General features: G+C 41.6%; 16 protein-coding genes, 2 long non-coding RNA genes, 6 other non-coding genes and 2 pseudogenes across 49 annotated transcripts; 13 read left to right on the plus strand and 13 right to left on the minus strand.

The window, feature by feature from the left end:
• Window positions 1-19,602: 19,602 nt before the first annotated feature.
• Window positions 19,603-584,016, minus strand: LOC110538899 (opioid-binding protein/cell adhesion molecule). 9 transcript variants are annotated; one of them, XM_036937611.2, is made up of 10 exons: window positions 583,534-583,973; window positions 234,000-234,090; window positions 121,671-121,903; window positions 85,712-85,837; window positions 59,379-59,507; window positions 39,798-39,918; window positions 37,968-38,119; window positions 35,968-36,003; window positions 24,697-24,774; window positions 19,603-24,300 (listed from the first exon to the last, which is right to left on the minus strand). In XM_036937611.2, exons 1-10 carry the CDS (start codon window positions 583,592-583,594, stop codon window positions 24,194-24,196), a joined length of 1,134 nt encoding a protein of 377 aa, XP_036793506.1. In that variant the 5' UTR covers window positions 583,595-583,973; the 3' UTR covers window positions 19,603-24,193. The 9 variants fall into 9 exon arrangements, with proteins under 9 accessions (XP_036793506.1, XP_090048659.1, XP_090048662.1 ...); XM_090192533.1 differs by lacking the exon at window positions 583,534-583,973 and adding an exon at window positions 304,424-304,675; XM_090192536.1 differs by lacking the exon at window positions 24,697-24,774 and having other exon boundaries at window positions 583,534-584,016.
• LOC149979185 (uncharacterized) lies at window positions 181,835-182,879 on the plus strand (annotated as a pseudogene).
• A 26,912-nt stretch (window positions 584,017-610,928) lies between the features above and the next one.
• LOC149979186 (uncharacterized) lies at window positions 610,929-616,982 on the plus strand. The gene is made up of 3 exons (XR_016484761.1): window positions 610,929-610,984; window positions 611,827-611,860; window positions 616,753-616,982. It is a non-coding gene; the product is annotated as an uncharacterized LOC149979186 (long non-coding RNA).
• On the minus strand, window positions 612,386-613,990 carry LOC118937884 (zinc finger BED domain-containing protein 4-like; annotated as a pseudogene).
• A 75,229-nt stretch (window positions 616,983-692,211) lies between the features above and the next one.
• Window positions 692,212-706,293, plus strand: LOC110539146 (lens fiber membrane intrinsic protein). Its single transcript, XM_021626110.3, has 5 exons — window positions 692,212-692,455; window positions 693,553-693,741; window positions 694,285-694,434; window positions 705,411-705,545; window positions 706,073-706,293. Exons 2-5 carry the CDS (start codon window positions 693,567-693,569, stop codon window positions 706,132-706,134), a joined length of 522 nt encoding a protein of 173 aa, XP_021481785.1. The 5' UTR covers window positions 692,212-692,455; window positions 693,553-693,566; the 3' UTR covers window positions 706,135-706,293.
• A 3,093-nt stretch (window positions 706,294-709,386) lies between these two features.
• bsx (brain specific homeobox) lies at window positions 709,387-713,966 on the plus strand. The gene is made up of 3 exons (XM_021623820.3): window positions 709,387-709,792; window positions 710,265-710,455; window positions 710,554-713,966. The coding sequence occupies exons 1-3, from the start codon at window positions 709,540-709,542 to the stop codon at window positions 710,794-710,796; spliced, it is 687 nt and encodes a 228-aa protein (XP_021479495.1). The 5' UTR covers window positions 709,387-709,539; the 3' UTR covers window positions 710,797-713,966.
• A 3,888-nt stretch (window positions 713,967-717,854) lies between these two features.
• On the minus strand, window positions 717,855-730,100 carry jhy (junctional cadherin complex regulator). Its single transcript, XM_090192539.1, is given in 10 exon segments — window positions 717,855-718,164; window positions 725,002-725,066; window positions 725,069-725,140; window positions 725,873-725,960; window positions 729,359-729,376; window positions 729,378-729,474; window positions 729,476-729,683; window positions 729,686-729,788; window positions 729,790-729,938; window positions 729,941-730,100. Coding segments are annotated over 10 exon segments (1,092 nt in total). The 5' UTR covers window positions 730,011-730,100; the 3' UTR covers window positions 717,855-717,942.
• Window positions 730,101-774,355: 44,255 nt separating this feature from the next.
• Window positions 774,356-791,168, plus strand: LOC110537636 (sodium- and chloride-dependent GABA transporter 2). Its single transcript, XM_021623821.3, has 14 exons — window positions 774,356-775,116; window positions 783,091-783,225; window positions 783,451-783,591; window positions 783,727-783,814; window positions 784,964-785,096; window positions 785,267-785,401; window positions 785,540-785,643; window positions 785,793-785,917; window positions 786,354-786,466; window positions 786,713-786,850; window positions 789,399-789,501; window positions 790,082-790,182; window positions 790,396-790,566; window positions 790,970-791,168. The coding sequence occupies exons 1-14, from the start codon at window positions 774,981-774,983 to the stop codon at window positions 791,072-791,074; spliced, it is 1,728 nt and encodes a 575-aa protein (XP_021479496.2). The 5' UTR covers window positions 774,356-774,980; the 3' UTR covers window positions 791,075-791,168.
• A 352-nt stretch (window positions 791,169-791,520) lies between these two features.
• On the minus strand, window positions 791,521-797,079 carry hspa8 (heat shock protein 8). The gene is given in 9 exon segments (NM_001124232.1): window positions 791,521-791,997; window positions 792,195-792,427; window positions 792,657-792,855; window positions 793,075-793,277; window positions 793,505-794,060; window positions 794,284-794,436; window positions 794,537-794,742; window positions 794,986-795,195; window positions 797,009-797,079. Coding segments are annotated over 8 exon segments (1,956 nt in total). The 5' UTR covers window positions 795,191-795,195; window positions 797,009-797,079; the 3' UTR covers window positions 791,521-791,796.
• On the minus strand, window positions 792,060-792,153 carry LOC149979187 (small nucleolar RNA SNORD14). The gene has a single exon (XR_016485438.1). It is a non-coding gene; the product is annotated as a small nucleolar RNA SNORD14 (small nucleolar RNA).
• On the minus strand, window positions 792,492-792,585 carry LOC118937902 (small nucleolar RNA SNORD14). Its single transcript, XR_005035311.1, has one exon. It is a non-coding gene; the product is annotated as a small nucleolar RNA SNORD14 (small nucleolar RNA).
• LOC118937903 (small nucleolar RNA SNORD14) lies at window positions 793,342-793,435 on the minus strand. The gene has a single exon (XR_005035312.1). It is a non-coding gene; the product is annotated as a small nucleolar RNA SNORD14 (small nucleolar RNA).
• LOC118937905 (small nucleolar RNA SNORD14) lies at window positions 794,133-794,226 on the minus strand. Its single transcript, XR_005035314.1, has one exon. It is a non-coding gene; the product is annotated as a small nucleolar RNA SNORD14 (small nucleolar RNA).
• On the minus strand, window positions 794,812-794,905 carry LOC118937901 (small nucleolar RNA SNORD14). The gene has a single exon (XR_005035310.1). It is a non-coding gene; the product is annotated as a small nucleolar RNA SNORD14 (small nucleolar RNA).
• A 15,089-nt stretch (window positions 797,080-812,168) lies between the features above and the next one.
• On the plus strand, window positions 812,169-814,470 carry LOC149979188 (uncharacterized). Its single transcript, XR_016485085.1, has 2 exons — window positions 812,169-812,608; window positions 812,907-814,470. It is a non-coding gene; the product is annotated as an uncharacterized LOC149979188 (long non-coding RNA).
• A 9,721-nt stretch (window positions 814,471-824,191) lies between these two features.
• On the minus strand, window positions 824,192-835,595 carry LOC110537637 (cytotoxic and regulatory T-cell molecule). 2 transcript variants are annotated; one of them, XM_021623822.3, is made up of 10 exons: window positions 835,492-835,595; window positions 832,768-832,905; window positions 832,261-832,416; window positions 831,961-832,080; window positions 828,461-828,616; window positions 827,691-827,885; window positions 825,505-825,579; window positions 825,216-825,368; window positions 824,799-824,900; window positions 824,192-824,620 (listed from the first exon to the last, which is right to left on the minus strand). In XM_021623822.3, exons 1-10 carry the CDS (start codon window positions 835,535-835,537, stop codon window positions 824,454-824,456), a joined length of 1,308 nt encoding a protein of 435 aa, XP_021479497.1. In that variant the 5' UTR covers window positions 835,538-835,595; the 3' UTR covers window positions 824,192-824,453. The 2 variants fall into 2 exon arrangements, with proteins under 2 accessions (XP_021479497.1, XP_021479498.1); XM_021623823.3 differs by having other exon boundaries at window positions 824,799-824,885; window positions 835,492-835,593.
• A 22,291-nt stretch (window positions 835,596-857,886) lies between these two features.
• LOC100135842 (heat shock cognate protein 70b) lies at window positions 857,887-868,226 on the plus strand. Its single transcript, XM_021623826.3, has 9 exons — window positions 857,887-858,315; window positions 860,551-860,760; window positions 861,002-861,207; window positions 865,345-865,497; window positions 865,965-866,520; window positions 866,748-866,950; window positions 867,176-867,374; window positions 867,476-867,708; window positions 867,811-868,226. The coding sequence occupies exons 2-9, from the start codon at window positions 860,556-860,558 to the stop codon at window positions 868,015-868,017; spliced, it is 1,962 nt and encodes a 653-aa protein (XP_021479501.2). The 5' UTR covers window positions 857,887-858,315; window positions 860,551-860,555; the 3' UTR covers window positions 868,018-868,226.
• Window positions 866,590-866,683, plus strand: LOC118937904 (small nucleolar RNA SNORD14). Its single transcript, XR_005035313.1, has one exon. It is a non-coding gene; the product is annotated as a small nucleolar RNA SNORD14 (small nucleolar RNA).
• Window positions 868,227-869,693: 1,467 nt separating the features above from the next.
• On the plus strand, window positions 869,694-891,322 carry zpr1 (ZPR1 zinc finger). Its single transcript, XM_021623827.3, has 14 exons — window positions 869,694-870,604; window positions 870,730-870,891; window positions 875,135-875,225; window positions 880,186-880,256; window positions 881,625-881,711; window positions 881,897-882,019; window positions 882,255-882,314; window positions 882,398-882,464; window positions 887,889-887,959; window positions 888,089-888,178; window positions 888,862-888,972; window positions 889,451-889,540; window positions 890,398-890,463; window positions 890,872-891,322. The coding sequence occupies exons 1-14, from the start codon at window positions 870,485-870,487 to the stop codon at window positions 890,986-890,988; spliced, it is 1,326 nt and encodes a 441-aa protein (XP_021479502.2). The 5' UTR covers window positions 869,694-870,484; the 3' UTR covers window positions 890,989-891,322.
• Window positions 891,323-891,515: 193 nt separating this feature from the next.
• h2ax1 (H2A.X variant histone family member 1) lies at window positions 891,516-892,407 on the minus strand. Its single transcript, XM_021623828.2, has one exon. It carries the CDS (start codon window positions 892,311-892,313, stop codon window positions 891,927-891,929), a length of 387 nt encoding a protein of 128 aa, XP_021479503.1. The 5' UTR covers window positions 892,314-892,407; the 3' UTR covers window positions 891,516-891,926.
• A 10,971-nt stretch (window positions 892,408-903,378) lies between these two features.
• LOC149979189 (zona pellucida-like domain-containing protein 1) lies at window positions 903,379-906,117 on the plus strand (the record flags this gene model as incomplete). The annotated part of the gene is made up of 4 exons (XM_090191380.1): window positions 903,379-903,570; window positions 904,331-904,439; window positions 904,633-904,640; window positions 905,924-906,117. Coding segments are annotated over 4 exons (420 nt in total), but the record flags the coding sequence as incomplete, so codon positions are not given.
• Window positions 906,118-906,884: 767 nt separating this feature from the next.
• Window positions 906,885-930,257, minus strand: LOC110537640 (hypoxia up-regulated protein 1). Of its 2 annotated transcripts, XM_021623829.3 has the most exons (25): window positions 929,760-930,257; window positions 926,574-926,646; window positions 924,416-924,509; window positions 924,002-924,080; window positions 923,698-923,852; window positions 922,819-922,895; window positions 922,538-922,719; window positions 922,282-922,397; window positions 921,088-921,274; window positions 920,548-920,682; window positions 918,437-918,519; window positions 915,262-915,394; window positions 914,897-915,078; window positions 913,249-913,387; window positions 912,818-912,866; window positions 912,117-912,193; window positions 911,853-912,002; window positions 911,204-911,388; window positions 910,865-910,952; window positions 910,512-910,768; window positions 909,822-909,906; window positions 909,342-909,618; window positions 908,905-909,012; window positions 908,494-908,601; window positions 906,885-908,207 (listed from the first exon to the last, which is right to left on the minus strand). In XM_021623829.3, the coding sequence occupies exons 2-25, from the start codon at window positions 926,638-926,640 to the stop codon at window positions 908,158-908,160; spliced, it is 3,063 nt and encodes a 1,020-aa protein (XP_021479504.2). In that variant the 5' UTR covers window positions 926,641-926,646; window positions 929,760-930,257; the 3' UTR covers window positions 906,885-908,157. The 2 variants fall into 2 exon arrangements, with proteins under 2 accessions (XP_021479504.2, XP_090048666.1); XM_090192540.1 differs by lacking the exon at window positions 915,262-915,394 and having other exon boundaries at window positions 929,760-930,031.
• Window positions 929,194-952,982, plus strand: vps11 (VPS11 core subunit of CORVET and HOPS complexes). 4 transcript variants are annotated; one of them, XM_090192541.1, is made up of 17 exons: window positions 929,194-929,438; window positions 931,335-931,490; window positions 931,906-932,054; window positions 932,170-932,305; window positions 932,413-932,576; window positions 932,819-933,066; window positions 933,374-933,575; window positions 933,750-933,901; window positions 935,202-935,388; window positions 940,534-940,677; window positions 941,077-941,280; window positions 941,553-941,714; window positions 941,953-942,086; window positions 942,761-942,963; window positions 944,109-944,280; window positions 948,947-949,169; window positions 951,170-952,982. In XM_090192541.1, exons 1-17 carry the CDS (start codon window positions 929,417-929,419, stop codon window positions 951,335-951,337), a joined length of 2,826 nt encoding a protein of 941 aa, XP_090048667.1. In that variant the 5' UTR covers window positions 929,194-929,416; the 3' UTR covers window positions 951,338-952,982. The 4 variants fall into 4 exon arrangements, 3 of the variants coding, with proteins under 3 accessions (XP_090048667.1, XP_021479505.1, XP_021479506.1); XM_021623830.3 differs by lacking the exon at window positions 929,194-929,438 and adding an exon at window positions 930,054-930,327; XM_021623831.3 differs by lacking the exon at window positions 929,194-929,438 and adding an exon at window positions 930,716-930,947.
• Window positions 952,983-953,288: 306 nt separating this feature from the next.
• On the plus strand, window positions 953,289-970,480 carry ift46 (intraflagellar transport 46 homolog (Chlamydomonas)). Its single transcript, NM_001165237.1, is given in 12 exon segments — window positions 953,289-953,333; window positions 953,708-953,804; window positions 954,051-954,124; window positions 958,158-958,291; window positions 964,241-964,315; window positions 966,199-966,292; window positions 966,538-966,666; window positions 966,821-966,939; window positions 967,282-967,348; window positions 969,533-969,593; window positions 969,762-969,847; window positions 970,111-970,480. Coding segments are annotated over 12 exon segments (1,053 nt in total). The 5' UTR covers window positions 953,289-953,309; the 3' UTR covers window positions 970,204-970,480.
• Window positions 970,481-986,926: 16,446 nt separating this feature from the next.
• LOC110537642 (BBX high mobility group box domain containing) lies at window positions 986,927-1,011,886 on the minus strand. 8 transcript variants are annotated; one of them, XM_036937621.2, is made up of 17 exons: window positions 1,011,733-1,011,870; window positions 1,009,629-1,009,710; window positions 1,002,390-1,002,561; window positions 997,697-997,948; window positions 997,055-997,256; window positions 996,853-996,920; window positions 995,800-995,880; window positions 995,345-995,425; window positions 994,858-994,938; window positions 994,659-994,736; window positions 993,665-994,487; window positions 993,379-993,511; window positions 992,420-992,574; window positions 992,142-992,231; window positions 991,561-991,767; window positions 991,218-991,410; window positions 986,927-990,891 (listed from the first exon to the last, which is right to left on the minus strand). In XM_036937621.2, the coding sequence occupies exons 3-17, from the start codon at window positions 1,002,546-1,002,548 to the stop codon at window positions 990,816-990,818; spliced, it is 2,679 nt and encodes an 892-aa protein (XP_036793516.1). In that variant the 5' UTR covers window positions 1,002,549-1,002,561; window positions 1,009,629-1,009,710; window positions 1,011,733-1,011,870; the 3' UTR covers window positions 986,927-990,815. The 8 variants fall into 8 exon arrangements, with proteins under 8 accessions (XP_036793516.1, XP_090048669.1, XP_021479510.2 ...); XM_090192543.1 differs by having other exon boundaries at window positions 986,927-991,068; XM_021623835.3 differs by having other exon boundaries at window positions 994,659-994,739.
• Window positions 1,011,887-1,089,583: 77,697 nt separating this feature from the next.
• LOC110537644 (galactosylgalactosylxylosylprotein 3-beta-glucuronosyltransferase 1) lies at window positions 1,089,584-1,140,976 on the plus strand. Of its 6 annotated transcripts, none has more exons than XM_090192547.1 (8): window positions 1,089,676-1,090,177; window positions 1,111,221-1,111,409; window positions 1,111,500-1,111,612; window positions 1,135,442-1,135,590; window positions 1,136,251-1,136,771; window positions 1,137,141-1,137,437; window positions 1,137,911-1,138,016; window positions 1,138,445-1,140,976. In XM_090192547.1, the coding sequence occupies exons 4-7, from the start codon at window positions 1,135,473-1,135,475 to the stop codon at window positions 1,137,995-1,137,997; spliced, it is 1,023 nt and encodes a 340-aa protein (XP_090048673.1). In that variant the 5' UTR covers window positions 1,089,676-1,090,177; window positions 1,111,221-1,111,409; window positions 1,111,500-1,111,612; window positions 1,135,442-1,135,472; the 3' UTR covers window positions 1,137,998-1,138,016; window positions 1,138,445-1,140,976. The 6 variants fall into 6 exon arrangements, with proteins under 6 accessions (XP_021479514.1, XP_021479520.1, XP_090048673.1 ...); XM_090192546.1 differs by having other exon boundaries at window positions 1,089,784-1,090,177; window positions 1,135,442-1,135,626; XM_090192548.1 differs by having other exon boundaries at window positions 1,089,792-1,090,177; window positions 1,135,442-1,135,584.
• The last annotated feature ends 12,457 nt before the right edge of the window (window positions 1,140,977-1,153,433 follow it).

Raw genomic sequence — 1,153,433 nt, forward strand, 5'->3', positions numbered from 1 at the left:
GTGGGCCCTCCCGGCTTGAGGGGGCTATGTGGTGTGTGCTACGCCAGTGATGTTTATTCAAACCAAGGGGGTTCCTACTTTTGTAGCCTCACAACATATAAAGTACATTAATGTATCAAACTGTAAAGAAGAGCAAGACACTATCAGTGTCTCCACATGATTCCCTTGACATCATCACTGCAACTTGCATTCTCAGATTAAATACATGCAACATTAACCATTCTGCTATGATTATTACACATCTGAATAAAAACATACAATAAATCAACCACATGTGCAAATGTCATGCTAGAATGATAAAACATCTGACACATAAGTATTTGCACTTTAAAAGGAACACTACTCAATCTCAGTTTCCACCCACAGTGAGCCCCTAACGCGTATGTTTGTAAACATTTGTGGGTCTTGGCAAATGTAACCGCCATATAGTTATTTGAATTATATTGTAACTTCCACAAAACCAGTGAGAGGGGGGGGAGCAATTACTGCAGAATTCAAATAACTATTTGGCAGTTGCACACAGGACAAATCATAATTTGAGATATGCACATTAATCAAATGTAAACCATGCAATGATGTCAATGAAATATTTGCACCAAAGTGTGAGGTATGAGCACTAATCTCAAAATAGTGTTCTACCCTAAATTATGATCTTCATCCCATTCATTCAAACTGGGAACAGGAATTTGTAAGTGATCAACTTTATTAACATTCAAATGTTCAAATACTTTTGCCTCGTTTATTGACTACAGGAGATAATATGCTGCACATTTGTTTTTCAGCGTAACTTGTCAAGTTATTCGCTATCTGTAATTGAAATGGTATTGTACATTTCCTTTTTCTATTTTTCCCTTCTGTTCTGTCAAAAGTATTAACAAAAACTGTATGTCAATGACTTTTGGTAAGAAACTAAATGAACGTAATAGTATTGAACTATTTGTGCATGTTAAGGCGTAGTTGTATCTTTTCTATTTGAGAATGAGTAAGAGATGGTTGTATCTGTTCAGTGTAATAAAGCTTAATGATATTTTCCTCTAAATAAGTGTTTTATCCCTTGTTTATAACTCATAACTATATGTATAGCTATGTGCACGCTCATAGGAACTTGCTTTGTGCTTTTAATAAGAAATTGAGAATGAACAGATGCTATTCTTCACCACTAATCTTCAGTGCTGGCTGATAGCTTTGTTGGGTCCATCTATTAGGTTTCCATCTACACTCTTAGAAAAAAAAGGTGCTACCTGGAACCTAAAAGGGTTCTTCAACCCCTTTGAAGAACCCTTTTTAAATGTATTTTTTATTTTATTTCACCTTTATTTAACCAGGTAGGTCAGTTGAGAACAAGTTCTCATTTCCAACTGTGACCTGGCAGTTGGAACCAAAAAGGGTTCTATTGGGAAAGCCGAAGAACAATTTTGTAAATGTAATCCATTGCATTCTTCAAATAGAAATTGTCTGCCTTCAACATAATATTTATATTTAAAAAAAATATGAAATAATAAATTAAGTGAAAACTGAAACAGTATATATAAAATGTTATATAAACATTGAATAAAAATTGAAACTGAAACCTCTTTTATCTACAGTACAGAAGCTAGGGGAAGTGTCCTTACTCACAATCTGACCAATAACTCAAGCATCACTGTCTTGTATTTGTCATTCTCGGTGTGCTTCCTTTGTAAACACTTAAATGACTCTAGAGTACTTTACAGATTTATTTTTTAGAAGACAACGGTTTCACAGCACAGGCCTGATGACAGCTGTCACAAGGTAGAACATATCACAAAACGACAATGTCATCAAAGACAGACCCATTGTGTATTTACAGCAACAAGCAGACGCCTAATTAAATTTACAGATGTCAAAATGTTTTACATCCAATTCCTTAGACAAGAAAGAATGTGTACACATTTGATGGGAATCTGTTAAATGATAACAGAATGTGCCTTGCACCTTACACAACTAACAAAAAGCAATGGCTGTGTTGAAATAGTAAATTAATGAGCTGTTGTAGGCCTTTTGTTCTGTCTTTAATGTATGTTTAAAGCTATTTTTTAGTTGTTGAAATATTGCAGCATAGAAATATGCTAGAGAGCCCTTTGTTTACACCCCATCAGTGTCGTTCACAACCATTCTCTTTAAGAATTTACATGTAAACGCATGGCCAACCATCAGCATTGTCAACCATCAGCATTGTCAACCCCTCAATTAGTTCAGCCATTCGTGGCTAGCCTGGAAGGATCCTGTCTTTCTCCTTATATAGCTCAGTGCTTCTCCTTGGCTAAACTAGGCTCATAATTTAAAATTTTTATTCATAGCTACAGATCCCATACAAGTCTGTAATTAAGGCCCATTCAATTTCACAAGTTCAAGAATGCATTTCTTGAACATTTACTATTTTGTCCTCGATATTTCCCACAAGGGGGAGGACGATGATATCAGAGTGCACCCATCAGACCAACTCCTTGAATTTCCAACTTCTTGAACAATAAAGAAGTGGCACCCCATTAATGATTTGGTAAATTGCTGAGGGATGGGGCTGGAGAAATGTAACCACTCTCAAATTCCTAGACAGAGCAATGTAAGCAAGGACAGACCATCCATGAGATAACAATGACAGTTTTAACCATGTTGTGAGGCTATAAAGTGTTTATTTAGACTTACTTTGTTTACAAACAAAGGAGTAAAACAAGCTTACATTTTGGGTCCTGATGGGGTAAGAACATTGAACTAAAGATCATGACGAATTTACAAGATATATTCTTAAAGAATCAATAGGTATATGTCATGAATTTAAATGTCCAAAAATGGATGTAACAATTGCAGATCTCCCAATTAAGTGTTTGCTTTACTACTGTATTTATACTTTGAATATTCTTTTTCAACTGGAAAAGTAAAAAAAAAACAGCTGGAGTGGGTTTTTAAATGCCCAGAAACAATGTTTTGTATTGTACACTGTATTTTTGACTTTACAGGCCACTTACAACCAATACCAATAATCAGCAAGCAAATAAACCGGTATTCAGAATCAGGGCTGCGGTGGTCATGAAACGTTGTCAGCTGGTTATTGTAATGCAAAAGCCTGCCAGTCTCACAGTAATTGACTGTTAATTAACATAAACACGTTTAACATCTCCATGCATTCAAGCAGCATACAAGCCACTGATGCACGCCTCTGGAACATCTACATTTAAAAAATAAATAAATCAATTGAATATACACCATCACAACAAATACATGATTTATTTTAGGGATGTCTAAAGAAACATTATGATATGAAGAAAATGTATTTCAGAACAGAATACAAGTTGGCCTACTGTATTTTATCTGTGTAAGGGTGGCAACTGGTGGCAGAGAAGTCAGATGCAGGAGAGCAGAACTGGGTAATAACCGGAGCAGTTTAAAATACAAAAACCACCGGCATCCAGAATAACAATGTATGGGTACAAAACCCGTAACACACCAGACAACAATGTGCACAAGCACTTACAACAAACAGTTCCGCACAAAGACATGGGGGGAACAGAGGGTTACATACACAACACGTCATGAGGGAATGAAAACCAGGTGTGTGGGAAAACAAGACAAAACAAATGGAAAATGGATTGGCGATGGCTAGAAGACCGGTGACGTCGACCGCCGAACACTGCCCGAACAAGGAGAGGAACTGACTTCGGCAGAAGTCGTGACAGTACCCCCTTTGACGCGCACCGACACCAGCCTCGGGGACCATCCGGAGGGCGAGGTGCAGGGCGATCCGGATGGAGAAACTCCCGCAGCGTTGAAGAGTCCAACACGTCTTCCCTTGGAACCCAGCCTCGCTCCTCCGGACCATACCCCTCCCTTGCGAGGTACTGAAGGCCCCTCGCACGACGCCTGTATGCCGGGGACCCCTCAATGTCCAGATTGGGCGGAGGAACCTCCCGCACCTCAGATTCCTGGAGTGGTCCTCAGGACTTTAAATGGCCCCACAAACCGCGGACCCAGCTTCCGGCACGGCAGGCGGAGGGGTAGGTTTCGGGTCGAGAGCCAGACCCAGTAAACCCGGTGCGGACGGTCTGCGCCGGCTTTCTGGTGCAGCACGGTGCGCTGAAGGTGAACATGGGTGGTGTCCCATGTTTCCTCCGCGCTCCGGAAACAGTCGTCCACTGCAGGAGCCTCGGTCTGACTCTGATGCCAAGGAGCCAGAACCCGCTGATACCCCAGTACACACTGGAAGGGGGAGAGGTTAGTGGAGGAGTGGCGTAGCGAGTTCTGGACAATCTCTGTCCAGGGCACGAACGCTGCCCACTCCCCCGGCCGGTCCTGGCAATAAGCCCTCATAAACCTACCCACATCCTGGTTAACTCTCTCCACCTGCCCATTACTCTTGGGGTGAAAATCCTAGGTAAGGCTGATCGAGACCCCCAGACGTTCCCTGAACACCCTCCAGACCCTCGAAGTGAACTGAGGACCCCAATCATCCTCAGGCCGGAAGAGTGCCTCCACAGTCTGTAGGGCCGTAGGGTGACCGGCAGCGCGAGGAGACGGCAGGACTTAGAAAAATTGTCTACAACGACCAGGATCGTGGTGTTACCCTGTGAGGGAGGTAGATCGGTAAGGAAGTCCACCAACAGGTGCGACCAAGGCTGTTGTGGAACGGATAAGGGGTGTAAGGAGGAGGGTGACATGTGGGTCCAATAGATCAGCCGGTCACGGACAGCAGACGAAACGTACAGACGCCCAGAGGGACACTGGAGGGGAGTGGGCTCTGCACACAGCGCCTGCTCAATGTCCGCGTCCAGCTCCCACACTACCGGCGCCACCAGGCAAGAGGCCAGGAGTATGGGGGTGGGATCCTCTGTGTCATGCAGCCGGGACAGTGCATCTGCCTTCACGTTCTGGGAACCTGGTCTGTAAGAAAGGGTGAAAACAAAACGGGTGAATAACATGATCCACCTTACCTGGCGAGGGTTCAGTTTCCTCTCCGCCCGGATATTCTCCAGATTGCGGTGGTTCAGATGAGAAAAGGGTTTTTAGCCCCCTCAAGCCAATGTCTCCACGCCTTCAAAGCCTTGACAACCGCCAACAGCTCCCGGTCCCCCACGTCATAGTTTTGCTTCCTCGAAAAGAAGGCACAGGGGCGGAGCTTTGGTGGTGTACCTGAGCGCTGAGAGAGCACGGCTCCTATCCCAGCCTCGGACGTGTCCACATCCACTACAAATGCCAAAGAGGGATCCGGATGGGCCAGCACAGCACGGGAGCGTGAGGTAAATAGAGGCCTCAGGTGACCAAAAGCTATGTCCGCCTCAGCCGACCACTGCAAACGTATCGGTCCCCCCTTCAGTAGTGAGGTAATGCGAGCCGCTACCTGACCAAAACCCTGGATAAACCTCCGTAGGTAATTGGCAAACCCTAGAAACCGCTGCACCTCCTTTACCGTGGGAGTCGGCCAATTACGCATGGCTGAGATGGTGTCACTCTCCATCTCCAACCCTGAGGTGGAAATGCGATACCCTAGGAAGGAGATGAACTTTTGGAAGAACAGGCATTTCTCAGCCTTGGCGTACAGGTCATGCTCCAACAATCGACCAAGCACCTTGTGGACCAGGGACACATGCTCGGCGCGTGTAGCGGAGTATATCAGAATGTCATCTATATACACCACTACACCCTGCCTGTGCAGGTCCCTGAAAATCTCTTCTACAAAGGCCTGGAAGACTGATGGAGCATTCATCAACCTGTACGGCATGACGAGGTACTCATAATGCCCTGAGGTCTTACTGAATGCCGTCTTCCACTCGGCACCCTACTGGATGCGCACCAGGTTGTAAGCACTCCTGAAATCTAGTTTGGTGAAGTATTGCGCCCAGTGCATTGACTCAATCGCCATGGCGATAAGACGTAGCAGGTAACTGTACCTCACAGTTATCTGATTAAGGCTTCGATAGTGAATACACGGGCGCAGACCTCCCTCCTTCTTCACAAAATAGAAACTCGAGGAGGCGGGTGAAGTGGAGGACCGAATGTACCCCTGATGCAGGGTTTCGGAGACATATGTTTCCATGTTTCCTGGAAGGGCAGCGTCTACCAGGGGATTTATCACACAATCCCACCGTCGATGGGGTGGTAATTGAGTCGCCTTCTTTTTGGAGAAGGCGAGAGCCAAATCGGCATATTCGGGGGGAATGCACACGGTGGAGACCTGGTCTGGACTTTCCACCGTAGTAGCACCTACAGAAAACCCCTAAACACCTCCCCAAGCACTCTCGCAACCACCCCGTGAGAGCCCTCCGTTGCCATGAAACAGTGGGGTCATGACAAGCTAACCAGCGTAGGCCTAGCACCACCGGAAATGCAGGAGAGTCAATGAGAAAGAGACTGATTCTCTCCGTGTGTCCCCCCTGCGTCACCATGCCCAGAGAAGCAGTGGCCTCCCTAATTAATCCTGATCCTAATGGTTGACTGTCTAAAGCGTGAACTGGGAAGGACATAGCCACAGGAACGATGGGGATCACTAAACTATGTGGAAATGATCTGTCTATTAAATTCACAGCGCGCCTGAATCGTCGAGTGCCTTATGCTGGGAATGGTGTCTTCTCACCCGGGGTGACGCCAGAGTGCCCTGCCTGCTGCCTCGACCCCCAGAGGAACCAACCTGGCACCGAACGGTAGTGTGACCTCTGCGGCCACAGATGGTGCACGAGACGGAAACTCCTCCGGTCTCCCTGAGCGCAGCACCTCCCAACTCCATGGGCATCAGAGCGGTGGTGCTGGGGGATGGAACCGACAGACCCCGCTCTGGACGTCTGCTGGTAGCCAGCAGGTTATCCAGCCAAATGTACAGGTCCACCAGCTGGTCGAAAGTGAGGGTGGTGTCCCTGCAGGCCAACTCTCGACGGACGTCCTCGCGCAAACTGCAACGATAGTGGTCGATCAGGGCCCTGTCGTTCCATCCCGCTCCGGCGGCCAGGGTCCGAAAGTCCAAAGCAAACTCCTGTGCACTCCTCGTCCCCTGCCGCAGGTGGAAAAGACGTTCACCCGCCGCTCTACCCTCGGGCAGGTGGTCGAAGACTGCCTGGAAATGATGGGTGAACTCCGCCAGGTGGTCCAGCACCGCATCTCCTTCCACCCACACGGTGTTGGCCCACTCCAGGGCTTTCCCCGAGAGGCATGAGACGAGGGTGGACACCCTTTCACGTCCGGAAGGAGCCGGGTGGACGGTGGCCAGGTATATTTCCAACTGAAGCAGGAAACCCTGGCAGCAAGCAGCAATCCCATCATACTCCCCGGAGAGGGCGAGGCGAATCCCACAGGAACCAGGTGCAGGGGTAGCGAGTAGTGGAGGCCCCTGTTGTGCTGGTGGAGGTTCCGGAGGAACTCCCCGTCTCTCCCAGTGGTCCATAGCTTGGACGACGCGCTCCATGGTGGTGCCAAAATGGTGGAGCATCACTGTGTGTTCCTGGACGCGCTCTTCGACCCCCATACCAGGGGCACCTACTCCTGCTGACTCCATAGATTCGGTGCGGAATTCTGTAAGGGGTGCGTAACTGGTGGCAGAGAAGTCAGACGCAGGAGAGCAGAACTGGGTAATAACCGGAGCAGTTTAATATACAAAACCACCGGCATCCAGAATAACAACGTATGAGTACAAAACCCGTCGCGCACCAGACAACAAACAATTCCGCACAAAGACATGGGGGAACCAGAGGGTTAAAAACACAAGACGTAATGGAGGGAATGAAAACCAGGTGTGTGGGAAAACAAGACAAAACAAATGGAAAATGAAAAATGGATCGGCGATGGCTAGAAGACACGTCGACCGCCAAACACCCCCGAACAAGGAGAGGAACCGACTTCGGCAGAAGTCGTAACAATCTGGCTATGCGCCAGTTCATTTAGCAGAGAAGATATGCTTATAAGTCATAATTTTATATTACATGATTTTATAGTAAGAAGAATATGAATGAACTTGAATAAAATAGAAAGGAAAATAGAAAGGATATTTTTCCCATTCTGATGCGAGTGCGCATATGAAGTGGCTATATTCAGTGTAAAAGTGATCATTTGAAACAGGTCCTATATGCTAGATTAAGAGTTATTTGGCAGCTTTAGTTGTGAATGACACAAACATTACAATCTCTTAGGAATCAAAAGATATACGGACTGCATGATGTGACTGTAGGCTATTTATGTTGTTCTCTCACCAAGTGATCCTATTTTCACCCATTAGTCTATTCTCATTTTAATCTTATCTCCACTAATATTTAAAATGAGTTTTGATTTAGAATGTTCCATGATCAAATGGGCAGGAACAGGGGTGAAAAGACATATCATACATATGCACCCGAATATCGAATGGAGGCCACTTTTCCGCTGGTTCGTTTTTTACTCATGCTGGGAAGGCTACTCCAGTTATTTCCCTCCACACATCAACCACTGTTTGATGAGCATACAGCCTGCAGCTGCATGACAGGTGACAATACGCCCAAACTCTATATGCCATGGGCTCTCCAACCCTGTTCCTCCATCTACCCAGTGCTTAACTTGGGATACCAAGTCAAATCTTTTCAGGAAGATTGTTATCAAAACAAAAAATATTTAATCAAACTGTTGACAGCCCCTCTCTGTGCGCTTGAGAAAGGTATGAAGGAGAGAGGGGAGGAGAGGGAAATGCACGGAGGTGAGATAGATAGATATAGACTATTCAAAATCAAATACAAATTCACTATAATTGTAGGCTAACCCTGAATTTGTTTAATTTTGGAGTATAGGCTAGACCAATTATGTACCAAAGACATCATAAATCAGTTGTTCATGTTTAGCGACCTGATGATTGTTAGCACGTTTGGTACTACCAACTCATGTCCAGAGTGCATAAAAGGAGATTGCATGGAATTTTACTGTGGTCATGACTCATAACTGCCCCTGCCAAACAAATTAATGTCATGTACTAAACAGATAATTAAATGCTTGTTTGTTTGTTTATCTGGCTTTCTGCATGCATTTGGCTTCGTCAATCTCACCACCGGCATTAGTTGGCCCAATAGGTCACTCCTGTGGCATTAGATAAAGAACTCCATATGGAATATCATCCAGGAAGCATAGTTAAACACACATTTGTTTGGTTGAGATTTGGAATACATAGGGAGCACATAGGGTGATCATTCCCTGGATTCTGTCTTTTGTGCTCAGACAACACATTCATTGGCCCTTGACAAAAGGGATGAGAAGGTAGATAGATGACTGTCACCTCATTAATCATGTTTTGGTTTCCTCCACAAAGAGGGACTGTTTTCCGGATGCCTCTGCACTGGTGTATTTCTTTGCTCATATCGCCTTTTGTTTTGAGACAGTGTTGGCCTATGTAGCCAATGAATCGTGCAAAACCAAATTAAGCCCAGATTTCATTGTAATTGTTTTGCTCCTTGACTTTGCAACACAGAAGACGTGCCATATTTCAAGGATGAACACCAAAGTACATTAGCCATTCCTGCTACTTCAACCACCAAACATCCTTACAACAAATCACCTTGAAATCCATCTCAATTGTATTGATACTCAATTACCATGACTTGGTGGTACTGTACGAAGATTCGTCTTTAATAAATGTGTTCTCATACCCGTTTAGCTTGATCATTGAATTAACTTTCCGCATGTTGATTTAGTATCAGTATGTTCAGTACCATCCTTTTTTGACGTGATATCACACACTTTAATATAATGAATGTATGAATATAACTACTTTAACATATACATTTTATTTAACGTAATTTGTATGAAGGAATGAAGACTAATCAGATTTTCTTACAATCTAGTCCATACAGTAAATCTTAAATTGTACAACGTATTGCCTTGTTTGAAAGAGTTAATGAACTCACCTCTACAAAATTAATTTTCTTGTCTTTATGAGTTTTCATGTGATCTGTGCTAGTTAATTATGCCTATCCATGCCTCTAATTATGTTACCGTTTACACTCCACTCCTGATTTCACAGGAAAATTGTCAGTGCTCTGACCTTCACGTGTATAGATGTTATTAAGGCATGGGATAGTCACACAAAATATCAAGAGGACCTCACAAATTCAATATACCAAGTATGCCTTTTTTTACTCCAGGAAATAGATCAAATGTTAATTGATATACTCAATGGCCTCACCTACTGTGATGGGGTGTGAGTAGGCCTATGGCAGTAATCATGGCTAGGGAATTGTAGACATGATTCAGATTTCTGTGTAGTTATTCCTTTGGTATGTACACATTGTTCATGTAGACAATCAAACAATTGGGCGTTTAAGAAATGAATTGCTGTAGCATGGACAATAGTGATCAGGAAACTTCCTGCAGCTGGTTTTTAGATCTGCACCTCATGCAGATAGGAAGATTTAGAACATTTGGCCTCTGAACTATTGAACACTATTCCTCATCTAGATAGCTATATTTAATATTGAAAATGAATATTACTAAACAATCAAACAAGTGGAACATTTGAAAAAACAAATGGCTGTAGCATTGACAAGTGAGGTCAGGGAATCCACCACAGTTGGTTTTAGATCCAGGTCTATTGAACATAAATATTTGACTTAACAGGTTGGGTTGAACATGCAAATAGCAGGGCTGAATATTGTACCTACAGTGCCTTCGGAAATTATTATACCCCTTGACTTATTGCACATTTTGTTGTGTTACAGCCTGAATTAAAATTTTTAGCAGCCATCTACACACAAAACCCCATAATGACAGTGAAAACATGTTTTTAGAAATGTTTGCAAATGTATTGAAAATGAAATACAGAAATATCTCATTTATATACAGTACCAGTCCAAAGTTTGGACAAACCTACACATTCAATGGTTTTTCTTTATTTTTACTATCTTCTACATGGTAGTATAATAGTGAAGACATAACAACTATGAAATAACACATATGGAATCATGTATTTTAGATTCTTCAAAGTAGCCACCCTTTGCCTTGATGACAGCCTTGCACACTCTTGGCATTTTTTCAACCAGATTCACCTGAAATGCTTTTCCAACAATCTTGAAGGAGTTCCCACATATGCTGAACACTTTTTGGCCGCTTTTCCTTCACTCTGCGGTCCAACTCATCCCAAACCAACTCCATCACTCTTCTTCTTGGTCAAGTAGCCCTTATACAGCCTGGAGGTGTGTTGGGTCATTGGTCAGTTGAAAAACAAATGATAGTCCAGCTAAGATGGGATGGCATATCGCTGCAGAATGCTGTGGTAACCATGCTGGTAAAATGTACCTTGAATTCTAAATAAATTACTGTCACCAGCAAAGCACTATCACACCTCCACCTTCATACTTCACGGTGTGAATCACACATGCCGAGATCATCCGTTCACCTACTCTGTGTCTCACAAAGACTCATCAGACCAAAGGACAGATTTCCACCAGTTGAATGTCCATTGCTCATGTTTCTTGGCCCTAGCAAGTCTGTTCTTCATATTGGTGTCCTTTACTAGTGGTTTCTTTGCAGCAATTCGACCACGAAGGCCAGTCTTTGAACAGTTGATGTTGAGATGTGTCTGTTACTTGAACTCTGTGAAGCATTCATTTGGGCTGCAATTTCTGAGGCTGGTAACTCTAATGAACTTATACTCTGCAGCAGAGGTAACTCTTGGTCTTCTTTTCCTGTGGCGGTCCTCATGAGAGCCAGCTTCATCATAGCGCTTGATGGTTTTTGTGACTGAACTTGAAGAAACTTTGAAAGTTCTTGACCTTTTCCGCATTGACTGACCTTCATGTCTTAAAGTAATGATGGACTGTCATTTCTCTTTGCTTATTTGAGCTGTTCTTGCCATAATATGGACTTGGAATTTTACCAAACAGGGCTATCTTCTCTTTACCACCCCACCTTGTCTTTAAAACAGTTGTTTTCCCCGTGCTGTTTTGGGGAGCAAAAGGATGCTAGTCTGAAACACAGTTTCACAATCATCATTAGCACTCCACAATCAAAAACATGAAAGTACAAGTATACAAAAATAATTGTCCATCTGAGTGAGATCCCACGTGGAAGGAGCTGCACCCCGGTACCTTTCAGCACAGATGGTATTCACTTTGGTTCTGATAAGCACCAAACACCCGGACTGTGAACCTCTGTTCCTCAGTCGGCACTGCACTGAGGCGATATTTTTCGGGCCAATAAAATATTTTTACCTGCCATTAAGATAATCGGCTGCCTTGAAGAGTGATACAATTGGGGGTGAGAGAAATAAACAGTTGGTAAGGAAGGATTTCTAACTTTGTGACTCCATTTTGACACTAATTAGGAGGGTGAATAACACTGGGAGATATGGTTTCTGTGGGGAGCCAGGAAGCAAACAGCTATGACTTTTCTCCCGTGTTTAAATGTCTATCATGGGTTTGGGTGCATAACCAATCCACCTGTCCACTCTCTTAACATTAACATTAATATTCGGCTTCTAAAGAGCCAACTACTAATGTAAGCTGTGGGAAAGCCATTTCCAGCTAAATATAAAGTGGTAAACACTTGAATATACATGTGTTGTTAATTACAAGACCCAATACACATCACACATGTTAGCCTGAATATGACACAACTTGAGTTCAGCTTGCCAGTATGCAGTATGTGAGTAAATCTACTTATAGGGATAAGGAAGAATATACAGAATTCAGTGGATCCCTTTTGGAGTTAGGCATGTTAAGTTTCACATTCAACATGTTGTGCGTTTCACTTTCAAAAACAGGTCAAATTACTGACAAACATTCAGTCATTATGGTTTCAGAAGTGTAACATTGTTGTTTTCTGTTTGTCTGCCTTATTCATGTACTTCTTACATTTTGAACCAACAAGTGCTTCAATGCCTATAAAAGCAGGGAAGTGGCTGCCTAGCTATCTGCTATTGATGGCAACCAGCTGTGCTGACTGTCAACTGAGGATAGACTTTTTGCATTGATCATGAAGTAAGTTACAGCGTGGAGACTCCTTTCATTATCAGCCAACATGACTCCAGACAGACATGCATTGACTTACATTGTATTTACTCAACTTCTCCCTAATTTATTATGTACTTTTCCTGGAACATTGCCTGTTAAAGATATGCGATTCCCTTTGCAAAATAAAGAAAGTACCGTACAGTTAAAAATGTAATCTTATCGATGGATCCATTTTCTTTTTAACGGTGCCGTTCTGTACTTTCTCACAATTGCAGCTAACAGATGCTTGCATGAATTAAATATCGGTTGAGGATGAAGTAGAACAGCAGGGTAGCAAGTGCAGAGCAGCCCAATTTGGAAGCATTTGGGGGAAAAAAGACGACAATAAACAACACAAACCTAAAGATGTGCTACACACTTAACTGTACACCCAATGGAAAAAATCTGGCTTTAAATAATAATCTGTCTGCATAGCATTCCTCCTGGTAATGACCTATTCTCTAAGTGATGTCTTGGAGGAGAACACTAGGCGCTCTGCGCCTCTTTTCACATGTATAATCTATGGGGACATGAATGAGAATGTGAAAATGTCGCTCTGTATTCTGAGCAATTAACAACCGGTGTCGTGGTGGTATGGCAGGGTAGAGAAACAAGATTCAACCTATTAAGGAAGTCCCCATGCTGTAATGGTACATAATTGATAGGTGAGAGGCGAGCACTTGAAACAGACCATTACAGTTTGTACTCAGAATCAAGAGGCCAGTCATTGGGGCATGGCCATTAGCTGGAGTTGGCACTGTTATTTGGATCGGGCCACAGTCAGTTGTGGCCAGGGTCAGTGAGAAATCAATGGGGCTCTCCGGTTATTGTGACAGTCACCACACACCCTCTCTAGGGACGACAAATGTTCAGGCTAATGCACTAAGGAAGCTCTAGTCTAGAGCACACAGTATTTTTCAATTCTCTCCGTGGCTAAAGCAGTAAGAAATAGATGTCATAGTTGTAAAAGACTGTGAGTGTGCTTTATTTAGTATCATCCTAATTAAAACATTGAATTAAAAAGAAAAACAAATGTGTTGCATTATTTGAGCAAAACAAATATGTTTAGGGGTATTTTATGAGGGAAATTATTTGCTTTGGAATTGTCCAAATGTTTTTAATATTATTAATTTCTGTCGGCCCTATGCATGGAAAGGCCCTTGTAAAGGATCCCATTTTTAAACCCCTAAAGTTTTCAAAAAAAGTACATTTAGCTGGCAATAATGAATATTAACTGAAAAATTATCTTATGTAGTTTCTTACTATAGCCGTCTCTGACTTTAAAGAATGTTTCTCTCAAAACTGTGATTCCTAAAATATGTGTCTGGAGATTTGGTGAACTGACCAAAGAGCTGTCAAAGGACACCAGAAACAAAATTGTAGACCTGCACCAGGCTGGGAAGACTGAATCTGCAATAGGTAAGCAGTTTGGTTTGAAGAAATCAACTGTGGGAGCAATTATTAGGAAATGGAAGACATACAAGACCACTGATAGTCTCCCTCGATCTGGGGCTCCACGCAAGGTCTCACCCCGTGAACCACATGGGGGGACCTAGTGAATGACCTGCAGAGAGCTGGGACCAAAGTAACAAAGCCTACCATCAGTAACACACTACGTCGCCAGGGACTCAAATCCTGCAGTGCCAGACGTGTCCCCCTGCTTAAGCCAGTACATGTCCAGGCCCATCTGAAGTTTGCTAGAGAGCATTTGGATGATCCAGAAGAAGATTGGGAGAATGTCATATGGTCAGATGAAACCAAAATATAACTTTTTGGTAAAAACTCAAATCGTCGTGTTTGGAGGACAAAGAATGCTGAGTTGCATCCAAAGAACACCATACCTACTGTGAAGAATGGGGGTGGAAACATCATGCTTTGGGGCTGTTTTTCTGCAAAGGGACAAGGACGGCTGATCCGTGTAAAGGAAATAATGAATGGGGCCATGTATCGTGAGATTTTGTGTGAAAACTTCCTTCCATCAGCAAGGGCATTGAAGATGAAACGTGGCTGGGTCTTTCAGCATGACAATGATCCCAAACACACCGCCCGGGCAACGAAGGAGTGGCTTCGTAAGAAGCATTTCAAGGTCCTGGAGTGGCCTAGCCAGTCTCCAGATCTCAACCCCATAGAAAATCTTTGGAGGGAGTTGAAAGTCTGTGTTGCCCAGCAACAGCCCCAAAACATCACTGCTCTAGAGGAGATCTGCATGGAGGAATGGGCCAAAATACCAGCAACAGTGTGTGAAAACCTTGTGAAGACTTACAGAAAACGTTTGACCTCTGTCATTGCCAACAAAGGGTATATAACAAAGTATTGAGATAAACTTTTGTTATTGACCAAATACTTATTTTCCACCATAATTTGCAAATAAATGCATTAAAAAAAAAATATCCTCATTTTGTCTGTCATAGTTGAAGTGTACCTATGATGAAAATTACAGGCCTCTCATCTTTATAAGTGGGAGAACTTGCACAACTGGTGGCTGACTAAATACTTTTTTGCCCCACTGTACATGATCAAGTGGATATCAGAGGTGCTTGGCATGGATGTATCACCGGAGGATCTGGAGCGATGCCATCGCATCGGCGTGAAACAGAAGAATGCTAAATAACTTCGCATTGTAATATTTAAGCTGTGGAACTTTCAAACCAATGTCAAAATCCATCGCCAGTCCATTTGATTCGTCCAGGACATTTCTGCTAAGCTGAGGAAAAAATACAAACAATTCATTACGATCGCATAGTCACTGGAGGAAAAAGGAATCAAATCTCAACTCTGATTCCCGTCAGTGCTGTCAGTATGGAAGGGAACACAGAGGATGGAGTTCCTTTCCAGTTGAAAAGGAGCCCAATGACATGAGGAGAGGAAGAAGCAGAAAAAGTGATAAGCACACTTGGCTACAGAAAGTGATGCCCAAGACCAGTTTATTGTAAATTGAGACAATGTTCTTTCCCCCTCTCAACAATACAATCTAGACTTTATTGTCCCCAAGTAACTGTTCTTCTCTAGGGATGTAATGATGCAATGAGATACATGGGCAGTGAAAAGACCATGTAAAAGGAGAAATATAGCATGTATGTTAATAATTGTCAATAATTGTTCTAAAGATGTGTGTGTGTGTGTGTGTGTGTGTGTGTGTGTGTGTGTGTGTGTGTGTGTGTGTGTGTGTGTGTGTGTGTGTGTGTGTGTGTGTGTGTGTGTAGGCGAGAGGTTGTGAGTGGGCGCATGTGTGTGTATGTGTCTGTGCATATGAATGAGAGAGTGAAGGAGGTTGAATATGAATATGTGTAGGAGGGCAGGAGATAATGGGTGTGCGGAGGGATAGGTATATGTTGTGTATGAATGAATAAGAATAGATGAGCTAGTAGATGTATAGAAGGGTGTAAATGTGACTGAGAAGAAGGGAGGGGGGAAAAGATGGGAGGTTGGGAAACACTTGTCAAGTGTGGGTAAGAGAGGGCAAGGATGGGAGTTGGTGATAAGCTTGACTAGGGTGGGGTAAAGGGGTGTGAACTGTGAGGGTGGGGGGGGTATAGTTATGCATGATCAAGTTTTCTGTATTTTTGTCTTATTTCTTGTTTATTAAAAATATTTAGCATCTTCAAAGTGGTAGGCAAGTTGTGTAAATCAAATGATACAAACCTCAAAAAAATATATTTGAATTCCAAGTTGTAAGGTAACAAAATAGGAAAAATTCCAAGGGGGTGAATATTTTCACAAGCCACTGCAGTCGTAGTTTGTGTCCATGTGCAAATTGATGTTCGTATGTTTGTATCTGGTTTGGAAAATTATATATACACTACCATTCAAACGTTTTGACACACCTATTCTTTACAGGGTTTTTCTTTATTTTTTACTATTTTCTACATTGCAGAATAACAGTGAAGACATCACAACTATGAAATAACACATATGGAATCATGTAGTTCCCAAAAAAGTGTTAAACAAATCAAAATATTTTTTATATTTGAGATTCTTCAAAGTAGCCAACCTTTGCCTTGATGACAGCTTTTGCACACTCTTGGCATTCTCTCAAACAGCTTCATGAGGTAGTCACATGGAATACATTTTAATTAACAGGAGTGCCTTGTTAAAAGTTCATTTGTGGAATTTCTTTCCTTCTTAATGTGTTTGAGCCAATCAGTTGTGTTGTGACAAGGTAGGGTGGTATAGAGGAGATAGCCCTATTTGATAAAAGACCAAGTCCATATTATGGCAAGAACAGCTCAAAAAAGCAAAGAGAAACGAGAGTCCAACATTACTTTAAAACATGAAGGTCAGTCAATCCGAAAAATGTCAAGAACTTTCAAAGTTTCTTGAAGTGCAGTCGCAAAAACTACCAAGCACTATGATGAAACTGGCTCTCATGAGGACCGCCACAAGAAAGGAAGCCTCAGAGTTACCTCTGCTGCAGAGCATAAGTTTATTAAGAGTTACCAGCCTCTCCGCATGTGTGGTTCCCATGGAGGAGGAGGTGTGATGGTGTGGGGGTGCTTTGTTGGTGACACTGTCTGATTTATTTAGAATTCAAGTGATGTATCAGATCGCCTGGCCTCCGCAAACACCCGACCTCAACCCAACTCCCAGGAATGTCATACATGATGGATCATTAGCTTATACACTACCTTTCACACATCTAGATGGCCGGGAAGGTTGGATGTGGGGCCAGAGACAGCAGGGGTTCAAACTGTAGAACCCAGTTCCTACATTTGAATATAAAAATGTATTTTATCAAACAAAACAATGCTACATTTTATCTCTGGTACCTACAGGATGACAAATAGGAGCAAAATTACCGAATGTAAGTATATTATTTTCCTTCAGAGGTGAATGTATCAAATCAGTTGTCGTGATAAAAGTGTTTGGTTGTTGTGCACTCTCCTCAAACAATAGCATGGTATTTTTTCACTGCTACTGTAAATTGGAAAGTTCAATTGGATTAACAAGACTTTAAGCTTTCTGCCCATATAAGACATGTCTATGTCCTGGAAAGTTTGCTGTTACTTACAACGGCATGCTAATCACATTAGCGCACGTTACCTCAACTGCCCCCGTATAGGGACAAAGATGTCGTAGAGGATAAATCCAGTTAGTTGCATACATTTTGTGATAGCTGATACTTTGATCTATTAAAATATTTACTTCAAATGTTGTAAATAGTATGAAAAATATTTATGAACAAAAAGTAGAGTTTGTCCCAAATTTCCCCAATGTCGACAGTTTTTGTTACTACATTACACAAACTCCCATTTTCATAGAAGCACAACATTTATTGGAATTACTTTTTCTTTCAGATTGGTGTTTTTTGATCTAAAAGTTAACAGTCATCACAAATACATTAATTTGATTGCTTTAAACATATTAATATATTTGGTTTGTTACCGTAGATTTTTTTTATACGCGCCTGTCTGTTGTAGGACTTACAACGCAATTATTTTTAAGGTCAACTGGCACAGAAAATTCGGGCTACTCTATAAACATCGATAGTCGCAAACCAATAAAATGATTTGAGAGTCAAACTATCACTTCAATTAAAATTTGTTTCATTAGTCCCTTGTTGATTTAGTCCCAAAATGTATTGCATGTCAGCAATCAAGTTTTCAGGATATATAAGAAAATATTTTTGGCGACCCACTTGAATCAAAATCAAATACAAATTTAGCTAGGTGTCTTCTGCAAGTTGCCCTCTAACGTTATTCCCAGATTCCATGTGTTTTTTGAGCTGTGTTAGTTTAAACAGGACCTGCAACCTCATTTCCTGCCGCTTGCGCTATTGATTTCAACCTGATAATTGATATTTGAGTGATTGACAAGACAGTGTTACATTTCCCTTTGTTGGTGATCCCCCCCATATCAAAATGCAACATTCTAAAATTTAGCTGACAGTCTAATGCAGGTTATTCTCTAACCAATGATGCCAAAATATCTCCAGTTTCCCAGTGTTTTTTGAGTTGTGGTAGTTTCAACAGCGTATAGAACCTGATTTCCTCCCTAATCAATATGAGTGGTTTATTGCCATTTGTCAAAACAATAGGGTTTTTGGTACGTGTGCAGTTTATAAGGTGCTCATAAAAGAAATTATACAAGTAACATGATTACTGTTGTTTCACATGTACAGTATGTGTAGATAGTACATTTTATGTTTAGGTTTTCAATATAGCATGAACTGTTTCTGCATATTTGTTATTGATTTGGACACATTAAAACTGTGTTTTACATTGGGCTATTTAGGAACATAATTTGAACGTTCAACATTATTTCCAATGGTATTGTACATAATCTGGTAAAAACTGCTGAATGAGTCAAAAAACATGCTGTGTTTTTATTTATTTTGATGATATACCAGAAATCACAAAAACGGATTTGCCCTGCCTACTCTCTCCACCTTCTGGCAGACACCTGGCGTGAAAAGGGATTGATTTACCTAACGCAGGTTAGCAGATTGGAGATGTCTCCCAAACAGAAAAAATACACAATATGCAGGTCTGTCATGTGGGTCCTAGACAGGTACTGTATGGCTGACAAGATGGATCAACACAGTAACTGGAGACACCAGGTTAGTTCAATTACCCAATGAAGCAAACACACATGAATGAATGACTTGCAATTCCAAAGCATAGCAATGTGCGCACTCAAACAAAGATGGTCAAAGCATGGGGCATTTAAGATCATTTTTTTATTATTATTGTCAGTTTGAAATATGAACACACAATCTTCAACAAGAAAATACATATGAACCAACAATCTTTTACATCACAGGGAGTCAAATAGAATGTAATTTTCCATTCACTGTGGAATCAACCAGAATAAAGGGACGACTTTGACTGACTTTTGTCGGGTGAATGACTTGACTGTCTTGTATTGGGGTATAGGGAATGTGTGTGTGCCGGTCACCACAGAGTGACTGAATGCATACTTAAATGTCACGTCACAAACAGCACTATACTATAGGGTAGGTCCAATATAAGCTCAGTCAAAAATAATAATTGGAAATAAGTTTCTTGCAATGGTTATACCGTGGACTTCTCAGAAGCCCCAGATGTTGCTTTCTGTACATATGTTTTAAAACAACTACAAAAAAAGCAATACAACTTTTATTGAATCTACCCTTAGCATGGCCTTCATTGAGCCCATATTATATAGTTTCAGTCACTAGAATGAGCTTATCTTTCAACAGACATTTGGATCTGTTTTATCAGTACATTTACCACAGTAGAACACTTGACTAATTATGTGGTACTTATCTAACCTTTATTTATCCCATTGAGGTCTGAATACCTATTTTACTAGGGTAATACTCGTGGTATTTATTTCTAAATGGATTTGGGGTTCAAACAATTATGCTGGTGTGGAGTGGATAATGGGTGAGCTATCTCACTTTATTAGCTAAGTGCTCTGCCATATGGAACAATGTATTCAAATGAAATCCAAGTTCAAGAATCATTTACAATAATGCCGATGCCTGGTGAATCATGAATTACAGTGATGTATATTTCTAATCATTATCAAATCAATGTGACCCTCACACAGACATAGCCCATTTGAAATGTGTGATAAATGCACCCATATATCTGCTGTAATATGGCCGATTTTGATGGCAGCACCACAGGTTTGAAACATTTAAAAAGTAAAATATTTTGTAACATCAAAATGTGTCCCTTTCTCCACATTTGTGAATACAATATTAAAGTCAGACTTCATCGTACACATGTGCTGACATCAACAACAGAAGACTAACAAAACTGACTCCTAATTTGTGCCCTTCCTTGAGGCATTCCCACTTAAGGAAGAGGCAATACCAGCAGTCCTGGCAGATTAGATTTTGTTGCTGTTGATTTCTGGGAGAAAGCAGGAAGTTTCCCCGCTGTTTATGATGATGTCATAATGTTGAGTCTACCTTTAAGACCTCTGAATTAGGATTTGTTTGTCATGGGCTCAACAAGTGCTTTGTCTGATATAGGCAACGTTAAAACCAACACAGGAATGAATCATTTAGGAGACAGCGATGAGAGATGAACATTCAGGTGTGTCTGCAATGTCCTGTCAGAGAACTGTGGAATAGCAATACAACAGCAAATATATCCCTTTTCATTGTGTGTAATCCATCCCTTATTACATCTGTCAACGCTACTCTGAACCTTTGTCTTGCTTACATTTACATTACAGTACATGTATCTATTGAAAACATGGTGTTTAGAGGACAGACTGAAATAAATCAAGACCATGGTCAGCAATCATAAAGGGTCTCAGAGTATGAGTGCTGATCTAGGATCAATTCCCCCTTGTCCATGTCAGCACATTAATTTCGAAGGCAAAACTGACCCCAGATTAGCACTCCTTCTCTGAGATGCTTTGTGAATATGGGCACAGATATTTTAACAAAGTTTTAAAACTATCATGAAGAGGAGATACTGCTATGTAGTTTATAAACTGGGAAAATGTGTTGATGCACTGCACAGAAAGCTGCAAAATCCTTGTATACTGACCAAAAATATAAACGCAACATGAAACAATTTCAAAGATTTTACTGAGTTACAGTTCATATAAGGAAATCAGTCAATTTAAATAAATATATTAGGCCCTAATCTATGGATTTCACATGACTGGGAATACAGATATCTCCTTCGCACAGAGTTGATCAGGCTGTTGACTGTGACCTGTGAAATGTTGTCCCACTTCACTTCAATGGCTGTGCGAAGTTTCTGGATATTAGCAGGAACTGGAACACACTGTCGTACACGTCAATCCAGAGCATCCCAAACATGCTCAATGGGTGACATGTCTGGTGAGTATGCAGGCCATAGAAGAACTGGGACATTTCCATTAATTGTGCACAGATCCTTGTGACATGGGGCTGGTCATGGCACGACAATGGGCCTCGTCATGGTATCTCTATGCATTCAAATTGCCATAGATAAAATGCAATTTTATTCGTTGTCCGTAGCTTATGCCTACCCATACCATAACCCCACCGCCACCATGGGGCACTCTGTTCACAACTTTGACATTAGGAAACTGCTCTCCCACACAACGCCTGTTACGGACAACTAGGTGTGGTGGGTGGAATCCGGCGCAGAGAGCAAGGTTCAGTCGTTTCTTCCAATTTATTCCCCAGCACAACAAAACAGTCACGCCAACACACAGGGTGTATACATGTTGCCAGTCCAAAACAGGACAAACTAGTCCGGAGAATAAATACACGAAAATAAATCACACCATCAAACACAGAGTAACAAATGACAAGCCCGCACAAATACCCAGCGGGCCTAGTGCCCTTAAATACCCTACAAACAAAACCTAATACTAAACAGGTGTACCCAATTACCCAATAACCCAAAACAAACGGAAAGGGAATCGATGGCAGCTAATAGGCCGGCGACGACGACCGCCGAGCACCGCCCGAACAGGAAGAGGCACCATCTTCGGCGAGGTTCGTGACAACGCCATACAGGTGGTTTGCGGTTTGGACGTACTGCCAAATTCTCTAAAACAATTTTGGAGGAAGTTTATGGTAGAGAAATTAACAAATTATCTGGCAACAGCTCTGGTGGATATTCCTGCAGTCAGTATGCCAATTGCACACTCCCTCAAAACTTGAGACATCTGTGGCATTGTGTTGTGTGACAAAACTGCACATTTTTAGAGTGGCCTTTAATTGTCCACAGCACAAGGAGCACCTGTGATCATGCTATTTAATTAGCGTCTTGATATGCCACACCTGTCAGGTGGATGGATTATCTTGGCAAATGAGAAATGCCCACTAACAGGGATGTAAACAAATTTGTGCACAACATTTAAGATAAATAAGCTTTTTGTGCATATGGAACATTTTCTTACATTTCAGCTCATGAAACATGGGACCAACACTACATGTTGCGTTGATATTTTTTTTCAGTGATTTCATGGAGCATGGATTGTGCTTGCCTGTTAAACTAAATCTAATTGCGTAAAATGACGTGGTTGGGTATAGAACGTTTTATTGTAGCTCCTGAGTGTCACAGAGACGTCGACGAGAAGACATACCCGATTTCAAATCCATCCAAACTCCACCCTGATTATTTAACTCGTTATACCACACTGTGTGATAATATTTGAACGTATCTGCACTCTATTGGGAGACAATATAAGCAATCTATTTGAATTTCCAGTCAAAACGGACCAGTTCAACACAACCGAACAGTTCATACTTATTGGTTATGAGACAGTATTTTGGAACAAACTCGAACCAATGACCATACAAAAATACTGATACTAACAGCTGAGAACCTTCAGAGGTGGATCCTAACTTCCACTTCAGTCCAATTTTCCACTTAGTCTCCCACTGACATCAATGCATCACTAAGTGACTGAAGTGGAAGTTAGGATTTGCGCTTAGAGTGATCCATATTTTACCTTTATTTAACTAGGCAAGTCAGTAACACCAGCTGTAAAGACATGAATAAACTTTGCAAGTGATTACATTAGTTGAAGTTATATGTCCACAAAAATGGAAATAAACTCCCTTTCCATTCATAACTAGTTAAGTAATTATTCTTCAAACCACCTTGTATAGACTTGTGCCAGTTAAAAGGGAAGACAAACATGGTCTTTGCACAAATGTATACAACTTTTATGTTTTATTTACCCCTTTTCAATATGTGTTAAAAACAAACAAAAAATAGCATAGCACAAACAACTGAAAATATCACAATTTACAATGATGAGAGGAAGAAGAACATTTGTCAAAATTCCATTTCTTCTTAACCGGTTGTGGTTTGTCAATGTATCAGAATCCAAAATAATTACAGCAGAAACAAACATGATTACAGGCTTTTAGGCCCTAGAGGGATTTCAGTCCTTCTGGTCCTTGCCTGTGTTTGAGGTGTTTGTTTAGTTCACCTCATACACTTAACTCTTAGGGCTAAGACTCTCGGGGCTAAGATGACTGTCAGTCGGGGGAAATTGAGATAAATTAAATGTAAATAACAGACAAACCACATCGGACAGGCCTATTTTTGAGACCCACGTGAATAAACATTTAAGAATCATATCATAATGGGAGGCGAAACTAAACAAAAAAAAGCAACTTGTTATGTCCTTAAAACTCAACTAAAATGAATTTTAAAAAGTATATGTTACATAATACTTTTTAGCGGTTCGACATGATGTAGTAGGGTAGCCCATGCACTCTGTGCATCAAGTTTGTGGTTCCAGGTGAAAGAAAACACACAAAACATGCAACCTTGCCCTCGGATGCCAGAAAGCCCACTGCATCAAAACTTGAGCAGAAACGGAAGGAGGATGACCAGAAGTAGACAGGTGTAGGTGTGTACGTGTGTCCCCATCGAGCCGCTGTTCCCATCCTGCACTGCTCCGGGTCCTGTCATGGCGTAGGTGGAGGGCGGAGGAGAGGGAACAAAACATTTGGATGAGTTTGAGGCATTCAAGATTGGTTTTGCCCTTTCTCTTCCATAAACCTGTCGGATGGATATCACTATGCAAATCTTCTGTTAACAAGTGATTCACAGCTCTAATACCTTCTCATCAACTCTTAACTAGCTGTCTGCTCAAGAGAGAAGTGTGTCTCACTGATATTCGCAAATTTGTGTGGTAGTACAACAATATACAACTACATCCCCCTTTCCCCTAACGTCACCTACAGGTATCAGTACTGTTAATCTACGGGTTAGTATTTAATCATGTGTTGATCACATTTTTAAAAAAATAATTAGTTTGTGGGTATTAGGTTAGGTTTTAAAGTGGATTCATTACAAACCTGCCGGTAATGCAAAGGTTTCAGAGGGTGTCTTTTCTAACACAGATGAACTCAACAATAACACATTGGTTGACCCCTCTAAAAAGAGAGATTATATGAAAGAAGGCACTCAAAACATGTCAACAGAGCAGCTCACAAGCAAATGCTGCTCACATGCAAAATGATCTGAGTAATTGACACTCAGCACATAATAAACTACCCCCTGGGCCAAACGGTTGCTAGGTACCACACCTGGGTTCAAATACTATTTAGGGTATTTCTATTACTTTTAAAGACATTTGGAAGTAATTATTTCGATGTTTTTTATTTGAAAAGACAAGTAGTTGAATATAGGAATGTATTTGGAGATACACTGAAAGTCTTTGAAAATACTCAAATGCATCGACGCAAATACACTCCCATGCCCAGGTATTTGGGAATAGTATTTGAAATAAATATTTGAAAATACATTCAAATAGTACGATATGTATAGGAAATTATTTGAAAAAAGTTTCAAATACTTCATTTAGAAGTAGTTGATTTGTGCCATATTATTTGAAAATACTCACACATACAAAATAATTATTTGAATAACAAACACAAATGTATTTTACCAAGATCTATTAGGTAACCAATTCAAAAGAGGACATTATTGTTATTTTTAGTTCTGTTTACTTATTACCCGACATAGATACAGTGCCTTCAGAAGGTATTCACACACTGACTTTTTCCAAATTTTCTTGTGTTACAAAGATACATGTGGATTTAATTGTAATTTTTTTTTTTTGTCAATGATCTACACAAAATACTCCGTAATGTCAAAAGGGAAGACATTTTTTTTAAAGTGTACGCACACACACACACACACACATACATATATATATATATATATATGAATGGAACATAAAACACTAATATATTTTGATTGACATTATGGGGTAGCCTATTGTTTGTTGATCAGTAAACAAAATATAAATGTAATACATTTTACAGTTAGGCTGGAACACAACAAAAGGTGGACAAAGTTAAGGGGTGTGAATCCTTTCTGAAGACACTGTATGTCCATGGTATTTCTGGCACAGCTAGGTTAGCTAATATAGCTATGCTAATCAGGTCATTCCCAGACTAAGAAATATTCCAATCGCGATTCCTGCTGATGGAATGTTTAAGTGGGGGCACTCAGTATATATACACCTGTTCTGAAAGGCCCCAGAGTCTGCAACAACACTAAGCAAGGGGCACCACCAAGCAAGTGGCACCATGAAGACCAAGGAGCTCTCCAAACAGGTCAGGGACAAAGTTGTGGAGAAGTACAGATCAGGGTTGGGTTATAAAAAAATATCAGAAACTTTGAACATCCCACGGAGCAACATTAAATCCACTATAAAAAAAATGTAAAGAATATGGCACCACAACAAACCTGCCATGAGAAGGCCGTCCACCAAACTTACGGACCAGGCAAGGAGGGCATTAATCAGAGAGGCAACAAAGAGACCACAGATAACCATGAAGGAGCTGCAAAGCTCCACAGCGGAGATTGGAGTATCTGTCCATAGAACCACTTTAAGCCATACACTCCACAGAGATTGGCTTAACGGGAGAGTGGCCAGAAAAAAGCCATTGCTTAAAGAAGCAAACAAGTTTGGTGTTCGCCAAAAGGAATGTGGGAGACTCCCCAAACATATGGAAGAAGGTACTCTGGTCAGATGAGACAAAAATTTTGCTTTTTGGTCATCAAGGAAAACGCTATGTCTGGAGCAAACACAACACCTCTCAACACCCCAAGAACACCATCCCCACACTGAAGCATGGTGGTGGCAGCATCATGATGTGGGGATGTTTTTCATAGGCAGGGACTGGGAAACTGGTTAGAATTGAAGGAATGGTGGATGGCGCTAAATACAGGGAACTTCTTGAGGGAAACCTGTTTCAGTCTTCCAGAGATTTGAGACTGGGACGGATGTTCACCTTCCAGCAGGACAACGACCCTAAGCATACTGCTAAAGCAACACTATAGCTGGAGCTGGAGCAGTTTATCCTTGAAGAATGGGCAAAAATCCCAGTGGCTAGATGTGCCAAGCTTATAGAGACATGCCCCAAGAGACTTGCAACTGTAATAGCTGCAAAAGGTGGCACTACAAAGTATTGACTTTGGGGGGGTGTATAGTTATGCACACCCCAGTTCTGTATTTTTGTCTTTTTTCTTGTTTGTTTCACAATCAAGAATATTTAGCATCTTCAAAGTGGTAGGCATGTTGTGTAAATCAAATGATACAAACCCCCCCAAAATAAATGTTGATTCCAGGTTGTAAGGCTACAAAATAGGAAAAATGCCAAGGGGGTGAATACTTTCACAAGCCACTGTACATAAATACACATATTTTCAAATAATATTTTCCTTTATTATTTTCCACTAACCCTACCACCCCTCCACTAATTGGAGTAAACTAATGAACAACAACACTTAGGCTTCTACTGTACATACTACGTATCTATTTTACGATAGTAAAATGTTGTTTGTTTTTACTTCTATACTTCCGCTACCCTCAACCCCTCCCATCTAATTCTGAAGACCATCCAGTTTGATTTCTATATTTCATATATTTTTAACTGTGCTGTTTCACAAAAGGTCTGAACCTATATACCTTTTTACGGACACAGTATGCTTTACATTAGTTATCTTGTTATTATTATTCCCACCCTTCAGCTCCACTAAACCCCTCCCATCTATCACCATCCATATTGGATTTCTATTTTCCATATATCTTTCAACAGTGCTGTGATGTTTCACAAAAGTTCTGAACGTTTCTATTCTCATAGTTTCTACAGATTCTAAATCAAATATAAACATTATTGCTAAAAGTATTATTATATGATTGATTGATTGACTATGACTTTTCAAATCACCCAGTAGTGCTATCTTCAGAGTTAGTTTCAGGTAAATGTTGCAATTCTTCAGCCATTCCTGAACCTGTGACCAAAAGCAAGCTACATATGGACAGTGATCTAATGATTCTGTCTCTTCCCAGCAAAGTCTGCAGAGCTGAGATGGTTGTATCCCCCATATACAGTGGGGCAAAAAAGTATTTAGTCAGCCACCAATTGTGCTAGTTCTCCCACATAAAAAGATGAGAGAGGCCTGTAATTTTCATCATAGGTACACTTCAACTATGACAGACAAAATGAGAAAAAAAATCCAGAAAATCACATTGTAGGATGTTTTATGAATTTATTTGCAAATTATGGTGGAAAATAAGTATTTGGTCACCTACAAACAAGCAAGATTTCTGGCTCTCACAGACCTGTAACTTCTTCTTTAAGAGGCTCCTCTGTCCTCCACTCGTTACCTGTATTAAGGCTGGGAAGACTGAATCTGCAATAGGTAAGCAGCTTGGTTTGAAGAAATCAACTGTGGGAGCAATTATTAGGAAATGGTAGACATACAAGACCACTGATAATCTCCCTCGATCTGGGGCTCCACGCAAGATCTCACCCCGTGGGGTCAAAATGATCACAAGAACGGTGAGCAAAAATCCCAGAACCACACGGGGGGACCTAGTGAATGACCTGCAGAGATCTGGGACCAAAGTAACAAAGCCTACCATCAGTAACACACTACGCCGCCAGGGACTCAAATCCTGCAGTGCCAGACATGTCCCCCTGCTTAAGCCAGTACATGTCCAGGCCCGTCTGAAGTTTGCTAGAGAGCATTTGGATGATCCAGAAGAAGATTGGGAGAATGTCATATGGTCAGATGAAACCAAAGTAGAACTTTTTGGTAAAAACTCAACTTGTCGTGTTTGGAGGACAAAGAATGCTGAGTTGCATCCAAAGAACACCATACCTAGTGTGAGGCATGGGGGTGGAAACATCATGTTTGGGGCTGTTTTTCTGCAAAGGGACCAGGACGACTGATCCGTGTAAAGGAAAGAATGAATGGGGCCATGTATCGTGAGATTTTGAGTGAAAATCTCCTTCCATCAGCAAGGGCATTGACGATGAGTCTTTCAGCATGACAATGATCCCAAATACACTGCCCGGGCAACGAAGGAGTGGCTTCGTAAGAAGCATTTCAAGGTCCTGGAGGGGCCTAGCCAGTCTCCAGATCTCAACCCCATAGAAAATCTTTGAAGGAAGTTGAAAGTCCTTGTTGCCCAGCAACAGCCCCAAAACATCACTGCTCTAGAGGAGATCAGCATGGAGGAATGGGCCAAAATACCAGCAACAGTGTGTGAAAACCTTGTGAAGACTTACAGAAAACATTTGACCTCTGTCATTGCCAACAAAGGGTATATAACAAAGTATTGAGATAAACTTTTGTTATTGACCAAATACTTATTTTCCACCATAATTTGCAAATAAATTCATAAAAAATCCTACAATGTCATTTTCTAGATTTCTTTTTTCATTTTGTCTGTCATAGTTGAAGTGTACCTATGATGAAAATGACAGGCCTCTCTCATCTTTTTAAGTGGGAGTACTTGCACAATTGGTGGCTGACTAAATATTTTTTTGCCCCAATGTATATGATATTCTATTTGTTACATGAATTATGTATAATAATTTACATTGAAAATTCAATGTTTTGAATCCGGCGGTTGTAAATCTGAATAAAGGGAAAAAGGCCATTTTTGAACATGGGGTGAGACATTCTTACTAATCCGCTAGAGAACCAGTTCAGATTTAAGTATAGCTTTTGTATAACTGACACCTTTAGTGAGAGGTCTAATGCTTTAATATTGTCACGCCCTGACCTGAGTATTCTTTGTTTTCTTTATATATTTTGGTTAGGTCAGGGTGTGACGAGGGTGGTATGTGTGTTTTTTTGTCTCATCTAGGGGTTTTGTATGTCTAGGTGTGTGTGTCTAGTCTAGGCATATTGTAGGTCTATGGTGGCCTGGATTGGTTCCCAATCAGAGGCAGCTGTTTATCGTTGTCTCTGATTGGGGAACCTATTTAGGTTGCCATTTTCCAGTTTGGGTTTGTGGGTTATTGTCTATGTTATGTTGCTTGTTAGCATAGTGGTTCTTTAGCAGTCACGGTCGTCTTGTTTGTTTTAGTGTACTTCGTGGTTTTTCTGTCTTTTCATTAAATCATGCATTCACACCACGCTGCGCTTTGGTCTACTCAATACGACGATCGTGACAAATATTTAATCATTTCTGCGCACCAAACTCATGACATAAATAGGCCCGTTTACTTTTGTCTGTCTTGCCGTTCTAAATAAAATTGAATATTTTTTGCTCATATAATTAAAAAAACAGGTCACTAGGATATGACTAAAGAGTTAATCACTGTGATTTTTTCACAAATAGACAGGTATTTTCTGTTCCAAGATAGCAAGATCTTATCAATTTTTGTTCACTTTCTATTAAAATGTATTGTAGTGAGATAATTTTTTTATTTTGGGATATGTATACAGAGTATGTCCACATCACCGTCAGACCATTTTATTGGTAAACTACACAATAATGTAAAAGTTTACAATTGGCTCATTCATCCCCCTCCTCTCCCCTGTAACTATTCCCCAGGTCGTTGCTGCAAATGAGAACGTGTTCTCAGTTAACTTACCTGGTAAAATAACGGATAAATAAACCAAATAAATATATTTTTGTGATCCAGAGAGGTTATAAAAAGTATCTAGAGCCTATGGATTTCTAACCACTTGATATTGTTGGATCTGATTTTAATAGCTAACATTTCAACAATACCTTTTTAATTCTATGCGCTATGCATTTTGCGAGACTTTGCATCACAACACTGAAGTGTAAGGTGACTCCAATTTTTTTTAATGGCTGGATCTTTATATTTACACCTTGGATCCTGTTTCAGTATTAATGAAATCAGACCTTCTTGTTGAGTATCGAATAATCTAAAATGTTTAAAGGAGAGGTAAAAACATGCTAATAACGGTCCTCTGAGTACATCAAAACGTTTTGGTATACCTCCACTGGTATTCCATCCAGCCCTGGAATTTTCCCAGACTTAAAGGCTTTAATTGCATCAAGAAGTTCCCCCTCTGTAATTTGGCCTTCACATGAGTCTTTCTGTGCAGTTGTTCATTTTACTTTATTTAATATAAAAAAATCCATACAATTAACTTTGGTTAGTGGAGATCGAGGAGACAAACTGAAACCTGCTTAAAGTACTTTGCTTCCTCTTTCAAAATATTGTTTGGCGAATCATGGACTCTGTCATTTTTAACAAGTTTCCGTAATTGTTTTTGATAGAATTTCTAAGTTGAAAATAAAAAATAATTTGGTGCATTTTCCCCCATATTCATCCAGTTCACGTTATTTTTATATAATCGTTCTTGAATAAGTTCCTACATTTATTTTGGTTTTTCTCTAACTTATTGTTTACCTCTATGGTACAGTTTTTATTGCCATCTATCTGTACTGATAGTCCTTCCATTTAATTTGTTAATTTGTACTCTTTTGACCTAAATTGCTTTTGTTTTAGAGATGAGTTGTAACGGCTCTCGTTGGTGGAAGGAAGAGTGGACCAAAGCGCAGTGTGGAAAGTGTTCATGATATTTATTTTCCAGAAACACTCAAACAAAAATAACAAATCCCAAAAAAACTAAAGCGAACAGTTCCGTCAGGCACAGACACTAAACAGAAAATAACACCCCACAAAAACCAAACGGAAAATCACAACTTATATACAGTATGATCCCCAATCAGAGACAACGATAGACAGCTGCCTCTGATTGGGAACACAATTCGGCAAAACAAAAAATAAATAGAAAACATAGATTTTCCCACCCGAGTCACACCCTGACCTAACCAAACAGAGAATAAATAAGGATCTCTAAGGTCAGAGTGTGACATGAGTACTGAATTGCATGGCATCTAAAGGCACATTTAAAAGTGTAAAAAGTAAATTATAAATTATTCTGTCCTAGTTAAAAACAAGTTATCATCCAATAGGCTTTGATTAAATGTCCAATATCCTCACCCATGTGGAGGTCGGGAGTGTTGGAAAGATTTTTCAAATAACGAGGAACTATGTTTCGCAATAGGTGATAAAAAAACAGACTTCATTGACTTGTGTGAAGCAAATAAAAAATTACTGAAAGCTCAGCTTATTAGTGGTGTACGTGGTGAGTTAAGACAATCAGAAATCAGATATTGCCAAATGGGCTCTTTCATAAATATGCATTCATTCTCGGAGAGACGTACCATATCTTCGCCACACACCCCTCCCCTTCTTTAAATAATACTCAAGACACATTATCTTCACACATATTTTAGACTCTTTTCACTGACAGCCGCAACTCAATCAGCTAGACCTATTGCCACACGCACTTCCAAAACTGCGGGCTTCCCAAATAGGCATAGGCCTAGACACTTCTGATTTGAAACAACACACAGCTTTTTTTTAAAAATAAGCTAATGATCCTCTGTGGCTAAGTCATGCTCCCTGTATTTTGTCAGATTTTATTTAGACAGGGGTAATTATGTAATTTTGGCAAAACATTTTACTTTAGGGCAATCCAGCATCCTAACAGTGCACAGTGCACCCACCAACTTTGTTGCCTATGTGATGACGAGATGCTCATGTCTCCGCCGTAACAATGTGAGTCTTTGTCCCAAAGGCGGGAAGGCAGGCGACATGCTTAGGTCTGCATATTATTCCCATGTAAACGCATTGGGCTTTTTCGAGAGTGAACCCTCTCGCTTCGCCTATTCCTCTCTGCTGAAACTATATCAACGGAGAAAGCATCTGAGCGAGCGAAACAGCGCCCCTTTATATGTAGCTCATGTATCTGATGCTGTATGACATGCCACACTATTTTAGTCCAGACAGCATCAGATACATGGTTTAAACCATATAGTATATATTAATGCTTCCGCTCAGTGTTTGAGATCAATTGACACCCTTTACCATGGAACATTGCAATTTATTTTAAACTGCAAAACCTTTACTCACCACTGCACTTTATATACAAGGGTTGGCTGGCCTTCTCTAGTCAGTCATAGGCTCAGTCACTGGTATTCTTTTATTTACAAAGCCATTTTAGGTTTACCATTTTATTTGGGCATTTTTATTGTTCAGAAATGTGGTGGGTACTCTCTCCGTTCGCAGGACTTTATGCTGCTAACTGTTCCAAATGTCCGAACTGATTTTGGTAAAAGGGCTTTTATATGTACACTGCGCCATCGGCTTGGAACGCCTCCCAAAATACTTTTAAATTGGAAGAACTTGTCCTGAATTGTGTTTTCAAATCATTGATGAAGGATTTTGAGGCTGATTCCCTGACCTGTCAATGTTTTTAATTTGCTGTTTAATGATTTTGTTATAACTTTGTGAATTATATGTTTTTTTTACTAGATTACCTGTAGTTTTTCACATTGTTTGTCTGTAATTGTGTAATGACTTGGTGCTACCTATCTTGGCCAGGACAGAGGATATATTTAAAATCTCAATGAGCCCTTCCTGGTTAAATAAAGGTTACATTTGTATTTTTTTTGTAAACATACTGAGACAGAGGGGTGCTGTTTCTCTCGCTCAGATGCTTTAACTGAAACTGATGAGTCTTTCTGTCGGCTCGCGTCTTGTTCAAATATATGATCAATATTTCAATCTTTTATTTGGATGGGCAAGGAGGTATGGTAGGGGGGCCAGGGCCCCTAAGGCCCACTCATAACACCCTCGTCACCAGTATATAGTGAAATAATGTTTAGTACTGTTTTGTCACCAGTATATAATAACAGTAAAGTACAATCACCAGTTTATTAGGTACACCACCCTGTTTACAAAAATGGATTGCTCCTACAGACAGTGAGTCATGAGGCTATGACTTGCTATATAAAACAGATAGACAGGCATTGAGGTATTCAGTTACTGTTCGATTGAACATTAGAATAAGCAAAATGAGTGACCTAAACGAATTTGAGCATGGTATTTTTGGTGCCAGGCACACCGGATCCAGTATCTCTGAAACGGATGCCCTACTGGGCTTTTTACACACAACAGTGGCGGCAGTCCTGTTGGCAAAAACAACTCATTGATGAGTGAGGTCGAAGGAGAATGGCAATACCTGTGCAATCTAACAGGAGGGCCGCAAACAGAAAAATAACGGCACAGTACAACAGTGGTGTGCAGAACGACATCTTGGGGCGCACAACTTGTTGATCCTTGTTATTGCAGCACACGACCACACTGGGTTGCACTCCTATCAGCTAAAAACAAGAAGAAGCGGCTCGATTGGGCACGCGATCCCCAATACTAGACAGTTGAGTGGAAAAAATTGCCTGGTTTGACGTATCACGGTTCCTGTTGCGTCCTGCTGATGGCAGAGATTTGGCGAAGATTTGGCATGAGCAGCATAAGTTCCTGGACTCATACTGCCGGGTGTCAATGGAACAGGATGGTGGCGGTGGTGTATCACCATCCAATCTGCAGCAACTGTGTGATGCCATCAGGTCCTATTTGACCAACATCCCTGTGGAGCATTTCCGACTTGTATCCATGGCCTGAATAATTCAGGCGGTTCTAGATGCAAATGGTGGTCTGACCCGGTACTAGATGAGTGTACCTAATAAACTGTGTATAGAACTGTTTTGTCATCAGTATTTAATAACAATAATGTATAGGACTGTTTTGTCACCCGAATGTCATGTTGTATGCATCATGTACTGCATAAAAAATATGGTGCCATAAGGTCTGGGATTTTGTTCACCTAGAGTGGGAACAAGACTTGTTCATTTAGAGACAAAATGTAGAATTATTGATTTGCTCTTAACGTTAAGAATTTAATCCAGGCCAGACAACAACAATCCAGGCCAAAGTAGAGTAGTCCTCGAACTCCATAAACGAATGCCCTTGACAAGCATCCAAGTGCTTGGAACACATATCATAGTGTACATGATTTGGGACAAGTTTTCTTGAGGGCGAAAGAGGTAAAATTCTAGAGACAATTGTCACAGCTATTGTGTTATGTCCCTTTTCAAGATGAAATGTTTAATCTCAGTAATGATCTTTGTGCAAAGCTCATATTGAATGTGAATTTATACTGTATTTCGGAGGCTGACGAGATGATCTATATAATAAGGCTTATATGAGTTAAACATATTTCCATTCTTTGGCCTTGCAGGGTCGTATGGTTCAGAAGGGCTTTCGAAATCCCAAAATATTGGACCACATGGGGCATTATTGAGAGAGAGAGAGGGACAAAATGATTGCCGTTTTTTTTTACTTTGAAGCCGAGTAACACAATGATTTCTAATTTCCTTTGGATTTTCTTGGAGTTCACCAGCTATTCTATTGGGACATCTATCCAATTATGCTGCCACAGTAGATTATTCCAAAACCTGCATGTGGATAATTACAATAATATTGCTGCTTTCCCCCCACAATCCAAATCAAAGCAAGTAATACATCTCTGAAGAGGGGCGCCACAGTTAATGATCCAGTTTCACTTATATTCCAAACATCTGTCTAATTAATACAATGACGTTGACCACACATCAAATTAATCATTCAAATGTGCATTGCTAACACATTGCTAAGAGGTCAGGTGTAGGGCTTCACTATAGTAGTAACGTTCATTACAAGTATTAGTTACAACTAACTAGAGGGAAGTTCGGAATGGAAAAGAACACATGGCATTGATTAAAAAAAATGGGAATTAGGAATGTGTCTCTGTGATTCCTATAAAGACACCATTCCACAACCAGACAGACAAATTATTTAACAAATTGTCACAACAGCTTTAACACATACAACACAAATGATAGTTTTAGGACAGATAGATACTTACACAGCAGATGAAGCACATGCAAAATAAAATGAAGCCATGCCACATAGCGAGGCGGTTAGGCGGTTGAAATAAGAAAAACAAAATAGAGTTAGCAAAACATTTAAAAAAGGTACAGAGTTCTTCATTTACCATTTCCACAGTGATTTTACTGACTTACTTTCTCCTCATCTGGCCCTCTTCCAGGAAATGTCACTTGTCTGACATACATTTTTAACTTGTTATCAATATTAATAAATGGAATTAGAAGCTAATAAAGTTTTCATGAGCAGCCCAGTAACCTTCTGACAATCTCATTTTGTCATGCACTGCTCAAACATTATCTGGCCCCTTCCAATGGCAGAAACATATTCCTCCTGTCACCTCGGAATTAGCAATGAGTGCCACTCCAGTGATATTGGCATCCAATCAGTTTGTTGTCAATGTGAAAATGGCAATGTTTAAGATGCGTTGTTAGAATTCTGTTAGCGCATCAGAGAGGTGAGCGTGAGTCGAAAAGCATGCTCATGCTGAATACCGGTACTAACCTTGCACTAGTGTTGAGCTAGTAGGCTCAATAACCTCTACACCAGAAGAACAGACCACAGCAAAATATATAAAACAAACAAAAAGCAAACAATCACTGACAATGTTACCTTAATGTGAACAATGAGAAAGTCAAGCTGGTGAATATGTTTTTAGCTTTGTGGGTGCAGTAGTAAAGGCATACAGTGATGCGAAAGGTGTTGCTGTTAACCTAAATCATTATGATAATGTTGCGTTAAATTAAGGTACAGATTCCCAGGCTTACATGGAACCAAAACCGGCTGCTCGCGTGCACTATCGTGCATACATTAATTTTGTTCCCGCACACCAAACGCGATCACGACATGCAGGTTAAAATATCAAGTCAAACTCTAAACCAATCACATTAATTTGGGGACAGGTCGAAAAGCATGAAACATTTATGGCAATTTAGCTAGCTAGCTTGCACTTGCTAGCTAATTTGTCCTATTCAGCTAGCTTGCTGTTGCTAGCTAATTTGTCCTGGGACATAATCATTGAGTTTTTATTTAACCTGAAATGCACAAGGTCCTCTACTCCGACAATTAATCCACACATAAAATGGTCAACCGAATCATTTCTAGTCATCTCTCCTTCTTCCAGGCTTTTTCTTCTCTTGACTTTATATTGTGATTGGCAACTTTCATAAATCAGGTGCATTACCACCACTGACCTCGTTCGTCTTTCAGTCAACCACGTGGGCATCGACAAGGAGGAGATGGCACGTGGGTACCTGCTTCTATAAACCAATGAGGAGATGGGAGAGGCAGGACTTCCACCGCAATCTGCGTTACAAATAGAACTGACTTCTATTTTAGCCTTTGGCAACGCAGACCCTCATTGACGCGCGCGAGCAGTGTGGGTGCAGTAATTGAATAATATAGATTTATAAATGTATTTTGCAACGCTCGCAAACGCGACGCGAGTGGTGTAGTCAGCCTGTCACAGTTCACTTTGAATTGACTATGATATCTATTTATTTAATTTGTTTGATATAAATAACTGAGGCAATTGCCATGCATAACATCAAAGCCCACGCTCGCACGAGCGTTGCAAAATGAATTTAAAAATCTATATTATTCAATTATTGCACCCACACTGCTTGCGCGCGCCAATGAGCGTCTACGTTGCCAAGGGCTAAAATAGAAGTCAGTTCTATTTGTGACGCAGATCGTGCAGCAAGTCCTGCCTCTCCCATCTCCTCATTGGTTTATAGAAGCAGGTACCTACGTGCCATCTCCTCATTGGTTATACACACGTGGGTGACAGAAAGACAAACGAGGTCGGTGGCAGTAATGCACCTAATTTATGAAAGTTGCCAATTGCAATATAAAGTCAAGAGAAGAAATAGCCTGGAAGAAGGAGAGATGACTAGAAACGATTCGGTTGACCATTTATGTGTGGATTAATTGTCGGAGTAGAGGACCTTGTGCATTTCAGGTAAAATAAAAACTCAATGTTTATATCCCAGGACAAATTAGTTAGCAACAGCAAGATAGCTAAAGCTAAAGACAAATTAGTTAGCAAGTTCAAGCTGGCTAGCTAAATTGCCATAAATGTTTAATGCTTTTCAACCTGTCCCCAAATTAATATAATTGGTTCAGAGTTTGTTTTGATATTTTAACCTGCGTGTTGTGATCGCTTTTGGTGTGGTGGGACAAAATACATTTATGCACGATGGTGCACGCGCGCAGCCGGTTTGGGTTCCGTGTTAGTCATGCACTGTTTAGAAATAACACAAGTAAGAAATATTCAGTATACTTTATCATAACTTTCATGAATAAGCATTCATAAATTATTTCTAAACAAATAATAAATAAACATTTCAACATTTGTAAACATTCATAATAAACATTTATAAAATGTTTAATAATTTACGAAGCATTTAGAAGCATGTATAATGGCTTATTCATGAAAGTTATTATAAAGTGTTACCTACACAACATTCTATTTTTTAGCACCTTGAATGGCATAATGTACTCACCATACAAGACAAAGCTTGCGTTGGAGCTGCCGAGTTTGTTGATGGCGATGCACGTGTAGTTGCCGTAGTCTGCCTCTGAGATGTTTAAGAAGGTCAGCTTGGAGAGCTGCCCGGCGTCCTCGATCTCCATGCCATCTAAACCGTTGAAGATCCTTGAGAGAGAAGGAAACAGCTCTGTAGTCAGTGAATACATTTATGAATTTATTTAACCAATTTAAAATGCATATAGAGCTGCCTCAGCCATGCGAGTTAAACAATACACAAAATGTCCTTGTAGGGAAGACTCTCTCGCTCGCTCTCTCTCTCATATATATATATATATATATATATATATACACACTGCTCAAAAAAATAAGGGGAACACTTAAACAACACAATGTAACTCCAAGTCAATCACACTTCTGTGAAATCAAACTGTCCACTTAGGAAGCAACACTGATTGACAATAAATTGCACATGCTGTTGTGCAAATGGAATAGACAACAGGTGGAAATTATAGGGAATTAGCAAGACACCTCCAATAAAGGAGTGGTTCTGCAGGTTTGCTGTGTCTGTCAGCGTAGTGTCCAGAGCATGGAGGCGCTACCAGGAGACAGGCCAGTACATCAGGAGACGTGGAGGAGGCCATAGGAGGGCAACAGCCCAGCAGCAGGAGCGCTACCTCCGCCTTTGTGCAAGGAGGAGCAGGAGGAGCACTGCCAGAGCCCTGCAAAATAGCCTCCAGCAGGCCACAAATGTGCATGTGTCTGCTCAAACGGTCAGAAACAGACTCCATGAGGGTGGTATGAGGGCCCGACGTCCACAGGTGGGGGTTGTGCTTACAGCCCAACACCGTGCAGGACGTTTGGCATTTGCCAGAGAACACCAAGATTGGCAAATTCGCCACTGGCGCCATGTGCTCTTCACAGATAAAAGCAGGTTCACACTGAGCACATGTGACAGACGTGACAGTCTGGAGACGCCGTGTAGAACGTTCTGCTGCCTGCAACATCTTCCAGCATGACCGGTTTGGTGGTGGGTCAGTCATGGTGTGGGGTGGCATTTCTTTGGGGGGCCGCACAGCCCTCCATGTGCTCGCCAGAGGTAGCCTGACTGCCATTAGGTACCGAGATGAGATCCTCAGACCCTTTGTGAGACCATATGCTGGTGCGGTTGGCCCTGGGTTCCTCCTAATGCAAGACAATGCTAGACCTCATGTGGCCGGAGTGTGTCAGCAGTTCCTGCAAGAGGAAGGCATTGATGCTATGGACTGACCCGCCCGTTCCCCAGACCTGAATCCAATTAAGCACATCTGGGACATCATGTCATCCACCAATGCCACGTTGCACCACAGACTGTCCAGGAGTTGGCGGATGCTTTAGTCCAGGTCTGGGAGGAGACCATCCGCCACCTCATCAGGAGCATGCCCAGGCGTTGTAAGGAGGTCATACAGGCACGTGGAGGCCACACACACTACTGAGCCTCATTTTGACTTGTTTTAAGGACCTTACATCAAAGTTGGATCAGCCTGTAGTGTGGTTTTCCACTTTCATTTTGAGTGTGACTCCAAATCCAGTCCTCCATGGGTTGATAAATTTGATTTCCATTGATAATTTTTGTGTGATTTTGTTGTCAGCACATTCAACTATGTAAAGAAAAAAGTATTTAATAAGAATATTTCATTCATTCAGATCTAGGATGTGTTATTTTAGTGTTTCCTTAATTTTTTTCAGCAGTGTGTATGCTGATGACCCAATTACCTTTCTTGAAAATCAACTTCCAGGATAATCTAAAACCCTGCATAAAGCATAGATAGATTCAACATGTTTGCAAACATGCACAACAATTTACCTTCTGTCGTCTCGATACCACTCAAAGTCCGCCTTGGGCACCGCATCCACTTCACACTCCAGCACCCCTCTCTGGCCAAGGGTCACGCCAACGTCTCTGCCCTCTGACACACTGGGGGCATCTACGGGCACACGAGGGCACTCATGGGATCAGGATGCCAGAGAGGGAGTCAAGGTTAGGGCTGTGGCGGTCACAAAATGTTGTCAGCCGGTGATTGTCAAGTGGTCTCACTGTAATTGACCATGAATTAACATAAACACATTTAGCATATCCTGGCTTCCACTACAAGCCACTGGTGCAGACATTTGGAGCATCTACATTTTTAAAAAGTAAAATAAATCCATGAAATATAGCCTACTCCTTCACAATAAATCCATTATTTATTATAGACAGATCTAAAGAAGCATGATATGAAGAAAATGTTGTCTATTTCAATAGAACAGAATAGCATACTCTGAGTTGTCCTGATGTGGCTATACCAAATGGCTGTGGGCTACACTAGTTCATTTAGCAGACAAGACTTGCTTAACCTTTCTGGGATAGGGGGCAGTATTTTCACTTTTGGATGAACAGCGTGCCCAGAGTGACTGCCTCCTACTCTGTCCCAGATGCTAATATATGCATATTATTATTAGTATTGGATAAAAACACTCTGACGTTTCTAAAACTGTTTGAATGATGTCTTTGAGAAAAACAGAACTCATATGGCAGGCGAAAACCTGAGAAAAATCTAACCAGGAAGTGGGACATCTGAGGTTTGTAGTTTTTAAAATCTTGACCTACCGAAAACACATTGAGATATGGATGAGGTTGCACTTCTTAGGGCTTCCACTAGATGTCTACCATATTTAGAAACTGGTTTGAGGATTCTACTATAAAGTGGGGGGCTCATGAGACCTCTGAGTCAGTGGTCTGGCAGAGAGCCTTGGTCTCATGACGCGCGCTCCTGACAGAGTTAACTCTCTCTCGTTCCAGTGCTTTTTCTGTAGACAAAGGAATTCTCCGGTTGGAACATTATTGATGTTTTATGTTGAAAACATCTACCAATTGATTCCATACATCGTTTGACATCTTTCTAAAGGACTGTAACGGAACTTTTCAAGTTTTTGTCTGGATGAAGTGCCTGCGCCTCATGAAGATGGATTACTGGGCTGAACACGTTAACAACAAGTGGCAATTTGGACATATTTGATGGAACTTTATGGAATAAATCAGTCATTTATTGTCGAACTGGGATTCCTGGGAGTGCCTCCTGATGAAGATCAAAGGTAAGTGGATAATTATGGTGTTGTTTCTAACTTTGTTGATTCCAAAATGGCGGATTTTCTGGCTGTTTTGTGTTCTGAGCGCCGTTCTCAGATTATGCTTTTTCCCCAAAGTTTTTTTGAAATCTAACACAGTGGTTGCATTAAGGAGAAGTATATATTTAATTCTGCGAATAACACTAGTATCTTTTATCAATGTTTATTATGAGTATTTCTGCAAAATCACCGGATGTTTTGGAATCAAAACATTACAGCACATAAGGAGCCAATGTAAACTGAGATTTTTGGATATAAATATGCACATTATCGAACAAAACATACATGTATTGTGTAACATGATGTCCTATGAGTGTCATCTGATGAAGATCATCAAAGATTAGTGATTAATTTTATCTTTATTTCTGCTTTTTGTGACTCCTATCTTTGGCTGGAAAAATGGCTGTTTTTTTTACTTGGCGGTGATCTAACATAATCATATGTTGTGCTTTAGCTGTAAAGCAGTTTTGAAATCAGACATTATGGGTAGATTAATGTTTATCTTTCATTTGCTGTATTGGACTTGTTAATGTTTGAAAGTCACATATATCTAAAAATATTTTTTAATTTTCAGCGGAATGTTGTCGAGGGGTTCCGCTAGGAAAGGTTACAATTCTGTGTCATTATTTTATAATATATTATAGTATAAAGAATAAAATTGAACAAAGCTGAGTTGAGCGGTTAGCAAAGAAATTGGTACTCCTATATGCTTAATTTAGAGTTATTTATGTAACTTTAGTTTGTCCTGACCCTCTCTCCTTGGTGAGGATCAAAGGTGCCAGATAAGATTGGCACATGTTTGAAGATAGCCAGACCCCTCTCTCCCACAGAAAGATGGGGGGCTGTCCCCCTCTGCCTTTCAGTATCCACCAAAGGAATGCTTTGTCTAGAGAGTATGGTCTGCCTAAAAACTCTAACGTCAAAAGATTGGACATTGAAACAATATTTCTAATATTAAGAATGTGGGAAATGGTTAACTCTTATGGCTGCAGGGGCAGTATTGAGTAGCTTGGATGAAAGGTGCCCAGAGGTGCCCAGAGTAAACGGCCTGCTCCTCAGTCCCAGTTGCTAATATATGCATATTATTATTAGTATTGGATAGAAAACACTCGGAAGTTTCAAAAACTGTTTGAATGATGTCTGTGAGTATAACATAACTCATATGGCAGGCAAAAACCTGAGAAGAAATCCAAACAGGAAGTGGGAAATCTGAGGTTGGTTGATTTTCAACCCAGCCCCTATTGAATGAATACACAGTGGGATATTGGTTATGTTGCACTTCCTAAGGCTTCCACCAGATGTTAACCGTCTTTAGAAACTTGAATGAGGCTTCTACTGTGATGTGGGGCTGGATGAGAGCTCTTTGAGTCAGTGGTCAAGCACAGAGCCAGGTCCTGGTCACGCATTTCACATGAGCGCGACCTGCGTTCTATGGCTTTTCTAAAGACAATGGAATTCTCCGGTTGGAACGTTATTGAAGATTTATGATAAAAACATCCTAAAGATCGATTCTACACCTAGTTTGGAATGTTTCTAACACCTGTAATATAACTTTTTGAAGTTTTCGGCTGGACCTGCACGAGCGTTTGGATTTGTGTACTAAACGCCCTAACAAAAGTAGCTACATGCACATAAATAATGGACATTATCGAACAAATCAAACATTTATTGTGGAACTATGATTCCTGGGAGTGCATTTTGATGAAGATCATCAAAGGTAAGGGAGTATTTATAATGTTATTTCTCATTTCTGTTTTTTCTGAGCGCCATTCTCAGATTATGGCATGGTTTGCTTTTTCCGTTAAATTCTTTTAAATCTGACACAGCGGTTGCATTAAGGAGAGGTATATCTATATTTCCATGTCTAACAATTTTATTTTCATCAACATTTATAATGAGTATATCTGTAAAATGATGTGGCTCTCTGCAATATCACTAAATGTTTTTGGAACTAGTGAACGTAACGCTCCAATGTATTCTGCGATTTTTTTTATATAAATATGAACTTTATCAAACAAAACGTACATGTATTGTGTAACATGAAGTCCTATTAGTGTCATCTGATGAAGATCACCAAAGGTTAGTGATTAATTTTATCTCTATTTGTGCTTTTGGTGACTCCTCTCTGGCTGGAAAAATGGCTGTGTTTTTCTGTGAGTTGGTGGTGACCTAACAATCGTTTGTGGTGCTTTCGCTGTAAAGCCTATTTGAAATCGGACACTGTGGTGGGATTAACAACAAGATTGCCTTTAAATTTTAATTATGAGATTTCTGTTGTTTTGAATTTGGAACCCTGCACTTTCACTGGCTGTTGTCATTTCGATCCCTTTAACGGGATTGCAGCCCCAAGAAGTTTTAACCTTTCTGATCTCCCCATCCCGGATCCGGGATCGTGAATACAGACTCAAGCTCATTACCATAACGCAACGTTAACTATTCATGAAAATCGCAAATGAAATAAATATGCCATCTCTCAAGCTTAGCCTTTTGTAAACAACACTGTCAGACAACACTCTCAGATTTTCAAAATATGCTTCTCAACCATAGGAAAACAATCATTTGTGTAAAAGTAGCTAGCTAGCGTAGCATTTAGCGTTAGCATTAGCGTTAGCATCCAGCACGCAACATTTCAACAAAAACATAAAAGCCTTCAAATAAAATAATTTACCTTTGAAGAACTTTGGATGTTTTCAATGAGGAGACTCTCAGTTAGATAGCAAATGCTCAGTTTTTCCAAAAAGATTCTTTGTGTATTAGAAATAGCTCCGTTTTGTACATCACATTTGGCTACCAAAAAAACCCGAAAATTCAGTCCTCAAAACGCGAACTTTTTTCCAAATTAACTCCATAATATCGACTGAAAACATGGCAAACATTGTTTAGAATCAATCCTCAATGTGTTTTTCACATATCTCTTCGATGATATATCGTTCGTGGAAGCATGGTTTCTCCTCTCAATCAAATGGAAAAATACTTGCACCTGGCTTTGCGCACCAATTTCGACGCAGGACACCAGGCGGACACTTGGAAAATGTAGTCTCTTATTGTTACGGTGCGTGAATGAGGACCCAAAAGCGAATTAACGTAAACTGAGCTTCTTTAATAACAAAACAAAACGTAGGCTCAGATGGACCGGCAGGTTCCGACAGGACAGGACAAGGTTGCAGCAAACATGACGATAGTCTGGTTCAGGCATGAACAACACAAACAAGAATCCGACAAAGACAGGAGCAGGAACAGAGAGAGATATAGAGGACTAATCAGAGGGAAAAAAGGGAACAGGTGGGAAAAGGGGTGACGAGGTAGTTAGGAGGAGACAAGGAACAGCTGGGGAAAAGAGGGGGAGAAAAGAACCTAATAACGACCAGCAGAGGGAGACAGGGTGAAGGGAAAGGACAGAAACAAGACACAACATGACAATACATGACAGTACCCCCCCACTCACCGAGCGCCTCCTGGCGCACTCGAGGAGGAAACCTGGCGGCAACGGAGGAAATCCTCGATCAGCGCACGGTCCAGCACGTCCCGAGAGGGAACCCAACTCCTCTCCTCAGGACCGTACCCCTCCCAATCTACTAGGTACTGATGACCGCGGCCCCGAGGACGCATGTCCAAAATCCTACGGACCCTGTAGATGGGTGCGCCCTCGACAAGGATGGGGGGGGGGGGGGAAGACGAGCGGGGGCGCGAAGAACGGGCTTGATACAGGAGACATGGAAGACCGGGTGGACGCGACGAAGATATTGCGGAAGAAGAAGTCGAACTGCGACAGGATTAATAATCTGAGAAATACGGAACGGACCAATGAACCGCGGGGTCAACTTGCGAGAAGCGGTCTTAAGGGGAAGGTTCTGAGTGGAGAGCCAAACTCTCTGACCGCGACAATATCTAGGACTCTTAGTTCTACGCTTATTAGCAGCCCTCACAGTCTGCGCCCTATAACGGCAAAGTGCAGACCTGACCCTCTTCCAGGTGCGCTCGCAATGTTGGACAAAAGCCTGAGCGGAGGGGACGCTGGACTCGGCGAACTGAGATGAGAACAGCGGAGGCTGGTACCCGAGGCTACTCTGAAAAGGAGATAGCCCGGTCGCAGACGAAGGAAGCGAGTTGTGGGCGTATTCTGCCCAGGGGAGCTGTTCTGACCAAGACGCAGGGTTGCGAAAAGAAAGACTGCGTAAGATGCGACCAATAGTCTGATTGGCCCGTTCTGCTTGACCGTTAGACTGGGGGTGAAAGCCGGAAGAGAGACTGACGGAAGCCCCAATCAAACGGCAAAACTCCCTCCAAAATTGAGACGTGAATTGCGGACCTCTGTCCGAAACGACGTCTGACGGAAGGCCATGAATTCTGAAAACATTCTCGATGATGATTTGTGCCGTCTCTTTAGCAGAAGGAAGCTTAGCAAGGGGAATAAAATGAGCCGTCTTAGAGAACCTGTCGACAACCGTAAGAATAACAGTCTTCCCCGCTGACGAAGGCAGTCCGGTGACAAAATCTAAGGCGATGTGAGACCACGGTCGAGAGGGAATGGGAAGCGGCCTGAGACGGCCGGCAGGAGGGGAGTTACCGGACTTAGTCTGCGCGCAGACCGAACAAGCAGCCACGAAGCGACGCGTGTCATGCTCCCGGGTGGGCCACCAAAAACGCTGGCGAATGGAAGCAAGCGTACCCCGAACGCCAGGGTGGCCGGCTAACTTGGCAGAGTGAGCCCACTGAAGAACGGCCAGACGAGTAGGAACGGGAACGAAAAGAAGGTTCCTAGGACAAGCGCGCGGCGACGGAGTTTGAGTGAGTGCTTGCTTTACCTGCCTCTCAATTCCCCAGACAGTCAACCCGACAACACGCCCCTCAGGGAGAATCCCCTCGGGGTCAGTGGAGGCTACTGAAGAACTGAAGAGACGAGATAAAGCATCAGGCTTGGTGTTCTTAGAGCCCGGACGATAAGAAATCACGAACTCGAAACGAGCGAAAAACAGCGCCCAGCGCGCCTGACGCGCATTAAGTCGTTTGGCAGAACGGATGTACTCAAGGTTCCTATGGTCAGTCCAAACGACAAAAGGAACGGTCGCCCCCTCCAACCACTGTCGCCATTCGCCTAGGGCTAAGCGGATGGCGAGCAGTTCGCGGTTTCCCACATCATAGTTACGTTCCGACGGCGACAGGCGATGAGAAAAATACGCGCAAGGGTGGACCTTGTCGTCAGAGAGGGAGCGCTGAGAAAGAATGGCTCCCACGCCCACCTCTGACGCGTCAACCTCGACAACGAACTGTCTAGTGACGTCAGGTGTAACAAGGATAGGTGCGGATGTAAAACGATTCTTGAGGAGATCAAAAGCTCCCTGGGCGGAAACGGACCACTTAAAGCACGTCTTGACAGAAGTAAGGGCTGTGAGAGGGGCTGCCACCTGACCGAAATTACGGATGAAACGACGATAGAAGTTCGCGAAGCCGAGAAAGCGCTGCAGCTCGACGCGTGACCTAGGGACGGGCCAATCAATGACAGCTTGGACCTTAGCGGGATCCATCTTAATTCCTTCAGCGGAAATAACAGAACCGAGAAATGTGACGGAGGAGGCATGAAAAGAGCACTTCTCAGCCTTCACAAAAAGACAATTCTCTAAAAGGCGCTGGAGGACACGTCGAACGTGCTGAACATGAATCTGGAGTGACGGTGAAAAAATCAGGATATCGTCAAGGTAAACGAAAACAAAGATGTTCAGCATGTCTCTCAGGACATCATTGACTAATGCCTGAAAGACAGCTGGAGCGTTAGCGAGGCCGAAAGGAAGAACCCGGTATTCAAAGTGCCCTAACGGAGTGTTAAACGCCGTCTTCCACTCGTCCCCCTCCCTGATGCGCACGAGATGGTAAGCGTTACGAAGGTCCAACTTAGTGAAAAACCTGGCTCCCTGCAGGATCTCGAAGGCTGAAGACATAAGAGGAAGCGGATAACGATTCTTCACTGTTATGTCATTCAGCCCTCGATAATCTATGCAGGGGCGCAGGGACCCGTCCTTCTTCTTAACAAAAAAAAACCCCGCTCCGGCGGGAGAGGAGGAGGGGACTATGGTACCGGCGGCAAGAGCTACAGACAAATAATCTTCGAGAGCCTTACGTTCGGGAGCCGACAGAGAGTATAGTCTACCCCGGGGGGGAGTGGTTCCCGGAAGGAGATCAATACTACAATCATACGACCGGTGTGGAGGAAGAGAGGTGGCCCTGGACCGACTGAACACCGTGCGCAGATCGTGATATTCCTCCGGCACCCCTGTCAAATCACCAGGCTCCTCCTGTGAAGAAGAGACAGAGGAAACAGGAGGGATAGCAGACATTAAACATTTCACATGACAAGAGACGTTCCAGGAGAGGATAGAATTACTAGACCAATTAATGGAAGGATTATGACAAACTAGCCAGGGATGGCCCAAAACAACAGGTGTAAAAGGTGAACGAAAAATTAAAAAAGAAATGGTTTCGCTATGATTACCAGAAACAGTGAGGGTTAAAGGTAGCGTCTCACGCTGAATCCTGGGGAGAGGACTACCATCCAGGGCGAACAAGGCCGTGGACTCCCTTAACTGTCTGAGAGGAATGTCATGTTCCCGAGCCCAGGTCTCGTCCATAAAACAGCCCTCCGCCCCAGAGTCTATTAAGGCACTGCAGGAAGCTGAGGAACCGGTCCAGCGTAGATGGACCGACAAGGTAGTGCAGGATCTTGAAGGAGAGACAGGAGTAGTAGCGCTCACCAGTAGCCCTCCGCTTACTGATGAGCTCTGGCTTTTACTGGACATGAAGTGACAAAATGACCAGCAGAACCGCAATGGAGACAGAGGCGGTTGGTGATTCTCCGTTCCCTCTCCTTAGTCGAGATGCGGATACCTCCCAGCTGCATAGGCTCAGCACCCGAGCCGGCAGAGGAAGATGGTAGTGATGCGGAGAGGGGGGCAACGGAGAACGCGAGCTCCTTTCCACGAGCTCGGTGACGAAGATCAACCCGTCGCTCAATGCGAATAGCGAGTTCAATCAAGGAATCCACGCTGGAAGGAACCTCCCGGGAGAGAATCTCATCCTTTACCTCTGCGCGGAGACCCTCCAGAAAACGAGCGAGCAAAGCCGGCTCGTTCCAGCCACTGGAGGCAGCAAGAGTGCGAAACTCAATAGAGTAGTCTGTTATGGATCGATTACCTTGACATAGGGAAGACAGGGCCCTGGAAGCCTCCTCCCCAAAAACAGATCGATCAAAAACCCGTATCATCTCCTCCTTAAAGTCCTGATACTGGTTAGTACACTCAGCCCTTGCCTCCCAGATTGCCGTGCCCCAATCACGAGCCCGTCCAATAAGGAGAGATATGACGTAGGCGACACGGGCAGTGCTCCTGGAGTAAGTGTTGGGCTGGAGAGAAAACACAATATCACACTGGGTGAGGAACGAGCGGCATTCAGTGGGCTCCCCAGAGTAACACGGCGGGTTATTGATTCTGGGCTCCGGAGATTCGAAAGCCCTGGAAGTGGCCGGTGGATCGAGGCGGAGATGGTGAACCTGTTCTGTGAGGTTGGAGACTTGGGTGGCCAGGGTCTCAACGGCATGTCGAGCAGCAGACAATTCCTGCTCGTGTCTGCCTAGCATCGCTCCCTGGATCTCGACGGCTGAGTGGAGAGGATCCGAAGTCGCTGGGTCCATTCTTGGTCGGATTCTTCTGTTACGGTGCGTGAATGAGGACCCAAAAGCGAATTAACGTAAACTGAGCTTCTTTAATAACAAAACAAAACGTAGGCTCAGATGGACCGGCAGGTTCCGACAGGACAGGACAAGGTTGCAGCAAACATGACGATAGTCTGGTTCAGGCATGAACAACACAAACAAGAATCCGACAAAGACAGGAGCAGGAACAGAGAGAGATATAGAGGACTAATCAGAGGGAAAAAAGGGAACAGGTGGGAAAAGGGGTGACGAGGTAGTTAGGAGGAGACAAGGAACAGCTGGGGAAAAGAGGGGGAGAAAAGGTAACCTAATAACGACCAGCAGAGGGAGACAGGGTGAAGGGAAAGGACAGAAACAAGACACAACATGACAATACATGACACTTATGGTCAATCTTCCAATGATATGCCTACAAATACGTCACAATGCTGCCGACATCTTGGGGAAACGGCAGAAGGTCTAAGCTTATACCTGTCGCATTCACAGCCATATAAGGAGACATTAGAAAACAGAGCTTCAGAAATTCTGCTCATTTCCTGTTTGACGTTTCATCTTGGTTTCGCCTGTAGAATGAGTTCTGGGGCACTTACAGACAATATCTTTGCAGATTCTGAAACTTTAGAGTGTTTTCTTTCCAAAACTGTCAAACTGTCAAAACTGTCAACTGAATATGCATAGTCGAGCATCTTTTCGTGACAAAATATCGCGCTTAAAACGGGAACGTTTTTTATCCAAAAATGAAATAGCGCCCCTAGAGATCCAACAGGTTAACTTCTTGACGCTACCCATCCCTGTCGCGGGATCATTTTCGTCAGCAACCACTGAATAGCATAGCGCAATAGTCCAATATAATTACAAAAAAATATTAATATTCATGAAATCACAAGTGCAAAATTGCAAAACACAGTTTAGCCTTTTGTTAATCCCCCTGTCGTCTCAGATTTTGAAATTATGCTTTACAGCGAAAGCAATCCAAGCGTTTGTGTAAATTTATCGATAGCCTAGCATAGCATTATTTACACTTAGCATCAGGAAGCTTGGTCACAAAAATCAGAAAAGCAATCAAATTAACCGCTTACCTTTGATGATCTTCGGATGTTTTCACTCACGAGACTCCCAGTTACACAACAAATGTTCCTTTTGCTACATAAAGATTATTTTTATACCCAAAATACTGACGTTTGTTTGTCGCGTTATGTTCAGAAATGCACAGGAAAGAGCGTTCACGACAACGCAGACGGAAATTCCAAATAGTCTTCATAATGTCCACAGAAACATGTCAAACGTTTTTTATAATCATTCCTCAGGTAGTTTTTAAAATATATATTCGATAATATATCAACCAAGTGTGTAGGTTTTTCAATAACAGCGGGAGGAACAATGGCGGCTTCATTGGATACCATCACTTATCGATTGCCTCAGTTTCATCCCGTGTCAGCATTAATGTTGTTTTGTTCCCCCTGTCCAGAAGCTGTCCTTGTTTTGTTTCATGTTGATCATTTATTAAATATTCACTCCCTGTACTTGCTTCTCGTCTCCCAGCGTCTGTCCTCACAGAATGCTGACAGCACAATATTGGAAGCATCAGGGAGTTTTTTTGTTTTTTTGTTGGTGATGTTGGGTCCAGGTGCTGCTGCCGAAGGAACCGGGGGTTCCTCAGCTGGCTCATCAGGCTTCCATGCCGTAAATGGCTCAATAGGTTTTCTTTCCTCGGTTAGCTCAGCAGGCTCCCATCACACGTCATACCTCAGCCGGCTCGTCGGGCTCCCACGCCACAGACGGCTCGTCGGGCTCCCACACCTTGGTTGGCCAGTCAGGCTCGCCCAGGTGGGACGCCAGGTGACGCCCCTAAAGGGGGAGGAGGTACTGTCACGCCTTCTCCTGCTCACCCTCTTTGGCGCTCGTTACGCGCCAAAGAGGACTCTATCACGCATTGATTGCCTCCCCTATAATAAATAATTAAGCCAATTTGTGTATTGCTGATTCATCAATAAGGTTAGGGTTTGTGCAGATATCCAAGAAATATGCGAAATCAGAATGAGACTGATGAGGTACTTATTAATAATTCACTGTTCAAATCAAATCAAATTGTATTAGTCACATGCGCCGAATACAACAGGTAGACCTTACAGTTGCTTACTTACGAGATCCTAACCGACAGTGCAGTTTCAAAAAATATTGATAAGAATAAGAGATGAAAGTAACAAGTAATTAAAGAGGTGCAGTAAGAAATAACAATATATACAGGGGGGTGCCAGTAACAGAGCCAATGTGCGGGGGCACTGGTTAGTTGAGGTAGTATGTACATGTAGGTGGAGTTATTAAAGTGACTATGCATAGATGACAACAGAGTGGCAGTGGTGTGGAGAGGGGAAGGGGGGGGGGGATGTGAATAGTCTGGGGAGCCATTTGACTAGATGTTCAGGAGTCTTATGGCTTGGGGGTAGAAGCTGTTTAGAAGCTTCTTGGACCTAGACTTGGTAATCCGGTACCACTTGCCGTGCGGTAGCAGAGAGAACAGTCTATGACTAGGGTGGCTGGAATCTTTGAACATTTTCAGGGCCTTCTTCTGACAGCACCTGGATGGCAGGAAGCTTGGCACCGGTGATGTACTGGGCCGTTCGCACTACCCACTGGAGTGCATTGCGGTCGGAGGCCGAGTAGTTGCCTGAGGAGGCAGTGATGCAACCAGTCAGGATGCTGTCGATGGTGCAGCTGTAGAACCTTTTGAGGATCTGAGGACCCATGCCAAATCTTTTTAGTCTCCTGGAAGGGAATAGGTTTTGTTGTGCCCCCTTTACAACTGTCTTGGTGTGCTTGGACCATGTTAGTTTGTTGGTGATGTGGACACCAAGGAACTTGAATCTCTCAACCTGCTCCACTGCAGCCCTGTCGATGAGAATGGGGGCATGCTTGGTCCTCTTTTTCCTGTAGTCCACAATCATCTCCTTTGTCTTGATCACGTTGAGGGAGAGGTTGTTGCCCTGGCACCACACGTCAGGTCACTGACCTCCCTATAGGCTGTCTCGTTGTTGTCAGTGATCAGGTCTACCACTGTTGTGTCATCGGCAAATTTAATGATGGTGTTGGAGTCGTGCCTGGCCGTGCAGTTATTAGTTAACAGGGTGTACAGGAGGGTGCTGAGCACGCACACCTGAGGGGCCCTTGTGTTGAGGATGTGTTGTTACCTAACCTTACCACCTGGGGGCGGCCCATCAGGAAGTCCAGGAACCAGTTGCAGAGGGAGGTGTTTAGTCCCAGGGTCCTTAGCTTATTGATTGGGGCGGCAGGTAGCCTTGTGGTTAGAGTGATGGACCAGTAACTGGAAAGTTGCAAGATCAAATCCCCGAGCTGACAAGGTACAATCTGCCCCTGAAGATGTTACTGTTCCTAGGCCGTCATTGAAAAGAAGAGTTTGTTCTTAAATGACTTGCCTAATTAAATAAATGTAAAATAAAATAAAAAGCAAAAAAATTGAACGCTGAGCTGTAGTCAATGAATAGCATTCTCACATAGGTGTTCATCTGTCCAGGTGGGAAAGGGCATTGTGGAGTGCAATAGAGACTGCATCATCTGTGGATCTGTTCGGGCGGTATGCAAATTGGAGTGGGTCTAGGGTTTCTGGGATGACGGTGTTGATGTGAGTCATGACCAGCCTCTCAAAGCACTTAATGTCTACAGATCGGTAGTCATTTAGGACAGGTTACCTTAGTGTTCTTGGCAAAGGCACTATGATTGTCTGCTTGAAACATGTTGGTATTACAAACTCGGACAGGGAGAGTTTGAAAATGTCAGTGAAGAAACTTGCCAGTTGGTCAGCACATGGTCGCAGTACACGTCCTGGTAATCTGTCTGGTCCTGCGGCCTTGTGAATGTTGACCTGTCTAAAGGTCTTACTCACATTGGCTGCGGAGAGCGTGATCACACAGTCTTCCGGTACAGCTGGTGCTCTCATGCATGTTTCAGTGTTATTTGCCTCGAAGCGAGCATAGAAGTAGTTTAGCTCGTCCGGTAGGCTTGTGTCACTGGGCAGCTCTCGGCTGTGCTTCCCTTGGTAGTCTGTAATGGTTTGCAGGCCTTGCCACATCCAACGAGCGTCAGAGCTGGTGTAGTGCGATTCAATCTTTGTCCTGTATTGATGCTTTGCCTTTTTGATGGTTCGTCGGAGGGCATTTATTATAAGCTTCCGGGTTAGTCCCGCTCCTTGAAAGTGGCAGCTCCAGCCTTTAGCTCAGTGCAGATGCTGCCTGCAATCCATGGTTTCTGGTTGGGGTATGTATTGTACGTACGGTCACTGTGGGGACAACGTCCTCGATGCACTTATTGATGAAGCCAATGACAGATGTGGTGTACTGCTCAATGCCATTGGAGGAATCCCGGAACATATTCCAGTCTGTGCTCGCAAAACAGTCCTGAAGCTTAGCATCTGCTTCATCTGACCACTTTTTTGTTGATCTAGTCACTGGTATTTCCTGGTTGAATTTTTGTTTGTAAGCAGGAATCAGGAGGATATAATTATGGTCAGATTTGCCAAATGGAGAGCGAGGGATGCATCTCTGTGTGTGGAGTATAGATGGTCCAGAGTTCTTTTCCCTCTGGTTGCACATTTAACATGTTGATTGAAGGTAAAACTGATTTAAGTTTCCTTGCATTAAAGTCCCCGGCTACTAGGATTGCCACCTCTGGGTGAGAGGTGGCAATCCTGAAAAAATGTACTCAATGTGGCTGATACAACAGATCAGTACATTTAGCTTAAAATGTTGATAAACAATTAAGCTATTTCTTCACATTATAAGCGCAGCAATGCGCACATGGCAGCAGGCTACAATAGGGAATGTTTTATTTGCGGAAAACGGCATTATAGAAAGTGACTGCAAATGCGATAATGCATGTAATGCTTTTATTTGAAATTTGAAATTTTATGGTGAAAATGATCGTCCCAAAACTTGAAACTCATGCGCTGCTTATGTATGCCAGTTAGGCTCTAAACCCCTTGTAAAGCGGATTAATGTGCTTATTTGGCCACTTTAGTCGTGACACAAACCTTATCAAAACATATAAGCCTATGGGCTGGGCTACATGTGGTGTTTAACTATGATTCAAAGGCTGTTTCTTATGCTGGATATCATTCACAAGTGATAATATATACAGTTGAAGTCGGAAGTTTACGTTCACTTCGGTTGGAGTCATTAAAACTCCTTTTCCAACCACTCCACAAATTTCTTGTTAACAAACTATAGTTTTGGCAAGTTGGCTAGGACATCTACTTTGTGCATGACACAAGTAATTTTCCCAACAATTGTGTACAGACAGATTATTTCATTTACAGTGCCTTGCGAAAGTATTCGGCCCCCTTGAACTTTGCGACCTTTTGCCACATTTCAGGCTTCAAACATAAAGATATAAAACTGTATTTTGAAGTGGAATGACATGAAGTGGAACGACATTTATTGCATATTTCAAACTTTTTTAACAAATCAAAAACTGAAAAATTGGGCGTGCAAAATTATTCAGCCCCCTTAAGTTAATACTTTGTAGCGCCACCTTTTGCTGCGATTGCAGCTGTAAGTCGCTTGGGGTATGTCTCTATCAGTTTTGCACATCGAGAGACTGAATTTTTTTCCCATTCCTCCTTGCAAAACAGCTCGAGCTCAGTGAGGTTGGATGGAGAGCATTTGTGAACAGCAGTTTTCAGTTCTTTCCACAGATTCTCGATTGGATTCAGGTCTGGACTTTGACTTGGCCATTCTAACACCTGGATATGTTTATTTTTGAACCATTCCATTGTAGATTTTGCTTTATGTTTTGGATCATTGTCTTGTTGGAAGACAAATCTCCGTCCCAGTCTCAGGTCTTTTGCAGACTCCATCAGGTTTTCTTCCAGAATGGTCCTGTATTTGGCTCCATCCATCTTCCCATCAATTTTAACCATCTTCCCTGTCCCTGCTGAAGAAAAGCAGGCCCAAACCATGATGCTGCCACCACCATGTTTGACAGTGGGGATGGTGTGTTCAGCTATGTTGCTTTTACGCCAAACATAACGTTTTGCATTGTTGCCAAAAAGTTCAATTTTGGTTTCATCTGACCAGAGCACCTTCTTCCACATGTTTGGTGTGTCTCCCAGGTGGCTTGTGGAAAACTTTAAACAACACTTTTTATGGATATCTTTAAGAAATGGCTTTCTTCTTGCCACTCTTCCATAAAGGCCAGATTTGTGCAATATACGACTGATTGTTGTCCTATGGACAGAGTCTCCCACCTCAGCTGTAGATCTCTGCAGTTCATCCAGAGTGATCATGGGCCTCTTGGCTGCATCTCTGATCAGTCTTCTCCTTGTATGAGCTGAAAGTTTAGAGGGACGGCCAGGTCTTGGTAGATTTGCAGTGGTCTGATACTCCTTCCATTTCAATATTATCGCTTGCACAGTGCTCCTTGGGATGTTTAAAGCTTAGGAAATCTTTTTGTATCCAAATCCGGCTTTAAACTTCTTCACAACAGTATCTCGGACCTGCCTGGTGTGTTCCTTGTTCTTCATGATAATCTCTGCACTTTTAACGAACCTCTGAGACTATCACAGTGCAGGTGCATTCATACGGAGACTTGATTACACACAGCTGGATTGTATTTATCATCATTAGTCATTTAGGTCAACATTGGATCATTCAGAGATCCTCACTGAACTTCTGGAGAGAGTTTGCTGCACTGAAAGTAAAGGGGCTGAATAATTTTGCACGCCCAATTTTTCAGTTTTTCATTTGTTAAAAAAGTTTGAAATATCCAATAAATGTCTTTCCACTTCATGATTGTGTCCCACTTGTTGTTGATTCTTCACAAAAAAATACAGTTTTATATCTTTATGTTTGAAGCCTGAAATGTGGCAAAAGGTCGCAAAGTTCAAGGGGGCCGAATATTTTCGCAAGGCACTGTATAATTCACTGTATCACAATTCCAGTGGGTCAGAAGTTTATATACACTAAGTTGACTATGCCTTTAAACAGCTTGAAAATTCCAGAAAATTATGTCATGGCTTTAGAACTTCTGATAGACTAATTGCGATCATTTTAGTCAATTGGAGGTGTACCTGTGGATGTATTTCAAGGCCTAACTTCAAACTCAGTCCCTCTTTGCTTGACATCATGGGGAAAAAAAAAATCAGCCAAGACCTCAGCAAAATAATTGTAGACCTCCACAAGTCTGGTTCATCCTAGGGAGCAATTTCCAAATGCCTGAAGGTACCACGTTCATCTGTACAAACAATAGTAAGCAAGTATAAACACTATGTACTTTGGTGCGAAAAGTGCAAATCAATCCCAGAACAACAGCAAAGGACCGTGTAAAGAAGCTGGAGGAAACAGGTACAAAAGTATCTATATCCACAGTAAAATTAGTCCTATATCGACATAACCTGAAAGGCCGCTCAGCAAGGAAGAAGCCACTGCTCCAAACCCGCCATAAAAAAGCCAGACTACGGTTTGCAACTGCACATGGGGACAAAGATCGTACTTTTTGGAGAAATGTCCTCTGCTCTGATGAAACATATATAGAACTGTTTGGCCATAATGACAATCGTTATGTTTGGAGGAAAAAGGAGGAGGCTTGCAAGGCGAAGAACACCATTCCAACCGTGAAGCATGGGGGTGGCAGCCTCATGTTGTAGGGGTGCTTTGCTGCAGGAGGGACTGGTGCACTTTACAAAATAGATGGCATCATGAGGTAGGACAATTATGTGGTTATATTGAAGCAACATCTCAAGACATCAGTCAGGAAGTTAAAGCTTGGTCGCAAATGGACAACGACCCCAAGCATACTTCCAAAGTTGTAGCAAAATGGCCAATACCTTGACAACAAAGTCAAGGTATTGGAGTGGCCATCACAAAGCCCTGACCTCAATCCCATAGAACATTTTTGGGCAGAACTGAAAAAGCGTGTGCGAGCAAGGAGGCCTATAAGCCTGACTCCGTTACACCAGCTCTGTCTGGAGGAATGGGCCAAAATTCATTAAACTTATTGTGGGAATCATGTGGAAGGCTACCCAAACTGTTTGACTCAAGTTAAACAATTTAAAGGCAATACTACCAAATACTAATTTTATGTATGTAAACTTCTGACCAACTGGCAATGTGATGAAATAAATAAATGCTGAAATAAAAAATTACACTATACTATATATATTCTCTCTACTATTATTCTGACATTTCACATTCTTAATAAAATAAAGTGGTGGTCCTAACTGACCCAAGACAGGGAATTTTTACTATGATTAAATGTCAGGAATTGTGAAAAACTGAGTTTAAATGTATTTAGCTAAGGTGGATGTAAACTTCTGACTTCAGCTGTAATTCACAAGTGATATTATTGTCACCCATCAGACTATTCTGGATTTAATCTCGTCTTTACATGTACCAAATAATGTGTGAATTTGTATTTATTTAGAATGGACCATTGTCATGCACTTGTCTCGAAATAGGGGCAGCGGAAAAACATTTCTTATATGCACTTAAATAGCGGGTGGAGTACGCTTTTGCCATGATTTATTTTCATGCCAGCCAGGTAAACTATATTCCTGTTGTAAAGATAAGCAATGTGCTTAATATTAGGAAAGTTAAGAAATAAATATAGTTGGTTTACATTTGCATTGATATCAGAGTGATTAGAGGGACAATACAGTATTGAGTACCAGGCAGGTAGCAAGTTTGGTAGGCTACTAATGACCATGAGCAGCAACAGATCTTGAAGAAGCCTAATTACCATGACTAAACGGTCACTTGGAATTTGACTGCCTTCATGACTCGTGACCGCTGAGGTGGAGGTAATACGGTCACCGTAACAGCCCTAGTCAATGTATCACATGGGGGTCATGTGTAAATACAATTGGAATCAAGTTGAATTGTGATTCTTTGGAGAACAAATTTGTAAATGCAGTGGCGTTTAATTGAGCTGGTACTTCAGAGCATGTGGGCTGCATTCCAAGTTTAGCACAGTTCATGTTATAATTATTAGAATAAACCCAATTAACTGAAACCACATCACATCCCTGTTATACCTCATCTATTTCCCGTATCATTTGAATTATCTGTAGTATGCATACTTTGCAATGCTTTTATTTGACTTTATTAGGTTACTGAGTCACACTACATATTTGTATGTAGGGTAGAATAATTTCCAACATGCAACAAATACCGTAATCCATAATTGTCCAATAAGACATGATGCATAGCATGCATAACCTCTTTTCCAACTTTTTCTGATGAACTGCAACAAAAGAAAGCTAAACACAAGCTGTGCTTCATCCAGAAGCGGTCCGCCCACATGTGTGTTAGGGGCAGTGGCCCAATTGTTAATAGTCAATAAAAAAATATATAATATATATATAGTGAAAAACTATATTGTTCAAAACAAGTTGTTACTACACTTCTGCCAGTGACTGCCAGCAGCTCCGCGGGCGCATAGTCCATGCGAACATTGGATTGGATTGTTTTGTCAGCTATTTGCTATCAGGGGGAACCGCCCCAATGAAATCACAGGATTTCATAACATCAATTATAACAGCACAAAGGAAATGGACGATCCTAGGGACCTCAAAAGTGCGCTCAGTCAGAAATGATGGGTCTGATCTAGTATCCTTCCCAATGAGTCTCTCGCGCCAGACAGCTTACTTCCGCACTAGATACTAGAAGGTACAGATGCTGCTAAAGCAAACAGATAATTATAATTAACTTGTAAATAAATAATCATTAACAGTCATGGAAGCCTGGGACCTGATAAACCGGACATCTACATTCGACAAGAGTCAAAGGACAGAGGGATAGAACCTTCTCATTGCGGATCTGGTAGGACAAAAAAGCATTACTGTGGCTGGCCAATTGTATTGTTCATCAGCTATAGCTAGCTGGTAGCTTGCTAGCTAGAAACCTTCCATGCCAATTTCAAGTCTTTCTAAACTAATATCTGACTAACTCGGAAATATTTCAATTAGTTCAGGATGGCTGGCGTGCTTTGTGACATTATATTAGCTACATATCCCCAGTTAGATCATTTGTTTTCACGTATTACATCTGCATGCTTGTTGCGCTCTCCCTGGTGCACTAGTTAATTATTGAGCTAGCTGCTAGTTCTACACATTATAATCTAATCTGTTCAAAACAGTGGCAGCATGTTTAGCAGTGGTCATTCGGCTTTTTACATGTAAAAGTGAAATAGGTGTATTTATGCTGTTGTTCAAATTCACAGATCTTTTTATATATCGTCTTAAAGAAACTGGTAGTTCAAAAACTTTGCATCATATTTCTGTCACGCTACTTTGTTGAAAACTCCAACCACCCCGCGCTTTCAGCCAATCAGCGGCCGCCATGTGCGTCATCCATGTGTCTATATTAAATCCCTGCTCATGAAACCATTGACTGAGTGAAATGTCTGTCTGCGAGAGAATAGAATGCTTAGTGCACATCGTAGCAAACCGTTTTGCAACAAGTCTCTCTTACTGGACAAGTTCAGGTTAGCCCCTCCAAGTTTTGGCCTGTTTGCTTCTGTTTGGTTCCTAGTAAATACACGCCAGGACTGGGATGACATTGAACTCACAGTTGACTGTGATCTCAACGGTCTGGACGTCTGTGGCGATGTCGTTGATGGCGGTGCATTCGTATGTCCCCGCTCTCTGTCTGGAGATACTGGGGATGTCCAGGTATTCGTCCTCCGATACCAAGTCAACTGTGAAGGTAAACAACAACACGAGGTGAGGTAAACAATAGGTGAAGTAAGAAGCAACAACAACACCAACATGTGAGGTAAACAACAACAACGAGGTGAGGTGAAGTGTACGGCAATCCTATATCAAATCAATGGCCCAATTATTCACCCCACTGTTCTCTAAAATACCTATCGTACATATTTTCCCATTGGAGAAAAGGGTAAGCCATCATTTTCTAGACCGACCAACTTATTAAAAGGCAGGGTGTTTGAACTGATCAAAGCCTCATCCTCATGTAAAGCAGGAATTAAATAACTCAGGTTGGAATGAAGAGCAGCGCTGAAGGAGATGGCTGCCGTTTTACAATCCCGTACCCAATTGTGCTATTTTGTATGTTTTTTCGTGTTATTTGTACATCATTTGAACATTTTGTGCATCATGTTTCTGGCAACCTGTCTTATGACCGAAAAGAGATTATAGATATCAGGACAGTGATTACTCACCCCGTACTGGAGGAATATTTTTTAACGAGTCGGACGGGAAGGATTTACTTCAGATGCACGACAATGCCCTCATCCCCATCATTTGCAGGAGAAAGTGACGGAGGTATCGGGGACGAAGGTCGGGTGCCTTGTAGGGATCATATGCCGAGAGGGTAATCTACCTTTACCATTGGTCCCATTAGACAACGTACAATCAATCGATAATGAAATAGACAAACTACGATCACGTATACAGTGCCTTGCGAAAGTATTCGGCCCCCTTGAACTTTGCGACCTTTTGCCACATTTCAGGCTTCAAACATAAAGATATAAAACTGTACTTTTTGTGAAGAATCAACAACAAGTGGGACACAATCATGAAGTGGAACGACATTTATTGGATATATCAAACTTTTTTAACAAATCAAAAACTGAAAAATTGGGCGTGCAAAATTATTCAGCCCCTTTTACTTTCAGTGCAGAAAACTCTCTCCAGAAGTTCAGTGAGGATCTCTGAATGATCAAATGTTGACCTAAATGACTAATGATGATAAATACAATCCACCTGTGTGTAATCAAGTCTCCGTATAAATGCACCTGCACTGTGATAGTCTCAGAGGTCCGTTAAAAGTGCAGAGAGCATCATGAAGAACAAGGAACACACCAGGCAGGTCCGAGATACTGTTGTGAAGAAGTTTAAAGCCGGATTTGGATACAAAAAGATTTCCCAAGCTTTAAACATCCCAAGGAGCACTGTGCAAGCGATAATATTGAAATGGAAGGAGTATCAGACCACTGCAAATCTACCAAGACCTGGCCGTCCCTCTAAACTTTCAGCTCATACAAGGAGAAGACTGATCAGAGATGCAGCCAAGAGGCCCATGATCACTCTGGATGAACTGCAGAGATCTACAGCTGAGGTGGGAGACTCTGTCCATAGGACAACAATCAGTCGTATATCAGTCGTATAACAGTCTCTCGATGTGCAAAACTGATAGAGACATACCCCAAGCAACTTACAGCTGTAATCGCAGCAAAAGGTGGCGCTACAAAGTATTAACTTAAGGGGGCTGAATAATTTTGCACGCCCAATTTTTTCAGTTTTTGATTTGTTAAAAAAGTTTGAAATATCCAATAAATGTCGTTCCACTTCATGATTGTGTCCCACTTGTTGTTGATTCTTCACAAAAAAATACAGTTTTATATCTTTATGTTTGAAGCCTGAAATGTGGCAAAAGGTCGCAAAGTTCAAGGGGGCCGAATACTTTCGCAAGGCACTGTATATCCTACCAACGGGACATTAAAACTGTAATACCTTATGTTTCACCGAGTCATACAGCTAGCGGGTTTTAAGCTTTTTCGACAGGATAGAACAGTGGCCTCTGGTAAGACTAGGGGTAGCGGTGTATGTATATTTGTAAACCACAGCTGATGCACAAAATATAAAGAAGTCTTAAAGTTATGCTCGCCTGAGGTAGAGTATCTTATGATAAGCTGTAGACCATACTATTTACCAGGAGAGTTTTCACCTGTATTTTTCGTAGCTGTCTATATACCACCACAAACCGATGCTGGCAGTAAGACAGCACTCAATGAGCTGTATATGGCCATAAGCAAACAATAAAACGCTGATCCAGAGACGGCAATTCTAGTGGCCGGGGACTTTAATGCTTCGAAACTCAAATCCATTTGACCTAATTTCTTACAGCATGTTAAATGTGCAACCAGAGGGAAAAAAACTAGACCACCTTTACTCCACACACAGAGACGCATACAAAGCTCTCCCTCACCCTCCATTTGGCAAATTTGACCACAATTCTACCCTCCTGATTCCTGCTTACCAGCAAAAACTAAAGCAGGAAGCACCAGTGACTTGGTCAATAAGAAAGTGGTCAGATGAAGCAGATGCTAAACTACAGGACTGTTTTGCGAGCACAGACTGGAATATAATCAGGGATTCATCCAATGGCATTGAGGAGAACACCACATCAGTAACTGGCTTCATCAATAAGTGCATCAATTATGTCATTCCCACAGTGACGTACGTACATACCCAAACCAGAAGCCATGGATTACAGGCAACATCCACACTCAGCTAAAGAGTAGAGCTGCCGCTTTCATGGAGTGGTACTCTAACCCAGACGCTTATAAGAATACCAATATGCCCTCCGATGAACCATAAAACAGTCAAAGCCTCAATACAGGATAAAGATTGAACCGCACTACACTGGCTCCAACGCTCGTTGGGTTGTGGCAGGGCTTGCAAACTATTACAGACTACAAAGGGAACCACAGCCGAGAGCTGCCTAGTGACACTAGCCTACCAGACAAGCTAAATTACTTCAATGCTGACTTCGAGGCAAGTAACACTGAAGCACGCATGAGAGCATCAGCTGTTCTGGACAACTGTGTGATCATGCTCTCCTTAGCTGATGTGAGAAAAACCTTAAAACAGGTCAACATTCACAGGGCCACAGGGCCAGACGGATTACCAGGACGTGCACTCCGAGCATGCACTGAGACCAACTGGCAAGTGTCTTCACTGACATTTTCAACCTGTCACTGACTGAGTCTGTAATACCAACATGTTTCAAGCAGACCACCATAGTCCCTGTGCCCAAGAACACTAATTTAACCTTCCTAAATGACTACCAACCCGTAGCACTCACGTCTGCAGCTATGAAGTGCTTTGAAAGGATGGTCATAGCTCACATCAACACCATTATCCCAGAAACTCTAGACCCACTCCAATTTACATACCGCCCCAACAAATCCACAGATGATGCAATCTCTATTGCACTCAACACTGCCTTTCCCACCTGGACCAAAGGAACACCTATGTGAGAATGCAATTAATTAACTACAGCTCAGCGTTCAACACCATAGTGCCCTTAAAACTGATCACTAAGCTAAGGACCCTGGGACTAAACCTCCCTCTGCAACTGGATCCTGGAATTCCTGACGGGCCGCCCCCAGGTGGTAAGGTTAGGTAACAACACATCTGCCACGCTGATCCTGAACATGGGGGCCCTGCTCAGTCCCCTCCTGTACTCCCTGTTCACTCATGACTGCATGGCCAGGCACGACTCCAACACCATCATCAAGTTTGCCGATGACACAACAGTGGTAGGCCTGATCACCAACAACGATGAGACAGCCTATAGGAGGAGGTCAGAGACCTGGCCGTGTGGTGCCAGGACAACAACCTTTCCCTCAACGTGATCAAGACAAAGGAGATGATTGTGGACTACAGGAAAAGGAGGACCGAGGGGGCTGCAGTGGAGCAGGTTGAGAGCTTTAAGTTCCTTGGTGGCCACATCGCCAACAAACTGTCATGGTCCAAACACACTAAGACCGTCATGAAGAGGGCATGATAAAACCTTTCATGTCTTGTATATTAAATGTCCTTATTCAACTGTTATTGTATGTCTTTGGACAACTGAAAATGTAAAAATAATAAATATTATTTTTTTTAAATGAAAATAAACTATTTTGAAAAGACTACATCAACAGAGGCTTTTGGAGCAGCCCAGTTATGTTGTATTCCTCACTCTATCCTTTCCTTAAACATGTCAATTGGGGGGGGCGCCTCCCCTTGGGTTGTGCCGTGGCGGAGATCTTTGTGGGCTATACTCGGCCTTGTCTCAGGATGGTAAGTTGGTGGTTGAAGATATCCCTCTAGTGGTGTGGGGGCTGTGCTTTGGGAAAGTGGGTGGGGTTTATCCTTCCTGTTTGGCCCTGTCTGGGGGTGTCCTCGGATGGGGCCACAGTGTCTCCTGACCCCTCCTGTCCCAGCCTCCAGTATTTATGCTGCAGTAGTTTATGTGTCGGGGGGCTAGGGTCAGTTTGTTATATCTGGAGTACTTCTCCTGTCCTATCCGGTGTCCTGTGTGAATTTAAGTATGCCCTCTCTAATTCTCTCTTTCTTTCTCTCTCTCGGAGGACCTGAGCCCTAGGACCATGCCTCAGGACTACCTGACATGATGACTCCTTGCTGTCCCCAGTCCACCTGGCCGTGCTGCTGCTCCAGTTTCAACTGTTCTGCCTGTGATTATTATTATTTGACCATGCTGGTCATTTATGAACATTTGAACATCTTGGCCATGTTCTGTTATTTCCACCCGGCACAGCCAGAAGACGACTGGCCACCCCACATAGCCTGGTTACTCTCTAGGTTTCTTCCTAGGTTTTGGCCTTTCTAGGGAGTTTTTCCTAGCCACCGTGCTTCTACACCTGCATTGCTTGCTGTTTGGGGTTTTAGGCTGGGTTTCTGTACAGCACTTTGAGATATCAGCTGATGTACAAAGGGCTATATAAATAAATTTGATTTGATTCAATTCAAAACTAAAAACAGCCTTCAAGCTCATCACCATTCCGCATACTGACACTTTCCTATGGAAAACATGACTAGCTGATTCACGTAGCCGCCTTTGTAGTATTGCGCTTTAACCATCACAGCTCTGCTCACAGCTCGAATCACCTGACGATGGTCAGGAGAACCCTCGGAAAGCACAGGTTCGCTCGTGTCCCTGATTCTCTATTGCTCTGGTGTCTCTCTCCCTCGTTTACATTCCCCTCTCTTTGTCTTTCATCATTCTCATTAGCCTCTTACTCTGTTAACTTACTACTCTTTTCACTACTGCAAAATCAAATTCAGACTGCATCAGGAAGCTAAGTATCTGGAAGCTAAGTATCATCAGGAAGCTAAGTATCTAGTGCTCAAAAAACATGTTTTGAGCACTAGATGTAATCCATGCAGTTGTGTGACAAGCGTCAATAAAACAAATGTTGTTAGGAATGTTATGTAGCCTACTTAGCAAATAGCGGTTTTTGTCTGGACTCTGGCTTTCCCCTTTATCGTTCTGTTCAGAAACTCAGAAATTATAAAGTAACTTACATGTATATGTGTTCCATACCATAAACCAGATGAACACTAACAATATGCCTTATAGCAGGCTGGGTATCTATCGACAGACTTAAGACTTATTCTCAAGACGGTGCCCCTGGCTGACCGTTAGCTGAGGGGTCATCAGAGGACAGAAATCGACAGACCGAACTTGTGCTTAACTACTGTACATACTGTGTAGGCAACAGTAGACAAACTGCAATAACATATACTTCACAACTTCACGAGTACAGACTGGACATTTTTTTCAGACTCTGAAAATGTACTATCTACATGTGAAGGGTCAAAGAATATTTACCATTACCAACAAGGAGATTTGAAGAGAACAGACAAGCAAGAGTATATCTTACGCACTTTAAAGTGTCTGGGTTAAGCATGTTTTTTTAAGGTACAACACAGGCAGTTTGAAGGGGCCATAATTGCCAAGCTGGAAGTGTTCATATGATATCAATGTTTCCTGGACCATTTTATGGCTGACGTAAAATATGTGTGCCGTTGGGGGAAAGTAGCTAGCTGATATCTGCAGTCACAGAGGAGACAAATCCCACAAAAAAACAGAGGAAACGCAGCAGCATACGCTGGTGGGCACCCGCAGGACTTCCACTTCCTGTGTGGAGGAAGAAGAGAGGAAGGTCGTGGGGACCATGTTGGCTCAGCCGAGGCAGAGTTGCCTATCAACTGCAGGCGTTACTGTGCAACTATGAACACAAAATGCTTGTGTGTGAAATACTGAAATGGACTCTATCAAATATAAGACTGTACACTTTGGAGAAAATCGAACAAATAAACACTGTGTTAAAATGCAATCCGCTACTTGAAAATCCTGAATGCTCAAAACTGAAGTACTCAAGTAGTACTTGATACTGAAGGGGTACAGGTGGACAAGCTGTCAGTGAGAGACGAGATACCACAAATATAACACAGCCTTCTGCACGCTGTATCTCCAGTCGTCATTTATTTCTCGCAGACTGAGAAAAAGTGTACACTCAGGAGACCAGACCACACAGAGCACGGAGGGCCTGGGATAGCCTCCCTGTTGCAGAGGCTCCCTTGAACTCGCTGTGTCTTTGAAAACTAAGGAAGGACCACGCTTGTCCCGCAGGGAGATTCTGGTTGTAGACAGATAGATGTACTTAAAAAACTGTCTAACTGAAATACCTTATTTACATAAGTATTCAGACCCTTTGCTATGAGACTCGAAATTGAACTCAGGTGCCTCCTGTTTCCATTGACCATCCTTGAGATGTTTCTACAACTTCATTGGAGTCCATCTGCGGTAAATTAAAATGATTGGATATAATTTGGAAAGAAACACGCCAGTCTATATAAGGTCCCACTGTTGACAGTGCATATCAGAGCAAAAATCAATGAGGTTGAAGGAATTGTCTGTAGATCTCAGACAGGATTGTGTCGAGTTACAGATCTGGGGAAGGGTCCAAAATATTCTGCAGCATTGAAGGTTCCCAAGAACACAATGGCCTCCATCATTCTTAAATGGAAGAAGTTTGGAACCACCAAGACTCTTCCTAGAACTGGCCGCCTGGCCAAACTGAGCAATTGGGGTAGAAGGGAACCCAATGGTCACTCTGACAGAGCTCCAGAGTTCCTCTGTGGAGATGGGAGAACCTTCCAGAAGTACAAGCATCTCTGCAGCACTCCACCAATCAGGCCTTTCATATCAAATCAAATTTGATTTGTCACATATGCAGAATACAACAGGTGTAGAGCCCTTAACGAACAGTGCAGTTTTTAAGACAATATCTAAAAAAGAATAACAAAACATTAAAGAGCAGCAGTAAATTACTATAGCGGGGCTATATAGACGGGGACCGGTACAGAGTCAATTTCAGGAGGGCACCTGTGTTGAGGTAATTGAGCTAATATGTACATGTATGTAGACTTACTAAAGTGACTATGCATAGATAATGACAGAGAGTAGCAACAGCGTAGAAGAGGGTGGGGGCAATGCAAATAGTCTGGGTAGCCATTTGATTAGATGTTCAGGAGTCTTATGGCTTGGGGTAGAAGGTGTTTAGAAGTCTCTTGGAGCTAGACTTGGCGCTCCGGAACCGCTTGTCGTGTAGTAGCAGAGAGAACAGTCTATGACTAGGGTGGCTGGTGTCTTTGACAATTTTTAAAGCCTTCCTCTAATACCCCCTGGTATAGAGGTCCTGGATGGCTGGAAGCCTCGCCCCGTTGATGTACTGGGCCGTACACACTACCCTCTGTAGTGCCTTGCGGTCGGAGGGTAAGCAGTTACCATACCAGGCAGTGATGCAACGAGTCATGATGCGCTCAATGGTGCAGCTGTAAAACCTTTTGAGGATCTGAGGACACATGACAAATCTTTTCAGTCTCTTAAGGGGGTATGGTTTTTGTCATGCCTTCTTCTTGGTGTGCTTGGACCATGTTAGTTAGTTGGTGATGTGGATGCCAAGGAACTTGAAGCTCTCAACCTGCTCAACTACAGCCCTGTCTATGAGAATGGGGGCATGCTCGGTCCTCCTTTTCCTGTAGTCCACAATCATCTCCTTTGTCTTGATCACATTGATGGAGAGGTTGTTGTCCTGGCACCACACAGTCAGGTCTCTGACCTCCTCCCTATAAGCTGTTTCATCGTTGCTGGTGATCAGGTCTACCACTATTGTGTTATCGGCAAACTTGATGATGGTGTTGAAGTCTTGCCTGACCATGCAGTCATGAGTGAACAGGGAGTACAGGAGGAGACTGAGCACGCACCCCTGAATGTCCCCTGTGTTGAGGATCAGTGTGTCAGATGTGTTGTTACCTACCCTTACCACCTGGGCGCGGCCCGAAAGGAAGTCCAGGATCCAGTTGCAGAGGGAGGTGTTTAGTCCCAGGGTCCTTAGCCTGGTGATGAGCTTTGAGGGCACTATGGTGTTGAACGCTGGCTGAGCTGTAGTCAATGAATAGCATTCTCACATAGGTGTTCCTTTTGTCTAGGTGGGAAAGGGCAGTGTTAAGTGCAATAGAGATTGCATCATCTGTGGATTTGTTGGGGCGGTATGCAAATTGGAGTGGGTCTAGGGTTTCTGGGATAATAGTGTTGATGTGAGCCATGACCAGCCTTTCAAAGCATTTCATGGATACAGACGTGAGTGCTATGGGTCGGTAGTCATTTAGGGCAGGTTACCTTAGTGTTCTTGGGCACAGGGACTATGTTGGTCTGTTTGAAACATGTTGGTATTACAGACTCAGTCAGGGACAGGTTGAAAATGTCAGTGAAGACACTTGCCAGTTGGTCAGCGCATGCTCGGAGTATACATCCTTGTAATCCGTCTGTATGTTGACCTGTTTAAAGGTCGTACTCACATCGGCTACGGACAGCGTGATCACACACTCTCATGTATGCTTCAGTGTTACTTTCCTTGAAGAGAGCATAGAAGTAATTTAGCTTGTTTGGTAGGCTTGTGTCACTGGGCAGCTCTCGGCTGTGCTTCCCTTTGTAGTCTGTAATAGCTAGCCCCCCCCCCCCCCCCCCCCACAAAAAAAAAGTGGATGCCAAGTCAATTTCAGCGTCTTTTTATTAATGCGTTCATTCCCGATTTCCATCATATATATATTCATTTTTGGGAGAGGTTATATTAATTCATCTGAGGCCACTACCAATGGTTTCAGGTCAGTCTCCCAAATGGAACCCTTTTCCCTGTAAATTGCACTTTTTTGACCAGAGTCCTATGGGCCCTGGTCCAAAGTAGTGCAGTAAATAGGGAATATGGTGCCATTTGGGACACAACCCTGGTCTAGCGGACACACATTGCCAGTCAGGTACTGCGGTGGTGTGAGATACCAGGGATCCCTTCTGATCTGGCAGAAGCCTCTAAGCCATCTATCTATCATGAAGCGGTGAGGCGGCAGGGCGGCTGCTGAGCTAGGTCATGACTACATCGAGAGCTCCATACAGGGAGGGAAATATTACCAATCCCCCCTCCCCTCCTTCCTCTCCTCCTCTGTCCTCCCTCCCTCCTCTCCCTCTTGGGATGGATACATATTTTATTCTTTATTTGTCACTCTGGAAAAGCCTTGTAATAACTGGGCCCACACTGAATGGCCTCGAGGCAAGAGGATAGTGCAGTGCACTGGAACTGTTTGTGATGGTGGTGGTGGGACTGAGAGATTGAAGCTTGCACTGCTACTGAAATGAAAATAAGCATTGGGTTTGGCTGTATTTAGCTGAATCAGGTTGTGTATACTGCCTGTATCTTAGGGAAACAGAACAGTGAGCAGTTAAATTATCAGAGTATTGGAGTAGTCTAACATTTCTCCTGTCTTTATCAATCGCACACATTTTGGAGTTGCCATGGAACTACAGTAAACACGCCAACCTGGTTAGCAAAATACTTTGGATAGCACCAATTTAGGCTGAACACCATGACAATGCAACCCCATAAACAACTTAAACAGTGCCATATACATAGTTGGAAACAAAAAACAATTGGATACAGTCAGAATCACTGGCGTCCTTGTGCTGTCTAAGGGACACAAAGCATTGACAACAGCATACTTTAACTACCTAACAGACTGCTGGTTATCTACACTTCCCTTCCCCTGTTCCACTAAATGCCCCTTGCCCTGGACTTCGACCTCTACATCTCTCAGTTTGTTGGTTTTGATTAGTGCAAGGACTATAACAAATCCCTTCCATTGATTTCAGTGGCGGCTCCCAGTTGGGGATGGTTAAGAGAGTAATAAAAAATAATTCAGCTGTCAGGGCGCCTGTTTTGATCACAGGAGAGCATCTGGGAGAATGTTTTGGGGGTGCAAAGGTAAAACCTCTGAAAATGGCTTATTTGGTTTGTTTCATATGGAGATGTGTCTCTATTAGGACGTTTGTATTGCACTATCACTTGTTCTCGCATTTCTGAGGAATTAAAAGTAGCTAAGTATTGATGGATACACAAATTGCTAATAACAACAATGCTTTAACTTTCCATGCCAAACTTCTGAGAATATGAAATCTAGAATAATGCTCATTGATTTCAGTTGAATGAAAACAAAAGCAAACAATTGAATTCATTGTATTTCCAAGCTAATTGCACTTTCAATCAAACAGGTTTAGATAGAGATTCTGTACGTTTTGCAGTTGGATAGCATCCTGAATCCAATATTGGGTCAAACTCCCTATCATACTAAAGCAAAGTGTGACACGTTCCAGGAAACTAGTTGTATGTCGCGCGTCACTACTTCACAGGAGAGCCATTTTAACTTAAACTTTTTTTAAATCAAAATGCTATTTTTGGAAGAAATGCCTTCTGGAACATGTGAACTTTCATGTGCCTTAATTAGAGATTTGCATGCCATCTGTAAATACGAACAAAATTGTTAAATTACAAACCTAGTTGGTTTAGCCACAGAAAAAGTCAGCAATCTTCCCGCTAGTCATGATTGGTTGAGATAATGAGTGGACTGGATATGCCGAGAGATGAGTTCGGATTGGTCTGCCATGTAGCACAGTTCTGTCTATAATATGAGCTTGTTAGTATGTGTAGGTAATCCTTTATTATGCAGCTTTTTCTTTTAAATATATCACGTAGTAGAACTACACAAGGTAGCTCTCCACTTTCTGGAGGACTGAGTTCTGAATCAGTGGACTTCGAGTATGATAGCTAATGAGATGGTGAAAATTCTGGTGTTTGATTGCAAATATGCAGACAGAGTCGAAAAGAGAACACACAGAAGGCTGTTGTATAAAACAACCGTCTCCTGATTACATCTTCAAACTAAGGGCAACCATGGAATTTACGAATGCTCAACACCTGTTGAATATGGCCAGTGTCAGTAAATGTTGGCAAAACAAGTGTAATTCAATTGTTATCCAGTCACCAATGCTCTGGATAACATAAGAAATAGCCTACACAAGCTCTGCTAGGGCGAGTAAAATGGTCAGCGTGAGCTGTTCTTTCATTTGTGTCTGGAAGTAGCTAGCAACCTAGCAAACATTAGCCAATTAGCTTGGGTGCTTGAATCCTGTTGTCAGGGCAGAACGCTCGGATCGACCCTAATTTTACAGCCAGAGCGTCCAGTCTGTGCTCTGAACTTTCCGAGAGCCAAACAATCTCAATTTACGAATGCCCAGAGCACACTCTGGCACTACAGATTAAATTTACAAACACACCCATAGTATAAGCCAGCCTTCAGTCTTGAAATCTTTGGTTGTTTAGTACATAGCCTCACATGTGAATCCAAAGGTTATCAACTTTCAAAGCAGAATTACTTTCCCATTGTTCCTCAACTGTAGTGTATGATATACCATTTTCTAGCTTTGAGTCTATAATTGTATCCATTGTAAAAACACTACGGTAGGTCACAAATGTTGGTCTAATAGTATTCATTATCTGTGTCATGACTGATTATTTTACAATCGGTTTCATTTAGCAAGACAACACATTCCAACTAAAGCGTAATACAATATACTGTATATGTAGTAGTAGGGTGCAATTATGGGTCCACTAATTAGTTTTGCACAATTCCAGTAACCTTCCATACACCTTCAGCATTTGTATTATTATTTAGACAGTACAGAAATAGCAGGGAATCAAGAGCAATGGAAGCCAAAGTAATATACTGTAATATATTGTATGCTCTCTAATATACTGTATGCTTAGTGTCAGAGGTGTTAACACATGCTTCAGCTAGTTTTACAAAAGACTACACCTTTGCTTTACACAATAGTAAGCATCATGTTATGTCAGCTACACTATGAACAAAAAAAAACAGATTGTGCTATATTTGTTTATGACCATCAAACAGAGGTCCTTGAAGTAAGAAGAGCAGAACAAGTACAGTGTCCACTGCAGCACTGTTGTACTATAAATTTCCCCTTTCTGTGTTAAATACAATCTGCATGGTTATTATCCCCATTATGCAATCACTATAAAATGTTCTCCATGAATCAACATACACAGTACACACACAAACAACACACATTTAAAACTGCTTCCCATCTTATAGGCAATTATGATGAATTGAATCTATAAAAGTCCTGAGTTTGGCTAATTCGGGGGTAATCTATCAGAGGACTCCGAAGTTAGCTCTGCTGAGGAGCCCAACTACCGGCACACTCCGTTAATGGTATTCTGAAGCACTTGATGCGCCAGCTCAAATTGAAATAGTATTTTCATGTGGAATATGTTCTTGTTATAAACATAATATTCCCTCTGTTGGTTTTATAGGCTAGTGATGGGACTGTTCAAGGGAATAACAGAATAAGCAGCTTTTCCTAATTAGGGAGAATGTTATCTTCTTAACTTCCCAGCTGGAACGCCAAACTACCCACATAGAAATATAAGACAGTTTTTAACATCCAGCTGTGGACCTATTCAAATCGGCTTACTTATTTCACCATTTGAAAAATAAATTCACGTCATGATCACCCCCCGTAAACTTTTAATACGGCAAGTATCCATTTGGAATGGAAATTGATTAGCGTAAATTGGCGTCATGTGATTTGGTTTAATTATCTTGTAGTAAGTGCATCCTGTTTTTGTCTGGTATTGTTTTGTGCGGGTGGGTGGGTGGATATTTCTGTACTTCGTTAACCTACTTAACAAATCAGCAGTAACTTCATATTCAAGATGACTGGATTGCTCTGTCTGTTTGGTCATTTGACAATGAGCCTCTGCACACTCTTTCTATTCATTGGATCCCAATGGCAGTATCTTTTATATATTTCAAATAATATATCTTCAAATGAAAAGACAGGTTCATAAGTGCATAATAATGAACTCAGTCACATGTATGTGCTGTTGCCATCTCTTATATCTTTAAACACACGTCATACATAAGGCTTGACAACAACGGAAGAGTTGACTACAGTACACACAGTATGGGACCAGACTACAAAAGCATGTACATACATACACTACCTTGGGTTATATAAGTGAACTTCACAATACTCAACAAGGTATTTATGGTATGAGCAACTTCAGATCATTAGAATGCTTTGGCAAAAAGTCACAAAGTACAAATGAATGGATTTCTGCAAATATGTAAATACCATGGATGTCCTCTAACATTTGGGAACATCACAGTCCCATTGATCAAACAACCATGAAAAGGTAGGGTCTCTCTCCCTCAGTTACCTATGCACATCCCCAAGATCAACAACTAATGCTAGTCAGAGCGAGATAAGCTAAAATCTAATGAGGAAACATTAGCTAAACCCTCTCAAACTTTTTAAGCTAGTTGGCAATCAAAATTGCACTTAAACAATGGGGAATAGTAGCCTGATCGTCCCTCTGCAGCTTGTCTGCCAATGCATGCTTGTCCCAACCCATGTTTTGACAACTGAATGGGAACTTGCCTGCTAACCAAAAGACACCTGCATCTCTAGCTGTAGCCACTGAAAAACAATATTAAGGGAAAAAGTCAGTCACTGACCCACTCATGCAATGACATGACATCCTCCCAGCAGCTAGCTAGCTAGATACCATTAGGCTCTGTGTTTTTAGCTTGCTAAATAAATAGCTAACTAGATAAGTAGATACACTAGCCCAGGTGTATCAAACTCAATTAGCACATGGGCCATATTGAAAAAAACACACACTTCGCATGCCAGACATAGCCTCTTTGTTTTTACAAACCCCCCAAAAATGGCCATTGTTTTATTAGAAAAAATATAATGTCCACTTATGTACTTGGAATACTGTGTAGAGCATTTTAACATATTAAAACAAAAGGAGATAAATCATATTTGCCCAGTCTTTGCTGCCATGCTTGCAGATGTGGATAATCAAAAAATATTTAGTAACTCACAATAACAAAAATGTAGCTATAGGTTTGTTGTAACATTTAAACTTAAAACATTTTTCATTTTGTTTTGCACTGCATGGATGACCAGTGCCGTTGAATGCAGTATTGCTGTATGGTGCACTCAAAATATATTGTAGATGAGTAGCCATCCTAGGATACGACTTAATTGTTGCTGTAATAGGCCTACACGTTTCTCCTTTGCATGTTTTTTTGTTGTTGCAAGTTTTGTTTATTGGGTATTCATTGCCAAGCTTAAAAACTGAAGCCAGACTGCAAAATGTTCGTAGCCGAGCTAGGACTGTGGCATGTGTCTGTACACTTTCCCTCCATTGCGTGCTGTAAATGGGACACATGAAAGCAGCGCAATTGAAGTTGTATTCACTAATGCGAGCGCATCAGGCTGTAAGTTCATAAAGTAGAGAACTCAACTCTTGACTAATTTATACTCGCCCGCGGGCCTTGTGTTTCAGACGTGCGCTAGCATATTAGCCTCGTTTTGAATTGTGATTGCTGGTTTGATTGTATTGACATTCCCAGCCTTAGTTACAGTCGTCCGTTTTTTGTTCAAAATATTGAGTTATTGAAACTGAAACAGTGCATCCTTGATGGCTGGTGGTAGAAAACAATGTACCAGGCCAGCTGTGATTTACAACCTGATAACAATATTTTTTGGACTCCCAAGAAATGTATTGGTGAATTACACTGAACAGAAATATAAACACAAGATGTAAAGTGTTTGTCTCATGTGTCAAGAGCTGAAATCAAAGATTCCAGAAATCTTACATAAGTGCAAAAAAAAAAACTCTCAAATTGTGTGAACAAATTTGTTTACATCCCTGTTAGTGAGCATTTCTTCTTTGCCAAGATAATCCATCCACCTGACAGGTGTGGCATATCAGTAAAATGATTAAACAGCATGGGAATTGCACAGGTGCACCTTGTGCTGAGGACAATAAAAGGTCACTCTAAAATGTGCAGTTAAGGCACAACAAAATGCCACAAATGTCTTAAGTTTTGAGGTGGCCTGCAAATTGCATGCGTACTGCAGGAATGTCCAGTAGAGCTGTTCCCAGAGAACTGAATGTTCATTTATCTACCATAAGCCACCTCCAAAGTTGTTTTAGAGAACTTGGCAGTACATACAACCGCAGACCACATGTAACCATACCAGCCCAGGACCTCCACATCCGGGCTTGTATTGTCTGTAATAATTAAATTCATAGAATTGAATTCCAATGTTTGCAGTGAAACCATCTGCCAGACCACTCAGTACCATTGACTCAAACGTAATTGTCATGGACATGTTTAACTTGGATCAGCCTCTCAGAATAGCACAAAAAACAAACAAGCAACCCAGAAAAGGACAAGAAACAGCCCATACTAACATATGTAGCCTGAGAAACAAGGTTCATGAAATGTACAACTTACTAACACTTGAAAACATGCATATTCTGGCCATTTCTGAAACACACTTAGATCATTCCTTTGATGATGCCGTAGTATCTATACATGGTTATAGAATATATAGGAAAAATATAAATGCAAATGGAGGAGGTGTTGCCGCTGTGGGTTTGCACAGCCGAATAACTTCTGCACAAACTGTCAGAAACTGTCTCAGGGACTGCATTCTTGACCTGACTGCAGAGATTTGTAACTGACTTCATTGGGCAAATGTTGCAAGGATCTAGGCACAATTCCTGGAAGCTGAAAATGTCCCAGTTCTTCCATGGCCTGCATACTCACCAAACATGTCACCCATTAAGCATGTTTGGGATGGTCTGGATTGACTCGTACAATAGTTTTTCCAGTTCCCGCCAATATCTAACAATATAAAATCAAATCAAATGTGCCGAATACAACAGTGAAATACTTACTTACGAGCCCCTAACCAACAATGCAGTTAAAACATTTTTTTTTGGAGAAGAATAAGAAAAAAAAGTAACAAGTAAATAAAGAGCAGCAGTAAAATACCAATAGCGAGACTATATACAGGGGGGTAACAGTCATTGTGAGGGGGCACCGGTTAGTTGACATAATATGTACATGTAGGTAGAGTTATTAAAGTGACTACGCATAGCTGATAACAACAGAGAGTAGCAGCGGCATAAAAGGGGGGGAGGGGATGCAAATAGCCTGGGTAGCCATTTGATTAGATGTTCAGGAGTGTTATGGCTTGGGGTAGAAACTGTTTAGAAGCCTCTTAGACCTAGACTTGGCGCTCCAGTACCGCTTGCCATGCGGTCGAAGAGAGAACAGTTTATGACTAGGGTGGCTGGAGTCTTTGACAATTTTTAGGGCCTTCCTCTGAAACAGCCTGGTATATAGGTCCTGGATGGCAGGAAGCTTGGCCCCAGTGATGTACTGGGCCGTTCGCACTACCCTCTGTAGTGCCTTACGGTCGGAGGCCGAGCAGTTGCCATACCAGGCAGTGATGCAATCAGCCAGGATGCTCTCGATGGTGTAGCTGTAGAACCTTTTGAGGATCTGAGGACCCATACCAAATCTTTTCAGTCTCCTGAAGGGGAATAGGTTTTGTCGTGCCCTCTTCATCACGGTATTGGTGTGCTTAGACCATGTTAGTTTGTTGGTGATGTGGCCACCAAGGAACCTGAAGCTCTCAACCTGCTCCACTGCAGCCCCATCAATGAGAATGGGGGCGTGCTCGGCCCTCTTTTTCCTGTAGTCCACAATCATCTCCTTTGTCTTGATCAAGTTGAGGGAGAGGTTGTTGTCCTGACACCACATGGCCAGGTCTCTGACCTCCTCCCTATAGTCGGTCTCGTCGTTTTCCGTGATCAGGCCTACCACTGTTGTGTTATCGGCAAACTTAATGATGGTGTTGGAGTCGTGCCTGGCCATGCAGTCATGAGCGAGCAGGGAATAAAGAAGAAGGACTGAGCACGCACCCCTGAGGGGCCCCTGTGTTGAGGATCAGCATTGTGGATGTGTTGTTACCTACCCTTACCACCTGGAGGTGACACGTCAGGAAGTCCCGGGTCCAGTTGCAGAGGGAGGTGTTTAGTCCCAGGATCCTTAGCTTATTGATGTGCTTTGAGGGCACTATGGTGTTGAACGCTGAGCTGTAGTCAATGAATAGCATTCTCACATAGGTGTTCCTTTTGTACAGGTGGGAAAGGGCATTGTGGACTGCAATAGAGATTGCATTATCTGTGGATCTGTTGGGGCGGTATGCAAATTGGAGTGGGTCTAGAGTTTATGTGAGCCATGACTAGCCTTTCAAATCACTTCAAGGCTACAGACTTGAGTGCTACAGGTTGGTAGACATTTAGGCTTGTTACCTTAGTGTTCATGGGCACAGGCACTATAGTGGTCTGCTTAAAACATGTTGGTATTACAGACTCGGACAGGGAGATGTTGAAAATGTCAGTGAAGACACTTGCCAATTGGTCAGTACATGCTCGCAGTACATGTCCTGGTAATCCATCTGGCCCTGCTGCCTTGTGAATGTTGACCTGTTTGAAGGTCTTACATTGGCTGCAGAAAGCGTGATCCCACAGTCTTCCAGAACAGCTCTTATGCATGTTTCATTGTTATTTGCCTCGAAGCGAGCATAGAAGTAGTTTAGCTTGTCATTGAAGAGGAGTGGGACAACATTCCACAATCAACAGCCTGATCAAGTCTTCGAGACAATGTTTCTATTCTGCTAACAATGCCTTACTGCATGTCATGGAATTTTGAGTCAATTAGAACCTATTTTTAAAACCTCTAATAAAGTTTGTTTTGAAGCATAAACTGAGAATTTGATATTTTTGACTGATATGTTTCATATCGCAAAGTAGTTAAAACGCTGTCAGTTCCACTCTAGTGTTAGTTTTAGGCTTGTCGTGATGTTGTATTAGTTAATGTGACGACTGTTGCTCATCGAATGATTGAAGGTTTCTAATTGCGTGATTAAATTAATCAAGCAATTATCAACTCATTAACCTGGGGCACCATGGGAAGATTAGTTTTATTAAATTTCTATTTCCCAAATTAACTCAAAGAATATCAGAATATCGATGTTACAACAGTCGCTAATTAATCAGTTTCCCCTACAGTCTCATTCTGAACGTCGCATAATCTGGGAATCTGCAGGGACCCGGGTCCCACCAATGAGTTCGTACCACGCCAATCTTAGTTGAGTATTTATTTACTAGAAAGCTAAAATGATGATAAAAGATACACAACACACAGTCTAGGCTGTTGATTATAACTTAGTATAACGGGCCAACACACTATGGCGCGTGTCACCCAAAATGGGGATTTAAAAGAGAGGGAAAAAGAGAGGGAAAAAGAGAAAGTACACGAGAGAAATATACATTTGGGTGCATTTGTCAGCTATGCTTATTTTAACCCTAGCCTTGCCCCAAACTGCCGCTCTCATGGGTCAGAATATAATGATGTAATTACGTTTGGGCGGTCTCAGATGGGAAGCTCCGCGTCGGTCGTTTAGGCTTCTCAATGACGCACTTCTCCGGTGCAACTCTGGTCGTCCTCGCGATGTCAGTGTTCTTTTGGTCTGATTCCTCGCCCTTGCTCTGGGAGGGCTCTTCTGAGGGCAGACAGCTCTGTAGCTCAGAGCTCACAGTGTAGGAATGAAACAGTGTAGATACCCCGATTCGATGGAGAGTGGAGGTTAGGTGGTCTGGCTTGAATTCACCCGCTTAGACACAGCTACTCATCAGTAGCATGGGTAGAAAAATATTTATTTGTCTTCAACCCTGGGTTGAGTTTTGAGTTTGTTGACTTTTTAGACCTCGGCTGCAGCTTGGGTCACGTAGTCTGTTATGTTAATTCTTCACCCAATGTCTTATACCCTCGGGTCAGAAGTGGGCATAGCCACCTTTTGGGCAATTCTCTGGGCGTACCAAGATAAGAGGCAAGGTCTAGATTTGACTAAAATCCAATTTTAGACAACTAACTTCACATTTCATCTTTACCAAATCATTGTCTTTGATTTGGACATTTTTCACACAACGTACAATGTATAAACACCAATCATGTCCTAGGAAAACTATTACAGTTACAATGTTTTTGTAATAACGTAATCTAATAACCTTTAATAACAAAACAAAAATTACATACATTTTCATATTCCATCTATCATCATGACCACCATTGTGGCTGACGGAAATCATTGTTCCTAAGTCCCATTATTGCATGTTTAATGTTCAGAGGTTGGTTCTCCATAGTGAGAGGACACAGGAATGTTGTCAGTGGCCTAAGATTTACCATGGGTGTGAGGGGTCATAAAAAAACATCTTCAGACCCCTAGATCTCTCCTCCACTGATGGGGTTGAGAGATAATCTGTAGGGTTGTGGTCTCCTGTAACCTGACCTGATCAGGACAGTCATGACAGGCCTAACATAAATTGTGCATTTGACATGGTGAAATGGAGAGGTTGGAACCAGGTGCAGAGAAGAAGAGAAGGGACTTATAAGCTTGAGACTGACACTCGAACGATGACAGTTCAGTGGACCAGTCCGGCAGTGTGTTGTGAGCATACTCTGCCCAAACGAGGAACTTGCTCCAGTTGCTGGCTTGGGTGGAGATGAAACAGCGAAGGAACTTCTCCAGCTCTTGGTTGGCCCGCTCTGTTTTCCCATTTGACTGTGGGTGGAACCCCGAGGAGAGACTCGCGATGCCTCCAACAGGGAGCAGAATGTTTTCCAATACCGTGCGACGAACTGGGGCCCACGATCTGAGACAATGTCCCTAGGAAGTCTGTGTATTCGAAAGACATGGGTAATCATGAGATCAGCGGTCTCCTTCGCTGAGGGCAACTTGGGTAAGGCGATGAAATGGGCTGCGTTGGAAAACCCCTTGGAATTGGGGAACCCTGTGATAAAGTCTACGGACCAAGGCGGCTTGCTTTAGGCACAGGTGGAGCAGGCCGTAATGAAGGATCTCACATCCTCAATCATGTTGGGCCACCAGAATTTCCACTTCAGGAACTCCAGTGTCCGATTAACCCCTGGATGCGTGTCCCCATTGTAGTACTCGGGAATGGGCTGATCACAGAACATAAAGTCTGTTAGTGGGACCCCCATCAGGTTCAGGTTCTCGGGTCTGGCCTTGTCGAACCGTGGTCTCAAATCTCCATATCATGGGGTCCACAATGTGGGACCTGGGGATGATGGGCTCAGAGTCCCTCTCCTCATTAGAGACATCGTGTTGGTGGAACAGGGTGTCTGCTTTCTGATTCTTGTATCGCAGGCGATAGGCTAGTGTGAAGTTGAACCTGTTAAAGAACAGAGCCCACCTAGCCTGGCGAGTGTTCAACCTCTTGGCTTCTTGAATGGAAACCAAGTTCTTATGGTCCGTCCAGATCACAACAGGTCGAGGTACCCCCTCCAACCAGTGTCTCCACCCCTAAAGGGCCCACTTAACTGCCAAGAGCTCCCGGTTGTCTACATCATTATTGCGTTCGAGAACTGGCGAGAACTGCTTGGAGAGAAAGGCACATGTGTGCAGTTTTTTGTCCCCCTCGCTCTGCTGTGAAAGGACCGCCCCTGCCCCGGTGTCCGAGGCGTCCACCTCTACCACGAAGGGACGGGTAGGATCAGGATGGACGAGGATGGGTTCAGAGGTGAAACGGCCCTTGAGCTTCCCGAATGCCCTCTCAGCCTCGGGGGTCCAGCAAAAACGGTTCTGGGACTTGCTGGTTAGGTGCGTGAGAGGCGCTGCACCAAAGTTGTAAAAATGTGCAAACCCGAGGAACCGCTGGACTTGTTTGAGTGAGGCGGGACGCGGCCAGTCGGTGACCAACTCACCTTTACAGGGTCAATTTGAATGCTGGCGGTAGAGGAAAGAAACTTGGGATACATGGAACTCACACTTCTCTATCTTGATGTATAGTTGACTCTGCAGGAGGCATCTCAGGACTTGGCGGATGTGCAGGATGTGTTCCGGATTGGTCTTGGAGAAGATCAGGATGTCATTGAGGTAAACAAAGACAAACCGATTCAACATATTCCTAATCGTGTCATTGACCAATGCTTGGAAGACTGCCGGTGAGTTTGATAATCCGAAGGGCATGACTAAATATTCATAGTGGCCAGTCAGGGTGTTAAAGGCAGTCTTCCATTCATCTCCCTCCCTGATTCTCACCAGATTGTAAGCGTTGCGGTGGTCCAGTTTGGTGAAGAATTGGGCCCCATGGGCCAACTCCAAGGCGGTGGACATCAGGGGTAGGGGGTAACGATTCTTAATCACAATCCTGTTCAGCCCTCTAATCGATGCAGGGACGCAGACATCCATCCTTCTTTCCCACAAAGAAGAAGCCTGCACCAGCTAGGGATGTGGAGGAGCGAATGAAACCTTCCTCCAGCGACTCCCGGATGTAATTGTCCATGACTACTGCTTCAGGGGTCGAGCGGGAGTACAGACAGCCCCGGGGATGGGTGGAGCTGGGTAGAAATTCTATGGCGCAGTCGTATGGACGATGAGGAGGGAGGGTGGTGGATTGCCTCTTACTGAAGGCCTCCCCGGAGGTGTAGTACTCGGGAGGAAGAGCGGAAAAGTATTGGTTTTCAATACATGCCGGGCAACAGGGCGAGGCTCTTGATGGGGGTCTTAGGCATTTAGTCTAGCAGTTCTTACCCCAATCTAGTAGGTGTTCCATGGACCAGGAGAATAGTGTGTTATGTAGCACTAGCCAGGGGTACCCTAGGATAAGGGGGTTCTCGGTAGCAGTGATCAAAAGAAAACTAAGAGTCTCCGGGTGGTTCACTCCAACCTGCAGTAGAATGGGCTTGAACTGATAATCCACCTGGCCGGAGCCGATGGGGCGTCCATCGACGGCTTGAATCTGTAGAGGGATGGGACATTTCATGCAGGGGATTTGTAATTCTCTGGCGAAGTCAGAGCCCCGGAGTCCACAAAGGCTTGAATGTGGTGCTGACGGTTATCCCAATGGATGGTTGCGGGTAGTGTCAGATGGTGATCGGGTAGCTGGGGTGTAAATGCACAGCTCAGCAGGGTCTCCCATTGTCCTGGCGAGCCCCAGCATTTCCTGTCAACTCTGGGCATGTAGAACGGAGATGGCCGAGAGCGCCACAGTAGAGGCATCAGCCATCGGGCATGAGTCCATGTTGAGGCAGAAGCTTGCTGTGACGTGGTGAGGTTGGACCAAGGTGCAGAGAAGAATCCAGACGAGGAATCAGTGGTTAAGATTAAACATAATACTTTACTGAGAAATGGTAGCTGCAGGATCACAGTACATTTGAAAAACAACAAACACTCTCGAAAACCCACGAACACGGTAAACAATTCAAGTTTCTGCAAAGGACAACAGAAAACACACCTCTTTTAACAGGGAAATCATGAGTAAATAGGACACACCTGGGTGTCATTAATGTCTCTAGTGACAGGTGGAACCATGACAGACAGTGCAAGTAGTCTGTGCTTATTTGTTAAAAAAAACATTTGGCCATGACCCATGACATTTAGTATGAGAAGTGGGCAAAGGCAGTAATAGCTGCACCCTATGAAATTATAAAGGTATACTGTATAATAAAGTCTCTGATTGCTCTTAGCCAATGTCAAAAATGCTGAGACGCCCAAAGCTTTCTTAACTGCACTTTGATTTACCATCATTATCTTGTTGTGTTCATCATCAGTGTCACTGTTTGTCTTTGACGGGTAAAAGAAAACAAAGAAAATCCAGCCATGTGTAATATTGGTGTAAAGGTTCAATAAAAAGATAATGCAGTCACTATCTCGTGCACTCAGGAACAAGTCTGTGCCCTCTTTTATATTATATTTAGATTCAGATTTTGTTAAAGGTGTAACACTCATAACGTTCAGTATCCTGTATCTTAAGAGCACACAATGTCAGGCATGAAATGTAGACTTGTGGGAGAGAAATACAACAGATGTCATTATTTCCAAAGGATTCTGTATTGGGATGTGTGCACTTTTACATTTCAGCAGGGCGACTTACAGTAGTGGGGGAATACATTTGTCATTTTTTTGTACTAGTGAGAATCAAACCCACAACCCTGGCATTGCAAGCACCATTATCTACCAACTGAACCACATGGGACCACACAGGACCACTTACACACAAATAGGGCTTGTGAGGACTAGTAATCACTAGACTCTGGGAAATATGGAAGTAATACATGCTATTAAAAGGGAAAGCATCGGAAGGTACTTTAACATGCTATGGTTCTGATTCTAAAAGAATACCTAAGAGTGTCCTCGTGCTGTTACCTCGGCAACATACTACATGTATAGCTAGATAGTCAATTCTACAAGTTGAACGCCATAATGTTGATTGACAGTTTTTGAATAATGATGATTATAATGTGTGGCATGAACATAATGTCTCCCATCAGTGCATGCCAAAAGCAGATATAATGCAGTAACAATCTAGTGCAGTTACAGTATGGTTCACAAGCATTAGAATGACCTCATATACAGCATACAGTAGAAAAGGCCTACACCCAGGGGGGAAATTGGGGGAGAACTCATGTAGATACAAAACATAAAACCTGCCTCTGGGATAACAGCCATAATGAGCTATAAAGTATTCACTGTTACCACCTGAATGCATTAAATTGAGTCTGTCACTACTCTACTGTATTGTACTGTAATGTGCTGTACTCTACATTTTACTTTACTGTGTACTGTAATGTACTGTACTCTGCACTGTACCGTGCTGTCCAAACTTGTGAAACATAGATGTCTACGATTGGTTCAGATTTGGTCCGGTCCGGAAAGGACTAAATCTGAACCAATTATAGATGTCTGTGCTTGAGCTAAATCAAGGCCAGTCCGGACCAAATCTGAACGTCTATGTTTGGGCCAAATATTGGCCGTCCGGATATCTGCGGATTACAATGATTGGTTAGGATTTCAAGGCGGGTCAGGACCACCCAAAAAAAGACTGAAAAAAAAGATGTCCAAAAGACATCGTCTGACGTCAAATACTTCGTGGGAATCAATTAAGGGTCTGGCAATGTCATTGTTATTTTCAATCATAAAACCTGATTAACTGCTCCAAACCTGGACGGAAATTATACAAAGTGGAAAGAGGTAATCGCTAATCTGTCCAAAAAGGCAACAGTACAGGCAGGGAAAAGGCTAGTAACGTCATCCAGGAGATCAGGAAATAGGTTTATAACAGGAAATCCGATAGACTAAAGTACATGCAGGAAATAGACAAAAGGCGTCATTAGTGAGGCAGGAAAAAACTATCATAGACGGGAGGGTTAAATTACAGTGGGAAACCAGCGCTCTGAATTGAAGTGCGTCACAAGGCAAACAATACCTCACAATGATGTGGTGCAAAGAACTGAACTAAATAGTGTATGATAATGACATACAGGTGTGTGAACAGGTGATCAGAATTCAGGTGATTGGGATCTGGAGAGTGAGTTGCGTTCAGGGGATCTACGTGTCTGAGAGTGTGAGTTGAAAGTAGACGTTACAATGATGGCATATACTGTGACACATCAGAAAGTTCTCAGTTCATATACAGTGCCTTCAGAAATTTTCCACGTTTTGTTATGTTACAGCCTGCATTTAAAATTTATCAAATTGAGATGTTGTGTCACTGTCCTACACACAACACCACATAATTATGTTTTAAGACATTTTTACAAATTAATAAAAAATGAAAAGCTGAAATGTCTTTAGTCAATACGTATTCAGCCCCTTTGTTATGGCAAGCCTAAATAAGTTCAGGAGTAAACATTTGCTTAACAAGTCACATAATAACTTGCATGAATTCACTCTGTGTGCAATAATAGTGTTTAACATGATTTTTTAATGAGTACCTCATCTTTGTACCCCACACATACAATTGGCTGTAAGGTCCCTCAGTTGAGCAGTGAATTTCAGACACAGATTCAACTATAAAGATCAGGGAGGTTTTCTAATGCTTCGCAAAGAAGGGCACCTATTGGTAAACGTGTCAAAATAAAAAAGCAGACATTGAATATCCCTTTGAGCATGGTGAAGTTATTAATTACACTTTGGATGAAGGCACTGTATGTACATCCCCACCTGTCTCTCCAACTGGCTGCATGCACATCAACATTTTTGATGCCGAGTGATATAGCTCAAAGACTAACTGCTTGTTTGTGCACGCTAGCCAGTCTATAAAGTATAGACACCGAAGGAGGCGATAATTGAGTAAATGTGCATGCGTCTTCAATGTTTTCAGGGGGTACTGGCACAACAAGTGACAGTTTTTATTTTTCAGTCACTGGGCCCAATTATGGCTCCCCCCCAGTCGAGAAGAATCCTGGAGTGCGTGGAAAATGGAGCCCTATCAAAGCAACTCGCCACTTATCTCCTAAAAGACAGGGCCAGTCACATCCTTGTCGTATTAACATTTAAATTCTGCGATCCTTGTAGCGACAAAAAAAGGAGAGATTGAGAGAGAGAGGGGAGGAAACTGTTGCGCAATAACATCTACGTGAAATGTAGCTCATTACAAATGCAAGCTTCCCCTCACCTGATTAAGTGAAGCATAGACTCTTAGATAGGCAGACTATTTTGTGGTCTTCCGTCCTCTGGACAAGATAGTGGTATGTTTGAGCCCAGTGCTTTAAATCTACTCGATGTCAACCGTGACATGTTTCTCTTTGCAACAACGCTCACAAAACGCAAATTATTCTGAAATGTATTCCATCATTCACTCACTTGCCTCCAAAACATTATTTCTATACATATCATTAGTGGGTAATGGTGATTAGGGAACAGGTAGTAGACAGATAATGAGATACTCATAAAGGAAAAGGATGCAGTTCACCAAGTGTCATTGGGGTTACCTAATGTCAAGGTGACAGACTGGAGACAGTTGAGAGAGAGGGGGAGTGTGTGTGTGTGTGTGTGTGTGTGTGTGTGTGTGTGTGTGTGTGTGTGTCTGTGTGTGTGTGTGTGTGAGAGAGAGAGAGGGGGGGGAGTGAGAGGGGGGGAGTGAGTGCTAGAGAGGGGGGAGGGGGCTGGGGAATAAGCGAGAGAGTGTGAGAAAGAAAGAGCAAAGAGACAAAGAGCGGGAATGTATATAAACAAGTAATTGAGGTGAGAGGCTTGTAGGTTTTGTCTTACCTGAGGGAGAGAGAAGTTTCCAGGTGAGCGAGGGTTCTGGTTTGCCACTGGCTTGGCACATCAGAGTGACGTTCGAGCCTTCGTTGACCACGAGGTCCTTCGACAAGTTGATGATTGTGGGGGGCACTGCAAAACACAGAAAACGACACTTGTTTGCTATTTGCTTTGTTTGACCATTTTATTTTTGTAACATTTTATTTGAATTTTTTGGACAATTAACAATAACATACAATATTATTGTAACTTTGTTACCAAGAATTTGGATAAAAGATCAAATACAAAATATTGAAATATAAAATACTGTAAATATGACAGGTGCGAGCAACGGAGTTCTCTGAATCTTGATGTCAAGTTAGCATTGTGACAGCTACATCAGTGTCTCTTATAACCTATAAGCCAGTCTCCGAAAAGTGGAGGAGCACTCAGAAAAAGATAGCCTTTCCTGACATTACAGTTTACCCTTAAAAGCATTCACTGGTGGTACAGTGGACTGAACAAAGAGCCAGAGCTATTCAACCATAACCTCAATCAAAATGGGACCGTGTCACAGGAGTTATTCCACCTCAAAGGAAGATAGTGTATTAAATAGGCCTTAGTTTGCTGTTTGAGCCATGGGTGCATCTAAGGGCCACCGTAGCCTGCTCACCATCAATACACTCGGATAAGTTCAGCTAGAACAAGGCCTACTCAAGTTGGGGGTGGACGTAAAGTAAGAACAAAGAACAAAGTACACTAAACATTACTATGGTTGGTTGGAGTACATTCAGATGAAACCATTTCTACAGATCATAAACATGGGGTTTTAGAATGTGGTACAGAGAGAGCAAAACATGGTTGCAAACCACAGATGTGATCTGAAAACTATGACCTTGAGCGTTGCTAGTGCAGATCCAAAGAGAAACAGCCACAGCCACTTTCAGGAGTCTCTTACCAGAACACACATTTCAGCTTTTACTTTACACCTGCTCTTCACTCAAAAGCTCACCCCTGACAGTGCAAAGCACTGAAATTCTGCAAAGATCCGGAAACTAGTCTTTGAAATATTTTTTATTCTTCAAAAAGCAGAAGCACCAGGAATAGCACCTTGACCTAAAAACAGTCAAAGTGTGAAGGGGAGCGAGTTGAGCAGGGAGCTACTATACAAGAAGGGACTTCTGCAAGCTAGCCTTAAAATGTCTCCCCTTTCTATGGTCATGTGTAGATGGGATACAGCTATTGTGAAATTGATGTCCAAAGTGGATGTTTTAAAAAACAAACATTTTAACAAACCCTAACCCTTTACCTAATTATCCTAACCTGCTACATTAATTATCCTAACTTACTGTATAATTTCTCCTTAACCTGCTACGAAAACCCAATTTTGACAAAAGCTGTGACAATAGCACTTTCTATGTCCCTCCTCAATGTCACTCTGGAACAGGCACCAGAGTGAGGTAGCAATAAACATTGCTCAATTGAGTGCTTTTCCACTAACAATATGTATAATTCCTCTCAAGCCACTTCAGGTAGTGAAAATGTCATCCATTTCCTACAACTTCATTTGAATGAGACATGGAAATATAGTGATATTGAATGATATTATTAGGCATTGTATGTTCCACATCAGGGACACTTGTTCCCCATCTCTAGCAAACTCAGCTGATTAAACTAATTGCATTCTCAAATGAAAAGTTGTTGATTAGTTGGAGGTGTGTTAGATGGAGCAAAAGTGTGACACCACAAATCAGGCCCCTGAGGAATGGAGTTGCCCATCCCTGTTCCACATTTTTTTGAGGAAGTGTAATGGCGGACTGACAAGCTATTTACCAAGAACAATGTGCCCCATCTATGATGCTTTTCCTCTCACCAGCAAGTGACAGGCAAGGTATCTGCCAAACCAAAGAGAGGTGTCCTCGTGTTTCGACATCTCCAATATGTCCTGTCAAAGGACACGTTTTGTTTTCTCTCCCTATATTTCTATTTCCAAGAAGACAGTGAGATGTATGTTCTTTTTGAGAGGAGCCCAAAGAAATGTGGGTTCAGTACCAGAAAAATGCAATTCACCTCATGGCTGATGTATTGATTGCCTTTGTACCTTGAACACTATTTGAGAAGAGTGCAGTGCAAGGCCTAATCCTTGTCTTTGTGGAACCCTTGCAGAGAACAAAAAGGAAACAGTCAGCACAAATATAAGACTGACGCAGTCAGTCAGGAAAGCTAAGGCCAGCTTCTTCAGGCAGAAGTTTGCATCCTGTAGCTCCAACTCCAAAAAGTTCTGGGACACTGTGAAGTCAATGGAGAACAAGAGCACCTCCTCCCAGCTGCCCACTGCACTGAGGCTAGGTAACACGGTCACCACCGATAAATCCATGATTATCGAAAACTTCAATGAGCATTTCTCAACGGCTGGCCATGCCTTCCGCCTGGCTACTTCAACCTCGGCCAACAGCCCCGCCCCCCCCGCTGCTCCTCGCCCAAGCCTCTCCAGGTTCTCCTTTACCCAAATCCAGACAGCAGATGTTCTGAAAGAGCTGCAAAACCTGGACCCGTACAAATCAGCTGGGCTTGACAATCTGGACCCTCTATTTCTGAAACTATCCGCCACCATTGTCGCAACCCCTATTACCAGCCTGTTCAACCTCTCTTTCATATCGTCTGAGATCCCCAAGGATTGGAAAGCTGCCGCAGTCATCCCCCTCTTCAAAGGGGGAGACACCCTGGACCCAAACTGTTACAGACCTATATCCATCCTGCCCTGCCTATCTAAGGTCTTCGAAAGCCAAGTCAACAAACAGGTCACTGACCATCTCGAATCCCACTGTACCTTCTCCGCTGTGCAATCTGGTTTCCGAGCCGGTCACGGGTGCACCTCAGCCACACTCAAGGTACTAAACGATATCATAACCGCCATCGATAAAAGACAGTACTGTGCAGCCGTCTTCATCGACCTTGCCAAGGCTTTCGACTCTGTCAATCACCATATTCTTATCGGCAAACTCAGTATTCTCGGTTTTTCGGATGACTGCCTTGCCTGGTTCACCAATTACTTTGCAGACAGAGTTCAGTGTGTCAAATCGGAGGGCATGCTGTCCGGTCCTCTGGCAGTCTCTATGGGGGTGCCACAGGGTTCAATTCTCGGGCCGACTCTTTTCTCTGTATACATCAATGATGTTGCTCTTGCTGCGGGCGATTCCCTGATCCACCTCTACGCAGACGACACCATTCTATATACTTTCGGCCCGTCATTGGACACTGTGCTATCTAACCTCCAAACAAGCTTCAATGCCATACAACACTCCTTCCGTGGCCTCCGACTGCTCTTAAACGCTAGTAAAACCAAATGCATGCTTTTCAACCGATCGCTGCCTGCACCCGCATCCCCGCCTAGCATCACCACCCTGGATGGTTCCGACCTAGAATATGTGGACATCTATAAGTACCTAGGTGTCTGGCTAGACTGCAAACTCTCCTTCCAGACTCATATCAAACATCTCCAATCGAAAATCAAATCAAGAGTCGGCTTTCTATTCCGCAACAAAGCCTCCTTCACTCACGCCGCCAAGCTTACCCTAGTAAAACTGACTATCCTACCGATCCTCGACTTCGGCGATGTCATCTACAAAATGGCTTCCAACACTCTACTCAGCAAACTGGATGCAGTCTATCACAGTGCCATCCGTTTTGTCACTAAAGCACCTTATACCACCCACCACTGCGACTTGTATGCTCTAGTCGGCTGGCCCTCGCTACATATTCGTCGCCAGACCCACTGGCTCCAGGTCATCTACAAGTCCATGCTAGGTAAAGCTCCGCCTTATCTCAGCTCACTGGTCACGATGGCAACACCCATCCGTAGCACGCGCTCCAGCAGGTGTATCTCACTGATCATCCCTAAAGCCAACACCTCATTTGGCCGCCTCTCGTTCCAGTACTCTGCTGCCTGTGACTGGAACGAATTGCAAAAATCGCTGAAGTTGGAGACTTTTATCTCCCTCACCAACTTCAAACATCTGCTATCTGGGCAGCTAACCGATCGCTGCAGCTGTACATAGTCTATTGGTAAATAGCCCACCCATTTTCACCTACCTCATCCCCATACTGTTTTTATTTATTTATTTTTCTGCTCTTTTGCACACCAATATCTCTACCTGTACATGACCATCTGATCATTTATCACTCCAGTGTTAATCTGCAAAATGGTAATTATTCGCCTACCTCATGCCTTTTGCACACATTGTATATAGACTCCCCCTTTGTTTTCTACTGTGTTATTGACTTGTTAATTGTTTACTCCATGTGTAACTCTGTGTTGTCTGCTCATACTGCTATGCTTTATCTTGGCCAGGTCGCAGTTGCAAATGAGAACTTGTTCTCAACTAGCCTACCTGGTTAAATAAAGGTGAAATAAAAAAATAAAAAAAATACAAATAAATAAAAAGTCAGTACAAATATACAAATAATCACATTATTTAGGGAGTCACTGGGAACAGAATGGCATGTGATGCGTAAGCCCGTGTCACTCCCTAAAATGCTGAAGCACCGTTTAGAATTTGTTGGAATTTTGTGAACTAAATGCGTGTCAAATGTCACACCATCACTTTAGTCAACAAGCCAGAGGAATGTCTAATGATTTGGTGACTCTTCACTGAGTCCCACCTCCCCCCGAGATGCACACCTACACACATACCCACGGAGAGGTTGGAGAACAGGATTAACCACAGTGCAGCGCCCCTGGAGCAGTTTAGGTATTAAGTGCCTTGCTCAAAGGCACAATGGCAGGAGATGGTGACGAGGCCAGGACACTAATACCAGCAATCATCTGATTTTCCACCCTCTCCCACCAGATTTTTCCTGACAACAACCTGCGATTCTTACCAACAACTCTCCCGTTGCTGGCCGGCCTCTCTACCTGCCATCCACTGCTGTATAGTTCAACAAGCAATCAACTTCAAAGATTAGTACATTCCCACTCAAATAAATGTCCTCCAACATTTCCTTGAGGAGTATTGACAGCATGTGTTCTTACAAAAAATGTTTTAAATTCTCTAGTACAGCCACTATTGAAGGTTATTAAATGCTTCTCAAATATGCCCTCTGGTGGTCAAACTAACACTAACTAGCATTAATTGTACCAGTGGTTCACACTTAAATAACATGCCATAAAACTCTGCAGCACCATGCAAGCTGCACTGCAGTACACTTCAACTTTTAAGGATGAACCACTGTACATGTGCTACTGTCCTGTCTAGCAGTCAAGACTCACCCAAAACTGACTTTCCCATCTCTCATGAGGCAATATGGAAGGCCCAACAGGATGATCCTGGAAGATGGAGAAAATATGGTCAATCCTACCACAAAGCTGACCATCATTGAAGACAAAGTCTACCGAGTTGTACAGTGACCTCACTGAACACACTACCAAATGTACATACCTGAACCTCTATGCCTTCAACTGCTGCAACATTTCCATGAAGACCCATTAGCTAGTCATTAGGGAAGGTTCAAAACCTACAAGCGGTTGCAAGCATTACTATACTGGCCACATCTGAGCATGGATGTGAAGTCACACATCTGAAAATGTCAGGTTTGTCAAATGTACAAACAAGAAGGAAAAAAGACTGCTGGCAAGTTGCAGCAAACTGTGGTTACCCGACCTTGGGAAATGTTGGGTGTGGATTTGATGGGTCCATTTCCTAGAATCTCCAATCATAATGTGTACATGCTTGTTTTTGTTGATTAATATTCCAAGTGAGTGGAGCTCTTTGCCCTTCGTCAGGCTACAGCGAGGACCGTCTCTAGCATCCTCACGAAAGAGAATCTGACTCGCTGAACCGAGGTTCCCAATTTGTCTCTGATCTCTTTGAGACCTGCCAAAGATGGAACCTGAGACAGATGTTGACCACGGCCTATCACCCACGGACGAACCTCACCGAGAGGGTTAATCAAACCTTTAAGACAATGGTTGCTTCCTATGTTGGGACCCAGCACAAACACTGGGACAAATACCTTCACGGGTTTTCGATTTGCCCTGAATTCTGCTGTGCAAGAGTCCACTGAAGTCACCCATGCAGAGCTGAACCTGAGTCGTCGCCTCTGAGAATCCTTGGATATGGTGCGACAGCCCGAGCAAGTTACTCCAGACTCTGCATGGTATGCCATATTCACAACTTGAGAGCTCTTATCTCAAAGAACATGATCAAGGCACATCTCAAGCAGAAGAGAAATTATGATAACAAGAGTCAAGACATGCAGTTCCAGGTTAGTGATCAGGTGTGGCTTCGCTCTCATCCATACTCAAAAGCTGAACAATTCTTCTCAGCCAAGCTCACTCCTAAATTGCAAGGACCATATACAGTGGTTCTTCCTGTAAAAGTTGTGTCATACTGCAGCACACCTTGCGGGCTACCGCAGAATTATATGGCACGTTATTTAATTGTCAGCCATTGTTACCATTAGTGCTAGTTTGACCACCAGAGGGCACTAGAGAATCTAAACTTTTTTTGTAAGAACATAGTGTATTGGATTTATTTTAAGATGTGTAGCTTAATTAATTTGATTAATATTATACTGTTTCTATTCCAAGAAAACGAAAAATGAAACCCTTAGGGTTTCCGTCAGGAAAATATGGCAATATACAACATGACAGTCGGGAGTAGGCTACAGTACTAAGTGCATAACATTTCCACACCCTAATTGCAATCTAAACAATACCCAAACGGAGATTCAGTGAAAATAATAATCTTGTTGATTTATCAAGACCAGTCCTCGTGCTCATTTCAGAGTAGCGCTGTCTTGACCTCTGAATGCTGTCTCTTCCATTCATTTTGAAAGAGTATTTTCCGGTAACCAACAATTTGTTTACCTTCATTAGCCTACTTTGTTCCAATATTTCTGTCATTCAGTGATATTTATTCCAATAGTAAATCGTTATGGATCCAAAACAAAATAAACATCTGCATTTTGAAAGAGTAATTTTGTCATTGTATTATTAACGAAAGCATAAAGATGCTGATGAAGAAACCTGACCATTCTGCCTGCCTTAGACCCACTCCAATTTGCATACCACCCCAACAGATCCACAGATGATGCTATGGAATTGGAGGAGATTGAGCACTGCAAGGTCCTGGATATCTTTGAAGAGGAAAACGATGAGACTTTTCTCGGTTTCCCAGACCAAGATGTCCCTTCCAAGGCAATGGTCGGCTTTTTCCAAGGGAGGGGGCGTGTGACTGCCCTGAATTTGTCTGAACCGTCTCAGTACTTCTCCTTCAAATAGGGCGCTTCCCCTTTAATTCCCTATTAAATAGCCAGCATCAGCTGCGCAAAAGTGGGTTTGTGACAGTGGCCCGAGAGGGGAAGTGTTCTACCCTCAGCTTGGAAGCTCGTTGAGACCCAGTTTGTTTTGTTTGTAGTAAAGTGTGTACTGTAAACGTGACGCAGGATCAACCACTATTGGATTTACCTATGTCTATTGTTGGACTACTGATTTACGTTGGTCTCTGCTGTTTCTTCATGGCCTTTCCCTGCTGGAGATCTGATGGCAGATTGGATTGTCTGACTGACTACAACTTTTTACATACGGTATTTCCATTTGTTTTGGTGTGATTTATACCGTGATGATTTTTGTGTTCAGTTGTAGTGAAGACTACAGAGATGTGAGACTCTTTTTATAGTTGTGTGGTAAAATAGTTTATTGCAATCTGATTGTATTAATGAGAACGTAATTACACATCACTTTATGAAAGGACAAGGTCACTTGGGATCACTGTACTCCTTACCGGGCTGGACTCTTTTGGGCCCGAGGTACGGGGCTTTTCTTGAGGAACCAGAGCTCACTGTTATGTTTTTGATCATTTATTTTGGGTAATACAACTAATGCAAAAGAACAGTTGTTTTGAAGTTATTTCCATTGTTTTAAGGAATTATGAAAATAGTATTTCCATACTGACTTATACATGAGTTCTTTGTATTGGTGTAGACTTGACGGACCAGACTGGACTCATTCCCTCCCAAACAAAAAGGAGAAATCTATATTTTCTCTGGTAGGCACAATCTACCTGGCACCCCTACAAACAATAACCTCAAGTCAAAACTGTTACAGTATAGTACCAGTCAAAAGCTTGGACAAACCTACTCATTCAAGGATTTTTCATTTTAGAAAAATATTGAGGACATCAAAACTATGAAATAACACAAATGTAGTAACCAAAAAAGAATTAAAACAAATCAAAATATATTGCCTTGATGACAGCTTTGCACACTTTAAATTCTCTCAACCAGGTTCACCTGGAAAGTTTTTCCAAAAGTCTTGAAAGAGTTCCCACATATGCTGAGCACTTGTTGGCTGCTTTTCCTTCACTCTGTGGTCCAACTCATCCCAAACCATCTCAATTGCGTTGAGGCCAAGTCATCTGATGCAGCACTCCATCACTGTCCTTCTTGGTCAAATAGGCCTTACACAGCCTGGAGGTGTGTTGGGTCATTGTCTGTTGAAAAACAAATGATCGTTCCACTAAGCGCAAACCAAATGGGATGGCATATCGCTGCAGAATGCTGTGGTAGCCATGCTGGTTAACAGTGCCTTGAACACAAAATAAATCAGTCACCTGCAAAGCACCCACACCATCACACCTCCTCCTCCATGCTTCATGGCGTGAACCACACATACGGAGATCATCCGTTCACCTACTCTGTGTCTCACAAAGACACTGCAGTTGGAACCAAAAATCAAATTTGGACTCTTCAGACCAAATGACAGATTTCCACCGGTCTAATGTCCATTGCTCATGTTTCTTGGTCCAAGCAAGTCTCTTCTTCTTATTGTTGTCCTTTAGTAGTGGTTTCTTTCCAGCAATTCGACCATGAAGGCCTGATTCACACAGTCTACTCTGAACAGTTGATGTTGAGATGTGTCTGTCACTTGAACTCTCTGAAGCATTTATTTGGGATGCAATCTGAGTCTGGTAACTCTAATGAACTTATCCTCTGCAGCAGAAGTAACTCGGTGTCTTCCTTTCCTGTGGCGATCCTCATGAGAGCCAGTCGTCATTGCGTTTGATGGTTTTAAAACGTTCAAAGTTCTTGAAATTTTCAGTATTGACTGACATTCATGTCTTAAAGTAATGAAAGACTGTCCTTTCTCTTTGCTTATTTCAGCTTTGCCATAATTGCCATAATATGAACTTGGTCTTTTATCAAATAGGGCTATCTTCTGTATACCACCCCTACCTTGTCACAACACAACTGATTGGCTCAAACGCATTAAGAAGGAAATAAATTCCACAAACTAACTTTTAACAAGGCACACATGTGAAATGCATTCCAGGTGACAAGCTCATGAAGCTGGTTGAGAGAATGCCAAGTGTGCAAAACTGTCATCAAGGCAAAGGGTGGCTACTTTTAAGAATCTCAAATATAAAATATATTTTGATTTGTTTAACACCTTTTTGGTTATTACATGATTCCACATGCATTATTTCATAGTTTTGAAGTCTACAATGTAGAAAATAGTAAATAAAAAAATAAAAAACCTGGAATGAGTGGGTGTGTCCAAAATTTTGACTGGGACTGTATTTATCTGTTTGTCTGTTTACTAGATTTGGTATTTACAATTTAAAGTAATGCGTCCCATCATACAAAGTTTGACGATCACTAACTGAAAAAAACTTAAAAAAACTGCAACACCGCTATTTTATCTTGTTTTGTCACATTGGGCTTGTTTTGCTAGACATTTGCCATGAATAATGTATCACGTGTCAAGTTAATCCTTAGTTCCCTCCCGTATGAATGACAAGTGCCCAGAAAGTGTGTCAGCTACACTTTGTTTGTCTTGGTTCTCCCAGCCTGTAGTAGTTCTTCGAGTTAGGGGTGAATCTTCCAATATTTCTGGAGCTAAAAAAATACCTTCAGTTTAGGAACTAAATTTGAGCAGTCATGTCACTGCAGAACTTCATCTGACTGCTCTTATCATTTACCATGGCACAGGTCCGTTCAATTTCTATTCCTAGATTCTAGTAAGTGCATGTGTCAAAATTGAATAGAAACTGATATTCAATTGAAATCCTCCTATCGAACAGACTGTAGTCTACATGGATGTGACACATCCTCTGCCAGTGACACAGTTTAAACCCACTTGATACAGTCAAATTGGTGTACTAATACCTGTATTTTCCAGATATTGCCTGTCAGTCAGGCATTAACAAATATATATTGGGTTGTTGTCCCGGCAGGAAATAGCACATAATCTAAAAACATTTGAGTTATCCAGTCTACCGACAGAAAAGAACACACCAACACAACTGGAGGCTGCTGTATCAAAGACAGCCCACTCTCTTGCCCTCTCCAACTGTGCAACCCAAATCTGACTATATATAAAATGTGTATCTCATATTTGTATTCACTGTACCCCCTCCATTGTGTGATTATCTACCCCACTGTGTGTTAGCTATAATGACCTGAGGGGTTTTACCAGCGGCAGCCATTTATAGTAGATGACGTGTTTCAAGTAATTGGTAAAACATATCGTTCTATCAATGTTTTACTTTGAATAGTAAGTGAGCATCAATATTCATGACAATCATATCTTTATTTTGATGAATCGACTGTATTCAATTTTCTTATCTTAGAAGGTTTTACATACAGATTTCACTAAAAACGTGCATCAGCGGTGCTTCTTGAATTAATTCAACAGTTAAAAATAAAGGACCCTTTTTTTAATTCATTAAAACATCCTCAATTAAAGAAAGCTGCACGAGTGTGATGGATCATTCAAAATATACGCATATTTACTGGTAGTCATATAGGCCTATTTACCAACCATATTTTTACAAATGCGAATAACCAGCCGAGTGCACAAAAAACACTTTCAAAGCCAATAAAGTGCTTCCTGTGAGGGTCTTTCCTTTTATATTGCACAGTCTGTCACACGGCCAATAAAGAGATCGGCCTGTGTGAATGTGACCCAAATGACCCTTTGGGCCCTGGTCAATAGTAGTGCACTATGTAGGGAATAGGTTGTGAATTGGGATGCACCCTGTGTATGTGTTGCCACCAGATTGGAATTCTCCAATCTTTTATATGAGGTAAAGCATGTTACATTTAGTTATAATAGAGCTGTCCCTTCCCTTCACTTTTGATGGAGGATTTCAGAGCTTCAAAGGATTCTTAAGTCAGCAGGCTGCTATGCTGAATCAAAATAATTATCTTGTGTCTAGCTGGCTGTATTAGCCCTATATTCTTAACCTAGAATCCCAGCTGCTTCACCATTGGAAGCCAGGGGAAAAGAAAATATTATTACAGAAAATGGAGATTACCCCCTGGTGGTATGGTCTTCGAGATTTTGATCTGTTATGTAATGAAGCCCTTACCTGAACAAGGCCTTATGAGACACTGAACCCAATTATTTCCAAGCTCAGGCCCGTAGAGATTACTAAAACCAGGACATCTCAATTAGCAAACTAGGATATCCACCAGAATAACAACTACAGTCATCTTGACTGTGATTGCCAACAAAAATATTGTTTCATTGCACATCCAGGTGAAACCAATCATTCCAACGCTGTAACATCTCATACACAGCCACTTAAGTCATAAGCAATCCAGTTTATTTTGTCCAATGTGACAAGACAAGATGTTCTTGCTCCTCAGTGAAGAAATATACATGAATTAATCTTCTCAAATGTTGGCTCCACAGCTGCGGCAACATTGTTTGCATCTTGTGGAAATGTCAGATGATTTGACATGCAAATGATGACCTCTTCCAGACATTGATTAACATGTAAATTTGGTAATCAAGCACGGCATATTTGCGGCATCTGCATTTCCACTGATGCAATTTGCCTTCTATCATAAACAGGCCTGCGTCATTCCTTTGAGCGAGATAGCTACTTTGCAGAGAATTCCCCCTTCCTTTCTCAGACCCATTAAATAAGTACTGATGATCTTAAAATGTTATCTGCTTAAGGCGTATCCCAAAAACTTGCAGCTACTAGAGCAAAGGATCCATATTTCATTATTGATTTGGATTTTTAGGAATTCTCTGTTTTTTTTAGGGGTGTATTTTTTAGACTTTATTTTACAAATTTAATATTTATATAACTAGGCAAGTCAGTTAAGAACAAATTCTTATTTACAATGACGGCCTAGGAACAGTGGGTTAACTGCCTCGTTCAGAGGCAGAGCGACAGATTTTTACCTTGTCAGCTCGGGGATTTGATCTAGCAACCTTTCGCTTACTGGCCCAATGCTCTAACCACTATACACTCTTAGAAAAAAGGGTTATTTGACTGTCCCCATAGGGGAACCCTTTTGGGTTCCAGGTAGAACCCAGGGTTCTACATTGAACCCAATAGGGTTCTACCTGGAACTCAGAAGGGTTCTTCAAAGCGTTCTCCAATGGGGACAGCCAAATAAGCCCTTTAGGCTCTAGATAGCACCTATTTTTCTCCTGCAGACAACAACCAAAACTCTGTGGCAGTTACTTGGGATCCTTTAAATGAATTTGAACGGTTCATCTGGGTAGATACTTGAGGTGTTATGGCTTACACTCTATCTTATTCATCATAAAGCAGTGATCTACTGGTGTGGCACTGTATTTCAAATGAGGTCATATCTGAAGTCATTCAATCAAACACCTTAAGTAATTTTGTCGACAGGTTGGCCACATCGCATAAAATACAGTCAATGATCCCTTTACCGTTAGACAATACATTAGAATGTTAACTCAAGCCAAAGCACAGTTTAAAGGGATTATCTCAGGCAAATCCTATCCTTATTCAGCTCAGACTAATTCATGCTCTAAATCTCAATTTAATGAGTTTCCATAATATGACGTATTGAGAAAAGAAAGCGTGCGGAGGAATTAGACCAAGTTCAAACTGCAAGCACTGAGCGAATTGGAGGGAAAAACAACAACTATGGGAAAAGAGACCAAACAACATACCGTGCAGTCCTGTAGCCTCAACATTCTCATCTTCCCTCATAAATGCGGTGACAGTGATGAAAGCTCGGAAGTGCTGTGTGTGGGGATTATGACAAATTGGCTTTGTTTCTCCTTGACCTCCTCTCCTTATCACACACAACGAGCAACTACTTAAAGAATATATATAGATATAGACGTTAAATATCCTCCAGTAACTCTTGCCTTTCCAAACCACTTCGAGCTTGGGCCTTTCAATCAGCGCGTCTAGCATCTTGGCATAAACTCACGGCTACATTTCCCTGCCCCCTCTACAAACATCACCGTGGAGATGTTTTCCTCCCACTTCAGCAAAACCGGCTTGAAAGAATGAATTAGCACATGAATAGGAAAGACATTGATGTACTTAACGGGCTCTTGATTTAAAATTGGCAAGCAAGCATTTAAAAGCTTGCGACGTGTAAATTTGTGTAATTGCTTCCCATCAACAATCTCTGCGTCTCCACCCCAGCAACCCTAACAGTTTGTAGGCATCGAAGACACCAAGGCAGGTTGAGAATCCAATCCCCCAGAATGACAGTTCTTCAAAAAGCCCCCCCCCCCCAAATAACAACTCAACAAATCCTTGATGTCTACGTCTGATTCCCTTGCTCAGGTGATGCGGCCTACTCTTTTGAAGTGGTGAAGCAAGGAGACTATTTCATGATGCGATGCAATCTCCCATCAACAAAAAATCTACATTGTGCCATATACAGTCATGAGGGACTATGACACTAAACCACCAAGACAGAACACACTGAATTGGAGATAAGGCATAAGCCATTTTCCATTTCAGAATGTCTGGCTATGGCCTTAAAACAATCAGTTGCAGATTAAAGAATGCCTTACTGTGGGTTCAACAGGAATGTTTATGTTCTATTGAAAGGACAGATGCAATTTCATGTGAACACGTTAGAAGAACAGCTTGTGTCAGTTCTAACATGTCACACCCTGATCTGTTTCACCTGTCTTTGTGCTTGTCACCACCCCCGTCCAGGTGTCGCCCATGTTCCCCATTATCCCCAGTGTACTTATACCTGTGTTCTCTGTTTGTCTGTTGCCAGTTTGTTTTATCCATCAAGCCTACCAGCGTTTCCCCCTTGCTCCTGTCTTTTTCTAGTTCCTGTTTTCTAGTTTTCCCGGTTTGACCATTCTGCCTGACCCCAAGACTGCCTGCCGTTCTGTACCTTGGACTCTGATCTGGATTACTGACCTCTGCCTGCCCTTGATCTGTCGTTTTGCCTGCCCCCTGTTCTAGTAATAAACTTATGTTACTTAGACACTGTCTGCATCTGGGTCTTCTCCTAACATGGTTAACACCTCAGATACAGTGTAAACATTCTGACAGGACCGAGAGTATGCCTTTTATCAGCAAAAAAATACAAATGATCTTGAACCACAAAATACATAGATTGTTATTAACCTTTCTTCCAGGCTATTAGATAATCGCCGTACCTATCAAGTTTTTGTTTTAATATAATAATAACACCGTTTGACATTTTTGTTTTAAGTGGCCAGACTGAAAACATTATTATTATTTTTTTAAATCCTTTATTTCTTTTCCCCTAACCCTTCCACCTTTCCCTAATTGGAGTAAATTAATGGACAACAATACTTAGGCTTCTACTTCCAGCTTATACATACAGTACCAGTCTGGACACACCTACTCATTCAAAATCAAATCAAATTTTCATTGTCACATGCGCCGAATATAACAGGTGTAGACCTTAAATTGAAATGCTTACTTACAAGCCCTTAACCAACAATGCACTTTTAATATTTAAGGAGCAACAATAAAATAACAGTAGGGAGGCTATATACAGGTGGTTCCGGTACAGAGTCAATGTGCGGGGGCCCCGGTTCGAGGTTATCTGTAGGTAGAGGTAAAGTGACTATGCATGGACAATAAACAGAGTAGCAGCAGCGTAAAAATGGGGGGTGTGGTGGGGACAATGCAAATAGTCCGGGTAGCCATTTGATTAACTGTTCAAGAGTCTTATGGCTTGGGGGTAGAAGCTGTTGAGAAGCCTTTTTGACCTAGATGGCAAGTTCTCCGGTACAGCTTGCCGTGGGGTAGCAGAGAGAACAGTCTATGACTAGGGTGGCTAGAATCTTTGGCAATTTCTTGGGCCTTCCTCCGACACAGCCTGGCATAGAGGTCCTGGATGGCAGGAAGCTTGACCCCAGTGATGGACTGGGCCCTCTGTAGTGCCTTGCGGTCGGAGGCCGAGCAGTTGCCACACTAGGCGGTAATGCAAACAAGTCAGGATGCTCTCGATTGTGCAGCTGTTGGTGATGAAGACACCAATGACACCAAGGAACCTCCTTTTTCTGTAGTCCACAATCATCTATTTTGTCTTGATCACGTTGAGGGAGAGGTTGTTATCCTGGCACCACACTGCCAGGTCTCTGACCTCATCCATATAGGCTGTCTCATCGTTGTCGGTGATGAGGCCTACCACTGTTGTGTCGTTGGCAGAATAAATGAACTTTTAACAAGGCACAGCTGTTAATTGAAATGCATTTCATGAAGCTGGTTGAGAGAATGTCAAAAGTATGCAAAGCTGTCATCAAGGCAAAGGGTGGCTACTTTGAAAAATCTCAAATATAAAATATATTTGATATTTGTAACACTTTTACTACATTATTCCATATGTGCTATTTCATAGTTGTGATGTCTTCACTATTATTCTACAATGTAGGAAATAGTAAAAATAAATGCCCTGGAATGAGTGGGTGTGTCCAAACTTTTGACTGGTACTGTACTATATACACTTTACGGACACAGTTTATTTTACATTAGTTATCTTTTTTGTTTCTTTTTAGTCCCACCATTCAGCTAGCCTCATCCCCTCCCATCTACCTCTGAAAACCATCCCATTTTTATTCCTAATTGCCGTACATTTTTCTGTGATATTTCACAAATTTTCTGAACCTTTCTATTCTCATAGTTTCTACAGATTATAAATTAACGGTAAACATTTGTGCTAAGAGTATTTTTGTTCAATTGGTTATAACTTTTCAAATCACCCAGAAGTGCTATACGAAGAGTTAGCTTCAGGTAAATGTTGCAGTTCTTCAGCCATTTCTGAACCTGTGACCACAAACAAGTTACATATAGGCAACACCTCCACTCAGCCCCCTCCTGTACCCCCTGTTCACCCATGACTGCATTGCCACGCACGCCTCCAACTCAATCATCACATTTTCAGATGACACAACAGTAGTAGGCCTGATTAACAACAATGATGAGACGGCCTACAGGGAGGAGGTGAGGCCCTGGTAGAGTGGTGCCAGGAAAATAACCTCTCGCTCAACGTCAACAAAACAAAGGAGCTGATCGTGGACTTCAGGAAACAGTAGTGTGAGCACACCCCTATCCACATCGACAGGACCGCAGTGGCAAACTACCTGCCCTCCAGGACACCTACAGCACCCAATGTCACAGGAAGGCCAAAAAGATCATGAAGGACAACAACCACCCAAGCCACTGCCTGTTCACACCTCTATCATCCAGAAGGTGAGATCAGTGCAGGTGCATCATAGCCTGGTTCCTCTCCTAGGTTTCTTCCTAGGTTTTGGCCTTTCTAGGAAGTTTTTCCTTGCCACCGTGTTTCTACACCTGCATTGCTTGCTGTTTAGGGTTTTAAGACTGTCTCTGTACAGCACTTTGAGATATCAGCTGATGTAAGAAGGACTATATAAATACATTTGATTTGATGATCAAATCTGGGACTGAGAGAGTGGAAAAAGATATTCTATCTTTAGGCCATCAGACTGTTAAATAGCCATCACTAGCTGGCTTCCACCCGGTTACACAACGTTGCACCTTTGAGGCAGCTGCTCTACATACACAGACTTGGAATCACTGGCCACTTTAATAATGGAACACTAGTCACTTTAATAATGTTAAAATAATGTTTACATACTGCTTTACTCATTTCATTTGTGTATATACTGTGTTCTATTCTATTCTACTGTATTTTAATCAATGCCACTCCGACATTGCTCGATCTAATATTTATATATTTCTTAATTCCATTATTTTACTTTTAGATTTGTGTGTATTGTTGTGAATCATTTTTAGATACTACTGCACTGTTGGAGCTAGGAACACAAGCATTTCGCTACACCCGCAAAAACATCTGCTAAATATGTGTATGTATTTGATTTGTAATTTTGGAGTGTCACAACTCCACCAGTCCTATTTATGATGTAATTTACAAAGATTATACTGTCTGTGTGTGTGTGTGTGTGTGTGTATATATATTAAAAAATATATAATGTAATGTTTTTATCAATTACTAATATTTAAGTTAACCATAATATTTATTGTGTTATTTGTTCTGTATTTTCTGGTCTTTTACACTGAAATTGCAACCAGCTTTCTATGGCTTGTTTTAAAAATAGAGATATTTTGGAGATGTTGTAATCTAAAGAAAGGGAAAATCTGCCAGAGAACCAGTTCGGATTTAAGTATAGTTTTTGTATGACTAAAGACTTTAGTATGAGGTCGTGCTTTAATATTTAGTCATTTTTGCCCTCAGAATTCATTATATAAATAGGCCTGACTTGCCGTTCCAAATAAAGTGGAATATTTTTTTGCTCAATTATAAAAATGTAAAAAAGTTGTTAGGCATAGGTAGGGCCATAAGTAAATATGTAAACTGAGATATGACTAAAGAGTTAATCAGGGTAATTTTTCAAAAAATAGACTTGTTGGCATCAACTAGAGGCCCTGCAAAGAAAGGGTTATGCTGCTGATGTGCCTGTTACACAACACACATTTTTGTACAAAGATTCTGCTAACTAGAACAGTTTCAATGCAGAATTATATATATATATTTTGGCCTCTTGTGCCATAATGACAAGGAATGCATGTATAGTACAGACACTTCTATAGTCCATGTTTTCTTTTATGGATATTGGCCTTGTGTCTAATAGCCCGGAGGCAAAACAAGACTAGGAGAGGATTGTGAACATGTCAACAGCTACAGTACATTATCTCGGAAAGGTATGTAGCGCTAGAGGCAGCAAAATTAGCACTTGGCAACATTGACGGTCTGGGGAGTCTTTGATTAGGACTGCCAGCGTTGCACCACTCTAAAATGGTAATGAACTCATCGTTATCTGATCACACCTGTATTCACAGGTCAAGCCATTAGATGTCAGTCAGTCAGTTGAGGATCGCTAAACACAGCCCTTATACATATTCAATATAATAGCCATGAAATACTCAATCATTCTCATTAACAACTAAAACATGGTTATTATAAAATAGCAGCGGCTTGTTTTGGCAGATGATTAAGTTGAATACATTTTCAAATGCATTTTCAATACATTTTATCAATTTAGCAGACACTTTTATCCAGAGTGACAGGCACAGTAGTGCAATCATTTTGAGATATGTAGTTGCCCCACCTAACTATCTCACTCATAAGTACATTCTTCCTCAATAAAGTAGATATTAGCAAAGTCAGTACCAGTATGGGGGGTGGGCGAGGGGGGTGAAGTGTTTGTGTTAGTTCACAAAAGGCAAAACAAATGTGTGGGTGCTGTGGGATTATCTAAGATACTCTTTGAAGAGGTAGGTTTTCATACGTTTTCGGGAAGATGGGGCAAGGACTCTGCTGTCCTAGCTTCAGGGGGAAGCTGGTTCCATCATTCCACCAATTTTGACTGGGTTGAGCAGGAGCTTCCCTTCTGTAGGGGTGGGAGGAGCAAGAGACCAGAGGTGGCAGAAAAGAGTACCAGAAAGCGTACCTTTTGTGTACACACTACGGTAAACATTCTGTTGTGGGCTTCAAAGAGCACACGCATATATACATTTATTTTACTACAACTTTAGTGGAAAATGATGTCGCTGCTTCATGTTGACAAGACATATTGATAAATAGCCGAATGTCAAAACAGTTTAAAAGTGTCCAAATCAACAACCAATATGCAAAAACAGTTTGATATATTGAAAACATAAACATAAAATGTACTGTGTACACATACATGTGCAACAATAGTATCATATCACTTGCATTTTTTTAAACAAGCATCTTATAAACTGCACATGCACCAAAAACCCTGTAGTGTTAAGTGGCAATAACTCATAACTCATCAATTGGGGGGGGGGGGGTTACGCGCTGTTGAAACTACCACCACTCAAAAATAACATGGTAACTGGATATAGGGGGGAGATGAGATTGCACATCCTGTTAAAATGAACACAGCTCAAAAACCACACAGAATCTGGGAATAATGTGTACATCACTGGTTAGAGGGCAATTTGTAGAAGACAGCTACCTACATTTTTGAATTGTTGCATTTTTATTCAAGTGGGTCGCCAACACGGTAAGTGTAACGCAACACTATTTTTGTTAATCACTTCCATTGATATCACGCTGAAATCAATAGAATAGGGGGCAAACATTTGGGGTGTAGAGATGTTTAAACAAACACTATTCAAAGGCCTCACTGAAGCTTGGAATAACCTATACATGGTTGCTTAGATGAACATTTGTACAAGGCTTCATCTATATTTTGGAATGGCGGATGTTGATATCGGGAGGCTGCCATCATGGCTGCCATCATGGGAACAAACAACTTTTTCTGTTAACCTCCACGAATCACAACCCACCATAAGAACAGTGGGTTGGCTCCCATCTAATTAATAGTTTGACTTTCAAATCAGTTTATTGGTTTGTGGCCAGCTACTTGTATAGAGAGCCCAACCTGAAATATCTGTTCGATTTGAGAAAGAAAATGATAGCTGCGTCCTAAGTACTACGACCCCCCCCCCCCCCCCCCCCCAACGCATATGGCAACATCAACTGTACAAAACCAAAGATGTTCATCTGTTTTAAGCAACTGATCTTGTGTCATCGTGTTAACTATAGGGTGTGTAGTTTCCCCTAATTCTATGTGGTCAAATACATTTACATTTAACATTTTAGTCATTTAGCAGATGCTCTTATCCTGAGTGCATACATTTTCAAACTTTATTTCATACTGGTCAGCTTGTGTATTGTAGTAACACATGTTTCCACATCATGGAAAGTAGCTTAATGTACACTACCATTCAAAAGTTTGATCACTTAGAAATGTCCTTGATTTTGAAAGAAAAATACTTTTTTTGTTGCATCCCGGAGTCTCCTCTTCACTGTTGACTTTGAGACTGGTGTTCTGTGGGTACTATTTAATGAGCTGCCAGTTGAGGACTTGTGAGGCGTCTGTTTCTCAAACTAGACACTCTAATGTCCTCTTGTTCAGTTGTGCACCGGTGCTTCCTACTCCTTTCTACTCTGGTTAGAGAAAGCCAGTTTTATTGCTTCTTTAATCTGCACAACAGTTTTCAGCTCTGCTAACATAACTGAAAAAGGATTTGCTAATGATCAATTTGCATTTTTTAAATGATAAACTTGGATTAGATAACACAATGTGCCATTGGAACACAGGAGTGATGGTTGCTGATAATGTGCCTCTACGCCTATGTAGATATTCCATTAAAAAAAATCAGCCGTTTCCAGCTACAATAGTCATTTACAACATTAACAATGTCTACACTGCATTTCTGATAAATGTGATGTTATTTTAAAGACAAGGACATTTCTAAGTGACCCCAAACTTTTGAACGGTAGTGTACGTTAATTATATATGGAAAAGTAATTCCATTTCTTAATTTAGGATGAAGCAAACTCAGAATTTTTTTCTTTATACTTTCATATTTTTTTACTTTCATATATACTTTCATATTTTTCCTAAGCACAATTTTAACAAGACATTCTAGGCTAGAGCGTCCATAGGGTCTGTGCAGCCGGCTGAACGTTTGACGTCCGTAAGTTTATATTTCCACAGGTGTGTTTGTCAAATGCCCTGCGCTTTAGCCAGAGCCATTTACTGTGGCTGTAGTAGGTAGGTGGAAGTGACTGCAGTAGAAAGGTGGTGTGCGCAGTGCAATTGTGGGGGGGCACAACCCATCATAAGGTTGCTTAATAATGAGGATGTTGCCCCCCCCTCGCTGACACCTTCCCATTGCTTCCCTCCCACATGTGACTTTTTCCCTCTGTTCCTCTTTGATCTGCCTTTTATTAGAGTTTACACATTTACAAATGTAAATACACATGCACAGTCGCCTGCTAGGAGCACTCTCAATTAAAGCACACAGAGATCTGAAAACCTCAATGTCAGATTATGATCAGCGAGGTTTGAAAAGACATCAACTATTCATGTTGAAAACCCACATAAAAAGACTGACTGCGATGACTATGATGTGAAACAAATTATGCCCTATTCCCCATTTAGTGCCCTATTTTAACCTGGACCTTGGTCAAAAGTAGTGCACTAATAGGGACTAGGGTGTCATTTGGAATGAAGCATGACGCCTATAAATCACTCTGATGAATTATTCCAAAAAGTCTGTTCTAACGAGCACATCCTACTCCCAACACAGTAGCAAGCATCCCTCTCTGAAGTAGAAATCTAACAGCTCTCTCCACTTATGAGGATATGTTTCACCACACAACGTCAGGTGTTTTTGTTAATATCTAGAAACCCAGAGGGTTAGCCAATAGCCAACTACTCCTACTGTTTGAGTCATGGGCTGGCAGTTTCATTCTTTTGGCAGTTATCATCAAGAGCTAAAGTAAATAAAAAAAATTTCATGGTGCATTTTGTCAAAATGAAAGGATCCAAGTATAATCTAGTGCTGGACCTGTGCAGCAAAGACATTTGAACATAACTTTTTTATTTTAACAAAATGTGTTTTTTGGCAGAAAGGCCTTCTGGAACATGTGAACTTTAATGTGCCTTTAATAACAAACTTGTATGCTATCTGTTAATACAAATACAATTCTTAAAATACAAGCCTATTTGGTTTAGCCAGAGAAAAAGTCAGCAACCTTCCAGCTAGCCATGATTGGCTGAGATGAGTTGGCTGGACCTGCCGAGAAATGAGTTTGGATTGGTCTGCCACACTTCTGTCTATTTGAGCTGGTCAGTATGTGTAGGTAATCCTGTCTAACGCGGCTTTAAAAAAATATTGCGTAGTAGAACTGCATAAGTGTTGCTCTCCACTTTCTGGATGACCGAGTTTTGAAATCAGTGGAATTAGAGCATGATGGCTAAGGAGATGGAGAAAACACCTGTCTCCGGATTGCATCTTCAAACTAAGGGCAACCATGTAATCCGTGACAGAGAGGGAGAAGCATCCAGCCATGTTTACAGGTAAGATAGCTACATTTTCAGATTTTACGCGTTTGAAGTCCACAATTTTATTATTTTTTAATTTCACCTTTATTTAACCAGGTAGGCTAGTTGAGAACAAGTTATCATTTGCAACTGCGACCTGGCCAAGATAAAGCATAGCAGTGTGAACAGACAACACAGAGTTACACATGGAGTAAACAATTAACAAGTCAATAACACAGTAGAAAAAAAAGAGAGTCTATATACATTGTGTGCAAAAGGCATGAGGAGGTAGGCGAATAATTACAATTTTGCAGATTAACACTGGAGTGATAAATGATCAGATGGTCATGTACAGCTCCTTCGTTTTTGTTGACGTTGGGTGAGAGGTTATTTTCCTTGCACAACACTCCTAGGGCCCTCACCTCCTACTTGTAGGCTGTCTCTTCATTGTTGGTAATCAGGCCTACTACTGTTGTGTCGTTTGCGAACTTGATGATTGAGTTGGAGGTGTGCGTGGCCACACAGTCATGGGGGAACATGGAGTACATGAGGGGGCTGAGCACGCATCCTTGTGGGTGATGAACAGTATTCTTACATAGGTATTCCTGTTGTCCAGATGGGATAGGGCAGTGTGCAGTGCAATGGTGATTGCATTGTCTGTGGATCTGTTATGGTAGCACTCTCGTTTGAGTGTGCTAGAGCGCAGAATAACTGACGAATTTATGAACGCTTAGCACCCGTTGAATATGGCTGGTGTCAGTAAACGTTGGCAAAAAAAACGTAAATTGTTGCCAACAGCAGAGTTGCAGTCACAAACGCTCTGGATAACATAAAAACAACCTAACCAGCTTTGCAAGGGCAAGATAAATGGTCAGAGTGAGCTGTTCTCTCATTTGTGTCTGGAAGTAGTGAAGAGGGTAGTAAGTTTTATGTTCCTCGGCGTACACATCACGGACAAACTGAATTGGTCCACCCACACAGACAGTGTTGTGAAGAAGGCGCAGCAGCGCATCTTCAACATCCGGAGGCTGAAGAAATTCGGCTTGTCACCAAAAGCACTTCTACAGATGCACAATCGAGAGCATCCTGTCGGGCTGTGTCACCGCCTGGTACGGCAACTACCACACCCACAACCATAAGGCTCTCCAGAGGGTAGTGAGGTCTGCACAATGCATCACTGGGGGCAAACTACCTGCCCTCCAGGACACCTACACCACCCGATGTCACAGAAAGGCCATAAAGATCATCAAGGACAACAACCACCCGAGCCACTGCCTGTTCTCCCCGCTATCATCCAGAAGGTGAGGTCAGTACAGGTGCTTCAAAGCAGGGACCGAGAGACTGAAAAACAGCTTCTATCTCAAAGCGAAACTGTTAAACAGCCACCACTAACATTGAGTGGCTGCTGCTAACATACTGACTCAACTACAGCCACTTTCATAATGGAAATTGATAGAAAATGATGTAAGAAAATGTATCACTAGCCACTTATGCAGTTATGCATTAGGGGGCGCTATTAAACATTTTGGATGAAAAACGTTCCCGTTTTAAACAAGATATTTTGTCACGAAAAGATGCTCGACTATGCATATAATTGACAGCTTTGGAAAGAAAACACTGACTTTTCCAAAACTGCAAAGATATTGTCTGTGAGTGCCACAGAACTGATGTTACAGGCGAAACCCAGATAAAAATCCAACCAGGAAGTGCCGCATTTTTTGAAACCGCCTCATGCCAATGACTCCTTATATGGCTGTGAATGAGCTACGAATGAGCTTACGTTTTCCACGTTTTCCCCAAGGTGTCTACAGCATTGTGACGTCTTTTTAGGCATTTCCATTGAAGAATGGCTATAAGGGACCATATATAGCATGGTGTCTCCCGCAGAAAATCTTGCGTAAAATACTGAGGTAGCCATTTTTCCAATCGCTTCTTATGAGAAACCAATTGCCTCAACGGATATATTATCGAATATATATGTTAAAAACACCTTGAGGGTGGATCCTAAACAACGTTTGCCGTGTTTCTGTCGATATTATGGAGCAAATTTTGAAAAAAGTTTGGCGTTATAGTTGCAGCATTTTCTGGTCGATTTCTCAGCCAAGCATGATGAAGAAACGGGAGCTATTTCGCCTACAAAAATAACCTTTTTGGAAAAAAGGAACATTTGCTATCTAACTGGGAGTCTCCTGAGTGAAAGCATCTGAAGTTCTTCAAAGGTAAATTATTTAATTTGGGTGCTTTTCCTATTTCCGTGAAAATGTTGCCTGCTGCCAGCAGAGTCTAGCATAGCATTATGCCATGATAAACACAAATGCTTGTCTAGCGTTGGCTGTAACGTATATTTTGAAAATCTGAGATGACAGTGTTGTTAACAAAAGGCTAAGCTTGTATTTGAATATATTTATTTCATTTGCGATTTTTTGCGTATTTATGTCCGCTGCGTTATGCTAATGCATTTGAGACTATGATTACGCTCCCGGATACGGGTTTGCTCATCGCAAGAGGTTATTAAACAATGCCAGTTAATATAATGTTTACATAACCTACATTACTCATCTCATATGTATATGTATATACTGTACTCTATCATCTACTGCATCTTGCCATCTTTATGTAATACATGTATCACTAGCCACTTTAAACTATGCCACTTTTATGTTTACATACCCTACATTACTCATCTCATATGTATATACTGTACTCGATACCATCTACTGCATCTTGCCTATGCCGTTCTGTACCATCACTCATTCATATATCTTTATGTACATATTCTTTATCCCTTTACACTTGTGTATAAGGTAGTAGTTGTGGAATTGTTAGGTTAGATTACTCGTTGGTTATTACTGCATTGTCGGAACTAGAAGCACAAGTATTTCGCAACACTTGCATTAACATCTGCTAACCATGTTTATGTGACAAATAAACATTTATTTGATTTGTGATTGTCTCCACCCCCTCCAGTGTTGCTGATTTCCACCAGTGTATGTATCCCTGTGTTTCCTGTCTCTCTGTGCCAGTTCATCCTGTTTGTTTCTCAGTCAACCAGCGTTTTTCCCGTTCTCCTGCTTTTTGCATTCTCCTTTTTCTAGTCCTCCCGGTTTTGACCCTTGCCTGTTTCTGGACTTTGTACCCACCTGCCTGACCATTCTGCATGCCTTGACCACAAGCCTGTCTGCCACTATGTACCTCCTGGACTCTGATCTGGTTTTGACCTTTTTGCCTGTCCACGACCACTCTCTTGCCTACCCCTTTGGATTAATAAACATTGTAAGACTCCAACCATCTGCCTCCAGTGTCTGCATTTGGGCCTCACCTTGTGCCTTGATACATGCAGGTAATATTGTGGAACTGGATACAGACACCACCAGAGCATTCTAGAGTTCATGATTAAATTTCTCGAAAAACCTTAGCCCCAGAGAACACCTAGCCCCTATACCCCTGTGTAGATCTGAGAAGACTACATACTGTAGGTGTAAGCAATATTGCACCAAAGAACATCCAAGATCACTGACCTCAAATTCCCCATAACATCATCATAAACCAAGCCTCAGAAAAGCCTTAATTTATTTTTATTTAAAAATAAATTTTAAAAATACCCCTTTTTCTCCCCAATTTTGTGGTATCCAATTGTTTTAGTAGCTACTATCTTGTCTCATCGCTACAAGTCCCATACGGGCTCGGGAGAGACGAAGGTTGAAAGTCATGCGTCCTCCGATACACAACCCAACCAAGCCGCACTGCTTCTTAACACAGCGCGCATCCAACCCGGAAGCACCAATGTGTCGGAGGAAACACCGTGCACCTGGCAACCTTGGTTAGCGCGCATTAAGCCCGGCTCGCCACAGGAGTCGCTGGTGCGCGATGAGACAAGGACATCCCGGACAACGCTAGGCCAATTGTGCTTCGCCCCACGGACCTCCCGGTCGCGGCCGGTTACGACAGAGCCTGGGAGCAAACCCAGAGTCTCTGATGGCACAGCTGGCGCTGCAGTACAGCGCCCTTAACCACTGCACCACCCGGGAGGCCCAGAAAAGCCTTAATTTGCACCTATACCAGTATTCTACATCATACCATTTTTTTTCTCTCTTTTATGGCTCACAGCGGTATTTAAATCTAATTTCCATCAAAGCTGGGATAAAAGAAAGTTTCAAGCTATTAGAGAACATACAGTGGGGTCTAGAATTATTGGATCCCTTGATAAAGATGAGCAAGAAAGACTGTATAAAATACTGAGTCACATGGTCATATGACATGAAAATAGAGCTCTTTGGCCACGCACACCAGATTTGGGTTCGGCCTTGGAAAGAACAATATGCAGAAAACACCTAATTCCTACTGTAAAATATGGTAATGGTCCTCTGATGTTATGGGGATATTTTGCTTCCACTGGCCCTGGGGCACTTGTTAAGGACAACAGCATCATGAACTTTACCAAGTACCTGGGCATTTTAGTCAAAAACCTGGTTGCCTCTGCCAGAAAGCTCAAACTTGGCTGCAAGTGAGTCTTCCAGTAAGACAATAACCCCAGACACACCATCGAAATCCAGAAATAAATGTTTAAATGACGACAAAATAAACATTTTTCAATGGCCATCTCAGTCTCCGGACCTGAATCCCATTGAAAACCTGTGGTTTGAATTGAAGAGGGCAGTCTACAAGTGCAGTGTTACGTCCGTCGTTGGAATAAGACCAAAGCGCAGAGTGGAAAGTGTACATCTTTCTTTCTTTTAGATGAACACCAAAAACAACAAAAGATCAACGAACGTAAAATTCTGGACTGCAGAGCGTCGCTGGAGGCTCTGGACCTTGGATCGTCACTGGAGGCTTTGTGCCACGGATCATCACTGGAGACTGTGGACCGTCTCGGGAGGTTCCCGGACTGTGGACCGTCTCGGGAGGTTCCGGACTGTGGACCGTCTCGGGAGGTTCCGGACTGTGGACCGTCTCGGGAGGTTCCGGACTGTGGACCGTCTCGGGAGGTTCCGGACTGGGAACTGTCACCGGAAGCTCTGGACTGGGAACTGTCACCGGAAGCTCTGGACTGGGAACTGTCGCCGGAAGCTCTGGACTGGGAACTGTCGCCGGAAGCTCTGGACTGTTGAGGCGCACTGGAGGCCTGATGCATGGGACCGGCACAGGTGGCACCGGGCTGATCACGGGGAGTGCGGGGAGGGGGCACAGGACGTACTGGATTGTGGAGGCCTGATGTGTGGGACCCGTACAGGTGGCACCGGGCAGATGACGCACCTCAGGGCGAGAGCGGGGAGGAGGTATGGGACGTACTAGACTGTGGAGACGCACTGGAGGTCTGGAGTGTAGAGCTGGCACAACCCGTCCTGGCTGGATGCTCACTTTAGCCCGGCAAGTGCGGGCGCTGGCACAGGACTCACTGGGCTGTGAAGGCGCACTGGAGACACGGTGCGTAGAACTGCATAACATGGTGCCTGAACGGCGACACACACCCCAGGGTGAGTGCGCGGAGGAGACACAGGATGCACCGGACTGGTGAGGTGCACCGGAGGCCAGATGCGTGAAACCGGTGCACATGACACCGGACTGGTGTCACGCTCAACAGCACGCCCACTCTGCAGCTCTCTCAACGCCAGCACCTCTCTCCGGAATCTTGCGTCGAGCTCCTCACTCGACTCCCTGACTGGCACTGGTTCAACCCTCGGCTCCGCCGACCACTCCGCGTGGAAAGTGTACAACGAATGTAAAGTTCTGCAGGGCTATACAGCTACTGTGCAAAAACAAGATCCCACAAACTCAGGTGGAAAACAGGCTGCCTAAGTATGATTCCCAATCAGAGACAACGATAGAATTCTGCCTCTGATTGGGAACCATACCCGGCCATCAAAGAAATAGAAAACTAGAATACCCACCCAAATCACATCCTGACCTAACCAAATAGAGAGATAAGCAGGCTCTCTAAGGTCAGGGTGTGACACACAGACGAAGGATATGAAGGATCTGGAAAGATTCTGTATGGAGGAATGGTCTAAGATCCCTCCCAATGTGTTATCCAATCTCATAAAACGTTTTAGAAAAAGGTTCAGCGTCATTATTCTCGCAAGGGAAAGGTGCTCGAGTATTGAAAACAGGGATGTCAATCATTTTGACCCCTATCTTTATTATTATTATTATTACTTGTTCAACAAAATCAATTTCCTTTAGCAATTGTATTAATATAATACAAATAAAATAAGCATACAATATAACTTAGTATTTGGATTATTTATTTTATACAGTCTTTCTTGCTCATCTTTAAGAAGGCATTCCGGACCCCACTGTATAGACTAGCCTTGCATCTCAGCCTGCTCCGTTCTCTTCTGTTCCGCCCTAATGCTCTGGTGCTCAGCAATGACACCGCCATCAATCAAATTGCCTCAGGATCCGCTGATTAGGAAAAATATACTATCTCAGGAGTGCAATGCCGTTAATGGGGCTCAAATCAGACCATTATCCACTTCATTAGAACATATGGCTTGAACACTGTCGGTTTTAACATTAAAATATTGCTGGGGCAAACTCCATCAACAAAGCTTATACACATCGAAACCAGTACACTACACAGGCTACACATTGACTGCACTAATAACCAATCCCAGAAATGAGTTTTGAGCCATACACATAAACGTTTTAACATTAGAGTTATGATCGGTTTATAGCTACTTCCCATTTCTTTAGCTCTTATTGCATGGAAGACCACGGTAGTCGAGGATACTTTTACAGAGTAAACTAGCTAATAATCGGTCTGCAATATTGTGACACAGCACTGCCTGTTACAAAGGGGCCTGGTTAACAATATGCTTAATCTAATGCACAGTTCCAGTTCCATTACATATATTTATAACTAACCCCTCTTCTACATGTGGTTCTATGAGTATTACAGTCTGCCATCAAACATCAACGATAAGACATGTAGCCTATAGGATATTATAGCTAGCCTACCTCAAAACAGATGTTCGCCACTGCTCCATTATGAAAACAAATCACATTTTATCGGTTGCATACACATATTTTGCAGATGTTACAGCGAAATGCTAGCTCCAACAGTGCAGTAATACATAACAATACACGCATCCATATTACCAGTCAAAAGTTTGGACACACATACTTTTTATTTGTATAATTTTCTACATTGTAAAATAATAGTAAAGACATCTAAACTATGAAATAACACATATGGAATCATGTAGTAACCAAAAAAGTGTTAACCAGTGTTAACTATATTTATTCTAAGAAACCACCCTTTGCCTTGATGGTAGGGGTGGTATACAAAAGATAGCCCTATTTGGTAAAAGACCAAGTCCATGTTATGGCAAGAAAAGCTCAATAAGCACAGAGAAAGGACAGTCCAACATTACTTTAAGACATGAAGGAAGGTCAATCCGGTAGATTTCAAGAACTTTTGAACGTTTCTTCAAGTGCATGTGGACTGCCAAAAGAAAGGAAGGCCCAGAGTTACCTCTGCTGCAGAGGATACGTTAATTAGAGTTAAGTTCGTTAGAGTTAACAGCCTCAGAAATTGTAGAACAAATAAATGCTTCACAGAGTTCAAATAACAGACATCTCAATATCAACTGTTCAGAGGAGACCATGTGAATCAGGCGTTAATGGTCAAATTGGTACAAAGAAACCACTACTAAATGAAACCAATAAGAAGAAGAGACTTGCTTGGGCTAAGAAACACGAGCTATGGACATTAGACTTGGAAATCTGTCCAAATTTGAGATTTTTGATTCCAATCGCCGTGGATATGTGAGAAACAGAGTAGGTGAACGGATGATCTCCGATTGTGTGGTTCCCACCGTGAAGCATGGAGGAGGAGGTTTGATGGTGTGGGGGTGCTTTGCTGGTGTCACTGTCAGTGATTTATTTAGAATTCAAGGCACACTTAACCAGCATGGCTACCACAGCATTCTGCAGCGATACGCCATCCCATCTGGGTGGTGCTTAGTGGGAATTTCATTTGTTTTTCAAGAGGACAATGACCCAACACACCTCCAAGCTGTGTAAGGGCTATTTGACCAAGAAGGAGAGTGATGGAGTGCTGCATCAGATGGCCTGACCTCCACAATACACCTGACCTCAACCCAATTGAGATGGTTTTGGATGAGTTGGACCGCAGAGTGAAGGAAAAGCAGACAAAAAGTGCTCAACCTATGTGGGTACTCCTTCAATACTAGTTAGTTGAGAGAATGCCATGAGTGTAAGGACAGATGCTGGAGGCAAGTCCAGGGAGTGAACATTTAATGAAACACGGACATGAAACAGGCGCTGGACAAGCCGGCTGAGGCGTGGGATCCTGACAATCCCGCTGAGGCGCGGGAGCCCGACGAGGCATGACGTGGGATGGGCCCCTGCCAAGCCAAGAAACCCTCTCAAGTCAGCTAAGGCGTGGAATCCCAACGAGCCAGCTGAGGCACCCCCAGTTCCAATCAGTGATGGCACCCGGACCCGTCACCAACAAAAAAATGAGAATAATATTTCCCTGATGCTTCACATATTGCTGTCAGCATTCTGTAAGGACAGATGCTGGAGACGAGAAGCAAGTACAGGGAGTGAACATTTAATGAAACACAGACATGAAACAGAACACGGATAGCGTCTGGACAGGGGAAACGTAAACAACAATAATACTGACACGGGGAACCAACGGAGGAACAGACAGATATACAGTAGATGGGTCAATCAACAAAGTGAAGGAGTCCCGGTGAGTCCAATGAGTGCTGATGCACATAATGATGGTGACAGGTGTGCTTAATGAAGGTCAGCCTGGTGCCCTCGAGTGCCAGAGAGGGAGAGCGGGAGCAGTTGTCATGAAGGCAAAGGGAAGCTACTTTGAAGAATATAAAATATATTTGGGTTTGTTTAACACTATCATGCCCTGACCTTAGAGCCTTGTTTATTCTCGATTTTGTTAGGTCAGGGTGTGACTTGGGTGGGCAAATCTCGTGACCACGAAGGAAGCACGAGAGGCAGCCCAAGAAAATGATTTGGGGTGGCACACGGGGTGGTTGGTGGAGCCATGTTTCAGACCAGAGCCAACTCCCCGTTTAAGGAGCGTGTGACCGTTCATGCACCATGTTACGCTGTGATACGCACTGTGTCTCCAGTGCGCATTCACAGCCCGGTGCGTTCTGTGCCAGCTCCTCGCACTTACCATGCGAAAGTGAGGATACAGCCAGGACGGGTTGTGCCGGCTCAGCGCTCCTGGTCTCCAGTACGCCTCCTCGGTCCAGGATATCCTGTGCCGGCTCTACGCACTGTCTCGCCGGTGCGCCTTCACAGCCCAGTGCGTCCTGTGCCAGCAGCCCGCACTTGCCGGACTAAAGTGAGCATCCAGCCAGGCGTGTTGTGCCAGCTCCATGCACCCGGCCACCAGTGCGTGTCTCCAGCCTGGTACGTCCTGTGCCTGCTCCATGCACGAAGCCTCCAGTGGTGATCCATGGCCCGAAGCCTCCAGTGGTGATCCATGGCCTGAAGCCTCCAGTGATGATCCATTCCACGAAGCCTCCAGTGATGATCCATGGCATGAAGCCACCAGTGATGATCCATGGCCCGGAGCCTCCAGTGATTATCTATGGCCCGGAGCCTCCAGTGATGATCCATGGCCCGGAGCCTCCAGTGATGATCCATGGCCCGGAGCCTCCAGTGATTATCTATGGCCCGGAGCCTCCAGTGATGATCCATGGCCAGAAGCCTCCAGTGATGATCCATTCCACGAAGCCTCCAGTGATGATCCATGGCATGAAGCCACCAGTGATGATCCATGGCCCGGAGCCTCCAGTGATGATCCATGGCCCGGAGCCTCCAGTGATGATCCATGGCCCGGAGCCTCCAGTGATGATCCATGGCCAGAAGCCTCCAGTGATGATCCATGGCCCAGAGCCTCCAGTGATGATCCATGGCCCGGAGCCTCCAGTGGTGATCCATGGCCTGAAGCCTCCAGTGATGATCCATTCCACGAAGCCTCCAGTGATGATCCATGGCATGAAGCCACCAGTGATGATCCATGGCCCGGAGCCTCCAGTGATGATCCATGGCCCGGAGCCTCCAGTGATTATCTATGGCCCGGAGCCTCCAGTGATGATCCATGGCCCGGAGCCTCCAGTGATGATCCATGGCCCGGAGCCTCCAGTGATGATCCATGGCCCGGAGCCTCCAGTGATGATCCATGGCCAGAAGCCTCCAGTGATGATCCATTCCACGAAGCCTCCAGTGATGATCCATGGCATGAAGCCACCAGTGATGATCCATGGCCCGGAGCCTCCAGTGATGATCCATGGCCTGGAGCTTCCAGTGATGATCCATGGCCCGGAGCCTCCAGTGATGATCCATGGCCAGAAGCCTCCAGTGATGATCCATGGCCCGGAGCCTCCAGTGATGATCCATGGCCCGGAGCCTCCAGTGGTGATCCATGGCCTGAAGCCTCCAGTGGTGATCCATGGCCCGGAGCCTCCAGTGATGATCCATGGCCCGGAGCCTCCAGTGATTATCTATGGCCCGGAGCCTCCAGTGATGATCCATGGCCCGGAGCCTCCAGTGATGATCCATGGCCCGGAGCCTCCAGTGATTATCTATGGCCCGGAGCCTCCAGTGATGATCCATGGCCCGGAGCCTCCAGTGATGATCCATGGCCCGGAGCCTCCAGTGATGATCCATGGCCCGGAGCCTCCAGTGATGATCCATGGCCAGAAGCCTCCAGTGATGATCCATTCCACGAAGCCTCCAGTGATGATCCATGGCATGAAGCCACCAGTGATGATCCATGGCCCGGAGCCTCCAGTGATGATCCATGGCCCGGAGCCTCCAGTGATGATCCATGGCCCGGAGCCTCCAGTGATGATCCATGGCCCGGAGCCTCCAGTGATTATCTATGGCCCGGAGCCTCCAGTGATGATCCATGGCCCGGAGCCTCCAGTGATGATCCATGGCCCGGAGCCTCCAGTGATGATCCATGGCCAGAAGCCTCCAGAGACTATCCAAGGTCCGGAGTCTCCAGCAAGGGTCTGCGGTCCAGAGCCTCCGGCGACGGTCGGCGGTCCAGAGCCTCCGGCGACGGTCGGCGGTCCAGAGCCTCCGGCGACGGTCGGCGGTCCAGAGCCTCCGGCGACGGTCGGCGGTCCAGAGCTTCCAGAGACGGTCCCCGGTCCGGAGCTTCCAGAGACGGTGCCCAGTCCGGAGTCCGCGACGACGATCTACGGTCCCGAGTCCCCGGCAACGATCCCCGCACCAGAGGTGCCACCAAAATGGGGGGAGCCTCAAGCGGAGCGGGGTCTGCGTCCAGCACCGGAGCCTCCACCGAGATGAGACGCCCACTCGGACCCTCATAGGTTCAGGTTTGCGTCTGGAGTCCGCACCTTTGGGGGGGGTTTATTCTCTATTTGGTTAGGTCAGGGTGTGACTTGGTTGGGCAAATCTATGTTTCTATTTCTTTGTTGGCCTAGTATGGTTCCCAATCAGAGACAGCTGTTTATCGTTGTCTCTGATTGGGGATCATACTTAAAGCAGCCCTTTTTTCCACCTTAGATTGTGGGATCTTGTTTGCGTTCTGCTCTGCATATAGCTTCACGTTCGTTTTTTTATTTTGTTGGTTTTTCGGTGTCATTTAAATAATGCTGCACCTTGGTCCAATCCATCTTTAAATGAGCGTAACAAACACTCTTTTGGTTACTACATGATTCCTTATGTGTTATTTCATAGTTTTGAAGTCATCACTATTATTCTACAATGTAGAAAATAGTAAAAATAAAGAAAAAAACCCTTGAATGAGTAGGTGTGTCCAAACTTTTGACTGGTACTGTATATAATTGATTAGACTGTGAACGAGCACCACACGTTGGATGCTTTCCATACTGTACGTTTTTACAAGTTAGGTGGAATCTACTGGGAGATTGTAAAAGCTAATAAAACAAGTACACCACCAACTGCACAGATAATAACGGATGACTTAGTGAAGTGCATTCCCAGACTGGTGTTGTTCTACATGTGCTTCTCCCTTTATTTATGTTTATTCAATTTTACATCCCTTCCACAGTGAAAGAGAAAGTATACCAATTTGTTTTTCTATGGGGTAATGATGAAAATAATCATGTCCTCTAAACCTTCAAGCTGCATACTGGACCCTATTCCAACTAAACTACTGAAAGAGCTGCTTCCTGTGCTTGGCCCTCCTATGTTGAACATAATAAACGGCTCACTATCCACTGGATGTGTACCAAACTCACTAAAAGTGGCAGTATTAAAGCCTCTCTTGAAAAAGCCAAACCTTGACCCAGAAAATATAAAAAACTATCGGCCTATATCGAATCTTCCATTCCTCTCAAAAATTGTAGAAAAGGCTGTTGCGCAGCAACTCACTGCCTTCCTGAAGACAAACAATGTATACGAAATGCTTCAGTCTGGTTTTAGACCCCATCATAGCACTGAGACTGCACTTGTGAAGGTGGTAAATTACATTTTAATGGCATCGGACCGAGGCTCTGCATCTGTCCTCGCGCTCCTAGACCTTAGTGCTGCTTTTGATCCATCGATCATTTTACCTTGGTTACTGCTAACCTACAAAGCATTACATGGGCTTGCTCCTACCAATCTCTCTGATTTGGTCCTGCTGTACATATTTACACGTACACTACGGTCACAAGACGCAGGCCTCCTAATTGTCCCTAGAATTTCTAAGCAAACAGCTGGAGGCAGGGCTTTCTTTCTCTGCTTCTAACCCTATTACAGGGGCTGAGTCACTGGCTTACTGGGGCTCTCTCATGCCGTCCCTGGAAGGGGTGCGTCACCTGAGTGGGTTGATTCACTGATGTGGTCATCCTGTCTGGGTTGGCGCCCCCCCTTGGGTTGTGCCATGGCGGAGATCTTTGTGGGCTATACTCAGCCTTGTCTCAGGATGGTAAGTTGGTGGTTGAAGATATCCCTCTAGTGGTGTGGGGGCTGTGCTTTGGCAAAGTGGGTGGGGTTTATCCTTCCTGTTTGGCCCTGTCTGGGGGTGTCCTCGGATGGGGCCACAGTGTCTCCTGACCCCTCCTGTCTCAGCCTCCAGTATTTATGCTGCAGTAGTTTATGTGTCGGGGGGCTAGGGTCAGTTTGTTATATCTGGAGTACTTCTCCTGTCCTATTCGGTGTCCTGTGTGAATCTAAGTGTGCGTTCTCTAATTCTCTCCTTCTCTCTTTTTTTCTCTCTCTCGGAGGACCTGAGCCCTAGGACCATTCCCCAGGACTACCTGACATGATGACTCCTTGCTGTCCCCAGTCCACCTGGCCGTGCTGCTGCTCCAGTTTCAACTGTTCTGCCTTATTATTATTCGACCATGCTGGTCATTTATGAACATTTGAACATCTTGGCCATGTTCTGTTATAATCTCCACCCGGCATAGCCAGAAAAGGACTGGCCACCCCACATAGCCTGGTTCCTCTCTAGGTTTCTTCCTAGGTTTTGGCCTTTCTAGGGAGTTTTTCCTAGCCACCGTGCTTCTACACCTGCATTGCTTGCTGTTTGGGGTTTTAGGCTGGGTTTCTGTACAGCACTTTGAGATATCAGCTGATGTACGAACGGCTATATAAATACATTTGATTTGATTTAATAAGAGGTTCTCATTGACTGAGGGGTATGAAGGCCACCAAATACACCAGAGAGGGAGATGCACACGCACACATATACAGTGAAAGAGCGAGAGGGAGAGCGACACAGGCACAGGCACAAGCACAAAGAGACACACACAAAGAGGGAGAGAGATAGAAGAGAGACACACACATACTGTACATCAGACAAAATATGTTTTTCTCCATCATCCGCCCAGAATGTATCTAGATTCTAAGGCTTTGGCTTACCTTGGACGAGGATGTGCACTGACGTCGTCCTCGGTCTGCTGCTCGTCTGCACCGCGCAGATGTATGGGCCTTCATCTGTCATGTCCACATCCTCAATCTTGATGGTGAACTCCTCCTGATTGAGTGTAACCAGGCTCACCCTGGGATCCACAGACCACTTATCCTCGCCGGCGTACAGTATACTCGACCGGTTGAGCCAGGCCGTGTGTGTGACAATGTCCCCTTGTGCGCACCTATAGGACGAGAAAGAAGGAACATTGCCAAATCAAACACAAGGTGAAATACAAAACGGAAAAGTAACGCTTTGCTTTGCATCAGGTGAGAAACCACAGCAGGCCCCATTTGTGATGTCACAGCTTTCCCTCTATGGCATTCGTCACTTCTGTTCCAGTGATGAGAGTGAGGGTGGGACAGTGTCCAGGGGGGCTGTTGTGTCATGAAGGAAAAATAAGTCAGAAGTTACATGCTTGTGTATACTCGATATCGAGTGTCGATGGCGGTCATAGCAAATGACCACAGTGCTTGTGATGCCTCTGTGCACGGATTTCTCTAGGATATCTAAGAGAATCCAACCTTTGTTGCTTTAGAAATGTGTACTGCATTTGGTGCATTCAAATATCTTCTGTGAGATACGGTAAATGTCATTATCCTTTTCATCATAGTCAAATGAACCTTAACCCATGTTCAGCTAACTTTTTGGAGGTGCTGGTCCAGGGGTTATCCATGTCAAGTGTTTGACAAATCACTAATATCTGTCAATAGGTTACTGTATTGATTATGTTAACTATGCTAAATCATATGCAATTACAGTATGAGCATACTCTATTTGTGGAACGCCTGGATAACCTCAGGTTTACTGTTATATGATGACTCGACTTGGAGGTCACACAAGAAGACTTACAACGTGGGTAGTGCACGTGTGTGACGTGTGATTGTGTGTGCATCTCTGCCCATGCAACTCCAATTAATGGAAAGCTGAGAACTTCCTTAGGCACTTTGCTGGAAGAGATCCAACAGAACACACTAACTTATTTGGCTGATTGGCATATCTGGTCGGTCAACTTCCTTGTCCTTCATTCACGCCATTCCTCCGAAATGGGAAAAGCATAGGCATAGTGGCGGTCAGTGCCGTTTATGATGAGGGAGGACAAAACATTTTTTCACAAGCTTCGCCTTTTTTCTATTACAGCATATTGGATGACTGTCATTCATATTCCATTCACCCAGTACATTGTAACATTGATAGGTTTAGGCTACTAAATGATACTCAAATCTTCCCTATACCCAACGTGAGATTGCTACAACCTAGCCTATGATGAAAGTTTACAACATAGGTGCACACAGGTTGAGATAAAATGTTGAGGTGACAGACAGTGACACATTAAATACAGCCTTGCACACTCTTGCCTGCATCTAGCTGATCTAGGGTGTAATCATTAGTCCAACAGTTTTTAAGAAACTATTTTCAACAGAATCGGCAGAATGAATACAGCCCTGATCACACATAAACACAGTTCACTTTCATAGCAGCCACATTGTATTCCTTCCCTCACCTTTTCACTTCATTTGTGGACTTCAATGCACAACACATCTGTATGTGACCAGGCGAAAAAACCTTTCCAAGCCAAACCATGTCATAACCGCTACACACGGCCTACATTGTTGTTCCCATATTAGCTAAAGTAACGTTCCTTGTCAACATAGCTAATATAACTAATGTATTAGTACACCCGCTACAATCATGCAGTAACGTTACAGTGTATAGTCAGTAAGCAGTTTAGCATTTACACCATTGGGCCCCGGTGGCAATAAATGAATAAAACCAAAAGCTTACATTGACTTAGAAGAGTTCCAGTGTTGTGTTGGATAGTCATAGTCAGCTAGCTAACATGACATCCCTCTGTTTGAGCCGGGTGGTTGAGTAGGCTAAACTATCCATCTACATTTTCTAGCTAACTGAAACTGAAAGTGGAAAAAATGACAAAAATGTCAACCACTCTCACTCTTGCTTCTCTTCATTTTTGAAGAAATCATTTTTTTGAAAACTGTTCAACTATTGTCCTTCTCTCTCTTTGAGTCAACTACTTACCACATTTTATGTACTGCAGTGCTAGCTATCTTATGCTTTCAGTTCTAGATTCATTCTCTGATCCTTTGATTTTTTTGGACAACATGTCAGTTCATGCTGCAAGAACTCTGAAAACTGTCATGACTTGGGCCTGATGGGGAGGTTTATGACCCCCATAAATACCTTTCCCCTTTTTCCTCTCTCTACTCTACCGATGTGACTATTGAAAATGCCTTTGTTAACATGGAGAGTCTGGTAACATCAAAAGGTGGGAAACTGAACCATATTTCGGTAATCCAACCAGTTGAAAATATGCGTTGGTACTTAATGAGTATGATGTCAGAGATCAGTTGGTGTCTGAGACATTATTACTGATGATAGGACGACATGGACTGTATCTTGGAAAGTCTACACATTCTAGTTATCAGATTCACGTGGAATTGTTGTGCAATTGAACCTTTCTGGGATAGGGGGCAACATTTTCACTTTTGGATGAATAGCGTGCCCAGAGTGAACTGCCTCCTACTTTGTCCCAGATGCTAATATATGCATATTATTATTAGACAGAAAACACTCTGAAGTTTCTAAAACTGTTTGAATGATGTCTGTGAGTATAACAGAACTCATATGGCAGACGAAAACCTGAGACAAATCCAACCAGGAAGTGGGACATCTGAGGTTTGTAGTTTTTCAAAGCTTGGTCTACCGAGTACACATTGAGATATGGATGAGGTTGCACTTCCCAGGGCTTCCACTAGAGGTCAACTGTCTTTTGAAACTTGAATGAGGATTATACTATAAAGGAGGGGCTCATGAGACCTCTTTGAGTCAGTGGTCTGGCAGAGAGCCTTGGTCTCATGACACGCGATCCCAACCGAGTTACCTCTCGTTCCAGTGCTTTTTCTGAAGACAAAGGAATTCTCCAGTTGGAACATTATTAATGTTTTATGTTAAAAACATCCTAACGATTGATTCCATACATCGTTTGACATGTTTCTAAAGGACTGTAATGGAACTTTTCGAGTTTCTGTCTGAATGAAATGCCTCATGAAGATGGATTACTCGGCTGAACACGCTAACAACAAGTGGCTATTTGTACATGAATGATGGAACTTTATGGAACAAATCAGTCATTTATTGTCGAACTGGGATTCCTGGGAGTGCCTTCTGATTAAGATCATCAAAGGTAAGTGAATATTTATGGTGTTGTTTCTAACTTTGTTGATTCCAAAATGGCGGCTATTCCTCTGGCTGTTTTGGGTTCTGAGCTCCATTCTCTGATTATGCTTTTTCCGTAAAGTTTCTTTGAAATCTGACACAGCGGTTGCATTAAGGAGAAGTATATCTTTAATTCTGTGAATAACACTAGTATCTTTTATCAATGTTTATTAATAATATTTCTGCAAAATCACCAGATGTTTTGGAATCAAAACATTACTGCACATAAGGCTCAAATGTAAACTGAGATTTTTGGATATAAATATGCACATTATCGAACAAAACATACATGTATTGTGTAACATGATATCCTATGAGTGTCATCTGATGAAGATCATGAAAGGTTAGTGATTCATTTGATCTATATTTCTTCATTTTGTGACTCCTATATTTGGCTGGAAAAATGGCTGTGTGTTTTTTCGACTTGGTGGTGATCTAGCATAATCATATGTTGTGCTTTAGCTGTAAAGCATTTTTGAAATCGGACACGATGGGTAGATTAACAAGATGTTTATCTTTCATTTGCTATATTGGACTTGTTAATGTGTGAAAGTTACATATTTCTAAGAAATATTATTGAATTTCGCACGCTGCCTTTTCAGCGGAATGTTGTCGAGGTGTTCCGCTACAAGCTTGGCACACCTGTATTTGGGGCGTTTCTCCTATTCTTCTCTGCAGATCCTCTCAAGCTCTGTCAGGTTGGATGGGGAGTGTCGCTGCACATCTATTTTCATCTCCAGAGATGTTCGATCAGGTTCAAGTCCGGGCTCTGGCTGGGCCACTCAAGAACATTGAGACTTGTTCTGAAACGACTCCTGTGTTGTCTTGGCTGTGTGCTTAGGGTCATTGTCCTGTTGGAAGGTGAACCTGCACCACAGCCTGAGGTCCTGAGCGCTCTGGTGTTCGTCAAGCATCTCTCTGTACTTTGCTCCGTTCATCTTTCCCTCAATCCTGACTAGTCTCCCAGTCCCTGGCACTGAAAAACCTCTCCACAGCATGATGCTGGCACCACCATGCTTCACCGTATGGATGGTGCCAGGTTTCCTCCAGATGTGATGCTTGGCATTCAGGCCAAAGAGTTCAATCTTGGTTTCATCAGACCAGAGAATCTTGTTTCTCATGGTCTGAGAGTCCTTTAGGTGTATTTTGACAGATTTCAAGTGGGCTGTCATGTGCCTTTTTACTGAGGAGTTGCTTCTGTCTGGCCACTCAACCATAAAGGCCTGGTTGGTGGAGTGCTGCAGAGATGGTTGTCCTTCTGGAAGGTTCTCCCATCTTCACAGAGCTACAGTACTTCTTGGTCACCTTCCTGACCTAGGCCCATCTCCCTCGATTGCTCAGTTTGTCCAAGCGGCCAGCTCTAGGAAAAATCTGGTGTTTGGTGGTCACTGTGTTCCATCTGGTGTTTGGTGGCCACTGTGTTCTTGGGGACCTTCAATGCTGCAGACATTTTTGGCACCCGTCCCCAGATCTGTACCTCGACTCAATCCTGTCTCGGAGCTCTACGGACTATTGGTTCGACCTCTGACATGCATGATTTGAAAAAGGCATACACCTGTCTATATAATGTCCCAACTGTGGAACATTATATAGACAGGTGTATGCCTTTTTCAAATCATGTCCAATCCATTGAATTTACCACAGGTGAACTACAATCAAGTTGTAGAAACATTTTAAGGGTGATCAGTGGAAGCAGGATGGACCTGAGCTCAATTTTGAGTTTCATGGCAAAGGGTCTGAATACTTATGTAAATAAGGCATCTGTTTTTAGTTTTTTAAACATTTGCTAAACAATCTAAACACCTGCTTTCACTTTGTTATTATAGGTTATTGTGTGTTGATTAATTAAGAAACATTTTTATTTAATACATTTTAGAATAAAGCTGTAATGTAACAAAATGTGGAAAAAGTAATTGGGTCTGAATACTTTCCGAATGCGCTGTAGGTAACAGTACCGTGAAGTAAATCCATATGAAGTAGCTAAGTTTATATATAGCTCAGTAAGTAAATCACTGTTTTACCAGTAGTAGCTAATGCTACTGCACCGCTGCGGATGACGTGGACGTTGATTAAGGCAGCTCCCGTACCTCTCTGAGAGGTTGGGTTAAATGCGGAAGACACTATTCGGTTGAATGCATTTAGTTGTCCAACCAACTTGGTATCTATCCCTTTCCCTTTTATGTTACCAAACATGAAGCTGACTCAAAAAATATTTAATCATCACTGAAGTTTTTCCAGAAGAATGCAGTGTCTACAATCATTTGAGTAGCTTATTGTGAAGGTAGGCCTATGTCACTGTAAATAACATCCCAACTCACACATGCCATGAAAACTGACAGAGGACTGTCTATGATTATCCAACGCTGCTAAAATCCCTACGCCACCTAGGTGAAGTAGAGTAGAGTCAGGACTACAACAAGGCTGGACAGTCATGGGTGGCATGACCCAGGTGTTGATGTACATAGTGGGTAGGAACCTGACAGCACTGTCTTGACTGTAGACAGACAGAGAGAATAACTGCCTGATTCTCAGTTCTCTGGGCTAAACTAAAAACAGTGAAATGGTAATGTAGGACTGGATCCATGACAGACATAATGACAATTCAACAACCTACCTATCTGTTTCATGTGCTAGACAGGACTGAGGACTCCCGGGCTATGGGATGCAGACCAAGGGCAGAGGCTGGCCAAGCAGCAATATTGTAATATTGACATGAAGTGAGGATGTGGATTAAATGGATCATAAAAAATATAAATCACAGAATGGGTCAATGTTTTGTTCTGTTTATCATTCAATACCTGTTCTGATAATGTTAACATAACCAACTACAGTTACAAGCTGAGCAAACAATGGAAAATAAATCACATGTTCATTATAGTCCACTCCTATGCTCAGGACCGATCACACATTGACTACTGAAGGTTCCCATTATTGCAATTAAGTTTGAGGGTGGCCACATAGACATTTTAATTGCTATTGGGGTCCTCATGAGCACCACTGAAATTAGAACCATGTCTGTGCTCTAACAAGCCACCACTTCCTCCTCTCTTGGCTATAACCTGTGTTGTGGTTGAGGTCCACCTAAAGTGAGACCGAGTCAAGACCAAGACCGGAGGGGGGACAAGGGGTCCGGGACCTAGTCAAGACTGAGACCAGAAAAATGCCAGTCCAATTCAAGACCATGATTGTAATTTTGTAAAATCACCACCATCATAAGAGTTCAAAATGTCAAGTATTTCTGTGTTTACATTTCAGAACAACATATGGATTATTTAGACATTCAGAATAGTGAAAAAATGCATGCTGAGAGAAAATAGAGCCACTCTACAAATTATTAATAACTCAAAAGCAGTGGGAAACAATGGGCCTTCTACACCTTCAGAGGAGGGCTAAGGATTGATCAAATCATTATTATAGTAATTATAATTATATTTTCAATGATCTCATTTAATCTCTTTAAATTTTGTTGGAAAGGGTTAATACTGAAGATAAATACATTTCCAATCAGGATTTTTCTTTGCTGGTCTCTGGGGGGGATACATCTAGTTAGCTAAATCAACCATTGTCTAGGCCATCAGAAGCTAGATAAAAGCATCTGCCATTCAACTGTATTAGGGCAACGTTTTGGAGTGACAGTGGAATCAACCAATGACATTTTGGCTTGATGGATGGAGCCGTTTTTACAAAAATGTATGAAAATATCTGCCTTTTTGAAGGCCAACAGGTCACAATGCAATAGCGTTGTTTTCCCACGGTGTTGTCGACTAGTTTGCAGCGGCTGCAACAGGTCTTATCAAAGCGGATGTTGTTGCTAATTTGTTAGCTTTTCCCTTTTCAAGATTAACATTCAAAAAGAAGTTAAGTTTCAAATGATCATCAGCTGCTGAGTGGAGCTGTGCTTTTAATTGCAGCACGCTTGCTGTTGTTCAAATCAAATCCAATTGTATTTGTCACATGCGCCGAATACAACAGGTGTAGGTAGACCTTATCGTGAAATGAATACTTACAAGCCCTTTAACCAACAATGCAGTTCAAGAAGTAGGGTTAAGAGAATATTTACTAAATAAACTAAACTAAACAATAAAATAACATTAACAAGGCTATTTACAGGAGTTACCGGGTCAATGTGCGGGGGTACAGGTTAGTACAGGTAATTTGTATCTGTAGGTGGGGTAAAGTGACTATGCATAGATAATAAGCAGCAAGTCGATGTAAATAGTCCAGGTGGCCATTTGATCAATTGTTCAGCAGTATTATGGCTTGGGGATAGAAGCTGTTAAGGCGTTAAGGAGCAGTTTGGACCTATACTTGGCGCTCCGGGAACCGCTTGCTGTGAGGTAGCAGAGAGAACAGTCTATGACTTGGGTGACTGGAGTCTTTGACAATTTTTGGGGCCTTCCTCTGACACCTCCTAGTATGTAGGTCCTGGATGGCAGGAAGCTTGGCCCCAGTGATGTACTGGGCCATACGTACCATCCTCTGTAGCGCCTTACAGTCGGATGCCGAGCAGTTGCCATACCAGGTGGTGATACAACCGGTCAGGATGCTCTCAATGGTGCAGCTGTAAGCCATCTCTTTTAAAATACATATGTGTGTTAAACATTGTTGCTTTTAAAGTGGAATTGACAGCATTTTAGCAACATGAAATCTGTTAATGTACACGCCCAGGAAGAATATGACATGTTTTAAACATTTTCAGACAAGCAACCACTTGGATATGGTCATTTTCATGTTTTCATAAATTCTTAGAGTGTTTGGGAATTATGAATACTAAAGCATTTGTGAACATTCTATAGAATATAGAGTGGGAAAGCGGTCGTGCAGTAAATTAAACCGAGTATAGCCAATCAGCGCTACAGTAGGCCTTTATACAAACAAGCCAGTTGCCACACGCACCTGCCATCATTCACTTTGAACTGGAATGTGTGTTTACAGGCAGTTGCAAGAGCGCGACTTTAGATCATTAGAACGCATTCGCCAAAAGCCACAAAATACACCTGAATGGATTCCTGCAAGTATGTAAACGCCAAGGGAGTCCTCTTACATTTGGGAACTTGACAGTCATATTGATCAAACAACCATGAAAAAGGTAGTCCCGCTCTCCCTCAGTTATGCACAGCTACTACAACAAGATCAACAACTAATGCTAGGCACAGCAAGATGAGCTTGGTCCCGTGTAGCTCAGTTGGTAGAACATGGTGCTTGTAACACCAGAGTTGTGGGTTTGATTCCTACAGGGGACAAGAATGAAAAAAGTCTGAAAATGTATTCACTACTCTACTATAAGTTGCCTTGGATAAGAGTGTCTGCTAAACGACTCAAAAGTAAATTAATAGAAATCTAACGAAGGAACATTGAATAAAACCTCTTCCTTTTTTTAGCTAGATGGCCGTCAAAATTGCACTGATAAATGATGGGGAATGGTAGCCTCCTAGTCCTTCTGCAGCTTCCCTGCCAATGCATGCTCCTCCCAAGCTAACTAGCTACTTCCAGACACAAATGAGAGAACACCTCACTCTGACCATTTTAATCACCGTAGCAGAGCTGGTTAGGCTGTTTACATGTTATCTAGAGCGTTCTTGACTAACTTACTTTTTTTTTTGCCTATGTTTACTGACACCGGTCATATTCAGCAGGTGTTGCACGTTCGTAAATTCATCAGTTGTTCTGCGTTCTGGCACACTCAGACGAAAGTGCTCTGAATTCGGAGTAGATAACCAGAGTGAATTTGCGAATGCAAGAGATATGCTAGCTGGATAACAGTCGTTCAAGTTCTTTCAAGCTAACCAAATAAACACCTTCATCCCTAGCTGTGTATAGCCACCAAAAATAGTTATGAGAGGAAAAAGTCAGCCACTCACCCTAACGTTAGGCTCTGTGTTTTTAGCTTGCTACATAAACATATACGCTAGCGTTGGTTTCGTAGCATAAATTGGGAATTTGATATGTTTGACTGATATTATGATTGTCTGTTTGTTTCCTATCTGCAAAGTAGTTCAACTCTGTCAGTTTCACTTTAATCTTTAGGTCACCGGTTATGTTGTATGCTAAACATTAAATATTTTTTTGCAATGGGAATTAATAGTTGTACATGTCGATTGGGAAATGCTTAATGGTTGTATTTTTGAATTATTATGATTGGGACCGACTGGCTTATTATGTCCGAGTTCATGGACTGTTTATCCTTTAACATGATGCTGTGTGTGACTGGTGTCTTTCTATCGACCCTATGCAGGGGTGCCTGTAGAAGTGGGTATACTCTAATTTTGCCAAAAAGTTCTCAAACGGAATGCCCAGTGAAGGAAAGGCATCCTGTGTGAAAAATCCTGTTTTCCTATAGATTTTTCAGACTTTCACTCTCAAAATCACTTTATTTTTTCATAGAAAAGGACAAAAATGTGATGGTTTAAGTCCACAACAATGCTTAAACCACATCGATCTGATTAGGTGGGGCCTGGCTGCCTAGTCAGGGCCTGGCTGCCTAGTGGGTGGACCTGTGTCCACCCAGGCCCATCCATGTCTACACCTCTATGGCAAGCAGGTTATGATGACAATTGCGCATCATAAATAGCAGTAGGTAGTCTAGTGGTTAGAGCGTTCGGCCAGTAACTGAAAGGTTGCTGGATTGAATCCCTTAGCTGACAAGGTAAAAATCTTTAATTCTCCCCCAGAGCAAGGCAGTTAACCCACTGATCCCCGGGCACTGAAGATGTGGATGTCGATTATGGCAGCCCCCGCACCTCTCTGATTCAGAGGGGTTGGGTTAAATGCGGAAGACACATTTCAGTTGAATGCATTCAGTTGTACAACTGACCATGCATCCCCTTTTACTAACCAACACTTCCGACTAATCTTTTTCAATACCTGGTTTGCATACCCATTGTTGATATCATAAGATGAAACGTTTTTCCTACCCTACCGGCTACCGATGTCATTCTTCTGTGAGATGCTCCATGCCAAAACCAGTTGAGAGCTGCACACTCTTGCTGCCTGCAGATTATATTCCGGTGAAACTAGGCTATTTCACATGCTTTGCGATTGTATAGGCTACTTTGTGCATGATTTCTCTATTGTACTACATAATTGATAAGTCGTATACCTCCACTACACCACTTTGATATGCATCAGTAGGTATTAAGAAGTGAGTATACGCAATACCCACTGAAAAAAGTGGGTATACGGTTTATACCTGCTTATACCCTCCACTACACCACTGGCCCTTTATGTTTGACAAAAAGTGCACTCTCCTACATGAGTGCGCTGGTATTACAGTTCCTGTCCTTTCAGAATCACAAACCTGTCACACACTGAAGGCCTATCAGTTCTTCACTGCACAAACATGTCTATGATAGATATTAAGCTTGTTAAGATAATAATGTTTCAAGAAAGGAGTGTCGAAATTTGGCCTGGCAAAACGGTTTTATGCGCTGACTGAATGGAAGCTGATTATTCAGAGTTTTTTACTCTGCTGGTCTCGGGAGGAAATTGCTGTCTGAGACTGAGTCAAGACAGAGTACAAAGGTATCCAACACAGAGACAAGGCCGAGGCACTCAATATGTGAGACCGGTCTGGAGTGCTATAACCTATATAATATACCAGGTGGTTCGAGTCCTGAATGCTAATAAGGCACATACAGTAGAATTACATGATGTATACATTGTCAGATGTTTATTGATAGGCATGATTTATGAATTGTCTAAGTGACAGCCTTATTTTAACCGACTCATCAAATCAATGTGCAAGAAGTTGGGATATTGTATTAGTAACTAGATAGCTTTATTGGTCCAGGGAGTAGGTTAGCTAGCCTCTAGCTTCGCCGGTAATGCTCCGTAGCATTAGCAAAGCAACCCTGGCCGTGGCTTTTTGCTGTGTTTACAATTTGCGGCGTGTGGGCTGTGCCAGAGAAAATATGGGCCGTGCACACAGAAGGTGGCGATGTACATGCCTGATTAATCAATATTTATAAGGAGCCATAATTCAGTGTTCGAAGGGTTGAACTTAACCGCACTAGGACAGGAATTAAGAAGAAATAGTGACGGCAACTTCCTCTGGAGGGGTACTTTAACATAATCCACAGACTACCACCTCTTTGACAGGAAGTTTAATAATTCATCAAACACTATTTCAAGGTAGAGAGCCATTGACAACAACGCATTCTGTAAAACATCTCCTAATTCTTCATTATGAATTAGAAATGATCTTGATGAATCCCTGACCCAGTTGCCAGTTGATGGCATAATGGTGTCTCCTGCCTTATTTACCCTGTTGGACTACTTTCTTTCACAAAGGGTAACCTCCAAAATCACCTGGGAGCGGGCTGAGGTGTAGCTGATTTTGCCTTTTTTGGACTGCCAGTCAAGGGCACGGGAACTGGGTAGAGCGCTGGTCGTGCATTGTAATGGGCGGGTGTTAAAAGTGTGAAGATCATTTGTTTCCCCGTTGGGATGTTATTTTATGATATACTGTGGGCTATCCTTACATGGAAACATTAAAATATATATTTTTATGTTCTCCAAGTATGAAACTATTTTTGTCTTCTTGCTCTGAAGTGCACCACAGTGAATCAAGAATTAATCCTGGGACCTGGCTACTGTGACAAATGTGTCCCATGGTGAACGTAACCACAAAGCCTCAACAAGGATTTGTTACCAGTAATACCTAAAGGAGATGCATTGCGAGGTGCAAAAAGTACAAGGTTGTCGAGAGAGACACATGGTGCATTAGCAACTCTCCCAGGACCTTCTGGCTCGACTCAAAATAGAAATGATGTCACCAGAGTCAACTATTTACTTAATATTCAGCCCCTTCTGTCTCAGTTTTTCAGAATTGCAAAATGCTCAAAGTGCCATAGTTAGGATTTTATTTATGACTCCAGAAACCTTACAGAAGATAAAACGGAGGAGAGCACAGCAGGAGATTGGAGAACCCTACTGGAGACTTCTAAATGTAAAGATAACTCAACAGCATGTTGAGAGACACTGGGGGAGAAGTAATAGGAAAGTCAGAGATATTGGTTAAGAATTTGTAATTGACAAGGTGATATGAGGATGATAAAATAGACATAACATGAGGAAGATGTCCCCTTATGTTGTAGCACTTACTTGGGTCTCTGAGATTGCAAAGCCGCCTGTTGAGAACAAACAATATCTCTCTCAGGTTGCATGTTATTGATTCTATGGTAAAATTATTCTTGACTTGCAAAAAGCCCTCGCCTGCTATGGGGTGCTGTTAAGCCAGAGCCCTGCTTTTCAAACCATGTGCTATGCAAGGTCATCATACAGTACAGTGTGTTCAGCCTCCACACCAAATCCCCATAATGCCTACAAATAAAGAAAGAAAAATAAATATTTTATCCTGCATTATTCCCTCAACACCGTCGCACAGACTGCAAACCAATTTAATCCTGAAAAAGTGTTGACCCTTTCAGCGCCATGAAAGGGATCCAACTACAGCACAGGAGGAAGTGAAAATGAAGCAGTGAAATAAACAACTTCTTGCCTCTTCCTTGGTGCACTGTGCATACAATTAAAAATGCATGCCATTTCTCTTCCCCACAATTAAAGGTTTCTAGTGTACTTTGTTCAGTGCGAGCTTCAATGGAGTTGGTTAATGTTTAATGCAGTGTCATCATTGGCTAGTTCATAGGGAATACAACAATTTATGTTTTAAGTACTACAAAATATTAATTTTGTATGGTTGACATTTATTAAACAGTATGGACGGCTCTGCAAAGAGTCTGCATGCAATTGTAAAACTAATACTGTTCAAATACAAAAACTAGGAAGGTAAATATTGGTTTCCTGTGACATACATATTTTATATATTTGGGTGTTGGCTGGTCTTGCTGTTTTTTACGCATTTTGGAATATCCACAGGCAGTTAATGGAAGGGCTATGTACTGGAGAATATCAAACAAAATGTGGTGCTAAACTAAGCTTATTAGTCAGAGGGTTTCTCATGAATTTGAAGGAGGAGACTGTCTGGGGATGTATTGCCATTGCCTGTAAACATCCGACATTGCAGAGACACACAGCTTGTGGGTCATTGCAGATCAGGGGAGAGGCATTGATTTGACCAGCGTATTCTATTATTCTTTGATCAACCAATATCAGTTCGAGGTCATCTTCTATGAAGACAACTTGATGCCAATAGTATTGAGTTGAAATTATTCATATCTGTAACCAAACAAATACAAACTGAAAGCAAAAGGAAATAAATGTGCCTTCTCAGATCAACAACTACAGCAAATATTGTAAGGACAAATAGAGTCGTCAGCAAAAAAAACATGATTCAAACAAGCATTCAGAGGAAGGGAGAGCTTACATTGGTCACTTAATCTTGGAGGGAATAAACAAAAATAAACAATAATCAGCAACAAACACAAATGTCTCTCATCAATGATATCCCTATAAATAGTATCATCCCATGACGAAAGAAGACAGAGACACAAACACATGTGCTTCCTTTTTCGAGAGCACCACAACAAGGTGAAGTGAAGCTAAATGAGACGATATCAACAGTCCATTAACTCAGGTACCATCTCTGAATAAGAATGGTACCCCCTTTCCTAACCCCATTATATTTGAATCAGTAGCTGTCACTTAAATTTCACACTATCGCTTGTCATATGAACTTCACTGCATGACAAATGTGAGGTCATGATCATTTGAGGGGTCTGTATTAATGAAATAAAGTTGCATAATAAGCTTTGACACAACCTGTTCTTACTTGTTTAGTCCATCTGCACGTAAAAGCATTGCAAATAAAGGCAAAGGATACCCTGTGTTATTTCACATCAGTTGTGTCAGTTGGCAAACATTGAGGAATGTTGCTGATAGAAATGTCATAAATAGAACTGATATGATTCCTTAGTCTACATGCAAGAGGCTGCGTTTAGACAAGCCGCCCAATTTGACCAATGTGATTGGTCAAAAGACCCAATTAGTAGAAAAAAATATCAGATTTGTTCTACTTAACATATTTCTAACAGAATGGTCCAACACATTGTGTCCTGCTGAACATGCCCCCAGCACTATGTAAATTCAACATCATAGATGTGTTTTTGTTGTATGAAAAGTGCATTTTAAGAGTCTCTGTTGCAAGTAAAGTAAAAAAAAAAAAAGATTGTTTATTCAACCTTGAAATGATGCACCCGGAAATAGATTTTGTTGGCAGAGTTTATGTCGAGGTGGAACTTTAGTTCTCAAGTAGAAAAGGTTGCTAATGTAATTGAAATGCACTTTAAAGGAATGACAAGATCGTCATGGTCAATCCTGTATTATTTGTTGGTGTACCAACACAAATGGGTATCTGTCGGCGTTAGCGCTCCAAGGTAACAGCTAAGAGGAATAACTACATACTGTACCTCAAACAAACAAACACACATCATGCTTTCGGTGATATAAACTAACCCTGAAAGGGAGAAGAGAATGTTTTTACCACAGTGCATGTTAATCCATTAGCCTTAGAGCAAGTGCCTATATGTGCAGTGTGTTTTCTTGTCTTACATTTACCTTCTGCAGGACACTTGTGTGTACAACAAACCACTAGTTTAGTGACACTTATACAGGTGTCTCTCACACACAGCTAAAGATATACCTGTATGACATTCCATAAACTTGACAATGAACAGAAAGAAGTCCATAGTGCTGAATAGTTGAGGTCATTTAAAACATAATAAGAGATTCACTATTTAATGAGAGCCTCGCTATTTATTCTGTTTTGTGTGGAAATACCTGAGATTGAACATATAAATCAATTACATGGCATGTGGGGAAAAATGGCATTTCCTGGGAAACGACTTTAGAATCAGCATCAGAGGATACAGTAAGCTTATTTGGAAAATATGTTTTACAACAAACAGCCTTGATTGTTTTGCGACAAAGTTATATATTCATTTTTGCTTTGCTTAGATTGATTAAGCATCTACGTACCCAGGAGAAATAAACATCTGTAATGGATAACTCCTGGATAACTTCCAGTAGGGCTGGGAGATACATGTTATTGTGCGATATTCCAAATGCCTGTGTCACAAGAATCAAGGTTTTGTTATTTTTCATTTTTATGAGCGTTTGTGTCCGCTTGTTCTCATGTTGTATTTTTGGTCTCCTCTCCTTCACTCCTCTGGGCTGTATGCACATTCCCAATTTACACCAGAGATCTGTATGTAATGATGAGCTTTACGTCGCTCTGCCCAAACAATGGGAGTCGTTATCCCAAAGGCGGGAAGGCACGTGACAAGTTTAGGTCCAAAATAAGCCCATTGAAACAAATTGTCCTTATTTTGGACAGATATTAGCGCTTCTTCTCTTCCTCTATGGTTTACACACACACACCAAGCCCCTCCCCCTGCCTTTATGCCAACAGTTTCAACTCGCTATTTTCATTTGAGGTTTGGTCTAAAATAATCGGTAGTATGGACAACAAAACACATTAAGACATTAATTTACTGTAATAGAGAAGTTACATTTTCAAACCTCTAATATCGATGAACATTGATTCTGGAATTGAAAGCTCAGTTTGTCGCAAACAGCATTTGTATCACATACCATTAGCAGCATTTTTGGCAAAAGCTGTTAAACTGTACTATCTGTCTAGTCCGGTTCTAGTTAAATTTGTAACAAAAAAATAGCATTTTCTAGACAGACTTGAAAGCCAGAAAAGTGACTATTGCTAAATAAATAAAAAATAAAAAAGGCTAATTAAACTATTTGATAAAATAACATTACATTATTATTGGGTCTTATGGTTGTGGAAGGCTTATATTTAGCCTAGGTATAACTTCACAAGCCCTGAATTAATTCGATTTTGTTGTCTGTTTGAAAAACATTGTACTTATTTATATATATTGGGAATCGCCTATAAGTTTGAAAAAAAATATGTTATGATTTTTAGGCCATAATGCACAGCCCTAACTTCCAGGCGACATTAGTCTTTGGAATAGTCGTCCCCGCAACTGCTAGGCCATATGTATTTCTGCTATTGTCTACTGTTTCACCATTGATAATGAATCGGTATCTGTTTTGCCGGGTCAATTTCACAAAATGATTTCGCATAGCGTAGCATTTAGGATAGCATAGTACAGAATGTCAAATAGAGACTTTTGTTTCATGAAAACAAGTTGGACCCATTGTTGTTTTAATTATTTAGTGAGGGCAGAAAATCGCTCTCTCACACACAATGTTCATGTGTGTGTCTGTGCACTGTAAATCTGCCCTAAGCAAACAGTTGACTCTGCGAAACATGGTGACTGAATGATTGCTGAGTATATGGGGGATTTGGTAATAACAAGGTGAGAAGTGGCCATGAACCATTTCATGGGGGGAAATGCACACATTCGATTGAGGATACAGTTCTCTATAATGGTCCTGCAATTATCAGGTAGGTGACCATTATCAGGCAATATTAAATTGTTCTTAGAGTTTTTTTTACATAACTGAATCCTTTAACTGTGAACTCTAGAAACAAACGCTACAGTTCAGAAATGTGTTTTTAGACAACAAATAAAATAACATCCTACCACTAGAATTTGATTTTCTTTATCATTCTAATTATAAAACATATATAAACAACTATGTTCTGATTGCATAGTGGGCTCAGTTAAGATGAGAGAGATAGAGTGGGAGTGAGAGAGAAAGGCAAGCGAGAGAGAAAGACAGAGAGAGTGGGAGCGAGAGAGAAAGGCAGAGAGGGAGGGAGAGAGAAAGGCAGAGAGGGAGGGAGAGAGAAAGGCAGAGAGGGAGGGAGAGAGAAAGGCAGAGGAGGAGAGAACGAGAGAGAGAGAGAGAGAGAGTGAAAAGGCAGAGAGAGAGACTTTCCACCGAGACACCCCAGCCCAGCTCTGTTCAGTCAGTCAGAGTTCATTGATTCTATTCCCTTTAACCACACTGGTGAACCAACCCCACATGGCTTCTGCCTCCATAGTTACTATGGTGATCGCTTCGTTTCTCTGGATGCCTGGCGAGGTGGATGAGCTGATGTGCCGGCTGGATCCATAGCCCTGAGCCTCCAACCCCAACCCCAAACACACTAACTCGCTATCACAAATGATTGTGAAATAGACACAAATTACTTGTGCGAAATCTGTGACACACACACACACGCACACACACACACACACACACACACACACACACACACACACACACACACACACACGCAATAGAGTGGGTCCGGCCCTCATGTAAAACATTGGGGGACTTCACATGTCCGCATGCAGTTCGATTCACTAGTGATCTTTTCAGGCCTTATTTGAAACAACCTTGCCATTGCTAGTGCAAATTGCCTAAAAGGAATGAAGACGGCATGAGTGTAAAAACTGACTTGTTCATTGGTTCAATTCTTACATGGAACCACAAGCTGCAATTAGCAAGCACAACTAAAGCTGTAATGCTACTGTGTAATAACACTGGGATTTCCCATGTGTTCCGAGATGAATGCACTATACTGCATCTCTGGTTTTATATCCGCTCCTAGCTGGGGTCACCGGCAGGTCATATAGGCTGGGTTGACTTGCTTGCTTTGGGCCTCGTGGGGGCACTTAAATGTGATGACGGTACACTTGTTTGGGGAATAGGAGATTTGTCCGGAGCTGGCTTCACTGGGTGAAAGCAATTGACACTGTGGAAAAGAAAACAGGAAAGAAAGGAAAGAAAACATCCACCCACACATGTTTTCATGTCCCAAATTAACACATCAAAACAGTTAGCTTGTGCACACACACACACCATCCAACCAACCACGTACACACACACACACACACACAGTAAACTATTGGGATGGGCTCCGTTCTCCCGGCGTGTGGGGGGGGTGTATGAACCTTCGGTTAATTGAGCTGGACACAAAACCCAGCCAAGAATCCAGCACCCACATGAATCATATTAACTCTCTCGCAGCTCCCCACACACAGAGGCCAGACCACTGAGGCGCTAGCTTCTGCACGCCTGTACAAATGTTTTACACAGGACCAGGATAAATACAATAAATCAAGGCATCAGAGACAAGGGAGTCCCTTGTTTCCCTTTTCCCAATGAATAACAATAACTAATTCAATGTACAGTATTAGTGCAACAAAGGTGCGTAAAAGTCAAACATTTTTGAGGCGCACAAAAAAGCGCCTGGGCAAAAGTTGTGTCGTTTTTTTCTAGACATTCTAAGCCATTTATATGTCTGAATAAACTCCCAGCACTTAAGTTAGTAACAAAGAGGACATGAAGGTGCAATACAGACACACGTTACCGTAACTATCAACTCTCTTTGATGGCTAAAAGCAGACAATTTTCAACAACAAAAACGTTAGAATGTACTGAAATGTGAGATATGTGTAGTTGTATGAATCTAAAAAGGAATGCCAATAGTTGACATGTAGAGGCAGTGACATAATGGTGTTCATAATTTTTTGATTAATGGTTTCTCAGGGACTTATCCCCCAAAAATATGTTTTTTTTTGTCAGATACGTGTTTTCATGAAGATACTGTAGACATACTGAGTGCTCCGACAGTGAATAGGGAAATACATACTGTAGACACGGCTGCCTCATTCATTTAATTCTAGGAATCAAATGAGACGAATACAATTAAGTTAATACGTAGCCCTATCGTCCACGCTTACAGCTCCTCCATTTTCTCTTTAGCAGCATAACATGTCAGTACATCTGTTTATACTGGACCAAACTAGTAATTGTGTTATAATTACATCCACGTCAAGCATGAAAGTCCCCTTGTTTCCACCTAACCAAGGGGAGGGTACAAATAATGGGAGAGGGAGGGAATAATTATTGCACAATTAATGGACAATTAAAGTACTCGGTTGGATTTGCCAGGGCCTAAAAATGAAGTGTGACAGACCAACTGCTCGTAGCGTGCTACAGTCGGATTAGCTCCCAGTTGAAAATCACCTTGTCTTCTCGAGGAACAGACACACACACACACAAATGAAGGTGCACTTTGCAAAAAATACCCATTAGGCTTCTCTAAAGTCACAGCGTCCGGGGTGGAATGGAGGTGGCGCAGCGGCACGTGACGCTTGGTGGCTGGCTTGGTGCTTTGCAGCATCTCACCTTTAAAAAAAAACACCACAAAATGCTCCAGTGATCCAGGTCACCCATCAGGGACAACTGCCGATTATGATTCAGCTCAATTAGCCACTGCCTATATTTTGTACTTTGGCATTCCTCGTCTCTGTTCCCCCGTTTAACATTTCACAGGCAAAGACATGTATGATAAACTTCAGACAGAACGGCATGATATTTATGTCAGGATGTGTACCAATTAAAATTCCTCACACCCTCCACCATAACCAACAATGTGCTGAAAGGCATCAATTGTCTCAATAAAAGCTAATACAATTTCTTGGCTTTGCTAATATGCAGCATGATAAATTAACGGGACTACTTCCTACAAAGACAGATTAGCTATAAACGCTTAGCAATTTTCTTTTTTTGAACAACTTATTGACCAATCTGGATTCAATGATTTGAATTGCATTTTGTTTTATTTTTCTCTGAGCTTAATGCGCACATTGAACAGTTTTTCTAGACAAATCAGATCAAGCCCGAACTGTGCAAAGTAGTAGGGAGTTGTAGTTTCCAAAAGGCCAATAGTCTACATAGTTTAGCACTGTCACATCTGCTCCTGCAAAGCCCTCTATTGCTCATCCTGTGTCTCCTTGATCTGCCGCCACTCCCCCAGTACTCTCTCCCTCTCCCTCTATCTCTGTGTGTGTGTGTGATTGTGTGGGAGGAGACCTGTGTGCTGGAGTCAGAGCAGATCCCCACCAGCTGCAACCTGTTCCATAATCAAGACCTCTACAAATACTCAGCCCTGCCACTTCCACGCTGCCAGATCGTAATCTCTGCTCATTCCGCCAGCTCTGACTCTGGTCCCTGTCTCCAGTACCACATCTTGTCATCCTGCTACTCTGTCCTGGAATCCCCACTCTACTACTCCCGTGGATTCCCCTCAGGACCTGCTTACCCTCTCCCAACCCCTCTCGCTCCAGCCTGAGCACCTGGTTTCCTGCAACCAACCCAAGCTTCCCCTGGCCTGCGCTCGATCTTCCCCATGTGTTTCAATAAATACCTTAGTTACTTCATCGCAATCTCCTCGTCTGAGTCTGCTCTTGGGTTCCCCTGTTCCACTTCGAATAACAAGCACAGATAATGTATTAATTAATTACAATGACCGTAATCTATTGTGTGCCTACTTGTCCGGTCTGTGTGTTTCTTTTCTGTCTACTAGGTTAGGTTAGTGTGGGCAGACATGGAGAGAAGAGGTTGAATAATGTGCAATCGAGAGGGAGAGCAGTTTCTTTGCAATGTATCTCTACCAGAAAATGCATGATCTAAGTGATTATTTGGTGGTATTCAGCAGTCATAAAAGTATGCATTATTTACTTTAAAGAACTACTAAAATTGTGATTGAGACAACCTACAGCGAGACCGATTCAAGACAATGACCGGAGCAAGTTTATTAGCTAACACAACGTGCCATTGGGAACACAGGAGTGATGTTTGCTGATAATGGGCCTCTGTACACCTATGTAGATATTCCATTAAAAAATCTGCCGTTTCCAGCTACAATAGTAATTTACAACATTAATAACAATGTCTACACTGTATTTCTGATCAATTTGATGTTATTTTAATGGACATCGCTTTTCTTTCAAAAACAAGAACATTTCTAAGTGACCCCAAACTTTTGAATGATAGTGTATGTATGAAAATACCACAAAATAAAAAGTGACATTCAGTACTGTTACCTTATATAAAACATTTGCTGGAGTAGAGCCAAATTAAACAGTTTAGCTTCAGTGTCCAAATAAATACATTCATATATATGTGAACCAACAAATAATGGTGAGAGAAACAAAACGGACTACATAGCAATAGAGTATCGAGTAGGAGCACTAGTCTACCCGTCATCAAATCTGGCATCAAAAAAATATAAATAATCCTTAAATACAGCCCCCTAAACGCTGTACTATGAGTTAAAGGTCTTTGAGGGCTCGAACATGGCCGAGCTAGAAGATTTAAATAAATAGTTTGAAAGGCTACAGGTTAGGCTGTTAGAACAATCTAGTGCCTTGCTGCAGGCAAGAGAAGATCAAAAATAAGTTCTCTCCCTGGCGAAAACTGTCATTGACAAGCAGGCCTCAGCTCACCAGGCACCAGCTACGATCTACTGTAGATCTCAAAAAACTGAAAATTCCCAGGCTGTAGAGGTTACCCAACCCAGACTGGTGAGTTATGTGTCGAAGAGTGGATAGCCTCCATGCTTTCTGCATTCAAAGTATCAAGAGCGCCAGGACCCAATAGAGCTAGTCAAAAAGTATCTAAAGAGTGAAGCCAAGCTAACCGTGAAGTCCATGCTCAGCGCAGGAGAGACTGACATAGAATACATATTATACTGGAAGAAACATACGGTGATAATGTCCCTATTGGTATAAGACTAATATGATAGGAGGCAGATGTCTGGCGAGACTATACGCATGTATGCCAGCAACCTGCAGGATGAACTCAACAGTGCTGACACTGACACAGTTCTGAAGGAGCAGCTTGTACTGGGCTTCAGGGACAATTTCCTGAGGATGGAAATGAAATGGAAAACAAAAGGAGGACACAAAACTGAGATTCATTGAGCTCATGCAGGCCGCAATCACCTGGTCTGAGAAAGAAGAGGAGTACACGACTGTTTCATCCAGGAACAGTGGGCGTGCTGGATCCACCGTGAAAGCTGTAGATGCTGGAGATGTCACTTCTCCCCTAACCTTGGAAGTGCTACATGAGGCAATACAGAAGCTGACTGCTCGTCAAGAAGGGCTTTTCAAGGTTGTACATAACCCAGAAGGTAAACCTAAAAAGCCCTTTCCAAAAGACAATGACTTGAGGTTCGTCTGTTACACTTGTGGATAGCCATTACATACCTGTAAGCTATGCCAGCAAGACAAAGGTGCAGAGCACAAATCCAAGCCTGTCACAGATTAAGTTGATGTAACAGAAGACAGGTCATGCCAAGTCTTCCATCCTCTTCCAACCTCACAAATCAAGTAAACTATGTTTGTAGAACACACATAAGAGAGGTAATCACAGCACTGGACATTATCAAGATGCTTGAATCCGACTTTAACGAGAGAGCCGCAGAAGAGGACCTCAAATCTCAAGAGGATATCCAGTTCCTGACAAAAATCAGACGCAAGGATGATGGACATTACGAATTGCCGCTGCCTTTTAAGGAAGAAAGACCCAACCTGCCGAACAATAAGACATGTGCAGTTCACCGTCTCAAGTGCCTAGAAAGGAGGCTTAGGAGAGACAAACAGTACTACAAGGACTACACAGCCTTCATGGAAGAGACCATAGCTTGTGGAGATGCTGAGATGGTCTCCAAGGAGGAAATTAACAAGCATCCAGCATGGACATCCCGCACCATGGGGCTTATCACCCACAAAAGCCTGTGAAGATACGAGTTGTTTTTGACTGCTCAGCGAAGTTTCAAGAGACGTCCTTGAAGACCATCTCCTTACCGGTCCAGAGTTGACAAACACATTGCTGGGTGTCCTTTAATGTTTCCATATGAGTCCAGTCGCAATCATGTGAGAGAGCATGTTCCACCAGTTTCATGTGAAACTGTATCTGTGTTTCCTTTGGTGGGAGAACAGAGATCTAGAGTCTCAACCCTCAGTGTATCTATCATATGAAGGTCCACTTGTTTGGCGCAGCTTCATCTCCTTGTTGCGCCAATTATGGTCTCAAACATCTTGCTGCCGAAGGACGAGGAAGCTTCAGCGAGAAGTCTATCCAGTTCATAGAAAGGAACTTTTATGTTGATGATGGGTTGACCAGCATATTGTCTGAAGCTGAAGCAGCGCAGCTGGTGAAAGAAGCAAGGGAGCTTTGCAGCATCGGCAAACTTCGGTTGCACAAGTTTATCTCCAACAGCAAGGAAGTTATAGCCACAATTCCCAAGGAAGAATGTGCCGAGGGTACCAAAGACCTGGATATGGCTCTGGGTGAACCACACATGGAGAGAGTACTTGGTGAACTGTGGTGTGTCGCATCAGATGAGTTCCAGTTCAGAGTAGTTGTCAAGGGGCGCCCACACACACAGGAAGAGGAGTGTTGTCTACAGTAGCCTCAGAACAAGACCCGCTTAGGTTTGTGGCACCCTTTGTCCTAGCAGGGAAGCTTGCAGCAGATGTGTTGTGACAAGATCGACTGGGATGTCCCCTTCCAGATGACCTATGTTCCCAGTGGGAATTCTGGCTCCAAGGTCTACAAAACTTATCTGAAGTAAGGATCCAACGAGACTACTTGCCATCAAGTTTCAAGGAAGTTCAGAGTTATGAGCTCCATCACTTCTCTGACGCTAGTACCTCAGGTTATGGAGAGTGCTCATACCTCAGAACAATCAGCACAGCAGGAGAAGTTCATTGCTCCCTAGTTATGTGGAAGTCGAGAGTTGTCCCTTCCAAGGTTACGACCATACCACTACTGGAACTTTCAAGCAGCGGTGGTAGCTGTTCAAACAAGTGACACGCTCAAAAAGGAGCTAGAGATACAAGGTCTACAGGAATATTTCTGGACAGACTCAAAGGCAATTTTTGGCCACATCAACAATGAAGCCAGACAATTCCACATCTTTGTAGCTAACTGTATTCAACACATTAATCAAAGCACAGATCCTGAACAATGGAGATATGTGACCTCTGAAGAGAATCCTGCGGATCACGCTTTCATAGGTCTGACATCAGAACAGCTCATGGCTTCCAACTGGTTCACAGGAGGAACTTCTCAAAGGACAAGTCAATGTGGTAGAGATCTCAGGCAATGACCCAGGACTGCAGAACCCCTTCACAGAAATCACAGGTGATTGGTGGGAGTGTAACTGACAATTAACCTGTCAGTCAATGTCGTTGTTTTTTTGTTTGAATTGTTTACATGTTTACTATGCGGGGGAAATGGTAAAACAAGCGGAACCACGTGGCTAAGAGCTGTTGTAACGGGAATTATTATCGTAGCAACACACTTGTTCAGTGAAGGCAATCCCACTCTGTGTTAGCTAGGTTTTTCATGTCTTCGAGTGTAGGTCATAAAGGTTGAAGTGTGTTTGTTAGGATGGTAACGTTATAATAATTAAGGATGAAGTGTGAATTCATGGCAGGAATAAGAAGTGTGAAGTTTTTGATTTCCTCCCTTCTGTAATAAGCAGCCAATCAGGTATTTTTCCTTTATTCACGTGTTTAATCTGATACTGTTCTCTCCAGCTAAACTGTTATGTTTGTAAGCACTTCAGAGTTATATCGAGCTAATAAGTCACTCATAAGACAAGAAAGTTGTAAGAGTGTGCTTAACTGTGTTTTCATTTATTTTATAGATCTCACGGAAGGTGATAATTCTCACTAAAACTACAGAATAAAAACGGCAGTTAAAATCAAGGAACATTTGTGCTCGTGGTTACTGGAAAGAGCTACATGCACTCTTTCATTGTCATGCTACGTTGTGGTATTAAAATATTCTGCTTGTCTCCAGTCATGTAAATGATGTTGAACTGCATGAAATGAAATGTAAAAGGCTATTTTTTAATTGGACAGCAAATAGAATTATTGATTGATGCAGTGCTTTTATTATAATGAGGATCTTTTCACCCCTACCCTTGTCATGGGTTGGAATGCGAATCCACAACCTTCTGGCTACTTTGCCATGTAGGCTGATACTTACAACACGAATAACAGTTACTAAAACTGCATATCTAAAGGCTATGTTAGGTCCTAGGCGTGAGGGTAAACAGCGGGCATGTTCTCTACTATCCACTTTATGTTTTAGTTATTTTTTGGGGCAGATGGGAGGGTCACTCTTTTTATTATTTCAAGTGTTCAAGGAAGGTCATTTTCATTTCCAGGTATCCCTCATTATAAATAATGTACAGTCACTAAACCCAGACATTTCTATATGCAACCCCGTGTGGAAGCAGAGTTTTGATGGTTGCCACTAAAAATAATTGGATTCCAGCTACTACAATATTTATTTCTCAGCTGCTCATATTAAGCAGATAAAACCGGAGTAGTCTACCCGGCAAAACTTGCTATTCAAGTACTGATGACATGTCTTTTTACCCCTGCCTCTGTTCCTGCCCATTTGATAATGGGCCATTCTAAATCAAATCAAAGTGTACACATTTTAAGACAAGATTAAATTGAGAATAGTATTTTGCATGATAATAATCGGCTTACAAAATGTCATGACCGCCACAGCCCTAGTTCTAGGAGTACATAGTGGAGGAACTGCCAGATGCGTCATTATAGCAAGAAGTAGAGCGGGAGCCAAGTATGAAATAGAATTCATTGAATACATGGGGGCAGGGTGGGAAAAAATTGCCTTAAAACACAATATATATGTATTTTCTGAAGGGCGGTGGTGACCATATTTTGTTTTTGTAGGGTATTTAACAAACTAGGCTATAATGGACTAACATTTGAATTGGAGTTGATGACAATGCAACACATAAAAGACAGCAAATACACAACTTGAAGCAACCACATATTTAGCCCTGGAGCACGTTCTAATAGGTCAGTGAGGGGTCAAGCCCACACACCTTCAACTTGTTTCTTAATCAAAAACCCAGCCCTTTCGCTCCAGTGCCAGCTACTGCACCCATAATTCTGGTGGTGAAATTAGTAAACATATTTCTGACACACCACCGAACCTTTAGCGCTACCTACAGCACTTAGATTCAATAAACTTCCATTGCAGTAAATTAGTCTTTCTATAAACTAGGGTACCAGTGAGTATTTCCTACAACTTGTTACAGTTGTCGATAATCAGCCAATTTCTTTCATGTCATAACATTAAGGGGGGAACATATTCAATCAAATTGACACGTTGTTTGACCCTTTCTCATGGTTGGTGTCTTGACAGATTGTCCAACATCGTGTGACATAAAACATGACTTTTCTGTCGTTGCATTAATGGCTGTGTAAATTGTTGTTATATCATATGTTAAGCATTAATCAGTTAAATTAGACATTGAACTTGAACCCTGTAAGAATTCTGGATCCTAGATCTCGGGAAATGCAATGTAACTATGTAAAATGTTGTGTCTCCTTATGCTATGGTGTGAAAAGTTGTCATGGACACACAAATTCCCCAAAAAGTATGTGATTGCAAAATCCAATGCTTCTAACCGAAAGTTACCTTACCTTGATGCTTAAAACCTAAAATGATACTGTCATTAACCCACCTGTTGTGTTTGTTTCATGTTAATAAATTCTGTGTTCCCGGTCCAAAATTACCGCCCCCATTATAGCTGATTACAAATCCATAATAATACATATATTATCACCTAATGTTGTGTTAGATCTTTTAATCAACTTAAGTTCTTGAGACCATTACACGTTTTGAACTTATATTTTCTGTTTATGGCCTGTAGGCCTCATTGACCATAGCTCATACAACTCATTTTTGAGTTAAAAAAAAGCATAATGTATGGATTATTTAGACTATAACAAATACTCAGATGAAACATATTGTACTATTTATCACAGACTACTTTGTGTAACAAGGACTCTCTCCTCCTCACCAGTGTCATTATCAAAGATATGATCAAGAGCCTCACATACAGTATATCGTTTGGTCATTGTGCTGCCACGAATTAATTGTGATTAAGGCCTCAAAAAAGCTTTATATACAAGAGCTTGCAGAAAAGTTCCATATATTATTGAAACAATGTTGTGATTGTTTGCGAGAATGCCACCAGGTGTGGCTCTTGTGGGGGAAATATTATATTGGGGTTGCCATGGAAGCCAAGAAGGGGAGTGAGGTGTGTGTGTGTGTGCGCGCGCTCAAACACACATGTGGGGGTCTGGGAGAGAAAGTGTGTCCATCTGATGAATGGGCATGTGCCTAAACTCAAGACACGGGAACACCACAGGTGTAAAAAAAAGTTAAATAAAACACCCAAAATCGAATGAAAATCATCTAAATGTATTTTGTGTGTTCAGATGCCCTGTGTGGACAAAGTCACGGAACCTTCTGACAATCAGATTCAATTAACTACATTTTTCAGAGAGAATAATTATGCATAGTACCTATGCATAGTACTGGATGCACATTTCGTGTCAAGCAGTAATTGTGGAGTGATATTTTCACACATCATCATCTGAAAATAGTAAAAATAAAGAAAAACCCTTGATTGAGTAGGTGTTCTAAAAATGTGGACCGGTAGTGTGTCTGTGTATATAACATATTATTTTTTATTTAACTAGGCAAGTCAGTTAAAAACAAATTCTTATTTACAATGACGGCCTAGAAATAACGCTTGCGATTTGATGCTGATCATCTGTTAAATCAAATCAAATGTTATTAGTCACATACATATGGTTAGTAGATGTTAATGCGAGTGTAGCGAAATGCTTGTGCTTCTAGTTCCGACAATGCAGTAATAACCAACGAGTAATCTAACCTATCAATTTCACAACAACTACCTTATACACACACAAGTGTAAAGGAATGAATAATATGTACATAAAAATATATGAATGAGTGATGGAACAGAATGGCATAGGCAAGATGCAGTAGATGGTATCGAGTACAGTATATACATATGAGATGAGTAATGTAGGGTATGTAAACATATAAAAGTGGCATTGTTTAAAGTGGCTAGTGATACATGTATTACATCAAGATGGCAAGATGTAGTAGATGGTATAGGGTACAGTATATATACAAGAGGTGAGTAATGTAGGGTATGTAAACATTAAATGAAGTGGCATTGTTTAAAGTGGCTAGTGATACATTTTTCCATCAATTTTTCCATTGTTAAAGTGGCAGGAGTTGAGTCAGTATGCTGGCAGCAGCCACTCAATGTTAGTGGTGGCTTTTTAACAGTCTGATGGCCTTGAGATAGAAGCTGTTTTTCAGTCTCTCGGTTCCTGTTTGATGCACCTGTACTGACCTCCGCTTCTGGATTCTAGCGGGGTGAACAGGCAGTGGCTCGGGTGGTTGTCGTCCTTGCTGATCTTTATGGCCTTCCTGTGACATCGGGTGCTGTGGGTGTCCTGGAGGGCAGGTAGTTCCCCCCGGTGATGGGTTGTGCAGACCTCACTACCCTCTGGAGAGCCTTACGGTTGTGGGCGGAGTAGTTGCCGTACAAGGCGGTGATACAGCCTGACAGGATGCTCTTGATTGTGCATCTGTAAAAGTTTGAGTGCTTTTGGTGACAACCCGAATTTCTTCAGCCTCCTCCTTTCTTCAGCCTTCTTCACCACACTGTCTATGTGGGTGGACCAATTCAGTTTGTCTGTGATGTGTACACCGAGGAACCTAAAACTTACTACCCTCTCCACTACTGTCCCGTCGATGTGGATAGGGGGGTGCTCCCTCTGCTGTTTCCTGAAGTCCACGATCATCTCCTTTGTTTTGTTGACGTTGAGTGTGAGGTTATTTTCCTGACACCACACTCCGAGGGCCCTCACCTCCTCCCTGTAGGCCGTCTCGTCGATGTTGGTAGTCAAGCCTACCACTGTCGTGTCATCTGCAAACTTGATGATTGAGTTGGAGGCGTGCATGGCCACGCAGTCGTGAGTGAACAGGGAGTACAGGAGAGGGCTCAGAATGCACCTTTGTGGGGCCCCAGTGTTGAGGATCAGCGGAGTGGAGATGTTGTTACCTACCCTCACCACCTGGGGGCGACCCGTCAGGAAGTTCAGTACCCAGTTGCACAGGGCGGGGTCGAGACCCAGGGTCTCGAGCTTGAAGGTAAAGTTTGGAGGGTACAATGGTGTTAAATGCTGAGCTGTAGTCGATGAACAGCATTCTCACATGGGTATTCCTCTTTTCCAGATGGGTTAGGGCAGTGTGCAGTGTGGTTGCGATTGTGTCGTCTGTGGACCTATTGGGTAAGCAAATTGGAGTGGGTCTAGGGTGTCAGGTAGGGTGTAGGTGATATGGTCCTCGACTAGTCTCTCAAAGCACTTCATGATGATGGAAATGAGTGCTACTGGGCGGTTTCTTGGGAACAGGAACAATGGTGGCCCTCTTGAAGCATGTGGGGACAGCAGACTGGGATAAGGATTGATTGAATATGTCTGTAAACACACCAGCCAGCTGGTTTGTGCATGCTCTGACCACACGGCTGGAGATGCCATCTGGGCCTGCAGCCTTGCGGGAGTTAACACGTTTAAATGTTTTACTCACGTCGACTGCAGTGAAGGAGAGTCCACAGGGTTTGGTAGCGGGTTGTGTCAGTGGCACTGTATTGTCCTCAAAGCGGGCAAAGAAATTGTTTAGTCTGTCTGGAAGCAAGACATCCTGGTCCGCAACGGGGCTGGTTGAATTGCAACTCTATACTGACGCTTAACTTGTTTGATTGCCTTGCGGAGGGAATAGCTACACTGTTTGTATTCGGTCATGTTTCCGGTCACCTTGCCCTGATTAAAAGCAGTGGTTCGCGCTTTCAGTTTCGCGTGAATGGTGCCATCAATCCACGATTTCTGTTTTGGGAATGTTTTAACAGTTGGTGAGGGTACGACATCGCCGATGCACTTGCTAATAAACTCGCTCACCGAATCAGCGTACTCGTCAATGTTGTTGTTTGACACAATGCGGAACATATCCCAGTCCACGTGATCGAAGCAATCTTGAAGTGTGGAATCAAGATTGGTTGGACCAGCGTTGAACAGACCTGAGCGCGGGAGCTTCCTGTTTTAGTCTCTGTCTATAGGCTGGAAGCAACAAAATGGAGTCGTGGTCAGCTTCTCCGAAAGGAGGGCGGGGGAGGGCCTTATATGCGTCGCAGAGGTTAGAATAACAATGATCCAGGGTTTTACCAGCCCTGGTTGCACAATCGATATGCTGATAGAATTTAGGGAGTCTTGTTTTCAGATTGGCCTTGTTAAAATCCCCAGCTACAATGAATGCAGCCTCAGGATATGTGGTTTCCAGTTTACATAGAGTCAAATTAAGTTAGTTCAGGGCCATCGATGTGTCTGCTTGGGGGGGAATATACAGTGCCTTGCGAAAGTATTCGGCCCCCTTGAACTTTGCGACCTTTTGCCACATTTCAGGCTTCAAACATAAAGATATAAAACTGTATTTTTTTGTGAAGAATCAACAACAAGTGGGACACAATCATGAAGTGGAACGACATTTATTGGATATTTCAAACTTTTTTAACAAATCAAAAACTGAAAAATTGGGCGTGCAAAATTATTCAGCCCCTTTACTTTCAGTGCAGCAAACTCTCTCCAGAAGTTCAGTGAGGATCTCTGAATGATCCAATGTTGACCTAAATGACTAATGATGATAAATACAATTCACCTGTGTGTAATCAAGTCTCCGTATAAATGCACCTGCACTGTGATAGTCTCAGAGGTCCGTTAAAAGCGCAGAGAGCATCATGAAGAACAAGGAACACACCAGGCAGGTCCGAGATACTGTTGTGAAGAAGTTTAAAGCCGGATTTGGATACAAAAAGATTTCCCAAGCTTTAAACATCCCAAGGAGCACTGTGCAAGCGATAATATTGAAATGGAAGGAGTATCAGACCACTGCAAATCTACCAAGACCTGGCCGTCCCTCTAAACTTTCAGCTCATACAAGGAGAAGACTGATCAGAGATGTAGCCAAGAGGCCCATGATCACTCTGGATGAACTGCACACTACTGTATAGTTTCCTTGGAACGTGAAGCGAGGCGGCCATCTCTGTCGGCGCCGGAGCTGTTTGATTTACAGCAGGGTCTAGATTTAACAGAGAAAGCATCAAGGTAATGAGTTGTTTTCATATGTTTTTGTGCCTAGGATTGGACACTGAATGAACTGTGAGCAACTGTGTAAGATAGACTATTGTGCAACACCCAATCCTATTCTTGTTAATTATCCTTGATATAATGACAACAAATTACATAGCCTAGTGGGCTTCTTCACAATATAATCTGATAATGAAATAACATCACAAATACATTTTGGTTTCCATGTTACATCTGCAATTTTAAACAATGCAAGGGGCTTGAAGTAACTTACTTCAATTTGAATTTGGAGCTCAGAAATTCAAGTACAGGAAAATCTGAATCTCAATTTGGTGCTTGAAAAGTTCTTGCAATTATTGTAGCCAATTTATAAATTCTCCTGCTGTTTTATAATTATCCATGACTGCATTTTGTATCCATTTTTGTGAGAGATGTGGACACTTTTGTTTGTTGCCTGCCATTTCCATTGAAAGGTGTTGCGGGGTAAAACCATGTGTGGTTATTATGAGAACAACATCTAATATGCTGATCACACCGTTTCCGTCGCATGCACGAGCGTTGCAAAATAAATGTAAACATACATGTTATTCAATATTGCAACAACACTGCTTGCGCGCACTAATGAGCGTCTGCGTTGCCAAGCGCTAAAATAGAAGTCAGTTCTATTTGTGACGCTGAACACGTTGCAAGTCCTGCCTCTCCCATCTCCTCATTGGTTTATAGAAGCAGATACCCACGTGCCATCTCCTCATTGGTTTATAGAAGCAAATACCCACGTGCCATCTCCTCATTGGTTTATAGAAGCAGATACCCACGTGCCATCTCCTCATTGGTTATACCCACGTCGGTGATTGAAAGATGAACTGAGTTCGGTCGGTCGTCAATGTAACTCTGAAAGGTAGATGCCAATCACCATATAAAGTCCAAAGAAGAAAAAGCCTGGAAGGAGGAGAGATGACTAGAAACATTTCGGTTGACTGTTTTATGTGTGGATTAATTGTCGGAGTAGTGCATTTCAGGTAAAATAACAACTCAACGTTTATCTCACAAGACAAATTGGTTAGCAACAACAAGCTAGCTAAATTGGACAAATTAGCAGCAACTGCAAGCTAGCTATCTTAATTGCCATAAATGTTTAATGCTTTTCAACCTGTCCCCAAATTAATATAATTGGTTCAGAGTTTGTTGAGATATTTCACCCTGCGTGTCGTGATCACGTTTGGTGTGGGGAGACAAAATCTATTCGCACATGGCCGGTTTGGGTACGGTGTAATGCTGGCTTCAATTTGGCTTTCCATATAAATCCTTCCAATACAAAAGGAACCTGATTTTTGGTCGTGTTCTCATTATAAAAACAGCGATGGTGACATTCAAATGTTGAGATTAATGCTACTGCTATTCATGGCTTTATTATGTGTGCCAGCGTCAGCTTCATAGGCTACAGAACAATCGCTATGCATGCATTCAATTTGTCTAGTCAGGAAAGTCAACATTATTCTCACATTTTAATTTTAGTATCAATGCATTGGCAAGACCTAAAAAGTTAAGCATTGGCCTACTTTTTGCATGCTTTTTTGTTTTTGTTTGGGGGTGTCTATATTAGGCCCTATATGTACAATTATATAAAGTATATAATTGTCTAACATTGAGGTCCTTGAAAATTACAATTAAGTGCTTGAAAAAGTCCCTGAAAGTCCTTGAATGTGACTTGCCAATGTCTGAATGAACCCTGTTTAAAGGATATTTAGTCCCTCTAGGCCTATGTTGTTTGGATGGAGTTATGGGCCAATTTGCATATATTCCTCTAAGTACACATGTGGAACTGCATAAAAATCATTTTATTTTAGTTTCAAACCATTTTGAAATGTTGATCCTAATGTCACACATTAGCCCCATAATTTATAGAAAGACCCAAATATACTGGGTCTTCTTGTTTAAATATCTTGCGAAAAACAAGTACAAACTTGATTTCTGAAGAAAGTGAAACTTAAAGAAAAGTTAGTGGAGTTAATATCTGTGTATTTCCCTTCTATTTCAACAACCCTGGAAAGATATAGGCCTCTCTCAGCAAAGCTCATGCTCTGTGCTCCATCTGGGTCAAATGTGGGAGGGAGAAAACCCTGTGGGCTTATCAATAGTCTATAAAATAGTAACACATTGTTCAAACGTGGTTCTGCAGTGTGCAATAACATTGGCCTGGCCCTCGTCACCTTTCCACCTTCTATGGGATATCGTCTCTAAAAATATGTCTTATGGTGGTTTACAATTCGTCTATCGACATGTCTGAAGACAATTGACGTAACGACATCATGGACATTCTATTGTCACCCAACATCAAACTTGTTGTTATGAAAAAGTACAAACACAAAACAACAGCCTCTGCATGACATCAGCAACCCAGTGCTGCAAATAGCATACTTTCTCTATTTTATCAACAATAATCACATCAGTTAAAAAAATAATTCACTAAATTCACAGTCAATGTAGCAAGCCAGGCAACTAAAAGCAATTTTCTAATCAATGTTTAGGTTCGTTGCTAGCTAGTTAGCTAATTAAATAATGACCAGATGATAGCTGATGTCTTAACTTTAGCTATTTTTTTAATGAATTATAAATCCACAACAACATCATTATTTGCAGGGTAATGATGAGCGTACAGAAAGTAGCTTACTGCCACAGTGTGACAAAATAAAAGTAGATAATTCTATCTAATAATTTTTGAATTCCTGTATCGTCTTGTCACAGGAGGATTTGGTCAGGTTGCTGTGGCAGTCCGGTAACCATGACAACGGACGTTGCGACAGTCACAGAGACTTTTTTTCATATCTGTGCGACAAGGAAACTGACAGTCACAGAGGCGATCTACAGTTGTGGCCAAAAGTTTTGATAATGACACAATTCATTTTCACAAAGTTTGCTGCTTTAGTGTCTTTAGATATTTTTGTTAAATGTTACTATGGAATACTGAAGTATAATTACTAGCATTTCATAAGTGTCAAAGGCTTTTATTGACAATTACATGAAGTTGATGCAGAGTCAATATTTGCAGTGTTGACCCTTCTTTTTCAAGACCTCTGCAATCTGCGCTGGCATGCTGTCAATGCTTGGAGTTTGTCAGAATCTGTGGGGTTTTGTTAGTTCACCCGCCTCTTGAGGATTGACCACAAGTTCTCAATGGTATTATGGTCTGGGGAGTTTCCTGGCCATGGACCCAAAATACCGATGTTTTGTTCCCCGAGCCACTTAGTCATCACTTTTGCCTTATCGCAAGGTGCTCCATCATGCTGGAAAAGGCTTTGTTCGTCACCAAAATGTTCCTGGATGGTTGGGAGAAGTTGCTCTCAGAGTATGTGTTGGTACCATTCTTTATTCATGGCTGTGTAATATCTTATGTTTCACCTTGTCATGGCTGAATGACAACAGATAATATAGAGTTGGCTGGGTTTTCCGTGCATCGGCAGGACAGACGGCCGCCTCCAACGTTGTTTTAGAGAATTTGGCAGTGCGTCCAACCGGCCTCACAACCGCAGACCACGTCTAACCATGCCAGCCTGGGACCTCCACATACGGCTTCTTCACCTGCTTGCCACCTGGGCAGCTGATGAAACTGAGGAGTATTTCTCTCTGTAATAAATCCCTTTTGTGAGAAAAAACTAATTCTGATTGGCTAGGCCTGGTTTCCAAGTGGGTGGGCCTGTGCCCTTCCAGGCCCACCCATGGCTATGCTCCTGCCCAGTCATGTGAAATCCATAGATTAGGGCCTAATTCATTTGTTTAAATTGACTGATTTCCTTACATGAGCTGTAACTCAGTAAAATCGTTGAAATTGTTGCATGTTGCGTTTATATATTTTTGTTCAGTATAGTTATTTTGTAACAGTGACTCCATTGGCATCAACCTATCTTTAATTAGTTTCACCCTTCCATCTTTTAATCAGCCCAAGATTATGGAAAAGTTGGCCAAGAAAGATGAAAGAGGCATTAAAGGAGAATGTGGCGGGCGACGACATAATTGCTGGTGAAAAGTTTAAGAAGGATTACCAGTGGAGAGTTTCGTAGACTTGATGGATATGAAATCGCAGTTTCATTCACTCGGATAATTGCTATTCCCGTTAATATGTGAGCCCTGACCCTCGGATTTGCCCCTTTATGTTTTGGAGCTGCAGTTTGATGCTCAAACTTTCAAGCCCACTGTGGGCAATGCAACCACAGACAATGTTTTAACAGTTAGAGTAGATAATGGGACCCCAAAATTGAGAACTTATGTTTGGCTAATTAACAGCTTGTATAATTATAGTATTACATTTAGGAATGCATATGAATCTGAACATACTGTGTACAGTATAACTAGCTTACATATTGTTTGGTGTTGAACTTTGCATGACCTTTTAGCAGAAAGAACACACAGCCAAATGAATGACCATTATCAAAGCACGCAGCAAATACGATTAACAACAACTGTAAAATGCAGATACACATTTACCATTAAACTTGGTCAAGACACTGATTAGCCCTTCACATTTGACATACATCAATTAACCATGTTTCTATAATTTAACCAAACTGTCCCATAATCTCAAAACAACCTCAAAAAAAGCACAAAAACATAAACCGCACCTAGCTGCAAATATAAAGGTCTGTGTGTCTGGGATATTCCCTCCAGTTTAATTATCCCATATTCAAGCTGCAGAGCTCCATTCATCCATCCAATCCGCCCCCAACTCTAAACCCAGGTGATTGAATGTGCTAGCCTACCGGAACCGTGGCAGAAACTTGATATTGATAATACCATATGCGGTTTAAATTAGTCTGGGGGCCTAATCAATACTGTACAATTGTCAGGCCTTTACAGTGATGTCTGGCCTCTGCTGATGAACATCAATCTGGACTCAGGCAGAGAAGCAAGGAAGAACAGTGGCCCCTGGTGCAGGTAAACAACACACACACACACACACACACACACACACACACACACACACACACACACACACACACACACACACACACACACACACACAGACACACACACACACACACAGGAGAATATGCATACAAGTAGAACAGTAAAAGGCTGCTTGTTCATCTGGCATGTATGTAATATTATTAGAGGGTAAAGGAGGCAACACGCAAAGCATCCAGGCCGAGTCTGTGCGTACAATAGAAATGGATGGACTTTTTTTGCCATTTGGTTGGGCCTTGTTGTTTTCTTTACTCCACTTTGACAGCTAAAATGGATAGGCTACTCTATGAATGCCCTGGGAAACATTGTATTGACAATACTAACCTATTGAATGATGAACAACATTAATAATAGGTATCATGCATTTGATTGATTATACATGTCAGTAAAATAAATTATAAAACGGGTTGTTTGGATCCTAGATGCTGATTGGATGAGCAGCATTCCAAGCCGTGCTGTATTCACCGATATTGGCATAGCTGTTCCTGCTTACAGTTCAATTGGAATTATCACTGGAATATAATTATGTTCAAGTGACTGTCTGAATATATCTCAACTTTCACATTATTTCCCCCTTTTTCTAGCCTAGCATTTGGTTTGTAACAGTGGGGGTTTGTGTAAACCTTGTTGTCTGCCTGTCCGACCTTGGAAAACAGTGTTTCAGTTTTGAAATGCAGTCCCCCTATACAATAGAGAGTAAACGTGGTCCAGATGAGACATCAACTTTTTCTGAGCCAAGCAAAATCACGCATCAGAATCATTGTTATGGATATAACTAAATATCAATTTCTAGTTCTTGTTGTGCCTTATTGCTTAAAGTAGTGGTTTACCCAATTATTGGTTTCCTAACCCTGTAAGCAGTCTATGGGCAAGTTATGACAGCATTCCATACTTTAAGTTTCCCTGATACTGTTTAAAACTGCTAACATTTTGGCATTTGTGGTACAAATCCCATACAAGTCATGGTACTGTATCTATAGTAGCATTTTTTGTGCAAACCAATATGTAACTTTGTCATTTCCCACACAGCATAAAATAAACTGTACTGATACTTATAAAGGTTTATGAAATAGCATTTATACTTTCTTTCAATCTAATTTTATTACAGATTTTAAACTTTTGCAGCAGTTTTTTTTCATTTTTATATTTTACAAAGAACAGCTCCAAACCCCATCTTCCCCAATCACACCCTCCTTTTCTATATATATATCGTCAGTACCAGTCAAATGTTTGGACACACCTACTCATTCCAGGATTTTCTGATTTTTTAAAACTATTTTCTACATTGTAGAATAATAGTGAAGACATCAAAACTATGAAATAACACATATGGAATCATAAGTGTTATTTCAACCTGGACAGCTTTGCACACTTTTGGCATTCTCTCAACCAGCTTCATGAGGTAGTCACCTGGAATGCATTTCAATTAACAGGTGTGCATTGTTAAGTTTACACACTGCCAGGAATGTTATGCACGAAGGATCAGTAGCTTATACACTAACTTTCATACATCTAGATGGCTGGGCGTCGTGGATGTATGTGTGGTGCCAGAGACAGCAGGGGTTCAAACTGTAGAATCCGGTTCCTATATTTGAATATAAAAATAGATTTTATCAAACAAAAATATGTTACATGTTATTTCTGGGACCCTCAGGATGACAAATCAGAGCAAGATTACTGAATGTTAGTACATTATTTACCTTCAGAGGTGAATGTATCAAACCAAGTGCCCTGATAAATGTTTTTTGTTGTTCTTCACTCTCCTCAAACAATAGCATGGCATTTTCTTCACTGTAAGAGCAACTGTAAGCTACTGTAAATTGGACAGTGCGGTTAGATTAACAAGAATTTAAGCCTTCTGCCCATATAAGACATAACTATGTCCTGGAAAGTTTGCTGTTACTTATAACATCATACTAATCACATGAGAGCACTTAGGTGTCCCTATACCAGGAAAGGTTGAGCTAATTGTATTACCATATAAATGTTATATGTTCTCTATAGTTATTTACTTGAAAATGTATCAATTGACCAATTTGGCACATTTGGGCAGACTTCATTCAAAATATTGTTCATTATTGCAATGCTTCACTGGATCAATCTGAAACTGCTGCCATATAGTGGCCAAAATCTAAATTGCACCTAAACTGCAATATTTTATTATGGCCTTTCTCTTGCATTTCAAAGATAATGGAACAAAACAAAAAAATGTAAAATGCATGTTTTTTGTTAGTGTTAACTTTCACCACATATAATGTGTTGTATTTTCCTACATTAATATCACATTTCCACAAATGTCAAAGTATTTCCTTTCAAATGGTATCAAGCATTTCCTTGCTTCAGATCCCCAGCAACAGGCAGTTAGATTTGGGTATGTCATTTTAGGCAGAAATTGAAAAAAATGGTCAGATTCTTTCAAAGTTAATTTGTGAAATTTCTTTCCTTCTTAATGTGTTTGAGTCAATCTGTTGTGTTGTGACAAGGTATGGGTGGTATACAGACGATTGCCCTATTTAAAAGACCAAGTCCATATTATATCTCAAATAAGCAAAGAGAAACAACAGTCCATCATTACTTTAAGACATGAAAGTCAGTCAAATTCAATAACTTTTAAAGTTTCTTCAAGTGCGTGCAGTCGCAAAAACCATCAAGCGCTATGATGAAACTGGCTGTCACGAGGACCGCAACAGGAAAGGAAGACCCAGAAATACCTCTGCTGCAGAGGATAAGTACATTAGAGTTACCAGCCTCAGATTGCAAAATACTTCAGAGTTCAAGTAACAGACACATCTCAACATCAACTGTTCAGAGGAGAACATGTGAATCATGCCTTCATGGTCGAATTGCTGCAAAGAAATCAATACTAAAGGACACCAATAAAAAGAAGAGACTTGCTTTGGCCAAGAAACACGAGCAATGGACATTAGACCGATGGAAATCTGTCCTTTGGTCTGATGAGTCCAAATTGGAGATTTTTGGTTCCAAATGCTGTGTCTTTGTGAGATGCAGACTAGGTGAACGGATGATCTCTGCATGTGTAGTTCCCACCGTGAAGCATGGAGGAGGAGGTGTGATGGTGTGGGGGTACTTTACTGGTGACACTGTCTGTGATTTATTTTAGAATACAAGGCACACTTAACCAGCATGGCTACCATAGCATTCTGCAGTGATACGCCATCCCATCTGGTTTGCGTTTAGTAGGATTATCATTTGTTTTTCAACAGGACAATGACCCAACACACCTTCAGGCTGTGTAAGGGCTATTTGACCAAGACGGAAAGTGATGGAGTGCTGCATCTGATGATCTGGCCTCCACAATCACCCAACCTCAACCCAATTGAGATGGTTTGGGATGAGTTGGACCACAGAGTGAAGGAAAAGCAGCCAACAAATGCTCAGCATATGTGGGAACTGCTTCAAGACTATTGGAAAAGCATTCCAGGTGAAGCTGGTTGAAAGAAAGCCAAGCGTGTGCAAAGCTGTCATCAAGGCAAAGGGTGGCTACTTTGAAGAATCTCAAATATAAAATATATGTTGGTTACTTTTTCGGTTACTACATGATTCAATATGTGTTATTTCATAGTTTTGATGTCTTCACTATTATTCTACAATGTAGAAAATAGTAAAAATAAAGAAAAACCCTTAAATGAGTAGATGTGTCCAAACTTTTGACTGGTACTGTATATATATATATATATATATCACTGTATTGCTTTATACAGCATGGCAAAGTACAATCAGTTGGCAGTTTATTCGGTACACCACCTTGTTCAGGAAAATTGTTCGCTCCTACAGACAGTGAGTCATGTGGCCGTGGCTTGCTATAGAAAGCAGCCAGACAGGCATCGAGGCATTTAGTTACTGTTCAATTGAACGTTACAACTGGCAAAACGAGTGACCTAAGTGACCATAAGCTTGGTATGATTGTCGGTGCCAGGCGTGCCAGTTCCAGTATCTCAGAAACGGCTGGCCTCCTGGGCTTTTCAGACACGACAGAGTCTAGGGTTTACCGAGAATGGTGCGACAAACAAAAAACATCTTGTCAGCGGCAGTCCTGTGAGTGAAAGCATCTTGTTGATGAGAGGTCAAAGGAGAATGGCAGGAATCGTGCAATAAAATTGGGCAACAAAAAGACAAATAAGGGCGTAGTACAAAAGTGGTGTGCAGAACGGCATCTCGGAACACACAATTTGTTGGTCTTTGTCAAGGATGGGCTATTGCAGCAGATAACCACACAGGGTTCCACTCCTGTCAGCAAAAACAAGAATAAGTGGCTCCAGTGGGCACGCGACCACCAACACTGGACAATTAAGGGGTAGAAAAACTGGTCCGACAAATCCCTGGCAAGAAACTGAAGCTCTCGTACAACGCAGTGCACTTTTCCCTTCACAGAACAGTGTAGACTGGCTCTAACCGGAATAGAAAGAGGAGTGGGAGGCCCCAACTCACAACTGAGCAAGAGGACAAGTACATAAGAGTGTCTAGTTTGAGAAACAGAAGCCTCACAAGTCCTCAACTGGCAGCTTCATTAAATAATACCAGCAAAACATCAGTCTCAACATCAACAGTGAAGAGGTTCCTCTGTTAACTGTCTGTGTTCTTTTTCCCATCCCATCTTATATATGCTCAATTGTGCACTGGGGCCTCCCACTCCTTTTCTATTCTAGTTAGAGCCAGTTTGTACTGTTCTGTGAAGGGAGTAGTACACAGCGTTGTACGAGATCTTCAGTTTCTTGGACATTTCAAGCATGGAATAGCCTTAATTTCTCAGAACAAGAATAGACTGACGAGTTTCAGAAGAAAGTTAATTGTTTCTGGCCATTTTGAGTCTGTAATCAAACCCACAAATGCTGATGCTCCAGATACTCAACTAGTCCTAAAGAAGGCCAGTTTTATTGCTTCTTGCATCAGAACAACAGTTTTCAGCTGTCTGTAAGCCTATGTAGATATTCCATAAAAAATCTGCCGTTTCTGGCTACAATGCTCATTTACAACATTAGCAATGTCTACGCTGTATTTCTGATCAATTTGATGTTATTTTAATGGACAAAAAAATGTGCTTTCAAAAACAAGGACATTTCTAAGTCTCCCCAAACTTTTGAACTGTAGTGTAAGTATTCACACCACTGAGTCAATACATGTTAGAATCACCTTTGGCAGTGATTACAGCTGTGGGTCATTTTTTTAGTTTTTTATTTTACCTTTATTTAACTAGGCAAGTCAGTTCAGAACAAATTCTTATTTTCAATGACGGCCTAGGAACAGTGGGTTAACTGCCTGTTCAGGGGCAGAATGACAGATTTGTACCTTGTCAGCTTGGGGATTGGAACTTGCAACCTTCCGGTTACTAGCCTAACGCTCTAACCAATAGGCTACCCTGCGACCCCATTCTGGGTAAGTCTCTAAGAACTTTGCACACCTGGATTGTATAATATTTGCACATTATTATTTTAAAAAATCTTCAAGCTCTGTGAAATTGTTTGCTGATCATTGCTAGACAGCCATTTTCACATATTGCCATAGATTTTCAAGCCAATGTAAGTCACAACTGTAACTAGGCAACTCAATAACATTATATGTCGTCTTTGTAAGCAACTCCAGTGTACTGTATACTTGGCCTTGTGTTTTAAGTGAATTTGTTCCCCAGTGTCTGTTGGAAAGCAGACTGAAGCAGGTTTTCTTTTAGGACTTTGCCTGTGTTTAGCTCTATTCCGCTTATTTTTATCCCAAAAAACTCCCTAGTCCTTGCCAATGACAAGCATACCTATAACATGATGCAGCCACCACCATGCTTGATGTGTTGTGTTTGCTACAAACATCAGGATATAAAGTTTTACTTTCGTGCCTTATTGCAAACAGGATGCACGTTTTGGAATATTTTATTCTGTACAGGTTTGCTTCTTTTCACTCTGTAAATTATGTTAGTATTGTGGAGTAACTATAATGTTATTGATCTATCCTAGCTTCTCTTATCACTCCTATTAAACTCTGTAACTGTTTAAATGTCAACATTTGCCTTCATTACCGTCAACTGAGTTAGGAAGGATGCCTGCATCTTTGTAGTGACTGGGTGTATTGATACACCATCCAAAGTATAATTAATAACTTCACCATGCTTTAAGGGACATTCCATGTCTGCTTTTTTCTTTTTTTATCCCATCAAGCAATAGGTGCCCTTCTTTGCGAGTCATTGGAAAACTTCCCTGGTCTTTGTAGTTGAATCTGTGTTTGAAATTCACTGCTCGACTGATGGACCTTACAGACAATTGTATGTGTGTGGTAGAGAAATTAGGTAGTAATTCAAAAATCATGTCAAACTCTTATTAGACCGTGCAAGTTATTATGTGACTTAAGTCCATTTTTACGACTGGACGTATTTAGGCTTGCCATAACAAAAGGGTTGAATACTTATTGACTCAAGACATTTCAGCTTTTTATTTTTAATTAATTTGTAAAAAAAAAAGTGAAATACATAATTCCATTTTGACATTATGGGTTATTGTGTTGGGCAGTGAGAAAAACTTAAATTTGATCCAATTTAAATTCAGGCTGTCACACAATAAAATGTGGAAAAAGTCCGTGTGTGAATACTTTCTGAAGACACTTTAGCTCCAAGACCCTGTATACACTTGTAAATCTGAATAGATTGGATTGGTTTAAGTAATATGGCAAAAAATCCAACGAGCCTATCAGACGGTAAGGCGGACCCGCTACTATATTGCTTATACATATCCAATTATTTTGGATCTAGCTATGACGTGCCTAAGGGTTATAGGGGCTAGATTTTTTATTTTGGTGTGGGGGCCCATGTCTCCCCCTTGAGGATCAAACAGCATCGTCTGATCTTAGGCTATGCCTATGTGTCTGCCATCATACTCATCACGGATCAAGCTCTGCGCCCCGAGTGGCAACAGAGTCAATGTCCTTGCAAGATTGTCTAAGGTCCCCTAACGCTCCGATCTGCCATAGCAACATCCAGGTTATCACACATACACATGTTCCACCAGCCAGTCCCGCTGACAACAATCTGCTCCTCAAATGCTAGGGGTGGATTTTCAATGTTGAATATCAGACATTACCGTAATGTGACTTTCTCTAACTGAACATCCTTGCTTTTTTCACAATGAACCCCAAAGATAATAGTAGGACTACAGCGCACATTCTAGAACTCGGGTTAATGGAGCCCTGTGTTTATCAGTTCAATGTGTATTCTTAAGTGGAATATATGTTATGATTACAATAGTCACTTGATAAAAGATGACTGAGGGGTAGCCTGTTAGGCCCAACTGCTGTGGTCTCACTACAGGAGATGTGTGTTTGCATGTGCATGCTAGCATGCATTATTCACTACACATGACAAGTGTTTTAAGCATCTGAGAGAGAGAGAAGACAGTAAAGGAGGGAGAGAGAAGAAAGGAGGAAGTAAGGAAATGAGAGAGAGGGGGATAAGAGACAGATACAGAACAAGAGGAGGGGGATAGAGAGCGAGAGATTGATTCACAGTCTGCATTTTATAGATATCATTACAGATGCACTTATTGACATGCAATAACTTTTTCAGTCCTATATCAAGTGACACAGTGTTTGTTTCCTGGTGCTAGTTCTACTAGACCTACAGTATATCTCTGAGGTAATGGTCATATCTATACAGCCAGGTCACTTCCACCCAGTCCTTTCTAACTAGTTCACAAATGTGTAGAGGATCAAAACTAAGACACATTTGCAACCAATTCCCTAAAATAATTGCCGTCAAAATGGTTATGGTTGTGAGATACATCAACACAGAAAGCTGAATTGCCCTTTGTTCTATGTAGTGTTGGTGTCGCCATCTGTTGGTGGGCTTTGTCAGAGGCACTGACAGAACACCATCTTATATTTTAAAATAGGAACTTATGTAGAGTAAAATGTGATTCATAACATAGCTGTCACGTGGGTTTTGTTTCTTTTGGATCCCATCTACCTTTCACAGAGAAAGCTGGTTTGTATTTTTTCAGCGCCCCCCCCACTTGCCTTTCCCATGTTTATGAAAACCTAATTAAGACACAATGGTGTTGTGATTGCTGTGCTCAAGTCACTTGCCATGAAACAAACACATTTGCAAGTGAAGCTCTTGAGTGGATTCACTTTTCTGCAATTGAGACATTGTTTCCAGGTATCGCAAAATTTCAAATAATGGCTTCTGTTACATGTTTTCAATTAGCCATATGGAGGAGATGCTGTGCTCATTCAACATACAACACAAAATTACTTTAGCTTGTCTATTGTTAGCCTCACAAGCTGCCTGATCTTGCGAGATGACATGAATGTTCGCTAACACCGAATGATAGCGCTGCTGTAATCAGTCTGGTAATCACAAAGCTAGTCTATTGTGGCTGTGGGTAGAAAACAATGGTGAGTAGCATGGCATTTCTCTGCGCTATAATAATGACAGAGTGATGAAAACAAAACAATTGAATATTTACTGCTAACAAGTTCTTAATAACTTGCACCCATTTGAGGACTTGGAACCCTTCAAAACAAATAGCCTCCATTTAAAAACGTATTATGTGACTCTGTTACGCTCCCTGAGTGAATGTGCTGCTAGTGAAAGACCTTCGAGATATATGGTGTTTGTAAAAAAAAAAATATATATATATATATATATATATATATATACACAGTAGGGCAAAAAAGTATTTAGTCAGCCAACAATTGTGCAAGTTCTCCCACTTAAAAAGATGAAAGAGGCCTGTAATTTTCATCATAGGTACACTTCAACTATGACAGACAAAATGAGAAAAAGAATCCAGAAAATCACATTGTAGGATTTTTTATGAATTTATTTGCAAATTATGGTGGAAAATAAGTATTTGGTCACCTACAAACAAGCAAGACTTCTGGCTCTCACAGACCTGTATCTTCTTCTTTAAGAGGCTCCTCTGTCCTCCACTCGTTACCTGTATTAATGGCACCTGTTTGAACTTGTTATCAGTATAAAAGACACCTGTCCACACCCTCAAACAGTCACACTCCAAACTCCACTATGGCCAAGACCAAAGAGCTGTCAAAGGACACCAGAAACAAAATTGTAGACCTGCACCAGGCTGGGAAGACTGAATCTGCAATAGGTAAGCAGCTTGGTTTGAAGAAATCAACTGTGGGAGCAATTATTAGGAAATGGAAGACATACGAGACCACTATTAATCTCTCTCGATCTGGGGCGCCACGCAATATCTCATCCCGTGGGGTCAAAAAGATCACAAGAACGGTGAGCAAAAATCCCAGAACCACACAGGGGGACCTAGTGAATGACCTGCAGAGGGCTGGGACCAAAGTAACAAAGCCTACCATCAGTAACACACTACACCGCCAGGGACTCAAATCCTGCAGTGCCAGACGTGTCCCCCTACTTAAGCCATTACATGTCCAGGCCCGTCTGAAGTTTGCTAGAGAGCATTTGGATGATGCAGAAGATTGGGAGAATGTCATATGGTCAGATGAAACCAAAATATAACTTTTTGGTAAAAACTCAACTCGTTGTGTTTGTAGGACAAAGAATGCTAAGTTGCATCCAAAGAACACCATACCTACTATGAAGCATGGGGGTGAAAACATCATGCTTTGGGGCTGTTTTTCTGCAAAGGGACCAGGACGACTGATCCGTGTAAAGGAAAGAATGAATGGGGCCATGTATCGTGAGATTTTGAGTGAAAACCTCCTTCCATCAGCAAGGGCATTGAAGATGAAACGTGGCTGGGTCTTTCAGCATGACAATGATCCCAAACACACCGCCCGGGCAACGAAGGAGTGGCTTCGTAAGAAGCATTTCAAGGTTCTGGAGTGGCCTAGCCAGTCTCCAGATCTCAACCCCATAGAAAATATTTGGAGAGAGTTGAAAGTCCGTGTTGCCCAGCAACAGCCCCAAAACATCACTGCTCTAGAGGAGATCTGCATGGAGGAATGGGCCAAAATACCAGCAACAGTGTGTGAAAGCCTTGTGAAGACTTACAGAAAATGTTTGACCTCTGTCATTGCCAACAAAGGGTATATAACAAAGTATTGAGATAAACTTTTGTTATTGACCAAATACTTATTTTCCACCATAATTTGCACATAAATTCATAAAAAAATCCTACAATGTGATTTTCTGGATTTTTTTTTCTTCTCATTTTGTCTGTCATAGTTGAAGTGTACCTATGATGAAAATTCCAGACCTCTCATCTTTTTAAGTGGGAGAACTTGCACAATTGGTGGCTGACTAAATGCTTTTTTGCCCCACTGTATACAGTATATGTATACAGTTGGAGTCATTAAAACTTGTTTTTAAACCACTCCACAAATTTCGAGTTAACAAACTATAGTTTTGGCAAGTCGGTTAGGACATCTATTTTGTGCATGACACAAGTAATTTTTCCAACAATTGTTTACAGATGATTTCATTTATAATTAACCTTGTCACAATTCCACTGGGTCAGAAGTTTACATACACTAAGTTGACAGTGCCTTTAAACAGCTTGGAAAATTCCAGAAAATGATGTCATGGCTTTAGAAGCTTCTGATTGGCTAATTGACATAATTTGAGTCAATTGGAGGTGTGTACCTGTGGATGTATTGCAAGGTCTACCTTCAGAACCCAGTGCCTCTTTGCTTGACATCATGGGAAAATAAAAAGAAATCAGTCAAGACACCATGGGACCACACAGCCGTCCAACCGATCAGGAAGGAGACATGTTCTGTCTCCTAGAGATGAAAGTACGTTGGTGCGAAAAGTGCAAATCAATCCCAGAACAACAGCAAAGGACCTTGTGAAGATGCTGGAGGAAACAGGTACAAAAGTTTCTATATTCACAGTAAAAACGAGTCCTATATCAACATAACCTGAAAGGCCGCTCAGCAATGAAGAAGCCACTGCTTCAAAACCGCTATAAAAAAGCCAGACTACGGTTTGCAACTCAACTACACATGGGGACAAAGATTGTACTTTTTTGAGAAATGTCCTCTGGTCTGATGAAACAAAAATAGAACTGTTTGGGCATAATGACCTTCGTTATGTTTGGAGGAAAAAGGGGGTGGCTTGCAAGCCGAAGAACACCATCCCTGTCGTGAAGCACAGGGTGGCAGCATCATGTTGTGGGGGTGCTTTGCTGCAGGAGGGAATGGTGCACTTCACCAAATATATGTCATAACGAGGAAGGAAATGATGTGGATATATTAAAGCAACATCTCAAGACATCAGTCAAGAAGTTAAAGTTTGATCAAAAATGGGTCTTCCAAATGGACAATGACCCCAAGCATACTTCCAAAGTTGTGGCAAAATGGCTTAAGGACAACAAAGTCAAGGTATTGGAGTGGCCTACAAACCTGACTCAGTTACACCAGCTAACTGGTAACAGGTAACAAATACTAATTGAGTGTATGTAAACTTCGGACCCACTGGGAACGTGATGAAAGAAATAAAAGCTTAAATAAATCATTATCTCTACTATTATTCTGACATTTCACGTAATAATGATTTATTTAAGCTTTTATTTCTTTCATCACGTTCCCAGTGGGTCCGAAGTTTACATACACTCAATTAGTATTTGTTACCTGTTACCAGTTAGCTGGTGTAACTGAGTCAGGTTTGTAGGCCACTCCAATACCTTGACTTTGTTGTCCTTAAGCCATTTTGCCACAACTTTGGAAGTATGCTTGGGGTCATTGTCCATTTGGAAGACCCATTTTTGATCAAACTTTAACTAGCTAGCTAGCTAACATTAGCTGACTGCCTCGCTAGCTAACATTACGTGTATGATCTTAATCGTATGTCAGATCCTTTTTGCTTGGCTAGTTATAGCCTACAGTTAGATAACTCATGCAGGGTAGTAAAGTAATGAGTTTGGATTATGGTTCATTGTTTACCTAGCTAGCTATCTGCAACAAAAGACTCCACTATGCAAGTAACTATTTCGGGTGTGATCATAAATTAAGCCTGACCATCTACTCCAATATCAGAGCACTCTCGACTGAGTGTGCCTGATGCGCAGAATAAATTATGAATTTACGAATGCTCAACACCCGTTGAACATGGTCGGTGTAAGTAAACGTTGGCAACAAAGTGTTGTTAAAATGTTGCCAGCAGCACAGTTAAAGTCACAAATGCTCTGGATAACATAAAAACAGCCTAACCAGCTGTGCTAGGGCGAGTAATGTTCAGTGAGCTGTTCTCTCATTTGTGTCTGGAAATAGCTAGCAAGTTAGCCAGTTAGCTTGGGTTCTTGAATGCTGTTGTTAGTACATAACGCTCAGATCAACCCTTAAAGAGATGGGGCCAGGCTAAAGCTTAAGAGGGTGTGAACGATGCTGAATAGGTGTAGACAAAGAAGAGCTCTCCAGTTAGTATCAAATCATTCAAAGGACATTTGAACGTTCCAAGTAGATTTACTTTCCCATTGTTCCTTAAATGCAGTGTATGATGTACCATTTTGTAGTCCTGTGTCTCTGCTTTTATCCAAAGTAAAAAACACAATTTCAAATGTTGCTACATAAGACTGAAATCAAGGTAGTCAGTCAAATATGGAATCATATAGTAACCAAAAAAGTGTTGGTTTAACACTTTTTCGTTACTACATGATTCCATATGTGTTATTTCAGTGTTTTTTTCTACATTCTACAATGTAGAAAATAGTAAAAATAAAGAAAAACCCTTGAATGAGTAGGTGTGTCCAAACTTTTGACTGGTACTGTATATATAATTGAAATGTTCCTCATACCTTAGCCTAATCATGGGTCATATACTTGCATTACCTTTGATTTGTGTTCATTAGTTGCAATATAATTTATTTCTGTGAAATCATATTTATTGTTATCGGGCACAGTTTCAACTTGGACCTCCTGATTGTCCATTCATTTGGCTTTGAAATGTTCCCATCAATGAAAGCCTATTACAGAAGGACTAAAAATGTTTAGCATTCATTCAACATCAGGGAGAATCCTAAGGTATGATTATTACCATGGTGAACATGATCATTCTTCTATTCAAATACCTGTAGAGTTCCTCGGGGAATACACCGATCAAATCAACCAAAGCCATTCAGGGAACCAGTAGTGCAGAAATTACTTTAATAATACAAAACACTTCAAATGTCAGGTCCCTGGAACAAACTAAGTTTACAGTGTCAAAGCCTTTATCCTTCCTTTTCAGTGGTGTAAAGTACTTTAGTAAAAATACTTTAAAGTACTACATAACTCGTTTTTGGGGGTGTCAGTACTTTACTTTACTGTTCATATTTTTGACCACTTTCACTTTTACATCCATACATTCCTAAAGAAAATAGTGTACTTTTTACTCCGTACATTTTCCACTGACAACCAAAAGTACTCGTTACAATTTGAATGCTTAACATGACAGGAAAATGGTCCAATTGATGCACTTATCAAGAGAACATCCCTGCTCCTCCCTACTGCCTCTGATTTGGCTGGATCACTAAACACAAATGCTTCATTTGTAAATTATGTCTGAGTGTTGGAGTGTGCCCCTGACTATCCGTAAATAAAAAAACAAGACAATTGTGCCGTCTGGTTTGCCATATATAATACATTTGAAATTATTTATACTTTTACTTTTAAGTATATTTAAAATCAAATACTTTTAGACTTTTACTCAAGTAGTATTTTAGTGGGTAGTCACTTTTACTTCAGTCATTTTCTGTTAAAGGTATCTTTACTCTTACTCAAGTATGACAATTGGGTACTTTTTCCACCACTGTTCATTTTATACTTCCTCTCCTAATAAAGGTGTGAGAATGTAAACTTAGTGTCATATAAAACATTACCTCTTTCTTTGTAATATGAGTAGTATTTTGATATCAATCACAATTTTCTATGAAAATTGAAAAATATCAACATGAATATAAAAACATAAAAATGTCTGGTCAGAAAATGTGTCAATATATTGTTGAACATAATACTCTATATGCATATCAAAGTTCCAGAGTCCTACTTTTAGTCCAATTTGTAAGCCAACATAGTGAATGTGAAAATGGATAAAAAATGTCCCCTTCGCTGGTAATTTGCAGGATGTGCAATAAAAGGAGGGCTGTGATTGGTTACATTGCCTACTACGCCAATTTCTCTGTATAAAATGGACCATTTTTAAAAAACTAGCATAGATCCAACTCTGAAACTTGTATATGCCAGTAGAGTATATTATGTTCAACAATAATTTGAAACATTTGCCAAATCACAATTTTATATTTTATATATTCATTTTTTATTTTTATTTTTTATTTCACCTTTATTTAACCAGGTAGGCTAGTTGAGAACAAGTTCTCATTTGCAACTGCGACCTGGCCAAGATAAGGCATCGCAGTGTGAACAGACAACACAGAGTTACACATGGAGTAAACAATTAACAAGTCAATAACACAGTAGAAAAAAGGGGAGTCTATATACATTGTGTGCAAAAGGCATGAGAAGGCATAAAAGTCTCCAACTTCAGCGATTTTTGCAATTCGTTCCAGTCACAGGCAGCAGAGAACTGGAACGAAAGGCGGCCAAATGAGGTGTTGGCTTTAGGGATGATCAGTGAGATACACCTGCTGGAGCGCGTGCTACGGATGGGTGTTGCCATCGTAACCAGTGAACTGAGATAAGGCGGAGCTTTACCTAGCATGGACTTGTAGATGACCTGGAGCCAGTGGGTCTGGCGACGAATATGTAGCGAGGGCCAGCCGACTAGAGCATACAAGTCGCAGTGGTGGGTGGTATAAGGTGCTTTAGTGACAAAACGGATGGCACTGTGATAAACTGTATCCAGTTTGCTGAGTAGAGTGTTGGAAGCAATTTTGTAGATGACATCGCCGAAGTCGAGGATCGGTAGGATAGTCAGTTTTACTAGGGTAAGTTTGGCGGCGTGAGTGAAGGAGGCTCTGTTGCGGAATAGAAAGCCGACTCTTGATTTGATTTTCGATTGGAGATGTTTGATATGGGTCTGGAAGGAGAGTTTAGAGTCTAGCCAGACACCTAGGTACTTATAGATGTCCACATATTCAAGGTCGGAACCATCCAGGGTGGTGATGCTGGTCAGGCGTGCGGGTGCAGGCAGCGAACGGTTGAAAAGCATGCATTTGGTTTTACTAGCGTTTAAGAGCAGTTGGAGGCCACGGAAGGAGTGCTGTATGGCATTGAAGCTCGTTTGGAGGTTAGATAGCACAGTGTCCAAGGACGGGCCGGAAGTATATAGAATGGTGTCGTCTGCGTAGAGGTGGATAAGGGAATCGCCCGCAGCATGAGAAACATCATTGATAAATACAGAGAAAAGAGTCGGCCCGAGAATTGAACCCTGTGGCACCCCCATAGAGACTGCCAGAGGACCGGACAGCATGCCCTCCGATTTGACACACTGAACTCTGTCTGCAAAGTAATTGGTGAACCAGGCAAGGCAGTCATCCGAGAAACCGAGGCTACTGAGTCTGCCGATAAGAATACGGTGATTGACAGAGTCGAAAGCCTTGGCTTTCATGTTCATTCATGTTTATATTTTAAAATAATTGCCCTAGAAACACAAGCATTTCACTACACCTGCAATAACATCTGCTAAACATGTGTATGTGACCAATATTGTATTTTTTATTTTATTTGATATATTCATAAAAAAAAGTTGTAAAAAATGTTACTGAAATCAAAATACTACTCATATTACAAATCTGTAGCACCTACAGATTAAACATTATGTAGTCTTAGGCCTGGGTAAGGCCTCAATGTCATAAATATACCTTTGATAAATTATTTCTAAATTATGCTTTAATTACAAATGTCAACAAATGTCAAATGTGTCAACAATCCTTTCTCCAAAGAACCATTCCATGGATTAAATCTTGTGAAAATCATGGTATTTTTTTGTCCTCGCTTGTTGAGGATTCACTCTTTTGTGAATAATTGTGGGCATTAGTATGCATCCTTTTATTCATCTTTTGCCGCAATTTCCATGTCTCCTTGATATAATCTATTGTACTTTTTTGCTTCCTACCATTTCTACAAGTATGCCATTTTTGGTTCCTTGAACAATTGTCCTCCTCAAAAGGCAGCAGCTTTTAATCAAATCATAAATTTGCCGTGGGGCTATATGGGGTACTTCGATCAGGGAACCAAGAGCACTCGATCTAGCCAAGTCCAAAGGGAACAAAACAATTGGGTAAAATACCTTCGGCAGACGAATCAAAGGCTGCAATCAGGAAATCAAGCTGTTTGCTGAATTGTCCCTGATGCGTCATCAACGAGCCTGAATAGCTTGTTGATTTGTCCTTCACTCCTACAAATGCAGCTCTCAATGTGTTTGCATGTAAACTGGCGGCACTTCAAATCCTCTCAATTCCACTGAAAAAACTCAGAGTGGAAAGGCGTCCACGGTGTAGCTATGAAAGTGCATAAACCTTATAAGTAAACAACCTGACAGTACACAAACATTTCCAGAGGAATCGGGTTTTCCTATGATTTGTTCTGATATTACTGTAGCAGATCTACAAGCTCACTTGCAAGTTGATCCCTTGACAGCAGCCAACAAGTAAACCAATCTATATATTTGCATGCAAGAGAGGGACAGAGAGAGAGAGAGAGCGAGGGAGAGTAGGAAGCAGTTGGGGCTGCCGCTGCTCGACTGAAATTTCATAGAGGATCATGCCTACAAATGTTAATTCTACCCATTAATACCCCTCCGCGTTAGTTTCATTCCCTGTTAATAAGCTTGAAATTTTAAAAAGACAGAACATATTGGCCTTGTTACGTAGGAAGTGATAAGGCCCTGTAATACACATAAAAAAACAGAAGAGGGAAATAACAGCAAGCGACAGGCATTCCACACCACGAGGAAATACACTATAGCTCCTCTAATGTCCAATGGAGGTCTCCAACTGGCTCTTCTAATAATCTAATATGGGTTGAATCCTTACTTAAATCTGTTCTGGAATATTATTGGCTCTGTTGTTGTGACAAAGGAAACTTTGCAAGAAAAAGTATACTAACCATCCAATTATCCAATTATATTATGGGTTAGATGCTAAGGCTACTATGAGGAAGGCTAAATTGACTGGATACATAGTGGTTTCTATCAGCACTGCACTCGCTGGCAGTCAAGTGATGAAATTTCCCTGCTATACACTTGAGTGCCTATCACGTAGTCAAAGAGAAGTTGAGAGAGGGCAGAGTGTATGCATGACTTGTCTCCCTTTTAGGAACACCTTCCTATTTTTGGGTTGGTTACCCCCCCCCCACCCCCCCCCCCCCACCCCCCCCCCCCCCACCCACCTCTACAAGGTGTCGAAAGCATTTCCACAGGGATGCTGGCCCATGTTGACTCCAATGCTTCCCACAGTTGTGTCAAGTTGGCTGGATGTCCTTTGGGCGGTGGACCATTCTTGATATACACTAGAAACGGGTGAGCATTAAAAACCCAGAAGCGTTGTAGTTCTTGACACAAACGGGTGGCCTGGCACCTACTAACATACCCCGTTCAAAGGCACTAAAACCTTTTGTCTTGCACATTCACTCTCTGAATGGCACACATACACAATCCATGTATCAAGGTACAATCCTTCTTTAACATGTCTCCTCCCTTTCATCTACACTGATTGAACTGTCATCAATAAGGGATCATAGCTTTCACCTTAATTCACCTGTTCAGTCTATGTCATGGAAAGAGCAGGTGTTCTTAATGTTTTTTATACTCAGTGTATAATGCAATAACATTTTCTGAAAACCCTGTATATATTTGGCATTCAAGCCAGGACAATTGACGTTAAATCTAGAATAATAGCCTGGTTGGTTAGTCTGCTATTGTTATTTTCTTCACATTCTATGAACAACCTACATTACATAACACCCCTTCAAATTACTGGATTCAGCTATTTCAGCCACATCCGTTACTGACAGGTGTATAGAATCGAGCACACAGCTATGCAATCTCCATAGACAAACATTGGCAGTAGAATGACCTTACTGAAGAGCTCAGTGACTTTCAACGTGGCACAGTCACAGGATGCCACCTTTCCAACAAGTCAGTTTGTCAAATTTCTGCCCTGTTAGAACTGCCCCGGTCAACTGTAAGTGCTGTTATTGTGAAGTGGAAATACCTAGGAGCAACAACAGCTCAGCTACAAAGTGGTAAGCCTCACACGCTCACAGCACGGGACTGCCGAGCACTGAAGCTCATAAAAATCATCTGCCCTCGGTTTCAATACTCAATACTGAGTTCCAAACTGCCTCTGGAAGCAACTTAAGCACCATAACTGTTCATCGAGAGCTTCATGAAATGGGTTTCCATGGCCGAGCAGCTGCACATAAGCCTAAGAGTGGTGTAAAGTTTGTCGCCATTGTACTCTGCAGCAGTGGAAATGCGTTCTCTGGACTTATGAATCAAGCTTCACTCTCTGGCAGTCCGATGGATGAATCTGGGTTTGGCGGATACCAGGAGAACGCTACCTTCCCTGAATGAATAGTGTCAACTGTAACACTGTAACACAACTGTTTGATGGAGGAGGAATAGTGGTCTGTGGTTGTTTTCATTGTTGGGTCCCCTTAGTTCCAGTGAAGGGAAATATTTATGCTACAGCATACAACGAGATTCTAAACGATTCTGCGCTTCCAACTTTGTGGGACCAGTTTGGGGAAGGCTCTGTCCTGTTTTAGCATGAAAATACCCCCTTGAAAGGCCGACTGCGAGCCAGGCCTTATTGCCCAATATCAGTGCCCGACCTCATTAATTATCTTGTAGCTGAATGGAAGCATGTCCCAGCAGCAATGTTCCAACATCTAGGGGAAAGCCTTCCTAGAAGAGGGGAGGCTGTTATCTTCTTTGGGATAGGGGCGGGATTTTGACATCCGGATGCAAAGCGTGCCCAAAGTGAACTACATGCTACTCAGGCCCATAAGCTAGGATATGCATATGCATATAAGATTTGGATAGAAAACACTCTAAAATTTCTAAAACTGTTAAAATAATGTCTGTGAGAATAACAGAACTGAAATGGCAGGCGAAACTCAAATGTTCATCCTACCACTGATTTCAATGGCTGGTACTTTTATAATAGGGTGAAATCGTGCCAGATTGCAGTTCCTAGGGCTTCCACTAGATGTCAAGAGTCTTTAGAAAGAGTTTCAGGCTGGTTTTTGGAAAAATTAGGGAGAAGAAGTCATTTTTCTAAGGGCTCCCATTTTGGCTGTAGTGTTTCCATGCGCATTGCCGAGATAGCGGGTTCTTTTTGTTTATCTCCGGTAAAGACAATAACGATTCTCCGTCTAAAATGTTATTGTTTATTTGCGTATTAGAGTACCTAAGGATTGATTACAAACATTGATTGACTTGTTTGGATAAGTTTTTTGGTAACGTCTGGGATTCATTTTGTATGCATTTTGACCGATGGAAACCGAGTGGATTATTGCGCCAGCGAAACTGAGTTGAAGAAATGTATCGAACAAAAGGACCATTTGTAATGTATCTGAGACCTTTTGTAGTGCCAACAGAAGAAGATCTTCAAAGGTAAGGCATATATTATATTGCTATTTCTGACTTTCGTGTAGTAACTCCCTGGTTGAAAATAATTTGTTATGCATTTGTGTGCTGGACGCTGTCCTCAGATATTCACATGGTTTGCTTTTGCATTAAAGCCATTTTGAAATCTGACACCTTGGCTGGATTAACAACAAGTTAAGCTTTATTTTTATGTATTGCACTTGTGATTTCATAAAAGTTGAATATTTATAGTAATTTAATTTGAATTTGGAGCTCTGCCATTTCACCGGATGTTGGACGCTGCCGTCCCACCTATCCCAAAGAAGTTATAGCAGCAAAGGGGGAACATGAGATGATTGACGAACAGGTGTCCACATACTTTTGGTCATGTTGTATGTGAAATGTTTTATGAATGTAATACTTGTGTACTGTACATTGTTGTAAGAAACCATGAGCTGTTACGAATGCCTACAGCAAGTTTTATAATACTATTTCGCATATACAGTTGAAATCGGAAGTTTACATACACTTAAGTTGGAGTCATTAAAAGTCATTTTTCAACCATTCCACAAATTTCTTGTTAACAAACTATAGTTTTGACAAGTCAGTTAGGACATCTATTTTGTGCATGACACAAGTCATTTTTCCAACAATTATTTACAGATGATTTCACTTCTAATTCACAGTACCACAATTCTACTGGGTCAGAAGTTTACATACACTAAGTTGACTGTGCCTTAAACAGCTTGGAAAATTCCAGAAAATTATGTCATGGCTTTAGAAGCTTCTGATAGGCTATTTGACATCATTTGAGTCAACTGGAGGTGTACCTGTGGATGTATTTGAACGCCTACCTTCAAACGCAGTGCCTCTTTGCTTGACATCATGGGAAAATCAAAAGAAATCAGTCAAGACATCAGAAAAAAAATTATAGACCACAAGTCTGGTTCATCCTTGGGAACAATTTCCAAATGCCTGAAGGTACCACGCTCATCTGTGCAAACAATAGTACACAAGTATTAACACCATGGGACTACGTATCTGTCATACCGCTCAGGAAGGATACGCGTTCTGTCTCCTAGAGAAAAGTGCAAATCAATCCCAGAACAACAACAAATGACCTTGCGAAGATGCTGGAGGAAACAAGTACAAAAGTATATATTTCCACAGTAAAAACGAGTCCTATATCGACATAACTGGAAAGGCCGCTTAGCAAGGAAGAAGTCACTGATACAAAACCACCATAAAAAAGCCAGACTACGGTTTGCAACTGCACATGGGGACAAAGATTGTACTGTTTTGAGAAATGTCCTCTGGTCTGATGAAACAAAAATAGAACTGTTTGGCCATAATGACCATCGTTATGTTTGGAGGAAAAAGGGGGAGGCTTGCAAGCGAAGAGCACCATTCCAACCGTGAAGCACAAGGGTGGCAGCATCATGTTGTGGGGTGCTTTGCTGCAGGAGGGACTGGTGCACTTCACAAAATAGATGACATCATGAGGTAGGAAAAGTGTGTGGTTATATTGAAGCAACATATTAAGCTTGGTCGTAAATTGACAATGACCCCAAGCATACTTTCAAAGTTGTGGCAAAATGGCTTAAGGACAACAAAGTCAAGGTATTGCAGTGGCCATCACAAAGCCCTGATGTCAATCCCATGGAAAATGTGTGGGCAGAACTGAAAAAGTGTGTGCGAGCAAGGAGGCCTACAAACCTGACTCAGTTACACCAGCTCTGTCAGGAGGAATGGGCCAAAATTCACCCAACTTGTTCTGGGAAGCTTGTGGAAGGCTACCCAAAATGTTTGACCCAAGTTAAACAATTTAAAGGAAATGCTACCAAATACTAATTGAGTGTATGTAAACTTCTGACCCACTGGGAATGTGATGAAAGAAATAAAATCAGAAATAAATAATTCTCTACTATTATTCTGACATTTCACATTCTAAAGAAATAAAGTGGTGATCCTAACTGACCTAAGACAGGGCATTTTTACTAGGATGTCAGGAATTGTGCAAAACTGAGTTTAAATGTATTTGGCTAAGGTGTATGTTAACTTCCCACTTCAACTGTACATTAGATGTGAAACTCGCCCTCAATAATACATTGGATCTAAGACTGTTGGCTTTGAGTTGTGTTTGATGTTGTGTAGAAGGTTGTGTTAAAGCCCCCCTCGAAACAAAACAGAATGCACTCTGTTGCACATAAAACATTAGGAATGCAATGGTAATAAGAATGTATTAAAGGGATAGTTTGTGATTTTGGCAATAATAATAACTTTATCTACTTCCCCAGAGTCAGATGAACTCGTGGATACCATTTTTATGTCTCTGCATCCATTATGAAGGAAGTGATTAACCAATCTTCATTGATGAAAGCACTAATCTCTTGCTAAAGTGAAAATAAAATGTGATCTCCCCCAGAGCAATTGTCTCATTCTTGTGTCAATGTGAAAGCACCTTATTGCTATTCTTCGCTCTGCCTCATAATGTTAACCAGTGTCATGTGAATTTGAGAAAGATGAATAATTACTTCTCATATACCAGATGTTATCGATTTGAAAAATACTGTGTTCTGATGTCTTAAAGGGGGCCTCTGTTACTATATTTATACCCCACAAATAAATAGTACGTGTTAATGCCACACTCAGTGGCTTCGTAGGTAGAGCTTACACCCTGAGATTGGAAAGTTGGGAGTTTGATTCCCAGCCGAGTCATACCCTAGTAAATATGGGACCCTAATGTTTCTCTGCTTGAGATGATAGATTGGAGGTAAGGCCCTGCGATAGACTAGCGTTCTATCCAGCGGGTGTACTTGTGGATACCTCACACTACAGAAACAGGAGATAGGCTCCTGCTTCAAGCCAAGGCTAGTGCAAGATGTACTTACTTTTTATGTGGTAGTGAGATGTATAGTACGTTTCATGTCGTTACAGCTTTTGATGAGCATTGTGTTTGGTACTGTACATGTGTCTGCGGGGGTCTTTTTTTCCTTTAAAGCTGCAAACAGAAGTTGAAACAATAACAAAGTACCCTCCCCGCCTCTGTTTCAGTAAAAAGCTGAAGGACGGGGCTGGAAAATGTAACCCCTTTCAAATTCATAGACAGAGCTATGGATGCAAGGATTGGCCATCCATGATATAAAAATGATAGTTTTAACCATGTTTTGAGGCTGTATAGTTTTTTTTTAAACATTTACTTTGTTTACAAACATTGGAAGTAAAACAAGCTTATATTTTGAGTTCTGATTGGGTACAACATTTGAACTTTGATCATGAGGCATTTATAAGTTATATTCTTCAAGAATCAATGGGTGCGTATCATTAATTTATATGTCTAAAAATATTTGCAGCTACTGCAGAATGCAACTTTTAAAAGTAGTTTTTGGGGTTTTACCTCTGATACTTGGTTGTGGTGTTGTGAAAGGGGCCTCAGTTTAGGGTTGCATAGGGTTGGAAACTTTCCGTGAAATTTCCAGAAATTTTCCATGGGAAGTTAAGCCCTGGAATTTTGATAATGTAGCTTAAATTCATCAAAAAAGGTAGCTTATAACAGTGAACCTTTTTGTGGGATACACACAAGACAATTCTAGGTCTTGTGGCATATTTTGGTAAAACTATCCCCAATTCAATGGAATTGCAACCCTCTGCATGCACAGTGCATTCTTCCATCACATGTACAGCTGATTCTCAATATCTTGCACACATAATGAGATGCTATTGAGCCCACACCACCTCATTGTCTGAGCCAAGGACTACATGCTTTCTGGAAAGTTTTGATTACAATACTGGGTGGGGTGAATATATTTTATATAACATAAATTATTTTTTGTTAACTAGTAAATAGTAGCCTACAGCAAAGTGTGTTTAAACCATTTATAACTTGTGAACAATTTCTGCTATTTAGTTTTTGCTACCATGTGGGTTTTAGTTTGCTTGAGTCTGCTAACTGACGAGTGTTGATTCACCTGTTTCAATACATGTTTCATTTTAAAACACTTATCTTACAAAGGAGTTGTTTAATCTAACTGCTTAACTATTTATCTGTACATGGAACTGTTTTATTTTACTATTTTTTTTCTAATCTTTACAGGAAAATGCCACAGGCACTATCTGATGTGTGGAGACATTTCACTGCAGCTAATGTAGAAGGAAAAGCTGAGTACATTTGCAAATACTGTGCCAAATCACATGTGAAGAATAAAACAAAGATGCAGAATCATCTGGCCAAGTGCATAATTTTCCCTCAGCGCTCAAAATAAGCGACCTCTGACAAAAGTCCCTCTACTTCTATTTGAGGTGAAAATGATGAATCAGACACCTTATCGATAGCAACAGCTCATGGTCCTCCTGAAATGCTGATGAATGTCTTGCTCAAGCTGTGTATGCAACTGGTTCACCTCTGATGCTCACAGGTAATGTGTATTGGAAGAGATTTCTGAATGTTCTTTGCCCAGCATACGCCCCTCCAACCAGACATGCTTTGTCTACTCATTTGCTGGATGACGAGTTCAACAGAGTTCAAGTGAAGGTCAAGCAAATCACAGAGAAAGCAGACTGTATTGCAATCTCTGATGGGTGGTCGAATGTTCATGGTCAAGGAATAATTAACTACATAATTTCCACCCCTCAACCAGTATTCCACAAGAGCACACACACAAGGGACAACAGACACACCTGTCTCTACATTGCAGATTAGCTGAAGGCAGTCATCAATGACCTTGGACCATAGAAGGTATTTGCACTGGTGACAGACAATGCTGCGAACATGAAGGCTGCTTGGTCTAAAGTGGAGGAGTCCTACCCTCACATCACACCCATTGGCTGTGCTGCTCATGCATTGAAACTGCTCCTCAAGGACATCATGGCACTGAAAACAATGGATACACTCAACAAGAGAGCCAAGGAAATGGTTAGGTATATGAAGGGTCATCAAGTTATAGCAATCTACCTTACCAAGCAAAGTGAGAAGAATAAGAACACCACATTGAAACTGCGCAGCAACACCTGCTGGGGTGGCGTTGTCATCATGTTTTACAGTCTCCTGGAGGGGAAGGAGTCTCTCCAAGAAATGGCCATATCACAGTCTGACGATATGGACAGCCCCATCAGGAGGATCCTCCTGGATGATGTATTTTGGGAGAGAGTGGAAAGCAGCCTGAAACTCCTGAAACCTGTAGTAGTAGCCATTGCACAGATTGAGGGAGACAATGCCATCCTGTCTGATGTTCAGAATCTGCTTGCAGATGTAAGGAAATAAATCCGTACTGCCCTGCCCACTTCATTGTTGATCCAAGCAGAGGAAACTGCAGTTCTGAAATACGTCAAAAAGCGTGAAGACTTCTGCCTGAAGCTCAAACACACCGCAGCGTACATGTTGGACCCCAAATATGCTGGCAAGAGCATCCTGTCTGGTGCAGAGATTAACAAGGCCTATGGTATCATCACTACCATGTCTCGCCACCTTGGCCTGGATAAGCGCAAGGTTGTTGGCAGTCTGGCGAAGTATACTTCCTAGCAAAGGCTTTGGGATGGAGATGCATTATGGCAGTTGTGCCAACGTATCTCATCAGCCACCTGGTGGATGGGACTTTGTGGATCTGAGGCTCTTTCCCCTGTTGTCTCCATCATCCTCCAAATCCCACCAATATCAGCCAGCTCAGAGCACTATTGGTCCTTGTTTGGGAACACACACACCAACGCACGCAACAGGCTGATCAATAGAAGGGTTGAAAAATTGGTCGACACCCGGGCAAATTTGAGGCTTTTTGAGCATGACAATGAGCCATCCTCAACAAGCTTGGAAAGTGACAGTAATGATGAGGCCTCAGTGTCTGATGTTCATTGAGGTCCAGAGAGAAGACATGGAAGCCTGAGAGGAAGACAACCAAAGCATTCATTTATAGAATGTTATTTTACAGATGTACAGTTTCAGAACAGGTATACTGAGATCATGTGACAGATCATGTGACACTTAGATTGCACACAGGTGAACTTTATTTAACTAATTATGTGACTTCTGAAGGCAATTGGTTGCACCAGATCCTATTTAGGGGCTTCAAAGCAAAGGGGATGAATAGATATACACGCGATATACACGTTTTAATTATTATATATATTTTTTAAACAAGTCATTTTTTTCACTTCACCTATTTGGACAATTTTGTGTATGTCCATTACATAAATCCAAATAAAAATCTATTTACATTACAGGCGGTAATGTAACAAAATAGGAAAAACGGCAAGTGGGAAGAATAGTTTTGCAAGGCACTGTACATCTCATCTGCCTGGTCACACCCCATCCCTAGTGCTTGCATTATTGTTTACCATATGTCCTTAAATTGTACCAATTTATGTCTCGGTTGCCCATGCCATTTCATTATTTAAAATAATAAATATAGCATTCCTAGAAAGCATGGATTATTGAGCCATTGTTAGTTTTACACCTAAGACATGACTCTGCCGTTGTGTTGTAGAATTTGTGAATTGTGTCTTGCTTTATAAATTCGATACATTTGTTTATACTGAATTAAGCCTACATTTTCATGAACTGTAATTCCGTTAATTATACCCAAACTTTCCCTTCATCTCATGCCAACATTGGTTCTTTTTAAATCTTCGTTCCAATAGTTTATTTTTTTTTTCTAAGAGATTGTCAGTTGTTCGCACAGTATTATCTTACCTATCATATGAACATCCTTTTCCGATTCAAATAAGATTCCCTCAAGATTGATCTGATGCCCAAAATATCTCAAATAAAAATGTCGTAATATGTACAGTTGAAGTCGGAAGTTTACATACACTCAGGTTGGAGTCATCAAAACTTGTTTATCGGCTTGGAAAATTCCAGAAAATTATGTCATGGCTTTAGAAGCTTCTGATAGGCTAATTGACATAATTTGAGTCAATTGGAGGTGTGTACCTGTGGATGTATTTCAAGGCCTACCTTCAAACTCAGTGCCTCATTGCTTGACATCATGGGAAAATCAAAAGAAATCAGTCAAGACATCACAAAAACAATTATAGACCTGCACAAGTCTGGTTCATCCTTGGGAGGAATTTACAAATGCCTGAAGGTACCACGTTCACCTGTACAAACAATAGTACACAAGTATAAACACCATGGGACCACACAGTCGTCATACCACTCAGGAAGGAGACGTGTTCTGTCAACTAGAGATGAACGTACTTTGGTGCAAAAAAGTGCAAATCAATCCCAGAACAACAGCAAAGTACCTTGTGACAAAGTACCGTTAATTCCCATATATCCCCGTTAATTCCCACAGAAAGTTTCCACCTCTGAATATTCCCCAAAATGTGCAACCCTACCTCTGTCACACTGTATTTATACCCCACAGATAAATACTACATCTATAAGATGTAGTGGTATATATTAAATGTTTCATGTCATTCCAGCCTTTGATGTGCATTGGGTTTGGTATGGTACACGTGGCCGTGGCGGGGGTTTGATCTGGTGCCCACACTTGCCACACACACCCTCTGGGTGAATTGGCACTTTGAGTTTCCTGTGGAGGACAAAAGGCAGTGCCAGCCTGCCACATGCCACTGATGTGAGCAGAGAAGTGGCATGCTGGAACATGCCTGATGACACGCTAAAATAGACAACCATTTGTTTCCCATAGAGTAAATGACTGTAATAGTCAGCCACTGCCGGTCATCAAGTGTTGTCATCTTTTTGTGCCTCTAATGAACAAGGCAAATGAATTGGGATGCGACTATTTTTGTAGCAACGACTGCCGCTATCTGCTAGCATTAATCACTGTGCAGTTGATGAAGACAGAGGTCACCAGCGACACAGCTGATGGCGAAGCCTGGCATTATAACACTTTATTATTGTTGATACCTTTGGTCATACAGTGTATGTGGATCTTTTGCTCATCAAACATCTCATTTCAAAATCATGGCCATGGAGTTGCAGGTGAAAAAGATGGATGTGGAGGTCCTGGGCTGGCATGGTTACAGTGCGGTAGTGAGGCAGGTTGGATGTACTGCCAAATTCTCTAAAACGATGATGGAGGTGGCTTATGGTAGAGCAATGAACATTCAATTCTCTGGAAACAGCTCTGGTGGACATTCCTTCCTATTGCAAACACATCTGTGGCATTGTTTTGTGTGACAAAACTGCACATTTTAGAGTGGCCTTTTATCATCCCCAGCATAAGGTGCACCTGTGTAATGGTCATGTCGTTTAATCAGCTTCTTGATTTGCCACACCAGGTGGATGGATTTGAGAGAAATAAGCTTTTTGTGCATATGGCACATTTATGGGATCTTTTATTTCATGAAACATGGGACCAACACTTCACATGTTGCGTTTATATTTATGTTCAGTATAGACAATTCTGTGCTTCCAACTTTGTGGCAAGAGTTTGGGGAAGGGGTCCAAACAGAAATGGTTTGTCGAGATCGGTGTGAAAGAAAATGACTGGCCTGCACAGAGCCCTGATCTCAACCCCATCAAACACCTTTGGGATGAATTGGAACGCCGACTGAGAGCCAGGCCTAATCACCCAACATCAGTGCCCAACCTCTATAATGCTCTTGTGGCTGAATGGAAGCAAGTCCCTGCAGCAATGTTCCAACATCTAGTGGAAAGCCTTTCCAGAAGAGTGGAGGCTGTTATAGCAGCAAAGGGGGGAACAACTCCATAGGAATGTCCTTGATTTTGAAATGAGATGTTCGACGAGCAGGCGTCCACAAACTTTTGGTAATGTAGTGTATCTGAAGAAGAAAATTAAGAGATGCCAGAAGAATGAGTGCCGGGAAGGGGGGGTCATCATTGGCTGTAATTGATTTACGATTGCCCAAAATTGTTTTATTTGGGGTATCGGGTTCATTGTGGAGGTCTGCACACTGGGTAAATATATAGTAATTTAGACTAGAAATGCATTGATACCGATCTGTCATTAACATGCCACTCGCGACAGTATAAGACAAGGACACACGGGACCGTACTGAGAAAAGTTCATGCTAGAAACACAAGATGAATATAGTTTATGTTACCGTCAGTATTACTCCCTGCCTGTAAATGTACATTCTGCCAGTGTCTGTTTGTGCTAAGTTAAAGGGTCTTACATTTGAGTGATAGACTCAACGTGAAGCACCATTTCATGGGGTTCATGGGGAGAATCATCAAATGCACGCGTCACTGTCCCAGTGGCAATCTATTTCGGCTGTGTGGCAGTGACAGCTAAATTAACTGGGTCTATTCGAATACGTCCGTAGTTCTATTTCATCACACTCAGTAGGGGTGGTGAAAAATGCTATAGTAACAGCTTGGAATTGGACCACTGAACAAGTGAGGAGTATCTTGAAGTATGCAGCATGGGCAGTGTTAGTAGTAGCAGGACTGACATTGTTGGCATTGCTGGGATATCATATTCTGAAAAGTTAATGCTGAAATGTGCAGACTTGCCTCAAGACGAGATCAAGCTGATTAAGGCCACAGCACATGTGTATCGTGTGGCCATGGAGGGAGACAAAGGGCGAAGTGAGGATGACATGGCGTGGGAACACCTCCAGTAAACCTGCAGCCTAAGGGGGACTGGGGTCTGGGTACAAGCCTGAGGAGGTGAATAAGCCTTTCTTTTTGTGGACCCCAGCAGAAATGATCCCGAAGGTACAGAGTCAGGATAAGGTAGTGGGAATCGCCACGTTGTCAAACTTAGATATTTTTTCTCCATATATTAAGCTTAAGACATTAATAACATTTGCAATACTTTGTGTTCTCTCTCTTTTTTCCAAGTCTTTTGCTATCACTCTCTTAGGAACCCGAAGGAGGACGAGAAAGTCAAAAGCTCCAGCTGAAATGGAATTATCAGTTGTACAATGGGAGGTGTAATGACAGAAAGGAGAGAGTGTGGTTGGTGTGATTATAATGTTGAGACCAGGGCCTTAAGCCGTGGGTGAAGATTATGCAGACAGAGGCCCTAAATCTCGAAGGTGTTTAATTTATAAGTAATTTCAAAGCTTATGTAATGTTGAACAGTAAAGGGGGAATGTTGGGTTCTAACTAGCTCTGTGTATGAAAAGCTACTGAGCAAGACAAGAGGAAGTAAAGATGTTTCTGTTTGTTCAAGCATGTTATTGCTGAATATTATATTACTAAGAAGGGAGGTAAAGAGCAACAGTCTAGTCTCAGTTTCTGATAAGGCAGCCCAAGGTCGGTGAAACTAGGAGGAGGGATGTGGAACTCAACTCGAGATAAGATCAACAGTCGAAGAAAGAAGAAACCTCTGGGAGGGGGGATGACTCTCCAACTACAGTCCTATCTTGCACACACACATTTCCACACATGAAGATTCTAGACTTAGGCAGGGCCATGACAATACCATTAAGAGGAACAGACTGGGTTCCTGCCTAGTGTCAGAGATGGATAGTTTATCTTAGACATGCAAGGAGGTGATTGTATGGTATGCTTGCAGCTGAAGCACCTAGTGGGTTGAATAAAGTTTAATTTGAGCTTTTCCTAGCCGTCCATTTTAGTTTTTACTCTGTTCAGAACCTAACAGCTATGAAAAATATAGAAATAGCAGGGGATGTAAAGCCATAACACATGTTTTTCCAGCAACAGATTATGATTGATAATGTCAAAAACTGCACTGAAGTCTAACAAAACAGCTCCCACAATATTTTTATTGTCAATTTCTCTCAGCCAGTCACCAGTCACATGTTGAATGCCCTTCACTATAAGCGTGCTGAAAATCTGTTGTTCATTTGTTTACTGGAAAATAGCATTGTATCTGGTCAAACACATTTTTTCCCAAAAGTTTACTAAGGGTTGGTAACAGGCTGTTGGTCAGCTGTTTGAGCCAGTAAAGGGTGCTTTGCTATTCTACAGAAGCGGACTGACTTTCGCTTCCCTCCAGGCCTGAGCGCACACACTTTCCTGTAGGCTTAGATTGAAGAGATGGAAAATAGGAATGGAAATATCATCCACAGTCATCCTCAGTAATTCTCTATCCAAGATGTCAGACCCAGGTGGCCTGTACTTGTTGATAGACAACAATAATGTTTTCACCTCTTACACATTCACTTTATGGAATTCAAAATTACAATGCTTGTCAATCATAATTTGGTGAGATATACTTGGCTGTGTAGAGTCAGCGTTTGTTGATGGCATGCCTAAATTTGCTAATCTTGCCAATTAAAAATTAATTAAAGTAGTTGAAAATATCAGTGGGTTTTGTGATGAATGACCCATCTGATTTAATGAATGATGGAGCGGAGTTTTCCTTTTTTCCCAACATTTCATTTAAGATGCTACAAAGCTTTTTACTAATCATTCTTTATGTAATTTATCATTGTTTCACAGTGTAGTTTCTTCTTCTCTTTATTCAGTTTAGTAACATAATTTCACAATTGTCACGCCCTGACCATAGTTTGCTTTGTATGTTTCTATGTTTTGTTTGGTCAGGGTGTGATCTGAGTGGGCATTCTATGTTGGATGTCTAGTTTGTCTGTTTCTGTGTTTGGCCTGATATGGTTCACAATCGATAATCATATGCCTATGAACCAGAATAATACCAGAATAAATCGGCAGGTGTTAGTCGTTGTCTCTGATTGGGAACCATATTTAGTTGGCCTGGGTTTCACTGTTGGTTTGTGGGTGTTTGTTTCCGTGTTTGTCACCACACGGGACTGTTTCGGTTTGGTTTTCGGTCATGGTCACATTTATTGTTTTGTAGTTCTTAGTGTTCAGACGAAGAGGAGGAAATCTGCCGTTACAACAATTTGCAGTACGTTTGCCATTCCGTTGTACAGCCATATCTATTTGCCATCATTTTGCCTCATCCCCCTCAACTATACAATTGTTCAATTCCTCATCAAACCACAGGGACTTAACAGTCATTTTCTTAATGGGGGCATGCTTAATAGAAACTCCGATAAGCAATTTCATAAATGTGTCAAGTGCAGTGTCTGGTTCCCCGTCATTACACACCATGGCCCAACAAATATTTTTCACATCAACAACATAGGCATCACTACAAAACTTATTGTATGACCTCTTATACACACTACTAAGTCCTTGGAACTTTGGTTTTCCTAGATATGGCTATGATATTGTGATCACTACATCCGATGGATTTGGATACTGATTTCAAACTAATTTCTGCAACATTAGTAAAGATATGATCAATACATGTTGATGATTTCATTCCAGCACTGTTTGTAACTACCCTGGTAGGTTGATTGATTACCTGAACCAGGTTGCAGGCACTAGTTACAGTTTGAAGCTTTCTCTTGAGTGGGCAGCCTGATGAAAGCGGTCGATATTTAAATCACCCAGAAAGTATACCTCTCTACTGATATCACATACATTATCCAGCATTTACACATGTTACCCAGATACTGACTGGAAGTACTTGGTGGTCTATAGCAGCTTCCCACCAGAATGGGCTTTAGGTGAGGCAGATGAACCTGTAGCCATATTACTTCAACAGTATTTAACATGAGATCCTCTCTTAAGTGTTACAGGGATGTGGTTCTGAATAAAAACAGCTACACCTCCACCTTTTGCATGTCTTTTCTGTAGATGTTATTATTACTACACTGTATCATCAAAGGTATTATCTGAGTGAGTTTCAGAGATTGTCAGAATATGAATGTCATCTGTTACTAGAAAATTATTGATTTGATTAACCTTGTTTCTTAAGCTACATATGTTAACGTGGGATATTTGTAAGACTTTTCTGGGATGCTTGATTATTTTTCTCGCTTTTCTGGAAAGCTTAGCAGAGCTAGACATACTATTTTTTTTGTATTAGTGCAGGGTGAGCTGCACACCGTGGACTTCCTACTAGGGCACACCACCTCAGCGCCAACTGTATTATTCTGGTTCATAGGCATATGATTATTTCATACAATAGCTGTAGGATCAGCAGAGGCATTCCGGGCAGTAAGAGGGACATAAATTAGGTTATTTACATTGTCTTCCAACACCCTTAGGGTAATGTACATTCGCTGAAGCATTATGTCAACTCAGCGAAACAATGGTAGGGATAAACTGAGCTGGACTTGGGTCATTGTCTAAAAGGCACCTTATAATGCTGTGAAATGATTTGTGTGGATCCCATCCTCCTTATAATAGGAACTTTGTTTCCAGAAGGTATCAAAATTGTCAATAAATGTTACATTCACAGAGCTGCAATAGTCTCGTAGCCAGATATGGAGGGCTAAAAGTCTGCTGAACCATTCAAAGCGACGATTTAGGGAGGGCTGAGGGCCAGATATTATGGGGGGTTTGTTGGTGTCAAGTAGAGACCCAATCAATTCTTTAAAATCCATCTTCATCTGCCCTGAGCTGCGCTTCATAATGTCATTTGACCCCACATGAACCATGACAGTATCGGCCCCCGGTAACTGACTCACAGCCTCGGGAAGCAACTTGGTGATATCCTGAACTTTTGCACCAGGAAAACACAAAGTATTTGCCCCAGGTACAGATATATCCTTCACCGTCAAACTCCCTATCACATTTGCCAGAATCATCCTCTGCCACGTCTCTAAGCAAATTGCAAGGCCAGAGCCACAGTACTCACCTGAGAAGAGGGCTGTTGAGACACCGACTGCATGCAGGCAATAACAGCCAAAGGGACATAGCTCTGATCCAGAGAGCAGGGAAAAGCAGAGGGGGGCCGTGGTGATCCAGGCTGTGTCCAGGCAGTTGATTGACTAGGACAGGAATAGGTAGCTGGAGGGACATCCACAGCCATGGAGGGAACACCAAAGCCCCCGGCAGAAGACAGCTGGTAAAGGGGCTCAAAGCAATTTGAAAGTCTTAAGTCCGGAGGCAGGAGCACAGAGAACGATTCTTCTCCTTCTTTCTGGTTCCGACACACATCCATTTATGCTCACCTGGAGTCGAACAATGAGAAGCCATTTTCTGGTTCAAGCTAGTAGAGGGGTGCAGTGGCAGAAATTGATTATTGTCCAGGAAGGTCCCTTTATGATCCTCTTGGATATTTTGATAGGTAGCATTTAAAGGTGCCGATAGTCTCATAGAATCCTTATTCAATTCAAAGTGCTTGGTAAAATTATTTATTTATTCATGAAGAGTAACAATCCTTTCTTTAGCTGCATCAAGTTCAATACATTTTTCACAAATGAAGGTATCCATCAGACCTTTCCCCGTGACAACAACGAACGTGTCATAGATTATACATTTAATAGCATGCGAGTAACCATCAGATTCAAATTAGTTTTCACTGCTGCACGCAATACAAGGGAACAAACATTTCCAGGCATCACCGGGGACTAAGATGCTCCCTCCACCAGCCCCCTGCACAAATGTGTTGTTGTCTCTCGTTGAATGTGAAGAGAGAGAGAGAAGCGCAGGTGGGAGGGTGATGTCAGGGTCGGTTATGAGTGTCAGGTCGCCGGCTGTTCTTTGCTACGCAGTGCTACGTGTTAATGCACGGTGCAGCCTCTCAGGGCTGTGTCGTTAGCCGGTTAGATTAATTTCTATCTCGACAGCCAACAACAACTAAACTAAATGTAGTTATAATACAAATCCAATGTTTGTTGGCTACAATGAACCATAATCCCAAACACCGTGCACCTGGTCAGCGTGCACTGCGCCCGGCCCGCCACAGGAGTTGCTAGTGCACGATGAGACAAGGATATCCCTACCGGCCAAACCCTCCCTAACCCGGCCTGGGCTCGAACCCAGAGTCTCTGGTGGAACCCAGAGTCTCCTTAGACCACTGCGCCACCCAGGAGGCCCACAAGTTTGTTTTTAAGGCACATGAAAGGTCAAATGTTCCAGAAGGCATTTCTGCCCCAAAACGCATTTTGCTAAAAAAAACAAAAAATATGTTTAAATGCCTCTCCCGTGAAGTAGTGACGCACAACCTAGTTTCCTGAAACGAGACACGTGCTAAAAATAGCCTAAATTAACATTTTTCTGGGATTCTTGATTTTTTTCTTATTGCTTTACGGGAGGCATATCAGGCATATCAGACATGACAGTGATACTTATGTTTTAGCTGATAGTGCAAGGTGAGCTTCACACAGTGGACTTCCTACTATGGTAAACCTCCTCAGTGCTAACAGTATAGCTCATAGGTGCATGATTACTGCATACAATAGGTGGTGACACTGAACACCACTCAGACACCTGCTGTTTCTGTTTGGGTATTACCCACATTTTGTGTCTCTAGTTGAGCTCCATGAACGTGAGGAAAAGTACAAATAAACAAAAAAGATAAATTATTTTAAGAGTTCACTTGACTTGTTGCCCAACCACTAAATGTTTGCAGTTATCCAACATGGAGAATTTTAAGCCCCTTGAGGCCAGGTTTTTATTACAAATGCAAACTATTACATTATGGAGGTCATACAATGTCAAACAATAATCCCAGTGTTGCAAGTAGCTATTGAAAAGACTGAATGATTGAATATGAGCTCAAGGACAAGTTAGCCTGTACAATAAGGAGTGGGGGAAAAAATAACAATATTACTAAGGATGGTGTTTATTTAAGTTTTAGGTAGAGACCTGCCTGTGCTGTGATTCTGTGTAATCATTGAGCCCTCTCATCTATCAACCTACTGCAGGATTTTACATAGAAAAAAGCAACAACTACATGCTGTAACTGCTATAACTGCACTTAAAAGTGCCTTCGGAAACTATTCAGACCCCTTGACTTTTCCACATTTTGTTACGTTACAGCCTTATTCTAAAATGAATTATCAATATACACACACAATACCCCATAATGACAATGCAAAAGCAGGTTTTTTAGACATTTTTGCACATTTATAAAACAATTACTGAAAAATCACATTTACATAAGTATTCAGAGCCTATACTCAGTACTTTGTTGAAGCACCCTTGGCAGCGATTACAGCCTCGAGTCTTCTTAGATGTGATGCTACATGCTTGTCACACCTGTATTTGGGGAGTTTGTCCCATTATTCTCTACAGATTCTCTCAAGGTCTGTCAGGTTGTATGGGGAGTGTTGCTGCACAGCAATTATCAGTTCTCTCCAGAGATGTTCGATCAGGTTCAAGTCCGGGCTCTGGCTGGGCCACTCAAAGACATCCAGAGACTTGTCCCGAAGTTACTCCTGCATTGTCGTGGCTGTGTGCTTAGGGTCGTTGTCCTGTTTGAAGGTGAACCTTCGCCCCAGTCTGAGGTCCTGAGCTCTGGAGCAGGTTTTCATCAAGGATCTCTATGTCACGGAAGATGGTTGTCCTTCTGGAAGGTTCTCCCATTGCCAATGAGGAAATCTGGTTCTCTGTCAGAGTGACCTTCCTCATCGGCAATGGGAGAACCTTCCAGAAGGACAACCATCTCTACAGTCCTCCACCAATCAGGCCTTTATGGTAAAGTGGCCAGACGGAAGCCACTCTTCAGTAAAAGGCACATGACAGCTCGCTTGCAGTTTGCCAAAAGGTCACCTCCCTGACCAATTCACCTTTTCGCCCCGATTGCTCAGTTTGGCCGTGCGGCCAGCTCTAGGAAGAGTCTTGGTGGTTCCAAACTTCTTCCAATTAAGAATGATGGAGGCCACTGTGTTCTTGGGGACCTTCAATGCTGCAGATATGTTTTGGTACCCTTCCCCAGATCTGTGCCTCGACAAAATCCTGTGTTGAGGCACGAGATTGGTTTTTGGATTGGTTTTTGTTCTGACATGTACTGTCAACTGTGGGACCTTATAGAGACAGGTGTGTGCCTTTCCAAATGTCCAATCAATTGTATTTACTACAGGTGGACTCCAATCAAGTTGTAGAAACATCTCAAGGATGATCAATGGAAACAGGATGTACCTGAGCTCAATGTTAGGTCTCATAGCAAAGTGTCTGAATAGTTATGTAAATAAGTAAATGTTTTTTTTAAAGAATAATCTATAAACCTGTTTGCACTTTATCAGTATGTGTTATTGTGTGGAGATTGATGAGATAAAAAAGTTATTTAATCAATTTTAGAAGAATGCTGTAATGTAACAAAATGTGGAAAACATCAGGTGCTCTGAATACTTTCTGAATGCACTGTACATGATTCCTATTGTGCTTGTTTGTATTTGTAACCACTGCCAACGTTCCGAGAGACACACTTATCCACGGCTCACTATGGAGAAAGGCCCTGTTACACGATAAGAAATAATGGAAATGTCAAGAGTGCACAGGGCCGTAATGATGGAGCTAGCCATGTGCAACAGTCGACCAGACAGTTGGTGTGAAGCTACACTTAACCTTCGAGATAAGACAAGGCAAAGGCCCACATGGGGATGCCGTGTTCACGCCAGTCAGCCTGCGCATCGGATGCTTCCTATCTGTGATAATTAATTTCCCACCGACGCCATTGCATTTGCATGCAGCCAGGAGTCGCCGGCTAGAATAACACTTTCCAATTGATGAATAGACCGGTACACGAGCAGACCCTGTCCTGCTGTATATGTAAAAATAAATATGAAAAAAAAAATCACTGCCTCAAAAATATTGAGATGCAGCCAAGGCGGTATGGAAAAGAGGCGAGAGCCAATCATCTGGCGGATCCCAAATTATACCAAGTAACATTCGCTGCTGCTCAGCCAACATTTAGGTCATGAAACATATAGGGGGGCAGCTGGCTCAAGAGTAGTTAGAGAACAGAGGGAGAGAGCGCAACTCCTGGCTTACCTCAGCAGAATACACAATCATTCTCCAGGAGGCTCCCCAGGTGCAGCGGAGAGCTGGCTGAACCCCAAGGTTGTTTTGTTGGCCGACCAGACCATAACACTCAGACTTTTGTTAAAAAACAACTCTGCTCAAAACAGATTACACCTCAAATGTAACCCCTCAACCGAAGAAGCATATATGTGCATTTTTCATTTTCAGATGATTTCTGATTTTGTATCTTATTAAAAGTTTACTATAATGTCCAGAGTTCTCAACTGACATGGAAATGTATTGTACATGTTGTCTATTCATAGTCTGTATGCAATATCAAAACTCTGAATGATTTATATTGACTATACAACTGGAAATATACCATATCACCAATATTTTCAAAAAAAAAGGGCTACTGTATATGGTTCAATTAAGGAGTTGATTTGTTAGTTGTCGTAATAGTGCTAAGCCAAGTTGATGTCTCTGACTGGGTTGCTTGTAATTGTTTAATGGGTTTGGCAGTTCGTCTTAATGCATGTTCAAATGCCAGATTTATGCTGCTTTGATGGAGGCGCACAACAGGACGAAAATAAAAGCAATAACTACAATAGTGTGCAGCAGTTACCAAGGCACCATATTAAATGCATTAATAAAACCCTTGGTGGAAGTTGTTCTCCCTGCATTATTATGGGAGTGAACAAGGTTACAGGAGAAGATAAACTAGTTTAATTAACAGTAACCTTATTTTCCATCGGACCTGAAACAAGGAGATATTTGAAAGAGCTCTTAAAAGTTTAAACCTTTTGTGCCCTTGTCAAAACTTGCTATAAAGAACACCCTATATAGAAGGTTATACATTTTCCAAATACGAAAGTTATCTAAGTGGCTTAGCGTTTTTTACTTTCCAGAGAGGCAAAAAAATAAACATATATATTAAAACGGCCAACTTCAATGTAGAGATGCTTCCTTCTCAGCATGAGAGACCTAAATGAACCCATTTAACATTTGATTAAGACATTCACCTTTGAAGGGGAGGAAAGTCTACAACCTCAGGTGTGCTCGAATTCATCAGAAAATATGTCAGCAGATAAGAGAGCATTGTTATTGTTTTTTAACTGTTACGCTGGAACACGATTCCTGCACTACACCATATCAATGCTATTCCAAGGTTTTACGTTCAACTGGATGTCATCCTGTCATCAACGCAAACAGGAGATGATTACAAAGAAAAGTTTGAAACCTCACCTTTCCCCCCTTTAAAACCATGCAGAGCTTGCAGATCTAGCTCCCCAGCTAAGCTCACTCTCGCCCTCTCCCTCTCTCTCTTCATTGATTAGGGAAGAAAGGATGCTTTTATCAGAGCAGAACATGGGAGAGCAAGGATGGCGTCACTCCTGGAGCCCTGGCTGATTAGAAGAACTCGGCTGGAGCACCTTCATCTTCTTCACATGCTCCTGTTCTCCGTGCAAGCCTTGAGAGCCTCTGTGATGTGGAAATTTCTCCAGATTGATTTGTCTGCTTGCCAATTCCCCCCATTTGCCCTCGCTTCCCAGGGACTTAAAAGACACTTGACTCTACAAAAAGACAACAGCACTCAGATTTGAGGGGCCAATTTGCTCAGGGGAGTCAATATGGGTCCTTTGAACCCATCGCGTGGAGTGGTAGTTACAGTTCTCTCTGAAGGAGCCACATACTCCATACATGCATATAATCTTAGCTTCTGAGATTTACTGTTTGGTTTTTGAAGAGTACAACTGGTTTAACATATCTTCAATGTGAAATCCAGCTTTTGTACAAACACTGGAGTTTGAGGAGTAGATGATGGTATCTCTAAAATAGACTTCTTGTTTATATTAAAAGTGTTTCACGACAATGAAAGTTAAAGTGGAACTGACAGCGTTTTAGTAACATGAAATCGTATTAAAATACACCTCCAGGAAGAATGACACTTTTTTTTCGACAAGCAAGGGCTTAGATATGGTCATTTTCACATTTTCATAAATTCCTAGAATGTTTGTAAATGAGGTATAGTAAAGCATTTGTTAAAATGCTGTAGCAATACAGAGTGGGAATGCGGACGTGCGTTTGGACAATTAATAGATACTGCAGTAAATAATACATCTGTCTTGTCCAGGACCCAGAGTCCTCAGTTGCCTATGCACATCTACAACAACAAGATCGACAACTAATGCTAGCCAGAGTGAGATAACCTAAAATCTAACGAGGGAATATTAGATAAACCCTCTCAAATGTTTTAAGCTGCTTGGCCGTCAACATTAGGAATAGTAGCCTGCTCGTCCTTCTGCAGCTTGCTACTCGTCCCAACCCACTTTTTGACAACTGCATGGGAACTTGCCTGCCTGCTCGTCCATTTGATTGACGACTAAGAGATATGCTTACTGTAATAACATGTCTTGCTAGTTAACCAAATTACACCTGCATCTCTAGCTGTAGCCACAAAAAAAAACGATATGAGGGGAAAAAGTTGGTCACTCACCCATTCCTCCAGTGACATTACTTAATAACTCCAAATAACAAAAACTGAACTATAGGCTGGTTGTAACGTTTAAACTTAAAACATGCACCATTGACAGATGGTGCACTCAAAATGTATTGTAGTTGAGTAACCAGCCTAAACTACTGCTCAAATGTTGCTGTACTAAGCCTATATTTCTTCTTTGCATGGTGTTTTGTTGCAGATATAGTTTTTTTAGTTATTCATTGTCAATCTTTAAAAAACCGAAGCCAGATTGCAACACATTAGTAGCCTAGCTAGGACTGTGGCATGTATCTGCACACTTTCTCTCCTCTGCACAGCTGCAAATGGGAGGTGCAGTTGAATTCACCAATGTGAGCACCTCAGGCTGTAATTTCATAAAGTAGATGACTCAACTTTTGAATAATTTATACTCGCTTGTGTGTCCTATTCGGCCCACGGGCCTTGTGTTTGACATGTGTGCTAGCCTATTAGCCTAGCCACGTTATAACTGACTTGTGATCATTGCCCTTGCTCGTTTGATTGTATTGACATTCCCAGCCTTAGTTACAGTTGTCTGTTTTTGTTCAAAATATTGAGTCATTAAAACTGAAACAGTGCATCCCGAATGTGTGGAAGCAGCAAACAATGTACACATCCAGCTGTGATTTACAACCTGATAGTCATATTTTGGGGATTACCAAGACACATATTAGTGAACTATGGCAATCATGCATTGAACTGCATCCATCTATTCTGCCAACTATTCCTTACTGTACGTCATGGAATTTTGAGTCGAATAGAACCTATGGTTTTAAAGCATAAACTGGGAATTTGTGGTGGTTAAATCGCTGTCACTTCCACTTTAAAATTTAATTTCATAGCTTCAAGTTATTTAAAAACAACATTTTAGAGATTTCATATTTAATAAAAAAGTACACTGGGTGAAAAGGGAAAGAAAAGGTGGTTGCTATTATGACATGTCTGTTTATGGCATAAGTGAACAATACACACACACACACACACACACACACACACACACACACACACACACACACACACACACACACACACACACACACACACACACACACACACACACACACACACACACACACACACCTTGACAGTGAGGTCAACACCTTGATTAAATCAGTAGTCCTATATCATTATCTTTGAAAATACCATATATCATTAGCTTTTAAAACAATTCAATCTGTTTTCTTTTATAATATTTTGGACCAGAGTGAGGCTCTCTCTCCACTAGCCTACCTATTGTTCCTACAGTTCCTACGCTGTACACCATCTTCATCGAATGTTTTCATAGTTTATCTGCAGATATTCACCAAAAAGCCTACCCGTATGCAAAATAGGGAGCTAAATTAATGTCTCTCTTACGGCTCGTGTACACTAGCACACGGTAAATTGCCGCGTGCCGCTGAGGCCGCCCAGAGTGGCTCGCTTGTGGGTGTGCTGGCAGCATATGGCAGCCCGTTCGATTGTGCGTCAAGGAATCAGCATAGCAAGTTTGTATGAAGGTCTGGTTATTAAATGGGTAAATAGATTAAAACATTCTCCATTTCATGAATTTATTCAGAGGTAAATAGTAATATGCTCTAAAATGCTCTGTTGACAAACAAACTTTGCTGCCCTGTTTCCAATCGTCTACATGGCTGGAAGAACCTATTCAAGTAAGTAAATATATTTAGAAAATGTTAAAAACTCACTCACTTTTGTACATCGCCTTGGTCCGTACAATTGACCTTATTTTTGCGCCCAAAAAACCTAACACTTCCAGATCAACTGTAATATCAATACCAAAGTAAAGCACAATTTCTCCCCTTTCCAGCAAAATCAATGACGAGACCTTCATGATGCCCATCTCTGCATAATTCAAGAAGGCAATGAGCTCCTTCGGGTCTTTTTAAAAATGGCAGGTGGGGAGCGAAGGCTACAAATTGATCGTGAAAGGGGGAAATTTGTTGCGTGAGGAAACAGGTTTTTTAACCCGATTTGTCCAACTAATCAACTTTAAAATGTAAATAAAACATGAAGAGTTTATGTAATGACTCAACACATACCTGTTTGAAGGTTTGTGTCGAATTTGAAGAGGGGTTTAGGGCTGCGCTAACGTTAGCCTCACAAGTGAACTGCAGCTGTTCCGGCTTTTGAGTGTCATGATGGCTCGCAGTAATGATGCGCAAAAAAATGCAATTGGCACCCTAGTCATGAATTGTTAGTTTAATACTAGCAATAATTATATTAATTTAGACAAAAATCATGAATAATTAAGTTTTCTTACAAGTGTATATGGTTAAACAGGATTTTAATCTGCGAGAGAAGGGCTACCCCTGGTGGAAAGAGGCTGTATGGCACAAAATTAGTTGAAAATGCGTGCTGTACGTTACGTAGTGACACGTCACGATGTAACGTACAGCGTCAGAGGTGTCAGTTTTTTCATCTTTTCTACAATACTGTTTGTCCATTACCATGTCAATCAACGCTGAATCGAAACGTAGTTCACACCCCGGATTTTGATGCCAACGCAGTCACTGCAGTCTTATTCGTTTTCATTGCAGCCTCGTTTGAATGTCGCGGTTACGCACATTTGTACGGAATGGGGTGCGTTTACATTAGCTACAGTTCAGGATAACTCAAATGAGCTGCTAACGTAGCTAGCTAGCTATCTACCCAACTTTACATACTCTATAGACAGCTAGCTAAGTGAATTCAATATCACCAGCTACCTAAATTCATATTAGCTAGCTATCTTGATGTATTTGTTACTGTAAAAAACAAACTCCAATTGCATTTGAGAATAATATGGACGTGTACACCAAAACAGTCACTGAGTTTATCAAGAAGTGTATAGGAGATGTTGTACCCACGGTGACTATTAAAACCTACCCTAACCAGAAACCGTGGATAGATGGCAGCATTCACACAAAACAGAAAGCACAAACCACTGCATTTCACCATGGCAAGGTGACAGGGAATTTGGCAGAATACAAACAAGAGTAGTCGTTCCCTCCATAAGGCAATCAAACTGGCAAAACTTCAATATCGAGACAAAGTGGAGTCGCAATTCAACGGCTCAGACACGAGATGTACTTGGCAGGGTTTACAGACAATCATGGGTTACATTGTGAGAGGTTATCCAGGGATATTTACATCTCAAGCTTACAGTATGTTCTGTTTGTTCTGTCGTTACAAGAGCAAACTACCCCGACACGAACAGCATTTTTTTCTTTAAATAATTGTTTTATATAAGTCTAGGCTCCGAAGAAAGAGATTCAAATTAAGCCCTCTTGTTGTTTGTAAAGTCAAATAAAAATGAAACTTATTATTGAAATGAATTGCACGACTGGTGTAGGTTTTCTCCATCTGTTGGCTTTTGGACAAGGACATCCCAGCCAGCCAAACCCTCCACTAACCCAGACAACGCTGGGCCAATTGTGCGTTGTCTCATGGGACTCCCGGTCGCGGCCGGCACGCGTATTCAACCAGCATCTGTAGCATCTGTAGCGATGCAGAGAATGCATTTGACTGTTAGGGCTTTCAGGAGGAATGGAAAATTGCGTGTCAATTCATAAACCATGTGCCATGGAATCGCTTCCCAGCTATTTTGAAATCTATATGGCTCTCCATCAATAATAAAATGAAAAGGATTGTGGCGGAATGAGGAGTACTGGAAAGGTGTGACTTTCAGGTTACAATAGGCTATAAGTGTACAGCAGATCGCCAATTGTCCTCACTTTGATTATGCTGTAACAACATACTGTAGCACCATGACCAGGATCCTCATTTCATTTAAGTGAGCAGATTAGGGCTTTCAGGAGGAACCGGAAAATCTACTGGAGACATTTCAAAATACTAGTAGACTTGGGGATTTTGGTCACGGACAGTGCTATTCGCAAACACTGTCGAAAGCCCAGGAAAATGAACAGCTACAGTAATGTGATGTAGGCCTAATAATGCTAAAAATGAAGATGAAATAAATTGACTGCTGGTCTTTACTGTATGCTGCACATTTTTACATTCTATTCCATTTCCAGCGAGACTATTCAAGCCATCAACTCACTAATAAATGAAGATGGTGAGCGATAATCTGCTGGCATCACAGTCAGAAGACAGTTGAAGAAACTTGTGTGGACTTATGGAAAGGCTCTATAAGACATTTTATATATATGCTGTATATACAGTATGTACATATCATTTTCAGAACCATGTGTGTTCGCTTGTTTTGTACTGTTCTATAGTTTCGACAAGATGATTCATCTGACAAACAAAGAACTTTGTGTCTGCAGTCCCAGGCATGGATCAAAGCTTGCGAGACATTCAATGATGTCATCTTCACAGAAGAATCAACCAATTTGCTCAAAATTGCTACGGGAAAAAAGGAAGAAGATCAAGCAAACCGAGTCTCAAGCATCCACTCATGTGTGGGGGCGATTTCTCGCCAGGGACCAGGCCCATATTTTATTTTTGGTAAGTTTGGCTATTTAGCTTACACATCATGGACTGCTATGTGTTCCACAATAATTCACTATTACCTCCTTTTTCAGGTATCATGGCTCAAGACTTCTTTAAGGAAGAAATCATCAAGAGATGTGCTGGACCCTATGTCTTGTTATTTTATTAATGAAAGCATAAAGATGTTGATGAAGAAATACTGTACTGCTGTTTTGAGTTAGAAATGTAACACTTTAGAGTACTTAAGCAACAAATACATTGCAAGTTAGGAGATTTTCACACCTACAGTAGCCGGGCTATAAAGAGTATTGTTGCAGTGTCTTGGGCGCTGTACAATGTCACCAGTTGGTGGTAGGCTACAGTACTACAGTAAGAGCAAAATAATCCTAACATTTCCACACCCTAATTGTAGTCTAAACCTGTTTTCAAAATGCCTCCAGCTGTCCATCACTACTGTAAATAAAAACACAACATCTTGTTTACATTCTTTAATGTAACCACAATGTCACAAATCATTTGTATCTACCCTTCCAATAACTTTTAGAGTTTGGGATTTACAAATGTGTGCTTTTCATGTCATTTTTCCTTAAATTCAGTTTGGATTTAAGTATAACTTTTGACTGACGCCTTTAGTGAGAGGTCTAAAGCTTTAATGTTTAATAACTTCTGCCCTCCGAATTCATATCTAAGGGGCATTTTTCACACCATTATTAGTTACATTGTTTTAGTTTGAACGTGCAGACAGGCACTAAGAACAGCGGGAACATTTCCCTATTCAGCGCCATTATTAGTGCAATGCCCGTTAAGGTGTTGCTCTGTGCTACACAGTGGGGCTCTCCCTTCCCCATGGGCTAGGTTCGTCTTCTGTGCGCTGCTCTGTGGCCCGTCCTGTGCCCCCTGCCCTCATGCCTTGAACCTCGTGGGCCTACCGCTATCTCAGTGGATAAAGCTGGAGAAGGCAAGGCAATCACATTGTGCGCCACATGGGAGCTATGACCAATATGACCAATATATATTGTCCTGCTAATAGCCCATGTTAGAAATGTTGTTAATAATAATAATCGCATTGTTAAAAAAAATATATATTTTGGAGATGATTGCGTTTTCAAATAACGTAAAGTCAGCGAGAAAAATATATTCTTGAACATGGGGTGAGACATTGTTACCAATTTTTAAATAAAGCCAGTTTGTCATTTAGAATTATTTAGTTCTGTTTTTAGAGGAAGACAAACCAAACGGCTACCGTTGCCTCATGGGTCTCCCGGTTGCGGCCGGCATGGGTTTAGAACCAGCATTTGTAGCACTGCGATGCAGTGTCTTGGGCACTGTACAATGTCACCAGTTGGTGGTAGGCTACAGTACTACAGTAAGAGCAAAATAATCCTAACATTCCCACACCCTAATTGTAGTCTAAGTTTATCTTAGAATAAAAACCTTAGTGTAACAACAGTTTTAGTAAGTAATACTGAAGTTGTACACAATTATCCTTTTCTATTTGGTTTATGTCGCCCATTCATTGTCAGTTAACTTCTTGTGGCTGGGGGCACTATTGAGTAGCTTGGATGAATAAGGTGCCCAGAGTAAACCCCCTGCTACTCAGGCCCAGAAGCTAAGACATGCATATTATTAGTAGATTTGGATAGAAAACACTCTGAAGTTTCTAAAACTGTTTGAATGACGTCTGTGAGTATAACAGAACTCATGTGGCAGGCAAAAACCTCCGAAAAAATGTATGTAGGTTTTCAAGTCTTTGCCTATCCAACATACAGTGTCTATGGGGTCATATTGCACTTCCTGTGGCTTCCACTAGATGTCAACAGTCTTTAGTAGCTTGTTTCAGGCTTCTACTGTGGAGAGAATACGAGCTGTTTGACTAAGGTGTCTGGCAGAATGCCATGAGCTATGTCTCGCGTGTGCCCGTGAGAGTTAGCTACGTTCCTTTTCCTTTCTAAAGACAAAGGAATTGTCCGTTTGGAATATTATTGAAGATTTATGTTAAAACATCCTAAAGATTGATTCTATACATCGTTTGACATGCTTCTACGCACTGTAATGGAACTTTTCGTCTTGCCTGCGCCTCGTGAATTTGGATTTGTGAACGAAACGTGCGTAATGATGAACTTTATCGAACAAAACAAACATTTATTGTGGAACTGGGATTCCTGGGAGTGCATTCTGATGAAGATCATCAAAGGTAAGTGAATATTTATAATGCTATTTCTGACTTTTACTGACTCCACAACATGGCAGGTATCTGTATGGCTTGTTTTTGTGTCTGAGTGCTGAGATTATTGCATGGTGTGCTTTTTCCGTAAAGCTTTTTTTAAAATCTGACACAGCGGTTCCATTAAGGAGAAGTGTATCTTTAATTCCGTGTATAACTTGTATTTTCATCAACATTTAAGATGAGTATTTTTGTAAATTGATGTGGCTCTCTGCAAAATCACCCAATGTTTTGGAATCAAAACATTACTGAACATAACGCGCCAATGTAAACTGAGATTTTTGGATATAAATATGAACTTTATCGAACAGAACACATGTATTGTGTAACATGAAGTCCTATGAGTGTCATCTGATGAAGATCATCAAAGGTAATTCATTTTTATCTCTATTTCTGCTTTTTGTGTCTCCTCTCTTTGGCTGGAAAAATGGCTGTGTTTCTCTGTGACTAGGTGCTGACCTAACATAATAGCATGGTATGATTTCGTCGTAAAGCCTTTTTGAAATCGGACACTGTGGTGGGATTAACAACAAGTTTATATTTAAAATGGTGTATAATAATTGTATGTTTGAGGAATTTTAATTATGAGATTTCTGTTATTTGAATTTGTCGCCATGAACTTTCACTGGCTGTTGTCAAGTCGATCCCGTTAACGGGATCTCAGCCATAAGAAGTTTTAAGAGGCACAGTAGCGCCTTGGGACCCAAAAGCATAATCAGTGCTCTAATTCCCCCTTGCGCTGGTCTGGAGCTTTGAAGTAAGTGATGCAGGGTACTGTACTAAACCACAGCATAATCGTAAACATTTTAGTTGAGCAACCACTGTAGCTCAGCATTCAACACCATAGTACCCTCCAAGCTCATCATTAAACTTCAGGACCTGGGTCTCAACACCGTCCTGTGCAATTGGGTCCTGGACTTCCTAACGTGCCACCCCCCAGGTGGTGAAGGTAGGAAACAACATCTCCCCTTCACTGATCTTCCACACAGGGGCCCCACAAGGGTGCGTGCTTAGCCCCCTCCTGTACTCCCTGTTCACCCATGACTGCACGGCCATGCATGCCTCCAACTCAATCATCAAGTTTTCAGACGACACAACAGTAGTAGGCTTGATAAGAAACAACGACAAGACAGCCTATAGGGAGGAGGTGAGGGCTCTTGGAGTGTGGTGTCAACAAAACAAGGAGATTATCGTCGACTTCAGAAAACAGCAGAGGGAGCATCCCCCCTATCCACATCGACAATGGAGAAGGTGGAAAGTTAAGTTCCTCAGCGTACATATCACTGACAAACTGAAATGGTCCAGAAGAAGGCGCAACAGGACACCCACAGCACCCGATGTCACAGGAAGCTGAAGAAATTTGGCTTGTCACCTAAAACCTAGAGATGCACAATTGAGAGCATCCTGTTGGGGTGTATCACCACCTGGTACAACAACTGCACAACCACAATGCTCTCCTGGGGGCAAACTACCTGCCCTCCAGGACACCCACAGCACCCGATGTCACAGGAAGGCCAAAAAGATCATCAAGAACAACAACCACCCGAGCCACTGCCTGTTCACCCCACTGTCATCCAGAAGGCGAGGTCAGTACAGGTGCATCAAAGCTGGGACCGAGAGACTGAAAAACAGCTTCTATCTCAAGGCCATCAGACTGTTAAACAGCTATCACTAGCACAGATAGGCTGCTGCCTATATACAGACTTGAAATCACGAGCAACTTTAATAAATGGAACACTAGTCACCTTAATAATGTCACTAAAACAATGTTTACATATCCTGCATTACTCATCTCATATGCATATACTGTATTCTATACTATCTATTGCATCTTAGCCAATGCCGCTTTGACATTGCTCATCCATATATTTATACATTCTTATTCCATTCCTTTACTTAGACGTGTGTTTATTAGGTTTTCTGTTGTGGAATTGTTAGATATGACTTGTTAGATATTGCTGCACTGTCGGAACTAGAAGCACAAGCATTTCGCTACACTCGCAATAACATCTGCATGTGACCAATTTGATTTGATTTGATTACACATGCACATGTGTGTGCACATGCATCTATCCGTGATTTGTTATAAAGGATATTATACTGTAGTAATCGACAATGACCTGGTGATGTAAGTCTAATAATGACATTATTTTCCATATTCCTACATATACTTTGTAACTGAAGATTCCTTCAAAACAATTGCCTACAGTTACCGTGTAGGGCACTGCAAGGTTGGGTGACCAGGGCCATCTGGGACTGCATCCTGGGGGAATTCAGGTGTGTGAAGGCTAACTGTGTCCTGCATAACTTTATGAGGATGGACACAAGGACCAGGAGAGGATCTGCAGCTCGCCGCCGTGTGCCAGAGGAAAAGTCTGCTGCTCTGCTGGATGTTGCAAGGATGGGGTCCAACAATGCAGCAAGAGAGGCAATCTGTGTGCAGGAGATCTTCATCTCCTACTTCTTTGAAGAGGCTGGTGTCCACTGGTGACACCATAGACTACACTATGCACAACCAAATCCTCTTTTAAGAGCCATCCACATTGCAATAAGAGTATTATTTCATTTACTTAGCTATGTCAACTGCAGTTATTCAATTCAAAGTTTCTACTTCTCAGGTGAGGGTGCTGTTTAGATTAAAGTGTGATGTCTGTACAAAATCATAAACAGACTATTTGAAGTCACCCAAATTGAAAATTGTTGTGTTGTGCAGTAAGCAGGCTCAGGTGTATAACTGTGGCTCCTTCCACCTTCAAAGAATAGGCAAGAAGGACAACCATGGAGAATAGTAAGACATTTCATTATTTCTCCTCATGTGTCTGTGCATGTTTTTCAGCATAAAGTTCTCTCCAGCCACTTAGTGTGGCTACCAAGTGAGACCATACACACAGATTCCTGTTGAACACTGTCTACCTTATTTCTTCTCAATAACAGTCTCTCCTTCACTTCATCCCTCTCTCCCCTTCTCCCTAAATCCTCTAGGTTATATCAGCTGAACCCCTCCCGCATCTGAACTGGTTACATAGAGGGCACAGCATGATCAGAGGTGAGAGCGGTAACTTGGTCCACTCAACAGGAAGTATTATTAAAGAGATGCTTTACATTTAAATACATATATAGATGTCGTCGTCCCAGAGGTAAGGATCCAAGGTCAGTTTTCCTGATGATTATGATGACTGACAGTGTTAGAAAAAAACATGCTCTCTCTCTCTCTCGTCTGCAGGTATGTTTTGATGTGAGAGAGGATGCCAACCCCCAGTCCCGTCATCTCCACCTCACCCGCACTTAAGATGACCTTCGGGCCGACTGGGAGCCCAAGGCTGGTTAGGAGACACCACTAGAGACGCTATTATGTAATTGTGATGAACTGAGAGAATATTAGGGTTGCCTTGTGATTCATTAATCATGTGCTGTCTTTCCTGCCCCTCTGTTCTCACCTCTTTCCCTTTCTGTCTTTTACACCTCTCTTGCCACATCTTCTTTCTTCCTTTGTTTTTATAATGCACACCATATGTGCATTGAAATACAGATTGAACTTGTATTTATAATATAATATTACGCATTTATAACCCTTGGATAATGATCTTTCAATAAAGCATTTTAGATTCTCTACTGGTTGAAATTAAGTCTCTCATTTGATGAAATACTACGCCTATCTTGTGTTTATCAGATCAATGCAGATGAAGGAAATTAAATATTGAGATTAACGGGTTTTAGAGTATTTACATGATGCAAAGGAAGAGTAGTGTACTGTTTTGTAAGTACTATTTATGTATATACGAATTACAAATCAGCCTTTAACTAGTTAAATCATGTGTCTAGTCTGTTGTATAGTTACAATGTGTAACCACTGATGTCCCAGGACCAGGATTGGTAAACACTGTTGAAGTGTATAATTGTAATACATATATGCAGACACAGCATCATTCAAAGACTGGAATTTTATTCTACTGGAATTAGATATGACTGAAAAAGAATCTCACATATATTCATACCTGAACTGCACCATTATTTGCCAAGATAGAGTACATGATCAGTGAATATATTAAATGTACATGCTACAATGTTGTGATCTCATGTATGGTAATAACTACATGTATATACAACTTGCATCCTTAGCACAAAGTTATATTATATTCTACTCAATCCATATGCTTCATTAATGTCATTCAGATTGTTTTGAAGTTGGCTATGATAGCTGATACAGGTATTTTTATCCTCCACTGCACAAAAAGCAAGAATATACTTCTCTAGCTACATTACTTCAGCTGCATTGCATGGTAAATATCAGCAAGGCAAGCTTACAAAATTCAATTTACAGCAAATGCTTTAGCTAGCTAGATTCTTTACATCCACTGTGTCACAAGATGACAGCCTGGTTTGCTGGTTATTTAAGGAGTCCCTAAAACATTAAACACCCAGAATTACAATTTCATACTCACGTCACAACACCCATAAAGCTAGCCACCTAACTGGCTAATGTTAGCTAGTCAGCTAGCTAAATAGCGAGTTTTGTAAATTAACTTTATGATATTTAAAAATATGCATAATTATTTTTCTCTGCATTACCTAAAATATTTCTCTCAACTGTAATTTTTTTGCATGATTCGTTATGACGTTATAATTACTTACATATGCTTCCATCCTTGTATTTTTGTCAGCCATCTTTGCCGAAGATGGGCTCCAGCCTTGGGTTGCATAGCGTCAAATTTGTCATGGGAACCACTCTATATGATTGGTCATTACCCAGCGGTCACCGCTGGTGATTTGCATAAATTTGGGAAATGTTTCACTTTTTCACGGCCTCCCACGCCCAACGGTCCCCTGCCCTCTCCGTTTCTCAACACTTTCCTTCCATTGAAAATGAATAGGTAGCGATGTTTCACCGCGCGCCACCGCGTGCCAGTGTACACGGAGCATTACCGATGTGATTCAGTATGCTACAGACGCGTCACTCACTTTAAAGTCACTGTCTGACAAGTCTTAATGGACTTCATATCGAAAATACAAACGTGATCTTTAGTTTAGTTGTCCCGATGCTATACCATGGACATATAATTAAGTTGTATGATTTATGAATGGCAAGGATATATGAGATCGACTTTATTCAGTAAATTCGACCCATTTTTTAAGCTAGTCAAGCTTGCTGTTCATCAATCAAAGCACAGTAAATAGCCTGTGCACCACCACTCCGTGGATGCATAAGAAACACATGATATAAAATAAATGAATGTGCCAGAAAACAATAGGCAATTCGACTCATTGTAACCACAATGTATGGGAAGAGCAAATTCATTCACATGGACAATGAAGGAGCAGTGTTTCCAGGTCATCACTCGCTTTGTGACGGAGAGGCGCTTGTCCTATCAATAGATCGTTCATTCTAGCAGGAGAGGGCTTGGCTGACTTTTTTTCTGATTAGCGAATTACATTTTTTTTTTTATTAGCTCATACACCACCACCCTTCTTTGGAGGGCAAAAGTGACATTGTTTTAAAAATGTTGTTTTTGCAAGCTTTAAGTTTATTTAATTTAACTAGGCAAGTCAGATAAGGACACATTCTTATTTACAATGATGGCCTACCTCGGCGAAACCCTAATCCGGACAACACTGGGACAATTGTGCACCCCCCTATGGGACTCCCAATCACAGCTGGTTGTGATACAGCCTGGAATCGAACCAGGGTCTGTGACGGAGATGCAGTGCCTTAGACCGCTGCGCCACTCGTTACATATTTGTAACATATACATTTTACCAACATGGTACCTTTTTCACATTGTTACATAACAAAGACATTTATTTATATTTTTTGATATACACATAACATTTGGGATAGTTAGTACTCGGACATCAATATAGAGTTTTCGGTAATAACCATTACCGATCATGAGCTTTTTAAACCCAGCCCTCTGCTACTCTCAGCCCATCCCACCTATCTCCGTAGACCACCTCCTTTTGATTTCCAAAATTAGCCTAGTTAATTTAAGTGGAAAAGGTAGTTGCGTGAAAATTAGACTGTTTAATTGGCTGTTTAACCGCTAGTGGAAAACACTGCTGACCTCCTCTGTGGAATAGACCGACACTGAAGCACATAGAATACTATTTTAGATGTACAGTATGCTGTTATGCATCCTATGTCGCAGTACTTTTTAAAAAATGTTTGTGATGGGTTTTCTGCTATATGATTAAAATTGAAGAGAGCACACTGCCTGGAATTAGTCATGAAGGTATGCATGTAATTTGCGATGCTCCTTCTTCACGATAGCACTTCATGTGATGGCAATAAAGAGTATAAAGTAGAATAGCTGTTTGTGTAATAAATCGATGGCCTTAAGATTTCTTTCTTTCAATCTAGCCATATATATAAATGTAAATATCTGTATTGTTAATGCCACCATTGTCACTTCCATTGACAAACACAAACGTTTCATCAAAATATAGTGTATAATTAGTGGTAAACTACTGCAGTATATTTGCAAAATGGGGAATTGCAGTGACAATATATTGAAATCCAGACTTAATTTCCATTTAACACGTTCTAGCCGCATACAGTGCCTTGCAAAATTGGTGACGTGAAATGAAAAAAGAAAACTTGTTATAAAAAAATATCTGAAACGTTGAACATCCCATGAGCACCATTAAATCCATTATTAAAAAATGGAAAGAATAATGCACCACAACAAACCTGCCAAGAGAATGGAATGGCCTAGTCAAAGCCCAGACCTCAATCCAATTGAAAAGCTGTGGTATGACTTAAAGATTGCTGTACACCAGCGGAACCCATCCAATTTGAAGGAACCGGAGCAGTTCCTTCATGAGGGGGTGAATACTTTCGCAAGCCACTTTATTTGGCCCAAAATTGGGTTCAGTACACTTGGGCATAAATACAATATGTTACATCACCAGGCATACTAGTTAGGGACCTCAAAGCACACACTATGGGTGGAAAAAACCAAGCAAAAAATGAAATTAGCTCATGAACATGAATGATTGGTAAAAATATGATCATGCAAATCTCAATATTTTGTAGAAAGTCGTCTTTAACCGGCATATACTGTATGTTGCAAATATTGTATTTTCAATCCTAAAATCAGTAGAAAAGCAGTATTTATGATATGATGTACTGTTTATTATTGATGATATTTATGGTATAGGGAAGAAACAGAATCATAAATGAGTTTCTGTTGAACCGCTTGGTACTGACCGACTGGCCTTTGAACATTAGGTAATTTCGAACAATAACAAATTCCAGTCTTACCAGATGCCTTAAACCCAGCAGTGCTTTACAATAGTCTCGTCCCTCTGTTCCCACTATGGGGGGATCACTTTGGTTGTGTTGGCATAGCAAGCTGACTGCCATTTGGGAAGATACAATTAAGCAATAATGCATGAGCGGCAGAGGTATGGCTAATATACCACGGCTAAGGGCTGTTCGTTCTTATGCACGATGCATCGCAGAGTGCCTGGATACAGCCCTTAGCCGTGATATATTGGCCATATACCATAAACACCTGAGGTGCCTTATTGCTATAATAAACTGGTTACCAACATAATTTGAGCAGTAAAAATACATGTTTTGTCAAACCCATGGTATACGGTTTGATATACTACGGTTGTCAGCCAATCAGCATTCAGGGCACGAACCACCCAGTTTATAATGTCTTAAATACCATCTAATTCTCTCTTATCCCAGAGATGGATCTCTAACATCCCTCTTCTGTTCTGTTAATGGTAGGGGAGCCTACCCAGAGCAATAAGTAGGGAGGCACTGGTATTTCTTTCTCAAATTGCCTCGCATTTGAAACTATTATGATGCGGACCTCTGCACTAAATATAAAACAAACCCTTGAGTCTTCGAACTCAAGTGAATGTCAAGGAAGACAAATTGTAATGAGCTACATCTTTGCCACGACATCCGACAGCCATTTAGCTGAAGTTATGGACGTGAGTGTGTGTGGTGACTGGCGTGTACTATAAATGTGAACATCAGTATGAATGAAGTGTGAGAACTTCAATCCATAAAGCCACTTAATTATGTATGAAGAAACAACTTCCAACCACGGCTACAAACTGCAGTGCACTTTGGGTATGTTTGTTTGCAGTCGATTGTGTGTGTGTGTGTGTGCGCGTGTGCATGTGCGTGTCTTGACTGTGTATGTGTTAGTCAGAATGCATCCATCTGTTAGTCTCTGTCAGTCATTCTGAATACCAGTAGCTTACAGTGAGTGTGTGTGCGGGTATGCAGCATGCTCTGTATTTCTTTCAGTATTGATACTGAATATATTCGGGCTGAAAGGGAGGTGGAACCGCATGTCCCATAAGCACATTATCCAGGGCACCCTCTCCCTTTCCCTCTCCACGCTTGCTAGCTAATACCTGGGCAAGGTTTCAGTCTTCGATAAGTAGGCTACGCTAACATTACAGCACTGCAAATGCACTCTGAACTCTGCATCTGGGCCAGACAAGTCTAATGCAGTTTACCACAATAATGCAGCATAGCTGAAGCCCTGCTTGAGAAAATGCTGACTGTATTGTGCTGTAGCAGGTTCATGGTCAGTTCTCCACTGACTTAGCTTGAAAGACATGACTGGCAGAGAGCAAATGACCGAAGACCATATAAAAAGGAGATGTAGCCATTAGCCCAAAGAGCTAATGCTACTTGAAACAGTAGAGTTGGGACGATAAACCGAAAATTACCGTCACCATCATTGCCTTCCTCTTACTGAAGGAATTTTGCTGAATCTTACTGAAGGAATTTTTTCAGTGATTAGGCTTTACAACGCTCCTTAAATCAATGCGATTTGGTGTGTGTGTGTGTGTGTGTGTGTGTGTGTAAATATGTCTATGGTGTATGTAGGCACCTGAGCTGAGCCATATAAGGTAGAATGGGCATCTACCACCCATTCGAATGGTTTAGACCACATATGTCAGAGTCAAGGCCCGCGGGCCACATCCGGCCCGCAAGAAGGTTTTTTACGGCCCCTGGGATGATCTTGATTTATTATTAGAACCGGCCCGCAGCAAGCCGGCAGCCCGCAGATCTTTTACACGCACCAATACTACATTTCCCACAATGCAAAGGTGACGCACCGAGCAGTAGGCTGCTTCATTTCAATATTTATTGGCACAGCAGTCGTCAGCATCACAGTAAAATTAACTTTCAGATACCCATCAAAAATGGCAAAACGGAAGGTGGATACTGAGAACCGGGGGTTTCAAACAAGGTGGGAGTCGGAGTATATGTTCACGAAGGTAGCTGGAAAACCTGTGTGTCTTCTGTGTGGAGAAAGTGTGGCGGTACTGAAAGAGTATAATCTGAGACGACATTATGAAACGAAACACGCGGACAAAAACAAGAATATGGACATGGAACAAAGGCTACAAAAGGCAGAGGAATTAAAACGAGGCCTCAAATCTCGACAGGCTCTGTTCAAAAAAGCCAAATCACAAGGCCAGGCTGCTGTCAAGGCCAGTTTTATTTTGGCAGAAGAGATCGCTAAATCAGCCCGGCCATTTACGGAGGGGGATTTCATCAAAAACTGCATGATTAAAGTTTGTGACGAAGTTTGCCCAGAAAAAAGGCAACTCTTTTTAAATGTGAGTCTGAGCAGAAACACCATTGCCGAGAGAGTAGACCAGTTGTCCATCAATCTAAAAGAGCAGCTTGTGAAAAAGGGAAAAGATTTTATTGCATATTCCTTGGCTGTGGATGAGAGCACCGACATTTCTGACATTGCCCAGTTGTCAATTTTCATCCGCGGAGTGGACTCCAACCTAAGCGTGACAGAGGAGTTTTTGGCTTTACGTCCTATGCATGGCACAACTACGGGGCATGATTTGTATGAAGAGGTGTCAAGATGTGTAAATGAGATGGAGCTGCCTTGGGAAAAACTCGTGGGTTTGACAACCGACGGAGCACCTGCGATGTGTGGACACAGGAGCGGACTGGTGGCGAAGATACGGGAAAAGATGCAAGAGGAAAACGCGACAGGTGAGCTGACAGCTTATCATTGTATCATACACCAGGAAGCGTTGTGCGGTAAAGCCTTGAAAATGGAGCATGTAATGAGCATCATCACGCGCACAGTTAACTTTATCAGAGCCAAAGGTTTGAATCACCGCCAGTTCAAGGCATTTCTGACGGAGTTAGAAACGGAGCATGGTGATTTGCCTTATCACACAGAGGTGCGATGGCTAAGCCAGGGAAAGGTGCTTCAAAGATGTTTCGAGCTTCGTGAGGAGATTTGTCTGTTCTTGGACAGCAAAGGGAAAGACACAACACAACTCCGAGACGAAATGTTTCTGTGTGAAATGGCTTTTCTGTGTGACATTACGAGTCATCTGAATGCAATAAACTTGCAGCTGCAGGGTCGGGATCGTGTCATCTCTGATATGTACAGTACAGTGAAGGCATTTAAAACCAAACTGACTCTGTGGGAGACGCAGATGCGGAAAGAAAATTTGAGCCACTTTCCCAGCTGCCAGACCATGAAAGAGAAGCTCTCTACCAGTGCGTTCCCGAGCACACAGTTGGCTGATAAAATAGGTATGCTTGCCGCTGACTTTCGACGCCGATTTGCTGACTTTGAAGCACAAAAAAGCAGGTTGGAACTGCTCGGTAACCCATTTGCTGTTGACGTGGAAAGCTCACCACCAAACCTCCAAATGGAGTTGATTGACCTCCAATGCAATGATGCACTGAGGGCAAAATATGTGGCAGTGGGTGCTGCGGAGTTCGCCCGTTTCCTCCCCGGCACAATGCCCCAGCTGCGCATCCAGGCTGCTCAAACGTTGTCTATGTTTGGCAGCACATACCTGTGTGAACAACTGTTTTCTTTGATGAACCTGAACAAAACATCACACAGAAGTCGACTTACTGCTGAACACCTCCACTCAATTCTGAGGATTTCTTCAGCTCAGAGCCTTACCCCGAACATTGATGAACTTGTGGAAAAGATGGGACACCACCAAGTATCACCCTCAACCTCAAACAAGTGAACATTACTGTGCAATCACATATTTAGAGTTTTTACTCAGTTCAAGTTTAAAAGTTAAAATTTAATATTTGTTTTCACTGCATGTTACTTCTCCTTAAACAAAGTGTTGTTTTTGATTAATAGATTTTTGCACTTTATTTTTTTGTATTTCAATCCAATTATATTTTAAAAATATTTCAGTTGAGTGGATGATAGAAAATTGCTATTATTGTTTTTTCTTTGAAGTAAATTTAGCCCACTTTTGCTAAAATAGAAAATATAGTCTACTGATGGTGCCTTGAATACCGGTTTCTTTCATTTAATGTTCATGTTATGGGGATATTTATATAAAGGAAATTTGTCTTTTGTGTCTGTTGAAAATTAAAGATTACTGACAGAGCCATAAGAAAATATTGCTTTATTTATCTGATCATATTGTAATATATTTGTTAGGTTTTCAGTAGGTTCAATTAGGTTCACTAGACTATATGCGTCATTTAAAAATTTTTCAATGAACATTCGAACAGTCCGGCCCTCGTCTTGTAGCTGATTTTTTTATTTGGCCCTCCGTCCATTTGACTTTGACACCCCTGGTTTAGACCATTTGGAAGTTTTTAGGGAGTGAGCTTCTCTTCTCCTTATTCGACCATGTTGTGGGGCTCGCAAAAGTTATTGCTGTCCTCTTTATTAAATTATCACAGGAACCACTATATCTAAGAAATTACCATATACATTGATTGTTTAAAGCAAAGCTACCAAACTATTGGTGAAGGTCAAATTGAATGTAAGCTGAGACCAGCAGGTATAGCCAGATGAGAGTTGTGCCTCCGGGAGCTTACTTTTATTTCGGTCAAATAATTTTGATGCATTGCATTTGATAGCAATAACCTAGCAAATTACATTGGTTGTCACTCAACTAATAAAGCCTAATATTGCACAAACCATTTTACAAGCATTTAAATGCGGAAGGTGCCACACAGATGTGCAAGATCAGGAATATGCCAACCTCTCGTTAGTCAGCGCGTGATGCTACACACAGTGCGCAGCTCGACTAGGCTATTGTTATTGCCTGGGGTAGTTCGGCATACAAAATGACTTGTAGATCAATTACTATAAAGCACTTACATGCTTGATGCTTAGTTCTATATTGAAGAAGAGGACGTGTCATTTGTCACAAAAGATTCGTTATTTTTTCGGAAGGTATAAAATGTAATTTGAAAGTTAATGAACCGGTGAGATGTAAAGTTTGAATCGATTTTCAGATTACAGTACATGCTACATTTGGATCGGTTTCAGTTCCTGTGGACCAATGCACTCATGTCTTAAACATTTGAATCAGAGACTGATACATATTGGCGAATCGTTATATCCCTACTACCAATGTAAAGTTTTTGTAGGACATTACATTTACTGTTAAATTAATCAATTACATGGCTATCTAGCAACACAATCATAGTAGTTCTGGGCAGTTAGCTGAAATTTCAGTTTATTTACAGTTTTTAAAAAATATTTTTTTTGTGTGTTTGAGCTCAACACACCTTTTCTCTAGACATAAATCTAATCAAGCATGAACTGTGGGATGTTGTAGGAAGATGATTTTTTCAACAGGCTACGATATGCATCATAGTTAAGTGCAGAAAATGTGGTAATTAACTACTATAACTAGAATCCATTGCACCTACAGCTGCCTGTTGTAATTAGTTATTGGTCGGGAAAGCCTGTGGGGCCGGCAGACAGACATGGAGAGGGAGGAACATAACCAGAATGTGTTGCAAACAAGAGGGATATAGAACAGATATTTAGGTATCTCTACCTGACAATACATCTAATTGATTGGTAGTTGTTATTCATCAGTCTTAAATGTATACCTTATTTACTTTGAAAAACTACTGAATTTGTGATTTTGTCAGACAGCAGGCAACTAACGATAGCTAACACACTTTTGTACATCGCGCTGTTCTGTACATTTGACCTTATTTTAGCGCCCTAAAAACACAATACTTCCAGGTCAACTGTAATATGAATATCATTGTAAAGCACAATTTCTCCCCTTTCCAGCAAAATCAATGACAAGGCCTTCATGCTGCCCAGCTCTTCATGATTGAAGTTGTACAACTGAATGCGTCTTCTGCATTTAACCCAACCCCTCTGAATCAGAGAGATGTGGGGGGCTGCCATAATCAATATCCACATCTTCAGTGCATGGTGGAACAGTGGGTTAACTGCCTCGCTCAGGGACAGAATGACAGATTTTGACCATGTCAGCTCAGGGATTTGATCCAGCAACCTTTCGGTTAACTGGCCCAACACTCTAACCACTAGGCTACCTGCGGCCAATGTTCTAACCAAGAAGGCAATGGAGCTCCACCAGGTCTTTTTAAAAATGGCAGGTGGGGAAGCGAAAGCTATTGCTTGATAGGGAAAGGGAGGTGGGGAAACGACTGTTTTCACCCGATTTGTCCAACTTATCACCTATAAAATGTCAATGAAACACTATAAAGAGTATGTATAATGTCTCATTACATACCTATTTGTCACACCTTGATCTGTTTCACCTGTCTTGTGATGTCTCCACCCCCTCCAGGTGTTGCTTATTATCCCTGGTGCATTTATCCATGTGTTTCCTGTCTCAGTTCGTCTTGTGTGTTTTTCAAGTCAACCAGTGGTTTTCTAGTACTCCTGCTTCTATTCTCTTTTGCTAGTCCTCCCGGTTTTTGACCCTTGCCTGTTTTCTGGACTCCGTACCAGCCTGCCTGACCATTCTGCCTCCCCTGACCTCGAGCCTGCCTGCCTCTTTGTACCTCCTGGATTATGAACAGGTTTTGACCTTTTGCCTCTCCACGACCATTATCTTACCCACCCCTTTTGGATTGTTTAATAAATATCAAGACTCAAACCATCTGCCTCCCATGTCTGCATCTGGGTCTCACATTGTGCCCGTATACCGATTTGAAGGTTCGTGTCAAATTTGAATAGGGTTTTTAGGGCAACGCTAAATGTATCTTCACAATTAAACTGCAGCTGTCATGGTTTTTGAGACAGTCACTACAGTCCCATTAGTTTTCATTGCAGCCTCGTTTGAATGCTTCAGTGGTGAAAATGCGTACGGATCGGGGTTAGTCACCGATAGGCTACTAAGCTAAGCTCTGAGCACAGAGCACTGAGCACAGAGATGGATGGCTGGCTGATACTGCCTGAGCCTAGATGAGATAATGACTTGGAATTAAATAAAAACTAATCTAATAAAAAAAGTTATATTTTATCAAAGTTGGAATATTTAGGGAATATTTAAATATAAGTTGGAATATTTTATCAAAGTTGGTTTATAAATAAGTGATAAGCAGTAATAGGCAGTCACTATCATCATTGGAGTTTTATTAATTGCATATATTCATCATGCTAAGAACAAATACACTGCTCAAAAAAATAAAGCGAACACTAAAATAACACATCCTAGATCTGAATGAATGAAATATTCTTATTAAATACTTTTTTCTTTACATAGTTGAATGTGCTGACAACAAAATCACACAAATTATCAATGGAAATCAAATTTATCAACCCATGGAGGTCTGGATTTGGAGTCACACTCAAAATTAAAGTGGAAAACCACACTACAGGCTGTAGTGTGTGAGGCTCAGTAGTGTGTGTGGCCTCCACGTGCCTGTATGACCTCCCTACAACACCTGGACATGCTCTTGATGAGGTGGTGGATGGTCTCCTGAGGGATCTCCTCCCAGACCTGGACTAAAGCATCCACCAACTCCTGGACAGTCTGTGGTGCAACGTGGCGTTGGTGGATGGAGCGAGACATGATGTCCCAGAAGTGCTCAATTGGATTCAGGTCTGGGGAACGGGCGGAACAGTCCATAGCATCAATGCCTTCCTCTTGCAGGAACTGCTGACACACTCCAGCCACATGAGGTCTAGCATTGTCTTGCATTAGGAGAAACCCAGGGCCAACCGCACCAGCATATGGTCTCAGGATCTCATCTCGGTACCTAATGGCAGTCAGACTACCTCTGGCGAGCACATGGAGGGCTGTGCAGCCCCCCAAAGAAATGCCACCCCACACCATGACTGACCCACCGCCAAACCGGTCATGCTGGAGGATGTTGCAGGCAGCAGAACGTTCTCCACGGCGTCTCCAGACTGTCACGTTTGTCACATGTGCTCAGTGTGAACCTGCTTTCATCTGTGAAGAGCACAGGGCGCCGGTGGCGAATTTGCCAATCTTGGTGTTCTCTGGCAAATGCCAAACGTCCTGCACGGTGTTGGGTTGTAAGCACAACCCCCACCTGTGGACGTCGGGCCCTCATACCACCCTCATGGAGTCTGTTTCTGACCGTTTGAGCAGACACATGCACATTTGTGGCCTGCTGGAGGTCATTTTGCAGGGCTCTGGCAGTGCTCCTCCTGCTCCTCCTTGCACAAAGGCATAGGTAGCGGTCCTGCTGCTGGGTTGTTGCCCTCCTATGGCCTCCTCCACGTCTTCTGATGTACTGGCCTGTCTCCTGGTAGCGCCTCCATGCTCTGGACACTATGCTGACAGACACAGCAAACCTTCTTGTCACAGCTCGCATTGATGTGTCATCCTGGATGAGCTGCACTACCTGAGCCCCTTGTGTGGGTTGTAGACTCCGTCTCATGCTACCACTAGAGTGAAAGCACCGCCAGCATTCAAAAGTGACCAAAATATCAGCCAGGAAGCATAGGAACTGAGAAGTGGTCTGTGGTTATCACATGCAGAACCACTCCTTTATTGGGGGTGTCTTGCTAATTACCTATAATTTCCACCTGTTGGCTATTCCATTTGATTCAGCATGTGAAATGTATTGTCAATCAGTGTTGCTTCCTAAGTGGACAGTTTGATTTCACAGAAGTGTGATTGACTTGGAGTTACATTTTGTTGTTTAAGTGTTCCCTTTATTTTTTTGAGCAGTGTATGTAATGTACACAAACACAATATTTTATTTAAAACCTCTTAGGGCTAAGGTCCTTTTTTCAGAATTTCCGCCTGACTGATGTGCCCAAAGTAAACTGCCTGTTACTCAGGCCCAGAAGCCAGGATATGCATATAATTGATATCATTGAATAGAACAGTTAGAAGTTTGTAGAAATGTTAACATAATGTATGAGACAATAACACAACTGATACGGTAGCCGAAAATCAAAAGAAAAACCAAACAGAATTATTTTTTTGGGAGATCACATGCTCTTGCAATGGAAAACTATGGGTCCTATGTAATTCCAGCTCCCAGATTGCAATTCATATGGCTTCAACTAGATGTCAACAGTCTTTGTTCAAGGTTTCAGGCTTGTTTCTTCCAAAACTAGGAAGACATTTGAGTTTTGGTACAAAGAGTCAGTCTATGGGAAATCAGTCTATGGGCGCGCAACGAAGAGGACGCGCACTTTTTAATTTTACTTTTCTATTGAACATACTTCTTTCCGTATGAAATATTATAGTTTATTTACATTTTAAGGTACCTGAGGATTAAATAGCAAAGTAGTTTGACTTGTTTTAACAAAGTTTAGCAGTAGCTTTTTGGATTCCTTTGTTTGCATGTTGAACGAGTGGATTACTGAAATCGATGGTGCCAACTAAACAGGCTTTTTGGGTTATAAAGAAGGATTGTATCTAACAAAACGACCATGCATGTTGTAGCTGGGACCCTCGGGATTGCAAACAGAGGAATATTTTCAAAAAGTAAGGTTATTTAATCGCTATTTGTGATTTTATTATGTTTGTGCTGGTTGAAAAATATGTTGACGTCCATTCACCGGATGTTGTCGACAGGTGTCCTGCTGACGGGACGCCTAGCCCTATTAAGTAAAGTCATGCTAATAAATTATGGTTAGCAAACTTCTTCATGATCGGAGAGCTAATGTAGGCTCATGCGATTAGTTGTAAGTAACAAGAAAATTTCCAAGGACATAGACATATTGGCTTAAAGATTAAATTCTTGTTACTCTAACTGCACTGTCCAATTTACAGTAGCTATTACAGTGAAAGCATACCATGCTATTGTTTGAGGAGAGTGCACAATTTTGAACATGAAAAGCTATTAATAAACAAATTAGGCACATTTGGGCAGTCTTGATTAAAAAAATTAACAGAAATACAATGGTTCTTTGGATCAGTATAAAACTTTGCACATACACTGCTGCCAACTAGTGGCCAAAATCTAAAATACTTTGTATTATCGGGGCGGCAGGGTAGCCTAGTGGTTAGACCGTTGGACTAGTAACCAGAAGGTTGCAAGTTAAAATCCCCGAGCTGACGAGGTACAAATCTGTCATTCTGCCCCTGAACAGGCAGTTAACCCACTGTTCCTAGGCCGTCATTGAAAATAAGAATTTGTTCTTAACTGACTTGCCTAGTTAAATAAAGATAAAATAAAAATTGTCTTTTACCAGATCTATTGTGTTTTTTCTCCTACATTCCTTTCACATTTCCACAAACTTCAAAGTGGTTCCATTCAAATATTACCAAGAATTTGCTACAGGCAGTTAGATTTGGGTCTCTCATTTTAGGCGAAAATTGAAGAAAAGGGGAGGATCCTTAAGAGGTTTTACTAAGTAAACATAATGGGCAGTCACTACCATAATGTGTTTTATTCTGTGTTCTTACAGCATTCAACCTACAATGCATTTATAAAATAAATAATCGAAACCGAAATTGAAAACCTGTGATTATTTTTCAAAGGACGAACCTAAACCAAATTAACCTCAAAAAGCAATAATCGCTCAGCACTAATATTTTGGGTTTTAGCAATCTAATTTTAGCAATCTAGGTAATGTGTTTTGAGTTCTCACTATCTCAGCAGTGACGGAAAAAGTCATAGTAAAATATTACTCAAGTAAAATTTCAAAAGTATTTGGTTTTATATATACTTAAGTATCAAAAGTAAAAGTATAAATCATTTCAAATTCCTTATATTAGGCAACCAGACGGCACCATTTTCTTTTTTTTCTTTTTTACGGATAGCCAGGGGCACACTGCAACCCTCAGACATAATTTACAAACAAAGCATGTGTGTTTAGTGAGTCTGCCAGATCAGAGGCAGTAGGGGTGACCAGAGATGTTCTCTTGATGTGTGTGAATGGAACATTTTCCTGTCCTGCTAAGCATTCAAAATGTAACGAGTTCTTTTGGGTGTCAGGGAAAATGTATGGAGTAAAAAGTACATTATTTTCTTTAGGAATGTTGTGAAGTAAAAAGTAAAGTAAGCAAAAATATAAATAATAAAGTAAAGTACAGCTACCCCCAAAAAATACTTAGGTAGTACTTTAAAAATGTTAACTTAAGTACTTTACACCACTGTATCTCAGGTTGTGAATTATATAGCTGAGGCCTAGGCCAATATGCACAAAAAAGATTAAGACAAATTCATTTCTAAAGAGACAAAAATACATCTAATCATTCTTGATCCTATTTTGACAGGTAGCACATCAATTTCAATTATGCATTCCCTGAAAATGTTAGATGAAATAGCTAATGTATTTCTTGAATCATACAGCTCTGCCGCTAATGGAAAATAACTATATTTTATTTAATTGTATTATTGTTATCGAGCAAAATGGGTCAATTTATCATGACATTCCTTTTTGCCCATAACACCCAACAAATAAGAGCAAACTTGGCCATTCTTATGACAGATTTATCTGGGGTTATCAACTATGTGGAACTGGTAACAAATGGCTAACAAATTACAGTAGAATAGTCTGTCATCATGTGCTTCAGGGTTTTCTTAGTAGTTCTGTTCTCACAGTATCAACCTAAATAATCCTATAACATTTCCTGGGTAGCTAAACACGAATCTGTCAATTTCAATTTCCCACACCACATTAGTGTCTCGGTAATTTATTGAATAGTTTACCAGAGGCGTTAAAATGTCTTTAAAGCGGGGGAGTGAGAAAGAAACAGAAAAATCTAAAATCATCAAGAAATCATACTGTGAACTGCCCCTGTTCCTCATTTTAGTGAATCCCCACTCCTGTAATCCACAGGAAATACAAGATTATTTCCATTAAAAAAAAAATAGCTGGTGAATGTAGGCCAAGCTGGTTCCACTGCATATGCCGGAGACAATACAATCAAATCCAATGCCAGCGAACTGTGTCTTCCTCTTTCTCTGTTGAAGATTGGCAATTTTGCAGGTTTATATGATTTGGCAAGTTCACCCATTTGTTTTGATAATACAAGTCAGCCTTCCCCGAGCTTTTAAAGGGAAGGAAAGACACAAGTCATGAAAAAACATGCAATTTATTACGACCGACAAAACTGCAGTCAGCAAAACTGTCCTGTGTCATTAGGGCCAGGGCCAAATGGGTCCTGTAGCTGTCAGAATGGAATAGGCCTAAGTCTTGTGGAAAGGTGTACTGAGGTAGATAGTCAATTCTGAAAGTGATCATATTCTGTCCACAGATGTGGAAATGACACAAACAAAATCATGTTTGACTGCAAATTCCATTCCCTGGGGGGAGCCTTTGTGGAAGTCTATGATTGCGTTTTTTTGTGATTATTGCTATCACTGCGGGGATAACGAGAAGCTGCCAGTGTTTGTTGGCTGCAGTGGGTTAATGCCAGAGCTTACTGCATGCCAGGGCCCCTTAGCTAAGGAGCTGTGGCGAATTCACAGCCCTGGGTTTGATATTGAGCCTTTTGGTTCCAAGCCAGACCAGGCGAATGGCAGCACAATGCCATTAGCCCCCTGACATTGTAGATAGAAATAGCTGACGAACAGCTGTCTCAAAGACATACCCCATGGCAGACAGCACTCCCTCTCCTCGCTTCGTCTTTGATAAGGCCAAAGTAAAAAATAACAGGTTTACAGTACCTTATCAACGGTAAGCCAGACAAGAGACGTGAGGGACGTGCATGTACAGCGTAACTGCACCATTAATTTGCATAATGGCTTCTCAAAACCTTGTTATAGTTTGTCTTAAGTATCCATTTCCTTCCACATCCACTCTGCTACTATATTGCATGTCTCCCCTGAGTGTTCTCTGACAACATCTCCAAACCTGTCTTGGTCTCCAGATGACAGCATCAGGTTAATTGCAAATTGAGGACAATGCATGAAATTGTGGAGATGATAGATGCAAGACTAGATGAGGCAAGGTGTGGGGGAAATGGGCTTACAAAGAGAATCCCCAACATCCGACTGTGAAATCAAAATATCACCTTGGTCTAGGGGTAACTTTGGGGAGCAATTGAATATTTCTTTGAAGAGGGCTCGAACAACTCTGACAGAAACATGGACTGGCAAAATACATCTCCATTTTGAAATTGTTGAACAGCAAGGAGTTATATGCACCAACTAATTATTCTGCACTAACAGATTTGATGGCTAGTCTGTAAAGAAAACGGTTGTTACAGCTAGTATTTTAAATGGAAATGAACATGAATGAAAATCAATAACACAATAATCAGAAGAAAGATAAACTAATGTTTCCTGTGAGATTTCTTGTTGCCAACAATCATTCTCGACTTATAATGTGGGGTATTGCCAGAGTCCTTGCTAAACTACCACAATATTCAAGGATTACATTGCAATAATGACGTCACTGGTTGACAGAGGCTGCTGTACAAGAAAAAGATTACCAAAATGATTGTGTGCACAGCCTTAAATTGAATATCAATCAAGCCAATAAAGCTGAAAATGTCAATTAAGACAAAGCACAATGCAGAAACTGCACTATATTATGTAGTAGACACAAATATCTTGGCTAGTTAGCATATGAAGGCGTATGTGCTTAACCCAATTTAGAAAATGTGGCTAATGATTGCTGTTCAGCAAGTTGAGGATAATTATACCACCACAGTGAGGTCACATGGCTGTGGGACTATACTCATCTCTACAGGAAGATAAGCAGCTCAGAAGACCCTCAATACACGGTCGCCATAGTGACATTCACCGCTGGGTGCTGATCGCTAACCTCAGTATTTTCAGATTACAGGTAGGTGGGGATGGAACACAAAATGTCTCATCATTCATTTCGTTTTCCAAATGTGCAAACATCAGGCAGCCATACTGGTAATTTATGTACATCCACATCTCCCATGAGTCATTCAAAAATGTATTTAGTGCTATATTTGAAATGAGGACGAGGGAGAAAACCCACAGCTTGATTGGCATGCTGCAGCAGGTGTTGTTTTAAGTTAAGTGAGCAGTGCACCTCTGCTCTGGAAATTTGTGCGGATTTGATACAGTCCAGTAACTTCGGATTTCAAATTAAATCAAACCTTATTTGTCACATGCACCGAATACAACAAGTGTAGACCTTGCCATGAAATGCTTACTTACAAGCCCTTAACCAACAGTGCAGTTCAAGAAGAGTTAAGAAAAGATTGACCAAATAAACTAAAGTAAAAAAAATATATAAAAAGTAACACAATAACGAAGTTATATACAGTGTTAAGGAGAGCAGCTACACTAGCTGACAACATGGAAGGGACAAACACCATGGCTGAGAAAGATTGTATCAGGGCGTTTGAGGCAAAGTACTGGGTAGAGTTCCCCTCCAACAAATGAGAGAATGTCACGATGTTCATAATAATGGTCGGACCAAGGCGCAGCGTACGTAGAGTTCCACATTATTTATTAAAGAAAGTGAAACTTAGAAGAAAAAAAAGAAAAAAACAAAGAATAAACGAACCATGACGACAATGCAGTGCTAACAGGCAACTAAACAAACAATATCCCATAACCCACAGGTGGAAGAAATGCTACCTAAGTGTGATTCCCAATTAGAGACAACAATAGCCAGCTGCCTCTAATTGGGAATCATACCTAAACCCCAACATAGAAAAAACAACCTAGAACCCCACATATAAAAGATAAACTAGACTAACCCCCTTAGTCACGCCCTGACCTACTCTACCATAGAAAATAAAGGCTTTCTATGGTCAGGACGTGACAGAGAAAGGTTTTCTGCAATAAGTATGTGATCATTTACACTCTTGCTGATTTATACAAAGGGTCATTGGTTAAAACCACATTCCAGCTGGTGGCTATTCCACAAGTTACAACCAGCTAAATCTATGATGTTAAAATGCCTATTTACTCTGTTCCATCTGACCGTGGAATCCACTGTCTCATCAGCCCAGCCAAGCAATTTTTTTAACTTGATCTCCACTATAAAAATCATCTAGACATTATCTCACATTTCTTTTAGACTAACATTTAGTTTTCAACCGCAGAGATTTGTCTAAACCTTACTGTCTGTCCCTCCTACATTTGCAACATTGTTTCAATATTCAAATTTGATCTCCAGCTGTTCCATAGTAATGAACAAGTCGGGAAGAGACAGACAGGCAGGCAGTGTTTCTCAGCCAGTTGAAATCATGAATCAGCTGGCATAATTTTTATGGCTATATACAAAGAAATGTAAATTGAAAAAAGCTTCAGTTTGTAGTGATTGTGTTGTTGGCTAGCTCCTCTGAACAACAGTGTCCTGACAAGTGACTGTAAGTCAGCCAGCTAACAAGCAAGGGATAAGAACGTTGCCAGCCAGTATAGCAATGGAACATTTAGAATGAATGTCTGGGTCGTGTCTCTGGCTGTCACGCATTGACCTTAGAGATCCTTTTAATTCTCTATTTTGGTTAGGTCGGGGTGTGACTAGGGTGGGCAATCTAGTTTTCCTATTTCTTTGTTTGGCCTGGTATAGTTCCCAATCAGAGGCAGCTGTCTATTGTTGTCTCTGATTGGGGATCATACTCTGGCAGCCTTTTTCCCACCTTAGTTTGTGGGATCTTGATTTTGTATAGTTGCTGTGTGGTCTGCAGAACTTTACGTTCGTTTTGTATAATTTTTTTTTCAGTGTTCGTTTTAATAAAAGTAAGATGTTCGCTGCACCTTGGTCCAATCCTTCAAACAACGAGCGTAACAGAAGATCCCACCAACAACAAAGGACCGAGCAGCGTGGCCAGGAGGAGCAGGGATCCTGGGCCCGGGAGAAAAGGTGGTGGAGGACATAATGGACATGGGAGGAGGTTATGGCAGGGGACAAGACCCTGCCATGGAAGCAGGCAGAGGCAGGGAAGCAGGATCAACGACGACTCCGGGGATCGCAACCACAACGCAAGCACGAAAGGCAGCCCCCCCCAAAAAATTTGGGGGGGGCACACGGGGTGGTTGGCAGAGCCAGGTTTCAGACCAGAGCCAACTCCCCGCACTTGCTTAAAGGAGCGTGTGACCGTTCAGGCACCATGTTATGCGGTGATACGCACTGTGTCTCCAGTGCCCATTCACAGCCCGGTATGCTCGGTGCCATCTCCCCGCACATGCCATGTGAAAATGAGCATCCAGCCAGGACGGGTTGTGCCAGCTCTACGCTCCAGACCTCCAGTGCGCCTCCACAGCCCAGTATATCCTGTGCCAGCTCCACGCACCCGGCCTCCAGTGCGTCTCCCCAGCCTGGTACTCCCTGTCTGTGCCAGCTCCACGCACCCGGCCTCCAGTGCGTCTCCCCAGCCTGGTAAAATGTGTGCCGGCTCCACGCACCAGGCTACAAGTACGCCTACGCAGTCCGGATCCTCCTGTGAGGGTTCCCAGTCCGAAGCCTTCTGCGGCGGTCTGTGGTCCGGAGCCTCCAGCGACGGTTCCCAGTCCGGAGCCTTCTGCGACGATCTACGGTCCCCGGCGATGATCTACAGTCCAGAGAATATTATGTGTGTTGTATATACTCCTGAGACCTAGTCATAAAGATATTTATATATATTAGTGGGGAGAACAAGTATTTTATACACTGCCGATATTGCAGGTTTTCCTACTTACAAAGCATGTAGAGGTCTGTAATATTTTATCATAGGTACACTTCAACTGTGAGAGAAGAAAATCACATTGTGGGATTTTGAAGTAATTCATTTGCATTTTATTGCATGACATAAGTATTAACCAACACAAAAACATCTTATGGCGTTCTGCATTAGCATCGAACAGCCCCTGTGATATGCAGCTTTTCAGGGAAGCTAGAAACCAATATACACAGGCAGTTAGAAAAGCCAAGGCTAGCTTTTTCATGCAGACATTTGCTTCCTGCAACACTAACTCAAAAAAGTCCATGGAGAATAAGAACACCTCCTCCCAGCTGCCCACTGCACTGAAGATAGGAAACACTGTCACCACTGATAAATCCACTATAACTGAGAATTTCAATAAGCATTGTTCTACCTGGCTACCCCTACCCCGGTCAACAGCACTGCACCACCCACAGCAACTCGCCCAAGCCTTCCCCATTTCTCCTTCTCCCAAATCCAGTCAGCTGATGATCTAAAAGAGCTGCAAAATATGGACCCCTACAAATCAGCCGGGCTAGACAATCTGGACCCTGTCTTTCTAAAATGATTGTTGCCACCCCTATTACTAGCCTGTTCAACCTCTCTTTCGTGTCGTCTGAGATACCCAAAGATTGGAAAGCAGCTGCGGTCATCCCCCTCTTCAAAGGGGGGGACACTCTTGACCCAAACTGCTACAGACCTATATCTATCCTACCCTGCCTTTCTAAGGTCTTCGAAAGCCAAGTCAACAAACAGATTACCGACCATTTCGAATCTCACAATACCCTCTCTGCTATGCAATCTGGTTTCAGAGCTGGTCATTGGTGCACCTCAGCCACGCTCAAGGTCCTAAACGATATCTTAATCGCCATCGATAAGAAACATTACTGTGCAGATTGATTCATTGATCTGGCCGAGGCTTTCTACGCTGTCAATCACCACATCCTCATCGGCAGACTCGACAGCCTTGGTTTCTCAAATGATTGCCTCGCCTGGTTCACCAACTACTTCTCTGATAGAGTTCAGTGTGCCAAATAGGAGGGTCTGTTGTCCGGACCTCTGGCAGTCTCTATGGGGGTGCCACAGGGTTCAATTCTTGGACCGACTCTCTTCTCTGTATACATCAATGATGTCGCTCTTGCTGCTGGTGAGTCTCTGATCCACCTCTACGTAGACGACACCATTCTGTATACTTCTGGCCCTTCTTTGGACACTGTGTTAACAACCCTCCAGGCAAGCTTCAATGCCATACAACTCTCCTTCCGTGGCCTCCAACTGCTCTTAAACTCAAGTAAAACTAAATGCATACTATTCAATCGATCACTACCCGCACCTGCTCGCCCATCCAGCATCACTACTCTGGACGGCTCTGACTTAGAATACGTGGACAACTACAAATACCTAGGTGTCTGGCTAGACTGTAAACTCTCCATCCAGACTCACATTAAGCATCTCCAATCCAAAATTAAATCTAGAATCGGCTTCCTATATCGCAACAAAGCATCCTTCACTCATGCTGCCAAACATACCCTCGTAAAACTGACCATCCTACCGATCCTCGACTTCGGTGATGTCATCTATAAAATAGCCTCCAACACTCTACTCAACAAACTGGATGCAGTCTATCACAGTGCCATCCGTTTTGTCACCAAAGCCCCATACACTACCCACCATTGCGACCTGTACGCTCTCGTTGGTTGGCCCTCGCTTCATACTCGTCGCCAAACCCACTGGCTACAGGTTATCTTCAAGTCTCTGCTAGGTAAAGCCCCGCCTGATCTCAGCAAACCGGTCACCATAGCAGCACCCACTCGAAGCACGTGCTCCAGCAGGTATATAAATAAAATTTTAAAAATCACTCCGGACAGACACAAGTAAAAACTCATTACATAAATGTTGCAGCAGCCCAGGCTATACCTAAACATTAGAGATCTGACATGCTGTATGGGATGAACATGCATCAATGATTTTAGTCCTTGCTTGGACTAAATTATTCTTAGTCCTTACTTGGACTAACTCTCCAACAACACCATCCATCCATGATGAGCCTGTCCTGCACTGAAGTCTATGAACACCTCAACCCCTGTCCTGCACTGAAGTCAAGCCTCTGAACACCTCAATTCATGCCTCATACCCTCATTCAATCACTGCTGTGATCCCTTCCCAACACTGTAAGTAGCCCTCTCATTCCCATTCCCCATAATATTATACAATAAATGTCTTTATTAAATGCTTTAGGTTAAAATAATTAGTCTTTGGTGATTTTTGAAACATGCTTTGTCATCTCTGTGCGGTCTGCGCCTATACTGGTGGTCTCCCATCCTCCTCAATTTTTCAAGTCAATAGCCTCTACTGTGTTATGGGTATGCTTGTCATCGGCAAGGAATCAGCAGTTTTTTAAGATAAAATAAACGTAATAGAGCTAAGCACAGGCAAATTCCTAGAAAAACTGGTTTAGTCTGCTTTCCAACAGACACTGGGAGAAAAATTCACCTTTCAGCAGGACAATAACCTAAATATACACTATTGCTTACCAAGACGACATTGCATGTTTGTCAGTGGCCCAGTTAAATCTGCTTGAAAATCTATAGCAGCACTTGAAAATGGATGTCTAGCCAGGATCAACAACCAACTTGACAGAGCTTGAAGAATTTTTAAAAGAATAATGTGCATAATTTTTTTTATTGGTAGTTAGTGTAGACAACTTTTTTTTTGTCATTCTCACTGAGATATCATATTAACATGGCATAAGCCATGGCAAAATATGTATAATTTTAGGGATTTTTTAAAGCTTTATTTAGACAGTTTAGTCTCATTGAGATACAAACTATTTGTCAAGAGACACCTGGTCCAACCAAGACAGCAGGAGGAGAGAATAATAATGTTTCAGAAAAATCTGACATAACAACTTACTGACATAGACACACCATAAACAAAATGTGACATACACACATACAGTATGTTACAATTACAGAAACATACAAGCATCATAGATACAAATCTATCATATGTACCACCGCATGAAGTCCTAATGACAATCAAATTCCTCAGTAACATGTGACTCAACCAAACTTTTAAACTCCTCCAAGGAAATAAGATCTTGGAGTTTCAAGATCAGCTGGAGACAATTCCAAGACCACGGAGCTGAGTAACTAAAACACTTTTTTCCCCATGATCCGTTCTGATTTTAGGAACTGTTAAAAGTAAATAGGAGTGTAACTTGTATTTATTTTCTGACCTAAAATAAAAGCGTCAGTTGTAGCTTTAAAAAATTGCTTTAAAACTGCAAAAAATGATCTCCATCCCAAAGCTAAATGGGTAGAATTGCAGGAAATTAGCTATAAAACGGCAAAAAAAATAATCTTTGTCCCATGGAATAATCTGTAGAATAAGAGCTGCTGGAAAACATGTGGCGAGACAGCATTTGCCCCAGTACTTTTCAATCTGGTAGGCGCCGCCACACCACTCAAAGCTGCACCACTGAACGCGTTTATCAGACATATGTCACATTCAAAACAACTGGGAAATCTTTTTGAGCAGTTAACCAACTCTGAATTCAATGTCGGAAACTCTGACATCTTTCTAGCGCTCAGACTTTCCGACCTGAAGATCACTGACATCATGATGTGACCTTTTTTTTCCCCCCAGAGTTCCAAGTTTTCTTGAAAGCACCATTATTCAATAGTTCATGTCATAGAAAAACTTTTGCAACGGAAAAGAAAGCAGGCGTTTCTTGTTGGACAATTTGACATAGCACCTCACCCAATTTCCCTTTCCTCTCTTTTGTCTAGTCTAGGAAAACCCTGTCCCTAGGATTTTAAGCAGTAACCCCCACGCTCGCTGCAACAGGTGGTTTCACAGTAGTCTTCTAGCTACAGCTTACAGGGCCTATAAACCACACCTCTCAACAACTAAGTTTGGTTGCACCAGCACCTCGTTGCTTGACTCTGCACTTGTTTTATTCTTGGCTCACGCTCCTCTTCAGTCTGTGGAATAGTCATCACAAAGGTTAACACTAGCTTCCTTAGCCACAAACTCATAAACCACACCCATCCCTACAATTTGTATTCTTAAAATCTGATTTTAAACCTAGCCTTAACCCTAACATTAACCACACTGCTAACCTTATGCCTAACCCTAACCTTAAACTAATACCCCAAAAAACATTTTTGTGGCTGTGGAATCTGACTTTGTGGCTATACAGAAAGAAGCTAGTGGAAACCATGTGGAATCCTGCCGGAATCTGACTTTGTGGCTGTGTTATTTAGTGGAAACCCTTCTCTCCTGCCTGCCTCATGAAAGAATGAACACAAATGTTCATGGCAAACAAGGTACTATATGTTTTCATAAAAGCAGTTTAGTCATCCTCTAAAACTATCTAGAATTATCCAATCTATAGCTAGGTCACAAAATTACCAATGTTATATTTAGAGTAGCCTAGCTAGATAGCTAGCTAACTTCAGCTAGCTAGGTTGATGCAATCATGCAGCCAGCAGCTAATATTAATAATTTAGACTCACTGAATAAATGTATTTGGCACAGGATAAAGAAGATGCAATTATCTGCTGCTGCTATCCAAGGCCAATGGATACTGAAGTGCCTGAAAAGGTTAGTCAGCCAGTTTGTTAGTCCATTAATGTTTGTTGGCATATTATTATATTTCCACTGCTGGTGATTATTCACAAATATTTGTGGCACAAATTACACTGTCATAAAAGTACAAAAATCAACAAATTCGCCACAGAGCAGTCGGCACAGATCAATTGAAAAGATTTGTCCAACCATAACAAAATGGATGGCTTTATGCAGAAAGAGAGAATTGGTAGATTCTGGCACCACCATACCTTTCACAAATATGATAGGCAGCCATGGTGTCAGTCTTTTTCGACTAGCAGGTTAGGTTAGAATAGAGTGCAATGGAATGAGTGACATTCAATAAAATCTACTTCATTAAAACGGGGATATTGTTTTCAATTAAAATGTTGATTTAATGATTGAATATATAGATTTAACAGGCAATCAGTTCCTACAGTGAGCGCCAGGGAACCAATCAGGACAACACAAGGTTAGTGGTATTATTACTTACACATAAAAAAATACTTTGCTACCAAGTCTACTGTGTATAGTGTTAAATGTAACCCTGCCTTACATAAAGCTTCCAGAATGAATAAATGCAGAAGAGCACTGTAATGAGATGAATAATACTAATACTTTTCTACACTGAAACCTGTCTCTTTTTTATTTGTCAAGGCAACTGCTTAACAGTGTGTGTGTGTAAAGACTGAAATTACTATTTAAAAATACACTGTAACCATTCTTTGCATAACGCTCACCCCTGCCATAGGAGTTCACTAAACCACAGAGTATGTTGTCCATTGAAGTTGTCCTCTGGCTCTTTTGATACCAGATTCATAATGAATTACAACAAGGTTTGTGGTAGTTTGAAAGTGTTTTTCAGCCTCAGGTCAGGAGAGTTTAGAATTCACATGACCCGACAAGAAAACCCCCAGACCTATAGTCATAGCACAGATGAAAAGGGAAGCTATCTATAATAATAATAATAATACATCTTTTGAACCTGTGGTGCCACCTCTGTGTAAAATTGCAGGAAATTAACTTCAAAACAAAAAAAATATCTCCGCCGTCAAGAGGGGGGCCACTAAAATTATTTGCTGTGAGGTAGACGATCCAAAGGCCTTCACAAGACCCTGAATGACCAGGCCTGTGTTGATCCAGCTTTGCACAATCACATGGATTCTGTTTACATATGTCTAATGGTTAACCCTATATTGATTCTGCTTACTACTTCTAAGAAAACAGTATAGATACTGGAAAATTCTCAAGGTACTGGAAAATGTTCAATAGTCGGTGGCACCCCCAACCAAATCTCATTAGGGCCCCCAAAAGGCTAGAGTTGGCCCTGCGTAATCAACAGGTGTAACAAATGGACTGGGTGGGGGGCGAATTTGACCGTGTCAATAGGACTTGAGGGCAGTGGGTTCTGAAAAACAATGACAAAATAAATATTAAAAATAATATTTTGGGGGAAATTATACCACCAGCCAAAACAGCACTTTGGAGACTGGAAGTGCAAATGAGCATGAGCATGTGCAAAGGTAAAGTCCTATCTGTGCACTTGCCTGTATAGGAGCTTCTTCCATCATAAGCACCTTAGTTCCATCATAAGCACAGCCAACATTTAGAATCGTATCATTTAATCAGACATAAACCACTCTTATTATACTTTAAATTGGCAAAGCAACGTTGGACTCATAGTTAATACAACTTTTTATAGTGAGTGTAAGAATAATAAGAAAGTGTTTTACCTGAGAAAGACGTTTTCGCCTTGCCTGACGGTAATATTGTCCATCACTTTACTATCGGTTTGGGATTCCCCTTGACTGTGGACAGGCAAACCTGCGGGGACAAGAAACAGCAGTCTGAAAGACAGAACCACCAGGCACTTCCAAGACACGGTAAAGTATCCACAAATACCCATCTTCGGTTTATAAATCCCACTGCTTGTCGAGACAATGCTTCCGTTGTTTTAAAAGGCAAATGCGTATAGCGGTCCTGTGGAGCGAGCGCGGGTTAGTTAATAGCCTACTGTTCATCTGTTAATCCAAATATGTTTTCCAGGTACAGCATAATCTATGCAAGAGGGTAGCTATCCTTACTGCGCACTCCAAAATATATTGTCAGCCTGTTCCATTCTGTTCCGCAGTTCGCATGGAAATGTTTACTTTTCCTTTCCGAATGGTCCAAATACTTGTATTGATGATGACATTGCGCAATTTCACGTTCATGGAAAATTAACGGTTGCGGTCGTGGACAGCACGCAGAGCAAACCTAAAACAGGTATTTCGGTTGAGATGACGTGATAAAACTTAAACACACCACTGGTGCCAAATCCGAAGAAGAGAGCACAAACAACAACACACATGATTGATTATCTCTTGTGATTGACTCTATACAATATAGTTTTAGTGATCTCCACCATCCCTTCAGCACTTGGGGTTTGTTGCACATTTCAAATAGGCAGGGATAGCAGCACTAATATCCTTTTCTATTTTCACTCAAAACCAAAAACCAGTATCAGGTTCATTGAATCGATTATTTTTCCCTATCTTTGCAAGTATGCACCACCAATTTGAGTTTGTTGCTAAACCCCCTCACAGTAAGAACTCTGGCAAGAAGAGGGAGGGGGGGGGGGGGGGGTTGTCATGGTAGCAGGGACCTTGGTGAATAGCTCTGTACAGGTGTGTGGACATTACTGTTAATCAAGGATGCAATTGTAAACATGGATCAACTGTGTGTGTTTTGATGCAGATGCTATAGACTAGACCTACAGATAGACTATATTGTTCAAACCTTGAATCTGGGAAATTGAAGTGAAATTGCTGGGTATGACTCAACTGTTTTGGTGGTGTGGATGAAGGCATGCGGACTAAATATACTGCCCATGACTCATAACATGTATTTTCACACCCCTGGCTATTACATTTGTGTCAATCATCTAATAGCAGTGCATTTATATTCTTACCCCTTCTCCCCAATTGGTAGTTACAGTCTTGTCACATCGCTGAAACTCCTGTACGGACTCGGGAGAGGTGAAGGTCGAGAGTCATGCATTCGCAGAAACACGACCATTCCAAGCCACACTGCTTCTTGACACACTGCTCGCTTATCCCTGAAGCCAGCCGCACCAATGTGTCGGAGGAAACACTGTATAACTGGCAACCGTGTCATTATGCAGGCGGCCGGCCCGCCACGGAAGTCATTAGAGCGCGATGGGACAAGGACATCCCGTCCGGCCAAACCCTTCCCTAACCCGGACGACGCTGGGGCCAATTGTGCGTCGCCTCATGGGTCTCCCAGTCGCGGCCGGCTTCGACACAGCCTGGGATCGACCCCGAATCTGTAGTGTTGCCTCAAGCACTGCAGTGCCTTAGACCGCTGCACCACTCGGGAGGCCTAATAGCAGTGCATTTATATAGCCTAAGCGAGCCATCATTCCAGGAGTTCCATTATTGATTCCTAAAAATAATTTGTGCAGCCAAAGTTTAAATGAGTGTGAAGGGTAGGTCCCTAAAAATGTGCAGTTCAACGACAGTTATTTTGTGGAAGACTCTCCTATACACATTAAGCCCATCTTTTAAGGATGGCCAAATTAAATTATAGGCAGTCATTATTAAAAGTATGGAACAGGAAACACTTTGAAACCAAAAACAAGTGTTTTTATAGTAGAAATGCAGTTACAACCTCCATTTTGTGACTACTGAACATGACCCTGTGTCTGTCAATCACAATGACGCAATCACAGAATGAGATTCTATTTATATGGACACAACCACCAATCAGGGAACAGAAACACATCCACATAGTTGAACAATTACTGTAGCAGGTATGCAATGAGCAATTACCACTGGGTGGATAGTTTGCTTTTGTACATTATCAATACCATTCAACAACTAACTACTTGCTCAATGTCTTTCTTTATGCATTATTAAACAAACAAATAGGTTTCATATAGTTTTAGCACCTAAAGTAAAGGCATACACGATTGCAACTTTCTTACCATATTTATTGCTGATATCAGTCCTATGAGTCAGTAAAAATATTTATTTTCAGCCATTTTATAAAAGCTGGGTGTGCTTGATTATGTTTATAACCCAAAATGTTCCCTGAAGTAGAAATTATCCTTTGTGATACACGCAAACATATTTACCACATACAGTATATGTCATCGGAGCCATTGAAACTCAGTGAACAATAGATTGCAATTTGCTTAATCTAGCCTATTTTAGGTCCTCAACAAAAGGCACGCATATACACAGTCTGTCACAGTTCATGTAAAGTAATTTATGTGGCAGCTAAGTGTATGTCAGTCTGTACTTCTGTCTGGGCCAGTCATAAAAGGGGAAGGTCCTCCATGGTCATTAGCCCGGCTGATGATGCTTATTTTTGTTCAGTGTAATTACTTCCCATTAGATCTTTTGAAAAGCCAATACAGTACATTTGAATGTTTTACTGAGTTTTCCCATAGTGTGGAATAACTGGAATTGCTTTTGGAGCGTCCGGAAAGGTGCGCGACCGCAATATGCTCGTCTAGAGTTTTGAGTTCCAGGAAAATAACTAAAATTAGGAGTAAGCAAACAAGACGTGAAAAATGTCCAGAGAGGCATCAGTCACCAAAAGGAGTCTGTTGAAGAAGACGGTGGTTGTGGCTTTGGAGAGGGACTCTAAGTGGCTCGGGATTCGGAATGTGATGGTGTGGCCCCGCCCCACAGGGATGGAGTCATCTCCCAGATCTCAATCATAGGAGGGGCTCAAGAAATCAACAAGAGAGAAGGCCCTATAGCTCAAGGTGGCCGGTGGACATGTTGGAAGTGGAAGAGACCATTAGTTTCTAATAAAAAGATTGATGCCGATGAACCCCTCTTTATCACCCCTTGGTAATGTCTCCCTGACTGGAAGGCAAGGCAGATTACGGAAGGCAGATTAAGTGCACTTTGCAGTGACACTATATTCAGCCATCACAGTGTGGGGGCAGTAAAGGTATTGGGCAGTATGAGCACCAACTCGTTTTGAGAGATGAACATGCGTTCTACCTGACCACAGGTTAGGCGGGAGTTACATGTATTTTCTAAAGTGTCTTCGTTTGAATCTGTCTCTGCGAGACAGTTGTGTGGGAAGAGAGAATAGCTGCGCTCTGTACAGTATATCATTCTATAGGGAGCATATCTCATATATCTCTTGAAACACTCAATACCGCAGTGCTGCATGTCTCCAGCATGGGCAGTCAAGCAAGCATCATCACCACAAAAAAAAAAAAATATGTAGCCTGGTACTGTTTTGAATCTATTCACATGCAGTTGCCAACGCGCTGATAAGAAAATTGACTTTATTGCTGTATCTTTAATCGAGTCTAAGGCTGCATTTACACAGGCAGCCCAATTCTGATATTCTCTTATTGGTATTTTGACTAATCACATCAGATCATTTTCAGATCAGCTCTTTTTCACAGATTGGTCGAAAGAAAAAACAAGATCAGAATTGGGCTGCCTGTGTAAACGCAGCCTTAGAGGCAATAGAAGATTTATACTGGGACTATTAGGGGAGAACCAGCTTAATGAGAATTGTGAGGATGTGTGTGTGTGATTATTTTACCTCAGCACTTTTGAGGGTGAGCGACATCCAGCGACACAACAGCTGCTCCGCTTCGAAGGTTTGTTTCCCTCGACGATTGCACTTTAATAAACACGTTTTGCTGTTCTAAGGGCTTTTGCAGTAGATCATTGTAAAAGTGTCCGCTTGAGACGGGACTGTGCACATGGCTATTCGTTATAGGGTTCTATTCTCATGGACAAAATACCATCTTCTTGGACGAGATTTCCCTCTGGAGGGAGAAAAAGCTGCTCTCTGTCACTAATAATGTACCATCATGAACCCATAATGATATATAAACTTTAGCTGCTTTCACGCCTAGTTCATTTCACTCTGACTATCAAAGACACAGAAACACAGAGTTTGGTAAGGTTTTGTTAGAACTTAATTTTGTGAGTTAAAATACATTTTCCAACAGTAGTGCACTGTTTGTCATCATTCTTGTTCATGCAGATGGAGTCATGGTCAGCTAACTCATAACATGTGTAGTAGGCCTTACATAGCCGTCTCCAATGAATATGGAGCACAGTCATAAGGCATCTAAAAATATATATTTCTACATCTCTTTCACAGTTTATAAAGTAGAAAAGTGTATGTGCAGCGCAGGGCCATCTGGTTCACTGTGTTTCCCTTTTCAATTCCCCGACTTTGATTCGTCAATCATCTTTAATGTGCTTTTGATTGAATGCTGTTACATAGCTCCTTTGCTGTGTCATTCTGTATCTGTAATAATAACACAGTGGGTTTATGAAAGTATTCCAAATGAGCTCACTCGGTAGTCTGAGAAGTCAGACGGAAAAAAGAAAACATAAGTCAGTCCAGAAGTGAACCCTTTCACAGAACCAACCTTGACACTTTCACAGAACCAACCATAAGCCTTTCACAGAAAACACAGCTGATTTCATCTGAACAGAACTGATCTGAAGTAAAACGGCTGAGTACACCGTTTATGAAAGACAGAGGTGTAAGTATGGACCGCTTTACCGGTCAATTGATAAGACCTCAACATCAAAGATGAGGTGGCTGTTGCTTAAGCCCACCACCACAGTTATTTTTCTACCTTCTTGCTAAGAATACCATAACCCTTCATTAAGCTCTAAACCAAACCACATTTTCCTCTTCTTTATCTCACCTCTTCTGCAATATTACTTATAATTACCCACTTGTCATATTTCTCCTTTTTTAACCTCAATGTGATGAGCCCCAACCTGGTCTCAGAGCATTTTGTATTATTCTGTTCATACACCCGAGACACTCCATTTTATTTTTTTATTTCACCTTTATTTAACCAGGTATTTAACACGTTCTCATTTACAACTGCGACCTGGCCAAGATAAAGCAAAGCAGTGTGATACAAACAACACAGAGTTACACATGGAATAAACAAGCGTACAGTCAATAACACAATATGTGAGGAGGTAGGCAATAAATAGGCCATAGTAGCGAAGTAATTACAATTTAGCAGATTAACACTGGAGTGATAAATGAGCAGATGATGATGTGCAAGTAAATTTATTCAGTATGATATCTTAGGTTTGATATGGTTACATAAGACAGATGGTTACTTAGGAGGTTGGTTGGTCGAGGTTGATGGGTGGGCGTATAACGTGAATGTCTAGCAACCCAAAGGCTGCGAGTTTCTTCACAGACAACTTTAGGATTTTAGCTAAATAGCAACTTTTCAACTACTTACATTTTTTTCTACTTTGCAACTACTTAGCATGTTAGCTAACCCTTCCCTTAACCCTAACCGTACTAATTTAGCGAGCCCTTTGCCTAACCCTAACCGTAACCCTTTTAGCTAACCCATCCCCTAACCCTACCCTTAACCCTAACCTCTAACCCTAACTCCTAGCCTAGCTAACTTTAGCAAGCTAGCTAACGTTAGCCACCTAGTCACCTACCTAGAATTCGTAAATATCATACGTTTTGCAAATTTGTAACATATTGTATGTTTTGCAAATTTGTAACATGTAATACACATTGCAATTCATAACATATTATACAAAATTGGTGATGGACATCCACAAATGAATATATGCCATACGAAACATTACATATCATACATAAATGTAGTGTCTTGGATTTACGTACAGAATAATACAAAAATGTTCTGAGACCAGGTTGTAAGACCTTAATCACCATGGAAACCCCGCCAATGTGGAGGATGCAAGTGTTGTGCTGTAATGAGCCTACTCCTATTGAATTCACAGCATCCACAGACGTGTTAGCTATGCTTCCAGTACAAAAAAAAAAAAAAAACAATGCTGTTTTTGTGTCCTTTCTCTCTCTCTCTCTCTCTCTCTCTCAATGTGACTAGTAATTATGGGGTTTCATTTGCACTCGCCTTACTGAAGGGATGCTGCCTGCCTCCCTGCTCTAGCCTGTAAGTGCTTCAGTGAAATGCGAAAGGAAGTACAAAGTTATTAAGACCAAGGGATTGTAGGAAAGGGCTTGTTATGGAGAAGAACACAATGGGAAATTGTATACTGCTTGATCTCTGAATCTCCTATGTATACATCACCATAGATATCTCAGCATACAGTACCAATTATGTTTTTATCCTTTACAACACTCCAAAGGTTTGTCGAGAAATGTCACACCACGCCCTGAGAAGGGGAAAACACACAACAACAAAAATCCTCACCTTGGTTTCTAGCAAACTACCCTGCCAGACAGAAGCGACATTCACATGCTTGTTATTTTCCCTTATCTCGTTGATAGTAACTCCTGTGTTCAGAGGTTGGTTGCGATGTGCAAGAACAGACACAATGATTGGCAGCCACCAGTACTGTGAAAACACACACATCGGCACGAGTCGACACCTGCCTTAACAAAACATTTGCATTCAGCACTGAAAAGCATAGATAGACAGAGTACATGTGGGGGGAGGGGGAGTGATGATAACCAAGGAACTTTTCCTACGCTGTGTAATTAATATTTTTCCCAGTGCAAAATAAAGATAAGGACTCCATTAAGCCCTTAAAACATTCCGAGATAATGGATTTTTTGGGGCAGTTGACGGAGCGGCTCATGTGGGACAGGTGAGATTTACTCCTAGGCTCCGTCGGCGCAGCGACAGCAGCCAGCGCCAAGACAACTAGTGCAGGATTCCGCCACCGGAGAAGAAGTCAGAGGCATTTGATGCACCGTTGGCACCAAAGGCAAATTAGATTATGGAGAGGGGGAATGGAATTTATTATTTCGCTGACAGATTTACAGATAACCGCTGCATAGAATACAGGCAAAAGGGCTGTAAAACCCATCATCTGTGGAGTGAATTACACACCGCTTGGAACAACTTGTTTGGTTTAGGAAATCCACACAACCCCCTTTGATTTACCTGCTTCCCACATCCCTCTTCAATTTTCTCACTGGCTTGCCTTCTCTTTTTCTCTCTCTCTTACTCACTTGCTCTTTCTCGCTTTCTTTTTCTCTCTCTTTCCAAGGGTGAACAGAAAGGATGGTGGTATTTGTCACTGCCTTGACTCAAGGCTCTAGTAGTCTTTCATCTGTTGGTTAATCCATGATCGTTACCATCATCTGCAACCTTTGATCTTCTCTGTGGCCACAATAGGATCATGTCTATGCCAGGCCTATGTTTTGACTGCTGCACAGTACATTTCTTGGGTGAAATAGGGAAATCTGAATATGACTGGATGGATATTACTATCTAAGACCACTGGTCGTCCTATACTCCCTTAGCAATAACACAGAGGGGTCACACATAGCTGCCCTGCCAATGCAGTAGTAAAGCTGTCAGAACTATTTATTTCACCTTGGGAAATCTGAGACAACCAATAATAACACTAAATGTAATGTCTGCGGACCATCCATTTGAAAATGATTAAAATCACATTTTTCACTTCCGTTGATCTTTCTATATGTCTGGGGTAGTGGGAGTGGCCAATGGTGTGGTTTTAAAGGGCGTCCTCTTGGCCGCAGATAGAATATTTTGCTGTATTAAACCACATTTCCTGCAATTCAACAGATTTGCCATGGGGCTGAGAGATCATGTGCAGTTTTAAAGTGAATTTCCTGCAATTCTACACCATGCCATGCTTATGCAATCTGAGTGACGCCAACAAAATGGCATGATATTTTGGGAATTCTTGATTCTCCCTGACTGTTTATTTTTCATTTTGGTGATTGTTCTTCAAAAAATAAAGTTGAAGTCAGAAGTTTATATACACCTTAGCCAAATACATTTAAACTCAGTTTTTCACAATTCCCGACATATAATCCTAGTAAAATATCCTTGTTGTATGTCAGTTAGGATCACCACTTTATTTTAAGAATGTGAAATGTCAGAATAATAGTAGAGAGAATTATTTATTTCATCTTTTAATTTAACTACGCAAGTCAGTTAAGAACAAATTCTTATTTTCAATGACAGCCTAGGAACAGTGGGTTAACTGCCTGTTCAGGGGCAGAATGACAGATCGGGGGTTTGAACGGGGTTTGAGCTTGCAACCTTCCGGTTACTAGTCCAACGCTCTAACCACTAGGCTACCCTGCCGCCCCTTTCATCACATTCCCAGTGGGTCAGAAGTTTACATACTCAATTAGTATTTGGTAGCATTTCCTTTAAATTGTTTAACTTGGGTCAAACGTTTCAGGTAGCCTCCCACAAGCTTCCCACAATAAGTTGGGTGAATTTTGACCCATTCATACTGACAGAGCTGGTGAAACTGAGTCAGGTTTGTAGGCCTCATTGCTCGCGCACACTTTTTCAGGACTGCCCACAAATTTTCTATGGGATTGAGGTCAGGGCTTTGTGATGGCCACTCCAATATCTTGACTTTGTTGTCCTTAAGCCATTTTGCCACAACTTTGGAAGTATGCTTGGTGTCATTGTCAATTTGGAAGCCCCATTTGCAACCAAGCTTTAACTTCCTGACTGATGTCTTGAGATGTTGCTTCAATATATCCACATAATTTTCCTACCTCATGATGCCTATCTATTTTGTGAAGTGCACCAGTCCCTCCTGCAGCAAAGCACTCCCACAACATGATGCTGCCACCCTCGTGCTTCACGTACAATCTTTGTTCCCATGTGCAGTTGCAAACCGTAGTCTGGCTTTTTTATGGCGGTTTTGGAGCAGTGGCTTCTTCTTTGCTGAGCGGCCTTTCAGGTTATGTCGATATAGGACTTGTTTTATTGTGGATATAGATATTTTTGTACCTGTTTCATCCATTATCTTCACAAGGTCCTTTGCTGTTGTTCTGGGATTGATTTGCACTTTTCGCACCAAAGTACATTCATCTCTAGGAGACAGAACGCGTCTCCTTCCTGAGCGGTATGATGGCTGCGTAGTCCCATGGTGTTTATACTTGCGTACTATTGTTTGTACAGATGAACTTGGTACCTTCAGGCATTTGGAAATTGCTACCAAGGATAAACCTGACTTGTGGAGGCCTACAACTTTCTTTCTGAGGTCTTGGATGATTTCTTTTGATTTTCCTATGATGTCAAGCAAAGAGGCACTGAGTTTGAAGGTAGGCCTTGAAATACATCCAGAGGTACACCTCCAATTGACTCAAATTATGTCAATTAGCCTATCAGAAGCTTATAAAGCCATGACATCATTTTCTGGAATTTTCTGAGCTGTTTGAAGGCACAGTTAACTTAGTGTATGTAAACTTCTGACCCACTGGAATTGTGATACAGTTCATTATAAATTAAATAATCTGTCTGTAAACAATTGTTGGAAAAATGACTTGTGTCATGCACAAAGTAGATGTCCTAACCGACATGCCAAATCTATAGTTTGTTAACATTACATTTGTGGAGTGGATGAAAAACTAGTTCAGACTAGTTTAAACTTCAGACTTCAACTGTATATTGCTCCATTATCTGTTCTACATATTTTATATCTGGTTTTAGTCATTTAAGTTTACACTGAAAATGTTTTATCATCCCGATAAAGCTAATTATTATTATTATTTGTATTTGTTTTTAATTGCAGTGCTTTATTTAAGGAACATAAGGGAAATATGACGTAGTACCTTAGATTTCATGTTGACCTTGTCTACTGTATCATAAAGTATTTACTGTACAATGAGAGCTATTATATGTTTATGGCCTTAATCTTATGATTTTAATCTATTATTCATAATATTGCTGACGTGCATTATGTCTAATGCACGTCAGCACAACAGCAAGACAACTTCATGAGCTGCTACCCGTTCATTATTCATGGTTTTAATGAGGAATAATCCATTCAATCTAAGAAAATTTTACCTATAACTCTTGTTCAAATAAATTGCGAAGTTTTAATTTGGTGCATTTTTATTTTGCCCTGATATTTAGCATTGGTAGCTTAAATATCAAGCATAGCCACTCAAATATGTAAAATGCCAAATTGGGTGGTCTAGCTAATCAACAAAACAATGGTAGTGATATAATGATCAAAATCATAGCTGATTACGTGGTTCATTATGACTATACTGTAATGGAATGAGGTCTCCACACACACGCAGGTGCAATGCACACAGTCATATAATTAGGCTAAGCATGCTCTGATGAAGGCCTTGCGACCGAAAGCTTAGCCTAATAAAATGACATGTGTGCCGTGATCCTGAGTACGTGGACACTTCATTCCATTACAGTATTGCTCGTCATCTCCTGCGCCTCAGCTACAGTCGGATGTGTGACAGATTATTCTACATTATTTCATTATGACTGTACTGCAATACATTCAGTTGATTGAAATTCAATTTTCCCACTTCATCAAGTACTTTATATTAAAACAAATTGCTTCAAATGGATTGTGAAACCACAAGTAAGTTGTGTATTAATGCAATCCAGTTCATTAACAGGCCAATTCAACAACAAGTGAAAAGGTTGTTTTTCAGTGCGGCAGGGAGATAACGTACTGTATCTTGGAGCACTTCTTTCAAAAGCTGTGCTTACGTTGTTCGAAGCGTCCCATCTACCTCTTGGATATACATTTGTCTCTCACAAGGTGCATTTAAACCCCACTCTCATTCATCCCTTCTTAGCCTCTGTCCATTTTAGTTACTGCCATTTTGCCATTTTCTACAGCTCCACTCCCCAGGGTGAACAGACTCATTCAACTCCTACAGTAGTGTGGGTACAAAAAAAATAAACTAATTTTGTCACCATCCATATATCCCATCATTAAGTTCCATTTGCCATCTCTCCCAAAGAAAGTGGACCTTTCTCAGAAAGAGGAAGCAAAGAGCTGAAACGTTCAAATCCTGTTGCTGCATAATTTTTTTACTGTTACAATATAGGTGAAATTAAGATCCTACATCTATACATAGTAGTTTCTCTTAAAATGCCAGGTATGAAATTGCCAGATTACGTTTTCCCTAGTAGGTCATTCTACTTTATGTGGTGAAACCAGCACACGTGCGCACATGCACAAGCACACACAGAGAGAGTTTCGGCAGCAATTACTTGGTATGGAGATTGGATTTACAACATGCTTTTTACCAATTTAAAACAAATTAAATGTGGACAAATTGAATCTTGCTGGAATTAAGGAAATGCCTTGTACTTATTACCATCTACGATTATGTTAATGTCACGGGGCCCCTTTGCCGAGCAGCGGAAAATATTGAGCGATTGATTGATTAGTGATATGTTTGCTTCCATGGGAGAAACCTTTGCTAAAATGTTGGGATTAGCTCTTTCAAATATAAGGTATTTTATTGATCACCAAATCGTTTAACATTCCAAGGGCTCTGGGCTTATCAGGTTCAGCCTGCTATCTTTCCGACTCAAAATATGCAATTGAATACCCTACTCTCTGAACTTAGCCAATGTCATGAATGTTCAAGTTGTTTGTCTCTTCAGCACTAGAAACAGGTAAAAAAAAAACTATATCACTGCTGGTCATTAAAAACAAGTGCAGACAACTCGTGGAATGTGACATGACATGATTACTGAAGTGCTATCAGAAAAAAATGCATCCTTTTGAATATACAATGGAATAGATATGAGTTTTTTAAACAAATTTATTCTATGTTCAAAGGCATTTTTGTGATGCTTGCACTGTTCGCTCTACATGCATACAATTCCAGTAATTCACAGACTATAGTAGCTATTACACAGTAACCTTGGTTATTCGCAGTGGAGGCAGAATGCCGGTGAGTGTGCAGAGGTATGTTGGACATACTTATTACGAGCCCAGGGTCAAGGCTATGCATTTACTGTGGTTAACCTTGTGACTACCAGATGGAATCGGGACAAGACAACAAGGTCTCACCGAAATACATATGTAACCTCCTTGAATGTATAGCTTTTTAGTCTGCAATATTACCCAAATACAGTATTTACATGGCCATGTAGATATGAAATCTAATCATATTTTTCTGAACAGGAAACCCTGAGAATCATCTACAGTTGAAGTCGGAGGTTTACATACACTTAGGTTGGAGTCATTAAAACTAGTTTTTAAACCACTCCAAAAATGTCTTGTTAACAAACCACAGTTTTGGCAAGTCGGTTAGGACATCTACTTTGTGCATGACACAAGTCATTTTCCAACAATTGTTTACATACATATTATTTCACTTATGATTCACTGTATCACAATTCCAGTGCGTCGGAAGTTTACATACACTAAGTTGACACTGCCTTTAAACAGCTTGGGAAATTCCAGAAAATGATGTCATGGCTTTAGAAGCTACTGATAGGCTAATTGACATAATTTGAGTCAATTTGAGGTGTATATGTGGATGTATTTCAAAGCCTACCTTCAAACTCAATGCCTCTTGGCTTGACATAATGGGAAAATCAAAAGAAATCAGCCAAGACCTCCAAATTGTAGACCTCCACAAGTTTGGTTCAGCCTTGGGAGCAATTTCCAAATCCCTGAAGGTACCACGTTCATCTGTACAAACAATAGTACGCAAGTATACACACCCTGGGACTACGCAGCCATCATTCCGCTCAGGAAGGAGACGCGTTCTGTCTCCTAGAGGTGAATGTACTTTGGTGCGAAAAGTGCAAATCAATCCCAGAACAACAGCAAAGGACCTTGTGAAGATGCTGGATGAAACAGGTACAAAAGTATCTATATCCACAGTAAAACAAGTCCTATATCGACATAACCTGAACGGCCGCGCAGCAAGGAAGAAGCCACTGCTCCAATACTGCCATAAAAAAAGACAGACTACGGTTTGCAACTGCGCATAGGGACAAAGATTGTTATTTTTGGAGAAATGTCCTCTGGTCTGATAAAACAAAAATATAATTGTTTGGCCATAATGACCATAGTTATGTTTGGAGGAAAAAGAGGGGGGCTTGCAAGCCGAAGAATACCACCCCAACCGTGAAGGACGGTGGTGGCAGCATCATGTTGTGGGGGTACTTTGCTGCAGGAGGGACTGGTACACTTCACAAAATAGATGGCATCATGAGGTAGGAAAATTATGTGGATATATTGAAGCAACATCTGAAGACATCAGTCAGGAAGTTTTAAAGCTAGTGGGGTTATCTAGCAAAGTCTATGGCTGTCTGGAGTGGTTCTCAATCAGAGGCAGGTGTTTATCGTTGTCTCTGATTGGGAACCATATTTAGGCAGCCATATTCTTTGAGTTTGTCGTGGGTGATTGTCCTTAGAGTCCTGATGTCCTTGTTCTGTGTTAGTTTACACAAGTATAGGCTGTTTCGGTTTTCGTTACGTTTATTGTTTTTGTAGTGTTTGTATTTAGATTCGTGTTTCGTTTGTTGAATAAACATGAATCGCAATCGACACGCTGCATTTTGGTCCGACTCTCCTTCTCACCAAGAAAACCGTAACAGTATGTAAACTTCTGACCCACTGGGAATGTGATGAAAGAACTAAAAGCTGAAATAAATCATTCTCTCTACCATTATTCTGACATTTCACATTCTTAAAATGAAGTGTTGATCCTAACTGACCTAAGACAGGGAATGTTTACTAGAATTGAATGTCAGAAATTGTGATAAACTGAGTTTTATATATTTTGCTAAGGTGTATGTAAACTTCCAACTTCAACTCTATATTCTCCTCCGAATTCCATTCAATATGAGTTCACTGTTGTCACATCAAGATAGTTGTTTACTGTGTAAGATAGTTGATTACCCTGAGCTATAGGTAGTATTGGCGAGCAAGTTCGTTTAGATGACGAGTTCAGTCGTGAGCACGGCAATTATAAAACGAATGCCATTGTTTGGCAATCAAAAGTGAACAAATGTCATAGCAGATGTTAGGCATCCAATTATTTATGATATTCAGCAGCTATAATTTTTCCTTTATTACACCTGTCATTGTGCGGTCTTGGCATGCCATTTCAATAGACTACATACAGTGACATCAAAAGTTAACCTTTCCCTTGTGAAAGGAAATGTTTTACTTATGAGCCGAGTACAAAGGACATCTCTGTCTGACATAGAAACAGCTGGAAAATTTGAATAGCTGTTAGTTGGCATTTAAAGAGAGTGGACAGCAGACAGTATGGTGTCATACTGTAATTGATTCAGTAGTACGAGTCATAACGATGTATTTTTTCATTGACACTCAGTGCCATTATGTTTTCACAATTTGTTCAACAAAGTCATAAAACTATATGTATTGGTCTATATTTAGTTGCTGTAACCAAATTTCAACTTCCAGCAAATGTAGGAGCAATACAGTGATGCTGGCTAGAGTGATTGAGAGGATTCACAAAACTCATTTGAACCATGAAGGATGTTTTAAACCAGAAGTGTTAGAAAGTTCAAATCCCCACACTCAGAGATAACCTCTCCCTGCATTCCACCACTTAACACCCTCCACTGGCTTTTCTCGCTGTCTCCTCTCATACTGATCCACAACGGTACATGAAGCCATTGGGGTCAGCCTGGCCCATTGTGCAACTCTATGCTTTGTTGATAAGAAGGAGTCCTCAGCAGGGGAAATACACTCCATTCCCTGCTCTCTCTCTCTGCATTGATCTAGCCAAAGGTGGCATGATGATCAAGTGGCTCATTACGCGCAGGAGGAATTAGGTGCAAGTGTGGCAGACATGAGACAGCGATGTCTACCCTGAGGGTTGTTGTCGTGGCTTCCCGGTGTCACCTGGGTTCTCTGGAGGGGACGAACCAGCGGGAAGATGCACAGCTGGGCTGGGTATGTGTTTGTGTGCATGGATGTCTGCGTGTGTGTGTGAGTGGGTGTGTGTCCCATGGCTAGTTAAGTCTATACCACATCAACAGATTTTTCTTTCACCTCATATGATAGCATCCTTTACTTGCCCTCTCACGTAAAAAACAAAACATGGTGGTAAACTCCTCTGATAAGTTGCTGTGCCTCAGAGAGCTTTTTGACAAGCCTTGGAGGGAAAATACTTTCTTCCTATCCTGTTCCATTTCACCACTGTGAAAAAGATTATAGGGGACAAGTGGGCCCAGACTCTCGAGTCGATTTCATACCTATACCTACTGTAAAATGAATGCCAGTTCACAGTGCAGGTTATATGGAGGCTGCCTAACCAAGGTTAGCTAACCCCCATCTGGAGGCAAAAGCCTACTGGAATAACTCCCACACAACTAAACATCTTCCATTAAATCTGAACACTGTTATTACCTCACTGTTTCTCAGTAAATAACACCAGTCGGAAACAGGACTGCAGAATAGCGGTAATGTGTGCCCTCAGCCTGTACTTGGGCTACTTGGCTAACTGCCAACTATAGTAGTAAATGGCACAAATTGGTGCTTCTTTTAATGTATCCTAAAGAAACGCATATGCATTTAACCCTAACTCATTGCTATCTCTACTAATACTAATACTACTACTCACCACTAACGCACACCTTCAGTAGTTTAAAGATTTCCTTTGAAGCCTTATCTCTAGCTAATGAAAAAATAACACTACATTTCAAAAAGTTCAAAACTGAAGACACTTAAGCTTTATATTCTCTTTGGCACAACCCTTGGGAGACTTTAGAAGAAGCAGACATAAAATCTATTGACATAAATCATCATCCATACTCTTTTACTGTCACAAATAAACCAAGAGGAAATGAAAAATAACTGGAAAATATAGACACAAAAAAATCGATTAAATGGCCACCTACAATCTACCCAGCACTCGATGGAAAACAGACTGATAAAATAGTTTCTGGTCCTGCTTCTTTTACTGCTCAAGAGCCTGAATGTCAAAATGGCTCCAAAATATTGTTGAGGACCATGAGGATACTTTGGCACATGAGAATAATTAGAATATGAAATGTATTAGTAAATTTGTACATTCTATTCATGCTGGCTTTTGCGGGCTACTTGAGATATGAAACCGATAGGTGGGAGGGCATACAGGCTGTCGGCAATTTATTAAAGCGCAATTTGCCTAAATTGATAATAGAAACACTTCAAACTATTTTTTGTGATGTCATTATTTCCAGTTGTTTTTATTGACATAAGACAGACCAATGGAAACACACGATAGCAGGTAATTTTCACATCTATTTTCTATGCAAACTTTCTAAATGTCGACAACGTAGCTAACGACTGTGTGAACAAATTAGCCAGCTAGCATCCTGACCAAATTAATTGTCTCGGTGTATTGCACAAACTTTTATCATAAACATATTGATCCCTGTTTTATATCTCCCACTGCATGGCCGTGGCTCTTGATAATATGCCAACAAACAGACAGCCAGAAATGCAAAGCCTCCATAATGTACTCCCAACCTTGGATACTCAGATGGAATGCTCTGAGTGGCCTACATAGCCTGTTCATTCCACTGTCCTGTCCTCTGATGTCAGCCCAAGAGGCAGACAGGGGAGGAGCAGCTCAAACCCTCGGCAGATGGTTCAAATCCATATTGCATAGAGCACAAGCTGCCTACAACTGATACAGACCGGACTGAGAACAGGGCCTTTGCTTCACAGGACATTTTGTGTGGCGTGGCCAATCTGCACTTTAAGCCATTTGAACCCATCTTAAACCATCGTTTTGCTAGCCATGGGTTTGGGTACAGAGTAGACTAGATGGAGGATGTGAACATTGGAAGGTGTTTACATGAAGATCAAATAAGAAGTGGCCACAAATATGGTTGTGGCTGGGGAGAGGTCCAACAACAAGAAAATTGAGTGTTTATTCATTCCCTCTTCATGGTCATCACTATCTCGTAATGTCTACGAGGCCCAGTGATCAGCAGTGCTCTTGCGTTAATTTCACAATGAATTTTGTGTAAACTGATAACATCAACAGTATAACACTGAACCATTTCAGGATGCAGAAACACGAGAGTCGTATGCTGCTTCAGGATTCAAATGCAACTCTTATCCTGACCCCTTTTCACAGCCAGGTACATTCAGTATATAAACAGTTAAAACGTTGGAATTACTTTATGATAAGCTACTGACATTATTACATTAGATAAATGTTGAATTGAATATTCTACCCCACATCATTATGCTTAAGGGCAAATGTAAACAACATTATGAAGGGTACACCAATTGTTGAAGCCATATGTGCAATAATTGCTACAGCCATAAGCATATCAGTGTAACGATATGGGTCTACCGTAGAGTGTCTGCTTGACTCATCGAAATATGACACAGTATGAGAACATTGTACAAGACAAATAATACCAATCGTTTTTTCCTTATTTTTTTCCCCCTATTTTTGTCTACTAAATCCTATATGTTTTCTTTGATTAGGGATAAAATATTGCCCCTCTCATCAACAAAAACACTAATGTGTTCATGTCATCTGGTGAATTATAAACCCTCCCTCGCTCCCCTTCAATTACATAAGGAGAGGAAATTCATGAGATCTTCCCATCAAACATTAAATGTGGGGTAAAAGTATCAGTACAGACACTTTGATGTGGCGAACCACGGATATGTTTCAAAAACTCAGCACTCACACTGAGCAGTTATTACAGGAGGAGTTTCCAGGGGGAGGTCACACATGTAGCAAAGATAACAAGCTCTGCCCCCCCCCCCCCCCCCCACTAATAATGCATAAACCACAGCAGGTCTACCACTGGGGTGCTGCTACTGATACCAGACATGAGCCTTTAATGTCAGGCTTCGGGGCGAAGAAAAACACTGCAATTTTTTGTTTGACAAGGGAGCAGCACTAACTGCAGATGCGCCACAGCATCTTAAAAAAAAAATCTAACTTTATTACTCGCAATAACTTGAAGGAAGATTTACTATTTCCTCCACTCTCTCAATATGCTAAATGCGCACCACTTCCCACAACCTTGACCTGTTTTTTAAAAACTTCTTGGCTGGTTCTTTCACGAGAATGAGGTGAATTGGGTCGGATGATGTTCAATTAGAAGAAAAAGGCAGTCGTCAGCAATCCCGGCACAATAAATATGGTAACAAAGTCAGCCCAGGGTGTGAGTCCAGCACAGAAAACTCATATATCAGTCAGGGGCTATGCTCCTCTGATCAGGCCACAATCCTGTCCAATCCAAACAACTTTGCCGACCTGATCCCTAACAACGCTGACAGTAAACACTGTCTTAATGACATAGTGAAACCACCTGAATAACCCGAGATATATTCCATCAGACCTGATCGATCTGCTTCCAAGACTCTTCAGTTACCCCTTACTCTTCAATCTCTGACTCTCGCTCCACTTTCGTTTCTGATATATTCCACGAGACTAAGAGACGTTACTTATCTTTTCTTCCATATCATTCACACTACAGGAATCCATTTGATTTTGTGCATAAGGAACACTTTGAAATGATCAAAAAGAAAATTGCCATCTGCATTTATGAGCGAGTTAGGTTAGTAGTAGCAGGTACCAGAGGCGGAGTGAGGACACAGCTGAGCAAGGGAAAGCTGATCTTTTATAGGGGTTAGCCTCTAGACACATCCCAGCCGTAGCCAGTGTCTCCTAAAGTAATTGAATTGGATATCGCTCCTGTCACTCTAATAGTCAGAAGTACAGTCATCCTCTCAGTTCAGGCACAGGAGCCCCAATTCTACATTTGAAAGCCTAGAAGCAGAGAGGTGGTCACTGTCATTCTATATACACAACATGCCAGTCGAAAACACAGGGTGTAGCTGTGACGTATCTAACTAGTTCACCAGTGCAATGGGACCAAAACCTTTCCAGTGATCACTCACCTGCACAAGACAAAGACTTAAAGGAACTGAAAGTCTGCAGGGCTAACTGCCTTTAAGCAGATATAGAGGGACCAAAGGTACTGGTTTCTTGGTATATCATTGCACAATGTTGATTGCAGAAAGGAGGCTTGAGGGGATATAGAAGATTACCAATTCTCGCTTGAATTTATTTAAGGCGACCCTATCTTTCTTTTCCATATGCAATTTAAAGATGGTAAATCCATCGTCTTGAATAAGGTACTGTAAACAGAAGTGGTGGGCACCAACACAGAAAGTCAGTATCAATTTCAGTTGCATTTTGATATACATTTGAAAACAGTTCTAAGACTTGCCAAGTGTTGATAAGAGTTGCAACCATATAAGTTCTGTGTCTTATAATGTCAGAGCCCCATCTCTCTGCTCTCAGCTTCCATTCTCCCAGGGGAGCTGACTTGAAGTGTCAGGTTTCAAACTCAACATTTGCATAGGGAGTGACGTGTCACATTCTCTGGCCTATCAAGACAAAGGAACTATTTCCTGTTTGTGTGTGAATCTCATTGCTGTTATATTTTCAGCCAGATTTAAAACTCTCAACATGAAAAAATACTACATAATTTCATAGAATTGAACTAAGATCACTTTTTCTTGGCCACTTTTCTCTAAATCACTTTGTGCTTAAAGCTCAAGTTGTAACGAGTCTGCACACATTTGAAAAATGTCTCTTCACCGCCCAGTGGATATTTAGGAGAAAATTCTCTGTCGACAGTTACAGTGGGGAGAACAAGTATTTGATACACTGCCGATTTTGCACGTTTTCCTACTTACAAAGCATGTAGAGGTCTGTAATTTTTATCATAGGTACACTTCAACTGTGAGAGACGGAATATAAAACAAAAATCCAGAAAATCACATTGTATGATTTTTAAGTAATTAATTTGCATTTTATTGCATGACATAAGTATTTGATACATCAGAAAAGCAGAACTAAATATTTGGTACAGAAACCTTTGTTTGCAATTACAGAGATCATAAGTTTCCTGTAGTTCTTGACCAGGTTTGCACACACTGCAGCAGGGATTTTGGCCCACTCCTCCATACAGACCTTCTCCACATCCTTCAGGTTTCGGGGCTGTCGCTGGGCAATACGGACTTTCAGCTCCCTCCAAAGATTTTCTATTGGGTTCAGGTCTGGAGACTGGCTAGGCCACTCCAGGACCTTGAAATGCTTCTTACGGAGCCACTCCTTAGTTGCCCTGGCTGTGTGTTTCGGGTCGTTGTCATGCTGGAAGACCCAGCCACGACCCATCTTCAATGCTCTTACTGAGGGAAGGAGGTTGTTGGCCATGATCTCGCGATACATGGCCCCATCCATCCTCCCCTCAATACGGTGCAGTCGTCCTGTCCCCTTTGCAGAAAAGCATCCCCAAAGAATGATGTTTCCACCTCCATTCTTCACGGTTGGGATATTGTTCTTGGGGTTGTACTCATCCTTCTTCTTCCTCCAAACACGGCAAGTGGAGTTTAAACCAAAAAGCTCTATTTTTGTCTCATCAGACCACATGACCTTCTCCCATTCCTCCTCTGTATCATCTAGGTGGTCATTGGCAAACTTCAGACGGGCTTGGACATGCGCAGGCTTGAGCAGGGGGACCTTGCGTGCGCTGCAGGACTTTAATCCATGACGGCGTAGTGTGTTACTAATGATTTTCTTTGAGACTGTGGTCCCAGCTCTCTTCAGGTCATTGACCAGGTCCTGCCGTGTAGTTCTGGGCTGATCCCTCACCTTCCTCATAATCATTGATGCCCCACGAGGTGAGATCTTGCATGGATCCCCAGACCGAAGGTGATTGACCGTTATCTTGAACTTCTTCCATTTTCTAATAATTGCGCCAACAGTTGTTGCCTTCTCACCAAGCTGCTTGCCTATTGTCCTGTAGCCCATCCCAGCCTTGTGCAGGTCTACAATTTATCCCTGATGTCCTTACACAGCTCTCTGGTCTTGGCCATTGTGGAGAGGTTGGAGTCTGTTTGATTGAGTGTGTGGACAGGTGTCTTTTATACAGGTAACGAGTTCAAACAGGTGCAGTTAATACAGGTAATGAGTGGAGAACAGGAGGGCTTCTTAAAGAAAAACTAACAGGTCTGTGAGAGCCGGAATTCTTACTGGTTGGTAGGTGATCAAATACTTATGTCATGCAATAAAATGCAAATGAATTACTTAAAAATCATACAATGTGATTTTCTGGATTTTGTTTTTATATTCCTTCTCTCACAGTTGAAGTGTACCTATGATAAAACATTACAGACCTCTACATGCTTTGTAAGTAGGAAAACCTACAAAATCAGCAGTGTATCAAATACTTGTTCTCCCCACTGTATATGACTTTGTGCCAATATTGCACTGTCACTAAGTATGATCATATTTATTTTACAGTTATAAAACATTAAAACATTTTATAGTAAGTCATTTATAATTTGATTGTTACTGTATTTAGAAAGTATTTCAGTCATTTCAAGCCCACTTTTGTTGAATAGAAAAAAAGTATATCATTTCATATTTTCATAATTTTCTACTATGTACTTGAGCTTGTGTCCTCAAACGTTAGTACACCTCAGCAATGTATAACTATTTTGACCAGAAAGGTGAGTTTCAGATTTTTGTAAAACTATTCAACAATACCAGTTATTTTTTATGAAAAATAATTATGTTTGAGTATGTCTATTCTGACATCTTTCAGATACCCTGACATTTTATAGACCAGGCACGAGAGTAGACTATCCTCCTGATACAAGACTAGCATCTCTAACAGTTATCACATTCATCTTAATACCCTCAGGCTTGTTATACATATGCTCTTTATCTAAGCGTTGGTGTCATATACACTACAGATAAATAATCAGGCCCTGGATTGGATGGTCCTGTGTGTCAGTTTGGCCCATGATTACAGCCCGCGCGCCCATTGTTTTATTCATTTTGGCCCTTGGTTTCGTAACTCATCCCTGGCCTCTTCGTTTGCCAATATTAATCTGTAGGTTGATTTCCATTTAACCTCTAATAATCATAAACAAAGAAGAAACCCATGGTCCATTCTGGTGGGTAGATTCTACTATCTGTTGGCCTTCTTGAATCAAAGGTGAAGAGAGAAATACCATCACTGGGGCATTTTCTTCTCCCATAACTCATGTTGCATGGTTCATCAGGGTTCTTCGGAAACTGTGCAGGAGTTGACCTTTTAGGAGAAGTGCTCTGATTGAAACATCCGGGTTTCAACTGGTCAAGCAAGGACCTTGATGTACAGGGGCTTTATACACTTGAACATCAGCTAAAATGGGACTCACACACACTCCTTGGATTACATGGGTGGTGGTTTTCTCTTCATACCGTTTCTGACAGCGACATGACAGCATTTCGTCCTAGCTGCGGGTATACATCCACAGGGTGACAGCAGGGGGATATAGAGAACTGCCAGGACTCATGGAGTCGGGATCCCTGTCTAGCCCTCCACTGAGACCTCTCCTCTCACATCGGTAGGGTCCGCCAAGATAAAGAACCGGCATTAAAGAAAGAGAGAACAAAAAGAGAGAGAAAAGAGGATTGACACCCATCATCTCAGATTGTTCTAAAATCGTTTCTGTAGTTAGAAACAGATAATATTAGCATTCCTGAATTATTATTTTGTTGAAATAAATTGAACTTTTGAGAAATTAAACAAATTGAATGCACCCAAATTGGCCATTTCAGTTGATAGGATTCATATAATATTCAGTAACTATAGTACACAATGTCCGATTCGGACCAAAGATGTGAGGAATCGAAATAAATGGGCAAAAGCCACCCATGGCTCCATATTGGAGAATTGTTTATTTAACCTATGTAATGTATTCTCAGTGAATTTGGTGATGTTTTCTGTTCCCTGTTCAGAAAATGTGTCATTGAAGTTGTTAGGCTTAGACTGCATTTGGAAAGTATTCAGAGCCTTTGACATTATAACAATGCCTCCTTGCAGCATGCCTGAGGCACGTTCACGCAGATGAGCAAGGCCCATGGTCATCTTTCTTTTGGTGTTTTTCAGAGTCAGTGTAAAGGCCTCTTTGGTGTCCTAAGTTTTCATAACTGTGACCTTAATTGCCTACCGTCTGTAAGCTGTTATTGTCTTAAGACCGTTCCACAGGTGCATGTTCATTAATTGTTTATGGTTAATTGAACAAGCATGGGAAACAGTGTTTTTTGTCCCTTTATATTGAAGATCTGGGAAGTTATTTCGATTTATAAGAATAATCTTTGAAAGAATGGGTCCTGAAAAAGGGACGTTTAGTTTTTTGCTGAGTTTATATGCTATCTAACCAACTACCCAACTGTCTGTTTGTAAATTGCGTTTTGATCTCGGAGCGTTCAGAGCGTACACTGGACGCTCTGGTCGAGGTGTAGGGTTGATCTGAGCGAGCTTTCTGACCTCAGAACGGCAGTCAAGCCCTCAAGCTAATTGGCTAACGTTGGCTAGCTTCCTAGCTACTTCCAGACACACATTAGTGAACACCTCACTCTGACCATTTTACTCACCCTAGCAGAGATGGTTAAGCTTTTTCCATGCTATCCAGAGTGTTGGTGACTGTAACTGTGCTCCTGGCAACAATTTAATTCTGCTTTTTTGCCGATGTTTACTGACACCCGCCATATTAAATGGTGTTGAGTGTTCATAAATTTGTCGGTTATTCGTAAATTCGTCACACTCAGATGAGAGTGCTCTGAAATTGGAGTAGATAGCCAGAGTGAATTTACGAACGCAACCAGTTGACTTGATTATTCACGTCATTCTTAGCTTATCTAATTGGTAGAGTCGTTGTGCGTTCTTAATGGAGATTGTTAATTAAGTCGTAAGATGTCTAGCTAGTAATTTGTTATGCTAGCAAGAGGTTGCATAGCAACAGCATCAACTTCCGTTAGACAGGCGAAGCGCTAGTACGCTCAACTTAAAGGATACCGTTCGTTTACAATATACTAAAATTAACTAATAGTATGTAGTATATACTCATTAAGTATGTAGTATACAGTATGTTAGTATGAGTATTCAAACACAGCTAAAGGGAGATTGGGGAGACAGAGAGAGAGAGAGAGAGAGGGGGAGGGAGATCGGCCTACCACCAGAGGATGTCCCCAAGCCCCTTTGGGAATGCGATTTAATCACAAACTTACTTTATGCTCATTTACTTGCATCTTCGAATGCAACATCGTGCCAGTAATTGATTGAATGGTAAAGGGATCCAAATTCGTCTAATATATTTTTTACTGTGAGATTTAAAGATCCAATGCAGCTGTTTTTATATCAATATCAAATCATTTCCGGGCAACAATTAAGTACCTTACTGTAATAGATTTCCATTAAAATGGGCAAAACTATTTCCTAAGCAAGAATTTGCTAGGACTGTCTGGGAGTGGTCTGAGTGGGGAGGGGAAAACTAAAAACTAGCTGTTATTGGCAGAGAGGTTTGGAACTCTCTTTGATATCAGTCTATTAACCAATTTATTTAAAACCTGCTGATTAGAAGGTCCTGTGTAGTTTGTATTTTCAACCAGCAACTGTCAGGAAATAACACTGATAAAAAAAATGTCACACTTTTACAGCGTTACTTTCATCGGCTGTTGTACAATATGACATAAAACATAGGTAAAACATAATGTTGACTGCACTGGGCGTTTAAATAATATATGTGGCATATAACTAATAGCTTAATATATTTTAATTGAATCAGTGCTCTGTGAGTGAGTAAACCTGCTGGCAACAGATCAAAAAATGAGAGCAAAGTGCAATGGCCAGTGGCATTTTGGCACTCTGCCAGAGTTAAGTGTTATTCCTCAATCACCTAAATCTGTTGACTAACATTGACTAGCACAGAGCCATGATAGGTTGTCTATCTTTATCTGACGATTTATGTAGAAGATGGGGAAAAAAATCCCGCTATGATATCATGTGTTTTTCCTTGAGTTCCTTGAGACCTGTCCTCCATCCAAGCCCTGCTCGCATGAATTAATGTAAATACTTATGAAGGATGATTCCATCTGCTTGGCATTTAATTACAGACCCAGGGTTAGCTGGTGATGGCTGACAAAAAAAAACTAAAACAGCAGGAGGATTACATGACATGCCCGTTGTGACATGAAGATGACCGCTCGGGAGAATGAAGATGACCGCTCGGGAGAAATGTGGCCCGAAAAAAGCCTTCCTTATTTAAATGTAGTACGTGTTTGACTGGAAAGAGGGGAGGCTGACGTTACGAGCCTGATGTGTGAAAACAGGAACTGTTTCAGTTTGCCTCTACTCTCATCGCCCAAAACAGGAAACGGGTCAATAACCCATCATTAGGTGAGCTTCACACTCGGCTGGCTGCAAATTGACTGCCTGAAGGTCCATTTGAGGGATTAAGGAAAAGGAGTAATGCCATTGCTGGGAGATGAGACAACGTTGCTCATCTTCTCTACCTACTGTTTTACACCACAGAGTGGGTGATTTCAGAATTGGGGGCTCGTTCCGTTAGGCCAAAGAGAGGCACAGTGACAGGGCATAATCCTGTCACCGGGGGCGATGAGGGGAAAGACGGCAGGGCATACATTTGCTTGGAACAACGTCCATAGAAAGACTTTCTCTCCAGTGAGCAGCAAAGAGGAACCCCCAAGTATAATATAAGACCGTAGAGCGCAGAAATTCACCTCACAAGGTCAAATATTCCCCAAAGTCTCCTTTGGAAATGTGAGCCGTAATCTGTCCCTTAAGTTGTTAGTGGGAATGTTCTTGAGTTGAAAATGCACTTTCTAGTGGACACTTCTTCCCACTGATATGAGGCCCTATTTTAGTGAAAAGAAAATATTTTACTAAATATCTGTGAATAAATATGTCCATAAGAATTAGACTTAGAGCTATCCTAAAACATCATTATATCACATGATATCTCTTCTTTTCTTTGAAAAGGGCCAGAAATAATACAAAATCATTCTTGTTGGGGATAAAAAAAAAAGAGGTTACTCAGCCTCTAAAGCAGGGATTGGCCACCCAAAAATGTGGAACTCATCATGAGGGGTTGCAGTGGCTCGCGGATCTACGTACCCACATCCACAAATGCAGTGCCCCTGCCAGGTCATGTGAAATCCACAGATTAGGGCCTAATGAATATTTTAAAAATGATTGATTTCCTTAAATGAACTGTAATACAGTAAAATCGTTGAAATTGTTGCATGTTGCATTTTTAGTTTTGTTCAGTATAATTATGCCATGGGGAGGAGAGAAATTAGTATGGGGGGGATACATAATGTTTGTGATCAGGCATGTTTGTGGTGTGGTACAGTACTCAGTGGCATGGTTCGGCAGTCTACGGTCTACAGTGTCAATCAATTTCAGTTGTCTCTTAGGCAACATAATGTTACCTTCCCTTCCATTCTCACTAGGACACCAGTGCAGTGCATCTCATTTGCTACAAGAATGTAGACAGACATTACATTTGGTATAACAGAGGGACATAATACTGCTCACAGTGGGCCATAAATGGAGGGACTGACATCCTATTTACACTGCAAATGCACATTGAAAAACAACAGGCTTATCCTGCACAAATAAACATTGAATCAAATGCACAACGCTGTTATCGGGAAGGGGAGAACTGGGTTGGTTTTCGCACTTTTTACAAATTTGTGTATTTCTCAGCACCAGTATATCTTACAAGACTAAGGTTTTGGGATGAAATAGGGACCATTTTTATCCTCATATCTTTTCCAACATTGGAGTGATAAGGCATTAAACACACTCTGTCCACTTGTGACAACCAGCCCGATCCCAGGGTTGGTTGTCACATATGGGATTGTGTATATAGCCAAGTAATCAATACTCATTGTGTATTTATTCCTCATGTTATCTTTCTATAATTTTTTCAATTTCTCTATGCATTATTGGGAAGGGCCCGTAAGTAAGCATGTCACTGTCAGTCTACGCCTGTTGTTTACCAAACATGTGACAAATCAAATTTGATTTGATTGTCACAGTGTTTGCCATTTTTTTCAGCAACAATTGAAAAAGTAAAGGCTTGAAAATAAAAAAATGTAAGCCTTAGTGAACAGTATTTTCTACATAATAAGTACTCACACTCAAAACCATGAAAAGGAATAACCCAAGGAGGCCGAGAAAATGGAGCCAAAAGAAATGGCAGTAGTTTTACGGGCGGCCAACTAATTGTGCTATTATTTGGTTTTTTTCGCGTTATTTGTAACTTATTTTCTACATAATGTTTTTGCAGCCATATCTTACGGCAAAAAAGAGCTTCTGGATATTGGGACAGCGATCACTGACCTCGGATTAGACTAATGTTTTTTTTTCAACAAGCATGAAGCACAAGACATTCTCCAAACATCATCATCCCCATTATTTGCAAGAGGAGGCGACGCAGGTATAGAGGACAAAGAGCCGGATGCCTGGTGAGGACCCGGAAAAGGTGAGTGAGAAAGCTGCCGTTACCGTCAATATTACTCGCCAACGTGCAATCATTGGACAATAAATTAGACGAGGTACGATCCCAAATATCCTACCAATGGGACATCAAAAACTGTAATATCCTATGTTTCACAGAATCGTGGCTGAATGACGACATGGATATTCAGCTAGCAGGATATACGCTGGACCGGCAGGACAGAACAGCACACTCCGTAAGACGAGGGGGGCGGTCTGGGCATATTTGTAAGCAACAGCTGGTGCACGAAATCTAAGGAAGTCTCTAGATTTTGCTCGCCTGAAATAGAGTATATTGTGATAAATTGAAGGCCACACTACTTGCCTAGAGAGTTTTTAGCTATACTTTTCGTGGCTGTTTATTTACCACCACAGACAGATGATGGCACTAAGACCGCATTCTGACAGCTGTATAAGGAAATAGGCAAACAGGAAACCACTCACCCAGAGGCGGCGCTCCTAGTGGCCGGAGACTTTAATGCAGGGAAAGTTAAATCAGTTCTACCAAATTTCCATCAACATGTTAAATGTGCAACCGGAGGGAAAAAAATTCTAGATCACCTGTACTCCACACACAGAGACGAATACAAAGCTCTCCCTCACCCTCCATTTTGTAAATCCGACCACAACTCTATCCTCCTGATTCCTGTTTACAAGCAAAAATGAAAGCAGGAAGCACCAGTGACTCGGCCTATAAAAAAGTGGTCAGATGAAGCAGATGCTAAACTATGGGACTGTTTTGCTACCACAGAGTGGAACATGTTCCGGGATTCTTCCGATGGCATTGAGGAGTACACCACATCAGTCACTGGCTTTATCAATAAGTGCAACGAGGACGTCGTCCCCACAGTGACTGTACGTACATACCCCAACCAGAAGCCATGGATTACAGGCAACATTCACACTGAGCTAAAGGGTAGAGCTGCCGCTTTCAAGGTGCGAGAAGCTTAGAAGAAATCCTGTTATGCCCTGCGACGAACCATCAAACAGGCAAAGCGTCAATACAGGGCTAAGATTGAATCATACTACACTGGCTCAGACGCTTGTCGGATGTGGCAGGGCTTGCAAACTATTACAGACTACAAAGGGAAGCACAGCCGCGAGCTGCCCAGTGACACTGCCCAGTAAATCACTTCTATGCTCGCTTCGAGGCAAGCAACACTGACACATGCATGAGAGCATCAGCTGTTCTGGACGACCGTGTGATCACGCTCTCCCTAACCGACGTGAGTAAGACCTTTAAACAGGTCAACATACACAAGGCTACGGGGCCAGATGGATTACTAGGACGTGTGCTCCGGGCATGTGCTGACCTACTGGCAGGTGTCTTCACTGACATTTTCAACATGTCTCGGATTGAGTCTGTAATACTAACATGTTTCAAGCAGAGCAAAATAGTCCCTATTCTCAAGAACACAAAGGCAAACTGCCTAAATGTCTTCAGACCCGTAGAACTCACTTCCGTAGCCATGAAGTGCTGTGAAAGGTTGGTAATGGCTCACATCAACACCATTATCCCAGAAACCCTAGACCCACTCCAATTTGCATACGGCCCAAACAGATCCACAAAGGATGCAATCTCTACAATCTCTTGCACTCCACACTGCCCTTTCCCACCTGGACAAAATGAACACCTATGTGAGAATGCTATTCATTGACTACAGTTCAGTGTTCAACACCATAGTACCCTCAAAGCTCATCACTAAGCTAACGATCCTGGGACTAAACACCTCCCTCTGCAACTGGATCCTGGACTTCCTGACAGGCTGCCCCCAGGTGGTGAGGATAGGTAGCAAACACATCTGACATGCTGATCCTCAACACTGTAGCTCCCCAGGGGTGCGTGCTCAGTCCCCTCCTGTACTCCCTGTTCACCCATGACTGCATGGCCAGGCACGACTCCAACACCATCATTAAGTTTGGAGACAACACAACAGTGGTAGGCCTGATCACCAACAACGACGAGACAGCCTATAGGGAGGAGGTCAGAGACCTGGCCGGGTGGTGCCAGAATAACAACCTATCCCTCAACGTAACCAAGACTAGGGAGATGATTGTGGACTACAGGAAAAGGAGGACCCAGCACGCCCCCATTCTCATCGATGGGGCTGTAGTGGAGCAGTTTGAGAGCTTCAAGTTTCTTGGTGTCCACATCAACAACAAACTTGAATGGTCCAAAAACACCAAGACAGTCGTGAAGAGGGCACGACAAAGCCTATTTCCCCTCAGGAAACTAAAAAGATTTGGCATGGGTCCTGAGATCCTCAAAAGGTTCTACAGCTGCAACATCGAGAGCACTGGTTGCATCACTGCCTGGTACGGTAATTGCTCAGCCTCTGCCCACAAGGCTCTATAAAGGGTAGTGCGTACAGCCCAGTACATCACTGGGTCTAAGCTGCCTGCCATCCAGGACCTCTACACCTGGCTGTGTCAGAGGAAGGCCCTAAAAATGGTCAAAGACCCCAGCCACCCCAGTCATTGACTGTTCTCTCTACTACCGCATGGCAAGCCGTACCAGAGTGTGAAGTCTAGGACCTAAAGGATCTCAACAGTTTTTACCCCACAAGCCATAAGACTCCTGAACAGGTAATCAAATGGCTACCCGGGCTATCTGCATTGTGTCACATCCACCACCCGCCAACCCCTTTTTTACACTACTGCTACTCTATGTTCATCATATATGCATAGTCACTTTAACCATATCTACATGTACATACTACCTCAATCAGCCTGACTAACCGGTGTCTGTATGTAGCCTCGCTACTTTTATAGCCTCACTAATGTATATAGCCTGTCTTTTTACTGTTGTTTTTATTTCTTTACCTACCTATTGTTCACCTAATACCTTTGTTTGCACTATTGGTTAGGGCCTGTAAGTAAGCATTTCACTGAAAGGTCTACTATACCAGTTGTATTTGGCCCACGTGACAAATACACTTTGATTTGATGTACTTCATTTAATCCATGCTCAAAAGAATACTAAAAGTGAAAGTGCAATGTGCTATTAAGCAAAAACAAAAACGGTGCATACGTTTCGTCTTGTGCCTTCATCAGTGCTGTACAAACAAATTAGGAAGAGACGTACTTAAGGAGACGCACCTGCTGTGCGTAACAGGCACCACAGGTGCAAGCAGATAGTTGATTACCTTCTTTTAATTATATGTGACATTTGAATTGTCCATTTTTTTTATAGTCTTCTACATATTCCTTGTTAATATGCATTGACTCCCTATTCGCGAGTATCTAATCAACTATCTGCTTGCACCTGTTGCGCCTGTTATGCACAGCAGGCGTGTCTCAAGTATGTTTCTTCCTAATTTGTTTGAACAGCACTGATGAAGGCATAAGCAGAAACGTATGCTCCGTTTTTATTTTATACCACATTGCACTTTCACTTTTTATCAGGTTTCGGGTAAGACCCAAGTTTTTTTTTAAAGTTATTTTATTTCACCTTTATTTAACCAGGTAGGCTAGTTGAGAACTAGTTCCAATTTGCAACTGCGACCTGTCCAAGATAAAGCAAAGCAGTGGACAGACAACAACACAGAGTTACACATGGAGTAAACAATAAACAAGCCAATAACACAATAAAGAAGTCAATTACACAGTAGAAAAAAAGTCTATATACAGTGTGTGCAAAAGTCTATATACAGTGTGTGCAAAAGGCATGAGGAGGTAGGCAATAAATAGGACATGGGAGCAAATAATTACAATTTAGCAGATTAACACTGGAGTCATAAATGAGCAGATGATGTGCAAGTAGAGATACTGGTGTGCAAAAGAGCAGAAAAGTAAATCAAATAAAAACAGTATGGGGATAAGGTAGGTAGATTGGGTGGGCTATTTACAGATGGACTATGTACAGCTGCAGTGATTGGTTAGCTGCCCAGATAGTTTATGTTTAATAAAGTTGGTGAGGGAAATAAAAGTCTCCAACTTCAGCGATTTTTGCAATTCGTTCCAGTCACTGGCAGCAGAGAACTGGAAAGAAAGGCGGCCAAATGATGTGTTGGCTTTGGGGATGCTAAGTGAGATATACCTGCTGGAACGTGTGCTACGGGTGGGTGTTGTTATCGTGACCAGTGAACTGAGATAAGGTGGAGCTTTACCTATTTACCTTTACCTACGTACAGACTGTGTATACGTAACAATGTTTATTGCAACAACAGGGGGAGGCAAATGACAGGTCAAGGTAGGCAGTGGTCAATAATCCAGAGTAGTGGGGCCAAGGTACAGAACGGCAGGCAGGCCCAGGGTCAGGTCAGGCAGAGATCGGTAATCTAGAGTAATGGGGCCAAGGTACAGAAAGGCAGGCAGGCCCAGGGTCAGGTCAGGCAGAGATCGGTAATCTAGAGTAAGGGCAAAGGCACAGGACGACAGACAGACAGGCTCAGTGTCAGGACAGGATCAAAACCAGGATGATGAGAAAAGGAGAGACTGGGGAAAAGCAGCCTCTGAGATAAAATGCTGGTAGACTTGAACAAACAAGACCAACTGGCACAGACAGACAGAAAACATAGGCATAACTACCCAGGGGTTAAGTGGGGAAGATGTGCGACACCTGGAGGGAGGTGGAGACAAGCACAAGGACAGGTGAAAAAGATCAGGGCATGACACTTTTTGTATTCTTTTGCATCTCGACCTCCTTGGGTTACAATTTTCATGGTTTTAAGTGCGAGTACCTTTCAAATTCAACAGACACTACCGTTCAAAAGTTTGAGGTCACTTAGAAATGTCTGAATTAAACTCAACTGTACTCTACTTTGCTTTACTGTTTTAACGTGTTCAGGAAGTGAATAATTTAATAAATAAACAAGAAACATGAACAACACAGACATGAAACAGAAACAGAGACAATTACGCCTGGGGAAGGAACCAAAGGGAGTGACATATATAGGGCAGGTAATCAAGGAGGTGTTGGAGTCCAGGTGAGTGTCATTATGCGCTGATGCGCGTAACGATGGTGACAGGTGAGTGCCATAACGAGCAGCCTGGTGACCTAGAGGCCAGAGAGGAAGCACACGTGACAGTACCCCCTCCCTGACGCGCGGCCCCAGCCACAGGACACCAACCAAAATTACGATCCCGGGAAACAGGAGCAGACCGGTCACCTCTGCTAAGGCGCGGGAACCTGGCAATCCGGCTGAGGGGCGGGAGCATACGTAACAGTACCCCCTCCCCGGCGCAAGGCTCCGGCCGCAGGACTTCAACCACAGGGACGATCCCGGGGATCAGGAGCGAACCGGTCGCCTCAGCTGAGGCGCAGAAACCTGATGAACCGGCTGAGGCGTCCTCGGTTGCCTCATCAAGGCACGGGAACCTGTTCACCCAGCTGAGGCATGGGAGCATATCGAGCCAGCTGAGGCATGGCAGCTTATCGATCCCACTGAAGTATGGAAACCCATCGAGCCAGCTGAGGCAGGGGAACCCGTCGAATCCGCCGAGGCATGGGATTCCGATAAACCGGCTGAGGCCTCCCAGGTAGCTCCGGTTCAGACACCCGGACCCGACATCACCTCCAACACAAAAACAAAAAATGAAATACCCCTCTGATGCTTCCCTTTGGTGAGGCGTCATTCTATAACAATTATGACAGGTGTGCGCCATAACGAGCAGCCTGGTGACCCAGAGGCCGGAGAGGGAGCACACGTGACAACTGTACTGTGCTCTGCTACACTGAATTCAACTGTACTGCACTGCATTGTTCTGAACTGCACTGTCCTGTGCTCTGCTAATCTGTACTGTCCTGTCCAACTTGTGAAACAAAGACATCTTTTCAACTACTGGAAAAGAAGCCTTCTACTGTAGGCGTCTTTTCAACACCATTTAGCTTACTGGGTAGATTGTTACAATGGGGATGGTTGTCAGATTGTGACAATCTGGCCTGGACATTCTGTGTTTTCAGATGCTAAAATGATTGGTGTTGATAAAAACAGTTTATCTGCCTTCAAAACATATGTTTTATGGAAAAGAGATGTTGTATGTTTCTGGATGATGCATCATGCTGCCTTGTTGACAACATGACCGAGCAGTGCAGATTACTGATCAATTTGAGAAGGGCGCTCCTACCTCACCGGGTAGATTATAGACCGATGCCCCGGGGCTCAGTGTAATCGAATCCGCCCATTGTGACAACCCCCCCCCCCCCCCCCTAGATGCTAGTTACCACATGGCTTGACCTAGGAACTTAACAATAGGCTTGAAATGAAGCTCTTTTCACAAAAAGTAATTGTTTATGGATACTCTCATTATACAACTATTTAATAAAGAAATAAGCATATGAGTATTTACTTTCAACGATGACAAATGCAAATATTCTTCTCACCTCAATGTTTTGTGATCCTGACCTGAATTGACCACATGGCTGACCTCTTCCATAGAAGACACACATTTGTATCTTGAAATTATTAAACAGCCCCCCCAGATTTTGAGTAATAAGCACTGTGACAACCAAACCCGGTCTCCCCTAAACACTGTCATTGTGCCATCTTTCGTCTCGAAACACCTGTTGTGATATTTGTTCACCATCTCCCATTATTAGACAAATTGCCATTTGACAGACACTCAAAGTTATATTTAGAAACAAAATCTGTTTATGAGCCTAAGTCATCTGTTCTACATACGCCCAGCAGCCACGTAATGGAGTCTGAGCTGCCATAGAATCACTAAGCCAAACTATTCCTGCATTTTGTGAGGGGGGGAATAACCCTTCTATATGCAAAGAATAGAAAGCAGAAAGAAAAAATGGAGGGGGAAAAAGCTCAAATATTTCATTCAGGAGCAAATACCCAAAAGGATAGAAAAATAAAAATAATGTAAGTCAATACGGCTTTAATACTGCATCACATCCCAAGGGGGGAGCTCTCCTGATTTGCTGATGGTTTTATTATCTTGTTGAGGGCAAAACAAGGTGGGATGGCTAGCTACTGGGACTAATGGAATTCCAACACCAGGGCCTCATCTCTCAGGTTTTGATGGCTGGCTGACAGGCCATGATGGATGGCCGGGGCTGAAGACAGTTGTGCTTGCTTGATGAATTGTGAAATGAGACAGACACACAGAAAGCTGCGGGCAGCCTCGGACCAGACGGGCCACCATCAGTCGACCGGTGTGTTTCTGTACAACAGCAAGCGATGAACTGATCCCCCACCCCCCTTTTCTCATCCATCTTCCCCTGACTTGTTGCCACGGTAATGTTTGAGTGCTACAGACGAGGGACATCAGACAATAAGCTGCATATTAACCGGTTTTAAATTGGCCGTTGGGGGGTCGAGGAGTGACTGGAGAACAGGCAGCCCAGTCAAATTGATAGGATCAGAGTCCCTGACCTAAAAAAGTATTTCAGTCAACCGTGTCTCATCTGAGAATGATCTAAAAGGGAATAGGTGGGTGGAGTCAACGGACAGTGGGCCACCAGAGAATGCCTCAGCCGTCAATAGTAGCCAAACATTCCCATCAGACATCATGATCATAAAAAGGCATAATTTAACAGTCTGACTGCTTTGCTTTTATTAGCTGCTCTGAGCAGATGGTGGCGGGCCGCGTTTCATCCTCACCGTGCCAAGACAGTTTTCAGTCAGACGGAGGAAAGAGGATTACTAGAAATAAGTAGTGAGCGGACCTCATAATGGATCTCATGTGGATCTCATGTGGATCTCATGTGGATCTCATAATGGATCTCATGTGGATCTCATAATGAAGGATTAATAAGGCATATTCTCTCCCTCATACATCTCTATATTTGTGCACAGGAAATCTCCGGGTGATTATGTGACCTGTAATTGGGTCCTAGATTCAGCCCAAAAGGAGCACACAGGGGGCTTTTGGCTGGCTTTCGGGAGCACTGATCCATTTCTGGGCCTCGCTTCCCAGCTGCTTGATAACTCAAAAGTCCAGATCGCTAGGGCCATTTTTAGGCTTGAAAATCTATTCAGCCATTTTCGCAGGTACGACCCAAACCAGATCACACCAGACACATCTGGTTTCCAGTGGCCATGTCACATCATGTGATTTTCTAATGGACTAACTGGAAATCAGACAGGAGATCTGATTACATCAGGGAAAAGGTTACGACTTCAGCTTTCTCCTCATATGTATATCATTCCTGTAAGACGAACAATGAAGGCATGGCACATTGCATAAGTGCTTTTAAAATGGCTGTGTTCCTATTTGTGTCTGCTTAGAGCACCACCGCCAGGTAAGAGAACATTTTTTTGTCCTTTTTTTTATCCTTTTGGAATGGTAATTTGTAACATCTTTTATTTTAAATTGAGACATTCAAAACTCTTATTCCCAACAAGGGAACAATTTGGGAACCAAAACCCCACAACTTTGTTAAATATTTGTATTTCACTTTTCTTTGCCTGCTGTTGCTCTGTCTCTGTAGCCGCGTTGTTGATGTAGAACTAAAATCAGAGCCCCACTGTTCCTAACATTCTAACAGTACTAAACATGTTTGTAGGACTAGTTTTGAAATTTAAGTGTATCTAATGTAGGTAGTTTACAATTTATGTGTACCTCAGAAAATGCCACCAGAGGGCGTCAGAGATTAAAACTTTAAGACTGTTTCCCAAACAAGTGTGACAGCTAAGAGCTAAGGGGCGTGTTCGGTTATTCACATTTCAGGTTTCAAGTTTCATTAGCTATATGTATGGGATATGTACAGGACAAGCATGGTTTAAAATGGCCCCGGAGGAGATGGCCGACATTTTACGGTCTTTTACGGTCTCCTAACCAAATGTGGTTTTTTTTTGCTATATTTGTAAATTATTTTGTACATAATGTTAATGCAACCGTATCTTACAGCAAAAAAGAGCTTCTAGATATCAGGACAGCGATCACTCAACTCAGATTAGACGAAGATTTCTTCAACAACAAATACAGCAGCAAGCTCACACGATATTCTCCGAACACCCCACAGGGCAGACATTCCAATTATTCGCAAAAGGAAGCGAAGCAGAGGACGAAGAGCCGGATGCCTCGTCCGGACCTGCAGAAGACAACTGGGAAAGCTGCCGTTACAGTCAATATTACTCGCCAACGTGCAATCATTGGACAATAAACTAGACGAGGTAAGATCACGAATATCCTACCAACGGGACATCAAAAACTGTAATATCCTATGTTTCACGGAATCATGGCTGAATGACGACATGGATATTCAGCTAGCGGGATACACACTGCACCGGCAGGACAGAACAGCACACCCCGGTGAGACCGGGGGGGGTATGGGGTCTGTGCACATTTGTAAACAACAGCTGGTGCACGAAATCTAAGGAAGTCTCTAGATTTTGCTCGCCTGAAATAGAGTATATTGTGATAAATTGAAGGCCACACTACTTGCCTAGAGAGTTCTCAGCTATACTTTTCGTGGCTGTTTATTTACCACCACAGACAGATGCTGGCACTAAGCTGTATATGGAAACAAACAAACAGGAAACCACTCACCCAGAGGCGGCGCTCCTAGTGGCCGGAGACTTTAATGCAGGGAAACTTAAATCAGTTCTACCAAATCTTTATCAACATGTTAAATGTGCAACCGGAGGAAAAAAAATCTAGATCACCTGTACTCCACACACAGAGACGCGTACAAAGCTCTCCCTCGCCCTCCATTTGGTAAATCCGACCACAACTCTATCCTCCTGATTCCTGCTTACAAGTAAAAATTAAAGCAGGAAGCACCAGTGACTCGGTCTATAAAAAAATGGTCAGATGAAGCAGATGCTAAACTACAGGACTGTTTTGCTATCACAGACTGGAACATGTTCCGGGATTCTTCCGATGGCATTGAGGAGTACACCACATCAGTCACTGGCTTTATCAATAAGTGCATTGAGGTCGTCGTCCCCACAGTGACTGTATGTACATACCCCAACCAGAAACCATGGATTACAGGCAACATTCGCAATGAGCTAAAGGGTAGAGCTGCCGCTTTCAAGGTGCGGGACTCTAACCCTGTTATTCTGGCCGGGTGGTGCCAAAATAACAGCCTATCCCTCAACGTAACCAAGACTAAGGAGATGATTGTGGACTACAGGAAAAGGTGCACCGAGCATGCCCCCATTCTCACCGACGGGGCTGTTGTGGAGCAGGTTGAGAGCTTCAAATTCCTTGGTGTCTACATCAACAACAAGCTAGATTGGTCCAAACACACCAAGACAGTCGTGAAGAGGACACGACAAAACCTATTCCCCCTCAGGAAACTAAAAAGATTTGGCATGGGTCCTGAGATCCTCAAAAGGTTCTACAGCTGCAACATCGAGAGCATGGTTGCATCACTGCCTGGTACGGCAATTACTTGGCCTCCGACCGCAAGGCACTTCAGGGGGTAGTGTGTACAGCCCAGTACATCACTGGGTCAAAGCTGCCTGCCATCCAGGTCTTCTACACCAGGCGGTGTCAGAGGAAGGCCCTAAAAATTGTCAAAGACTCCAGCCACCCCAGTCATAGACTGTTCTCTGTACTACCGCATGGCAAGCGGTACCGGAGTGCCAAGTCTAGGACAAAAAGGCTTCTCAACAGTTTCTACCCCCAAGCCATAAGACTCCTGAACAGGTAACCAAATGGTTACCCAGACTATTTGCATTTTGTGCCCCCCTCCAACCCCTACTTTACGCTGCTGCTACTCTCTGTTTATCTTATATGCATAGTCACTTTAACCATACATTCATGTACATACTACCTAAATTGGCCCCACCAAACAGTGCTCCCGCACATTGGCTAACCGGCCTATCTGCATTGTGTCCCACCATCCGCCAACCCCTCTTTTTATGCTTCTGCTACTCTCTGTTCATCATATATGCATAGCCACTTTAACGATACCTACATGTACATACTACCTCAATAAGCCTGACTTAGAGGTGTCTGTATGTAGCCTTGCAACTCTTTTTTCAAATGTCTTTTTACTATTGATTTATTTCTTTACTTAATTACTTACGTGTACACACACACACACCTTTTTTTCGCTCCATTGGTTAGAGCCTGTAAGTAAGCATTTCACTGTAAGGTTTACACTTGTTGTATTCGGCGCACGTGACAAATAAACTTTGATTTGATTTGATTCATCACCCAACGAAATGCTTACTTGCAGGTTCCTCTCAACAATGCAACAACAAAAATAAATAATACAAGATAAGAATATGAAGATAAAGTAAATGTCAGGAGAATAGATTTTACATTTTAGCATATGGTGCATTCCGAAAGTATTCAGACCCCCTTGACTTTTTCCCCCAAAAAGTTACGTTGCAGCTTTATTCTAAAATAAATAAAATATTTTTTTCCTCATGAATCTACACACAATACTTAATAATGACAAAACAAAGCAAAAACAGGATTTTTGAAATTTTTGCAAATGTATAAAAAATACAAAACATGCCACATTTACATTAGTATTCAGATCCTTTAAGCACTACTTTGTTGAAGCAACTTTGGCTGCGATTACATTGATCCATTCTTCCTCACTATCACTGCCCTTAAGCTCACTGTCCTCACTATCAGAGGGTATGATCCTAACTGCTCGATTAGGTTTTTTTCGCCCATAGAATTGGGCTATTACTATTTTATACATTGTAGAATAATAGAGAAGACATCAAAACTATGAAATAACACATATGGAATCATGTAGGAGAATGTTGGAGTGCTGCATCAGATGACCTAGCCTGCACCATCACACAACCTCAATCCAATTGAGATGGTTCGGGATGAGTTGGACCGCAGAGTGAAGGAAAAGCAGCCAACAAGTGCTCAGCATAGGTGGGAACTCATTGAATACAGTTGGAAATGCATTCCAGGTGAAGCTGGTTGAGAGAATGCCAAGAGTGTGCAAACGTGCCATCAAGGAAAAAGGTGTCTACTTTGAAGAATTTCAAATTTCAAATATATTTTGATTTGTTTAACACTTTTTTGGTTACTACATGATTTCATATGTGTTATTTCATAATTTGATGTCTTGACTATTATTCCACAATGTAGAAAATAGTACAAATAAAGAAACCCTCGAATGAGAAGGTGTGTCCAAACCTTTGACTGGTACTGTATTTGTAATATTAAGTCTAACGATGCACTTTGGTCTGGATCACTAGTACATGCCCAAGGTTTATAAGAGCCATGTTACTAACTAAGACTCTGAGCTAAAGATAAATCATAAGATTGTTCTAACGATGATCTTTATGCTACGAAGGCTCGGGGAAATGAGGCCCTGGTCCGTTGAGAATATGCTTGTGCGTCGTTTACCCAGCATTTGGACCTCTTCTCTCTTCTGCAGCTGTTCACAAATACATTCAATTCCCACCTCATGAACATTTTAATTCCGTCTTTCATTCTATCCCTAATTTATTAATCTATTATTCATGCCTTTATTCATGTTTGTTTGTTTTGTATCAAACACTATTACCTCAGTTATATCAATGCAACAATGTGATCATGAAGAATTCCATTCGCCTCTAGAGGCGTTGATGCCACAATAGGCCTACATCATAAGGCTTTGGTTGATGAAAACACTTTTAATATTCTCAATATTAACATGATTTCACCAAAAGAAACATCATGTTTATTCTTGCACTAAATGGGACATGTGGAGGAGTAGAGGGTTATGCAGTAGAATCCATTAAAACTTCCACTATAATAATTACAAGGTATTGGATTATAACTAGGGCTGTCAAACGTTAAAAACAATGAATCGAGTTAATCACAGGATTTGCGGTGATTAATCACAAATTCAGAATTTGCTCAAAGTGAGCTGTAATAAAAAAGAAATCATACAAAACATTGCAAAAATATTGACGTCTTGATTTTGTCTAAATAACGATTAGCAAAATTAGGTACATTTAGAAAGCAGACTTTCTTTAACCTCAATGGCAACTTGTTTTTACATGGCATTGTAGATTTTAGCAATATAGATTTCGTATTTTGGTTGTTTTCAGTGTATTTTCAATGCTTTCAAACAATGTGATTAATCGCGATTTAAAACAATGTGTGCACTAAAATGACAAAAAGTTAACTGAAGTTAATTGATTAACCTTGACAGCCCTTATTTTTAAACTTGATATATAATGGATTTATTGGAATGTATTATTAAAATCAGCCTCTATCTCTTCTGACATGAGATTTAAATGAACCACCTCAAGATTTGGACAGTTGCCTTGATTTTCCAGAAAACAGTATTGACTGCTTCCGTCCTATTGAACTTGAACGTGCGCAGTGATGGTGTAGGCTACTTTTCTAAATGTAATCCACTACAGTTACTAGTTACCTGTCCAAAATTGTAAAGAATAACATAACTTTTTTTTAACATATCCCTCCCCGTGTTGTTCCGTTTGCTTCCGCGTAAGAAACGTTTCGCAATAGATTCGGCGTAATGAATACGCCCCTGATTTTTTTGCCGATGTTGGAGGTGTAACTGCGTTGGAGCTGCCCTTGATCAATGTCATGAAGCCACACCCATCCCAATTGCGTTAGAACTCCAGAACGAGAAAGTGTAGGCTATATAGAAATTATTGCACTCAAATAGAAAATCTTTACATTTAATACTGAGGATTTCTAACTGCTTAATCGAGGTGTAGATTACATCTTACATTCCAGTGTTCAAACTTGTAAATAAGGCTGCATGAGTTATATTAATTAAGTAGAGTACAGTATGGTACAGTAGAGTTTAATTTAGTAGAGTAGATAAGTGAAGTACAGTAAAGTACAGTAAAGTATGCTATAGTACAGTACAGTAAAGCATGCTATAGTACAGTAGAGTTTAATTCCGTAGAGTACATTAGAGTAAAGTAGGGTAAAATACAGTACGCTATACTTTACTTTTCTTTACAGTATTCTAGTGTGCTCTACTGTATTGTACTGCAATGTGCTGTACTCTACATTTTACTTTACTGTATACTGTAATGTACTGTACTCTGCTCTACTGTACTGTACTGTACTGTACTGTACTGTCCAAACTTGTGAAACATAGATGTCGATGATTGGTTCAGATTTGGTCCGGTCCAGAAAGGACTAAATCTAAACCAATTATAGACGTCTAAAGTTTGGGCTAAATCAAGGACAGTCCGGACTGGACCAAATCTGAGCGTCTATGTTTGGGTCAAGTATAGGCCGTCCGGTAGTCTGTGGATGTCTATGATTAGTTAGGATTTCAAGGTGGGTCAGGACCACCTAAAAAAAACGGGAAAAAAGAGAGGACCAAAAGAAGATGCCCAAAAGACAATGCCTGACATCAGATCCTTGGTGGGAATCGGGCTCTATTTTGGGTCTGGCAATGTCATTGATTTATTCGATCATAGAACCCGATTAACTGCTCTAAACCTGGAAGGAAATTATGAAACGTGGAAATAGGTAATCACTAATCAAAGCTATAACATCAACAAAATAAATATGATGGAATAAACTGTGACACATCAGAATGTACTCAGTTCATATACAGTGCCTTCAGAAAGTATTCACACACCTTGACTTTTTCCACATTTTGTTATGTTACAGCCTGCATTTAAAATGGATAAAATTGAGGTTTACACACAGTACCCCATAATGTCAAAGTGGAATTATGTTTTTAGACATTTTTACAAATCAATTACAAATGAAAAGCTGAAATGTCTTTAGTCAATAAGTATTCAAACGCTTTATTATGGCAGGCCTAAGTAAGTTCAGGAGTAATAATGTTCTTAACAAGTCACATAATAAGTTACATGGACTCACTCTGAGTGCAATAATAGAGTTTAACTAGATTTTTGAATTACTACCTTTTCTCTGTACCCCACACATGCAATTATCTGTAGTCCCACAGTCAAGCAGTGAATTTCAAACACAGATTCAACCACAAAGACCAGGGAGGTTTTTCAATGCCTCACAAAGAAGGACACCTGGTAGATGGGTAAAATGAATTGAATATCCCTTTGTGCATGGTGAAGTTATTAATTACACTTGGGATGATGTTTCATTACACCCATTTACTACAACGATACAGGCATCCTTCCTAACTAAGTTGCCGGAAAGGAAGGAAACTGCTCAGGGATTTCACCATGAGGCCAATGGTGACTTTAAAACAGTTACAGTTTGATGGCTGTGTGATAGGAGAAAACGGAGGATGGATCAACAACATTGTAGTTACTCCACAATATTAACCTAAATAACAGAGTGAAAAGAAGGAAGCCTGAACAGAATACAAATATTCCAAAACATGCATCCTGTTTGCAATAAGTCACTGAAGTAAAACTGTTAAAAATGTAGCAAAGAAATTAATTTTATGTCCTGAATACAAAGCGTTATGTTTGGGGCAAATCCAACACAACACATCACTGAGTACCACTCTTCATATTATCAAGCATGGTGGTGGTGGCATCATGTTATGGGTATGATGTCATCGGCAAGGACTAGGGATTTTTTTTAGGATAAAAATATAACGGAATAGAGCTAACCACAGGCAAAATCAGAGTGAAAAACCTGGTTCAGTCGGATTTCTAACAGATACTGGGAGACAAATTAATCTTTCAGCAGGACAATGACCTAAAGCACAAGGCCAAATATTCATTGAGTTGCTTACCAAGACAATATTGAATGTTCAATGGCCTAGTTATAGTTTTGATTTAAATCGGCTTGAAAATCTATAGCAAGACTTGAAAAAAGAAAAATGTGCAAATATTGTACAATCCAGGTATGCAAAACTCTTAGAGACTTACCCAGAAAGACTCACAGCTGTAATCGCTGCCAAAGGTGATTCTAACATATATTGACTCAGGGGTGTGAATACTTATGCAAATAAGATATTTATATATTTAAATTTCAATACATTTGCAAACATTTCTAAAAACATGTTTTCACTTTGTAATGATGGGGTATTTTGTGTAGATGAGTGAGATTTGTATTTTATTTAATCTATTTTGAATTCAGGCTGTAACACAACAAAATGTGGAATAAGTCAAGGGGTATGAATACTTTCTGAAGGCACTGTAGAAATGAATGGTCATGCTGATGTTATGTCATTGCTTATGCAGGCATTGTCTGTGCCATTAGCGCATAGAATCTTCCAACTGACATGTCACCCAAAATATCCCGCCACTGTCCTATGGATAACGTACAGGTCACATTTCATAACATTTCCTTTAGGGATTGAGCTGTTTCTTCCTCCCAACGTTATGTTATCTCACTGAATGTACTGTACCTCACACCTCCTGGCAGTCCAATTCTTTAGCCTTCACCGTGCCCACAAAGTATCACACCAACCTGCAGTCAGCATCAGTCACTCAGTAGCTGGGTCAGATGGCAGGAAACAATTGTTGTTGTTTTTTTGGGGTCATCATTATAAAACTTTGTTTCCTTTCTCTTGAATTGTTCACCTCTATCTGAAATATTGAGAGCCTTAGCATACCACCAGCAGCATACCACCCTGCATATCACTGCTGGCTTGCTTCTGAAGCTAAGCAGGGTTGGTCCTGGTCAGACCCTGGATGGGAGACCAGATGCTGCTGGAAGTGGTGTTGGAGGCCCAGTAGGAGGCACTCTTTCCTCTGGTCTAAAATAAATATCCCAATGCCCCAGGGCAGTGATTGGGGACACTGCCCTGTGTAGGTTGCTGTCTTTCGGATGGGATGTTAAACGGGTGACCTGCCATTAAAGATCCCATGGCACTTATCGTAAGAGTAGGGGTGTTAACCCTGGTGTTCTGGCTAAATTCCCAATCTGGCCCTCAACCATCACGGTCACCTAATAATCCCCAGCTTACAATTGGCTCATTCATCCCCCTCCTCTCCCCTGTAACTATTCCCCAGGTCATTGCTGCAAATGAGAATGTGTTCTCAGTTGACTTACCTGGTAGAAATAAATAAATTGAGTCTGTGAATCTTGTCTTCTGACCGTTACTGTATATCTTAAAAATGCACTCAACTTACTTGTAAGATAGGTCGAGGAGAGAAAACTCGCCTGATATGGGGCTAATGCAAATTTTATGAATAGGGAATTCAGCTTTTTGGACGAAAGTTCAATTATTGTGGTTGATGGTTTGGAGGCCCAACTCTTCATCTGCATGCCAACGAGACGAAATTAACTCTGATCGCCATGCATCAGACATCAAGCCCCGGGCTAAAATGCTTTAGGGAAATATATTCATAATGTATTACAAGTCATCCATATGGCCTGTCATCCTAATACATCACTATGCCATCTGATCGATGTCGAGAGAGAGAGAACCACATCGGTCGTGGGGATTGTGGGGAGGGCTAACGGACAGACTGATAGGATGATATGAGAATGATATCTTCATAAGAGGATTTGTTAGATTAGGTTACTCACGAGCGGTAATGACGAGGGAATACCACAATGTCACATGACCTCAGACCGTATGACATTAATGAGCATGGATCATCTGGCCTCTAAGCCTCAAAAACCCAGAGGGCAGGGATGAAGACATTAATACCAAAGGGCACGGGAGAGAGCACTGGAAGATCTGATGAGTCATTGCTTGGGATGTAGGTTGGATGTTGGCTATCTTAAGATGGATACAGTCAATGGGGGGGTTTTATTAAGATATAACGGGGTGCACCGGGCTGTGACCCATGACGTGAAAAAAACGGTGAGGGGGCAAAAGCGGTGAGGGGGGAGCGCTCTACGAAAATTTAACAGTAATCTGCGCCACCATATTGTCAACAAGGCAGCATGGTGCATCTTTCATAAACACATAACATGTTTTCCCCATAAATTCTATGTTAGAATTTGCGAACCAGTTTTTTATTGGGAAGGCAGATAAAGTAAAGTTGACTTTTTCCACATTTTGTTACGTTACAGCCTTATTCTAAAATGTATAAAATTGGGTTTTTTCCTCATCAAGCTACACACAATACCCCATAATGGAAAAGCAAAAACTGGTTTTAGAATGTTTTACATTTATTTAGAAAAAAAAGGAAAAAAAGGAAATATCACATTTAAATAAGTATTCAACCCTTTACTCAGTACTTTGTTGAAGCACCTTTGGCAGCGATTACAACCTTGAGTCTTCTTGGGTATGACGCTACAAGCTTGGCACACCTGTATTTGGGGAGTTTCTCCCATTCTTCTCTGCAGATCCTCTCAAGCTCAATCAGGTTGGATGGGGAATGTTGCTGCACATCTATTTTCAGGTCTCTCCAGAGATGTTCGATTGGGTTCAAGTCCAGGCTCTGGCTGGGCCACTCAAGGACATTCAGAGACTTGTCCCTAAGCAACTCCTACATTGTCTTGGCTGTGTGCTTGCAGTTGTTGTCCTGTTAGAAGGCGAACCTTCCCCCAGTCTGAGATCCTGAGCGCTCTGGAGCAGGTTTTCATCAAGGATCTCTCTGTACATTGCTCCGTATCTTTCCCTCCATCCTGACTAGTCACCCAGTCCCTGCCACTGAAAAACATCCCAACAGCATGATGCTGCCACCACCATGCTTCACCGTAGGGATGGTGCCAGGTTTCCTCCAGATGTGATGCTTGGCATTCAGGACAAAGAGTTCAATCTTGTTTTCATTAGACCAGAGAATCTTGTTTCTCATGGTCTGAGAGTCTTTAGGTGCCTTTTGGCAAACTCCAAGCGGGCTTTCATGTGCCTTTTACTGAGGAGTGGCTTCCGTCTGGCCACTCTACCAGATAGGTCTGATTGTTGGAGTGCTACAGATGTTTGTCCTTCTGGAAGGTTCTCCTATCTCCACAGAGGAACTCTGGAGCTCTATCAGAGTGACCATTGGGTTCTTGGTCACGTCCCTGAACAAGGCCCTTCTCCCCCAATTGCTCAGTTTGGTCAGCTAGCCAGCTCTAGGAAGAGTCTTGGTGGTTCCAAACGTTTAAGAATGATGGAGGCCACTGTGTTCTTGTGGACCTCATGCCTTGGGTTTTTCTCTTGACATACATTGTCAACTGTGGTACCTTATATAGACTGGTGTGTGCCTTTCCAAATCATGTCCAATCAATTTAATTTACTACAGGTGGACTCCAATCAAGGTAAATAACCATTTCAAGGATGATAAACGTTAACAGGATGCATCTCAGCTCAATTGCGTGTTTTATAGCAAAGGGTCTGAATACTTATGTAATTAAGGTATTTCTGTTTTTATTTTTCATGAATTTGCAAAAGTTTAGAAAATCCTGTTTTGCTTTGTCATTATGGGTTATTGTGTTTAGATTGATGAGAAAAAAAATATATTTAATACATTTTAGTATAAGGCTGTAACGTAACAAAATGTGGAAAAAGTCAAAGGGTCTGTATATTTTCCAAATGCACTGTATGAGTTTTTGTCACGAGAGCAAACACTTTCGCATCATTACTCCACGTGCTTAACATACGTCACTTTGTTTTGAGGCAACTTTGCCATCGGCATTGAATAGGGCACCAGGCTGCTTGGCATCAGAAAACTGATTAAAGTCCAGTACCACTCCATAAAGCTCATTCTCGCTAGATAAAAAATTGGAGGATAAAATTAAGAAGGGGCTGTCTAGTTCCTACCCAATATTTAATACCTAAAATGCTTTCCTTCTCCCTCCTTCTCTCCGCAACCCGCCACCTCAAATTCACTTTCCCCTTAAAAAAGCCCTAAAAAACAACATTGTACAAAAGAGAACATGCTTAAGCGATGTATACATCATTCTATAGACAATTAGATGCATCCCCAGTCAGTCAGGTATTCAAGGGTTTGTGTTTTCTGTGGGAATCACAGCGTGGAGTTCAAACCGCAGCAATGCTAAATCCCACAAACATTGAAAATCCCACCCCAGAGGGATCAATTAAAAACCATGATGCATAATCTGTCAGAGCAAAAGGAGAGAAAAAAATCTGGATATTCATGAAGAGAAAAGGGAGAGAGATTTAAAAAGTTTGCTGTCGCTCCCTCTTTCAAAAGAGAGACCCCGAGAAAATGGCACCTTAGCAGAATGTTAAGCAGTGGAGAACAAACAAACAGTACTCTGACTGATATAAACACCAGTCGACACTTTCCTCCAAAACGGACCATTGGATTTGCATATTGGCAGCCTTGGGTTGTTTGTACAGCCAGACAGATGTGGATGACATGAGGAAACGAGGAAGACTTTAGACTTAGATCGTTTTCCAAAGGCAGAGTTGGTTGTTGTTTTGCCATGATGTATTTATAATATATTATGTATATTTACAACCAATTACTTTACCTTGACAAATGACCCCTCCAAACTGCTTATTGTTTGTACTGTGAATCAACGGATGGTTTCAAGCTCCTGGTTTGTCTTTGAGAACCCTTGATTCAGGAATGAGCTCCAACTCTATGAGCTACTGCATGTGTTGTATCAGGGGTCTTAAAGGTACAATACAGATGGAAGTTAGTTGATAATTGTTTACCTTACATTTAGGCTGTATAGTTTGTGTACAATATGTATACATTTCTGTATGGTTGAGGTCCAATTGCTCTTAAATACAAGTACAACTAAATGCATGCTCTTCAACCGATCATTGCCTGCACCTGCCCGCCTGTCCAACATCACTACTCTGGACGGCTCTGACTTAGAATATGTGGACAACTACAAATACTGTACGTAGGTGTCTGGTTAGACTGTAAACTCTCCTTCCAGACTCACATCAAACATCTCCAATCCAAAGTTAAATCTAGAATTGGCTTCTTATTTCTCAACAAAGCATCCTTCACTCATGCTGCCAAACATACCCTTGTAAAACTGACCAACCTACCGAAATAGCCTCCAATACCCTACTCAACAAATTGGATGCAGTCTATCACAGTGCCATCCGTTTTGTCACCAAAGCCCCATATACTACCCACCACTGCGACCTGTACGCTCTCGTTGGCTGGCCCTCGCTTCATACTCGTCGCCAAACCCACTGGCTCCAGGTCATGTACAAGACCCTGCTAGGTAAAGTCCCCCCTTATCTCAGCTCGCTGGTCACCATAGCAGCACCCATCTGTAGCACACGCTCCAGCAGGTATATCTCTCTGGTCACCCCCAAAACCAATTCTTCCTTTGGCCACCTCTCCTTCCAGTTCTCTGCTGCCAATGACTGGAACGAACTACAGAAATCTCTGAAACTGGAAACACTTATCTCCCTCACTAGCTTTAAGCACGAGCTGTCAGAGCAGCTTACAGATTACTGCACCTGTCCATAGCCCATCTATAATTTAGCCCAAACAACTACCTTGTTCTCAACTTGCTTACCTGGTTAAATAAAGGTGAAATCATTTTTTTTTTTTAAGAATATGTATACATTACTTACCTCATTAAACCACAAAATCCTTTGTTTTAGGACACCAAACCTTTCAAACAAATGGCGTAAAATGCTTATGGGTTTGCTCACAAGCACCCCTAAAGCCAAAAGGTTATGCATTTTCAATTTTTTTTACATGGTGTAATGCCACTTTAAGAATGTGGCATTATGACTTTTTAATGACAGCGTGTAAAGACTTTGAGATAGTTTGCAAGCTCAAGTCAACGTCTTCTAAGTCCAATGTTACAGCATCCGTATTAGGAAATTGTCAGTTGTCAGCCAAAACTTATGCCATACTTATTCCATACAAGGTACACTATTGCAAGAAACTACTGTCAGGGGCCATTCTAGGATTTATTTAGTAGGGTGGCAAAGGGGGGACCGAAAACCATTAATGGGTGGCCATGGGAAATCAGCAAATTGTAACACAAACTGTGTTGAAAATTTGCCTCAACTACGATCCATTGTATTGAATAACTATTTCAACTGTTAATTGGTATTTGCCCTAATGTATTCAAATATATCCATTTGAAAATAAACATAAGGAACATATTCAAGTCAAGTCAGATGTATCATGTTCAGTGGTAATGAATTTTAGGCCTAGCTGATTTAGGCCTAATGCACTTGTATACAATTTAAACGCTCTAAAATCCTATTAGGAGAACAGCAAAAACAAGCAAAAAATGACTTGGCCATTATCACCTTGGCTGTGTAGTGAAGCTTTGTATTGCTAGGGGGCAGAAACCCTGGACTACAGCACCTGCTCCCCATCAGTGATTCCACGGGGATTCTCAGGCTAATTCAGTCGACTCTGAAGTGTGCTAACGGATAAAGAGCAGTGATTGTGGTGGTACCAGTTTGAGGGGTGGATGGCGTGGATGGCTTGTGTCTACAATGATGAAGGGATGCTGTAGCTTGGTTATGTAGGTTATGGCAGCATGTGGAGGCCAATATGAATAGGAACCAATAAATAATAGGGCCCTCTGCTGTTGGAATGAATATGCAATCTCATACTATGGAGATATTTGACTGTCATGAAGGTGACCCATTTTAAAACAGTGTACAGCTATAAAAACAGCAGGGAGTGAAATAGTGCAGACATCTTGAACGACGGAAGCCACACGCTGAAATAACCTAACACACACACATTCCTCAAAAATGAGCATATAGCTTTCACACCTTTCATAGAGAGTCTACTGAAGACAAATTAAATACCATTGTCCGAAAGGAAAATAGAAAAGGAACCACAATTGGGATATATAGAGAGCTGCATCTCAACAGTCTCTCTCAAGCCTTTAAAATCATTCTGACAACTGCAGGTCTGCTATTGCAAACATGTTACTTTGTCGATAATCTCATTCTTATCGACGATGTACAGAGAGAAAGCAATATGTTCCTTTTCTCCACAGCTTTGCCGTGTGTCGTGAAGCAGCCTGGTGCATCTCAAATCATTAATATTTGGATAATTTTATTCTACCAGGTTGTCCCATTGAGATTCAAATATCTATTTTTCAAGGGACACCTGCCAGTATCCACATTTCACTTCCCATTCAGCGACATTAAGGCTAGAGAACAAGGTCAGGACATACAGTCACGGGCCCAGGCACTGACATCTGTGGGAGGGAGCGGTCGGCGGGCACAGTTGGCACTCGCCACGGCCAGCTGTGTGAATCGAAGATCTCCCATGTCACCCCAGAACGCCACCACAGGGAGGTGGTGCAATTCCAAAGAGGCTACTAACTGTCACTTCATCACAATATCACAGGCCCAACACACAAGCTGTTCCTGGCCAACACCTGTGCTCTCCCAGTGCAGGAGGACAGCGATGGGCAGAATCATTGCCGTGCAATATTGGGAGTGCTCAAGATGATTCTGAAAGTCTGAAGTCTCCTTTTTTCCCCCAACGAAGCTAGAGGAATGAGGACTCACTCGGGTCACTGAGCTCACACATTGTTTTGACACAGAAGTAACCGTTATGGTGTCAGCAGAGGGTGATTAGAGGTGTGAGAACCTGGGGCCTCATTTACCAATCATGCGTAGGCACAAATATGTGTGTAAACCATGCATGGGATCACTTCCACGCAAAGTGTGAGATTGATCAATATGAACGTTTGCTTGAGAGTGTGCGTAAATTTACGCACAGCCATGACCATGAGTAAGGACAGTGACAAGTGGAGGAACAAGCAAAGCTTAGCCTAGTGAACGGGGGAAAAATACTGAACAAAAATATTCTGAACAATAATATAAACGCAACATGCAACAATTTCAACCATTCTACTGAGTTACTATTCATATGAGGAAATCAGTCAATTGAAATCAATTCATTAGGCCCCGATCTATGGATTCCACATGACTGGGAATACAGATGTGCATCTGTTGGTCACAGATACCTCTAGAAAATGGTATGGGAGAGGATCAGAAAACCAGTCAGTATCTGGTGTGACCACCATTTTCCTCATGCAGCAAGACACATCTCCTTCGAATAGAGTTGATCAGGCTTTTGATTGTGGCCTGTGGAATGTTGTCCCACTCCTCTTCAATGGCTGTGTGAAGTTGCTGGATATTGGACATCGATAAAATGCATTTGTGTTCATTTGTCCGTAGCTTATGCCTGCCCATACTATGGGGCACTATGTTCACAACGCTGATATCAGCAAACCGCTCGCCCACACAACTCCATACACATGGTCTGCGGTTGTGAGTCCGGTTGGATGTCCTGCCAAACGACGTTGAAGGTGGCTTATGGTGAGAAATTAACATTCAATGATCTGGCAACAGTTCTGGTGTAACAAAACTTCACATTTTAGAGTGACCTTTTATTGTTCTCAGCACAATGTGCACCTGTGTAATGATCATGCTGTTTAATCAGCTTCTTGATATACCACAACTGTCAGATGGATGGATTATCTTGGCAAAGGAGATATGCTCACTAGCAGGGATGTAAACTAATTTGTGCACAAGAGAGAAATAAGATCTTTGTGCGTATGAAACATTTCTGGGATCTTTTACATGTTACATTAATATTTATTTTCAGTGTATATGTTGAAAATGTGTGAATTTATTTATTTGTATTTCCATTGTGAATTCATGCATCTATATCTTGACAGGCGATATCATATATTTTGACTACATCAGTGCATTTGTTATGATAATAATACATATAGAGTACAGATATTTGTTAAATTAGAGGCACGTGTGAAAGTGGAACCATTTATGAAATGCTATAAAAGACTGAGATAATGGGAAATTGTATGAGAATGTAAGGAATGACGCTGGAGAATAGAAGCAGGTGCGGGGAGTTGACATTTAATTAGGAACGGACATGCAACAGGACAGGAACACCGTCAGAACTGGGAATCACAAAGACAGTTGACAAACAATGCAGCAATGGGGAACAGAGCTGGGGAACTGACAAATATAGTGGAGGTAATAAACAGGTGGTTGAGTCCAGGTGAGTCCAACGCCGAGACATGCCTAGCGCCGAGACATGGGCGCTGGGCAAGCCGGCTGGGGGTAACCTCCCCTCTAACAGGCAGGGGCGTGGGAGCCTGGTGAGCCGGCTGAGGTATAGGACACTGACGATCCGGCTGAGGCATGAACGCCTGTCGATCCCGCTGCGACGTGGAAGCCCGATGATACGACGGAGCATGATGTGGGATGGGAACCTGTCGAGCCAACCGAGGCAAGGAAACACCTCGAGCCAGCTTGGACGTGGAAGCCCGATGAGCTGGCTTAGGCAACCCTGGTTCCATCGGCCGCAGAATCCAAGCCCGACGTGACCAACAAAACAAGAACTCATGGGCCGGCTGGACGAACAAGACCTGACGATCCAGCTGAGACCCGATGTGGGATGGGCACCTTCTGAGCCAACCGGGGCACGGAAACCTCTCGAGCCAGCTTGTACGTGGAAGCCCGACCAGCTGTCTAGGCACCCCCGGTTCCGGCGGCGGCGACCCAGGACCAACGTCACAACCAACCAAAACGCCAGTACTCCCCGATGCTTCGTGCGATGACTGCTGCATTCTGTAAGGAATGCTGGAGAATAGAAGCAAGTATGGGGAGTATAAACAGGTGATTGAGTGAGTCCATGTGAGTCCAATATTGCTGAAGCGCATGACGAGGGAAGGCAGGTGTGCGTAAATGATGGTGGCAGGAGGGCGTAATGCAGGGCAGCCTGGCGCCCTCGAGCGCCAGGGGGGAAGAGCGGGAGCAGGCATGACAGAGAGGCTGATCTTGCTCTGTTGGAAGATTTGGCACATGCCAAAGAGAGCGCGTTTTTAGAGACAGGTTGGACTTCTTGCAGAAAGTACAGTTTGGCTCATCAGATATTGTTTCCCAAAGCTAATCTTATAGGATTTAAGAGGATTTGTGAGGATTTAAGACCTCCTTTAGAAAGACAAACACATGCCATTCCAAGTGCTATCTACCCTCAGTTTTTTGGCAACGGACACTTTTCAGCGGGAGATTGCCGATCGGCATCTCACAGACAGCGATGAGCCAATGTTTTGGATGCAATCAGCAAAACAAACTGTAACATACAATTTCCATACACCATCGCACCACAGGTTGAAGTCAAGAGGCGTTTCTTTGCCAACAATGTGTTCCCAAATACAAACAGAATAATAGAAGGCACCCACATCATCATAAAAGCACCATCCCAAAATGAGTTCAACTCTGTGAACAGAAAATGCTTCCACTCTTAATGTGCATGTGATGCCTAAAAGATGCTGCTGAATGTCGTTCATGGCTATACGCCTGTAGGACTGAGCTGCTGAGAATGAATGGCTTATTGGTGAGTGTTGCCTACTTGTTACGAGTTCCCTGCCGGTGACTGTTATCAGCACCTCACAACCCTAATGTTACTAAGGGGCCGGACATCTGCCCATCCTCTTGTCTATACAGGTAACACAACACAAGCAGTGACAGAGAGCAACATCTCTACCTCTGCCCATCAACAACTGGACTCAATAACATCTTTCTGGACTTGTGGGATGGTGTGCGTGCACATTTGTATATTGATCTTAATAGTTAGTTACTATTGTTGTATGCTGCCTTTGTGTATAGCTGTATTGTAAATACATGCAGGTAGCATATACATCTTCAGACAGTCCTTCCCTTGGTAATACCGGGGGTAGTGTCAGTGAGTCACAAACTAGTTAAACACATAGAGCCGAGCAACTAATTGTCTTAACGGTCCTCTCTTTGTAGCTACGTTTTTATTTTCACAACTGACTGAGCTTAACTGACTGAGCTTAATAAACCATTTTGGTTGTACTCTAGCACCTCTATTTCAGACTCTGAAATGTTGTTTTTTTCTTTGCCTTTTTTGGTTGAGACATTGTATTTCATGGTACGGCGTTGTATATTCTCCACAGACTTTATGATTAATTATGTGCATTTCAAAATTCATCTAGAGGCTGAGAACAATTTGTATTTATTCATGGTTATCTTCTAGATGTATGTATGACGCTGGTAGGATGGTTTGATAAATCACACTTTTTCTATAGGTGTACGAACATTCTAAATTCTGTTCATAAGTAGTATTTTAGAATAGTATCTACGCAATATTGATAAATGAGGCCCCAGGACCTCTGCCTTGCTAGCACGTGACTGCCCTCCTGAAGTGTCTTACCAGTTAGTGGGGAAACTTCAGGTTGAAGAGGAAGTTTCACACATCTCCATGTGATACATTCACCCCTCAAACTTCCTCAACATCGCAACTGTAGATCCGGGTCACCACACCAGTGTAAAGGATGTCATGCTGCTTGCTTAGCGAGTACTGCTTCCTCCTGATTCAGTTCACACCGAGTTTCGAACCCAGGACCTCTGCCTTGCTAGCACACGTGACCACCCTCCTGAAGCGTCTTTCAAGTCGGCGCCACACATAAAAGCTAGCAAATCACTGGCACAAGTGTGGACACTTCAGGCTGTGGAGTAAGTTTCACACATCCCCATGTGCTACACTGGCAACATACAGTAGCAAAACACAGATTTTGATATTGCTAAATTTCGTATACACATTTAAGCCAAACATACCTCAAATGTTTGCCTCAAATGTTTAACATTAAATAATGGTGCCATCCAGGGCTAAAAAAAAATAATGTAATTGGTAGCCCTGGTGCACCACATGAAATGTAGAATCACCAGAAAATAATTTTTTAAATTGAGATACAGCATTTATTGGGCCTTTATAAATTCTAGCTAGTTTTGAAGCACATGTTCTACCCTAGAAATGAATATGTAACACTGTAAAGACATCTGCTTATTATAAAAGCTAAAAGGTTGACACGAATGCCTGTCATTGAAATTACATAGTCACCTGTGTAAAAGCCCACGTTTCCTAATGAGGTGCATTCAATTGGAAATTGTACATTGTCTCTTGTTATGGTTTGTGATGACCACATGCAAGAGGTCTGTCATTCATTCCTTGCTAGGATCATTGATTTCCTGAACAAGCTATCCCTTATTCCTTTCTTTCTGTGCCCCTAAATGTTTGGATATAATGGTACATTTAGCTAGCTTACCAATGAGGTTTAGTTGAGTTTATTAGGATTCCCATTAGCTACTGCACAAGCAGCAGCTATTCTTCCTGGGGCCCACATACAATGTACAAATACATGATAAAGTACAGAACAGTCATAGACAAGAACAACATAAGATATTCAAATAAACATTCCAATAAACACTTTTTTAAAGGTGAATGGAAATGAAAAATTGCAGTCCAACATTGTTCTAACTGCATTTCTTCAACATGGAAACACATTGTTTAGGCATACTGTAAATGTCCATCTGGACACGGGCAACATAGTCAATAAGCAAGATTCAATTCACTAGGCTCTAACAAGACAGTGTACAGCTAAGGCCTAACAAGACAGTGTATGGCCTAATTCGAATCAACTTTTAATAAAAACTAAACAACGGCCTGTTTTAAATAGGCTGTCTAAATACAGTTACAGGTACCATAACTGCTCCCTGTGGGTGTATAATACATACAAGGCAACTTCGACTTTTCACAGGAGCTGGATAAAGATACAATATAAGGATAAAGTGGGAATGTCCACTCACCGTTATAGTGTTGTGGTAATGGTTGGCTTTTGTTGAACTCTGAAAATGGCAGGAAATGTCAAGGTAATATGTGACGGACATTCTGAACTAAGCAATGAAAAACAACTGCTGTAAATACACAAAGGTTAGCTGCTGATGGTTATATGATTAAGTGACCTTAGTGGTGAGGAAAGAACTTGTGTTGAATTAATGGTTTATAAAACCCTGTGACATTTCAAGGTAACAGTGCTATTTGAGACCTATTCAAAGTAAAGCAGCGCACCTATTTTCTAAGATACAGTAAGTTAAAAACCTCTTCCCGCAAAGTAGAAAAGCATGTTTGAATCACTATGCAGTCATTTAATTTAGTTCGAAAATGTGATGTAGTTCAGTGTATGAATCCAAAAGTGATTTTCTGACAGTACAAGAAGTATTTGAATGCACTAAACCTGCTACTTTTAATAATGAAGCACATTCGAAAAATATATTGTAGTGGCATCTACAATGCATTATAGGAATGTGGTGGGTACTTTTCTGGATATTACATTTTAAGGACGCTAGTTTAGAGTGATGGAGATGACTGTGTGATGTGATATTATGTGTCTTCTTTTCTTCATTTATGCACCTTCGACTTCTTCCCCATCGATTGTGGCCAAAGGAGGTTGTCATTAAGTCAATTCTTCCCAGAATAGAAATGGTTTGTGTATGAATGCTCCTTGCCCCTACTATCAATGGCAGCAGCACCAATTAAATGAATAAGGGGGAAACAACCAAGATGTAAACACATTCTAATCATATTAACTAAGTCCTGTCTGGGCAAAATCAGCTATTTGTCACTGAAGAAGAAAATATCAAGAAGACTGATATTCCAACTCTGAACTCCATGTGGGAGATGGTGGGTCTCTAACAGAATCTTAATCCCGAGCACCTTTTATTTCATTTCCTTTTATATGGACACTGGAGATTAAGTGTCTGGGTGATGGTGACAGTGTTGCCAAGCCTCTCAACCTATCTATTTGTGGTGGCCTAGAGTGGGTGCCACCCAGTGATCAGATGCTTTTAACAGACATGGAATAAAATTCATGGCTTCTGGCAATGGAGAGATAAGAGAGATACATTTAACCCTGATCAATGTCTCTCTACCTCTCTATCTAGCTGCAAGTCTCTGTTCTGTCATCTGTTAATCATATGCCTGCACATAACTGGGAATAAGAATTTGTTCCTCCACTTTGGATGGCCTTTGTGAGTGAATACTAATATTCAGACTGAAAATATGGAAATATCTTTGTGTGTTAAGAAATGTGTTGGTGTGACTTAGTGCTTCTATTTCTATGGGTGACATGTCCATTCATGATCACGCAAGTCAGATGACCTTTGTCATGACAGAGGTATCAGTTTGCATTATGACTGTACTGATGCTGCATAACAACCTTCCTATAGCATGGTAGACTATATTTCATAGTGAAACGGTCATGTTCATGTCATGGTGAATCGTCAAATGAAGTGTTATCTAACATGAGGCCATAACAATGAAGTCCACCACCTCCATTAAAGTACCACCAAATAAAAACAAATATATTGAGCTCAGCACACATTGGACATATTCAAATTGAACATGAAACTCAGGTGAACTTCATCACTCCTGCAATGATCACATTTTGATCTCTGGCGACTGAAGTTTGTGCTCTTGAATCATCTCATATGATGTTTTTGGAGCAGTGAATTTATCAATGTGGTGATGATCGAGGAAGAACCAGGTTCATTCAGTAGAACTCTTCTGCCACCAAGTGGGGGATGACACACACACAGCACACACACACACGCACACATACACACATGCTCACACAGTCACACACTATGCAGACCTGCACACAATTACATTACAGTTAACTGACAAAAAAACAACAACTTATTTTGTGGAATCTTTGTACAAATTGAACCTTTTCAACTTTTAATACAACCAGTGTTAAACAACAGCTAAACGAACCTGGCACAGTGTATCTGGGGTCACCCCGCCTCACGGTGGGTAGAACAATGGAAAACTGAAAGTATATAGCACCTTTTGTCTCGCACTTAAACTTCCATGTTCATCTGGTACTGCTGAGGTACAATTCAGCCCTTGACAGCCCTTCTTTTTAATTAGCACGTCCCTGGGGCCCCCTTATCAGTGATGGACTATTCTCTTAATGAGCTGTTATTAAGCAGTTTCTCTCCGGGCTGATAGTCTCCCAGCCACCTATGGCACGGGCTGATTAGAACCAACCTCGGCTAATTCCTATTCCCTTACGCTCCAGTGAACTCGAGCTCCTTCCCGACCATTATTTTACATTTTACTCAGGTTAAAAAACTGCGCCGAGATAGTCACAATAAAAAAAAGAGAGAAAAAAATGTAGTTTGATGAAGTCAAAAGTATAAAGGCTTTTTTTGCTCTGTATCAATCCCTCAGCTCATCAGACTCACTCCTGTGGAATGATGATCTGGTGTAGTTAAAGGTGGAAATTGAAAAAAATAATCAAAGAAACATATTTTGGGTCAGAGAAGGTCATCTAAAGGTAGATTATATTTTGAATAACTGTATGTGTAGGACTTTTGTGAATAGGAAAATAATTGAAGGTGCACAGTAGGCCTAAGCAGTAGTAGGACACTGAACTGCCCACAAAGAGATATGCCTCTTCTGGTTTACTGTATTCCAATAAAGTGCTGCCTTTTTTACTGTAGCGTCAAAACGGAATATTAAAACACAAGAATGAATCCACAACCCTGATGGAACAGACACAATCTCTGCAATGGATTCAAAGTCATGGTTTGACAGAGAGAGAAAATAAGTGTGATCTATTTTGCAATGACATGGACATCTATCCCAAAAAACATACTGTCCCTCAATCAGATCAAACGTGTGTGATGAAAAATAACGAGATCACCAAAACTTTTGAGGTAAAAAAAACACAACTAGATTCTTCCCCATTCAATACTAAATTGCCCTGATTGAGCTTGACCATTACAGACTCAACACAACTTTTTTTGAGTCCCGAAGATTAGGGCCTGGTCCGGAGAAAGCAGAATGTCCAGACCTGCTGACTCGTTGAATTAGAAATTGTAATCCAAATCAAGGTTAGAGATTGCTGATTTCGATCTCCAGAAGCTGGTTTTGGTCATAGGAAACGATGGTGGAGACATTATGTCCGTGCTTCTACACCTACATTGCTTGCTGTTTGGGGTTTTAGGCTGGGTTTCTGTACAGCACTTTGAGATATCAACTGATGTAAGAAGGCCTATATAAATAAATGTGATTTTATTTTATTTGATTATGTACATAAAAAGTTCAGATCAACGTAAAAAATACACAAAATAGCAGAATTGGTCAGGATCCCGTAAAACGGCTGCTATCCACTACAGCGTCATCTTAATGTTCCATGACACACTCTAGCAATTGAACGAGCGTAAGATGTTAACCATCATTTGGATGTGATCATGCCCAGTGGTTTGGTAGTTGAGGTGATTTATAAACCAGATAAGAAGTATGTGTCGAGTCTTGCTCACGCTGACCCTAGTGAACCAGAAGTGTGTCTAAGATAACCAGTCGGATATTCGTGACATGGGGATGCTGGAGCAAGCTTAATTCAGTTCATCTCAATATATTCAGTTACTGCGGCTACAGTTGCTGTGGCATTACCAATACTTCCACATCTAACACTTTATCAGCTTCTCACACTGTTGCCACAAATAGAACCACAACTAAGCCCATACTGTACATATGCAGTGTTGCCTGTGCACAGTGCCGCTTTTTTAGAATCAATGTCTTTCGTATGGTCTAGTAATCCAGCTTCAGCATGCTGTCTCCAACACCGGTCCTGAAGAGCCACTGGGTGGGCATGCTTTTGTTATAGCCCAGCACAAACAACTGTTTCAAATATTTCTAAATACTTCTATATTAATGTGGAAGCTAACATGATTGCGGATAATCCTGAATTAAACGTGAAAAATTAAGAGTGAGAAAGTTACAGATGCACAAGTATCATACTCCGAAAAAACTAACCTCCCCTGGTACTGTAACTGTGAGAGGTTAGCATGCCTTTGGGGGTATGGTATTTGTGTGTCTTTAACGTTACTCTTCATCACGATTCATTCCGGACTATCCGTAAACACAGTAACATCTACATTAATGTAGAAGTGTTTATAAATATATTCTGTTCTTATTTACAATAAAAGTGACTCAAAAATGACACAATTCATTATTTACTATTAATTTCTATTGGGCACAAAATAATCTGAAACACAACCAAAACAAACAGCAAATGCATCCAACAAGTTTGTAGTCACAAGCTTGATGTAATCATTGCATGCTAGAAATACTTTTGACTACTTTAATACACCTATAAGTGAATTTGTCCCAATACGTTTGATCCCATAAAATGGGGAGATGATGTACAATAGGTGTTTCTAAACGGTTCACCCGATATGAAAATACCCTCAAATTAAAGCTGACAGTCTGCACTTTAACCTCATAGTCATTGTACCATTGTACCAAGTGCTGGAGTACAGACATACTTGTGGAGCTCACTGTGTGATCCACGTACACCACTGATGTTATTCACAATTGTCACGGTCTTTTGTAGAATTAACGGACTAAGGCGCAGCGTGCGTAGAGTTCCACATGTTCAATTAAAGAAACTCACCAAAACAATACAGAACAAAAACGAAACATGAAGTCAAATGCAGTGCACACTGGCAACTACAAACAAACAAACAAGATCCCACAAAAATCCAGTGGAAAAAGGCTGCCTAAATATGATCCCCAATCAGAGACAATGATAAACAGCTGCCTCTGTTTGGGAACCATACCAGGCCAACATAGACAAATAATAACCTAGATAACCCACCCTAGTCACACCCCGACCTAACCACCATAGAGAATAAAAGGATACCTATGGTGTCAGGGCGTGACAGTACCCCCCCCCCCCCCCCAAAGATCCTGACTCATTAGGAGAGGGTCTGGGTGGGCATCCAACATCGGGGGCGGCTCCGGTGCGGGGAGAAGTACCCACTCCACTCGCGGATACGTCGGCTTCGGATCGTCGCCGGAGGCCTCGGACCGTGAATTGTCTTCGGAAGCTCCGGACCGTGAAACGTCGTCGAAAGCTCCAGATCGTGAATCGTCGCCGGAGGAACCGGACTGTGGATCGTTGCCGGAAGAACCAGACCGTGGATCATCGCCGGAGACTCCGGACCGTGGATCATCATTGGAGGCTTTTGGACTGGGAACCCTTGCTGGGGCTCTGGACTGGGAACCCTCGCAGGAGGCTCTGGATTGGGAACACTCGCAGGAGGCTCTGGATCAGGAACCCTTGCAGGAGGCTCTGGACCGGGAACCCTCGCAGGAGGCTCTGGACCGGGGACCGTAGTTGGAGGTTCCGGACCGTGGACTATCGTTGGAAGCTCCGGACTGGGAATCGTCGCCGGAAGCTCCGGTCTGGGAATCGTCGCCGGAAGCTCCGGACTGGGAATCGTCGCCGGAAGCTCCGGACTGGGAATCGTCGCCGGAAGCTCTGGACTGGGGAGGCACACTGGAGGCCTGATGCGTGGGGCGGGCACAGGTGGCGCCAGACTGGTGACACGCACTTCAGGGCGAGTGCGGGGAGCAGGCACAGGAGGCACCTGACTGGGAAGGCGCACTTGAGAGAGAGTGCTAGGAGCAGGCACAGGACGTACCTGACTGGGAACACACACTTCAAGGAGAGTGCGTGGAGCAGGAACAGGACGTACCTAACTGGGAATGCGCACTTGAGGAAGAGTGCGAGGAGCAGCAACAAGACGTACCTGACTGGGAAGGCGCACTGGAGACATGGTGCATAGAACCGGCACAAGACTTACTGGGCCGTGGAGGCGCACTGGAGGTCTGGAGCGTAAAACTGGCACAACGTGTCCTGGACAGGTGACAACCTTCGCCCGGCAAGTGCGGGGAGCTGGCACAGGACGTACCGGGCTGTGGAGGCACACTGGAGACACGGTGTGTAGAACCAGCACACATTGTACCGGAACGATGACACTCTCCTCAAAGTGAGTGTGGAGAGCTAGCACAGGTGGCATCGGACGGCTAACACGCTCCTCAGGGCGACTCTCTCTCATCACTCTCCTCAACTTTCGCCAACCACTCCTCGCTCAATCTATCCCAATATTCCTCCTCGGTCTCTGACTCACCCCTCAGTGTTGCCGACCACCTAGTGTGCCACCCCAAAACAATTCAGGCTGTCTTTTGGGCTTGCGTCGTGGCCGCGAACCCTGGCGTCGTCGCTGTCCTTCCCTCACCGCTTGCGTCTGCTTCCACAGAAGGCTTTCGTCTCCAGCCATAATTTCCTCCCAAGTCCAGGATGTCTTCTCCTCCTTTATCTCCTCCCAAGCCCAGGATACCTTCTCTTCCCGGGCACGCTGCTTGGTCCTGTTGTGGTGGGATCTTCTGTCACGGTCGTTTGTAGAATTAACGGACCAAGGCGCAGCGTGCGTAGAGTTTCACATGTTTAATTAAAGAAACTCACCAAAACAATACAGAACAAAAATGAAATGTGAAGTAAAATGCAGTGGACACTGGCAACTACACACAAACAAACAAGATTCCACAAAAACCCAGTGGAAAAAGGCTGCCTAAATATGATCCCCAATCAGAGACAACGATAAACAGCTGCCTCTGATTGGGAACCATACCAGGCCAACATAGACAAATAATAACCTAGATAACCCACCCTAGTCACACCCCGACCTAACCACCATAGAGAATAAAAGGATCTCTATGGTCAGGGCGTGACAACAATGGCTATTTTTTAACATGTAACCAATACAGTGGTTACAATTCTGAACATGCAATGACGATGAGTCCACTACTGAATATGCAAATTGCAGTGAACATATGCATACATCTGAATGGCTGAATACATGAATACTGAACTGAATCTTTGCATATTTCAAGTGAAAGAGAATATGGTTTCTTCATACAACCGAGAGAGAACTGACTGTTCTCATGATAATGACAATTGTCTTTTCTAAACATAGTCTGAAGATGAAGCTGATGAGCCACAAGAAAAGGTGTGCGTGTGCGCAAGTTATCCATCTTTTCTGTATCCCACTTTCTGAATACCTTGGAGAAGCCAAATCTACTAAAAAGCCAAAGCCATACTCCAATATCTGTAGTCCCACTAGGGTTGGCTAGAGAACAAGTCTTTCCCAGAGTGTTTGTGACTTTTCAAATGGTCTAAATGGGTTTACCATGCCATTGAACCGAGTGAATGGTGCTGACGGCCTGATGGCAGTGCCTTTAAAATGCTCTCGTCTCGCAGCTCCTGCACTCCAGTCAATCCCTGTGCTCAATACAGGGCCTTTTAACCACAACGGATCTGTCAAAACAACCTTATTCGCCGGGCCATTTGGACGCCTTGGCCTCCGCGGGATCCGTCAAGTCGGATTCAGGCAGCACCGCGCTCGATAGCATCAATCGATTGGAATTTACAGTGAACACCTGAAACAGGCCGTCTACGGGATTGCCCTCAGTGTTCAGTGTTGCCTTTCCCTTCTCAGAATTGAACCACGTGAAAGGGTACTGCAGGCGCCACAGCCTTGCAAGCTTCAGCGAACTTGGATTGCTGCAGTGGTGGGAGTTAATGGCAATTTCGAGCATACTGTATTTGAATGGGAAATGGCTTTTTCCCACATCAGATGGACAGGAGTGGGGGGGCTCTTAACAATAGGGGAATACGGGGACACTGTGTGTGAGGCCTTCCGATGTGCTCTCGCAATGATTGAAAAAAATGTGGGATGGGGTGTGTGTGTGTTGTGGTGCGAACACGTGAATGTTGCTTCAACTTGACATGACAGATTCCAGTGAAATATGTTTTGCGAGAGTGAAATGTACACAAACAATACAGTACATGAAATAGTTTTTGTGTACTCAGTTCACGAGTCATTGATTCCGATAGTTCAAGGCAGACAATGCCCCCATCTGCCTCCGTTCTCAAGACATTTGGTTTGCGTCATCTCCTTATTTATTTATTTATTTAGATGCAACATAAACAAACAATTGAGAACGTGTTGAAGTGACAAAATTCAGTTACCGTACAGGACCAATTCAAATTTCTCAAGTCCCCTCAAATGGCGCCCTTCTTTCCTTCCAAAACTGAAGAGATCCCTGATTTGAAACAATTAGGCCTCGTGAAAGCAACGCATTGTAAAACCTCACTTTAAAATATCCAACATATTCGATCACTGATCTCCTTAAATCTATCCAACACAACCTGTCCAACATATCCGATCACTGATCTCAAGAAGGAAGGAAGCCTTCCAAATTATTCCACAGTAGCTGCTTTAAGTTTATCCTATAAGCACGCTGCCACCGCACTGCCAAAGGCCATGTCCATATTTACATCTGCTGAGTGACAGGATGATGCATGTGTCATTAGGACACAGGGAGACAGGCAGATATCCCCCATTAAACAGAGCGATTCCACCAGGCTTATAGTGATCAGGGATGATAATGGCAAACATGTGGGGACGAGTATCTATACGTTCCATTAACCCTCCGCTCAACCTTAAACTCTCTATACCGCATACCAATGCCGGTTGCTAAGCTACCAAAGGTAGGATAGATTCTCAGCTGTGCAAATGGGTTGAAGACCTTGTTCTATTTTAATTCCTGCACAGTACTCTCTGTTCTTGACAATGAAGTAGCATATAGATAATAAAATGCCTGAGCTTGTGAGTTGTGGACGGCTGCAGGGGAAAGGGTTACAGAGGCAGTGTGGAGTTTATGACTTGGTAAAATAGGAGGATTTGTGCTAAACAATTCTTCACTTGTCTCTGTGTGAATGGCCTTTAAAATGCTTAAAGGAGTAAATAGTAGTAGTAGTAGTAGTAGTAGTAGTAGTAGTAGTAGTAGTAGTAGTAGTAGTAGTAGTAGTAGTAGTAGTAGTAGTAGTAGTAGTAGTAGTAGTAGTTAGTAGTGGGTAAAGGAGAAGCAGCCAAGTATTAGAAATAGTAGCGGCCAAGTGGAAGTGATTTTTAGTATTAGTAGCTGCAGCCTCATAGTAGTAGTAGTTTTAGTAGTACTAGTACCAGCAGCAACAGTAGTAGTTGTTTTTTTTTTGTATGATAATGCTAAACCAATTGAGCTTAAATAATTTCCTCTGCCATTCTACAATCATTTCCTCTGCCATTCTAAAACCACATGAGCTACGGTAGTCACACATCCGGACAAAATAACTCATCGCTGAAGTAGCTTAATTATTCAGGCTTAAGTTCAATTTCCATTCAAGCCATATCTCACTGCCTTACAGCAGCCCACAACATGTTGTTGACCCAAAATTGATGTGAAGTCCTTTTCCGACCCACAAAGATCAAAACATTTAACACATTACTGAGTACAAACTATTCTGCAACAAATAGTGATGTGGAAAGGACAGGTCAACACATGGAAATGTTAATGGAATTATCAATATGCTCAACATAATAGTCCATAGTATAGCAGAGGTGGAAGGTATTTTCCAGGTTCTAACTACTTTCCCTTTTGGGAGGTCAACAGTATTTTCCAGTAGTAAAGCTATTAACATTTAGATGATAGGGCTGACACAGTTCATTTCTCATCCACATTCTAGGCTGTATACTGGGCCTTACCTATGCATTTTTAAGGCCCCTTGGGGACAGATTTTCTTCACATTCAATTCAGATTAAAAAGTGATTGTGTTGTGTTGAGTTAAATTGTATTGGAAATCTTTCAGATGTTTTGAACATTTGGTTGAGCTTGCCTGGAGTGCCGGATGGGTGGGGGAATATTGAGTTAGTTCCATGGTGACAAGCAAGCAAGTCAGTCAAGCGCAGCTTGTTTTTTTTCTCAAGTACTATACCCAGGTTTGATGTTATGTTATACTCACATTCCGCCCCCTCTTAGTTTAAAAATAAAATGGTCGGGGACAGAGGCACTCCACTCCATAACATTGTTAGTAGTACAAAGGTTTTACAGCAATGAAAGAAATTAAATGAAATAATTTACAAAAGGATGTCTGCGAATATTTCTGCAAAGTACAGAGTTTGCATAAACAAATAAAAATAAACAGGCAATATAATATAACATTTAAATGTTTTCCCCTGCCAGGAAAGTCAGTGAGAGCCAACAGCACCCCCCTGGGTCTGCCTGCAGGTGGCGATATGACCACATTTTCCAGTTGAACCACTGTTGAGAGTATTGTAGATGTGCCAACCAACCATATGGATTAATTATTGTAATATTAGGAAGCTCCATGTACTATTCTGTGTTGTAGCTGTCATTTGAAATTGCATTGTAGGTTATATTGTTCCCTGAAAACTCAGATTATAGTCTGTTAAAATGTCTATTTGCCAAGTAGGCCCACATATTTCTTGCAATTTCAAAATGTAGATTGTCCCCTTTGTATTTCTGTATAAGACCATGGCCACCCACACAGCTCATTATTAAAAAACAACTAATGACACACTGACTGAATGTAGTTGTGGAACAAAGCATTGTATGAACTGGGAAGAAATGCATCATCCCAACAACTATTTACAAGGGTGACAAACGTCAAGTCATTTTTAGTTCACGGAGAAGCTCGCTATAATAGTGTGCGCTAATGCTCCGCTACTCATATTCATTCATCCATAACATAATAAGAGAGGAAGACACAGGGATCACCCTCTCTTTCCCTTTCGTTTGGTTTATCACTCAGCCAGACCTCTACTTCACAGCCTACAGTACAACCCGAGAGGATTAAAAGCCCTGGTATTAGGCATTAACCCAGCTTTAGGAAGAAGCAGCAGTGAAGACCAGGCAAAGGTCTTGGATTTACCCCCTCAGAAAGCAAGCAGGAAGGAGTGGAAACTGGAGAGGACACAGAGTAAGGGCTTAATGTTACCCCTCCAAAGTCACCCAAATGGGCATGTACCCATTGACAGCCTGGAGAGAGAAGTTCTCCGTCTCAAATGGCACCCTATTCCCTATAGTGCACTACCTTTGACTGGGGCCCATGGGGCTCTGGCCAAAAGTAGTGCACTATGTTAGGAATAAGGTGCCATTTGGGATGTAGTCAAGGAAAGAAGAGGAGACATGACCTGGGGAATACATTTTTTTCTCGGAATGCCTGCTTGCTATTCCTCAGTAAATCACTGAGGCCGAGCTCACTGCCATCCAGGACCTCAAAAAATGGTCAAAGACTCCAGCCACCCAAGCCACAGACTGTTGTCTCTGCTACTCCACGGCAAGCGGTACCAGTGCACCAAGTCTGGAACAAACAGGACCCTGCACAGCTTCTACCCCCAAGCTATACAACTTCTAAACAAGACTGCTTAACAGCTAATAAAATGGCTGACCCTTTTAATGCAGTAACTCTCTTGCTCTGACTCTATGCACACACATTGGACACTACCCAGACACTCATACATACAGTACTTACACACACACACACACACACACACACACACACACACACACACACACACACACACACACACACATTGGATGTTGTCCATCCAATCATAGAATAAGGATCAGAGAATGAACCTAGTGTGTTGTATTGGGATTGTGCCACAGAGCATTATGTGCCACAGAGCATTATCTATGTGTTGAGCAGCTTGGTGACGGTGTTGGATAGAGGTGAAGAGTGATAGTTGAGCATTTTTGGGATATTATTCAATTCAAATTCAATTTTTTTTTCAAATTACAGGAGATGGAGGAGGTATATTATAAAAAAGTTTTATTGGTTTTATCTTTATTTTGTGTCCAGTTAGTGCAATTTATATACATTTGCTACCAATGCGAGTGTGCAGTTTTCTCCACCAGAATGGTCAATGCTGCCAAAAATGTTGTGGACTTTTTATTTGAGAACCCCTTTCATTCTCTGGGATACACGGAAAAGGTGCGAATTAAAAACAAGGGTCAACCTTTGCTTGAGATCAGTTTCTTGATGAAAAGGTGAGGGTGTTCAATACAAACTGGTATCAAAAGATTAGCTGGTTAACAGGGAGCCTTTCATCAAGCCGCCTGTATTTCTGGCTTTGCCTGCTTTTTGGAAAGTCTAAGTCTTGGTCAGAGGTTGGGTACTGTGACCTGAAGAACATTGATCGTTCAGCTAAACGACAAAACAAAAGCAGGGAGAATTTTTGGGGAAAAAGCTGCATCGATAATGACGAAGTTCTGTGTATTCAAAGTGGCTTATCACCACCACTGCATTTTTTGGCATGCAAGAATTTGGTTTTACACTATGGGACACGACGAGAGGGAAAGCCAACAAGGACAACTACAATGAGCTTGCAGAGGTAATTGCACGTTACATTTGCTTTACTTGCTGAACATATTGAACATTCGACTGTGTTTTTTGGGATGTCAAAAACAATTCCGAATGATTTGAACGCTTCCATCGCATCATCCATTAAAAGTTAGATTAAAGAGAGAGTTTGACGCAGCACATTTTTTTCACCTGCGCTTAAGTAGGCTTTCCACTTTCCTCTGGTATTTATTTAGCAAAGATGATAACGCATAATCACTCCGGATAGACACAAGCAAAAACCCATGACATAAATGTAACAGCAGCCTAGGCTACACCTAAACAGTGGAAACTTGACATGCTATATGGGATGAAAACGAGACTATTTTTCAGTCTGATCAACTGTAGGCTACTAGTAAGAGCAGCTGCATATAGCCTATGCACCCTGTCCATCTGGTCAGGGTAAACTAATTGGTAACATTATGCATTTATTGTCCATTTGTGTGTTAGGAGAAAATGTGAATGTGATCAAATTTGGTTAATATTCCAAATTGGGCTGTCTAGGCTGCCTATACGTTTTTAATTATTAACTGGAATTATTCAATCAACATAAAAGTGATGACAGATGTGAGTACATTTTTTATGAGGCCTACTGTACAGTTGCATAGGCCTGCATGATGCAAACATGCATGAAACAAACTCAGCCCTGTTAGTTCTGTTATCTATCAGTTGTTGTCTATGTGTCTGGGTAGAGGAAATCCCCCTCCTAATCTAGTTTAAATATATTTACATGAAGAAATATAAGGTAGCTGGAGTTTGGCAGGGTTTTCATTCCTGCCAAGACCAGGAATTTTTCAGGGTTTTTTAAAAACCATGTGAACTGATTAGGAAAAACTGGTCCCATGATAGCCCATATAAAACATTTTTACAACTGATCACTGTCATTTCCTAGATAGGTTAACATATAAGGAAAAACTCCAGGCCCCAGGGGGTAAAAATTGCCCCACCGCTCTGGGACCTGTGGTGCCACCAGTCTGCTTGCAGTTGTCAGTTATCGTCAGGTATGTGAATGATCAGGGATTTATTCAGGAACGTTTCAGGGGTTACTTTGATGTGTCAAGTGGGCAAAATGCACCTCAGTCTGTGTTTGACTTTATGAATTTTGAGATGTCTTAGTTTAACTTCATAGAGAAACTCGTTGTCCAAACCTACAATGGCGCAGCTGTATTTGTATTTGTAGGCAAGGCAGCATCTACTCTTCCTAGGGTCCGGGCAAAATTAAGGCATTTATGCAATTGTAACATCATTACAAAACATTCATTACAGAATTCACAACACACTAAGTGTGTACACTCAGGCCCATACTCCACTACCACATATCTACAACGTAAAATCCATGTGTACGTGTGTGAATAGTGTGTATGTTATCATGTGTGCGTATGCATGTGTCTATGTTTGTGTTGCTTCACAGTCCCCGCTGTTCCATAAGGTGTATTTTTGACTGCTTTTAAAATCTGTTTCTATTGCTTGTATCAGTTACCTGATGTGGAATAGAGTTCCAAGTAGTCATGGCTCTATATTGTACTGTGTGCCTTCCATAGTCTGTTCTGGACTTGGGGACTGCGAAGAGACCTCTGGTGGCATGTCTTGTGGGGTATGCATGGATGTCCGAGCTGTGGGCTAGCATTTTAAACAGAGCTCGGTACATACAACTTGTCAACACCGCTGACAAAAACAAGTAATGATGAAGTCAATCTCTCTTCCACTTTGAGCCATGAGAGATTGACATGCATGTCATTAATGTTAGCTCTCCGTGTACTTTTAAGGGCCAGGGGTGCTGCCCTGTTCTGAGCCAACAGCAATTTTCCAAAGTCCCTCTTTGTGGCACCTGACCACACCACTGAACAGTAGTCTAGGTGCGACAAAACCAGAGCCAGTAGGATCTGCCTTGTTGATAGTGTTGTAAAGAAGGCAGAGCAGTGCTTTATTATGGACATACTTCTCCCCATCTTAGTTACTGTTGTATCAATATGTTTTGACCATGACAGTTTACAATCCAGGGTTACTCCAAGCAGTTCACCTCAATTTGCTCAATTTCCACATGATTCATTACCAGATGTAGTTGAGGTTTAGGGTTTAGTGAATAATTTGTCCCAAAAACAATGCTTTAAGTGGGAATATTTCTGACTAACTTATTCCTTGCTACCCATTCTGAAACTAACTGCAGGTCTTTGTTAAAACCTCTTACCGACGTGATCCCTGCACAGGAACACCTCAGCGGAAATTTCAGAGCGCCACCTATAGTACTATAGTATAGTACTCGATAAATCTCAAACTTTCATTAAAACACACATGCAAGGTACTGAATTAAAGCTACACTCGTTGTGAATCTAGCCACCAAGTCAGATTTGTAAAATGCTTTTCGGCGAAAGCATGAGAAGCTATTATCTGATAGCATGCACCCCCCCAAAATACCAAAATGTCACCTAAAACAACAGATTTTGCGGTAGCCGGCGCTACACAAAACGCAGAAATAAAATATAAAACATTCATTACCTTTGACGAGCTTCTTTGTTGGCACTCCTATATGTCCCATAAACATCACAATTGGGTCTTTTTCCCGATTAAATCCGTCATTGTATACACAAAATGTCATTTGCTGAAGGCCAGTCATTTCCTGTAAAATGCCCCTTTACAAGACGCAACGTCACTTTTTAAAATTACAAAAGTTGCCTATAAACCTTTACAAATCACTTGAAACTACTTTTATAAACCAACTTTAGGTATTAATAAACGTTAATAATCTATAAAATTGATCACGGGGCGATCTGTATTCGATAGCAGCAAGTCTGGAAATCATCGGCCATGTTTTCATTTTCACAACATCCTGTGGTGCGCCTCAAGTGAGGAAGGGCCTATTCGTGACGTAACCAAGGATAAATGAGGCAGAAATTGATAGCAATGGCGACATCGTGTGGAAGCTGTAAGCGTTTACAGGGGATTCGCTTATATTTTCTGTCGCCTTAGACAAATCATTGAATGGCGGATTAATATTATTTTTGTGTTTTTGGTAAACAGTTTTACCGGGGATTTTTACTCCTAAACACGTTCTGTTATAGCCACAGACCCGATTTAACCAATTTTAGAGACTTCAGAGTGTTTTCTATACACACATACATATGCATATACTATATTCCTGGCATGAGTAGCAGGACTTTGAAATGTTGCGCGATTTTTTACAAAAAGCTGCGAAAATTCGCAGCATCCTAAAGAGTGTTGCATTCATTAATCTTAATGGTTGTACAGTCGTCTCAAATAAATTTGTGAAGGACCTCGGCATTACTCTGGGCCCTGATCTCTCTTTTAAAGAACATATCAAGACCATTTCAAGGACAGCTTTTTTCCATCTACGTAACATTGCAAAAATCTGAAACTTTCTGTCCAAAAATGATGCAGAAAAATTAATCCATGCTTTTGTCACTTCTAGGTTAGACTACTGCAATGCTCTACTTTCCGGCTACCCGGATAAAGCACTAAATAAACTTCAGTTAGTGCTAAATACGGCTGCTAGAATCCTGACTAGAACCAAAAAAATTGATCATATTACTCCAGTGCTAGCCTCCCTACACTGGCTTCCTGTCAAGGCAAGGGCTGATTTCAAGGTTTTACTGCTAACCTACAAAGCATTACATGGACTTGCTCCTTCCTATCTCTCTGATTTGGTCCTGTCGTACATACCTACACGTACGCTACGGTCACAAGACGCAGGCCTCCTAATTGTCCCTAGAATTTCTAAGCAAACAGCTGGAGGCAGGGCTTCCTCCTATAGAGCTCCATTTTTATGGAACGGTCTGCCTACCCATGTAAGAGACGCAAACTCGGTCTCAACCTTTAAGTCTCTACTGAAGACTCATCTCTTCAGTGGGTCATATGATTGAGTGTAGTCTGGCCCAGGAGTGGGAAGGTGAACGGAATGGCTCTGGAGCAACGAACCGCCCTTGCTGTCTCTGCCTGGCCGGTTCCCCTCTTTCCACTGGGATTCTCTGCCTCTAACCCTATTACAGGGGCTGAGTCACTGGCTTACTGGGGCTCTCTCATGCCGTCCCTGGAGGGGGTGCGTCACCTGAGTGGGTTGATTCACTGATGTGGTCATCCTGTCTGGGTTGGCTGGTCATTTATGAACATTTGAACATCTTGGCCATGTTCTGTTATAATCTCCACCCGGCACAGCAAGAAGAGGACTGGACATCCCACATATGCTCTCTCTAATTCTCTCTTTCTTTCTCTCTTTCGGAGGACCTGAGCCCTAGGACCATGCCCCAGGAATACCTGACATGATGACTCCTTGCTGTCCCCAGTCCACCTGACCGTGCTGCTGCTCCAGTTTAAACTGTTCTGCCTTATTTTTATTCGACCATGCTGGTCATTTATGAACATTTGAACATCTTGGCCATGTTCTGTTATAATCTCCACCCGGCACAGCCAGAAGAGGACTGGCCATCCCACATAGCCTGGTTCCTCTCTAGGTTTCTTCCTAGGTTTTGGCCTTTCTAGGGAGTTTTTCCTAGCCACCGTGTTTCTACACCTGCATTGCTTGCTGTTTGGGGTTTTAGGCTGGGTTTCTGTATAGCACTTTGAGGCAGGGTAGCCTAGTGGTTAGAGCGTTGGACTAGTAACCGGAAGGTTGCGAGTTCAAACCCCCGAGCTGACAAGGTACAAATCTGTCGTTCTGCCCCTGAACAGGCAGTTAACCCACTGTTCCCAGGCCGTCATTGAAAATAAGAATTTGTTCTTAACTGACTTGCCTGGTTAAATAAAGGTAAAATAAAAAAATAAATAAATAAAATATCAGCTGATGTACGAAGGGCTATATAAATAAATTTGATTTGATTCATTTCAGTCGCTGTAGTAGCTGACGTGTATAGTGTTGAGTCATTTGTATACATAGACACACTGGCCTTACTCAAAGCCAGTGGCATGTCGTTAGTAAAGATTGAAAAAAGCAAGGGGCCTAAACAGCTACCCTGGGGAATTCCTGATTCTACCTGGATTATGTTTGAGAGGCTTCCATTAAAGAACACCCTCTGTGTTCTGTTAGACAAGTAACTCCTTATTTTAATTATAGCAGGGGGTGTAAAGCCATAACACATATGTTCTTCCAGCAGCAGACTATTATCAATAACGTCAAAAGCTGCAATGAAGTCTAACAAGACATCCATCCACAATCATTTTATCATCAATTTCTCTCAGCCAATCATCAGTCAAGTGCTGTGCTTGTTGAGTGTCCTTCCCAATATGCGTGCTGAAAGTTTGTGGTCAGTTTGTTTTCTGTGAAATAGCATTGTATCTGGTCCCAAAAATATTTTCCAGCAGTTTTCTTAGGGTTGGTAAAAGGCTGACTTAGTCAGCTATTCAAATCACAACACAGATAAGAATGAGAAATAAAAGTAACAATAGCGAGACTATATACAGGGGGTACCGGTACAGAGTCAATGTGCGGTGGTAATGGTTAGTTATTAAAGTGACTAGGTGTGCGACAATGCTGTACTGGGCCGTTCGCACTACCCTCTGTAGTACCTTGCGGTCGGAGGCCGGGCAGTTGCCATACCAGGCAGTGATGCAAATAGTCAGGATGCTGTCGATGGTGCAGCTGTAGAACCTTTTGAGGATCTGAGGACCCATGCCAAATATTTTCAGTCTCCTGATTGGGACAGCGCTCAACCTGCTCCACTGCAGCCCCGTTGATGAGAATGCTCTGTCCTCTTTTTCCTGTAGTCCACAATCATCTCCTGTTTCTTGATCACGTTGAGGGCGAGGTTGTTGTCCGGGCACCACACGGCCAGGTCTCTGACCTCCTCCCTATAGGCTGTCTCATCGCTGTTGGTGATCAGGCCTACCACTGTTGTGTCATCTGCAAACTTAATGATGGTATTGGAGTTGTGCCTGGCCGTGTAGTCATGAGTGAACAGGGAGTGCAGGAGGGGACTGAGCACGCACCCCTGAGGGGCCCCTGTGTTGAGGATCAGCATGGCAGATGTGTTGTTATCTAACCTTTCTACCTGGGGGCGGCCCGTCAGGAAGTCCAGGATCCAGTTGCAGAGGGAGGTGTTTAGTCCCAGGGTCCTTAGCTTATTGATGAGCTTTGAAGGCACTATGGTGTTGAACGCTGAGCTGTAGTCAATGAATATCATTCTCACATAGGTGTTCCTTTTGTCCAGGTGGGAAAGGGCAGTGTGGAGTGCAATAGAGATTGCATCATCTGTGGATCTGTTTGGGCGGTATGCAAATTAGAGTGGGTCTAGGGTTTCTGGGATAATGGTGTTGATGTGAGCCATGACCAGCCTTTCAAAGCATTTCATGGCTACAGATGTGAGTGCTACGTGTTGGTAGTCATTTAGGCAGGTTACCTCAGTGTTCTTGGGCACAGGCACTATGGTGGTCTGCTTAAAACATGTTGGTATTACAGACTCGGATAGGAAGAGGTTGAAAATGTCTGTGAAGACACTTGCCAGTTGGCAGCGCATGCTCGCAGTATTTGAGCCACTAAAGGGGGTTTTACTATTCTTGGGTAGCGGAATGACTTTAGCTTCCCTCCAGGCCTGAGGGCACACACTTTGGAATGTGTCTGCTATTTGTATTTACAGCTAAGTCCCCCCCTGTTCTCTGATAAAGACGTGATGACTACTCCACTCCACTACCATTGTCAACTTTCTCCTGACATGAACTGAAGCCACTTCTCATTATCCCGCTCATCCACTGGCACATTGAATGTTTCCACTCCAAGCACTGAGTACCTCTATCAATTGTGTATGTAGAGTCAATCATATACACAAATCACATTATTACACATCAATGATTTTACCCCTTGCTTGGACTAACTCAGTCTTAGCTCTGTGTAGTGTGTTGTGTTATTGTTTTATGTCTTCCCGGTCAAATCCTGTCCTGCTGTCACGACTTCCGCCGAAGTCGGTCCCTCTCCTTGTTCGGTCGGCGTTCGGCGGTCTACGTCACCGGCTTTCTAGCCATCGTCGATCCACTTTTCATTTTCCATTTGTTTTGTCTTTGTTTTACACACCTGGTTTCAAATCCCCAATTACTTGTTCATTATTTAACCCTCTGTTTTCCCCATTGTTTTTGTGTGTGATTGTTTTATGTATGTTCGGTCCGTTATTGTGGGCTCGGTATTACGACATGTTATTGGAATATTTGACTAAAGTTACCTGTGTTACTCATCTCTGCTGTCCTGCGCCTGACTCCTCTGCACCAGCTACACCCAGACCACTACACCTGCACTGGTCAAGCCTCTGAACACCTCATCTCATGCCTAATACCCTCATTCAATCATTGCTGTGATGCCTTTCCAACCCTGTGTAAGTAGCCCTCTGATTCCCATTCCACATAATATTGTACTATGTCTTTATAAAATTTGTCTATGACAATTCTTTAAACACACTTCGTTGTCTCTGTGCGTTTCGCACCTATACCGTGGGTCTCCCATCCTCCTAAATGTCTCAAGTCACCAGCCTCCCTGCTACTGGCGCCACACACATACACTGATGCTACTATTGTCTATGCTGCTGCTTAGTCACTTTACCCCTACGTACAAACAGTAGCTACCTCAATTACCTTGTACCACTACACATTGACTGGTACCATGTTATTTTTACTCATTATTGTTGTTTTGTTATTCACTGTGTATTTATTCCTAATGTCACTAAATCATTTTAAAAATCTTTATCTTAAATCTGCATTATTGGAAAAGGACTTATGAGTAAACATTTCACTGTTAGTCTACAACAGTTGTTTACGAAGTGGATAGTTAGGCAGGCTTTGGGTAAAAGGCTGTATTTTACCCTCTAAATGAGGTAGAAAGAAGGGTACATGGGTGGGTTAGAGCTGGAAGGCAGAGAGTGGAATGAAGCATAAGGCAGGAGTCAGAATCTATCCCACTGTAGACAAGTTTATGTGGCAAAGTTCGTTTTTTTTCCAGCCAAGCGATAGCACATCTGATTCTACTCATCAACTGGTCATAGTCTTCAATCAAGCCATTGATTGAACAAAAGCCTGAACAAAAGCCTGCATCCACATTGACCCTCGCATGGTAAGATTGCCCATCCTCAATCAGGACTTTGATTAGGAGAGTCAGGTGTGTCACTGCTTGCCTGGCACAAAAGCCTGCACCTCACCAGCCCTCACAGGATACTGTATGATTGCCCAAACCTGATCTACAGGCAACAGATAGGGGCATATGAACGTTTCACCCACAGCCAACGCATCCCAAATGGCACCCTACTCCCTATGTAGTGTACTACTTTTGACCAGGGCCCATAAGAGTGGCATAAGTATAATATAATAATATATGCCATATAGCAGACGCTTGTATCCAAAGCAACTTACAGTCATTTGTGCATGCATGTTACATAGGGTTGGCCCCGGGAATCAAAACCACAATCCTGGTGTTGCAAGCGCCATGCCACAGAATCAATCCTTCTGAAGGCAGGGGAGTAAATGTGGGCATATTGTGAAGCTGCCATTAACCATAAATATCTCCAGAGAGAAGGGAGGTGTGGACTGAATCTGTGTTTGTATCTGACTACTGAAAGCCTGTCACTAGAGTTGTACATGCTACTGGGCTGCAATTATTAATTGGATGTTCGTAGAGGGATGTGACAGTAAAACAAGGCTGTCTTAGTTAAGTGAAGATCTGTAAGAGAAGGTATAGTACCATATGTACCCCTCTAATAAAAAGAGGACTGGGCTGCAATTGCAGCTAGGACGATTTAGGTATATCTATATAAAGGCAGACAGTGGGTGACTTACATACGGTGTGGAATAACTTAAAGCTGCCATATATAGAAATATCTCAGACATTTCCTGGTTCAAAAATTCGAAATAGATTTAAGTTTAAGTGACACAGCAAGCAATGTTTTGTGTAGAGAATCATTGTACCATCGAAACCACAATTAAATATATTTTAAATAACCAAACATATATGTTTCTGTTGCAAAATTGCTGTTTGAAGCTGATGTACAAAACAAAAGTAAAAAGAAGCAAAAACTAAACTTGTAAAGGGGAAGCATAGACATACTGCACAGTGCACATAGAACATATCTACCGCTTATCAAACATGCTTTCAATGAGAATGACAGATCTATAACTTGCATTTCTATTGGAAATCAGTTGTACACAAACATTCCTAATGGATCTCTTATAGAAAATGGCTATTAACTTCTTATGGCTGCAGGGGCACTATTGAGTAGCTTGGATGAAAGGTGCCCAGAGGAAACAGCCTGCTCCTCAGTCTCATTTGCTAATATATGCATATTATTATTAGTATTGGATAGAAAACACTCTGGAGTTTCTGAAACTGTTTGAACGATGTCTGTGAGTATAACATAACTCATATGGCAGGCAAAAACCTGAGAAGGAATCCAAACAGGAAGTGAGAAATCTGAGGCTGGTATATTTTTAAACCATTCCCTTTTGAAATCCCTGTTAGATATAAATGAATTAACTTCCTAGGACTTCCACTAGATGTCAACCGTCTTTAGAAATTTGAATGAGGCTTCTGCTGTGAAGTGGGGCTGAATAAGAACAGAATGCATCAGACTACTGGCAGAGTGCCAGTTCCAGGTCATGCACAAAGCACATGATATCTTCCTGTGTTCCGTTCATCCTCTAGACACAAAGCAATTCTCCGGTTGGATCTTTATTGAAGCTATATGTTAAAAACATCCTAATGATTGATTCTGTAGTTAGTTTGAAATGTTTCTTCGACCTGTAATTTAACTTTTTGAAGTTTTTGTCCGAATAAACTGTCGACCAGCTCCAGCGTTTGGATAGGTGCACCAAACGCGCTAACAAAAGTAGCTAATTGGACATAAATAATGGACACTATCGAACAAATCAAGCATTTATTGTGGACCTGGGATTCCTGGGAGAGTTTCTGATGAAGATCATCAAAGGTAAGGGAATATTTAGCATGTAAATTATGGTTATAGTTGACTCCACCATGGCAGCTATGCGACTATTATTCTGAGCGCCGTCACAGATTATTGCATGGTTTTATTTTTCCGTAAAGTTTTTTTGACACAGCGGTTGCATTAAGGAGAGGTATATCTATAATTCCATCTGTATAACTTGTATTATCATCTACATTTATGATGAGTATTTCTGTTGAATCGATGTGGCTATGCAAAATCACTGGATGTTTTTGGAACTAGTGAATGTAACGCGCCAATGTAAACTCAGATTTTGTGATATAAATATGAACATTATCAAACACAACATACATGTATAGTGTAACATGAAGTCCTATGAGTGTCATCTGACGAAGATTATCAAAGGTTAGTGATTAATTTTATCTCTATTTGTGCTTTTTTTCTCTCTCTTTGGCTGGTAAAATTGGCTGTGTATTTTAGTGAGTTGTTGGTGACCTAACATAATAATTTGTGGTGCTTTCCCCGTAAATCCTTTTTTAAATCAGACACTGTGGTGGGATTAACAAGACTACCTTGAAAACGATATAAGATACATGAATGTTAGAGGAATTTTAATTATGAGATTTCTGTTCTTTTGAACATGGTGCCCTGTACTTTCACTGGTTGTCATATCGCACCCGTTAACGGGATTGCAGCCATAAGAAGTTTTAACCAATAAAAAGGTTGCAGAGAGAAGAAAATACAGCATAGGCCTGGGAGGGGTGACGTTTGGGATTTCACATAACAGGGATCGAGCCATATGGCTTTACTAATCTCTCTAAATAAGTGCAGGGGACTAGTTTAAGCCATAGGAAGTCTGAAAAGAGGAGATGGGAAGCCATAAGACTGCATATACCTCTCTAAATAAGTGAAGGGGACTACTTTCTTAATCCATATTAAGGCTAAATAGAGAAGATGTGGCATAAGGCTGTAATAATGCCTCAAAATATGTGACACAGCACACTCCTGCATCAATCTTGGAGATGACAGAATGACAGAATAAAATAGAACACATGATATGATATGACACAGTTGTATTAACCCCTCGAAAAGTAACGTGGAACACAGGTAAGTATCAATCCACTGACCATGGAGAGTCAGGTAAGAGAGTCACAAGACTTGCCTAGTTTAAATAAAGGTTAAATAAAATAAATGAATATAAAAAAGTACAACAGGGAATAGGGCCATAGCAATTTAAGGAACATGGAGAATCTGTATCAATTCAAGGAACATTGAGAATCTGCATCAATTCAAGGAATACAATATAGTTCTAGAATTTTGACAAAGAATATGACCATATATCAACCCTTCTAAATAACAGGACATTAACAGGCGGTGTTCGCCTTAGCAATCTCACAAAGATAAAGACCTCCTTCATTCCTGCCATTATTGAAAGAGATCGTGATACCTCACATCTCAAAATAGGGCTACTTAATGTTAGATCCCTTACTTCAAAGGCAGTTATAGCCAATGCACTAATCACTGATTACAATCTTGATGTGATTGGCCTGACTGAAACATGCCTTAAGCCTGATGAATTTACTGTGTTAAGAGGCCTCACCTCCTGGTTACACTAGTGACCATATCCCCCGTGCATCCCGCAAAGGCGAAGGTGTTGCTAACATTTATGATAGCAAATTTCAATTTACAAAAAAAAATGACATTTTCGTCTTTTGAGCTTCTAGTCATGAAATCTATGCAGCCTACTCAATCACTTTTTATAGCTACTGTTTACAGGCCTCCCACTCCAAAAGGTTTTCGGAGCCATCATCGACTCAGCGGGTTTTGTCCAATATGCCTCTGGACCTACTCACTGTCACAGTCATACCCTGGACCAAGTTTTGTCCCATGGAATAAATGTTGTGGATCTTAATGTTTTTCCCCATAATCCTGGACTATCGGTCCACCATTTTATTACGTTTGCAATTGCAATAAATAATCTGCTCAGGGGCCTCCCAGGTGCTCAGGGGCCTCCCGGGTGGCTCAGTGGTTAAGGGCGCTGTAATGTACAGAGGGTTCGCGCCCAGGCTCTGTCGTAAACCGGCTGCGACCGGGAGGTCCGTGGGACGACCCACAACTGGCCAAGCGTCGTCCAGGGTTGACCGGTAGGGATATCCTTGTCTCATTGCGCACCAGCGACTCCTGTGGCGGGCCGGACGCAGTGCGCGCTAACCAAGGTTGACAGGTGCATGGTGTTTCCTCCGACACATTGGTGCGGCTGGCTTCCGGGTTGGTTGGTTGGGTTGTGTATCAGAGGACGCATGACTTTCAACCTTCGTCTCTCCCGAGCCCGTACAGGAGTTGTAGCGATGAGACAAGATAGTAGCTACTAAAAACCGTTTTAGGACCACTATTGTTTTCACTATATATTTTACCTCTTGGGGATGTCATTCGAAAACATAATGTTAACTTTCACTGCTATGCGGATGACACACAGCTGTACATTTCTATGAAACATGGTGAAGCCCCAAAATTGCCCTCACTAGAAGCCTGTGTTTCAGACATAAGGAAGTGAATGGCTGCAAACGTTCTACTTTTAAACTGGGACAAAACAGAGATGCTTGTTCTACGTCCCAAGAAACAAAGAAATCTTCTGTTGAATCTGACAATTAATCTTAATGGTTGTACAGTCGTCTCAAATAAAACTGTGAAGGACCTCCGCGTTACTCTGGACCCTGATCTCTCTTTTGAGGAACATATCAAGATTGTTTCAAGGACAGCTTTTTTTCCATCTACGTAACATTGCAAAAATCAGAAACTTTCTGTTCAGAAATGATGCAGAAAAATGTATTCATGCTTGTGTTACTTCTAGGTTAGACTACTGCAATGCTCTGCTTTCCCGGCTACCCGGATAAAGCACTAAATAAACTTCAGTTAGTGCTAAATACGGCTGCTAGAATCCTGACTAGAACCAAAAAATGTTATCATATTACTCCAGTGCTAGCCTCCCTACACTGGCTTCCTGACAAGGCAAGGGATGATTTCAAGGTTTTACTGCTAACCTACAAAGCATTACATGGGTTTGCTCCTACCTATCTCTCTGATTTGGTCCTGTCGTACATACCTACACGTACGCTACGGTCACAAGACACAGGCCTCCTAATTGTCCCTAGAATTTAGAAGCAAACAGCTGGGGGCAGGGCTTTCTCCTATAGAGCTCCATTTTTATGGAATGGTCTGCCTACCCATGTGAGAGACGCAGACTTGGTCTCAAAGTCTTTACTGAAGACTCATCTCTTCAGTGGGTCATATGATTGAGTGTAGTCTGGCCCAGGAGTGTGAAGGTGAACAGAAAGGCTCTGGAGCAACGAACCGCCCTTGCTTTCTCTGCCTAGCCGGTTCCTCTCTTTCCACTGGGATTCTCTGCCTCTAACCCTATTACAGGGGCTGAGTCACTGGCTTACTGGTGCTCTTTCATGCCATCCCTAGGAGGGGTGCGTCACTTGAGTGGGTTGAGTCACTGATGTGATCCTCCTGTCTGGGTTGGCGGCGCCCCCCATATAGCCCTTCAGCTGGTGTACGAAAAGCTATATGAATAAATTTGATTGGATTTGACATGGCACAGGGTTATAATGTCCCATCTCAACAAATAGTGGGGAACAAAACAACATAGAGGCCTGTATCAATCCACACTAAAACCCAGGGAAAAAGAGAAAAGGGGGCCGAGGCATTGGGCAAGGAATCAGACAGCCGGTGGAGTGGGCCACCACCTCAGCCCGGGCCCAGCGTGCTACGGGATGTCCACAGGAGAGGAATGAAAAATCTATTTATTAGCCCCCAGTCACCTTCCACCATGCACGGAGCTAATGCATGGGGAACGGGAGCAAGGCAAGGGCGCTTCGAGTTAGCACTCCTCTTCTCCCAGCCCTGCCAGGAGCGAGACAATCAGGTTCAATCTAGACCAGGAGTTTTGTCACACCCTGATCTGTTTCACATGTCTTTGTGCATTCTCTAGGTGTTGTGCACCCTCCAGGTGTTGCCCATCTTCCCCATTATCCCCAGTGTCTGTTGTGAGTTACTTTTGTTCGACAAGCCTACCAGTGGTTTTCCCTGTGCTCCTGTCTGTTTCTAGTTCCTGTTTTCTAGTTTTCCCAGTTTAGACCATTCTGCCTGCCCTGACCCTGAGCCTGCTTGCCGTTTCTGTACCTTGTCACACCACCCTAGATTATTGACCTCTGCCTGCCCTGATCCCGAGACTGCCTGCCGTTCTGTACCTTTTGGACTAGTAATAAACTTTTGGTACTTCGACATTGTCTGCATCTGGGTCTTCCCTGAAACGTGATAGGTTCCAGAGCTAGGGGGGTGGGGGGTACGGCTCTTCCTTGATTGAGGACTAAAAAGGAAATATGAATAATAATAATGTTTTTTTTATAAATCTGTGATGCTTTAGGCTAGAAACAAATGGTAAAATGCCAGATGAAGATGTGACTCTGATGCACATGGGAAATAATATTATACAATGTATAACTCTGTCGCTATCAATTGATCTAATCACTTTTTGTCAAATAAAATACGTATAAATAAATTAATATAAATTATCATAATAAAAAATATTTGGTTGCAGAATATAATTTTTGGAAATCAGGTCTGGACTTTATTTTCCATATTTATTATTATTATTATTATTAATTAGCCTACCTAAAATATGTCATGAGTCTATTAAACCACGTAGAAATGCAGGAAATGAGCTTCAAAACAACACAATTTCCTAGGTCACTCAAATGAAACAAAATCAAACTGGTAATGTATTTAATATAGCTCGATAAACAATCATTTAAAAAATGCATTGACTTATCCTTACTAACAGGTTGTTACATAATTCTAATTTCAATATCAGAACTCTGTATACATTGAAATTGCATTCAATCGTTTTGATCCTATATTCAATATATTGATTAGGTGGTTGAAATTTTAGATTTGGTTAGACATATTTTATTTTACGTTGTTTCAATGTTGATAGTAATATGGTATGGGGTTTCAATGTTGATAGCAAAATGACATGTTTGAATCAACGTCATTGTTTCAACGTCATGTTATCAACCTGAATAAAGAGGTATATTGAAATAAAATGTGAAGCTACAGTTCAACGATTTCTGCCTGAACAGTGACTCCTACTGGTATATGGGGCGGCAGGTAGCCTAGTGGTTAGAGCGTTGGACTAGTAACCGAAAGGTTGAAAGATTGAATCCCTGAGCTGACAAGGTAAAAATCTGTCGTTCTGCCCCTGAACAAGGCAGTTCTAGGCCGTCATTGCAAATAAGAATTTGTTCTAAACTGACTTGCCTAGTCAAATAAAGATTAAATAAAAATATGAAAGCAAATGCACTTCAACAAGAACAAGTCTATTATCCAGATGCCTAACATTCTGTACCCTGCTTAGTTTTGGAAACAAGCTGTGTTCAATTTGGCTGAGCTATCATGTCAACATATGTAGACAGTGATCAGCTTCCATACTCATTTGCGTAGACTCCATAAATAACATTGCATGGTTGAAAGTAACTCCTCAAACTTTTCTTTTCTTCTTATGGCTTAGATCCCGCTACCGGGATCGATATGACAACAAATTCAAACAACAGAAATCTCAAAATTCAAATTCCTCATACAAGTATTTTACACCATTTTAAAGATAAACTTGTTGTTAATCCCACCACAGTGTCCGATTTCAAAAATGCTTTACGTTGAAAGCACACCAAACGATTATGTAGGTCAGTACCTTGTCAAAGAAAAACACAGCCATTTTTTCAGCCAAAGAGAGGAGTCACAAAAAGCAGAAATAGAGATAAAATTCATCACTAACCTTTGATGATCTTCATCAGATGACACTCATAGGATTTCATGTTACACGATACATGTATGTTTTGTTTGATAAAGTTCATATATATATCCAAAAATCTCAGTTTACATTGGCACGTTAAGTTCAGTAATGTTTTGCTTCCAAAACATCCGGGGATTTTGCAGAGCCACATCAATTTACAGAAATACTCATCATAAATGTTGATGAAAATACAAGTGTTATGCATGGAACTTTAGATAAACTTCTCCTTAATGCAACCGCTGTGTCAGATTTCAAAAAAGCTTTACCGAAAAAGCACACCATGCAATAATCTGAGCACTGCGCTCAGACACAAAAACAAGCCATACAGATATTCGCCATGTTGTGGAGTCAGTAAAAGTCAGAAATAGCGTTATAAATATTCACTTACCTTTGTTGATCTTCACCAGAATGCACTCCCAGGAATCCCAGTTCCACAATAAATGTTTGTTTTGTTCGATAAAGTCCATAATTTATGTCCAGATACCTCCTTTTTTTCGCGCCCTGAGTTCACAAATCCAAATTCACGATGTGCAGGTCAGACGAAAAGTCAAAAAAATCCATTACAGTTCGTGTCAAACGATGTATAGAATCAATCAATCAATAGGATGTTTTTAACATAAATCTTCAATAATATTTCAACCTGGAGAATTCCTTTGTCTTTAGAAATGCAATGGAACGCAGGCCACTCTCACGTGAGCGTGCGTGATCAGCTCATACCAGACACCTATTTGAAAGAGCTCTCATTCCCCCCTCCTTCACAGTAGAAGCCTGAAACAAGGTTCTAAAGACTGTTGACATCTAGTGGAAGCCTTATGAAGTGCAATATGACCCCATACACACTGTATATTCGATAGGCAATGAGTTGAAAAACTACAAACCTCAGATTTCCCACTTCCTGGTTGGATTTTGTCTCAGGTTTTATGAGTTATGTTATACTCACAGACATCATTCAAATATTTTCAGAAACATCAGAGTGTTTTCTATCCAAATATACTAATAATTTGCATATCTTAATTAGCTTTTGGGCCTGAGTAGCAGGCAGTTTACTCTGGGCACCTTATTCATCCAAGCTACTCAATACTGCCCCCCAGCCATGAGAAGATTTATACAAGCTGTATGTGAAAGTACATTTGGATTGAGGTTGGGTTTATGTCATCTACATTGACATCAGTGGAGGCTGCTGAGGGGAGGACGACTCATAAGAATGGCTGGAACGGAGTAAATGGAATGGCATCAAACCATGTGTTTGATGTATTTCATACCATTCCACTCATTCTGCTACAGCCATTACCACGAGCCTGTCCTTTCCTCCCAATTAAGGTGCCACCAACCTTCTGTGATTGACATCTGATTTGCCCAACAAAGGACACTATAATTTTAACGTGTAGCTAGGTACACTATGATTCATCCATGGTTGATTGGATCTTTGGAATTTTAGAAGTAGTTAACATTAGCCCTGCAAATAGAATGTCAAATTCATGATATTAATAATACACTTTTAACTTTAGATATTGTTTCTTGTATATTGGTCGATTAAAAATGTAATCTACAAGTAATTAATGTGTTGGAATCCCATCTCCATCTAAAATCTAAGTTAATTCATAGGACAAAATCAAATCAAACTTTATTTGAAGTGCATTTAGTTTGATTTGATTTAGTGCCATTTTTTTACTTAGATTTTTGGTTATATTGTAGACATGAATCCAACATATTAATCATTATAATTGCAGACAAACTGGATATTGAAATGTAAACACAAACAAAAATCAACATTTGAAGGAGATGTACAGTATCTTCTGCTTGAATAGTACAGTGCTTTCGGAAAGTATTCAGAACCCTTGACTTTTTCCAAATTTTGTTTCGTTACAGCTTTATTCTAAAATGAAAGACAAATCCTCAGCAATCTACACACAATAGCCCGTAATGACGAAGCAAAAACAGATGTTTAGACATTTTTGCTAATGTATTAAAATAAAAAACAAATACCTTATTTACATTCAGACCCTTTGCTATGAGACTCAAAATTGAGCTCAGGTGCATCCTGTTTCCATTGATCATCCTTGAGATGTTTCTACAACTTGATTGGAGTCAACCTGTGGAAAATTCAATTGATGACTTGGAAAGGCACACACCTGTCTATATAAGGTTCCACAGTTGACAGTGCATGTCAGAGCAGAAACCAAGCAATGAGGTCGAAGGCATTGTGCTTACCTACTTCTAAAGTTCAAAAAACCCAATCAACCATGGATGAATGATATTATACCTTCATATTGAAATCATGGTGTCCTTTGGAGTTACTTTCTATTCAATGTAATTTAGGTAGTCTACGCAAATAAGTATGGAAGCTGCTGATAGTTTAGCTGAATTGAACATAGTTTTGATCTGGATGGTCGACTTGTTTTCTCACTGAAGTGCATTAACCCTCATACACCTGTAGGAGTCAATGTTCAGGCATGAATGATTGCACTCTGGCTTCACAGTTTATTTCAATTTACCTCTTTATTTAGGTTGATGGCATGACAATTACGATGATTCAAACATACCATTTTACTATCAACACTGAATCAATGTATACATAGTGCTGATGATTATGCTGCAATTCGATTGATGTAACAACCTGTTGGTCAGAGAGCGAGAGTATTGGTGTTGGTATTGGTATATTTTGTCTTTAATTGCTTAGTTTGGGCCCGTGAGCATATTGGAGGACAGAGGCAAGACAGACAACCAGAGAAAGAGTACGGTAAAACCTGAATTAATAGCCCGGGCGTTTACTTGCTTTAATCACTGAACACAACTTCGCTTTTTAGAGACTCTTCTATTTCAGCCAGGCGTCTATTTCCTTAATGCACACTGCTTTTGCTCAATAAAATGTTGAAAAGACAACCACACGGTTTATGACCGGTGTGACTATTATGACAGCAAATCCATTGCAGCTCAGACTCTGACAAAAACTAGACTGACTATCATACACCCTGATTTCATGCGTAAGCACCATTCTCTCACTCGATGTGCCTTGTATCCTCCATAGTTGCAACAACATCTCAGTCTCACTTCAGTATTTAATGTTTGTCCTGGTCCCTCAGTAGGAATTAATGCCTAAAATGAACTATCATGTTTTTTCTCGTTTAAAAACCTGCTCTGACATGCACTTCTCTGGACAAATGTTGAATACTGAAGTGAGACCGTGAGATCTTGTTCCGTATCCCCCATACAGTAGTTGAATCGACCATGTCAAACCACACTGCTGTCTCATTCATGGCAATAATGTTGCTCTCCTTTATAATTTTTTGGCGCAATCTTTATGGTACTCACTGAAGTTCAGTCATAAACACATAATTTAGACCTGGTTTTTATTTGAAATGGTCTAAAAGAGAAAGGCTGCTATAAGAGACTGCATTTAATTGCATTTTTACACCCCTGCTTTAATCAATCTGTCTCAAAACCATTCTCCTTTACACTGCTACTTCTTGGAATCCTCTGTATTTAGAATTTAACTAATTTAAAAGACTATTCAACATCAATGTGTTGCTAGGAGACATCATGGGAATTAATTGAGTATAAATATAGTACATTTCACTTTCTTCCAATTACCCACTTTTCCCTCCCAGTACAGAATCAGCAAAATCCGATGCTCCCAGATGCCATCTTTTATTGTTATTTCCCAGTTGAGATAAATATCAACAGGTATTTACTCATCACTCCTCATGAATCCTAATTTGCTCCAAATCAAACTTGGTTGGAAATTAGGCATCCCCATAAGAGGTGTTCAATTTTTCTCCAGCTGACATGAAATAGATTTTGTGCATTTAAAAGAAACGTAGTTAATGGCATTTATTTCTGTTTGGTGAATATCAGAGGGAGGGAGACTCAATGCGCGCACGCACGCACGCACACACACACACACACACACACACACACACACACACACACACACACACACACACACACACACACACACACACACACACACACACACACACACACACAGAATGTATCCATACACACTGTACAAACACACTCACATATCCACCCACATACATACACACACATATGTCTACGGCCTACCAAAGCTCCAGGGTTGATGACTCTATTGAGGCGTACAGAAGGAGCACAGGGAGAAGGCTTCAGAATGCGTCACAAATGGCACCCTATTCCTTATTTGGTCCACTGCTAGCTCACAATAGGGAATAGGGTGCCATTTGGGACGCAGGATAAGTTGAGGCCCGCAGATGGATAACAACACAAAACCAACTGGGAGATGCAATAAAGATACACAGGCCCTTTATACATCAGCAGCCTGGCTGTCATGAGCTGGTCTCTAACTACTAGCTAGCTACCATGTGGGTGGGGCGATTCAACATCATAGAGTAGCAGGGAGGCTGTACAATACATGCAGCATTTATTTATTTCTGATTATATTTTGTGACAACAAACTTGGTTGCACTTGTACTTGGGGATGTTGTCGATAAGACATTGCATAAATATTGACATGCCTTTTTTTACCGTAATTTTTTTTTGTATAGTGTTAAAAATCATGTTTTTCATCAAATTGGACTGACCCAAGTATGAAAAATTACTGTAGCTGGTACGTTGACAAAGTTGATCATAAAGTTACTGGTCCCCTTCCCCCATGTCAAACGCTTGGATTCAGGAGGCAGGCATTACATCAGGTATTATGCAACGTCATGTAATGCCATACATTTTATACACTTATGGTAGCGTCTTATCTTAACTAATTTAAATATATAACGCCTTAAAACCTTCATCACATATGCTCATCATACAGCTTTGTTTACAAACCGTAAGATAGCTCAAAAAGAACGTGGCAGAACAATACTGGTAACTAACCCGGAAAAAGCACACTGTGTTGTGACTGGATTCCATAGTGTTCGTTCAACATTACACTATTTTACAAAGAATGAAGACATCCAACAACAGTGTCTGCTTTTCATTTCGGGTGGACAGGCTGCACCGAAAATTACGATCATGTCACACGTGTGCAGTGCACATATCGAGCAAAGTTGCTTTATCAATTGGAAAGAATATTCGATGGGTCTTGCCAGGCAGCTAATCCTGAGGACGGATGCTGTTCCATCTTTATCAGTGGATCTTGCAAGCGCTGATCATAATGTAAGTATCAGAGTTTGTTGAGTCTGACACGGTGGCTGTAACTGTGGCTGCTTTGACTTGTGAATGGTATATTTTCTGTAGCACACTTGATAGTCACCATATGGCTTTTGTTCTTCCATCCCTAAGCCCTGTACATGAATGAATGTTGTCCATATACTCTTTGTAATATACCCCTGAAAATCATATATTGCCATTCCATTGTGTGGGTTGTTGTCGTACAGTTGATGTAGGTTGTGTCATTGGGGCTAATCATGATGATGGGGTGATGGTTATTATTGTTTCACTTTCCATCTTCTTAGATTTTTCCACTATCATCAAGCTGTAATTATAGACATTTCTAAAATATCTACATCTAATGTCTGCACAGCTTCCCAGGCCACCACCACAGCAGAAATGCTGTGATACAAAAATCAGCTTTCCCCAAGGCAAAGAAGGGGGGGATATGCTGTGAAAACAGACCAAAGGGGGATATGCTGTGAAAACAGACCAAAGGGGGATATGCTGTGAAAACAGACCAAAGAAGGGGGATATGCTGTGAAGCCTGTGAATAAATCAATTGATAATTTCTGGTACACACATTCCAAATACAAAGATTGAAAAGTTCCACCAAAACATGCACAACCAAATATTGCACATTGAGTACTTCAAAAACACCAGAAAGCACATTGTAGAATGAGTAGATCATCATAACACAGAACAGTAGATAAAAGGAAATTCAATTCACTACCCATTTAACAAACATTTGCCCTTTCAAAAACATTACAGGCTACAAAGACAGGCTCCTGAATCTCCTCTTCAATGAGGTCACCCTTGATCCATCGTCATATGTGGGGAAGCTGTGCAAGCTGTCCATCACAGGACCCGTCTGCCCAGTGTGAGAGGCCTGACAAGCAGGAGGCCAATGCTGGATTTGTCTCCCTCTTCAATCTTGGGGGTGACTGAAGCCAAATGTGTGACTGAAGCCTGCTTGATTGAAGTGGGGTACATGGGTCTCTCTCCTCTCCCGGGTCCCTTCCCATCAATCTCTGTAGTTGGTTGTATTCCTGAAGCATAAGTAATTCACTTTTATATGATATCACATTGTTTTTTTTTGTGGTTTTTTTTAAGCATTCGGATGGGAGATGAGGGTTCCAAATTGTACGAATCAAATGGGGTGCCTACAATATATTTGTCTTATTGTTCTAATATTTATTTTTCTGTCAGATGACAGTTCACCATTATTTCTCACCTTTATTTCTCAAGAGTGTATATGTTGATCAATATTTTCTCTATGATGGCCTATAGTAAATTATAAAATAAATGTCTGATCAATATATACTGTACAATTCGGAACATATTGTCATGTATAATGCAAAGGCAGGCTTCAAAAAATTGTCCAGTACAATTATAGTAACATGTAAAGTGTTGGTCCCATGTTTCATGAGCTGAAATAAAAAAGTTCCCAGAAATGTTCCATATGCACAAAAACTTTATTTCTCTCAAATGTTGTGTACAACTTTGATTACATACCTATTAGTGAGCATTTCTCATTTGCCAAGACAATCCATCTACCTGACAGGTGTACCATATCAAGAAGCTGATTAAACAGCATGATCATTAAACAGGTGCACCTAGGGCTACTGCATTACTGCCACACCAGTGGTCACGAGTCACGAAGGCAGTCAAATTCCACATGCGTTTAGTCACGGTAATTAGGCATCTCCAAGCTCTGATGCTGCTGATGGTCATTAGTAGCCTACCAAAATTGCTAACTACCTGGTACTCAAGCACTCTATTGTACCTCTAATCAATCTGACATCAATGCAAATGTAATCGGAAATTGAATCAAATACTTCATGAGAGCCCATGAGCTCATGTTGCACAACATTTCTATAGGCTATGAAATTGCGGGAGAAAACAGAATGATGGCCACTAATAAAAAGACGAGGATCCCATCAGCTTTCTATAGGCTAGGCCTACTATATTTATATATCAACTTTCCTATTATTAAGCACATTGCATATATTTACAACAGGAGTATAGCCTACCTGGCTGGCATGAAAATAAACCATGGGGAAAAGCATCTTCCATTTGATATTTAAGTGCATAGATGACATGTATTTTTTCAAGAATAGTCTGATGGGTGACAATATTAGCCTATCACTTGTGAATTATATATTATCACGTGTGAATGATGCCCAGCATAAGAAACAAAGCTTTTTTGCAACATTTTCTGACCATAGTCGCGTACCTCAACTAACCGGTGCCCCCGCACAATGACTCTGTACCAACACCCCCCTGTATAGATTGTTATTTTATACTGCTCTTTAATTACTTGCTACTTTTATCTCTTATTCTTATCCATTTTTTAAACTGCACTGTCGGTTAGGGGCTCCTAAGTAAGCATTTCACTGTAAGGTCTACCTACACCTGTTGTATTCGGCGCGTGTGACTAATACAATTTGATTTGATTTGATGTGACACCTCGTAGCCTAGCCCCTGGGCCTATATGTTTTAATAAGGTTTGCATCACAACTAAAGTGGCCCAATAACTTCTTAAAATTAAGCACATGAATCTGCTTTACAAGGGGTATAGAGCCTAACTGGCATACCACCCTGTATCCCCCTGCTGGCTTGCTTCTGAAGCTAAGCTGGTTTGGTCCTGGTCAGTCCCTGGATGGGAGACCAGATGCTCCTGTAAGTGGTGTTGGAAGGCTAGTAGGAGGCACCCTTTCCTCTGGTCAAAAAAATGCCCCAGGACAGTGACTGGGGACTAAACTGGTGTCCTGACTCTCTGTGGTCACTAACAATCCCTTGACACTTATTGTAAGGGTAGGGGTGTTAACCCTGGTGTCCTGGCTAAATTCCCAATTTGGCCTTCATACCATCATGGCCACCTAATCATCCCCAGTCGAAAATTGGCTTATTCCTCTCCAATGTAACTGTTCCCCAGGTTGTTGTTGTAAATTATAATGTGTTCTCAGTCAACTTACCTGGCAAAATAAGGGTTAAATAAAAAATAAGCAGTGGGTGCATTTCAAGTTTAGGGAAGAAAATGTTCACCATAAAATACACCTTTATAATAAAAGCATTACATTCATAATAGCATTCGCGGTCACTGTTAATTATGGTGTTTAAAGCTAATGGAACATTGGCACTTATAGCCTACTACCATGCACACATTTCTACTCTTATAATGTGATTAAATAGCCTAATAGTTTATCAACATTTTAAGCTAAATGGTCTGATCTGTTGCGTCTGCCACATTGCATAAAAAAATATTTTTTAATGCATCCCACCGACTATGTTTGGAATATTTATTTTGCACACAGAATAGAACAGGTCGACTTTTGTATTGTTTGGGATAGTAGATTGACATAGGCTAGTGTTTTTGCTGTTCGTTAGGCCTAATCATCTTGCAGGCTGACGAAAAGTAAATGTGGAAAATTTTTCCAATATCTTCAATATGCATCTTGGGATTGGATAAGGACGCGCACAGTTGAGACCCCGATGTGTCTGTCTTCACTTGTATGTAGCCTGTGAGAAAGACCTGATCAAGTGACAGAGAGCCATGTGAGTGATAAAGCTTTGGATTGCGCAGCACACCCAAGGAGAAGGGCACAAAGCGGCACTCCAGGCCGCAAAAGACAGATTTCTTTAGGAGCATTACAGCCACAAAGGGGATGCCGCCTTGAAATTCGAGACATTATCAGGTGCTTGTAAAATTGTGAATGAGAGACTATTGGAGTGTGTACAGCCTGCGCAAAAAAACTAAGCAGGGCTCATGCCTTTCAAGCAACCTTTTAAAAATCATCATTAGAGCCTCATCATGCAGCCTTACAATGTATTAAGGAATATTTTTCAACATAATCGGCGAAGTGATTACAGGTAAACACAGTTAACTTTCATAGCAGCCACATAACAGCATGATCACATTGCTTGTTGTAAATATAATTCCTTCTCGCAACTACAATATCTACGCACTCTCCTACTCTCACCTTTTCCCTACTTTCCCCGGCCTTCCGAAAAAACCTTTCCAAGCCAAACCTTCATATCATTACTACTGACCGCTAACCACTACTATCAGCCCACAGAAACAGCAGGGGTTCAAACTTTAGAACCCAGTTCCTAAATTTAAATATAATTATGTATTTTATCAAACAAAACTATGCTACATTTTATCTCTGGGACCCTCAGGATGACAAATCAGAGCGAGATTACTGAATGTAAGTACATTATTTACAGTTGAAGTCGGGAGGTTTACATACACCTCGCTCTGATACATTTAAACTCAGTTTTTCAGTTTTTCACATTCCTGACATTTAATCCTAGTAAATATTCACTGTCTTAGGTCAGGTAGGATCACCATTTAATTTTAACTATGTGAAATGTCAGAATAATAGTAGAGAGAATGAATTATTTCAGCTTTTATTTCTTTCATCAAATTGTATTTGTCACATACACGTGGTTAGCGGATGTTAATGCAGGTGTAGTGAAATGCTTGTGCTTCTAGTTCCCACAATGCAGTAATATCCAACGACTAATCGAACCTAACAATTCCACAACAACTACCTTATACGCACACGTGTAAAGGAATGGATAAGAATATGTACATAAAAAAATATATGAATGAGTGATGGTATAGAACGGCATAGGCAAGATGCAGTAGATGGTATAGAGTACAGTATATACATATGAGATGAGTAATGTAGGGTATGTAAGCATTATATGAAGTGGCATTGTTTAAAGTGGCTAGTGATGCATTTATTACATACATTTTTCCATCATTAAAGTGGCTGGAGTTGAGTCAGTATGTTGGCAGCAGCCAGTCAATGTTAGTGATGGCTGTTTAACAGTCTGATGGCCTTGAGATAGAAGCTGTTTTTCAGTTTCTCGGTCCCAACTTTGATGCACCTGTACTGACCTCGCCTTCTGGATGATAGCGGGGTGAACAGGCAGTGGCTCAGGTGGTTGTTGTCATTGATGATCTTTTTGGCCTTCCTGTGACATTGGGTGGTGTAGGTGTCCTGGAGGGCAGGTAGTTTGCCCCCGGTGATGCGTTGTTCAGACCTCACTACCCTCTGAAGAGCCTTACGGTTATGGCCAGAGCAGTTGCCGTACCAGGCGGTGATACAGCCCGACAGGATGCTCTCGATTGTGCATCTGTAAAAGTTTTGGTGACAAGCCAAATTTCTTCAGCCTCCTGAGGTTGAAGAAGCCCTGCTGCGCTTTCTTCACGACGCTGTCTGTGTGGGTGGACCATTTCAGTTTGTCAGTGATATGTCCATGATCATCTCATTTGTTTTGTTGACGTTGAGTGTGAGGTTATTTTCCTGACACCACACTCCGAGGGTCCTCACCTCCTCCCTGTAGGCCGTCTCGTAGTTGTTGGTAATCAAGCCTACCACTGTATTGTCGTCTGCAAATTGATGATTGAGTTGGAGGCATGCATGGCCATGCAGTCGTGGGTGAACAGGGAGTACAGGAGAGGGCTGAGAACGCACCCTCGTGGGGCCCCAGTGTTGAGGATCAGTGGGGTGGAGATGTTCATACCTACCCTCACCACCTGGGTGCGGCCCGTCAGGAAGTCCAGGACCCAGTTGCACAGGGTGGGGGCGAGACCTGGGGTCTCGAGCTTGATGACAAGTTTGAAGGGTACTATAGTGTTAAATGCTGAGCTGTAGTCGATGAACAGCATTCTCACATAGGTATTCCTCTTGTCCAGATGGGTTAGGGCAGTGTGCAGTGTGATTGTGATTGTGTCGTCTGTGGACCTATTGGGGCGGTAAGCAAATTGGAGTGGGTCTAGGGTGTCAGGTAGGGTGGAGGTGATATGGTCCTTGACTAGTCTCTCAAAGCACTTCATGATGACGGAAGTGAGTGCTACGGGGTCATTTAGCTCAGTTACCTTAGCTTTCTTGGGTACAGGAACAATGGTGGCCCTCTTGAAGCATGTAGGAACAGCAGACAGGGATAAGGATTGATTGAATATGTCCGTAAACACACCAGCCAGCTGGTCTGCGCATGCTCTGAGGACGCGGCTGGGGATGCCGTCTGGGCCTGCAGCCTTGCGAGGGTTGACACGTTTAAATGTTTTACCCACATCGGCTGCAGTGAAGGAGAGCCCGCAGGTTTTGGTAGCGGGCCATGTCAGTGGCATTGTATTGTCCTCAAAGCGAGCAAATAAGTTGTTTTGTCTGTCTGGGAGCAAGACATCCTATTACGCGACGGGGCAGGTTTTCATTTTATAGTCCGTGATTGACTGTAGACCCTGCCACATACCTCTCGTGTCTGAGCCGTTGAATTGCGACTCTAAATTGTCTCTATACTGATGCTTAGCTTGTTTGATTGCCTTGCGGAGGGAATAGCTACACTGTTTGTATTCGGTCATGTTTCCGGTCAGCTTGTCTTGATTAAAAGCAGTGGTTCGCGCTTTCAGTTTTGCGCGAATGCTGCCATCAATCCACGGTTTCTGGTTTGGGAATGTTTTAATAGACGCTGTGGGTATGACATCGCCGATGCAATTGCTAATAAACCCTCTCACCGAATCAGCGTTTTCATCAATGTTGTTGTTAGACACAGTGCAATACATATCCCAGTCCACGTGAACGAAGCAATCTTGAAGCGTGGAATCCGATTGGTCGGATGGGCCTTATATGTGTCGCGGAAGTTAGAATAACAATGATCTAGGGTTTTGCCAGCCCTGGTTGCATAATCGATATGCTGATAGAATTTAGGGAGCCTTGTTTTCAGATTAGCCTTGTTAAAATCCCCAGCTACAGGATATGTGGTTTCCAGTTATGGATATGTGGATATGTGGTTTCCAGTCAAATGAAGTTATTTCAGGGCCGTCGATGTGTCTGCTTGGGGGGAATATACACGACTGTGATTATGATCGAAGAAATTCTCTAGGTAGATAATGAGGTCGGCATTTGTTTGTGAGGAATTCTAAGTCAGGTGAACAGAAGGACTTGAGTTCCTGTATGTTGTTATGGTCTCGTTAACCATAAGGCATGCACCCCCTCCCTTCGTCTTACCAGAAGGACGTTTGTTTCTGTCGGCGCGATGCATGAAGAAACCAGCTGGCTGTACAGACTCCGATAGCATGTCTCGAGTGAGCCATGTTTCTGTGAAACAGTGAACATTACAGTCTCTGATGTCTCTCTTGAATGCAACCCATGCTCAGATTTCGTCTACCTTGTTGTCAAGAGACTGGACATTGTGGAGTAGTATACTCGGGAGCAGTGTGTGATGTGCCCGTCTACGGAGCCTGACCAGAAGACCGCTCTGTTTGCCCCTTCTACGGTGTTGTTGTTTTGGGTCGCCGGCTGGGATCCGGTTCATTGTCCTGGGTGGTGGGAAAAACAGAGGATCCGCTTCGGGAAAGTCGTATTCCTGGTTGACGTTGCTCTTATATCCAATAGAACCTCCCAACTGTATGTAATAAAACCTAAGATTACCTGGGGTAACAATGTAAGAAATAACACATAAAAAAACAAAATACTGCATAGTTTCCTAGGAATGCGAAGCGAGGCGGCCATCTCTGTCGGCGCCCATTCCCAGTGGGTCAGAAGTTTGCATACACTTGTCACGACTGCTGCCGAAGTCGTTGCCTCTCCTTGTTCGGGCGGTGCTCGGCGTTCGACGTCACCGGTCTTCTAGCCATCATTGATCCTTTTTTCATTTTCCATTGGTTTTGTCTTGTCTTCCCATACACCTGTTTTCAATCCCATTCATTACCTGTTGTGTATTTAACCCTCTGTTTCCCCTCATGTCTTTGTCAGAGATTGTTTTATTGTCAGTGTAGTGTGATTGTTGTATAGGTGTGCGTCGGGTCCTTTGTACCCATGTTTATGTACATTTAGTGTTATGGAGCATACCCCGTGGACTTTATTAAAAGACTCCATTTTACACTCAATTTGACTCTCCTGCGCTTGACTTCCCTGCCACCTATTACATCTACGCATGACAGAATCTCTGACCAATATATGAAGTCAGCAGGAGAGGACACTATGCCCATGGAGCTGGAGGAACGCGTTCAGGAACAAGCTAGGGAGCTTGACGTTATCAGCTCCGTCATGGATCACATTGCCATGAAAATGGATCGCTGGGAGAGACAGGGAGTTTCTCCAGCGCCACCACAACCGGAATCTCCCGTGAACGATTTTTTCTCTCCGGAATCGAGGATCCATTTATCCCTACCTACGGGATACAACGGAGATACTGCCGGCTGCCAGGGTTTCCTCCTTAAACTGAACTTGTATCTAGCCACGGCCTCCCCAGTACCATCTGACCGTGAGAAGAGTTACGCCCTCGTCTCATGCCTCACCGGGAAAGCCCTGGAATGGGCCAGCGCTGTGTGTAGTAGGGAGGATGCGGCGCTGGACCATTTTGAGGAGTTCACCCGCCAATTCCGGATAGTATTCGATCACCCACCTGAAGGCAAAGCAGCGGGTGAGCTTCTCTATCATCTGAGGCAGGAGACGAGGAGTGCACAGGATTTTGCTTTGGAGTTTAGGACCTTGGCTGCCGGCGCTGGATGGAGCGACAGGGCCCTGATCGACCATTACCGTTGTAGTCTACGCGAGGACGTCCGTCGGGAGCTGGCCTGTAGAGACACCACCCTCACCTTCGACCAGCTGGTGGACATGTCCATCAGGCTGGACAACATGCTGGCTACTCGTGGACGTCTAGATCGGGGTCTGGTTGTTCCATCCTCCCGCACCCTCTCTCCCGAACCTATGGAATTGGGAGGGATGGTGCGCAGGGAGACCGGAGGGGGTTCCCGCTCGAGCACCATTCAAGGTCGCAGAGAGCACACTGCTGGTCGGTGCCGGGTTGGTTCCTCTGGGAATAGAGAGGGCAGGCAGGGCATTCTGGCGTCACCCCAGGTGAGTAGGCACCATTCTCATCCAGAGCCCTCTGCTGCACTAATGTTTGTCTCTGTCTCTTTTCCTGACTTTTCACTGCATTCCCAGTATAAGGCGCTAGTAGATTCGGGTGCGGCTGGGAATTTCATTAATAAAAGTCTAGCTCATAGTTTAGGGATCCCTATTGTTCCTGTGGATATGCCTTTCCCTATTCATGCCTTAGATAGTCGACCATTAGGGTCAGGGTTTATCAGGGAGGTAACCGCACCTTTGTGTATGATAACGCAGGAGGGTCACAAGGAGAAGATTAGTCTTTTCCTTATTGATTCTCCTGCGTATTCTGTGGTGCTAGGCCTACCCTGGTTAGTTTGTCATAACCCCACTGTTTCTTGGCCACAGAGGGCTCTAACAGGGTGGTCGCGAGAATGCTCAGGTAGGTGTTTAGGGGTTTCCGTTGGTGCTACTACGGTGGAAAGTCCAGACCAGGTCTCCACCGTGCGCATTCCCCCCGAATATGCCGATTTGGCTCTCGCCTTCTGTAAAAAGAAGGCGACTCAATTACCACCCCATCGACTGGGGGATTGTGCGATAGATCTCCTGGTAGACGCTGCATATCCCAAGAGTCACGTGTATCCCCTGTCGCAAGCGGAGACGGAGGCTATGGAGACATATATCTCTGAATCCCTGCATCAGGGGTTCATTCAGCCATCCATTTCACCCGTCTCTTCGAGTTTCTTTTTTGTGAAAAAAAAGGATGGCGGTTTACGCCCGTGCGTTGATTATCGAGGTCTTAATAAAATCACAGTGAAATATAGTTACCCGCTACCTCTGATCAATACGATTATTGAGTTAATGCACGGGGCACGTTTTTTCACAAAATTGGATCTTAGGAGTGCGTACAATCTGGTGCGTATTAAGAAGGGTGATGAGTGGAAGACGGCATTTAGCACCACCTCAGGTCATTATGAGTACCTGGTCATGCCATATGGGTTGATGAATGCTCCATCAGTTTTCCAATCATTTGTAGATGAGATCTTCAGGGACCTGCACGGGCAGGGTGTAGTGGTGTATATCGATGATATTCTGATATACTCTGCTACACGCGCCGAGCATGTGTCCCTGGTGCGCAGGGTGCTTGGTCGCCTGTTGGAGCATGATCTATATGTCAAGTCTGAGAAATGCTTGTTTTTCCAACAATCCATCTCCTTCCTAGGGCATCGGATTTCCACTTCAGGAGTGGAGATGGAGAGCGACCGCATTACAGCCGTGCGTAATTGGCCGACTCCAACCACGGTAAAGGAGTTGCAGCGTTTTTTGGGGTTTTCCAATTACTACCGGAGGTTTATCCGGGGTTTTGGTCAGGTGGCAGCTCCCATTACCTCACTGCTAAAGGGGGGCCCGGTGCGCCTGCAGTGGTCGGCTGAGGCGAACAGGGCTTTTGAGCACCTGAAGACTCTGTTTACTTCTGCGCCTGTGCTGGCTCATCCGGATCCCTCTTTGCCATTCATAGTGGAGGTGGACGCATCCGAAGCTGGGATAGGAGCAGTGCTCTCTCAGCGTTCGGGTACGCCACTGAAGCTTCGCCCCTGTGCTTTCTTTTCTAAGAAGCTCAGCCCGGCGGAGCGAAACTATGATGTGGGGAACCGGGAGTTGTTAGCTGTCGTAGAAGCTTTGAAGGTGTGGAGGCATTGGCTTGAGGGGGCTAAACACCCTTTTCTCATCTGGACTGACCACCGCAATCTGGAGTATATCCGGCAGGCTAAGAGATTGAATCCTCGCCAGGCAAGGTGGGCCATGTTTTTCACTCGTTTTGTGTTTACTCTTTCTTACAGACCAGGCTCCCAGAACGTTAAGGCAGACGCATTGTCTCGGCTGTATGACACAGAGGAGCGGTCCATGGATCCCACTCCCATACTCCCAGCTTCGTGTTTGGTGGCGCCAGTAGTGTGGGAGCTGGACGCGGACATTGAGCGGGCGTCACGTGCAGAGCCTTCTCCCCCTGAGTGTCCAGCTGGTCGTCTGTACGTTCCGTCTGCTGTACGCGACCGATTGATATATTGGGCTCACACGTCACCCTCCTCTGGTCATCCTGGGATAGGTCGGACGATGCGCTGTCTTGACGGGAGATACTGGTGGCCCACTTTAGCTAAGGACGTGAGGATTTATGTTTCTTCCTGCTCGGTGTGCGCCCAGTGCAAGGCTCCTAGACACCTGCCCAGAGGTAAGCTACAACCTCTACCCGTTCCTCAACGGCCGTGGTCACACCTGTCGGTGGATTTTTTGACCGATCTTCCACCTTCACAGGGTTACACCACGATCCTGGTCGTTGTGGATCGGTTTTCTAAGTCCTGTCGTCTCCTCCCTTTGCCCGGTCTCCCTACGGCCTTACAAACTGCAGAGGCCCTGTTTACACACGTTTTCCGGCACTATGGGGTGCCTGAGGATATAGTGTCTGATCGGGGTCCCCAGTTCACATCAAGGGTCTGGAAGGCGTTCATGGAGCGTCTGGGGATCTCGGTTAGTCTTACCTCAGGTTTTCACCCCGAGAGTAATGGGCAGGTGGAGAGAGTTAACCAGGATGTGGGTAGGTTTCTGCGGTCTTATTGCCAGGATCGGCCGGGGGAGTGGGCGAAGTTCGTGCCCTGGGCAGAGATGGCTCAGAACTCGCTACGTCACTCCTCCACTAACCTTACTCCCTTTCAATGTGTATTAGGGTATCAGCCGGTTCTGGCTCCTTGGCATCAGAGCCAGACCGAGGCCCCTGCGGTGGACAATTGGTTTCGGCACGCTGAGGAGACCTGGGAGGCAGCCCACGTCCACCTTCAGCGTGCCATAAGGCGCCAGAAAATTGGCGCAGACCGTCGCCGCAGTGAGGCCCCAGTGTTCGCACCAGGGGACAGGGTCTGGCTCTCGACCCGAAACCTGCCCCTTCGCCTTCTCTGCCGGAAGCTGGGTCCGCGGTTTGTGGGGCCGTTTAAAGTCCTGAGGAGAGTGAACGAGGTATGTTATAGGTTACAACTACCCACTCATTACCGTATTAACCCCTCGTTCCATGTGTCTCTCCTCAGGCCGATGGTGGCTGGCCCGCTCCAGGAGGCTGAAGTGCGTAATGTTCCTCCGCCTCCTCTAGACATCGAGGGGGTTCCGGCGTACTCTGTTCGATCCATTTTGGATTCGAGACGTCGGGCGAGGGGCCTTCAGTACCTCGTGGACTGGGAGGGGTACGGGCCGGAGGAGAGATGCTGGGTTCCGGTGGAGGACGTGTTAGATCCTTCCATGTTATCAGAATTCCACCGTCTCCATCCGGATCGCCCTGCACCTCGCCTTCCGGGTCGTCCCCGAGGCCGGTGTCGACGCGCAGCTGGAGCCGCGCGTCAGGGGGGGGGTACTGTCACGACTGCTGCCGAAGTCGTTGCCTCTCCTTGTTCGGGCGGTGCTCGGCGTTCGACGTCACCGGTCTTCTAGCCATCATTGATCCTTTTTTCATTTTCCATTGGTTTTGTCTTGTCTTCCCATACACCTGTTTTCAATCCCATTCATTACCTGTTGTGTATTTAACCCTCTGTTTCCCCTCATGTCTTTGTCAGAGATTGTTTTATTGTCAGTGTAGTGTGATTGTTGTATAGGTGTGCGTCGGGTCCTTTGTACCCATGTTTATGTACATTTAGTGTTATGGAGCATACCCCGTGGACTTTATTAAAAGACTCCATTTTACACTCAATTTGACTCTCCTGCGCTTGACTTCCCTGCCACCTATTACATCTACGCATGACAACACTGAATTAGTATTTGGTAGCATTGCCTTTAAATTGTTTAACTTGGGTCAAATGTTTCAGGTTGCCTTCGACAAGCTTCCCACAATAAGTTGGGTGAATTTTGGCCCATTCCTCCTGACAGAGCTGGGGTAACTGAGTCAGAATTGTAGGCCTCCTTGCTCGCACATGCTTTTTCAGTTCTGCCCACACATTTTCTGTAGGATTGAGGTCAGGGCTTTATGATGGCCATTCCAATACCTGGACTTTGTTGTCCTTAAGCCATTTTTCCACAACTTTGGAACTATGCTTGGGGTCATTGTCCATTTGGAAGACCCATTTGCGACCAATCTTTAACTTCCTGACTGATGTCTTGAAATGTTGCTTCAATATATCCACATCATTTTCCTACCTCATGATGCTATCTATTTTGTGAAGTGCACCAGTCCCTCCTTCAGCAAAGCATCCCAAAAACATGATGCTGCCACCCTTGTGCTTCACAGTTGGGATGGTGTTCTTCGGCTTGCAAGCCTCCCCTTTTTTCCTCCAAACATAACGATGGTCATTATAGCCAAACAGTTCTAGTTTTGTTTCATCAGACCAGAGAAGATTTCTCCAAAAAGTACGATCTATGTCCCTGTGCGCAGTTGCAAACTGTCGCCTGTACTTTTCGCACCATAGTACATTAATCTCTAAGAGACAGAACGCGTCTCCTTCCTGAGAGATATGACGGTTGCGTGGTCCCATGGTGTTTATACTTGCATACTATTGTTTGTACAGATAAACGTGGTACCCGCAGGCGTTTGGAAATTGCTCCCAAGGATGAACCCGACATGTGGAGGTCTACAATTCTTTTCCCAGAGGTCTTGGCTGATTTCTTTTGATTTTTCCCATGATGTCAAGCAAAGAGGCACTGAGTTTGAAGGTAGGCCTTGAGATACATCCACGGGTACACGTCCAATTGACTCAAATTATGTCAATTAGCCTATCAGAAGCTTCTAAAGCCATGACATAATTTTCTGGATTTTTCCAAGCTGTTTAAAGGCACAGTCAACTTAGTGTATGTAAACTTTTGACATACTGGAATTGTGATGCAGTAAATTAGAAGTGAAATAATCTGCCTGTAAACAATTGTTGGAAAAATTACTTGTGTCATGCACAAAGTAGATGTCCTACCGACTTGCCAAAACTATAGTTTGTTAACAAGCAATGTGTGGAGTGGTTGAAAAACAAGTTTTAATGACTTCAACTTAAGTGTACTGTATGTAAACTTCCAACTTCAACTGTACCTTCAGAGATGAATGTATCAAACCAAGTGCCGTGATAAAAGTTTTTTGTTGTTGTGCACTCTTCTCAAAGAATAGCATGGTATTTTTACATTGTAATACAGTAGCTACTGTAAATTGGAAAGTGCAGTTAGATAAACAAGAATGTAAGCTCTCTGCACATATAAGACATGTCTATGTCCTGGAAAGTTGGATGTTACCTACAACGTAATTTTAGTCACCTTAGCAACAACTGTCCCGGTATAGGGACACTGATCCCGTGGAGGTTAAAAATCAAAACATATAGCCCAACGTTTGTAGAATAACTAAAGTTCCATTAATAACTCTAAATTAAGCATATAGGAGTACCTATTTCTTTGTTAACCGCTCAACACAGAATAGCCGCATGTGAGCACCCTTTCAAATCATTTGGAGATAATATTTATATTTTATTCAGCTTTGTTCAATTGTATTCTTCATACTATAAAATAATATGAAATAATGCAATGGAATTATAAACTAATCTTGTCTGCTAAATTAACTAGTGTAGCCTACAGCCATTTGGCATAGCCACATCAGGACAACCCAGAGTATGCTATTATCTTCTTCTGAAATAGACTACATTTTCTTCATATTATGCTTCTTTAGACCTGTCTAAAATAAATAATGGATTTATTGTGAAGGTGTAGGCTATATTACATGGATTTATTAGACTTAAAAAAAATGGCTAGTAGACTATGTGTGAAAGCCAAGAGATGCTAAATGTGTTTATGTTAATTAACGGTCAATTACCATGAGACCGACAGTTATTTGCTTGACAATCACTGGCTGACGAAATTTCGTGACCGCCACAGCCCTAGGTGCACCTTGTGCTGGGAATAATATAAAGACATGCAGTTTTGCCAGACAGCACAATGCCACAAGTTTGGGAAGTTTGGGAAACCCTGTTCTAAGATGACTCAAGCTTTACTAATTCTTGTGAAGATGAAGAATTGTATCAGTGAACTAACTGTATTTTATAATTCGTTACAAAACAATAGAAATGCAATTGTGTATTACTGCTGTTTGTCTGATCTCCAACAGTCCATTATCAGCTCTTATCAGTCTTATCAGTCTGTTATCAGCTGACCATGAGGGCATTTTGCAGAGAAAATGGAGTGAGGTATATTATTTAGGCTCGGAATTATATGTGGCCCATCAGTACAATAGTATTTTGATAGTGTATAAATGTTATGCGTGATGTTTTGGTCATTCAAAGGCTATTTTTAGTTCGGAAATAGGGTGACTTTGCAGGACCTTTAATGTGGCATGTGCTGCTATCAGATGCTAATTAGCCTAATTTACAACATTGTACCAGTCTTCTAGCTATACAAACTCAATCTATGACAAAACAGAATAGGATACATAACTGCAAAATCCATTTAGCACCAGCATTGATGAACAGATACGTAAAACACATCCACAGGGCCCCGTGAGATGACTTTGACTTAATTTTTTTTCACAAAAGCCCATAACAGTAAATGACTGGATAAGACTTCAACCAGCTTGGCCCCTCATGGTTTATTCATGCTAAAGACGTATAACATTGGAATTAAAATACTTTCAAGCGTGAACCCACATTCTAGATCAAACAGAGGACCAAAATGCAGGATAATCTCCAAGTGCAAACCCTGATTCCATTTTTACCATTAGAAGAAAGCAATCGGCTCATAATGGACCATGACATGAGCCGGGAGAATTAGCAAGAATACGACGATTCCTATGTGTGACAGTGTTCATATAGGGATTCAAATCCAATAAAAATGTATTGGTCACATACATATTTAGCAGATGTTATTGCGGGTGTAGCGAAATGCTTGTGTTCCTAGCTCCAAAAGTGCAGTAGTATCTAATAATACACACACATCTAAAAGTAAAATAATGGAATTAAGAAATATATAAATATTAGGACAAGCAATGTTGAAGTGGCTTTGACTAAAATACAGTAGAATACAGTATTTACATATGAAACGAGTTAAGCAATATGTCAACACTCTGACCAGTGATTCCATGTCTATGTACATAGGGCAGCAGCCTTTAAGGTGCAGGGTTGAGGTGGCAAGTGATGGCTATTTAACAAACTAATGGTCTTGAGATAGAAGCTGTTTTTCAGTCTCTCGCTCCTAGCTTTGATGCACCTGTACTGACCTCGTCTTCTGGATGACAGCGGATGAACAGGCCGTGGCTGGGGTGGTTGTTGTCCTTGATTATCTTTTTGGCCTTTCTGTGACATCGGGTGCTGTAGGTGTCCTGGAGGGCTGGTAATGTGCCCCCGGTGATGCGTTGGGCAGGAATTCTTACATAGGTATTCCTCTTGTCCAGTTGGGATAGGGCAGTGTGCAGTGCGATGGCGATTGCATCGTCTGTTGGTCTATTGGGGCGGTATTCAGTTATGTTTGCCTTCAGTTGCCTTTGCTTTCTTGGGTGCAGGAACAATGGTGGACATCTTGAAACAAGTGGGGCCAGCAGACTGAGATAGGGAGAGATTGAATATGTCCGTAAACACTCCAGCAAGCTGGTATGCACATGCTTTGAGGACGTGGCTAGGGATGCTGTCTGGGCCAGCAGCCTTGCGAGGGTTAACACTCTTAAATGTCTTACTCACTTTGCCCACGGAGATTGAGAGCCCACAGTCCTTGGGAACGGGCTGCGTCGGTGGCACTGTGTTATTCTCAAAGCGGGCAAAGAAGGTGTTTAGCTTGTGCGGGAGCAAGACATCAGATTCCCTTTGGAATCTGTGATTGTCTGTAGACCCTGCCACATAAATTTTGTGTCTGAGCCGTGAAATTGCGACTCTAAATTGTCTCCTTACTGACATTTTGCCTGTTTGAATGACTGACGGAGGGAAGAAGTACACTATTTGTATTCAACCATATTCCCAGTCACCTTGCCGTGGTTAAATGTGGTGGTTCACTCTTTCAGTTTTTCGCGAATGCTGCCATCTATCCACAATTTTTGGATTGGGTAGGTTTTAATAGTCACAGTGGGAACAACATCCCCTATACACTTCCTGATGAACTCAGTCACTGTGTCCGTGTATACTATACGTCAATGTTATTCTCAGAGGCAACCCAGAACATATCCCAGTCCGCGTGATCAAAACAATCTTGAAGCATGGATTCCGTTTGGTCAGACCAGTGTTGACTAGACCTTAGCACAGGTACTTCCTGTTTGAGTTTCTGCTGAGGAGCAGGATGGAGTCTTGATCTGATTTGCCAAAGGGAGGGCAGGAGAGGGCCTTGTAGCCATCCTGGAAGGAGGAGTGACAATGGTAGAGAGTTTTGGATGCGCGAGTACTACAGGCAATGTGTTAATATAACCTTGGAAGCGGTTTCCTCAGATTTACTTAATTAAAGTTCCCAGCTACAATAAATGTGGCCTCGGGATATGTTCTTTCCAGTTTGCACAAAGTCCAGTGTAGCTCTTTGAGGGTCATGGTGGTATCGGCTTGAGGGGGAATGTACACGGCTGTGACTATAACCGAAAATCAGCATTTGATTGTGAGGTATTCTAGGTCGGGTTAACAAAAGGACTTGAGTTCCTGTACGTTATCACAATCACACCATGAGTAGTTAATCATGAAACATACACCACCGCCTGATCATCCTTTTAAGCAAGGCCTGGGGTGTGTACAGCAGTGTTCTACAACCTTTTCTGAGTCAGGTTCACTTTAGTCAAAAAGCAAGACAAGATCTACCGCTCTGAATCTTTTTAAAACATTACATGAAAAATGTATCATCAGCGTAATAAAAAAAGATCTGTAGGAATGAGGTTTGGGCTGTGGGCCTAATACACCATAATAGCATATTGGCAACAGGCCTGGCCTGACAATATTGTTCTTCTCAGACCATATTAAAATGCCTTCAGAAAGTATTCAGACCCCTTGACTTTTTCCACATTTTGTTAGGTTACATTCTTATTCTAAAATTTATTAAATCATTGTTTTACCCTCATTATTCTATCAATCTATAGGCAATATCCCATAATGACAAAGCAAAGGAGGTTCATAGAAATTTTTGCTAAAATATAAAAAATAAAAACTGATATCACATTTACATAAGTATTCAGACCCTTTGCTCAGTACTTTGTTGAAACACCTTCGGCAGCAATTATAGCCTCGAGTCTTCTTGGGTATGACGCTATAAGCTTGGAACATCTGTATTTGGGGAGTTTCTCCCAATCTTCTCTGCAGATCCTCTCAAGCTCTGTCAGGTTCGATGGGGTGCGTTGCTGCACAGCTATTTTCAGGTCTCTCCAGAGATGTTTCATCGGGTTCTGCCTGGGCCAATCAATGACATTCAGAGACTTTTCCAGAAGCCACTCCTGTGTTGTCCTGGATGTGTGCTTAGAGTCATTGTTTTTATTTATTTATTTCACCTTTATTTAACCAGGTAGGCTAGTTGAGAACAAGTTCTCATTTACAACTGCGACCTGGCCAGTTGTCCCATCTTTCCCTCAATCCTGACTAGTCTCTCTGCACTGTGAACTGCAGGACCTTATATAGACAGGTGTGTGCCTTACCAAATCAATTGCATTTAACACAGGTGGACTCCAATCATGTTGTAGAAACATCTCAATGTTGATCAATGGAAACAGGATGCACCTAAGCTCAAATTCGAGTTTCATAGCAAATGGTTTCATAGCAACATTTGGAAAAAGTCAAGGGGTCTGAATAATTTCAGGGAGTTCCATGCAATCATGGCTCTGTATAATATTGTACGTTTCCTTTAATTTGACAGACAGACAGACACGTATGTGGACAGACCGGAAGGCATGCAGACAGGCTGACATGCAGACATACATACATACAGACGGACGGACAAAACAAACACAACAGTACAAACAAAAGAAAAATTACATACGGAAAATTACAAACAGAAGAAAGCCTGTGCAAAACAGTTGTTGACTGATGATGATCCTTGATACAATCATTGAAAATGGCTTTGAGTGAGTTCAAAATAACCATTTCCCCACACATCTTGGGCCATTACATCATAAACATGAGGTGAGTAGCAGACTACTACAAGCCTTTGTATACCATTTCAAACCCTTCAGACTGGATGAGGAATCTCAGAATTTTGGAATAATCAACACAGATCAAATAATCAGAAATCCGCCATGTGTATGCACATACTAATGTGTGTGTAAGTGGAGTGTCCCCATGAAGTTCGGTACAGCTGCAGAATAGCCTAATCCCAAGGGGGGATGCATGTACGTCTGCCCCCCCCCCCCCCCCCACCCCCACCCCCACCTCACCTCACCTAGACAGCTGTGTGCCTCCCGATGCCATGCTGCAGACCGTGTCAAACGCTCCCACAGCGTCATGTGGCACAGGCTCCACCCTCTATATGATCCCTGCTAATTTGTATGAATCAGACTCATTTGACTCCCCATTTTGGCTCCAGACGAAATTGAGTATTCCTAATTTTTTGTTAGAAGTTAATTAGAGGCAAATTAAGGGCTCATTTTTCACCTTCAGCAAATAATCTGGAACTGATATGGCTACAACTGATGGATAATGCTATAGTATAATTACAATTGGAATTTTGTGGGGAGATTAACCTTTGTGGGGAGATATCACCATTATGGGATTTGAATAGTATTTGTTAGCCGCGCTTGATTGAGCTTGGCTGGTGCAATGGTGTCAATAGATTAGTCCCAAAAGTGTAAACCTTGCCATCTGAATGGACAGGTTTTCAAAAACTATGAAATAACGATTATTGACATTGAAGGGTTCAGCCTAGAACATGAGGGAGGGGTGAACCTAAGTTAAGAAAAGGGAAGTTCAATCAGAGACATGAGGGGAGACTGCTGGGCAGGGACCAACCAGGGTTGAGAAAATGGACGTTTAAGGAAAGGGAAACTCAATCAGGGGTATTTAATGTTAAAGTGTTTTTTTTTCAACTGTAAAAACATATATAAAAGCAAGAATATATCTTGATTACATAAGTATTCAACCCCCTGAGTCAAATCATGTTAGAATCACCAAAGGGATGTTTAGGGAAAGGGAAGCTCAATCAAAGATACGTAATGTTAAAGTGGTTTAAAAAAAAACTTTTGGGGAAAAATATTTAAAAGGAGTGGCCTTTCTAGGGAGTTTTTCCTAGCCACCGTGCTTCTACATCTGCATTGCTTGCTGTTTGGGGTTTTAGGCTGGGTTTCTGTACAGCACTTTGAGATATCAGCTGATGTACGAAGGGCTATATAAATCAATTTGATTTGATTTGATTTGGTAGGAGAAACCAAGATGTCTAAAAAAGAATGTGCAGTTACTCCACAATACTAACCTTATTGACAGAGTGAAAAGAAGGAAGTCAGTGCAGAATAAAAATATTCCAAAACATGCATCCTGTTGTAGCGGTATTGTTAGAGAGGGTAAAGATAAAGCTTTTTGTTTGGGCGTCAGGCAGATATTATCCCTGCCGAAAGGAAAATAGTAGGATAGATAGAGACCCGCTACCAGACGCACACACGTCACCAGAAGAGACCGCCTGGAGTGTAGCTTGTTAGCCAGATAGCCAGTGGAGAAAAAGGATAATAGACACCATATAAAACACACGTCACAGCACAGGGGTAACCCAACCAATAATACCTCATACAAGAATGACGGCGGAACAATTCAAAGGCAACTTCATAGGAACAATTGACAAGAAAGGACCCATTCATAAACCTTATAGAATTTTCAATATTCTGTATTAACTCCCAGTGGAGTGAGGGGTGTATGAATTTGTGTGTCTGTGTGTTCATAGACAAAACAAAGAAGGCCTTAAAATGTCCCCAGTCTCCTCGGACAAATCACAATAGTCCGACACAAAAAAACAATCCCGTTCAATCAATAATTCCAAATAATAAACAAACAAACTCCAATGCACTCCTTTGAAAACAAAATGTCAAGTCAAATATACGTCCGGCAGGGCAATAATAGTCCAGAGACACTGAACATCAAAGGGAGTGTTGTGAAAAAAAAACTGTCTGCTACAGTGTAAAGCACTGGAGCGATGAAGGGAAAATGAGAGTGAGAGTGGGGGGGGGATCTTAGCTGTTGACTTCAGACTTGCAGTTGCACTGTCTGTCCATCTGTTACACCTGATGGTTTGTTGGTTTGTTTGTCAAAGATCTGAAACAATGTTGTTACTAATACATATTACACAGTACAAAAAATGTACTGTGTAACATGTCCTATTACTGTCATCTGATGAAGATTTTCAAAAGGTTAGTGAGCGATTTATTTTTTAATCCTGCTTTTATAATTTTATATTTTCTGGGACAAAATGGCTGCCGCTTGTCTTGGTTTCGGTGGTGGTCTAATATAAATATGTGGTGTGTTTTCGCCGTAAAACATTTAAAAAATCTGACATGCTGGGTAGATGAACAAGGTGTTTATCTTTCATTTAAGCTATTGGACTTGTTAATGTGTGGAGGTTAAATATTTCTAAGAATATTTTTGCGTTCCATGCGCCACGGTTTGAGCTGAACGGGGGGGGAGGTGTTCCTCTAGAGGAACTCCTGGCATCAACAAAAAAAGTGGCAAATCAATTAACTTTTTGTTCAGAATACAAAGTGCTATGTTTGGGGCAAATCCAATACAACACATTACTGAGTACCACTCTATATTATCATGCAGTGGTGGCTGCATCATGTTTTTCATGTTTTTCAGTATAAATAAGAAACTGAATGTAGCTAAGCACAGGCAAAATCCAAGAGGAAAACCTGGTTCAGTCTGCTTTCCACCAGACACTGGAAGATTAATTAATCTTTCAGCAGGACAACAACCTAAAACACAGGCCAAATCTACACTGGAGTTGCTTACCAAGAAGTCAGTATATGTTTCCTAGTGGCCGAGTTACAGTTTTGACATAAATCGGCTTTAAAATCTATGGCAAGACCGGAAAATTGTTGTCTAGCAATGATCAACAACCAATTTGACAGTGCTTGAAGAATTTTGAAAAGTATAAATGGGCAAATGTTGCACAATCCAGCTGTGGAAAACTCTTACCCAGAAAGCCTCACTCACAGCTGTAATTGCTGCCAAAGGTGATTCTAACATGATTTGACTCAGGGGGTTGAATACTTATGTAATCAAGATATATTCTTTCTTTTATATATGTTTTTACAGTTAAAAAAAAAACACTTTAACATTAAATACCCCTGATTGAGTTACCCTTTCCTTAAACGTCCATTTTCTCAACCCTGGTTGGTCCCCGCCCAGCAGTCTCCCCTCATGTCTCTGATTGAACTTCCCTTTTCTTAACTTAGGTTCAACCCTCCCTCATGTTCTAGGATGAACACTTCACTGTCAATAATCGTTACTTCATAGTATTTGAAAACCTGTCCATCCAGATGGCAAGACTTGCACTTTTGGGACTATTCTATTGGCTCCATTGCACTAGCCAAGCTCAATCAAGTGCGGCTAACAAATACTATTCAAACCCCACAATGGTGATATCTCCTCACAAAATTCTAATTGTAATTATATTATAGCATCATCCATCAGTTGTAGCCATATCAGTTCCAGATAATTTGCTGAATGTGAAAAATGAGCCCTTAATTTGCCTATAATTAATTTCTAGCAAAAAAGTATGAATACTCAATTTCGTCTGGAACCAAAATGGGGAGTCAAATTAGTTTGATTCGTACAAATTAGCGGGGACTATATAGAGGGTGGAGCCTGTGCCATGTGGCGCTGTGGGAGCGTTTGACACAGTCTGCATCATGGCATCAGTAAGCACACAGCTGTCTAGGTGAGGTGGGGGGGGGGGGGGGGGGGCAGACATAGCTGCATCCCCACGTGGGATTCTGCAATTCAGCAGCTGTACCGAACTTCATGGGGACACTCCACTTACAAACACATTAGTATGTGCATACACATGGCGGATTTCTGATTATTTGATCTGTGTTGATCATTCCAAAATTCTGAGATTCCTCATCCAGTCTGAAGGGTTTGAAATGGTATACAAAGGCTTGTAGTAGTCTGCTACTCACCTCATGTTTATGATGTAATGGCCCAAGATGTGTGGGGAAATGGTAATTTTGAACTCACTCAAAGACATTTTCAATGATTGTATCAAGGATCATCATCAGTCAACAACTGTTTTGCACAGGTTTTCTTCTGTTTGTTATTTTCCGTCTGTTATTTTCCATCTGTTATTTTTCTTTTGTTTGAACTGTTGTGTTTGTTCTGTCTGTCTGTCCCCATGGCTGTCTGTCTGTCTGTCCCCATGTCTGTCTGTCTGTCTGTCCCCATGTATGTATGTCTGTCTGTCTGTCTGTCTGTCTGTCTGTCTGTCCCCATGTATGTATGTATGTCTGTCTGTCCCCATGTCCCCATGTCTGTCGGTCCCCATGTCTGTCTGTCTGTCTGTCTGTCTGTCTGTCTGTCTGTCTGTCCCCCATGTCTGTCTGTCTGTCTGTCCCCATGTCTGTCCCCATGTCTATCTGTCTGTCTGTCTGTCTGTCTGTCTGTCTGCCCCCATGTCTGTCCCCATGTCTATCTGTCTGTCTGTCTGTCTGTCTGTCTGTCTGTCTGTCTGTCTGTCTGTCTGTCTGTCTGTCTGTCTGTCTGTCTGTCCCCATGTCTGTCTGTCTGTCGCCCATGTCTGTCTGTCTGTCTGTCTGTCCCCATGTCTGTCCCCATGTCTGTCTCCATGTGTGTCTGTCTGTCCCCATGTCTGTCTGTCTGTCTGTCTGTCCCCCATGTCTGTCTGTCTGTCTGTCTGTCCCCATGTCTGTCTGTCTGTCCCCATGTCTGTCTGTCTGTCTGTCTGTCTGTCTGTCTGTCTGTCTGTCCCCATGTATGTATGTATGTCTGTCTGTCCCCATGTCCCCATGTCTGTCGGTCCCCATGTCTGTCTGTCTGTCTGTCTGTCTGTCTGTCTGTCTGTCTGTCCCCATGTCTGTCCCCATGTCTATCTGTCTGTCTGTCTGTCTGTCTGTCTGTCTGCCCCCATGTCTGTCCCCATGTCTATCTGTCTGTCTGTCTGTCTGTCTGTCTGTCTGTCTGTCTGTCTGTCTGTCTGTCTGTCTGTCCCCATGTCTGTCTGTCTGTCGCCCATGTCTGTCTGTCTGTCTGTCTGTCCCCATGTCTGTCCCCATGTCTGTCTCCATGTGTGTCTGTCTGTCCCCATGTCTGTCTGTCTGTCTGTCTGTCCCCCATGTCTGTCTGTCTGTCTGTCTGTCCCCATGTCTGTCTGTCCCCATGTCTGTCTGTCTGTCTGTCTGTCTGTCTGTCTGTCCCCATGTCTGTCTGTCTGTCTGTCTGTCTGTCTGTCTGTCTGTCTGTCCCCATGTCTGTCTGTCTGTCTGTCTGTCTGTCACCATGTCTGTCTGTTTGTCTGTCCCCATGTCTGTCTGTCTGTCTGTCCCCATGTCTGTCTGTCTGTCTGTCCCCATGTCCGTCTGTCTGTCTGTCCCCATGTCCGTCTGTCTGTCCGTCTGTCTGTCTGTCCCCATGTCTGTCTGTCTGTCTGTCTGTCTGTCTGTCCCCATGTCTGTCCCCATGTCTGTCTGTCTGTCTGTCTGTCTGTCTGTCTGTCTGTCCCCATGTCTGTCTGTCTGTCTGTCGCCCATGTCTGTCTGTCTGTCTGTCTGTCCCCATGTCTGTCCCCATGTCTGTCTGTCTGTCCCCATGTGTGTCTGTCTGTCCCCATGTCTGTCTGTCTGTCCCCCATGTCTGTCTGTCTGTCTGTCTGTCCCCATGTCTGTCTGTCTGTCCCCATGTCTGTCTGTCTGTCTGTCTGTCTGTCCCCATGTCTGTCTGTCTGTCTGTCTGTCTGTCCCCATGTCTGTCTGTCTGTCCCCATGTCTGTCTGTCTGTCTGTCTGTCCCCATGTCTGTCTGTCTGTCTGTCTGTCTGTCTGTCTGTCTGTCTGTCCCCATGTCTGTCCCCATGTCTGTCTGTCTGTCCCCATGTCTGTCTGTCTGTCTGTCTGTCTGTCTGTCCCCATGTCTGTCTGTCTGTCTGTCTGTCTGTCTGTCCCCATGTCTGTCTGTCTGTCCCCATGTCTGTCTGTCTGTCTGTCCCCATGTCTGTCTGTCTGTCCCCATGTCTGTCTGTCTGTCTGTCCCCATGTCTGTCTGTCTGTCTGTCTGTCTGTCTGTCTGTCCGTCTGTCTGTCTGTCTGTCCCCATGTCTGTCTGTTTGTCTGTCCCCATGTCTGTCTGTCTGTCTGTCCCCATGTCCGTCTGTCTGTCTGTCTGTCTGTCCCCATGTCCGTCTGTCTGTTCGTCTGTCCCCATGTCCGTCTGTCTGTCCGTCTGTCCCCATGTCTGTCTGTCTGTCCCCATGTCCGTCTGTCTGTCCGTCTGTCCCCATGTCCGTCTGTCCCCATGTCCGTCTGTCTGTCCGTCTGTCCCCATGTCCGTCTGTCTGTCCGTCTGTCCCCATGTCCGTCTGTCTGTCCGTCTGTCCCCATGTCCGTCTGTCTGTCCGTCTGTCCCCATGTCCGCCTGTCCGTCCGTCTGTCCCCATGTCCGTCTGTCCCCATGTCCGTCTGTCTGTCCGTCTGTCCCCATGTCCGTCTGTCTGTCCGTCTGTCTGTCCCCATGTCCGTCTGTCTGTTCGTCTGTCCCCATGTCCGTCTGTCTGTCCGTCTGTCCCCATGTCTGTCTGTCTGTCCCCATGTCCGTCTGTCTGTCCGTCTGTCCCCATGTCCGTCTGTCCCCATGTCCGTCTGTCTGTCCGTCTGTCCCCATGTCCGTCTGTCTGTCCGTCTGTCCCCATGTCCGTCTGTCTGTCCGTCTGTCCCCATGTCCGTCTGTCTGTCCGTCTGTCCCCATGTCCGCCTGTCCGTCCGTCTGTCCCCATGTCCGTCTGTCCCCATGTCCGTCTGTCTGTCCGTCTGTCCCCATGTCCGTCTGTCTGTCCGTCTGTCCCCATGTCCGCCTGTCCGTCCGTCTTTCCCCATGTCCGCCTGTCCGTCCGTCTGTCCCCATGTCCGTCTGTCCGTCCGTCTGTCCCCATGTCCGTCCGTCCGTCTGTCCCCATGTCCGTCTGTCCGTCCATCTGTCCCCATGTCCGTCTGTCCGTCCGTCTGTCCCCATGTCCGTCTGTCCCCATGTCCGTCTGTCCGTCCGTCTGTCCCCATGTCCGTCCGTCCGTCTGTCCCCATGTCCGTCTGTCCCCATGTCCGTCTGTCCGTCCGTCCGTATGTCCGTCTGTCCGTCTGTCCGTCTGTCCCCATGTCCGTCCGTCCGTCCATCCGTCCGTCCGTCTGTCTGCCAGCAGCATACCACCCTCCAAACCACTGCTGGCTTGCTTCTGAAGCTAAGCAGGGTTGGTACTGGTCAGTTCCTGGATGGGAAACCAGATGCTGCTGGAAGTGGTGTTGGAGGGCCAATAGGAGGCACTCTTTCCTCTGGTCTAAAAAAATATCCCAATGCCCCAGGGCAGTGATTGGGGACACTGCCCTGTGTAGGGTGCTGTCTTTCGGATGGGACGTTAAACAGGTGTCCTGACTCTCTGAGGTCATTAAAGATCCCATGGCACTTATCGTAAGAGGAAGGGTGTTAACCCCGGTGTCCTGGTTCAATTTCCAATCTGGCCCTCAAACCGTCACCTAATAATCCCCAATTTACAATTGTCTCATTCATCCCCCTCCTCTCCCCTATAACTATTCCCCAGGTCGTTGCTGCAAATGAGAATGTGTTCAGTCAACTTACCTGGTAAAATAACGAATAAATAAATAAATACCAGCCTGTCGGCATGCCTTCGTGTCTGTCCACATACCTGTATGTCTGCCTGTCTGTCTGTCAAATAAAGGAAACGTACAGTGTTATACAGAGCCATGATTGATAGGAACTCCATGGAACTTCCATCTCATGTAGTGCAAGTGAACAGCAAACCTAGTTTGTGTACAGTGTATTCAGACCCCTTGACTTTTTCCACTTTGTTACGTTACAGCCTTATTCTGAAATGGATAAAATACTCCCCCCCTCATCAATCTACACATACAACTCCAGAATAATTAAGCAAAAACAGGTTTTTATAAATGTTTGCAAATTTATTAAAAATCAAAAGTATTTACATAATTATTCACACCATTTGCTATGAAACTCGAAATTGATCTCAGGTGCATCCTGTTTCCATTAATGAACTTTGAGATGTTTTTCAACTTGATTGGTTTCCACCTGTGGTAAATGCAATTGATTGGACATGATTTGGAAAGGCACACACCTGTCTATATAAGGTCCTGCAGTTGACAGTGAATGTCAGAGCAAAAACCAAGCCATGAGGTTGAAGGAATTGTCCATAGAGCTCAGAGACAGAGATCTGGGGAAGGGTGCCAAAACATATCTGCAGCATTGAAGGTCCCCAAGAACACAGTGGTCTCCATCATTCTTAAATGGAGGAAATTTGGACCCACCAAGACTCTTCCTAGAGCTGGCCGCCAGGCCAAACTGAGCGATCGGGGGAGAAGGGCCTTGGTCAGGGAGGTGACCAAGAACCCGATGGTCACTCTGACAGATCTTCAGAGTTCCTCTGTGGAGATGGGAGACCATCTCTGTAGCACTCCACCAATCAGGTCTTTATGGTAGAGTGGCCAAACGGAAGCCACTCCTCAGTAAAAGGCGCATGACAGCCCGCTTGGAGTTTGCTAAAAGGCACCTAAAGGACTCTCAGACAATGAAAACAAGATTCTCTGGTCTGGGGAAACCAAGATTGAACTCTTTGGCCTGAATGCCAAGCGTCACGTCTGGAGGAAACCTGGCACCATCCCTACGGTGAAGCACGGTGGTGGCAGCATCATGCTGTTGGGATGTTTTTCAGAGGCAGGGACTGGGAGAATAGTCAGGAATGAGGGAAAGATGAACAGAGCAAAGTACAGAGAGATCATTGATGAAAACCTGCTCCAGAGCACTCTGGACCTCAGACTGGGGTGAAGGTTCGCCTTCCAACAGGACAACTACCCTAAGCACACAGCCAAGACAATGCAGGAGGCGCTTCCGGACAATTCTCTGAATATCCTTGAGTGGCCCAGCCAGAGGCCGGACTTGAACCCTATCGAACATCTCTGGAGAGACCTTAACATAGCTGTGCAGCGACACTGCCCATCCAACCTAACAGAGCTTGAGAGGATCTGCAGAGAAGAATGGGAGAATCACCCAAAATAAAGGTGTGCTAAGCTTGTAGTGTCATTCCCAAGAAGAAGTGCTTCAACAAAGTACTGAGTAAAGGAATACTTATGTAAATGTGATATTTGAATTTAAAATTGTTATACATTTACTAAATTTTCTGGAACCTGTTTTTCATTGGGTATTAGGGTATTGTGTGTAGATTGATGAACAAAAAAAAAAAATGTAATACATTTTAGAATAAGGCTTTAACATAACAAATGTGGAAAAAGTCAAGGGGTCTCAATTTCCGAATGCACTGTATATGTACTTACAAGTATGTGTAACTGATAGATGCACACCAACACACACAACATTAATGTTTTAAAATGTATGTAAATTCTAAAGTATTTTGTCTGTAATTTATTTTTCGTTATGTGTCGGACCCCAGTAAAACTAGCTGTCGACCTTTGGTGTTGGCTAATGGGATCCTAATTAAATAAAATAAAAATGCCTGTCTGACCCAATGCCTGCCTGCCTGCCTGCCTGTGCACTTCCTTGCCTTCCCGTCATTCTTTCCGCCTGTCTAAATATCTAGCTATTATTCCATTCACATTCCAAACTATGATCATGGCCTTGAAACTAACAATCAATTGAAAGGTCCATAGGCTGCCCAACACTTAGACAAAACAGTCCAATGCAGTTTGTGGAACTGTGTAGTGGGACAAAAATCTTATTAGGCATTAAATGGTTAATGTTAATATACAACGTACTATATGTCAAACCTCTATTTAACACTGATTGCCCACTCAACACTGTCACATGACATTTCACATTGCATTAGTCAGTGACAGGTTGTGCAATCCAATAACTTTAGCCGCCATATCGTATTCCTCGCAGATGCCACGCCATATGGCGAGGACATAATTGTTTACATCATAAATAATAAATCACAAACAACCTCATTGGGACTGACTTTCAACCCAGAAACTTTGTTATGATTAAAAACATTTCCTCATTGCACAGCTATACACTCCGATTTTATTGCCAAATTGAAAGGTCATGCCTTCGTCAGTTTCCCCAGGATCGGACATTTCACCCGCTTTAATAGGTTTCCCTTTCATTCCCAACAGCCGTGAATAAGGAAATTAATAATTTGTCTTATTGCCGCCTCACCGGCGCTAACAATCAAACCACTCCTCAAATTAATTAGTGTTCCTTAAATTGCAACACAGTATATTTTTTAACAGCACAGTAATTTCCCATTCTTAGTGTTAACTCAGCCAACAACTGCTTATGAATAAATAATAATACTTTGTTGTGGTATTATCCATTTCAGCAATAAAGGAAAATCCAAATGATGACTTTGCTGACTCGATGGTTTTTGGTAATATACCTTTCAGAACAGTAAAAAAAATAAGGATGGTCCGCAACCAATCAATTTAAAAAAGGGGAGTAAAAGAACAGAAATTATTTACTCAGTTTCACAGAACACCTTGAGTAACACAATCCCTACTTTACTGCTTCTATTATTTGATGTCCAATGGCATGGCTGCTCAAAAATGGACAGATTGTGTGGAATACTTTTTCCCTTTGTTCATTTCAACTGATTGAAGTGGCTCCACTTTTCTCCTTGACCTTGACAAACCTTACTTCCGACATAGCTCTCTGCATTTATGGATTTTACATTCAAACGCAAGCCAAACCCCACTCGAATGTGTAAGTACTCTTTTTCCCTTGTGCACTAAAGGACAAGTGCTATTCCGAGTATAGAAGAAAAGCGCCAACACCCATTTTCTGTACAGGGGCACCTTGTTTTTGTTGTTATCTGTGATTGGAGTGGAGAGACTCATCGTACAAGGCCGAAGGCGATGGATCGTTCTGATGGAGTCGCAGTGGCAGCCACGGCGGTTGTTTAAAGGGCCATTCGGATGCAATCTAGGAGATTTCAGCCAAGATTTATGCCTCCCCTATTACCTCTACTCCTCATTCGGAGGCGGATGGTAAACGGCGCTGAGTTATTGTGTCAGGGACCAGACTCCCCTTCCTTCTCCCTGTCGATGAGGCCCAGAGCTGAACAGTCTGGCTCCATGCTGTGCATTAAATTAGCTCTGTACTCTCAGCTAGTAGCTAACACTTCAGCTCAACTTGGCTGCCATGAAGCTAGCTAGCTAACACTTCATCTCAACTCAGCTGCCATGAAGCTAAATAGCTAACACTTTCATAAGAATGATGCGACACTTGTTATAAGGCATCGTGGCAGCTAATGCATTGTCTGCATTGTTGGGAAGGACCCGTAAGTAAGCATTTCAATGATAGTCTACACTTGTTGTTTACGAAGCATGTGACAAATAAATAATTTGATTTAATGACAACCCTATTTCATTTTGAGGACCAGTGACATATGTCCGCTACCACTTCACCAGAGTAAGGGAAACGTTAAGATAAGAAAACAACGTCATAAGAATGATGCAGCACTTGTTATAAGGCAGCTAATGATCACCCTATGTCACTATTAGGGGCATATATGATGGTGATGGATCAAATGGGAAAACGTAGTTTTCATGAGTTATAACTGTGTTAAAGTCACTTTTAAGAGAAAGAGGGGAACATATAGCTGTCATGATTTTTTTTTATGGTAGGTGTTATATCTTAAAATCACTCCCAGACGTTGGGTTCTGGAGTCTGGGAGTCATGACAGGATCGACGGGAAGCAAAAAAGGGGAGCTCCTTCTGGACTAACCTCGGTCCACATTTGAAATCTCCTTCTGTCAGTAGTTGGATTAGATAGGGAGTAGCTTCCCTGCTATGTTCACTGTCCCAATAACAATTTGCCTGTGCAATAACAAGAAATCAATCACCTCTGTTCCTCTGCCTGCATCTTCCACAATGTGTGTGTCTTGTCCTCACACCACATCGACTACTTTTTTTGTTATGTGGCCGTCATTGTTCCTAGGCAGTCGTTGAAAATGAACTGACATGCCAAGTTAAATAATGATAAAATTAAATAAAATGAGAACGGGTAAAACATGCTCTCAATTGCCAATATTGCCTCGACATTAACCGTGCCTTCATAGAAGCATGGTTCGTTCAGGGTTTGAATACAGATTTTTCCCCCATGAGCTGAGACTGAGAACAGTAGCATCTGCCTACACACACATCAAAAAACTAAACCCAATTTTCTACCTCCTCAGTTCTTCTCATCCTGACAATTTGATCTGGGACAGCGCTACCCAGAGTAAAGAGGTCCACTTTACTCTGTACCTTTGAGAAAGTAAAGGAATATCAGCTCTATGAAATGGTTGCATAATTTGGAAACAATATGCCTCACACTAGACAGCATCAATAAATACAGAAACCACTTTTTCGTCAAATAAAGTTCTATGTAGGCCTAATATTCCTATCAATGCAACTTTCCATCTTTAAGAGTGTTGTATATCAAAGAAAACATGATAAAACTAGACTAGTTGCCTGTGTGAACTGTTATTATCTTTGAAAGCAATAATTAAAACAATATCAACACCGGAAACACTTAGAAGATTCTTTCCTTCAGTCTGTGTTTCAGCAGCTGGTAGCTGCATTTGAGAGCTTTTTCTCCAGGGCAGGTATTCCCAAACTGGGGAACGCAATGCCGTCGGAGGTAAATAAAAATGTGATTAAATTTTTTTTTTAAATCAACAAAATAAATTCTAATAAATGTATGTTTTCCAACGGGGCTATACATTTGGGTTAGGTATTTTCTCGCCTGAGTAGCCTCGTTTCACTGCCAAAAATGAAATAGTGTTCAGTGAAATAACAACACAATGTCAAATACAGGTAGCCTAGTCAAATAATTAACATCCAGTCACATTAACCGTTACTCTCTCGTGGGAAACCTTCACTCTTGCACAGACATTTAGAAACGAAACATGACCATTTGAAAAATAAACCACGGGAGTTTTTTGAGTGAGAATAAAGACGACTTTCGAGTAATAAGACATGTATAAAAGCAACAGATATCATGAATAAGAAGGGGCTAGAAACGTCTTTTATGGTGAGCTACCAAGTGGCTAAGACAGGCAAGCCCCATACTATTGTGGAGGACTTAATTGTTCCTGCTGCCGCGGCTATGGCTGGGGCAATGCTGGGGGAAAAGGCCCAAAAAACTCTACAGACAATGACTTCATCAAACAACACTGTTTCACGACGCATCAGTGACATGGCAGAAGATGCTTTGAAAAAATTACTGCTTCGCATACAAGTTAGTGAATTATATACGTTACAGCTGGATGAGTCAACAGACGTGGCAGGCCTTGCCCAGCTCCTGGTATATGTCCAAAACGTTTATGGGGGTTCAATTAAGGAAGACATTATCTTCTGCAAACCAGGACAACATGAGGGGATATTTGGATAGCTGGACAGCTTTGTGACATCAAATGGACTTTGTGTTGGTATCTGTACTGATGGCACAAAAGCCATGACAGGGAGACATAGTGGAGTGGTAACGCGCATGCAAGCAGTTGCTCCTGACACCATTTGAGTACACTGCAGCATCCACCAAGAGGCTCTTGCTGCCAAGGGAATGCCTGACAGCTTAAAATACGTTTTGGAAACAGTTTTTTCTCGCCTGAATGATCTGAATCTAGGATTACAGTGACTCTCCGTAACTATATTCAATGTGCGGGACAAAATTGAGGCTACGATTAAGAAGTTGGAGCTCTTTTCTGACTGCATTAACAAGGACAACACACAGGTCTTTCCATCACTGTATGTTTTTTTATGTGCAAATGAACTCAAGCTTACGGACAATGTCAAATGTGATATATCGAAGCCCCTGAGTGAGTTGGGTGCACAATTACGCAAGTACTTTCCTGAAACGGATGACACAAACAACTGGATTCATTATCCCTTTCATGCCCTGCCTCCAGTCCACTTACCGATATCTGAACAAGAGAGCCTCATCTAAATTCCACTGCCAGATTTCTGGATTGGGCAGAGCTCAGAGTATCCTGCCTTGGCAAATCGCGCTGTTAAAACACTGATGCCTTTTGTAATCACATACCTATGTGAGAGTGGATTCTCAGCCCTCACTAGCATGAAAACTAAGTACAGGCACAGACTGTGTGTGGAAACAGACTGAGACTCTCTCCAGTACAACCCAACATTGCAGAGTTATGTGCATCCTTTCAAGCACACCCTTCTCATTAACCTGTGGTGAGTTATTCACAATTTTTTTATGAACAAATTAGGTTTTATATGTAAGATGGCTAAATAAAGAGCTAAATTATTGATTATTATCATTTGTGCCCTGGTCCTATAAGAGCTCTTTGTCACTTCCCACGAGCCGGGTTGTGACAAAAACTCACTCTCATTCTTATGTTTAATAAATGTATCATTTAGTGTGTGTGTTGCAAGCTTACAATGATGGTAAAAAAACAACATTTGAGAGTGCCTTGACCCTGGTGCTAGAGGGGGTACGCAGCTGGAGGTTGAATGTTTGAAGGGGTACGGGACTATAAAACGTTTGTGAACCACTGCTCTAGGGGAACCACCACTGGAAATTATATTGTCAATGGACCAAGTGGCGATAGCATTAAATGGAGAGTTGCTGGGAGGCCATCTTAAGTACCACATCTAAAAGAGACCGGTACTAAAGGAGATTTCACATCTTTTCAATTCGCAATCAACAGCACACAGGAAGGTTGATTATGAAAATAAATTGTCCATATAGTATGTTGAAAAAACACAATATTACGCAAATGGAAACATCCTCGAGATATGACCAACTTACGTGCATACTGCACGTGCATCAATTGAATTTCAAGGAACCGTTATCCATTTTTAAAGTACTGTACGCACTTTCATGGAAAGCCCAAAAATGCTAGATTCATGGAGTCTTCCATGGCAATTCTAAATTGGTAGAGGTGGGAATGGGAGTTTTAGGACAAAATAAATATGCTGAAAGGATTGAGAAGACAAACACTTATGGCCTATGCCATGAGCATCCTCAAACAGTGCCAGACAAATCTTTTCCTGTCCAGAGACCTAGGCTTTGTCCCAAGTATCTCTCTTTAATCCCAACGTGTGAACTTCCCTCCAATGATTTGAACGGAAATTACTGGTATAAAAATATGATTGAAACTCCCACTAACCCATGCCTACACCAATCCAATGATTTTAGATTTGTGGTAAGTAATGAACAAGTGCACATTCCAGGTCATATTGGAACTTACCCCCCTAACTATCCTCCTTGTAGAAAATGAGCCCCTCATTCCAAAGATACTTTGTCCTTAGCTCCACATTACTCCTGGACAGTAATCAACACTGGACTACAACTTAGCAAGATTCAGGACACCTCATTATACATTAATGAGCCCAGCAACCTTTAAATGTTACATGGATTTCTTTCTCAAACTCATTCTCCCTTGGCTGTGCCAGAAATATTTTTCCTGGAGCCATGTGATTGATAACAGGAAGAGAGGAGACAGAATCTATTGACGTTGATGGATGCAAAGCAGTCCACCTCTCCATGACTTCACAAACACACAATCCAGTGTGTGTGGTTTTAGCGTCAACTCTGAGGAAAGCTTGCATTTAAATCCCCATTATGCAGATTTCAAATGTATAATAAGTACTCAGAATATTCAAGACACATTTAAGTCAGAGAAACAGAAAAGTAACATTTTAAGGTTGCAGATCTGAAGAATCAAACATAGTTAGAAGAATACATGAATGCAAATCTATGCTTGGAGAAAGGGTAGAAAGAGAATACAGTGTTAAAACAACACTTTCTCAGTCCAGCCAAACAAGTGTAATTTTATTTAAGAGAATCAGTGACAGCAACTGGCAAGCAATAGCCTGTCCCTTTCCTAATACTGTAGGTAATCTGCAATGTCAACACAGAGCTTTAGCTAATGACATGTGAGGGCTCATCCTTGGAGGGCTCGACTCGTCCTCCAAGGATGACCTGTTTTTTTTGTCACATATATTTGGGAACATTTTACGAGTCTGCCCTTCAGCCACCCAATTGGCGACGATGAATGACTTGTCGTAGACGGCTATAAACTCCTAACGTTCCTTCTCGCCTAATATTTAGTGGCTCTTCTCACCATGATGGAATCTCCACCAGTTAATGCTGCTGCCTTTTTCGATTTATTCTATTGACACATTTAACATTTTTGAATGTGTCCATATATGAGGGTGAGGGGTGGTCGGTAAAGGAATTATCTGAACACTACTGGCAATAACATGTTATGAATATTCCTGGAGATGAGATCATCAAACGCCTTCCATCACTGCATGTATAATTAGAGGGGTGTCATTAATCATGCGTTTCGGGGGCTGTTTGGAGTAATAAGATTCAAAAAGTGACATTTATTAAGCTGGGGTGGCACTAAACTCTCTGTTTATTACCTAGGATTCTTGACATCCTTCAGGAGCCAATGACTGGGACCCACAGTCGGGCATTACGGGTAAAACTGGCCGAAATATCCCAAAACAGACCTACGTTATTCTACTCAAATTCTCCTATTTCATATCCTCTTACACGTTTGTTAATCCTTGAAACTCCCACACTTTCGTGAGGATTCTTGCCTGCTGCAACACAGAGTGTTGACCAGAGTTTTCTTGGCGCTATACAGTGTTGTAATTATGCAACGTTAATTAAAACACTTAAACTGCCGGGCCTCGCTAACCCCTTAGAACATCAATGAGCAGCAATTATGACAGCAACATTCTAACAGTAATACATATATTTTATATATGCTATCGTAAAAAAAATATCCTTTAGTTGTGTTTTTGAAAGTATTGGGTAATATTAGAATACGGAAGAAAAAAAATATTTTGAGAACACAATAGCATTTTCATTAGCTTACAGTATAACATAAGCTATCTGCTGCTGTGTGCTCACACTTGTGTAGCACATGGAACAGCGGTTAGTCTTGGAAAAAGTGATATTCTGAAAAAAAAGGTAATGGTTTTAGAAAACGTGGAATCTGCTCTTTCTAATACTATATAGAAATCAAAACGTCTTCATAAAAAAATCAAATAAAATACGCCTGTTAAATACACTTATTTAGGCCAAGTCAAGGACGGTGAGGGGCTTGACTTTAAAAATGATATTTCCATTTTAATATGCAGTCAAAATGGCTGCCTCTGCGCTTCTAGTGTTAAGCCGCAGCTGATAAAACAATGTGGCAATATCGTGGCCACTCATTAAATGGCTTATGCTAATTGAATTATAATCGTCGCTACAATATCTCTAATCAAACTCATCAGCAATTTACACGTATACTGATTCGTCGGCGGGGCCAGACAGGGGGGCCATGGCATAATCATATCATAAAGCACAAAGAATAATTGAAAACCACGCAGACAACCAACGGTGCATGCTACTTTTGCATGTGTTTGACCCGGGACTATTTGAAGGGTATGAATGAATCATCTCTATCTACTCAGGCCAGCAGTGTTGATTCAGGTGGACGATGACAAATAAGATAGAGCAAGCCTCATACTAAATCCTTGTTTTCAAATCAAATCAAACTTTATTGGTCACATACAGTTGAAGTCGGAAGTTAACATACACTTAGGTTGGAGTTATTAAAACTTGTTTTTCAACCACAACAATTTCTTGTTAACAAACTATAGTTTTGGCAAGTCGGTTAGGAAATCTACTTTGTGCATGAAACAAGTCATTTTTCCAACAATTGTTTACAGACAGATTATTTCACTAATAATTCACTGCATAACAATTCCAGTGGGTCAGAAGTTTACATACACTAAGTTGACTTTGCCTTTAAAAAGCTTGGAAAATTCCAGAAAATTATGTCATGGCTTTAAAGCTTCTAATTGACCTCATTTGAGTCAATTGGAGGTGTACCTGTGGATGTATTTCAAGGCCTACCTTCAAACTCAGTGCCTCTTTGCTTGACATCATGCGAAAATCAAAAGAAATCAGCCAAGACTTCAGAAAATAATTTTAGATCTTCACAAGTCTGGTTCATCCTTGGGAGCAATTTCCAAATGCCTGAAGGTACCACGTTCATCTGTACAAACAATAGTACGCAAGTATAAACACCATGGGACCACGCAGCCGTCATACCGCTCAAGAAGAAGACGCGTTCTGTCTCCTAGAGATGAACGTACTTATGTGCGAAAAGTGAAAATCAATCCCAGAACATCAGCAAAGGACCTTGTGAAGATGCTGGAGGAAACAGATACAAAAGTATCTATATCCACAGTAAAACAAGTCCTATATCGACATAACCTGAAAGGCCGCTCAGCAAGGAAGAAGCCACTGCTCCAAAACCGCCATAAAAAAGCCCATCTACAGTTTGCAACTGCACATGGGGACAAAGATCATACTTTTTGGAGAAATGTCTTCTGGTCTGATGAAACAAAAATAGAACTGTTTCGCCATAATGACCACCATTATGTATGGAGGAAAAAGGGGGAGGCTTGCAAGCCGAAGAACAACATCCCAACCATGAAGGACGAGGGTAGCAGTATCATGTTGTGGGGGTGCTTTGCTGCAGGCGGGACTGGTGCACTTCACAAAATAGATGGCTTCATGAGGTAGGAAAATTATGTGGATATATTGAAGCAACATCTCAAGACATCAGTCAGGAAGTTAAAGCTTGGTCACAAATGGGTCTTCCAAATGGACAATGACCTCAAGCATACTTCCAAAGCTGTGGCAAAATGGCTTAAGGACAACAAAGTCAAGGTATTGGAGTGACCATCACAAAGCCCTGACCTCAGTCCAATAGAAAATTTGTGGGCAGAATTGAAAAAGCGTGTGGGAGCAAGGAGGCCTACAAACCTAACTCTGTTACACCAGCTCTGTCAGGAGGAATGTGCCAAAATTCACCCAATTTATTGTGGGAAGCTTGTGGAAGGCTACCCGAAATGTTTGACCGAAGTTAAACAATTTAAAGGCAATGCTACCAGATACTAATTGAGTGCATGTAAACGTCTGACCCACTAAGAATGTGATGAAAGAAATAAAAGCTGAAATAAATCATTCTCTCTACTATTGTTCTGACATTTCACATTCTTAAAATAAAGTGGTGATCCTAACTGACCTAAGACAGGGCATTTTTACTAGGATTAAATGTCAGGAATTGTGAAAAACTGAGTTTAAATGTATTTGGCTAAAGTGTATATAAACTTACGACTTCAACTGTACGTGATTAGCAGATGCTATTATGGGTGTAGCGAAGTTCTTGTGTTTATAGCTACAACAGTGCAGTAATATCTAACATTTTCACAATAATACACACAATACACACATCTAACGTAAGAAATTGAATTAAATATATATAAATATTTGGACGAGCAATGGCAGAGCGCCATAGACTAAGATACAGTAATATACAATATCATTTTGTGATGGTCTGACTGCTACGAAGAGAATTGGGAACCACCCAGGGTCATCAATCACGTAAAATCATTAAACAAATGTAGTCATTATTTCTAAGGGGAAATATGTTCAGAGACACAGTGATTTGTTCAAAGACCCATATGTATGTCATGTTTATGTTAATAATCTGTAATAGAGAGGGAGGAACATGTTTTGGCTGACAGCAAACGGAATAGAAAACATGTTTCTCCTCCGTGTAAACGTGGAAGAGCATTGACGTATGCAAAACATACTACATGGCAGTTAACCAATTAAAACACCACCTCAGCCTGTAGCCAGATACAGTAGTTCCTGGCCAGCAACTCGTGCAGCGACATTTTCCCAGGATACTGTACGCTTCTCTATCCAGAGGCAGCCTTCTAGGAATAACTGAGCTATATAATAATAATAAATGTCCCGTAGCTTGACTGATGCTGGATCCGTAGATGTTACTGAAGTTCGTGTACTCGCCCAACCTTAATTTAAAATATGCAAATTTGCTCTTAACGATATGTAGGACAGTAAGAGACAATTTCAACATTTTAGGTTAATTAGATACTTTTTGCCTTTTCACACTGTTCAATTATTTATGTATACGATGAACCATTAGCATTTACATTTACACTTCAGAAGACACATCATTGATGGTGTTCCCATTCTGGATAGAAGGCCAGAAATAGCAATAGAGTTGAAGGTTATGAAGCATAAAAATCTACAAAATCTAAGTCAGAAGTTCACATACAAGTGCACCAGTCCCTCCTGCAGCAAAGCACCCCCACAACATGATGCTGCCACCCCCGTGCTTCACAGTTGGGATGGTGTTCTTCGGCTTGCAAGCCTCCCCCTTTTTCCTCCAAACATACTGTCATTATGGTCAAAAAGTTATATTTTTGTTTCCTCAGACCAGAGGACTTTTCTCCAAAAAGTATGATCTTTGTCCCCATGTGCAGTTGTCTGGCTTTTTTTTACGGCGGTTTTGGAGGAGTGGTTTCTTCCTTGCTGTGCGTCCTTTCAGGTTATGTCGATTTAGGACTCGTTTTACTGTGGTTCTGGGATTGATTTGCACTTTTTGCACCGAATTATGTTCATCTCTAGGAGACAGAACACGTCTCCTTCCTGAGCGGTATACCAGCTGCGTGGTCCCATGGTGTTTATACTTGTGTGCTATTGATTGTACAGATGAACGTGGTACATTCAGGCATTTGGAAATTGCTCCCAAGAATGAACCAGACTTGTGGAGGTCTACAATTTTTTTTTCTGAGGTCTTGGCTGAGTTCTTTTGATTTTCGCATGATGTCAAGCAAAGAGGCACCGAGTTTGAAGTTAGACCTTGAAATACATCCACAGGTACACCTCCAATTGCCATGACAATTGCCATGGCAATTAGCGGCCCTGGCGCATTGCGCGCTAACCAAGGTTGCCAGGTGTACAGTGTTTCATCCGACACATTGGTGCGGCTGGCTTCCGGGTTGGATGCGCGCTGTGTTAAGAAGCAGTGCGGCTTGGTTCGGTTTTGTTTCGGAGGACGCATGACTTTCAACCTTCGTCTCTCCCGAGCCCATACGGGAGACACAAGATAGTAGCTACTAAACAATTGGATACCACAAAAACGGGGTAAAATGTAAAAATATATAATAATAACAAAATAAAAAAATTACTCTATGTAAACGTCTGACCCACTGAAATTGTGATACAGTGAATTATAACTGAAATAATCTGTCTGTAAACAATTTTAGGAAAAATTACTTGTGTCATGCACAAAGTAGATGTCCTAACCGACTTGCCAAAACTATAGTTTGTTAATAAGAAATTTGTGGAGTGGTTGAAAAACGAGTTTTAATGACTCCAACCTAAGTGTATGTAAACTTCTGACTTCAACTGTAGTTTTATAAAGTAGAGCAGTTGTGTGCCTTGGACAAAATGGCAAAGCACCTAAACTGGTCAAGAAAAGTAAGATTTACTTCAATATTTTTTATGTTAAACAAAAGTCTCTCAAACTCCTTTCATTATGTTGTTGATTTATTTTTTCCTTCAATAAGGAATACTGTACTGATGTATTCCTTGATAGGGAAATGTTTCAAGTCATATTCATCATCTCCAGCACCACCCTAACATCAACATATGTGAAAATGGTTGATGATTTACTACAAAACAAAAAAATAGAGCCATTTTCACATATCTTTATGTTGGGGTGGTGCAGGAGATGATATGATTTAGAAAAATGTCCCTTTAAGGCAACCAATAAAATGAACATATCCACAATCCAATAGAATAAAAGAGAATATAGTGATTCTGAGTCAGTTGTTCACTGTTGGGACTATTGGCCTGGACAGCAGAATATATGCCAGTCACCATTAAAGGTGTGGTCCAATACATTGTTTACCCCATCCTCACCATTTAATTAGCTCTCATTGATTTGTGTTGATGCAGTGCAGTTTATGTACCTTCTTTCTCTGCGTAATTCCAACGTGTTTCCGTGAAGTTTTGGAAACAAAGAAGGCATTTGTTTAAATGTATTTTGCATTTAAGTACATTTCGATCCAAAATAATGCAATTCCCTACAATTTATTTTGTTTTCTACACATTGTCTGGGATATATACAGGTCTAAACAGTGACATTATTAAATCCCTTTCATTATCGGAAGTCTCCTTATGACCCTTGGATTAGGTGTCTGATTAGAAACTTAGTTAATGGATTGCTGATAATACATCAACGTCTCCCTGCACACAATTTGGAGAGGAAATAAATTAGAAATCAACATTGCAATTTGGTTTTCCCAGCATTTTGTAGTTGTAATGGAAATTAATTATAGCCAGTTTGGGAGAGTAGGGGCCCAACATTGTCAACGCATTTTCAATGGGACATTTAAATAAAAATAAAAAGTTAATTGCAAAACAGCATGGAAAATGTTAAAATCAGCTCCTAGATACACTTGAGTTGAACTAGTTCAAATTGCATTGGAGAAAGGGCTGCAGAGTGCTCTACTGTATGTACTCACAAGCAGGTCCACACAAGCAAAATTACGAGGCATAGTTAATATATTTTAGTGAGCCTTCGGAAGCACATTACAGACAAAAACCCACCTGTGTCATCTGAGACAGAACAGAGGTATTAAAATCCAGACATGTCATTAGAAATATGTCAGAATGTTGACATTTAACCATAGTAGTTATACGCCACCTCACCTGTAGTTCAATTACATGTCATTTTAGCAGACACTTTTATCCAAAGTGAGAGTATGTATGAATACATTTATTGTATGGGAAACCCCAGCGCAAATCAAACCCACAATCCTGATGTTGCAAGTGCCATGGTATACCACTTGAGCCACACATGATCATGGCACTGCTATGGCTTGAAGAATAACAGGACAAATGTGGTGCTAGGGAGGAGGTTGGGGTGTATTTGGGGCATTTAACATCGAGTGGAAAACCACATTTTGTGAGTTTCCCCACTCAGTGTTGAATGCCCCCAATACATCCCCACCTCCTCCCTATCACCAGATTTCTCCTGTTATCCTTGTGACATATAACTCATGTCAGCTTCAGTGACATACAACTAAAATGGTTAAAAGCTACTATCTGGGTCTCGAGGTCAGCAAAATAACTCATTATGATCCTTCCCCTGTAATCTAATCAGAATAATATTGTTTTACAATGCTGTGTAGGCACTTTCCTTTTGTGTCTCTGTCCAACCAAATATTACAAATATGGCACAAAATAAGTCAGTTTGATTGACAACTCCCATTAACTCAGACACAAGGCACACCATACATTTTCAGACTAGAGGGGCTGACCACACACATGCGTTTGGTCGACGGCATCAAAATTGTCCAATAAAGAAAGTGACTTTGGAGGCATGCCAAATTCCCTCTGCAGCCAAATGACTAAATATTCCCATCCCAACAAGTCCAAAATACAGTATTTGCCCACACAGCCTCATAACTAGAGTCTGTGGAAGACTACAATGAAATGCTATGTATTGATATGCTGTTACAAGTCTGGAACAATGGAACATTCAAATGCCACCCACTGAGTTGACTAAGTCATAAATAAATGTGCCATCAATTTGTCTAGTGTCAAGATCATGCATTAATTTATGAATAGTAAGGACTGCACTGAAAATAACTGAGAGACCTCATGAATATCTCTGTTGATGAGATTGATCTATCGAAACTCCTCTTTTCAATTGCCAATTGTTAGCCACCCCAGCTTGAGAAAAAGCACGGTAATACAGTACATATTTACATTCACGCTATGAGACAAGATTACATGGACACCAGTCGACAAAATGAAACCAGGCAACCTGTGGATGATGATCAGTGGTGAAAAGAACTTAAAACCGTATACTGCAGTGGGTTAAATTAGGGTCACACAGAGTGTTTCTTGATCTTGGTCAAAAGTACACACCTCACACACATGGTTATGGGCTTCCAAAAACAAAAACACATGCACCATGTCAGATATACTGTAAGGAATTTGAAATGATTAAATGTTGATACTTAAGTATATTTTAGCAAATTACATTTACTTTTGATACTTACAGTTTAAGTCGGAAGTTTACATACACCTTAGCCAAATACATTTAAACTGTTTTTCACAATTTAATCCCAATAACAATTTGCTGTTTTAGGTCAGTTAGGATCACCTCTTCCTTTTAAGAATGTGAAATTCAGAATAATAGTAGAGAGAATGATTTATTTCAGCTTTTATTTTACACATTCCCAGTGGGTCAGAAGTTTACATCCACTCAATTAGTATTTGGTAGCATTGCCTTTAAATTGTTTAACTTGGGTCAAACGTTTTGGCCTACCACAAGCTTCCCACAATAAGTTGGGAGAATTTTGGCCCATTTCTCCTGACAGAGCTGGTGTAACTGAGTCAGGTTTGTAGGCCTCCTTGCTCACACACGCTTTTTCAGTTCTGCCCACAAATGTTCTATAGGATTGAGGTCAGGGCTTTGTGAAGGCCACTCCAATACCTTGACTTTGTTGTCCTTAAGCCATTTTGCCACAACTTTGGAAGTATGCTTGGGGTCATTGTCCATTTAGAAGACCCATTTGAAACCAAGCTTTAACTTCCTGACTGATGTCTTGAGATGTTGCTTCAATATATCCACATAATTTTCCTACCTCATGAAGCCATCTATTTTGTGAAGTGCACCAACATGATGCTGCCACCGTTGGGTTGTTGTTCTTCGGCTTGCAAGCCTCCCCCTTTTTCCTCCAAACATAACGATGGTCATTATAGCCAAACAGTTCTATTTTTGTTTCATCAGACCAGAGGATATTTCTCCAAAAAGTATGATATTTTGTACCTGTTTCCTCTAGCATCTTCACAAGGTCCTTTGCTGTTGTTCTGGAATTGATTTGCACTTTTCGCACCAAAGCACGTTCATCTCTAGGAGACAGAACACGTCTCCTTCCTGAGCGGTATGACGGCTGTGTGGTGTTTGTACAGATGAACATGGTACCTTCAGGCGTTTGTAAATTGCTCCCAAGGATGAACCAGACTTGTGGAAATCTATTTTAAAAATTCTGAGGTCTTGGCTGATTTCTTTTGATTTTCCCATGATGTCAAGCAAAGAGGCACTGAGTTTGAAGGTAGGCCTTAAAATACATCCACAGGTACACCCCCAACTGATTCAAATGATGTCAATTAGCCTATCAGAAGCTTCTAAAGCCATGACATCATTTTCTGGAATTTTCCAAGCTGTTTAAAGGCAGTATCAACATGTATGTAAACTTCTGACACACTGGAATTGTGATACAGTAAATTATAAGTGGGGGGGAAGAAAAAAAGAAAGAAATAATTGTATTTATTTTTTTAAACAAAACAAAAAAAAAACCCTGTGAAGCCAATGTAGTGCTCACAGGCAAACTATACATGGACAATTACAGGTGGGGAAAAGGCTACCTAAGTATGGTTCTCAATCAGAGACAACGATAGACAGCTGCCTCTGATTGGGAACCACACTCGGCCAAACACACAGAAATACAAATCATAGAAAAAGGAACATAGAATGCCCACTCAAATCACACCCTGACCAAACCAAAATAGAGACATATAAAGCTTTCTACGGTCAGGGCGTGACAGAAACAATTGTTGGAAAAATGACTTGCACAAAGTAGGTGTCCTAACTGACTTGCCAAAACTATCGTTTTTTTTAACTACTTTTAATGACTACAACCTAAGTGTATGTAAACGTCCTACTTCAACTGTAAGTATATTTAAAACCAAATACTTAGATTTTTACTCAAGTAATATTTTACTGGGTGACATTCACTTTAACTTGAGTCATTTTCTATTAAGATATCTTTACTTTTGCTCAAGTATTACAATTTTGTACTTTCTCCACCACTGATGATAATACAAGTAGGATGTGTTAGCTACAGTAGGCATTGACATTGCAAATTGGCTTCCCAAACTCAAACCCTCAGAGTTCATTACAGGGCAATATCAATTCAATAAGGGATGTAGGTGGTCTCTAGAATATCAGATGTCACATGATGACTATGTGGGAAACACTGAATGACTCCTTTTGTGTACATGGGTTATGTCGATAAATGGACTTCCTACGGTCTGATGTGTGTTTTTGTAATACAATGGCCTATTCATGACTTCACATGGTGGGTAAAGCTGGACAAACCAAAAGTATATGGATTGACTGGCATTAGATCTACAGTATCCGCATAGATGTGTGAATAGAATATACAGTATGCATATTGATGGCTATCAATGGGGGTTTGATTTTTAAAAAAGGGTCAATTTAGAGTTTGGCGGTTAGTGGAGATGGTGGGTTTGACATTAACATGCAAGACATTCCATATGACCACTGTCTGGAGTTGTATCGCACTACAGTGTACCGCGTTAATAGATTACATACATGTCCCTTACCGTCGATCAAGGAACAGATTCACCCACGTCTTGGCTTTGATTGACATTTGACTACTCCCACTAACTCAAGCAGAAAGCATACCACAGATGTAAAGACCAGAGTGACTGACCACAGAGAGACAAGCGATTGGTCGACAGCATCAAAATGATTGTCCAATAATGAAGTATATTTCAGAATACTGCCAAATACCTGTCCTACTGCCAAATTACCAGTCTACATATTCCAACCACAAAAGATATTTGCCAAATATTTTTTTTTTTACATATTCAATAGCTGTTGAGCAATATACTGTCCTGTGTATCCATGGTTGGTTAGGTTACTTTCTAAATGTAATCGATTACCGTTACTGGTTACCTGTCCAAAATTGTAATCAGTGACATAATTTTTGGATTATCCAAACTGAGAAACAGAATCTGATTACTTTCCCCTTAAGAGGCATTAGAAGAAGACAAAAAAAGCATTTGGTGTGTAATCACAGTGGTCAGACTTGCTCAGGTGGAGCAGACTTAATCTAGCACCTTTTTTCAGTGCTGAATTGAATGTCATTGAGAAAACAGAAAGGTGTCATAATGTATGTTTTCCAGCAAACATGAAGTGTAAACAAAGAAAAAATCATCTAGTTTTTCTAAATGATCTGTAATCTGAATACAATATTTGTGCTCGTAATTGAATTTATAATAGTTAACGTTTTTATGTAATCAGATTACATTTAACCCTGTGTGTAGGCTTGCCACACTCAAGATGATATTTCGCAGAAACCAAACCACAATCGCAAATCAAATCAAATTGTATTAGTCACATGCGACGAATACAACAGGTGTAGCCTTACAGTGAAATGCTTACTTACGAGCCCCTAACCGACAGTGCAGATTCAAAAATATGGATAAGAACAAGAGAGAAAAGTAACAAGTAATTAAAGAGGAGCAGTAAAAAATAACAATATATACAGGGAGGTGCAGGTACAGAGTCAATGTGGTTAGTTGAGGTAGTATATACTTCTAGGTAGAATTAATTAATTCATGTGACTATGCATAGATGACAACAGAGAGTGGCAGTGGTGCGGGGGGGGGGGGGGGCAATGCGAATAGTCTGGGTAATCATTTGATTAGATGTTCAGGAGTCTTATGGCTTGGGGGTAGAAGCTGTTTAGAAGCCTCTTGGACCTAGACTTGGTTCCCTGCTACCGCTTGCCATGGGGTAGCAGAGAGAACAGTCTATGACTGCGGTGGCTGGAGTCTTTGACAATTTTTAGGGCCTTCCTCTGACACCGCCTGGTATAGAGGTCCTGGATGGTAGGAAGCTTGGCCCCAGTGATGTACTTGGCCGAATGCACTACCCTCTGTAGCACCTTGCGGTCGGAGGCCGTGCAGTTGTCATACCAGGCAGTGATGCAAACAGTCATGATGCTCTCGTTGGTGCAGCTGTAGAACCTTTTGAAGAACTGAGGACCCATGCAACAAAATTTCAGTTTCCTGAGGGGAAATAGGTTTTGTCATGCCCGCTTCACAACTGTCATGGTGTGCTTGGATCACGTTAATTTGTTGGTGATGTGGACACCACCACCAGCTCTCAACCTGCTCCACTGCAGCCCCGTCGATGAGAATAGGGGCGTGCTTGGTCCTCTTTTTCCTGTAGTCCACAATCATTTCCTTTGTCTTGATCAAGTTGAGGGAGAGGTTGTTGTCCTGGCACAACACGGCCAGGACTCTGACCTCCTCTCTGTAGGCTATCTCGTTGTTGTTGGTGATCAGGCCTACAACTGTTGTGTCATCCACAAATTTAATGATGGTGTTGGGGTCATAACTGGCTATGCAGTCATGATTGAACAGGGAGTACAGGAGGGGGCTGAACACGCACCCCTGAGGGGCCCCTGTGTTGCGGATCAGCTTGGCGGATGTGTTGTTACCTACCCTTACCACCTGGAGGTGGCCTGTCAGGAAGTCCAGGATCCAGTTGCAGAAGGAGGTGTTTAGTCTCAGGGTCCTTAGCTTATTGATGAGCTTTGAGGGCACTATGGTGTTGAACGCTGAGCTGTAGTCTATGAATAGCATTCTCACATAGGTGTTCCTTTTGTCCAGGTGGGAAGTGGCAGTGTGGAGTGCAATAGAGACTGCATCATCTGTGACTCTGTTGGGGCGGTATGCAAATTGGAGTGGGTCTAGGGTTTCTGGGATAATGGTGTTGATGTGAGCCATGACCAGCCTTTCAAAGCACTTCATGGCTACAGACGTGAGTGCTACTGGTCGGTAGTCATTTAGGCAGGTTACCTTAGTGTTCTTGGGCACAGGCACTATGGTGGTCTGCTTAACATGTTGGTATTACAGACTCGGACTGGGAGAGGTTGAGAATGTCAGTGAAGACACTTGCTAGTTGGTAAGAGCATGCTCGCAGTACATGTCCTGGTAATCAGTCTGGCCCTGCGGCCTTGTGAATGTTGACCTGTCTTTAAGGTCTTACTCACAATGGCTTTGGAGAGTGTGATCACGCGGTCTTCCTGTACAGCTGGTTCTCGCATTCATGTTTTGGTGCTATTTGCCTCAAAGTGAGCAGAGAAGTAGTTTAGCTCGTCCGGTAGGCTCGTGTCACTGGGCAGCTCTCGGCTGTGCTTCCCTTTGTAGACTGTAATGGTTTGCAGGCCCTGCCACATCCGACGAGCGTCAGAGCCGGTGTTGTACGACTCAATCTTAGTCCTGTATTGATGCTTTGCCTTTTTAATGGTTCTTCATAGGACATAGCGGGATTTCTTAGAAGCTTCCGGGTTAGAGTACCGCTCCTTGAAAGCGGCAGCTCTAGCTTTTAGCTCAGTGCGGATGCTACCTGTAATCCATGGCTTCTGGTTGGGGTATGTATGTACGGTCACTGTGGGGACGACGTCATCGATGCACTTATTGATGAAGCCAATGACAGATATGGTGTACTCCTCAATGCCATTGGAGGAATCCCGGAACATATTCCAGTCTGTGCTTGAGAAACTGTCCTGTAGCTTACCATCTGCTTCATCTGACCACTTTTTTATTGATCTAGTCACTGGTGCTTCCTGCTTTAATTTTTGCTTGTAAGCAGGAAGCAGGAGGATATAATTATGGTCAGATTTGCCAAATGGAGGGCGAGGGAGAGCTTTGAATGCATCTCTGTGTGTGGAGTACAGGTGGTCCAGAGTTCTTTTCCCTCTGGTTGCATATTTAACATGTTGATAGAAATGAGGTAAAAACTGATTTAAGTTTCCTTGCATTAAAGTCCCCGGCTACTTGGAGCGCCGCCTCTGGGTGAGCGTTTTCTTGTTTGATTATGGTGGAATACAATCTGATTCTTCAAAGACAATACTGTACATCAACATAGTAGAGCAGCAGAGTCAACTAAGGATAGCTTGCGACAAGGATTTTCAATTACAGGATTCAGTGTCTACTGGCATTAATCATTTCTTAATCCATGCACACACCCACAGACATACCCACGAACACACACACGTACATGCATGAATGTGCACTCATGTATACACACTCATGTATTCATAGACAGTTACTGTACACACACGCAGCTGCTAATGTAGCACATATGAAAAACATTGTGGCAAACCTGTCCCTTTGTGTATTACAGTTTATCAGACCTGAGTTAACACATGACTGCCTTCTGGTTACAGGGAAGACATACTAGGGGGAGTTGGTTAACTGAATGGGCCCGTCTCCACACAACATGGAAGGCACAGCAATGAGAGGATATACAGCGGTTCTGAAATGATTGACACCCTTGACTCTTGAGAGCCTCAGATGAAAGATGCCTATTAGTCATTTGAACAGTCTCCAGCTCCATGATTGTGATGGGATTTCATGTTGAATACTACAGTGAGTTAAATAGATAATGTTACATTAGCATACTGTGGCGTCTAAAATCATTACTACCTTTGATGAAGATAAACTGTTTTTAAACCGTGAGATTGTTAGATTGTTCTGTGATTACGGTGTCAGCGAGGTAAAAAGTTATCTGAAAGTGTCAGGTCAGATTTGCTTAGGTTTCCATGTGTTTGAGCTACACAACAGGCATTGACTCAGTATTCCCCTTCACAGTCACTTCTGTTCTCACATTGTGTCTGTCTCTGTACTGTGAGCAGGCTACCTCGCTATGCTACAACCCAGAGAGAGAGTGATTCGGGTAACCACAACTAGAACTCTAATTTAAACTCTGTATTGTGTGAGTGTACGCGTGCTTGCGTGCATGCATATGCTGCCGTGTGTGTGGAGGCCTGCATGCATTTGTTGATGTATGTGCAAGTGTGTGTGTGTGTGTGTGTGTGTGTGTGTGTGTGTGTGTGTGTGGCCACATATGACTGGGAGGTTGTGGCAGGTGATTTACCACTCCCAGTAATTTGGCGTGGAATTCGCCCAATTAGCTTCCCGCTATTATGTTAACGAATCATTTCAACAGCATCGCCTTAAACATTAGCATAATGGAGCCGCCAATGGAGCATACAGTATTAAAATGGAAAGGTTGTCTCTGTGGCACTACACTACCTGCATGACATTTCACTTCTGAAGTGGGACTGTGCTGAACCTATTATTCATGCCTGTGTAATTTCAGAGTCTGGGCAAGAACCCAGACGTAGGCCAGGTATAATTGCTGAGTACAATATCATCACTTACACAAGTTTTTTTTTTGTCTATAATAATGAAGGCGCATGTAGCTACAGTATATGATAGATAGAGCTGTTACTTAAAGCCTAACTGATATCATAACAATGAACAGGCCCTAGACGAAAAGACAACACAAGCCTTTCAGGGACAATATCAACCAAGAGGACAAAGCTGTGTGGTGCTGCTGATAACGAAAAAGTGATGGGAATTGAAATTGGAGAGAGGAGATGGACTTCTACTGCAGTGGAGAATCCATTGTGTGGAGAGATGGAAGTCTTAATAGCAGCATCATTGCTTGTCTGCTGGCTTCTTCTCTCTTTTTCTGGATAATTCTCTCTAATTCTGGTTCTCTGTTTTAAATTCTGGCTGGTCGCTTCACTCTAATGCCATCGCTCTCTGCACCGCTACAAATGAGCCCTCGCTCCCTGGTTCCTCGTTCGACCAATAATAATCTTACATTGTATCAGTTTGTCCTGGACCTCAAATTTTAATCTGAAAGGTCTCAAATAGGTATTCTTTTGAGATCCACTCCGACCTCCGTAACTGTGATTGAAGTATGTTACTCTGCCGGCTCAATCCAAGAGAACTGATCAGCATAGGGCCTGACAGAAGGCCCCGGACTAATGACTTTTTTGTAAATACACATAGTAATTGTTTTAGATTATATTTCCTTATGATCCCTGGAGAAGATGTGAAACCAGCCATATGGGAGCAAACTGAAAATGATATCAACATGACTTGTATTACGGCCCCTTTTCCACAGTAAAATAGGACTATTGTTCAACCCCTACTGTAAAAAAACAAATTCATTCTTCAAATATTTAATGGATTGACCATGAATATGACAATTTTTAGGATGAATCAAACCACTTTTTTATTTATCAATGTGTTTTGTGCGCTCTCCAAACCATTTAAAAAATATATATATTCATAGATATGTTCCTCACCATAAAATGTACCTAAATAATCTACAAAATCAGAATATTTGAGTATATTTTTAAATCTACCAGTTTGTGCTAAAATTGAGATGAAGACGCTATTTTCTGAACCCATTCTCTCTATGTATTCTACTCTATTTAAAAGGATGGCTTAAGATAAATGTACTGAAAACCAGTGGATGCACCTCAGAGGAGGAAGGAGGGACCATCCTACTCAGTGAATTTCATAAATTTAACTAGGCAAGATAGTTATGAACAAATTCTTATTTACAATGACGGCCTACCCCGGCCAAACCCTCCCCTAACCCGGACAACGCTGTGCCAATTGTGCACCGCCCTATGGGACCCCCGATCACGGACGGTTGTGACACAGCCCGGGATCAAACCCGGGTCTGTAGTGACGCCTCTAGCACTGCGATGCAGTGCCTTAGAACGCTGCACCACTTGGCCCCCTGCTGTAGACCTTCATTGCAAAACAATGTATTTTTAGTCAGTTATTTGGTGATGTGACTATATTTAGTATAGTTTTATCTAAAAGGGATAACTTTTTTAATGTTTCACTTTTTAAATAAAGGTTACATAAAATTAAATAAAAAGTAGCCCGAGCAGCACTCCGTAGGGTGGCACCATGGTCCAGTCTAAAGCACTGCATCTCAGTGCAAGAGGCGTCACTGCAGTCCCTGGTTAAAATCCAGACTGCATCACATCCGGCCGTGATTGGGAGTCCCATAGGATGGCGCACAATTTGCCCAGTGTCGTCCTGGTTTGGCTGGGGCAGGCAGGCTGTCATTGTAAATAAGAATTTGCTCTTAAAACTGACTTGCCTGGTTAAATAAAAATGTAAAATAAAATAGTCGGAGAACAGATAGCTTCTGAACTCCTCTGGGTACATTGACTTCAATACACACCTAGGAGACTCATGGTTCTCACCCCCTTCTATAGAATTACACAGTAATTATGACAACTTCCGGAGGAAGTTATCAAAGCTCTTGCAGCATGAACTGACATGTTGCCCACTAAATCAAATCAAGCTACAGCTAGCTAGCGCTGCAGTGCATAAAATATGGTGAGTAGCTGACTCAAAGAGAGATAAATACAATAGTTGAACAGTTTTGAACAAATTAATTTCTTCCAAAATTAAGGAGAAACAAAAGAGTGTAAGAGAGACCTAGCTATATTTAGTTGTATCTTATTTTAAATAGAAAGTCAATGCAGCTAGCTAGTTTAGCCTACTCAAACACCCGGCTCGAACAGAGAGGGATGCTATGATAGCTAGCTGGCTATGGCTAACACTCTTCCAAGTCAAGGTAATCTTTTGTTTTTGTTCATTTATTGCTACCGGGGCCCATCAGTGTAACTGCTAAACTGCTTTCTGACTGTACACTGAACTGCATGATTATAGCGGATTTACTTACACGTTCATTCTAGCAGCTATGTTGACTATGACGTGACAACAATGTAGGCTGTTTGTAGCGGTTAGTGGTCACGATATGAAGGTCTGGCTTGAAATACTTTTTTTCCACCTGGTCACAGACAGTTGATGTGTTGTCCACAAGAGAAGAGGAAAGGTGATAGGAGGAGAATGTGCCGATTCTGTTGAAAAACGCTTCTTAAACGGAAACAAAGGAAACAAAACGGGGATAAACATACCTGAATTTGTCCAATAGAAACTCTAATTTGCAAATGTTGGACTAATGATTACATCCTAGATCAGCTAGATGCAGTTAAATTTAAGTATCATGTAGTAGCCTAAACCTATCGATGTTACATTGAGCTGGGTGAATGGAATACGACAGTCATCCAATATGCTGTACTAGATAAATAAAAATCATCCTCCCTCATCTTAAATGGCACAACCGCTACTGCTGAAAACACTATTGAATGAAAACTCCATGAGTTGGCCAACAAGTGGGAGGGTTCTCAGTGGTTGAATTCCATTTATTCAACGCGCGCAAAGGAACCACGTCTGTAAAGCCCATTGTGCACCTTCATAAGATAAGTATTAATACCAACTACTGAGAAGGGCCTTAGAAAGGCATAATGTCCTACCTGTTTGACAGATAAGTTTCAAGTTATATTAGTTATATGTACATGGTATACACTGTCCAATAAAATGCAATTTAATACGAACATAAAGTAAATGGCTCAGTAGAATATAATATTTTTTTTTGCGTAAGTATAATACAGGAAGGCACAATTTATAGTACAAAAATTACACGTATTTTGGAGAAGCGGAATTGGGGGACAAGTGTTTAAATTATGTAGAATTTTGCAATCAGAATAGGTGTGTGTGTGTGTGTGTGTGTGTGTGTGTGTGTGTGTGTGTGTGTGTGTGTGTGTGTGTGTGTGTGTGTGTGTGTGTGTCCAATCCTGTTGGTATCAGGGGATTTGTTGGCAGAAGCATGACAATGTGTGTGTCTCCTACAAATCATTCCTTAAATTCTAGACTGGTAATGAATCTGGTAGTGAATGGTGTGCCTGTTGAAGAAGTTTAGAAGACTAAATTACTTGGCTTTACCTTAGATTGTAAACTGTCATGGTCAAAACAGATAGATTCAATGGGTGTAAAGATGGGGAGAGGTCTGTCCGTAATAAAGAGATGCTCTGCTTTTTTGACACTACACTCCAAAAAGCAAGTTCTGCAGGCCCTAGTTTTGTCTAATCTTGATTATTGTCCAGTCGTGTGGTCCAGTGCTGCAAGGAAAGACCTAGGTAAGCTGCAGCTGGCCCAGAACAGAGGGGCACGTTTTGCTCTTCATTGTAATTAGAGGGCTGATATAAATACTATGCATGCCAGTCTCTCTTGGCTAAGAGTTGAGGAGAGATTGACTGCATCACTTATTCCTTCTTTAAGAAACACTCATGTGTTGGAAATCCCACAATGTTTGCATAGTCAATTTACACACAGCTCTGACACACACTCTTACCCCACCAAACATGCCACCAGGGGTCCTTTCACAGTCCCCAAATCAAAGAAAGCGTACAGTATTATATAGACCCCTTATTGCATGGAACTTCCTTCCATTTCATATTACTCAAATAAACAGCAAACCTGGTTTCAAAAAACAGATAAAGCAACACCTCACGGCACAACGACTCTCCCCTATTTGACCAAGGTAGTTTGTGTGTATGCATTGATATGTCGGCTACGTGTGCCTTTAATTTTTTTTTATGTAGTTCTGGCCTTGAGCTGTTGTCTTGATGATGTTCTGTTACCTCGACGAACCTGTACCCCCACACATTGATTCGGTACCGGTACCACCTGCATAAGCCTCCTTATTATTATTTTATTGTGTTACTTTTTATAATGTTTTAATTTAGTTTATTTGGTAAATATTTTCTTAACTCTTCTTGAATTGCACTGTTGGTTAAGGGCTTGTAAGTTGTCATTTCACGATAAAGTCTACACTTGTTGTATTCGGCGCATGTGACAAATAAAGTTTGATTTTATTGAGTTTTGGCCTTCTATGTGACATCACCACACAGTAAATTAGTTAATAGGGAAATAAGAAAGAGAGTTCCAAACCTCTCTGTCAATAATTATATTTTTCAGTTTTCCCATCTCAACTCAAACTCCCAGATAGTCCTAGCAACATTTTTTCTTGAGAAATTGCTCTTTGCTAAGAAGCATTTTTTTAATTATTTTTGACCTTTTTAATTTAAAACATTCACAGTAAAGTACTTAATTGTTACCAAGAAATTATTTGATATTGAGATAAAAGATGGCAGCATTGGACTTTGAGATTTTGAGAGTAGAGGCAGAGGTTGGAAGGAGGTAGATGTGTTTGGTTTGAGCACATTTAAGCTACATTTCTCAATTAATGTCCCCTTTTGCCTCCCCTGATGGGTGTTTTATCAACTTGGTGCATACTAATTTGTTTACAGAAAACACCAAATTAGCAACACAATGACATGGCTGGATCCTGTCGATACGTGCTAGAGCACAATGGGAAATGATAAAAGAGTGGAAGTGTGATATTGAAAACCTATTTCAAAAGCGCTTCATACAGAGAGACCTAATAGATACCTGTACACGCATCGTATTGAACATAGCCTGTGGCAATCAATTTCCCTTTTTCTCCCATGTTATGTTATTATTTGATACAATCTTTTCAAACAATTAAAACGTTTTCATCATGCTGCCCTCACTGCGCTTGCCCAGGATTGAACACGTGCTGTTTGTAATATGCAGTGTGCATCAATAACCAGACTGTTCATCCGAAAACAAAACAGACAAGACACAGATAAGGTTGTATCACACTCCCATAGAGTGGCGCACAATTGGCCCAGCGTCGTCCGGGTTTGGCCAGGGCAGGCGTCATTGTAAATAAGAATTTGTTCTTAACTGGCTTGCCAAGTTAAATAAAGCTAAAAAAATATATATATATTTTTTTTAAATAAGGCAAAGGAGGGATTTATCAATGGACCCGTTGAACTAAAGTAACATTTTATCAGGAAATGCAATTCATGATTAAAATACAGCATATGTTTCTGTTGTTCATGGAAATGCATTTTCATACCTCTAACTACAGTACTAAACAAACCAATGGTATTAGTCCTCTATACCAGTGTATAGACTGTGGACCTGTTTGTATACTCCTAACATTAATCCTTCTTTCCTTTCTTCCTTCATTCAAGGTTTCTTGTGGTAATCACTGATCTGACATGATGACATCTGGCAGGGGAAAGCTTGCTTGCACTAATCAAGTCAAGTCCGATCAGTGAATGGAGGGAGTAAGGGAGGATGCTTTAGTATTCTGACAGGGTCTGCGCTTGATTCAACCTGCCAATTATCTATTCAGTTGTCAAAATTGAGTATCTGTAATGCCACTGTCTCAGTGCCCATGTGGAAGATACCATCTGATCACAGAGCATATGCGTCCACCCTATGCCCCATGAGACAAAATCAACTCCTGCATTAATTGCATTGATGGGAAGCTGATATGCAATTTGCACTCAATTACGCAGCATGACACAGATGTGAGAGGGACATCAGCACACTGGCAAAGCACTACCTTTCCCTAAAATGTAATTTACTACCACATCTTACGACCACATCTACAACTCCTGACAATGGTACAGTTGAAGATGTTTGTGTAACGCCTTGTGGCACTGAATCAATAGACAGGCTAAGCCCACATCAACATTCACAATCTTGGCTTACTCTTTGCTTTGCTTTGCTTGTAACAAAACATTTTGTGTAAAAGATGGCAATAAGAATGAGTTGGAAAGAGCATCGGAGTCTAAGAAAGGTTCACATTTACAGAGGACTATTTTGAACAATTACGCCCTGTTGTAAACGAGTGCAAATGCATAATGATGCCCGATGTTGGCCCTTGCAACATTTTTCACTTTGTTTGTTATTAATTGGGAAGAAATACAACCTTCATCAGAGTGAAGCGTAAATACTCTACCAGTGTAAATACTCTACCGGTGGCGCGGTGCAGCTGAATGAGATCGCTTGAGGTGGTCCGCTTTCAATCAGTTGGAACAATTTGTTTTACTTACCTAAGAAAGAGAAGAAAATAAAAACACATGCATTACATGAAGAATAAAACATGTTTATCGCATGGACAGGAATGGTAAAAGGCATTCAAATGATTCTAAAGCATAAGTAAACACTAATATGGAAAATGGTATATGTGACAAAGTCATACATTTTATTTGCATTTCATTTCAAGTTGTTGTAACTATCATCGGCTGCAATTGTAAGAGCTTCATAATGAACATCTACAATATACAGTAGACACTTCTCATTTAAATATCCATCGCTATCACTGTGATCTGTGCTTTCTTTAATTTAGGGGGTAGATAAGTTTTAAAATTGTAGATAGATTGTGGCTTCCATCCATTTCCAATCCCCTATATATTTTTTGGGTATATACAATTGAAGTCGGAAGTTTACATACACTTTAGCCAAATAAACTCAGTTTTTCACAATTCCTGACATTTAATCCTAGTAAACATTCCCTGTCTTTGGTCAGTTAGGATCACCACTTTATTTTAAGAATGTGAAATGTCAGAATAAGAGTAGAGAGAATTATTTATTTCTGATTTTATTTCTTTCATCACATTCCCAGTGGGTCAGAAGTTTACATACACTCAATTAGTATTTGGTAGCATTGCCTTTAAATTGTTTAACTTGGGTCAAACGTTTCAGGTAGCCTTCCACAAGCTTTCTACAATAAGTTGGGTGAATTTTGGCCGCCCATTCCTCCTGACAGAGCTGGTGTAACTGAGTCAAGTTTGTAGGCCTCCTTGCTCACACACACTTTTTCAGTTCTGCCCACACATTGTCTATAGGATTGAGGTCAGGGCTTTGTGATGGCCACTCCAATACCTTGACTTTGTTGTCCTTAAGCCAAAATTGCCACAATTTTGGAAGTATGCTTGGGGTCATTGTCAATTTACGACCAAGCTTTAACTTCCTGACTGATGTCTTGAGATGTTGCTTCAATATATTCACATAATTTTCCTACCTCATGATGCTATCTATTTTGTGAAGTGCACCAGTCCCGCCTACAGCAAAGCACCCCCATAACATGATGCTGCCACTCTCGTGCCTCACGGTTGGGACTGTGTTCTTCGCTTGCATGGGGACAAAGATCATACTTTTTGTCCTCGGGTCTGATGAAACAAAAATAGAACTCTTTGGCCATAATGACAATTATATGTTTGGAGGAAAATGGGGAGGCTTGCAAGTCAAAGAACACAGTCCCAACCGTGAAGCACAGGGTTGGTAGCATCATGTTGTAGGGGTGCTTTGCTGCAGGAGATGGTATTATGAGGAAGAAAATGTATGTGGATGTATTGAAGCAACATCTCAAGACATCAGACAGGAAGTTAAAGCTTGGTTGCAAATGTGTCTTCCAAATGGACAATGACCCAAGCATACTTCCAAAGTTGTGGCAAAATGGCTTAAGGACAACACAGTCTACCCGAAACATTTGATCCAAGTTAAACAATTTAAAGGCAATGCTGCCAAATACTAATTGAGTGTATGTAAACTTCTGACCAACTGGGAATGTGATGAAAGAAATACAAGCTGAAATAAATCACTCTCTCTAATATTATTCTGACATTTCACATTCTTAAAATAAATTGGTGATCCCAACTGACCTAAGACAGGGAATGTTTACTAGGATTAAATGTCAGGAATTGTGAACAACTGAGTTTAATGTATTTAGCTAAGGTGTATGTAAACTTTTAACTTCAACTGTATATACTATATACAGTACCCGTCAAAAGTTTGGACACACCTACTCATTCATTGGTTTTTCTTTATTTTTACTATTTTCTACATTGTAGAATAATAGTGAATACATCAAACTATGAAATAACACATTTGGAATGCATATTCATTTTATAAATAGGCACGTTCAATTTTGTCTTCCTTGCAGTTCTAAATAAAATTGAATATTTTTTGCTAGATGAAGGCAAGGCCATAAGCAAATAGGTAAACTTGGATATGACTAAAGAGTTAATCAGGTTGATTTTTCCACAAATAGACAGGTATTTTATTTTCCACAGTAGCAAGATCTTGTTTGTTTTTTCTAATTTTCTATTAACATGTATTGTACTGTCACAACTTCCGCCGAAGTTGGTGCCTCCCTTTCCTGCGCTTGACTCCGTCCTCACCTATACATCACTGACGCTGACATGTACTGAGATAATGTCTTTCTTTCGAGATATGAATACCGAGTATGTCCACTTCACCTTCAGACCATTTTATTGGTGAACTACATGGTAGTGTAAAAGTTATATTATTTTGTGGTCCAGTACGTAACACTTAGCATAATTTAGTTGTACTCCAGAGAGGTGAGAACAATTATCTAGATCCTCTATGAGGCTGTGGAGGTATCCAAATTGTGGATTTAAAAGAGAACATGAATCTGTACGTGCCAGTAACCATAGAGCACATTTGTAATGTTTTCCCTTCCCATTAAGCTGTAGAAATGTAAAAAAAAATATGTACACGTGATTTGTATACAGTGAGCTGTGATGTAAACATGATCTAAAATACTGTGCTGAATTGGCGTCAACTTCAGTCAACAGGATAATGAACAATAATTCCAATACAGAGGTTGGGACATTGAAATCAGTAGTTCTGGGGGCATAGCAGGTCTATGGCAAAGGTAAGGGTAGGAAGTCTCAGTATTAGCCTCTGCATGGACGTTTGCAGTCAGATACAGTGTCAGTTGAAGTCCCCTGAGATTGTCATTATTATGCTTGCGCTCAGCCACCGCTTGTCAGTTTTGTCAAATACGTCAGGGATAACCTCTCTCAAGCATTCGTCTAACATGTCACTGGGGAGTGGATTCTGATGAGTTGAACTTGAGGTAAAAGCATATTTATGCAAAACATATACATATATACAGTAAATATAGCGTGGGGAGAGGAAATGGGATGCATTGTGTGGATGCAATGTCATTGTGGATTTGGTCATTATGCATGTGGGATGATAGTAAGGACCTTACATTAAATTAACTGACCTCCAACCAGGTTAACCTCTTAACTCCCCTTGGTGTATGCTACAGTAGGCTACGCAAGATGAATTGATGGGGCTTTTACACAATTATTTCTCTCCTGGACTTGGTCAAAGTCAGTGGTGTAAAGTACCTAAGTAAAAATACTTTAAAGTACTACTTTAGTAGTATATATGCTTTACTTTACTATTTATATTTTTGACAACTTGTACTTTTACTTCTCTACCTACCTAAAGAAATGTTTTTATTTTTTACTCCACACATTTTATCAGACACCCAAAAATACTTGTTACATTTTGAATGCTTAGCAGGACAGGAAAATGGTCCAATTAACACACTTATTAAGAGAACATCCTTGGTCATCGCTATTGCCTCAACACACATGCTTCGTTTTTTGTAAATAATGTCAGAGTGTTGAAGTGTGCCCCTGGCTATCCGTAGAAATACATTTAAAAAATAAGAAAATAGTGCCATCTGGTTTGCTTAAAATAAAAAATCAAATGAATTTTGATACTTCCATATATTTTAGCAATTACATTTACTTTTCATACTGAAGTATATTTAAAATCCAAATACCTTTAGACTTTTACTCAAGAGGTATTTTACTGTGTGACTTTCACTTTTTCTTGAGTCATTTTCAATTAGGGTATCTTTCCTTTTACTCAAGTTTAACAATTGGGTACTTTTTCCACCACTGGTCAAAGTGAAACTAATCTGAATAGCTGAAGTGAGTAATGTACATTTTTGTTCGTTTTTTCAAACCATTGCGTAATTACCATACAGGATTTACATACTGGCATGACAAAGAGCTTAAAAGAGTTTAGGCCTATCAGGATGTTTTCTCCAATTCAATAATGTTTCAAAGATTGAACAACATTAAAGATTACCCTCTCTCAGTATCAAGATAATATTATCAGACCCCTTCATGTTTATTGTGTTACTAAGTGGGATTAACATTTATTTAAATGTACTTTTTTTGTCAATAATCTACACAAAATATGTCAAAGTGGAATAAACTTTTTTAAAGATTAATACAAATGTATTAACTAAAATACACTGAGTGTCCACAACATTAGGCAAACCTTCCTAATATTGAGTTGCATGCCCTTTTGCCTCCAGAAAAGCCTAAATTCTTTGAGGCATGGACTCTACAAAGTGTTTCAAACATTCCACAGGGATCCTGGCCCATGTCAACTCCAATCCTCCCCACAGTTGTGTCAAGTCGGCTGGATGTTGTTTGGGTGGTGGACCATTGTTAATACACACGGGAAACTGTTGAGCAAGAAAAACCCAGCAGCTTTGCAGTTCTTGACATAAACCGGTGCACCTGGCACCTACCCCATTCAAAAGCACTTAAATAATTTGTCTTGTCCATTCACCCTCTGAATGGCACACATACACAATCCATGTCTCAATTGTCTCAAGGTGTAAAAATCCTTATTTAACCTGTCTCCTCCCCTTTATCTACGCTGATTGAAAGGGATGTAACAGGTGACATCAATAAGGGATCATCGCTTTCACCTGGATTCATGGCAGGTGTCCCTTATGTTTTGTCCACCCAGTGTATAGTCGTTGAATAAGTATTCAGACCCTTTGTTTAGGCAAGCCTAAATTAGTTAAGGAGTAAAATGTGGCTTAACAAATCACATAATAAGTCATATGGACTCACTCTGTGTGAAATAAAAGTGGTTGCTATGATTTTTTTATGACTGTCCACCATACAAACAACATATGTTTAGGTCCCTCAGTCAAGTATTGCATTTCAAGCACAGATTCAACTACAAAGACCAGGGAGCTTTTCGAAAGCCTCATAAAGAAGGGCAGTGATTGGTAGATCGGTAACAATAACAAATCAGACATCTCTTTAAGCATGGTCAAGTTAATAATTATTCTGTGGATTATGTATTAAAACACCATGACACATCAAAGATACAGTCGTCCTTCTGAACTGAGCTGCAGGACAGGAATGAAACTGCTCAGGGATGTTATCATTGGGGATTTTAAAACAGCTACATAATTCAATCGCTGTGATGGGAGAAACTAACATTGTAGTGACTCCACAGTAATAACCTAAACGACAGAGTGAAAAGAATAATACAAATATACAGAGTAAAAATATTCCTAAACATACAGTACATCTATGTAACAATGCACTAAAGTAATACTGTAAAAAGAACATGGCAAAGGAATACAGTTTTTGGCCTACATGCAAAGCCTCATGTTTGGGGCAAATTCAATACAACACATTACTGAGTAACTGCCTCCTTATTTTCAAACATGGTTTTGGCTGCATCATGGTATGGGTATGCTTGTAATCGTTAAGGACTGGGGAGTTTTTCAGGATAAAAAAGAAACGTAATGGAGCAAAGCACAGGAAAAATCCTAGAGGAGAAGCTGCTTCAGTCTGCTTTACACCAGACATTAGGAGAGGAATTCACCTTCCAGTAGGACAATAACCTACAACACAAAGCCAAATCTACACTGGAGTGGCTTACCAAGACAGTGAATGTTCCTGAGTGGCCAGTTTTGACTTTTGCTTTAAAATCTGCTTCAAAATCTGTAGCAAGACTTGGAAATTGCTGTCTAGCCATGATCCCCAACATCTTGACGGAGTTTGAAGATCTTTGAAAAGAATAATGGGCAAATATTAAGATTTTATAAACTTACACAGAAAGATTCACAGCTGTAATTGCTGCAAAAGGTGTTCCCAACAAGTATTGGCTCAGGGAGCTGAATACTTATGTAATTACTATATTTTTAGTTAATCAATTTGTATTAATGTTTAAAAACATTAGAATATTTCTTCCACTTTGACATTACATTCTATTTTGTGTAGATTGCTGACAAAAAAATGACAAATACATTATTTTTAATCCCACTTTGTAATACAATAAAATGTGAAAATATCCAAGAGGTCTGAATATGTTTGCAAGGCACTGTATCTAAGCCATTGTAATGGACTTGGGCCTGAGTGTAGCATGAACCAAAGTGTAGCATGCCTGAGAGTATGACGCTGATTATACTGTATATGATGTGCAGCGAACTAAAGTTACTACCCGAGCAGCTGTGAGAAGTGAGGAATGATAGAGAGGAGGGAGGGACAGAGAGAGAGATACTGTAGTGTGTGGGAGAGAGAGAGACTGAAAGAAACAGACAAGCTAGCTAAAGGCTCTTGCGATAGACACCATGACAGCCGCATGATCAATTCCAAGCAAGCCTAATCTAAGTGCCAGATCACAGCAAAGTGCCATAATTTAGCATTCCCACATGTGCCAAAAGACAAAGCCCCAGCACAACACAGTCCTGCCACAACTGTCCCGTCTGTGACCGCACATAAACACAAGCAAAGTCAGTCTTTTTGCCTCTGATGTTTGGATCAAAAGCAGTTGGTGGCTACAAGGGAGGACCTTTGTGACAGAGACGTACAACTCGCGCAGATTGTAAAAGACTACTAGTGCGACTGCTAGCCGTCAGATCCAAAGCACAATGCATATTGGTCTCATTACATAGGCCTCCTTTGAAAGGGAGTTTGAAAAATAATTTCATGCCTGATTTAAAACATCCCGGCGCATGAGTGCACCTATGGCTGATATTATAAACATCCGCCGCTTAATCTCGTTCCCCGGTTTCCGAGTTCCAAAGGAGAGAGAGGGGGAATTAACTATTTTTAAGGCATAAAACATAATGTCAGGTGGCTAAGATGACTGGCAGGTTTATTCTGATGAGTTTTTTCCATAGTGACTTATCATGCCAGGGCACAGCTATGGGCGCCCTACTGGCCCCCGCCTCATTTAAATGGTACCTTCAAATAGACAGGCCCCGCCATTTCATATTCACTAAGGGAGAATATTAAGCAACTGCAATACAGTCCTGCTTTCCACAGAGAGAAAGAAATGTGATGATGGCCTATGTTTAAAAAAATCTGGAAGTATTGAATGCTTGTCGTTCCTTTACTAAGGTTCAGAGCTGCTATTTACTCAATGTGCCGACCGAGTCGGGCTAAGCGTTTGTGTAGTTTTCTTGGCAGATGGAGATCCATACGGAAGTGTTACCGAAAAGGCCTTGAAGCTATTGACTTTTGGAGGTGCTCAGCATTACGAGTGAGAGAAGACATCCTGCTAGCCAAACAACAAAGTTTGGCAGCGCTGATTCGTGGCACCAACTTCAATTCGGTGCTATTCCGTCTGTTTGACGCTCCCAAGCTCATTTGCACTTCGCTTCTGTCGTGGAAAGCAGTAGGAAGTACAATTAAATAGGAGTAAATAAATATGGCAAATCTGTCCTGAACGTTATTAATCCATAAAGAGGACAGCTACCTTTAAGTTTCAGGCAGTAACATAAAAGGAGTTTAGTTAATTAAGTATGAAAGCTAATGCAATATTCATGGGCATTTGCTGTCCCAAAAACCTTGTAAGATATTTCTTCCCATTGGGCTAGGGTGACCACATGTCCTAGATTGTGCAGGACAGTCCCACATTTTGGCCCTTTGCCCCGCAACCCAAAAAATGTCTCTAATTTTATCAACAAATTCAAACACCACCAATAAAAAATAAAAATATTGATTTGTCTCTTGCTCTTTGCGCTTACATTGCGCTTATGAAAAAATATACAGTATATCATAAGGATGTGGTACTGGTGATGTTAAACACTTCTCCAATAATTGTTGAGATTTTATATTCTTTGCAGTGCAAGACAGAACGTAGGCCAATGTCATAGGCCTATCATCAACCAATCAGATTTCTCAAAACCCTTTTTGGGCTAAATTCCAGCTAAACATGGAGAGGACAGCTAGGCCTCACTTCTTACAAAAGTGTGCTTCTGATGAAGAGCTACAAAAGTAAATAAATAGCTGTATTAGGCCAAATGCTTGATGGCATCAATCAATCAATACTAATGTGGCAACATGTCATTCTCTTTTGGTCAAGACAGCATCAGATACGTGGGCTACACATACTGAGACAGAGGAGCGCTGTTTCCCTCGCTCTGATGATTTCTCAGGTGAGATTCAGCCACTTGTGAATTGAAGGAAACAGAGAGAGGAAAGATAAATAATTTTATAATTTCTCTTTTTTTATTGGTCAAATATTTGGGGAAGCCTTGCTTCCCTTGGCCCCCATGAATACACACCACTGGCTGAATCAATGTCTTGGAAGAACACAATAATTAATTTGTATTCTACATTACAAAAACAAATATAATAGCATAGTATACCGTTACTCTTACACCAAAAACATCACTTGATTTGTTATGATATTTTCAGATGGTTAGCTGAATAGTCCAACAAGAAAACTCTCACGTAGCGAAAATTCAACAGCTACTAGGCAGAATGTGCTTTGATTTAAACAAAATGCAGGGAAGCTATATAGTTTGTTATCACCATCTACTCTAATTTGCTCATGAAACAGTAATTCAATTGCAAGAAGATCTAAATGAATATTACGGTCTCTGCCCACCCCCCAAAATATGCATATAGGTTACATTGTATCGCAAATGTCCTGCAAAATCATTCTGTTGTCCCGCATTTGGGTATTTTAAATGTAGTCACCCTACACTGAGCACACAGTGGTTGAATCAACGTTGTTTCAACGTTTAACTAATGTGGAATAAACGTTGAATTGACTGTTCCCAGTGGGTTGGAACACTCGCAACAATAGGTTTGTGATGGAACACTAAATGTCGCTGTGCTAGCCTTTTATGTCATTCACTTTGTTGTCATCTCACTTGAAACAGTGTTTTTATGTGAAAATGGCTGCTGATGGCTTTGGAATCACAAATAAAATTGCCAAACACGCACAGATTGTTTCAGATTGCTTAGAGCTTTGATGATGTATAAGGTTAAGCTACATACGTTGCCCTGGGGTCTATCAAATCAAATCAAATGTTATTTGTTACATGCCCCGAATACGACAGACCTTATGCTTCCTTACAAGCCCTTAAACAACAATGCAGTTCAAGAAATTAAGAAATAGTTAAGAAAGTATTTACAAAAAAAATTTAAGTATCAAATCAAAAAGTATCAAAAGATATTTCCATAACAATAACGAGGGTAAATACAGGGTACCAGTACCGAGTCAATGTGTGGGGGTACAGGTCTGGGTGGCCATTTTATTAATTGTTCAGTAGCTTTATGGCTTGGGGGTAGAAGCTGTTAAGGAGCCTTTTGGTCATAGACTTGGCTCTCTGGTAGTGTTTGCCGTGCGGTAGCAGAGAGAACAGTCTATGACTTGGGTGACTGGGGTATTTGTTGCCATACCAGGTGGTGATGCAACCGGTCAGGATTATCTCGATGGTTCAGCTGTAGAACTTTTTGAGAATCTGGGGATCCATGCCAAATCTTTTCAGTCTCCTTAGGGGGAAATGGTGTTGTCGTGCCCTCTTCACAACTGTCTTGTTGTGTATGGACCATGATAGTTCGTTGGTGATGTGGACACCAAGGAACTTGAAACTTGAATGTACAGCATTCTCCACACACACATTCTCACGTGTTCCATTTGTCCAGGTGGGAAAGGGCAGTGTGGAGTGCGAGTGATAGTTTCTCTGAGTCTATTAAGTCAACAGTATGTATAGAAGGCAAAGAAAAGGAACATGGGAGACAAGGTAGTGGTTAGGTAAAGTGGGGCCCTCACACTCAGAAGTTCCAACCCATACCGTTATTTGTTTATCTTTAAATTTGACATTTTTCGATCCAAATGACATTTGTATTAGTATCTGAGTGTGCATGTTCTACCTTATCATAGTTATTTTTTACAGCCCAGCACACATGAAAAGTGTGTTGGATTTCATCTTCATCCCTTTTCCCCTCAGAACAGCCTCAACACTCAAACCGGTGCGCCTGGCACCTGCTACCATACCCAGTTCAAAAGCACTTAAATATTTTGTCTTGCCGATTCACCCTCTGAATAGCTCACACAGAATCCATGTCTCAGTTGTCTCAAGGCTTAAAAATCCTTCTTAAATTAACCTGTCTCCACCCCTTCATCTACACGGATTGAAGTGTATTTACACGTGACATCAATAAGGGATCATAGCTTTCACCTGGATTCACCTGGCCTGTCTACGTCATGGAAAGATGAGGTGTTCCTAATGTTTTGTGCACCCAGTGTAGACATTTACTGTATGTGTAGGCCTCATCAACCACACATTACGTTCTAGAGAAACTATCAGTTTGAGTGCATCAAAATACAGAGCAAAGCACTGCTCTGGCATTCCTTTATTTTCAACTTTAAAATCTGTCTGCCTTTTAAGGAATGCTACTTTGACAAATGCCTTATAAATGTCATGCTAAAGTATCAGCCACATAAGACAAACTTTTAGCAAGAATTATGGCTTGATTCAGGCAATGCCTCACACTAATGGGTCCCCCCTAGGCCTCAGACCTCCACTTAGCTACTTATACAAGATTCATTTGGAGAGATTAAGTTTTAAGACATGTGGTCTACTTAATGGTCCACATGCTACCTCTGAGGAAAAATGAGACTGAAGAAACTCATTTGAACATTATGACTGTCAATATATGTGCATGCATGTTACCTCTGGGATATGATTCTATATGTTTACTGATTTTCCAAAATAATTAAATGTAAATGTGAACATTGATTTGTGATGTATGTATATTGACACTTTTATTCCATAATGAACCTTTTTTTCTGTATTTCAAGTATACAGTACATGCATTTACTTTTTTATTGATCAATCCATGGTGTATTCATGTAGATAATCAAATGAACTGTGCTTTGATGTAGCAATTAACCTCGTAAGACTGGTCTTTTCATTTAGCTCCATTCTTGTTCAGTATGACCCAATGTGCCTATTGGATCCTAGAGATTTATCTTCAAATGTGTTAACTGTGGGTGGTACAAAATAACATCACTGATAACAAAACGTTAAAAGTGCACTTAGCTGCTCTTTCTAGTGGAAGATTATATTACACAATTATATTTTTACAAATAATTAAAATCATCATAATTCATATAATCTTTTTCAATTCCATTACCACATATTGTTTGATGCTGCTTGATTTTGAATCCCCTTGAGGGAGCAAAATTTACTTCAATTAGAGACCATTATCCTCTAATGTGCAATTGCTCATTAGAAATTAAAAGGCAATTTCACAAAAGGGGAAACCAGCATGCCCACAATCTGTGCTTTAAAATGTTGCATGCTTTCAATGTTCATTTACAGTACTTTCTGTGAGAATCAGCCAAATGTGAGCATTTACTGTTAGTCCAAACATGGAAAAGGTATTTCCCTTTCCTGTTTGATGACCATATCAGCAGGTCACTTGATAGGCATTTTGTTCGTCTTATTGATGGAGGGTTTGCTAAGGACTGTTCTAATTTGTAGGCAATTGGTCTTCCTAACCTTCCATCAAGGTGAAGTCAAGGTGAAATCATCCAGGTAAAAATTGTAATAGGGACCGGTTAAGAACAAATTAAGAATAATTACTCTAATTGAGGTTTCGCTCACACTTGAATGAATTGACTAAGAGGAATTGCAAGAGGTAGCTACCCTGTTACCATCGCAGCTGAAGGGGAGATATGATTTAAGGATCCCTCATGACTGCACCTCAGTACCCGTGCGTTGTGGCCATCTGCAAGAAGACATTTCTAGTACAGGTTGAGGTGGATTTTGAGGAGAGGATAGTTAAAGCCAATCAGATGATGACTTGCTTACTCTCAGAGAGATCACTGGGGAATGAGCACCATCATCTCTCAAGCCGCAGAGACGACACTGAGCTTTCGTTTGGTGCCTCGTCTGAAGTTTCTCTGGATATTTGGTGAAAGTTATTTCAGCTTTGACACAATATTCTGTGTTTGTGTGTCTGTGTGTGTGTGTGTTTGTGCATGTACGCTTGCCTGTGTCTGCATGCGTGCATGCCTGAAGCCACATGAGCATAGAGGCTGCCATGGGAGGGATACTTCTGAGCCGAAGACTCATTGCACAATGATCAGCAAGAAGTATCACTGCCTATTGCTGTGTGGCTAAATCCATTTTTAGAAGCTTACCTACTATCCCGAGGGTCTCTAACCTCCTGGTCACCCACTTAATAAGCTCAGGGCTGTTTAGCCACTGCAAACTGACAACAAGGCAGATAGGTGACATAGCCTCTGGCAACTATGTCCCAGTTCTCTTACAGTATAGCCTACAGTATATTGCCTCCTCAGGGAGAATGGAGAGGGCAGGTGCAGGTCCCAAATGATGTAGTTACCAAACAGCCCACTGGGCACAGACATCCCCGCCAATCTGCCAGACAAAAAATACGTGGCACACTTGATAAAGATGAGCAAAAAAAGACAAAGAATATATATATTTTTTAAATACGGAGCTAAGAGAAAGAGAATTTGTCTAACAAGTAATAAAATAAAATATTTTAAAAAGACAGGGGTCAAATGTATTGGCACCCCTGTTTTCAATACTCCAGCACCCTCCCCTTGTGAGGATAATGGCCTTTTTCAAAAATATTTTATAAGATTGGAAAACATGTAGAATAATAGTGAAGACATCAAAGCTATGAAGTAACAAATATGGAATAATGTACTGTAGTAACTAAAAAAGTGTTAAACAAATCAAAATATATTTTGTCTTAGATTCTTCAAAGTAGCCACCCTTTGCCTTGATAACAACTTTGCACACTCTTGGCTTCCTCTCAACCAGCTTCACCTGGAATGTTTTTCCAACAGTCTTGAAGGAGTTCCCACATGCTGAGCACGTGTTGGCTGCTTTTCCTTCACTCTTCGGTCCAACTCATCCCAAACCATCTCACTTGGGTTGAGGTCGGGTGATTGTGGAGGCCAGGTCATCTGATACAGCACTCCATCACTCTCCTTATTGTCCTGTTGAAAAACAAATGATAGTCCGACTAAGCGCAAACCAGATGGGATGGCGTATCGCTGAGGGATGGCGTATCGCTGCAGAATGCTGTGAAAGCCATGCTGGTTAAGTGTGCCTTGAATCCTAAATAAATCACTGACAGTGTCACCAGGAAAGCACCCTCACACCATCACACCTCCTCCTCCATGCTTCATCGTGGGAACCACACATGCGTAGATCATCCGTTCACCTACTTTAAATCTCACAAAGACATGGCGGTTGAAACCAAAAACTCAAATTTGGACTGATCAGACCAAAGGACAAATTTCCACCGGTCTAATGTCCATTGCTTGTGTGTCTTGGCCCAAGCAAGTCTCTTCTTATTATTGGTGTCCTTTAATAGTAGTTTCTTTGCAGCAATTCAACCATGAAGGCCTGATTCACGCAGTTTCCTCTGAACAGTTGATGTTGAGATGTGTCTGTTACTTGAACTCTGTGAAGCATTTATTTGGGCTGCAATTTCTGAGGCTGGTAACTCTAATGTATTTATCATGTAAACTGTATTATTCTTTCACTATTTAATTTTTCTGAAATGTACTTAGGAGGGTGGTCCTCCCCTGCCTCCTCTGGGGAGCCTCCACTGGTTGGGAGGGATCTTAGACCATTCTTCCATACAGAATCTGTCTAGATCCTTGATATCTTTCATATGCTCTTATGGACTGCCCTCTTCAATTCAAACCACATGGGGTTCAAGTCCGGAGACTGAGATGGACATTGCAAAATGATGATTTTGTGGTACATTAACCATTTCTTTGTGGATTTTGATTAGTGCTTGGGATTATTGTCTTGCTGGAAGATCCACTTGCGGCCAAATGGCAGTCTTCTGGCCGAGGCAACAAGGTTTTGGGCTAAAATGTCATGGTATTTGGTAAAGTCCTGATGCTGTTGACCTTAACAAGGGCCCCAGGACCAGTCAAAGCAAAATAGCCCCATAGCATCAAAGATCCACCTCCCCAGTTTACCATTGGAATGAGGTACTTTTCTGCATATGCTTCTGTTTGTCAACGCCAAACCCACCACTGGTGTGCGTGGCCAAAGAACTCTATTTTCATGTCGTCCTTGACTTCCCCATTGTCACAACAAGAAATTAAGTGTTTGAATATCTAAACAAAAGTACTACGAGAAGAATGAGGGGAAAGCTTGAGCTCAGTCAAAAGTTAGTTGTGAGACATAAACTGGCTACAAGATCAGCAAAATGAAATGTTTGAACATGACAAACGAAGGAATTAATTGAGGTTCTGAACATACTGTAAAGAAGGGTTGCTTTCAATAAATAGTGTTCAATCTAACATATTTTATGTGAACAAGAACATGACCATACTGTACATACATACACTACGGTAAGAAAGATGTTATGACACAATGTCAATAAATGCCTGCATTTTGCTTGCAAGACATTTACTGTTTTCCGATAAAGAAAGTTTTCCATGATTATCATACATAGCTACAATAATCACAATAACCTCAGATGTTTTCATATAGAAAACAAACACTGCTATACCACACATTAAATATTGATCAACGTTAATGTATGAAGCGAGGAAAATGTTTTACTTTCAAAAATATCCTTGGACCTTGCTTTTGTTCTGTTCTAGACATCCTCTCATTTGGGCCTGGAATTTCCCAGATTGAAAGAGTTTGCTTTGTCAATGACATTATTCACTTTACTACCTACCATAATAGGCAGCATATTGAAACAGACTTGACTATGTAATTGAGGCAAAAAATAGCTTTTTAAATATCAGCTTCAAACACCAGTACAATAAACACGTATACTGCAAATTATCTGCTTGCTACGTGTACTCCTTTTTCATACAGAGGAGTGCACTTAGCTGTGTTTTGAAAAATGTCCAGCTCGCCCAATTAAAATTCTCACTCATTGTTACTTGCAGTTCATAAAAACATTTGATTGCAGTTGGACTATTGTGAAGTCTCTTATCATAGTCATGAATGATGGTCATAATGATTTCCAGACCTTACATTTATATTTTTCATCATAAATAGTGTAGTCTAATTGATCCAGTGTAGGGAGAATAGTATAAGGAATAGCATGTCAAACATAGTGATGACTAAACAAATTCTGAACCCTCCCAACTCTAATTCCACTGAGACTCAGTCTGACATGGTTATGCTCAATGACATTCGTGCACTGTTTTGTGGTCATTAAAACTACTGCTCAGAGAAATAACATCTAAGTCTACAGTGCAATAAAACCCTCTTGAAAAGCAATATAATAAGATGGCGCCAATAGAGATGGCAGCTTCGCTTCTAGTCCTTACGAAACTGTGCAGTATTTTGTTTTTTATGTATTATTTCTTACATTGTTAGCCCAGAAAACCTGAAGTGTTATTACATACAGCCAGGAAGAACTATTGGACATCAGAGAGACGTCAACTTACCAGCACAACCAGCACAACGATCAGGAATACAACTTTCCCAAAGCAGATCCTTTGTCTGCACCTCCTAGGACATTCGAACTGAATCCAGAGGCCAACCCAAAACAATGCCACTGGAGGAGAGGGTGCCAGAGCGGTCTTCGAGTGAGGCTTCAGATGCGCACACACCACCCACCGCTTCAGAGTATATTACTCGCTAATGTCCAGTCCCTTGTTAACAAAGTTGACGAAACTAGGGCAAGAGTTGCTTTCCAGAGAGATATCCGGGATTGTAACATGCTCTGTTTCACAAATCAGGGCTAGCTTGCGACATGCTGTCAGGATTTTCAGTGCATTGCGCCGACAGGAATAAACATCTCTCCGGTAAGAAGAAGGGTGGGAGTGTATGTTTCATGATTCTCCCCCGTTATTGTTACAGCCGTGTATATCCCCCCGCAAGCGGATACCAAGATGGTCATCAAGGAACTTCACTGGACTTTATGCAAACTGGAAACCATATATCCTGAGGCTGCATTTATTGTAGCCTGGGATTTTAACAAAGCTAATTTGAGAACAAGGCTACCTAACTGTAATCAGCATATCGATTACAGTACACAAGTGAGTAACACGCTCGATCATTGCTACTCTAACTTCCGCAATGCATATAAGGCCCTCCCCCGCCCTCATTTTAAAGAATCTGACCATCTTGTTGCTCCCCTCCTATAGGCAGAAACTAAAACAGGAATCGCCCATGCTTAGGTCTATCCAACGCTGGTCTGACCAATCGGATTCCACTCTTCAAGATTACTCAGATCACGTAGACTGGGATATGTTCCGGGTAGCCTCAGATAACAACATTAAAGTATACGCTGACTCGTGAGTGAGTTTATAAGGAAGTGTATAGGGGATGTTGTACCCTCTGTGACTTTTAAAACCTTCCCTAACCAGAAACTGTGGATTGATGGCAGCATTCGCACAAAACTGAAAGCACGTACCACCGCATTTAATCATAGCAAGGCAACTGGGAATATGGCCGAATACAAACAGTGTAGTTATTCCCTCCGTAAGGCAATCAAACGAGCAGTGTCAGTATAGAGACAAAGTGGAGTCGCAATTCAACGGCTCAAACATGAGACGTATGTGGCAGGGTTTACAGACAATCACGGATTACAAAAAGAAAACCAGACACGTCGCAGACATCGAAGTCTTGCTTCCAGACAAATGAAAAAAAGTCTTTACGTGCTTTGAGGACAATACAGTGCCACCGACTTGATCCACTACCAAAGACTGTGGGCTCTCCTTCTCCATGGCCGACGTGAGTAAAACATTTAAACGGCATCCCTAGAGCATGCGCAGACCAGCTGGCTGGTGTGTTTACGGACATATTCAATCAATCTCTATCCCAGTCTGCTGTCCCCACATGCTTCAAGATGTCCACCATTGTTCCTGTTCCCAATAAAGGTAACTGAACTAAATGACTATCACCCCGTAGCACTCACTTCGGTCATCATAAAGTGTTTTGAGAGACTAGTCAAGGATCATATCACCTCCACCCTAGATGTCACCCTAGACCCACTTCAATTTGCTTACCGCCCCAATAAGTCAACAGACGATGCATTCGCCATCACACTGCACACTGCCCTATCTCATCTGGACAAGATCCAAGATGGCGTAGCAGTCGGACGTGTGTTTTGTCCCGTCTTGTCCCATGTAAATATATTTTTTCCTCGTTTTTTTTGCCTTAACTCCCTACTCTTTTACATTTGCACAAACTGTACATAAATTTTTTATATTGTGTTATTGACTGTACGTTTGTTTATGTGTAACTCTGTGTTGTTTTTGTCGCACTGCTTTGCTTTATCTTGGCCAGGTCGCAGTTGTAAATGAGAACTTGTTCTCAACTGGCCTACATGGTTAAAAAAATATATTTTAGAAAATGTAAGAATGCTGTTCATTGACTACAGCTCAGCATTCAACACCATAGTACCCTCCAAACTCATCATTAAGCTTGAGTCCCTGCCCTCCAGGACACCTACAAGACCCGATGTCACAGGAAGGCAAAAAAGATCATCAAGGACAATAACCACCCGAGCCACTGCCTGTTCACCCCATTTCCATCCAGAAGGCGAGGTCAGAACAGGGGCATCAAAGCTGGGACAGCTTCTATATCAAGGCCATCAGATTGCTAAACAGCCATCACTAGCACAGAGAGGCGGCTGCGTACCTACAGACTTGATATCATTGGCCACTTTAATAAATGGAATACTTGTCACTTTAATAATGCCACTTTAAGAATGTTACATATTTCACATGACTTATCTCATTTGTACCTTATACTACACCATCTATTGCATCTTAGCTGTTCTGTCACTGCTCATCCAAATATTTTATATTTTTATATTCTTATCCCATTCCTTTACTAGATTGTGTGTTTTAAGTTTTGTTGTTGAATTTGTTAGATATGAGGTTTTATTGTGGAAATGCTAGATATTACCTGTTAGATACTGCTGCACTGTCGGATCTAGAAGCATAAGCATTTCGCCTCACTCGCAATAACATCTGCTATCTATGTGTATGTGACCAATAACATTTGATTTGAGGAAGCTTCTGAGCTAGGAGCCTTTCATTTTCTTCAGGCCTCTTCCACAAAGGTAACAACAAAAAATGATTATGAGCAACAGTTCACAAGGAGAGTCACACTCCCCTTCTCTCTACGTATCTCCACACCCCATATATGAACTTCTAAACAAAGTGAGGCAAAGTGAAAATCTGCAGTAATTCTAATTGATCCCAAGAACATAAAAGCTCATAATGATAACCGCTATTGTCAAGATTAGCTTTTGAAGAAAGCCCTCCCCCTCTTTTCTCATTTCTTAGTTGGTATTCTTCTCTTGTCTCACTTCGTTGGAGGTGAACTAAATTCAAATCCGGATGATTTAATAAAAAACATTGAGATTAGCTGGTGCTCCGACCAATTCAAATGAATTCCAGTCTCGATGATGGCAATCTGAAGTAGCTTTAATATGCAGCGCAGATCCCGAATCAGAAGAGTGATCAATAATTAAACAGTGCTAAATTCCCATACTAATTACTTTTTATTGATCATATTTGGGCAGACTAATTATCTTGTAAGATATTTGCCCAGACACAACAGCCAATTCATATTAAAATGAGGGGGATAGAAGGGAAGATAAATAGAGGGTTAAAACTGTTCCCCATCAAAGGATGGAAAATTGACAGGCTAACAAATCCTCGACAAAACATATGGATGTCATGTCACCAACCAGACAAACTACAAGTTGTGGAATAGAGCACCATAGTGCATTTTTCCTCCATATGACAAGACCTTAGATTCCATAACAAAGTGGAATGGGCAATAAAGTCCCAAATAACAGCATTCTCTCTGTTGGAATGTTTCCTTCACATTTCATACAGCTTGCTTGCTTCTGACTGTCTTTCACAGAGGAACATTTCAACCGGAGAGAGTTTTTAAAGGGCTCTATATTCACAGATGCAGTACTTTACAGAAATATACATGTTGTCTACTGTTTTGTCGTAAAAGCTCACTAGCCTTATGTTTACCACCCTTACATCATCAGAGACCTGTCAAGTCGTGTTGGACACACTAGCAGAGCAGTTATCTTCCCGCCGCATATTAGAAACAGCCTTTTAAAACTGCCTGACAAGTGGCAAAATAGCTAAAAGCAATTTAAGAGTATAATTTCCTGTGAAGACGTCTGCAGTGTTTTCCTTCATATCATGTAGGTGTGCTTATGTCAAAGCCCAAATGAGAATCATAGTTAGTAGGGTTATATTCTCCAGTACATGAATTCACAGGTTGTTTTTTTATGGAGCCCTGTTGTTACCCTGGCCTTGAAATATCTTAACACATGCCTGGTGTGCCTTCTTTTGTTATATAACATGTGCATCAGGCATACAATCTTGATGTCCAGGGGCCCTGTGTATCAAGCTTCTCAGAGAAGGAATGGTGAACTAGGATCAGGTCCCCCCTGTCCTTGTAATCTTAAAAATGGTGATCTAAAAGGCAAAACTGATAATAAATCAGCAATCCCACACTTGATACATATGGCCCCTGGTCCTGAGAACACAGAACAGTGGTCCTGGTCTGGCTGAGTTCCCAGGTCTGGTTCTTGGCACCTGCTGTTCTGGTCTTGGGTAATGGTTTCAGAAAATACCATAGTCTTTGGCATTTCTCAACTCATGTGGTACCAGTGCATCACGTGTCAGCATTATTGGCTCAATAATGACACAACACAAGAGTCAGTATAATGTGGGAGCTGTTTGGGCATGCAATGCCTTATGGGAAAGATGCCTTATGCACTTTGTCACTGTCTTGTCACAGTCCTGATACACTTAGCCCTAGTCTTTGTCTCCAGAGGTTGGGTCTGTGTCTCAACAGATCCAGTCTTGGTCTGGGTCTTTAGAGGTTGGGTCTGGGTCTCAAAATATCTAGTCTGGGTCTTGGTCTGCGTCTCAAGGGCTCCGGTGGTAGCCTTACTCCATCCCAGCTGTGCATGACTGATATATCACGTCATTAATAAGAGAAGCCAGCAGATAGATGACATCCTCATTCACTACCATCCACTATCCTTCCCCCCCCAACCTTTGTCAGCTATGGAGCCTAGCCAAAATCTCAATCATTGTTTCCCCTTGGTCATCGATCACTTTTTCAAGAAATGAATGTTTTAACTCAATTTCCCCTTCGAGTGCATATGTGACCTTCAAACTAGTGGGGTAATTATACATTTTTCAAAAACCTCTTCAATTATTCATGACACTTTATTCTGCAACATTTCCATCAGAGATTTTAGTTTTTTTTCTCTCCTTGTGTTCACTTGAGGTATGTTCTTGGGACATGGTTTATGAACTTGTTGTATTATTCAACAGTGCAGGAGGATGTCCCCATGCCCACTCTAATGCTAAGCAATGCAGCCGGAGAATGTAATTACATTACAAATATTTTAACATGCACTTGGCAGAACAGAGACTGCTCGCGCATGCACGCAAATATATACATATATGCATGCATGCACAAGCATGTTTGCACACATTCATATAGACAGTGACAGATTACATGAGAAGCGAAACACTGAATCTTCACTAGATAGATCAGATCACACACAAACACGCATACACACACACAGCTAAAGTCGACCGTAACAAGGGCCCCAGGAGCAGTGGAAGAAAAATAGCCCAATAACATCAAAGATCCATCACCACATTTTACCATAGGAATGAGTTACTTTTCTGCATATGCTTCTGTTCAGACCTTGTGGGCAGATCAACGCATATTGAGACCAAGCAAGCTTGTTTTCTCCTCTACTATGTTTATCCCAAACAGGTCCATATCAATAAAAGGATTATACTTGGATAAAGGATGCATTGACTGACACCAACTTCCCATCTACTAACTTCCATAAAAAAATGCCAAACATGTTTAGTAATCGGTGGAGTTGAATGAGTAAATGATTACTGTAGAACTTGAATCAATTGCAGGTAACAGAATGCACACAGAGTTCACTCAGAACGGGTGAGGAGGGAAGGAGGGAGGTCTGCGTCAGTGTATTGACTACCGGGGTCTAAATCAGATCACAGTGAGGTATAGTTACCCGCTACCGCTCATAGCCACAGCGATAAAGTCAATGCAGGGGGGCGCGCTTCTTCACCAAACTAGATCTCAGGCGCATGTACAATCTGGTGTGTATTCGAGAGGGAGAGAGTGGAAGCCGGCTTTCAGTACCACCTCTGGGCACTATGAGTACCTCGTCATGCCGTATGGGTTGATGAATGCGCCATCAGTCTTCCAAGCTTTTGTAGATGAGATTTTCAGGGACCTGCATGGGCAGGGTGTAGTGGTGTATATTGATTACATTTTGATATACTCCGCTACACGTGCCGAGCATGTGTCCCTGGTGCGCAAAGTGCTTCTTGGAGCATGACCTGTACGTCAAGGCTGAGAAATGCCCTCCCAGGTGGCGCAGTAGTTAAGGGCGCTGTACTGCAGCGCCAGCTGTGCCACCAGAGACTCTGGGTTCGCGCCCAGGCTCTGTCAAAACTGGCCGCGACCGGGAGGTCCGTGGGGCGACGCATAATTGGCATAGCGACGTTTGGGTTAGGGAGGGTTTGGCTGGTAGGGATATCCTTGTCTCACTGCGCACCAGCGACTCCTGTGGCGGGCTGGGCACAGTGCGCGCTAACCAAGGTTGCCAGGTGCACGGTGTTTCCTCCGACACATTGGTGCGGCTGGCTTCCGGATTGGATGCGCGCTGTGTTAAGAAGCAGTGCAGCTTGGTTGGATTGTGTATCGGAGGACGCATGACTTTCAACCTTCGTCTCTCCCAAGCCCGTACGGGAGTTGTAGCGATGAGACAAGATAGTAGCTACTAACAATTGGATACCACAAAATTGGGGAGAAAAATGGGGTCACGACTTCTGCCGAAGTTGGTCCCTCTCCGTGTTTGGCGGACTCGACTAAATTCTAGCTTACACACACACACACACACACACACACACAAAGCATATCAAATAGAAAAATGGCATTGGAGCTCATCTCTGCCCTGAGCAGAGCACCATCAGTGGCCCAGGTCTCTTGACTGCCACCATTTGACATAAAACGCTTAATCTTTTGTATCATTACTCTGATTATTACAATAATAATAACACCAGTAATATGGTTTTATGATACGCGTATCCTCCAATCTGCTCAGCCCTCCTCAGGTCCTGGCTTCAGATGACTCCATCTGAACTCCCTCCCTCTGCCATCTGGCCTCATTCACTAATCCCTCTCTCCCCCTCAAATCAAATCAAATCAAATTGTGTTGGTCATATTTAGTATATTTAGCAGATGGGTTTGCGGGTATAGAAAAATACATGTGTTCCTTGCTCCAACAGTGCAGTATTATCTAACAGTACACAAAAGTACACGTAAATCTAAAAGTAAAATAATGGAATTAAGAAATATTAGGACGAGCAATGTCGGAGTCCGGAGTATAAATATATGCAGTACAAGTCAAAAGTTTGGACACATCTACTCATTCAAGGCTATGTCTTTATTTTTTACTATTTTCTACATTGTAGAATAATAGTGAAGACATCAAAACTATGAAATAGCACATATGGAATCATGTAGTAACCAAAAAAGTGTTCAACAAATCAAAACATATTTTATATTTTAGATTCTTCAAAGTAGCCAGCCTTTGCCTTGATGACAGCTTTGCACACTCTTGGCATTCCCTCAACCAGCTTCAGGAGGTTAAAAGTTAATTTGTGGAATTTCTTTCCTTCTTAACGCGCTTGATCCAATCAGTTGTGTTGTGACAAGGTAGGGGTGGTATACAGAAGACAGCCCTATTTGGTAAAAGACCAAAAAATGTCTGGAAAATGTCAAGAACTTTTAACATTTCTTCAAGTGCAGTAGCAAAAACCATTTAAGTGCTATGATGAAACTGGCTCTCATGAGGACCGCCACAGGAAAGGAATACCCATAGTTACCTCTTCTGAAGAGGATACGTTCATTAGAGTTAACTGCACCTAGGGCAATGGCGATCAAGAATTTTCATCAGCTGGTGATTGTCAAGTAAATAACTGTCGGTCTCACGATAATTGACCGTTAATTAACATAAACACATTTAGCATCTCCTGGCTTCCATGCATAGCCTACAAGCAATATATAATATATGTAAAATAGTCAAATATATCCATGTAACATAGCCTACACCTTCACAATAAATCCATTATTTATTTTAGACAGGTGTAAAAAAGCATGATTTGAAGAAAATGTAGTCTATTTCAGAACTAAAGAATTGCACACTCTGAGTTGTCTTTATGTTAGGTCCTTATGTGGCTTTGCCAAATGGCTGTGGTCTACACTAGTTAATTTAGCATACAATATTTGTTTATAATTCCATGGCTTTATTTTACATTATTTTATAGAATGAAGAATTGCGGGAGAAAACACTTTAGTTTTGATTCAAACCTTATTTAAACGTATAGGCCTACGGGCTAGGCCACATGTGGTGTGCGACTATGATTAGAAAAAGTTGTAAAAAAAAGGCATTGTTTCTTATGCTATGCATCATGCAAAAGTGATAAAATATCATTCACAAGTGATAGGCTAATATTGTCACCCTAATATTGTCACCCATCAGACTATTCTTGATTTAGTCTTGTATTTACATATACTAAATAATATATGCGTGACATTTGTGTAGGCTATACTCCTGTTGTAGATATCAGCAAGGTGCTTAATAATAGGAAAGTTGAGAAATAAATATAGTAGGCCTGGACTATAGAAAGCTGATAGGATCCTCGTCTTTGTATTACTGGCCATCCCTCTGTTTTCTCCCGCAATTGCATAGCCTATAGAAATGTTAAGCAATATGAGCTCATGGGCTCTCGTGAAGTGTTTGATTAGATTTTAGATTACATTTGCATTGATTAGTGGGACAATGGAGTGCTTGAGTACCAGGCACTTAGCAAGTTGGGTAGGCTACTAATGATAATCAGCAGCATCAGAGCTTGGAGAAGCCTAATCACTGTGACCAAAGGGTCATGTGGAATTTGACTGCCTTCATGACTCGTGACTGACGTTGTGGCAGTAATACGGTCACCGCAACACCCCTAACTACACTTTAGATTGCAGCCCAAATAAATGCTTCACATAGTTCAAGTAACAGACACATCTCTAAATCAACTGTTCAGAGGAGACTGTGTTAATCAGGCCTTGGTCAAATTGGTGCAAAGAAACCACTACTATAGGCTAAAGGACGCAATAAGAAGAAGAGACTTGCTTGAGCCAAGAAACACAAGCAATGGACATTAGACCTTTGGAAATCTGTCCTTTCGTCTGATGAGTCCAAATTTGAGATTTTTGGTTTCAGCCGCTGTGTCTTTGAGACGCAGAGTAGGTGAATGGATGATCTCTGCATGTGTGGTTCCCGCCGTGAAGCATTGAGGAAGAGATGTGATGGTGTGGGGGTGCTTTGCTGGTGACACTTTTGGTGATTTATTTACAATTCAAGGCACACTTAACCAGGATAGCTACCACAGTATTCTGCAGGGATACGCCATCCCATCTGGTTTGCGCTTAGTGGGACTATCATTTATTTTTCATCAGGACAATGACTGTGTAAGGTTGATTTGACCATGAAGGAAAGTGATGGAGTGCTGCATCAGATGACCTGGCCTCCACATTCACCCAACCTCAACCCAATTGAGATGGTTTGGAATGAGTTGGACCAGAGAGTGAAGGAAAAGCAACCAACAAGTGCTCAGCACATGTGGGAACTCCTTCAAGACTGTTGAGCTGGTTGAGAGAATGTCAAGAGTGTGCAGAGCATTAATCAAGGTAAAGGGTGGCTACTTTGAAGAATCTCAAATATAAAATATATTTTAATTTGTTTAATGATTTTTTGGTTACTACATGATTCCATCTGTATTATTTCATAATTGTGATGTCTTCACTATTATTCTACAATGTAGAAAATAGTAAAAAATTAAGTAAAACCCTTGAAAGAGTAGATGTGTCCAAACGTTGGACTGGTACTGTAAATATATAAACAGTCTATGTGATGGGATGTATAAACATGATGTACAGTATGTGGATATAATATGTATTATATCTGAAGAATACGTAGGATATATGTGCAGCAATAGTTGAATAGGATGGCCTTGACTAGAATACAGTATACAGTATACCTATGAAATGGTTAAAACAGCATGTAAACATGATTAAGGTGACCAGTATTCCATTGTTAAAGTGACCAGTGTCCCATGTCTGTGTACATAGGGCAGCAGACTCTAAGGTGCAGAGTTGAGTAATGGGTTGGTAGCCGGCTAGTGACAGTGACTAAGTTCAGGGCAGCGTACTGCGTGGAGGCTGGCTAGTGATAGCTATTTAACAGTCTGTTGGCTATGAGATAAAAACCTATTTTTCTGTTTCTAGTTCACAGCTTTGATGTACCTGTACTGACCTCGCCTTCTGGATGATAGCGGGGTGAACAGGCTGTGGCTCAGGTGCCTGAGGTCCTTGATGATCTTCTTGGCCTTCCTGTGACACCGGATGCTTTAGATGTCCTGCAGGGCTGGCAGTGTGCCCCCGGTGATGCGTTGGGCAGACCGCACTACCCTCTAGAGAGCCCTGTGGCTGGGGACGGTACTGTTTCCGTACCAAGAGGTGATATAGCTTGACAGGGTGCACTCAGTGGTGCGTCTGTAGTTTCAGACTCCTGAGGTCGATGAGGCACTGTTGCACCTTCTTCACCGCGCTGATGTTGTGGGTGGACCATTTCCAGATGGTCAGTGATGTGTACACCGAGGATCTTGAAGCTTTTCACCTTCTCCACTGTGGCCCTGTCGATGTGAATGGGGGCATGCTCTCTCTGCTGTGTCCTGAAGTCCAATATCAGCTCCTTCCTTTGTTTTGTTGATGTTGAGGGAGAGGTTATTTTCCTGGCACCACTCTGCCAGGGCCCTCACCTCCTCCCTGAAGGCTGTCTCGTCATTGTTGGTAATCAGGCCTACCACTGTTGTGCAAACATCTGCAAACATGGAGTACAGGAAGGAGTAGAGCATGTACACTTGTGGGGGCCCTGTATTGAGGATCAGCGTAGAGGAAGTGTTGTTTCCTACCTTCACCAACTTGGGGCGACCCGTCAGGAAGTCCAGGATCCAGTTTCACAGGGCGGGGTTGAGATCCAGGGCCTCAAGCTTAATGATGAGCTTGGATGGTACTATGGTGAACGCTGAGCTGTAGTCAAAGAACAGCATTCTCACATAGGTATTCCTCTTGTCCAGATGGGATAAGGCAGCGGTGATTGCATCATCTTTAGAACTATTGGGGCGGTATGCAAATTGCAGTGTGTCTAGGCTGTCAGGTAAGGTGGAGGTGATATGATCCTTAACTAGCCTCTCAAAGCACTTCATTATGACAGAAGTGAGTGCTACGAGGCGATAGTCATTTAGGTCAGTTACCTTTGCTTTCTTGGGGACAGGAACAACGGTGGACATCTTGAAGCAAGTGGGGACAGCAGACTGGGATAGGTAGAGATTGAATATGTCCGTTTACACTCCTGCCAGCTGGTCTGCACATGCTCTGAGGACGCGTCTAGGGATGCCGGCAGCCTTGCTGGGGTTAACTCACTTACTCACGTCGGCCACAGAGAACGAGAGCTCACAGTCTTTGGGAGCAGCCCATGTCGGTGGCACTGAGTTATCCTCAAAGTGGGCGAAGAAGGTGTTTACCTTGTCCGTGAGCATGATATCAGTGGTCAGACCAGCATTGAAAGACCTTAGCACGGGTACTTCCTGTTTGAGGAAGAAGGAGCAGAATGGAGTCGTGATCTGATTTGCTGAAGGGAGGGCGGGGGAGGGCCTTGTAGCCATCCCAGAAGGGAGAGTAAGAATGGCTGAGAGTTTTTGAAGCGCGAGTACTACAGCCAATGTGATGATAGATCTTCGATAGTGTTTTCTTCAGATTTGTTTGTTAAAGTCCTCAACTACAACAAATGCGGCCTCAGGATATGCGGATTCCAGTCCAGTGTATTTCCTTGAGAGCAGTCGTGGTATTGGCTTGAGGGGGAATATACACAGCTGTGACGATGTATATAGAGAACTCTCTCGGGAGGTAATACGGTCGGCAGTCTCTATCTCGCTCCATCTCTCTCTTTGCTACAATGCCGCCACGTTCCATAATTGGCTTTGTAATTTGTTTATTTGTTTCGGTGTCTTGAGTGTTTGTTTTCGAGGTGTGTTTTTGTGTGGCCGTGTGTATGTCTGTGCGCCACAATGAAGGTGTTTGTGTGTGTGTCAGTCTGTGTGTGTCACACTGATTACTTTCCTTTGATCAAATAAGGCTACTGAGTTACTGGATTACCATAATGAGTGGATGGGTGGAGTATGAATGCATTTATAGGCCTCACCTAGTTAGAATGCATTGCGTATTTCCACATATTGTTTCAAATGACAATATGAAATGATGGTGTGTTCTATCCAAACTCTAGTTTTGGTGTAACGCACATCATTCTCATACCGTATCTTAACAGAAACAGGGTTCTTCTTTTTTTTTTACGCACAGTAGCTTTAATATGATGATGTTTTCCATAGATCTGGCATCTATTCAAGATGGAAATTTACTAACTTCAGCAAAGAAACAATTGATCTGAGACACTGGGACTTTAATGAGCGTATCACTGAGAGAGAGTTCTGAAATAACCATACCCACCATGGATGGCAAGCCATGGATAAAATGGCTTCCTTAACAGGCAGGGAGTATGCTGCGCCACAGATGTCACAAGTGAGCTAATATCGCTAATGTTGGACGGGAGTGGAAGCTCCCGTCCAACATTATTGAAAGGTGGAACAATGTGTGCTCCCGTGCTGTGGTGGATGCTGGGCTGGAAGTGCATTGAGCATCCAGAATTAACAGGAAACCATCCCGGAATGTATAGGGGGGAAATTGTGTATTGTTTGCAAGGTGACAGAGGGTAGAATGAAACATTATTAGAACAAAAAACATTATCTTCAATTGATGCAGTGACTATAGTCCCACTGGACTGTTCCTGCAATGTTTCTAGAGATAGCTTTCTGTTAACATAAAATATGTATACTGTTGCATTATTTCTTACCTAGCAGAAACCCATCTATGAATCAAAAGTTAAGTTGATCAGGTGTGGAACTCCAGTGACTAGAGTGTCTGCTTGGAGTTGGACGTCCCTGAAGGACACACACACAGGCGCACCGTAGCAGACACGTCGATTTCCTTTTATTCATGCTGTCGCAGGGGAGCATGGCCTAGCCTTCAAGGCAAAGGTTTACAAAGGCAAAGAACAACACAGAAGAAAGGAGGGATACCCAAGAGTGTTTTGCACATTTGAGTGGAGAGAAGTGTAGATTGGCTCTGTTCAGACATTTAAATATGTAGTGTGAGTGTGTACAGGTGGGGTCTGGAAATTATTGTATCCTTTTTTTTTTTTTTTTTTTTTTTGAATTTTACCCCCTTTTTCTCCCCAATTTCGTAGTATCCAATTGTTGTAGTAGCTACTATCTTGTCTCATCGCTACAACTCCCGTAAGGGCTCGGGAGAGACGAAGGTTGAAAGTCATGCGTCCTCCGATACACAACCAACCAAGCCGCTGCTTCTTTAACACAGCGCACATCCAACCCGGAAGCCAGCCGCACCAATGCGCCGGAGGAAACACTGTGCACCTGGCCACCTTGGCTAGCATACACTGCGCCCAGCCCGCCACAGGAGTCGCTGGTGCGCGATGAGACAAGGACACCCCTACCGACCAAGCCCTCCCTAACCCGGGCGACGCTAGGCCAATTGTGCGTCGCCCCACGGACCTCCCGGTCGCGGCCGGTTACGACAGAGCCTGGGCGCGAACCCAGGACTCTGATGGCACAGCTGGCGCTGCAGTACAGCGCCCTCTTAACCACTGAATTATTGTATCCTTTGATCAAAAAATACCATTCCTTAGACCATTCCTCCATACAGAATATTTCCAGGTCCTTGATATTCGTCTAAGCTTATGGACTGCCCACTTCAAGTCCGAAGACTGAAATGGCCATTGCAAAATGTTGATTTTGTGGTAAAACAACCATTTCTTTGTAGATTTTGATTAGTGCTTGGGGTTATTGTTTTGCTGGAAGATCCACTTACGTCCAAGTTTCAACCTCCTGGAAGAGGCAATTTCCATTCCAAACACAGTACAACGTTGATTATGAGGAAGAACAAGTGCTACTGTCAAATCTTAAAAGAGTTCACTCTTCCCGAGACCTTTTTGAACTTTACTATGTGTCTTTGCACAATTTCCTGAATGTAAGATCCTCTTTTCCTTTGAATTGCCACAGAGCAGCAATACTGCAATCATCTCTCCTTCAAAAGCAGCCTCCGATTTACGGTTGTCTGTGACCTATTTTTCTGACTGTCCCCAAAGAATGATTCACAGCGTGAGCTCTGTCTCTCCGTGTCCCATGAATTTTTCCCCACATGCAATTTATATGCCATCATATATATTTGACTTGGCTTTGGATGCTTCTGCTTGAAAGTGAGGCCATGTGGCTATCCATCGAGGAGCCTTTGACAGTGATCTGTTGAAGAACCTCTGAGGCCAAATACTAGAGAGTCCCTAGGCCCAGAGGAAATGGACAAGGCAGGACGTTTTGTGCACCGTTGAATGGCTTTGAATGGGCAGGCGCCATTAAAGAGCTGTTATTGCCTGAATGGGGACTGTGGCCCTCAATGTGCTATCATTCCCTTTAAGCCAAGGGGGAAACTCAGACGGACTTGTCCTTCCATGGACCTTCCCTCGCATGGCCCATTTGGCCATACTCACTTTGGCCATAGGTGCGAATCTAGTATGCCCTGGCCTGAACTAATGCACCTGTGATAATTAATCAAGCCTCTGGCCTGCCATTTTGGGGACAGTTCCTTTTACCGTGGCAAATCCCACTGCCAATAGTGAAACCCAATTGAGTTGGCACACATTCAGGTGCCCCAGTCAGATAGAGGGATAGGGTTGACAGCCCTGAGAGATGAGGAGCATGGGGAAGCTGAGGGCCTATTCAATCAATGTATGGAAACCACTTCAAAGGGAGACAGCAAACGGAGAAAATCCAATGTATTGTAAAGGTTTAGACAGGGCTGGCAGAGGTCACGGTTCTAATGTGGCCACTAGGAATCCTAGATCTTCTCCAAGGAGTACCTAACCTAATGCTTTCCTATGGATTCTGGATTATAATATGATTTAGTTCCATATTTCATAGTTCCAATTACTTTTTATTGTACATTTGGGATGTGGCTAATGTGCTCACTGCATAAGGTGTGGTTCTTTGAACAAGTGTCAGATGTTCTGTTACTAAATGGTCCCAATGGACACCTACAGATTGAGAATGAGCAGCTGTACTGTGAAACACTTTCTATATATGAACATACTAGACCTGAGCATACTAGAAATCAATATAATGGATAAATGGCATATACCACCCAAATCTTTTTATTTGATTTTCTAAATACAAATCCAGTTGTGCAAGGCCCAAATTATGGCCCAAGGCCTGATGCTATTGCTACTCTACTGCAAGCCGATAACTGAACTAAGCACAATTGACAGGGATGGTAATTGCATGGACAAAGATACAATATCAAGATCTAGTGCAGAGAGAATCCATATACACTTATTTTCCATGGCTTTGTTGTTATGAGGAGAGAATAATATGAGTTTGAATGGAGTTGTGTGTTACAGTTAATTCGTATTAGTGCCCGCAGCTGTAGTAAGCAGTGTGGCAGAGTTGGCAGATAAGATAAGCACCAGCACATTACCCTCGAGTTTATCTTCTGTCCACGGGGGTTTGCAAAACATCACCACAACCTCTCACTAAAACATCAAATATTGTCTGCAGAAATGGAGAGAGTGCCTATCAGTATATTGCACTTGACTGAGACTAAATTAATTGAGTGCTGTATTGCTTTTCTGTTCAAATGTTTTTTCTTTATGGTGCTCTTCAGTATGTTATTTCTATCTACGAACATCTCACTGTGCAATACTGCATTATACAGACACATAAACTAATTAGCTCATTGCCCAGCAAATGCGTTATAATATAAGATTGAGAAAAGAAGGAAGAAGAACACTGGAATTTCTCTCTTCCGTCTTTTGTTTTAATTTCACACTGGATTGTCCTATTCTTTGTGGTATAAGTACAGTTTGCTTATTCTTTCTAAAGCCTGGTTTACACAATTGACTCGAGCAATGCGAGCAAAGCCCAAACACAATGCACTCTATGCCATTGGCCACAATCACAGCTGTTTGTGGAGGCTTTGCTCACTAAATGCTTGCCCTTGCCAAATTGCTGTGACTACAGTGCTTTGTGCCAGCTTTGGAAGGCGAAGCCACTAAACACAAAAACGGACTCCTCACAATTCTAATCTCTCACTTTGAATGCTTCAACAACGGACTGACATGACACCAATGCGGGTTTCCATGGGGTTTTGTATTTAAGAGATCAGTGATGGGCACAAGCTGTGCCAAAAAAAACTACAGCTGAAAAGCTTTAGGGTGAGTATCGAGTGATGGAGAGAAAAGTAGGAGGGGGGAATCAATTTCCGGAACACTGTAGAGTTTTTTAATTCAGGCTTTGCTGAGGTTTTCTATGAAAGAGCCTCCTCCTTAGGCTCGTCACTTGAAGCCCCCCCTCTCTCTCTTTGGACAGGACTTTGACAGTGACACCTCTTGGCAGGCCCAGTAAACCAGGGCTAAACCCAAACCGGCACTGAGGCTAAATAGTCGTTTCACTTGACCCGGTCACAGAAGTTCTGTCCAACTTCGTTTTCTGTGGCAAAACATCGTGACTCACTTTGAGAGAGGAACGTTGGACGTCTCATGCTATATTGGTAGCGTTGAATCATAACCTCATAACAACAACTAGATTCCTGTTTAGATGTTACAAGCATTCAGTCAGAAGATATTGCATCGCGGTATGATACAGAGAATGTTTGGTAAGAATGCCTTGCCATGAATCAAGGAAATCTGTCCCTGAAGGCAATGTTCAGTCCAAAAGAAATGCACCATCAATCATGAGGCTACTTTAAAGATTATGGTATTTTGGTAAATAGCCACAAGCTATCCACAGATATTGTACTCTATGGACTCTTATTCTGGTGTATTTTACACATTTTACAGATTGAAATAAATATATATATATATATATATATATATATATATATATTTAACCTTTATTTAACTAGGCAAGTCAGTTAAGAACACATTTTTATGTACAATGACGGCCTACTTACAGATGCAATGTATCACATACTTATGTTGTGATTGAAGTTTTCTGAAATGTTTCCAAATATGCACTACTAGAACTTGTGGAATGACTCACTACCATGTAACTAAAAGTTTGATTTTCTGCAAAAAGCTTTCATATTTTGCTCTGTTATTTTCTGGACCCATTTAATTTACAATGTGATTTGTTGTTCTTGAACACAGATACCAGTCGCTATCGATTGACGGTCAAGGAGAAGCAATCAATAGCAATGCAGAAGACGGTTATTTGTTGTGGTCGCTCCAGAGAAAAATTACAATTATTCAATCAGAGACAATGCAAACAAACACTCAATACCCCACTTAGTAACTGCCAATAAACCTGGGTCTACCACAGGTCCCAAACATAAATAACCATTGAACATCGGCACTCTCTAAGGGAGACAGACCTCTTGGTTAACCTTAACCCCTCTGATCTGTTTTGCCTGCCTGGAAGTATTTCACCCAAACCCATCCATTGATCCTTCCCAAATGCGAGTCTACCAACCCACACATTAAGTTTTGGAATCTACATGTATGGATGAAGGATTTTTCCAATACATTCAACTTTTTAATAACATGCTTCTGGCAAATGTCCAGGCAAAATAAACAGAGGATTACATCACCCAGCAAGCATAGACCACCATAAATCCAAGAAGCGGTAGATGCAAGGTCATAGTTATTAGAATTCTGCCTCCTTCAAGGTTCCCTAAGGAGAAGGTTATGCCTCATACTGTAGGTTAAAGAACCAACATACCTCAGCATCGACAAACAAAGGCCCCATTTCTCAGTAGTCTTCACCTCTTGAGGGGTGAAGGAGGGGGAGGAGAAGAAGAATTGTAAATGTCTCGGGAGCAGTGCTCAGTCATATTGGGTAATTCATTAAAATGCGGCAGCCGAGTGTCATTTGAAATATATGGCTATAATTGTATACATTTCCAGGTGAGGGCCAGGGGTTGACCTCATTTAGAAAAGGGGTCTTGAGGGAAAGCACTGATCTACGGCAAATAGAAAAAGTAAGGTGTCCAGCGATATTGATTCAGGTTGACATGTAATAACATGGCTTGCCTTAGGGATGAAGACATGAGGCAGAGCGCTGTGCCGTTGAATGACCATAATTACCATTGCCTCGCCAAAACGGTAAACAGGCAATTCCGGAGGCTGTGGTCCCACCAAAATATGTTCCTCATCATCTCTAAACTCTGAAATGCTGCTGGAAATATATTCTGCACAAAATTGAAAAAGTTGGGATATTAACAAGTACATTCCATTAAACGCTGAGGAGTACTGTGGAAGTTTGTTTTGTAGGATTTCTCCCTATTATCATATTAGCATATGATTTCCCAACTGCGAGGTACACAGCCACTAAAACCCACTTCCTAACTTTTTTTCTGTCACTTGAGATACTACAGCTGAATATGGCAGCTTTTTTAACTACCAGGTTATCTGTGACAGTGCACAGCCAACCTGGCTCCACTGTCAAAACCAAAATATTTACTAATGAATCCCAAAACAGAGGCATACTAGAGCACAGCCTCATGTTTTCAACTTTTTTTGGTGATATATTCCATGAAGAGTAGTCACAAACTCATATGGTGTTGTATATGATCGCCATGATCCCTCAAGACAGATCAGCATCATGTAGGTTTTATAATCCCTCAACCACAGTGTTGCCATACACTTCAATATTGTACATAAAAAAAATGTGGGTGTTTTTTTTCTTCAATATACAGTATGTTTTTGTTAACCAAGAAAGTGAGAGAAAAAAAACTGTGTTTACTTTCAGGTACAAATACACCCTGTGTGGCTCCAGAACACAAATTGCACTTCAAGGAGAGACAATTATGAAACAGGAGGGAATCAGTGATACATCTAAAGCGAGGTCTCGTTCAACAGTTGAGAACGATTTTAATTAAAGGCACAAAGGGAAAAGTGTTCAGGAGGGATGAAAGGTCGGCCCTGAATTCAGTTGACCATGGAGAAAGGGAAGAAAAAAAGTCTCTGCACAATACAAATGGAGATGGGTATCCTTGTGTGTTCTCTAATGGTTGCACAATGGGCTGTGTGTCAGGAAGATGTGTGTGTGTGAGGGTGGGCACTGTGGTTGGGACCATAGAGGTCATGCTAAAGACAACAAACAATGTACTTTGAGTTTAAAGCAGGCCATTCCTTTTGTGTGTTATTCCCCCACACGGACAATGGTAAATTATTTATTTATTTATTTATTTTACCTTTATTTAACCAGGTAGGCAAGTTGAGAACAAGTTCTCATTTACAATTGCGACCTGGCCAAGATAAAGCAAAGCAGTTTGACAGATACAACAACACAGAGTTACACATGGAGTAAAACAAACATACAGTCAATAATAAAGTATAAACAAGTCTATATACAATGTGAGCAAATGAGGTGAGAAGGGAGGTAAAGGCAAAAAAAGGCCTTGGTGGCAAGGTAAATACAATATAGCAAGTAAAACACTGGAATGGTAGTTTTGCAATGGAAGAATGTGCAAAGTAGAAATAAAAATAATGGGGTGCAAAGGAGCAAAATAAATAAATAAATTAAATACAGTTGGGAAAGAGGTAGTTGATAGGGCTAAATTATAGGTGGGCTATGTACAGGTGCAGTAATCTGTGAGCTGCTCTGACAGTTGGTGCTTAAAGCTAGTGAGGGAGATAAGTGTTTCCAGTTTCAGAGATTTTTGTAGTTCATTCCAGTCATTGGCAGCAGAGAACTGGAAAGAGAGACGGCCAAAGAAAGAATTGGTTTTGGGGGTGACCAGAGAGATATACCTGCTGGAGCGTGTGCTACAGGTGGGAGATGCTATGGTGACCAGCGAGCTGAGATAAGGGGGGACTTTACCTAGCAGGGTCTTGTAGATGACATGGAGCCAGTGGGTTTGGCGACGAGTATGAAGCGAGGGCCAGCCAACGAGAGCGTACAGGTCGCAATGGTGGGTAGTATATGGGGCTTTGGTGACAAAACGGATTGCACTGTGATAGACTGCATCCAATTTGTTGAGTAGGGTATTGGAGGCTATTTTGTAAATTACATCGCCAAAGTCGAGGATTGGTAGGATGGTCAGTTTTACAAGGGTATGTTTGGCAGCATGAGTGAAGGATGCTTTGTTGCGAAATAGGAAGCCAATTCTAGATTTAACTTTGGATTGGAGATGTTTGATATGGGTCTGGAAGGAGAGTTTACAGTCTAACCAGACACCTAAGTATTTGTAGTTGTCCACGTATTCTAAGTCAGAGCCGTCCAGAGTAGTGATGTTGGACAGGCGGGTAGGTGCAGGTAGTGATCGGTTGAAGAGCATGCATTTAGTTTTACTTGTATTTAAGAGCAATTGGAGGCCACGGAAGGAGAGTTGTATGGCATTGAAGCTTGCCTGGAGGGTTGTTAACACAGTGTCCAAAGAAGGGCCGGAAGTATACAGAATGGTGTCGTCTGCGTAGAGGTGGATCAGAGACTCACCAGCAGCAAGAGCGACCTCATTGATGTATACAGAGAAGAGAGTCGGTCCAAGAATTGAACCCTGTGGCACCCCCATAGAGACTGCCAGAGGTCCGGACAACAGACCCTCAGATTTGACACACTGAACTCTATCAGAGAAGTAGTTGGTGAACCAGGCGAGGCAATCATTTGAGAAACCAAGGCTGTTGAGTCTGCCGATGAGGATGTGGTGATTGACAGAGTCGAAAGCCTTGGCCAGATCAATGAATACGGCTGCACAGTAATGTTTCTTATCGATGGCGGTTAAGATATCGTTTAGGACCTTGAGCGTGGCTGAGGTGCACCCATGACCAGCTCTGAAACCAGATTGCATAGCAGAGAAGGTATGGTGAGATTCAAAATGGTCGGTAATCTGTTTGTTGACTTGGCTTTCGAAGACCTTAGAAAGGCATGGTAGGATAGATATAGGTCTGTAGCAGTTTGGGTCAAGAGTGTCCCCCCCTTTGAAGAGGGGGATGACCGCAGCTGCTTTCCAATCTTTGGGAATCTCAGACGACACGAAAGAGAGGTTGAACAGGCTAGTAATAGGGGTGGCAACAATTTCGGCAGATAATTTTAGAAAGAAAGGGTCCAGATTGTCTAGCCCGGCTGATTTGTAGGGGTCCAGATTTTGCAGCTCTTTCAGAACATCAGCTGAATGGATTTGGGAGAAGGAGAAATGGGGAAGGCTTGGGCGAGTTGCTGTTGGGGGTGCAGTGCTGTTGACAGGGGTAGGAGTAGCCAGGTGGAAAGCATGGCCAGCAGTAGAAAAATGCTTATTGAAATTTTCAATTATGGTGGATTTATCAATGGTGACAGTGTTTCCTATCTTCAGTGCAGTGGGCAGCTGGGAGGAGGTGTTCTTATTCTCCATGGACTTTACAGTGTCCCAGAACTTTTTTGAGTTAGTGTTGCAAGAAGCAAATTTCTGCTTGAAAAAGCTAGCCTTGGCTTTTCTAACTGCCTGTGTATAATGGTTTCTAGCTTCCCTGAACAGCTGCATATCACGGGGGCTGTTCGATGCTAATGCAAAACGCCATAGGACATTTTTGTGTTGATTAAGGGCAGTCAGGTCTGGGGAGAACCAAGGGCTATATCTGTTCCTGGTTCTAAATTTCTTGAATGGGGCATGTTTATTTAAGATGGTTAGGAAGGCATTTTTAAAAAATATCCAGGCATCCTCTACTGACGGGATGAGGTCAATATCCTTCCAGGATACCCCGGCCAGGTCGATTAGAAAGGCCTGCTCGCTGAAGTGTTTCAGGGAGCGTTTTACAGTGATGAGAGGAGGTCGTTTGACCGCTGACCCATTACGGATGCAGGCAATGAGGCAGTGATCGCTGAGATCTTGGTTGAAGACAGCAGAGGTGTATTTAGAGGGGAAGTTGGTTAGGATGATATCTATGAGGGTGCCCGTGTTTAAGGCTTTGGGGAGGTACCTGGTAGGTTCATTGATAATTTGTGTGAGATTGAGGGCATCAAGTTTAGATTGTAGGATGGCTGGGGTGTTAAGCATGTTCCAGTTTAGGTCGCCTAGCAGCACGAGCTCTGAAGATAGATGGGGGGCAATCAGTTCACATATGGTGTCCAGAGCACAGCTGGGGGCAGAGGGTGGTCTATAGCAGGCGGCAACGGTGAGAGACTTGTTTTTAGAGAGGTGGATTTTTAAAAGTAGAAGTTCAAATTGTTTGGGTACAGACCTGGATAATAGGACAGAACTCTGCAGGCTATCTTTGCAGTAGATTGCAACACCGCCCCCTTTGGCAGTTCTATCTTGTCTGAAAATGTTGTAGTTTGGAATTAAAATGTCTGAATTTTTGGTGGTCTTCCTAAGCCAGGATTCAGACACAGCTAGAACATCCGGGTTGGCAGAGTGTGCTAAAGCAGTGAATAGAACAAACTTAGGGAGGAGGCTTCTAATGTTAACATGCATGAAACCAAGGCTATTACGGTTACAGAAGTCGTCAAAAGAGAGCGCCTGGGGAATAGGAGTGGAGCTAGGCACTGCAGGGCCTGGATTCACCTCTACATCGCCAGAGGAACATAGGAGGAGTAGAATAAGGGTGCGACTAAAAGCAATAAGAATTGGTCGTCTAGAACGTCTGGAACAGAGAGTAAAAGGAGGTTTCTGGGGGCGATAAAATAGCATCAAGGTATAATGTACAGACAAAGGTAAGGTAGGATGTGAATACAGTGGAGGTAAACCTAGGTATTGAGTGATGAAGAGAGAGATATTGTCTCTAGAAACATCATTGAAACCAGGAGATGTCATTGCATGTGTGGGTGGTGGAACTAATAGGTTGGATAAGGTATAGTGAGCAGGACTAGAGGCTCTACAGTGAAATAAGCCAATAAACACTAACCAGAACAGCAATGGACAAGACATATTGACATTAAGGAGAGGCATGCTTAGTCGAGTGATCAAAAGGGTCCAGTGAGTGGAGAGGTTGGTTTAGGGTCACGGCGATTTAGACAGCTAGCCAGGCCAACCGGTAGCAAGCTAGCATAGGATGGAGGTCTGTTGTTAGCCACCTCTTGCGTTCGGTCAGTAGATTAGTAGGGTTCCGTGTGGTAGAGGGGATTAATCCAAATCACACAACAACAACAAAAATAAGAACAATATATATAGTTATAGAGGCCCGAGAAGAAAACATAATAAAAATAAATAAATTGTCCGATTGTCTATTCAGATAGCAGCCGGTAAGACAGCTAACGGTTAGCGGGCCGCAGATGGGCGTTCAGGTAACGTCGCGACAGAGGAGCCAGCCGGATCTCATTCAGGTAGATAACGTCGGCAGTCCGGTTGTGAAGGCCCGGTGGGGCTCCGCGTAGGCAGTGAAACGGGTCCGGATAGGTGACTGCAGCCCAGGAGTGAATGATGGAACTCAGGAGTGATTGACGGAGCTGGCTAGCACCGGAACAATCGATGTTTGCTCCGGAATCGACGAAAGCCGACTGTCACACGGATAGCAGCTAGCTAGCTGTGAGATCCGGGTATGAATGTCCAGAGAGCAGTTGAAATCCAGGGACATGGAGAGAAAAATTGGTCCGGTATGTTCCGTTCCGAGCCGCGCTGCGCCGTACAAAACTGGCGATAGATTTTCGATAGATTTTCGAGCTAAAGGACAGCCGATGACCACAAACCGTGGTTAGCTTCTGATTAGCTTCTGGATTAGCTTCTGGGCTAGCTCCTGGCTAGCTTCTGGCTAGTTTCTGGCCAGCCTCCTGGAGTTTCTGGCTAGCTTCCTGAAGGATTGCAGATCTGAGGTAAATAATACTTTTTTATAAATATAAATTGGTGAGGCTGGTTGCAGGAGAGTGTTTAGAAGATGAGTTGATGGAAAATAAAAATAAAATGTATATGAAAAAAGTTGTAAATATATATATATACAGGACACGACAAGACGAGGACAAAAGACGTCTGAACTGCTATGCGATCTTGGAGAAAATTAAGCGTTTCATCCCCCTGAAAAGATAGAACAAATATTACAACATATATTATGGCTGAACTCTAATGTGCTGGTTAATAAAATACCTGCATTTATAGGAAAGATGTTTGAAAAGGGTATTTTGTTTTTTAATGATATTGTAAATTGGAATGGTAGAGATACGTTTTTCATGGAGTTATCAGAATTGTACGGGTGTCACCCTGACCATAGGTTGCTTGGTATGTTTCTATGTTTTGTTTGGTCAGGGTGTGATCTAATCTGAGTGGGCATTCTATGTTGGATGTCTAGTTTGTCTGTTTCTGTGTTTAGGCCTGATATGGTTCTCAATCAGAGGCAGGTGTTAGTCATTGTCTCTGATTGGGAACCATATTCAGGTAGCCTGTGTTGGGTTTTGTTTAATGTCTTTGTTGCACCAGATAGGGCTGTTTCGGTTTTGCCACGTTTATTGTTTTGTATTATGTTCATGTTGAGTTTTCTTATTAAAAAACATGAACTATAACCACGCTGCATTTTGGTCCGCCTCTCCTTCCTAGGAGGAAAGCCGTTACAACGGGAAGGTATGTTCAATCCAAGATTACAACCAATTGATTACCATATTACCCCAAAAATGGAGATGGCAGCGGGAGAAGGTAGGGAACTGGTCGGTCTGCCCAAGATCAAACTGGCAGAGGAATCAAAATAGCATAAATAGGAAAGCATACCAGTTTCATTTGAGTACCATGATGATCACAGCTGTGCCATACAGATTGCAAAATAGTTGGGAAGAGATTTTTGATGTACCGATTCCGTGGTACATGGTGAATGAGTTGAGAGAGAGAGAGAGAGATATATATATATATATATATATATAACGACACAAAATTCAAGACTTTGTGCTTTTCAGCTAAAATTATTATATAGAATTCCTGCCACCAACAAAATGTTGAATATTTGGGGCGTACAACCATCGAAGCTCTGCAGATTTTGTTGTGAGGATACAGAATCAATAGACCATTTATTTTGGTATTGCCCTCAGGTAGTCTGTTTCTGGTCTCAGCTTCAGGAATGGCTGAAAATAATATTAAATTATCTTCAACTCACCATCTGTGGATTCGATTAGATAGATTGAAATTGTATGTTAAACATCACAGCATATTTGAAAGATATACAGTGCTTAGAAATCCGAAGAGGGTGGCCAGCAGAGATTGGTGGGATGGGCTGAGGGAAGCTGAGTGTTGGGATGTAAAATTGGAAACAAGTGGGAGTGGAGAGGCAGCTCTTGGGGAACTGTGGGGGGGATCTTGGAGGGCTGGCGGTTGGGAGCTTGGGCTGGTGGCTCGCTGGTTCGGGTTCCCTTTTTTGACCTTGTGGGAGATCTGTCGACATGCCCTTGAGCAGGGTGTTGACCCTTGTTGCTTATGTGTGTCGCTCTGGATGTGAGTCTGTTAGATGACTAATGTGATGTAGTTGTTGAGCGGCTTCACTGCAAGTATGTTGTATGTTTTAAATTCAATGTTTCTTTTAAATTAAAATTAAGCGTATTGTATTGACGAGCACAGGCTAGTTCCATGTGCTTTCAGACATGCATTTCAAGAGGCTTCATGGACATAGTGCCCCACAAAAGGGTGACGGCCATCTTATTTTGTCGATTTAGAATGAATTGGATCGATGAAACCCATTCTCTGTTCTCAGCTCCAATGTTACTTTACTGCATGTGCGAGGTGATGTTTCAGTGTTGTCTGAGGTACATGCAGTATAGGAGCAAAACCAGTAGCCTTGTACCACTGTGTTACTTAGCAACAGGCTTACTAAAAGATTCATCTTTGTTATTGACCTGCATGCCATGTGGCGACTGTCTGAAAGACCCAATGAAACAATCTCATTAGAGGAACGATCGTTGGACCTGACATCTATAAACTCAGGACACTGCAGGAGAAACCTTTGTCAAATACGTCTGGGTGCTTCCTAGTGACACCGATATAACTGCGCTGTGAGGTTACGCCAAATGACACTGAACCTAGTTATTTTCCCATCATAAGAAACAACAATGTCTGCCTGCTGCCTGTAGGATCCTTTCTGAGGGAGCATGTTCTCTGCCAGTGGTGGAAGATACAGATTTATAGTTACTGTTGTGTACCCTATGTTTGACTCTGAGCAACAGGCCTGAAAGGCTTGCTTTGCTGTCTCAGCAAGTGTTTTCTTATCAGATGTAAATGACTCGAAGCAGCATGGGGGATCTTTCATCACCGCCTTATTCATTTGTTTCCCAGGAGCATGCCATTACAAGTATCATATTGTAATCTTGACGTGTCCTCTCACTACTAAGGCCCGTTGATTGAGACTGAGAGGTGCCAAAATCTTTTGAGGGAACAAGCTGCTTTTCAGCTGCAGAGGGCCAATGATGAATAATGATGTTCACAGATACAAGACATTAGCTGACAGCTAAATAATCAGAGGTGATTGAAGAGCAAAAGAAAATTTGAGAAAGAGAGAGAGATGGAATATAATTTGAGCCATAGAATTACAATGCTTATTTCAATTTCATGTGGTATCATACTGTATTCATTTGAAACAGTCCCAGCAATTGTCATGCTGCACAGTAACCCAGCAGACCTCACACAATGCATGTTAACGCCAGTTTCAAAAGGAATGACAGAGTAGGAAATGTGTGGAGGTGTCTTTCATCTGTTAGGACTTGTTGAAAGTTCACAAAAGGTAGTCTGGCTGTATATTATACAATAGGCCCGGGTTGTGTCCTCTGACATTTAAACTTGATCTCACAGCAAATACTCACATTTCCCGAATTCCAACAGGCTCCAGCAGCCATATTTTTTTTTAAATAGTAAAATGTCCAATTTAAAGTACATGCAGGCGCGACAGGTTAAGTTGAGGAAGGCTAGGGAGTGGGCGAGTAGTTAGGGTTGTTGGGAGTTTGGGTAAGGTTAGGTGTAGGCACGCAAGCAAATGGTTAAAGGAATAGTTAAATTATAATTTGTAATTACTAAATTATAAATCCGTTTCCATACAATGTTTCCTTGTCCTGTATGACCGCAACCCATGCCTTGGTTAAGTTTCCCTGGCACTGTTTCCAAATGCTAACATTTTAGCATTTTTGGCACAATTCAATTCATGGTACAGATATAATTTTCATGAATCATGTTAAAATCATCTATATGAATTTGTTGAGCTTCACAATACATTTTAGGTACTCTCGGACTGGGCTCTAAATTGCGACCATTTTTGTTGCATATGCGCCTAAATATTTTTCTGTGAGAGCTGGAATGCAATAATTGTTTTAATGATTAGGCTTCGCTGTACCACTGTTTCCGTGTGGCTTAGAGAAAAAAAGTGAACGTCATGATTGCCGTGGTTACACCATTACTAAATACAAAACTGCTTGTTTCTAGCCTAAACCGTTAAACAGTTGTACCTATTACCATCACTATGTTTTTTTCCTTCAATCATGCTTTGGTGGACAAATTTTACATTTGTAAACCATGTCGTGGGGCTTTCTAAAACTAATCGTGGGCCATTAACCATTTGTTAATACCTTGTTCAGTCATGTTACCTCATTAGCTAGCTAGCTAACAATCTTGTAATTTACCATGATATCCATTGATTGATTTAATTCTTACTAATAACCCTTATAAATATTTGTCTAGTGGAGTATTTGCATATGATCTCAGTGGTCATTGTCGCATAGAGATACGAAACAGCAAAATACAAGTCTGTCAAAGTTCGGCGTTCGGCGGTCGACGTCACCGGTTTTCTAGTCACCACCAATCCATGTTTCATTTTCGATTTGTTTTGTCTTCATTATACGCACCTGATTTTCATCCCAATATCATTGTTCCCTATTTAACCCTTTGGTTTTGTGCATGTTTGTTATTGTCAAATTGTCTTGTTTTGTGACCTGGATTATTTGTCTCCTTTATGGAATATTGTTTTTGTTTAAAGTAAGGGTTTTACTCATCTCTGTGTCCTGCGCCTGACTCTGCCTTACCCTCATCACCTAGACATTTTGACAAAATCCTTATTTAATTAATAACTTTATTTAAATTGTCCTCGCGTTTTTACATTACATTTTCTACTCTGATTTAGCCACTATCTCTTGTATTCACGACCCTGAGATGGCTGGAAAAATTATCCTCCATATCTAATTCTCTGGCATTTAAACACGCCTCTTTTAAACAATTCAGAATCAAAGATAGCTCTGAAGAACACCAATGGTTAGATCTATCTGAGCTCATTCAGATGAAAACAGGTCTGAACAAGGAAAACTGACTGAAGTGGACTGGCAATCTTTCAGAAAATTCTGAAACAGATTAACTATCTCGTTTAAGAAAACTAAATCAAGCTACTTTTTAAGCTATATCTTTGACTCTGCTGGTGATCCTTCTAAATTTTGGAAAACAGTTAATGCGCTGCATCATACAAATTTATCTTCTTCCCTGCCTAAGCATGTTCTGTCTGATTCTGGCATCATAACTGAGAAGAATGCGATAAAATGATGATTAACAGAAACACTTATCTCGGCAGGATTTTTATTTAATAGAAACTATTCAGAGGATTTCCTCAATTGGCCTAGACCAGGCTGCATGTAAATGGTTTAAAAAATACTTGACATATATAACTCTATGTGAATCAACTGATGGTGTTAAATCAGGTTTCCTGGATATTACAAAAGGTGTCCCGCAGGGGTCAATTCTGGGTCCTGTACTTTTAACTGTTAACATTAACAATATTAACTTGTCTATAAAAAAATTGTATGCCGATGATACTGTTGGGTATGGTATTGACCCCACGGTTGACCAGGCTCTATCTGAACTACAGTCTGCCTTCATTGTATTACAGAAACTTGATTGACCTGAAATTAGTATTGAATGCTGGTAAAACTAAGTGTGTTTTTCTCTAGAGCGCCCAAAAATAACTCCATATTGATCGTATCCCTGCTTACAAATATCTGAGCATCTGGATGGATAGAACAATGTATTTTAAAGGGAGAGTTGATAAATAATGAGTTAGTAATGAGTTAGTAAATAAACTGGGAATAAAATTTGGCTAAAATAGGTGCTACCTCTCACTAAATAGTAGGAAGCTGTCACGTCCTGATCTGTTTCACCTGTCCTTGTGATTGTCTCCACCCCCTCCAAGTGTCGCTGATTTTTCCCCAGTGTATTTATCCCTGTCTTTCCTGTCTCTCTGTGCCAGTTTGCCTTGTATGTTATTCTAAGTCAACCAGTGTTTTTCCCATTCTCCTGCTTTTTGCTATTCTCCTTTTTCTAGTCCTCCCAGTTTTGACCCTTGCCTGTTTCTGGACTCTGTACCCACCTGCCTGACCATTCTGCCTGCCTTGCCCACGAGCCTGTCTGCCACTCCGTACCTTCTGGACTCTGATCTGGTTTTGACCTTTTTGCCTGTCCACGACCATTCTCCTGCCTTTTCTTTTTTTGGATTAATAAACATTGTAAGATTCCAACCATCTGTATCTGGTTCTCGCCTTGTGTCATGATAGAAAGCAGATTATTCAGTCGGCGTTCCTATCGGTTTTAGATAATGGCGACATCTATATGAAGGCAGTTGCCACTTCATTAAAGCCATGAGATGCAGTTTATAATCGAGCACTACACTTCATTACAGGCAACAATTTTAGTACTCATCACTGCATTCTCTACGAGAACGTTGGTTGCCCGATGTCACGTATGTTCATTCATTGCTATGTTTTCATTTATAAAGCCCTTTTACAAAAAGTCTCACTGTACCTAACATCTTTAAACATATGAGTTAACCATCTCTGAGACCGGGTGTGTTAACTCTGGTCTCTACTGAGTTAGGTCATTCTGTACCTTATTTGTGGAACAATCTTAAATGTTTTGACATGTTTTGGTGCCTCTAGGGGAATTCAGAAAGATGGAGGACCTTATTACGGATGAATGTGTGTTTTATGACTTTCTTTCTGCTTGTATTTTGTATTTATATTGATGCCTTTTCTGTAATTTATGTAATTCAGGGCTGATCTGTAAGAGACCTTGATCTCATTATGACTCCCTGATAAAATATAAGTTAAATAAATACATAAAAATCCAAACATTTAGGGGCACAGAAAGAAAGGATAAGTATTAAAAAAGTAGCTAGAATTCTTACAGGCCCAATATAGGCTGTATCTCAATCAATTGAAACATATTTTCTGGTGATCCTAAATGTTATGCGCGCTTAACTTTTTAAAGTTTGGAGCACCAGTGCTACCAATCCAACATTTTTAATTTAGAGTCCTGCTTTCAGATTTGGACATATTGACACCATGACCTGAATCGGATTTGTGGCACAAATGCTAAAACATTATCATTTGGAAACAGTGCCAAGGAAGTGAAACCAAAGCATGGATTGCTGTCATACTGTGTCCATACAGTGTAAGGAAACCAATGTGTAGTTTTTAATTTGGGTGATCTATCACTTTAAGGTGAAAGGTTTGCCAAAAGCAAAAACTTAGGTTATTCTAGAACACAGGATAATAGTTAGCCAGCTAACTGTGATAAACAGCCACATATGACTTGATTTTCTGGTTGATTTAAGAATACTACATTTGTATATTGGTTGTTGTTGAGTCAATTATACCTTGTACATTTTATGCCTTCTCTGGAAAATAATGCACGACACACAGCTGAGTGGCACTAACCTTCTGTGGAGTTGCATTCTTTTCAGAAAATGCTGTGGTATAAACCTTACTTCACACAATTTTGGATAATTAGCTGGCTGTCATCGATCCCTCTTTCTGGGAGAGCCACATGGTGCGAGAATCTGCTGGATACTCATGTTAACACCCCAAATAACCCCAAACCTATCACTTCATTAAATCACTTTTCAAAGTGTCCACGCCTTACTGGGCTTCAAGAGTGCCTTCTCAGTTGGATATTGCAAAGGTACTGTAATTGTAAGTGAAATTTGCTTTTCTAAAACATTAACGGCACATCTTCATTGGTGAGAAAAATGTCTCTATTTAAGCCCGCTTATTTCTCATTTTTGTATTGGCCCGGCAGTTCTCTCCCAAAACTGATTAGATAGTCCTGCTTAAAGTAATTGTTTTGCAGCCTTTTGTGTTACATTGCTGGGCCTGCATCGCCTGGATGTTGTGGCAGTAGATTAGAATAAGCTTTTTTGGTCTGGTGGTGAAAGGGAAGTTTAATTTTGTAGGTGCATTTGAGTGTACTTCCGGCGCCGACAGATATGGCCGCCTTGCTTCGCGTTCCTAGGAAACTACGCAGTATTTTGTTTTTTACGTGTTATTTCTTACATTGGTACCCCAGGTAATCTTAGGTTTCATGACATAGTCGGGAGGAACTACTGAATATAAGAGCAACGTCAACTCACCATTACGACCAGGAATATGACTTTCCCGAAGCGGATCCTGTGTTCTGCCTTCCACCCAGGACAATGGATCGGATCCCAGCCGGTGACCCAAAACAACAACGTCGTAAAAGGGGCAAACGAAGCAGTCTTCTGGTCAAGCTCCGGAGACGGGCACATCGCGCACCACTCCCTAGCATACTACTCGCCAATGTCCAGTCTCTTGAAAATAAGGTTGATGAAATCAGAGCAAGGGTAGCATTCCAGAGAGACAGAGACTAACGTTCTTTGCTTCACGGAAACATGACTCACACGAGAGACTCTATCGGAGTCGGTGCAGCCAGCTGGTTTCTTCACGCATCGCGCCGACAGCAACAAGCATCTTTAATTATTTTTTTAATTTTACCCCTTTTTCTCCCCAATTTCGTGGTATCCAATTGTTTTGTCTCATCGCTACAACTCCCGTACGGGCTCGGGAGAGACCAAGGTTGAAAGTCATGCGTCCTCCGATACACAACCCAACCAAGCCGAACTGCTTCTTAACACAGCGAGCATCCAACCCGGATGCCAGCCGCACCTATGTGTCGGAGGAAACACTGTGCAACCTTGGTTAGTGCACACTGCGCACGGCCCGCCACAGGGGTCGCTGGTGTGCGATGAGACAAGTATATCCCTACTGGCCAAACCCTCCCTAACCCGGACGACGCTAGGCCAATTGTGCGTGACCTCCCGGTCGCGCCCGGTTATGACAGAGCCTGGGCGCGAACCCAGAGTCTCTGGTGGCACAGCTGGCACTGCAGTACAGCGCCCTTAACCATTGCGCCACCCGGGAGGCTAAACAAGCATCTTTCTGGTAAGAAGATGGGCGGGGGGGGATATGCCTTATGATTAACGAGGCGTGGTGTGATCATAACAACATACAGTAACTCAAGTCCTTCTGTTCACCTGACTTAGAAATCCTCACAATCAGATGTCGACCGCATTATCTACCAAGGGAATTCTCTTCCATTATAATCACAGCCGTATATATTCCCCCCCCCCCCCCCCAAGCAGACACATCGATGGCCCTGAACAAACTTTATTTGACTCTATGTAAACTGGAAACCACATCCTGAGGCTGCATTCATTGTAGCTGGGGATTTTAACAAGGCTAATCTGAAAACCAAGACTCCCTAAATTGTATCAGCATATCGATTGCTTAACCAGGGCTGGTAAAACCCTGGATCATTGTTATTCTAACTTCCGTGATGCATATAAGGTCCTCCCCCACACTCCTTTCGGAAAAGCTGACCACGACTCCATTTTGTTGCTTCCAGCCTACAGACAGAGACTAAAACCAGAAGCTCCCACGCTCTGGTCGGACCAGTGTTGAACAGACCTATCTGATTCCACGCTTCAAGACTGCTTCGATCACATGGATTGGGATGGATGGATGGAATGGATTGTTCCACATTGCGTCAGACAACAACATTGACGAATACACTGATTCGGTGAGCGAGTTCATTAGAAAGTGCATTTACCATGTTATACCCACAGCAACGATTAAAACATTCCCAAACCAGAAACCGTGGATTGATGGCAGCATTGCGTGAAAATGAAAGCGCAAACCACTGCTTTTAACCAGGGCAAGGTGACCGGAAACATGACCGAATACAAAACCGTGTAGCTATTCCCTCCGCAAGACATTCAAACAAGCTAAGCGTCAGTATAGAGACAAAGTAGAGTCGCAATTCAACGGCTCAGACACGAGGTATGTGGCAGGGTCTACAGTCAATCACGGATTACAAAAATAAATCCCGCCCCGTCACGGACCAGGATGTCTTGCTCCCAGACAGACAAAATAACTTCTTTGCTCGCTTTGAGGACAATACAGTGCCACTGACACCGCCCGCTACCAAAACCTGCGGACTCTCCTTCACTGCAGCCGATGTGAGTAAAGCATTTAAACGTGTTAACCTTCACAAGGCTGCAGGCCCAGACGGCATCCTCAGAGCATGCGCAGACCAGCTGGCTGGTGTGTTTACAGACATATTCAATCAATCCTTATCCCAGTCCCACATGCTTCAAGAGGGCCACCATTGTTCCTGTTCCCAAGAAAGCTAAGGTAACTGAGCTAAACGACTACCGCCTCACCGTAGCACTCACTTTCGTCATCATGAAGTGCTTTGAGACTAGTCAAGGACCATATCACCTCCACCCTACCTGACACCCTAGACCCACTCCAATTTGCTTACAGCCCCAATAGGTCCACAGATGACGCAATTGCAACCACACTGCCCTAACCCATCTGGACAGGAGGAATACCTATGTGAGAATACTGTTCATCGACTACAGCTCAGCATTTAACACCATAGTGCCCTCCAAGCTCGTCATCAAGCTCGAGACCCTGGGTCTCGACCCCGCCCTGTGCAACTGGGTACAGGACTTTCTGACGGGCCGCCTCCAGGTGGTGAGGGTAGATAACATCTCCACCCCGCTGATCCTCAACACTGGGGCCCCACAAGGGTGCGTTCTGAGCCCTCTCCTGTACTCCCTGTTCACCCACGACTGCGTGGCCATGCACGTCTCCAACTCAATCATAAAGTTTGCGGATGACACTACAGTGGTAGGCTTGATTACCAACAACGACGAGACGGCCTACAGGGAGGAGGTGAGGGCCCTCGGAGTGTGGTGTCAGGAAAATAACCTCACACTCAACGTAAACAAAACAAAGGAGATGATTGTGGACTTCAGGAAACAGCAGAGGAAGCACCCCCCTATCCACATCGACGGGACAGTAGTGGAGAGGGTAGTAAGTTTTAAGTTCCTCGGCGTACACATCACAGACAAACTGAATTGGTCCACCCACACAGACAGCGTTGTGAATCAGGCGTAGCAGCGCCTCTTCAACCTCAGACTGAAGAAATTTGGCTTGTCACCAAAAACTTCAAACTTCTACAGATGCACAATCAAGAGCATCCTGTCAGGCTGTATCACCGCCTAGTACGGCAACTGCTCCGCCCACAACCGTAAGGCTCTCCAGAAGGTAGAGTTCTGCACAACGCATCACCGGGGGGAAACTATCTGCCCTCCAGGACACCTACACCATCCGATGTCACAGGAAGGACAACAACCACCCGAGCCACTGCCTGTTCACCCCGCTATCATCCAGAAGGCGAGGTCAGTACAGGTGCATCAAAGCAGGGACCGAGAGACAGAAGCTGTTTTTCAATCAAGGCCATCAGACTGTTAAAGCAACCACTAACATTGAGTGGCTGCTGCTAACATACTGACTCAACTCCAGCCACTTTATTAATGGAAATTGATGTAAAAAATCTATCACTAGCCACTTTAAACAATTCCACTTAATATAATGTTTTTACATACCCTATATTACTCATCTCATATGTATATACTGTACTCGATACCATCTACTGCATCTTGCCTATGCCGTTCTGTACCGTCACTCATTCATATATCTTTATGTACATATTCTTTATCCCTTTACACTTGTGTGTATAAGGTAGTAGTTGTAGAATTGTTAGATTACTCGTTGGTTATTACTGCATTGTCGGAACTAGAAGCACAAGCATTTCGCTACACTCCCATTAACATCTGCTAACCATGTGTATGTGACAAATAAAATTTGATTTGATGTTATGCCTGCTTTGAAATAATAATAACTTGAGATCTTTAAAAACACATTGTAATAAATTACCCATGCTTTCTACCCATGCTTTCTATCCAGTCAGTAGTGCTTTCCCCCGGCAGTTCATCATATTGTGCTGTTGTTAAACATAAAGAGCACATCTGTTGCTCATTGAACATCTGGGCTTATTTGCATATTAATGAATAATTATGTTAATTTGATTGCCAGTGGCCCCTTGCATTGCGATGGATTAAAGATCTGCCCATCCAACTGCTCCAAAAAATGTACTTTCATTTTTCCCTTTCACTTCTGCTCTCTTATTGATGATCGTTCATTAGGCATTTGTGGAACGGTGGAAAACAATTAGACATCTGATGTATGGGGTGGCTTATTGGAGTGACAGTTTTCAGAACAAAGGCCAATTTCTGAATATAACTAGATCATTTGAATATGTCTGCAAGTACCAGCACAATCTGATTGGAGCTACTGTGAAAGATACAATTTCCAATCGGTTTAACATGATGTCAACAATAACACGATGTCAAAGATCATTCTGTAATGTATATTGATTGATTGTTTCTGGATCAACACCATGATGATGAGCAGAGCCGCTGATCAAACCACCAGTAAACTGTGTATCACAGTATTTCTAGACTTCTGGGCTAGATCCTTTATGCCCACTGCCTGCCTATGTACTTATCTCGCCAACAGTTCTAAGTAAATCATGTGATCAATTCAATAGGCTAGGGGAACAGTACACAATGTCCATGCCAGAATAGCCCTTTTAGAGAGATGCAAGGCTACAATATCTTACCTTTAGGAGTCCAGTAAGGCCAGGCAGAGCACCAAGAAAAATAGAGAAACAAGAAATGAGTGCAATCTAAATTTTTATTTAACCAGGAAGGGCTCATAGAGATTTAAAATCTCTTTCTCAAGAGCGTCCTGGCCAAGATAGGCAGCACCAAGTCATTACAGAGTTAGACAGACAACATGAAAAAATACAAGTAATCTAGTAAAAACAAAGACAAAATCATAAAACAGCCAAATAAAAATATTGACAGGTCAGGGAATCAGTCTCAATCAGTGATTTAAAAATACCAATCGGGACACGTTCTTCCAGTTTAAAAGTATTTTGTAAGGCGTGCCAAGACGATGGTGCAGAGTACATAAAAGCCCTTTTACCAAATTCAGTTTGGACATTTGGAACAGTTAGCAGGATAAAGTCCTGTGAACGAAGAGAGTACCCACCACATTTCTGAACAATAAAATAGTAGTAAACCCAAAATGGCTTTGCAAATAAAAGTATACCAGTGACTGAGCCTACGAGTGATTAGAGAAGGCCAGCCAACCCTGGTATACAAAGTGCAGTGGTGAGTAAGGGTTTTGCAGTTTGAAATAAATCTCAAAGCGCCATGGTAAAGGGTGTCGATCTAAAACACTGAGCGGAAGCATTCATATATAAAATATTTCCATAGTCTAGTAAAGGCATAAATGTAGCTGATACTAGCCTCTTTCTGGCTTCAAAAGAAAAACTGTCCTTATTCCTAAAATAAAATTCTAACTTCAGCTTCAATTTTTTGTAAGTTGTTGAATATGCAATTTAAGAGGCCGTCATCAATTAAAATGAAAGGTTCAGAAAGGTTCAGATATCTATTTCTTGCTTTAGAAAACACCATTAGTTTAGTTTTGTCAGTATTGAGGATAAGTATTGAGAAAAAGCAGTTTGCAAGTTCTGGAAAGCTTTTCTGAGAGACGAGGCACAACAATAAATAACAGTATCATCAGCATAGAAGTGAATTTGTGTATTTTGCACATTTTTGTCTAAATTATTTATATAAATAGTGAATAAGAGGGGACCAAGTACAGAGCCCTGGGGCACACCATTAGAGACATTATTGTTAAAGAAGACAACTAACATTTTTGAGGGAATTGGGCTAACAACTCATTATTACAGAAGGCTGATTTTTCTGAATGACCTCTATTCTCATTTTCTATTGTATCACTTAATCAATCTGGAATATTAGATTTGTTCCTTGTATTGTATACCCAAACATATGCTAAATGTTCTCCATTGTACACTTTACTTTCAGTTGCAGACTACAAGATACACTGCCATGTTTCTGAAGGTCATAAATGTCACAAGATTGTATTGAGGATGTAGAAGACACTTTACCATCTTCAAGGACATTCTAGGGCAACCTAAAGATGATTACTGAAAATATTAAAGAATTAACTATAATCTGGAAAGCTACATGAGGTTATAGCATAGGTGTGAACATCCATACTAAACTATTCTTGTATGAAACATTTATCTTGCTTTGATTTATAAACACTGGTGCTTGTCTGTTGGAACTAGAGGTAGACCGATTATGATTTTTCAACACCGATACCGATTATTGGAGGACAAAAAAAGGCGATACCGACTAATCAGACAATTTTTAAAATGTATTTGTAATAATGACAATTACAACAATACTGAATGAACACATTTTAACTTAATATAATACATCAATAAAATCAATTTAGCCTCAAATAAATGAAACATGTTCAATTTGGTTTAAATAATGCAAAAACAAAGTGTTGGAGAAGAAAGTAAAAGTGCAATATGTGCCATGTAAGAAAGCTAACATTTAAGTTCCTTGCTCAGAACATGAGAATATATGAAAGCTGGTGGTTCCTTTTTAACATGAGTCTTCAATATTCCCTGGTAAGAAGTTGTAGTTATTATAGGACTATTTCTCTCTACCATTTGTATTTCATATACCTTTAACTATTGGATGTTCTTATAGGCACTTTAGTATTGCCAGTGTAACAGTATAGCTTCCGTACCTCTCCTCGCTCCTACCTGGGCTCGAACCAGGAACACAACGACAACAGCCACCCTCGAAGCAGCGTTCCCCATGCAGAGCAAGGGGAACAACTACTCCAAGTCTCAGAGCTAGTGACATTTGAAACGCTATTAGCGCGCACCCCGCTAACTAGCTAACCATTTCACATCACCAGTCTAATCTCGGAAGTTGTTAATAACCTGTTATGGCTGCGATCCCCGTACAAGGATCAACATCAGGGGAAATTTCAGTGACAACCAAAAATACAACTTCGTAACATTTAAACATTCTTGAAAATGCAAGTGTCTTACACCCTTCAAAAGATTAGAATCTTGGTAATCAAACTACGTTTTCCAACTTAAAATAGCTATTACAGAGAACAAATCCCATGCTTTTGTTTGAGAAGAGTAATCAACAACAAACATTTTCCGCCATGACAGTTTTTGCACATTCACATCTGAAGGTAAAATTATGACTTACATTCTGATATCTTGCTCTTATTTCTCTTCCTGAGGGTCCAAGAGATCAAATGAAGTGCCGTTTGATCAAATCCATTTTTATAGCCTAAATCAAAACATTTTGTAAACCGTTTGTGCCGTGAATTCCATCTCTATCAATTTTTTACGGAGCATTCGACGTAATTACACACGGTAAACAATCGTTTATCTAGTCATGGTTGGTTTCAGTGCATTCCTCTGGATGTTTGCAACACAGCCAAACGTCATTAGTTATTTTGCGGGGAGTATTGACCGAAGTGAATTGATTTGAAGACAAAGAGCAATGACTGCCTTACGCACCAATAATTTTAGCGAAGCTTCATTGATTATATTTCTGCCCAATGACCACTGATCTTCTTGAAATCTAACTGGGTAGATAGCCAATGAGCTGAGGTAAACGCCAGTGTGTAATGGTTTTGGGTTGGACCACAATTCCTTGTTTGTAATCGCACGCGCAGGGAACTCCATTCTCGCCTTGACGATCAGAGGAGTTGCTGTAAGGCTTTTTAGGCGCAGCTGTATTTCGGAAAGTTGTACTTTCAACGATTTCATTGAAGATATCATGGCGAATAAATCAGGTAAAGCGAAGTCAAAGTGAAAGTGAGACAGATTTTGTGTTTGAGGAATCTTGGAGTGTTATGATTCAAACGAACTGAGGAGCTGTTTCTGCAAGGACAGGACATACTTCTGGACGGGTAAGTGCTAATGCCGTTTTATGAAATTTAAAAAGTTATATATATATATATATTTTTTTATTTTATTTTTTTGCAATTGTGTGTGTGTATGTATGTATGTATGTATGTATGTATAAAAAATCACACACACAACAATGGCCGAAGTTGACTGGAACAGCACTTCACCTTAGTGACTGTAACCTCTTCTCTATACAATACATACAGTGCCTTGCGAAAGTATTCGGCCCCCTTGAACTTTGCGACCTTTTGCCACATTTCAGTCTTCAAACATAAAGATATAAAACTGTATTTTTTTGTGAAGAATCAACAAGTGGGACACAATCATGAAGTGGAATGACATTTATTGGATATTTCAAACTTTTTTAACAAATCAAAAACTGAAAAATTGGCCGTGCAAAATTATTCAGCCCCCTTAAGTAAATACTTTGTAGCGCCACCTTTTGCTGCGATTACAGCTGTAAGTCGCTTGGGGTATGTCTCTATCAGTTTTGCACATCGAGAGACTGAAATGTTTTCCCATTCCTCCTTGCAAAACAGCTCGAGCTCAGTGAGGTTGGATGGAGAGCATTTGTGAACAGCAGTTTTCAGTTCTTTCCACAGATTCTCGATTGGATTCAGGTCTGGACTTTGACTTGGCCATTCTAACACCTGGATATGTTTATTTTTGAACCATTCCATTGTAGATTTTGCTTTATGTTTTGGATCATTGTCTTGTTGGAAGACAAATCTCCGTCCCAGTCTCAGGTCTTTTGCAGACTCCATCAGGTTTTCTTCCAGAATGGTCCTGTATTTGGCTCCATCCATCTTCCCATCAATTTTAACCATCTTCCCTGTCCCTGCTGAAGAAAAGCAGGCCCAAACCATGATGCTGCCACCACCATGTTTGACAGTGGGGATGGTGTGTTCAGCTGTTGCTTTTACGCCAAACATAACGTTTTGCATTGTTGCCAAAAAGTTCAATTTTGGTTTCATCTGACCAGAGCACCTTCTTTCACATGTTTGGTGTGTCTCCCAGGTGGCTTGTGGCAAACTTTAAACAACACTTTTTATGGATATCTTTAAGAAATGGCTTTCTTCTTGCCACTCTTCCATAAAGGCCAGATTTGTGCAATATATGACTGATTGTTGTCCTATGGACAGAGTCTCCCACCTCAGCTGTAGATCTCTGCAGTTCATCCAGAGTGATCATGGGCCTCTTGGCTGCATCTCTGATCAGTCTTCTCCTTGTATGAGCTGAAAGTTTAGAGGGACGGCCAGGTCTTGGTAGATTTGCAGTGGTCTGATACTCCTTCCATATCAATATTATCGCTTGCACAGTGCTCCTTGGGATGTTTAAAGCTTGGGAAATCTTTTTGTATCCAAATCCGGCTTTAAACTTCTTCACAACAGTATCTCGGACCTGCCTGGTGTGTTCCTTGTTCTTCATGATGCTCTCTGCGCTTTTAACGGACCTCTGAGACTATCACAGTGCAGGTGCATTTATACGGAGACTTGATTACACACAGGTGGATTGTATTTATCATCATTAGTTATTTAGGTCAACATTGGATCATTCAGAGATCCTCACTGAACTTCTGGAGAGAGTTTGCTGCACTGAAAGTAAAGGGGCTGAATAATTTTGCACGCCCAATTTTTCAGTTTTTGATTTGTTAAAAAAGTTTGAAATATCCAATAAATGTCGTTCCACTTCATGATTGTGTCCCACTTGTTGTTGATTCTTCACAAAAAAATACAGTTTTATATCTTTATGTTTGAAGCCTGAAATGTGGCAAAAGGTCGCAAAGTTCAAGGGGGCCGAATACTTTCGCAAGGCACTGTATATATTTATTTTCTAATATTTAACATTTTTTTTTGTGTGTGTTAGAATTGCTTTTTGATGTGTTGTGTATATAGTTATTTGTATAGGTCATTTCACCAATTCGGTACATTTGGGCAACTTGTGTGGGACACCTGGGTGACTTCATGCTAAATGTCATGTAGCTCACCCATTCCTGAACTTATCAGTCTGAAACTTTGCACACCTACAGTTGCCCTCTTGTGTTATCCATCAAAATTATCTCCAGCATCCTATTCTAGTACATGTGAAAGATAATACTACAACGATAAAAAACAGAAAACGTATGCTCTTTCTTTCTCTTTTCTTCCACCAGATCTACTGTGTTATATTCTCCTACATTCAATTAACATTTCCACAAACTTCAGAATGTTTCCATTCAAATGATACCAAGAATATTAATATCCTTGCCTCTGGGGCTGAGCTACAGGCAGTTAGATTTGGGTATGTCTTCAGGCAGAAATTGAGAACAAAGGGATGCAGCCATAGCAGGTTAAGGCTTGAAGTCATAAACAGCAGAGCTGCTGGCAAAACGCACTAAAGTGCTGTTTGAATGAATGCTTATGAGCCTGCTGGTGCCTACCATCGCTCAGTCAGACTGCTCTATCAAATCATAGACTTAACTTTAACATAATAACACACAGAAATGCGAGCCTTATGTCATTAATATGGTCAAATCCGGAAACTATCATCTCGAAAACAAGACGTTTATTCTTTCAGTGAAATACGGAACCGTTCTGTATTTTATCTAACGGGTGGCATCCATCAGTCTAAATATTCCTGTTACATTGCACAACCTTCAATGTTATGTCATAATTACATAAAATTCTGGCATATTAGTTTGCAATGAGCCAAGCGGCCCAAAATGTTGCATATACCCTGACTCTGTGTACAATGAACGCAAGAGAAGTGACACAATTTCACCTGGTTACTATTGCCTGCTAACCTGGATTTCTTTTAGCTAAATATGCAGTTTTAAAATTAGATACTTCTGTGAATTGATTTTAAGGCATTGGTGTTTATGGTTAGGTACACGTTGGAACAACGACAGTCCTTTTTTGCGAATGTGCACTGCATCAATTATATGCAATGCAGGACTAGTAATATCATCAACCATGTGTAGTTATAACTAGTGATTTAAGATTTAAGTGTAATGCTAGCTAGCAACTTACCTTGGCTCCTTACTGCATTCGCGTAACAGGCGGGCTCCTCATGAGGCAGGTGGTTAGAGAGTTGAACTAGTTAACCGTAAGGTTACAAGATTGAATCCCTGAGCTGACAAGGTAAAAATCTGTAATTCTGCCCCTGAACAAGGCAGTTAACCCACCGTTCCTAGGCCGTCATTGAAAATAAGAATGTGTTCTTAACTGACTTGCCAAGTTAAATGAAGGTTAAATAAAGGTGTAAAAAATCTGCATCCAGAATGACCGATTTCCCATTGTTATGAAAACAAGAAATTGGCCCTAATTAATCGGCCTTTCCGATTAATCGGTCGACCTCTAGTTGGAACACCACCTTGACAACCACGTTTGCTTGGAAATCTTTACAAAGGCCATTTTTTTTGCTTCAAGTGAGCATGTAGTGAATGAGTTTGGAGCATTGTTATTCTTGAGATGTTGAATCCTACCTCAGTGACCACTGGGACATTGTTAGCCTGGCTGAGTGTGAAACAGGGAAGAGTCTAAAGTAGGATATTGACATATCAAATCTCTCAGGGGTACTGTACTTTGCTATCTCAAGACACCTATATTATGACCAGGAAGCCCTACTCCAGGATGACAAGGAGGGAGGTATAAAATATGAATGACCGTGTAGGTATTGAAAAAGACATCTAGCAATGTTTATTCTGTAGTTACGTCTCTAGGGTGATGCAGTGGGTTCATTATATTTTTGCCCTGTATGATTCTGCTGTTGATAATGTCCCTGGATGAGTTTTCTCTCCATCTCTCTTGTTCTGACTTGTTTAAATGAACATTTCCCCATCCCTCAAGCCATGTTGCAAAAGGATGTTCTGTACTGCAGTATACACTGAATGTACAAAACATTAAGGACATCTTCCTAACATTGCCCTCAGAACAGCATCAATTTGTCAGGGCATGAACTCTACAAGGTGTCGAAAGCCCATTTTGACTCCAATGCTTCCCACAGTTGTATCAAGTTGGCTGGATGTCCTTTGGGTGGTGGACCAGTCTTGATACACATGGGAAACTGTTGAAGATGGAAAAACTCAGCAACATTGCAGTCCTTGACACAGACCGTTTTGCCTGCACCTGCTACCGTACCCCGTTCAAAGGCACTTAAATATTTTGTCCTGCACATTCACCCTCTGAATGGCAGACATACACAATCCATGTCTCTATTGTCTCAAGGCTTAATTAAAAAATTATTCTTTAACCTGTCTCTTCCCCTTCTACTACACTGATTGAAGTGGATTTAACAAGTGATATCTATAAGGGATCAAAGCTTTCACCTGGATTCACCTGGTCAGCCTGTCATGGACAGAGCAGGTGTTCTTAATGTTTTATATACTCAGTGTATGAACATACGAACATTCACACTTACAGATAATGTGTATGTGTGAATGTGTGTACATGTGTGTGGGTGTGTGTTGGAATTTTTCTGAATGTCGGTGTGTGTTTCTGCGTGTTTCAGAATGTGTGCGCAAGCCTGCATCTGTGTTTGTGCGAGCATGTAAGCGTGGATGACATCACAGTTCCTGCTTTGATCCTGTGCACTAAGGACTTACAAATCTCCATTGTTTACAGACAGAATATCAAAGCTTCTCTGTGTGAGACAAATGTTCATTTCTTATAAGAGCAGTCAATGTGGAATACAGAAATAGCATTGAGCCAAATAATAAATAGATCGCTGAAAACAAAAAAAGGTAACGGATAATTTAATTTGCATGGTCATGTCACTCCCAAGTAATTCCACATTTGATCATGATTACCAACCACACATGTATATCAAATTGGGAATACGATGAACTTACTTCTTAACTTGTCTATAATCCTCTCTGCTATGAAAGTTGATGCGATAACGTGTAGGCCTGTAGTTAAGCAAGTCGTTGCTGTGACAAATAACGTAATTCTGTGACATGGCAACAAGCTGTATTGTTCTTTTGAAGCCCGGGAGGCACGTTATGCTGAATTTGCTGGGAAAAACACAACTAGAAAATGATGGGGGAAAAAACAACTGTCACGAACACAAAGATGGTAATGAAATTTACTAGAGGGACCAGAGACTTTACAGTCAGAATTTCACTCAGGATCACATCAATCGCGAGCAAATCCCCAGCCCAGTTACACTGTCATTCAGTTTCTCCCTCTCTGCTCTGTCACCCAGTTGATATTTCCATATTATCTTTAAACCCATTGACAAGAGAGACCGAAAACATGGACTTTCAGTCCCCTTCTCTCCCTCCAACCCCCACTCAAACAAGAGGCTTTTCTGTCATGAGCCATCCCCTCTACGCTTTTTCCCCCCTTGTCCAGATTGTGTTTCACTCGGGGCCCCTGTCACGTTTGTGTGATGCTCTCTGTGCTAATTCCCCAGCTATACTATGGAATTTCCCCATTGAACCCAGATAAGTATATCAGACACAGCCAGAGGATGGACCACCAGCCTGCCCAGAACACAGCTTGCCTTTCTCATCAATCAGTATGAAAAGGCCCAGCCACAGAGTAAAGCCTCCCCCTTCCCCACCACCAAAACCACCACCACCATCATCATCATCATCCTGCTTTATTTCTGATATGAAGCCACTGCACCAAAATAGCAGCCAGAGAGAAGCTGAGAGAAGAAGGTATGTGTATGTGTTTGGTTTTGCTATCCTTGTGGGGACCAGAAGTCCTCACAAGAAAAAGTCACAAGGAAAAAGGCTATTATAGGCTTATGGTCAGGTTTAGGGTTATATTTAGGATTAGGGTTAGAATTAGGGTTACGGGTTAGGTTTAGTAGATACGGTTAGGAGTTTGGGGTTAAGGTTAAGGGTTAGGATTAGGGAAAATAGGATTTTGAATGGGAATCAATCGTTTGGTCCCCACAAGGATAGTAAAACAAATGTGTGTGTGTGTGTGCATGGCTGGACATCTGCAGGAATCTACATGGGCTCAGAAGACACTGATGTCCAGTAGGAGCCTAGGTTTGAGTTTGAGGAGCCATGAAGGCCCACACTGTCGCCACGCTTCACGCAGGCGGCTGGGACACAGGGCAAAAGGAGCCGGTCTTATGACGTGTCCTGTGGCAGGACGCAGGTTTCACGGTGGTCGGGTATTTGGTATGGTATTGGTATGGTGGTATTTTCAACCTAACTTCCATTGTGGGAAGTGGGAATCCGCTCAGGTGTCTATCTATGCCTGCTACATTAGGTTAGAGAAGCCCAAACAGAGAGAGAGAGAGAACGTGACTATGTTGACTATGCTGCAACATGCATGGGCTGGAATACAGTCCCACTATCAGATCGCTGCTGTTCTGTGGAGAGCGATAGCGGCTTTGGGTACTGACAGACTGCATTATCATTTCCTGTTTACTGCAGTAAGACATCCACAAAGTGTGTATTGAAAATATATATAAAAGCTCTTATACAAGATAAACATTAATGTAAACCGTCTTGATATTCAACTTGGGCAAGTCAATATAGCCCAACAAAAAATGGCGATTGTATAGGATAAATACAAGCACACACAACCTCTAGAGCAATGCATGATATCAAGGACCCTGCTGACTACAGTGCGTGTTCTGGTTTCCCCTGTTGCTACCGTAGGTTATTCATGAAGTGGATAGGCTGCAGTAGAGGAGGGGAGAACTAGTTACCTGAGTGTGTGTCAAAGAGTAGGCTCTCCCAGAGGATCTGGCATAGCGTAACAAAGGTTAGGGATGCTTAGCGCAAGCAAAAGGGCAGCGATACACACACACACACACACAAAGAGTCATGAATCTATGCACACGACTCAAATACAAAACATATAGGCAGCAATACAGAAACACACATGAACCTTACATTTCTATATATTTGTATGTGTATGTGTCAAACACAGAAAAGACACACACAAATACACATGTGCGCCAAGGCTCTCCTGGTCTACTGCCAAGCAAAGCAACCATTTTCTAGGATATAGCTTATGCTATAATCCCTACCCAGGAAAATGGGCACTGATCTAAGAATCACAGTTACAGTTGGTTGAGAATTCAATGCTTAGCTAATAATCCACTTTGTTTGTCTGTTAAATTATTCATTGTAATTCTGGGAAGCTCTGTGTAATCGTTGCTGCTAAGCTGATGACTGATGACCAAGAGCAGTTATTTTGAGGACAACCAATTTTTCCCTTTACTTTGGACAATATTCAATCAAACTGGCAATCGAGAGTTTCCGGCCAGGGTATGTCAAAATAAATAAATTTTCAGTGTGCAGTGAGTAAGTTTAGTGGTATCGATAATATGTGGTGGTGTTTATTTTAGTTTCAGACATCAGATATGATCCATATTGATTATGTGGATCCAAATGTGTAGCCATCCAACCATTTTGCAGAAGAGAAATATGGATTTGTTAGTAAACCCCAGACACCCGGTAAGTGTTTTTTACTGAGTATGGTCATTGGTATATTTTGTGATTCATGAGGTTACAATGTTGGAGTTTTTCGTTGTCGGAATATTCGCCTGCAAGGGTAGCTAGACTTTAACCTTTTGCGTGTAGGGGGCAGTATTTTCGTTTTTGGCTAAAAAAACGTACCCATTTCAAACTGCCTATTTCTCAGCCCCAGAAACTAGAATATGCTTATAATTATATATAATAACTGTAAAAATATATAACAGTATAACAGAACTGATTTTGCAGGCGAAAACCTGAGGAAAATCCAATCAGGATTTTTATTTATTATCTGTTCCTATGCATGCCTATCCTCCATTAACTTCTTGCGTCGAGCAATCCCGTATCCGGGAGCGTAATCATAGCCTCAAGCTCCTTACCATAACTATTCATGAAAATCGCAAATGAAATGAAATGAAATAAATATATTCACTCACAAGCTTAACCTTTTGTTAACAACACTGTCATCTCAGATTTTCAAAATATGCTTTTCAACCATAGCTACACAAGCATTTGTGTAAGAGTATTGATAGCTAGCATAGCATTAAGCCTAGCATTCAGCAGGCAACATTTTCACAAAAACAAGAAAAGCATTCAAATAAAATCATATACCTTTGAAGAACTTTGGATGTTTTCAATGAGGAGACTCAGTTAGATAGCGAATGTTCATTTTTTCCAAAAATATTATTTGTGTAGGAGAAATCGCTCCGTTTTGTTCATCACGTTTGGCTAAGAAAAACCCCCCCGAAAATTCTGTCATTGCAACGCCAAACTTTTTTCCAAATTAACTCCATAATATCGACAGAAACATGGCAAACGTTGTTTAGAATCCATCCTCAAGGTGTTTTCACATATCTATTCGATGATAAATCATTTGTGGCAGTTGGGTTTCTCCTCGGAAGCAAACAGAAAAATACACGCAGCTGGAGATTACGCAATAATTGCAACGGAGGACACCAAGCGACCACCTGGTATATGTAGTGTAAAATGGTCAATCTTCCAATGATATGCCTACAAATACGTCACAATGCTGTCAACTATGGGGAAACGACAAAGTCTAAGCTCATTCGTGACCCATTCACAGCCATATAAGGACTCATTGAAACACAGCGCCTTCAAAATCTGGGGCACTTCCTGTTTGAAATTTCATCTTGGTTTCGCCTGTAGCATCAGTTCTGTGGCACTCACAGACAATATCTTTGCAGTTTTGGAAACGTCAGAGTGTTTTCTTTCCAAAGCTGTCAATTATATGCATAGTCGAGCATCTTTTCGTGACAAAATATCTTGTTTAAAACGGGAAAAAAAAAATATCCAAACATTAAAAGGGCGCCCCTTATATCCAAGACGTTAAAAGGGATATCAACCATTTTCCTTTTTCTATGGCTTCCCTAAGGTGTCAACAGTCTTTAGACATAGTTTCAGGCTTTTATTTTGAAAAATGAGCGTGAAAGATCACATTGCGTAAGTGGATAGGTGGGGGCTCAGAGTGAGTTTTGCGCTACAGAGTAAAGCGGCCATTGTTTCTCCCGGTGTTATGGAAAAACCTACACACCCAGTTGATATATTATCGACTATATATTTTAAAAACAACCTGAGGATTGATTATAAAAAACGTTTGACATGTTTCCGTAGACATTACGGATATTATTTTGAATTTTCGTCTGCGTTGTCGTGACCGCTCTTTCCTGTGGATTTCTGAACATAACGCGACAAACAAACGGAAGTATTTTGGGTATAAAAATAATGTTTATGGAACAAAAGGAACATGTTGTGTAACTGGGAGTCTCGTGAGTGAAAACATCTGAAGATCATCCAAGGTAAAGATTAATTTATTGCTTTGCTGATTTTTGTGACCTAGCTACTTAATGCTTGTACATAATGCGTACATAATGTTTTGTTATGCTATCGATAAACTTACACAAATGCTTGGATTGCTTTCGCTGTGAAGAATAATTTCAAAATCTGAGACGACAGGTGGATTAACAAAAGGCTAAGCTGTGTTTTGCAATATTGCGCTTGTGATTTCATGAATATGAATATTTTTTAATAATATTATTTGACTGTGGCGCTATGCTATTCAGCGGTTGCTGCCGAAAATGGTCCCGCTAACGGGATGGGTGCGCCAAGAAATTAATAAAAACAGTTGAAGATGGGCCGGTGGCATAGGCAACATATCAGGCCTGGGTGCATATACAGTTGAAGTCAGAAATGTACATACACTTAGATTGGAGTCATTAAAACTCGTTGTTCAAACACTCCAAAAAAATTTTGTTAACAAACTATAGTTTTGGCAAGTCGGTTAGGACATCTACTTTGTGCATGACAAGTCATTTTTTCAATTGTTTACAGTCAGATTATTTCACTGTATCACAATTCCAGTGGGTCAGATGTTTACATACACTAAGATGACTGTGCCTTTAAACAGCTTGGAAAATTCCATAAAATTATGTGATGGCTTTAGAAGTTTCTGATAGGCTAATTGACATAATTTGAGTCAATTTGAGGTGTACATGTGGATTTATTTCAAAGCCTACCTTCAAACTCTTTGCTTGACATCATGGGAATATCAAAAGAAATCAGCCAAGACCTAAGAAAAAATGTATAGACCTCCAAGTCTAGTTCATCCTTGCGAGCAATTTCCAAAATCCTGAAGGTACCACGTTCATCTGTACAAACAATAGTACGTAAGTATAAACAAGATAGGACCACGCAGCCATCATACCGCTCAGGAAGGAGATGGGTTCTGTCTCCTAGAGATGAACGTACTTTGGTGCGAAAAGTGTAAATCAATCCCAGAACAACAGCAAATTACCTTGTGAAGATGCTGGAGGAAACGGGTACAAAAATATCTATATTCACAGTAAAACGAGTCCTATATCGACATAACCTGAAAGGCCGCTCAGCAAGGAAATAGCCACTTCTCCAAAACCGCCATAATAAAGCCAGACTACGGTTTGCAACTGCACATGGGGACAAAGATCATACTTTTGGGAGAAATGTCCTCTGGTCTGATGAAACAAAAATAGAACTGTTTGGCCATAATGACCATTGTCATGTTTGGAGGAAAAGCCGAAGAACACCCAACAGTGAAGCACGGGTGTGGCAGCATCATGTTGTGGGGGTGCTTTTCTGCAGGAGGGACTGGTGCACTTCACAAAATAGATGTCATCATGAGGTAGGATAATGATGTGGATATATTGAAGCAACATCTCAAGACATCAGTCAGAAAGTTAAAGCTTTGTAGCAAATAGGTCTTCCAAATGGACAATGACCCCAAGCAAACTTCTAAAGTTGTGGCTTAAGGACAAAAAAGTCAAGGTATTGGAGTGGCCATCACAAAGCCCTGACCTTAATCCTATAGAACATTTGTGGGCAGAAATGAAAAAGCATGTGCGAGCAAGGAGGCCTACAAACCTGACTCCGTTACACCAGCGCTGTCAGGAGGAATGGGCCAAAATTCACCAACTTATTGTGGGAAGGTTGTGGAAGGCTACCCGAAACGCTTGACCCAAGTGAAACAATTTAAGGGCAATGCTACAAAATACTAATTGAGTGTATGTAAACTTCTGACCCACAGGGAATGTGATGAAAGAAATTCAAGCTTACATAAATCATTCTCTCTCCTATTATTTTGACATTTCACGTTCTTAAAATAAGTGGTGATCCTAACTGACCTAACAGAACCAGAACAAATAGCAGGCCAAACTATCCCTCTCAGCACTGCCTGGACTGCGCAAAAATGCAAATGCTTTCCGTTTGAGTTATATTAGGTTTTATTTTCATAAATAGGAGTTTTACTAGGATTAAATGTCAGGAATTGTGAAAAACTGAGTTTAAATGTATTTGGCTAAGGTGTATGTAAACTTCCGACTTCAACCTGTAGTTAAATCAATGGAACAAACAGAATAGTCCCAATTGTGTATGTGTACCATTCAGAGGGTGAATGTGCAAGACAAAATATTTAAGTGCCTTTGAATGGGGTATGGTAGTACGTGCAAGGCTTGAGGGTGTCAAGAACTACAACGCTGCTGGGTTTTCCACACTCAAATGTTTGCTGCGTGTATCAAAAATGTTCCACTACCCAAAGGACATCCAGCCAACTTGACAGACCTGTGGGAAGCATTGGAGTCAACATGGGCCAGCATCCCTGTGTAATGCTTTCTACACCTTGTAGAACCCATGCCTCAACATTAAGGCTGTTCTGAGGGCAAAAGGGGGTGGAACTCATTATTAGGAAGGTGTCCCTAATATTTTGTACTCTCAGTGTATATTCTCTTGACTTGGCACACATGTTTAACCCTTGTGTGGTGTTCGGGTCTGTGGGACCCGTTTTTAATGTTTACTAAAATACAATTGATACAATGGATCATTTTTTCAACCTGAGACTCATTGGCCTTAGTTTACATGTTCTTCACAGAAAATGAGCCAACACATTTTCATTTAATTCACACTGCACCCCCTACACATTTCTATTACATATGTGGTGTTTGGGTCCACTAGAGCCAAGGGTAATAAAAGTGTGGAAAAGTGTGCGTGTAGATGAAAACAAGTAAAAATGAAACAAAAGGTTTGCTGTGTGCCTTCACTCTGTCTTCCTCCTCTCTGGGCCTGCTGTTTCAACATAGCACGAAGAACCTGTGTCTCCCGCTTTTCTCACACTATTTACCCTTTGTAGTGTGTGAAACTACACAATGTCTTGCGGGAACCTGCACAATGTTATTACAATACATTATTTCGATACATTGTGAAAACTTCTGTATTTTCCCACACTCTACCCTAGCCAGGTTCAAATTGGGGGAGGGACACAACAAATAAATAGCTTTGCATGTCCAGCTCCTTACCACAATAAATCAGTACGGCAAAATTCATCTCTGCTCGGAGGGCCATAGAAATAAGGAAGAGAAGCTAGTGTGGAAGGAGTGTCTTCCACTTTGGAAGATGAAGAATTTTCAGAATATGAGGATCATGTCTCTGTCAATTCGGAGTCTGACAGTGAGTTGGAAGAAGAGGATGAGATTGACCCTCAGCCAGCCCCAGGACCAGCTCGTCAGCAACCAGCTCATCAGCAGCCTGCAGGAGGAGAAATATGGATGTCAAAATATTTTGAAATTGAATGGTCTAATTGCCCAAGGTATGGCTGCCAATGTGATAAGGATGCAACCAGGGCCGACGTGGATGGCGGTTACTCATGTGCAGGACATAAAGTCTTCGTTTGAACTGTTCATCCCAGACACCATTGAGAAAATCATTCTGGACTGCACTAATTTGGAGGGAAGGCATGTTTTTGGAGAGAGATGGAAGGAGAAGGGCCAAATACAGAATCTGACAGATAACTGGTGTCTCTGGAAACTCTCACATTATTTCCAGGATTATCCGCTTCGATAACCAAGACACCAGACCAGCTCGGCAGCTGAGAGATAAGCTAGCTCCAATCAGGTCAGTGTGGGACAAGTGGGTGGACCGCCTTCGCCTGTTTTACAACCCTGGGCCCAACATTACTTTTGATGAGCAGTTTATGCATTTAGGGGCCGTTGCCCCTTCAGGCAATAAATACCGTCTAAACCTGCAAAATATGGAATCAAGATCTGGGCTGCCTGTGATGCTTCTTCATCATATGCGTGGAACTTGCAAGTGTATATGGGGAAGTCAGATGGAGGAGCACCTGAGGTGAACCAAGGACTCCGTGACCACAACATTACATGCGATAACTTTTTTACTTCACACAAGCTGGGACTGGAGCTCCTCAAGAAGAAGCTGACGTAGGAACAATACGAAAAAACAAGCTCCCACAGCTGTTGAATACATGGAACATGCCTATCCATTCCTCAAAGTTTGTGTTCACGATCGAGACGTCCCTAGTGTCCTACGTGTCAAAGAAAGGCAAAAATGTGGTACTCTTGCGTATGCTGCATGTTGTTGGGAGAATCTGTGGCCAGGAACATCAAGAAACAGAAATCATAATGGATTACAATGCAACAAAAGGATGGGTGGACAATTTAGACAAGCTGGTGACTGGCTACAGCTGCAAAAGAAGAACCCTACGCTGGCCACTTGTGATATTCTTCAACATCTTGGACATCTCAGCACACAACGAGTTGTCATCTGGATGGCGTTGAACCCAGATTGGAACAGAGGGAAGCTCCAGAAGAGACGGCTCTTTCTCAAGGAGCTGGGCAAGGCATTGGTAAGAGGAGGCAACATTTCCCAAGGAATAATATGCAGCCATCATGAGGATTCAGGAGGAGGATGCTGGTGCCCCATCTGCCACACACACAGAACCAACAACTCCAATACCAGAAGTAAGTGTGAGTGATGTTGTTGCATGTGTGTGTGTGTCTGACTCTCCTACCTTGGCCTGCTGTAACTATATATGTGAGTGAGTGAGTGAGATGTAAGTAAAATTCCTGAACTAAGTGTTTTCATCATTCTAGATTGCAGCCGGTAGCAACAAGAAGAAGCGCTGTGAGGTGTGTGGACTCAAGAAGGACAGGAAGACACAGTACACATGCACAGTACACACACACAGTAAAACTCTGTCCCTCGGTGTGTAGACCTGCCTTAATTTGTGTTCAATGGGGCTCATTTATTTCCATAAACTGTACAGTATGTAAAATTTGTCCTTCCAATTTGTTCAGTTCAAAGCAATAAACATCAATTGGGATGGAAACCTTGTTTCATTATATTTGTTCAAGATAAAGATGATTTATTCCACCCGTGTCTTGATTATAATTGATTTTTGTTTACAATAATCACGTTTTATTTTATTTTAAAATGAATAGCGCTTTTATTGATAAATGTGATCTAGCAGAGGTAAATGGCAAATATTAATCATGTACAGCATGCTGTCTATATTGCTTGTATATAATCAATATCTAAGTATGAAGTATTTTTACTTTGTTATGGCTGTATTATATTAAAAACCCAATAATGTTGTGGGTCCATCAGACCCGCAAACATTGTGTGAATAGCAAAAACATGAACACCACACAATGGTTAAACACACACTAAACTCTGCCCGTTGGTAGGAGCGCAGCAGAATGTAGGACATTATTTACCACGATAGTTGCCCTTTTCAATGACTCCCTCCCTGCCTTCCTGCCTTTTGTGCACTGGGATAACACATAAAACATTTTAATTACTATACAGTTCACTGGCAGAGGCAAAAGGAGTGAATGGAGGGCGAAGGACACACTGTACAAACGTGTTCTGGACGAATACCAATTAAGGGTTGGACAAAAGCCTTGGTTGCCTTGTATTGAACTCATGTTACGGTTTGTCAAACTTTGGACGGAATCAACAGTCAGACTCAGTTCAGTCTCAATGCCAGTGAACATTACAATTCGCTTTAGATGCTGTATTCTGTCCTATTCGGATGAAGACTCTAGTGGGCAGAGGTAACAGACTAAACTGCTAGCCTTGCCACTGACACATCAAATCAAACAATATGTTGAGAGTTGAGAGGGTGCTCTTGGCTCGTTTCCGGGATTTGATCAAGGCCAAATTCAGAATAGTAGGCTAGATGAATTGTGCCAATGTCTTCAATCCATGTTTTCTTTTTCATTTAAGAAATACTAGGAATGGACCAATGACCAAAAACACATGTCAATAACAGGCAAAACAGTATTTCGCTTTTTTTTTCAGTAGTTCCTCTTATCAACATTAACAAAACCTAATTTCAGACACAATATCTGTTTTAAAATGTGGGTCCAGGTTCCTGGACACAGATTAAGCCTAGTCCTGGACTAAAAGCATGATCAAGGGAAATTCTCCATTAAAAGTGTTTTTTTAGTCCAGGACTGATCAGGATCAAAACCCAGTTTCCAGGTGCAACACCATCATCAGACCAACATCTGTCCATTGTCATCCAATACAGATGCTCCACAAAAGTATGTTTTTCCATTGTTGTACCATTACTGTAAAGCCTTCATTTGGCCAGACATATTGCAGCTAAAGAAAAATGTATTTTTCCAGCAGTCAGCCGTAGGTGCAGTGTAATACACCAGTAATTTAATCTGCGCTTCTTGAGAAATGTCTCATATCCCAACACTTTGACAAAACCGTTATGCAGTGTGACCCGACAAAATGGTCAATGTCTGGATTCTCCACAGGCAACATTGACTGAAAACAGCGGGAGAATGTGTGCCTTTTGAGAGTCCACCTGGGTCAGTAAAAGTAGTTTGTGTTAAATGACTGCCTTAGTGCCTGTTGAACCCCCAGCAAATACACTGACATTGATTTGGCTTGTCGCCTTGGGGATGCCCTTGGCAATGCATTTGTGACTATTCAGCAGACCACTTAGGCTGTGGCACAATTGTATGATAAGGTTCTATGCGACACTAGCTTCCTCTCCTCTCACTGAGGCCAATAACACAAGTGAGGCTCAATGAATAGACGGGTGCCTTGCAAATTCCCCGATAATATCTATAGGAAGACTTCTGAGAAGGTAACAATTACATATTTGTAATGTCGAAGGGCATGGTTATTATACTTTGAGTTTGATGCCTCCATTCAGGTTGAATGTTTCTACTTCCTGAATTGGTAGGAAAATATTGCTGTGAAAATGGCGAATAAACTGTACTTAGAGGAGTTCAAAGCTTAAGTTACAGATTTATTGCAGCAAGTGAGCAACTGTTTAAAGTATTGATGTCTACATGTTTTACAATGATGGTGGGTATTTGATGATATTGATATTATTTTTTTTTGCTGTGTATGCACTAGGACTGTGATGATACAAGTATAACAATAATTTTTTAATGGACAAGAAAATGAAAACACGAAGCAGACCTAACTCTTTGGTCCTTTAAAACCCTGCTGTAAATAAAATATTGTGTGCTATAGCTTGGAAAATAAATCAATGTGACTCTGGTTGACAACATAACGATGTTTGTTTCCAACATTAGGGATGTTTTTCTAAGTGAAATCCGCTTCATGTTTTGTTTCCTTGCCACGATCCTAACGAATATTGTCTTGTCCCTATTATGCACTGCAGTTGTTGAATGATCCGTGTGTTTATTATTTAGTTTTTTTTTTTGGCTAGGTCTCCCTTGTGAAATAGTTTTTTTTTTTTTACCTCAATGGGAATCCCTTGTTCAAAGTTGAATAAAAAATGATTCAACCATTTTGAGAAATGAATGCTGTCTTCACTTAATACAAACAAATTCAAACTCTTTCAAAATAAGACCACTTTAGAGGTCTGAAAACATCTGACAAACTTTTATTTTGAAATGTAATGATCCTTTAAGCCTTCTTCAGGATTTGTTAATGGATGAGATCAATATAAGAGATATTAGGTTCTACAGTTAAGACAAAAAAAGCTCCAGATTGCACATACTAATTGAAAGGTTTACACACTGGGACCAATTCTTTCTCACAGACCAGTTCCTAATGGAACAAGTAAGACTTTTGCCACTGGCACTCGAAGTGAAACATGCCATTACAAATTACAGTCTGCCACTCCACAGTTAAAAATATATGCTGGCCTACAATCTGCCTAACAGATCCAGAGAAGAAAAAGGAGAAACAAAAAGCATGCACAGATCTCAAGAGATATTCTCCTCGACTCGCTTAACGAAGCAAGGTTAAAGCACACTCGTTAATCAGACATCCAAACATTTTAAAAATGTCCAACGATAATAAAATATTCAGCAGTCACAAACTGGCGCAGAGATAATCCTGCCGTTTGATGAAAGGACAGAGAGAGAGAGAGTAAAGAGAGAAAGAGAGAGAGACAGAAAATAGAGAATGAGAGCAGAGAGAAAGAATGAGAGAGCAGAGAGTGAGAGGGTAGAGAGATCGAGGGATCAATTTGAGCCGGCGCATTGTTGTCATCTTCATTAATGTCACCATGACCTGCACCTCTGATGAACTTCCCGCCGATGATGTCGTTCACCGGCCTGAGAGGAAATCGATGCAGATCACCATCAGTCTTGTTTGGCTGGGGCCATAAGGATTCCAAAATGCCGGAGGAGAAAAGAGGAAGGGTGGTTGTGGGGGGATTGAAGATTCAATAGGGGACATACAGTATGACATAAATGACTCAGTATTGTTGGAGGGTTGGGGTGGCTGCTAGTTAAGTGACCCTCAGCGAGCAAAGTCCATAGAATAATAGCGGAAACCAAAATGACAGAGGGAAAGTGGCTGCTTGCAGCCCCTCGCTTTCACAGTCTCGGCCCTCTGTTATTCCACCCAGCAGGGCTCTTATTGCAGAAGCACTGGCCGGACCCCCAGAGAGTAGCCCTAGTGTAGCGCTGGGAGCATGGCGGGTACAGAGGACAAATAGACACACCGACGAGCACTTACAAACTGGCGTGCACACACACGCTAACTGGTGCACACAGACACATACACCATCTCACACACACATCGGCACCTCGTAGAGCAAATAAAGGTGTCCTGGAGGCTCACTCACACATGACAAGTGTCAGGGGACCAAGGGGGTCTGGCTGTGACATTGTCTCTTTTGTCACCCCCCAAGCCAGTGATTAGAAGAGAGGCACAGAGATTTAGAGCCACTAGAGACAAAGAAACCCACGACGAGAGGTAGGCTTATAGGAAGGAGACATCTCTCAATGTAGACCACTCAGACATTGTTTCTCATTGCATTTTCCTTTCCTTTCAATGTCGAAATGTCGAATATCAAACCCCCCAAAAAACATCTACACCCAAACAATCACACTGATTCAAAAACAACAGAGTAGAGTGCTCGAGTAGTCTGTAATAGCTTTCTGTGTGCGATTCCCTCCCAGCATTACATTTTCCCCATACAGTCCCGGACAGTTCCTTTGATGCTCTTGCCACTTTAGAGCATATTTACAAAGGGTGCGAGAAGCTCCAGCCTTCTTTCCCATTTAAGTCAATCGTTGTGATGCTTGTGAATATCAGCGGGATGAAAGCTTCGCTACAGTTCAGTGAGACAATCACCACACCGACCGACTCCAGATAGTGATGTGCGTATCCCATCTGTAGACGGCCTTAGATACAGAACAGCAGTCTACCTCTGATTTATTTGTCTAATTAACGCATTTTGAAATGTAGAACGACTGCTTTTTACCATAGGCAATGGAGATGAAAAGAGACCAAATCAATCAGGTTTTCAAACTGAGCTCAAATACTAGTTGAAGTTGTGCTTCAATAAAGAGCTAGAAATGGGTTGTAAACTAAAGGGAATTTAAAAGGCTTGAATGTACGTGCAAACAGAGCCATAGCTTGACAAGCAAGAGCAGAGTCTATAAAAAAAAGTGGATTATAAATTAAACATTTGGCTACTGAACAGATCGGTTATAGCATGACTTAAACCAAGAAGTCAAAGCTCTTTTCCATTCGAACCAGGAGAACATGATCTGTTTCTCTCGTTCAATTAAAGTGTGACATGCACAAGACACATCGCTATAATAAAACACAAATCAGTGTCCCAGCTCTCTCACACACACACACACACACACACACACACACACACGCACACACACACACACACACACGCACACACGCGCACACACACACACACACACACACACACACACGCACACACGAACACACACACACACACACACACACACACACACGCACACGCACACACACAGAATGAGCCGAGGCAACAGCCCTGTGTCTCAGTGCAGCCTTATCATCTGTTATGTATTACTTGTATTGAAGTCAAAGTCAGGTCCTTAGTCCCACGTGCCAGCGTTATCACTCCACACTGTGGATCTCCCCTGTCAATCAGCGATTACAATCAATCATGTTTCGTGAAAACCCACCACATCGAGAGTCCAGAGGGTAGTAAAATATTTACTGTGTAGAAATTGACTAGATATGAATCTCTTAAGTAATATTTGCCTACTTCATTTAAAAAACTGCTGAAATAATTGATGATGCAATGGCTAGACAGGGTCCTAGTGTACATCAGACCAGGGCCATGTCCAAATACCTGTACTTGCCTTCTAAATAGTAGAAAGAGTTCCTCTGTGGAGATGAGAGAACCTTCCAGAAGAACAACCATCTCTGCAGCATTACACCAATCAGGCCTTTATGGTAGAAGGGCCAGAAGGAAGCCACTCCTCAGGATAAGGCACATGACAGCCCGCTTGGAGTTTGCCAAAAGGCACCCAAAGGTCTGATGAAACCAAGATTGAACGCAGGAGTGGCTTCGGGACAAGTCTCTGAATGTCCTTGAGTGGCCCAGCCAGAGCTCGGACTTGAACACAATCAAACATCTCTGGAGAGACCTGAAAATAGCTGTGCAGGGATGCTCCCCATCCAACCTGACAGAGCTTGAGAGGATCTGCAGAGAAGAATGGGAGAAACTCCCCAAATACAGTTGTGCCAAGCTTGTAGCGTCATACCCAAGTACACTTGAGGCTGTAATCACTGCCAAAGGTGCTTCAACAAAGTACTGAGTAAAGGGTCTGAATACTAAAGTAAATATGATATTTCCTTTTTTTTAAATAATTGTCTTTTTACAAAAAAATTAGACAAACCTGTTTTTTCTTTGTCATTATGGGGTATTGTGTGTGGATTAATGAGGGGAAAAAACTATGTAATCCATTTTAGAATGAGGCTGTAATGTAACATGATGTGCATAAAGTCAAGGGGTCTGAATACTTTCCAAAGCACTTATAACAATAATAATTTGGTTGTGTTTATAAAGCTCTTAGGTAACATTTGAAAACTAAAAACTATTATTTCAAATAACATTATAGCATTTTCATGAGTTTATGTTACTCTAGGCTATAAGTAAAAACCACCAGTTCAAGTCCATCACAAAGAAGTCCATTTAATTTCATTTTGGCAGGTCTAAAGAAACATTGTGGAAATAAGAAAATGTATTTAAAAGAAAACCGAATAGAGAATTTTACATGTATTATGTTACTAGTCTGCTTAGTAGCCAGAGCAATGCTGCCATGTGATTGGGCATGTGCTGAATGCATGAACAGCGCATAGATTCTTGAAAAAAAATGACATTTGGAAACAGCTGCACCTAGGGCTGTTACGGTGACCGTATTACCGCCACACCAGCGGTCACAAGTCATGATGGCAGTCAAATTCCACATGACTGTTTAGTCATGGTAATTAGGCTTCTCTAAGCTCTGATGCTGCTGACGGTCGTTAGTAGTCTAGCAAACTTGCTAAGTGCCTGGTACTCAGCACTCTATTGTCTCTCTAATCACTCTGACATCAATGCAAATGTGATCGAAAATCTAATCAAACACTTCATGAGAGCCCATTAGCTGATGTTGTGCAACATTTATATAGGCTATGCAATTGCGTGAGAAAACAACGTTTTGATGGCCTCTATTAAAAAGATGAGGATCCTATCAGCTTTCTATAGGCTAGGCTTACTATATTTATTTCTCACCTTCCCTAATATTAAGCTTATTTTTACAACAGGAGTATAGCCTACCTGGCTGCCATGACAATTAACTATGGAAGTGCATAGATGACAGGTATTTTTTCCCGTGCCCCTGTTTTGAGACAGGCGCATGATAATGGTCCATTCTAAATCAAGACAAATTTCACCCATATATGATTTAGTATATGTAAAGACAAGATTAAATCAAGAACAGTGTGATGGGTGATCCTATAACTTGTGAATGATGCCCAGCTTTAGGCAAGAAACAATGCATGCTTTTTTTTGCGACTCATAGTTGCACATCTCAAGTAGCTTAGCCCATTTTTTTTAACTAGACAAGACAGTTAAGAACAAATTATTATTTTCAATGACGGCCTAGGAACCGAGCTGACAGATTTGTACCTTGTCAGCTTGGGGATTTGAACTTGCAACCTTCTGGTTACTAGTCCAACACTCTAACCACTAGGCTACCCTGATAAGGTGTGTATCACTACGAAAGTGGCCAAATAACTTCTTAAAATTAAGCACATTAATCCACTTTACAACAGGGGTAGAGCCTAACTGTCATTCATATGCAACATCTGAGTTTCAAGTTTGGGAAAGATTAATTTCACCATAAAAATGTACATTTATAATAAAGGCACTATATGAATAATCACATTTGCGGTCACTTTTGAGAATGGTGTTTTCCTACTAATGGAATATTTGCGCTTATAGTCTACTGCTGTGTGCACATTGCTGCACTTATAATGTGAAAGAAATTGCCTTATAGTTAGCAACATTTTAAGCTAAACATTCTGATCTGTTGCATCAGGCTCATTGCTTAAAACAGTTTTTTTGATTCTAGTAGCGTTGATAATTTGGGATCTATCACATCCCACAACTGTCCCAGAATATGTTTGGAATATTTATTTCTCGCACTGTCATGGATTCCCCCAGTACTACTGCTCATTCACGTCTACAGCTTTCTAGGCGTCACTGAACTGGTTTCATTACCACCAACCCCGGACTGTCTCATTACGCACACCTGGTTCGCCTTCCCCCTGATTAGTCTGATATACAGTGGGGCAAAAAAGTATTTAGTCAGACACCAATTGTGCAAGTTCTCCCACTTAAAAAGATGAGAGAGGCCTGTAATTTTCATCATAGGTACACTTCAACTATGACAGACAAAATGAGAAGAAAATCACATTGTAGGATTTTTTATGAATTTATTTGCAAATTATGGTGGAAAATAAGTATTTGGTCAATAACAAAAGTTTATCTCAATACTTTGTTATATACCCTTTGTTGGCAATGACAGAGGTCAAAAGTTTTCTGTAAGTCTTCACAAGGTTTTCACACACTGTTGCTGGTATTTTGGCCCATTCCTCCATGCAGATCTCCTCTAGAGCAGTGATGTTTTGGGGCTGTTGCTGGGCAACACGGACTTTCAACTCCCTCCAAAAATGTTCTATGGGGTTGAGATCTGGAGACTGGCTAGGCAACTCCAGGACCTTGAAATGCTTCTTACGAAGCCACTCCTTCGTGTGTTTGGGATCATTGTCATGCTGAAAGACCCAGCCACGTTTCATCTTCAATGCCCTTGCTGATTGAAGGAGGTTTTCACTCAAAATCTCACGATACATGGCCCCATTCATTCTTTCCTTTACACAGATCAGTCGTCCTGGTCCCTTTGCAGAAAAACAGCCCCAAAGCATGATGTTTCCACCCCCATGATTCACAGTAGGTATGGTGTTCTTTGGATGCAACTCATCATTCTTTGTCCTCCAAACACGATGAGTTGAGTTTTTAATCAAGAATTTCTATTTTGGTTTCATCTGACCATATGACATTCTCCCAATCTTCTTCTGGATCATCCAAATATTCTCTAGCAAACTTCAGACGGGCCTGGACATGTACTGGCTTAAGCAGGGGGACACGTCTGGCACTGCAGAATTTGAGTCCCTGGCGGCGTAGTGTGTTACTTATGATAGGCTTTGTTACTTCGGTCCCAGCTCTCTGCAGGTCATTCACTAGGTCCCCCCGTGTGGTTCTGGGATTTTTGCTCACCGTTCTTGTGATCATTTTTACCCCACGGGGTGAGATCTTGCGTGGAGCCCCAGATCGAGGGAGATTATCAGTGGTCTTGTATGTCTTCCATTTCCTAATAATTGCTCCCACAGTTGATTTATTCAAACCAAGCTGCTTACCTATTGCTAGCCCAGCCTGGTGCAGGTCTACAATTTTGTTTCTGGTGTCCTTTGACAGCTCTTTGGTCTTGGCCATAGTGGAGTTTGGAGTGTGACTGTTTGAGGTTGTGGACAGGTGTCTTTTATACTGAAAACAAAGTTCAAACAGGTGCCATTAATACAGGTAACGAGTGGAGGACAGAGGAGCCTCTTAGCTCTTAAAGAAGTAGTTACAGGTCTGTGAGAGCCAGAAATCTTGCTTGTTTGTAGGTGACCAAATACTTATTTTCCACCATAATTTGCAAAGAAATTCATTAAAAATCATACAATGTGATTTTCTGGATTTTTTTCCCTGATTTTGTCTGTCATAGGTGAAGTGTACCTATGATGACAATTACAGGCCTCTCTCATCTTTTTAAGTGGGAGAACTTGCACAATTGGTGGCTGACTAAATACTCCCCCCCACTGTATATGTGCCCTCTGCTCCCCATTGTCCTTGTCGGTTATTGTTCCCATGTCTGTTGGTCTTGTGAGTACCTGTGATTTGTTGTTTCGGCTTTCGTACGACGTGTATTGTGCACTTGTTATCTTATCGGGTCTTGTCCCATGCAATCTTTAGAGGTTTAAACCTCGCTCTTTTGTTTGGGTTACATCCCTGTGTATTTTATATACGCATTTGTTTTGGGCTTCGTCCCTGTACCTTTTTCATGACATGTTGTATTTTGGGTGGAGTAATAAAACTCCCTATATTGTATTCCTGCGCCTGTCTCTGATCCTTATACAACGTGACACCCACAGAATAGAATAGGTCAACTTTTGTACGGTGGGGGATAGTAGATAGACATAGGCTAGTGCTTTTGCTGTTTGTTAGGTCTAATCATCTTGTTGGCTTACAAAGTAAATGTGGACACTTCTTCAAATATCTTAAATATGCGCCATGGAATTGAATAAGGACCAACGCAGTTGCGTCCCGGATGTGTCTGTCTTCACTTGTAGCCTGTGAGAAAGACCTGATCATGTGACGGAGAACCATGTGAGCACAAAAGGCACAAATGGTTCCTTGAGCTGAACATAATTAGGCTATGTTCAGCCCAAGGGCACACTTGGCCGCAAAAGGCATGGATTCTTTCTAGGGGGCATTACGGCCGCACAAAGAGGATGCAGTCGGGAAATTTGAGGCATTATCAAGTGCTTGTCAAATGGTGAATGAGAGACTGATGAAGTGTGTACAGCCTGCATAAAAAAAGCAATGATCATGCCTTTCATGCAACTTTTTTCAAACATAGAGCTCGACATTTGTATCACAACTGAAGTTACATAAATAACTCTAAATGAAGCATGTACCTCTTTCTTCGTTAACCTCTCAACACAGAATAGCTGCATGTGCGCATATCCTTACTATTTTATTAAACTATGTTCAATTGTATTCTTCATACTATAAAATAATGTTACAAACTAGTGTAGCCTACAGCCATGTGGCATAGCCAGATCAGGGCCTCACATAAAGAGAACTGAGTATGCTATTATGTTCTGAAATTGACTACATTTTCTTCATATCATGCTTTTTTAGACGTGTCTAAAATAAATAATGGATTTATTGTGAAGGTGTAGGCTATATTACATGGATTTATTAGACTTTTTAAAGATCTGCATCAGTGGCATGTAGGCTGTGTGGAAGCCAGGAAATGCTACATTTGTTTATGTAATTAACAGTCAATTACCGTGAGACCGACAGTTATTGTCTTGACATACTACACCAGCTGACAAAGTATCATGACCGCCACAGCCCTAGCTGCACTTCTTGAATTTTGACAAAGGTAAGTGTCATAAAAAATGCAGAATAAGCTCTTTCTGATACTATATAGAAATCAAAATGTTTTACTTGCATGTGAATCTGAAGGAGGATTTGATAAAGTAAGGCTCCATTCCCTGCACCTGTCAATTATAAGATGTGCCCTTCTCTTCATGTACAGTTGAACAACTGATAATACTGTCACTCAACAGACTATTGTCAATTTAATCTTGGCAATAAAACATTCCCATAACAGCTTCGTTTTACAAAGTAAAACGTAAAAGAGAATGGTATCAAGGCGCATGGTCAAATTATTAACATGAGCGCCAATAACGATAAATAGGCATAACACAAACTCATCACTACACTATTGTTTTTCTAAATTAAATCAACCTCTTCACCCTCCTTATCATTCAGTTAGGCCTAATTTAAATTTGATTGTGAAGTAACATGCACAATTATTGCCCAATCGCCTATTTGTCATTCATTCAGTGGGCTGGCATCTTATGCTTCCTCTTCACTCATCAACTCGGATAGAGTCAAGGATATGTTTTTCATTATTCTAAAGGCCTATTGCAACACGTAGCATGGTTTAGTTTCCCTTATAATAAATGTGATTAGTCATAGAGTTATAGTGAATAAAACAGTCCCGTAACAGCTTACAGTGCCTTGTGAAAGTATTCGGCCCCCTTGAACTTTGCGACCTTTTGCCACATTTCAGGCTTCAAACATAAAGATATAAAACTGTATTTTTTTGTGAAGAATCAACAACAAGTGGGACAAAATCATGAAGTGGAACGACATTTATTGGATATTTCAAACTTTTTTAACAAATCAAAAACTGAAAAATTGGGCGTGCAAAATTATTCAGCCCCTTTACTTTCAGTGCAGCAAACTCTCTCCAGAAGTTCAGTGAGGATCTCTGAATGATCCAATGTTGGCCTAGATGACTAATGATGATAAATACAATCCACCTGTGTGTAATCAAGTCTCTGTATAAATGCACCTGCACTGTGATAGTCTCAGAGGTCCGTTAAAAGCGCAGAGAGCATCATGAAGAACAAGGAACACACCAGGCAGGTCCGAGATACTGTTGTGAAGAAGTTTAAAGCCGGATTTGGATACAAAAAGATTTCCCAAGCTTTAAACATCCCAAGGAGCACTGTGCAAGCGATAATATTGAAATGGAAGGAGTATCAGACCACTGCAAATCTACCAAGACCTGTCCGTCCCTCTAAACTTTCAGCTCATACAAGGAGAAGACTGATCAGAGATGCAGCCAAGAGGCCCATGATCACTCTGGATGAACTGCAGAGATCTACAGCTGAGGTGGGAGACTCTGTCCATAGGACAACAATCAGTCGTATATTGCACAAGTTTATTATACTGTACTGAACTATACTCTACTTTTCTCTTCTTTACTGTATTGTACTCTTGTACTCTGCTCTACTGTACTGAACTCTACTGACGTTTATGTTTGGGCCAAATCAAAGCTGACCAAATATCAACGTCTGTGGAAATTGAAATCAAGGCCAGGACGGACTGACCAAATTTCAACTACTTGTCAACGTCCATGGATGTCCGAAGTCGATCGGTCCTCAGCAGTGTTGGGTAGGTTTATTTTATAATATAATCTGTTAGTTACTTGTTACCAGTCCAAAATTGTAATCATTAACATAACTTTCACTTGTGGACTTGCACAACACATCGGCTGTCTGTGACCAGATGAGCAAACCTTTCGAAGCCAAACCTTCATACCATGACCGCTAAACGCTACACACAGCCTCCATCATTGTCACGCCATAGTCAACATAGCTACAGAACCAACGCATTAGTAAACCCGCTACAATCATGCAGTACAGAGTACAGAACCATGAGCCTCCTAGGTTTTGTATTAAAGTCAATGTACCCAGAGGAGGATGGAAACTAGCTGTCCTCCGGCTACACCATGGTGCTACCCTACAGAGTGTTGTTGAGGCTACTGTAGACATTCATTGCAAATATATTTAGTATAGTCCTATGTAAAAAGACTATACGAAATTCACTGAGGAGGATGGTCCTCCCATTCCTCCTCTGAGGAGCCTCCACTGATGGAAAGAGAGGGAGCTCATGGGTAGGTGTCAGTATGCCCCGGGAGAGGTAATATTAACTGGAGAAAGGGAGAAGAGAGTGGCAGAGAGAAAGAAAGAGGGAGGGAGGGGTTGTCCAGACTATTTTGACACTCTCATCTTGACCACCAAATGACAGAAGGAGAAAGAAAACAGTAATGACCTGAACATAACAGTATGCCAGTGGAAGGAAAGACGGTAACAGGTGACCCAACTGTGGTTTGTGACTACTTTGATTTCCCATTTTAGCCAATTAAATTGCAGTAATTCCATTAAAGATGTTTCTGTAATTCTGTTCCCAATTTTTTTTATCCCTAATCATTCATAGAAAAAATGTATATGAATAAAAAACAATATGGGGTCTATTTTAACAATGCAATGTTTAATCTTACCTCTAGCAGCAGCGCTATAGGTTTGAGGGTGTGTCAGAAATATTTTGGCTATATTCACAACTGGAAATTAGGTGCAGTAGCTGGCGGTGGAGTGAAAGGGCTGGGTTTTGAGATATAAACAAGTTGTGGGTATGTCAAGCTTGACATGGCTAAATATGTGGTTGCTTCAAATTGTGTATTTACTGTATTTTATGGATTGCGTTGTCATCAACTCCAATTCAAATGTTAATTCGTTATAGCCTAGTTTGTTAAATAGATAGCCCCAAATTTGCTAAATATGTTGAAACATTTTTCTAATTACATTCCTTCAATATGGAAATACATTGTTAACATAGGTGTAATGATCTTCTTCATCTGATGAGGAGTATGAAAGATCGGACCAAAATGCAGTGTGGTAAGTGTCCATTTTAATGAAATATAACTGAACACTGAATACAAAATAACCAAAGTGAAACAATGACAATCGAAACAGTTCTCTATGGTGAAACACAGACACAGAAAACATAGAATGCCCACCCCAACTCACGCCCTGTCTCTCTGTACTTTGCTCTGTTAATCTTTCCCTCGATCCTGACTAGTCTCCCAGTCCCTGAAAAACATCCCCATAGCATGAAGCTGCCACCACCATGCTTCACCATAATGATGGTGCCAGATTTCCTACAGACGTGATGCTTGGCATTCAGGTCAAAGGGTTTAATCGTGGTTTCATCAGACCAGAGAATCTTTTTCCTCATGGTCTGAGTGTCCTTTAGGTGGCTTTTGGCGAACTCCAAACTTATGTGCCTTTTACTGAGGAGTGACTACCATCTGGCCACTCTACCATAAAGGCCTGATTGGTGAAATGCTGCAGAGATGGTTGTACTTCTGGAAGGTTGTCCCATCTCCACAGACGAACTCTGGGGCTCTGTCAGAGTGACCACCCCAGATTGCTCAGTTTGGCCAGGCGGACAGCTCTGAGAAGAGTCTTGGTGGTTCCAAACTTCTGATGAAGGCCTCTGTGTTCGTGGGGACCTTCAATGCTGCAGACATCTTTTGGTACCCTTCCCCAGATCTGTGCCTCAACAGAATCCTGTCTCGGAGCTCTACGGACAATTTCTTCGACCTCATGGCTTGGTTTTTGCTCAACTGTGGGACCTTATATAGAGAAGTGTGTGCCTTTCCAAATCATCAAATCATCCAATCAATTGATTTTACCACAGTTAGACTCCAATCAAGTTGTAGAAACATTTCAAGGATGATCAATGGAAACAGGATGCATCTGAGCTCAATTTCGAGTCTCATAGCAAAGGGTCTGAATACTTGTATAGATAAGGTATTTCTGTTTATTTTTTTTATACATTTGCAAAAATGTCTAAGCCTGTTTTCACTTTGTCATTATGGGGTATCGTGAGTAGATTGATGAGGATTTTAATTTAATCCATTTTAGAATAAGGCTGTAATGTGGAAAAAGGGAAGGGGTTTGAATACTTTCCAAATGCACTGATATTCTGCAAAAGGTACAGGGATTGGACTGCTGAGGACTGGGGTAAAGTCATTTTCTCTGATGAATCCCCTTTCCGATTGTTTGGGGCATCCGGGAAAAAGCTTGTCCGGAGAATTTAAGGTGAGCGCTACCATCAGTCCTGTGTCATGCCAACAGTAAAGCATTCTGAGACCATTCATGTGTGGGGTTGCTTCTCAGCCAAGGGAGTGGGCTCACTCACAATTTTGCCTAAGAACACAGCCATGAGTAAAGAATGGTATCAACACATCCTCCGAGAACAACTTCTCCCAACCATCCAGGAAGAGTTTGGTGACGAACAATGCCTTTTCCAGCATGATGGAGCACCTTGCCATAAGGCAAAAGTGATTACTAAGTGGCTCGGGGAACAAAACATAGATATTTTGAGGCCATGTCCAGGAAACTCCCCAGACCTTAATCCCATTGAGAACTTGTGGTCAATCCTCAAGAGGCGGGTGGACAAACAAAAACCCACAAATTCTGACAAACTCCAAGCATTGATTATGCAAGAATGGGCCCAGAAGTTAATTGACAGCATGCCATTGCAGATTGCAGAGGTCTTGAAAAAGAAGGGTCAACACTGCAAATATTGACTCTTTGCATCAACTTCATGTAATTGTCAATAAAAGCCTTTGACACGTATGAAATGCTTGTAATTATACTTCAGTATTCCATAGTAACATCTGACAAAAATATCTAAAGACACTGAAGCAGCAGTGAACTCTGTGAACTTTCATTCTCCTCCCTCATGAGGAAGAGAAATGACTGAATATCTTAAAGATATGTGGGCTTTTGGTAACGGATTTACAACATAAAAGGAAAATTTCGCCAACTAAATATAAATGTTGATTTTACTTGGCAGGGTAAAATTGGCACTTTACAGATGTAGGATTTTAATTTCCTGCAGTAACAGGAAAGGTAAATTATTATGTGGATTATAATTAATGGACGATTTTGTAGGGGTAGAAACATTTCTCGTAAGATTGTAATTTCAAAGTGGAAATTACAATCTTCAGAAGCCTTTTTAAACCTCAAATGCACTACAAGTTTTAAATGTCCTGCATTGCAGGAAAGTTATCCTGAAAGTGGGTGATCAAATTAAGTTCCTAAGTATATACTTAAACATTATTGTGTTTTGAAGTATTTATAATACCTTTTAAGACGTTTTCTGGTAGATGTTTTCTAAGAACCCTTTTCCATCGGTTTGACAAGAAATCCACCCCCTTACTTATGCCAAAACATTTTTTTGGAAAATGGTTGAAAAATGTATCTATGCCTTCATTTACCAAAAATATAGACTCTTCGCTTTCATTTGACACCCAATTTGATATGCTCCTTTGAGCTTCACATGTTGGTACTCATAAGTCCTTTTACATGGAAATGACCTATAACAACCAGTGTTCTCCTGTTCTAGATCTGGAGTTTGTGTGTGGGCTAATGTCTCAGTTTCACACTTCAACACGTAGTTCAACCTGATCAATTACTAATCAAGACCTTGTTGACCTGTTACAGGCTGTTCAGTGTTAATGCTGAATTGGGACGAATGGCCATGTAACGTAATTATATAATTACACTATCTGAATAGTTCCCTTGCCTGATATTAGTGTACATTCATTTTGTTGTTGTAAGTGCACTTTTTAATGAAGCACAATTTCTTCTCCTTCTGCATTTCCCCTCATAAACCTCTTCCACTGTACTCATGTGGAAGAGGTAGGTAACTGTAAAAAAAAAAAAAAAAGAAGACTGAAAATCATAATCAGTCCTATCGACATGTTGGTTGTTTAGCAACAAAACAGATGGGTACGCAACTATGGGGCAAAACAGACGGGGTTGACAACATGTAAACTATATTTAGTCTCCAAGTGTTTATTGAAAATATAAATACATTTGCACAATGAGCACATGTTGTCTCTCATATACGTTACAGTTACAGTTGTTGATTAGTTAATTAGCGAAGTTTTGCCGTATTAGCATAGACATGACATCAGTCAAAACACCTCAAAAACAAGACATGGTATCAAGCTGAAATGAGCCACCTACGATTCCCCACAAAGCTAGCAACAATGAGAAGAAGCTGCCATCGGACCGTTTATGATTAAAAGAACCCACACCTTCCGACCACATCGATGCACGTTGTCAGCCATCCCACAATTATATTGTGATATGTGTGCATTTCAGTCATTTCTGGTTTGTAAATGTTGTACAGTACATGCTAGCTAGCTACTGTATTTTTTTCTGTAGATGTCATCATTGAGCTAGCATGGTTATTCTTGTCCCTTTTCATTGTTGATTTGTACTTTGTAGAGAAGTTGGCATATAAGGGCAGCACAGCATTTGTTTATGGAGGTTTTTCCTGTCATTGTCAGCTGGGTCATGAGTTTTTGTTTGTTAAGATACTTCTACGATATTTTACTTACTGACAGCTGTTCACATGTGCATATCATGTCACTGTACATAACGCCTGGCTGTCATTGAGAAAGTTGGTTAGCCTAGGCCCATAGACTATACTGTACACTTCTATGTCATGCTGTACATTGCATTTACCTTATATTGTACTGTTATGTGAGACACGTTTATTGTTCTATTGCACCCTGTCTACTATTCCCATGTGGGAGAGAGGAGTTGGTCTATAAGGGCAGCACAGCATTTGTTTATGTAAGTTGTTCCTGTCCTTATCAGAGAATAAAAGACACCAACGCTGATCCTATGCTCATATGTAAGCCGATCAAAACACAGCGCAGAGGCAATCTACACCGGTCACACCAACACAGACACTTGACCACACACACACACACACACACACACACACACACACACTGCCCTCCTGGACCAGGGACAAAGAATACTCATATAGACTAAACTCCCACTGTTTAGTCTGTCAGGGCACAAAAAAAACACCTTGGCGATCACTTTCAAGTGTAAGGGACATGTGGCACTTGGTAAAAAGTAGCCTACACACGATCTGATTGCCGTGGTTTGCTATCAGAATTGCTATCTACATCATCCAATATTGGTCTGTCTATTGGTTCTGCCAGTCCCAACATAGCTATACAGTAGCTATGTACACATGAGACAACACATATTGGGAACGGGGCGGTTATAACACCTTGGTTTTGGTATGTAACAAAAATGTGTTTGGTTATGAGAACAGCAGGCGTGATGGCTTGTTCAATTGACTTAATATAGTTGGTTAAAGAAAAGTGATGGCGTGGGCTTTGAGGTAGAATCCCCCCCCCCCCCTTAAACGAACGTACCTTGAGGATAGTTCTCCATAACAGCACGTTAACACATTCAACATTGCCGTAAAACCCATGCCTTTTCAATTCCTGCATCTAATCACATGATCGGCTACTCTAAAGACATGTCTTTTCACCACCAACTCCCCAACACACACACACACAATCTCCCTATCTGTATGTTTTTGGGTGGGAGGGCCTGTTAAAAATCTGATTTCTCTGATGTCAACAAAATAAGATGGATTATTTATGCAGTCATTCCTTTAGCCAACATTTTTCTCCAATAGTGACTTTGTGTCTAAATGAGTAAATGACTGAATAATCAACAGAGGATGGCAGTGCGTCCAACCCACCTCCCGCTACATGGAAGATGAATGGGTTATAAATCAAAGGGCCAAGGAGCCTGGGAGATATCAAAGTCGAAAACAAGGATTCAAGATTTCGAAAAGGATTCCACACTCCTTAACCTTATATGGTAGGAAACTATCAGGTCTCTCCGTCTGTCTGTCATTTTATCAATCTTAATCTATCTATTTCAATCTCAATCAACCAACCAAAAAATACATCCATATATTTATCACAGATTTCGATAGCCCGATTAGACTTTAATTCAATGGCAGCATGATTCAAAGAACCAGCAGTCGAGGAGGACATGTTTACTACTTGCGGTACTGCTGATTACTGGTGGTGCTGATTACTTCTCATATTCACAGATCTCTCAAGTGTAAACAAGTATTTTGTTCCTGGTGCACATTAGGGTCCACTTGAAGCTGAGCTATAGTCAGTCTCTATTAACTCGGGAACAACGTCCCTCTGAGAGCTGCCAGCTGGGGTCCTCCAGGTTTGGCAGGGTTATCAGTGGGCGGCCGGCCGTGCTTTCAGCACGTTCCTCAGATTACTTAGGCAATGACAAATGAAATGCGGCACAGGCAGCAAGCAGGAGGGAGGTAAAGAGAATGAGAGAGAAATAGAGAAAGAGACTGTGTGTGTGTGTGTGTGTGTGTGTGTGTGTGTGTGTGTACGTGCGAGTGTGTGCAAAAGGGGTTACCTGCACCCCGGCACGCCGCACGTGCCCAGCAGCAAGTCTTTGCCTCGGCTCCAATAAATCACCCCTGTGCATTCATTTCATATGCCACAGGCAACACGTTGTGAAAAACACAGGCTGGCGCCGAGGTGTCAGTGTGATCACTGCTCAGATGTGTTTGAAGATCAAACCGAGAGATTATATTCCTCTACAATAGGGGGGGAGTAGCAATCGCAATGTGGTTTGTCTGTTGGACATTTAGAATTTGATTATCTCTTTTTAAGAACTGAGGCGGGGTGGGGGAAAGCTTGTTAAAATTCCATGAATAAATAGCATTGTGGTAACTGACACGGTATGCAACAGACAGAGGCTTGTGGTTTATACTTTTGTTATCATTGTGTGTTGGTGTTATTATAATTTAATTAAGCCAATGTGCTTTCATCAATTGAAAGCCCTTCATCTATTTTATGATTATTTGTAAGATTTCTTGTTTGCATAAACTAGACGCAGACCAGTCTTTAAATAATAGGTAATAGAATTTATTCTCGGAGCGCGCTACCACTCGAACACATGCATCAGTTTAAATACAGATCATGACGTAATTTCACTGCCTTAACCGAACCCCCTCCTGTCGACCAGGACAAAGTAAGGTGAAAAGTTCATTCTAACTTACTAACACACTCCCAGATAACCTTTGACCCCTCAACATTATCGATCACCACTGAACTGACAGTTTTAATTAACAGAAACCCTAGGAATGAACTCACTGCCTAATCTAAAAACCCCAGAGCTAAGTTTCAGGTTGGGTCAACCATAGGCTAACGACCTTATGTGTTTACACAGTCCACAACCCATTTGTTCCTGCCCAGTTGGAATGGTGTTCTTTAACATTTTATTACTCCTTTCTCCTGTCACACAATTTATTCTTATGAACTCATATTGCCTATTAAACATAATATAACAGAGTATAAGTTTACTTACAGTTCCATTTAAAATGATTTGTTCAGTCATATTAATCATAATTTCCTAACAGTTGGTTGTTTTCAGACTGGACCCCTAGCACAGAGTGATGTAGGATGATCATCCATCTTGGCAGTGACAGCGTGGCGCACCTCTCTACAAAGCACACTGGACATTTGCTTCATATTGTGTCACGTGACACCGTGAGCCTGTCCCGTCCTGCGTCGCCGTTGATTGATAGGTGCCACTTCTAGCCCTGGGCTTGTTGTTAAGTCCCTCTGCAGATGTGCATGTCCTTATGCCAGCCTGTCACATTTATCTTACGCTAGCCCTCCCTGGCACAGGGAATCGCGCGTTGACAGAGTATCGCTAACTGATACTAGGCTAATCACAATGCATTTGGCCGCGTGCCTCTTCAACTTATCACTCCTCCCCTCAACAACCAGGGTCTCTCTGGCCTTCAGAGATTGATTGATCTGCTATCGGAGGGATGATGGGTGTAAGAGAGGGAGGGAGTAGGTGTGGGGTACGAAACATCTAGAGAATGTTGGGAAGTGGAAAGAGGGAGCCGGGGGGGACTGTACAAGGCCCATCTCTGGCGGCCGCTGGGCCGGTCTGCTTGTTATGACAGATTAGCCCTGAGAAGCTTAAATCAGGGGATAATGGGACGGTTATGGGGCCGCTCGAGTGATACATCTGGCGACGCAGTGCAGACCCATGAGTCATATCATCTGTTCCAATCTTCGACCTCTGCTGTGTGTAGCCTAAATTGGTACCATGACAGCCAATTCAGAGCTGTAGCTACTACTACCTGTGACACCACAGAGGCAGTGTAATGGCTTAAGGATAGATAAACCTGGTAAATGTACAACCTGGGTTTCATTAAGCAGCAGGAGCAGCATTAGCAGCCTATGTCCATCTCGCCCGCAGTTTGTTTCCACGATACCCTCACAGGTTCAAGGCCTTCTTGGGGAAGGATGTTGGCTGGGGGCCAAAAAGCGAGTCCTTTCTCGATGAGTTCCTCAGTCTGCTAAATATTGAACCAGCGGTGGCCACAGTCTATGAATCCCAAACAGAGCTGTTAAGGTGGTGTCTTGCCCATGCAAAGCAGCATTGGCCCGGGGACGTTTAGCTGAACGGCAAACGACTGTGGGGCCCGAGCATTTACTACAATGTCAGCCAGCCTTACTCAGCAATCCAAATCAATTCAACCACAACCGGGGTGGTAAACGGAGCCGACTCAGAGCCACTCAGATCTCCATTACAGTACCCTTTGTTAAAGGCAAATGGTCTGAGCCTCGGTGGCTGACCTTCAGGCCTTTCATTGACTAACAGTTAAACATATCAGCACACAGGGTGCATATATGATTAGCCTTTGTCTAATTCATAAAAGCAATGTCAACAAAAAGATACGGGTATGTTTGACTGTACCTCTCATGATTATTGGTGACATTTCACCATGAGAAAAAAAAAATGGCCTTTCAATGGAAAGTTTGGAAAGGTCAATAAAACTGACTAGGGCTCACAAATATGAAAATCTGTCATTTCTGTGGAACTTTTATTCATGATTATCGGCAAATCCAAACCTCTTTCCTGTCATTTTCCTCGCCATGCTTAAAATAAGATGTCTCTGTGTTTTCAGGTTAATAATCCCCATTAGGATGACGTAAGCAGTTAATCACTGTGTATTTTTAGTATGCTAAGTCTCTCCAGAGATATCCCATTGTGATAGACTGGCTATTTGAGGCCACTACTCATGCGCTATATAGTTCAATGTGACAGTGTCCAATATCTGATGGGTGATTCCAAGAAGCAGACAAGAAATTAATAGAATTAGCCTATTGTTATTCTGCTAAATCATGCAAATGTGTCCAGCACTTTGTCTAATTCTTTGAAATAAAAATAAAAAACCTATTTGGTGTAATGATGCTGTGTTATTGTTTTGTTTTACATTTATCTGGAAAAGTGTATTGGATTTGTGCCATTGTACACAATGTTATGTAAAATGGCCAAACACAGCAATAGTTATACTGTAAATTACAACGTATTAATCAGTGATTGCTGCTTTGGCACTTTCAAATCGTACCCTTGAACTGTGCAAGGCCTATTAAATTACAGTGCCTCCATTCAAGCCTGAGTGAACTTGGCTCCCGTTCACTACAACTGTCTGAGGAAGAAAAGAAGATAACACACAATACCGAAGGCCACAGTGTCGCATTTGTTGCATCAACATCTTTAGCAAAACAGAAACGGTGACTTGAACCGTGATTAAGCGTGTGAATCACAAAAACGTCTGCTCGCACCGAGTCAGAAAATAATATTAGGAAAGGGGAATACAGAAACGCGTGTTGAGCTAGAGGTCAATTAGGTATGCTAAATAGGCTGGGCACCAGTTAACTCCCGGGTGCTCTTATGTATTCCGAACCTCGTCTCTCTCTGAGGATAATATTAGCTGGGGTGTAATGGCGGCATTGCTTTGGTATTTTTTTTATATCCTCCTCAGTTTAATGGGGGTAGATGTAAGACAATATTCCTACATGTTAGTGTTCTTCAATGGACCGCCACTTTTAGTGGGAGGTGTGTGAAAGAAATGGAAGAGGGCTCAAATGGGATGAAGATAAAGGTCAACCCTGTGTCACGCAATCAATCTATCAGACAACCGGGAGGTGCTTGTTCAATCCCACTGATACACCCGCCACATTCTTATTCGGGCCCCACAGAAGAAAGAAAGCGCTATAAACAAGTGAGCATGATTTCCCATTACTCTGTCCAGGCACTTTAATAGGATGGCTTACACCGAGTGCAAGCAGTGTCGGCAGAGATCCATAGGTGCTAGAGCTGACTGTATTGTTCTGCCGGTTCAGAGTGGGAAAACTGCTTGGTGTGGTGATAGTACACGAAACACCTTTCTATGTGTATGTAGATGAGTGAGAATCCACTTCGACTGAGGATGACAGACATTTGTGTCGGATGAATACGACCATAGTATAATAATCAATCTGACTCCATTATCATGTGAATGCTATAGGCCAATAAACATGTCCATTGGATAGTAAGATAGCGAGTCTTATCGTCCCCACATGGAGTACTATAACTTGCATAGGTCTAGGTTTACCTTTCTACAATTATTAAGAGGTTAAGAGACCAATAGCTAATATCTTGCGATAAAAGTCCCAGCGTTAAATTATTGAGATAACCTTAGCTCAAAGCTGCACAGTTCGAGGCCAAGCGAATATGCTATGGGAAAGGAAAGGAAAAGGGGGATACACTCAAACAATTAGGGGTTCAACAAGGGTTCTTCTAAGATCTTCAAAGAACCTTCGTGTTCTTGGCACTGAAATTTTCCCCCAAAAAGGTTCTTCCAAGAACCCCATAGGAGGTGGGGTTCATCAAAAAACCTCCTTAGTTGGTGGGGGTTCTTGCAGGAACCTAACTGCCCAACTGAAACATTTGGATTTGAATTTGAAAAGACAGCAGATGCAGGCACAATATTCTCCTCAATTTAAGGTAAGGTTTGTCCCTTGTATGATCTAATTGTATATTGTTTTATGATGATTCCATCTAGCTTTTCATATCCGTGCAAATCTTTCTAATACAGAAAATGGGCACAAATCAATGGATATTAATCAACAATGAGGTAAGAATATGTATGCTATAAAGGTACGCCAATTGGTATTGGTATGTTATGCAGATCACATGTACCATCCTCCTCTACCTTTTCAATTAAAATCCAATAGGCCTCTACATTATGGACAAGGTATGTGTATGAAAAGTGTTTTCATTCACATTTACCACAAAACCCAAGGTATGAATACTGTTGTGTGCATGTTTTGTTAAACATCTGTATAATAAAAGAAATAGATTCACAGACTTCACCCTCCCTACACCTCTGAATATAACAGGAAACCTGTTTGATCACCATGCACTGCGAAATCATTCTGGCTATGGAGAACATCAACACTAACAACACGCCAGAGGATATACCCATTGGGCTTCGGGCTCTGCTAGGAGTTCACCTCATATTTTTATTTTTGTATTCTGCTTTTCCACAAAAATTATATTAAACACTGACAACTCAAATATTGTGTTATTGTTGTTATTGTCATGTATATTATTATTAATAATAATACAAAATAATAATAATAGGGGAGGCAATAAAAAAATGTACCCCAAAAGGTTCTTCAACAGGTTCTTCAAGGATCCATTAAAAGGTTTTTTTGAAGGGTTCTTCAAATAACATATGTGTTCCCCCACAGTTTCAATTTGAAGAACCCCTAAAGGATACTCCGGGAACCTTTTATTTTTAGAGTGTACCTAGTCAGTTTTACAACTGAATGCATTCAACTGAAATGTGTCGTCCGCTAACTGCCTTGCTTAGGGACAGAAGGACAGATTTCTACCTTGTCAGCTCGGGGATTCGATCCAGCAACCTTTCGGTTCTGGCCCAAAGCTCCTACCTGCCAGGCTAGGAATATATTTTACCATTAGACCATACATCAAAGAATAATTCATGGAATATTACTCAGCAATATACAGACTACCGTGCGTATCTATTTAAAACTAATCTGATTTATTACAGTTAAGCAATGAGAATGCAATTATTAAATGGTACATACCAGAAGGCTACAAATGTGAAAAGATACTTTTATACGTAGATATTTTGTATAAAAACACACTGTGGTGTGACATAGGCTATACCGGGAGATTGGTTTACAATGACGTGCCGAATGAAATATCACTTCAATTTTTATCCTGACTATGGCGGGAACTCAATAACCCTCATCATTTATTTACCATCACTTTGCTTGGCCAAAATAAAACACAAAGGGCATAAAAACATCACACACATTCTTGAATCTAATCATCACAACTCTTTATCTAAATGAGAGAAGCGCACATCTGAACTAACCGCCGTCTGGCGAAGAGATTATTAACAAAGTAACTCTGTAAAAAGACATTGATAACTCGCACATTACAATAGAACATATAAAAATGTGAAGCTCTTCGTGAACTCTTGAAATAAACCAAACAAGACAATTTAATTCACACGGTAACATTAATTCTGTCCATTAAAGTTGTAATCTGTCTTCATACCTCGAATGGTGTCCGTGCTCCCAGGGTTCTGTGGTAATATCCCCGGCCCGGAGAAAGCCACAAATAAGATGTGTTTAACTCTTGTGATAGCCGACATATGGTCAGCCATCAGCACAATGCCATAAATTGTGATTGAGTCATCACGTTGGGCCTCGGTGCCAGCAAGTCGCTAGACGCATCTTCATCACTGGCCTTCATCATCTTTCACATTTGTTCACTCTTTATTTTTCTACTACATGTATGACTACCATGTTTCTGATGAGCATCAACAATCATCAAAGTTGCATTAGTATAGGAGCAGAAAGAGACATTTCCTGAAACTGAATAAATACTGTGAATACCCTGGTTGGCCATAATGGATGGGCATAAAAGTGTTCATAATCTATGAATCAGACCTAAAATAGCTAACCTAACACCTACATGTCAATCAGGGAATGAGCAAAATGTCACGTACTCAAAACCCCCCCAAAAATGTTTCAATTGATTCTGTAATCATCCATCAAATCGATGCCTGTATCTTCCCGCCACCACAGTCAATTGGACTAGGGGGAGAAATTAGCCGTTACCTTGTTTCCCATATTCAATTTTTTCATAAATCAGGGATGCAATTTGCTCAAGTTTCAGGACTCGTCTTCGATTTGGAGCAATTTAGCCAAGTGAGGGGTGTAATTTGTTTCCCGTGTCAACTTGCCGTTTGCATTTAAATTCATCATTACCAGCCATGTTTTCTCTAGATTTCCCCAGATCGTAGGTGTCAGGATGCTCTGTTGACTTGAATGTGAGAGGATCCATTATAAGATGCACTTAAGGATTCACAGTTTGCTGGTGCTGAGATCAAACGAAGGTGCCTTTTTTGGGGGGAGGCTTTCAGCACACAATTCCACTTGGGGACAGGGAGGAAACATTGGAGATGGAATGACTGTCAGAATGCCAGGGGTGTCTCCTCATGCACCATCATTCACAGGAATGGACAGTGAGATGAAGAGCAGTCTGAGATCTTACAGGAAACAACAGGGTAACACAGACTACGCTAGCCGGAACAAACTCCCACCAGTAACATCAGAGACATAGCACTAGGGCTGGGAATTGCCAGGGACCTCACGATACAATAGTATCATGATATTTAGTGCCGATATGATATGTATTGTGATTCTCATGATTCTATAAGTATTGCTATTTGATGTTCCAAACATATTGCTCACTATACAGTGTGTCTGCTGCAGAGAGACAAGAGAGAACATGAGAAAACGAGTTTTGAACAGCCAGAGAAATACATGCCCAATATTTAAAAAGAAGATGGAGAACAAGCTATAGACTAAAAAATAGAGGGGTTTTGCGGCAGGTACAGCCGACTAGCTCTAGCTAACACTACCAACAGTTGCAAAAAAAAAATATATATATATATAGTACCAGTCAAAGGTTTGGACCCACCTACTCATTCCACGTTTTTTCTTTATGTTTACTATTTTCTACACTGTAGAATAGTGAAGACAACACAACTATGAAATAACACATAAGGAATCATGTAGTAACCAAAAAAGGGTTAAACAAATAGAGAATCTTCAAAGTAGCCACCCGTTGCCTTGATGACAGCTTTGAACAACCTTGGCATTCTCTCAACCAGCTTCACGGGGTAGTCACCTGGAATGCATTTCAATGAACAGGTGTGCCTTGTTAAAAGTACATTTCTGGAATTTCTTTCCTTCTTAATGCGTTTGAGCCAATCAGTTGTGTTGTGACATGGTAAGTAAGCATTTCACTGTAAGGTACCTGTTGTATTTGTCACATGCGCCAAATACAATTTAATTTGATAAGTTCATTAGAGTTACCAGCCTCAGAAATTGCAGCCCAAAAAATGCTTCATAGAGTCAACTGTTCAGAGGAGACTGCATGAATCAGGCCTTGGTCGAATTGCTGCAAAGAAACCACCACTAAAGTACAACAATAATAGGAAGAGACTTGCTTGGGCCAAGAAACATGAGCAATGGACATTAGACCGGTGAAAATCTGTCCTTTGGTCTGATGAGTCCAAATTTGAGATTTTTGGTTCCAACCACCATGTCTTTGTGAGATGCAGAGTAGGTGAACGGATGATCTCTGCATGTATAGTTCCCACCGTGAAGCATGGAGGAGGAGGTGTGATGATGGGGGTGCTTTGCTGGTGACTGTCTGTGATTTATTTAGAATTCATGGCACACTTAACCAGCATGGCTACCACAGCATTCTACATTGTTACGCCATCTGGTTTGGAGGAGGGTGATGGAGTGCTGCATCAGATGACCTGGCCTCCACAATCACCCAACCTCAACCCAATTGAGATGGTTTGGGATGAGTTGGACCACAGAGTGAAGGAAAAGCAGCCAACAAGTGCTCAGCATATTTGGGAACTCCTTCAAGACTGTTGGAAAAGCATCTGTAGTGCTGTAGTGGAGTGGGTCGAGAGTTTCAAGTTCCTTGGTGTCCACATCACCAACAAACTATCATGGTCCAAACACACCAAGACAGTCGTGAAGAGGGCACAGGAGACTGAAAAGACTTGGCATGGGTCCCCAAAACCTCAAAGTATGGCAACTGCTTGGCATCTGACCGTAAGGCGCTACAGAGGATAGTGCGTACAGCCAGTAGATCACTGGGGCCAAGCTTCCTGCCATCCAATACCAGAGAAAAGCCCATCAAATTTTCAGAGACTCCAGCCACCCAAGTCATAGACTGTTTTCTCTGCTACTGCACGGCAAGCAGTATTGGAGCGCCAAGTCTAGGACCAAAAGGCTCCTTAACAGCTTCTACCCCCAAGCCATAAGTCTGCTGAACAATTAATCAAAAGGACACCGGACTATTTACATTGAACCCCTATACTCGCTGTTTATTATCTAAGCATAGTCACTTCACCCCTACCTACATGTACAAATTACCTCAACCTGTACCCCCGCACACTGACTCGATACTGGTAACCCCTGTTTATAGCCTCGTTATTGTTATTTTATTGTGTTACTTTTTTATTATTTTTTACTTTTGTTTATTTGATCATTATTTTCTTAACTCATCTTGAACTACACTGTTGGTTAAGGTCTTGCAAGTAAGCACTTCACGGTATGGTCTACACTTGTTGTATTTGGCGCATGTGACAAGTACAGTTTGATTTGATTTGATGCATAAATAGGTCCGTTGTTAATGCCATTTAGTAGAAGGATCAAGGACGAAGAGCTGAATCATACCAAACGTACAGTATAGTATTCCAAATGAACACATCATTGTCCATGTGTCATCTTTCTTTTCCTTAATATAAACGGACTGCTTTCGTCAAATCTGTAGCTCAATGAATCAAATGACAAAACAAATGAATACTAAATAATTATCTATGTGTGCATCACTTAAACATTGACATTTCACAGTCAAGCGTGCTTTTTGCGCAGTTGTGATAAGGACATTACATTTCAATATGCCCTTTTTTGGTATTTTCCCTTTTATTGCCACTGTTGTGGCTTTTAAAATGTACCACGGTCACATACCATGCCATTACAAGTGAACAGTTAGTAGGCTAACAACATTTGATATCCTCAGCTTTATATTTAGATAATGTAGGTGCAGCTCACAGCGCTTGCTTTCCTTATTTAAGTAACCATGAATGAAATCTGGTGGAAAGTCTTAGCTGATGTAAAAACATGTATTGTCTTGAAAGACTGACAGTATGCAGTATGGAGTTGGTGTGTGTGCGGATGTGTGTGTGTGTGTGTGTGTGGTTAGGGGTACTTAAAGTGTAGTTTGTTATCAGATCCCCTGTGGTAACTAGAGTGATATTGTCCATGACCCGGCATACATTAATCTCAGCAGTTGGAATCTGAAGGTAACAAAATAGTCTATCTTCTCTTGATCAGGATCCTTTCTTTATGCACAGCAATCAGGTAGGCTATGCATGTAGCTACACTGACGTTCAATATACTGTACATTCATTTTTTATTTAAGAAAAGGATCAAAAGAGAAGGAGCAGCTTCTGATTAAATCAAAGCCTCTGAATATTTATTTAATTTTGGTGGTCTGCTTATTCTTGTTATGGCAAGACTAAATAACTTCAGGATTAAAATATTGCTTAACACATCACATAATAAGTTGCATGGACTAATAGTGTGGGCAATAATATTGTTTAACATCTCTTTACCCCTCACATACAATAATCTGTAAAGTCCCTCAGTCGAGCAGGACATTTCAAACACAGATTCAACCACAACGACCAGGGAGGTTTTCCAATGCCTCGCAAAGAAGGGAAACTATATAAAAAAATGTTTTAAATTAATCCTTTATTTAACTAGGCAAGTCAGTTATGAACAAATTTGTATTTACAATGACAGCCTACTGGGGAAGAGTGGGTTAACTGCCTTGTTCAGGGACAGAACAACAGATTTTTATCTTGTCAAATCAGGGATATGATCCAGCAACCTTTCGGTAACTGGCCCAACACCCTAACCAGTAGGCTACCTGCCATCTCAAAAATAAAATAAAAGCAGAGATTAAGTATCACTTTGAGCATGGTGAAGTTATTCATTAGACTTTGGATAGTGTATCAATACACCCAGTCACTACAAAGATACAGGTGTCCTTCCTAACTCAGTTGCCGGAGAGGAAGGAAACCGCTCATGAGGCCAATGGTAACTTTACAACAGTTACAGAGTTTAATGGTAGTGATAGGAGAAAACTGAGAATGGATCAACAACATTGTAGTTACTCCACAATACTAAGCTAATTGGCAAATGGAAAATAACAAAGCCTGTACAGAATAAATATTCCAAAACATGCATCCTGTTTGCAACAAGGTACTAACGTAATACTACGAAAAAATGTGGCAAAGCAATTCACTTTTTGTCCTGAAAACAAAGTGTCACAAGACGCAGGCCTCCTAATTGTCCCTAGAATTTTTAAGCAAACAGCTGGAGGCAGGGCTTTCTCCTATAGAGCTCCATTTTTATGGAACGGTCTGCCTACCCATGTCAGAGACGCAAACTCGGTCTCAACCTTTAAGTCTCTACTGAAGACTCATCTCTTCAGTGGGTCATATGATTGAGTGTAGTCTGGCCCAGGAGTGGGAGGGTGAACGGAAAGGCTCTGGAGCAACGAACCACCCTTGCTGTCTCTGCCTGGCCGGTTCCCCTCTTTCCACTGGGATTCTCTGCCTCTAACCCTATTACAGGGGCTGAGTCACTGGCTTTACTGGGGCTCTCTCATGCCGTCCCTGGAGGAGGTGCGTCACCTGAGTGGGTTGAGTCACTGATGTGGTCATCCTGTCTGGGTTGGCGCCCCCCCCCCCCCCCTTAAGTTGTGCCGTGGCGGAGGTCTTTGTGGGCTATACTCAGCCTTGTCTCAGGATGGTAAGTTGGTGGTTGAAGATATCCCTCTAGTGGTGTGGGGGCTGTGCTTTGGCAAAGTGGGTGGGGTTATATCCTTCCTGTTTGGCCCTGTCCGGGGGTGTCCTCGGAGTGGGCCACAGTGTCTCCTGACCCCTCCTGTCTCAGCCTCCAGTATTTATGCTGCAGTAGTTTGTGTCGGGGGGCTAGGGTCAGTTTGTTATATCTGGAGTACTTCTCCTGTCCTATTCGGTGTCCTGTGTGAATCTAAGTGTGCGTTCTCTAATTCTCTCCTTCTCTCTTTCTCTCTCTCGGAGGACCTGAGCCCTAGGACCATGCCCCAGGACTACCTGACATGATGACTCCTTGCTGTCCCCAGTCCACCTGGCTGTGCTGCTGCTCCAGTTTCAACTGTTCTGCCTTATTATTATTCGACCATGCTGATCATTTATGAACATTTGAACATCTTGGCCATGTTCTGTTATAATCTCCACCCGGCACAGCCAGAAGAGGACTGGCCATCCCACATATGCTCTCTCTAATTCTCTCTTTCTTTCTCTCTCTCGGAGGACCTGAGCCCTAGGACCATGCCCCAGGAATACCTGACATGATGACTCCTTGCTGTCCCCAGTCCACCTGACTGTGCTGCTGCTCCAGTTTCAACTATTCTGCCTTATTATTATTCGACCATGCTGGTCATTTATGAACATTTGAACATCTTGACCATGTTTTGTTATAATCTCCACCCGGCACAGCCAGAAGAGGACTGGCCACCCCACATAGCCTGGTTCCTCTCTAGGTTTCTTCCTAGGTTTTGGCCTTTCTAGGGAGTTTTTCCTAGCCACCGTGCTTCTTCACCTGCATTGCTTGCTGTTTGGGGTTTTAGGCTGGGTTTCTGTACAGCACTTTGAGATATCAGCTGATGTACGAAGGGCTATATAAAATAAATTTTATTGATTGATTGATTATGTTTGTGGAAAATCCAATACAAGACATTACTGAGTACCACTCTCCATATTTTAAAGCATAGTGGTGGCTGCATCATGTTATGGGTATGCCTGTAATTTTTAAGGACTGGTGAGTTTTTCATGATATGAAATAAATGGAATGGGGCTAAGCACATGCAAAATCCTAAAGGAAAACCTGGTTCAATCTGCTTTTCAGACACTGGTAGATGAATTCCCCTTTCAGCAGGACAATAACCAAAAAGACAAGGCCAAGTCTACACTGGAGTTGCTTGCCAAGAAGACAGTGAATGGTAGGGTTTGCGGGAAATTGTCATGACTTCTTCTGAAGTCGATGCTTCTCCTTGTTCGGGCGGTGCTCGGCGATCGACGTCACCGGTCTTCTAGCCATCATTGATCTATGTTTCATTTTCCATTGGTTTTGTCTGGTCTTCTTACACACCTGGTTCCAATCCCATTGTTGTGTATTTAACCCTCTGTTTCCCCTCATGTCCTTGTCAGAGATTGTTTATTGTTATGTTCATGTTTTATGGATTGGTGTGCGACGGGTTTCTTGTACCCACATTTATTTTATTATGGACTTTGGTTTTGGAGTTTGTTTTAAGTTATTAAAATACTCCAGTTATACCAAGGTTTGATTCTCCTGCGCTTGACTTCCCTGCCACCTACATACACGACGTGACAGAAATAATAAAGAAAAATATATATTTTTAAAGAGATACATATCTATATATGTATGTGCATTTGTATGTATGTATGTTTATATATGTGTGGGTATATATATATTTACCCCAAAAATATATTGTGGGTTGGAAATGATGCAGACAATTACATTTGATGGAAGCTACAATCTATCCGCAATATTAAAGCTGATCTACCCCCTAAAAAAATATTTTAAAAAATACATTTGTTCAGTCTCCTTTCCACCAGACACTGGTTGACGAATTCACCTTTCAGCGGGACAATAACCAAAACACAAGGTCAAATCTACACTGGAGTTGCTTATCAACAAGACAGTGAATGTTCCTGAGTGGCTGGGTTATATTTTTGACTAAAATCTGCTTGAAAATCTATGGCAAGACTTGAAAATGGTTGTCAAGTAATGATCAACAATTAGACAGAGCTTGAAGAATTTTAAAAATAATAATGGGCAAATATTGTACAATCCAGGTGTGGAAAGCTATTACAGACTTGCCCAGAAAGACCCACAGATGTAATCGATGCCAAAGGTGATTCTAACACGTATTGACTCAGGGGTGTGAATACTTACAGTATGTAAATGGGATATTTCTATATTTCATTTTCAATACATTTGCAAAACATTTTAAAATCATGTTTTCACTTTGTAATTAAGGGATATTGTGTGTAGATGGGTGATATATTTAAAAATATATATTTTTAATCCATTTTGATTTCAGGTTGTAACACAACAAAATGTGTATCAAATCAAGGGGTCTGAAGGTACTGTGTAACTCTACAGTACAGTCCTTAAGAAATAATCCCTTCAGGCCCCTGTTTAATTCTCCTTATCCAGTCAAACGGTAAAGAAAGTTTTATCTTCCTAGAGGATGCCAAGCTCGCTCACTGCCACAAGGTTTTCATTTATCTTCTCTTGTTTGTCATTTTTTGCTGTTATTTTTACCTCTTTTATTTTTCACATTTTTTTCTCGTAAGTTCCTGGAACTCATAAAAAATCTTGACTCCTGGAGAGCCACATCAATCATGGGTCCCTGCTGTTCTGCCAGGAGGGTGGAAATTGCTCTGCGGCTCCTCCAAATAGATGGGTATGGTGGGCTGGGAGGAGAGATCTCTGTACTGTATCCCTCTCAGAGAGGGATAGAGACAGGGCCGTTGGGTTTAGGGTGGGGAGTTCATGGGGAAAGGGGGAGGTTATGGGTTCATGTCAAAAGTCTCAAAGGCTGTATCATCAGTTTGCTGCAGATCATGTGATCGAGAGCTAGTGAGATGATGTGTGTACCCCACCACAGTCGATGAACTGGGGAGGGCTCTCCAATAACTACAGAGGGAGAGAGGGGAGGAGGCCTGGTGTGTGGATGGGAACGCGTGGGAACACACAACAGCCCACTGTAATGGCACAAACTGTTTCTCTGCCATTTCTGTTCAAAGATGCTGACAACACAATGTGTGTCCATAACAGGTTTGTATGCAAGGGTTATGCAAAGGTCCTTCATTCCAAAAAAATATCAGAACATCATCACGTAGGCTTATGGCTATTTTCAGTCATGGAGTGAACATGAACACATCAAAAACAAAGCAATTAACAGGGAATATTGATTATTGCCTCTGTTTCATTCAGGTAGTCTTAAGTGGGTACAAGGCAACCATGACAGTCTATGTAGAACTGATGCTAGTGGTGGCAGTGATAGAACTGGGAGGGCACACCAGTGGGCATCTATACCTGGGAGAATTATAGCCTACTCTTCACACTTCTACATCCCCCCAAGATGAGCTCCACAAGCCCACAATCTCTACTTAGCCTTCAAACATAACTGCGTACCAGCGTTGGTTATAGCAGAACATGAATCTGTCATATTTTCTAGGGAGCAAGACAGTATAATCCCAAATAAAGCAGAGTTTGTATGATGTGTGCTCAGTTGCCGCCCCCCCCCCTATCCCCCACCCCCACAGACACCCCTAGCAGACACTACTGGTGCCAACTGGCTCCTCCAGAGGTTTGGCAAATACATTGAAGGATCCCTTGGGTGTTACAAATTAGCTCTGCAGTTACCCCACTCTCAAAAAAAGCTTGAGGACAGGAAAATTGGAACTGTCTTTGCATTTATTTAGCATTTTTGTGTGTTCCTTTTTGTTTTCGTCTGTTCTGGGCCCTAATTAAATTCTGGATGTACCTACTGGAGTTATTCAACTATCTTTGAGAATGTTTTTGACGTGTTTGGAATTACCACAGAAATTCTATGAGGGACTGTTTTTTAAGTATAATTGACTTCAAGTTAAAAAAAACGAAATATAGCACTTTGAAGTCGTTTGGCACAGACATCTACTCAATAATTTTAAAAAAAGTCTAGAGAAGATAAAAATGTACTTTACCAATTCGAGGCGAGGTAACCAGTCAAAATGACAACCCTCAGCTCTACTTTCAAACACATGCTATGGAGAACAAGGAATCCATTTAATTTAATTAACAATAATTCACAGCCATGTGTCACACTGTATCTGATAAGAAGACACCGTGTAATGCTATTCAATTTGACAGTGTAATAGTCTTTGTCTAACTTCAATCCAATCTACAATGATTATATTATATTTTCAGAACATCCTTATCATTGCGTATGTTTATCTATGACTGACTGAACATCTATTTTAAACAACAAACTGACACCTCAAAGTGTTTCTTGGCTTGATTATGGGTATTTCATAGAGCCGTCTATGATATACAGTCTACAATATTCCATTGGCCTGGCTCGCAGTCTGCGTTTCAATTAATTCCAAAGGTGTTCGATGGGGTTGAGGTCAGGGCTCAGTGCATGCCAGTCAAGTTCTTCCACACCGATCTCAACAAACCATTTATGTATGGACCTCGCTTTGTACATGGGGTCATTGTAATGCTGACACAGTAAAGGGCCTTCCAAAAATGGTTGCCACAAAGTTGGAAGCAGAGAATTATCTAGCATGTCATTTTATGTTGTAGCGTTAAGATTTCCCTTCACTGGACCTAAGGGGCTTAGCCAAACCATGAAAAACAGCCCTAGACCATTATACCTCCTCCACCAAACATTACAGTTCGCACTCCATTTGGGTAGGTAGCTTTCTACTGGGATCCGAGGAGATTCTCTTTCTAGGACTGACTTAACATCTATTTAAAACAACAAAATTACACCTCAAAGTGTTTCTTGGCTTGATTATGGGTATTTCATAGAGCCGTTTATGATTTACAGTCTACAATATTCCATTGACGTATTTCTACGAAATTAGTTATTGATGATGATTAATACAAATGCATATTTAACCTGTATTATGGACAACATCACTAAAAATTAGGATTTCAGATGAGGGGTATATGTTAAAGAACAAGAAACCTACAAAAACCGTCTCAGCCAGGTATTGCAAAGCTCAGCAGTAGAACATTACATTTCCATCTCACTGGTTCCTCTTCCAGACAACAGGCCCCCAACAGTGGAAAGACAATGCCCCACTTCAATTTCTCAGGCTCTTTCACACACTTCCTCTATCAAAGCAAACACAGTGAGAGAATAGGGAATTCGCTGGAAGAATCAATGGTAATCAGGCTACACAGCGCTTCTCCATCCATTAGTGATACCATGAAAGAGGAGTGAACTGGACGGTCAAATAAAAGTCTGTTGGCCTTGAGTGGGAGTGCAGCGAACTCGCCCTGAAACAAACTCGACAATGAATTCCTCCTCATCGCTCGTTAAGTGACATGCTTTTATCCTACGGTGCGCCCAGTTTTTGGCGTTGTTCAAGCCAATTAGCCTCAAGTCATATCAGAGCTGCCTGTAACTCTCTCTGTGTACGGTTTTCTCTGTTGCCACGTCGTTCTGTTGCTCAATGATACTCTTTAAGCCCTAACTCAGAGTCAGGCGGTGACAGCCTCTCCCAGAATGAAGGGCGTCTGTGGTGAATGTGTGTAACTTCTTTTACGTCAGAAGATACATTAATGGGATGAGAAACCTATTCAGACATGTGTCATTGGAGTCTAATTGATGTCTCTGTTCCGTTGAATTTGTTGATCACAGTATGAGTGAGGCCCCATATCATTGGCACATGCAAAGACCTAAGTTTAGTACAGCTCTCAGCAATTCATCTCACCAACTGTACAGTCTCCTAATTTATTTCATATCCACCTTGGTAGCCCTTTAGATCCAGTGATTAGTTTTAGCTGTACTGAAAAAGTTACACCTCAAATGAAGACTGAAAGTGACTGTTTATATCATGAAGATTGAGGTCTCATCATAGATGCCTTCTTATTTTCTGCTTGCTCTTTAATTATACTCTAGGTATTTTCCTTTAAAACAGAATTCTCAGATGTACCTTCAAATGGTTGCTATGGTGCAATATGAATTGAGGACGAGCAAGAAATGACACTCAAAGGAAAGCCTCGATGAGACATTCCGTAAGAGAAATAAGCAGACCATGTTATAGAAGACATGTCATTCTTAATCTTTCCAAAATGAAATGACATCTGGAGGCACGACAGAAATGAATGGGCACAAAGCAATGTTCTTGTAAGCAGCTGCTTGACTTAATCCAACGTATCATCATGAATACCAAAGATGTCTACAGGCAGGGTAGCCCATTATTAATGTACTAAAAACCGGGCCTAATTTATTTGGGAAATATGTATGCTCTTCCTTTGACAGATTAATGGATAAAGACCAAAAAGAGAAAGTGTTGTGAAAAGAAAACTGACTGACTTTCTAAAGCACCTCCCAACATAAGAGCTTTACCATTCCACGGCCAATGGTTGAGCTCAGATCTATTTTAATGCTGATTGAAAGTCAGGCAGTGGTGCCACAGAATCTTTGAAGATTAGAAGTGAGGACCCTCTCAGTATGGATGAGTAAGTGCTGTTGTTTACTCCCGTGTACGAATATACAGTATTCTCGACATAGCTGATCCTAATATACCTACTACCGTAGATCAGTGTTGAACAGCGATATTTAAGATTAGGGGGGATGATTTTATTTTTATTAGCATGGCTTTATTTCTATTACAGCATATTGGATGACTGTCACTCATATTCCATTCACACAGCGGGGATGTGCATTGCTGCGGGATGTGCTTCCAATCAGCTACAAGAGCATTAGTGAGGTCGGTCACTGATGTTGGGCGATTAGGCCTGGCTCGCAGTAGGCGTTGCAATTCATCCCAAAGGCGTTCGATGGGGTTGAGGTCAGGGCTCAGTGCAGATCAGTCAAGCTCTTCCACACCGATCTCGAAACACCGAAACTGTTGCCACAAAATTGGAAGCACAAAATAGTCTAGAATGTCATTGTATTCTGTAGCGTTAAGATTTCCCTTCACTTGACCGAACCATGAAAAATAGCCTCAGACAATTACTCCTCCTCCACCAAAATGTACAGTTGGCACTATGTATTTGGGCAGGTAGCATTCTCCAGGCATCCGCCAAACCCAGATATACAAACTGACAGGTTGAAAGTCAATAAGCTCTTCAGTAAGGTCATATATTGCACTGGTCATCCCCAAAGCCAACACTCCCTTTGGCCGCTTTTCCTTCCAGTTATCTGCTCAATTTAATACAACTGTCAGCAATTCGGGAGGGAGAAATATCCTAATCCATGAATTTGAAGGGGTGTCCACATATTTTTCTATACACAGTGCCTTCAGAAAGTATTCAGACTTCTTGACTGTTTCCACATTTTGTTAAGTTTTTATTTTATTTTATTTTTTTATTTCACCTTTATTTAACCAGGTAGGCTAGTTGAGAACAAGTTCTCATTTGCAACTGGACCTGGCCAAGATAAAGCATAGCAGTGTGAACAGACAACACAGAGTTACACATGGAGTAAACAATATTAACAAGTCAATAACACAGTAGAAAAAAAAGTCTATATACATTGTGTGCAAAAGGCATGAGGAGGTAGGCGAATAATTACAATTTTGCAGATTAACACTGGAGTGATAAATGATCAGATGTTCATGTACAGGTAGAGATATTGGTGTGCAAAAGAGCAGAAAAGTAAATAAATATGAACAGTATGGGGATGAGGTAGCTAAAATTGGGTGGGCTATTTACCGATAGACTATGTACAGCTGCAGTGATCGGTTAGCTGCTCAGATAGCAGATGTTTGAAGTTGGTGAGGGAGATAAAAGTCTCCAACTTCAGCGATTTTTGCAATTCGTTCCAGTCACAGGCAGCAGAGAACTGGAACGAAAGGCGGCCAAATGAGGTGTTGGCTTTAGGGATGATCAGTGAGATACACCTGCTGGAGCGCGTGCTACGGGTGTGTGTTGCCATCGTGTCCAGTGAACTGAGATAAGGAGGAGCTTTACCTAGCATGGACTTGTAGATGACCTGGAGCAAGTGGGTCTGGCGACGAATATGTAGCGAGGGCCAGCCGACTAGAGCAAACAGGTCGCAGTGGTGGGTGGTATAAGGTGCTTTAGTAACAAAACAGATGGCACTGTGATAAATTGCATCCAGTTTGCTGAGTAGAGTATTGGAAGCTATTTTGTAGATGACATCGCCGAAGTCGAGGATCGGTAGGATAGTCAGTTTTACTAGGGTAAGTTTGGCGGCGTGAGTGAAGGAGGCTTTGTTGCGGAATAGAAAGCCGACTATAGATTTGATTTTAGATTGGAGATGTTTGATATGAGTCTGGAAGGAGAGTTTACAGTCTAGCCAGACACCTAGGTACTTATAGATGTCCACATATTCTAGGTCGGAACCATCCAGGGTGGTGATGCTAGTCGGGCGTGCGGGTGCAGGCAGCGAACGGTTGAAAAGCATGCATTTGGTTTTACTAGCGTTTAAGAGCAGTTGGAGGCCACGGAAGGAGTGTTGTATGGCATTGAAGCTCGTTTGGAGGTTAGATAGCACAGTGTCCAAGGACGGGCCGGAAGTATACAGAATGGTGTCGTCTGCGTAGAGGTGGATCAGGGAATCGCCCGCAGCAAGAGCAACATCATTGATATATACAGAGAAAAGAGTCGGCCCGAGAATTGAACCCTGTGGCACCCCCATAGAAACTGCCACAGGACCGGACAGCATGCCCTCCGATTTGACACACTGAACTCTGCAAAGTAGTTGGTGAACCAGGCAAGGCAGTCATCAGAAAAACCGAGGCAAGGTCGATGAAGACGGCTGCACAGTACTGTCTTTTATCGATGGCGGTTATGATATCGTTTAGTACCTTGAGCATGGCTGTGACCGGCACCCGTAACCGGCTCGGAAACCAGATTACACAGCGGAGAAGGTACGGTGGGATTCGAGATGGTCAGTGACCTGTTTGTTGACTTGGCTTTCGAAGACCTTAGATAGGCAGGGCAGGATGGATATAGGTCTGTAACAGTTTGGGTCCAGGGTGTCTTTGAAGAGGGTTGGAGTAGCCAGGAGGAAGGCATGGCCAGCCGTTGAGAAATGCTTGTTGAAGTTTTCGATAATCATGGATTTATCGGTGGTGACCGTGTTACCTAGCCTCTGTGCAGTGGGCAGCTGGGAGGAGGTGCTCTTGTTCTCCATGGACTTCACAGGGTCCCAGAACTTTTTGGAGTTAGAGCTACAGGATGCAAATTTCTGCCTGAAGAAGCAGCTCTATCTAAAAATTGATTAATTAATTGATTTTGCTCATTTATAATAAATACATTTTTTATCACATTTATATAATTTTTAAGACCCTTTACTCAGTACATTGTTGAAGCATCTTTGGCAGTGATTACAGCCTTGATTCGTCTTGTGTATGACTCTACAAGCTTGGCATACCTGTATTTGGGGAATTTCTCCCATTCTTCTCCGCAGATCCTCTCAAGCTCTGTCAGGTTGTATGGGGTGCGTCGCTGCACAGCTATTTTAAGGTCTCTTCAGAGATGTTCGATCAGGGTTTGATGTCAGGGCTCAGGCTGGGCCACTCAAGGACATTCAGAGACTTGTCCCGAAGCCACTCCTGTGTTTTCTTGGCTGTGTGCTTAGGTCTTTGTCCTGTTGGAAGGTGAACCTTTTCCCCAGTCTGAGGTCCTGAGTAATCTGGAGCAGGTTTTCCTCAAGGATCTGTCTGTACTTTGCACTGTTCATCTTTCCCTTGATCCTGATTAGTCTCCCAGTCCCTTCCGCTGAAAAACATCCCCCCCAGCAGGATGCTGCCACCACCATGCTTCACCGTAGGGATGGTGCCAGGTTTCCTCCAGATGTGGCATTCAGGTCAAATAGTTCAATATTGGTTTCATCATACCAGAGAATATTGTTTCTCATGGTCTGAGAGTCCTTTAGGTGTATTTTGGCAAACTCCAAGCGGGCTGTCATGTGCGTTTTACTTTTACTGAGGAATGGCTTCCGTCTGGCCACTCTACCATAAGGGCCTGATTGGTGGAGTGCTGCGGAGATGGTTGTCCGTCCGGGAGGTTATCCCATCTCCACAGAGGAACTCTGGAGCTCTGTCAGAGTGACCATCTGGTTCTTGGTCACCACCCTGACCAAGGCCTGTCTCCCCCGATAGCTAAGTTCGGCAAGGCAGCCAGCTCTAGGAAGAGTCTTGCTGGCTCCAAACTTCTTCAGTTTAAGAATGATGGAGGCCACTGTGTTCTGAGATGCGCTGTGAACTGTGGGAACGTATATAGACAGGTGTGTGCCTTCCCAAATCATGTCCAATCAATTGAATTTACCATAGGTGGACTCCAATCAAGTTGTAGAAACATCTCAAGGATGACCAATGGAATTATAGAGTATTGTGTGTAGATTTCTGAGGATTTGTATTTATTTAATCCATTTTAGAATAAGTCTGTAACTTACCAAATTGTGGAAAAGGTCAACTTTGTGAAGGCACTGTATAGTGTAGATTAAGTTACGCTCTGCTGTAGATAGAGAAGCTTATGCATATGATGTGAAGAAGTATAAAGAGTTTTGACAGGTGTTTATCTGAATTAAAATGTCAATGCTAAGTCTCTAGGCTTAAGCGTTTTTATTTACTTAGTCGGTGGGTATACTAAGCTCTTAAATCAAATCAGTTCATTGGGCGCTTACACAGATTTGCTGGTGTAATGGCAGGTGCAGCAGAATGCTTGTGTTACTAGCTCCAACAGTGCTGTAGAAGCTCCACAGACATGTGACTAACAGAAATGGAACAATGTGTCCCTGAACAAAGGGGGGGGGGGGGGGGGGTCAAAATCAAACGTTACAGTCAGTATCACACTTATAGGTAGGACATTAAACAAGCACAGCACTTACACAAATGACTGAAGATTGGCTAAGAGAAATTGATGATAAAAAGATTGTGCGGGCTGTTTTGTTAGACTTCAGTGCGGCTTTTGACATTATTGATCATAGCCTGCTGCTGGAAAAATGTATGTGTTATGGCTTTACACCCCCTGCAATATTGTGGTTAAAGAGTTACCTGTCTAACAACACAGAGGGTGTTCTTTAATGGAAGCCTCTCCAACATAATCCAGGTAGAATCAGGAATTCGCCAGGGCAGCTGTCTAGGCCCCTTACTTTTTCAATCTTTCTTTAACGACATGCCACAGGCTTTGAGTGTGTCCAGTGTGTCTATGACTCAACACCGTACACGTCAGCTACTACACCAAATTAAATTACTGCAATACTTAACCTCTCTAGGGTATGTGGGACGCATCCCACCTGGCCAACATCCAGTGAGATTGCAAAGCGCCAAATTCAAATACAGAAATACTCATCAGACAAGTCATTACAAACAGTAACCAGCCAAGAAGAAGAGTTACACAAGTCAGAAATAAAGATAAAATGAATCCCTTACATTTGATGACCTTCATATGGTTGCACTCAGAAGACATTAATTTACTCAATAAATGTTCCTTTTGTTCGATAAAGTCTCTTTATATCCAAAAACCTCGGTTTTGTTTGCACGTTTTCTTCAGTAATCCACAGGCTCAAACGCAGTCAAAACTGGCAGACAAAAAAAATCCAAATTCTATCAGTAAAGTTCATAGAAACATGTCAAACAATGTTTACATTCAATCCTCGGGTTGTTTTTAACCTAAATAATCAATAATATTTCAACCGGACAATAAAGTTGTCAATATAAAAGGTAAACAAGAAAGGCACTCTCTCGGGATTGCGCATGAAAAAGCTCTGTGACACGGCAGAGTCCACTCATTCAGACTGGTCTTACTCCCTCATTTATCAGAATACAAGCCTGAAACAATTTCGAAAGACTGTTGACATCTAGTGGAAGGCATAGGAGCTGCAATTTGAGTCCTAAGTCAATGGATACTGTAATGGCATTGAATGGAAATAAAAAAAATACTTCCTGAATGGATTTTTCTCAGGTTTTCACCTGCCAAATCAATTCTGTTATTTTAAAAGTTTTGGAAACTTTTAAGTGTTTTCTATCCAAATCTACCAGTTGTATGCATATCATATCTTCTGGTCCCGAGAAGCAGGCAGTTTAATTTGGGCATGCTTTTCATCCAAAATTCTGAATCAAGAAGATGATTAAACAGCATGATCAATACACAGGTGCACCTTGTGCTGGGGACGATAAAAGGCGACTCTAAAATGTGCAGTTTTGTCACACAACACAATGCCACAGATGTCTCAAGTTTTGAGGGGGCGTGCAATTGGCATGATGACTGTAGGAATGTCCACCAGAGGTGTTGCCAGATAATTGAATGTTAATTTCTCTACTAGAAGCCGCCTCCAACGTAATTTTAGAGAATTTGGCAGTACGTTCATCCGGCCTTACAACCGCAGACCACATGTAACCACGCCAGCCCAGTACCTCCACATCCGGCTTCTTCACCTACGGGATCGTCTGAGACCAGCGACCCGAACAGCTGATGAAACTTTGGGTTTGCACAACCAAAGGATTTCTGCCCAAACTGTCAGAAATCGTCACAGGGAAGCTCATCTGTTTGCTCATTGTCCTCACCAGAGTCTTGACCTGACTGCAATTCGGCGTCGTTTTCGATTTCAGTGGGAACATGCTCACCTTCGATGGCCACCAGCACGATGGAGAAGTGTGCTCTTCACGGATGAATCCCGGTTTCAACTGTAACTGACAGATGGTAGACAGTGTGTATGGCGTCGTGTGGGCGAGAGGTTTGCTGATGTCACCGTTGTGAACATGGTTCCCCATGGTGGCGGTGGGGTTATGGTATTGGCAGGCATAAGCTAAGGACAACGAACACAATTGCATTTTATCAATGGCAATTTGAATGCACAGACTGACAAGATCCTGAGGCACATTGTTATGCCATTCATCTGCCTCCATCACCTCATTTTTCAACATAATAATGCATAACCCCATGTCACAAGGATCTGTACACAATTCCTGGAAGCTGAAAATGTCCCACTTCTTCCATGGCTTACACAGTAATTATGACGACTTCTGGAGGACATTCTCCAACCTATCAGAGCTCTTGCAGCATGAACTGACATGTTGCCCAGCCAATCAAAGGATCAGAGAATGAATCTAGTACTGAAAGCATTAGCTACAGGTAGCTAGTGCTGCAATGGTGAGTCAACTACTTCATGTGACAAAAAAATAATAATAATAATGAGAGAAAGACAATAGTTAAAAATGTTCTAACAAATACATTTCTTCAAAAATGGAGGAGAAGCAAGAGAAGCAAGAGAGCTAGCTATATTTCGTTGTAGTTTTTCACTTTCACTTACTTAACTAGCGAATGCAACTAGCTAGTTTAACCTACTCAAACACCAGGCTCAAACAGAGAGAGATGCGGTTCATTGGGAGCTTCACAAAATGGGTTTCAATAGCCAAGCAGCCACACACAATCGTAAAATCACAATGCGCAAGGCCGAGCAATAGCTGAAGTGGTGCTTGCCGCAATTGGACTCTGGAGCAGTGGAAACACGTTCTCTGGAGTGATGAATCGCGCTTCACCATCTAGCAGTTCGACGGACTATTCTAGGTTTGGCGGATGCCAGGGGAATGCTACCTGCCAAAATGCATTGTGCCAACTGTAAAGCTTGGTGAAGGAGAAATAATTGTCTGGGGCTGTTTTTCGTGGTTCGGTCTAGGCCCCTTAGGTCCAGTGATTGGAAATCTTAACTCTAAAGCATACAATGACATTCTAGACAATTCTGTGCATTCAACTTTGTGGCAACAGTTTGGGGAAGGCCCTTTCCTCTTTCAGCATGACAATGCTCCTGTGCACAAATCGAGGTCCATGCAGAAATGGTTTGTCGAGATTGGTGTGGAAGAACTTGACTGGCCTGCACAGAGCCCTGACCTCAACCCCATCGAACACCTTTGGGATGAATTGGAACGCCGACTGCGAGCCAGGCCTAATCGCCCAACATCAGTGACCGACCTCACTAATGCTCTTGTAGCTGATTGGAAGCACATCCCCGCAGCAACGTTCCAACATCTAGTGGAAAGCCTTCCCAGAAGAGTGGAGGCTATCATAGCAGAAAAGGGGGGGACCAACTCCATATTAATGCCCATGATTTTGGAATGAGATGTTCGACAAGCAGGTGTCCACATACTTTTGGTCATGTAGTATATATGTTTGTTCATTAATTTATGTGTTTCTAGATCAATAATCAGTATTTTAAGAAGCTATATTTCCCCAGAGATTATAGAGAGTTTGTTATGAATAGAAACTATGGCAAAGGGAGAAAAATAATACAGAAAATCTTCAGAAACATTTCTCCTCTCACCAATATCATGTTTGAAGTATTGAGGTCATAGTACTATTTCCCTCAATAGACTTCTATTCTGGCGTCATAACTTTTTGCTCAGGCTATTATTTGTGCCTTGAACCTAGCTGGCTTCGTAGTCTGCAAATAAATGAGGGAAAGGCACAAAGATTGCTAATCAACTTAAAATCTACATAAGCAGAGAGGCAGGTCCAGTTTGTATAAATTTGACAAGCCCCACTGACCTGGAGAATTAACTGTAATTGGTGTTGTGCGAGAGCATTGAGAAAACTAGCTATGCATCCTAAAATGATATCACGTCTTACCCAGTCAGATAGACTTCTCGATATTTCTGGGAAAATGTCTTGTTCCATGCTGTCTATCTGATAAAAGTCAAGTACATATTCCAAAGGGTTGAGTGGAGCTTTCTGCGGATGTACTTGATTTTATTGCTTGATGTTATACAACACTAGGTTAACCTATTTCAGTTTCTATCAACACACATAATATCAGTGGCTATACAAAGCTATTCTAATAATACACATAATAGCAGTTATACAACTCAAGTCGACAAACAAGTTTCTCAAGAATTACCTTTATGAAATACGACGATGAAGAATAATAAAAAGAGAGAGTAGTTCTGTCACACCCTGATCTGTTTCACCTGTCTTGTACTGGTCTCCACCCCTACCAGGTGTCTCCCATTTCCCCCATTATCCCCTCTGTATTTATACGCTCTATTGGCAGGATCACTCACAGTACGATTCCTACTAACCTGCGAATGTCAGTGAATCACAGTGAGTTCATGCAGTTTCTAGTCATTGTAGTTCCTCATGCACTTGGGGTTTTGGGGTTGTCATGGCTCCAGAGGCACAACTCCCTGATCAACTGGGCTACGGGTTCGATCAGGGGTTGGAGCCGATTCTCCCAAGCACATTGCCTCAATGCGGCGCAGCCCACCCTTGGATGTCCTCCTGCAGGCTTGGGTAAAGCCTCAGACCTCTCCATTTCTGCGGAGTATTAGAACCTCCGGGAGGTTTTCAGGCCCGCACCACATCTCTTCCGCCGCATTGACCCTATGACTGCGCCATTGACCTCCTCCCTTGCACTACACTGCCTTGGAGGTGACTTTATTCCCTGTCTGGTCTGGAGACCAAGACCATGGACGGCAGGGATCATTCATTCTTCTTTGTGGAGAAGGACAAAACCCGTCTCCCTTGTATCAACTACCGGGACCTTAATGACATCACGGTAAAGAACTATTACCTGCTACTACTTCTCTCCTCTGCTTTTGAGCCTCTCCAGGGGGCGACTGTATTCTCGAAGTTGGACCTTCAGAACACCTACCATCTGGTTCGGATATGGGAAGAAGACGAATGGAAGACGGCCTTTAACACAGCTAGAGGGCACTACGAGTATCTAGTTATGCCATTCGGACTGATCAACGCTCCAGCAGTGTTCCAGGCTCTGGTCAATGATGTGCTTCGTGACATGTTGAACCGGTTCTTGTTTGTCTACCTTGACAACATCTTTGTTTTTTCCTGTTCGGTTCAGGAGCATGTTCTCCACATCCGTTAACCTCAGCCAAGGAGACAGCCCCACTCATGGTACAGCATATCTTCTGAATCCATGGACTTCCTGACGATATAGACTCCGATCATGGTCCTCAGTTCTCATCACGATTCTGGAAGGCGTTCTGCACCCTCATTGGGTCGTCGGCCAGCCTGTCTTCCTTGTTTCATCCTCAATCTAAAGGCCAGTCGGAGCATGCCAATCAGAACCTGATGATTCTTCGGTGCCTCGTCTCGGCCAACCCCCACCACCTGGAACCAGCAACTCGTGTGGGTGAAGTATGCCCAGAACTCCCTTCCCTGCTCGGCCACTAGTAGAGGAAAAGGTCAACATACCCCTTCGTCTGGGCCGAGAGTAGGTCTGTCACACTCTGATCTGTTTCACCTGTCTTGTGCTGGTCTCCACCCCCCACCAAGTGTCTCCCATTTTCCCCATTATCCCCGGTGTATTTATACCTGCGTTTTATGTTTGTCTGTTGCCAGTTCGTCTTGTCCCGTCAAGTCTTGCCAGCATTTATCTCTGTGTTTTTTCCTCTTTCTGGTTTTTGTTCTAGTCTCCCCTGTTGCCTGTCCTGACCCTGCCTGCTGTCTACGTCTGCCAACTATTTACCAGGATTGTGAACCCATGCCTGTCCTTGAACTGCCTTTGGTCTGCCCCAGTGTACTCAATAAATCTGCCTCAAGTGTCTGCATCTCGGTCTCACCCGGAATCATGATAAGTTCATAGAATCTATAGAGTTCTTTGGAATCAGTTTTAATAATGCGTTGAACGCTCAAGCTTAATATGAGAAATTATTTTAATTTGCCAAAATAATTAAGTCAGCCAAGACCATAGGAGAGGAGCATAGAGAATATATGGACACGTATTTGAAATGAAATGCTAGTCTGAGGAGGTCTGGTAGCAAACCAACTACCGCAGAGTCAAAAGGATATTAGCTCTGTAATATCACAATGATAACCATCAGTGCTGTTGTGATTGTTTTCTCCTCTATATCACTGATAGTCGTAACCCCTCCAGAGAACAACATGGTCACATTCCAAGAATTACATTTCTTATTCAGGACAGGCTTTGCTCACACAGCTTGATATACATGAACAGATAAACCTTGTGCAGATATCTTTGAGGCAAATCATGATTCCTCCCCTTTGCGCTTGGCTGATAATTTTATTCCAAGCTGAAAAACAAAGTTCTTTCAAAAAATCTCTAATTTGACATACGTATTTGCGAAGTAAATAACATTTGAAGGAAAGAAAAAAGCGGGAGAAAGAAACACATGAATGTATCCCCTAACAAACCCTGGGACTTAAAACCTCCTTAAAAGAAGCAGTCTCACTATCATCTCCCTAAAGCAAGCATCATTACACCATAGAACAATACAATACGTAATATGGAATATAGTCTAGTTCTGCACATTCATGCACTGAGACTTAATGTAACAAATCATATTCCATTATTTATAGTTTTTACCTAGCTCAAAATTATTGTCTTGCAGGGAATACATGACATCTCAATGTTCGAACAAGTGTCATTAATGCAATAGTTAGGCACTCCCCACATTTGTTTTTTGTTTTACAACTCTCAAGAGGAATATTATTTAGCATTTGTTCCTTGCAAAACACAAAACACAGTTTTGTTCATCAATGTTTGATCACTACTCCAAAATAATTAGTGGTAAGAGAGTATGTTGCTGTTATGGGCGGCATTATCTCCTTCATGGAAAAGAGGCAGAGGCCTAATTGTGCAAACGGCTGTCGAAGAAGGCCAAAGCCACTACATACACACACACACGCATACACACATAGCTGCTTCCCACGACCAGGAAAACGATGGACCGATATAAAGCGAAGGGAAAGTGACCCTCATTTACTGACTAAAAAGTATCTTCAACAGAGTACGGCACTACCACCTGAGTCTGTCTGGGGTTCCACTGAACACAGTGCACAAAATATACAGTTAGGTGTTATACAAGTTATATTAATACAGAGCTCAAGAACACCTCCCACATCTGAGTAAATTGGGACACAGATGGTAGTTCTCAAATTCCAGCATCTGATAAAATTAACTCTGGGAGGTGTCAAGGACATGTCTGGAATATCAACAAGATAGGCCTACAGCCCACATAGCTCAGCCACTAACAGGGGCTCCTATATGTGCAGTATATAAAGAAAAGTCAATTTCTTATTTTTCCTCTCGCATGTCCTCTGTAATCCTAAACTAAGTGTTATTTGACTTGCTCAGAATGATAATATACCAGTTCCTGGTTGGCCTTTATCCACATGATCAAAGTACTGTAATTGGTAGATAGATGAAAGTACCGTAGGTCTGGCCAATCTATAGAACTCCATAAGCAAACAAAGGCCAGCTACACCTCAACAACTAAACCATTATGAACCCAATGGAGGAACGCCATTACACGGCTCCATCTTAGTGCGTAATGCAGTGCACCCTACATCTCTATTCTCCAGCTTCATCATGTAGAGACTCCTCATTTGTAGACATTACTTTGAAGGAACATGGGGAAAAAATGTGACTGGGATGTGGGATCTGCTGCCATGTAACATAAAAGAACGGGCCCTTTGTCCAAGTCCGAAGAGGTGACCACTATGCTGCAACAGCCTTAAGAACGGCAAGGCTGTTACCAATAACAGTGTAACTTTCTCACTCATGGTTATCTGCAATCATGGTACCATCCACATTAATGTAGAGGTGTTTAGAAACATTATTTTCTCATTTACAATAAAAGTGACTCCAAAATGACACAATACATTATTTACTATTCATCTCTATTGGGCACAAAATAATCTGAAACACAACCAAATCACAAGCTTGATGTAATCATTGCGTGCAAGGAATATGGGACCAAACACTAAAGTTTTTACTACTTTATGTATAAGAATCTTTAGAGGTATCAATAACTTTGACCCCTACCTTTTTGAGAATTAGTTGTATTACTTGTTAAACAAAATGTACTTCTCTGAGCAATTGTGTTAGTCTAAACTATTAGAATTTCCATTTTTTTTGTAGGATACAATATAGCTCAGATTTTGATTTTTTTTTATACAGTTATTATTGCTCATCTTTATCAAAGGTGTCAATAATTTCAAACCCCACTGTATGTATAGATGACAGTCAACATCAATGCTGGTGCCGCCTCTGTGTATTGTGCACTCGAGGCAGAGTGGATAATACAATGGCGTAGCACTTCAGATGGAAAAACACGTATCAAAACAACAACATGCACATAGAACATCTTTAAAGTCTGCGATCTCAAAAAATGTGTCTGTTTACAATATTCTCCCCATATGGCACACCGGTGTCACCGTCCCAATTTGCTTCCTGGGTTTTTGAAAGGGAGAGGCAGATTCTGAGGACCTGCTGCTATGCTAGCGAGATGAGATTTCTCTCACTGGGATTCTACTCCAACTGATGTAATTACTTGTTTTTCTAGGGCACTGATGTATCATTTTTGCACCAGGAAGTACCACAACTTTTCCCCAAGAAAAGGAAGAGGAAGAAAATCCAAAACCACAGGTCAGCATGGTATCAATTTATCTTGTCAGCACTGGCAGGTATGACGAGGTCAGTCTCTCGAAATATGGGACAAGGAAACTCGACAATCAATGTGATGTACTGGAGAGGGTCTAAGGTGTCATGCCCATTGAAGCAAATGTTATCCATATTTAGGATACAAAATACAAGTTGTAGACCATTTCACGCAGCATTAATTCAAAGATATGGAATTTGGCCATGAATCCTATCGGTGTCCCCTGAATTTGGCCTCCAGTTCCCCCTAACCCTCTCCAGGTGCCCTCTCCACCATGCCTTTTCTAGTCCCACACCAGAAGCTGGGAGAACACTAAATTAAGCAGAATTTTTATTTTCTTATGCTCCTCACATGGTGCACAAAATATAATTCTGAAGTGGGATTACAAAAAACTGCCTGTAATATGCCACAATGCTTATTACAGCATTACATGATGAATGCACATCATTAAAAAAAACTGCAGTCTGCACAACGTAATGGCTTGTAAAAAATAAATGCACATACATTAACATTTCTTAGTATTTTATCTTGAGGTAGTATGCTTCTACGATTTTTGTCCTGACAAGTTTTAATTTTCACTGTGAGAAATAAACGGCAGTCTCCCTGAACCGAGAGTGTTGTAAAAATTGCAATCCTTATTCCTGTATGTTGGTAATTGGTCTTGTTTAAAGCATCGGTGTCACAGGACATCTGGTAGCCCCACAGGCTGTTAAGGCCCCGACATGGCTCCCTCTGGTGAATTGGTTTTCATATTCTCACAAGCAGTTAGTATGCACAGCAGAAGCAGTCAGCATTTTATTTAATATCGGTATTGGACTCTGGGTGTAGCCATCACCGCCAATACAGAAAAACAGCGCCAAGATGAAATTACTTTCAGGACTTGGAAAGAGAGAGAGCCTAAGAGGAATGCCATTTTAGTTTCTCTACAGATAAATGTAACCGACACTGGCACTATAGCCGTAATAGCAGCTATGTCTATCCCCTGGCTTCCCCTTGCTGTGAGATATCCAGTATCCAGGCAGAAATAAGGTCTTACAATTACTTTGAGGTGATACGATGACATCAAAGAATCATTTTCATTTCATTAGGAGTTAATATACTGAACTGTAAACTAAGCAGTATTTTAGTCAGTACAATCAGTGGGAAACAGACACAGGTTGAGAGCTAGGAGTCTCTCTTCCCAAAGGATCATCATTTTGAAGCCTATGTTTTGTTCGAGGGCCAAACACCTCTCACATCTGTTCTTGGAAAGCCTTTATAGAGCTGTAGTAGCAAGCTCATGAACAGCAGCAGCTTGTTATCACTGGGTGACTGATACATTTTTAATACCACCCTAGGCAACCATTAATGTAGTGCCTGCCTGGCTGGGAACAATAAGTTGTGTTTAACACACTCTTCTTCAAGTCTCCAATACTATGGTCTCTGAGAAGAGGTGTAGCATACAAGCATTACTGTGATGCTCCACAAATGCCTTATCATTGGCCCAAAGGCAAATTGAAGTTGACTGTCTCCCAGGGATCAATTGTGTACATGTATCATTCTCATATGTAATGTCTCATTGTGGTTATATGCTCAAACACACACACAAGCATGCACACTTGTGCACACACAACTCTACATGTAGCTATATTTTATCCAATCAGTGCACAGTACTCTCTTAATTCCCCTTCAACCTGCTGGGTTAAAAACATGTATTTGTTTGACCAAAACTGACACTACAGATTGCAACTTGCAATAAATGCTAAGGGGGCCCTTCTCAGTTCCCAAAGCCTACAAGAGAAAAACAAAAGTGTGTGGGCTGCACTGTAGAGCCTCACCCCCCTCTCTCCTCTACACTCCCCTACTGGTATATCCTGTTCTAATTATAACAGGGGAGGAGAAAAGCCACTGTCATAACATTTATATCTATCGTGCCTCGTGCCTCAAGGTCACTTTCTGCCATCTTGGAGGCTCCCCTCAGACAAGCCTATTCATAACACAGGGGATCGCAATTGCACATTCTGACACCTGAGTTTGCCTCAGCTCTATCATTTACCAGACTCAGTCTCTTCAACTAAAATCTCCCTCAGGGGTAGAGTGGGGACACAGACAGGTCAGACACCAGGAGATTGTATTCAGAAATAACCCACTTAATCTTAGTAGTAAAGTCTACATTCTCAAAGAGAGTAAAAGACGGATGGCTTGTTAAATCAAAAGTTGTTGCACATCCCACAGCTTTAGCTGCAGCTACAAAATTGCATTTCTATTAATTAGGGTGTCAGGATTTCCTGTGGTGGACATCTTGTTAAAGCTGTTGATTAGTTGTTGATAAAAATCTGATCCAAAAAGTATCATTACATTAACATTTTCCACATTTCATTGTCTTACAAGGTGGGATTAAAATGGATGTAATTGTAATTTGGTTGTCAATGATCTACACAAAATACTCTGTAATGTCCTAGTGGTGCAAAAATTCAAACATTTGTAAAAAATAAAATTACACTAATCATTATCTTGATTACATACTGTAAGTATTCAACCCGCTAAGTCAATGCATGCTAGAATCACGTTTGGCAGTGATTACAGCTGTGAGTCGTTCTGGGTAAATCTCTAAGAGCTTTGCACACCTGGATTTTTAATATTTGCACATTAATATTTTTAAAATTCTTCAGGTTCTGTCACGTTGGTTGTTGATCATTGCTAGACAGCCATTTTCAAGTCTTGCAGTGTTTGGTTTTCAACAGACATAATGGGACCCATCTCATCCAAATAGTTGACTCAAGTATGCCAAAGAGCACCTGGAAGCACCTGGATGATCATCAAAACTCTTTGAAGAATGTTCCATGGACAGGTGTAGTAAGGCCAGTTGTATTGCTTCTGTAATCAGCACAACAGTTTTCAGCTGTGCTAACATAATTTCAAAAAGGTTTTCTAATGATCAATAGGCCTTTTACAATGATAAACTTGGATTAGCTATCACAACGTGCCATTGGAACGCAGGAGTGATGGTTGCTGATAATGGCCTCTGTACGCCTATGTAGATATTCTATAAAAAATAAGCTGTTTCCAGCTAAAAAAAATCATTTACAACACTAACAATTACTACACTGTATTTCTGATCAATTTGATGTTATTTTAATGGTCAAAGAATGTGCTTTTCTTTCAGAAACAATGGCATTTCTAAGTGACCCCAAACTTTTGAACCGTATTGTATATTGTCAAGAACACTTGGCATCTAAACTGCTATTAATACATGAAACTCTACTGTGCTCATCCTCTTCTGTTCTGTTGTAAAAAATAGCCATATCTACTCATTAATAATATAGGGATTGGCCCATGAAGCATCTCACAGTTACTCAATGATCACTTGGGTACTAGCAGTGAGAAGTCTGTTGAGTACTAGCTAGAGTTCTGAGGGGCACTTCACACAGCCGAGCTTAGAGGAGGCTTTCCTGCAGGATGAGATGTAGTCTGCTGTGACCTGAACCACGAGGGATCCAGGGAGCAACCACCAATTTCCACAAGGTCAACAGTTGAGGAAATAACTAGGGCCTCAAACAGAGTGGGGAAACCATGATGACTGTTCTCAAACACTCAGCTAGCTGTCGTGTTCCCAGAGCGCTTTTCCCCATTGGTTTCAGAGTCAGTTGTAGCGTGTCTAGCTCCCTTTTCAGAGGGGGCCTGGTGCTTGGAACAAAAGGACAAACACCAAGAAAATGATATTTTCTGACATAGATAAGTGAAAGCAAAGTCAAGAGACTATCATATTGAGTTTGAACACTGCTTGTGACTTGGCCCTGACTTTTCCAATATTTCGTAATAGTCCTGCAGATGGCATATTTAATGGACACCTCCACCATTGCAGGTTTTGTCTACCCTTGTACTGCCATTCAAAATGTGCCAGAGCAGTCTCTGAGCTGACATGGATCCACCCTTTCCTCTGGCAAATATAAATTACAGGCTCGGCTAGGCCAATTGCTTGGACTTTGACTCAGTCCGGAGGGATCTCATTGTGAATTGGATTGCCCGATTGCAGACCGATGGATAAGGATCTATACCAGGCCTGTCTGTCTTCATGAAGAGAGAGGGGTAAGCCCTGACACATCCTCCCTTCAGTTTGACCCTGATTGACACCGCCTGATTCTTGATTACATCCTCTGTGAACCAATGGGTGTTGTACTTTTACAGTCGGTGCTGTGAGCGGCCGAGTCCTTACATTTAGATTGTCAGCTGCCATGTTGTTACAGAACAATACTAATATCATACTGGCAAGGCTCAATTCAACACAATTTGGGCACACTTTTATATGGTAATTTTGTGGAAACAACCACTCCCCATGTCCTGTCACTTGCCAACAGTCGGCGAGACATACACATATCCTTAAGCTGAGAGAGACCCTGAGTAGCAGTGATAAGAGGAGCTGTGTGTTGCTACTCGACCGTCAATTGTCACAATAAACGGAATAACTACAAGAGGGCTGTGAAGGTTGAAAATTCAACATGGCTACTTTCATGCTTAATTCAAAATGTAACAACATTCATTCTCTTTTAAAAAAATTACACATATGCCCCTATGCTTTTTTACCGCTTTCAATTCCACAGGGTACTCGCAGGGTATATGCAGAAATGAGCTTGTTCAATTTGAGTTCTATGATTAATAATTGATTGGGCTAAGCATTTGAACAAGGTTAAAGACCAATTTAAAATACTGGATTATTTTCAAACTTTGCATTGAAGTCAGCAGAGCAGCAACACGTTACTAGAAATGGGACAAAATGGGGAATTAGGACTTTCTGTATTGCTAGGGAAGCACATTTTATTTTGTGCTGATCTTGCTGTGGGCCATTAGAGAAATGTCAACATGCTCTCAATGGGAGTACTGTTTAAATATCTTTATCCTTTAGCTGCCAGTCCAACGACAGCTAGCTAGTCGTAAAGTATGTTCACAACATCAAGACATGTCAGTGTCTTCCAATGTTTTGGAGCCCTTATGGTCCTTCCCATAACATTTGGTATAACTTTAGAGTGGTGAGTGGAACATTACACCCATCAAGTTCTCTCAAGTCATTTGGCTCTTCAGTGCACTGAAAAGCAAATTTCACCCAGAAACCAGGCCAGCCCATGATTCCCTGCGGCCCTCTCTCAAATACACTTTCTTAGCAAAGAAAATAGAGAAAGCTGAGCAGCTGAGCTTCTGTATGATGAATGAACATGGCAGCCAGATGTAAGAGTGCAGAACTGCATTTGTTAATCCCAAAGTACCTCAAATTGATTGTGAAGCTCAACAAAGTCACTTATTGATGATTTGAACAGGATGTGCAAAAAAATGCTACTATCGATCCCATGACTTGAATGGCATTTGTGCCACAAATGCTAAAACGTCAGTATGTGGATAAAGTGCCAAGGAAACTAAACCGATGCATGGATTGTTGTCATACCTTGTCCATAGACTGCTTACAGGATAAGGAAACCAGTGTCAATTATTTGTAATTTGGGTGATATATCCCTTTAGGGTGAAGAAACATTGCCCCGGCAGCTTTTATGATCCGTGCCTTGGCTCACAACACAATGTCAGACTCTCCCTAGGCAATGGGGTGTGTAGTGCACCTTGAGTGCGCCAGCAATCCTCCAACTCCAGCTGCCTCCACTCCTAGCAACAGCACCAAAGTGGCACCTTGCATGACAATTAACCGTGAATTATTTTGTTAACATGTTTACTTGGCAGCTTAAAGTGAAACTGTCTGCCAGAGGACCATTCATATGGTTCAAATGAAAACTGCTAATGTAGATTGACAGCTGTGGCGGTTAGCTTCCTTAGCCTATTTCAATTGTTCATTCCCCTCATTGATACCTGCAGTCAAACGTAGGTGGAAACTTCCAAAGGGGGTTAAAGATTAATGAGTATTGTGCGTATATGATACTCCCTTATTGATGCAAATTTAGATAACACAGCTCAATTAGGCTGCTCAATGCTATTGAATAACGGCAAACAATTGATGCATACAGTTGGGTTCAAGGATTATGAATGAATATGGATAGTTAGGAACTAACTGCTCAAGCATATGCAGGACATTAAAAAAAAAACATTTTTCTCCGGTTCCAACCAATTGCAATCAACTATACCTACACATGTCCAAGAGAGGTTATCTATAAACTCAACGTTCAACATAAAGGTATTGGAGTATTTGTTTAAAGATAATGGAAAATAAATGTTTCTAATATCCACATATCGCTTTTTACAAGAGCGTGTGGTTGTAAATCTTGAATACAAATGGTATGTCTGGCTGTACTTGGCACAGCCTTCTCTGTACTGCTGTTGTGTCCAGCTCTCTCTCCTCTAACATGCTTGTCTCATAGCCTCAGTCCCTAAGCAGGAACTGAATTACACTAAATGAGCTGCTGATAATCTGGAAGCACTTTGTTGAAAACAACAGTATAGATATGATGCCTAGTGCATTATAAAACTGTATACAACTTTGCTATAACACAATTAATTATAGCTCATGGCCACATTTGTTTTTCTTTATAAAAGCTTTAAATCTATAAATGCATTCATAATACATTGCACAGAGAGGGTAAAGTGCATTGTAAAACGTGTCATAGTGCATTATAAACTGTTGGTTGACTGAACTTGAAAGAGCCACCAAACATATTTTATGTGAGGACATAAATATTACATGCAGTGGAGGGTAAGGGCTCTGGTACAATATATCACTCAGTTCAAGTGTGATTCAGTGGCCATAGATGGGGTCCAATGTGTTAGCAGGCACAATCTTAGTACCAGAGTTGGAGATGGATATGGATATTAGATAAATGAGGGATGTGGGCGTATACAGCCAACGCAATGCAAACAGTAGGGTTTCCAACACAAGGTAACTCAAATCAACATGCCTGACTTTCGGCCAGTGTGACACATCCATCATTGCTATACTGTCCAAGCGTGATTTACGATTTAATAAACCCAGCACCTTCAACTTGGTTCCCTTTTTGTCTCAATTACGAGATTGCATGAGGTACATGTAGTCTCGAGGCCATTTCCCGTGCTCATGCCGTCATCCATGAAAGTGCACTGTACAACTACATTTAAGGCGCAAACGGGCCGTGTACAGTTTGGCCAGTCTGTGGCAGAAAATTCCTGAGAGCGGTTCTGCGCTGCAAAATGACAAGGCTTATCTGTTCCTCAGTAGCCTACCTGCCCCTAGCAAGCTTTGTGGAATGCTTTCCCTGAGTGGAACACCTTCACAACTAGAACACGTGATTTAAGGGATTCTGAGAGTTGCAGGCTGTTGCTAATAGTCTTCACGAAGCAGAAACATATGTGGCAAATGTGGAGTAATCACAAATAAATGAATACAAACTCAGCTTCAGCGGGTCTTTGTGAAATGAGAATTCCGTATTATTTTCAACTTGACCCAATTACATAATTTAAGTATTTAAATTGCAGAAGGGGAGGGTGCGTTTACTTCAAAGTTTGTGTAACAGATTACAATGTCATGAACATTTTATTCATTCATGCTGAGATATAATCTGCATCCCTAATATGATTACTAATGTACTGGCATAGAGAGAGCAGATCTGTTTGCCAATCATTTCAGGAAGACACAGTGCTTTTACAAGATATGTTTTGGACAGTTTTATTTCAGCATAGGCCTATGGCTTAAAATGAAAAATATTTTGAATACACTAGTTTGTATATTTCAAAATCGATTTTTGAGAGAACCAGGTATTCCCTGGGTGCCTTGTGACTAAACCTTGACACTAATAACTAAGAACCTGGCATCATGCTGTCAACAACTGTGTCATGCTTTCAATATCCATTAGCTGAACCCCTTGAGATCAAAGAGGGCCTCTTAGAATGACTCAGTGCCTAACACAACCAAAAAGCTCTTCAAATAAAGACATCTTGCCCATTTGACTTTTCAGATGGAAATATTTTGGAGACCAATTAACGGGTTTGACCCGGAGCATACAGTACCAGTCAAAAGTTTGTGCCCAAGTTCTTTATTTTTAATATTTTCTACATTGTAGAATAATAGTGAAGACACCAAAACTATGAAATAACACATATGGAATCATGGAGTAACCAAGAAAGTGTTAAACAAATCAAAATATATTTTAGATTTTAGATTATTCAAAGTAGCCACCCTTTGCCTTGATGACAGCTTTGCACACGCTTGACATTCTCTCAACCAGCTTCAACTGGAATGCTTTTCCAACAGTCTTGAAGGAGTTCCCAAGTATGCTGAGCACTTGTTGGCTGCTTTTCCTTCACTCTATGGTCCAACTCATCCCGAACCATCTAAATTTGGTTGAAGTCGGGTGATTGTGGAGCCCAGGTCATCTGATGCAGCAATCCATCACTCTCCTTCTTGGTCAAATAGCCCTTACACAGCCTGGAGGTGTGTTTTGGGTCATTGTCCTGTTGAAAACAAATAATAGTCCCACTAAGCGCAAACCAGATGGGATGGAATATCGCTACAGAATGCTGTGGTAGCCATGCTGGTTAAGTGTGTCTTGAATTCTACATAAATTACAGACAGTTTCACCAGCAAAGCACCCTCACACCATCACACCTCCTCCTCCATGCTTCACGGTGGGAACTACACATGTGGAGATCCTCCGTTCTTGATATTTTCCGGATTGACTGACCTTCATGTCTTATAGTAATGATGGACTGTCGTTTCTCTTTCTCTGGTCTTTTGCCAAATAGGGCGATCTTCTGTATACCACCACTACCTTGTCACAACACAACAGATTGGCTTAAACGCAATAAGAAGGAAAGAAATTCCACAAATTCACTTTTAACAAGGCACACCTGTTAATTGAAATGCATTCCAGGTGACTACCCAATGAAGCTGATTGAGAGAATTACAAGAGTGTGCAAAGCTGTCATCAAGGCAAAGTGTGGCTACTTTGAAGAATCTCAAATATAAAATATATTTTGATTTGTTTAACACTTTTTTCATTACTACAAATGTGTTATTTCATAGATTTCATGTGTTCACTATTATTCTACAATGTAGACAATAGTAAAAATAAAGAAAGACCCTGGAATGAGTGGGTGTGTACAAACGTTTGACTGGTACTGCACATACAAACCAAGGCGTGAAGGAGGATGATGCAGGAAATGTTGGAGGAAGGAATGAAGAAAGGAAAGAGGACAGACGCAAATGAAGATAAATGTCCCAAGAAACAAGAAGTTGGAAGATGTTGTGCCAATGGGGCGGCAGGGTAACCTAGTGGTTAGTGAATTGGACTAGTAACCGGAAGGTTGCAAGTTCAAACCCCCGAGCTGACAAGGTACAAATCTGTCGTTCTGCCCCTGAACAGGCAGTTAACCCACTGTTCCTAGGCTGTCATTGAAAATAAGAATTTGTTCTTAACTGACTTGCCTAGTTAAATAAAGGTAAAATATAGATAAATACAGGAAGTCCACAGTGTTGGGGAGTAGTGAACTACCTGTATTTCAAAGACTAATTTAATTATATTTTGATGTGGCTTGGCGGTAAATTCAAATCTTGGTAGTGTTTTCAGTCATTTATTTGCCATGTAGTGATGTAACTACACATCTACTTTTTTAGCAGAAAGAAAAGAGGAGGCAAGAATCTTTTCCTTTTTTGACATCAGACGTGTCAAATTTTCACTTGTGTTTAAACTTCTTGTGACTCCCACACCCGCATGCGGGAGCGTAATAATCGCCTGAAACTAATTAGCATAAGGCAATGGACATAAATATCCCTAGAAAATATTCCTATTCATGAAAATCACAAATGAAATATATTCAGACACAGCTTAGCCTTTTGTTAACTTCTTCGATATAGAGGGCGCTCTTTTAATTTTTGGATGAAAAACGTTCCCGTTTTGTCACGAAAAGATGCTCGACTATGCATATAATTGTCAGCTTTGGAAAGAAAACACTCTGACGTTTCCAAAACTGCAAAGATATTGTCTGTGAGTGCCACAGAACTGATGTTACAGAAAAAAAACAGATAAAAATACAATCAGGAAGTGCCGCATTTTTTGAAACCGCCTCATGGCAATGACTCCTTATATGGCTGTGGAGGAGCTAGGAGTCAGCTTACCTTTTCCACGTTTTCCCCAAGGTGTCTGCAGCATTGTGACGTATTTGTAGGCATATCATTGGAAGATTGACCATAACAGACTACATTTACCAGGTGGTCGCTTGGTGTCCTCCGTCGCAATTATTGCGTAATCTCCAGCTGCAGTATTTTTCAGTTTTCTTCTGATGAGAAGCCAGCTGCCACCACTGATAGATTATCGAATAGATATGTGAAAAACACCTTGAGGATTGATTCTAAACAACGTTTGCCATGTTTCTGTCGATATTATGGAGCTAATTTGGAAAAAAGTTTGGCGTTGTAAGTGACTGCATTTTCGTTTTTTTTTCTTAGCCAAACGTGATGAACAAAACGGAGCTATTTCTCTTAAACAAATTATCTTTTTGGAAAAAATGAACATTTGCTATCTAACTGAGAGTCTCGTCATTGAAAACATCCAAAGTTCTTCAAAGGTAAATTATTTTATTTGAATGCTTTTCTTGTTTTTGTGAAAATGTTGCCTGCTGAATGCTAGGCTTAATGCTATGCTAGGCTATCAATACTCTTACACAAATGCTTGTGTAGCTTTGGTTAAAGCATATTTTGAAAATCTGAGATGACAGTGTTGTTAACAAAAGGCTAAGCTTGTGTTTCAATATATTTATTTAATTTCATTTGCGATTTTCATGAATAGGAAACGTTGCGTTATGGTAATGAGCTTGAGGCTATGATTACGCTCCCGGATACGGGATTGCTCGACGCTAGAGGTTAATCACCCTGTCATCTCAGATTTTCAAAATATGCTTTACAGCCAAAGCTAGACAAGCATTTGTGTACGTTTATCGATAGCCTAGCATAGCATTTTGTCCAGCTAGCAGCAGGTAACTTTACCTTTGATGAGCATCGGATGTTTTCACTCACGAGACTCCCAGGTAGATAGCCAAAGTTCATTTTTTCCCAAAATATTATTTTTGTAGGCGAAATAGCTCCGTTTGTTCTTCACGTTTGGCTGAGAAATCGCCCAGAAATTGCAGTCACGAAAACGGCGAAAAATATTCCAAATTAGCGCCATAATATCGACAGAAACATGGCAAACGTTGTTTATAATCAGTCCTCAAGGTGTTTTTCTAATATCTATTCGATAATATATCCGTCAGGACAATTCGTCTTTCAGTAGGACCGATTGGAGTAATGGCTACCCTGGGAGCCATCATGTGACCACTTACGCAATGTTGCCGCCTACGGCTATCCTTCAACATAAATGCGTAAAACTACGTCACAATGCTGTAGACACCTTGGGGAATACGTAGAAAACGTAAGCTCGTTGATAGGACATTCACAGCTCAATAGGGACTCATTGGAACGCAGCGCTTTCAAAATATGGGGCACTTCTGGATTGGATTTTTCTCAGGCTTTCGCCTGCAACATCAGTTCTGTTATACTCACAGACAATATCTTTACAGTTTTGGAAACGTTAGAGGGTTTTCTATCCAAAGCTGTCAATTATATGCATATTCTAGCATCTTGTCCTGACAAAATATCCTGTTTAAAACGGGAACGTTTTTTTTCCAAAAATGAAAATACTGCCCCTAGAGTTGCAACAGGTTTTAAAAGGCAAAATTAAAATTACACATTCTGTTAATGTTTTACTCCAGCGCAATTTGTAGTCTATGACATTTTTTGTTTGTTAGGTAAACTACAGTGCCCTACATAATTATTGTAACAGTGACATATTTTTTGTTGTTTTGGCTCTGTACTACAGCACTGTAGATTTGAAATGCTACATTGACTACAAGGTTCAAGTGCAGACTGACAGCTTTAATTTGAGGGTATTTATATCCATATCTAGGGAACCGTTTAGAAATTACAGGACTTTTGCACATAGACCCCCCATTTTAGGGGATCGAAAGTCTTGGAACAAATTCCAGTTCCCTTCATTCGGAAATGCATTCGGAAAATACACAGCCCCCCTTCCTTTTTTTCACATTTTGTTACCTTACTGCCTTTTTCTAAAATTGATTAAACAATTTGTTTGCCTCATCAATGTACTGTACACACAAGACAGCAATGACAAAGCAAAAATAGGTTCTTAGAATTTTTTTCAAATGTATTACAAAAAAACTACAGAAATGCCTTATTTACATAAGTATTCAGACCCTTTGCTATGAGACTCGAAATTGAGCTCAGATGCATCCTGTTTCCATTGATCATCCTTCAGATGTTTCTACAACTTGATTGGAGCCCACCTGTGATATATTCAATTGATTGGACATGATTTGGAAAGGCACACACGAGTGTATATAATGTCCCACAGTTGACAATGCATGTCAGAGCAAAAACCAAACCACGAGGTCGAAGGAATTGTCCGTAGATATCCGAGACAGGATTGTGTTAAGGCACAGATATGGGGAAGGGTACCAAAACATTTCTGCAACATTGAAAGTCCCCATCACTCTAAAATGGAAGAAGTTTGAAAACACCAAGACTCTTCCTAGAGCTGGCTGCCTGGCCGAACTGAGAAATCGGGGGAGAAGGGCTTTGATCAGGGAGGTGACCAAGAACTCTGACAGAGCTCCAGAGTTCCTCTGTGGAGATGGGAGAATCTTCCTTCCAGAAGGACAACCATATCTGCAGCACTCCACCAATCAGGCCTTTATGGTAGAGTGGCCAGACGGAAGCCATTCCTCAGTAAAAGTAAAACGCATATGACAGCCCGCTTGGAGTTGTCCAAAAGGCACCTAAAGTACTCTCAGACCATGGGAAACAAGAATCTCTGGTATGATGAGACCAAAATTCAACTCTTCGGCCTGAAAGCCAAGCGTCACATCTGGAGGAAACCTTGCACCATCACTACGGTGGAGCATGGTGGTGGCAGCATCATGTTGTGGGGATGTTTTTCAGCAGCAGGGACTGGGAGACTAGTTAGGATTGAGGGAAAGATGAACGGAGCAAAGTACAAACAGATCATTGATGAAAACCTGCTCCAGTGCTCAGGACCTCAGACTGGGGCGAAAGTTCACCTTCCAACAGGACAAGTACCCTAAGCACACAACCAAGACAATGCAGGGTGGCTTCGGGACAAGTCTCTGAATGTCCTTGAGTGGCCCAGCCAGAGTCTAGACTTGAACCAGATCAAATATCTCTGGAGAAACCTAAAAATAGCTGTGCTGCAATGCTCCCCATACAATCTGACAGAGCTTGAGAGGATATGAAGAGAAGAATGGGTAAAACTCCCCAAATACAGGTGTGTCAAGCTTGTAGCGTCATACCCAAGAAGACTTGAGCCTCTAATCGCTGCCAAAGGTGCTTCAATAAAGTAATGAGTAAAGGGTCTGAGAAATTATTTGTAAAAAAATGTGCAACATTTTCTACAAACCTGTTTTTGCTTTCTCATTATTTTTGCTTTCTTCATTATGGGGCATTGTATGTAGATTGATGAGGGGAGAAAAAATGTCATCCGTTTTAGAATAGGCTGTAACGTAACAAAATGTGGAAAAATCCAAGGGGTCTGAATACTTTCCGAAACCACTGTATGTGTATTAAATTATTCAAAAGTTTAGCACTTGGTCCCATATTCCTAGCATGCAATGACTACATCAAGCATGTGACGCTACATGCTTTTTTGGATGAATTTGCTGTTTGTTTTAGTTGTGTTTCAGATAATGTGGTGCCCAATAGAAATAGTAGATAATGTTTTCTGTCAGTGGTTCTTCCTTTAAAAGTTGCGTCATACTGCAGTACATCTTGCAGGCTGTTCCTAACTTCTGTCTTTTCTGGTGGATTAAACTGAAATTGCAACAAACTTTTATGGCTTGTTTAAAAATGTACTACATTATGGAGATGATTTCGTAAAAAAAAAAAAAAGAAAGTGAGCAGTTGTAATCTGAATAAATGGGAAAAGGCCATTCTTAAACATGGGGTGAGGCATTCTTACAAATGTGTTAATAAAGCCAGTTTGTAATTTATAATTATTTATTTATGTTTTTAGAGGGAGAGAAACCAAAAGCCCACTGTGAATATTTTTTGAAAATCGTCAGTCCACATGTCATGTGAATTTCCCCCTTTGTATTTACCCAAGTTCTCTCTTAACTCAAGGACCACCGACAGTTTTATTGTTGTTGGCTAATGCAGGATTCTAGTGCCAGAGGAGATACTCAGACTGAAAACACCTCCATTAATTGCCACAGTTTAGACTACCGAAAGTTCAGTGTTCTACAGTGGCTTGCGAAATTATTCAACCCCCTTGGCATTTTTCCTATTTTGTCGCCTTACAACCTGGAATTAAAATGTATTTTGGGGGGGTTTGTATCATTTGAATTACACAACATATTTACCACTTTGAAGATGCAACATATTTTTTATTGTGAAACAAACAAAAAATAAGACTTGAGCGTGCATAACTATTCACCCCCCCAAAGTCAATACTTTGTAGAGCCACCTTTCGCAGTAATTACAGCTGCAAGTCTCTTGGGGTATCTAGCCACTGGGATTTCTGCCCATTCTTCAAGGCAAAACTGCTCCAACTCCTTCAAGTTGGATAGGTTCCGCTGGTGTACTGCAATCTTTAACCTTTTCACACTTGAGTTCCAAAGATCTCTAACAGTCGCCCCCAGCGTGAGTTGTTTTATGCACGTGATGTCAGAATGCACTCACTGTTCCAAAATGTGATTATTACGCAACAGGGCAGTTAACACACACTGCCTGCTAATTATCTATAGGCTATGTTTCAACTTGTACATTTCTAAATATTTTCATAAAAATATGTATTTTCTAACAGTTTGAATTGAGGTGTGTTCCACCTCCTCATTAATTCACATAGAAGTAGCCCATTTCTGCATTGTGGACAATATATGTTTAAGGCTTTACTGAGCCGGATAAACTTCTCTCTTTGAGGAGAGCCCACTGCACTTCACTCATGCTTGCGCAGATCAAATATTTATATACAGTTGAAGTCGGAAGTTTACATACAGTTAGGTTGGAGTTATTAAAACTCGTTTTTCAACCACTCCACAAATTTACTGTTAACAAACTATAGTTCTGGCAAGTCGTTTAGGACATCTACTTTGTGCATGACACAAGTAATTGTTCCAACAATTGTTTACAGACAGATTATTTCAATTATAATTCACTGTATCACAATTCCAGTGGGTCAGAAGTTTACATACACGAAGTTGACTTTAAACAGTTTGGAAAAATCCAGAAAATGATGTCAATGCTTTAGAAGCTTCTGATAGGCTAATTGACATCATTTGAGTCAATTTGAGGTGTACCCGTGGACGTATTTCAAGGCCTACCTTCAAATTCAGTGCCTCTATTTGACATTATGGGAAAGTCAAAAGTAATCAGTCAAGACCTCAGAAAAAAATTGTAGACCTCCACAAGTTTGGTTCATCCTTGGGAGCAATTTCCTGAAGGTACCACGTTCATCTGTACAAACAATAGTACGCAAGTATAAACACCATGGGACCACGCAGCAATCATACCGCTCAGGAAGGAGACGTGTTCTGTCTCCTAGAGATGAACGTGCTTTGGTGTGAAAAGTGCAAATCAATCCCAGAACAACAGCAAAGGACCTTGTGAAGATGCTGGAGGAAACAGGTACAAAAGTGTCTATATCCACAGTAAAAAAAAAGTCATATATCGACATAACCTGAAAGGCCGCTCAGCAAGGAAGAAGCCACTGCTCCAAAACTGCCATAAAAAAAGCCAGACTACGGTTTGCAACTGCGCATGGGGACAAAGATCATACTTTTTGGTCTGATGAAAAAAAAATTGAACTGTTTGGCCATAATGACCATCGCTATGTTTGGAGGAAAAAGGGGGAGGCTTGCAAGCCGAAGAACACCATCCCAACCGTGAAGCACAGGGATGGCAGCATCAGGCTGTGGGGGTGCTTTGCTGCAGGAGGGACTGGTGCACTTCACAAAATAGATGGCATCATGAAGTAGAAAAATGATGTGGATATATTGAAGCAACATCTCAAGACATCAGTCAGGAAGTTAAAGCTTGGTCGCAAATGGGTCTTCCAAATGGACAATGACCCCAAGCATACTTCCAAAGTTGTGGCAAAATGGCTTAAGGACAACAAAGTCAAGGTATCAGAGTGGCCATCACAAAGCCCTGACCTCAATCCTATAGAACGTGAATACATGAAATCCAAATAAAAATCAATGCTTGCTATCAAGACACATGGTCCTGATTAAATTATTGCGCCAAACCCTGTAACTAAACTGCTTATTCATTTATCCTCAACGTTAGGTCTGGCACAATAATAGTATAATCGTGTAACAGACAATTATGGATAGTCATAATTGTCTTTAATGCATAATTGTCTCAACGTTATTTTCAAGTAGATATAGTTTACTCAAGCAGTTTAACATTTTTACATTAAGTAGTTAACGTTGGTAATCATTTTATGAGCAGAACGACACTTCAGGAGGTGAAGCTTAATTTCTAAAATATCAAAAGCGGTCAAAAACATTTGTTTTTGAGAACAGTGGTGTCAACAAACTGTGTTATATTCAGTGGGTATGTCAAAGCTAATTTTAAAAGATGCATTATGATACATTACAAGCTTAAAACATTTTAACAAAAATGACATTTATGACAATAACCTTGCTATTTGCATGACAATTAATTATTACCCAAAATTCTATAATCACCACTCAATGTGTTAGCATTGCATCAACAGAACTGGATATTTTGGTCTATATAGCAGTTACAAACAGTCATAAAATAAATATCAACATTTTTTGGTTAAGTCTTAGGCAAATGTCCTTCACTTATATTGTAGTGATACAAATGGACTCAGTCGTTTGAAACAAATTTGAAAAAGATAAAGGACCACTTATAATAACCCCTACAACAAAATGACTTGCGGAGGTCCTTGTCCTATATTTCTGTGGTATAATTGCTAGTTCAAATATTGGAGCAAATAAAGGGCTGGGGATATCATTGTCTTGTCTTTTTCCTCTATTGCCAAATTAGACAACCAGAGATCTGCCCATTCATTTCCATTAGTGCCACAGAGAATAGTCTGACCCTCAAATCCAGGAACCAATTAGTAGCCTTACAACTGACCTTAATTCGGATGGATAATAGATTCAAATACGCAAATGAATGAATTTGTCTGTGTCGGGAGTTTGAGACATTTGAGGGATGTTGATATCTCAATCTATCTGCAAACACCAAAGAAGGACAAAAGATGAGGTAAGAAGATGAGTTATGACTGCAGTTAGAAGGAGTTGGACAAAAGCTGGCTGGCATGTTTTGAATTACAATTTGAAGGTGGCTGCAACAGAAAATCATTTGTGAATTAAGTGAGCTTCTTAAGTAATACCCCCAGTCGCTCAGTCGTTCGTTTCTCACTTTACTCTGCAGCGTGGCGGTAAAGAGAGAGAATTGGCAGTACCTGCCAGCCACTATCAAACCACCCACCTGCTTTGACCTTTTCATTAATAACAGGCTTTCAGCGTAGGCTCGGAATGTGCAATGTGGAAAGCTCTCAGATTCAGTGTAGAGCAGCTTGAGCCGTTTATCTAGTGAGAGGTTTGAGTCACAAAATTAACCATTCTCCAAAGATCTCCCGCAAGCCCAGTAATCCTTGCCAGACACATGAAGGATATGACCAAAGAGTGCTACTAAAGAGAGAAAGACAGCGGGATGAAGAATAGGTGGAGGTGGTGAGGATAGGGGTTTTACTGTTGGCATGTTCACTGATGGTTGATATTCTGAGACAAATTTATCAGATGTGTCATCTAATTCAGCAAAGTAAGCATTGATGAATTGTGTGAGTAGTTGGGTAACCTGCAGGCAGCATCTTGTAGTAGTAGAAAAACACTTCTTAGTTTTCATGGACCACTTAAAGGGGAAATCAGCAACTCAAACATAATATTTACCCTCCCCCCACTGTTTTGGTAAACAGCTGTGGTTTGGGGCAGGAGAAATGTAACCACTCTGAAGTTCATAGACAGTGAGGGTGTTGACCTTGTTTTGAGGGTATACAGTGTTTGTTTTCAATTCCATTGTTTACAAACAATGGAGTAAAACAAGCTTATTTTTGGGGTTCTGTTGGGGATATGACAGTAGAACTAAACTTATGAGGCATTTATAAGTTATATTCTTACAGCATCAATAACATTAATCTAAAAGTCAAAAATGTATGTTCCAAAGGCAGATTGCCCCTTAAAGGAAAAATATAACAAGTTACTTGCACCATTTTAAAACCAGTTAATGTATTATTGTAGACTGTTTTTCACTGTACAGTAACCTGATTACATTGAACATGAAGGTCATTATGCAAAACACCAGTTGAACTATGCTATGCACCAAGGCAGCAAAATACAAATAATAGTGTTTGTTGATCTTTTGGGGACTATGCTTGGGCAGCTGCATGCCAATATCTAACCTACTTCTGTTGACCAAATGTAATCCACTTTTCTCGCTGACATGACATTCAACACCTGCCACCAATATCCTGACAGAACTGACAATGAGCAGCAAGTCCCCCCAAAAAATTATCAGAATAGACAGCACAAATGTCACAGCATGTAAAAACACTGTTCCTGCCGGGAGTCTTTAAAAGGGTGTCCATTTGTGGATGAAATTTTGATTTCCTCTCCTTTCCTCGCATGAAATTAACCTCCACATATTACCAACCCTTGTACTTGCTGACGAGGCGTGTCGCTTTTGTTCTGAATACTGCTGATTGAAAGTCATTCCATACAAGCCTATATCTCTTCATTACATCAGGCTCTGGCTTCTGCTTTTTACAGTCTAATTGACCGCAGGGTGTTTCCCTGGTGTGCCATTTACATATTACAAGAGATTATTCATACACCTTTTCAATTATACAAGCCACTGCTGTCTGTAGAATTGTGTAGGTAATTATGCAGGTGGTATGGTATAGGTTTAAAAACTAACACATAATTTTTTTATCATGATATTCACGCTTGTTATGAACTGTTATCTTTCATTATTGTTATTCCATTTCACATCAGCATCTGGATATTTTAGTTAAGCTACATGGTTGATAGAATGGATTCACTTCATAGCAGCCCATCTTCTCTTCATAGCAGCCCAGCCTACTTTTCTTCAATCCTTAATTGATATTGGATGCCAACAAACACCTACAACTGAATGTCAAATTCATCTCCTGAGAATCCAATAGAGCAGGTGTAGGTTTAAGAGGAAAGCCAAATCAGCTAGTACAAGACTGCGAGCAACCATCAGTGTAATTAAACACCAGTACTTACATAACATTGCATATACAGAACTCGTCAGTATCCAAACTGTAGTTCAGGCAGCCATTTATTGCTCTCATTGGCGATGACAGAGGCTTGTTAATCATGTATCGTACATTACATGGGGGTGAACAGCAAACCCACTGGTCACCGACGTCAATTCAATGTCTATTCCACATTGGTTCAATGTAATTGCAATGAAATGTGGAAACAATGTTGATTCTACCAGTGTGCCCAGAGGGAAGGGCCTGGGCATTAATCACTAGTGTCTGAGAGTGGGTCAGGAGGTGCAGTAATAGCTTCAAAACACAGAGTGCCTCCCAGAGCTGGCATTTATCAGACAGTACAAGCCGATGGCTGATGGTTAGGAAATGGACTTCAAGTGGGGATAGTGAGCCTCTTGCCTTTATGACTGTGGAGTGATCATTGAGCAATACATTAAATTAGGGAACAAGGTGCCGGGAGTGACAGAAGGTAATCACGTTGACTGGAGGATTTGTAATTGTGTTCTCCATTCTAATTATGTGGAGAGAAAACATTGACCTATGATGATTAGCCAGCAGAGAACAAAGTTTTTAGGCAGAAAATTGGAATCCTCTGAAAAGATGCAGCCTAATCTTCATAGGCATGTGTTACAGTGTGAATGTGCACTGATTTGTGTCAAGAACTGCAATGCTGCTGGGTTTTTCACGCTCAACAGTTTCCTGTGTGTACCAAGAACGGTCCACCACCCAAAGGACATCCAGCCAACTTGACACAACTGTGGGAAGCAATGGAGTCAACATGGGCCAGCATCCATGTGAAAAGCTTTTTACACCTTGTAGAGTCCATGCCCTGACAAATTGAGGGCAAAACGGTGGGAAGGCGTTCCTAATGTTTACTATACTCAGTGTATACAGTCAGGTCCATAATTATTGGCACCCATGATAAAGATGAGCATAAACGACTGTATAAAATAAATAATACAAATCCTGACCTATATTGCAAGCGCAGATTAATTTCTTTAAAGGTCAACAGCAGTCAAAAATGTGATTCTTTTTCTAGGTTTTATATATATATATATTTCCCAGTATGAGGTTATAATAATAAGTACTGTGAAATTTGGAAAATTATGATAAGGCCCTTTTAGTGTAAGAGCAGTTTGAAAAGACTGCCTGAAATTTCAGCCTGTTTTGATGGGATGGAGTTTTGGTTTTCCATGGTTGCATCACCAAGCGGTAAAGTTAATAGACCAATAAGAAAGAGAGTTCTAAACATCTCTGCCAATAACAGCTAATTTTCAGTGCCCCCCCCCCCCCCCCCCCCCCAGATTGCATGAAAATAGAGCTTTTTGGCCACGCACACCAGTCATGGGTTTGGCATTGAAAAACAGAAGCATATGCAGAAACGTACCTCATACCTACAGTGAAATATGGTGGTGGATCTTTGATGTTATGCATCTATTTTTCTTCCACTGGTCCTGGGGCCCTTGTTCTACCCCCAAGCCATAACACTCCGGAACACCCGGACAATTTGCATTGAACCCCCTTTATTTTTAAACTGCTGCTCCTCTCTGTTTATTATCTATGCATAGTCACTTTACCTACATGTACATATTTGCCTCAATTATCTTGACTAACCTTATTTTGTTGTTGCTCTGTAATTATTTCTTATTTTTCTATTTTCTTATTTTTTCATTTTTATTTCTTTATTGTTTACCTCAGTTTATATTTTTTATAGTAAATACTTTAACACTTATTTTTTTCTTAAAACTGCATTGTTGGTTCATGCCTTTTAGGTAAGCATTTCACTGTTGTATTCGGCACATGTGACAAATAATTAGATTTTTGATATTATGTGTTAAGGTCAACGGAATCATGAACTTTACCAAGTACCAGGACATTTTATCCACAAACCTGGTTGCTTCTGCAAGGAGGCTGACACTTGGCCACAAGTGGATCTTCCATCAAGATAATAACCCCAAGCACTATTCAAAATCAACAAAGACATTTTGCAATGGTCAGTGGTCAGTCTCCGGACTTGAACCCCATTGAAAACCTGTGGTTTGACTTGAAGAGGGCAGTCGATAGGAGCAGACAAAGGATATCAAGGATCTGAACAGATTATGGATGGTAAATGGTCTAAGATCCCTCCCAATGTGTTCTCCAATCTCATAAAGCATTTTAGAAAAAGGCTGTGTCATTATCCTCATAAGGGGAGGGTGCTAGAATATTATTGCCAATCATTTTGACCTCTATCTATTTCTCTTTAGCAATTATATTAGTATATCATAAAATCATTCTTCCCTTTTTTTGCATACAATATAGCTCAGTATTTTAATTATTTATTTTATACAGTATTTTTTGCTCATCTTTATCAAGGGTGCCAATAATTTTGGACCTGACTGTATGTGCCTTGACTGGGCTATACAACAGAGATTTTAATATCACAGGTGTTTATGTAACCTATACAGAGAATGATGAATATGGGCTAGAACTTATACCTGAGGTATCAGGAGGCCTGTGAAGTTTATTAGGCCTGAAAATGTTGACCTGGATATATTTTGTCCTCACGCTAACAACTATTACAATTATCAACCTGATACTGGTTATTTTAGGACTGTTTTATGCTGTTTTCAGCCTTCCTGCTGTTGAATGCTTTTCGGGGGAGCCTCATGCATAATTGTGAATTGTGAGTTCAAGCCTCCCAACAATGGAACCTTCCCCTACACAAAATGTATGTTTCCTGAGAATATGCAGTACAGTAATTAGTGGCTGTGCTTTGGGCATCTGCATGGGTCTGGTCAAGCTTGCTGCCCATATTATCTCGCTATCAGCAGCTGGGCCCAAGTCCGACCAAAACAGAACGTTTTACAATTCTGTTCACTATAACACCATATTTTCTTTCGCTCCCATTTCACCTGCATCCCCTTTTTGACAGGGGTTGCTATGGTAACTATAAACTTGCAACACTGATACTATAGGATAATGAATATGTATTTGGATTCAATTGGTTTGAGCATTGGATAGAGCATCATCTTACTCCTATACTTGAAGGAAAAAAAATCACATAACCAAATAAGTTTCCTGTGTGGACGACATCACAGTTGGAGGGGAAGAAAGGCGGGAAAGCCTCAGAGGAATACTGATTTCCACCTTTGGTTGGTTGGCAGCCCGAGTCGAAGCAGGCCGCTCCGGGCTATTGGGAAGAAGAGCCATGCGCAACAGCATGGAGCACAATAATCAGAACACTCTCTTCCCTCCAAGACCAGTCATGTATATGCCTCTCTCTCCTCCTCTCCCCTCACTTTCAAGTCAAAAACAGCGAAAAAAAAAGAGGCTTTATTATCTTTATGTATATAGAGGTTTGCTTTCCTGCGTATGAGATGCCGCACGTCAGATATGGAGGGACCAAATTTCATGTGAAGAAATATTACAGGGGGGATTTTGACGGGGGAAATTATTTTATTTTCCAAACCTCTATATTATAAATTGCAAATATAAATTGGACATTACTTAATCTCTCTTGCACACAAAAAAACATGCTGTATGGAATACAATATGTATTTCTTTGGGGAGAAGGTTATATTGTAGTAATGAAAGTATCCATTGAGGAACAAAATCCCATCATATAACCTAGTAATTACTTTGCAAAGTCATGCAGCACCAGAGATCAATAATGTTCAGAGTTTCAGAGGTATTAAGAAACAAATGGCAGCTCTGAAAGGATATTACTTTTAACCTTTTAGTCATTACTCTTTATTTTATGGGATCATATCTCTATCAAAGCAGAGAGATGACTTTAGTTTGGGGGCTTATATAGCAAAGCATTAGGCTTCAGTAGAAGAGTCAACCAGAGAATACCACTTTCTGACCAATGCAGAGCTCTTGCAGCCATGATAGTGTGCCAAGAGCATTGCAAATGCTATTTATCAGTCTATTGAGTATTTAGCGGGTGCTCCGATCCATCTGCATACTCAAAGTGAATTAGCTTGGTGCGTGCAGGTCTCCGCAGACGGTAAACTGTCTACAGGAAGCCATTTCCCCCCACACATATGCATTGTGCGCACACACACACAGACAGACACACACACACACACCACTTTATCTGCACCCCTTATTCGAGACTTTGGCACTAAAGATTTGATACATCTTTATGTTAACTGGATTGACTGGTCTAGTATGAGAACCAAAATCCTCCTTCTGTTTCTTCAGTGCTGTATTTTTAGAAATATGATTTAAAAGCACAATACAATAAAGTGAGTGTTTATTTTAGACTTGCATAAAGGTTCATGAGCCCACATTCAATTACCCTGAAGTCATAGAAACGATCATTCAATAGGGCTCTCATCAAATGTATAGCATTGTGTTATTGTTGTTTATTCATCATAGAAAAGAAGGTCCAATTCCAGCGAGGACATCTCCTTTTGTTATATATTCACAGTTATAAAAAATACAACCAGGTGCTAAATGATATATCATTTAGCATGAGTTGTGGTTCTTATTAAGGCTAATCCGTTCCGTTTTAATTTGGTCTTGTTTTCAGAATGCAGGCAAAATAGTCCAAAGAAGTGAGAATATGCTTCTAAGAATTAACAGAATCAGGTAGGTCGGGTGAATTAGAATCAGATGAAAGACCAAGTGAATTCAAATGAATCCAGCCAAGGTCACATGGACTGCCCCCGGAGGGCAAATACAGTTTGCAAAATTTTACACACAAACTATAATGCCACTGGACTTGGCAGGAAATGTGGTTTACTTGTCCAGATAAGAGAACAAGTCTGTTCTAGGTTGTCCACTTCCATCTTGAACGTTCTGTAAGGTTGAGCACGGCTACTGAATATGCCGGCGAAATCCCGTCCCATCACTTCGAAATCCCGTCCCATCATTCCGCGGAGAGTGCTCCATGGTCATGTTTTCCAGGCCTCTCCAGGAGAACGCAGGTCCCAGAAAATGTCATAAGCACTGAGCTCTGCCACCCTTCACAGGCCACACAATTCAGCTTCCACTTGCCTAAAACCCAACTTAATCACAATGTACCATTGCCCCTCTCCCCCACCTCCCCCCTGCACTCCCTCTAAATGTGTATTGAATGTGTCATTGCTGAGAGAGAAAGAGAGAGAGAGAGGAGAATCTCCCCACCCCCAGAAGCAATCCTAAAATATCGTTAACGTTGGGAGGCGGGAAAATCTGCCTCACCCATCAGCCCGGCGCCACGTTATCGCCGTAATGCAGTCGTCATGGCTCCGCAGTGTCCCCGGAAAGGTTTTAATTTTCCATTGGCTGACAGGCACTCGGAGCACATTTTCCTGTAACTGTGACTTCCGGTGGATTTAGGAGGGCTGGGAGGTGGTTGGATGGTTTAAGAACTGGTTGATAAACCCTGCATAGCGATGCAAGGCTGCGAAAGTGTGTTTGCCCTTTTGGCAGGAATCTGTTGTCTCAGACTAACACAGGTGACACATTATTTTCAAATCAGAGGGAAGGAGAAACAGACGGCATGTTCTATTCATTAGGATTCTATGCTTTCTAAAACGTACTGAGGTCAACATCCAAAAGGTCAAACGTGACCATTTGATGAGTAACGTTTTCTGTACTCCCTTTTCTCTCCCTCTCTCTTGCAGGTAGGAGAGAGCAAACTTCCCCTCTACATTTGTACAACTAATCCGCCGTAATTATGCTTTTGTCCGATTGGTGGGCCGACAGTCAGAGTGCAGACATGTCATTTATTAAGGTATTTTTCCAGATAATGACAAGAGATCCACATTTGGATAAAAGGGGATTTCAGGTGCTAGGTTTGAAGTCTGTACTGATTTCTTTTCAGAAGTGATTTATTGTTGCATAGACATTGCTTATTACAGAAAGATACACAGTGATGACTGATGCAGGCATACATTTTCAACACTTAATTGTGCAAATCCAAGTCAAAGAAGGATTGCAATAGTAAGAAATACACAGCACACAAATCACGTCACCAGACCTGGGGCACTTTTAGTCCTTGGTGCAACTAGCTCGCACATAAGAATTAGACGTTCATCCATGTTACTCAAACATGAAATTTAGAAGTTGTTGCAAACATCAAATTTCGAAGTGTTGAAGGTTAAATTCATGGATTAACTCCAAAATCTTAAAGTTAGGCATTCACCCCGAATGGTTAAGGTAAGGGTTAATGTTTAGGAAAGGCTTAAAACATATTTCTCAAAAACACATTTCTATAGCTGGATTCGGCGTTAAAACCTTTGGAATCAGACACAAATGCATCCGCCATCCCCGTCCACAACTCCCTAGCAAAACCGAAACCTACTTGAAGCTAACAGAGCTCACTGTTGCCCCTAGTCACCGGTTTCTGTGTCATCTCCTGACGTCATCAGACATGGATGGATGTCGAATACTGACTTGCATCACGGGTGAACTGGCTGCCTTGAGCTCCCAATATTGCCAAAGCAATGTGCAAGCTGCAGGCATAGGTCACCACTTTCTACCATGTTTTATTTTAAATTTGTGACTGACCGCCTCGATTCAGAAGCAACATTTTATTTTATTTTTTTATTTTTTTACATAAGATAAAGTAGACTCAGAGCTAGAAAATGGTACTGTATATCAAACACTGCAGTTGAAGAACAATGGGAAATAATAAACTTGTAACCCCACTTTTGAGAAAATGTCCCTTGAATGTTTTGGTACATCTACTGGAGCACCTTTCTTTGTCTACACCCATTCAGCGTCATTCACACCCTCTTAAGCCTTAGCCCCAACCATCTCTTTAAGAATTCACGTGAGGCAATTTGCTAAACAAAGTGATTAGTTTAGTAAACAACCAAATATTTCAAGACTGAAAGTGTTGAAAGTAATAGCCTACAATAATGAATAACTCCAGGTAGAAGTTCACTTTATCTAGTCCTTGGCCTATATCCTAATCTGCCATTGGTGCAGGTCATGTTCATGACATTACTGTCTCTGGTAAACACACACTATATCAAATAAACTAAAAAGTTGATTTGTCACATGCACAGGATACAGAATGTGCAAACGGTACAGTAAAATTGTTACTTGCATAGTAGCAATATCAAAAACAGAAGGTGTATTAGATGACACTTACCTGACACAATTGTCTAAATTGATGGGTCATGTGAAGGGAATGTTATAACCAACCCCTAGCCACATCTAGCTAAGTGGATGGGTCACAATTGTCTAGACATGTACACATGTTCATTAAATACAATAGATGGCCGTAATCACCCCCAGACATACCTGGATAACTTGATGAGTCATGTAATCATCTGGCAAAGTGTTTTGTTTAGACATAGACTTGTGTAATTTGTTTAAATATGTAGCTAGCTAGCTAGCTAGCTAAACAATGAACCGGCATAGCCCAACTCATCCTACTAGCAACCAGTAGAAACATTGTCATAGCTGTACTATGAATCTGCAGTTAGCTAAAGCTAACCAACAAGGTTCAATGTTAGCTAGCTAACATTAGGCCATAACTAAGAATGCAAAATGGCTTTCTGATTAGAATAATATTACTACAAAGATCTTACATGTAATGTTAGCTAGCAAGCCAGCATGCTAAAGTTTGCTAGCTAGCTAACAGTATACTTTAACTTGCAATGAAAATGACTTTCTGACAAAGTTAGAAACGTATAATATCTGAAAATGTAGCTAGACTCTTACCAGTATACTTGGATGAACGCTTCACAGCTGACTGGACCATTTACAGTAACTCTGTTTTGTTTGTAGATATATCTTGTTTTGCCAGCATTGTGTCAAGTCACTCCGGATCACACTGACCGTGGCGTGTGCAGAAAATAGCAAATCCCTTTTTCCAACTGATCTGTCGATACCGACTGCTAAATATAAGGCATCAATGTTGTTGAGAAAAGTTCGAAACTTTTGTAGTTCTCGATGGCTAACGTTATATATTTCAAAAACAGCGTGGTAGAAAGCAGTATCAACACATACTGATCAGCTCACATTATAAACAGAAGCATGCTACATGGCAGACCAATCTAAACTCATCTCCAGGCATGTCCAGCCCATTCATTATCTCAACCAATCATGGCTTACAGGAAGGTTCCTAACTTTATCCATGGCTAAACCAACTAGGTTTCGTAAAATTTAGCAATTTTATTTGTATTTATGGATGGAATACAAGTTTGTTATTAAGGCACATGAAAGTTCACATTTTCCAGAAAGCATTCCTCCCCAAAAATGCATTTTGATTAAAATATTTACGTTCAAATGCCTCTCCTGTGAAGTGCGACATACGCCTAGTTTCCTGAAACGAGTCACATATGTGTGTAATCCATTTGACATCCCCCGTGTCCAGTGGGACTGTGCATCAGGCTTCAGGTATCTCACCCTAGTCTAATCAGTCTCTCCTACTGAAGTAAATAATTCAGGGGGTTATCTCATAATCAAAGTGCTGTTGACAGAGTTTATACAGCGGACAAAGCTTTTCAGGGAGGGCCTCTGGCCCTGCTTTTGGCATGGCAGGTCACTTAAAAAACCACCAGCACACGGGACAAACAGCAGAGTAAAAAAAAATATTGAACTCATTTGTATGATCTTTCTCTACGAAGGAGAGAAAGAAAATGCAGTCGACAAGAACCTAAATTCTCCTTTGAGCTAAAGTTTGCTCAGGGAAAAAAGTGCTTACGCTGGGAGCAGGGCCAGATTAGAATTGTGCAGGCAGAAGTCTGCTCATCTATGCGTCCTGTAATAGGATTAGGCTGCTACCTCCCGCCACGGACAGACGCTCTAGTGGTATGCAAAGCTAATTTCAATGCTAACACAAGGGAATGGGGAGGGAATGGGTATTTGTTTTTCCACTGTTTTCAGAACAGGGGAAGAGGGAGGCGTTTCAACCGCCGTCATCAGCAGTTTTTCCAATGTGTCGGCGGTGAGGGATGTGTCCCAACGAAGTCAGGCTGCGTCTTTGCTGTCTGCGTGTGTGTTGGCTCGACATGTCCATTGCGGGGACTGAGCGTTAAATAAATCATTGCTTCCAGCCTCTGCTATGGTTCTACCGGTCACAAGTTGATGGGGCATAGCTAAACTCTCATGTATCTTTAATGGGCAGTAAACAACCGTGTTGCATAATACATCCAAAACCTGATCATCTTCACATGACCTGTCTAGTTTGAGTGCACCAGACAAAGCATCAACATGCACAATTTAATACTGACAGATGCATGTTCATTTTGAAGTATGTGTTTATGTTAATGAATCAGGGTCGCGCAAATCCAATAGGAGATATTAAAAATCAAGTGTTTGGGTGGCTAGAAAAAAAAATGCTTTGTGGGTAGCCTACATATGGAAACCGCAATCTCATTTACCAACCTTCATGACACACAGAGGGAGTGACTTAACCATGTATTACATGCTCTTAAGCTGTTGTCTGACCTCAAGGAAAGGGCGACGGGTGGGTGTGTGTGTGTGTGTGTGGGGGGGGGGCAAAGTTAACACTCAGTGTTTTAAAGGTGCCACAAACACACTACAGTGGCCCCTCCAGCTCTTCAAGCGCATTAAAGGGAGGGCAATGCCTGCTACTGCTCTAAATGCAGGCTACGGAGGACATGGAGAAATTAATCTGATTTCTCTATTCCATCAAAGGGCATGGTGTTGATATGTAGACCCAGCGAGATGACATTGCAACAAGCAGCAACGCAGATATTGAGATGAGCGGGATGCAAGTCTTCGCTCTCACACAGTCTCATAGAGTATCTTCACATGTGCACTTCACCATGGTAGCTACGGGACCAAAACAGAGGAGAAGTTAAGCCTCACGCTTTAACACTCTTATTGTTGCGAAAATTGACCCACTATTTGTGCAGGCAAAGTCATCTCGCTGAGTCTACCTTTAAGAATCATCTTTTCCTTCTCTCACTTTCCCATCTCCCAGTTTCTCCACAATGAACTCTGTTATCTGCAGCGGTTCAAACAGAATATGCTGTTTCTGTGGCTTATTTTTTGTTTTTGGGAGATACAGAGAGAGGTTGAAGGGTTATCTATAGTTAAAAAAAATGTAATGCAAGTGCATTCGTTTTCTCAAGAAATGGTAGCCTTGGGGTAATTTTTGTATATTTTTGTCTTATGATCAAACTGTTTGACGTTATAACGTGACCTTGGTTGTTTCTCAATATGTGCTCCACACTCTCATGCTCGTTCTCCGAGGACATTCTCTGGAGTACGTTCTTGTGAGCACAAGAGTGTGGAGAACGCATAGAAATGTACATTTGAGAAGCACTGCGCACTACCTTGCTACTGCCTTACCGTTAACCAATACAGACAAAACAAGATAACTACACAAAGCAAACGCAAGCTTGTAACTTCATAATTAACAGCCAGTTGTATGTGAATCATATTAACCTTGCTAGCCAGCTAGTTTTACATGTACAAAATGACCTAAAACTAATGTTATGAAAGGTAGATGGCTAACATTAGTAACAAATCCATTGTGGGTAGCTAGCTAACTACCCATTCTTTGTCAGTTAGCCTACGGTCTAAGGTAGTTAAGCATCCTGAATCATAAGGTTGGCTGGACTTCGCTAAAGGCCCGTAGATCTCTACATTTATTATTTACAAGGCCGTACTTCCTAAACTTACGTCTTATCCAACTTTGCTGTTGAAGTACGGACACCTGAGTTGCCTAACCCATTCATAGGATTGGGTTGGTAGGGTCTCCACAGAGCGGTTAGTAGAGTCTCCACAGAGCTAGGTAAATATGTTTTTAGTTTAAATACACCTTATTGCTGGAACAAAACAAAACTAATATTGATGTTCTGGTTCTGTTCGGCCAATTTAAAGTATTGATTGGGGACTTACTTGTGGAGGAATGTACCTGTTTTTCTGGGTGATTTGTGATGCTTTATTTGTGCTTCCCATAACTTTTTGTATTTTAATTTTTATATAAATATATATACACTGAACAAAAAAAATGACGCAACATGCAACAATTTCTAAGATTTTAGTGAGTTACAGTTCATATAAGGAAATCAGTCAATTTAAATTAATTAATTAGGCCATAATCTATGAATTGCAAATGACTGGGAACACAGATATGCATCTGTTGGTCACAAAACCTTTAAAAATAGGTAGGGGCGTGGATCAGAAAACCAGTCATAATGTGGTGTTACCACCATTTGCCTCATGCATCACAACACATCTCCTTCATCAGGCTGTTGATTGTGGCCTATGGAATGTTGTACCACTCCTCTTCAATGGCTGTGCGAAGTTTCTGGATATTGGCTGGAACATGTTGTCGTACAAGTTGATCCCAAACATGCTCAATTGGTGACATGTCTGGGTGAGTATGCAGGCCATGGAAGAACTGGGACATTTTCAGCTTCCAGGATGTGTGTACAGATCCTTGTGACATGGGGCCATGCATTATCATTTTTTATTTATTTAATCAAGGCAAGTCAGTTAAGAACAAATTCTTATTTTACAATGACAGCTTACCCTGGCCAAACCCTCCCCTAACCTGGACGACACAGGGCCAATTGTGCACCACCCTATGGGACTCCCAATCACATCTTGTTGTGATACAGCCTGGGTTTGAACTAGGGTCTGTAGTGACACCTATATCACTGAGATACAGTGCCTTAGAAAGCAGCGCCACTCAGGAGCTATCATGCTGAAACATGAGGTGATGGCACAAGGATCTCATCACGATATCTCTTTGCATTCAAATTGCCATCACTAAAACGGAATTGTGTTCGTTGTCCGTAGCTTATGTCTGCCCTACCATAACCCCACTGCCACCATGGATCACTCTGTTTACAACGTTGACATCAGAAAATCGCTCGCCCACACAACGCCATTCATGCTGTCTGCCATCTGCTCGGTACAATTGAAACCAGGATTAATCAATGAAGAGCACACTTCTCCAGCTTGCCAATGGCCATCAAAGGTGAGCATTTGCCCACTGAAGTCGGTTACGACACCCAACTAAAGTCAGGTCAAGACCCTGGAGAGTATGACGAGCATGCAGATGAGCTTCCGTGAGATAGATTGTGCAGAAATGATTCGGATTGTGCAAACCCACAGTTTCATCAGCTGTCCTGGTGGCTGGTCTCAGACGACCCCACAGGTGAAAAAGCCGGATGCGGAGGTCTTAGGCTGGCGTGGTTACACGTGGCCTGCGGTTGTGAGGCCGGTTGGACATACTGGCACATTCTCTAAAATGACGTTGGAGGCGGTTTATGGTAGAGAAATGAACATGTAATTATCTGACAACAGCTCTTGTGGACATTCTTGCAGTCAGCATACCAGTTGCACACTCCCTCAAAACTTGATACATCTTTGGCATTATGTTGTGTGACATAACTGCACATTTTAGTGTGGCATTATAATGTCCCCAGCACAAGGTGTAATAATCATACTGTTTTGATATGCCACACCTGTTTGGTGGATGGATTATATTGTCAAAGGAGAAATTCTCACTAAGAGGGATGTACTGCAAACAAATTTGTTCCCAAAATTTGAGAGAAATACGATTTTTGTGTTTATGGAAATCGAAATGTATACAAATGAAGTAAGCATCTGAGAATTGCCCTTTGTGCTCCGTATCACATACTTTGATTTGGATTTATTCCAACTGTTCCCCGTGCTCCAATTTGCGTGCTCGGAGCACGGTGGTATGCATATTGAGAAACACCCCTTGTGAATGTTCTAAATTAGTACTGTAATCAAATCACATAACAAAACACAAACTTTCTGTAGTGCCTGCATCTTCTAACAAGCTTTGTAGCAGGAGTATGAAAGCTATTTCAAACCCCATTTCAACAGAGCATTGAGGGTCCCCAGGTCGATCTGATGCTGAGATTGTAATTAGAAAATAAAACAACCTTGCTTTCTCTCACTCTCCCTCCCCACTCTCTCAACCAGTTTGGGTTGTAAACTGGTTGTAATGATATCATATCAACCAGGTTCCCCTGCCACAGAGATAAGATCTAGGAGGGCACTTTTTCACTCACTCATCCTCCGATGTTTATCCAATAAAGAAAGACCAGTCGTCCAGCCAGGGCTGACATAAGCGAGTGTAGAAAGAAAGAGAGTGGTGGAGTATGAGGAATGCCCACCCCCCCGCGGGCGCCCATGCAAAGAATTCCTGGGTAAACTAATTGAATATCGACGGCCCAACTGACTGCTACCTGTGACTTTGCCTGGAAAGAAACAAGGGTCAGACTGACTGCCAACGCACTTGGAAGGGTCCCATGTTTTATCCCCTTGGTGGAGGCCGGACATCACTTTACAAATTCGCCACAAAAAGGCCCTGGCTTGTCCTATAACATGCCTTATGTATATTTAGCAGCAGCTCGACAGACGGAGCGTTGAGAAAACTTAATGGAAGAATTCACTCTTTAAGCTTTTGCTGCACAAACTGCAGCTCTCCAGGACCCTCCAGCACTATAGGGAGATGGAAAAGACAGAATGCTGGAGTTGAGTCCATTTTCTCAGTGACAGTCTGGACTCATTGTCCCTCCTAGTCTAAGGTCTTATTGCACTGTGTTTCAAAAGCCCTACATTACAAGAGAACAGACCATGTTTCAGGGAAGCAGGTGGTACTCTGCAGCCCCGTGGACAAAGACAAAATTACCTGTCAGCTCAAAGTGTCTCGCACTCAGAGTTGTCTGGTGTTGGTTGGAGCATCACCAATCACAGTGGAAACGTGTGGGAGGACGACACAACTAATTCAAACAGAAAGGTTGTTGCCATTGATTACAGTTAACATCAAAACAAGTTTTATTTTCTGCTATGTGCCACTGCATTATATTAAAATTCTATATGTATGTGGCATTGCTTGGTTAATACTTTGGTTTTTTGCCCTATACCATTGAACAGTATGAGCCAATATCATAATACAGATAGCAATGCACTTCCTTTGGCTTCAGCAAATATTAATACATTAGGTTGGCTGTGCCCATTTGTTTTGCAAATGGATATGAGATAAATTGGAGGAAGTGGGACATGAATCCGTTTCAAAGAAATACAACTATTTTTGACAAACATCCAGAATGTCTGTAAACCAATTATATTTGTACATTGCTTGCTCCACACGCATTCCTCATCCTGCTCTGCCATTGTGTTTGTTGCCCAACTCAATGTATCGACCTTTAGTGATGCCAAATACTGCTGGGCTGTATTAAATTGTAAATAAGTGACAAAGGTCCCACACATTTTCACATTGCCCAAAAATGTCATTGAAAGCCATTGAATTTGATGTAGGAAAAATGTTGGTTATGTCAGTTTAGTCCAGATCTCTGTCAATTATGACGAAAACAAGTTACGACAAAGAAAACTTTTGTTACAAAGGAAACACAACGTGACAAGGATACCAGAAGTCGTTTAAAGCTCCCATTAAATATTTCCTCCTCCATTATTCTAGAAATGGCTACTTTCACCCTATTGTCTTTCCACTTATTTTCTGACAGAGCCAGGACACAATTACACTGTTCTCACACACTGGAACTTACGTTTTTGACCGAAAGCAACATTATGGGAACTAAATACAACATTGACAAAAGAATACAGTGGCACATACGCCTACATTCCTAAAGCTGGAAAGATATACAGCCTGGATTGGAAAATAACATATTTACTTTCAATCTACACAAGCAATGTATAAAACATGAGTGTAATTCTAGGTTCCCCCAAAGGGGGGACTCCTTTTCTCGTTGCACCCATTAGTCTTGCTTTAATATCTCGCTGAATGGATTAGGAAGGAAAAAAGGCTAGAGTATAAGCAACATTAGAGCACATTGTTTGTTGTTAAGCCTAGAGGGCCTAGCTGTGCCCTTACCTGCCGTCCCCTGTTAAGCTCTTCCTAAATCTGGAAACTCTGATGCATTTCTTAATTAAATCGGGGCTATCAGACCATGAATCATCCACAGCGGCAAATAAATCTATGAGATTGACGGAGAATACCTCTCTCAGTGATAATCACGCCCATGCCAGGAACAGACTGTAAAAATCGAATCAGATTTTATGCAAAGAAATGCTGCACCTCGCAAAGCGATTGCACAAATTGCGTTATGCAACGGCTAATAATTGTTAGTGTAGAGTGGGACGCAGGGGGGGGGGGGGACTGGTCATCAATCCCATGAATACTTTTGGGCCGTTGCTCTGAAAGTTTGCAAAAGGAAAAATCATTTAGGAGTTTCTATTTAAAGTTATGCATTTCAATGTGTGTGTGTTTGGAAATGCCCTGAATCCCCATTATTTTGTAAGCATTGGTTGGTTTCGTCCATCAGCAACTTTTGAATTTAATTTATCAATCTCTGAAATTAATTTATCAACCCACACAGACACTAGCGACATGATAACAGCCTCATACTGCTGATATAATACAATATTGTTTTTAAAATGAAATGTCTGTCACGAACTTCCGCCGAAGTCGGTCCCTCTCCTTGTTCAGGCGGCGTTCGGCGGTCGACGTCACCAGCCTTATAGCCACCACCGATCCACTTTTAATTTTCCATTTGTTTTGTCTATGTCTTAAACACCTGGTTTCGCTCACCCAATTACTTTTTTTTTATTTAACCCTCTGTTCCCACATGTTTGGTTGTTTGTTGTATTGTGGGCTTGGATTTATCTTGTATTTTGATGACTTTGAGTAAAGTTACTTTTATTTACTCATCTCTGCTGTCCTGTGCCTGACTCCTCTGCACCAGCTACATATAGACCTTAACAATGTCGGATAATTTTTTTTTTTTAACTAGGCAAGTCAGTTAAGAAGAAATTATTATTTACAATGGTTACCTTCCAGGGAACAGTGGGGATTTCAGGGGATTTAATCCAGCAACCTTATGATTACTGGCCCAACTTCTTTGTTTTTTTACTGTTATTTTACCAGGTAAGTTGACTGAGAACACATTCTCATTTACAGCAACGTCCTGGGGAATAGTTACAGGGGAGAGGAGGGGGATGAATGAGCCAATTGTAAGCTGGGGATGATTAGGTGACCATGATGGTATGAGGGACAGCTTGGGAATTTAGCCAGGACACCGGGGTTAACACCCCTACTCATACAATAAGTGCCATGGGATCTTTAATGACCTCAGAGAGTCAGGACACCCGTTTAACATCCCATCCGAAAGACAACAACCTACACAGAGCAGTTTTCCCAATCACTGCCCTGGGGCATTGGAATATTTTTTAGACCAGAGTAAAGAGTGCCTCCTACTGGCCCTTCAACACTACTTCCAGCAGCATCTGGTCTTCCATCCAGGGACCAATCAGGACCAACCCTGCTTAGCTTCAGCTTAGCTGCTGGCTTGCTTCGAAAGCTCAAACCACTAGGCTACCTGCAGCCCCCAGAGAAATAAAAAGATCTCGTTTGAATTATTTTGTTCGGGCAAATTCAAACAGTGAGTTACTAAGTAAATGGGCCCAAGTTATAGGGGGGAATGGCTAACCACCCTTTTGCAAATTAATAGCCATATTATTTCTTCCATTCTCACACACAGTACCTAGCGGCAAAGCAAAACACTTCTAAAAGGCGCTCCATCTGGAGAGAGAGATACAGTGTGTTGGGGTTTCAAAGAAGAGCACAGGAAAAATATGCTAAGAGACAGGAGTGATTCATTTCTGTCTTGGCTCCCCGGATTTCCTGATTTAGATATTATTTTAACCCCACTCCCCTCCACAACACGGTTTCAGACTATTGATGATCCAGTGTGGGCTTGTTTTTAGTGAAACGGCATGTACCTTGTACCCGGCGTATCGGCTCCACGTGGGAGTGGATACACAAAACCTACCGTCGTGAGAAATCATTTCACATAATTAAAACTGTGTGTCTGGTCTGAACGGGGTTTCGGCTAACAGTGGTGAAATGGAGACATGGGACAGTTTATTGAAGGAAAGTGTCAGACGCTACTAGCCAATCAAGCTAAATAAACTCCCCTTAGCAACATCATTAGTAAGTGTATGTATCTCCACACCTGTTATCCCTGAGGAAACGTGGTAAATGTGCACATCTTACTGTTTTAAAAAATATATTGTTCAAAACAAGCTGGTCAGTTAGTACTCTGCCCCTCAGTGGCTTCCAGCAGCGTCAGCTGTGCCTCCATGGGCGCATAGGCTGTGCGAACATTGCTTGGATATGTCTTGCCGGCAATTTGCTATGAGAGGGAACTGCCCCATTGAAATTGCAGGATTTCATAGTATAAATTATAACAGAACTTCTGGGTCTGCTCTAGTCTCTTCCCAATGAGTCTCTCGCGCCAGACAGCTTACTTTCGCACGTGAGACTAGAACTACTCCATCAGCTACATATGGAGCTAAAGTTAAAAGCTAATTGTAATGAACTTGTAAACAAATAATCATAACAGTCATGGGAGCCTGGGACCTGATAAAATGGATAACTACATCCAACAAAAGTCGACGGACAGAGGTATCCACTAGCTAGAACCTTCTTATTGCGGATCTGGTAGGACAAAAATGGTGGATGGTGAGAATGGCTCCAGAGGGGATGGCTGCCGTTTTACGGGCTCCAAACAAACTGTGCTATTTTGTGTGTTATTTCACATTGTTTGTAACTTATTTTGTACATAATGTTAGTGCTACAGTCTCTTATGACCAGGGCTGTTGCGGTGAGCATATTACCGCCACACCGGCGGTCACAAGTCATGAATGCAGTCAAATGCCACATGACCGTTTAGTCATGGTAATTAGGCTTCTCCAAGCTCGGATGCTGCTCATGGTCATTAGTAGCCTACCAAACTTGCTAATTGCCTGGTACTCAGCACTCTATTGTCCCTCTAATCACTTTGACATCAATGCAAATGTAATCGAAAATCAAATCAAACACTTCATAACAGCCCATGAGCTCATGTTGCCCAACATTTCTATAAGCTATGCAATTGCGTGAGAAAACAGAATAATCTACTAAATGGAGGAGGCTCCCATGAGCTATCTATAGGCTAGGCCTACTATATTTATTTATCAACTATCCTAATATTAAGCACATTGCTTATCTTTACAACAGGAGTATAGCCTACCAGCATGTACTCTGGCATGAAAATGAATCATGGGAAAAGCATCCTCCATCCACTATTTAAGTGCATAGATGACATGTTTTGAGAGAGGCACATGATAATGGTCCATTCTAAATCAGAACAAATTTCACACATATATTGCTCAGTATATGTAAAGACAAGATTAAATCTAGAATAGTCTGATGTGTCACAATATTAGCCTATCATGTGTGAATGATGCCCGGCATAAGAAACATACTTTTTTTGTTGTTTACTTTTTCGAATCATAGTCACACACCTCATGTAGCCTATATGTTTTGATAAGGTGTCACAACTAAAGTGCCTGGAGTAAGCTCACGGATGTGCTTCAGAGCAAGCAGCACTCAGGGAGAAGGGCATAACAAAGGCATGGATTTGTTTAGGGTGCATTACGGCCACAAAGGGGATGCCTCCGTGAAATTCAATGCATTATCATGTGCTTGTCAAATTGTGAGTGAGAGACTATTGGAGTGTGTACAGCATGCACAAAAAAATAAAGCAGAGCTCATGCCTTTCAAGCGACTTTGCATCATTAGAGTGTAGGCTAAATTACATGGACTTTTTTAAAATGTTGATTTTCCAAAGGTCTGCATCAGTAGCTTATAGGCTATGTGTGGAAGCCAGGTGATGCAAATGTGTTTATGTTAATTAACGGTCAATTACTGTGAGACTGACAGTTATTTGCTTGACCCTTACCAGCTGATGAAATGTTGTGACCGCCACAGCCCTACTTATGACTGAAAAGAGCTTCTGGATATCAGTCACGGATCCCTCCGGAACTTTCATTGCAAACACCTGGCCTCGATTCCCACTGATTAGCACTTGTATAAGTGTGCCCTTTGACTTCCATTGGGCTGTCGATTAGCATGTGCTGTGTGTTTTGGGCTTTCGTGCTCTTGTGGTTTGCGCAGATGATTACGTTTCTCGTCCCGTGTGATAATCATTGTGTGCTAGTGTTATTTATTAGAGGTACTCCTCGCTCTGTTGTTTGGGTTTCAACCCTGTGTTTTTGTTACGTGTATGTTTGGTCTTTGTCCCCGTGCCTTTACACAGCACGTCATGATTTGGGGCAAAACAAATAAATAAATATTACGCATTCCTGCGGCTGTCTCCCGAATCATACAGTTGAAGTTGAAAGTTTACATACACTTAAAACTCGTTTTTCAACCACTCCACAAATTTCTTGTTAATTAACAAACTATAGTTTTGGCAAGTCAGTTAGGAGATCTACTTTGTGCATGACACAAGTAATTTATCATACAATTGTTTACAGGCAGATTATTTCACTAATAATTCACTGCATAACAATTCCAGTGGGTCAGAAGTTCACATATACTAACTTGACTGTGCCTTTAAACAGCTTGGAAAATTCCAGAATATGATGTCATGGCTTTAGAAGCTTCTGATTGGCTAATTGACATAATTTGAGTCAATTGGAGGTGTGTACCTGTGGATGTATTGCAAGGTCTACCTTCAAACTCAGTGCCTCTTTGCTTGACATCATGGGAAAATCAAAAGAAATCAGCCAAGGCCTCAGAAATAAATGTAGACCTCCACAAGACTGGTTAATCCTGAAGGTACCACGTTCATCTGTACTAACAATAGTACGCAAGTATAAACACCATGGGACAACGCAGCCATCATACCGCTCAGGTCGAAGACACGTTCTGTCTCCTAGAGATGAACGTACTTTGGTGCGAAAAGTTTAAATCAATCCCGTAACAACAGCAAATTACCTTGTGAAGATGCTGGAGGAAACAGGTACAAAAGTATCTATAGTATCTATATCCACAGTAAAACGAGTCCTATATCGACATAAAAGGCCACTCAGCAAGGAAGAAGCCACTGCTCCAAAACTGCCATTAAAAAGCCAGACAATGGTTTACAAATGCTAATAGTGATATAGATTGTATTTTTTGGAGAAATGTCCTCTGGTCTGATGAAATATATATAGAACTGTTTGGCCATAATGACCATTGTTATGTTTGGAGGAAAAAGGGGGAGTCTTGCAAACCGAAGAACACCATCCCAACCGTGAAACACGGAGGTGGCAGCATCATGTTGTGGGGGTGCTTTGCTGCAGGAGGGACTGGTGCACTTCACAAAATAGATGGCATCATGAGGTAGGAAAATTAAGTGAAGCAACATCTCAACACATCAGTCAGGAAGTTAAAGCTTGGTCGCAAACGGGTCTTCCAAATGGACAATGACCCCAAGCATACTTCCAAAATTGTGGCATAATTGCTTAAGGACAAGTGGCCATCACAAAGCCCTGACCTCAATCCTATAGAAAATATCTGTGCAGAATTGGAAAAAGCGGGTGCGAGCAAGGAGAACTACAAACCTGACTCAGTTACACCAGCTCTGCCTAGAGTAATGGGCCAAAATTCCCCCAACTTATTGTGGGAAGATTGTGGAAGGCTACACAAAACGTTTAACCCAAGTGAAACAATTTAAAGGCAATGCTACCAAATACTAATTGAGTGTATGTAAACTTCTGACCCACTGGGAATGTGATGAAAGAAATATAGCTGAAATATATCATTCTCTCTACTATTATTCTGACATTTCACATTCTTAAAATAAAGTGGTGATCCTAACTGACCTAAGACAGGGAAGTTTTACTAGGATTAAATGTTAGGAGTTGTTAAAAACTGAGTTTAAATGTACTTTGCTAAGGTGTATCAAGCTTCTGTCTTCAACTGTGTATACAGTGGTTCTTCCTGTAAAAGTTGTGTCATACTGCAGCACACCTTGCAGGCTGACGCAGAATTCTATGGCATGTTATTTAATTGTCAGCCATTGTTGCCATTGTTGCCATGCTAGTTAGTGCTAGTTTGACCACCAGAGGGCATCTTTGGGAAGCATTTGATAGTCTTCAATATTGGCTGTACTAGAGATTTTAAAACCTTTTTGTAAGAACATATATGGGATTGATTTTAAGAAATGTAGCTTAATTCGTTTGATTCATATTTTGGTGTTTCTATTCCAAGAAAAGCGAAAATCTGTTAGGAAAATGTGGAGCTGTACAATCTGACGGACGGAAGTAGGCTACAGTACTAAGAGCATAACATTTCCACACCCTAATTGTAGTCTAACCAATACCCAAACTGACCTTTATTTAACTAGGCAAGTCAGTTAAGAACAAATTCTATGTACAATGACGGCTACACCAGCCAAACCTGGATGACGCTGGGCCAACTGTGCGCCGCCCTAAGGGAGTTCTCTACTATTATTCTGACATTTCATATTCTTAAAATAAAGTGGTGATCCTAACTTACCTAAAACAGGGAATTTTTACTCTGAATAAATGTCAGGAATTGTGAATAAATTAGTTAAAATGTATTTGATTAAGGTGTATGTAAACTTCCAACTTCAACTGTATCTTCAACTGTACATACCAGCGTGACAATATCAGAACAGCGATTACACAACTCGAACTGAACAAAGGTGTTATATTTAATGTGTCCGACGCGAAGGATATACTCTTTCTGCGAGACCAGACCCAAATCCCTGTTATTTGCTTGAAGAAAGGATGGAGGTACAGGGGGAGGAGATCGGGGTGCCTTGTGAGAATTGTCAGTTAGTGGGTAACCAGCCTCTACCATCTGTTCTATTGGCCAATGTGCAATAACTGGAGAATAAACTGGATGAGCTCTGCTTGAGAATATCCTACCAACGGGACATTAAAAACTGTAATATCTTATGTTTCACTGCGTTGTAGCTGAGCGACGACACGGATAAAATACAGTTGGCTCGGTTTTCCGTGCATCGGCAGGACAGAACAGCTACGTCATGTAAGACGAGGGGTTGTGGTGTGTGTCTATTAGTGTAAGAACCGACGCTGGAGATGAGAAGACGGTACAGGGAGTTAAACATTTAATGAACGGACATGGAACAGGACAGGAACAGAGTCAGAACAGGGGGAACAAAACGACTGAAGCGGGGAACAGAACTGGAGAATAGACAGATATAGGGCAGGTAATGAGAGCAGTTGATTGAATCCAGATGAGTACAATTAATTGCTGACGCATGCATGAGAGCACCAGCTGTTCCGGATAACTGTGTGATCACACTCTCCGTAGCCGATGTGAGTAAGACCTTTAAACACGTCAATATTCACAAGGCCACGTGGCCAGAGAGATTACCAGGACGTGTACTCAGAGCATGCGCGGACCAACTGGCAAGTGTCTTCACTGACATTTTCAACCGCTCCCTGACCAAGTCTGTAATACCTACACGTTTCAAGCAGACAACCTCCTTAATCCCCTCCTGTACTCCCTGTTCACCCACAACTGCATGGCCAAGCTTGACTCCAACACCATCATTAAGTCTGCTGACGACACAACAGTAGGCCTGATCACCGACAACAATGAGACAGCTTATAGGGAGGAGGTCAGAGACCTGGCAGTGTGGTGCCATGACAACAACCTCTCCCTCAACATGAGCAAGACAAAGGAGCAGATCGTGTACTACAGGGAAAAGAGGGCCAAACACGTCCCCATTCACATCGACAGGGCTGTAGTGGAGCGGGTCGAGAGATTCAAGTTTCTTGGTGTCCATATCACCAACAAACTATCATGTTCCAAACACACACCAGTCGTGAAGAGGGCACAACAACGCCTCCCCCCCCCCCCCCAGAAGATTGAAAAGATTTGTCATGGGTCCCCAGTTCAAAGTTCTACAGCTACACCATTGAGAGCATCCTGACCGTCTGGTATGGCAACTGCTCAGCATCCGACCTTAAGGCGCTACAGAGGGTAGTGTGTACAGTGCAGTACATCACTGGGGCCAAGCTTCCTACCATCCAGGACCTATATACTAAGCGGTGTAAGAAGGCCCCAAAAATTGTCAAAGACTCCAGTCACCCAAGTCATAGACTGTTTTCTTTGCTACCGCTAGGCAAGTGGTACCGGAGTGCCAAGTTTAGGTCCAAATGACCCCTTTACAGCTTCTACCCCCAAGCCATAAGACTGCTGAACAATTAATCAAATGGCCACCCGGACGGACTATTTAAATGGTTTTATACTGCTGCTACTCGCTGTTTATTATCGATGCAGTCACTTTACCCCTACCTACATGTACAAATTTGTAGCTCCCTTCAGTAACCACGAGCACAACCTTTCCTTGATTTTAACTGGCGGCTTTATTCTGTAGTTTTAGTCAGAATTATCACCTTCTGTGAGAACTATAAAGTATATGAAAAATACAGTTAAGCACACTCTTACAACCTTATCTTAGGAGTGACTTATTAGCTTGGTATAACTCTGAAGTGCTTACATACATAACAGTTTAACCGGCATTATAACGGGTTCAGATTAAACACATGAATAAAGGAAAAAATACCTAATTGGCTGCTTATTATAGAAGGGAGAAAATCAGACTTCACACTTATTATTCCTGGCATGAATTCACACTTCATCCTAACATACAGTCTTCAACCTTTATGAACTACACCCGATGATATGAAAACTTAGCTAACGCAGCGCAGGATTGACTTCCCTCCAAAAGTGTGTTGCTACAATAAGGATCCACGTTACAACAGTATTAGCTACGTAGTTCCGCTTGTATTATCATTTTCCCCGCACAGCGGACACGTAAACAATTCAAACAAAAGACAACGACATAACCTGTAAGTCTAACTGTCAGTTACACTCCCACCAATCACCGGTGATTTCTGTGAAAGGGGTCTGCAGGTTTCTTGATCGGCTTCTAGGAGGGTGACTGTCTTATGGATGGGCCTCTCCAGATAGGTGGGTTTGGTGATGCGTTTACCTCTCTCATCTAGGGTTGAGTCGCTGATCAGTAACATGAATCTTCTCACCCGGCCATCCTGTCCCGGATACACTTCTGTAACCTTTGCCAATTTCCACTGATTGCGTGGTGCAGTATCATCTTGCAAGATGACAATGTCATTAATCCTTGCGTTTCTTCTGTCTTTACTCCATTTCTGTCTGTGTTGGATGTTTAGGAGGTACTCTTTCTTCCACCTTGTCCAGAATTCATTGGCTAAGAATTGTACTCTGCGCCATCTCTTGCGGAGATAAAGATCTTCCTTGATGAACTGTCCAGGTGGCGGTAAGATAACTGTGGACTTAATTGTTAAGATGTGATTTGCCGTGAGAGGTTCTGGACTTAATGGATCATTCAGATATTCCGTAGTTAGGGACCTACTATTTAAAATCGCCATGACTTCATAGAGAAAGGTACGCAGAGAAGCGGTGTTGAGTCTTCCGTCTGACTGATCAAGAGTGGATGTTAAGACACTTCGTATCGTGCGGATTTGCCTTTCCCAAACACCACCCATGTGACTTGAAGATGGGGTGTTCATGATAAACTCGCATCCAAGTTCCTTCAGTCGTGTTTGATCCATTTCTTTCAGGGCGTCCACAAACTCGCGTCTTGCGCCAATGAAGTTGCTGCCTTGATCACATCTGATTTGACGAACATTACCACGTATGGCAATGAATGAACGCAGGGAATGCGTCGGTGGTTAAGTCATCAAGCATTTCATTGTGAACTGCTTGGGAGCCCATGCTAGTGAGTAGGAGCCTATAACGCTTTAACTCTCTTCTTCCGTCCTTGGCATAGAAAGGTCCAAAGCAGTCCATCCCGCAGTATGTGAAGGGAGGCACGGTCTTCCTTCGGAAGATCTGCCATCCTTTGCCCTTCTGTACATCTTCTGAATTTCCTGCATTTCACACATTTGTAGATGTGAGAGGAAACTGCATTGCTGCATCCTAGGATCCATATACCGTTGGATCGCAGCTCATTGATCTTCATTCCACGTCCTTGGTGTCGTACTCTTTCATGATAGTGCTTGACGAGCAGCACTGACAAGTGGCTATCTCTTGGCAGGATTGCAGGATGCTTCACATGGGAATGAAGAGTTGCATGAGCCAAGCGACCTCCCACCCTGAGGATACCTTGCTCATCCAGAAATGGACTCAATTTATGCAACTTGCTTGCTTTATCTTTGGTCTTGATGTCTTTCTGGTACCTAAGGTTGTGTATCTCATGGGAGAAGGCTGCTTCTTGAACCATCTTTGTAATGGTGAGCTCTGCCTCTCTCCTTTCTTCTATGCTTGTAGCTTCACTGGACCTCAATTTTAAGCCTATGGCTTCCTTGACACGTCGTTTGAGCCTGGCAATAGCTTTTACCACTCTTGCCCAGTCTGAGAACTTATGAAGGTGATCTAGTAATGATCTTTCTTCCTTTGCCTGGGTATCATGGACCAGGGATTTCTGCAGCTCTGGATCATTGTCTGAGAACTCTTCCCCCTTGACTTGTCCTTTGGGAAGTTCTTCATGCCAAAGAAAGTCTGGACCTGTGAACCAGTTGGAAGCCATGAACTGTTTTGATGTGAGTCCTCTGGAAGCATGATCCGCAGGATTCTCTTCAGAGGTCACATATCTCCATTGTTCGGGATCTGTGCTTTGCTTAATGCGTTGAATACGGTTAGCTACAAAGACGTGGAATCTTCTGGCTTCATTGTTGATGTAGCCAAGAACTACCTTTGAGTCTGTCCAGAAGTATTCCTGTAGACCTTGTATCTCTAGCTCCTTTTTGAGCATGTCACTTGTTCGAACAGCTACCACCGCTGCTGAAAGTTACAGTCGTGGTATGGTCGTAACCTTGGAAGGGGCGACTCTCGACTTCCCCATAACTAGGGAGCAATGAACTTCTCCTGCTGTGCTGATTGTTCTGAGGTATGAGCACTCTCCATAACCTGAGGTACTAGCGTCGGAGAAGTGATGGAGCTCATAACTCTGCACCTCCTTGAAACTTGATGGCAAGTAGCTTCGTTGGATCCTTACTTCAGACAAGTTTTGTAGACCTTGGAGCCAGCATTCCCACTGGGAACGTAGGTCATCTGGAAGGGGGTCATCCCAGTCGATTTTGTCACGACACATCCGCTGCAAGATCTGCTTCCCTGCCAGTACAAAAGGTGCCACAAACCCAAGCGGATCATATACAGAGGCTACTGTAGACAACACTCCTCTTCTTGTGAGTGGGCGTTCCTTGACAACTACTCTAAACTGGAACTCGTCTGATGCAACACACCACAGTACACCAAGCGCTCTCTCCATGTGTGGTTCACCCAGAGCCATATCGAGGTCTTTGGCACCCTCGGCACGTTCTTCCTTGGGAATTGTGGCTATAATTTCCTTGCTGTTAGAGATAAACTTGTGCAACCGAAGTTTCCCGATGCTGCAAAGCTCTCTTGCTTCTTTCACCAGCTGGGCCGCTTCAGCTTCAGACGATACGCTCGTCAACCCATCATCAACATAAAAGTTCCTTTCTATGAACTGGATAGACTTCTCGCTAAAGCTTCCTCAACCTTTGGCAGCAAGATGTTTGAGACCATAGTTGGCGCAACCAGGAGATGAAGCTGCGCCGAACAAGTGGACCTTCATACGATACACTGAGGGTTGAGACTCTAGATCTCCGTTCTCCCACGAAAGGAACCGTAGAGAATCTTGGTCTTCTGCTTTCACATGAAACTGGTGGAACATGCGCTCTACGTCACACATGATTGCAACTGGACCCTTACGAAAACGACAAAGGACACCCAGCAATGTGTTTGTCAACTCTGGACCGGTAAGGAGATGGTCACTCGAAACTTAGCTGTGCAGTCAAAGACGACTCATATCTTCCCAGGCTTTTGTGGGTGATAAACCCCATGGTGCGGGATGTACCATGCTGGATGCTTGTTAATTTCCTCTTTAGAGACCTTCTCAGCATCTCCACAAACTATGGTCTCTTCCACGAATGCTGTGTAGTCCTTGTAGTACTGCTTGTCTCTCCTTAGCCTCCTTTCCAGACACTTGAGTTGGTGAACTGCACATGTTTTATTGTTCGGCAGATTGGGTCTTTCTTCCTTAAACGGCAGCGGCATCTCATAATGTCCATTGTCCTTGCGTCTGATGCCCTCTTTCATTTTTGTCAGGAACCGGATATCCTCTTGAGATATGAGGTCCTCTTCTCCAGCTCTCTCGTTGAAGTCAGATTCAAGCGTCTTGATAATGTCCAGTGTTGTGATTACCTCTTTTACACGTGTTCTACAAACATAGTGTACTTGATTTGTGAGGTTGGAAGAAGAAGATTGAAAGCTTGGCATCACCTGTCTAACGATAACCCGATGACTTACTCCAATAGGGTCGCCATAGTCGATACATGGATTTCCATAGCCGACTATGCTCCAGCCAAGATCTGTTCTCTGAGCAAAAGGCTGATTTCCCTTACCAGACACAATTTCTCTTGGAAGGACAGCCTGGGAGCAGTTGTAGCCAATTAAGAGACCAACATCACGGCTCTGTTGAGGAGCAATCTCCTCTGCAATGTGTTCAAGATGAGACCATGCCCTTGCAGTCTCTGGAGTAGGGATATGATCTCTGTTTGCAGGAATAAACTCTCTCGAGTAGGCCGTTGGCAGAGGGATTTTCTTCTCCAAGTAAAGCCCTCTAACCTGCAAACCAGACAGCTTCTGGCAGGGCACAATGGTATTCCTTGAAGCCATTGTAGAGAGTTTCAGTTGGACTGGCTCCTTCCTTGTATTGAGAGCTTTTGTTGTCTCTTCAAGGATAAAAGTGGTGTCGCTCTGGGTGTCAAGAAGTGCATACACAAGAACTTCACGATCTGGCTCACTTGTGGTTGACACCCATACTGGAATGATTGTGGAGGTGTGAGTGTTGGTAATGTCCCTTACGACTCTGTTAGATATGGCCTCACTTGACGCTCTTGTCCCCTTATCTCTGTCTTCCTATCCCTTAACCTTTCTTTAGTATGATCTTTGTGCAGGCAGGATGGATGCCTCCTCTGACACGTGCCGCAGGTGTTCCTGTTATCACAATCTTTCGAGCGATGCCCAGGCCTTAAACAGTCAAAGCACAATTTATTCTCTTGAACAAACTTCTGTCGCTCTGCGGTGGGCTTATCCATGAACTTCCAGCATTTGTGGAGACTGTGACCTGACTTCTCACTGAAGACACAACTAGTAACAGTATCTTTCTCATCAGAGTTACAGTGCCTTGCGAAAGTATTCGGCCCCCTTGAACTTTTGCGACCTTTTGCCACATTTCAGGCTTGTGGGACACAATCATGAAGTGGAACGACATTTATTGGATATTTCAAACTTTTTTAACAAATCAAAAACTGAAAAATTGGGCGTGCAAAATTATTCAGCCCCTTTACTTTCAGTGCAGCAAACTCTCTCCAGAAGTTCAGTGAGGATCTCTGAATGATCCAATGTTGACCTAAATGACTAATGATGATAAATACAATCCACCTGTGTGTAATCAAGTCTCCGTATAAATGCACCTGCATTGTGATAGTCTCAGAGGTCCGTTAAAAGCGCAGAGAGCATCATGAAGAACAAGGAACACACCAGGCAGGTCCGAGATACTGTTGTGAAGAAGTTTAAAGCCGGATTTGGATACAAAAAGATTTCCCAAGCTTTAAACATCCCAAGGAGCACTGTGCAAGCGATAATATTGAAATGGAAGGAGTATCAGACCACTGCAAATCTACCAAGACCTGGCCGTCCCTCTAAACTTTCAGCTCATACAAGGAGAAGACTGATCAGAGATGCAGCCAAGAGGCCCATGATCACTCTGGATGAACTGCAGAGATCTACAGCTGAGGTGGGAGACTCTGTCCATAGGACAACAATCAGTCGTATCTTGCACAAATCTGGCCTTTATGGAAGAGTGGCAAGAAGAAAGCCATTTCTTAAAGATATCCATAAAAAGTGTTGTTTAAAGTTTGCCACAAGCCACCTGGGAGACACACCAAACATGTGGAAGAAGGTGCTCTGGTCAGATGAAACCAAAATTGAACTTTTTGGCAACAATGCAAAACGTTATGTTTGGCGTAAAAGCAACACAGCTGAACACACCATCCCCACTGTCAAACATGGTGGTGGCAGCATCATGGTTTGGGCCTGCTTTTCTTCAGCAGGGACAGGGAAGATGGTTAAAATTGATGGGAAGATGGATGGAGCCAAATACAGGACCATTCTGGAAGAAAACCTTATGGAGTCTGCAAAAGACCTGAGACTGGGACGGAGATTTGTCTTCCAACAAGACAATGATCCAAAACATAAAGCAAAATCTACAATGGAATGGTTCAAAAATAAACATATCCAGGTGTTAGAATGGCCAAGTCAAAGTCCAGACCTGAATCCAATCGAGAATCTGTGGAAAGAACTGAAAACTGCTGTTCACAAATGCTCTCCATCCAACCTCACTGAGCTTGAGCTGTTTTGCAAGGAGGAATGGGAAAAAATTTCAGTCTCTCGATATGCAAAACTGATAGAGACATACCCCAAGCGAATTACAGCTGTAATCGCAGCAAAAGGTGGCGCTACAAAGTATTAACTTAAGGGGGCTGAATAATTTTGCACGCCCAATTTTTCAGTTTTTGATTTGTTAAAAAAGTTTGAAATATCCAATAAATGTCGTTCCACTTCATGATTGTGTCCCACTTGTTGTTGATTCTTCACAAAAAAATACAGTTTTATATCTTTATGTTTGAAGGCTGAAATGTGGCAAAAGGTCGCAAAGTTCAAGGGGGCCGAATACTTTCGCAAGGCACTGTAGTTGCTAATACCCTTGCTCCGGGGCTTTGAATCCTTGGCGTCTTAGGTTTTCCATCTTCGCTTGGTTTCAAAGCATGAAGGGATGTCACCGGATTGCAAGCGATCTTTGCTTCTCTCCTGAGAAACTTCACAAACTGACTGAAGCTTGGAAAGATCTCAGTTTCTTATAAGATGTCTATGACCTTTCTATTCCATCTTGAAGTTAGCCAATCTGGAAGTTTAGCGAGGATCTTTTGGTTTTCATTACAATCATTAAGCACCTCCAGGCCCTTATTCTGAGACATAGCAGCCTCACAGCTGCGAAGAAAGTCTACAAGGTCTCTAAGTTCAAGACTGTCCTTGGATCCTATCTTAGGCCATGCATTGAGCTTATCTCTGAAGGACTTGGCGATGAGGAATTTGTTTCCGTACCTTTCTTCAAGAATGGTCCTTGCAGCATAGTAGGCTGACTCTGTTCCTAACATAAAGTAACTTTCGATGGCTTTCTTGGCAGGCCCACCGATATATTTTCTCAAGTAATATATCTTCTCAGTTGCTGGTATGTTCTTCCTGTCTATCAGAGTCTGAAAAGAGACCTTCCAGTCAGTGAACGAGAGTGGTTCTCCATTGAATGTTACTGGTTCTGGTATGGGGAGGCGGCTTTCACTGATTGATTCCACTAGTAACCTGAACATGGTCTTGGTGCCATCTTCTTGTTGTGTGCTTGTCACAACATGTTGTGGTGAGAGACTGTGAAATGAGCCACTTCTGTGCATGACTTCTTTCACAGATTTGCAGTTAGAGAGTAGTTCTCTCTTCTCGTCCTCTGAGTTTTCATCTTGCTCATACACTTGCATTCGCGCCTTGGCAGCATTTAGTTTCTTGAGCACTTCTAGGCGCTCTAACTCTCTACGCTTGTCTTCTAGCGTCCTTCGTCTGGCAGCATTTTCTACCTCTAACTTGACTCGCAGCCTAGCTTCTTCTAAGCTGCGTTTCACAGCCTCAGCTTCTTCCTCCGCTGTCCTCTTCTTATCTTCGTCTTCGAGTCTTCGAGTCTCTGAAGCTCTTCTAGTTGGCGTTCTTGCTTAACCATTACTTCTAAAGCTGCTTGGTTAGCAGCAACTTCCGCCGCAGCCTCTTGTCTCTTGACAGATGACACGCTTGAGCATCTGGAGTTGACCTTTGAGTTGCTTTGAGACTGGGAGGAAGCACTTGAGGGCTGATAGTTGAGACTTGACTTATGTGAGAGTTCGGACATGCACAAGGAATTGCTGTCCTTCCATTGCAACTCTATCTGGTTACTTTGACCTTCTTCCCTGCCTTTTAAATGACACCTTACAGTCTTGATACTAGACATTGTAACTGCTTTACAAGTATCAACTCTGCGTCGTATATCGTTGTCGGGAATGTCGATTTGACGCAAATTTACATAGACAAGGTTTAGCTCTGTAGAGGTATGCCTAATCTTGTTTAAGAGGTCTTCTAGTAGGTCTTCAGAGCAACAGCCTGTTAGTGACAGTTTTGCTTCCTTTACCAGAGCCTTCCACTTCTCATAGCTGACCCTGAAACGATGTTCGAGCTGTCTCCACCTTTCGTCGAGCAGTTCTCTGCCCTTTTCAGTTAACCTGCGGACCCTCTCACCTTTTTGTGGTGTTGTGCTATCTCATTAGCAGCCTCTGTATCATCATTCACTGGCCGAAGTGACTCCACCCCAGTCTGGGCCTCTTCCTGCTGTTCTGTTTGTTCTGATGAAGGCTCGAAGTTTGTGAGGTGTTGCTGCAGCTGCTCAACTTGACCCACCCCATCTCTATCACCTTTAGTGAAACTACCTCTTTCTGACATTCTAAATCAAGTCAAATCAATTCTAGCTAAGGTTTGGATAAGTGAGTAGGTAATTTATACTCTAATTCACTGTCATTTAAACCTTAGTACGTGGTATAAACATGTATAATGCTTGTAACAAAGGCTTGAACAAACACCTTACCAAACAATTACACTATTAACTTACAGGTGAAAATAGAATTAATAGGTGTACACTGACCCTTAATGTTTTGTAACACATATATATATATATATATATATATATATATATATTTTAGTAAGTATTAAAGAACATTTTTCCAGTAATACACATACCAACGATACATTAAGATAGAAAGAGCAAATGCATAATACCAGCGTCTTGAAATACACAACTATCTCCAGTCCTTACGTCCTTTTCTTCTTAGTTTGCAGGTAGGTGTAAAACTCTTATCTGGCAGATGACAGAGTCTACCAGGATTTGGGAATCTTGTAGACGTTTTACAGCTGGATGAGATTCTTCTTTCTCTCTTGCTCGTGAAGAGCATTGAGTTCTCACTGTAGCTCCCTTCAGTAACCACGAGCACAACCGTTCCTTGATTTTAACTGGCGGCTTTATTCTGTAGTTTTAGTCAGAATTATCACCTTCCGTGAGAACTATAAAGTAAATGAAAAATACAGTTAAGCACATTCTTCAACCTTTATGAACTACACCCGATGACATGAAAACTTAGCTAACGCAGCACAGGATTGCCTTCCCTCCAAAAGTGTGTTGCTACAAAAAGGATCCCCGTTACAACAGTATTAGCTACGTAGTTCCGCTTGTATTATCATTTCCACCGCACAGCGGACACGTAAACAATTCAAACAAAAGACAACGACATAACCTGTAAGTCTAACTGTCAGTTACAAAATTACCTTGACTAACCTGTACCCCCGTACATTGACTCGGTACTGGTACACCCTGTATATAGCCTCGTTATTGTTATTTTATTGTTACTTTTTTAATTACATTTTTACTTTAGTTTATTTAGTAAATATCTTCTCAACTCTATCTCAAACTCCATTGTTGGTTAAGTGCTTGTCAAATAAGCAGCTAGCTAGCGAGCTACACATATATGGTAGCTTGCTAGTTAGCTCCATAGTCTTCTAAACTTATTTAAAGTTATAACTAAAGTTATTTCAGAACGAAAGTTACCTGGCTAGCACATCATTGTGACATTTTGTTAGCTAAAATAGGTATCCTCAGTTAGATAATGTGTTTACACTTATTGCATCCATGCTTTTTGCGTTCTCCTTGCTTTCCATTAGTTACCACAGCCACAATGTCAAAATTTCCTATATTGTAAAAATGTATGAAAACAAACATTTATTTAAGGTTAGGGTAAGGCGTAAGGTAAGCAGTGTGGTAAAGGTTAGGGTTAGGTTTTAGAAGAGAAATTGTACAAATAGGTGGGCTTTATGACTTTGTAGCTGTGGTAACGAGTGACGACCGTTCTCTCCGGTGCACTCGCTCGTTCGTGAGCTGGCTGCTCGTTCTTAATAGTATAATCAAATCTGTTCAAAACGGTGTCAGCATGTGCAGAAGTGATCGTTCAGTTTTTGACATGCTAAAGTGGAAGAGGTGTTTTTATGCTGTTGTTCAAATCCACAGATCTCTTTGTATAGCTTCTCAAAGAAACTACCAGTAGTTAGAAAACTTGGCATCATATTTCTGTTTGCTGCTTTATTGACAACTCCAACCACTTCGCGACCCGTTTATTCAGCCAATCAGCGGTCGCCAGTGTCTGAAAGTCTGTTTTGACAGTGCCTCATGTTTCCAACCCTAGCTCTTTTTGAAACCCCAGCAAATCTCAGCACACAGGTTCATCACATGGCACTTTCATTAGCGCGGCGTTAGTTTATTGAAATTGTACAATGAGCCTAATGCTGGAGTCTTTATAATATCACAATTAATCTTGTTCTACACAAATCTCATTGTGCGCCTGTAATGAGATATTCAAATCTAGTAGATGAGAAGTGAGATTTAAAATAAAAAGTGCTTTGACACGTTTGGCAGCAGTGCCAATGTCATATTATTTTATTGCCACCGTTTGCTTCATAACACCAGAGTAGGCTTATACTATTCAATTTCTGCGCATAACTTACAGTACAGTTTAGATGAAAGATAAGACTAGCGACAAACACTACTCTAAGTGTCATCTACAACCCAAGATCGCTTATGGGTAAGCTAAACATGTATGCCGACAGGTTTGAAGTTTTGAAGTTGGATGCTGATATGTGAGGTTGGAAGTTCAATATAATCTGATGTTTAAACTGACAAATCAACTCAAGACAAATGTACATTGTTACGGCTATCATTGTATTCAAGTCTTATCTATAAACTGTATGTTTGATGTCTCTTGGATGAAAGAGACATTCAACTCACTTGTACCCTGGTCACTAAAAATAGATACCACCACAGAACAGAACTAGCCTTTCTTGAAATACCTACAGGGAAAATGATTCATTTTCTGATGATTGTGGTAAAAACACAGACCATATTTCCCCTTACTGTCTCAGTGGTCTCAAACCTTTAAATACAATTTTTACATCCATGTATTTAAAGAAAAAACAGAGCAATACCAGTTCAGAGGACAAGAAAAAATACAAATGTTTAATGTATGTTCAACCACCACTGCAAAATCCATTGGGGACATGAAAATGAGTGTGTTTCAAACGTTTGTCACTTGTGTGTCAACTTTTAATGAGACGAGTTAGAATGAGGCCAAGTACAATCTGCTATGATTAAGAAGAATGGGTGAATATATTACATATTTAGCATACCGAGGGTCTCATGGAAACTTTATACATATGAATTATAGACTGGCCCCCAATTGTAGACTGATATCATCAAATTATAATATATATCCAACTTTCAGGAGTGATGATATGCAGTACATTTCACTTTTTTAAATTGATGATGACTTGCATTTTTTTCTTACCAATCGACAAAAGTCCCGAGTCAAATCTGTGTTGGTTTAATAAGGATGAGCCAGAAAAAAATGAACAGTTAATCTATTTGTTCAAACAATAGGAACTTGACCGTGGTATGGAATGAATGTATTTTTACCAAACAAGCTCTAAGCTCTTATTTCCCAATAGACTCTGAAAGCATTACCATTTTCAGCTTTTTCGCCCCCCATTTTCAACTCAGACACCTGTTTAATGGTCAACCAAGAATCTTGCATGGGAATCTTTCAATTTTGCCTCCTGACTCAAATGGAAGCACCTTGGTGGATGAGTAGCCTACAGAATGACCAAGTGTAATTGCTTCACTTGATGGATAACTACTTACCACTGACTGTATTTAATGGCTAGAGAAAGGTGTCAAATCTATTCAAATCCAAACCTTTGTAGTGTGAACTGATTGACTGACTGGCTAATTTTGTCCAATTATCTTGGATAATCAGGAGTAAAAACCACAGAGAGGGACTTTAACAGCCCTAATCTTCAATTTGGGCTGTCATTCACGTATGTTTTTCAAAGACACATGTCTGTTGTTGTGGAGGAATGAGCATTTTGCTAATATCATCTTCAGAATTAGTGTCAGTACTACTGTAGTGCCATCACTATAATGGCAGAGAGCCACACATGTGTAACGGCTTTAATTGCCCCCTCACTTGGGATGGCTAACATCCCAGTGGCTTCAGTCTGCAAAACTGGAACATGCTGCCAGCCCTTTTGGTGAGTGCTGATCATTAAAATACATTTGCATATGAAAATCAGTCTTGTGCTTTTGATGAAACCAACAATTTTTTTAAATGCAAAATGAGACCTGTTTCAAAAAAACGAAAACAAAATTTCAGATTGCACAATGCATGGCGATTTCTTTGTGGCCTAACTGAATGATGTGTTTTACTTACCGAAGAAAACCATTTTGGAGAAACCACAACAATGGGATTGTGATTAATGAGAAACATACATTTTTATATTGACCTCAAAAGGCCATTAAGATTGCCACTCAAGCGTTGAACATTAATTATGAGGGCCCCCATAAGCTTGAAATTCAATGAACAAAGTTTAAGATGGCACCGACAGAGATGGTCGCCTCGCTACAGGTCCTTACAGGTCCTTAGGAAACTATACAGTTATTGTTTTAATGTATTATTTGTTACACTGTTAGCCCAGAAAATCTCAAGTGTTTTTACATACAGCCAGGAAGAACTATTGGATATAAAAGCGATGTCAACATACCGAGCAGAAATATGACTTTCCCAAAGCGGATCCTTTGTTCGATCCTCCATCCTGGACATGGGATCTTATACAAGATGTCCTGGTCAGACTCAGAAGGCGAGGACACCATCCATCGCTTCCGAGCATATAACTCGCCAATGTTCAATCTCTAGATAACAAGGTGGGCGAAATTGGGACACAAGTTGCCTTCCAGAGAGACATCCGAGATTGTAACATTCTCTGTTTCACAGAAACATAGCTCACTCGGGATATGTTGTCAGAGTCAGTACAGCCACCCGGTTTATTCATGACAGAAACAAATGTCTCTCTGGTAAGAAGATTTAATATTTCTTATTTACTAGGCCTTAAAACTGGTGTACATCCCATCCAGCGCAACTGAGTGTATGCCTTAAAATTAATGACTCATGGTGTAATCACAACAACATACAGGAACTCAAGTCCTTTTGTTCACCTGACCTAGAAATCCCTACAATCAAATGCCGACCGCATTATCTTCCAAGAGAATTCTCTTCGATTATAGTCACAGCCGTGTACTCCCCCCAAGCAGATACCTCGTCGGCCCTGAAAGAACTTCACTGGACTCTATGTAAACTGGAAACCATACATCCTGAGGATTCATTTATTGTAGCTGTGGATTTTAACAAAGCTAACCTGAGAACAAGACTTCCTAAATTCTATCAGCATATCAAATGCGCGACACGAGCTGGTAGCATTCTGGATCCTTGCTACTCTAATTTCCGCGATGAATATTAAGCCCTCCCCCACCCTGCCTTCGGCAGATCTGACCATGACTCCATTTTGTTGCTCCCAGCCTATATACAGAAACTAAAACAGGAAACGCACGTGCTCGGGTCTAACCAATGCTGGTCTGACCAATCAGATTCCATGCTTCAAGATTGCTTTGGTCACGTGGACTGGGATATGTTCCGGATAGCCACAGACAATAATATTGATGTATATGCTGACTCGGTGAGCAAGTTTATTAACAAGTGCATCGGAGATGCCGTACCCACTGTGACTACTAAAAACTTTCCTAACCAGAAACCGTAGATTGATGGCAGCATTCAAGCAAAACTGAAAGTGCGAACCCCCACTTTTAATCATGGCAAGGCGACTGGGAACATGACCGAATATAAACAGTGCAGCTATTCCCTCTGCAAGGCAATCAAACAAGCAAAGCGTCAGTATAAAGACAAAGTAGAGTCGCAATTCAACGGCTCAAACACGAGACGTATGTGGCAGGGTCTACAGTCAATCACGGATTACAAAAAGAAAACCAGCCCCGTTGTGGACATCAACGTCTTGCTCCCAGACAAATTAAACAACTTATTTTCTTGCTTTGAGGACAATATAGTGCCACTGACATGGCCCACTAGCAAAGCCTATGGGCTCTCCTTCTCCGTGGCCAACGTGAGTAAAACATTAAAACGTGTTAATCTTCGCAAGGCTGCAAGCCCAGACGGCATCCCTAGCCACGTCCTCAGAGTATGTGCAGACCAGCTGGCTGGTGTGATTACGGACATATTCAATCAATCCCTATCCCAGTCTGCTGTGCCCACATGCTTCAAGATGGCCACCATTGTTCCTGTACCAAAGAAAGCTAAGGTAACTGTACTAAATGACTATCGCCCAGTTGCACTCACTTCTGTCATCATTAAGTGCTTTGAGAGACTAGTCAAGGATCATATCACCTCCACCCTACCTGATACCCTAGACCCACTCCAATTTGCTTACCGCCCAAATAGGTCCACTGATGATGCAATTGCCATCACACTGCACACTGCCCTATCCCATCTGGACAATAGGAATACCTATGTAAGAATGCTGTTCATTGACTTCAGCTCAGCATTTAACACCATAATACCCTCCAAACTCGTCATTAACCCTGGGTCTCGACCCCACCCTGTGAAACTGGGTCCTGGACTTTCTGACGGCCACCATCTGGTGAAGGTAGGAAACAACATCTCCACCCCACTGATCCTCAACACTGGGGCCCCACAAGGGTGCATTCTCAGCCCTCTCCTGTACTCCCTGTTCACCCATGACTGCGTGGCCATACACGCTTCCAACTCAATCATCTCATCAAGTTTGCAGATGACACTACAGTGGTAGGCTTGATTACCAACAATGACGAGATGGCCTACAGGGAGGAGGTGAGGGCCCTCAGAGTGTGGTGTCAGGAAAAGTACCCCTCACTCAACGTCAACAAAACAAAGGAGATAATCGTGGACTTCAACCTGAGGAGGCTAAATAAATTTGGCTTGTCACCTAAAACACTCACAAACTTCTACAGACACACAATCGAGAGCACCCTGTCAGGCTGTATCACCGCCTGGTATGGCAATTGCACCGCCCTCAACCGCAAGGCTCTCCAGAGGGTAGTGCGGTCTGCACAGCGCATCACCGGGAGCACACTACCTGCCCTCCAGGACACCTACAGCACCCAATGTCACAGGAAGGCCAAAAAGATAATCAAGGACAATAACCACCCAAACCACTGCCTGTTCACCCCGCTAGCATCCAGAAGGTGAGGTCAGTACCACTGCATCAAAGCTGGGACAGAGAGACTGAAAGACAGTTTCTACCTCAAGGCCATCAGACTGTTAAACAGCCATCACTAACATTGAGAGGCTGCTGCCAACATACAGACTCAAATCTCTGGACACCTCTTTGGGCTAGGGGGCAGTATTTTGAGATCCGGATGAAAAGCGTGCCCAAAGTAAACTGCCTGTTACTCAGGCCCAGAAGCTAGGATATCTATATAATTGGTCAAATTTGTAAAAAGAAAAAAAAAAAAAGAAGAAAAAAAAAAACACTAAAGTTTCTAAAACTGTTAAAATGATGTCTGTGAGTATAACAGAACTGAAATGGCAGGCAAAACCCCGAGGACAAACCATCCCCCAAAAATTTCAGCCTACCACTATTTTCAATGACTGTCACTTTTATTATAAGGCAAAATCCTCCCAGATTGCAGTTCCTAAGTCTTCCACTAGATGTCAACAGTCTTTAGAAAGAGTTTCAGGCTGGCTTTTGCAAAAATGAGGTAGAAGTTGTAGTTTTTCTAAGTGGCTCCCATTTTGGCTGTAGTGTTTCCATGCGCATGGAGGAGAGCGCGTTCTTTTTGTTTATCTCTGGTAAAGACAACGATTCTCCGTCTTAAATTTTATTGTTTATTTACGTATTAGGTTTGATTATAAACGTTGTTTGACTTGTTTAGATAAGTTTTAGTAACGTTTGGGATTCATTTTGAATGCATTTTGATGGAGGGAAACCGGTGGATTATTGCACGCCAGCTAAACTTAGTTTTTATGGATATAAAGAAGGACTTTATAGACAAAAGGACCATTTGTGATGTAACTGGGACCTTTTGGAGTGCCAACAGAAGAAGATCTTCAAAGGTAATGCATTTATTATATTGCTATTTCTGACTTTCGTTTCGCAACTCCCTGGTTGAAAAATTATTTTCATCCATTTCTATGCGGGACGCTGTCCTCAGATAATCGCATGGTCTGCTTTTGCTGTAAAGCCTTTTTGAAATCTGACACTGTGGCTGGATTAACAAGAAGTTAAGCTTTATTTTGATGTATTGCACACATATTGTCATGAATGTTTAATATTTATAATACTGTAGTTTGAATTTTGTTCTCTGCAATTTCACCGGATGATGTCGGTGTCCCGCTAGCGGCACGTCTAGCCGTAACAGGTTTTAATAAAGGTATCACTAGTCACTTTAAATAACGACACTTTAATAATGTTTACATAACCTATATTACTCATCTCATATGTATATACTGTATTCTATACCATCTATTGCATCTTGCCTATGCCGCACGGCCATTTATATGTACATATTCTTATTCATCCCTTTACATTTGTGTGTATAAGGTAGTTCTTGTGAATTTGTCAGATTACTTGTTAGATATTACTGCATTGTCGGAACTAGAAGCATTTTTCTATACTTGCATTAACATCTGCTAACTATGTGTATGTGACCAATAACATTTGATTTGATTTGACATTGCAGTCTGAAGTCACCCAAAGAGATCCGATGCAAATGAGGTGCTGAATCAACATCCACATTCAACTTTCATTGTTAGTGTGTTTTCAATATGCACACCTACTAATGATATATTTTTCAGTATTAGGTCTAATATTTCTCTAGAGACATTGCAATTTTACTAACAAAACAGATGGAGAAACTTGAAAAATATTTCCAAGGAATGAATACAGATTAGTTGAATCTCACTAATGTAAAACCATAGACAACAACTCGATGAGCCAATCTCTGTATTGATTGAGCATGCCGCCAATGACCCTTTTACCACAGGAGGACCACCATTAACTAGAGCTGATTATTGAGTGTGGTCACCTTTGACAATGGCCTATTCATATCAAGATATCACGCAACCACAGCATTAAATCTGTTATCCATACATGCTATAACAATATTGGGACAATGTCCCTCTTCCAGTGAACGTAAAACCCATCAGTTGACAACATAATATCACAGTGTTAGCTTAAGGAGATCTTCCTACACAATAAGGGCTCAGGGATGCCTGCTGAGGCAACCAATACAGATTGACAGCACATCCATATAAGCATCCCCACATACAGCCTAATTATGTTTGTAAATGCCATTGGGGCTCATCTATGACAGCTGTTGATATGATGATATAGTGCTAAAAAATATTATTAACATGATTTGCCTGAGTAATGCTGGCACTCCACTCTTGGGGGTGTGACACAAATCACTAGCATTGCATGATTCCACCACACACACATACAGCTCCAAAAGTATTGGGACAGTAACACATTTTTTATTGTTTTGTTTCTATACTCCAGCACTTTGAATTTGAAATTATACAATGAATACAATAATGAGGGAGAAAGTTAGAGGGATGAATATCATACCTCTAACCTCCCATGTTATTGTAATGGTGAGAGGTTAACGTATCTTGGGGGTATGATATTAGTACATCAGTAACTTTCTCACTCATCATTATTCACTATTCACTACCCGTCATCATAGTAGCATCCACATTCATGTAGAAGTGTTTAGAAACATATTATATTCTTATTAACAAAAACAGTGACCCCAAAATGACACAATACATTATTTACCATTAATTTCTATTGTGCTCAAAATAATCTGAAACACAACCAAAAAAAACAGTTACAAGCTTGATGTAATGATTATGTGCTAGGAATATGGGACCAAATACTAAGCTTTGACTACTTTAATACAATAGTGACTCCCCATCCCGCATGAGGGAGCGTAATCATCGACTGACACTGACATAAATATTCCTAGAAAATATTCCTATTCATGAAAATCACAAGTGAAATATATTGAGACACAGCTTAGCCTTTTGGTAATCACCCTGTCATCTCAGATTTTCAAAATATGCTTTACAGCCAAAGCTAGACAAGCATTTGTGTAAGTTTATCGATAGCCTAGCATAGCATTTTGTCCAGCTAGCAGCAGGTAACTTGGTCACGGAAATCAGAAAAGCAATCAAATTAAATCGTTTACCTTTGATGAGCTTCGGATGTTTTCACTCACGAGACTCCCAGTTAGATAGCCAATGTTCCTTTTTTCCAAAAATATTATTTTTGTAGGCGAAATAGCTCCGTTTGTTCTTCACGTTTGGCTGAGAAATCGCCCGGAAATTGCAGTCACGAAAACGCTGAAAAATATTCAAAATTAGCTCCATAATATCGACAGAAACATGGCAAACGTTGTTTATAATCAATCCTCAAGGTGTTTTTCAAATATCTATTCGATAATATATCAACCGGGACTGGTGGCTTCTTGGTAGGATAGAGAGAAACAATGGCCGCATTTGTCCTTTACTGGTTACTTCTGGTTGATATCTCATTCACTGCTCAATAGGGACGCATAGGAACGCAGAGCTTTCTAAATAAGAGTCCCTTCCTGATTGGATTTTTCTCAGGCTTTCGCCTGCAACATCAGTTCTGTTATAGTCACAGACTATATTTTTACAGTTTTGGAAACTTTAGAGTGTTTTCTATCCTAAGCTGTCAATTATATGCATATTCTAGCATCTTGTCCTGGCAAAATATCCTGTTTACTACAGGAACGTTATTTTTCCAAAAATGAAAATACTGCCCCCTAGTCACAAAAATACACATGTAAGTGAATTTGTCCCAATAGAATGGGAGGAGTATTTACAAAAAGTGCAGTAATTTCTAAATGGTTCACCCGAAAGTTGACAGTCTTGACTTTAACCTCATAGTCTTTATATCATTTAAATCCATGCTGGAGTACAGAGCCAAAATAACAAAAAATGTGCTCACTGTATGTATCCACGTGTGCACATACGAATACACACACAATCTGTAAACTTCCACGTGTAACTAATTTCTGTTCAGCAATATACTCACATTTTGCATTATGCAGAAGATCCATATGTCAACACCACATTAACAAAATTAAGTCTCAATATTACAAAACAATATGTTGATTTTCCTGACAGGTCAGAAATACATTACCAAGAACAACATATACAACACATACAGTACCAGTCAAAAGTTTGGACACACCTACTAATTTCAGGAATTTTCTTTATTTTTACTATTTTCTAAATTGTAGAATAAGTGAAGACACCAAAACGATGAAATAACACATATGGAATCATGTAGTAACCAAAGAAGTGTTCAACAAATCAAAATAAACTACCGTTCAAAAGGTTGGGGACACTTAGAAATGTCCTTGTTTTTGAAAGAAAAGCCATTTTTTGTCCATTAAAATAACATCAAATTGATCCGAAATACAGTGTAGACATTGTTAATGTTGTAGATGACTATTGTAGCTGGAAACCGCAGATTTTTTTTTGCACCTGGGCCTCCCACTCCTCTCTATTCTGGTTAGAGCCTGTGAAGGGAGTAGTACACATCGTTTTATGAGATCTTCAGTTTCTTGGCAATTTCTCACATGGAATAGTCTTAATTTCTCAGAACAAGAATAGACTGACGAGTTTCAGAAGAAAGTTCTTTGTTTCTGGCCATTTTGAGCCTGTAATCGAACCCTCAAATGCTGATGCTCCAGATACTCAACTAGTCTAAAGGACCGTTTTATTGCTTCTTTAATCAGAATAACAGTTTTCAGCTGTGCTAGCATAATTGCAAAAGGGTTTTCTAATGACCAATTGGGCTTTTAAAATTATAAACTTGGATTAGTTAACACAATGTGCCATTGGAACACAGGAGGGATGGTTGCTGATAATGGGCCTCGTTTCCAGCTACAAAAGTCATTTACAACATTAACAATGTTTACACTGTATTTCTGATCAATTTGATGTTATTTTAACGGACAGAAAATGTGTTTTTCTTTCAAAAATTAAAGACCTTTCTAAGTGACCACAAACTTTTAAACGGTAGTGTATATTTTAGATTTGAGATATTTCAAAGTAGCCACCCTTGTTGACAGCTTTGCACACTCTTGGCATTCTCTCAACCAGCTTCACCATGAATGCTTTTCCAACAGTCTTGAAGGAGTTTCCACATATACTGAGCAATAGTTGGCTGCTTTTCCTTCACTCTGCAGTCCAACTCATCCAAACCATCTCAATTGGGATGAGGTCGGTTGATTGTGGAGGCCAGGTCATCTGATGCAGCACTCCATCACGCTCCTTGGTCAAATAGCCCTTCACAACCTGGAGGTGTGTTTTGGGTCATTGTCCTGTTGAAAATCAAATGATAGTCCCACTAATGCCATGGGATGGCATATTGCTGCTGAATTCTGTGGTAGCCATGCTGGTTAAGTGAGCCTTGAATTCTAAATAAATTACCGACAGTGTCACCAGCAAAGCACCATCACACCTCCTCCTCCGTTGCTTCACCTACTCTGAATCTCTCAAAAACATGGCACTTGGAAGCAAAAATAAAAATTTGGACTCATCAGACCAAAGGACAGATTTATACCGGTCTAATTGCTCTTGTTTCTTGGCCAAAGCAAGTCTCTTCTTATTATTGGTCTCCTTTATTAGTAGTTTCTTCGCAGTAATTTGACCACAAAGGCCTGATTCATGTAGTCTCCTCTGAACAGTTGTTGTTGAGATGTGTCTGTTACTTGAACTCCGTGAAGCATTTATTTGGGCTGCAATCTGGGTCTTCCTTTCCTGTGGCGGTCCTCATGAGATCCAGTTCCATCATAACACCTGATGGTTTTTGTGACTGCACTTGAAGAAACTTTAAAAGTTCTTGAAATTGACTGACCTTCATGTCTTAATGTAATGATGGACTCTCGTTTAGCTTACTCTCGTTTCTTGCCATAATATGGACTTCGTCTTTTACCAAATAGGGCTATCTTCTGTAAACAACCCCTACCATGTCACAACACAACGGATTGGCTCAAACGCATTAAGAAGGAAATAAATTCCACAAATTAACTTTTAACAAGGCACACCTGTTAATTGAAATGTATTCCAGGTGACTACCTCATGAAGCTGGTTGAGAGAATGCCAAGCGTGTGCGAAGCTGTCATCAAGGAAAAGTTTGGCTACTTTGAAGAATCTCAACTATAAAATATATTTTGATTTGTTTAGCATTTTTTGGTTCCTACATGATTCCATGTGTTATTTCATAGTTTTTATGTCTTAACTATTATACTACAATGTAGAAAATAGTCAAATAAATGAGAATGAGTAGGTGTGTCCAAACTTTTGACTGGTACTGTACATTTCCAAAGTTTGCTCTGTCAGCTTCAGGCATGTTTGGACGATGACAAGTTAATTGGAGTATCAATGTGAAAATAAAACTGCCATAGAGTGCAATGAAATAAAGAAGTTCACTCCACAAATGTATTGTTCGCAAACTATAGTTTTGGCAAGTTGGTTAGGACTTATACTTTGTGCATGACAAGTAATTGTTCCAACAGCTGTTTACAGGCAGATTATTTCACTTATAATTAACTGTATCACAATTTCAGTGGGTCAGAAGTTTACATGCACTAAGTTGACTGTGCCTTTAAACAGCTTGGAAAATTCCAGAAAATGATGTCATGGCTTTAGAAGATTCTGAAAGGCTTATTGACATAATTTGAGTCAACTGGAGGTGTGCCTGTGGATGTATTTAAAGGCCTACCTTCAAACTCAGTGACTCTTTGCTTGACATAATGGGAAAATCAAAAGAAATCAGCCAAGACCTCAGAAAAAAATGGTAGACCTCCACAAGTCTGGTTCATGCTTGGGAGCAATTTACAAATGCCTGAAGGTAACATGTTCATCTGTACAAACATTAGTACGCAAGTATAAACACCATGGGACCATGCAGCCATCTGTCTCCTAGAGATGAACGTACTTTGGTGCGAAAAGTGCAAATCAATCCCAGAACAACAGCAAAGGACCTTGTGAAGATGCTGGAGGAAACCGGTACAAAAGTATCTATATCCACAGTAAAACGAGTCCTATATCGACATAACCTGAAAGGCCGCTCAGCAAGGAAGGAGCCACTGCTCCAAAACCTCCATAAAAAAAACAGACTACCGTTTGCAACTGCACATGGGGACAAAGATCGTACTTTTTGGAGAAATATCCCCTGGTCTGATGAATCAAAAATAGAACTGGTTGGCCATAATGACCATCGTTATGTTTGGAGGAAAAATGGGAACGCTTGCAAGCCGAAGAACACCATCCCAACCGTGAGGCACGGGGGTGGCAGCATCATGTTGTGGGGGTGCTTTTCTGCAGGAGGGACTGGTGCACTTCACAAAATAGATGGCATCATGAGGTAGGAAAATTAAGTGCATATATTGAAGCAACATCTCAAGACATCAGTCAGGAAGTTAAAGCTTGGTCGCAAATGGGTCTTCCAGATGGACAATGACCAGAAGCGTACTTCCAACGCTGTGGCAAAATGGCTTAAGAACAACAAAGTCGAGGTATTGAAGTGGCCATCACAAAACCCTGACCTCAATCCTACAGAAAATGTGTGGGCAGAACTGAAAAGGCGTGTGCGAGCAAGGAGGCATATAAACCTGACTCAGTTACCCCAGCTCTGTCAGGAGGAATGGGCCAAAATTCACCCAACTTATTGTGGGAAGCTTGTGGAAGGCTACCTGAAACGTTTGACCCAAGTTAAGCAATTTAAAGGCAATGCTACCAAATACGAATTAAGTGTATGTAAACTTCTGACCCACTGGGAATGTGATGAAAGAAATAAAAGCTGAAATAAATCATTCTCTCTACTATTATTCTGACATTTCACATTCTGAAAAATAAACTGGTGATCCTAACTGAGCTAAGATGCAATTTTTACCCAGGTTTAAATTCAGGAATTCTGAAAAACTGAGTTTAAATGTATTTGGCTAAGGTGTATGTAAACTTCCGACTTGCAACGGGTTTAATGCTAATATTTTAAAATCTGCATCAAACAATTTGAAGTTTTGAGGATAAAAGGCTGTGCGTTAAGATGTAGTGCACAAAAAATTATCTTTGCCGTAAAATATATTTACATTCACATTGTACCGAATATTAAATTGAGTTTCCAACGCATTTTTAACTCTATTCATTGTTTTGTCACAGAAACTTTTGCAGTATAAAGCAAATGTGCCCACTCAGGTCTGGGCATATGCGCTCTAGCCAACAGCTCGTAGATACAGTGCGGGTAGGCTATCTACATTATGAGATTATTATGGATAAGAGCAATATTTTTTGTATTTGTCAAACGATTCCAAGCATCAATCATCATGTCACCAGAATAAGACCTGCCCTTTCTCGCATAATTAATTTTACCGACAGAAAAAGGTCCCACCATGTCATACGAACTAATTGTCTGTCTGCCTTTATAATCTTGTACCGGTATTTCATGTTTCCATCAGCCCAGTCGTGACTTTTTTTCATGCTTTCAGGTAATTCATCCACATGAATTGGCTAGATGGAAACGTGGTTTGTGTCATCATCTCACAACTTCCAAACACTACTCTCAGTCTCCAGTGCCTCAAAAGCCTCCTAATGACACTCTCGCAGACTGCCAATGACGAAGCATTTGCCAAGAGATTTCCAGCACAATCAGTGATAGCACTAATTGAAATATCGGCCCTATCCCATTCCCTGTAACCAAATGGACCAGCGCTGGGCAGGCTCCCAGCAACCACAGACATATAGGGATTAACTGCACTGACCATGTGCTAGAAAACGGCTAATTCTGCCATTTGGTCCACGATAACGCTCACCTCTTCAGTCCCGCTTCACTAGGACAGATCCAAATGCAAAAAAGGCACTTTTAGGGATGTTCGGCTGACAGAGAAAAGTATTGAGTGAAGACGCCCAACTGCTCATCTCCCCCCTTTCATCTATACTGAATGACCTGAACAGATTACAACAATGGCTCAATATAGGCATCCACCATATTGCTTTGACCTATTCTCTGTGATGGTTGCTGATAACGGGCCTCTGTATGCCTATGTAGATACTCCATTAAAAATTAGCCGTTTCTAGCTACAATAGTCATTTACAACATTAACAATGGCTACACTGTATTTCTGAACAATTTGATGTTATTTTAATGGACAACAAATGTGATTTTCTTTAAAAACAACAAGGACATTTCTAAGTGACCCCACAATGTTGAACGATAGGGTATTTGTTGACTGAATATAAGCAAGTGGTGTCTACTAAATAACCAAGTTTATGGCGCAGTCATATAGCGTCGGCACCTACATAAAGCTGAGTGATTCACGTATTCATGGCTTTTGATCAAAATAAAGAAGTGCCAACATTCTTTCTGATAGTCTTTAATAAAGCAATGTTTTGGTTATCCTGACCTGGACAACATGTATTATAGTCTCTAAAAAGAAAAATATTACCACCGTCTCTTGCGCATGTCATTTTCCATATGGATCCATACCGAATTATTATGGGAATAAATATCACTGAATGACAGAAATATTGGAACAAAGTAGGTTAATGAAGGTAAACAAATTGTTGCTTACAGGAAAGTACTCTTTCACAATTAATGGAAAAGGCAAGTGGAATGGGGGAAAAGACAGAATTCAGAGGCCAAGACAGAGGTGCTTTGAGACGAGCATGGGGACAGGTCTTGATAAATCAACAAGATTTTTTTTATTTTCACTGAATCTCTGTTTGTGTATTGGTAAGACTACAATTAGGGTGTGGAAGTGTTAGGATTATTTTGCTCGTACTGTAGCCTACTTCCGACCGGTCACATTGTACAGCGCCATTATGGCTATTAGCAGGACAATAGACTCTTGCCAACACCTCTTTGTATTTTGATACTTTGTGCAAGGCAATTGATCAGCATTAAAAACTTTGTGGATGGGGCCTCAATCGCTCACTTTTGGTTATTTGAAAACAAAATATTCTCAAAAATATCGTTATTCTTTAACAAGGAAAATTAAAATGAGATCGTGAACTCTGCAATCAACGTTTCCAGTCTGAGAGTGAGAATGATAAATGATTGTATTTAATACATTTGTTCAATACATCGGAATACAAAATAAGCCAACCATCCACCCATTATGACCCGGAGCTGTGAGGATCACCAAAATTAAAGATATTTTGTTTTTAGTGCATTTTTCATAAAAAAAATATTATATTGCCTATCAATGTGTAGGCATACTGTGTAATACAATCGCTAATTGTGTACTAAAAATCGTGAATGCGTTTTTGGAGAGCACACAACCATGCCAACAACCATCCGTGGAGATCAGTGTACAAAGGGCTGGACATCGGGCCGCACTGAAAAAAATGCATGGTTCGACAGAATACCAACGAGGATGGATCCGGAGAAAAATGTGGCTTCTTCATCAACATCTTTATGCTTTCTTAAATAAAATAATGAAACAAATACTCTCGCCAGCTTTGATCCATGCCTGGGCCTGCAGGACACAAATGTCTTTGTTTGTCAGACGAATCATTGGGTCGTAACTACAGAACAGTAGAAAACAAGAGAACACACAAGGTTAATGTCCTGAAAAATATATATATATATATACAGTGCCTTGCGAAAGTATTCGGCCCCCTTGAACTTTGCGACCTTTTGCCACATTTCAGGCTTCAAACATAAAGATATAAAACTGTATTTTTTTGTGAAGAATCAACAACAAGTGGGACACAATCATGAAGTGGAAGGACATTTATTGGATATTTCAAACTTTTTTAACAAATCAAAAACTGAAAAATTGGGCGTGCAAAATTATTCAGCCCCTTTACTTTCAGTGCAGCAAACTCTCCAGAAGTTCAGTGAGGATCTCTGAATGATCCAATGTTGACCTAAATGACTAATGATGATAAATACAATCCACCTGTGTGTAATCAAGTCTCCGTATAAATGCACCTGCACTGTGATAGTCTCAGAGGTCCGTCAAAAGCGCAGAGAGCATCATGAAGAACAAGGAACACACCAGGGAGGTCCGAGATACTGTTGTGAAGAAGTTTAAAGCCGGATTTGGATACAAAAAGATTTCCCAAGCTTTAAACATCCCAAGGAGCACTGTGCAAGCGATAATATTGAAATGGAAGGAGTATCAGACCACTGCAAATCTACCAAGACCTGGCCGTCCCTCTAAACTTTCAGCTCATACAAGGAGAAGAGTGATCAGAGATGCAGCCAAGAGGCCCATGATCACTCTGGATGAACTGCAGAGATCTACAGCTGAGGTGGGAGACTCTGTCCATAGGACAACAATCAGTCGTATATTGCACAAATCTGGCCTTTATGGAAGAGTGGCAAGAAGAAAGCCATTTCTTAAAGATATCCATAAAAAGTGTCGTTTAAAGTTTGCCACAAGCCACCTGGGAGACACACCAAACATGTTGAAGCAGGTGCTCTGGTCAGATGAAACCAAAATTGAACTTTTTGGCAACAATGCAAAACGTTATGTTTGGCGTAAAAGCAACACAGCTGAACACACCATCCCCACTGTCAAACATGGTGGTGGCAGCATCATGGTTTGGGCCTGCTTTTCTTCAGCAGGGACAGGGAAGATGGTTAAAATTGATGGGAAGATGGATGGAGCCAAATACAGGACCATTCTGGAAGAAAACCTGATGGAGTCTGCAAAAGACCTGAGACTGGGACGGAGATTTGTCTTCCAACAAGACAATGATCCAAAACATAAAGCAAAATCTACAATGGAATGGTTCAAAAATAAACATATCCAGGTGTTAGAATGGCCAAGTCAAAGTCCAGACCTGAATCCAATCGAGAATCTGTGGAAAGAACTGAAAACTGCTGTTCACAAATGCTCTCCATCCAACCTCACTGAGCTCGAGCTGTTTTGCAAGGAGGAATGAGAAAAAATGTCAGTCTCTCGATGTGCAAAACTGATAGAGACATACCCCAAGCGACTTACAGCTGCAATCGCAGCAAAAGGTGGCGCTACAAAGTTTTAACTTAAGGGGGCTGAATAATTTTGCACGCCCAATTTCTCAGTTTTTGATTTGTTAAAAAAGTTTGAAATATCCAATAAATGTCATTCCACTTCATGATTGTGTCCCACTTGTTGTTGATTCTTCACAAAAAATACAGTTTTATATCTTTATGTTTGAAGCCTGAAATGTGGCAAAAGGTCGCAAAGTTCAAGGGGGCCGAATACTTTCGCAAGGCACTGTATATATAGGTCATATTGGTTATGGCCCCCGAGTGGCGCAGTGGTCTAAGGCTCTGCATCTCAGTGCAAGAGGCATCACTATAGTCCCTGCTTTGAATCCAGGCTGTATCACATCCAGCTGTGATTGGGAGTCCATAGGTCGGCACACAATTGGCCCAGCGTCATCTGGGTTTGCCGGGGTAGGCCGTCATTGTAAATAAGAATTTGTTCTTAACTGACTTGCCTAGTTACATTTTTTAAATGTTGCAATTTTGTAATGTGTTTGGTAAATTGTTTTGTAAATATTAATTCACATTTGTGGTGCAACTAAATAAACAATGAAAAAATACACTTTTTGTTTCTACTTGATCAGAACAAGCTGTAACTGAACTGTAGTATAATACTTACTAAAACTGTTGTTATATTAAGGTTTTATCCTAAGAGAAATGAAAATGACCTAGATGCCATGTACAGTATTACAGTCTAAAAGGAAAAATATTACCACTGTTTATTTTTATTTACAGTAGTGATGGACAGATGGAGGCATTTAAAAACAGGTTTTCACAAGTGCACTGTAGTACTGTAGCAGGTATAGCCCATCATGCAAACAATGTTTCCTATTAGCAGGACAATAGACTCTTCATAGCCCGGCTACTGTAGGTGTGTAAATCTCACAATTTGGTTTGAGTCATTGTCTGCATTTGGAGGAGAACAAAAAAACATTTAGCCTAACAGGTAACATTAGGTACAATACTAGAAATATACATGTAAATAGGCCTAAACATAACCAAATATTGCTAGAATCCCACCTTGAAAGAAACAATGTGGTCCCAGAAATACCTCTCTGACATAAGGTCCAGCATATCACTTGATGATTTCTTCCTCAAAGAAATCTCGAGCCATGATACCTGAAAAAGGAGGCAACAGTGAATTGCAGTCCGTGAGGTGTAGGCTACAATATTTTATGTACATTTTGCTTTGTAAATAGCTAAACTTACTATAAAAAAATCTACTATGGGCCTGGTCCCTGGCAAAAAACTCAGCATGCTTGATCTTCTTCCTTTTTTCTGTAGCAATTTTGATGGCCTTTGCAGAGCACATCTTCATCCATTAGCGAGTTGATTGCTTGAATAGTCTTGCTGGAAATGGAATACAACGTAACAACGTGCAGCATACAGTAAATACCAGCAGTCGATTTATTTAAGCATTTTTTTTTCACTATTAGGCCTACTTTACAGTATTGTAGTCTACTGTACCTGTTCATTTTCCCAGGCCTTTGCGTTCGGCGTAACACAAGCATCTGATTAGAGTGTTTACGAATAGCACTGTCCAAGACCAAAATCCCCAAGTCTACCAGTATTTTTGAAATGTCTCCAGTAGATTTCCCATTCCTCATGAAAGCCCTAGTCTGCTCACTTAAAACCTCTTTGGGATAGGCGGGACGCAAATGTCTCAACTGGCCAATTGCCAGGGAAAATGCAGAGCGCCAGATTCAAATAAAATACTATAAAATTCAAACTTTCATTAAATCACACATGTAAGATACTCAATTAAAGCTACACTTGTTGTGAATCCAGCCAACATGTCAGATTTTAAAAATACTTTTCGGCGAAAGCACAAGAAGCTATTATCTGATGATAGCACCAGCTACAAAGGGGTTAGCATATTTCAACCCTGCAGGCGCTACACAAAACGCTGTAATAAAATATGCATTACCTTTGACGAGCTTCTTTTGTTGGTACTCCAATATGTCCCATAAACATCACAATTGGTCCTTTTGTTCAATTAATTCCGTCCATATATATCCAAAATGTCCATTTATAAAGCACGTTTGATCCAGAAAAAAACAGCTTACAAAAAACGCAACGTCACTACAAAATATTTCAAAAGTTGCCTATGAACTTTGCCAAAATATTTCGAACTACTTTTGTAATACAACTTTAGGTATTTTTAAACATTAAATGAATAGAGATCCTGGTCATCCTGGTGCTACAGTATGTTGTTACAGCATAATCAAAGTGAGGACAATCGGCGATCTGCTGCATACTTATGGCCTATTGTAACCTGAAAGTCACACCTTTCCAGTACTCCTCACCCCACCCCAAACTCCCCCTTCAACATCCGAAAGAGAAACATTATCTGTGGGCAGAGATACGGGTGACAGCTGATGCATTGTCCTGAGCCAGGCGGTATTAGCGGAGAGTCACTCGTCATTGGCAGAGAGTCAGGCGGAGAATGATGTGTTGAAGAGGGCGAGGAACAATCGCCATTACAGGATATTAGCAGGACAATAGACTCTTTCCAAGAAGGGGGGTAGGGGGAGAATTTATATCGTCAAATGTATTTCTTAGCTAGGTTGGCCGTGATTGTCCCTTAGGGCAGCGCACAATTTTTCCTCAGGTTTTCACCTGCAATATCAGTTCTGTTATACTCACAGACAATATTTTGACAGTTTTGGAAACTTTAGAGTGTTTTCTATCCTAACAATTATATGCATACTCTACTTTCTGGGCCTGAGAAATAGGCAGTTTCAAATGGGTACGTTTTTTAGCCAAAAATGAAAATCCTACCCCCTACACTCAAGAAGTTAATCAATCCCATATACTATGTTCTTACAAAAAAGGTTTTAAATTCTCTTGTACCACCAATATTGAAGACTATCAAATGCTTCTCAAAGATTCCCTCTGGTGGTCAAACTAGCACTAACTAGCATGGCAACAATGGCTGAGAATTAAATAACGTGCCATAGGATTCTGCGGCAGTATGACACCTTTTACAGGAAGAACCACTGTATGTACAGTACATATAGGTAGTGGTAAAGTGAATAGGCAACAGGATAGATAAGAGACCGTATGTGGTGAGTGTGAAAGCATGTGTGTGTGAGTGTGTGTCGTCAGTATGCATGTGTGCACATGTTATGTGTGTGTGGGTATATGTAGTGTGTGTGTGTGTGTGTGTGTGTGTGTATTGGGGTGTCAGTGTAAGTATGTGTGGGTAGAGTCCAGCGTGTGTGCATAGAGTCAGTGCAAGAGAGTTGGGGCAAAAAAGGGTCAATGCAGGTAGCCCGGGTAGCCATTTGATTAGTTATTCAGCAGTCTTATTTAGCAGTCTTATGGCTTGGGGATAGAAGCTGTTCAGGGTACTGTTGGTTCCAGACTTGGTGCACTGGTACCGCTTGCCGTGTAGTAGCAGAGAGAACAGTCTATGGCTTGGGTGGCTGGAGAAAGAAAGAAATGTGGGGCCTTCCCCTGTCACCACCTGGAGTAGAGGTCCTGGATGGCAGGACTACATTGAGCATTCCTTTGACATGACAACCCATGAATGGCCTGCTCTGAAGTCGTCCCCTGCACGGATTATTAATCAGTCTTCCTGCTTTACTAAACATACCACACGCCAAGTGACCACACCACTGAACTTGACAATGTTTGTTAGCAACTACTGTAGGGCTGGGTATTGCCAGGGACCTCACAATACAATATTATCACGATACTTAGGTGCCGATAAGATATGTGTTGCGATTCGACTCTGTGATTTTATTGTGATTTGATGTTCCAAACAGTTACAGCCAACTAGCGCAAGATAATATTGCGACATTATCAAAACAATACGATATTAAAATTGTTAAAAAATAATATTCCGATATGTAACTGTATCGATTTTTTCCCCCGTCACTATTAGCAGCCTGAAATGTGTGATTCAAAGTATTGTCGCCAGCTACTTGGTCCATGGTCACGTTGTTTCGCTATGTTTGTTTGTCTCAATCTGATATTTGCCATAACATACAGTTGCCAACATAACGTTTCAGTTATTTATTGTATTCGAGTTCTTTCCTACATGTACAGTGGGGCAAAAAAGTATTTAGTCAGCCACCAATTGTGCAAGTTCTCCCACTTAAAAAGATGAGAGACGCCTGTAATTTTCATCATAGGTACACTTCAACTATGACAGAAAATGAGGGGAAAAAATCCATAAAATCACATTATAGGATTTTTAGTGAATTTATCAGCAAATGATGTTGGAAAATAAATATTTGGTCAATAACAAAAGTTTATCTCAACACTTTGTTATATACCCTTTGTTGGCAATGACAGAGGTCAAATGTTTTCTGTAAGTCTTCACAAGGTTTTCACACATTGTTGCTGGTATTTTGGCCCATTCCTCCAGGCAGATCTCCTCTAGAGCAATGATAATTTGGGGCTGTTGCTGGGCAACACAGCCTTTCAACTCCCTCCAAAGATTTTCTATGGGGTTGAGATCTGGAAACTGGCTAGGCCACTCCAGGACCTTGAAATGCTTCTTACGAAGCCACTCCTTCATTGCCCAGGCAGTGTGTTTGGGATCATTGTCATGTTGAAAGACCCAGCCACGTTTCATCTTCAATGCCCTTGCCCACTCAAAATCTCACGATACATGGCCCCATTCATTCTTTCCTTTACACAGATCAGTCATCCTGGTCCCTTTGCAGAAAAACAGCCCCAAAGCATGATGTTTCCACCCCCCATGCTTCACAGTAGGTGTTCTTTGGATGCAACTCAGCATTCTTTGTCCTCCAAACACGACAAGTTTTTAACAAAAATATCTATTTTGGTTTAATCTGACCATATGACATTCTCCCAATCTTCTTCTGGATCATCCAAATGCTCTCTAGCAAACTTCAGACGGGCCTGGACATGTACTGGCTTAAGCAGGGGACACGTCTGGCACTGCAGGATTTGAGTCCCTGGCGGCGTAGTGTGTTACTGATGGTAGGCTTTGTTACTTTGGTCCCAGCTCTCTGCAGGTCATTCACTAGGACCCCCCGTGTGGTTCTGGGATTTTTGCTCACCGTTCTTGTGATCATTTTGACCCCACAGGGTGAGATCTTGCGTGAAGCCCCAGATCGAGGGAGATTATCAGTGGTCTTGTATGTCTTCCATTTTCTAATAACTGCTCCCACAGTTGATTTATTCAAACCAAGCTGCTTACCTATTGCAGATTCAGGTGCCATTAATACAGGTAACGAGTGGAGGACAGAGGAGCCTCTTAAAGAAGGAGTTACAGGTCTGTGAGAGCCAGAAATCTTGCTTGTTTGTAGGTGACCAAATACTTATTTTCCAAATAGCATTGACCAGATAAACAACATTTTTTCCAAAAGTTTACCAAGGGCTGATTGGTCAGCTATTTGAGCCAGTAAAGGGGGCTTTACTATTCTTAGGTAGGGGAATGACTTTTACTTCCCTCCAGGCCTGAGGGCACACACTTTCTAGTAGGCTTAAATTTAAGATATAGCAAATAGGAGTGGCAATATCGTCCACTATTATCCTCAGTCCTTTTCGATCCAAGTTGTCAGACCCCGGTGGCTTGTCATTGTTGTTAGACAACAATATTTTTTCACCTCTTCCACACTCACTTTACGGAATTCAAAAGTACAATGCTTGTCTTTCATAACTTGGTCCGATATACTTGGATGTGTATTGTCAGCTTTTGTTGCTGGCATGTCATGCCTAAGTTAGCTAATGTTGCCAATGATTCATCTGATTCAATGAATGATGGAGTTTGCTTTTCTGCCCAAGATTTTATTTAAAGTGCTCCAAAGCTTTTTACTATCATTCTTTATATCCTTTATTATTGTTTCAAAAAATTATTTATTGTTCTTTTTATTAGGTTTAGTCACATGCTTTCTCAATTTGCAGTACGTTTGCCAATCAAATGTGCTGCCAGATTTATTTGCACTACCTTTTGCCTCATCCCTTTCAACCATACAATTATTCAATTCCTCATCAATCCAAGAGGTATAAACAGTTTTTACAGTCATTTTCAAATAAAATAAAATAAAAATTGTCACGTGCCAAATACAAAAGGTGAAATGCTAACTTACGAGACCCTAACCAACAAAGCAGTTAAAAAAAGAATAAGAAATACAAGTAACAAGTAATTAGAGCAGCAGTAAAATAACAATAGTAACACTATATACAGGGGGGTACCAGTAAAGAGTCCATGTGCAAGAGCACCAGTTAGTTGAGGTTATTGAGGTAATATGTACATGTAGGTAGCTTTATTCTGGCACCACACAGCCAGGTTTCTGACCTCCTCTCTATAGGCTGTCTTGTCATTGTCGGTGATCAAGCCTACCACTGTTGTGTCATTGGCAAACTTAATGATGGTGTTGGAGTCGTGCCTGACTGTGCAGTCATGAGTGAACAGGGAGTACAGGAGGAGACTGAGCACGCACCCCTGAGGAGCCCCTGTGTTGAGGATTAGCGTTGCGGATGTGTTGTTACCTAACCTTACTACCTGGGGGCAGCCCGTCAGGAAGTCCAGGATCCAGTTGCAGAGGGAGGTGTTTAGTCCCAGGGTCCTTAGCTTATTGATGAGCTTTGAAGGCATTATGGTGTTGAATGCTGAGCTGTAGTCAATGAATAGAATTCTCACATAGGTGTTCCTTTTGTCCTTGTGGGAAAGGGCAGTGTGGAGTGCAATAGAGATTGCATCATCTGTGGATCTATTACGGCGATATGCAAATTGCAGTGGGTCTAGGGTTTCTGGGATAATGGTGTTGATGTGAGCCAATACCAGCCTTTCAAAGCACCTCATTGCTAACGGCGTGAGTGCTACGAGTTGGTAGTCATTTAGGCAGGTTACCTTAGTGTTCCTGGGTACAGAGATTATGTTGGTCTGCTTAAAACATGTTGGTATTATAGACTTGGACAGGGAGAGGTTGAACATGTCAGTGACGACACACGTCCTGGTAATCCATCTGGCCCTGAAGCCTTGTGAATGTTAACCTATTTAAAGGTCTTACTCACATCGGCTGCGGAGAGCGTGATCACAGTCTTCCCAGAACAGCTGGTGCTCTCATGCATGTTTCAGTGTTATTTGCCTCGAAACGAGCATAGAAGTAGTTTAGCTCGTCTGGTAGGTTCGTGTCACTGGGCAGCTTTCGGCTGTGCTTCTCTTTGTCGTCTAATGGTTTGCAAGCACTGCCACATCTTACGAGCGTTAGAGCTGGTGTAGTACGATTCGATCTTAGTCCTGTTGTAATGATGTACGCTGAAAGTCGGGAAGCAAGTTCAGGGAGTGAATACATTTAATTATTAAATGAACAAAACAAGAAACACAAACAGCGCACCGACATAGAACAGGAGCAATGACAACTGGGGAAGAAACCAAAGGGAGTGACATATATAGGGCATGTATTCAAGGAGGTTATGGAGTACAGGTGAGTGTCATTATGCACCTAACGCTGGTGACAGGTGTGCACCCTAACGAGCGGCCTGATGACCTAGAGGCCGAAGAGGGAGCACACGTATTTACGCTTTGCCTGTTTGATGGTTCGTCGGAGGGCAATACAGGATTTCTTATAAGCTTCCGGGTTAGAGTCCCACTCCTTGAAAGCAGCAGCTCTAGCCTTTTCCTCAGTGCGGATGTTGCCTGTAATCCATAGTTTCTGGTTGGGGTATGTACTGTACGTACGGTCACTGTGGGGATGACATCATCAATGCAATTATTGATGAAACCAATGACTGATGTGGTGTACTCCTCAATGCCATCTGAGGAATCCCGGAACATATTCCAGTCTGTGCTAGCAAAACAGTGCTGTAGCTCAGCATCTGATTCATCTGACCACTTTATTATTGATCGAGTCACTGGTGTTTCCTGCTTTAATTTTTAGTTAGTTAAAATAGTTAGAATAGTTATGCATGCTCAAGTTTTCAGTTTTTTTGTCTTATTTCTTGTTTGTTTCACAATACAAAATATTTTGCTTCTTCAAAGTGGTAGGCATGTTGTGTAAATCAAATGATACAAACCTCCCAAAAATTAATTTTAATTCCAGTTTGTAAGGCAACAAAATAGTCAAAATTCCAAGGGGGTGAATACTTTCACAAGCCACTGTACTAGGGTTAGTTACAAACAGCACAGGAATGAAATCAACATGCATTGATCACATCTTTACTAATGCTGCAGAAAGTTGCTTTAATGCAGTATCCAAATCCATAGGATGTAGTGATCACAATATAGTAGCTACTACAATATAGTAGCCATTCACCCTCTTGCTGCAGTTGTAGCTCTTCTTGATCAGCACCACGTCAGGAATATGACTAGGGTTCATCTTTTTCAGAAACTTGTCAGTAACATTGGGATTGGCAAAGTCATGTTGAGCAGGTGACTCAGGTGGTTGCGACAGTGGTACTGCTGAACCGTGTCCATCTCTGAGGTCTTCTGCACTCACAACTCAGCTAGGCTGTGCTTACTGGACTTTATGCCTTCTCCCTCTCCAGCTTCTGGTTCCTGATGACGTCAGTACCCATGACAATAAACTCTCCAGTTTCCGTGGGCTATCGAGGTTGTTGAATGGGTTGCGCCAGTATGTCCACCTCATCAATCTGCAGGGTGTTGGGGTCGACGGGGTAGATAGTGCTGGTGACTCAGGCACACACACATGGCCCATGTTCCCCAGGCTCTGAGCCAGACTATAACTTGATTGGAGCTATAACTTGATTGGAGTCCACATGTGGTAAATTACAATTGAAGGACAACCATTTCTGTAGCACTCCACCAATCAGGCCTTTATGGTAGAGTGGCCAGATGGAAGCCACTCCTCAGTAAACGGCACATGACAGCCTGCTTGGAATTTGCCAAAATGCACCTAAAGGACTCTGACCATGAGAAACAAGATTATCTGGTCTGATGAAACCAAGATTGAACTCTTTGGCCTGAATGCCAAGCGTCACATCTGGAGGAAATCAGGCACCATCCCTACCGTGAAGCATGGTGCTGGCAGCATCATGGTGTGGAGATGTTTTACAGCGGCAGGGACTGGGAGACCTGTCAGGATCGAGGTAATGATGAATGGAGCAAAGTACAGAGTGATCCTTGATGAGAATCTGTTATGTAGCGCTCAGGACTTCAGACTGGAGCGAAGGTTCACCTTCCAACAGGACAACAACCCTAAGCACACAGCCAAGACAACGCAGGAGTGGCTTCAGGACAAGTCTCTGAATGTCCTTGAGTGAACCAGCCAGAGCCCCGACTTGAACTCGATCGAACATCCCTGGAGAGACCTGACAATAGCTGTGCAGCGACCCTCCCCATTCAATCTGACAGAGTTTGAGAGGATCTGCAGAGAAGAATGGGAGAAACTCCCCAAATACAGGTGTGCCAAGGTTGTAGCGTCATACCCAAGAAGACTCAAGGCTGTAATCGCTGCCAACGGTGCTTCAGCAAAGTCTGAATACTTACACTACCGTTCAAAAGTTTGGGGTCATTTAGACATTTCCTTGTTTTTGAAAGAAAAGCAAATTTTTTGTGCATTAAAATAACAAAATTGATTAGAAATACAGTGTAGACATTGTTAATGTTGTAAATGACTATTGTAGCTGGAAACGGCAGATTTTTTTATGGAATATCTACAAAGCTGTACAGGGGCCCCTTATCAGCAACCATCACTCCTGTGTTCCAATGGCATGTTGTGTTAGCTAATCCAAGTTTATAATTTTAAAAGGCGAATTGATCATTAGAAAACCCTTTTGCAATTATGTTAGCACAGCTGAAAACTGTTGTGATGATTACAGAAGCAATAAAACTGATCTTCTTAGACTGGTTGAGTATCTGGAGCATCAGTATTTGTGGGTTCGATTATAGGCTCAAAATGTCCAGAAACAAAGAACTTTCTTCTGAAACTCATCAGTCTATTCCTGTTCTGAGAAATGAAGGCTATTCCATTCAAGAAATTGCCAAGAAACTGAAGATCTCGTACAATGCTGTGTACTACTCCCTTCACAGAACAGCGCAAACAGGCTCTAACTAGAATAGAAAGAGGAGTGGGAGGCCCTGGTGCACAACTGAGCAAGAGGACAAGTACATTGGAGTGTCTCGTTTGAGAAACAGACGCCTCACAAGTCCTCAACTGGCAGCTTCATTAAATAGTACCTGCAAAACACCAGTCCCAATGTCAACAGTTTAGAGGCGACTCCGGGATGGGATGGTTTTGGAAATAATTGTTGATCATTAAGTATGCCCAACTGTTCTCTGCGAAGCTCTCAAAGCATATGTGAGAGGTTGTATGATGTCTTACTCTCCCCCAAAGAAAAAGACCCATAACGAATTAGAAATACTAGAACAGAAAATTCACAACTTAGAAAGAAAACACAGTTAGATAGAAATGCTAGCACACTTCAACAGTTGATACTTTGAAGCTTTATAATACAATAAACACCTGATCTGCAGAGATTGCTGCCATAGGTTCAAAGCAACAATACGTTTAGCACGGTGTAAATTCACCTTTAATTTATTAGCAAATTAAAAAAGAGGAAGAGGAACATACCATCCATAGCATTTAAATCCCAGATTTGGATCCTTCTGAAATCAACTCAGTCTTTAATAAAACATTTTATCACAAACTGTGTCAATCCAAAAAACAGAAGTTCAAAGGAGGATATAGACAATTTCCTTAATAAGGCCATTTTACCAATAAGTGAACAAGAGAAAATGTATCTATCTATTCTATCTATTGATAGAAACCCCAGGTGAATTGTCAGAGGCCATCAATAATCTACATAATGGGAAATCTCCTGGTACTGATGGATTCACAGTGGAATTGTATAGACACTTTCATCCCCAATTACTAAAGCCTATGTTACTTATGCTCATAGCAGCTTGACAGAAAAATTTACTTCCCCAGTCACTATGTTTGGCTACAATCACCCTACTTTAAAAGACAGATAAGGATCCATTGTCATGTGGATCCTTCCATCCAGTATTCCTCTTGAATATGGATTACAAAATCATTGCTATGGTATTGGCTTTTAGTATAGAAACAGTAATACAAAAGTCAATTTACTCAGATCAAACAAGGTTTATACGGAAGAGGATGTCTTCAATCAACCTCAGCGGTTTTTCCATATGCAGTGGGGCCAAAAAAGTATTTAGTCAGCCACCAATTGTGCAAGTTCTCCCACTTAAAAAGATGAGAGTTAATTTTCATCATCGGTACACTTCAACTATGACAGACAAAATGAGAAAAAAAAAATCCAGAAAATCACATTGTAGGATTTTTTATCAATTATTTGCAAATTATGGTGGAAAAAAAAGTATTTCCTAATAATTGCTCCCACAGTTGATTTCTTCAAACCAAGTTGCTTACCTATTGCAGATTCAGTCTTCCCAGCCTGGTGCAGGTCTACAATTTTGTTTCTGGTGTCCTTTGACAGCTCTTTTGTCTTGGCAATAGTGGAGTTTGGAGTGTGACTGTTTGAGGTTGCGGACAGGTGTCTTTTATACTGATAACAAGTTCAAACAGGTGCCAATAATACAGGTAACGAGTGGAGGACAGAGGAGCCCCTTAAAGAAGAAGTTACAGGTCTGTGAGAGCCAGAAATCTTGCTTGTTTGTAGGTGACCAAATACTTATTTTCCACCATAATTCATATACTCGGAAGTGGTGGATGGTGTGCACGCCTCCTGAGTTTGACTACAATCCACTCCGAATACCTTGTCTCCGCCAGGGGTGTTTTGGAGCATCCTCTGGAATCATTTCAATTGCCCTGGGGGATATGAACTTTCCAATTTGGGAAAGTTGTATATCTGGTTGTAATGCTGGTTAGTTACTGGCGCTCTGTCACGCCCCTTAGTTATCTTTGTTTACTTTATTATTTTGGTTAGGTCAGGGTGTGACAAGGGTGGCTGGTTTAGTTTTTGTATTGTCTAGGTGTTTTTGTCCTGTCTAGGGTGTTGTATATCTATGGGGTTTTAATATGTCTAGGTATATGTAGGTCTATGGTGGCCTGAATTGGTTCCTAATCAGAGAAAGCTGTTTATCGTTGTCTCTGATTGGGGATCCTATTTAGGTTGCCATTTCCATTTAGGTTTTGTGGGTTATTGTTTATGTGTAGTTGCATGTCAGCACTCGGTTTAGCATAGCGGCACATTTGTTTTGTTAGTTTGTTAAGTGTCCTTCGTTTAATTAAAAGAAGAATGTATTCTTATCATGCTGCACCTTGGTCTCCTCATTATAACGACTGTGACACGCTCTGATATCCAAAACTTATTTCCCGCTGTGTGTAATAACACAAAACAAATTCTGGGCTAATAATGCAAGAAATAACACACACAAAAACGAAATACTGCAAAGTTGCTTAAGAGCTGGAAGCAGAGCTGCCATATCTGTCGGCGTCATCTTACCTGTCTTATCTTACAACTCAGAAATATTTTTGAATTACCAAAAGAAGATGATTTCCAAGTTATATCAAGGGTTGATTGAAACTCTACCTGATGGTTCAGAACCTATAAGGAAAAAATGGGATACAGATCTAAAGTAAGAAATTGAGGAGAATCATTGGTCACAGATACTATATTTGAAATGAACAATCTAGCTATATACCGTTAGATTTTGTATTCTGAACAAAAATATAAATGCAACAAGCAACAATTTCAAATATTTTACTGAGTTACAGTTCATATGAAGAAATTTGTCAATTGAAATAAATTCATTAGGCACTAATCTATGGATTTCACATGACTGAGAATACATATATTCATCTGTTGGTCACAGATATCTTTCAAAAATGGGCTTCACAATGGGCAACAGGATCTCGTCACAGTATTTTTGTGTATTCAAATTGCCATCAATAAAATGCAATTGTGTTCTTTGTCCGTAGCTTATGCCTGCCATACCATAACCCCACCGCCATCATGGGGCATGTTGACATCAGCAAACCACTCGCCCACAAGACGCCATGCACGGTTGAGAGGCCGATTGAAAGTACTGCCAAATTCTAAAATGAAAAAATGATGCTGGAGGTGGCTTATGGTAGAGAAATTAACATTACATTTTCTGGCAATAGCTTTGGTGGACATTCTTGCATTCAGCATGCCAATTGCACACACTCTCAAAATTTGAGACAGCTGTGGCTTTGGGGCGGCAGGGTAGCCTAGTGGTTAGAGCGTTGGACTAGTAACCGGAAGGTTGCAAGTTCAACCCCCCGAGCTGACAAGGTACAAATCTGTCATTCTGCCCCTGAACAGGCAGTTAACCCACTAGGCTGTCATTGAAAATAAGAATTTGTTCTAGGCTGACTTGCCTAATTAAATAAAGGTAAAATAAAATCAAAAATTGTGTTGTGTGACAAAACTGCACATTTTAGAGTGGCCTTTTATCATGGCCAGCTCAAGGTGTACATGTGTAATGATCATGCTGTTTGATCAGTTTCTTGATATGCCACACCTGTCAAATGGGGCAGCAGGTAGACTAGTGGTTAGAGCATTAGACTTGTAACCGAAAGGTTGCAAAATCGACTCCCCGAGCTGTCGTTCTGCCCCTGAACAAGGCCGTTCTAGGCCGTCATTGAAAATAAGAATTTGTTCTTAACTGACTTGCCTAGTTAAATAAATAAATAAATCAAATGGATAGAGTATCTTGGCGAAGGAGAAATGCTCACTAACAGGGATGTATATACATTTGTGCAATTTTTTTTTATCTAAATAAGCTTTTTGTGTGTATGGAACATTTCTGGGATTTTTTATTCAGCACATGAAACATGGGACCAATACTTTACATGTTGTGTTTAAGTTTTTGTTCAGTGTATATTATAAAGTTAAACACAACCCCAAAAGTTGGGAAACCATTTGTTGATCACCTTGGGGAATGTGTTGTACAGTGGGATTTTTGTCTTTGTTTTGTGTTGTTTGTGGGGCGCTGTGGAAAAACAATAACAAAAAATAATAGTCAAAAAAATAATAACAGTAATAATGTGGCGTAATGACAGTGCAGCATTTCTTTCTTTCAAGGAAGTGCAGCGCCAATTGCAATGAGGACGGGGCTAATTCAGCACATTGATAATCCTTCGAAGATATATTTAACGGCTTCTGAATGCAATTTGTGCACACGGTAAATTAATATGGATTTTATGTGAAGGGTTTATGTTAATGAATTAAATGTCTTTGGTTTGGAAAAGCTGCAAGAAGCAAATATTTTGAATCTTTTCGCATCATATTTCTTAGCTATTTACTGATAAAATATCGACATCCCATTTGAATAGTGAGTATACTTTTATGGCAGTCAATAGCATTGTCAATGTCATGCCAAAGGGTAGGCTTAAGCATTGTTGTCACGTTTTGACCTTTATTTCCTTTGTTTTGTCTTTATTTAGTATGGTCAGGGTGTGAGTTGGGGTGGGCAGTCTGTTGATTTTTCTATGTTGGTTTTTGTGTTCAGCCTAGTATGGTTCTCAATCAGAGGCAGGTGTCGTTAGTTAGTCATACTTAGGTAGCCTGGGTTTCACTGTTGGTTTGTGGGTGTTTGTTTCCGTGTGAGTGTTTGTCGCCACACTGTACTGTTTTGGTTTTGGTTTTCATCACATCGTTTATTGTTTTGTATTTCAGTGTTCAGTTCATTTTTAATAAATCGTCATGAACACTTACCATGCTGCATCTTGGTCCGATCCTTACTCCTCTTCGAACGAAGAGGAAATCTGCCGTTACAATTGTGAATATTTTTCCTGATAATTATCAGATTCTATATGTGACCAACCAGGGTTTGTCTCCTGCGTGCCACAAGACTGTGTTAGTCCCCTGAGCTAAAGCTTAAACATTCACTCGGGGAGCTAACACAAGTCAGGTCTCAGACAAGGTTGCTCATCATGCAATCGGGTTTACAGACCATCTCTGATGCATACCTGATGGTGTTTCAATAGACACATTTATATATGATTGGATTTAAATGACAAGGAAGTGTCTACAGAGCACAACACATCAACAAGTTACAATCAAGTATGAGTGTTGAAATACTGTGCTATAATACTGTAATGCTGCGATAAATTGTCCCAAACAACAGTGACAAATGTGCCACTATTATAACTATGACCTCTAAAAACATCTCACTTATAATTTGCGCCTTCAGGAAATGAGCAAGCCCTGTTGTTATTTTGATGAAACGGGCAAAGTGGCAATTTCACATCTGGGTAGTAACCGGTGTAAATTATTCACGATCCTCATCTGCACCTAATGCACCTAATTTGCTTAATAACATGTTGTGCTGGGAAGCACAGGGGAAGTGTCACTTTGGAAAAATGAGGGCGAACCCAATAAGATGGCACTTTCTTGCAACAAAATCGCACAACTTAAAGCAAAGGAAAATAATAGGTCATTTCTGGGGTTCTACAGTATAACGTCCTCACTTTTCAATGTGAATTGGTCATGTTCCTCTTTCTCGTCAAATTTTAAACATCACTTTTCAATACAGATTGGTCTGATTTGGCTGGTAATAGTGTTCCATCTGTGTGATATGCTCATTGATTAATTTTTCAAAAGCACTATAAGGTATTATGTGCATTGTGTACAAAGAGATGGGCACAGTGGGCATAGACTGACAGGGTGGCAGGTAGCCTATAGTGGATAAGAGCGTTGGAACAGTGGCTGAAAGGTCGCTGGTTCAAATCCCTTAGCCAACTATGTGAAAAATTGGTAGATGTGCCCTTGAGCAAGGCACTTAACCCTAAGTCGCTCTGGATAAAAGTGTCTGCTAAAATGTGCAAATGTAAACTTTTCACAGGGAGGCACTAAAACAGATTTTGCCAGGGGAGGGGATCTCTATTAAGTAACCTTGTTATAAGAAAAGGACACTCTACCCATCAGCAATGATCTTCATGTCTTTTCACATGGGAAGCTTAACGCCCTAACAATGCTCTCTCCCCCCCCCCCCCCGCACTCTCGGTTGGAAGTCGAACAACAGCTGTTGCTCCAAATTTCGATTTAACAACCAATAATTCTCGCCTTTGGCTGAGGCAGGCTGGTGGAGGGACTGGAGGACACAATAGACAGGACCTGCGAGGATCTTGGCCGGAGCGCCACAGGAATATGTGCTGCATCCTGGCAACGCTCGGCCAGATCTGCCTCAGAGCCACACAGAGAGGCTCAAGGGAGAGGAGGGAGGGGGTAGAGGGGAGGAAAACACAAGCCTGCTCAGCCTCCTAGACAACGAGGCACAGCCTTGCCACTTGTGCTCATCTAATGCACTCAATTCTCAACACACAGAGCCGAGTGCTTGGAGGGGGAAATTGTCATAGGGCTGTTTTCCACAAAGGACATCCCTGTCCTCTACACATTGTTGTGACTCTCTAATGTGCCATCATGAGAATGCCAAGGCAAGTGAGAATGGGATACATTAGGCAATGTAGGCTAGTGGATGAGTAGTTTGGTAATCTGCTTTTGTTTGTAAGTGGCATACCATATGTCACTTACACAAAAAAGCAGATTACCAAACTGCTCATCCACTAGCCTACATTGTCTAATGTATCCCATTCTCACTTGCCTTGGCATTCTCATGATAGCGCATAAGAAGACAGGTGATTAAATTAGATTTATGGAGTCTATAACATTTCCATTTTAGTCCATACTCTTATCCAGAGGGACTTGCAGGACCGATTAGGGTTAAGTGCCTTGCTCACGGGAATATCGACAGATTTTCTTTTACCTAGACGTCTTGGGGATTCGAACCAGCGTTCTTTCGGTTACTGGCCAAACACTCTCTAGGCTACCAACCGCCCCAGGTAAAAAGATTCTACTGTATTTACAAAAATATTAAAACATATGGACAATGTGAAGAAACAACTTGTTGGCTAATAGAAAAACATTCAGTGAAGCTGCCCACAACACTTAGGCCTACAGAGAAAACATTAGAAGCATGCCACATGTCACTAATAAAGTAGGCTAGGATACTCCCTTAATAGCAAATGTGAGCAAATGTAATAGCCTGTGAGGGCTAACACGGCTTAACTTCGATGGCCTGAACACGTTGTAGATGCGGATTAACCACTAATACTTAATGAACTTTACGCAAAGTCCTCCTGTCAGAGTGAGATTTACAATGCGTCAATAGGCGGTTAGAGTCACAAGGTGCATCAAGAGACACAGACGAATTGCTGCATCAAAGAAGCAATGATAGGGGACATATTCATAATGTAGCCTTAATTGGGTTTACAAGCGTTTGGAGCTATACTAGTGAGACAAACCTCGAAATTGATTGATAACTAAGGCCACCAATATCATGACAGTCAAGTCTCACACTAATCGCTTGGTCTACGATGCCACTTTTTTGGCATGTGATGTCAAATCTCGGATCCACGCAATATGTAAGGGGTCTACAATAGCCTATATAAAAAGCGCGCGCATCTCTAGAATAGGTGCGCGCTCACCTAATATATGCTACATGATAATGCAATAAGCTATAACACTAATGGCACCTTTCTCCAGCAAAATTAAAATAGCCTACCTTGTTGAAGCAGAAGAATGGTCATTCCTGTCAGCAAAACCCAGAACATAGGATTCTTCATGGTGATTTGACCGGTCGTTTATCTGTGTAGTAGTAGAAGATGGTGTTGTCGCTCAGATATATGCTACTACAAACGCAAATCCTGGGAAAAGTGAAGTGTACCAGACTAAGTCCCGGTCCCTCTGACTGTAAAGCAGCCACCAACACAAGCAGTACCAAGTCCCTCCTTCACTAATGTATTGGTCGTGATTTGTAAGAGGCTGCTTGGATAGGCTTCCAGTGGCTTACAAAGACGCTGCTGTCCAGGAGCCTCATTTATCAAAGGTGCGTGCGCACAAAAATACTCAAAATCTTGTGTGCGCCAGTTTTCCCGCAAAGGTTGGTATTTATCCGTTTTGAACTTGAAGGGAAGTGTGCATATCTCCACGCCAATCTCACACCATTCGTGCGCACAACTTCTAGAAGGTTTATCAGATGTATTGCAAGCAAAATGCTTATTGTTCGTTTGGGGAAAATGGGAGGTGTTTGATGGACAGGGAATTATAATAATTTTAGGCAAAAACATTAAAACGTAGGCGTAATGATTAAACAGATGCATTCGACATTGGTAGATCGCATAGCAGGATGTCGTCTAATATTTATTTTTCTTATATTACAGCCTATATGCCTAAATCATAATCATATTGCAGGACGTCTCTCCTTTGCTGACATAATTGGTTTAAATTATTCCGCATACACAACAAATTGATTAATTGGTCATTCAATACCCAAGCATGCTCTAAAGTAAATAGACGGGTAGCCTAGACAGTAGCCTATGTGACAATATGGGTAGGCTACAGAATTGCTGTGCGATATTAGGAGCGCGACATCATAGCCTAGTCTATTTCATTTCAGAGCCTATAGTATACTTACCAAGGCAGGAGATAGAAACACAATAATGTATAGATAAATAAAATATTGAACAACAATTCTTATTTTGCATATAAGTGTAGAGTGTAGCATTTACTTTAAATTGTTCTAAAGGACAATCAATCATGCAGAATGCGCGGCCAGTGTTTGGCACAATAAGGCAGCATGCATTATTTTGGGGGAAAAGTCACTGCCACATGCTTCCCACACCTCTACAGAAATGTGATCAAATTTGCTATTAGCTTTTTTTTTAGGAACTATCTCATAACTGATTCATAACCTGCAGTCCCCACGGATATATATCCGTAGAGTTGAATAAAGAAAAAACAATACATCAAAATCAATATATCTATAGGCTACATTGAGGTTTTTCTTTCATTATTTTTAGGCTATTTGGCATTAGTGTGTAAGCCTAAACTTTGGGGCCTAACTTTACGAGCCCCAAATAGCCCACATCCAAACGCTTTTGGAAAAAAGGCAGAAAAAATGTACGTAGTTACACTGAGGCAAAAAGGACAATGTCGGAGTTTCATTTAATAAGAGGAAAGCTGCGATACGGAGAGCTGAAAACAAAGAGAAAGAAGAGAGGCCCAGAAAAGTAATGTTTGAGAATGATTTGATGAAGTGGTAAAAGAGGATGATGATTGCATTGCCTATACCTGTGATGGTTGTGAGGTGCTATACAAATTCGACTGTCACAAGATGTGACTTCAAATAGGCATATGGCACGTCAAGGGAACTGTAGCCTCCTATTTAGATTGGTTAAATGGAAACTGATATCTGGACACTGACTCTATGTCTATAACCTATTGTATTTTCTCCCTGGTCCCTAATCGTATTTGCTCCAAGAAATAAACAGAGATGACAGAGAAAACATTACCGATGTCAACTAATTTGAAGCATTCATTCTATAACATTATTCTGGTGAGAAAATGTTTATTTAGCCTTCTGTGGCAACATTTAAAATGACAGAAGAGAAGCTGCATGTATTTAATTATAGACAAGTTGACTAACAAATAGCCTGCCAACATTTCTGAAATTATTAACAGAAACATATCGAAATTAGGCAAAAGAATATCCTGCACCCCTTGTCAAAAAAATCGTTCTGCTGTCTCTAACTGTAGCCTACAGTACAGCGCATTTTCTATATTTGTCGGTTAGGGTCGGGTGATGGCCTCAGATTTTCACTTCATCACATATATTTGGGCGGTTGCAGATCGGTTATTAGCAATTGCAGGTGCAGCTGACCCTTGCACCACTAGGGGAGACTGGGGATGGTAACACTTTTCACCTTTTTAGATCATTTATGGTAGTGTATTCAAAACTTGATACAAACAATCGACATATGTCCTTTACAAATTGGTGTGGTTATTATATATGTAAATCAAACTGTAAATGCATAGTGTTGTCTTAAATACAAGGAGTGAAGTGTTACAATTTACCCCATGGTCTGGCTTAGTTGTAACAGTGGGGTGAATTGTAAAATAAAGACAAAGTGCATAAATCATGATATTCAACTAATTATTGGAAGCCTTTATTGAGACCATGAGGGAATCATTGCCATGTTTAACATTTTGTTTGGCAGAAAAATAAAAATATATATATAAATAATAAAATGTAAACATTTTTACCCTCCACTAAATGGTCGTTCTCAACCAAACACCAACTAGGCTAAAATAAACACATGAAAGTTTGTGGTGTGTCTGTGTGTGTAACTGAATGTTGAACATGTTCACATTCAGTACCACAGTTGTGACAGTGGTAAGTTTTCCTCGTTGGAGGAATCGGAATGTTATGGTTCAATCTGCTTTGTTTTGGCTTTTTTTCTTGAGCAGGACATTTTTCGTTGTTGTTGTTCAGTGTGGTTTGTCTTGGCTTGCTTCTTTCCAAATGCTTTTTAAGGCAGGGCAATTTTTGTTGTTGTTGAGTGCTTAACTTTTGATGCACTTCTTCCAATGCGTGTTTGATAGGTTTATCCGCCAAAATCACAGTTGTTCACCTCTTCCAACCCCTTCTTGTAATTTTCCAAGGCCCTGCTTTTTGGAAGGGGCATACATCAACTGGGTTAAAATCAGAAGAGTAATCAGGTGTTTCCCAGCCACAGCCTGATACTGTACATGCGGGGTGGTGCCCTGTGAAGTGGCTGGAGAGGTGGCCTGAAAGGCAGTTGGAGAGGTGACCTGGGAGGCAGCTGGAGAGGTGGCCTGGGAGGCAGCTGGAGAGGTGAGCTGGGAGGCAGCTGAAGAGCAGTGGGCACAGTGGGCATAAATTATACACAAGGAAGCTCTCTCGACCCCTTCTCCAGTAGCTTCTTTTTCTCTTTGCAGAATCTGTACAGAGTCACATGACATATGCCATACAACTGGCAAGTTATTACAACTAACCCTGACCCTTACAACCAAAAACCGTTAGCATTACTAACTTGCATGAAATATCTCTACACAGACTAGTTATTAACTTGATATAAGTTTTGTGAATGGAACTATGAAGCAGTTCATGTCATCACAAAGACACATTTGGTCAAAATATTTATTTTCTTACTTCAAAATCAGATTTATGTCAATAGAATCTGCAGAGTTTATCACAGGGACTTACTTTTTCAAATATGGGTTCAGGACTAAACTGATCTTGTTCATTGACTACAGCTCAGCGTTCCACTCCATAGTGCCTTCAAAGCTCATCACTAAGTTAAGGACCCTGGGACTAAACACCTCCCTCTGCAACTGGATCCTGGACTTCCTGACAGGCCGCCCCTAGATGGTAAAGGTAAGTAACAACACATTTGCCACGCTTATCCTCAACACGAGGGCCCCTCACGGGTGCGTGCTCAGTTCCCTCCTGTACTCCCTGTTCACTCATGACTGCACGGCCAGGTATGACTCCAACACTGTCATTAAGTTTGCCGATGACACAACAGTGGTAGGCCTGATCACCGACAACGACGAGACAGCCTATAGGGAGGAGGTCAAAGACCTGACCGTGTGGTGCATGGACAACAACCTCTCTCTCGATGTGATCAAGAAAAAGGAGATGAATGTGGACTATAGAAAAAGGAGGACCAAGCATGCCACCATTGTCATCGACGGGGTAGTAGTGGGGCAGGTTGAAATATTCAAGTTCCTTGGCATGTACATCACCAGCAAACCAAGACAGTCGTGAAGAGGGCATGACAAAACCTATTCCCCCTCGAGCACACAGCCATGCAATCTACATAGACAAACATTGGCAGTAGAATGGCCTTACTGAAGAGCTCAGTGACTTTCAACATGGCACCATCACAGGACGCCACCTGTCCAACAATTCAGTTCATAAAATGTCTGTATTACAACCACAATCCTTGGTTGTAATACTCACTACAGAGTTCCAAACTGCCTCTGGAAGCAATGTCAGCACCAGAACTGTTCGTTGGGAGCTTTATGAAATGGATTTCCATGGCCGAGCAGCCGCACACAAGCATAAGATCCCCATGCACAATGCCAAGAGTTGGTTCAAATAAAGCTCACCGTAAAGATCCCTTCCATTGGACTCTGGAACATTGGACTCACTCTGGAGTGATGAATCACACTTTACCATCTGGCAGCCCGATGGATATATCTGGGTTTGGCGGATGCCAGGAGAACACTACCTGCCCCAATGCATAGTGCCAACTGTAAAGTTTGGGCTTTACACTGAGTGAACCAGACATTATGAACAGCTTCCTAATATTGAATTGTGCCCCTTTTGCCCTTGGAACAGCCTCAATTTGTCAGGGCACGGAATATACAAGACGTTGAAAGCATTCCACAGGGATGCTGGCCCAGGTTGACTCCAATGCTTCACACAGTTGTGTCAAGTTGGCTGGATGTCCTTTGGGTGGTGGACCATTCTTGATGCACCTGGCACCTACTACCATACCCCATTCAAAGGCACTTAAATATTGTGTTCTACCCATTCACCCTCTGAATGGCACACACACAATCCATGTCTCAATTATCTCAAGGCTTAAAAATCCTTCATTAATCTGTCTCCTCCCCTGTGGATTTAACAGATGACATCAATAAGGGATTATAGCTTTCACTTGGATTCATCTGGTCAGTCTTTGTCATAGAAAGAGCAGGTGTTCCTAAAGGGGGTGGGGGGATTATTTATTTTTTGCCATGTGACATAGAGAAAAATGTGCTGTTTTATACATAGAGATCCTATTAAATTGACCCTTCACTAAGCCCCGCCCCAGAATTTGGGGCAACCAATCACAGCGCTCCAATGGATAGCAACTGTTGTTGAGTCTGACACCTCCAACACCTCAGGTTTTAAATGCATGGAAGCCATTGAGGGTACTGCAAAAACAGTTTTCATCCTAAATCAAATTGTTTAAATGGGGTGCTTGCTCTTGTGGTTCCTGAAATGCTGTTGATGCCAGCTGAGCTGGTTAGCTAGCTCCCAGTCAGTTTCATTGATCACACAACATTGCTAACACTAGCTAGCTAGCCAGTTAATATAACTCAAAATGTACAGTATGTTAGCTAGCTACTGTAAGTGACTCATGTTTGAATACAACTCATCTGCTGTTGACATCAGGATACAATTTGGATACAAGATGTCTACATTATTGAAGGTCCCCAAGAACACAGTGGCCTCCGCCCGGCCAAACTGAGCAATTGGGGGAGAAGGGACTTGGTCAGGGAGGTGACCAAGAACCCAATGGTCACTCTGACAGAGCTCCAGAGTTCCTCTGTGGAGATGGAAGACCCTTCCAGAAGGACAACCATCTCTGCAGCACTCCACCAATCAGAACTTTATGGTAGAGTGACCAGACAGAAGCCACTCCTGAGTAAAAGGCACATGACAGCCTGCTTGGAGTTTGCCAAAAGGCACCTAAACAAGATTCTATGATCTGATAAAACCGAGATTGAACTCTTTGTCCTGAATGCCAAGTGTCATGTATGGAGGAAACCTGGCACCATCCCTATGGTGAAGCATGGTGGTGGCAGCATCATGCTGTGGGATTTTTTTCAGCAGCAGGGACTGGGAGACTTGTCAGGCTCGAGGGAAAGATGAACGGAGCAAAGTACAGATCATTGATGAAAACTTGCTCCAGAGCGCTCAGGACCTTAGACATCACAACGTTTCCCACTGAGCTTTGCCGATAGCGCTAATTTTCAGTTCTTTATGATATCTTTAAAAAAAGCTGCAGCAGACAGGATTATACACACATACGTAGCAGCTCATAGACAGAAGCATGCTACATGGCAGACCAATCCGAACTCATCTCTCGGCATGTCCAGCCCATCCATTATCTCAGCCAATCAACAACACCATCTGCATCGGCACATTTTGCTCTTCATTGTAATCAGAGGGCTGATATAAATACTATGCATGCCAGTCTCTCTTGGCTAAGAGTTGAGGAGAGACTTGACTCCATCACTTCTATTTTTTATAAGAAACATGAATGTGTTGAAAATCCCAAATTGTTTGCATAGTCAACACACAGCTCTGACACACATACACTTATCCCACCAGACATGCCACCAGGGGTCTTTTCATACAGTAGTTCCTCCTTTAAAAGTTGCGAGCTTGCACCGCGGAACTTAGAGGAACCCAGCATCACGGCTTCATTGCTAAAGACCACGACAAGGGGGAGTGAGAGCACTCATTATGTATTTGGGTCCGAAAGTTTTTATATGACCAATCATATCGAGTGGTTCCAATGACGAATTTTGACGCGAGCCACCCTTGCCTTGTGTCGTTCTTCAACAAAGATGGCTGACAAAACATTACGGTGGAACCAGATGTAAGTTGTTATAACGTCATAACGAGTCAAGCAAAACATTTACAATTGAGAGGAATATGTTACTTAATGTAGAGACAAACATTTGTGCATATTTTTTGTCATAGAGTTAATTTACGAAAATAGCTATTTAGCAAGTTATCTGACTAGCTAACATTAGCCAGCTAGCTAGTGTTAGGAGAATGTGTTCTATAATGTTTTAGGGACTCCTGAGAAAACCAGCAAACCAGGTTGTCGTCTTGTGAAACAGTGGATGAAAAGAATCTAGTGAGCTAAAGTATTTACTGAAAATTGAATGTACAATTGTGTACGCTTGCCTTGCAATGCAGTTGAAGTTACATGGCTAGTTAACTATTTACTTATTGTGTAGTGGAGGATAAACATAACTGTTTGCCTATGGATGTGTAGCTAGCTACAGTATGTAGCCGATCTGTGTATGGTCCCTAAAACATTAGGTTCTGAATTAATATTCATACCAATCAGTGAATACTTAATTTGTTTAGGAAAAAAATTTGCTTTCAGAACAATTATTTTTGATTGAAAATAAAAAAGGTTTTGACGTGTGGAAGAGGGAAAGGAATGTGATGGGAACAGCAATTTGTTGCAAGTTGGGGAGGAGGGCTAATAGCTGAACAATAGACTATTCAACCTTTACTAAAGAATAGTCTAATAGCCAAACTAGGAGTGTACACCCCCTCCTATTACAGATCGACCAAGGGGTAGCTTGCTACTCAATGTAATAAAGTAATGACTTTTCAAATAAGTTACCTTACACGTTATGTTGGCTGACAATTTGTTGTCAGCTGTCCTTACGAACCACATAGCATATCATTAAAGCAGTATGCAGTAGCTAGCAGTAGCTACCTAAAGTTAGTAGTTATACAAAGTAGTTATACGTTAGTAGTAATCAAACTTGCCAGTATATTAACTATAAGCTAACTAACTACCCAACATTCATTTACTTGATTATTCTCATTATTCTTAGCTTAGCTAAATGGTATAGTCGTTGTGCTTTCTCAATGGACATTCGGGTGCTTTCGTAAATTCGCTCTGGCTATCTATAGGCTGGACAATAGAACAGGTCAAAACTCACCCAAGGCTGAAAAACGGCTTATGAACATTGTCTAAACTGGAACACTAGCGTGAGCCCTTAGCAGATTCATGGAATCGAACGCCCGCAGAACCTATTTTGACTGGAGTGATGCTTAGAATTCCATAAAAAAAATGTATCTCTTTTTATTTTACCACTGCAATCTGTTCTTCAGACAAAACTGGAAAAACAAACTTGTGTAGAAAGTAAACATCTGCACCTCGATGGTGTCAACTGTGCTTATGTCTACGTAATGAAAAAGTATCGAAAAAAATAATAACTTTGACTATTTCTGGTCTACCGATTGATGACAAATGAGCTCGCTGCCCAGACTACATAATTACAAAGACTAGACTCTCCTGATTAAAATGGTGCCCGCGTAAAATTTTTGCTTCCGTTTCTCTCCTCGCCCCTACCTGGGCTCAAACCAGGGACCCTCTGCACACAGACAGCCACCCTTGAAGCATCATTACCCATCGCTCCACAAAATCCGCTGCCCTTGCAGAGCAAGGAGAACTACTTCAATGTCTCAGAGCGAGTGACCTCACCGATTGAAACACGATTAGCGCTCACCCCGCTAACTAGCTAGCCATTTCACATTGGTTACACCCGACTTGAAAAAATATATAAATATACACATTGCGAGATATTTGGCGAGATAGACAGACATGCCTAAATTTCCCCCATAGGAAACAGTGGGAAAACCGCAGAGTTCCAATATTATTTTTGTTGTTTAAATCTTAACTACAAAACAACGTGAGCAGGTCTCATTGCCAACAATAGCGAAGCAGGCAGTGTGACGTTGAACAATAAGCTGGGAATAGAACTTTCGAAAGGCGAGTTGGTTCCACGGTGCTTAATAGAACTAATAGGAGCTGGCAGGATGAAAAATGCACTAAAATAAGGTCTGTTTTTTCGCGATTACTTCAAAACGACGGCAATCAGCTGGGAAATATGGTCATATTATGAAACTGGGCTCCACGGTGGATGTAGAAAGTAAACATCCGCACCTCAATGGTGTCAACTGTGTTTATGTCTGTGTAATGAAAAAGTAGGGAAAAAATAAAACGTATATTTCTGGTCTAGCGATCGATGACAAACGAGCTCGCTGCCCAGACTTACATAAATACAAAGAAGAGATTCTCCTGATTTAAAATGGTACCCATGTAACAGTTTTGATTCTGTCCCTCTCCTCGCCCCTACCTGGGCTCAAACCAGGGATCCTCTGCACACATAGACAACAGCCACCCTCAAAGCACCGTTACCCATCGCTCCACAAAAGCCTACTATCTACACGGATTTCAGAGCACTCTCGCCTGAGTGTACCAGAGTACAGAATAATTACTGTGCAAGTGCTCAACACCCGTTGAATATGGCCGGTGTCAGTAAACGTCGGGAAAAAAGCGTAATTAAATTGTTTCCAGCAGCACATTTACAGTCACCACGCACAACGCTCTGGTTAACACTAAAATTGCCTTACCAGCTCTGCTAGGGCGAGTAAAATGGTCAAAGTGGTCTCATTTTTGTCTGGAAGTAGCTAGCCAACATTAGCTTAGGTGCTTGACGCCGTTGTAAGGCCAGAACGCTCAAATCAATCCTACTTCTCGGCCCGAACGTCCAGTGTGTCAAGAGCGAAAAGGTCTGAATTTACAAACTGACAATTTTGCTCTGAATGGAAACAGCATAATATTAATCAAATGAATCCCATATACTATGTTATTACAAAAAAAGGTTTTAAATTCTCTGGTAATGCCAATATGGAATACTATCAAATGCTTCTCAGAGATGCCCTCTGGTGGTCAAACTAGCAATAACTTGCAGTAACAGAAGAAATGGCTGAGAATTAAATGACGTGCCAAAGAATGCTGCAGCAGCACGCAAGGTGTGCCACAGTATGACTCAACTTTTAAAGAAGGACTCACTGTAGTCCACAAGTCCAGAACAAATTCAAGAAAATGTACACTATTATATAGAGTTCTTATTGCATGGAACTTCCTTCCATCTCATATTGCTCAAATAAACAGCAAGCCTGGTTAAAAAAAAACAGATAAAGCAACACCTCGCGGTACAATGCCTCTCCCCTATTTGACCTAGATAGTTTGTGTGTATGCATTGATATGTAGGCTACTTTCTAAAAATGTATGTAGTTCTGTCCTTGAGCTGTTCTTGTCTAATGATGGTATGTATTATGTCATTCTGTGTTGTTTTGTGTGGACCCCAGGAAGAGTAGCCGCTGCTTTTGCAACAGCTAATGGGGATCCTAATAAAAACACCAAATACCAACTGGTTCAACTGGCTGACTGAAGTGCAAGGTAAGATAGCAGTTCAATTGTTAGTTTATCGGCAACTGCATATTATTCCATTTGTGATTTGAATGTGTATTTTAAATGTTTCACTGTGTACTTCGTAGATGGAGAATGTCCTCCTCCAACAGTGGCATTGGAGTTTGCTACCGGTGCGACGGTGGTGCCACCCCTGGGGTTTGCGGAAATCCAGACCATAGAGTTCCTCCACACAGCGAGAGGCAGTCTCACTGGTCAGCAGAAGATAAAGTACCCAGAGGCATACACGTGTGCTGTGACACTAAGGCTCCCTCTTCATAGCAACTATAATACCTTTAGGGAATTCATGACCTCAGTGTTGCATAAACACACCTTAGTGGAGAGTGACATAATAGTTAGAGCATTGGAGGGGGTCGGGCAGAATCAGACATCTTTAGATAACATTTATAGATAAGATGTTTTATTTTCATAATATGCTTGTGAGATACTTGTCATTTAGAATGTATCTTTTTGTACTATAGTGTTGGCCGTTTGCAGTTATCAATTCTCTGTCAGGGCTCAGTTACTTGGGCCCCAGAAAGGGGAGAGGTCAAGCTTGTCTTCATATGTAAACATATATTTTAAACCATGTGAAGGGATGATTGAGGGGGAACCAATTACCTCTTGGCTCCACAATGTCTGTGTGCCAGTCACTCCCTACTTTTCCCATCGGGGAGAGGAGGATGGCAGTGTCTGGAACCATTCTATGTTCACTCTGAGGTTGCCCTTATCTTGACCTAGAGGCTCACTCTCCTCTCCGTGAGCTTGTCCAGGATGGGTTGTATTTGTGATGGGAGTGTGTAAAATGACAATTGATATATACCATTGGATGAGGTAATGTCTTGGTACTATTTTGTACCAAGAACGAGATAAGAGCTTCGTTTAGGAGACCAAACTGAATGATAATTTATAGCTAAATACTGTCTGGCGATGGGATACTCCTCTCTCAAGTAAAATCTTTCTTTGTATAATGTTCTTAAGATCTGTTATTTGTCATGTCGACTAGGGGGTTGGATCTTTGCTACAAAGGATCTCAGTTGCCATTATGTTGACACTCTCAGAGAATTCATTTATAGACACTGAATTGATCTGAGAGTCACAGGGCTATGGTGAAGTTCATATAATTAAAGATGGACTTTATGATAACTCTGACTTGTGTGTGGTTTTCTCCCTCATGATTTAGAAATACAGGTAATTTCCACGACAAGGGTGAATAACTTGTATTCACAAGTCTTGGTCTGCCTTTCCTCTTCCACCGTTTCATATATGTACAAGCTATGTCCTAAGACTTGTACATTTCCGACCCTGTTCTTTGAATATCTTAATGTATATTATAGTCCATATTGTTGTGTTTGCCTTGGTGATTCATGGTTTAGTTGTTTTTCAGAAACACTATTAACCAATATCCTTTGCTGATATTGACTGAAGTACTGCTGCCGTATTGCAGCCAACTCATCCAAATCTGATAATTTGATGTCCTACATTTAAAACCTGTTAAGGATGCGGCGAATTTTTGCAGCTTTTTTTTACAAATCGCGCAACATTTCAACGTCCTGCTACTCATGCCAGGAATATAGTATATGCATATAATAAGTATGTGTGTATAGAAAACACTCTGAAGTTTCTAAAACTGGTTAAATCATGTCTATGGCTATAACAGAACGTGTTCAGGAGTAAAAATCCCAGGGAAAACTGTTCACCAAAAACACAAAAAATAAATTAATCCGCCAGTCTTTGAATTGTCTAAGGCGATAGAAAATAGATGAGGTTCCGTTTACAACGCCTACAGCTTCCACACGATGTCGCCAATACTGGCATTTCTTTGCACGTTTATCCTTGGCGGGATGACGTATAGGCACTTCCTGTCTTGGGGTGCACCCAGGAAATTATGAAAGTGAAAAAAATGGACGATGATTTCAAGACTTGCTGCTATCGAATACAGATCGCCCCGTGATCAATTTTATCGATTATTGACGTTTATTAATACCTAAAGTTGGTTTACAAATGTAGTTTGAAGTGATTTGTAAAAGTTTATAGGCAACTTTGTTAATTTTAAAAAGTGACGTTGCGTCGTGTAAAGGTGCATTTTCCTTGGATCAGACGGCCTTCATAAATTGACATTTTTGGCATACTTTGACGGATTTAATCGGGAAAAAGACCCAATTGTGATGTTTATGGGACATATAGGAGTGCCAACAAAGAAGCTCGTCAAAGGTAATGAATGTTTTATATTTTATTTCTGCGTTTTGTGTAGCGCTGGCTACCGCAAAATCTTTTGTTTAGGTCTCGTTCAGGTATTTTGGGGGGGTGCATGCTATCAGATAATAGCTTCTCATGCTTTCGCTGAAAAGCATTTTACAAATCTGACATGTTGGCTAGATTCACAACGAGTGTAGCTTTAATTGAGTATCTTGTGTGTGTGTTTTAATGAAAGTTTGAGATTTATCGAGTACTATATTATAGTACTATAGGTGGCGCTCTGAAATTTCCGCTGAGGTGTTCCTGTGCAGGAACCACGTCCGTAAGAGGTTTTAATAACAAATTAAATTAAACCATTATCCTTGAATTAGAACTATATGCAATGATAAAGCTTCCCATCCATTGCATTAAGTGGCAGCTCCACTTCTGTGAATTGCACCTTTGTAGTGACTTATCAAATTCCAAATGCATTGCTATAAGAACTAGATCTACTAGTCCAAGAGAGCTACCCTCCTTTAGGATTTTGATCCAATCTCAGTTGTAACTAACCTGATTAACATATTAACCTAGTAATTATTAAAATCAGGTGCGCTAGATTAGGGTTGGAGTGAAAACCTACAGGACAGTAGTTCTCCAGGAACAGGGTTGGAGAGCTCTATACCAGTCCAGCTTCAACCACATTATTCATGCTGTCACAATGTGTCAACAAGTTATGTTGGTAACTGTAATAGGCTGCCGTACGGGAGCCAAAACACCGGTCCGTTAGAATCCCTATCTTTTTTTTTTTTTTTTTAATGAGGTCTGTAGGGTGTTAATTTTAATAATTTATAAAAGTCCTGTTTTAATTTCCATTAAGAATGTTCTGTTGCCGTCCCAAGCCAGGCACGCTCTGAATGCTCCAATCCAGTGTTTGCAGTAGGCTCTCCTGGGTCGTGTTGTACTAAGCGTAAGACAAATATTCTGTTAGCAGATGGCGCTGTTGTGCTAAAGAGCCATAGAGCAAAATACAATAGACCTCAACCATAGGCGGTATATCTTAAAAGTACCGGGCTCTCTCCAAATTTTATTTTTAAAAGTAGTGATGGAATGGAAGTACCTAACTTTTGTTATGGCCATCTCTTTCTAATCTCTGGTCCCAGTCCGTTAAGAGTTGAAGATGTCTGTCGTTCCTTTCTAGACACCCAAATCATATAGTGTGTATAGGGGGAGGGTGGAAGGTGTTTCCAAAAGAAGGGAATACAGTAATGGCAAAGAAAAAAACAATGATGAATAATGGTAGATAAATCCACAACCCAATAGGGAAATCAACAGAGCATGATAAAGTAATTCAAAATCAAAGGTAAATGGAGAGGCGGGGTATATGTTGAATGGAGAAGTACTTAGCTTTTGGGAAGGTCTCCTCTCATCCTTCAACTCTGGTCAAGGTCCGCTCCAGTTCAGCTACAGTACGAGTTGTCTAGTTACCTCAACGGTGTCAGGACCGCTGCGCACTGTCAACTCCAGTAGTGAGGGGCCATAAACCTTGAGACTATTATTTAAGGACTGAAGATGTCTGTAGTACCTTTTGTAGAGACCAAATCATACAGTGTGTGAAAGAGGGGGAGTGTTACCTCGGGTACTGTGCAAGGAGGAGGGGGTTTCCAAAGCTTTGGTTGATGAAAAGTTCACTGATGGTGGCATCCTAATTGGTGGTGTTATTATTGGTGATATAAAAATGAACTGATTCAAGGACTGAAAAAACAGGAGTCGTTAACATTTCTAACAGTATTATAAAAATGAACAGATTCAAAGGAACGAGTGGCGCTGAAGATATAGCGTCCAATCCCTCGTCCCAGTAGGGGAGTATCAGGGGTGTAGTAAGTCACGTTGGAGAGTCGGAAAGAGTGGCGCTGAAGATATAGCGTCCAATCCGATTGTTCCAGTGACATTTTATTTTTATGTAGCTAACAACCCCTAAAGTATTTGATTGTTTAATCTGTGCCAACTCTCAGAGCCTCCGCCCTACTGTATGATAACAATCGTGCATTGACAGGCGATGCACCTTTAACAAACTAGCAACAAAAACAAAAAAATTCTTCAGTCAAACATCACTATAGCTAGCTAGCTAGCTACAATAGCTGGCTAACGATTTATAGACAACTATTTTAATGTCAAAGGCAGGCAGATCTAGCTAGCTAACGTTGGTAGCTAGGTAACATTATATTATCTAGCTACTTTCTTTACAGCTGTTCACCACTCTCACTCAACACATTAAGTTAACGTTACCTGGCTATTGATGGTTAAAGTCCTTCTCTTCTGTCCGTGAGCAGTTGTCTGGTGCATTCAAAGATGGTAAATTATATTATTTTGAGAAACTGGGCAGCCATTGTTAACTAGCTAGATTTTTTTTACCTCAGAAGAACAGTTAACAACAAAATATATTCCTCATATTATACTTATAGTTGAAACGCTGTGACATATGAAATACAAGTGATAGTGTAATCAATGTGTAATAACTATGTAAAAAAATGATAAACATTTATTTATCAATTATTATGTGACGTGCCATTTTTATGAAATGTTATCTGGCGTGTATCTTTTTTGACATGCAAAGACCCAAACAGCATTCCATAGAGCTGTCCTTAAATCAAGGCATGTTGCATGCTAATTATCTATAGGCTATGTTTCAACTGGTCAATTTCAAATAATTTCAAAAAACTGTTTTATTTTCAAACAATATTTTGAAATAAACTATTCCACCTCCTTATTAACTGACATAGAAGTAGCCCATTTCACCAATTAAGATCTTTGCTGTAGGCTACGCTAATGTAAGGTGAGAATTAGCTAGATGGGCCAGACAAACTTCTCTCTTCGATGAGAGCCCACGTTTCCAGACATTTGCACATCTCCATTCAGAACACCACCTGCCTGAAATCTTTCCCATAGCACATTTTTCAGTTGGTACCCACATTGCCTTCATTGTTGTTTTCTTTTTAATAATTACTTTGGGCATGTGTGTGTTCCTATTAAAGTAAATTCCTTATTATGTTATCATAATAGTTTCTGTATATTGTGTTGTCGTTTCTACTGTACACCGTATGTAGCTATGTATGGAGCATAATGTATTCTGTGTGTTTTCCTTTATAACTGAGGACACGAAAGGTACTAATTTCATAACCTTTATGGATGGTGTTATATTCAATTGTGCTTATGTAGCAAGCTACATTATTCTATTAGCGCTGTAAAACAATGTGAATGGCATCAGAGAAGTTTTAGCTTGTGCTGTATCCTTTGAAGCTGCCCTGGCCTTATCATGACCATGGCCTGTGTATTAATTTGTGAACCACAACCTGGATTCGGTCCTATTTAGCGAAATTGGAAATTGTGTTTTTTACTTTGGATAAAACTAGACACTCCGAGCTAGAAAATAAAATATATCATACACTGCAGTTGAGGAACAATGAGACAATAATTCTGCTTTCAAAGTTGATAAACTTGTAACCCCACTTTTGAGAAAATGGTCCATGAATGACGTTTTGCATCTTTCACACCCTCTTAAGCCTTAGCCCCACCCATTTCTTTAAGGAATCACAGTGTAGTAAACAAGCAAATATTTGAAGCCTAAAAGTGGTGAAAGTAGTAGCAAAAAGTTGTACTAAAAATAACTTAATCTAGTCCTTGGTTTATATCCCAATCTGACTTTGGTGCAGGTCATGTTGTTCTTCACATTAATGTATCTGGGTAACACCCACTATATCAAATAACATTTGTCTCATGTACAGGATACAGAAGGTGTAAACTGTACAGTGAAATGGTTACTTGCTTAGTGGAGTCTTTTGTTTAGACAAACAACTGGGAACTCTGGAAAAAAAACTCAAGACTGAATAATCGTTTTGAATGGTCATCCAACTCGGAATTCCAACTCGGGAACTCTGGCATCTTACTAGAGCTCCTACACAAATCATACACTTACTAGTTAACCATAACTAGCTAGCTAGCTAATAGTATGTTTTTTAACTTGCAATGAAAACTAGTTTATGACAAAATTATAAAATTATAATATCTAAAAATTTAGCTAGAATACTTGGATGAACGCTTCTCCCTCTGTCATGGATGCCATAGTTGCCCTTAGTTTGAAGATGTAATCCGGAGACGGCGGTTTTAAATAACAGCCTTCTTTCTGTGTTCTGTTTTTAGACTCTCTCCGAATTTGGCAAACATCTCTCTGATTCCAACAGGCATTCCACTGATTTCGAAACTCGGTCAACTTCTTCTGTTATAACGACACCGTTCCTTCCCCACCATTTTCATCAGAAGACTCTACAATGTCTGGTTTAAAGAAAATGTTTTGACCTAAATGAGGGATTTCTTCATTGTCTAATTCATTTTCAGAGTCAGCATGGCACGATCATCCTCTAGAACAGGCCTGAGCAAAGGCCGGCCCGTGGGCCGTATGCCGCCACGACCTGATTCAATACGGCCCGCGGAATCATACTCAGATCACATAAAGAATTTGCGATAGTAAAGTTTTGAAAAACATTTCACCTTTTTCTCCTTGGCCCTGGATGAGAGCAGTGACACAGCACAATTGTTGATATTCTTACGAGACATAACCCCAGACTTTGAAATTACAGAGGAGCTTGCTTCAGTGCAGTCAATGAAGAGCACAACCACAGGGAAATATTTTTTGGAGGAGTTTAATAAGTGCGTGGCAAAACTGGGACTGAGTTTTGAAAAGTTATCCAGTGGGACCACTGATGGGTGCCCAAACTTGACAGGAAAATACATTAGCCTTTTGAAAGGAAAACAAGATCAAGTAGCTGAGCTGAACACAGATCAGAAAATTATTTTTCTGCATTGCATTATTCATCAGGGGGTAATCTGGAAATGTGTTCTGGAAATGAGCCATGTTGTGGATACAGTCACTAAAGTGGTACAATTCATAAGAGCAAAATCTCTAAACCACAGGCAGTTTGTCTCACTGTTGGAAGAGACAGAGTCGGGTCATGCAGACTCCCCTACCCAGGGATGGACTGAGAATGAAAAATGGCCCCGGACTTTTTGACTCAGACCGGCCCACCAAATCCCCCCCAGCGATACACCACCACCCACACAATCCAAGCCACACTTTATGTAAACAAGATTACTGAACAATATTTCTAACAATAACTTTAGTAAAATATATGCAGAATAGAACAAGGAGAACGTGTTGCTCTTAGGAGGAGGCTGGCTAGAAGGAGCACATATTGTCACAATGGCACTGGCAGCAAGGTGGCAAGAATCTGAGGTGGTTTCAAGATCCAGGCTCTTCGCTGGTCTTGGCAGAACACTGACATTCCTGTCTCGCAGGAAATCACGCACAGAACGAGCAGTATGGCTGGTGGCATTGTCATGCTGGAGGGTCATGTCAGGATGAGCCTGCAGGAACACATGAGGAAGGAGGATGTCTTCCCTGTAACACATAGCGTTGAGATTGCCTGCAATGACAAGAGCTCAGTTCGATGATGCTGTGACACACCGCACCAGACCATGACGGACCCTCCACCTCCAAATCGATCCCGCTCCACAGTACAGGCCTTGGTGTAACGCTCATTCCTTCGAAAATAAATGCGAATCCGACCATCACCCCTGGTGAGACAAAACTGCGACTCGTCAGTGAAGAGCACTTTTTGCCAGTCCTGTCTGGTCCAGCAATGGTGGGTTTGTGCCCATAGGCGACGTTGTTGCCAGTGATGTCTGGTGAGGACCTGCTTTACAACCGGCCTACAAGCCCTCAATCCAGCCTCTCTCAGCCTATTGCGGACAGTCTGAGCACTGATGGAGGGATTGTGCGTTCCAGGTGTAACTCGGGCAGTTGTTGTTGCCATCCTGTATCTGTTCTGCAGGTGTAATGTCCGGATGTACCAATCCTGTGCAGGTGTTGTTACACATGGTCTGCCACACCGAGGACATTCAGCTGTCCGTCCTGTCTCCCTGTAGCGCTGTCTTTGGCGTCTCACAGTACGGACATTGCAATTTATTGCCCTGGCCACATTTGCAGTCCTCATGCCTCCTTGCAGAATGCCTGAGGCACATTCACGCAGATGAGCAGGGACTCTGGGCATCTTTCTTTTGGTCAGGAAAATAAGAACAATCCAAAATTCCTTTTTGATACTGTCGCAAAGCTAACTAAAAAGCAGCATCCCCCAAGAGAGGATGGCTTTCACTTCAGCAGTAATACATTCATGAACTTCTTTGAAGAAAAGATTATGATTATTAGAAAGCAAATTACGGACTCCTCTTTACATCTGCGTGTTCCTTCAAAGCTCAGTTGTCCTGAGTCTGCACAGCTCTGCCAGGACCTAGGATCAAGAGAGACACTCAAGTGTTTTAGTACTATATCTCTTGACACAATGATGAAAATAATCATGGCCTCCAAACCTTCAAGCTGCATACTGGACCCTATTACAACTAAACAACTGAAAGAGCTGCTTCCTATGCTTGGCCCTCTTATGTTGAACATAATACACGTATACATAATCTCTATCCACCGGATGTGTACCAAACTCACTAAAAGTGGCAGTAATAAAGCCTCTCTTGAAAAAGCCAAACCTTGACCGAGAAAATATAAAAAACTATCGGCCTATATCGAATCTTCCATTCCTCTCAAAAAATTTAGAAAAGGCTGTTGCGCAGCAACTCACTGCCTTCCTGAAGACAAACAATGTATACAAAATGCTTCAGTCTGGTTTTAGACCCCATCATAGCACTAAGACTGCACTTGTGAAGGTGGTAAATGACCTTTTAAAACCTGTTAAGGATATGGCAGACATACGCCCCCTTTGGAGAGATTGGGTACCCCTAGTAAACTGGAAAAAAAATCTGTCAAAAATTGCTAATATATGCAAATAGAAATTATTATTGGATAGAAAACACTCTAAAGATTCTAAAACCGTTGGAATTATGTCTGTAAGTATAGCAGAACTCACAGGGCAGGCATTCTTCCAAACTAGTTTTTGTGGCCATGAAAGTTGGAGCAACTTTGACGTCATGGCCCCCACCCTTCCCAACGAGCTATGATTCTGGGGACACTTTCTGTCTCTTCCGCTAGATGTCCTCTTTCATTAGAGCTTCAAATCGTTCAAATCCCGCGAGAATTGACCCTATGGGAGTGAAATTAGTGCGTGCCACGAGAGAATAGGCTGTGCGTATGGGCGCGAATTGGTCCCAGCCATTCCTTTGTTTCCAGCACTCAAGAGAAGGGCAGACGATGGCCGATTGAATTGAAGTTTGTTTTGCACGTCTAAAACATCATAAAGCTTGCTTCTGCACTTAGTTTGACCTGTTTAGTCGACATATAATGTGTAATTTTGAAGTTTTGATGCGCAACTTATCCGGACCAGAGGACGTTTTGGGTGCATTTCAGCTGATGTTATTAGCAGTAGCTAATACAAAGACGCAAGACTTGAAACCAAACGATGTATTGGGTAAGTATGAAGCCTTCCAGAACATTCTGAACGAAGACCATCGAAGGTAAGGGAATATTTATGCTTAAATCTGTGTTTCTGTTGACTCCAACATTACGTGGAAATGTAGCTTGGAACTGAGCGCTGTCTCAGCATATGGAATAGTGTGCGATTTCTGTAACGTTAAAAATAAATCTAACACAGCGGTTGCATAAAGAAGCAGTGTATCTTTCTAACTATATGTAGAACATGTATATTTAGTCAAAGTTTATGATGTCTATTTACGTTATCTTGCCGCGCTACATAGATTTCCTGCGGGCATTTTTGAGTAATTTCTGAAGGTGAACTCACTGTAAATGGACATTTATGGATATAAATGGCATATTATTGAAAAAAAAAAATATGTACTGTGTAATATGTCATATTACTGTCATCTGATGAAGATTTTCAAAAGGTTAGTGAGCGATTTATTTTTTAATCCTGCGTTTGTTGATTGCATGTTTTGGCTATTGAAATGAGCTGTGTCTGGTGGTGGTTTTACATATATATGTGCTATGTTTTCGCCGTAAAACATTTTAGAAATCTGACTTGCTGGCTAGATGAACAAGGTGTTTATCTTTCATTTGAGCTATTGGACTTGTTAATGTGTGGAGGTTAAATATTTTAAAGAATATTTTTGCGTTCCATGCGCCACCGTTTCAGCTGCACGTGGGAGGGTTGATCCCCAATTGGGAACCAGTATCGTAGACAGGTTAATGGCATCAGACCGAGGCTGCTAGACCTTAGTGCTGCTTTTGATACCATCGATCACCACATTCTTTTGGAGAGATTGGAAACGCAAATTGGTCTACACGGACAAGTTCTGGCCTGGTTTAGATCTTATCTGTCGGAAAGATATCAGTTTGTCTCTGTGAATGGTTTGTCTTCTGACAAATCAACTGTAAATTTCGGTGTTCCTCAAGGTTACGTTTTAGGACCACTATTGTTTTCACTATATATTTTACCTCTTGTGGATGTCATTCGAAAACATAATGTTAACTTTCACTGCTATGCGGATGACACACAGATGTACATTTCAATGAAACATGGGGAAGCCCCAAAATTGCCCTCGCTAGAAGCATGTGTTTCAGACATAAGGAAGTGGATGCATGCAAACTTTCTACTTTTAAACTCGGACAAAACAGAGATGCTTGTTCTACGTCCCAAGAAACAAAGAGATCTTCTGTTGAATCTGACAATTAATCTTAATGGTTGTATAGTCGTCTCAAATAAAACTGTGAAGGACCTCGGCATATTCTGGAGCCTGATCTCTCTTTTGAAGAACATAATAAGACTGTTTCAAGGACAGCTTTTTTCCATCTACGTAACATTGCAAAAATCTGAAACTTTCTGTCCAAAAATGACGCAGAAAAATGTATCCATGCTTTTGTCACTTCTAGGTTAGACTACTGCAATGCTCTACTCTCCGGCTACCCGGATAAAGCACTAAATAATCTTCAGTTAGTGCTAAATACAGCTGCTAGAATCCTGACTAGAACCAAAACATTTGATCATATTACTCCAGTGCTAGCCTCCCTACACCAGCTTCCTTTCAAGGCAAGGGCTGATTTCAAGGTTTTACTGCTAACCTACAAAGCATTACATGGGCTTGCTCCTACCTATCTCTCTGATTTGGTCCTGCCGTACATACCTACACGTACGCCACGGTCACAAGCCGCAGGCCTCCTAATTCTCCCTAGAATTTCTAAGCAAACAACTGGAGGCAGGGCTTTCTCCTATAGAGCTCCATTTTTATGGAATGGTTTGCCTACCCATGTGAGAGACGCAAACTCGGTCTCAACCTTTAAGTTTTTACTGAAGACTCATCTCTTCAGTGGGTCAAATGATTCAGTGTAGTCTGGCCAAGGAGTGTGAAGGTGAACGGAAAGGCTCTGGAGCAACGAACCGCCCTTGCTGTCTCTGCCTGGCCGGTTCCCCTCTTTCCACTGGGATTCTCTGCCTCTAACCCTATTACAGGGGCTGAGTCACTGGCTTACTAGGGCTCTTTCATACCGTCCCTAGGAGGGGTGCGTCACTTGAGTAGGTTGAGTCACTGATGTGATCTTCCTGTCTGGGTAGGCGCCCCCCCTTGGGTTGTGCCGTGGTGGAGATCTTTGTGGGCTATACTCGGCCTTGTCTCAGGATGGTAAGTTGGTGGTTGAAGATATCCCTCTAGTGGTGTGGGGGCTGTGCTTTGGGAAAGTGAGTGGGGTTATATCCCTCCTGTTTGGCCCTGTCCGGGGGTGTCATTGGGTGGGGCCACAGTGTCTCCTGACCCCTCCTGTCTCAGCCTTCCAGTATTTATGCTGCAGTAGTTTATGTGTCGGGGGGCTAGGGTCAGTTCGTTATATCTGGAGTACTCCTCCTGTCCTATCCGGTGTCCTGTGTGAATTTAAGTATGCTCTCTCTAATTCTCTCTTTCTTTCCTTCTCTCGGAGGACCTGAGCCCTAGGACCATGCCTCAGGACTACCGGGCATGACGACTCCTTGCTGTCCCCAGTCCACCTGGCCATGCTGCTGCTCCAGTTTCAACTGGTCTGCCTGTGATTATTATTATTTGACCATGCTGGTCATTTATGAACATTTGAACATCTTGGCCATGTTCTGTTATAATCTCCACCTGGCACAGCCAGAAGAGGACTAGCCACCCCACATAGCCTGGTTTCTCTCTAGGTTTCTTCCTAGGTTTTGGTCTTTCATGGGAGTTTTTCCTAGCCACCGTGCTTCTACACTTGCATTGCTTGCTGTTTGGGGTTTTAGGCTGGGTTTCTGTACAGCACTTTGAGATATCAGCTGATGTAATCTTTATAATTTGATAATCCCAATACCACAGGAACCTGCAGAGACTCAATTAGCAGGAAGGGGATCGTCTCACTGTGGTTCCCCGACACTTGTAGGTTTGGTGGGGGTGGTATGGGGGGTGGGGTAACCCAGCCAACAGAGCGCCTGTCCAGTGCTCTAACATCCATGGGAATGGAGAGGGGTTGAATGGGCTGCCCAGGCTCGGCAGGTTCTGGAATCTCCATCGTAGTGCTCCGAGGGAGGTAAGCAGGGTTCCTGGGAAACCGGGGTGACGGCGCTGCAACCAGCTGGGTTACTGAGGGGCTGGGAGGTTACTGTCGTGGTAGGCTGCCAAGTAGGCAACCCACGGAATTGCTCCCGCAAAGCGTCTAATGCTAGGTTGTGACATTCGGCCACGCCCTGGAACCCTTCCATCAGACCACGAAGCAACTCCTCACATCTACCAATGAGAGCTCCTTGGGAGGAGATGGCATTATGGAGCTGGTCCACGTCTGCTGGGTCAGTCATGGCCAGTTTGTACTATCAGGGTTCAGGTAAGACTCAAGTGCAGACTGTGTTGAAGTAACAATATTTTCATGTAACAGGGTTGAGTTGGTCAGCTCAACGATTCCCACCTGACTTTAAAAAACATAATACAGATACAACACAATGTGATTACTTGACCGTTTCTGTACTATGCAGTACCATGCAGTTGAAAATGGTTGAATGATGTCACTTCCTGTTAATGATGGTTAATGATGGCACATAAGGGTGGACTGACCATTTTTATTTTCAGAGTTTTGTTGGCATGATGGGGTTGAGTGTAGACTGAGACAGAGCTGAATTGTGTGATTTTAATCAATAATCATGCATTTATTTGATAAAAATACTTTCAACAAAAGAACACAAATATATGTTTGCATTAATGATAAAAGTTATTAATTATGTGCAAATTTCAATATTAATTTCCCAAGTAAACATTTTGTAATGCATGGGGGATGAATGCTATATTTATTTCATATAATATACAGTGGGGCAAAAAAGTATTTAGTCAGCCACCAATTGTGCAAGTTCTCCCACTTAAAAAGATGAGAGAGGCCTGTAATTATCATCATAGGTACACTTTAACTATGACAGACAAAATGAGAACAAAAGCCCCAAAACATCACTGGTCTAGAGGAGATCTGCATGGAGGAATGGGCCAAAATACCAGCAAAAGTGTGTGAAAACCTTGTGAAGACTTACAGAAAACGTTTGACCTCTGTCATTGCCAACAAAGGGTATATAACAAAGTATTGAGATAAACTTTTGTTATTGACCAAATACTTATTTTCCACCATAATTTGCAAATAAATTCATAAAAAATCCTACAATGTGATTTTCTGGATTTTTTTTCTCATTTTGTCTGTCATAGTTGAAGTGTACCTATGATGACAATTACAGGCCTCTCTTGTCTTTTTAAGTGGGAGAACTTGCACAATTGGTGGCTGACTAAATACTTTTTTGCCCCACTGTATTTATTTATTTCAATTCATTATACTGGACATTTCAATTTATATAGAAAATATTTTCATTTTGGTGACCCAATGTATATAATATAATATAAAAAGTCAGGGGACTGAAATATTACCCGAGCCCAAGAATGACCCTTTATAGTGTTAACATATCCATGCTTACTGTACACTTTTCTATGGTGCACCAAGTGTTGGGACAATTGCATTAAAGTAATTGTCCAGTGTTTCCAGATTTCTATGAAATATGACCTATAATTAATTGCAATATGAGTGAAATAGTTTTCCATCCAAAAAACAGTAAAAACATTAATTAAGTATGTTGAAAAGCAGCTTTTCTGTGTTGGAATGGTGTGGGCGTACCCAAACAACAGAATGGCGTGGGCGTATACCGGTCATAAAAAATATTAATGTAAGTAGACCGCTGATTGGCCAGTTCATCCTCATCAGGAGGATGACATAATCCCCTATAAGGAAATAGCAAGCATTTTTTTAAACGGTCTGTTTGAGAGACAAGTTGGGGATTTTAAAATGTTTTTTTCTCCAATGTATGCTTTTGCACAAATACGAGTATACACTGCAGGATGAGTCAGCAAAATTATTTTTGTATGTATTATCAGAATATTAACTTTTAAAAGTAGATTTTCACTGAAAAGTTACTTTAAGTATAGTTCCTTTGCAATGGGTTAAACATGTGCCCAATGAAGATGTTGTGCAGTCCCATCAATATCCTTGTGGGTGGACTGTGTGTGTGAGACTGTAAAATAACACAACATTACGTAAAGCATTAAATCAGTACCTACTCAGCAGATCCCACTCAGAACACACAATTGTCCTAAATGAGCCCCTTTCCTGTAAAAATCCATTAAAATAATTCCATATTGACAAACCTGCCCGGTCCAACACTTTGACGACCAAACAGTTCACTCGAGAGGCCATCAATTGCATTGCTAATGCACTCTAATTATATGTTTTTGCTTTGAAAAACTGTGCCATTTCACTACACTATGGTTACTGTCCAAAATATTCACTTTGATTGTAATTTTTTTCACCATCGTTTGCAGGGCAATTTTCTGGGAATAGAAAAAGCAGAAGGCCAGCATTACATGCTATGTCCCTGAGGGACTAAGAGCAGGTAAAAGGGCATAAAGGAAAACTTGCCTTTTTTGGCCTGGCAAAGAAAACAGAATTGTCTGTCAGACATTTCTTGTATACATTCTCTTTTCCCGCCTGTTCATCTAACATGCTGACCACACCGCTCCATTGCAAAATAAATGTACACATACATGTTATTCAATCATTGTCTGCGTGGCCATGCGCTAAAATAGAAATTGGTTCTATTTGTGATGCTCAATGCACTGCAATGCACCTCTCCCATATTTGTCCTGGTATATAAACATTGTTTTTTAGGAGTATATACCCACATGCCACACACACCCACACACATCTCCTCATTGGTTTTTATGAGCATGTACCCACGTGGGTGATTGAAAAATGAACTAAGGTCCACACTCCGGTCAGTTGTAGTAATGCTGTAAAGTTGGTAGCCAACTACCATATGAAGTCCAAAGAAGAAAAAGAAACCTGAAGGAAGGAGGAGAGATGACGAGAAACAAATTCGGTTTACTGTTTTATCTGTTGATTAATTGTCGGAGTAGAGGACCTTGTGCATTTCAGGTACAATAAAAACCCAATGTTTATATACCAGGACAAATTTTCGAGCAACAGCAAATTGCTACACATGTTTAATGCTTGTTGACATGTTCCCAAATTAATAGAATTGGTCCAGAGTTGTTTTTATATTTCAACCTGCATGTCCTGATGTAGGTGAACAAAATCAACATGCACACAATAGCGCAGGCGGACGCACGCGCAGTTTGGTCAGCATGTAAGCCTCTACAAAAGGGGAGCCACAGTACCCTAACCGGAAAAACAGGCTTCTGGCAAACAGTTGTGGCAAACCTTCAGCCAATTTGCAGCAAGCTCATATTTTCACATGCAAATGAGTTTTGTGACAAACTGTTGGGGTTAATTTGCAGCAACTTGTGAACTTCTGGAAAACAATACTGGGAAACTTGTGACGAACGTTTTTGGTTACTGTGTGTTAAAAACACATTAAAATGTGTCTACACTGAACAAAAATATAAACACAACATGTAAAGTCTGGGTCCCATGTTTCATGAGCTGAAATAAATGATCCCCAAAACCTTACATATGCACAACATGCTTATTTCTCTCTAATTTTGAGCATTTCTCCTTTGCCAAGGTAATTCATCCACCTGACAGTTGTGGTATAATAATTTTATTTTCGAAAAACATAGGCTTAATGATATCAATAGTGGAGGGTGCCCAGGGGAACGCATAGGCCTATATCTTTCATTTGATCATCTGCTACCTAGGCTGAAGGAGTGATTTTTCTCCCCAATTTCGTGGTATCCAATTGTTGTAGTAGCTACTATCTGTAGCTACTATCTGTAGTATACTGTCTCATTGCTACAACTCCCGTACGGGCTCGGGAGAGACGAAGGCTGAATGTCATGCGTCCTCCGATACACAACCCAACCAGCCGTACTGCTTCTTAACACAGCACGCATCCAACCCGGAAGCCAGCCGGAGGCTGGCAACCTTGGCAACCTTGGCTAGCACGCACTGCGCCCGGCCCGCCACAGGAGTCGCTGGTGTGCGATGAGACAAGGAGATCCCTACCGACCAATCCCTCCCTAACCCGGACGACGCTAGGCCAATTGTGCGTCGCCCCACGGACCTCCCGGTCGCGGCCGGTTACGACAGAGCCTGGGCGCAAACCTAGGGACTCTGATGGCACAGCTGGCGCTGCAGTACAGCGCCCTTAACCACTGCGCCACCCGGGAGGCCGCATCTGCTTAATGTCACATGTATTATTTTTGCACACCTCATATTTGTGAGACATCGAACATTGGGCTATATGGGCTGCCTGCACATTCTGAGAAGACTAAATGAAATAAAACAATGTATGAAAACCGGATAAGTCAGGTATTGTATCCCCAACTGTGTAACTTTGTTATAGTGTTTCTTTATCATAACCCAAGGTTGCATGCCAAATTTTTGCTGAACCTACACATAGATAAAGCTTAATTTGGGATTGAGACCTGACACCAAGTCAAAAATATGCTACTATTTCTTGTCTGTTTTACAAATCTGTGATTGTAATTTTCAACGTAGCAAATAGCAGCATACATGTATCGTCAATTGCCAACATCGATACTTTCTGAAGTATCCTTAATAGGTACCTAACATTACCTCTAAAGGAACCAAAAACACACAATCCAGCAGTTGCTGCTCGAGCCAGACTCGGCGCCTGACTTTCCAAAGGTCGTTGGGGTTGTAACAGTTGGTTAACAGTCGAGGACAGCTGGAGAAGATACCAAAAAGTAAAAAATAGGGCATTGTAACTATTATATTTATATTTGTAGTTATATTTGTAGTAGTAGTTGCAGTCGCTAATTAGTTTGTGACACTGTAGCTAGCTTCATTTCTGGACTGGTCATGGTTGTTGTCAAAGTTTCTACATTAACATCAGCTATCAGCAACTATCTTAGCTAACTGTTAGAGCAAAGGTAGCTAGCTAAGTCAATACGTTTAGGGTCTAGCCTATGTGATATTAGGTAGCTAATTTAGCTAGCTAGTGTTTTTGTTTGTAAAACATCGGTAGTCTAGCTAAGACTAGGCAAGAAAGCACCCTGTTAACATAACTAGCTAGCTAACAGTCACAGTTAGCTATGCTAGCTAGCTATGTCCAGTGAGTCACAAAGGAATCATGCGACCCTAACTGGTCACGAGCTGAGATGGCAAAGAGCGCTTCAAGATTCAATAATGATGACAATGGTTTATTTCGTTTCATGTGTACTATGGAAGCTAAACGCTGAATTACAGTAACACATAAAATATATATGTTTGTATATTTATGGTTCTGGTGGTTCTGTGTAACGTTAGCTACCTAAATTATTTGGATATAGTTAGTGGTCGACCACAAAATAATAAATAATTTTGCGAAACTATTCATGGTTGACCCTACACAGTCAATGGTGAATCAGCTGCTGCCTTCTTCATTGAAAATAAAATATATTTAAAAAAAAGAAAATTAACTATGAGGAAAATGTAAAACAACATTCTATAGGTTGAATGATTAGTGTTTCCAGCTGATCCCATTCCTCACTTGAACCCCATTTAAAGCGATGTGCTTGACAATACATGCATGTCTTCTTGTTTGCAGAGGTGGGACCATGTCATTGTTTTACAAGTCACAAGTAAGTCTCAAGTCTTAGCACTCAAGTCCCAAGTCAAGACAGGCAAGTTTGAGTCAAGTCTCAAGTCAAGTTTCAAGTCTTAAACTGAGTTTCAAGTCCTAAACAAGTCATAATGTGCTCTTCACCAAATGTAATACCATTAAATATTTAACAAGAGTAATAGTATTTATGTGAATCATGAATGTTTTAAAAAATATATATATTTATTACTTTCCAAATAAACTTTAGATTTCCATGGAAATACATGGGTAGACATGAGAAAGACATATGACAACACAAAAATATTGTAGTGCTCTCTCTCTCTCCAGATATACTCTAGACACCTAAAACAATCCTGCCAATCATTTATTAAAAGGTACATCAAAACAACTGACACTGAACTTCAAGTAGGCCTACAATTTGAACACTGGCCTGAATGTCTGAGAAAAAATACAGATCCCAAAGATGGGAGATAAAACCTGAACATGGAGACTACGTGTGTGTGTAATGCATAAACAGTTTCAATTTTTCTCTTATCTCAGCGCCCTATGATGCATTGCGTTTGCAAAAGACCAAATTCGATAAAAGTCTGTCAGTCATTTGTGCAGGCCGCAGTATGATGCCACCATGGCTGAAGACACGCTCCACCGGAGCACTGGAGGACGGCACTGCCAAGACCCTGATGGCCACTCGGGACAGTGAAGGAAGAGCCTTCCTGTTCATTGCTCAGAACAAGAGGGCATTCTGTCCTTCGCATATGTCAAGGTAGTGACTTAGCTGTAGTGCTGGAGAGGTCCCGACAGCTTTCTTCTGCCTCTTACAGTATGCTGCAAACAGCGCTTCTACTTGTCCAAGACTTTGGTCCTCTCGCTCTTCCTCATCAACAAGAGGCCAAGCTTGCTCAGTCCCTGTAGCATCTTGCAGAATCAGTTCTGGCAAAACATGTAAAAGCATAGCAGAAACAAAAAGGTAGTATTGGTGATGCAGTGGGTTAAACTAAAAAAGTATTATTGTTGCAGTCAATTGGATTAAATTATGAGAAAAAGTTACATTAAATTCAATAATATTTACCTTTCACTCTTTGTGCCACCTCCTTGACCAGCACATGGTGCTCCACCCACATCAGAGAAAAAGCCGGATCCAAGGCAGGTGCTTTGAGGTAGGCTGGATCTGAAAAGGGGGCAGTGATTCCATCTTGTGTCCTGGCCATTTTCACATTGATGAAGATTCCAATAAATCTTTTGTTCAGGCATGCCTGGAGACTTCTGACCAGGCCGCTCAGGGAATGGACTTGAGGCTTCCGCTGCTCCAGGTGGTGATTCAGGGACAGGACCGAGGAAACAACCAAACTGATTGTGACCCTCTTCACCCCCTGTGTCATATCTGTTGCTTCTCCAAATGGCTTCAGGATGTCCACCATCTGCTTCAACTTATTACACTCCCGTACTGTGAACAACAACTCCTTGTGCCCAGCCTTTACTAGAACATGACTGAGCTTTAGATGGTCACATTGGATAACTGCCTTCACTTGTCTTAGTGTTGAGTTCCATCTTGTTGACAGCAGGAGGGATGCCTCTTTCCCCAAATTCAACCTCAAACACCTCTTTGAATGTTGTGCTTGTATGAGCTGATTTTTGCTAACTTTGAAAGAGAAGGAGTCATCACTTTTGTTTCTTTCAAGCCGTCTCCCACCACCAGCTGGAGAGTGTGGGCAAAACATTGAAAGTGCTGTTTTTTTGCAATAGCAGCATCCACTGTTTGCTGGTCTTCCAGGGTTAGGTCATTCCAGAGCTCTGGGTCATCAAGGCAATCTTCGTCATGTACTTCTTCTTGTTCAATGGGGAAGCACACTGTGAATGCTTTTCTCATGTTGGCAGCATTGTCACTAATGATATAGTCCAATTTATCTTTAATGCTGAACTCATCACATATGGCCTCAAATTGCTCACAGATTATTTTGGCCGTGTGTGGGCCTTTGAAGTGGTCACAAGCCATGAGATTGGACTTGAGCTGTATCCTCTCTCCATCTTTCTCCATACAGTGCACAGTGACACCAAGGAACCCCCTCATCTTTCGGCCGGACCAAATGTACACTGTGACTGAAACATGGTCAGTGTTGCTCAACTGAGTTTTCAGTTTTGAACGTCTCTCTGTAGCGAGGTTCTCTACGTTTGATGTCAATGTTCTACGACACACTGGGCTGTACTAAAGTGACGAAAGCGCTTGTTTTCCACAATAGACAGAGGCAAGTTGCAATCGATAACCAGGTTGGACAGTATTGCATTGTTGATGGCTTTCTGCTGTGGATTATTCATGCTGTACTGCCATAAAACGGGTCTCCATGAACTGTGAGATTGGAGACTGTCGTGGTTCTTGTGACACTTTTGTTCGTCTGGTATTGTTGAAATCTGTAAGCATATAAAAAAAATAATTGAGCGGGGCAGTAGCACAATCTTGCGTGGTCTCAATCTTGGGTGCAATGATCACGTTCCCGCACTGGCTGACTGTGTGGAGGCTCATTGATTTAACGTTATGTTAGCCTACATGCTATACTAGCAAAGTTATATATACAGTGCCTTGCGAAAGTATTCGGCCCCCTTGAACTTTGCGACCTTTTGCCACATTTCAGGCTTCAAACATAAAGATATAAAACTGTATTTTTTTGTGAAGAATCAACAACAAGTGGGACACAATCATGAAGTGTAACGACATTTATTGGATATTTCAAACTTTTTTAACAAATCAAAAACTGAAAAATTGGGCGTGCAAAATTATTCAGCCCCCTTAAGTTAATACTTTGTAGCGCCACCTTTTGCTGAGATTACAGCTGTAAGTCGCTTGGGGTATGTCTCTATCAGTTTTGCACATCGAGAGACTGACATTTTTTCCCATTCCTCCTTGCAAAACAGCTCGAGCTCAGTGAGGTTGGATGGAGAGCATTTGTGAACAGCAGTTTTCAGTTCTTTCCACAGATTCTCGATTGGATTCAGGTCTGGACTTTGACTTGGCCATTCTAACACCTGGATAGGTCGATTTTTGAACCATTCCATTGTAGATTTTGCTTTATGTTTTGTATCATTGTCTTGTTGGAAGACAAATCTCCGTCCCAGTCTCAGGTCTTTTGCAGACTCCATCAGGTTTTCTTCCAGAATGGTCCTGTATTTGGCTCCATCCATCTTCCCATCAATTTTAACCATCTTCCCTGTCCCTGCTGAAGAAAAGCAGGCCCAAACCATGATGCTGCCACCACCATGTTTGACAGTGGGGATGGTGTGTTCAGGGTGATGAGCTGTGTTGCTTTTACGCCAAACATAACGTTTTGCATTGTTGCCAAAAAGTTCAATTTTGGTTTCATCTGACCAGAGCACCTTCTTCCACATGTTTGGTGTGTCTCCCAGGTGGCTTGTGGCAAACTTTAAACAACACTTTTTATGGATATCTTTAAGAAATGGCTTTCTTCTTGCCACTCTTCCATAAAGGCCAGATTTGTGCAATATACGACTGATTGTTGTCCTATGGACAGAGTCTCCCACCTCAGCTGTAGATCTCTGCAGTTCATCCAGAGTGATCATGGGCCTCTTGGCTGCATCTCTGATCAGTCTTCTCCTTGTATGAGCTGAAAGTTTAGAGGGACGGCCAGGTCTTGTTAGATTTGCAGTGGTCTGATACTCCTTCCATTTCAATATTATCGCTTGCACAGTGCTCCTTGGGATGTTTAAAGCTTGGGAAATCTTTTTGTATCCAAATCCGGCTTTAAACTTCTTCACAACAGTATCTCGGACCTGCCTGGTGTGTTCCTTGTTCTTCATGATGCTCTCTGCGCTTTTAACGGACCTCTGAGACTATCACAGTGCAGGTGCATTTATACGGAGACTTGATTACACAGGTGGATTGTATTTATCCTCATTAGTCATTTAGGTCAACATTGGATCATTCAGAGATCCTCACTGAACTTCTGGAGAGAGTTTGCTGCACTGAAAGTAAAGGGGCTGAATCATTTTGCACGCCGAATTTTTCAGTTTTTGATTTGTTAAAAACGTTTTAAATATCCAATAAATGTCGTTCCACTTCATGATTGTGTCCCACTTGTTGTTGATTCTTCACAAAAAAATACAGTTTTATATCTTTATGTTTGAAGCCTGAAATGTGGCAAAAGGTCGCAAAGTTCAAGGGGGCCGAATACTTTCGCAAGGCACTGTAGCTGTTGGCTATATTAGCCACGACTTACTGTTCTTTGTTCAGCTTCAAATGTCGAACAAAGTTGGAAGTTGTTGCGCCTCCATCTGTAATTTTCTTCCTGCATGTTTTGCAAGTTGCAATCCATTTTTTGTTGACTAATCCGTTAAATGAAGGGTTGATGCGCTGCACACTTTTTTTAATAGCATATTTTTTTTATATTTGGGCTTGGGGAAGGAATCAAGTCAGGGTGAGTCATAAGGCTCAAGTCCAAGTCAAGTCACGAGTCATTGGTATTAAAGTCAAGGTCGAGTTGCAAATCATCATATTTGTGACTTAAGTCTGACTCTAGTCCAAGTTATGTGACTCGAGTCCACACCTCTGCTTGTTTGTCTTCCTGCCAGCAGACTCTCTCTCCACCCTCAGCTTCTCTGACGAACTGTCTCTACCTTACAGCACCATGCGCCAAATACTCAGACAGTTCACAGCCAGAAACGTATGTGGCACAACAGTTATCACTCATAATAACGTATTGTTTGTTGAACAACAACTAAAGGCCATCCATTCTGGTTATCAATCCATTTGAACCTTCCACTAATAATAACTATAAGTATAATGTAAAACAACATTCTATAGGTTGAAAGATGAATGTTTCCAGCTGACCCCATTCCTCACTTGAACCCCATGTAAAGTGATGTGCTCTTCAATACATGTCTTCTTGTTTGTCTCCCTAACAGCAGACTCCGTCTCTCCACCTTCAGCCTCTCTGATGGACTGTCTCCACCTTCCACCACCGTGCTCAATATACTCAAACTGTGAATCTGAAGGCTGGCACCCTGAGCTTGAGATGGTGTGGCTGGACAATAAAGGAGTCAATCTCAGATATGAAAACTGTTCAAGGGTGTGTTCACTAGGTTCTGTATATCCATTGATTCTTGAAGAAAATAAATTAGAAATGCTTGTTGAACTTAGTTTAACTGTTCTTCCCCATCAAAACAAACATAGGCATGTTTAACTGAAAACAAACACTGTACATTGTCTGGAAATAACGGACGACTTGGTACTACCCAAGTTTATTACTTCCAGATAATTTGTTTACATTCCTGGTAGTGAGTATTTCTCCTTTGCCAAGATTATCCATCCACCTGACAGGTGTAGCATACCAAGAAGCTGATTAAACAGCATGAACATTACACAGGTGCACCTTGTGCTGAGGACAATAAAAGGCAACTCTTAATTGTGCAGTTTTGTCATACAACACAATGCCACAGATGTCTCAAGTTTTGCGGGAGAGTGCAGTTAGCATGTTGACTGCAGGAATGCCCACCAGAGCTGTTGCCTGATAATTGGATGTTCATTTCGCTACCATAAGCTCCCTCCAATGTAGTTTTAGAGAATTAGGCAGTATGTCCATCCAGCCTCACAACCGCAGACCACGTGTATGGCGTTGTGTGGACGAGTGGTTTGCTGATGTCAATGTCATGAAGAGTGCCCCATGGTGGCGGTGGGGTTATGGTATAGACAGGCATAAGCTACGGACAACAAACCCAATTGCATTTTAGTGATGGAAATTTAAATGCAAACAAATACTGTGATGAGATCCTGAGGCCCATTGTGAGGCCCATGTTTTAAAGGTTTCTGTGACCAACAGATGCATATCTGTATTCCAGTCATGTGAAATCCATAGATTAGGGCCTAATGAATTTCAATTGACTGATTTCTTCATATGAACTGTAACTCAGCAAAATCTATGAAATTGTTGCATGTTGCGTATGTATTTTTGTTTTAAAATGAGAACTTTTTATGTTTATGTCATTCGTTCTGCTGATAGCTGCAAAATTACTACCTTACATTTAATATAATATTACTACCTACATTTAATATGAAAACATTTGAGTGGTGGGAGGAAATCGATTGGTCATTGTGGAGACACCCTTTTTCAATAAAACATATTAACACACTGGAACATAAATAACGGTGACAAAGCAATGGAAAAACACTTAAGGTGCTCTAGAGCTCTTTAGATACATTCGCTCAGAGGTGGTTTAAAATAAACTGCATTCTAATGTCAACTTTTCTTATGGATAACTGTATGAAGCGAAAGGTTTTACTCATGCTCAGTTCTAGGGTCTGGAGTGCTGCGCGAGTGTAATGAAAATCACGTTAACTTTTTATTTTATTTTACCTTTATTTAACTAGGCAAGTCAGTTAAGAACAAATTCTTATTTTCAATGAAGGCCTAGGAACAGTGGGTTAACTGCCGCCCAAACTTTGGAGAATGATAGGCTACATTTGCATTTGTTGGCCATCAAGTAGGCTATTAATTTCTATGCCATTGCAGGCAACTGACATTGTAGCCTACCATTTGATACAGTACAATAAATATGTTGAAATTACGATATCACTGGAGTCATTGTAAATCAATTTGGTCCAATTGTGTAGCCTACCTGGAGCTGGATTTAATAAATAGCCTATAACTTCAGTTTGTTGTTGTAGCCTTATATTATTATGCAATTGTTAATGGCCATGTTAAGTTAAATAAATTGGAAGGTAATCAATTGTGATTGTGGTCACCGCTCTATCGTGAATGTATCATTCTCCACATTTAAATGTCAGTTTCATTGTAGCGCTTTCCCTCAAATGAGATGTTGGCCTATACGCTAACTGCATCTAGATCAGCAAACCATGGCAAAGTTGAATTGCAATTAAAAAAAAACGATTTTAGTCAATAGCCAATGCCTGTTAAATAACTAGTCAATCTGGTAAATAAGCCATAAGCCAATAACGGCACAATTGCCAGAAAATAGCCCAACATTCGTTTTTTGAAGTCCGTCCAAGTGTTTCTTGCACAGAGATTGAGATCCTCTGTCCAACTTTTATCACTCAAACTCTTCTGTCGGATTTATCTATAGTTATGCACAAGTGCAAACAGGATTTATTTACAATTATAAACTGGGTGGTTTGAGCCCTGAATGCTGATTTTGATTTACCATGGCTTTCAACAAATCAAATTTGATTGGTGACATGGTTAGGAGATGTTAATGCGAGTGTAGCGAAATGCTTGTGCTTCTAGTTCCGACAGTGCAGTAATATCTAACAAATAATCTAACAATTCCACATGAACTAACTAATACACACAAATCTAAAGGGATGGAATAAGAATATGTACATATAAATATATGGATGCGCGATGACCGAGCGGCATAGGCAATATGCAATAGATGGTATAAATACAGTATATACATATGAGATGAGTAATGTAAGATATGTAAACATTATTAAAGTGGCATTATTTAAAGTGACGAGTACTCCATTTATATAGTGGCCAATGATTCGAGTCTGTATGTAGGCAGCAGCCTCTCTGTGTTAGTGATGGCTGTTGACCAGTCTGATGGCCTTGAGATAGAAGCTGTTTTTCATTCTCTCTGTGCTCTCTGTTGTTCTTGATGATCTTTTTGGCCTTCCTGTGACATCGGGTGCTGTAGGTGTCCTGGAGGGCAGGTATTTTGCCCCTGGTGATGCGTTGTGCAGACCGCACCACCCTCTGTAGAGCCTTGCGGTTGAGGGCGGTGCAGTTGCCGTACCAGGTGATGATACAGCCAGACAGGATGTTCTCAATTGTGCATCGGTAAAATATTGTGAGGGTTTTTGGTGACAAGCCAAATTTCTTAAGCCTCCTGAGGTTGAAGAGGCGCTGTTGCGCCTTCTTCACCACACTGTCTGTGTGCGTGGACCATTTCAGTTTGTCCCTGATGTGTACACCGTGGAACTTTCCACCTTCTCCACTGCTGTCTCTTCGATGTGGATAGGGGGGTGCTCCCTCTGCTGTTCCTGAACTCCACAATCATCTCTTTTGTTTTGTTGACATTGAGAGAGAGGTTGTTTTCCTGACACCACACTCCGAGGGCCCTCACCTCCTCCCTGTAGGCTGTCTCGTCATTGTTGGTAATGAAGCCCACTACTGTTGTATCGTCTGCAAAATTGATGATTGAGTTGGAGGCATGCATGGCCACGCAGTCATGGATTAACAGGGAGTACAAGAGGGGGCTGAGCACACATCCTTGTGGGGCCACAGTGTTGAGGATCAGCGAAGTGGAGATGTTGTTTCCTACCTTCACCACCTGAGGGCGGCCCGTCAGAAAGTCCTGGACCCAATTGCACAGGGCAAGGTTGAGACCCAAGGCCTCAAGCTTAATGATGAGCTTGGAGGGTACTATGATGTTAAATGCTAAAGCTGTAGTCAATGAACAGCCTTCTTACATAGGTATTCAGATGGGATAGGGCAGTGTGCAGTGTGATGGCGATGGCGTTATCTGTAGACCTGTTGGGGCGATGTGCAAACTGAAGTGGGTCTAGGGTGGCAGGTAAGGTGGAGGTGATATGATCCTTGACTAGTCTCTAAAAGCACTTCATTATGACAGAAATGAGTGCTACGGAGCGATAGCAATTTAGTTAAGTTATCTTTGCCTTCTTGGGTACAGGAACAATGGTGGCCATCTTGAAGCATGTGGGGATAGCAGACTGGGATAGGGAGCGATTGAATATGTCCGTAAACACACCAGCAAGCTGGTCTGCGCATGCTCTGAGGACTCGGCTAGGGATGCCGTCTGGGCCAGAAGCCTTGCGAGGGTTAACACGTTTAAATGTTTTACTCACGTCCCCGCAGTCCTTGGTAGCGGGCAACGTCAGTGGCACTGTATTGTCCTGAAAGCGGGCAAAGGTGTTTAGTTTGTCTGGAAGCAGGATGTTGTTTTCCGTTACGTGGCTGGTTTTCTTTTTGTAGTCAGAAATTGCCTGTAGACCCTGCTACATACTGTACGTCTCTTGTCTGAGCCGTTGAATTGCGATTCCACTTTGTCCCGACATTACGCTTGTTTGATTGCCTTGCAGAGGGAACAACTACTATATTAGGCCATATTCCCAGTCAAGTTTCCATGGTTAAATGTGATGGCTCAGACTGTGTACCAATGGAATGACTTTTTTTTTAAAATTACTATTCTAATTATATTGTTAACAAGTTCACAACAACAATAAGGCACCTCAGGCGGTTGTGGTATATGGCCCATATACCATGGCTAAAGAACAGCCCTTAGCCGTGGTATTTTGGCCATATATCACACCTCTGGCATTATTGTTTAATCATAACAGTCAAAACAAGTTAAATCGACATCCATTGATGGAAAACTATCTGGAGAGTTTAAATGTCCCTTGAGATATATTCTTAAATTTGCAATAATTATTATTTTGATGGAAAACCAAATTTAGCTTCTTAGACTACGTCATTAAAACTGCAGTTGATATTCCTTCTTTATTCACTCTATAGCGTTATGAAAAAGGGGTTTCATGGATAAACGTGGCAACTCTTGGGCTAGTTTTCAGGCCTTGTGGGCAGGTTTTCAGAGGTCATTGTGCTAGACCTGGCAAACCTGGTTATGTGTGGCTGTGTCTGTGTGTCCTCAACTTGCAGTGAGCAGCAAAGTTTGCTGTCACTCAGTCAGAACGCGCATGAGTTACATTTTTATTTTATCGACCTGTGCACCTATGTTGTAAACTTTCATTCATAGCTAGATTGCAGCAACCTCATAATGGGTATAGGGAAAATTAACGTATCATGTAGTTGCCTAAACATATTGATGTTACATTAAGCTGGGTGAATGGAATATGAATGACAGCCATCCAATATGCTGTAAGAGAAATTACTTACTTACTTACTGACTTTATTGTCCCCATGGGGAAATTTTGTTGCGGTGTCATGTACACATTTAAAGTGGTGTTTAAATACAAAACAAAACTGACAATACAACTTTCATAACAGTTACGTACCAATAAAAAGAAGAAGAAGAAGAAATAAGAAATAAAACATTTTAAAAAAAGAAAAGACTAGCCTGCTGGCCTTATGGAGTTGAGCTATTTAGGAGGGATATCACACCTAGGACAAATTATTGTCTCGTTCTGTTTTTCCTGCTGAAGGGTGCCCTATACCTGCGCCCAGAGGGGAGTAATTCGAAGTCCAGGTACAGGGGGTGGCTTGGGTCTAAAATTATTTTGTGAGCCTTACGGAGGGCCCTGACCTTAAAGATCTCGTCCAGGCCTGTCTGTTTGACTTGCTTGCTGTGGTAATAATCCTTCTCAGCATATTTCTCTGGCTGACAGTGGCATTGCCAAACCAACAAACAATACAAAAAAGTTAAAATACTCGCAATAAAGAATTTGTGAATATAGTAGTCTACATTAAAAGATCCCAACTTTTTGAGAAAGTACAGTCTCTGTTGGCTCTTTTTGTAGATCAGGTCTGTACATTTACTCCACTGAAGCTTATTGTCCAAAAGGACACCCAGATAATTATATTCCTCTACAATTTCTATATTCTGACCTCTGATAGATGTTGCAGAGGTAGGTGTTGTACGCTTCCTGAAGTCTATGTACATCTCTTTGGTCTTGTTGGTATTGAGAACCAAGTGTGATTCCTCACACCACTCTACAAAGTCATCTAGGACCGGGCCATGATGTTCCTCGTCATCATGCAACAAGCTGATCAAGGCAGTGTCATCAGCGAACTTAACGAGGTGTCTGTCAGTATGGGAACTAGTACAATTATTAGTGTACAAGATGTACAGAAGTGGGGGCAAAACACATCCCTGAGGAGAGCCTGTGTTGGTATTGCGTATATCCGACACGTGGGGACCAATTTTGACTCGCTGTGAGCGATGGCTCAGGAAGTCCAACAGCCACACAACCAGCCCCCCCATCTAAGGAGTAGTCCCAAATGAGTCTCTGTGCCAGAATGTAAGGCTGGATTGTGTTGAAGGCAGAAGAAAAGTAAACAAACAGAACCCTGACATGGGATTTGGCACCCTCTAGATGTCTATAGACCATGTTAAGGAGGGTAAGAATGGCATCATCAACTCCTCTGCTAGGCTGATAGGCAAACTGAAATGGGTCGAGGAGCTTCTGGGTGACACTAAGAATATGACTTTTCACAATTTTCTCAAGGCATTTCATTACTAAGGATGTCAAGTCGACAGGGCGGTAGTCATTCAGCACAGAGGGATTAGATGCTTTAGGAATTGGAATAATTATTGATTTTTTCCACAATACTGGAAAGTGTTGCTGGTTGAGTGAGGATTGGAAAATGTCTGTAAAAACACCAGCCAGTTGTTCAGCACAGTGCTTTAACACATGTCCACTTATTTTGTCTGGGCCTGGGCTTTTGTATGTGTTACATCCCCTGAACAACTTTAGAACATCAGACTGTTGAACAACAACTCTCTCAAACATTTGTAATGATGCTTCCATTTGTTTTACCTCCGACACGAAGTTGTCTGATTCAAATCTTGAGAAGAAAACATTCAGTTCATTAGCCATGTTCTGGCCCTCATATCACCCAAGGTCAGCACTGGTTTTTCCCCTGCCTATATGGGGGGTACTAGCCATGGATTTAATCCCTTGCCAGGCCACCCTTGCGTTTCCTGAGGAGAGGGTCCTCTCCACCCTTTGCTTGTGTGCCTCCTTGTCCACCAGTATGTCTTTTGAGCTCACGTTGTACATCTCTTAAAGCCTGTCTATCACCCCCAGCATAAACTGCCTTCTTCCTATCAAGTAGTGACTTTAGATGTTTTAATACCCAAGGCTTGTTGTTAGGGAAGCTTTTACAAGTCTTAGGAGGCACAACTGACTCAACACAGAAGTTTACATAGTCTGAAATAACATCTGTGAGTTCATCAAGATCAGAGCTGCTGTCATCAAATACCTCCCACATTGTACAGTCAAAACACCCCTGGACACAAGTGATACTGTTGTCATTCCAGATCTGGACAGTTTTAACTGTGGGTTTCTCCCTCTCCAGGAGCCGGCAGTAGGTTGGCCTGAGGTCCCCAGGGGAGGTCTGGAGGTGGCAGAGAAGGCCTTTGGTATTGTCCCATAGCACAAATCAAGAGTCCTATTTTTCCTAGTGTGACATTTCACATACTGATGGTATGTGCACAAGACTTTGTGCCGGCCGGCTCCACTTCTCTGTCCGGGACTCTGTCATCCAGCCAAGTCTCAGTAAATGCCAGCAAACAGGCCTCCCGATATTCATGTTGTAAGCGCAGATTCGCTGACAACTCATCCGCTTTCCCCCGCAGTGACTGGGCATTAATCAGCAAGGTTGTGGGTAATTTTTAAAGTCTTTGTCTGATTCCCCCACGTTTTCCACATTTGCATTTGGGTTTGTAATCCACTCGCAGACAATCAGGTATTAGATGGGCCATTGGTATATCCAACGTGTTTGTATTTGAGTTGCATTGTAGTAAGAACTCCCTGCTGTATTGGATTCCACTGCCAGCAGAGTTTTCATAATTTAGTCTGTTCATAGCAGGTATATACACGATCAACAAGATCAGTCCAACACCCCACCACTGTAAATCCATGGTTGGCAGATTGTTTGTAAGCTAACTGTACAAATTAAAAACATAAAATAACGCCACATCAAACGTCACACACACTGCTGGTCGCAACAGAGCCGCGCCCCTGTTGTGGACAGAAATAAGGCTGTCGTGGAAATTACCACCAGGGACAGCTGAAGTCAATCTTAAATTAATAATTATTAATTATCAGCAAGCTGAAGAGGTTCCAACAAGCTTACTGCACCAAGTAGTACACGTCTGTCAGGAGCTCCGCCAGGGCAGTCCCTTTAGGGGGGTGGGGGGCGGTCAACATAGACTGGTTACACAGACAAGTTATATTTGCATGATTTACATTGTTCATCCATGTGACCGACAAATATGTCACGAGGCCTCTTCTCTCCAACCTGAGACCTTGAAACTCAAAACAATGTTCTGGGCATAATGCCAAATTGCAGATACTGAGGATTCCTCCCAGGCACCATCAATCAGTCACTTGCATGAACCCAGTTGAATTGTTCATTATAAAATTAATATTTTCCTTCCCATTCCCTCCTCTTATCACTCTGTGATAATAATCATTAAATGTTAAGGTAAGAATTAGATTACAGGTTCTATCAAAAGGAGTTTCTATACTTTTATTAAAGTAAGTGAAATCAACACATAAAACCAGACACTTCATCTTTTCAAACCCTTCACTCTGGGTTGTACAATCTAAAATACACACAAAGGATCTGTAGATTGTTTCCAAAGCTCTTACCTATAAAACCATTGCAATAGAATGTTTTAACTTAAGTCTTCGCTTCATACAGTTACACATATGTTTCATTACACAATTTTGTTTATGGATTCTGGCAATGACATTTTAGCTGAAGCTTTCTTCCCAAGTGGCATGTTAATGGCAGATCGATATCTCAATGCATTTTGTTTCTAAATTATTCCGAATTTCGCAGTATACAGACCTCCACAATCAACCTGATATGCCAAATAAACCATTTTGGACAATTCTAAATCAATTATGGGCACGGTTGACCACCTCCCTCCCTCACGTCACTCATTCTTCTGGCATTTCTTCATTTTCTTCTTCAGATATTGTTTCAGTTTGTCCTCCCAATGGCATATGTTCAAAGTCGATGACCCTTGATAACGTCCCGATTTGAATATCTGGGGAATAATCAGATTTTCCAAAGCAAACGAACGTCTCACCTGAGCCGCCACTGTCCTTTACGGTCCATTATGTCTTGTCCATTTTCATACCAGTACACCAGCTTCGACTGGATGCTGTGCACAGGTTGCTGGCTCGGACTCAGGTCTCCGGGTAGAAGTGGTGAAGGACCATTTCTTCATTTTCTTCTTCAGATATTGTTTCAGTTTGTCCTCCCATAGGGAACGCCACTGTCGCCATTACTTCAGCCGGTTACTTCTCGGTCGAATTATCTATGCATCTACAGTGGCAAGAAAAGGTATGTGAACCCTTTGGAATTACCTGGACTTCTGCATAAATTGGTCATCAAATTTGATCTGATCTTCATCTAAGTCACAAAATTAGACAAGCACAGTCTGCTCAAACTAATAACACACAAACAATTATACGTTTTCATGTCTTTTTTTTAACACACCGTGTAAACATTCACAGTGCAGGGTGGGAAATGTATGTGAACCCTTGGATTTAATAACTGGTTGACCCTCCTCTGACAACAATAACCTCAACCAAAAGTGTTCTGTAGTTGCTGATCAGACCTGCACAACGGTCAGGATGAATTTTGGACCATTCCTCTTTACAAAACTATTTCAGTTCAGCAATATTCTTGGGATGTCTGGTGTGAACCACTCTCCAGGTCATGCCACAGCATCTCAATTGGGTTGAAGTCGGGACTCCAGAAGGTGTATTTTCTGTTGTTAATTTACTTCTGTATTTTGGGTCGCTGTCCTGTTGCATCACCCAACTTCTGTTGAGCTTCAATTGGAGGACAGATAGCTTTACATTCTCTTGCAAAATCTTGGGAATTCATTTTTCCGTCGATGATAGCAAGCTGTCCAGGCCCTGAGGCAGCAAAGCAAGTCAAAACAATGATGCTCCCTTCACCATAATTTACAGTTGGGATGAGGTTTTGATGTTGATCTGCTGTGCCGTTTTTTCTCCACACATAGTGTTGTGTGTTCCTTCCAAATATATCAACTTTAGCTTCATCTGTCCACAGAATATTTTGCCAGTAGCACTGTGGAACATCCAGATGCTCTTTTGCGAACTTCAGATGTGCAGCAATGCTTTTTTGGACAGCAGTGGCTTCTCCCGTGGTGTTCTCCCATGAACACCATTCTTGTTTAGTGTTTTAAGTATTGTAGACTCGTCAACAGAGATGTTAGTATGTTCCCAGAGATTTCTGTAAGTGTCATGCCCTGACCTTGGAGATCCTTTTTATCTCTATTTTGGTTCGGTCAGGGCGTGAGTTGGGTGGGGCATTTCTATGTGTTGTCTATGATTTTCTATCTCTATGTTTTGGCCAGATATGGTTCTCAATCAGGGACAGTTGTCTCTGATTGGGAACCATACTTAGGTGCCTTGTTTTCCACCTGTCTTGGTGGAAAGTTGACTTTCTTTATGGCACTTTTCCTTTGAGCATCACGGTTTGTTTTTGTCTGCGTCATTTTGATTATTAAAGGAAAATGCACGCTCACCACGTTGCACCTTGGTCCTCTCCTTCAAACAGCCGTGACAGAACTTCCCACCCACATGGGACCAAGCAGCGTGGTAAGGAGAAATGGACATGGGAGGACATCCTGGACGGCAAGGGATCCTACACGTGGGAGGAGATCCTGGCCGGAAAGGATCGCCTGCCCTGGGAGCAGGTAGAGGCAGAGTTATGAGGGAACACGGCTGGCAAGGAAGCCCGAGAGGCAGCCCCCAAAAAAGGGGGAGGCACACGGGGAGTGTGGTGGAGTCAGGTTGGAGCCTTGAGCCCACTCCCCGTGCTTACCGTGGCGAGCATGTGACTGGTCAGGCCCCGTGCTATGGGGTGATGTGCTCGGTGCCAGCGTCCCGCATTTGCCGGGTGGAAGCGGGCATCCAGCCAGAACGGGTGGTGCCAGCTCTGCGCTCGAGACCGCCAGTGAGCCTCCACGACCCAATGTATCTGGTGCCAAGGCCAGGGAAGAGGCCTCCTGTATGTCTCCCCAGCCTGGTGAGTCTTGTGCCTGTTCCCAGAACCAGGTCTCCTGTGTGTCTCCCCAGCTTGGTGAGTCCTGTCCCTGCGTCCAGTCCGGAGCCTCCAGTGTCGCCCTCCTGTCCAGTGCTTCCAGAGTCACCCTTCAGTCCGGAGCTTCCAGAGGCGCCCTTCAGTCCGGAGCTTCCAGAGGCGCCCTTCAGTCCGGAGCTTCCAGAGGCGCCCTTCAGTCCCGAGCTTCCAGAGGCGCCCTTCAGTCCCCAGTCCAGGGTCGGCGGCGAGGGTCCCCGCTCTTTTTTACCACCTGTCTTGGTGGAAAGTTGACTTTCTTTATGGCACTTTGCTTTGAGCTTTACGGTTTGTTTTTGTCGCCGTCATTTTGATTATTAAAGGAAAATGTACGTTCACCACGTTGCACCTTGGTCCTCTCCTTCAAACAGCCGTGACAGTAAGTCTTTAGCTGACACTCTAGGATTCTTAACCTCATTGAGCATTCTGGGCTTTGCTCTTGCAGTCATCTTTGCAGGACGGCCACTCCTAGGGAGAGTTCATAGACAATTTGTCTTACCCGCGGACTGATGAACATCAAGGCTTTTAGAGACACTTTTGTAACCCTTTCCAGCTTTATGTATGTCAACCATTCTTAATCTTGGGTCTTCTGAGTTCTCTTTTGTTCTAGGCATGGGTCACATCAGGCAATGCTTCTTGTGAATAGCAAATTCAAATTTTGTGTGTTTTTTATGGGGCAGCTTTAACCAACATCTCTAATCTCGTCTCAATGATTGTACTCCAGGTTAGCTGACCCTGACTCCAATTAGCTTTTGGGGAAGTCATTAGCTGAGAGGTTCACATACTTTTCCCAACCTACACTGTGAATATTTAAATGTTTTCAATATAGACAAGATAAATACAATAATTGGTGTTATTAGTTTAAGCAGACTGTGCTTGTCAGTTGTTGTGACTTAGATTTATGACCAATTTATGCAGAAATCCAGATAATTCCAAAGGGTTCACATACTTTTTCTTGCCACTTGTCACTCCCTGGTCAAAGTATTTTGTGTTTATCTTCATGTATTGGGTCAGGCCAGGGTGTGGCATGGGGTTTTTGTATTGTGGTCTGTTTTGTCTTGGGGTTTTGGTGTGTATGTATTGGGATTGTAGCTAGTGGGGTGATCTAGCAAAGTCTATGGCTGTCTGGAGTGGTTCTCAATCAGAGGCAGGTGTTTATCGTTGTCTCTGATTGGGAACCATATTTAGGCAGCCATATTCTTTGAGTTTGTCGTGGGTGATTGTCCTTATTCCTGTCTTTGTTAGTTCACACAAGTATAGGCTGTTTCGGTTTTCGTTTCGTTCATTACGTTCTTTTGTTTTGTAGTGTTTGTATTAATTCATGTTTACGTTTGTTCATTAAACATGGATCGCAATCTACACGCTGCATTTTGGTCCGATCCTTGTTCCACCTCTTCGTCAGAGGAGGAGATAGAAGAAAGCCGTTACAGAATCACCCACCACAAAAGGACCAAGCAGCGTGTCAACAGGCAGGAGCAGCCCAAAGAGGAGATGCGCAATAAGGATTTCTGGACATGGGAGGAAATCCTCGACGGGAGAGGACCCTGGGCTAAACCAGGGGAGTGTAGCCGCCCAAAGGTGCAGCAGGAGAAGAGGCAACAGGAGCAGCCCAAAGAGGAGGACAGCATGGACTATATTTCTTGGGAGGAGATAGACAGGTGGGCGGTCGACCCAGGGAGAGTGCCGGAGCCCGCCTGGGATTCGATGGAGCAGTGCGCGGAAGGTTATCGGAGAATGGAGTTGGCAAAGCAAGCACGGCGGCGCGGACGGAAGCCCGAGAGTCAGCCCCAAAAATGTCTTGGGGGTGGGGGCTAACAGGGAGTATGGCTACCGGTGCGGTACATTCCAGCTCCGCGTATCGGCCGGGCTAGAGTGAGCATCGAGCCAAGTGCCATGAAGCCGGCTCTACGCATCTGGTCCCCAGTGCGTCTCCTTGGGCCGGCTTACATGGCACCAGCCTTGCGCTCGGTGTCTCCGGTTCGCCTGCATAGCCCAGTGCGGGCTATTCCACCTCGCCGCACTGGCAGGGCGACCGTGAGCATTCAACCAGGTAAGGTTGGGCAGGTTCGGTGCTCAAGAGCTCCAGTGCGCCTGCACGGTCCGGTCTACCCAGTACCACCTCCACACCCCAGCCCTCCGGTAGCAGCTCCCCGCACCAGGCTTCCTGTGCGTGTCCTCGGCCCAGTACCACCAGTGCCAGCACCACGCATCAGGCCTACAGTGCGCGTCGCCTGTTCAGCGCTGCCCGAGCATTCCTCCTCTTCAGCGCTGCTGGAGTCTCCCGCCTGTTCAGCACAGCCAGAGCCTTTCTCCTCTCCTGCGCTGCCGGAGTCTCCCGCCTGTTCAGCGCAGCCAGAGCTGCCAGCCTGCATGGAGCAGCCAGAGCTGTCAGTCTGCATGGAGCAGCCAGAGCTGTCAGCCTGCATGGAGCAGCCAGAGCTGTCAGCCTGCATGGAGCAGCCAGAGCTGTCAGTCTGCATGGAGCAGCCAGAGCTGTCAGTCTGCATGGAGCAGCCAGAGCTGTCAGTCTGCATGGAGCAGCCAGAGCTGTCAGTCTGCATGGAGCAGCCAGAGCTGTCAGTCTGCATGGAGCAGCCAGAGATGTCAGTCTGCATGAAGCAGCCCGAACTGCCAGTCTGCAAGGAGCTGCCAGTCTGCAAGGAGCTGCCAGTCTGTAAGGAGCTGCCAGTCTGCAAGGAGCGGCCAGTCTACACGGAGCTGCCAGAGCTGCCAGTCTGTAAGAAGCCGCCAGAGCTGTCAGCCTACATGGAGCAGCCAGAGCCGCCAGTCAGCGTGGAGCAGCCAGAGCCGCCAGTCAGCGTGGAGCAGCCAGAGCCGCCAGTCAGCATGGAGCAGCCAGATCTTTCAGTCTGCCAGGATCCGCCAGTCAGCCAGACTCTTCCAGGTCAGCCAGACTCTTCCAGATCCGCCAGTCAGCCAGACTCTTCCAGATCCGCCAGTCAGCCAGACTCTTCCAGATCCGCCAGTCAGCCAGACTCTTCCAGATCCGCCAGTCAACCAGACTCTTCCAGATCCGCCAGTCGGCCGGGATCTGCCAGAACTGCCAGTCGGCCAGGATCTGCCAGAACTGCCAGTCGGCCAGGATCTGCCAGTCAGCCAGGATCTGCTGAAACCACCAGCCAGCCAGGATCTGGTAGATCTATCTACCTGCCTGAGCTTCCTCTCACTCCCGAGCTTCCTCTCACTCCCGAGCTTCCTCTCACTCCCGAGCTTCCTCTCACTCCCGAGCTTCCTCTCACTCCCGAGCTTCCTCTCACTCCCGAGCTTCCTCTCACTCCCGAGCTTCCTCTCACTCCCGAGCTTCCTCTCACTCCCGAGCTTCCTCTCACTCCCGAGCTTTCTCTCACTCCCGAGCTTTCTCTCACTCCCGAGCTTCCCCTCACTCCCGAGCTCCTTCAGTCCCGAGCTGTCCTTCAGTCCCGATCTGCTCCTCAGTCCAGTGGGGTTCTGGGTGGGGACTACTAGGCCATGGTGGGCGGCGAGGGTGTACTATCCAGGGACGCGAGGAGAGGGGACTAAGACATTGACTGAGTGGGGTCCACGTCCCGCGCCGGAGCCGCCACCATGGACAGACGCCCACCCGGACCCTCCCTATTGTTTTGAGGTGCGTTTGGGAGTCCGCACCTTAGGGGGGGGGGGGGGGGGGGGGGGGTTGCACGCCCAATTTTTCAGTTTTTGATTTGTTAAAAAAGTTTGAAATATCCAATAAATGTCGTTCCACTTCATGATTGTGTCCCACTTGTTGTTGATTCTTCACAAAAAAAATACAGTTTTATATATTTATGTTTGAAGCCTGAAATGTGGCAAAAGGTCGCAAAGTTCAAGGGGGCCGAATACTTTCGCAAGGCACTGTAAGGGGTGAAATAAACATAGCTAGTTATAATTGTAACAGTTTTAGCAGATTATAAAAAGATGATCAGACTTTACGTGGCAAAAAGAAAAGGAATATAACATATACTGTTTACAGGAAACTCACTCTACATCCTTAGATGAAGTTGTGTGGATAAAGGAATAGGGTGGTAAAATAATTCTCTGTCATGGACAAAGGAACTCAAAAGGTGTGATGATATTAATTAACAAAAATGTTGATCTGAATGTGCAAATAGTCAGGATTGATTCGCAAGGAAGGTGGATGTTTTTGAATGTGATAGTGGATGAAAAACAGATTTGGCTCATTAATCTATATGGTCCAAATCGGGATTATCAGTCCTTTTTTCAAAAATATTTATACCAATTTATTGAATTTACAGGCTAAAAATTATCAAATCATTATGGTGGGAGACTATAACACAGTGTTCAGTACCTCAATGGACTGTAAAGGAAATCACTCAAACTACCATCACCCTGCCCCTAAAGAAATCACAAATAGTATGGAAACATTAGAAATAGTGCCTATTTGGAGTCTTAAAAATAACGACCTAGTGAGATATACATGGAGGAGACTTAATCAAGCTAGTCGTCTTGACTACTTTTGTTTCTTTCTCTCTTGCATCAAAGGCTTCTTAGGGCTAGGCGTCCCACCAGCGGGATACAACCTCCGGTGAAATTGGAGGGTGCGCAATTCAAATAAATCATCTTAAATTATGGATATTAAACATTGAGGTACACACAACTGTCTTCTTTCGGTTAAAAGCTTAAATTCTTGTTAATCTAACTGTACTGTCCTATTTACAATAGGCTTTACAGTGAAAGCATGCCATGCGATTGTTTGGGGACGGCACCCCACATCAACATATTTTTCCACCGGCACAGGCTTCATAAAATCCCAAATATCGATTAAATGTGCAAGCTCTAAACCTTTTCACCTGGACCATCGCAGCTGCTATCCGAGTGGCCACTCCTGGCTAACGTCTCTGTCCCAAAGCAAGAACCAATTAGCCTGGAGCTAGCCTTTGCTAGGCCCATCTCCTGGCTAGCCGAAGAGGTCCATCAGCCACTCCTTTTGGCCTGGACCCCGGGCATCCCATCACAACTGGACTACCGACGTAATTCGCCCGAGGGGGTTTATCAACTGGCTCCTCTGTCGCAACGTCCCCGGAATGCCCATCTGCTAGCAGGCCCGCTAGCTGTCTAGAGCATATAGGACTGTTAGCTTAAGAGTCCCACCAGACAAATTCTTTGGCCATTATACCTATTTTGGCAATTGGCCTGGACCCTTTTCCACACCCTGTTGATCCACGGCGACTGGTCTGCCGACATAACAGCACGAGAGGGCTACAACAGACATCTTCCGTCACGACGTCCCTCTAAGGCCCTTCTGCTAGCTTGCTAGCCCCGGCCCGCTCGCTGCCTGAATCGCCGTGTCTCCGGCCCGAGCCACTGGACCCTATGACAACTAGGCTACGCATGCCTCTCCCTAATGTCAATACGCCTTGTCAATTGCTGTTTTGGTTAGTGATTATTGCCTTATTTCACTGTAGCGCCTCTAGCACTGCTTAATACGCCTTAGTTAACCCTTTAGTTCCACCTCCCACACATGCAGAGACCTCACCTGGTTTAAATGATGTTTCTAGAGACAATATCTATCTCATCGTCACTCAATGCATATGTTTACCTCCACTGTATTCACATCCTAAAATACCTTTGTACATTATGCCTTGAATCTATTCTTCTGCGCCCAGAAATCTGCTCCTTTTACGCTCTGCCTAGCAGTGCCTAGCTCCACTCCCATTCCCCAGGTGCTCTCATTTGTTGACTTCTGTAACCTTAAAAGCCTTGGTTTCATTCATGTTAACATTAGAAGCCTCCTCCCTAAGTTTGTTTTATTCACTGCTTTAGCACACTCTGCCAACCCGGATGTCCTACCCGTGTCTGAATCCTGGCTTAGGAAGACCACCAAAAACCCTGAAATTTCCATCCCTATCTATAACATTTTCCAACAAGATAGAACTGCCAAAGGGGACGGAGTTGCAATCTACTGCAGAGTTCTGTTTTACTATCCAGGTCTGTGCCCAAACAATTTGAGCTTCTACTTTAAAAAATCCACCATTCCAGAAACAAGTCTCTCACAGTTGCTGCTTGCTATAGATCACCTTCTGCTCCCAGCTGTGCCCTGGACACCATATGTGAAGTGACTACCCCACATCTATCTTCAAAGCTTGTGCTGCTTGGTGACCTAAACCAGACCTGACTGCCCTTGACCAGCACAAAAATATCCTGTGGCGTACTTCATTAGCTCCGAATAGCCCCCGTGATATGCAACTTTTCAGGAAAGCTAGGAGCCAATATACACAGGCAGTTAGGAAAGCTAAGGCTAGCTTTTTCAAACAGAAATTTGCATCCTGTAGCACAAACTCAAAAAAAGTTCTGGGACACTGTAAAGTCCATGGATAATAAGAGCACCTCCTCCCAGCTGCCCACTGCACTGAGGCTAGGAAACATTGTCACTACTGATAAATCCACTATAATAGATTTCAATAAGCATTTTTCTACGGCTGGCCATGCTTTCCATCTGGCTACCTCTACCCCAGTCAACAGCCCTGCACCCCCCACAGCAACTTGCTCAAGCCTCCCCCTTTCTCCTTCACCCAAATCCAGATAGCTGATGTGCTGAAATAGCTGCAAAATCTGGACCCCTACATATCAGCCGGGCTAGACAATCTGGACCCTCTCTTTCTGAAATTCTCTGTTGAAATTGTTGCATCCCCTATTATTAGCCTGTTCAACCTCTCTTTCGTATCGTCTGAGATGCCCAAAGATTGGAAAGCTGCCAAGGTCATCCTCCTCTTCAAAGGGGAGTCACTCTCGATGTTGATATAGACCTATATCTACAGTGCCTTGCGAAAGTATTCGGCCCCCTTGAACTTTGCGACCTTTTGCCACATTTCAGCCTTCAAACATAAAGATATAAAACTGTCTTCTTTTGTGAAGAATCAACAACAAGTGGGACACAATCATGAAGTGGAACGACATTTATTGGATATTTCAAACTTTTTTAACAAATCAAAAACTGAAAAATTGGGCGTGCAAAATTATTCAGCCCCCTTAAGTTAATACTTTGTAGCGCCACCTTTTGCTGTGATTACAGCTGTAAGTCGCTTGGGGTATGTCTATCAGTTTTGCACATCGAGAGACTGAATTGTTTTCCCATTCTTCCTTGCAAAACAGCTCGAGCTCAGTGAGGTTGGATGGAGAGCATTTGTGAACAGCAGTTTTCAGTTCTTTCCACAGATTCTCGATTAGATTCAGGTCTGGACTTTGACTTGGCCATTCTAACCTGGATATGTTTATTTTTGAACCATTCCATTGTAGATTTTGCTTTATGTTTTGGATCATTGTCTTGTTGGAAGACAAATCTCAGTCCCAGTCTCAGGTCTTTTGCAGACTCCATCAGGTTTTCTTCCAGAATGGTCCTGTATTTGGCTCCATCTATCTTCCCATCAATTTTAACCATCTTCCCTGTCCCTGCTGAAGAAAAGCAGGCCCAAACCATGATGCTGCCACCACCATGTTTGACAGTGGGGATGGTGTGTTGCTTTTACGCCAAACATAACGTTTTGCATTGTTGCCAAAAAGTTCAATTTTGGTTTCATCTGACCAGAGCACCTTCTTCCACATGTTTGGTGTGTCTCCCAGGTGGCTTGTGGCAAACTTTAACCGACACTTTTTATGGATATCTTTAAGAAATGGCTTTCTTCTTGCCACTTCCATAAAGGCCAGATTTGTGCAATATACGACTGATTGTTGTCCTATGGACAGAGTCTCCCACCTCAGCTGTAGATCTCTGCAGTTCATCCAGAGTGATCATGGGCCTCTTGGCTGCATCTCTGATCAGTCTTCTCCTTGTATGAGCTGAAAGTTTAGAGGGACGGCCAGGTCTTGGTAGATTTGCAGTGGTCTGATACTCCTTCCATTTCAATATTATCGCTTGCACAGTGCTCCTTGGGATGTTCAAAGCTTGGGAAATGCTCTCTGCGCTTGTAACGGACCTCTGAGACTATCACAGTGTAGGTGCATTGATACGGAGACTTGATTACACACAGGTGGATTGTATTTATCATCATTAGTCATTTAGGTCAACATTGGATCATTTAGAGATCCTCACTGAACTTCTGGAGAGAGTTTGCTGCACTGAAAGTAAAGGGGCTGAATAATTTTGCACGCCCAATTTTTCAGTTTTTGATTTGTTAAAAAAGTTTGAAATATCCAATAAATGTCCTTCCACTTCATGATTGTGTCCCACTTGTTGTTGATTCTTCACAAAAAAATACAGTTTTATATCTTTATGTTTGAAGCCTGAAATGTGGCAAAAGGTCGCAAAGTTCAAGGGGGCCGAATACTTTCGCAAGGCACTGTATCCTACCCTTCTTTCTAAGGTCTTTGAAAGCCAAGTTAACAAACAGATTACTGACCATTTAAAATCCCACCGTACCTTCTCCGCTATGCAATCTGGTTTCCGAGCTGGTCATGGGTGCATCTCAGCCACGCTCAAGGTCCTAAACAATATCATAACCTTCATCGATAAGAGACAACACTGTGCAGCTGTATTCATCGACCTGGCCAAGGCTTTCGACTCTATCAATCACCACATTCTTATCGACAGACTCAACAGCCTTGGTTTCTCAAATGACTGCCTCGCCTGGTTGACCAAATACTTCTCAGAAAGAGTTCAGTGTGTCAAATCGGAGGGCCTGTTGTCCGGACCTCTGGCAGTCTCTATGGGGGCTTCCTATTTCGCAACAAAGCGTCCTTCACTCATGCTGCCTAACATACCCTCGTAAAACTGACTTTCCTACCGATCCTTGACTTTGGCGACGTCATTTACAAAATAGCCTCCAACACTCTACTCAACAAATTGGATGCAGTCTATCACAGTGCCATCCATTTGTCACCAAAGCCCCATATACTACCCACCACTGCGACCTGTATGCTCTCGCTGGCTGGCCCTCGCTTCATATTCGTTACCAAACTCACTGGCTCCAGTTCATCTATAAGTCTTTGCTAGGTAAAGCCCCGCCTTATCTCAGCTCACTGGTCACCATAGCAGCACTCACCCGTAGCACGCGCTCCAGCAGGTATATCTCACTGGTCACCCCCAAAGCCAATTCATCCTTTGGCTGCCTTTCCTTCCAGTTCTCTGCTGCCAATGACTGGAACGAACTGCAAAAGTCACTGAATCTGGAGACTTATATCTCCCTCACTAGCTTTAACCTGTCTAGGACTGGGGCTCCGCTAGCAGCCAATGAAATTGTAGGGCGCCAAATACAAATCAACAGAAATCTCAAATCAAATTTCTCAAACATACAAGTATTTTACACCATTTTAAAGATACAATTCCAAAAGTTATAATGTTCAAAAAGTTATATTACAGGTCAAAGAAATTTGTCAAACTAAGTATAGAATCAATCTTTAAGATGTTTTTATCATAAATGTTCCAACTGGAGAATTCCATTGTCTGTAGAAAAGCAATAGAACGAGAGAAACCTCTCTTGTGAACGCACGTGACTGAGAACGAGGATGCTGCCGGACCCCTTAATCAAACAGCTGCCATTTGCTCCCACTTCATAGTAGAAGCCTGAAACAACATTCTAAATACGGTTGACATCTAGTGGAAGCCTTAGGAAGTGCAAAATAACCCATGTCCCAATGCGTATTCGATAGGGGCTGAGTTCAAAAACTACAAACCTCAGATTTCCCACTTCCTGTTTGGATTTTTTTCTCAGGTTTTTGCCTGCCATATGAGTTCTGTTATACTCACAGACATCATTCAGAGTGTTTTCTATCCAATACTATTGGATCTGGGACTGAGTAGAAGGTAGTTTACTCTGGGCACGCTATTCATCCAAAAGTGAAAATGCTGCCCCCTATCCCAAAGAAGTTTAAGCACCAGCTGTCAGAGCAGCTCAGAGATCACTGCACCTGTACATAGCCCATCCAACTACCTCATCCCCATACTGTTATTTATTCTATTATTTTGCTCCTTTGCACCACAGTATCTCTACTTGCACATTCATATTCTGCACATCTATCACTCTATTGTTTAATTGCTATATTGTAATTTTTTCACCACTATGGCCTATTTATTGCCTTACCTCCGTTATCCTACCTCATTTGCACACACGGTATATATATTTTTTCTACTGTATTATTGACTGTACATTTGTTTATTCCATGTGTAACTCTGTGTTGTTGTTTGTGTCATTACTTTGCTTTATCTTGGCCAGGTCGCAATTGTAAATGAGAACTTGTTCGCAACTAGCCTACCTGGTTAAATAAAGGTTAAATAAAAATGTAAAAAAAATTAAATATCCCAAATAGTCTGTTTAGTTGGCGCCATCGATTTGAGTAATCCACCTGTTCAACATGCAGAGAAAGCAATCCAAAAAGCTACTGCTAAACTTTGTTAAAAAAGGTAAAAATACGTTTCTAATCAACCGTCAGGTACCCTAAAATGTAATTAAACTATAATATTTCATACGGAAAGAAGTATGTTCAATAGAAAAACGATAATAGCAGGTGCGCATCCTCTTCATCGTGCGCGCACAGACTGATTTCCAACTCTGAGTCCCAGTACTAAAACTCATAATTCTTCCTCATTTTGGAGGAAACAATCCTGAAACCTTGATCAAAGACTGTTGACATCTAGTGGAAGCCATAGGACTTGGAATCTGGGAGCTGGATTTTGATATTCCCCTATACTTTCCATTGTAAGATCATGGGCTCTCAAAAAAGAAAAAATCTGGTTGGTTTTTCTTTGGATTTTCTCCTACCATATCTATTGTGTTATAGTATCATACATTATTTTAAGATTTCTACAAACTTAAGTGTTTTCTATACAATGGTACCAATTATATGCATACCCTGGCTTCTGGGCCTGAGTAACAGGCAGTTTGCTTTGGGCATGTCAGGCAGGGGGAAATTGAGAAAAAGGACCCTAGCCTAAAGAAGTTTAAAAACAGCTTTAACAGGAGACAGAATGCGACCGTATCATCATCTAATTGGCCTTCACATAACTCTTATAGAATTTCCATGTGGACGGGGATATTGCAAATTTACTGGAGGACAATTTATTTTTAACTAAGACAAAATAATTTATAACTGAATTTGTCCAGTACGATAAAGGTTCAGCAAATCCCCTTATTGTTTGGGATACCTTTAAATGTACCTTCAGGGGTCATTCAATTCAATATTCATCAATACTTTTAAAAAAGCAGTTTCTGGCTAAAGGTACAAGACTAACAAGGGAAATTAGTGAACTAATAGTGCAGGTAGATAGCAATAAAAATTATACTACAGAGACACAAAATAAGTTAGAGGAAAAACAAAAATAACTGGAGGAAATTATTCACGAACAATCTAATGTAATTTATTACAAAAATTAAGCAAACTGGATGGAATATGAAGAAAAATTAACCAAATTCTTCCTGAATCTCCAACACAGGAAGGCTAACAAAAATAATTTGCAGAAACTTGTTACTGAAGAGGGAGACATCAACGATTATCCGATTTATATTTTTATAAGAAGAAGCTAAATATTTTAATAAGCAGATGTTCTCTTTTCTGTCTCATCCTCACCCACTGAATGACGATTACTGTAAAGGAATTCTTTCCAACTAATAAAAAAATGGAAAATTAAGAAATGTACAGAAATAACTTTGAGGCTATTACATCCTTTCAGTCTGGAAAAACCACAGGGCTTGATGGCATACCAGTAGATGTATATCAAGCCTTTGCTTATATACTCAAAGCTCCATTGTTTGCGTGTTTTAACTATTCCTATAGAAATGCTAGTCTGTCAGGTACTCAGCAGGAAGGTCTGATTTCACTATTATTAAAACAAGACCCAGATGGCAAATATAAAGATCCAGTCTATCTTAAAAATTAGAGGCCTCTTACACTTCAATGTTGTGATGAAAAAATACTAGCGAAATGCATAGCACTCAGAATTAAAAAGGTTTTACCAGGTATTGTTCATCCTGATCAGACATTTTTTTTTTTTACATGGACGATACATTGGAGATAATATACGACAACTAATAGAACATCATGAAACATCTAAGAAGACCTTTGATAAAGTAAGACTGTATTTTATTTGTAAATGTCTGTATTTTTTCAATTTCGGTGATTCTCTTATAAAATGGGTAAAAGTAATGTATAGCAACCCCAGGTGTAAAATAGTAAACAGCGGTTACTTCTCAGAGAGTTTTGAATTGTCAAGAGGAGTTAAACAGGGGTGTCTGCATATCTATTCGTTATGACCATTGAAATGCTAGCTAATAAAATCAGATCAAATAACAACATGAGAGGATTAGAAAGGCTTAAAAAAAGGGGTCCATGTATGCCGGTGACTCAAGTTTTATATTAAGTCTGCAAGCTAGATCCCTGCAATGTCTCATGGAAGATCTAGATACCTTTTTTGTACTCTCTGGACTAAAACCTAATTATGATAAGTGTACAATATTAAGTATTGGATCTTTAAAAAAATACAACTTTTACATTACCCTGCAGTTTACCTATAAAATGGGCTGACGGTGAAGTAGACATACTTGGTATTCATATCATAGAATATATAAATGAGCTCTCCACAAAGAATTTCAAAAGAAAACTTGTGAAAATAGACAAGCTCCTGCAACCATGGAGAGGTAAATACCTGTCTATTTATGGAAAATTATTCTATTCTTAGTCATATCTGTTTAATCACTTACTTATGGCGGTGCCTACTGTACTCCTGATGATTGGTTTTTCAAAACATACGAGCAAAACATATTTAGCTTTACCTGGGAGGACGCTAAACCAGACAAGATAAAGCGTGCCCATCTATATAATAGGGATCCCGAGTGGCGCAGCAGTCTAAGGCACTACATCTCAGTGCAAGAGGTATCACTGCAGTCCCTGGTTCAAATCCATACTGCATCACTTTGGGTGTCCCATAGGGCGGTGCACAATTGGCCCAGCATTGTCCAGGTCTTTTAGTTAAATAATGGCTAAATATAATAAATACGTAATATGAATTGGGTGGGTTGAGATTATTAAATATATATAAGCACTAAACTGCTTATTCAAAGGATTTACTGGAACCCTAAATGGTTCTCAATTAGATTAATAAAAAAGCTCATCCATTGTTGAATTATTTTTTTCATTTTCGATTAATTGAAAATAATACTTTTTTCAAAGTATCCCTCTTTTTCAAACAAGGATTGCAGAGCTGGCTACAATTTCAATTTCATCCCGCCTGAAACGATAGAACAAATAATATGGCTGAAGTCAAACGTTTGAAAAGGGTATAATACCTACTTCTGTTGTACCCTTAAGCACGGTACTTTACCCCAAAGTGCCCATGACCTGCTCCCTGCCTGTGATGTGTGTGTGTGTGTGTGTGTTGTGTCAGGTTGGTCACTATGACAGAATATCTGTGCAAATTACCAATAAAGCAAGTATGGTGAAATGGAGGCTTAGTCTGTCAAAATAACGTTAGCTGTTTTCCAGTCGTACTAGAACTACAATACCTGCAAGTATTCTGGTGGACTTCACATGCTGGTTGTGGGAGAATATCCATAGCCCAACCTTATTAACCCAGCACCAACAACCCAACCTTTCTGTATTTACAGAAAACAACCCAACTATTGACCCAATGCCTGCAACCCAGCAACTGGGTCATCCAAACAACTCACATTTTTGTATAACTTACAAAACTTACATCTCAAAGCCATGCATGTAAGAAGCCTTGATATGTCTGGTGCACACATATTTCTCTGTCCTCAGTTGGATTGAGGGCCTCAATCTGTATGCTTGCCTTGTAACTGATTGCTTCTAGAAAGAGAGAAGGAACAACACATGATAAAAATGAGCTATCTACTAGTTTAAAGCAATTAAAACCTGTTTGGGTGCATGAACCGCTAGCAGGACACCAACGACAACATCCGGTGAAATTGCAGAGCGCGAAATTCAAAATACAAAAATCGTAATATTAAACTTTCATGAAAATACAAGTGTCACACATCATTTAAAAGTTTAACTTCTTGTTAATCCAACCACGTTGTCAGATTTCAAAAAGGCTTTATGGTGAAAGCATACCATGCGATCTGAGGATAGCGCCCCACATCAAAATACTTTTTCAACCAGCACAGGTATCACAAATAGCGATTAAATAAATCACTTACCTTTGAAGATCTTCCGCTGTTTGCAATCCCAAGGGTCCCAGCTACACAATGAATGGTCGTTTTGTTCGATGAAGTCTTTCCTTATATCCAAAAAAGTCAGTTTAGTTGGCGCCAATGATCTCAGTAATCCACTCGTTCAACGAGCATACACACAAATCCAAACAGTTACAGGTAAAGTTCGTCCAAACAATATTTCTAATTAATCCTCAGGTACTGTAATATCTAAATAAACAATAATAGTTAACTTCTTTGGGATAGGGGGCGGTATTTTGACATCCTAGATGAAAAGCAGGCCTAAAGTAAACTACCTGCTACTCAGGCCCAGAAGCTAGGATATGCATATTTGGTAGATTTGGATAGAAAAAAACACTAAAGTTTCTAAAACTGTTAAAATAATGTCTGAGTATAACAGAACTGAAATGGCAGGCGAAACACTGAGGACAAACCATCCCCCCCCCCCCCCCCCACAAAAATAATCCTACCACTGATTTCAATGGCTGGCACTTTTATAATAGGGCAAAATCGTGCCCGAATGCAGTTCCTAGGGCTTCCACTAGATGTCAACCGTCTTTAGAAAGAGTTTCAGGCTGGTTTTTGGAAAAATAAGACAGAAATTGTAGTTTTTCTATGTGGCTCCCATTTTGGCTGTAGTGTTTTCAAGCGTGTGAATGAGAGCGCGTTCTTTGGTATTTTTCTCCGGTCGAGACAATAACGATTCTCTGTCTTCAATTGTATCATTTATTTGCGTATTAGGGTACCTAAGGTTTGATTATAAACGATTGATTGACTTGTTTGGATAAGTTTATTGGTAACGTTTGAGATTCATTTTGTATGCATTTTGAAGGAGGGAAACCAAGTGGATTAGTGATTGAAGCGCACCAGCTAAACTGAGTTTTTATGGATATAAAGAAGGACATTATTGAACAAAAGGACCATTTGTAATGTAACTGAGACCTTTTGGAGTGCCAACAGAAGAAGATCTTCAAAGGTAAGGCATATATTATATCGCTATTTCTGACTTTCGTGTCACAACTCCCTGGTTGAAAATGATTTGTTATGCATTTGTTTGCTGGGCGCTGTCCTCAGATAATCGGTTTGCTTTCGCCGTAAAGCCTTATTGAAATCTGACATGGCTGCTGGATTAACACGAAATTAAGCTTTATTTTGATGTATTGCACTTGTGATTTCATGAAAGTTTAATATTTATAGTAATTTGAATTTGGTGCTCATCAATTCTCCGCAAAGTCCCACTGATCCGCAAAAGTTAAGATGGAGAATAGTATGTTTAATAGGGAAGATAAATAACGAAGAGCGCGCACCTCATTCACGCGCCAACAAGACTAATTTTCTAATGAGAGACACGTTGTAGTTTTTCCAACTACTAACTAGACTGTTGACATCTAGTGGAAGCCATAGGAACTGCAATTTGGGTCCTATCTATTTGTATTTCACATAGGCTAGCACTGAGATGGCCTGTGACCTCAACAAAAAAAAAGATTCCGGGGGGATGTTCCTCTGGTTTTCGCCTGCCATATCAGTTCAGTTATACTCACAGACATTATTTTCTGAGTATTTTCTATCCAATGCTACCAAGTATATGTGAATCCTTGCTTCTGGGCCTGAGTAACAGGCAGTTTACTTTGGGCACGTCAAATTCCGAACAAAAAACAGTCTCCAAAACAGGTTAAATATTTAATTGTTACAAAGAATCAATGTATGGGCTACATTTATGAGAATAATACATGCATTTACTTGCAGTTGAAGTCGGACGTTTACATACACCTTAGCCAAATACATTTAAACTCAGTTTTTCACCATTTAATCCAAGTAAGAATTCCTTGTCACTTTATTTTAAGAATGTGAAATGTCAGAATAATAGTATAGAGAATGATTTATTTCAGCTTTTATTTCTTTCCTCACATTCCCAATGGGTCAGAAGTTTACATACACAAATATTTGGTAGGATTTTCTTTAAATTGTTTAACTTGTGCCAAATGTTTCGGGTAGCCTTCCACAACCTTCCCACAATAAGTTGGGGGAATTTTGGCCCATTTCTCCTGACAGAGCTGTTGTAACTGAGTCAGGTTTGTAGGCCTCATTGCTCGCACACGCCTTTTTCAGTTCTGCCCACACATCTTCTATAGGATTTAGGTCAGGGCTTTGTGATGGCCACTGCAATACCTTGACTTTATTGTCCTTAAGCCATTTTGCCACAACTTTGGAAGTATGCTTGGGGTCAATGTTCAATTGGAAGACCCATTTGCAACCAAACTTTAACTTGCTGACTGATGATGTCTTGAGAGGTTGCTTCAATATATCCACTAATTTTCCTACCCCATGAAGCCATCTATTTTGTGAAGTGCACCAGTCCCTCCTGCAGCAAAGTTGCAAGCCTCCCCCTTTTTCCTCCAAACATAATGGTCATTATGGCCAAACAGTTCTATTTTTGTTTCATCAGAACAGAGGACATTTCTCCAAAAAGTACAATCTTTGTCCCTATGGGCAGTTTATAACCGTAGTCTGGCTTTTTTATGGCGGTTTTTGAGCAGTGCCTTCTTCCTTGCTGAGCGGCCTTTCAGGTTATGTCAATATAGGACTTGTTTTAATGCGAATATAGATACTTTTGTACCCGTTTCCTCCAGCATCTTCACAAGATCCTTTGCTGTTGTTCTAGGATTGATTTGCACTTTTCGCACCAAAGTACATTCACCTCTAGGAGACAGAACGCATCTCCTTCCTGAGAGGTATGATGGCTGCTTGGTCCCATGGTGTTTATACTTGCGTACTATTGTTTGTACAGATGAACATGGTACCTTCAGGCGTTTGGAAATTGCTCCCAAGGATGAACCAGACTTTCTGAGGTCTTGGCTGATTTCTTTTGATTTTGCCATGATGTCAAGCAAAGAGGCACTGAGTTTGAAGGTAGGCCTTGAAATACATCCACAGGTACACCTTGACTCAAATTATTTCAATTACCCTATCAGAAGCTTCTAAAGCCATGACATAGTTTTCTGGAATTTTCCAAGCTGTTTAAAGGCACAGTCAAATTTAGTGTATGTAAACCTCTGACCCACTGGATTTGTGATAATAATCTGAAATAATCTGTCTGTAAACAATTGTTGGAAAAATTACTTGTGTTATGCACAAAGTAGATGTCCTAGCCGACTTGCCAAAACTATAGTTTGTGAACAAGAAATTTGTGGAGTGGTTGAAAAATGAATTTTAATGACTCCAAATCTAAGTATATGCAAACTTCCGACTTCAACCGTACCTTATCATTCTTGTAGACGATAGGCTCATTTATACATTCAAAAAAGTGTCAAAAGTGAGTCCACCACAAAATATTTCCAGGGTGTTTATGCATCCTCCTCCCAATACAGCCTCTTCCATCACCACGGGTAAGGGAAGGGTATTCATCTGCAAGTGAAGTTTGGCTTTGATGCCAGATCAACTCATATTGTTGCTAGCTACCTATCTTAGCTGTCGTGCTAGCTAACATGCTACTGAACCTTGACACTATACTATTGACATGCATATTGGTATTAATTTAAAGCAACGTATTTTCCTAAAAATATAAGTGTCTAGGCAAATCTTTAGTTAGCTAGCTTCCAATCACCTGAACTCTGCCAAAAATATGATAGTTAACGTTAGCTAGCTAAGCGCTAAGCAGTCAGTTGCGCAGACAGTTTAAAACTGTTATCAACAAAATGTGTTTCACTCTATCCCATAAAACATGACATTACTAAATAGGCATCATTTAGGAAGTTAAGTTAATAAGTTAGACACTCATATTATTGTTGCCACTAGTGGAAAATGTTTGCAAACATCTGACAACATTTTGTGCCACACTATTTAGATTGCAGCAAATTTGCCACAAACTTGTAGAACGTTTGCAGCAACAAATTTATTTTTGATGCAAAAGGAAAAAATATATATTAACCAGCTCGGGCAAGTGCAACTCCAGTCAGGTTCAGCGAAGTGCAACTGCAGTCAAGTCCAAGTGTCAATGAAATCCACAAGATCAATTGTCAAAATCTGAAGCCACATCCCAATAGGAATGGCAGGGCTGCTGCAGCAGAAAATAAGGCATGTGGGAAAAATAGATTATTTGACACTCCTGCTTAGCACCACACGTCAAAGCAAGCCATAAGGATTATTATTGTATTCAGTGGCATTCGCTGACACAAATACTCTGGCAGTCGAGATAGAACCGAGAAGGCCCTGCGCCATGTGAAAGGACTCAGAGTAAAGGAGATAAGGATAGGGCTCCAATCTCTACTACTACAGGTGTTATGTGATGGAGTCAGATTTGGAGGTCAACTAGGATGGTGCCGGGATCATGCTGCGGCTAGCCAAGTATATTTCAACTCCACGACACTACGTCCTCGGAGGTGAGTGAAGAGAAAAGTTTTTGGTGTGAACCTCCGACTCTTTCGAGTTGCTGTTCAGTCGATACTTCAAAATGTGCACCTTTCAGTTACTTACACCCTTACCGTGTACCTATGTTTGTCCTCTTGTTGCATGCCTTTCGTTGTTTGCTGAAATCCATACTTTTTTATAAAGCGTTAATCAAATACAATCACTGACTGTTTTCTTGTTGCTGTTGCTCTAAGATGCCTACTCAGCATGAATGTGCATGTACCGATTAAATGAAGGGATCCCTGAGCTGCCCGCTTGGCTCAGTGATCCCTTCATTTAATTTCTACATTCACTGGTCTGAGCTCCACCACTCGTCCATATACTTTATGAAGAGGGGAATATGAGGAGCTAGGCAGGCAGGCAGGCAACTAGGCTACACCACGCAGTCCCTCATGCATATTTAAAGCTGTCTTCCACCAGTTTGCATTTTATACCTCATCTTGCCCCCATCTGCGATTAGACAGTCAGATGTTGATAAATTATCTTGTGTGCTGAAGCAAAGAAGGAAAAGTAGACATCCACTCTCCCTACTGAGTTATGAGTACGGGCATCCCCTACAAAAAGCAGATATATTGGGCAAGGGGCCGGCGGGGAGAAAAACTGCATATTTAAATCTAATTTTTATTGTAAACAACAGGTGGAGACTAACAGTGAAATGCGTATTTATTGGCCCTTCGTAACAATACAAATAATAAATAATAATAGTAATAGGAACAAAATTGTAACACGGGGACTAAATACACAATGATAGCTTGGCTATATACATGGTGTTACCAGTACCAAGTCGATGTGCAGTGGTACGAGAAAAATGTAGGTAGATATGTACAGTACCAGTCAAAAGTTTGGACACACCTACTCATTCCAGGGTTTTTCTTTATTTTTACTATTTTCTACATTGAAGAGTGTGCCAAGAGTGTGCAAAGTTGTTATCAAGGCAAAGGGTGGATACTTTGAAGAATCTCATATATAAAATATATTTGTTTAACACTTTTTGGGTTATTACATGATTCCATATGTGTTCTCATAGTTTTTATGTCTTCACTATTATTCTACAATGTAGAAAATAGTAAGAATAAAGAAAAACACTTGAATGAGTAGGTGTGTTCAAACTTTTGACTGGTACTGTGTGTTGGAGTGACTCTAGGACGAGAGTGGAAGATGAGAGGGCGGGGAATGTGGTACTGTACTGGGAAAGAGAGGGTTATGGAATTGGACAAGGAATTGAGAAGCTGATCACACAGTGAGTTTGTATTGCATCGCCGAGGTGTGCTATCGTTTGGGCTGTCGATGGGTTCCGCGCTCTGGCGGTCCTAGTCATAATTCATCATTTTTATGGTAAATGACACAGCGTTTCGGTCCCAGAGAGATGGATGAATGGCCTGACATTTATGGCATTTATTTTCTTTGGACTTTGGCATGATAATCAGCTTGGGCAATCTAATAGCCACCATATATTATGAAAATAACCACAAATACAGAGAGAATTTGAGAAAAAAAGGCTTAAGACGGAGGTTCATCCAAGCTAAGAATGAGACACCTAAAGACTGTGACTCTTTTCCACTGATGTGGAATAACTATGCCATAGCAGATCTGTGGGTTGCACTACACTATTCATATAACCATTAAACTGTGGCCCCACTTATACCATATTCCGTTCTCATCAATAATTAACTTACCTCTCCCAGTTGAACACGGTACTACTCAATAGTAATCTAGACAAAGGCTTTGGTTGGAACAGAGTATTGCAATGTGCATAATAGTAGTACTGCTGAATCCTAATGTGAGGACATTCATCTACATTCATGAAACAAAAGATGAGCACTGCATTACAATAGCCTTTGCTGACTGGGATAAAAATGGAAATATGGGTAATATTCAGCAGTAGAATAGACTGGCCATGCTAAAGCTTTATCACGACCAACAGCAGAGATGCACAACTCCAGTTCCGGAATACAGACAGTTTTCCTCCCCATAGCACTTCATTGACCAATACATGTTACTGGTCAACTGAAGACCTAGAAATCAGTCGAGTCAAAAAGCAAGGATGAAGTCTAGTCAAAAAGCAAGGATGAAATCCAACAGGAGGGAAGTGATACAACAGGACCAGAGTTGTGCACCCCTGAACTGACCTACAGTAGGCTTACCGACCAGATATTTAAGCATAGCAACTAAGAACTTATCTATGAACAATATATTGCCAACAACGTCTCTGTCACATTATGGAGGGTCATACTTTAGGTCAATATAAGACTTCTACTTTGAACAAAATTATTTTATGCAGCTGCATGGTGCTCTCTGCTGGACGTTGACTGCATGTGCCAATAGATCACAGCATATTTTGCATGGGCTTATGAGAGAAGAGAATATTGTGTGTTCAAAATGTTGCTTAAATGTCTCTTACTTGAGAGATTTCCATTATATAACCTGAAATCACAAATAGGCCTAATTTGATCATATACAGTGCCTTCGGAAAGAACTCAGACCCATTGACTTCTTCCATATTGTGTTATGTTACAGCCTTATTCTTAAAATGATTGAATAATATAAAAAATGCAATCTACACACAATACCCCATAATGACAAAGCGAAAACCGATTTTTTGAAACGTCTAAAAAATGTCAAACAGAAACACCTTATTTACATAAGTATTCAGACCCTTTGCTTTGAGCTCAGGTGCATCCTGTTTCCATTGATTGGACATGATTTGGAAAGGCACAAACCTGTCTATATAAGGTCCCACAGTTGACAGTGCATGTCAGAGCAAAAACTAAGCCATGAGGTCGAAGGAATTGTCCATAGAGCTCCAAGACAGGATTGTGTTGAGGCACAGATCTGGGGAAGGGTACAAAAAAAATACCTGCATTGAAGGTCCTCAAGAACACAGTGGCCTCAGTCATTCTTAAATGGAAGAAGTTTGGAACCACCAAGACTCCTCTAGGAGATGCCTGCCCGGCCAAACTGAGCAATCGGGGGAGAAGGGCCTTAGTCAAGGAGGTGACCAAGAACCCAATGGTCACTCTGGTCTCTCAGAGTTCCTCTTTGGATATGAGAGAACCTTCCAGAAGGACAACCATCTATGCAGCACTCCAACAATCAGACCTTTATGTAGAGTGGCCAGACGAAAGCCACTCCACAGTAAAAGGCACATGACAGCCCGCTTGGAATTTACCAAAATGTACCTAAAGGACTCTCAGACCATGAGAAACAAGATTCTCTGGTCTGTTGAAACTAACATTGAACACTTCGGCCTGAATGCCAAGAGTCACGTCTGGAGGAAACCTGGCACCATCCCTACAGTGAAGCATGGTGGTGGCAGCATCAGGCTGTGGGGATGTTTTTCAGCACCCGTTAATGGAAGATTAGTCAGGATCGAGGCAAAGATGAACAGACTAAAGTACAGAGATATCCTTGATGAAAAACTGCTCCAGAGAGCTCAGCACCTCAGACTTGGGGCAAAGGTTCAGCTTCTAACAGGACAATGACCCCAAGCACACAGCCAAGACAATGCAGGAGTGGCTTCGGGACAAGTCTCTGAATGTCCTTGAGTGGCCCAGCCAGAGCCCAGACTTGAGCCCGGACCCAATCGAACATCTCTGGAGAGACCTGAAAATAGCTGTACAGCAACACTCCCCATCCAACCTGACAGAGCTTGAGAGGATCTGCAGGGGAGAAACTCCCCAAATACAGGTGTGCCAAGCTTGTAGCATCATACTTTTTAAATTGTATTTTATTTTTCCTTTATTTAACCAGGTAGGCTAGTTGAGAACAAGTTCTCATTTACAACTGCGACCTGGCCAAGATAAAGCAAAGCAGTTCGACACATACTACAACACAGAGTTACACATGGAGTAAAACAAACATACAGTCAATAATACAGTAGAAAAAGTATATATACAGTGTGTGCAAATGAAGTAAGATAAGGGAGGTAAGGCAATAAATAGGCCATGGTGGCGAAGTAATTACAATATACCAATTAAACACTGGAATGGTATGTGTGCAGAAGATGAATGTGCAAGTAAAGATACTTGGGGAAAGATAAATACAGTATGGGGATGAGGTAGTTAAATGGGTTATGTACAGGTGCAGTGATCTGTGAGCTGCTTAAAGCTAGTGAGGGAGATGAGTCTCCAGCTTCAGTGATTTTTGCAGTTCGTTCCAGTCATTGGCAGCAGAGAACTGGAAGGAGAGGCAGCCAAAAGAGGAATTGGTTTTGGGGGTGACCTGTGAGATATACCTGCTGGAGCGCATGCTACGTATGGGTGCTGCTATGGTGACCAGTGAGCTGAGATAAGGCGAGGCTTTACCTAGCAAAGACTTGTAGATGACCTGGAGCCAGCGGGTTTAGCGACGAGAGAGTACAGGTCGCAGTTGTGGGTAGTATATGGAGCTTTGGTGACAAAACGGATGGCACTGTGATAGACTGCATCCAATTTGTTGAGTAGAGTGTTGGAGGCTATTTTGTAGATGATATCGCCGTAGTCGAGGATCGGTAGGATGGTCAGTTTTACGAGGGTATGTTTGGCAGCATGAGTGAAGGATGCTTTGTTGCAAAATAGGAAGCCGATTCTAGATTTAATTTTGGATTGGAGATTCTTAATGTGAGTCTGGAAGGAGAGTTTACAGTCTAGCCAGACACCTAGGTATTTGTAGTTGTCCACATATTCTAAGTCAGAACCGTCCAGAGTAGTGATGCTGGATGGACGGGCAGGTGCGGGCAGCGATCGGTTGAAGAGCATGCACTTAGTTTTACTTGCATTTAAGAGCAGTTGGAGGGCAAGGAATGAGAGTTGTATGGCATTGAAGCTCGTCTGGAGGTTAGTTAACACTAACACGCTCCTAACTTTCCTGAAAAGTTGCATATCACGGGGGCTATTCGGAGCTAATAAAGTACGCCACAGGATATTTTTGTGCTGGTCAAGGGCAGTCAGGTCTGGAGTGAACCAAGAGTATATCTGTTCCTGGTTCTAAAGAAGACTCAATGCTGTAATCAGTGTTTCAACAATGTACTGAGTAAATTAGCAACAATTTCTTAAAAGCTGTTTTTGTTTTGTCATTATGGGGTATTGTGTGTAGATTGATGAGGGAAAAACTATTTAAATACATTTTAGAATAAGGCTGTAACGTAACAAAATGTGGAAAATGTCAAGGGGTCTGAATACTTTCCAAAGGCACTGTACAACACAGGTACGAGCAAGCAGGTACTATTTGACAACTCAGACTCACAACACATGTGGCAAGGACTACATCACTGTCTACAAAGTTCTACATTGGAAACCTAGTAACTATAAGACTCGCTCTCAAGACTGGCTGGTACTAGAGGTTCCATGAGTTTCCTCTGAGTTAGGACAAACTGCTTTCAGTCTCTGTCCTGGAATGACCTACAGGTCACTTTTAAAATGTGATTCTTTGGTCACAAAAGGTGAATTTAGGGCTCTGATAAAACATGTGACCAATGAAACTCCACTTGTTTCGATTGATTGTATATATTCATTTTGAATGTAACGTGATTTATTTGAAATTACATTTTGTAGTTATCATGCTTAAATGTGTTGTTCACATTGCTTGAAGTGTTGTTCCCAAGGCACCATTGAAAATGAGAACCTGGTCTCAATGGGATCCCTTGGTTAAACAGAAAGGTAAATAAAAAATCTAATACAAGCCTCTCTCCCAGACGAGCAATGCTCGCTTCAAGTCAGACAATACTGAGCCATCCAGGAAGACTCGCTGCTCTGGACAAACAGGTACTAATCGCTCTCCAAGGATGCTGTGAGGAAAACTCTCAAAGGACTGAATACTCACGAAGCCGCCGGCCCAGATGGAATCCCTGGCAAGGTCCTCAGAGTGTGTGCTGACCAGCTGGTGGTCGTCTTCTTGGACATCTTCAACCTGTCCCTGTCCCATGCTGTAGTCCCCACCTACTTCAAGGAGACCACCATCGTGCCAGGGCCCAAGAAAAACAAAGTGACATTCCCAAATGACTATCACCCCGTCACACTAACCCTGGTCATCATAAAATGCTTTGAGTGGCTAGTCATGGCCCACATCAAGGCCTGCAGGCCAGGCACACTGGACCTACTGCAATTTGCATACCGCTCCAACAAAATCAAATCAAAGTTTATTTGTCATGTGCGCCGAATACAGTGAAATACTTACTTACAGGCTCTAACTAACAGAGCAAAAAAAGTATTAGGTGAACAACTACATCACTCCCAAGATGGCGTAGCAGTCAGACTTCTTTGTCCTCGTCCTGTCCCATGTATATCTATATTTTTATTTTATTTTATTTTTCTTCTTTCTTTTTAATATTTTTCTAAACCTCAACTTCAAAATACTCTCCTGCAACCCACCTCACCCAATGTGGTGTGGATCTGCATTTTTCTAAAGTATTTCTCTTTACTTCAGAACCGGAATCCCCCAACAGAAGCTAGCCAGCTAACTAGTTACTAGTTACTTACCACTGCTAGTGGTCGTCAGCTAACCTTTAGCTCGGAAAACTCTCACCAATTTGCACAACGAGATTCAAACCAGAGCATAGCGGACCTATTTCTCTCCATATCCCCGGAGTCCTATCGCAAGCTCTGAACCTTTTCACCTGGATCATCGCAGCTAGCCCATGCTAGGCCCATCTCCCGGCTAGCTGAAGAGGTCCATCAGCCACTCCGGGTCTACAATACCTATTTTGACAATTGGCCCGGACCCCTTTTACTGCCGGTACGGAGCTCCTTCATGACTGGACTACTGATGTAATCTGCCCGAGGGGGTTATTCAACCGGCTCCTACGTCGCGACGTCCCCTGGATGCCCGTCCACTAGCTGCCTAGAGCATATTGGACTGTTAGCTAAAGAGATCCATCGGCCAATTTCTTGGGCCACTATACCTATTTTGCCAATTGAACTGAACCCCTTTGCTACACAGAACCCTACTACTCCATCACGACTTATCTATTCGACGTAACCGTACGTTGAGGCTATAACATATATTCTCCATCGCGACGTCCCTCTAAGGCTCTTCTGCTAACTTGCTAGCCCCGGCCTGCTAACTGTCTGAATCACTGTGTATCCAGCCAGCCTAACTACTCACTGGACTCCTATGACAACTAGGCTACGCATGCCTCTCCCTAATGTCAATATGCCTTGTCCATTGCTGTTCTGGTTAGTGATTGTCTTACTTCACTGTAGAGCCTCTAGCCCTGCTCAATATACCTTAGCCAACCCTTTAGTTCCACCTCCCACACATGCGGTGACATCAGCTGGTTTAAATGTCTCTAGAGACTATATCTCTCTCATCATCACACAATGCCTAGGTTTACCTCCAATGTATTCACATCCTACCATACCTTTGTCTGTACAATATGCCTTGAATTTATTCTATCGCGCCCAGAAACCTGCTCCTTTTACTCTCTGTTTTACGTACTAGACGACCAGTTCTTATAGCCTTTAGCCGTACCCTTATCCTACTCCTTCTCTGTTCCTCTGGTTATGTTGAGGTTAATCCAGGCCCTGCAGTGCCTAGCTCCCCTCATATTCACCAGGTGGTCTCATTTGTTGACTTCTGTAACTGTAAAAGTCTTGGATTTATGCATGTTAACATTAGAAGCCTCCTCCCTAAGTTTGTTTTATTCACTGCTTTAGCACACCCGGATGTCCTACCCGTGTCTGAATCCTGGCTTAGGAAGACCACCAAAAACCCTGAAATTTCCATCCCTAACTATAACATTTTCCGACAAGATTGAACTGCCAAAGGGGGCGAAGTTGCAATCTACTGCAGAGATAGCCTGCAGAGTTCTGTCTTACTATCCAGGTCTGTACCAAAACAATTTGAGCTTCTACTTTAAAAAATCCACCTTTCCAGGAACAAGTCTCTCACCATTGCTGCTTGCTATAGACCTCCCTCTGCCCCCAGCTGTGCCCTGGACACCATATGTGAATTGATTGCCTCCCATCTTTCTTCAGAGCTCATGCTGCTTGGTGACCTAAACTGGGACATGCTTAACACCCCAGCCATCCTACAATCTAAGCTTGATGCCCTCAATCTCACACAAAGTATCAATGAGCCTACCAGGTACAATCCAAATCCATAAACACGGGCACCCTCATAGATATCATCCTAACCAACTTGCTCTCCAAATACACCTCTGCATTTTTCAACCAAGATCTCAGCGATCATTGCCTGCATCTGTAATGGGTCTGTGGTCAAACGACCACCCCTCCTCACTGTCAAATGCTCCCTAAAACACTTCAGCGAGCAGGCCTTTCAAATCGACCTGGCCCGGGTATCCTGGAAGGATATTGACCTCAACCCGTCAGTAGAGGATGTTTGGTTATTCTTTAAAATTGCCTTCCTCACCATCTTAAATAAGCATGCCCCATTCAAAAAATTTAGAACCGGGAACAGATATAGCCCTTGGTTCACTCCAGATCTGACTGCCCTTGACCAGCACAAAAACATCCTGTGGTGTACTGCATTAGCATCGAATAGCCCCCGTGATATGTAACTTTTCAGGGAAGCTAGGAACCAATATGCAAAGGGAGTTAGGAAAGCTAAGGCTAGCTTTTTCAAACAGAAATTTGCATCCTGTTGCACAAACTCCAAAACGTTCTGGGACACTGTAAAGTCCATGGAGAATAAGAGCAACTCCTCCTAGCTGCCCACTGCACTGAGTCTAGGAAACATTGTCACCACTGATAAATTCACTATAATTGAGAATTTCAAAAAGCATTTTTCTACGGCTGGCCATGCTTTCCACCTGGCTAACCCTACCCCGGTCAACTGCCCTGCACCCCACACAGCAACTCGCCTGTTACGGATACAGGTATCCTGTGTCTGTGTGTGTATGTATACTGTGTTGTTTTCTCTCCTTCTCCCCTCACAGGTGAAAATCATCACTCCCCAATCAGTCACCAATCCAATCATCAATCAGGAGACACACCTCGTCCTGTTTCCTACCCAATCACAGTTCCTTTCCCTTGGTTTAAAAACCCTGTCAGTAGTATGCTCTAAAGCTCAATCTCTCTGTAAATGCCATGTCTGTAGGTCTCTGTGTTTCACTCGCTCTTTGTGTATTAACCTCTCTTTTGTTTGAGCACCTCCATAGCACTTTGTCATCACCTGTGAGTTTTGGTTATGGTGTTTGTTTGCTGGTGGGAAAAGGGGAAACCAAGACAAGTCGCCCATGGGCATACACTACCCGTAGGTAGACTTTGTTAAATACACTAGTTAGAACTGGGCGGACCACCCACTGTATTGTTAGTTAGTTAGCTGTTGTTAAAGTAGGCTAGTCTAGCTTAGGGGTGTTTTTGAATACTTATTGTTTATTTTCTTGGGTCCAGCTCAGCCCCTTTTCCTGCTTCCCCCCATTACCGTGTGTTTTCAAATAAACCTTGAGTTTGACGGTAGATTTCAGTTGTCCTGGTTATTTCGTTCACACTTTTGCTTTGTCACTATTATAATTTGCTTGAGTTATGTTACCGGTCTCATTACCATCCCCCCCTAGACTGTCGGGCCAAAAGGGATTCGTAACATCGCCCAAGCCTCCCCCATTTCTCCTTCACCCAAATCCAGATAGCTGATGTTCTGAAAGAGCTGCAAATTCTGGACCCCTACAAATCAGCCGGGCTAGACAATCTGGACCCTCTCGTTCTAAAATTATCTGCCAAAATTGGTGCAACCCTTACTACTAGCCTGTTCAATCTCTCTTTCGTATCATCTGAGATTCCCAAAGATTGGAAAGCAACCACAATCATCCCCCCTCTTCAAAGGTGGAGACATTCTAGACCCAAACTGCTACAGACCTATATTTATCCTACCCTGCCGTTCTGTGGTCTTCTAAAGCCAAGTTAACAAACAGATTACCAACCATTTCAAATCCCACCGTACCTTCTCTGCTATGCAATCTGGTTTCAGAGCTGGTCATGGGTGCACCTCAGCCACGCTCAAGGTCCTAAATTATATCATAACCGCCATTGATAAGAGACATTACTGTTCAGCCATTTTCATCGACCTGGCCAAGGCTTCGACTCTGTGAATCATCACATTCTTATCAGCAGACTCAACAGCCTTGGTTTCTCAAATGACTGCCTCGCCTGGTTCACCAACTACTTCTCTGATAGAGTTCAGTGTGTCAAATCGGAGGGCCTGTTGTCTGGACTTCTGGCAGTCTCTATGGGGGTGCCACAGGGTTCATTTTTTGGGCCGACTCTCTTCTGTGTTCATCAATGATGTCGCTCTTGCTGCTGGTGATTCTCTGATCCACCTCTATGCAGATGACAACATTCTGTATACCTCTGGCCCTTCTTTGGACACTGTTAACTAACTTCTCCTTCCTTGCCCTCCAACTGCTCTTAAATGCAAGTAAAACTAAATGCATGCGCTTCAACCGATTGCTGCCTGCACCTGCCCGCCCATCCAGCATCACTACTCTGGACGGTTCTGACTTAGAATACGTGGACAACTCCAAATACCTAGGTGTCTGGCTAGACTGTAAACTCTCCTTCCAGACTCACTGATCCAAAATTAAATCTAGAATCAGCTTCCTATTTTGCAAAAAAGCATCCTTCACTCATGCTGCCAAACATACCCTCGTAAAACTGACCATCCTACCGATCCTCGACTTTGGCAATGTCATCTACAAAATAGCCTCCAACACTCTACTCAACAAATTGGATGCAGTCTATCACAGTGCCATCTGTTTTGTCACCAAAGCCCCATATACTACCCACCACTGCGACCTGTACGCTCTCGTTGGCTGGTCCTCGCTTCATACTCATCGCCAAAACCCACTGGCTCCAGGTCATCTACAAGTCTTTGCTAGGTAAAGCTCGACCCTATCTCAGCTCACATAGCAGCACCCACCCGTAGCACGCCCTCCAGCAGGTATATCTCACAGGTCACCCCCAAAGCCAATTCCTCCTTTGGCCGACAACCAGTTCTCTGCTGCCAATGACTGGAACGAACTGCAACAATCACTGAAGCTGGAGACTCATCTCCCTCACTAGATTTAAGCACCAGCTGACAGAGCAGCTCACAGATCACTGCACCTCAACATAGCCCATCTGTAAATAGCCCTTCCAACTACCTCATCCCCATACTGTATTTATTTATCTTGCCCCTTTGGACCCCAGCATCTCTACTTGCACATTCATCTTCTGCACATTTATCACTCCAGTGTTTAATTGGTATATTGTAATTACTTTGCCACCATGGCCTATTTATTGCCATACCTCCCTTATCTTACCTCATTTGCACACACTGTATATAGTCAATAATACAGTAGAAAAAGTCTGTTTGTTTGTTCCATGTGTACCTGTGTATGTGTTGAACTGCTTTGCTTTATTTTGGCCAGGTTGCAAGTGTAAATGAGAACTTGTTCTCAAACTAGCCTACCTGGTTAAATAAAGGTGAAATACAAAAAAATAAACAATTGTTAAGTCCAGAAATAAAAACAACATTAAAGACAGTGAAAAATAACAGTAGCGATGCTATTTACAGTAACAAGGCTACATACAGGAAACTGGTTAGTCAGGCTGATTGAGGTAGTATGTACATGTAGATATGGTCAAAGTGACTATGCATATATGATAAACAGAGAGTAGCAGTAGTGTAAAATAATATATGATAAACAGAGTAGCAGTAGTGTAAAAGAGGGATTGGGGAGGCACACAATGCAAATAGTCTGGGTAGCCATTTGGTTACCTGTTCAGGAGTCTTATGGCTTGGGGGTAAACTGTTGAGAAGCCTTTTTGTCCTAGACTTGGCACTCCGGCACCGCTTGACATGCGGTAGTAGAGAGAACAGCCTATGACTGGGTGGCAGGCAGCTTAGTCCCAGTGATGTACTGGGCCGTATGCACTACCCGCTGAAGTGCCTTGCGGCCGCAGGCCGAACAATTGCCGTAGCAGGCAGTGATGCAACCAGTCAGGATGCTCTCGATGTTGCAGCTGTAGAACCTTTTGAGGATCTGAGGACCGATGCCAAATCTTTTTAGTTTCCTGAGGGGGAATAGGCTTTGTCGTGCCCTCTTCACAACTGTCTTGGTGTGTTTGGACCATTCTAGTTTGTTATTGATGTGGACACCAAGGAACTTGAAGCTCTCAACCTGCTCCACTTCAGCCCCGTCGATTAGAATGGGGGCGTGCTCGGTCCACCTTTTCCTGTAGTCCACAATCATCTCCACATTTGGACAAGAACACCTATGTGAGAATGCTGTTTATTGACTGCAGTTCAGCATTCAACACTATTGTTCCCTCCAAGCTCAACACCAAGTTCAGAGCCCTAGATCTGGACACCACCCTCTGCAACTGGATGCCGGACTTCCTGACGGGCAGAACACAGGCTGTGAGTATTGGCAACAACACCTCCTCCACACTCTCATAACAGCGCCTCCTCAGTTGTGTGTCCTCAGCCCTCTGGCAATAGATTGAGACTTAAGTCTAAGTCCTATGATTGAGTGTAGTCTGGTCCAGGGGTGCGAAGGTGAACGGCAAGGCACTGGAGCAACGAACCGCCCTTACTGTCTCTGCCTGGCCGTCTCCCCTCTCTTCACTGGGATTCTCTGCCTCTGACCCTATTACGGGGGTTGAGTCTCTGGCTTAGTAGGGCTCTTTCATCCTGTCCCTAGAAGGGGTGTGTCACTTGAGTGGGTTGAGTCAATGACGTGATCTTCCTGTCCGGTTTTGCGCCCCCTCTGACTCGTGTGTGGAGATCTATTTGGCTTATACTCAGCCTTGTCTCAGGGTAGTAAGTTGGTGGTCTGATATCCTTTCTAGTGGTGTGGGGGCTGTGCTTCTTCAAAGTGGGTAGGGTTATATCCTGCATGGTTGGCCTTGTCCGGGGGTATTTAGGATGAGGCTACAGTGTCCCCCCGTCTCTGATTCCAGTATCTATGCTGCAATAGTTTATGTGCCATGGGGCTAGGGTCAGTCTGTTATAAAGTTTTTGGTGAAATTCTCCTGTCTTATCTGGTGTCCTGTGTGAATTTAAGTATGCTCTCCTTCCCCAACCGGAGGACCTGAGCCCTAGGAACATGTCTCAGGACTACCTGGCCTGATGACTCCTGGCTGTCCCCAGTCCACCTGGTCATGCTGCTGCTCCAGTTTGAACTATTCTGCCTGCAGCTATGGAACCCTGACCTGTTCACTGGACATTTTACCTTGTCCCGACCCTGCTGTTAAGTCTTGGAGGCCCAAAACTTCTCTGGTGCATATATAATTAAGTCCAGCTTCTTTGACTTCTTGGACACGTGTGCAGTATAATTAATAACGGTGGCTATAAATGTTACAAAATCAACCTTTTTCACAATAAGTGTATCCAGATCACTTGATTGAAGAAAAACAATTGCAACTAGTTGTGGTGCATCCACCACCATATGTTCTTCAGAACTGTGGCCTCTTGCTCCTTCAACGCTCTTCACAACCTCCAAATAGGAGATTTGTTGTACAGCCCTGATCCTTGACAACTCAACCTCTTTCACCCTAACATGGCACTCAGGGAATATCAGGAAATATGATCCCCACCACAGTGGCAACATTTTACATTCAGACTCCTCACTAACATATTCCTTCAGTCTGCAAACACTTGACACATGGCCAAACTTTTTACACTTCTTGCATTGCATCGGGTTTTGCATGAACGCTCTTACAGCGTATCTTATAAATCCCAACTTTACATAGGGTGTTAAATGCTCATCAAACATCAATGACACAGATAAACGTAGCTCCTTTTTCCCCTTCTCCATACGAGTCAAGTGATAGTGGGACCCCAGAAATAGTGTGCAAAGCTGTCATCAAGGCAGGTGACTGGTGGCTACTTTGAAGAATCTAAAATATATTTTGATTTGTTTAACACTTTTTTGGTTACTACATTATTCCATATGTGTTATTTCATAGTTTTGATGTCTTCACTATTATTCTACAATGTAGAAAATAGTAAGAAATTAAGAAAAACCATTGAATGACTAGGTGTGTTCTACTTGCACAGTTCACGACCATCGCGATTAAGCTATTTGTCAACGCACAGTTTCTGAGGTCCACACGCTGAAATGGGAAAACTCACTGTTGCCCTTTGCCCTTCTGTAACAGAGGCTGAGGGCGCATTCTCTACCGTCAACCCTTCTCACTGCTTTTGCATATGTAACACCCTGTCCTACTCTGACTTTAGCTATCTGTTTCACTTTTTCCATGCATTCTGTAGACCTTGCTTCATGACTACCTCCACAATTGCTACACTGGTGGGCCTTGTCCTCCAGACGTGTTTCCGTTAAATGAAAACCCCCACATCTAACACATCTCAGTTGCTCCTGCCTTACACACTGACGTTGCATGACCAAACTTCTGGCCGAGAAACCACTGTTAATGCTGTAGGTACGAAGGCTCTAACCGGGTAGCTACAATATTCTAACACCCTATCAGGGAGAACCTCCAACTTAAAGTACAACAACACAGCCATGCTCTCTTCCTTCACTCAATCTTCATTGTGGCTAAGCAGTCTGGCCTCACACACACCAGAAACCTTCCTCTTAAAATGCTCAATCTTTATACTTAACGGCACTGTTATCACCCTATTGAGAGGAGCCCTTTTCCTCAGGCTAAAACATGTTACCTCTTGTGCCCCCAGTCGAAACCAAATGCAATGCTCAGTCCCTCTTCATGATAAAGATACACCCTATCATAATGAATCTGCTTCCTGGATAGACTGCACTTTCTCTAGCCTACTTCAAACCCACCTCGACACCTCATAAGGGTCAGACAAATACCCATGCTTGACTTTTTTTTAAATCATACCGATACCTCATACAGGTCAGACAAATCCCCATTCTTGATTTTTTTTATTTTAATCATACTCCTATCAGCAAATAATCACTCTTGATAGACTGCACTTTCCCTAGCCTACATTCACCCTACCTTGATGTAACCGATGTGAAATGGCTGGCTAGTTAGCGGGGTGCGCGCTAATAGCGTTTCAATCGGTGACGTCACTCTCTGAGACCTTGAAGTGGTTGTTCCCCTTGGGCCGCATGCAAGGGCGGAGTGATGGGTAATGATGCTTCATGGAAGGCAGTTGTTGGTGTGTGCATTGGGTCCCTGGTTTGAGCCCAGGTAAGGGCGAGGAGAGGGACGGAAGCTAAACTGTTACATTGATGCTGTTGACCCGGATCACTGGTTGCTGCGGAAAAGGAGAAGGTCAAAAGGGGGCGGAGTGTAACCGATGTGAAATGGTTAGCGGGGTGCGTGCTAATAGCGCTTCAATCAGTGAGGTCACTTGCTCTGAGACCTTGAAGTAGTTATTCCCCTTGCCCTGCAAGGGCTGCGGCTTTTGTGGAGCGATGGGTAACAATGCTTCGTGGGAGGCAGTTGTTGATGTGTGCAGAGGGTCCCTGGTTCGAGCCCAGGTAGGGGCGAGGAGCGGGACGGAAGCTAAACTGTTACATTGACACCTCATACAGGTCAGACAAATATACAGGTCAGACAAATCCCCATACAGTACCTTTCTATTTCTTTGAATCGTATTCCTATCAGCAAAGAATCACTGACAAAACTATACTAAATATATTCACGTCACCAAATAATTGATTCAAATACACTGTTTTGCAAGGAAGGTCTACACTAGCCTTAACAGCACTCTGTAGAGTAGCACCAGGGTGTAGCCAGAGGACAGCTAGCTTCCGTACTACTCTGATTACATTGACTTCAATACAAAACCTAGGAGGCTCATGGTTCTCACCCCCTGCCATAGACTTTCACAGTAATTATGATAGGTTGGAGGACATCCTCCGGAAGTTATCAGAGCTCTTGCAGCAAGAACTGACATGTTCACCCATTCAAAGGATCAGAGAATGAATCTAGTACTGAAAGCTCTCTATCTAAACGTGAATCGATTGCGGTACGGTCCTAGAAACATAAAGCCCTGAACTTTCATATCACAGAATAATTTCACAAATTAAAAATATACTCTTACTGTACAGTATTTTAACCAGTTTTAACACAGTTGCAGTCAACAGTATTTTTCAGTGCCAACACATTTTTGGCGTCCGTCTTCCAGCTGATTAATACAGGTGTCTGTTTTCATCTGTTTTCCGTGAAGAAGCACTGTAACATGGAAATATGGCCATGTAGGAACACTATAAAGGTGTGTAGACATTTAACCTTTTTTTTATTATTATTTCGCAATGATATGAAAAATACATTCCTCATGTTTCCAGAACCGTACCTCAAGTGATGCATCTAGATGTAGACAGCATCTATGAATGGGTTAGGGTATGAGTAGCCTTGTACGCAATGGAAAGGTGTTTTAACATATATTTATTTTTTAATTGGAATTTTTTATATCAATATATTTATGATATCAATCATTTAAAAATATACAATACCAATCAAAAGTTTGGGGTCACTTAAATGTCGTTTTTTAAAGAAAAGCAATTTTTTTTTTTTTTTTTTTTTTTTTGTCCATTAAAATAACATCAAATTGATCAGAAATACAGTGTAGACATTGTTAATGTTGTAAATGGCATATTTTATTTGGAATATTTACATAGGTGTACAGAGGCCTATTATCAGCAACCATCACTCCTGTGTTCCAATGGCACGTTGTGTAAGCTAATCCAAGTTTATTATTTTAAAAGGCGAATTGATCATTAGAAAAACCTTTTGCAATTGTTAGCACAGCTGAAAACTGTTGTGCTGATTACAGAAGCAATAAAACTGATCTTCTTAGACTGGTTGAGTATCTGGAGCATCCGTATTTGTGGGTTCGATTACAGGCTCAAAATGGCCAGAAACAAATAACTTTCTTCTGAAACTCATCAGTCTATTCTTGTTCTGATAAATGAAGGCTATTCCATGCGAGAAATTGCCAAGAAACTGAAGATCTCATACAACGCTGTGTACTACTCCCTTCACAGAACAGCGCAAACTGTCTCTAACCAGAATAGAAAGAGTGGGAGGCCCCGGTGCACAACTGAGCAAGAGGACAAGTACATAAGAGTTTCTAGTTTGAGAAACAGTCGCCTCACAAGTCCTCAACTCTTAGCTTCATTAAATAGTACCTGCAAAACACCAGTCTTAACGTCAACTGTGAACAGTGAGGCAACTCCGGGATGCTAAAAATTTTTTTTTTTATATATCCAAAATTGAAATCATCATATGCATTTTTTATTGAAATCAAAAATAGGAAGAATATCTATAAAAAATATTTCCGATGTAGAAAAGTATATTGATAATATACGTATTATTGATGTCGGCAAAAACATTTTTTGAATAAATACAGTTGGAGTCTGAAGTTTACATACACCATAGCGAAATACATTTAACCTCAGTTTTCACAATTCCTGACATTTAATCTAAAATAATATCCCTGTCTTAGATCAGTTAGGATCAACGCTTTATTTTTAGCATGTGAAATGTCAGAATATTAGTAGAGAATGATTTATTTCAGCTTTTATTTATTTCATCACATTCCCAGTGGGTCAGTTTTCATACACTCAATTTGTATTTGGTAGCATTGCCTTTAAATTGTTTAACTTGGGTCAAACGTTTCAGGTAGCCTTCCATAAGCTTCCCACAATGAGTTGGGTGAATTTTGTCCCATTCCTCCTGACAGAGCTGGTGTAACTGAGTCAAGTTTATATGCCTCCTTGCTCGCACACACTTTTCAGTTCTGCCCACAAATATTCTATAGGATTGAGGTCAAGGCTTTGTGATAGCCACGCCAATACCTTGACTTTGTTGTCCTTAAGCTATTTTGCCACAACTTTGGAAGTATGCTTGGGGTCGTTGTCCATTTGGAAGACCCATTTGCGACCAAGCTTTAACTTCCTGACTGATGTCTTGATATCTTGCTTCAATATAGCCACATCATTTTCCTACCTCATTATGCCATCTATTTTGTGAAGTGCACCAGTCCCTCCTGCAGCAAAGCACCCCAACAACATGATGCTGCCACCCCATGCTTCACGGTTGGGATGGTGTTCTCCAGCTTGCAAACCTCCCCCTTTTTCCTCCAAACAATGGTCATTATGACCAAACAGTCCAGAAGACATTTCTCCAAAATGTATGGTCTTTGTACCCATGGGCAGTTGCAACCGTAGTCTGGCTTTTTTGTGGTGGTTTTGGAGCAGTGGCTTCTTCCTTGCTGAGCGGCCTTTCAGATTGTTGATATAGGACTCGTTTTACTGTGGATATTGATACTTTTGTACCTGCTTCCTCCAGCATCTTCACAAGGTAATTTGCTGTTGTTCTGGGATTGATTTGCACTTGTCGCACCAAAGCACGTTCATCTCAAGGAGATAGAACGTTTCTCCTACCTTAGTGGCATGATGGTTGCGTGGTCCCATGGTGTTTATACTTGCGTACTATTGTTTGTACAGATGAATGTGGCACCTTCAGGCATTTCGAAATTGCTCACAAGGATGAACCAAACTTGTGGAGGCCTACACATTTTTTTTGAGGTCTTGGCTGATTTCTTTTGATTTTCCCATGATGTCAAGCAAAGAGGCACTGAGTTTGAAGGTAGGCCTTGAAATACATCCACAGGTACACTTCCAATTGATTAAAGTGTAATTTAGCCTATCAGAAGCTTCTAAAGCCATGTCGTCATTTTCTGGAATTTTCCAAGCTGTTTAAAGGCACAATCAACTTAGTGTATGTAAACTTCTGACCCACTGGAATTGTGATATAGTGAAATAATCTGTCTGTTAACAATTGTTGGGGAAATGACTTGTCATTCACAAAGTAAATGTCCTAACCAACTTGCCAAAACTATATTTGTTAACAAGAAATGTGTGGAGTGGTTGAAAAACTAGTTTGAATGACTCCAACTGTGTATATATGTATATATGGCAGACCAGGGGGTTGGGTCAATGTTTACACAGATCAGACACTGACAGAGTAGGATTATCTCAGTTTCAAAGGTGTTTATTAAAATAATAGTTCAAAAGAATAGGTCTCGCCAAGAGACCCTCTCCGGGAAACCGTCTTCTGGGCTCCGGGTCGTACTGTATCCTGTGGTGATCAAAACTGAACTCCCTCCTGTTACCTCTGGTACCGTCCCCAACTTTTCGGAAGTCCTTTCCTCCCCCAGTCTCTCCCAAGTATGCTGCACTTCTGGCAGCTTTATGGGACTTGTACAGCTGGTGAGCAATCAGCCCTTGATTACTCACCAATCCCCAATCAGCCCCAGCCGGAGATCCCGTCGAGTCCTGGCATGTCCAGCAGAGGGCGCCATCGCCTCGATGTATACTTCATCTGTCACCAGGCCACCGAGTCTCCCCCGGTGGCTGACCTGCTGTACGCAACTATATATTTTATTTATTTATTTATTTAAATATATATTTATATATATTTATATATATTTATACAACCTACTGCAAATTTCTAAAGTGAAAGAAAAATTATAAAACATTTTCAAAATTAATTTTAAAAAAAATACATACGTGTCTTGATTAAGTACTGTCATATCACCCCATAGTTAATATGATATTTGCCTTGGACAATAGAAAGTGCTGCTGCTTCCACATAAATACATACAATTATAGAATCAACTGAGAATAACACCCCATCATTCACCTCCCTCCCCACACAAAAGGTTAAGTACATGTCTGTCGGCAGGTAGCCTAGAGGTAAAGAGCTTTGGGCCAGTAACAGAAAGGTTGCTGGTTTGAATCCCTGGACTGACTAGGTGAAAAAACAGCCAGTTTATTAAGTACACCAATCTTGCCACCAGAACAACCTGAATTAGTTGTGGCATTTTAAAAGGTGTCGTAAACGTTCCACAGGGATGTTGGTCCATGCTGACGCAATGGCATCACACAGTTGCTGCAGATTGGACGGCGTTACATTCAAGTTGCGAACAGCCCGTTCCATCTCATCCCAAAGATGCTCTATTGGGTTGAGGTCTGGAGACTGCGTAGGCCACTCAAGTAAACTGAACTCGCTGTCATGTTCCAGGCAATGTTTTTCCATTCCTTAATTGTCGAGTGTTGGTGGCCGCGTACCCGCCTGAGCTTCTTCTTGTTTTGAGCTGGTAGGAGTGGAGCCGGTGTGGTCGTCTGTGGCAAAAGCCCATCCGTGACAAGGATTGATGAGTTATGCGTTCTGCGATGTTGTTCTGCACACCACTGTTAAACTGTGCCATTATTTGTGAGAGCTGCCTGTTAGCTTCCACGATTCTTGACATTCTCCTTCGACTGCTCTCATCAACAATGTTTTTCGCCCACAGGACTAAGGCTGACTGGATGTTTTTTGTTTGTCTCACCATTCTCGGTAAACCCTAGACAGTCATGCGTGAAAAGCCCAGGAGGGTTGCCGTCTCTGATATACTGGATCCATACTAGCTTTCAATCGAACAGTAACTGAATGCCTCGATGCCTGTCTGCCTGCATTATATAGCGATCCATTTTCGGGAATGGGGTCGTGTACCTTATAAACTGTCCTGTGACTGTACAGTATGTATTTAATTTTTACTAAGGATCCCCCTGCTGTTAAGCAGTTTTATTGACAGTGGTGCAAACTAATGTTTATCTGTTCAGCCTGCATATAGGAACCCTGTAATGCCTCCTTGATGGCATCAGCTGGAACTCTGTGTTCAATGCATGTGTGGGGTCCGATATTACCTTTCTGGCCTGTCTGAAAAGTGTCATGCCTATAATCTTCCCTGATGTCTTCGTCAGTCTCAAGATTTGGGCATTGAGCTGCACTGTCAGGTTACCCATCCATGTAACAATGCCGTGATTGACTCAATGGTGGATCTATACAAGAGGAGCATTATCTTCTGGTTGACTCCATAGACCCTGAGTCAATGCAATAAGTGCACAAGCTGTCGTATGCATGAGCACACGCCAGTGGAGGCTGCTGAGGGGAGAATGTATCATAATTGCCGGAACGGAGAAAATGAAATGGTATCAAACACCTAGAAAACATGTGTTTGATGTATTTGATACCATTCCGCTCTCCCCATTTAAGGTGCCACCAACCTCCTGTGGCACATGCTCTCCACATGGGTGTGCCATCACAGCCCACTGTCAATGTGGACCCCCAGGTACTTATGAGTTCACTTCAAATCAAGTCAAATCATATTTTATTGGTCACATACACATGGTTAGCAGATGTTAATGTGAGTGTAGTGGAAATGCTTGTGCGTCTAGTTCCAGCAGTGCATTAATATCTAACAAATAATCAAACAATTCCCAACAACTACCTAATACACACATCTAACAAGTAATCTAACAATTCCCCAACAACTACCTAATACACACAAATCTAAAGGGGTGAATGAGAATATGTACATATAAATATATGGATGAGCGATAGCCGAGCGGCATAGGCAAGGTGCAGTAGATGGTATAAAATACATGTGATATGAGTAATGTAAGATATGTAAACATTATTAAAGTGACATTGTTTAACGTGACTAGTGATCCATTTATTAAAGTGTCCAGTGATTGGGTCTCAATGTGGGAAGCAGCCTCTCTGAGTTAGTGATTGCTATTCAGCAGTCTGATGGACTTGAGATGGAAGCTGTTTCTCAATCTCTCGGTCCCAGTTTTGATGCACCTGTACTGACCTCGCCTTCTGGATGATAGTGGTGTGAACAGGCAGTGGCTCAGGTGATTGTTGTCCCTGATGATCTTTTTGGCCTGCCTGTGACATCGAGTGCTGTAGGTGTCATGGAGGGCAGGTAGTTTGCACCCGGTGATGCGTTGTGCATACTGCACCACCCTCTGGAGAGCCTTGTGGTTGAGGGCTGTGCAGTTGCCGTACCAGGCTGTGATACAACCTGACAGGATGCTCTCAATTGTGCATCTGTAAAAGTGTGTCAGGGTTTAGAGATTTCTTCAGCCTCCTGAGGTTGAAGAGGCACTGTTGCGGATTCTTCACCACACTGTCTGTGTGGGTGGACCATTTCAGTTTGTCTGTGATGTGTATGCCCAGGAACTTAACTTTCCACCTTCTCCACTGCTGTGATCAAGCCCACTACTGTTGTGTCGTCTGAAAACTTGATGATTGAGTTGGAGGCATGCATGGCCATGCAATCGTGGGTGAACAGAGAGTACAGGAGAGGGCTGAGCACACACCCTTGTGGGGCCCCAGTGTTGAGTGTCAGTGAAGTGGAGATGTTGTTTCCTACCTTCACCACCTGGGGTGGCCCGTCAGAAAGTCCAGGACCCAGTTGCACAGTGAGGGGTTGAGACCCAGGGCCTCCAGCTTGATGATGAGCTTGGAGGGTACTATGGTGTTGCTCAACGTTCTCTCCATGTACCACTATGGGGCTGTGGTCCCCAATGGACTTAGGGTCAAGGATCATCTCCTCAGTTTTTTCCCCCACATCCTCTGTTTTTTTTCTCCACATTCAGTTATAGGTGATGTTCATTACACCATCTGATAAATCCTTCAATCTCTGCACTGTAGCCGTTGGTGTCAGAGCTCCTGTTTAAGAGCCTGAGGACAGTGGTGTGTCCAAGAACTTAACCACGTCGTTGTTGGGGTGCATAGGGGAACTTGGTGGAAGCACCATTGGCAGTCATTACAGGTGTGAATAATTTTGAATAATATGAGTATTGTGGCGGCAGCACCATGTTATGGGTATGCTTGTTACCGGCAGGGGCTTGGGAGTATACTATGATCAAAAGAAATATGAAAGGAGCAAAGGAGAGGTAAAAGGTTTGAGGAAAACCTGGCATAGTCTGCTAAATCTGCTTGAAAATAAGTGACAAGCATAGAATATTGTTGTCCATCAATGATTCACAACCAAATTTCCTGAGCTTGTGTAATTTTGACAAAAACAATGGATATGTTGCCCTAAGAGCTGTAAAATGTTTTATATAAATATTTCCTTCTTATATCAAACATTAAAATTATTTATATCAAATAATTAAATTATTAATATTTAAAAAATGATGAATCAGTGGAGGCTGCTTAGGGGAAAATGGCTCATAATAATGGTCAGAACGGTTCCACTCCAGTCATTACCACAAGCACGTTCTCCTCAATTAAGGTGTCATCTACCTGCGATATGAATATACAGTACGTTAAAACGGCTATCTGTAAGTAGGTTGTGTGGTATTTTTAATATATTGTTGAATAGCCTATACTTATTTTGTGTCTCAATAGTCTAATTCCATGAAGCCCAATGTTCTCAATAAAAAAAATTGCTGGTGGTAAGTTGTTATTGTATTTGAATCAAGGTGGTTTATGATGCAAGATCAAGGGACTATTCATGAGGACCATGTCCAGAAGCAACCACTAGCCCCTTGTGTAGATCTGAAAGAATTCGATTTGGATAGGTAATAGCTCTATTTTTCTCCCCTGATAGGCCTAAACCAGTTTAAATGTTTGCCATACCTAGAGCCATTTGGCCATACCTATCCAATATTTTCAGATCTACTAGTCAAGTGGATAGGCTAGGGGATAAGAGGCTAGGGGTTGTTTCTGGAAGAGATAGGGAGTCCCTGACATAACATGGGGAATGGTAAGCATACAAACAGATGCTGGATTTACCATTATTTTGTGTTTTAGAACATGGAGAATATTACACATTTGTACAATAGGTGGCAGCAATGTTCTTCAGTGGGATGCTATAAGAATTTACTAAAGGAGATGACGTATGGGAAATAGTTTATATATTGCCTACTGTATTTGTCAATACTGTAGCGAAGTCAGGAGGCAGTCCGAAGTGGGGCTTGAACCCAGGACCTTGCGAATGTCAACCAACTTAGCCGTAATGCCAAATGACCCAAACCTCTTCAGCTTGCTAGATGTTGGGTTAATGTCACTAGTACAAAATCCCCTTCCTTTGGAGAGCATGTCATTGTGCTTCAGCCCTGTATATTCCTCACCATAAACGTATGGCCCTCTCAATTCTAAGGTTCAATTAGCAGGCAGTGTATTATTTCACATGAAGTAAAACAAAAAGAAACGACTAAAATATGTCCCTCCTCAACCCTTATTCTGCCTGTTCCTCTTCCTTAAAGGATTCTTCATGAATGGATGTACAAATCCCAGATTGCCTCTTTAAACTACAAGCTATGGAAGAGAAATAAAGTGGAGTTGAGTCGCAAGCTCCTCAACAGTGGTTAGCGATTTAGAAATCCTGTCAAGCCATTTTTTGGAGAATTGGGAGAATTGAATCAAACAAGCTTTTGAGGAGGTCTCTGTGTGTTTAGTGTGATATCCTGCTTGCTTCATCTCTCTTAAACAGTGGGGTGTCGTCTCTGTTCCTGAGGGGAGTCATGGGAAGGCCTTTTCAAGGCAAAAAGCGAAAGATCTTTTGTGACAGCAGACTATCGCTATGCTCAGATATGACACTAATTTCCCAGGAGAGTAATATCTTAAAGAGCCTTCATCTATCAATTACATTTCAGGAGATATTGGCCGGTTATTTCTACATCTGTAGCTATACTTAGTAAAAATCCTCACTGGTCAGATTTATTTTTGTTGCAATTGAGTGGACAGTTTGTCGACATATCATATTCAACAACATTCGTTAGTCCAAGAGTTTACATTTACAGTTTCAATGTTTTTGGGTATTCATATGATTGCATTCATTTGGTCCTTTGTTGGTGACATGCTTTAGTCTTCTTTGATGTTGAAACATGATCAAACCCGGGTCTTCTACTTCTCTTTGACATCATTTATATTTTTGAGCATGACAAATTGTGGTGTTGTTTTGCTCGTTTCAATCTCCAAAGAGCCTCTGTGTAAGCTCATTATGGAGACGCTATTGGCAATGGGATTACTTTAATGCATTTGATGAATACACCATGAGGGGCTTAGACACAATGCCATGGGGCTATCCCAGTCAGTGATATTATTTCTCACATTGTCTCACTTTAACCACTACAGGCCAAAAGCTAAGACTCTTTTATTCCTCTTGTCAAGTCCATGTGCAACATGTCTGTGTGTCAGGTTGCTGGTAGGACTCATTTGAGCGTACGGGTCTAATCTTCATAGGGAGGGATGAAACCAGGAGGAACAAATCTGCAGTGATTACCTCGTAGTCCCTTTCTTCCCCTTCAGCCATTTCAAAGCACCTGCCAGAAACTCCCACAATGCAGTCCTCTGTTCCCTGCAGGTTTTCACCATTAATTCCAGATTAGCAAGCGTTGGTGGATACCCTCAGCCCCATCTCTTCTCTCTGAGGCTTCTGGAAAACTTGGGTACAGTATGCTGGGGTGTATTCATTAGTACACGCCAAGTTCAGGTTAGTCCCTCCCCGTTCCTGCCCATTTGCTTCCGTTTGGTTCCTAGTAAATACACCCCTGTTGAAAAAGAGCAGGGCGGTTGGGGTTTACATGGGAGAAAGGTCCTGTTGACTGCGAACTGGAGATGCTGGACCTCAGGCTCAGCCGGATCCTGCAGCAAAGCAGATCACTCTGGAGTAACCTTGACTAAAGGGATTTAGAGATAGATATATCTTATCCTTCTGCTACAATTGGTTGTTCGTTAAACATTTTAATAAGCAAAGCATTTTTTCCATGTAGTGTGATCAGCTGCAGATCTCTAGGGTCCTAAGATGTTTTGCATCTATTAGGCTAGTTACTGTATTGGATAATGTACAGTTAGGTAAGTATGCTATTAGCTAGTTATTTTAAAGACATTTGTAAGTTGTAACCATACTAATTTGATCAATTAAGATTTCCTAAAGTTTTCCACTAAATTGTTTTGTAGTATATGAGGGGTGTTCTTGGTACTAACAGTATTCCACTAGGTTATTGTATCACCATCATTCAGCAACATCAACCACGGATGATTCTAAATTATCCAGCCCATGCTCTTACCAAATACCCGGCCTATGGGTGCGGATTTGTAACCTCTGGGGTCCATTCTGTTTCTATTTTACATACCTGTTGATGTCAACACAGACCTGCTTGTTGTACAGTAGGTAATCCTATGTCAACCTTTTTGAGCCAATGTAATAAAATACATTGATTAAACAGTGTGAAAACAAACAGTAGACAGCAGGGGTCACTACTGCTGCAGTTTTGAGAATGATTAAACAAACCATTTAACTAGTGTTTTTCTACCTGAGCCTGGAGAGACATGGAGTGTAGGCTTTGTGGGTACTAACACACCAGACTTAACAAACCAAGAGCTTGATGATTTGTTGATCAGTTGTGTTAGTGGGTGGATGTCTGTGGATCTCCTGAACTGAGGTGTTCAGTTCACCAACATAGAAAAGTCACAGTAGTTATTAGTTCATCAAACATCATTAACACCAATACACCTCATTCAATAAATACAAATACACCACTGGCTCAAATGGCCTTTGTAAGTTTACAAGAGCAGGAATTGCCTGGCAGACAATGACAAGGGTATAACTGCATTCACTATCATGGAAAAGTCTCTCGAAAGCTTATATGGTGTCAGTCAGGTACAGCCGAGAGTCGCTGTCTGTAGTTGCAGTCTTGTAACCAAACTAGTATTATGTGAACCCAGTAGACAGCGAATAACATGTCAGTCATCCAAAGTTATTTGTTACTTCTATAACTTTTAGGTAAGATGCATAGTTTATGGTGAAAGATCTTTACAGACATTCACACAAGTCTTAGCACACCTGTCAAACGTGGTTAGCTACCTGGAATAGGAAAGTGACCTCGAACAAAAAACTTGCCAGCGTTTGAGTGGTAAGGGGTGGGAGCGGTAAGAGGTCTGTCTCAATCATTTTGAAAGAGAAAGAAGCAAGCCAATTGAACGATATCAATGATCTGCGATCACACACACACGCTCACACACACATACAGGATCTTCCTAATTTCTAGGGGTGCAAACAATCTTGTTTTTCAGTTATTCATCAGACTTGAACTACAGAATATGTAGTCTAATTATTTAAAATAGCAACTCTTTACTATACTATTTATTTAGATACAAACTATATAATAAACTCTGGTATGTGAAAAGTGGTTTTCTGAGAACAGCCCATGCATCAACCCAATCTGTGTGAATTTCCAGAACAGTTTTCAAAAGACCGGTGTGGTGGTAAATTTACTGCAGCAGTTTCAAAAACAACCCTCTTTGTGACTGACATAACACAAACTATTCTAATATTCTAATGTCTAGCTACAAGTGTATGGCCTTCAATGGGCATGATGCCTCTCATCTGATTGTCACTCAGTAATGGGAGAATCATATGGACAAACGGGGGTAGGGAAGAAAGAGTCCCCCAGCCCTCCACCCCTATCTGCACCTAGTCACCCGCCAGCAGCAGTTCATGCAAAGGACCGGAATTGGACACAAAGCCGTTCGGGGTGAGGGGGTTGGTGGGGAGTCAGGGTGAGGGGCAGAGGTGCATTAAGGGGAAGGCTCCACCATGAGAGCACTTAACTGGCTAAGAATGCTCGGACGAGAGAGGGGTGGAGATGGGCCCCGGTACCCCGCGAGTACAATGCCTTGGTAATAGGCACACGGTTTTTATGCTTGTTTGTATCCTGCTTTAAAAGCTTTACAGTATATTTTTTTCCTCAGGAGATGAATTGCATTGTATTGAAATTCTCCGCATCTAGAAGGACCCATATGGTCGGCCATTTGAAGGGAACCGGCTGCTAGTGGCCACCATGGCGAGGGGCCCGGCGCTAATCCCTGGCTTTTCGAGGCGCACACGGTGGTGCCCCGACCCTATTAGAGCCGAGGGGGCCGTGTGCCGGTGGGCCACCGTGTGCTGCCGTGGGCCTTGGGCGGAGCTCCTTGGACTGGAGCAGCCACACTCGTCTCCCTCTGCCATGATTTGCAGCTAGGCTCGTCCCCCATGTGAGTGGGCCCTGTCCTTATTGATTCCCCTCCAACTCCTAATTCCATTAATCAGAGCAATTTCCCTCTGGGCAGTGGTTTATTTCCGTCATCAAATGCCTGATGAAATCTTTAGACGGTGCTGTATTAGGGCCAATCCCCAACAAATAGCTGATAGTGTTAACCAGTCACAAGCTGCGCCGGAGCGCTGCTCGCCCCTCTAATTTGAAAGCAAGTGAGGTGATAATGCGGCGTGTCATCCTTTTGTGGGCTCGCATTAATGCCGCTGGCCGAGATGGCGATTGACGGCAAATCGACTCTTTCCAACGGCATCCGAACGAATGGGGAAGGGGATGAGATGGGGGACGATATGGAAAATAAAGAAAGTAAAGAACATTGACTGGCAAACTGTGGAGCGACTGCGGCCTTTAATACATTACAGCTCCTAACGGGGAGGGCCTAATGCGTCACCAGTGTAGATTGTATTTGCATTTCAGTCCCTCTCTACCTCCTTCATCCCCCTTTCTCCCTTGCTCTCGGGCTGAACTGGTGGTTGGTTGCTATGAGAGCGCTGCATCAGCATTAAGTGCTGAACGAACAGGCTTTAATTGATTCCTGTCGTGTTCACCTGGTTTTCCAGCCCTAAGTGGATACATTTGTGTTAAGCTGCAGGAAATGTATGACATAAATAGTTTGGACTTTATTTTAACTGACATAAACAAGACAAAAACAATGTTGTAAATGTCACCAAATGTCAAGGAACAAGAAAACACATCTTATTTCACTGAATGTCTGAAGTGACAAGATCGTGTCATGGTGCATGCATCGGAAACAGATATGACAGGTGACATATTATATGATGACATAACAGTTGGCACAAGATGTCATGCCATCTTATAACATTCTGTGCTGTTATGATACCATAATTTTTAAGGATTTGTATTTATTTTTTACCTTTATTTAACCAGGCAAGTCAGTTACCCTTCTTATTTTCAATGACGGCCTAGGAACAGTGGGTTAACTGCCTGTTCAGGGGCAGAACGACAGATTTCTACCTTGTCAGCTTGGGGGTTTGAACTTGCAACCTTCCAGTTACTAGTCCAATGCTCTAACCACTAGGCTACCCTGCCGCCCCAAAGAGACCAAAAATAACCTGGAAGGAGCTGCAAAGCTCCACAGCAGAGATTGGAGTATCTGTCTACAGGAACACTTTAAGCTGTACACTCCACAGAGCTGGGCTTTATGGAAGAGTGGCCAGAAAAAAAGCCATTGCTTGAAGAAAAAAATAAGCAAACAGATTGTGTTCACCAACATGCATATGGGAGACTCCCCAAACATATGGAAGAATGTACTTCTTTAAGACAAAACCAACAGAAATGGGATCGGTGGTAGCTAGTAGACCGGTGACGACGAGCGCCGAGCGCCGCCCGAACAGGAAGAGGAGCCACCTTCGGTAGGAGTCGTGACACTGTGGCTAGTTGTGCCAAGCTTATAGAGACACACCCCAAGATAGCAGCTGTAATTGCTACAAAGGTGGGTCTACAAAGTATTGACTTTGGGGGGGGTGAATATTTATGCACACTCAAGTTCTACTTTGTCATATTTGTTGTTTGTTTCACAATACATAATATTTAAAGTGATAGGCATGTTGTGTAAATCAAATGATACAAACCCCCAAAAAATCTATTTTAATTCCAGGTTGTAAGGCAACAAAATAGTTAAAATACCAAGGTGGTTGAATACTTTCGCAAGCCACTATAAAGTTGAACCTCTGTCCCAGTCTCAAATGTCTGGAGGACTGAAACAGGTTTCCCTCAAGAATTTCCCTGTATTTAGCGACATCCATCATTCCTCCAATTCTGACCAGTTTCCCAGTCCCTGCCGATGAAAAACATGCTTCACTGTGGGGACAGTGTTCTCGGGGTGATGAGAGGTGTTGGGTTTGCGCCAGACATAGCGTTTCCCTTGATTGCCAAAAAGCTCAATTTTAGTCTCATCTGACCAGAGTACCTTCTTCCATATGTTTGGGGAGTCTCCCATATGCATTTTGGTGAACACAATCTGTTTGCTTATTTTTTTCTTCAAGCAATGGCTTTTTTTCTGGCCACTCTTCCATAAAGCCCAGCTCTGTGGAGTGTACAGCTTAAAGTGTTCCTGTAGACAGATACTCCAATCTCTGCTGTGGAGCTTTGCAGCTCCTTCCAGGTTATTTTTGGTCTCTTTGTTGCCTTGCCGATTAATGCCTGATCCTCTCCTTGCCTGGTCTGTGAGTTTTGGTGGGCGTCCTTCTGTTAGCAGGTTTGTTGTGGTGCTACATTCTTTCCATTTAATGGTGCAGCGTGGGATGTTCAAAGTTTCTGATATTTTTTTATAACCCAACTGTGATCTGTACTTCTCCACAACTTTGTCCCTGACTTGTTTGGAGAGCTCCTTGGTCTTCATAATGCCGCTTACTTGGTGGTGCCCTTTGCTTAGTGGTGTTGCAGACTCTGGGGCTATTCAGAACATGTGTATATATACTGAGATCATGTGACAGATCATGAGACACTTAGATTGCACACAGGTGAACTTTATTTCACAAATAATGTGACTTCTGAAGGTAATTGGTTGCACCAGATCTTATTTAGGGGCTTCATAGCAAAAGGGGTGAAAATGTATGCACGCACCACTTTTCCATTTCTTAAAAAAAGTTTTTTTTTTAATTTCACTTCACCAATTTGGACTATTTTGTGTATGTCCATTACATGAAATACAAATCCATTTAAATTACAGGTTGTAATGCAACAAATAGGAAAAACGCCAAGGGGAATGAATACTTTTGCAAGGCATTGTATGTATGATGATGTAGCTAGTGTTGAATGATACGTACCACCAAGCTTGGCAGTGTGATTCTGATCAATACCTTTAGTTAGTGTTGAATTCGTTTTTTAAAGCACTAATACTCTAGTACAGTGGTTCCCAAAATGTGGGGTTGGCAGGGGGTGGGGTGTGGTCCGGCTTTAAACTTACTCTTGAAAGTTGTAACGGTAGGATGCACAAGGTGCAATTTCGAAGTAGGGTAGTGCATCACCAGTTTTTCTCTTATCATGTCAGTCATTGCATACCTTAGACAGCTATTTATAATGTGTTTTAGCTTGGTTTTATAGCCAATAGATTTTGTTGTAATGCTTGAGTCACTCAAATATCACATGAATACACATCAGACATGGGGGAAAAAGTATAAAATAGCAAGAAAATTAGCTGTTAAACTGAAAAAAATGATCTGCATCCCATGACAAAATGTGTATAATTGCAGGAAATAAGCTTTAAACCTGCAACATCTTCTCTTCACCCGCAAGAGGGGTGTGAACAGTCTGTGTCATGAACATTGGTTGTGCCAATATAAATAAATGTGGTGAGCGCAGGGGGGAGCTGAGTGAAAAAGTTTGGCAACCCCTGCTCTAGTACAACAGCATTAGAATTGTATATACAACACATTCAAGCATACAGCTGCCAGTATTCGAATGACATACTGTAGCAATCACCATGTAAAATAGAAATTCATATCTTCATGTTCTTTGTAATACATTCCAATCAAACAACAAGATGGACACTGTATTCACTCAGAACCCTACAAATTTACCTGTATATTGTTTCATTAGTGTATATACGGCTTCTTACCACCATGGCTTTTGCTCCATGTAGCCACCTTAAGGCTTTCCCATGTAGACTCTTGTCCCTTATTTCCCTACGAGAGCCATCTATGTAATAACCAATTGCTTCCACATCCCAACAAACAATCCGAACCTTGGCCAAGCAATTTACCATGACCCCTGCCTACATTTCATTGCACATCCCCATATTGAGTGTTTCAAAAACACCGTGTGGGTGATAGGGAAGGCTTTGTAAAATGATTACCGAAGTATGAAAGAAATATGCACAGGTCCTGACCTTAATTTGAACATACAAACTTCAGCATTTATAGAAAAAGGGGGAGAGGGAAAGGGAGGGGTATTGTCTTGTCTCTATGCTTTGGTATGTGTCGCTTCTTCTGCTCCGTGAAGGCAACAGCTGTTCATTTGGTGCTGCCTGCACCTTTGCTGACCCCGTTTCAGTCTGTGCGGTTACTGAGGCAGAGGAGAAATTAGTTGTATTACTGGTTCCCTGCTGCGACAAGGCTAGCTGTGATTCCGCCCAGATTCTGTCCATTACGGCGGCCCCTCTGTCTTATTAGCCTCAACACCCACGCTAACATGCCAAATCACTGCTTTGTTTGGCCACCGAGAGCTCCAATCGGAGAAGACAGGCAAGGTAACACAGGGTTCTACTTGACGCCAGACAGGTGGAGACATGGAGATGTGCCATGACAAGTGCTGCATGTCGTTGATAAGTATTTGCTTGGAAATAGTCAAAATGAGCTAACTTGTGATATGTGCAAATAACACGACCAATCCTAATATACACTAAAATACTATGCTTCTCCAAAATTTGCAAATGAAACAAAAAAGGACAAGTCAATAACCCCCATAAAGCATATTGAGCAGCACACACAGCCCACATTTTTGGAAAATGTAGTCTTTAGCTCAAGGATTACTTTAAGACAGGACTGCCCAACCCTCTTCCTGGAGATCTACTGTCCTGTAGGTTTTCAGTCCAACCCTAATTTAGCGTATCTGATTCAGCTAGTTAAGGTCTTGTTGAGCAGCTAATTAGTAGAATCAGGTGTGTTAAATTAGGGTTGGACTGAAAACCCACAGGAAGGTAGATCTCCAAGAAGAGGTTTGGGCAGCCCTGCTTTAAGAATTTGTGTAGGTAATTTAAAGGGTGACAGCAGGCAGGTAAACAAAAACAAAGCTGTCTGAAATTGTCCTTACAGGGTAAGAAATAAATATGCACATTTTAGTCAGATAGATAGATAGGCCTCGGCACAAACAATATGACTTTGGAACGTCTACATCATCTGCATTGTTGCTATTGTATTGAATGTGCTCTGGGATTGATTATTTGTGTGTGCTTGCATCCAGGTAAGGAGGTGATTGAGCACACCTGTGCCCCTTCTTAGAGATGAGGAGCACATGGTGTATTCCAGGTGCAAGCCAGACCAGGGAGAGGTAGCGGCCCCAATGATGGTTGAGCGTTAGTGAATTGTTGTTGGACGTTTTGGTGAAGTAAAGTGTATTGTTTGTAACTAGGTATTGCAGCTTGGAGCCCAACAAGATTATATTTAATGTTTGTATTGTAGTTTTACCTTTTACAGGGCAAGGCTGCCATTTTGTTTTTTGACTTCAGTCTGATTCATTGGTAGCTTTTATTAGTTTTAAATGTATTGTAGTTTGTGGCATCCTCACGTGTCCTGGGCTAGTTTGCTGTGTATTCATTAAGCCCAACCTGAGTGCTGTGTTATAGTGGGGTCTGAAATGATTGAAATCCTTGATAAAGATGAGCAAAGATTACTCTATAAACCAGGGGTTCTTAAATAATTCATATCCTGAGCTATGTTGTATGCAACATGATATTTTTTTTTTTACACTAATACATTTGCTAAGAGAAAGATGCCTCACCTTCAGAGGGTAATGGCACTGAGCATTTTTCAAAAAATGTTTTATGACTTGAACACATTGGGGGGGATCTTAGACCATTCTTCCATACATAATCCTTCCAGATCCTTGTGTCCTTCATCTGCGCTTATGGACTGCCCTCTTCAATTTAAACCATGGGCTTTTAGTCTGGTGACTGAGATGGCCATTACAAAATGTACACTTTTGTAACCAATTAAACATTTTGATGTGCGCTTTGGGTTGATTTACTAGAAGATCCACTTGTGGCCAAGTATCAGCCTTCTGGCAGAGGCAACCATGTTTTTTGGCTAAAATGTCCTGGTATGGGTGAAGTTTATGACACCGTTGACTTTTTTAACAAGGCATAACATCAAAGATCCACCACTATATTTTACACTAGGTATGGGTTACCTGCTTATGCATTCTAATTTCATCTCCAAAACCACAACTAGTGAGCGTGACCAAAGAGCGTTATTTTAATGTCATATGATTAAAGCATCGATGCCCATGCCATTTAGACAAATTCCAGGTGTTTACATTTGTAGAATGACATGAAAGTAGAGTTCTTTGGCCACGTACGGAGGAAGGGTCGAAGATCCCTCCCAATGTGTTCTCCAACTCAAACGTTTTAGAGAGACTCAGTGCCTTTATCCTCACAGGGTGAGGTATTGTAAACAGGGATGTCAATCATTTTGACCCCTACCTTTTTGAGAAATGTTGAGCATACAATATGGCTCAGTATTTACATTATTTTAGGAATTTTTGCTGATCTTTATCAAGGATGTCTATTTTAGAACTGACTATCTTTATTTGAACATTTGGTGTAATTGATCTAGCTTCTGTGTAACAGTAAGAAATGTGTGAACCACCTCAGCCTTTCGTGCTTCATTTACTAACCTAAGGTATATTTTTTTTGTTTGTTATTATGGCATCTGTTTCCTGACCATGTAGTCAGTTAGTCTGATTGTTTGTTGCACACAGCATTAACAAGCCCCTATCCGTCCATTGACCTAGTTCTTATCCAAATTAAAAACATTTCAACCAGCATATTCTGTTTGTTTTTCTTTAATATTCACTCGAACACAATGGTTTGCTAAGTCATTGATTGTGTGTCGATTTAAAAGTACCTGAAGCAGGGTGTCTCTAATCCAACAGGTCTTTTAGGAGTCACCTGGTCAGACAAATGGGGCCTTTTCAAAGAAGTATAATGTGTTCTTAAATTATTTTATTGATGGGAAAGGGGATGGCCTCCACAGGTACCCATACAAACAGACTTAACATGCTGTGAAAGGGTCAATTTGGCCTCAATTTTCCATTTCTTCATTATCTGCATTTAGAGTCACACTGAGAGTCTCGATGGGGTTTCAAGAAACTTCAGCCCTGCCTGCATTTACCATTTCATCTAGCTGCTTCACAATGGACTAGTAAGTTGTTTTTAATTGCTTTTGATAGTGCAATAGACGATAGGGGAGGTTCATGCAGGTTGCTACTGTGCCCGAAGGCACTTATTGTTTAAAAACCAATGGAAGCTCATTCAATGGCTTTCTGTGTTTAGAGTTTGCTTAGATATTTTTGATATTTACAGGAGGACATGTACTTATACTTACTAGTATTACGACTAGTTATTGGAATACTATATGCCCATTACTGATAAATGACCATACTTAAAGTGGTAATATTGAGCGATTTGGCAATGTTGTAAGAGGGGAAACTGAGAATGTGGATATTGTGGCTGTGGATTCAACCAATATTTTGTCTTAAATAACCACATCCTATACTTGTACTATGGTGTCCAAATTAATGGAGAAATTCTACCTGGTTCTGTGCTTATAATCATGCCAACTGATTCCCCTTTGTTCCACTGCTAAACATATTTCATGAGGAAAAGCAACACATGAAGGAAGCGATGAGCTTTTTGCTCATATCAAGCCACACATTGTGAACCTGGGAAGGCTGGGCTACAGAGAAATCCTACTATAAAACAAAATAGGTGAGTTGGAATGATCATTGGCATGCTGTCTAGCGAAGGCTGCCAATCAATCTGAACTAAACCATCTGGGTGTTAGACTAGCCACACTACTTCCTATTTCCCTGCCATGATGTCCACGGCAAACAAAAACACTCAAAGAAAGAGACCAATGCAGTGTCCACAATACAACACCAACATGAATAACATGTCTTTCATAGCCATAAATCCCACCTCAGAAAAATAATTGCCTAATGATTTAAAGGAGTATGCAGAACAGGTGTGTAATATGTTTAAAATCAACCAACTGTACATGGGCAAAAAATGTGGGTTCGCTAATTGCATTGATGCTTGGGTAACCCCAGCTTAAGTACATGAAAGCCTACTTGACAGGCTAAATTGCATTGGCGGTAACATTTTAAAGGTCCTATGCAGGCACTCTGCTTTAATATAGCCGCCCAACATTTGTAAATGACTCCTCTTTTAGACTCCATTAGGAAGTTGAGCGACGAGCTGAACATTTCGTTATAGGATTCAGAGTCAATAGGCATGTAATCAGGAAGTCCAGAGTTTGCCATCGCCACTGAAGGGGATAATTAAAAAGATTGCCTTATGATCTAGTTAATTACTTTGCTGACTGTTGGCCCCGATTCTCCCTAAAGTGGCACATTTGTTCTTTAGCCGCCATCATTTCGTGATTGACGGAGGAGGAACCAGGAGAGGGGGGCTGGGGAAGGGAAAAAAAACGTAAATGCACACTCAATTATGCACTAACTGTGGGTTCCATTTACTAACGCAAAACAAGTTGTTAATTAATGTGGGTGATGATTAAGCTGTTTTACAAGGGAAAGTCAGAGTGCAGTGGCACTAACAAGCCACTTATATCGAGGACTGCAAAAACAACATGGAGGTCTCTCTGAATTAGTCGTCATTTCAGTTCTTGACAAAAAGTGAGCCTCTAAAAGCTACTTCTGTAACCGCTTCATAAAGCGTTGATAGTAGTTTTGAAATTAAATGCTATGTATTTGGCATGGAAAAAAAGGTTCAATTAAATGTTCTTTCTTGGGAAATGTTTTTAATCATGTCGTATGTGTTAAACATTAGTACATGGTAACTTACTGTATTGTTTCATTACACTACATCTGTAATTATTTTAAATTATTTTGCATAATACCTTCAGACATAACGGTAACCTTTCACATTTTGAAAGTGTTTTTTTTCTGAAGCCATATGCAACATTTCAATGGCAATACACAGGTAACTATTATAATAATGGAAACACTTGAGAAAATGAGGGATACAAAGTAGGCTATATTGAAAGCAGGTGGTTCCACACAGGTGTGGTTATTAAACAATTAACATCCCATCGCCGTTGCTTAGAGTCATGTATAAAAATGCTGGGTAGGCCATTATTTTGGCAATCATTGCTATGCCCCAATAGGATGACAATGTCCCCATCCACATGACACGTTGTCACTGAATGGTTTGATGAGAATGAAACCGATGTAAACTATATGCCATGGCTGTCTCAGTCGCCAGATCTCAACCCAATTGAACACTTATGGGAGATTCTGGAGTGCGTGCCTGAGACAGCGCTTTCCACCACCATCAACAATCACCAAATGATATAATTTCTCATGGAAGAAGGGTGCCGCATCCCTCCGATTGAGTTCCAGACACTTGTAGAATCTATGCCAAGGTGCATTGAAACTGTTCTGGCTCGTGATGCTCCAACACCCTATTAACACACTTTATGTTGGTGTTTCCATTATTTTGGAAGTTACCTGTAGATGTACCATGTGGTGGGCCCCAACTGGAGCAGCCTCAGCCCACATGTTGAAGGTGACAAAACACTTGTTTCACTTAACCCCTCCTCCACCACCATTTGTCTAGCCTGTTTGCTCCTCTGCTTAACGGCCAGACGGGATAGAGTGAGGGGGCTTTAGGCTAAGCTAAAGGTGCTGGCGGGAGGCAGGAAGGAGTGGCGTTGTCAGGCTTTTCCCCCCAGATTCTCTCACCAATTCAGGGGTAATCCTCCCAACATGAGCCCTTGTACTTCCCTGGGTCTTGGTCATCCTGGTTGTTCTGGTTGTGAATATGGAAGGGGTCGGGAGGGGGGCATGTTTGCGTGGCTGCTTAAACAATTGTACATTCTGGGGAAGATCAAACCCCATCCATCCCCTCAGTAGGGGCAGAGTCACACACAAAACAGCCCCCCTGTCAATGAATGTGTCTCTGCTGACCCGTGACGACCTCACCATTCTGACGGCAACAAAGGTGGGAGTGAAAGAGGCATGATATCACACACATTTAAATCAACTGGGTGGGTGCTCTCATTCACTCAATCCCCACCGGGGTGAATACTGACAATATGCCAGTTGTGTGCCTGCCACTATTATAAAGTGATGGGGAGGATATAGTGACGGATATATAACAAGTGATTAAGATACGTGTTGCTAGTCGTATCACTGTCATCAATTTCTGTGGTTGTTTTCATTGAAGGCAATCATAATACTTAGGCTACCATATACAATTTGGACAGCCTAATGAACATTGGTATTGAATTGTGCATTATAGCATTAACAATCACATGACTATAATGTCAAACCACAAGAGTTTTTGTTTCACGTATACAATAAATTTACAGTAGATGGGAGCTCTTTGTTTCACACAGAGAGTGCTTGAGGAGCAGTGGGCCTGCGGGTCCCGTCGTGTGAGCAGAAAGAAAGGTGATCCATGGCTGTCTGGAGCCCTGCTGAAACGGGGCTGCCGGTGAGCTGCCCTAAATCCCCTCACCCCTCTCTCCTTCGTCCCATCCCCATGGATTAAGTGGTGCTCGCTCCCTCCCTTTCCAGGGCTGGGAAACTCCTCACTTCCCCAGAGGAGGCAGCGAACTCCTTTTTCTTCTTGCTCACTTAAGGGGAGCAAATGACCAGCGATAACTCAATTAGCAACATGTCTCCCCCCCGGCCGGCGGTCGATGCAGAGGCTTGTTTCAGGAGGCCTCGGAGATCAGCTTGGTCATGCAGAGCGACAGGGAAATACAGAGAGTGGCATCTGCCCCAAAACAGATTTGCTTAATTGAGTTTGACTCTTACAATTAAAGGGTAATAATGCCTTTTGAATAGTGCCAGTGAAAGGCTTGCAGCCCGGGCTTTGCAATGTACTCCCATGTGTTGTCAGCTGGCCCGGGTTAGCCAGAGACAGACACACAGAGAGAGGGGAATTGCCAGTGGACTTTGGATAAGCAGTGGTTATTGAGTCCTTGATAGGACCCCATGAGACCGGGGCATCAACAATGGCAGAATTAATGGGCAAGGCACGATGAGAATGTCAGCTCCACAGGGGGCGTGTGTGGCCTTTGAGCCTGCCTCCACCACCAATACGATGGCGCTCTCCCAAAGCGCTTTGACGAGGCTTGACCTGTTTGTTTATGTGTTTTACTTGTTTGTTTTGAATGCGTAAGTCTCTGTATTGGGTTTACAATTCCTCTCAGTTTGGGTTATTTGGTCGCTTACCCAGTGACCTGCACATCAAGGTCATCTTTTGAATAATAAAATATTGGGGCAGAGTATTTTATCAAATGTAGTTAAATATTCGGCATATCATTGATTTGACTTGCTATAATAAGAACACCATATTGAAACTATGTGCTTGCTGATCGTAAAACAATAAATACATTATTAAAATGTTTATCTGACCAAGTGATCTTCCAAATTGTACATCATTTCTAGGTAGATTACACACCCTCCTGGCCTAAACTGATCGAAACCAAACTACTGAAAGTGGTTGCATGAACACATTCCCAGTCTTTGAAAATGTATTTTTTTGTATTATTATTAAAAATAACTCCAGGTCTATAGGAATATGTACATAACATAAACCTTGTTCCTCATTGGTTTAATTCTCATTGGTTTAGTTCCATAATCCAAGATTAAGCCCTTTAAATGTATCTCTATGTATTATTTATCTTTATTCAGTCTGTCCAAGGAACACACCCACAGTGTATCAAGATGTTTACTACTGTAATATGTCATTTGCTCACTCTGTGGGAATGTGCCGTAAAAAAAGGGCACCACGTATGCAAATAGATGCATGTTGGAAGGCCATTATGCATTCAAAAGGTAGAAGGGAGTAAAACCATTTAAGAAAAAGGGTGTCTAACATATGATGTATGAAGACGACAAAAACATTTGTTCCAAACAAAGTACATTCTTATGCTAATATTTTTTTGAAATGACTCAGAGGTAATAAACTATAAATGAAAGGAGAGTGTTTTATGTACAGCCATCTTAGCACAGGATCTGAACATAAAGGAACTGTAGAATAAAGTAATGTTCATTTACTGTCTGCCATTCTCACAATGGATCTTAAAATAGAGCTTTTAGTGAGATAGAAATACAGACTGTCGGTCAAAATTGTCTCACTAAAAGCTTTATGAAAAGATCACTTGTGGGAGCAGCAAAAGGTAAGCGGAAATTACTTTATTCTACAATAAAACCATCAAGCCATCACTTGAACTCTGATCACTCCTATACTCAAGGTTTTTTAATTCACAGCCCAAAGGTTTACACACATTTAATTAAAGGGTTAGTTCAGGCAAAGTATTTATTTGTTGCCTTTCCATAATAGTTTGTAGGACAAACCCTTTAGAGGCCACAGACAATTTTGTGAGAAGACCAATATTCGGGATGTCTCATGGACTGACAAACACCGCTCTAGCTCTGTCACCTTTCACTGCAGATACAGAAGTGTGACAGGCGGATGCGGTGGATTGAGACGCCTCCAATGCAAAGAAAACAAATATCTCTATCTTAAACTGGCAGATTTTTATGGGGATTTTTTGTAATGCTAATTAGATTTCCACGGGTGTGCGGACATTGACCTTAGGGGGTTAAAGTAAACCAAAGATTTGGAAATGCATAATGCCATCTAACCAGTTATTTAATCATGTTAGTTATGTGCAATTATCTTAGCCAGCAAGCTAGCCAGCCAGCTAACGTTTGCTATTTAGCCAACTAGCTATTAGCCTAGCCTGCCTAGCCAACAACCACAGTTATGGTCAGCAAGCTAGAGCCCAACTAAAGGAGAACAGTTTGAACACAACTAACACAACACAACTAAAACTTGTAAAAGCATGCAGGCTGAGTTGGCTACCAAACCCAGGGGGAGGTGGTTGCTTCACCGGCCGATGGAGGGTCAGGGAAATCACAAATAGATAGAGTCCAGATGTCCATCAGCTAGCGCACTAGCACAAAGCCAAGATGAGATGAGATAGTACCAACTTAGAGCAAGCAGGTATGATTTTCTCTTTTGTTTTGAGCCCATGGGAAGAAGTCACCAGAGCCTGTTGTGCTAACAGGTTCCCACTAGATAACACAGCCACAAAGTATGTGAAGAGTATGCTTGGTCTGGAATGTAATTACATGCTAGCATGGCTAGTGGATAACGTTAGCCAGCTTGAGCTAGCTACCAAGCTAGCATACAAACTCAGTAGTACAGAGTAGATCCTCCATATGACGTTGAGAAATAGTGCATTGTGGGTAGTTTAGAAAATATCCAGAAATAAGTTAACAAATATATAATAACCCAAAAACATAACTATGTTTGTAGTATAGGTAACAAGATTGTGACTACAACTAAGTGTTTGACCACACTGTGTTGTTACATTGGTGAGTAAAAACTCATGCTTCCTACCCTTTAAAGCATCCACCTATTAATCATTATTAGGCCTAATGATGTCCCCATTTTGACACTTCAGAATCAGTGTGGGCAAATAGCCCAAGGAAGAGGAGCAACATGGAGCAAGATAGCTTTTTTCTGATATAATTTGAGGCAGTAAAAATGTGCGAAGTCAAGTTTGGTGAGGGAGAAAATTGAAAAATGTAGGGCTGTGTGCCACCCTAATGGATAACCTTGTAGTCGGGAGAAAATGGGACCCAATAATGTCTCCTTAATGTTCACAGCGGTGTTTCAGGGAAAATATCAGGAGAAATGTCCCCTGTAATTTCTGCAAGCAATCACTTAATGGGACCAGCAAATGTTGACAAAATGGACATGCACTGAGCTATTTTGGGGTTTGACAGAGGGAATGAATCTTTTGCTCTTGCAAGGGCGAAAATAGATAGAGACAGAGAAAAGAAAGGGAAACAAGCAACGGGGGAAAAAAGGAAAAACAAAAACCTTTCACGATCCATTTGCCTCCGGTGTGTGTATGTGTGTGTATGTGTGCCGCTAAAGTGCAGACAGTGACAGGAATTTCAATTATTTCATTAGGGGGGAAATGAAAAGACTTAAGTGTTGTGATTTCTGCAGTCTTTCCTAGATCAATCTAATGTGCGCTCATATTGGAAATCAACCAAAATGGAAGAGGGAGAGTGAAGCAGCGTCTCCTTAAATCACGCAATTAAAATGGCAAATTAGTTTCTTGATATATTCATTTAAGTGGTTAAGTGGAAGGGTTTATCTCCCCATCCACGGTGCTGTCTAGCAGGATGGGGGGGAGCATCGTCTGCATGCTCTTTTGATTAAAGCCACCACTTAAATGCTGAGGGAAACGCTGAAAGCACTTGCCATCCAAATTAGCCATCCGAAGGCTTCAAAATCCAATTAGAAAGAGTTGATTTAAGCATTTAAGCAGAATACGGCTAGCAACTTAAAGGATTCAGAAACATTTTCCCAGCTGCATTCAACAACTTTTACATGTCATGGCTAGCATGATGGTTTGTTATCATGCAATGCAAAGTGAGGATAGTGAATATAGAGTGAGGTCAAATGATTTAATATGTATTCCCACCTCTGTATAATAAGGTAAATATAATATCATCATAGCCTTTAAAATATATTTGATAACAATAGAATATTAGGCTTTATTCCCTGGTTATTGTATAGGCCTACACTGAATAGATTTTCGTTTGACAACAATGTAACATCATCCAATTTTGTAATCAACAGTGCCTGTGTGTCACGTCCTACGTTTTCTCGTCAATAAGCAGTGCATAATATTGTTGTGATAAAGGCTGCAATATGTTTACCCATAATTGTCATGATCCAGAATGGGGAAAAAAGGCCAAGAAAATCATATATATGCGAAGTACACTGCAAAATGATTTGTAGTCTCAAATAACTAGTTCATGTTTTTTTCTGCATCAGTTTAGTCAACTTAAAATGTTAAATGATCCCAGTTTACACTAAATCTAACTTCGGTATAAAAAAGAAGGCGCTCGAAAGATGGGAGTGATGTTGACCCTAGGCCCGGATTCACAAAACCTTATTTTTCCTTAAGTTTATACTTAAGAAGAGACTTATGAAAAATTACTATTCCTCAAAAGTTACATAGAAATGTGATTATTGATCATGTTCTTGGATTTCTTCTTGGAAATGTTCGTAATTCAAAGATAGCCGGTCTTAAACTCAGGGCAGTGAAAGACAATGAAATACATTGAACATGTTTCATTCACTAACAAACTTAATCTGAAAGTTTCAGTACTGGTTGTTTTAAACCCAAGAACAAGTTTTAGAACAGTCATCTCAATAATAAATATGCAAGCATTATTGCCATTACTAGCTAGATAGCTAACTAAGTTGGTTGCCTAGCGACAATCGTCTAAGAAGATAGTTAAGAAGTTGGTAAGAAGCTATTTGAGAAGTTAATAAGAAAAACATTAACATTATTGTTGAGGAATTGCACTTACAAACTATCTTATTCACCTTTTTTTTTCTTAAGAAGTGTTTTGTGAATCTGGGCCCAGTCCTGTATGAACACAGCGGCCAGGAAGCTCTATGTCACGTACCAGTAGAATGGCCACTGGTGATTTACAGACAGACTGGTCAGACCAGGGAAGTATATGGCTGGTGATGTTAGGCAGAGGGAGGCAAGCCAAAAGACTGCGCAACAAGCGGAGATACAAGCCAATGGCATCGTAATGGACACATGCATGTAACTCTCAGTCAAAGCTTGCCAAAATTATAATTTCTAATTGCTCATGAAACCATTCATGTTATGAACCTCTCTTAAAACATTTTGTTTGATCGTTCCCCAGCTTGCATAAATGTGTGCTTTCCATAACAACATTCATCTGTCAAAAGCTAGATGGATTTGTAGAAGATGGATTTTCTCTTCCAGCACAGAGGTATATTGTCCACTTTGATGGTGCAGGATGATATCAAATACCCTCCTGGCTGCTGAGTTGAAATGAAAGAAAAATAGGCGGGGGTCTATAAAAATGAAGTTGGAAGTAAGTACGCCACTCACATCTATGAGGAGGAGAAATCCTTTTCCCAGGACATTTTGTAGTCGTCAATTGGTCTGTGCAACTTGCTGTAATGCAGGTAATGGAGCTACTCTTCTCCTTTCATCTTCAGGGTGAGTGTGTGCTGAGACGAGGGAAGGCCCAACAGGAGAGGCAGATCAGTCGTAACGGACATGCATGGATATATGAGGGAAAAACAAACCCTTATTCTAAAAAGAGCAATCAACTAGCCTAGCTAGTTTGTGTTTGTTTGTAATCTCTCATGATGGTGAATGATACAGAGGAAATGTGCTTTGACGCTGGGGGCAGTTTGTATCTTTTCGATGCAGAGTTACCGAATGATTGATTCTCTCAGTTGGGGAGAGCTTCAGTGGTTGAGGAGAGCGATATAGCAGTCTGATGCTTTTTCTCTTGTTTTTAAGAGTACAATTTAAAGAAATGTGCATTAAAGGCACAGTGCACTCAAAACTAAGATTTTTCTGTGTTTGATATATATTTCCACACTGAGCTTGGAATAATACTGTGAAAATGTGAAAATTATGATCATGGTCTTTTAGTGTAAGAGCTACTTGAAAAGACCACCTGAAATGTCAGCCTGTTTTGGTGATGTGGAGTTTTGGCCTTTCATGTTGCCATCATCAAGCAGTAAATTACTTAATTAATAGATCAATAAGAAAGACAGTTCCAAACCTCTCTGCGAATAACAGCTAGTTATCAGTTTTCTCCTCCCCACGCAGACCACTCCCAGACAGTCTTAGCAAAATTCTTGCTTTAGAAATTGCTCTTTGCTAAGAAAACAATCACAGTAAGGTACTTCATTGTTACCCAGAAATTATTTGATATTGAGAAAAAACGGTTACATTACAACTTTAAAGTAAGGCCAATTAAAATCAAACAAAAGTTTTGAATCCTGTTTTTATTACAGCCACAGATATTCATAACATTTGAGTGTGCAAATTAAAACATCAATTTTTATTTCTTTCTTTCAGGAAATACCTTTTTGTGTTGAGGGTGCCCCAGGGCCCTCTATAGATGATAAAAGGATGTTGGGTGCCAAATTATTGGTGAATTTCCAGAAGAAGGGGGTTAGGGGACCATGGTTCTCATACATATTGGTTCACTTTGGACATATTCTGCACCATTTTAGTTCAACATATCTTGACATTTTAGTGCTCTGTCTGGTTGACAAACCTATTAGTGGTGCAACTTTGTCGAACATTAATTCTTATTGGCACAGTTGATAAAGATGAGCAATAAAGACTGTATACAATTAACTGCTATATATAAATAGCTATATTGTATGCTAAAAAAAGGAAATTATATGATTTAATATTTTATACTAATACAATTGCTCAGAGAAAGTACTATTATATACATTTTTTTGATAGTGGTCAACATGAGTGGCACCTGTGTTTTCAATACTACAGCACCCTCCCCTTGAGAGGATAAAAGAGCTCTATCTTCATGTCATCTGACCATAGCACTTCCTGGAGTTTTATAAACGGCATTGGCACTTGGATTGAAAATGGTGCTATGGTCAGATGACATGAAAATAGAGCTCCCAGGCCACGCACACCAGTGGTGGGTTTGGACATGAAAAACAAAAGCATATGCAGAAAAGTACCTCATACCTACAGTGAAATATGGTGGTGGATCTTTGATGTTATGGAGCTAATTTGCTTCCACTGGACCTGGGGCCCTTGTTACGGTCAACGGCATCATGAACTTTACCATGCACCAGGAAATGTTTGCCAAAAACCTTGTTACCTCTGCCAGGAGGCTGACACTTGGCCACAAGTGGAGCTTCCAGCAAGGCAATAACCCCAAACACTAATCAAAATGGGTTTGAATTGAAGAGGGCAGTCCATAAGCACAGACGAAGGATATCAAGGATCTGGAAAGATTCTGTATGGAAGAATGGACCAAGATCCCTCCCAATGTGTTATCCAATCTCGTAAAACATTTTAGGAAAAGGTTCAGCATCGTTACCTCGCAAGGGAAAGGCGCTAGAGTATTGAAAACAGGGATCACAATCATTTTTACCCCCCCCCCCCCCCTTGATATGTTTGTATTACTTGTTAAACAAAATCTCTTTCTCTAAGCAATTATATTTGTATAAAATAATAGAATTTAAACAAAAAAATGCATAGAATATTGCTCAGTATTTGTATTATTTATTTTATACAGTCTTTTTGGCTCATCTTAATCAAGGATGAAAATAATGATGGTCCTGACTGTATATAGAACCAATCATGGTAAACTCTCATATAGAGTATCTCTGGAAATTGTGAGTATGCCTCACAAAATGATATGAGTACCTCTTACAGCTTGCATCTATAAACAAATATCTTTGAATCAAAAATGGGACAAGGAAAGTCTAATTGGGGGAATATTTGCTGAATTTTCTGTGACTTTTGTTTGTTTTGGAAATTAAAATAAGCACTACTGGTTGAGGCAGAGTCTCTGATTTAACGCCTGGCCTGCTCTCCACTATAGCTGCTTCAGCCCTCCACTTTCAATAGAAACCACCCAGTCATCAGTATTAACTTCAACCTGCCAGCTTTAGACATTTCTGTTTTTTCAGCAGATTCCCAAACGACAAAACTAGTTCGCGCTGATTGGCTAGCTCTCCGCGGTCCCTTTGTCTGCCCTCTCCGTTTGTTCTATCCCCGGTTTCCCTATTCACCGACTCAAACGTTAGCGCTATTAGCCTGCTGGAAATCTGCCTGTCTTGGCATTATAGGGGCCTTGTTGTATTTTGTCAGGCAACCCGACTTCAATACAGAGTCACTTAGTCTTCATAAAAGGGGTCAATAAAGGTAAGCTCGTCAGCGTGTGGTTGAATTTATGCAATAATGACATCTTGGAAATAATTATTTTGTGTGTTTGTGTGTGACAGTCAAGCTCTGATTCTTTCCAGTATAAATGTAGATTTATATTCTAAAAATTAATGACTATACTACATAAATTCATGAGAATATAGATGTACATGTTGATATCACCAACTTGCATTGATAATATCGGCACATGCTATATTGGAAAAATAGCAATACCATTATTTGCGTTTGGGAATACTCTGGTTATTGAACCACTGTGAGAAATATTGACCAAATATTTACCCTGTAAAATCAGTTATAGACCTTTGTAAAATCCCACCAAATCACAAACAGCCATTTTGTTGGTGTAAATAGGGTATGGATGGAATATTAGGGTAATATGGATTTAATCCATATGGGTGACACCAAAAACAACTAGGTTGCCCTCTTCTGGCAAGTGTAAAACCGATAGCTGATTGATAGGAGTATCTATGGCAAATTAGTGTCTGTTCTCACAGTAAGAGGAAAAGTGGAGCTGAATTTGAGAGAGATGACAGATTTAATGTTAATGTATTTTACTAATTCTGCTATTAGAACAACAACACATAGAGCCAAAAAAAAATCTGCATTAAAATGTGGATATACTATATTTGTAACGTTTATTAACAATATTTTACCAGACATAACCTGCCATGTAAATCTATTGAATTTGAAATAAATGGGGAAATTTAAATGAGAACAACTAGGGTTTGGTAGACAATATTGTTTTCAGGTGGAACAAGTAGACAATCCATGTATCAAATATCAAAGTTATCCTGGGCAGATGCCCTGAGTGAAGCTCGATAATATAAAAGGTGCCTGTGAGGGCCCATCCTTTCCCACTGATCTCCCAGAGAACAAAGTGGACCTCAGAGTAGACCCATGCCTGTGACCCCTCGATTCAATCCAGTGGAAATGATGTGTTCATTACAATGCAATTACAGACACTTTGGCCCTCTCTCCCTGAAGTGTGTGTGTATGTTGAGAGGGGGCCGCAGCTGACCCCCGTATGCTAAGTGACCTCATTCTCGTGTGTGTGTGTGTGTGTGTGTGTGTGTCAGTCTGCAGGTGCAGGATGTACAGCTTCATGGGCGGAGGGCTGTTCTGTGCAGGCGTGGGGAACATCCTCCTGATTGTTTCCACGGCAACCGATTATTGGATTCAGTACCGGCACTCCAACAACTACATGCATCAGGGCCTGTGGCGGTACTGCATGCCGGGGAAATGCTTCACGCACAATGAAAGTATTGGTGAGGACTACGGCCAGTGCACACAATGATGTCATAACACTGTGATAGCACCCAACACATGTCATAACTGTTCATAACAAGCCATTACAAATGAGAGGTGCTATTTCAATTTTTTTGTGCCATGTCATTGGTACGGCTTGTCACTTAAGAATCCCGATATGTTGTGATTGAAGCTATGTCAATCACACCACATCTGTTTATAAAAAGACAAAGTCCAGGAAGCAAAGTGTAACCCGAAAACCCCCAAAGGATTGATTTGAACTTCCATTGACTAAAACTATTCTTATATCACGCTTTGTATCTAAACTGCATTTACGCCTTATCCATCAGTGAACAATTGCATTTGAATCGGTGATTTTGACACAAAAGAGTCATTATCCTAGTCACAGCATAAGCATCAAGGCATGCTTTCCATAATAAGATTATCATTTGCCAAGCACAATCCAAATGTTTTACCAATATGGGTAGTTTGTCAGGTCATAACAGGCCAGGGTCAGCCACTCTTGTACCCTGACGACCCCTGTTAACCTTTGACCCCTGCAGCCCACATGGATGCCACCCGAGCACTCATGATCCTCTCCCTCTTGGCATGTTTCATGGGCATCATCATCGGCATCATGGCCTTCATCCACTACTCGTCCTTCGACAGGTTTGACAAAACCTTTGCTGCAGGCGTATTGTTCTTCATCTCATGTAAGTTTGGTTAATTGAGTTATTTTCACTTATTTTACACATTTTACTGCTTGATTTTCTTTCCATGTCACTGTTGTAACTGTATGAGAAGTGATGTAATGTTGTTGTCCTTATTTGATGATCTATACACTTTATTGGATGATGAACTCAACTTTTAGTTGGGTGTATGATATTTATGCCTCTAACTTTCTCACTCATAATTATTCACGATTCATTCAGGATTATCAATAATTATGGTAGCAGCCACATTAATGTAGTGAAGTGCTCCAAAATATATTATATTGTTATTTACAATAAAAGTGACTCCAAAATGACAATATATTATTTACCATTCATTTCTATTGGCACAAAATAATCTGAAACACAACTAAAACCAACTGCAAATGCATCCAACAAGTTTGTAGTCACAAGTTTTATGTAATCATTGCGCATTAGGAAAATGGGACCAAATACTAAACTTTTGACTACTTTAATACACATACAGAGTGCCTTCAGAAAGTATTCAAACCTCTTAACTTTTATTGTGTTACAGTCTGAATTAAAAATGGATTCACTTCATTTTATTTATCACCCATCTACACACAATACCCCATAATGACAAAGTGAAAACAGGTTTTTAGAAATTGTTCCAAATATATTGAAAATGAACTGCACACATCTAATTCACATAAGTATTCATACCCCTGAGTGAACACTTTGTAGAAGCACCTCTGGCAATGTTGCACTTTCCACACCTGGATTGGGCAACATTTGTCATTATTCTTTTCAAAATTCTTCAAGCTCTGTCAAATTGGTTGTTGAACATTGATAGACAACCATTTTCAGGCAGGTCTAGCAATATTTTCAAGTACATTTAAGTCAAAACTGTAACTTGGCCACTCAGGAACATTCACTGTCTTCTTGGTAAGACACTTCAGTGTAGATTTGACCTTGTGTTTTAGGTTATTGTCCTGCTGAAAGGTGAATTCATCTCCCAGTGTCTGGTGGAAAGCAGACTGAACCAGGTTTTCCCCTAGGATTTTGCCTATGCTTAGCTGCATTCCATCCCATCTTTTTTTCTCCTGAAAAACACCTCAGTCCTTAATGATTACAAGTATACTGATAACATGATTCAGCCACTACTATGTTTGAAAATATGGAGAGTGATACTCCGTAATGTGTTGTACTCTATTTTGCCCAAACATAACCCTTTTATTCAGGACAAAAAGTGAATTGCGTTGCCACATTTTTTGCAGTATTACTTTAGTGCCTTGTTGCAAACAGGAGGCATGTTTTGAAATATATTTTATTCTGTACAAGCTTCCTTATTCTCACTCTATCAAATAGGTTAGTATAGTGGAGTAACTACAATGTTGTTGATCCATTCTCCATTTTCTCCTATCACAGCCATTAAAGTCTGTAACTGTTTTAAAGTCACCATTGGCCTCATTGTGAAATCCCTGAACGGTTTCCTTCCTCTCCGGCAATTGAGTTAGGAAGGACGCCTGCATCTTTGTAGTGACTGGGTGTATTGATACACCATCCAAAGTGTAATTAATAACTTAACCATACTCAATGGGATATTCAATTTATTTTATTTTTTTACCCATCGACCATTCTTTTTTTTTGGGGTGCCCTGGTCTTTGTGGTTGAATCTGTGTTTGAAATTCACTGCCCGACTGAGGGACCTTACAGATAATTGTATGTGTGGGGTACAGAAATGAGGTAGTGATACACTATTGTTGCACACAGAGTGAGTCCATGCAACTTATGTGACTTGTTAAAACTTCTTATGGTATAGGGAACGCTTGCGTCCCACTTTGGCAAAAGCCAGGGAAAATGCAGCGCTGCAAAAACATTTTTTAATTATATAAAAATCAAACTTTCATTAAATCACACATATAAGATACTCAATTAAAGCTACACTCGTTGTGAATCCAGACGACATGTCAGATTTTTAAAACGCTTTTCGGCGAAAGCATAAGAAGCTATTATCTGATGATAGCACAACAATAAACAAAGAGGGTAGCACATTTCAACCCTGCAGGCGCTACACAAAACGCAGAAATAAAATATAAAACATGCCTTACCTTTGACAAGCTTCTTTTGTTGGCACTCCAATATGTCCCATAAACATCACAATTGGTCCTTTTGTTCGATTAATTCCGTCCATATATATCCAAAATGTCAATTTATTCGGCGCGTTTGATCCAGAAAAAAACTGCTTCCAAAATGCGCAACGTCACTACAAAATATTTCAAAAGTTGCCTATAAACTTTGCCAAAATATTTCAAACTACTCTTGTAATACAACTTTAGGTATTTTTAAACGTTAATAATCAATCAAATTGAAGACGGGTCTATCTGTGTTTCATATAGGAACACAACAAACCAAGCTACTTTTCAAGTCTTGCGCAACTCTCAACAGTGTTACGCAGTTCCTAGATGGCCGTACTTCTTCATTGCACAAAGGAATAACCTCAACCAAATTCCAAAGACTGGTGACATCCAGTGGAAGCGGTAGGAACTGAAAACCAGTGCCTAAGAAATAGCGTTTGCCAATGAGAACTGAACAGACAGAGACCTAAAAAAAAGAAATCTGAACGGTTAGTCCTCAGGGTTTTGCCTGCTACATAAGTTCTGTTATACTCACAGACATGATTCAAACAGTTTTAGAAACTTCAGAGTGTTTTCTATCCAAATCTACTAATAATATGCATATCTTATATTCTTGGCATGAGTAGCAGGAAGTTGAAATTGGGCACGCTATTTATCCAAAAGTGTAAATGCTGCCCCCTATGCCTTAAGCAAATGTTGATAACACTTTATTTCGCTCCTAGCGTCACAACACGTTATGCCACGGTCATAACCATGTCATAATATGTCATAACAGCTGACAAAACTTAACATATCCTGTCACAATATTGTAATAACACTGTCATGACACATATATTTAGACCTGTTGTGACATATATTGCATTATTTTATGGCTGGTTATGACACCTACATAAGAGTGTCAAAACTCATAAAACCTACCACACAAGGCAAACCTTTCCATTACACCATAGCCTACTTGTAAACAGTATGATTGTTATATAACATTTTCAGAAATGTACCATATTACATTATCATTGTAATTGTGCACACATTGATGTCAGACATGCACCTATCCCAATGCTCTGTTTCTGATGACTGGGATGAATGCAGGAGCAGATTTCAGGAGCAGGAAAAGACACCCTCTTTGTGACTGATGCCTGACATAAGGGCATGTATATGATATACCTATCTGGCTTATAGGATTATGATGGTCATAATGCTTCTTGACAGTGCTATAAAGTGTATTTTCTTTGTCCAAGTAAAGTGACACAAGATAGTCATAATCAGGGTTGGGTAGGTTACTTTCTAAATGTAATTGATTACAGTTACTAGTTACCTGTCCAAAATTGTAATCAGTAATGTAACTTTTGGATTACCCAAACTCAGTAACGTAATCTGATTACATTCAGTTACAGATTACTTTCCCCTAAAGACCCATTAGAAGAAGACAAAAATGTATGTTAACAATTGAACGACATCTATTGCAGGATAAATCAATGTTTAAGTTTACATAGCTGGCCATATATGGATGTTCAATTTTACTTTATGGTTTGGTTATGTAGGCTTCTTCTAACTCATCTCTTTTTACTACATATAATAGTGAAATTATATATTTACATTCAAAACCAAAGTCTATCAGAATTTCAGTCATTCTGATTAACGACCCCTTGATCTTCAAGAATAGGACTTGGAAATATGGAAGTATAGATTAGCAAAATTGTTTTACCTGAGCATAACCCCAAAACTAAGGACTTATTAGCCAGCCCTACTCTGTTGTTTATGATTTTGATGTCATGGAGGACTGATTGGGCTCATTGATTTGAAAAAGAAATGCTGCGCTCATGGAATGGCCTGCTTTGAGCACTACTGAAACGTGTTATTTACATGTGAAAAATGAATGCCATATGCTGCATTTGCTATAGGCCGATCGCTTACCTTTTTGTTGGTGACACTTTGATATCTTGATAATATGCAGCTGTTTAAAGGGTAAATCCACAGATGAAACAATGGCAAAATGGCTGCCGCTGACTCTGTTCAGATTAATCAACCTTCCATGACATCAAAATTTGTGTTTTAACCATGTTATGACTATACCATGTTTGTTTACATTTACAATGTTTACAAACATTGGAGAAAAACAAGCTCATATTTTGGGTTCTCATGGAATGTGACAGTTGAACTAAGCTCATGAGGCATTTATAAGTTATATTCTTCAAGAATCAATGGATATACACCACCGTTCAAAAGGGGTCACTGAGAAATGTCCTTGTTTTTGAAAGAAAAGCACATTTTTCGTCCATTCAAATAACATAAAATTGATCAGAAATACAGTGTAGACATTGTGAATGACTATTGCAGCTGGAAACAACTGATTTGCTTATGGAATATCTACATAGGTACAGAGGCCCATTATTCCAATGGCACCATTATTCCAATGGCACGTTGTGTTAGCTAATCCAAATTTATCATTTTAAAAGCGAATTTATCATTAGAAAACCCTTTTGCAATTATGTTAGCAAAGCTGAAAACTGTTGTTCTAATTAACAAAGCAATTAAACCGGCCTTCTTTAGACTAGTTGAATATCTGGAGCATCAGCATTTGTGGGTTCGATTACAGGCTCAAAATGACCAGAAACAAATAACTTTCTTCTGAAACTCGTCAAGTCTATTGTTTTGAGAAATTAAGTCTATTCCATGCGAGAAATTGCCAAGAAATTGAAAATCTCGTACAACGCTGTGTACTACTCCCTTCACAGAACAGCGCAAACTGTCTCTAACCAGAATAGAAAGAGGAGTGGGAGGCCCCGGTGCACAACTAAGCAAGAGGACAAGTACATTGGAGTGCCTAGTTTGAGAAACAGAAGCCTTACAAGTCCTCAACTGTCAGCTTAATTAAATAGTACCCGTAAAACACCAGTCTCATCGTCAACAGTGAAGAGGCGACTTCAGGATGCTGGCCTTCTAGGCAGAGTTCCTCTGTCCAGTGTCTGTGTTCTTTTGACAATCTTAATCTTTTATTTTTATTGGCCAGTCTGAGATATGGATTTTTCTTTGCAACTGCCAAGAAAGCCATCATCCGGGAGTCACCTCTTCACTGTTGACATTGAGACTGGTGTACACAGCATTGTACGGGATCTTCAGTTTCTTGGCAGTTTCTCGCATGGAATAGCCTTCATTTCTTAGAACAAGAATAGATTGATGAGTTTCAGAAGAAAGTTATTTGTTTCTGGCCATTTTGAGCCTCTAATCAAACCAGTGAATTCTGATGCTCCAGATACTCAACTAGTCTAAAGAAGATCAGTTTTACTGCTTCGTTAATCAGCACAACAGTTTTCAGCTGTGTTAGCATAATTGTAAAATGGTTTTCCAATGATCAATTAGCCTTTTAAAATGATAAACTTGGATTAGCTAACACAACATGCCATTGGAACACAGGAGTGATGGTTGCTGATAATGGGCCTCTATACGCCTATGTAGATATTCCATTAAAAATCAGCCATTTCCAGCTACAAAAGTAATTTACAACATTAACAATGTGCTTTTCTTTCAAAAACAAGGACATTTCTAAGTGGCCCCAAACTTTGAACGGTAGTCTACAGTATATATAATTTACAGTGCCTTGCGAAAGTATTCGGCCCCCTTGAACTTTGCGACCTTTTGCCACATTTCAGGCTTCAAACATAAAGATATAAAACTGTATTTTTTTGTGAAGAATCAACAACAAGTGGGACACAATCATGAAGTGGAATGACATTTATTGGATATTTCAAACTTTTTTAACAAATCAAAAACGGAAAAATTGGGCGTGCAAAATTATTCAGCCCCCTTAAGTTAATACTTTGTAGCGCCACCTTTTGCTGTGATTACAGCTGTAAGTCGCTTGGGGTATGTCTCTATCAGTTTTGCACATCGAGAGACTGAATTTTTTTCCCTTTTCTCCTTGCAAAACAGCTCGAGCTCAGTGAGGTTGGATGGAGAGCATTTGTGAACAGCAGTTTTCAGTTCTTTCCACAGATTCTCGATTGGATTCAGGTCTGGACTTTGACTTGGCCATTCTAACACCTGGATATGTTTATTTTTGAACCATTCCATTGTAGATTTTGCTTTATGTTTTGGATCATTGTCTTGTTGGAAGACAAATCTCCGTCTCAGTCTCAGGTCTTTTGCAGACTCCATCAGGTTTTCTTCCAGAATGGTCCTGTATTTGGCTCCATCCATCTTCCCATCAATTTTAACCATCTTCCCTGTCCCTGCTGAAGAAAAGCAGGCCCAAACCATGATGCTGCCACCACCATGTTTGACAGTGGGGATGGTGTGTTGCTTTTACGCCAAACATAACGTTTTGCATTGTTGCCAAAAAGTTCAATTTTGGTTTCATCTGACCAGAGCACCTTCTTCCACATGTTTGGTGTGTCTCCCAGGTGGCTTGTGGCAAACTTTAACCGACACTTTTTATGGATATCTTTAAGAAATGGCTTTCTTCTTGCCACTTCCATAAAGGCCAGATTTGTGCAATATACGACTGATTGTTGTCCTATGGACAGAGTCTCCCACCTCAGCTGTAGATCTCTGCAGTTCATCCAGAGTGATCATGGGCCTCTTGGCTGTATCTCTGATCAGTCTTCTCCTTGTATGAGCTGAAAGTTTAGAGGGACGGCCAGGTCTTGGTAGATTTGCAGTGGTCTGATACTCCTTCCATTTCAATATTATCGCTTGCACAGTGCTCCTTGGGATGTTCAAAGCTTGGGAAATCTTTTTGTATCCAAATCCGGCTTTAAACTTCTTCACAACAGCATCTCGGACCTGCCTGTTGTGTTCCTTGTTCTTCATGATGCTCTCTGCGCTTTTAACGGACCTCTGAGACTATCACAGTGTAGGTGCATTTATACGGAGACTTGATTACACACAGGTGGATTGTATTTATCATCATTAGTCATTTAGGTCAACATTGGATCATTCAGAGATTCTCACTGAACTTCTGGAGAGAGTTTGCGGCACTGAAAGTAAAGGGGCTGAATAATTTTGCACGCCCAATCTTTCAGTTTTTGATTTGTTAAAAAAAGTTTGAAATATCCAATAAATGTCGTTCCACTTCATGATTGTGTCCCACTTGTTGTTGATTCTTCACAAAAAAATACAGTTTTATATCTTTATGTTTGAAGCCTGAAATGTGGCAAAAGGTCGCAAAGTTCAAGGGGGCCGAATACTTTCGCAAGGCACTGTATAAGTCCAAAAATGGATGTAGCAACTACAGATTGCCCCTTTCAGTCTATCAAAACTGTGTGAGTTTGAGCATGTGTCCATTAGGCCTATGGATTTTTTTATCAACGTGAATTAGATTAAGCAACAAAAGCCTCATTTTTATTCCATAGGCTGGGATTCGCACTATGCAACTGTTGAAAGAGTGCATTTTTCACTAGCTGTACACTGGTTTCAAAAACAAGGATTGTTAGGCAGTTTAAACTTCTTGTATGATTGGGTTCAAATGCAAATTTAGATTTGTGAACAGCCATCCACAACAATCACAAGCCGTAAGGCACAAATAGCTAAATGAGAGAGCAGCAGTGGGATTCACATCAATGCTCTGTATAGATGTCAATAATAAGTGATATGCGTATCGCCGTAGACTAAACCATTGCTGCCCTCCTTACCTCCAAGTGTTTATTCAAGTTGGATAATCTTTGGATGCCGACAGCAGTCCCACCATTGGAAGGGCATAACTTGGACTGTAGCCTACAAAAGCCGATTGGTCTCTGACTTATGGTCAGACTCACTCACATTGAACAAATTTAAACGTGCACATTTTTTCAATGCTGATTTGAATCACATTGAGAAAACAGAGAAGTGTCAAAGATTTTTTTTATGCAAACACCCTTTCGGGATTCAAAAGTAATCCTCAAAGTAATCAACTCGTTTTTCAAAAGTATCTAATCTGATTACAATATTTTTGCGGGTAAAGTAACAGATTACAGTTAGAGTTTACATGTAATCTGTTACTTCCCAACCCTGGTCATTTATGACAGTGTCATAAAGTGTATTTTCTTAGTCCAAGTAAAGTGACACAGGATGGTCATAATGCTTTATGGTGACAGTGTCATACAATTTATAAAAAATAGGATGACAAAAAAAACAACAGCAACACCCAGGTGGCGACACGCATCTCTGTGTGCCTGGCAGACATCTCAGCTTGGACGTCAGCTCACCACATTAAACTCAACCTCGACAAAACGGAGCTGCTCTTCCTCCTTGGGGAGGCCTGCTCGCTCCAAGATCTCTCCATCACAGTTGATAACTCCACAGTGTCCAACTCAGAGTGCAAAGAACCTTGGTGTGACCGTGGACAACACCCTGTCATTCTCTGCAAACATCAAAGCAGTATCTCGCTTCTGCGGGTTCATGCTCTACAACATCCATAGAGTACGACCTTTCCTCAGACAGGAAGCGGCGCCGGTCCTAATCCAAGCACTTGTCATCTCCCATCTATACTACTGCAACGCTCTGTTAGCTGGGCTCCCCGCTTGTGCCATCAAACCCCTGCAACTTATCCAGAATGCCTCAGTCCGCCTGGAGTTCAACCTGCATAAGTTCTCCCATGTCACCTGCTCCTCCACTGGCTTCCATCATCTTCAAGACCCTGGTGCTTGCCTACGGAGCAGCAAAGGGAACTGCCCCACCTTACCTTAAGGCTATACTCAAACCCTACATCCCAACCCGAGCACGTTTTGCCACCTCTGGTCTCTTTGCTCTCCCACCCTTACGGGAGGGCAACTCAAGTTCAGCCCAGTCAAAGCTCTTCTGTGTCCTGGCACCCCAATGGTGGAACAACCTTCCCCTTAAAGTCAGGACAGCTGAGTCCCTGCCCATCTTCCAAAACTTCTGGAACCCTACCTCTTAAATAACGCTCACAGCACCCCCGTTAGACACACATTTCATTAAAAAGTAACCTTCTTAAATACATATCATTCGCGTGGTTCATATGTACTCATGTAAATACACTTAATACAAGCCATCTTTTGTCAAAAAAGAAAACCATTTAAGAGCCAAAATGTTTTAACGAAAACACATTTAACCCGAGATGTCATCTTGTCTCATTGACTTACATACAAAGTTAGCTAGCTCATATGAAGTGGAAAATCTCACTCCATTTCCACTGTCAAAACACTTAAATTATCCATCAAAATGACAAGAAATCTCATAATTTTGTAATAAACATGTTATCGCTATAAATGTTTATAAATGTTATAAACCAGAAGACAAGATGAATGAGACATGGACAATTAAACATTTTCCACTTGGCTTCTCATCCTGTTTCTCTTCTTCCAATGAATGAGGTGCGTGCCTGCTGCTAACAGTTTGAATGTCTCCCCCTAGTGGTAGCACTAATTATACATGTATATTAAAGCAACACCATGGAGAACTACAATAAAATTGTTGTGAACAAACTAACTTTGATTACAAAATATGGACATTTATAGAATCTATCACAGAAAATGTGTTGTTGCTGTAAGGCTAATAATATAAGCCAGATAGGCCTATCACTTACATGACCATATGTCAGTCATAAGTCCCAAAGAGGGTGTTTTGTCCTGCTCCTGCATTCAACCCAGTCATCAGCGACAGAGCATTGGGCTAGGCAAATGTTGGTACAATGACAATGGTAAAAAATTGCCAATTTTAGGAAATGTTATATAACATATTATTTACAAGTAGATTGGAATGGTTTGCCTTTTGTGGTAGGTTTTCTCATAACCAGCCATAAAATATTGCAATATTTGTCACAAAAAGTCTGTGTCATGACAGTGTTATGACAATGTTATGACAGGTTATATCAGCTGTTATGACATTTTATGACATGGTTGTGACCATGTCATGGTGTGTTATGATGCTAGGTGTTAAATAAAGTGTTCCCCCAATGTTTACTCCTGAACTTATTTAGGCTTGCCATAACAAATGGGTTGAATACTTATTGACTCAAGCCATTTCAGCTTAACATCTTTTATTAATTTGTAGATTTTTTTTTTTAACACAGTTCCACTTTGACATTGTGTGGTATTGTGTGTAGGCAAGTGAAAAAATAAAACTAAATTTAATATATTTTAAATTCAGGCTGTAACTTGACAAAATGTGGAAAATGTCAAGGGGTTTGAATACTTTCTAGAGGCACTGTAAGTAAATTTGTCAAAATAGTTTTGGTTCCATTAAATGGAAGGACTATGTACAAAAAGTGCTGTAATTTTCTAAACGGTTCACATTTTATGGATGAACATACCCTCAAATTAAAGCTGACAGTATGTATCATTCAAATCAAGTATAGAAGTACAAAACAATAAAAAACGTGTCACTGCCCATGCTAACTTGCTAACTTTAAGTGTTACTACTTTATCAAAAACTGATTTAAAAATGTATCTCTAATCAAGTGAAAGATTTATCTTTAGGCTCCCCCATGATATATATATATATATATATCATGTATATATATATATACATATATATATATATACACACAAATGTTTACAGATTTAACTTCATTAGATTAAATATAACTTTTTCTAAATAACAAATATAAGATCAATGTACCTCATCCTCGTTTTGTTGGAGTGACTTCCCAAGTTGAAATGAGACAGATGAAATATTTAGTTGAGCAAAAGTAGAGGCAGCTGGGAGGGATATGAGGTGACATAAAGTGGTTTCTGTGAGAATTACATGCAGGTGAGTTTAACACAGGGCCTCCCCCAATGCAAACTGTTCACTAAATGATTGTGCATAATCATTTCCATGTTAAAACATAACACATGAAACTCTTTTAAGAATCAAAGAATGCAAAAACATGGATGCCTGTGGATGCCATCATTAAATGATGTAATGTTACATTAAGTAGTTTGATCTCCTCTCTCTCTCCAGGCTTTTTCGTGTTGCTAGCAATGGCAGTATACACTGGTGTGACGATTAATTACTATGGTAAACGCTATGGCAACTGGAGGTTCTCCTGGTCCTACATCATCGGCTGGGTGTCAGTGGTGCTAACCTTCTTTTCAGGTAAAACCAAGACATCACTGGTCACACTCCCCACATAACATTCAGTTGTGAACAAATGTTTTATTTAAGAAAATGTATTATAGTCAATGGTCAATCCAGGGCCCATATTCACAAAGTGTCTCAGAGCAAATGACTGCTGATCTAGGATCAGTTTGCCTTTTAATCCTAATTAATAAAGTGTGGGGGGGGGGGATCCTAAATCAGCATTCCTACTCTGAGACGCTTTGTGAATACGGACCCAAGAGTATTATCAAGGAATAATATATTTTTGTTATATTTATTTAACCTTTATTCAGCCAGGTAATTCATTAAGAACAAATGTGTGCTACATCGATTCCAGATTGAATATGTACAGCTCCTATTTACTTCAACATGCTTCAATCTCCTTACAGACTATCTGCTTTTTTGGAATATAGAATCTTTAATGGCAGCTGAATTGTGTTTTATATCATTTTGGTCTAGGTCCTTCAATGTATGTGTGTGTGCGCAAAAGTACAACATGATGTCTTTGTCTTTTTTTTATAAAGGTATATTCTATATGTGTGCCTATCGGATGCACGAATGCCCCAGAAACTCAAACTCTCACTAGAAGACTTCAGAAATGATCATCAATATCTTATGATTTTGAGAGCCACTGACTTGTGGCTGTTCCCCGTATTTGAGAGTCAAGATGGATCAACCCACTATTTACTTTTGGAACATGGATTATAGAATTTAAATTATATGAATAAAGGACGTTGGGCGTAAACGTGTCACCTTTTCAATGATTAAATGCTTGTTCTTTTATATTTGCATGGCCCATTTTTACACGTCAGACATATTGCCCATTTTGACTCTACAGGTCTGATATGATATATACAGACAAACTATCCCATATCTGGTCAAGTTAAGTGATCCAAGTACCTAAAAGAAATTGTGACAGATGCACTGTCTCCAGGTATGACAATCCATATTGTGGAATAGCTATAACAACCTAGTTAGCGCTTTAGCAGAGTTTGGGAGGCATCAAGAAATTATACAACATTACTGTCCAGGGTCAGCCTACAGCAGAAAAACATAGTATTTTTCATGTGTACATCTTTTTAATTATTTTAGTATAGTATGTAGAGGATGCACAACAAGTTGCTATGTTGAACTATGTAAAAAAAAACATGTATGTGTTTGGATCATACACCAATGTTGTGCTCTTGTGGCAGGCATTCTTGTACAACATTATGAATTATATTTTGTCCAGGCTAACAGGATTGGTTAAGTGGAAGACCCAGATGTCATATAGGCTTACAAGGAAACCAAATATATTGCATGCAAGATGGTGTACTGGTGCCAGGTATACATATTCGCAAAACACATACTGCGATTACACAGGCAGGCAAATTCTGATTGTTTATCCACTAATTGCTCTATTGACCAACCAGATCAGCTCTTTTGTCAATAATTAAGGCAAAATATCAGAATTGGGCTGCCTGTGAAAACACAGCCATATTGTGTGTGAAATTTGTGTGAAGATGTCACTTCGATTGGTTAAACATTGACCGGAGTTAATTGATGGATGTCAGAAATGTTTAGGCCAGCGTTTCTCAAACTCAAACCTGGGGACCCCAAGGAGTGCACATTTAGTTTTTCGCCCTAGCACTACACAGCTGATTCAAATATTCAAGCTTGAGGATGAGTTGAATATTTAAATCAGCTGTGTAGTGCTACGGCAAAAAAAACATGATGTGCACCCTTTGGGGTCCCCAGACCGAGTTTGGGAAATGTTGGTTTAGGCCTATAGGACCATGTTTTGAGATAAAGGTGTTGGAAAAATTGACACATATTTAAATTAATATGACATAACAATGTCCTCTGGTGTTTCACAATCAATCATCTTATTGATGCCAAAAAGTCACTGAAACGTAATGATCTAATAGAACCTATCCATGCGCCCGAGCCACTGGTGCGTGATGTTAACCCTGACATGAAACAAAGATGAATTGCAACAACAACAAAAACTACTTATTTCCACTAGATTGAATTTGATTTCTCTTGTTACCAGATCAATAAATATTGTAACTGCTAAGAATGACCAGTCGTCTTTGAAGCTAACCGACGTATTACCAAAATGCAATGCTGCAAGCCTCTTATCGAACGAAAATAATACGCCACTTACTTTAGAGTGACGCAATGGCTCCCAGGCACCACATTTTACTTGATGAAGTTGGCTGTTAAAGCAGCTTAACCCCACCTTAAGAACGGAACGGATCCTATTGACTATCCGTGCAAAGACGATGTAATTGTCATTTGTTCAATTACTTTCTCATTTTCATCTAAAAGCAACTAGCTACCATGATGGACCTTTAAGGATAGAGGAGATGCACGTGCATCCGAGGCCTTCGCGTATTAGTCCACAATTTATCTGGAAAGACTTTGACATTTAAAATAATAGGCCTAAAATGCTTTGCAAGTTTTTTTCAGACAGATAATTTGTCCTATATGCCAATTATCTTCAACAGATGTTTATCCAAATAGCCTTCTACAGATAGGCCATATATAAAAATGTAATAAAATAGGCATCGAGAGCATTACCAAAGTGAGCTAAGCTCTTCAAGTCATGTTATATTTACATCACTTAATGTCTCTGTTCACTCTTCCATTTCACTCCTTCAACTGTCTAATTGTGTGGTAGCCATAAAAGTGTACTCTGTGATGTATGGACTCAGGGAAAGAAACACAAACTAAAACAGTGTCTAAATCTGTCACATTTCCAAAATCTTTAAACTGACATTTTGAGTAATTTGCAAGGTCTACACGCATTTTCCTTATATAAGCTCATGCATATGGAGGACGTGTTTTAGATTTGGCGCAGTAATGCACTTTCGTGAGTAATTGAATTCAGTAATTAATTTGTTATGCCTACCTGATCAAATGGAAATCCTGTCCTCGCGCCCAAGGATTACTACTTCCGCTCTAACATCTCCCCTAATTGCCTAATAGCATTGCAGCGAGAATACTGCCTGCATTAAGACACTTTCACATTAGCTAGCGTGATTGGAAATGTGATGACAACACGATATCAACAAATTAAGGCTTCCGTCGCTTAAATGGCGAAGGAGCACCACTTGTACTCTCCCAGATTTTAATACCAACAATTACAGCCAATTTATGGCGGAATTAGCAAATACACCTGTCATCCCCCGCATCAGTGATCCGGGGGATGACTATGAAAAGATAGTAGGAGACAGACACCCTACTAGGTATTAGGGAAACAACAGGTAGGAACTGTTGCACAAAAATAAAATGCTATTCAGATCAGTAAATGTTAGTTTTCTGTCGTATATTTGGGAATGCCAACAGCAATCCCACCTATTGAGGTCATTTAAACATGATAAGATATGCTACATATAGAACGTGAAACGTTATACAAATCACCTCCAGTTGTTAATCATTCGTGTTGCCTAATTGTGTAGCATATGCCTTGTTGTAAACGTTGATGTTGTTTATTTAAAAAAAAACACTGGTAATATGACAATATAAATAATAGTCTAACGGCTTAAAACAGTAGGATATATGTCTATAGTTTATATTCACTGGAAAGGGGACAAATGAAAGCAAGTTTGACTGAGGTGCAGGAGGGAAAGACTGCAGGGCTCCGGTGGGAAGGCTGTTTCAGCACCATGGCGAGCGACCCTCCCTCTCCGTCGTCACAATCATTAATCCATACACAACTAATTCCATTCTCCGCCCCACCGGCGTGCTATTGGCTGATTACAAATCAGTTTTATAATTTGCCACAGTCGCTCCACTTGGATAAATAGTAATCTACCTCCCTCTGAATAAATAGTAGGCTAATCTACCTGGCACCACTCACTGGCTGCCACACTGACGACCATTCTAGCGTTTGAGACTGAGGAGACGGAGGCAAGAAGTTTAGTGCTTCTCTTCCTTGGTTTGTTAGGGTGCACAGAAAATCAACACCACACGGACTCAATTGTGAAGGTGTTTTCAGAGATATAAGATGAATCTGAACTACACGTCCCCGGTGCCTCAGATGCCAGCCCAGAGGTCAACGTCGTTCTTCATCGAAGATATTTTATTACACAAACCAAAGCCCCTGAGAGAGGTATTCCACTTGCCGTTCTCAAGCTCTCTGGCTTCCAGGATGCCTCTCCTAGAATATGGATACCCACTGATGCCCACTCCGATACTAGCGCCTCACCCGCACCATCATCTACACAAGCCGGACCATCACCAGTATTTCTTCACGTCTGGTAAGTAGGAAGGCACTGGATTGGTTCATGCATTCAATGAAGCGAAGGCAGTTACAGAGTGCAAGAACAGCTAAGACAACGTCGACATTTCATTAGGCCTATAATAATTTAATTCCAAAAGGATGCTATTTCATAATGTTGGTGCATGTATAATTTCCATTTTAGTAGTCTACCAATCCTAACAGCCTGACAAAACGATGGAGTGGTCTTGGGCGTTTTGCAACAGGTACATTGGCCAATTCATGCGTAAAAGTTAGTGCAAAACGTGTTCGAATAAATCCAACTCAATCAGAAAAAAAATCATATTCTATTATATAATGTTGTGCTAAATATAACGAGGCCCTAAAGTAATATTCTACAGTGTGGAGAAATTGCATGGAGTACATTGAATTTAACTTAACAATTAAACTGTTAATATAATTGCAAAAGTTGTGTGGCAATTTCAATGTTGAATGACTTATATATTTCACAGGGATGCAAATGCCGGGGTTATTTCAGCATCATCCGGAGTTACCGGGCAAGCATTGCAGACGAAGGAAGGCGAGAACGGTCTTCTCGGATTCGCAATTATCTGGTCTGGAAAAGAGATTTGAGATACAACGGTACCTATCCACACCAGAACGAGTGGAGTTGGCAACAGCGTTAAGTCTCTCAGAAACCCAGGTAAGAAACCTAAACTACATCACACTAATCATACCTTTCGGGATGGTCGCATTGTGCTGCAAAGCAAGTTTATGAAATATTCCACCCTTGTCACACAGGTGAAAACATGGTTTCAAAACAGAAGGATGAAGCATAAAAAGCAACTGAGGAAAACACAAGACGACCAGAAAAATCCGAATGACATAGATAGATCCATGGAGAACTCAAGTGAGAGTGAACTCAACGAAAAAAACACAGATGATGTTAACAGTGGAATCGACCCAGACTCATACATGTTAGAGGAAAATGAGGACGATGTTGATATCGAGGATGATATTTGCTCGCCAGAACGTTCACTATAGTGCAAGTGGCAAGTTGTTTTAAAAACAAATAGCCATAACCCAGTGTAAATGTCAATATTGAATCGTGTATTTTAGGCTACATATGAAATATATTGCTTTTTTAAACAAATCAATGACAATAATGCAAAGTATTATTTATTCAAGCGTATATGCGTAATATGTCACTCACTACACATTCCCTTTAGGCTGTCTATATTTATATTTTCCGTGGCTGTGTAAAATGCATCATGTCAAACAATTGTACATAGGCCTACAAAATATAATCTGAAGCCATGTTCATTATTAGGATATTATTATCATTATTATTAATATCATTTTCGAATCAAACAAAAAACAGTCATTTTCATCTGAAGATAGTTTTTTGGTGAATGTTTGAAGCCACCAGTTATGCAGACGACTTACGTTTACCCATGCAGGACCAGTTGATTATTTTGGGAGACAATCTGTGAGAAAATACATTTGTATGTTCCTACTTTGATAAACAAAAACAATTTAGCTCTTAATTTCAGCATGTCACATTTTTACCCTTTTTTTTGCACTTTCGTTCTGGTAATCGAAGTATGTTGCAGCATATGCCTTTTGAAGTGTTATTGCTTTACTATTAAAACGTGCATGATAAACATAACTAATTGTTTAGCCTGTACCATTTATCATGTACATTTGCCGTTTTATTATTAGGCTAAGGGATTGCAGTTGCATTTTCCTATAAACTTGGATGAACTGACCAATGTTTCAATTTAATGCCATTAATACTTTAGTATTAGTTAGTTATTAGTCAATAAGTCAATCTTTATAGGACACTAGAGATTTAACTATTTGAATAGAATATTTGTATTTCATTGAAATAGTTTCTTGGAATACCTATCCATAACTCATTATATTTCGGAAGTATGCCGAACCCTACTTTTGAAAAGCAATTATAGCCAATGATTATTTCCTGGCAGTCCGATTCTACGACCTCTTTGTACTTTAATAATATTTCGAATAATGATCATTAATTAATAATAGCTACGAATGATGGTTATACGAATATTTTTAAGTAGCCTATTATTTTTGCATAGGCCTTTCGACATTCACATAGCCAACCTTAGGCTTACAGGAAATTCCCCGGCCGTATCGTGAGAGGTCAGCTGTAATAGCGTTTTACTAAAATAACCCACCTGCTTGAATAATCAGGGCCTCGTTTCCCAGTTTCGGTGTAATTTAAGAATTTCGATGATCGTAGGCTACCCAAGGCATCGTTATTTACGAGCCAAACAGTGTTTCCCAAACATGCACGTAGAGAAGCCGTTCGCTAAGTGCGTCATTAGACCATGTGTCGATATTGATAGGCTCGAAAGAAAAGTAGCGCTGCTCTCAGATCAGCTTTCTCCATTCAAATCTACCGTAACATTATAATTATTCAAAATTACCGACGAAGGATCAGCTCCTAGAGAAATATTACCACCTGTTGCTGCAAATATTGAGGTGGCTAATTATGCTTACCCAATACTAATGCACTAACTAACAGATTGGCATATCACTGCGCACATCTTGTCACACGTCATGAACCGTATTGAAGCTACAATTACAGACAGTAGCCTATTGACAAAATGTAACTCAATATGATTGAAATAGGCACATGTAGCCAATTTATCGTTTAACGAAGTCATGTCGGTTTTAATTTGAAGCATCGTTTAATCTTTCACTTTTTTTGTAACAAGTGCAAACACTGAGCTTTGTAATTGTAGCCAACTTAGTTCTGAGGTTATTGCGGTCAGTCAGGCAGATATAATAATCTTCATTCAATGTTTAGCGGAGATCTTCTGTAGATAAAGTGATGCAGAAGGGCAAAACAGCATCTAACGATGCACTTTGGCTGCTCTACGAATAGTCTGGATCACGTTACTAACAAATGCTATGTTAAACAGCTCGGCTACCAAAGATACATCGTAAGATCTTAGCAGTGGAGGAGATGTTAATCGGAGGCTATCTGTTAAATGTGCTCATGCTGTGGTAGACGCCTTGGTAGCTGGGACCCCGCTGTGGAATAAAATAAATACTTAATCATACAATAACAAATAGTTGTTGCATGTAAACGTAGAGCGGTAGCTATTCATAAACATTGTCATGACTTTTATTGAACTTGAGTTAGGCTATTATTGGTTACTGCTAGGCCTACTGGATCACCACATGTCTTGAAAGGAGCAGTAAGAGAAGACGCGCACAAAAGGCTGATGAGGCACACCAGCACCAGTGAGGGGATTCGAATAATCTGTCCCGGGCGTGTTTTGCACCGGATGAAAGTTGATTGCTTTCGTTTCGGAACGGGCTGCATCTCTGGCGTGAAAGTGCCCCCTTCAAAGCCCACGGCGTAATCGGCTCAAAACAAAAGTGACGTAATTAAGCACAATGATTCATGAGTAGGATTCTGTGTTTTCACATGCGAAAGTGATTGATTTTGATAAAAACGCTTTATCTGTCTTCCCAACGAAAACTAATCAGAAAATGAAAACAATCGTTTTATGGGAAAGAGATGTATGTTTCTGGACGATACCCAATGCTGCCTTGTTGACAACATGATCAATCTGTGCAGATTACTTTTCGATTTGGGAAAGGTGCTCCTCCCTCACAGGTTTTGCCCGTTCACGTCAAGGGCCATAGACCGATGCCCAGCGGCTCAGCATAATAGAATTCACCCACTGATTCAAGCAGCCGGCTCAAGAAAACATGGGTCTGTCACAAAAACATTGCGCTCAATGTAAGCTAATTTGGGACATTTGGAAAATTGGAATGCTAAGCTAAATGGAGACATTTGGACAGATATTTAACTCAAATACTGTGTGCACAATGTTGGGGAAATTACAAGTAAACCAACCATTGGTCTTTGCCTCTCCATGGTAGAATATGAATTGAGGCCACCAGCTCCAAACAAACAACATTTGACACCCAAGTCAGCTGATTTGTTCAGAGAATTTTATGAACATTTAAGGAATGTTGTAAAACATAATTATTTTCTGGAAGTAAGGAAAGATTTCAGGATAAAAGCAAGTAATTCAGAAGCCTTCAGTCCTGGAATTTTGTCAGCTTTTGCACACCACTGCCACACTTGAAAACAATATGCATTGATTCATGAAATCTTAGTGTGGCCCAGTAGGTCGATTTGATATTTTTGTATTATTAAAACTCTATATATAATTCATGGCTTGTGTTTTAAATGCTCAAGAGTGCAGTAAATGTGTACATTTTTTTGTTTGCAAAATATATTGTTCACAACAAGCTGTTATGTTACTAACTACTCTGCCCCTCAGTGACTGCCAGCAACAGCAGCTCCACGAGCACATAGGCTGTGCGAACATTGCTTGGATTGTTTGGCCGGATTTCATAGCATAAAATGTAACAGTCAAAGTAAATGCACGGTCCTTGGTCATTCACATGTGCGCTCATTCAGAACTTTTGGGTCTGATCTAGTCTCCCTCGCAATGAGTCTCTAGAGCCAGATGGCTTACTTCTGCACGTGAGGCTAGATCTGCGCTATCAGGTACCGATGGCGCTAAAGCAAAAAGCAAGGTGTAATTAACTTGTAAATAAACGATTATAACAGTCATTTAAGCCTGTCATAACCGTCATCTACATCCAACAAGAGTCAAAGGACAGAGGGATACACTAGCTTGAACCTTCTCATCGCGGATCTGGTAGGACAAAAAAGCATGAATGTGGCTGGTAAATTTGATGGTTTCCCCCGTGGTGTTCATTAGGTTATATTGTACTGTAGGTGGCAGGGTGACATTTTGTGTGGACTAAAACAGCATAAAACAGGGTGAATCACAAAGCATGATCAAATCAATTAGCCAGCTACAATCATTTTGAGAAATATTGAGAAATAATTTGGTCGATTTTTTTGGTCAAATAACCAGTTATCTAACTGATAAACAGCTAGAAAACTACAGCTAGCTGATGTTAGCTCCCATGCCAATTTCAAGTCTATCTAAACTAATATCTGTCTAACTCATAAATATTAAGCTATTTCAGAATGAAAGTTAACTGGCTAGCACATCATGCTTTGTGACATTATATTAGCTACCTATCCCCAGTTAGATCATGTGTTTTCACTTTTTGCATCTGCATGCTTGTTGCATTCTCCCTGGTGCACTCTTTCCTTTGTGAGCAGGCTGCTCATTCTAAATGTTATAATCAATCTGTTCCAAACAGTGGCAGCATGTGTAGGAGGGGGTCATTCTGTTTTTGACATAAACAAGTGAATTCATTGTATTTATGCTGTTGTTCAAATGCATCATATTCTGTCATGCATCCATTCTTGACCCCCGCCATGATCATTTTAATTTAAAACAATCGCAGTAAGGTACTTAACTGTTACCCAGAAAGGATTTGATATTGAGATTTTAAAAAATGGCTGCGTTGGACCTTAAACAGAAAAGGATTGGGACAAATTAGGCTAAGGGATTTGATAGCGCTTCATTGTATAATGAATGATACACAGAGATGTTACAGTAATAACACATAGCATGTTTTAATCAAAACACAACAGTAATTGTTGGGAGTTTTAAATCACAATATTGAAAATAATGTCCATGTTTTGGTGAAAGTAACTCCTTCGTAACACACCCATTTTTCATTTTCTCTGAATATGATAAGGATCAGTAGGGCCTTTGGCCCATTGAATTGGTTTGTTGTTTGTACACATTCTTAGAAGATACTCACCTTAGATAATAATCACTAATAGCATGCAAACACTACCCTTTAGGCCTACAGGTGAGTAAACATAGAAATATAATGATTTACATTTGAGTAACTACACCAATTTCTTCTGCTATGGCAATGAGTGCTACATTTTTCTTTAGGTATCACCTCTAGTAGAAACATACTTTCTTATCCATTTTCTTTTCAGACAATTTGCCTTTTAACCCAAACCCCAGAGAAGCACAAACACCTACACCAAGGAGTTGCATGCCAGGGTCTGCCCCTGGAGCAGATTATGTTAGGTGCTTTGCTCAAGTGTGCAATGGCTTTCCGCATGCCACTTGCCACAAGATTTTCCTATCAGACTTGGGATTTGAACTGGCGACCCTTCGGTTGCTGCACCGCCTCTCTAACCTCTAGATGACCTGGCACACCCAAAGTAGTAGTGTAACAAGAGTGAGTGGGTGGATTCCAATCCATAGAGGTCATCCCTGAGACCAAAAACCTAATCATGGAGAACCTGGCCAGAGCACTGCCAGGGGACCACTGGGAACACATTGGTTTGATCAGAACGTAATGGAACTTCAATGGTCATTGTTCATAGCTCAATTAGTGAACTGTGATCATCTATAGCAGGCATGGGCAACTTTGATGGCCACAAAAATCTGAACTCATCATGAGGGGCCGCAGTGTCTAGCGGGTCTGTGTACCCACATCTATACCCACACTTGCAGTCAGAGCCGGCCTTAGCCTTCTGGGCCTTAGCCTTTAAAAGCATGCACATGTGTACACACCATACCCACACACACACGTACGCACTCACACGCACACAGGCCAAAATCATCAATACCAGCTATTATTTAATTTATTCAGTCATTTAAATGTGCACCAGGAGGCAGCTCCCCATCAATTTAGAAGGTTTACATTAACAGGCTCATCCAAACAGGATACACAGCACTCTCCCGCCCTTTGAAAAGCAAATCATGTCGTTTTCAAAACGTGATGCAGATTTACAGAGAAAATAAAAAGCGTTGAAGAGAATAGGCTGTGCGGAAGGTGATCAATTAAAAGATTAAGCGTTTTGCAACACATGGATGCATCTGCATTTGGGCCTAATAGTGGGGCCATCAGCTCATTTTCAGGGGCCTGCCGCCTACTTAGGCGCTGTCCTCACATCAAAGCGTGCGCGTCTGCCCCGGCTATTCCAATCGGCAGAAAGGGATGCTAATTTAGCCCCCTTCATGTGTGGTGGTGAGAGACTCCTTCAATTAACTGGATTTCTATGGCAAAAGAGGGGTGGGGGGGAAAGATGCAAAGAGAGTTGGTCTGGATAGGCAGTGTTTCTCATTAATTCAAAAGGTCCGGTATTTATTATTACCCCCACGCATCTGAGGCTTAAACACTAAAAACACAGTGCATCAAAGACGCCATGATGGGTTAAATAGAGACTATAATCAAATTAAAATATTACATAGGAGTAAATAGCTCTTTTATAATGATCTGACGGTTCTATTAAAGAAATGGGGGGTGCTTGAGATTTGTTTTATTGGTGGGAAAATTATCACTAGTTTACGGAGCCCTAATCAGGTGGGCTTCAAAGGGTCATCTTTGTTTGACTCATTTGTATCTGGAAGTAGAGACTGGGGGATACAGGGAGAAAATAATCAGGCACAGAACAAAAAGAGCAGATTATTTCAGATTAACAGCAGCAACCAGGTGCGTGAGAGGGTGAAAGGGGGCAAATTGGAAATGTGGATAAAATGCCAACGTGTGAATTACCGACTAGTACCCCCCAAAAATGAGACAATATAGCCCGCAGTACCAAAAGCTTTCCAATTTAATGATGTATTGTTGAATTTACAAAGGATGTTTCAATGTCGAGTGCTATCAAAACAAACAAAAAAAAGAGAAAAGGCGGAGAGCACCATGTTTTTAGTGTTTCCATAAGTGTCCTTTGTCATTATGACAACAATTTGACCATTAGATCTCTACCAATGGTCTAGCCATGGTCTTTGTACTCAGTTGCCGATTCCTTGTCATCAAACAACCTACACAAAGCTTTAGAAGGTGTACATGTTCTCTCAGATTGTATATAGTATTGTACTATTAACACTGTATGTGTAGTATTGTACAACAACAAACCATATGTGTTATGCCTGAATTGACTTGAGCAGCTGTATTAAACATTTTCAGGTCATGTGCACTCAAGTCATGACTCATGAGCAATTGTAAGGAATATTAGCAGAGAGATATTCAAGGAATTGTGGAATCATTGTCAATAGCAAGAGCATTATTTATCTGAAATGTGTACAAACATTTGCATATTATTCAAACTTCAATAAGGTATATTAATATATAGTCCATATACTGCCTTTCCCCAAAAGTTAAATGGCCATGTCAGCTGTAAGGGGAAACCTGTTGTTGCGTGACTCCAGTGTGTTGTAAAGTAACTGGGCCGGCGTAGTGTCAGATGGTGTGCACCACCTTGAAGTGGGCCACGGTCTGTTTCTCCTGCTCTCGCCGTTTCCTCAGGGCCTCCAGTGTGGCCAGCTGGGATATGTCGAAGCCCTCCAGGAGGCGAGTGTGGCCCCTGGGGCCCTCCTGGGCCCACTCTGGCTCTCTGGTCTTGGTCTGCTGAGGCAGGGGCGCCACCTTGGGCCACAGGATGCACCTGGCATACTCCAGGGCCTGAAACACAATGGAAATAAAGGTAACATTTGATTTATCACTGACAGGTATAATGACGATGCAGTATAATACCATTATAATTGATTGTAAGACTGTATGGTGCTCTTATAATTTCCTATATCAGGCCCATTGACTAAATAACAGCCACCTTGAGTCAATTGAACATTTGCTATAAAGACTTAAGATGACAGAAAAGCTCATGCTTATAGCAAGTAATAAAGCATTATACCTGTAGGCTTTAAGTAAAGTGTTACAGAAGAATAGTTTGGAGATGAAGAGCTGCAAGAGCTGATAAACAACTAGGCTTTCATATGGCTGAGTGAACTTGACGATTCAACTTTGCGACAGAATGTTGACGTGTCCGTAATCGTTCTCAGACTCACAATCTCAGTGCATGGGGATTTAATTGTTATAGGTGCCAGTCAAAAGTCTGGACACACCTACTCATTCCAGGGTTTTTGTTTATTTTCAATACTTTTTTACATTGTAGAATAATAGTGAAGACATCAAAACTATGAAATAACACATGGAATCATGTTAAACAAATCAAAATATATTTTATATTTGAGATTATTCAAAGTAGCCACTCGTTGTCTTGACAGCTTTTCCCAATCTTGGCATTCTCTCAACCAGCTTCATGAGGTAGTCCCCTGGAATGTATTCCAATTAGCAGGTGTGCCTTGTTAATTTGTGGAATTTCTTTATTTCTTAATGTGTTTGAGCCAATCAGTTGTGTTATGACAAAGTACGGATGGTTTACAGAAAATAGCCCTATTTGGTAAAATACTAAGTCCATATTATGGCAAGAACACTTCAAATAAGCAAAGACAAACGACAGTCCATCATTACTTTAAGACATGAAGGTCAGTTAATACGGAACATTTCAAGAACTTTGAAAGTTTCTTCAAGTGCAGTCGCAAAAACCATCAAGCGCTATGATGAAACTGGCTCTCATGAGGACTGCCACAGGAAAGGAAGACCCAGAGTTACCTCTGCTGCAAAGGATAAGTTCATTAGAGTTAACTGCACCTCAGATTGCAGCCCAAATAAATGCTTCAAGTAACATACACATCACAACATCAACTGTTCAGAGGAGACTGAATGAATCAGGCATTCATGGTCGAATTACTGCAGAGAAACTACTACTAAAGGACACCAATAAGAATATTTTTATTTAACTAGGCAAGTCAGTTAAGAACAAATTCTTATTTACAATGATAGCCTACCAGAGAACAGTGGGTTAACTGCGTTGTTCAGACTTTTACCTTGTCATCTCTGGGATTTGATCCAGACAACCTTTTAGTTACTGACCCAATGCTCTAACCACTAGGCTACCTGCTGCCCCAAGAAGTGACTTGCGTGGGCCAAGAAACACAAACAATTGGCATTAGACTGGTGGAAATCTATCCTTTGGTCTGATGAGTCCAAACTTTAGATTTTTGGTTCCAACTGCCGTGTCTTTGTGAGACTATTTGTGAACGGATGATCTCCGCATGAGTGGTTCCCACCTTGAAGCATGGAGGAGGTGTTATGGTGTGGGAGTGCTTTGCTAGTGACACTGTCAGTGATTTATTTAGATTTCAAGGCACACTTAACCAGCATAGCTACCACAGCATTTTCAGCGATACGCCATCCCATCTAGTTTGCGCTTAGTGGTACTACAATTTGTTTTTTTCAACAGGACACTGACCCCAAAACACCTCCAGGCTGTGTAAGGGCTATTTGACCAAGGAGAGTGATGGAGTGCTGCAACAGATGACCTGGCCTCCACAATCACCCGACCTCAACCGAATTGAGATGGTTTGGGATGACTTAGACCGCAGAATGAAGAAAAAGCAGCTAACAAGTGCTCAGCATATGTGGGAACTCCTTCAGGACTGTTGAAAAAAGCATTCCTCATGAAGCTGGTTGAGAGAATTTCAAGGCAAAGAGTGGCTACTTTGAAGAATCTCAAATATAAAATATATTTTGATTTGTTTAAAACCTCTAAGGGATCGGTGTCCCTAATCCGGGACGGTTGTTGCTCAATACGCGATAATGTGACTAGAATGACGTGGTAAACAACAGACAATTCCAGGACATAGACATAACGTATATGGGCAAAAAGCTCCCGAGAGGCGCAGCATTCTAAGGCAATGCATCTCAGCGCTAGAGGCGTCACTACAGGCCCTGGTTAAATTCCAGGCTGTACCACAACTGGAATCACAATTGGCCCAGCGTCGTCCGGGTTAGGGTAGGTTGTCATTGTAAATAAGAATTTGTTCTTAACTAACTTTCCTAGTAAAATAAAAAATAAAAGCTTAAATTCTTGTTAATCTAACTGCAGTGTCCAATTTACAGTAGCTGTTACAACAAAAAAATACCATGCTATTGTTTGAGTGCACAACAACGAAACGCTTTTATCACGGCAACTGGTTTGCTACATTTACCTCTGAAGGTAAATAATGTACTTACTTTCAGTAATCTTGCTCTGATTTATCATCCTGAGGTCCCAGAGATAAAATGTAGCATAGTTTTGTTTGAAAAAAATCTAGTTTTATATTCAAATGTTGGAACTGGGTTCTACAGTTTGACCCCACTGCTGGCTCCACCCGCTCCCGCCATCTAGATGTGTGGAGGTTAGTGTCTTTTCTGTAGGAAAGCTAATGATCCATCATGTATGACACTTCTGGAGGTGTAAACGTACATTTTTTATTACCATAGCATTTTTGTATGTTCTCTATAGTTGGGCTCCTAAGTGGCGCAGCAGTCTAAGGTAATGCATCTCAGTGCTAGAGTCGTCACTACAGACTCTGGTTTGATTCTTGGCTGTATCACAACTAGTCGTGATTGGGAGTCCCATAGGGCGGGAGTCCCATAGGGCGGTACACTCACTGGAGAGACGCTATCGGAGTCGGTGCAGCCAGTTGGTTTCTCCACACATCGCGCCGACAGAAACAAACATCTTTCTGGTAAGAAGAGGGGCGGGGGCGTATGCCTTATGGCTAACGAGACGTGGTGTGGTCACAAAAGCATACAGGAACTCAAGTCCTTCTGTTCACCTGATTTAGAATTCCTCACAATCAAATGTCGACCGCATTATCTACCAAGGGAATTCTCTTCGATTATTATCACAGCCGTATATATTCCCCCCCAAGCAGACACATCGATGGCTCTGAACAAACTTTATTTGACTCTTTGCAAACTGGAATCCATACATCCTGAGGCTGCATTCATTGTAGCTGGGGATTTTAACAAGGCTAATCTGAAAACAAGACTCCCTAAATTGTATCAGCATATCGATTGCGCAACCAGGGCTGGCAAAACCTTGGATCACTGCTATTCTAACTTCCGCGACGCATATAAGGCCCTGCCCCGCCCCCCTTTTGGAAAAGCTGACCACGACTCCATTTTGTTGATCCCTGCCTACAGACAGAAACTAAAACAAGAAGCTCCCACGCTGAGGTCTGTTCAACGCTGGTCCGACCAATCTGATTCTACACTCCAAGACTGCTTCCATCACGTGGACTGGGATATGTTTCGTATTGTGTCAGACAACAACATTGACGAATACGCTGATTCGGTGTGCGAGTTCATTAGAACGTGCGTTGAAGATGTCGTTCCCATAGCAACGATTAAAACATTCCCGAACCAGAAACTGTGGATTGATGGCAGCATTCGCGTGAAACTGAAAGCGCAAACCACTGCTTTTAATCAGGGCAAGGTGACCGGAAACATGACCGAATAAAAACAGTGTAGCTGTTCCCTCCGCAAGGCAATCAAACAAGCTAAGCGTCAGTATAGAGACAAAGTAGAATCTCAATTCAACGGCTCAGACACAAGAGGTATGTGGCAGGGTCTACAGTCAATCACGGATTACAAAAAGAAAACCAGCCCCGTCACGGACCAGGATGTCTTGCTCCCAGGCAGACTAAATAACTTTTTTGCCCGATTTGAGGACAATACAGTGCCACTGACACGGCCTGCAACCAAAACATGTGGCCTCTCCTTCACTGCAGCCGAGGTGAGTAAAACGTTTAAACGTGTTAACCCTCGAAAGGCTGCAGGCCCAGACGGCATCCCCAGCCGCGCCCTCAGAGCATGCGCAGACCAGCTGGCTGGTGTGTTTACGGACATATTCAATCAATCCCTATCCCAGTCTGCTGTTCCCACATGCTTCAAGGGGGCCACCATTGTTTCTGTTCCCAAGAAAGCTAAGGTAACTGAGCTAAACGACTAGCTAGCACTCACTTCCGTCATCATGAAGTGCTTTGAGAGACTAGTCAAGGACCATATCACCTCCACCCTACCTGACACTCTAGACCCACTCCAATTTGCTTACCGCCCAAATAGGTCCACAGACGATGCAATCTCAACCACACTGCACACTGCCCTAACCCATCTGGACAAGAGGAATACCTATGTGAGAATGCTGTTCATCGACTACAGCTCGGCATTTAACACCATAGTATCCTCCAAGCTCGTCATCAAGCTCGAGACCCTGGGTCTCGACCCCGCCCTGTGCAACTGGGTACTGGACTTCCTGACGGGCCGCCCCCAGGTGGTGAGGGTAGGCAACAACATCTCCACCCCGCTGATCCTCAAAACTGGGGCCCCACAAGGGTGCGTTCTGAGCCCTCTCCAGTACTCCCTGTTCACCCACGACTGCTTGGCCACGCACGCCTCCAACTCAATCATCAAGTTTGCGGACGACACAACAGTGGTAGGCTTGATTACCAACAACGACGAGACGGCCTACAGGGAGGAGGTGAGGGCCCTCGGAGTGTGGTGTCAGGAAAATAACCTCACACTCAACATCAACAAAACTAAGGAGATGATTGTGGACTTCAGGAAACAGCAGAGGGAACACCCCCCTATCCACATCGATGGAACAGTAGTGGAGAGGGTAGCAAGTTTTAAGTTCCTCGGCATACACATCACAGACAAACTGAATTGGTCCACCCACACAGACAGCATCGTGAAGAAGGCGCAGCAGCGCCTCTTCTACCTCAGGAGGCTGAAGAAATTCGGGCTTGTCACCAAAAGCACTCACAAACTTCTACAGATGCACAATCGAGAGCATCCTGGCGGGCTGTATCACCGCCTGGTACGGCAACTGCTCCGCCCACAACCGTAAGGCTCTCCAGAGGGTAGTGAGGTCTGCACAACGTATCACCGGGGGCAAACTACCTGCCCTCCAGGACACCTACACCACCCGATGTTACAGGAAGGCCATAAAGATCATCAAGGACAACAACCACCCGAGCCACTGCCTGTTCACCCCGCTATCATCCAGAAGGCGAGGTCAGTACAGGTGCATCAAAGCTGGGACCGAGAGACTGAAAAACAGCTTCTATCTCAAGGCCATCAGACTGTTAAACAGCCACCACTAACATTGAGTGGCTGCTGCCAACACACTGACTCAACTCCAGCCACTTTAATAATGGGAATTGATGGGAAATGATGTAAAATATATCACTAGCCACTTTAAACAATGCTACCTAATATAATGTTTACATACCATACATTATTCATCTCATATGTATATATACTCATATATACTGTACTCTATATCATCTACTGCATTTTTATGTAACACATGTATCACTAGCCACTTGAACTATGCCACTTTGTTTACATACTCATCTCATATGTATATACTGTACTCAATACCATCTACTGTATCTTGCCTATGCCGCTCTGTACCATCACTCATTCATATATCTTTATGTACATATTCTTTATCCCCTTACACTTGTGTGTATAAGACAGTAGTTTTGGAATTGGTAGAAGATTACTTGTTGGTTATTACTGCATTGTCGGCACTAGAAGCACAAGTATTTCGCTACACTCGCATTAACATCTGCTAACCATGTGTATGTGACAAATAAAATATGATTTGATTTGACAATTGGCCCACCATCATCCGGGTTAGGGTTTGGCCGGGGTAGGCCGTCATTATAAATAATATTTCGTTCTTAACTGACTTGCCTAGTTACATTTTTTATATTTTTATGTACTTGAAAATGTATAAATTGACCAATTTCTCACATTTGGGCAAACTCCTGGCAGACCTGATACAAAATGTTGTGTAGTGTTGTAATTCTTCACTGGATTAGTATGAAACTTTGCACACACACTGCTGCTATCTTGTGGACAACATCTAAATTACACCTAAAATCCTATCTGAATGTATGGCCTTTCTCTTGCATTTCAAAGATGATTTTTTGTTGTTGAAAAAGCATGTTTATTTGTTTGTGTTATCTTTTACGATATCTAATGTGTTTTATTCTCCTACATTAATTTCACATTTCCACAAACTTCAAAGTGTTTCCTTTCAAATGGTATCAAGAATATGTATATACATGCTTCAGGTCCTGAGCTACAGGCAGTTAGATTTGGGTACGTCATTTTAGGTGAACATTTTTTAAAAAGGGGCCGATCATTAAGGGTAATGTTGGTTACTACATGATTCCATATGTGTTATTTCATAGTTTTGATGTCTTCACTTTTATTCCATAATGTAGAAAATAAGAAAAAAAAATAAAGAAAAACCCTTGAATGAGCAGGTGTGTCCAAACTTTTGACTGGTACTGTATATAACTAAAAGTGGGGACTGGAGTTGCAATACACTGAAGCTGACAGATGATGGACAAATTGACTGAGGAAACTGGGATGAGATGGATGAACTTGTTATGAAGCAATGTACTCTCTCTTTCTGTTTGTTTTTTCTTTCTTTAACTCTCTCTCTCTGTCTGTCTCTGTCTCTTCACCTCTAAGTCATTTTCTCTCTCACCCCCACTCTCTATCTCTCTCTCTCTCTCTCTCTGATTCTCTCTCGGTCTCTCTCTCTGTTACCTTCCTTCTGGGAACCATGTTGTCCTTGTTGTCACTGCCCAATGGGTTCTTGGCGTCCGGCAAAAGGTAATCCTACTTATCTTCTTGTTCTGCTCACGGATCACATTTGAATACAGCTTCTGTCGTCTCATTTTCTTGTCCTGGGCCATGTTGTGAAAGAACAGAGAGCGAGAGCAGAGGGGGAGATTACAAAAGAGTGGGTTTAATTAACTGAGCCATTTCTCCCTTAAGGCCCTATTCTCTTTGTGTATACCTTGGCGGAGCCTCTCCACACCGCCCGACAAAACCAAATACAACAAACCATTCAGCGGGCCTATCAACATTTACACATATCATTCACTAATAGGGCCGGCCCTAGAGACAGAGGTAGCCTCAATCTAGTGCAAATTGGCCATACATGCTCACTTTTTACTCTCAGGGATTAACAAAAGATACATCAGACCCCAAATACCACTCAACCTTCCAGGGATACTCTCATTTGCTTTGTAAATCCAATTTAATCTGTTCAGAATGAGGCAAGTCATTAATGAGAAACAGGGACAGAGGGGCGGGGGATAATGGAAGCACAAAGAGACTATTGAAGATCATCAGCCAAATAAAATTAACTGGGTAAATGGATTTATGGGTAGTCATTGCTGTTGTCTGTTTTATAACTACCTTCATTGTTGTTTTATTAAAACAAACACTTATTGTTGAAGTGTTAAAGTTAAATATGTGTTTCAAGTTATACGTGTTAAAAGTAATAATTTCTTCAAATGTTCAATTTAAGATTGCTGAATGAAGTAAAGCATAGTGTACAGGATTGCTGGAAGCCACACGACCATATTATTATGATGGTATGGCTACTGCATATAAGGTGGGAAGAGGCACATTGTAAGTTCTGTGGCGGTGTAATCAGGCCCAAGGCAGCCAAGATTCACGTCCTGAAACAGCTGCTTGTAGTCCTTTAGGGAGGAGGCCTAAGACAATACATGTACACACACACACACACACACACACACACACAGGTAAATGCTAAATATTTGTCACGACCTGACCATAGAGAGCCATCGGTTCTCTATGGTGTTTAGGTCAGAATGTGACTGGGGGATTATCTAGTTTATAGATTTCTAGGTTGGTGGTTTGTGTGGTTCCCAATTAGAGGCAGATGGTAATCGTAGCCTCTAATTGGGGATCATATTTAGGTAGGCTTTTTCCCCATCTGCATTAGTGGGATGTTGTTTGAGTTAGTGTGTATGGGCACTACGTCCTCACGGTCTTTGTAAGTTTTGTTATTTTGTTTCGTTCGTTTCACTTAAATATGTGGAATTATACTCACGCTGCGTCTTGGTCCGCTCATTTCCAAGATCGTGACAGAATATCCCACCAGCAAAGGACCAAGCAGCGTGAAAATGAGGTAAGGAAGTTTTGGACTTGGGAGGACATGAGACCCTTCCTTGGCGGGAGTCGCCAAGGAGCATGGACGGACAGCGACGACACCGGGGACCACAGCCACAGAAACCCCAAGATGTTTTGGGGGAGGGGGCACATGGAGCTGGCGGTCGAGCAGAGGAGGGTGCCAGAGCCTGTTTGGGAGTCGGAGGAGGAATTTGATGAAAGATTCTGGAGAGAGGTGGTAGCGATGAGAATGCTGCCGTACAGGCGTGCTGAAGAGCGTGACACGAGTCCGGTACCATCTGCACCGGTTTCACGCATCTGGCCTCCAGTGCGCCTTCCCAGTCCGGTACGTCCTGTGTCAGCTTCCTGCGCTCGCCCTGAAGTGCGCCTCCCCAGTCCGGTACGTCCTGTGCCTGCTCCTCGCACTTGCCCTGAAGTGCGTGTAACCAGTCCGGTGCCACCTGTACCGGCTCCACGCACTAGGCCTCCAGTGCGCATTCACAGTCCAGAGCTTCCGGCGACAGTTTACAGTCCAGAGCTTCCGGCGACGGTTCCCGGTCCTGAACCTCCCGGCGACTGTCCACGTTCCAGAACCTTCCGGTGATGGTCCACAGTCCGGAATCTCCCGGCGACGGTCCCGGAGCTTCCAGGCAAGGCGTCCAGTCCTGTTCCAGGGTGGGAGCCTTCCTCTGCGCTGATGCCCAATCCAGGCACGGCGGCCAACCTCGCTCCATGGCCGGAGCCTTCCTCGGCGCCGGTGCCCAGTCCGGGTGCGGCGTCCAACCTAGCTCCATGGCCGTGGTTCTACTCTGCGCCGATGCCCAGTCCGGGCACGGCGTTCTACCTGGCTCCATGGCCGGACCCGTGGTCTGGCCGGGGGCAAAGACCCGCACCGGAGCCGCCACCGACACTAGTCACCCCCCCCTACCCTCCCCATTTGGTTTCAGGTTTTGGGGCCGGAGTCCGCACCTTTGGGGGGGATACTGTCACACCCTGACCATAGAGAGCCCTCGGTTCTCTATGGTGTTTAGATCAGAGCGTGACTGGGGGGGTTATCTAGTTTATAGATTTCTAAGTTGGTGGTTTGTGTGGTTCCCAAATAGAGGCAGATGGTAATCGTTGCCTCTAATTGGGGATCATATTTAGGTAGGCTTTTTCCCCACCTGCATTTGTGGGATGTTGTTTGTGTTAGTGTGTTTGGGCACTACATCCTCACGGTCTTTGTAAGTTTTGTTATTTTGTTTTGTTAGTTTCATTTAAATATGTGGAATTATACTCACGCTGCGCCTTGGTCCGCTCATTTCCAAGATTGTGACAATATTACTAGAGTATAGTTATTATACAGGCAGGTGATGAGAAACACACACATACATTAGACTTGGTTCCGGAAAAGATGCCTGCCTAAGTAGAAAAATATAACATTTTTCCTTTACACTGGTCACTCCTAAGTGCCTGTATGTTTGGGTCTTTTAGTATAAAGAGGGAGTGTGTATTGCACCCTGGGGAGTGGAGTCCAAGGGACAGGTTGACAGAGATGCTCTCTCTCTTAGGCAGAGAGAGAGGGTAAGCGCCTTAATCCGCTATGTACGTCTGAGGTGCACTCGAGAAGCAATCCACAAGCTGCCCCAGACAATAGGAGACTAATCATTCCAGATCAGACTGGCTCCTTTTAGGGGCTCAGGCCACTTTGGAATTAGCCATTGGTCATGGACACTGTGGGACGGCTTCTTGTTTTGTTTTTATCTTTCTTTCTTTTCAACCCCCTCCCCACCCTCATCCGCTTTCACTTTTGTGATACCCTCCACATTGGGGTGTTTTACAAATCTACCCTGTAATCTTGTCAGATGATGGTGAACATGGCAAAGTGGGGATACATGGAGAGAAAAGGGGCAGGCGGAGAGGCTAGTGGCAATTGTGGTGTAAAATGACCTCTAAATACACATACACTGATGGGTTAGAGAAAAAAAACTAGTCAGATCCAAACTTGGCAAACGTAACCATCGTAAGAGCATCAATTACCTATCGATATCCTTTCATACACTGGCCCGTACTACTATCACTGGGTTTCCAATCTATGCTTAAAATATGGTAATGTGATAAAATAAATTTTCTCTAACTAATTGGTACCTTAACTATCAGTAGAGTATCTATTTACGTTAGCTACCTACTAAATAAAAAATAGTAGGTTACGTTATAACATTAACTGAGTGTTTTGTCTTCAAGTGAATATCTACTACTGTATGTGGATGTCTGCAGTCTGTGCTAAACTACCTTACGGGGCTGACTTTCTCTGTTCATCAGTGGAACACACCTGCTGGTGAATGACAAAGAGGCCGTCATTACATGCAAATGGACGTCTTTGCCTCACTTGCTCTCTTTTATTCACCTTATTTTCTAACAACTGGATTCCGGCCTGTGAGGGGGTTAAATCTGGACAGCGGGTGGTTTGATTTAAAAAATTAAACCACTGTGGGGGGAGGACAAACTCAATATACTTTAAAATGACTAAAACCAAATCGACTGTGTCCAGCTCGCTAATAATCACCTAAATTAAAGCTAGACAGTCAGGGAGTATCAAAAATACCAAAAAGGAAGGATAGTGGAAAATCTTTATGACGGCAAAGAAATATAACTCATTTTCAGTGCGCACTGAAACACTACAAGAACATTACGTGTCCCTGATTTATTCCACTGCAGTAAAAGGTTTAAGTGCATCTTACAGGAATTAGACAATTAACCTGCTGTTTTGCATTCGTTGCCACTAAAGGGCCCCTCCTTTAGTAGTTCCGTTTGTAAAGGAGAATGTGAGGATATCATCTATCGTCAAAGCACATTGTTTGTGTGACTTGTGTGACTGATTATGCCCTTTGAGATTAGGCAAATGGCTGTTGTGTACTGTAATTAGCCCAGTAACCATATTGAGAAATGTAACAATAGCCTGGCTAGTTAGTGTGGCAATTACAGATTAACACACACACACCTTGTAAGTGACTCTCTCATTTCAATTGTTTCTCTCTACTCATCTGTGCTAGGTCGCCCTCAGAGCTGCTTCTCTGCATGGAGGTAAATCTCTTTGCGGTTCTGTCACTGCCCAGCTCCCATCATTGTTTTACCTATAGAGGGCAGCACTGTGTAGGAGCCGGAGGAGCATTGCGTCTAGGAGGTGCAAGTAGACGTGTGACCATCCTCATCATCATACTGCATGACAATGCGGTTTTCACTGTGCCATGGGGCGTTCTCTTGGTGCCAGAGGTGCAGTGGTTCTCTGCTGCCTTGGGAGAAAGGTGCATCCCTTGGAAGTCCTACTTGCAGCGAGAGCCCCAACCTGGGCTTGGTGGAGACACATCAGCCTGTGGAACCAAAGCGAGCTGTGCCCAACCGTCATGGTGGAAGGAGTGAGTGCTTGGGTGGGTGGGAGTCAGGTTTGACGAGGATGGCGTTCCTAAGCGGTACGTTAGCATTAGGCCTGTATCCATCTGTAGACTGGGGCTTCCATTGGGGCCCAGGACCGCTACAGGGTGAGGTTATGGTAATTACCACGTCCTGGTGACTGTTGCAGGAAAGGGAGAGGTGTTGAGGTTGATGTTGAGGTGAACGGTGGGGGGCTGTCTTAAGGATATGCGTTGGCACATGTGTGGCCAGTCTCCAGTATGCTAGACTGGAAAGTCTGTGCCACTGTGCTTGGAGGCGGGGTTAATGCTGTGGTTAGTGGTGAGAGTAAGAGTTGGGGTGGGAGTAGGAGTGGGAGTGAGCCTGGATCCTGGCTATGGGTCTAGGGATGTCAGTGGGGGGGCTCAGGTAGCAGTCTCTCTGTCTGGCTTTGCCCACCTGAGTATGGGATTGACTGTCCACTGAGCTTTATTGTCTTAGGAGATCTGAGTAACCTGTGAGTAGGGGTTGTAAAAAAACAGAACACATGTGGAATAACATCACAGTAACCAATAGGCTAACAGCGATATGATCAGCTCAACATCGACAATAATGAAAAAACAAAGTACTAGTTCAGGGTTAGGTCAATATCAATGAAATGGAAATGGAAATAACGCTTGATCAATGAGTCTTACAGTCTGAAATGCATCTAAGAAGGACCCTATCTGACCAAGGAAAATATGGTAATAATAACCAAATATTTCAAGAACCAGGAGGATTCCAATGTACTGGACACTTTCTTTAATTGATAAACAACCTCAATGTACTTCACATGATGGAGAAAAAACAAAAAGTACTTAAAATTATTATTTTGAAAAATACAACCTCATCATGTGCTTCCCATGATTGAGAAAAACAAAAAATGCACTTAAAATTATTATTTTAAACCATCACATTTTCAAATTGTGAACAACATAAGAGGGGTATCATCTGTTCCGTAACTCAACGTATCAGTGGGACGATGGATGGATGATTCCACCCAAAATGCAGAAAAAATACCCCTCTTTCCTTATGTAACTGATGCTTTGTGGCTATTGTCGTGGCCATGTACAGAGAGGGCCTTTCATGTAATGTCGGAGCTCCTCTGAGCATGGCCCTCACAAATTATTCTGCCGGGCTCCGAGGCTGTGTGCCTCAGCATCTAATGCCTCTGATTTAGCAAACACCAGCTTTCCCTCATTCTAATGGGAAAATATTTACACTCCTCTCCTCTGCCAAGGCGGCATTAGGGTGACCGCTCAAGTGCTCAAAATAATGATGCTTCTCCATTCCCCTCGCTTTTTCCCGCCTGTAGAGGCTCCGTTTCAGGAGTGTTTTCGGGCGAAGGCCCTATTGTGCCTCGACAACTCTATCAGACGAAGATTGGGTCTGTCGTGGGGGTAAAATGAAAATCCCAGGTGACAGTAGTACACCCACTGTGCAGACATTTTCATCTTGAGCAGAAAGCCCCATGCTGGAAGTTATGCGTTATAAGGCAATGAGGGTGTTTTCGTAAGCAACCCCCACCAAAAACACACACAGGAGAGAAAATCAATGGGATCATAATGTGAAAAGGAGTGGAGAGGGTCCCACCTTGAGTTGCTGGGTTTTTTGGAGCCACCTCAGCTCTGGGTCTGAATTGTCCTCTTGGCTTTCCTTCTCCTGGCTCCCACCAATGGTAATCTCCTCAGTAGTATCTGAAATCTTTGGATAGAAATGGAGAAAAGATTAAGGAGAGTGGGGCAAAAAGTGTCATTCAAAATTAAAGAGCCCCTCATGGGACATATTGAAAGACATCAGGTATCTAGATGGGAACATTTTGGTCTGTGCTGTGTAACACTGTATGAATACATGGTTTGCGTAAGAGCAAAGCAAATTGGAGGTAAACATTTCAAGGCACGATAAACTGCGAGTTAATCAATGACAGTCCAGTCAGGTGCATAATACTCAAAACCGCCCAATATATTCCTTATTTTCTCCAAATAATGACAAAAACACTCCAAAGACAAATACTATTTTGAGAGAATGCATTTTGAGGCACTAAACTGCATGCTTAAAATGTGTTACAAGAATACTGGGCAAAAACATAGTATTGATGCTTCGCTAGCCACCAAACCCACTCTACTCTGTCAAATCTGTAGCATAGGCCTAACCTATATATATATATATTTTTTTTAGTAGTCTGCACAACAATCAATTCCCTCACGTTTCGGCCTAAGCTTCCACAAACCCTCACATTATATCCATTCTCCTTCATGTTGTCCTATAATGCACCGTTTTTGAGAGAGAATGTCTTCAGCTAATGCCGTAATGAAAATCATTTAGTTAACTTGGAGGCCTCCCTTGGCATCCCAAGGACAATCTGAGAGGATCGATGGTATTGACAGACTGAGGAGTTCCTTGTTGAATGCCACTAATTCTGGGAGAGTGAATAGGCGAAGGTCAGAGAGAGTGAGTGGATGGAGTTGTAATATATCCATCAATAAGTGTGGCGTCAAACTGTTCTGTCTATCTGCTGAAAGGCCAGGTATGCGGGGAGCTGGGCTGATAACACGATGCCGTGTCCTCCCTATCTGGGCAAGAAGGCACACAGATGATAGCTAAGCGGCGAAAAAGCAGAACTGGTGTTGCAAATGAAAGTAACTGAATGATATTCTATTTTGGTCTGAAGAGGGACATTTTTGTATTACTATCATGGTGGGATTTGGTGCAGGATACATGTGACGTTTTGGCCGGTCCTCTAACAGAAACTGGTGCTAAAATGGCTGCCAGCTAATAATCTAGGTGAACCAAAAGAAATCAGTAGAAATACATTTTATGAGTAGTAGCCTAACTTCTCAATGTGAAACGAGGGGAAACTAGGCCTATATTGTATCATTTCAATGGCAAATATTTGAAAAACATGTCTCTTTTAATGCTGATATTTAAAGATTGGTTTTGTAACTAAGTTAGTTGTTGGTCATTTGGCACGTCAAACTCAAGGTGATCCTAACAGTGTCCAGGTGTGACACTGTTGGAGCAGCATTTGTTTTGTGTATAGATCAGTAACAGGTGTCAATGATTCCACCACATACACCATCCATCCACCCACCCACCCACCCACCCACCTCTCTCTCCCCAGCTCTCCCATGGCAAGACAGGCCACAACCTCTGCCCGTGCCCCCTGCCACTGCCTTTTGTCACCCATTATAAAAGTCCCAATCAATTGGAGCCAAATGATCTAAGCCAAATTGCATTTTGAGCATCGTAAGCTGTGTAATATCTATTCTGCTAAATTGGGGTCGTAATTGTCCTCCTCTCGGCGAGATGGGCCACAACAAAGTCCAGGCAATCGCGGCATGCCATTTTACCTCGAGCCGCCCAGGAAATATCAGCTTTTGCAATGAAGACTTCAAAGGGCTGCGGATCTTGGATTGCTATTTGCTTGCTATTGTGGCCAGGCCCAGGCAATCTTGATTAGGTGTTTACACTGAGGTAGGGTATATAGTGGCAGAGAGCCCCCGGGAGGCTTTGGTCTAAAGCTATTAAGAGATTGTACATTATGTCCCATGGCTTTGAAGTGAGGGCCTGAGAGACAGGCGAGGGACTCGGCGGGCTGAGTGCAATAGCTGAAGATTGCTGCTGCTACTTCTGTCTTTATCAAAGGGGGCCACTGCTGGAGCCCATCGTTGCTCCTGCCACTCGCCGGCTAGAAAGTTGGCGCATTACAAGATTGTGTACATTTAATAACACTGCTAATTATCGCAAGTTGGTTTCGAATGGTCTCGTCGGTCAAATACCAAATTGGGCCTTTTAAAGAGAGCCCAAGGAGCATGCTTAGCTGGGCTTGGATAATGATGGTGGTGAAACTGATGCGATTTGGCTAGGGAATTGGCTTCTTTTGAAGGACATTGTGGACAAAGAGAAGGAAGCGCAAAATGTGCAGCAGAAGTATCCAAACCTTAAATGATATCAGAACAGAATGAGTAGGCCTGGTAATTGTGACTTGTGTTTGTTCTGCTCTTTTGGCTGTTTGAAGAGTGCAACTCCATCTTCGCCGAATGGCTATCCTTATACAAATTATACAACAACAAATCCTTCTACAAATGTTCTAAGAATGTTGGACTGCTTCATTTCATGGTGCTGAGTTTCATCAAGGAGGCGGTAACACCCACAAGCTGGATCATTCTTGAATGTACTAAAATAGGATTTAGTCTACACTACATGCAAATGGTTGACCAAAACTTTTATCCACAATGTCAGCCCTTGAGAAAAATATGTTGTGTAGTCAGTAGTAGCAATTTGAAACTAACAAGCTAAGTCAGAGGAGACTGGCAAAACAGACAGTTTTGGGGAGGGAGAAGGCCTTTTGCTGTACAATGCTAACGGCTCTTGACTATGCTAATCTGGATGATACAAGACATTGTGACAGGCCTAGGGGCTCAGATGGATAGATGGTAGATGGGGAAAAAGGGTTCGGAGATATAGCAACCAGAGAAGCATATACCCCAGCACAGAGGGAGCAGGTTACCCTCCTCAGCCAATTATGCCCCTGTGCCAGGTGCAGGGGGATATCTAAGAGGCTATTGGTAACCATGCCTCTCTGATGTTCTTAATAGCTACTGTTGTACAGATCAACTCATAATAGGCACTACATAGCCAGACATGGCTCCCTTTCCCTTCTCAGAGTGGATGGCAATTGAAAACAGCATTGCTCCTGCCAAATTAATTTTCCAGACTGGGTCAGAGACCGCTGCTGCATATTCTTGTTTCCATGTGAGCCGAAATTACATATTCATGTTTTGGATGATAGAAATGGACGGGCGTGAGTCTGGTTAGATAAAAGTTTTTGCCTTTTGCTTTCTTTTATTTAAAAAGATATGAGGATAAACTCGGGAGATGTGTTCAAATATTCTGGTTTAAGGAAAGGCAGTCTATAATTTTGCTCATATTTGCCATTGAGAGGATTCAAAAGATAATCGAAATTTGAAGCTGACTATTGATAATGGCAACGTTTAATATTCAGGAACGCAATGGATACGTTTAGAGGCTATTTCCAAAGAATCCGACAATCTTCACATCAGGAGAGTGTGAATACTAAGGTGTTGGATCATGTAATGTTAAGACACTGTTTAGCCTTTATCTTCAACAGCCAATTGTTGTTGTTGCCTGAACGAGTCTCTGCTATTCTCATAACAATTTAAAAACCAGTGACAAAAAAGAATTGAATATATTATATATTTCAGTGAGATGCAGTCTACTCTGCAATCCTTCTAATGGAATATAAGTGGTCAATGTCAAAGCCTCCGTCTGCGTCATAAATGCCAAACTCGGCGTAATATATATATATTTTTTTAAGCAGGAAAGTATACGTTTACAGACCTAGCACATGTAAATGACTTCTCTCCAGAGACGCCGGGCAGCATTTAAAGTCAGTACTATGGAATTAAAAAACACATAACAGGTATCCTCATAGGTATCAAATACCAGTGTACTACGGTGCAATAACATTTAAATAAAATAGACATTGACCCAAGACCAAGACAACCCCCTCCCATCCCCTATTCCATAGGCGAAATTGCCACAGGGTACCCCACAAGACATGCCACCAGAGGACTCTTCACAATCCCCAAGTCCAGAGCAGGCTATGGGAGGCACACGGTGTTACATAGAGCCATGGCTACGTGGAACTCTATTCCACATCAAGTAACTGATGCAAGCAGTTGAATCAGATTTTTTTTTAAATGATAAAAATACACCTTATTGAACAACGGGGACTGTGAAGAGACACACACACACACACACAGGCACAGACACATGTATACACATAAACATGATGACACATGCACTCTACACACGTACACCAGTGGCGGTCAGTGGTCTTATTTCTATTACAGCATATTGGATGACTCTCATTCATTCATATTCCATTCACCCAGTTCAATGTGACAGCGATTTAGGCTGCTAGGTTTAGGCTACTACATAATACTCTAATTTCCCCTATACTCATTATGAGGTTGCTACAAACTAGTCTATGAATTAAAGTTTACAAAGTAGGTGCACACAGGGCGAGAAAATAATTTGAGGTGGCAGACAGTGACATTCTATACCGCCTTGCACACTAGACTCTTGCCTGCATCTAGCTGATGTTGGGTGTAATCATTAGTCCAACAGTTGCAAACAATAGTTTATATTGTACACATGCAGGTATGTTTATCCCCGTTTTGTTCTGTTTGCTTTCTTTAAAAGAAAAGTTTTTCAACAGAATCGGCGGAATGAATACACCCCTGATCACGCGTAAACAGAGTTGACTGTCATAACTGCCACGTTCACTCTCATAGCAGGACTTCAATGCACAACACATCAGCTGTATGTGACCAGGTGAAACAACTTTCCAAGCCAAACCACTACACACAGCCTACATAGTTGTCACCGTTTTAGCTAAAGTCACGCCATAGTCAGCATAGATAATCGAACTAACGCATTAGTACATCTGCTACAATCATGCAGTAACGTTAATGTACAGTCAGTAAGCAGTTACACCGGCCCCGCTGGCAATAAATTAGTACTACCAAAAGCTTACCTTGACTTGGAAGAGTTCCTGTGTTGTGTTGGAAAGTCATAGTAAGCTAGCTAACGTAGCATCACTCTGTTTGAGCAGGGTGTTTCTGTAGGCTACACTAGCCAATGGCATTTGCTAGATAAGTAAGTAAAACTGGAAAAAAATGACAATCTCTTGCTCCCTCTATTTCTCTCTTGCTTCTCCTTCATTTTGGGAGAAATGTATTTGTTCAAAACTGTTCAACTATTGTCTTTCTCTCTTTTTGAGTCAACTACTCACCACATTCCATGCACTGCAGTGCTAGCTAGCTGTTGCTTATGCTTTCAGTACTAGATTAATTCTCTGATCTATTGATTGGGTGGACAACATGTCAGTTCATGCTGCAAGAGCTCTGATAGGCTGGAGGACGTCCTCCGGAAGTTGTCATAATTACTGTGTAGGTTTATGGAAAGGGATGAGAACTATGAGCCTCCTAGGTTCTGTATTGAAGTCAATGTACCCAGAGGATGGAAGCTAGATATCCTCCGGCTACACCATGGTGCCACCCTACAGAGTGCTGTTGAGGCTACTGTAGACCTTCATTGCAAAATAGTGTGTTTTAATCAGTTATTTGGTGATGTGATTATATTTAGTATAGTTTGATCTAAAAAAATATTTTTTAAATGTTTTACAATAAATAAAAAATATGAGTAGTGTGGTGGTAGATTAGTGGCCTGACGGCACACACTTAATGTGTTGTGAAAAGTGTTATGAAATGTAATATTTTTTATTGGATGTAACTACCTTGCCAGCAGCTAATGGGGATCCTTAATAAATACAAATATGTAATTTCACAGGATTTGTTTTTGGACGGAAGCTGTAGAGATTGATAAGAATGGCACTTCTGTAGCCAAATATCGTATTCATATTTTATTTTGTGTCTAAGCATTAAAATGACCTGCTATTATGGTGCATCGATCAGTTATACAGTTTAAAGCCGTTATTTTAGAATTTTTGCCCAAAGTCAACCTTTAAACCCAGTGTTTCCAGAGTACTATTAAATATGACTTATAATTAATTACAATATGAGTGAAATATTTTTCCTTCCAAAAGTTTTTAATTAAGTATGTTAAAAAGCAGCTTCCTGTGTTGGAATGGGCGTACCCCAACAACAGAATGGTGTGGGTGTATACCGGTCATTAAAAATATTAATGCGACTAGACCGCTGATTGGCCAGCTCATCCTCCTTAGTGTTTTTTAAGTGTTTTTTTATACAATTTATGCTTTGGCCACAAATGCGAGTATAGGATGAGTCAGCAACATTATCTGTGTATGAGTTAACAGAATATGTACTTTTAAAAGTGAGATATTCACTGGATAGTTACTTTAAAAGTGCAATATTTTCTCTCAGCCTCATGGCAAAATGTGTAGAGTGGTAAGAAATGTGCTTTAAAACGGCAGAATTATCTTTGATCTTTATAGCAAAATGTGAAGAATAGTACGAGATGAGCTATAAAACTGCAATTTTTTATCCATGTCTATTGTTTGTCCACCCCAATATCTATACCACACTTTCGCCATTGCCCTATACAGAGACACAGCACCTTACAACAAGAATTTCAAAACGACTAGCCCAAATGTTAATTTCCACAATACAAAATGCCTTAGTGTATGAGTGGTATGGGACATGGCCTTCACTAATCCAGTGAGAGTGTGAACTATCCTAACCATTGGAAATGATCATTATCCAATAGCAAATAGCCTAAGTCCGTAATGGCATGTAATAGGTTACAGTGAACAGTGGGGATTTATAACTAACATTTTCTCACTAATTTTCAACAGTAGAATCTCTTCATTCTGTAGGTCTATGAGTAGAATATGACTTGTTTTTCACTATACTGGTGAGATTGTGTGATTTATTGAAATTGTCATTTTATTAAAGAAATTTAAATAATTGTCTATTCTTGTGTAAGTGGTATTTATTTTGTAAATAATCATGTCTTGTGCAAAAACAAAAACTCCCTTTGAGGACAACGCCATTTTCTGCTGCTACATCTAATTGGAACTGGAAGCTTGTAAAATGAAAGACATGGGAGACTTTCTTTTTCCATTCGCCATGTGTATATCTTTGAGGAAAAAAATGTACATTTCACATGTAAATGTCTGTTGGTTAATCCCTCTCAGCCCATTTAGTACAGAACAAAGAATTAAACATCCTGTTGATTTACACTACACACACATCAGGTAGTGAGTGGGTTTAGTAGAGATTAGGTGAAAGGACGTGAATTTATCACTATGTTTGTGCAGCTCCTAGTGACAGATTTTATAACTGCAACCTATTCAAGGAGAGAGAGGCAAACATAATGGAGCAAGGGAGTGAAGGGAGTGAGTGAACAGCAGGAGAGCCCACATGTGGTCTTATTTCTCTTCAACCTAGAATAACTGCTTACCAAACCACCAATTCAGAAACCTTGTAATGAAAAGCTTACCTCACCAAATAAATCTAACTGATTTGAGCTATCTGATTTCACCTCCTTCTAGCTGAGTTGATCCCCAGTGTCACTCTGTTGCATTCAATGATGTCACCGATCTCGACAAACCATTTGTGTATGGACCTCACTTTGTGCACGGGGACATTGTCATGGTGAAACAGGAAAGGGCCTTTTGCAAACTGTTGCCACAAAGTTGGAAGCACAGAATCGTCTAGAATGTTATTGTATGCTGTAGCGTTAAGATATCCCTTCACTGGAAGTAAGGGGCCTAGAACGAACCATGAAAAACAGCCACAGACCATTATTCTTCCTCCACCAAACTTTACAGTTGGCACTGCATTGGGGCAGGCATCCGCCATAACCAGATTCTTCCGTTGGATTGCCAGATGGTGAAGCGTGATTCATCACTCCAGAGAACGCGTTTCCACTGCCCCAGAGTCCAATGGCGGCAAGCTTTACACTACTTGACGCTTGGCATTGCGCATGGTGATCTTAGACTTGTGTGTGGCTGCTCGGCCATGGAAACCCATTTCATGAAGCTCCCAATGAACAGTTATTCTGCTGACGTTGCTTCCAGTGTCAGTTTGGAACTCGGTAGTGACTGTTGCAACTAGGGCTGTTGCGGTGACCGTATTACCACTACACCGGAGGTCACGAGTCATGAAGGCAGTCAAATTCCACGTGACCGTTTAGTCATGAAAATGCTGCTCATGGTCGTTAGTAGCCTACAAAACTTGCTAACTGCCTGGTACTCAGCACTCTATTGTCCCTCTAATCACTCTGACATCAATGCAAATGTAATCGAAAATCTAATCAAACACTTCATGAGAGCCCATGAGCTCATGTTGCGCAACATTTCTATAGGCTATGCAATTGAGTGAGAAAACAGAGTGATGACCTCAACTAAAAATAGGAGGATCCCATTAGATTTCTATAGACTAGGTTTACTATATTTATTTCTCAACTTTCCTAATATTAAGTACATTGCTTATCTTTACAACAGGAGTATAGCCTACCTGGCTGGCATGATAATGAACCACAGGAAAAATGTCCTCCATTTGCTATTTAAGTGCATAGATGACATGTATTTTTTCCCGCTGCCCCTGTTTCTAGACAGGTGCATGATAATGGTCCATTCTAAATCAAAACAAATTTCACACATATTATTTAGTATATGTAAAGACAAGATTAAATCAAGAATAGTCTGTTCGGTGACAATATTAGCCAATCACTTGTGAATTCTAGATTATAATTTGTGAATGATGCCCAGCATAAGGAACTGCCTTTTTTTGCGACTTTTTCTAATCGTAGTCACACACCTCATGTAGCCTAGCCCATTGGCCTATATGTTTTGACAAGGTTTGTATCGCAACTAAAGTGGACAAATAACTTCTTAAATTGAAGGACATTAATCCACTTTACAAGGGGTTTAGAGCCTAACTGGTATACATAAGCAGTGGTGAGTTTCAAGTGCAGTCACTTTTGATTATGGTGTTTTCCCTCTAATGGAACATTCACGCTTATAGCCTATTGCCATGTGTGCATTGCTGTGCTTATAATGTGAAGAAATAGCCTAATAGTTTATCAACATTTTAAGCTAAACGTTCTGATCTGTTGCGTCAGCCACATTGCATAAAACATTTTTTTTTAATTAATTTGGGATCTATAAGGACACGCGCAGTTGCGTCCCTGATGTGTCTGTCTTCACTTGTAGCCTGTGAGAAAGACCTGATCACCTGATGGAGAGCCATGTGAGTGAGAGGCGCTTTGGATTCAGAGAGAAGGGCACTCAGAGAGAAAGGCACAACCCAGCACTCCGAGCCACAAAAGACATGGATTTTTTTAGTTTGCATTACGGCCACAAAGGGGATGTCACTGGGAAATTCGACTATTGAAGTGTGTACAGCCTGCGTAAAAAATAAGTGACTTCAAGTGACTTTTTTTCAAATCATCATTAGTCTTATCATGCAGTCTTCCAATGTATTTAAAATCAAAACATATAGCCCAACGTTTGTAGAACAATTAAAGTTATATTAATATATCTAAATTAAGCATATAGGAGTAGCTATTTCTTTGTTAGCCGCATGTGCGCACTCCCTCAAATCGTTTGGAGAAAATATTTATATTATATTCAGCTTTGTTCAATTTGTATTCTTCATACTATAAAATAATATAAAATAATGCCATGGAATTCTAAGCAAATCTTGTCTGGTAAATTAACTAGTGTAGGCCACAGCCATTTGGCTTAGCCACGTCAGGACCTAACATAAGAACAACTCAGAGTATGCTATTCTTTTCTTCTGAAATAGACTACATTTTCTTCAAATCAAGCTTCGTTAGAACTGTCTAAAATAAATAATGGATTTATTGTGAAGGTGTAAGCTATAGTACATGGATTTATTGGACTTTTTAAAATGTCGATGTTCCAATGGTATTATAGCTTTTAGGCTATGTGTGGAAACCAGGAGATGCCAAATGCGTTTATGTTAATTAACGGTCAATTACCATGAGACTGACAGTTATTTGCTTGACAATCAACGGCTGACAAAATTGAGTGACTGCCACAGCCCCAGTTGCAACCAGGGACAGGAGATTTTTTTACGTGCTACGTGCTTCAGCACCCACTGGTCCCATTCTGTGAGCTTGTGTGGCCTACCACTTTTTGGCTGAGCCGTTGTTGCTCCAAGACGTTTCTACTTCACAATAACAGCACTTACAGTTGACTGGGGAAGCAGGGCAGAAATTTGACGAACTGACTTGTTGGAAAGGTGGCATCCTGTGACAGTGTCAAGGTGAAAGTCACTGAGCTCTTCAGTAAGGCCATTCTACTGTCAATGTTTGTCTATGGAGATTGCATGGCTGTGTGTCCACATACTTTCTATAAATAGTAGAACTAGAGGAATTTGAATTTTCTTTAGTTACCAACCTCAATCAGAACACTATAATGTCAAAGCTCAATGTGACTGATTAAAACATCATCAAAGGTACAATAGGCTGGCCTATGTTAAAATAAAATAGAAATGGAAGATCCTATTATTGTCATTGAATTCAAAAGTATTGGGACCATGTAGGCCACCATCCCTGAAATAAAGATTTTGGGAAAACTAGAACACAACAAGCTTTGAAAGGTCAGAAGTACAAGAGGTGTTACTGTACACCGCAATGATGCTGATGGTGTCCTTAAGCAATGCGAGTGAGTCCTACTTTGAACAGACAAGCCGCTGTTTCAAATTGAATTTGACATCAGCACATTATCTGCCTGTATTTCTACCTAATCTCCGTATTTTCACCTCCTTATCCACTAATGAGGGAGTGTCTGAAGACTACTACTGGTGAATGGTTCACAAATGGACATTTTCAGCTGATAAAATGGACTGGAATTGCTACCTAATGTGCCCCTTCTAACGGTGATGAAAAGATCTCATTAAAATAATTAGCAGAGTGCCTCTTTGTTGTGCTGCTTTGCAGATGAGGGGAATCATACTCCTCATCTCATGATGCCCCTGCGTGGGGCTTCCTAGGTGTAGGGCACTTCACTCAATGAGGCCAAAAGGGTAAGGGATGGCTCAGTAATGACTCAACTGCAACAAGCTGGAGAATGTTTTATGGATGCAACACAGCTGGGCGACACCTTCTTTACCGTGCACAAAACAACACCCATTGGCTATTATATGGCAGCCGAGATACAGACCAGCCACACAACCACTACCACCATGCACAATAGGTACTCGGTTGCTTTCATGAAACAGTTTAGACTAAAAACTGAACTGTGTGGGAAGTAAAAAGAGATGATGTGTTTCTTCATCAGAATTCTAAAGAAATTGCAAGGTAAACATACAAGCATATTGCACTTAATGAATAGAGGTGCTTGAATGGGGACATTGGGGAGGCTTTTGATTGAATGACAAGTAGGCTATACATGGGTGTAAAATGCCCACTGTCAAAGGGGAAGCCCGGCTTTGAGGACAGAGCCGGACAATTGTGAGACTATGACGCTGGGAAATAGGGACTGTTCTCAGGCCAGACAATCTGAAATGGACCCTTTTGTGAGGATCTGTCATGGTCATTTTCACTGAAACAATGTGGGCATACATGGTGAAGGGGATCACTTGGCAGGCATCAATCTACCCTGAAACAACAATGAGAGGATAGCCTGTCACTGTTTAGGGTGAAATTATTATTGTGAGGCAAGTGAGGAAACAATTTGAGTAGATGGGGAGAGTGAGAAACAGATGTGGGGGTCCTCTCTTCAGATTCCTGCATCGGGGAGGTCTCTGGCGTGTTGACAATTCAGCCAGTTAATGGACAGGAGAGTGACCGGTTATTGTGATAACCTCCAACAAAATGAAATCAAATTTGACTTACGACGGCAGTTACTCGGAAAGCACCAAAATTAGCCTAGTCGTCTGCTGACAGCACAATTCATTTTCCAATATGTGAATAAGGCTCAATTACCTGCCTTGTACCATTGTTGAGTGAAGAATGAACACAGATTCGTTTTTTGTGCTTGTAAGTGAGGGAAAGGAGTTTTCCTTGTCTAAATTTACATAAGCACTGTATTATCTTCTTAATTTTTTATTAATTTGTGTAATTGAAAAATAGTCAGTTTCCAATGCAATAATCAGATTAGGCCTAATTAAAATGTTGTAATGTTTTTTTTTGTTTTTTTTTAATTCAAGGGAATTCCTTGGCTCATTTTAAAACAATCACATTTGGTTGTAACATAATTATCAATAAATTATGTCCTGTACATCCCCTGTAGCCTTTTTGTATTTTGGACACTTCTGATTATGATTTAGTGCAGTGCTTCCCAACCCTGGTCCTCGAGTATCCTCTACAATACAAATTTTTGTTGTAGCCCTGGACAAACGCACCTCATTGAGGGCTTGATGATTAGTTGACAAGTTGAATCAGGTGTGCTTGTCCAGGGTTACAATAGAAATGTGTACTGTTGGGGATACACAAGGACCTGGTTTGGGAAACACTGATTTAGTGTACAACATAACATGTTCCAGGCAAAATTGTAATAAATACTTTGCATATCTAGCTAAGCTAAACCCAAATATGATCAGCTTCTTCATACATTACAAAGGGCAAAAAGATACACCAACGTTATAGGCTACACAAGCCTTTGAGATGCACAAAGGGTTGAAGAAGAAATACATTTGAGGTGCCACTTTGCATGATCTACTACTGCCACCTACTGACCAAACTGAATATGTCTTGAAGTTTAGTTTGGGAAAAGATAAGATAACAATGTTAATGCCTAATGCCAGTGATACCATGCATCTAGACAGGTCACATTAACCGTTGGCCTATTTCCAGTGGCTGAGAATCTGTCAGAATACATAATAGAACTTGTATGAACTTGGCAGATTGACTAAATCTCTTAGTCAGACCATGAGTGGTCTTTGCCTCATTGTATCTGCATCACGAGACTAATAAAATATTTTACAATTAAATGGTGTATGTGCTGCTTTGCAAATACATTTGGAACATTAGACTAATAGTCGAATGTAGCTCAGTAGACCATGGTGCTTGCAACGTGTGTTTGTTTGGTTCCCACGTGGGACCACTACGGAAAAATGAATATATGAAAATGTATGCACTCACTACCGTAAGTTGCTCTGGATAAGAGTGTCTGATAAAAGGTAAACAGATTTGTTGAAGAGTTACATCGATATTCAGCAAAATGTCTTAGAGGAAATCTATTATTTCCCCCCTTCTGGATCTCAAACCTCATTACTTTCCATGCACTTACACATGTGGTTATTAAGTATCATGCCAATTTTAACAACATGGTTCAAGACATGATCTCTACACTAATGTTTGGTATGGGAGATGAAAATGGTCCTGACAAAGCTATTACATTGTAGTTGCATGTGTATTGTCTAGGCCTACTATGGTTGTTGTTATATATAGACTAAGAGAGAGAGTGTCATGTATTGTCATGTTGTGTGTTTCTGTCCTTTCCCTTCACCCTGTCTCCCTCTGCTGGTCGTTGTTAGGTTACCTTTTCTCCCCCTCTTTTCCCCAGCTGTGCCTTGTCTCCTCCTAACTACCCATTCACCCCGTTTCCCACCTGTTCCCTTTTTCCCTCTGATTAGGTCCCTATATCTCTCTCTGTTTTTGTTCCTGTCCTTGTCGGATTCTTGTTTGTTGTGTTTCATGCCTGAGCCAGACTATCGTCATGTTTGCTGTAACCTTGTCCTGTCCTGTCGGAATCTGCCGGTCTATCTGAGCCTACCTATGTTTGGTTATTAAAGAAGCTCTGTTTAAGTTAGTTCGCTTTTGGGTCCTCATTCACTCACCGTAACAGAAGAATCCGACCTAGAATGGACCCAGCGACTTCGGATCCTCTCCACTCAGCCGTCGAGATCCAGGGAGCGATGCTAGGCAGACACGAGCAGGAATTGTCTGCTGCTCGACATGCCGTTGAGACCCTGGCCACCCAAGTCTCCAACCTCACAGAACAGGTTCACCATCTCCGCCTCGATCCACCGGCCACTTCCAGGGCTTTCGAATCTCCGGAGCCCAGAATCAATAACCCGCCGTGTTACTCTGGGGAGCCCACTGAATGCCGCTCGTTCCTCACCCAGTGTGATATTGTGTTTTCTCTCCAGCCCAACACTTACGCCAGGAGCACTGCTCGTGTCGCCTACGTCATATCTCTCCTTACTGGACGGGCTCGTGAGTGGGGCACGGCAATCTGGGAGGCAAGGGCTGAGTGTACTAACCAGTATCAGGACTTTAAGGAGGAGATGATACGGGTTTTTGATCGATCTGTTTTTGGGGAGGAGGCTTCCAGGGCCCTGTCTTCCCTATGTCAAGGCAATCGATCCATAACAGACTACTCTATTGAGTTTCGCACTCTTGCTGCCTCCAGTGGCTGGAACGAGCCGGCTTTGCTCGCTCGTTTTCTGGAGGGTCTCCGCGCAGAGGTAAAGGATGAGATTCTCTCCCGGGAGGTCCCTTCCAGCGTGGATTCCCTGATTGAACTCGCTATTCGCATTGAGCGACGGGTTGATCTTCGTCACCGAGCTCGTCGAGAGGAGCTTGCGTTCTCCGTTGCCCCCCTCTCCGCATCACTACCAACTTCCTCTGCCGGCTCGGGAGCTGAGCCTATGCAGCTGGGAGGTATCCGCATCTCGACTAAGGAGAGGGAACGGAGAATCACCAACCGCCTCTGTCTCTATTGCGGTTCTGCTGGTCATTTTGTCACTTCATGTCCAGTAAAAGCCAGAGCTCATCAGTAAGCGGAGGGCTACTGGTGAGCGCTACTACTCCTGTCTCTCCTTCAAGATCCTGCACTACCTTGTCGGTCCATCTACGCTGGACCGGTTCGTCAGCTTCCTGCAGTGCCTTAATAGACTCTGGGGCGGAGGGCTGTTTTATGGACGAGACCTGGGCTCGGGAACATGACATTCCTCTCAGACAGTTAAGGGAGTCCACGGCCTTGTTCGCCCTGGATGGTAGTCCTCTCCCCAGGATTCAGCGTGAGACGCTACCTTTAACCCTCACTGTTTCTGGTAATCATAGCGAAACCATTTCTTTTTTGATTTTTCGTTCACCTTTTACACCTGTTGTTTTGGGCCATCCCTGGCTAGTTTGTCATAATCCTTCCATTAATTGGTCTAGTAATTCTATCCTCTCCTGGAACGTCTCTTGTCATGTGAAATGTTTAATGTCTGCTATCCCTCCTGTTTCCTCTGTCTCTTCTTCACAGGAGGAGCCTGGTGATTTGACAGGGGTGCCGGAGGAATATCACGATCTGCGCACGGTGTTCAGTCGGTCCAGGGCCACCTCTCTTCCTCCACACCGGTCGTATGATTGTAGTATTGATCTCCTTCCGGGAACCACTCCCCCCCGGGGTAGACTATACTCTCTGTCGGCTCCCGAATGTAAGGCTCTCGAGGATTATTTGTCTGTAGCTCTTGACGCCGGTACCATAGTCCCCTCCTCCTCTCCCGCCGGAGCAGGGTTTTTTTTTGTCAAGAAGAAGGACGGGTCTCTGCGCCCCTGCATAGATTATCGAGGGCTGAATGACATAACAGTTAAGAATCGTTATCCGCTTCCTCTTATGTCTTCAGCCTTCGAGATCCTGCAGGGAGCCAGGTTTTTCACTAAGTTGGACCTTCGTAACGCTTACCATCTCGTGCGCATCAGGGAGGGGGACGAGTGGAAGACGGCGTTTAACACTCCGTTAGGGCACTTTGAATACCGGGTTCTTCCTTTCGGCCTCGCTAACGCTCCAGCTGTCTTTCAGGCATTAGTCAATGATGTCCTGAGAGACATGCTGAACATCTTTGTTTTCGTTTACCTTGACGATATCCTGATTTTTTCACCGTCACTCCAGATTCATCTTCAGCACGTTCGACGTGTCCTCCAGCGCCTTTTAGAGAATTGTCTTTTTGTGAAGGCTGAGAAGTGCACTTTTCATGCCTCCTCCGTCACATTTCTCGGTTCTGTTATTTCCGCTGAAGGCATTAAGATGGATCCCGCTAAGGTCCAAGCTGTCATTGATTGGCCCGCCCCTAAGTCACGCGTCGAGCTGCAGCGCTTTCTCGGCTTCGCGAACTTCTATCGTCGTTTCATCCGTAATTTCGGTCAGGTGGCAGCTCCTCTCACAGCCCTTACTTCTGTCAAGACGTGCTTTAAGTGGTCCGTTTCCGCCCAGGGAGCTTTTGATCTCCTCAAGAATCGTTTTACATCCGCTCCTATCCTTGTTACACCTGACGTCTCTAGACAGTTCGTTGTCGAGGTTGACGCGTCAGAGGTGGGCGTGGGAGCCATTCTTTCTCAGCGCTCCCTCTCTGACGACAAGGTCCACCCATGCGCGTATTTTTCTCATCGCCTGTCCCCGTCGGAACGTAACTATGATGTGGGAAACCGCGAACTGCTCGCCATCCGGTTAGCCCTAGGCGAATGGCGACAGTGGTTGGAGGGGGCGACCGTTCCTTTTGTCGTTTGGACTGACCATAGGAACCTTGAGTACATCCGTTCTGCCAAACGACTTAATGCGCGTCAGGCGCGTTGGGCGCTGTTTTTCGCTCGTTTCGAGTTCGTGATTTCTTATCGTCCGGGCTCTAAGAACACCAAGCCTGATGCTTTATCTCGTCTCTTCAGTTCTTCAGTAGCCTCCACTGACCCCGAGGGGATTCTCCCTGAGGGGCGTGTTGTCGGGTTGACTGTCTGGGGAATTGAGAGGCAGGTAAAGCAAGCGCTCACTCACACTCCGTCGCCGCGCGCTTGTCCTAGGAACCTTCTTTTCGTTCCCGTTCCTACTCGTCTGGCCGTTCTTCAGTGGGCTCACTCTGCCAAGTTAGCCGGCCACCCTGGCGTTCGGGGTACGCTCGCTTCCATTCGCCAGCGTTTTTGGTGGCCCACCCGGGAGCATGACACGCGTCGTTTCGTGGCTGCTTGTTCGGTCTGCGCGCAGACTAAGTCCGGTAACTCCCCTCCTGCCGGCCGTCTCAGGCCGCTTCCCATTCCCTCTCGACCGTGGTCTCACATCGCCTTAGATTTTGTCACCGGACTGCCTTCGTCAGCGGGGAAGACTGTTATTCTTACGGTTGTCGATAGGTTCTCTAAGGCGGCTCATTTCATTCCCCTTGCTAAGCTTCCTTCTGCTAAAGAGACGGCACAAATCATCATCGAGAATGTTTTCAGAATTCATGGCCTTCCGTCAGACGTCGTTTCGGACAGAGGTCCGCAATTCACGTCTCAATTTTGGAGGGAGTTTTGCCGTTTGATTGGGGCTTCCGTCAGTCTCTCTTCCGGCTTTCACCCCCAGTCTAACGGTCAAGCAGAACGGGCCAATCAGACTATTGGTCGCATCTTACGCAGTCTTTCTTTTCGCAACCCTGCGTCTTGGTCAGAACAGCTCCCCTGGGCAGAATACGCCCACAACTCGCTTCCTTCGTCTGCGACCGGGCTATCTCCTTTTCAGAGTAGCCTCGGGTACCAGCCTCCGCTGTTCTCATCTCAGTTCGCCGAGTCCAGCGTCCCCTCCGCTCAGGCTTTTGTCCAACGTTGCGAGCGCACCTGGAAGAGGGTCAGGTCTGCACTTTGCCGTTATAGGACGCAGACTGTGAGGGCTGCTAATAAGCGTAGAACTAAGAGTCCTAGATATTGTCGCGGTCAGAGAGTTTGGCTCTCCACTCAGAACCTTCCCCTTAAGACGGCTTCTCGCAAGTTGACCCCGCGGTTCATTGGTCCGTTCCGTATTTCTCGGGTCATTAATCCTGTCGCAGTTCGACTTCTTCTTCCGCGATACCTTCGTCGCGTCCACCCGGTCTTCCATGTCTCCTGTATTAAGCCCGTTCTTCGCGCCCCCGCTCGTCTTCCCCCCCCCCCCCCATCCTTGTCGAGGGCGCACCCATCTACAGGGTCCGCAGGATTTTGGACATGCGTCCTCGGGGCCGTGGTCACCAGTACCTCGTTGATTGGGAGGGGTACGGTCCTGAGGAGAGGAGTTGGGTTCCCTCTCGGGACGTGCTGGACCGTGCGCTGATCGAGGATTTCCTCCGTTGCCGCCAGGTTTCCTCCTCGAGTGCGCCAGGAGGCGCTCGGTGAGTGGGGGGGTACTGTCATGTACAGTGCCTTGCGAAAGTATTCGGCCCCCTTGAACTTTGCAACCTTTTGCCACATTTCAGGCTTCAAACATAAAGATATAAAACTGTATTTTTTTGTGAAGAATCAACAACAAGTGGGACACAATCATGAAGTGGAACGACATTTATTGGATATTTCAAACTTTTTTAACAAATCAAAAACTGAAAAATTGGGTGTGCAAAATTATTCAGCCCCCTTAAGTTAATACTTTGTAGCGCCACCTTTTGCTGCGATTACAGCTGTAAGTCGCTTGTGGTATGTCTATCAGTTTTGCACATCGAGAGACTGACATTTTTCCCATTCCTCCTTGCAAAACAGCTCGAGCTCAGTGAGGTAGGATGGAGAGCATTTGTGAACAGCAGTTTTCAGTTCTTTCCACAGATTCTCGATTGGATTCAGGTCTGGACTTTGACTTGGCCATTCTAACACCTGGATATGTTTATTTTCAAACCATTCCATTGTACATTTTGCTTTATGTTTTGGATCATTGTCTTGTTGGAAGACAAATCTCCGTCCCAGTCTCAGGTCTTTTGCAGACTCCATCAGGTTTTCTTCCAGAATGGTCCTGTATTTGGCTCCATCCATCTTCCCATCAATTTTAACCATCTTCCCTGTCCCTGCTGAAGAAAAGCAGGCCCAAACCATGATGCTGCCACCACCATGTTTGACAGTGGGGATGGTGTGTTCAGCTGTGTTGCTTTTACGCCAAACATAACGTCTTGCATTGTTGCCAAAAAGTTCAATTTTGGTTTCATCTGACCAGAGCACCTTCTTCCACATGTTTTGTGTGTCTCCCAGGTGGCTTGTGGCAAACTTTAAATGACACTTTTTATGGATATCTTTAAGAAATGGCTTTCTTCTTGCCACTCTTCCATAAAGGCCAGATTTGTGCAATATACGACTGATTGTTGTCCTATGGACAGAGTCTCCCACCTCAGCTGTAGATCTCTGCAGTTCATCCAGAGTGATCATGGGCCTCTTGGCTGCATCTCTGATCAGTCTTCTCATTGTATGAGCTGAAAGTTTAGAGGGACGGCCAGGTCTTGGTAGATTTGCAGTGGTCTGATACTCCTTCCATTTCAATATTATCGCTTGCACAGTGCTCCTTGGGATGTTTAAAGCTTGGGAAATCTTTTTGTATCCAAATCCGGCTTTAAACTTCTTCACAACAGTATCTCGGACCTGCCTGGTGTGTTCCTTGTTCTTCGTGATGCTCTCTGCGCTTTTAACGGACCTCTGAGACTATCACAGTGCAGGTGCATTTATACAGAGACTTGATTACACACAGGTGGATTGTATTTATCATCATTAGTCATTTAGGTCAACATTGGATCATTCAGAGATCCTCACTGAACTTCTGAAGAGAGTTTGCTGCACTGAAAGTAAAGGGGCTGAATAATTTTGCACGCCCAATTTTTCAGTTTTTGATTTGTTAAAAAAGTTTGAAATATCCAATAAATGTCATTCCACTTCATGATTGTGTCCCACTTGTTGTTGAGTCTTCACAAAAAAATACAGTTTTATATCTTTATGTTTGAAGCCTGAAATGTGGCAAAAGGTCGCAAAGTTCAAGGGGGCCGAATACTTTCGCAAGGCACTGTATTGTCATGTTGTGTGTTTCTGTCCTTTCCCTTCACCCTGTCTCCCTCTGCTGGTCGTTGTTAGGTTACCTTTTCTCCCCCTCTTTTCCCCAGCTGTGCCTTGTCTCCTCCTAACTACCCATTCACCCCGTTTCCCACCTGTTCCCTTTTTCCCTCTGATTAGGTCCCTATATCTCTCTCTGTTTTTGTTCCTGTCCTTGTCGGATTCTTGTTTGTTGTGTTTCATGCCTGAGCCAGACTATCGTCATGTTTGCTGTAACCTTGTCCTGTCCTGTCGGAATCTGCCGGTCTATCTGAGCCTACCTATGTTTGGTTATTAAAGAAGCTCTGTTTAAGTTAGTTCGCTTTTGGGTCCTCATTCACTCACCGTGACAGAGAGAGAGAGAGAGAGAGAGAGAGAAATATGAGAGATCAGTGATGGAGCCACCGGAACTAATTTCCTTCTTAGTCGTCACATTTCAGTCTGTTGACAGACACTGCGATACCATTTATAAGCCTGCTTCCATGCAACAGTACAGGGCACAATTTGTTCAGTTCCTTTAGGTTATGATTATAGTGTTGCAACCTCAAATTCAAATATGGACCTCGAAGCCAGTTCCATTGCATTTTTTCATTCTTCCCCTCTTATCAGGGACTGATTTAGACCTGGGACACAAGGCAAGTGCAATGAATATCAGGTAATCAAATCAAAGGTTTTATTGGTCACATACACATAAGACAAGGAAACAAAACCTGCAGTGCTCCGGACCTTGTAGGGTAAGATTTGAATACCCCTGGTATAGCCTAACCCATAGAGCAGTGCTAAAAAAACAAAGTTTTAGGGCCTACCTGGACAACTCTTTGTCTCTGCTCTGCTGCTGGATTTCAATGGGCCTCGGACTTGCGTTCTTTTTGTCCTGCCCAAGTGCTGATACCTCGAGACTATCATAGACATGAATGTTCCCCCTCATCCTGCTCCTCCTCTTCTTCCTCATCCTCCTCTTTCAGACATGAGCTGTCTGTATCTTCCTCTTGGGGTTATGTTATGTTTTTGTCGCCAGACTCGCCACCAATTCGCCTCTGAAGCTCATGCTGGTAGGCCCTCTCCCGGACCAAGCTCTCTGTGTCTGATTCAGTGGAGTCCCACAGGCTTAAACCAACATCTGGTTTTGTTGGGGAGGGTTTCCTGTGTTCATCCTTCAACCTGACATAAGTCTTTCCATTCTCATGTCTCTTCTTACCTTCCATTTTGTGCTGCTGTGCTGAGGAAAAAGTTGAAAGCTTTGTTGTTGTTGAACTGTCCCTGTCAGTGTGCTGATTTCATCACAATAGGTGTGAACATATGTTTTCTGCACTGATGGCTACTTGTCCTCTTGCAAAACCTCTGTATCAAAAAGACAAATGACATATTCAGGGAAGAACAGAATATTAGGCTTAGCTGCTAATGTTAGCTGTCAACAGCTGACATGGCCTTCAACTTTAATTGTGGAGAATAAGCTTGCCAGCTAATGTTAATTCAATGCACTTTGTTTAAAACCTTGCAAAGAACAAAGGACTACTATCTGACTGTAGGTAATTTGTTGCACGTGTTGCCAAATTGTAACTTTTTAAGTTTTGTCCATCACGATAATAGGAGGGATGAAAGAAGAGTGATTCCTCATCCTGATTTTAGAGGTTTTCACGAAATGCAATCCATAGAAAAGTAATTTGGAGGAAAGATTGTTGACATATATTTGACATTTGAATCTAAAAGTATAATTGAGAAATAATTTATCAAAGTTGGCATATTTATGAATTGTTGGCATTACCCAGGCCTCCTTTTAGGTGCTACAAAGTGAACATTGATGTCATATGAAGCTTTACTGCTTCCTCTGTAATATGAGTAGTATTTGGATTTGAAAAAAACATATTTTTTATATTCATTTGTGAATATAAAAAAATATAAACATGAATATTGAAAATATAACATTTTTGATTTGGCAATTTTTTCTATATATTGTTGAACATAATATACTCTATGGACATAGCAAAGTCATAGAGTGGGATCTCTGCTACTTTTAGAGTTATGATCCAATTTGTAAGCATTACCAACAAAGTGAACGTGAAAATGGATTCAAAAGGTCGCCCTCTTCTGGTGATTTGCAGGAAGTGCAATGATACAAGTAAAAGGAGGGCTGTGATTGGTTACATTGCATACTAGGGGAGAGGGGTAGATTTTTTTTTACATTCAGCATCACTCCGTCAAGGCAAATATAGTATTCTTTCTAACAAAGATATCTACGTATATTTCAGGACGTTGTGTATTCATATAATTAATAATAATAATTCAATAATTAACGTAAACATTACAGTTATAAAAACACAGCTTGTCCAAAAAAAGTGGTCTCTTGGCATAATTTACGAGACAGGGTAAGTTAAGCCACCTACAAATGTTGTACTGAATGAAATATCAACATTACCTTTTTAAAACCATGTCTAGGCTTATCTTTATTTCACAAACACAATTCGACACAATCATAATCACGTTTTTGTGTTTTAATCATTTGAAGCATCTTTTAGCATAGACTTACAGCTAACAAACACTTTTTACTGTTTTAATAATATCCAGGCCCTGTTGCTACTTCATATACCAGCGATAATGCCTTGCATTTCGAAAAGAAAATACTTACATTTGCTCAACTCCTTTCAAGGCCATTGGCTCAACTTACCCCAAGGCAAACATTCTGACTATATTAGCCCACATAGCTACAAGGATGCATGCTAGGTTTAGGACCTCATATTGAAGCTTTTAGAGACCCAAACTGATGTATAGAACAATCTTAAAAGTATCTACTTTGGTTTAGATACAAGCATCATGAAACCTCTAGCACAATACATTAATTTGACTTGCTTACCGGTTTTTCCATGTGGTTTCTTCTTCACAGACTCTTTGAAATTATGAGCTCTTCCTAAAAATGTTGTCAAATTACACATTTTGTGTATGGTATCCAGGAAATAAGGGTGGCTGAATTTACCCCACTTTCCCCTATGACAATTTCTCTGTATAAAATGGGCCATAACTTTAAAACTAGCAGAGATTCCACTCTGGAACTTTGATATGCTCGTACAGTAAACAGTGCATTTCAGAAGGTATTCAGACCCTTGACTTTTTCCACATTTTGTTACGTTACAGCCTTATTCTAAAATTGATTAAATGTTTTTTTCCCCCTCATCAATCTACACACAATACCCCATAATGACAAAGCAAAAAACGTATTTCCTTCAATCTTTGTAACGCTAGGGACATCTCTAGGACTCTAGGATCTTCACAAAAACTGAGCCCGATGACTCAAATTTGGGAGTCTAGCTCATGGACTATAATTGATTAAATTCACCCAAATTACAAAATGGCACATTGGTTTCCTTACCCTGTAAGCAATCTATGGACAAGGTATGACAGCAAATACGTGCTTTTGGTTTAGTTTCCCTGGCACTGTTTCCACATGCTAAAGTTGCCATTCTCTCTTGGGGAATGCTGCTTTTTAGTTAGCTTTGGGACACAATCAAAAATACATTTAGGATTGTTTTTATTTTCTCAATTTAGTTGTAAAAGTAGGCTGAAGTGAAGGCTCTTCGATATTGCACGGTACTGTCTTTCCAAGATAGTCAGAAGACTTCCAGTTTGGTGGAGCGCCATTTCCTTTCCAATTTTCTGGAAGCTTGCTTCAAGGCTCGGGTATTTACTGTATAACAGGGAGCACATTTTTTGTGACAAATGTTTTTAGAGGTGCAACTGCATTTAGGGGTATTATGCAAGGTTACATGTAGATCCTCGTTGATTAACGGATTTTTGTACTCTGGCATCCTTGGATAGGTGGAGAGAGTCTAGAAGGCCATCTAGGAATCTTTGGGTTGTCTGAGAATTTATAGCGTTGTTTTTGATATTTCTTTGTTGGAGTCTGAGCAGAGTATTTGTTTACGATTGCAAACAGAATAAAATGGTGGTCCGATAGCACAGATGTCACAAGGTGTACATGTGCTGCTCTGTCTCCGTGACTCAGCTGCCTGCTGCAGAGCTCTTTCAACCACTGCTCTGAACACACACACACACACACACTTCCCTCCGGCCCTCCCCCTCCCCACTCACTCACTTAGTAGCAGCATCTTCACTGCCTGATAGTCAGCAGCAGGTCACTTTGAAATATGAAAAAAATAAAGAGAAATACAGTGCCTTGCAAAAGTATTCGGCCCCCTTGAACTTTGCGACCTTTTGCCACATTTCAGGCTTCAAACATAAAGATATAACACTGTATTTTTTTGTGAAGAATCAACAACAAGTGGGACACAATCATGAAGTGGAACGACATTTATTGGATATTTCAAACTTTTTTAACAAATCAAAAACTGAAAAATTGGGCGTGCAAAATTATTCAGCCCCCTTAAGTTAATACTTTGTAGCGCCACCTTTTGCTGCGATTACAGCTGTAAGTCGCTTGGGGTATGTCTCTATCAGTTTTGCACATCGAGAGACTGACATTTTTTCCCATTCCTCCTTGCAAAACAGCTCGAGCTCAGTGAGGTTGGATGGAGAGCATTTGTGAACAGCAGTTTTCAGTTCTTTCCACAGATTCTCGATTGGATTCAGGTCTGGACTTTGACTTGGCCATTCTAACACCTGGATATGTTTATTTTTGAACCATTCCATTGTAGATTTTGCTTTATGTTTTGGGTCATTGTCTTGTTGGAAGACAAATCTCCATCCCAGTCTCAGGTCTTTTGCAGACTCCATCAGGTTTTCTTCCAGAATGGTCCTGTATTTGGCTCCATCCATCTTCCTATCAATTTTAACCATCTTCCCTGTCCCTGCTGAAGAAAAGCAGGCCCAAACCATGATGCTGCCACCACCATGTTTGACAGTGGGGATGGTGTGTTCAGCTGTGTTGCTTTTACGCCAAACATAACGTTTTGCATTGTTGCCAAAAAGTTCAATTTTGGTTTCATCTGACCAGAGCACCTTCTTCCACATGTTTGGTGTGTCTCCCAGGTGGCTTGTGGCAAACTTTAAACAACACTTTTTATGGATATCTTTAAGAAATGGCTTTCTTCTTGCCACTCTTCCATAAAGGCCAGATTTGTGCAATTTACGACTGATTGTTGTCCTATGGACAGAGTCTCCCACCTCAGCTGTAGATCTCTGCAGTTCATCCAGAGTGATCATGGGCCTCTTGGCTGCATCTCTGATCAGTCTTCTCCTTGTATGAGCTGAAAGTTTAGAGGGACGGCCAGGTCTTGGTAGATTTGCAGTGGTCTGATACTCCTTCCATTTCAATATTATCGCTTGCACAGTGCTCCTTGGGATGTTTAAAGCTTGGGAAATCTTTTTGTATCCAAATCCGGCTTTAAACTTCTTCACAACAGTATCTCGGACCTGCCTGGTGTGTTCCTTGTTCTTCGTGATGCTCTCTGCGCTTTTAACGGACCTCTGAGACTATCACAGTGCAGGTGCATTTATATGGAGACTTGATTACACACAGGTGGATTGTATTTATCATCATTAGTCATTTAGGTCAACATTGGATCATTCAGAGATCCTCACTGAACTTCTGGAGAGAGTTTGCTGCACTGAAAGTAAAGGGGCTGAATAATTTTGCACGCCCAATTTTTCAGTTTTTGATTTGTTAAAAAAGTTTGAAATATCCAATAAATGTCGTTCCACTTCATGATTGTGTCCCACTTGTTGTTGATTCTTCACAAAAAAATACAGTTTTATATCTTTATGTTTGAAGCCTGAAATGTCGCAAAGTTCAAGGGGGCCGAATACTTTCGCAAGGCACTGTATCATGAAGTTGCAATTTAGAAGCAGCCATAAACCCGCTACCCGCGACCAATATATTTTCACCCGTGACATTGTTTTCATAGTCCAATTTGCCTAGAAAACTGTGAACATGACAAACTTGACAGTGCATGTTGACAGTGCATGTCAGAGCAAAAACCAAGCCCTGAGATCGAAGGAATTATCCTTAGAGCTCCTAGGCAGGATAGGTTGAGGCACATATCTGGGGAAGGGTAGCAAAAACAATTCTGCAGCATAGAAGGTTCCTAAGAACACAGTGGCATCCATCATTCTTAAATGGAAGAAGTTTGGAACCACAAAGACTCTTCCTAGAGCTGGCCCCTGGCCAAATTGAGCAATCGGGGGAGAAGGTGACCAAGAACCTGATGGTCACTCTGACAGAGCTCCAGAGTTCCTCTGTGAAGATGGGAGAACATTCCAGAAGGACAACCATCTCTGCAGCACTCCACCAATCAGGCCTTCATGGTAGAGTGGCCAGAAGGAAGCCACTCCTCAGTAAAAGGCACATGACAGCCCGTTTGGAGTTTAACGCAAGGAACCTAAAGGACTCTCAGATCAGATTTTCTTTGGCCTGAATGCCAGACCTGGCACCATCCCTACGGTGATGCATGGTGGTGGCAGCATCATGCTGTGGGGATGTTTTTTAGCGTCATGGACTGGGAGACTAGTCAGGATCGAGGGAAAGATGAATGGAGCAAAGTACAGAGAGATCTTTGATTAAAACTTGCACCAGAGCGCTCACCTTCGAACAGGACAATGACCCAAAGCACACAGCCTAGTCAATGCAGGAGTTGCTTCGGGACAAGTCCCCGAATGTTCTTGATTGGCCTAGCCAGATTCACACACACCGTCAAAATTAGGTTGATAAAAAAAAAGGATGATCAAAGTGGAAGAAGGCTGCGTGGGATCGGCATTGAAAAGCAATGGAGATTTGGTATTCATTTTCTGATTCCGCTTTGTTCAAGTTTATTTGCTGCTAGTCTGTGAATCAGGTGTAGCCTATGCATGCCAGCTAGACTTTTCGAGTTTGATAATGCTCAGATTAAGAATGCGCAAAACTGAATGCCCAGGATGCGCTGTTCCAAGTTGTCAAATGAGGTTTCTGATGGTCATGAACATCATAGAAAATTTTTATATTGTGTTTTCCTTTTTTAATATATTTGCAATCACTTAAAGGGGCAATCAGCAGTTGCTAAAATCCTCATGACCTTAGCTCAACTGTTGTACCCCAACAGAACCCAAAATACAGTGACTTACGAAAGTATTCATCCCCCTTGGCATTTTTCCAATTTTGTTGCCTTATAACCTGGAATTATATTAGATTTTTGGGGGAGTTGTATCATTTGATTAACGCAACATGCTTTGTGTAACTTTGAAGATACTAAATATGTTTTATTGTGAAACAAACAAGAAATAAGACAAAAATACAGAACTTGAGCGTGAATAACTATTCACCCCCCCAAATTCAATACTTTTTTTAGACACCTTTTGCAGCAATTACAGCATGCAAGTCTCTTGCGGTATGTCTCTATAAGCTTGGCACATCTAGCCACTGGGATTTTTGCCCATTCTTCAAGGCAAAACTGCTACAGCTCCTTGAAGTTGGATGGGTTCCACTGGTGTACAGCAATCTTTAAGTCATACCACAGATTCTCAATTGGATTGAGGTCTGGGCTTTAACTAGGCCATTCCAAGACATGTAAATGTTTCCCCTTAAACCACTCAAGTGTTGCTTTAGCAGTATGCTTAGGGTCATTGTCCTGCTGGAAGGTGAACATCTGTCCCAGTCTCAAATCTCTGGAAGACTGAAACAGGTTTCCGCCAAGAATTTCTCCGTATTTAGCGACATCCATCATTCCTTCAATTCTGACCAGTTTCCCAGTCCCTGCCGATGAAAAACATCCCCACAGCATGATGCTGCCACCACCATGCGTCACTGTGGGGATGAGGTTCTCGGGGTGATGAGGGGTGTTGAGTTTGCTCCAGGCATAGCGTTTTCCTTTTTGACCAAAAAGCTAAATTTTAGTCTCATCTGACCAGAGTACCTTCTTTCATATGTTTGGGGAGTCTCCCACACTCCTTTTGGTGTTTGCTTATTTTTTTCTTTAAGCGATAGCTTTTTTCTGGCCACTCTTCCGTAAAGCCCAGCTCTGTGGAGTGTACGGCTTAAAGTGGTCCTTTGGACAGATACTCCAATCTCCGCTGTGGAACTTTGCAACTCCTTCATGGTTATCTGTGGTCTCTTTTTGCCTCTCTGATTAATGTCCTCCTTGCCTGGTACGTAGGTTTTGGTGGGCGGCCCTCTCATGGCAGGTTTGTTGTGGTAACATATTCTTTACATGTTTTAATAAAGGATTTAATGGTGCTCCGTGGGATGTTCAAAGTTTTGGATATTTTTTTATAACCCAAACCTGATCTGTACTTCACAACTTTGTCCCTGAACTGTTTGGAGAACTCCTTGGTCTTCATGGTGTCACTTGCTTGGTGGTGCCCCTTGCTTAGTGGTGTTACAGACTCTGGGGCCTTTCAGAACAGGTGTATATTTCCTGAGATCATGTGACAGATCATATGACACTTAGATTGCACACAGATGGACTTTATTTCACTAATAATGTGACTTCTGAAGGTAATTGGTTCCACCAGATCTTATTTAGGGGCTTCAAATCAAAGGGGGTGATGCACGCACCACTTTTCCATATACTTTTTTTTCATTTCACTTCACCAATTTGGACTATTTTGTGTATGTCCATTACATAAAATAAAAATAAAAATAAAATTACATTACAGGTTTTAATGCAACAATATAGGAAAAATGCCAAGGGGGATTTGCAAGACTAAGCATGTTTTACTCCAATGTAAACAAACACAATATAGCCTCAAAACATGATTAAATCTATAATTTGGATATCATTGATGGTCAATCCTTGCATCCATTGCTCTGTTTATGAATTTGAGAGTGATTACATTTATCCAGCTCCAGGCCGCTTTGTTAAGCTTTGTTATTTCTTCTGCTGATTGCCGCTTTAAAAATCGACATATCTGCAGTGATTAGAACTAGGCCGATAACCTTTAGCGTGTCTCTGTGTTCTGTGCATCATCTGCATTTGTGCCAGTGCGAGAGTAGACCGTTGCCAGAGGAAAGAGACATTTCAACAACAGGTAACCTATAAAATAATGATAGACTATATTGCCAATTCAAAACATAGCTTATAGAATGGCTAGTTATCTCGACTAGTTCACTATTTAGTTACAAGCATTAATGTAATTGTCACCTTTGCACCGGCACTGTTGATAAATACATCTGACACTGTTTTTGGAAAGCTGGGATTCCCCTCTTTTAAACAGTAGGCTAGCTATGTAATTCCGACAACGTAAACAAATATTGAATAGCCTAATTGACGAATAACTTCCATGCTGTGCATAGATCTCCACTGAAACATGAAAATTTTGACCTTGTAAGGTTATCGATAAACATGTCTTAGCTACCTTGCTTTGGAGTAGCCTAGCTTATCTATTTTATCCCTGATTCATTGAATGAGGGAATAATTGTATAAAGACATTCAAGTATTTGGTTGTAATTCTGCAATATTTTATATCAAGGGTGGTCAACCATACTCCTGGAGAGCTACTGGGTGTGCAGTCTTGTGTTTGATCCCTGCTCTAACACACTACATTCCCACTTGGCACACACTTGAATTAACATTGTTTCCACGTCCTTTCAATTAAATGATGTTGAACAGACGTGGAATAGAAGTTAAACTGACATCTGTGCCCAGTAGAATTGTAGCCTAAACATCAGCTACTCAACAGGACCTTGATAATGCAGACTCGGGTGTGTTTCAGGGCTGGATCAAAAGCCTGCACACCCAGTCGCTCTCCAGATTAGAGGTTGACCGATTAATCGGAATGGCCGATTAATTAAGGCCGATTTCAGGTTTTCATAACAATCGGAAATCTATTTATTTTTTATTTTTTATACCTTTATTTAACTAGGCAAGTCAGTTAAGAACACATTCTTATTTTCAATGACGGCCTAGGAACGGTGGGTTAACTGCCTTGTTTAGGGGCAGAATAACAGATTTTCACCTTGTCAGCTCAGGGGATCCAATCTTGCATCCTTACAGTTAACTAGTACAATGCTATAACCACCTGCCTCTCGTTGCACTCCACAAGGAGACTGCCTATTACACGAATGCCGTAGAAGCCAAGGTAAGTTGCTAGCTAGCATTAAACTTATCTTATAAAAAACAATCATAATCACTAGTTATAAACTACACATGGTTGATGATCTTACTAGTTTATCTAGCGTGTCCTGCGTTGCATATAATCGATGCAACGCTGGGGGATGATTTAACAAAAGCGCATTTGCGAAAAAAGCACAATCGTTGGACGACTGTACCTAACCATAGACACCAATGCCTTTCTTAAAAACAATACACAGAAGTATATATTTTTAAACCTGCATATTTAGCTAAAATAAATCCAGGTTAGCAGGCAATATTAACCAGGTGAAATTGTGTCACTTTTCTTGCGTTCATAGCACGCAGAGTCAGGGTATTTCCATAGTTTGGGCAGCCTGGCTCATTGCGAACTAATTTGCCAGAATTTTACGTAATTATGACATAACATTGAAGGTTGTGCAATGTAACAAGAATATTTAGACTTAGGGATGCCACCCGTTAGATCAAATACCGAACGGTTCCGTATTTCACTGAAATAATAAATGTTTTGTTTTTCGAAATGATAGTTTCCGGATTTGACCATATTAATGACCAAATGCTCGTATTTCTGTGTGTTATAACTAAGTCTATGATTTGATAGAGCAGTCTGACTGAGCGATGGTAGGCAGCAGCAGGCTCGTAAGCATGCATCCAAACAGCACTTTCGTGCGTTTTGCCAGCAGCTCTTCGCAAGCACAGCGCTGTTTATGACTTCAAGCCTATCAGCCTAATGGCTGGTGTAACCGATTTGAAATGGCTAGCTAGTTAGCGGTGTGCGTTTCAAACGTCACTCGCTCTGAGACTTGGTGTAGTTATTCCCCTTGCTCTGCAAGGGCCGCGGCTTTTGTGGAGCGATGGGTAACGCTGCTTCGAGTGTGGCTGTTGTCAATGTGTTCCTGGTTCGAGCCCAGGTAGGGGCGAGGAGAGGGACGGAAGCTATACTGTTACACTGGCAATACTATAGTGCCTATTAGAGCATCCAATAGTCAAAGGTATATGAAATACAAATGGTATAGAGAGAAATAGTCCTATAAATACTATATTAACTCCAACCTAAAACCTCTTACCTTGGAATATTGAAGTCTCATGTTAAAAGGAACCACCATGTTTCATTATTTATTTGAGGCTAAATAGATTTTTATTGATGTATTGTATTAAGTTAAAATAAATGTTCATTCAGTAGTGTTGTAATTGTCATTATTACAAATACATTTTTAAAAATCGGCCGATAATCAGTATCGGCTTTTTTTGGTCCTCCAATAATTGGTATCGGTATCGGCGTTGAAAAATCATAATCAGTCGACCTCTAATCTGGACAAGAGGAAAACCTATGTAAGAATGATGTTCCTTTATTACAGTTCAGCATTCAACACCATAGTACCCTCCAAACTCATCATTAAGCTTGAGACCCTGGGTTTCGACCCCGCCCTGTGCAACTGGGTCCTGGACTTCCTGATGGGCCGCCCCCAGGTGGTGAAGGTAGGAAACAATATCTCCTCTGATCCTCAACACTGGGGCCCCACAAGGTTGCGAAATGTGACATTTCTAAGTGACTCCGAACATTTGAACGGCAGTGTATATCATGATTTCATAATAGTTTAATACCAGCAAATTATGCTCATTAATGCACACAAAGGGCATGATCCAGTAAAAAAAATACCATTCTGCTCGGGCAGGAAAGGGCTCGAACTGATAAAGATGAATACCATGTGCCAGCCTGAAAACATGCTTTTTTAAAGGGGTGGGCTCTAGAGAGTCAAGACGATCCTATCAGCAAATAAAGTCTTTGTATGTAAATATATTCAAATATGGTAGACTGAGCATTTCAATGGCAAAAGGAGGCTCATGGAAATCCAGTGGCGGATTTAGGTGTAGATGACATGGGCAGCTGCCCAGGGCGGCATCTTGCCAGGGGCTGCACGGGGCTCCCACACATTTTGTTTTGGAATGGTGACATTTCCGCGAATGGTTTTCTATCACTGATTTGCACGTCACGTCACGTCAATAATTTCATGTCACCTTGTGGGACTGTGGGTCAATTAATCTTGTCAGTGGAAGGCCCTGATTCTAGTTTGTGAGCTAGACACGCTACTGCCTGGAAAGGTCTCCCACTCAGAAGTAAGAGATGGGGCGGAGGTATGTTGACCTCAGGTCTCCCCACTGAAAGCCGCCTGAGGTAGGGGGAGTGGGGGAATCTATCAAATAGCACACCTAAAACTTTACACAGTACTAATGCAATTAGTAAAATCAGTCACACTCCGAAATGCTACCAAATAAACCACAATTCATTCATAATACTGTGAATATATAGTTTCACAGACATATTGTTGCATTGTTTTCTGGTTTGTGCAAAATCGTTAATAATATAAAACCAGTCTGCACCCACCAAGGTGAATTGGTTTAGTCTTGACTCTTGGTTGACAGTGTTGGGGGATGGGTAATGTATTGATGCTCGAGTACCAAATCAACACAAATTTGTTTCTTTGTTCTTTTTGATATTTTTGAGTCTTATTTTTGTATATGTTTTTATATTTCTATAGTTTTAAATGTATTGGGGGGGGGGGGGGTTTCGCTAGCTAGAACTGCCACTGGGGAAATCAATGATAAAAAATATATATTTTGGAGTTATTTTCATGAAATAAACACACACAGAGATTTATTAGCCATATAGTGATGATTTAAATGTTTTATTAAAAAGACTGAAAGGGGGCTTTATCTAGTTCATGTCTGATTCATGTCAATCAAAATTTGATTATTTTCTTTACTTTAGGGCGGCAGGGTAGCCTAGTGGTTAGAGCGTTGGGCTAGTAACCAGAAAGTTGCAAGTTCAAATCCCTGAGCTGACAAGGTACCATTCTGCCTCTGAACAGGCAGTTAACCCACTGTTCCTAGGCCGTCATTGAAAATAAGAATTTGTTCTTAACTGACTTGCCTGGTTAAATAAAAATACCTGTGTTTGGCAATCCTCTGCTCCTGATGAACTCCACTCTGGCCAAGAAGCAGAGATTAAACATTAATGACATAGTAACCAGGCTAACAGAGTAATATGCAAATGTTTAAGCGGACTTCAGTATAATAAAGGTTCTGAAAAGTCTATTTTTTGTTCAATAAATGCATTACATTTATAACACAATTTCAACAGTGTTGAATCCTTTCAGTCATCTTCAGGACAGTGGGGTGACAAGATAAATCAGAGAAATCTACACTAGTTGTTTGGTCTTGAATAGGCGAATGATACATCATGATCATGAACAGTTTCAATGGGCATGCCGACCCCGAGTCTCAAGCCAAATTAGTAACACTGTCACACTTCAAAATGTTGGTTTGAAACTTAAATTGCAACTCATTAACTTATTGGGCAAAGTTCCTTCCACAAGTACAAACACAGTACAAATTTACAGGTTGTTCATAAAACTTAGGGACACATAATATATGTTAAAAATAAGGTGCTTTAATAGCGTATTGATCTATATAATATATAACTTCCCCTTTATCAATACTGTTTACTTCTGCTCCATATCTTCCCAATAATCAAGTTAATGGCATAGTCATATAGCCTCGGCACCGACATAAAGCTGAGTGACTCACTCATTCATGGCTTTAGATCTAAATAAATAAGTACCAACATTCTTTCTGATAGTCTTTAATAAAGTTTTAGTTATCCTGACCTGGACACTATGTACAGTATTATAATAGCCACGTATGGGCTATTAGTAGAACAATATACACTTACCAACACCTCTCTGTATTTTGACACTTTGTGCAAGGCAATTGATCAGCATTCCAAACTTTCTGGATGGGGCCTCCCAAGTGGCGCAGTGGTCTAAGACACGGCATTGCAGTGAAAACTGTATTGCTACAGATGCTGGTTCGATGCCCATCTCACCCCATGTTCAAAAAAGGCATTTTTCTCTCTCACTCTAGGCTCATAGCATAGTTTCCAGGCTGCGTCACATCCAGTCATGATTGGGAGTCCCATAGGGCGGCGCACAATTGACCCAGCGTCATCCGGGGTAGGCTGTCATTGTAAATAAGAATTTGTTCTTAAATGACTTGCCTAGTTAAATAAAATAAAAAGACACTGTATCGCAGGGCAAACTGGATCCCAACTTGCAAGCCATCGCAGCCCAAGTGATAGCGGTGGATGGACAGCTACTTCCGGGGGTGAGTGACTGGCGATACCTCCATTTCCCTGATGGTACGTGGGAACCGTTTGTCAGCTGGCCCACACCCACCTGTTGGGGGCGCACCTGGGAATGGAGAAGACCCGGGAACGGATAGCCACCCGGTTCCACTGGCCCAGGATGAGGAGGGCCGTGGAAGACTACCATGGACATAGTGGGACCCCTGGTAAAAACAGCATGAGGACACCTACTGGTGTCCTCCACTCCATTCCATCCTAGTAATAGTAGACTATGCCACCCAGTATCCCAAGGCCATTCCTGTACATCCGGTTTTTTACCATTCCTGTACATCCGTTTTTTTACCAGTACATCAGTAATAGTAGACTATGCCACCCAGCATCCCAAGGCCATTCCTCTACGGACGGCAGTATCCAAGGGAATCGCCCGGGAGCTGTTCCACCTCTTTAGCTGGGTGGGCATCCCGAACAAAATCCTGACAGGCCAAGGTACTGAGTTTATGTCCCGCCTAATGAAAGAGTTGTGTGCTCTCATGCAGATCAAGCAGATCCGGACCTCTGTCTTTCTCTAGCAGACAGATGGGCTCGTCAAGCGCTTCAATAAAACGCTCAAACAAATGCTGCGGAAGGTCATCGAGCAGGACGGGAAGAGCTGGGACCAGCTACTACCCCACCTAATGTTCTCAATCCGAGAAGTACCCCAGTCCTCCACTGGGTTTTCCCCTTTTGAACTCCTCTATGGGAGGAGCCCACCCGGCCTACTGGACCTCACCAAGGAGGTGTGGGAAGCCCAACCGGCCCCCTTATGCAGTGTGGTAGAGCACGTAGTGACGATGAGGGAGCATATGACAGCCATATGGCCAGTCATGAGGGAACATATGGAGAAGGCCCAACGCGCCCAACGCGCCCAAGCCCAGGTCTACATTCGGAGAGAATTCCTGAGAATTCCAGAATTCCAGGTGAGAGACAGGGTGTTGGTCTTAATCCCCACAGCCGGAAGTAAGTTCCTGGCAACATGGCACGGGCATAACGAAGTAATCAAGAAGCTGGGACCTGTCAATTACCGCATACGGCAACCGGGGAGACGGAAACCCCAACAGATTTACCACGTGAACCTGTTGAAGAAGTGATACGAGAGGATAGCCTTGGCCATGTTATGGTCGGGACCCAGGACGCCAACGGTACCAGTGGTGGTCCCGAGCAATGAGGACCTCGACCCGGCCCAGAAGCAAGAGCTCAGGGAGCTCGTCGATCGGAACACGGTGGTGTTCTCCAAGAAGCCAGGCCACACAACCCTCATTGAACACCACATCCGTACCCAGCCCGGGGAAACGGTAAGAAAGAGGCCATATCGGATTCCGGAGACCCAAAGGAAGGCCGTGAAACAGGAAGTGGAGGCTATGCTGAGGATGGGGGTCATTGAAGAGTCCCACAGTGTATGGTGCAGCCTCATCATGTTGGTGCCCAAACCGGACGCTAGCCTCCGCTTCTGTAATGATTTCCGGGGTGTGAATGACATAAGCTTGTTCAACGCCTACACCATGCCGAGGGTGGACAAGCTCATCGACCAATTGGGAATGGCCCGGTACATCAGCACCCTTGGCCTGACCAAAGGATATTGGCAGGTACCCTTGGCAGCCTCCTCCCCGGGAGAAGACAGCGTTTTCGATTGTATCAGTACCGGGTGCTCCCGTTCAGTCTCCTCGGAGCCCCACCCATTCCAGCAGCTGATGGACAAAGTACTTCGACCCCACCAGCAGTATGCAGCGGCCTATTTGGATGATATCATCCAAAGGCCAAGGTAGGGAAGAGCACCTGACGCGCCTCGAGGCGGTGCTGGACGCGCTCAGACAAGCCGGGTTGATCGCAAACCCCAAGAAATGCAAACTAGGGTTTGAGGAGGTGGAGTACCTGAGGTGTTTGATCGGACGGGGGAACGTCAAGCCCCAGGAGAGGAAGATTCACGCAGTACGTGACTGGCCCGTTCCACGCACCAAGACACAGGTCAAGTTCTTCCTGGGACTGGCAGGATACTATAGCCGGTTTATCCCCAACTTTGTGGCTATAGCTTCCCCCCTCACCGATCTAACCAGGGCCCGCCTCCCGAAAACAGTGAAATGGACGGACGAGACAGAAGCGGCATTCAAGCACCTGAAGGAAGTGCTGTGCTCCCATCCGATTCTCGTAACACCCGATTTTCACGTGCCAATGTTGGTCCAGACGGATGCATGTGACATGCCCCAAACAATCGGAAAGGGGATTCATCAGAGAAAATGAATTTACCCCAGTCCTCAGCAGTCCAATCCTTGTACCTTTTGCAGAATATCAGTCTGTCCCTGATGTTTTTCCTGGAGAGAAGTGGCTTCTTTGCTGCCCTTCTTGATACCAGGCCATCCTCTAAAAGTCTTCATCTCACTGTGCGTGCAGATGCACTCACACCTGCCTACTGCCATTCCTGAGCAAGCTCTGTGCTGGTGGTGCCCCAATCCCGCAGCTGAATCAACTTTAGGAAACGGTCCTGGCACTTGCTGGACTTTCTTGGGCACCCTGAAGCCTTCTTCACAACAATTGAACCGCTCTCCTTGAAGTTCTTGACGATCCAATAAGTGGTTGATTTAGGTGCAATCTTACTGGCAGCAATATCCTTGCCTGTGAAGCCCTTTTTGTGCAAAGCAATGATGACGGCACTTGTTTCCTTGCAGATAACCATGGTTGACAGAGGAAGAACAATGATTCCAAGCACCACCCTCCTTTTGAAGCTTCCAGTCTGTTATTCAAACTCAATCAGCATGACATAGTGATCTCCAGCCTTGTCCTCATCAAGACTCACACCTGTGTTAACGAGAGAACCACTGACATGATGTCAGCTGGTCCTTTAGTGGCAGGGCTGAAATGCAGTGGAAATGTTTTTGGGGGATTCAGTTCATTTTCATGGCAAAGAGGGACTTTGCAATTAATTGCAATTCATCTGATCAGTCTTCATAACATTCTGGAGTATATGCAAATTGCCATCATACAAACTGAGGCAGCAGACTTTGTGAAAATTAATATTTGTGTCATTCTCAAAACTTTTGGCCACGACTGTACAGTGTTTGTCAAGTATTGTATTGTCACTAAGCAACTATGAAACATTGGTTAGACTCTGTTGTGCATTTATGTTGCCTTTTAGTCTGAGCCGCTCCAATAAGAAACATTTTCTGTAGTGTTAGTTTTACACTGTTTCAACTATAAAACTGGAGGTTAATGAAAAGCCTATCCCTGACTCTTCATTGGAGTTTGGCTGGCTGTCAAATTACGATTGCATACACCTTAAGGAGGACAGTACAAATGCATGTAATTTATTGTGTAATTTCAACAGTGTTGAACCCTTTCGGTGATCTTGAGGACACAGGATAAGTCAGAGAAATCTACACTAGGAAACTGAAATGTCTTTGGGATTTAACCCAACCCCTCTGAATCAGAGAGGTGCAGAGGGGTGCCATAATCACCATCAGCGCCTGGGTAACAGTGGGTTAACTGCCTTGCTCATGGGCAGAACAACTGATTTTTACCTTGTCAGCTCGGGGATTTGATCCAGCAACCTTGTGATTACTGGCCCAACGCTCCTACCCGCCATGGTCTTGTTATGGTCTTGAGCAAGCAAAAGATACATCATGTCAATTGACATGCCAACCCTCGGTGTCAACCCAAATTGGTAACACTCTCACACTTAAATATTTTGTTTTGAAACATGAACTGCAAATCACTCACTTATTGGGCAAAGTTCCTTCCACAGTGCGAACACAGTGCAAATTCACACGTTGTTCATTGCTGTTGGCATCAACAGCAGGTTATTGTGGTCTGATACATAGGCTACACTTGTTGCAGACCATTGTATTTGGCTGGCTGGTATAAAGAGATTGTTTGCGTGATGATAGCTAGCTAGCCAATCTAGCGTTTGTAGTACCAAGTGTTGACTTGGTGTGTAAATCAAGTAACTTGAGGTAAAACTCACAGCTACGCTTATCTTTTACAGGGGAATGTAAAAAGGGTGGTACTTCAATGGTTGGGCAACCCACTTTAACACTAGAAAAGCCTGGCCTCGAGCCATCCCGTTCTGAACCAATTACATTTTAGAAGTTTAATAAATACATTTTTATGCTGTCGCAAAAATAATACTTTGGTTGTGTTTATGAAATTCTTAGATAACATTAGGTTACAAAGCATATATATTTCAAAGAATACAATAGCATTTTCATTAGTTTATGTTACTCAGACTATATGTTAAAAACAAAAAACACAAAAATACCACCCTTCAAATGTTAAATCCATCACAAAGAAATCCATTATTGTTTTATTTTTGCAGTTCTTAAGAAACATTATGATAGAGATTCACCAATACACATCAGTCCCCGTTCAGATTTTTAAAATACGAGTGCATCGGTCTGTGGGACCTCAAACCGATTCAAATGTAGTATGCATTGCTCAGGAAATCGATTCTAACGTAACGAATCGCCAATTCACTAAAATGTATTGCTTAAATTACTTGTGTACTCTCCTACATTATCTAACTAATCATGTAACCGGTTGACAGTCATCGATCTACATTCCGAACAACCCCAGGCAATATCAGCAGCCTAGACAAACTGCACACTGTGCACAGCTTGGCGCACAGATCTGGCACATCTGCGCGTTACCTCCAGCATTCAAATGTTTGTAAAATGGCTTGCGCAATATTAGGCTTTATTAGTTGAGTGACAAGCAACTTAATTTCCTAGGTTATTTTTTTAAATCAAATGTGCTGTTGAAAATGGCGTTTTACTGGAATAAAAGTTACCTAAACTACCTCCAGGAGAAACAACTCTCATCTGGCTATAGCCTACATGCTGATTGGAATTTACATTAGATTTTGGTTGTTTAGGTTCACCATCAGCAATAGTTTTAGTAGTTTTGATTGAAACAATCAGTTAGTCATTTTTAATTATAAACTTGGTGGTTAGAGCCCTAAATGCTGATTGGCTGACAGACGTGGTAAATCAGACCGTATACCACGGATATGTCAAAATGTTTATTTTTACTACTTTAATTACATTGATAACCAGTTTATAATAGCAATAAGGCACCTCGGGGGTTTGTGGTATATGCCCAATATACCACGGCTAAGGGCTGTGTCCAGGCACTCTGCGATGCGTCTTGCATAAGAACAGTCCTTAGCTGTGGTATATTGGCCATATACATAGGTGGCCATATATACAGTGGGGCAAAAAAGTATTTAGTCAGCCACCAATTGTGCAAGTTCTCCCACTTAAAAAGATGAGAGAGGCCTGTAATTTTCATCATAGGTACACTTCAACTATGACAGACAAAATTAGAAAAAAAATCCAGAAAATCACATTGTAGGATTTTTAATGAATTTATTTGCAAATGATGGTGGAAAATAAGTATTTGGTCAATAACAAAAGTTTATCTCAATACTTTGTTATATACCCTTTGTTGGCAATGACAAAGGTCAAACGTTTTCTGTAAGTCTTCACAAGGTTTTCACACACTGTTGCTGGTATTTTGGCCCATTCCTCCATGCAGATCTCCTCTAGAGCAGTGATGTTTGGGGGCTGTTGCTGGGCAACACAGACTTTCAACTCCCTCCAAAAATGTTCTATGGGGTTGAGATCTGGAGACTGGCTAGGCCACTCCAGGACCTTGAAATGCTTCTTCTGAAGCCACTCCTTCGTTGCCCGGGCGGTGTGTTTGGGATCATTGTCATGCTGAAAGACCCAGCCACGTTTCATCTTCAATGCCCTTAGTGATGGAAGGAGGTTTTTACTCAAAATCTCACGATACATGGCCCCATTCATTCTTTCCTTTACACGGATCAGTCGTCCTGGTCCCTTTGCAGAAAAACAGCCCCAAAGCATGATGTTTCCACCCCCATGCTTCACAGTAGGTATGGTGTTCGTTGGATGCAACTCAGCATTCTTTGTCCTCCAAACACGACGAGTAGTTTTTTTTACCAAAAAGTTATATTTTGGTTTCATCTGACCATATGACATTCTCCCAATCTTCTTCTAGATCATCCAAATGCTCTCTAGCAAACTTCAGACGGGCCTGGACATGTATTGGCTTAAGCAGGGGGACACGTCTGGAACTGCAGGATTTGAGTCCCTGGCGGCGTAGTGTGTTACTAATGGTAGGCTTTGTTACTTTGGTCCCAGCTCTCTGCAGGTCATTCACTAGGTCCCCCCGTGTGGTTCTGGGATTTTTGCTCACCGTTCTTGTGATAATTTTGACCCCACGGGGTGAGATCTTGCATGGAGCCCCAGATCCAGGGAGATTATCAGTGGTCTTGTATGTCTTCCATTTCCTAATAATTGCTCCCACAGTTGATTTCTTCAAACCAAGCTGCTTACCTATTGCAGATTCAGTCTTCCCAGCCTGGTGCAGGTCTACAATTTTGTTTCTGGTGTCCTTTGACAGCTCTTTGGTCTTGGCCATAGTGGAGTTTGGAGTGTGACTGTTTGAGGTTGTGGACAGGTGTCTTTTATACTGATAACAAGTTCAAACAGGTGCCATTAATACAGGTAACGAGTGGATGACAGAGGGGCCTCTTAAAGAAGAAGTTACAGGTCTGTGAGAGCCAGAAACCTTGCTTGTTTGTAGGTGACCAAATACTTATTTTTGTTTAACACTTTTTTGGTTAGTACATGATTCCATATGTGTTATTTCATAGTCTGACGTCTTCACTATTATTCTACAATGTAGAAAATAGTTAAAATAAAATAAAAACCTTGAATGAGTAGGTGTTCTAAAACTATATATATATATATTTGAACTATTTTCTACATTGTAGAAATATATATATATACACATATATGTTTGTACATATAAATTATATTATATAGTTATAATATATAATTTATGTCAAAAAATGTATGTAGCAACTACAGATAGACATAAAGGGGCAATCAAAAGTGTGCGAGTTTGAGCATGTGTCCATTAGGCCTATGGATTTGCATGAATTAGATTGAGCAATAAAAGCCCCACTTTTATTCCATAGGCTGGGATCCGCACAATGCAGCTGTTGCAAGAGCACATTTTTCACTAGCTGTCCACTGGTTTCAAAAACAATGATTGATAGGCAGTTTAATCTTCTTGAATTCAACCATATTATTGGGTTCAAATACAGATTTAGATTTGTGAACAGCCATCTACAACAACCACAAATCCGTAAGGCGCAAATATCTAAATGAGAGCAGCAGTGGGATTCATATCAATGCAATGTAGATATCAATAATAAGTGATAGCCGTATCGCCGCAGACTACACCACTGCTGTCATCTTTACCTCCAAGCGTTTATTAAAATTGGATCATCTTTGGAATTTCCGACAGCAGTCGTACCATTGGAAGACATACCTTGGATTGTAGCCTACAAAAGCTTATTCCTGCTCTTTTCCGGCGATCCATCAAATCCATTTGCTCTGTCATAAAAGTTGTCTCTGACTTGTGGTCAGACTCACTCGGGTGAACCAAACTTAAATTTGCGCCTTTTTTCAATGCTGCTTTGTATGTCACTGAGAAAACAGGTGTCAAAATATTTTTTCCCGCAAACATCCTTTCTGAATTTCAAAGTAATCCTTGAAGTAATCATCTACTTTTTCAAAAGTATCTGTAATCTAATTACAATATTTTTGCTGGTAATGTAACGGATTACAGATACAGTTGTTTTGTAATACCTTACATGTTATGGATTTCATGTTATCCGTTACTCCCCAACCCTGTATACAAGTTAAAGTTCATAATTACATAATGAGGACAGCAATCACTTTTGCTACCTGCACTGCATGGTCGAAGCAGGAGAAGAAGAGAAGCTCACTCCAAGGATGTCAAAACTTCCAAACGGTTGGTTATGAGATGGGGTGAAATACAAAGTTGTGCTATATTTTTATTGGCTATGTCATGGCACATTTTTCAAGATAACTAATAATACATTACTATCTCTAACACTTTTAATCTGCAAAAACGGCAAATTAATTAGTCGGTAGTGGTGACATCAGATCAAAAGTGTAGGCGGTGGGGCTCAGCTCAGATACCTACACAGGCCTACACCATATACATAATTTACACACACACGCACATACACACACACGTCAGCACAGACTGATCCAGCTCAGATAGGCCTAGCTCATGAGCTCGACCAGCAGCAGGTTTTAATTTGGAATGGAAAATGAATGTGTTTATTCAATAGATGTCTCTTCATTCACAGTTTAACCATTTTAAATATTGCCACCCATCAGACTATTGTCAATTTAATCTTGTTTTTAGGCTACATCTATTATTACATGTGTGAAATTTGTTTCGATATACACTGTGTACCAAACATTAGTCGCACCTTCCTGATATTGAGTTGCACCCCCTTTTGTCCTCAGAACAGCCTCAATTCATCAGGGAATAGACTCTACAAGGTGTTAAAGGTGTTTCACAGGGATGCTTGGCCAATGTTGACTCCAATGCTTTCCATAGTTTGGGTGGTGCACCATTCTTGATACACACAGGAAACTGTTGAGCATGAAAAACCCAGCATCGTTGCAGTTTTTGACACACTCAAACTGGTGCCCCAGGTCCCTACTACCATACCCTGTTCAAATATTTTCTTGCCAATTCGCCCTCTGAATGCACACAATCCATGTCTCGAATGTCTTAATGCTTAACAATCTTTCTTTAACCTATCTCCTCCCGTTCATCTACACTGATTGTAGTGGATTTAACAGGTGACATCAATTAGGGATCATATCTTTCACCTGGTCAGTCTATGTCATGTCTATGTCTATGTCATGGAAAGAGCAGGTGTTCCTAATGTTTTGTATACTCAGTGTAGCTCATATGTAGTTTCAATTGGCCATTATCAGATGGGCAGCCAGCTGTCGGGTGAAGGAAGGGCAGGGGGGGGGTGACATGTCCTGCTATAACTGTTTATCAAACAAAAATGTTAACATCAGTGTGTTAAATATACTTTAGGAAAAGTCAGGGACATGACACTTAAAATGGCAAAGATATTACAATTTTAAATTAATATATTCTATCTGCACTTCTAGTGTTAAAGAAACAGCACCTCTCGTGTTAGCCAAACAAACCGAATGGGGGGGTTAGACCAAAGGTTGCTATCTATAACCATGTGTGGGGACGTTAGCTAACTAGGACACTCGACAGTTCAGCTAGCCAACTCTGAAAGGTGGGAACCGACAGAGCTAGAGCCCACTAGTAGAAGTTGCTAAAACTAGTGGAAAACTGTTATTAGCGGGATATTAAAGCAGTGGAACTAGCAAGCTAACAGCACTAATTGCGTGAAGGCTAGGCTACAGAGGTACTGTAGCTAGCTGACAACAATACTGCTAACAAGCTACCTTAGGTAACTTCACTCTGTGTAGGTGAAGTGGTAACCCATACCAAATGGAACAGTTAAGCTGAGAGCTAGGTTTTCTTTAAAAAGCTCTTAAACAGGTTCAGAATCAACAGAGGCGAAAAATGAGGGGAACCAGGGCAATGCATGGTGTTATATAGACTGGTGGGGCTTAACTCACAATGCCCTAATTGGCCTGTTAGGCGTGATTGAATAAGGCTTCAGCGAATGACCTGCACGAGGGTATGTCCCATAGTGAGATGTTGAACTGAGGCCACTGGAAGAGAACCCAGGAGTAGCATATCCTCCTCACTTACTACAGATCCAGTGGTAGGGTGGTGACACAACGAGAGTTCCAGCATATTCTGAATAGCAAACACCAAGTTAGAGATCAGTGGATACTACAGGACAAAAACAGAGAATGAACGTGGAGAATCAGGAAGGGAAGAGGGAACAGTGGAGCTCTAAAACAGAGTTCCTCCTCACAGTTTGTGGTAACGTGGTCGGCCTGGGAAATGTATGGAGGTTCCCCTATCTCTGCTATAAGAACGGTGGAGGTGAGTTATATTTGGGGAATCCCCCAATATGGGTTGTTCTATAAATTAGGGTGGCAGTAAGGATTTATTGTAGTGGACATCTTTTTAGGGCTGTTACAAAGTAATTGATAAAAATCTGTAACTTGTTTAATTATTGTTACAACATTAAGATTTAAAGAGGTGCTTCTACACCTGCATTGCTTGCTGTTTGGGGTTTTAGGCTGGGTTTCTGTACAGCACTTTGAGATATCAGCTGATGTACGAAGGGCTATATCAATACATTTGATTTGATTTGAAAGGGGGAACATAGTTGAATCAAAACCTGTTTACACCCTTTCTCACAGTTGGAGTTTTCACAGATTTGGCAAAAATCATGTGACATAAAACACTACCTTTCTTTCCTTACATTTTTGACAGTGTTATTTGTCGTTTTTATACATTAAGTTGCTCCAGCATCTGTGTTAGAGATGTCGACAATGACTATGGTGTGTATGGTGTGTCTCCTCTCTAACGGCTAGGAAGCTCAGATTCAAACACCCATTAGACAGCTCTGCAAGCGTTATAATGTCAAAATACGTTCCTTACTCACCAAATATGGAGCTTCACTGAGCAATTAGGAATATTTTCAGGCTTTTTATTAAGACCTTTTTTGGAGGTACATACCAGCCATAACTGGAGTAAATGAAGATAGTGAGTAACAGTAATATTTGGTGAGGAACAAACGTATTTTGACATTATAACGCTTGCAGAGCTGTCTAATGGGAGTTTGAATTGGAGCTTTGTGGGCATTAGAAAGGAGACACTCATCGTCAACAAATCTCTAACACACAGATACTAGGTCAATGTTGAGCATTTAACAATTGACTTAGACATTTAACTTCAACCCTGAATGAACCATGGACCTTGCTGTCTGACAGTTTTTTAAATTCAAATTCAAATTTATTTATAAAGCCCTTCTACAATCAGCTGATGTCACAAGGTGCTGTACAGAAACCCAGTCTAAAACCCCAAACAGCAAGCAATGCAGGTGTAGAAGCACGGTGGCTAGGAAAAACTCCCTAGAAAGGCCAGAACCTAGGAAGAAACCTAGAGAGGAACCAAGCTATGAGGAGTGGCCAGTCCTCTTCAGGCTGTGCCAGGTGGAGATTATAACAGAACATGGCCAAGATGTTCAAATGTTCATAGATGACCAGCAGGGTCAAATAATAATAATCACAGTGGTTGTCAAGGGTGCAACAGGTCAGCACCTCAGGAGTAAATGTCAGTGGGCATTTCATAGTCGATCATTCAGAGTATCTCTACCGCTCCTGCTGTCTCTAGAGAGTTGAAAACAGCAGGTCTGGGACAGGTAGCACGTCTGGTGAACCGGTCACGGTTCCATAGCCGCAGGCAGAACAGTTGAAACTGGAGCAGCAGCACAGCCAGGTGGACTGGGGACAGCAAGGAGTCATTAGGCCAGGTAGTCCTGAAGCATGGTCCTAGGGCTCAGGTCCTCCGAGAGAGAGAAAGAGAGAGAGAGAGAGAATTAGAGAGAGGATACTTGAATTCACACAGGACACCAGATAAGACAGGAGAAATACTCCAGATATAACAGACTGATCCTAGCCCCCCGACACACAAACTACTGCAGCATAAATACTGGAGGCTGAGACAGGAGTGGTCGGGAGACACTGTGACCCCATCCGACGATACCCCCAGACAGGGCCAAACAGGCAGGATATAACCCCACCCACTTTGCCAAAGCACAGCCCCCTACACCACTAGAGGGATATCTTCAACCACCAACTTACCATCCTGAGACAAGGCCGAGAATAGCCCACAAAGATCTCCGCCACGGCAATCCCAAGGGGCGGCGCCAACCCGGACAGGAAGATCATGTCGGTGACTCAACCCACTCAAGTGACGCACCCTTCCTAGGGGCAACATGGAAGAGCACCAGTAAGCTAGTGACTCAGCCCCTGTAATAGGGTTAGAGGCAGAGAATCCCAGTGGAAAGAGGGGAACCGGCCAGGCAGAGACAGCAAGGGCGGTTCGTTGCTCCAGTGCCTTTCCGTTCACCTTCACAGTCTTGGGCCAGACGACACTCAATCATAGGACCTACTGAAGAGATGAGTCTTCAATAAAGACTTAAAGGTTGAGACCGAGTCTGCGTCTCTCAAATGGGTAGGCAGACCATTCCATAAAAATGGAGATCTATAGAAGAAAGCCCTGCCTCCAGCTGTTTGCTTAGAAATTCTAGGGACAGTAAGGAGGCCTACGTCTTGTAACCATAGCGTACGTGTAGGTATGTACGGCAGGAGCAAATCGGAAAGATAGGTAGGAGCAAGCCTATGTAATGCTTTGTAGGTTCGCAGTAAAACCTTGAGCATTGCAGTAGTCTAACCTAGAAGTGACAAAAGCATGGATTCATTTTTCTGCATCATTTTTGGACAGAAAGTTTCTGATTTTGTTGGATTAGATCAATGTTGGAAAAAAGCTGTCCTTGAAACAGTCTTGATATGTTCGTCAAAAGAGAGATCAGCGTCCAGAGTAACGCCGAGATCCTTCACAGTTTTATTTGAGACGACTGTACAACCATCAAAATGAATTGTCAGATTCAACAGAAGATCTCTTTGTTTCTTGGGACCTAGAACAAGCATCTCTGTTTTGTCAGAGTTTAAAGGTAGAACATTTGCAGCCATCCACTTCCTTATGTCTGAAACACAGGCTTCCAGGGAAGGCAATTTTGGGGCTTCACCATGTTTCATCGAAATGTACAGCTCTGTGTCATCCACATAGCAGTGAAAGTTAACATTATGTTTCCGAATGACATCACCAAGAGGTAGAATATATCGTGAAAACAATAGTGGTCCTAAAACGGAACCTTGAGGAACACCTGAAATTTACAGTTGATTTGTCAGAGGACAAACCATCCACAGAGACAAACTGATATCTTTCCGACAGATAAGATCTAAACCAGGCCAGAACTTGTCAGTGTAGACCAATTTGGGTTTCCAATCTCCCCAAAAGAATGTGGTGATCGATGGTATCAAAAGCAGCACTAAGATCTAGGAGCACGAGGACAGATGCAGAGCCTCGGTCCGGTCCGGCCCAAAAATAAACGTCTATGATTGGTTCAGATTTGGTCCGGTCCGGCCTTGATTTGGCCCAAATGTAGACGTCTATAATGTACTGTGCTGTTCTGTACTGAACTATCCTCTACCTTACTGTACTGCACTGTACTCTACTCAAATGTACTCTACTGCTGTACTGTGCTGTCCAAACTTGTGAAACATTGGTTCAGATTTGGTCCAGTCTAGGACATTTTGTCAGCCAATTATTGTCATGCAAAAGACTGCTCATGGCATTTGACCGTTAATTAACATAAACATGTTTAACATCTCCAGCCCTCAATGCATACAAGCCACTGATGCGCACCTTTGGAACATCTACATTTAAAAAGTCTAATAAATACATTTAATATATCACCATAATAATAATACATCCATCATTTATTTTAATCAGGTCTAAAGAAACATTATGACATGACGAAAAATGTATTTCAGAAGAACAGAATATGAGTTGGCCTACTGTAGGCCTATGACCTATGTTATCTGGTTATGCTCCATTACATAGGCTAGGGACGCACTTTCACTGGGGATGGGGGGGACATGTTTTATCATTGGAATGTGATACAAAATGAGGCAACGGTAACAGGTAGTCCACCTGTGGTAAATTCAATAGATTGGACATGATTTGGAAACACACATACCTGTTTATATAAGGTCCCACAGTTGACAGTGCATGTCAGAGCAAAAACCAAGTCATGAGGTTGAAGGAATTGTCCGTAAAGATCTGAGACTGGATTGTGTCGAGACACAGATCTGGGGAAGGTCACCAAAACATTTCTGCAGCATTGAAGGTCCCCAAGAACACGGTGGCCTCCATCATTCATATATGGAGGAGGTTTGGAACCACCAAGACTCTTCCTACAGCAGGCAATCCGGCCAAACTCAGCAATCGGGGGAGAAGGGCCTTGCTTGGTCAGGGAGGTGACCAAGAACCCGATGGTCACTCTGACAGAGCTTCAGAGTTTCTCTGTGGAGATGGGAGGACCTTCCAGAAGGCCAACCATCTCTGCAGCACTCCACCAATCAGGCCTTCATGGTAGAGTGACCAGATGGAAGCCACTCCTCAGTAAAAGGCACATGACAGCCCACTTGGAGTTTGCCAAAAGGCACCTAAGGACTCTCAGACCATGAGAAAAGATTCTCTGGTCTGATAAAACCAAGATTGAACTCTTTGGCCTGAATGCCAAGCATCACGTCTGGAAGAAACCTGGCACCACCCCTATGGTGAAGCATGGTGGTGGCAACATCATGCTGTGGGGATGATTTTCAGTGGCAGGGACTGGGAGACTAGTCAGGGTCGAGGGAAACATGAACAGAGCAAAGTACAAAGATATCCTTGATCAAAACCTGCTCCAGAGAGTTCAGGACCTCACACTTGGGTGAAGGTTCACCTTCCAACAGGACAATGACCCTAAGCACACAGCCAATACAACGCAAGAGTGGCTTTGGGACAAGTCTCTGAATGTCCTTGAGTGGACCAGCCAGAGCCCAGACTTGAACCTGATCGAACATCTCTGCAGTACTGAAAATAGCTGTGCAGTGTCGCTCCCCATCCAACCTGACAGAGCCTGAAAGGATCTAAAAAGAGGAATGGGAGAAACAACCCCAAATACAGGTGTGCTTAGCTTTAGTGTCATACGCAAAAAGACTTGAGGCTGTAATCGCTGCCAAAGGTGCTTCAACAAAGTACTGAGTAAAGGGTCTGAATACTTATGTAAATATGATACATGAGTTGTTTTTTTATAGATTTGCAAACATTTCTAAAAACATGTTTTTGCTTTGTCATTTGGAGTATTGTGTGTAGATTGATGAGGAGGGAGGGATCTATTTAATCAATTTTAGAATAAGGCTGTAACATAACAAAATGTGGAAAAAGTCAAGGGGTCTGAAAATATTTAAAGTTAGAAGTTTGGCCATAGAAACCATGACCAAAAACAGACGTCTTATATACAATATATCCGTAAAATACAGTACCATTCAAAAGTTTGGACACCTCTTTATTTTTACTATTTTCTACATTGTAAAATAATAGTGAAGATAATAAAACTATGAAATAACACATACGGAAATATGTAGTAACCAAAAAAAGTGTTAAAATCTAAATATATTGAATATTTTAGATTCTTTAAAGTAGCCACCCTTTGCCTTGATGACAGCTTTGCACACTCTGGCATTCTCTCAACCAGCTTCACTTGGAATGCTTTTCCAACAGTCTTGAAGGAGTTCCCACATATGCTGAGCACTTGTTGGCTGCTTTTCCTTCACTCTGTGGTCCAACTCATCCCAAACCATCTCAATTGGGTTGAGGTCAGGTGATTGTGGAGGCCAGGTCATCTGATGCAGCACTCCATCACTCTCCTTCTTGGTCAAACAGCCCTTACACAGTCTGGAGGTGTGTTGAGTCATTGTCCTGTTGAAAAACAAATGATAGTCCCACTAAGAGCAAACCAGATGGGATGGCGTATCGCTGCAGAATGCTGTGGTAGCCATGCTGGTTAAGTGTGCCTTGAATTCTAAATAAATCACTGACAGTGTCACCAGCAAAGCACCCCCACACCATCGCACCTCCTCCTCCATGCTTCACAGTGGGAATCTCATGTGGGGATCATCTATTCACCTACTCTGCGTCTCACAAATATACAGTGGTTGGAAACAAAAATCTCAAATTTGGACTCATCAGACCAAAGGACAGATTTACATTGGTCTAATATTCATAGCTCATGTTTCTTGGCCCAAGCAAGTCTCTTCTTATTGTTGGTGTCCTTTAGTAGTGCTTTGTTTGCAGCAATTCGACCATGAAAGCCTGATTCATGCAGTTGATGTTCAGATGTGTCACGGTTTTCCTCCTCTTCGTCTGACGAAGAGGCGAGAAGGATCGGAGGACCAATATGCGGCGTGGTAAGTGTCCATGGTTTTAATAGGAAAACTCAAACATGAACACAACTACAAAACAAGAACCGTGAAAACCGAAACAGCCCTATCTGGTGCAATAAACACAAAGACAGGAAACAATCACCCACAAAATACCCAAAGAATATGGCTGCCTAAATATGGTTCCCAATCAGAGACAACGATAAACACCTGCCTCTGATTGAGAACCACTCTAGGCAACCATAGACTTACCTAGACAACTAAACTGAACACAACCCCATTAATCTAATAAAAACCCCTAGACAAGTCGAAACCCAATAAATCACCCATGTCACACCCTGGCCTAACCAAAATAATAAAGAAAACAAAGATAACTAAGGCCAGGGCGTGACAAGATGTGTCTGTTACTTGAACAATGTGAAACATATATTTGGGCTGCAATTTCTGAGGCTGGTAACTCTAATAAACTTATCCTCTGTAGCAGAGGTAACTCTGGGTCTTCCTTTCCAGTGGCGGTCCTCATGAGTGCCAGATTGATCATAGCGCTTGAAAAGTTTTTGCAACTGCACTTGAAGAAACTTTCAAAGTTCTTGACATTTTCTGGATTGACTGACCTTCATGTCTTAAAGTAATGATGGACTGTCCATTTCTCTTTGATTATTTTGAGCTGTTCTTGCCATAATATGAACTTGGTATTTTACCAAATAGGGCTATCTTCTGTATACCACCCCTACCTTGTCACAACACAACTGATTGGCTCAAACGCATTAAGAAGGAAATACATTCTACAAATGAACTTTTAACAAGGCACACCTGTTTAATTTAAATGCATTCAAGGTGACTACCTCATGAAGCTGGTTGAGAGAATGACAAGCGTGTGCAAAGCTGTCATCAATGCAAAGGGTGGCTACTTTGAAGAATCTCAAATATAAAATATTTGTTGATTTGTGTAACACTTTTGGGTTACTACATGAGTCCATAGTTTAGATGTCTTCACTATTATTCTACAATGTAGAAAATAGTAAAATAAAGAAAAACCCTTGAATGAGTAGGTGTGTCCAAACTTTTGACTGGTACTGTACTTTTCAACTTTCGTTTACAACCGAAAATTAATGGGAGTTTAACTTCCGTAAAATACGGATGTTCTACGTAATTTTGTTCATTGAAGTTGATAATTTGCTATTTTCTGCTTGATTTATAGCAGGGTCTAGAAATATTTTTTACAGAGAAAGCATAAAGGTAATGAGGTAATGTTTTCATGTTTCTATGTGTCGGCTTGGACACAGAGTCTTCAAATAATATTTTTGCAGGAATCTCCTTGCGAATGATTGTGTGTGTGGTGCACAGAGATGAGGCAGTCATTCACAAAGCATGTTAAACACTATTATTGGTCACAGAGGCCATGCAACTTATGTGACTTCTTAAGCAAATGTCTACTCCTGAACTTATTTAGGCTTGCCATAACAAAGGGGTTGAATACTTATTGACTCAAGACATTTTAGCTTTTCCTTTTGAATTACTTTGTAAAAATGTATAGAAACATGATTCCACTTTGACATTATGGCGCATTGTGTGTAGGCCAGTGACACAAAATCTAAATTTAATACATTTCTAATTCAGGTTGTATCACAACAAAATGTGGAAAAGGTCAAGGGGTGTGAATATTTTTTGAAGGCACTGTATAGTTCTAGGCCTTTGTCGTTGTTAGGAGTTATTGACCAATTTGCCATATTTTTCATTTTATTCCTGTAAGCACACACTTGAAACTACATAACAAGTGTTTTTATTTTTGTTTAAACCATTTTGAAATGTTTATCCCATATCCCACATTGGCCCTTTAGTTAATAGAAAGATCTATATTGCTTTAAAAAGTGGGTTAAGTAAAGATACCAGTTACCAGTATGAATATAAGTTAAAAAGGGAGCTTGATTCGGGTCTGTAGGGCACAAAATCACTAGTAGCCTGCCTATATTGCGAGTTCACAACATACATATTTATATATGTCTGTTCTTAGGTGCCTTCCTTGTGCCCTACCTGCTGTACGTTGGGCTATGTGGTCTTCCTCTGTTCCTTCTCGAGACATCAATTGGTCAGTACACCCAACAGGGCATTGTCACATGCTGGAGGAGCTTATGTCCGCTTGCTGAAGGTGAGATGTTGCTATACTCCTTCATTCTACTACAGGCAAAAAGGTTAAAGGGATAATTCACCCAAATTACCAAATTACACATTGTTATCAATACCCTGTAAGCAATCCATACTTTTTCCTGGTCCAAAGACTTATGCAGAGAAAATAAACCAATATTTAATTGTGTAATTTGAGTGAACTATCCCTTTAATGTCCCACCTCATATTACCTGTTAATTCTCCACAGGTGTTGGCAGGGCAGAGCTTCTCATCCTGATCTATGACTCTATCATTTACCTCGTGATCCTGGCCTGGACTCTATTCTACCTGGTGTTCTCTTTCAGTTCTCAGCTACCTTGGGCCAGCTGTGGTAACACCTGGAACACAGGTTGGTAGGCCTACATTCTCTGCATGGGGGTAAACCAGGTTATATTTTACCAGAAAACAATGATACATACACAAAGTTACTGTATATATGTTTTTGGGAGAGAATTACATTTGACTTTAATTACTTTTTGATTAGATCAATGTGTGGATTTCTCTTCACTAAACCATACTGCCAACTATACCTCCAAAATCACCACTACTTCTGCTGCCACTGAGTTCTGGGAGTAAGTAGCCTGCCCCACACAACACAAAGCAGCATAAGATAAATACTGTATATGAAAACTCTGCAAGACCTCCCTTTAATAATTATCTTACACTAAAATGATGTACAGTATCTGAAATGGCACCTATTCCCTAGAATAAAAAATTGTGCACAACTTTTGTCCAGTGCCCATATGTCAAATGTATTGCATGATATAGGGAATAGGGTAACATTTCAGATGCAACTTAAATGTAGCTTGAACTGAAAGTCTTCCTCTATCCCTGTTTATACCTGGTGCTAACATGTGTCCTTTGTCCTCATCTTGTCCATATGCTGATTGTGCCCACATTTTTAGACAGATTTAGATTATTAAAAGGCGCATTGATCTTTCTGACCACCTCCGGAGGAAGTCAGGCACTGTGTCTGGATTTCTTACAAGATGGATATGGACAGTGAAACCATTTAAATCATCATTATCCCAACCTCTAAAATCATTGACAGGTGACACCATTTATGAAATCAACATGGACTAGGAAATCTGTTCACAATTTGGACACAGTGAACAGCATACCATGTGTAGACAGACGCATGTCTAAAAATGTGGGCACAATCAGAATGTGGATAAGATCAGAACAAAGGATGCATGTTCGCCGGTAACCAGAATCCCGATATTTCCCAATTCCCAAGAAAAAATAATAATATGAGAACTCGGACAAGTAATAACAATTTATATGCTGCAGTAATGCAAAAACACAAAATAAGCAGGTGAAAATAGCTGTATAAAACAACATTAACTCTCTGGCTTCATTCATACATTAGACCAGGCATTCCAATGCTAGCAGTCTACCATATTGACTCAACATAAAGTCCCCAATAGAAAACATATCTTACTTGCATGGCTTCTATGAATTGCATTGCTGACTATCATGTGTAGGCGACCTCTCGACGCAGTTACGAATCTCCAACCTAACTGTGTGGCACTGGCAAAGGCTTCAAAATATAAACTGTGGCTAGGCTATTCACTGTTTCCAAAATGGCTGATAGATTGTATCCACAAAAGTATCTAGGAAACAAACATTTGCAACATTGTTCCATGTAACACTAACAAAAGTGAGAGCACGGGCTTGACTAGTCACCAGGTATAAACAGGGCTTCTGTTGCCCTCCCCCAGGCGTCGTGTGTTGGCTATCTCTGGAGGCATTGAAGAGGTGGGCAGTGTAAGATGGGAGCTGATGCTCTGTCTCCTCGCCTGTTGGGCTGTCTGCTACTTCTGTATCTGGAAAGGAATCAGGTACTCAGGAAAGGTCTGTATAAGAGTTTATGTATATCTTACTACTACACATGATTACACCAGTAAATGTTAAATTACTTCACACATCCATGGAACTACCATACATCTGATTGTTTAGGTACAGGTGGTAATTGTGCTATGGTGGTAAGTTTTGTTTTTGTCCATACTGGTCCATTTCATTAGGTGGTGTATTTCACTGCCACATTTCCCTATCTGATGCTCTTGGTGTTGCTGGTGAGAGGGTTGACTTTACCTGGAGCTTGGGAGGGGATTCAGTTTTACCTGTATCCAGACCCAGTCCGCCTTGCAGACCCCCAAGTAAACATTTGCACCCTTTCATTTGCACATTCATTGAAGAACAAGTTCCAAGCTAAATATGATCAAGTCTTTGCATTCCACTTCTCAATTTCGTGCTGTCGAATTTCTACATGCACTAATGAATCTCTCGCCAACCAGGTCTGGATGGAAGCAGGAACGCAGGTGTTCTTCTCCTACTGTATTGGACGGGGAAGTCAAACTGTTTTGGGAAGCTTCAACAAATACAACAATAACTGCTACATGTAAGACTGTTCCGTTTTAACAATACATTTTGTTTCTTAAAACATCTATACTTCAATGGATATGTAGAATTTAATAAAGAACAACTTATTCCAATTGTATTAGTTTGAGCACAGTTATAATTAGCATATTTTATTTTATGTCCATTCAGGGACAGCTTTTGGCTGTGTCTGCTGAATGGTTGTACCAGTTTTGTGGCTGGATTTGCAGTCTTCTCGGTGCTGGGATTCATGGCACAGAAACAGGGTGTTTCTGTCGCGATGGTGGCAGAGTCAGGTATGGTGTGGCCGTCACAGTGGCCTTCTGTTACAGCTTTGTGCTTGTTAAAAACGTGTCAAAATGTTTTACGGATGCAGTCAGTTCAGTATGTCACAGCATTATTTAGGGTTATAATTAGTGTCTTAAATGCAATGCTTAAATGCTCAATATGAATGTGAAAATGACAAATGCATTTACCATTTTCACATTCCAATTGAGCATTTAAAACATTTACATTTATAATTTTCACATTCCAATTGAGGATACATGCACTGCATTTCTACTTTTTACATTCCAATTCATCATTGCATTTTAGAATTGGCACTGATAACGATCCATAATGTTGTAGCATACTGTGCCATGACATGCACACAAAAAACTGCATCTGTATCATATGCTAAGAGCATAGCTATTATGTTATTTTCCTCCCATTCTTGTTTACTGTTGCTCCTAGGTCCTGGTTTGGCATTCATCGCCTTCCCCCAGGCAGCAGCCATGATGCCCTTGCCACAGCTCTGGACGGTCTGCTTCTTCATTATGCTTCTTCTGCTGGGAATTGACACACAGGTTATTTACCATACCTAAAGACCATGCCCAGCCAACACAGAATGTTCTTGTAACATTCCCTTAAGGTTCTCTTTTGGTTATTTGACAAATAACTTTCCCACAACAACTTTCCCACAACGTACTGGGAACCAAACTTTGTTAGCTGGATGTGGTCTACATGCAAGGGTTGATAAAAAAAATGGATTGTGTTGATCCCACAATGTACTGTATCTTGATGTCACTTTTATCTTCCTTTTTTTATTTTAGTTTGTCATAATGGAGGGAGTGATAACATCTTTCACAGACTTATTTCCTGTTACACTGCGAAGGCCCAGATATCGAGAGGGATTTGTGCTCCTCTTCTGTCTCTCCTGCTTCCTTATACAGCTGACTCTGATCACAGAGGTGAGACATTGAATTAGCTCCTAATCAACTGTTTTAGACAATGTCCAGAATGATAATGAGTTTAGATTAACTGTACATAATAGAGTGTAAGGAAAAGGTCAAAGAAAAAATAGAACTTCTGTGCAGGTGAGGTAAATTATAAAGTCCTGCCCTCCGCACACTGGCGTGCACACTAGGCCCAGACTGCAAGGTAAAGTATGTTTCATAACAGCAGGTCGTCATTGTAAATAAGACTTTGTTCTTAACTGACTTGCCTAGTTAAATAAAGGTTAAATAAAACATTTAAAAATCTGGAAGTGTTGCAATGACCACAGTGTTGATTTACTGACTTCATTAATCTAGCTATCTTCGGTGATATTGTGTATGATTGCTTCCATGTGCTCCATCTCTGATTCTACACTTCACATATGAATATCAATAGGATCAGCTTTAATATTGCAGACAGATTGTGGCTTCCATCAATGTAATTGTCTGCAACATTTCCAATTCCTCATATATTTTTGGGGTATATATACACTACCGTTCAAAAGTTTGGGGTCACTGAGAAATGTCCTTGTTTTTGAAAGAAAAGCACATTTTTTTGTCCATTAAAATAACATCAAATTGATCAGAAATACAGTGTAGACATTGTTAATGTTGTAAATGACTATTGTAGGTTGAAACGGCTGATGTTTTATGGAATATCTACATAGGCGTACAAAGGCCCATTATCAGCAACCATCACTCCTGTGTTCCAATGGCACGTTGTGTTAGCTAATCCAAGTTTATCATTTTAAAAGGCTAATTGATCATTGGAAAACCCTTTTGAAATTATGTTAGCACAGCTGAAAACTGTTGTTCCTATTAAATAAGCAATAAAACTGGCCTTCTTTAGACTAGTTGAGTATCTGGAGCGTTCGCATTTGTGGGTTCGATTACAAGCTCAAAATGGCCAAAAACAAAGTACTTTCTTTTAAAACTCGTCTATTCTTGGTCTGAGAAATGAAGGCTATTCCATGCGAGAACTTTCCAAGACACCTAGGACACTAAAGAGGCCTTTCTACTGACTCTGAAAAACAACAAAAGAAAGATGCCCAGGGTCCCTGCTCATCTGCATGAACGTGCCTTAGTCATGCTGGCCAGGGAAATAAATTGCAATATCCGTACTGTCAGACTCCTAAGAAAGCACGACAGGGAGACAAGATGGACAGCTGATTGTCCTCGCAGTGGCAGACCACGTGTAACAACACCTGCACAGGATCGGTACATCCCTACATCACACCTGCGGGACAGGTACAGGATGGCAACAACAACTGCCCGAGTTACACCAAGAACACACAATCCCCCCATCAGTGCTCAGACTGTCCGCAATAGGCTGAGAGAGGCTGGACTGAGGGCTTGTAGGCCTGTTGTAAGGCAGGTCCTCACCAGACATCACCGGCAAAAACGTTGCCTATGGGCACAAACCCACCGTCGCTGGACCAGACAGGACTGGCAAAAAGTGCTCATCACTGACGAGTCTCGTTTTTTTCTCACCAGGGGTGATGGTCGGATTCGCGTTTATCGTCGAATGAATGCGTGCTCCACCGAGGCCTGTAGTCTGGAGCGGGATTGATTTGGAGGTGGAGAGTCCGTCATGGTCTGGGGCTGTGTGTCACAGCATCACCGGACTGAGCTTGTTGTCATTGCAGGCAATCTCAACGCTGTGCGTTACAGGGAAGACATGCTCCTCCCTCATGTGGTACCCTTCCTGTAGTCTTATCCTGACCAGACCCTCCAGCATTACAATGCCACCAGCCATACTGCTCGTTCTGTGCCTGATTTCCTGCAAGACAGGAATGTCAGTGTTCTGCCATGGCCAGCAAAGAGCCCGGATCTCAATCACGTTGAGCACGTCTGGGACCTGTTGGATTGGAGGGTGAGGGCTAGGGCCATTCCCCGCAGAAATGTCTGGGAACTTGCAGGTGCCTTGTTGAAAGAGTGGGGTAACATCTCACAGCAAAAACTGGCAAATCTGGTGCAGTCCATGAGGAAGAGATGCACTGCAGTACTAAATGCAGCTGGTGGCCACACCAGATACTGACTTTTACTTTTGATTTTGACCCCCCCCCCTTTGTTCAGGGACACATTATTCCATTTCTGTCTGTCACATGTCTGTGGAAATAGTTCAGTTTATGTCTCAGTTGTTGAATCTTATGTTCATACAAATATTTACACATGTTAAATTAGGCATCTAATTCCAGCTTATAGATATATACAGTGGGGCAAAAAAAGTATTTAGTGAGCCACCAATTGTGCAAGTTCTCCCACTTAAAAAGATGAGAGAGGCCTGTAATTTTCATCATAGGTACACTTCAACTATGACAGACAAAATGAGAAAAAAAATCCAGAAACTCACATTGTAGGATTTTTTATGAATTTATTTGCAAATTATGGTGGAAAATAAGTATTTGGTCTTTTGTTTGTTTTTAGTCCCATCCTTCAGCTTCCCTCAACCTCTCCCATCTATCTCTGAACACCATCCAGTTTTGATTTCTGAAGGACATTTTTTGGTTCTTCTAATCTACAGGGTGGGATCTTTGTGTTCCAGCTCATTGATTACTACGGCTGCAGCGGAGCATGTGTTCTCTTTGTGGCTGTGTTTGAGTCACTGGCAGTGGGATGGATCTTTGGTAAGTGTAAATCCACTGTGACTGCAGACTTTTTTTTCACCCCGGCCACGATGGTGGAAAAACATGAGTCTTAGCCTTCATCTCAAGCACTAGAGTTGTAGTGGTGAAAAAGCCCCATTATACTATACACAACCACTCAGTTTTTGTAATCATTTGGTTTGTAAACTGCCTTTCTCTCATTGTCTCCTGGACTTGCGTTTATAGCCGTGGGGAAGGAAATCTGAATAAAAAATGTGTCTCTCTAGCACTGGGCCTTTACTAGTATTAGTGGACCGATATAGATGTCTGTACATAGGCTGGTCATCCAGGTTTGTACCTGCACAATACAGCAATTGAGTACATTGAAACATCAAGTGGTTTATGATGATGTGATGTGGCTCGGTTGGTAGAGCATGGTACTTGCTTTGCTAGGGTTGCGTGTTCGATTCCCACAGGGGACCAGAATGAAAATGTATGCACTCACTACTGTAAGTTGCTCTGGATATGAGCGGCTACTAAAAAGGACTGCAGCACCCCCACCCCTAAACTACTTCCCGTGGCTATGCGTGAGTTGTCAGTAAATCTGTTTTAAAATCCTCAGGGGCAGATCACATGGAGGATGCCATTAAGGACATGACTGCACAGAGACCGTGTGTCCTCTTCAGACTGTGCTGGCGTTACTTCACCCCACTTGTGTCTCTGGTGAGTTAGATTGGTGCTTGTGGTAAATATTTAAAAGTAGACATATGGTTAGACATTTAAAGGTAATTTCTGATTGAACCAACATTACTGTATACAGCCTCCAACCACGCTGAAACATTGCCTTTACATGTAAATTGCGTGGATCGTCCGTGCTATGGCTTGAGTCTAGGTCTTACTCATTGGGTGCTTTGCTTTTCCTTCATATCATCCCAGAGTTCCTTTATTTTACACATGGTGGACTATAAGCCTCTCAAGTTTAACCGCTGGTACATGTACCCAGACTGGGCCTATGCACTGGGCTGGGCCATGGCCCTCTCCTCCATCCTCCTGGTGCCACTGTGGGGGATTGGCAAGATCTGCGTTGGCACAGGCAGCCTCAGACAGGTTTGTACTTAAGTCAAATACAGATGCGCTTATCCAGAGTGATTTACAGTAGCAATTAGGGCTAAGTGCCTTGTCCAATGGCACAGATTTACCAAGTCAACTCTGGGATTCAAACCAGCCCAACGATCCACCAGGCTACCCTGCCACTCTTGTAAAATACTATATAGAACGGGATGCAGAGACTTATACTCTTATTTAAAAGGACACCAATTCTGGCATTTAAGGCCTTGTTCTACTTACCCAGTCAGGTGCTTTTGGGTAATATTGCATTAATACTAGCGTTGGCTTGTGAAAATTCATCAGGTGTGAATGAAACTACACATACAAAATGGTTTGATGCAAGTGTGAAACAAGGCTGCATATGTAAGTATAGTTTAACCTATTCAATCTCTTTCTTTACTAGCGCTTGGCTGTCCTTTGTCACCCTGATGATGACCTCCCTCTAACCCGGCAGGGGAAATGCCAAAACTCAGAAATGGAGACATTGCAAGATATTAACCGCATATGAGCTTCATTTTGCTTATTAAGGAGACAGCTATGCGCTGGGCATTAGCAGTGATATTGTTTGAAAGCTTGTTTATTAAAACTCTCATGCAGTGGCAGTCCTTGTATTTATCAACTGACCAATTGTGTTTCCATAGGCCAGGGCCTTTTTTGCTTTGGTTAGGCACACGAGGATAATTTACCAAAATGACTCGGTAGTCACTTAAAGCAATTGATGTGTTTCCAATGGTATAGATATGAAGCACTACCACATTCAAAAAAAAATTGGTCAGGTATGAATGGACGCAGGACCTCAAAGACATCTTTACACTGGTCTAGCAGCTGGAAGTTTGTGGGAAGCTACAAGCAATATTGAACTTTGTCATGACAATATTGACCAAAATATGGCCCTTCCTAACATCTTCCCTTTTCCAAAGTAGTGTAAAGGACCCAAACATTTAGAAGTAAAGGTGGAAGGTCACCGTATATTTTATTTTGTCCTAAAGGCATTGTGACAAAGGCAGATGACAACTGAGAAAATACACATGTGAAATTTGACAGCTTAGTTGTGCTAACAGAAAATTACTGTTCCCTGTTGCGTAGCAAACAAAGTTGAAAAATATGTGATCCCCCAACCTTTATTCAAATTTCACTCCTTGACAAGTCACGAGACTCAGACACAAGAGGGTAGAACACATTTCAAACTTTGCTTGTTAGGGGGAGGTAGTTGCAGAAACAATGGAATGTTTAGTCGACTTCCTCAATGGTTGGTCCAGATGATCCACCACCTCCAGGAGCAGCACCACCAGCTCCAGGGAATCCGCCAGCCATGCCCTCAGGCATACCGCCGGGCATCCCACCAGCACCCTGGTACAGCTTGGTGATGATGGGGTTGCACACCTTCTCCAACTCCTTCTGGTGGTGCTCATACTCTTCCTTCTCAGCAGTCTGAGAAATGCAAAAAATTAGCAAAACATACGACTTGAAGATCTCAATATATTTCACTTAAGTCGCTCAGACATCCAAGGAAGGTATTGGGCCATCTTTGGTCTTTCGACCTCTGGTGGAAACTACGAATGGCAGGAGTAAACTTCATCACAGCAAGTGGTCCAAGACAGTACAAGTCACCCCAATTAAATTCTTACCTGGTTCTTGTCCAGCCACCCGATGACCTCGTTGCACTTCTCCAGAATCTTAGTCTTGTCCTCGTCACTGATTTTCCCCTGCAGTTTCTCATCCTCCACAGTAGACTTCATGTTGAAAGCGTAGGACTCTAGGGAGTTCTTAGAAGAGACCTTGTCACGCTGCACATCATCCTCACACTTGTACTTCTCAGCCTCCTGGACCATGCGCTCAATGTCCTCCTTGCTCAGGCGACCTAATGGAAAATAATCAAATCAACCAATGTTTGACCTAAACTACAATTAACTGTACTAGATTTGTCGCTCAGACATCCAAGGAAGGTATTGGGCCATCTTTGGTCTTTCGACCTCTGGTGGAAACTACGAATGGCAGGAGTAAACTTCATCACAGCGAAACTATTGGGGCCAGGGCTAGTAACCATAGCCCATTTTCCAGTGTTAAACTACAATGCCATCCAACATTACCCTTGTCATTTGTGATGGTGATCTTGTTCTCCTTCCCAGTGCTCTTGTCAGCAGCAGACACGTTCATGATGCCGTTAGCATCAATGTCAAATGTGACCTCAATCTGAGGAACACCGCGAGGTGCAGGGGGGATTCCAGTCAGCTCAAACTTGCCCAACAGGTTGTTGTCCTTGGTCATGGCCCTCTCACCCTCATACACCTGGAGGATACAGTCAATATTAGCAAAACATACATGTCTTCAAATGAGAAGTACATTTCACCAAAAGCCGCTCAAGACATCCAAGGACTTTTGGGCAATCTTTGGTCTTTCAACCGCTGGTGGAAACAACAAATTGCAGGAGTAAACGGCATCAGATAGTGGCCAAAGGAATGAGGAAACATTGCCCTGAAATTGACATTTCTTGCAGGCCCCCCTCACCTGAATGAGCACACCAGGCTGGTTGTCTGAGTAGGTGGTGAAGGTCTGAGTCTGCTTGGTTGGGATGGTGGTGTTACGTTTGATCAGGACGGTCATGACACCTCCAGCGGTCTCAATACCCAGGGAGAGGGGTGTGACGTCCAGCAAAAGCAGGTCCTGGACATTCTCAGACTTGTCACCTGAGAGTATGGCTGCCTGGACAGCTGAAAATGAGAATGGGAGGTTAGACACATGGAAAAACATTACTGTAGACGCACTGTGCCATTGTCGCTCAGACATCCAAGGAAGGTATTGGGCCATCTTTGGTCTTTCAACCTCTGGTGGAAACTACGAATGGCAGGATTAAACTTCATCACGGCGAAACTATTGATTTAAGGCTCATTATAGAAGCCCATTGGCCACAGAGCAAACAAGATTATCAGTGATTCACCTGCGCCATAGGCCACAGCTTCGTCGGGGTTGATGCTTTTGTTGAGCTCTTTGCCGTTGAAGAAATCTTGGAGCAGTTTCTGGATCTTGGGGATACGAGTGGAGCCTCCGACCAGGACGATGTCGTGTACCTGGGCTTTGTCCATCTTGGCGTCGCGGAGGGATTTCTCCACTGGGTCAAGGGTGCCACGGAAAAGGTCTGCATTGAGCTCCTCAAAGCGAGCCCTGGTGATGGAGGTGTAGAAGTCGATTCCCTCGTACAAAGAGTCGATCTCGATGCTGGCCTGGGTGCTGGAGGACAGGGTGCGCTTTGCCCTCTCACATGCGGTGCGGAGACGGCGAACAGCCCTCTTGTTGTCGCTGATGTCTTTCTTGTACTTGCGTTTGAACTCCGCGATGAAGTGGTTGACCATGCGGTTGTCAAAGTCTTCTCCACCCAGATGAGTGTCTCCAGCAGTGGACTTGACCTCAAAGATGCCATCCTCGATGGTCAAGATGGACACGTCAAAGGTGCCGCCACCCAGATCAAAGATAAGGACATTCCTTTCAGCACCGACCTGAAACAGAAGAAAACATTCAGTATTTGCAATGAGTACAAGCAAGCCCTGATCTATGACATGGTTAAATATTCGCTCAGACATCCAAGGAAGGTATTGGGCCATCTTTGGTCTTTCAACCTCTGGTGGAAACTACGAATGGCAGGAGTAAACTTCATCACAGCAAATAAGCGCTGCATTGCAGTCCTTTTCAACAGAAAAAATATCAAGTAATGGAGTTAACCTTCTTGTCCAGGCCGTAGGCAATGGCAGCAGCAGTTGGCTCATTGATGATACGCAGCACATTCAGCCCCGAGATGGTACCAGCATCTTTGGTTGCCTGGCGCTGGGAGTCATTGAAGTAGGCAGGTACGGTAACAACAGCATTGTTGACAGTCTAGGGAGAAAAAATGTACATGCATTTGAATAATCCAATAGACCAGTCATGGTAAACTAAAAACACCTTCCTGTTACAGAACCAGCCACACAATACTTACTTTCCCAAGGTAGGCCTCAGCAATCTCCTTCATCTTGACCAGAACCATAGATGAAATTTCTTCTGGGTAGAAGGACTTAGTCTCTCCTTTGTATTCAACTTGGAGCTTAGGCCGAGTAGAATCATTGATAACTTCAAAGGGCCAATGCTTCATGTCCGATTGAACAACTCCATCATCAAACCTGCGGCCAATCAGTCTCTTAGCATCTGCAACAAGACAGCCAGTTAGATTTAGCATTTTCTACAGCGATAGAGTCAAGTGAGTTAAATGGCGTATCACTCAGACATCCAAGGAAGGTATTGGGCCATCTTTGGTCTTTCAACCTCTGGTGGAAACTACGAATGGCAGGAATAAACTTCATCACAGTGAACAAGCATTGCCACAAAGTCAAAAATTATAAATAACAATCTACCTATTTTAGGAGACATTACCAGAATGTAAAAACGTACCGAATACTGTGTTGCAGGGGTTCATGGCAACCTGATTCTTGGCAGCATCACCGATGAGCCTCTCAGAGTCAGTGAAGGCAACGTAGCTTGGAGTGGTCCTGTTGCCTTGGTCGTTGGCAATGATTTCAACCTTGCCATGCTGGAACACACCCACGCAGGAGTAGGTGGTCCCGAGATCGATGCCGACTGCTGGTCCCTTAGACATGTTACCTGGACAATGAAGAACAGCATGGTGTTAGGTAACAAATGGACACTATGCAAGAATACAACAAACGCAGTAAAAATATCAGCAGTCACTAGAAGCCAATGTGGTCATCAAAATACATTGGTCATTTGTAAACATTAGTTACCCCTCTAGGCCCAACTGCACATTGTAGACTCAAGTACCATCCTAGGAATGTTCCAATGTGGGACAGGTCTTTGAAAACTGCTAAATTCGTGTTCACATTCACAATGGTATTCCTCAACCTAACCGAGTAAGATTGATGCGACATTGTATTGTCAAGTAGTATGGTAGAGTCCTGATTTTGTTTGATGGTCATTGGACATCTTCACCGAAAAAGCAAAACACCTCCACTCCCGTCATTGTTCCGAGACATGAAATCATTATACGAAGTCGAACCCTGTAGCTACATTGACATTGGTTGTCAGGGATAGTTCCAGATTTACATTTTGCCACCTCAGGCACTCCATAGTGCCATTTGCCTCAGGGGCAGGGATGAATGTAGATAAACAATTAGTCATTGTGGTTAATTACCACATGTTCTCAAATGTGTAGGAAATTGGCCCGTTGGAAGTTACAAACTACCTACTACATGGCACAGTTCAGGCTGGATCTGATTTCACCCAAGAAACGGCAGCGAGCGCACTGAGCTCACAGGGGAAAATATTCCTCAAATAATTGAACCAAAGTCAGTCAATTAGTGGTTTGAAATAATAAGTTACATTTAAAGCCACTAAGCATAAACCGCAGCCATTACCTGGTTGCCAAAACTGATATTTTCCCAAATACAGTTTATGCAACAGCTATAGGGTAGACCGGTCGCACCATCGAAACTACTGAATTTTTTTCCAAAGCCAAAAATACTTTCAGAAAATAGAAAGTAGAAGCAGAAAGAAGCTTGTGACCCGGAAGCATAGAAATGGCGCACCTATATCAGACCCTCCGCTTTTAAGACTTTCAATGAGAGCTCTATAACTCGCATGCGAATTACCGTCAGGTCGCCCAAAAAGTTAATTCAATTGATTTGATACCATTGACTAGAAAAACAATAAACTTCCCTTATTTTAAGTCCTTCGCTCAAAATAGTGATCGCTATAAAGAGATCTTAAGATATAACAGCCTATGAGAATAAGGTCAGCAAAACTAAAGTATCGACTAACCAATAAAACGGTTTAATTCAAGATAAGGTGCTCATGTCGACACCAACTTCAGCAACAGATAACGGTATGTACCGGTATTACACTTCAGAAAGAACTACGGACGTCCTTTTGTGCGTCACATCACGCGGGGTGCAGAGTCTCTAGAACGTTCTAGAACTAGGCCGAACACGAGGGTGGTCGCGCGCCATATCCTGGTATACCGCATACAACCGTTGTTACCTAGCGCAGTGACAAAACTGTTTGAAACTGTCGATCGAATGTCAATCAAATAATTATTAGCTGTGATATTAACCACGACATTAAAGGATGACCGATTAGTTAGCAAGCAAAGGCCAACCAAAAGCTAACTAGTTGCCCAACGTTAACAATTAAATGATATCAAATAGGATAGAACATGTAAATATATTGCAGTAATTCCGAGTTAAAGCTAGATCAGTTAGGTAAGTTTTACAAGGTTTAATTTGTCGACTAGGTGATATTAGTTAAAACTACAAGGCCAAGTAGTTAATTTACGTTAGCCAGCCTTGTCTTCCGGATATAAGAGGTACCTGCTTGTGGTCAGCAAAATAAATTACGGTGAACTAAAAAAAAAAGGCTTTCTTTATTACATTACTATTAAATTAAACTACTTCTTACTTACCGAATAAATTATTTGACCGAAGGTGATGCTGATGTTGATCGGAGTTGAACAATGGCGAAGCCTCCCTTTCTTCGCCTTGTGTGTTGTGAGAGAAAGAAGGAAGGATAAGTCTACCATTACTATATAAACGGCAAGGCAACCAATCATAGCTCAGGATTCAACTTGACATTCCAAAATACCAATAAAAACACAGGCTGTTGCTCCCTCCCACTTCCCATGAAGACGTCGGGTTGCGTTCGCACCGGATACACTTTTTATTTATTTATTTTTTTATTTAACCTTTATTTAACCTTTATTTAACCAGGTAGGTTAGTTGAGAACAAGTTCTCATTTGCAACTGCGACCTGGCCAAGATAAATCATAGCAGTTCGACATTTACAACAACACAGAGTTACACATGGAATAAACAAAACATACAGTCAATAATACAGTAGAAAAAGAATGCAGTGAGTGCAAATGAGGTAAGATAAGAGCGTTAAGGCAATAAATAGGCCATGGTGGCGAAGTAATTACAATAGAGCAATTAAACACTGGAATGTTAGATGTGCAGAAGATGAATGTGCAAGTAGAGATACTGAGGTGCAAAGGAGCAAGATAAATAAATAAATACAGTATGGGGATGAGGTAATGCAATCAGTCGATATATTCGACAACTATCATCAGAAATCATGCGATTTAAATCAGACCATGGGGCCCGTCTAATTCACAAGTGAGTCAGAAGGTTCAAATCAACGTTTCATATCGTGGTGTAGATGTACTGTATTGACAATGGCACAATAACGCGAGATCACATTTCCAGCATGGCCGACAACCAGACCTCCCTTGCCCGCCATAGGAAGCAAAATTGTAATTATTAAATTATAAGTGAGCATTGCATTTGCAGTTCTTAAATTATTTAAAACACATTTTTAAACTCTGAAACACTGAACAATCTTCGGCAACTCGTGGTCCAGGTGACTAGCTTTACTGACATTGCTAGCCCTTGGTTGCGTTGCTAGCCCTCGGGCGCGTTCCAGGATGCAGGTCGACAAGGATACGTTCCTTGCCAGGGAGGGGTTGCGTTGCTTGGCCGCAACCGCGTCGCAGGTCTGCATGGGTGCGTCCAGATGGTCTTCATGGCTTCAGAATTTCTGGATATATTATAACCGATATTTTACATAACAGATTAGCATAATTGGTTCAGATTATTTGATGATTTATTGGCCTCTACTTTTATTTTTTTACAAATCCCAAATCACTATTGCAGGGCTGACCAAATCTGATCCTGGAGAGCAACCATCCTGTAGGTTTTCGCTTCAAACCCAGCAGTAACTAACGTGATTCAACTTATCAACCAGTTAGTTAGGTGCGCTAGATAAGGGTCTGAACAAAAACCTACACTCCCATTCCAACCCAGAATTCCTTACTGGATTTCTATTGACTTCCAAGACAAGATTTGGAAGGATGGCCACACGAGGCTAGTGTTGAACATATCACCTAACCACATATTGGTGGTGTTTCTGCCTGATTATGTTGAAGACTTTGCGTTGCATAAACCAATGTTTGTGCGCCACGTCATCAAGTGTCGTGAAGTACATTCCTATATCATATGATGTTAGTTAGCTGATATGTTAAACACCTATCCAAGCTTTGCGTGATCTGGCAGGCATCTGCAATGTAGTCAGGCAGGAATGCCATCCATATGATATAGCAGAGCAGTATAGCAATCTATTGGTTCATGCAATACATTATCTGCAATTTGCAATTCATAATCCAAGATGGCGTAGCAGTCAGGCGTCTTTGTCCTGTCGTGTCCCTTGTATATATCGTTTTACATATTTTTTGTCGCATATCCTTTAAAATATTTTGCTAGACCTCATCATCTAAATACTCTCCTGTAACCCGCCTCACCCAATATGGCGTGGATCTGCTTTTTTTCCCTAAAGTATTTATATTTACTTCGGATCTGGAATCCCTCAACTGAAGCTAGCCAGCTAACTACCAGATATCAGTCAGCAAACCATTGCCAGCGGTCATCAGCTAACCTTCAGCTCGAAATGCTCTCGCCAGTTCGAACAACATGACTCTAACCAGAGCATAACGGACCTGTTATTTTTATCCCCGGATTCTACCACAAACTGAACATTTTCATCTGGATCTTCACAACTAGCTAACCACAATCCCGGATGACTAATCCTGGCTAGCATTTCCATCCCAGAGCAAGCACCAATTTAGCTTGAAGCTAGCCCGGCCAGGGCTCCTGTGCTACCACCGAAGCATACTCCAGGGCTACAATATCGTCCTGCTAGCTACCTAGAGCTACTTGGAACCTACTTGGAATAATTCCACGACTGGTCTATTGACGTCACCGCATGAAGAGGCAAAAACAGACTTACCCCCATTGCGATGTCCCCCCCCCCCCAAAGGCTAACTTTCTAGCCCCTGCTACAGTGCCTTGCGAAAGTATTCGGACCCCTTGAACTTTGCGACCTTTTGCCACATTTCAGGCTTCAAACATAAAGATATGAAACTGTATTTTTTTGTGAAGAATCAACAACAAGTGGGACACAATCATGAAGTGGAACGACATTTATTGGATATTTCAAACTTTTTAACAAATCAAAAACAGAAAAATTGGGCGTGCAAAATTATTCAGCCCCCTTAAGTTAATACTTTGTAGCGCCACCTTTTGCTGCGATTACAGCTGTAAGTCGCTTGGGGTATGTCTCTATCAGTTTTGCACATCGAGAGACTGACATTTTTCCCATTCCTCCTTGCAAAACAGCTCGAGCTCAGTGAGGTTGGATGGAGAGCATTTGTGAACAGCATTTTTCAGTTCTTTCCACAGATTCTCGATTGGATTCAGGTCTGGACTTTGACTTGGCCATTCTAACACCTGGATATGTTTATTTTTGAACCATTCCATTGTAGATTTTGCTTTATGTTTTGGATCATTGTCTTGTTGGAAGACAAATCTCCGTCCCAGTCTCAGGTCTTTTGCAGACTCCATCAGGTTTTCTTCCAGAATGGTCCTGTATTTGGCTCCATCCATCTTCCCATCAATTTTAACCATCTTCCCTGTCCCTGCTGAAGAAAAGCAGGCCCAAACCATGATGCTGCCACCACCATGTTTGACAGTGGGGATGGTGTGTTCAGCTGTGTTGCTTTTACGCCAAACATAACGTTTTGCATTGTTGCCAAAAAGTTCAATTTTGGTTTCATCTGACCAGAGCACCTTCTTCCACATGTTTGGTGTGTCTCCCAGGTGGCTTGTGGCAAACTTTAAATGACACTTTTTATGGATATCTTTAAGAAATGGCTTTCTTCTTGCCACTCTTCCATAAAGGCCAGATTTGTGCAATATACGACTGATTGTTGTCCTATGGACAGAGTCTCCCACCTCAGCTGTAGATCTCTGCAGTTCATCCAGAGTGATCATGGGCCTCTTGGCTGCATCTCTGATCAGTCTTCTCCTTGTATGAGCTGAAAGTTTAGAGGGACGGCCAGGTCTTGGTAGATTTGCAGTGGTCTGATACTCCTTCCATTTCAATATTATCGCTTGCACAGTGCTCCTTGGGATGTTTAAAGCTTGGGAAATCTTTTTGTATCCAAATCCGGCTTTAAACTTCTTCACAACAGTATCTCGGACCTGCCTGGTGTGTTCCTTGTTCTTCATGATGCTCTCTGCGCTTTTGACGGACTTCTGAGACTATCACAGTGCAGGTGCATTTATACGGAGACTTGATTACACACAGGTGGATTGTATTTATCATCATTAGTCATTTAGGTCAACATTGGATCATTCAGAGATCCTCACTGAACTTCTGGAGAGAGTTTGCTGCACTGAAAGTAAAGGAGCTGAATAATTTTGCACGCCCAATTTTTCAGTTTTTGATTTGTTAAAAAAGTTTGAAATATCCAATAAATGTCGTTCCACTTCATGATTGTGTCCCACTTGTTGTTGATTCTTCACAAAAAAATACAGTTTTATATCTTTATGTTTGAAGCCTGAAATGTGGGAAAAGGTTGCAAAGTTCAAGGGGGCCGAATACTTTCGCAAGGCACTGTAACTGCTAGCCCATGCTAACTGCTTGCTTGCTAACCCGGCCTGCTAACTGCTAGCTTGCCCTGTTTTACTAGCTGCTAGCTTGTTTAGCTCCGGCTTACTAACTGTTGGCGATTCAGACAGTTAGCAGGCTAACAAGCTGTGTCCCCAGCCAGCCCAACCACTCACTACGCATGCCTCTCTCTAATATCAATATGCCTTGTCCATTACTGTCCTGGTTAGTGATTACTTTCTTATTTCACTGTAACAAGACTCCCTAAATTGTATCAGCATATCGATTGCGCAACCAGGGCTGGAAAAACCTTGGATCATTGCTATTCTAACTTCTGCGACGCATATAAGGCCCTGCCCCACTCTCCTTTCGGAAAAGCTGACCACGACTCCATTTTGTTGATCCCTGCCTACAGACAGAAACTAAAACAAGAAGCTCCCGCACTGAGGTCTGTTCAACGCTGGTCCGACCAATCTGATTCCACACTCCAAGACTGCTTCCATCACGTGGACTGGGATATGTTTCGTATTGCGTCAGACAACAACATTGACGAATACTCTGATTCGGTGAGCGAATTCATTAGAACGTGCGTTGAAGATGTCGTTCCCATAGCAACGATTAAAACATTCCCAAACCAGAAACCGTGGATTGATGGCAGCATTCGCGTGAAACTGAAAGCGCGAACCACTGCTTTTAATCAGGGCAAGGTGACCGAAAACATGACCGAATACAAACAGTGTAACTATTCCCTCGCAAGGCAATCAAACAAGCTAAGCGTCAGTATAGAGACAAAGTAGAATCTCAATTCAACGGCTCAGACACAAGAGGTATGTGGCAGGGTCTACAGTCAATCACGGATTACAAAAAGAAAACCCGCCCCGTCACGGACCAGGATGTCTTGCTCCCAGGCAGACTAAATAACTTTTTTTGCCCGCTTTGAGGACAATTCAGTGCCACTGACACGGCCCGCAACTAAAACATGCAGACTTTCCTTCACTGCAGCCTACGTGAGGAAAACATTTAAACGTGTCAACCCTCGCAAGGCTGCAGGCCCAGACGGCATCCCCAGCCGCGCCCTCAGAGCATGCGCAGACCAGCTGGCTGGTGTGTTTACGGACATATTCAATCAATCCCTATCCCAGTCTGTTGTTCCCACATGCTTCAAGAGGGCCACCATTGTTCCTGTTCCCAAGAAAGCTAAGGTAACTGAGCTAAACGACTACCGCCCCTTAGCACTCACTTCCGTCATCATGAAGTGCTTTGAGAGACTAGTCAAGGACCATATCACCTCCACCCTACCTGACACCCTAGACCCACTCCAATTTGCTTACCGCCCAAATAGGTCCACAGACGATGCAATCTCAACCACACTGCACACTGCCCTAACCCATCTGGACAAGAGGAATACCTATGTGAGAATGCTGTTCATCGACTACAGCTCGGCATTTAACACCATAGTGCCCTCCAAGCTCGTCATCAAGCTCGAGACCCTGGGTCTCGACCCCGCCCTGTGCAACTGGGTACTGGACTTCCTGACGGGCCGCCCCCAGGTGGTGAGGGTAGGCAACAACATCTCCACCCCGCTGATCCTCAACACTGGGGCCCCACAAGGGTGGGTTCTGAGCCCTCTCCTGTACTCCCTGTTCACCCACGACTGCATGGCCACGCACGCCTCCAACTCAATCATCAAGTTTGCGAACGACACAACAGTGGTAGGCTTGATTACCAACAACGACGAGACGGCCTACAGGGAGGAGGTGAGGGCCCTCGGAGTGTGGTGTCAGGAAAATAACCTCACACTCAACGTCAACAAAACTAAGGAGATGATTGTGGACTTCAGGAAACAGCAGAGGGAACTCCCCCCTATCCACATCGATGGAACAGTAGTGGAGAGGGTAGTAAGTTTTAAGTTCCTCGGCGTACACATCACAGACAAAATGAATTGGTCCACCCACACAGACAGCATCGTGAAGAAGGCGCAGCAGCGCCTCTTCAACCTCAGGAGGCTGAAGAAATTTGGCTTGTCACCAAAAGCACTCACAAACTTTTACAGATGCACAATCGAGAGCATCCTGTCGGGCTGTATCACCGCCTGGTACGGCAACTGCTCCGCCCACAACCGTAAGGCTCTCCAGAGGGTAGTGAGGTCTGCACAACGCATCACCGGGGGCAAACTACAAGGCCCTCCAGGACACCTACACCACCCGATGTCACAGGAAGGCCATAAAGATCATCAAGGACAACAACCACCCGAGCCACTGCCTGTTCACCCCGCTATCATCCAGATGGCGAGGTCAGTACAGGGGCATCAAAGCTGGGACCGAGAGACTGAAAAACAGCTTCTATCTCAAGGCCATCAGACTGTTAAACAGCCACCACTAACATGAGTGGCTGCTGACAACACACTGACTCAACTCCAGCCACTTTAATAATGGGAATTGATGGGAAATTATGTAAAATATATCACTAGCCACTTTAAATAATGCTACCTAATATAATGTTTACATACCCTACATTATTAATCTCATATGTATACGTATATACTGTACTCTATATCATCTACTGCATCTTTATGTAATACATGTATCACTAGCCACTTTAACTATGCCACTTTGTTTACATACTCATCTCATATGTATATACTGTACTCAATACCTTCTACTGTATCTTGCCTATGCCGCTCTGTACCATCACTCATTCATATATCTTTATGTACATATTCTTTATCCCCTTACACTTGTGTAAGCTAGTAGTTTTGGAATTGTTAGCTAGATTACTTGTTGGTTATTATTGCATATTACTGCATTGTCAGTACTAGAAGCACAAGCATTTCGCTACACTCGCATTAACATCTGCTAACCATGTGTATGTGACAAATAAAATTTGATTTGATTTTAACCAACCATGTTGTTCCACCTCCTACGTATGCGATGACATCACCTGGTTTAAACATCTCTAGAGACTATATCTCTCTCTTCATTACTCAATGCCTAGGTTTACCTCCAATGTACTCACATCCTACCTTACCTTTGTCTGTACACTATGCCTTGAATCTATGCTATCGTGCCCAGAAAGCTGCTCCTTTTACTCTCTGTTCTGAACGTGCTAGACGGCCAGTTCGTATAGTCTTTAGCCGTACCCTTATCCTACTTCTCCTCTGTTCCTCTGGGGATGTGGAGGTTAATCCTGGTCCTGCAGCGCCTAGCTCCACTCCCACCCCCCAGGTGCTCTCATTTGCTGACTTCTGTAACCGTAAAAGCCTTGGTTTCATCCATGTTAGCATTAGAAGCCTACTCCCTAAGTTGGTTTTACTCACTGCTTTAGCACACTCTGCCAACCCAGATGTCTTGGCCGTGTCTGAATCCTGGCTTAGGAAAACCACCAAAAACCCTGAAATCTCCATTGCTAACTATAACGTTTTCCGCCAAGATAGAACTACCAAAGGGGGCGGTGTTGCAATCTACTGCAAAGATAACCTGCAGAGTTCTGTATTACTTTCTAAGTCTGTACCCAAACAATTTGAGCTTCTACCTTTCCAGAAACAAGTCTCTCACTGTTGCTGCTTGCTATAGACCTCCCTCTGCCCCCAGCTGTGCCCTCGATACTATATGTGAACTGATTGCCCCCCATCTATCTTCTGAGCTCGTGCTACTAGGTGACCTAAATTGAGACTAGCTTAACACCCCGGCCATTCTACAAACTAAGCTTGATGCCCTCAATCGCACACAAATTATCAATGAACCTACCAGGTACAACCCCAAATCAGTAAACACGGGCACCCTCATAGATGTCATCCTAACTAATTCGCCCTCCAAATACACCTCTGCTGTTTTCAAGATCTCAGCAATCACTGCCTCATTGCCTGCATCCGTAATGGGTCTGCGACCAAACGACCACCCCTCATCACAGTCAAACGCTCCCTGAAACACTTCTATGAGCAGGCCTTTCTAATCGACCTGGCCGGGGTATCCTGGAATGACATTGACCTCATCCCGTCAGTAGATGATGCCTGGCTATTCTTTAAAAGTGCCATCCTCACCATCTTAAATAAGCATCCCCCTCTAATAAAATGTAGGACTAGGAATAGATATAGTCCTTGGTTCACGCCAGACCTGTCTGCCCTTGACCAGCACAAAAACATCCTGTGGCGTTCTGCATTAGCATCGAATAGCCCCCGTGATATGCAACTTTTCAGGGAAGTTAGGAACAAATATACACAGGCAGTTAGAAAAGCTAAGGCAAGCTTTTTCAAACAGAAATTTGCATCCTGTAGTACTAACTCAAAAAAGTTTTGGGACACTGTAAAGTCCATGGAGAATAAGAGCACCTCCTCCCAGCTGCCCACTGCTCTGAGGCTAGGAAACACTGTCACCACCGATAAATCCACTATAATTGAGAATTTCAATAAGCATTTTTCTACAGCTGGCAATGTTTTCAACATGGCTACCCCTACCCCGGTCAACTGCCCGGCACCCTCCACAGCAACCCGCCAAAGCCCCCACCATTTCTCCTTTACCCAAATCCAGATAGCCGATGTTCTGAAAGAGCTGCAAAATCTGGACCCCTACAAATCAGCCGGACTAGACAATCTGGACTCTCTCTTTCTAAAATGATCTGCCGAAATTGTTGCAACCCCTATTACTAGCCTGTTCAATCTCTCTTTCGTATCGTCTGAGATTCCCAAAGATTGGAAAGCTGCCGCGGTCATCCCCCTCTTCAAAGGGGGTGACACTAGACCCAAACTGCTACAGACCTATATCTATCCTACCCTGTCTTTCTAATGTCTTCGAAAGCCAAGTTAACAAACAGATTACTGACCATTTCGAATCCCACCATACCTTCTCCGCTATGCAATCTGGTTTCAGAGCTGGTCATGGGTGCACCTCAGCCACGCTCAAGGTTCTAAACGACATCATTAACCGCCATCGATAAGAGACATTACTGTGCAGCCGTATTCATCGACCTGGCCAAGGCTTTCAACTCTGCAAATCACAACATTCTTATTGGCAGACTCGACAGCCTTGGTTTCTCAAATGATTGCCTCGCCTGGTTTACCAACTACTTCTCTGATAGAGTTCAGTGTGTCAAATCGGAGGGCCTGTTGTCTGGACCTCTGACAGTCTCTATGGGTGTGCCACAGGGTTCAATTCTCGGGCTTACTCTCTTTTCTGTATACATCAATGATGTTGCTCTTGCTGCTGGTGATTCTCTGATCCACCTCTACGCAGAAAACACCATTCTGTTTACTTCTGGCCCCTCCTTGGACACTGTGTTAACTAACCTCCAGACGAGCTTCAATGCCATACAACTCTCCTTCCGTGGCCTCCAACTGCTTTTAAACGCAAGTAAAACTAAATGCATGCTTTTCAATCGATCCCTGCCCGCACCTGCTCGCCCGTCCAGCATCACTACTCTGGACGGCTCTGACTTAGAATACGTGGACAACTACAAATACCTGGGTGTCTGGGTAGACTGTAACCTCTCCTTCCAGACTCACGTTAAGCATCTCCAATCCAAAATTAAATCTAGAATCGGCTTCCTATATCCCAACAAAGCATCCTTCACTCATGCTGCCAAACATACCCTTGTAAAACTGACCATCCTACCGATCCTCGACTTCGGTGATGTCATCTATAAAATAGCCTCCAACACTCTACTCAACAAACTGGATGCAGTCTATCACAGTGCCATCCGTTTTGTCACCAAAGCCCCATACACTACCCACCATTGCGACCTGTACGCTCTCGTTGGTTGGCCCTCGCTTCATACTCGTCGCCAAACCCACTGGCTACAGATTATCTACAAGTCTCTGCTAGGTAAACCCCCGCCTACTCAGCTATGGTCACCATAGCAGCACCCACCCGTAGCACTCGCTCCAGCAGGTATATCTCACTGGTCACCCCCAAAGCAAATTCCTCCTTTGGTCGTCTTTCCTTCCAGTTCTCTGCTGCCCATGACTGGAACGAATTGCAAAACTCTCTGAAGCTGGAGACTCACATCTCCCTCACTAGCTTTAAGCACCAGCTGTCAGAGCAGTTTACAGATCACTGCACCTGTACTTAGCCTATCTGTAAACAGCTTATCTATCTACCTACCTCATCCCCATACTGGTATTTATTTATTTTGCTCCTTTGCACCCCAGTATCTCTACCTGCACATTCATCTTCTGCCGATCTACCATTCCAGTGTTTAATCGCTATATTGTAATTACTTTGCCACCATGGTCTATTTATTTCCGTAACTTACCTCATTTGCACTCACTGTATATAGACTTTTTGTTTTCTTTTGTTCTACTGTATTATTGACTGTATGTTTTGTTTATTCCATGTGTAACTCTGTGTTGTTGTATGTGTCGAATTGCTACGCTTTATCTTGGCCAGGTCGCAGTTGCAAATGAGAACATGTTCTCAACTAGCCTACCTGGTTAAATAAAGGTGAAATAAATAAAATAAAATAAAAATTTGGTCAGGGCCTGGAACATGACCCTCAACTAGCTGAATCAGGTATGTTAGGTTAGGGTTGGACTGAATACCCACAGGATGGTAGATCTCCAGGAAGAGAGTTAGGTAGATCTGTTGTGACCTATGTAAGTACTAGGTCATATTTATTGGTGCGGACCGTAGCAGAATTCCCTTTTTCAATGGAAAACAAAAAAAGCGTTTCTTATAGGACAAGTTCAGGTAGGCAGATTCAGTCCATCTTAGTTCTGTTTGGTGCCTATTGAATACGAACCTGTACTGCCGCTTCCAATCCGCTTCCAAGCAAAACTCTTTATTGCCACACAATCAGAGTTGGTGGTAATTGCTTTTGGTACAGCTTGATAGGCAAAAATTCTCACAAGGTTTTAGTTTGAATGTATTAGTCAATAAGTACAACATTTTAAGGCACAGTGTGAATTGCATTGACTCTTAAATGGCAAGAGACAAAATAATATAGAACAGCAAAAAATACATGAACAAAAAAACCCAGACATTATCCTGCTGTGCCAGGGGAAAAAAACCTCTCCCCCAACATCAACAAAACAAAAGAGTTGATCGTGGACTTCTGGAGACAGCAGAGGGAACACGCTCCCATCCACATCGACGGGAGCGCAGTGGAGAAGGTGAAAAGCTTCATGTTCCTCGCCCTACACATCACTGACAATCTGATGGTCCGCCCTCATAGACAGTGTGGTGAGGCGCAACAGCTCCTCTTCAACCTCAGGAGCCTTTTTTTTGTCTTGGTCCTTAAGACCCTCACAATCTTTTACAGATGCACCTCTTGAGAGCATCCTGTCGGACTGTATCACCGCCTGGCACGGCAACTGCACCCCCCGCAACTGCAGGGCTCTCCAGAGGGTGGTGCGGTCTGCCAAATGCATCACAGGGGGCAAACTACCTGCCCTCCAGGACACCTACAGCACCCAAAGTCACAGGAAGACCAAAAAGATAATTAAGGACACCAACCACCCGAGCCACGGCCTGTTCATCCGCTATCATCCAGAAGGCGAGCTCAGTACAGGTGCATCAAAGCAGGGGCCGAGAGACTGGAAAACAGCTTCTATCTCAAGGCCATCAGATTTTTAAATAGCTGTCACTAGCCAGCACCCTGCCCTGAACTTAGTCACTTTCACTAGTCGGCTACCACCCGGTTACTCAAACATGCACCTTAGAGGCTGCTGCCCTATGCACATAGACATGGAATCACTGGTCACTTTCATAATGGAACACTGGTTACTTTAATAATGTTTACATACCGTTTTACTCATTTCATATGCATATACTGTATTCTAGTCAATGTCACTCTGACATTGCTCATCCAAATATTTATATATTTCTTAATTCCATTCTTTTACTTTTAGATTTGTGTGTATTGTTGTGAATTGTTAGATACTACTGCACTGTTTGGAGCTAGGAACACAAGCATTTCGCTACACTTGCAATAACATCTGCTAAATATGTGATTTTAAAAAATATATATATTTCACTTTTATTTAACCAGGTAGGCAAGTTGAGAACATGTTCTCATTTACAATTGCGACCTGGCCAAGATAAAGCAAAGCTGACACATGCAAAACACAGAGTTACACATGGAGTAAAACAAACATACAGTCAATACAGTAGAAAAATAAGTCTATATACAACGTGAGCAAATGAGGTGAGATAAGGGAGGTAAAGGCAAAAAAAGGCCATGGTGGCAAAGTAAATACAATTTAGCAAGTAAAACACTGGAATGGTAGATTTGTAGTGGAAGAATGTGCAAAGTAGAGATAGAAATTGTGGCTACCAATCTACATTCCGTTAAAGTGTCCATCCATGGCCAAAAACGTGAGAGTAGAGCTGGGGAGCAGGGTGGCAAAATATAGCCATCTGCATTGTACTGGCTCAAGCTCCTTCTCTAGCTCTTTGGTGCAACTGACAAGCTGAACATCACCATACTCCAGCACAACATCCTTGAATACATGAGCCCTTGTAATATTATTATATTATTCAAATAACCCATCTACTGTATATCAGCACCATGTCACCAGGTCAAATTCCTGGCACGTGTAAATGTTCTTGGTGAAGCTTGTTCTGATTTTACGGCCCGTGGTTACAAAGTTATTTACAAACAGAAGCAAAATCACCATGCCAATAGCAACACGGTAACATAACAATAGTGTACCACATCAGCCAACATATCATGGAAACAACCTCACTAGTAAGTCCTAGCAATAGTCAGTGGAGTAGGTTTTTAGTGTGTTAATGGCTAAGGGCACAAAGCTTATACTGAAACATGCCTTATTGCATCGTACAGTACCTATGGCTGGATGTGAATAATATGAAGTCAGTATTATCTGCCATGGGGCTTACCTTGTGTGTAATCTTGTATTATGCCTTAGTGATTTCTTAGCTGATTATGGCCCACCTCTCATATGAAATCTGTGATAAGTATACTGATCCATATATAGCACTGGATTAGGATATGTCTTAACAAGTGTCATTCTATTCTTAGGTCAAAGAAGATCGTACATTTTCCTGATCAAATAGGGGTATTGAAGGCCTTTTTTGACCTGCTGGCAGAGGCAGCCACCAGAACTGGCCTGTCGGAGAGTATGGTGGAGGTGAGGGTCATTAATGTTCTGTATTCTGTGAACATAAGAAAGGGTTTTGTCTTTTTGTAATTTCTCCCTGGATTCTGGGCAAAACATTTGGTTTAGGATTACTTAGGAAACTTCCTATGCCCTTACTGATGATTCACCTTTTATTTACGACATTAATTGAAAGCATCTTAACCTTCTGCTTCCTTGGGTGGTATGGTTTGACAGTGTCAAGTCTCAAAGCATCCCATCACTCTACAAATCAAGAACCATCCATAAATCCAGACAATTTTACTTAGACACACCCACTATACGACCAGTACCAACAGCTTCTGTCAGGTCGAAAGTTCAAAACCCCACACTGTAGAACAAACAGGGCACACAAGTCATTCATATCAACCAGCATCAGGTTCCGAAATCCAGGAAGACTAAACCGTAACTCACCACCTACAGTACCTCTATGTATTTGTTTGTCTGACCTTGTCTTGTGAAGTATGTCCTGTGATATTTTATGTTGTATTTAAGTGAAGAGTTGAATGTTCTGTGATGTGTTATCGTACACGTTTGCCATTATTCCCAAACAAATTCCGCTATGGAACAATGAAGGGTTAAATCCTGGATCTTATCCTTTGCTGTTGTATTAATTTTACTGTTTTTTAAACTTTTTCCAGCACATATGTGTTTTGCCTCTAGTTTCATATTTCCTGGTAAAACCTAGATTCAAAACACCCCTCACTTACCCTCTGGTTGTGACACAACGCAGATAATTCATGTTATATAAGGGCTCTGTAACGCATTCATAGGAAGAAGGTGAGGACCAAGGTACAGCGTCGTACGTGTTCATATTATTTATTCGAAACTGAACACTAAAATGAAAACCAACAATGAGAACAACCAAAACAGTTCTGTCTGGTGCAGACACAAAAACAGAAAGCAACTACCCACAAAAACCCAGTGGGAAAAGGCTACCTAAGTATGGTTCTCAATCAGAGACAACGAAAGACAGCTGCCTCTGATTGAGAACCACATGGCCAAACAACAAAGAAATATAAAACATAGAAAATGAACATAGAATGCCCACCCTAGTCATACCCTGGCCTAACCAAAATAAAGAATAAAAGCCTCTCTATGGCCAGGGCGTGACAGGCTCCTTTTTCAATCATCTGCAAGATAAAAAGCTGAGTTTCTGGAGCAATAGTTTTGTGTTTACTCTTTTAAAAAACTATTGTGTACAATTACTCTGATTTGAAAATGTGATGCAATATGATTTACTATTGTGTTGTCTTCCTATTGTTTCCTCTAGAACTGGTTAGGGAATGAAAGAGTAAAGCTGGCCCAGAGTAAAGCTGTCTCTCAACACAAAACTAAGCTCTACAAACATAATGTGTCAGCTTACAACCTGTTTATGAGGGACCACCTTAAAGCTAAAGGTTTGTGCCTTTTTGGCTTGAATGACCTGTTTGCAATTACAAGAGCAAGGAGAGCATTCAAGTATTGTGGACTGCACGCATTTCTCAATTGGTGTGTCTTTGATGTAGGTTAATTATTATACTTTTTTAGATGAATGATCTCAGGTGTTTCTCTTCAGAACTTTATGGGTCTAACAACAAATTCTAAAGTCAACTGACTCCATCTGACACATATTTATACTTTGTTTCAGCAAGTAAATGTTTTGTCGTAGTAATGCCTTGATAGAATAGATTGATAAAACAATGTCACTGACATTGTCATGTTTTCTGTTGTATGTCAGGAGTTATGGCAGGTACACAGGGCAAATGGCAGGCATTACCACCTGCCACAAAAGCCCATTACAGTGAGGAGGCAGACAAGCTACGGTCAGGAGTTGAAGGGGAACCTGAAGGCATTAAAAGTAAAAGGTTTCTGATGGCTGAAATCAATTGTGGGAATGTATACAATAAGGTCACAATAGTAAATCATGACATTTTGAAACATTTACTTTTACTTAAAAGTAATGTGTTTGTATTTGATAGTTAGAGAGAGGGAACGGGCATTTTTCTTACAGAAGGATTTCAGTTTTTTCGCCAACTTTTTTTCTATAAGCATTTTTAGGTATTGTCTTTTTTTACATCTAATTTCATAAATAACGGACCTGCTCCGCTTTAAAGCAAGCTTAAAAAATGTAACCACTAAAATTCCACTAAACCACTAAAAAGGGCTGACGTTTGATTTATAAAAACACATGTGGTAGCTGTGCCTTGTTGCTTTACATTGTTGATATTCAAGTAAGCAGATTTCTGGATCACTGGTAGAAGCTTGGAATAATGTGTGTACTTGATCTTCTTTCACTAAAGCCTTCTTTTGGTTTCTGTTTAGATGAAGCAGATGGACAGGGCAGAGTTCCATGTATGACTGTGGCTGCCAAGCAGGTGGTCATTGAAGTAGAGGGCATGCCAGCTGGGATAGAGTTGAAAAAGCCCTCCCACTATGGCATGGACCAACTATCTTCCATTTTGGAGGCAGGCCGTGGCATCAAGTTCACAATAAGTAAGATGCAATGAATGCTCTCTACAATGTTTCAATGCAGAATTGTAATGTCTTGGTCATTGATATGAACAACATTGACATGTACAGTACAGGCAGTGACTTGGCCCATTACTTTAGACAATCAGGACATTCCCTTTGAACAGATACCCACTGTGGTCATTGCTCTCACTAAAGGGCAACGGTGGGCTTTACTATATATGGCCATCCACCACTTGTTATTGTTTTTTTTCTGGGTTAATGTGTCTGCTGATTAAGAAAAGATAGAGTAAATGTTTTATTTTAGAATATCTTTTTGCAGCTAGGGGTGGTGCTGGGCCTAGAGCTGGAGATGGGAGTGGAGCTGGGCCTTGAGATGGGAGTGGAGATAGAGATGGGCCTGGTGCTGGAACAGTGCCTGTAGTTGGTGCTGGGCCTGGGCCTTTACTGGAGGTTGGGCTGAGGCTGGAGCTGAAGGTTGGACTGCACCAGGACCTGTCTAATTCCCTGGAGGTTGGTAATAATATATACATGTACGCAGAGTATTCAAAACATTAAGGACACCTGCTCTTTCCACAACATAGACTGACCAGGGGAAAGCTATGATCCCTTATTGATGTCACTTGTTTAATCCACTTCAATCAGTGTAGATGAAGGGGGGAGGAGACAGGTTAAAAAATGATTTTTACACCTTGAGACAGTTGAGACATGGATTGTGTATGTGTGCCATTCAGAGGGTGAATGGACAAGACACATTTTTTAAGTGCCTTTAAATGGAGTATGGTTTTAGGTGCCCGGCTCACTGGTTTGTGTCAGGAATTGCAACGCGCTCAAATGCTTCCCGAGTGTATCAAAAATAGTAAAACACCCAAAGGACATCCAGCCAACTTGACATAACTGTGGGAAGCATTGGAGTTACAATAGGCCAGCATCCCTGTGGAACGCTTTCGACACCTTGTAGAGTCCATGCCGGCGAATTGAGGATGTTCTGAGGGTAAAGGGAGGGGGGGGAGCAACTCAATATTAGGAAGTTGTTCTTAATGTTTTGTAAACTCAGTGTAATTAGATGTTATGTAGTTACAGTATGTATGTTTTGGATGTATACTGCATGATAAAAGAGTAAATATAAAAGAGTAATTGTAGTCAATGACCAGAATCTTTGCTGGCATAGAAAGAGTCAGTTCAGAATTCGATTTTGGGTACATATGTGGAAACTCGTTTACCACACTACGTAATGAATGAGGTGTTTCAGTGCAGACACTATACTAAAAACACATCTGTTTGATGGTATTTTTTCAAAATGTACTGTGAATGTAGCCAACAAGTCAACCTGTATTTTGTCTTCGATTATAAAGAACATACCTTACAATTTATCACTTTGTAATTGTGCCTCTGTATTTATTTTCTCCCAGACATCCTTGCAGTTGCAATGAACTCCATTATTACTTAGCCACAATGAATTGTTTTATAATAAAAAATGTTATTCCACGTTGTGTTGGGTGTAATTACATTGATATATCTAGTGAAAACTGGATAAGCAACACTGAACTGCACTGTCACGACTTCCACCAAAGTCGGTTCCTCTCCTTGTTCAGGAGGCGTTCTACGTTCGGCATCACCGGTCTTCCAGCCATCGTCGATCCACTTTTCATTTTCCATTTGTTTCATCTTGTTTTCCTACACACCTTGTTTTCCTACACACCTTGTTTTCATTTCCCTCATTAATTGTTGTGTATTTAACCCTCTGTCCCCCCCATGCCTTGTGTGGACTTGTTTGTTGTAAGTGCTTGTGCACATGTTTACTGGTGCACGTCAGGTTTTGTATCGATGTTGGTTATTTCTTTATGCAGTTGGTTTTGCAATTAAACTGCTCTGGTTATTACCTAGTTCTGCTCTCCTGCGTCTGACTTCCTTGCCACCAGTTACGCACCCCTGACGGAGAGAAGTTGTCACTACAAGCTTTACATCAAAGTTGCCTGAAGCTGAATGGAAAGGCTATGCCCTTTCCAGTTATTCAGAAGAAAATCCTCTTGTCTAATTTACAGTTGAAGTCGGAAGTTTACATACACTTAGGTTGGAGTCATTAAAACAAGTTTTTCAACCAATCCACAAATTAATTGATAACAAACTATAGTTTTGGCAAGTCGGTTATGACATCTACTTTGTGCATGACACAAGTCATTTTTCCAACAATTGTTTACAGATTATTTCACTTAGAATTCACTGTATCACAATTCCAGTTTGTCAGAGGTTTACATACATTAAGTTGACTGTGCCTTTAAACAGCTTGGAAAATTCCAGAAAATTATGTCATGGCTTTAGAAGCTTCTGATAGGCTAATTGACATCATTTGAATCAATAGGAGGTGTACCTGTGGATGTATTTCAAGGCCTACCTTCAAACTCAGTGCCTCTTTGCTTGACATCATGGGAAAATCTAAAGAAATCAGCCAAGACCTCAGAAAAAAATTGTAGACCTCCACAAGTCTGGTTCATCCTTGGGAGCAATTTCCAAATGCCTGAAGGTACCATGTCCATCTGTACAAACAATAGTACGGAAGTATAAACACCATGGGATCATACCGCTCTGGAAGGAGACACGTTTTGTCTCCTTGAGATGAACGTATTTTGGTGCGAAAAATGCAAATCAACCCCAGAACAACAGCAAAGAACCTTGTGAAGATGCTGGAGGAAACCGGTACAAAAGTATATATCGACATAACTTGAAGGCCGCTCAGCAAGGAAGAAGCCACTGCTCCAAAACCGCCATAAAAAAAGCCAGACTACAGTTTGCAACTGCACATGGGAACAAAGATCGTACTTTTTGGAGAAATGTCCTCTGGTCTGATGAAACAAAAATAGAACTGTTTGGCCATAATGACCATCATTATGTTTGGAGGAAAAAGGGGAGGCTTGCAAGCCGAAGAACACCATCCCAACAGTGAAGAACGTGGGTGGCAGCATCATGTTGTGGGGGCTTAAAATGGCTTAAGGGCAACAAAGTCAAGGTATTTTATTGGCCATCACAAAGCCCTGACCTCAATCCCATAGAAAATTTGTGGGCAGAACTGAAAAGGCGTGTGTGAGCAAGGAGGCCTACCAACCTGACTCAGTTACACCAGCTCTGTCAGGAGGAATGGGCCAAAATTCACCCAACTTATTGTGGGAACCTTGTGGAAGGCTGCCCGAAACATTTGACCCAAGTTAAACTATTTAAAGGCAATGCCATCAAATACTAATTGAGTGTATGTAAACTTCTGACCAACTGGGAATGTGATGAAAGAAACAAAAGCTGAAATAAATCATTCTCTCTACCATTATTCTGACATTTCACATTCTTAAAATAAAGTGGTGATCCTAACTGACCTAAAACAGGGAATTTTTACTAGGATTAAATGTCAGGAATTGTGAAAAACTAAGTTTAAATGTATTTGGCTAAGGTGTTTGTAAACTTCCAACTTCAACTGTATATAAGGTTGGTTAACTTACCGGCCTGGACCCAAAACCAACACATGCTACACATTTATATACTACCCTTTTAAAGTTTTATTGCAACCATGGTGTTCATTTTCACTGAAGCATATACAGTATATCAAATAACATGACAATGATTCACATTATATGGGTCAGACTATCCTATACTACTTTGCCCAACACGTTATACCCCAGAGGCTGTAAACAAACCTTTAAAGGTTGGTATGACTTGCATTATTGTGTTAGGGCTTTGAAACCCATAGCCGAATGCCTTCAGACTGAGTATTTCACACAAAATGGCTGCCGACAGTGAACTCAAGTTAGGGTTAGGGGTTATATTTAATGTCAGACTATCCTATACCACTATGCCCAACATGTTATACCCCAGAGGTTGTAAATAAACATTTAAATGTTGATATGACTTGTATTATTATGATAAGGTAATAAAAGCTATTAACCGAATGGCTTGAAACCATGCTTGAAACGGAACAGGCCATTCGGCTATATGGCACAAGCCACAGCTATAAGGAACGAGCCACAATTGAAAGTTATGGTGTAGTTTACAATGCACTGCTGGAATGGGTTAATTAAGTGTATATTCGATTCATTAAATGATTTTCATCGATACACTAGTTCACATTTATTTGGATAGTCTGGATTTTCCGTCTGTAGATGCTCTGCAGACAGTCATACTATCAAGAAATGATGTGTTGATAAGCAACTCCTTGCTACGGTTAGAGTTATGTTTAGAATAAGGGTTGGGGTTAGAGTTAGTAGATTAGTAGTTGAAATGTTACCATACACTGTAAACGTATTCATTTTGGCAAACAGAGAGACAAGTTATACTGTAGTAGGATGTCAATGGGATTGAGTAATATACAAAAGCATGCTCCTGGTCTCCCAGGGTGTTTTATTACATTTATTTTTCAATCACTGGTGCAATATTTTACAAGTATGTGGTTCATTTTCACAACTATTAGCACATAAATCAACAGATCATCAAAATGGGGTATAACACTGACTTGGCTGCAGTACCTGCATACTTTCTGACCAGGCCACAATAGAAAGAGCGCTCCAGGACAAGTCTATGGATTGTGGCCAGCAGACAGCGAGTCTTCTTAGTCTGCAGACTTTCCAAAATTGCTGCACAGTGTTGAAGAGACCAGCATACAATCCGGTTTCTCTTCTCCATGCCCTTCAACCTTTTCTCCAGGCTGAAATGTGAATATTTATGTTAAAATGTTTAAAACCTATATTGACTAGCACCAATATAGTGGTACAAATAAACTCAGCAGAAAAAGAAACGTCCCTTTTTCAGGACCCTGTCTTAAAAATCCAAATAACTAAACAGATCCTCATTGTAATGGGTTTAAACACTGTTTCCCATGCTTGTTCAATGAACCATAAACAATTCATGAACATGCACCTGTGGAACGGTCGTTAAGACACTAACAGCTTACAGACGGTAGGCAACGGGTCACAGTTATGAAAACTTAGGACACTAAAGAGGCCTTTCTACTGACTCTGAAAAACAACAAAAGAAAGATCCCTGCTCATCTGCGTGAACGTGCCTTAGGCATGCTGCAAGGAGGCATGAGAACTGCAGATGTGGCCAGGGCAATCAATTGCAATGTCCGTACTGTGAGACTCCTAAGACAGCACTACAGGCAGACAGGATGGACAGCTGATTGTCCTCGCAGTGGCAGACCACGTGTAACAACACCTGCACATGATCGGTACATCCGAACATCACACCTGCGGGACAGGTACAGGATGGCAACAACAACTGCCCGAGTTACACCAGGAATGCACAATCCCTCCATCAGTGCTCAGACTGTCCGCAATAAGCTGCGAGAGGCTGGACTGAGGGCTTGTAAACCTGTTGTAAGGCAGGTCTTCACCAGACATCACCGGCAACAACGTTGCCTATGGGCACAAACCCACTGTCGCTGGACCAGACAGGGCTGGCAAAAAGATCTCTTCACTGACGAGTCTCGGTGATGGTCGGATTCGCGTTTATCGTTGAAGGAATGAGCGTTACACCGAGGCCTGTACTCTGGAGCGGGATCGATTTGGAGGTGGAGGGTCCATCATGGTCTGGGCATCATCGGACTGAGCTTGTTGTCATTGCAAGGCAATCTCAGCACTGTGCATTACAGGGAAGACATCCTCCTTCCTCATGTGGTACCCTTCCTGCAGGCTCATCCTGACCAGACCCTCCAGCATGACAATGCCACCGGCCATACTGCTCGGTCTGTGCGTGATCCCCCCCCCCCCCCCCAGGGACACACTATTCCATTTCTGTTTGTCACATGTCTGTGGAACTTGTTCAGTTTATGTCTGTTGTTGAATCTCGTTATGTTCGTACAAATATTTACACATGTTAATTTTTGCTGAAAATAAACACAGTTGACAGTGAGAGGACGTTTCTTTTTTTGCTGAAATTATGATGGAGACAACATCCTAAAAAAAGCTATTTACTTTTCAAGCTGAGTAGTCAACTGAGCATTCCTATCATTGGTGATTGACGGGGACATCATGTCATACCTAGAAAATACATGAATATATAAGCAAAAATATAACAGTATGAAAGCATCTCAACACAAAACTAACCAGTTAGGAAGGCAACATCCATTTGAGTGTAGATTTGAGTGTAAAGTGGATTATGCAGAGTGAAGTGTTGGCACAAAGGTCAGAAGACTTCATGTAGAACAGATGAAGCAGAGGAGGGCGGTACTCATGTTTCTGGGATATGTAGTGGAAAGGGGCAGGTGACAGCAGGAGGTGGTGATAAGAGTGTACAGTAACAGGAAGTAGCTATGCAGATCCAAGAAAAGGTGAGACTAGGACACAGAACACGGGAACGTGGCAGTCATGACTGGTAGGGCTAAGCCAGACAGAAAGGGGTGTTTAGAGATGGGATAAAACTTTAGGTCAGAGATGTAGCAACTACTTATGCGACTCAATGTTGCTCTGCGAGAGTATCCACGTATCTCTCCTGCCAGGTAAGGAACAACGTCCTTTTGTCTGTGAGGGTCTCCGTTATCTGACAGGTCCAAACTTCCACGTCTGACTGTGTGCTGCCCTCAACATAATCAAGGGCCTAATTAAATCTATTTCAGAACAAAATAAACCACACTGGCATTCGTGCTGAATTATACATATACAATGCTCACAAGTTATTGAAAAATATCTTATGGACAATGTTTGGAATTTTACTAAAATATCAAATTGTCAGTGAAACCACAGCAAGGATTTCATCATCAAATCAATGAAATGTATAAAGCCCTTTTTACATCAGCAGTTGTAAAACAGCATCACAAAGTGTTTTACAGATACCCTGCCTAAAACCCCAAAAGAAAAAGCAATACAGAAGCACAATCCAAGCAGTTCATGGTGTGCATGCTTGTCAGACTGATCGATAATCAGAACAGGATAGAGCACACAAAAACACTTTCAAATGTTCATAGATCACCAGCAGGGTCAGGTAAAGACCATAATGGCTATAGAGGGTGCGAACATTTCAAGACTCTAGGGTCAGATGGCTTTCATGTTTGAGGAAGTCAAGGTTTATGGGTGGGGTGGGGTGGGTTGTGGAGGCTCGTACCTTCCCATTCACCTTCCCACCCATGGGCCAGACTAAACTCAATCATAGGACTGACAGAAGAGAAAAGTCTTGAGTCTAGACTAGAAGGTTGAGACTGAGTCTGATTCTACTGAATAGTAGCCCTGCTTCCAATTAATCTGATTGAATTAGCAGAAAAGGATCATTGTAATGCAGCAATGGTATTGCTGCATTACATTACTACTGTTTGGCAAAGCAACGATAGAAGATATATGAGAAAGACAACTGAGGTTGGATATATTTCCCCTCATCAATTATGAACAACACTCAATGCAAATAAGAATCCTAGCTTACTGAGACGTTATAGTTGTTCCTTAATTGTTATCATTGACATACCTGTGGACAGAGAGGACACTTTGTTCCGTCCGAGGTCAGTGGCGCCAACTTTCTGACAGTCTCTCATTCAAACTGCCAGTGTTTGAACTGCTCAAATGACTAATTTGTGAGCTTCTGGTAGAGCTCAACTGTCTGTACATAGAAAAAAATAAAACTACTCATCATAGTAAAAAATGTATGATTTTATTTCCAATTTAAAATACAATAACTACCTTCCAGCATGCATTGGATTTATGGAAAGTCAAGGTAATCCCCCTCAAAGACACCCCACACTCCAGTTGCAGGGGTGCAAACTGGCGCAGGAGGCCCACTGAAATTGCTGTTTGTGGCAGATGGGGGTTGGCAGGCCAGATTCTGCAGCGGATTAGGGTGACAGGATCCAGCTTACAGCTGCAAAACTGCAGCCAGACATCATGAGCTCTTCCTGAAATGAGGCATTCCGTTTCTTAATTGCATTGCTAAACATTACATCCGATGTTGTTGAGATGCACGTCTCTAAAGAACTTTCAAAATGACTCCATATTTTCAATGTAACAACTGAGTGAACCGGGTTATGGTAGACTAGATAAAATGAAATCAAAATTAAAGTTGTCATTTGAACACAGCATAGTGTACAAAACAAAGGGGGGAGAATACAGCATAGTGTACACAATACAATGAAATAAGTAGCTAACTACAGTATATTAAGTAGAGGAAACAAACTCTCCCTCAATGTGAGGAAGACAAAGGAGCTGATCATGGACTATAGGAAAAGGAGGGCCGAACAGGCCCCCATTAACATCGACGGGGCTGAAGTGGAGCTGGTCGAGAGTTTCATGTTCCTTGGTGTCCACATCACCAACAAACTATCATGGTCCAAACACACTAAGACAGTTGTGAAGAGGGCATGACAACACCTTTTCCCCTGCAGGAGACTGAAAAGATTTGGCATGGGCCCTTGGATCCTCAAAACGTTATACAGCTGCACCATCGAGACCATCTTGACTGGCTGCATCACCGCTTGGTATGGCAAATGCACTGCCCTTGACCGCAAAGCGTTAGAGAGGGTGGTGCGGACAGCCCAGTACATCACTGGTGCCGAGCTCTCTGCCATCCAATACCTCTATATCAGATGGTGTCAGAGGAAGGCCCCAAAATATTGTTCACTCTGCTGCCATCTGGCGAACTGTACCAGAGCATAGGCTCTTGGACCAACAGGCTCCGAGACAGCTAATACCCCCAAGCCATAAAATTGCTAAATAGTCAATTTATGGTACCCAAACTATTTGCACTGATTCTATCTAAATCAAATCTAAATCAAATTTTATTTGTCACATACACATGGTTAGCAGATGTTAATGCGAGTGTAGTGAAATGCTTGTGCTTATAGTTCCGACCATGCAGTAATATCTAACCAGTAATATAACCTAACAATTTCACAACTACCTTATACACAAGTGTGAAGGAATGAATAAAAATATGTACATAAAAAATATCTTGCACTGACCCAATGCACACTCACTCAGACACACTACATTGACACTCCCACACAAAAACACTACATACGCACACACACACACAACTCACACGAGCTTATCGACAAAACACACACTGTATATACACATTACACACACACATACACTTTCACACTCATAATTTGCTGCTGCTACTCTGTTCTTTATTTTATTATTATTATTATTATCTATGCTGATGCCGAGCCACTTTACTCCTTCTTCATGTACATATCCACCTCAAATACCTCATACCTCTCTCTGCACATTGATCTGGTAAAGGTACTCCCTGTATATAGCTCAATTCTTGTGTATTTCATTTGATTCCTCGTGTTACTATTTTAGCATTTCACAGTAAAGTCTTCACCAGTTGTATTTGGCAAATGTGACAAATCATATGTATTATTATTATACAGGAATCAATGGGAATCAATGGGATGCAACGTTGCTAAGCAGGCCAGGTTGAGTAGTTTATGGAGTTAACGTTAGATAAACAATGCCCATTGCAAGTATTATACATTAGACAGCGTAGCAGTTTCCCAAAGTTTGGTGTTGACTATGAACTTTACTTAGCTGTGCTTTGTGGAAGAATGTGGGAGATATTGTCAGCTTCTGAAAGTACCATCCAAGTGAGAAAATAAACGCACTAATACACCAGAGTATATATCTGTAATATCTGCATAAAGTTGTCACTAGTTGTTACACAGGATTTAGCTATTTAAAGTGAAGTGTATAACTTTATAGTTACCTATGAGCAATTTCTATATAATTACTTATTACCCATTACCAAGCGATAGTAGGACTAGCCTAGATAGCTAATTTAGTAAAATGGGATTGTCTATTCCTTCCCCTTTTAACAAGGGAAATTGACAACTCTGACTTTGTTCATATGTTTCTTTCTTGTAAGCATTTCCCATCCTGAGACCTTGTGGGAATCTGTAGCTCGTTGTTGTGTTATCCAGCTAGCATTAATGGTACTTGCTAACACTAAATTGGCAAGTGTTTAGCTACATTGAAAAGGAACTACGTTATTCAGTGTATTGACACACGTAGCTAGCTAGCTCACGTTAACATGCTGGGTGCGTCTTACGTAATACCCTTGGGTAACATACCCTGAGAACAAGGTTCAGGGAAGACCATCGAGCCCAGCTAACGTTAGCTAGCGAGTAGCAACCATAGCATATTTGCCAAACTTGGTAGCTAAACAGATTGCATAGAAAGGATATTCTGTAGACAGTAACTAGCTAGCTCGTTAGCCTAGATGGTAGCCCAACAATAATGCCAGCTAGCATTTGCTAGCTAGCCAGCTACAGTTAGCTGTCTAGCCAACACTAGGCTAGCTAGCCCAATATTGGACTAAATCTTACTTTTTCTCATTTGCAGCTGTTTTTGACCTACAACACCTTTTTTCTTTCGTGGCAATCATTTGTTGTAGACAATCTTATTAATTGTTTAGCCCTGGATATATGATTGTGTCTATTGGTTGCAATACATATTTGCTATATGACATGTTTTATAATTAATTTTATAATTACTGTAACTAAGTGTAACGGATGTGAAACGGTTAGCTTAGTTAGCGGTGCGCGCTAAATAGCGTTTCAATCGGTGACGTCACTTGCTCTGAGACCTTGAAGTAGTAGTTCCCCTTGCTCTGCAAGGGCCGCGGCTTTTCTGGGTGTTGTTGATGTGTGCAGAGGGTCCCTGGTTCGCGCCCGGGTGTGGGCGAGGGGAAGGTTTAAAGTTTATACTGTTACATAATGACCCCTTAAAATGAAGTGTTACTAAACTTTCCATAGCAAAATATAGCTAGCTTCCTTTGCTTGCAACTTGCCTCATCTGACTGGTGTTCGCTAGCTACTAGTGCTGTGGCTCTTGTTTTAGAACTCTTAAGATTCAGCTGAAAATATGTCAACATTGTCAAAAATGCTACAAATAGGTAGCACATAATTGGTTCTCAATGGACAGAATGAGCACGTGAGAGCTATAAATTATAAATGTAATCAAAACTGTTGCCCCTACAAACTAATTCAGCTCAAAAGATAGCAATTCTAATGGTCACTTTATGGACGCTGTAGTCTTGTTTTTATCCAACGCCTAGATATTGAGCTAGGTCGGGGCAAGAAATTGTATTTTCTTCCTAATGCTAACGACCCTGTTAAAAATCTGGTATTTGGTTCTCGGTAACGGCTGGATAGCTCATGACAAGAGAACGGGGAGTGTTGTGTACCTCTGATCAAGTTGATTTGCACATTTTCATCGTCATTGGTGTCAAATTGACTTAGTTATGATAGTAGGGAGATTTGAATTTAACATTGAGCTTCAACCAATGCATATACTATTGTGGGGTCGATACAATAAATACAACAATCTTTGATTTTGCATGAAATGGATCAGTTGAAACAGTTTGTGTTGTCATTCTGTGACTATTGTTCCAACAAGTTTACTATTTGTTACACATACCACCACAGTGTAGCGCACCATTTTCCAGTCAATTTATTTGTGAAGTACAAAACGGTTTCCCTCGGTAGCTTACAACAGTATTTCTCTTGAACTCATTTTTAGGAGACCCCCAGGAGGGTGCATGTTTTGTTCTAGCCGAGCATTCAACTGGCAGGAGACAGTTCATGGTATTTGTTATTCAAAGCAATGTGGCCCAATAGAGAAATCACAAAAACAAAGACAGTTTGTGATAAGATTGTATTGTATTTACACACTCTTATACAATATTTCCAGAGAAAAATCCATATCCTTATGTTGTATATTCTTCATTGTTTTTCAGTATAAAAATAAACTTTGATAAAACAATGAAATCATACATAATAATCCACCATATCAAAGTACATGTTTTAAAACAACATTCCTTCCCAAAATATGGTGTAACATCTTTGTGCTTATGATGACTTAGAATTCAATGTGAATTCTCTATACGATAACACTGTAAAATGTTACAGTTCCCTCTCCTTGATCTGAGGGCTTTGGGTTGCTCCATTTTTCTGTGGGATGACTTGAATTTCAGGATCCTCTTCTGTTTTGATGTTTGTTGTTGTCGTCATCGTCTCTGTTGCCATGGGTTCCTCAACGACATACTTTGTGAATCTGATGTTAAAGAGTCCTAGAAAAACAGGCATTTTTACCAGGTGGAACATATAACATGTCCTACCATTTGAGCACATATTAGACATAGGCCTTATAATTGGTCTTTTTTTGTCATTGTGTTGTTTCATTGGCTGCAGTCTTTATTTTATATGGCATGTCCAAGAAATCACACATTGTAGGATGCAAATTATTACCGTTGCCCCTTCTTCCTCGAGATTGTTTCTCTTCATTGCTTGATTTTGATCTGTTGCTTTCCACAGATTGATCCGAGTCGTCATTTTCTGTAATGATCAAAACTATGATAATTTCAGAATAATTACTTAGTTTAAGATTAAGAATAATTAAAAGTTTAAGATTTAGTGGCAGGCATACATATAAACCATAAATCAGGGGCGCACAACTCAAGTCCTTGAGGGCAGCAGGTCTATGTGTTTGGTTAATATCAACTGATCCAAGTGCCAGGGAGAAAGGACAACCAACAGGAGCAAAATTCCAATTGAGGACTAGAGTTATGCACACCTGCCATAAACCAAAGATGATAGGTAAAGATGACCAAACATGATAAGTCATGAGGAGATCCTAAACAGTGAGGTGTCCTGGTCTCTAGTTACCTTTCTTCCAGAGTATGTGAGCCCTCCTCAGCTTGATCACGAAGAGCGAAACAACCACGAGCAGACCAAGGATGAGGCCTGTCACAAGGAAGATGAGCAACAGCGCACTTCCTCCAGTTCCTTTCTGCGTCTCCGTATCATTGAAGAAGCTTCCTGTGAATGAGACCATCAGTGCAACTTTAGCCTCTTCTACTGTAGCCTTACATCCATGTCTGGCTTATACAGCACCTGAACATGACTCACTTAACCGGATCTGTATGCACTTAGAAAAATAGTAAGACTGTCTTACCTTTAGCATTGCTGGAGTTGTGTCCTGTGCCATTATGAGGTGTGTTCTCTGGTGTCTGGGACACTGACAACCAATCTACAGGGAATTGCAGGGGAATGAATGGCAGCTGATCTAGACAGCACAGTCACATTATTCGGGAGGATATGGAGGGTATTTGTGGATAAAATGTGTGATTCAATTGGAACTAATAAAATACTATTGGATGCTGGTATGATGCCCATCTGTAGTGATAGAGAGTCACCACTAGGTGGAGAAGCAGCCTACTGAGTAACTATTAAGCCTAGCTGGCGAGGATACTTAAATTAATTCCCATACAATGCTAGCTACGATTTGTCCTGTTCTTAGCAGCAGTGTTGCTGCTGCCGCTGCTGTCATTAGCAAGTGTGTACCCTGTAGCTTCGAACACTGGCTGACCTGAATGAGGAAATTCATTTATTGTACATTTTACATGCCGCCCCATTACAGTGTATTTCATTTTCACTCACTGATTGTACCACAGATGAAAATGTTCTAATTCAAGTCAATATGTATAACAACAACCTTAAATTAACTACAAATAAAAGCACAAGCCGAAGTTCTGCCTGAAACTTTTACTGAGATTCACTATTGAGGACCTACAGTGCATTCGAAAAGTATTCAGACCCCTTGACCTTTTCCACATTTTGTTACATTAAAGTTTTGTTCTAAAATTGATTTAAATATTTTCCCCTCATCTATCTGAACACAATACCCCATAATGACAAAGTGAAAAGAGGTTTTTATACATTATTGCAAATGTATAAAACCTGTCAAAACAGAATAACCTTATTTACATAAGTAAAAGGTAATATACATAAGACCCTTTGTTATGAGACTTGAAATTGAGCTCAGGTGTATCCTTTTTCCATTGATCATCCTTGCGATGTTTCTTCAACTTGATTGGAGTCCACCTGTGGTAAATTCAATTGATTGGACATTATTTGGAAAGGCACACACCCGCCTATATAAGGTCCCACAGTTGAAGGTCCCACAGTTGACAGCGCACGTCAGAGCAAAAACCAAGCCATGAGGTCGAAGGAATTGTCCGTAGAGCTCTGAGACAGGATTTTGTCGAGGCACAGATCTGGGGAGGTGTACCAAACAATTTTGGCAGAATTGAAGGTCCCCAAGAACACAGTGGCCTCCACCATTCTTAAATGGAAAAAGTTTGGAACCACCAAGAACCCGATGGTCACTCTGACAGAGCTCTAGAGTTCCTCTGTGGAGATGGGAGAACCTTCATCAGGCCAAAGGACAGATTTCCTCCATCTAATGTCCATTGCTCTTGTTTCTTGGCTCAAGCAAGTCTCTTCTTTATATTGGTGTCCTTTAGTAGTGGTTTCTTTGCAGCAATTTGACAATGAAAGCCTGATTCATGAAGTCTCCTCTGAACAGTTGATGTTCAGATGTGTCTGTTACTTGAACTTTGAAGCATTTATTTGGGCTGCAATCTGAGGCTGGTAACTCTAATGAACTTATCCTCTGCAGCAGAGGTAACTGGGTTTTCCTTGCCAATGCTGCCCCTCATGAAGCTGGTTGATAGAATGCTAAGAGTGTGCAAAGCTGTCATCAAGGCAAAGGGTGGCTACTTTGAAGAATCTAAGATATAAAATATATTTTGATTTGTTAAATAATTTTTTTGTTACTACATGATTCCATATGTGTTATTTCATAGTTTTGATGTCTTCACTATTATTCTACAATGTAGAAAATAGTAAAAATAAAGAAAAACCCTGGAATAAGAAGGTATGTCCAAACTTTTGACTGATACTGTATGTAAATATAATATCAGTTAATTTTGTATAAATTAGCAACAATTTCTTATAACCTGTTTTTGCTTTGTAATTATGGGGTATTGTGTGTACATTGATAAGGGAAAAAAGCCATTTAATCAATTTTAGAATAAGGATGTAACAAAATATGGAAGAAGTCTGAATACTTTCCAAATGGACTGTATATTGTTAATATTGCTATTGACTCCCGTTTCAGGAAACAGACTGCTGTGGTTTTGCACCTAACCAGTGTTCACAAAACATGTGTAGATTCAACCTCAAGGCACCATGGCTGTTCTGTTCTTCCGTATATGCATTGTCTGTCTTGTCATGTCAAAACGATCAGTAAGTCGTATAGTTTGTTTTTAATAATGAATATGAATATTTTTTACTTACTGTGAGTGCTGAGTTGTAAGTCAGGGGTTGATGCTGGTGATCCTTCTGTATTGGGCCAATTTAAGGCTGTAGCTGTTGGTGTTTCTGTTGACACCTGTGTACTATGCCAACGGGAGACTGTTGTTGTTGTTACCTCTGTTAGACCTGTACTGAGCCAATGAGAGGCTCTCGTAGTGGAGTGTGATTCCTCAGTGGCTATAAGATAAAAGGGAATTTCAGTTGTTGTACAATTCAAACCATGTTCACAAATGACAATTGTATCTTGCTATGACTTTTGGTCGCTATTATGAAGTGCTTGTATATATATAGTTATAGTGCAGTTCAAATAACTTGAAGTGAATAATACGATCTATCTGAATATTTTTGTAGAAATGTGACTTTGGGATGCCAGTGTATTCCTCCCTACAGAGAGAGTAAATCACATGATGTTTGTGTTGTCAAGATACCCTAGTGTGGCGTTCTCATGGCATATTTTAAAGTGAGGAAAGTACCAACAGTGTGACTGTTCACTGAAACCACAAAAGTAAACACTTTCCTTTCAATGTTCCTCAAATAGACCATTGCAAGCAGAACTACATTTAAAAATAAGGTAGACTTGCTTTTTATTCTTTGTTGGATATTTCCACCTTACTCTCAAGGAGGTAATCTGAGCTTTATATATTGTCATTGATCGTACCCTTATAAATTCAACCTCCCATCGTGTGGATGCCATCTCGACAACTAATCAAATAAAAGGTCAAAAGTGGGACCAAAAAAAATGTAGTACTTACGATTCTGTCCAATTTTCACAAAATTCATCAGGGATGAATTGTGTAAGGCTGGATGGCGAACAATGCATTTCAATGTAACTCTCCTCTTGTAGGACTGAACATGCAAGATATCCAGGGAGGAATATGTGTTTTTGTCCAACAGATATTGAGGCTGAGCTAAATAACAGCAGAGAGGTTCAATTAACTTTTGACTGAAAGTGTAAAGATTGAATATGTAAAAGAACATCAACAACCATCATCCTTATAATAGCTGGCCTGCACTTTACAGGGACAATACAGACATTTCACTTCTCTTTATTTTGGAAGAGATAAAGGGGAATGTGTGTGGGATTTGGTTTCACAGGGGAAGTCTAAACCATTTCCTTTTTTAAATGTTCTATATCTCATCACAAAATTCTCAGTCTCCTACTCTTTTCCTATTCTATTTTTCACTTGTTTTATATTTATAATTCCCGCAAGCCACGACAATCGCTGTTATTATTTGTCAAATACGGTAGTGAATGACAGGGCAGGGAAGCGAACCCAGGTTAGTGGAATGAGAGGCAAACACCCTACACATCGTGCCAACATGGTTAATCCACTTGGTGGGAAATTGTAATGTGGCTCATATAGCAAGGATTGCTACTCTGCCCCCTCTGAACGGAAAGGCACATCTTTGTGTTTCAACCTACCGCTGACCCTTCATACGTCCGGCCGTGTGTTACGATAGCCTCACAGCCGTCATTGCACTTCTGACACCAATGTAGGGAAACGTGACTCATATAGCTAGGATCAACACAATACTAGTATGGGACTACACAATTCAGTTTGACTCTTCACTTTTCCTAATTGTTATGGAATAGATTAGGTAGTTTAGTTCTTAGGAGCACAATTAGACACTACACTACCCCTTCCACACTCCATCCCCAGGTGGCAGTAGCAACTGGGTCAGGGGGTGTGCTCTGATAGGAAGTCTTAAGTGTTGGTTGTGCACAGGTGTGCACAGTAATCGATTCTAAACAATCTGATAGCTGCATAGATTTTTTATGAACTGGCGATAGTTCGAGTTTAAAGTGGAGGGAGTGCAGGGTTTAGCAGGTCTCTCAAGTAAGCTAAAAAGAGGTTTCGGATTGGAAAAGTTTAATATTTTCAGAAGAAGTCTGTAATTGGTTAAGGGAGGAGGATTTGGAGGGAAAGAGAGGAGGTTGAAAATACTTAGGGAGGCAGAGGATGGGTTTCTATTTGTTGAAGCTAGCAATAACAAGGGAGAGGGTATGTTGAGGAAGATTTGTGTCAAGATCAAACAGAGTGAGCCAGATGCCAGTTTTGAGTTCTGGAGGAAAAATGGAAGGGGTAGAAGGTGTTGTAAGACATGGTGATGATAAAGACAAGGGATAGGCCAATGAGTGATCTATGTTTCAGTAAGGTTGGCTTCTTAGCGTTCATAGCAATGGTTATCAACTGTACAGCAGAGATGGAACGTAAGTCACAGAAAATAGATGTTGTGGTGGCAGATGCAGAGAAGTACTTGGGGCTGCGTGATTTGACTTCAGACAGCGTGGCAGGTTGACCAGCTGTTACTCGAGTGCAGCAAGGAGCCAAGGTAAATTGCTAGCTAGAATTCATCTTATCTGATAAAAAACAATCAATCTTAACATAATCACTAGTTAACTACACATTGTTGATGATATTACTAGTTTAACTAGCTTGTCCTGTGTTGCATATAATCAATATGGTGCCTGTTAATTTATCATCGAATCACAGCCTACTTCGCCAAACGGGTGATGATTTAACAAAAGCGCATTCACGAAAAATGCACAATTGCAATATACCTAACCATAAACATCAATGCCTTTCTTAAAATCAACACACAGCTATATATTTTTTAAACCTGCATATTTAGTTAAAAGAAATTCATGTTATCAGGCAATATTAACTAGGGAAATTGTGTCACTTCTCTTGGGTTCAGTGCAAGCAGTGTCAGCGAATATGCAGCGGTTTGGGCCGCCTGGCTCGTTGCGAACTGTGCGAAGACCATTTCTTCCTAACAAAGACCGTAATTAATTAGGCAGAATTTTACATAATTAAGAGAAAACATTTTTTTAACCTTTATTTAACTAGGCAAGTCAATTAAGAACAAAATGTTATTTTCAATGACGGCCTAGGAACAGTGGGTTAACTGCCTTGTTCAGGGGCAGAATGACAGATTTTTACATTGTCAGCTTGGGGATTCAATCTTGCAACCTTTCAGTTACTAGTCCAACACTCTAACCACCAGGCTACCTGCCGCTCCAACATTGAAGGTTGTGCAATGTAACAGCAATATTTAGACTTAGGGTTGCCACCCGTTCGATAAAATACGGAACGACTCCGTATTTCACTGAAATAATAAACGTTTTCGAAATTATAATTTCCGGATTTGACTATATTAATGACCTATGGCTCGTATTTCTGTGTGTTTATTATATTATAATTAAGTCTAAGATTTTATATTTGATAGAGCAGTCTGACTGAGCGGTGGTAGGCAGCAGCAGGCTCGTAAGCATTCATTCAAACAGCACTTTCCTGCGTCTGCCAGCAGCTCTTTGCAATGCTTGAAGCACAGCTCAGATTATGACTTCAAGCCTATCAACTCCCGAGATTAGGTTGGCAATCATCCAATAGTATATACCCAAAGGTATATAATTCCTATAATAACTACAACCTAAAACTTCTTAACTGGGAATATTGAAGACCACCAGCTGAGCAAGGAACTTAGACGTTAGCTTTTTTACATGGCACATATTGTACTTTTACTTTCTAAACCAACACAGTGTTTTTGCATTATTTAAACCAAATTGAACATGTTTGATTATTTATTTGAGACTAAATTGATTTTATTTATGTATTATATTAAGTTAAAATAAAAGTGTTAATTCAGTATTGTTGTAATTGTCATTATTTCAAATATATATATATATATATATATATATATATATATATATATATAAATCGTCTGATTAATCGTTATCAGCTTTTTTTGGTCCTCCAATAATCGGTATCAGTGTTGAAAAATCATAATCGGTCGACCTCTAGTCGGTAATGCAACATATTGGATGCCAACTGTCGTTAAACTCCACCAAAGAAGAAGGTGTGGCAGCTGGCAGAGCCATGAGGCTGCTGGAGTTTAGTGCCCATGTGAACCTTTGGTTTGACTCTTTATGTATTCGGCATGCCATGTTTTGTTTTGTTTTTTGTGTATACAATTATTTGTTGGTCATGCACCGTTTTTGTTTACATAAATCACTTGGGCTGGCCGACCAAGGAGTCAAGACAGAGCTGGCCCTGAACTTTAAGTTTGCCGTCTCCTGGAGCACATGCATTCAACACCTTTTCACATTAATGCACACATCAAATCAAGTTACAGACCTACAGACCCTTTATTAACTAGGCCTAAGGCCCCAGAATCAGCCGTAACATAATCCTTTGTCATTTTGGCGTCATAAAATCTATGAAATAAATCTAGAATGAAGGACACTTACCATACATTTCTAACCCACTCTCCAACAGCCATGAGATTTTGGGAGGATGGCCATTTCCCACTGCAGAACATTTTATGGCAGTCTTTCCATTGTGTTCTGTTATCTCCAATTTTGGCTTACCTTGACAATGACAAAAAGAGTGATGTTATGATTTTTGGTTTCAACTTAATTTGTTGGAAGTGGGAACAAGCCAAGCACTCTACCTCCTGTGCCAATATGAATATTCTACTAAATTAAGGGGAAGGCTGTGTGCTTTCTTAACCCCTATAAAACAGTGCTATTACAATATGTTACACTTACCCAAAACTGTCACATTAACCCACTTCACTACAGGCACTTTGTGAATGTAATGTAAACATGTGTAGAGGCCTCCATCTTTGAAGGTGACATCAGACACACTGACTGAAAAAACGGAGTCAGACAAGTTTATTATCTTGTAGCGCTTGTCCTTCAGGGCTGTTAGTGAAGATGGGGGAGAGAGGAGGCATGTCACAATATAACTCAACTACTTAAGATCTGAACAAAGATGTTACAATATGAGTAGGAACAAACATATTTACTTGTATCATGTACAACTATTATCATTCTAGACAGCATTTCATGGTAAAGTCTACACCCGTTGTATTCGACACGTGACAAATACAATTTGATTTTGATTTTAATCAGCTGTCGACATTAATAAAATACAAATCCTGTATGTCTCATTTACTGGGCATCCAGTCTACTTTCAAATTAAGATACTGCTTTGTTTTAGTATATAAAATACATTATAATAAATATCTATAGGTGGTATTATAAGATCCTCACCCTTCTGGTTATTAAAAAACATAACATGCCCATCAGGATTCTTCCATTCCACATGGCTCCCTTTGGCATTTCTAATGCGACACTTCATGGTTAGTGTCTCACCCTCCATCACGGTCAAATGTTGCACTGCGATGGATCCTGCAATGGCAAATACCAAGGATTTAGTATAGGACATACTTTGATTGACGTGATGGAAGGTTCCAACATGTGTGAGAGCAAAATTACAAGATTATGTTATAAATACTGTTATTCCATCAAATGGTTGTTTTATGCAACAGAATAGGGGGTTCTTAGAACTCTATTGTGTCTATGTGAACTGAGATTGGTCCTCTGGGGGCTTAATGCTGACAGAAGATGTACAATGCGTTAGGTGATAAACCTAACAAAGCAAACAATTCCATAGCATGAGTTCGTGTTTGTGTGCTGGGAGGTACCAGGGTAGAGATGACTCCAGTATGGATAATTATGAGAGGAACCTTGTTTTGGGAGCCAGGCCCTGGTTTCTACACAATGAGAACAGTCTTAACAGCAGATGCTGTCTGCTGTGAATTATTAGTATCTTTCATAGGAATCCCAACCTTGTGACCCATTCCACACTTCTTTTGTTTGTCATGTAGACTAAGGGGGTGTATCTTTGCTATAAAAAGGTGTTGTAGTCTTTGTGTCGGGGCTCTCAATGAATCATCTAAGAGTGATTCGTCGACCAGCCATCGTTATTGTAGAGCACTCACATCATTCACTTGTGGTTGTGGTGTGACATGCTTTCCTTATAAATACGTGAATAAAGATTTAGTTTAAGTATAACTCTGACTTGTGTGATAAGTTTGTCTCTCCTCATTTGATAATACTAAAATTAACCACCACACATGATTTCAAGTTCACCTTACCTTTCAACAGCCCTTTCCTCTTTCTTACACATGCACAGTATGCCATGAACATAATATGATCATGGATGGACTGTATTGAAAAGCAATCATAAAGAGGAGATTTAGGGGTCGTAGACAGATGAATAAGTGGGCAGTGTAAATGAACTGGTTAAGACCTGAGTCAGACCCTTCATTTCTCATAGCTCTCACTCACAGCACTGTCCTACTTCTCGGTCTTCCCCTGGTCTCAGACTCTACCACTGGGGGCTACAGGGGAAACTGAAGGAGGTCGAGCTACCATTGTCAGGCTTGAGGTTATGGGAGGTGTGACAAACAACAACTTGAGGGGGGTGCATTTCCGCTGCACATACACCTACAGATTATGCAGCCAACCTTCTCTACTGCGACTGACAGGAAATCAAATATAGTGTGGACAGTCACCGAAAACATGAGGGGTGTAAAAGAGAAAGCAAGGGGTTTGTGGTTTTCTTCACACTGTCTGTGTGAGCGTCATGTGTTCCTTTTTCCTATGCTACTGGTATGATGACTAGTGATAGGCCTACTTTATTTGGAAACGTTAACTGTGGGGGAAAATTTACACTGATGTTGTTGGTGGGCTTGTAATGCTTTAAAGGTTAACTGTTTTCATACATTGTGTGGGCTAGCAGAATATCACCTTATGATAGGGTCATGCTGTATATAGCACCGACTGAACAAAATAAATTCCATGTGGGTGGTCTACGGGGGTCCATGGAATTAGTGTATTTTATAATTAACCATAATGATTTTTAGACTTGTCTGCAATGATTGAATTCAAGGTTAATTATTTAATTAGGTATTTGAATCCCAATGAGAGCTGATGACCACCTAATGGTTGAAACGTTGTGATAATAAACACTCTTAGAGCATGTATTGCAGTATGCCGAGTCTTCCTTTTTGACAATTCCGAATAAACTGAATGACTAGACAATTGCTATCAATTTGAAAACCATCCTATATGATTAAAAAGTCACAATTTGGTGACGGTGATGGTTTTGGTGATGGTTTTCAAATTGATAGCATTTGTCTAGTCATTCAAAGACAATAATGTCAATGTCAGCCGCCAAACATTTAAACAAGACCGCAACAAAGCAATAAGTACACATTTTCACTGTGATACAATCCTCAGAGCATTTGATCATGTCTATTATTTTTGTGTTGTCACAACTTTCAGTCTGTTTACAAGATGGTTATTTTAGCCATAAGACCTCAGGGGGTGTGGTATATATTCAATATACCACGGCAAAGGGCTATTCTTATGAACAGTACCAGGACATTTTAGCCAAAAACCTGGTTGCCTTTGCTAGGAAGAGGAAACTTGGCCGAAAGTGGATCTTCCAGCAAGACAATAACCCCCAAGCACTCATCAAAAAACACAAAGATATGGTTAATTGGCCACAAAATCAACATTTTACAGTGGCCATCTCAGTCTCCGGACTTGTAACCCATTGAGCATACGATATAGCTCAGTATAGCAAGGGTGTCAATCATTTCGGACCCCACTGTAAATGCATCACAGCATCCGTCAAGAAAAAAGCAGTTCCATTCTAATTGATCTCACACACAGATGTAAAGAATTAGTAAGGAAACGTATAAAACGTAAAACGTATATACAAATATGAATACAGCAAACATTGATTTGTGATATCTTACAACAAAAACATTGAATGTCATTTCAAAGTTGTGATCAAAACAGATCAGGCATAATCAACTCTGTCAAGCTGTATTGTATACATCTACCCTGCCTGGGTACTTATTATTTAATTATTATACTTCATTGTCTCAGAAACAATTACTTTCAGAGAAGTAGCCTACTCACCCCTTACAAACAAGACTAGGAAGCAAAGCTGCCGCATTAGTGCCATCTTGACTCTGTCAGATTCAGATGTGGACTCTCACAGCCACTTCCTCTCGTGTCTTTATATGCTACTTACACTACACTGGCTACAGTAAGGGGCCTTCCGTGACATCACAGCACAATTCATGGGGTTTCCACGCAACATTGAATACATTTAGTTTCGAGGGCATCCCGGGTCATATATCTATAGGTTGTTGATATCATGGGAAGAAAAATAATACAATGTTGATTGGATCATGAATTGATATATTTTAGGAATGTCTATTTCCTTTTCAATATGACATCGCTCTTGAAAGACATCACCATGCACCAATGTTGTAGCCTGGTGGAACTGTTTATTATTTTATTTTGTATTTACTTTTATTTAACCTTTATTTAACTAGGCAAGCAGTTAAGAACAAATTCTTCTGCACTGAGCTAAAGTGTAGAGCTGCCTCTTTCAAGGAGCGGGACTCTAACCCGGAAGCTTATAAGAAATCCCGCTATGCCCTGGACTTCCTGACGGGCCGCCCCCAGGGGGTAAGGGTGGGTAACAACACATCCGCCACGCTGATCCTCAACACGGGGGCCCCTCAGGAGTGCGTGCTCAGTCCTCTCCTGTACTCCCTGTTCACTCACGACTGCATGGCCAGGCATAACTCACCACCTGGGGTCAGTCCGTCAGGAAGTCCAGGATCCAGTTAAGAGAGGGAGGTGTTCAGTCCTGGAGTCCTAAGCTTGGTGATGAGCTTGGAGGGGACAATGGTGTTGAAAGCTGAGCTGTTGTCAATAAACAACATTCTCATGTAGGTATTCCTCTTTATCTTGGTGGGTGAGGGCAGTATGGAGTTGTTAGTGTTCAAATACTGGAGAGTTGAGACCAAATCACGGACGCTGGACAGAGTGGATTTCAGTTGTAACAAAAGACAGTTTTAATGAGTCAGAGATATCTTGTCCCGCAGTTTTACGTGCACGGACCTAGTTCACATAACTCGGCAAGGAGCCAGGTGAAAAAGAGGCCTATACAATGGTTACATACATTTTTATACATAGAATAAAGTAGGTGGAGTCTTGTCGTTTCGGTCTTCTTGACTGGTCGGAGGGTTGGAGGCGGGCCTTGCTCTAGCCAGAGCGGGCCCCATTGGTGCACAGCAAAAGTTCTTTGCTCTTGGGACCGGCCAGTTAGAGGGAGATGAGATGTGTGTTTATATAAGGAAGAGGGGGTCAGTCTTATGGCTGGGTGTATGTGTTCTTACTACGGAATGTCTTTGTTTATATGAGCTATGTGTATGAATATTTATATAACAAATCCCCCTCTTCACGTCTATTAGACGTGAAAACTATAGCAGAAAGGTGGCGGTTGCAATCGTGGGTATACATAAGGTGGTGCTCCTAACCTTGTCTGGTTTGCATGGTGGGTCTGTAGGTGTAGTGCTACGTTTGGGACGGGAGTGATTGGAGGGAGTGATATCAGGAAAGGAGTTAGGGACATGTGTAGGGGTTGGTGTATGTGATGTGGCAGGGTGAAGTAGTTGTTCAATTAACCATGTGAAAGTCCTAGGGTTACTCCAAATATCAGTATGAATATCACAAATAAGGGACCAGATATCCCCAGCCTCACCCAGAGAGGGAGAAATTTCCCTCTAACTGGGCGAGGTTCCCTTCTCAGGGGAGGCGGAGTTTGATGCCGCATCACCTGAGGAAGGAGTGTCTTTATTTGGAATCGAATTTAGGCCGCTCAAATCAGCTCTGACTTCAGTCAGTGTTCTAGAAGGAATTGGGGCTGGGGTGCAATGTGTAAGGCGGTGCCAAGGTGTGCCTGATTTACCTTTGACCTGGACTGAGTGTGAAGTAACCTCCTTCACTTCGTACGGTCCAGTCCACCTGGGTTCCAGCCACTTTCTCTTGTGGACTGTAACCCTCACCCCGTCACCAACCTTTACCTTCAGTAGTGGCGTGTCCCCCGGCAGCTCCCCCTCCTGGACCTTGTGAACCTGGGTAGAGAGTGCTGCAGAGAGAACCGTCAGTTTTTTCACATAATTAGACATTACAATTTGTTGTACATCAAGGGCGGGCATATGACCTCCCTCCCTTGGTGGACCATGCATGACTCTACCAGTCATTATCCCATGAGGCACATACTTTAGCTATCTTAGCTTTTGCTTTTGGTTTGACGTTCCACCAGATTTTGGGATTGGGGCCTGTACACAGATCCAAAACTGTGGGTTATGCCAAATCTTTCTTCCACCTGTCTCAGGTGTTTGTTAAATGTAAGCCATTTGTCAAATTTGATTTGTCTTGGGATGCCATACCTGGGTATTAGTTTGGTTTGGTTTGTAGCCACTCAAAGACTGACCTAGCATCCTCCCCTTTTGTTAGTATTGCCTCTACCCATTTGGAGAACCTATCTACTATGACTAGGAGATAGAGTTTGCCTTTAGATACATTTTCGGGGCCCATGTCGGTGTAGTCTATACTAATATCCTGAAAACATGCATTAGGTATTACGTATGAGCCCATTGGTGTTTGATATGGTTTCTTTGGGTTGTGTCTGTCACAACCATTGCATTCGTCACAAAATAAATCATCGTCATAAAATAAGTCAGTCATATTTTTTATGTGAGGGTGCCACCAGATGTGCGAGGCCTTTTTGGAGGGTCTTTAGTTTGCCTTCGTGTGTGGGGCCATGTGTTTCTCATAAAAGTTCTGGGTCCATCAGTGTGGCCTGCTTCATGGGCATGGGCTGAGTCTGTATAGATATTCAGTCTTTCCTTTTCCTCTGATGAGGACCTGCGTCAATCCGATGATTTCAGCTAATTTGGCCGATGCTGGTTGAGGGTTGATGGCTGATTGAAGGGTGACATGTGAACCGTCTGGGAGTTGCTGTTTCCTTCTTCTGCCGTGGGTGGTGGGCATTTTTATGACCAGGGGATGGTGCTCCCAGTCATTCCCTGGAACTGCGGTTGGTTGTATGCGGGTTGCTGATGCATGGGTGTGGGTCCTGGTTGCTGATGTTCGTACTGTTGAGGTCTATTTCCACCCCTTTCCTTCCCATATGGACCTCTCGTAGAGTTCCACTGGCGTTGTTGTGGTGTGAGTGGGTATGGACACTCTCGTGAGTAGTGCCCTGGAGTTCTACAGTTGAAACAAACCCCTCTTTTTGGATGGCCTGGTATCCATTGCGGCTGGTATGCAAATTGTGGTTGCGGGGGATACCAAGGCCCCGGGTTGGCTGGTTGAGGACCGGCCTGCTGTTGAATCATCTGGGAGATAGTCTGGGCCACTATTTGAGAGATGTCTGTTTTGGTGCCCGTCTCCTTCGTTTCTTCCGCCACCATCTGTTTCTTAGGTTTTTCTCCTTGTTGTGCTTCCTTCAATTGGAGTTTCAGGAGTTGTACCTGGAGGGACTGCACCTGGCTCTCAGCACCCCCTCTTTCCTTGTTGTGCTGGGTCACATGGTGGTGCACATGAGTGTTGAATTGGGTCAGAGGAAGTGCAAACAACCCTACCGTTCCTCTGAGTTTTGTTTTAACATCTCCGGGACACCCGTTGACCACCATTTCCTTCCACATGCTGAGTGTGGTATCAGTGTGATCGAATGGTTCTTCGTGGACCGATCTCCATGTGGTCTTAGCCCTGTCCAGGTATGCTGCAGGTTGCTCACCTGGGTTGATTGTAAAGGAGGATAAGGTGGCATGGTTTCTTTCTGTAGGGTATGCTCTCCGTAGAACTTCCCATAATCTGGTACGGAAGTGGTCTATGGGCAGTGTTGGGGCCCGCCATCCAAGGTCAGCTGCTGTCATGAGGGCCTCCATGGTTCCGTGGTCGGTGTCTCTTGCTAGAAGTGCTTTCATGTCTCCTAGGCAGAGTTGCAGGCCTGACGTAAGTGTCTGCAGTTGAAGTAGCCACGCTGAAGCTCCTCCATGTAGGCTAGGCATCTGTCCCATCAGTGTTGTTAAATCAGTCATTTTCCAGGGCTGGTACTCCACAGTGTGTGCATCACCTGGTGTCGGTCGCAGGGGGTACTGTCCTGCCATCTCCTGCTCTCGCTCTCTTCTATCAGCAATTCTGGAGGACCGACGGAGTGTTTCGGACCCCATTGATTCGGTAACTTTGGTTACTGTTCCTCTCATTATGCCTTCCACACGGTAGGCTCCCTCTCTGTTGTTATCTTGGTTAGCTATTAGCTCCCTGAGTTCCTTAGCTCGAGCTATTGATGATTTCAGCAGCTCCTGCATCTTAGTCACGTTTGGAGCTCCCATCGGAGCTGGGGTGAGCACCATGTCAATTTCTTCTTCGTTTTCGATATCCATGTTCTGATGACAGTCCTCCCTATCCGTCTGATAGAAGTGGTTTGAATCTAATCTTGTTTGTAAGTGTCCTCTGGTTTCAGAGGTGAGAGAGTTCACAGAGGAGCATTGCGGCCTCCGTTCCTGGGGGAGGTCTCCTGCTCCTGGAATCCCAGTTTCGAACTGTTCACATACCATATGGCCAGCCGTTATCCCCAGGGTAATTTCTCCTTTTAACTCCCCTTGGTCTATTCTCAGAACTGGAGCCTGTATTGTGGGAGGTGCCCTGGGCAGGAATGGTTTGTGTGACGGGCTCCGGTGATTTTGTCCCTTTGAGTATGGCTGGGGCTGAACTGCCTCCATTGTCAATTGTGGATATAGTGAGGGAGAAACGGCCACAGGGGGAGCCGTGGGCAAGTTCTCAGGCGGAGCTTTAACATCCCCCGACGCCACAATAGCCACGCCCATCATGTCTGGTGTGTTTTTGGGCAGCACCCTCCTACTCTCCTGTATGGCCCATGTACCTATCTTGAGCTCCCCCTCTGCTCTCTCTCTCTCTCTTGTACCTACTTTTTTGAACCTGTGTATGTTGTTTCTCTCCGCCTCACTCGCTTTTGCATGCTCTACTGCGTCCTCTAATTCTGTCTGCATATCTTGGAGTTTCCCCCCTGTAGGTGGTCCTCCGCTAAAATAACCTGCTTGTGTCCATCTTATCCGTAATCCTTTCCACACTTTCTCCACTTTCCCATACTGTTTTTTACCTCCCGCTCTATCAATCATACTCTGATCTAAATAATCATTGAATTTTAGTTTGGGCGTGGTAGCCGCAGACATTTTATCTAGTTCGTCTGATAATGTGTATAATGCGTTATTTAGGTATATTCAATCCTTACTATGTGGTGTTTATTTCTATCGTTGTATGCTTAGCCTGTCCCTGGTCGAGACAAAGGGGGTTATCAGTATGTGACGCCCGCCACGTGTCTGTTTCTCCCGTATTTTATTTGAATTTGTTCAGCGATTCGTTTAGGTATTTTCTATAAATGATTCTGCGATTTCCTTTTGGAACAATATATCAGTGAATATATGCGGTTCTATAACAATTTTCAGAGTAATTCTAGCTCTTTAGGAAATATAGATAGAATTTCTAGACAACTAAGAGTTGTTCAGTGAATTATTTAAATACTTTCTGTAAACAATTCAGTAAATTCCTTTATGAACTTATATCAGTAAATTCGAGCGATTCTATAGCAATTGTCAGAATAATTTTATACTTTAGGCAATATCAACAGGAATGAAAAAAACGAAAATCAGTATTCCAGCCCGGCTGATGTCAATCAAAATTGCACGGCCATTCGATACTAAGGTGGCTTTGTGTGCCTAATAGCCCAGTTACGTATCCCAACCTACTCCGCGACAAACGTTTCTGTCAATTTAATTTCCCCCATCTCCAAATCATGGAATGTCAACTCTGGTTCATATTATGTTTATTGTTTGATGTGCAATAGCCACGTCATTCCCGATCTCTGTCTTGTGGAAGGCCAAACTTGCATATCCTATATCTATTCGACTACACCTCTAACATAACCAATTAAACAGTTTACAACTCATTCAATAGGATCTTTTACATGCAGATTCAGTCGATCTATTAATTAACTAAATCTCTAAACACAACCAATTAAACAGTTTAGAACTTATTCAATAGGAACTTTTACGTGCATACTACACTTCTAAACACAACCAATTAAACAGTAAGCACTTATTTAATAGGAACTTTTACATGCATACTACACTTCTAATAATAGGCCAATTGATAAAAAATAAAAATACAAATAAAAAATAAAAACGAGCAAAACAAGATCTCCCCGATCAATGTCTTAGGTTCTTATGTAAAAATTTGGGCACCGATTCATACTCACGCCCAGTACTTTCTGATCAAAATTTGGTTTAGGCTATAATACAATATGCAGATTTCGATATAACGGGCTCTGCTCACCTTTATATAGAGCGCTCCGATCAGATTTCCTGAGGCAAGATGAATGGCTGGGGAAGTCACTCTTCCGTCTGATTTTTTAGCTGTGATCAGTCTCGTCCTCTCACACTAACTTATAATAGATCGAATTCAAGAACAACCATCCTCTGCTACCAATTTTGTTAGTGTTCAAATACTGGAGAGTTGAGACCAAATCACGGACGCTGGACAGAGTGGATTTCAGTTGTAACAAAAGACAGTTTTAATGAGTCAGAGATATCTTGTCCCGCAGTTTTACGTGCACGGACCTAGTTCACATAACTCGGCAAGGAGCCAGGTGAAAAAGAGGCCTATACAATGGTTACATACATTTTTATACATAGAATAAAGTAGGTGGAGTCTTGTCGTTTCGGTCTTCTTGACTGGTCAGAGGGTTGGAGGCGGGCCTTGCTCTAGCCAGAGCGGGCCCCATTGGTGCACAGCAAAAGTTCTTTGCTCTTGGGACCGGCCAGTTAGAGGGAGATGAGATGTGTGTTTATATAAGGAAGAGGGGGTCAGTCTTATGGCTGGGTGTATGTGTTCTTACTACGGAATGTCTTTGTTTATATGAGCTATGTGTATGAATATTTATATAACAGAGTGCAATTGAGATTGCGTTGTTTATGGATATGTTGGGGCAGTATGAAAATTAGAGTAGGTCTAGGGGTATCTGCGATGATGGAGTTGTGTGCTATAACCAGCCTCTCAAAGCACTTCATGATTACAGATGTAAGTGCTACAGGGCGTTAGTCATTGTGGCATGAATGCTTAGAGTTCTTGGGAACAGAATTGATGTTGGTTATCTTAAAACGTGGGGATTACCGACTGGGACAAGGAGACGTTGAAAATTACAGTGAATATGCCTGCCAGCTGTTCTGCGCATACTCATGGAATACCTTCGGGTCCGCAGCCTTGCAGGTGTTGACCTGATTAACCTTTCTGGGATATGTGGGACGGTAGCGTCCCACCTCGCCAACAGCCAGTGAGAGTGCAGGGCGCCAAATTCAAAACAACAAAAATCTCATAATTAAAATTCCTCAAGCATACAAGTATTTTACACAATTTTAAAGATAATATTCTCGTTAATCCAGCCACAGTGTGTGATTTCAAAAAATGCTTTACAGCGAAAGCACCACAAACGATTATGTTAGGTCACCACCAACTCACAGAAAAACACAGCCATTTTTCCAGCCAAAGAGAAGAGTCACAAAAAGCACAAATAGAGATAAAATGAATCACTAACCTTTGATGATCTTCATCAAAGGACTTCATGTTACACAATACATGTATGTTTTGTTCGATAAAATGCATATTTATATTAAAAAAATCAAATTTTACATTGGCCCGTTATGTTCAGTAGTTCTAAAACATGCGATGATTGTGCAGAGAGCCACATCAATTCACAGAAATACTAATCATAAATGTTGATAAATACAAGTGTTATACATGGAATTAGAGATATACTTCTCCTTAATGCAACCGCTGTGTCAGATTTCAAAAAAACTTTACGGAAAAAGCAAACCATGCAATAATCTGAGTACAGCGTTCAGACAACAAAGCAGCCAAAAGATATGTGTCATATTGTGTAGTCAACATTAGTCAGAAATAGCATTCTAAATATTCACTTACCTTTGATGATTTAAAAAAATATATATATATATATATATATATTTTTTTTTACATTTTACCCCTTTTTCTCCCCAATTTCGTGGTATTAGCTTGTAGTAGCTACTATCTTGTCTCATCGCTACAACTCCCGTACGGGCTCGGGAGAGACGAAGGTTGAAAGTCATGCGTCCTCCGATACACAACCCAACCAGCCGCACTGCTTCAGCGCGCATCCAACCCGGAAGCCAGCCGCACCAATGTGTCGGAGGAAACACCGTGCACCTGGCAACCTTGGTTAGCGCGCACTGCGCGCACTGCGCCCGGCCCGCCACAGGAGTCTGGCCCATTGGCGGATGTTGAACAGTCGGCTGGCCACTTCCCTTCCACCGACAGGGTGGTCAAAGTCTCGTTGCAGCTCGGTAGTGAAGGCTTATATGGAGCTGCAGGATGGTGGCTGCTGTTCCCACACCGCCGTTGCCCACACCAGGGCCTTGCCCGAGAGTAGAAAAATTATGTAGGCTAGCATGGCCCGATCGGTGTGGAATGAGGAGGACTGTAGCTCGAACACCAGACAGCACTGGGTGAGAAACTCCTTGCCTCCTCCCGGGTGGCCGTCTGATAAGGGAATTATATGCTTAAAGGTAATGATTAAAATATTCCACCCTGAAACCATATAATTGTATAAAATGTATTAGAATCATAAAACTATAATCTGATGATGGGTGTAGTTTTAGTCAGAATTAGAACAAGGACCTTTTTCTCCTTGTTCGTATGTAAGCAGGCTGCAAGTGTGAAACAAATGATAAGAAGAGCAAGTTGTACTACTGTGTTCCTTACAGGACATTCTGTCCCCACCTGTGGAGTGAAGAAACTGTTAGGTTTGCAGAAGATTATGAAACATGTTGCAGATTAAAGAAACAATGTATCTGTGTAGTGGAAAAACACTGACTGTCTGAGCAAGGCATGGCTTAAGATTTGAACTTGTTTGTGTGTGTGTTATAAAGACTGTTTGCATTCTTGACTTTAGAGCGCTCTTGTGAATAAACTGTACTAACCTTTTGCATAAACTGAGTCTTTGCCGAATTATTATTAAACCCAGGGTTTTACAAATCTCGGGGATTGGGCAAAGTTTGATTGTTAGTTATTATCATTGTGATTGAAAATTCTCGTGACAGCTTGGTCCTTCGAAGCCGGATTTCAATACCTGTTTTCTGTCGTCCCATGGGAGCGCCGAAAATCAAATCAAATCAAATGTATTTATATAGCCTTTCGTACATCAGCTGATATATCAAAGTGCTGTACAGAAACCCAGCCTAAAACCCCAAACAGCAAGCAATGCAGGAGTAGAAGCACGGTGGCTAGGTAAAACTAGGCTATGAGGGGTGGCCAGTCCTCTTCTTGCTGTGCCGTGTGGAGATGATAACAGAACATGGCCAAGATGTTCAAATGTTGACAAATGACCAGCATGGTCAAATAATAATAATCACAGTAGTTGTCGAGGGTGCAGCAAGTCAGCACCTCAGGAGTAATTGTCAGTTGGCTGCACGGATGGATCTGAGATCTGTAAGTTAAAGACCTGACCTCTGGAAATTGAGGTTCCATTTCAGGCCGGTGGCAAACTGGTACGCGACAGAAAGCGGTGACGAAATCCAACCAACATTGAAACCTCAGCTGCAAAAAATACGGTCAGTGCTTTTTATTCACGGATATATATTGGATAATATCTGTTTGATTGCATTAAATGAGGTAAAGGATTTTAAGGGAATGCAGGAATTTAACCAGAGATGAGTAAAGCATTTTAATGTATTCTGGGTGTTAGACGCTAAAATATCCGGAGGAGTTTATATCTGGTGACCTGTCTTCAGAATTTTGTGTGGAGAAAATTGTTTTAAAGGGAACCAAGTATTCTGTGCAAATGGAAGATAGGAATCGGGGTATAAATTCAAATAGGAGGGGGGTCCGGAATGATTCCAAGATATCTGTGGCCACTACCAATATAAACTAGCTAAATGTTGAGACCTTAAACGTAAAATTGGTTGAAAGGCAAAATATAATAATAGAATTATGAGAGAGGAGGCATAATTATATTAATATAGGTCGCCTGTCTAAATACACTTAGGAGGGGATGGTCAGATCTTTAGGAGGCGCCCATCTAGGTCTGATTATCCATTGAAGAAGGGAAGCCTAATATAGCGGGGTGAGGTACGAGATATTAACGTGTCAAAATCACAAGGAACAACAAAAAAATAGGCTGTTAACTAGGACTTTACAAACCCTGGGATATAGCTTATAAGTTGTATACGTCTGAGACCTAATGTCGATCGAAAGACAGCTCTATAGATAAAGTTTCAAGAAAGGAAAAAGCACACACATAGGAGGGACATACATACAGATCAATTGTGAGACACATAGATTGTGAGAAGAGATCAGAGTTTTAAAAGCACACACATAGAATAAGAAGATAATTATTTGCATGTGAGAAAGATATATTAATCAGTGAAAAGTCACAAGGAACAACAAAGAATAAGTAGAACTTATGGTTGTATACGTGTGAGATAAAAATAATATATCAGGATTCATACAAATAATGATTCTAAAATTCTAGGAAAGATTAACGGGAGGTATTTATCAACATAGGTTAAGGATGATAACGGTAGAAAGCACACACACATAGAAGGTAAAAAGCACATACACATAGATTGTGAGAAGAAGCAGAATAAGAAGGAAAGGTAATTGAATAACATGGGTGGTAAATCCTCAAAGGAGGTACAAGAATTAACCGGGGATGAGAGGTACATCTAATGCCCAAAATGGAGAAAGAAGTACAACTTTGAGAGACGTCTAGATGTAGAACAATTTGAATTAATGATAAAGTAGATACATAGGACATGTGTAGATAGACAAGGGGAACAGCGGGTCGAGGGTTAGATACTTGGCTGTCTGAAGGCCGGAAAAAAGAAGGTAATAAGGCAAGTGTAGAGAAAGGGTGTATTGAGAATAGGAGTTGTATTTAAATAACTGAATCACAGAAGAGACAGTTACCTAAATCTAATGCAGATAGGTAATGGCGATAGAGTTGTGTCCACCGAAATGTTTTTATTCTAAAGGGTTGACTGAAGTATGTTATAAATTGGGCGATTTACATGTTACTTTTAAGTCTTGGACATTTCATAAGTGTGAAGCCGAAAGAGAAGAGAAAGTTGAAAATGTTGGTTTTACTCTTACGATAGAGGTAAGGCAGAACGTTGTTTGAGTAGGGGTTATATTTTTGCCTACTGGTAAGAATAGGTGAGTTAGTTGTGCTCGCTGGGCTATATTTGGCTGTAAGGGATTCAGGTCTGAATAGTTTAATCGTAAAAGTTTTGTGATAGTTTCTGATTATGAGTTAATTTTATTTTACAGGGACAGTGCACATTAATCACAGTTGTGTGTGTCTAATGGCAGGGGATCCCTATCAAGCACTTTGAGAGCCTGTTTGAAGACAGACAATGGGTTTTAATGTTGTAAAGCAAGCTTGGGCCAAAATAGTCAAGTAATATGTAAATTAGGGGAATTTCATAGATTTGAAGTACAGTATTGTATCCAAGGGTAGTGAATGTTCAATTAAGTACCAATTACCATTGAGGAAATTTAAAACTAATGATTGGAGGGAGTACAATGCAATTATTATTATTATTAGGTTTTGTTTGTAGTCAATGTTTGGGTTTCTGAATTGGTGTAGTATAATGAAATGCTGACCAAGTGGTTGTGTTTTTTTTTCTGGGAAAAGGAGTGCTTCATTGTCTCTCTTTGGAATGTTTTCTGGGGCTGTAAGATAGAGGCATATTTCTACCAAATTGAAGAAACCTGGAAATGTTTGTTGTTTTTAACCTAGGGGTTGCAAATACCCACACGCAAATAATAGTGTATTACTATTAGTTTATATATTTAAAAAAAATACTATGTTTGGATTGGTATGTTCTAATTCCTTTGGGTTTGAGGAGTTTTCCATTTTTCCTAGAACCACGATATCTTAAAGGGGTACACACACATATGGAATTTTAGAAGTTTTATTTTCTGAGTTTTAATTAAACAAGTGAATTATTTTGATAAAGGAATGTTCTGGGAACCTGGGATACAACATGTAGGAAATGTTTGACAGTTTTTCTTTAATTTGTCTAATATAGTAAGAAACATTTCTTTGAAGGGGTGGTATGACTTTTGACCTCTACAATGGCTTTCCTTTGTGGTCTGATCAGCCTCATGGGAGGGCCATTTGGATAATGAATTTAAGGTAATTTGTAATACTAATTTTAAAGTAATTTGTGTAATTGATAATTATGATAGAGTTTATAGTTCTTTGACATATTTGTAATTTGAACCAATGAGAAGAAAGAAGGGGAATAGCCTTTGACTAAGGGTAGACTTCCTTAAGTCTCTCTTCCTATGGGCATAAGGGTACAATAATTCTTCTTCGTGGAGGGTTTCAGAGTAGTGATTTGGATCTGATTATGTTATTTGAAACTTTGTTTTATCTTTTGACCAGTAGTAGTATTTTTTATACAATACTCTCATGGAGAATTATGGGTTTAAAATGGGGCGAAGGTGGGTTTATAAAAAACTGTCATAAGCTTATTTTGAAACTCCCACTATTTTGGCTTAAGTAATGTTTAGTAATCTAGAAAAGTTTTATTTTCCCTTAGGTAGTCAGCTGTTGTTGTATGCAGTGTAATACATTTAACACAACAAGGCTGTGAAATTGATATAATAGTATTATTATATTTTGTTGTTGAATAAGGATTTAAAGTTAGTAAGAATAAGTTTTAGTAATGGTAGACGTATGTTAAGTATTTAGGACATATTCTAACCCAAGAGGACAGGGAAATATGACATCTGTGGTGATTCTGGATCATTGAGAGTATCGAGATAAACTTTATCAACTAGGTAATAATCTTAGAGATTACTACCATAGACATGTTGATTTTTCTAAAAATCCATGATTGCAGACAGGGAGACAGTGAGACATTTAGTCAATATTTGGAAACAGAACCCATATTTGATACTGACTGTTATAAGAAAGAGCGACAGACAGATAGAAGGAAGGGCAGATGGAGAAGCCCTCCCCGGCACTGCTAAGACCTTGATTGTTGGGGAGTAGCATGAGGAGAGAAGATAGAAGGGACACAGAATGGGTAGATAACAATTACTGAGTGGAGACCAGCATAGTTCAATTATAAACAGGATTAGATGGCAGAGTGTAAGGCTCTCCCAAGAAATGGGGGACATAAATAATACCGTGACAGACAGAAAAGACAGAATAAGAATAAAGGGGAAGAGAATTTGGTTCACTTAGCTTTAGGATATTAATTTGTAGAAAGACTTTCTGCTCCATTTGTTTTAAAAATATGACAAGTTAGCAGGGGAGGCAGGTATTTCAGTTTTTATTTTAAGTGTATGTTTAGTAAATTCGCAAGGAAGAGATATGATGATTTTGTTGAAAGTAGTTGTTACCCTAACTAAAAGAGAAAACTTAGTTGGTTTCAGGAATGAAGGTGTTAGACACTGAACCATTACCTAGAAATTATTCTGCACAACGGGCCGAAATAGTAGCATTGACTAGAGCCTGCGAAATAAGAAAGGAGAGAAAGGTTACCATTTACACAGACAACACATATGCATTTAAAACCATACAAAGCAGCACAGATAAATCTTAAAAGTAGATAAGACACTTGACAGAGATTTGTTACAGGATAGCCAAGAACGAACGCCCCAGGGAGAATTGGACATGTGGAAAATGAAAGGGGCGATCCTACAAGATAATGTCAGACATAAGGATAATTTACTAATCTTACCTAAGTCATTGTTTAGATATGCAGCAATATTGACACGTGGGCAGAGCCATGTGCCAACAGGGAGAAAGGATTGTAGAGCAGGTTAGGAAACACCAGGTGGTAGAGCAGGTTAGGAAACACCATGTGGTAGAGCAGGTTAGGAAACACTGCAGGTTAGGAAAGACTTAGTGGCCTAGAAGATAACTACTTTAAAAAATTACAATTGTAGAATATCCATTCCAACATTTGGAAATGGACTTCATTGAACTATTCCCGAAGTGAAGGGAAGAAGGGGTGTTTAACAATAATAGATAAGTATAGCAAATGGGTAGAAGCGTTCCAAACTTACTTGGCGGACACGATTATGGTAGTAGCTAAAATATTAGGTCAAGACATTATCCCTAGAGTTGGTTTACTAGGATCTATTTCTTTAAATAATGGATGACATTTTAGCTAATCAGGTAGAACAAATAGAATGCCAGAGTTAGGGACCAGAACAGGACAGGTAGACATAGAAGTTGAAGATATACTAGCAGAACACATGAGAAGACTGTTTGTTAACCAAACCCGTATGTCCAAGATTTTCTGTCCAACAGGTGAATTACACGAGAAGGTGATTCACTCAATCCAACCAGGAGACTGGGTGTGGATCCAGTCCCTGAGGAGAAAAGACTGGAAGCAGCCCCGTTGGGAAGGCCCATACCAGGTTCTGTTAAACCACCAGCTTTGCCATTAGAATAGCTGAGAGAGTCACTTGGGTCCACGTTACCCACTGCAAAAGGGTATGTACACATACAAGCACTGCTGCTCACACACAGAGTTAGGAGAAGAACCGAGTACCAACAGGGTCCAGGGGTCACCTACTTAACGAAGATTCCTTATCCCGACCTTTCATCACTGTGTGTGCTCCTAGAGGCGTGAGTAAGGGGTGGTACCTAGCAGATCGACTAAGGGCAGGATAGGGTTGGCGGTTTTTGGGAAGACTAGGAACTCTGAGCTGCATCATAGTCTTGGTAACCTTTCTGATACATCCAGATCCACCACCTTCCGGTACTAATTATATGACGCTGTTGTCATTGATAAGAAGTAAAAGATAAACTATATAATACACTGATGAGTGACTTACAGAATAAGGAGTCAAAGAAGATCAAGAAGGTAAACATTAAACAATTCCCTAGGAAAGCAAATAACTTTACAGGGATTGGGTTGGCCAGATTGAAGTACTCGGCCAACCCACCTCGGTTCACTTTAACTCCTGATGAGTACCAGTGTTATAGATACAAGAATGGCACCGAGATTTTAATGGCTGAAAGTTAATCGTTAATGTGACTGACTTAGGTTTGGAAGTACAGGAGAAAATTCTTAACTTCTCTGAACAATTATCCGCCACCTCCCTCATGACCTGGTAAAATAGACTGACTCTCGATATGTTATTGGCAGAAAAGAGCGGGGTATGTAGAATGATTGGGGTTCATTGCTGTACGTTTATTTTTTAATAACACAGCTCCAGACGGATCAGTGACCAAGGCCCTGGCAAGTTTGACCACATTAGCTCATGAGTTAGCAGAGAACTCTGGGGTGGATACTTCCCTGACAGGGTGGTTCGATTAGCATGTTTGGGAAATGGAAAAATATCATAAGTACTGTATTGTGGGCTGCTTTCACCTGTATGAGTGTGTTGGTGTTGTGTTGATGCTGTTTGGTCCCATGTGTGAGAGGTTTAATCACCAGATCTCTAGAGAGATCATGATGCAACAGATGGTGAGATATGGACCGATTCCGAGCTCCGACCAGTGGGATGACAAATACAGGCGTCCAGGCCTAGGGAATGGCTCCGTTTCTTTTAACCACAAGGAGCCAATGTTAGATGAGACTATCTTCAATGTTTAGACAGACTGTTCCTTTAATGAAGATTATAATAAAAATCCTAAAAAGAAGAGTTATAATTGGATATAGGCCTAGAGCAGTCGATGATAAGAATCTGATGTAAATACATGTATTGGTTTTGTTTGATTTTGTGTAACATTTTTGATTCCATATGACGGTGGATGTATCAGTGTGTATTATTTAGTCATTAAGGGTGGATCGATAAGGGAATTAATATGCTTAAAGGTAATGATTAATATTCAGCAAAGAACAACAGAAAACACTTATTTTTACAGGGAAATCATAATTAGTAAATAGGACACACCTGACTGTCATTAATGTCTCTAGGACAGTCTCTGCCGCCCTTTGGTGACAGGTGGAACCATGACAGGTTTACAAATGCTGTTTTTGAATTAAAGAAAATTGTACCTACACACTGAAGAAGGCTGTAAAGCCTAAAAGTCTGTGTACGCTATCCCTGATGCAGTATAAAAAAAAAAAAAAATTGAGGTGAGCTTTATGCGACATATTTTTATTGCGAACCCATTACACCTCTTTGTTTGTCTAATGAATAACTTCACCATGCTCAAAGGGATATTCATTGTCTGCTTTTTTTATCCTTACCCATATAGGAATATTTGACCTTCTTTGCGAGGCATTGGAAAATATGCCTGGTCTTTGTGGTTGAATCTGTGTTTGAAATGTACTGCTGGACTGAGGGACCTTACAGATAATTGTATATGTGGGGTACAGAGATGAGGTAGTCATTCAAAAATCATGTTAAATACTATTATTGCACACAGAGTGAATCCATGCAACGTATCATGTGTCTTGTTAAGCAAATGTTTACTCCTGAGCTTATTTAGCCTTGCCATAACAAAATGCAAGAGTTGAATAGCTATTGACTCAAGACATTTCAGCTTTTCATTTTAAATTGATTTACAAAAATGTCGAAAAACATCATTCAACTTTGACATTATGGGTTATTGTGTGTAGGCCAGTGATCCAAAAATCTAAATGTAATCCATTTTAAATTCAGGCTGTAACACAACGAAATGTGGAATAGTCAAGGGGTGTGAATACTTTTTGAAGGCACTGTACGTTAATATACAGTATGTTAATTGCATGCAAATAAAGGTTGCTTCTCTACCACACCCATAACAGAAGCACAATCATGGCCTCGGTTATGTAGGTGGAGGACTTCTGTGAGAGGTCGCTGTCACGCCTGAATTCGACCCTATGATGAAGTCTGCTGCAGTGTTGAGCGGTTGTATGAAATCGATCGGTATGTCAAGCAAAGCTCTTAAATCTTAACCATGCCAGCCCGCTATCAATTTCTATTCAGTTCAACTCGCCATAAATTCGGCGTCTGAACTGTGTATTAGACAGGTAAATTGCTGAACCTGGTGGAAGATGCCAGAGGGACAGTTTTTACAAGCTGAAATTGCTAACTGAAGTGTTTCACAATAGCCCCGCCCTAGCGTGAAACTAGCAGAAAATTGAAATGTTTATGACACAAACTTAGAGGCGAAGCCACGGCAGTACCCGGCTGGGCAGGGTGCCTGCTAGATTGATCAAGATGGCACCGACAGACAGCTCTACTTATGGCTCCACAAGCATTTCTTTACACCAGCAATAACATCTGCTAAATATGTGTATGTGACCAATAAAACTACACATTTTATTTTATCTGATTGAACATTGACCACTCAGTCAGGCTGGCTTAAAATAAAATAAAACATTTATAAAATTATTTTCATTTGTTTTTGTATTGTCTCCTGACTAATCAGAAATGTAGTTGCTGGGATCTAATTGGTTATATCACAATCATATGGTAACACCCCCCTATTTGAATATGTTGGTAACCCGTTATACTGTATAAAAGTAACACACCCCCCCCCCCCCCCCCCCCCCCCATTTGAATTGATGAAATTGCTTGGTCAAAGGTTGACATGCAGAGCCACCATTACCATGTGACACTAGCTATGTTTCTATTAACTTCTCCAGTGATATATTGTGTAGACGTTTTGAAAGTTTGCATTGAAAATAGATGCGACAATATCCTACTGCGGTGTGTTTTCATTTTAGTGATTAGGCCCAAGAAGCCAGTGTTCGGAGGATATATTGGCACAGCTGTTAGTTAGTCAAGGGCCAGAAAACCGTGCCAATATATCCTCCAAACACTGGATTCGAGGGCATTATCATTTCAATGGAGACGCACTGCATTTTCTATGCAAACTTTCTATACACGTACAAAATAAATCCCTGGACACGTTAATGGAAACTGGTGGCTCTGCATGTCAACCTTTGACCAACCTATTTCATCAATTCAAATGGGGGGGGGGGGGGGGGGGGGGGGGGGGGGGGGGGTAGTGTTACTTTTGTACAACGGGTTACCAACGTATTCAAATAATGATTGACATATTTTAATTAAAATGTTATTTCACCCTTCCACAAAATAATGTCCCAACACAAATCTAGGGTTGCTACCCAAGCCAGCTGATCGTTCATTCTATTGGTAAGGTTGCCAGAGATGCGACCCAGTCGTGAAGTCTTTTTGTTCTATATCGAAGGACACAACCTAGAAGTTTGTTCTAAATATTCCGTTGCCATGCTGGCTGGCAATGTTCTTATCCCTTGCTTGCTAGCTAGCCAACTATGTCTAACACAGTCACATCAAACAGTGCAGCCAGAATAACAGCAAAGTAGCTGCATTTTGAGAATGGCGCTGCAATGTATAGACGCTGTTTTACAGGCTCCTGACCAATTTTACTATATATACACTACCGTTCAAAAGATTGGGGTCACTTGGAAATATCCTTGTTTTTGAAAGAAGGACGAGGGGCCTTCAGTATCTTGTGGAGTGTGAGGGGTACAGTCCAGAGGAAAGGTGCTGGGTTCCGGTCGAGGACGTGTTGGACCCCTCAATGCTGCAGGAGTTCCACCGTCTTCGTCCGGATCGCCCCGCGCTTCGCCCTCCTGGTCGTCCCTGAGGCCGGTGTCGGTGCGCTGCTGGAGCCGCATCAAGGGGGGTACTGTCACAACTTCCGCGGAAGTTTTTATTATTAAACTGCGCCGTTGTAACAGTTTTTGCTCTCCTGTGCCTGACTTCTCTGCCGACAGTACACACCCCTTACACTAATCCAAGTTTATAATTTTAAAAGGCTAATTAATCATTGGAAAACCCTTTTGCAATTATGTTAGTACAGCTGAAAACTGTTGTGCCTATTAAAGAAGCAATAAAACTGGCCTTCTTTAGACTAGTTGAGTATCTGGAGCGTTAGCATCTGTGGGTTCGATTACAGGCTCAAAATGAAACTCGTCAGTCTATTCTTGTTCTGAGAAATGGAGGCTTTCCATGCGAGAAATTGTCAAGAAACTGAAGATCTCGTACTACGCTGTGTACTACTCCCTTCATAGAACAGCGCAAACTGGCTCTAACCAGAATAGAAAGACGAGTGGGAGGCCCCAGTGCACAACTGAGCAAGAGGACAAGTACATTTGACAAGTTCAGTTTGATAAACAGACGCCTCACAAGTCCAAATAATAACCACAAAACACCAGTTTCAACGTCAACAGTGAAGAGGCGATTCCGGGATGCTGGCCTTCTAGGCAGAGTTCCTCTGTCTAGTGTCTATGTTTTTTTGCCGATCTTAATCTTTTCTTTTTATTGGCCAGTATGAGATAAGGCTTTTTCTTTGCAACTCTGCCTAGAAGGCCAGAATCCGGGAGTCGCCTCTTCACTGTTGACGTTGAGACTGGTGTTTTGCTTACAAGCAAAATCTCAAACAGAAAGTACCATTGACGCGCTCAACACAAAAGTGATATGTTGAAGCAGTTGCTAAGCTACAGGACTGTTTCGCTAGCACAGACTGGAATATGTTCCATTATTCATCCGATGGCATCAAGGAGTTTACCACATCAGTCACTGACTTCATTAATAAGTGCATCGATGATGTCTTCCCCACAGTGACCTTACGTACATATCCCATGGATCCCATGGATTACAGGCAACATCTGTACTGAGCTAAAGGCTAGAGCTGCCGCTTTCGAGAAGTGGAACACTAATCCGGACCGCAAAAACGGCTACCTGGAGCTCGTCTGAGCGATTGGCTGGATATGCCTCACCCACTAGTAACTTATGCTGATTCACTAAGATCTGCCCACTATAGTGTTGTGCTGTCTGGACTTGATGTTGAAGCCCAATACTATACACTTTGTCATCACCACACACACACGGACACATCTGATTCCAAATGTAGATGTTATGTTCAATGGACGCACAACATTTCAAGATAGAAAACCAGCATGTGAGAGCCATGGAGATGGTCAATAACTTAAAATTCCTTGGGGTACACATCTCAGAGAAGCTGAAATGGTCTAATCACAAGGACACCATAGTGAAGAAGGCATGACAGTGACTCTTTAACCTCAGGATGGTGAAGAAATTTGGCCTGTCCCCAAGGGCACTCACAGAACTCTGGAGCTCTGTCAGAATGACCATCGGGTTCTTGGTCACCTCCTTGACCAAGGCCCTTCTCCCTCGATTGCTCAGTTTGGCCAGGCGGCCTGCTCTAGGAAGAGTCTTGGTGGTTCCAAATTTCTTCCATTTAAGAATGAAGGAGGCCACTGTGTTTTTGGGGACCTTCAATACTGTAGAAATTTCCCCAGATCTGTGCCTCGACATTATCCTGTCTCAGGGCTCTATGGACAATTCCTTTGACCTAATGGCTTGGTTTTTGCTCTGACATGCACTGTCAACTGTGGGACAGGTGTGTGCCTTTCCAAATAATGTCCAATCAATTGAATTTATCACAGGTGACTCCAATCAAGTAGTATAGCAAAGGGTCTGAATCGTAGGTGGCTCGTTTCGACAGTTGTAGCTTCTTATTAATACCATGTCTTGTTTTGAGGTGTTTTGACTGATGTCATGTCTATGCTATTATGGCTCAAATTCGCTAGCCAGCTCACTAACAACTGTAACGATGTATTTGAGAGACAACATGTGCTCTTTTTGCAAATGTATTTATGTTTTCAATAAACATTTGGAGACTAATTATAGTTCAAATGTTGTCCACAGTCTAACCCAACCCCATCTACCCCATAGTTGTGTACACTTCAGTTTTGTTGCTAAACAACCAACCAGTCTATTAGCATGGGGAAATATTGTCTAGACATTTTTTTCCAGGGGGGATTAAGTTCATAAATTGACAGGCTGGGCTGTGGGACAGTGGATGCGCATTGATACATCTAATGGAACTGTTAACGAGCATTACCCGGAGAATGTGGGGATTGTGGCACTACACCTGAAAAAAAAGTGTTAAATAAAAAATTAAGTGTTTATTCACCTGGGCTTCCCCAGTTGCACAGCTGTCTAAGGCACTGCATTTCTGTGCTAGAGGCGTCACTAAAGAGACCTTGGTTCGATCCCGGCTGTATCACAACCGGCCATGATCGGGAGTCCCATAGGACGGCGCACAATTGGCCCAGCGTCGTTCTGGTTAGGGGAGGGTTTGGTCTGGGTTGACCGTCATTGTAAAATAATATTTTTTTCTTAACTGACTTGCCTAGTTAAATAAAGGTTAAATACAATTTTAAAAGTGTTTCCATTACCCATTTAGGCAAAAAAGCCGGTATGCCTTTCCACCTATCTTTCATGTATCAGGTAACCCACGAAAACCAGCATTGGTAGAATGCAAGAATTTACTAATATTTGCCATATTCTAATAATTCACGTGCCAACGTATCACCAAAGTCCATGCCATGATGAAATTTGCACTCCTAAAATAATTGGATTGTGAAACTTACATTCAGCCAACCAGAAAAGCAAGGCAAAGCAATTCAGGCATTCTTGAAAGTCGGGACAATCCTTGTCCTGCAAAGACATTTTTTTTTTAGGAAAATGTTGATATTGAAAGCAGTAGGCATTTAGAATAAACATTTCTGCACTCCTTCCTACAGGCGGTAAATTATTGGATCTAATTAATTTGATTCAATGCAATTAATTCTTTGAGGACTGAAACATAATTTATTTTTGCCTATTAATAAGCCTTTGTCAACTTCCCGCCTAGTTATTTTGCTCACAGCTCACTGTCAATTGCTCACTATCGCCCTATGTTTACATATTAGGTTATGGATTTCTTACAGAAACTGGGGCCGTGACATCCCATTAAGCGTTTACCGATGGCGACGTCTTTTTGACATCTTTTTTTGGTGCTGTCCAGACCAGCTGTCTTTTTTTGGTGCAGTCTGGACTGGCCTTGGTTTCAACGTCCAAGGACGTAGATTTTTGATTCGGTCCAGACTAACTCTAAAATGCACTTATATTTCAACGTCCGCAAAGTACATATTTTTGACATGTGGAAAAAGGCACCTTTTCACCTATGATTCAGCACCTAAAATGCATAGGATGTCCATGTCTGGAAAATATGCCTAAAATGCGTCATTTTGCTTACTGGGAAACATAATTTATTATAAAAACGTTTCCAAAATTTGACAAACGAAAAATCCACCCATGTAAAACAAAGAAATATGTTGTTGATCTTTCAAAAATGTATCCTATATCTGCCATTTCCATTATATTTGTTCTTTTTTTTAATACATTGCTTTTGTGGAATAAACCTGGGTCAGTGGTAACCTGCATATTGTTATATTTCCTTCCTCAAACATTTTAGTATTGATGTTATTTTGATTTTGTTCAATAAATGCACAGTTCAAACTCAATTTCAGGGACTCAAATTTGCTATTTAAATATAGGCCTACAGTTCAGTGGGTCAGACTATTTTGACACCGTGCCAGTAAATTGATTAGGACAGCTCTGGAACATTCTCTTGCTATTTCCGGGATTCTATCATCCTCAACCGACCTTCGTATTTTTTCAAGTGATTTATGCAACACACGAGCTAGATTTCAACCAATCAATGCGTTGAGGGGTATAAAAAAATTACAACTGATCCTAGTGCTGGTTGATTCCTTACATGTGGCCATATAACGCATTCCGCATTGAACAATAGTGGTTAAATTCTGATTGTAGATCATTTTGACTGCTAGAACGTACTAGAAGTGCAGAATTTTACAGGCAGGTGAGAGAGGAGTTCTTGGAAGCTGATTGGTTCACAAGTTATCCGGAAGATACATGAACGCTTTCGCCGGCATCTTCTTTTCTCATTCATCGGGTAGCGGAGACTGAACAGTTTTCATACAGAATTGCCTACATCACATCCAGGTAATAAAAGGAAACATATTTTAATCTGTATAGCCTACGTCATTGCCAGTTATAGGCATATGTAACGTGATGTATTTTTCCTACAATTGTTTATATATTCGCTTCGGTATCAGTGTGTCCTTATTAGATGTAATATACTTATTTGTCGATTAAGATCATTTATGTTAATATTGTTATGTTCACTGTAGGTCTATTCAACAATTCTACGAGACGACAGCCTTTGATGCCAGATTAGTCTGTAGAAAATGTTATAGCCTACCAGTGAAATGGCCGCAATTTTAATGCGCTTGGCTGCGGAGCCAGCTGTACTGCAGCACTCAGCGTTGTCCTTCAGGAGCCGGGTTGGGGAGGGTGTAAAGCACGTGCCTCCCCCTTCCCAGATGGTCAGGGATCATCCTAGATTAATCGCGTTGACGAACTATGCCAACCTGGGTGAAAGGGGAATGATGCCAAGGCAAGACATAACAGATAATAATATTAGGCTGAATGGTGGTGTGTTCACTGGTATTGTGAAGTTGTTCTATTAAATGGAGACCTATACGTGCGCCATTACACACAGTCTTTACCTACGGGCTTGTATGCCATTGGATATTACTCTTCCAACTGCCATCACAATTATATGAACCTTATGCTACATGGTGAATTCCTCCATGGAACTGCAGTAGCGGAGCTCTCGCAAACCTTTCTCTCCATAGAGTTTTCGGCGCCAGCTGCTGGCCACTTGTGAAGTACAATGCTGATGCTGTGTTTTAACGTTTTAGGAAAGTCAATCATCGCTTGCGAAAGTTTTTTTAAAACTGATGGTCCTTCTTTCATATAAGCAAAAAATAATATATCCTCCAGCAGACGAACTACACTTCCGCTACACTTCCTCCCAGTTACCCATATACACAGGTGTTTGAGCATGCTAGATGGTTAAATACCTGTGTGTCGTCTGTCTTCCGTAAACAATCGCTGTAACATGGAGATATGGCTGTGTGGGAACACAGCCTATGAAGTTGTAGTAATTACAATATTGTAGTCATTTGTTTTATTAAAATTATTGCTGATATGAAATATATTTTCCGCAATTGACTCATGTTCATGTTTAGAGCACGCGTCAGGACTCTTTAACAAAAGTCCTCCAGGTAGAAGATGCCTTCATCAATAGGCGCTAACGGTAGTTAGTATCTATGAATAGGCTAACGGTTGCCTAGCCTTTACAATGGTCCGTTGGGAATCACAAACCACCCCCTCGCTCGGAAGGTGTGGCTGATGAAACGGAGGGTGACTTTCAACGAGTGGCGATTGGATCAAGAAACCCATCAAATTTGGGATACACTCCTGACTTGAATGATACAGTTAATGTTCCACTTTTCAATAAAACCAGCATGAAATTCAAATGAACAAATCCCCCCTGTCATTTTACAAGCTATAAACCTCAGTAACATTTCATTTGGGAAGTATTTCATATTTTATTTAACTAGATAAGCCAGTTAATTACAAATCCTTATTCACAATGACGACCTACCCGGCCAAACCCGAACGACGCTGGGCCAATTGTGCACCGCCCTATGGGACTCCCAATCACGGCTGGATGTGATGCAGCCTGGATTCAAACCAGGTACTGCAGTGATACTACTTGCACTGAGATGCAGTGTCTTAGACCACTGCGCCACTCGGGAGCATCATTCATCAGTTACATGTGTCATGTCTCGAGATCAGACATGAACAAATGCACGTGACATAATTAGGCATGCCTCTCCGTTCTTTTTTATGAAACTCAAAATATATTGCAGTGCCTGTCGGGATAGCACTGAGGCACGCAGCCTTGCTGCCTCTGATCGAATTGGCCAACTGAGTGTCTAATTAGCCCCTACACCCTCAATAATTTCCACTCCCTCAACTTTGGGACGCTTGTGCAAATGGCGGCGGTGAACGCGCAGGTGGGGAGGCGAAGTGGGTGAATTGGGATTCAGCCTGGCAGGTCCTTTTGCCCTGCCTAAGATGTCTGTCTGGCCCATCCAATGCCAGCGCAGGAATGACACTGAGTGCCTTACTTTTCCTCGAACAGGATTAGTCACCATTTTTAGGAATTGAATGAGTCATCGTATTTCCCCATATAGGAAGTTGCTCTATGATCTTTGGTGTGACTCATAATCCACAGTCCAAGTCTCATACTTTACCTTGAGTGATCATGACTGCCACCTATTGATATGACTTCTCAGCATTACATATTTATTTATCTCATCACAGTAACCATGTCTAAGGGAACAGCGGTCGGCATCGATCTCGGGACCACCTACTCCTGCGTGGGTGTGTTCCAGCATGGCAAGGTTGAAATCATTGCCAATGACCAGGGCAACAGGACCACTCCAAGCTACGTTGCCTTCACTGACTCTGAGAGGCTCATCGGTGATGCTGCCAAGAATCAGGTTGCCATGAACCCCTGCAACACAGTTTTTGGTAAGTTTGTTCTGCTAGATGTCATTGAAGGTGTGTGTTTTAATGATGGTTAAATTTGACGATATAACTTGGTTCACTTAGATTCAGTTGATTCCTGACATTTGTTGTTTCCACTAGAGGTTTTATAACCAAACATGGTTCTAGTATCTTCCTTGGATGTCTGAGTGAGAAACCAAAGGTCAGTTGGTATGATTGGAGTATGTCTAATGCAATCAATAAGACTTTCATTTGTGTATTCCAGATGCTAAGCGTTTGATTGGCAGAAGGTTTGAGGATACCGTGGTTCAATCCGACATGAAGCACTGGCCATTCAACGTCATCAGTGACAGCGGACGCCCCAAAGTGGAGGTTGAATACAAAGGCGAGACCAAGAGCTTCTACCCTGAGGAAATCTCCTCCATGGTGTTGGTCAAGATGAAGGAGATTGCAGAGGCCTACCTCGGGAAGGTGAGTTTGAAATGCATTGCCCACTGGGCACAAACTGGTTGAATCAACATTGTTTCAATGTAATTTGTCAATGTATTGTGATGTGGAAACTTCAAATCCAATGTATTAAGTCATCAACTGTTTTGATGGTGAAATTTCAACCACAGGATTATGGTAACCAATTTTCAAATAGACAAACCTTGTATAAAATATGTTGCATTTGTACCTTTGAGAAAATGGCGCCGGTAGAGAGGGCAGCCATGCTTCTAGCCCCTAGGCAACTTTGCAGTATAATTTGTTTATTTCTTACATTAGACCAGAATTGTTATTACATACAGCCAGGATTTTTTAAATTTTTTTAACTCAAGCATTTCGCTACAATAACATGTATGTGATCAATAAAATTTGATTTGAAACAATCTCAGATTTTCTACATTTTATTCACAATCAGAAAAAAAGTCTGGTCAGCACCTCCTACTGGCGAGTTAATCTATCTACAGCTATCCATTTGGTCTCCCATCTAGGGTTTTAACCAAGCAACACTTTGATAATTGTCACAGACAATTACTACCAATGTGCTATCGTGAGATTTGGAATTTCCCTTAACTAAATGGATGTACTGTTGCTGTCCAAGTCATTCTAAACGTTAGATTTAACAAAGCAAATGTAACGTAACCATACTTTCATTAATGATATGTATACTATTTAGGCCTATATAGCATTTGCAAAGTCATCAACAGCTACTGATTTAAATTCAACCCAGGGTTCAACAAAAAAAATAGACAATACATATTAGGGCTGGCAATTGCCAGGGATCTCGCATTACAATATTATCACGATGCGTAAGTGCTGATACAATATGTATTGACTCTCAGTTCTATATGCATTGCGATTCGATACTGATTTTTATTGCGATTCGACGTTCTGAACATATTGCTCACCATATGTCTTCTGCAGAGGGACGAGCGCGCCATGAGTTTTGATGGAAATAAGTGCTGAAATCATGCTCCCAGTTAACCTTGATTGAGAACAAGTTATGAAGGGAACTACTGGAGTTTGTCTAGCCGAACCTAGCGTATCATTAGCACAATACTATCTCTTAAATAATATGCTGATATGTAACTGTGTCTATCAGCAAAAAAATAAATGTCAATTTTTCAGGACTCTGTCTTTCAAAGATAATTATTAAAAACCAATAACTTCATTGTAAAGGGTTTAAACACTGTTTCCCATGCTTGGTCAATGAACCATAAATGATTAATGAACATGCACCTGTGGGATGGTCATTAAGACACTAACAGCTTACAGACAGTAGGCAATTAAGGTTACAGTTATGAAAACTTAGGACACTAAAGAGGCCTTTCTACTGACGCTGGGGGGGAGATGCCCAGGGTCCCTGCTCATCTGCGTGAAAGTCCTTTAGGCATGCCGCAAGGAGGCATGAGGACTGCCTATGTGGCCAGGGCAATAAATGGCAATGTCCGTTCTGTGAGACGACGGCGCTACAGGACGGACAGCTGATCATCCTCGCAGTGGCAGACCACGTAACATCTGCACAGGACCGGTACATCCGAACATCACACATGCGGGACAGGTACAGGATGGCAACTGCCTGAGTTACACCTGGAACGCACAATCCCTCATCAGTGCTCAGACTGTCCGCAATAGGCTGAGAGAGGCTGGACTGCGGGTTTGTAGGCCTGTTGTAAGGCAGGTCCTCACCAGACATCACTGGCAACAACGTCACCTATGGGCACAAATCCACCGTTGCTGGACCAGACAGGACTGGCAAAAAGTGCTCTTCACTGACGAGTCGCGGTTTTGTCTCACCAGGGGTGATGGTCGGATTTGCGTTTATCATTGAAAGAATGAGCATTACACTGAGGCCTGTACTCTGGAGCGGGATTGATTGAGGTGGAGGGTCCGTCATGGTCTGGGGCGTTGTGTCACAGCATCACCCGGGCTGAACTTGTTGTCATTGCAGGCAATCCCAATGCTGTGCATTACAGGGAAGACATCCTCCTTCCTCATGTGGTACCCTTCCTGCAGGCTCATCCTGACCAGACCCTCCAGCATGACAATGCCACCAGGCATATTGAGCGCTCTGCCTGATTTCCTGCAAGACCCGGAATGTCAGTGTCCTGCCATGGCCAGTGACGAGCCCGGCTCTGAACGTCTGGGACTTGTTGGCTCGGAGGGTTATGGTTAAGGCCATTCTCAGAAGTGTCCGGGAACCTGCAGGTGCCTTTGTGGGGGCGTGACATCTCACAGCAATAAATGGCAAATCTGGTGCAGTCCATGAGATGCACTGCAGTACTTAATGCAGCCCCCCCCCCCCCCCCCCTTGTTCAGGGGAAACAAAAACATTTCTGCGTAATTTGTTCAGTTTGTCTCAATTGTTGAATCTTGTTATGTTCATGCAAATATTTACACATTACGTTTTCTGAAAATAAATGCAGTTGACAATGAGGAAGATATCTTTTTTTTTTTTTTTGTCTTGACCCACTGGGTGCATTTTGGCACATTCCTCCTGACCGAGCTGGTGTAACTGAGTCAGGTTTGTAGGCCTCCTTGCTCGCACTTTTTTTTCCTTCCAGTTCTGCCCACATGTTCTATAGGATCTTCAAGGTCCTTTGCTGTTGTTCTGGGATTGATTCGCACTAAAGTATTTTCATCTTTAGGAGTGGTATGACAGCTGCGTGGTCCCATGGTGTTTATACTTGCTTTCTATTGTTTGTACAGATGAAAGTGGTACCTTCAGGTGTTTGTAAATTGCTCCCAAGGATGAACCAGACTTGTGGAGGTCTACAAAAAAATATTCTGATGTCTTGGCTGATTTCTTTAGATTATTTTTCCCCCATGCTGTCAAGCAAAGAGGCACTGAGTTTGTAGGTAGGCCTTGAAATACTTCCACAGGTACACCTCCAATTGACTCAAATGATGTCAATTAGCCTATCAGAAGCTTCTAAAGCCATGACATTTTCTGGAATTTTCCAAGCTGTAAAGGCACAGTCAACTTAGTGTATGTAAACTTCTGACCCACTGGAATTGGTGATACAGTGAAATGATCTGTCTAAACAATTGTGCATGAAAAGTAATTTTTCCAACAAGGTAGATGTCCTAACAGACTTGCCAAAACTATAGTTTGTTAACAAGAGATTTGTGGAGTGGTTAAACAAGTTTTAATGACTCCAACCTAGGTGTATGTAAACATCCGACTTCAACTGTGTGTGTGTATAGATATTTTCACTAATGCGTATCGTCCTAGGGTTTCAAGCGTTGGTTCATTTCTAATTTAGTCATGGTAACTTGTTGGATTCTCGTCTCCATCTCAACCAAAAAGATAAAGAATATGACTAAATCTACCTTTAAATGCACTTTAAATACAGTAGTTTGATTTAGTCCTATTCCTTATTTTTGATTGAGACGTGAATCCAACATCTCAATTATACATTTGTTGACAAACTGGAATTAAGCCAGACTGTCAGTGGCACAAAAGATACATCTCCTTCAAATGTTGATATTTTTTGCTTTGACAACCAAACTCAATTCAATATCACTTTTGAATCCAGTAAAGGGCCTATTAACAGAAGTTACGGCTATTTTACGAACTAATATAACAGTATTTATTCAACCTTAAATGAGTAACCCATCCATGGCCACATTTTGAGGCTACTAACTATAAATGTCTTGTGTAATCATAGAAAGTGTGGAAAGGTTGCAGGTTGGTGAATCTTCACAATCGCTATAATAATCTGCGCAGAATCTAGATCAGCATTGATGACTCGCAATCCAGGTCATTTGGTTGTGCTTCATATAATAGCACATTTTATTCCCATTTGAACTTTTAAATGGTTGAATGTGCAGTGATGACACATTTAGATGACAACTTAACCAAAAATTAGACACTTTTTGTTGCAATTTGGTTACGCTTTAAGACCTTACACATGGTTAGATGGTTGATAACACATTGGGAATTCAAACTTCTGGCTGTCCTTTTTGAGTGGGTGAAAAGGTTGAAATCAAATTGATCTCATCCAAAAATGTTCCACTTTGAAATTGTGGTGTGCCCAGTGGGTTCAGGGTATTATTGACAATAAGTCTATTCATTCCCACCCTTTCTCCCCCCCCCCCCCCCCCCCCCATCTTTCTTTGTAGACTGTATCAAACGCGGTTGTAACAGTTCCAGCTTACTTCAATGACTCTCAGCGCCAAGCAACCAAAGATGCTGGAACAATCTCTGGTCTGAACGTTTTGCGAATCATCAATGAGCCAACTGCTGCCGCTATTGCTTATGGCTTGGACAAGAAGGTGAGACCCATATCTTTTAGAGGTTAAGGTCTAGTTATGTTTTATTGAAATTGTAATGATCCTTTAAAGATAATTTGTTCATTTCAATTAGTTGATAGCACATTAAATCTAGTTTGTCCCTATGGTTAAGTTTATGCCTGCCATTCATAGTTTCCACCAGTGGTTGTAAAACCAAAAATAGCCCAACACCTTCCTGGATGTCGGAGTGAATACATCAGCTAGGGTCGATTTTGATGGCGGTTAATTCAGGAAGTGATTAAAAAAATAAAACGATTGTTTAAACTCGAATAACTTTTGAAATAAATTGATTCTACTCAGTGTTTTGAGAAATCAATGAAAATAGATGCCTTTTTTTGTGTTAAATTTCAGTTTTAATTGACCCCAGCCCTGGAATACATAGCCATTTGTCATTTGGTTTCTAGTTTGTTTTTATAAGTGCAAATACTGAGTGTTCTCTTCTGTTTCAGGTCGGTGCTGAAAGGAATGTCCTTATCTTTGATCTGGGTGGCGGCACCTTTGACGTGTCCATCTTGACCATCGAGGATGGCATCTTTGAGGTCAAGTCCACTGCTGGAGACACTCATCTGGGTGGAGAAGACTTTGACAACCGCATGGTCAACCACTTCATCGCGGAGTTCAAACGCAAGTACAAGAAAGACATCAGCGACAACAAGAGGGCTGTTCGCCGTCTCCGCACCGCATGTGAGAGGGCAAAGCGCACCCTGTCCTCCAGCACCCAGGCCAGCATCGAGATCGACTCTTTGTACGAGGGAATCGACTTCTACACCTCCATCACCAGGGCTCGCTTTGAGGAGCTCAATGCAGACCTTTTCCGTGGCACCCTTGACCCAGTGGAGAAATCCCTCCGCGACGCAAAGATGGACAAAGCCCAGGTACACGACATCGTCCTGGTCGGAGGCTCCACTCGTATCCCCAAGATCCAGAAACTGCTCCAAGATTTCTTCAACGGCAAAGAGCTCAACAAAAGCATCAACCCCGACGAAGCTGTGGCCTATGGCGCAGGTGAATCACTGATAATCTTGTTTGCTCTGTGGCCAATGGGCTTCTATAATGAGCCTTAAATCAATAGTTTCGCCGTGATGAAGTTTAATCCTGCCATTCGTAGTTTCCACCAGAGGTTGAAAGACCAAAGATGGCCCAATACCTTCCTTGGATGTCTGAGCGACAATGGCACATTGCGTCTACAGTAATGTTTTTCCATGTGTCTAACCTCCCATTCTCATTTTCAGCTGTCCAGGCAGCCATACTTTCAGGTGACAAGTCTGAGAATGTCCAGGACCTGCTTTTGCTGGACGTCACACCCCTCTCCCTGGGTATTGAGACCGCTGGAGGTGTCATGACCGTCCTGATCAAACGTAACACCACCATCCCAACCAAGCAGACCCAGACCTTCACCACCTACTCAGACAACCAGCCTGGTGTGCTCATTCAGGTGAGGGGGGGGCCTGCAAGAAATGCCCATTTCAGGGCAATGTTTCCTCATTCCTTTGGCCACTATCTGTGATGCCGTTTACTCCTGCTATTTGTTGTTTCCACCAGCGGTTGAAAGACCAAAGATTGCCCAATACATTCCTTGGATGTCTTGAGCGGCTTTTAGTGAAATGTACTTCTCATTTGAAGACATGTATGTTTTGCTAATATTGACTGTATCCTCCAGGTGTATGAGGGTGAGAGGGCCATGACCAAGGACAACAACCTGTTGGGCAAGTTTGAGCTGACTGGAATCCCCCCTGCACCTCGCGGTGTTCCTCAGATTGAGGTCACCTTCGACATTGACGCTAATGGCATCCTCAATGTCTCTGCCGTTGATAAGAGCACTGGCAAGGAGAATAAGATCACCATCACCAATGACAAAGGTAAACAACAGCATATGTGACCAAAGTGAAATTTGATTACAATATGCACACTTGGATAGTGTATGATCCTTAACTTAACCCTTCAAAAAATGTCTACCCAGGTCGCCTGAGCAAGGAGGACATTGAGCGCATGGTCCAGGAGGCTGAGAAGTACAAGTGTGAGGATGATGTGCAGCGTGACAAGGTCTCGTCTAAGAACTCACTAGAGTCTTACTCTTTCAACATGAAATCTACCGTGGAGGATGAGAAACTGCAGGGCAAGATCAGCGACGAGGACAAGACTAAGATTCTGGACAAGTGCAATGAGATCATTGCCTGGCTGGATAAGAACCAGGTACAGTATATTGATGTGCCCATCATTATTTTAAAACCAAGTTATTACCATAACGTGACAAGAAGGGAAATCAATTCATCTTAATCTGTGTATTTGTTTCAGACTGCGGAGAAGGAAGAGTATGAGCACCAGCAACAGGAGCTGGAGAAGGTGTGCAACCCCATCATCACCAAGCTGTACCAGAGTGCCGGTGGTATGACAGGCGGTATGCCCGGAGGAATGCCTGGAGGCTTCCCAGGTGCTGGTGGTGCCGGTGCTGCTCCTGGAGGTGGTGGATCCTCAGGCCCCACCATTGAGGAAGTCGATTAAACCCAATGTCATTATCCTGTAAACACAAAGCACATAACCCCAGTGGCCCAATCTGTAGTAAAGCCAAGGCTGGTCAGTAATTTGAATTGATAATAGCTGCTATGTATGTTTTAGATACTTGAAGATGTACACTGTCCAAGACAGTGAGATTTTAAGGAACAAAAGTTTGTCTACATTTTGAGTCCTGGAGAATAAATTATTTGTCATTGGCCTTGACTTTTTTTTAAATTTGTTTTCACACCCAATTCCTCAATTCAATGAAGGGAAATTAAGTAGGCTTCCCTTATACACAGATTGAGAAGGACAGTTATTTTATTTTTTGTGAGGGGAATTATCTAAATAAGATGGTGTGCATAAGTCAAATTTGTGCAAGGCACATTCCTACTAGTGCCTGATAATGGAATCCGGTGACTCATCGAAGTCGCATATATCGTAGCTAACACTCTGATGACCCACTGACAATGTTTTGAGGCCCAAATCTCACAACAAACTGCTTTGTTTAGTTTACCATATGAACAGTTTCCATTAAATAAAGATGCAGTGAGTAGACCATTTGGTTATATTCTTGTCTGAGGTCTGCCAGAAATAAGTAGAGTTTTGGCATGGAGGTTTGGTACAGACCAAACTTCCATACCTCACTCTCCCCCATATTGCAAGCAAAACATTGTAGTGGACTCCCTCTTGCTACTGGAGAGACATTTTTAGAGTTAATGTCATGCAATTCTCCACATTTTTGTCATGGGGTGTAGAGAAAATGTTTCAGTTTTAAAGCAAATTTGCTTCAGTTTTACACATTTTGCAAGGGGCAGAGGATTTTGCAATTGTATTACTAATTACCTGCATTCTACACATTTTGCCATAGGTTGGAGAGAAATGTTTTGAATATATCTGAGTGAGACTGCCTAACAAAATCAATGGGGCCAGTAGTTTGATTTTGATAACACGTTTAGATAGTGATCAGCTAATTTAGCTATCTAAAATATTTGCTGACATGGGCTAATTGACTATCAGTGACTGACATGAGGAATACTGCTGATGCACAACCATATTTTTCAATGGAACCTTGTTTATTCTAACTCGCCACAGTTGAGACTAAGACTAAGTGGGAGATTTGATCCGAGGGCCTTCAAAAGGCCTAAAATGTGCATACTCTGCCTACCTGGGGTATCAGGTTATGCAAAACGTATTTTCCCTAGTTCTTGATAGAGCTAGAGGACTCTAGTGCCAAAAAGTTTGCTTTCGCATGGGCAGCACAATTGAGGACTTTCACAATTTTTAAGTAGTCAACTGGGTGGAACTCTATGGGTTAAGGATCACATAATTCCATCCAGGGTTCTGTTCAAAATTGAGATGGCCTCAATGACGCTGTCCATGTTCTCACAGACACCATCATGGGACAGATACAATGTGTCCTCTTAACTATTTCTATGGGATATTATATGTGAAAGAGACGTCAGAAGGAAGTGAGACATCCTACTCGATTATTCTTACTGGTTCATATCGAATCAATTAACTAAGCAGACCAGACCCAGCTGCTATCACATTGGTGCCAATGGGAGAGCCACCCCGTTAAGCGGACAGACGTATATAAAAAAAAAAGGGTTAACAGCCTGAGTGGGACATCTTAATTGATTCCCCATCTTTCGTGATGACATCTTCCACTTTACTTCCGGGTCATGTCCCCTAATCTTTTGAATGTGCTTGACGATTATACCATTACATTCGTGAAAAAGTGGTCATTCAAGATATATATAAAATTATATTTGTTAATTTACTTCTGTCTGGGGCCTTTTATGGCGTTTTTGGCTTGATGACCATTGCGCTACATTTTTGCCCATTCATATTATTTTTAAATTGACACAAACAATATGTATGGGCTCCCGAGTGGTGCAGCGTGCTAAGGCACTGCATTTCAGTGCTAAGGCACTGCATCTCAGTGCAAGAGGCGTCACTACTATGGTTCGAATCCAGGCTGTATCACATCTGCGACGCTCTCCATCCAACCTGACAGAGCCTGAGCAGATCTGCAGAGAAGAATGGGAGAAACTCCCCAAACTCGTGATTGGGAGTCCCATAGGGCAGCGCACATTTGACTGGGTAGGGTGTCAATTGTAAATACGAATTTGATGTCAACTGACTTGCTTAGTTAAAGAAAGGTTAAATAAATAAATAACATTTTAAAAAATGGGACGTTCTAAGGATCCCGTTTAGACGCTTTAAATAACTAACAAGGCCACTCCCTGCAAAATGACGAAACATTCATTGACGCATGCGCGCATAACATGTGACATTTTCCACCAAAGAAGTAGATGTATTTCACGTTTATTTCTGGGACAAGGAGAAACGCAGAGTTGAAACGTGCGTTTTGAACCGCACCTTCGGTTGTAATAGAAAGTTCCAGAAACAGCGGACGGCATATACAAAATAACAGTTCATTTGTTATCGACAACTCTCGTGAAGTGAAATAATGTCCGTCATCGCAGAGGAAAATGTCCGTGGCGGTAGTGTTTTCAAGGAGATCGATGCTGATGATGAAGACAGTCAACCCACCGAAATCGAGAGTCTGTGCATGAATTGTTACCAAAATGTAAGTAGCTAGCTAGGTAACGTTAACGAGCTAGCTAACACACAGACCAGTTAAGTGAACGTATTGAATTGTCTAATTCTGTATGATTGACTGTCATCCAACATGTTTTCTCTCACTCTTTGTAGGGAATGACACGTATTCTTCTTACGAAGATTCCTTTCTTCAAAGAAATTATCGTCAGTTCTTTCACCTGCCCCAACTGCAGTTGGTCAAACACTGAAATCCAATCAGCTGGTCGCATACAGGATCAAGGCATCACCTACACACTCAATGTCAAGTCAAAACAGGTAGCCTATCTAACTAGGGAGGGGAAATTAACGAACTGCTACACGGTCACTCACTATATATGGGAAGTAGCTAGCAGATTGTAATGGGCTATTGTGATGCTCCATGTTAGCCGTTACATGATCGGTACTGTTTGGCGTAGAACAGAATTTGACTATCTTGTAACAGCTAATGGAGCATTACATTAGCCCGTTACAATCAACTAGTTATGTATGGAAACTCTTTCTAGAGCCAGTAAAATTTAGCATTAAACATTTTCAATTTTTTTTTTAAAAAAATGGTTAAACTAGTGAAATATACAATGCCTTCAAAGTATTCATACCCCTTGGCTTATTCCACATTTTGTTGTTACAACCTAAATTCAAAATTGATTCAATCATTTCTCAGCCATCTACACACAATACCCCATAATGACACCTTTTTGGAAATAAATTAGAAATATCTAATTTGCGTAACTATTCACAGCCCTGAGTCAATATCACCTTTGGCAGCGAATACAGCTGTCTTTCTGGGTCTCTTAAGAGCTTTCCACACTTGAGTTGTGCAACATTTGCCCGTTTCTTCATTTCAAAATTGAAGCTCTATCAAATTGCTTGTTGATCATTGTTAGACAACCATTTAAGTCTTGCCATAGATTTTCAAGCAGATTTAAGTCAAAACTGGGCCACTCAAGAACAATCAATGTTGTTTTGGTAAACAACTCCAGTGTAGATTTGGCCTTGTTTTAGGTTATTGTCCTTCTGAAAGGTGAATTCATCTAGAGTCTGGTGGAAAGCAAACTGAACAAGGTTTTCCTCTAGGAATATGACTATGCTTAGCTCCATGCGGTTTATTTTTATCCTGGAAAAACTCCCCAGTCATTAACGATTACAAGCGTACCCTTAACATGATGCAGCCACCACTATGCTTGAAAATATGGAGAGTGGTACTCAGTAATGTGTTTTGATTTTGCCCGAATATAACACTTTTTTTTTATTCAGGACAAAAAGTGAATTGCTTTGACACATTTTTGGCAATATTACTTTAGTTCTGTGTTGCAAACAGGATGCATGTTTTGGAATATTTTTATTCTGTACTGGATTCCTTATTTTCACTTGTTGCTGCTGAATGAGTCTACAAAATGTGCTGGGATTTATTTAGATAATATACCAAAAATCCCAATTCTTGGTATACAGTCTAAAACAAAACTTGTTAAGTTTCCTTACAAGCCAGAATGTTTAGAATTACACTAATTTACTCTACTGGTTGTCTGAGGTTGGTAGAAATAATTTGAGACAATATCTATAGGAAAGTATTATTACCCAACATTTTAGAGCACTGGTACTGCTGTTGAAATTTCAATCACTTGGCACTTGTGCAAAACCATAAACACCTGCAAGACCTGTTAGTATGTGTGCATGTACTTGCGTCTTGTGCATATGCTTTTGGTCACGAGCAAAGAAATCTTATTTGCCACACAGAGACCCTTTTTTGAAGTCGGTTTAATACTTTCCTGTTGATATATTGGCAAGAATTTCGACCCTCTAGGACCAACCCAATCCGCAGAGTAAATTCAAATATAATTTTATTTGACATTTGTGACCAACAAGGGATGTTTTTTTTCTATGTATATGTGCGTGGCTAGCAACAATTGGGAATACTAGCTAGCCTGATTGCCTGTCTGTGCTAGCTGTCATGTCACTCATTGTCATGCCAAACATTAATGGAGTTGGCATTGGCAAGAGGAGAAACAGATCTGCGACTAGGCAAGCTCAAGATGAGCTGTTAAGGAGTGTGGGCTAGCCTATTCCTTTACTGTCCAAGATCAAATGTTTGTCAAATGCACCAAATACAACAGGTGTAAGTAGCCCATACAGTGAAATACTTACAAGCTCTTTCCCAATGTTGTAGAGTTAAATAATAAAAAGAAAAACATGAGAAATAAACCATTATGTTCAGAGGTAAACTGGCTCTGGCAGCCGAAACAGCCTGATACTCAATCTAACCTCAAATAGATTTGCAATTTTGAAGCAGTTCTAGAAGCACGTCTATGAACAATTTTAATATCACATCAAAATCATTTTACAAATACAAAATATACACTGTTACACACAGTTGCAGCTGATTTAGTATTTTTTCTGGCGTCCTTCTTCCTTTACACACAGGTGTTTAGAGATGCTAGAAAAGTTGAGGATTTAGGCCTACTCAAGTGTTTTAACACGAAAGTCTGAGGCTTTTTTGATTTCACCTCTCTTACCGGGCGATGTCCTCTGGACCTGCTCTGACTTGGGGCCAAGGTGAGGCCACTGGTACTTTTCAGCTTGTATTTACATAACAATGGCTAACTCTTAACCTTGGTTAACTTCTCTGGGATATGTGGGACGGTAGCGTCCCACCTCACAAACAGCCAGTGAAATTGCAGGGCGCCCAATTCAAAACACCAGAAATCCCATAATTATAATTCCTCAAACACAAGTATTTTAGACCATTTAAGATAAACTTGTTGTAAATCCAGCCACAGTGTCCGATTTCAATAAGGCTTTACTACGAAAGCACACCAAACGATTATGTTAGGTCTGCACCTAGTCATGGAAAAACAGCCATTTTTCCAGCCAGAGGAGTCAAAAAGCAGAAAGAGAGAATGAATCACTAACCTTTGATCTTCATCAGATGACACTCATAGGACTTCATGTTACACACTACATGTATGTTTTGTTTGATAAAGTTCATATTTGTATCCAAAAATCTGTTTACATTGGCGTGTTATGTTCAGTAGTTCCAAAACATCTGGTGATTTTGCAGAGAGCCACATCAATTTACAGAAATACTCATAAAACATTGATAAAAGATTCAAGTGTTATGCATGGAATTTTAGATCCACTTCTCCATAATGCAACTGCTGTGTCAGATTTCAAAAACTTTATGGAAAAAGCACACCATTCAATAATGAGTACAATGCTGAGACACAAAAACAAGCCGTACAGATACCCGCCATGTTGTGGAGTCAACAGAAGTCAGAAATAGCAATATAAATATTCACTTACCTTTGATCTTCATCAGAATGCACTCCCATGAATCCCAGTTCCACAATAGTTTTTGTTTGATAAAGTCCATAATTTGTCATACCTCCTTGTTGTTCGCATTTAGTTCACAAATCCAAATGCATGAGTCGCGATCAGTAGGTCCAGACGAAAAGTCAAACATTTCCGTTAGTCCGTAGAAACATGTCAAACGATGTGTAGAATCGATCTTTATGTTTAACAAATCGTCAATAATGTTCCAACTGGAGAATTCCTTTGTCTTTAGAAATGCAATGGAATGCAGCTACCTCTCACGGGAGCACGCGTGATCAGCTCATGCCAGACACCTGGTTGAAACAGCTCTCATTCTCTCGCCCTTCAAACAAGGTTCTAAAGACTTGACATCTAGTGGAAGCCTTAGGAAGTGCAATATGACCCCATAGACACTGTATATTCGATTGGCAATGACTTAAAACTACGAACCTCAGATTTCCCACTTCCTGGTTGGATTTTTTTCTCAGGTTTTTGCCTGCCATATGAGTTCTGTTATACTCAGACATCATTCAAACAGTTTTAGAATCTTCAGTGTTTTCTATCCAAATCTACTAATTATATGCATATTCTAGCTTTTAGGCCTGATTAGCAGGCAGTTTACTCTGGGCATCTTTTTATCCAAGCTACTCAATACTGCCCCCCAGTCCCAAAGAAGTTAACCCCTTCCACTGTTAACACCTCGCAAAGCAACTATGGTGATAATGCAGAGGTGGTTGATTCTGTTCATCACAAGTATTGTCACTCTGTGACACACACAATTCCTCCAAAAATAACACTAGAGCCAGCATTAACATAATCACTGTTGCTGTAATGGGAAAACCGTTCAACGGTATGGCTGTGTGGATTTCGTGTAAAAAAAAAGAAAAAAAAAAGAAAATGATGTTTAGATTAATTTTACCTTTGTTTTTCGACAATTATTTCTTGATGATAGGAAGCCTTTGGAATGTTACTTTCATATCTAAAACTATCACAAGTGAGAATTGTTAACGTTTAGACAGATTGTCAGGACTGTTGTACATATTGTTTGTGCCGTCGTCAATGTTTCCCATGAGAACCCAAGAGGGTTCACTTAGGACCGGGCTAGATGCAGCACACTGATTTTATATAGATTCATACTGTTTTCTTAGTTGGCTAACTGTATTTGATGATCTTTTATTGTATATTTAGTCTGTTTTGTTATCGTGTTTTGTAGGATATGAATCGAGAAGTTGTCAAAGCAGACAGTGCAACCACCAGAATCCCTGAACTGGATTTTGAAATACCCCCATACACACAAAAGGGCTGTAAGTACTCCCTCAACTTTTTGTTGATTTGGATAACAATTTTCACTTTTCAGGCACTGTCAGGTTGCCACTGATTCCAGAAATTAGGGTCACCTGTTGTCGGCCTTAGAATTGCTAGCTTGGTCTCAGATCTAGAGAATTTCCTCGTCTGTTCATCCAATAACTGTATTTTACTGTTGAGATTCCTCTTAGCCATATTACTGGAATCATTTATCCTTTTTGTTTATACAGTAGGAATGTAACAATTCACCAATATGTATTGGTCAGCTGTTCAAATGTTTAAGATTTGAGTGCGTCAGTCTGGGCATCCATAACGATCCAATTGTAGCATGCATCGGTCAAAGTCGGTTCAAAATCTGATTCACTAAAACAATTGGCTCCAATTACTTTCTACCTTCTGAAAATACCTAATTTTGTGACAACTGCATCCTCTCCTTCAGTGTGGAACTAAGCATGTAATCATGTTGACAGTCATTGATCTCCAAGTCATTTTGCATGCATAACAACCCCAGGCAATATCAGTAGCCTAGTCAAACTGCGCAGCTTTGTGTGCTGACCAACGAAGGGTAGATTTTTTTCTGATCTGGCACATCTGTGCATCACCTTCACCATTCAAATATATGTTAAATGGCTTGTGCTTAATTAGTTGAGTGACAGCCAATGTAATTTGCCGACAACCAATGCCATTTGCTATGTCATTTTTTAAATCAAATGTACTGTTAAATTGTGTTTTACCGGAATAAAAGTAGCCTATGCTACCCCTGGAGAGACTACTCATCTGGCTATACTGTAGCCTACATGCTGATCGGGGCTTACATTGTATTGTATTTTATTTTGATTGTTCCGGTTCACTATAAGCAATAGTTTTGGTAGTTTTGCTTAAAACAATCAGTATATATGGTCATTTTTATGTAAGCAATTTCATGAGGACAGCAATCACTTTTGCTTCCGGCATTCAATGTTGCCTCCATTTTTTCGGCACTGAGCAAATTTCAGGTCAGTTGCGCACACATCAATGTTGTCAAAATTCTACTGTGAACACTGAGGCTGTACCCGTTTAAGTTAGTTATAACAGTCGCCAATTGATCAGTGGCCTACCATTAAAAAAATTTAAAGGACAAAATGCATCCCATCAAATTTGAACATTGGCTGAATGATAGCGGATCTATTTCAATGTGTGGTGTTCAATGTAGGCCTACATTCATAAGAATTCCAAAAAACATGTAGGGATTGACATTAACCTGTTTTTCCACTGGTCATTCAGACAAGGTGACTGAAAATGTTGTGGTGGTTGATGCAAGAAACCTTTTTACATTATTATTCCCATACCATTTATTATTAAGAATCAGACAAATGATGCTACCACCTGCCTATTGGTTACTTGGTTTATTCAAGCCTGTCTCAAATTGTAACACTGCCCCTTTAAGACAGAAAAAGCTTTTTACCAGACTTGCTTTTCAAAGGATAGAAATGCACATGTTTTGTGCTCTTGTAGGAAGCAACCACTCCACCATTGCTGACAAGCAATTAGCTATAACTGGGCTAATAGCTCACTTATTCGCAAAGAATATGAACTGTGTGCACACGTGACTACATGCAGCTCTCGCTTTGATCTTAAAACAAGCGCATCTACTCGTGACCACTTATGCTGTAAAGACAGTCCAGATCAAAGTGAATGGCACAGATCCATGTATGGCAATGGTTTATTTGCGTATAGGGATACTGCAGCTCTGATTGGTTAACTTTGTATGGCTGAAATCCCACTAACAGGATCGATATGACAACAGCCAGTGAAAGTGCAGGGCACCAAATTCAAACAAATCTCATAATTAAAGTTCCTCAAACATACAAGTATTTTACACCATTTTAAATATATACTTGTTGTTAATCCCACCACAGTGTCCGATTTCTAAAAGGCTTTACGAAGAAAGCACACCAAACGATTGTTAGGTCAGTACCTAGTCACAGAAAAACAGCAATTTTTCCAGCCAAAGAGAGGAGTCACAAAAAGCAGAGAGAATTAATCACTAACCTTTGATCTTCATCAGATGACACTTATAGGACTTCATGTTACGCAATACATGTACATCACAAAAGTGACAACACTGAAGAAATGACACTTTGCTACAATGTAAAGTAGTGTGTACAGCTTGTATAACAGTGTAAATTTGCTGTCCCCTCCAAAATAACTCAACACAGCCAATAATGTCTAAACCGCTGGCAACAAGTGAGTACACCCCTAAGTGAAAATGTCCAAATTGGGCCCAAAGTGTCAATATTTTGTGTGGCCACCATTTTCCAGCACTCCCTTAACCCTCTTGGGCATGGAGTTCACCAGAGCTTCACAGGTTGCCACTGGAGTCCTCTTCCACTCCTCCATGACGACATCACGGAGCTGTTGATGTTAAAGACCTTGCACTCCTTCACCTTCCATTTGAGGATGCCCCACAGATGCTCAGTAGGGTTTAGGTCTGGAGACATGCTTGGTCAGTCCACCTTTACCCTCAGCTTATTTAGCAAGGCAGTGGTCATCTTGGAGGTGTGTTTAGGGTCGTTATCATGTTGGAATACTGCCCTGCGGCCCAGTCTCCGAAGGGAGGGGATCATGCTCTGCTTCAGTATGTCACAGTACATGTTGGCATTCATGGTTCCCTCAATGAACTGTAGCTCCCCAGTGCTGGCAGCACTGATGCAGCCCCAGACCATGACACTCCCACCACCATGCTTGACTGTAGGCAAGACACACTTGTCTTTGTACTCCTCACCTGGTTGCCGCCACACACGCTTGACACCATCTGAACCAAATATGTTTCTTGGTCTCATCAGACCACAGGACATGGTTCCAGTAATCCATGTCCTTAGTCAGCCTGCAAACAGTTTGCTGAAGACAAGCATTCTTGTGCATACTCTATAGAAGAGGCTTCCTTCTGGGACGACAGCCATGCAGACCAATTTGATGCAGTGTACGGCGTATGGTCTGAGCACTGACAGGCTGACCCCCCCTCACCCCTTCAACCTCTGCAGCAATGCTGGCAGCACTCCTATGTCTATTTCCCAAAGACAACCTCTGGATATGACGCTGAGCACGTGCACTCAACTTCTTTGGTCGACCATGGCGAGGCCTGTTCTGAGTGGAACCTGTCCAATTAAACCTCTGTATGGTCTTGGCCACTGTGCTGCAGCTCAGTTTCAGGGTCTTGGCAATCTTCTTACAGCCCAGGCCATCTTTATGTAGAGCAACAATTATTTTTTTTTTCAGATCCTCAGTTCTTTGCCATGAGGTGCCATGTTGAACTTCCAGTGACCAGTCAGTATGAGGGAGTGTGAGAGCGATGACACCAAATTTAACACACCTGCTCCACATTCACACCTGAGACCTTGTAACACTAACGAGTCACATGACACCGGGGAGGGAAAATGGCCAATTAGGCCCAATTTGGACATTTTCACTTAGGGGTGTACTCACTTTTGTTGCCAGTGGTTTAGACATTAATGGCAGTGTGTTATTTTGAGGGGACAGCAAATGTACACTGTTATACAAGCTGTACACTCACTACTTTACATTGTAGCAAAGTGTAATTTCTTCAGTGTTGTCACATGAAAATATATATACTCAAATCTTTACAAAAATGTGAGGGGTGTACTCACTTTTGTGATGTACTGTATGTTTGGTTCGATGAAGTTCATATTTATATCCAAAAATCTGTTTACATTAGTGCTTCCAAAACATCCGGTGATTTTGCAGAGAGCCACATCAATTTACAGAAATACTCATAATAAACATTGATAAAAGATACAAGTGTTATACATGGAATTACACATCCACTTCTCCTTAATGCAACCGTTGTGTCAGATTTCAAAAGAACTTTACGGAAAAAGCACACCATGCAATAATCTGAGTACGGCGCTCAGACACAAACAAGCCATACAGGTACCCGCCATGTTGTGGATTCAAGAGAAGTCAGAAATGGCATTATAAATATTCACTTACCTTTGATCTTCATCAGAATGGAATCCCAGTTCAACAAATGTTTGTTTTGTTTGATAAAGTCCATCATTTATGTCCAAATAACTCCTTTTTGTTCGCGTTTAGTTCACAAATCCAAATTCACAACGCGCAGGCCAGACAAAGTCAAAAGTTCCGTTACAGTTCGTAGAAACATGTCAAATGATGTATAAAATCAATCTTTAGGATGTTTATAACATAAATCTTCAATAATGTTTCAACCGGAGAATTCCTTTGTCTTTAGAAATGCAATGGAACACGCCTCTCACGGGCGTGCGCCCGATTGAGCTCATGGCCTTCTGGCAGACTCCTTAGTCAAACAGCTCTTATTCTCTCCCCCTTCACAGTAGAAGCCTGAAACAAGGTTCTGTTGACAGCTAGTGGAAGCCTTAGGAAGTGCATTCGGACCAAATTTACACTCTTGGATATAAACTACAAACCTCAGATTTCCCACTTCCTGGTTGGATTTTTTTCTCAGGTTTTTGCCTGTCATATGAGTTCTGTTTATACTCAGACATCATTCAAACAGTTTTAGAAACTTCAGTTTTTGAAAAATCCAAATCTACTAATAATATGCTTATCTTAGCTTCTGGGCCTGAGTAGCAGGCAGTTTACTCTGGGCACCTTACTCATCCAAGCTACTCAATACGGCCCCCCAGCCATAAGAAGTTAAAGCACACGGGTCTGTGTAGTGTATGGGCCTTAGTCACACCTGTCAATGCAATAGAATCCTACTCCAATGCGCTCTGCATACAAGAACATCTCTTGCATAGTTATCTTATTTTCTCTGTATGTTGCATTGAAAGTGGCTGATATTGCATTGACTCGATCACAGTTCCCACAGTAAAGGGAAACATTGATAGTGTTAACTATAAAGTTTTCTTGCTATTTCTTCTGTGCTGCAGTCCCAGAACAGTTGTACAGTTGCCATTAACTTTTCCTCTTGCTCCCTAGCACTCTCTACCATCGAAGGCCTCTTAGACCGTGCAGTTGCAGGGTTGGAGCAAGACCAGCCACTAAGAAATGTATAAGCTTGGTTTACTTTGATTTTACTAAATGCCATACGTACACTACCGTTCATAAGTTTGGGGTCACTTAGAAATATCCTTGTTTTTGAAAGAAAAGCACATGTCTGTCCATTAAAATAACATCAAATTGATCAGAAATACAGTGTAGACATTGTTAATCTTGAAAATGACTATTGTAGCTGGAAACAGCATATTTTTAATGGAATATCTACATAGGCGTACAGAGGCCCATTATCAGCAACCATCACTCCTGTGTTCCAATGGCACGTTGTGTTAGCCTTTTAAAATGATAAACTTGGATTAGCTAATAGTGCAAACTGGCTTAAACCAGAAAAGACAGAGTGGGAGGCCCCGGTGCACAACTGAGCAAGAGGACAAGTACATTAGGGTCTAGTTTGAGAAACGGGCGCCTCAAGTCCTCAACTGGCAGCTTCATTAAATAGTACCCGCAAAACATAATTCTCAATGTCAACAGTGAAGAGGTGACTCTGGGATGCTGGCCTTCTAGGCAGAGTTCCTCTGTTGCGTGTCTGTTCTTTTTCCAATCTTTTTTCTTTTTATTGACCAGTCTAAGATAGGGCTTTCTTTGCAACTATGCCTAGAAGGCAAGGATCCCGGAGTGAAGGCTATTTTCGCCTTCACTGTTGACGTTTAGACTGGTGTTTTGTGGGTACTATTTAAGGAAGCTGCCAGTTGAGGACTTTATCCGTCTGTTTCTCAAACTAGACACTAATGTACTTGTCCTCTTACACCGGGGCCTCCCACTCTTTCTATTCTGGTTAGAGCCAGTTTGCGCTGTTCTGTGAAGGGAGTAGTACACAGCGTTGTACGAGATCTTCAGTTTCTTGGCAATTTCTCACATGGAATAGCCTTCATTTCTCAGAACAAGAGAATAGACTGACGAGTTTCAGAAGAAAGTTCTATGTTTCTGGCCATTTTGAGCCTGTAATCGAACCCAAAAAATGCTGATGCTCCACATACTCAACTAGTCTAAAGGCCCGTTTTTGTTTCTTTAATCAGAACAACAGTTTTCATCTATGCTAGCATAATTGCAAAAGGGTTTTCCAATGATCAATTAGCCTTTAAAAATGATAATCTTGGATTAGCTAAAACAACATGCCATTGGAACACAGGAGTGATGGTTGCTGATAATGGGCCTCTGTACACCTATGTAGATATTCCATTTTAAAAAATCAACTGTTTCCAGCTACAATAGTATTTTACAACATTAACAATGTCTAATAATTTGATATTTTAATGGACAAAAATTGCTTTTCAAAGACGAGGACATTTCTAAGTGACCCCAAACTTTTGAACAGTAGTGTACTTTACTGCGTGTTGACTAAATCATGTTTATGCTTGAAGGAAACTGCACCAGAAGTTGCTGTGAAAATCAGTGAGTTCATTGATAAATTGAAGAAGTTGAAAGAAGGTGAAAGTGGATTCACACTGGTATGTCCAATCGTATCGCTCAAGCCTCTTCATCTGTGTACAAGATTGAAGTTACATGCAATAAAACATTTCTAGCAATACAATCAAGGCACAGGTTTAATAAAAGTACAATGTTCTTTCTTTACTCTGGATTTCTTATAGAATGATCCTCTGTTTAAGATGCATGAGTATGTGTGTTATTGTAGGTCATTGATGATCCATCTGGGAACAGTTTTGTGGAGAACCCCTTTGCTCCGCAGAAGGATGAGGCTCTCTCAGTCTGCAACTACACAAGAACTCCGCAACAGGACGCCCAGTTAGGAATAAAGGCGAGTAGTTTGACTTGACACATCACTACTCCTGTAAGGGGACATATCTGTGTTAGAAAGGCAGTGCCTCGGTTGCTGTCCTCATGTCTTGTGCCAATGCGTGTGGAATCCTCACAGGGTAGAAGAAAACAAGACTCTGCAGATGCCATTTTGTAATTTGGCCCATGTTCACCAATAAACTTTCATCTAGCATAAGAATAATGCAACTTATATTTTTTATTTTTTTTTAATTCAGGCTGAAGACGAGGAGGAAGAGGAAAAGCCCATTAATGACATTGACAGTATGAGAAATGAGGTGATTTCCAGACTTTATGCCTCAATTTAGGTCGAGTTTTTCCTCAATTTACCCTTGAGTAATATATCTAATTTCTCCCTCAGGTGTTGACATTTAATACGAACTGTCCAGAGTGCAATGCCCCAGCCTCGACAAACATGAAGCTTGTCCGTATCCTTTCCAGTCTCTTTGGTTGTCCCGAGCAGTGGTGTAGTGGAGGGTTAACGCTAGTGTTGCACGCTACACTGAAACTTCTGTACCTTTGACTACTAGAACATGAAAAACAGTTTGGTATGAGAATTGTTTCTTTCGGTACTTCTGTCAAATGTGCCTCACGTCTTATACGGATTGAGAGGATCGAGTCTGTCTAGTAATTTGTGTGAATCTTCTCAAGGGGGCAGTAGTCAAATCAAACAAAACTTTATTTGTCACGTGTGCCGAATACAACCGGTGTAGACCTTACAGTGAAATGCTTACTTACAAGCCCTAACCAACAGTGCAATTTATAAGGAAAGAATAGGTATTAGGTAAAAGATAAGTAAAGAGGAGAAAAAAAATACGTAAAATGACAGTGAAAATAACAGTAGCGAGGCTATATACAGGTGGTACCGGCACAGCGTCAATGTGCGGGGCACCGGTTAGTCAGGCTAATTGAGGTAATATGTACATGTAGGTATAGTTAAGGTGACTATGTATAGATGATAAACGGAGAGTAGCAGCAGCTTAAAAGAGGGGGTGGCGGGACACAATGCAAATAGTCCGGGTAGCTGTTTTGACCACCTGTTCAGGAGTCTTAGTGCTTGTGGGAAAAGCTGTTGAAAAGCCTTTTGGTCCTAGACTGGGTGCTCCGGTACTGCTTGCCATGCGGTAGCAGAGAGAACAGTCTGGCTGGGGTCTTTGACACTTTTCAGGGCCTTCCGCTGACACTGCCTGGTATAGAGGTCCTGGATGGCAGGTAGCTTAGCCCCAGTGATGTAGGAGGTAGGAGGCCGAGCAGTTGCCATACCATGCAGTGATGCAACCAGTCAGGATGCTCTCGATGGTGCAGCTGTTGAACCTTTTGAGGATCTAAGGACCCATGCCAAATCTTTTGTCTCCTGAGGGGGAATAGGTTTTGTCATGCCTTCATGATTGTCTTGGTGTGTTTGGACAATGATAGTTTGTTGATGTGGACACCAAGGAACTTGCACCTCTCAACCTGCTCCACTACAGCCCCGTTGATGAGAATGGGGGCTTGCTCGGTCCTCCTTTACCTGTAGTCCACAATCATTTTATTTTACCTTTATTTAACCAGGTCGGCATGTTGGGAACAAGTTTTAATTTGCAACTGCGACCTGGCCAAGATAAAGCATAGCAATTCGACACATACAACAACAGAGTTACACATGGAATAAACAAAACATACAGTCAATAATACAGTAGGGAAAAAAGGAAACAAAAGTCTATATACAGTGTGTGCAAATGAGGTAAGATAAGGGAGTTAAGGCAGTAAATAGGCGATGGTGGCGAAGTAATTACAATATAGCAAGTAAACACTGGAATGGTAGATGTGCAGAAGATGAATGTGCAAGTAGAGATACTGGGGTGCAAAGGAGCAAGATAAATAAATAAATACAGCATGGGGATGAGGTAGATAGATGGTATGTTTACAGATGGGCTATGTACAGGTGCAGTGATCTGTGAGCTGCTCTGCCAGCTGGTGCTTAAAGCTAGTGAGGGAGATATGAGTCTCCAGCTTCAGTGATTTTTGCAGTTCGTTCCAGTATTTTGGCAGCAGAGAACTGGAAGGAACGGCGACCAAAGGAGGAATTGGCTTTGGGGGTGACCAGTGAGATATAACTGCTGGAGCACGTGCTACGAGTGGGTGCTGCTGTGGTGACCAGTTAGCTGAGATAAGGTGGGGCTTTACCTAGCAGAGACTTGTAGATAACCTGTAGCCATTGGGTTTGGCGACGACCAACGAGAGCGTACAGGTCGCAATGGTGGGTAGTGTATGGGGCTTTGGTGACAAAACGGATGGCACTGTGATAGACTGCATCCAATTTGTTGAGTAGAGTGTTGGAGGCTATTTTGTAGCTGACATCGCCGAAGTCGAGGATCGGTAGGATGGTCAGTTTACAGTCTAACTAGACAACTAGGTATTTGTAGTTGTCCGCGTATTTTAAGTCGGAGCCGTCCAGAGTAGTGATGCTGGATGGGCGGGCAGTGATCGATTGAATAGCATGCATTTAGTTTTACTTGCATTTAAGAGCAGTTGGAGGCCACTGAAGGAGAGTTGTATGGCATTAAAACCAGTCTGGAGGTTAGTTAACAGTGTCCAAAGAGGGGTCAGAAGTATACAGAATGGTGTCGTCTGCGTAGAGGTGGATCAGAGAATCACCAGCCGCAAGAGCGACATCATTGATGTATACAGAGAAGAGTCGGCCTGAGAATTGAACCCTGTGGCACCCCCATAGAATGAATAGTGTTCTCACGTAGGGGTTCCTTTTGTCCAGGTGGGAAAGGGCAGTGTGGAGTGCAATAGAGATTGCATCATTTGTTTGGGCGGAATGCAAATTGGAGTGGGTCTTGGGTTTCTGTGATAATGGTGTTAATGTGAGCCATTTCCAGCCTTTTTCAAAGTACTTCATGGCTACGGACGTGAGCGCTATGGGTCTGTAGTTATTTAGGCAAGTTACCTTTGTGTTCTTGGGTACAGGGACTATGGTGGTCTACTTGAAATATGTTGGTATTACAGACTCTATCAGGGGCATGTTGAAAATGTCAGTGAAAACAGTTGCCAGTTGGTCAGCACATGCCCGGAGCGCACGTCCTGGTAATCCGTCTGGCCCAGCGGCCTTGTGAATGTTTAAAGGTCTTACTCACGTAGACTACGGACAGCTTGATCCAACAGTCGTTCGGACCAGCTGATGCTCTCATGCATGCCTCAGTGTTGCTTACCTCGACGCGAGCATAGAAGTGATTTTAGCTCGTCTGGTAGGCTTGTCACTGGGCAGCTCGCGGCTGTGCTTCCTAATTGTAGTCAGTAATAGTTTGTAGGCCCTGCCACATCCGACGAGCATCAGAGCCGGTGTAGTACGATTCAATCTTAGTCCTGTATTGGCGCTTTGCCTATTTGATGGTTTGTTGGCGGTGATAGCAGGATTTCTTATAAGCTTCTGGGTTAGAGTACCGCACCTTAAAAGCGGCAGCTCTACCCTTTAGCTCAGTGAGAATGTTGCCTGTAATCCATTGCTTCTGTTTGGTGTATGTACGAACGGTCACTGTGGGATGCACTTATTGATAAAGCCAGTGACTGATGTGGTGTACTCCTCAATGCCATCGGAAGAATCCATGAACTTATTCCAGTATGTGTTAGCAAAACAGTCCTGTAGTTTAGCATCTGCTTCATCTGACCACTTTTTTTTTATAGACCGAGTCACTGGTGCTTCCTGCTTTTAATTTTTGAATTAGAATTATGGGCAGATTTGCCAAATGGAGGGAGAGCTTTGTACACGTCTGTGTGGAGTAAATGTGATCTAGAATTTTTTTTTTCCCCCTTTTGTTGCGTATTTAACATGCTGATAGAAATTCAGTAAAACTGATTTAAGTTTTTCTGCATTAAATCCCTGGCCACTAGGCGCACCGCCTCAGGGTGAGTGGTTTCCTGTTTGCTTATTTCCTTATACAGCTGACTGAGTGCGGTCTTAGTGCCAGCATCTGTCTGTGGTGGTAAATAAACAGCCATGAAAAAATAGAACTTTCTCAGGAAAGTGTGGTTTACAGCTTATCATATGAGAGTCTACTTCAGGTGAGCAAAATCTAGAGACTTCCTTAGATTTTGTGCACCAGCTGTTTGCAAGTATACACAGACCCCCCCCCCCCCCCCTTGTCTTACCGGAGTGTGCTGTTCTATCTAGCTGATGCAGCGTATATCCCGCCAGCTGAATGTTTTCTATGTTGTCATTGAGCTCCTGTTCGGTGAAACATAAGATATTAGTTTTTGATGTCCCGTTGGTAGGATATTCGTGATCGTACCATGTCTAATTTATTGTCCAATGATTGTACGTTGGCAAGTAATATTGTTGGAAATCTGCCCTTACCGTCAGCGGATCCTTACGAGGCACCCCGCCCTGTGTCCTCGACCTGCGTCTTTCTCTTGCCAATGATGTGGATTTTGGCCTTGTTGGGTGTCTGAAGTAAATCCTGTGCGTCCTGCTTGTTGAAGAAAAAATCTTAGTCTAATCCGAGGTTGAGTGATCCCTATCCTGATATCCAGAAGCAATTTTTTGCCATAAGATACGGTGGCAGAAACATTATGTACAAAATAAGTTACAAATAACGTGAAGAAGAAAAAACCCAGCATAATAGCACAATTGTGCTTGCGGATGCAGCTGCCACAGCGCAAGCCACTTTTGAGAAGAAAACAAAAGGCGAGTGACAATGCCGACAGCATCGCTTCTAACTAAATAAAATCATACCTCGGTGTCCACAGCTCGCTTACAAAAATTGGCTCCAGAAGCGAACTAGGGGAATTCTTTGCTTATAAAGCAGATGGGCCAGCACACTGAAACAACTAAGCAAAAGGTGTTACAAAGCAGTGCAGTGAAAGGGAGGTTTAGGTCCCAAACGACATATCAAAACTATTTTACACATTGTAACATTATTCTACTAGCAATTCAAATGATTTTTAAGTGACAATGACATCAACATATATTCAGCATGACAATGTGAGCTTTATAATATGATTACAACCCAAAGGTAATGTGAAATGCACCTATGACAGGAATACATTTAGACTAAACCCACTTCACGTTTGTCTGAGCTTGCTAGCAGTAACCAGCCAGCAGGCCCGGGCGGAGCATTCTACCTTCAGAGTTTAAATGCATTCTGGGAATCGTGGTATGCTGTGTAAAGTCCATTGTAGAGACTTGCACTATAGAAGCTTAATGTTTTATGTCGATTTGGAAATAAAATATTATTTAATACATCCAATTATTTAGTTGTAATTAATCATAGGTCTAATAAATGTAATTTGACCCAATATTATGGCCATAGACAAGCAAATTAACCCTATGCATCAAATACATTTTACAATAGTTTAGATGCATTGTACAAATATTTTGTATGCTCAGAATCTAATATGGTTTTGCATAAGGAAAATGCAAGATATTCTTCTGTTCTTTAATATTATTTTTTAAGGAAATTAAATATAGAATATATTTTGGCTTTCTACTGTTTATCAATATTTTGGTTCAAAGTTTATTTTGTGACTAGCTAATACCCTTTCTTTTTTGATGTGGTATCATTTCGGTATTGAGTATCATGATGCTTAACCTGGTAGCGGTATCGAAGTCAAAATGTGGGTATCGCAACAACTAGTTCACTCAAAAGCCATTTATGCACCTTTTTCATTTTGCGCAAGTGTTCTTCTCCTTTTGTAGAAAAATACATTGAAAGTATAGGGACCGTTACTTTAATCAATGCAAATGGCGATCAGTGTTTACCATCTATTTTTACCACTACACCACTGGTCCCCAGTAGTGTCCTATGATAAAGGTAGTGTATAACGTTTCAATTTGTAAGGTGAAGGTATCCTCCTTTACAATAACTCAGAAATCCCCCATTTCAAAGAAGTCATTATCATGGCAACAAACTGTGATGACTGTGGACATCGAACCAACGAAGTAAATTTCCTCTTTTTTTTTCCTTTTATTTAATCATTAATTCATGTCAGGCACATTTTATTTTCAAGGCATATTCATAGATTGCAAATTTGCTAATATGACTGCATGACTATCTATTCTGTGGTTAAGGTGAAATCTGGTGGAGCCACAGAAGAGCTGGGCACGAAGATAACCCTTCACCTCACTGACGTGTCTGACATGTCCAGAGATCTTCTCAAGGTAGCCCCCTCCATTGTACTGCCTGTTTATCTGGCATTCACTAGTTTCCTTTTATTATGTCATTGCATTAAGTTGGTCCCAGGTCTGTTTGTGCTTTTTCTAACTCCGTTGCTGCCATTGTCATGCCAACCAATACATACACCAGGGATTATCAACTAGATTCAGCCGCGGGCCACTTTTTTTTTTCTTGAGTGGATGGTCAGGGGGACAGAACGTAATTCTAAATAATTTGTTGGCAAAAAATTGACCGTAAGAAACCCAAACAGATATATTTGACAAAAAACAATCATTTCAAACCTTGCTTACATTTGTATACGATCACATATACAGTATCGCTCTATTATGCAGGGAAATACTTTGGAATAGATTTCCAAAATTTAAGTAACTTGGAGCTGATTTGCTGGTGTTTTTCCAGTCTTATTTAAACAATAAAAACGTTTTTTGTTTTTTTGGGACCCCCTTGGCCCAAATTCGGCTCGCCAGTTGGGGAACCTTGACATACACCCAAAACTGTGGAGGATATAAACATAATCAAGTCAAAGGACTTGTTTCCATTGTGGTCCTCGAATAAAGCATACAAAGAGGAACATGGAACTTTTTCACAGGAGAGCAATCCTATTCCTGAATTATGTTGGATTTGACTCAACCATGCCAGTTTTGTCATGTTGTGGTTGTTTGTGCAGTCGGAGACGTGTAGCATCCTCATACCTGAGCTGGAATTTGAGTTGGGGATGGCGGCTGTCGGTGGCAAATTCACCACCTTGGAGGGACTCCTCAAAGACATCAAAGATCTGGTAAACCCTTTTAATGCTTTATTCAATCGGTTGAGAATTAGAGGGGGAACTGGATGAAGGGAAGATGCATTATGAACGGTGATCACAGAGATTGAACTCCAGTCTCCACTGGAGAGTTGTATATGTTTTAACGCCGCTTGTGTTAGCTCTAGTCCACTGGATCTGCACTAGGTGCACTTTTGGCTTGGTGGATACTTTTGCCAAGGCTGATGTGCTGTAATTCTAAGGCAGTGGTACACAACTCCAGTCTGTGAGGGATGCTGTGTCTGCTGATTTCACTTTCACCTTTTTAATTAGTGACTGATTTAGACCTGTGAAGCCAATCATTTACATGAATTTATTAGTTAACTTCTATGTAGAAATCAAAACCAGCAGGCCTGCTTCAAGGATTTGAGTTGTGCACCCCTGGTCTGTGTTCTTTCACTGTGGACTTTGTTATTTTTAATTCATGTTTCTCTTCCACTTTGTTTTCCTCCAGATTGTTTCTAAAAATCCCTTCACTTGTGGAGACAGCTCCACTTCAGATCGAACAGAGAAACTTAAGCTTTTTGGCCAGAAGATTGACATGGTTAGAGGCATAAAATTATTGAATAAGTCTATCACTACTGTTTTGTCTGGATCTAGTTTTGGTTCCACTTTAGCTTGAGTGTACTTACAACTGTTAGTGATGTGTGGAATTAAATGTTTTTCTTTTATTTGCATTTGATTTTCGTAACTTACTCAGGTGAACTCATTGGCGTATTGTCTCACTCTGTAATTGTTTAAGATCCATTCCATCCATTTTTTCAATTTTGAGCTTATTGCAATTTTTTTAAACGGAATGTTACCAATTGGCATAACAGTTGTAAATACTAACAATGTGTATCTACACTGTGTAAATGCATTGTAACTACCATGTAAATAGGGCTTTTTGGACATTTCATGTATTGGGAAACTAGTTTTTATAGTTTGTAAATAGGAGGCATTTATTCACTTTTATACAGTAAGTGTATTCTGGCCCTCAATCATCAAATAACTGTTAGTATGACATTTTTGTACATTTGAGTAATTTAGCAGACACACTTATGCAGTGCGACTTACACTGCAATTAGGGTTAAGTACCTTGCTCAAGGGCATATCAACAGATTTAGTCAGCCCGGGGATTCGAACCAGTGACCTTTCGGTTACTAGACCAACGCTCTTAATCGCTAGGCTACCTGCCCTGCAGATATTTTATTTAGACTTCAGAAAATCTCATGCAAGAATTTCACATTTGATTGATCCAACTTGAGTGAACTGCTTATTAGGGTACATATGCTGTATCTAAGTATGTTTGGCTAGACAATAAAGTAGTTGTTAAATGCAGAACAGTCTGGCGGCACCCATGCTGAAACTGTATCCAAAAGTGGGACTTTAAAATGCCTCTTCTTTTGAAAAATACTGTAGATCATGGCGGGAGACATGGATGTTCACATTGTTCTCGATGACCCTGCAGGGAACAGCTATCTCCAGGTACTAGGGCACCTCTCTTTCTCAGGTCTTTAAAGGGATAATTTGGAATTTTGGCAATGCATCCAGGATGAAGGAAGTAAGATGTTTCGCAATCCAATGCTAACTTGTGTTAGCGTAATTACTGAATGTCTACAGGAACAGCTAGTATGCTGTGCCCATAGACTTCCAGTCGTTGCGCTAATGCTAGTTAGAAACGGTCTTCATACTGGACAGATATGGTATCCACATCTGCCTCGGGGGAAGAATATAAAGGGCCTCATTGCCCAAATCCAGGACTATCCCTTTAAGGTTCAAACATGAAGTCTCCTCCCACTGGATACATTTGTCATTTTTCATGAATCACATTTTCATTTCCTGCCCTTGTTCATTAATGTACTGTCAATGTATTTGTCTCATGTTTGTCTGCAGAACATCTATGCGCCTGACCCAGACCCAGAGATGACAACTGAGAAGTACACCAGGACCTTTGAGCAGAACGAAGACCTTGGTCTGAATGACATGAAGACAGAGGGCTATCAGAAGTAAGGACTTCTGCAGCAGAAGGGTTGATCTTACAAAAACAATGCATTCTTTGGAAATTAATTTGAGACATTTGCCCTCACTGAAGTTCACAAGGACAGATGTCTTGCAGTTTTGATATTTGAGCACAATATGGTTGAAAAGTGAGATCTTATTTAAAATAAAGCAATCCATATGTTTATAATTTGATTAGTAAAGTATTTGGGGGGGGGGGAGAAATGCACTAATATAATCATGCAATTGAAATAGTATTTTTGCATCTGGTTGTTAATGTGATTCTGATTCAGTGGAATAGACCTGTTCAATGGGAATAAATAAAGAATATACACTGGCTGCTGTATACAAATGATTGTCTGCTTTTGTTCGTGTACCTTGCATAAATACCTTATCTATAATAAAACACTGCACTGCATAATTGCCCACAGATCTTCAAAGAACCAATTCTATATTCATTTCAATGCGGTGTGTCCTTTGTTCATGAGCTCCCTGATGGAAAGTTCCCGGATTGTGAAAACAACAGACTGGTGATGACGTTTGTGCGCGTTCCCAGTATCAGTACAGAACATTTATTGAAATCAACCATTTCTGTCAAATAGACATGACATCACTTTGTTTAGCACAAAATGTGTTGATACAGCACTACTAAATAAAAACAATAATCTCTGCGTTATTCACCCCACCCTCAAATGAACCACCATTTATAGCACATATCCAAGAGACCGTGTCAAATGTGGTTTATGATCTAAGAAAATGTCCATACATGTATATGAATAGTCCAATGACGGTGCCTGCGCATCGTGGAAACCAATAACATGAAGCATTGTCCTTCTGCAAGCATCCAGTATCGGGTTGCGCTGTCATTAATTTGAAAATGAGGCTCTTTATACAGAAGTGGGTGTCTCTTAACGGAGCTCAGGTTTTTTTTGTGATCTGTAGCTAGCTGGTTACTTGCTCTTTGCTGGTTTTTCAGTCTTCTTGGGTAGGAGGACCGCCTGAATATTAGGCAATACTCCTCCTTGCGCGATGGTGACACCACCTAAAAGCTTGTTGAGTTCCTCGTCGTTGCGGACAGCCAGCTGAAGGTGGCGAGGGATGATCCTGGTCTTCTTATTATCCCTTGCAGCGTTGCCAGCCAACTCGAGGATCTCAGCCGTTAGGTATTCCAGCACAGCAGCCAAATAGACAGGAGCTCCGGCACCGACACGCTCGGCATAGTTGCCTTTGCGCAGTAACCTGTGGACACGTCCTACGGGGAACTGAAGGCCGGCGCGGGATGAACGGGACTTTGCCTTCGCTCTGGCCTTTCCTCCAGTTTTGCCTCTACCAGACATGTTAATTATTCTATTGTCACCTATCAATCCAAATACCAACAGAGCTATACAGCGAATTTTCTATCTGCCTTTACGTAATGCAGTTGAGGATTATTGTACTAATATACCTCGAGTGTCCCTATGATTGGACGGATAGGATGGAAACGCTTTAACCAATGGTGATGAACTACACCATTCAAGTGTCCAATAGCAAGAGCGCCGCTCTCCACATAGCTCTGCATTGCGATATTATATATAGAAGACAGACGTATAACGTGTCGTGTTCTAGTCACAGTAAGTGAGCGGAGCGAGGCGAGGAGCGAGATTCCCAAAGGCTGGAGCAAGCTTGTATGGCTCCCTGTGTGAACCCCCCCCCCCCCTTTCATTCTCAAAACTTTTGGCCATGACTGTACAAAAATAAGACTCATAAATATCAAAAAGTTGTAACAAAGACAGATAGAAACAAATGTGTTGATTTGGCACTCGAGCATCAATACATTACTCATCCCCCAACACCGTCAACCAAGAGTCAAGACTAAACCAATTCACCTTGGTGGTGTGCAGAGTGGTTTTATATTATTCTTAACCATTTCGCACAAACCAGAAAAAAAATGTGCCTGTGAAACTATATATTCACAGTATTATGAATGAATTGTGGTTTATTTGGTAGCATTTCGTAGTGTGATTGATTTGACTAATTGCATTAGTACTGTACAAAGTTAGAAGTGCGCTATTTGATAGATTTCCCTGCTCCCCCAACCTACCCCCGCCCCCCTCCCCATCTCGTACTTCTGAGTGGGTTGCCTGCCAAGCTCACAATCTAGAATCAGGGCGCCCACTTCAACAAGGTTAATTGACCCACAGTTACACACGGTGACATGACATCATTGACGTGACGTGCAAATGAGCGATATAAAAACGATCGCGCAAATGTCACCATTCCCATTTTTTTTGTGCGGCGCCCCATGCAGCCCCCGGCAAAATGGCACCCATGTCGCCTATACCTAAATCCGCCACTGGGCTGGAGCATAGGCTTTCTCGCCCTCTCCAATTTAGCTCCAGTACCGCTCACTTCACGAGCTCAGGGCATGCCCAGCCCAGCATACATTTAAAATCAAATCAAACTGTATTTGACACGTGCTGAAAACAACAGGTGTAGTAGACCTTACCGTAAAATGCTTACGTACAAACTCTTATTGATCCGCCCCTTTAAAAAAATGTTGGGCCTAAAATGACACCCAAATCTAACTGCCTGTAGCTCAGGACCTGAAGCAAGTATCTGCATATTCTTGATACCGTTTGAAAGGAAACACTTTGAAGTTTGTGAAATTAATGTAGGAGAATAAAACACATTAGATCTGGTAAAAGATAATACAAAGAAAAAAACATGTGTTTCTTTTTTTTTTTGCATGGCTGTGTGCTTGATTTTACTTTATCTGTCTGCAACTGGAGTGGCTGAAATAGCCGAATCCACTAATTTGAAGGGGTGTCCACATACTTTTCTATATATAGTGTATGTTAGATAGATGTCAAAAGACATTACAGAAGACAGAAATGCAAAAAGTGTCCTGCTTTTTATGAATTCACCTTACACGTGATATGTTCAAAGTACATATGATGAAAATGTTTGTAGTGTTGCAACACTGTCTCCTTTTATATGTGGTCTCTCTTCATCAGGTGCTTCTGCCTGATGGATTTAAAAGTGGTGGAAACCCTTTCCAGCCAATGCTCTTCCCAATCCAATGCTTTTAAATCCTTGAGATGGAGTGTGCAAGTGACCACTTTGGGAGAAGTGTGTAGAATTGTGATGCAGTCCAATAGTCCCAAATATCTTCCTCTCCTCACCTCCTTTCATTCAGTACATAACCGCTAATCTGGAGGAAGTAGAACACTAAAAGCAACATGTTGAAAAAACCTCTTCTGCCCTTTAATCTAGCTGGGATAATAATGAGGGAAAAGAGTTGAGGAAAGAAAGCCACTTAATAATATTAAGAACCATATTATATGCAATCCAAAGAAGGCACTCATGTTGAATACAATAAGATAATCAATGTATGATATCATTTTATGAACTCAAATATCCATGAAATTAGGACAAAGTCACATCTAAGACAGTACAAGTCTGTGATTTAACTCAGATCCTGTTACTACAGCATACAATGGAAGGACAATACTTAATTGTGTATTAGCTGCATATTAAGGGTGTCTGCCCGCAGGTGGTGATAATGAAACCAAATGGAAATTCATAAAATTGTGGACATGGAATACTATAAACTCGCATTTTGTGGACTGTTTTGACAGATTAGGGAGGGGAAAATTATTTATAAAAGGGGTTATACATGAAGAAAATCGAACCAATCTGTAATGAAAATGGATGGCCCTCCCTTCAGCAAAATATATTTGACCTAAACCCTCCCTGAATGCTTGAAAAAGTGACCATCCCCTATACCCAAAATAGTAATTCAAACAAAGTGGATAGCAGAGAACATGTCTACTATTTACCCTCACTTCTTGGACAGACCAGAGCCTTAGATATGCAGTTTTAGAAACTGTTCTTCGTCCTGTAAGCATTACACGGCAATACAGGAATTTTGATAGCGCACAGGGCTGCGGGCCAGAAGGTTGTGGGTTCGCAGATCACTGTGGACAAGAGTAGGGGTAGAAAGATCTCCTTTATAGTATAAGCACTGCATGAATCTATCAACGTATTTGCAGGTCCGAGAAAAAATGCAATGCAATTCTACGTCATCTTACATATTAGCAGAATCTTTTTTAATACCACACAAATTACCAGAATTACAGGCTAAGAATGAACAGAGATATGCAGTGCCTTCAGAAAGTATTCACACCCCTTGACTTTTTTCCATTTTTTTGTGTTACAGCCTGAATTTAAAATGGATTAAATTTGGATTTTTTTGTCACTAGCCTACACACCATAACCCATCATGATGTCAAAGTGGAATAATGTTGTTAGACATTTTTACTCATTTATTAAACATGTAAGTTTAAATGTCTTGAGTCAACAAGTATTCAACCCCTTTGTTATGGCAATCCTTAACAAACCTTTGCTTAACAAGTCACATAATAAGTTGCATGGATTGACTCTGTGTTCAATAATAGTGTTTCACTTGATTTTTGAACGACTACCTCATCTCTGTACCCCACACATACAATTATCTGTAAAGTCCCTCAGCCAAGTAATGAATTTCAAAAACGGATTCAACCAAAAAGACCAGGGAGGTTTCCAATGCCTCGCAAAGAAGGGCACCTATTGGTAGATGGGTAAAAATGAGAAAAAACAGACATTGAATATTCCTTTGAGCATGTCACTACAGTGACATGGGTGTATTGTTAGACCATCCAAAGTGTAATTAATAACTTTATCATATCAATAACTTTATCATCCTTCCTAACTCCTTCAGTTGCCGGAGAGGAAGGAAGCAGCTCATGGATTGGTAACAATTGCAGAGTTTACTGGCAGTGATAGAAGAAAACTGAGGATGGATCAACAACATTGTAGTTACTCCACAATACTAACCTAAATGACAGAGTGAAAAGAAGAAAGCCTGTACAGAATAAAAAATATTCCAAAACATGCATCCTGTTTGCAATAAGACACAAAAGCAAGACTGAAAATATTTTGGTAAAGAAATTCACTTTTTGTCCTGAATACAAAACATTATGTTTGGGGCAAATCCAACACAACACATCACTGAGTGCCACTCTTCATATTTCAAAGCATTGTGGTGGCTGGATCATGTTATGGGTATACTTGGCATCGGCAAGGGAGTTTTTTAGGATAAAAATAAACGGAATAGAGCTAAGCATAGGCAAAATCATAGAGGAATACCTGGTTCAGTCTGCTTTCCAACAGACACTGGGAGACAAATTTACCTTTTAGCAGGACAATAACCTAAAACAAAAGTTAAAATATATAAAGGAGTTGCTTACCAATAGTTGCTTACCCATAGGGCGGTGCACAATTGGCCCAGCGTCGTTCAGGTTTGGCTGGGGCAGGCCGTCATTGTAAATAAGAATTTGTTCTTAACTGACTTGCCTAGTTAAATAAAAGTTAAATAAAAAAATATAAAACCAAGACGACATTGAATGTTGCTGAGTGGCCTAGTTACAGCCTTGACTTAAATCAGCTTGAAAATCTATGGCAAGACTTGAAAATGGTTGTCTAGTAATGATCAAAAACCAACTTGACAGAGTTTGAATTATAAAAAATATTGTACAATCCAGCTGTGCAAAGCTCTTAGAGACTTACCCAAAAATACTCTCATCTGTAATTGCTGCCAAAGGCGCTTCTACAAAGTTTTGAGTCAGGTGTGTGAATACTCAGGTCAATTATATATTTCTGTTTCATTTTTTTATACATTTGCAAAATTTTCTAAAAACATGTTTTCACTTTATAATTATGGGGTATTGTGTGTAGATGGGTGAGAAAAAAATATATTTAATCTATTTTGAATTCAGGCTGTAACACAAATAAATATGGAATAATTTAAGGCTTATGGATACTTTCTGAAGGCACTGTAGGCCTGTTTGTTTATGTTATCATATTTCTCCAATGCCAAATCTGTGTGTGTTGTTTGCAACTAAACTGTTCCTGTTTGCAAATAATTAATTCTGAGATGTCATTAGGAATCTGAGGATGGTACTTTCAAAAGTTAGGCCTACCTTTCAACCCCAGACAGTGTAGGCCTACCTTTCTACCCCAGACAGTGTAGGCCTACCGACGCAGAAAAATTGAACCATTAACTGCTGGCTACTTTTCTTCCGTTGCTTAAACTAACTAACGAACTAAGTGCTTCTCTAAAAGCTGTCTGGGTTTAAACATCTATTGTACAGAAAGTTAATAGCGTAATCAATTGATAGTGACAGAATTAGATTACTTCCCAAGCAAAGTCTATTTCTTGTCTCCTCGGCTGTAGAAGGGTGTAGATCAGCCTCTGAATCTCAAAGAAACAAAACAATGATATCCTCATATGCATCGTCATTTTTCCCGGGTATTTAACATATTTTTTTCTAGCATAAAGCATCGCTGACCAAAACGCTGTTATATATTACTGTATATAATCAGTCGATCAGTTTTATTTTCTTCAAAATCTTAAGCTAACAAGGGTAGGCCTATGCTTTCTTTCATTAAATTTGTTTCATTAAAAGTAGGCCAAAGTTAACCTCTGGTCCATCTTCGCACTCTCTTTCTTAACCTGAACAGAACATAGGCTATAGGCTAGTCCGCCTATCGCCTATTATTTTTGGAAGAAACCTTTGACTTTCCCCCTGAACTGCCACCACAGGCCTACACAGCACAGCCATTGTTTTTTGATCAGCAAGAGCAGAGCAGGCCCGGTGCTCAGGTTTGGAATATCCCATTGCAGTGTGTAATGCAGCCTAGTTGTATTTACACCATCCCAGCAGCTATCTTAGAAATACTTTGCTCTGTGTTTCTGTAACCGATGTGAAATGGCTAGCGCGTCGGTGCGCGCTAATAGAGTTTCAATCGGTGACGTCACTCGCGCTGAGCCCTTGAAGTAGTGGTTCCCCTTGCTATTTCGTTTTTTTTCTGTGAGTTCAATGGGCATATTGCACAGTTGCTCTAGCGATACATTTGGTCAAGCCCGAACTGTGCGATGTATTGGGGAGTTGTAGTTTCCAATACTATACATAGCTTAGCGCAGAAAACGCGGTAATCAACTAAAGTAACCATAATCCATTGCGTGCCAATTTGTCCAGCCTCAGTAGAATAGACAGAAGAATATGCAATCGAGAGAGCAGTTGCTTCGCGGTGTATCTCTATCTGAAAATACACGATCAAAGGGTTGTGCCAATCTCGTCATACTCGTAACCGTTTTATTACACTTGATACTCGTAATGAGATTTACTCGTGATAGGAGGCTATAGCTCAAGTGCTTTTACCTCAAGTGCGCATTAATATGCTATCACTCAGGGTGCATGGTTATGCGCAACTCATTCACACACATTGAAAAAACGACCCCGACTGATGACAATGCACATGATTTACTTACTTAGTCCTATTCAATTATCAACTAAATAGACGAATAACTATCCTAATGCATGACTGGCTACTACTGCTTGCATTTATTCGAGACGCAGATTTCGATGACGTTATGCTAATTCGCCTGCCCCAAGTAATGTTTCACTTTCGAAAGGAGCAAAACTTCTCTCCTGTCTCTCCTTCTCTCTCTTGCGCACAACATTGTACAGGTCTAATTTTCACGATTTGGACATTTTTTCCAAAGCTAATAAACGTGGACATGTGAGAAGCATTTTGTATTCCTAGTTGAATTAGTTAGGGAGCGAAAACAAAGTACAAGCCTGAGTACAATAGCTCATTGGTCATGTGACCTACTGACTTCAAACAAGTTTCAGAATGTCCACTGAGTTGGCCTACACATTTCACACCCTTTAGTTTGTCAATTTTCATCTCACAAGATTTTACATGTATTTTTCAAAATGTAAAATTTCAATAGCTCCTTGATCATGTGACCTACTGACTTTTAACAAGGTTCAGAATGTCCACTGACTACCCTTCTATATTGCACACCCTATAGTTTGTCCATATTCATCTCACACGTTTTTACATGAATTTGTCTACATTTAACATTTCATTAGCTCATTGGTCATGTGACCTAGTGACTTCAAATGAGGTTCAGAATGTCCACTCAGTGGGCCTACACATTGCACACCCTGTAGTTTGTTCATTTTCATCTCACACGTTTTACAGTAATTTTTTTGTCTTCAATATTATTCTACAAGGTAGAAAATAGTACAAATAAAGACAAACACTGGAATGAGTAGGTGTGTCAAAACTTTTGACTGGTACTGTGTATATATATATATATATATATATATATATATATATATACAGTGCCTTGCGAAAGTATTCGGCCCCCTTGAACTTTGCGACCTTTTGCCACATTTCAGGCTTCAAACATAAAGATATAAAACTGTATTTTTTTGTGAAGAATCAACAACAAGTGGGACACAATCATGAAGTGGAACGACATTTATTGGATATTTCAAACTTTTTTAACAAATCAAAAACTGAAAAATTGGGCGTGCAAAATTATTCATCCCCCTTAAGTTAATACTTTGTAGCGCCACCTTTTGCTGCGATTACAGCTGCAAGTCGCTTGGGGTATGTCTCTATCAGTTTTGCACATCGAGAGACTGACATTTTTCCCATTCCTCCTTGCAAAACAGCTCGAGCTCAGTGAGGTTGGATGGAGAGCATTTGTGAACAGCAGTTTTCAGTTCTTTCCACAGATTCTCGATTGGATTCAGGTCTGGACTTTGACTTGGCCATTCTAACACCTGGATATGTTTATTTTTTAACCATTCCATTGTAGATTTTTCTTTATGTTTTGGATCATTGTCTTGTTGGAAGACAAATCTCCGTCCCAGTCTCAGGTCTTTTGCAGACTCCATCAGGTTTTCTTCCAGAATGGTCCTGTATTTGGCTCCATCCATCTTCCCATCAATTTTAACCATCTTCCCTGTCCCTGCTGAAGAAAAGCAGGCCCAAACCATGATGCTGCCACCACCATGTTTGACAGTGGGGATGGTGTGTTCAGCTGTGTTGCTTTTACGCCAAACATAACGTTTTGCATTGTTGCCAAAAAGTTCAATTTTGGTTTCATCTGACCAGAGCACCTTCTTCCACATGTTTAGTGTGTCTCCCAGGTGGCTTGTGGCAAACTTTAAACAACACTTTTTATGGATATCTTTAAGAAATGGCTTTCTTCTTGCCACTCTTCCATAAAGGCCAGATTTGTGCAATATATGACTGATTGTTGTCCTATGGACAGAGTCTCCCACCTCAGCTGTAGATCTCTGCAGTTCATCCAGAGTGATCATGGGCCTCTTGGCTGCATCTCTGATCAGTCTTCTCCTTGTATGAGCTGAAAGTTTAGAGGGACGGCCAGGTCTTGGTAGATTTGCAGTGGTCTGATACTCCTTCCATTTCAATATTATCGCTTGCACAGTGCTCCTTGGGATGTTTAAAGCTTGGGAAATCTTTTTGTATCCAAATCCGGCTTTAAACTTCTTCACAACAGTATCTCGGACCTGCCTGGTGTGTTCCTTGTTCTTCATGATGCTCTCTGCGCTTTTAACGGACCTCTGAGACTATCACAGTGCAGGTGCATTTATACGGAGACTTGATTACACACAGGTGGATTGTATTTATCATCATTAGTCATTTAGGTCAACATTGGATCATTCAGAGATCCTCACTGAACTTCTGGAGATAGTTTGCTGCACTGAAAGTAAAGGGGCTGAATAATTTTTCAGTTTTTGATTTGTTAAAAAAGTTTGAAATATCCAATAAATGTCGTTCCACTTAATGATTGTGTCCCACTTGTTGTTGATTCTTCACAAAAAAATACAGTTTTATATCTTTATGTTTGAAGCCTGAAATGTGGCAAAAGGTCGCAAAGTTCAAGGGGGCCGAATACTTTCGCAAGGCACTGTATATATATATTTCCTCAGCTTTCTTATCTCCTAGACAACGACTTCAAAACCTTGTGTGTTATGATTTATTTTAAGACTGTCTTTTTGTCCTTTTATGAATGTGTTATTCAATTTCTCTCATCTATGATAGTAAAGGCCAAATTCATTATTTGATCAATTAATCTTTGTATACGTTTAACACAGCTTAGACTTTATCACAGCTTAGACCTGTAAGAATTAACATGTTTCATCAATAAGGGATCATAGCTAGCTTTCACCTGGATTCACCTAGTCAGTCTATTCATGGAATGAGCAGGTGTTCCTACTGTTTTGTACACTCAGTGTAGATCGCTTTATATAATCAGTTCCATAGTTTTTTTTATACAGGGGTAGGCCGAAGCTTTTAGCAATTTCTTTTGACAAAAACAACAATACCTCACATACCCCCTCAATTTGAGCCCTGGTTTTAACTTAACACATCAAGCTTTTCACTGACACTGCGATATTTAAGGAGTGCATGCTGACTGAAGGGACTGGCTGACAAAATCTATGGATAGTAGACGATAGTTTCATCTGTCAGACAGAGTGTACCTCTTATTGTTTTAATAGAAAGAAATAGGCACCAACACAAAGCCCTCTTGTTGTTAGTAGCCTAATGTCAAATTTAAATGAGGACTGTTTAAATGAATTAGGTCTTCTCGAATTACTCTACTTTCAGCACACATGCGCTGTCCATCTCAACGGCTGCCGCTTCATATTAATGCAAGTTATGTAAATTACTGTAATATGGCTATTGTGAGGTTAGCTCTGAGAAATAGCTTAACCTTGGGCAACGAAACATGTTGTTTTTTATTCAAATCAATTATAGCAGTAGGAAGCTTACCTCTGGGCCTACTTCTCATCATCGCGCTCTCCCTTTCATACTGAACAGTACATCAGTAGTCCTAGTCCGCACGCACATACACTGCATTTTATGGACAAACAAATTAAAAAAATCCGGAAGAAGCCTTTGACTTGTCTCCTGAAGTGCCACGTACACATCACAGTCATTAGTTAGGCAGCACAAAAGGGTTTATGTCAGCAAGAGCAGGGCAGGCAGGGGCTCCTGATTAGGAACACCTATCCATTACAGTGTGTAATGCAGTGTAGCTTAGTTTTACATAAACCATCCCAGCAGCACAAAAACTCAGGAAGTACATTTTCTTAGAAATATAGTGTAACTTTGACCTGTGCTTCTCCGAGCATGCTCTTCGTATAGCCTAGGCCTATAGCCTATAGAATAGGCTATGGGTCATTTGACTGAGACCACACTAGATGTACATGAGAGACCACACTAGATGTACATGATATTGCGAGCCCATCAGAGAATCAGGGATGAGGGGTAGCATCAAGCACACTGAGATATCATGATAAGCAACTAATTATTGAACCCTAAGCGATATGACATTTAATCAATTACAAAGGACATGACCCTACACTGGACAAAAAAACAACTAAAAACTATACCCTACCCCTGACTGAAATTGAAAAAACATTGCCCTCCTCCATTTTCCTCCAGGTAACAATTGTGTACATTTCGACTGCTCCCCTTAGCACAACTATAGAAGTTTCCAAATAGATCTGGAGGGAATAACAGGTGCATGCAACATTTGACTTATTATTCCCTCCCTTTACATTCAGATTTCCTCAAGTATTTCTGGTATGAATGTTCATCATTTCATTAAACTCTATTCAAATGACAGTCCTCCCCGTCTTGTTCTGATTCTGAGGCTGAAGAAATTTGGCCTGTCACCTACAACACTCACAAACTTTTACAGATGCACAATCGAGAGCATCCGGTCTGGCTGTATCACAGCCTGGTACAGCAATTGCTACACCCACAACCGCAAGGCTCTCCAGAGGGTGGTGCGGTCTGCACAATGCATCACAGGGGGCAAACGAGCTGCCCTCCAGGACACCTACACCACCCGATGTCACAGGAAGGCCAAAAAGAGGACAACAACCACCCGAGCCACTGCCTGTTCACCCCGCTATCATCCAGAAGGTGAGGTCAGTACAGGTGCATCAAAGCAGGGGCCGAGAGACTGAAAAAAGCTTCTCTCTCAAGGCCATCAGACTGTTAAACAGTCTTCACTAACATAGAGTGGCTGCTGCCAACATACAGACTCAAATCTCTGGCCACTTTAATATATTTAATAAATGGATTTAATAAAGGTATCACTAGTCACTTTAAATAACGCCACTTTTATAATGTCTACATAGCATACATTACTCATCTCATATTTATATACTGTATTTTATACCATCTACTGCATCTTGCCTATGCCGCACGGCAATCGCTCATCCATATTTTTTATGTACATATTCTGCATGTTATCAATACAATTTGATTTGATTGATCTGTATTCCCAGTTATGTCACATCCATAGATTCAGTCCTAATGAATTTATTTCAATTGACAGATTTCCTTATATGAACTGTAATTTGAAACTGTTGCCTGTTGCGTTGAGGATGAGGAATAGACTAGAAACTCAGCTGCAGCTACATTATAGTTATTGATTCATTATCAAGTTATTGATCACATCGTTTCTTACTTGACATAACTTACCACATTGCTTCTCTCAGGTGTAACCGGAATGGCCAGACAGTGTTGGGTGTGAACGGGCAACAGCAGGAAGCTCGTTTCTCGTTCGAGGTCTTCCACTTTGTCAAGCACAAGAACAGGACGCTGTCCACCTACCACCTGCACTGCTCTACCAGAATCTGCGAGAGGACTGTCTGCACCTCCCTGCTCCATGTCAGTTGCTGCTTCCTTGACCTTTTCCACAGACTTATTTTGGAATGGATTAAATTGTTTTTTTTCTCCTCATCTATCTACCCACAATACGTCACAATGACAAAGCAAAAACTGTTTTGATTGCTCAGTTTGGCCGGGCGGCCAGCTCTAGGAAGAGTCTTGGTGGTTCCAAAGTTCTTCCATTTAAGAATGATGGAGGCCATTATGTTCTTCTGGACCTTCAATTTTGCAGAAATGTTTTGGTACCCTTCCCCAGATCTGTTCCTCGACAAATTCCTGTCTTCGAGCTATATGGACAATTCCTTCGACCTCATGGCTTGATTTTTACTCTGACATCAACTGTGGGATCTTACATAGACAGGTGTCTGCCTTTCCAAATCATGTCCAATAAATTTAATTTACAGGTGGACACCAAGTTGAAGAACCATCTCAAGGATGATCATTGGACACAGGATGCACCTGAGCTCAATTTCAAGTGTTATAGCAAAGGGTCTGAATACTTATGTAAATGGTTTTTTTTTTTTTTTATAAATTTGCAAACATTTCTAAAAACCTGTTTTTGCTTTGTCATTATCGGGTATTGTGTGTAGATTGATGAGGAACATAAAAAAAAAAAACATTTTAGAAAGGGCTTTAACTTGTGGAAAATGTGGAAAAGGTAAAAGGGTCTGAATACTTTCCAAAGGCACTGTAGATGATGCTAGTTATAGCCTATGACCTTGTGTAAGGAAGCTGTTCCAACCACCCCTATTCTTCCCAGAACTGCACGGACATCATCTGCTCAAGAAGGAGGCGGGAGGTCCAATACACGGCTGTGACCAACACAGCCACAGTCAGCTTCGGACCCATCCGCACCCAAGTGGACTATGGTAAGCAAAAACCACTGATCATTCATGATCATCATTCGCGTCAGCATTCAATGGCCCATCAGCAAAATATTGACGACACAGTAACAATTTATGGATCACTTTTACTTACTGCACGTTCATATACCAGTAATGCCTTTTTGGTTAAGGGGGTTTTGATGTTATGAACACAGAATTTCCTTATTTTTTTGCGCAGGTGATCCTGTCAGAATCGTATCTGAAGGTAATCATCTTTTTAAAAATCATAATCGTTGATATGATATCTACATGAAATGCACATACAATATTATACATTAAATTGAGTGCCTTCAGAAAGTATTCACACTCCTTGACACTCTACATTTTGTTGTGTTACAGCCGGAATTCAAAATGAATTAAATAGATCTTTCCCCCCTCACCCATCTACACGCAATACCTCATAACGACAAAGTAAAAACATGTTTGAAAGCTTTTTCAAATGTATTGAAAGTTAAATACAGACATTTCTTATTTATACGTATTCACACCCTAGTCAATACTTTGTATAAACACCTTTGGCGGTGATTACAGCTTTTAGTCAACTTGGTTGTCTGTATCAGCTTTGCACATCTGGATTTGGGGATTTTCTCCCATTCTTCCTTGCAGATTTTCTCAAGCTCTGTTAATTTAGATAGGGAGCGGTGGTGGACAGCAATCTTCAAGTCTTTCCACAGATTTTCAATGGGATTCAAGTCAAGGACTTTCATATTTTTGTTCTGAAGCTATTCCAGCGTTGCTTTGGCTGTATGCTTAGGGTCATTGTCCAGTTGGAACGCAAACCTTTGCTCCAGTCTAAGGTTGTTTGCACTCTGAAGCAGGTTCTCATTAAGGATCTGCCTGTGCTTGCATCCATTCATTGTTCCCTCTAATCTTACCAGTCTCCCAGTCCCTGCTGCTGAAAAGCATCCCCAAAGCATGCTGCCACACCCATGCCTCATGGTAGGGATGGTGTTAGACAGGTGATGAGCTGTGCCTGTTTTTTTTCTCCAGACATAGCACTTTGCATTCTGGCCAAGGAGTTAAATTTGTCTAACCAGACAACAGAATCTTATGCATTATGCTCAGTCTTTCACCTGCTGTCATGTGCCATTTTCTCAGGAGTGGCAGGTGCAAACAGGTGTGAATATTTATGTAAATGAAATAGTTCCACATTTCATTTTCAATATTATTGCAAAAATGTCTAAAAAAACATTTTCACTTCGTCGTTATGGGGTAGAGTGTAGATGGTTGAGAAAAGTAATCAATTTTTAATTCAGGCTGTAACGCAAATGTGTGGATTAAGTCAAGGGGTATGAATACTTTCTGAAGGCAATACATGCTGTAAATAGACACTGCAACCTTTTCCCAATATTGAGTACTTCATATTTTAATTTCAACGGATATAATATTACTGAAGTTGTGTCGAAAAACAAATCTTAGTGATGTCTTTTCTCTGAACCTGCAGTCGCTGAAAACATGAATCTGTGCAGGTTGCCATAGCAGCAGGTGTCATTGGTGCACTCTGTATCTCTATGGTAGCCTTTATGTCATACTGGATCGTTGAGCCAAGGACCATGTCGAAGACGACACTACACAAGTGACAGTTGTTGGATACGTGGTTTCTTTCCTTAAGTCCTAGTTTTTATGCTCACTGACCTAAAGGACTAGGTGGGTCAGTACAATCTGGCAATAAATTAGCGTACCAGTTGACTATATTGCTTTCATCCACACAGCTTATTCAAGGAAATAGCACATGGGCAAGGATTTCACTTTCAGTTTTGGGACATGGGCATGGCTGGCTGGTCTTAACACATATAGGCTACTAGCCCTTGAGGTAGGAAGGTTAAGTCCAAAAGATGACTGGCAAATTTCAGGCTGAAATAAACACTTTTCCATGTGAATATATCTGTGTAACCTGCACATATAGCACTGCATGTTTCAATAGTTTATTTCCTTTTTAAGCAATGAAAGTCTGGTCTTGTTAATGGAATTAAGGGTTCTCTTTGTTTAGGGACAAGTGTCAATGGATGCTATGCAATATAACCAAATGTCACAATTCAAAATGACTACATATGTGTATTAGGGTTTCAAGGGCTCCTTTTTGATGCGGTCCATCAAATCATATTTAAATGTTATAGTTGTCTTTTCCTTAAGTGTCCCAGTCTTTACAGATACCGGTGTATAAAACCATACTCAAACACTTGCCATCTTTTATACAAGTAAAATAGAAAATGGTCAAATTTTTCTTCATAATCTGTCCTGCTGCTCTTCAAGTTGGTCAGTTACACAGACCAATCTGGAATTGAAACGCAATGAAACCATTACTTAGATTTGAGTTACAGAATCAACCCTAGCCCAGAGTTACGATACATTTGTATGTTAGATGACGTGGGTCTTCAAATACACATCTTATTTTTAGACACGGATTGAGAAAAATAAAACATTCCACTGTTGATCACCATATTTTTTTTAATACTATTAACAGTTTAGAAACAAAAGCATTGGCATCCCCCAATCCCGTTAGTTTATTCCCCCTCAAACCATCTGAGGTGATGCAAAGAACAGGAACCACACTCCTCTGGTAGAGATTCAAGCAGCTTTAGACATGGATAATATCTACTTATTCTTCCGTCAGTGCAACAGTTGAGCAGCCCTCAAATTCATACTTGCAGCCATACAAAGACCAGGGTTGTGTTCAGTAGTGCACAGCGTAACAAAACGATAATCAATGCCATTTTTTTCACCTACTGAACACAACCAATGGCTAGCCCAAAAAACCTTGGTAATTGAAGTTTAACTTTATGTATTGGAGTACAATTTAGAGAAACTAGAAATCAAGATGTACTTCAGTGAAAAAATGTTTCCCTCAAGCTAATTCATTGATGAATTGTCAGAAGACCATGGCGAGAAGGTTCTGAAAAGCATGAAATAGATTTTACACCTATGAACACATTTAACGTCTGGTCAGCAGTAATATTTGGATGACAAATCAATTCCCCCTTTGTAGGATATTGTATACACACAATCACAGATTGTTTATGCGCCACAATACAAGGTATTAAAGGCATTCAATATTCAAATACAACTAAAACCCATTCCATTTCCCAAGAGGAGCATACATTAGCTCCAGCCCATTTGATATATTTCTCAACAACCAGTGCAAACCCACAAAAAATAAAATAAAAGCAAGACTTGCTACGTGAAAACAAGCCTGCTTGAGAGGTCAAATCACAACTACCCTTCCTGATCCCAGAAAGCGACAAACGATGCAATGCAACAGAGTTCCAGTGGAGGAAACATTGAGTCCTGTTATCATTAGTCCTACCAAAACTAAAACACTTTTGTTCAATGCAGGGCAAATATACAGTTGTCCAAGTAGTTGTTTGCATGTGGGAAAGTATGCCTAAACCTGTAGGGCAGGATGGTAGAATACAAACTTGAAGTCTTGTGTCAGTTCATTCGCTGGTTATTATTCCAGGCTTCGTCAGCGCTCCTTGCTCATCATGTCAGTAAGAGGGGAAAGATGTTCGGCCGCAGAGGGGGATGAAGGTGAACAGAAAGTGAGAACGAGAGGTAGGTAGTGGGAATATGACATTTCAAGAAGTCTGAGCTGATCCAATGACTTTACGGTTTTCAAAATAAAAGGCTGGAAAAACAAAACCCCCCCAAATATGTAGGAAACCATTAAACAGTCAACAAATACAATGAAATCTCATTCCAGCTGTTATAACTCATCCCCTTTGTGGTTTTCTGACTGGTTTCTCTCTGTTGGTTCTGAAAATTGGAAGGAGGAATACAATATTATACTCAAATATGTAGCAGCACAGTATTACAAATATGACCAGGTATAAAACCAAAATAAAGACTGAAGGACAAGAAAACTAAAATGCCCTTCCTTTTCATAGTTGCAGACAGTTGCTCGAGCTTGAATGGTATGCCCAATTCTTTTCCATCAGACGCCCACTTATGTAGCGAGAAATTGTAAAGGCAACTGGGTGCCAATTCACACACGCAAAAAGGTAGTTTCTATGGCAGACACTGTTCCTATGAACAGACGTACCTGTCCTTGTAGTTTTATCTGAAGGCTGTGATTGGCTGAGTGAGTCTGTGTTCTGTCCAGTGGGCTCTTTGATGGGTGGTTCCTCTTGCTGCACCTCCTCAGTGCCCTCTTGAATGAAAACAAATGTTGCCAATGAAAAGAGAACTGATCGGTGATTAGAATTGTTTAAAAAGGGTTCAATGACAAGTTCCCATGTCATGTGAACAAGTCTGCAAAAACACTTCCTTTGCAAATTATATTCATTACAGATGAAACTCATTGCTGAGGAACCCCCTTAATTACGTACCAAACAGAAGAAGGGTCAAACAGGGAGGGACTACCTGGATTTGTCCAATAAATGCTCCATAACCTTTTGCTACGGTATGCCAAACTGAACATGACCATATTACATACATTCTATGACAGACGCACCTGTACTTGCAGTTTTATCTGTAGGCTGTGATTGGCTGAGTAAGTCTGTGTTCTGTCCAGTGGGCTCTTTGATGGGCGGTTCCTCTTGCTGCACCTTCACAGTGCCCTCTTGAATGAAAACAAATGCCGCCAATGAAAAGTGGACTATGATTACATTTGTCTAAGGGATCATTGATAAGATATCACACGTCATATGAACAAGTCTGCAAAAGCACTTCCTTTGCAAATGACAAATGACATGAATTACAGCTGAGGAACCCCCTTCATTACATAGCTAACAGAAGGAAATGTACTTAAACAGGGAGGGACTACCTACAGTCCATACACTCAAATGAGTTTCAAAATGTTTTGCTACGGTGTGCCCTACTGAACATGACCTCTATATATAAAGCACATGTTCCATAACAGAAATGTGTTGGTTTTCCCCACTTTCCCACCTTCGTCTTTGGTCTCCTCCTTGGGAAGTATGACTTTCTCTTCCATTTTGCTGCTGTTGGCCTTGCTGCTGCTCCTCTCTGTGGTGCTGTTGTTATTGGGCTTGGCGGCCTTGGCGGTCTTGGGCTTGGCGGCCTTGGGCTTGGCGGCCTTGTTCAGCAAGTAGTTGACCTCGCGGTCCAGCAAAGCCCACTTGGACTCTATGTCTTTGGACAGTAGCACAGGCTGTTCCGTGGGAGAACTCTTCTCCTGTTCAGCTACTGTGTTGTTCTTCCACGTCTGTGGAAGAGGGGGAGGTATTGGCAGTTAAAATAAAATGAAAAATAATCAAAGATTACAAACGATGGCACTCAGTGAATCACTTCCATATAGATTGTTTTGAACCACATCTCAAATTTGAGTAATAATGGTCAATCAAAATAATAGAATTGACAAATGTACTGAGTAAAACAAATAGGACATTATTAAACATCATTACATACAGAGGTCTCATTGATGACTTTTTCCAACGTCTTCAGCTCCACGTCAGTGAAGATTCGGTCATCCTCTGATACAAGTTTGGAGCTCCTTAAGGAAAAACCACAGAAGACCCATGTCAAATGGATGCATTGTACATCTGATGATTCACCTCTAAAATGTTAAACTCTGAAGCTAAGCAGGGTCGGTCCTGGCCGGTCGCTGGATGGGAAACCAGATGCTGCCGAAAGTAGTGTTACAGGGCCAGTAGGGGTCCCTCTTTCCTCTGGTCAAAGGAATAAGATCCCAAATTCCCCAATCTGGCCCTTACACCATTATGGCCACCTAATCACCCCCAGCTTCCAATTTGTTAATTCATCTCCTCCCCAGGTCATCGCTGTAAAATATTGTTTTCAGGCAAGGCGCGTCACTACAGACCCTGGTTCGATCCGGGGCTGTATCACAACCGGCCGTGATTGAGCAGCGCACAATTTGCCCAGCATCGTCCGGGTAAGGGGAGGGTTTGGCCAGGGTAGGTCGTCAATGTAAAATAAGAATGTTCTTAACTGACTTGCCTAGTTAAATATATAAAAATGACCTGGTAAAATAAGGTTAAATAAACAGATCTTGGGTCAGTTTTTCCATATTCCATTCCAGGTTATGAATGGTGAAGGGGAAGCCGATCCTAGAGCTCTAACAGAGCTGCTTTGACCCACCTGAGGAAGAAGCTGGAGCGGTTGAGCATGCTCTCCAGGGTGGCCAGGTGGCCAGGCCACTTCCTGCGCTCTTCCACGCGGAAGAACATGTCCCTGCACAGCTTTCTGAGATATCGCAGCTTCTCCCGCAACTCCTTGGTGGACGCAGAGTAGCCATCCTCGTCCATCCAGGTCGACACTTGACTCAGCTTGGCCAGGATGGTTTCCTTCTCTTCCTCCAACACCACTGCCTGGTACTCCTCCTGGTACATTTTGTCCTAATGGAGGGGGGGAGAGAAGGCTTTACACACACACACACACGAGAGCGCCAGACAGAATATACTGATGTTGTACTGTAAAGGTAATGTTCTAACCTGGGTATCAAAAAGGAATGCCTCAAGGCTGTTCAGTGTCTTCTCCCTCTCCTGTTTCTTCAGGTCTCGATCAGTCAGGTCTTGGAGCCTGACAGGAAGAAAACAAACATTATTGCAGCGAATTTGGAGGTAGCCGGGACTCAAACCTCGGTCTATGAGTCGGTCAAACAACTTAGCCATTACGCCAACAGATTCAAAGCCTCTGAAGTCACTAGGTGTTTGACAAGTCACAACGCTACATCAATATCAGCATTATTACAGCTTGAAAAATGTATTTTCAACTTCCCCACCCTGCACATTTGAGCCCAACTAAAATGTCATAAGGAAAGAGCAACACACTTCTTGTTTGAGGAGGTGACGGCTTCTAAATGAAGGTTAAGGATGTCTTTCACTTGGAGCTCCACTGTGACATCCTCATAGATCTCGTTTTTCTTCTGATGCTTGGCTTTCTTCTCGGCCTCAGTCTTAGCCGCCTCCTCTGTCGTTTTCTCCTCTTCTCCAGATTTGGCTCCCTCCTTTTCATCCTGCTCAGAAAAATAAAATATTTAATAGTTCATGAAATCTTGGTTTATTCAAGAGAGCCTCATTTACATTACATTAATGAGTTATTTAATGTTGAATTCAAACAGAGAATGAGTTAAAACTCATTCATGTGAGGTTAGTATACACCCCCCCACTCTTGACAACATTCTCTTACCAAACATTCCATTCAACATTGTTAACATTTTGGAAAGTTCACTAAACACAAAAGGACTGAATACACCCCAGGGCTGAGCTAAACAAACCAGGGTTTAGAAGGCAAACATTGTGGAATGTTGCAGATAGAAATGTCACGAATAGATCTGTCCGGATTCCTTAAACATGCCAGAGGCATTTTTGTTCTACATATTTCCATCTAAACATTCCACAATGTGGAACTAGGAGAACTGAGCTAGGCCCAGCGACATCCCAGGCATTTATGTGGAATCCAATTGAGCCAAGCTCTTACCTGAAGGTCAGCCTTACTGTCTACTCCCTCAGTCTTCTCGTGGGTTGGGGCCACCTCCTCCTGCTGCTGTTCCTCCCCAGGCTCCTGCTTCTCTTCCTGGGGCGCAGCCTCCTCTTGCTCCTTCACAGACTCCGGATGAACCTTCTCATCCTGGATTCAGAGACAATAGGGGAGCGGCAGAGAGAGTTAGACAGCCATGAACTAGTGTTCAGGAGGAACTCTGGTGCTTGTTACATTAGAATGGTAACTTTAGTAGAGGGTTACCTGAACTGGTTCAGTCACATTTGTGTTGGGTTCCGAGGATCCCCCTCCAAACAGGTTGGAAATTGTATTTCCCAGTTCTGACAGGTCAAAAGAGACAGAATTAAGACATGGAAGAGACTGATTTAGAGCTGGGACAATAACCTGAAAATTATCGACATTACCGTACAGATCCTTATCGCAGGAATTTTGCTGATATAGTTCATTAGTTCATGGCCTATACTAGAGAAATGTGAAGCTTGAAATTAAATAAGTATGCTAATATGGGTGATTGTTAATTTGACAATTGATGGCTACAACCAAACTAGTAACTCAAAATTCAAAAGGCACTCACACATCTGAGCAAACTTTTTGCAGGTTCATGGCAACAGTTGATGAATGAAAAAGGAAACCGCACACTGCTCTTGATAGTATCACTGATCTTTAATAAGCTTACATATCGGTCGCACGGCCTTCGTCAGAAGTGAGGCCGATACGTAAGCTTTTAAAAATCAGTGATACTATCAAGATCAGTGTGCGGTTTCCTTTTTCATACAACCAAACTAGTAACAATATTTGAAAAGATAATTTAAAAAGTGATGCACATTAATGTTATAAACGTAGTTCTTGCATCAATTCAGGCAATTTTGTCTGTCGCCCACCTCTACTATGATTATGAGGGGTGATCAGATGTTAAATGATTACGATGTTAGCATAAAACCTACTTGTCAGAGTAGACTCCTCCTCCACAACGGTCTCAAACACAGACACCACCTGAAGAAAGCAACTTAGGTCAATGTCGATTACCCCAAAACAGAGTTCAATAGTGTCTAAATCAACTCAAAATAACTTCAAACCAAGCCAATTTTAATTGGGTTTATGTGGGTAGATTAAGGCATTTTACAATCCTCAGATGCAAACACGATGAGAATGTAGATTTACATTTAAAAAAAGTAAATTGCATCAAACCTTAAAGTAAATATAAAATATTATTTGGATGTATTTTGCAACCATCTTGAAAGTGTAAAAAGCCTGATGTGTTTTGTATTTGAGGTTTAGTTGTACTTCCAGAGAGGAGCTCCATAAGCATTAGAGGATTGCACTGACCATAGAGTTCATATAATTCACATTCGATAAGTAATTATATGGTACTGACCCGGTCAAGGAGGAGCACGCCACTCTCGTTCATGTTGAAGCTGGCATTGATGCCCTTGTACTCAGCATCTGTGTGCTTCTGGAAGCTGCTGCCCACCCCAGACAGCTGCACTGTGGTCAGGTTGAGAGAGCCAAAGACACTGGTGGAAGAAAGAAATTACACTTTTTTATTTACAATTAAAATTCAGACCCCTCCAAGTTAATGCATCTGATGATAATTGAATGTGAATGCAACAGGTAAGTTAGCTGTAAGTCACTTACATTCCAATTAAATTCAAAACAGCTTTATTTGTCCCCCTAGTGTCTATAGCCCTAATATAAATGGCCGAACAAACGCTGCTATAGCATATCCTTAATTTTCCAGGCGGTCTACATAAAACCTTTTCAGACCATGCCGTTTAGCCGTGTTGGCTCACAGAGTGGGGTAAATCTATGGGCCGATTTCCTGGACACAGACAATCAAATCCTAGGCTAAAAACAAACAATGTATTCTCCATTGGGCCACTTTACACACATATATAACCTTGCTTTTGTCTTATCTGAAACTCAAGCTACTATATTTGCAGATGATCCTACAATTTATACAGCAAGACAACTGGTTCAACAGTACAGCAGGCTCTACAAGTAGATCCAGGAAATAATGGAGTGGGTTTCCCAGGACAAACTTGTTTTGAACACCAGGAAAACCAAGGTTATGTTGGTCTGTTCTACCAGCAAAAGGCCAACAAAGCATGGGATACAATTAAGTATTGGGGGGGAACCACAAATTGAGGAAGTGTCAGAAACCAAACTACTACGGGTGCAGCAAGACAACTGCTTATCATGGTTGTCTCAAACTCATGTAAAAAAATATATTCAAATTGCATGCATGATCAGAAGTATAGCCAAATATTTACCGGGAAATGTTCTACGGCAAACAACCCAAGCATTAATTGGTAGTCAGGTGACCTACTGTTCTGTGGTCTGGGGACATGCATCAGTAAGTGACATTAGGAGGCTGCAGATCGCACAGAACAAAGCAACAAGGATTGTTTAAAGGTAGAGATATGGTTCTTCTGTTGTAGTCATGCTCAGTGAGTTGTTGGTCATCAATCAAGAATTAAAAAAACATGCTTATTTTATTTCACAATGTACACCATTTAAAAAACAGCCAAACTATTCACAACAGTATACACTTGGTAAGAGACAGACTTTCAGTAAATACTAGGAATAGATTGTCCACCATCTATGTTTTATCTAGACAGAAGACAAGAACATTATGATTTAGAGCCATGAAGAAATGGAATAACTTCTGAGCAAACCAGAAACCTTCCAATATAAATTCAAATAATACTTTAGAACCATTTAAATTGGAAGGTTGTGCAGGACTATGGTAGATGAAGGAATCAAACTACAATTTCAGACTTTATCTGGTCAATATGTCAGTGTTAAGTCTGTTACAGTGTGTTGTATGTGAAAATGTGATCTTATTATAAGTTGTATTTTAATGTTTGAGGACTCGTGGAAGATTAGTCCAAATTCCAACTAAAAGAGATCGTAATAACATCCATTCAGCATGCTTTAGTCCATGCCTAGGCTTAATCTGTGTCCAGGAAACCGGACCTAAATTCCGACCAATTAAATCCAACTTTATTTTGGGTGGTGTTCACCTGAGGTCTTCCTGGCCAAGGAAACTGAGATCGCCGTAGTTGATGTTGAAGGCAAAGTCGTCAGTGTGGTTGAAGGTGAAGACCTTGCTCTGGGGGTAGGGGGCCATCCTCTGGAACAGAATATGCTTGTTGTGCTTCAGGATCCTGGAACCATCCTCCTCCATCTCACTTGTGAACTCCACCTGGAGAGTGAGAGAAACAAACACAGCTGTATGCTACAATCCAAAATAAATGTAAAAGATGAGCACCATATGACATGCAGTTGTGTGGTGCTTAGCTTTTACTTTCATTTTGGATTGACGCAATTCAATTATTATTATTTATTTAAGGGATGGGTTTCAATGTTAAAGAATGGGCTGTGTTACCTGAATGGGGAAAACGGTTGCCTCTCTAACCAGGAAAGGTTGGACTTTGAAGGCCTTGCTGAGGGCAGCGGCCTGGTACACAGCCCCCATGGCTGCAGCCTCATCTGCGTTGAGGTTCTTCCCTAGCTCCTCTCTACACAGTCAGGTCAAAGTGAAATATCACTTCAAAAACAAGGTTGGCCAGATACTTTTTCAGACCTCAAAAGTAGTCAAATGGTCTGTATATGAAACTACATGCCTCAACCAATGTTCACTCGAAGCTGCGGTGTAGCCCGAGACGGCCGTGCAGCTCCCCGGGACTACCGCAGAACGGAGAAGTGCACGAGACAACTTCACTCAACTTTCTAAAGTTTAACCAGTTGGTGTTAACTATCATTTCCCTTTACTGTGGCAATTGGGATCAAAGCAATAGCCACTTTCAATGCAACATAATGTAACAAAATGTATAAGAGATTTTTCTGTAGGCAGACCGCGTTGGAGTAGGATGCTATTGGACCCGTACTCTACACAGACCGGTGCAGCATAACCAATCAGAGCTGCAGTAGGCCTATATGCAAATAGACCATTGCCATATACAGATCTGTGACATTTTTTGAAGTGGACTGTTTACAGGCTTAGATGTGCTTGTTTTGAGATCAAAGCAAGAGCTGCATGTAGCCACGTGTGCACATTTGATTAATATCCTTCGCTAGTTAGTGAAATATTAGCCCAGTTAAAAGCTAATTTCTAGTCAGCAATAGGGGTGTCATTGCTTCATACAAGAGCACAAAACATGTACATTTCTAGACATCGTTGAAAAGAAAGTCCGGTATAGAACTATTTTTGGTCTTAAAAAAGGGTCTGTTGTATTTTGAGGTTGGCTTGACTAAGCCAAGTAGCCAATAGGCAGATGTTAGCATCATTTGTCTGATTCATTATAATAAATGGTTCGGGAACAATAACGTAAAGTGGTTTCTTGCAACCACCACATTCAGTAACCTTGTTTGAAGGACTAGATAACAGGTCAATGTCAATCCCTGCATGTTTCTTTCAAAAGTCTCATGGAATGTAGGCCTACATTGACCACCACACATTGGCTGCTACTGTAGGCTGAATGATAGAACAGCTATTTCCATGTTAAAATGTTATGGGATGCATTTTCACCATTGTTTTATGGCAGGTACAGTGGCTTGCGAAAGAGTTCACCCCGCCCCCCCCTTGGCATTTTTCCTATTTTGTTGCCTTATAACCTGGCATTAAAATAGATTTTGGGGGAGTTTGTATCGTTTGATTTACACAACATGCCTGCCACTTTGAAGATGCTAAATATTTTATTTTCTGAAACGAACAAGAAAAAAAAAGTAAACACTTTGTAGAGCCACCTTTTGCAGCAATTACCACTGCAAGTCTCTTGGGGTATGTCTATAAGCTTGGCACATCTAGCCACGGGGATTTTTGCCCATTCTTCAAGGCAAAACTGCTACAGCACCTACAAGTTGGATAGGTTCCGCTGGTGTACAGCAATGGTTAAGTCATACCACATATATTCAATTGGATTGAGGTCTGGGCTTTGACTAGGCCATTCCAAGACATTTAAATGCGTTTCCCCTTAACACTCAAGTTTTGCTTAAGCAGTATGCTTAGGGTCATTGTCCTGCTGGAAGGTGAACCTCTGTCCCAGTCTCAAATCTCTGGGAGACGGAAACAGGTTTCCCCTCAACAATTTCCCTGTATTTAGCGACATCCATCATTCCTTCAATTCTGAACAGTTTCCCAGTCCCTGCCAATGAAAAAGATGGTGTTCTCAGGGTGATGGTGTTAATTTCCTTGAACAAAAAAAGCTAAATTTTAGTCTCATCTGACCAGAGTAGCTTCTTCCATATGTTTGGGGAGTCTCCTATATGCCTTTTGGCAAAAACCAAATGTGTTTGCTAATTTTTTTCTTTAAGCAATGGCTTTTGCTGGCCACTCTCCAATATATCCCAGCTCTGTGGAATGTACGGCTTAAAGTGGACCTACGGACAGATACTCCAATCTCTGCTGTGGAGCTTTGCAGCTCCTTCATGGTCTCTTTGTTGCCTCTGAGTAATTCCCTCCTTGCCTGGTCTGAGTTTGGTGGTAGGCCCTCTCTTGGCAGGTTTGTTGTGGTGCCATTTTCTTTTCATTTAATGTGGGGCATTCAAAGTTTGATATTTTTTTATAACCCAACCCTGATCTGTACTTCACTACTTAATCCCTGACCTGTTTGGAGAGCTCCTTGATCTTCATGGTGCATGCTTGGTGGTCTGGGGCACCACCACATGCTTGGTGGTGCCCCAGACTCTTTTCAGAACAGGTGCATGCATGCATATATACACATACTCAGATCATGTGACACTTAAATAAAGTCCACCTGTGGGCAATCTAACTCATGTGACTTCTGAAGGTAATTGGTTTCACCAGATCTTATTTAGGGGGATTCATAGCAAAGGGGGTGAATACATACGCACAACTCTTTTCATTTTGTAGAATTTTTGTAAACAAGTTAATTTTCCCCCACTTCACAATTTGACTACTTTGTGTATGTCCATTCCATGAAATCCATATAAAATTACAATTACAATCAATTACAGGTTGTAATGCAACAAAAATAGGAAATACGCCAAGGGGGAATACTGAATACTTTTGCAAGGCACTGTAGGCCTAATACATTATGATCAAAAAGCCATCGTAGTCTACTTGGCAACTTAAAATAGGCACAGCCGGAAGTTGCACAGAATTTTCACAACTTTCAAGTTCACGCTCAGACCTGCAATTTGCTCAGTGCCCATATTTAAGGGAACATTGGCCTATTTTCATATTAATTTGCAATTAAGGCATATCTAGCTGATCTTCACAACAAATGGTGTACACTTTAGTCTAATTTCCATTTTTCAGGTCCAAAAACCTGGCAAAGTTTGATTTTGAGTCTAACTATTCCTTTAAGCCTTTTCATCCCAGATGGATCATTTCCAACATGTGAGTTACATACCATCACTCTAGTAGATACTACCTATGACACTTTCAGGTGAAGCACTTACTCTATTCTATTGTGTTTCATTGTCTAGGAAGGTTTGTTTTGAATATTACATCTTACAGCCAAAACCCTGGACAATATGTCCCTCATGTAGTGTAGAGCCCCAAGTATTGACAGTGTCAAGTGAAACTGTTGACATACTTCCCAACGGCTTTGAGCAGCACTTCTTGCACCTTAGGCACTCGGGTGGAGCCACCCACAAGGATCACCTGCTCGATCTCATCCTGTTGGAAAACAATGTTGGAAGATGTACTTACAGTACTTGCAAATAAACAAACATGTGTTGGTTCAATCTCTGTAGAAATCTCTGAACGCTTGACATGCTGAAACATGTCATGTTTAACCCCGTAAGGTCAATGTCCACACCCTCGTGGAAATCTAATTAGCAGAACACAACAATCCCATAAAAATCTGTTCAGTTTAAGCAAGATATGTTTTTGTTTTGCATTGGAAGTGTCTCAATCCACCACATCTGCCTGTCGGACTTCCACATCTGCAGTGTGTCAGACCATGAGACATCCTGCAAATCAGTCTTACAAAATAGTCTGTGGCGTCCAAACGGGTTGGCCTAAACTACTGAAAAATATGTAACGCATTGGTCGCATATTTCATGAGCTGAAATAAAAAAGATCCCAAAATTGTGCCACACAAAGCTTATTTCTCTCAAATGTGGTGCAAAAATGTGTTTATCCCTATTTGTCACAAAACACAATGCCACGTGCAATTTGCATGCTGACTGCAGGAATGTCCACCGGAGCAGTCGCCAGAGAATTGAATGTTAATTTCTCGACCGTAAGCCGCCTCCGTCATTTTAGAGAAATTGGCAGTACGTCCAACCAGCCTCACAACTGCCGACCATGTATAACCACGTCAGCTCAGGACCTCCACATCCGGCTTCACCTGCAGGATCGTTTGAGACCAGCCACACGGACAGCTGATGAAACTAAGTATTTCTGTCTGTAATTAGAGAATTTGTCAGTATGTTCAACCAGCCTCACAACCACAGACCATGTTTACAGCATTGTGTGGGTGAGCGGTTTGCCCCATGGTGGCGGTGGGGTTTTGGTATCGGCAGGCATAAGCTCCGGACAAACACAATTGCATTTTAAATCTACAGCAATTTGAATGCAGAGATACCGTGACGAGATCCTGAGGCCCATTGTCGTGCCTTTCATTCACCGCCGTCGCCTCATTTTCAGCATGATAATACACAGCCCCGTGTCGCAACAATCTGTACACAATTCCGAAAGCTGAAAATGTCCCAGTTCAGTGGACTGCATATGGTCCTTCCATGGTCTGCATGTTTGGGATGCTCTGGATCGACGTGTACGACAGCATACTCCAGTTCCCGCCAATATCCAGCATCTACAGGCCACAATCAAGAGCCTGATCAACTCTACACGAAGGAGATGTGTCGCACTGCATGAGGCAAATGGTCAAACCAGGTACGGACTTTTTTCTGATCCATGGGGATCAGGGGGGGTCTGACCAACAGATGCATATCTGTATTCCTAGTCATGAGAAATAGTCATGAGAAATCCACAGAATAGGGCCCAATACATTTATTTCAATTGACTGATTTCCTTATATGAACTAACTCTAAATAGTTGCGTTTATATTTTTGTCCGGTATATTATGACCCCTCTATGGAAAGTTAAGGCTATGTTTTTCTCTTCGACCCCCACAAGCATCTTGGGACTCATCTGATGCCGGTACAGCCGAGCTGCCAAGTTCTGTCTGTAGAGTCAAAACAGTTTGGGCTACACACTAATATGAGCTCTCTTTGCAAAGGTGAGACTCACAAACACGTTGGTTGTTTTGCTCTAGGACGCCCACAGGCATCACAAGACTCGCCTGAAGGTCCCCCGGTACCAGTTGAAAAAAAATGAATGGAAGTATATAGAGACTTCTGTCTCCAGATCTGTCATCTCAGATCGAAGACACTTCAGAACAAATATCCTTTAGTTTTCTTTTTGATAATGCTGGTTTTCCTGTGACTTTTGATGCTTTTGTCTGTCGTTTGTGCATAAAAAGTCCCAAGTCTCCCCAAAATGTAAAATAAAGTTGGCCACTGCTTTACTAAAATATCAAGACAAACAAGTGTCATGTTCATTAATAAGGCACTCAATGGGAAATGTTTTAAGGTTTTCAATGGAAAACCAAAAATCTAGTTAATGGACAAATCCAGGGAGTCCCTTCCTGGTTAAGTCCATTTGGTGCCTAATGAATGCACACAAGCTACAGTGACTCACCAGGGACATCTCTGCAGAGCTGAGGGCATCCTGTACAGGGCCAGGCACTCTCTCAAAAAGGTCAGCACACAGGGTCTCAAACTCCACACGGGTCACCTTGGCCTTGAAATCCATGTCATCCAGCAGCCCTTCCACCTGAACAACAAAGAGAGTGCGAGTATATTGGGTTTACATGTACTGTAATACACATTTGCAGTAGAACACTATGGATAACTGTAAAAGTGCAGCTAAAAACATTTCCCCAAATGAATGGGTGCTTACTTTCAGATCTAACACATCTGACAGAACATCAATACATAAGAAACGTTACCAAAAAAAGACCTTATTTCTCTAAATGTGCAGAACAGTGCAAGACTGGAAGTGACAGGGAATGGAGGGATAAAGAAGCAATGCGATGGCTTCACCTGTGTAATTATTTGACAAGGTTACACATCTACAGTAGAACACTACGGGTGACATGGGAGTAACTGGTAACTACTCTCAACTGCAGCAAAGGTAAGGAGAATGGTGTAAGACTGGGGTTAGCGAAGGTCCCGTCACCTGTGCCATGAATTCGGCATTAGCGCTCAGCACAGTCTTGAGTCTCTGGGCCTCCTTGAGGAGCTTGGCCATGGCCCGGTGGTTCTCCCTCACGTCCTTCTTGGTCTTCTTCTGCTCGTTGAATAGCTTGGCCAGGTGGTCCTGCAGCCGCAGCTCCATCTCAAAGCCCCCCAGAGAGCGGTCAAACCTGGTCAAAGACAGAACATTGTTAGGATAGGAACATTTGAGAAATGTGCTTGTCATCGAGCCACAATAAGACATTGAAAATACAAATACTTAGTGAGCTCCGAAAGAATTGGGACAGTGACACATTGTTTTGAAAAGATTCAATGACTATGCGGTTGAAGTGCAGACTAAGCTTTAATATGAGGGTATATTCAGCCATATCAGATGAACCGTTTAGAGAACACCTTTTTGTACATAATCTCCCCCCCCCCTATTATTAGGGGAGCAAAGGTATAGGGACAAATTCACTTATATGGTATATTATAAAGTTAGGGTTAGGAGCACAAATATCAAACACCCAAGAAATGCTAACCTCACCATTACAATAACAGGGGAGGTTAGCATGTTTGGGGGGGGGATATAATATTTTTGTAATAATACTCAACGCATTCAGGATTATCCGTAATCATGGTAGCATCCACATGAACGTCGAAGTGTTTCGAAACATTCTTAGTTACAATAAAATGACAATACATTATTTACAATTAATTTCTATTGGTCACAAAATAATCTGAAACAACCTAAACAATCAGTAAATGCATCCAACAAATTTGTCAAGTCAAACTTGATGTGGTCATAGCGTACCATGAATATGAGACCAAATACTTAACTACACAGCGGAATTAGTCCCAATTCCTTTGGTCCCCTAAAAAGGGGGGACTACGTACAAAAAGTGTTGTGAATTCGAAACAGTTCACCCGATATGGATGAAAAGCCTGAAATTCAAGTGGACAGTCCACACCTTAACCTCATACTCATTCTATCATTCCAAAGTGCTTGAGTAGAGCCAAAACGTGTTTTTTTAAATCACTGTCCTAATACATTTGGAGCTCACTGTATATGGAATGAAAACAAAACTAGTACTTATTTCTTAATGATGAGAGCAGAGTGCAAGGCGTGTGCTTTCCCCAACATCCTGTGTTGCAGTGTGTGTGTGTAAAAGTGGGTATACAGGTCCTTTTGTCTTACCCCACTCCTCGTATCTGGAGTTGTGGCTGGGAACCCGACTCTTCAGTTTTGACTGTCTGGTATGTGACGATGGTTGCCGTTGTGCTGCCTGAACCCATGTCATAGAACATTATGTTCTGTAGCGAGAGACAACGGGAATGTAAGTCTAGGGTTACACCAAGCAACTTTTCTGACCCACGAAACAACTTATGAAGCGCAACTCAAAAAGACTTAACCTAGTTAAAAGACGCTTGTAAAAGCAGTCTAGTTAGCGCACCTGTGCTGTGCTGTTGATGTCTTTTCTCCTGAAGACGCCGTAGTTGAGTGCCACCGCCGTGTTGTCGTTGATGAGCTGAAGGACTTTAACACTTGCCATCTGTGCGGCCTGCAGGACTGCTCTGCGCTCTGCCTGATTGAAAAAGACTGGGACGGTGATCACTGCATCTTTGATGGGCTGCTCTGTGGGCGAGAGTAAAATACATTCAAGGGGGGCTTCAAAATAATTGGGCAACAATGTTGAGAGAACCTTTTCCCCGTACTACTAGTGAACAGACAAACCTGCAAAGTCCTGAGCAAGTCCACGTGAATAGTTCAAAACCATGCCCAGGAGCTCCTCTGGAGAGTACTGCATTTCTCTGCAGGAAAACAGAGTAGACATTACAGCCAAGCACTTTTCATATTTTTATAAAATATATATTATTTTTTTGTAACCCCTTTCTCCACCCCAATTTCATGATATCCAATTGGTAGTTTGTCTTGTCCCATCACCACAACTCCCATACAGACTCGGGAGAGGCGAAGGTTGAGAGCCATGCATCCTCCTAAACACGACCCAACCAAGCCGCACTGCTTCTTGACACTGCTCGCTTAACCCGGAAGCCAGCCGCACCAATGTGTCGGAGGAAGCGCCGTACAGCTGGTGACTGAAGTCAGCATGTATTTACCCAGCCGCCACAAGGCCTCGCTAGAGCGTGATGGGACAAGGACATCCCAGGCAGCCAAACCCACCCCTAACCTGGACGCTGGGCCAATTGTGCGCCGCCTCATGGGTCTCCCGGTTGCGGCCGGCTGCGACAGTCTGGGATCGAACTTGGATCTGTAGTGATGCCTCCAGCACTGCAATGCAGTGCCTTAGACCGCTGTGCCACAATGCCTTAGAGAAACGAGGCCCCAGAACCAATCACTCTTATCCACAACTACAGCATAGGACATACTGGATCAATGACATTGTCACAGGCGGTTTAAAATGTGCTATTTGGGCAGTACCCAAAGGAACGTTGTACACTGACAAACAATAAGTTAATGGGTCAGCATTTTCCCCCATACCGTCCATAGAAGTCCATATTATTAGTACTCGTCAACAAATCACTTGGCTCAATCACCTCCTGCTAAACAAAGGAAAAGGGAACCAATGAGATTAAATCAAAAACGACTTACTCCGAGTTGCTAAAGAGAACTGTGCCCCGACTCTCATCTGTCACCAGATGGTGCTCGGGGAAGCGTTTCTGATAGACCGCCACCTGTGGGTTGTCATGCTTCTTGCCAAGGAGGCTCTGAAGATGCCTATAGACAAATTTGGGGTTCTTCACAGACTGCGGGAGAAAGAAAAACAAATCATTGTCAGTGTAGATATTAATTCATGAACTTCATTGATTCACATGGGGGAGTACAGAGCACTAACTGCATGATAGACATTTTAAAACATGTGACCTGGTAGGTTATCAATGACAAAGTGCCTTACCACTCCCAATGCACTGTCTCCAAAAAGTCTCTCGTTTTCTTTTAAACACACAGCTATTGGCGTTTTCCTCCTGGACTCCCTGTGTAACACAAAGAAGGATAAGACAGACTATTTGAAACAAGTTAAAGCTTTGAGAATGCTTTTTTTTTTTTTTTACTTTATCGTGAACTGACCCTTAGTTCAGCCAATTTTCATTCACTATTCAACACGGGCCCATTTAGGTATTGCCATGTTAACATGCATTGTAAACACTAAAGAACAGCTAGCGTACTCACACATCAGCGATGAGTACGATATTAATAACTATGAATACTTATCAAACATGAAATGGAATAGGGATTTCTGTCTAAAAGCACAAAGTCCTAAACCCATTGCGATGACATGGCTAGAGACAATGAAAATAGCAATACTCACTTGTTTAGAGCAATCTCCATTGGCACGCCAGGTTTCACTATCGCTACTTTCATCCACTCACTGCCCAGGTCAACTGACATGACTGCAACAGAGGCTGTATGGACAAAATAATAGGTATGATTATTCCATTACCTGTACTTTTGTAATAACAAAGTGATGATTACAGACTAGAGGTCGACCGATTATTCGGAATGGCCGATTAATTAGGGCCGATTTCAAGTTCTCAATTTTTTACACCTTTATTTAACTAGGAAAGTCAGTTAAAGAACACATTCTTATTTTCAATGACGGCCTAGGAACGGTGGGTTAACTGCAGAACGACACATGCTTTTTACCTTGTCAGCTCAGGGATTCAATCTTGCAACCTTACGGTTACCTAGTCCAACGCTCTAACCACCTGCCTCATGAGGAGCCCGCCTGTTACGCAAATGCAGTAAGAAGCCAAGGTAAGTTGCTAGCTATCATTAAACTTAATCATGATCACTAGTTATAACTACACATGGTTGATGATATTACTAGTTTATCTAGCGTGTCCTGCGTTGCATATAATCGATGCAGTGCGCATTCGCGAAAAAGGACTGTCGTTGCTCCAACGTGTACCTAACCATAAACATCAAATGCCTTAAAATCAATACACAGAAGTATATATTTTTAAACCTGCATATTTAGCTAAAAGAAATCCAGGTTGGCAGGCAATATTAACCAGGTGAAATTGTCACTTCTCTTGCGTTCATTGCACGCAGAGTCAGGAATATGCAACAGTTTGGGCCGCTGGCTCATTGCGAACTAATTTGCCAGAATTGTACATAATTATGACGTAACATATAAGGTTGTGCAATGTAACAGGAATATTTAGACTGATGGATGCCACCCGTTAGATAAAATACGGAATGGTTCCGTATTTCACTGAAATAATACATGTTTTGTTTGAGATTATAGTTTCCTGATTCTACCATATTAATGACCTAAGGCTCGTATTTCTGTGTGTCATGTTACAATTAAGTGTATGTTTTGATAGAGCAGTCTGACTGAGCGATGGTGGGCACCAGCAGGCTCATAAGCATTAATTCAAACAGCACTTGTGTGTTTTGCCAGCAGCTCTGCTGTTTATGAATTCAAGCCTATCAACTCCCGAGATTAGGCTGGTGTAACGATGTGATGTGAAATGGCTAACTAGTTAGCTGGGTGCGCACTAATAGCATTTCAAACGTCACTCGCTCTGAGACTTGGAGTAGTTGTCCCCCTTGCTCTGCATGCGTAACGCTGCTTCGAGGGTGGCTGTTGTCGATGTGTTCCTGGTTCGAGCCCAGGTAGGAGCGAGGAGAGGGATGGAAGCTATACTGTTACACTGGCAATACTAAAGTGCCTATAAGAACATCCAATAGTCAAAGGTTAATGAAATACAAATGGTAGAAAGAGAAATAGTCCTATAATAACTACAACCTAAAACTTCTTACCTTGGAATATTGAAGACTCATGTTAAAAAGGAACCACCAGCTTTCATATGTTCTCATATTCTGAGCAAGGAACTGAAACGTTAGCTTTCTTACATGGCACATATTCCACTTTCTTCTCCAACACTGTTTTTGCATTATTTAAACCAAATTGAACATGTTTCATTATTTATTTGAGGCTAAATTGATTTTAATGATGTATTATATTAAGTTAAAATAAGTGTTCATTCAGTATTGTTGTAATTGTCATTGCAAATACATGTTAAAAAAATCATCCAATCAATCGGTATCAGCTTTTTTTGTCCTCCAATAATCGGTATCGGCGTTCAAAATCATAATCGGTCAACCTCTATTACAGACTAAGTGAGACAATACTAAAGGTGATTAGCTTCAATGATTTCTCACTGGCTACAGTGGTATGGTGGCAATGTGAGTGATTAATCAGTCTTTTGCATCAGTTGAACTTAATCAATGTTCATCCGTGCATCAGTAAATTAATGTGTAAATAGTTACAAATACAGACAATGCATCATATTGTAATGTGACAGATTAACTATATCCTCTGCACGTGTCCATTTTCTTCTCGCACTCAAAATGGAGGCATTCAGATTTATGTTGAAATTTGAATTTGGTGTTAAGCGAATCTGCCGGTGCTTGATGCGGGCAGGTGTCTTGGATGGAATTACCATGTATAGTGTTAGTACCTGTTTTTGAAGGCAGCAGAGCCAAGACGAGGCAGAAGGGAGCCCATAAAGTCAGCTTCCTCCTCATGGTGACCTGTACACACACAAAGCAGAACAAAAACAGATATTCAAATGCTAACAGCAGCCTTCTTAGTGACATGGTAAGTGTGCTGAAGAAATAATTGGTTCAATATTTTGAGACCTCAAAGATTCATTATCCTCGACTCGGTTTTGTCATCCTGTACAAATCCATTAGCTACAAATGTTGTCATTTGTTTTAGAAGTCTTTTTTGGGGATCAAATATCAATTTGGCAGGTGCTTATGTAACAGTACAAATTTAAACCGTCCCCTCGCACATACCCGGGCGCGAACTAGGGACCTTCTGCACACATCAACAGTCACCCTCGAAGCATCGTTACCCATCGCTCCACAAAAGCCGCGGCCCTTGCAGAGCAAGGGGAACTACTACTTCAAGGTCTCAGAGCAAGTGACGTCACTGATTGAAACGCTATTTAGCGCCCACGCTAACTAAGCTAGCCGTTTCACATCCGTTACACTTAAAAAAAAAACAAATGCACAAGAACATCAATTTCTCTATACAATGCATATCAGCAAATAGTAAAAAGTAATGTTTCAGAAAGGAAATAGAGTGAGCACATCCCCCAGTAGTACATTTTTTTTTGCCCAAGCACTACACAGCTGATTAAAATAACCAACTCATCAAGCTTTATTTGAATCAGTGCACCCAGGGGGGCCCTAAGACTGATTTTGGGGAAACTCTGCTCTAGTGTTTCCACTCAGGCCCCCCTTCCAGAATTGGGGATCATCACAACCCCCCCCACACCATGTCTTTATATCTTTCTATGGGCACAAGTCCTGTACGTGACACATTGTTCACACCCCTCTTGTTGGCAGAGAGAAAATTTAGCAAGTTTAAAGCTTATTCCCTGCAGTTCTACACATTGTCATGCCTAATGTTTATTTATGTGATATTTGAGTGACTCAAACATTCCAACTAAATCTATAGGCAAAAAAACATTGCTAAAAAACATTAACTGACATGGGCTAGTTGAGCTGGAGATTTCTAACAAGTTATAAATAGCTCTACGGTATGCAATGACTGGCATGAGAAGAGGAACACTGATGCACTACCCAACTTCGAAATAGCACCTTGTGAATTCTACTATTACAACTTGAAAGCCGTGTTGAGCTCCAAAAAAAACCTGGTGCCGCACAGTTTGGGAACCACTGCTCTAGAGCAGCAAGTAAGGTAAAAGGAACATCTCAAAGATGACTCCTGTTCTTGTGTGTCCATTCCGTCACCTGCACTGTTGAACAGGAGGAGCGGTGAAAGCCAAAGCCTGGTGGTCATACACCACATTGCTTTCACCTATACAAAACTTGTCATACCAGTGCAGATGTAGGAAGTCCACAAGAATACTTAGATAATGCGCTGCCATTCTTCAGCACGAAACCAAACCGGCTGCACGCTTGCGTCATCGTGCATAAATGTATTTTGTCCCCCCCACACCAAACGCGATCACGACACGCAGGTTAAAATATCAAAACAAACTCTGAACCAATTACGTTAATTTGGGAACTGGTCAAAAAGCATTAACTTGTTAGGGATAGGGACTAATTTCGTGAATTTCCGCCTGACTGACGTGCTCAAAGTCAACTGCCTGTTACTCAGGCCCAGTTTCTAAAACTTAAAATAATGTCTCAGACTATAGCAGAATTGATATGGCAGGCAAAAAAATTAAGAAAAACCAAAGCAGATTTTTTTAAATTAGGTCCCAGGCTCTATTGTTCCTATGTAAATCCGTCTCCCAGATTGCAATTCCTAATTTGTCCCGGAATATAAACATTGAGTTATTTTACCTGAAATGCACAAGGTCCTCTAATTAATCCACACATAAAACGGTCAAACGCATCATTTCTAGTCATCTCTCCTCCTTCCAAATTTCCAAAATATGCCACCTTCACTGTCCAGGTGCATTCAGGCAGTGGTGTAAAGAACTTCAGTAAAAATGCTTAAAGTACTACTTAGGTAGTTTTTTTTGAATATCTGTACTTCACTATTAATATTTGACAACTTTTACTTCACTACATTCCTGAAGAACAGTGTAATTTTTACTCCATACATTTTCCCTGACACCCAAAACTACTAGATACATTTTGAATGCTTAGCAGGACAGAAATAGTGTAATTCACACACTTGTCAAGAGAACGTCCCTGGTCATCCCTACTGCCTCTGATCTGGCAGACACAAAAAACACATGCTTCGTAAGTAAATTATGTCTGAGTGGGAGCCTGCCTCTGGCTATCCGTAAATAAATATTAAGTGGCCATCTGCTTTGCTTAATATAAGTAATTTGAAACGATTTGTTCTACTTTAACTTGATACTTAAGTACATTGCAGCAATTACATTAAGTTTCCAAGTAAAGTATATTTTAAACAAAATACTTTGACTTTCACTCAAGTAGTATACCACTGGGTGACTTTCACTGGAGTATAAGTAAAGATAACTTAACAGAAAATGACTCAAGTATGATGTTGGGTACTTTTTCTACCACTGTTCAGATAAGTGGATGTTCTGTGACTCAGTTTAGTTCTGTGACTTAATTCAAGTGCTGATGAAAAGTCAGGAAGCATGATGAAACCGTGAGGCAATTATTTTTCTATCTACGGACTAGGGCACGTTTCGCGAAATAAAGGATTTAGGCTAGCTAATGTCTATATCAAGTAGAAAACAATAGGCAATCAGCAAGCTAATGGCTATATAGCATGTAGTTATTCATATTCAAATACATGATCGTGGAAACCTCTAGCCCCATCATGGAGCACTGGCGTACAGTATGAATGCCATGGACGCCCAGCGCAGGTGATGCCTTGACCATTCATTCAAAAACAAAGAGAAGTCTTGGGTTCTGTAAACGGTTAGGTAGCTTCCTACAATAAAAAAAATACTTTAGGTAGCTTCCTACAATACAAATAATGCTTTTTAGAAACACAGCTAGTTAAAATTCACCTTTAAAATCCCTCAACCATTTCATTTGAAATGAGAGACTATGTTAGCAAATAACCGGTAGCTGGGACTGTGTCAATGGACCACATGAGCAACAGTATTTGCTGGGAATTAGAATATAATGGAAAAACAATTACTTAACTAGCTAGGCACATTGCTGACAGAGCAGAACCTTACCTTCTCCACTCCAGCAGTTCAGTTCTTTGAAGCAGACTGGTTTAAACAACAATATAAACAAAATGAAAGCGCACGCCTTTACTTGCAGCAAGCTAAACTGTATTATTTTAGGTGATACTTCTTACTGTTGGCTTGATCTATTAACTAAAAACCTCTTCGTAGGCACTCTAATAAAGATTTCTTGATTTTTCCCTTGCTATCACCTGCTTGTTCTCGCCATTGGGCCCAGAACGCGGCGTGATCTCATTGGATCCACTCGAGTCGGTCGTCAGTAGTTACCACAGACACAAAGTCATAAACCCCGCCTATTTCTACAATGTATGTTCTTTAAACCTGACCTTAACCAAATGGTTAGCCTTATGCATGACCTTAAATTTACACCAAAAAGCTCATTTTTGCTTTCAGTTATTTTTACGATATATTCGATTTTGACTTTGTGGTTGCGCTATCTAGTGGAAACCACTAGAGTCGTGTTCCGCGAGGACAGCGCTGACCCTGTTGGTGCTTTCAAGACTATTTGGGGACTCGGAAATAAACAAGGTGGAATCATGACGTCAGTGATCTTCAGGTCGGAAAGAAATACCCGAGTTCCGGATTTGTGATTCCGAGTTTGATTTATTTATTTAACTAGGCAAGTCAGTTAAGAACAAATTCTTATTTTCAATGACGGCCTAGGAACAGTGGGTTAAACTGCCTGTTCAAGGGCAGAACGACAGATTTGTACCTTGTCAGCTCAGGGATTTGAACTTGAACACTCTAACCACTAGGCTACCCTGCAGCACATGATGACGGTTCTAACCGATTTTCACTAGCCGGAGCTCGTTTTTCCCCGAGTTCGCAGTTGTTTTGAACGCACTGATGTCGGAAGTCAGAGATTTCCGATTTCCCAGTTATGATAACGGCAAGAGCCCGTCGTCCACATTCCAAGTACTACAGAGTGATAGGTCATTTCGGTGATGTCTGTCGAGAACAACATTTTTGTCAATATGTGATTGGTCCACGTTCAATTAATGGGCGTAAATTATATGACATTGTATTAAGGGGACCTATTGAGTCGTCGAGTACTAGTTGTTGTAGTCAAAACAATGTGGAAGTCAATGTTATTTTTTATTATTACTGATTGATTGATCTGTTACTTACTGGTTACCTGTTTTTCTTGATTTGAGCGAGTTCTTAGCTTTACTTTATGTAAGTAATGTTTGTGACGCTACATGTATTTTTAATATGTAACCCAGGGACTACAGATGAAAATTAGCAAACGGGCTAAATCTGGCACATTTCTAGAAATGTTAATTGATGTGCATTGACCCTGTCAAATACATAAAATAAATAAATGCGGGGAAAACACTATTGAATGGGTGATATTTCAAAATGAACATGATCAACAGTTAACCACTTTATTTTGTGACCCTCACCCTTATTGCTTGCCACCTACATTGATAAACATATTAATTTCGTGTGTTGATTGACATTTTATTTAAAAAATATATATAATTTACAATTATCTTCTTCCTCCTCCCCTTCTCTCACATGACTTGTGATGTGTATCACATGATTTCTTCCCTGAGGATACAGACAGTGCAAAGAAAATGGCTGCGTTCTTACAGTGGAGACGATTTGTGTTTTTTGATAAAGAGACCGTGAAGGACGCTGGAGATAATGGGAAGAACTTTGTCCTCCCGGTTGGCATATCTGCATGTGACTCGGGCCGGGGCCACATCGTTCTTGGAGATATCCTTTCGGTGGTTTCCATGATGTTAACATAGCATGGTTAATTTAGTTGGTCAATTCTAGCTAACGAACTTGCTAACCAGACATCCCTCTCAAGCAGTCTTGCCATTTTAAGCAAGTTAACTAATAACGTTAATGAAATTGAGTTTATATGCCCAAATTATGCTCTTTGGATAGCTGCAAGTAAGGAAATTATTATTGCTATACATGCTAGTCATACGACGAAGGAGAGTACATATTTACATTGCTTGTATTCATTACACTTCTTATTCCTATGGCTAATTTATATACATGTTAAGAGTATTCGAACATGGCCCTGCCTTTGTAATTGTCTCCTCTATCCCTAACCATGCAAATTACCATTTGTCTCTCTTGATCTAAAATTATTATGCTTCCTTGAACCAGAATAAATTACATATGGACGGTCAGATCTGGTTTTTGACACGCTCCCTACAGTTGTCCTCCTTTCAGGCTTACAAGCTGAGAGTGACCCACCTGTACCAGCTCAAACAACACAGCATTTTGGTCACGGTTGGGCAGGATGAGCAAGGAATTAACCCCCTGGTAAGACATTTAGTAGGATATATTTAATACTGACTATCAAAAAACAGTATTTTAGTTTCCTTGGTAGTTGTTTGTGAACTGTTACTAGAAACCCAGCTGTGTTACTGTTTGCCAGGTGAAGGTATGGAATCCGGACAAGCGTGACAGCGGGAATCCTCTGTGTACCAGAATATTCCCAGCAATTCCTGGGAACAAACCAACAGAGGTGTCCTGCCTCAGTGTGCACGAGAACCTAAACTTTATGGCAATTGGTAAGTGGCAGTTCTTCAGTACTACCCATGTCACCTATAGTTGAGATTTGGTTTTGACATTTGTGTTTGCTCCCTGTTATAAATTGATAATACCCATGTCATTGCAGGCTTCACAGATGGCAGTGTGGTGTTGACAAAGGGTGACATAACCCGGGACAGGCACAGTAAAACCCTGACACTGCATGAGGGCACCTGTCCAATCACGGGCCTCGCTTTCCGTCAGCAGAGCAAAGTCACTCACTTATTTGTTGCCACTCTGGAAAAAGTCCATGTAAGTCATTTGAGCTTTTCAAATGTCACTGATAAGTGAAATCCATAGAAACAAGTTTAAGATCAATTCAGGTTATTCATGTACAATTCAATATTTGACAGTGTCATATTTTCAAGGAGGATTTGAATTGATAGATTTGAAATGGCATTGACCCCATGCCTGTCGCCATACTACTTTTCCCTTGGAGCATGAGCACTAACTAACTTCTGTTTCATTTGGTGTTGTTTCCACCCCATGACAAGTGCTACACTTTGTCGGTGAAGGAGTACCCTAAACTGGAACTGGACACACACGGCTGTGCGCTGCGTTGCTCTGCACTCACAGACCCCTCCCAGGACTCCCAGTTTATTGTCGCGGGGGATGAGTGTGTGTACCTTTACCAGCCTGATGAACGGGGACCCTGTTTCGCTTTCGATGGGCACAAGCTACTGGCCCACTGGCACCGGGGCTACCTCCTGCTGCTCACCAGGGACACCAAGTCTCCCAACAAGTAAGAACAACTCTCTGAGGGTGGCACAGCAGCCATTTCTATTGAACGGGTCCCCTAAGGTTCAAGGCCAGGGTATGAGTCCTTATAAAGGTCAAAGGTTAGCCAGGTGTCATTTCCTTTTTTTATTGAAATGAAACGCAAGTCATTTTATACTAAATCAATTTATGTTGACTGTAAGTAGAAAGAAAAAAACTGTACTTTTTTGTTGTTGTGAAGAACACCCCTTAAAGATTCAACCAAACATGCATATTTTTAGGTGATATATTATCTCCTATGACAATGTATTGAATACAAGTTCTCTACTCAGGTCTGAATTTGGGAGTAGAGAGACATCTCCTTCGGAGAAACAAATCTTGACAATCTACGACCTGGACAACAAGTTCATTGCCTACAGCGCTTCCTTTGATGACATCATCGACGTTCTGGCTGAATGGGGCTCCTTCTACATCCTGACTCGGGATGGAAAAATGTTTGTGCTGCAGGAGAAAGACACTCAGACCAAGCTAGAGGTTAGCCCAAAATACGCTGACTGACATCATGCCTTCTTTTCCCCTCCAATGTATTATGTTCAACTCAGCACCAGATTGAACTGTAAACTAGAAACTACAGGTTTCAGATCCCAAGTATTGTTTACTACCATTGTTCCCTTGAGCAAGGCACTTAACGCTTCAATCTGTCTTTAGATGCTCTTCAAGAAGAATCTGTTTGTGATGGCCATCAACCTGGCTAAGAGCCAGCACTTGGACAGTGACGGGCTGTCTGAGATTTTCAGGCAGTACGGTGACCACCTCTACGTGAAGGGGGACCACGATGGAGCCATCCAACAGTACATCCGGTATGATCTCATCCAGGGGTTGATGTATCTAACTTCAACTTCATAATACATAGATAATAATAATACTACATACAGTACCAGTACAAATTTTGGACACATTCAAGGGTTTTTCTTTATTTTTACTATTTTCTACATTTGATGTCTTCACTATTATTCTACGAACTATGAAATAACACATATGAAATTATGTAGTAACCAAAGAAGTGTTAAACAAATCCAAATATATTTGAGATTCTTCAAAGTAGGCACCCTTTGCCTTGATGACAGCTTTGCACACTCTTGGCATTCTTTCAACCAGCTTCATGAGGAATGCTTTTCCAACAGTCTTGAAGGAGTTCCCACATATGCTGAGCACTTGTTGGCTGCTTTTCCTTCACTCTGCGGTCCAACTCATCCCAAACCATCTCAATTGGGTTGAGGTCGGTGATTGTGGAGGCAAAGGTCATCTGATGCAGCACTCCATCACTCTACTTCTCTGTCAAATAGCCCTTACACAGCCTGGAGATGTGTTTTGGGTCATTGTCCTGTTGAAAAACATATGATAGTCCCACTAAGTGCAAACCAGGTGGGCTGGCGTATTGCTGTGGTAGCCATGCTGGTTAAGTTTGCCTTGAATTCTAAGTAAATCACTGACAGTGTCATCAGCAAAGCACCCCCACACCATCTCCTTAATGCTTCACGGTAGGGACCACACATGCAGAGATCATCCATTCACCTACTCTGCGTCTCACAAAGACCAGGTGTTTAGAACCAAAAATCTCAAATTTGGACTCATCAGGCCAAAGAACAGATTTCCACTGGTCTAATGTCCATTGCTTGTGTTTCTTGGCCCAGCAAGTCTCTTCTTATTGGTATCCCTTAGTAGTGGTTTCTTTGCAGCTATGTTTACGAACTTGGATGTACTGAAAGCTACCCACCCTCGTCTTATTCAATCAAGTCCTGTTAACATGATCAACAAGTTGCTTTTTTGCTAATCCTTAAGCATTTAGATTGTCAGTTGGATTCTTGGTGGGGATTTGTGAGAGGTCAGTGTTCCCACTACTGTTGTATAGGCAAGGTGGGCTCTCCCAACTCAATTGCTTTAAATCAAACATGTTGGTATCAGAGAAAAACAATGAAATGGAAAATCTACCGGTGTTTAATTAAAAGAGAAAATGGGTTTTGTGCTCCAACAATGGGAGTAGACTGGCTGCCTGAAGTAAACACTGAATGCAGACAGAAGGCAGCACCAAAAGCCTCTGCCGTTGTGTTCCATAAAATGTAAATTGAAAACGCAACCTTTTTCCACTTCCTCCCTCAGCACAATCAGGAAGCTGGAGCCTTCTTACGTAATCCGGAAGTTTCTGGATGCTCAGAGGATCCACAATTTGACGGCCTACCTCCAGGCCCTGCACCGGCAGTCGCTGGCCAATGCCGACCACACCACCCTGCTGCTCAACTGCTACACCAAGCTCAAGGACAGCTCTAAGCTTGAAGAGTTCATCAAGGTTAGCATTTAAACTGTAAGCCAAGGGTTAGTTAACGGTGTGTGCAGGGGAGTTAACTGTGTGTGCAGGCTTTCATTCCGGGGGTTCAGATAATCATGGTTCCGACTTAGAGGTCGACCGACTGATTTTTCACTAGCGATACCGATTATTGGAGGACCCCAAAAAAGCAGATACTGAATAATTGGACAATTTTTATATATATTTTTATATACATACATACATACATACATACATACATACATACATACATACAGTTGAAGTCGGAAGTTTACATACACTTATGTTGGAGTCATTAAAACTACTTTTTCAACCACTCCACAAATTTCTTGTTAACCAATTATAGTTTTGGCAAGTCTGTTGGAAAAATTACTAACAATTGTTTACTGACAGATCATTTCACTTATAATTCACTGTATCACAATTCCAGTGGGTCAGAAGTTTACATACACTACATACACTGATGTATTTCAAGGCCTACCTTCAAACTCAGTGCCTCTTTGCTTGACAACATGGGAAAATCTAAATAAATAAGCCAAGACCTCAGAAAAAAAATTGTAGACCTCCACAAGTCTGGTTCATGCTTGGGAGCAATTTCCAAATGCCTGAAGGTACCATGTCCATCTGTACAAACAATAGTACGCAAGTATAAACACCATGGGACCACGCAGCCGTCATACAGCTCAAGAAGGAGACGCGTTCTGTCTCCTAGAGATGAATGTACTTTGGTGCGAAAAGTGAAAATCAATCCCAGAACAACAGTAAAGGACCTTGTGACGATGCTGGAGGAAACCGATACAAAAGTTTCTATATCCACAGTAAACGAGTCCTATATTGACATAACCTGAAAGGCCGCTCAGCAAGGAAGAAGACACTGCTTCAAAACCAGCCAGACTATGGTTTGGAACTGCACATGGGGAAAAAGATTGTACTTTTTGGAGAAATGTCTGATGAAACAAAAATAGAACTGTTTGGCCATAAGGACCATTGTTATGTTTGGAGGAAAAAGGGTAATGCTTGCAAGCCGAAGAACATCATCCCAACCATGAAGCACGGGGGTGGCAGCATCATGTTGTTGGGGTGCTTTGCTGCAGGAGGGACTGGTGCGCTTCACAAAATGAGGTAGGAAAATTATAAGGCTATATTGAAGCAACATCTTGAGATCAGTCAGGAAGTTAAAAGCTTGGTCGCAAATGGGTCTTCCAAATGAACAATGACCCCAAGCATACTTCCAAAGCTGTGGCAAGATGGCTCAAGGACAACAAAGTCAAGGTATTGGAGTGGCCATCATAAGCCTTGATCTAAAATGGCCCCGGGAGAAATGGCAGCAGTTTTACAGGCGCCCAACTAATTGTGCTATTATGTGTTCGTGTTATTTTTAACTTATTTTGTACATAATATTTCTGCAACCTTATCTTAGGGCAAAAAAATACCTTCTGGATATCAGGACAGTGATCACTTACCTCAGATTAGACAAAGATTTTTTTCTTCAACAAGCAGGATGCACAGGACATTCTCACCCGACAAGGCCAACATCCCAGTTATTTGCAAGAGGAAGAGACGCAGGTACAGAGGACACAGAGCGGGATGCCTAGCAAGGATCTGCAGAAGGCGAGTGGGAAAGCTGCAGTTAATGTCAATATTACTCGCCAACGTGCAATCATTGGACAATAACGAATATCCTAAAAACGGGACATCAACTGTAATATCTTATGTTTCACAGAATTGTGGCTGAAGGATTAAATGGATATTCAGCTAGCGGGATATATGCTGCACCGGCAACATAGAACAGCAGGACGAGGGGGGGGGGGGGGGTCTGGAGGACGAGGGGGGCGGTCTGTGCATATTTGTAAATAACAGCTGGTGCACGAAATCTAAGGAAGTCTTTAGATTTTGCTCGCCTGAGGTAGAGTATCTTGTGATAAATAGCAGACCACACTACTTTCCTAGGGAGTTATCATCGCTGTTTATTTACCACCCCAGACGATGCTGGCACTTAAACCGCACTCAGTCAGCTGTATAAGGAAATAAGCAAACAGGAAACCACTCACCTAGTGGTGGCGGCTCTAGTGGCCAGAGACTTTAAATCAGTTCTAAGTTTCCCTGCATTATCTAATTTCCACCAACGTGTTAAATGTGTAACCAGAGGGGAGAAAACATTATAGATCACCTGTACTCTACACACAGGGACGTGTACAAAGCTGTCCCTCGCCCTCCGTTTGGAAAATCCAACCACAATTCTATCCTCCTGATTCCTGCTTTCATACAAAAATTAAAGCAGGAAGCACCAGTGACTCGATCTATAAAAAAGTGTTCAGATGAAGCAGATGCTTAACTACAGGACTGTTTTGCTATCACAGACTGGAACATGTTCCGGGATTCTTCCAATGGAATTAAGGAGTGCACCACATCAGTCACTGGCTTTATCAATAAGTGCATCGAGGACGTCGTCCCCACAGAGACCGTACGTACATACCCCAACCAGAAGCCATGGATTACAGGCAACATTCGCACTGAGCTAAAGGGTAGAGTTGCCAATTTGAAGGTGCGGTACTCTAACCCGGAAGCTTACAAGAAATCCTGCTATGCCCTGTGAGGAAAAAACATCAAACAGGCAAAGCATCAATACAGGGTAAGATTGAATCATACTACACCGGCTCCGACGCTCGTTTTATGTGGCAGGGCTTGCAAACTATTACAGACTACAAAAGGGAAGCACAGTCACGAGCTGCCCAATGACACACTCTCTGTTTATCATATATGCACAGTCACTTTAACTATACATTAATGTACATACTACCTCAATTGGCCCCACCAACCAGTGACCCTGCACATTTGGCTAACCGGGTTCTCTGCATTGTGTCCCACCACCCTCCAACCCCTCTTTTACGCTACCGCTACTCTCTGTTTATCATGTATGCATAGTCACTTTAACCATATCTACATGTACATACTACCTCAATCAGCCCGACTAACCGGTGCCTGTATGTAGCCTCGCTACTGTTATAGCCTCACTACTGTATATAGCCTCGCTACTGTTATTTTTCACTGTCTTTTTACTGTTGTTTTTTAGTTCTTACCTATTGTTCCTCATACCTTTTTTGCACTGTTGTTTAGAGCCTGTAAGTAAGAGTTTCACTGTTGTATTCGGCGCACATGACAAATAAACTTTGATTTGATCTCAATCCTAAAGAAATTTTGTGGGTAGAACTGAAAAAGCATGTGAAAGCAAGGCCTACCAACCTGACTCAGTCACACCAGCTCTGTCAGGAGGAGTGGGCCAAAATTCACCCAACTTATTGTGGGAAGCTTGTGGAAGGCTACCTGAAACGTTTGACCCAAGTTAAACAATTTAAAGGCAATGCTACCAAATACTAATTGGGAATGTGATGAAAGAAATATAAGCTGAAATATACGGGCCGTTTTAGTGGCACGGTATTGTCCTCAAAGCGAGCAAAGAAGTTGTTTAGTCTGTCTGGGAGAAAGACGTCCTGGTCCAAGACTGTAGACGTCTGGGAGCAAGACTGTAGACCCTGCCACATACCTCTCGTGTCTGAGCTGTTGAATTGTGACTCTACTTTGTCTCTATACTGACGCTTAGCTTGTTTGATTGCCTTGCGGAGGGAATAGCTGCACTGTTTGTATTCAATCATGTTTCCGGTCACCTTGCCCTGATTTAAAAGCAGTGATTTGCGCTTTCAGTTTTGCGCAAATGCTGCCATCAATCCACAGTTTCTGGTTTGGGAATGTTTTAATTGACGCTGTCTGTACGACATCGCCGATGCACTTGCTAATAAACCCGCTCACCGACTCAGCGTATTCGTCAAGGTTGTTCGCCGCAATGCGGAACATATCCCAGTCCACGTGATCGAAGCAGTCTTGAAGTGTGCAATTCGATTGGTCGGACTACCATTTGACGAATGGATGTTCTTATAGGCACTTTAGTTTTGCCAGTCTAATCTCGGGAGTCGATAGGCTTGAAATCATGAACAGCGCATTGCATCAAGCATTGCTAAGAGCTGCTGGCAAACACAGGAAAGTGCTGTTTGAATGAATGCTTACGAGCCTGCTGCCTACCACAGCTCAGTCAGACAGCTTTATTACACTGAAATGCTAGCCTTTGGTCATTAATATGGTCAATTCCGGAAACTATAATTTTCGAAAACAAAACGTTTATTCTTTCAGTGAAGTACAGAAACGTTACGTATTTTATCTAATGGATGGCAACCCCAAGTTTAATATTGCTGTTACATTGCACTACCTTCAATGTTTATGTCATAATTATGTAAAATTCTGGCAAATTAATTAGTCTTTGTTAGGAAGAAATGGTCTTCAGTTTTTAGCGGCCCAAACTGCTGCATATATCCTGTCTCTGCTTGCACTGAACGCAAGAGAAGTGACACAATTTCCCTAGTTAATATTGCCTGCTAACATTAATATCTTAACTAAATATACAGGTTTTAAAAAAATATATAGTTCTGTGTATTGATTTTAAGAAAGGCATTGATGTTTATGGTTAGGTACATTTGTGCAACGATTGTGCTTTTATTCCTGAATGCGCTTTTGTTAAATCATCACCCGTTTGGCGAAATTGAAGTAGGCTGTGATTCGATGAGAAATTAACAGGCACCGCATTGATTATATGCTACGCAGGACAAGCTACTTAACCTAGTAATATCATCAACCATTTGTTGTTAACTAGTGATTTATGTGAAGATTGTTTAAAAAAAAAAAGAAAAGTTTAATGCTAGTTAGCAACTTACCTTGCCTTCTTGCAGCCACAAGGTCCTTTTGATGCTGCATTCGCGTAACAGGTGGTCAGCCTGCCACGCAATCTCCTCGTGGATTGCCATGCCAATTAATATGTCGATCTCTAGTCCAGACTTAAGTCTGGGAGTAGTCAAAGCAGATGTTTTAGTGATGGCCTGGAACAAAAGCATACACACCGAGTAGCTTTCCAGGATCATAATCATTGACCTGAGAAGGATTCCAGGGTTCCAGAATACTATTTTGGATTAGAAAATGATGATAGAAAACCTATTGCTGTGTATGGATATGGACAAGGAATGGACAGATACTGTATGTATGACATCATGCACAGAAGGTCTCAACGCTCTGACATCTCCTTTCCCATTCAACCCCCTTCAGAGCAGCGAGAGCGAGGTCCACTTCGACGTGGAGATTGCAATCAAGGTGCTGCGCCAGGCAGGCTACCACAGTCACGCAGTCTTCCTGGCCGAGAGGCACCAGCACCACAAGTGGTACCTGAAGATCCAGCTCGAGGACCTGAAGGTGAAAGAGACTAGGAAGTAATAGTGGATGTAGTAGGGTTAAGATGAGCCGTCTGAGCTAGATAAATGGACACCGGGTCCCCCCTGCTTACATGGCCTAACTGCCAGATCTCTTAATTTTGTCCCTGATAAAATAAGATAGAAGAGCTTTGAGTCCGTTTCAGGCTGTTGGACAATGTTGAAATGCGCAGCAATGTCATTTGACTGTTTAGATTACTGAGTCAAAATCTACATTTAAGGATAGTTTAAATATTTATCACATTGAGGGAATAAACACATTTTACAATTGATGATTATAATTGGACAAAGAACCTCTAATAGCCTTGGGTAAAGTCTACCTGATTCGAACGAGCCTTTACTGAAATTCAAACCCCTTTGTTTCCCTCTATGTTCCATACAGAACTACCAGGAGGCTTTGCGTTACATTGGACGACTTCCTTTCGACCAGGCAGAGAGCAACATGAAACGCTACGGCAAGACCCTGATGCACCACGTCCCCGACGGCACCACACTGCTTCTCAAGGGCCTGTGTACCGACTACCAGCCCAGCCGGGATGCCATGGAAAGAGAGAGCCTGGACAGAGGCCCGGCGGTGGCCAAGAAGGTTAGCCGTTAGCGGTTAACCTTAACAGGCGGCCTCACCTCCCGGGCAGCTGAGCACATTAGTCCTAGCGTTACTAGTCTAGCAGCATTAGCACTTTGGACTTGAGATCCTTTCTCTAATTAAAGTGGCTTTATCAATTACGTGTAAGTAATACAGCTTATATTGATAAGGATGGTACTACTTCTAATGGTAATGATGATAAAATGCATGTATCATGGATAATAATGGTGGTAATAGTACCAGCACTCATTGTACTTAACTTTATCTCCCAGGCAAATTCAGAGGAGTTCATCTCTGTGTTTGCTAATAACCCACGGGAGCTAAGGGCCTTCCTGGAGCACATGATTGAGGTGGAGCCCTTCTCCTCTCAGGGGGTGTATGACACACTGCTAGAACTACGGCTGCAGGACTGGGCACATGAACAAGACTCTGAGGTGATGGGAACACAGACAATAATTTGTATGGAAAACTGCCACGTGTAGAATCAAACAACCTAAACTCACGTAGATATACATTCACCAAATGTTTCATATTAGATGACATACCTGCAGCCTAAATGATTTGTTATTACATTTTCTGAACAAACACCTTTCCTTACCTTTTTGTCTGGAGTATCAAATGTTTGGTTTTGTCTGGTCTTTCTGACTGTCCTCTTTCTATTTTGTCTGGCAGAGGAAGAAGGTCCTGCAGGGGGCAGCACTGTCCTTGCTGAGGAGCGACAACACCGTATTTGACAAGGCCCTCGTCCTGTGCCAGATGCACAACTTCAAAGAAGGGGTCCTGTACCTCTATGAGAAGGGCAAACTGTGAGTATTCCTGTCTCTAAACCTCTCCAGTCTGAAACGCATGATCCCAATTCCAATATTTCTGCTTCTCCCTGAAGTCTACACTCGTTCAATAGAAAATGACTGAAGTGAAAGTCACCAAGTGAAATACTGCTAGAGTAAAGGTATTTGGTTTTAAATATGCTTAAGTATCAAAAGTAAATGTAATTGCTAAAATATTCTTAAGTATTAAAAGTGCAAGTATAAATAATTTCAAATTCCTTTATATTAAGCAAACAAGACGGCACCATTTTCTTGTTTTTTTTTATATGCATGTACGTATAGCTATCAGTACACGCCAACATAATTTACAAACCAAGCATGTGTGTTTAATCAGTCTGCCAGATCAGAGGCAGTAGGGATGATCTCTTGATAAGTGCGTGAACTGGACAATTTTCCTGTAGACTAAGCATTCAAAATGCAATAAGTTATTTTGGGTGTCAGGGAAAATGTATGGAGTAAAAAGTAAGTTATTTTCTATAGGAATGTTGTAAAGTAAAAGTTGTCAAATACCCCCCAAAAAAACTTAAGTGGTACTTTAAAGTATTTTTACACAAGTACTTTACACCACTGAACTTCTTGGACTTTATTGGTGTACTGATATTGTCAATGATGTAATTTGATTGATTTAGTTGCTGATGTCCCTCTTTCTCTAGGTACCAGCAGATCATGCACTACCACATGCAGAATGAGGAGTATGGCAAAGTGGTGGAGGCCTGCAAGCGCTACGGCGACCAGGAAGTATGCTTGTGGGAGCAGGCGCTGGGATACTTTGCCCGCAAAGAGGAGGACTGCAAGGCCTACATCAGCCAAGTCCTGGAGCACATCGACCAGAACAACCTGATGCCTCCCCTATTGGGTGAGCGTGAGCCAGTGGCTATATTTGCAGTTTTTCTCTGTATCTCTCCTTCTCTATAGATGAAGACTCTGTGGCTTTCTGTAGAGATTTGCCTACTAATCACTGCCTGAATTATATCAGAGCTCACCAACTTAAAAGAAACTCAAACTTTCTTTGGGGTATTTTTCCTCCACTTCCTGTCATTGAATGTCTCACTGGCTAGAGTGTTCAGTTCTATTTTGACGTCACATGCGCACATCCATGATGAACTTTCCAGGTTAAGTGAACCTTAACCCGGAAGTGCCTTCAGAAAGTATTCACACCCCTCGACCTTTCCCACATTTTGTTGTTACAGCCTAAATTTAAAATGGGTTAAATTTAGATTTTGTCACTGGCATACATGCAATTCCTGAATTAATGTAAAAATGGAATTGTTCATTTTTGGGGGGGGAACAAATTCATTACAAATGAAAAGCTGAAGTGTCTTAAGTCGATAAGTATTCAACCCCTTTGTTAAGTCACATACGTTGCATGGACTGTGTGCAATAAGTGTTTTTCCAAATTTTTGAATGACTACCTCAACTCTATACCCTGTTTCTTACCAAAAAGACGGTGAATGTTCCTGAGTGGCAGAGTTAGTTTTGACGTAAATCTGCTTAAATCTATGGCAAGACTTAAAGGGTTGTCTAGCAATGATCAACAAGCAATTTGATAGACCTGGAAGAATTTTGAAAAGAGTAATGGGCAAATGTTCCCAATCCAGATGTGCAAAGCTCTTAGACTTACCCAGAAAGACTCACGGCTGTAATCGTTGCCAAAGGTGATTCTAACATGTATTGATTTGGGTGAAAATACTGATGTAAATTAGATATTTCTGTATTTAATTTTCAATAAATTAGCAAAAATGTCTAAAATGTGTTTACACTTTGTAATTTGTGTGTAGATGGATGAGGAACAAAAATATATTTAATCCATTTTGAATTCAGGCTGTAACACAACAAAATGTAGATCAAGTCTTTGGGGGTGTAAATACTTTCTGAAGGTACTGTATATGCTCATAGGAAAAGTACTTGCTGCATTATTATAGCAGAGTGGGATCATTTTATTGGGCACTGTTGCTAAGTTTGTGTGTGTGCACGCATGTCTATGCACGTGTTGGTCCACAGTGGTGCAGACGCTGGCACACAACTCCACAGCCACGCTGTCGGTCATCAAGGACTACCTGATCAACAAGCTGCAGAGGGAGAGCCAGCAGATTGAGGACGATGAGCGTAAGATCCGCCAGTACCGCGAGGAGACGGCCCACCTCCGCGCCGAGATCCAGGAACTCAGAAGCAGGTGAGGGACAGGACCATCCTAACCAAAGTCCAGTCCTAAAACAACACCTATCCCCTAGAGCTGGGTCTTGTTCACGAGTGGAGTTTCCTCCATGTTCCATCCATCCAGTTCATCTGACATGTATAAGGGGTGAGAAGTGTCTAAGAAACACAATCTCAATTTGTTTGGTGGCTGCACTTCGATGCAAATTGTTACTGTACAAGGCTCAACATAAACGCTTGCCCGGCGCATGTAAAACATTTTTTGGACAAGCAGATTATAGATTTAAGTTGTCTGAATGGACAAAAAGACACTCAAATCACAATGACAAACAATTAGGTTCCTCCAATCACAATTGAATCAAAGTGTCCTCTGAATGCGATGTGTTACGCACTGTCCTCCCAATCTCTGCAGAGTGCATCGGAGTAGAATTATTGTAGGCCTGCATTGACCTGCACGAGCGCAATTTTTTTTTTTTTAGACCAACGTGAGTTGATCATTGCTAGTTAGTGAGTTATTTGCCCAGTTATAGCACATTTTATGTCACACAGAAAACCCTGGAAAAGTCATGGTGTTTGTATCACCTGTGTGTGTGCGAGTGTGGGCCGTTGCCAGAGAAAGAGAGATTGCAGCAGCAGGTAAAATATTGGTATACAACAGACTAACTAGATAACCAGCCAAACTACACAATACGCTTTGAATTGGCTGTTTCGCTAGTTAACTATTTAGCTATTTACATATATTAATGTAATTGTCATGTCCGGTGTCCTAAAACTTTCCACCGGTACTCGTGTATAACTGAAAATGACCGATATGCAGTTGATAGGGGTGCACAGTTGATGAAACCAATGCTCCATACTCCGATTGTAAAACTGCAAATGGCCGACACGCAGTTGCTACGGGTGCACAGTCGATGAAACCAATGTTGCATACTCCGATTTGTAAAACTCTCTCAAGCCCTCAACTGTGTGTTGAAAATGTGTTCTGACATTGTTGGAAAGATGGCATTCTTCTCTATTCAATATGGGCCATTTACTTGTGCCAATGTAAAAAAAATATATTCTTAGAATAGCCTAATTGGCTTTCCAAGTGGCACAGCGGTCTAACGCTAAGAACACACCGACAGCGTCATTGCATGTTTGTACACCAGAATTACATTCATTTCCAATGAAACGCTGCGCTTGCCAAATCTCAAATCTCTTGCAGTATTGCAGAGGCAGTTGCAGTGCGTTCGGTGTGGTGCATACATTGGGTTTATCGAACGTATGCGTCAAACTGTATGCATAGACAGCTTAACAGAAATGGTAGAAGTTGAAAATAAAGGAGAGCCGCACACTAACAGCTCAGATGCAAAAAAATGTATTTCCAACTTTTCGACAGGCAAGCTGTCTTCATCAGGGTATAATCAAACACTGCAGGGTGACTCGTTTATATAGTGTCAAAATACACACACAGAGGTGTCTAATCATGGCCAAGTATGGCCTAATATCATTGGTTAATTCTCAAATATTAAAATGACATGCAAAGAACATACAAATGAATAGCATACGATCATAGAATCAATTTAGACTACATAAGCCTACAAACAATGGCAAAGTCACAATAATCACAAGAATGGCTTCAGATCAAAGTCAACGTTGAGACCGAAGGGAGCAAGGGTCTTTAAATTAACAAATGAACGTTTTAACAATAAGTTATCGAGGTCACCCCCTCTCCTAGGGAGGGTGACATGTTCGATGCCAATATAACGCAGAGACGATATCGAGTGGTTTGCTTCAAAAAAGTGGGTCGTAATTGGGTAAGTCGAGTTTTTGCACCTAATGGTGCTACAATGCTCTGAGATACGTACTTTTAATTTGCGCTTTGTTTTACCCACATCATTTTTACCACGAGCAAGTTATAAGATAAATAACTGCCTTGTGGAGAACGTAATAACACCTTTGATTGGGATCTGTTTCCCTGTTTGGGGATGTTTGAAGGACTACACTTGTAGTTTCCATCCAGTAGGGGCACAAATACACGTTGTGCAGGGATATCTTGGGGTGGTAAATCAGTGTACCAATTGGTCTCTGAGATTTCTGCCCCGTGAGAATACGACCAAGGGAAGGTCAGTCTCGGTAATGTGTTTTCTATCATCAGATTTAAGAATGTGCCAGTGTTTGAACAATTCCCTTAATTTGTTCAGAGCACTTTGAATAGCGGGTAGTTAGAACCCAAGAATACTTTATTACGAGACTGACCTTGAAAAAGGTCATGTTTTGAGTTTTCTCAGTGGCAGTATTAATCTGATAATTTTTGTACCCCCTCTCCTTGAATTGTCTTTGCGTCTCAGCTTTGTTTTTGTTTTTTGCAAATTCTTTTGATTCGACAGAATTGGCTGTAAGGCAAACTATTTTTCAAGGGAAGTGGGTGACAACTGTCAGCCCGTGACAAACTATTACGATCAGTAGGCTTCCTGGAAAGATCAGTGTATGGAACATTATTTATTTATTTATTTATTTATTTATTTATTTATTTATTATTTTCACACAAGATCAGAAGATCAAGAAAACTGATTTGATGTGTATCAGATTGCATTGTAAATCTCAAATTGAATGTTGAACTTTTGTTGCATACATATCCAGATGACGATGCATACTATTTTGCGCAGTGACACTGTCTGTGTGTTCAAAGTGTAAGGCAGCTTGAGGCGTCACTACAGCCCCAGGTTCAATCCCAGGCTGTATCACAGCCGGCCGTGACCGGGAGACCAATGAGGTGGTGCACAATTTGCCCAGCGTCGTCTGGGTTAAGGGAGGGTTTGGCCGGCTGGGATTTCCTTGTCCCGTCGTGCTGTAGCAACTCCTTGTTGCGGGCCAGGCGCCTGCAAGCTGACTTCGGTCGCCAGTTGGACAGTGTTTCCTCCGACACATTGGTGTAGCTGGCTTCCGGGTTAAGCTAGCAGTGCGGCTTGGCAGGGTTGTGTTTCGGACGAAGCATTGCTCTCGACCTTTGTCTCTCCCGATTTACGTAGGGGAGTTGCAGTGATAGGACAAAACTCTAACTACCAATTTCATATCCCGAAATTGGGAGAAAAAGGGGTAAAAAGTACCTAAAAGAACTGACAAGTAACTCCTATGCTGTCAAGGTCTCCCCTGAAAACGTAATATTCTAGCCGTGTAAATATACTGAACAAAAATATAAATACAACAATTTCAATGTTTTTACAAAGTTACAGTTTTTTATATATATATATATATATATGAAAATAAGTCAATTGAAATATATTAATTAGGCTCTAATCTATGGATTTCACATGACTGGGAAGGGGTGCAGCTATTGGTGGACCTGTGAGGGCATGTGCCTAGATCCCCAGTGGGTGGGGAGCCAGGCACATGCCCTCCCAGTTCCAGCCAATCAGAATTATTTTTCCTGACCAAAAAGGATTTATTACAGCCAGAAATGCTTCTCAGTTTCATCAGCTCTCCGGGTGGCTGGTCTCATCACGCAGGTGAAGCAGCTGGATGTGGAGGTCCTGGGCTGAAGTTGTTACCTGTGGACTGTGGTTGTGAGTCCGGTTGGACGTACTGACATATTTGATAAAACAATGTGGAGGCAGCTTATGGTAAAGAAATGAACATTCAATTATCTGGCAACAGCTCTGGTGGACTTTTCTGCAGTCAACATGCCAATTGCACGCTCCCTCAACTTAAGACATCTGTGGCATTGTGTTGTGTGACAACTACTCATTTTAGAGTGGTATTTTATTGTCCCCAGCACAAGCCGCACCTGAGTATTGATCATACTGTTTAATCAGCTTCTTGATATACCACACCTGTCAGGTGGGTGGATTATCTTGGCAAAGGAGAAATGCTCACTAACAGGGATGTAAACAAATTTGTGCACTATTTGAGAGAAATAAGCTTTTTGTGCATATGGAAAATGTCTGATCTTTTACTTCAGTTCATGAAACATGGGACTAACACTATTCATTCATATTTTTTTCTTAGTTAGCTACTTGGCTTTGAAGTCGCCCACCTTAGCCATTTGATCCCTGGTTCAGTAAATGAGGGAATTACTTTATAAAGACAAACAGTATTTGGTTATAATTGTAATGTTGCAAGGTGTATTGTTGGCCGGATGGATTGTTGGCCGGATGTGCAGGATTTTGCTCCAGCCCTGCTCTAACACACCAGATTGTACAAAAAAATCAGCTGCTCAACAGGACCTTGATAAGCTGACTCGGGTATGTTTGAGCAGGGTTGGATCAAAGTCCTGCACACCTAGTAGCGCTTCAGATGGAGGGTTATATATAGTAGCCTATCAGTGCAGTATTTTACTTCATGGAGGGTTAAGTGCCTTGCTCAAGACCACACTGGCAGGTGATATAATACATGGGATCAGATACCAGCAGCTTTCTATTGTCAATACCAGTAATTTTAATAATTATTTTTATTTTGTGAAGTGGTTCCTTGCATTAAACAACACAATTTTGTCACCTTTTTGGCCCATGGTCTTACAGACCTTTTTTGGGGGGGAACAAGTGACTTGAGCTTTCGGACAAGTAAAACATGTGTCCTACTTGTCCAAAGAACAAATGGCTAAAGAAAAGTTAATGTCAAGCCCTGCTGTATTTTGAATGCTTGATTTGAACTCATGAAGACCATTACATGAAACTGTACTAATTTTTATTTTTTCTCTCTCACAGCGCAAAGATTTTCCAGAAGACCAAGTGCAGCATGTGCAACAGCCCCCTCGAGCTGCCCTCTGTTCACTTCCTGTGCAGTCACTCCTTCCACCAGCACTGCTTTGAGAGCTACGCCGAGAGTGAGGCCGAATGTCCCACATGCACACCGGAAAACCGGAAGGTCATGGACATGCTGCGGGCCCAGGACCAGAAACGAGACCTGCACGACCACTTCACCAGACAGGTGACACACACTGACAGCCCTAGTCACTCCACTTTCATCTTTGTGTGTTTGTTGAGCTGCCCAGTGACACGAGCCTAGCAGATGAGCTAAACTTCTTCTATGCTCACTTAGAGGCAAATAACACTGAAACAGGCATGAGAGCACCAGCTGTTCCGGAAGACTGTGTGATCACTCTCTCCGCAGCCGATGTGAGTAAGGCCTTTAAACAGGTCAACATTCACAAGGCTGCAGGACCAGATGGATTACCAGGACGTATACTGCGAGCATGCACTGACCAACTGGCAAGTGTCTTCACGGACATGTTCAACCTCTCCTTGTCTGAGTCTGTAGTACCAGTACATGTTTTAAGCAGACCAACATAGTGCCTGTGCCCAAGAACACTAAGGTAACCTGCCTAAACGACTACCGACCCGTAGCACTCACGTCTGTAGCCATGAATTGCTTGCGACACTCATCAATAAGTTAAGGACCCTGGGACCAAACGCCTCCCTCTGCAACTGGATCCTAGACTTCCTGACGGGCTGCCCCCAGGTAGTAAGGGTTGGTAACAACACATCCACCATGCTGATCCTCAAAACAGGGGCCCCTCAGGGGTGCAGTCCCCTCCTGTACTCCCTATTCACTCATGACTGCACGGCCAGGCACAACTCCAACACCATCATTAAGTTTGCTGATGACACAACAGTGGTAGGACTGATCACCGACTGATCACCGACAACGACGAGACAGCCTATTGGTAGGAGGCCTGGTCGGGTGGTGCCAGGACAACAACCTCTCCCTCAACGTGATCAAGACAAAGGAGATGATTGTGGACAACAGGAAAAGGCGGACCGAGCACACCCATTCTCATCGACGAGGTTGCAGTGGAGTAGGTTGAGAGCTTCAAGTTCATTGGTGTCCACATCACCAACAAACTAACATGGTTCAAGCACACCAAGACAGTCGTGAAGAGGGCACGACAAAACCTATTCCCTCTCAGGAGACTGAAAAGATTTGGCATGGGTCCTCAGATCCTCAAAAGGTTCTACAGCTACACCATCGAGAGCATCCTGACTGGTGCATCACTGCCTGATATGGCAACTGCTCGGCCTCTGACCGCAAAGCACTACAGAGGGTAGTTTCTAACAGCCCAGTACATCACTGGGGCCAAGCTTCCTGCCATCTAGGACCTCTATACCAGGCGGTATCAGAGAAAGGCCATAAAAATTGTCAGACTCCAGCCACCCTAGTCATAGACTGTTCTCTCTTCTACCGCACGGCAAACGGTACAGGAGCGCCAAGTCTAGGTCCAAGAGGCTTCTAAACAGCTTCTACCCCCAAGCCATAAGACTCCTGAACATCTAATCAAATGGCTACCCAGACTATTTGCATCCCCCCCCTCTTTTACACCGCTACTACTCTCTGTTATCATCTATGCATAGTCACTGTAATAACTCTACCTACATGTACATACTACCTCAACTAACTGGTGCCCCCGCACCGTACCCCCCTGTATATAGTCTCGCTATTGTAATTTTACTTCTGCTCTTTAATTACTTGTTACTTTTATTTATTTTTCTTATCTGTATTTGTTTAAACTGCATTGTTGGTTAGGGACTCGTAAGTATGCATTTCAATGTAAGGTCTACACCTGTTTTATTCGGCGCATGTGACTAATAACATTTGATTTGATATTTTGTGGTAACTGCTGAGGGGGTGACTAAAGTGAAAATACCCTCTTTGCTTGTCTTTTGTTCTCTCTCGCTCCCTCTTGTGTTCAAGTATGTTTTATTGGCACATGACTTGAAACTACAACAAAGTTTTATATACTGTAGTAGTCAATAGTCATTCAATAAGATGTAGTAATAGTGCAACACTTAATCTATCAAGTCCAAAGATCAATATAAAGTTCACTACTATAAGAGGAAAGTAAATTTAACACAATATCATATATTTTTTTCAGAACTGATGTGTACACTATCATTTCTTTATCCTGGCTCACTTATTTCTATGCATTTCAGCTGCGGTGCTCCAATGATGGTTTCTCCGTGGTGGCGGACTACTTTGGCCGTGGGGTGTTCAACAAGCTGACCCTGGTCACTGACCCGCCGGGGAGCAAGGTGGGGGTGGGAAGCCTGGAGGCAGACCTGCAGAGGGACCTACTCATCCACACCAAGAGGAACACTTGAGGGCCACAAGTCACAATGGATACAACAGCTTGCAACTGTACACTATTACCCTTTTCACACTATCATGCTGACCCAAACCAAGCTGGGCTGGCTCTGATATTTTATTTTCAGATTGTCCTTTTTAGCACAGTTGGTTTGTGTGGCTCGGCTTGGTTCAACTCCATTGTGTGAAAAGCCCTTAGGTTCTGTGTTTTGCTGTCTGCTGCTCAAGCTAAGAATAAACTACTATACCCAGCTGCAATGGGGTCCCTGACCCATCGTGCTTTGTTCTGTAGTACGATGCCACAATATTTAGTCAAGATGAATCAGTCATGCTCCTGTCGCAACACCAGTAAGAGATGTGTTGATAGTTTCTGTTTCTGATGCATGTTACTTAACACGTCTGTGCATCTGGGTTGTGTTTATTAGGTGAAATTAACGGAAAACGTTTTTGCAACGTGCAATGAATATGAGCATTACTTATTGTACAGGTAGTTGCTGTTTTCTTCAATTTGGCACCTAATAAACAACCCTGGTCCAAGCACAGAGGTTCAGAATGAAGGGTGGTTGGGTGGATTTTGTTTTTATGCACTTGATTTATGTGCATTGTGTAATGTCTTTGAGCACTCTGTTAGAATTTGTATTTTTTAAAAGAAGACTATCTCTTGAAATGTGGCTTATTGATACTGGGAGTGTACAGATGCATATTATTCCTTGTTGTGCCTTCTTGAAATGCTGTGTGCATGTATTTTTTCCATATGGGATGTCATGCCATCTCATATTTGGATTTTATACCATGGCCTTGTTGAATACTCGTTTCTGATTGGCTTGAAGGGCATTCTCAAGCGTGCATTATTTCCCTATGAAGCACGGTATATCAGCATGTAAAATTAAATCGCTGTAGTTCATGCTTACATGTTTTGTTTGAGCTGTTTTTGAAACCAAAAGTCGAATTGAAAACATTGTTGAATTTGATGTTCATAATAGCAAGCTAGGACTGATGGTTTGGTTAGCTAAACTAACATGTGTCTGTTTGGTTACCATAGAAACTACTGTGGCTATCTAGTAAACTTACTAGGTACTTCAGTGGATGTTGAACACATTTCTACTAACACATTTCTAGTGGAAACTATGTTAAATTATAGCCATGGTTTAAAATTGATAATCAACTCTGGGCTCTATGCATTCTCTGTAAAATATTGCAACGCCATGGATGGTCAGCTAGGGCATAGTGGAACACACCTTACATGTCGTTCATTATCTTCCATAGAACACATAGCCCCTCGTTAATTATCCCTTACTTATATAAATGTAGTCCATCTCACACTTCACTTTTTAAAGTCTGAATTTGGCCAACCCCAAACATCATTAATGTCTTTAATACACTTCTCTTCAAGGTGACTGCCAGAAATGTGCATGTTGTGGCTGGTGAAACATTTTGCCTAGATAGTGTGGTATCAACCAGTGATTCTGCAATGTCTTTGTATCAATCCAGTAATGTTGTATATAGATTTGACCTGCACATTACCTGAATAATGAATGAACTAGCTACATGTCATATGCTTAGAATTCTAGTTCTATGCATTAGCATACTTGAAATGTGTCACATAAATGATCTTGTTTAAAAAATGTTTGCTTATCTAAATAAATGTGCACAGATATTCAAGTCAATGGTCTGTGTAATCATTGTGTGACCGTTTGTTTTATTAACCAATGTATGGTACATCTCAGTGGAGGCTGCTGAGGGGAGGACGGCTCATAATAGCTAGAATGGAGAGTATGGAATAGCATCAAACACATGGATCTATGTGTTTGATACCATTCCACTCATACTGCTCCAGCCATTACCACGAGCCACCAACCTCCTGTGGTACTGCTAAGATTTGTATACAATTTGTGGTACCATTTCCCATTTCTAACCTCTCTCCAAGAGAGCCAACAAAGGGTGGCATCGCGAGACTTGGTATCCCTTGGTGACGGTATACTGGTTTTCATGGATAGAGCAGAGAAACAGAAGGTAACCAAAAACTCTGATTATCTTTCACAAATTCCAGAAATAATTGTTCACACTACATTCTGTACAGAATTGGTATTTCATGCATTTCTCCTTTTATGCTAGTTTTGCTCATGTATCCAACTTTTATGGCAACGCTAGCTAGCTAAAGTTGGCTAGCTAACAGGGTTTATTTAAATGTAATTCCTGTGGCCTTGTCAACAAGTACTGCCAACAACTCAAGCCACAATTTACATTAGCTAACTGGCTAGCTAGCTATCCAACTACCCAACGTGCCCAGCTATTTTGCATGTAGCCTACTACATTCCTTAACAGTAATGTTACATTCGGATAGTTTGCATGTTGTCAAGTCATTAAGTGATTTGTCGCATCTTCAGACTAAGCTCTTAACTAACCAGCCCTATGACGAGAGCCTGGAGGTGAACGACTACGAGGAAATCGCTAGTGTGTACACGCCGACTCCACGAAGACCAGGTACTAAAAGTGTAATTCATGCAATTCAGAAGCAAATTGCGTGATGCTATTTATTAGACCCTACAGCAACCCTAACCCCGATATGAGTTCATTATGGCATCAACCAATATATCTGGACCTTTTATTATGGCACAGTCAGGTGGTAGTGCACTCTCACCATAAGCACAGGGTTGCTGCTGGTTCAACCCCTGCTGCGACTGTACCCCCTCATCGCTAACAACATCTCAACTTTCTCCCCTTTACAAGTCTCAAGGAAAAAGAACAGACCGCTGTATGAAATGGCGAACAACAGCAGTGATGAATTTGACGACGATGTAAAGGTGATTATGTAAGGGACAATCAACAAGGGGCTACGCGTTCTATGGAAAATAATGGATGACGTGGAAGGTGTGTTCCATGACGCGCAAGCAGAGTGGAACTGACCTCCCACGCAGTAACATTATATTCTGGAGAACGCATAGAGCCCCGAGTTGATTATCCCATTTATGCTATGGCTATAATTGAACACATTTGCTGCACGAAATGTGTTCAACAGTCACTGAATTAGCTAGCAAGTTTACTAGATAGCTACAGTAGTTGCCCTGGTAACCAAACAAACAGACGTGTTAGTTTAGCTAAGCAAACCATCAAATAAAATATTATTGGTCACATACACGTATTTAGCATATGTTATTGCGGGTGTAGCGAAATGCGTGTCTTCCTAGTTCCAACAGTGTAGTAGTATCTAACAATCCACAACAACACACACATCTAAAAGTAAAATAATGTAATTAAGAAATATATAAATATTAGGACAAGCAATGTTGGAGTGGCATTGACTAAAATACAGTAGAATATAATACAGTATATACAGGCGGTGCTTTACCTAGCAGAGACTTGTAGATGACCTGGAGCCAGTGGGTTTAGCGACGAGTATGAAGCGAGGGCCAGCCAATGAGAGCGTACAGGTCCCACTGGTGGGCAGTATATGGGGCTTTGGTGACAAAACGGATGGCACTGTGATAGACTGCATCCAATTTGTTGAGTTGAGTGTTGGAGGGTATTTTGTAGATGACATCGCCGAAGTCGAGGATCGGTAGGATGGTCAGTTTTATGAGGGTATGTTTGGCAGTATGAGTGAAGGATACTTTGTTGATGTCCTTGATGATCTTTTTGGCCTTCCTGTGACATCGGGTGCTGTAGGTATCCTGGAGGGCAGGTGGTGTGCCCCCGGTGAGCTTGCTATTATGAAAATCAAATTCAACAATGTTTTCAATTTGACTTTTGCTTTCAAAGGCAGCTTAAACATACAGTACCAGTCAAAATTTTGGACACACCTACTCATTCGTTCATTTTCTACATTGTAAACTCAGCAAAAAAATAAACGTCCTCTCACTGTCAACTGCGTTTATTTTCATCAAACTTAACACGAATGAACATAAAAAGATTCAACAACTGAGATGTAAACTGAACATGTTCCACAGACATGTGACTAACAGACATTGAATAATATGTCCCTGAACAAAGGGGGGGGGGGGGGGGGGGGGGGGGGGGGGTCAAAAGTAACCGTCAGCATCAGGTGTGGCCACCAGCTGCATTAAGTACTGCAGTGCATCTCCTCCTCATGGACTGCACCAGATTTGCCAGTTCTTGCTGTGAAATGTTAGCCCACTCTTCCACCAAGGCACATGTGCTTAATACAACAGGTGTAGACCTTACAGTGAAATGCTTACTTACAAGCCCAACAATGCAGTTTTAACAAAATACATTTTAAAAAGTAAGAGATAAAAACAAATAATTGAGTAGCAGCTGTAAATAACAATAGTGGGACTATATACAGGGGGTACCGGTTCAGAGTAAGGGTGCAGGGGCACTGGTGTTGAGGTAATTATGTCCATGCAGGTAGGGTTATTGAAGTGGCTATGCATAGATAATATATGAGTAGCAGCGGGTGGTGCAAATAGTGTGGGTAGCCATTTGATTAGCTGTTTATGAGTCTTATGGTAGAAGCTGTTTAGAAACCTCTATGACTAGGGTGGCTGGAGTCTTTGACAATTTTTAGGGCCTTCTTCTGACACTGCCTGGTATAGAGGTCCTGGATGGCAGGAAGCTTGACCTCGGTGATGTACTGGGCCGTACGCGCTACCCTATGTAGTGCCTTGCGGTCGGAGGCCAAGCAGTTGCCATACCAGGAAGTGATGCAACTAGTCAGGATGCTCTTGATGGTGCAGCTGTAAAACCTTTTGAGGATCTGAGGACCCATGCCAAGTCTTTTCAGTCTCCTGAAGGGGAATAGGTTTTGTCATGCCCTCATTATGACTCTCTTGATGTTCTTGGACCTTGATAGCTTGTTGGTGATGTGGATGCCAAGGAACTTGAAGCTCTTAACCTGCTCCACTACAACCCCGTCGGTGAGAATGGGGCGTGCTCGGTCTGCCTTTTCCTGTTGTTCACATCATCTCCTTTGTCTTGAACACATTGAGGGAGAGGTTGTTGTCCTTGCACCACATGGTCAGGTCTCTAACCTCCTCGCTATAGGCTGTCTCATCGTTGTCGGTGATCAGGCTTACCACTGTTGTCATCAGCAAAAATAATAATGGTGTTGGAGTTGTGTCTGGCCGTGCAGTTATGAGTGAACTGGGAGTACAGGAGGGGACTGAGCACGCACCCCTGAGGGGACCCTGTGTTTAGGATCAGCATGGCCGATGTGTTGTTACCTCCCCTTACCACCTGGTGGGGCGGCCCGTCAGGAAGTCTAGGATCCAGTTGCAGAGGGAGGTGTTTAGTCCCAGGGTCCTTAGCTTAGTGATGAGCTTTGAGGGCACTATGGTGTTGAATGCTGAGCTGTAGTCAATGAATAGCATTCTCACGTAGCTGTTCCTTTTGTCCAAGTGGGATAGGGCAGTGTGGAGTTCAGTAGAGATTGCATCATCTGTGGATTTGTTGGTGCGGTATGCAAATTGGAGTGTGCCTAGGGTTTCTGGGATAATGATGTTGATGTGAGCCATGACCAGCCTTTCAAAGCATTTCATGGCTACAGATTTGAGTGTTACGGGTCTGTAGTCATTTAGGCAGGTTATCTTAGTGTTCTTGGGCACAGGGACTATGGTGGTCTACAGACTCGGGGGCCAGACGGATTAGGAGAGGTTGAACATGTCAGTGAAGACACTTGTAAGTTTGTCAGCGCATGCTCAGAGTAGACATCCTGGTAATCCATCTGGTCCTGCAGCCTTGTGAATGTTGACCTGTTTAAAGGCCTTACTCACATTGGCTGCGGAGAGAGTGATCACACAGTCTTCCGGAACAGCTGGTGCTCTCATGCCTGTTTCAGTGTTATTTGCCTCTAAGTGAACATAGAAGAAGTTTAGCTCGTCTGGTAGGCTCGTGTCACTGTGCAGCTCTCGGTTGTGCTTTCGTTTGGAGTCTGTAATATTTTGCAATCCCTGGCACATCCAACGAGCGTCTGAGCCGGTGTAGTACGATTCACAACACACCTGATTGGCTCAAACGCATTAAGAAGCAAGAAATTCCACAAATGACCTTTTACAGGCATACATGTTACTTGAAATGCATTCCAGGTGGCTACCTCATGAAGTTGATTGAGAGAATGCCAAGAGTGTGCAAGCTGTCATCAAGGTAAAGGGTGGTTACTTTGAAGATTCTCAAATATAAAATGTGTTTTGATTTGTTTAACACTATTTTGGATACTACATAATAATTCCAAGTGTTATTTCATAGTTTTGATTACTTCACTATTATTCTACAATGTAGAAAATAGTAAAAATAAAGAAAAACCCTGGAAAGAGTTGGTGTGTCAACTTTTGACCGGTACTGTAGAACATGTAAGACTGAACTATAGTCATTGAATTCTACCATGCTGATTATATACTGTGAGTGAGAGACAATGATGCATTTGCTAGAATGCCCTTCAAGACAATCAGAAACGAGTATTCAACAATGCCATGGTATAAGAATTGTTATAAACTGGGTGGTTCGAGCCCTGAAAGCTGATTGGCTGAAATCTGTGGTATATCAGACCGTATAACACAGGTATGACAAAAACATTTTTTTTACTGTTCTAATTATGTTGGTAACCAGTTTATTATAGCAATAAGGCACCTCTGGGGTTGATGGTATATGGCCAATATACCAAGGCTAAGGATTGTATCCAGGTACTCTGCGTTGCACATAAGAACAGCCCTTAGCTGTGATATATTGGCCATATACTACACCCGCTCGATCCTTGCTGCTTAAATATATCATGAACTTGGGACTGGTGGTGACAGACCAAGTATATTAGCTAGCTAGAGGTATCTATTCCAACATATTCAGATAGATATTTTATGACGATCTTTTGTGTTCTACCAACGACAGCCAAAAAAGAAGGAGCAAAGGAACGGCCAGCCTGGCTTGAGTGAGAATGAGGAAGAGGAGGAGGAGGAAGATGATGATTCAGATGAGACGGAGTCTGATGAAGAGGAGGGTGAGCCGGGATCCGCCCCGGAAGGGTGAGTGCAGTCAAATCTCAGTGCACACACTGAGTAGGTTATAGACACATATACCGATCCCGTCATGAAAAGTTATGCGCGCAGTTCCGAATCAGAATCTGGTTTGTTTACATGGAAGTGAGTATGATCACATTCGACTTTAGATGCAGCTCATGCAAGTCAGCAAACAAGTAATCAGATGGTTATCGAGGATTGATTACCTAATAAGCTAGCAAGCCAGCGAGGCAAGGTAAATGATCACAAATAGAACCGGACGAATAATATATATACTGAGCAAAAATATAAACGCAACATGTGAAGTGTTGGTTTCATGAGCTGAAATAAAATATCCCTGAAATCTTCCATATGCACAAAAAGCGTACTTCTCTCAAATTGTGTTTACAGATTTGTTTACATCCCTGTTAGTGAAAATGTCTCCTTTGCCACGATAATCCATCCACCTGACATGACAGGTGTGGCATATCAAGAAGCTGATCAATGAAATTGTATTGGTCACATACATGTGATTAGCAGATGTAATTGCGGGTGTAGAGAAATGCTTGTGCTTCTAGCTCCAACAGTGCAGTAATATCTAACAAATTACACAACATATACCCAATACAGACAAATATAAGTAGTAATGAATGAAGACTATATACATATATATATATATACAGTGCCTTGCGAAAGTATTCGGCCCCCTTGAACTTTGCGACCTTTTGCCACATTTCAGGCTTCAAACATAAAGATATAAAACTGTATTTTTTTGTGAAGAATCAACCACAAGTGGGACACAATCATGAAGTGGAACGACATTTATTGGATATTTCAAACTTTTTTAACAAATCAAAAACTGAAAAATTGGGCGTGCAAAATTATTCTATATTATGTCTATATTGAAATAAGTAAAATCATTCAAAATGGGTTACTACACCAAAAAGCTGTGGTTTGTTTTAAATCGCATAGCCTACAGTCGGAAGGGCCTGCAATTTGTGCAGAGCGAGTGGCAAATATCAAATAAATTATTGTTTAGTTTCAACTATCAGTGAAAAGCAGAGACCCAGCCAGGCATATCGCAATAGTTAAAAATAAATAAATAATAAATAAATAAATCGCAGATAAGCAGTTTGGAAAGCAAAATGGCTATTGCTGTAGTCCTAAATGGAAGACAATGAAAAGACTTCAATCTGTCTTTTAATTATGACAATTCTCAACATAATTGAGCGAAAGGCTATCTTATTGGCACCAGCGGAGAACACCGGCCATATCCACAGTGAGTGTGGATATTCACTGTCTTTATCATTGGGTCAGTGCCACTTTCGTGTGTTTTTGGACAATAATTATTCTTCCTCCAGGTTAGATGGATGTCATTGTATTTGTTTCTCCCCTTTACGTAGGCCCAGAGTAGGTTACCTTGTCATTTTTGCAGTGGTGTAAAATACTTGGGTAAAAGTAAAGTACTGCTTAAGTAGTTTTTTGGGGTAACTTTTACTTTTACTCCACTACATTCCTAAGGAAAATAATGTACTTTTTACTCCACACATTTTCCCTGACACCCAAAAGTAGTCATTACATTTTGAATGCTTAACAGGACATGAAAATAGTTAAATTCACAGACTTATCAAGAGAACATCCCTGGCCATCCCTACTACCTCTGATCTGGCGAACTCACTAAATATGTCCTTAATTTGTAAATGATGTCTTAAATGTTGGAGTGTGCCCTTGATTATCAGTAAATCAACATTTAAAAAAAAATATATATATATTTATATATTATATATTATATATATATATATATATATATATATATATTTATATATATATATAATATATATATATATAATATATATAATAATATATATATATATTATATTATTATATAATATATTATATATATTATATATATATATATATATATTTTTTTTTTTAATTCAAAGGAAATTGTCCTGCTTTGGATTCCCAAATAGAAGTCATTTGAAATTATTTATACTTTTACTTTTGATACTTAAGTATCAAAAGTAAATGTAATTTCAAAATATACTTAAGTATATTTAAAACTAAATACTTTTAGACTTTTACTCTAGTAGTATTTTACTGGGTGACTTTCACTTCAGTCATTTTCTGTTAATGTATATTTACTTTTACTGAAGTGTGACAATTGCGTACTTTTTCCACCACTGAATTTTTGTCGTATTAAAAAAAGATTCTGCTAATGTCTCCAGTCATAGAAAATGTAGTAGAATTGCATGAAATGTGTTTATGAAAGGCTCACATTTTCCTGTGAAATAGCCTAGGCCAACTCTACACCACTATGTGCCGCATTGAACAGTCTTTTTTGCGAACAGAGATTGAGTTATAGTAGAAAGTCTGCAAATGCGAGGATGCATGGAATGGTTTATTATAAAGGTGCATTTTTATGGTAAGAATAGCTTCCCCAAACTTGAAACTCAAGTTTATGTTAGAATAACTGTCCACATTTACTTTTCCTCGGCCATCAAGGCGAGTAACGAACAGTAAAATCACTAGCCTATGTCAATCTACTATCCCCCATAGTAGAAAAGTATGTATGTCAATCTACCTCACCCCATAGTAGAAAAGTTTGTTGTTCTGTGCGAGAATGAAATAGCCTATTTCATATAATAGCCTGGGCCTTTAGGCTGCATGCAGAAAACGCTCTAAAAGCAATGATGCTCATGCGACAGATCAGAATGTTTAGCTTAAAATGTTGATCAACGATATATATATTTTTTTCACACACACCATTATACCATCATATCACCTCTTAGTAAGTTGGACACAAATAGTGTTTTAAATCCTCAGCTCATTGGATCCAAAGTAGACGGACCCACAAAATGTTTTGATGCCAGGGTTTAGGGCCTCAAACTTGGCATGAACATCTTTGAGTTGTCAAATGAAGGTCTTATATGCTCATCATAACTGTGTTCATTTTGTGAGCAGGCAGCCAGAGTCAGAGATAGTTGAGTATCTTAAAACACATTGGAGGAGAAGGTCTGATTGGAGGGACTTTGGATCTTCTCCTCCTATGCGGGTTAAGAAGGAGGTGAGGAGAGAGGTCTTTGAGTTGTTACATGAAGGTCCTATATGCTCATAATAATAACCATGTACATTTTGTGAGCAGACAGCCAGGGCCAGAGATGGTTAAGTATCTCGATAGGGAGAAGACAACAGAAGATGATCCGAGCTATACGTGCAGGTCAGTTTTAGAATTTGAATAAGAGGCAGTTCTATTGAGGCCAGGTGCAGGGAAAAGTCAAATTTTCTAATAGGAACAAATCTGAATGAAGGATAATTTCACAAAATGCTTTATGCAGCTACAGTGCCTTCAGAAAGTATTCATACTCCTTGACTTATTCCACATTTTGTTGTGTTACAGCCTGAATTAAAAATGGATTAAATAGATTTGTTTTTCTCACCCATCTACACACAATGCCGCATAATGACAAAGTGAGAACATGTTTTTAGAAATTGTTGCAAATGTATTGAAAATTGAATACAGATCTCATTGCCCCCTAGAATTGCCCCCTAACACTCAATAACTGGTATAAGTATTTACACCCCTGAGTCAATACTTTATAGAAGCAACTTTGGCAGCGATTACAGCTGTGAGTCTTTCTGGGTAGGTCTCTTAAGAGCTTTTGACACCTGGTTTGTGCAATATTTGCCCATTTATTATTTTCAAAGTTCTTCAAGCTCTGTCATATTGGTTGTCGATCATTGTTAGACAACCATTTTCAGGTCTTAGATTTAAGTCAAAACTGTAACTCGGCCACTCAGGAACATTCACTGTCTTCTTGGTAAGAAACTCCATTGTAGATTTGGCCTTGTGTTTTAGGTTATTGTCCTGCTGAAAGGTGAATTCATCTCAGTGTCTGTTGAAAATCAGACTGAACCAGGTTTTCCTCTAGGATTTTGCCATTGCTTTGTTCCATTCTGTGAATTATTTTTTTATCCTGAAAAACTCCCTCAGTCCTGTGTTCAACATTTATCACAGAAAGATTGTTTCATCCATATACACTTACTGTGCTGTGAAAAAGTATCTGCCCCCTTAATGATTTTTTCTATTTTTGTATATTTTTGACACTGAATGTTATCAGTTCTTCAACCTAAACCTAAAATTAGATCAAGGGAAACAGAGTGAATAAATATCAAATCATTTGTCATACTTATTTCACTAATTTAATAAACAAAGTTATGCAACACCTAATGCCCCTATCTGAAAAAAGAATTGCCCCCTAACACTCAATAACTGGTTGTGCCACCTTTTATCTGCAATGACAGCAACCAAATGCTTCCTGTAGTTGTTTTTCAGTGTCACATCGCTTTGAAGGAATTCTATCCCACTTTTCTATGCATAACTGCTTTAACTTAGTGACATTTGTGGGTTTTGGAGCATGAACAGCTTGTTTCAGGTCCCGCCACCTAAATTGGGTTTAGGTCTGGTTTTGACTAGGCCATTCGAAAACTTTACATTTGTTGCAGCCATTCTTTGTTTCAAACCTTCTGATGTGGGCAAAAAGGTGTGATGGGTCCGCACTAGACTTGTTTGTGTTTTGGATCATTGTCTTGCTGCATGAACCATCTGCGCTTCAACTTCAGCTCACGGACGGATGGCCTGACGGTTACATGCACCCAATAATACGATTTTCATATAATAGTTTGTTTAAAACGTTTACATGCTTTGCAAGAAGAATGATTTCCCTAATAAGCCTGTTTACATGGACACATCTGAAATCAGTCTACCTTGCAGAAAATCGTCAATCAAAATAAACGTTCCACCACAGCGACCATGTTATTGTTGTGATGCCTATTTGATTCTGAGTTCGGACATTTGTAAGTTTGTATGGGAAAACAATTTTTAAGATGCATACTTTTAGTTTTTCCAAAACAAATTTTGACTTCGGCAAAAAAGGAAGCTTGAGCTGCTAGTGCTAGCACATGCACAGATCTAATACACCACTGTAATTCTAATTTAAGGCATTAACATGTCCTGATCATTTGAACGATTGCTCAGAAAACCTGTTGTTTTAATCGGCGTATGCTTACTTCGATTATGACCGTACACTGATTTAAGATAAGCAGAGTAAGGTGTTTACATGACTAATGCCGTATTCGGCTTAATGCCATAATCAATTTGATATCGAATTATTAGTGTGCATGTAAACGTACTAATAGAGGGCAGTATCCATAGTTCCTTCAATGATGGCAAGTGCTCCAGGTCCTAAGGCACCAAACACTGCATTCCACAGGAAGAACCTCATACCAACTGTTCAGCATGATGGTGGTAGTGTGACGGTTTGGGTATGTTTTGCTGCCTCAGGACCTGGATAACTTGCCATCATTGAAGGAACCATAATTCTGCTCTGTATCAGAGAATTCTACAGGAGAATGAAAGGCCATCTGTCTGTGAGCTAAAGCACAACTGGGTCATGCAGAAAGATAATAATCTAAAACACACAAGCAAGTCTACATGAGAATGACTGAAAAGCAACAACAACAAAAATTGTTTACGACTGCCTAAGTCAAAGTCCAGACCTAAATCTGATTGAGATGCTGTGGTAGGACCTGAAACAGACAGTTAATTCTTGAAAACCAACTATTGCCGCTGAGTTAAAGCAAAATTCCTACAGTGATGTGAGAGACCAATCAACAACTACAGGAAGCATTTGGTTGCGCTCATTGCAGCTAAAGGTGACAGTTACACACAGGGGCATTGGGTTTTGAATAATGTTGTTAATTAAATAATTGAAATAAGTATCAACATTTTGTGTTATTTGTTCACTCAGGTTCCCTTGATCTAATATTAGGTTTTGGTTGATCTGATAACATTCAGTTTAAAAATATGCAAAAAATAGAGAAAATCAGAAAAGGGACAAGTACTTTTTCACAGCACTGTAGTTAATTTTAATTGTAAACAGACAAACATCCCAAATTTGATGCTTTTCTTTGCAGGGCATATGACCCGGCAGACTACGACCACCTTCCTGTCACTGCAGAGATCAAAGAGCTGTTTCAGTACATTACCCGGTGAGTGGCGCCTGCAGCTCCGCTACAGAGCTGTGTATGTTTATTTAAAGCTGACCAAGCTGAATATGCCACTTATTGACATTTCTACACAGGCTGAAAACCAGCCCTTGCTCCAAGCCACAATTCCGCTGAATTATTATACACTGCTCAAAAAAATAAAGGGAACACTTAAACAACACAATGTAACTCCAAGTCAATCACACTTCTGTGAAATCAAACTGTCCACTTAGGAAGCAACACTGATTGACAATGAATTTCACATTGTGTTGTGCAAATGGAATAGACAACAGGTGGAAATTATAGGCAATTAGCAAGACACCCCCAATAAAGGAGTGGTTCTGCAGGTGGTGACCACAGACCACTTCAGTTCCTATGCTTCCTGGCTGATGTTTTGGTCACTTTTGAATGCTGGCGGTGCTTTCACTCTAGTGGTAGCATGAGACGGAGTCTACAACCCACACAAGTGGCTCAGGTAGTGCAGCTCATCCAGGATGGCACATCAATGCGAGCTGTGGCAAGAAGGTTTGCTGTGTCTGTCAGCGTAGTGTCCAGAGCATGGCGGCGCTACCAGGAGACAGGCCAGTACATCAGGAGACGTGGAGGAGGCCGTAGGAGGGCAACAACCCAGCAGCAGGACCGCTACCTCTGCCTTTGTGCAAGGAGGAGCAGGAGGAGCACTGCCAGAGCCCTGCAAAATGACCTCCAGCAGGCCACAAATGTGCATGTGTCTGCTCAAACGGTCAGAAACAGACTCCATGAGGGTGGTATGAGGGCCCGACGTCCACAGGTGGGGGTTGTGCTTACAGCCCAACACCGTGCAGGACGTTTGGCATTTGCCAGAGAACACCAAGATTGGCAAATTCGCCACTGGCACCCTGTGCTCTTCACAGATGAAAGCAGGTTCACACTGAGCACATGTGACAGACGTGACAGAGTCTGAAGACGCCATGGAGAACGTTCTGCTGCCTGCAACATCCTCCAGCATGACCGGTTTGGCGGTGGGACAGTCATGGTGTGGGGTGGCATTTCTTTGGGGGCCCGCACAGCCCTCCATGTGCTTGCCAGAGGTAGCCTGACTGCCATTAGGTACCGAGATTAGATCCTCAGACCCCTTGTGAGACCATATGCTGTTGCGGTTGGCCCTGGGTTCCTCCTAATGCAAGACAATGCTAGACCTCATGTGGCTGGAGTGTGTCAGCAGTTCCTGCAAGAGGAAGGCATTGCTGTGGACTGGCCCGCCCGTTCCCCAGACCTGAATCCAATTGAGCACATCTGGGACATCATGTCTCGCTCCATCCACCATCTCCCACCACAGACTGTCCAGGAGTTGGCAGATGCTTTAGTCCAGGTCTGGGAGGAGATCCCTCAGGAGACCATCCGCCACCTCATCAGGAGCATGCCCAGGCGTTGTATGGAGGTCATACAGGCACGTGGAGGCCACACACACACACACACACACTACTGAGCCTCATTTTGACTTGTTTTAAGGACAGTACATCAAAGTTGGATCAGCCAGTAGTGAGGTTTTCCACTTTAATTTTGAGTGTGACTCCAAATCCAGACCTCCATGGGTTGATAAATTTTATTTCCATTGATAATTTTTGTGTGATTTTGTTGTCAGCACATTCAACTATGTAAAGAAAAAAGTATTTAATAAGAATATTTCATTCATTCAGATCTAGGATGTGTTATTTTAGTGTTCCCTTTATTTTTTTGAGCAGTGTGTGTGTGTGTATATGTGTGTGTGTGTGTGTGTGTGTGTATATATATATATATATATATATATATATATATATATATATATATATATATATATATATATATATATATATATATATATATATATATATATATATTTAGTAACATTGTTTGTGAATCTGCAGGTATACTCCTCAGACCATTGAACTAGACCACAAGCTTAAACCCTTTATACCCGACTTCATCCCAGCAGTGGGAGACATTGATGCCTTCCTTAAAGTGAGCATTACCAAGCAAACACATTTTCTCTTAGCTTCACATTTATTTTATGGTTCCAATTCTTTTCTTCCCTGCTTGATGGAATCACATTGTTGAAATGTCCAATTTTGTGTAAACTTTGTTTTCTAATCCAGTCATGTAATGATCAGTGGTTACATCAAAAGATGCGGGGAGGAAGGTGGAATGTAATAATAAGTTCTCCGAGCTGGGCTACTGTCATTGACTTTGTTCCATTGTAACCTCAGGTCCCACGTCCTGATGGCAAAGCAGACAACCTGGGGCTTTTGGTCCTGGATGAGCCCTGCACCAAGCAGTCAGACCCCACTGTTCTGTCACTGTGGCTCTCTGAGAACAGCAAGCAGCACAACATTGCTGTAAGTACAACAAGTATATCACAGTGCGGTTTATAAATCCCCCACAGTCAGGCACAATTTACATCAGACTGTGCACATAACTATGGGTACTGCTTTCAGACAGACAGACACACACTGCAAATTCATTGATCCCTTCTCTCCTTGCGCTGCACAGGAGGTGAAAGTGAAAAGTGTGGAGAACCCGGAGAAGAACCCCAAAGCCATTGAGAATTGGATCGAGAGCATCAGTGAGCTCCATCGCTCCAAACCCCCAGCCACCGTCCACTACACCAGGCAAATGTTTACTTTACCTCACAGTACTGGTGCTGCCCTAGCCTGGTCCCAGATCTGTTTGTGCTGTATAGCCAACGACCATAAGAATTGGCTATGCAGCACAAATAGATCTGGGACTGGCTAGAACTGGTACTGATACTGTCACCGACTCTGACCATTATCTGATTCTAAGTCAGTTCTGTGATTTCTGTGAGGTGAATAGACACTGGCTCTGTGCCAAACTCTGTGCCAAATGTGCATACTACTAAGAAGGAAGGAATGTATGCATGTGGTGTGCTAGTATGGACTTTGGAATGTATCCACTGATATGCATGAAACAGTGGGTGTATTCTATTTTTCCAGGTCCATGCCAGACATTGATACTCTAATGCAGGAGTGGCCACCTGAATTTGAAGAGCTGCTGGGAAAGGTTAGTCACCAAACCTGAACTGAATCTGTTCATCTATCTATGGAACAATGGATATTTTAAACAGCAAGCAATTTGACCTGCTAGCTAGCTACTTCCTGTCTGTCATTTCCTGTTTGGCGTTGACTTGTCTAATTGCAGCCTTAATTGGACACGGTTCATTTTCATACCCCACATTGGGATACTCAGATTTTATTTTATTGGTCGCGTACACATATTTTGCAGATGTTATCGCAGGTGCAGTGGAATGCTTATGCTTCTAGCGCCAACAGTGCAGTATTACCGAACAATACAAAACAATACACACAAATCCAAGAAATAAAAATAAGGAAATTACGAAATCAGAACAAGCAACATCAGAGTCCGGAATATAGGGGTGGCAGGTAGTCTAGTGGTTAGAGCGTTGGACCAATAACCGAAAGGTTGCTGGATCGAATCCCCAAGCTGGCAAGGTAAAAATCTATCGTTCTGCCCCTGAACAAGGCAGTTGGCCTACCAGGGAACAGTGGGCTGTCATTGTAAATAAGAATTTGTTCTTAACTGACTTGCTATATAGATATGTTTGTATGTATGTATATATGTGTGTGTATGTATATTGAACAAAAATATAAACCCAACATGCAACAATTTCAACTAATTTACTGAGTTACAGCTCATATAAGGAAATCAATCAATTGAAATAAATTCAGTAAGCCCTAATATATGGATTTCACGTGACTGGGCAGGGGGGCAGCCATGGGTGGCATAGTCCCACCCACTTGGGTGCCAGGCTCACCCAATCAGAATGAGTTTTTCCCTACAAAAGGGCTTTATTACAGACAGAAATACTCCTCAGCTTCATCAGCTGTTCGGGTGGCTGGTCTTAGACGATCCCACAGGTAAAGAAGCCAGATGTGCAGGTCCTGGACTGGCATGGTCTGTGGTTGTGAGGCCGGTTGGACGTACTGCCAAATTGTTGGCGAATTATGGTAGAGAAATTAACATTTAATCATTTGGCAACAGCTCTGGTGGACATTCCTGCAGTCAGCATGCTAATTGCACTCTCCCTCGAAACATCTGTGGCATTGTGTTGTGTGACAAAAATGCACATTTTAGAGTGGCCATTTATTGTCCCCAGCACAAGGTGCACCTGTGTAATGATCACGCTGTTTAATTAGCTTCTTGATATGCCACACCTGTCAGGTGGATAGGTTATCTTGGCAAAGGAGAAATGCTCACTAACAGATGTAAAGAAATTGGTGCACAACATTTGAGAGAAATAAGCTTTTTGTAGGTATGGAACATTTCTGGGATATTTTATTTAGTCTCATGAAACCAACACTACATGTTGCGTTTATATTTTTGTTCAGTATATATGTACACTGAGTGCACAAAACATTAGGAACCTTCCTAATATTGAGTTACACCCCCCTTTGACCTCAGAACAGCCATGGACTCAGCAAGGTGTCTAAAGCGCTCCACATGGATGCTGATCCATGTTGACTCCAATGCTTCCCAGAGTTGTCTGGATGTCCTTTGGGAGGTGGACCATTCTTAAAAACATGGGCAACTGTTAAGCATGGAAAAACCCAGCAGCGTTGCAGTTCTTGACACACTCAAACCGGTGTCCCTGGCACCTACTACCATACCACGTTCAAAGTCACTTAAATCTTTTTTCTTATCCATTCAACCTCTGAACACACATACACAATCCATGCCTCAAGTGTCTCTCGACTTAAATATCCTTCTTTAACCTGTCTCCTCCTCTTCATCTACACTGATTGAAGTGGATTTAACAAGTGACATCAATAAGGGATCATAGCTTCCACCTGGATTCACCTGGTCAGTCTATGTCATGGAAAGTGCAGGTGTTCCTAATGTTTTGTACAGTGTATATGATGGTGTGTATAGACAGTATATGAAAATAAAGGTGTGTACAGCAGTAGCTATATAGGATGAGCGTTGACTAGAATACAGTATGAATATGAAGTGGGTAAATCAGTGTTAACATTTTATTATTGTCACCAGCGTTCAATGGCTATGTGTATATAGGGCAGCAGTCTAAAAATAAAGCTTTCTTATCAACGTCTGCTGTCCTTCATGAGTTGCTGTGTTCCCTTCCCTTTGCACAGAATGCAAAAGCCCAACCATTGTCAAAACTTTTTTCTGTTTTCTCCTCTACCTCAACCCTTTCTCGCCTTTTTCTAGGTTAGTCTACCAACGGCCGATATCAATTGTGATCTGACCGAGTACATTGAGGTCATATGTGGTGAGTTTTTCAAATTCTCTGCACACAATGCATTCAACAACGTCTGTCTGCTTGTGTAACACATTTGGATAAAATGGGGTGGGACAATCTGGACTCCTATGAAATGCCAATTTCAGTTTTTTTGTTGTGCCTTACTGAATACAACCCTTGTTTTTTCCACTCTCAAAGGCATCCTCGACATCCCCATCTACAAGAGCCGGATTCACTCACTCCATGTGCTGTTCACACTTTACTCTGAGTTCAAAAACTCACAGGTACCACAGTATTTACTCGCCTAACTTTCAGTTAGGCAGGGACCATTGGGATGACATTGTCATCATCCTTGCTGTGATTGTCATGTTCTTTCAATAGTTTTATTCTGACAAAATGGTTATAAAGCCAATTTTGCAGAACAACACCATAAACAAACTATAAATAGCGCAATTTGGTGAAATGTCCATAGTAATGTAACTTATTTACCTATTTTTCAATGATAATGTTTAGTCCTCCCTTACTAAAAAACATCTCCTTGTTTCAGCATTTCAAAGCCTTAGCGGAGGGTCAGAAGTCAGACACTCTGTCTGCTCCTCGCTCCACCACTGGAGAGCCAGAGACACTGGCCTTTGACTGAGGACAGACAACTGACTCCTGTTGAGTCAAGGACATGTTGCCTTCATTGTCCACCATCTGTGATTACTGTACTTTGTGGAAAGGAGGACAGAAGGATGCATAGATGTATATAAATGTTTGTAAATATTTATACACTTAACTTTATACAAAGTGCTTTTCTAGGATAGACTTACTGTTATGTGGAAGAAATTGCATTTTTTTATATTTCAAGTAGTCTTTGGTGTGTTAAGTTTCATTAAGTACTTCCTATTATTAAATTAATGAATATGTTTACATGGTAGAACCTGTGTTTATTATGTTTTCATTATCTGTGAATAGTATATGTTTATAGTAGTTTCACTCACTACTCTACATTCCTCTTAGAAAGAAACATTCCAGCAAGTAGTCCTGAAGTTAAAAGTATGTCCATTGGTGGAAAATCTCAACATTTCCAAATAATAAAGTGTAAAGGACTGTTCACTCTAAAATGTAGAGGTGAAGGTCAACTGAAATGTGTGTCCTTATAAGCATGGCCTAACTCATTTTCCATACTCAGTATTTCATACGAGTATACTTGTTTATAATTAGCTACTTTAGGATTGTAGAACCAGTTTAAAATATAAGCAATAAGTCCAATGTTCCAGCTCATAATAGTTTAACCCATGTATTATAATCACACATACAGTGGGGCAAAAAAGTATTTAGTCAGCCACCAATTGTGCAAGTTCTCCCATTTAAAAAGATGAGAGGCCTGTAATGTTCATCATAGGTACACTTCAACTATGACAGACAAAAATCCAGAAAATCACATTGTAGGATTTTTAATGAATTTATTTGAAAATTATGGTGGAAAAAAACTTTTGTTATTGACCAAATACTTAATCTCAATACTTTGTTATATACCCTTTGTTGGCAATGACAGAGGTCAAACGTTTTCTGTAAGTCTTCACCTATACCCGATACTGTCAGTGTAATTATTTTTTTCACAATTTTTACAAATTAATAAAAAATGCATAGACAAGCCTAAATATGTTCAGGAGTAAAAATGGACTCAAGTCCCATAAATTGCATGGATTCACTCTGTGTACAATAATAGTGTTGAACACTATTTTTAAATGACTACCTATCTCTGTACCACACACATACAATTATCTGTAAGGTCCCTCAGTCAAGCAGTATATTTAAAACAGTTTCAACAACAAAGTCCAGGGAGGTTTTCTAATACCTTGAAAAGAAGGGCACCTATTGGTTAAAAAAAAGCAGACCTTGAATATCCCTTTGAGCATGGTGAAGTTATTAATTACACTTTTGATGGTGTATATACTGTAAATACACCCAGTCACTACAAAGACACAGGTGGCAGGAAACCACAAAGAATTTTCACCATGAGGCCAGTTGTGACTTTATTATGTTTGCAATCGCAAACAAATAATCTGCTTAGACCCCAACCAAGAATCATCAAAAGTCGTGCTATAAATTCTCGTACTAACCCAAGATTCCTAAATGCTCTTCCAGACTCCCTCCACCTACCCAAGGACGTCAGAGTACAAAATTTGGTTAACCACCTGAGGAACTAAATGTAACCTTGCGTAATACCCTAGATGCAGTTGCACTGCTAAAAAAAAGAAAAAATTTGTCATAAGAAACTAGCTCCCTGGTACACAGATAATACCCAAGCCCTGAAGCAAGCTTCCAGATAATTGGAATGGAAATGGTGCCATACCAAACTGGAAGTCTTCCGACTAGCTTGAAAAGACAGTACTGTGCAATACCGAAGAGCCCTCACTGCTGCTCAATTTTCCGATCATCCTATATCTCTTGACACATTCATGAAAATAATCATGGCCTCTAAACCTTCAAGCTGCATACTGGACCATATTCCAACTAAACTACTGAAAGAGCTGCTTCCTGTGCTTGGCCCTCCTATGTTGAACATAATAAACGGCTCCCTATCCACCAGATGTGTACCAAACTCACTAAAAGTCGCAGGAATAAAGCCTCTCTTGGAAAATACAAAAATATTGGCCAATATCGAATCTCCAATTCCTCTCAAAAAAATGTAGAAAAGGCTGTTCAAATCAAAATCAAATGTATTTATATAGCCCTTCGTACATCAGCTGATATCTCAAAGTGCTGTACAGAAACCCAGCCTAAAACCCCAAACAGCAAGCAATGCAGGTGTAGAAGCACGGTGTCTAGGAAAAACTCCCTAGAAAGGCCAAAACCTAGGAAGAAACCTAGAGAGGAACCAGGCTATGTGGGGTGGCCAGTCCTCTTCTGGCTGTGCCGGGTGGAGATTATAACAGAACATGGCCAAGATGTTCAAATGTTCATAAATGACCAGCATGGTCCAATAATAAGGCAGAACAGTTGAAACTGGAGCAGCAGCACGGCCAGGTGGACTGGGGACAGCAAGGAGTCATCATATCAGGTAGTCCTGAGGCATGGTCCTAGGGCTCAGGTCCTCCGACAGAGAGAAAGAAAGAGAGAATTAGAGAGAGCACACTTAAATTCACACAGGACACCGAATAGGACAGGAGAAGTACTCCAGATATAACAAACTGACCCTAGCCCCCATAAACTACTGCAGCATAAATACTGGAGGCTGAGACAGAAGGGGTCAGGAGACACTGTGGCCCCATCCGAGGACACCCCGGACAGGGCCAAACAGGAAGGATATAACCCCACCCACTTTGCCAAAGCACAGCCCCCACACCACTAGAGGGATATCTTCAACCACCAACTTACCATCCTGAGACAAGGCTGAGTATAGCCCACAAAGATCTCCGCCACAGCACAACCCAAGGGGAGGCGCCAACCCAGACAGGATGATCACATCAGTGACTCAACCTACTCAGGTGACGCACCCCTCCCAGGGACGGTATGAGAGAGCCCCAGTGACCAGTGACTCAGCCCCTGAAATAGGGTTAGAGGCAGAGAATCCCAGTGGAAAGAGGGGAACCGGCCAGGCAGAGACAGCAAGGGCGGTTCGTTGCTCCAGAGCCTTTCTGTTCACCTTCACACTCCTGGGCCAGACTACACTCAATCATATGACTCACTGAAGAGATGAGTCTTCAGTAAAGACTTAAAGGTTGAGACCGAGTTTGCGTCTCTGACATGGGTAGGCAGACCGTTCCATAAAAATGGAGCTCTATAGGAGAAAGCCCTGCCTCCAGCTGTTTGCTTAGAAATTCATGGGACAATTAGGAGGCCTGCATCTTGTGACCGTAGCGTACGTGCGTACGTGTAGGTATGTACAGCAGGACCAAATCAGAGAGATAGGTAGGAGCAAGCCCATGTAATGCTTTGTAGGTTAGCAGTAAAACCTTGAAATCAGCCCTTGCTTTGACAGGAAGCCAGTGTAGGGAGGCTAGCACTGGAGTAATATGATAAAAATGTGGTTCTAGTCAGGATTCTAGCAGCCGTATTTAGCACTAACTGAAGTTTATTTAGTGCTTTATCCGGGTAGCCGGAAAGTAGAGCATTGCAGTAGTCTAACCTAGAACTGACAAAAGCATGGATTAATTTTTCTGCAACATTTTTGGACAGAAAGTTTCGGATTTTTGCAATGTTACGTAGATAGAAAAAAAGCTGTCCTTGAAATAGTCTTGATATGTTCTTCAAAAGAGAGATCAGGGTCCAGAGTAACGCCGAGGTCCTTCACAGTTTTATTTGAGACGACTGTACTCAAATAAGACTTGTCACCGCCTTCCAAAATACAAACAATGTATATGAAACGCTTCAGTTTGGTTTTAGACCCCATCATAGCACTGAGACTGCACTCGTGAAGTTGGCAAATGACCTTTTAATGGTGTCAGACCATGGCTCTACATCTGTCCTCGTGCGCCTAGACCTTAGTGCTGCTTTTGACACTATCGATCACCACATTATTTTGGAGAGATTGAAACCCTAATTGGTCTACATGGACAAGTTCTGGCCTGATTTAGATCTTATCTGTCGGAAAGATATCAGTTTGTCTCTGGATGGTTTGTCCTCTGACAAATCAATTGTACGTTTCTATGTTCCTCAAGGTTCTGTTTTCGGACCACTATTGTTTTCACTATATATTTGACCTCTTGGTAATGTCATTCGGAAGCATAATGTTAACTTTCACTGCTATGCAGACGATACACAGCTGTACATTTCGATGGAAAATTGCCTACCCTGTGTTTCAGACAAGGAAGTGGATGTAGAATTTTTTTAAACTTTTAAACTCAGGAAAAACAGAGATGCTAGTTCTAGGTCACAAGAAGCATAGAGATCTTCTGTTAGATATGACAATTAATATTGATGGTTGCACTCTCATCTCAAATAAAACTGTGAAGGACCTCGGCGTTACTCTTGACCCTGATCTTTCTTTACAAATCAAGGCTATTTCAAGGAGTTTCTCCCATTTTTCTCTGCAGATTCTCTCAAGCTCTGACAGGTTGGAAGGGGAACATTGCTGCACAGCTGTTTTCAGGTCTCTCCAGAGATGTTTGATCGCGTTCAAGTCTGGGCTCTGGTTGGGCCGCTCAAGGGCATTCAGAGATTGTCCCGAAGCCACTCCTGCATTGTCTTGTCTGTGTGCTTAGGACTGTTGTCCTGTTGGAAGGTGAACCTTCGCCCCAGTCTGAGGTCCTGAGTTCTCTGGAGCATGTTTCCATCAAAGATCTCTCTGTACTTTGCTCCGTTAATCTTTCCCTCAATTCTGACTCGTCTCCCAGTCCCTGCCTCTGAAAAACCACAACATGATGCTGTCACCCATGCTTCACCATAGGGATGGTGCCAGGTTTCCTCCTGGCGTGACGCTTGGCATTCAGGCCAAAGAGTTCAATCTTGGTTTCATTAAACCAGAGAATCTTGTTTCTCATGGTCTGAGAGTCCTTTAGGTGCCTTTTGGCAAACTCCAAGCCGGCTGTCATGTGCCTTTTACTGAGAAGGGGCTTCTGTCTGGCCACTCTACCATAAAGGCCTGATTGGTGGAGTGCTGCAGCGATGATTGTCCTTTTGGAAGGTTCTCCCATCTCCGCAGAGCAACTCTGGAGCTCTGTCAGAGTGACCATCGAGATCTTGGTCACCTCCCTGACAAAGATCCTTCTCCCCCTATTGCTCAGTTTGGCCAGGTGGCCAGCTCTAGGAAGAGTCTTGGTGGTTCCAAACTTCTTCCTTTTAAGAATGATGGAGGCCATGGTGTTCTTGGGGAACTTCAATGCTGCAGAAATGTTTTGGTACCCTTTTCCAGATCTGTGCCTGGACACAATCCTGTCTCGGAGCTCTATGGACAATCCCTTCGACCTCATGGCTTGGTTTTTACTCTCTTCTCTTTATTGCTCCCTCTCTCAAATTGGCTAGCTAGCTAGCTAATAATACGTCAATATGGCCAATTAACAAACTAACTTCAAGGGAATAAACTAGATGGCTATGTCCAAATATTGTTTGATTTGCTTGCCATCTATAGTGGTGATAACAACTTTACTAGAATGAGAACTTGTGAATGTTTTTCCAGAAGCCTAATCTCTGATGAAGCAGATAAATTACATGTCTGCTTAGCTAGCTAGCTGACTACATGTCAAATAGTTGGCTACCCTCACATATTTGAAAGGACATGATCAATTTATGTTGATATGCCTCTGCCTGTAATATTAGATTTTTATTTCTAAAGGAAAGTGAAAGGGGGACACCTAGTCAGTTGTACAACTGAATGCATTCAACTGAAATGTGTCTTCTGCATTTAACCCAACCCCTCTGAATCAGGCTGCCTTAATCGACATTGATGTCTTTGGCGTGGTCAAGGAAGTTTACTGTTGAAGCTGCTCAAATGTCTAAAAACATGTTTTCACTCTCATTGTGAGGTATTGTGTATAGATGGTTGAGAAAAAAACATATTTAATCTATTTTGAATTCAAACTGTAACACAACAAAATGTGGAATAAGTCAAGGGGTATGAATACTTTCTGAAGGCACACTCTTATAAAAAAAATAAGTTATTTGGCTGTCCCCATAGGAGGACCCTTCAAATAACCCATTTTGGTTCCCCTTTCCACAGAGGGTTCTATGGAACCAAAAAGAGTTCTATATGGAACCAAAAAGGGTTCTATATGGAACCAAAAAGGGTTATCTTATGGGGACAGCCACAGAACCCTTTTGTAACCCTTTTTTCTAAGAATGCACTGATATATATATATATATAATTACATAGATACAGATACATTACAGAGATAGACAAAAAGGTTGTACTGTTCACACATTAACCAGCTTTTGACATTATTTTAAGAAGTGGTTATGGTTGGTATGGCTTTGAGTTTCTGTGGTAGTTTGTTTCACTCAACAGCGGGGTATACAGTGGGGCAAAAAAGTATTTAGTCAGCCACTAATTGCGCAAGTTCTCCCTCTTAAAAAGATGAGAGACGCCTGTAATTGTCATCATAGGTACATTTCAACTATGACAGACAAAATGAGAAAAAAAATCCAGAAAATCACATTGTAGTATTTTGAATGATTTGTTGAATGTTTTCTGTAAGTCTTCACAAGGTTTTCACACACTATTGCTGGTATTTTGGCCCATTCCTCCATGCAGATTTCCTCCGCAACACGGACTTTCAACTCCCTCCAAAGATGTTCTATGGGGTTGAGATCTGTAGACTGGCTAGGCCACTCCAGGACCTTGAAATGCTTCTTACGAAGCCACTCCTTCGTTGCCCGGGCGGTGTGTTTGGGATCATTGTCATGCTGAAAGACCCAGCCACGTTTAATCTTCAATGCCCTTGCTGATGGAAGGAGGTTTTCACTCAAAATCTCACGATACATGGCCCCATTCATTCTTTGCTTTACACGGATCAGTCATCCTGGTCCCTTTGCAGAAAAACAGCCCCAAAGCATGATGTTTCCACCCCCATGCATCACAGTAGGTATGGTGTTCTTTGGATGCAACTCAGCATTCTTTGTCCTCCAAACACGACGAGTTGAGTTTTTACCAAAAAGTTATATTTTGGTTTCTTCTGACTATATTGACATTCTCCCAAACTTCTTCTGGATCATCCAAATGCTCTCTAGCAAACTTCAGATGGACCTGGACATGTACTGGCTTAAGCAGGGGGACACGTCTGGCACTGCAGGATTTGAGTCACAGGCGGCGTAGTGTGTTACTGATGGTAGGCTTTGTTACTTTGGTCCCAGCTCTCTGCAGGTCATTCACTAGGTCCCCCCGTGTGGTTCTGGGATTTTTGCTCACCGTTCTTGTGATCATTTTGACCCCACGGGGTGAGATCTTGCGTGGAGCCCCAGATCGAGGGAGATTATCAGTGGTCTTGTATGTCTTCCATTTCCTAATAATTGCTCCCACAGTGGATTTCTTCAAACCAAGCTGCTTACCTATTGCAGATTCAGTCTTCCCAGCCTGGTGCAGGTCTACAATTTTGTTTCTGGTGTCCTTTGACAGCTCTTTGGTCTTGGCCATAGTGGAGTTTGGAGTGTGACTGTTTGAGGTTGTGGACAGGTGTCTTTTATACTGATAACAAGTTCAAACAGGTGCTATTAATACAGGTAACGAGTGGAGGACAGAGGAGCCTCTTAAAGAAGGAGTTACAGGTCTGTGAGAGCCAGAAATCTTGCTTGTTTGTAGGTGACCAAAAACTTATTTTCCACCATAATTTGCAAATAAATTCATTAAAAATCCTACAATGTGAATAATGTAGTAACCAAAATGTACAAAAAAAATCTAAATATATTTTACATTTGAAATTCTTCAAAGTAGCTACCCTTTGCCTTGATGACACCTTTGCACAATCTTTGGCATTCTCTCAACTAGCTTTATGAGGTAGTCACTTGGCATGCATTTCAATGAACAGGTGTGCCTTGTTAAAAGGTCATTTTAATCCGTTTGAGCCAATCAGTTGTGTTGTGACAAGGTAGGGGTGGTATACAGAAGATAGGGCTATTTGGTAAAAGACCAAGTCCATATTATGGCAAGAACAGCTCAAATAAGCAAAGAGAAACAGCAGCCAATCATTACTTTAAAGACATGAAGGTCTTTCAATCTAGAAAATGTCAAGAACTATGAAAGTTTGTTCAAGTGCAGTTGCACTGGCTCTCATGAGGGCCGCCACAGGAAAGGAAGACCCAGAGTTACCTCTGCTGCAGAGGATAAGTTCATCAGAGTTACCAGCCTCAGAAATTGCAGGCCAAATAAATAACAGACACCTTTCAACATCAACTGTTCAGAGGAGACTGTGTGAATCAGGCCTTCAGGGTCGAATTGCTGCAAAGAAACCACTACTAAAGGACACCAATAAGAAGAAGAGACTTGCTTTGGCCAAGAAACACAAACAATGGACATTAGACCAGGGGAAATCTGTCCTTTGGTCTGATGAGTCCAAATGTGAGATTTTTGTTTCCAACCACCTTGTCTTTGTGAGACGCAGAGTAGGTGAATGGATGATCTCTGTATGGGTGGTTCCCACCATGAAGAATGGAGGAGGAGGTGTGATGGTGTGGGGTAATGTTCTTCTTTAGAATTCAAGGAACACTTAACCAGCATGGCTACCACAACATTCTGCAGCAATACGCCATCCCATCTGGTTTGCACTTAAATTATAGTGGGACTATAATTTATTTTTCAACAGGACAATGACCAAACACACTGTTATCCCTGTGTAAGGGCTTTTTGACCAAGAAGGAGAGTAATGGAGTACTGCGTGAGATGACCTGGCCGCCACAGTTACCTGACATCAACCCAATTGAGATGGTTTGGGATGAGTTGGACCACAGAGTTAAGGAAAAGCAGCCAACAAGTGCTCAGCATATGTGGGAACTCCTTCAAGACTGTTGGAATAGCACTCCAGGTGAAGCTGGTTGAGAGAACGCCAAGACTGTGCAAAGCTGTCATCAAGGCAAAGGGTGGTTAATTTGAAGAATCTCAAATATAAAATATATGTTGGTTACTTTTTCAGTCACAACATGTTTCCATATGTGTAATTTCATAGTTTGTCTTCACTATTATTCTACAATATAGAAAATAGTAAGAATAAAGAAAAACCCTTGAATGAGTAGGTGTGTCCATAGTTTTGACTGGTTCTGTACATATCACTGTATTGCTTCATACAGCATGGCAAAGTGCACACACTGGCCAGTTTATTAGGTACACCACCCCTTTCAGGAAAATTGTTTGCTCCTACAGACAGTGGCCATGGCTTGCTATAGAAAGCAGCCAGACAGGCATCGAGGCATTTAGTTACTGTTCAAAACGAGTGACTTAAGTGACTTTGAGCGTGGTATGAGAGTCGTTGCCAGGCATCCTGGTTTCAGTATCTCAGAAACAGCCGGCCTCCGGGGCTTTTCACACTCGACAGTGTCAAGGGTTAACCAAGAATGGTGCGACAAACAAAAAACATCTAGTCAGCGGCAGTCCTCTGGGTGAAAACAGCTCGTTGATGAGAGGTCGAAGGAGAATGGCAAGAATTGTGCAACAAAATCGGCCACAAAAAGACAAATAAGGGCGTAGTACAAAAGTGGTGTGCAGAACGGCATCTCGGAACACACAACTCGTTGGTCTTTGTCACGGATAAGCTATTGCAGCAGATAACCACACAAGGTTCCACTCCTGTCAGCTAAAAACTAAAATAAGTGTCTCCAGTAGGCACGTGATCACCAACACTGGACTATTAATTGGTAGAAAAAATATCACCTGGTCCGACGAATCATTGTTCCGGAGTCAGGATTTGGCATAAACAGCATGAGTCCATTGCCCATCCCCTGCCTGGTGTCAACGGTACAAGCTGGTGGCGGTGGTGTAATTGTGTGGGGAATGTTTTCCTGGCACATGTTAGGTCCCTTAACACCAATTGAGTAACGTGTACGTGCCCCAGAGAATTCAGGCTGTTCTGGAGGCAAAGGCGGGTCCGACCCGGTACTAGATGGGTGTACATTGGCCATTAATTTAAGATTTCATGGATGGTGTACTACAAGTACCCCAGCCATATCCATTCATTCATTGTAGTACACAGAGTTTTTACTGGACAATGACAATGGAGTAGGCATGAGCACTAACAGATCTCGGACCATGCTCGGTGGAAGCAACTACACCACCCCTTTAGTTGATAACTAATAAAAGTTCAAATAACCCCAAGGAACGTGCCTACAAATAGCACGTTCAAAATATCTGTTTGAAAATCCTTATATTGCAAACATGTTTTTTTTACCTCATACTGAACAAAAATATAAATGCAACATGTAATAATTTCAACGAGTTACAGTTCATATAAAGAAATCAGTCAATTGAAATAAATTCAATAGCCCCTAATCTATGGATTTTACGACTGGGCAGTGGCGCAGCCATGGGTGAACCTTGGAGGGCATACTGTAGGCCCACCCACTTGGGAGCCAGGCTCACCCACTTGGGAGCCAGGCTCAGCCTATCAGAATTAGTTTTTCCCCACAAAAGGGCTTTATTAGACAGAAATACTCCTCAGTTTCATCAGATGCCCAGGTGGCTGGTCTTAGACAATCCCGGAGGCGAAGAAGCCAGATTTGGAGGTCCTGGGCTGGGGTGGTTAAATGAGGTCTGCAGTTGTGAGGCCGGTTGGATTCTCTCCCAAATTCTCTTAAACGACGTTGTAGGCGGCTTATGGTAGAAAAATGAACCTTCAATTCTCTGGCAACAGCTCTGGTGGACATTCCTGCAGTCAGCCACCCAATTGCACCCTCCCTCAAAACTTGAGACATCTGTGGCATTGTGCTGTGCAGTGGCGACCTGTCATTCAGGGCAGGTGGGGCGGGGGGTTGGGGGGGGTGTGATCTTTTTGCATGTTATTTTGACATTAAGACGTGTCACATATCAGTTTGCAAACAATGTAAAAAATATAAAATAATTGAGTTAATAAAGCCACATACAAACTTAGTCTCTTTTTTGCTTTCTTGAGTAAGGCAGCCCCAAAATGCAGGTGTTTTAGCCTAGCTCAGTGCTTTCTATGATGGTGGGGCAGCCAGCGGAAAATACGGAGCATAGGGGTTGGTAATGTTCTCCAGTTGCGCCGTGATTGGATAATGTTCTCTAGTTGTGTCGTGATTGGGTAATGTTCTCTAGTTGCGCAGCGATTGGCTCATTGTTCTTTCACTCATGGGGACAGAACTCAAAAATTCAAGCCCCTTAGGTGTTGCCATAGAGTTACATTAGAGGAGTCCATCCAAGATGGCTTAAGGTCATTGGCCACAGATAAAATAACATCAAATCACGTTATATCTACAGTAGCTTTGATAGGACATGTCAACATCATACTTTCAAAATCTTAGCTAGCAAGCTAGCAGTCATCATTATGAATCAAGTCGAAAAATTTACTGGCAAATGCTTTTTAATCCATGTCATATGAAGAGAAATAATGAAGAGAAATTATAGATATATAATACTTATCTGTGCTCATAGGCGATTGGACAAGAACATTACACAAAGAGTTGGAAATTGCAAATTAAATAAGTGGTTTGGAAGGAATTAGTGGCTAACTGAAAGCATTGCAAAGCAATCACTAGCCTGCTATTCAGTGGAGTGTATTCGTGGTTCCAAGTCTGGGTTTAAGGGTATCTTTTCTAAGTTTAAAAGGATAAACATTCTACATTGGCCATGCTGTCAATCCAGCATAACTTCTGCCGTGCTCAAAATAACTGGAAACTCAGAACTGGGAAGTCTCAACTCTTCAGTGAGTTCAAGACAACTGGGAACTCAGAATTGGAATTCGGGAACTCTGGCTTCTTTCTAGAGCTCCAACCTGAAAATATCTGATGTCATAATGATTCGACCTTGTTTTCCGCGTTCCCAGTTGTCTTGAAAGCACCATATATCAGAGAATGCCAGACTCTGAAGACAAAGTTTGATCAAATTTTCCCACGAAGGACTGCCCTGCGCCACCTTCCTGTTCAAGTGAGCACAGCACAACAAGATGAGTCCAAAAATATATTGCATGCTGCTGCATAAATTATGTAATATGCCAGGGAGATATGTATACTGTAGCTAAGAAAGTAATGCTAAGTGTATGTTGTGTAGTAAGCCTCATCCTAATAATTTGGTCCCTTTTCCACCTCTTAATTTTGCCTACTGTTCGGACTTGGGGGTGCACATATAGCCTATAGACTGCATTTCTCGAAAACAATCATTGAATATTGTAAAAGCTACCAATATCTGCATAATACGCCCCCTTTATTTATCCTACGGCTCTGACTTGGTGTACAGGGAGAATACTGTAAGAACGGCCCATGTTCTCAATTCTGTCGCTGTACATTTATTTCAAAAAGTGCTAAACAAATAGTTATTTTGACTACGTCCGTCCTAGCTCGCTCATTAACATCTTAATCGAAATTACAGATTGCCTCTTATCCGCTCGTCATCCCCTTATGCCATAGTTTGAATATCTCAATTGTCAGTAGAAACCCCCTTTGTTTGAGCATGTCAGCCATATCAGCTATGTGTTTTTTAAAGGCAGTAAATGACGCTGAATGAACTGTTTCGCTGCCAGACAAGGCTCCGTTGATAGCCAGGTGTAGCAGTGTTAAGGTGCTGTTAGGACAGCTTTATGTAGGCTCTAATAGTTTGTGGGAACTGTTTGTCACCATTATAAAGCAATTAATGTATTGTTTGTGTTCTGTAGTAGCTTTGCTGGCATGCATATAAAACATTTTTGGGGGGGTTGCCCCACCAAGATTTACAGCTGAAATCTGAAGTTTACATACACTTAGGTTGGAGTCATTAAAACTCGTTTTTCAACCACTCCACAAATTTCTTGTTAACAAACTATCGTTTTGGCAAGTCGGTTAGGACATCTACTTTGTGCGTGACACAAAAATGTTTCCAACAATTGTTTACAGACAGATTATTTCACTTATAATTCACTGTATCACAATTGCAGTGGGTCAGACGTTTACATACACTAAGACTGTGTTTTTGAACAGCTTGGAAAATTCCAGAAAATTATGTCATGGCTTTAGAAGCTTCTGTTAGGCTAATGTAACCGATGTGAAATGGCTAGCTAGTTAGCGGTGGTGCGCGCTAATAGCGTTTCAATCGGTGACGTCACTCGCTCTGAGGGCTTGAAGTAGTTGTTTCCCTTGCCCTGCAAGGGCTGCGGCTTTTGTGGAGCAATGGGTAACAATGCTTCGTGGGTGGCTGTTGTTGATGTGTGCAGAGGGTCCCTGGTTCGAGCCCAGGTTGATATACTGTTACACTAATTGACATCATTTGAGTCAATTGGAAGTGTAACTGTGGAAGTATTTCAATGCCTACCTTCAAACTCAGTGCCTCTTTGCTTGACATCATGGGAAAATCTAAAGAAATCAGCCAAGACCTCAGAAGAAAATTGTAGACAAGTCTGGTTCATCCTTGGGAGCAATTTCCAAACGCCTGAAGGCGTTCATCTGTACAAACAATAGTACACAAGTATAATCACCATGGGACCAAGCAGCCATCATTCTTCTCAGGAAAGAGACGCGTCTTGTCTCCTAGAGATGAACGTAATTTGGTGCGAAAAGTGCCAATCAATCCCAGAACAGCAAAAGACCTTTGAAGATGCTGGAGGAAAACGATACAAAAGTATCTATATCCACAGTAAAACAAGTTCAATATCGACATAACCTGAAAGGCCGCTCAGCAAGGAAGAACTGCTCCAAAACTGCCATTAAAAAAAGCCAGACTATGGTTTGCAACTGCACATGGGGACAAAGATCGTACTTTTTGGAGAAATATTCTCTGGTCTGATGAAACAAAAATAGAACTGTTTGGCCATAATGACCATCGTTATGTTTGGAGGAAAAAGAGGGAGGCTTGCAAGCCAAAGAACACCATCCCAACTGTGAAGCACGGGGCTGGCAGCATCATGTTGTGTGGGTGCTTTGCTGCAGGAGGGACTGGTGCACTTAACAAAATAGATGGCATCATGAGGGAGGAGAATTATATGGATATATTGAAGCAACATCTCAAGACATCAGTCAGGAAGTCGCAAATGGGTCTTTGAAATGAACAATGACCCCAGGCATACTTCCAAAGTTGTGGCAAAATGGCTTAAGGACAACAAAGTGTAGTTATTGGAGTGGCCAACACAAAGCCCTGACCTCAATCCTATAGAAAATTTGTGGGCAGAACTGAAAAAGCATGTGCGAGCAATGAGGCCTACAAACCTGACTCAGTTACACCAGCTCTATCAGGAGGAATGGGCCAAAATTCACCCAACTTATTGTGGGAAGCTTGTGGAAGGCTACCCGAAACGTTTGACCCAAGTTAAACAATTTAAAGGCAATGCTACCAAATACTAATTGAGTGCATGTAAACTTCTGACCCACTGGGAATGTGATGAAAGAAATACAAGCTGAAATAAAATCACTCTAATATTATTCTGACATTTCACATTCCTAAAATAAAGTGGTGGTCCTAACTGACATAAAACAGGGAATTTTTACGATGATTAAATGTCAGGAATTGTGAAACTGAGTTTAAATGTATGGCTAAGGTGTATGTAAACTTCTGACTTCAACTGTACATGCTAAAATTCCCACTGGTGTTGTGCAACAAGACTGCACATTTTAGAGTGTCCTTTTATTTCCCCCAGCACAAGGTTCACCTGTGTAATGATCATGCTGTTTAATCAGCTTCTTGATATGCCACACCCGTCAGGTGGATGTATTATCTTGGCAAAGGATAAATGCTCACTAACAGGGATGCAAAAAAATGTGTGCACAAAATGAGAAAAAATTGCTTTGTGTGCATATGGAACATTTCTGGGATCTTTTATTTCAGCTCATGAAACATGGGACCAACACTTTACATGTTGCGATTTATACAAATAACACTATGGTCCCATTTAATATATCACTGTCAGTCATTTGTAAGTACATCATATTATCAATTTTTGTCTGTCCCTGTCTTTCTACCCAACATTGCCTGCCTGCTGTGCTGCAGATTCAGTTGTTACTCATTCCGTAGATATCTTGACATCACTAACCGATAAATCCAGATGCTTTATAATGTGTTGTGTAATATGAGCCACTCTCTCTGACAAATAGGCTTATAATGTGATGTCTCTATGCATCCACGTTCTCCAAATGCCTGTTTATTAGTCGGGTTCATGCATGCTTATGACAAGTTGTACAATGCATTAAACCTGTAAACTGGTATCCCTTGTTTTTGTACTTCTATGGACAGAAGTCCATCCTTTCTATTATTTAATTTTCCTGTCGATTTTAAACAGGACTTTGCAACAAGGAGCAAACACCCTGTCAGAAACAGGAATTGTACCAACAGAGCATCATTTAAAGAAAGAGTCTAAAATGTAAAATGCAGGACCTAACGTTCAATTAAAAACGGATTGTTTTTAGGAAGGAGAAGAGAGACACCACCGTGACATACAATCATGTGTATGCTGAGATTGTATTTTTTTTTACCAGTTAATTTCCATTTTCATTACTTTGTCGCTCAATGAAGCAGTGTGGGACATTGTTAATGTCTTAGCTCAGTGCATTGTGTGTCACCTCTAGGAGCAGCTTGAACAAGAGGTGAACCCATTGCCATACGTCTACACAGACTTCCTTCCAAACAGAAAACAAACTGAGCCCCTGGAGGACTTTGGATACTCCACCATCGGGCCAGCCTAAGAGCCAATTTATGCTTGATCCGAAAAATGTTGTCGGAGGCACCGTTTGGATGGTGTGACACAATAGCGAAGCCTCCGGAGGCACTCATAGGCCAAATTGAGCTCCGTTCTGCATCACCATGCGCCTCCCAAATGTTGTTACAATGCGGAGGGCTCTGTATAGCTCTGCATTGACATGATTAGTTGACGGTAGGTGAGGGCGCGAAGTCCTGTTAAAACACAAACTCACTTCCTTCACAACAGCTCTGCCACAGATAGAACAATGAGACACATATTTCCCAGGACGTACTACCAAATAGCGAGAGGAAGCCAAGTGGCCAGCAGTGGGAGAAGATGGAACGAGATGGATTTTGGCCAACATACTGATCATTTTCTCATCGATCTAACATTTGATCTCAATAGAGTTCTGTTCCCAAAACGAGAATATGTTACGAACAGAGTGGACTAAGTTTAGACTTTACCCTTTGCCAAAGTAAAAAAAAAAAGGTATTGTTTAGGATTGCAAAGGCGAACTGACTTATTGCACACGCGCACTTCAGAGTAGGCGTTCCCTAAAAAATATGCAAATGAAGCTAGAACATGCCTATAGGGGGATCTCACTAGCTCATGTTTGGCTCTGCCCACCTCCTTGCTTGTTCTACCCACTAGGACTCATTTGCGCCCATTTGAAACAACAGGCTGTGGTCTATCTTGGTTTAGTTATACAAATCATTGGCGCTATGCTGCTCATCGAAGCGCTAGAAGTATGAATACCCTGACTTCTGCAGAGCCCATATCATCGTAAATGTTGCACGGCCAATGCAGACGTCAGAATGACCATGCAGCAGCACCTTTAGGTGGCGTCACAGTGATCAGAGGAATCCAAAAATGTATCGGGGGTTTGGGATAAAGGTTAATCAAGTGGTTATTCACATCCCAGAATGAGTAGAAGACGAAGAGAATTGTCACATACATTTATTCGAAACTGCATTAAAGTGTCCATTATGCTAGAGTTCCCCAATGTAGCCAGATCAAACAGTTGGAGCGCCGTGCCGCAACAGAATGCTTATGTTAAACAATTACCAGAGTAACGCAAATGTTAAACAGATTCCAGAAATCACACTTTGATGTCGAAGAAGAGACTGTGGTGAGATGAAAAGGTTTAATATAGGTTACTTTAATAGGTGTTCAAGGAATAATAGTTGCGTCGGCAGACAGTGTTATGACATGACTCAGTGAAAGGGGCTGAGGGCGATGGCTAAGGGATCCCTCACTAAGCAGGGGCTCCAGTAAGGCAAGGCTGCATTGAACAACTGGGCTGTAACAATCAAGTCCATACATGTCATGATACAGTACTATTAACATAAATAAGATTGAGCACACATTATACAAGCTATCAGAGGAAACATACTTAAGATCTGGCGTCATCTCTTCAGAAGAACAAAAGGGAAGCCGTGATCTACATTCCTGTAAAGGGAGAAAGTTTTTTTTTTTTTTTTAAATCTGGGTGCATATTCAGTTTTTCTATTTTTGTAACTAAATGAACAGCTATAAAAAAGAAATTGTAATAAATAAGCTTGAATACAGAGGGTTTGGCAATTGTTCTTTGTAATTGCATGAGTGTCCCTGGTTTCACCCTTTCCTGAAGTGAGAGCCTCATTGAACTGCAGAGAAGAAACAAATAATTCCGTCCGGGGTGACACGGTCCCTTACAAACAAAAAGAAAATCTCTCTCATATATAACTTTAACAGACGTTGGCAGGTAAGTCACAATGACTTACAACTCCACACACCTCCACAGAGTTCCCAGCACAGCAGCTGAATCGTCATGAGGACCATAGGTTGTAACAAACTATTCACCTGTGGAAACAGTCCACCATCGCATACATACACAGTAGAGTCAAGACCTAAATTGAATTAGAAAAATACATGTACAAAATCGATTACATTCAAGAGACAGTACTAGCACAAAAGGATATAGTCTATAGTCATTTCAATAACTAATAATATAGGAATTTTATAGAGGCATTTTCTAAATAGAAAAGGTTGAGGGTGATATATTATGGCTGTTTTTGAAGATGTGTGGGGTTGGTTACCGACTTGATTCTAAAATGCTCAAATTAGATCAAAATACTTCAATGCATAATGTCATAAGATGGACATAAATACCTGTGTAATCTTTTAATTTCACTTAATGATATTACATTTTTAAAGATCATCATGATATCATTTTGGTTTGGATCATAAGGTGCAAATATTGTCTATTAAAAGAGGCATTGAAAAAGGTGCCAGTACAATGTACACCATTCCCACTTGGGGTTTTAGTCTTAGGAAACCCATCAGATATATAGGATTAGTTGTGCTGATATAATACATTTGTTACCTGAAGATCTATACACCAAGAAAATGCAGTGCAACTGCTATGCTAAGCTTAGTTTTCAACAGAATTTTCATTTAAAAGACAACTTTCCCTTTTCTTTGGCAAATGTCTCAAAACCACTAGTTACAAGCATGTACATTGTCGCTCTTTTTGGGGAAGACAATTGCTTCATTTGTGTGAAAGAACAACACTGCTGTCTATCAGTGGAAGAACTGCGTAGTTTACTGCTTGGACGACTTTAGTCACCCTTCAATTTATTTTCTCTTAAACCTGGAAAATATATACAGTATATTTAAGTCTTAAATGTTTGTTTTAAAGCTTTCCTTCAAGCTTGGGAGTTTGAAAGTCCTGATTTAGGTCTGCTTGTTTACAGTCCATTTGCCCGCTTTTAGGGATAAATAAACTAATACAGCATTGCTCGTATCCCTACAAGTCAGTCCAATCCTGACTTGTAAGGATATATTTAATATAGTTTCAATATATTCTACTTTGTGGCATTATAATCCCATGGCTAAAACTAAGTACCACCATTGGACAATAATAGGGTTGAGCTAATAGCCTTTTTAAATAGTTCATGTTGTGCCCTGACGGCACACATCATTCAGACGTAGCCCAGAAATGGCAATGCAGTTGCTTTAAGAACACAAACTCTGGAAACTACAGGTGGAAACTACCCTTCTAGAAGCAGTGCATCTCATCTCAGTGCTCATTTGCTTAACAGGTACAGTAAGCATTGATGCATTATTTTGTGTATGAGCTTTTTTGACAACAGTCTTAATCCAGTAAACTAGGCCTCAGGAAAAGAAAACCGAGGTTGGGAACACAAGATAAAATAAAAAAAATAAAAAAATCTAGTTCAACAGCATCATAATACACTTACGTGAAGGAGAAGAATCTAATATAAAAAGAGCAATAAACTTAAAGAAAAAGCAACAGCGAGAGAAGAAGCATGGCTGAATGTAAGACCTAAGAAAAAGAGCATTGGTCAACTTAGAAACAAAAGAGTCATAATAATATAGCATAATGATAATTTCATGGAGGACATATCATTGGGGACTCTTCAACCTTGGAACTGGCTTGCACTACTTGTGTAAGCCTGAGACAGCTTTTTCCATCTGATTAGCTTACACCCAGTGCAGACGTCAAGAGTCCCCCAACCCTACTACAGCTCACACACTGTAAACAGAAGAATGGACACAAGGATCAGCTATTTGGATATGGAATGGATGCTAGCCTGTTCTACCTCGGTTAGAACATACAAAAAAAACGAAATTTTTAACTAAATAAAAAAAGAAACAAACAAAGCATTAAAAGCAATTGTCTTGTTACTGAAAAACATACGTTCAAAAGCAAAACCTTAATTATTCTCATTGCCTAAGAGTGGACCGTTACTTGGCATAAGAAAATCTCAAAGGCTAGTAGGAAAAACAAAACGAGACCAGGGAAAACACATTGCCCTACTGAGAAAAAGTTACATCTTAAAAGCGCCTCCTACGTTAGTGCAGTGTTCTTTGTTAAAAAACTATCTTAGGAAACTAGTAGCACACATTTGGATTAGCCTTGTAGATGCTACGCAGACTGCGATAAGATCAAGTATTGACACAAAATGCATTTTCATCATTCAAGTATATTCAAACGGATGTAAGATTCATGTGAATGGTTGCGCGGTGGATGGGATGGCAGTGGTTGAGGTACGGCCAACGTCGTAATGAGAGAGTTAAGGCCATGGAGAACCGTCCATACTGTCAGTAACTTTGCTTCTTATCAAATTGAGCCCCACTGTAGGGGACCAACTGCCTGGTAAAACAGGCAGGTTCAGACTTACAACATGCTAACCAAAGGCCTCCCATCTAAGCTTAAACGTTAACTTAAGTTCAAATGCAAGAGCCTCAATGTGTTGAGTTCAAACTGACAATGAAGGTTAAAAAGATCACCGTAGTAGCAGTTGCTAGGCTGGTGGGAAGGCAAGGGATGGAGTAATATGGAATACTTGACCATGGTGTGGAAGGTTAAGAGGTCTGCTTTATCTCTAGACCACACTAAATAGGCAAATCAAAATGAGGGTGCCACATGAAATAAATCACAAAGGACTATCTACCAAGCTGTGTCAATTTGTTCAAGCAGGAAGGTGTGCAGGAAGCCACAAGATTCGACTCATCCCTACATTGAGGTATGCTAGGTGGAGGGGACTTTGCAACAGTGTGTGAAAGGGGGAAGATGTTCTCTTACAAGTGGTCAAGCTGACCGTGTGTAGGTTTCCTTTCTTTTTTTTGAAATGCAATTTTTGTTCGCAAAACTTGACCTTAAAATGGCGTAATATCGGACAAAGATTACACATTAATGTGAACACAACCTGCCTTCCTCAGGGTACTCTAAGTAGGTAGGACCGTACAGGAAGAGGAGGGAGGCGACATCCTACTGCCAAGGGAAGGGTTCAGGAGAATACTTAGAAGGTGAGTGGAAGGGAGGGGGGGGGGGGGGGTTCTTACCCCGCTTTTCCCCTCAGACCAGAGCTCTAGCTAATTCACCACAGAGGGATCCATCCACAAGTCACGTTCCATCTCCTTCCTTCCAGAACAGGATGAGGAGTCGGAGGTTAAAAGTTAAAACGCACACAACACGCAAGCGTCCATTTCGTTTTGCTGGAGGCAGGAGGGTGGCTGATCCACTTCATTGATCAGCGCAGGAGATGAGGACAGGGGTCTGGGCCATTTCCTTCTGGCTGTCGCCAATCACACGCTGGCCTCTGGTACAGGAGGAAGAGAAGTTGGTAAAGGTCAACCAATCAAGGTATGCACCTCTTGTTCTTGGCATTTGTGTTCGGATGTTTTTTTGTCTGCTTAGTGAAGTAGTGTTTTGGCTCCTCCCTTGTACTTGATTGATAATTTAAGGTCATAGATTAGATGTGAAACTCCCTGGTTATCTAAGGACACAAATTCATAGAAAATAAAACATAGCGCATTCACGTTCAAAGCGTACAGAGAAAAATGTAAGTGTTTCAACAAAAGTTGAAAAGGAACAGCTTCCTTGAAGCAAAGGTGAGTCCCTCTTCCTATATTTCTGGCTGCCTACCTGTGAATGTTCTCCATGGCTGCCACCTCGGCAAGGGCAGACAGGCTAAAGAAGGCGGGCAGGACTTCGGGTGCACTGCTTCTATCTGCTTCCTCCTGCTTGGGTGCACTGTAGCACCCTGTTTCGTTGCATAAAGTCTCTCGTTGTAATGGCTTGTCGTCCTGCTCCGGGGTCAGGTCCCTGACTTTGTCCTCTGTGATAAAACGGACCAAAGCAGATGCCATGATGCTTTGTCATTCAAAATGGCCTCTCAAAATGGCATGCACAGCTAATCCCTCATTTGGCGTTTTCCAGCTCACATACAGTATACAGAATAAACTATTGCCTGTTAGGAAAGACTTACCCTCTGCTGGGGACACCCTGCCGTCGGCCGAGCGCACCAGGTGGGTTATTTTGCTCTTCCTAGCCTTCCTCTTCTGGCTGCCCACCGGTATGCTAGCGCTAGTTCCCATGGCCTCTGGGGAAAGCGTGGCGGTGGCACATGGGGCGGGGGTCTGCTTGGCCTTGGCAGCAGAGTCTGACATGGGGGAGTCACTATGCATCGCTATGTCTGAGAGGGGATAACATTTGAAAAGACCCACTCATTTTAGAATTATTGAACCAAAATTCTAACTTGAGATCTGGGCACCTAACTCCAAGATAATTCATGTGTAAATCCTGAATTGACTGCAAAAAATGGATTTGGCCAAGACCCTTTTCTGCTAGATGGCTCACTATTTATTTACTCCTCACTTTGCAGTTTAAAACTTGTTCAACAACTAAAGAGAGAATATTTTACACGTGTCTAAATTCAATGTGAAATAAAAACACTTGGTACTTAAATTGAGTAATGTGTCCATTATCTCCAACTATGTGTAAATACCATGCCAAGAACATTCACAACTGGATTACAATCCACACGCATTACATGATGCTCTAATTCACCTTTGTCCACAGTATTGGGTTTCTCCTTTTTCTGCTTGTACTTGCTAACAATCTTGTGGAATAAAGTCTTTTTCTGAGATGAAGATGGACCTGATATAACAAAAAAAAGATAAACAAAAATAGAAACAAAAGCATTGCATGCCATGTTAAATGGTAACAATGTGGTCAAGTTCCTGAAAGCGAGGAGCGACAGGAGCGGTATGGGATGCGGAGGGATGGCTTCTGTCAAAACATATTGAAATGTTTTTGTGAACATTCCAGTAACATTCTCTGCTTACCCTTGGCAGGTTTTGAAGGTTGTTCCTCCGGTGCGGTGCTAACGTCTGTTTTTTTCTTCTTGGTGACGATGGTGCTTTTCTTGTCGAACGTCAGAGGGCTGTACTGCGGCAGGCTGTTGAACTTCTTCTCAAACTCCTCCTCCAGTTTCCCCAAACTGCAAAGGTATGTTGTTGATTAGATACGGGGTTGGGAACATGCTCAACTCCACTTTCTTCATGAAGGCTTTCATCTTGCGGAAACACGTTGTCATTTGTTTGTCACTGTTGTTTTTAATATTTTGATAGAAATGCCAACACAATATTACCTTTTCAAGTTCCCTCTTGCGTGTGTTTTAAGTGTGCCTTGATCGGATAACTAAGGCCCACTGTTGCTATGTTCCTCGATTGCTGAGCGTTATAAACCGTTTTACGAAGTGGCTTATTATCCATGTCATTCAAGCAGGACATTGACCCATTAAACATTGACCCTTGAAAACCCCTAAAAATATGAATGGGACGAACCAACATTATTGTTAACGCTTATGGAGGTGCCCACATTAATATTTCAAACACGTAGGAGTGCCCATAACCTAACCTGGCCTATTTGCTCTCTTCAGGGATTCCTCAAAGTCGGATGTAAACTTGCACACAGAGGACCCCATTACACCGCAAAGAAAGCAGAGCGAGTTAAATAGACACTGAAAGAATAATGTATTTTCCACATCCAACAATTCACTAATAGTCTATAAACAAAACAGACTTGTGGCGTAAATGCAAAGAGCATCAAGCCACGAACGCACTTAGCCAATCTCCACTGCCATTAGTGCAAACTTGAATCCTTGCATGATGCACGTGCCCCTTGTCAAACGGGCTTATTGTTCGTTCGCTATATTCTGCTCCCACTAGTCATATTTCATTCAGTTTTCAGTGATAAAACCTAGCACTTTTTGGGGTAAAATGTTCTTGGACAGGGAACTCACCCTGGCGCCGTCTCGTCTTTGGATTTTGACTTCTTTAGCTTCTTGGGATTAGTGGGTCCCATCTGTGAGAAAGCCCAGGTCTCGTCAGTCCAGCCCCCTTCATCAGATCCACTTCGAAAAGAGCCTCTTTTGCCTGATTAACACACACAGACATACAAACACAGAGTTTAGAGGAGCCACCTGTAAAATTAAAATTAAAACACAGAAACTTGCTCGGAATGGGTGTAAAACAACAGCATATTGATAGTCATTGTGGAGATTGGGCAGGGGGGTTACTAATACATACCTCTGTCCACGTTGGCCCTCAGTGAGGTCAGCATCCCTTCCGACACCAGGGTCTTGTACAGCGCCCCCTTGCAGCTTCTCTCAGACTTCCTGGAGCCACACCCTTCAGCGTTGGCCTCCGCTTCCCTCTGCTTCTCCTCGACTTTGTGCGGGGGGCTGGGAGGGGCAGTGGGCTTCTCCGTGCCTGCGGGGCTGCTGCCGATGCTGGCCTCCTCAGCCTCTGTCTTGGGGCTTGCTAGATTCGCTGCCGTCTCCACTGTCGATGGCAGCTCTGTGCGACTTCCATCCTCTTTGTCCTCCTCCATCTCATCCTCTTCCTTAGCCTTCAGGGGCCTCTTGGCTTTGGACTTCTTTTTGGGTGAGCTGGGCTCTCTTGGAATGGTAATGACGGCGGTGCTAGCCTTCTTCTTGGGTATATCCTCCTCGGCGTCGCCCCAGGCACCTTTAGCCACTGCCTCGATAGTGTAGAGGAGGCTCTCCAACTCAGACTCAGACGATGGTCGCTTTTTGAGGGTCTTTTTGGGCGAGCCCGGACGAGGGATCTTGTCTTTGTCCACCGCTTTGGGTGGCTCTCTGGCAGTAGCTTCTTGCTTCTTCTTCTTCTTCTTCTTCTTTTTGACGCTGGCCGCTTGGCCGCTGAGCAGCGGGGGACTGGCATTGGTGGGCGTGGAGGAGGAAGAAGTGGAGGAAGATGGGGGAGAGGAAAGAGGAAAATCGGTGATGTTGCCCCCAGTGTCCTCCTTGACCACCGTCTCAGTTTTGATGTGTGGGGCACAGGTATCGTCCTGTGTCTCCATCTTCCCTGCCTCGGAGGCCAAACACATCTATACCAAACACAACAGTGCACATAAATTAACATTTCAGTAGTCACATCATTGTGAAAGTGCTGGAGATAACTATTAGTCATTTCCACTATAGGGCTTTCGAAGATTTTAGTAATATCAAATGGGCTTAAATGGACCCTTAAAGGTTTTGTGATGGAGGGCCTGCAGTACCTCAGCGAGCTGGAAGAGAGCCGACTGGCTACACTGCTTTCCCTCCGGTGCAGTCGACTGGCTTGAATCAGAGGAGATCTGCTTTAATTGATAACAAGAGGATAATTAGACAAAACATCACTTTGCATAGTAAAGACAATACTATAAAGCACATGTAGTTGTGCAGAGTGGCAGACTTGAGACAGTGTAATGACTGTACCTCTGCCAGTTGAAAAAGAGGGGCCTTGACGTTGATCTTGGGTGCGTCAGATTTTCCCTGTTGTGAGGTGCCAGACCACGTCTGGGGGAAAATGGGAAGGGAAAATGGATAAAGATCCTGGGATTATGTACCGGTATGTTCATATTTGTGACTTGTGTATACTAAATATTATGGTAGGTATATACTGAATGCTTTCATTTGTGCCCTCCCTTAAGGCATGCCCACACATTAGGAAGAGCCAATAGTAGAAGTATTGGCAGATTTTAATTTTGTTGATGTGGATTTCAGTAAGCAGGAATGTACCCCACTCGGTTTAAAAACCAACTACTTAATAGCACATTAAAATAGCATGTAGAATGATAAAATGACATACTCATGCAGTATGTAAGCATGCTGAGCAGTTGGCACCTCGCCTATGAACGTTACAGATTAATAACATTGAGCTAAAAGATGTGGTCACAAATAGCCTTTTCCTGAGAATACCCACTTCTGCTTGGTCCCCCCGACTCAAGGGCTTCCCCTTGCCAGCTGTGTCCGTTAAACTGGGCTGAAGCGTGCTGGAGGAGAGCTGGAAAGGGACACAAAATGGAGGGTTGGCTGACCCATTTCAATAGGAATGAGCCTCACTTCCTTTTCCCTATTGCAGCTTGATGTAAAGTCAGTGCAGGATAGGTCACAGAAAAGGCATAGTAGTGCCATCATTTTAGGGAACGTTATGATTGTGGCATATTTGGTGTGTTGGGTATGGTAGGGTTACTTTAAGAGCAAACTGAACCATTTCTATGCAAATAGATAATAAATGTAATGTAGGCTATTTTTTATACATGTATGCATATTGGCATAAAATCAACAAACTTGTGTCAGACTGCGGTTGCCGTGACAGGCCTACTAAATAGTGTTACAAGACGTTCAAGAGAACCATCCCATTCTATGTGGTCTTACCTCAGCAAGTTGGAATAGGGAGGAGTTCTCAGGGTGCTTAGTGACATCTGTGGCTCCAGACTTTGAAGAACTGGATGAAATCTGTGGAGGTTCAATTCACACTTAAATTCACACATTCACCACAAACATTTGAATAATGTGATCTTTGAATTTGCATCTTACAGTGCTTTTCCAACAAATGAGAGAATGACTTAAGTCCTTCAGATATATTTCCACTAAAACAATGATTTCTAGATTAAAGTTGTTGCACAACATGGATAAACTCAGTTTGAGGAGTTGAAAAACCACTAGACCGGGCCTTTATGTTATTTTATAAACCCATAGAACTCTGACGTCCCCTGGTGGTGAATTGCTGCACTACAGCCCAGGACCTATACTGAAAAAAAATATGAATGCAACATGCAACAACTTCATTGATTTTACAGAAATACTGTTCATTTGGGGAAATCAGTCAATTAAATAAATAAATAAATTAGGCCTTAATCTATGGATTTCACATGACTGGGAATACAGATATGCATCTGTTGGTCACAGATACCTTAAAAAGAAATGGGCCTCAGGATCTCGTCACTGTATTTTTGTGCATTCAAATAACCATCGATAAAATGCAATTGTATTTGTTGTCCATAGCTTATGCCTGCCCCCCATGGTGCGGTGGGGTTATGGTATGGTAGAGAAATTAACATTCAATTTGCTGGCAATAGCTCTGGTGGACATTCCTGCAGTCAACATGCCAATTGCACACTTCATCAAAACTTGAGACAAGACATCTGTGGCATTGTATTGTGTGACAAAACTGCACATTTTAGAGTGGCCTTTTATAGTCCCCACTACACCGGTGTAATGATCATGCTGTTTAATCAATTTCTTGATATGCCACACCTGTCAGGTGGATGAATTATCTTGGCAAAGGAGAAAGGCTCACATTCTAGAGAAATAAGCTTTTTGTTCACGTGGAAAATTTCAGGGATCTTTTATATCAGCACATGAAACATGGGACCAACACTTTACATGTTGCATTTATATTTTTGTTCAGTGCAGTATGTGACATACCTCTCTGGCAGTAAGGGCATGCTCCCCAGCCAACAGTAGCATGCTTAGGCCACCCATCTTTGTGGGATCTGGGAAGGCACAAAATGAAGGCAAGGTGGGATTAATCTTTACTAATTTGACATTAATTCAGTGGCTGCTATGCTGAGACATGACATTCATATTTTATAAGCTGTTTTACCCAGAAATGTATCACTTGACGCACCTGCCATGGCGAAATTAAGCTGTGGTGTGCTGTCAGTCTTGGGCACTTTCTTGGCAGTGGCACAGCCCTTAGGGGAGTTGGAAGGGAAAGACCACACTTTTTTGCGTGCGTTGCTGACAGTGTGGCAGGGGCTCTTGACTGGCTTGTTAGTGGTGGGGCACCACTTGTAGCCTGGGTTAGCCTTCATGAAGGCATCCTTGTACTGGAAGACGACACAAAGCCAGAATGGTTATCAGCAAAAGAAAGACACAGCAATTAATACCTACTCTAGCAAAATGCAGAACATACTGAAGAGGTGTTGTCTCAGTATAGTCTTTCAAATTAGTTTGCTTGTGATCCTGTGTTGGAGCGCTTGATCTGCTCATTTGCTTGTCACACCACACAAATCGGTGTTCATTCTCTCTGAACTCTGCCAGTCCATGAGGAAAGATTATCTGAATTTAAAAAGTACTCTCCTCAAATGACAAAATCAAATGGAATGGTCTGTTTAGAGAAACAGAAAGGGGCGAATCCTAACTTAAGTCAAATTTTAACTTAGTCATACATTGATGTAAAAATGACACTTAAATGTAGTTAGGATTCGCCCCCGAAGAGAATAAGAAACATTTGATAGTTCCAGAACAGGGTTTTGGTGGTGCTCACCTCCTTGGCCATGTCCGTGTACTTCTGTTTCTCTTTGGGCTCCAGCACAGCCCACCAGTCAGCCAGGATCTTGGTGGCACCACGGTTGTCCAGCCGAGGGTGCTCCTGCCTCACCAGTGAACGGTGGCGCTTGCAGAAAAGCAGGAAGGCGTTCATGGGTCGGCGGGCCCGCTGCTCTGAAGAGTCCTCCTCCACCTCCATGGGCCCCCCGCATGCCACCTCCGGCCCCCGGCTCTCCCTGACCAGCAATGGCTGTGGACAGATGCATCAGTGATAGATATTTCAATCTTTATTATCTCTACTCCCACCACGATCATCATCATCATAACAATGGTAAGGCTCGATTGTTTCAGTTGATATTTCTTTGGGAATAATTCAAAATGTCCTTTTTGGGTATATCCATTGGAATTCAATCACTTTTTGACAGCATCCCTTTTGATTTTAACCAAACTTTCCATACCCGTTTGCCCATGGAAGAGGTCAGAAAGTGACTTTTTGGACCTAAATGACAAAATATTCAGGAGATAACAATTCTCAAAGTTGACCCATTTTGCATTCCCCACCATACCATGAGACAACCATGTCTTCATCATTTGAAAAGTTAAATGTAAATGATTTAAAAAACCATGTAAACTCAGATTTGTTTCATATTCGTGTATGTTGTAGTTTAGACCCTACTTTACATCATCTGCTCTTGAATACAGGGTGGGTGTCATTTCAAATCATAGAAATAGATTTCATAGAATGGACCTACCCTTCAGACCACTGTAATTTAGTACACCATTGAAATTTAAATTGAATTGACATTTTGACTTCTAATTACTACCACAAAGATGACAACCGGTCCACCCACTGTCAAATGTCAACTTAAAATGGTCATGTCTATTGGATAATCTATATTTCTAGGATTGAGAGTATAATTTAAAACATATATTCCCATGCAAGTCAACATTCTCTGGTGTGGACCTCCATTGATCTTTGCTGTACTAATTTGCGAGTTGAAATGTCAATTTTATTCCCATTTTAGTAAATGTATTAGCCAAAACATAACATCCACACTGTATTCAGGAGCATCTTAAACTAAGGTGGGCACAACACAACCTCAGATCTAAAATAAGGGTCTAAGCTACAACATATGCAAATATGCATCATTATTTTATTGTATTTAGGTATATAAAAAAAAATACAATTTGTTAAACTGTTTTTCAAGAAATTATAAAATAGTATGACAATACTGTTTGTAAGCGTTTAAATTAACTGTTTATTTTTTCCAGTGGTGAAGACATGGATGTCTCATATCATGGTTGAGTATGCAAAATAGGTCAACTTTGAGCACCCTTATCTCTTGAATGTTTTGCCATTCAGCTCCAAAAAGTTACTTTCTGAGCACTTCTACAATGGGCAAAGATTTGGGCAATGGTTTCATTTAAATCAAAATGGGGTGCTGTCAAAAAGCGATTGAATTCAAATGGATTGACCTTTTTTAAATATGACAGAAAATGAAAGTGAATACTTCTAGACTACATACAAACCTAGTTATCAAAAATGGTGATTCAGAAATTAAGTAACTGTTGAAAAAATTAAAAAAGGTAATATTCTGTTAAATCATACACAAATAATTGTTGTTGACATGTCCTATACTCCTTTGTGGCCAAAGCATAAGTTGGAGGGGGGACAAAAAAAAACACTTAAAAGAACCCTACCTCAATCTTGTATTTTAAACAGACCTTTTAAAGATATCACAACCGGCCGTGATTGGGAGTCCCATAGGGCGGCACATGATTGGCCCAGCGTCGTCCGGGTTTGGCCGGTGTAGGCCGTCATTGTAAATAAGAATTTGTTCTTAACTGACTTGCCTAGTTAAATAAAGGTTAAATAATTTTTATAAATAAATAAATAAATAAAGCTCCAATGCAGCCATTTTTATCTCAATATCATTTCTGGATCACAATTAAGTACCTTACTGATTATTATTATTTATTAAAACGAAAATAGCTTCGTAGCAAAGACCAATTTCTCAAGCAAGAATTTTGCTAGGACTGTCTGAATAGGGGGGGGGGGGGTTACTGGGGTCACTGTTATTTGAACTTAAATCTTGTTTTAATATGGTTGAAACTATTGCTTTTAAAATATATTTTTCAAAAGAAACATTGAACATCTTATAGTCAAATCATAGTGTAAAAGCAGTTGAGCTAGTTCTACTCTTTTTGGTGATTTGTCTGGTGTTGTGTGGTGGAAAGCTGAGCGGGTCAACCACATCAACCCTGTTATCCATAGATAGACATGCTAGAAGAAATGTACTAACAATTACATTCTTGTCCCTCCCTGTTGCAAAGAACAAGCTTCCATTCCCCCAGTCACAAGGGGCTTCATGGATGATTTAAGATGAAATCGTCAGCCCTGTTACTTTATTTGTCATTTAATATACAAATCTTTTTATTTAACCTCTTGAGATGGGAAAACATGTTTTTTTATTAAGTTCAACATGTGCTCTTTATGACAGAATGTAGAAATCAGGTGAAATAAAACTTTTTTCACCAAGTTACACTACTCAAAAGGCCCCTAAATTGGTGGAACAACCCATTTACTATACACAGTGTACAAAACGTTAGGAACACCTTCCTAATATTGCGTTGCACCCTCTTTTGCCCTCAGAACAGGCTAAATTCGTCGGGACATGAACTTTACAAAGTGTCAAGCGTTCCACAGGGATGCTGGCCCACGATGACTCCAATGCTTTCCACAGTTGTGTCAAGTTGGCTGGATGTCCTTTGGGTGGTGGACCATTCTTAATACACACAAGAAACTGTTGAGCGTGAAAAACCCAGCAGCGTTGCAGTTCTTGACAGACTCAAACCGATGCGCCTGGCACCTACTACCATACCTCGTTGAAAAACACTTAAATATTTTGTCTAGCCCATTCACCCTCTGAATGGCACACATACACAATCCATGTCTCAAGTCTTAAAACTCCTTTAACCTGTCCCCTCCCCTTAATCTACACAGATTGAAAATGGATCAAAAATGGATCATAGCTTTTACCTGGATTCACCTGGTCAGTCTGTCATGGACCTTAATGTCCTTAATGTTTTGTATACTCAGTGTATATCAAATTGAATGGGAATTAATCAGCAATTCCCAATTAAGAATTGACCCCTAACCCAGAAACAAATTGTTTTAACATGATCAGAAACAATGAGTGACTTCAAATCCAATGGCTGCAGCAGCCTCACACATCCTTTCAGACCAGCACTGTCTGTCTGACCCCATATCCAGCCATGGAGAGATATTTCATAGAGGGGGTTAAGTACTGAGGCTGGTGGTTCTATACCGGAGTCAAAGGTCACTGCATCATTTACAGTGAACTACATGTATCATGGAGAAATAGTCAAGTGGGACTACGCCAAGAGACTAAAGACTGGAAGTCCAGGGTCATGTTCAGTAGGTCTGAAATAGAGGTCGACCGATTATGATTTTTCAACGCCGATACCGATTATTGGAGGACCAAAATATATTAATTAATATAATAAATCAATAAAATCAATTTAGCCTCAAGTAAATAATGAAACATGTTCAATTTGGTTTGAATAATGCAAAAACAAAGTGTTGGAGAAGAAAGTAAAAGTGCAATATGTGCTATGTAAGAAAGCTAACGTTTCAGTTCCTTGCTCAGAACATGAGAACATATGAAAGCTGGTGGTTCCTTTTAACATGAGTCTTCAATATTCCCAGGTAAGAAGTTTTAGGTTGTAGTTATTATAGGAATTATAGGACTATTTCCCTCTATACCATTTGTATTTCATTAACCTTTGACTATTGGATGTTCTTATAGGCACTTTAGAATTGCCAGTGTCACAGTGTAGCTTCCGTCCCTCTCCTCGCTCCTCCCTGGGCTCGAACCAGCAACACAACGACAACAGCCACCATCGAAGCAGCGTTACCCATGCAGAGCAAGGGGAACAACTACTAGAAGGCTCAGAGCGAGTGACGTTTGAAACGCTATTAGCGCGCGCTAACTAGCTAGCCATTTCACTTTGGTTACACCAGGCTCATCTCGGGAGTTGATGGGCTTGAAGTCATAAACAGCGCAATGCTTGACGCACAACGAAGAGCTGCTGGCAAAGCGCACGAAAGTGCTGTTTGAATGAATGTTTATGCGCCTGCTTCTCCCTACCACCGCTCAGTCAGATACGTGTATGCTCAGTCAGATTATATGCAACGCAGGACACGCTAGATAATATCTAGTAATATCATCAACCATGTGTAGTTAACTAGTGATTATGATTGATTGGTTTTTATAAGATACGTTTAATGCTAGCTAGCAACTTACCTTACTGCATTAGCGTAACAGGCAGTCTCCTTGTGGAGTGCAACGAGAGAGAGAGGCTGGTCGTTATTGCGTTGGACGAGTTAACTGTAAGGTTGCAAGATTGGATACCCCGAGCTGACAAGGTGAAAATCTGTCGTTCTGCCCCTGAACAAGGCCACCGTTCCTAGGCAGTCTTTGAAAATAAGAATGTGTTCTTAACTGACTTGCCTAGTTAAATAAAGGTATTAATAATAATAATAATAATAATAATAATAATAATAATATTAGTCTGAAACTATCTGTACTTGACCAATAACAAATGTTTTTATCATTTCAAAACGTGCCTACTGAATGCACCCCAGATCTGCAAAAGAAGACGCTAACCTTCTCCAGTTCTTCTTCGTCCTCCTCCTCTTCCTCCTCCGAGAAGTCCAGGGCCTTCTTGGAGAGTAGCGGGTGCCATTGTAGACACTTGCGCTTGGGCCGCTTGCCGCTCACCTCCACCTCCACAGGAGGCTCCTTACCCCTTCCTCCACCTTTCATGGCGCTGCCAAGCCTGGAGGGGGGAGAAAGATAGTCAGAGTTCACTCACAACTTATTGTGGCATAGGATCAAGTTCCATTTAGACACTGATCTTGGGTCAGTTTTCCCCAATAATGCTTAAAGCATCTGCGAAACAGCGTCACTGGCCACTCCACCACAGTTATTGGTTTTGTTGCTGAGCTGAGCATCACGCAACATGCTAAAAAAATAAAAGGTGCAATACATACTGTGCTCTATCGCCCGTGCAACAGTATTTGTTGTTTACAGTAACTTCTTTGTTGTTGTAATATCACAAATGGACACGCAGTTTCACCAATATGGATTGTCGCTTTAAGGTTAGGATTGGGGGAGGGGTAGCAGATGCCAGATCTTTACCTAGGGGAAATTCATGTCTGAGCATTTGGTGTTGGGTTTTGTTGAGCGCACTGATCAATGACTTTGTAAGTAGCACTATACAAATACATTGGATTGATTAATTGACTGAATTCTTTAGTCTCTTGAGCAACTGCTGGTGTTGGCCATAGTAGTAACAGAGACTAAAGGTTAAAGGTCATGAAAAAGTGATCCCTTTAATTAGACACCCTGACGAGGGCTCAAACGCTGGTCCCTGTGACTGTCCTTCCAAAACCAATATATTATACCAAAAGGCCAAAATCGCTTGGTAAGGTCACTCGGTTTTGTACTAAGATACAGAATTAGCAGTAAATTGTGGCTGCCATTTCAAAAGCACTTTGAGACTGAACACCAGACTGCCCATGTCTCTAATTGGCTGATGGCATCATCACTGTGGCCAGGGTGTGGTCAATGGAGTGCACAATTCTATGTGTAGATATACGCTTGCAGAATAGTTTTGACTTCTTGCGTGTGTGGTGCAATGCCATCTAGCAAATGCTTTTATCCAAAGCAACTTAGTCATGTGGGCATACATTTTACATATGGGTTGTTGTGAAATTGTTAGGTATTACCGCATGGTCGGAACTAGAAGCACAAGCATTTCGCTACTCGCATTAACATCTGCTAACCATGTGTATGTGACCAATAAAATTTGATTTGACAACCATTAGATTCTACACTTCTATACTTGGGTATAGCAAGAAAACCTCAAATCTGACAAAAGACGACAAGTCTGTGTTTTAGGGCAGGTTGTAATACCACAGCATTTGATCAGATTAACTCACATCTGTGTGTATTTACTCTACTGTAAAGGGTATGCAGTATCTATCCTTCAATTTCTGTAAATGAACTACTGTATTCAATACTTAGGAAAAATACATGTAATTGATAGCTGGGTCCAATGCATTTCTAATATTTTTTCACTGCCCTCAAATATTTTATTCATAGAAAAATATATATTTTGTTAAAGGTCCAAAAGTATTTGGACAGTGACATGTTTGGCTTTGTATTCCAGCACTTTGGATTTGAAACACTACAACGACTGAGGTTTAAGGTGCAGACTCTCAGTTGTGGAAAAAGTACCCAATTGTCATACTTGAGTAAAAGTAAAAGATAACTTAATAGACAATGACTCAAGTAAAAGTCACCCTGTAAAATTCTATTTGAGTAAAAGTCTAAAAGTATTTGGTTTGAAATATACTTAAGTATCAAAAGTATAAATCATTTCAAATTCTTTATATTAAGCAAACCAGATGGCATAATTTTCATATTTTAATTTATGGATAACCAGGGGCACGCTCCAACACTCATTTACAAACAAAGCATGTGTTTAGTGAGTCATCAGTGCAGAGGCATTATGGATGATCTCTTGATAAGTGTGTGAATTTGATCAATTTCCTGTCCTGCTAAGCTTTCAAAATGTAACAAGTACTTTTGGGTGTCAGGGAAAATGTATGGAGTAAAAAGTATATACATATTCTTTAGGAATGTAGTGAAGTAAAAGTTGTCAAAAATACAAATAGTAAAGTACAGATGTCTCCAAAACTGACTTAAGTAGTACTTTAAAGTATTTTTTTAAGCACTTTACACCACTGCAGACTCAGCTTTAAATTTGAGGGTATTTTCATCCACATCAGGTGAACTGTTTAGAAATTACAGCACTTTTTGTACATACTGTAGTTCTCGCCCCCACCCCCATTTCAGGGAAACAAATGTATTTGTTTCAAATCCAAAGTGCTGGAGTACAGAGCCAAAAACATAACACGTGTCACTGTCCAAATACTTACGGTGACCGTATTACCACCACAACAACGGTCACGAGTATGGCAGTCTAATTCGATGTGACCGTTTAGTCACGGTATTTAGGCTTCTCCAAGCTCTGATGTGGCTGACGTCATTAGTAGCCTACCAAACTTGCTAATTACCTGGTACTCAGCACTCTATTGTCTCTCAAATCACCCTGATATCAATGCAAACGTAATCAAAAATCTAACCAAACACTTCATAAGAGCCCATGAGCTCATGTTGGGCAACATTTCTATAGGCCAGTGATTCTCAATTCTGGTCCTGGCTACCCAAAGGGGTACACATTTTTGCTTTTGCCCTAGCACTTCACAGCTGATTTAAAATGCTGATTAAAATGATCAACTCAAACTTTGTCTTGAATAAGGTAGTGCTAGGGCAAAAACAAAAATGTGCACCCCTTTTGGGTCCCCAGGACCAGGATTCAGAACCACTGCCATAGACTATGCAATTGCGTTAGAAAACAGTGATGGGCCTCTATTAAAAAGAGGATCCCATCAGCTTTCTATAGGCTAGGCCTACTATATTTATTTCTCAACCTTCCTAATATTAAGCACATTGCTTCTCTTGAAAAGAGGAGTATAGTCTAACTGGCTGGCATGGAAATAAATCACGGGGAAAAGCGTCCTCCATTCGCTATTTAAGTTATTCTACAATGTAGAAAATAGTAAAACATTTAGAAAAACCCTGGTTTTACTAGGTGTGTCAACTTTTGACTGGTTAAATACACACACATACATATATTAGATAGAGACTCTCTTTATACCTTACTTTTTATTTGCTGTTAGTCAGCACCTCTACACTAAATAATTATATCTGGGTGTGCGCCAACTCATGCTTTTGATGATGTCATCGGGTAGAACTTTTAAGCTTAATATTTTTTTTGAAATGCACTGTTTTCACATATGTAGACACTGGTATTGTACTGGAAATGATGAAAATGAGGTTGAAAAGTGGTGGAATTGCCCTTATTCAAATACCTATCACACTATACATTTAGCAATTACAGGATGTATTTCAAACTTCATGTGCAGTAAAAAAGCTTTCGTATGACTTAAATCATTTTATCAATAGCAGTGGGAAAAATGGTTGCTTTTGATAAGGAGACCAAAGACGTCAAGAATGATGAGCATAAATAAAAGGACAGCACTTCTAATAGCTCATTTGCAGGATAACTCTTCTTTCATATTGATTTAGAGATTTAAATGTGGCACTGACTTGTTCTTGGATTGCGGCTTCAGAATTGTCTCAATTAAGAGTTTGGTGTTCGACTCGCTGGGCTATGCACGTGCGGTTACAAACCTGGCTTGCGTTAGCGGCAGGTACAATATCAATATCCACCTTCCTAAAAATGGATGAAGCCCATTGGAATGTGAATCTGAAGCTGGCTAGCTTTTAAAAAATTTAAAAAAAAAAAATCCTGAATAGATCTAGCTAGCATCGGAGTATACACCTCAGGACTTTGATAGATACTTGCCTCTAAGTTCCTTAATAGGAGCAATCCACAGTTGAAACAATAAGAGAGCAGGCTTCCCACCAGTCTTTCCCACCAGTCTTTCAGTAAAAAGCTGAGGGACTGGGTGGGAGAAATGTAACCACTCAAATGCATGGATAGAGATAGATGCATTGACCAACGATCCATATCAACATGGATGGTCAGTCCATTTTGAGGCTTTACAGGGTTTGTTCACATTTACTTTGTTTACAAACATTGGCGTAAAACATGCTTATATTTTGGGTTCTGATGGGGGAAGACAGTTTAACTCCCATGAGGCATTTGTTATTTTCTTCAAGAATCAATTGGTACATATCATTAATTAAAAGTCCAAAAACGAATGTAGCAACTGCAGATTGCCCCATTAATCCACCATATAACATCTTGATAAATTTCTCATATCTGTGGAGTAACAAAGTGATAAAATAAACAAAAAGACATTTGTCTTTTAACAACAATGATTAGAGTGCTAGTATATCACAAATCTTCATGTGCAATGTTATCCCTCATTACTACTATAATTGACATCTTGTGCTATTTGCATGTGGAAATGTTACATGTACAGTCCCTTCAAAAAGTATTCACACTCCTTAACTTTCTCCACATGAAATGTTTTCATTATGTTACAGCCTTTTTGTTGTGTTTTGTGTTAAAGTGTAATTATGTTTTTATTTTTTGGGACAAATTAATTAAATGAAAAGCAGAAAAGTATTGAGCCAATAATTATTCAACCCCTTTGTTATGGCAAGCCCAAATATACTTAACAAAAACATTAAATGCAACAATTTCAAAGATTTTACTTACAGTTCATATAAGAATCAGTTAATTGAAATAAATTCATTAGACCCTAATCTATGGATTTCACATGACTGGGAATACAGATATGCATCTGTTGGTCAACAGATACCTTATAAAAGTAGGGGCGTGGATCAGAAAACCAGTCAGTATCTGGTGTGACCACGATTTGTCTCATGCAGCGCGACATCTCCTTTACATAGAGTTGATCAGGCCGTTGATTGTGGCCTGTGGAATGTTGTACCACTCCTCTTCAATGGCTGTGCGGAGTTGCGGGAACTGGAACACACTGTCGTACACGTCGATCCAGAGCATACCAAACATGCTCAATGGGTGACATGTCTGGTGAGTATGCAGGCCATGGAAGAACTGGGGCACTTTCAGCTTCTAGGAATTATGTACTAGGAATTATGTACAGATCCTTGTGAAATGGGGCCGTGCATTATCATGCTGAAACATGAGGTGATGGTGGCGGATGAATGGCACGGCAATGGGCCTCAGGATCTCGTCACAGTATTTCTATGCATTAAAATTGCCATCAATAAAATGCCATTGTGTTCGTTGTTTGTCTGCCAGTACCATAACCCCACCATGGGGCACTCTGTTCACAACGGTGACTGTTGTTTAATGATCATGCTGTTTAATCAGCTTCTTAATATGCTATGCCTGTCTGGTGGATGGATTATCTTGACAAAGGAGAAATGCTTACTAACAGGGATGTAAACAAATTTGTGCACAAAATTCAAAAGAAATAAGCTTTTGGGGAATATGGGACATTTTGGGGATCTTTTTTTTTCAGTTCATGAAACATGGGACCAACACTTTACATGTTGTGACTATATTTTTGTTCAGTGTAAGTTCAGAAGTAAAAGTGTGCAATAATAGTGTTTACCATTTTTTTTCAAATGGCTACCCCATACATACTATCATTTGTAAGGTCCCTCAGTCGAGCAGTGAATTTCACGCACAGATTCAACCAAAGACCAGGGGGGTTTTCCATTGGCTCACAAAGAAGGGCACCTACTGGTAGATGGGTAAAAAATAATAATAATTTGACATTGAATAACCCTGGTGTAGTTATTAATTACACTTTGGATGGTGTATAAATTCCCCCAGTCACTACAAAGATACAGGCGTCCTTCCTATTTGCAATAAGGCACTAAAGTAATACTGCAAACACTGTTGCAAAGAAATCAACTTTTTTGCCTTGAGTGGCACAGCAGTCTAAGGCACTGCATCTCAATGCTAGAGGCGTCACTACAGACCCTGGTTCAATTCCAGGCTGTATCACACCCAGCCGTGATTGGGCGGGTGTGATAGGGCGGCGCACAATTGGCCTAGCATTGTCCGGGTTATGGTTTGGCTGGGGTAGGCCGTCATTGTAAATAAAGATTTGTTCTTAACTGACTTACCTAGTTAAATCAAGGTAATAAATAAAAAACAGTTTGGGGCAAATCCAACAACACATCACTGAGTACCACTTCATATTTTGAAGCATGGTGGTGGCTGCATCATGTTATGAGTACGATTGTCATCAGCAAGGACTAGGTCTATTTTTTATTTTTTTTAGAATAAAAAGAAAACCGAGCTAAGCACAGGCAAAATCCTAACGGAAAACCTTGTTCAGTCTGCTTTCCAATAGACACTGGGAGACAAATTCACCTTTGAGCAGGACAATAACCTAAAACACAAGCCCAAATACACACTGTAGTTGCTTACCAAGACAACATTAAATGTGCCTGAGTGGCCTAGTTACAGCTTTGACTTAAAATCGACTGTCTAACCATAATCAACATGACATTTTTTTGTTTTATATAATAATGGGCAAATATTGTACAATTGCGGTGTGCAAAGCATTTGAGTATTTTGTGTAGATCGTTGACCCACAAAAAAGGTCCCACTTTGTACCAACAAAATGTGAAAAAGGTAAAGGGGTGTGGATACTTTTTGAAGGCATTGCATAACCTTTAACTTTGTTCAAACTGGTTTGCAGTCTCTTTTACGCAGTGAACATCTGAATCTTTGCATACTATTAAAGCGTCAACTACAAATCATGTACTAGAATTGGGCACTGAGTTTTTCCTTACCATGTGACCTAACAAGGGCCCTGCGTTTTTCCTGGTCAGGTTGGTCGAGACAAGCTCAGAGCCCTATGAGGGTTGTGCTATGGGGGAGGCATGCATAGTGTGCATACACACCTGAGACCGAGTCACACTGTTTCACCATTGTTGAATCAGCTCGTTAGTGTGCAGGTTATGCAACCACAGGATTGTAGGAATTACTCTTAAATAAAGTAATTGTGTAATTTGGAAACATAAATCATCTTAATTAGAAGGCTATATCTCAATGACACTGCGCAATTATTGACATAACCATAGAAATGATTATTGTGCTTACACTCAAATCAGGTATAACAATCAATTATGTAATATTAATATGATGAGACACAGGCTATATTGTTAATATGAGGGTATAATAACATGAGGCATTATGGCATATCAATGAGTGGATACCATGGGCAATTGACAAATAGGTAAACAAAAGAGAAGAAACCTTGACCTGGAGGATATGGGATGGATTGCAGGCATACTTACTTAGGCACAGACTATGGAAAAGCTGTATCTGAAAGATGAAGATGAATCTGTCAGTCAGGCTTTGTCATGCGATGATGATGACCTATAAAATACAAGACACTGCTCTCAGTCAAGCGATACATTTGCAATGCTTGGTTAACGCACCAAAGAACCACAGAGGCTAGGATTCTAGTTTTATTCTTCAATAGCCATAGTAAACATGTTTATTAATCATCACTGTGACAATAACTTAAAACGGGTGTGTAGTCTAGTCCTCAATATGTGATTAGGCTTCGAACTATTGTGGGACATTATTTGTTGTTGTTGAAACACGGTGTCGATTCCAAATCTGTGCAGTCCATCGTACATGGGCTCTTTTCAGAAACCCAGGAACGTAGACAATAGAGCAGTTAACGCTCAGTACATAATAAAATACGCAATATCAGGTAAATACAGTTCAGTCGAAAAGATTGGCTATACCTTACTATTGTAGCGGTTATTTTCTGGTAAGACCGGTGCTGACTGTAAACCCGATTAGGCTGTCAATGAATCAATAAAGTGAACCCACCGTAAACATTACATGAGCAACATTGTTCATAAATTAGTATAAACTAATATTTTGTTTACCTAACCCAAAGTCCTTAGTATGAAGCTCACATTAGCATCTATGCAAAATGTCGATCTAGGGTCTGAAAGGATAGACAAGCGAATGAGAGTCCATCTTGCTTTGGGGAAAATGAAGTATAAATCTCACTCCTGTCAAACTCGTATGCATTCATTGACAAAGGTATTCCACATGGACAAATCGGCACCTTTCATTACTTAAACTAGGGATTTTCCGTCCAGATATTTGCGGCAATACGTTTAATTGGCATCATAGTCACCATTTCCTACCAGTTACTAGGAATAAAAGTAGCTTGTTAGCTTGCTAGCTCTCACTCAAATTGCTCCAGCCCGCCTGCTGAACGTGTCGTATGCAAAACATGCAATGGTTCCAAAAGGCCACGAGCGACTACAAGTGACAAACATCCATGGAATTGTAACCAAACTTCACTAATTTGATTGTTTTCACGCAATCGAACGCTGCCATCATCCGTTTAGTAACAATGTAGCCGTGCATTTCATAGGGGTAGTGCTCCCGTTTCTCAGAGGAATGCAAATACTCTCGCTTTACCATGTCGTACATGTTGTCTCAGTCTTTTGCATGGTCGTTTTTTACCGAACAATGACTTAAAATGTACACCAAACGGCTTTGAGGGATGGAATTTACGATTATAACAACACGTTTATAAATGAAAGCCCATTGAAGACATTAAATAATTCACGAAAAACAAAAAAGCACCACGCTGACCACTTCGAGAGCGGCGATACACTGATACAAACCTCACACTGGATGACTGAGTGGTTTAGGTGAAAACGACACTGTGATTTTGATAAGGGCTAAAATACCAACAAGTTCTCTGTCATGACGGCATATAGCCTAGACTACATATTCAAACATACCTCTGATACCCAGCTCGAATGCCAGGGCCCTCTCATCCCCAGCTGCGTCCACCTTAAAACTTATTGACACATAACAGTTCGGCACTGGCTGTACAATAACACAAATATGAACTCTCTTCACCGGATGAACGCTACAGAGCAACACAACAATCGGAAATCACCAAACTAAATATGAAAATTCACGAATTATATCGAAATCAGATAAATGATCAGTTACATTAGGTCGCAGTGGCGTACTTTCGTTTTCCTCGAACAAATTTTGCATCTTCTCTAATCTACCCTCCCCCGTTCGAACTGTTCTAGGGCTATGGTCTTGTAAAGCCTTGTGCAGTATGATGTCTATAGCCAAGCACTGACTGGCCTAGCCGTGTCATCACCCATTCAGATTCTGGCCTTACAACACACATATTTTAAACAAACTTTCTCTATGCAACGTGCTTGAAAACGTCACTGAAAAGATGTGACTAGCGAGAGAAAAAAACACTGTTTCTAAGCAGAAAGTCACTGCCTGTGTCTCAGTCGTGTGTGACTACTTAATATAGCTTCCTGGGTGTTGCGTTACAGTGAGGGATCGGAGTGTTTGGAAAATAAAGTGTAACAGTCAAAGTATTCCAGCACTCACCTGCAACAGGCCACCCAGAATGTAAAGGTAACTAAAGCGTGGTGCTCCAACTGAGCCGTTGTCAACCTCATTCACCCTCGCTTAGTGTTCTTCTCTGACCAGAACCGTTTTTACAACATACAGAGAGTACTGTACATACAGAGTGAAAATAGCCTTATCATGTAAGGCTGATCGTGATTGGAGGATGGCTTGAACGACAGCCCGAATCAACCAAACAGAGAGAACATTACAGTTGTGTATTGTTCTGAGACAGCAAGATATAATGTCTTCATACTGTTCAGGACATGTACAGTTACACTGTACAACCAGGTAGGGTAGAACGAAGAATATGCACACCAATTATTCAGAAGCCATACTCGCACATGGAATCTCATTGTAAATTAAATGTACACAGTATAGGCCTATACTGGCACATAGCCTACAAATTGACACTACCGGCAGCTATAATGTTTCACGGAATAAGCGCTTCAAATGAAGTCATGTTTAAAGCTAGAATCGTTAGTTGCTACATACATTTTTGGACTTACAAATTAATGATATATAGGCCTAATAATTGATTCTTGAATAATATAACTTGTCTCATAAGCATAGTTCAACTATCGTACCCCGTCATAACCCCAGATATACGCTTGTTTTACTCCAATGCTTGTAAACAACGTGCATGTAAACAAACACTGTATAGCCCCAAAACATGGTTTAAACTATTTGATATCATGGATGATCAGTCCTTGCATCTATAGGTTTGTCTATGAATTTGAGAATGGTTCAAAAAAATTCAACTCCCATCCCTGAGCTTTTTAGAGAAATGGGGCGGAGAAACCGACGTCTGTGTGCATCTAACAGTAGGCTATATCTTCCTCCACTGTCCCCATACCGGGCTCAAACCATCGATCCTCTTTTTGCAAACACACGTGACCGTCTTTGAAACAAACCAACCTTATTGATCTATAGAAAATGATAATATTTACTAGCTCCATTGGCAACATTTCTAGCTAGCTGTGGGTTGAGTTTACGGCACTTGCTTAAGTCTATTACACTCACCCTTTCTAAAATAGCTACACAACGAGCGATGCCAGTGAAACCCACATACGTGTGCTGCTAACTGTCCGCATACAGTTAACTAATTTACTGCCTGGTGATTTACCACCAACACTCCATCCCACCTAAACAAGCTGAATTTCAGGCGGTCTTTTCAAACACTAAAAGGGCATTATAATTATGTTCTTAATTTGAACGTACTATTCCAACATAATAGTGTGGAAATATGCATAACACACAGAAAAATCAAGTTGTTGACTGCACTGGGCCTTTAAACGTTTGATAAATTTGGTATTGCCTATCTAAGCCTTGTCCAGACAGAAAACAGGATCTCCTGTTTCTGTAGTATGAGCAGTGGTAATTTTTTGGGGGGGCCTGTTTTGGATGTTATTTTGGCATTGACATGTGTCACATATCAGTTTGCAAACAATGTAAAACAAATAATAATAATTAATTGAGTTAATAAAGCCTTATACAAACTTGGTCTCTTTATTACTTTCTTGAGTAAGGCAGCACCAAAATGCAGCTGTTTCAGCCAAGCTCAGTGCTTTCTGTGCAGGTGGGACAGCCAGCGGAAAATACAGGAGCGTAGGGGTTGATAATGTTCTCTAGTAGCGCCGTGATTGGCTCAATGTTCTGTCATTCATGGGGACACTATGTCACCGAAAAATCTATGGGTAGAGCTTGAATATTTAAGCCCCTTGCGTGTTGCCATAGGGTTACATTAGAAGTGCCCTTCCAAGAAGGCTCAAGGTCATTGGCCACACATAAAATGATGTCAAATCACATTATATCTACAGTAGCTTTGATTGGACATGTCAACATCATACTTTTAAAATCTTAGTTAGCAAGCTAGCAGTCATCAAATCAAATCAAAGTTTATTTGTCACGTGCGCCGAATACAACAGGTGTTCACCTTACAGTGAAATACTTACTTACAGGCTCTAACCAACTGCAAAAACGGTATTAGGTGAACAATAGGTAAGTAAAGAAATTTAAAAAACAGTAAAAAGACAGTGAAAAATAACAGTAGCGAGGCTATATACAGTAGCGAGGCTATGACAGTAGTGAAGCTATATACAGGCACCGGTTAGTCGGGCTGATTGAGGTAGTATGTACCTGTAGATATGGTTAAAGTGACTGCATATATGATAAACAAGAGAGTAGCAGTAGCGTAAAAGAGGGGTTGGCAGGTGGTGGGTGGCGGGACACAATGCAGATAGCCCGGTTAGCCAATATGCGGGGGGGGGGGGGGGGGGGGGGGGCACTGGTTGGTCGGGTCAATTGAGGTAGTATGTACATGAATGTATAGGTAAAGTGACTATGCAAATATGATAAACAGAGAGTAGCAGCAGCGTAAAAGAGGGGTTGAGGGAGGCACACAAAAATAATCCGGGTAGCCATTTGATTACCTGTTCAGGAGTCTTATGGCTTGGGGGTAAACACTGTTGAGAAGCCTTTTGGTCCTAGACTTGGCACTCCGGTACCGCTTGCCATGTGGTAGTAGAGAGAACAGTCTATGACTGGGGTGGCTGGGGTCTTTGACTATTTTCAGGGCCTTCCTCTGACACCGCCTGGTATAAAGGTCCTGAGCGGCAGGCAGCTTAGCCCCAGTGATGTACTGGGCCGTACGCACTACCCTCCGTAGTGCCTTGCGGTTGGAGGCCGAGCAATTGCCGTACCAGGCAGTGATGCAACCATACTCTCAATGTTGCAGCTGTAGAACCTTTTGAGGATCTGAGGACCCATGCCAAATCTTTTTAGTTTCCTGAGGGGGAATAGGCTTTGTCATGCCCTCTTCACGACTGTTTTGGTGTGTTTGGGCCATTCTAGTTTGTTGGTGATGTGGACACCAAGGAACTTGAAACTCTAAACCTGCTCCACTACAGCCCCGTCGATGAGAATGGGGGCATGCTCAGTCCTCCTTTTCCTGTAGTCCACAATCATCTCCTTAGTCTTGATTACATTGAGGGATAGGTTGTTATTCTGGCACCACCTGGCCAGGTCTCCGACCTCCTTCCTTCAGGCTGTCTCGAATATATACACACGAGCACAATAATTAACACATGGGACGAGACCCATAATCATCTGCGCAATTCACAATGGCATGAAAGCCAAAACACACAGCACAGGTACTCGCACTCACCAACGGACATTGTAACAATAATCAACCCCCAATGGAAACCAAAGGGCACATACAGTGCCTTGCAAAAGTATTCGGCCCCCTTGAACTTTGTGACCTTTTGCCACATTTCAGGCTTCAAACAGAAATATATAAAACTGTATTTTTTTGTGAAAAATCAACAACAAGTGGGACACAATCATGAAGTGGAACGACATTTATTGGATATTTCAAACTTTTTTAACAAATCAAAAACTGAAAAATTGGGCGTGCAAAATTATTCAGCCCCCTTAAGTTAATACTTTGTAGCGCCACCTTTTGCTGCGATTACAGCTGTAAGTCGCTTGGGGTATGTCTCTATCAGTTTTGCACATCGAGAGACTGACATTTTTTCCCATTCCTCCTTGCAAAACAGCTCGAGCTCAGTGAGGTTGGATGGTAAGCATTTGTGAATAGCAGTTTTCAGTTCTTTCCACAGATTCTCGATTGGATTCAGGTCTGGACTTTGACTTGGCCATTCTAACACCTGGATATGTTTATTTTTGAACCATTCCATTGTAGATTTTGCTTTATGTTTTGGATCATTGTCTTGTTGGAAGACAAATCTCCGTCCCAGTCTCAGGTCTTTTGCAGACTGCATCAGGGTTTCTTCCAGAATGGTCCTGTATTTGGCTCCATCCATCTTCCCATCAATTTTAACCATCTTCCCTGTCCCTGCTGAAGAAAAGCAGGCCCAAACCATGATGCTGCCACCACCATGTTTGACAGTGGGGATGGTGTGTTCAGCTGTGTTGCTTTTACGCCAAACATAACGTTTTGCATTGCTGCCAAAAAGTTCAATTTTGGTTTCATCTGACCAGAGCACCTTCTTCCACATGTTTGGTGTGTCTCCCAGGTGGCTTGTGGCAAACTTTAAACAACACTTTTTATGGATATCTTTAAGAAATGGCTTTCTTCTTGCCACTCTTCCATAAAGGCCAGATTTGTGCAATATACGACTGATTGTTGTCCTATGGACAGTCTCCCACCTCAGCTGTAGATCTCTGCAGTTCATCCAGAGTGATCATGGGCCTCTTGGCTGCATCTCTGATCAGTCTTCTCCTTGTATGAGCTGAAAGTTTAGAGGGACGGCCAGGTCTTGGTAGATTTGCAGTGGTCTGATACTCCTTCCATTTCAATATTATCGCTTGCACAGTGCTCCTTGGGATGTTTAAAGCTTGGGAAATCTTTTTGTATCCAAATCCGGCTTTAAACTTCTTCACAACAGTATCTCGGACCTGCCTGGTGTGTTCCTTGTTTTTCATGATGCTCTCTGCGCTTTTAACGGACCTCTGAGACTATCACAGTGCAGGTGCATTTATACGGAGACTTGATTACACACAGGTGGATTGTATTTATCATCATTAGTCATTTAGGTCAACATTGGATCGTTCAGAGATCCTCACTGAACTTATGGAGAGAGTTTGCTGCACTGAAAGTAAAGGGGCTGAATAATTTTGCACGCCCAATTTTTCAGTTTTTGATTTGTTAAAAAAGTTTGAAATATCCAATAAATGTCGTTCCACTTCATGATTGTGTCCCACTTGTTGTTGATTCTTCACAAAAAAATACAGTTTTATATCTTTATGTTTGAAGCCTGAAATGTGGCAAAAGGTCGCAAAGTTCAAGGGGGCCGAATACTTTCGCAAGGCACTGTATATACAAATAACTATCAGTGGGAATAGGGGACAGTTGTGCATTCCGGAGGGATCTGTGACAGTTCTAAATTCTGTCGCTGTACATTTCAAAAGTGCTGAACAAATAATATATTGACTACGTCCGTCCACGGTCGCTCATTAATGTCTTAATCGAAATTACGGATTGCCTCTTATCCGCTCAACATCCCCTTATGCCATAGTTTGTCCATCTCAATTGTCAGTACAAACCACATTTGTTTAAAAGCAAGTCAGCCATATCAGCTATGTTTTTTTCAAAGGCAGTAAATGAGCCTGAATAAATTTTTTGGCTGCCAGACAAGGCTCCACTGATAGCCAGGTGTAGCAGTGGTAAGGTGTTGGGACTGCTGTTGGGACAGCTTTATGTAGGCCCTAACAGTTTATGGGCACTGTTTGTCACCATTATAGTGCAGTTAATGTATTGTTTTGTGTTGTGTAGTGTAGTGGGTTTACTGGGGGGGGGAGTTTGCTCTTTGCTTCACCAAGATTTACATGCTAAAATCGCCACTGAGTATGAGGTATCTTTATGTACAAGTGTACCCCCTGGACAGGACGCTAGTTCATTGCACAGAGATGCATGAAAATGGATACGCATTCAGAATTGTCTGTTAAAAGATTGCATACACTCAAAGGCCAACATATTGCACATTTTTTGACGGACAATCATCTCCATTCTCCATAATCTGTCAAATTGAAAACCCACTGGCTCAATCCATAATTTTTGGACACAAAATCTCTGTTTGGCCATAGCCTTACCCCCAATCTACAATCAACAAATATATAAATGCAACATGCAACAATTTCAAAGATTTTACTGATTTACAGTTCATATAAGGAAATCAATCAATTGAAATAAATAAATTAGGCCCTAATCTATGGATTTCACATGACTGGGAATACAGATATGCATGTTGGTCACAGATACCTTAAGAAAAGGTAGGGTTGTGGATCAGGAAACCAGTCTATATCTGGTGTGACCATGATTTGCCTCATGCATCGTGACATCTCTTTTGCATAGAGTTGATCAGGCTGTTGATTGTGGCATGTGGAATGTTGTCCCACTCCTCTTCAATGGCTGTGCAAAGTTGCTGGATATTGGCGGGAACTGGAACATGCTGTCGTACATGTTGATCCAGAGCATCCCAAACATGCTCAATGAGTGGCATGTCTGGTGAGTATGCAGGCCATGGAAGAATTGGGACATTTTCAGCTTCCAGGAATTGTGTACAGATCCTGCTGAAACATTGGATGGATGGCACTACAATGGACCTCAGGATCTCATCACGGTATCTCTGTGCATTAAAATTGCCATCGATAAAATACAATTGTGTTCGTTATCCGTAGCTTATGCCTGCCCATACCATAAGCCCACCATGGGGCACTCAGTTCACAATGGGTCGTCAGAAAACCGCTCGCCCACACAATGTCGTACACATTGTCTGCCATCTGCCCAGTACAGTTGAAACCAAGATTAATCCGTGAAGAGCACACTTTTTCAGCGTGCCAGTGGCCATCGATGGTGAGCATTTGCCTACTGAAGACGGTTAACAACGCCGAACTGCAGTCAGGTCAAGACTCTGGTGAGGACAATGAGCACGCAGATGAGCTTCCCCGGGACTGTATCTGACAGTTTGTGCAGAAATTCTTCGGTTGTTTAAACCCACAGTTTCATCAGCTGTTCGGGTAGCTGGTCTCAGATGATCCAGCAGTTGAAGAAGCTGGATGTGGAGGTCCTTGGCTGGTTGGATGTACTGCCAAATTCTCTAAAACGATGTTGGAGGCAGGTTATGGTAAATAAATTAACATTCAAATATCTGGCAACAGCTCTGGTGGACATTGCTGCAGTCAGTATGCCAATTGCACACTCTCTCAAAACTTGAGATGTCTGTGGCATTGTGTTGTGTGACAAAACTGCACATTTATAGTGGGTTTTTATTGTCCCCACCACAAGGTGCACCTGTGTAATGACCATGCTGTTTCATCAGCTTCTTGGTATGCCACACCTGTCAGGTGGGTGGATTATCTTGGCAAAGGAGAAATGCTCACTGACAGATGTAAACAAATGTGTGCAAAACATTTGAGATAAATAAGCTTTTTGTGCATATGGAACATTTCTGGGATCTTTTATTTCAGCTCATGAAACATGGGACCAACACTTTACATGTTACATTTATATTTGTGTTCAATATACACTGCTCAAAAAAATAAAGGGAACACTAAAATAACACATCCTAGATCTGAATGAATGAAATATTCTTATTAAATACTTTTTTCTTTACATAGTTGAATGTGCTGACAACAAAATCACACAAAAATGATCAATGGAAATAAAATTTATCAACCCATGGAGGTCTGGATTTGGAGTCACACTCAAAATTAAAGTGGAAAACCTCACTACTGGCTGATCCAACTTTGATGTACTGTCCTTAAAACAAGTCAAAATGAGGCTCAGTAGTGTGTGTGGCCTTCACGTGCCTGTATGACCTCCCTACATTGCCTGGGCATGTTCCTGATGAGGTCGTGGATGGTCTCCTGAGGGATCTCCTCCCAGACCTGGACTAAAGCATCCGCCAACTCCTGGACAGTCTGTGGTGCAACGTGGCGGATAGAGTGAGTCATGATGTCCCAGATGTGCTCAATTGGATTCAGGTCTGGGGAACGGGCGGGCCAGTCCATAGCATCAATGCCTTCCTCTTGCAGGAACTGCTGACACACTCCAGCCACATGAGGTCTAGCATTGTCTTGCATTAGGAGGAACCCAGGGCCAACCGCACCAGCATATGGTCTCACAAGGGGTCTGAGGATCTCATCTCGGTACCTAATGGCAGTCAGACTACCTCTGGCGAGCACATGGAGGGCTGTGCGGCCCCCCAAAGAAATGCCACCCCACACCATGACTGACCCACCGCCAAACCGGTCATGCTGGAGGATGTTGCAGGCAGCAGAACATTCTCCACCGCGTCTCCAGACTCTGTCACGTCTGTCACGTGCTCAGTGTGAACCTGCTTTCATCTGTGACGAGCACAGGGCGCCAGTGGCGAATTTGCCAATCTTGGTGTTCTCTGGCAAATGCCAAACGTCCTGCACGGTGTTGGGCTGTAAGCACAACCCCCACCTATGGACGTCGGGCCCTCATACCACGCTCATGGAGTCTGTTTCTGACCGTTTGAGCAGACACATGCACATTTGTGGCCTGCTGGAGGTCATTTTGCAGGGCTCTGGCAGTGCTCCACCTGCTCCTCCTTGCACAAAGGTGGAGGTAGCGGTCCTGCTGCTGGGTTGTTTCCCTCCTACGGCCTCCTCCACGTCTCCTGATGTACTGGCCGGTCTCCTGGTAGCGCCTCCATGCTCTGGACACTACGCTGACAGACACAGCAAACCTTCTTGGCACAGCTCACATTGATGTTCCATCCTGGATGAGCTGCACTACCTGAGCCACTTGTGTGGGTTGTAGACTCCGTCTCATGCTACCACTAGAGTGAAAGCACTGCCAGCATTCAAAAGTGACCAAAACATCAGCCAGGAAGCATAGGAACTGAGAAGTGGTCTGTGGTCACCACCTGCAGAACCACTCCTTTATTGGGGGTGTCTTGCTAATTGCCTATAATTTACACCTCTTGTCTATTCCATTTGCACAACAGCATGTGAAAATTATTGTCAATCAGTGTTGCTTCCTAAGTGGACAGTTTGATTTCACAGAAGTGTGACTGACTTGGAGTTACATCGTGTTGTTTAAGTGTTCCCTTTATGTTTTTGAGCAGTGTATAATGCTGTGCCAAACAGAGAGGCACTGGATCCCATTTTTAGCGTCTTTGGTATTCACAACTGGGGATTGAACCCCCAAACGTCTAATCTCAGGGCAGACACTAACAACACCAGTGGAGGCTGGTAGGTTGAGATATAGGAGGACAGGCTCATTGTAATGGCTGGAATGGAATTAATGTAACGGTGTCGAACAGATCAAACATATGAAAACCACATTTGACTCTGTTCCATTGATTCCATTCTAGCCTCTACAATGAGTCCATACTCCTATAGCTCCTCCCACCAGCTTCCACTGAACCACACTTGCACTGAGATTCATAGACCCTGTCTACACTTGACAGTTACGCAAGTTGAGTCATCTGAGCACAGATTTGGCTTTTAAACGATATAGTAGCCACAAAATAGGCTTATCAAAAGCATATACAGTGGGGGAGCTCATTACCATTCCACCTACAAGTGTCCAGAAAACCTGTGTTTTGGGAGCGAGATACCTAGTCACTTGTACAACGGAATCCCTTCACTTGAAATGTGTCTTCCGCATTTTACCGAACCATTCTGAATCCGAGAGGTGCGGGGGCTGCCTTATTCGAGACCCACAACGCCCGGGGAACAGTGGGTTAACTGCCTTGCTCAGGGGCAGAACGACAGATTTGTACCTTGTCAGCTCGGGGATTCAATCCAGAAACGTTTCAGTTACTGGCCCAATGCTCTAACCACTAGGCTACCAGGCACATTTCCACAAATTTGAAGACATATGTTTAAGCGTGAGGAAAGTGTTTGCATGGACTCATCAATACTAGCTAGCTAATATTTCGAAAACAATTTGTTTGGTTAAAATGATATAGATGGTTATGCTAACCTGTTACCTTTAGCTTTGCTAGCTACCTTGCCGGCTAGCTACAGTATTTAGTTAGCTACTGTAATAAGTTGTGTCATTGTAATTTTCCCTTTGCCACGGTTTGCAGAATGCTTACTGGCATTTGAATATAGTCCGAGAAAGGAAATCCGATGACTTCATCCATGTATTCTTACTACTACCACTAAGCAGTCCCCCTAGGATTTTGCGATCACACATGAGATTTTTTACAAAATCAACAATTTCCCGCATATTATGCGAGGGCTTGAACATTTGACCAATCACTGCACTATTATCGCATAAAACAGTCAAATCATTACCATATAACTGCCCGATCACTGTACTACAAAAATAGGTATTCTTCAATTGTAACAGATCACTACTACGAACCAAAAGCGTCTGAAGCGTCTGAGGCATGTTGTCCAACAACGAGAGAAAGAGACTAGTAAGACTATTCTGGCTCTTTTCAGTGAGCCGGCTCGTTCGGCTCAGCTCACCAAAAAGAGCCGGGCCTTTTGGCTCCCAAACAACTCTTTAAAAAATATATGTTTTGTATTTTTTTTTTTTGCGATTAGTTTTACTATGATTTGTGTTAAAACAATTCTAATGAAATTATTAAATGAAATCATACTCTACATTAACCACAATGTATTTAACAATGCATTGGTTTATTATGAAAAAGAATGCTATTAAACATTTGTATTTAAAGTCTAACTTTTTAATGCATATAAACAAAGTGCATATGAATCTAACCATTCAAAACGAATAGAATCTGAACAACATAGTTATAGAATATTGCCCCATATCAAATAAATAACAATGTGAAAAACTGCAGCATCCCACTTAAAACATTAAACTGGTCCCTCTTTTCTCTCTCTTCTTTATTGCCATGTTACAACCAGCAGCACACAGCAATGCTGACCATATTTGGCTTTTATGAGAGATTTGCATTCAGAAATGCAAGCTGCCTCACTTTCGAGGAGCTGATGCGGTTTCTTCTCTCAGTAATTATTTGTCCCGTTTTCGAGAAGGCCCTCTCAGAGGGAATGGATGTGGCCACTATGCAGAGTCTCCCTGGGTAGACAGAGGCCTTGTTCTTCCATCAGCTCAGAGGATCTGCAGATCTTTGGAGGAGGGGCTCCTCCAAATAGGATCGGACCTCCATTATGGCATCTGCTGAGGGATTCCTTCGTGCTGCATCCCCAGTTGCTCTCTCGTCAAACAGCAGACGTTTGTGGCACTACTGCTGGTGCTTCTCTCCATCTGATCCCTCTTCTTCCTGTCGCCCTGGTGCCCGAGCCAGCTGACTGCTGGGGCTGTCCCTCCCTGCTGCTGAGGTTATTCTTTGAAGAGCCTCATCAATTGCTCTGGCATCACTGAATGCTAACTTCTTAAACCTGGGGTCAAGTGCAACAGTTTCTGATAGCACGTGATTATATTCCATTCCGTGGAACTTTCTGTGAACATAGGGTGTCCATCAACTCTGTCACATGTCCTGAGGTTACATTTGCTTCTCTGTGGCGGCTGGCTGTGATTTGCTGCAAACCCTTACACAGGATTATAATTTTTTAGGCTGTTACATAGCTAAAAAGAGAGAACAGTAATTTATTAGTTCAGGTTCATGTTTTGTCTACTGATACTACATTCTCATCCACTGCTCATATACAGTGGAGCAAAATAGTATTTAGTCAGCCACCAATTGTGCAAGTTCTTCCACTTAAAAAGATGAGAGAGGCCTGTAATTTTCATCATATGTACACTTCAACTATGACAGACAAAATGAGGAAAACTATCCAGAAAATCACATTGTAGGATTTTTAATGAATTTATTTGCAATAAATCATAGTTGAAGTGTACCTATGATGAAAAGTACAGGCCTCTCTCATCTTTTTAAGTGTGAGAACTTGCACAATTGGTGGCTGACTAAATACAGTACTTTTTTGCCCCACTGTACGTATATAATAGTGGATTAAATAATGATGTAGTAATAACTGCTTACTGTACCTCTCTCGACTGATCTTCACAGTGACCTGTCAAAGGGTTTCAGGACTCTGCACACCTCCTCCACCACCTCCCATTCCTCTTGGGTCAGAGCATCAACAGGTACAGTGCCTTGCGAAAGTATTCGGCCCCCTTGAACTTTGCGACCTTTTGCCACATTTCAGGCTTCAAACATAAAGATATAAAACTGTATTTTTTTGTGAAGAATCAACAACAAGTGGGACACAATCATGAAGTGGAACGACATTTATTGGATATTTCAAACTTTTTTAACAAATCAAAAACGGAAAAATTGGGCGTGCAAAATTATTCAGCCCCTTTACTTTCAGTGCAGCAAACTCTCTCCAGAAGTTCAGTGAGGATCTCTGAATGATCCAATGTTGACCTAAATGACTAATGATGATAAATACAATCCACCTGTGTGTAATCAAGTCTCCGTATAAATGCACCTGCACTGTGATAGTCTCAGAGGTCCGTTAAAAGCGCAGAGAGCATCATGAAGAACAAGGAACACACCAGGCAGGTCCGAGATACTGTTGTGAAGAAGTTTAAAGCCGGATTTGGATACAAAAAGATTTCCCAAGCTTTAAACATCCCAAGGAGCACTGTGCAAGCGATAATATTGAAATGGAAGGAGTATCAGACCACTGCAAATCTACCAAGACCTGGCCGTCCCTCTAAACTTTCAGCTCATACAAGGAGAAGACTGATCAGAGATGCAGCCAAGAGGCCCATGATCACTCTGGATGAACTGCGGAGATCTACAGCTGAGGTGGGAGACTCTGTCCATAGGACAACAATCAGTCGTATATTGCACAAATCTGGCCTTTATGGAAGAGTGGCAAGAAGAAAGCCATTTCTTAAAGATATCCATAAAAAGTGTCGTTTAAAGTTTGTCACAAGCCACCTGGGAGACACACCAAACATGTGGAAGAAGGTGCTCTGGTCAGATGAAACCAAAATTGAACTTTTTGGCAACAATGCAAAATGTTATGTTTGGCGTAAAAGCAACACCCTGAACACACCATCCCCACTGTCAAACATGGTGGTGGCAGCATCATGGTTTGGGCCTGATTTTCTTCAGCAGGGACAGGGACGATGGTTAAAATTGATGGGAAGATGGAAGGAGCCAAATACAGGACCATTCTGGAAGAAAACCTGATGGAGTCTGCAAAAGACCTGAGACTGGGACGGAGATTTGTCTTCCAACAAGACAATGATCCAAAACATAAAGCAAAATCTACAATGGAATGGTTCAAAAATAAACATATCCAGGTGTTAGAATGGCCAAGTCAAAGTCCAGACCTGAATCCAATCGAGAATCTGTGGAAAGAACTGAAAACTGCTGTTCACAAATGCTCTCCATCCAACCTCACTGAGCTCGAGCTGTTTTGCAAGGAGGAATGGGCAAATATTTCAGTCTCTCGATGTGCAAAACTGATAGAGACATACCCCAAGCGACTTACAGCTGTAATCGCAGCAAAAGGTGGCACTACAAAGTATTAACTTAAGGGGGCTGAATAATTTTGCACGCCCAATTTTTCAGTTTTTGATTTGTTAAAAAAGTTTGACATATCCAATAAATGTCGTTCCACTTCATGATTGTGTCCCACTTGTTGTTGATTCTTCACAAAAAAATACAGTTTTATATATTTATGTTTGAAGCCTGAAATGTGGCAAAAGGTCGCAAAGTTCAAGGGGGCCGAATACTTTCGCAAGGCACTGTACCTCAGTACTATTCGCATGCTCGTCAGAAGTGGAAAACTTCCCAATAAGGAAGTTGTAAGTCTGACATGAATGTGTTCAAGTGCTTTGAAGTCGGAACAATTCTTCAATAAGTTAAACTCGCTAATGTTGCTAATAAAAGTTAGCTAGCTTGCCTAACATTAACAATATGGTCAAACTAGCTAGATTCTTCACATTGATACGTTTACAATGATCAAAAACTGATTTGTTGTCATCATTTGGATGAAAAGGTGAAAGGTCAATGGTGAGACGTCACAACTCAACAACTCGGGTAACAACATTGTCTCCAAGTTTCCCACTTGTAATTACAACTTGGAGAATCGTTCAAGTGAAACTTACCAGTAGGAACTCAGAACTTCCAATAACTCTGACAGCACATGAACGCCATACAGTGGGGCAAAAAAGTATTTATTCAGCCACCAATTGTGCAAGTTCTCCCACTTAAAAATATGAGAGAGGCCTGTAATTTTCATTATAGGTACACTTCAACTATGACAGACAAAATGAGATTTTTTTTTCTCCAGAAAATCACGTTGTATGATTTTTCATTAATTTATTTGCAAATTATGGTGGAAAATAAGTATTTAGTCAATAACAAAAGTTTATCTCAATACTTTGTTATATACCCTTTGTCGGCAATGACAGAGGTCAAACATTTTCTGTAAGTCTTCACAAGGTTTTCATACACTGTTGCTGGTATTTTGGCCCATTCCTCCATGCAGATCTCCTCTAGAGCAGTGATGTTTTGCTGGGCAACACGGACTTTCAACTCCCTCCAAAGATGTTCTATGGGGTTGAGATCTGGAGACTGGCTAGGCCACTCCAGGACCTTGAAATGCTTCTTACGAAGCCACTCCTTCGTTGCCCGGGCGGTGTGTTTGGGATCATTGTCATGCTGAAAGACCCAGCCACGTTTCATCTTCAATGCCCTTGCTGATGGTAGGCTTTGTTACTTTGGTCCCAGCTCTCTGCAGGTCATTCACTAGGTCCCCACGTGTGGTTCTGGGATTTTTGCTCACCGTTCTTGTGATCATTTTGACCCCACGGGGTGAGATCTTGCGTGGAGCCCCAGATCGAGGGAGATTATTAGTGGTCTTGTATGTCTTCCATTTCTTAATAATTGCTGCCACAGTTCATTTCTTCAAACCAAGCTGCTTACCTATTGCAGATTTAGTCTTCCCAGCCTGGTGCAGGTCTACAATTTTGTTTCTGGTGTCCTTTGACAGCTCTTTGGTCTTGGCCATAGTGGAGTTTGGAGTGTGACTGTGAGGTTGTGGACAGGTGTCTTTTATACTGATAACAAGTTCAAACAGGTGCCATTAATACAGGTAATGAGTGGAGGACAGAGGAGCCTCTTAAAGAAGAAGTTACAGGTCTGTGAGAGCCAGACATCTTGCTTGTTTGTAGGTGACCAAATACTTATTTTCCACCATTATTTGCAAATAAATTCATAAAAAATCCTACAATGTGATTTTCTGGATTTCTTTTTCTCATTTTGTCTGTCATAGTTGAAGTGTACCTATGATGCAAATTACAGGCCTCTCATCTTTTTAAGTGGGAGAACTTGCACAATTGGTGGCTGACTAAATACTTTTTTGCCCCACTGTATGTATAGTGTGGATTGCAAATTGTGTAGCATGTAGAACCTTTGTTTGATGTTCAAGTATACTTTGTTTATTGCCCATGTGCCAAATATTTGTTATAAGCATTGTGTTTCTATTTTTCTTCAGTAAAACCATCTTCACCTGGAAACCATAATGTCACGACTTCCGCCGAAGTTGGCTCCCCTGCCTGTTCGGGCGGTGCTCGGCGGTCGTCGTCAGCGTCCTACTAGCCGCCACCGATCCCTTTTTCGTTTGTCTGTTTGTTTTGTCTTATTAGTTTCACCTGTATTTCTGTTGTTTGGTTTAATTAGCTTCCCTATATTTAGTAGGTAGACCCGCCCTTGTTTTGTGCGGGATTGTCTTTATGTTACATGTGTGCATTTTAGGTAGGGTGGATTTTATTTTCTTTAAACTTGGCACCCTGTGGTTTTTGGGTTGTCTCGTTGTGTGTCACGCGCCCTGTATTTGTTAAGCTTATTATTTTGTTGTGCCTGAGTAAAGCACTTAACCTCAGTGGAACTCTCTCTGCGTCTGATTCCTGCACCCACCTAGTCCCGCATGACAGAATCCCGCACCACAAATGGAATCAGCAGGATTAGCCGCATCTCCTCTCCCATCGATGGAGGAAAGGGTCCTCCATCATACCAGTGTTCTCCACAGGATTGGTTCAGCCATGGATCAAATGATGGAGAGGATGGATCGATGGGAGAGGAGAAGCCTTCCCACCTCATCTCCAGCACCCCCTCCTCCAGCACCTCCTGTTCCTGCTACCACATTTGGCTCCGGGGCTTTTCGGCTGGCGCTCCCACGGGAGTATGATGGAATGGCGGCGTGGTGTCAGGGTTTCCTTCTACAACTAGAACTTTACCTGGCGACTGTGCGTCCTACTCCCTCCGGAGAGGAGAGCGCCCTCATCTCCTGTTTGACTGGGCGAGCTCTCGAGTGGGCAAACGCAGTGTGGAATGGTCCAGACTCGGCGAGGGATCATTACCCCGAGTTCACCCGCCGATTCCGAGCTGTGTTTGACCACCCGCCAGAGGGTCGTCCGCAGGGAGCTAGCGTGTCGGGACACCACCCTCACGCTGGATGAGCTCATTGACATGGCCATCCGTCTCGACAACCTGCTGGCTGCCCAGCTTCTTTTTTTGTGAAGAAAAAGGAGGGAGGTCCGTGCATTGATTATCGAGGTCTAAATTCCATCACAGTGGGGTTTAGTTACCTCTCATCGCTAAGGCGGTGGAATCATTTCACGGGGCTCGCTTCTTCACAAAACTGGACCTGAGGAGTGCGTATAATCTGGTGCGTATCCGGGGAGGAGATGAGTGGAAAAACGCATTTAGTACTACATCTGGTCATTATGAGTACCACGTCATGCCATATGGGTTGAAAAATGCTCCAGCCGTCTTCCAATCCTTCGTAGATGAGATTCTCTGAGACCTGCTCGGGCAGGGAGTGGTAGTGTACATCGATGACATCTTGATCTATTCTGCCATTCCACACGCATGTGTCTCTGGTGCGTAAGGTACTTGGGCGACTGCTGGAGCATGACCTGTATTGCAAGGCGGAGAAATCTGTGTTCTTCAAACAGGCCTTTTCCTTCCTGGGTTATCATATTTCCACCTCCGGGGTGGTGATGGAGGGTGACCGCGTTACAGCCGTGCGTAATTGGCCGACTCCGACCACGGTGAAAGAGGTGCAGCGGTTTTTAGGGTTTGCCGATTACTACTGGAGGTTTATCCGGGGTTTTGGTCAGGTAGCTGCTCCCATTACCTCACTGCTGAAGGGAGGACCGGTGCGCTTGCGTTGGTCAGCAGACGCGGGCAGAGCTTTCAGTCGTTTGAAGGAGCTGTTCACCAATGCGCCTGTGTTGGCGCATCCGGACCCCTCTTTAGCGTTCATAGTGGAGGCGGACGCGTCCGAGGCGGGGGTCGGGACCGTGCTGTCCCAGTGCTCGGGCGTGCCACCCAAGCTCCGCCCTTGTGCCTTCTTTTCGAGGAAGCTCGGTCCGGCGGAGTGAAACTATGACGTGGGGGACCTAGAGTTGTTAGCTGTTGTCAAGGCTCTGAAGGTGTGGAGACATTGGCTTGAGGGGGCGAAACACCATTTTCTCATCTGGACTGACCATCGTAATCTCGAGTATTTCCGGGCAGCGAGGAAACTGAATCCTGTCAAGCTAGATGGGACATGTTTTTCACCCGGTTTCGGTTCACCATCTCGTACCGGCCAGGCTCCCAAAACACCAAAGCCGACGCGCTGTCCCGCCTCTATGATACGAAGGAGCGGTCCATTGAACCAACTCCCATCATTCCACCTTCATGTCTCGTGGCACCGGTAGTATGGGAGGTGGACACGGAGATAGAGAGGGCCTCATGGTTAGAGCCGGCCCCCCCTAACTGTCCAGCGGGGGCTCAGTACGTGCCGAGGGGGGTCCGGGATAAGCTAATTCGTTGGACTCATACTCTCCCCTCCTCGGGTCATCCTGGCATCGAGAGGACAGTGCGGAGTCTTAGAGGGAGATACTGGTGACCCACGTTGGTTAAGGACGTGAGATTTTATGTCTCCTCCTGCTCGGTGTGCGCTCAGAGCAAGGCTCCTCGACACTTTCCTAGAGGGAAGTTACAGCCCCTCCCCGTTCCACAACGGCCGTGGACACAGTTATCGGTGGACTTTCTTACCGACCTTCCCCCGTCCCAGGGAAGTACTACGATCCTGGTCGTTGTGGATCGGTTTTCTAAGTCCTGCCGTCTCATCCCGTTGCCCGGTCTCCCTACGGCCCTGCAGACTGCGGAGGCCTTGTTTACCCATGTCTTCCAGCACTATGGGGTGCCTGAGGACATCGTTTCTGATCGGGGCCCCCAAATCACATCCAGAGTTTGGAGGGCGTTTATGGAGAGACTGTGGGTCTCGGTCAGCTTGACCTCGGGTTTTCACCCCGAGAGTAATGGGCAGGTGGAGCGTAAACCAGGATATGGGCAGGTTTCTGCGGTCATATTGCCGGGACCGGCCTGGTGAGTGGGCGAGGTATGTTCCTTGGGCTGAGCTCTCTCAGAACTCCCTCCGCCACTCCTCAACGAACATGTCCCCTTTTGAGTGTGTGTTGGGTTACCAGCCGGTCCTGGCCCCATGGCATCAGAGCCAGACCGAGGCTCCTGCGGTAGAGGAATGGGTACAGCGCTCTAAGGACACCTGGAAAGCTGTCCAGGAATCGCTAAGGTTAGCGGGAGAACGGCAGAAGAGGAGCGCTGACCAGCACCGCAGTGAGGCCCCCGTGTTCGCACCTGGGGACAGGGTCTGGCTCTCGACCCGAAACCTGCCCCTCCGCCTGCCCTGTCGGAAGTGTGTGGGGCCGTTCAAAGTCCTGAGGAGAATAAACGAGGTGTGTTACAGGTTACAACATCCTAGGTATTACCGTATTAACCCCTCGTTTCATGTGTCTCTCCAGGCTGGTCCCCTGCAAGAAGGTGAGGTGCCTGAGGTCCCGCCGCCCCCTCTGGACATCGAGGGTCCCCGGCGTACACAGTACGTGGCATTCTGGCATTCTGGACTCAAGACGCCGGGTGAGGGGCCTACAATACCTCGTGGACTGGGAAGGGTACGGTCCGGAGGAGAGATGCTGGGTTCCGGTGGCGGACATTTTAGATCCTTCTCTCCTGAGAGACTTCCACCGCCTCCACCCGGATCGCCCGGCACCTCGCCCTCCGGGTCGTCCTCGAGGCCGGTGGCGGCTCGCTGCGGGGGCCGCGCGTCAGGGGGGGGGTACTGTCACAACTTCCGCAGAAGTTGGCTCCCCTGCCTCTTTGGGGTGGTGCTCGGCGGTCGTCGTCAGCGTCCTACTAGCCGCCACCGATCCCTTTTTCGTTTGTCTGTTTGTTTTGTCTTATTAGTTTCACCTATGTTTCTGTTGTTTGGTTTAATTAGCTTCCCTATATTTAGTAGGTAGACCCCCCCTTGTTTTGTGCGGGATTGTCTTTATGTTACGTGTGTGCATTTTAGGTAGTGGTGGATTTTATTTTCTTTAAACTTGGCACCCTGTGGTTTTTGGGTTGTCTCGTTGTGTGTCACGCGCCCTGTATTTGTTAAGCTTATTATTTTGTTGTGCCTGAGTAAAGCACTTAACCTCAGTGGAACTCTCTCTGCGTCTGATTCCTGCACCCACCTAGTCCCGCGTGACACATCATTTAAGCCTTGAAGACCAAAGAGCTAACCTTAATTATTAAATGGTCAAAGGACACCCTCCTCTTTCATTGTATTCTTACAGATGCACTTATTGCGTGACTTCCCACCTATCCTACACCCAGTTTAGAGCTATTTTCATGGTGCCGAAACCCGGGAAGTTAATGCAATGGTGGGGGAAGGGAACTTCGGCCAACTGGCATTCCTATGGCAAACCAAGCTGCCAAAACAGTGTACCATGTGGCCACACGGGCCTACCAGCGGCTACCCCGGCACACCTGACCAACCTCGTGGCTCCCGCTGCTAACATTCTATGCCCTCAAGTAGCCTCAAATCAGGCACTTTGTTTCAAGGGAAACATAATCACAGTAATTGATCTGGCCATAGTCATATTCGTTAATTGACAGTTGATATATTGGATTGGATGATACTCATAATCGAGTATCGTTTTAAAATGCCTAAAATGCTTTGCACATTTATAGTCCGCGAAAGCTGCAGGTCAGAAGCAGCCGAGGTGTGTGTGTGTGGGGGGGTGTTCTCAAAACTTGAAGCAGGCATGTGAGTTTTCTGTCACTCAGTCAGAACACGTATCTGCGTTTCATATTTTTTACGTACTTTTGGTCCACTTGTTAGTTATTATAATTTGTCCTCGCGAAACTATTTATCATAACCAGCTGACAACGACAATCTAAATGATTGGAGCAAAACATGCGAGGAGAACTGACCAGAGAAATTGTCATACAATAAGGAGTCGATGAATGAAGAGCACTCTATCCAATCATAGCAGCAGGTTCAACCTAGAGCCCGTCCATTACTTTACAGACAGCTTAACTACCCAATTGAGTTATTTAGAGCAGTGATTCTCTGGTCCTCAATTACACCCAACAGTACACATTTTTGTTGTAGCCAGGACAAACATACCTGAGTCAACTCATCGAGGGCTTGATGATCAGTTGACAAGTTGAATCAGGTGTGCTTGTCCGGGGCTACAATAGAAAGGTGTACTGTTGGGGGTACTCAAGAACTGGAGATGGGAAACATGCAGCACCTAGGACATCCATGGAATGAGTTTGACACCCCTGGCCTAGGACATGTTTGAGTGAGGGGATTAAGCTGGCCCGGTTACCCGGGAGGGCAGAGTTTGCACTGGGTTAAAAGTGATTGCATTCCTTTTGAAACCTGGTTCCCTCCCGGGTGTGAGCCGGGTGTCCTGTTCAATGCTGATGGCAAATTTGGCTAAAAACAAAGGGACCCCTTCCTCTGCCCAGGTATTTTACATATAATGTGGTTAGCTAATATGTTATAGCAATCTGGTGACCAACGGTAGTCAATGGCATGGCACGCAACGATTGGTTGATGGAGATAACCTTTGTGCAGGGGAACTTGACCATAGTGAATTATTTCAACCACGTGGAGTAATTAATTAGAATCCCCAGTTTTCACAATAGGGTTTGCTCTCCTAATAAAAATGTATGTGCTTTATGTGCCTTTTCAAGTAAAATGAGTTTGAAAATTCAAACGTACACTGAGTGTACAAAACATTAGGAACACCGGCTCTTTCCATGACATGGACTACCCAGCTAAATTCAGGTGAAAGCTATGATCCCTTATTGATGTAATTTGTTCAATCCACTTCAATCAGTGTTGACGAATGGGAGGAGGCAGGTTAAAGAAGGATTTTTAGGCCTTGAGACAATCAAGATATTTATTGTGCATGTGTGCCATTCAGAGGGTGAATGGACAAGACAAAATATTTAAGTGCCTTCGAACAGGGCATGGTAGTAGGTGCCAGGTGCACTGGTTTGAGTGTGTCAAGAACTGCAATCCAGCATACCCGTGGAAAGCTTTCGACACCTTGTAGAGCCCATGCCCTGATGAATTGAGGCTGTTCTGAGCGCAAAAGGGGAACGTGTTCCTAATGTTTTTTACACCCAGTGTATACTTTATGGAAAATACATGTTGTGTGTTTCTTAATGATGCACCCTGCTGCCTTGTGGACAATACAACCCTGCGGCGCAGATTACTGTTCGATTTGAGAAGGGCGCTTCTCCCTCACCGCTTTTGCCCAGCCACCTAACAGGCCATAGCCCGGTGCACCCCTATTCAGCTTAATCAAACTCTGAGTGACATGAGATAACGACACACCCAAGGAACACCTACATCAAACCCCACCGCCAACACACAAATATAGTCTTCTCAGTCACATTTCTTAATGAGGATAACCGAGGCGAAATCAGCCAGTTCAGCCCCCCTTTAATTTAGAAAATATAAACAAATGGCATTGACAAAGTTTTTGGTACCCCGGAGCTAGTACTTGGTTGCACAGCCAAGATAACTGTCTGCAGACAAACGCTTGTTGTTGTAGCCATCAGTGAGCTTGCCCCACTTTTCTACGGGCAATTTTGCTTTCTCTTCTGCTGCAAACTGCTCCAATTGTTAATGTTGAGGGGTGCCTTCTACCAATTGCTGTTTTCAGATCTCGCCATAGATTTTCTGATCTGGACTCATTGCTGGCCACTCCAGAACATTCCAGTTTTTCTTCTTTAACCATTCCTGTGTACTTTTTGATTGTTTGCAGTTGTTGTCCTGCTGGATGACTCACAACCTTCAACGTAGACTCAGTTTTTGAACACTGGGTTGAACATTGCACTCCAAAACAACTTGATATTCTTCTGATTTCATGATGTCTTGCACACATTCAAGGCCCCCAGTACCAGAGGCAGCGAAGCAACCCCGCCATATTAAATGGCCTCCTCTTCATTTGATTGGGTGTTCTTTTCTTTGAATGCTTCATTTGATTGGGTGTTCTTTTCTTTGAATGCTTCATTTGATTGGGTGTTCTTTTCTTTGAATGCTTCATTTGGTCATTGGTAAACATAGGAAGACCCCACTGTTAAAAATTACATGGAAAAGGTCCTGATTGAACTTTCCAAGCTTTTAATCCTTGGGAAATGTTCTGTGGACCGATGAAACAAAATTAGGTCTCTTTTGCAATGCAGATCAGCACTATGTGTACCGATGACCAAATTAAGCATTCCCATGTGTCCTCAGTGTGGTTCTGTGTGTCTCAGTTGGTAGAGCATGGTACTTGCAATGCCAGGGTTGTGAGTTCGATTCCCACGGGTGACCGGTTCAAATGAAAATATATGCACTCACTACTGTAAGTCGCTTTGAGCCATTAACCTACTAACTTACTCGTCTTTGTTCCTATGTGGAACATAAAGCTTCCACGAGAGAGCTGCTGGTTTGGCGATGGTTTTTCATGACAGGCCACAATCCTTCATCTCCTTCTCATGCCATTAACACAGCCCCTAATAACACCAGCACTATCAAAACATTGCCTTGACCCATGGGGACATGAACAAGTTGGAACCAGCCTGATCGCAGCCTTCACCATTCTCTTTCACTTCAAGCGTCAGTAAAACAGAATGGTGATCAGGCTATGGGGACACGTGAGTATGAAAGTGAGTCCCCTTTGCAGCATAAGGGGTTTTGCTGTGGATAACTGAAAGATGTGTGATGTGTTAAGTACTGTAATCATAAGGGACTGTGGTCGGTTAGGGTTGAGGAAAAATATCCTCTTTCGAAAAAAGGGTGCAGTATAACTGCAGTTAGAATGCAGTATATCTGAAAATACTGCATCCAAAATAACAGTGCAGTACACTGCAGTTATTCTGCAATCACAGCTTCCAAAATACCACCGTTAACTGCACTTGCTACACTTTTACTGCAGTTTCAAAACTGCAACATTTTTTGGTAAGGGTCCCCCTCCAATTTCAAAGTAAGTTCCGGTTGACAGTAAACATAGTAAAAACAGGACTCGTTTCTATACAGCTTGTGTAATTCTCTGTTCTCTGCTTTCCAGTCAATACATAATTACATCTATTGACTGAAAAACAATAAGTCGTTAAATTAATACGGTATAAGTAAGTCTTAGCCCTTTTAACAGCATCCAAAATACTACAGTTGACAACAGTTACTGCACTTCCACTCCACTTCCACTTCGAAACTGTAATCTGTTTTTGTAAGGGAAAGTGTGAAGTTGATTTAAAAGGCCACTAGGTGTCCTACTTGATCCACATATTTCTAAACCCACAACAGCACCCTCACCCTGTAGTGTAGCATATGGGTATGTATACAGGCATTATACACACATTAAAAACCCCATCAAATCTACAAAGCACAACACTTATGTGAGGAATAGTCAACGAGGGCTATGCGTTCTATGGAAAATAATGAACGACGTGAAAGGGACGTTTCATGACACGCTATCGGAGTGTAACTGACCTTCCACAGAGTTGCATTATTTTCCAGAGAACTCATAGAGACCCATGTTGATTATACCTTTTACACCATGGCTATAACTTAACACATTTGCCACTAGAAATGTGTTAATTTGCCTGTAGACATTTGTTCAACATCCACCGATTAGGTAGCAAGTTTACTAGATAGCTATTAGTTGCCGTGGTAATCAAACTATCAGTCCTAGCTTGCATTATGAAAATAAATTCAACAATGCCAATAATGTTTTCAATTTGACTTTTGCTTTCAAAAGCAGCTCAAACATAGAACATGTAAGAATGAACTATAGACACTCAATTCCACCATACAAATATACTCTGCATTATTTTAGTGATAATGTCAGACAAGCCAGTGTTTAGAGGATCGCCTCGTGCCGGCAACTGTGCCAATATATCCTTCAAACACCTGCTTCGAGGGCATTATTAAGCATTATAAATTATGTGGTTCGAGCCCTGGGTGCTGATTGACTGACAGCCGTGGTATACCACGCGCATGCTCCAAATACATTGGTAAACAGTTTATAATAGCAATGAGGCACCTCGGGGGTTTGTGTATCCAGGCACTCCACATTGCGCTGTGCTTAAGAACAGCCCTTAGCTGTGCTAAATTGGCCATATACCACACCTCCCCGTGCCTTAAACTAGATATCAACGTAATTAGAGCAGTAAAAATAAATGTTTTGTGATGGTCTGATATATCATGGCTGTCAGCCAATCAGCATTCAGGGCTCGAACAACACAGTTTATAAAGCATTGGGCCAGTAACCGAAAGGTTGCTGGATCGAATCCCCAAGCTGACAAGGCAAAAATGTGTAAATGTTACCCATGGTATACGGTCTGATATACACTGCTCAAAAAAATAAAGGGAACACTTAAACAACACAATGTAACTCCAAGTCAATCACACTTCTGTGAAATCAAACTGTCCACTTAGGAAGCAACACTGATTGACAATACATTTCACATGCTGTTGTGCAAATGGAATAGACAACAGGTGGAAATTATAGGTAATTATCAAGACACCCCCAATAAAGGAGTGGTTCTTCAGGTGGTGACCACAGACCACTTCTCAGTTCCTGTGCTTCGTGGCTGATGTTTTGGTCACTTTTGAATGCTGGCGGTGCTTTCACTCTAGTGGTAGCATGAGACGGAGTCTACAACCCACACAAGTGGCTCAGGTAGTGCAGCTCATCCAGGATGGCACATCAATGCGAGCTGTGGCAAGAAGGTTTGCTGTGTCTGTCAGCGTAGTGTCCAGAGCATGGAGGCGCTACCAGGAGACAGGCCAGTACATCAGGAGACGTGGAGGAGGCCGTAGGAGGGCAACAACCCAGCAGCAGGACCACTACCTCCGCCTTTGTGCAAGGAGGAGCAGGAGGAGCACTGCCAGAGCCCTGCAAAATGACCTCCAGCAGGCCACAAATGTGCAAGTGTCTGCTCAAAAGGTCAGAAACAGACTCCATGAGGGTGGTATGAGGGCCTGACGTCCACAGGTGGGGGTTGCGCTTACAGCCCAACACCGTGCAGGACGTTTGGCATTTGCCAGAGAACACCAAGATTGGCAAATTCGCCACTGGCGCCCTGTGCTCTTCACAGATGAAAGCAGGTTCACACTGAGCACATGTGACAGACATGACAGAGTCTGGAGACGCCGTGGAAAACGTTCTGCTGCCTGCAACATCCTCCAGCATGACCGGTTTGGTGGTGGGTCAGTCATGGTGTGGGGTGGCATTTCTTTGGGGGGCCGCACAGCCTTCCAAGTGCTCGCCAGAGGTAGCCTGACTGCCATTAGGTACCGAGATGAGATCCTCAGACCCCTTGTGAGACCATATGCTGGTGCGGTTGGCCCTGGGTTCCTCCTAATGCAAGACAATGCTAGACCTCATGTGGCTGGAGTGTGTCAGCAGTTCCTGCAAGAGGAAGGCATTGATGCTATGGACTGGCCTGCCCGTTCCCCAGACCTGAATCCAATTGAGCACATCTGGGACATCATGTCTCGTTCCATCCACCAACACCACGTTGCACCACAGACTGTCCAGGAGTTGGCGGATGCTTTAGTCCATGTCGGGGAGGAGATCCCTCAGGAGACCATCCGCCACCTCATCAGGAGCATGCCCAGGCGTTGTAGGGAGGTCATACAGGCACGTGGCCACACACACTACTGAGCCTCATTTTGACTTGTTTTAAGGACATTACATCAAATTTGGATCAGCCTGTAGTGTGGTTTTCCACTTTAATTTTGAGTGTCACTCCAAATCCAGACCTCCATGCGTTGATAAATTTGATTTCCATTGATCATTTTTGTGTGATTTTGTTGTCAGCACATTCAACTATGTAAAGAAAATATATATTATTTATAATATTTCATTCATTCAGATCTAGGATGTGTTATTTTAGTGTTCCCTTTATTTTTTTGAGCAGTGTACCACGGCTTTCAGCCAATCACCATTCAGAACTCCAACCACCCAGTTTATAATCACTTTCATACAACAGGTTACCAACATATTCAAATAATGGTTGACACATTTCCTACATTTTTTTATTGTGATGAATTTTATTCATTCTATTTCATCCTTCCACATGATATAGTCTCAACACAAATAAAGAGTTGTACCCAAACCGGCTGGTCATTCGTTCTATCGGTTCGGTTGCTAGAGACACGACCCAGTCGTTCAGTCTTTTTGTTCTGTATCTACCCAGTCGTTCATTCTAAATGTTCCATTGCCATACTGGTTGGCAACGTTCCTATCCCTTGCTTACTAGCTAGCCAACTACGGCTAACTTAGTCGGGTCAAACAGTGCAGCCACAATAACAACAGTAGCTGCAATTGCATTTGTTTAAGCTGCTTTCTAGTGACATTTATTTGGATGCATCCATAACAATGAGCTAGTGAGGCATGATTTCTCCTGGCATAGAAAATGTGCTCTCTCGTCAGGCCACTGTTGTTCAGAGGAGCTACCCAACAACACAGCTAATACAAGTGCTCCACCAGTCCTGCCAAGACATAGACAAGAACATCTAGCAGAATTAGATGTTCTGCAAGATGTCACCATAACTGACTTTATACCCCATCCAATCCAAAATCAACATGCATGGCAAGTATAGTAGATATCACAACATGAATAAATAATGTTGTGAAACAGAGAAGGATGTGACATGTGGACTTAGTGCAAGAGAGATACTACAGGTGAATGATCTCTCCAGTGACTATTGCTAATGCAGTTGATCAGAGAGGAAGATTAATGAGTTAGCCAGCTAACTTTGATAATGAACCAGAAAATCAATAGTTATTTCGAATTGTTTAAGAAAGCTTAACTTAAGTATGTGATTTTGGTTGATGAGTCAATTAGACCATACCTATTTCAAGCTTAACTTTTTTTTAAAATATTTATTTCAGAATATTTAAGTTAGTTGGCTAACTCATTGATCCTGCTTTGTAATATACCCTTTTGGTCCTCCTGACTTGAAAGTCTGGTTGTCTGTGTGGGTGGAATCAATTGAGGTCAGAATAGGTCATGAGTCAAGTGAGGTATCTTTTTATCCGAATGAAACAGTGTGGTGAAGAAAAGAGAGCTTTTTCATGGAGCTGATTTATTAGGCATGTTTGGTGTCCTATATCTTATTAACATTACAAATGTGGGGTGAGGAAAACATTGTCCATGAGAACTGTAACTATATTGTCTGTTAGTCTCATTCACTAATGATGCCTAATGAATGCTTACTGAATCATTTAACATCCACATACATTTCGGGGGGGGGGGGGGGGGGTTATGGTATGGGCAGATATAAGCTACGGACTGCGAACACAATTGCATTTTATCAATGTAAATTTGAATAAACAGAGATACTATGACGAGGTCCAGATACCTATTGTCGTGCCATTCATCCACCACCATCACCTCATGTTTCAGCATCACAATGCACAGCCCCATGTCACAAGGATCTGTACACAATTCCTGTAAGCTGAAAGTGTCCCGTTTCTTCCAAGGCCTGCATACTCACCAGAAATGTCCCCCATTGAGCATGTTTGGGATGCTCTGGATTGACGTGTACGACAGGGTGTTCCAGTTCCCACCAATATCAAGCAACTTCGCACAGCCATTAAAGAGGAGTGGGGCAACATTCCACAGGCCACAATCAACATCTATGCGAAGGAGATGTGTCACACTGCATGAGGCAAATGGTGGTCTTGCCAGATAGAGGCATGGATCAGAAAACCAGTCTACCTTTTAAGGTATCTGTAACCAACAGATGCATATCTGTATTCCCAGTAATGTGAAATCCATAGATTAGAGCCTAATTAATTTATTTCAATTGACTGATTTCCTTATATGAACTGTAACTCAGTAACATTTTTGAAATGTTTTGTTCAGTGTATATTTCCTTTTTATGTCACTGTTTTGATCGACACTGAAACACTGTTGTCTCTGTGAACTTCGTTCATCTGTTGACAAGTTAGCCCACATGACCCCACCAAAACAAAAAGAGAAATAAGGGTAGAAAAAGGAACACATTCAACAGATGATATTAGTTAACAGACACCATGGGTGAAATGGATATTTTTGTTATCTTCTGCCTCTGTCTCTCTAGACTAAGTAAAGGTAAGTTTCAACAATATTTTTTTTATAGTATGCTATTTTGAACCTTCCGGTTGACATGCACTGGTAGATAATTACATTTAATAGAGTTTTTCTCTAGAAATAAGCAAATTGTTGACACTGTAATGTCTGAAAATATCAATAAAGCTTGTTAAGGATGGTAATGTTGAGGGAATATCTTACTAAAATGTGACAGAACCTAATGGAATGTTTTACTTAGGTCAGCAAGATATAATTGTGACTGCATAACAGCTTGCACATATCAGAGCATATTGCACATTACAGTGTATGACATTTTAATATTTGATTATTAACCAATGATATTAGGCCACTCCTGGCCATGATTACAGACACCTGTGTCTTTTGACACTATATAAACGAGTCATCCCGCAGTGTTTGTGATTATACCCTGATGAAGACAGCTTGGCTGTCGAAACGTTGGTATTAAATGTTTGCATCTGAGCTCCTAGAGTGTGCGGCTCTCTTTAATTTTCAAGTTTCTACTCCGCTAGCCAGCACCTCGTCTTAATAGGTGTGCGTTTATTTTTCTTCTAGTTCCCTCACCATGACCCACCAGGCAATGACACCATCAGCATAAACAGTACAGATGGCACCTTCTCTCTGCACTGCCAACTCAGGTCCATCCCTGTGGCAGTGAACAAGTCCATTGAGTGCACCTGTATGGTGTCTCATCCACTCTGGCCAAATGAGAAAAGGGCAAGATACACAAATGGATCTGAGTCTATACCACAGAATATGTGACTCACTCCCACAATCGGAGTCTCCAGTAGCAACAATCTAAATTGAGATTTATGTGTAGTACTGATATCATGCTAAAAGTAGCATCACACTGAATGTACAGTAATATTGTAGTCTGTCTTTCCATTGTAGATGGGCCCAGCACTGTGCCTGTGAGGAACCACTATGGGGCTGTGACACAGGACTCCCTGTGCATGGCTGTTGGATCCTCCCTGACTCTCAACTGTACTGCAGATGGAAGTCCCAGGCCACAGATGTGGTGGCAGCGGGAAGGCAGTAGCAGCCACAATATCAGCGAGACTCTCCACATCCCTGCAGCTCAGGTACAGTCCAACGGACAGTATGATCAAGTAGGCAGACAATAGTACATTACTATTGATATATTTTATATAAGAATAATATACTGTTATTATTATACTAATATTATATTAATATGTTGAATTTCCACAAAGGACTTACCCCAGTGTTTTACCCAAAATGCTCAGACTTTGGTGTTTTCACCTCCTTGGCCCGGTTCCAGTGTCTCACCTGACCATGGCCTCAGTGAACCTGCTCTGACTTGGGGCCAAGGTCAGGCAACTGGTACTATGCAGCTGGCATTTGGCTAACTGTGAACATGGGTTAACACCTTCTCACAAATCAACTCTCTTTCTGATGCAGAGGTTGTTGATTCTGCTCTTCACGTCCCCAATGTCAGCCCTAGCTATGGAAACACAGATCTCAAATAATAACACTAGAGCTTACATGAACATAATCACTGGCAAGACACTGGTGCTGTATTGAAAAACCCCTGTTAGTACATTACTACATCTGTATGCCATGATGTCAGGTCATAATGAGCAATGTCTCTGTCTACTTGAGAGTAAGACTTGGTGTCTGACCAAACCACTGTCTAACCACGATTTTTATGCCACATTCATGTGCTAGTCGGAAACAAGGAAACTCAGAAATGTAAAATTTGTTAACTGGTTGAACGCTGCACGTGTATAACTATATACAACCAATTAGCAAGTCTGAAATTTCAGAGATTCCTAGTTCCGACTAGCATGTGAATGCGGAAAATATACTACGGATGATACCCACAAGTCTGTCATACACCTAGCGAATTGGAGTTGATGACAATGCAATACATGAAAACTGTAAATACAAAACTTGAAGCAACCACATAGTGCCTTGACTTATTCCTTATTTTGTTGTGTTACAGCCTGAATTCAAAATGGATTTTAAAAAAAAATTAAATCTCAAACATCTACATACAATACCCCATAATGACAAAGTGAAAGCATGTTTTGAAAACAAATGTATAGAAAATGAAATACAGAAATATCTTCCTGGGTAAGTGTCTTAGAGCTTTGCTTTTTTTTTTATTCTTCAAGCTCTGTCAACTTGGTTGTTGATCATTGCTAGACAGTCATTTTCACATCTTAACACAGATTTTCAAGCTGATTTGAGTCAAAACTGTAACTAAACCACTCAGGAACATTCAAAGTCATCTTGGTAAGCAACTCCAGTGTATATTTGGCATTGTGGTTTAGGTTATTGTGGTTTAGGAATTTGTCTCCCAGTATCTCTTGGAAAGCAGACTGAACCAGGTTTTCTGCTAGGATTTTGCCTGTGCTTAGCTCAATTCCGTTTATTTTTATCCAAAAAACTCTGTAGTCCTTGCTGATGACAAGCATACCCATAACATGATGCAGCCACCACCATGCTTGAAAATATGAAGAGTGGTACTCAGCAATGTGTTGTTTTGGATTTGCCCCAAACATAACACTTTGGATTCAGGACATAAAGTTAATTTCTTTGACACATGTTTTCAGTTTTAGCTCCCCGTCCTTAACGATTACAAGCATACCCATAACAAGATGCAGCCACCACTATGTTTGAAAGTATGGAGAGTGGTAATGTGCTTTATTGGATTTTCCCCAAACCTAACACTTTGTATTCTGGACAAAAACTGAATTGCTTTGCTACAGTTTTTGCAGTATTACTTTAGTGCCTTATTGCAAACCGGATGCATATTTTGGAATATTTTTATTCTGAACAGGCTTACTTCTTTTCAATCTGTCATTTAGGTTAGTTTTGTGGAGTAAGTACAATGTTGTTGATCCATCCTCAGTTCTCTCCTATCACAGCCATTAAATTCTTTAACTATTTTAAAGTCACCATTGACTTTAAAACAGGTTTCCTTCCTCTCTGGCAACTAACTTAGGAAGGATGTGTGTATCTTTTGGGTGACTGGGTGTATTGATACACCATCCAAAGTGTAATTAATAATGTCACCATGCTCAAAGGAATATTCAATGTTAGTAATTTTTTTTTACCCATCTACCAATCGGTGGCCTTTGCCAGGCATTGGAAAACCTTCCTGGTCTTTGTTGCTGAATCTGTGTTTGAAATTCTCTGCTCGACTGAGGAACCTTACAAATAATTGCATGTGTGGGGTACAGAAATCATGTTAAACACTATTATTGCACACAGAGTGAGTCCATACAACTTATTAGGTGACTTGTTAAGCAACTCCTGAACTAATTCATGCTTGCCCTAACAAAGGTGTTAAATAGCTATTGACAAGACATTTCAGCTTTTGGTTTTTCATGAATGTGCTAACATTTCTAAAAACCTAATTCCACTTTGACATTATGGGGTATTGTGTGTAGGCCAGTGACTCAAAATCTACATTTAATACATTTTAAATTCAGGCTGTAACACAACAAAATGTGGGTGTGTCTACTTTCTGAAGGCACTGTATTTAGCCATGGAACACATTCTGATTGACAAGTGAGGGGCCAAGGCTTTGACACACCCACAACTTGTTTATTCATCAAAACCCAGCCCTTTTGTGCCACTGCCAGCTACTGCAAATATTTCAGATACACTCTAGAACCCATAATGCTATCGCTAGTGCTAAGATTTACCATTTGAGTTAGGTTTGTTAAAATAGAGCCTAGTAAGTTTGACAACAGGTACCAGGACAGTTTCATTATTCCCATTTTTTGGTTGTTGAAATCTTCTATTATTATCATTTCTAGGAGAGAACCAGGGGCCCCGTACTGGTGTATTGCAAAGAACCAGTTTAGACAGACCAACACCAGCATCATGCTTCTGCTAACTGAAGAAAAAAATAACTAAGAGGTGTTTTTAATGACATATATTTGTTTTTACATTCGTACTGTTTGCCTGATGAACAGGATACATATAGAATGGCTCAGGGGTAACTGCAACTGAAAATGTGTGAGATACATGTTAAAGGGGAACTTCACCACTTTTTAACCTTCATTCATTTTCATTATATCCAGCATCATACCGGTTTCTCTGTGAAAATGGCAATTTTCTCCATTCTGTAGTCAAAAAGGTAAAAAGAAAAGGTAATCGGGGGCCACTTAAAATAAAATCAGTTTCACTGTGACCAAAGAACCTGAAAAAGTCCTCCCCCTGGCTAGAAACCTGTTGTAGTTTTTGAAAATGTAAGTTGCTTTCTTAAAGGTTATAGGAAATGGAGGTCAGAAGGTTCCAGTGAAGGATGGTAGGAGGTGTGCGGGGAACTAAAGATGAGTTGGACAGGAAGTGCTTTAGTACTGTTGATCACCAACTCCATCTTTGATCTGCACATGGCCTCATTTAAAGAGTTTCAAATGTTGACTATAATGACAATCATCATAATTTCTCCTACTACATCTTATGTTTCTTGCTATTTCATGTCAAGTTACTTTTTATTGAATGTCAAGGTTCTACAATACAAATTCAGGGTATTATATTTTTTACTTCTACAGGGACGACAGAATGGTACGTTGGGCTGTCCGTAGTTTTTACTGTTCTACTTCTGATATTTGTGTGCCTTACCAAGAAGAAAATGCCAAAACAAAAACATATTGAAAATGAGCATGAAGAACAACATTATGGTACAGTAGTACTTTTTTATTGATTCGCTCAATTGATTTGTTGCAGCCCCCCATAGTTTTAATTGAAATTGAAAACCAAGTCAAACCAGTATGTGAATGTGATTAGTGTTTTTGTCAACACAATATAGCTGGAAACTGGTTTAATCATTTTTGTGCAATGGTCTACTTCTAAATGTAATATTTTGTGTTGTATATATTCACAGCTTTCTTTCATTACAGGTACAGTATGGTTACAAACTGTATTCTTTTTCTTTGATTTTGTAGAGAGAGCTTGAAATCTGGGAAGCCCTGCACTAAGGAATAGGGTGCCATTTAAGATTCAGCCTAAGAGTGTGCACTTTTGTTTGGTTTGCTGGATATATTGTAAGATGAACTCCTACTGCTGTCTATGACGATATCACCACTTCCTCCTCTTCACCAATAAATCCAAACATGATGGTCATCTAGGTACAGCTGTTGCGAAGCATGTTTCTAGTGACATCTCCATGACCAGTTGTTCATAGCTTCTTTCTCTTCTGGCAGACTAGAGCAGAGCCATTATACAGCAACGTGATGTCCTCTTCACCCAGACCAGCCAATGAGCACACAGGGAGGGACGCTTTAGACAGTGTCTGCCCTGGCAAAGAGACCCCAGGTCACATAATAACACCAAGCTACTAACAAAAGGCCAAATAAAAAAATATATATATACTGCATTTTACCCCTTTTTCTCCTCAATTGGTAGTTACAGTATTGTCCCATCGCTGCAACTCCCCTATGGACTTGGGAGAGGCGAAGCTCACGAGCCATGTGTCCTCCGAAACACGACCATGCGAAGCTGCACTGCTTATTGACACACTGCTCGCTTAACCCGGAAGCCAGCCGCACCATTATGTCGGAGGAAACACCGTCCAGCTGGCCACCGAAGTCAGCTTGCAGGCCCCCGGCCCGCCACACTAGAGCGCGATGGGACAAGTAAATCCCGGCCGGCCAAACCGTCCACTAACCCGGACGACACTGGGACAATTGAGGGACAATTGTGTGCCGCCTCATGGGTCTCCCGGTCACGTCCGGTTGTGACATAGGGATCAAACCCAGGCCTGTTTTTTTGTACAATGTACCCAATGACTAATGAAATCTTGCTATGTCCTCATTGTGGTTTTACAGACGTGTTTCATATGTCTTATTTATACATTTTTGTAATATTTATGAAATGCATATTGTTATGTTTGGTAGCACTTATTTGTTTTTCCTTTGCCTCCAACCCCCTTCGATGTGAGGAACGGATGTGGGTTGGGCCAGGTCTACATAAGGGTGCAAATGTAAAAAAATTCACAATATCTCTGATGAAGCTGTGAGGCCGATACGTAAGCTTATTAAAGATCAGTGATACTACCAAGAGCAGTGTGCGGTTTCCTTCTTCCTTCATCTTGTTCAATTGTTGCCATGCACCTGCAAATAAGATTGCTCAGATGTGCGAGTGTCTTTTGAATTTTGGATCCATAATAAATACAAATGAGCAACTTGAAATCCATTAGCTAATACAGTGCAATTTACTATAAAGGGTAACTTAATTTGCCCACTTTTAGACAACTCTGAATATTAATATTAAATGAGACACAGATTTTGAACACAATGTGCCACTGAATAATGCAAGCATCGGTTTACATTGTATTAGTAACACTTCGCATGATAAATAACACTAAACTCAAAACAGTACACAGCTTCTGGACAGTTGACAGTGGCACAGCTTTTGGAATTCAAAAAGATGGGTTGCTTTCAGGCTACTTGGCAGAATAAGTAAGAATACACCTATATAGTACCTGTCCTAGTTAAGTGAAATAATAATCAGGTCAAGGATGACTTTAGCCCCATTAATACCTGGTGCTAACATGTGTCCTTTGTCCTTATCTTGTCCTCATTCTTATTGTGCCCACATTTTTAGAAAGGTGTAGACGATTAAAAGACAGATTGTGATCAGATCTTCCTGACCACCCCCGGAGGTAGTCAGGCACGCATTAGTATAGACGGATCTAGACAGTGAAAACATTTAAATTATCATTATCCTGCCCAATAAAATCATTGATAAGTGGCACCATCGACTTATATGTGGCATAACATAAATAGATTAATATTTTTTTGAAAAAATTATCTGTAAAATAATTTGCATACAGGGCGGGACCGGGATATCTGAACGCAATGCCTACCTATTGGTAGATGGGTAAAAAATAAAAAAGCAGACATTGAATATCCCTTTGAGCACATTGAAGTTATTAATTGCACTTTGGATGATGTATTAATACACCCAGTCACTACAAAGATATTGGCGCCCTTCCTAATTCAGTTGTCAGAGAGGAAGGAAACTGCTTAGGGATTTCACCATGAGGCCAATGACATTAAAACAGTTACATAGTTTAATGGCTGTGATAGGAGAAAACTGAGGATGGATCAACAACATTGTACTTACTCCACAATACTAACCTAAATGACAGAGTGAAAAGAAGGAAGCCTGACTAAAAAGCATTATGTTTGGGGCAAATCCTACATAACACATCACTAAGTACCACATATTTTCAAGCATGGTGATGGCTGCATCATGTTTTGGGTATGCATGTCATCAGCAAGGACTAGCGAGTTTTTTAGGACAAAAATAAATGGAATAGAACTAAGCACAGGCAAAATCCTAGTGGAAAGCCTGGTTCAGTCTGCTTTCCAACAGACACTGGGAGACAAATTCACCTTTGAGCAGGACAATAACCTAAAATACAAGGCCAAATATACCATGGAGTTGCTTACCAAGACGACATTGAATGTTCCTGAGTGGCCTAATAATTTTTTAAAGAATAATGTGCAAATATTGTACAATCCAAGTGTGCAAAGCTCTTAGAGACTTACCCAGAAAGACTCACAGCTGTAATCACTGCCAATGGTGATTCTAACATGTACTGACTCAGTGGTGTGATCCATAACAAATAACTATGGGAATAAATATCACTGATTTACAGAAATATTGGAACAAAGCTGACTAATGAAGGCAAACTATTTAGAATCCTCCAATCCTGTAGCCTACTCCTGACAATCACGGTGTACAGCGCCATATTTTCCATTCCATCCTAACGGAAACCCTTAGGGTTTCCTTTTTTGTTTTTCTCTGAATGGAAACACCATAATATTAATCAAATTAATTAAGCCAAATTTCTTAAAATCAATCCCATATACTATGTTATTACAAAAAAGGTTTTAAATTCTCTGGTAATGCCAATCCGGAATACTATCAAATGCTTTTGAACGATGCCCTCTGGTGGTCAAACTAGCAATAACTTCAGTAACAGAAGAAATGGCTGAAAATTAAATGACGTGCCACAGAATGCTGCAGTAGCATGCAGGGTGTGCCGCAGTATGACAACTTTTAAAAGGAGGAACTACTGTACCAATATGGCATCACAGCACCATCCACTGGGACCAAAAATTAAAACATTTGAAAAAACAATTCATAAGCCACATTAGGAGGGAGTGGGTTTATTTTGTTTGTGTCGGATCCATGCAAGTTCCCCAAAATTATTTCAAATCAGAGAAGGATTACTGAATGTAAGTACATGATTTACCTTCAGAGGTGAATTTATCAAACCATTTACCGTGATAAAAGTATTTTGTTGTTGTGCACTATCCTCAAACAATAGCATGGTATTTTTTTTTGCTGTAATAGCTACTGATTTACTAAGAATTTAAGCTGTTTCCCATATAAGACATATGTCTATATCCTGGGAAGTTGGCTTTTGTTTACAACGTCATTCTAGTCACATTATTGCATATTGAGCAACAACTGTCCCGGTTTAGGGACACCGATCTCATAATAAATTACTCTTTATATATTGATCAATGGAAGAAAAGAAATTGGCGCCACCAAGCCAAAACTTTGGCAGTGACATAATGTAAATTGTGATCACGAATAAAACACAATGTCACCTAATTTTAACATTCTGACATAAACAGCACACATTCAACTTAAAAAACAAGTTTTCCCATTTCAAAAATAAAATAAGACTCTCTTCAGCTTGATTAAATAATGAAAAAAATCTGAGATCGGTCACTAGGCTATTTTTATTATTTTAGTTTTTAAAAATGTAAACAAAAATTATACACCGTGCAACACTCCACAACATGTCCACAACATGTCAAAGTCTAGGTCTTCCAATTAGTATTAGTATTAAACGGCTCTTCAGTGTATAGTTAGCAGTGTTATGGTGCCTTCGCAGCCAAGTGGGATGCCGGACTTTACCACATCTGGGAAAAATCCACCTGAACGGCCCTATATATATTATAATATAATAATATATAATATAATATAATATAATATAATTATATATATATATATATATATATATATATATATATATATATATATCCAATTCACCTGTTTTTACACTATGATTTGACTATTGGATGTTCAATGTTTCTTTTGAAATAAATATTTAAAAAGGAATAGTTTCACCATATTAAAACCAGAGTTCAGTTCAAGTAACAGAGTTGACAGTAAAATGAGGGACAGATGTAAATGAAATAATAATCTTCAGAAATAACTGTGTTAAAAGCAACAAAAGAACTGTGGCTTTACAATTATTATCTTTTGGGGTTTGTGGGTTGAAATATTCCTAGAAGTCACAGAGGGGTGCAAAATAAAGACATGTCAAAATGCAGAATTTTGGCACTTTAGCATGTCTTTATCCATAGTGAAAATCGGATTTATTGAATTCTCCATGTGGTTTATATTAAAGGGCTCTTCATTTCATATAACATGATTTAAAAATGCAATATTGGTGCATCATTTCTACTTAAATCAAGGGGATGTTGAACGTTGGTTGCAATGCTCTCGTCAAATTTGTTTGTTTATTTGACATATGCACATGAAAGACATTAAGTCACTACATGACTGATAATGTATCATGTTTGTAGTCATTTAAATGCATGTTAGTGCTTTTGGTATGTGTCAGGTACAATAAAAATGCATTTTGACAAAATATTTTGTGGCGGTAGCCTATTAGAAGAAGTGGAGGCATGTCTTGTTGGGGGCGTGGTTTTGTCTTAGTGTTTTTTGGCCTTCGATGAGACGCATTGTCATGCTAGTTAATGTGATTTGTTGTGTTGTGTGATTAAAAGGTCAGGCATGTACACTGCCAGTTCTGCAGGTGTAATGACACTGACAAGTGCATGTGATACCAAAGAGCATGCTAAAGTTTTGTGTTTAGACCAGGAGTGTGAAACTCAATCAGCTCAAGGGCCATATTGAAAAAAAAACAATGAATTTGTGGGCCAAACAAAGCCTATTATCTTTGTTTTTACAAAAACATTGTGCATGCTACGGCGACGCAAACTGGCGTTTGTTTTATTTTTAAAAAATACGTCCCTTTATAATGTCCACTTATTTACCTAGGGTGCTGTGTATAAATTAGAGTCTGTAACCCTAATCAAAAAGTATGTAATAACACTAAAAAACAAAAACATAGCTAGGTTGTTGTAACATTTAAACTTAAAACATGCTTTGTTTTTTTGCATTGCATGGATCACTGGTGCGGTTGAATACAGCATTGCTGTATGGTGCACGCAACATGTCTTGTAGTTGAGTAGTCAGCCTAGGCTACTGCTAAAATGTTGCTGTAATAAGCCTACTGTAACGATGTTCGTCTGAGGAAGAAGTAGACCAAAGCGCAGCGTGGTACGTGTTCATATTTCCTTTAATTAACTGAACATTAAATACAAAAGAACAAGAGAATAAATGAAAACCGAAACAGTCCCGTATGGTGCAAACACTGAAACGGAAAACAACTACCCACAACCCATAGTGGGAAAACAGGCTGCCTAAGTATGGTTCTCAATCAGAGACAACGATTGACAGCTGCCTCTGATTGGGAACCATACCAGGCCAAACACCTAGAAATATAACACACGGAACCAAAACATAGAATGCCCACCCCAACTCACGCCCTGACCAAACTAAAATAGAGACATAAAAAATGGAACTAAGGTCAGGACGTGACACCTACATGTTTCTCATTTGCATTGTGTTTTCAAATCAAGCTTTATTTACACTGCACATTTCAGACATGGAATGCAACACAATGTGCTTCAGAAAAAAACAAATAAAAACAATGTAAATAAAAACTTAAGTATTTACTACACAACAAACATGATAATTAAAAACTAACAACAACTAAAAAGCACCCTGAGGAAAACCAAAGCTAAAAAGGTGTGTTTTATGATCTTGTTTAAATACGTACACAGTTTCGGCCCCCGACAGGTTCTCTGGCAGGCTATTCCAGAGGCTGGGGGCATAATAACTAAAGGCTACCTCTTCATGCCTCTTGGTCCTGGGCTTTGGGATAGTTAAAAGGCCAGTACCAGAAGACCTGATGGACCTACTGGGTACATAACCACTGCGCCACCCGGGAGGCCCGTTAGTTGCTTTCTTGAAAGTATGGATTATCAAAAGGTAAATTCTGTCACAATGCCAGATTCGTTCCCGTTACCCAGACTGGACGACTGTATCGACACTGTTGGTACTGCTACTTCTGTAACTAAGTTGTACCTCTTGAAAGGTTACTGGCAGGTTCCGTTAACCTCACGGGCGTCTAAGTTTTCTGCCTTCGTAACCCCAGACAACTTCCTACAATACTCTGTCATGGCTTTTGGGATGCGGAATGCACCAGCCACTTTCCAATGACTGGTTAACTCCGTATTTAACGGTAGATTTAAGTTGTCTGTTATTAGTTCTCACTGTTCCTTTTCACTATTATGATTTGCATGAGATATGTTACGAGTCTGGTTTCCATCTCCCCCTAGACTGCAGGGCCAAAGGGATTTGTAACACTTTGTTCCCCTTTCTTCTCTAGCTCCCACCATGCAACCGTAAAAGCACTTGGCTCTCTAAGAAGCGGCTAATTAAAATGTGACGACAACAGTGCTAGCAGGGAGAGAAGCGGTGATCTGCATTATACCCCTGCACACACATTTCACAGCACAGCTGTATAGCATAGCATATTTCTACATAGCTGAGTGAATTGGGATATACAGTGCCTTCAGAAAGTATTCATACCCCTTCCACATTTTGTTGTGTTACAGCCTGAATTCAAAATATATATATTTTTTCTTCTCATCCATCTACACACAATACCCCATAATGAAAAAGCGAAAATGTTTTTAGAAGTATTTGCAAATTTATTGAAAATTAAATACGTAAATATCTAATTTACATACAGTGTATTTGGAAAGTATTCAGACCCCTTTGACTTTTTCCACATTGAGTTACGTTACAGCCTTATTCTAAAATGTATTAAATTGTTTTATTCCCTCATCAATCCACACACAATCTCCCATAATGACAAAGCAAATGTTTTGCAAATGTATTAAAAAAAACGTGAAATATTACATTTACATAAGTATTCAGACCGTTTACTCAGTACTTTGTTGAAACAACTTCGCCAGCGATTACAGCCTCGAGTCTTCTTGGGTATGACGCTACAAGCTTGGCACACCTGTATGTGGGGAGTTTATCCCATTCTTCTCTGCAAAACCTCTCAAGCTCTGTCAGGTTGGATGGGGAGCGTTGCTGCACAGCTATTTACAAGTCTCTGGAGCAAGTTATCATCAAGGATCTCTCTGTACTCTGGTCCATTGATCTTTCCCTCAATCCTGACTAGTCTCCTAGTCCCTGCTGCTGAAAAACATACCGACAGCATGATGCTGCCAACACCATTCCTCACCGTAGGGATGGTGCCAGGTTTCCTCCTGATGTGACGCTTGGCATTCAGGTCAAAGAGTTAATTCTTGGTTTCATCAGAGGGTCTTAATACTTATGTAAATAAGGTATTTCTGTTTGTTTTGAATAAATTAGCAACATTTCTAAAAACCTGTTTTCGCTTTGTCATTATGGGGTATTGTGTGTCGATTGAGATTTTTATTTATTTAATCTATTGTAGAATAAGTCTGTAACGCAATTAAATGTGGAAAGTGTCAAGGGGTCTGAATTCTTTCCAAATGCGCTGTAAGTATGCACACCCCTAAGTCAGTACATGTTAGAATCACATGTGACTCACCACCTGAATGAGGTCTTATGTAGCAAAATGTTGAATGTTTTGGTATCTAGTGAACATAAAATATATATTTTTAACGGGGTAGGTTGAGAACAAGTTCTCATTTACAACTGCGACCTGGCCAAGTTAAAGCAAAGCAGTGCGACAAAAATAAGTTACACATAAACAAACATACAGTCAATAATACCATATAGAAAAATCTATGTACAATGTGTGCAAATGTAGAAGATTAGGGAGGTAGGCAATAAATAGGCCATAGAGGCGAAATAATTCCAATTTAGCATTAACACAAGTGATAGATGTGCAGATGATGATGTGCATGTAGAGATACTGGGTTGCAAGAGGGTAAATAATAGTATGGGGATGAGGTAGTTGGGTGTGCTATTTACAGATAGGCTGTGTACAGTGATCGGTAAACTGCTCTGACAGCTGATGCTTAAAGTTATAGAGGGAGATATAAAACTCCAGCTTCAGTGATTTTTTTTGCAATTCGTTCCAGTCATTGGCAGCAGATAACTGGAAGAAAAGGTGGCCAAAGGAAGTGTTGGCTTTGAGGATGACCAGTGAAATATATCTGCTGGAGTGCGTGCTATGTAGTTGTCCACATATTCTAGGTCAGAACCCTCCAGAGTAGTGATACTAGTCAGGCGGGAGGGCACGGGCAGCAATCAGTTGAAGTGCATGCACTTAGTTTTACTAGCATTTAAAAGCAGTTGGCGGCGACGGAAAGAGTCTATGGCATTGAACCTCGTTTGGAGGTTTGTTAGCACAGTGTCCAAAGAAGGGCCAGATGTATACAGAATGGTGTCATCTGCGTAGAGGTGAATCAGAGAATCACCAGCAGCAAGAGCAACATTGATATATACAGAAGAGTCGGCCCAAGAATTGAACCCTCTGGCACCCCCATAGACTGCCAGAGGTCCGTACAACAGGCCCTCCGATTTGACACACAGAACTATCTGAGAAGAAGTTGGTGAATCAAGCAAGCTAGTAATTTGAGAAACCAAGGCTGTTGAGTCTGCCAATAAGAATGCGGTGATTGACAGTCGAAAGCCTTGGCCAGGTCGATGAAGACGGCTGCACAGTAAAGGCCTGTATTTTATCGATGGCGGTTATGATATCATTTAGGACCTTGAGCATGGCTGAGGTGCACCCATGACCAGCTCGGAAACCAGATTGCATAGTGAAGAAGGTACGGTGGGATTCGAAATGGTCGGTGGTCTGTTTGTTAATTTGGCTTTTAGAGGTATATTTCCTTCACCCAAGTAGAAGCTTGATTTGTTTGGGCACAGCCTGCAGAGTTCTATCCAGGTCTATCTCTGCAGTAGATTGCAACTTTGCCCCCTTTGGCAGTTCTATCTTGTCAGAAAATGTTGTAGTTAGGGATGGACATTTTTGGTGGCCTTCCTAAGCCAGGATTCAGACACGGCTAGGACATCCAGGTTGTCGGAGTGTGCTAAAGCAGTGAATTAAACAAACTTAGGGACGCTTCTGATGTTAACATGCATGAAACCAAGGCTTTTACGGTTACAGAAGTAAACAAATGAGAACACCTAGGGAATGGGAGTGATGTTTTGGGCTGCAGGGCCTGGGTTAATCTCTACATCACCAGAGGAGTAGGATAAGGGTACGGCTAAAGGCTATAAGAACTGGTCGTCTAGTGCATTCAGAACAGAGTAAAAGGAGCAGATTTCTAGGCGCGGAAGAATAGATTCAAGGCATATTGTACAGACAATGGTATGGTAGGATGTGAGTACAGTGGAGGTAAACCTAGGCATTGAGTGACGAAGAGAGGTTTTATCTCTAGAGGCGCTATTTAAGCCAGGTGAGGTTACCGCACGTGTGGGGGGTGGAACAAATCACCACACAAAACAGCAATATACGAGGCATATTGACATTAGGGAGAGGCATGTGTAGCCGAGTGATCATACGGTTCAGTGAGTAGCTAGGCGAGCTGGAGACACGACGATTCAGGCAGCTAGCAGGCCGGGGCTAGCAGGCTAGCAGATGGGCCTCAGGGGGACGTCGCAACGGAAGAGCTTGTTGAAACCCCCTTGGGCGGTTATGTCGGTAGACCAGTCGTGATGGATCGGCGGGGCTCCGTGTCGGCAGCAAAGGTTCCAGGCCAAATGGTAGAAGAGGTATTGAAGCCTAGGAATTGTCTGATGGAGCTCTTCGGCTAGCTGGGAGATGGGCCTAGCTCCAGGCTAGCTCCAGGCTAACTGGTGCTTGCTTCCACTTGGATAGCAGCTAGCTAGCTGTGATGATATGGTGTAAAGGTACAGAGCTTCCAGTAGGAATCCGGAGATGTGGTAAAGAAAAAGCAGTCCGATATGCTCTGGGTTGATATAGCGCTGTACAGACTGGCAGGAATTGACCGGGCTGAGGCTGATGTCCAAGTTAACAGTGATGACCGCTAGCGGTGGCTAACTGACTACAAGCTAGTAGCTAGTTAGCTGGCTATCTTTTGATGGGTTTCCGAGTTCCGGGTGAGGAAGGGTTGCAGGAGAGTATGTTCAGTCCGTAGATGGAAATTGAGTTTAAAAATATAAAAAATATATACTAAGAAAAACATTATACACTGGACAAGACAAACAAAACAGACGTCCGACTGCTACGCCATCTTGGATTCAATGTGAAGAGCTCCTCTTTGTCTACACCAACTCAGCATCGTTCACACCATCTTAAACTTTAGCCCCACCCATCTTGTTTCGCCCTCGGAGCGTTCAGAGCGCACACTTGACACGTTCGCTGATGATTTGTTTACCTATGGATAACATGAAAACAGCCTAACCAGCTCTGCTGGCAACAATTTCATTACACTTGTTTGCAGACATTTGCTGACACCAGACATTTTCAAAGCGTGATGTAAACTTTAGCTTAAGACCTAGGTAAACAACGTACAAAATCACATGTCACGTAACGTAAGCTAACGCGCAAGCCAGCTAACGTTAGCTAGTTAAACAACAACGAACATAGTGCCAAATCATGTCGTTACTTCACTGCATGAATGTGCTGGGATCAAACCATCCAGGTTCAATGTTGGCTAGGTAACATTAGGCTCTAACTAGCGAAGCAAACAGCTCTGGAATATGAATTACAACGTCAGCTAGGGAGCCAGCCAGCTAACATTAGCTAGCTAGCTAACAGTACACTTAAGCTTAAGACATGTAGCTAGCTAGCTAGTTAAACAATGAACCTAGCTAGGTAAACAATGTGTAAAATCACACGTCACATAACATTAGCTAACGAGCCAGCTAGCTAACGTTAGCTAGTTAAACAACAATGAACATATGGCCAAATCATGTCCTTAATACACTGCATGAATATGCTGGGAGCTAACCAACCAGGTTCAATGTTAGTTAGCTAACATTAGACTCAAACTAGCAAAGCAACGCTCTGGGATTGGAATAACGTCAGCTAGCTAACAGTACACTTCAGCTTGAAATGAAACCACGTTCTGTCAACATTAGAAACGTGTAATATCTGAAAATGTAGCTAGCTATCTTACCTGTATACATCATGCATGATGGATGCGTCTCCCTGTCATGGATGCCATGCCACAGTTGCCCTTAGTTTGAAGATGTAATCTGGAGACCGGTGTTTTCTCCAACTCTTTAGCTATCATAATCGAATTCCACTGATTTCAAAACTTGATCCTCCAGAGAGTGGAGAGTAATACTTAGCTATGCAGCTCCACTATATGATACATTTTCTTAAAAGCCGCATTCGACAGGATTACCAACAGACTGACCAGCTCAAATTGACTGAAGCCTTCTATGACAGACCAATCCAAACTCCTCTCTCGGCATGTCCAGCCCACTCATTATCTCAGCCAATCATGGCTAGTGGGAATGTTGCTGACTTTTTCTGTGGCTTAACCAACAAGGCTTGTCATTTAACAATTGTATTCGTATTTACAGATGGCATACAAGTTTGTTATTAAGGCACATGAAAATTCACATGTTCTGGATGGCATTTCTGCCTTTTTGATCAAATATTTTTTACGTTGAAATGGCTCTCCTGTGAAGTTGACTTGCGACATATGCCTAGTTTCCTGAATCGGGTCACATTTGGCAGCGATTACAGCTGAGTTTTTCTGGGTAAGTCTCTAAGAGCTTTCCACACAACATTTGTGCAACATTTGCCCTTTATTATTTTTTAAATTCTTCAAGCTCTGTCAAATTGGTTGTTGATCATTGCTAGTCAACCATTTTCAGGTCTTGCTATAGATTCAAGCAAATTTAAGTCAAAACTAACTTGGCCACCAGGAACATTCACTCTCTTCTTGCTTAGCGACTTCAGGGTAGATTTGGCCATGTGTTTCAGGTTATTTTCCTGCTAAAAGGTGAATTCATCTCAAATCAAATTCTCACATACACATGGTTAGCAGATGTTAATGCAAGTGTAGCGAAATGCTTGTGCCTCTAGTTCCGACAATGCAGTAATATCCAACGAGTAATCTAACCTAACAATTTCACAACAATTACCTTATACACACAAGTGTAAAGGAATTAATAAAAATATGTACATAAAAAAAGATATGAATGAGTGATGGTATAGAACGGCATAGGCAAGATGCAGTAGATGGTATAGAGTACAGTATATACATATGAGATGAGTAATGTAGGATATGAAAACATATAAGTGGTATTGTTTAAAGTGGCTAGTGACACATTACATCAAGATGGCAAGATGCAGTAGATGGTATAGAGTACAGTATATAAATATGAGATGAGTAATGTAGGGTGTGTAAACATTATATGAAGTGGCATTGTTTAAAGTGGCTAGTGATACATTTATTACATACATTTTTCGATTATTAAAATGGCTAGAGTTGCGTCAGTATGTTGGCAGCAGCCACTCAATGTTAGTGATGGCTGTTTTTCAGTCTCTCGGTCCCTGTGTTGCACCTGTGATGGCCTCGCCTTCTGGATGCTAGCGGGGTGAAAAGGCAGTGGCTCAGGTGGTTGTTGTCCTTGATTATCTTTTTGGCCTTCCTGTGACATCGGGTGGTGTAGTTTGCCCCCGGTGATGCGTTGTGCAGACCTAACTACCCTCTGGAGAGCCTTACGGTTATGGGCAGAGCAGTTGCCGTACCAGGTGGTGATACAGCTCAACAGGATGCTCTCGATTGTGCATCTATAAAAGTTTTAGTGTTTTTGGTGACAAGCCGGATTTTTAAATCAATTTGAAAACATTTTGAAAAACTTAATTCCACTTTGACATTATAGGGTATTGTGTGTAGGCCAGTGACAAAACAAATCTAGATGTAATCCATTTTAAATTCTGGCTGTAAGACAACATTTGGAAACTTCAATGGGTGGAAATACTTTCTGAAGGCACTGTACATGTATCGTCCATTCCATTATTATCAGCGAAAAGCATAGGTCAAGTATTGTGATAGACAAATTACATATTTACCTGGTTTATTTGATATTAAGGTTAACAATTAATATTTGACTAATAATAAGACATTTCTGTCCTGTTAGTGTCTGTTTTCATGGGCTCCAATCTAGTCCCCTGCAGTTAATTTGGGCGTATAGTCACTGGAGATGGCTTGAGCTGACAAATGGGTTAAAGACTGAATTACAGTAAAACACAAGAATGTGTTTTACTAGAGATAGTTTAGGAGTAGAACAATCCCTCATTGTCTCAAAATCATCCTTGCATCTGGGAAACTAAACCAGGGTGGGGTTAAGACAACAACCCACGTGCACTTAATGACAGCATGAACCCAGAGTGGCTTATGATGCCCCAATCTGCATGAGGGGGGTTGAACCAACTATGACTGAGTATTGTTAATGTCAGTCATATATAGTACTCTGCATTTGTGTAAAGGTTAGTTTACTCGGTCCAACACAAGGGTGGGGGGTTGACCAGCCTCAATATTTCAATAATGAATCATATTAAATAAAGATGATTGTTTGAAGAAATGACCAAGTCTCTCTCAGTACTGAATTTCTATGACGTTTTTTAAGTGCTGAGGGGTGAATAAATGTGAAGTCTAAGTTAAATAATACATTGATTCATGTTCATTCTGAGCCATACATCATTGTTGTCTACATTACGTACTGTATTGTATGTGTAGATGTGCTTGACAAGATATAGGCTAAGTTGCATTATCCATGTAGTGTTGGAGCATCCATCCATAGTTCTGTAACTGACAATATGGTGTTGTGTCTAAATTTGACCACCGTAAATGTAAATAAGTAGTGTATTAGAGGTTAAAAAGGCTTCTGAAGTTTGTAATTCTCATATTGAAATTTTAGACTTGATTTTCTCTTACGAAAAGGTATCAACCCCTACAAAAATGTCCATGAATTATAATCCACATAATAATTCACATTTCCTGTTACTGCAAGATTATTTTCCTGCTGTAACAAACTGGTTCAAATTAAGATCGGACATCTTTATGACACCTGTCTTGAATGTCACTAACAGCTCGAATCCATTTCCACGGATTTAACATGATTGTGTCACATGTGGTTAGTCAAGCACTCTGACAAGAGTCAGAATAATGTCTGGTCATATGTTGGAAATGTATACTGTTCAATTTCTCCCATAGTTCACTTCTCAAGAGACATGACATGGGCTTGGATTGATAAAGGTAAAGATAATGGCAAAATATCCCAGCATCCTTGGGCCTTTAGAAAGCTCTATCACGAGCATATATCACAAATGTTTGTGAGAATAATTCCAAGTGACTATAACTACAAAGGTCACTCAAGAGAATATGAATCCCACAACTGGAAACCAATGGATGATCACTATTTAGGTCATAGACAGCATCCGTGAAACTTACCCATGTTTAAAAAGGCTATACACGGTTGATGACCTGGGTATAATTTGACCCATACAGTAAAAGTACAGTAAAATCATGAATACACATTTTAACGATGTCATTTTCTGGTCGTAAACTTATATTTTTCTGGTTGAGAAGATGTCATGTCTGACAACTTATTTTTCATGACATAATCAAGACGTCATGGGAAAGGAGTCATGTTTTGGTTATCTGCAACCAGATTAATAAAATGTATTTTTCTTTGCTAAAGATTTGAACAATACATTCTTACAGCCAGTATACAACCTGTCCATGGCATCATAAAATACAGAATAAATGACATCACTGCAACCAAGTTTTGTCCTTTGACCCTTTACTCAGTACTTTGCTGAAGCACCTTTGGCAGCGATTACAGCCTTGAGTCTTGGGAATGATGCAACAAGCTTGGCACACCTGTATTTGGGGAGTTTCTCCCATTCTTCTCTGCAAAACCTCTCAAGCTCTGTCAGGTTGGATGGGGAGCATTGCTGCACAGCTATTTTCAGTTTCTCCAGAGATCTTCGATCGGGTTCAAGTCCGGGCTCTGGCTGGGCCACTCAAGGACATTCAGAGACTTGTCCTGAAGTCATTCCTGCGTTGTCTTGGCTGTGTGCTAAGGGGAGGTGAGAGCCCTGGGTGTGTGGTGCCAGGAAAATAACCTCTCACTCAACGTCAACAAAACAAAGGAGCTGATCGTGGACTTTAGGAAACAGCAGAGAGAGCACCCCCCTATCCACATTGACGGGACCGCAGTGGATAAGGTGGAAAGCTTCAAGTCCCTCGGCATACACATCACTGACAAACTGAAATGGTCCACCCACACAGGCAGTGTGGTGAAGAAGGTGCAACAGCACCTCTTCAATCTCAGGAGATTAACAAAATTTGTCTTGGCACCTAAAACCATCAAACTTTTACAGATGCACAATTGAGAGTATCCTGAGAGTAGTCTGTATCACCGCCTGGTATGGAAACTGCACTGCCCGCAACCTCAGAGCACTCCAGAGGGTAGTGCAGTCTACCAACGCATCACCGGGGGCAAACTACCTGCCTTCCAAGACCTACAGCACCCGATGTCACAGGAAGGCCAAAAAGGTAATCAAGGACAACAACAACCTGAGCCTGTTCACCCCGCTATCATACAAAACGCTAGGTCAGTACACTGTTGGAGCTAGAAACACAAGTATTTTGCTACACCCGCAATAAAATGTGCTAAACACGTGTATGTGACCAATAACATTTGATTTTGAGGGTCGCTGTCCTGTTGAAAGGTGAACCTTTGCCACAGTCTGAGGTCCTGAGTGCTCTGGAGTAGGTTTTCATCAAGGATCCCTCTGTACTTTGCTCCGTTCATCTTTCCTTCGATCCTGACTAGTCTTACAACCAGTATACAACCTGTCCATGGCATCATAAAATACAGCATAAATGATGTCAGTGCAACCAATTTTTGTCCTTTGGGGTAGTGAGTCTTTTATGTTGGTTTTGTAAGTACCTCAACATTGGTGAGAGAGGGAAAACAATTCCAAGTTTCTCCTGAGAGGTGTTTTATTTTCCATCCACAAAATTTTTGTTGCGTTGCCAGGCAACCCGTTGTCTGCACATGGGAGTGGTGGTGCAGAGGGTGGCAGGTAGATAATTACCTCAGTAAGGTGCTAGGTTAGAAAACATAGGGGGAGAGCCCTGCTACCATAACTTTCCTTCCCCCTGACTGCTGTTCCACCATAGCCCCCATCAACTGACTGAGGTGATGACTGAATTAACCACGCATTTTAACACGGGCAAGACATTATTAATAACCTGTGGTCCTGTTGGTGTTTTTTGTTCATTGGCATGATAAAGTTGTATGTTTGACTTGATAATGATGGTGGAGTTGGCTACAGCATACTGTATGGGACCAAGCAATGGTAATACCAGATGTTGCCAATGAATTGTTCAAGCACCAATGCTGCTGTCAAGGGTAGTTAGACAATACAAAGTAAGAAGGAAATCTCTGCTCAGAAATAGTATGTTTTCCATTCACAGATTCTCATGGGTCTTTCATTGAACATTAATATTTGTGTGGATTTTACTTAAGCAATCCTGAGACTGGTTGTTAACAGAAAACAGACTGAACAGTCAAAAATTGCAGCCGTTTTGAGGCCTTCCTCACTGTGGTTAAAGTCTAAATGAACACCAAGATACTTGGTTGTTGTCAGAGGACTCCAGTCACAAGTCATAGACTGACCTCTCTGCTACTGTACGGCAAGTGGTACCTGAGCGCCAAGTCTAGGTCCAAAAGGCTCCTTAACAGCTTCTACCCCCAAGCCATAAGACTGCTGAACAATTAATTACATTACCACCCAGACTATTTGCACTGACACCCTCCCCCCTTTGTTTTTGCAATGCTGCTATTAGCTGTTTATTATCACCCCTACCTACATGTACAAATTACCTCGACTAACCTGTACCCCCGCACATTGACTCGGTACCGGTACCCCCTGTAAATAGCCTCATTATTGTTATTGTGTTACTTTATACATTTTTTTAAAACTTTAGTTTATTTAGTAAATATTTTCTTAACTCTATTTTCTTAACTGCATTGTTGATTAAGGGCTTGAAAAGTAAGCATTTCACGGTAAGGTCTACCTACACCTGTTGTATTCAGCGCGCGTGACAAATATTTTTTTTAAAATGTAATGCAGAGACACAAATGTTATCCACAATGATATTCTGTTGTAGCTAATCAATAATCATAAAAATTACTTTTATAAAAAAAATAGAGGACCAAAAAAAAAAAAACACAGGTCCCAGTTTGAAAACCCTTGAGGTAGTTAATATTCAGTATCCTCCATAAGTCTTGAGGCCGTGTAGCTACAGTAAAATGTGAACTTTCGCCCTCAAGGTTACAGAACTGAAATCCCTAAACCAGCCATCAAAGCCTAGTGTTACTATTCCAGACAATACATTGAGTGTAACAACTCTGGCTGAGACAAGTAGCCTTTATAAAGACACACATTATAAGGGCAATTGAACATACCTATCTACCGCTGATGTAACTGACTTGGCCCAGCCTAATCTATCAGAACCACACACCGCTGTGCTGACACGTCAAATAATAGATCCGGCATGGGAAGTGGAATGACAACCATGGTAGGGATGAGTCACGGACCATCACGCCTGTCGAGATAGCAGACCCAGAAATAATGACCCTGCTATTTCACCCCACACACACACCCATGGCAATAAAGCTTGTGCTGCAGGAGAGGAAGGGCACGGGCAAAATTAGCCCTACATTCCAATTAATGTGTCCAACTCAACTGCCGCTGCTTGGACTTGGCAGGCCATTACGACTCTCTCCTTCTCTCGCTCCCTCTCTTTTGAATGAACAAGTGCCCCTGGGGAAGCGAGTTCGAGACAGATTTCCTCCAGATCCAATTTCACCTGTGTGAGCCACTGTGTCATGCTGTCATGGAAATGCCAGCCGTTTTCACCCTTGGACTCCTTTCTCTTTTAATCAACTGCTTGTATGATGGATGCGGTGTGCTGTGTTGTAGTTCTCATCCTTAAGCAACCCACTACATGTTGATGCATCACCTTCAAATAGGTTGTTTCAGTTGTGAGGAAATGCAGTGTTTGTATGGGAGGGGGCATTATCCAAATTACAGACACAAGATGTGAGAATGACTTACTGTGCAGTATATTCTCTCCGGTACCAATAGTTCATCATTTCTCATCATTAAATAACAGGTTGGGTTGACTTTACAATTAATACTTTTGTCTCTATGGATGTTGATAGCATCTCTCAGAAGAAGCTCCCATGAACCCTTTCAGGTTGTCATTATGGACTTGTTGTCACACCTGCTACAGCTCCACCTCTCTGGCCTCGACGGCGGCCCATCACTACGCGCACCTGTTGCTTCTCGTCTCCCAGCGTCTGTCCTCCACATAATCCAGACACCAATATTTGAAGCATCAGGGAGATTTTTTTGTTGTTGTTGGGGTTGGTGACGTCGGGTCCGGGTGCCAGTGATGAAGGAACCGGGTGTGCCTCAGCCAGCTTGTCGGGCTCCCACGCCTCATCCGGCTCATCAGTCTCCCATCCCACATCATGCCTCAGCCGGCTCGTCGGGCTCCCAAACTTCAGCCGGCTTGTCGGGCTTCCACGCTTCAGCTGGCTCCCTCGGCCGACCCATCAGGCTCGCCCAGGTGGGACGCAGAGTGTCGCCCCTAGGGATGCGGTTCTGTAAAGCATGCTCCCGCATCAGCGCTTCATGGGACTCACCTGGACTCTATTACCTTATTGATTGTCTCCCCTATATATATACAGTGCCTTGCGAAAGTATTCGGCCCCCTTGAACTTTGCGACCTTTTGCCACATTTCAGGCTTCAAACAAAGATATAAAACTGTATTTTTTTGTGAAGAATCAACAACAAGTGGGACACAATCATGAAGTGGAACGACATTTATTGGATATTTCAAACTTTTTTAACAAATCAAAAACTGAAAAATTGGGCGTGCAAAATTATTCAGCCCCCTTAAGTTAATACTTTGTAGCGCCACCTTTTGCTGCGATTACAGCTGTAAGTCGCTTGGGGTATGTCTCTATCAGTTTTGCACATCGAGAGACTGAAATTTTTTCCCATTCCTCCTTGCAAAACAGCTCGAGCTCAGTGAGGTTGGATGGAGAGCATTTGTGAACTGCAGTTTTCAGTTCTTTCCACAGATTCTCGATTGGATTCAGGTCTGGACTTTGACTTGGCCATTCTAACACATCTTTGACTTGGCCATTCTAACACCTGGATATGTTTATTTTTGAACCATTCCATTGTAGATTTTGCTTTATGTTTTGGATCATTGTCTTGTTGGAAGACAAATCTCCGTCTCAGTCTCAGGTCTTTTGCAGACTCCATCAGGTTTTCTTCCAGAATGGTCCTGTATTTGGCTCCATCCATCTTCCCATCAATTTTAACCATCTTCCCTGTCCCTGCTGAAGAAAAGCAGGCCCAAACCATGATGCTGCCACCACCATGTTTGACAGTGAGGATGGTGTGTTCAGGGTGATGAGCGGTGTTGCTTTTACGCCAAACATAACGTTTTGCATTGTTGCCAAAAAGTTCAATTTTGGTTTCATCTGACCAGAGCACCTTCTTCCACATGTTTGGTGTGTCTCCCAGGTGGCTTGTGGAAAACTTTAAACAACACTTTTTTATGGATATCTTTAAGAAATGGCTTTCTTCTTGCCACTCTTCCATAAAGGCCAGATTTGTGCAATATACGACTGATTGTTGTCCTATGGACAGAGTCTCCCACCCCAGCTGTAGATCTCTGCAGTTCATCCAGAGTGATCATGGGCCTCTTGGCTGCATCTCTGATCAGTCTTCTCCTTGTATGAGCTGAAAGTTTAGAGGGACGGCCAGGTCTTGGTAGATTTGCAGTGGTCTGATACTCCTTCCATTTCAATATTATCGCTTGCACAGTGCTCCTTGGGATGTTTAAAGCTTGGGAAATATTTTTGTATCCAAATCCGGCTTTAAACTTCTTCACAACAGTATCTCGGACCTGCCTGGTGTGTTCCTTGTTCTTCATGATGCTCTCTGCACTTTTGACGGACCTCTGAGACTATCACAGTGCAGGTGCATTTATACGGAGACTTGATTACACACAGATGGATTGTATTTATCATCATTAGTCATTTAGGTCAACATTGGATCATTCAGAGATCCTCACTGAACTTCTGGAGAGAGTTTGCTGCACTGAAAGTAAAGGGGCTGAATAATTTTGCACGCCCAATTTTTCAGTTTTTTTTTTTTTAAGTTTGAAATATCCAATAAATGTCGATCCACTTCATGATTGTGTCCCACTTGTTGTTGATTCTTCACAAAAAAATACAGTTTTATATCTTTATGTTTGAAGCCTGAAATGTGGCAAAAGGTCGCAAAGTTCAAGGGGGCCGAATACTTTCGCAAGGCACTGTATATATATATATATATATATATATATATCAATTTCTTCCCTGTGTCTGCATTAATGTTATGTTTCCCTTGTCCAGACGCTGTCCATGTTTTGTTTCATGTCTGTCATTTATTAAATATTCACCCCATGTACTTGCTTCTTGTCTACCACCGTCTATCCTCACAGTAGTAGAGAGAACGACAGAGTTGGGATGCAGATTACAGGCGCAAACGCAAAGAGACATTACAATGTAGAAAAAACTAATATTTAATTCCGGAAAAACAATTAGAAAATCGACGGTAGAGCTTTACGATTTAATTGCATTGTATAGGCATAGCAATTAAGTTTGTTGGCAGTTCTTCAAAAAAATGTAGGGGGGGGACCTTGGTGGCCTTTGGTGTTGTAAAGCCATTAAAATCCTCAGTGTTTTTATGGACATGTAAATGTCTCCAAACCTCAGTCCTGACATAGAGATGGATGCTCATATCAATGTTTCACTGATTTCCATTAACAGAGGGTGGCCATGTATTCGGCGATATGCTGTATTAAATATGCCTACCAGCCAGAGCAAATACACAGGAGATTCAGCATGTCCTCTCTATGTAAATTGGCATACATGTTGAATAAGGAGTACAGCAATTGCTGTTAGACTTCAATCACTGGGTATTTGTATCATTATAGTCTATGATTACCCATCTAGCCAGCCAGCCAGTGTTAGGCCTACATTACCATGGCAGTCTGAGTGGGAGAGGGAGGTGTCATGTGACTGATTATTAGATCTCTCTATGAATAAACGCTTTGCCGATTTTTCAGTCTGCTGGAGTTTACTTGAGCCGTTTCACATGAAAATGTGGATTTTTAAAGTGAAATTCTTGCAGTTCTACACAATTTACAATGGGATTGAGAGAAAAATGTGCAGTTATCAAAGTTTCATATATTCAACTTCTCAGATGCATTCAGATTCAGTTTTCAAATGAAGTTCTCCAAATTCAGATTTAAAACCAGAGACAACATCCTGGTACTTTTCCAGCCAGCAGAAGCAGAGGAAAACAGATCTAATTAAATGCTCACTGTGTAAACAGCTTCTTTTGTTTTCTGAAGCCAATATGGCATGTCAAATTTTCTTCATATGAATTTGGCTGTAGCACTTGAACTGTTTTGGCTGTATTTGATTCTCTGTTCTCTACCTTTCCTGGCTGGAAAAGTACCAGGATGTTGTCTCCGGTTTTGAATATGAATTTAGAGAACTGAATTTGAAAACTGAATCTGAATGCGTCTGAAAAGTTGAATATATGCAACTTTGAAGAACATGAAATGATAAACTTGATACACAGACATTGAATGCTATCTACCATATTGAAACTGAATATATACATATTGAATTAGAATAATAATGTAATACAAATTCAAAATTATGGAATTTCTGTTGGCACTGAAATCGCTCCATATTACTTATTTACATAATGGACATGTAAGAGAGTACACTATAACCCATTGGGGTAACCAAATTTGCTGCCCAAAAGGTAAGAGCTAAACTCTTGTACAGTCAATACACCATTCTGGAAACACATTTCCTAATGAGCATTGCATATACTTTGCTTCATTAGGTATTATGTGGCCTGCTCATGTTTTATTAATGTAGTTATACATATTTATTAACAGCTATTAGCACGTACAGTATGTCATGCAAAATAATGCATTACACATAGCTCATAAGGCGTTATAAATGTACTTATAAATGCATTATGAAGAGAGCACTAATAGGAAGTGTTACCAAGATTGCTTTTGAAAAGGGGACCTGTGCCAGTGGTACAGTAGGCAAGATAAGAGTGCAAAGATGGTCACTGGCCAGTGACTACACATTTTAACTTTTCCAAGTTATAATTTGTGGCACGAGCAGTAGTAGTGGCCGTTTAATTAAAAGTGGCCAACTTAAATTAATAAACTGATTAATTTGACCCATTTCATAAACTAAGCTACAGTGACAAAAAGGTCACCCTTATAAATGAAGCATCTGTAACCTCAATGGCAACATTAGCATTAAAGCCAAATCACTGCTGTCTAATGAAGATAATCCAATTCATGCAGTTTTAATGATGCCAGTGCATCATTGCCAGACATATCAACACAAGGCTCATCACTGTACTGTGCAGCAGGACCACGGATCGGCTTAAACTTGGCTTACTGAACACAGAAACATGTAATGGGGGCTATTTGTGTCTCTGTCTGCATCAAGTTATCAGGTGAGAATAAAGCCTCGCTCTTGCCAAGGAAATGCCTCATGTTGTTGACCCGTCTGAAACCATGTGTAAAAGAAAATCATACTTTCCACCCGTGTGTGTGTGTGTGTGTGTGTGTGTGTGTGTGTGTGGACAAACAAACATTTGACCAACTGGGGACATTTTGTTAGTCCTCGCAAAGTCAAATGCTATTTTTAGGGGGTTTAGGGTTAAGGTTAGAATTAGTGTTATGTTTACAATTAGGTTTAGGGTTAGGAGCTAGGGTTAAGGTTAGGTTTTTGGGTTAAGGTTAGGGTTAGGTTTAAGGTTTACGGTATGGGTTAGCGTACAGATTAGGTTTATGGTTAGGGGTTAGGGAAAATATGATTTTGAATAGGACTGAATTGTGTGTCCCCATAAGGTTTGTTGTACGTGTGTGTGCTTTTCACACTAGTACTGTCAGCATATCAAATAAGGGGTAAGATATCAAACATTGGTTTCAAGTTTGCATTCAAAAGTCATCATCCATTTTGAAAACCTGACAAACCTATTAGTCCTGTTTGATGTACCACTGTAAATATCAACAACGATTCATCCTTCAAAGGAATTATCATCAGTGGTAAGGAGGTGACATTTCCCTAAATGTTGTCTGTGATGGACCTGTATTTAATGCTTATCTCACATTCCCCTGATGCCAAGGATACAACATGATGCCTTTTATGTTCCTGTTTATCCCTGTCAGCATCTTAAATGGCACCCTACTCCATATACATGCACTGCTTTTGACCAAAGTCTTATGGGCCCTGGTCAAAAGTAGTGAGCTACATAGGGATAAGGGTGCTATTTGGGATGCAGCCTCTGTAATGTCAAGGTCTGATCTAGATCTGCCTCAGTCAATACCCATAAATGCCAATTCAGCAGAAAACGACCAGGGCATTTGACCCCAATATCAGTGTAATAAATACCACAGGAGACTGTTTTTTCTGTGTTTACTTAGTCAAATGGTATTTAAGAGAAAGGCAATGGTAATGTTCTCTCAACAAACAACCCATCCTGGCAACCGAACAGAAAATCTCTCCGGAGCGATATTTAGAACCATATTCAATTTGGATTCCAAGCTACAAACAACCAGCCACCTGACAAAACTGAGCCATGCAATGTGGTATGTTTCATCCAGCTTCCATCACAGGTCAGAGAGCCATTAGCAGAGAATACCCTTGTGCTCTAAAGACTGATGGGAATGCAGTGTGTGTGTGGTAGAAAAAAAAACATCTCAGTGACATGAGAGGGCTATAAAATGTCACCCATTTTAGTGGTCCATTGAGACAGTCAGTATTCATGGATGTTATATTTATGGCAGATCCATTCTCAGTGACCTCACGGTTCATTCAATACAAATGAAATATGCAGTAGTGCAAAACTGCCATGATCTCTATTTACATTTGGCTAAGACAGGCTGCAATTCAAAAGTAGGGCACTAAATAAGGAATATGGTGCCAGTTGGGACACAGACATAAATTGAGTTGCCTATTCACTATTGTAAGAACTCAACGCTCCTTTCAAAAAACAATTTTTCTTCAAAGAAATCCGTTAATGTTATATAGAGGCTACATACAGTGTCTCCGATAGTTGAATAGTCATTCAAGTTCAATTGGATGCCAAAACATTTGACTGAATATGACTCAATGATAATGAAGAAGTGGGTTCAGGAACATCCAAATTAACATTTTGGTAGATAAGAGCTCCTATTTCCAAAGCCTGCAGGCAGTCAGATAAGACATTAGTACACATTCATTATTGTTTTATGGTAGGGCATCAAGTCCACCAGCAGCAACACCAAGGGCAGAATTTACATGAATGTACAGTGTGTATATTGCTGCATAGCTGGAGGACCACCTGTGATGTGAATGAATTAGCCCTAGGATGCACCAGAATTGAAGTGAGGTTAGAAGAAAAGGTTCTAGACTGCCCAATGCCTGTATCAGGTTGGAAGCCAGGTGCTGTGGTTCGCAGGGGACGTGAATGTCACGTTCTGACCTTAGTTCCTTTGTTTTGTCTTTGTTTATATGGTCAGGGCGTGAGTTGGGGTGGGCAGTCTATGTTTGTTTTTCTATGTTTGGTTTCTGTGTTCGGCCTAGTATGGTTCTCAATCAGAGGCAGGTGTCGTTAGTTGTCTCTGATTGAGAATCATACTTAGGTAGCCTTTTTCAACCTGTGTTTTGTGGGTGTTTATTTTCTGTCTTTGTGTTACGTGTGTATGTCACCAGACAGGACTGTTTCGTTTCGTTCGTTCATTTTGTTATTTTTGTATTGATTCAGTGTTCAGTGCTTTTTTCAATTAAAATGATGAACACTGACCACACTGCGTTTTGGTCCAATCCTTCTTCCACCGACGACAACTCTTACAGTGAACTTACGTGTTCTCCACACGCAGCTTTATGTTTTCTCTATTTGCTTATGTACCATTGAAACGTAGACAGTTAAGTACTAAGGCCCCAATTCCTACCCCAGTTAAGCATGCATAAATGGTACATTATTCCCTTTGTATGCACTTTTTTTTTTATCTCTATGCGTATTCTGACCTCGAACTTAAGCATGAGAATAGCATGCTATACACGCCCTATTCGTTCGGGGTGGAGATCTATGAAATTAAGGTGTGGCGGAGGTGTGTCTACAGATAAGCAGCATTCTGACCCTCCTGTCTCAGCCTCCAGTATTATTGCTGCAGTAGTTTATGTGTCGGGGGGCTAGGTTCAGTCTGTTATATATGGAGTATTTCTCCTGTCTTATCCGGTGTCCTGTGTAAATTGAAATATGCTCTCTCTAATTATCTCTTTCTCTCTCTCGGAGGACCTGAGCCCTAGGACCATGCCTCAGGACTACCTGGCATGATGACTCCTAGTATTGCACAAGGTTAAATTGAGTTCCTCAGTTAGGTGGTTAACTTTTTTTGTCCTCTGATGTCCTTGGGTAGGCAGAGGGAGTCTGGAAGGGCATCAAGGAATCTTTGGGTTGTTTGAGAATTTATAGCACGACTTTTGATGCTCCTTGGTTGGGGTCTGGGCAGATTATTTATTGCGATTGCAAACGTAATAAAATGGTGGTCCGATAGTCCAGGATTATGAGGAAAAACATTAAGATCCATAACATTTATTCCATGGAACAAAACTAGGTCCAGAGTATGACTGTGGCAGTGAGTAGGTCCGGAGACATGTTGGATAAAACCCACTGAGTCGATGATGGCTCCGAACGCCTTTTGGAGTGGGTCTGTGGACTTTTCCATTTAAATATTAAAGTCACCAAAAATGTGAATATTATCTGCTATGACTACAAATAGGAATTCAGGGAACTCAATGAGGAACGCTGTATATGGCCCAGGAGGCCTGTAAGAAGTAGCTATAAAAAGTGATTGAGTAGGCTGCATAGATTTCACGACTAGAAGCTCAAAAGACGAAAAAGTCGGAGGGTTTTTGTAAATTGAAATTTGCTATTGTAAATGTTAGCAACATGTTAGCCTTTGCTGGATGCGCAGGGGATATGGTCACTAGTGTAACCAGGAGATGAGGCCTCATTTAACACAGTAAATTCATCAGGCTTAAGCCATGTTTCAGTCAGGCCAATCACATCAATATTATGATCAGTGATTAGTTCATTGACTATAACTGCCTTGGAGGTGAGGGATCTAACATTAAGTAGCCCTATTTTGAGATTTGAGGTATCACAATCTCTTTCAATAATGGCAGGAATGGATGAGGTCTTTATTCTAGTGAGATTGCTAAGGCGAACACCGCCTTGTTTAGTTTTGCCCAACCTAGGTCGAGGCACAGACACGGTCTCAATGGGGATAGCTGAGCTGACTACACTGACTGTGCTCATGGCAGACTCCACTAAGCTGGCAGGCCGGCTAACAGCCTGCTGCATAGCCTGCACCCTATTTCATTGTGGAGCTAGGGGAGTTTGAGCCCTGTCTATGTTCGTAGATAAGATGAGAGCACCCCTACAGCTAGGATGGAATACGTCACTCCTCAACAGGCCAGGCTTGGTCCTGTTTGTGGGTGAGTCACAGAAAGAGGGCCAATTATCTACATATTCTATCTTTTGGGAGGGGCAGAAAACAGTTTTCAACCAGCGATTGAGTTGTGAGACTGCTGTAGAACTCATCACTCCCCCTAACTGGGAGAGGGCCAGAGACAATTACTTGATGCAGACACATCTTTCTAGCTGATTTACACACTGAAGCTATGTTGCGCTTGACTGCTCTGACTGTTTCACACTAACATCGTTGGTGCCGACGTGGATAGCAATATCCCTATACTCTCTGAACTCGCCAGTTTTAGCTTTAGCCAGCACTATCTTCAGATTGAGATGTTTCTATAACTTGATTGGATTCCACCTGTGGTAAATTCAATTGATTCGACATGATTTGGAAAGGCACACACCTGTCTATTTAAGGTCATTTACAGTTTATGTCAAAGCAAAAACCAAGCCATCAGGTCGAAGGAATTGTCATTAGAGCTCCAAGACATGATTGTTTAGAGGCACAGTAACCAAAAAAGTGTTAAACAAATGTCAGATTCTTCAAAGTAACCACCCTTTGCCTTGACGACAGCTTTGCACACTCTTGGGATTATCTCAACCAGCTTCACCTGGAATGCTTTTCCAACAGTCTCGAATGAGTTCCCACATATGATGAGCACTTGTTGGCTGCTTTCCCATCACTCTGCGGTCCAATTCATCCCAAACCATCTCAGTTGGGTTGAGGTCGGGTGATTGTGGAGGCCAGGTCATCTGATGCAGCAATTCATCCCTCCCATTCTTGGTCAAATAGCCCTTACATAGCCTGGGGGTGTGTTGGGTTATTGTCCTGCTGAAAAACAAATGATAGTCCCACTAAGCGCAAACCAGAAGGGATGGCATATCGCTGCAGAATGTTGTCGTAGCCATGATGGGTAAGTGTGTCTTGAATTCTAAATTAATCAAAGACAGTATTACCAGCAAAAAACACCATCACACCTCCTTCTCCATGCTTCATGGTGGGAACCACACATGCGAAGATCATCCATTCACCTACCAAAAATCTAAAATTTGGACTTATCCGACCAAAGGACAGATTTCCACCGGTCTAATGTCTATTGCTCGTGTTTCTTAGCCCAAGCATGTCTCTTATTATCATTGATGTCCTTCAGTAGTGGTTTCTTTGCAGCAATTCAGCACTTGGCTCCCGAGTGGCGCAACAGTCGGAGGCAATGCATCTCAGTGCAAGAGGTGCACTACAGTACACATCTGGCTGTGATTGGGAGTCCCATAGGGCGATGCACAATTGGCCCAGTGTCGTCTGGGTTTGGCTGGGGTAGGCTGTCATTGTAAATAAGAATATTTTTGTTTAACTGACTTGCCTAGTTAAATAAAAAAAATGTTTTACCATGAAGGCCTGATTAACGCAGTCTCCTCTTAACAGTTGATGTTGAGATGTGTCTGTTACTTGAACTCTGTGAAGCATTTATTTGGGCATCAATTTCTGAGGCTGGTAACTCGAATGAACATATCCCCTGCAGCAGAGGTAACTTCCTTTCCAGCCAAGATCTCAGAAGAAATATTGTAGCCCTCCACAAGTTTGGTTCATCCTTGGGAGCAATTTCCAAACACCTGAGGGTTCCACGTCCATCTGTACAAACAATAGTACGCAAGTATAAACACCATGGGACCATGCAGCCGTCATACTGCTCAGGAAGGAGACGTGTTCTGTCTTCTAGAGATTAATGTACTTTGTTGTGAAAAGTGCAAATCAATCCCAGAACAACAGCAAAGGACCTTGTGAATATTCTGGAGGAAACGGGTACAAAAGTATCTATAGCCACAGTAAAATGAGACTACGGACTACGGTTTTCAACTGCACATGGGGACAAAGATTGTACTTTTTGGAGAAATGTCCTCTGGCCTGAAGCCGAGGAACATCATCCCAACCGTGAAGCACGGGGGTGGCAGCATAATTTTGTGGGGGTGCTTTGCTGCAAGAGGGACTGGTGCACTTCACAAACTAGATGGCATCATGAGGAGGACATTTATGTGGATATATTTAAGCAATATCTCAAGACATCAGTCAGGAAGTTAAAGCTTGGGTCTTCCAAATGGACAATGGCCCCAAGCATACTTCCAAAGTTGTGGCAAAATGGCTTAAGGACAACAAAGTCAAGGTATTGGAGTGGCCATCACAAACCCTTGACCTCAATCCTACAGAAATTTTGTTGGCAGAACTGAAAAAGCATGTGCGAGCAAGGAGCCTACAAACCTGACTCAGTTACACCAGCTCTGTCAGGAGGAATGGGCCAAAATTCACCCAACTTATTGTGGGAAGCTTGTGGAAGGCTACCTGAAACGTTTGACCCAAGTTAAAAAATGTAAAGGCAAAGCTACCAAATACTAATTGAGAATATGTAAACTTCTGACCCACTGGGAATGTGATGAAATAAATAAAAACTGAAATAAATAATTCTCTCTACTATTATTCTGACATTTCACATTCTTAAAATAAAGTGGTGATCCTAACTGACATAATTTAAGGAATTTTTACTAGGATTAAATGTCAGGAATTGTGAAAAACTGAGTTTAAATGTATTTGACTAAGGTGTATGTAAACTTCTGACTTCAACTGTATTAATTGAAATGCATTCCAGGTGAGTACCTCATGAAGCTAGTTGAGATAATATGAAGAGTGTCATCAAGGCAAAGGGTGGCTACTTTGAAGAATCTCAAATATAAAATGTATTTAGATTTGTTTAACACTTTTTTGGTTACTACATGATTCCAAATGAGTCTCACCTTTACACAGAGTGGTTAGTATGTAGCCCAAACTGTTCGGACGCTGCACCAGCTTTACCAACTTCAGATAAGTCACAAGACGCTTGTGGGGGTTATAGAGCAAAACGTAGTCCACCATCGTGTTCGTGAGAGTCCCCATCTTTCCATTTTGTAGGCCAAACCGTTCAGACGTTACAGACGATTTTGTGAGAAGACCGATTTTCAGGATGTCTCATGGTCTGACAAACATCGCTTTAGGTCTGTCACCTTTCACTGCAGATGCGGAAGTGTTACATACTGTATGCTTTGGTTGGAGTCACACCAAATGCAAAAAAAATAAAAATAGATTCTCTATCTCTAGTTTAAACTGATTGTTTAATTATGCTAATTATATTCCTGCGGGGGCACGGACATCAGCCTTATGGGTTTAAAGGCCCAATGCCGTCAAAAACGTGATTTCCATGTGTTTTATATATATTTCCACACTGATGTTGGAATAACCCTGTGAAAATTGGGTTTTGGCCTGCCTGGTCACATCACTAAATGGTAAATTAGTTAATTGACCAATAAGAAAGTGGTTTCTAAACCTCTCTGACAATAATAGCTAATTTTCAGTCTTCCCCCCACCACTCCCAGAGTCCTAGCAAAATTCTTGCTTGAGAAATTGCTCCTTGCTAAGAAGCTATTTTTGTGGGGTTTTTTTGGACGGTTTTAATGTAAAACAATCACAATGAGAAGCTAGAAATGATTTGATATTATTTGATAGAAACAGCTGCGTTGGACTTTTAAGCTTAAACAAAGGGCAAAATGAATGTATCACAGCCTGAATAAACAAGACCGCTTCAGGTCTTTAACTGTGGCTAATGCTGGCTTGAATGGTGAAAAGGGCTTATAACACAGACACACTCAAATGAATTTGACTGCACTGAGCACAATCAGTACAGTTGAACTTGAATGGTTATATTGACAGGGCATTTTCAGCTATCTCAGACCAGTCTTAGAATGTCAAAGTCAGCACAGCAAGGGTATGATACCGCATGTAACTTCTATCAACACAATTCTTTGGTGCTGTCAATTCAAAATTCTCACACATTTAGAAACAACTCTCAGACTCATACGTCATCTTTAGGTCCGAAAGACTTCCCTTTGCGTAGAGCTTGAATCTCAGACGTAGGCCAGAGCAAATGTGATTTACAACACTGTTGTGACCTGCGATTCGTTATTTTGACAGTACAGCAGAGGTGACATTATGTTTCAATGTCATTTTTAGACACCCGCTAAAACATTTTGTGATGCAAGTGACATTTGAGAGCCCATCGCTCTCCCATTTTGCCCCCTTACCCTTAAAATGAAAGTGTTATTTGTCATGTTGCCTCAGACGACGTGGCTTAGGCAGACAGGGAGAAATGGATCTCATATCAGAGAGCTGGAGATAATCTAATACCCTCTCCGGAACCCAGATGCTTATATCGGAGCTTGGCCAAAGATGTGAGACGTGCTTGTTACATCCCAGTCCTATACAAGGATGGCATTTCAGACTAAAAGAGTCACAAAAGCAGAGTGATTTGTTTTGTAGTGACCCCAGGTGAATGAATACAGAGGGAATGTCATAGCCTACGACTGCTTGACTTTTAAATTAAATGTGATCGCTCATCTGAGGGATGCTTTTTAGACAATATTAAGTTGGAAATGTAAAATGTAAAATGTACAAATGTCATCCAAATGAAAGACAGAATGATGCTTGTAAACACATGGAAAAACTGCATTTGTCTTGTTTTTTATTAATACACCTTACATTGGAATCACATTGATAATACTGTTGCAAACCTCATATGAGCCACAATTCCTACCAAGTGGTTTATTTGGTGCGATGTGTAGGGTGTTTGCCTTTCATGCCAGCGACCCAGGGCAGGTACGCTATTCGCTACGATGGTGTCAGAAATGGGATGGCGTCCGAGAGGTCATTGAAACGCACAGCCAGGATGTGTGAGGGGGCTGATGTCGAAGCACGGGACATACCTTCTCGTTTGGAGGGTACAGTGTAGTAATCCCCACTAATATGAGCCACGTTACAATTCCCACCAAGTGGTTAACTCTATTGGCGTGATGCACAGGGTGTTTGTCTTTCACACCAGCAACCAGGTTCGCTTCCCTGACATTTCTACAATACCATGTCAGTACAGTGTAATTACAGTGTAATTACAGTGTAAGTACACATTAAATGTATTATTTTGCCAACCAATTACAAAATATTCAATGCTGTGCATTGCAAGGTTTATATTATTATACAGACACTCAAATTAATTGGAAGACCTTGATCTTTTTTTAAGATGAATGAAAAATCAAACTCTAACATACCTTGATTAGAAAAGTATTCACTTCCCTGAGTCAATACGTGTTAGAAACAACTTTAGCGGTGATTACAGCTGTGAGTCTTCTTGGGAAAGTCTCATAAGAGCTTTGCAGACCTGTATTGTGTAGTATTTGCCCATTATTCATTTCGAAATTCTTGAAGCTCTGTCAAGGAGTTGGGGATCATGGCTAGACAGCGATTTTCAAGCAGATTTAAGTCAACACGGTAACTTGGACGCTCAGGAACATTCACTGTCTTCTTGGTAAGCCACTCCAGTGTATATTTGGCTTTGTGTTGTAGGTTATTGTCGTGCTGAAAGGTGAATTCGACTCCCAGTGTCTGGTGTAAAGCAGACTGAAGCAGGTTTTCCTATAGGATTTTGCCTGTGCTTAGCTGCATACCGTTTCTTTGCCGATGTCAAGAATACCATACCATGATGCAGCCACCACCATGCTTGAAAATAAGGAACTAGTCACTCAATGATGTGTTGTGTTGGATTTGCCCCAAACATAAAGCTTTGCATTTAGGCCAAAAAGTGTGTTCCTTGCCATGTTTTTTTGCATTGTTGCTTTAGTGCCTTATTGCAAACATGTATTTTTTATATATATATTTGTATTCTGTATATTTGTATTCTTCTTTTCACTCTGTTATTTTGGAGTCACTACAATGTTGTTGGTCCATTTCTCTGCAGTTCTTTAAAACCACCTTGGCCCTGTAGCTCACTTCAGAAGGATGACTACATGCCTGGGTGGTTTAATAAATAATCCATAGCATAATAATTAACTTGACCATTCTTAAAGATATATTCAATGTCTAATTTGTTATTGTTAACCATCTACCAATTTGAAGATGGTTACCACCCCCTGGTGGTAAGGTTAGGTAACAACATATCCGCCACGCTGATCCTAAACACAGGGGCCCCTCAGGGGTGCGTGCTCAGTCCCCTCCTGTTCACTCATGACTGTACGGCCAGGCACGACTCCAATACCATCATTAAGTTTGGCAATGACACAACAGTGGTAGGCCTGATCACCGACAACGATAAGACAGCCTATAGGGAGGAGGTCAGAGACCTGACCGTGTGGTGCAAGGACAACAACCTCTCCCTCAATGTGATCAAGACAAAGGAGATGACTGTGAACTACAGGAAAAGGAGGACCAGGCACGCCCCCATTCTCATCGACGGGGCTGTAGTGGAGCAGGTTGAGAGCTTCAAGTTCCTTGGTGTCCACATTACCAACAAACTAACATGGTCCAAGCACACCAATACAGTCGTGAAGACAGCACCTATTCCCCCTCAGGAGACTGAAAATATTTGGCATGGGTCCTCAGATCCTAAAAAGGTTTTACAGCTGCACCATCGAGAGCATCCTGACGGGTTGCATCACTGACTGGTATGGCAACTGTTCGGCCTCCGACAGTAAGGCACTACAGAGGGTAGTGCGTATGGCCCAGTACATCACCGGGGCCAAACTTCCTGACATCCAGGACCTCTATACCAGGCGGTGTCAGAGGAGCGCCAAGTCTAGGTCCAAGAGGCTTCTAAACAGCTTCTACCCCCAAGCCATAAGCCTCCTGAACATCTAATCAAATGGCTACACAGACTATTTGCATTGCCCCCCCCCCCCCCCCCTACGCTGCTGCTACTCTGTTATTATCTATGCATAGTCACTTTAATAACTCTACCTACATATACATATTACCTCAATTACCTTGACACCGGTGCCCCCGCACATTGACTCTGTACCGGTACCCCCTGTATATAGCCCCGCGATTGTTATTTACTGCTGCTCTTTAATTATTTGTTATTCTTATCTCACACCTTTTTGGGGGGTATTTCTTAAAATGGCATTGTTGGTTAAGGGCTTGTAAGTAACCATTTCAGTGTAAGGTTGTATTCGTACCATGTGACAAATACAATTTGATTTGATTTGATTTGAAAAGCTCCCTGGTCTTTGTAGTTGAATCTGTGCTTGAAATTCAATACTTGACTGAGGGACCTTATAGATGTTGTATGTATGGTGGACAGAGGAAGGGGTAGTCATTCAAAAATCATGTCAACACCAAGTTTTTTCCACAAATGAGTCCATAACTTATGTAATTTGATAATCCATATTTGTTTCTGAACTAATTTAGGCGTGCCTAAACAAATGGCATGAATACTTATGCAACAACTATATTTTAGTTATTTACATTTTAATAATTTGTAAACATTTGTAGACTGTTCTTTTCACTTTGACATTATGTATTTTGTGTAGATCAACTACAATTAAAAAATTAAAATCTATATCAATCCCACTTTGTAATGCAACAAAATGTGAAAAAAGTCCAAGGTGTAAACTTTCTATAGGCACGGTATACATTTCAAATTGTTTACCTGACATAAACCTCAATGTCTATTTGCAAAGCTGATCATTGAATTAATTGTAATGCTTAGTGAGCTGCTTGTAAATAGAGATTTTGTGTTCTCCTTATGGAGTGTCTGTCATATAAAGACTTACCGAATAGAGGATAATGAGCCATTCATTATATTATTCAGAGGACCACAACACGCAAACAAAAACAATATCCCCGATATTCCAAGCCCCTGCAGTTGTGTGTCACGGATCCCTCTGGAACTTTCATTACGCACACCTGGCTCCTATTCCCAGTGATGAATAATTGTGTATGTGTGTCCTTGGTTCACCATCGTCCTGTCGATTATTGTTTTAATGTCCGTTGGTGTGTGTGAGTATCTGTGCTGTGTGTTTTGGCTTTCGTGCCATTGTGGATTGCGCAGATGATTACGGGTCTCGTCCTTTGTGTTAATCATTGTGTGCTTGTGTTAATTATTAGTGGTACTCCTCGCTCTTTTGTTTTGGTTTTCTACCCTGTGTTTTGTATTGTATTTGTTTGGTCTTCTTCTCCGTGCCTTTACACGGCACACTGTAATTTGGGTGTAATAAAAAAAAACTTGCACATTCCTGCGCCTGTCTCCCAAATCATTCATACCAACGTGACATTGTGTTATTTGTCATGATGACAAATGACGTGGATGATTGTGTTAGCCTGCTAATGCATGTGTTGTGAGTGTTGGCAACAGTTGGCAACAGCTCAATAGGTTTAGGTTAGTACATGATACTCAAAGTTTCCCTATACCTATAATGAGGTTGCTACAACCTCGCCTATGAAGGAAAGTTTACAACGTAGGTGACAGACATTGACACAATCAAATCCGCCTTACACAATATTGACTGCATCTAGCTGATCTTGGTTTTAGTCATTAGGTCAACAGTTGCAAACAAGAGTTTCTATTGGAACAAATTCAGGTATGTTTATTCCCATTTCATTCTGTTTAATAAAAGTTTTTCAACCGAATCTGCGGAATGAATGAATACACCCCAGGTCACACGGAAACAAATACTTTCATAGCAGCCACATACCAACAGCATGATCATTTTGCTCATTATAGAATTCCTTTTTGCATCTACGCGCTCTCCTTCACTCACCTTTTCCCTTCACTTGTGCACTTCAGTGCACAACACATCAGCTGTCTGTGACCAGGCGAAAGAAACATTCCAAGCCAAACCTTTATATCCTAACCTCTAACCGTTACACACGGCCTACATTATTCTCACCATATTAGCTAACGTCATAGCTAGCCAACATAGCTACTAGAACCAATGTGTTAGTAAACCTGCTACAATCATGCAGTACAGTGTACAGTCAGCAAGCATTTCAGCAGTTACACCAAAAGCTTACCTTGACCTTAAGAGTTCCAGTGTTGGATAGCCATCGCCAGCTAGACAACATAGCATCCCTCTCTGTTTGAGCCAGGTGTTTGAGTAGGATAAACTAGCTAGCTGAAAGTGAAAAAAAAGACAATTAAATATAGCTAGCTCTCTCTCTCCTGCTTCTCCTTCATTTTAAGTAAATTAATTTGTTCACAACTGTTTCTCTTTCTCTCTCTTTGAGTCAACTACTCACCACATTTTATGCACTGCAGTGCTAGCTAGCTTTAGCTTATACTTTTAGTACTCGATACATTCTCTGATCAATTGATGTCAGTGATGTAACGTCCTCCGGAAGTTGTCATAATTACTGTTTAAGTCTATGGAAGGGGGTGAGACCATGAGCCTCCTAGGTTTTGTATTGAAGTCAATGTACCCAGAGGAGGATGGAAACTACCTGTCCTCCAGCTACACCATGGCTTGCGTAGACCTTAATTGCAAAACAGTGTGTTTTAATCAATAATTTGGTAACGTGAATATATTTAGAATAGTTTTATCTAAAAAGGATAACTTTTTTAATGTTTTACTATTTTTATTATTATTCCTCCTCTGAGGAGCTTCCACTGATCAATAACCTTATTTCGCTTGACCTGTTTTCTGTCTTCTATGCTACTGACGACAATGCGATTCAGTTCATAAAAAATGACTTTGGTTTCTCTTGAGTGCTTTACTGATGCTGCGGCCTCTGCTGGTTTTGGGGGTTATCATCAAAATCAATGGTTTTTCGACCAATAGCCTTTTGAAATACAATTCTTGTCCTCGGAGTTGAAATCTACAGCCGTTTATGAATTGTACCCCATTGTTTCAGCTTGTTTACTTTGGTGCAGCCAGTGGTCCAAGAAGCCACTGTCTGTGTTCTGTGATAACAAAACTATTGTTAATATCCTTAATAAGAGTTGTTCCTCGGTTCTCTTAATACATTTCTAAGGCGTTTCATTTGGACATGCTTCACAAATAATTTTTGCCTAAAAACCATTCATACTTTTGATCTGCAGGAGTTCCGGAAATTGAGCCCTGAGGCATTGCAAAAACGGTTTTACCTGTCCAGAATTCAAGCTCACAGTGCTAGATTAGACCCTACCCTGCAGATCTTACCTTACCGAAATGGGTTTGTCAAAAACGACATTAAAAACCTATGTTTCAGCCTGGTCATATTTCTCCTCCTTTTGTGCTGTATTTTCCGTTCATGTTCTCCCTCTCAATATACAGTTAATGTTGGAAGTTTACATACACCTTAGCCAAATACATGTAAACTCAGTTTTTCACAATGCCTGACATTCAATCCTAGTAAAAATTCCCTGTTTTAGGAAAGTTAGGATCACCACTTTATTTTAAGAATGTGAAATGTCCGAATAATAGTATAGTGAATGATTTATTTAAACAAAAATAAACAAAATAAAAATAAAAATAAACAAAAATAGAACTGTTTGGCCATAATGACCATCGTTATGTTTGGAGCAAAAAGGGGGAGGCTTGCAAGCCGAAGAACACCATCCTAACCGTGAAGCATGGGGTGGCAGCATCATGTTGTGGGGGTGCTTTGCTGCAGGAGGGACTGGTGCACTTCACAAAAAAGATGGCATCATAAGGAGGAAAATTATGTGGATATATTGAAGCAAAAGCTTGGTCGCAAATGGGTCTTCCAAATGGACAATGACCCCAAGCACACTTCCAAAGTTGTGGCAAAATGGCTGAAGGACAACAAAGTCAAGGTATTGGAGTGGCCATCACAAAGCCCTGACCCCAATCCTACAGAAAATTTGTGGGCAGAACTGAAAAAGTATGTGCGAGCAAGTTGGCCTACAAACCTGACTCAGTTACACCAGCTCTGTCAGGAGGAATGGGCCAAAATTCACCCAATTTATTGTGGGAAGCTTGTGGAAGGCTACCCGAAATGTTTGACCCAAATTAAATAATTTAAAGGCACCAAATACTAATTGAGTGTATGTAATCTTCTGACCCACTGGGAATGTGATGAAAGAAATACAAGCTGAAATAAATCATTCACTCTACTATTATTCTCACATTTCACATTCTTAAAATAAAGTGGTGATCTTAACTGACCTAAAACAGGGAATTTTTACTTGGATTTACTGCATTTGTTTATGCGGATACATAAATTATCAGGTAATGACTACAGATCACAGGAGGTTAGTGGCACATTAATTGGGGAGGATGGGCTCGTGGTAATGGCTGGAGCAGAATAAGTGGAATGGTATCAAATACATCAAATACATGGTTTCCATGTGTTTGATGACATTCCATTTGTTACTTTCCAGCCATTATTATAAGCCGTCCTCCCCTCAGCAGCCTTCACTTCTACAGATATAATATATTTATGAAAATATGTGGATTCGTTCATGCCTAAGTATAAAAGCTTAGATATGTCAGCATCTTAACACATACACTTTCTGGAGTTAGAATATTCTACAAATATGTAAGTGGGTTTAGCCGCATAATAAATAATAATAAAGTATGTGAACACCCCTTCAAATGAGTTGATTTGGCTATTTCAACCACACCCGTTGCTGACAGTTGTATAAAATCGAGCACACAGCCATGCAATCTCCATAGACAAACTTTGGAAGTAGAATGGCCTTACAGAATTTTCAACGTGGCACCGTCATAAGATTCCATACTTCCAGCAAGGCAGTTCGTCAAATTTCTACCCTAATAAAGCTGCCACGGTCAACTGTAAGTGCTGTTATTGTAAAGTGGAAACGTCTAGGAGCAATAACGGCTCAGCCATGTAGTGATAAGCTCACAGAACAGGATTACTGAATGCTGAAGCGCGAAGCGCATAAAAATCATCTGTCCTCAGTTACAACACTCACTACCGAGTTCCAAACTGCCGCCTGGAAGCAACGTCAGCACAAGTACTGTTTGTCGGGAGCATCATGAAATGGGTTACCATGGCCGGTTTGTCAAGATCGGTGTGGAATAACTTGACTGGCCTGCACAGAGCCCTGACCTCAACTCCATTGAACACCTTTGGGATGAACTGGAACGCCGACTGCAAGCCAGACCCGACCTCACTAATGCTCTTGTGGTTCCTGAGCAATGTTCCAATATCAAGTGGAAATCCTTCCCAGAAGAGTGGAGGCTGTTATAGCAGCAAAGCAGGGACCAACTCCATATTAATATCCATGATTTTTTTAGGAGATATACGACAAGCAGGTGTCCACATACTTTTGGTCATGTAGTGTATCTCAGATATCCAGATATCTCTCTGGACTCATACGGTAGCAGGGAGATTTCATAGGTTCAGATTGCATGCATGTAGAACCTGTCCCATTACTGAGAATATCCTAGCTCCATATATTAAATTAAGGATATGCATATTTGGAGCATGTCTACTCCTTATATCAAATAAAATGTCAGCTATCCAGAAATACAGTACCAGTCAAAAGTTTGGACACACCTATTCATTCACCTACTCATTGTTCTCAACTGGCCTACCTGGTTAAATAAAGGTGAAATACATTTTCTTTATTTTTACATTGTAGAATAATAGTGGAGACATCAACACTATGAAATAACACATATGGAATCATGTAGTAACCAACAAAAGTTAAACAAATCAAAATATATTTCAGATTCTTCAAAGTAGCCACCCTTTGCCTTGATGACCGGTTTGCATACTCTTGGCATTCTCTCAACCAGCTTCACCTGGAAGCTTTTCCAACAGTCTTGTAGGGGTTCCCAAATTTGGTTTTCTAGCCGATGCTTGGCATTGCACATGGTGATCTAGGCTTGTGTTCGGCTGCTCGGCCATGGAAACCCTAACTTGTTTGAAAGGTAGACGTTTTTGCAAATGTATTAAAAATAAGATACTTAAATATAACATTTACATAAGTATTCAGACCCTTTACTCAGTACTTTGTTGAAGCACCTTTGGCAGCGATTACAGCCTCAAGTCTTCTTGGGTATGATGCTTCAAGCTTGGCACACCTGTATTTGGGGAGTTTCTCCCATTCTTCTCTATAGATCCTCTCAAGCTCTGTCATGTTGGATGGGGAGTGTCGTTGAACAGCTATTTTCAGGTCTCTCCAGAGATGTTCGGTCGGGTTCAAGTCCGGGCTCTGGCTGGGCCACTCAAGGACATTCATAGACTTGTCGCGATGCCACTCCTGCTGTTGGCTGTGTGGTCTGGAGCAGGTTTTCATCAAGGATCTCTCTGTACTTTGCTCCGTTCATTTTTCCCTCAATCCTGACTAGTCTCCCAGTCCCTGCCGCTGAAAAACATCCCCACATCATGATGCTGCCACCACCATGCTTCACCGTAGGGATGGTGCCAGGTTTCCTCAAGACGTCACGCTTGGAATTCAGGCCAAAGAGTTCAATCTTGGTTTCATCAGTCCAGAAAATGTTGTTTCTCATGGTCTGAGTGTCATGCCCTGAGAGAGCCATTGTTTATCTATGGTGTAGTAGGTCAGGGTATGACTAGGGGGTGATCTAGTATTTCTATGTCTATGTTGTGTTCTAATTTCTGTTCTATGTTGGTGTTTTGTATGATTCCCAATTAGAGGCAGCTGGTAATCGTTGTCTCTAATTGGGGATCATATTTAAGTAGTTATTCTTCCCACCTGTGTTTGTGGGATCTTGTTTATGTGTAGTGCGTATTCACAGTCCAGAGCTTCCGGCGATGGTTCACAGTCCAGAGTTTTCAGAGGTTCGGAGCTTCTAGACATGTCGTCCAGTCCCGCTCCATGGCAGGAGCCTTCCTCTGCGCCGATGCCCAGTCCAAGCACGGTGTTCAGTCCTGTTACATGGTCAGAGCCTAGGTACTGCCACGCCCTGGCAATAGAGATACTGTCACGCCCTGGCCATAGAGAGCCATTGTTTCTCTATGGTGTAGTAGGTCAGGGCTTTGTGAGCACTCCATTGTCTTCACGTTTCGTTCAAATAAATAAATAAAACAATTCTTTTTTTTTTGTTGTGCTTTTTCGGTTAATAAACATGAGGAAACCATATCACGCTGCACCTTGGTCCGGTGACACAGAGTCTTTGGATGCCTTTTGGCAAACTCTAGGCGGGCTGTCATGTGCCTTTTACTGAGGAGTGGCTTCCGTCTTGGCCAGTCTACCATAAAGGCTTATTGGTGGAGTGCTGCAGAGATGGTTATCCTTCTGGAAGGTTCTCCCATCTCCAGAGAGGAACTCTGGAGCGCTGTCAGAGTGACCATTGGGTTATTGTTCACCTCCCTGACCAAGGCCCTTCTTCGATTGTTCAGTTTACCTGGACGGCCAGCTCTAGGAAGAGTCTTGATTGTTCCAATCTGCTTTCATTTAAGAATGATGGAGGCCACTGTGTTGTTGGGGACCTTTTAGTACCCTTCCCCAGATCATTGCCTCGACACAATCCGGTCTCGAAGCTCTACGGACAATTCCTTTGACCTCATGGCTTGGTTTTTGCTCTGACATGCACTGTCAACTGTCAACCTTATATAGACAGGTGTGTGCCTTTCCAAATCCTATCCAATCAATTGAATTAACCACAAGTGGACTCTAATCAAGTTGTAGAAACATCTCAAGGATTATCAATGGAAACAGGATGCACCTGAGCACCATTTCATGTGTCATAGCAAAGGGTCTGAATACTTCTGGAAATAAGGTATTTCTGTTTTTTTTATTTAATACATTTGCAAAGCTTTCTAAAAACCTGTTTTCACTTAGTCATTATAGGGTATTGTGCGTAGATTCATGAGGAAATGTTTTTATTCAATCAATTTTAGAATAAGGCTGTAACATAACAGAATGTGGAAAAGGTCAATGGGTCCGAATACTTCCTGAATGCACTGTAACTTAAGCCCCATGAGCTTAGTTCAATCTTCATACGCCACCAGAACCTACATTTTGTTTTACACATTTGTTTGTAAACAATGTAATTGTAAACAAATACTATATAGCCTCAAAACATGGTTAAGACTATAATTTGTACAGTATATCATGGATGGTCAGTCCTTGTATCCGTAGCTCTCTCTATTCATTTTTGGAAACATTTACCCAGCCCCATTCTTCAGCTGTTTGCCAAAACATTAGCAGGGTAACCGCTTTGTTATTGTTTGAACTCCAGATTGCCCCTTTAACATTTTGGTATTTTTTCCTTGATAATTTTAGTATTTGTAGATGTGCAACAATATTTGACATCATCCACCAGAATTATATTAATTTCACCTATTGGTAAAGTTTTGCATGGGTATGCTTACTTCACTGCTTTCAAATGCTTGTTAACCGTCCAAGGAGCAAAACTTTTAACAACATTGAGGTAAAGAAATCAGTCATTCACACAGTATAGACTGTGGTCTTTTCTGCAATGGGGAACTGCAGTATGATTCAGATTTTTTTTTCTTCTTATCAGTGTAAACCTGCTAGCACGGATCATTGATGCTGTAACCTTTGAAAGAAAACCCACAGAAGAGCAATGTTGAAAAATGTTAGCAATACTTACACAATTATTTGAATTAGAGACAAAGCCTTAACGTTGACCTGGAATGCCTTAATACTCGAGCCTATAACATTAATCCTTCCCATTTTAAAGCATTAGTAAGCCTTCTGTGGGGGTGTGTAATTTAAAGTTATAGTGTCAGAAGGTGAACACAACACAAGGTCAACTAAGTGTGAGCGGGTGGGGAAATGATTTACAGTAAAAGCCATAAGGTCTCTGAATCATGAAGAGGATTATGCTTGTTTGTCGTGAGAGAAGATCATGGTGTCTTGTCTTCAGATCCTCACTAAGTAAACTATAGCAATTCATTAGTGTATGTTGAATTACTGTAATGCACCCTAAAAAACAACATCCTCTTGGCTCTTTAAAACATACATTTAATTACATTGGAGTAGCACAGCACTCCTCTGCATTTTCTGTCCCCATTGTCCTCTCTCAAGTACAAATATTGTCCTTTCACTCCACAGCAGAAAGTGCATTACCAGGGAGAATAAACGTCAGCAGATTCCTTACATCGTTACTACATGGTCGTCTTTTCCACCATGCTCCCTCTAGCGATGCGGCATCGGGAAGGTAGCCATGTCCTTTTAATTAGAGGTCTTTACCTTTCGGACACCACAGACTCGCATAGCTTAGTCTCTCAAAACTTACTGTTAACGTAGTCGGCCAGCCATGTGTAGTTACAGTATGTGTAGTTGTATAGTATGTTATGAATCCTTTATGGACTCCATACTTCCATACTTCGTTGAAACTAATGTTGTTATTTAGGAGTCACATCGAGCCCTGCTGACAAGCAAACATCGACCATGCTGTTTTCCCCTGCTATTCATAGTCATTAAATAATGAAAGAAGGCCATTTGGTTTGTCAATAATTCATAACACGATACAAGTAATCTGTGGGCCAGAACCTTGAAGGTAGAGATGACTAAGAGCTGAAAGTCAGGTCAACTCTGGACCCACAAAAGATGGTGTGAAGACAATTACAAACTGCTGGAGTGTAAATACCCCAATCTCAAAATGAGTTTGGAAAGGGACAAAACAATAATAAGCTGTTTCATCTAATTCTCTCTCAAGTCAGTTCACCCACGTCCTCCTCAAAAGTTAAGGGCAGAATTGCTGATCCAACAAACAGCTAAATTTGATAACAGCTCAAATGGGATATGCAGACTCACAAGAGTCTTTGTATTGTCTTGCCACTGCAGTATTTTATCATAACAAAAGTGCCACAATGCTGGCAGAGTAGATGATGCACCACTTTCCTGCCTTTACATGACATAAATCAGTGTGTGTGTGCGTGTGTGTGTGTGTGTGCGTGCGTAGGTGCGTGCGGGACTGAGTGAGTGAGTGAGTGAATGAGTCCACCCCCTGAGACACCCAAAGACAAAATATCAAAGCTTCCAGGTCGGCTGAGCTTCTTATCCCTCTCATCACAATGTACCCTGCCTTGATCTCTGTCTTCTATTCCTTTTCCCTACCACTGTTTTCACCGCTCCCTTGGTAACTGGGGAATGACAAGGTGCATGATGGGTATCCCAAAAGTGACACCGTTGAACTAAGGAAAGTAAAGATAAAGACGCCTTGCCTTGAACATGCTTTCACATTACAAATACACAATGGATACACAACTGAAACGGATACACAATCATTTCCACCATAACTTCTGCTTCTTAGCCATTAGCTGATCATAATCAAAGTTATAGCATTAAAAAGCCATTCTTCCCTCAGAATCTTTAGCTACTGTATGAGAATAACTCAGTACTGATATGGGTAAAATAAAATATTTCACCATCCTTAAATTAATCAAGGGATTGGCTGCTGCCAAATGCTTAACGTGTGTCTCTTATCTTTCCTTTGGTTCCATGATTTCTATTGAAAGGAGTGAGATCACTGTGTATTTGTATGGCCTTGGCCTAAATACTCCCATCACCTCTCTAGAGAGCCACATCTAGGAGATGTGTGGGTCTGTTTGCCCCCAAAACACTTACAAGATCCCTGGGAGCTTTGACCTACTTGTCGTGCTCCTGGTAAGGCAAGCTGTTCAACCATAGCCAATCCACATATAGAGGGATTCTCTAACACTGAAGCTCTCCGTCAAAAGAAACATGCAATATTCAAGTCATAGAGCATGCCACCTTTGTGGAACTGTCATTTGCTAAAAGAAGTCAAGTATAGTGTTTTATTTGGACTGTTGTATGTTCTTGTATGTGTTTTCTTTATCTATATGCATTTTGTCTGTTGTTTACCAGGCTCACTTGAAAAAGAGACCTGGGTTTTATTGTTCGCTCCCTGTATAAATAAAGGTTAAATAAATGAAAAATACCAAAAATGTAGGGCATGTTCAGAGAACTTCAGACTGGCTTCAACAGGAAGGCTGACAGACAGCCTGTCATCATTTGTAAAGATCCATTTGCGACACATTGCCGGTGGTCCTCTAAGGTCCCAACCAAGGAAAGTATTGCAAAATATTTGAATACCTTGAGACCTTTCCCAATTCATGTGATTCTCTTGATGCATGGCCACTGTACAGTATTCATAAAGGTTAGGTTTGACTTAGTTAGATGTTGTATTTCTTCTAAATGTACATGAATGATTCTAAAGGTGTGATATTTCAAAGGATTACTCAATGTTATACATGGCATGCATGTGTCACTTTCTATGTTGCTGTATGATATATTGTAAGTATTATCATTATGTATTATGTATCTGTTTTAACACAAGTTATAAAGGCAAGTGGTTCTGAAATTATTTATGGAACAAAAACCCTCTTAAATCTCTCTCTTTTTCTCTCTCTCTCTCTCGCTAGGCTACCCACCCTGCTCCGTGAGCAAGTGGTACATGCCAACAGCTAACCCATTCTACAAGGGGTGGGGGTTGGTTATTGCTTCGAAGGAGAGACTCCCATATAAACACAATCACAGATGTCTTTGTCCAAGCTGTCTGCCTCTCTCTCTCCCTCTGCCAGATTCTAATCACTAGCACCAGCACTGAGAGAGATGGAGAGAGAGCAGAGAGAAAGAGGGGAGGAAGAGAGAGAAAGAGAGAGAAAGAGAGGGGAGTGAGAGCAAGCAAGAAAGCTGAGAGAGCTGAGAAAGGGGGGAGAGAGAGCAAGCAAGAGAGGGAGAGAGCTAAGAGAGAGGGAGAGAGAGCGATAGCTGTGAAGAGAGAATGAGCAAGAGAGAGTATGTATACTACAGAATCCACTGCCTTCTCTACTATTCCCACATCTCTGTGCTTGTGAACTGGAGCAAGGAGTGAATCTCAGGAGCATGTTTTGCGGGTGTATTTTGGGACTGTCAGCTACAATGTTGGCATGAAATTAAATGAAAAAAGGCTTTGAATCTGTCTGTCTTGGAGGTGGAAAAGAGCTTGGAAACATAGAAAAGCAAACTATTTCATAGACTGAATTGGATTTAACGCAACAAGGAAAATGCTGTCAAACTGGAGTTACAATTAAACCTTAAGGTAAGTTCTAATCTCAACTTCAACAGTCGCAGTGAAGAGGGATACAGCCATGTACAGGTGTTGAACTCCTCTGTGTGTTCTGTGTTATTTTGGTGCTGTCACAAAGGGACATGTTGCAGACCAAAGTATTATGTGTCAATGGTCCAATGGGTTTGCAGGGTCAGCCTGGCCTCAAAGACAAGACGTAACATAGTAATTGTAAATCTGTGACACTCAAATTAGTATGATATGTTACATTTCGTATGGTAGAAGGGTAGAATGTACAGAAACTTGTTACAAATTATGGAGTGAGCCATGATTTACCAAATAATATTTTGAAATAGGAAGCAAAGTACTTTAAACATATATTTTCATTTCAGTCTCTTCCATCTCCACTACCTGAAGTTAATTGTAAGGATTTTTTTCTAATAATAGTGTCAAATTAACAGCTATACAGAAACACTAATGTCAAGGCCTAATTACAGAGGAGGAGCTTTTAGATGCAATTAAAGCTTTCAAATCCGGGAAAACTCCAGGGCTGGAAGGCATACCAGTTCAGGTATATCAAATATTTCTTTATGTTCTCAGAACCGTTATTAACATGTTTTAACCACTCCTATAAAAACGGTAGACTATCAGATACTCAGCAATAAGGTCTGATTTCACTGCTACTGGAACAGCACCCAGGTGGTAAATATAAAGATCCATAAACTGGAGACCCTTTACACTACAGTGTTGTGATGCCAAAATCCTAGCAAAATGAACAGCGCATAGAATTAACAAGGTATTGTCGGATATTATTCATTTTTACATGGATGATACATTGGGGATAATATAAGACAGGTGTCACGTTCGTCATAAGGAGTAGACCAAGATGCAGCGTGGTATGTTTCCATCCTTTATTTTGGAAATGAAAACTTCAAAGAACAAAACAACAAAACGAACAAACGAAACGTGACGCTAATAATAATGCTCACAGGCTACAAGATCCCACAAAGCACAATGGGAAAATGGCTACCTAAATATGATCCCCAATCAGAGACAATGATAAAAAGCTGCCTCTGATTGGGAACCATATCAGGCACCATAGAAATACAATTCCCCTAGATAACCCACCCTAAATCACACCCTGACCCAACCAAAATAGAGAATAAACAGCTCTCTATGGTCAGGGCGTGACAACAGGTACTGAAAACAATAGAACACTATGAAAAATCTGGAAAACCAGGCCTGGTATTAAAGCTGATCTACCCCCTAGGATTTTTAAAAAATACAATAAAAAAACATATAACACATCTATTGCAAATTCGTAGTATATTGTTCACAAATTCATACATACCATACAAAACGTAAGATATCATACTAGATGGAGGGACATAGGGATAGACGTAACATGGTAAACATAAATCTGAGTCCAGGTTGGTGAAGCATCCATTTCAATCAGAATGTATATTAAAAAAAAATGTGTTGTCTAGATTTTGTGTTGCATTGTCATTTAAACAACATTCTCTGACCTGTTGACCTCCCACCATCTTTGTAGTACCATTTGAAAGGTGAAATGTCTATTTTATTCCTAAGTAAACCATGACACCCATCCTGTATTCAAGAGCATGTTGTGTTTCATTGTTCAACCGATGGCGGGCACAACACACAACCTTAGATGATGTTAAACAGAATCTAAGCTACAACATATGTGAATATGGAAAACAAATCTGAGGTCACGCATGAAGATAAAAGAAAATAGATACTCTTTATTAAAAATATATATATTTTCAGAAATTATAAAATGGTTAGACAACCCTGTTTGTAAGCTTTTAAATTATATCAAACTCAACAGTTTATATTTTTCTGCGATGATGACATGGATGTCTCATGGTATGCAAAATGGGTTAACTTTGAGCTCTTTTATCTCTTGATTGTTTTGGCATTCAAGAACAAAAAGTCACTTTCTGAGCACTTCTACAATGGGTAATGTGTATGGAAGGTTTTGTTCAAATGGACTTAGCTAGCAGGCTAAAAGTGTAACCCAACACTTACACTGAGCAAAAGGGTCCATATCAGGGGACATCTTTACATGTTTTTGATATTCTAAAGATATTCTAAACAATTTCTAATACATGTTTTGAGTTTTCTGGATATGCACCAAATCCTGACAAATTCTGAATCCAGCTGTGTCTTTTAGATATAGCATACAGTGCCTTCAGAATGTATTCACACCCCTTGACTTTTTCCACATTTTGTTGTGTTACAAAGTTGGATTAAAAGGGATTTAATTATCATATTTGGTCAACAATCTACACAAAATACTCTGTAATGTCAAAGTGGGAGAAAAATTCTAACATATTAATGAAAATAAAACACTAATATATTTTGATTAAACACATTTGGCAGCGATTAGAGTCTTTTTGTGTACATTTCTAAGAGATTTTCACACAATTGTACAATAATTTGCCCATTATTCTGTTTATAATTCTTCAAGATCTGTCATGTTGGTTGTTGATCGTTGCTAGAAAGCCATTTTCAAGTTTTGCCATAGATTTTCAAGCCAATGTAAGTCAAAACTGTAACTAGTCCACTCAGGGACATTCAATGTCGTCTTGGCAAGCAACTCCAATGTAGATTTGGCCATGTGTTTTAGGTTATTATCCTGCTAAAAGGTGAATTCGTCTCCCAGTGTCTGTTAGAAAGAAGACTGAAGCAGGTTTTCCTCTAGCATTTTACCTGTGCTTAGCTCTATTCTGTTTCATTTTATCATCAAAAAAACTCCCTTGTCCTTGCTGATGACAAGCATAACCATAACATGATGCAGCCACCGCCATGCTTGAAAATATGACGAGAGGTACTCCGTGATGTGTTGTCGCCAAAATAATGCTTTGTATTCAGGACCAAAATTGTATTTCTTTGCCAAATTTTTGACAGTATTTCTTACATGCCTTGTTGCAAACAGGATGCATGTTTTAGAATATTTGTATTCTGTACAGGGTTCCTACTTTTCATTTTGTCATTTAGGTTAGTATTGTGGAGTAACTACAATGTTGTTGATCCATCCTCAGTTTTCTCATATCACAACCGTTAAACTGCAACGGTTTTAAAAGTGAAATCCCTGAGCAGTTTCCTTCCTCTCCAGCAACTGAGTTAGGAAGGGCACCTGTATCTTTGTATTGACTGGGTGTATTGATACACCATCCAAAGCGTAATTAATAACTTCAGCATGCCCAAAGGGATATTCAGTGTCTGCTTTTTTATTTATAGGGTTACCAATCGGTACCCATCTTTGCGATGCATTGTAAAACCTTCCTGGTCTTTGTGGTTGAATCTTTGCTTGAAATGCACTACTCAATTCAGAGACCTTACATATAACTGTATATATGGGGTACAGAGACAGGGTAGTCATTCAAGAATTATGCTAAACACTATTATTGCACACAGACTGAGTCGATGCAACTTATTATGTGATTTGTGAAACATATTTTTACTCCTGAACCTATTTAGGCTTGCCATAACAGGGTGGTTGAATACTTTTCAGCTTTTTAATTTCTACAAACTAAATTACACTTTGACATCATATGTGTGTAGATCAGTAACACAAAATCTCAATGTAATCCATTTTAAATTCTGTCTGTAACACAACACAATGTGGAAAAAGTAAAAGGGTGTGAATACTTTCTGAAGGCACTGTATATGATATTGGGATTACTAATATCACACAAGCATTTTCTACGGCCGGAAATGGACTCATTCAATATCCTGAGATATGTGACATCCTATTTTCTCTCTTCATGTTGACAAATACTAACTGTATATGTAGCATATCTGTGTTTTCTCAGCACCTTCAAGATAGGAAGCTATATTGAGTCCAGATATGCATCTCTTGGCTAAGGTCCATATCCAAATCTTTATATGTTTTTTGATATGCTGAAAATAAGGACGATTTCTGCTGCATTTCTGAGTTTTCAGTACATGCTCAATAATTTGACAAATATGAAATCCATATTTTTCTTTCATGCACAAATCATTTTTGGATTCCCTCCAGATAACAGACATGGTATGACCAGATATGGACTAATTGGCTATTATGAGATAGGACTATATGGACATCCCATTTTCTCTATATGTTGACAAATACTGCCAGTAGTACAGTGCATTTGGAAATTATTCGTTACATTACAGCCTTTTTCCCCTCATCAATCTACATACACACAGTACCCCATAATGACAAAGGGAAAAGAGGTTTTTAGAAATCTGGGCAAATTTATTAGAGATAAAAACATAAATACCTTATTTACATAAGTATTCAGACTCTTTGCTATGAGACTCAAAGTTGAGCTCAGGTTCATCCTGTTTCCTTTGATCATCCTTGAGATGTTTCTACAACTAGATTGGAGTCCACCTGTAGAAATGAAATTGATTGGACATGATTTGGAAAGGCACACAGCTGTCTATATAAGGTCCCACAGTTCTCAATGAATGTCAGAGCAAAAACCAACCCATGAGGTTGAAGGAATTGTCCGTAGAGCGTAGAGACATGATTGTGTCGAGACACAGGTCTGGGGAAGGGTACCAAAAAATGTCTGCAGCATTGAAGGTCCCCAACTCTTCCTAGAGCTGGCCGCCCGGCAAAACAAAGCTATCGGGGAGAAGGGCCTTGGTCAGGAGGTGACCAAGAACCTGATGGTCACCCTGAGAAAGCTTCAGAGTTCCTCTGTAGAAATGGGAGTACCTTCCAGAAGGACAACCATCTCTGCAGCACTTTATGGTAGAGTGGCCAGACGGAATGGAAACACTTATCTCCCTCACTAGCTTTAAGCACCAGCTGTCAGAGCAGCTCACAGATTACTGCACCTGTACATAGCCCACCTATAATTTAGCCCAAACAACTACCTCTTTCCCTACTGTATTTAATTAATTAATTTATTTTGCTCCTTTGCACCCCATTATTTTTTATTTCTACTTTGCACATTCTCCCATTGCAAATCTACCATTCCAGTGTTTTACTTGCTATATTGTATTTACTTTGCCACCATGGCCTTTTTGCCTTTACCTCCCTTATCTCACCTCATTTGCTCACATCGTATATAGACTTGTTTATACTGTATTATTGACTGTATGTTTGTTTTACTCCATGTGTAACTCTGTGTCGTTGTATGTGTCGAACTGCTTTGCTTTATCTTGGCCAGGTCGCAATTGTAAATGAGAACTTGTTCTCAACTTGCCTACCTGGTTAAATAAAGGTGAAATCAAATAAAATAAATAAATAAATTCACTCCTTGGTAAAAGGCACTTGACAGCCTGCTTGGAGTTTGCCAAAAGGCACCTAAATGACGCTGACCATGAGAAACCAAGATTGAACGCTTTGGCCTGAATGCCAAGCATAACGTCTGGAGGAAACCTGGCACCATCCCTACAGTGAAGCATGGGGGTGACAGCCTCATGCTGTGGGGATGTTTTTCAGTGGCAGGAACTGGTAAACTAGTCAGGATCGAAGGAAAGATGAACGGAGCAAAGTACAGAGAGATCCTTGATGAAACCTGTTCCAGAGCGCCCAGGACCTCTGACTGGGATGAAGGCTCACCTTCCAACAGGACAACGACCCTAAGCACACAGCCAAGACAATGCATGAATGGCTTCGGGACCAGTCTCTAAATGTCCTTGAGTGGCCCAGCTAGAGCCCGGACTTGAAATCGATCTAACGTCTCTGGAGAGACCTGAAAATAGCTATGCAGCGACGCTCCCCATCCAACCTGACAGAGCTTGAGAGGATCTATAGAGAAGAATGGGAGAAACTCTCCAAATACAGCTTGTTGATTCATACCCAAGAAGACTTGAGGCTGTAATCACTGCCTAAGGTGCTTCAACAAAGTACTGAGTAAAGGGTCTGAATACTTATGTAAATGTCATATTTCAATTTTTTATTTGTAATACATTTGTAAAAAAAAAAAAAAGTTTATGCTTTGACATGATGAGGTATTGTGTTTATTGTGTTTAGATGAGGCAAAAACATTTTATTTAATCCATTTTAGAATAAGGTTGTGCTGTAACAAAATCAGGAAAAAGTCAAGGGGTCTTTTACTTATACTTACCAAATGCACTGTATATTTTCTCAGCAAATATAATGCATATGCTCTTGTCTGAGGTCCATATCAGGATTTTGATATGCTAAACAATAGGTGGTGGGCCATAGCAAGCTACAGTATCTGCTTTTGTTTTCGAGATGTTCAGTCTCTGTCAAGGTAGGAGCTGGTTTTTACATACTGTGTATATTTATTTATTTATATTTATTTTGCTATTGTAACACGCGTTGGGGAGAATTCTATTGTCCCTTTCAGGAGCCCAGGCTTTTGCCGTAGATGGTAGAGTTCTCGTCTCTGGACCACACAAGCTTTAGATTGCATTCTGCTAAGGCACTTGTCTTTCTCTACATTGGTCATCTCCATTACTAACCATGCTGGGATCCTTTTGATATGCCTATGGAACCTGGGTACACAAATTCTCCTAGAGAGAAGGGGGAATACTGAAGCATGCGTTGATGACATTTCTACAGTCTCCATCAGAGGCCCCGGCTTTTGCCATAGATGGTAAAACTCTCCTTTCTGAAATGCAACATTGTAAGATTGTGCCCTCCACGGCACTTGATATACACTAAACAAAAATGTAAACACAATATGCAACAATTTGAAAGATTTTACTGAGTTACAGTTCATATAAGGAAATCAGTCACTTGAAATACATGAATTAGGCACTGATCTATGGATTTCACATGACTGGAAATACAGATATGCATCTGTTGGTCACAGATACAGTACGTTCAAAATAAATGTAGGGGAATGGATCAAAAAACCAGTCAGTATCTGCTGTGACCACCATTTACCTCATGCAGTGTGACACATCTCCTTTGCATAGAGTTGATCAGGCTGTTGATTGTGGCCTGTGGAATATTGTCCCACTCCTCTTCAATGTCTGTGCAAAGTTACTGAATATACTGTATGCAGGAACTGGGACACCCTGTCGATCCAGAACATCCCAAACATGCTCAATGTGTGAAATGTCTGGTGAGTATGCAGGCCATGGAAGAACTGGGACATTTTTAACTTCCAGGAATTGTGTACAGATCCTTGCGACATGGAGCCGCACGTTATCATGCTGAAACATGAGGTGATGGCGACGGATGAATGGCACAACAATGGGCCTCAGGATTTTGTCACAGTTTCTATGTGCATTCAAATGTCCATCGATAAAATGAAATTGTGTTCGTTGTCCATAGCTTATGCCTGCCCATACCATAAGCACAATCCAGGCTGTATCACATCCGGCCATGATTGGGAGTCCCATAGGGCGGCACACAATTGGCCCAGCGTCGTCCGGGTTTGGCCGGAGTAGGCCATCATTTGTAAATAATAATTTGTTCTAAACTGACTTGCCTAGTTAAATAAAGGTTCTATTATTTATTTTTTTAAACACCGCCACCATGAGGCACTCTATTCACAACGTCACTATCAGCAAACCGCTCACCCACACAACGCTATACACACTGTCTGCCATTTGCCAGGTATAGTTGAAACCGGGATTCATCCGTGAAGAGCACACTTCTCCAGCATGCCAGTGGCCATCGAAGGTGAGCATTTGCACACTGAAGTCGGTTACAACTCCGAACTTCAGTCAGGTCAAGACCTTGCACTCTTAGAAAAAAAGGTTCCAAAAGGGTTCTTTGACTGTCCCCATAGGAGAACCCTTTTTGGGTCCAGGTAGAACCTTCTGTGAAAAGGGTTCTATGTGGAACCCAAAAGGGTTCTACCTGGAACTGAAAGGGTTCTATATGGAACCTAAAAGGGTTCCAGCAGAAGAACCCTTTTAGGTTACAGATAGCACCTTTTTTTCTAAGATTGTGATGAGCTTCCCTGAGACACAAATTAGATTCTTTGGATGTGCAAACCCACAGTTTCATCATCTGTCCGGATGGCTGGTCTCAGACTATCCAGCAGGTGAAGAAGCCGGATGTGGAGGCCCTGGGCTCGCGTGGTTTCATGTGGTCTGCGGTTGTAAGACCGGTTAGATGTACTGCCAAATAATTCTCTAAAACGACTTTAGAGGCAACTTAGTTTAGATAAATTAACATTCAATTATTTGGCAACAGATCTGATGGACATTCCTGCAGTCAGCATTCAAATTGCAACCTCCCTCAAAACTTGAGACATCTGTGACATTGTGTTGTGTGTCTTGTGCACATATTAGAGTGGTATTTTACTGCCCACCGCACAAGGTGCACCTGTGTAATGATCAAGCTGTTTAATCAGCTTCTTGATATGCCACACCTCTCAGTTGAATTAATTATCTTGGCAAAGGAAAAACGCTCACTAACAGGGATGTAAACAGAGAGAATTAAGCTTTTTGTGCATTTGGAACATTTCTAGGATCTTTTATTTCAGCTCATGAAACATGGGACCAACGCTTCACATGTTGCGTTAATATTTTTGTTCAGTATAAATTGATTGGTAAGTCAATGTATACGATCTCAACAAATTTCTGTACCTTGCTTTGTGCATGGGGGCAATGTCATGCTGAAACAGCCTTCCCCAAACTGTAGCCACAAAGTTGGAAGCACAGAATAGTCTAGAATGTCATTGCATACTGTAGCATTAAGATTTCCCTTCAGTGGAACTAAGAGGCTTAGCCCGAACCATGAAAACCAACCACAGACCATTATTCCTCCTCCACCAAACTTTAAAGTTGGCACTATGCATTGGGGCAGGTAGCATTCTTCTGGCATCCGCCACACCCAGATTCACCAGATGGTGAAGCGTGATTTATCACTTCAAAGCACGTGTTTCCACTGCTCCAGAATCCAATGGCTGCGAGCTTTACACCACTCCAGCTGACGATTGGCATTGCGCATGGTGATCTTAGGCTTGTGTGTGGCTGCTCGGCCATGGAAACCCATTTCATGAAGCTCCCGACGAACAGTTATTGTACTGACGTTGCTTCCAAAGGCAGTTTGGAACTTGGTATTTAAATTTGTATTTTTTTATTTTTATTAATTTCACCTTTATTTAACCAGGTAGGCTAGTTGAGAACAAGTTCTCATTTACAACTGCGACCTGGCCAAGATAAAGCAAAGCAGTGCGACAAAAACCACACAGTTACACATGGGATAAACAAAGGTACAGTCAATAACACACTAGAAAAATCTGTATACAGTGTGTGCAAATGAAGTAAGGAGGTAAGACAATAAAAATGCCAATAGTGGCAAAGTAATTACAATTTAGCAATTTACACTCGATTGATATATGTGCAGATGAGGATGTGCAAGTAGAAATACTGGTCTGCAAAAGAGCAGAAAAACAAAAGCATATAGACCATTGAGCTGAGATAAGGCGGAGCTTTACCTAGCAAAGACTTATAGATGACCTGGAGCTAGTGGGTTTGGCAACGAATATGTAGCGATAGTGAGTGTTGCAACCGATGACAGACGATTTTTACACTCTACGCGCTTCAGCCCTCAGGGGTCACGTTCTGTGACCTACCTCTTCGCGGCTCTTCACAATAACAGCACTTACAGTTGACCGTGGCAGCTCTAGCAGGGCAGACATTTTATGAACTGACTTGTTGGAAAGGTGGCATTCTATGACAGAATGCCACGTTGAAAGTCACCGAGCTCTTCAGTCAGACCATTCTACTGCCAATGTTTGTGCATGGAGATTTCATGGCTGTGTGGTCGATTTTATACACCTGTCAGCAACGGGTGTAGCTAAAATAGCCAAATCCACTAATTTGAAGGGGTGACCACATACTTTTTTATATATAGTGTATGAAACGTACATTATGGAAAACATGTGTCTCACTTAGTCATAGTTAGTAGAATAACTGTCACACCCTGACCATAGTTTACTTTGTATGTTTCTATGTTTTGGTTGGTCAGGGTGTGATCTGAGTGCATTCTATGTTACATGTCTAGTTTGTCCAGTTCTATGTTCGGCCTGATATGGTTCTCAATCAGAGGCAGGTGTTCGTCATTGTCTCTGATTGGGAACCATATTTAGGTAGCCTGGTTTTCACTGTGTGTTGGTGGGTGATTGTTCCTGTCTATGTGTTTTCACCAGAGAGGCTGTTTAGGTTTTCGTTACTTACGTTTATTTATTTTGCAGTGTTTGTATTGATTCGTGTTTTACGTTTGTTTATTAAAACATGGATCGAAATCTACACGCTGCATTTTGGTCCGACTCTCCTTCACATACAGGTAACCGTTACAATAACGAATGTATTGGCAAGATTTTTGCACCGTCAACTTTTAAAAGGTTAGAAAAGTTTATAATTTGAACTAGCTATAGCTTTCGTATTCCCTCTGGATAAAGACATGCAAACCACAAGATAAAAGCACTGCACCTAGCTGCAAGAATATATTTTCTGCTGCAGAGTTTGCAACTGTTATATTTTTATTAGGGTGCCACAAATTAATGCGTAAACGGTGTGGTTGAACTGACAACTGGATAAACCAAGTGAGAACCTGTTCAGAAAATACCTCAAAGAAGTTAAAGGGGATTTTCACACTGGTTCTTCCACAGCATATAACCATTACTATATATACAACATTACAATTTATTCATAAACATACAAATTACAACAATTTTGAAGGTTCTACTTCCTGTGTATTGGTTACTTTAAACCACCAACACGTAGTAATCTCAGATCTTCTCTAGGCCAACATGTTTTGTCATCATGCCTGTGTGGTGTTCTGTGTCTGGCTATGCTAATTACAAACAAGTGCAAAAATGTGTTATCTTTAACCGTTCTACCTACCAGAGATTTACCCCGATGCAGCCAGTGGCTTGAGGCTATCAAGAATGATGCTTACAATGACCAAAGACTATCAGAGGGATTTTCAGACTGAACTGAAGGGGAATACATAGACGACATCTGGGAAGTGATGCGTTTTGCCTTCACAACAACACAGAATATTCTCGATTAGAGGTCGCGTAACATTAGCTAGCATTTTACCGTAGCTGGACTATATAAATCATATCGCTAGCCAGCTAACTTTTGGATACACACGCTCAATCAATTTAGCCTATGCCGTGTTAGTCACTGCTAGACAACTAGTAATCATCTGCAGAGTAAATATCTTTGTTGTATTTTTGACTAAAGTTCGCTAACGTAAGTATGTTAACTTTAGCAAAGAAGAGTGGCTCTATCTGGTAGCCATCTATTCCACCCTTGTCTGGAAAACACTTACTAAAAATGGAATTGTCAATTTAGCTAACTCACTCTCTGTTGGTAGCAATGATGAACGTATATAAATCGTCTATGGTTGATTAGTTCGTTCTCAGCTGGCTAACAATCTTGCTGCCAATTTGGTGATGCTAGCTAGCTAATAGCAAGCTGACAACATTGAAATGTCCATGTGCTAAGCTAGCCAGTCTAATAGAGATCAATACAATTAGTAGGGTGGTTCAATTGTGTGTTTTGTGGCATGTGTTTCCAATCATTAGCTCTGCACAAGGTGAAGGTAAGTTGGCTAAAATGTTCACAAGCTGATGGCTGAGACAGCTCAATTTAGAGTAAGCATGGCATAAACATGAATTGTGTGGTGTTTGAATGGGTTTGTGTTTGTGTTATGGGGTTACATGTGGTTAGATGTAGCCTGAGGAGTACCTTCCAGACCATCAATTTAGTCTACCCCTTTTCCCTTTTTACTGTTTCTCTTTGTAAAACTCAGGTTATCTGGAGTCATTCCACAGTGCCCTGCTGAAAAATACCCAAAAGCGGTGGCATTTTGGGTACACGAGCATGAGGGAGGGGGCACACCTTGCTGTTATGGGGCACAACAAGAGTGTGGGACAAAAACGAGCAAGGGACACTGAAAGGTATAAAATCAAGACTACAACAGTAATGGCACAACCACCTCATTCTTCACTCTGCAGATTCTCAACACACAATACAAAGACTAAAAGCTCATGTCATGAGCTACTATTGACAAGAATGATCTGTTAAAGTCAATGGAATGGAGGAGGTTTACAGATAAGTCTTTGAGATGAGGAAGGGGGGTTTGGTTGTGCACAGTTGTGCTTAGAGATAGTAAATGTATTGTTGTGTATGATAAAGATTGAAAGGTGCCATTTCTCCCTTTTCCCATAAACAACAATAGATACTGTGTAAGAACTGTTCACCCATGACTGTGTGGCCATGCACACCTCCAACTCAATCATCAAGTTTGCAGGCGACACTACAGTGGTAGGCTTGATTACCAACAACGACAAGATGGAATACAGGGAGGAGGTGAGGGCCCTCGGAGTGTGGTGTCAGGAAAATAACCTCACACTCAACGTCAACAAAACGAAGGAGATGATTGTGCACTTCAGGAAACAGCAGAGGGAGCACCCCCCTATCCACATCAACGGGACAGTAGTGGAGAACGTGGAAAGTTAAGTTCCTCAGTGTACACATCACGGACAAATTGAAATGGTCCACCCACCCAGACAGAGTGGTGAAGAAGGTGCAACCACGCCTCTTCAACCCCATGACTACACAACCGTATGGCTCTCCAGAGGGTAGTGCGGTCTGCACAACGCTTCACCTGGGGGCAAACTACCTGCCCTCCAGGACACCTACATCACCCGATGTCACTGCCTGTTCACCCCGCTATCATCCAGAAGGCTATGTCAGTACAGGTGCATCAAAGCTGCGACCGAGAGACTGAAAACAGCTTCTATCTCAAGGCCATCAGACTGTTAAACAGCCATCACAAACAGAGTGGCTGCTGCCAACATACTGACTCAAATCTCTAGTCAATTTATTAATTGGATGTAATACTTGTATCACAAGTCACTTTAAACAATGCCACTTTATATAATGATTACATACCCTACATTACTCATCTCCTATGTATATACTGTACTCTATACCATCTACTGCATCTTGCATATTTTCGCACGGCCATCGCTCATCCATATATTTATATGCACATATTGTTATACATCCCTTTACACTTGTATGTGTATAAGGTCCAGTGGGGCAAAAAAGTATTTAGTCAGCCACCAATTGTGCAAACTCTCCCACTTAAAAAGATGAGAGAGGCCTGTAATTTTCATCATAGGTACACATCAACTATGACAGAAAAAATGAGAAAAAAAATCCAGAAAATTACATTGTAGAATTTTTAATGAATTTATTTGCTAATTATGGTGGAAAATAAGTATTTGGTCACCTACAAACAAGCACGATTTCTGGCTCTCACAGACCTATAACTTCTTCTTTCAGAGGCTCCTCTGTCCTCCACTCGTTACCTGTATTAATGGCACCTGTTTGAACTTGTTATCAGTATAAAAGACAGCTGTCCACAACCTCAAACAGTCACACTCCAAACTCCACTATGGCCAAGACCAAAGAGCTGTCAAAGGACATCAGAAACAAAATTGTAGACCTGTACCAGGCTGTGGAGACTGAATCTGCAATAGGTAAACAGCTTGGTTTGAAGAAATCAACTGTGGGAGCAATTATTAAGAAATGGAAGACATACAAGACCACTGATAATCTCCCTCGATCTGGGGCTCCACGCAAGATCTCACCCCATGGGGTCAAAATCACAAGAACGGTGAGCAAAAATCCCAGAACCACACGGGGGGACCTAGTGAATGACCTGCAGAGAGCTGGGACCAAAGTAACAAAGCCTACCATCAGTAACACACTACGCCGCCAGGGACTCAAATCCTGAAGTGCCAGACGTGTCCCCCTGCTTAAGCCAGTACATGTCCAGGCCCGTCTGAAGCATTTGGATGATCCAGAAGAAGATTGGGAGAACGTCATATGGCCAGATGAAACCGAAATATAACTTTTGGGTAAAAACTCAACTCGTCTTGTTTGGAGGTCAAAGAATGCTGAGTTGCATCCAAAGAACACCATACCTACTGTGAAGCATGGGGGTGGAAACATCATGCTTTGGGGGTGTTTTTCTGCAAAGGGACCAGGACGACTGATCCATGTAAAGGAAAGAATGAATGGGGTCATGTATCGTGAAATTTTGAGTGAAAACCTCCTTCCATCAGCAAGGGCATTGAAGATTAAACGTGGCTGGGTCTTTCAGCATGACAATGATCCCAAACACACCGCCCGGGCAACGAAGGAGTGGCTCCGTAAGAAGCATTTCAAGCACCCCAAAACATCACTGCTCTAGAGGAGATCTGCATGGAGGAATGGGCCAAAATACCAGCAACAGTGTGTGAAAACCTTGTGAAGACTTACAGAAAAGGTTTGACTTCTGTCATTGCCAAAAAAGGGTATATAACAAAGTATTGAGATAATAGATAGTATTGACCAAATACTTATTTTCCACCATAATTTGCAAATACAGTGCCTTGCGAAAGTATTCGGCCCCCTTGAACTTTGCGACCTTTTGCCACATTTCAGGCTTCTTCCAACAAGACAATGATCCAAAACATAAAGCAAAATCTACAATGGAATGGTTCAAAAATAAACATATCCAGGTGTTAGAATGGCCAAGTCAAAGTCCAGACCTGAATCCAATCGAGAATCTGTGGAAAGAATTGAAAACTGCTGTTCACAAATGCTCTCCATCCAACCTCACTGAGCTCGAGCTGTTTTGCAAGGAGGAATGGGAAAACATTTCAGTCTCTCGATGTGCAAAACTGATAGACATACCCCAAGCGACTTACAGCTGTAATCGCAGCAAAAGGTGGCGCTACAAAGTATTAACTTAAGGGGGATGAATAATTTTGCACGGCCAATTTTTCAGTTTTTGATTTGTTAAAAAAGTTTGAAATATCCAATAAATGTCGTTCCACTTCATGATTGTGTCCCACTTGTTGTTGATTCTTCACAAAAAAATACAGTTTTATATCTTTATGTTTGAAGCCTGAAATGTGGCAAAAGGTCGCAAAGTTCAAGGGGGCCGAATACTTTCGCAAGGCACTGTAGATTCAATAAAAATCCTTCAATGTGATTTTCTGGATTTTGTTTTCTCATTTTGTCTGTCATAGTTGAAGTGTAGCTATGATGAAAATTACAGGCCTCTCTCATCTTTTTAAGTGGGAGAACTTGCACAATTGGTGGCTGACTAAATACGTTTTTGCCCCACCGTGGTTGTTGTGAAATTTTTAAATTACTTGTTAAATTTTACTGCACTGTTGGAACTAGAAGTACAAGCATTTCACTACACTCGCATTAACATCTGCTAACCATATGTATGTGACCAATAAAAATGTATTTGAACTGCCCTCCTTGGACTTTTCACACCTTCTGCAGCCCCCCAGCCCATTCACTTTGACTTATCTTTCCTCTCAAAAGCAGTTCCCAATATTGTGTCTAAACAGTATGTAGTATGTTTGTTGCCCTACGTCTCTTCCACAAAAAGGGTAAAATAGTAGCACTGTAAACATGTCTTTCCAGGTGACGGCAATACCAGCAAAGGTACTGCAAAAGGTCCAAACAGTTGGTAGTTAAGAGGGTAAGGTCAACGAGCCCTACATCACTTCCGGCAGAGTCTTATCCAGCTGTGCGTACACCGCAGACAGACCATGCCACCACAAGCACAAAGAGTCTGCACTTCCACAGCCCATCATGCCAAACACCATTGCCAGTGTACCAAAGCCAGATAAAGAACAGTGTGTCTCAGTGTGTGGATAATTTCTATATATAAGCTGTTCTGATGCTTGGATTTCAGGCAAACAAGTTCAATCTTGGTTTCATTAGACCAGAGAATCTTGTTTCTCATGGTCTGACTGTCCTTTAGGTGCCTTTTGGCAAACTCCAAGCGGGCTGTCATGTGCCTTTTACTGAGTGGCTTCCGTCTGGCCACTCTACCATAAAGGCCTGATTGGTGGAGTGCTGCAGAGATGGTTGTCCAGTAAGGTTCTCCCATCTCCACAGAGGACCTCTGGACCTCTCTGAGTGACCATCGAGTTCTTGGTCACCTCCCTGAAGAGGGCCCTTCTACCCCGATTGCTCAGTTTGGCCGGGCAGACAGCTGTAGGAAGAGTCTTGGTGTTTCCAAACTTATTTCATTTAAGAATGATGGGGGGCACTGTGTTCTTGGGGACCTTTTTGACACAATCCTGTCTCGGAGATCTACGGACAATTCCTTTGACCTCATGGCTTGGTTTTTGCTCTGACATGCATTGTCAACTGTGGGACCTTATGTAGACAGGTGTGTGCCTTTCCAAATCATGTCCAATCAATTTAATTTTCTACAGGTGGACTCCAAGCAAGTTGTCGAAACATCTCAAGGATGATCAATGGAAACAGGATGCACCTGAGCTCAATTTCAGGTAGCAAAGGGTCTGAAAACGTATGTAAATAATGACAAAGCGAACCTGTTTTTGCTTTGTTATTATGGGGTATTGTGTGTAGATTGATGATTTTTTATTTTATACATTTATAATAAGGCTGTAATATAACAAAATGTGGAAAAGGGGAAGGGGTCTGAATGCTTTCCGAATGCAGTGTGTGTGTGTGTGTGTGTGTGTGTGTGTGTGTGTGTTAAATATACAGTTGAAGTCAGAAGTTTACAAACACTTAGGTTGGAGTCATTATAACTTGATTTTCAACCCCTCCACAAATTTATTGTTAACAAACTATAGTTTTGGCAAGTCAGTTAGGACATCTACTTTGTGCATGACACAAAGTAATTTTTCCAACAATTGTTTACAGACAGAATATTTAACTTAGAATTCACTGTATCACAATTCCAGGGGGTCAGAAGTTTACATACACTAAGTTGACTGTGCCTTTAACCAGCTTGGAAAATTCCAGACAATTATGTCATGGCTTTAGAAGCTTCTGATAGGCTAATTGGCATCATTTGAGTTAGTTGGAGGTGTACCTGTGGATATATTTCAAGGCCTACCTTCAAACTCAGTGCCTCTTTGCTTGACATCATGGGAAAATCATAAGAAATCAGCCAAGACCTCAGAAAAAAAATTGTAGACCTCCACAAGTCTGGTTCATGCTTGGGAGCAATTTCCAAATGCCTGAAGGTACCACGTTCATCTGTACAAACAATAGTACGCAAGTATAAACACCATGGGACCACACAGCCGTCATACCTCTCAGGAGGGAGACGTGTTCTGTCTCCTAGAGAGGAACGTACTTTGGTGCAAGCGGTGCAAATGAATCCTAGAACAACAGCAAAGGACCTTGTGAAGATGCTGGAGGAAACCGGTACAAAAGTATCTATAGCCACAGTAAAACGAGTCCTATATCGACATCGAGTCCTTCCCTGCACAGCAAGGAAGAAGCTACTGCTCCAAAACCGGCATAAAACAGCCAGACTACGGTTTGCAACTGCATATGGGGACAAAAATCATACTTTTTGGAGAAATTTAATCTGGTCTGATGAAACAAAAATAGAACTGTTCGGCCATAATGACAATCGTTATGTTTGGAGGAAAAAGGGATATGCTTGCAAGCCGAAGAACACCATCCCAACCGTGAATCACGGGGGTGGCAGCATCACGTTGTGGTGGTACTTTGTTGCAGGAGGGACTGGTGCACTTCACAAAATAGATGTCATCATGGGAGGGAAAATTATTTGGATATATTAAAGCAACATCTCAAGACATCAGTCAGGAAGTTAAAGCTTGGTCGCAAATGGGTCTTCCAAATTGACAATGACCCCCAAACATACTTCCAAAGTTGTGGCAAAAAGGACAAGTCAAGGTATTGGAGTGGCCATCACAAAGCTCTGACCTCAATCCTATAGAAAATATGTGGGCAGAACTCAAAAAGTGTGTGTGAGCAAGGAGGCCTTCAAACCTGACTCAGATACACCAGCTCTGTCAGGAGGAATGGGCCAAAATTCACCAAACTTATTGTGGGAAGCTTGTGGAAGGCTACCCAAAACGTTTGATCCAAGTTAAACAATTAAATGGCAATGCTACCAAATACTAATTGAGTGTATGTAAACTTCCCACTGGGAATGTGATGAAAGCAATGAAAGCTGAAATAAATCACTCTCTACTATTGTACTGACATTTCACATTCTTAAAATAAAGTGGTGATCCTAACTGACCATAGACAGGGGATTTTTACAAGGATTAAATGTCAGGAATTGTGAAAAACTGAGTTTAAATGTATTTGGCTATGTAAACTTCCGAAACATGACTCCCTCAGGACATGCTGTCGGAGTCGATACAGCCTCCAGGATTCTTTGAGTCGCGCCGACAGAAATAAACAACTCCCTGGGAAAAAGAAGGGCGGGGTTTGTATGTTTCATGATTAACGACTCATGGTGTAATTGAAACAACATACAGAAAATTAAGTCCTTTTGTTCACCTGACCTAGAATTCCTCTTAATCAAATGCCGAGAATTCTCGTCGGTTATTGTTACAGCCATGTATATCCCCCCTCAAGCTGATACCACGACGGCGCTCAAAGAACTTCACTGGACTATGCAAACTGGAAACCCTATATCCTGAGGATACATTTATTGTAGCTGGGGATTTTAACAAAGCAAATTTGATTTTAGCAACTTTGCAGCTACTTTTAGGTACTTAGCATTTTAGCAAACCCTTCCCCTAAACCTTTAACTCTAACCCTAACCTTTACCATTTAACCTAACTCATAACTCTAACCCTATCTAACGTTAGCCACCTAGCTATTTGCCATTTGCTTACCTTTATTTAACTAGTCAAGTCAGTTAAAAACAAACTCCTATTTACGATGATTGCCTACCCCAGCCAAATCCAGACGACGCTGGGCCAATTGTGCACCGTTCTATGGGACTCCTGACACAGTCTGGAGTCAAACCAGGGTGTCTGTAGTGATGCCTCTAGCACTGCTAGGCAATGCCTTAGACCGCTGCGCCACCCGGGAGCCCAATATACTGTACATTTTCAAAATCCGTAACGTATTGCACGAATTACAATTCGTAACATTGTATGAATTGTATGAATTGCAATATGTAACTGTCACGACTTCTGTCGAAGTCGGCTCCTCTCCTTGCTCGGGCGACGTTCGCCAATCGACGTCACTGGCTTTCTTTTTTCATCGCCGCTCCATTTGTTTTGTCTTGTTCCATACACACCTGGTTTTCATTCCCTAATCACACCGCATGTATTTAGTCCTCTGTTCCCCTTCATGTCTTTGTGTGAAATTGTTTTCTGTTATGTGAGTATTGTCATTCGCCAGAATTTTGTTTGTGTTCCGTGTTTTGGGAACGTTTATGTACTTATGTGCTTTCGTTTGGACCAGAAAAAAAGTGTGCATGTTAACTACACTCTGCTCTCCTGCACCTGACTTCGCCTCCAGTACACACCTGTAACAGAATTTCACACCTACCATGGCTTCAGCAGGAGCAGGTACCCCAGTTAGAGGAGTCGTAACATATTATATGAATTGTAATTCGTAACATATCATACGAAATGGATGATGGACATCCACAAATTAATAAATATCATACAAAGGTAACATACCATACTAATAGAATTCTCCCGGATTTATGCACATTGATTCGGTGCCGGTACCCCCTTTAAATAGCCTCGTTATTGTTGTTTTATTATTACTCTTGAATTTTTTTCACTTTAGTTTATTTAGTAAGTATTTTCTTAACTATTATTTTCCTTAAAACTGCATTCTCTTTTGGCGCATGAACCGCTAGCTGGACCCCTACGACAACATCCGGTGAAATTACAGAGCCCGAAATTCAAAATACAAATATCGTGAAAATACAAGTGTCATACATCATTTAAAAGCACAACTTCTTGTTAATCCCACTGTGAATTTAGTTAAACTACCATACTGCAAAATGTAGTTAAATTACTAGTGGAATTACATGTAGTGAAACTACAACCCAAAACTGGTTGGAATATAGAGCTTTAATCAAGCAAAGCTGTTCTCGCACACTGACGTTTACAAAGCCTTTTTTTTATGAAATGAAATGACAACATTTGTTGAAGATTGTATTATCTTTTGGAATGAGGAAATAAGACACACTTGTCATTCAAAAAGAACCAACAGGCAGAATCAGATTTAGGAGTTTTTCAAGGACACCCTCCTCTCTGTCATCAAGTGTATGTACTCTTATTTTTTTAGCTACTTTCCACCATATCCCATCATGACCCTTTAAAGTTAAATGCTCTTAAAGTTACGTTTTCTTCCAATATCTTCCTTGAAAAAGGAGGAGGGGATGCATGCCTTTTCAAGAAATTGATGCTGTCTCTCTCACCTGTCAGATAAAAGTAATTTCTCTCTCAACTGTCAGAAACTAAATAATAATTTAAAAAATATCACCTGTTGTTTTTTGAGACAAATTCTGAAGAATTTGAACAAATGTTTTATTTTCTGAAGAGGCCATTGAGTCCAGTGTATACACCATTTAATACAATATTCTGGGTGCTCTTTAATTTCACATCGCCATTTTCAGACGCTGTCTATAGACTGATTCAGCCTTTGATTCACTCTGTAATACAGTAGCTTTGATCTCGACTGGTCTTTCACAGGGCAGGGAGTTCGCAGACACTTCCTCCTCTTCCAAAACACCTGCTGCATGCACTCCTCAGAGAAACAACTGCATTCTAATCCCCCTGCCAAAATTATTTAGCTAATTTCCTGTTTGACATTCACTATCAACATGTTCCTCAATCCAATATAGAAATGTCTCACTATATATACTCTCATATAGCCATTTTTTTTTTACAATCTGGGCAACTTCTTATATTAGAGGTTTATTTTTACCATGTCAAATAGGTGGCAATTCAGGGGCTTAAGGATGTCCACTCAGAATGTGGCCCTTAAATAAGGTCAAGTCTCGTCAGAAAATGAAAGCGAATGAAAAGAAATGGCATGACTGTCTGTCTGACTGCCCATGTGACTGTTGATTGTAAGGCAGATAAATTACCTGCATGTTATGTATCACTTATGCATCACAGTTATATAATACCTCATCCCTAAGCAAAAATCCCATTCGGAGGGCTGTTACATTTTTATAGGATTTATCCCATTGTCCCACCATGTGCCCCCTCCCCAACCCCACCCTTTCTGTCAGCTTTCAACAATCCCAGCCTTTGTTTTTGCAATGAGAAGCAGCATTCTTCCAGAAGGATGACCTCTTCTGTCTCCACAGGGACTGGCACTGAGGACACGACCCTGCTTCCCGTGGATTGGATACCTCGCGCTACCCAGATCAGCCTGTTCAGACTCATAGCTCCTCAGTGGGGCAAATCACTTTGTGTAGTTCACTGGGGAAAGAGGAGGAAGCTGACTTTATGGGTCCCTTCCAACAAGTTGGAAATCGCAAATTCAACAATGAGAGGTTTGGAAGGAATCAGTGGCTAACAGCAAGCATTTCAAAGCAACCACTAGCCTGCTATTCAGTGGAGTGGCTGTGTGTTTTTTTCCCCAGAGATTCCACCTTAAATACAGAGAATGCCAGACTTTGATGACAAAGTTTGATGACAAAATTTGCCCACAAAGGACCACCGTGCCACCTTCCTGTTTAAGTGAGCACAGCACAAGGTGAGTCCAAAAATGTCTTGTAACTTTATGCTGCTGCATAAATGATGTAATATGCAAGGGATACATGTATATTGTAGCTAAGAAAGTAATACAATGTATGTATGTTGTGTAGTAAGCTGTTAGTAGCCCATGTGCCTCACCCTAATAATTTGGTCTATTTTCACTAACACTGTATTGTAAACACATTGTTCGTGGCCGGTGTGTGTGCTTGTCTGCAGACTTTTTTTGTACAGCTTTGACAGTGCTACTGTAGTAGTGGTGACGCTTGGCTTGCACGTGCAAATTGAGCACACACAACATTCTATAATAGAATTGTGTTATTTGAAGTGTCAAATTAAAAGCTGATTTAACATGTCAAATGGTGTTATTTGACGTGAATCTTTTTTGACACGCGAAATGGTGTTCAATGTGCCTCACCCTAATAATTTTGTCTATTTTCACTTCTTAATTTCACTTACTGTTCTAACTTGGTGGTGCACATGTAACCTATAACCTGTTTTAGAGAAATGTAATCATCAAATGTCAGAGCTTTCATTGTCTGCTTATACGCCCCTTTTATTTATCCTACGGTTGTGGCTTGGTGTACGCGAAGGACTGTAAGAACGGCCCATGTTCTGAATTCTGTCGCTGTACATTTCAAAAGTGCTGAACAAATGGTTATATTGACTACGTCCATCGTCGCTTGCTCATCAATGTCTTAATCGAAATTATGGATTGCCTCTTATCCCCTTGTCGTCCTCTTATGCCATAGTTTGTGCATCTCAATTGTCAGTAGAAACCACATTTGTGTAAGAAAGTCAGCCATATCAGCTAAGTTTTTTAAATGGCAGTAAATGAGGCTGAATTAACTGTTTCGCTGCCAGACTAGGCTCCGCTGATAACCAGGTGTAGCAGTGGTAAGGTGTTGGGATTGCTGTTGGGACTCTGCTGTTGGGACAGCTTTATATAGGCCCTAACAGTTTGTGGGCACCGTTTGTCACCATTATAGTGCAATTAATGTATTGTTTAGTATTGTGTTGTGTAGTGGCTTTGCTGGCATGCATCCCACTTTTTCTTTTTTTTGCCCCACCAAGATTTACATGCTAAAATCGCCACTGACCATTGGTGATAACAATGAGATAAGACTCAAGAACTGTCAGAAAAGTTAAGAAACCTTTTTGCCTGTCAAGACCTGAACCCAGACAGCTGTCAGTACAGGGTCTGCTACGATTATTTCATTACTGGTAAGTCAAGTCTGATCAATTTCGAGTTTAGTTTAGCTGTTATGTTAATCAGATGTTAACACTGTATACAGTACATTTGCCAAAATTAGCTAGCTAGATAGCTTGTAGTCTAGATATTAGTATGTGTCGCGTGATTTTCAAGTTTTGGGGAAGGTATTTTTTCACCATAAAAATACACCTTTATAACAATGGATTGCATGCCTCTATCATCACATTGTAAAGACTGATGCCGCGGAAGAGAAGCAGGTACAGGGAGTCAAACATTTAATAGGAACAGACAGGTAACAGGACAGAAACAGCATCAGCACACGGGTATACAAGGACATATGAACATTAATGCAGAAGCAGGGAACAGAGCGGGGAACCAGACAGATATAGGGAAGGTAATATAGAGGTGATTGAGTCCAGGTGAGTCCAATAATTGCTGATGCGCGTGACGGGGGGAAGGCAGGGGTGCGTAATGATGATGGCAGGAGTGCGCAATGATGGGGAGCCTGGCCTCCTCCAGCGCTAGGGGGGAATGGCGGGAGCATGCATGACACACATTTGCAGAGGAATGTAAGCGTAATATTCCTAATGTGATGAGTAGACTGGATAGTAATAATTTAGGCTATTAATAAGCGCATAGTGGCACAGGCTTATGGGCTATATCAGAGATGTTTCTTTCATTTGCACAGGAGAAATGTAGCCTTTAATAAACATTTCATGCAATTCTACTACACTTTATATGGACTGGAGACATTAGCAGAATATTTTTTTGTACGATAGTAGCCTAGGCCTACTCTACTGACACTGACAACAGATCAATAAAAATGACCTTGTTTTGAATGCAACCATGTAATCTTGGCCGAAAAGGGGTCCTGGCTAAAAGGGAACCAGCTTTTGTCAAATTAAGGTCAAAAGTTTAAAAAAAATACATTTTAGTAAACCCTAACCCTTTTCCTAACATGCTGCATAAATTCTCCTAATCTGCTACGGAATGTAAAATATTACATGAATTTGACAAAAGCTGGATCCATTCTGGCCATGACCATAAAAAGGGGAGATGCAAATTGAATTTAAAAAAATTAAAAATATCATATAATAAACACATTTTTTTTTAAAACAATTAAACTGGACATAGGACAACCTGCCTTGTTGACTATTGGTTGCTCCAGCCCAACAATTGATGTAATCTTTATATGAAACTAAAACACCTGAATGAATTAAACACAATCATACACTTAAGTCATACACTTTCTGCTCTTTTGCACACCAATATCTCTACCTGTACATGACCATCTGATCATTTATCACTCCAGTGTTAATCTGCAAAATTGTAATTATTCGCCTACCTCCTCATGCCTTTTGCACACATTGTATATAGACTCCCCCTTTTTTTTCTACTGTGTTATTGACTTGTTAATTGTTTACTCCATGTGTAACTCTGTGTTGTCTGTTCACACTGCTATGCTTTATCTTGGCCAGGTCGCAGTTGCAAATGAGAACTTGTTCTCAACTAGCCTACCTGGTTAAATAACGGTGAAATAAAATAAAAAAATAAAAAAAAGTCCCCTGATGGTATAGGTGACCTGAAGAAGTCATATTCTAACATCAGGAGTGCTTCTCATTTGTTTTATGTACTGTAGGTTCACCAGCTGACCTCTATCAAGACACCCATGTCGACTGGATTCCCACTGTAAAGATGAGCAATGCTGCAGCAGCGTCAGTTTCTGCTTCTACTTCGTCCTTTCCCAGCTGTGAAAGGAGAAATCCCTCAGTTATACGAGATGGTTGTCGTATGTTGTACTTTGGAATAGCTGAATGATTCTGTTGTGCCATTTGAGTAGAGAGCACCTTCACCTTGTCGTCAAGACAGAAGTGCCCCCTTAAATCATACAAATGTATAAAATGTATTTTGAAAAGTGTTAAAGACTATTGTTCATGACATTGTAAAGATTATGTACTTTAATAAAACACTACATTTTTGTATGGGTGAAATTAAAAGTATTGTTCTCTCTCCCATCATCTCCTTCCAGACATTTCACCACCTAGATTACAACGGTTGGATTTAAACTAAACAATTTAATGTCAGCACAAGGCATGTACAAAATCCAGTATAATGATTAGCCTCATATACATTGTCAACTGGTATCATTTTTAAATTGAGAACATATAGCTGAATAATATGTAAACCATGTGTGAGTTAAGCTTCTCTGCTTCAGATGCACAATGGCAAGGGCTGCATTGCAAATGCCCATAACGCTAATGCCATCACACTGTAGGCCAGTGGTTCCCAACACCAGTCCTCGCGTACCTCCAACAGTATATTTTATTCTAGTCCTGGACAAACACACCTGATTCAACTTATCAACTAATCATCAGGCCCTCTGAGTTGAATCAGGTACAATGCATTCAGGAAGTATTCAGAACCCTTGACTTTTTAACATTTTGTTATGTTACAGCCTTATTCTAAAATGTATGAAATATTTTTTCAATCTACAAATATTTTTTCAATCTCATCAATCTACACACAATACCTCATAATGACAAAGCAAAAACAGGTTTTTAGACATTTTGGCAAATTTATAAAAAATATAGATATAATAAATACCTTATTTACGTAAGTACCCTTTGCTATGGGAATCAAAATTAGGTCAGGTGCATCCTGTTTCCATTCATCATCGTTGAGTTGTTTCTACAACTTGATTGGAGTCCACCTGTGGTAAATTCAATTGATTGGACATGATTTGGAAAGACACGCACCTGTCTATATAAGGTTGACAGTGTATGTCAGATCAAAGCCATGAGGTCGAAGGAATTGCCTGTAGAGCGCTGAGACAGGATTGTGTCGAGGCACTAACTCGTATCTAAAGGATAGACATTTTAGTAACATGTAGGCTGTTTTTTACTTAAGCATAATTTTAGGTGAACCAAAAGAAGTCTATACCATACCTTGATCCCTGATCTATGGGGGAACAGGCTTATGTTCCAGCCCGGAAATAGTACACTTGATTATTAACTAATAAGGTTTGATACATTGAATCGGGTGTGTTCATGCTGGGCTGGAACAGAAGCATGCACACCCAGCAGGGTTGGCCTGCTCCAGTTTTAATAGGTTTATACATTTTTGTGTGACTTTTAAACTGTATTTTTGTTCACCAAATGTGCTAACATATAATTATACTCAAATAAGACAGTACTGAATATTATGTTGCTAGTTATATAGCTCTGTCTTCAGTTTCATAATGTCCTCCCACAGTTACCTGCCCTATACAGAGTAGCCTTGTCTCCCTTCTCTGACAGCTGGAACTGCTAGCTAATCCTTTCACCCTCTTCCATGGCTGTTAGTTAGCTACCTAGCTACAAATGCATTTAGAGTTACAACGATAAATACATCAAGAAGCTAACCAGCTTCTTAGCAAGCTGGTGATATTTAATTCATTTAGCTAGCTATACATTATATAAAGTTATCTAACTAGTGAACATTACATAGCAGCTCATGAGTTAGCCTGCACACTACATTTCTGTAGAAAGCTAGCTAGCTAATAATCATTTTTGATCATTTTCAAAACATTTACTTTCTTGAATAGGTTCTCCCAATTCCTCTGTTTTCTGGGTCCTTAAAAAACGAAATTATGTGCAATCTTCCGAAGTTTCCAGTGGTAGCAAAAGGCAGCCAGCCATGTGGATGATTGGATAACTTCCAACAGGCTGACTTTGGTCTTCCAACATGGCGCCTGGTGCATTTTGCTAGCTGATTTTTTATTTAACCAGGTAGGCTAGTTGAGAACAAGTTCTCATTTACAACTGCGACCGCAAGCTCTCTATAGAAAATGACTATCAAACAACAATGGAACATTCTATTGGGTATTTGGTTACTCTTCGCCATTAGATCAAATGATTTACCTAGACTGATTAAATAATTTACCTAGACTGACTCGTTAAAAAAAACAATGTTGCAAAGTGCAGAACTATTTGTTTTAAGGAAATTTGTCATACTGGGAAAAAATACAATTCCAAGAGATCCAAATCTGATAGTGTATTGGTTATTTAATTGCCACCAGTAATAGTGTGTTGTATAGCAATACTCAGCATGCTAATATGAAAGGTGTGCTCTGCCATGTGTTGAGTTGCCACAGCATCTTAGCACAAGGATGTAGGTAAATATCTAAAAAAAAAACATGGGTGATTATAAGCTCTTCTGTCCCTTGCTGTGGAGACTTGCTTCCATTCAGCCGCAAGAGCATTAGTGAGATCCAGCACTGATGTTGGGCGATTAGGCCAGGCACGCAGTCGGTTGAGGTCAGAGCTCTGTGCAAACTGACTTGTTAGAAAGGTGCCACGTTGAAAGTCAGAGGTCTTCAGTAAAGCCATTCTGCTGCCAATGTTTGTCTTTGAAGATTTCATGGCTGTGTGTTCAATTTTGTATACCTGTCAGCAACGGGTGTGGCTGAAATAGCCAAATTCACTCATTTGAAGGTGTGTCCACATACGTTTGTATATATAGTGTACATGTCCGTACATACACACAACAAGTAGGTCACATGGGGGAGAAGCATTGTTCCATGAGGTGTTACTTTATTTGTTTTTTATAAACCAGGTTAGCTGTTCACTTGCGCTATATAAGATGGAAGGCAGTTCCATGCACTCGTGGCTCGGTATTCCATGAATTTGTTCTGGACCTGGGGACTGTGAAAAGACCTCTAGTGGCATTTCTGGTGGGGTTAGTGTGTGTCAGTGCTGTGTGTAAATTGACTAGTCAAACAAATAGTCTAGACTAGAGATTGCTCAGTGTGATGACATTAAGCTGTAAAACATCAGTGCATTCATGATTAGGATACATGTATAAGCAAGATGACATTTTGTGGTTCCTCTGTCTACATTCCACCCATATTGTATAATAAACATGACCTCAAGATTGTAGTGAATGCCTCCAGTGACGATGTGTTAATGAGTTTAGTCATGTTTAATGTATTCTTCTGCCATGTGTCCTACTGTATACTCCAACCAGTCATCAAATTGACTATATAGTTCATTCATACTATTACCACCGTTCACAGCAGCGGCAATATGGCCACCTTGATAAGTGGCCACCTTGAAAATCCCATCTTATTTGATGTATCTAGGCATCATTTGGAGAGGTGGTGGGGATATGGCTCTGAAGGTAAATAATCAATTTGTGTGATTTAATTGGATTTCAGGGGTCCAGTTGCTGGTAAAGCAACGCTCAAATCTTTATTGCATAGTCAGGTTTTCATAGATAAGTTATTTAATCAGGAAGTTTAGTGATGAGGATGGACACATGCTAATGGTTCTATCAAGATAAACCTGTTCAGTTTTATATCATATGTATAGCATGGTTGGTGTGAATAACATACAGAACAGAAACCTTCTCAGGTCTCACAAGAGAAAAGCAGTCCTCTATCAACTACCCAGTCAATGTGTTCACCGTATAGAACATTCACCATGTGGATATCTTGACTTTGGCCTTGACCAGATGTAAAGACTAATCAAGTACATTCTCAAGGATCAATAGTTATTATATGTGAGTGAATCATATTGATTACATGAAGATAAAGCAGCACCACAGAAGAATAGTCTTTTGTGTTGCTTTTCTAGGTCTCGATAAATTAATGGCACATTGTGTCTGATTTATGAGTCTCCGGTCTGTATTTGTGCATTCTCAGTATTTGATTAAAAGACCTGCAAACGTTTCGCCGACTGAACCACTCTATCCAACCAGAGTTTATGGCTGGCCTGGTTACAGTAATTGGGGACATTTCCACATGTAACAAGGCCAACCCCAGTGGGGCCCATTAGTAAGGATCCCTGCTTCCTCCAGTGTGGTTAATGGTTTGGTCCCTGTCCAGCTCCTTCATAGTGTATGAGTGCGTGAGTGTGAGGCTCTTTGTGATGTCTCTGTCACCATGGAGCTCGCAGTGAGACTCGCTGCCAGTCTCTCAAATCAATGGCAGTCAGAGGACAAACTCCAGAGCTGCCAAGTCCTGGAGCTGCCAAGCATTTGAAAAAGTTTTAATGGATTTGCCCGAAGATCATGGAGTGGTCTGATTGCAATATCTGTAGTACATATCAACCAGATTCAGACTGCACATTTACTATATCTAGGTGCCACAGAGCTGAAAAGAGTGCACAGAAGGGGCAGTGAGCATTTATAAATATCAATACAGTAAGAGTAACAACGGAGTAACAGCAAAAAATGAATTTAAATACCTCTGGGTTAAGTTGGTTTATTGTCAGATAAATCAAATATGTTTTTTCTTGGGGGGGGGGTTCTCATTCATCACAATCTCCCCAGAGAGAGGATTTGTATTGTGTGATGTGCTTTGGTATTCTTCTGCTCCTCAGAAAAGCTTTGCATGTAGAACAAGCTGAGTTCACATCATGCATATAAACATTTCATGTATCTACACAGGGATGGCTCTCTGCTGGTCTGCTGGTAAGCTCAAGACATTCAATAAGTGTTTCTTTACAGATCCTTATTTTTAATAATACCCTTATTATGACCAGTGGCTAGCTTTGGAAATGTGTCTGAATGATAAAATCAGGGGCATGTGTTTGAGTGCGTGCGTGCATGCATGCATGTGCGTGTACCATACACTGGGTGCACAAAACATTAGGAACTATTTCCATGACATAGACTGACCAGGTGAATCCAGGTGAAAGCTATGATCCCTTTATGATGTCACCTGTTAAATCCACTTCAATCTGTAGATGAAGGGGAGGAGACTGGTTAAAGAAGGATTTTTTTTAGCCTTGAGACAATTGAGACATGGATTGTGTATGTGTGCCATTCAGAGGGTGAATGGGCAAGACAAAAAAATTGAAGTGCCTTTGAACAGGGTATGGTACTGTAGTAGGTGCCGGGCCAGGCGCACCGGTTTGTGTCAAGAACTGCAATGCTGCTGGGTTTTTCACACTTAACAGTTTTCCATGTGTATCAAGAATGGTCCACCACCCAAAGGATATGCAGACAAATTGATACAACTGTGGGAAGCATTGGAGTCAACATGGGCCAGCATCACTGTGGAATGCTTTCGACACCTTGTAGAGTCCATGCCCCGACGAATTGAGGATGTTCTGAGAGGTGGGGTGCAACTCAATATTGGGAAGGAGTTCCACATGTTTGGTATACTCAGTCTGTATACATACTGAACAAAAATGTGAACGCAGCATGTGAAGTGTTGGTCCCATCTTTCATGACCTTAAATGCACAAAAGCATATCTCTCAATTTTTTTGTACAAATGTGTGTACATCCCTGTTAGTGAGCATTTCTCCTTTGCCAAGACAATCCATCCACCTGACGGTGTGGCATACCAAGAAGCTGATTTAAACAGCATGGTAATTACACAGGTGCACCTTGTGCTGGGGACACTAAAAGGCCACTCTAAAATGTGCAGCTTTGTCACACAACACAATGCCACAGATGTCTCAAGTTGAGGGAGTGTGCAATTGGCATGCTGACTGCAGAAAAGTCCACCAGAGTTGTTGCCAGAGAATGTTTGAATGTTAATTTCTCTACCGTAGGCTGCTTCCAATGTCGTTTTAGAGAATTTGGCAGTACGTCCAACCGGCCTCACAACTGCAGACCTAGTCTTACCACGCCTACCCAGGACATCCACATCTGGCTTCTGCACCTGCGGGATGGTTTGAGACAAGCCACCTGGACAGCTCATAAAATTGTGTGTTTGCACAACCTAAGTATTTCTGCACAACTGTCAGAATCCATCTCAGGGAAGCTCATCTGCATGCTCATCATCCTCACCAGGGTCTTGAACCTGACAGCAGTTTGGCGTTGTAACCAACTTCAGTGGGCAAATGCTCACCTTCAATGGCCACTGGCAAGCTGGAGAAGTATGCCCTTCACGGATGAATCCAGTTTCAACTGTACCAGGCAGATGGCAGACAGCATGTATGGCATCGTGTGGGCAAGTGGTTTGCTGATGTCAACATTGTGAACACAGTGCCCCAGGGTGGCGGTGGGGTTATGGTATTGGCAGGCATGAGCTACGGACAATGAACACAATTGCATTTTATCAATTGCAATTTAAATTGATCCTGAGGCCCTTTATCATGCCATTCATTCGCCGCCTTCACCTCATGTTTCAGGATGATAATGCACAGCCCCATGTCGCAAGGATCTGTACACAATTTCTGGAAGCTGAAAATATCCCAGTTCTTACATGGCCTGCTTACTTGCCAGACATGTTATCCATTGAGCATGTTTGGGATCCTCTGGATTGACGTGTACGACAGCGTGTTCCAGTTCACAGCAATATCCAGAATCTTCCCACAGCGATTGAAGAGGAGTGGGACAACATTCAACAGGTCACAAACATCAGCCTGATCAACTCTTTGCGAAGGACATGTGTCGCGCTGCATGAGGCAAATGGTTGTCGCACCTGATACTGACTAGTTTTGTGATCCACATACCTACCTTTTTTTTAAGGTACTGTATCTGTGACCAAATGATGCATATCTGTATTCCCAGTCATGTGTTATCCATAGATTAGGGCCTTATTTATTTTATTTGACTGATTTCCTTATTTGAACTGTAACTCAAATCTTTGAAATTGTTGCATGTTTATTTTTGTTCAGTATTGTTGGACATAAGACAGTAAAAACACCAGAAAATCAGCTCCAAGTGGTTTAAATTTTTTACATTTGTGGTTCAGGATAAACATAAATACTTTACTGAGAAACGGTAGCCACAGGATCACAGTACACTAGAAAAACAACAAACGCTAAGTCTCGGTTTGTTGTTTATTGGTTTTGTTGCAAAGGATTACACGATGGCTGGGACTGCAAGTTTGTGTTCCATTTTTTGGCGTGGATTCCACGAGTGCTAGTCGTGGGAAAGACTCATTGTTGTCTTTTCGGAAAACAACTGGTTGCAGTAAAAAGCCAACCTGGATACTAAGGAGATCCTGATGGAAATTGACGAGTACCAACAGCTTTACACTAAGGAAGAGCAACATACTCGATCATGGAAATATCCGACGACCTCACTTAATAACTTTAACCCAACAAAAATAGAAAACAAATTAGTCCACAGACACGGACGATTTACTTACCGTTGAAGTAGAGGCTAGTGCTCTGGCTGGAATCCATTCAACACTGGAAAAGTTGTGTGAAGAGGTAGCAGGGCTGATGGGGAGTTTGGAGTTTAGCCAGAGTGAAATTCTCACACTCCAAGGAGAAAACAAGGCACTCGCAGCCAAGGTAAAAATCCACGATTCCAACATAGATTGTCTACTCAGGGAAAACAGGGTGATGAACGAGTTGCTACTAGACATACAAAGTCGCAGTATGTGTGAAAATCCATTTTTTTCCAGGAAGACACATCCAATTATCCAGAGGGTGCAATCAGAGAACTCATGCAATCCGCCTTAAAACTTCATAAAGAGACTGTAAACAAGGTGGCTTTCCACCGAGTACACAGACTTGGAGCTCGGAGCGACAAGACCAAGGGTCCCTGACTGATCATCACAAAATTTGAACACTACCAATTAAAGGATCAAAGGCAGGGGAAGGGAACTTAAAGGGACCAAATTCAGTCTAAATGATCAATTTCCAAGGGAGATAAACGAACGTCGTGAAAGACTGTATCTGGTACAAAGGCAACAAAGGGAGAAGGGTAAGCATGCCTTTCTCATTGTGGACAACCTCTTTATAGATGGACAGCTATTCCGAGACAGCTCCATAACACCATGGCTGTACTAAATTCTACAGGGACTTCAGGTTACGAAAAAAAGAAAGTATGGGAACTGTAAAAATATCTGAACACTATGAAGTGGATATGAACACACACGTACTCAATTACATGCTCGCTTACACATACAGACTTATACATACACACACACACCTGATCTCGCTCTCCTCTCTCTCTCTTCTCTCTTCTCTCTCTCTATTGTCGAACTGTTTTATAATTTAATATGTTTGTTTATCTATTTTTTTAATGTATTTGTCTACAAGTTTATATATGTTTACAACAAGCATGGGGGAGATATCAGAATAGGGGCATTGGGGAATGATAACATATTGTACGGAATACATTTGTACTGTAGTGAAGCCTTCTCTAGAGTACTGCAAGGTGACTTTCATGATCATGTGAAACATCAATTCCTATGGAAATGCTGGGATGTGTTTTTCAATGATGTTAAAGGTAATTATGATGCAACTATGATGGTGATACGATATGGATTACAATTATCATCATGAATATTAAGGCTATACGCACTACATGTTACACACATAGATACTCAACCATGCAAATTGGTTGAGTTATTATTTATTTGGACATCACATATCATAGTCTTACTCTTATGCAGATATCATATACACTCACTAAATCACATCCAATATCATACACGTCAACCTACTCAGATTTACTACACACCTAATAATAATTTAATAATTTCTAACATCTGTGGCATTGGCTCACAGGAAAACAGGCAAGGGAATAAAACAAATATTGCTAGAACCTATTTCTTGAATTATAAATATCAGACATTTGAAAGCTCTAATTTTGACCATCATAATACTTCTGATGACAGTAACTTTACCAGCACTAGTCATGGTCAATTTAGACTGAGAATAGCATCTAGTTATGGTACGGGGTGAAATAAGTGTAGCCTGTTTTAATTGTAACGGTTTAGCAGATTATTAAAAAAAATATTAGTCTTTACATGGCTAAAAAAAAAGGAATATAACACTGTTCACAGGAAACTCACTCTACATCCTTATATGAAGTTGTGTGGAAAAAGGAATGGGGTGGTGAAATAATTTTCTGTCATGGACAAAGGAACTCAAAAGGTGTGATGATATTAATTAACAAAAATGTTGATCTGAATATGTAAATAGTCAGGATTGATTCACAAGGAATGTGGATCTTTTTTAATATGAAAGTGGACGATAAAGAGATTTGGCTCATTAATCTATATGGTCCAAATCAGGATGATCCATAATTCTTTGAAAACATTTATACCATTTTATTGAATTTACAGGCAACAAATTATCAAATCATTATGGTAGGAGACTATAATAGAGTGTTAAGTACCTCAATGGACCGTAAAGGTAATCACTCTACAAACTATCATCACCATGCCCTTAAGGAAATCACAAATATTATGGACACATTAGAAATAGTAGATATTTGGAGACTAGAAACCCCGACCTAGTGAGATATACATGGAGGAGACTTAATCAAGCTAGTCGTCTTGACTACTTTCTCGTCTCTTTCTCTCTTGCATCAAAGGTTTAAAAAGTTTTAATAGGAGACGGAATGCGATCGGATCATCAGCTCATTGGAATTCATATAACTCTTATAGATTTTCCACGTGGATGAGGATATTGGAAATTGAATCAAAGTTTACTGGAGGACAACTTATTTTAGACAAAATAATTTAACTGAATTTTTCCAGTATAATACAGGTTCAGCAAATCCCATTATTGTTTGGGATACCTTTTAAATGTTCCTTCAGAGGTCATTCAATTCAATATTCCTCAATAATAAAAAAGTAGTTTCTGGCTAAAGAGACAAGACTAACTAGGGAAATCCATGAACTAATAATACAGGTAGATAGCAATAAAAACGATACTACGGAGATACAAAATAAGTTAGAGGAAAAACAAAAAGAACTTGAGGAACTTATTCAAGAACGATCTAATGTGATCTATTACAAAAAAATGATCAAAATTATTCCTCAATCACCAATACAGGAACGCTAACAAAAATAATTTGCAGAAACTCGTTACTGAAGACGGAGTCATCTATGATTCTCCAAATGATATTTTAAAAGAGGAAGCTAATTATTTTAGGCAGATGTTCTCTTTTCCATCTCATCCTCCCCCACTGAATGAAGATTACGGTAAGGAATTCTTTCCAAATAATATAAACAAAATAGAAAATTAACAAATGTACAGGAAGATCAGTGCGAAGGACAAATTACAGAGGAAGAACTTTGAGGCGATTAAATCCTTTCAGTCTGGAAAAACCTCAGGGCTTGATGGCATATCGGTAGAGGTATACCAAGCCTTTACTAAAAGCTCCATTGTTAGATTGTTTTGACTACTCCTATAGAAATGGTAGTCTGTCAGGTACTCAGCAGGAAGGTCTGATTTCTCTATTATTAAAACAAGACCCAGATAGCAAATATGAAGACCCAGTCTATTTAAAAAAAACTGGAGGACCCTTACACTTCAATGTTGTGATGCAAAAAATAGCAGCGAAATGCATAGCACTCAGAATTAAAAAGGTTTTACCAGGTATTGTTAATCCTGATCAACTACTAGAAACTACTAGAAATAATAGAAGATCATGAAACATCTAAGAAGCCAGGCCTGGTATTTATAGCGGATTTTTAAAAGACATTTGATAAAGTAAGAATAGATTTTATTTATAAATGCCTGGATTTTTTTCGATTTCGGTAATTCTCTTATAAAATGGGAAAAAATAATGTATAGTAACCCCAGGTGTAAAATAGCAAATAACGGCTACTTGTCAGAGTTTTGAATTGTCAAAAGGAGTTAAACAAGGGTGTCCACTGTCACCATATCTATTCATTATGGCCATCGAAATGCTAGCTATTAAAATCAGATTAAACAACAACATTAGAGGATTAGAAATCCAAGGCTTAAAAACAAAGGTGTCCATGTATGCCGACGACTCAAGTTTTATATTAAGTCCGCAAGCTAGATCCCTGCAATGTCTTATTGAAGACCTAGATAACTTTTCTGTACTTTCTGGACTAAAACCTAATTATGATTAGTGTACAATATTACACATTGGATCTTTAAAAAATACAACTTTTAGATTACCCTGCAGTTTACCTATAAAATGTGCTGATGGTGAAGTAGACATACTTGGTATTCATATCACTAAATATATAAATAAGCTCTCCACAATGAATTTCAATAGAAAACTTGTAAAAATAGACATGATCCTGTAACCATGGAGAGGTAAATACCTGTCTATTTATGGAAAAATTGCTCTGATAAACTCCTTAGTCTTATCTCAGTTTACTCACTTACTTATGGCGCTGCCTTCTCCTGAGGATACATTTTTCAAATCATATGAGCAAATATATTTTGCTTTATCTGGGACGCTAAATCAGACAAAATAAAGCATGCTTATCTATATAATAAATATGAATTGGGTGGGTTGAGATTATTATATATAAAAGCACTAAACATCTCTCTAAAAGCTTCACTTATTTATAAGTTTTACTTGAACCCTAAACGGTTCTCAAGTAGATTACAAAAAAAGCTCATCCATTGTTTAAAAATTGTCTTTTTGCCTTTGTGCAGATTGCCATGTCTCATTTTCAATTAATTGAAAATTATACTTTTTTCAAAGTATCTCTCTTTTTCAAACAAGCATTGCAGAGCTGGCTACAATTTCAATTTCACCCCCCTGAAAAGATAGAACAAATATTATGGCTGAACTCTAATGTGCTGGTTGATAAAATACCTGTATTTATGGGAAAGATGTTTGAAAATGATATTGGAATGGTAGAGTTATGTCCTTCATGGAGTTATCAGAATTGTACAGGAAGGTCTGCTCAATCCAAGAGTACAACCAATTGATTACAGCATCACCCCAAAGATGTAGGAGGCAGGTGGCAGAGGGAGGAGGTAGGGAACTGGTCTGTCTGCCCAATATAAAGGATCAAAACTGGCAGAGGAATAAATAGCATGAATAGAAAAGTATACCAGTTTAATTTGAGGACCAGGATGTTGACAACTGTGCCATACAGATTGCAAAATAGTTGGGTAGAGATTTTTGATGTACCGATTCTATGGTATGTATGCATTGATATATAAAACAACGCACGATTCAAGACTTCATGCTTTTCAGCTAAAATGATTGTATAGAATTCTTGCCACCAACAAAACGTTGAGTTTTTGGGGCATAAAATCATCGAAGCTCTGCAGATTTTGGTATTGCCCTCAGGTAGCCTGTTTCTGGTCTCAGGTTTAGGAATGGTTGAAAATGCATAGCATTGATCTAAAATTGACCCTAGACATAGTACCGTTATGAGATCTTGAGAGACCGGGTCAGTCAATTACTAATATACTAATACTTTACGTTAAACATCACAGCAATGTTGAAAGATACAGTGCCTTGCGAAAGTATTCGGCCCCCTTGAACTTTGCGACCTTTTGCCACATTTCAGGCTTCAAACATAAAGATATAAAACTGTATTTTTTTGTGAAGAATCAACAACAAGTGGGACACAATCATGAAGTGGAACGACATTTATTGGATATTTCAAACTTTTTTAACAAATCAAAAACTGAAAAATTGGGCGTGCAAAATTATTCAGCCCCTTTACTTTCAGTGCAGCAAACTCTCTCCAGAAGTTCAGTGAGGATCTCTGAATGATCCAATGTTGACCAAAATGACTAATGATGATAAATACAATCCTGTGATAAATCCACCTGTGTGTAATCAAGTCTCCGTATAAATGCACCTGCACTGTGATAGTCTCAGAGGTCCGTTAAAAGCGCAGAGAGCATCATGAAGAACAAGGAACACACCAGGCAGGTCCGAGATACTGTTGTGAAGAAGTTTAAAGCCGGATTTGGATACAAAAAGATTTCCCAAGCTTTAAACATCCCAAGGAGCACTGTGCAAGCGATAATATTGAAATGGAAGGAGTATCAGACCACTGCAAATCTACCAAGACCTGGCCGTCCCTCTAAACTTTCAGCTCATACAAGGAGAAGACTGATCAGAGATGCAGCCAAGAGGCCCATGATCACTCTGGATGAACTGCAGAGATCTACAGCTGAGGTGGGAGACTCTGTCCATAGGACAACAATCAGTCGTATATTGCACAAATCTGGCCTTTATGGAAGAGTGGCAAGAAGAAAGCCATTTCTTAAAGATATCCATAAAAAGTGTTGTTTAAAGTTTGCCACAAGCCACCTGGGAGACACACCAAACATGTGGAAGAAGGTGCTCTGGTCAGATTAAACCAAAATTGAACTTTTTGGTAACAATGCAAAACCTTATGTTTGGCGTAAAAGCAACACAGCTGAACACACCATCCCCACTGTCAAACATGGTGGTGGCAGCATCATGGTTTGGGCCTGCTTTTCTTCAGCAGGGACAGGGAAGATGGTTAAAATTGATGGGAAGATGGATGGAGCCAAATACAGGACCATTCTGGAAGAAAACCTGATGGAGTCTGCAAAAGACCTGAGACTGGGACGGAGATTTGTCTTCCAACAAGACAATGATCCAAAACATAAAGCAAAATCTACAATGGAATGGTTCAAAAATAAACATATCCAGGTGTTAGAATGGCCAAGTCAAAGTCCAGACCTGAATTCAATCGAGAATCTGTGGAAAGAACTGAAAACTGCTGTTCACAAATGCTCTCCATCTAACCTCACTGAGCTCGAGCTGTTTTGCAAGGAGGAATGGGAAAAAATTTCAGTCTCTCGATGTGCAAAACTGATAGACATACCCCAAGCGACTTACAGCTGTAATCGCAGCAAAAGGTGGCGCTACAAAGTATTAACTTAAGGGGGCTGAATAATTTTGCACGCCCAATTTTTCAGTTTTTGATTTGTTAAAAAAGTTTGAAATATCCAATAAATGTCGTTCCACTTCATGATTGTGTCACACTCCTTCCATTTCAATATTATCGCTTGCACAGTGCTCCTTGGGATGTTTAAAGCTTGGGAAATCTTTTTGTATCCAAATCCGGCTTTAAACTTCTTCACAACAGTATCTCGGACCTGCCTGGTGTGTTCCTTGTTCTTCATGATGCTCTCTGCACTTTTGACGGACCTCTGAGACTATCACAGTGCAGGTGCATTTATATGGAGACTTGATTACACACAGGTGGATTGTATTTATCATCATTAGTCATTTAGGTCAACATTGGATCATTCAGAGATCCTCACTGAACTTCTGGAGAGAGTTTGCTGCACTGAAAGTAAAGGGGCTGAATAATTTTGCACGCCCAATTTTTCAGTTTTTTTTTTTTTAAGTTTGAAATATCCAATAAATGTCGATCCACTTCATGATTGTGTCCCACTTGTTGTTGATTCTTCACAAAAAAATACAGTTTTATATCTTTATGTTTGAAGCCTGAAATGTGGCAAAAGGTCGCAAAGTTCAAGGGGGCCGAATACTTTCGCAAGGCACTGTATGTGTTACGTAGAAATCTGAAGAGGGTGGCCAGCAGAGATAGATGGGATGTGGAATTGGAGACAGGTGGGAGTGGAGTTGTTGTGCGGGAGATAGAATGATGGTCAAAGATAAAAGTTTTTTTTTAAGTACAAATAAAACATAAGAAACAGTTTGTTTGAATGACAATGAGGGACAGTGTTTTTACAACTAATGCCGGTTTGCCTGAGGCTGATGCCTTGCAGGAGTTTGTACACATGCATATACACACACACTCATTCAAATAAATGCATACAAGAACACACACATGCATGTAATAGTGCCAGACATGCACACAAACACATATAGTTGGCATTGCGGCTATGATTTTAGTTGTCGTTGATATCCTTAGTTTTTGTAATTTTTGTTGTTGATTTTTTTGCATTGTTGTTTGTTGTTTCGTGTCTTTCTTTTTTCTCTTTAGTTCAGTCTCTTGGTTGTTGGTGCATTGGGGGGGTTCTTGGGCATGGGGAATGGAATGAATTGTATTTTATATTTTTAATCTTGGGGGGGGGGGGGGGGCTGTGGAAGGTGTCTCGAATGGTTGAGGGACAGCTATTGGGGAACTGTGGGGGGGATCTTGGAGGGTTAGGGTTCACGTTTTTTGGCCTGGAGGGAGTTCAGTCAACGTGCCATTGAGCAGGGCATTGACCCTGGATGCTTCTGTGTGTCGCTCTGAATGGGAGTCTGTTGGATGACTGGTATTATGTATTATGTAGTTGTTGAGCGGCTTCACTGCAAGTATATTGTATGTTTCGGATAGTCAATTTAAAAAAAGTAAATTCAAAAAAATAAAAACCAAATAAAAATAAGTCTCAAACTCACTCAGGAAACAAACGCACATGGTAAACAATTCAAGCATCTGCAAACGACAACAGAAAACACACCTGTTTTAACAGGGGAATCATAATGAGTAAATAGGACACGCCTGAGTGTCATTAATGTCTCTAGGATGGTCTCTGCCACCTTCTGGTGATAGGTGGAACCATGACAGTACCCCCTCTTCTAGGAGCGGCTCCAGCCACAGAGCCAAGGCAACCACCACGTGTTTGGTTGAAGTCCCGAACGAGTCCCGGATCCTGGATGTCCCAGGCAGGCACCCATGCCCGCTCCTCGGGGCCGTAGCCCTTACAGTCCACCAGGTACTTCAGGGTGCTTCGGACTCAACGAGTTTCCAACAAATGCCGGACAGTGTAGGCCGGGTGACCATCGACAAGTCGAGGGGGCAGAGGGGCAGCTGTGGGGGGAGAGAAGGGAGACATAGAAGGATGGACAGACCCTCATAGATCTGGGAAGCTAGAGACGATAAGTGACCGGGTAGATGCGACTCAGGATCTTGAATGGTCGTATGGAGCATGGAGCAAACTTCAGCGAGTCCACCTTTTAAGGGAAGATCACAGGTGGACAGACATACTCGTTGACCCGGTCAAAGGAGCCGAAGAAGCCTTCGGTGATGGGTTTTTCTGGTGTTGGTGTCGGGCAGATGAGCAGAGCGAGGAGGATTGTGCTCTGATCCAGGTGCGGCGACATCGATGAATGAACGCCTCGGCTGATGGCGCCTCTGCTTCGGCCTCAGTTTGGTGTTGGACAAGTTAGATCAGGATGAACGAGGATGGGTCCATAGGTGAAACGTCCCTTGAACTCCATGACTGCCTTGCCTGGTTCACCAACTACTTTGCAGTCAGAGTTCAGTGTGTCAAATCGGAGGGCATGTTGTCCGGTCCTCTGGCAGTTTCTATGGGGGTGACACAGGGTTCAATTCTCGGGCCGACTCTTTTCTCTGTATATATCAATGATGTTGCTCTTGCTGCGGGCGATTCCCTGATCCACCTCTACGCAGACGACACCATTCTGTATACTTCTGGCCCTTCCAAGGACACTGTGCTATCTAACCTCCAAACGAGCTTCAATGCTATACAACACTCCTTCCGTGGCCTCCAACTGCTCTTAAACGCTAGTAAAACCAAATGCATGCTTTTCAACCGTTCACTGCCTGCACCCGCACGCCCAACTAGCATCACCACCCTGGATGGTTCCGACCTAGAATATGTGGACATCTATAAGTACCTAGGTGTCTGGCTAGACTGTAAACTCTCCTTCCAGACTCATATCAAACATCTCCAATCTAAAATCAAATCTAGAGTCGGCTTTCTATTCCGCAACAAAGCCTCCTTCACTCACGCCGCCAAACTTACCCTAGTAAAACTGACTATCCTACCGATCCTCGACTTTGGCGATGTCATCTAAAAATAGCTTCCAATACTCTACTCAGCAAACTGGATGCAGTTTATCACAGTGCCATCCGTTTTGTTACTAAAGCACCTTATACCAACAACCACTGCGACCTGTATGCTCTAGTCGGCTGGTCCTCGCTACATATTCGTCGCCAGACCCACTGGCTCCAGGTCATCTACAAGTCCATGCTAGGTAAAGCTCCGCCTTATCTCAGTTCACTGGTCACGATGGCAACACCCACCCGTAGCATGCGGTCCAGCAGGTGTATCTCACTGATCATCCCTAAAGCCAACACCTCATTTGGCCACCTTTCCTTCAAGTTCTCTGCTGCCTGTGACTGGAACGAATTGCAAAAATCGCTGAACTTGGAGACTTTTGGTAGCTGATTAGTATGCGTTTGCATCAAACGTTTATTTTATATCTGAAATGTTTGAATTTCCAACTTTAATTACTAAACAAGTAATTACATTGTTGCCAGCAGTATGAAATGGCAGCATTGCGACACCATGTATAGCTTTGTGAAATGTTAGGCTTAACATGAGAAAATTACAACCAAATAAGCCTACCAATACACATTTATCCATTAGCTAAAGCAAAGCTATACATGCCGTAGCACAACTGAAAGCCTATCAACAACTGAAAGCCAATAGGCATGCATCCGCATAGACATGTCTCAATTTCAGCACCATGGACAGCGGTTGCTAGTCTATATTTTGTGTGGCTGTCTGGCTGACACATTTTATTTTAGGGAGGGGGAAGGGGGCCAAACGCCAACCTTGCGGGAGTCCAGATAAACTGCATTATGCCAGTGCTCTGACACCGCCTGGTATAGAGGTCCTCGATGGCAGGGAGTGATGTGGACACCGAGGAACTTAAAGCTCTCAACCCTCTCCACTACAGGCCTGTCAATGTGGCCCTGAGGGGCTCACATGTTAAGGATCAGTATGGCGGATGTTTGGTTGCCTACCCGCACCACCTGGGAAGGACCGTCAGGACGTCCAGGATCCAGTTGCAGAGGGAGGTGTTCAGTCCCAGGGTCATGAGCTTAGTGATGAGCTTGGAGGGCACTATGGTGTTGAAGGCTGAACAGCATTCTCACATATGTGTTCCTTTTATCCAAGTGGGAAAGGGAAGTGTGGAGTGCAATAGAGATTGCATCATGTGGATCTGTTGGGGCGGTATGCAAATTGGAGTGGGTCCAGGGTGTCTGGGATGATGGTGTTAATGTGAGCCATGACCAGCCTTTCAAAGCATTTCATGGCTACAGATGTGCTACGGGGCGATAGTCACTTAGACAGGTTACAATGTCATTCCTGAGCACAGGGACTATGGTGGTCTGCTTGAAACATATAGGTATTACAGACTGGGCCAGGGAGAGGTTGAAAATATACTTGAACACACTTGCCAGCTGGTCAGTGCATGCTCTGAGTACTCATTCTGGTAATATGTCTGGCCCCACGGCCTTGTAAATGTTAACCTGTTTAAAGGTGCTACTCACATTGGCTACGGAGAGCGAGAACACACAGTCATCTGCAGTGGTGGAAAAAGTCCTCAATTGTCATACTTGAGTAAAAGATACCTTAATAGAAAATGACTAGTCGTAAAAGTGAAAGTCACCCAGTGAAATACTACTTGAGTAAAATTCAAAAAAAAAAAAAGGTGTTTGGTTTTAAACATACTTAAGTATCAAAAGGACATGTAATTGCTCAAAAAAATTATTTTCTTTAGGAATGTAAAAGTTGTCAAAAATATAAATAGCACAGTAAAGTACAGATACTCCACAAAAATACTTAAGTAAAAATACTTTAAAGTACAACTTAAGAACTTTACACAACTGGTCATCCAGAACTGCTGGTGATCTCATGCATGGTTGAGTGCTGGTTTGGAAGGCTTGCATCACTGGGCAGCTTGCAGCTGGGTTTCCCTTTGTAATCTGTGATAGTTTGCAAGCCCTGCCACATCCTACAAGCATCAGAGTCGGCGTAGTAGGATTCAATCTTAGTTCTGTATTGCCTCTTTGCCTGTTTGATGTCTTTCGGAGGTCGTAGCAGGATTTCTTATAAGCGTCTGGATTAGTGTCCTGCTCCTTGAAAGCAGAAGCTCTAGCCTTTAGCTCAGTGCGGATGTTGCCTATAATCCATGGCTTTTGGATGGGATATGTTTGCAAGGTCACTGATGCACTTATTAATGAAGCCAGCATCAGTTTGTGATGGAAAATAGGCTGCTACAAAAAATTTAAATAGTATGATCTGCAGCTTATTATGAGGTATTCTAACTCAAGCGAGCAAAAACTCAAGACTCTAATGTTAACAAAGATAAACACCTCTCAGCTTACCCAAGACTGGTGTCCGATCTTGACGATGCATGGAAAAGCCAGTGAGGTGTATATATCATGCATGTCATTGTTCAGCCACGACTCCGAAACATAGGATATTACAGTTTTTTTTAAATAATAAAAAAAAATTGCAGATCATTAGCAATGTGAGGTATTCTTTATGTAGTGTTCAGGCATGCTTTTCTATAAGATAGAAATAAGAAAAAAGCTTGCAGCTGTCTCTGACCTATTTTCTGGTGTGCAATGACTTTGATGGGAAAGCAGGTTCCTTAGCAAGCTTTATCTTTGCAGAACCAGTCTCGGAGCGACAGCTCCTTAATGGAGGGTTAAGCATGTGGCTAATTCACACGTGATCATCCATTAGATGGCAGCTACTGTAGCTCCACCACGGGTCAACCCCTCCATTCTTTGACTATGAGCTGGCTAAATATACAGTGCCTTTGGAAAGTATTCAGACCCCTTGACTTTTTACACATTTTGTTACGTAACAGCCTTATTCAAAAATGGATTACATTTTTAAAAATCCTCAGCAATCTACACACAATACCCCATAAGGAAAAAAAGAGAAAACAGTTGTTTTTTTTGCAAATCTATTCAAATAAAAAATGGAAATACGATATTTACATAATTACTCAGACCCTTTGCTATGAGACAGATGCATCCTGTTTCCATTGATCATCATTGAGATGATTCTACAACTTGATTGGATTTACCTGTCGAGAAACAGATCTTGGGAAGGGTCCCAAAAAATGTCAGCAGCATTGAACACAGTGGCCTCCATCATTTTTAAATGGAAGAAGTTTGGAACCACCAAGACGTCCTAGAGCTGGCCACCCGGCCAAACGGAGCAATCGGGGGAGAATGGCCTTGGTCAGGGGGATGTTTTTCAGTGGAAAGGACTGGGAGACAGGATCGAGGGAAAGATGAACGGAGCAAAGTACAGAGATTGTTGATGAATACCTGCTCCAGAGCGCTCAGGACCTCAGACTGAGGAGCACGTTTGGTTTACTTATAGCTACAAGCTTGGCACACCTGTATTTGGAGAGTTTCTCTCATTCTTCTCTGCAGATCTTCTCAAGCTCTGTCAGATTGTATGCTGTACAGCTATTTTCAAGTCTCTCCAGAGATGTTCGATCAGGTTCAAGTCCGGACTCCCGAGGCCACTCCTTCGTTGTCTTGGCTGTGTGCTTAGGGTCATTGTCCTGTTGGAAGGTGAACCTTCAACCCAGTCTGAGGTCCTGAGCGCTCTGGAGCAGGTATTCATCAACAATCTCTGTACTTTGCTCCGTTCATCTTTCCCTCGATCCTGTCTCCCAGTCCTTTCCACTGAAAAACATCCCAAGACTTGATGCTGTAATCGCTGCCAAATGTGCTGCCCAAAGTACTGAGTAAAGGGTCTGAGTACTTATGTAAAATGTCATCTCATTTTTATTAGCAAAAATGAATAAAAACCTGTTTTTGCTTTGTCATTATGAGGTATTGTGTGAAGACAGATTTTTTTTTTTTAACTCTCATCAATTTTAGAATAAGGCTGTAATGTAACAAAATGTGGAAAAAGTCAAGGGGTCTGAATAGTTTCCGAAGGCACTGTAGTCTGTTTGAAAAGTGGAGGATCGCTTTCTCCCATTCTTTAAGTTCAACGCTTTATACTGAAGCCATTGTTCAGAAATCCATCCAGAAATAACACCTGGTATTTACCTTAAAGGCACAATGTCTAAAATATTCTGCTGTTAAGGTTCTCAATTAATGATAAAATGGTCACTCATTGATTCTTGAAGAATATAACTAATAAATGCTACATGAGCTTAGTATAATTGTGTTACCCTTTCTGAACCAAAAATGTGTGTTGCAGGTAATGACGTGGCTCAGGTTTGACCCCGGAGATGCCGAAGAGACGAGACATTCTGGCCATCGTGTTGATCGTGTTGCCTTGGACGCTACTTATCACTGTTTGGCATCAGAGTGCCATCACCCCTCTGCTAGCTGCTCGAAAGTGTAAAGGTCATTCCTCAAATTCCCCATGTAGGGGGTTTTATGGTTAGTCTCTTGAGCAGAGGAGCACGTTTGGTTTACTTATATCTATGCTTATTCTGGGATGCTCCATTTAATATAGTACACTTAAAAAGAACGTCTACACATGATTTCCCAGCTTAATTTTTTACATTTTCCCACCACTTAACTTTCTATCAGAATATGCTGCATTGTCTATTACAAGACTTTTAACACAATGGCAAAAGGTTTTTGTTCATAATGAACTAAATATTGTCATTTTGTGAGACCGTGGCATGAGGCCGCTATCAATTTGAGCACTGTCAGTAGAAAATTGATTGTCCACAATATTAATTTCTCTAATCGGATTCACACCTTTTAACTGACTCATATTAGTCTGACATCTAATTCATTACTTTTTAAGTTAGTGATGAGTATATTATGTTTATCACAAGGAGATTACATGTCTAACAAAAGAGTATGGAGTTAGATTTCAGAACGACACGTTCATTAAAACTTTTGACTGAAATCTAACTCTACAACAGACTAAGAAGACTATTTGCACGATTAGATGATTCCTCCCTCTCTACGAAGGCCATCTCTATGGAAACGTACAGTTCCTATACAGTCTATAAGCATTTATTATACCAAAAACTTCTTTCCTCTTCTCAGATGACAGACATGAGAGTCGGCGAGACTCCCGGAACACCTTCACCCTCAAGGAGCCCTGCACCTCAGAGAACAACAAGGACATTGTGGAGGTTGTGCGCACCGAGTACGTCTACAGCCGCCAGCCGCCCTGGTCTGATGTCCTCGCCACCCTCCACGTCATCACCCCAACCTACAGCCGGCCGGTCCAGAAGGCAGAGCTGACCCGTCTGGCCAACACCTTCCTCCACGTGCCCAACCTGCACTGGATCCTGGTTGAGGACTCTCAGCGACAAACCCTGCTAGTCACCAGGCTCCTTCAGGAAACAGGCCTGAACTACACCCACCTTAATGTGGAGACACCCAGGAACTATAAGCTGCGTGGGGACATGAGGGACCCCAGGATACCCCGGGGAACCATGCAGAGGAACCTGGCTCTGCGCTGGCTTAGAGAGACCTTCAGCCCCAACAACAGCAACAGCCAGCCTGGTATCGTCTACTTTGCAGACGATGATAACACCTATAGTCTGGATCTGTTTGAGGAGGTGAGTGGAACAAGGAGAGATGTTGTGCAGTACAGAATTGTTTCCTCTTTAGCTACCAAAACAGGCAAAATGTTTGGTTTCGGTGCGCAGTAGTATAATTAAATAAAGAGCATGGCTCCTTACAATATGCCACTAGATAAATGCACAGCCTCAACACATAGGCATCACTTGACACCTGCCATAAACAAAGTTTATAAACATGAATTCTGATATTTGCATATGATACAAATTAAAATAGCTATTTCCTCACATAAAATCATATATCGTAAAATAAATACTTATTGATCCTTCTCCACCCATAGAATTACATAGAGCACTAATATCATAGGATCTCCATGGGCTCTACCCTCTCTCTCCTTCCTCGTCTAGATGCGTTCAACAAGGAAGGTGTCTGTGTGGCCTGTAGCCTTTGTGGGCGGCCTGCGGTACGAGTCCCCTAAAGTCAATACCCTGGGCAAGGTTTACGGCTGGAAGACTGTGTTTGACCCCAACCGACCCTTTGCCATAGACATGGCTGGGTTTGCGGTGAACCTCCGCCTCATTCTCTTTAAGCCTCAGGCCTACTTCAAGCTGCGGGGAGTCAAGGGAGGATACCAGGAGAGCAGCTTACTGCGGGAGCTGGTCACCCTCAGCGACCTGGAGCCCAAGGCTGCTAATTGCACTAAGGTAAGGAACTAACAGTTGCCCTGTGTGGCTCAGCTAATAGAGTATGTTGCTTGCAATGCTAGGGTTGTGGGTTTGATTCCCACTGGGTCAGGCTGGTCTCATAGATGTAACATAGGAAATGAAAATCCAGGACAGTCAAATTAGTATGATCCGTTTAATATGGTTACATAAGACAGAATGTTACTTCAGGCAAAAATTAAAGAAAGGTGGTTGGTCGCTGTGGATAATAGCCGTATAATGCAAATGTCTGGCAACCCAAAGGTTGCGTGTTCGAAACTCCTCACGGGCAACTACTTACATGTTTTGCTTCTTTGCAACTACTTAGCATGTTAGCTAACCCCAACCTTAACTCATAGCCTTAACCCCTAAGCCTAACCCCTAGCCTAGCTAACATTCAAGCGGTATAAAAATACTTTCAACTACTTTCAACTAACTTTTCCACCATTTTTACTTGAACCCCCCGCCCCAAACAGGTACTTGTATGGCACACGAGGACAGAGAAGCCTGTCCTGGTGAACGAGGGAAAGAAAGGATTTACGGACTCCAACGTGGAGATATAAAACTTATTTTGGATCACAGGTAATTTGAAAGTTATTGGGTCTGGGATTAATTAAGTTTGCAAAATTCCAGTACCTTTCCCAAAGTTCCCAGGTTTTGTAGATGTTACTGGAATTTTGCAACCCTATGTCTGAGTGCCAACCTGGCTCTCTGAACCCCTGTGAGCTTATTATTTCCACGAAAGGTTTTAATATTGTATTATTATTCATAGTATAAAGCTTTGCCGAATCTGTCTGAATTTGTATAACAGGGATGTTATGATTTCATCTCATAACTTGACAGAAGATCCTTACAAAAGATAGATTGTTTTATTAATGCGGTTTTGTCTTTAGTTTCTTCTCATTTGCCTAAACTATTCTCTCTGTGGTTGGTAGTAATGATGGAATAATTGTTGATTACATATTTTCTTTACACATCTCCTAAGCCCATATACCATTTTGTTATTGCAGGTTATATATGGCTGGGATTCCAAACGGACTGGCAAAAGACAAGCTCCGGGCAAGCAGGATCAGGGTGAAATGTATATTTACTGTAATACGACTGTAAAGGGAGTAAGACAGCCTTATTGTTTACTACAAGCAGTACACAGCTACGTATCAATACAGGCATAGAATATCAAAGCACAGATTCATGGAGGATGGTGATACTGTATCTAGCTAAGCGCTTTACTGATGCATCAATGGAAGACGCCCACAAGGAGCTTGCAACTTAAACAAAAGACTGTCGGCGGTTCAAACAACAGGATGGCTTCATACAGTGGTCAACAGGAAGCGGCCTTAACCCAGCTGACACAAACCAACATGATCGTAACCAGGCACTGGACCAAACTGAATCAATCAGAGGCCCCGAATAGCTTTTGTCTGTTGGTGATTAGGCTCCTTTTGTTGTGGAGCGGACTGTACTTGGGGTGCAGAACAGAGCTGGATAAAGTAGTTCTTGTCTGACTGGAGTCAGCATTGACTGACAGACTGATCTGGAAAGGACATGAACCCTTCCCACGTCCCATTGTAAAACACTGAGCTATTCAGACAGCTCTGCTCCCTCAAACCTATCACTAATTAGAACACGTCTCACACATACACGTCTGTACACAAACATCCGCACGCATATACGCACAGAGTAATCAGTGTAGGAACAATGATTTAGCATAACCCCCGTACTGTAATGCCAGCTTTTATTTGCTGTTGCATCTTTTACTGATCATATAACACTATATTAGCACTTTCAGGTCAGGGTCTGTTGTCTGTTACAGTTTCTCAATCACGTACAAGCATTTTTTTTAACAATCGATTTTCAAAACAAAGTTCACAAGACAGAACTCTGTGGCTTTTCGCAAAACAGTAAATGGTTGCCTTACCAAAATGTATTTGCCTTCTCAAATTATAAATACATTAAATCAAAACTAAAATTGTACATTCAAAATTGCTAATAAATTGATCAAAACAACACGACTGCCTGCAAAAAGATGAACACAAATATACTTATCTCGAGTCCAAGTAGACTCGAGAAAAAAATCCCAGTAGATCAATAGATTTTCCTTGCAGTTACTAAATCATGATGATCAAAATTGTAAGTTCAACTATCCAAAAGTGCAGAATTATGTGCAATTACTCTCCTTTTATGCATATTTCACCAAACAATTTCATACACATTAAATTAAATATATTCCTGATAAGAAACAAAATTAGCACATTGTGTGCAGGATTCATCGATATCATCACAATCCAATTCCATTCCATAGTCAATACATAACTATGAGCAAACCAGGCTTTGTAGACTCCATTGGTGCACAGAAACACAATCCAAAATAGAAATAAGGAAAGGTGAATACAATGGAAGAATACAACTGGTATGAATGTATAGGGAGGCCTCAAAGCAAAACCTCTATAACAATAGGGTCAGTATCTCCTGTAAAATCTAACACGAAACCCAAACCGGCTGCGTGCGTGCACCATCGTGCGCCATCGTGCATACATTTACTTTGTCCCCCCACACCAAACGCAATCACGACACGCAGGTTAAAATATCAAAACAAACTCTGAACCAATTATATAAATTTGGGGACAGGTTGAAAAGCATTAAACATTTATTGAAATTTTGCTAGTTAGCTTGCACTTGCTAGCTAATTTGTCCTACTTAGCTAGCTTGCTGTTGCTAGCTAATTTGTCCTGGGATATAAACATTGAGTTGTTATTTTACCTGAAATGCACAAGGTCCTCTACTCCGCCAATTAATCCACACATAAAATGGTCAACCGAATAGTTTCTAGTCATCTCTCCTTCTTCCAGGCTTTTTCTTCTCTTTATATTGCGATTGGCAACTTTCATAAATTAGGTGCATTACCGCCACTGACCTCGTTCGTCTTTCAGTCACCCACGTGGGCATAACCAATGAGGAGATGGCACGTGGGTACCTGCTTCTATAAACCAATGAGGAGATGGTAGAGGCAGGACTTGCAGCGCGATCTGCGTCAGAAATATAACTGATTTCTATTTTAGTCCTTGGCAACAAAGACGCTCATAGGCGCATGTGAGCAGTTTTTATTTTGCAACGCTCTCTCACGCGACGCGAGCGGTAAGATATGCAAGTCACCAGCAAAAAAATTATCAGAAGTTCTGTAAATGTATTTGAGCATTTGATCATTGATTTTCTGCTATAGTTTGTTTCAACACCGATTCAAAAATTCCTTGAATGCGATTGAGAAAAACACATTTTGGAGTGAAATACGCATCACATTTTTTCACCTCTCCAACAGACAATAGGTCATTTGCCAATGAAACTAGAGCTAGTCAATTAAATATGATTATTTCACAACACATACTACATCAGTCACAGGATAAATGCCTTCTCTTGATATGCCATTTTCTAACCAGTCTGGACCCCAAATGGCACTTAATGATTGTTGATCTGATATTCAAAAGTAAACGGAGGGAATGTCTGCTTTGTAAACAACCACTGCAATTACACAAATTTACCCCACATGTCAATGTCTCTTTCGGTTTCCTTGTTTGACATGGTTTATTGCGACTAATGGCTGATATTTACATTTTTGTTCAAACATAGCATTGGTTTCCCTTTTTCTAAAGTAAATCGTATACAGTCCTGGTCTCAGAGAAGACCAAATATTGAAGTGCAAACATACAGCACAGTAACTCATATTTGCCAATATGTTACATGATAAATATCACAACTAAAACTGACTGAGCCTGTCAATCAGTGGTCAGATGATACAGGTGTAATGTTTCATTTGGAAGTTTTTTTTTTTTTTTATGTATTTAACTAGGCAAGTCCTCTTTAGGATCTGCCCCTTTAAAAAAAATTGTTTAGCCTAAAATGACATACCTAAATCTAACTGCCTGGAGCTCAGGACCTAAAGCAAGGATATGCATATTCTTTATACCATTTGAAAGGAAACATTTGGAAGTTCGTGGAAATGTGAAAAGAATGTAGGAGAATATAACGTATTAGATTTGGTAAAAGATATATACAATACAAAGAAAAAAACATGTTCTTGTGTACTATCATCTAAGAAAGGCCATAATGTATTATTCCAGCTCAGGCACAGTTTAGATTTTGGGCAGTAGATGGCAGCAGTGTTTGTGCAAAGTTTTACACTCATCCAATTAACCATTGCATTTCTGTTCAAATGTGCCTAATTGGTTTATTAATCACTTTTCAAGTTCATAACTGTGCACTCTCCTCAAATAATAGCATGGTATTCTTTCACTAATAACTACTGTAAATTGGACAGTGCAGTTAGATTAACAAGAATGTAAGCTTTCTGCCAATATCAGATATGTCTATGTCCTGGGAAATGTTCTTGTTACTTACCTTGTGCTAATCGCATTAGCCTACGTTAGCTCAACTGTCCCGTGGGGGACCCAACGATCCTGTAGAGGTTTAAGAACAAACTCTTATTTACAATGACTCATACAACGGCCAAAGCCGGACAACACTGAGGCTCCTGAGTGGCGCAGCGGTCTAATGTACTGCATCTCTGGACTCGAGGTGTCACCACAGACACCCTGGTTTGATTCCAGGCTGTTTCCCAACCGTCTGTGATTGATAGTCCCATAAGGCAACACCCAATTGGCCTAGTGTTGTCCGGATTTGGCAGGTGTAGACAGTCATTGTAAATAAGAAATTGTTCTTAACTGACTTGCCTAGTTAAATAAAGGTTAAACAAAAAATAGTGTGCCACCCTATGGGACTCCCAATCACGGCTGGTTGTGATACAGCCTGGAATTGAACCAGGGTGTTTGTAGTGACGCCTCTAGCACTGCGAAGCAATGCACTGGACCGCTGCACCACTCCAGAATGCTTTCATTTACATCATGACACACACAGAAAGTGATGATTACAATGATTCTAGTTGAAAATATGTTTTGTTAGGCTGGGATATATAGTTCTAGTTCCTTGTTTCAATAAATAAACCCGTTTGCATGATATTTCATGTCAATAAAATGGAAATAAATATTCTACTCAAGATGGATGAGGTGAATTAGCCCCATAAAATGTTCAGCACTTTGGGGCCCAGAGAAAAACCAATGTGAAAATGCGATCCACTCATTATTACTGTCTATCAAAAGTACTTTTGCAAGTGGCTTTGGAATGCAGTCACTGATTGTCCACAGCCATGCCCAGATCAGGAGTCTCTTCAAACATCTTACAGTCAGCTTCCTGCTCCTCAAACACAATGAGCTGCATGATGATGATGAAGAAACAAATAAAGGTAACTAAAAGATAGAGACTAAGTAAACAACTTTGTGAAACTAAGACGTGTCATTAGCATGTATTAATGTAAAAAAAAAAAAAAAAAAATCTAGACCCCTTTTACTCCAAACATACACAGAGACATGTACAAAAGCTCTCCCTCGCCCTGCATTTGGCATATCTGATCATAATTCTATCCTCCTGATTCCTGCTTCAAGCAAAAACTAAAGCAGGAAGCACCAGTGACTCGCACCATAAAGAAGTGGTCAGATGAAGCAGATGCTAAGCTACAGGACTGTTTTGCAAGGACATACTGGAATATGTTCCAGGATTCTTCCGGTGGCATTGAGGAGTACACAACATCAGACACTGGCTTCATCAATAAGTTCATCGATGACGTCGTTTCCACAGTGACAGTACTTACATACCGCAACCAGAAGCCATGGATTACAGACAACATCCGCACTGAGCTAAAGGGTAGAGCGGCTGCTTTCAAGGAGCGGGACTCTAACCCGGAAGCTTATAAGAAAACCTGCTATGCTATGCCCTCCTGCTATGCCCTCCGACGAACCATCAAACAGGAAAAGCGTCAATACAGGACTAATATTGAATCGTACTACACCGGCTCCGACACTCGTCAGATATGGCAGGACTTGCAAACTATTACAGACTACAAAAGGGAAGCACAGCCGCGAGTTTTCCAGTGACAAGCATAACAGACGAGCTAAATAACTTATATGCTCTTTTCGAGGCAAGTAACACTGAAGCATGCATGAGAGCATCAGCTGTTCTGGACGACTGTGATCACGCTTTCCATAGCTGATGTGAGTAAGACCTATAAACAGGTCAACATTCACAAGGCCGCAGGGCCAGACGGATTACCAGGATGTGTACTGCGAGCAAGAGCCGACCAGTTTGCAAGTGCATTCACTGACATTTGCAACCTATCCCTGACTGAGTCTGTAATACCAACATGTTTGAAGCAGACCACCATAGTCCCTGTGCCGAAGAACACTAAGGTAACCTGCCTAAATAACTACCAACCAGTAGCTCTCACGTTTGTAGCCATGAAGTGCTTTGAAAGGCTGGTCATGGCTCATGTCAAAACCATCATCCCAGAAACCCTAGACCCACTCCAATTTGCATACCACCCCAACAGATCCACAGATGATGCAATCTCTATTCCACGCCCCACTGCCCTTTCCCACCTGGACAAAAGGAACACCTTTGTGAGAATGCTATTCATTGACTACAGCTCAGCGTTCAACACCATAGTGCCCTCGAAGATTATCACTAAGCTAAGGACCCTGGGACTAAACACCTCCCTCTGCAACTAGATCCTGGACTTCCTGACGGGCCGCCCCCCAGGCAGTAAGGGTAGGTAACAACACATCTGCCATGCTGATCCACAACATGGGGGCCCCTCAGGGGTGCGTGCTCAGTCCCTCCTGTACTCCCTGTTCACCCATGACTTCATCGCCAGAAACAACTCCAACACCAACATTAAGTTTGCCGACGACACAACAGTGGTAGACCAGATTACCGACAACGATGAGACAGCCTATAGGGAGGAGGTCAGAGACCTGGCCGTGTGGTGCCAGGACAACAACCTCTCCCTCAATGTGATCAAGACAAAGGAGATGATTGTTGACTACAGGAAATGGAGGACCGAGCACTCCCCGATTCTCATTGACGGGGCTGTAGTAGAGCAGGTTGAGAGCTTAAAGTTCCTTGGTGTCCACATCCCCAACAAACTATCATGGTCCAAACATGCCAAGACAGTCGTGAAGAGGGCACAACAATGCCTATTCCCCCTCAGGAGACTGAAAAGATTTGGCATGGGTCTCCAGATCCTCAAAAAGTTCTACAGCTGCACCGAGAGCATGACTGGTTGCATTACTGCCTGATATGGCAACTGCCCCAAGGCACTACAGAGGGTAGTGTGTACGGCCCAGTACATCACGGGGGTCAGGCTTTGTGCCATCCAGGATCTCTATACCTGACACTGTTAGAGGAAGGCCCTTAAAATTATCAAAGACTCCAGCCACCCTAGTCATAGACTGTTCTCTCTGCTAGCGCACAGCAAGCAGTACCGGAGTGCCAAGTCTAGGGTCAAAAGGCTTCTTAAGGTCTTGTAAGTAAGCATTTCACTGTAAGGTCTACACCGGTTGTTTTCTGCGCATGTGACAAATACAATTTTATTTGATAAGTCAAAGTAGAGGGATGGAGGAATTCCAGCTAGATGGGAAGACACTCACCCGCATTGCCATGATGACCCATGACCATTACCAAGGGAAATTGGGATATCAACTCAGACCTGGGCTGAACAGTAAGTACAGTTAATTTGTTCTCACAGTCTGGTATAAAAAGTTTAAAATACTTCTTGTTCATAAACATATTTTCCTATTGATCTGATATCTCTCCATTTTCTTCCTGCCTATTTCTCCTTACTCTCTCTCTCTCTCTCTGCTGATTGTTCAGATGCAGGATTGTCAGTATGTTTGTGTTTCTCCCTGATGAGGTCACTGCCATCTCCTCCACGGTGGAGGAGAGCCTGACGGCCGAGTTTGTTCAGCACCTCTCCAAGACACTTAAGCTTCTGAAGGTGTCCCTCAAACTGCCTTCCTAGAACTACTCCACCGACCTGATGCCTCTGCTCACTGGCCATGTGACATGATGAGGTTGGACCAAGGTGCAGAGAAGAGACCAGATGAGGAATCAGCAGTTAAGGATAAACATAATACTTTATTGAGAAAGGTAGCCACAGGATCACAGCACACTTGAAAAAAACAACAAACACTAATTCTCAACCTCTCTCAGGCATCAACAACACACACACACACACACACACACACACACACACACACACACACACACACACACACACACACACACACACACACACACACACACACACACACACACACACACACACACACACACACACATAGCACATAATTCAAGCTTCTGCCAAAGATAACAGAAAACACACCTCTTTTAACAGGGAAATCATATTGAGTAAATCGGACACACCTGAGTGTAGTTGATGTCTCTAGGACGGTCTCTGCCGCCCTCTGGCGACAGGTGAAACCATGACAGACCAGGGTGAGTACTCAATCATCCCACCTCATCATGTCTTTGAATTGTTGTATCCCTCTTCCACTACCCTTCTCTTCTCAAGTCTTAGGACCAATAAAACAAAAAACTTTAGGAGAAAAGTAAAATAACTATTATTTATTTATTTATTGTTGTGGACTATCTGGTCAATCTTCTACAGTATTTGATGGCAGGAGTGCTATCTCTCTTTCTGTGTTTTACATTTGAGTCACTTACAGTTTTTTTGGATTGCTTACACACTAAAATTAAAAGTAGTACACTATTAGCAAAACCTTACACTCAAGAAGCAAAACATCAGCCCATATTTGCACAACTATAAGCACATTGTCAACCTCACACTTGTTGCAAAACTCTACACACAGTGATTTGCAAAACACTAAACACACTTAACATACATTACACACAAAAATCTATCATGAAGTCACGTCCTTGCAATACCAAAGCACTGACTGGCAAATTACCACACCGTCCAAACAATTGGTTCAACACAGTATTCAGGTGTGCAAACACTCGTTTGCTTAATTGTAGACACACCAATCAGGTGTATAAGCACTATAAAAAGCAGCAGGTGAGTTCATCGGTCTTCAAGCACAATGGAAAGTGTCAGAGAAAGAGTAAGACGAGGAGGAGGAGGAAGAGGAGGACGACGACGACGACGAGGAGGACGAGGAGAATGAGGAGAATGAGGAGAATGAGGAGGACGACGAGGAGAACGAGGACGAGAACGAGGAGGAGGAGGAAGGGGAGGAAGAGGAAGACAAGAAGGTGCTCAAAGAGGACCGAATCTGACAAATGAGATCCACGCAACACTGGTTGACCACGTTGTCAACCACGGCCTGACGCTGAGGGAAATTGGACTGCGCGTACAGCCAAATCTAAGCCGATATGCAGTGGCAAGTGTGATGAGAACATTTCGACTGGAAAATAGGTATTGTAAAAATATCATCATATCAAAAACATCTGCACGGTTTCAGTAACTGCTTACAGTACTGTATTCTATGCACTATCAGCACTTCTGTTACCTTTTCCAGTGAAATTACTGTACTATTGTATACTGATTTTTTTCTACATAGGATTGAGGGTCAGGGACGACAAGGGGGAAGGCCTCCTATGTTCACAGAACAGCAAGAGAGGGAGATAGTAAACATGGTTTTGGCCAACAATGCTATAACACTCAAGCAGCTCCAAGCTAACATTGTCAATAACCACGCCATTTTCAACGATATCCATCAGGTCTCAACATCAACACTGGCACGCATCCTAAAAAAAAAACGTATTCAAATGAAGCAAATTTATCGAGTGCCTTTCGAGCGCAATTCCGAAAGGGTGAAACGACTGCGGCATGATTATGCAGAGGTATGTATTCACTTTAGCAGTGTGATCTTGCATACTGTCTCATAATATTTTACTGTACTGTAATATGTATACTAGATCTACACTGAACTACACAATTTTGCCTGACAATGTTTTTCTGAGAGTTTTATGAATGGATGGAGAGGAGATCCAGCATGAGTACATTTACGTAGATGAGGCTGGGTTCAACCTGACGAGAACACGAAGGAGGGGAAGAAGCATCAATGGCCACAGGGCTATAGTCAATGTCCCAGGGCAAAGTGGGGGTAATATAACACACTGTGCAGCCATTACACAGAATGGGGTCCTCCAAAGTCATGCCTATATGGGCCCTTACAACACAGCACTCATACTTACATTCTTGGACCAATTGCACAACATAACAGCAGAAAATCAAGTCGATCATATGCAATACATTGTTGTCTGGGACACTGTGTCTTTCCACCACTCTGCTCTGGTTCAGATCTGGTTACAGCAACATCCACATTTCACCGTCCTATATCTTCCACCATACTCTCCATTCCTCAACCCTATAGAAGATTTTTTCTCGGCATGGCGGTGGAAGGTATATGATCTCCGTTCCAGGCTGAGGTACCCCTCATCCAAGCCATGGAGGAGGGCTGTGACCAGATGGAGGTAGCTTCAATGCAAGGATGGATTCGTCATTCAAGACGTTTCTTTCCAAGGTGTCTTGCTAATGACAACATTGCCTGCGATGTTGATGAACTTCTCTGGCCAGATCCAGCTAGGCGAAGAGACAATGTCTAGTTATTTTTTATTTTATTTTTTTGAACTTACAATATGTAAAGTGACGTTTGGTTACAGTATTATGAATCTCCATGTCAACATTTTGGGCGTGTTGAGAAATAAATGAGTTTCTTCAGTCTGCAACATTGGTCTTTTGTAGTGTTTGGTGAATTTACATTATATTTGTACTTTGTTGATAGTAGCCTACTCTAATCATAGGGAAGTAGAAGTGCTAAAAGTGTTTTAGGTTTATCACAGCAGAGTGTAACTCGTGTCAACAGAGTATAGTAATGTGAAACGTGTGTGTTTCATATGGTAACAAAGTGTGGTTTTTAAAAAGAAGTGTATAGTTTTTACAAGAGTGTTGAATTTTGCAAAGGATCTGTGGTGTTTTGCTATTTGGGTGTGTGGTCGTGCTAATTGTGTGTAGTGTTTTGAAAACACGGGCCCTGTTTTGAAAATCATGCTTAAGCAATCAAAAAAAACTGTAACAGATGCTCTTATTCAGAGGACATACAGGAAAAATTAGAGTTAAGTGCCTTACTCAAGAGCACAATGTCAGATTTCTTTCACCTAGGCAGTTCTGGGGTTTGAACCAGGGACCTTTCGCTTACTAGCCCAACACTCTTAACCTCTATACTACCTGCCTCCCTTTATCTCTCTCGCTGTATCTCTGTAGCTCATTCTGTAGCTCTCTGTGTATCTCTCAACTTTAGAGTAAAGTAATTATTATACAAGGGAAGTCTAAGGGGTAAATATCAGAAGTGGGGGAGTAATCTCAGTTTCTAACAAGTACCTTCTGCCCGCTCCCTCTCTCCAGGTCTATCTTGATTGGTTACAGGACACAGACCTGATGAAGATCACCATTCAGGCAGCAAAGCTCAGCAGCCTTAATCACAAGGCACACACATACTCACAAACACATAAATAAACACACACACACATTCCAACAAGCACTTAAGAGGATCCAAAAAGGAAACAGACAATAAATATCATATGTATTACTATTATTAATCATATCAAATAAATCTAATGAATTTAAAAGAGTAATACTCTCTCTCTTCTTATCTATTTTCCTGCTTCCTTATCTTCTATGTGGTGTTGCAAAGACCTTTAGTAGTAAAGGGAATTTCAAGTCTTTTCAGTCTGCATTTTCAGACTCCGAAGAGCTCAGGTGGAGGGGAGCTCAGACTGACATTAAAAAGGTACTACATTTTTACAGTTAAATTACTTCTTATAAAACCCATATTAAATGGTGTGTGGGGGGAATCTCTGCCTGTGGCCTCCAAATCACTAAGTCCGCCCTTGCATAGACATTAGAACATTATCAACATCCCATTTCATTTGCATCTCAGAAATAATTAGCGTGCTTGCTGAAAGCCCCCCCCCCACAAAATAAAACATATTTCAATACCATAAATACTACCAAGACAAGCAAGTACAGACATTATTTTCAGGGAATGTCCTTTTCTGAAACAATGAATCAATTTACAATTCACCTAATCACTTGACTTCCCTGCTCCACTTCCATGATAACAAACATACAGTACCGTAGCAACAGATAGAAGCACATAGACAAATGCAGGTGTTCTAGTCAAAGTATCATAGTATGATATGACTGTATTTACTCATTGGTAGCGTTACGAAGGTTTCACTTGGATAGCCATACATAAACATTCTCTCCAGGGAAAAAGGGAATGTGTGGAAGGAACTTCCAAGGCGCCTGGTTGAGGCTGAAATAGATATTACCCAAGGCATAGTCAAAAATATATTAATGTCATGCTATGTAAGAAGTACATGCATACTATCAAAAGAGTGGGCCACCAACAGAAACGTACATTTACAAAAGTTACCGGAATCTTCTGTAATTTTGGTAATGAATATATGGCTTTCTATGGTAATTTAGACTTGAATAACTAAGAAAACACTTATTCATATTTACTGTATACTGAACAAAAATATAAATGCAACATGTAAAGTGTTGGTACCATGTTTTGTGAGCTGAAATTAAAAATCCCAGCAATGTTCCATGTGCACAAATTTGTTTATATCCCTTTTAATGAGCATTTCTCCTTTCACCTGACAGGTGTGGCATATCAAGAAGCTGATTAAACAGCATGATCATTACACAGATGCACCTTGTGCTGGGGATAACACAATCCCACAGATGTCAGAAGTTTTTACGGAGTGTGCAATTAGTGTGCTAACTGCAGGAATGTCCACCAGAGCTGTTGCCAGAAAATGCTAATTTCTCTACCATAAGCCGCCTCCAACGTCATTTTAGAGAATTTGGCAGTAAGTCTGTAGGGGATTTTATCTGTTCGAAGGGAAGAGAGACTGCAGAATCTTCAAACAACAAATTTATTATAAGATTTTCAAAAAGGAGCAACAGTGCATAGTTAAGGCCCAACTAACAGAGTTGGCTCTCAGCTTTTATAGAAAAGTCCAACCTCTTTGTCTATGTGGCTGTTAGCAGATGTGTGCAAACATGGATGGGGAACATAGTGTATAAAAGGCGTTTAGCTTGTCTGTGTATATTAAGATAGCTGACGTTGCCACCATTGTATGTTCCTTCATGCAAGTTTCCACACATAGGAGTTCCTACATATAGTACGAACGGGATGTCACATACTGTGGTCACACCCGGCTCTTACCTGTACAGCATAGTATATCTAATTGTGTAATTTTCCACAACATTTCCTCCCTTTTGAGACTAAGTCTTGACCTAATGGAAAATGACTTACAAGCATTTTCATCAAATAAGCATTAACATTATTTGGAAAGAGGGAAAAGAAAATACTTTCTTTCACTTAGCACATTACAATTGTAAATGACCTCCGTTGTCATTGAGTTTCAAACCTTCATATATTGCAATTCATTCTCCGAAGGGGGAAAGGAACATTTTAATTAAACATCAGTACATGCTTCATCACCACACACAAGGCAATCACTCCGTTGACACAGTCTACATTGCCATGGGAGCACTATTTACATGACCTGCATTGTGGACATGGCTTATGGACATGCTGCAACATTAACTCAGTGTTTTTACCTTGGTGTTATGGATTACCATCGTCTACATCAGACATGTAATAACACATAGGAAATAAATCAAGTAAATAGGGTTCTGGGGCGTCTCCTTCAGGGGTCAGTAATGGCATGGAATAGTGTCAATGGTTTTGCTTCACAATTTCTTAACACAAGTTATAATAAGTATTATTGCAAAAAAGATAACTAAGATAAATCAACCAATGAAATATTATAGCTCCCATAACACCAAACAATTACTGAACCCATCCAAACGGATTCCAATCGTTGTCTGATTGGTGTATATTTGCGAGATCACCGCTGAGCCCTTTCAAATGTTCCACTACAATAGTCTAGTTACCTTCACCCCGGGGTCTGAATATAAAGCAATGGTCACTTATCATTTGGCACCCTCTGCAGGAGATGTGGTGCTACTACTACAGCAAACTTCCTTTCCGGTGAGGTGACCTCCTGTATACAGGGATCTGTGGCTATTCTTTCAAGAATTGTACCTTCTTTAATAACAGACTACTCACTGAAAGTTGACAATATTGTCTGAAATGACAACACTGCCTCTGTTAGAATCTGCAACTAAGACCCTTATGCAAACATTCTGTCTCAAATAGATGCCCTGTATGTACAAATAAAACAGAAATGTCATCTTACTGTCAACTGCGTTTATTTTCCGCAAACATAACATGTGTAAATATTTGTATGAACATATCAAGATTCAACAACTGAGACATAAACTGAACAAGTTCCACAGACATGTGACTAACAGAAATTGAATAATGTGTCCCTGAACAAAGGGGAGGGGGGTCAAAAACAAAAGTAACAGTCAGTATCTGGTGTGGCCACCAGCTGTATTAAGTGCTGCAGTGCATCTCCTCCTCATGGACTGCACCAGAATTGCCCGTTCTTGCTGTGAGATGTTACCAAACTCTTCCACCAAGGCACCTGCAAATTCCCAGACATTTCTGGCAGGAATGGCCTTAGCCCTCACCCTCCGATCCAACGGGTCCCAGACATGTTCAATGGGATTGAGATCCGGGCTCTTCGCTGGCCATGGCAGATCACTGACATTCCTGTCTTGCAGGAAATCACGCACAGAACGAGCAGTATGTCTGGTGGCATTGTCATGCTGGAGGGTCATTTGAGGATGAGCCTTCAGGAAGGGTACCGCATGAGGGAGGATGTCGTCTTCCCTGTAACGCACAGCATTGAGATTGCCTGCAATGACAACAAGCTCAGTCCGATGATGCTGTGACACACCGTCCCAGACCATGATGGACCCTCCACCTCTCCAGAGTACAGGCCTCGGTGTAACGCTCTTTCCTTCTATGATAAATGTGAATCTGACCATCACCCCTGGTGAGACAAAACCGCGACTCGTCAGTGAATTGCACTTTTTGCCAGTCCTGTCTGGTCCAGCGACGGGGGGTTTGTGCCCATAGGCAACTTAGTTGCCGGTGATGTCTGGTGAGGACCTGCCTTACAACAGGCCTACAAGTCCTCAGTCCAGCCTCTCTCAGTCGATTGCGGACAGTCTGAGCACTGAGAATGAGGACTGGGAATATGCGTTCCTGATGTAACTCGGGCAGTTGTTGCTGCCATCCTGTACCTGTCCCGCAGGTGTGATGTTCGGATCCTGTGCAGGTGTTCAGCTGTCCATCCTGTCTCCCTGTAGCACTATCTTGGGCGTCTCGCAGTACGGACATTGCAATTTATTGCTGCCTTCTTGCAGCATGCTTAAAACACGTTCATGCAGATGATAAGGGACCCTGGGCATCTTTTTTTGTGTTTTTCAGAGAAGTAGAAAGGCCTCTTTAGTGTCCTAAGTTTTCATAACTGTGACCTTAATTTCCTACCGTCTGTAAGCTGTTAGTGTCTTAACGACCGTTCCACAGGTGCATGTTCATTAATTGTTTATGGTTAATTGAACAAGCATGTGTTTAAACCCTTTACAATGAAGATCTGTGAAGTTGTTTGGATTTTCACAAATTATCTTTGAAAGACAGGGTACTGAAAAATGGACGTTTCTTTTTTTTGCAGAGTTTACATTTGCACATAAATCATTCCATCTAATCAATAACACATTAGTCACTACTGCTTTTCCACTTATATAGCTATAAACATACTAAAACATGCTCAAGTCAATTGTACTGAATCACCCAGAAAGCCATATGTATTGATGCACTTTAACATTAGAATTCTGATAACATGTTAAGAGGCTCCTCTGTCCTCCACTCATTACCTGTATTAATGGCACCTGTTTGAACTTGTTATCAGTATAAAAGACAGCTGTCCACAACCTCGAACAGTCACACTCCATACTCCACTATGGCCAAGACCAAAGAGCTGTCAAAGGACACCAGAAACAAAATGGTAGACCTGCACCAGGCTGGGAAGACTGAATCTGCAATAGGTAAGTAGCTTGGTTTGAAGAAATCAACTGTGGGTGCAATTATTAGGAAATGGAAG

Source organism: Oncorhynchus mykiss, chromosome 12, assembly GCF_057628025.1.
Source record: "Oncorhynchus mykiss isolate SJ-2025 chromosome 12, ASM5762802v1, whole genome shotgun sequence".
NCBI classification, from domain to species: domain Eukaryota; kingdom Metazoa; phylum Chordata; class Actinopteri; order Salmoniformes; family Salmonidae; genus Oncorhynchus; species Oncorhynchus mykiss.

What these genes read in the sequence shown, in the direction of transcription:
- LOC110538899 (XM_090192533.1), bottom strand. Translation starts at nt 304,541, where the DNA reads ATGACTGGCCTTCAGCAAATGACATTTTGTGTATACAATGACGGATTT. An exon ending in AGTGCACATCCTCGTCCAAG is followed by an intron (nt 85,838 to 121,670) that starts GTAAGCCAAAGC and finishes TGTGTTTTGCAG; the next exon opens with TGCCCCCCACAATCATCAAC. An exon ending in CGTTGAGATCACAGTCAACT is followed by an intron (nt 39,919 to 59,378) that starts GTGAGTTCAATG and finishes GTGTGCCCGTAG; the next exon opens with ATGCCCCCAGTGTGTCAGAG.
- LOC110539146 (XM_021626110.3), top strand. Translation starts at nt 693,567, where the DNA reads ATGTACAGCTTCATGGGCGGAGGGCTGTTCTGTGCAGGCGTGGGGAAC. An exon ending in CACGCACAATGAAAGTATTG is followed by an intron (nt 693,742 to 694,284) that starts GTGAGGACTACG and finishes TGACCCCTGCAG; the next exon opens with CCCACATGGATGCCACCCGA. An exon ending in CGTATTGTTCTTCATCTCAT is followed by an intron (nt 694,435 to 705,410) that starts GTAAGTTTGGTT and finishes CTCTCTCTCCAG; the next exon opens with GCTTTTTCGTGTTGCTAGCA.
- bsx (XM_021623820.3), top strand. Translation starts at nt 709,540, where the DNA reads ATGAATCTGAACTACACGTCCCCGGTGCCTCAGATGCCAGCCCAGAGG. An exon ending in CCAGTATTTCTTCACGTCTG is followed by an intron (nt 709,793 to 710,264) that starts GTAAGTAGGAAG and finishes TATATTTCACAG; the next exon opens with GGATGCAAATGCCGGGGTTA. An exon ending in TAAGTCTCTCAGAAACCCAG is followed by an intron (nt 710,456 to 710,553) that starts GTAAGAAACCTA and finishes CTTGTCACACAG; the next exon opens with GTGAAAACATGGTTTCAAAA.
- LOC110537636 (XM_021623821.3), top strand. Translation starts at nt 774,981, where the DNA reads ATGAACGTGGAGAATCAGGAAGGGAAGAGGGAACAGTGGAGCTCTAAA. An exon ending in TCCGCCTTGCAGACCCCCAA is followed by an intron (nt 785,402 to 785,539) that starts GTAAACATTTGC and finishes CTCGCCAACCAG; the next exon opens with GTCTGGATGGAAGCAGGAAC. An exon ending in TCACCCCACTTGTGTCTCTG is followed by an intron (nt 790,183 to 790,395) that starts GTGAGTTAGATT and finishes ATATCATCCCAG; the next exon opens with AGTTCCTTTATTTTACACAT.
- LOC110537637 (XM_021623822.3), bottom strand. Translation starts at nt 835,537, where the DNA reads ATGGCACTAATGCGGCAGCTTTGCTTCCTAGTCTTGTTTGTAAGGG. An exon ending in GTTTTTTAATAACCAGAAGG is followed by an intron (nt 832,417 to 832,767) that starts GTGAGGATCTTA and finishes CTTCACTAACAG; the next exon opens with CCCTGAAGGACAAGCGCTAC. An exon ending in CTTACAACTCAGCACTCACA is followed by an intron (nt 825,580 to 827,690) that starts GTAAGTAAAAAA and finishes AATTCCCTGTAG; the next exon opens with ATTGGTTGTCAGTGTCCCAG.
- LOC100135842 (XM_021623826.3), top strand. Translation starts at nt 860,556, where the DNA reads ATGTCTAAGGGAACAGCGGTCGGCATCGATCTCGGGACCACCTACTCC. An exon ending in CAGAGGCCTACCTCGGGAAG is followed by an intron (nt 861,208 to 865,344) that starts GTGAGTTTGAAA and finishes CTTTCTTTGTAG; the next exon opens with ACTGTATCAAACGCGGTTGT. An exon ending in CTTATGGCTTGGACAAGAAG is followed by an intron (nt 865,498 to 865,964) that starts GTGAGACCCATA and finishes CTTCTGTTTCAG; the next exon opens with GTCGGTGCTGAAAGGAATGT.
- zpr1 (XM_021623827.3), top strand. Translation starts at nt 870,485, where the DNA reads ATGTCCGTCATCGCAGAGGAAAATGTCCGTGGCGGTAGTGTTTTCAAG. An exon ending in TCAATGTCAAGTCAAAACAG is followed by an intron (nt 870,892 to 875,134) that starts GTAGCCTATCTA and finishes CGTGTTTTGTAG; the next exon opens with GATATGAATCGAGAAGTTGT. An exon ending in ACGCCCAGTTAGGAATAAAG is followed by an intron (nt 882,020 to 882,254) that starts GCGAGTAGTTTG and finishes TTTTTAATTCAG; the next exon opens with GCTGAAGACGAGGAGGAAGA.
- h2ax1 (XM_021623828.2), bottom strand. Translation starts at nt 892,313, where the DNA reads ATGTCTGGTAGAGGCAAAACTGGAGGAAAGGCCAGAGCGAAGGCAAAG.
- LOC110537640 (XM_021623829.3), bottom strand. Translation starts at nt 926,640, where the DNA reads ATGAGGAGGAAGCTGACTTTATGGGCTCCCTTCTGCCTCGTCTTGGCT. An exon ending in GGAGGAGTCTACTCTGACAA is followed by an intron (nt 912,194 to 912,817) that starts GTAGGTTTTATG and finishes TTGACCTGTCAG; the next exon opens with AACTGGGAAATACAATTTCC. An exon ending in ATGTGACTGAACCAGTTCAG is followed by an intron (nt 912,003 to 912,116) that starts GTAACCCTCTAC and finishes CTCTGAATCCAG; the next exon opens with GATGAGAAGGTTCATCCGGA.
- vps11 (XM_090192541.1), top strand. Translation starts at nt 929,417, where the DNA reads ATGCCATGGACGCCCAGCGCAG. An exon ending in CCTGATGCCTCCCCTATTGG is followed by an intron (nt 942,964 to 944,108) that starts GTGAGCGTGAGC and finishes GTTGGTCCACAG; the next exon opens with TGGTGCAGACGCTGGCACAC. An exon ending in ATCCAGGAACTCAGAAGCAG is followed by an intron (nt 944,281 to 948,946) that starts GTGAGGGACAGG and finishes TCTCTCTCACAG; the next exon opens with CGCAAAGATTTTCCAGAAGA.
- LOC110537642 (XM_090192545.1), bottom strand. Translation starts at nt 1,011,803, where the DNA reads ATGAGGTTGACAACGGCTCAGTTGGAGCACCACGCTTTAGTTACCTTT. An exon ending in ATGCCCTTACTGCCAGAGAG is followed by an intron (nt 995,881 to 996,852) that starts GTATGTCACATA and finishes GAACCTCCACAG; the next exon opens with ATTTCATCCAGTTCTTCAAA. An exon ending in CAGGGTGTCCCCAGCAGAGG is followed by an intron (nt 991,411 to 991,560) that starts GTAAGTCTTTCC and finishes GTTTTATCACAG; the next exon opens with AGGACAAAGTCAGGGACCTG.
- LOC110537644 (XM_021623839.3), top strand. Translation starts at nt 1,135,473, where the DNA reads ATGCCGAAGAGACGAGACATTCTGGCCATCGTGTTGATCGTGTTGCCT. An exon ending in GTCTGGATCTGTTTGAGGAG is followed by an intron (nt 1,136,772 to 1,137,140) that starts GTGAGTGGAACA and finishes TTCCTCGTCTAG; the next exon opens with ATGCGTTCAACAAGGAAGGT. An exon ending in AGGCTGCTAATTGCACTAAG is followed by an intron (nt 1,137,438 to 1,137,910) that starts GTAAGGAACTAA and finishes CGCCCCAAACAG; the next exon opens with GTACTTGTATGGCACACGAG.